The sequence below is a fragment of the Microcebus murinus genome, chromosome 6 (assembly GCF_040939455.1).
Source record: "Microcebus murinus isolate Inina chromosome 6, M.murinus_Inina_mat1.0, whole genome shotgun sequence".
NCBI classification, from domain to species: domain Eukaryota; kingdom Metazoa; phylum Chordata; class Mammalia; order Primates; family Cheirogaleidae; genus Microcebus; species Microcebus murinus.
In genome coordinates, this window is record NC_134109.1 from 33,494,725 (window position 1) to 34,648,157 (window position 1,153,433).

Here is a 1,153,433-nt window from a genome sequence, read left to right on the forward strand (position 1 = left end):
TAGCACTCTGGGAGGCAGAGGAGGGCAGATGGCTCAAGGTCAGGAGTTTGAAACCAGCCTGAGCAAGAGCGAGACCCCGTCTCTACTATAAATAGAAAGAAATTAATTAGCCAACTAGTATATATAGAAAAAAATTAGCTGGGCATGGTGGCACATTCCTGTAGTCCCAGCTACTCTGGAGGCTGAGCCAGAAGGGTTGCTTGAGCCCAGGAGTTTGAGGTTGCTGTGAGCTAGGCTGCCACCATGGCACTCACTCTAGCCAGGGCAACAAAGCGAGACTCTGTCTCAAAAAATAAATAAATAAATAAATAAAATGTTGATGTTTTGTTCATCATACATATTCTGGCATTCATTTTGATTTTTAAAAAATATTGCATTAAAATATTGTTTATCTAGATTACTGAGTTCCTGTCACCTCCTTAAATTTTGTGCCTAATGATGGAATTTTTGGCTCTATATTTTTTGAGGGGGTGTACTTCTGGGACAGAGGGCCCTGCAGACTGTGCCTGCCTCCTTATACCCGTGACATTCCCCTTAACGGGAACTTTTCTGTGTCCCCATCAGAGGCCAGGATAAAGTTCCCAGTCCAGCTACACCCCATCCACTCTCCCACCCCCATTTCCATGGAGCTCAGGGGCAGCTCCAAATCCTCGGAATGTTTTCAGTTGCGTTTCATTTGGTAAGCATCAATCGAGGGAATATGCTAAGTGCCAGGCAAGCACCTGGCTCAGGCTGGGGGCGGAGGAAGCTGGGCAGAGACTGGACCGGGAAGGGGCGCAGGGTGGCCCTGGACGGAGCTTGCTGCCCAGTCGGAGGGAGCAGGGCGGGGTCGGCAGACTCTGTACCCTGAGGACTATCACGGGCCCCCGAGCACCTTCAGGTGGAAACGTCACTTCAGAAGTCCAGACCTGGGCTGACTTCCTACCCGGGAGGCCCCGAAGCCTTGGGCTCTGGACACGCGCCAGGGAGGCGTCGGAGCCGCTTCCTGGGCGCCGTGGGCGCGGGCGGCGCGGGCGCGGAGGAGCGCGGGGAGCGGGGACGGCGCACCTGGGGCGGCCGGGCGCGGGCGACATGGAGGACGGCGTGCTCAAGGAGGGCTTCCTCGTCAAGAGGGTGAGTGCGCCGGGGCCGCGGGACATTGCCCCGGCGGGGACGCGCCGCCGCGTCTCGCTGGAGCCCGGCTGGACGCGCGCCCTGCAGCCCGGGCCGATGGCGGGAGTGGGCTGCCCGGGGCCCTGCCGGCCGGAGCTGCGTGTCCGTGGGGACAGCGGGGTGGACGGCGGCTGGACACTGGAACCGAGCGGGAGGGAAGCGACAGGAAAGAGGGGCCTCGGCACAGGCAAGGAGGAGAATCCCGCTCCATTAGTGCGGTTTGGGGCCCGGGGCGGGTGCCGAAGTGGATGTCTCAATTAAAACAACTTATTAAAATATGACTAGTATGTGTTTACATAGAATTTATTAAAATAACACAGGTGTGCGAGGAAGGAGGACAGCTGCGCTCTTTAAGCACTTATTGTTTTCCAGTCCTGGACATGGTCTCATTTAATCCTCCCTACAGTACTGGGGTCAGCAGTACCACATTACCCGCCTTTCACCAAGAGGGAAAACACAGCTCGCAGAGGTTAAGTAACCTGCTCAGGGTCGCCCAGGGTGGTGGAGCCGGGATCACACCCACTCTGGTTGACCCAAACCTCTTCCTGCCTACCCGGTCACGGTGGATAGTTATCACTCTGCTACAGATGGGGAAACAGGATCAGATGACGAAGCTTGCTCAGAGCTCCAGAGCTAGTCGTAGTTGGAACTAGAACTCCATGTTCTGACCCCCATCCTCAGCGGTGCCCCCACTTGGCCAAGGACCCACGGTAAACAAGATTCCAAACAAAAATAGGATGCCTGGGATCTGGGTAGAAAGTGGACGAGAAAGCAGCTGCAAGAGGAAGTTTGATACTTAAAAATTGTTATTATTTTTAAATTTTTTTTATGAGACAGAGTCTCACTCTCTTGCCCGGGCTAGAGTGCCCTGGTATCAGCCTAGCTCACAGCAACCTCAAACTAAACTCCTGGACTCAAGTGATCCTCCTGCCTCAGCCTCCCGAGTAGCTTGGGACTATAGGCACATGCCACCATGGCTGTCTAATTTTTTCTATTTTTAATAGAGACACGGGGTCTCACTCTTGCTAAGGCTGGTCTCGAACTCCTGAGCTCAAGCAATCCTCCCTCCTTGGCCTCCCAGAGTAAAAATTATTTTTAATTTTAGTATTGATGTGAACACTAAACATTTATGCTAACGTAATAGCATAAAGTACAGATATATACCTCTGGGGCTGAGGCTTTTGGCTCTTTTGCTGAGTTTACAGCTTTGGGAGGAAGATAGTGAGGGATGAAGGGACTGTCCCACACACTGCCTCTCCTGGTGGCCTTCCCTGGTGGCCAGAAGAGCACTATCTGCCCTGAAGTCTCAAATCACTTTGATGTCTCCACATAATGTGTCCGCATTGCGTTGCACATTATTTGATACAGGAGAGCGGATGTACGTTGCTTGCTCACAACTGTGAACGAGGAAGGCAGAAGGCTGATGCCTGATCAAGGGTCAAACCAGGTACAAGCAGTACAAAATGCCACACCCACTTCATGCCACTGTGACTGAAGTGATAGGCTGGGCCCTCATGGTGTGTGCAGGTGGCTGCAGCTCAGAGGGACAGGCTGTGTCTTGCACTTTACTGTGAGGTGGCGAGGGAAAGTGTGAGTTGGGGGGAGGTTGGTGGGCACCCCCTGCAAAGGGGCCTTTGTTACCCTCTTCCTCTGGGGATTACCTCACTCTGCAGACTCAGAGGAGCAATGAAGGGAGAGCCACAGAGCTTGCCGGATATTGCCAGGAGAAGGGTGGGAGTTCTCTTCCGGATGGCCTGGTAGGGAAGCCAGGGTGCAGAAAAAACGAGGACAGTCAATCAGTATGGTCCCAAAAGCCTACGGAAAGGAGAGGGCCTGGCTGAAATGCCCAAAGCTCTTTTCAGCCAAACCCAAAGACGGATTCCCAGCCTGAGCCTGAGGCCAGCGGAAGCCTCACCCCTTCCTGCAGGGTGAGGGATGTGGCCCCAGTGAGGGCCCCTGCTGTGGTCCCACCTGCCGGTTAATCTCAATGCCCCCTCCCCCCACCCCATATCCCCTTTCCTCCCTGGTGGCCACAGCGGTCCCTGTGTCCGCTGGAGAAGTTGCAGGGCAGAGGCAGTGGTGGGATACGGTAGGTTTAGGAGGGTTTACAGCTCAGGTGGGGCAAGGCCTGAGCTGGAAGCCAGAGTGCAGAATAGTCATCCCCAGTCAGGGCAAAGCTGGAGACGGACAGGCAGGGGCACGAAGGATTTGGAGCTCCATCCAGCCCAGACAAGAAGCAAAGCTCCAGGCAAAATGCAAGGCGCTTGCTGGGCGGGGCTCCCGGGAAAGTGAGGGGAAGGAAGCAGGGGGTGCTTTTCCTGAGAGAAGAGACAGAAGCACTTTTAGGTCTTGCTGCCGGGCTGATATCTTAAACAACATTGCAATGTGAACAGACTTTGGCCTAGGAATTTCACACTTAGGACTCTATCCCAATGAAATACTGGAAAAGCTTTACAAAGAGTCATTTATGCAGTGAGAAAACTACCTATATGTCCCCTCATATAAACAAATGATTAAATTATGGTTATGCAGATGTTAAAAATGTTTATGGTATTAAAATCCAAACAGTAAAAAGATACGAGTAAAGAAAAAATATCTCCCAGCCTACAGAGGACCACAAAAAAATAAAGAAAATTTTAAATAAATAAAACAGAGAAAATATGCATAGAAGAAGACAGGAAGGAGTTGTGGCAGCTAGAAGTCCAAAATGAACGTGTTGGCAGGGCCATGCTGCCCCTGAAACCTGCAGGGGAGAGGGGAGAAGCCTGCTTTGCCTTGTAGCTTCTGGCATTCCCTGGCTTGAAGATGGCATGCCTCAACCTCTGTCTCCATTGTCATGTGACCATCTTCTCCCTGTGTGTCCCTCAGTGTCCAAATTTTCCTCCTCCTGTAAGGACACTGGTCATATTGGATTAGTGCCTGCCCTAGTCCAGTGTGACCTCATCTAAACTCAATTACATCTGAAAGACCTTGTTTCCAAATAAGATCACATTCACAGGTATCAGAGATTAAGACTTTAACTTATCTTTTTTGGGGTACACAATTCAATCTATAATTATGGTTGTATGGCCTTAGGCAAAAACCTTTCTGGGCCTGTTTCTTTATCTTTAATGTAAAAAATTTTTATTAATTTTTTTAAAGAAAGGATCTCTCTTATGTTGCCCAGGCTGGTCTTGAACTCTTGGCCTGAAATGATCCTCTTGCCTCAGCCTCCCAAGTAGCTGGGATTATAGGTGTGTGCTACCTCACCTGGCTGTTTTCCTCATCTTTACATTTAGGGGCCGGGCATGGTGGCTCACACCTATAATCCTAACCACTCTGGGAGGCCAGAGGTGGGAGGAACCCTTGAGGTCAGGAGTTCGAGACCAGCCTGAGCAAGAGTGAGACCCCATTTCTACTAAAAAAAAATAGAAAGAAATTAGATGGACAACTAAAATATATATATATATATATATATATATATATATATATATATATATATATATATATATATAAAAGATTAGCCGGGCATGTTGGCGCAAGTCTGTAGTCCCAGCTACTTGGGAGGCTGAGACAGGAGGATCACTTGAGCCCAGGAGTTTGAGGTTGCTGTGAGCTAGGCTAATGCCATGGCACTCTAGCCCGGACAACGGAGCGAGACTGTCTCCAAAAAGAAAAAATTAAAATTAAAAAAATCTTGGGCAGTAGGGTAGGCTTTTTCTAAGGGTCTCTCCAACTGTGATATTTTGTGTCTCTTAAGCCCAGCCCTGAAGTGCTATCCCAGTTTATGGGCGCTCCTCCTTTCCCCTAAAGAGGCCCTAGAAACTCCAAGCCACCCACTGCTGCAGCTGGCCTATGGTCCCAGCCAGCTGCTTATAGTCAAGAAACCTGAAGAGGCTTCTCTATGCATGGGACAAGTGCCCAGGTGGGTGGAGGCCTGGGTTCTCTTTTAGCTTCTATGACTGTTTTGTTATTCTCTGACTCACTTTGCCTGGTGACTTTGGATCAGTCACTGTGCCCTCTGCATGGTGTGGCTTATCTGTAGAGCCGAGACATTGGTGCTTTCTTGCCAGTTTTGTGGGTTATTCTAGTTGCTATGCACACATCACTTTAGTGCAGGCTATTCCTTCTAACTTTTGGTTCCCTAGAAGCAGCTCTCAGTACATGCTGAGCATGGAATAGGATCATTCTTATCAGTTCTCATCATATATATGAGAACTGAAAGGGTCTTTGATATTAATATATGCTAGGTAAGGAAATGAGTGAATTAGGAACATAGACTTTGATTCAGATATATAGCACATCTCTGTTGGTTAGAACATAGCCCTAAATTGGGCTTTGCTCAAAAATATGCCAAGAAGGTACTTTCATGAGTATGTACCAAACTCATTCCTTTGGTCCCTCAGCAGACATTCCTCCATCCATATCTGTTCTAGAAACAGGTTGCCTTCACTGACTGTTCTGTCCATTGGCTCTATGACCCACCTGAGAATCCCCAAAACTACCCCTTCCTTTTAAGCCTGCAATATCTGGCTAGATAAGACTGTTGGAGTCCCTTAGCATTGGTAGACTATTTGTGACTTCACCGTTACCAGTTGCTCAAGTTCTTTGACTACTAATAGTCTTTCTAGGAATATAATCTAAGGGAAAAATCAGAGATGCAGGTAAAAATGTACATGCAAGGATATTCAATACAGAATTGTTTATGATAGTGAAAAAATGAAACAACCTTAGTTACAAATAATAGGAGATTGGCAAGTAAATTATGCATCCATATAGTGGTTATTAAAAACTATCTTTTAGCTGGGAATGGTGACTCACAGCTCAGTACCATCTACTCAAGAGGCTGAAGTGGGAGGATCACTTGAGGCCAGGAGTTTGAGACCAGCCTGGGCAACATAATGAGACCCCATCTCTAAAAAAGAAATATTTTAAAGAAATTTAATGGTGGGAGAAGATGCTCAGCAAGGCTAAATAAAAAACTAGAAAGTAAAACTGTAGTAAAATGGTCTTAAAGAAAAACAGAATGTAAAAAGTAAAAGGACAGAAACTTAAAGGAAATACAAAATGTTAACAATGGCTGTCTCTCAGTAGTCGGATTACAGGTGGGTGATTTTTCTGTTCTTTTTACTTTGCAGTTTCTTTCAAGGTTTATAATCAGAAAAAAAGGCCAAATGGTACTAGAAGGTCAATACCAAAGGTCTTTGCTACACAAGAGACAATAGAGAGATCCAGACAAAAGTACTGCTTTGTTCCTTGCAGACTTGTCTCCTGGCATAGTCTGGTTACCTGAGCCACTGGACACCTCTCCCCCCGACCACCTCACCTCACAGCTTTCCTGTCTGCTTGTAGGGCCACATTGTCCACAACTGGAAGGCGCGATGGTTCATCCTTCGGCAGAACACTCTGGTGTACTACAAGCTTGAGGGGGGTCGGAGAGCGACCCCTCCCAAGGGCCGCATCCTCCTGGATGGCTGCACCATCACCTGCCCCTGTCTGGAGTATGAAAACCGACCGGTAAGTGAAGGCCCCTGCCGCTGGGCTCCTCCTTGCCCCAGGCCTCTGTTGGGAAGGTGGCATTGGGTAATGGGAAGAGCTCAGCGTTATCACTGAAAAACTTGGGTTCAAATCCCAGCTCCACCACGTACCAGGCATGCGATCTTGGGCAAGTAGTTACAAATCTCTGAGCCTTTGTTCCTCATCTATAAAATGGGCTGAAATAATTACAGCTGAGTATCTCCCATGGTTGTGATGAGGATCATGGAGGTCATGGTCTGTTAAAACACTTTGTAGGCTACGAGGCAAGCGCTACCCAGTTGTGTGTAATTGCTGCTATCTTGGGGTTCAGTATGAGGACTTTCATTCCCTGAGAGGTGCATGTTCCAGAAACCAACGGTGGCTTCAACCCACCACCAGAAGAGTCTATCAATCAATCCTTTACTGAGGGCCCATTATGTGCCAAGAAACTTGTTAGGCATGGAGGAGTCAAAGAAGAAAATGGTAAGATTGCTTCTTCATGGAGTTAATCATCTTAATGGGAAAGCAAGTGGTTAATTGGAAAACATTTAGCATTCCAAATGATGGTATAAATATTATGAGCTACAGAGAATGCTGTGTCCCTGAAGAGGAGGAAGGCGTTGCTTTAGGCTGTCTGGGTCAGAGATGGCTTCAGAAACAGATGTGGGCAAAGGAGGAGAGAGGCAGACATCTGGACAGGTGCAGTGTCTTGGGCAAAAGCAAGGAGAAGAGTGTGCAGGGAGAGAGGGATGTCTTTTGGGGAAAAGAGCAGCCAGTGTGACCGAAGGGGAAAGTTCACAGAAGGAGTGAGAGGAGATGGGTTTGGGCCAGGTGGAGATAGTAACGGACCGTTGAAGGTTTCAAGTGAGAGAATGGACTGATGCAAACTGTCTTAGACAGACTAAAATGAGGAACTAATGTCAGTTACTAATAAGTTTTCTTGGTCCATAAAAAAGCGATCTTACTATTTTCTTCTTTCTTATCATGTTTTTTTCCTCTGACTCTTTCATGCCTGCAGTGTGCAGGAGAAAGAGACTGGAGACAATGAAATCAATTAAGGAACCATCTAAGTATAAGAAAATATTAATTATGGTCAGTTTTGGGGGTGGGTTTATTAGCATTTATTATGTTAAACTCTGTACTCTTTGGTAGTTTAAAATTTTTCTCAAATAAGGAAACAAAAGGAGCTATTAAAATAATCTAGGGGAGGGGTACATTGGCTCACACCCATAATCCCAGCACTTTGGGAGGCCAAGGCAGGAGGATCACTTGAGGCCAGGAATTCGAGACCAGCCTGGGCAACATAGCAAGAACCCATCTCTACAAAAAAAAATTTTTTTTTAAATTACCCTGTGTGGTGGTGCACACCTGTAGTCCCAGCAGCTCAGGAGGCTGAGGCAGGAGGATCGCTTGAGCCCAAGAGTTTGAGGTTGCTGTGAGCTATGATTGCACCACTGCATTCCAGCCTGGGTAACAGGGTGAGACCCTGTCTCAAAAAAAAAAAAAAAAAATCTAGGCATAAAATAAGGCAAAGAGAAGGGATGAACACAAGACAGCATTATGAAAGAAACAGAAGTCAGGCAGGGGTGGCTTTCTGGTGGGGTAGCAGTAAGAGCACTGGAGGATGCTGAGCCTGGGGAAAGACTGACTCTGAATCCTCTTGCTTTTAGCATCTTAAGAGCATACACAGTATCTGGGCACATAGTATAACAGATGCTTAGTAAATGTTTATTGACTAAATGTTGAACAAAAAAGAAAGATTTGTAGATAAGTGAGATAATTTTAAGAGGCAAGCCTAGTTTTCTAAGTGAATTTAAGACTATAGGTGTTAGTAAATTAAGCCCCTGAACTTGTAGGTTGACCTACTGCCCCTTAATAATCTTTATGGGACAGCGGAGAACAGACATCCTGGTGGAAGGAGCTAGAGATAGGACAACTTTGTTCTAAGTTTCAGAAAAGGGAAATAGTTTAGACCTGCTAACTGGAGGTGTGAGCTTCATGTTAATTCTACATAAAATTCTCAATGTCATTTGCCTAGCTCATGAGAACTTGGGCTAGATGAAATCAAGAGGAACTAACAGGCTCACTAAGAACAAACCATCAAGTGTGTGTGTGTGTGTGTGTGTGTGTGTATATTTTTTTTTAATTAAGGAAGTTATAAAAAGTCTGAATTTCAGTTGGAAATTTATAGTCTGTCCTGAAATTCTTTTCATTAACATGGTGAACTGCAGACTGATGGTACAGGTTGAGGAAGCTGGTTGAGCTCTTTGTTCTTCCACAACAGCAGTGAGTGAGTGAATCAGCATTAACTTAGAAGAACACCTTCATGGTACTCTGTGGGACCATGAGCCAGCCATGTCTTATTTACCATTTTTGTTACTAGTTTATATGCGAAACATAGATTAAGTTTGCAAGCAAAACAAGTTGGGAGCTAATAGTTTGGAAAAAAGAATCAGAACAAAGTAGAATGTTTCTTGTTTTCCAACAGAAGTGCTAGACCGAGTCTACTCAGATGACATTTAATAGGGTCAGGGTGCAAAATACCACAACTGGTCCCCCCCAAAACCATAAATGTACATTTAAAAGATAGAGACATGGCCTACATGAAAAAGAGTCTCTACTGATGGATGGAGTGTGAGTCTACACTGCCCGTAGCTGCCCACTGCTAATTCGAGCACTGGCTGTGTCAGACCATGCTACACTGTGCTCCTCAGACTTTTCCTGGAGCAGTGTGTTCCATTCCATGGATTGTATTTTGTTTTGTTTTTTAAGGGACGGGATCTCACTCTGTCACCCAGGCTGGAGTATAGTGATGTGATCATAGCTTACTGTATCCTTGAACTCCTGGGCTTAAGTGATCCTCCCACCTCAGCCTCCTGAGTCGCTGGGACTACAGGCATGTGCCACCATGTCTGGCTAACTCTTTTATTTTTTGTAGAGTCAGGGTCTCGCTGTGTTGCCCAGGCTGGTCTCAAATTCCTGGCCCTAAGCTATCCTCCCACCTCGGCCTTACAAAATGCTGAGATCCCAGGCGTGAGCCACTGCCACGGGTTGTGTTTTATGAGAACGTTGCCCAAGTGCAGAACATTTAGCAGAGAGTGAACTGGTTGAGAAGGCACTTAAACTATATCATATGAGGAGTATGGGGAAGACTTGCAGATGCTTAGATGCAAGAAAAGAAAATCAAAGGGAGAATAGCTAATAGTTTCTTCAAGGTAGGCATTCATATCCTGTTATCACAGAAGGGAAAACTGGCATCCATAGCTAAGCGGCAGAGCTGGGGTTTGTGTTCAGAGCAGTCTGACTTTAAAGCCTGGGCATTTCCCACTTCGGCACAGGGGCTGTCACAGGAGGTGAGACTCCATCTATGTGGTTCTAAGTCATAGCAGGTGAGACTTTTTCTGTGTGGCTCTAGGAGACAGAATCAGAACCAGAGTGTCCAGGAACCAGTCCCTACACTACCTACTCTGTCCAAAAGAGAAAGGCTGCCTCGTGAGGCCGTGAGCTCCCTGTCACTGTAGGTGTCCAAGCGAATCTTTAAAGGCCACCTGCTGGGGTGTGGTTGAGGGGTCAGGGCATTAGGTGGTCTCTGGATTGCACAGTCTCCTAGATTCGCAAGACCCTGTTGTTTTGCTGTCCAACTCTCTTGCCTGCTCTGCTCTGACTGGCTGTCTCATCCCACAGCTCATCATTAAGCTGAAGACGCGAACATCCACGGAGTACTTCCTGGAGGCCTGCTCTCGAGAGGACAGGGACGCCTGGGCCTTTGAGATAACAGGAGCTATTCACGCAGGGCAGCCGGGGAAGGTCCAGCAACTCCATGTATTGAGAAACTCCTTCAAGCTGCCTCCTCACATCAGCCTGCAGTGAGTGCCCCCTGCCTCTGCCCCTACCTGGCTTTGCTGCAGCCTGTCCTGCCTGTGTACGGTGGGAAGGGGGACCGGACCCTTCTGGGGGGCTCTGTGCTAGCTGCACAGCCTGACTGGTGCCACCACTGTGCTTCAGGGAATTCAGCCTGGGAATGGCTCTATCTAACTGTCCTGTTCCTCTGTGATCTTTTGGGGCCCTTGCTGCTTCTGTTGGCCTCCATGACATGAGACCTCCCTTCTGTTTCACCCCAGGTGCTGTCTTGTCTTAGTCTGCTTTCTTTTTTTTTTTTTTTATTTCAGCATATTATGGGGGTACAGATTTTAAGGTTTCAATAAATGCCCATTTCCCCCCTCCCCCCAAAAGTCTGAGTCTCCATCATGACCATCCCCCAGATGGTGCACATCTCACTCATTATGTATGTATATACCCGCCCCCCTCCCCCCTCCCACCTGCCCAATACCCTATTACTGTAGTACCTATGTGTCCACTTAGGTGCTACTCAGTTAATACCAGTTTGCTGGAGAATATATGTGGTGCTTGTTTTCTTCTTGGGAAACTTCACTTAGTAGTATGGGTTCCAGCTCTAACCAGGAAAATATAAGATGTGCTATATCACCATTGTTTCTTAGAGCTGAATAGTACTCCATGGTATACATATACCACATTTTATTAATCCATTCTTGGATTGATGGACACTTGGGCTGTTTCCACAGCCTTGCAATTATGAATTGTGCTGCTATAAACATTCGAGTGCAGGTGTCTTTTTTGTAGAGTGTCATTGGATCTTTTGGGTAGATGCCCAGCAATGGGATTGCTGGATCAAATGGTAGATTCACTTGTATCGCTTTAAGGAATCTCCATATTGCTTTCCACAGAGGTTGAACTAGTTTGCAGTCCCACCAGCAGTGTAGGAGTGTTCCTCTCTCTCCGCAACCACGCCAGCATTTATTGTTTGGAGATTTTTTGATAAAGGCCATTCTCACTGGGGTTAAGTGATATCTCATTGTGGTTTTGATTTGCATTTCCCTGATGATTAGAGATGTTGAGCATTTTTTCATATGTTTGTTGGCCATTCTTCTTTCTTCTTTAGAAAAGTTTCTGTTCAAGTCCTTTGCCCACTTTTTAATGGGGTTATTTGATTTTTTTCTTCCTGATTTTTGTGAGTTCTAAGTATATTCTAGTTATCAGTCCCTTATCGGATACATAGGATGCAAAAATTTTCTCCCATTCTGTAGGTTGTCTGTTTACTTTCGTGACTATTTCTTTGGCTGTGCAGAAGCTTTGTAGTTTGATCATGCCCCATTTATTTATTTTTGTTGCTGCTGTGATTGCCTTTGGGGACTTCTTCATAAATTCTTTGCCCAGGCCAATGTCTAGGAGAGTGTTTCCAACTTTTTCCTCTAGAGTTCTAATAGTTTCATATCTTAGGTTTAAGTCTGTTATCCAGCGTGAGTTAGTTTTTGTGAGAGGTGAAAGGTGTGGGTCCTGTTTTAGCCTTCTACAGGTGGCTATCCAGTTTTCCCAGCACCATTTATTTATTTATTTTTTTTAAAGCCAGTCAAATTTAGCAGTGGGGGGTTGAATACCAACTTTAGTGACACTAATGTGAATAAGTTCTGATAACCCACTACCATCGGACCAGCCTAGCACCATTTATTGAAGAGGGATTCTTTTCCCCAGCGTATGTTTTTGTCTGCTTTATCAAAGATTAGATGGCTATATGAGGATGGTTTTATATCAGGATTCTCACATCTGTTCCACTGGTCAATATTTCTATTTTTGTGCCAATACCATATTGATTTAATTACTACAGCTTTGTAGTATAGTTTGATATCTGGCATATTAATGCCTCCCATTTTGTTTTTGTTGCCTAGAATTGCTCTTGATATTCGGGGTCTTCTTTGGTTCCATACGAAGCGTAAAATTATTTTTTCTATATCTGTGAAGAATGCTGATGGGATTTTAATAGGTATTGCATTGAATCTGTAGATCAGTTTGGGTAGTATAGACATTTTGATGATATTGAGTCTGCCGATCCACGAGCATGGTATGGATTTCCATCTGTTTACATCCTCTGCTATTTCCTTCCTCAGTGTTTCATAGTTCTCCCTGTAGAGGTCTTTTACGTCCTTGGTTAAGTATATTCCTAGGTACTTTAATTTCTTTGTTGCTATTGTGAAGGGAATTGAGTCTTTGATTTGGTTCTCAATGAGATTGTTGTTGGCGTATATGAATGCCTGTGATTTCTGTGTATTGATTTTGTATCCTGAGACTTTACTAAATTCATTGATCAGTTCCAGGAGTTTCTTGGTTGAATCTTTGGGGTTTTCTAGATACAATATCATATCATCAGCAAACAGTGGAAGTTTGATCTCTTCTGCCCCTATTTGGATACCTTTGATTCCATTTTCCTGTCTGATTGCTGCAGCCAAGACTTCCAGCACTATGTTGAACAGAAGTGGAGATAGTGGGCAGCCTTGTCTGGTTCCAGTTCTAAGTGGGAATGATTTCAATTTTTCCCCATTCAGTATGATGTTGGCTATGGGTCTGTCATATATGGCTTGTATCATTTTTAGGTATGTCCCTTCTATGCCTATTTTCTTAAGTGTTCGTATCATGAAAGGGTGTTGAATTTTGTCAAAAGCTTTTTCTGCATCTATTGAAAGAATCATGTGGTCTTTGTTTTTGCTTCTGTTTATGTGGTGAATTGCATTTATAGATTTACGTATGTCGAACCATCCCTGCATCCCTGGGATGAAGCCCAGTTGGTCGTGGTGGATTATTTTTTTGATAAGCGTCTGGATTTGGTTAGCTAAGATTTTGTTGAAAATTTTTGCATCTATATTCATTAGGGATATTGGTCTGTAGTTTTCTTTCTTTGTTGCATCCTTTCCTGGTTTTGGTATCAGAGTAATATTCGCTTCATAAAAGGTGTCGGGGAGGTTTCCGTTCTTCTTGATGTGGAATAGTTTCTGCAAGATAGGTACTAGTTCTTCTTTGTAAGTATGGTAAAATTCAGGTGTGAAGCCATCTGGACCGGGACTTTTCTTTTTAGGGAGATTTTTAATTGCTGTTTCTATTTCAGCTGTTGAGATTGGTCTGTTCAGGGAATCTATTTCTTCCTGGTTGAGCCTAGGGAGGCTGTGTGTTTCTAGAAATTTGTCCATTTCCTCCACATTTTCCAGTTTGTGTGCATAAAGATTTTTGTAGTATTCATAAATTGTATCTTGTATCTCTTTGGGATCAGTTGTGATATCTCCTTTTTTATTCCTGATGGAGCTTATTAGAGATTTCTCTTTTCTGCTTTTCGTTAGCTTAGCCAATGGTGTGTCAATTTTGTTTATTTTTTCAAAGAACCAACTTTTTGTTTTATTAATCTCCTGAATAGCTTCCCTGTTTTCAATTTCGTTTAGTTCTGATTTGATCTTGTTGATTTCACTTCTTCTGCTGGGTTTGGGGTTGGTCTGCTCTTCTTTTTCCAGCTCTTTGAGTCGTTTCATTAGATTGTCTATTTGTGATCTTCTTGTCTTTTGGTTATAGGCATTTATGGAGATAAACTTTCCTCTCAGAACTGCTTTAGCTGTGTCCCAGAGGAGTTGATAACTTGTCTCTCCATTGTCGTTTTCTTCATAGAATTTTTTTATTTCCGTCTTGATTTCTTCATTTATGAAGTAATCATTTAGTAGGAGGTTATTTAATTTCCACGTTTTTGTGTAGAAATGTGAGTTTCTGTTAGGGTTGATTTCTAGTTTTATTCCACTGTGATCTGAGAAGGTACATGGTATGATTTCTATTTTTTTAAATTTCTTGAGATTTTCTTTGTGTCCTAGGATATGGTTAATCTTAGAGAATGTCCGGTGAGCTGATGAGAAGAACGTATATTCAGTGGATTTTGGGTAGAATGTTCTGTAAATGTCAGTCAGACCCAATTGTTCTAGAGTTTTGTGTAAGTCCATTATTTCTTTATTAATTTTCTGTTTGGAGGATCTGTCTCGTGCCGTCAGTGGGGTGTTGAAATCTCCGGCGATTATGGAGTTGCTATTAATCCATTTGCTTAGCTCCAGTAAGGTTTGCTTTATGAATCTGGGTGCACCTAAGTTGGGTGCATATATATTTAAAATTGTTATCTCTTCTTGTTGAACTGTGCCCTTCACCATTATATAATGACCCTCTTTGTCTTTTACTACTTTTGTTGGTTTAAAAACTAAATCGTCTGAAATTAGAACTGCCACACCAGCCTTCTTTTGGCTTCTATTTGCTTGGAATATTGATCTCCACCCTTTTATTTTTAGTCTATATGCATCCTTGCAGGTTAGATGTGTTTCCTGAAAACAGCATATACTTGGCCTGTATTTTCTTATCCATTCAGCCAGCCTATGTCTCTTGAGTGGAGAGTTTAAGCCATTCACATTTATTGAGAGAACTGATAGGTAAGGTAGATTACTGTTCATTCTGTTGGGTTGGATGTTGTTGCTATGATTTCTGTCTTGAGCCATTGTAATATCTGGCCTTTAATATCTTTGGGTTTTGGTTGTTTTTATATTTGTGGGTTATTATTATGATGTTCCGTGCATAACGCTGTTTTAAGTACTTCTTGTAGGGCTGGTCTTGTCTTGGTGTATTCTCTGAGCCTTTGCTTGTCTGAGAATGTTTTTATTTCTCCTTCATATATGAAGCTTAGTTTTGCAGGGAATAATATTCTAGGCTGGGCATTGTTTTGTTTCAAAAGAGTGAGAATGGGGCCCCAGTCTCTCCTTGCTTGTAAAGTCTCATTAGAGAAGTCTGATGTTATTCGAATTGGCTTTCCCTTGTATGTTACTTGCTTCTTTTGTCTTACAGCTCTTAGAAGGGCCTCTTTAGTTGATACTTTGGTCAGTCTGATGACTGCATGTCGTGACGTCTTCCTGTTTGCGTTGAATCTCCCAGGGGTCCTCTGAGCTTCTTGAACTTTTATATCAAGATTTTGAGCAAGGCCTGGGAAATTTTCCTCTATTATATCTTCAAACAGCTTGTCCAACCCTTGAGTGTTGTCTTCTTCCCCTTCTTGTAAGCCTATGACCCTCACATTAGGTTTCTTCACATAATCCCACAGCTCTTGTAGGCTTTGCTCTTTTCTCTTGTTTCTCTGCTCTATTTCTGTGACTGATTTATTTAATTGGAGGGTGTTATCTTCAAGCTCTGAGATTCTTTCTTCTGTTTGATCAACCCTGTTCTTGAGACTTTCCACTGTATTTTGTATTTCCTTGAATTGATTCTTCATTTCCAGGAGTTCGGTTACACTTTTCTTCATTGTGTCTATTTCTTTTCCCATATCCTGGAGGCTTTTTGTGGTTTCTTTGTGTTGGTTATTGAGTTGTTGTTGCAGCTGGGTGAGTGTTCTTATGATCCACATACGAAATTCCTCTTCTGTCATATTGGTTGCCTGATTTTGGTTGGTGTCCGTTTCTAGGGGGCTGGTGCTCCTCTTTGGGGGTGTGTTTTCCGTTTGGTTCTTTATATTTCCTGAGTTCTTTCGTTGATTTCTTCCCATGTCAATCAGTTGTTGTTTCTTTCCTTAAGTTATTGTTTGGGTATTCACACACCTTGTTTAGTTTCTGAGGTGTTAGGTGGTGCCTGTGGGTGAAATTGGACCACTCCCTGTATATTGAGTCAGTGGGTGCCGTGGAAAGGCTGTGCAAGATGCCATCCCTGTCAGTAGGTGGCGTTTGCTTAGAGGAACAGGCTGTGCTGTTGATTTTGTGTCCTGTTATCAGCTCTTGTTCTGGGCGGAGCTGGGTTGGGTAAGCCGGCCCTCAGGCAGTTAGCAGGGGTCAAAGTTCCGTTCTCTGCTTCCAGGGAAAGCTGTCAGGGCGGGGCTGGAATGGTCCCGCTCAGCCAGAAAGTCTGGGTGTGGGGGTGGGGCTGTCTGAGACCTGCAGTCTGGAGCGGGCCTCGCTTCTTTCCGCCCTCCCAAACTCCGCAGCTACTCCTGGGCCTCTGTCAGCAGGCCAGACCACAAGCCACCAGGCCTCCCCGGACTGTGATGCCGGCGGGGAGGTTCCCTGCACAGGAACGCCACCTGGGTTGGGCGCACGGTCTCCTCCTGGGAGGAGGGTTGCCCTCTAGGACGCCGATCTGCCCCTGGAGGCACACACACCTCAGTAGGCTGTTCACATATAACCCTTCTGTGCTCCGGGCAATGCTAGCCCTCGGTGCAGGGGATCTGGTCTGCAGGTCCGACCTCTGGGTCCCAGAGTTCAAACTGTATCCCCACCAGGGAGAGGAGTTCTGGTCCCAATTCACCCACAGGGAGCCCAAGCTGGGTCTATGTCTCTCAGCCTCTGAGTCGGCACCGTTCTCCTGGGAACACCGTGCCAGCAGCACCTGGGAGGGTGGGCGGGTAGGGAGCTCACAGTCTGAGTTCCCCTGAGTCAGCTGTAGGGTCCCAAAAGGGAAGGTCCCATTCTCTGGAGGTGCCTCTGGCTGGTGGCTGTATTGTCTCTCTAGGCAGCCGCGGGTAGGGTCGGCGGAGGGGAGGAGGAGGCAATATGGCGCCTGCTGCGCGGCTCGCGTCTGTGCACACGGAGGTGCCCAGAGGAAGTTGGGAACCTGGTGCCACGTCTGCTACAGGCTCACCGCTGGCTGGCGGCGGCGGTCTCTGGGCTGGTGTCCTCAGGTCTCTCCACCCGCTGGGGAGCCCACCAGCAGTCCCAAATGCAGGGGAGGAGAAACAGCAAATCCACCTACCCTTGCCGCTGGTCTCCGGGCTGCTCCGGTGGTCTCAGCCTCCAGTTCTCCTCCGCAGCCTCCTCCCGTGGAGTCTCCCGGGGTCTCAGGTACCCCTCCTTCCGGCCCTCATCCACTGTATGCTCGTCTTCTTGCTTCTTTCCTCTAATTTCTGCTAGAATCTGTCTTTTCTGCAGAGACACTCTGTCTGGTGGTGTTATTCGTCCGCCATCTTGCTCCACCCCCCCCACCCCCTGATTTCTCTCAGTCTGCTTTCTGTTGCTTATAACAGAATACCTAAAACTGGGTAACTTACAAAGAAAAGGGATTTGTTTCTTATAGTTATTGTGACTGAGAGGTCCAAGATCTAGGGTTTGCATCTGGTCAGGACCTTCTTGCTCGATATGGCACAGGGCATCACATGGCAAGGAGGCTGAGCGTGCTAACTTAGATCTTTCTTCCTATTCTTATAAAGCCATGAGTCCCATTCCCATGATAGTCCGTTCATCCATTAACCCATTTACTCCATTAATCCATTATGAGGGCAGAGGCCTCATGACCCAGTCACCTCTTAAAGGCCCCACTTCTCAATCCTGCCACACTGGGGACTAAGTTTTAACATGAGTTTTGGAGGAGACAAACATTCAAACTGTAGCAAATCACTACCAACCAAGTCATTGGCCTTGCTTGCTGCCTGGTGGCAGGAATGATGTGTTCTGGTAGCAGTTGCCTTCTTGCTTGGTGGGGTTCCTCATTCATGCATTCAAGACACTGCTATTTAGTGCCATGCAAGCCATGCACTATGCGAGGTCTCAGCAGATGTGACAGGAATAAACAAGGTCTCACCTCAGTGGCTTTCCAGCCCAAGTACATGAATAGGAAATAAGGAAAGATCTTCCATTGGTGGCCGTCGTTGTCCCACAGAGCAGAAGGAAAGCTTGTCAGTGGTGGAGGTGATACTGTAAAGTAGGGGTATGTGAAAGGAGTCCCCATCACAGAAACTGTTCTGTCTGCGGGAAACACCCCCTGAACTCCCAGGCAGCAGAACTGTTACATTCATCAAAGACATGGTTCGAGTCCATTTCTGGGCTCATAGAAGCTCCATACCAGGCATGGAAGCCTTGACTGTACACCTTCTGTGGGTCTAGGAAGCTGCTGAACTCGAGGGTGGGGGTGTGTGTGGGGGAGGAACAGCTGCAGATAAGGGTGGGTAGGCAGGTGGATTCAAATATGCTCTGAGAAGTAGCTGGAGGGGTTTGGACTTAATGCAGTAGATCTTAGAGAATCTTGTGGACTACTGTACACTCTTGTTTTTAAGTTAAAACTCCCAGCTCTTTAGTCTTACAACAGAATTAGAACATTTAGATGACCAAGCATAAGAAATGCCTGAAAAAGCCCGCCTCTCACATCCTGATGCATAACCGAATACCTCCTGTTCTGCAGCAACAAGTGTATGCAAACTACCCCAAAGGCTGAGGGAGCTGAGAGGTTGAAGAAAGAGGCTGACACATCCAGTTTCTCATAAAGAAACATTTAATAGGATTTACAAACAGAAGCGATGTTTCTGGCAGCCAAGAGACGGTACATCCCTGCAGCCATCCCTAGAAAATATCCTTCATATAGTAAGCTTGTTTGGGAAAACATATGCAGCTGGTCAGATTTTCTTGTGAAACTCCTGACTACTGGGGAAGTTAGATAAACATCTTTATGGGAGTATCTGTGCTACGGGCGTTGTTTCTTTATGAAGGGTTGTCTATGCTATGGGAGCACCTTGGTATGTAGGAGTCAAACATTGGTCAACAGGATGGTTTTCCTTCGAGATGGTGTCACTCTCGCCATGCAACGCCCCCTTTCTTTGTGGTGTGTACCACACTGTTTGTCACTTGATTTATACCCTTAGCAGTGACTCTTGGACCCTCCTTTGCACCTGTCAATGTGATGAGAGTCCCTTCTCCTTTGCCTTTCCTCCCGTGTAGTCGCATTGTGGACAAGATGCACGACAGCAGCAGCGGAATCCGTTCAAGCCCCAACATGGAGCAGGGAAGCACCTACAAAAAGACCTTCCTAGGTGAGCCTGCCCCGCCAGGGGCCGGGCTGGGCAGTAGAGACTTGGGCTGTGGCGATCCAGGGTTCAGCCATGTGCTTGACCAGCCTGTGTTGAGGCCAGAGCCGCCTGCTGGGCAACAGGCTGCTCTGGGATGGCTGCACGTGGGTGCAGCCATAGCTCAGTGCAGCGTGGCCTTCAGTCTGCTCTTGGGTAGAGCCCAGAGGCTACCCAGGAGGTCAAGGTCAATGAGGTCATTGAGCAAGCACCCTGGTCTATAGCCTGTGGTCTGACTGGTGCTGCCCTGGGCCAGGCTCCTCCCTGGTGGACTGGCTCATCTCCAACAGCTTCGCAGCCAGCCGTCTGGAGGCGGTGACTCTGGCCTCCATGCTCATGGAGGAGAATTTCCTCCGGCCAGTGGGTGTCCGAAGCCTGGGAGCTGTTCGCTCTGGGGATCTGGCTGAGCAGTTTCTGGATGACTCTACTGCCCTGTACACTTTTGTAAGTTGGGGAGTGGGTTCCTTTTGCCACCAGGGCAGCGGGAAGGAGGAGGTAACAGAGCAGGGTAGGGGGCCCACAGTCATGGGGAGAGGCCTAGGGGTTGGGGGCCAGTTTCATCCCGAAGTGCAGTGGGGTGTCTGTAGTAAGGAATTTCCTTTCCCCTCTGGCAGTCCCCATGGCCTGGGCCTGGGTCTTTTCTGGAACAGAGTCTTCCTGTCTCCTTCCCACTAGGCTGAGAGCTACAAGAAGAAAATAAGCCCCAAGGAAGAAATGAGTCTCAGCACTATGGAGCTAAGTGGCATGGTGGTGAAACAAGGCTATCTGGCCAAGCAGGTATGGCTGCCTTGAGATGGGCAGCTCTCAAACTCTGGGGAGAGAGGAATGAGCCCAGAGGGAGGGAAGGGCTGAGACTGCTGGAGGGCACCAGTTACCAACAGCATCTGTGAAAGCAGGAGCCCAGTGCCAGCCACCTGGAGCAAATCAAAGAACATGCACGTGCCCACTCACACATAGATGTGTACCAGACACATGGGTTATTCAGGGAAAATGTACACGCATGTAATTATCACATCAAAACACAACTTCTGCAGAATTGCACAGTTTCATGTATTTGTCTTGGAGGATGTTGCTGATGGGCTTGATGGTTTTTTCTTTTTCTTTTTTTTGAGACAGAATCTCGCCCTGTTGCCCAGGCTAGAGTGCTGAGCGCCATGGCGTCAGCCTAGCTCACAGCAACCTCAAATTCTTGAGCTCAAGCTCAGCTTCCCAGTAGCTGGAACTACAGACATGCGCCACGACACCCAGCTAATTTTTTAGGGTCTCGCTCTTGCTCAGGCTGGTCTCGAACTCCTGACCTCAAGTGATCCTCCTACCTCAGCCTTCCAGAATCCTATTATAGGTGTGAGCCACTGTGCCCGGGCTTGGCATAATGTTTTGCATTTGTTGCCCCTCTGCTTCCTGGGGTCTCTGCCTTCCTTTGTGACACTCTGCACACCCCCTTGATACACTTCCTGAACTAAAGATAGTTATTTTCTATGCCCACATGGGTAGGTTGAAGATCAGATTTTGCAGTGGAAATTTAGTGTTTAAAAACTGACCATGGCTACTACTCCTACCCTGGAGGCAACCATGTCCCAGTCACCGCTGTGGGTTTTCTGCTCCTGCCTAACAAAAAGGGTATTCTGTGAACAAATCGCCATGGCCCTGGCACAGGAAGCGCCCTTGTGTCTGTGCACATGTTATGTACCACATGAATGTGTGTGTCTGTTGTCGTCACCACCACTTGGGTATTAGGATCCCCACTTGCTCTTAGACGGTTACCATCCACACAGCTGCCTGTCTGCCCCCAGCGCCCTGCTTCTGCTGGGCCTGACGGGGGTCCTTACTGCGGGAGGTGGAGATGCCCCCGGGAGAGCCTGAGGAGGGCACAGGGGGAACTCAGAGTGTTCCAGACTAACAGATTTGTGATCTAGGGCATGAGATCAAAGAAAGTCTCAATCTCTCTCTCTCTGTCTCCCTCTATCTCTCTGTCTCTCTCACACACACGTCAGTATCTTGCACATGTAGATTTTATTATATAATCATCACTTTTTTCAAATACACAACGTTAAAGTGGTTTTACTGTATGCACGGGCACACACGTAAGGCACACAAATATACATGCAGCCGTGGGCTTGGTTTAGGACTAAAATTGACCCTTAAAAAGCTGGTACCCTTGGGTTCGAGTTTGCTTGTGAGCTCCCAGTCCAATGGACACCTGCTTCCTCCTTGTCCTTCTCCTGTATGCCCTGAGTGGCATCCGGGTGATGTGCCCCTTTCCTTTGGCACCAACTCTCCTTGGCTCTGGTGACTTGACTGAACATCTTGGTGTTTTTGCTAAAGTGTCACTGAGCAGGGGATGATGTCAAGGAAGTCTGTGACATGTCATTGCAATCCCGGAGTTTCCTGGTGTTAGACTGGTGTTAGAATGTAGTCCCATTGGAGCAGGATGGCTTGTTTGGGTTTGGCATTAGATGCATGGAAGTGGGAAGAAGGGACGTACAGTTGTCACCAATGAGCCTTGAACCCTTTTTTTGCTTCAGGGGCACAAGAGGAAAAACTGGAAGGTCCGTCGCTTTGTTCTGAGGAAGGATCCAGCTTTCCTGCATTACTACGACCCTTCCAAAGTGAGTGGCACATGCCCACTGGGTGCCACACTGAGGCTCCCAGATGCCCCTCTTCCAGCACAGCAGGCCGCTGCCCATACTGCCTCCCTTCCCCCAGCTCCCTCCTGTAACTCTGCTGCACTAGGCCTTTCCTTCCTTCCTTCTGCAGTCTGAGCTACTCTTTCCCTTCATCACATAGTCGCTTGATTCTTAAGTGGTTTCTTCTGTGCCCCACTTCCTAGGGGAGGAGGTCTTCACCACTTTCAGAGGAAAAACATCTTCTAGTTTCCTCAGAACCTGCTTTGTGAATAGGGTGAGGTGGGCTGACGGTGAGACTCCTACCTGGCATTTCCCACCCTCTTCACACTTTTCTGAATATCCCATTAATTCTGCTTCCCTCAACCTCTTGTCCCCACCTGTGCTTTTTGTTTTTAGAGACAAGGTCTCACTCTGTAGCCCAGGCTGGAGTGCAGTGGTGAGATCATAGCTCACTGTGACCTGGAACTCCTGGGCTCAAGCGATCCTCCCACCTCAGCCTCTTGAATAGCTGGGACTACAGGTGTGTGCCACATGTTTGGCTAATTTTTAAAAAAATTTTTGTAGAAAATTTTTTTTTTGTAGAGACAGGGTCTCACTATGTTGCTCAGGTTGGTCTTGAACTCCTGGCCTCAAGGGATCCTGCTGCCTTGGTCTCCCTTGTGATCCCAAAGTGCTGGGATTATAGGCATGAGCCACCATGCCCAGCCCCCACCTATGTTTTGAAACGTTTCTTTTACCATATAATATTTAAGCCATAACTTACTAATTTTCTTGTTTTGTTTAATTGATCACAAAATTGCTATTCTGAGTTTCTGATAATAAATATTACCATATACTAAGTTAATCTAATTCCAGTCAAAACAAGGAAAATGGTCTTTCAGTTGAGCTGTTCAGCCTTGTCTTAGTAGACATGATTTTCACTAGTTTTGAAACAGTGACAAGTGGGCAGTTCCCCCCTCACCTAGCTTTAGTCAGTAACTCCTACCCTAAGCTGAGATCAGGTGATAGAGGCCCCTAGGACCCAACCAGGCCACAGAGGGCCATCTGGGGGTCAACCACCTGGGCCTCCAGAAGGAACCGGTTGACCTCTTCAGGGTCATGGTTACTGGGCCACAGGATAGAGGTCAAGCTCTCTTCTGGCTACTTCAAATCCTTTTGGAAGCAAGGAAAAAAATTAAATGAATGAATGAAATAAACACTTCAGTTTTGCATTTAACTCTCACCAAAGTCCAGCCCAACCTACTTTGAGCCCTGGAGGAGTCCCCTGCCTCAGCCTAGCACCGTTCACACATTCTGCGAATCATTTGCTCCCTGGCTTTGCTCTGGCTCTTCCTCCTTTTGGGTTGAGTGCCCCTCCAACCCTTAGGACTTACTCACCTCTTAAGGCCCCCTTAAGTCTCCAGTCCCTCCTGAGGCTGCCCTTGAACCCTCCAGGCTGGGGTGGCTCCCTTCCTCCTCCTTTGGCATTTAATAGTGTCATCATTCCCAGGATTGTTGTTTAGCTGCTTTGTTTTTTGCTCTACTTCTTGCTGGGCCACTGTGCAGTATGAAGTTGATTATTAAGTGAAAGGATCTTGGTGCTTGAGACATCTGGTGTGTAAAACTGCTCTGAGTCCAGAGATACCACAGACCACAGTTTTGTTTCATACAAGGCTAAGTGCTAGGCACATCCTAAAGATTTGTATAATGGTGTTCAATGTGCAGGAATCTATCAGTTTTGCAGGAGCGATAACTATAAATACATATTCTAATTAGTTGGTAAGATACACACAAGGCTTAGGGAAGCCAGTGCATGCTTTGAGCAGTGTTGGATCAGAGGCTGTGTTTGAGTCTCCAGGAGTGAAAAGCAGATTGATTTTTAAGTCCTGCAGACTTGCTAACAGCAACATTGGTGGGCACTATTGCTGCTGGCTGTGAAATGAAGCCCAAACTTCCTTACTGGTACATGCAACTTGGCTACATGGTGCCCAAGTTCAGCTTCATCTTCTATTACAAATGACTTGCACTGACTTCTTTGGCTGCCTGACTGAAGGTGGTTATAGGGCAGGGTACAACTCTTCTCTTTTGTGCATTTGCAAAATTCCTAATTAGGTCTCCTTTCCTCTGCAGGAAGAGAACAGGCCAGTGGGTGGGTTTTCTCTCCGTGGTTCACTCGTGTCTGCTCTGGAGGATAATGGTGTTCCCACTGGTAAGGTGCAACTTCAGCCCTGGTCGAAGATCTCAGGGGCCTCCTGCCTGTACCTCAATAATGCCGCGGTGATGAGAGACAGATTTGGAAGCTCAACAGGGCTTTCTTGGGGAGAATGAATGGCATGAGTTTTGAAGCGATTTCAGAATTAGAGAAAGGGCCTGTGGTGTGTTCTTAGTGTTTTAAGACTACAACTAAATAACCCTTGTCTTCAATATTCTTTCCCTTCAGTTTCTGTGCTGTTGGCCCATAAACTTCCACCTGAGAATAGTTAGGGCTTCCACAGTGCTCTAGGGTTAACAATATACTTTAATATCTATTATCACATTAACTTCACAATAGGCAGCTGTGGTAGGAAGATAGTATTATTTCCATCTTAGGGATGTGGAAATTAAAGTTTAAAGAAACAATTTGAGGCCAAACCCCAACCTCTGTGCCCGCGTTTAACGTAAATATACTGGATTTGTGGATGTGAACGAAATCGTAGATCTGTGGCTGGTACAGGGGGCAGGCAAGAGGGCTTCAGGAGTGTTGAGACATAACCACTTGCAGGCCTTAAGGCGCTGAAATTTTATACTTCATACTATACATAGGCGCTGACGAGAGAGAGGGAATGGGAGGAAGAGGGGAAAGTGTACATCTGGGGGGATTCTCTAACCAGATACCTTTGTGTTTAGGAAATACTTTATATTTGTTTTTATCCCAGTTAACTTTCAGCTGACTCAAGCTGAAGGCAGACAGGAATATTCAATCAATGATTTTATTTTATTTTTTGCTAGGGGTTAAAGGGAATGTCCAGGGAAATCTCTTCAAAGTGATTACTAAGGATGACATACACTATTACATCCAGGCCAGCAGCAAGGCAGAGCGAGCAGAGTGGATTGAAGCTATCAAAAAGCTAACATGACAAGGACCTGAGGGAACCAGACCAGGATTCCCTCCTCCTACCAGATGATACAGACAGGATCTCCTGGAGAATGGAAGTGTGTTAAGACTTTTAACTTCTTTGTATGTTTTGTACTGCTTTGGAGTGAGACAGCTGAAAGTTCCTCATATTACAAACGGCTGTGGTGCTATTTCCTTACCCATCTTCATGTTACCAACTAAGTGGATAAAGGCTAAGAACAGCCATTAGGCGTCAGCATATTGACATTTGCCCATTATTAAAAATAGCCATTTCCTCAGGTACCAAAGTAGATTCCCTTTGTTGGAACTCTAACTGGCCATACTGTAATATTATAAATAAATAAAACTCTATTCTCATTCAGCTTTCTCTGAAATAGTTATCAACAACTCTTAACTCCTTTGGAATTAATAAAAATTGACATTTGTTTCTGGCTATTAGAATCCTAAGTTTTATAGTTTTCAAGAAACATTTCAAGTATTTCTGTCACTAAGACACATACTTCATCTTAGAGTAGGGATGGTGGCAAAACTTTGGTTTAACATGCAGAGAATACTGTTTTGCTTTGGAAAGAAAGCCTGCATAAGTATATACATTGCAGAAAAGAAGTCAGGGATTCAGTTGGAGAAATTAGTCACACACATGAAAAAAAAAAAAAGGCCCATTTTTCTTTCTATGAAAAATGGGCATTTAGAAGATGTAAGGACAGAGAAAGATGTAAATGAGAAAATGAAATCAAGGCATTAAATTTTGGTTTTAAAATGAACATTAACTGAGTAAGACAAATAGGTACCAAGAAACACCACCAGTTAGGAGGTTAATCTTAAGTAGTGAAAAATCTGTATCATACAATATTTTTAAAGAACATTTTTATTACTTTCAAGTTTATACAGTAATCTGGCACAAGCTATTGCCAGCATTCTTGCCAAGTATAAGTACTTGGACTTCTTTTAATGAATAGATAAAATACATAACTTACATTTAAGGGAAATGGATACTTCCAAAGTGCTTAAGTAAAAATGTGTCCTCTTAAATAAACTGTCTCCTGTTAATCTTGTCTATCATACCTAACCTGAATGATTAGGAATTCCAAGCTAATGTTTTACTAATTCCTTATATTCGAAGAGACTACCTTTTAAAGCACCATTTTCCATTTGGCATTTTAACAGGGTCTAATGTCCCTGGAAATAGTTTTTTTGCTTTTTTGAGTATCAACAGGTGTTATAGGAATTAAATTGCATTTGGTTTGATGGCTTCCCACCTCCAAACTGTCACAAATGTGCCTCACTTTGGGAGATACCAGATCTCCATGGGTTGGAAAGTAAGTGACTATCACCTTGAGGCAAATCAGTGAACAAGTCTTGGCAAGGTACTGGCATTTGGATTTTTAAAAATTGGCCAGGTATGGTGGCTCATGCACTTTAGGAAGCCAAGGCAGGACTACTTGAGGCCAGGAGTTTGACACCAGCCTGGGCAATGTAGTGAGACCCGCATTACTACAAAAAAAATTAGCCAGTATAGTCTCAGCTACTCGGGAGGCTGAGGCAGGACTGCTTGAGCCCAGGAGTTCCAGTCTGGGTGATAGAGCAAGACTCTGTCTCTGTTAAACACCAACAAACCCAGTTTGTTTTGTTCTTGGTGTAAAGTAGCTAGGTCATGAATGGTTGTAGTATGGCAGCTGAGTAATAACCTGTTCTCCTTTGTGTGATGCAGATCCTTAGCATGTCTCTGTAGCTCCCGTTAAGTGTTCAACCATTATCCACATAATTGGTTTCTTGTTTTGCTATAAAACTGATCTGCAAAATGGTTTGAATGTTCCTATTTCCTCCCAGCCATTATTGACTTTCAATTTATGCAAAAATGAGACCCAAACTATGGGTAGTTTTCAGTTATATGAGTTGTTAACCACCTGACCTCAATCACAGGCAGAGTGGGCAGTAGGAGATAAAATTGCCAACATTTTTAATGAAAAGGCTTTGGTGGGAGATACAGTGGATAAGCTATTCAATTCTTTGTCAATCCTATTTCTCAAGTTGTTCAGAGCTGTATGTGCATCATGTCCTGGTATGTAAATCATTCCTGAAAGGTGTATGTGTTGTGCTTTAAGTTTCCTCAGGTTATCAGTGAAGTACTGATCCTCACTCTGGCTAAGATTATCAATTTACAAAACTGTCATGAAATTGAGCAAAAGGCCCACATGGGGTAAAAATCACTCACCATGGAAGCCACCAGGATTTCTCAAGTTATGGCTTCTGAAGTATAAAATTTCAGTAAACAAAAAAGAAAAAAATTCAATTCCTCTGCCTATGGCAAAGAAGCACCTGTTATATTTTGGTGACATTCTTGATGTCATGAGCTTTATAAACTTTTTTTGATGCCTAAAGAGGTAAAAACTATGTGCCAATCTTGAGTACATCCATATTCTCTAAATATTCCCTTCTTGGCTAATAATCACGGCTCCCTCTAGGAAACTTTGCCATCTGAATTTAGACTTTTGGATTTAAAAGCTAATACAGGCTACTAAATTAAAGGGACAAACTTTCATAAATGGCACAGACTATCTCCCCAATACTCTTCTATTTGCTAGTCCCTTTAATATTAATTAAGTCTAGTCCTGGATGACTAAGGTGGGTTAGCTTTAATCTTTAAGTATTTTAATAGCTATCCTAGGGATGACGAATAAAATTAAATATAACTGGTACCTCAAGTATCGTAAGAGAGTAGGAAGAAAAGCAAAGTAACAAAAAAGATTTTCTACACCTGACTACTACTGTACCTGTAACTTCAAATGTGTTACCTATGAAACTTATTATGTACAAAGTAACTAGTTCTTGAAGATAAAAATTATGGAAACATGTAAAAAAAACCCAAAAAACTGCTGTAGCTGTATCCAAACAGATCCCTGTTCTAAAAAAAGAACCAATCAGAAGTTGGGTGACGATACTCAAAATATCTAAATCAAAGAAGTGGCATCTTTCAGTCTCAAATAGGTAAAAGGCACACAATCTAATTCTTTAATTGCATTTTAAGGCTTTGCCCTCCCTAAGGCTCAACTTTCACTGTGGTTAAAGTTAAAATGACTTTCTCTAAACTCTTTTTTCTTTCTAAACTCTCCTTTTGAAAGGATCTGTTGTAGAGATCCTTTATTCACCTTCCCTTATTTACATAAAGACTAAAACGAAGATAATACAGTTAGGGTCTTAGTATTCAGAATGCTTTTAACTGGTGACGAGAAGGAAGAAGCCTATAGTTAAATATCCCAGAAATTTATTTGATATTTGCTTGAATACACTTTATATAGAAAGACTGGAATTGTTTGCTTTGGGTGCCCCTGGTAAATCTCATGGGGGCACTGAACTACAAAGGGGTGTCAATCTGGAGACATCAGAAATGGAAATCACAAGCCCAATTTTAGGACTGTTCTTAAAGATTTGTCTCTAGTGAAATTAGGCCACTCTCTTAAAAATTGCTCAATGTGTTGGAGCTACTGTGTGAAAACAGCTGACATTTAAGAGGGCGTTTCATGTTCTGGTCTGTTAGAACATTTAAATACTTGGAAATAAAAAATATTTAGCTTTGAAGTTTTCAATACTGGAAAACTTTTGAGTCTAGGGTTTACAGCCAGGAGGAAGGGCTGCTCTGTGTTACTTAAATTGGACTGTTTCCAACAAGGTTAATCTTCAGCTTTGGCTTCCATTTCTTCTGCATCATCATCTCCATCCACTTCTGCATTTTCTCTTTCAAGCCTCTCCAGCTGCCTCGCAAGTTCAGTCTCATCTGTATCTGTGACCACTTTGGGCTGTGGAAGCAGAGGTATAATTTCAAAGTAGTTAAATAGTATACCAATTCAATTTCAGTACTGTTACTGCCTAGTGTTTTAATTTTAACTCTTAAACACTTTTCTTTCTATCAACTGTCACGTCTGTTCACTTTTGAGTGTTGATTTATCACTGATAAATTCCATCACATAATAGGAGAAATCTAGGAGAACAAGAGTATAAGAAACAGATGTATTAAAATGGAAAATAATCCTAGCTCTCTGGGAGGCTGAGGTGGGTGGATCGTTTGAGTTCAGGAGTTTGAAACCAACCTGAGCAAGAGCGAGACCCCGTCTCTAATATAAATAGAAAGAAATTAATCGGCCAACTAATATACATAGAAAAAATTAGCTGGGCATGGTGGCGCATGCCTGTAGTCCCAGCTACTCTGGGGGGCTGAGGCAGAAGGATCGCTTGAGCCCAGGAGTTTGAGGTTGCTGTGAGCTAGGGTGACACCACGGCACTCACTCTAACCTGGGCAACAAAGAGCAAGACTCCGTCTCCAAAAAAAAAAAGAAAAAAATTTTGTCATCTTTATAAGCTGTAATTTAAAATATATGAAATAATCCCAGTAGCTGTATCTTTGAGACCACAAATAGATGTCCTGTAAAAAACACATCTGATCTGGGCTGGGCATAGTGGCTCACACCTGTAATCCCAGCAACTTGGGAGGGTGAGGTAGGAAGATCTCTTGGGCTCAGGAGTTTGAGACCAGCCTGAGCAAGAGCGAGACCCTGTCTCTACTAAATATAGAAAAAATTAGCCGGGTGTGGTGGTGCATGCCTGTAGTTCCAGCTACTCAGGAAGCTGAGGCAGGAGGATTGCTTAAGCCCAGGAGTTTGAGGTTGCTGTGAGCTATGATGATGCCACTGTATGATGTATGATGTATGATGATGCCACTGTCTGGGCAACAGAGCGAGACTTATCTCAAAAACAAACAAACAAACAAACAAAAAATCTACTTATTTTCACAGAGGAACCATTATTTTTATACATATATTTATATATAAAAAATATATATGGAAATTAGATTTTATTCTTGTTAAGATGAAGAAAAGACAGACAACTACTCATTTCTAATCCTGAGATCAAATTTTAGGCATTCCATATTCAAATTCTGACAATAACAAATTTCTCATTTGTATTGTCTATTTTTCCCCTGGAGCTCAGAAGTTGGGTGATGATACTCAAAATATCTAAATCAAAGAAGTGGCATCTTTCAGTCTCAAATAGGTAAAAGGCACACAATCTAATTCTTTAATTGCATTTTAAGGCTTTGCCCTCCCTAAGGCTCAACTTTCACTGTGGTTAAAGTTAAAATTAAACTGAGTTTAATTTTAAACTTTAATTTTTAAACTCAGTCTTTTTATCCCTTCTCAATATTTTGTTTTCATTGATACTCAACTGTTAATACTGCCACAATTTTTACTTGAAAACTTTCTAAATATTTAAGACCTAGTATCTTTAAGAAAACACAAAGCCCCTCTCTCCACTTTTCTCTCTAGTCTCTTCCTGGTGACCATCTATTGTAGGTTGTTGAGCTCCAATGACAAATTCGACAGCAGAGTCTATCTTGTCTTTTCTTTATAGTTTACCTCAAAGGCAATCTTCTCTGTGATGGTAGGTTTTGAAAAGTATGAGGCTCGAATTCACCATGTGTTGGAGACAACTATTACTAATAATATGAATTAAAATTTGGTCTACAAGCTTCCAGTTTGTAACATTCTCCATTTTGTTATCCTGCTTCCTTTAAATATGAGCTAGGTCTTTGAATAAGAAGCAGGATGGGAGAAATATGAGATTAGCAAACCACATTTGATTTCCTGGTGTTATGTGTACAAGTCAGCACAACCTGTAGATTGAGGGAATGTCATCTTTGGAGAGAAACACATTGCGGTCCCTGCTTTCTCCCTGCTAGTTGAGCTTCAGGACTCCTCTGGGGATTTAGCCATGAAATTTTATCATTTCATAAGGTTTAAATAAAATCCCAAGATAGATTTCCTAGGTCAGATGAGTAGCTGAGTCAAGTCAAGGCAGGCAGTATTTACCTATAAAGAGGCTCATGCACCAGCAAAGGAAGAGCGGAGCAGAAATCCACCCTCTAGAGTTGCCACCTAGAGACCAAGCAGAAATCCACCCTCTAGAGTTGCCACCTAGAGGCATCTAAAGATGCCTGAGAGAGTAAGATTCTAGGAATCAAGAGAAAGTTGAAATCAAGGGACAATGGCCAATTAAACACCTTAGGAACTGCCAGAGATTTGTGTGTGGAGGTATATCAATGACAAATGAGACCAGTGGAATGTGCATTTTGCTAGGAGTTATGTCAGAAAGTTGGTCACTGTGGCTAATAGACATTATGTCTCCAAACTGTATTGTCTTTCCTATTATTCTGTACAATCTAAGTACTGACACATCCATATTTTTATTTTCTACTCTACATTTTTAAAAAAATCCCTTCTGCATGACCCTTGTCCAGTGAGTCATCTGAGTGTTGCTAGTCACATGTATGTTGAAATCTGATTGGGCAGAAGGCTGTTCACAAACAGCAAAAGAACAAACAAACAAAAAAACCCCTAACACCACCAAGTGACAACGCACGTCAACAACCATTCCACAATATGACATTCCAATGTCATAGTTCTTATTTACCTATATGAAACCCCTTTTAGGATCCTCTGAGTCAATGATTATTTTAGGCTTAGCAGAATCGTAATCTTAAATGTATCTGATGTTTTAAAAGGCAGTGATCAGTACTTTAGAATACAAATCATCTAGATGACTTGGGTTTCTTTTTCTTTTTTTTTTTTTTTTGAGACAGTCTCACTTTGTTGCCCAGGCTAGAGTGAGTGCTGTGGCGTCAGCCTAGCTCACAGCAACCTCAAACTCTTGGCTCAAGCAATCCTCCTGCCTCAGCCTCCCAAGTAGCTGGGACTACAGGCATTCACCACCATGCCCGGCTAATTTTTTGTATATATATATTAGTTGGCCAATTAATTTCTTTCTATTTATAGTAGAGACAGGATCTTGCTCTTGCTCAGACTGGTTTCGAACTCCTGATCTCGAGCAATCCGCCCGCCTCGGCCTCCCAGAGAGCTAGGATTACAGGCGTGAACCACCGCGCCCGGCCGACTTGAGTTTCTTAAAAAACTGTAAGAACAAAGTAAAAATGAAGCTGTTGATCTCACCTCCATTTGAACATTGAATACACCCCTCTTTTCCTCAATCTTTTCTTTGATAACAGCCATAGCTTGATTGAGGACAGAAAGGCCTTCTGTTCTCTCCAGGGTTGTTGTAGTCATCACATACCGAGGAGGAGCTATTAGATTAATCTAAAAGAGAAAGACAAAAAATTTAATATGAATGTACCTATAAAACATACAACTATTATGATGCTTGAGAACTATTTTTCTAATCTGCTACATTAACAACTATCCTAAAACTTAATCCCTAATTCTGTAAGTCAGCAATTTGGGGCTGTTTGTTAATGCAGCAAAAGCTAATTGATAGTTATTTAATCCAGTAGCACAAACAGCCCATTGCAATGCTGTATATAAGGCCAGGCACGGTAGTTCACGCCTATAATCCTAGCACTCTGGGAGGTAAAAGCGGGAGCATCACTTAAGGTCAGGAGTTTGAGCCCAACTTGAGTGAGACACCCCCTCCACACTGGTTCTACTAAAAATAGAAATATTAGCCAGGTGTGGTGGCGTGTGCCTGTAATCCCAGCTACTTGGAAGGCTGAAGCAGGAGAATTGCTTGAGCCCAGGAGTTTGAGGTTGCTGTGAGCTAAGCTGATGCCACAGCACTCTAGCCCAGGTGACAGAGCGAGACTCCATCTCAAAAAAAAAAAAAAGAAAAAGAAAAAGAAAAAAATACCATCTATAAAGAATTATGACTTCTGGGTATCTTTCGTAGCTAAACTAACTATAGTAAAATGGGTATCTGTCTCTAAACTAAACTGATAGAAGAAATCCTTCTAAGAGATTCTCAATAACCACAATCCAATTTATCATTAATGAAAGATTCAGATCAAAACTCATAAAAGTTGTGTGTGTGTACAGATGAGAGCACACGTTACCCTTTGAAGGTGCTATGAGTACTTTGGGCACAGCAACTCTTTTTTTTTTTTTTGAGACAGAGTCTCACTCTGTTGCCTGGGCTAGAGTGCTGTCGTGTCAGCCTAGCTCATAGCAACCTCAAACTCCGGGGCTCAAGCGATCCTCCTGCCTCAGTCTCCTGAGTAGTTGGGACTATAGGCATGCATCACCATGCCAGGCTAATTTTTTTTTATATATATATATTTTAGTTGGCCTATTAATTTCTTTCTATTTTTAGTAGAGATGGGGTCTCGCTCTTGCTCAGGCTGGCCTTGAACTCCTGAGCTCAAATGATGCGCCTGCCTTGGCCTCCCAGAGTGCTAGGATTATAGGCCACTGCACCTGGCCACAGCATTGCTGGCCCTGTGGAAGTAGGAATCACCATCCACTGTGACAACAGCAGTAGAAACAAAAGCCTAAACAGATCAAAGATCTGATTTGGTTTAGGAAGGTATTTTATCAGGGAGGATAAAACTGACCACTCACCTTGATGGGCATGGTTTCCGTAGAACAATTCAAACCTGCTCTCAGGGCTTCTTTTACAGCATCAATGCCTTCATAACCATAACAGGCCACTTCAATATCTAAAATTATAAAAACTCAACAGTTGATACAAAAAAAGTACAAAGAATATTTAAAAGTTTAAAAGAAATCAGAGATGTGGCAGATACACTATTATTCAAATACTTATGAAAAGCTTTCATTACTTTTTCAATTAGAAATCAGTCCCAGATATTTATTTTCACAATTGGAAACGTGAATATATAGTAAAACTATATCTTCTCAACCACATCAAGCCACCTAAAAATGAAACTATTACTATAAAAGACAGAGAAATTCAACAAACACCATAAATTCTGGCATGCTTAGGTTAAAATCCTGACTCCAACCTCTATACTGTAGTTCCTTATTTGTAAAATGAAGGGGGGGGGGAGAAGTGTGGTACACACTGAATGAAACAACAACTGCCAATGGTCTAGAAGAATTTAAAAACTGCATACCCTTTGGTTCAGTAATTCTACTTTTAGGAATATGTCATACTTATGTAAATGGGTATATATATATGTATAAGGGTGCTAAAAATTTACAGTGTTATGTTCATCAGGAGGGGACTGGTTTATGTTAAGGTTTATCTGTTCTAAGTTACCCAGCCATCAAAACGACTGAGAATGATCCCTATGTTCTGCATGGATGGGCACTCATGATACACTGAGTGGAATAAGCAAATTGGAAAAAATTCTGCATGGTAAGATCTCATCTCTGTAAAAATAAAAGAAAATGATATGTGACTGTAAATAGCACACATTCTTAAATAGGTAGGACGTGTATAGGAAAATATTCCAAATTATTAACAGTGGTTAATCTAGAGGCATGGAATGACACTGCTGTCCTATTCGAATATTTTAAAGTATGCTCTAAAACAAAACAGTCAACCCTCCCCCCTTTCTTTAGAGACAGGGCCTCATTGTCACCCAGGTTAGGGTATAATGGTCTGATTATAGCTCACTGCAGTTTTGAACTCCAGGGTTCAAGTGATCCTACTGCCTTTGCCTCCTAAGTAGCTGAGACATGTACCACCATGCCCAGCTAATTTTTTCTTTTTTGTAGAGATGCAGTCTTGCTCTGTTGTCTAGGCTGGTCTCGAACTCCTGCCCGTAAGAGATTTTCCCGCCTCACCCTCTCAAAGTGCTGGGATTATAGGAGTCAGCCACTACTCAGTCAAAACGCTTTTAAAAAAGGACTAACTAAAAGGGCTAACTTAAGATTAAGTGAATTCATATGACTGCTTCCATCTGTGTCACTGTATTTTATGATAATTCAGTAGAAGCAAAAGTAATATCTTAACCTTTTTTTTTATTATGAAAAAAATAAACATTTAGAAAAATTTACAGATGTTGACATAGCAACATATTCTTTGGTAGGTCTTATTATTTGACAGCCCCTCCCTGCCTTTTTTTTTTTTTTGGAGATGGGAGTCTCACTGTTTTGCCCAGGCTGGTCTTGGAATTCCTGGGCTCAAGCAATCCTATACCTGCCTCCTGAACAGCTGGGACTAGAGGCATGTGCCATCATGCTTGGTTTAACAGATTTTTTTAAGCATGCAAAATATCATAAAAATCATTTACCTGCTCGAATTTTGACAGCCTGTGGGGTCAAACGCCTATTAATATTGTTAATGAGTACTTCTCGTTCATCTTCATTTAAATCTAAACTATCCAAAATAGATGGGTCTCTGATTAAAAAACAAAAAACAAAACACAAAAGGTCAAGATTACATTACTAGTAATTATAAAATCAAATGCCACGGAATAATGTACATAATAATAAAGCACAGGCTTTAATGTCAGAATTAGAGTTCTAACCTTAGCTTTGTACTTTAATAAAATAACTATGTCTCTGGGCTTTTCTAAACCTCAGTTTCCAAATGTGTAAAAGGAGGATGAAAACAGTATATTTCATAGGAATGTGTTGAGTATTAAATGAGATAATGCAAGTAAATTACTTAGCAGTGTATGACAAACAGAAAACACCCAATTGAGAAAAATTTTAGAGATCTGGCCAAAATAAGCAATTTAATACCTTCTAATACATCTGACATTCCACTACAATTAAGTATTTCCATGTAATTAGCAGTCTCTGTTTCAAGGAATTTATAATCTATCTTGAAAAGAGAAAAGACATGGAAAAGTTTGTAAATGTAAAAATACAGCCACTGGCATCAGGACAGGAAGGTATTCCTCTCAACTGATGGGGTCAGGCAGGGCTTCACGCAGAAAGCGGCATTTCATCTGACTCTCCCAAGTGCCATAAAACAAGGACCCTGGTTGCAGTAACACTAGCATGATTGTTGAACTAATGAACAAATGAAATAACGACCAAAAGAATGGCAGTACTTTAACAAGCAAAGGTAGAATTATTTTAAGAAAGTTATGATATATAAAAAAGGAATGGCATGAGCAAGAATCAGGCTTACAAAGCAAGGGATCTAGTTAAAGAATGAAAGGGGCAAGAATTTGGGTGGAGGGAACTTTCATTCAGCTAATACAAACTAACAGAAAATGGGCAAATGAGATGTTTTACAGAAGAAATACAATTGGTCCGGAAAATGCACATCAAAAGATAATATTGTACATCTACCAGACTGGCAAAAGAAAAAAAAATCTGAGATATATACCAAATGTTGGTATGGATGCAGGGAAACAGAAATACTTATATACAATTATTAGAGGGAATACAAGTTGTAGAATCAATTTGGAGAGTAATTTGGCAAAACCAAGTTGTTTTAAAGATCGATCGATCAATCAATCAATCAATCTTAATCCTATGACTCTCAACAATTCCATTCCTAGGTATATGCCTTAGAAACTCAAACATGTGCACACGGAGACATGTACATAAGATATTCATCACAGCACTGTTTAAAAAATGGGACAAAAGGGTAAATTTACCTTAATACCTCTTAAAAGAGGAACATATAAAGCATATTCTCACAATGAAACACTATTCAGAAATCAATACGAATGAAGTACACATCTATCAATTTGGAGATATTCTGCTCAGTTAACAGCGTATACATAAAAATGCAAGCTACAAAAAGATGTAACAGATTACATTTTAAGTGAAAAAATAAAATGATTCGATATATTCTTTATGGATATATATATGCAGTAAAACCATAAAAACATAAATGATACATAGTAATAATTTCAGAATAGTGGTTACCACTTATGAGTGAGAGGAATGGGTCTTATTTCCAACTATCTCAGAGATTTTATTTCTTAATTAAAAGAAAAATAAAATAAGGCCAGGCACGGTGGCTCACGCCTATTTAATCCTAGCACTCTGGGAGGCCGAGGCAGGCGGATTGCTCAAGGTCAGGAGTTTGAAACCAGCCTGAGCAAGAGTGAGATCCCGTCTCTACTATAAATAGAAAGAAATTAATTGGCCAACCAAAAATATATAGAAAAAATTAGCCAGACATGGTGGTGCATGCCTGTAGTCCCAGCTGCTCAGGAGGCTGAGGCAGCAGGATTGCTTGAGCCCAGGAGTTTGATGTTGCTATGAGCTAGGTTGATGCCACAGCACTCACTCACTCTAGCCTGGGCAACAAAGTGAGACTCTGTCTCAAAAAAAAAAAAAAAAAAAAAAAAAACCCGAAAAAACCCAACAAAACAATAAAGCATCTATGGCAAAGAATTAGCATTAGCTACATCCGGACAATAGCTACATAGTGATAAAGCAAGAGGAGTGCTAAGGGAAAGGGAATAACACATGACAAGTCTTGGTGGTAACAGAGGGGGCGCTGGAGCTAAAAGCTAAAAAGGTAAGCTGGGGCCAGATGATGACAGGAAGGTAAGAAATGTACTGACTGAGGTGTACAGGACAAAATACAAAGCAGTGCTTAATGGTTAATAGCACAAACTCTGAATGGAGCCAGAATGCCTGAGTTTGAATACTGGCTCTACGATTTATTAGCTGTGTGACTCTGAACAAAGCAATTTCCTTAACTATAAAACAGTGATAATAATAGCACTTATACGATAGGTTAGTGTTAGAATTAGTGCAGGGAACTCAGGGAGCCTGGCTGTTAAAAGGACACAGTGCTTGCTCTAAGAAAAAGTAGAGGGAAAGCAGAGAAGTTCATGTTTAGTAGAAATCGAAGAAACTAGAGAATATTTTTATGCTGACGGAGCAAAACCAATAAACGGAAAGGTAAAACCCAAGAGAGGGAGTAACTGATGGAAAGAGATCCCTGAGCAGTAGCTGGGCACATATGCTAAGATTAGTTTGAGAGCAGGAAGGACATAAATTCCAGTGTGACAGCAGCATAGGAGGAAATGACAGATGGGAAAGAGATGAGTTTATTGAGATGGTACAAAAATAGTTCTTGTGCAATGGCTTCTATGGGTAGTAAGCACACCAGCTGAGAGGGAGGTAAGAGGGGTAGAGTGGTTTTCTAAGAACATGGAGAAGCTCTAGAATAGCCACTACAAAATGGAAGAAATGACAATGAGCAGAGAATGCAGGGCAGTAACGAAGGCTCAGCTAAGTTTGGAGACCACGAATATGCACCAACCCGCAAGACCATGATTTTTCCTAGCACTATCCAGCAGTCTACAACTACAAGCGCAGAGAAGGCGGGAACATTGATACAAGGCTGAACGCAACAGAAGGAAAAACAGGGCAAAAGCTCATGATATTGGAAAGAAAGTTGAAATGATAAATCATGGCGTGTCTATGCTGGGTAAGAAAGAGAAGGCAGGAAATGGTAAAAAGAGGAGGAAAAAGGTTTGGAATCAGAGGCTAATACACAATTAAAAACAAACAAGAGTAGGACTATGTGGGAGCTGGAAGGATACGAGGCTTAAGCAAAAGAACAGAATGTGTGAATTAAAGGTTTTAGTGGCAGAGCAAATCCTAGTGATAATAAGGACCAGGTTGAAGCCACATGGAATACTGGCTAAAGTGGTACAGGCTGAAGGTCAAAGGAATTGAAGTAAAGACAACAAGAGCTGACAGTTTTGGATAAGATACCCACATTGGTCCTAAAATCACCTAGGTCAGTAATAAAACTTGGAAAGGAAAACATGTGAAAAAGCAGTGTGAGATGAAATCATATGGCTTACGAATCTATTTAACTATGGTATATGAAACTAGATAGACTTGACCATGTAGGATTGGCCTACATCATGGGCCTTTTATATTGTGGTATTTTAATCTAAAGTTGGCAAGAATTTAATACATGGATGTTGTACCATGCGAGGCTATCAACCTGTGTACTAGATTCAGAGTTGTGATATTAAGGTAGAAGCAGAGTCAAGAAGGTATTCTTACGAGACTGCATGCTTAAATGCATCATAGGCACCATATCCGGGTCTCTTGTACTTGTCATCAAAGACCCAGGCAGTCCTCTGGAATAGGCTTTCCAATTGCTCATCTTTGGTGTATTCTAACACCTCAGCAACATGACGAAGAATGCTATAAACCTAGAAAGAAAATGAAGAGCTCAACAATTCAAGGATAAGAGATCTATAAAAAAAAAAAGATATTTTTACATTTTAGTAGATAGCATAATTTAACAATTCCTTAACAACAAAAGATCTCCATTCAATTAAGTGTCCAGCGTAAAAAGAGAGAAAAAAAAATCCCCATACAAATTCTTTCTCCATAGAGAAATAGTCATCATCCCATAATAATTAACTCAAGTGGGTACAAGTAAAAATAGTACACAGTTTAGGGTCTTAACATCTCTGAATTTGTTTTCTCATCTAAAAAAAGAAGACATTAGTATTTCTCCTTCTTAATGCATAGAGTTCTTGCACAGATCAAATATATACAAACACACGCTATAACCAGAAAACTATCATACAAATATAAGCTGTTACTACTCCATTTGAAAGTACAGAAAAAGGATTGAGATTTTAGTATTTCTTTTGCTGTTATCATTTAACAATTATCCTTCAATCTTACCCACTTGCCAAACTTTTTCTAATCTAAAAATAACAGGGTTTAGAGAAGGGAGGTTTTCATATTAGTTACACATGAAAATTGAGTGAGGAAAGGTACTAACACTGAAAAACTTCCATCTTAATCATCCCTATAAGATCTATTAACATATTCATTTTAACAATATCCTAAGGAGACAAAAATATGTAAGTTTTCTACAGCAGTGCTTCTCAAACTTGGTGGGCCCCAAGACTCAGCATTTCTAATAAGCAGTCAGCTGATGCCAATGCTGTTGGTCCAGAAATTATATTCTCAGTGGGAAGCTCCTAGAATTTATTAAAAAGAGTTTTCTGCTAATGAAGTATAATATGGTCTTTTATTCACCTTATGTAAAAAGCAAAAGAAAGGTATTAGGAAATCTTTTCTTCCTTTTTAAAAACAATTCCAGATGAAACACAAATCATAGCATATGGGATGGCTAATGTCATTGAGTTTCAAGGTTGCCCTCTGTTGGCAATGGCCTTACATTTTACAAAATCTATTGTTGGCTTTGAGATTTCATTCTTTTTTTGTGATTTTTTTTTATTAAAGTGTCTTTTTATTTTTTTCCTATTTATTTTTTATTTTATATATTTATGAGGTACAAGTGCAAGTTTGCTATACTGATATACTGCATTGTGGTTAAGTCAGGGCCTTCAGTGCATACAATGACTGAAGCAATACACTTTGTACCCTCCAAATTAACCTCCCATCACCCACTCCCCTCCTCCCAACCTAAAAAGAGACTTTATTGTAGTGTTTTGAAATGTGTAAACCACATTGCATAAAAGTAAACAAATCAGTAAAATAAAGGAAAACATTTGGGTAATGGTCTGAGGGCTTTTAAAACCTTATTCTCTCTTCTACTGGGATTAATCAAGATGTTTAAAATCTTCTCTTCATTTGAACATTATTTTTGGGGGCATTTTCTCTTGAGGACAGAAACATATGGCAGAAGAGAACAACAGACACCAGAAAAGAGCAAAGATAGTAGAAACAAAGGAAATAGTGCCCTTAAGAACTGAGGGTGGGTTGGGAGCAGTGGCTCACCCCTATAATCCTAGCACTTTGGGAAGCCAAGGCAGGAGGATCATTTGAGGAGTTCAACATGGTGAGACTTTGTCTCTAGAAAAAAATAGAAAAATTCACTGGGCATAGTGGGGCATGCCTGTAGTCCCAGCTACTTGGGAGGCTGAGGCAGGAAGATCGCTGGAGCCCAGGAGTTTAGGTTGCAGTGAGCTATGATGATGCCACTGCACTCTAGCCTGGGCAACAGAGCAAGAGTCTGTCTCAAAAATTAAAACTGAGGCTCTGAGGATGCAGAGTGAGAGAGAATCTAAAGAGTACCCAAGAATAGAGTAATACAGATAGAAGCAATGAAATGGATGTTCTTTACTTGTGCTTATTGTGAATGCTAAGTAGGAAGGAAATTACAGCAAAAATAGTAAGAAAAGTAACTGGCCCCTACCTTGCTTTCCTGGATTCACAAACATTTTACAAAACCTTGCTCATTCTTAACATATAGCAGCTGCTTGTCTCCCCCAGAATAGGGTTGAAAGTCAAGAACTGTGTGTTATGAAACAACCCAAGCAGAAATAAGCAAAACCTGCTGAAGTCACCCATAGTTAATTTAACCTAAAATGGCTTCAAAACACTAAATTCCAGGCTGGGCCCAGTGGCTCACACCTATAATCCTAACACTCTGGGAGGCCGAGGCGGGCGGATTGCTTGAGATCAGGAGTTTGAAACCAGCCTGAGCAAGAGCGAGACCCCATCTCTACTATAAATAGAAACAAATTAATTGGCCAACTAATACATATAGAAAAAATTAGCCGGGCATGGAGGCACATGCCTGTAGTCCCAGCTACTCCAGAGGCTGAGGCAGCAGGATTGCTTGAGCCCAAGAGTCTGAGGTTGCTGTGAGACAGGTTGATACCATGGCACTCACTCTAGCCAGGGCAACAAAGCGAAACTCTGTCTCAAAAAAAAAAAAAAAAAAAAAAAAAAAAACCTAAAAAAAAAAACCCCACTAAATTCCAGTACTGATGGGAAAATATTACATCATCAGCAATGCTTCAAGGTAGTAGTACCATGAGATAAAAAAAACAAGGTACTCATACTGTTTTGAAATTAAGACTTCAAATTATTTTTTCCATGTAACATGTAATTGGAAATAGAAATATAGTTATAAAAAACATAAGTTTTAGTTTTCATTCTTCTGCCAAGAACACAAGCTAAGTACTTATTAAAGACACAGATAGCAGACTAATTTGATTCAAAAATCAACTTACAGTTTTGGATTTTGTGAATTTGTCTTCACATTTGATTGCTTCCTCTGGAGAAACTCTTCTTTTTGACAAATCAATATATCCTGTATGAGAAAATTTTGAAAAAAATTATCTCTATCCAGGTGCCAGTATACTACTATAAGCAATCTCATAATCAAATTGTTTCACTGGCATACTTAATTATTCCCTAATAAAATCATATGACCAAATGCTATATAAGTAGTAGGGGCTGAGAATGCCTTATCTGAAATGCCTTGGACCAGAAGTGTTTCAGATTTTGGAATATGACTACCTTATATTATACTTAAATCATTAATCTGAAACTTTTGAAATCTGAAATATTCCAATGAGCATTTCCTTTGAGCATGATGTTGGTGCTCAATAAGTTTTGCATTTTGGAGCATTTCAGATTTTGGATTTTTAGATAAGGATACTCAACCTGTACAAGATAAGAGATTTTCTTTTCTCTTTTTTTGAGACAGTCTCCCTCTGTTGCCCAGGCTAGAGTGCTATGGCATCAGCTCACAGTAACCTTAAAAACACCTAGGCTCAAGTGATCCTCCTGCCTCAGCATGCTGAGCAGCTGGGACTACAGGCATGTGCCACCACTCCTGGCTAATTTTTTCTATTTGTAGTAGAGACAGGCTCTTGTTCAGGCTGGTCTCAAACACCTAAGCTCAAGTGATTCTCCTACCCCGGCCTGTCAGAGTGCTAGGAGTACAGGTGTGAGCCACCACAGCCGGCCAATAAGAGAGATTTTGATTTATTTTCAGAAAAATTTTTTTATCATTACGTCATTGTATATTCTCTATTACCTTAGTGGAGGGAACTAATAATTTTCAATTATTAAAGTGAAAGTCAACTGCTTCTCTTTCCCCAATTCTTCCTCTTCCTGTGCTTTTACAGAATAGGAATTTAATCTTGATTTAGTTTAAGGAACGAGGCTATCCTCATCAGAAGTCACAAAAAAAGAATAGAAATGAAAACTACCTACCATCTACTGAATGACTACCATATCCAAGTGACTGTGCTAGCTGCATAGTTAAGCATCTCACTGAACCCACACAAAAGTTCTGCATGGCACATCATCATCCTACGTCCCCCCCACCATTTTTTAATCCCAAGAAAGGTTAAGTACCTTGCCAAGGTCAAATAGCCAGAAAATGGCTGAAACCCACAAATTTGTGTGCCTGGTTAGGACTTCCAGTACCATGATGAATTAACAGTGGTGAGATATCTTTGCCTTGTTCCCAGTATTGGATGAAAGTATGTTCCCAGCTTTTTCCTAGACATCCTTTATCAGATTAAACAAATTCCCTTTTATTTCCAGTTTGCTAACTTTTTATTATGAATGGGAAAATATTACACCATTTTTATTTCATTTTATTATGAATTTCGTCAAATTTTTTGCATGTATTAAAATGGTTATGATTTTCCTCCTATATTGTTAGACATGTTGATTTGATTTCAGATTGAGTATTCCTTTTCATAAAGAAAGGTATCACTTACATATAGTAAAATTCACCACTTTTAGTGTATAGTTCTGTGAGTTTTAAAAAAAGAATAGTCATATAACCACCACTACAATCAAGATCCATCAACACTCCTCTCAAGTCATCATAAACAAATGGATACAATTTTCTTTGTGAACACATATTTTCATTTCACTTGGGCAAATACCCAGAAATGGGATTGCTGGACTGTATACTAAGTATATGTTTAACTTTATTTAACTGCTAAACTGTTTCCCAAAGTGGAAACAGTTGCTGCCATGAGCAATGTGGAGCAGTTATAACTGCTCAGTTGATGTTTTTAAAAAAGTCTATTAAGTGTGCAGTAGCATCTAATTATGGTTTTAAGTTGTATTTTCCTAATGACTAATGTTCAACACTTTTTCATATGCATATTTGACATTCATTTATCTTCTTCAGTGAAGTGTCTATTCAAATCTTTTGTTTTCCCCTTGAGACAGAGTCTCCCTCTGTTGCCCAGGCTAGAGTGCAGTGGCATCATCATAGCTCACTGTAGCCTCAAACTCCTGGGCTCAAGTGATACTCCTGCCTCAGCCTCCTGAGCAGCCGGGACTACAGGCATGTGCCACCACTCTTGGCTAATTTTTTCTATTTCTAGTAGAGACGGGGTCTAGCTCTTGCTCAGGTAAGTGATCCTCCTGCCTTGGCCTCCTAGGGTGCTAGGATTACAGGTGTCAGCCACCAACACCTGGCCTGTACTTTTGTTGATAATCTATTGATCATGTGAGAGCAAATATAAAGTTCTGATTGTTAAAAACTGGCATTCCATACATCCTACTTGGTCGTGCTTTATATTCGTTTTATGTATTGCTAGATTTGATAATCGTCTGTTCTATCAACTTTTCCATTTAGGTTCTTCACAGATTTGGTCAATAATTTTCTTTCCTTTTTTAAAAAATAATGTCTTTGTCAGGATTTCTTATCAGGGTTATCGAATCCTCAAAAAATTAGTCATACAATGCATAACAATGTTCGGCCAACGACAGACCGCACATACTATGGTGGTCCCATGAGATCCTAATATGGGTCCTTGCTTCAGCAACACATATACTAAAATTGGAATGGTACACAGAAGATTAGGGAGGCCCCTGTGCAAGGATGACATGCAAATTTGTGAAGTGTCCCATATTTTAAAGAAAAAAATTACAGTACCCTATTTTTACAGTACCTTTTCTATGTTTAGATATACAAATATTTACAATTGTGTTACAACTGCCTATTCAGTATAGTAACATGCTGTGCAGGTTTGTAGCCTAGGAACAACACGTTATACCATCTTGATTTATGTAAGTACACTCCGTGATGTCTGCACCATGACACATTTCTCAGACCATATCCGTGTCATTAACCACTGCATAAGTGTTCCCTCCTCCTCAATGTTTTGAAATTTTTTATGACCCATATTATTTCTGCTTTAAATGTCTGATGCAATTCACCAATGAAAACATCTGGGCCTAGAGTCTTCTTGATGGAAAGGTTTTTGAATGTGAATAAATTCTATTTCTCTAACAGATATGGAACTATTAAAAAAAAAATTTTTTTTTTGAGGCAGAGTCTCACTTTGTTGCCCAGGCTAGAGTGAGTGCCCTGGCATCAGCCTAGCTCATAGCAACCTCAATCTCCTGGGCTCAAGCGATCCTACTGGCTCAGCCTCCGGAGTAGCTGGGACTGACTACAGGCATGTGCCACCATGCCCGGCTAATTTTTTGTATATTTATTTTTAGTTGGTCAATTAATTTCTTTCTATTTGTAGTAGAGACGGCGTCTCGCTCAGGCTGGTTTTGAACTCCTGACCTTGAGCAATCTGCCCACCTTGGCCTCCCAGAGTGCTAGGATTACAGGCGTGAGCCACCAGGCCCGGCCTATTCAAATTTTCTATTATATCTTGTGTTAGTTTTGGTAAGTTGAAAGTTTCAAACATTTTGCTCATTGCACCTAATTTGTAGGAATGATTGACCTAAAGTTGGTAATAATATTCCCTCACTAGCCTTTTAATGTCTGCAGCATCTGTAGTGATATCCCCTCTCTCAGTCCTGAGATTGTGTAATTTGTGTTCTTTCTTCTCTTCATCAGGCCAGTTAGTGGCTTATCAATTTTGTTCTTTTCTGGACGGGAGTGGTGGTTCATGCCTGTAATCCTAGCACTCTGGGAGGCTGAGGCCTGGCAAATTGCTCAAGCTCAGGAGTTTGAAACCAGCCTGAGCAAGAGCAAGACCCCGCCTCTACTAAAAATAGAAAAAAATTAATTGGCCAACTAAAAATATATAGAAAAAATTAGCCGGGCATGGTGGTGCATGCCTGTAGTCCCAGCTACTTGGGAGGCTGAGGCAGGATTGCTTGAGCCCAGGAGTTTGAGGTTGCTGTGAGCTAGGATGACGCTATAGTACTATAGCCCCGGCAACACAGTGAGACTCTGTCAAAAAAAAAAAAAAAAAAAAAAAAAATTGTTCTTTTCAAGAAAACCAACTTTTGACTGTTAACATTCTCTACTATTTTTCTAACTTATTTCACTGATTTATTCTCTTTATTCTTTCTTCTCTTTGTTTTTGGTTTACCTTCCTCTTTTTTTTAATCTTAAAATGAGAGCCTAGACAAATATTCAGGGTTTTTCCTCCCAAAATATAATGATACCAATTTCAAACTTAGTTCCAAAGTGATCGAGGGATGCATTCTATATCCCAATCCTTTTAAATTGTTCTAATTATCAATCAGGTAAATGTCTTTACTGATTTGTCTGGTTGTTCTTTCTATTAGTTGTTCAGACCTTGTTCAAACCACCAACTATAGTTTCAGATTTGTCTACTTCTTTTTTGAATTTTCAGTTTTTGGATATATTTTGAAACTGTATTATTAGGCATAAACACAGTGATAATTGTTTTCCTCCTAACAAACTAATCCTTTATCATTACAAAATGTCCCTGTTTAACTGTGGTAATACACTGACTTTAAATCTACTTTATCTGATATTAACACACTTGTCTCCTTATGGTATTGTTTGTGTATCTTTTTCCATGCATTTATTTTCTCTCTCTCTTTTTTTTTGAGACAGAGTCTCACTCTGTTGCCCCGACTAGAGTGCCGTGGCATCAACCTAGCTCACAGCAACCTCAAACTCCTGGGCTCAAGGGATCCTTCTGCCTCAGCCTCCCGAGTAGCTGGGACTACGGGCATGCACCACCATGCCTGCTAATTTTTTCTATTTTTGGTAGAGATGGGGTCTTGATCTTGCTCAGGATCTCTCCTGTTGCCCAGGCCAGGGAACAGCGGTGTCATCTTAGCTCACGGTAACCTATAACTTCTGGGCTCAAGTGATCCTCCTGCCTCAGCTTCCTGAGTAGCTGGGACTATAGGCACACACCATCGCATCTAGCTAATTTTTCTATTTTTTTGTAGAGATAGGGTCTCACTCTTGCTCAGGCTGGTATCAATCTCCTGTCCTTAAGCAATCCTCCTGCCTCAGACTCTCAAAGTGTCAGGATTACAGGTGTGAGCCACTGCACCTGGCCTCCAGTATTGTCTCTTATAGACAGCATTATCATCGGGTCTTGCTTTCTTATCCATTCTAACAATCCCTGCCTTTTAAATGTAATATTTACTTGATTTACATTTAATGTAATTATTGATATAACTAAATTCAGGTCTGTACTCTAGATATGTTTTCTATTTGTTCATTTGTGTTTTTTTCCTCCTTTCTTATCTTCTTCTAGGTTCTTAGTATTTTCTAGAACTCTAATTTATCTTTGGCTTTTTATTAGTATTTTATCTTTATATTTAATGGTTGTTCTAGTAATTACAACATATATCTTTATTTTTTATTTCAGCTTATTATGGGGGTACAAATGTTTAGGTTACATATATCCTTTGCCCTACCTGAGTCAGAGCTTCAAGCATGTCCATCCGCCAGACGGTGTGCTCTGTACGTATGTAATATATACCCTTCACTTTTTTTTTTTTTTTTTTTTTTGAGACAGAGTCTCACTTTGTTGTCCAGGCTAGAGTGAGTGCCGTGGCGTCAGCCTAGCTCACAGCAACCTCAAACTCCTGGGCTTGAGTGATCCTTCTGCCTCAGCCTCCCGAGTAGCTGGGACTACAGGCATGTGCCACTATGCCCGGCTAATTTTTTTTTTTATATATATATATCAGTTGGCCAATTAATTTCTTTCTGTTTATAGTAGAGACGGGGTCTCGCTCTTGCTCAGGCTGGTTTTGAACTCCTGACCTTGAGCAATCCGCCCGCCTCGGCCTCCCAAGAGCTAGGATTACAGGCGTGAGCCACAGCGCCCGGCCTATACCCTTCACTTTTTAGTTAGAGGCAATATTGTTCTACTACATGTGAAATATAAGAATCATATAGATATTTACTCCATATCTCCTGTCTTCTGTGGTTTAGTTGTCAAATGTATCATGTCTCCTTTACACTGTGTTCTGTGTTTTCTCATACTCTATATTTGTCTACTTGGCATCCATTCATCACAGAATCAATTATATTATAACAACTATATTTTCTTATTTTCTGTATTCTTGAGGCTCTGACATTTGTGGCTATGTTGACTAGGGTGAGACTGCTTCTCTTAGGGGAGGAGTTAGCAAAGGGTCTGCTTGGGAGCATGCCTCTCATGTGCAAACTAGCCAATCTGGAGCCAACAAACTCTCACACAACAAGCCAACATTCTGCTGTCACAAATCAACCAATGGCAAGGTACCGACAAAACTGGGGACAGCTCTTATGTCCCAAGGCCCAACAAAATCATTCTAGTGCCAGTCCCAAGTAGTTTGCTTTGTTCTGCCTTGTTTTTCCTACAGAAACACCAATAAAAACTCTTGCCTAGTTTTTCATCTAGTTCCTTATGCCTCCTGACCAAAACTGGTGCTTTCCCATATGGTCCTGTACTGCATGTCATACCTCCTCCTCTCAGGAAATTTAAGTAATAAAAGTTTTCTTTCAATGGCATTGGCCTCTCCATGTCATCACTCAGTCAACCTCCATAGATTACAATTCCATGGGCACAAATGATAAAACATATTTCAAAGAAATTCAGAGGGGAAAAATAGTCTTTTCCATTTACCTACATATTTTTTATTTCAGGTATCACATTTCTTTAGTCTGAAGAACTTCCTTTACTATTTCCTACAATGCAAGTCTATTTGGCAATAAATCCTCTTAATTTCTATTTACCTGAAAATGTCATTTTGATCTTCATTATTGAATTTTACCTTAAGATACACAATTCTAGTTTAACAGTTTTTTTCTTTGAGTGCCTTAAAGATGTCATTCAATGCTTTGGTCTCCATTATTTCCAATAAGAACATCATAGTAATCTGTACCCTGTATTCAGCATGTTTTTATCTTCTTTCTTCTTCAGTAGTTTGACGTGCCTACATGCAATCTTATTATATTAGTACCCACCCTGCTTAAGGTTGTGGAACTTCTCAAATTTGTAAATTTATGTTTTTTTCCAACAAACATGGGAAACTTTTAGCCATTATTTCTTCAAGTGTACTTTCTGCCCTTTCTCAGCTCTTGTTTTTGAATACAGCTTTTTTTTTCATCATATTATGGGGGCACAAATATTGTTAAGGTTACATATATTACCCTTGCCACCCCCTACCCGAGTCAGAGTTTCTAGCATGTCCATCCTCTAGGTGGTGTGCATTGCACTCATGTAAGTATTCACCCATCTCCTCCTCCCAATACAGCTTTTGATATTGGATAGGTTATTGAGACTGTGTCTATATTTTAAAAAAATTCTTTCCTGTTCCTCTGGTTAATTTTCTATGAGATATCTTCAAGTTTCACTGACCTTTCTGTCGTCTCCCATTTGTTGTCAGCCTACCCAGTGAATTTTTCAGATATTACATTTCTAGAACTTATATTTAGTCATGTGCCACATGATGTTCTGGTTAATACTGAATTGCAAATACAACTGTGCTCTCACTGAGATCTTAATGGAGCTGGAAAATTCCTACCACCTACTGCCATCATAATGCAGTTAGTTTTTGTAAAAAATAAATTTAGCGTAGACTAAGCATACAGTGTTTATAAAGTCTACAGTAGTATACAGTTATGTCCTAGGCCTTCACATTCACTCACTGACTCATCCAGAGCAACTTCCAGTCCTGCAAGCTCCATTCAGGTAAGCATGCTATATAAATGTACCATTTCTTATCTTTTATGGTGTATTCTTACTATACCTTTTCCATGTTTAGATACACAAACACCATTTTGTTATAACTGTCTACAGCATTCAGTACAGTAACATCCTATACAAGTTTGTAACCTAGGCTTAACAGGATATGCCATACCTTCTAGGTATATGTAAGTACACTCTGTTTGCACAATGACAAAATTGCCTAATGATGCATTTCTCAGAATGTATCCCCATCATTAAGCGACACTTCATTTTAGTTCTTTTTAAGAGTTGCTAATTTCTCTACTGAGATTTCATTTCATTCATTCCTTACAAACATATTTTCCTAATGTGCTTGGGCAGTTAAAACTCTGCTTTAAAATTCCTGTCTGCTAGCTCCAACATCTGGATCATCTCTGGGTCAGTCACCACTGGTTGCCCTTTCTCTTTTGTATTGGTCATATTCCCTGTTTCTTTGTATAGTTAGCAAATTTTGCATTATATCCTGGATATTGTGAATGATATGTGGCAGAGACTCTGAATTCCTATATGTTTCTCTTAAGAACACTTATTTATTTATTTTTCACCAGGCAGTTAAATTGTCTGAACTCAAAACTATGAGCTCTGTCTCCCCAGGTAGAAAGCAACTGGTATCTGTTCAGATTTTTACCCTGTTGGGCTGCCTGGAGTCCACCCTATGTATTAGTATAGTTCAGGGCTCAGCCAGAGATTTGGACAGAATTTATATACAGACTTAGGGGCTTCTCCCTTAGTGGCTCTCTCCTTTCTCTAATCCCTACAATAACCATCACTTTCCATCTACTGTAATTGTCTTTTTTTTGGAGACAGAGTCCCACTCTTGTTGTCCAGGCTAGAGTATCACCATGCCGGGCTAATTTTTTCTATATATTTTTAGTTGGCCAATTAATTTCTTTCTATTTTTAGTAGAGACAGGGTCTCACTCTTGCTCAGGCTGGTCTCTAACTCCTGAGCTTGAGTGATCCACCCACCTCGGCCTCCCAGAGTGCTAGGATTACAGGCGTGAGCCACTGTGCCCAGCCAGCTGTCTGTCTAAAACTCCTGTTTTCAGTTTTCAAGCCAGCAAGACTGCAGGTTTTCCACTAGAACCACATCTGCCCTGCTTGAAGCTGTCTTTAAGCATGCACTCAGACAAAAAAACCCCTAAAACAGAAAACATATCCAGATACAGTTCCATTCTTGTGTCAATTCACCTTTAGTTTTGGCCTGCTTTTGGTCAATCCTCATTGTTTTTAGGTAGTTATTTTTTATATTTGTCCAAGGTTTGTCCAGTAGGACCTAATCCTATAGTATCAAAATGGATCCCCTCTAGCCAGGTGCTGGTGGCTCATGTCTGTAATCCTAGCACTTTGGGAGGCTGAGGTGGGAGGATCACTTGAACCCAAGAGTTCAAGCCTAGCCTGGGCAACAGCAAGACCCCATTTCTAAAAATTTTAAAAACTAGCTGGGTGTGGTGGTGTGTACCTGTAATCCTAGCTACCCAGAAGGGTGAGGCAGAAGGATCATTCCAGCCTAGGAGTTCAAGGTTGCAGTGAGCTATGATGCTAAGATGACACTGCTGCACTCTACCCCAGGCAACAGAGAGAGACCCTATCTTGGGGGGTAGGTGGAGGAGGATCCCCTTAACAGGTACTTTTGCACTTTACATTTTTTCTTATTCTACCCTGGACACCTGGACAACTTCCCATATCAGAATATTCAGATATCATTCTGCATAAAATTGCACTGCATGGATTTGTCATGATGTATTTAATCATTCCCCACTTTGATCATTTTCTGGTTTTAATTAATACTGCACAAATGCTGCTATGGGAATATTTTTACATGTATCTATTATACTTATGTAAGTATACTTTTCCATTTTTTTATGACTGCAACTAAAAGCTTGATTCCTTTTGCATATATTTAAATGACAGAAAAAGTAGTACAAGACAAGTCACTATTCTAGGTATCACTAGGACAGCAATGTAAAGACTTTCTCAAGTTTAGGAAATAGTCTCAGTCATAAAGTAGTTTTAAAAATTTTAGAGGGGCTACAAATAAGGTATATAAAAACATTTAGAACAATCTAGGCCGGGCGCTGTGGCTCACGCCTGTAATCCTAGCTCTTGGGAGGCCGAGGCGGGCGGATTGCTCAAGGTCAGGAGTTCAAAACCAGCCTGAGCAAGAGCGAGACCCCGTCTCTACTATAAATAGAAACAAATTAATTGGCCAACTGATATATATATATAAAAATTAGCCGGGCATGGTGGCGCATGCCTGTAGTCCCAGCTACTCGGGAGGCTGAGGCAGGAGGATCGCTTGAGCCCAGGAGTTTGAGGTTGCTGTGAGCTAGGCTGACGCCACGGCACTCACTCTAGCCTGGACAACAAAGTGAGACTCTGTCTCAAAAAAAAAAAAAAAAAAAAAACATTTAGAACAATCAAACAGCCACTACCTAAGGGATAACATAAGACATCCTCAAAGTGTATCATCTAAGATTATATTCAGAAAAAAATTAAAATGTCAGCACATATAAAGTTAATCACTTGCAGAAGTGAGAAAGTATAAAAGTAGATAGCTTGAGGAGATGCAGAAAGACAAGTGCAATCAAGGTGACTTATATGCAGTCTTTCAAGTATGATGGTAACTACTGACCTGAAACTACCTAATAAATTATAGTAAGATGGCTGAAACCAAAACCTACTTAATGGTATTATACACAGTGCTTAAAAAAACAAAATGTTCAAAAAGGAGATGATTTACATGGGGTCCAAAAATAGGCACCCAACAAGTAAAAAATGAATACTCATCCAGCACTGAAAGATCATCACACGAGATCTGAGACACACAAAAATTCTAATTACGCGCACATACACACACTATAATAGTATACTGCTCTTTCAAAGCTTATGTTAAATATTTCCAAAACCCATTTACCATTTCGTTTTTCCATGCTCACCCAACAATTTGATTACTAATTGAGCTTTAAATCAAGAAAAAGGCATTCAACACATTCAGGCCCACCAATGTAGATAAATGAACTAGCATTCTGGCCTACTTATCATTTGAGTTTGGTAACCATGAGTCAATTACCAAGATCCTGATACACACTGGAAGTAAAATTCGAGTTATTTGACAAAAAAAAAAACATGAGATATAATACTAACTTAAGAGGTCTTACTTAGATGGCTAACTGGAATCCTTCTCTAATAACTCTGTATATAAAAGAGTTTAAATATAAAAGGCATTTTTAAAAACTGCAGCAATCTACAAAAAACATATTTTTAAATAAACAATTTTAAACCTGAAATTTTTATTTTAGATATTCTTCTCACTTACCTTTTTCTTTGTCCACCCTAATGACAACCACACATTCATTCCTGCCAATTCGGATGAGTTTGTTTATAGAACGGATACGCCTTCTGGACAATTCACTAAGAAGAATCATGCCTTCGATGTTGTTGTACTCCAGCAAGCTGACATAAGCCCCCATTTCAGCGATGGATCTTACATTTACCATCACTACATCTTCCACCTCAGGAAATTTGTGTTGATAAAATCTACAACTTAAACCCGGCATTCTGCAATTAAAAAAAAAAAAAGAAATAAGTAAGTGTTCAGTAAGGTCAAAATGAAGAAACATCAATCTCCTACATCAATAAAAGATAAAAAACGCACATCTCACTAGCAAATTGGTATTAACTGCTGATCAACATCTAAGTGGACATATAGGAATAAAATTTATCAGGCGTTGGGCAGATGGGGGGGCAGAGGAGGTGGGTATATACATACATAATGAGTGCGAAGTGCACCATCTGGGGGATGAACACGCTTGAAGCTCTGACTCTGGGGGGGGAGGCAACACACGTAACCTAAACATTTGTACCCTCATAATATGCTGAAACAAAAAAAAAAGTGAAAAAAATAAAATAAAATGGATATTATATATGTTAACTTTGAAATGCCTATACAACACCCAAGTGGAGATGGTAAGTAGCCAAGCGCCCGCTGGTGGTGTTCGGAATGGAGGGGGGGAAAAAAAAAGATAAAAAACATAGTGATTAGTCTTCTCATCTCTTTAAACTTCTTAAATGGTATCAAAAAACAGATAGATGTTTAGGAACCAAGCTTTAATTTTTATTATGCTCCACATTTTTGTAAGGCTTGGGTGATTCTCTGCCATCAGTTTCAGAAGAATCATAAAAAATAATGACTGACTATAAAGTACTCTGAGACCTAAGGATTAAAGGAATACCTCAAGAGTAAAATACTATTTTAATACCACCACTTTAAGGAATATCAAATAATGGGATGCATCACTACTATTATAACCTATCAGCAAAACTAAAGCTGTTCTTTCTCCAAGCCAGTTAAGACTATGTGTGCTACCCATCTACTATATAAAGAGAAGAATTTTCTAACTACCTAAACCCTAAGCAATACACCAAATAATATGTCCTATCATTTATTACAGCCAAAATTACAGTATCACATGTCAAGAAGACAAAAGCTAAAAAATTTCTAAATCACAAAAATAAACTTAATGTATCCTCCTCCATCACTGTGAAGTTTAAGTTTCTCTTAACCTCCAAGCATTAAAGATATTTAAAATTATTCCCTTTGATCCACCCAAACTACCTACAGTACCACCCCTTCTATGACCCACAGTTTGAAATCACACCATGGGAAGCAGTACATTTTAAAAAGGAAGCTCTTCAACTAATCATGGCTGATGATTTTCATGTTTTTCTTTTAACATTAACCTATTTACTATTGTCAGAGCTCAAAAGATAGGCAGTAATAAGACCTAAAGACCTAATACAAATTTGTGAAAATTTATTTATTTATTTTTTCTTATTAACTGGGAAATAAGGCTCCCATTACCTGACGTTAGAAATAGATCATCTATGTCCAGCTCATGGAACACCAGAGCTCTGCTGCAGTAAAGTTTGAGAACTGCTAACTGGCACTCACAAATATCTTCCCAGTGGCTTTCTATTGACTTACATATCTTTCTATCACCTATAGGATCCTTTATGATGTTGCCACTGCTTAACTCCCTGTAGTAACCACTTTCTCCCTAGTTCTCCTCATTTTATAAAGAAAGTGAGTCAACGGGTTAAGCTACTTGTTCTCTCTCATATGCTAACAAACGATAAGATTCAGGATTTGAACCATGAAGTTTGGATCCAGAGTTTGTGCTTTTATGGATCAGAATATATTTTGTCTCAATATTGCTGATAAATATTAATATGTTATAATTAGAAATATTTTAAACAAAAAGCAACATTAATATACATATTCAGTGCTGGAACATATGCTACAAATTGGTGCAAACTATTAGTATCGTATATCCTGTTTAAAAACAAAAAGCAGCATATTAATGACAGTGTGTATCCTAGCAGCTTGGCAAAAAAGGGATTTAGCAAATAAAGAGAAGTAGACATTCAATGGCTAGAATCATCCACCAAGATACAGCTGAGCTGGTTGTTTCGTTTTTAAACAGGGCTTTGAAGGGAGTGGTGAGGGAACTGCTGTTGATTCTCTGTATGTAAAGTTCTCAAATTTGAGAGCCAAAAAAAGTTTCAAACTGGGTATCAAAATACATGCCATGGAAATGTGTGGAAGTTTTAAGAGATTTAACAGGTGCAAGCCACATTTACTTACTAAGTTTCTCCAAACAGTAAAGACGATGCTTTTGGGGAAACAAGGCTTAATTGATGGTTAAAGAACACGCACAATGTAAAAGAACACACAATAATGTAAAAGAATACTGAAGGGAGATAATGAATACTATTTCTTTAGGAGGCACAAGTCTCTTTGCCACATAAAGGGTAAGTAAAAGAATCCTGTTGATGGTATGTTATTAACAGGAAAGACAGAAAGCAGTAAGTACAAAAAGAATCCATACCAAAAAACACTTATATTGGTCGGTACATTTTTGAATATCTCATTTTATGAAATGCTAATAGATGTATTAAAAATAAGTTTTTTTTTGTTTGTTTTACCTTTTCTTTAATCATTCAGGAATACAGAAACCACACTATTCAGTCCTTTCTATCATTCTCAAAGCATTTTGATTTATTGTATTTGGCTCTTAACAAGTGCCAAGTCAGGCAAGTAGCACAGTGAACTTTCAGTAAAGTCCTAGAATTGGGTAGTTAGTTCTTCCTCTCCTACTTGCTAGCTGTGGTTGCTTGGGAAAGGTATCCCCTTTGAACTCCGGTTTCTCATCCCTGCCATGTACCTCACAGGTTTGTTGAGGATATCAAATGAAACAATATATAAAAACATTTTGAAGAGCATAATGCGCTATACACGCATAAAATATTGACAGGCAAAGGAAGTATTATTTTCATTTTGTAATTTAATTTGTTAAATAATTTTTTTAGCAGTACCTACTACGTGCTAAGCACTACTAATACAACAAGAATTTTTTTTTTTTTGAGACCAGAGTCTCATGCGCCACCATGCCTGGCTAATTTTTTCTATATATTTTTAGTTGGCCAATTAAATCCTTTCTATTTTTAGTAGAGACAGGGTCTTGCTCTTGCTCAGGCTGGTTTTGAACTTCTGACCTTGAGCAATCTGCCCTCCTGCGCCTCCCAGAGTGCTAGGATTACAGGCCTGAGTCACCACTCCCAGCCAAGAATCTTACCTAAGGAATTAAGTAGACTGGGAAACTAGTAAGCAAGTAACTGCAATATAAGGTGGTATGAAAGGACTAGTGAAGCAATCAATTAACAGGGAACCAAGGAACAAAAATATTAAATGACCCCCTCATTTATTAAGTACTAGAGTGGGAGTTAAACTCGAGTCTTCTAACATTAAATCCAGAATGTCTTTAACCCACAGAAGCCTCCATATGTCAAGAGCACTACTAGACTGCTTTGTGTTCTGATGTAAAAAAATAACCACCTCTCCAAATGTATAAACCAAACTCCAAGCGAATTTCAAATACCTTGCAGTCAGTAATTTGGCCTGGACAAATGGTAAGAATGACTTCTATCTTAAACCAGTGCATGGTAAAGTTACCATAATGGATACAGGAAGTCCACATTCCAAAGTGTATTATGTGATGGGAACAACTCTTGAAATAATCCTAACTTGGCTCAAACACTTACTATACTGTGTATCTAACAACTACACTTTCTGAGAATCAGTAACTTTCATTTGTCATCAGATGAACTGAGAATAGGCAGTAAAGTACTATATAAGTAATCTTCAAACTGTTGAGTTATAAGATTTTTCCTTGAATAACAACTCATTTGAGAGAAATCAAGACTTCTTTGCTACACCTTTTCTCTAAGAAACAGTGTTTCCTGTTTAACGAAAATTAAAGTAGCCTAAGTTTTAGAGATAATTAAAGGGACCTCAGAATAAATACGTATTTTACCCTAAAAGTACTCCCTTATCCTAAGCTTTTATTTATGCTTAAGTGTAAGACCACACAGTTCTATTCTCACCGACGCCAAAATAGGACAAACCGATACTAACAGTTAATAAACTTCTCGAAAGCATGACTTAGTTTCAATTCAAGGGGTGACTCATTCTACAGAAATGCACAACTAAAACGATAATGTAACTTGAGCTTCAATTTTAAAAAATCAATTATCAGATGAATAAACTATTCTTTGGACCTAGCTCTTTTCAACACGGTGGCTCATCCTATTGGTTCCTTGGAGAAGAATCCGGTCTGGTTTCCACTGAGAGGCTGGGGAAATTTTTGGTAGTACTGCTGAGGCGGAAGAAAAAAGGAAAGATGGAATCCTCAAGCCCGGAAAAAGCAAAGTGCTCAGCGTCCTGAGCCGGGGGTGAGAGGTAGAGGTAGGGTGTCACAATGTTCTCTCGAGGCCGCCCCACCGTCAAGGCATCCTCACTTTAAGCGTATTGAAGAGGCTGGTACAATCCACTTGGCCCACTTTCCTTCACGAGATTTCTCTGCTCGAACAATGATGCCCCTGGAACACAGGATGACCGACACCGAGCCGGCAAGGAGGCCCACGAGGAGGCCCACGACAGAGCCAGCGGGTGGTGGCGGTGGTGTCCAGCCACTTCCCGCGCAGGGACGGGAAAGGGAGGAGGTGTTAGCCCCGGGCCTACCCTCTCTCGACCACCCATGTCACTGGACACAAACCAAAGTGAGTTCTTGGAGAAACAGAACTGTGGGATTAGTCACCTGAGGTTTGTGTGTGAAACACGCGCTAGAGTCCCGCGTCGCGCTCTTCAACCGCTGAGATCAGATTTGATACACCCGAAGCAGCCACCGTCCTCTTCAGCGTGCGCTTCACTCAACCCCACCGCGCATGCGGAACCACCTCGCATCGCGCAAGCGCCGACAAAATAGAGGCCCTTCTTCATCACTAACCATAGAGTCTGGGTCCTCCGAGGACAAGGACGACGGTAGATCATAGGAGGACCCGAAAAGTACTGTCTCTCGCTATCTTTGGTTTTCACTAAGTAACCGTCAAGGCGCCAGGAGGAGAAAGGATTCTGATTCCTTATCCCTGAGGAGAGAATCCTCTCTCAAAGTTTTAGTTAACCATGGGATGGCGCTGTGACCAAAGACGAAAAGTAGTGGAGAAGAAGGCGTGTACTCTTTTTCCCCTATTCTTTGGCCCAGCAAGTGCAGTGCCTTGCGCAGCCGCCGAGGAGCTGGAGAGGGAGGGGTTAGGAGGTGAACCGGAAGTGAGGGGCGGTTCCGCGGGGCGCGCTTCTCCACATCCGGGCATCGCCTCCGTTCAGCTTCCCACCCGGGTGACAACAGGAAGCGGAAGTGAAAAATGAGTATGCCTGGTGCCTCTTAGCAACCTAAGGGGTCAGGTGATACAACCTGCTGACTCCCGTAGAGGAAGTCACTGTGGGGGCCAGTGCTGGAGTTGTGGCAGCCACGATTGCCCAGACGGGGACCTTAGATCGATCGTCAGAATGTCGGGCAAAGACCGAATTGAAATCTTCCCCTCGCGAATGTAAGTAAAAGAACGGATGAGTGGCGCTCATAGGTTTAGGAATGCTTTCCTAGAGCGCGGTCTCTCCATACTCTCTGGGCCACCAGCGAGGGTCCTTGTTTCCTAGGCCAATCCTGAGCTCTCCCCAGGCTCTTTTCGTGAGTCCGGGGCGAAGCTTTCTGACGGCCCCCTTACACATTCTTCCTGAGTGAATCAGGCTGGACAGAGCAATCCTAGCCCATGGAAAAGGGCTCCCGGCCTGCTGGCTTTTGTGGAGGTCCCCTGTCTTTATTCATTAATGGTGTCATTCATTCCAGCACCCTTATTGAGTCCTGCACTGGATTTATATAACGGAGCCGTCGCCACTCCTTCCCTCACAGAGCTCACAGGTGGAGGAGACGTAAAAGCCAACGATATTTATAATAAATGCTCTGAGAAGTTTACTGTGATGAGAAGCATATAGAAGAGGTCCCTGAGCCAAAGTAGGGATTGAATCGAATCGCCCTAGCATGGATGTTGGAATTAATCTTGTATCCCCTTACTCATTTTCCAAGATTCCGCCAAATAACACTTGCTGTGGGAAGACATCCCTCTGTTTCTGAGGCGCTCCTTTTGCCCTCTCACCACTGCACCTTGTTCAGACCTCTGGTAATATTGGTCATCACATTGAAAAGCGGATATATGTTTACATATCTTTCTCTTCCCCTGGACTGTAGGCTCTCTCCAGGATGAGAGAGAGCGTCTTGATTATTAATCCATAGGAGATCCACAAAAAATGTTTCTCGAATGATTTTATGACTTGGAATCTGCTCAGTTGTGGGCTGCCTTTCTCTTTTGGCCTGAATTCTTTATCAGGAGAAATGGCATATGCCTGTAAGTGGCCAATTTGTAAAGAAAATTTTGAAGTTTTCCTAAATGTGCTTAACAACTTGTGGAGAGTAAAGATTCTTATTTGTGCTCTCCTCCTTTTTTTCCCCCATGAGGAAGCAGAAAATCAGTTTAGATGCTGACGTTTAGATTTTTTCATTGTGGTCCTATCTTTGTGGGGGTGTTCTATTATTTTTTCCTCATCTTGTCATTTTTCTCAGAGAGTCTGAGGCTGCTTCAAATAAGATAGTTATATTCACACTGGGAACCTAGATTCCTGTCTCTGCCAGAGTGACTACAGTCCTTACTGAAATGTTTTTTTTAATTCGTTTCTTACTTTCACCTGCTAACTTTCTAATAGCTGTTTGTAGTAAGTAAGAAGCAAGCTAGTTGTGGAGAAAGGCAATACCTGTGAAATAAATAAGAGTCAGGAGAACTACTCTGGGGTCGTGAGAACCGCAGAATTCCCAGCACATAATGACTCAGTCAAAACCTGCATTGAGAAACATCCAAACTCTATCATGGCTTCTAGCAGCATACGGTCTAGTCCCGTTCATGACCCCAGTCCCTCATTAAAATGCCTGCCTAAAAAAGTTCAAAGCTTGCAGGAGAATATACTATTTGTTCTAGCTAACACCTGATTGATAGCTACCAATTGTGAACATGTATCGTTTCTAACTCAAAAGTGTCAAGGACCTGACAGCCATTCCTTTGAAATGTAATCATCAGCATGGACAGGGCCTCTGTCTCCCACTTTTTGGGAGGATAGAATCCTAACTTCATAATTTACACTGACCGACCTTTTTGTATTTTTCACTTCTCTAACAGTTCTTGAGGTCTACCATTCCCCTCTCTCCCTCATTCTCTTAAAAACACCCAGTCATCTCTGCACAAATCAGAATTGAGCTCAGCTTTTTCCCCTACTGTCAGTGGTTTGCTGAATAAAGTTCTATTTTCACCACTTTTTTTTTTTTTTTTTTGAGACAGTCTCACTCTGTTTTCCGGGCTAGAGTGCCATGGCATCAGCCCAGCTCACAGCAACCTCAAACTCCTCTGCTCAAGCAATCCTCCTGCTTCAGCCTCCCAAGTAGCTGGGACTACAGGCATGCGCCACCATGCCTGGCTAATTTTTTCTACATATTTTTAGTTAGCCAATTAATTTCTTTCTATATTTAGTAGAGACGGGGTCTCATTCTTGCTCAGGCTGGTTTCGAACTCCTGAGCTCAAGCGATCTACCTGCCTTGGCCTCCAGAGTGCTAGGATTACAGGTGTGAGCCACCATGCCCGGCCTTGCTGCTTTAATGTCTGGCTGTGTTTATTTTTGACAGTAGTCAGAATGTTAACATTTTTTTTTTTTTAACTTTGGAACTTTTACTAACAGGTAAAAATGGACTTCTTTGGACTGAGACAAGAAAAATGATAGGTTGTGAAGGTGAAAACTGCTATTTAAGAGCACTCAGCTTACTGTTTGAGAGGAAAATCAGATGCAGGAAGTAATCGCTTCTCTGAACATTGTTCCTAAGACCAGACAACATGTTCTTTGTCATATAGTCAGATGTTTTTGATTCAGCTGGAAGCAAAGTCATTGTCCTAGCTGAAGGTCAGACTTTTTTGTATGGCTGAGCAGCTCTGAAACATGTAAAAGGACAGGTTTTAAAAGTGCTAGTCTAGATACAGTAGCGACTTCCGTTTCACAGTTTTACAGTATTCTGTGAAATGTTGCTTTTACCCACTTATGTACCAGTGAAATCAAAACAATTTTAGAGTGGAAGCAAAAGAGGCATGGAAGATTTGGAGTCAATAGATATCAGTCAAATTCAGACTCTACCACATATTAGCTGTAAGTGCTTGGGCAGGTCACTCTTAGAGTCTGAAGAATTAAAATCTGCCCATTTCACAGAGGTGCCAACACTTAGGAGAAAATTAAAATTAGCATGGTAAATTCAATTTTATCAACCAGTTCACCTTTCTACTATAAACTTGCTGGAATCTGCAGTATTAGAATTTGACTTAAATTTGCTCCAGCTCTTTGAACCTAAGTTCTGGTATTTAGTGTCAACAATATGGTATGTTAAATATACACATTGGTGTGGGTTGTTCCTGCTCAGGCTGGAAACTAAAGCAGCTTCACATGATAAGACCTCTGGTGGAAAAAAAAAGAAAAAGACCTCTGGTGAGTGCAAAGTCATCCACTAATGGCAAACTTTTCAAAGAGAGAAACTTTCTGCTGCTGCTTGTCATCTTTAAGGGGAGGCAGTGTGGCACATTATTGGGTTACAGTGAACCTAGGTTTTTTTTTTTTTTTTTTTTTGAGACAGAGTCTCTCTTTGTTGCCCAGGCTAGAGTGAGTGCCGTGGCGTCAGCCTAGCTCACAGCAACCTCAAACTCCTGGGCTCGAGTGATCCTTCTGCCTCAGCCTCCTGGGTAGCTGGGACTACAGGCATGCGCCACCATGCCCGGCTAATTTTTTTTATATATATATCAGTTGGCCAATTAATTTCTTTCTATTTATAGTAGAGACGGGGTCTCGCTCTTGCTCAGGCTGGTTTTGAACTCCTGACCTTGAGCAATCCGCCCGCCTCGGCCTCCCAAGAGCTAGGATTACAGGCGTGAGCCACAGCGCCCGGCCTGAACCTAGGTTTGAACCTTAGTTTGAGCAAGTCACTGGAATCAGAAATGTGGTTTAAGTTCCTGCCCTGCCTTTTCTTTACTGAATGACTATGAGAAAGTGGTTTTAATTTTCTGAGCCTCATTTTCTTAATTTTTAAATTAATGTCTAAAGTCTCTTCCAGCTCTAGAATTGTCCCAGTGACCTTTAGCCCTATGGTAATAGATTTCAGTATAATCTAAGAATTTGGCCAAAAGATCCATTAATACATACTATTTTCCCAGTAATATTCTGAAATAAAAAGAAATTTAAAAAAATACATACTATTTTGCAGTTGGTTACAACATTAGTCATGTGAAATTAGGTCCCCTTAAAAAATCACTATAAGTGCCTAGGTTGTACAATCCACTGTTTTATTTTCCAAACACTTTTTTTCCATTATTAAATTTTATCTGGCATATGGCAATGAGAACAGAAGTGCCAATTTCTGCCATTGCTTGCTTGACTTTGGTATTGGGGCTTCTAATGGGGAAAAATTAAAATAAGGAGATGAGAAGACATCAGTGTAAGTTTAGCTTGTCAGTTTTCAGGAATCTTTATATATGTCATTTATTACCTAGAGTCATTTATAAATTAATAAAATGGTATGAGGGTCTTGATGATATCAAAACACTTTAATGCCATACTTTGAATAGAAGATGTAATAAATGATTGTGGTAAAAAAATGCAAAAGGAACAAAAGAATATAGTAGTAAAAAAATAAATCCATATTTCTCACTCAGCTCTATTTCCCAAAAGAAACTGTTACCAGTTTATGTGAATCCTCTTTAGAACTATTCTCAGCATCTGTATAAGCACATGCTTCCCTTACTTTATATAAGTAAGACAGTATAATATGGGCAGTACATATAAATCTACCTTCCTCCTTTTTTATGGCTGTATATCATTCTATTGTATGGTAAGCCATGATTTATTTAGCATTTAGTTTGTTTCTACCCTTTTGTTATGACAAATGATGCTGTAGTACTCAAACTTGTACATGTTTTTGTGCACATGTGGGACTAAATCTGTGGTATAAATTTCTCAAAGTGAAATTATTGGTTCTGAAGGTAATTGTATTTTAAATTTAGATACATATTTAGATATTTATTAGTGTTAGATTTTTTTTAAAAGCCTTAATATACCTCTAATGGAAACTGAAGCATAGGTAAAATATGCTATAAATATTTTAATTTATAAATCAAATAAGTATTTGAATCTGTAATCCCAGCACTTTGGGAGGCCAAGGCAGGAGGATCACTTGAGGCCAGGAGTTGGAGACCAGCCTGAACAACACAGAGAAACCCTGTCTCCACAAAAAATTTGAAAATAAGCCTAGCATGGTGGTGTGCACCTGTAGTCCTAGGTACTTGGGAAGCTGAGCCAGAAGGATTGCTTGAGCCTGGGAGTTAGAGGTTGCAGTGAGCTGTGATCACACCATTGTGATAGAGCAAAACCCTGTCTCACAAAAAAAAAAAAAAGAAAAAAAAGAAAAAGAAAAAGAGGGAAAGGAAAGAAATGTATTTGGTTCAGAGTTCCAGAGGCTGGGAAGTCAAAGATTGAGAGGTCCCATCTGGTGAGGCTTTTCTTGCTGTGATATCCCATGGTAGAAAACAAGATGGTGAGAGGGAGCAAGAGAGGGCCAACATTGCTTTGTGCTGAACTTGCTTCCCTGTTGCCAAAGAGACAGGGTCTTACTATGTTGCCCAGGCTGGACACAAACTCCTGGGCTCAAGGGATCCTCCCTACCTCAGCCTCCTGAGTAGCTGGGACTATAAGTGGGCACCATGGTGCTTGGCCAAACTCACTTTTATAACTAACCCCTTCCTTCAATAAGGAACCCACTACCACCATAACTACCACGATAACTACATTCATTCATGAGGGCAGAGCCTGTGTGACCTAATCATCTCTAAAGGCCCCACCTCCCAACACTGTTACATTGGGGATTAACAGTGTCCCCCAATACATGAAGTTTGGGGGACACTTTCAAACCATGGCACTAGTTAAACCTATCAGGTACAAATGCTATATGTTTTCACTCTCATTACCTCAAAAAATAAAGGATAATTTTAACATTGTGTTGGGAGATATTTTTGTGTCTTTTAAAGAGTGAGAATAAATGTCTTAACTCTATTTATACATCTACATAGGGCACAGACCATCATGAAGGCTCGTTTAAAAGGAGCACAGACAGGTCGAAACCTCCTGAAGAAAAAATCTGATGCCTTAACTCTTCGATTTCGACAGATCCTAAAGAAGATAATAGAGGTAGAATGAACTTTGCTTAAAAGAGTGTTTATTTTGGAAATATCTAAGGAAAATCTAGCATGGCCCTTGGCATTGTAATTTTTAAGTTTTTTTTTTTTTTCTTTCAAAAGTAAAAATACCATTAGAAGTGTAACAAGTTTCAGATAGTTCATTTAATAAAATCTAAACTCCTTAATGTTGCCTGCAAAGCCCCACTTGATCTGATCAGGCCCCTGACTGTCTCTGACCTTATTTGGTACATTCTTGCTGATGTCCTCTTCCAGGGCCTTTTTATCATCTCTTTCTTATGCCTGAAATGCTTTTTTCTCAGAACTTATCACTGGCTCCTTTGCCCATTCTAGTCTCAGAGAGGCCATTTCTGATCACCCAATCTGAAGTGAGCACCATATTTACTTCTGTCACATCTCCTTATTTAATTTTTATCACAACATGATATTTTCTTGTCTGTTTTTCCCCACTAGAAAATGTAAGTTCCATGAGAGCAGTAGCTTTATCTTTTCAGCACTACATTTTCAGTGTTACGAATGGTGGTGGCACTTAGTAGGTTTTATGTAATTTACTGCCTTTTGGATAAATGAAGTGTGAATACAGAAATATATGAAAAAGTGAAAGTTCTTCCCATATCCTCTCCTCCTTCTCAAGTGAGCCTTCTCTCATTTCCTAGAGGTATTCTTCTTGATACTTTGGTATATAGCCTTTCAGTCCTTTTTTTTTTTTTTTTTTTTTTTTTTGGTAGCATGTACAAAAACTATTGCTTTTGTAAAGTACATACCAAGAGTATCATGTATATACAAATAAATGTCTTTACTAATAAACAGGCATTTGTTATATACATATGTAAAATTCTGTAACACATCTTTCCCTCTCCCCTCCCCCTTCCCCTCGCTCCATGTTAGAACATGCACAGCTTTCTCCTGTAATACAGGTGCTCCTTAACTTACGATGAGGTAATATCCTCATAAACCCATCATAAAATGAAAATATTGTAAGTCAAAGTATGTTTTCTCACCACTATAAAGTCAAAAAATCTTTGAATCATTTTAAGTCAGGGACTGTCTGTATGTAAAAATCTGTCTCATTCTTTGTAATAGCTGCTTGGTACTCCATTGCACGGATAATGGAATTTAACTATTTCTTTATTGATGAATGTTTAGTTTTACCATCTGGGGAAGGGGGCTCTTAAATTCTTATGTGTGTGTATGCTAGCATTTCTCTAAAAAGAATCTTAAAATATTGATCCAGGGATATATTCATTTAAATTTTTGGTAGATAAATGCCAAATTGCCCTCCAGATTGTTATGTTAATTTCTATTTCTACAAAATGATGTGGGAGAGGGCCTCTTTTCTTAAATTCTTCCTACATTACTTTTTTTTGTTGCCAATCTATGAGGATAAAATTGGTATCTTATTTTAATTTGCATTACTTTTTATTATTGGTGAGGTCGAGGAGCTCATTTTATTAATATGTATCCTGGTAATTTGATTTTATTGGTAAATTTGTCCCTTTTTTGGTAGAAGTTCTATATATGTTCTGGTTAATGTGTAAATGCTAAAAATATTTTCTTTACATATTTGGCTTTTCTTTTAACTTCTTTAAAAGGATATCTTAATTTTTATTTGGCTAAATCTGTTAGTCTTTTTCTTTATATAGCTTCTGAGTTACATATAAAGCTTAGAGAAGGCCTAAAAAAGATTAGGAAAACAGTCTAGTACATTTTCTTTTGTTACTTTATAGTTTTGTTTTTAAAAAAATCTATCTTTAGTATGTCTGGATTTTTTTTTTTTTTTTTTTTTTTTTTTTGAGACAGAGTCTCACTTTGTTGCCCAGGCTAGAGTGAGTGCCGTGGCGTCAGCCTGGCTCACAGCAACCTCAGTCTCCTGGGCTCAGCGATCCTACTGCCTCAGCCTCCCGAGTAGCTGGGACTACAGGCATGCGCCACCATGCCCGGCTAATTTTTTTTTTTTTTTTTTTTTTGAGACAGAGTCTCACTTGCCCAGGCTAGAGTGAGTGCCGTGGCGTCAGCTTGGCTCACAGCAACCTCAATCTCCGGGGCTCAGCGATCCTACTGCCTCAGCCTCCCGAGTGGTTGGGACTACAGGCATGCACCACCATGCCCGGCTAATTTTTTTGTATATATATTTTTAGTTGGTCAATTAATTTTATTTCTATTTTTGGTAGAGATGGGGTCTCGCTCAGGCTGGTTTTGAACTCCTGACCTTGAGCAATCCGCCCGCCTCGGCCTCCCAAAGTGCTAGGATTACAGGCGTGAGCCACCACGCCCGGCCTAATTTTTTGTATATATATTTTTAGTTGGTCAATTAGTTTCTTTCTATTTTTGGTAGAGACGGGGTCTCGCTCAGGCTGGTTTTGAACTCCTGACCTTGAGCGATCCGCCCGCCTCGGCCTCCCAAAGTGCTAGGATTACAGGCGTGAGCCACCGCGCCCGGCCTTATGTCTGGATTTTTTAAAAAAATAATGTAAAGTAAGTAGTTTTGTCATTTTGTAAGTGAATGGACATCTCTTTACTGTACTAAATTCCCATATAGACCTGGGGTTGTTTCTGAACCCTTCAGTCTAGTTCATTGACTTATCTGTCCCATACTAGACATATTTCCTTATTGTAGCTGTACATTTTTAATTCCTGGTACGCCAACTCCTTACCCACCTGACCTAGTTTTTCTTTTCTTTCAAAAAAATCATTGAATATTTTCAAGTGTTAAATATTCCAGATGTACTTTCGAATCAATATGCCATTAGGATTTCGACTTCAACTGCATTGAATTTAAGAGATCAAGTTGAGAAAAGCAGCATGTACCCATTCAAGAATAAGAAAGGTCCTTCAGTAAAGGTTCAGTTTTCTGTTTCTTAATGCATTTATTCTAATGTTTTAATTATGAAACTCATAGTTTTGCAATTTTGTTAGTGACCATAACCAAACTGGTTCAAAATTGGAAATTTTTGTTTCATCATTATCAAACCAATATTTACATACACACCTGGCATAAAATAGTGATGGTTGTTAAAGGAACATAATTTTGATATGATTTTCCTTGTAAAAAACTTCATTGAATCTGGTTATTGGTTTTTCAGACGAAAATGTTGATGGGTGAAGTAATGAGAGAAGCTGCCTTCTCACTAGCGGAGGCCAAGTTCACAGCAGGGGACTTCAGGTAAGAAGACTAAATTGGGTGTTTTGAAAAAACAAAATGCTTTCAGGTTCATAATTTAGTTTAAAAACCATTTTTAATTTAGAAATGTATAAACATTAAAGACAAATGATAGAGTAATAATAAGGAAGAACACTTATAACCCCATCACTTTACCTCTACTGTTATCACAGATTTTTGTCTGGAAATCTTGGCCTCTCAGAGTGCTGGGTAGGCCTTACTTAATAAGGCCCTTTGAAGTGGTACACAGTTTGTTGTTTTTTTTTTTTTGAGATAGAGTCTTGCTCTGTCACCCTGGGTAGAGTACAGTGGTGTCGTCATACCTCACTGCAGCCTCAAACTCCTGGCCCAAGTGATCCTCCTGCCTCAGCCTCCCAGAGTACTAGGGTTACAGGCATGAGCCACTGTGCCCAGCCCTGAAGTGGTTGCGTTTAATTTTTGCCAAGGCTCTTAAGATAATAGCTTGCATTGAATTTTCTAGCAGAGGGAGGAAATCAATAGTGAGTATATAAGTGGTATATGAATGTTTTAGGGTGGTTATGGGGAAAACACTTTTATTTTATTATAATAACATGGGAAGTCAGACAAAGTCAGATAGAAGCTAGATACTAATAGGTTCAGAGGTAAAGGAATCGAATGCCAACTTGACCAGTGGAACAGCAAACCTAGAAGGAAGGAAAGTTTTCTCCAAATTACTTTAGCAGAATATAAACCCCTAAACCACATGCCTGTACATGTCAGACTGAAAATGCAAGCAATTCATGTACTTTAAAAATCATTTTCTGTTGTTTTCTTATTGAATGTTTGAATATTATTGATGTTTTGAATATTGTTCATTCTCTGCTCTCTGAGGCCCTTCTTGGCAAATTTTTCTTCTTTTCTGGAAAAAGTACAATTATGAAAACATAATACTTAATTGTAACATCTCACTTTTAGTCTCATTTAATAATGAAAATAACCAGTGGGTCTTTGTAGGTTTATTTTTAAAAACACAACTAAAGGCTTTTTCTTTTTCTGCAGCACTACAGTTATCCAAAATGTAAATAGAGCCCAAGTGAAAATTCGAGCGAAGAAAGATAATGTAGCAGGTAACTCTTCAAATCCTTTGAAACCTTTTGGGGAGAAAAGGTGATATTTTTAAATTAATCTGTTTATACAGCAAGATCTCGTCCCAGTTTCTCTCTTTTACTTACAACAAGTTGATTGGCTTTATATGTTAAAACCATTAACAACCAGGTTCCTTATTACTCAGGATAATTTGGCTTTTGAATAGAAGTGAACACTTAAGGCAGGTTCCTAAATTCATTAATTGAAACCAGTTACAGTTACAATTCCAGACTTAACCTCTTGGTTTTTGAATATTTGTTGAAAAAGAAACATAGGAAACAGTAATTAAAAAAGATTACTTCAAGACCATATTTGTGAATCCATATATGCTTCTGTGTTTAACAGGTGTTACTTTGCCAGTCTTTGAACATTACCATGAAGGAACTGACAGTAAGTGTGAAGTTTTTTTATATCAGTGTGTATCTCTGGGATCTTGTTTCCTCTTTAAATGAACTTTGTTCTGGAAAATGGTGCTAAGTAGACCTTAGAGTTCAGAGGTTCTAGTATTCTTTTTTTCTTTCTTTTTATTCTCCAGCCTTATATTCCAGAGAGGTTCTAGTATTAAAAGCTCTCTTATCTGATACAGTCAGGACAACAGTTGATCATCAAAGAAGGTCTTATGGCAGGAAGTGATAAAACACTGTACATATCTTAGAATATTTTTATTTCAACCTGTAAATATATCAATGTACAGTTATTTGCCATTTTAAAACTGTAAGGCTTTTTGAGTATGAATCCACTGATTAGACTTCTGTGTTATCTTCCTGCATAAACTACAACCATAATGCATGGCTTATAATTTCTAATTTGGGTCTCTTTAAAGTAGAATAAGATTTTAGACACTATGAAGCAATTTGTTTTGTTTTTGTTTTTGACACAGATAGATTTTATTACTTTTGTGATTATAAACTTTTCCAAGTGGCAGTGAGCCTTTGCTGATAGGAAAGATTGATGACTCTATGTTGATTATGATAATACTGTGTTTTCCCGAAAATAAGACCTACCCATAAAATAAGCCCTAGCAGGATTTCTAAGCATTTGTGCAATATAAGCCCTATCCCCAAAATAAGACCTAATGATAAGGGGAGGAATGGGCATTTATTGAAACCTTAAAATCTGTACCCCCATAATATGCTGAAATAAAAAAAAAAAAAGAGGAGGAAAAAAAAAAAGACCAATGATGGGCGTGGCTGCGCAGTGTATCTGCACAACCCATACATTTCTTCCTGCAGCAGCAGTAAAGAAGATGAGCAGCCCTTCTCATCTGCCCCATGAGAGCTCTATTGCTCGACATGAGAGATTGGGGCCAATGGTTCTAAAGGAAATAGAGTCACAAGAAATTCAGGATGGAATTTGGGGTTTGGAGAGTTATGACGATGATCCAGAAGAAGACAACTTAACTATATTTGAATAAATGTAGATTGTTGTACCATATTTACAAAAATTAACACATCCCCTGAAAATAAGATGTAGGGTGTCTTCTTGAGGAAAAATAAATATAAGACCTTGTCTTATTTTGGGGGGAACAGGGTAACAGTTGTGTTTCAAGGAGAAAAATCCAATTCTTTTTTTTTTTTTTAATTCAATTTCTTTTTTCTTTTTTTTGTTTTTGTTTTTTTTTCTTTTAAGTGGTGACTGTGACATGATTCAGGAAGAAAATTCCAATTATTAAACAACATTGTGTCTTGGCCAAGAATAATTGAAATAGAACTATTATTTAAAGCACCTAGTATGCTGTATTAAAATGAATATGGTCTTTAGATAAGCCTATTCCTGAATTTCACCTTTATTGTTTGTTAGCTTTGTGAACTTGGGAATGTTGCAAAAATTTCTAAGCTTTAGTTTAACTTCTGTATAGTAGAATATCTGTTTTACAAAATTGTTTTCAAAATTAAATCAGATTAATTATACATTAAATGCCTGTCTTCTCATGAGTTGCCTTCATTTCTTCAAACTCAAGGTTTTATTTTGTATCCTTTTGCTTTTAAACTGTCTTCTAAGATTCAAATTAACCATTTTCATTTTTCAAACTCCAGAGTCAAGAAGGTTTGGCCTATATATAGATCAGAGCAATAGAAGTAGAAGTTCTGGTCTTAAGCAGTTCCCTAGGCCCTCTTCCTTCACTTTTTTCTCCTAACAGCATCAGCCGTCACTATTTCCAGGAATAAAAATAAAAGTTAAGAGATATAAATTGCCCAGAGACATTTCTGTGAGCAACAAGAAACATTCAGTGAGTATTTATACACCAATAAGAATATGACATATTAGTAAGATAGTTCAGCTTGGTTAAGCTATTCAACTGTGAAATCCCTATTTTATGTCAAAAACTTTGTTAGGTACAGTGAATTAAAAAACAAACAAAAAAAAATCATCAGGCCAGGCGCAGTGGCTTACACTTGTAATTCTATCACTCTGAGAGGCCAAGGCGGGCGGATCATTTGAGCTCAGGAGATCGAGACCAGCCCAGGAGTTTGAGGTTGCTGTGAGCTAGGCTGATGCCATGGCACTCTAGCCCGGGCAACATAGTGAGAATCTGACTCAAAGAAAAACAAAACCAAAAACAACTACTTAAAAAAATACACCTTCATGTAACACTTCTGATATATACCTTTTACTTAATTTAAATACCTCCTTTTAGGAGTCAAATCCCAAAAGAAAATGCTATTTTTAGGAGTTGTTTAACTGAAAAAGCTCATATTCCCACTTAAGTTAAGCCAATTCTTGATAGAAGGTAAGCAAACTAATGTTGCATGATAAAAGTCCCCATCAAATATCTCATGAGCATATACCCCAAATCATAGTTTGTAGCTTTATTGTAACTTTCATTATTTCATTCAAAATATGTTTTATATCATCTGTGACCCAGGAATCCCCTTATATCTTACTATCAGGCTAAAGATACAAGAAACAATAGGATGGTGATTATCCCTTTAAGTATTAGTTTATTTAGAGTCCCAGACAGTCTATATACTGACCACTATGTTTGTGTTTGTTTTAATAAGACTCTGGTCCAAAGCCTCATATTTTTATAGAAGCTACAGTTTTTTCTACCAGACCAGGTAGACAGGGCAGCCCTGTGATCTGTAAAGGGTGATGGTTCAGTGTTAGGACTATTTCTTGTTGACATTGTGATGCTTGACCTGGTCTACAACAAATCTGTGCGTATTTGGGGGGACTTGAAAGTGTTGGATGCCTTCAAGCCTCTGCCAACTGTACCTCAGTAGCACTGCTATACTCTTGTCTCCTGGTCAGGTAGGGCATACGTGGCCAGGAGTGGTTCTCTGCATGGTCTACAGCTGCAGATGCTTCCCTGATCCACTGCCTGAAAGAAATGCGATTGTGGCAGAGGAGGGTGGTCAGGGACATCGTACCTGCAGCCACAGGATGAGTTCGTGTCCCTGCAGTCACTGACTGAAGTGGTGGTGGAAGCCCCGTGATGCTATTTGAATGCTAAATCTTTCTAGATTTTTATAGCCCACTCCCAGTTTTTTGTAATTGTCTTACCCATTCCATTCCTAATTTGAGGGCATTTTTTTGGTGGTAACACACATTTATTCTTTCCAAAGCAAAGCAACTAACTTTTAAAAATAATGTTTTTCCTTTTAGCACTCATATTTCATTGGTTCATGTAATATTTAAATCATATGGAATATTAGGTACAGCTCATGTGAAGAAGTAGGCCATTTTAGAGAGTCACCTGTTGACAGAGAGTGTCATTGTACTGTGGGCATCAGGCAGTGAGATTTCCAAAGGGAAATAGGGGGCACTGGCTAATCCAGCAAGCTGGTGTAGTAAAGGTTAGTGGCTTCTCTAGCAATATTTAGAGAATAGTGTCTTTGTGGAAAACTTCATTTAGCAGCCAACTCCTACAGTATTTTGGGAGTGAGATGGGTGCTTCATGTATGCATTTAACGAGTTAGAGAGTTTGTCTTTCCATGTTAGGTATTATTCTGAATTACCTTCTTTTTGGGAATTTTATGGGGAAGATTATTTACACTGTAATTACAAATGTTGTCTTACTGGTTCTTTCAGGTTATGAACTGACTGGTTTAGCCAGAGGTGGGGAACAATTGGCTAAATTAAAGAGGAATTATGCCAAAGCAGTGGAACTACTGGTGGAACTAGCTTCACTGCAGGTAAGTAGCAGAAGAACTAGAGAATTCCTGCAATTTGACTTTGAATGGTCGAGTGGAGGAGATTCAGGTCTTGAGTCAGAGGTCTTGAATCAGAGTATACTATACTTTGTACTTTCAACTGTTTCCATGGTCCTATATGTGACAAGCCTAATGTTTTTTGTTGTTGTTGTTCTTTTTTTTTTTTGAGTCTCACTCTGTTGCCTGGGTTAGAGTGCTGTGGTGTCAGCCTCGCTCACAGCATCCTCAAACTCCTGGGCTCAAGTGATCTTTCTGCTTCAGCCTCCCGAGTAGCTGGGACTACAGGCATGTGCCACCATGCCTGGCTAATTTTTTCTATTTTTGGTAGAGACAAGGTCTCGCTCTTGCTCAGGCTGGTCTCACACTCCTGACCTTGAGGGATCTGCCGCTTCGGCTTCCCAGAGTGCTAGGATTACAGGTGTGAGCCACCGCCCCCGGTCAAACCTAATGTTTTGATTTCTGAAATGGTTGCTTTTGCACCATTGTCCCTACTTTTTATTGCTAACAAAATGTATATGCAATGGTACGGTTTCAGTCTTTGCTAGGTGGGAACAGCAACAGTTAATACTAGATTTAAATGCAAGCATAACATGGTTTGTGCATGAAGGCCATTTTTTTTCCCTTTGTGGTCAGATAATATATTTCTAGATTATTAGTGCATGATTCTTTCTGCTTGTCATTTTTATGTCTTTGAGTTGGAAGTAAATAAATTATAATAGCATGCAAAAAGTGTTAGGTATATGGCTATCGCACAAGAATTTTCTGTTTTTTAAGCATGCTGAAAAGTCATCTTGGTTCCCAAATATTTTCTACAAGTACAATCTGAGTGGAGCCAAGTGATCAGGGCATGATTAGGAAGACTTTGTGCTTAGATTGTTTATTTGTCCTCTTCTTTTAGACGTCCTTTGTTACTTTGGATGAAGCTATTAAGATAACCAACAGGCGAGTAAATGCCATTGAACACGGTGAGTGTAAGCTGCTGGGAGGCGCTTTGTTCATTCACTTGTCCATACCTCCCGACTTGTCATGCAGCTGCTGGGACTCAGGCACTGTACAGGAGGTTGAAAGGTGAATAAGATATTGCCTCTGCCCACAATGCAGAGAGAAGTGTGTCCATGGTACAAAAAATGTTATGAAGTGCTTTGATAGAAGTATGTGTATGATTTGGGGGAGTCACAGAGGAAAGTGGTGAGTTGACATAATGGAATGTTTTATTCCTTTCTGGTTATTCATGCAGTTAATAAGGGTAGAAACAATATTTCTCAAGAGTCATAGTGTTTTCTTTGGTTCTAATGGTTGAGCTGTATGTATCTTTTTGAATACATTAAATATTCAGCTTTAAATCTCTGTCCTTTAGGCCATTCTCCTTGATTTCTAAAAAGGAGTTTTCCCATTTGATGCATTTATTTTCCATCTCTTTTATCTCATTTTAAAAATATGACTGCTTACTGTTGAAAATGCTTTTTGCTTAAACTGTTTTCATTAAAGAAACATTAATTCAATTTTTAGGTAAGAGAGGAGCAAAATTTGAAGCAAAGAAATTCCTTTGTCTAGGGCTTATATTAGTGTTAGCAAGGGAGTTATCTCATTTTTTAAAAACTCAAAAACACATTTCTTTTTTTTTTTTTTTTGAGACAGAGTCTCGCTTTGTTGCCCAGGCTAGAGTGAGTGCCATGGCGTCAGCCTAGCTCACAGCAACCTCAAACTCCTGGGCTCGAGCCATCCTTCTGCCTCAGCCTCCCAAGTAGCTGGGACTACAGGCATGCGCCACCATGCCCGGCTAATTTTTTATATATATATCAGTTGGCCAATTAATTTCTTTGTATTTATAGTAGAGACGGGGTCTCGCTCTTGCTCAGGCTGGTTTTGAACTCCTGACCTTGAGCAATCCGCCCGCCTCAGCCTCCCAAGAGCTAGGATTACAGGCATGAGCCACCGCGCCCGGCTAAAAAACACATTTCTTGACTGCTTTCTGGTGCCAAGCCTTACACATGAAACTGCAAGCAAAACAAATTGGGTAAAGTTAATAGTTCTCACCCTCACTGAGTTCACATTCTAGAAGCAGAATAGGCAAATTCTATGTAAAGTGGAGCCTAATGACTGACATAAAACTCAATTTAGTACATTCTCTCTGCTTGATTTTTTAACAGTTGATTATTATTATATTTACAGTAACATCTGTGGTTCAATGTTATATATGTTCATATATTCATCATAGTCAATGTTATATCTGTTGCAGTCCAGTGTTATCTGTACATAGAAAAAACACTAAAAGGACACACACCAACATATTTACAATAGTTACTTTTGGGTGGTGGGATTATACTCCATTTAAATTTTTTCTTTGTGTTTTATTTCCAAATTCTCTACATTAAATGTACATTAATTTTATAATTAGAAAATAAGTAACTATTATACAAATGAGCACTGGTAATTTGCAAAAAGGGAGTTTGAAGTTCTCACATATATATATGTATTTTTTAAACTCTAGTTATCATTCCCCGGATTGAACGTACCCTTGCTTATATCATCACAGAGCTGGATGAGAGAGAGCGAGAAGAGTTCTATAGGTTTGTTGAATTTGACAGTTATTGATCATTTTTTTATTTTCCATATTCCAAAAGCTTGATTTGCTGAGTGACTAGTTATATTCTTTATAATTAGCATAGTCTGTATTTTATTCTGATAAGTAGTAATATTGCCAAAAGCCAGAGACAAATCTGTGTCAAGTTTTGCATATACCTAAAACATAGGATTTCCAAAATTTAGGCCTTTCAAACTGTTAGACTAGATTATTCTTTTTTTTTTTTTTGAGACAGAGTCTCGCTTTGTTGTCCAGGCTAGAGTGAGTGCCGTGGCGTCAGGCTAGCTCACAGCAACCTCAAACTCCTGGGCTCGAGCGATCCTTCTGCCTCAGCCTCCCGAGTAGCTGGGACTACAGGCATGCGCCGCCATGCCCGGCTAATTTTTTATATACATATCAGTTGGCAAATTAATCTCTTTCTATTTATAGTAGAGACGGGGTCTCGCTCTTGCTCAGGCTGGTTTTGAACTCCTGACCTTGAGCAATCCGCCCGCCTCGGCCTCCCAGAGAGCTAGGATTACAGGCGTGAGCCACCACGCCCGGCCTCAGATTATTCTTTAAAACAAAACAATGATTTGGATTGGGCGTCTCCTACATAAAAACTGAGGGAAGAAACTAGAATTAAACAGTTAATCAACAAATAATGTTATTACATGTTGAATATGTTAAGAAGATATAAAGTATTTAGGGACATTACCAAGTAGTATGAATCATAACATTAGGGAAATCAGCAGAATACTTGAGAGAGAAATGATGTGTGTCCATTAATTGGTTATGAACATTTAGAACCAGTTGGTATAAATAAGTACTAAATTGGTGGTATACAGGGATCTGTATACCTGGTTCAGAGAAGTGGGAGGTAGGTGAAAGCAGGAGTGTTGAGGGAAACCATGACAGTCTTAGACCTTGAGTTGGCAGCTGATTATGATTTATAATCTTAATTATCAAAGGTTACTTTTTATCCTTCAGTGATGTTCAGGGTTACGGTGATGCAAAAGTTTAATAAATGCCTGGATGTGCCTGAATGCTCAAAATCTGTTCCATTAGGGAATGGATTTCAAAATTTATTTAACTTAATGGAAGTATCAAATTTTGTTCTAGGTGTTTATTATCCTTGTTGCAAAACTAGAAGAAAGCAAGCCTACTTAATACTGAAACAGTGTTCAGAAAATTCCCTTTATTTTACAGGTTAAAGAAAATACAGGAGAAGAAAAAGATTCTCAAGGAGAAATCTGAGAAGGACTTGGAACAACGGAGAGCAGCTGGAGAGGTGATGGAGCCTGCTAATCTTCTGGCTGAAGAGAAGGACGAGGATCTCCTGTTTGAATAACTTTTCCTGCTCTGGTTCTTTTGGAAACCCTAACACTGGCTCCATTTTAATTTACGGTGTGTAGGTTTGATTTGTGTGGCTATTTATTTTTTGGCCTAAGAATTTCTTTTGCTGATTGTAAAATTTACCTGGATGTCTATTTATGGGATTACTTTTGCAGCAACCATTTATCACAGATGAAAGAGCTTTGTAAAACCTGCTCAGGAATTTACTCTGCAGAAGTGTTACTCTACTCCATTTACATCTGTGTTACATGTGATCTGCTTACCAATCTTAATAGGAAATACTTCTTAGGAAACACTAGTGGTCTTAGGCCAACTACTGTGGAGCAGCCTTCGTTCTTACCCACTTGCAAACCTTGGCGCTGTTGCCTGAGATTGCTGCAGACATCCTTGTGTTACTGTGGTACTTACTTTCTCAAGCTTTGTGAAAACCTGCACTTATTTTTCCTTGCATGACAGGTCTGTTTTGTCTGTCATGAGAGCAGTTCTGCCAATTGAAATGTGACTATGGTATAAACAGTAAAACGATTGAAAAATAAGTCATTCCTTTTTTTATTATTAATTTACTGCTAAGAGTAACAGTCATGTTCTTATGCTCAGATCAGCACACAGTATTTCTTTCACAGAGCTTTCTCTGCAGACATGTAGGAAGTGAGTAGCCTTCCCCCCCCTTCCATATATCAGTGTTTTACTAAAAGGCTTGCCTTGAGACAATTGTTGCATTTTTGGGGTACTAATAAATGCCAATGAATTAAGAGGACTTCATAATACTTCCTTCTTTCCTAATCTCAGAAAAATACTCATTCCCATTTTAGAATAAGAAGGTAACTTCTCTGAACCAGGTATACAGATCCCTGTATACCACCAATTTAGTACTTATTTATACCAACTGGTTCTAAATGTTCATAACCAATTAATGGACACACATCATTTCTCTCTCAAGTATTCTGATTTCCCTAATGTTATGATTCATACTACTTGGTAATGTCCCTAAATACTTTATATCTTCTTAACATATTCAACATGTAATAACATTATTTGTTGATTAACTGTTTAATTCTAGTTTCTTCCCTCAGTTTTTATGTAGGAGACGCCCAATCCAAATCATTGTTTTGTTTTAAAGAATAATCTAGTCTAACAGTTTGAAAGGCCTAAATTTTGGAAATCCTATGTTTTAGGTATATGCAAAACTTGACACAGATTTGTCTCTGGCTTTTGGCAATATTACTACTTATCAGAATAAAATACAGACTATGCTAATTATAAAGAATATAACTAGTCACTCAGCAAATCAAGCTTTTGGAATATGGAAAATAAAAAAAATCAGTAACAACTTGCATTTAGATGAGGCATTTGAGGGGCCACAACAGGTGTCAGATTTTTAGTACTGTTGAGTTTGACATGAGTTGTCTGTGGTTATTCAGTCTTTCTTGCAACCAGTTCCAGGGATTCTTTACATGACTGGCCATGGAACAGTTTTTTGTTATGAAATTGTGACACTAGCCTTACTAGTATTGTATTTTAATCAAATGATAGCACAGTCTAGGCTTTTTAAAGTACTAAATGATTTTGTAAACATACAGTATCTGCTATAATAGATCTTAGTTATTATATACCAGGCACTGTTTTAAGTATTTTATTTATATTATCTTACCACAATAAGTACATATAATTTTAACCCCCCATTTCAGAGGAAAAATTCGAGGCACAGAGCATTTGAGTAATTGGTGTGAGGTTAGAAAGCTAGAAAGAGGCAATCCAGGATTTAAATCCATGCATTCATTCTACCTTCAGAGTTTTTATACCCTTCACTTTTATCCTTGCTGCATGCCCTATTATTTAAAACGTTGCGTATTTAAAGGTAAGACATAGGGCCTGCCTGTCTTGGAGGAGATTTTTTAGAAAATCCTGTTGCTGCTCATAAAATAAAATCTATTTCCATGTAAATTCAGTAATGATTGGAAAACCAACAACTGAGTTCACAAGTCTTTTAAAAATAGATAACACTGAACTGTTTTACATCTAATTTTCCCACCTGGTGAAGTGTAAATTATACCATCTTTATTTTGCAGATGAGGAAATTGACAGGTCAAACAGTACAGCACAAGTGCAAGTCAAATGTATCTTGATTTCAGAGCCTTGGTTTTAAGCACTATGCACTGCCTCTCTAGGGGGCAAAAATTATCTTAAAGCTCTGGAATTTATTGGTCTTGGTTAAATTACCTACAAAGTACAGATGATTTTCAAGTTTAGCATTTGTTAAAAAAGCAAGAGAAAATAGGGGACCGATAATTTGCTGTGTGGAGTAGTGGTCTGATCCATAGGGGAAGAGAATAGATTAATGAATAGGAATAGAAACTGGATTCTAACAGGTAAAAGGTGTGTAAATGCATTACACTTCTTGTTGTTATATGATTTGTGTCCTTTGGTAGATAGAGTATCATAGAAAAAGGGAGAAATGAAACATGTTATATGCTGTATATTTGCCAACAACTCACATGCTATCCTCAGTGTCCTCAAATCCCTGGCAGTATGCAACATAAATTTGCCTGAGCATTACATACCTCCTTCCCCAGAAAACTTCCAAGTTCTCAGCTTTAAATTGTCCATCTTTAAAACAGTTGTTTAATTAAGGACACAGGACCTACCTATATTTGTGTCAACAGGAGGCACTCCCCTACCATAAAGAATAGATTAGAAGGTATTTTGTGTTTCACCTAGAGGTTCCAATGGTCTTGCTTCTGGCAAAAACTTGAAGAGGAGGGTGGTCTTTTCATGTGTGGAAAACTTGAATGGCAGAGGATATAACACAACAAGAGAAAGTACTCAGTGGCTTTATTTGAAATATAATTCTACTTTTTATTTTTACAATACAGTGTGCAGTATGACATCTGAAAATAACTGTGCAGATATAGGATATGAGTACAAAGGGGGATTAACAATAGATGTCAGAAGATTACCTTTATTAAGGCTAAATCCCTGGTTTATATTTTCCACACACATTCACAAGATTACATTCAAATCATTCCTTATCAATACTTATTCCTTAGGCATGAGAAAAATAATCCAGACATTATGATTTTCATAGAAAGCAAATCTGGATTAGTCTAAATACTATTCTCTCTCCATTTGTTCTGATATAAAAATGCAGGAAATAAAGATGTTTCTTTATTGGATTTTCCAAGTACATTTCATTAGCTATTGGTATCATTTCTGTAATAAGTGGTTAAGACCTCCTCCACACTGAGGTCTCCAATCAGAACCCCAGAGGACAGAGAATGGAATTGGCCAGAGTGGCTGTACAACGTATAGCAAGGCTTTTTTCCATATTTTATTGAGGAAGTCAGTGACAACTCAGTTTTTACTTTGTTTAAGGACTGAGTTGAATATTAGCACATCTTTATCACTAGGATTTAGAAAAGTTTGGGACATAAACATTTATCTCCAACATTGCTGATGGAGGAAAGAATTATATTCACTGATCTGAAATATCTGTCACCTTCGACTTCCTAAAAGTATGGCATGGTATGTGCCTTGGTTTAGGATCTGCTTGTTAAAGCCATGTGTCTGAGTATTGATAGCACATGTCCTTAGTATAGGCCTGCTATCTGCAGTGGCACAAAAACCACTCACTGCCTACCTAAAACCTTGTTCTAACTTAATATGAACTATCAATATTTTAGATCTTAGGGTGGAAAACAGTTGTCAGTTACAATTAGTAGATCACAAAACTCCACTGTCAACCATTGACTACCTTTCATTCCTGAGGAGAAAGTAAACTGTGGAAAACTGAAAAGATTAAGTGCTAAGTATATTCCTAGTTTTCAATGATGAAAATCAGTGTGATCTTTTTGCATTTTCCTGCTATGAGCTGAAGTATTTCAGACCTGAAGAGACAGTATGTATGGTATTTCTGCCCTCAACCCAGGAACGTTACTTTCCTCCTAAGGAACATTATCTTGAAAATATTTCCAAATAAGACACTCCCCAGCCAACTTAATAGGCCATGCAAATTTGAACAGAGAAAGGCAACATAGAAACTGTCTACATTTGTTCAAATTATGTAGAAGAGAAAAAAATCAAATATATACATGACACTGAGACAAACTACTCATTAAAAACAGTTGCTTATGTTAAATTAAATGACAAGTCAGTATTATTATTCCAGTGTTTAGCTTTGGGAATAGGAAATGCTGTAGCTAAAGTCACCATAAAAATAAAATCAAGGCATTCACATTTGAGGCTTTTTGTCACACATCACACTATCTTTAAAGGCTTGAAAAGGCTATAAAATAACTTTCCATGCCGATTATGGACACTGAATTTTAAAGCTACAGCTATAGAAACAGTACAAGAATCCCATTAGCTTAAACATTTCTTTTATGATTTAGCAAGCTGTTGCATTCTGGTCATAAGACCTTGTTAGGATAAAAACCTATTTCTGCCATCCAAGTACTAACCAGGCCTGACCCTGCTTAGCTTCTGACATCAGATGAGATTGGGTGTGTTCAGGGTGGTATGGCCATAGACAGAAACCTATTTCTGTATGCTTGATAACTTCCCACCTGCAATGTTCTTTTTCTAAAATGTTCAAATGACTTTCAGGTCTTCCTTTCCTTTTGATCTCAAAGTCAATTGTCATAATATTTCCCTAGGATATACGTACTTTTATTCCAATGCTAAACAAGTGTTATCAATGACCACTTGTCAATTAAACATTAGTATACAGTACAGCAGCTATATTCATCAACAGAATTCCAGTTTAATACCTACATATATAGCACAGTCATAGAATTAGTTTGTGCTCATATATAACAATGTAAAAGCTGTCAAATGTGCTGATGTCCTCCCATGTATATAAAAAACTATTTGCATCATGAGGAAGAAACTTAACAGTCAACACAGTTTATGTGAACATCTGCCATTCATAAAAATGTAACTTACACATTCCATTGTACTATGCAGATCAGAGAAAGGAAGCAAGGCTAGCAAATTGGTTGTGACAATTTAAGAAAAAAACTCAAAATCATTATCTTTAAAAAGATAAGCATATTTTATATAACTTTAACTAGATTAGTCAGCCAAGTGTGCAGTCTGATCCACAAAGTGAGCATAAAAACTGGTGCCTCTAATGGAATGTTATTTTTCTTTAGAATTCAAAGACATACAAATGAATTCAAACCTAACAGAGTAGTTCCAAACCAAAGTGGCACCATTTTGTTTTTTCTTTTTTAGGAAAGTATTTCTGATGACTAAACTAGTCTCCTAAGCAAATACTGTCTTGCCTAGTGCCTAGAAGCACAGCACTGTCCCCCTCCCAAATATTCCCATGAAGTCATTTAAGTTAAGTGTTAAATAACATCAATATTTATAACTATGTGGAACATGGACTCTGTGTACATACAAGTTTTTCATGGAAATATGACTAAGCAGAAAAGATTTAGTTAAGTGAAAACAAAAGGTTTTAACAGGATAACATGGAATTACTCTGTTGAAAGCTTCCGTTTAGAATCCCAAAATGAGGCAAGAACCCCTAAAACCATGTATAGAGAATAAAGAATGTGAGGCACAAATTGCCTAAGGGGACCTTCTTCTCACTAGTTCAGGAGAGCTAAGAACAGGTCTTCAGCTTATACTGCTGCCTTCCACCTTATCCTCAATCTTGCTGAAGTGTTGGGCCATCTTCCTATTGGCAGTTTGCCAGACCAAGTCCAACATGTCCAAATGGATGTTTGCTTCACCTCAGCCAAGTGGATGGCACCCACTGAGGTTCAGTATCAAGTTTGTTAATTAATCTAAGCAATTCCTGATAGGCTTTATCAAGATCTGAATTCACAATCGCAGTGTCAAAGTAGTGGCCATTGTTCTGCTCCATCTCTCTAGTCTTCTCAATGATTTCTCTCAACTCTTCAGGCTGCAAAGAGAAGATGAAAACTGTGAGGTAATTCCTATCTTTACCAAAATACAGGATGAGTCAGAGATGGTCAAACTACAGGGCGTGAGCGACCTTACATAGCTTTCCTTCTGTCTTTCAAAATATTCAACTTCAGGCACTCCTTTCCAACCCCAACATGGACAGTGGTTTCCTTTGCTCTGGCATCTTCAGGATTCACATTATGAATCATTTGAGACTCAAGATATCCTGTTTTATACTACTATTTAGGTTTTCATATATTTCTGTCTTACCTCACCAATAAGACTATAGGCTTCAAGATTGCAGGCTGTTATTTGAATTCTCTACGAACATTTAAGGACATCATAACCTCTTCCTAGTAGTAATATCTTCTATAACAGAGTGAAACCTTTTTGGTTGGAGCAAGGACCTAAAGTGTCATCTACTCTTGGCTTCTGTAAAGAGCCCTTGCCCTTTATATCTATTGAAGAGTTAGGTAAACATTATGGGAAAAGAGAAGGATCAATGCTTTCTATGAAAACACTGATGTTCAGTCCAAGATTTAATAACCTTATCTATTAATATATTTTTTTGGGAAAATACTCAGTCTAATACTTTAAATTGCTGCTCTGTTTTCCATACACAAAGGAAGTCTTTTTTTTTTTTTTGAGACAGAGTCTCGCTTTGTTGCCTAGGCTAGAGTGAGTGCCATGGCGTCAGCCTAGCTCACAGCAACCTCAAACTCCTGGGCTCAAGCGATCCTTCTGTCTCAGCCTCCCAAGTAGCTGGGACTACAGGCATGAGCCACCATGCCCGGCTAATTTTTTCTATATATATATTAGTTGGCCAATTAGTTTCTTTCCATTTATAGTAGAGACGGGGTCTCGCTCTTGCTCAGGCTGGTTTCGAACTCCCGACCTCGAGCAATCCACCCACCTCGGCCTCCCAGAGAGCTAGGATTACAGGCGTGAGCCACCACGGCGGCCACAAAGGAAGTCTTTAAGATGCAAAAAAGTATCCTAACAGAGTTTGGAAAACTACATAGAGCAAGCTACTTTAAAATATCGAATAAAGGAAAAGGCTCTTTCACACAGGCAAGCAGGTGGCAAGGCTACATGCAAACTTATCCTGAAGCTTCTGATTACCAGGCATATGTGTCCAAGAAAGTGAAAACTGTCAATGTCACTCCTGTCAATGAAGAGAACTAATTAAACTTTTATATCTGAGACATTCAGATATAAAATACATTCAGATACATTATATCTGAATGTCTCAGATATAAAAGTTACACATCAATACTATATTGGACCCACACTATAAAACAATCTATATCATTCAACTATTTGAACTTCTGTAACGGTAGAAAAACATATATAGCTCTGTAATTTTTATTCTGGAATGCTGCGCATCTGAATATGGTACACAGAATCCTTTGTTCCTTAGCAGGGACTCCACTTCACCATTGTAGCTGGTACACTGACATTTTTGCCAAAACTTATACCTACTCAAAATTCAAGATTATTCAAAGAACATTCTAGGACTCCATATAGTATTGAAACTTTGTGGTGCTAGTGCTGAAATGTAAATGCTAAGCTTCAATCTACTTCAATAAATAATGCCTTAAATTATTAAAATTAAGGCATTATTATTTTACCTTATGCCAAAATGGCTTATATAATTTATACATTCAGACTTTATTTCTAAATTGCTTTTTCAGATTACAATCCATAACTAAAATGAAACAAAATGTTTTACCTCAAAAATTTTTGAGCTGAAAAGATTAGCCATTTGGCAAAAGTGACTGTCAGTTAACCACTCTCAAGCGAAGCCCCCATACTAGGAGAACAGATTCAGAGTACAATTAGATAACTGATTAAGTAGTTATATTTTATATCCAGTGAGTAACACCATCACTTTTTTTTTTTTTTTTTTTGAGACAGAGTCTCACTTTGTTGCCCAGGCTAGAGTGAGTGCCGTGGCGTCAGCCTGGCTCACAGCAACCTCAATCTCCGGGGCTCAGCGATCCTACTGCCTCAGCCTCCCGAGTAGCTGGGACTACAGGCATGCGCCACCATGCCCGGCTAATTTTTTGTATATATATATTTTTAGTTGGTCAATTAATTTATTTCTGTTTTTGGTAGAGACGGGGTCTCGCTCAGGCTGGTTTCGAACTCCTGACCTTGAGCAATCCGCCTGCCTTGGCCTCCCAAAGTGCTAGGATTACAGGCGTGAGCCACCACGCCCGGCCTCACCATCACTTTCTTAGTTAGTACAGTTTTAAAGTTAAAACGGAAGATTTGTTTTTATCAATACTTCTATTATGTGAGTTTAATAAAGCACTATTAGAAATACCAAAGGATATAAAAATATAAGTGGAATAAAAAGACAATAAGATATACCATCTTCTACCTAACAACTGTAGAACATACATTCTTACAGGTGTGCATGGAACATGCACCAAGATAGATGTCATAAAAATAATGATCAACAAAATTTCAAAAGACTGATGTCTTTCAGGGTTTATTGTCTGACCACATGGAATTATAAATCAATAAAATATTTTTTTAAATTTCCAAATGGATGGAAATTAAATAACATAAATAACCCAGGGGTTAAAGAAGAAAATGACAAGGGAAATCAGAATGTTTTTCTAACAAAATAATTAAAAATATAATGTCAAAACTTGTAGGATGCAAATAAAGAACTACTTAGAGGGAAATTTATAACTTTAAATGCCTATATTTGAAAATAAGAAAGGTTTAAAAATTATGTAAGTTTTCATCTTTAGAAACTCTTAAGTGCAAATTAAATTCAAAGAAAGAAGGAAAGAATAAAAAGGGCAGAAATGAATTAAATAGAAAACACACAAACAATAAAGAAAATAAAGACAAAAGCCTTTCAACTTAGTTCTTTTTCTAAAGTGTTTTGGTTATTGTTTTTAATTTCCATATAAATTTTAAAGTAATCAATTCAGGACAGAACTGGAGGCCATTATCTTCAGTAAAACAACTCAGAAAGTCAAATACCACATGTTCTCATTTATAAGTGGAGTTAAATAACACATACACATGGACACAGAATGTGGAACAAGAGACACTGGAGTCTCAGAAGGGTAGGGGGATGAGGGATGAGAAATTACTTAATGGGTACAACATACATTATACAGATGATGGTTACTCTAAAAGCCCAGATTTCACCAGTAAACAATATATCTATGTAATAAAACTGTACTAGTATTCCTTAAATTTACACCAAAAAAAGATTATTTCAAGCGTATGATTCAATAGTTTTTAGTATGGTCACAGATTCTGCAATTGACAACCAACCACTAATCTACTTCAGGTTTCCACAGATTTGTCTATTCTGACATTCCATGTAAATGAAATTATATGGAATTGAAGTCTATGTCTTCAAGGTTCACCTATGTTGCAGCATGTATCAGTACTGCATTCCTTTTTATTGCCTGTTTTCAAACTAACAATAAAGCTACAGTAATCAAGACAGTGTGATACCAGAATAAACACAAAATAAAGTTCAGAAATAATCCTCCCTCCCCAAGTATTTGGTCAGGTTATTTTTGACAAAGGAGCCAACCTAATGGGGAAAGGACAGTCTTTTCAACAAATGGTGCTAGAACAACTGGATATCCACATAATTAAAAACAACAAAACAAAACCTCCACCTTTACCTCACACTACAACAAAGATTGATATGAGATAAATCATAGACATAAATGTAAAAGCTGAAACTAAAAAGCTTTTAAAAGAATAGGATAAAATCTTTACAACCTAATGATTTACAAAAATTGTTAACCATAAGAAAAAGAACAGGTAAACTTTATTAGAATTAAACTTTTTTTTTTTTTTTTTTTGAGATAGAGTCTCACTCTGTTGTCCAGGCTAGAGTGAGTGCCGTGGCGTCAGGCTAGCTCACAGCAACCTCAAACTCCTGGGCTCAAGGCGATCCTACTGCCTCAGCCTCCCGAGTAGCTGGGACTACAGGCATGTGCCACCATGCCCGGCTAATTTTTTGTATATATATTTTTAGTTGGTCAATTAATTTCTTTCTATTTTTGGTAGAGACGGGGTCTCGCTCTTGCTCAAGCTGGTTTCGAACTCCTGACCTTGAGCCATCTGCCCGCCTCGGCCTCCCAGAGTGCTAGGATTACAGGCGTGAGCCACTGCGCCCGGCCAGAATTAAACATTTCTGATCTTCAAAAGACACAAAGACTTCAAAGAAAAAAAATATCTGTAATACATACATCTGATGAGGGACTTATATCCAGAATATATAAAAAGTTATTTCAACTCAAGAAAACCCAATTTTTTAAAAATGAGGGCCAGGCACAGTGGCTCACGCCTGTAATCCTAGCACTCTGGGAGGCCGAGGCAGGCAGATTACTTGAGATCAGGAGTCTGAAACCAGCCTGAGCAAGAGCGAGACCCCATCTCTAATATAAATAGAAAGAAATTAATTGGCCAACTAATACATATAGAAAAAATTAGCTGGGTATGGTGGTGCATGCCTGTATTCCCAGCTACTCGGGAGGCTGAGGCAGGAGGATCGCTTGAGCCCAGGAGTTTGAGGTTGCTGTGAGCTAGGCTGATGCCACTTTAGCCTGGGCAACAAAGCGAGACTCTGTCTCAAAAAAAAAATAAAAATAAATGAGAAGGACTGAGGTATTTCACAAAAGAATGTGCCCAAATGGCTACATGAAAAGATTATCATTAGTCATCAGGAAAATGCAAGTGAAAACCATAATGTTAACACTTTATACCTATCAGAATGGGTAAAAAAAATGTTACAAATGAACAATAGCCAAAGTTGGTAAGGATATGGAACAACTGGAACCATCAAACAGTGGTGAGAGCATAAAATGGTGAACTGTTTTGAAAACAGGTTAGTAATTTCTTTATGCAGTTAAAATGTATACTTATCATTTGATCCAGCAATTCTACTTCTGTTATTTATCCAAGAGAAAGGAAAACATATGTTCACCAAAAAACTTCAAGAATGTTTAGAGCAGCTTTAGTCACACTAGCTTAAAATTGGAAACAACCCAAATGTTTAACTGGAGAATGGATAAACAAATTGCGGTATAGTAATATCATGGTATATTATTCAGCATTAAGAAGAAATGAACTACTATTAGATGCAATATAGGTGAATCTCAAAAACATGCTGATCAAAAGCCAGACACAAACTTAAAACATGCTGTATGATTCCATTTATGTGAACTTCTAGAACAGACCAAATAAATTGGTAGTCACAGAAAGCAGATTAGCGGTTGCCCGGGAAAGAATGGAAGAGTTAACTTCAAAGGAACGTAGAAAAACTTTCTAGAATAATAGAAATGTCCTAAACCTTGACTGACATGGTGTTTACACAGGCATACATTTTGCCAAAACTGACTGAATTATACAATTAGAATGCATGCATTTGTTATATGTAAAGTATAACTCAGTAAAGTTAAATTTACAAAAGAATTAGAGTTCTAATTAGAAAAATATATTGTACATCGACAAAACATTTTGGTCCTGATTAAATTCCTGCTTTAAAAACACATACAATCAACATCTTTCTAAACCTAAGTTGAAAATTTAGGATGGCCAATTCAAAATAGATAAAAATTCCAGGAAAACCTTGCCAGAGACCAACCAAAAGCAAGTTGCTTAACACATTTTGAAATAGTGTATGGCCCTTTGTACAATACTGAATCTTTGTTGGAAAAGAATAGCATAACAAGAAATAAGTGGACATGTTAGAAAATAGAAAATTAGGCTGACCAATAGAATGGAGTCCACTTTGGTCCTTAGTTTAAAACCTTTTCCTTAAGCAACCATGATGTTTCTGGTCTACCAAAGTAGTTACTGGACACAAAGCTTATATAGTATTAATCTTGTTTCCCTTATTATATTGTGATCTTCCTCAAGAACAGCCAGTGACTATATCCTGTATTTCTTTTGTTATCACCCAAGTGCTACAGACAACAGATAATCTGACTTTAGTTATTTATGAATTTACAAGTATGATGCAGAAATGAAAAAGGGTGAAGCACTACTTTAACCAGCTATTTAGTCTACTTAGCCAAGACGAAGCAATCAGAATTATGCTCAACAAGTACGATGGGCTAAGACAGTAACAATTATTACCCCACATATAGACTGAATAAGAAATGTTAAATAGATGTAGAGTGGAAAAAGATATACTGGGAGCAATGAGGCAGAAGGGGCAGAGGGAGGATTGTGATGCTTGTGGTAGAGTCAAGAGTCAAATCAGAGTGTTAGTATTCTTTTAATGACTACCTTTAAGGAGATTTAAAGGCATAATAAATGAAATAAGGCAATATGAGTGAGCCCTCCATAAAACAGATATATTTAAGAAATAAGTAGCAAAAAACAAGGAAGAGTATTTGTTACCTTGATATAAGCCATTTGACAGAGTTTTCATTTTACACATTTAAATAAAAAGTCAATGCCTTCTTAATAATATACCAGTATATATCACTTAATTATTAATAATGTTTAATATGACATGCACTACCTCAACTATATCCAGCATAGATCTAAAATAATTAACAATTTTTTTTCTATTTCAAATCATATGAGAAGACCAAAGGGAGAAGAAAAACAGGACATAAAATTTCAGTGAGAAAAAAGAAGAGAAAAGCTACAGCACTCAATAGCTAAATTCTGCGAATGTGGAATATCTAAAGAGATAAGTAGGTAATCCCTAACATTTTGCTGATAACTTTGGTGGGGTCACATAATTCCCCTGGAAATGTTACAGACCCATATGAAGAAGTTTAATATGTTTTAAGGAACCCCAATGTTTACCATATGTTTGGGGTAACAATACAAGATGTGTGGAGAACAAGAGAGGCCCCCTGCTTTGGTAAGGTGCCATAGTCCAACCAGTGACAACCATGGCAATTTCTGGACAAGGGACACTGTAGAAAGTATAATAAGTTTGAATGCTCAAGTTGATGTAGCTTTTAAGCACTGAGACAAACTAGACCAGGAATGTTTTGTGTTTACTTTCAATGGAATAGTATAATAGTATAACGACTTTACCTTTGGATTCTTTCCTTCTTTTGCTAATAATGCCCGAAGTCTTTCTTGTGATGGAGGTGCAATGAAGATAATATATGGTTTCAAATCTGAATTCCGGAGGGTCTTCAATGACTGTAAAGAAGAGATATTTGGATTTTAAAATCATTTAGTTACTTTCCAATAATACACTTGGAATATAATGTCATTTTATTAAACATTGTCTATGAGTGTTTCCAAATATCTTTTTTTTAAATTTCAAAATATTATGGGGGTACAAACGTTGAGGTTACATATATTGCCTTTGCAATGCCTGAGTCAGAGCTACAAAAGTGCCCATCCCCTGACAGTGCACACTGCACCCATTAGGTGTGATTTTAGCCATTCCCCCTCCTGCCCGACACCCAATGAATGTTACTTTTATATGTGCACATAAGTATTGATCAATTAGTACCAATTTGATGGTGAGTACATGTGGTACTTGTTTTTCCATTCTTGTGATACTTCACTTAGAAGAATGGGCTCTAGCACCACCCAAGATGTTAATACAAGAGACGTTAGTTCCCCATTGTTTTTTGTAGCTAGTAGTTCTCCATGGTATACATATACCACATTTTATTAATCCACTCACATACTGATGGGCACTTGGGTTGTTTCCACCTCTTTGCAATTGTGAATTGTGCTGCTATAAACATTCGAGTGCAGATAGCTTTACTTTTAGGATGACTTTTTTTCCTTTGCATAGATACCTAGTAGAGGGATTGCTAGATCAAATGGTAGGTCTACTTTTAGTGCTTTGAGGTATGTCCATATTACTTTCTATAGAGATTATACTAGTTTGCAGTCCCACCAGCAGTGTATGAGTGTTCCTATCTCTCCACGTCCATACCAACATTTGTCGTTTTGGGACTTTTTGATAAAAGCCACTCTCAATAAGAGTTAAGTGATACCTCATTGTGGTTCTGATTTGCATTTCCCTGATGACTAGAGATGTTGAACATTTTTTCATGTTTGTTGTCCATTGGTCTACCTTTTTTTGAAAAGTTTCTGTTCATGTCCTTTGCCTACTGTTTTGTTTTTTTTTGATATGGAGTCTCACTTTGTTGCCCGGGCTAGAGTGCCGTGGCGTCAGCCTAGCTCACCGCAACCTCAATCTCCTGGGCTTAAGCGATCCTTCTGCCTCAGCCTCCCAAGTAGCTGGGACTACAGGTATGTACCACCATGCCTGGCTAATTTTTTCTAGTTTTGGTAGAGACAGGGTCTTGCTCTTGCTTAAGCTGGTCTTGAACTCCTGAGCTCAAACGATCCACCCGCCTTGCCATCCCAGAGTGCTAGGATTACAGGTGTGACCCACTGCGCCTGGCCCCCTTTGCCTACTTTTTAATGGGGTCGTTTGATTTTGTTCTTACTGATTTTCCTGAGTTCTATATAGATTCTAGTTATTAGCCCTTTATTGGATATATAGCATGCAAATATTTTCTCTCATTTTGTAGGTTGTCTATTCACTCTAGTGACAGTTTCTTTGGCTGTGCAGAAGCTTTTTAATTTGATCAGATCCCATTTATTTATTATTGTTGTTGCTGTGATTGCTTTGGGGTCTTCTTCATAAATTCTTTGCCTAGGCTGATGTCTATAAGAATTTTTCCAACATTTCCTTCTAGAATTCTTATGGCTTCATGCCTTAGGTTCATTCTTATGGCTTCATGCCTTAGGTCCATCGTGAAGTTGATTTTTGTGAGAGGTGAGAGGTGTGGGTGGATCCTGTTTCAGTCTTCTACATGTGGCTATCCAATTTTCCCAGCACCATTTATTGAATAGGGATTCTTTTCCCCGGTGTATGTTCTTGCCTGCTTGGTCAAAAATCAGATGGCTATGTGAGGATGGTTTTATGTCTGGGTTCTCCATCCTGTTCCATTCCAAATATCTTCATAACAAACAATTCACATAATACCCTATCATTCACTGTAAGAATATATTACGTAGCTTGCTCTTCTACATAATGGAACATAAGTGAATGATACTGAAGGATGGCAACTATGTGATGCTAAAATACCCTGCTAATAATAAGATCACTTACACAGATTATAACTATATTAAAAATTAGGCTGGGCACGGTGGCTCACACCTGTAATCCTAGCACTCTGGGAGGCTGAGGCGGGCGGATCACTCAAGGTTACTTTTTCGAAACCAGCCTGAGCAAGAGCAAAACCCTGTCTCTACTACAAATAGAAAGAAATTAATTGGCCAACTAAAAATATATAGAAAAAAATTAGCTGGGCATAGTGGCTCATGCCTGTAGTCCCAGCTACTCAGGAGGCTGAGGCAGGATTATTTGAGCCCAGGAGTTTGAGGTTGCTATGATCTAGGCTGATGCCATGGCACTCTAGCTGGGGCAACAGAGTGAGACTCTGTCTCAAAAATAAATAAATAAAAATTAACTTCAGAGGCAGAATCGAGGCAGTTGCCTTACTATGTGCCAGGCACTAAATATAAACAAAATCAAAGAAAAATTTCACATACACATGCAAAATTCTAGAAAAGCACATCCAAGAAAAGGCAGAATCTGTTTGAATTAGGAGACTATGGTTTTCACTTTGTCTTTAGCACTGCATGACTGTATCCTCAAACTGAAGGACTCTACCAAAATGGAGATTACAAGGATATGTCCTTTTCTATCTAAAAGGAATTAATATGAATAAAACTATATGCTTCACTACTCTGAGTTCTTTGTTAATATATTTTAGCCCAAATAATATAAATAATTTTGGGCCAGGTGCAGTGGTTCACGCCTGTAATCCTAGCACTCTGGGAGGCTGAGGCGGGCGGATTGCTCGAGGTCAGGAGTTCGAAACCAGCACGAGCAAGAGTGAGACCCCGTCTCTACTATAAATAGAAAGAAATTAATTGGCCAACTGAAAATATATAGAAAAAATTAGCCGGGCATGGTGGCACATGCCTATAGTCCCAGCTACTCAGGAGGCTGAGGCAGCAGGATTGCTTGAGCCCAGGAGTTTGAGGTTGCTGTGAGCTAGGCTGACGCCACGACACTCATTCTAGCCTGGGCAACAAAACAAGACTCTCTCTCTCTCTCTCTCAAAAGAAAAAAAAGAATTTTGAAGGAATTCAGTAAAAACATTTACACTTCTCTTAAATCAAATGTTTATAATTGAAAGAGTCAAAGCCTAAGCGTATTTGTCTACTAAAAAAACAAATCCGCAAACACCCAGTTGCTATTTTAGAATAGCCATTTTAAAATCAATTCTCCTTTAGTACATCTTTTTGATGTTGACCATGTTGCCTGAGTTGACACAAGCAGCAGATTCTACCACATTGAACAAAGTTTTACGCTTAACCTGTGCAACCTAGAAAAAGTTTAGAAATTTCCTTAACAAACACAATCTTAAAAACTCCAAATTTCTAAAATTACTTTATCTTTTTAAATAGGCATCTAAGAGGCACTGGTTAATAATTAGACATTTTTGCTTAGTCTGCCAAATAATCAAAACTGACTCAGGTTTCATTATTACATACAACTGAGCATTCATTGTGACACTTGCTAATACTTGAACAATGGCATTTTTTTTTTTTTTTTTAGACAGAGTCTCGCTTTGTTGCCCAGGCTAGAGTGAGTGCCGTGGCGTCAGCCTAGCTCACAGCAACCTCAAACTCCTGGGCTCAAGCAATCCTGCTGCCTCAGCCTCCCGAGTAGCTGGGACTACAGGCATGTGTCACCATGCCCGGCTAATTTTTTCTATATGTATTAGTTGGCCAATTAATTTCTTTCTATTTATAGTAGAGACGGGGTCTCGCTCTTGCTCAGGTTGGTTTTGAACTCCTGACTTCGAGCAATCCGCCCGCCTCGGCCTCCCATAGAGCTAGGATTACAGGCGTGAGCCACTGTGCCCGGCCTGAACAATGGCATTTAAATCCTTGAGAACAATCTCTAATTTTTCTCAGATTAGAACTGGAAAAGGGAAATTCTTTCATGGCCTCCAAAATATTTAAAATATTACCAGTACTATGTTTGTTGTATTTCAAGTTTCAGAAAATATATACATGTTATAGTATACAGACTGAACATCCCTAATTTGAAAATCTGAAATCCAAAATGCCCCCAAATCCAAAACTTTTTGAGCACTGACATAATGCTACAAGTGGAAAATTCTACATCTGACCTCATGTAATGGCTGCAATCAAAATGCAGGTATAAGGCCGGGTGCGGTGGCTTGCGCCTGTAATCCTAGCACTTTGGGAGGCCGAGCCGAGAGGACTGATGGAGCTCAGGAGTTCGAGACCAGCCTGAGCAAGAGCGAGACCCTGTCTCTACTATAAATAGAAAGAAATTAGCCAAACAACTAAAAATAGAAAAAATTAGCCGGGCACAGTGGTGCGTGCCTGTAGTCCCAGCTACTCAGGAGGCTGAGGCAGGAGGATCACTTGAGCCCAGGAGTTTGAGGTTGCTGTGAGCTAGGCTGATGCCACAGCACTCTAGCCCAGGCAAAAGAGCAAGACTTTGTCTCAAAAAAAAAAAAAAACAAAAAAAAACCGTAGGTATACCCAATTTATTCAGCACCCTGCAGGGGAAAACTAAAATTATTTTCAGGTTCTATGTATAAGGTGTATATAAAACATAAATGAATTCTGTGTTTAGACTTGAGTCCTATCCCCTAGATAGCTCATTATGTATATGCATTATGTATATGTATAGCTCATCATGTATATGTATTTCAGATTTTGGAATCTGAAATTAAACCTGAAAAAAACCCTGAAATCTCAAACACTTTTGGTCCCAAGCATTTTGGACAAGGGATACTCAACCTTTATATGTAGATATGTATATATTTTCCCTCTGAGGAAACTGAAAGAGATTTAGCAACTTGTCTGATTTCACATAGCAAATCAGTAGGAGAAACTGTATGAGAACTTAATTAGGTCTTTTTGTTATTGGACCAAAATACAGTTTCCACTAGATTACTTTGTATGACATGCCCTCCAAGTTCAAACCCTAAACCAAAATTCTAGCTTTACCTGTGTACGAAGACTTAAAAGACATATTTTGCCAGAGTTGATCACCTGCCGTACAGAATCTATGCTGGTTCCATACAAATTTTTCTCAAATTCACTATGCTCAATGAACTTTCCAGCTGCTATGTCTGCTTCAAATGCTTGACGTGAAACAAAGTGGTAATCTCTACCAGCTACTTCGTGGTCTCTCCTACTCCGAGTTGTATCTAGACAAACAAAATCAGATAAAAATAACTGGTATAGATTAGAGTGAGGATGGGGATAATTCTGCTAGTCAGAAAGAATTTTATTTTGTAACACAGATTATGAAATAATGAATTGAGGAAATACCAAGAGTCTGTGTTTAACACTGTTTTTATTTCTAGATTAAAAAATGGACAAGAATGTATTTGTATTGCTTTAATATTAATATTAAATAGTTACATTACCTTAATACATTGTATACTTACACTTTAAATTACCTCATCTTGCATTTAAAACACTACCACTCATCTCTTCCTGAAATTTATTTCCATAAGCTTAGGTACTACATAATCTTAAAACAGAATTTCTGCTTTCAAAGATTATATCTAAGTTCCTACATTCAGCATCAGTTTCCAGAAGCAGGAGCTAATTCCCTATTGAATAGGAAATAAGGGGTCCGAACTAAAATTCATTCAGAAAATAATTAGTACATACCATACTCTAAGGAAAATTTCAAATTTCTTAAGAACAACTATCTTTTGTCAAAATATTTGGTTAAACAAAACCTCCTCTTTCATTGACAACATTGTTTTGATGAAATGGATGAAAAGTTTCCCTACATACTGTTAGTTAGATTCTGAGGTGGTCAATTGAAAAGCACAGGAAAATGGGAATGCATCCAAACTTACGAGGAACTGCAGATGCAAAGCGGTCCTTTTCTTTGTTCATGAGCCTCTGACGCAATTCATTCTGGCCACAGTTCTGTGGACCAATCAAGATAATAGGTCTTTTCCTATTTGCTGGCTGATGATAAAGTGACATTTCCTCATAGGTTAAGATCTCTTCATTGTCATAATCTTTGGAAAAGAAAAAGTTAAACTCTTTAGACAGAATTACTGCCATGTAATAAAGATATAAATACCATAAATTCTTTCCCCCAACATGGAAAGGAGTATAATTACTGTCATCATATCCTTGCTAGGACACTATGAAAATGAATAGACAATATATTACTCCTAAAATATTTTCATTGTTTATCTTATTTCATATTGTGTTTGAATGTCTGATACAATGTAATTATATTGATCCCTACACAAAATAGCTAGTTTGTAGTTAACAGTTTTACAGAGGATGGGATATCAGCAAATACACTAATTAAATATCTGTCATCTTTTAAAATGCAGACACTATTACCCTAATTAAGAGGGTTGTTTTAAGAATCAGACATGTACATGTACATACAGTGTTATCAGAGAAAGCTGGAATACTTTCCTGTAGTTGTATAACTTGAAGACAGATCATATCTGTGCTATCCACACTTTTTGTATTTATGTTTACTTTATTCTGGAATACTAACCCAGAGTCATGACTCAAGATGAGGTATAAATTATGATGGGTGGGGTAACATTCCTAAAGTCCATAATCCAGATGAAACCAGAGCTGTCAATTGGTAAGAACAAAAGCAGACAGCTAGCATCCTGCTATGTGCTCACTTATATTACTTCACCTGACTGCCAAGGAGCATCAGATGTAGTTAGACTCTCTCAGCACTATTTCCATGAGGGCAGAGGGACCATCTTAGTCTTGCCAGTGTTCAACATAGATCCTGGCACAGAGTAGGAGCTCAAACTACATTTGTTTAAATTCCAGCTCAACCATTTATTAGTTCTAAGAATTTAAACAGATCACTTTAATATCTAAACTTGAATCTATTTATCTATAAACTCAAGGAATTTATTATGAGAATTAAAGCATATAGTTACTGCCCTGGAATAGAGCAGTTATTATAAACTGTAGTTATTTATTAAAAATGTTAATGATGATGCCATTATGAACAGCACATATAATTTCTTCTCAAAATGATTTTTTCTCAAAAATCTAAGTTACTTCTACTAACATGTATAGTCAAATTGTGGTGGCATTTTGATTTATAGACTTAGTTTACGTATCTGTAGGTTTCAAATATGTCAAGTTTTCTACAGTATTGTAGCTTTTAAAGCTGGACCAGTTAAATTTAGTCTGTTTCAAAAAATGAAACTGAGATATTATAACCACAAGTATAGAAGATAAAATTTGAAACTCAGTTTTCTTAGCTATATAATCTATCAAAATTAGCATTAAAATGTTTTTATTTTAGGAAAAAATTTTTCTTTCTTTTTTTTTTTTTGAGACAGAGTCTCGCTTTGTTGCCCAGGCTAGAGTGCTGTGGCGTCAGCCTAGCTCACAGCAACCTCAAACTCCTGGGCTCAAGCAATCCTACTGCCTCAGCCTCCCAAGTAGCTGGGACTACAGGCATGCGCCACCATGCCTGGCTAATTTTTTCTATATATATTAGTTGGCCAATTAATTTCTTTCTATTTATAGTAGAGACGGGGTCTCGCTCTTGCTCAGGCTGGTTTCGAACTCCTGACCTTGAGCAATCCGCCTGCCTCGGCCTCCCAGAGTGCTAGGATTACAGGTGTGAGCCACCGAGCGTGGCCCTATTTTAGGAAAAAATTTTATAAAAGTAGATAAAATCTCAAACTTAGCTTTGTATGGAATATAATAATAATCCATAAATTTTATCTTCATTAATTTAATTTATGCTGACTAAAAATATTTCAAATTCTTGAGAGGCCTTATAAATTCTGTAAGAAGTTAAGGAGTGCCTTTGCTTTATTATTTGGCTTGTTTCTAACATGAACCAAAGCAGGGGCAGCAAATTCAAATGCCTATAAGGCCCAGCCAAGAAGGTAATAAAATCAGTAAATCAGGTTGGGTGTTTTAAAAAGTGGCAGTGGTAGAGACTGTTGGGCTAGACAGCAGGTGCCCAATATAAAGGCAACAGTCATCACTCAGGTCCAGCAGACTGCTGTGATATGGGAATACCAACCCAGGTTATCAGAGCTCTTGATTTTAAGAGAAGCTACAACTTTAAAGCTTTTAAATCTTAGCAATCAGTCAAAATAAAACAAAAACACTCCTGTGTGCCTGACTCAGCCCCCTGGTAGTGGGCTCTGTGGAATGAGTTGCCTCTGTGATATGAACTATTATAGATAAAATTATAATTTTTTACTTCAAACACATCTTTTTTGTAAGAATTTGTTAGAAGTATCAATTTTGCAAGGAAAGAGTTTAAATAGAAAAAAGTTGGAAGAAACCATCAATTTAACATTATTATATATGCTAAACAGTACTTTAATTTTTATACCAGTTTTTTCCAGAATTCCAAACACTACCTTTCTCATAGGATTCCAAAAGAAAATAATTTTACTAAATGACTTTTTCAAGCACATATGTTACATGAAGAGGCAAACAGGACTAGATTTAAAACCCTTTTGGATATAACTCTAGACCTGAGAGTAGAACTTACCATCATTTTTATTAGCATTATATAAAACTTTTTTCCTCTTCTTTTTATTCTTCTTTGCACACCATAGTTTCCCTGTTGAACAATCATACACATAACTATAAATATGTTTCCTTAAACAAAGCCACATATTTCAATTTGAAAATCTTAAATTGTTTTGAATTTAAATTTATAAACAATTATTACACTGTTCATAGAAAGACTAGTTTTTAGGAAAGTAGTTATAATTTTCATTAATTGCACATTATAAAGAGATAATCTTTAATACTTAAAACCTTGTCCTTTCTTTACAGTCTTAAGATAGTCAGTTTTTTGCCTCTCACATAATTCTTTCCATGAATACATCTTTCTTGACAGTTCTGATATGCAAATTTAAACATAGTTCTAGATGAACACCCAAGAAACATTTTATTAATGTTAAATATAAGCATCTAACCTGATTTTTCTGGCTCCTTATCTTCTTCTATGGTTTGCTTCATGGCTTCCCTTTGCTGCTGAAAGCTTTTCCCTTAATAACAGAAAGAAAAAGAAGGGTAAAATATTTCAGATAAAAGTATTTTTTTCAATCAAGGTGGAAATACTAAAGGTAACTATTCATTTATATTCCCTTCCAAATCCTTCTTCTGCCAACACGAGAGTAATGTCAGCTATGATATATAAGCCTCTAAATTTTTAAAATATTAAGTTTCAACCTCTCTTAACCAATCCTATGATAGGTATTATTGGAACATATATCATCTATTAGAATGAATAAATAAACCAGTATTAGAAAATAGTTTAACTTTTTAAAACTTTCACTAAGCATTTACTTTGTGGAATGTACTACGCTAGATCTTAATGGTTCTGGTCATTTAGAATTATACGAAATCAAGCATATCAATTCTAGGAGTTAAGTTTTCCAAAATAATATATGAGCATTGGTCACTTTTCAATTTTAAGATATTATTCAACACAATCCCTTGCATTTATTATTCTTAATCCCTCTTTCTGTCTGTGTGTATGTACATGTGTCAATGATTTTTTATTCCCACCTTTAAGTTACCAATAATATAAATAAATGGAAAACATGTTTTTCCTCACAGGATTAAGATTTTAACACAGAAGGCTTTCAAGTTTTCTGATCTTCACTTTCTTTTCAGATTTCTACTTTAAAACCAGTATTTTTTTCTGAAGGATAAAATTGGTTTTACTTAGAAAATTCTGGATTACTTTAGAGCTGTACTTTTATATTTACTTTTTATATCTAATTCTTCAGTTTTAAGCCAAGGACTCTTAACAATCAATAAGCAAATTCTACATAGGTTGACATAATCTATAGAATTTAGTGCATTTTCTAGGAGCCCAAGCAAAAACATTAATATTGGGTTGGATACACAAAGGAAGCCTGGTTATCTCCAGGGGCAGTATAGACTACAATCTTAGTAAAACAAGTAACTATTACTACTAGAGGTCATTAAAATTTAAAAACGAGTATTTAACAGATTTTAAAAGAATTTAATCATTTACATATTAAAACACTTAAAAACATCACAGTGATGTACTTCTGTGGCACATTTTTATAGTATAAACATATATAGGCTATTTTGAAATAGTGGCAGACATTAATGGGAGATGGACATGATGACCTTTTAAAAATCCTTCTAATTCTGATGGAAAATCACCATCAAACTCTAACTAAGGTGAGTCCTTAGTGTTATAAAAAGACTTAGAAATGTTATCATTGAAATCTATGTGCTTTCAGAAACTTGTTCGATCAATAAACACCAGTTCTAAATATTTATGGGCTAATGTCAGCATGGTAAGAAGATACCAAATTCATGTCAATCACAAGCACCAAGTAGAACCATGATGGCTGCTCAATACTTCAGGATCTTAGAGAAATGTCCTATAATTGTTACTGTGAAGAATCAAGGGTTGTAGCATCATCTTCTGAAGTTAATATGAGAAGTCTATTTCTCCTTCCTTGAAATATGACTGAGTATAGACAAAATTTGTTTGCAGCTTTTGGGTTTTAAAGTGAAAGATTTTGGAGCCTTATGCAACATAAAGAATAAATGTAAATATTATGTTGAAATTTGTCACCCAGAAAAATCTCCTTTGTTAAGTTGCAGAGATAAAAGGGAGCACTATAAATTTTCCAAAGTCTTTGGACAACTTCCTCTATTCCTACTATGCATCTAATAGTCTATATTTCTTAATGTTATTTTCACACCCTCCTCCTCCTCCTTTCTCCTAAACTATTACTTATAGTCAAATTCAATGTAAGGCAAATTCTACAGACAAATCTGTTATGCTTAAGATCTTCAAGGTGAATAGGAGGGATGATCCCTAAAAAATACTGTAGGTAAAAGATAAGCCAGTAAAGTTACAGAAGAGCCTTAGAAGGTCTAATTCAGAAGCACCAGTTCTGGAAGAACTTTTTTTTTTTTAATCACCTTTTATTTATTAATTTAACAGATATTATCTGGATTTAAAATAAATAAGATACAGCCTCTGACCTCAAGAAGTTTACAAACTGAGACTGTAAGGAAGAAAGTATAACACACAGAGACAAATCCATGAAAGTATTATCAAGTAGGGCATACAGAAAAGAAAAGATCATAACAGGTATTAGTGGTTATGCTTTCAAGTCAAATATAAAAGTGAGGTTTATCTCAGTACTAAGTAAAGTGCCTTTATAGTGCAGACATAATAATATCTGCTGAACAAATAAATGAATGAATTATTAACTCTTTACCCTATCCCGATTTTATCAATCTATATGTATTCTTTTGCATTCTCTAACAGCTTATCATACTTCCCTTGGTTCTGCTCCTCTCACTCTATTCTACTACCCCTATTCTGGAACTGTAGGAACAATTTGTTGAAAAAATTATACACAGTCATGTTCTGCCTAACAATGTTTCAGTCAACGATGAACCTCATATATGATAGTGGTTGGATCAATACGCTATACCATATACCTAGATGGGTAGCAGGCTATACCATCTGGGTTTGTGTAAGTTACTCACTCTGTGATGTTTGCACAACAACAAAATCACCTAACAACACATTTCTCAGAACATATCTCCTCCGTTGTTAAGCGATACATGACTGTACTTTGTTCTATCACGTATCATCTTATCTCTTTCTGAGAAACATGTTCTCTTAATAACTTTAATGTCTAATGTGAGCTAACGTTTTAGTTTAGCCTAAATTAGGAATAGTTTTCTTCAATAAAAATTTTGGGATATCCTATTTATACCCCAAGATCACATTAGGTATGATAAATTCAGTAGCGTTACTCTACTAATTCCTTAAAAAGTGGTGTATCATGTGAATACCCTAATTGAAAATAATCTTCTGTTACAGTTTAAGGGTTCAATACAGATTCTGTTGCCTTGATATTAAGATAGTCTTAACATGTCTAAGGGAATGTAGCACAATATGGGTTTGGTTGATGAAGTTATACCATAATGCCATTCTAAAACCCAGCAAAATTGGCCACATTTCTAGTCAAGATACTTATGCAACAGGTACAACATAAAAAACCAACCACACGAAAAAGCAACTGCAAAATTTCTTAGGAGGCATGAAGAAGTGAGGTTTTCTTTTCTTTTCTTTTTTTTTAAGACTTGCATTTTAAATGTTCTTTTAATATTATGTCCTATCTACTATACTGTCTCTTACCTGGAACAAGCCCAGCTAGAGGCTGATTATCTTCATCCCCTTCCCTGTAGGCCTGCCACCAGTTTGGATCTTCTTGACTGATCACATGAAGTATATCCCCTTTTTGAAAAGACAGACCTAATTCTCGACATGGAACATAAGGGTCATCTGAGGGGTCATAGTCAAAATGAGCTTTTACATGGATCTAAAAGATAAAGGGGATACAAATAAAAACAACAATAATAAAATGGCAACATAAAATATTTAGCATAAATATAATTTAAATGTTACAATTTTTAATTAGTGCAAAGAAATTATGAGTTGAGAGAAAGGTACTTTACAATATTTTCTCAGGCTCATTGTTGTCTTCTCTGCTGAGTGCAAATATGTACAAGAGTGTCCAAACTACTTTATTGTTAGCAGCCATAAGCTGAGGTGAAAAGGTACCTCAAAGGCTTAAAAGAAGCAGAAAAAATGTAATAGAATCCTCCTGACCTAGGAAAACAATGACTCTGCAATAAGGTATGTGATTTCTAAACCACTGCTACTAGAAAAGGTAGACTTTAAACCGTACCACATCTTATCATCTAAGCAGGTGAGTATCAGCTTCTCTGGGGCTGTCATCCCCTCTTGACCCCACTACTGTCAGTCCAACTATGCCTTAATCTCTCTTAGTGTTTCCTCTAAAGGGATATATTTAGGTTCATGAAACAAGCACACCCCAAACTACTAAAATTATCTAAATCAAGTTTATAATCTAAATCTATCATTTATAATCTAAATGATCTAAATCAAGTTTATAACCAACTCTTATTTGTGTATTATGTAGGCTTGGAAATATTACCAATGGCACAAGTTATGATTTTTGCTAACAATGTGTTTTTGGAAATCAGAATAAATCACAGAATTGTGCTATGCTATCTAGCACTAAAGGTAAGTGAGAACTCACATGAGCATTACAGAAAACTAAGATATTTCCTATGCTGTTTCTTCCATATGTCTCTGTAAAATATAACAAAGTATTTTCTCTTTAACTTCTTGTTTAATTTTTACCTAAGCTGGGCAAGTGGCATGTGACATTTCCAAAATCTATAAGAAACCTACCTTCATCTAATGAAACCTAACATCTATATGTAATAAGCATTTCTGTCCCACGCAGGTTAAATTACAAGTTCAGGCTCACTGAACCGAGCAATATATTAACAGCCTAAAAATTCTGAGTCTTTTTCTATGCAAATGCTATTTGGCTTTCTTTCATTCTTTTATCTTTACTGTAATTGAGGCTGTATATTACAAAGATAATACCAGTCTGTCTCAAAATCATTTTAGAGAAGATAGTATCCTTTTTAAGGTCTTGAAATACTAAATTGACTATTCTCAATCAATGATGATAAACTATATGAAACTTGATAAAATAGTGATATAGACATATATATTTATAGAAAGATAGATGTCTCCATTATATAGTATAATAGCCTAGACTCCTAATGAAAACACCAGCCTATTTAAGAAATTTGACTTGAGGTATCATTTTTACCTAAAAACATTTTTTAATTTCAAAACAACATTTTACTAACTACTGTAAATAGGATATGAGGAAAGCTCAGTCCCAACATACAGTGAAACAGGTAAAAAAAAGTTATCAGTTAAAAATAAAAAATAGCTAAAAGTAGAACTAAAATGTGGTCTGCTTTTTGGCAGTAACTTTTCATTGTACACAAGTACAAAAAATACACATAATCATAAGCCTATAGCTCAATGAATTTTCAAGAACTAAACACACCTGTGTAACCAGCACCCAAATCAAGAACCAGAATATCATCAGCACCTCAGAAGCTTCAACTCATGTCCCATTCAGTCACTACATACCACTTACCCCCTTCAAGGATAAACATGGTACCATCCTGATTTTTAGAAACATTGATCAGTTTCCCCCATATTTTACCTCATATAAATGGAATCACACAGCACATAGTCTTGTAGCAAATATAGTTAGGAAACTTCACCAAATTTGAAAATGTTATGCTGCATCCCAAACAGTGTCCTACAGAGCCTTGTTCTTGATGTGAAAACATTAGAGTTTGGATTAAAATCTTGAAAACTTTTGTCAGTCAGCACTAAAAATGAATTTTAGAAAGTTGTGTGGGATAACAGTGAATCAAAACACTGTTGGGAGATTAGGTAAAAAGATTATACATGCAAATTTACAATCTTGGCATGAGAAAAAAATCTGTAATATGGAGGATGATCTAGAAATATGCTTTAAAAAAATCTGCTTGAGTACTATCCCTGTCAATTAATAATGCTCCCAGAATCAGTTTAAATTGTCACTTTTTTAGCCAAAAAATCTTGGAAATCTAAAAATGGAATTTTAGCTATCACTTAAAGTATGAGAGAGATAATTTTATCAAGCCTTTCAGAGATCTAGCAAATCAGACTACTTCTCAGCTTGACTGATAATTTTATCACTTTTCTGAAAGTATATCCAGTATGTTGTTTTTCAAAGTGTTTTCGCTCAGATCACCTGCCTGGGATGTTTATTAAAATGCTGACTTCTCATGTCACACCTCAGACTGTCAGACTCCACATTTTAATCATGTTCCTTATGTAATTGTCAAGTACTTAGTGAACTAGGACCCTGAGGGAAATTAAAAAGACCAGTGAGGAGGAAATATCTGGTTTATGACCTTTGCCAGCAAAGGCCAACAAAATCACCCAGAAATGCTTTTCTATTTACCCGTGCCTGGGCAGTTCTCATCCAACTAGTCTGATTTAAATGGCTTGGAATGGGGCCCCTCTTTGTGTAGAGTGGGAAGAGGACATGCTTTGCTTATGTGACAAGGTTACCTAGTCCCATCTAAAATGAGCAAGAGCTCTTAATTTTTCCTAAGCAAAATTTATTTCATATAAGAGATACTAACCATTTGAATGAGTTAGTCTGTGTATTGCCTTAACACATACTGTATGACTTCTATTCATATATTCTACTGATTCTTATTATTAATAATTCTATAAGTTATCTCTACTACTCTTTCCTCCTTTAGTGGCTAATTATTTTGTTTCCCATGCAATGAAAAACACAGCCCTTTTAAAATGAAGGAGAGCTGACCCTTATAGGAAAGCTCTAGGGGTATAATAATGTTACAATATCAGTACAGTGTATCTGATTAAAACAGTGTTTGGTTTCCAAACCATATGAAATCTTCTATTTAAATTTCAAGTTATAGACTTGCTTGGATAAAACTATCTTCCAGCGCAACTTTTTTTTTTTCTTTTTAGCACCTACAAGCTGTTCACATTTGAAGTCCTAATAATAAATGGGAATAGGGAGGAGGGGATGGGTATGTACAAACACAACGAGTAAGATGTGCAATGTTTGGGGGATGGACACGCTTGAAGCTCTAACTTGAGGGGGAGGGGGGCATGGGCAATATACATAACCTTAACACTTGTACCCCCATAATATGCTAAAATAAAAAAAATAAAATAAATGGGAATAGAGTAAAGGGATAATGATTTATCATTCATCAGTTTATTTGTATCTTTCCTAAGGGATTCAATATTCCAAAATAATTTTCTTTGTAGTTTTTATTTCTGTCTTTCTTACTAATTTGTCTTTAACTTTTAAAATTAATTGTAGAAGATAAAATAGTGAAAGTGAGTCAAGAAAAGACTTTATGACATCAAGCAAGTTTTCAAATATCTCCCTCTAACCCTGGGATTCCTCCTTTTCACCATCTACCAAGAAAGGAGTATCTTTATTATTTGTTCTCCTCCATTTTCTACAGTAGAGAAGTTTGGGGTATCTGTGGGACATCAAACTGATGTTTAGTAGGTAGACAAAAACATAACCATTGGGGCAATACCAAACTTAATAGAGCAACTGTCCTAACTTAAAAAGGGACATCCATCTAATAAACACTGAAATTTTCTATATTTTTTATAACTTCTCAGAAAATATTAGTAAAAATCTTACTGCACTATAATTTCCATATCTTACTACAAATGAGAAAAAATTATGATGAAAATTAACATAATACATATATGTATACATATATGTATATTAACATAATACATATATATGTATATTAACATAATACATTTTATAATTATCACAAGAAAATAAATGCATTTGACAGCAGTGGTTCTCAACTTTTCCTTACAACTCAGTTACCTATGTAGTGCCTGGCACAGAGTAAGTGATCATAATAATAGCTAATATTTATTATCCTCCTGCCTCAGCCTCCCAGAGTGCTAGGATTACAGGCATGAGCCACTGTGCCTGGCCTACAGTGATATTTCTGATACACAGAAATAAACAGTAACCATGGAAAAATAAATAATAAACAGAAAAAAATCACTTACTACTGTTTCCTTGGCAGGAGGAGGCTTGATCTGTTGACTGGGAATCAGAACAAATGTCAAAGTCCCATGCATATCGGACTGTAATAGAAAGATGAGGTTATTTTAAAAAGCTGTGTTTATGAAAATCATTCTATGATTTTATGATAAATATTCCCCAAACTGGACTATACCAGAAACCTTACAAAGACTTAAAAAAAAAGTTGGGTAAAGATGAATCCCATTTCATCAGGAAGCACAAATTATGTTTTTCATAGATTCCATTATATTAGAGGAATCCTGAAATATGACATTCTGCAATTCTGCCCCATTGTGGAAGCCACTTAGACCGCAGGGTCTTGGGTTTTTGTCTTACATTCATTGTGAGTTTAGGAAGATTCCACATTGAAGGGTTGAAAGATGCCATAGCACTATAAAAATTATGGGTTATCTACTCTGACATATATCAATTTTAGTGCAGAATTTGCAAAAGTAATTGTGACTAGGACCAAAAAAGCAATGCAAATATTCTCAATTCTCAGATGACTTGCCTCTATCATCCATTCTATTTTTTAACTGTTTCGAGTCTTATTGCTAGGTTCACTATTATTTCCTAGTATAATACTGACTGCTTTGTTCAGAAACCTCCAGCCTAGAGAGTAATCATCACAACTTCTAGTAATGGTAAGTCAGGAAACAGTGCTCAACTTAAAGACAGTAGCCAAAAAAAAAAAAAAAAAGTTAAATATGATGACCAGTGGCACTTTGCTCTACCAATCCAATGAATGGGGCTGCATGAAAATAAGGCTATAAAGATGTTTTTTAGATTTTATAACAGACATGACCAGATAGTAGAGATTCTACTGTAACAACCGATGCCAAGTAATTAAGAATATAAATCCGGTCTATGGATTTGTACAAAGTGATCATAAATTGCCCTCAGAAAATGCCTACAAATGACTTCATTATATTAGCCCTAACAGAGCTTCTTGCAATGATGGAAACATGTTATATCTGCACTTTAATATGGTAGCCATTAGCTACGTATTTCTCTTCAGTACTTGAAATACAGCTAGTGTAAATGAAGAACTTAATTTTAAAATTTACTTCATTTTTTTGACATAGGGACCACTGCAACAGGGTCTTGCAATGGGGGACAGCAACTGGGCTCAAGTAGCTTTACTCAATTTAAATAGAAATGGCTACATGCAGCTAGTGGCTATTATATTGGACACAACAGATCTACAGCACTGCCATTATCTAATATTATTAGGAAAATAATCAATTGCAGATAATAAAACAAAATGAACATAAAAAGCAGGAGGGCATGGACTTTGTTTTGTTACTGTTTCCCCAGTGGCTAGCCCATAGTAAGTACTCTATAAATATTTACTGAATGAATTAATGACTTATATTATAACTGATTAAAGAAAAAATAAAATATACCTGATAGTAATAAAGTAAAAAGTAAAAAAAAAAAAAATCAGTGGCACCCACTCCAAAATAAATCTATTAATAAATACTGTGGAATGATTACCTCATGGGACAATCATGGGCTAGAAATTGTCTAGTACTCTTAACAGTTATTTTTAAAATGTTTTAAAAATATTTTATTTGAAGTCCAATAACAGCTTTTTAAAACCTAGCAATTATTCTTTTACCTGTATCAACTTACCAACAAATCAAAAACCTCATTGACATCTTTTCCCCGAATTTCAATGCCATTAATCTCCAGAACTTCATCTCCTTCATGTAACAAACCACTCTTCTCTGCAGCACCTCCTTTTACTATCCGGCTAATGATGACGGAATCCATTTCATTACGAACTGTAGCACCCTAAAAAAAAAATTACCATCTAATTTAAAAGTAAAAATGCAATTTTTTGTTAAGCATTTCTTTTCTTTTTTTTTTTTTTTGAGACAGAGTCTTGCTTTGTTGCCCAGGCTAGAGTGAGTGCCATGGTGTTAGCTCACAGCAACCTCAAACTCCTGGGCTCAAGCAATCCTTCTGTCTCAGCCTCCCAAGTAGCTGGGACTACAGGCATGCGCCACCATGCCCGGCTAATTTTTTCTATATATATTAGTTGGCCAATTAATTTATTTCTATTTATAGTAGAGACGGGGTCTTGCTCTTGCTCAGACTGGTTTTGAACTCCTGACCTCAAGCAATCCGCCCGCCTCAGCCTCCTAGAGTGCTAGGATTACAGGCATGAGCCACCGCGCCCGGCCAGCATTTCTTCATTTGTAAATTCTAATTTTTTTTTCCTATTCAACAATACTAGCCTTCAGCTATCTTAAGAAAAAATTTACTTATACAGCTAAATAATTATAATCAGTTTTGAAAGCTGACCATTTTCCCTACAACATATTCAGCTTAAGAAACACTCTATTGCTCAGAATTTTGAAATTAAGCAGATTTTTGAAGCACATGACAGCAGGAAAATTCATTTGCTTAAAAACAATTTGTAAAGACCTATAATCAAATTTGTTCTCCATATCCTAGATCCTATTCAAATGGTTATAATACATTTAGGTATAATTAGTGAACATGACTTATTACTATAAATGTTTTTAATTCAAAATATAACAAAGAAATAAATACCAATCTGATCGATTATTCAAATGTTAAATATTATAGCTGTATCCAATTCACATTAAAATATAAACATTAATATTATATAAATTGGAAGCACAAATGAAAAACGTATGCATAGAAACTAGAAACACAACATACAGAATAAAGCCTGAAAGTACACAGAATTTGTAACATTTTTCACCTAAACTTTTATTTTAAAATTTTGTCATGACCTTGTTGTTACATAAACTGCCTATAAAAAAAAGTCCTTTATCCGTTGTACCACACTATTCAAATCACAATTTGAGATACTAGGATTCAAGAATATTTCTCTGATAATAAAGGAAAGAAACTAAAGGCAATGACAGCAGACTAAGAAAAAGAGACTGAAAAAAGTTTTACATATAAAAACTCTAAAACAAATATAAACACTAAGAAATGCCTACTTTTCACTCTGGGAGGCTGAAGTGGGAGCATAGCTTGAGCTCAAGAGTTTGAGATTAGCCTGGGCAAGAGTGAGGCTCCATCACTACCAAAAAGAAAGAAAAAAAATACCCAGCCGGGCATTATAGTATGTGCCTATAGTCCCAGCTACCCAGGAGGCTGAGGCAGAATGACTGCTTAGAGCCCAGGAAGCTGGAGGTTGCAGTGAGCTACAATGACACCACTGCACTCTACCCAGGGTGACAGAGTGAGATTCTGTCTCAACAACAACATAAAAACAGGGTAACTGAACACCCCTCCTCATAACTGCCTACCCCTTTAAAATAAAAGAAAAGAAAAAGAAAAGAAGTAACAGCATTTCAATAAATATAATTGCTCTCATTGCTTCACTTGACTAGCTTAAGAAAATAATAAAATAAAATAAATACAATTGTGTGAAAAGATCAGAGTTTCTAATTATTGTTCTAAAAAGTAAGCTGGGAGAATAATGATACAATATAATGAACAATGGATACATTATTTATCTCTTTTTTGTTCCTCAAATATGTTACAAGCTATTATTTTCATTGATTTATGATTGACAAAAGGTACTAAATTTTTCTCAACTGAATAAGGGCTATGGGCAAGAACATAGAAAAAGTCTGAGAAATTAACCTCAAAAGAGAAAAACTGAGTTGAAGACCAGCCTGGACAACACAGTGAGACCCCATCTCTACAAAAATTTTTTTTAAGAATTAGCTGGGCATGGGAGCACATGCTTGTAGTCCCAGGTACTTGGGAGGCTGAGGCAAGAGGATTGCTTAAGCTAAGGAGTTCAAAGTTGCAGCAAGCTGTGATTGTGCCACTATACTCCAGCCTACAAAGTGAGAGTAAGACCTTGTCTGTAAAAAAAAAAAAAAAAAAACAAAAAAAAAAACGAGAGAGAGAGAGAGAGAGAGAGAGAGAGAGAGAGAGAGAGAGAGAGCGAGCGCGAGCGAGCGAGTGCACCGAGTGCGAGCAAGCAAGTGCACCACCAGAAATGTAGCGAGGTCTTTAGTCATCTGTCATGCACAAGATCTCTGTTTAGAAAGAATCTCAGATCAGCGACATGGGATACTTACCAGTGGAATATCACGAGCCTTTTCTATACGAACTATTTTCACAGTTTCTCCTCCATAGTGGCCAATGCTTTCATAAACTCTCTCCTCTGTAATGGGCTCTAGCTGCATTTCCTGCTCAGCAACCTTATCATGGGCTAGTAAAAGTGCCTGTTTCAAAGAAATGCATAGTGTTTTAAAGTAACAGCATGATTTACTTCCGTACAGCAATTTTTAACCTCATCATGTACATGGTATTCTGATCATTAAATCTTTCAAAGTGCTATAATTAAGTAGAGCTAATAACAACTAAAGGTGTGTTAAGTATATCAGGGCATATTCTGGAATGGGTTATGAAAGTCTAAAATGCTTATTAAAATTCATAAAAACAAAATACCCACTTAAAGGCCTAAACATCCTAGATAATTAAAATTTATGGGAAATATAACCAAAAAGGGGAAGAATTTTGATCCAATTTTTAAAGAAAGAAGTTGTTTCAGAAATAATTTGGTTAATGTTAAATATGGGAATACATAATCCAACAGTAATAATTATTTTGTAGAAGGGGTTGTAAACATCAAAACTTCTAGACCTAGGAGAATTTGATTAGAAATAAAAAGAAGAATAATGCTGGAAAAACAACATATATAATGCTGTCCATTTTCTACCTGAATATGTGGAGCAGTCAGCAAAGCAGTTAATTCTTGTCCTTCCTTTTGATGGACTGGCTTCAAAACAGTTTGTACCTACGGAACAAAAATAAAGATTATTCTGCCTAGATAGATTATAGGAAATATCAGCAGCACCTATATTAGGCAAGGCAGTATTTTTTTTAAAAGTACAAATTAAAATGATAAAAAATACTTGTGAGAAATAAACACACTAAAAAGAATCATGAGCAAAAAGCTAGAATGCATTTTTCTCAAAGAATTTTGTCTATTATTATCATGGATAATAACAGCATTTCTTATTTTAAAAAAACACTAGATAAGATTTTGGTATTTATGTCTATGAATGAACTACTTCCACTTGAAAGTTTCTCCCACATACTATATAAAATATACTAATAATGATTGCATAAAGGAAGAAAAAACTGTTTTAATAGTTACCTTGTTACTTTATAGTTTTAAAATCACATGTTTATGTAAATACACTGAAAACCCAGAGATAACAACTTCAAGAGTTACAGACTAACAAAACAAATTTTACATAAGCAGAATGGAACAATCATCATAATACAGTGGATTACATAAAATTTCCCAAAGTCAAGCAATTTTTGTCTTCCTAGGATAAACTGCCCTTGGTTATGATGAATTTTTTTTAGCTTCTGTTTCCTTATCTGCAGAATGGTACCTACCATTTACAGCTCTTCATTCATACTCCTTTTTTGTTTCCTAATGCTATTAGTATATTTTTCTCTTAATCTAATTTTTATTTTTTTATTTTTTTTTTTTAGTTTTTTTTTTTTAAGACTAGTCAAGTGTAGTAGTGAGGAGGGGTCTTAATCTAATTTATCCAAGATTTGTCTATTTTCCTGTTCTTTTCAAAGAACTAGCTCCTAATGTTGTTAAATCTATTATTCTTTAAATAACTTAATTCTTTTCTTCTGCTTTAGTTTATTTCCCTTTTAGTTTCTAATTACTTGAGCTATATGTTCAGTTCATTTATTTTCAATCTTTTCTTTTCTACCATAAATATCTAAAGGTACAAACTTTGCTCTGCAGCCTACTTTTCTCCAAAGATTACTCTAAGTGCTTTCACTGTCGATCTCTCTGATTTTCTTCCCCTTTCTATTCCCAAACCCAACTGCCCAACAATACCATTTTGCAATAATGTAGATAACAAAACCAAAAATTACCACCATTACTGAATACATACAGAAGTAAATCCACATCTAGAATTTTTTTAAATAAAAGTAATTCATGATTAAAACAGGAACCCAGCAATTCTATACCTTTTATGGCTATTTAATTTTACCACAACAAGTAGATCAAAGCAATGACAGTACCAAAACTAAAAGCTGATTTGTACAACAGGGTGTTTTCCCACCTTTTGATAGCTGTAGAAAGCAACTCAGAGGGGGGAAAGACAAATTTTGGATTACAAATATACTAAGGGTATACAAAATGTACCAAGTTAACGCAATGTTAATTTTCTGTACTAGACATTTTTTCCCTATTTCTACTATTAAGTCAGTTCCTAAACATCTTTGAGATCTTCCCTTCTAAAGACATTTAGAACTCCTGTAAGTGCTCACTCCCGTGACGTATTAACCCAGATGTTACTTATTCTAGTGTGAACAACACATCATCAGCTGCTGCTTCTATAAAGAACTAAGGAATTAAAAGGCTATTTTTAAATCCTATTGGCTTCTTTCCATTGGCCTATAATAATGCTCTAATCTCTTATGTTTAAAAATACCCTCTCTCTTGACCTTGTATTCTTCTCTAGCTATACCACTTTTCCCTGTTTTCCTTCAAAGGCAAGATCCTTTTTCATTTTTAAGCTAATTTTTAAAATTATATAAATGATATATGTTAAATGTAAAAAATCAGAAAATAGATAAATAGATAACCAAAAGGAAAATAAAAGGAAGGACTTTTATACCTAGGGTATAAGAAAATCACCTTGGTATATATCCTTCATGCATTTTCATACTTGTTTTTACCAAAATATTTACCTTGAAATATGTATCTGACAAAGGACTTATAATCAGAATATATTAAAAACTCTTACAACTCAAGAAGACTAACAATCTCATTTTTTTAAATGGAAAAAAAAATGATCAGATATTTCACAAAAAAATAGGAAAATGGCAATAAACATATGGAAAAATGTTCAATACCATTAGCCATGATGGAAATGCAAATTAAAACAAGATACCATTATATACCTGCTAGAATGATAAACAGCCTTCAATAGGTGACTGGTTAAACAAATTGCAGGATATTTATAAAATGGAATACTACTCAGCAATTTACAAAATATTGATACATAAACAACATGGACAAATCTCAAAAACATTATGGTAAGCAAAAGGAGTCAGACACAAAAGACTACATACTATTCCATTTATATGAATTGTCCATAAATGGCAAAATTTGTAAAACAGAAAGCAGATCAGTGGAAGTCTGTAGGGTTTGGGGGAAGAGGTGGTTGTTGTCTGCAAAAAGCCATGAGGTAGCTTTGTGGAGTGATAGATGCTTCCTTCTGTAACTTGATGACGGTGGCAGATTTCATATGTGTATACATATGTCAAAATACATTGAACTATACAATAAAACATACCTGTAAGTGTATGTAAATTATATCTCAATAAAGTTGGTTACCAAAAAAATATACCCATATTGAGAAATATACCCAACATTGAGAAAATCAGTCTGTATAACCTTTCTTTATCCTTTGTTTATATTTACCAAAATGAGATCATGCTATTCATATTGTCTTATAATAGCGTCTTATAACTATTTTGATTTGATACTGATACATTCTTAAAATATTTTATTTTTCTATGTCACTAAATATCCTTTTCAATTCACAAACAAAAATATTACCATTCTAGTTCTCATTTGCTCTCTGTCACACAGGATCAAGCCTAAGCTCCTTAGCATTAAATATAAGAACCTTCATCACCTGATCCTTGCCTTTTCTCCAGGCTTGTCTCCTGGCATTTCTCATGCCTTACACTTTTTGGTCTAGCATTGAACTGTTTGTTGTTCCCTGAACAAACCACAATGACTGTGATTATGCTAGTTGTTCCAGGGACCAGAACTGCCTCAGGCTATAATAGTTGCCTAGATAACATGTACTTATAAGACTAAATACATTTGGTTTAAAATTGTCAATCAGGCTGTATCCCCACCAGACTGAGTTTACTGAAGATGTAACTATCTTTAATTTTCTATTTAAATATTTCTATACGTCATGTTCAATTGCTATTCCAAATCTTACAGCTAGACAACAGCCTACAAATTAATCTATGCCTCCATTCTTGACCTCACACCTTCCACAATGTTATCCAAGTGATATTTTAAGTTATAAGCTTGTTTATGGCAAGCTCCTGTTTAAAATTATTCAGTAGGTCCACAAACAAGCACAGAATAAATTCCTTGCTTTAAAATTTTCTTTAGAGTGAGCTTAAGAAAATAGCATTACCTATTTATCTACCACCCAGAGATAGCCTTGTTAATAAGTTATTATTTCTTTCAACATATTTTTTTTAAGAGACAGGGTCTCCTGTCACCCAAGCTGGAGTGCAGTAGTGTGATCATAGCTCACTGTAATCTCAAACTCAAGTAGCTGGGACTACAGGTGCATGTCATCATGCCTGGCTAATTAAAAACAATTTTTTTTTTTTTTTGTGGAGACAGGGTCTTTTTTTTTTTTTTTTGTGAGACAGAGTCTCGCTTTGTTGCCCAGGCTAGAGTGAGTGCCGTGGCATCAGCCTAGCTCACAGCAACCTCAAACTCCTGGGCTCAAGTAATTCTCCTGCCTCAGCCTCCAGAGGAGCTGGGACTACAGGCATGTGCCACCATGCCCAGCTAATTTTTTCTATATATATTAGTTGGCCAATTAATTTCTTTCTATTTATAGTAGAGACGAGGTCTTGCTCTTGCTCAGGCTGGTTTCGAACTCCTGACCTCGAGCAATCCGCCCGCCTCGGCCTCCTAGAGTGCTAGGATTACAGGCGTGAGCCACCGTGCCCGGCCTGGAGACAGGGTCTTGCCAAGTTGCCCAAGCTGGTCTGCAACTCCTTGCCTCAAGCAATCCTCCCACCTCAACATTCCAAAGTGCTGAGATTACAGGTGTGAGCCATGGTGCCCAGTCTCCAATAGCTCTTATATGCATGTTTCAATGGGATATATGTTATGCATGTGTATAAATTATAACTGTTGGTAACATGTTTAATATCATGAATAAAGGGTTTTTTTTTGTTCAAATTAACTAATTTAACCCATTCAAATTAGAACAAATTCTTATATTCCCTATTCCTCTACAACTTTGTATTTCGTTACTCTTTCCAGTTTTACTGCACTGGCTAGTACCTCCAAAAAAATGATGAATAATGGTAGGAGTCCGGAGATTCTTTACCTTATTCCAGGCATAAATGGCAATGTATTGGGTATTTCACCATTAAGTAAGATGCTATTAGTTTCTGGTATCAAGTTAACAAATGTGCCTGGCTTTCTAAGAATTTTCATCAAGGAAAAAGTATTGACTTTTATTCAGGTGTCTTTTCTACATCTAATTGATCATACTATTTTCTCCTTTTGCCTATTCATGTAAGTTAATTATTTAAAAAATATATACTAAAGTAGATCTATTATAGGGTAAACTTATTAATATGGTTTAGTTGGCTTTTAGGATCTGGATATCATCTTTTAAGATTATATCCTGCCCCTTACTAATTGTTCAAGAAATATGCCAGGCTTTCTCAGTCACTACTGCCTTTGTGCCCTTCAACAATGGAATGCCTTTTACTCTTTCTTAGGCTTCCTGTTAAATTTCCAATAGTTCTGCAAGACTCAGCAAATTAAATTTCCTTCTATGGTTCTTCCTTCTTCCCATCACTTTGCTTAGCCTGCCACCTCACACACAATTAGGCACATTCCACTGTGCTGTTGGCAATTTTCTCATACTGCCACCACAGCACTGCTCATTAGATTGTAGTTGTTCACTCACTGTTCCTACACAATGACAGCCTAATACAACTTTCAAGGTTGATAAATATCTGGGTTGTTTCCAATTTCTGACTATTGCTATAGACATCTATTCTTGATCCTTTGTGTGAATGTTTTCATTTCTCTTGGGTACATACCTACAAAGTAAAATTGTTGGGTCACAGTATATAGGTACATTAGTTTTAGTAAATATTGGCAAAAATTTTTCCAAAGTGGTAGAACCAATTTATACTCTATCATTAATGTATGAGAGTTTCAGTTGTTCCATAAGTTCACCAACACTTGACAGTGCCATAAATTATAGTCATTCTGATATCTGTGCAGTGGTGTCTCATTTTGTTTTAATTTGGCTAATGATGCTGAATATCTTTTCATGCTTATTGGCCATTTGGATTCCCTCTTTGAATAAGGTGTCTGTTCTTCGCCAATCTTTTTTTTTTTTTTTTAAGACAGAGTCTCACTCTGTTGCCCAGGCTAGAGTGAATGCTGTGGCATCAGCCTAGCTCAGCAACCTCAAATGCCTGGGCTCAAGCAATCCTCCTGCCTCAGCCTCCCAAGTAGCTGGGACTACAGGCATGTGCCACCATGCCCGGCTAATTTTTCTATATATTTTTAGTTGGTCAATTAATTTCTTTGTATTTTTAGTAGAGACGGGGTCTTGCTTTTGCTCAGGTTGGTTTCCAACTCCTGACCTTGAGCGATCCACCCGCCTCGGCCTCCCAGAGTACTAGGATTACAATCGTGAGCCACCATGCCCAGCCAATCTTTTTTAACTGAATAGTCTTTTTTCTTATTACTTTGCAAGAGTTCCTTATACATTCTGTAGATACGTTTTTGCCATATATGTATTTACACACACACAAATCTTTCAATATCTCAAAATCAAATACCATTTCCTGGTATGTTGGCTTGCATTTTTACTCCCTTAAAGCTATTTTTGGATAAGCAAAAATTCATTTAATGAAGTCTAACTTTTTCTTTATAGAAGCACTGTAGTATGTATATAACCTTAACATTTGTACCCCCATAATATGCTGAAATTAAAAAAAAGCACTGTAGTAAGAAAAATTGTTTTGTGTTTATTAATATCCTAGATCAAAGATTTAATCTAGATCTCAGTATGTGAAGTTTTCATAGGCTTTATGTATTTAATATTATCTACTAGTTAGCATGTACTATATACTTAATGTTTAACTGATATTTTAAGCTATAAAAATGAAGAACACTTCTTAATGTTTCACTGAATTATTTGAAGTGGTTTTTTTTTTGTACTTACATTAAATTTCCCCTGAGAAACGATTCAGTTGAAACATGAAGTAATTTCTTCTTTTAAATACTGTATATTAAAATTGCTGGAATTAGGAATGCTAAAAAGCAAAGCATTATTATGCAATGGGCACATGAACAGATTAACTATCATGTGTCAGTCACCAAACTTCACGTGGTCTCAATATTCAGAAATATAAAACAGGGGGATTGGATTAGGTGATTGCTTAGGTTTTTTCCAGCAGTAAAATAAAGACATTGGGGTCATTTAGAACTTTGTTACTACTTTTCTTCGATGAGCTCTGAGTATGTGCTTTTTCCACAAGTGTTATGTACTGAAAGTCAGGACTACTTCATAGTCACTGTATTGCATAACTCCAGTGAAAACCATTCACATTGTATTACAGAAGATATTGTAAGGATCTGAAAGCAAACTATCAGAAAAATCTCCTTTATGTGTTACTTTTAAAACTGTGAACTATGTGAATGTTAGCTATACTAAAACTAATACTCAAAATTGATTTTTCTTTTTTTTGAGACAGAGTCTCACTCTGTTGCCTGGGCTAGTGTGCTGTGGCATCAGCCTAGCTCATAGCAACCTCAAACTCCTGGGCTCAAGCGATCCTCTTGCCTCAGCCTCCTGGGCAGCTGGGACTACAGGTACGTGCCACCATGCTCGGCTAATTTTTTCTATTTTTAGTTCTTTGGCCAATTTCTTTCTATTTATAGTAGAAACAAAGTCTTGCTCTTGCTCAGGCTGGTTTCGAACTCCTGAGCTCAATCAGTCCTCTCGGCTCTTGAGCTCAAGCAAATCCTCCGGTCTTGGCCTCCCAGAGTGCTAGGATTACAGATGTGAGCCATGCCACCTGGCCAAAATTGATGTTCTTTTAAAGTTATTTTTAACCATTTCTTTCTTCCCTGAGGCATTTACTCTTTAAGCCACTTCTAGTTCTTTGCTTTTCTCAACTTCTAAAACCTTTTAAACGCCATGTTGCCTTTCTTCATTCTTTCTACTCTGTGCCAGCTTTTCTCAATTAGAGCAATTTTGTTGTCTCTTGCTTCTCTCACTCTCTTCTTTGCTTATTGTTCCATTCAGCAAAACAAAGGCCCAGTAACTGGATAAACTTTCCTCTTGAAGATAGGGAAGGGAATGATTATGATTTGTTCTGTATTCTTCCCAACCCCAAACAATAAAAGTTACAATATATTTGTGAATAGTGTAAGATCAAAGTAATGTTGGTTATTTCAATCTCTCTAAGAAAAGTGATTTTCAGAAAAACCATTTAACTATAATTTTTAAAATAAAAAATCTTGCATACAAGTGACAATTTTTTAGCATAAAAAGTCTTGTATACTTAACTTCAATAAAAGATGAGCTCAAGAAACAGGTTTCAACTAGCTCTTTTAAACCCTGGTGAATGGAAAATTTCTTCTCTAGGAACAGGTTCTTGGGTCATACTCTCCTAGGTCTAGGTCCTGGGAAACACTAGACTTTTCTCAACCACTATTGCACATAGGATCTTTGCCATCTTAGGCATCTCAAAAGGAAAATATCTTCCTTAGAAACCATTCTGTGCTAATCTGAAGAGTACCTTCTAACCTATTTTACAGACCTGTAGCTCTGGAAGTCCTACCCTCCCCACAGCCCACTTTCTGTCTCATATTTAGATTCAATGAAATACATTCACTTCATGAGCTTCCAGAATTATTAGTTTTTACAATATCAATATACTTAAAACCCTGTAATAATGATAGACTGTCCACCCCAACAAACAAGAGTTTATTTATAGTTTTTATATCTTTAATTTAAAAGATGTCTGCAGAGAAGATTAAAAACTGAATATCAACTAGCATCAGAAACTAGAACTTAAAAATCAGCATGTTAACAAAGAAACTCTCGCAGCACATTAAAATTTAATAATTTGAAACTTTTGCAGTTTTTATAGGAAAAACTTCAAAATCCCTAAAAGTAATAAACCTTTAGGAGTTATGTATTTATAATACCTAATTGTCAGTTATAATTTTATATCTGTATTATCTCAGTATAATGCTTAAAATTCATAAAACTATACCAAGAGCATTAAAAAATGTTGCCTTCTAGTAATTCAAATATTTCTTTTACTACCTAAATTTGTAATTTTATATATAAAATTAACTCTTTTTGTGAAACAGAGCTCTGTAAACTATATTTTTTCAGGATAAAACAAATGTAGCAAATTTTTCTATCACAATAAATTTAACATGTGATCAGCAATAATTAACTCAAACAAACCTTAGCGTCACATTAGTATTTTCCAATAATACTGCCTTACTGTCACGAATAATTACATTGTAGATATCATCGATTTGTTCAGAATACATACCTCTTGTGCAAGATCTTGTGCATTGGAGATAAGAGGAAACGGAGGACTGGCCTTGTTCATGTGTACTGTGACAGCGTTGTGTATCTTAAATGCATTCTGGAAATCTTTATTTTGAACAAGTTGTAAAAGCAGTGAAATATCCTCCTGGCTCTGAGAATCTACTAAAGTATGTTGGATATGTTTAAGTGAAGAAAATAAGTCTTCTACTTCTAGTAGGAGGAGAAAAAGATATCCAAAAATTAATTCTTTCGGTCTTAATTCAACATCTGTTTTAAGAGAAAATTTCTTGAACCAGTAACTTTACATTTTCAGGAAGAAAAACCCCAAAATAGCATATATTTTAGAGTTTAATCATTGTCACTTTATTGATTTTTAAGTAAAACTCTTTAAAAATTATATAACAGAATAACTTACATATTTTAAAAAGTGTTTTAACTATAAAACTAAAATATGCTCACTATAAAATGATGGGAGGAATACAGAAATTAACAAAGACACTTAAAACCACCAATAATCCCATCATCTAAAAATAAGGTTTTTTTCTTAACATCTTAATGTATTTCATTTTTTTTTAATTTAACAGTACATTATAATTATCTTCCCATATTACTAGTCTTTAAAAACATATATAATGGCTCCATGATATTCTATTACATGGTTAAACAATAATTTATAGTAACCATTACACTAAAGTTGAGCACTTAGGTACATAATAATCATTGCTGCATATAAATTTGTCTGAGATTCTGATGTTTTCTTAAAATAATTCCTAGAAACAGAACTTTTAAATCAGATTCTGACATTTTAAAAGTCAAACAGCTTTCTAGGGAAAAATGTATGTCCCATTAGCAATATTTTCACCAATATCTGATACTATCATTTTCAAAAATCTTCAGTTTCTTTGACTGATTGAGCTGTTGAAGTTTTACTCACACTTACCAAGCACTTCTTTTGTGGGCCATAAAACTCTAATAAATATGTGTGTCTCCTAAAACTGTATTGAAAGTTGTAGGCATGTGTATGTATAGTGTGCGTGTTGGTGTGCATATACAGCACAAGTATTTTTCTGGGAAAGGGTTATTCCAAAATGGTTAAGAACCACTGGTACTCTCTTCCCTGCCCGCCAATAGGGTGTGTGTACATGTGTGTGCGCATGCACATGTATCAGCAAATACTCTTGTCGTATTTGTTGGGAATAGTTTTCTAATTTTTCTATTTGTCTATTAATTATATTTGTAGTTGCTTTATTATTTTTTATTTATTTTTTTTTGAGACAGAGTCTTGCTCTGTTGCCTGGGCTAGAGGGCCGTGGAGTCAGCCTAGCTCACAGCAACCTCAAACTCCTGGGCCCAAGCAATCCTTCTGCCTCTGCCTCCCCCAGGAGCTGGACTACAGGCATGAGTCATTATGCCTGGCTAATTTTTTCTATATATTTTTAGTTGTCCAGCTAATTTCTTTCTATTTTTAGTAGAGACAGGGTCTCACTCTTGCTCAGGCCGGTCTCGAACTCCTGAGCTCAAACAATCCTCCTGTCTCGGCCTCCCAGAGTGCTAGGATTACAGGCGTGAGCCACCATGCCCAGCCTTGCAGTTGGTTTTATTGTAGAACTTTTCAACTCTTACATATTAGGAATGATTCCTCTTTCCATGTGTGATTTCTTTCACTGTTTCTATGCTTATAAATTCCTTCTTGTTGGTCATTAAATAAGTATTTCTCTACATTTCTTCTAGCTTCCTATGGCTTCTATTTCATTTTACTATTTGACTTCTGTTTAACTTTAATTCATCTGGAATTTATTTTAGTATACATTTGGGGAGAAATTTTAACTTTATATTTCTTCCAAAGCATTAACCAATTATTCTAGTAACATTTATTGAATAATACTTCCTTTTCCACCAATTTACGATGCCACCAAATTCTTAGATATGTCAGGGTCTGTTTCTATTCTGTTGGTCTATCAGAACTACAGCATCCTATCATAGTAACATTATAGTCTTTGTTCATACTGACATGACAAATACCTGATTACTACCTTTTAACACAGTGACTGCCACACCCCCCCCCAATTTTTTTTCCTTGGGGCCACAGTGTTTTATTATGAAAATAAAGACTTTGAAAATAAAACGATCCTAATTTAATGAAAAATTTATTTTTTATTATTTTCTGTGCATGAATTATATGCAACTTGAAAAAGAGTTCACACAGCTCCCAAGGTGAAGAGACATGTAAGTTACATATGCTTCACAAGGCCCTGGGCTCAAAACTAGCATGAGTTAAATACTACTCATATGGCAGTTAAAAAAAATTGACTATTCAAAATTAGTTAAGAATCATTTTTTTCAAGTTACCTCCCACTCCCTCTTTCCCATTCTTCCAAAAAGACAAGTCCTATTGAGACTCTGACTGAACTAAAACTTGTAAATGAGCCTGGAAAAATTTAAAGCAGACACTATCTGTCTTAGTCACATGGAAAATATCTTCCCATTTAAATCTTTCTGTTAGGTTTTCTTCTTACAAGGCCTGCAGAAAAGCCATTGATTCGTATACATTTATCTTATATCCCACTATTTAAACAGTAGTTAAATTTTTAAAGAGATTCTAACAGTTAAGTTGATTCTTGTGGTTCCCGATCTTTCCTCCCAAAATAAAAACAGCTTTAGTTCTCCTTATAAAATATATATATTTAGTCCTCCTTATATCATACATATGTAGAAGTCCTTCAGTATCTGTAGGGGATTGGTTCCAGGTATCTTCCAGATGCTAAAATCTGTGATACTTAAGTCCCTTATATAAATGGCAAAGTAATTGCATATAACTTATGCACATTCCCTGGTATACTTTAAATCATCTCTAGATAACTTATAATACCTAATACAATATAAATAGTTGTTATACTGTATTGTTTAAAGGAATAATGACAAGGAAAAAATGTCTGTACAACTTTAGTATAGATGTAATTTTTCTTAAAATATTTTCATTCCAAGGTTGAGTGAATCCACAGATGAAGAACCCACGGATACAGAGGGTCACCTGTATGTATATATTCTCCACACGGCCCCAAGGAAGAAATTTTTTTTTCTAGTGTGGCAATGTATTAAACTTGTTCCAAATAAGTATCATCCTTTGCAACTTCATTCACCTCTGTGAAGTCCTACTCATGTTTTTGTTCTTTAATTAATAAAAGCTGTTTTCACTGAAATTATCTTTCCTTAGTTGTTTCCAAACTTATTATGTTAATCAACACTGCCAGGCTAAATTAAGACCACTTGCACTTAAGCTCAGCTTCTATAATTATATAGCACCAACCATTATTAAAAAACAATACGTATTTGGCTGAATTACATATTAGTCACTGCCATTATTGAATAGTATGCTATGGAACAATTATCATATTTTTTATATACATTATTTTATTTCTCATAAAAACCTTGAGAATCTTTTCCCAATTTAAAACAATGAGACACTTGTCAGATCAAATCTCTACAGATGAAGCAAATGAAGTAGAGAATAAGTGATTTGCCTAAAGTCACACACAAAAATGACACCAGAATGAGAATCAATTTCTTCAACTTCTAAGACTGCCTTTTCTGCCACACCAAAAGAAAAAAAAAAAAGATACTTTTTTTTTTTTTGCAGATTCTAGGGCTTGATTGTGATATATTATTTATCTGTTTTAGAAAAGTTTTCCTGAGATGTCTTTTTGCCTGATACAGTAACATGTAATGTACACTGACCAGTGCTTAGAGGAGCTTATACATACTAGTTATATTACTATATGCCCTTGGGAGGACTCTCCTCTGGTTAACTGTGCATGCTCACACATATAATGCATACACCTGTGCTTTAATTCACCCTCCAAATGTTACCTTTATAATATTGTTATGTTTTACTTTGGATATTTTAACTAAATGTCTTATCTTTAAATATTTTCTCAAAGTATATTATTTCATCTCTAATATCACGATAGCATGCTGGGTAGTACACTGGAAAAACTCAGCAAAAGAAACCCAAACTGCCATTTCTGTGAACATAGGCTATGTACCTTTTGGAGAAATGTTGTGAAGTTTCTTTTACAGAGTTGCAGAAGCCTGGGTAACCAAATAGTACAGCAAAATTGATAACTATGATTTATTTATTTATTTTTAATTAATTTTTCTTTTCTTTTATTCTTTTATTTTTTTTCCTTATTCTTTTCCATGTTTGTCTCATTAAACCTGTCGATAACTATGATTTAAATGGATAAAGTTTTCAGATAAATTCCATTGCTGCTTTTATCAGTTTAACTGGGGACGTTTCCAGATAGCTTTCTTAGGAAGAAAAGCTGCCCAAAGCACTCTCATCCTTCAGACTCAAATGTTTCCATTGAAAGTATTTAATGAACAAATAAAACAGATTAAGTTTCCAGATGCTTATAAGAGTTTTCAAAACTTCATTAAATATATGTAGCTTGACAAGAAGATATGAACCACATTGTAGCTAAAACAAATAAATATTTAAGAGAAAATCTGAAATATCAAATGACACAAGTCCTCTGATGAAATGAATATGTATTTGAAAATAAGCTTATCAACTAAAAGGACATTAAAAATGATGCTGCTTCTGTACAATAACATTTCTGAGGTCATACAGAAAGCAAAAAATACCTATTACACTAGTCTTAAAATGCTGATTAGGAGAAATCAGATGAGTTCACTGTCTTCACTCAGTTCTTTTTAAATAAATTCTGACAGAGGGTCTTTCCTTTGATATTAAATATAATGTCAAATAATTTAATGAATAACACCTGTTGGCAACATTAACTCAGAGATCCTTGTTTTGATACTCATTCTCATTCATATTTTGGTGTCATATAAAAATTCTTAATTTCAAATGTGAGAAAATTTAGTTGTAAGTTTACAAAAAAAATGTTCCTAAATGAGGCATCTTTAAAAGCACTTCAAAAATACCTATTTTTCTAGAATGGTTAATTTTCTACATACTCAAAGAAATGTTCCATTCTCTGATGGTTCTGTTACTTCAAACAAACAAAAATCCACTTACATTCTTCAACACTGTATACAATTTCAGAAGGAATTTGAAAAATCCTTTCAGATGCAACTAATTCAGTCCTGTTAAACACACACTCTTCCATAATAAAGATGAAGACGCAGAGACAACAGAGAGACAACAAAGAGAGGAAAGAGCACAAAGAGAAGAGATTCCCTTCCTCAACCCTATTAGACAACAGACATGAGGATGAACCACATGGACAAGAAAGAGAGATAAGTGGAGAACCACAGGGCTAGTGGGAAAGAATGACCTAAATGCTAGGTGGGAAATAGACAAAGAAGGAAGTACTAGGGCAGAGAAGTACCTAGAGTAAGGCAGGATGGAGGCACTCCACAAAGGGAAAGCAGAAGCAGGCATTGCAAATCTAGCTTTGGTGATAAATTCTAGTCTGTAACAACTTTCCTACAAGGAAGTTCTTTATATCCAGTTTAAATTCCTTGCCCTATAGTTTGATCTATTTTCTCTTACTTGATTTTCAACAGAAATTGTTTTAAGTTCCCATCATCTTCTTTAACATTTCATACAACACTTAAATCTTGATTATTTATGTTACAAGAGGGTATATGATCTTAAAGGAAAATCATTTATTAACACATTTGGCTTCGGGATACAATTAAACAGATAAATACAAACACACATAGGTCCACAAATCCATCCCCCTGAACTTTCCCCTCCCACCATGGCCCTCTCCTGGCAGTCTAAAATGTAAAAGAATGAAGAGTTTAAAATAGGCAACAGAAAGCAATCACCAAGAGTTACTTTATCTGAAAATTCTATCTTCATACTCTGGGAAGCCATACAGCAATATCAGCTATCAGGCTAAACATTAAAATTACCTAAGAAATCTCCATCTCTGAAGATATTTCAAAGCAATGGAGATAGCCATCTACCCTGGGATTAGCTTTGTTTATTTTTAAGTATTATTCTCATTTACCCCACATGAAAGCAGATAGCTTCTAGAGATTTATCCCAGCATCAAGATTATTCCATTTCATTGTGTAAATAATACCCACTCTTTTAAGCTATCCTTGAAAATTTCTATTCCTACCAACTTCATGACTTTTTTCTGAGACTTTAAAGATTTATTTTCCCCTAAACTGTAGGGTCAAATATGATATTCATATGAGGACCATATGAGGAAATTACATCAGTTTCCAATATACCTATCAGTTATATCAAAATCAGAACATTTGTGCAGGAAATCTTTGCTTAAAAAAGGGGTAGTCCTTCTTTTCTCTTTTTCTCCCTTTTCTTTGTAAATTTAAGAACATAAAATTCAGATCCCTGAACTTTGCTTTTCAGTGGACTAGGTCAAAGTAAATTTGTTAAAAATAACAGAAGTTTATGAAAGATCCTGAACAGTAGTCGACAATTGGGTTAGCAAATTAAAAATAAATACTAGACAAATTTATAAGAAAAGAAGGCCGGGCTCAGTGGCTCACGCCTGTAATCCTAGCTCTCTGGGAGGCCGAGGCGGGTGGATTGCTCAAGGTCAGGAGTTCGAAACCAGCCTGAGCAAGAGCGAGACCCCCGTCTCTACTATAAATAGAAAGAAATTAATTGGCCAACTTATATATAGAAAAAATTAGCCAGGCATGGTGGCACATGCCTATAGTCCCAGCTACTTGGGAGGCTGAGGCAGAAGGATTGCTTGAGCCAGGAGTTTGAGGTTGCTGTGAGCTAGGCTGACGCCACGGCACTCACTCTATTCTAGGCAACAGAGCGAGACTCTGTCTCAAAAAATAAATAAATAAATAAAATTTATAAGAAAAGATAGCTGAGAGACAGCAGAGCAAAAATCTTACCCCTAAATGTGGTAAGACAATAGAAAACTGTGTTGAAGTGACTACTACTCAATCAAGTACAAAAGCCTCATGATTTGTCCCTGGACAAAAGAAAGGTACTTGATGAGAAAAAAAAGCTTCAACCTTGGAATCAGAATACCTGGGTCCTAGCAATGGCTCGATCACTTATTAATTGTATTATATGTCACCGGATAACCCACCTCAAGTCTCTGGGCCTTTCTATAAAACAAGGGGGTTTAACTATAATATTAATAGTATTTCTCAAGTTTTTATTGGCAACCCATTAAAAATATATATTTTATTTCTCAACCCAATATATACACACTTATTTGAAATAAAAGATGTATGCTTATGTGCAATATACTTTAGTATTTTCTATTTTATTCTAGTTCTAAAAAGGTTACTGGGTAGAGGATAGCTAAAATTAAAAAGACAATAACAAGTAGTGGCGTAAAACCTGGATGGAACTGGAAGCCATTCTTCTTAGTGAAGTATTGGAAGAATAGAAAAACAAACACCACATGTACTCAATATTAAATTGGAACTAACTGACCAACATATGGAACTAAAATTTAGGGGAAATCAAGTAGGTGGGAAGGGGTGGTTATGTAAATTCATACCTAATGGGTACAATGCATATTAACTGACTGAAGGGCACACTTGTAAATTTGACTCAAACTGTACGAAAGTAAATTATATAACCAAAATATGTACCCCTGTAAAATTCTGAAATTTAAAACAAACAAACAAACAAACAAACAAACAAACAAACAAACAAGTAGTGGCAAGCATGTAGAGAAACTGGAACCCTTACACATTGCTGGTGAGCATGTCAAATAGTGTAACCACTGTGGAAAACAGTGTGGCAGTTCCTCAATAAGTTAAACATAGAATTACCACATGACCCAGCAACTGTACTCCTAGGAATATATCCAAAATAATTTAAAATGGGTGTTCAAACAAAAACTTGTACAAGAGTGTTCATAATATTCAACCACAAGCATAATAAAAAAAAAAAAAAAGAAAAGAAAAAAAAAAAAGAGTGTTCATAATGGCACTATTCATAATAAAACAACCCAAATGTCCATCAACAGATGAACAAAATGTGACATATCCATACAATGGAATATTATTCAGCCATAAAAAAGAATGAAGTACTGATTTATACTACAACATGGATGAACCCTGAAAATATAACACTGAGTAAAGAGACTAGTCAAAAAAGGGCGCATATTGTGTGTGATTTTATTCATATGAAATGTCTAGAATTAACAAATCCAAAGAGACAGAATATATATTGGTGGTTGTCAGGGGCTGGAAGGAGGGAGAATAGGGAGTGACTGCTTATAGGTACAAGGTGTCTTTTTAGGGTGATAAAAACATTTTGGAATTATATAATGGTAATGGTTGCACAACCTTGTGACTATACCAAAAACTAATGAATTGTATACATTAAAAGAGTGGATTTTATACTATGTGAATTATATCTTAATAAAGTTGTTATTTAAAAAATGAAATAAAAATTAGTGGTTAAGATCCACAAATTAATTTCATGGACTAGAGGGTTAGATATCTTTCTGGTAGCTTCTGGTTTTTACAAAAATTAAATTTCACTCAAACCTACAGAGTGCTACTTGCTCACCTACATTTTTTTATTTGGTCCTCAAGAAAATCCTGAAACTGAGGCTCACAGAACTTAAATAACTTGTCCAAGGTCAACAGCAATTAAGTGACAATAAAAAGTATTTAAACTCAGTCTGACTTTGCCATCCCTACACTTTCCAGTATGTAATTATGTCATGCATTTCTGAACACGCCATAAGATAATGAAGCAAATCTTTGCAAGAGGGGAAAAGTTAAAACCTAATATTACTTAATAAGTGGAATGAAGTTTTTTTAGAGTCAGGGTCTTGCTCTGTTGCCCAGGCTACAGTGCAGTTGCATCATGATAGCTCACTACAACCTCAAACTTCTGGGCTCAAGCAATCCTCCTGCCTCAGCATCCCAAGTAGCTGGGACTACAGGCGTATGCCACCATGCCTGGCTAATTTTTAAAATTTTTTGTAGAGACAAGGTCTCAACATGTTGCCCAGGCTGGTCTTGAACTCTTGGCCTCAAGTAATCCTCCTCCCTCAGGCTCCCAAAGTGCTGGGATTACAGGCATAAGCCACTGCACCCAGCCTGGAATGAAGTTTTGATGCATCGTGTCAAAGACTAAATGAAATAGCATAATGGAACTGTGTATCTATAGTTAACAACCAAAATTTACATGACTGTATACATATTCTAATGAATTTTAAAATCTTTATTTTTTAAGTTAGCTCTAATTTTAGCAATTTGACTAAATCAGAAAATTCTCAATTGGTCCCAACACTTCAAACATCAAATCCAGTACTAACAGGTTTAATCATTTCACTTCTAGGAGGAAAAAAGCCTCTGGAAAGAAGGCTAATAAGGTTTGTTTGAAACAGGAAAGCAAAAATTTGATAGTGAAAATAATTAGCTTCTCAGAACTAGCCTGAAATAAATAAAACTCAAGATGTATTGGCACTAGAATTTTGTTGGCTTTAAATAAATTTTATTTTAAAGTCAACTTTTAATAAAGTTTATCACAATCACACAAAATTCCAGTATGTCCCATGGTCAATCAAAAGGCAGTTAAACATCAGAATGAAATGTGGAACAGCTGTTTATAACTTTAAAATATCAATAATAGTTTGAATATCCAGAGAAATCTGGCAAAAAATATACAGACACTAATCAAGACTGAAACATGCTATTACTATTATGAAAATGGTTCATTAGTTTTATTCATCCTAGTTTTTTTTCACCTTGGTGTGTCTTTTGTTTTTTCACACTCACAGCATCTGGTATAGCTTAGAAAGCCCCTAATAACAAATTTCAAGAGTCTCCTTATTAACCACAAAATAGATAGCTCACCATGAGTGTGTCTGCTCTTTCCTAATGTTTCTTCAAAGGTATTATAGTTATTATAGTCACATATATGGTATTATAGAAAGCAGTCTTCCCTAGTTTATTCTCTTTAAATATTGTCTACTATATTTATTTGTCCACAACCCTTACCCAAAATTACTTATATGAGAACACAAAAACAGTGAAATCTATAATCTAGAAAAATCTCAAAATTATCCTACTTTATCTCAGGCCACTCTAACCGGCATTATGTTCTTTTTCGCAGGATTTCAAGTCTTTGATTATGAAACAGAACAAAGATGATATGTGTAGCAAAGCAAGCTTTAAAAACTAATGCTAATTTTAAGGAAGTCTTCTTAATACATTAAAACTGTTACGATTTATAATATTAATTTTAATTATTCATTTGAAATTAAGTTCCCAATAGCTATTTTCTAACTTTTGACTAGATTTTAACAGATTTTAAACAGAAAAATTCAGTTCATCCCTTTTGAATATTTTCTATCAATCTCATCCCTACACTTCATTATACATTACAAAATTTACACTTTCATTAAAAACAATCCAGACAATTAAAGTACTACCTTTCCAATCACATTTTCAATTCTAAAAAGAGTACTTCATCTACTTACAGGTAAATGATGACATATAGTTTGGAAACTGAAGATTCCCTCTCAAAGAAATAAATCAGTTGCCTCATCCTTCTCTCATTTAAAACAAGGTTGCTGTTTCTGGCTGTGAAAAGGGCTGAGAAGTTGTCTCCTGTCATGTGTGTATTAATCAAAATACTGGCAAGGAGATACAATTTTCAGGGAGTATTTCTGTTGTAGTTTGATGAGTTAGCAGATTATGAACAAGAAAAAAAATGATTGGTAAAAAGCTATTACACTTCATTTTAAATGAAAACTTAAAACTGAATATATCAAAAATCTGAGGCCATGACTGACAATAACAATCTTCTAACGTATGCTAATTTTTCAAGTTTCCTATAATTAACGGCACTTGTGTTAAGTGTATTAACATTAAGTCTATCACTTATTTCTCAAAATATTAAATCTCCTGTCCAAGAAACAAATTATAAATACCTGGAACTACATTTCAAATTACTTTAAAGTAAAATATATAAAACAATCTTGGCCAGGCGTGGTGGCTCACGCCTGTAATCCTAGCACTTTGGGAGGCCGGGGCGGGCGGATTGCTCAAGGTCAGGAGTTCGAAACCAGCCTGAGCGAGACCCCGTTTCTACCAAAAATAGAAATAAATTAATTGACCAACTAAAAATATATATACAAAAAATTAGCCGGGCATGGTGGCACATGCCTGTAGTCCCAGCTACTCGGGAGGCTGAGGCAGTAGGATCGCTGAGCCCCGGAGATTGAGGTTGCTGTGAGCCAGGCTGACGCCATGGCACTCACTCTAGCCTGGGCAACAAAGTGAGACTCTGTCTCCAAAAAAAAATAAACAATCTTAAGTTCAAGGACCACGAAAAGGTATTTCTGAGAACCATAGTGGACTACACATTGGAAGAAATATAGCTGTCCTTTAACCTGAATTTGCAGAAAATCAGCAACAGAACATACAATCAGAAATAGGAAAAAGCAGAAAAAGTAAGACAAGTGATCTCCAATTTTCTGTGCTTAAGAAAAAAAAACCCCACAACTTTCCCCCTAAGTGAATCTGGCTTAAGCTATTTATTTGTTTCTTTACTGTGATTAAATGAATATTATCTATCAGATGCACATTTACACCTGTGTAAAGCAAATGCACAAGTACATCAACCTTAAAAGAATTTAAACAGAAAAACAGAAGAATCAATCCAGGCTTGCACTGGATATAACATAAACTTTCTCCAATAGAGAATATTTACAGAAATGTTAATAAATAATAATGAAATGATGGAAAATAAAGGTTAGTAACAGGCAATCAGGAATAAAGCATTTTTACTCTAACAAAACCCTTAGGAAAAAAGAACATACAATTCCTTCACATATATGTATTAAGAAAATATGTAACCTTTTAGTTTTTACAGAAACTATAACATCTGAAGGCATTTAGCAGACTTCACTAAGACTGAACACTTATCTACGATTTCTTAAAACACAAAGAAGCATGTACATTTGAAATGTGGATCCTGAATAAATTTATAACACAGAAAAGAGACTGATGATGTGATGTAGCAGAAACCACTCCAGATCTGGAATAAAAAGACTTAGTGAGGGGCAAATCTAGCATATATATGGTACCTTTGTGCAAATTAGAAAAAGGTGCTCAATTCTAGGTAGCCACAGCTATGGCCTGGCGAGAGAAGTGCAGGCTGGATGTTGGTCACCACTCAAACCCTCCACTTTGTGCAGTACATCATTCCAGATCTGGCAAATTCAAACTTGGCTCTACCACCTACTAGCTTGGTGTTTTAAACAAATGATTTAATTGAGTTTCAACTTGTTTATCTTCAAAATGGAGATTACAGAGTCCTGTTAACAGGATTTTTGTGGGTATTGCATGGAATGGTGTTGGCTAAAACAACTAGTACAGGGCTCAATAGACACTTAAATGAATGGCAAAATGATGACAATGACACTCTCTCCTTCCGCAGAAAAGTAGAAACATCTTTTTTTGCACATCCCCAAAATAGTAAACCACTAAGAAATAAAATGCTTCATTTGGGTTAGCCCAGTTTTAAAGAAAGCATAAATTAATGTATACGGCAGCATTTCTCAAACTGATTTCTACCAACTTCTAATACCAGTTCAGTGAGCACTTGTGTGTGCATGTGTGTGTGTTTGTGTTTGTGTACACATATTTTTAAATGTCCTGAAATAAGAAGCTGTTTAACTTATTTAACACAGTGGCCAAAATTTATTTGGTCACAGAACTCTTTTTTTGTTTGTGTCCATTAATATCTCATAGGATTAATATTTTGGAGGGTTTTTTTGTTGTTTTTTTTTTGCTTTCACAGAACAGAATCTGGGGCTAGAAAATTTTGAGCCATATTTTATGTCTATGATGCCATATGAACAGCACCAGTTCTCACTGGCAATCATTAATTAAAGAAATCAAACACAGTGTAAGCTATAGTTATTAACTTCATTACTACATTACAAACTTACTTTAAGGAAATCAGAAATTCAAAATCTGACAATTGTTTTTCAGTATTTTTATATAAAAGTTTGTGAGCTTGATATAAAAGGTAAATTCCAAGGCTTTAAATGTTAGGCCACTTGTAGAACTTTTTATGTATAAAAAACAAGTTGTAGTGACTAAACATTTAAGCCATATGCTTTAGCTCTATGTGGCTAACAATAAACAATGATTATTATATGGCCTTTGCAAGAAAAGAATTGATCTTGGTCTGGAATTCAAACCGCTATTACTTATATTCTCTTAAACTCCTCTTCCTTTCTATAAATGTTATAAGGCATAGATAAACTAATGCACATCATTTACTATTATCCTGCTATTTTTACTTACCTAATATTTTCACAGCATAATGAGGACTTTCTAAGACAATTCCTTCCTCTGTATCAAATATAGGATTATCTATTCCAGTCTTTGGAGGAATTTGGGCTAGTTTCTTAAGTCTCATGGAAGAATTAAGGTCAAGTTCTTGCTTTTTCCCTTCTTCCTCTCGCCTACGTCTCATGTCCTCCTGTTGTTGCCGAATACGCTCCAATTGTGCACTTCGACGTACTGGCATCATCCTGGTGCCCAAATCTCCAGGGCAGTCGACAGCCATCTCTCGGTGTTTCTGATGTTCCTCTGGTGATGCAAGATCAACATTTTTTACTTCGCTGTCTGATTCCTCTGTAACATGCCCATTCATATAGGATGTTGTCATGGTTATCTATAAAAACCTGTACCACTTTTATAAATCAATTTTTCCTACAAAGCCAATTCTTTTGATTCTGTAGTATAAAATCCATGTTACTTCAAAAAAAAAAATTCTCACATCACATAATAATGCTATGAAAAATATCCATGAAGAAAATCTAAGGGGAAAGATGGGGGGAAAAAGTATAAGAATTACAATATAAAAGCAGATTTTACATAACCCACCTCTAAGCTCCACATAATATAGAAGATATCTAATAACTATATAATAATATTTTGCTATGTAGATTACTTTCCTTTCACTTTACAGATAATGCTGATGAAATTTTTAAAAAGCTCACTTCCCAAAATTTGAAGCTTACATTCAATTTTACAGCTGAAAAAAATGATACACAGCATTGAAAAGTTTAGCAAAGTGGGAAAGTAAAAAGTTTTGGGTACTAGCTTGGTAGAGAATAGGTTGCTGAAGTATAAAAAGGTTTTAATCATCTTTTAATAGTTGTCTCAACACAGTACTTTATGCTCAATTAATAAACATGGGGTTGAAATAACTTCTAAATTTTTAAACTTTGAAATAACAGTTAACTGCTAAGGAAACTGATGACGATCAATCTATTTGGCGTAACAGCCATGTTATATTTGTGGCTCACTTGAGATAGGCAGTATTTCATTTTTAGGAGTTTTTGAGATGAAAAAGATGCCCAATGAACAAGAAACTTTAATTAGCAGCTAAGGCATCTACATGATAGAACTACATTAAGTGACAAAAAGATTACATGGGTTATCATTATAATTGGTCACATTAAAAAAAAAGAATTCAAAATAAATAAATAAATAAATAAAAAAAAAAAAAAAAAAGAATTGAGGCCTGGTGCAGTGGCTCACACCTGTAATCTCAGCACTTTGGGAGGCCAAGGGGGTAGGGATTGCTTGAGCCCAGGAGTTTGAGATCAGCTTGGGCAACATAGCAAAACGCTGTCTCTACAAAAAAAATGTTTTAAAAGTTAGCAGAGGTGTGGGCAGCCTGTACCTGTAGTCCCAGCTACTCGAGAGGCTGAGGCAGGAGGATTGCTTGAGACCAGGAGTTTAAGGATGCAGTGATCTATGACTGTGCCATTGCACTCTGGCCTGGGCAGTACGGTGAGAGCTTGTCTCTACTAAAAATAAAAAAAATAAAAAAAGAAAGGAAGAAAGGAAGAGAGAGAACTGGAGTTAACTCTTTACAAGGATTCATTTAGAGAGAATGGTAGTATCTGTTATCACTCAAAAGAATTTTCAAGTCATATTGTACAGCAAAAAGAATGCCTTGAACAAAGAGACAAGAAAACTGAATTTTCACTCTGGCTATGCCACAACCTCTAGCTTTATGATTTAAAACGGTCAGTTTCTCCCTTTGAATCTCAGGTTCATAGGTTCAACGGTTCTGAGTTTTAAATGAGACATTGTATGCAAGTTATAAAATGAAAATATATATACTTATATATTATATATAATATATATAATGTATTCTCTATTATATAATATATGTAATATTATATATACTTAACTATTATAATAGCATTAGCCTGATTCTCATATTTTAAAAATCCTTCAACATATTTTAGATAAGAAAAATATTTCATGTGATGACACTGGCTTTTCATCAAGCCATTTCTCAGAAATAAATAGGCAGATTGTTTATATATGTGTAAACCCACACATTAATTAGTCTTCTTTCACTTAAGACTTTACAAACATTTACAATAATAAACCTACTACCTCTCTGAGTTGAGCATAAACAGGTTGGTTAGCACAATGCCAACTAAGCAAAAGCCAGGTTTTCAGATAATATTCCTAATGCCAGACAATCTTTTCTTAAACATCTTAGGTCATAATGCAAGTAGAGACAGAAGACAGAATGCTTAATACACAAACCCATCTAGGCCACAATCAGGAAAATGGATGCAAGCTACATGGGCCACTAAAATTACATTGTCACAAGATTTTTGGTAAACATTTCTGTCTTCTATCCAAATTTTAGCTTCTTTATAACTATGTGATCTACAATAAATACCTTATTTACCATTAGATTGCTGCCTTTTTCATTAACACAAGAACTATTAAATTTATGCTAGGCAATTCTTAAGCTTTTTATGTTGATTATACACAAATGCAAATTCAGCTTTTTTTAATGTTTTCATTACAAGTAAGCAGAAATTTGTGTAGGAGTTACTGCAGTGCTACACTTAATTTTAAAAATCTAGGAGTGTACATATTTTCAGAAAATTAAAACTCAACCTTCTCTATTTACAATTATTAGATATTAAAAATCAAATTTAATAAATAGTAATAATTTATTTTTTACTTAATATAATGCTAGCCCATAAAAATTATGAACTAAAATTAAAATGCAGCTTAAAAACTCTAAGAGTATGTCCATATTCACCATACTAAATCATGAGGGAAAATTATAGGTCATGTAAGGGAGACTGAGCCAGGTGATCTGAATCAGAATTCTTATGGTTGGACTATTTATTATCATGCGTGTTTATCTGGATCTAGTCTTCTACTCTCAGAAAAATTTCTGTAACCTGATAATAATTTGCTTAAAATTCCATTTTGGTTATCTCCCCAGGAGTGTTCACAGTCTATTGGGAGAGACAGCAAAGAAAATTAAATGATTATTCTTCCCCAGTTGGTCTCTCTTCACCAGATTCTAAATTTGTTCAGAGACAGGAGTCATGTCTGATTTTCATACCTTGAAGAATGCTTATCATAATATATGTCTTATAAGAAATGCTCAATAAACATTTGTTCAACTAAACTTAGAATGTCATAAATTCAGAGGGTGCACAGATACTTGACTATAAAACTTAAGTTTGTAGTAAAAGGCGACAGAAAACACTCAATACATAAGGATACATTTGTTTGAGCAGCATTTCAAAGGACAACTAAAAATTAAGTCAGACAGAAGAGAGTTTGTTCCAGGCAGAGAGAATCACATGACTAATAGGAAGGAAGAGCAGAGTGGCTTTTTCAGAAAACAGAATAGAATGCAATAAAGTTGGATGGAACAATGGGAGCATGCCATACATGAATAATGATAAAACTGGAAAGGCAAGCAGGAGGCCAGACTGAGACAAGTTTTAGACTTTTACTCTGTAAGTATTAAAAATAATTAAAAGAGTTTAAGCATGGGATGACACGATCACATTCACATTATATTCACATATATGGAAATATCACTTAATTGAAGTATAGAAGATTGACTGAAGGGTAGCAATGAGACCAGATTGAAAGTACCTATAAGAAACAGGGTCCTGAACTAAGACAATAGGAATGAAGAAAAGTTATATTTAAGAAATCTGTAGGATATAGAATGGGTAGAACTTAGTGTCAATTTCACATAGCAGGGCAAAAAGAGAAGAAGAGTTTTAAAAGGTAGAGGAGGAGGAGAAGGAAATAGTAGTAGTAGTAGTAACAACAGTGACAACAACTACAACTATAGGTAACATTTATTGAGCACTTCTTTATGCGCCAGACAATATTACAAGCACATCACACAGTATTCACTCATTTAATACACATTATAACTCTAGAAGTAGGTCTAAATATGCCCCTTTTGTTGATGAGAAATAGTGACTGAAGTAGGCCTTGAAGATAAGATGGAAGAATAAGGGGCCATATGAACCAAAGGCAGGAAGATAAAAGGTATGGGAGAAAGTACAAATAAGGCTAGTTGAACTAAAATACTCAGGAGACTAGTGGAAGATATGATTAGAAAGTTTGAATGGGTCCAGCTTATGAAAGGTCTTAAATATAAATCCTTAATTCTGGAGGCAGTAAGAGAGCCATCAAAGATTTAGAAGAGAGAAGTGATGTATACATAAATTTTACTGATCATTTACCCCAGGCTAGGTACTAGGGTTATAAAGACAAGAACCCTGCCCATTACTCTATCTTACCAAAATTGCCTATAGGAATCTAGAAATTAATATATCTAAAATTAAACTCATATTTCCTTTTAATACCCTATTTTCTTTAATCCTCTTCCTCTGTTTCCAATTCTAATTAATGCCGCTGTATCTGTCTAGATACCTAAAACAGCATATTTAAGTAGCCTCAGAATCAGACTGCCTAGGATCTAATCTTTGCCTACTCTCCTCTTAAGTCTTAGCTCAAATACATCTTCCTCTGGAATCCTACCATACCTGTTACATTCTTGATCAAGCTGGACTACAGCTATTTTATATTTCTACCTTTCTGCCCCATCAGACTAAAATACCTTGAGGTCAGGAACCAGGCTGATCTATGACATTGCCCAGAGTAAGGCCAAATAGAAGGCTTCAGAATATAAACCCAGACAGCGTGATTCTAGAACTATCACTCTTAATTACTGTCATTGGGTTACTAGGTAGATGACAACATCATTAATTTCGAAGAAGAATCAGATAGAAGTACAGGGAAATTAAAGGGAAATATGGGTTTAGTTTTGGACAGATGAATTTCAAGGTGACTATAGATCACTCAGGTAAATGATCTAATTGGCAGAGATCTGCCAATTAGATATCTATACAATTCAATATCTCTATAGGCATAATACCTACTAAGGGATATGCTGAATTAAGTATACAAACAAACTCTTCTGTTCAGAACCTCTGACGGCTTTTATGCTGTCTAAAGTCCAAACTCGCAAGATGAATCCAAGCTTTCTAACTGCATTTTTTACTACCCTCCTGCATTAGCCTTCTAATTTGTGTCTGTCCCATCTTTCTTCTTCCTGCCCAAAGGCCTTATTAATTACTTGTCCATTCATTTTCTACCTTCAATATCTACCTTGTTAAATAATTACTTCATATAACACCATATAGACTCTATAATGTTCACAATTTATGAGGGCTATGAAAGATCCAAAAAGTTCTTACGGAATCAAAGAAACACTATGCTGTGTCCTACAGTTTTAGCATTAAGACCATTATAATTTTTAAGTATGTTAATCCATGAATACTCTAGGAGTGTCCCAGTCCAAAGGAATTACCCTTTCCCCTCTTAGGGAAAAAAAAAAAAAATCCTTTAACAATCCAGAAGCTGGTAAATGACTGAACTAGAGAATGACCTCATCATGTGTAAATAAAAGACCACCTTATGAAGACATTACAGTTAAAAGTTACTAACCCTAATTCCCCTCTTTTTAATTCTCCAATTATAAGCTAAAAAAGAGAAAAGAAGAAAAGTTTCAAAGGACCACATTTCAAATCCTCATCAGAATCCCTGCTCCCATCCCTACTAGAAAACAAAAATAATAAAAATAAAAATCTGGCCAAGTGCAGTGGCTCACACCTATAATCCTAGCACTTTGGGAGGCTGAGGCAGGAAGCTTGTAGAAGACCAGGAGTTTGAGACCAACGTGGGCAACATGGCAAGATCCTGTTTCTACAAAAAAATTAGCCAGCATGGTGGCCTGTTTGTATAGTCCCAACTACTGAGGAGGATGAGGTACAAGGATCCCTTGAGCCCAGAGCTTGAGGGTGCAGTGAGTTACAACAGAGCCACTGCACTCTAGCCTAGGTGATAGAGCGACCTGCTATCTCTAAAAAAATTTAAAAATAAAAATAAAATCTTTACATAGTCCACAAAACAAGAAAAATGAATTTTCAAGTTGGCAAGCCAAAGCTATTTCAATGCTAATGTCAAACTAGTAGGGGAGAAAGGACTTTGCTTGCATAAATTTGCTATGGGAGAAGCAAGTAAAAGGAAACTAAGCTTCAGTAAGTGCAAATGATTGAGACTGAGGGGACTAAAATGGCCTAGGGTACAGGTCCACTGAAAACAGTGTCAAGAAATAAAACCACCTGTTTAAGAGCTGGGAAACAAGACAGGTTGCAGGAAGACAATTTCCTATATTATCAGTATCCTAATTTTTAGGCAGAGGGAAATGGAAGGGGTATACTTCATATGCATAAACATGTTCATTCTATACCAGTGTCGAGAACTCTAGAAATTTTTCAGTTCATCCTTTCTCCCCTTCTCCAGCAAGTATGTCCTTTGACCAGCAGCTGAGAAGTCTCATTTTAAGTGATTAGCATTCCTCTGACATTCTAAGAGGCTGGACTATTTGTTTCCATAGAAACAGCTTTGTCAGCTAACACAGGATCCAGGCCAAGAAAAGTGAAAAGAACTTACATTATGCAAACTGGAAAAACCTTGTCTACTGTCCTTTTAAGTTTCTCTTCTCTGGTTTTTCACAAAACTCAGGCTAACTTTCTTACTCTGTAAAACAGAAAAATAAGAGGATTAATCAAGTGTAAATATCAACAGTATTTTTAAAAGGGAGAACAGGGAAGAAAAAGCTTCATTTAATATGATAACCAATTCTGTCAACAGATAACTGGGATTTCTTAGTACCAAGTCATAAAAATGCACCACCACCACTGCTACCCCCTAGTCTCTAATGCACATTGATTAAAATCAATGTTGCTGTATATTAGTGTTACAGGGAATGTCAAATGGAACAGTCATATTAGAATCAGTCAGGCAATTCCTCAACAGGCTAACATAGAGTTACCATATGTGCCAGCAATTCCACTCCTAGATATACACCAAACGAAATGAAAACATACATCTATACATACACACAAAATAAAAGACTGCACAATAAATATTCACAGCAGCCTTATTCATAATAGCCAGAAGCAGAAAAACTTCAAATGTCCATCAACTGATTAATACATAAAAAGTTGGCCGGGCGCGGTGGCTCACGCCTGTAATCCTAGCTCTCTGGGAGGCCGAGGCGGGTAGATCGCTCAAGGTCAAGAGTTCGAAACCAGCCTGAGCAAAAAGATCCCATCTCTACTAAAAATAAAAAGAAATTAATTAGCCAACTAAAAATACATAGAAAAAATTAGCCAGGCATGATGACACATGCCTGTAGTCCCAGCTACTTGGGAGGCCGAGGCAGAAGGATTGCTTGAGCCCAGGAGATTGACGTTGCTGTGAGCTAGACTGATGCCACGGCACTCTAGTCCGGGCAACTGAGTGAGACTGTCTCAAAATAAAAAAAAGTTATGTAACTATACATGAAACATTACTGGGTAATAAAAAGAAATGAAGTACTGATACATGCTACAACATAGATAAAACTTGAAAACAGAAGTTAAAGAAGCCAGGGACCACATACTGTATGATTCCATTTATGAAATGTCCATAAATCTATAGAGATAGAAAGTAGATTACTGATTGTCTAGGATTAGGAGTGGGTGGTTAGAAGAATTATGGCCAAGGCATACAGTTTATTTTGGAGGATGATGTAAATTAACTGTGGTGATAGTTGCACAACTCCGAATATAACTAAAAGCCATTGAATTTGCACACTTGAAATGGATGAATTCTATGTATGTGAATTATATATCAAAAAAGCTGTTTAAAAAAATGAAATACTGCAAACAATAAAATGGCTAAAATTAAAAAGACTGATAATACTAAGCATTGGAGAGAACATGGAGAAAGTGAAACCCTCACACAATACTGGTAAGAAGGTAAACTAGAAGAGTTTATTTGGCAGTTTCCTAAAAAGTTAAACATAAATTTACTATAATGTGCAGCAATTCCACACAAGAGAAATAAAAGCATACTTTTATTTGTAAAAATCACTAAGATTTATATTATACAGAATATGCATAGGAACATTATTAATAATAGATAAAAACTGGATACTATTTTTCATCTGGTAAATAAAATATGGAATACTATTCAGCAAAAAAGGATGAACTACTGAAACATGTAACAACATGAATAGTCTCAAAAACACAATGGCAGACACAAGAGTATGATTCCATTTATACAAAATTTCTAGAAAAGTCAAAACTAATGCTATTGCAGAAAGCAGTTTGGTGGTTTCTTTGGGATAGGAACAGAGACTGACTGCAAAAGGGCACGAGATAATTTTTTCATGTGATAGAAGAGTTCTAAAATTAGATTTTAGTGATGTCTGCACAATGATATAAATTTACTAAAATAAACTGTGTCCATAAAATCTGAATTTTATGAAATGTAAAATTATACATAAAGCTGTTTTAAAAACTCATTAAATTGAACACTTCAAATCAGTGAACTTTAATGAAAGTTATACCTATTCAGCTGATTTTAAAAGAAAACCTCAAATTTTATACTTAAAATGACATCTAGCTGCATGTAAATTATACCTCACAAAGAAACCGATTTTTAAAAAACATCATTGCATATTCCAAAACAAGTCATACACTGACATCACATAAAAGACCCTCTAACTTAATGTGTTTAACTCAATGTATAAATTCCAGTTTCCAATAATGAATGGCCCATACATCTTCATAGAAGGAACTTAGCTATGTCCAAAACTAAGTAAATACAAGTCAAAACTGAAATGTATTTGGGCTAGTTGTGTAAGGAATTCACTTGAAAATTACCACTCAGTAAAAAGTGCACAATTTAAACAAAAATAAACAGACTCCCAAGATTTAATAAAAAAAACTAGTTCTTATATTACAGAACTAAAAAAAAAACCCTAATTTTTTAATATTCTAAAAAACTATATATTTGAAGTAAACTGAACTTGTTTAACTTAATAGGCACAACACAAAAAAATGTTTTTAAAGCTATTTAAGCAGATTCATACAACTGACAAATCAAACCCTTTAAATTAAAAGACCACTGTAAATGTACTGGGTTTACTTTTTAATGGAATACCCTGACAAGTCCTATAATAAAGGGCATTTCTAAAATTCCGTGCACCTCATGGTTTAGATTTCAGATAGAAGTACCTTCATTTATCATCCAGATAATTGCATTCCAAAGAAGGCACTGCTGTTCTCATAGCTTTAAAACTAACTATATTTAGAATGCACTACACCAAATAAATTGTAAAAAATGGAAGCAAAATCTCCTTAATTAAAAAAAAATCTTTGAAGTAATAATTCAATAAGTAAAGATTTCAAAAAGGAGTATAGGTAACATATATTATAACTTAAAATCATATAAATCATCTGCCCTCATGGACAGAAAAAGAATGGTATGATTCCTGACACTCAATTCAGTTGGATATCAAAAAGGTAGTATCATTAGCTAGGAAGATACATTTTTCAGATGTAAATTCACAGAAATTTGGCAGCATTTGCATTTCTGGCAAAAATGACACATAAAACACATCTGCGAACTTAAAGTTTACAAGTTCCTATATTCAAGTTCCCATGATTCTAGGCCATACAACTGCCTTGAGATAAAAATTAAAATAAAGTAACATGGACAAAAGAGCTGGAAAAATGCTGCTGCATTTACAATTTGCTGGCCAGGCACAGTCGCTCACGCCTGTAATCCTAGCACTCTGGGAGGCCGAGGCGGGTGGATTGCTCAAGGTCAGGAGTTCGAAACCAGCCTGAGCAAGAGCGAGATCCGTCTCTACTATAAATAGAAAGAAATTAATTGGCCAACTAAAAATACGTAGAAAAAAATAGCCGGGCATAGTGGCACATGCCTGTAGTCCCAGCTATTCAGGAGGCTGAAAGCAGAAGGATTGCTTGAGCCCAGGAGTTTGAGGTTGCTGTGAGCTAGGCTCATGCTACAGCACTCTAGCCGGGGCAACAGAGACTCTGCCTCAAAAAAATAAAATAAAATAAAATAATATAATTTGCTAACCATCTATATCATAAAATACTCATTTACAAAATTTTATCAAAGATTTATTTCCGAGCTGGATATCCACATGCAGAAGAATAAAACTGGACCCTTATCTCACACGGTCTACAGTACAAAAATCAACCCAAAATGGATTAAGGACAAACATGAGATCGGAAACCATAAAACAACTAGAAAGAAACATGGGGAAAAACTACACAACACTGGTCTAGGCAATGATTTTTTGGATTTGACCCCAAAAGTGCAGGCAACAAAAGCAAAAATAGACAAATGGGATTACGTCATACTAACAAGCTTCTGCACAACAAAGGGAAGAACAGTGTCCTCAGACAACCTACAGACTGGGAGAAAATATTTATAAGCTATACATCTGATAAGAGGTTAATATGAAAAATACAGTCATTCTTCCAGCATCCACAGGGCAACTGGTTCCAGAATCTCTACACATATCAAAATCTGCTCAAGTCCCTTATATAAAACATTGTAGTATTTGCATATAACCTATACGCATCCTTCCATATACTTTAAATCATCTCTGGATTACTTATAATACCTAATACACTGTAAAGCCTATGTAAATAGTTATGCTGCATTGGTTTTCAAATTTGTATTACTTTTTTGTTGTTGTATTGTAAATTTTCGATCCATGATTGGTTGAATTCACGGACTCCAAACTCATGGATACAAAAGGCTAGTTGTGTGGAAAGAACTCAAACGACTCAATAGCAAGAAAACAAAAACCCAATTTAAAAGTGAGCAAGGGACCTGCATAAACATTTTTCAAAAGATATACAAATGGACAATAGATACATGAAAAATGCTCAATGTCATTAATTATTAGGGAAATGGAAATCAAAACTACAATGAGATAGCATCTCACCTGTCAGAATGGCTACTGTCAAAAAGACAAAAATGTTGGCAAGGATGTGAAGGAACCCTGTACACTGTTGGTAGGAATGTAAATTAGTATAGCCATATGGAAAACTCTATGACTTTCCTCAAAAAACTAAAAACAGAATTACCACATGATCCAGCAATCTCATTTCTGGGTATTTACCCAAAAGATTTTTTTTTTCCTGGGGGTTAGAATTTCAACATACCCAAAAGATTTGAAATCAGTTGTATGAAGAGATATCTGCACTCCCATGTAGACTGCAGCACAATTTATAATAGTCAAGTTACAAAATTAATCTAAGTGTACATCAATACATAAGTGGACAAATATGGTATATATATATATATATATATGCACATACACAATGAAATACTATTTAGCCTTTAAAAAGAAAAAATTCATCATTTGCAACAACATGGATGGAACTGGAGAATGTTATGTTAAAGAAAATAAGCCAGGCAAAGAAAGACAAATACTGCATGTTCTCATTTATATAAGCTATCTAAAACAATCGAATTTGTAGAACAGAGTAGAATGGTGGTTACAGAGGCTGGAGGGTGAAGTAGGGGGAAATGGAGAAATGAAGAAATGATGGTCAAAGAATACAAAATCTCAGGAGAAAAATGATTGTTTTTGAGATCTATTACATTGCATGGTGAAGACAGCTAATAAAAGAATATTGTACATCTCAAAATTGCTAAGACAGTAATTTTCAAAAAGTCTCACCACAAAAATGTTAAGTATGTGAGGTGATGGGTATGTTAACCAGATTGATTTAATTATTCCACTTTGTATTCATAAATCCTAACATCACTTTGTATTCCATAAAATATATAATTCTAAACTGTCAATTTCTAATTTTAAAAATACAGAGTATTAACAGCTATTAAAAAAATTATTTTTTTCTTTAAGAGAACAGGTCTTGCTCAGTCACCCGACTGCAGTGCAGTGGTGCATTCATAGCTCACTGTAGCCTTGAACTCCTCGGATCAAGGGATTCTGCCTCAGCCTCCTGAGCAGCTGGGATTACTGGTGCCTGCCACCTTGCCCAGCTATTTTTTAAATTCTTTGTCGAGATGAGGCCTTACTATGTTGCCCAGGCTGGTCTCCAATTCCTGACCTGAGGCGATCCCAAAGTGTTGGGATTATAGGCGTGAGCCACTGCACCTGGCCAAAAAGATTTTTTTCCACATATCATCTTGGTTCCTCTGAAACATCTTTGGATGTCAGTGGTTCTCAACCGGGTGGTTTTGCCTTCCATCGCTCCTTACCTCCAGTGAAATTTGACAATGTCTAGATACAATTTTGACTGTCATGACTTAGTGGGGAGGGTATCTACTGAGAGATCAGAGATGCTACTAAACATGCACATGTCAACACCCCCACAACAAAGTATTATCCAGTCCAAAATGTCCATAATGCCAAAGTTGAGAAACCCTGAATTAGACAAAACAAACACTGAAATATTAATATTGTCTAATGTAACTAAAAATTGAGGCATTCACTCATTTAATACATTTCTCACATGTACAAGACAAAACTTGAATAGCCAATCTTCATTGCTAATCACCTGAAAGGGGTATTTTAGTTTATTGTCTCAACTCTTTTTTAAGTACTGTTTTCTAGTAAGTAATAAACACTGAGGCTGAAATTCTTAGATATCATTTAATCCAGTGCTTTCCAAAACATTCAGGAAGGGACTTCAAGGGTCATCTTGACAGTGAATAGGAAGATATCATGTTTCCCTGAAAATAAGATTTACCCATAAAATAAACCCTACCAGGATTTCTAAGCATTTGTGCAATATAAGCCCTACCCCAAAAATAAGACCTAGTGATAGGCATGGCTATGTAGCGTATCTGCACAACCCATGCATTTCGACCTGGAGTGGTAAAGAAAACAAGCAGCCCTTCTCATCTGCCCCATGAGAGCTCTATTGTTGGACATGAGAGATTGGGGCCAATGGTTCTATAGGAAATAGAGTTGCAAGAAATTCAGGATGGAATTCGGGGTTTGGAGAGTTATGATGATGTTCCAGAAGACGACGACTTAACTATACTTGAATAAATGTAGATTGTTGTACTGTACTTAAAAAAAATAACACATCCCCTGAAAATAAGCCCTAGGGTGTCTTCTTGAGGAAAAATAAATATAAGACCTTGTCTTATTTTCGGGGAAACATGGTAGGAGCAGAGGCTCACTTTTATTTTTTGTCCTTTATCTTTTTAAAGCTCAAGAAAAAAAAAGTTCTGCTGACTTAATTGTTTAAAAAAAAAAAAAAGCTCTCATGCAATACATTCATGATAAAGAAAGGTCCAGAAAATTTAAGTCACGTACCAAGATTATACAAATACTTACTGGCAGAGATGAAAAAAAACCAAGAAATTCAATAAGGTTATGATTACCAACAGAATAGTAACAAAGTAAATGAATAAAAACTACTGCCAAATAAATTTCTTTGTATACTGAGGCCTGTATATTGAGGCCTGAGTAACAAAGTAAACACTTTTAGTAATATATCCCAATACATGATTCATTTCCCCACCATCAGTAGTTTATAATCTGGCTGGAAAGACAAAACATGCATATAAAATGATAAATAGTTACATTAATCATGGCCCAAACAAGAAAAGACTAAAAAAAATTATAGCCAAAACATATTTAATGATCACAGTTAATACTGTTTACTCATTCTCTCTGTGTACTCAACATTATGCTATGTACTTTAAATATAGTTAATCCTCAAACAGTTCTACAAATTTAAGTACTATTGTTATACCCAATGACAAGTGAGGGGAGAGGTTTAAAAAAGCAAAGAGAGCCAGCACTTTGGGATGCCTTCAGGCTAAAACTTCAAGACCAGCCTGGGCAACATAGTGACCCCTGTCTCTATAAAAAAATAAAAAATTAGCCAGGCATGGTGGTACTGGCCTAGGAGGCTGAGCCAGAAGGTTTGGTTGAGCCCTGAAGCTTGAGGTTACAGTGAGGTATGATTGTGCCACTGAGCTCCAGCCTGGGTGACAGAGTGTGACTCTGAGTGAGCAAGAGAGAGAGAGAGAGAGAGAGAGAGAGAGAGAGAGAGAGAGAGAGCGAGCGAGCGCACGCGCGCGAGCGCGAGCCCAAAGTCTGTGGCCCAAAGGGCACTTCAAAATAAACATTCTATTGCCAGGCTCTGTAGCCTGTAGTCACAGCTACTCTGGAGGCTGAAATGGGAGGATCCCTTGAATCCAGAAGTTCGACGCTGTAGTACACTATGATTGTGCCTGTGAATAGCCACTACACTCCAGCCTGGGAAACATAGTTAGACTCAGTATCTAAAAAAAATAATAATAAAAAAATAGAATTTAATTATCCCTATTTTACAGAGCACAAAAGCAGGATAATTATTTACATGGTTTGAGTAAGCAGTGATGGAAGTAGCAGCAGAAGTAAAAGCATCAGCACTACTTGTCAGGCACAATGCCAAGAACTTCCCATATATTATTTCATTTAATCCTTTCAACTCCTCAAAGCTATCCTAAATTGATAGATGAGAAAAACAAGAGGGCCAAGAAAAGTGGCACTTGCCTGTAATCCCAGGTGGAGGCTGAGGACTCTCTTAAGCCCAGGAGTTGAGACCAGCCTGGGCAACATAGTGAGACCCCAGGAAAAAAAAAATTAGGGCACGCTTAAGTTGCTTCTCAAGGTCAGAAATCTAAGTGGCAAAGCCAAGACGCATACCAAGTCTGTATGACTTCAGAAGAGAAGCTCTTAACTCTTACTGTTATTTTTATTTAGTCTTACCCAATATCAAGAGAAGAGAAAAATAAAATTTTCAATTGGTCATTAAGATGATTAGTTTAGTGTTTTGAAGGGTTCCTTTATAAGATTTTCTTTTACTTGTCCATAGAGATTCTCTTTTAAACAATGAAATTCTCTGAGAAATACATTTGCAGATCCATATATATTATAGCTGCTTCTTGCTTTTTGTTACCTAAAATTTAGCTTTATTCTTAAGTATTCCCAGGGAACAGTGGGGATGCATACTGGATCAACCCTCACCATGCTCCTTTTAAAATCTGGATAATACAGTGTTATAGTAGTACCTCATAATATTAAAGGGAGGGGGGAGAGAGGACAAGAGATCATCATGATTTTTTTTTTTTAAATCAGATAATCAGGCTCCCTATATATTATACTTAACACTCCCCAAAGTAAAAAGTATTCTGTTTTTAATCAGTAGGAAATTCTCAACTTGCTCATATCAAACACAAAGTTAAAGGTCTTTGGAAATATTTAAGACCACACAGTCACGGCAGGAATTGGTTAGAAGCCAAAGAGTATCAAGGATATCAAATGGTTGGTTATTTGAACTGTTCATTATCACCTTCAACTCCTTAGTAATAAAAGATTAAACATATCCAAAAGGCTAGCAAAGTTTTTGAAAAAGGCACTAGGACAAAAGGTAACATAACATTTTCAAACTGGCTAGAAATGGACCTTTAAACATGTGGTTTAAAATTACCTGCAATATGGCTTTTATGTATATGGCTACTAATCAAGAATATGTATGGCCTCATTGGAGAATAGGAACAGTACAGATAAGGAACAGAGCCACTGTAAGAGATAGAAGATAAAGCCCAAGTTGACTCTGAATGATAAGCTAAATTGTTCGAATTTTCTCCTGCATGCAATGAGACTATAGGTTTCTGAGTTAGAAAAGAACAACAAAATGGCTTTTTAGAAAGCTAAATCTACTGTAACCAGAGTTGACTAGGGGAAAATGTGACTGGCCAATAAAGACAATGCTTTAATACTTTACACATGGCAGGATAAAGCAAGCAGCAGAAGGAATGAAAAGGGATAATTTTAAACAATGGTTATTACAAACGACGATTTGATAGGATTTGGAGAGTAGGAGCCAAATATAATTCTAAAATACTGAGTATGCTAATTGAACCTAGGAGAATTATGGAATCTTAAAATAGAAAAATTCAGAGGGATAGAGATAAGAATTGGGAAGAAGATGACAAATTTCATTTTAAAATTACTGAACTTAAAGTGGTAGTTTTAACTACCACTGTTAACAGGCTGTTAACTGCTAGACAGGACACCAAAGAGAAAGGCTAGAAAGGCTACCACAAAGAAAGGCTGGAAAGGCAAATTTATAAGTAATTTATATATTCATATCTTGTATTTGTAAAGAATTTTGATTTTTTTTTAGCATTTATATTTATTTATTTATTTTATTTTGGCATATTATGGGGGTACAGATTTTAAGGTTTCAATAAATGCCCATTTCGCCCCCTCCCCCGACAAGTCTGAGTCTCCATCATGACCATCCCCCAGATGGTGCACATCTCACTCATTATGTATGTATATACCCGCCCCCCGCATTTTGATTTTTATAGCCAATTTTAAGGACATCAAACTCATCTATCTCCTCAATTGTCCTGAAAGGTAGGCAGGTCAGATATCCCCATTCTCTAGAAAAGTAGGCACTGAAAGTTAAATCACATAGCTATTAACAGAAGTAACAGGACAGGAACCAAAATCCAGATGGGTGAACCCTTATGTGGATCCACAGTGCTGTGATAGTTACATCTGTGTAAAATACTGTGCCAAAACTCAGTTAACCAAGCAGCAAAGGCAGTCAAGTAGAGAAATGGTAGAAATGTGAGTGAATTTTCCTACTACATATGAAAAGTGAAACTAGGCTACCAACATTCCAGTTTCCTAGTGACATTATAAAAAATATTATTCTCTATTCTGTATTGCTCCAATTTCAGTATGAGCTGTCAAAGTGAACCACACGTAGTAACTTGGCAAACTGTTTTTAATAAGATATTAATTTACAGCTTAAAAAATGAATACCTAAAATACAACAGACTAATTCCTGTTAGATAAATTATCCATCCCACTGGGTCAAATTTAAGTATTTTGAAAATCCTAACTGTAATATCCCTAATTATATTTATAACTCCTATACCAACTTCTATCAATTCTATCACCATAATATCTCACATATACCCCCAGCTTTTCCCTTTTTATGCCACTACCTAAAATCATATACACATTATTTCTTGTTTTTCTATGAGCTTCTTAATCTCCTAATCTCAGTCTTTCTAGTTGGCCATCATTTTACACAGTACTGCTTGATTAACTTTCCTAAAGTATCCCTATTACAATGAGTGTCCCTTTTCAAGTTTTTGTTTTTCCAAGTTTTGTCTTTTCCCCTTTTATAAACTGCTGTTTACTGAGGATTAACTACGTACCATTCATTCACTGGGCTAAGCACCTGGCATGAATTATCTCATTTAATCCTGACAACAGTCTCTCCGTTCAATTTTGTGCCTTAGCTTAGCAAAAAAAGTATAACTTACCCAATGTCAAAAGCTAAATGGCACGCTGGGCCTGGAGTCTGATTCCAGGCCACTTTAACAACTATTCTGTTGAACGCATTTCAAATTCCTTAGCCTGACATTCACTTAGCTCCTTGCGACTTAGTCCTAGAATACATTTCCCACTTTATTTCTCCTTCCCCTACCTCCTGAATCATACTTGCTATTCCCATACAAGCCCTGCAATTTCCTATCTCCACAACTTGGACATATTGTTTCTTACAGCCAGAAAAAATCTTCTGTTCAAAATTTGTATCTGTTAAAATTTTCCTCTTTTATCAAGTGTCTTGTGAAATCTTTCTTAATCCTGCCTGTCCTCTTCCGCAACCTACTCTCCTAGGGTACTTAATCTATGCCTCTGCTGTAGCATTTATTTTCTACCTTGAAATCAGAATGTTTATTAGTCTTACCAACCCAAGTAAACTGCAAGCCTTCTAGGCAGAATCTGTCTAATTCATATTTGATGAGTTCATACGATGTGCAATATATTATATTATATACAAGTTTTTTTTCTGAATGAAAATCTTTTTGACCAAAGAACTACTTATTTGATGGGGGGGGGGGGTGAGGTGGAACTTCTTACTATGAATGTTCTCATTCATAATTTTCCAAATATAATTAAAGTAATATGGATGGCTGAGGGATGGAGAGCTGACCCTTAAAATTCATTCTAAGAACAGAATATCATTTGTCAGAGAGATGCATAAAGGCTGAATTCTGGCCATTCTTTTTCCATCAAACTAATGCTTTCCTTTAAAGCTTCGGTCCCCAACCCCTGGACCATGGTACCAGTCTATGGCCTGTTAGGAACAAGCAGCGCATCACTGTCTGATCTCTGCCTCCTTCCTCTCCCCCTCACTTGGTAAAGTTGTCTTCCACGAAACCGCACACAGCAGGAACACATGAGTTGCAGCTCCAGCTGCTAGCAAAGCTTCATTTGTATTTACAGCGGCTCCCCATTGCTGACATCACCACCTGAGCTCTGCCCTCTCACCCCTATCCATGGAGAAACTGTCTTCCATGAAACCAGTTCCTGGTGTCAAAAAGGTTGGGGACTGCTACTGAGGCACAGTAATTGATTAAGCATTTCTGCTTAAGCGTTTCTGCTTAAATATCTCCCCTGGGGACAATGGTCCCAAGATTAGAAGAACTACAAATTCCAGTAGAATGAAGAAATAAATAAGAGGCTAAAGTAGATGAGCCTTAAGATCTAAATATGCTTATAAAATACAGGTATTCCTAAATTGATGTGAATTAGAAAAGCACCTGATGAATCATATTAAGGACTTATAAGAATATTCGTATTTTTTTGAAGTAGTCCATTATTTTTTATTTCCATTCACTTTGGGCTCAAGTAAAAATAAAAATATAGCAAACAGAAAAAGGATATATATATAAATAGGGTATATGAATATATTATATATACATACAGAGAACATCCAGGGTACTATTTATGACAATGTCAAAGGTTAAAATCACCCAAACTCATTTCCTTAAAAAAGGAAAAGAATCATTAAAGCAAATAATGTAAAACAAAATAATTTAATAAGAACCATTACTTTGTTATTAAAGAGTTAATAATATCAACAATATTTGTTTTAGACAGCAGTCTAAAACAAATCATGCAAATTTAAGATTCTATACCTAGCCTCCTACTTACCTCATCAACATCTTTTCTTTTATATAAATTCTCCTGCCTCAGCCTCCTGAGTAGTTGGGACTACAGATGTGCACACCACACCTGGCTAATTTTGCTATTTTTTATAGAGATGAGGTCTCGCTATGTTGCCCAGGCTGGTCTCCAACTCCTGGCCTCAAGCGATCTTCCTGTCTCAGCCTCCCAAAGTACTGGAATTACAGGCCTGAGTCACCGTGCCTGGCCCAACATCTTTTCTATACTGCTATGCAGAATTCAAACCCCAGACCTACTGATGGATCTAATAATCAACTCCAAAAGCACTTATTTTCTGTACAGCTTATTTTGTTATTAATCTGTCCTACCTGGCACTGTCATCTATTATTAAATTGTTATGTACCAGTCAGTACCTTATGTTCCTTTCCTAACCAGACTGCAATACTCTGCTGCAACTCCAATCTACTGGTAGTGCCTCTTAGAGCCCTGCACCGTGCCAACTATGTATGCTCATACTAGGAACTCAATACCTGGTGCATTAAATATGAATGAATATATAATAGTAGATATAGGAGCCAGAAGAAAAACCATACCTACCTATAGCAAAACATTTAATAACCCAAGAGAAGAGAAATTTCTCCCAAATTCTTTAATGACAATCATAATGAAGTAGGTAAGTGATACAATCAGGTTTCTAATTCTGATCGCATTGATTCTTTCATCATGTTAATAATTCACAATGACAAATTCTTACAGAATCCTAGTTACCAAATGCACACATATGACTATTGCTTTGCTCTCAATGTATTCCATAAAGATCTTCTCCATTCTCTTCAATCAATTGTTTTCCCTGAATCACTCTGTGTCTGAAGTTTCTGGCCTCTAAAAACACAATATAAGAGATTTCAACTTCTCACTCAAGTGATTTACAGCTTACTTGAGAAAAAAAAAACATACTCCAAAGGTCAGCAAATTAGTAGATGATTACCTCTACCTAGATGGCTTATTAGTATGCAAATCAAAAACACACCAGAAAGGGAGGGAGAGGATGAGAAGGGGGTGCCCCCTTTCCCCCACAGAGAGAAAGAGAAAATAGTTTGCTTTGTCACTGAAGAAATACCAAATAACCACTTCAGAGTAATTAAACCTAATAAAGATTCATATCTGGTAATATCTATAAGTTAAACACAAGCAGAAAAAATAGAGAATATTTTCAGGACAAGAAGGTTTTATCACCAGAAAAGGAAAGGAGAAAAATATGACAAGAAAGGAATACTGAAGAATACAAATGTCATCAAGTTTAGAATCTAATGAACTTTTACTACTGTATTAGTAATAGTATTGCCGACTGAGAGTATAAGTAATGTTCTGATTTTGACTAGAGAGTCTTAGAGAGAAGGAAAACATATGAGGATATTCTTATAAACAAGAAATAGAATAAAAGGTCAATCTAAAAGATTACTGCAAATCCTGTAGTTAAAAACTACATTTCCATTCAACAACGTAAGTACTCACTTGGTACAAAAAACTTGGATAGTCGTTGGCAAGAAAAAGGTTGCTAAGGCAGAGTCCTTACCCATAAGAAACTTAAAATCTTGTAAGAAGCCAGGCACAGTGGGTCATGCCTGTAATCCTAGCACTTTGGGAGGATGAGACAGGAAGACACTCAAGGCCAGGAATTGGAGACCAGCCTGAGCAAGAACAAGACCTCCATCTCCACAAAAAATAGAAAAATTAGCTGGGCGTGGTGGTGCGCATTTGTAGTCCAAGCTACTTGGGAGGCTGAGGCAGGAGGACCACTTGAGCCCAGGAGTCTTGAGGTTGCAGTGAGCTATGATGATGTCTGAGTGACAGAGAAAGACGCTGTCTCAAACAAAAAAAGAAATCCCATATAGAAATCAGATAAGTAAGCAAACAAAAAATAAATTCATTGCCATTTAATAAGTGCTATACTATTAATAGAACTGCAGAAAATGTCACAGGAGTTACCTGTAGAGGAAGAGTATCCTAAGAGAACTTGTATAAAAGGAAAAGAATATAAGGCCCAAGACAGATATTGCTCAAAATGAAAAAAGGTAAACAAAACATTAATACAAACACACTGCCATCAGTAAAATTAAACAAATGCTTTATCCAAACACATAAATTAATTCATTCATTTATTCAGTTATTTATTAATTTATTCATTTTACAGACAGGGTCTTACTCTGTCACTCAGGCTGGAATGCAGTGGTCCAATCACAGTTTACTACAGCCTCAAACTCCTGGGCTCAAGGGATCCTCCCACCTCACCTTGGGTTCCCAAAGTGCTGGGATTACAGGCATGGGCTGCCATGCTCAGCCTGGAAAACTATATCATTTGTTAAGCTTATTTAAAAATGTGTTGAGGGCCGGGTGTGGTGGCTCACACTTGTAATCCTAGCACCTGGGAGGCCAAGGCAGGCAGATCGTTTGAGCTCAGGAGTTTGAGACCAGCCTGAGTAAGAGTGAGACGCCATCTCTACTAAAAAAATAGAGAAATTAGCTAGACAACTAAAATATATATAGAAAAAATTAGCTGGGCAGAGTGGCACATGCCTGTAGTCCCAGGTACTTGGGAGCCTGAGGCAGTAGGATTGCTTGAGCCCAGGAGTTTGAGGTTGCTGTGAGCTAGGCTGATGTCACAGCACTCTAGCCCGGGCAACAGAGTGAGACTCTGTCTCAAAAAAATAAAAATAAATAAAATAAAAATGTATTAAAAGCAACCTAGTGAAAAACACCCCACAATAAAGCTTGAGTGTGAAAAAAAATAAAATAAAATAAAGCCTGAGTGTCAAATACAGAAACTAATAATGCTGAATAGAAGCTGATCTCCCTACATATGTAACCTATTTAAAGTAGGACAAATTGTTTTACCCATCAACTTTCACTATTATTTCAGAGATGAAAAAGTTGATCTCAACATACAATTATAATCATTAATCACTGACTCAGACAATGACAACAAATTCACACAATTCCTATAAAATCACTTAAATTAATAATTACAATCTATTTAAAATATATTTATTTAAACAAATAACAGTTCATCGCTATTTCATTAGAATGTCATAAACCAGGTTTGTTTTATCTACCTCTTATCTAATACTTGTGGAGTGTTTAATACTGTAAACACCAGGTACTATATCTACCATTCTTTTTTTTTTTTTGAGTGCTGTGGTGTCAGTCTAGCTCACAGCAATCTCATACTCCTGGGCTCAAGCGATCCTCCTGCCTCAGGCTCCCAAGTACCTGGGACTAGCCTCTGGAGTAGCTGGGACTACAGGCATGTACCACCATGCCTGGGTAATTTTTTCTATATATTTTAGTTGGCCAATTAATTTGTTTCTATTTTTAGTAGGGGGGGGGGTCTCACTCTTGCTCGGGCTGGTTTCAAATTCATGACCTTGAGCGATCCTTCCTCCTCGGCCTCCCAGAGTGCTAGGATTACAGGCCTGAGCCACCACATCTGGCCTATCTACCATTCTTGATTGTACCATCTCAATTAATCCTCAAATAAGACTCAGTGAATTAGGCACTAATACCACCCCCATTCTGCAGAAAGGGAGTCAGCCAGGCTTTGATAAGTTAACTTATCAAATTTGACTTGATACAAGTCTGACTCTAGAGCAGGCGTCCTCAAACTGCCTGCGGGCCGGGCCACATGCGGGCAGCTGCTTGTCCTGCTTAGCATTTTACTCGTTCTGGGCCCATGGTGCGCATACCTGGAATGTGTGCCACAGTCTCCCACAGCTCTCCGATGGTCTGAGGGACAGTGAACTGGCCCCGTTTAAAAAGTTTGAAGACTCCTGCTCTAGAGTCTGTTCAAGTACTGTTAGTTGGTGCAAGTACTATAATGCCTGTCAGTATATATGCCTGTGGAAAAGAAAAAAACATTAGCAAATTCATCCTTTTTTTTTTTGTGTCACCATGCTGGGATAATTTTTTCTATATATTTTTAGTTGTCCAGCTAATTTCTTCATATTTTTAGTAGAGACAGGGTCTCGCTCTTGCTCAGCCTGGTCTTGAACTTCTGAGCTCAAAGGATCCACCCACCTCGGCCTCCCAGAGTGCTAGGATTACAGGCTGTGAGCTACCGTGCCGGGCCAGCAAATTCATCCATTTATGGTTACATCTTTGTAAAGAGTTAATCAAGAACATGTGAAAGTTAGATTTCTTCCCAATAAACACGTTTATGCCAACCTAGAATAAATGGAAGTGTGTTTTGAATCTCAAATTCCTTCATTTTATAGGAAATGAGTAGGATAGAATAGTCTCTGATATTTAGCTCACAATCAAGGCTAATGTTTAAACAAATTATAAAAGTGTAAATTGGAACAAAGCATCTACTATGTGCCATTTTGAGCTGTTTTCCCCTCTCAACACTTCTGACACCAAATGTGTGGGTCTTTTTCTCACATCAACTCTCCAGATATCAACTGGGTATCCTATGATTCAGTTCAATTCTGACACTATCTACATAGCCAGTGTTAGAATCAGAGCCCACAAGTTAATGACTCAGTCCTATAAGACTACCTCCACTTCAGACACCAACCACAAGACCTGGGCCTCCTGTACTTCTGACCACCCAGCTATTAATCAGGGATTCTAATGACCCTCTCCTCAAGTTCGATAATTTGCTAGACTAGCTCAGGAACTCAGGAAGGCATTTTATTGACTATAACTGGTTTATTATAAAGGACACAACTTAGGAACAGCCAAATGGAAGAGAAGAGAGCAAGTTATGGGAAGTTCTATTAATAGAAGAGCTTCCATGCCTTCTCCAGGCACACCACCCTCCCAGCACCTTGATATACTCACCAATTTGGAAGTTCTCCAAACACTGTGACTTAGGGTCTTTTGTGCAAGTTTCATTACATGGGTATAGTAGATTAAATCATTGGCCATTGGTGGCTGACTCTAACTCCTCTGGTCTTCCCAGAGGTCAGGGATGTGGCTGAAAGTTTCAACCCTCTAATCATGCCTTGGTCTTTCTGGAAACCAGCCCCCCAACCTAAAGCTATCTAGAGGCCTGCCAAGAGTTGCCTCATTCAAACAAAAGACACTCTTATAACTCCTATCCCTAAGGATATTCCAAGGGATTTAGAAGCCCTATGTCACTTACAGGGGACAAAGACCAAACATATATTTCTTACCTTATCACAGCCATATTAAGCACTGAGATACTAAGATAAAAAGCCACAGCCCGTACACTTAAAGAGCTTATTTACAATTTACAGGCTCAAAGTTCTTCACATATACATTTTTAGACACTACAGTCAAAGATGGGCTTCCTCAGAAAGATTCTAATCTTACCAAAAAGACAATGTTAAAGTAAGTCTTAAGGCAGACTATAATATAGACAAAGTAGAAAAATCAACGGCTTTTGGGGTCAAATAAATTGAATTCAAATCCTTGCTTTTACTTCCAACAATACTTTGGATAAAATATGTAATCTCTCTGAGCCTCAGTTTCCTCCTCTGTAAAAGAGAAAATACTGATAAAGACTTTGAAATGTCTTTATATGTTGTTAATATTTAAGAAAAATATATACAGAAGATACAGCATACTACATAAAACATTAAGAGATTGGGGCAAGGGATCCAAATCTGGGAAAAGCAAAAGTACTGTGATTTGGTCAAACTATTAATATCGATCATGCTATAAATTTAAAGTATAAAAGGATAAGGTATAAAGTTTTAGGCTAAGATTCCTTTAGGATGCCTACAAAAACTATCAGATTTCCATCCATTAGCTCTTAAATATCCACTAGTTGAATCATTATTTTGAAAAACATTTGCAAGTCACTTGTATAGTCCTTAGACGAATCACCTGGATCAGAGGTTTACATCTGGGCCCCTAACCTAATTTCCATGAATCCCCTGATACTATATGGACAAGCATGTGTTTAAGGGGGAAGGAGCAAAGGACCATCAGATTCACAAAACAATCTGTTTAACACTAGAATCTTTTAATACTAGATACATTTGCATGACCAGTATATATAGAGTTTATACAGTTTTCAATGTGAGGTAATGTGATTTCTAATACTAGGATAGAAGACCCACTTTTAATGCATAACTTACTTTCTTCTAGATTTTTTGGTCAGTAAATATTTGAGGATCTGGTACTTTAGAGCACAGTTAAATGAACATAAAACAATAGTCATGGACTTCGATAACCTACAAATTAGTTATTAAGAACATATGAACTGTTAACGCATACTTTTTTCGGGCAACATATTAACAACTAAAATTTAATAGAAATATTGGCCAATGGTTGGCGGGGGTTGGGGGGTGGTGGTGTGCATAATGGAGCGTTCCTAGAGGAAGCAAGAGTAGATAAGCTGAATTTCAAACGAAAAAATGAACATAGACTATTGGAGAAGGGTTACTCTAGTCTGCATCAGTAGTTTTCAAGTTGCAGGATATGGCCCATTTGTGAGCCATGAAATGGCTTCAGTGTATCTCAACCAACTTTATAAAAAACAAAATAGAACAGCTTTATCTTGATACAAATTCAGAAAGAAAACAAACAATTTACTGAAGCTTTACTTATTATATCCTAATCATAACACAAAAATGAGTCCCTAAATATGGATAGTCTTTAAATGCAACCAAATCCTAGCAGAGTACCTAGCTCAGGTCCTCACAGCAAGCAGTCAATTATTTTAAATTGATGCAATCCTAAAGTCATTTCTGAAGCACACAAGCAAAACAGAGAAACCTTACTTCTTAGGTCAAATCAAAGTAATGTATTTTAAATGACATTATCAAACCTTTTCTATGACAATGGCAAACACTCCAAATATAAAACTATATTTTGGTACTAAATTCTTGATCTTTTTTTTTTTTTTTTGAGAGAGAGACAGTCTTACTCTGGTGCCTAGGCAAGTGCCGTGGCATCAGCCTAGATCACAGTAACCTCAAACACCAGGGCTCAAGCGATCCTCCTGCCTCAGTCTCCCAAGTAGCTGGGACTACAGGCATGTGCCATAATGCCCAGCTAATTTTTCTATTTTTAGTAGAGACGGGGTCTCACCATTGTTCAGGGTGGTCTTGAACTCCAGAGCTCAAGGGATCCTCCCACCTCAGCCTCCCAGAGTGCTAGGATTACAGGCATGAGTCACTGTGCTTGGCCATAATTCTCAATTTTCTATGTGAAGTTTCTGATACTGTTGTAAAGTCAAGCAGTTATGACATATCAAGAAAGCATAATTCAAAAGACAACTTAGCTATAAACATATAATTATAATTTCTTATATTTGAACTAATTTATTAAGTATAATACAAACTGTAAAAAACCTGACTCTTTAATCATATCACAATCTGTCACAGATCATTGTAGAGCTTTAAAACAAGGAATGGAGAAGTGAATACTTACTCAGTATCTACTATGTGTCAGACATTATGCTAGGTGCTTTCCATACCTTATTTTAACCTTTTCAATCATATACTACATATATATGAGGAAAGTGAGGTTTCGCCTGTAATTACGGCATGGAATAAGTATCCCCAGGCTTCTACCATTACAATACTACAATTACTGTCATTTCCCCTACTGATTTTTTAACTTTGATTTTTGGGCAAGCAAATCCCCACAGGTCAAATCAGGCATATCTTTTTATAAGTAAAGTTTTATTGGAACACAGTCATATTCATTTGTTTGGCTACCTTTGCATTCTAACAGCAGGAACTGAGTACCTGCAACAGAAACAATATGGCCCACAAAGCTAAAAAGATTTACAGTAAGCTGTTGATCACTGCCTTTTTAAAGGGGCAAAAAAAGCCACAAAAGTTAGAGGCCTCAAAACTTCAGTGTTTAGGGTGTTTAAGACAACTATTAATCAAAGAAGAAACTGTAAAATTATATGAGACAAAAGCCAAATTGCTTGAATTTTTATGTTATATCATCTGATAAGCCCAAATTTATAAAAATGATAAAATTAAACAGCTTGATTATGACGTTACTGAAACTTATTCCTCATAATTAAACTGTCTTCTGTAATTTAGGTTGATGGAGGAGAAATCTCATAGTTTGAAATATATTTAATAAACATGCATATTTTTACCATGCACCCATATTTTTCATGATCTCACTCGGTTGCCCAGGCTAGAGTATTGTGGCATCAGCCTAGCTCACAGCAACCTCAAACTCCTGGGCTCAAATGATCCTCCTGCCTCACCCTCCTGGGGAACTGGGACTACAAGTGTGCATCACCATGCCGGGCTACTTTTTTCTATTTTTAGTAGAGACAGGGTCTCACTCTTGCTCAGACTGGTCTCAGACTCCTGCCCTCAAGCAATCCTTCTGCCTCAGCCTCCCAGGGTGCTAGGATTACAGGCGTGAGCCACTGCACCAGCCTGGAAACAGAATTTTTAAAAAATTATCATTTATTACACAATAAGACCAAAAAATTGAAATACTCAGACACAGACTTAATAAAGTATTTGCAGGATCTACATGTTGAAAACTACAAAATATTCATGTAAATTGAGAGAAATTGTTAAGATGTCAATTATCCTCAGGTTGATCCATAAACACAATCCCAATCAAAATCTCAACAGAAGTTTTTTAAATATCAACAAGATGATTCTAAATATTACATGGAAAGGCAAAGAAGCTAAAAACAGCCACAACAATTTTGAAAAAGAGTAAAGTTGGAAGACTCACATTACCTGATGTCAAAACTTATTCTAAAGCTATATTAATCAAAACAATGTGTTAATGGCAAAATGACAGACAAATAGATCGATGGAACAATCCATAAGTAAATCCACATAAGTGTAGTCAAATGGTTTCTGACAAAGAGACAAGGGCAATTCAATGAGAAAGGATAGTCTTTTCAACAAATGGTCATGAAACAACTGGACAAATAAATGAAATTCAATCCATACTTCCCAATATAAAAAGTAAGTCAAACTGGAACACAGATTTAAATGTAAAATAAAAATATAAATTTGCACAAAAAAACAAATTAGAAAATCTCTGTGATCTGGGGTTAGGCAAAGAGAGTTCTTAGTTATAATACCAAAAGTAAGATCCATAAAATAAAAAATCAGTAATTTGGACCTCATCAAAACTTATAACTTCTATACTTCAGAAGATGCTGAGAATGAAAAGACAAGCCAGACTGGGAGAAAACCTTTGCAAATCACATATACGATAAAAGAAAAAGGACTACAAAGAACTCTCAAAACTAAACAATTGGAAAACAATCCAATTTAAAAATGAGTAAAATATTTGGACATTTTGCCAAAGAAGATACGGTATACAGATGGCAAATAAGCACATGAAAAGATGCTCACCATCATTAGTCATGATGGAAAGGCAAATAAAAACTAAAATGAAATACTACTATATACCTATTAGAATGGCTAAAACTAAAAAGATTGATTAAAAGATGAGGGAATTTCCAGTTAAAAAAAAAAAAGATTAGCCATACCAGCTGATGAAGATATAAAGCAACTAGAACTCTCATACTTTCTTGGTGGGGATGCAAAGTGGTTCAGCCACTTCGAAAATAGTTTGACAGTGTATTAGTTTCCTCCGCTCAAGTAACAGATTACCACAAATTTGGTGGTTTAAAACACAAATTTATTATTTCACAATTCTATAGATTAGAAGTCTGACACAGGTCTCCTTGGGCTAAATGAAAGGTGTCAACAGGGCTGCTTTCTCTCTCTAAAGAATAATCGGACTTCCTAGCTTTTTCCAGATTCTAGAGACCACCCACATTCCTTGCCTTGTAGTCTCCCCTCCCCCCTTTTCAAAGCCAGCAACTTTGCACCTGACTCCACTTCCTTTGTTATATCTTTTTTTCTGATGCTACACTTCTGCCTTCCTCTTTCACTTTTTAAAGATTGTTGAGATACACTGGAACCAATTGAATAATCCAGGATAATCTCCCTATTTTAAAGTCAGCTGATTAACAAGAACTTTGCCATATAACCAAACATACTCACAAATTCCAGAGATTAGGACATCTCTGAGGGCCAGTATTCTGCCTACCACAGACAAGTTTTTTAAAAATAAAGTTAGGCATACACTTATTGCCAAAAAAACCTGAAAACAACTCCTATGTCCTTCAGCTGGTAAGTGAATAAATAAATGGTTATACATCCATACAATGGACTACTATATTCAGCAATGAAACAGAAGGAATTGTTGACACTCAACACGGATGAATCTCAAATATATCATGCTAAATGAAAGAAATCAGGCTCAAAAGGCTACTGTATTTTTCCATTTAAACACTATTCAAGAAAAGACAAATTACAGACAACAGATCATTGGTTGCCAGAGGTTAAGGGTAGGGGAATGGTTGGCTACAAAAGGCAGTGCAAGGAAATTTTTGGTGATGAAACTGTTCTGTATCTTGACTGTGGTAGTTGCACAGCTCTAAGCATTCATCAAACAATTGTACAATGAAAAGAGTTAACTTCATTTCATGTGAATTAAGGTTAAAATCTTTTTTTTTTTTTCTTTTTTTTTGAGACAGAGTCTCACTTTGTTGCCCAGGCTAGAGTGAGTGCCATGGCGTCAGCCTAGCTCACAGCAACCTCAATCACCAGGGCTCAGCGATCCTACTGCCTCAGCCTCCCGAGTAGCTGGGACTACAAGCATACGCCACCATGCCCGGCTAATTTTTTGTATATATATTTTTAGTTGGTCAATTAATTTATTTCTATTTTTGGTAGAGACGGGGTCTCGCTCAGGCTGGGGTTTCGAACTCCTAACCTTGAGCAATCCGCCCGCCTCGGCCTCCCAAAGCGCTAGGATTACAGGCGTGAGCCACCACGCCTGGCAGGTTAAAATCTTTTTTAAAGAAAGGAAACAAATATGTCATTTCTCATCCGTCAGATTGGCAAAAATTTTAAAATGTGACAATGCCATCTGTGGACAAGGATGAGAAACCACTGCCACTCATATATACTGTTGGCAGGAATGTAATTTGTCACAACTTTACAGGATAATTTGGCTGCCAGGAAAGTTGAAAATACACATCAGTCTATTATCAGCGATTCCACTTACAGATAGGTATACATTCTAGGGAAATCTTCACACATGTGCTCAAGGAGACATGCACAGGATATTCATTAAACACTGTTTGAAACATTGAAAAACTGAAAACAACCTTTCAGTAGGGGAATGAACTGTAGTTAGTGGTTATTAAAAAAGAAAAGAAAAAAATGCATAAGAGAAAGAATCAACCCTGCCAATTACACGATTTAGGGAAGGTAATTTATTGGTTTATTTAGCAATAAGACATAGTGAGAAGAGCACTGAACTTAGAATATGGAGACATATGGAGCTACATAATGCTACAATTCAATCAGCAGTCAGACTATGGGCTACTTAACTTCTACAAGTCTCACTTTCTTTTCCTTGGAAAATGAAGAGGTTAGACTATATAACGACTAAGATTACTTCCAATTTACTGATTCTATGATCCAGTAAGTATATAATCCAAAATTGTATCCTAAAGCACATGTCAAGATATTATTTTTTCACGATACCCTGAAATCAGAAAATACCAGAGAAACAGGATATCTCAGTATACTGATACATAAAATAGACTAAATTTCTTAGTATATCTGTGATAAGATTTTTAATAAAGATCATAATTCAGGAACATCATATAAATAGCTAAACCCACTGTACTGACTTGGGTCACCCTCTGGTAGAACTTACACATCTTCTCCCATTTTAACATTCCAAAACAAGTTAATACTGTTAATGAGTCCACCTTTGCTTGGCAAGTTCTTAGCCAAAAATCATTCAAGTACACAGTAAAATTTACTTGATTTTTTAAAGCAAAGATAAAATAATGAATCACTTTTCATGTTTTTCCCTGTTTTATCCATAAAGCTTTTACAATATAATTTAAAAGGTTGAGTCTGCTACAATAGTTTAGAAAGCCTTTTAAAACTTGTAATACGCTGGCTGGTTGAGGTGGTTCACCGGCACTTTGGGAGGCCAAAGTGGAAGGATCACTTGAGGCCAGGAGTTTGAGACCAACGTGGGCAACACAGCAAGACCCTGTCTCTACAAAAAATTAAAAACTTAGCAGGGCATGGTGGCATGCGCCTGCAGTTCCAGCTACACAGGAAGCTGAACCTGGACGTCTGCCTGAGACCAGAAGTTTGAGGTTACAGTGAACTAAGTTCATTACACTGTAATCTAGCCCAGGGGACAGAGACCCCGTCTCTTGGGGGGGGGGGGGGCAGGACTTGTAATAGGCTACATCCAGAGATCTAGTTTAAAACCAGTAGTTCATAATTCAATAAAGCTTATTTAATAATTTCCACGCGGTGAAAAATACTTATACTTACATCAATACTTATACTTCAAAGACACCAATAACCAACACATCATTTGCTCCTATTGCAGAATTTAATAGGTTATTAACTTCTGATATAATCCAAAGGCATAATTGGGATACTACCATTAAAACATGATATTGCTTTCTAAAAAAATATCAGAAATAGTAACACCTTTCACCATGTCAGTCAAATCAAAATTTCAAAATTCTTGTACTACAGACTTTCCAAATCTAAATTCTTAAAAATCTAAACTATGGAGACAAAACACACACTACATACTACTTCTAAGAACTTTCTAGCTATCAGATTTTAATTTCAGCATAAACTGCCAAGAAAAACCTTTAGACTGAAACCTAAATTCCGTTCACATGAGTGTATGTCAATCAACTAAACAGAAGGTGAGTTATTATCATTAGAAAGTTACATAATTTGCTACAAAGATCGTTTAAAGCGCCTTACATTAAACGTAGGTTACAACAATTTACAGGCTCAAAGTTCAAACTGCAATCATAAAGTAAATTATCAGAAACCATTAACAAAATTATACTTTTCTTTAAAACTGGTGACAAGGAAACAGGAACTGTTTATTTGTTTAAAGGACGCAATAAGCAGAATACCAGGAGCTGAGTCAGGCAGACAAGAACGCCGACTACATTCCGTCTTCTAAAGGAAAGTGTACCCCCGCCGATTTCCCCGACCCGGCCGGGGGGAGTCCCGGAGTCGCGACCTGCAGCGGGGGAGCAGAAGGCAGACGACTCCCCGCCGCGCCCCCTACTACTCGGGCCCGGCCGGCCGTAGCCCGCGCCAAGGTGCGTCCCAGACCAAGCAGAAGGAGCGGGCACAGCGCAGGCAGCGTTCCTCCGAGGGACAAAGGTTGGGCTCACGCCCTCCGCGGCCGCGACTCCCACTCACTGCCCGGGGCAGCGCTCTGGGCAGCCGGGGATACCCCCTGGCCCCGGGCCGAGCGCGCGGCGTATGGGGGAGGGGGCGAGCCCGGCCGCCCCTCCCCCGCCGCACTCCCAGGGACCTGTTGATTAAGATCTCCACAACCCAGCCGCCGCCAGTCCGCCTCTTACCTCCGCGCCTCTGCGCCGCCGATCCTCCCGCCCCGGCCGCTCCTAAACACTGCAGAAGCGACAGCCCTCCGGCGGCCCTTAAAATACCGGATAAAGAATCCAGAAACTCTCGATTCCCCACCTCAGAATCCCTAGTCCCCGCCCCCGCCCCACCGCCAGCCTACTCCGTCGCCGCCGTCGCCGCCGCAGCCAGCGACTCCACCTCTAGACCGCGCGAGACCGGCCCCTCCGGCCGCCGCGAGACCGCGCACGCGCCCCCGGGACTGTGGCGCAGCGGGCTCGCCTATCCTAGTTGGTCCCCGGCGCGCCCCGCCCACTACTCGGCGGAGAGGCTGGCGCGGTTCGCCCAATCCCGAGCCGGCGCGAAGAGAGTGCCAGTTCATTGGTCCTCTCTGCAGCTCCGGAGCGGCCGGTTGCGCGCGCTCGCGCGCCTCTAAGTATAAAACGCGAACTGTTTCGGGCTCTCAGGTACTGGAGAGCCACTCTGGTGCTTAGGGACGTGAAGTTTCTCTGAGGCATAATTCTCTATAGCTCTTGGCTTTTCTGTCCCTGAGTGACAGTCAGCTCCTGAAGAAAATTCGATTCATTTGATGGTAAGTACACGTGGTGCAACTTAAAAAAAAAAAAAAAGAATCCGATTCGTCTTGAAGCGACTCTTCATGTCCTGTCAAGTTCGTCACAGAAGCTAACATTTGTTTGAAAAATAACCATGACATAATTAAACACTTGAATGTGTATAATGTCCCGAAGAAGACTCCAAAAAAGCTAATAGTTGCACTGAGTTCTGAAAGCCAGAAACGAAGGCTGCCAAGGTCCACAGCTGTTTCACAAACTCTCTTGAATGGACTTAGAGTTCGGTAGGCCAACCCATGTCCAGGGCAAGGTTGGTCTCTCAGAACACGTGTATGCCACCTCTGAATAGGGCAGACTCAGGGAGGTGCTGTAACAGGATTCCTGGAGGACGGAATTCAGAGCAGACTGAAGTACGTTCTAAGTAGAAATACTGGCAAATTTGCCTCAAGACGTAATAAAAGCCCTCATATGGCCTCTGTTTTGACAGTAAGCAAACTCTCTACCTTCCAAGGCACCCCAGTTCTAAGGTTTGTTAATCAACCTCTCCTATAAGGCCAAAATCTGCCTATTATATCAGCCTATTTATTGATTCCATTATAGTATCCCCCATGGGCACAGTGTACATAAACAATCTTCCCTCGAAGCCTTTTGATATCTCACGTCTCATGCTTTTTCTCATTTCGTCATAATGTTTTTCCATCTTCGATTTTAATGTACCCAGGTCCTTGTTTTCAAGTTCTTTCACAGTCTTTCCCCTTACTTTCCTCTAGACACCATATGGATGGTTAGTGTTCCTAGTGAACTGTGGTGCCCTGAAGTAAGCAAACCGTTGTTCCATGTGGTCAAGATCTTTTTGGATCACCACTCTTCCCAGATTTTTAAAATCATTCTCAAACATGATTAGCATTCTATCCCAGTGTTTAATAAGATGAAGCCAAGGACAGAACTCTACTGCATGCCGCTAGAAACTTTATTCCTCCTGCCATCAAAAATTTCTGAGAAGACTCTGAATACAGATGGTCAATCAGCTGCAAATCCACACAGCTGAACTATCTTCTTGGCCCGTACTTCTCTACATTGAAGCCATGAGAATTTGTGAAATGCTTGAGTGAAATCCAGATAAAGTCTCTAGGATTCTTGGAAACTCTTAGCCATACCCAAAAGGAAATAAGGTTAGTGTGATTTATTTTCTTTTCTCGGTTCTTAAAAATATAAAGTAAATAATCATTCAGGAAGCTTCCTCTAGCTCCTCAATGAATTTTCTCCCTCTAGCTCACAGTTTCTCAGCCTTGATACTATTGACATTTGGGCTAGCAGTTCTCGTTATGGGGACTGTCCTGTGCATTGTAAGATGATTAGCAGCATTCCTGGCCTCTACCCACTAGATGCCAGTAGTACCCCACCATCCCCAGTTGTGACAATCAAAAATATCTCCAGATGTTACCAAAGATCCGTGGTGGGAAAAATCACCTCCAGTTAAGGACCACTAATCTAGCTGTTAAAAGAAAGGACAACCTATCCATACCTTCCAATAGCCTGGGACCAGGCAGTTTTGCAAAAAGCACCTCCATTTAAACGAATCCTTCAGGTACCTAGCCTTGCTTCCCCAGCTGCTTAGATTCCCCTGTTATAGGACCTCACCCTAATAAAATGGTGATCACTATCAGTGTGAGATAGCAGAGCAACTACTGATCTCGAATATGTGGAAATTCCTTTACTAAGAGCTATAAAAATGTTATTGTTTTTACCCCCTAAAGGCATTTTAATAGATGGCAGACCCTTGGGCAAATAAGAAATCTGTCTGGTGAATGGAGCCATTCCCAGAATCCAAATCACACAAATTACTGACCTTGTATGCAGAAAGTGAAGGGTAGCTGGAAGAGTGAAAAGTATAGAAATTGGAGGCAAAGTGATTGGATTTGAGTTTTAGCTTTGCTGCTGACTGTTTCTGTGATTGGGATGTGTGACAAGCTTCCTGGGCCTAAATTTTATCATCTGTAAAATAAGGGGGTTAATTACTTTTTTCCCCCTGGTATTAAGATTCTGACAGCTTTTGCATATGGAGTCTAACATGGATAGCATAGGAGGTTAAAAGAATACAATATTCATCCCAAAATAGAATGTAATGAATAATCTGTGATTTAAAACCCCCTTTCAGAAGAGTGGTTCATCCCTGTCATAAGGCAATTCACCTGCTGAGTCACTCTGGCAAATTTGTAACTAAGTATTATGGGTGAGTAGTGAAAGCCAAACTGTAAAATCAAGTGTATGGTGGAGAGTAACCAGAGTAAATATCCTTCCTCCTCCTCATCTTGACATCCGCTTAACCAATTGTCTGTCAACATCCCTTATTACATGTTTATATAATAAAATATCATGCTGTTGTATTTCATTAAAAGTGTTGGGGGGCAGGGTGCAGTGGCAAGAACCTTTAGTCCCAGCTACTCAGGAGGCTAAGGCTATTATATTTCCTCTTTGTACTAGTGAAAGCCAGGTTTTCATAACTGAATCAGTAGGCTAATCACTTACAACTGTATGAACCAGATGATCAAAGATAATATATACTAGGAGCAGAATACTCACTGATTCAGATAAAGGAGAAGTTATAAAGCAATAAATTAGTAGGTACATTAATTAGTAAATATCTAAAACTTAAAAATAACAAAAAGCAGACCAACAAATCATGAACTTTTCTAATTTAATTGGGTTTATTATTATTTAGATGCCTTATAGTAATATTTAACCTTTTATAAGTCTAGCTAAAAATATTATGTCCCTAAGCTAAGAACATTATATAGTTGTCATATGGAATGGGAGGTCCCACTGTGTACAGTTAGCATCAGTATAATTCAGTACAGGTCAGTATTATTCATTTGGTTTTAACAAATGTTCACTCATTAATTAAAAAATATACTAAGCACTTACTATGGGTTAAGTGTTGTGCTGTAGGAACTGAAATGTGCGACAGTCTCTGTCCTGGAGGAATTTATAATAAGGTAGGAAAAGGGACAAAATGAGACAAGTAACATACAGGGGAAAGTATGATAAATGAAAATAAGGACTCAATGAAAGGTAAGCTCTTATACCAAGAAGAGCTTTACTATCCAATGGGGGTTGGGGGAGCAGTGAATAAACTGCTGTGAAAGTACTCACAATAATAGGAAAACCAAGATCTTATACATGGCTTTAAAAAGATAGACATGGGTTGTGGGTGGAGGATTGGGAGCCAAACAATACAAAATTTCAATTAGGCAGGAGGAATCAGTTCAAGAGATCTGTTGTACAACATGGTGATTATAGTTAATAACAATGTATGGTAGGCCAGGTGTGGTGGCTCATGCCTGTAATCCTAGCAGTCTGGGAGGCTGAGGCAGGAGGATCGCTAGAGGTCAGGAGTTTGAGACCAGCCTGAGCAAGAGTGTGACCCCCGTCTCTACTAAAAAATAGAAAGAAATTAGCTGGACAACTAAAATGTATATAGAAAAAATTAGTTGGGCATGGTGGTACATGCCTATAGTCCCAGCTACTAGGGAGGCTGAGGTAGAAGGATTGTTTAAGCCCAGGAGTTTGAGGTTGCTGTGAGCTAGGCTAATGCCATGGCACTCTAGTCTGGGCAACAGAGCGAGACTGTGTCTCCAAAAAAAAAAAAAAAAAACAATGTATGGTATATTTTAAACAACATTAAGAGAATAGATTTTACATGTTCTCACCACAAAAACATACTAAGTATGTGAGGTAATGTTAAGTAGTTCAATTTAGCCATTCCACAATGTATACATATTTCAAAATATCATGTTGTATACCATAAATATATGCAATTTTTATTTGTTAATTAAAAATTTAAAATTTAAAATAAAAAGACATAAAACTTTTCAAGTGTAATACACATAGAAAAGAAACATGAGCTTAATATGAAAACAAGAGTCAGCAATAGGCTCAGTATATTTAATATTTAGTATGTCAGTAATTTATCACTCTTTTATTTGTACCCTTCTGAGTGCTCCTGTGCAAGGCTGGGGATGTTTAGACAAATAAAACATCGTCCATGAGAAATTTTATTTCAGAGAAAGGAAGTAGGTAAATTTGGAACTTGGAAAATTTTCTAATAAAGGAAAGATCAAGACCGAATGTCAAGAATGGAAATCAAGCTGGATGCTGTGGTGCGTGCCTGTAAAATCCCAGCTACTCAGGAGGTTGAGGCAGGAGACTCACTTGAGCCCACGCGTTGAAGACCATCCTGGGCAACAGAGTGAGACACTGTTTCAAAAAAAAAAAAAAAAGAAAACAAAAGAAAGAAATGGAAATCAAGTTTGTTTTCCTTGAAAAAGGCTATAAAATTACCTGTCTCTTTTCCTCACCAAGCTCCCAATCAAATTTCTATTTTATTTGTGTGAAAAATCTCAGCTTCATATTCATACGTGTGAATACCCTTTACTGGTTCTGAGTGGTATCTGATGTGAACTTCACAAGAGTCAGACTCTAATGCCTCTTCTCCTATTCTCTCTTGAACTCACTCCGATTGAGATTTAAAGTCACTGATTTCAGCCATTTTGTTAAATGCAAAGGTCAGTTTTCAGTCCTCATTTTACATGACCTGTAGGCAATATCTGATAAAGTTGATAATTTTCTCCATTTTCTTCTCTGGGCTCCTGTAACACCACTCTTGCTTGTCCTCCCATCTCACGGGAACCTCCTTCTCAGTCTGCTTTGCTGGTTCTTACTCATTTCCTTGAATGCTAAAATTTGGGGCTGGGTGGGATGACTCACTCCTGTGATCCTAGCACTTTGGGAGGCCGAGATGGGAGGATTGCCATTGCCCTCTAGCCTAGTGACAGAGAAGACTCTGTATAAAAAAAAAAAAAAAAGTTAAAATTTGGAATGTCCCAAGCTCTACATGCAATATTTTACTTCTCTCTGCTTGGGTTTGAATACCAGCTCTATCGCTTGTTAGCTGTCTTATCAGAAGAAAGTCACTTAATTCCTCCAAGATTCAGCTTCTCTTTTATGAAATGAAGGTAATAAAGGTAGCTACCACCTACAATGGTTGTGAATACTAAGTGAATTCATATATGAAAGTACTTAGAACAGTTCCTGGAACAGTATGCATTAACTATTTGTCTTTATTTTTACCATTATGTTCTTTGTCACTCCCTAGATGTTTTCATCTGGTCTCTTGGCTTCAAATTCCATCTATGTATTGTTAACTCCAAATTTATCTCTAGTCTCAACTTCTGCCCTAAATTCCAGAATCATACATTCAACTGTCAGCTAAAAATCTCCATTTGAATTTCTAATGAGCATTGCAGATTTGACATGTCAGAAATATTGATTTTGTCCCAGTTTCTAGTTGTTCAGTTTCACACTGTACATTCAACCCATTAGGAAATCCTCTTATATCTACTTGCAAAACATATCTAGAATTCAACCACTTTTCCCCAACCCCACTGTTACCACCATACTCCAGGCTATCTTCTTTTGCCTAGATTACTGCAATAACCTCCTTCCCACCTATCATGAGACAGACTGGGAGAAGTCAGCGTGAGGAAGGAAGTCTTAGAAATTACAGATGAGCTATAGGAAGCAGTTCTAACTAGAAACTTGTAAAAACTGTCAGTGGAAGCAGATATCTGAGACTTTACAAGCTTCCTTTCTCATGGAAAAGCCCTAGCCTTCCCCTGTGATAGACCCCAACAGAATTGAAATATGTATTGGTCCTCAGCCAGATTTTTAAGAGCACATTGGTGGAGTGGGAGATCTGGAACACCACAGTGGACCTCTGCAGAGCCCTTGGAGAAAAAAGATACTTTCCCCCCCACCTTTTCCAGGGTAATTTTTATAAGAATTTTTCAAACCATATTTGGGGATATAAACAGTTTTAAATCAAGTAAATGTAAACAATGTGTAGCTCGTGCCAGGACCCAGGGACTAAACAAGTACTTAGACTGAAAGCTTTCAGGCCTCTTAGCCTCTGGGTAACACTTAAAGCAAACGCAGGAAGGCAGAATAGCAAACAAGAGTCTCCCAAATCTTGTGATCGCAATTCCGCAATTGGCAATTGGGGCACTGGAGAGCTGAGAGCAATTTGGCAATGAATAAAAATGCACTGACTTTTTTTCTATGAAGTTTCTATTTAAGAATGAATACAGGAGATGAATATATGACCTGGGATCTTGGTCAAATATGTCAATTTGCTTTAATGAAGAAAATGAAGTAGTTTCAAGCGGTATCCAAAACTTTTGTTTACATATTTCATAAAACATTTGGAAGCTCTCATATGAAGCATGCCCAGAAGGATGAATTCTTCTAATAGTAGAATCAGGGATAAATGAGATTTTGTGATACAAATTACTTGCAAATGTAATCTCTCCATTTCTGTGGATCCAGAAACCAGAAGCAGTTTAGCTGGGTGGCTCTGGCTTAGGGTCTCTTCTGATGTTACAATCAGGATGTCAGCTGGGACTGCAGTCATCTGAAGGTGTGACTGGGACTAAAGGATCTACTTCCAAGAAGGCTTATTCACATGGCTATTAACTAGAGGCTTCTGTTCCTTGTGATTTGGCCCTCTCTTTAGAATATGATAGCTGGCTTCTCCAAAGAAAATGATCTGAGAGAGAGCAACCAAGATAAAAATCACAGGACCCTTTTATAATCTAGTCTCCAAAGCCACACACCACCACTATCATATTATTGGTTAGAAGCAAGTCACTAAGTCTAGTCCGTACCCAAAGGAAGGAGAACAGGATCCACTTCTTTTTTTTTTTTTTTTTTTTTTTGAGACAGAGTCTCGCTTTGTTGCCTAGGCTAGAGTGAGTGCCATGGCGTCAGCCTAGCTCACAGCAACCTCAAACTCCTGGGCTCAAGCGATCCTTCTGTCTCAGCCTCCCAAGTAGCTGGGACTACAGGCATGAGCCACCATGCCCGGCTAATTTTTTCTATATATATATTAGTTGGCCAATTAGTTTCTTTCTATTTATAGTAGAGACGGGGTCTCGCTCTTGCTCAGGCTGGTTTCGAACTCCCGACCTCGAGCAATCCGCCCACCTCGGCCTCCCAGAGAGCTAGGATTACAGGCGTAAGCCACCGCGCCCGGCCAGGATCCACTTCTTGAAGGGAGAAGTTTGAAGTATTTGTAGACATATTTTTAAAACCACCAGATAATCTCATGTTTGATAAGTACTGTAGATATCAATAAATTATCAAGTGAACATTTTTAGGCTGAGGATTATTTTATCTATGACCTTGAAGCTTTTTACTCTCCTCTGAGCAAATGACCACTAGGATTAGGTAGATAAAATCAAATAATGTACAAATCATGATTACAATCTATGGTGTGTCCATATCCACTCTAATAATAGCTGTGTTAGTTGTTTCCTTCCCAAACCTTCCTGACCCCACCCAACTGCCTATTCCAGTTCTTGCAGAAAATCCTCATTCATTCCTTTCTTATAATGAGTATAGGAAATACCATATCTCGCAGCAGGGTTACTTTCTATCCATAGCTAAACACTTTTTTTTTCTGAGACAGAGTCTCACTCTGTTGCCCAGGCTAGAGTGCCGTGGCATCAGCCTAACTCACAGCAACCTCAAACTCTTGGGCCCAAGTGATCCTACCACCTCAGCCTCGCGAGTAGCTGGGACTCTAGAGGGCATGTGCCACCATGCCCAGCTAATTTTTTCTATATATATATTTTTAGTTGTCCAGATAATTTCTTTCTATTTTTAGTAGAGACGGGGTCTCACTCTTGCTCAGACTGGTCTCGAACTTCTGAGCTAGAGCAATCTGCCTGCCTCGGCCTCCCAGAGTGCTAGGATTACAGGCATGAACCACGGTGCCTGGCCCATAGCTAAACATTTTGTCAAAAAGTGTTGAAAGTTCAAATAAATTCATACTCCAAAATGCTGTACACTTGCCCGTGTCTTCAAATGTAGTCTTCAGCAAACCCAAATGGATTCCTGTGGTGTGTTTTCCTTTCAGAAGCTGTGTTGCTTTTCCTCTAGTAGTGTTTGCTTATGAGCTAGATGAGCTGTAGGGACTCTCTGCCCTCCAAACTCAAAACCTGCCTGATGTGTTTAAAGGTACAAGGATCTTCCAAATCATGACAGTGAGGTTCTTATGCCAGTTAAAACAAAAAAACAAAAACAACTTATTATAGCTCCTGTAGAATTTTACTACCAGTCTATTGGAAAATGTGTTCCAAATTGAAATTTAAGACTGGGACTTGATCCCTTCCTATACCATTCATGCTGTCTATCCAGCCAGAAAATCTAGGACACCCCTTCTTTCTACTGGTCCCTGCAGTGGTGGGCAGGAGCATTGCATTTCTAATATCAGGGAAGGGAAGGTTTCTGTGGCATGGGCTCCTGCAGCAGTAGCAGTGACTGAGGAAGAGTACGTACTGCTAATGTCTTAGTCTGTTTATTTCTAAGGGCTCTTTTAACTCAAGTATTTTACATTCAAGGATTGACTTTATATCTAAATCATGAAGATTATCCTTCCTAGAAAGGGAACACTTTGTGTCACTTGCAACAGCTATGTAATTAGCTTTTTGGTCTTTAGTTGAATTTTTCTTCAACATTAGCATTAGCCAGACCATTCTATCTAATTTGATAGCCAGCTATGCTCAACATTAATATCTGGTGTTTTGTGTATCACTCATTTATCTATCCATATAGAAATGTAATAGCATCTTAATTTTATTGAAAGATTTCCAAAGGATACTTTAAAATTGTGTTTTAAAGTAGAATAAGTAATGAATTAATAAGCATAAGTAGTATGTTTTCCTTATAGTAAGTGTTGTCTTAAGAATTATGTCTTAAAGCTATGCTGTTCATATAGGATGGCACAGATATAGGGCATTTTCATGAACATAGACATTCTATTGGACATCACTGTTCTAAAGAATCAATATGCTATTCCATGAATTTTTTTAATAATAGGTTAATGTTAGCAATAAGTAACATAAAGGAGTACTATACAAAATTATAAAAGCTTAGGTATATTTAAATGGAAAATGTAATAAACCTGTCCTGTGTGTTAAGTTACAAAGAATAATGAATAATGCCTCAGCCTCCTAAGTAGCTGAGAATACAGGTGCCCAGCTAACTTTTCTATTTTTAGTAGCGACGGGGTCTTACTCCTGCTTAGGCTGGTCTCCAACTCCTAAAATCAAGCAATCCTCCTGCCTTGGCCTCCCAGAGTGTTAGGATTACAGGTGTGACCCATCAGCCTGGCCTGCTATTATCTTTTAAAAAATCAATTTATTGAGGTATAATTTATAAGCAAAAATACACACCCATTTTTACATAGTTTGATAAACATACACACCAATTTAACCACCATCCCAATCAAGAGGTAGAATGTATCCATCACTTCAAAAAATTCCCTTGTACCAATCAATACCCTTCAGCCCATCCCCACCCTGGGCAACTACTGATCTGTCTTTATAGTTTTGTCTTCTAATTCTTCATATAAATGGAACCATATAGTATGTGCTCTTTTTGCATCTAGCTTCTTTTTTTTTTTTTTTAAGACAGAGTCTCACTCTGTTGCCCTGGTTAGAGTGCCGTGGTGTCAACCTAGCTCACAGCAACCTCAAACTCCTGGGTTCAAGTGATCCTACTGCCTTAGTCTCCGAAGTAGCTGGGACTACAGGCATGTGCCACCATGCCCGCTAATATATATATGTATATATATATATATATTTTTTTTTTCAGTTGTCCAGCTAATTTCTTTCTAATTTTTTTTAGTAGAGACAGAGTCTCACTCTTGCTCAGGCTGGTTTTGAAAACCTGACCTCGAGCAATCCTCCCACCTCGGCCTCCCAGAGTGGTAGGATTACAGGTGTTAGCCACCATGCCCTGCCTGTACTAGCTTCTTTCACTCAATATAATGTTTATAAGATTCATCTATATGTTGTTACATCTACAGTAGTCCCCCCTTATCTGAAGGGAGAATGTTCCAAGACCCCCAGTGGATGCTTAAAACCTTAAATAGTACCTATATGCACTATGTTTTTCAACTCTATAACCAAGATGGCTACTGACTAAGAGGGCAGGTAGCATGTACTGCCTGAATAGCTGGACAAAGAAATGATTCATATTTCAGGGGGGACAGAGCTGGATGAAATGAGATTTCATCACGCTTCTCAAAACATTCAATTTAAGACTTATGAATTGTTTATTTCTGGAACTTTGCACTTAATAATTTTGGACTGTGGGTAACTGAAACCATGGAAAGAAAAACTGTGGATAAGGGGGACTACTTTATTAGTAGTCAGTTTCTTTTTATTGCTAAGTAGTGTTGCTGTGTTAAAATACCCCAATTTGTTTGACCATCCACTTGTTGATGGGCATTTGGGTTGTTTCCAGTTTTTTCTTATTATGACTAAACTTCCTATAATAATTTATGTATGAGTCTTGTTTTGAACATATGTCTTGTGAACATGTTTTTGGTTTTTTTTGAGTAAATACCTAGGAATAGAATTGTTTGGTCATATGACAAGAATGTCTTAACTATATAAGAATTTTCCAAAGTATCTTCCAAAGTGCTTATATACCAACCACGATGTATATTGCATTTTGAAGGACTGTTACTAGATAGTAATAATCAATCATAGTTATGACTTTCTTCCCTTAATAATCAATTTGTAACAGATAATCTATATAAAGAAAACAGTTTCTATAATGAGGAGCCATCTCCAAATTAGAAACTGTTAGTTTATATATATTCCTAACTTAAAAATGCCCCAATGGTAGTTTATTCCTGTTTTCATGGAAATCTCCTTTTTTGTTCCTGATTTTGGAGGTAGGAAGGAAACTCCTGCCATCCTTGAAGAAGTAGGGAAATGAGGAGGAGGGATCCGCTAGGCTATGGGCCAAGGGACTACGTAGGGAGTTTCTCTTTAAAGCAGTGCTATCCAATGGAAATACATCATGAGACACATATGTTTTTTTCACATGTGTAACTTAATAGTTACACATTAAGTGTAACTTAATTACACATTAAAAAAGTAAAAATAGATGAACTTAATCCTTAAATATTTTTATTTAACACAATATATCCAAGATATTATCATTTAAACATATGATCAATACAAAAGTTATTAATGAAATATTTCACATTCTTTTTGTATACAAAGACTTCAAAATCTGGTGTGTATTTTACACTTACATCGTATTGCTATTTGGACACTACATTTTCAACAGTTGAAGTAAAAAGTGTAGCTCTACCAAGACAATAAAGTTGTGTTTAATGAAAAAATATTCTACATCTCTAAGCATGATGGTGTGAGCCTATAGTCCCAGCTACTTGAGAGGCTGAGGCTGAGATGGGAGAATCATTTGATCCCAGTAGTTCAAGGCCAGCCTGGGCAACATAGCAAGATTCTGATCTCAAAATAAAATAAAATAAAATAAAATAAAATAAAATAAAATAAAATAAAATAAAACAAAATAATCTACACTACCTAATTTTTAAATTTACATTAATTAAAAAAACCCTCAAAATTCAGTTTCTCTCAGTTGCACTAGCCACACTGCAAGGCTCAATAGCCACATATGCCTAAGGCTACCATATAGGACTGCATAGTGAGGGTTGTCTGTGGGACTGGAAGGGGAAGATGGAAGTAAGAGATATTCCCTATTGCAGTTCAGTTCATAGTAGAAATACCAGGACTATTTGTGTGAAATTTGAGTTAGATTTCTATAGTCTTTTAAGAACCTAACTACCCTTATCTTTAATTTAAATGCATGGGTTCTAATGTGAATTGCAAATTTGCTTTTAGCTTGGCTGTTGGGCTGCTTGGGTTCAAATGCTTTCCCACCACTTTTTAGCTGTGTGAGCTTGAACAAGTAGCTTAATCTCTAAGCTTTACTTTCACTATCTGTAAAACAGGGAAAATAATATAGTACTACTCCTATTACTGTGAAGATTATATGAGATAATGTTTGCAAAGCATGTTGTAGAAATAGCTGGCAGCTTTTAGAAAATAAATAAGTGGAGGCTTTTAAAACTCTAAACCATTCTTTGGATGGGGACTGTCTGTAGTTTCTTTTTTATTTTTAAAAGTATGTGAATTTTTTTAACCTGTTTGAAAATGACACTTACTGATTCAGTAAATACTCTCAGCACCAGGTACTCAGAATGCAAAGATGGAATTAACATGGTTTCCCAGCTTGGACCACCCCACAGCATCCAGTGTTAGAAATAATACAGAATTAGGCAATGTCCAAGTGAGGAAAGTAAAACCAAGAGAATACCAACTTTTTTCAACAAAGCCAAAGAAAAGCAACCCTGTAGATAAAAAACTGAGTTTATGAGTTGAAAACCTTATAGTTTTGCATAATTATTTAGCTTCCTTTAAAATAGATATCCACAATTAAAATAATTAAGACTTAAGAAATCAGGTTGACATGGATTTGAATTCTTAATTAGTAGTAGTCTTTATTTCTGCCACATGGAAGACACTGCTTTGTTTTCCTCTTGCATTGATAGTCTTTTTCTGAGCTGGGCTTGTTTTTTAGTTTAGCAGTTTGTATTTATCTGACCAAGAAAAAAAAGGATCAAATCAGTTTATTTTAATTCAAAAATCTGAAATACAGAATATTTTCAAAGTTATTACTGTTAAGTATAAAACTAAAAAAACTAAATACCAGTAAAATAAATGATTGAAATAAGCAAAATTACATTTATGATGTAACTTTTCTTCTTAATGTAAAAATAAAGATCCTTTGGACAGATAAGTTCTCATTTTTTAAATTTAGAGGTTGAAGCAATATTAAAAGAACTTCTGAATTTCTTAAAATTTTTGTTTTTAAAGCTATTTCTACCCAAGTGTAAGAACTTAATCATTCAAGATGTTAAGATTAAGATTATGGGCTTTTATTCTTTAACATTTATGTGCATGTTATTGAATTATTTGCAAGTTCTTAATCTGTGCTGAATTGAGTCCTAAGATTTGGTCATGAGATTTACATAACCCATAATTTGCTCATTGTAAATAAGGGCCCAAGTAACTTTCAAATTATTTCATTTGTAATAATATTAATATGATGTCTTTATTAGAAACAAATTTTCTGACCATTAAAAAAATCTACATTTTTCCCATATAGCAGCAATTCACAATGTAAATATTTGGGAGCTACTTTTTCAATTTTAGAAGTCAAAATTTAAGCATGGTATATGTACCTCTTTTTTTTTGCCATTCTTTGCATTTGCAGATCTCTCTTACTGGGACCCCAATATTTGAAATTTTGCTGCTATAGAAGATATCAATCAAAGGAAGAAATCATTGTAAAATATTGGGTTATCTGGAAAGGAATTTCCCACTCCAAATTTTGTACTACATTGAGAGATGGCAGGGCTTGGGAATCTCCCTAGGTGGACACAAGAGCCAGCACATGTTATCCTTTGTGCCACTCCATCAGTGCTCCCCCCCCCCCACAGTACAAGTTAAAGGGAATATTAAGGACATTCTTAAGGGGGAAAAGAAATTACAAAAGAACAGGTGCAGAACAAGGAATGTATGTGGAGACCAGGGGATTATTGTGTGTGGATATTGGTTGGTTTTTGGCCACATTGTTCTCCTTAGTGCATTGCCTCTCACCTACTATATGCATCTTGGTGGGGGCTGTTAATAAACTAAATGTTTAAGTGCTAAGCTGGCTTTGGTGGCAGAGTGACAGAAGGGTGGACAGAAGAGTGGGCACTTCAGTTCCATCAGCAAAGCCCTGACAAGATAGGCAAGAGGTTCCTGATAAGGCCACCTCTGGTTCACCAATCTTCCCTTCAGTTCTGTGAACTGAGCCCTTAAACACATAAACACACACACACACACACATACACACACACACACACACCATTAGCTATGACAGAGGAGGAATGGAAGACACAATAGCCCTAAGGTTGCATTGCTTCTCCTCTTTCTGTACCCCTGAGTGTTTTTACCATGGCTGAGAAAAGTTTTATTCTTTAGTAACTCACTGTAAAGATATCTGGTGTTTCAAAGAAATGTAGGATACAATAGGCCAGGGCCACCACATATAGCTGTGCAGGTTATGATTGCACATAAACTGCAGCGTGAATGATGCAACCGACACTGTGCAGTGTACAAGCTATACAACTATATGACAGCCCTGTAGGTGCTCTGTAAATATTTGTATTGATATAAAAGAGGTCTTGGCTCTATTGGCTAATCTAAGAAATCAGGTTAGCAAAGATCATGATAAGGGAGCAAAGAAGTGTAGGAATGAGAATGATCAAAATCACTGGAGTAGAAGCAGCACATGATTCTTTTCTAGTGCCTCACCCAAAGTGCCCTCTTCTCCCTGTGCTGATGTTACCTTTTGGCCCACGATTGATTCTAGAGCAGAAACCACAACAAACCTCTCAACATAACATTCCACTTCTGTTGTTACTATTTAATACAATAGAAATGACAAGAGCCAATGTTAAAAAATTCAATTTATTAACAATTTTTTGTGAAAACATCATAGCTATCATTTATATCTATAGAGACCCTTAATTTTTAAAAGTTACCTTTAGGTTGTCTTAAGAAGTTTTTCCACCGACTTTTATCTTTTTCTGTTTTACTTTCCTTTCCTCCCATCCGTTCCCCTGAGAAAGGGGGAGACAGATGAGGCACAACATTGAGGAAATTAGAAGAAGATTTGATATGAGGGGAGAGAGCCAGAGGGAAGAAAGAAGAGTAGGGGAAAGTAGAAGAGAGTTAATTAGAGAGAGGGGAAGTGAGAAAGAAAGTAAAAAACCAAAAGCAGGAGAGAAAAAAGGCACAGAAGGAAAGAGAACTTAATTTGGGTCTTAAATTCAAATTATGTTCTAACCACCTCATCAAAAATGTCTTTATTCTTTCCAATAGAACTACCTTTTGGGGGCCTCCCTCCCCTTTTCTTTTAGCCTGGGTTTCATAAACAGGGAATGAACCTGTCTGCTTAGGAGTCCAAGGAATTTGATTTGTAATATTTAAGAGGAAAGTGGAAAAGAAGGATGGGTGGAGGTGGGAAGGAAACTCCCAATATTTCATAAACTACTTTTCCTGCTCTTCTCTTCTCTAATTTCTATCCTTTGGCTTATTTCTTTCCATCTTGGAAAAATACCATGGGATCATAGATAAACCTATCATTTGGGCTCGCTGTAAAGAAATTAGAAAAGTTTAGGAGAATAAAACCTAGAATGGTGAGAAATTTAAAGTGAAGAAAATAGAGAGATGGACTCAGGTCCAGAGAGACAAGTTTAGCCTGGGCCTTGCCTCGTGCATAATCTTGTCATAAAAACAGCACATTTAAAATGCTATTTTACCCAAAACCTTATGTAAAAAGGAGAAAAAGTGTAATTCTTTCAAACTACTAAGAAGTTTGAGAGATGAATTAGAGATCATAGTCTCCAACTAGCATTTGTCCAGGAGCTGGGTGAATGTGAACCAGACAAGCTTAATAGAACTAGGAATTTGTTTTACTGCAGTGGGTGACAGTTATTATTCTGACTTCTGCCTAGAATAGAAATTAGAATTACAGACTCATTTTTAGTCTACATTCACACTAAATTTAATGGAACAAGGGATTAAGATTCAACTAGTCTGCTTTTCTTGGGGTAAAGAGTGTTAAGTGTAAGAGTATATGAAAGAAAGAAAAGTGATTTAGAGGAGAGTGAAAAGGGGGAAAGAAATACTAATCAGGGGGAAAACTGCAAAACTATATAAGCCTAAGTAAGGAAAAAAATGAAAGACATGGGAGAGAAAGTGGAAGGAAATGAGAAAGTATGTGAAAGAAAACAAACACGGAAAATAATTAATACTTTGTGGAAAACTGCATGCTCATTTCGTATATTGTACCATCTTTGTGATTTAACAAGCTCAGAGTGGAATTTTGCTGCTTATTTGCTGTATCTGTGCTTAGCTCCTCATTTCCAGAACCCCATTTCAAGATGCCTGCTAGATTTGCAAAGATGGGCCTTCAGGACCACACATGTATCAGCTTATGGAATCATAACTGCCAAAAAGGTCTTGAGACAGTTAATCATGCCCTCATCCCCTAACCCCAGTCATATTAGCACACATTTTATAATTGAGGAAACTGAGGCCCAGAGAGATTAATGGACATGTAATAGAGGAAGTACAGTTAGAACTCAAACTTAGGGCACTGCATTCTAACTTCATTGTTTAATACCAGATTTCTTCATCTTTCCCTTCCTATTTTTTCTAACTCCATTTCCCAGCTTGCTTCATGGACCTACCTCCTAGTCATGTTGTCTCCCAAACTGTTATCCCATTTTCCCCCCTGGTCCTCACAGGTAGACAGTCAATAATTTTTGTTGACTATATATTCATGTTCTTATTTCCATTCTGACTGCTTCTTGCATGGTTCAAGGCTTGGGCACCCTTTGCTTGGACTATTAGAATACCTTTCCTAACAAGTCTCCCTACCTTGAGCCTCCTCCAGCTTCTCTTGGAGACTGCAGTCAGAATAATCATGCTAAAACATAACAGTAATTTTGTCATTTCCCTGTCTTTCAGTGGCTCCTCTGTGGCTATCTAACCATTATATCCAAACTTCTTAGCATGATCCAAGATTTCCATAATCTGGCTCCTGCCTTGCCTTCCAGCTATATCTCTCACTACTCCCAAATTGAACATGCCCAGCACTTTTCCTTTTGTTTAATTTTGTTCATACTATTCCCTATATCCAGGATATTCTTGTTTCCTCTTTCCCAACTCAAAGATTGCCTCTTTCCTAGAGTCTTTCATAATTTCTTCTCTTGAGCTAAAAATGATTGTGTACTTTTCTCTAAGTATATATAACATTCTGGTTTATATTATTTGTGCTTATGTCTTAAGGCCAGGTAACATGTCCTACTATTTTTTATCTCTCCCAGAGCCTACCACAGTGCTTTATATATGATAGAATGGAATCCAATGCTTGTTTTATTGAACAAAATTGAGTCTGTGCCAGAAAACAGGTAAAAGAATTAGTCACATATATAATGAAGATAACAGTATCAATTCCCTACATTAATTTCAAATTTCTGTAGTTAAATGAGTGCCCCAGAATGTACTAATTATATACAATATTAGTAATAAGGCTGCCAGTAGATTTATCCTTGCTTTTAGTGAATGAGAGGAAAATATTTGCCTGTACTGAACATCTCTGAAATTTCTACAAATTTAGTTTGATTTCTTTACGAAATGCAACTTGGGGTAGAAATTGATAGACTAAAATTCTATAAACTGCAAAGGAAACTTTGCATTTTTCTTATAAATTACAATATCATTTCCCTACAATGTTCTCAGGTTCCATACTGTAGAGTAGAATATAGGCCAAACCACATTACAATGAAGTTCTTCTTGTATTTTTGGACACCAAAGCCCAATGGGAAGGCCCAAAGACAAATCTTGTTTGTGTAAAACCTATCCTCTAGTAATTTGCTTTTTTTTTTTTTTTTAATATAATTGACTCTTGTAAATGTGACCAAAAATGCCTTCAAGCATTCTTGCTTTTTGAAGTATTATTATTATTTTTTCTATCCACTTAAGCTAAGTTAAATGTTCCTCTATGTCTCTTCCATAATACTCTTTTATGTGCATGACTGAAGCTGAGGCCTATTCCATCTCGGGGTTAGAAAGTCATTTAGAAGTGGGTCAACAATCAGCAAAGGGAGATCTCACAGGTTCCTGTAAGAAAACCTCCACAGTAAAAGTTTGTTGGTATTAATAAAAGTTAAAGATTCTTAGACATAGGAATATGTAAAGAAAAAAACTGTTCTCTCCCTCCAAACCCATTAAATAGTATCATCTGACAGTAAGGCAAAGGCTAAAGAAGTAAACAGAAAGAAAAGAGGGACTGGATGATTTTAGATTTACCAAAAATTTAGTTGTCAACCATTCCTCTTATGTATCAGCAAGGATGGGAGGTCCTATTATTGCTGTAGTTTGGATTCTGCCTGCAGAACTAGCCTGGGAGTGGTTCATGAACTGTGAGTTAGATTCAGGGAGCTGGGAAACCAAACTTTACCAATGCAGAAAAACAAAAGTAAAGTAGTGAAGTACTGTAATGACTTCCACTTAAAAGATAGTCTGAGGATAGGCTTCGAGGAAGAGTTTCTCCAATGTAGGGCTCTTAGAATGCAGCAAAGTGAGGAAAGGGAATGTATAAAAAGTCTAGCTGAATTCCTTTGCTCTTACTACTCTAATCTTCTAGGAACCAGAGATAACTACTGGATACCAGGGATCACAATAAAGCATGTAGTGGAATTTGTTCCATACCTGTAGAGTCTGAATCAATGCTCATGCTCCTGTAAAAATAAATAGCACATTTCAAAAATTTGCCAGTGTAACCGCAAATATTTAGAAAAGGTTTACTAGATATGAGATAACAGGTCATTCTCTAAATGCTTTGTGGGTAGTAAGAAACATGCTTAGCAAGCCTGGGCTATTATTATTGATTATAATACACTTGAGAGAAAATTATGTGAATGTCTGTAACATGCAGGCTGTTTAATCTGTAAAAGTCATAAAAGTGAATTGTATGTAATAATATATAATCTATTTTTATATAGTATATTTATCACCAGTCACTCAATGAAGCTGCTGGCATCCCCAACCCTGCTGCCTTTCTAACCTTCCCCTGGGGCCAAGACTGAGAGAAGTTAACTGCTGCTGCTCAGGGGCTTAAGTAAATAGGATCAATGGAAATGTATTTCCAATGTGTTGGAAATACAGGGTCTCATAGAGAACTGGGGATAAATTCCAGAATGGATGGGTTAGGAGAAGTTGCCAAGTTCTGCTAGCTTTACCACTATCTCTAATGGCCTTTTGGGGGTGACAGTGCTTGGGAATCTTACAGGCAAATAATGTAGCTTGTTTACATTTATTAACATTTTGTATGATTTGTTGGGCGAAACAGGAGGCTAGCAGTTTTTCAGACTATTTCATTTTCAGAAATGTCTTTGGATAAAGCAGCGTACTTTTCTGCACTCCTGATTTTTAAAAATTAATAACAATGATGAAATATTTTCTAACTTCATTGGCATGCTACAACATAAACTCAGTTTTTACCAGATTCTTGTTTCTTGGACACGCTTTCAATAAATATTTTGAAAATGTTGCTATTTGAGTAAAACAAAGAGTTTGTGAAGAATAATTATGACTTTAGATATTACCTTCCAAGATAAATGTACAAAGACATACTTATGATCCATTTTAAAAGGTATCACAAATACACCCAGTGCAAGTTCTACAATGGATGTTTCAGGGGGTCAATGTTAAAATAGTAATTTTCTGAAGAGTTTGCAAATAAATATTCATATAGCCTTTACCTCATAGATCTGGTGATTTAAATGAAGGTTGAGCTTAATGATAAAAGTTTTCAAGAGGCTGAGAAATATCACGTGTGTAAAAAAATAGGTGCAAATTAAAATGAAGCCTGCCATTAACCTCTTTAAGACAAAGAGTCATGGTAGCACTCTTGTCAAGGTATGAGAAGGAATATAAATGCTTTATAAAGTAAATCCTTCATTTCTAAAGGACTTATAGTGACAGTATAGAAATGTTAAGTCTCAATAGTTTTTCACTCATCTAGATTTAAAATGCTCAATTTACATTTTGAAGATTAGTGAATCTGAGGGCAGAATATTCGACAAGATCATTGTTTCTTTTTTTCCTCAGTATTCTAAAGTACATAGCTATAAAATGTCACTGAAATTCATAGTCTTGGAGAGGAAAAATAATATATAAAACTTATTTATCAACCTCACAATCCTAAATCCTATAATGTCCCTGGGATAAAGCATCAGTGAATTCCATTTTGTTCTTAGAATATTACATCTTTCTTTCATAATTAACATTCTCAAATTAGACACTAGGTAGTAATTATGTTCCTGATGCAAATAGGCAATAAAAAGAAAGCTATGTTCAATTAAATTTGGCCTAAGAGGATTACTTATAACTAAAATTTGTTTGTTTTTTCTTCACCTATTTATTTCTCTCCAGTACAGTCAGTAGACAAATGGTACAGGAAACTGAGGGATGGGAGGGGCAAGGCCTTGAAGAATTTGAGATTTGCTAATTTTCAAGGTCTTTTATATCGTTAAAATTCTATGATTTTTGCTATTTGGGGATTCATTTTCTCATCATTTCTAATAACAAAATAGTGAGACTAACAAAATTTAGCACCTGCAAAACCTTTTTCATTCTAACAATTTAAGTGATCCCTATCATTTTAAATATTTTCCCTCCATTTATTTTTTATTTGTATATATTCGTGGGGTACAAGTATAATTTTGTTATATTGATTGCATCATGTTGAAGTCAGTGCCTTCAGTGCTTCCATCACTGGAGCAACATACATCATACCCACCAAGCAACATCCCATTATCCACCTCCCCCAGCCCCCACACATCTGAGTCTCCATTGTCCATCATTGCACACTCTGCTTCCATGTACATGTATTATTTAGCACCCACTTGTTTCATTTAAGATAACAGCCTCCAGTTACATCCATGTTGCAGAAAAAGACACGATTTCTTTCATTTTTATAATTTTTAATGTTTTAAAAAGCAGGCCTGATCCTAGCACTCTGGGAGGCCAAGGCGGGTGGATCGTTTGAGCTCAGGAGTTTGAGACCGGCCTGAGCAAGAGTGAGACCTCGTCTCTACTAAAAATATAAAGAAATTACTTGGACAGCTAAAAACATAAAGAAAAAATTAGGCGGGCATGAGGGCGCATGCCTGTAGTTCCAGCTACTTGGGAGACTGAGGCCGGAGGATTGCTTGAGCCCAGGAGTTTGAGGTTGCTGTGAGCTAGGCTGATGCCATGGCATTCTAGCCTGGGCAACAGAGTGAGACTCTGTCTCAAAAAAAAAAAAAAAAAAAAAAGAAAGAAAAGAAAAAGAAAAAAGCAGTTACAAGCTAGTCTAATGCTGATGGGATTTTTAGGGCAATGAAACTATTCTGTATGAAAATGCAATGGTGGATACATGTTATTGTGCATTTGTCAAAACTCAATAGAACTGTACAACCCAAAGAATGAAACTTAATGTAAACTATGGAGTTAGTTAATAATAATATGTCAGTATTGGTTCATTGATTGTAATCAATGTACCACATGTACAACATTAACAGGGAACACTGTAGGGGGGAGTGGGATGGTTATATGGAACTCTATGTACTATTTGCCCAATTATTTTGCAAATCTAAAACTGTGCTAAAAAATAAAGTTAAAAAAATTTTTTTGTAACTTCTCACCCTACACAGCTCTGCCTAAAAATTATGTTTATTAATTATTTTTCACAAGTTTTTTTTTTAAAGGCATTTAAAGCTAATCTAATGGTTCAGGGCATTCTTTTTGGACAAGGAAAGAAGAAGCTAAAATGATTTAAATAGTTAACCTTGTAAGATTTTGATTTGTGGTGTGTTTCTGAAGTGTTAGACAGTGGTGGGGGCAATGGATTTGAGACCTAAGAATGAAATAAAACATAAGGAGGACATCAGGGTGACCAGACTTCGTGATCAATTATTATTTAGGACAAATTGCTAAATTAGATGATTTATTTTATCTCATTTTTTTTGTTTTTTTTTAGATATCTTAGGCTTTTCTTTTAAAGCCATGCTCGTGTATAGTCCAAAAAGTACTTTTCCCACTGAGTGACACCTGCATCTATCCCTCTGCATTTTATATTCCTTTCTCCCTTCTCCATTTCTGACCTGTGGTTTCTGTTTTTCTTTCCCTTCCTTACTCTCTCTCTCTCTCCTATTTTTTAAAAAATGCTTGTCTTTTTTCTTCTAACACGTAAGTCTTACCGGTAACTCTTCTGGTCATTGCTTAGTTCCACTGAAATAATTCAGTGGTTACCATCAAGACATAATAGATCAGTGTTCTGGGGAGAAATTTATTTATTTCAGTGACTTGTGTTCCCTCAGTAGGAAGCAGGAAAATTTGTGTGAGTGATAACAGCAATCCCCACATTGAGGCATATTTTTATTCTCTTTTGAGCTGCCTGCCATATAGGAAAGATTCCTGGAAGGAGGAACTCTGGAGTTTGAGCAGATAGTTCTTGCTAAGGCTATGAAGGAGAATCCCTATTTTGACTCTGGGGCCTCAGGAGAAGCTCTCCTGAGAGAGGGGTCAATCGTTGCTAAACCCCTTTCTATATGAGACTGGCTTGTCATAAGGCAATGGTTCTCAAACTTGAGTGTGCACTAGAATCACTTCGAGGTTTATTAGAACAGAATTCTATGTCCCGTCCCTGGAGTTTATGATTCAGTAAAATGGGAAGGGGCACAAGAATTTACATCTCTAACAAGTTCCCAGGTGATGCTGCAGCTGCTGCTTGGTTCAGTAGCCTCTCTTTGAGAACCATTGGGTTAGGAACCTTAAATATCAAAAGATGTTTACTTTTGAGCAATTGAGATCCAACACTTTGAGTGCCTTGGCAGTTTGATCTAGAGGCTTTGGAACTGTGAGAAATTTAATGCTCAAGAACTAAAGCAAACATTACTCTGATTTCAAGGTTTATGGCTCTCCTAAGGATCATCCATCTTCATTTGCTTCCCTTGGCCTATACTTTCCTAGGAAAGAAGATATTTTTAAAAAGCCAGCTTTGAATAATTAATCCTCAGTTGATTAAGATATTTTTAAGACACTTTTTTTTGACAGAATAGTCAACTTCCTTCAATCTACACTATTGTAAATGAATTATTAGTGACCATAATGGTCATTTACTGAGTACCTAATACGTTCCAAGCCTAATATATACTTATGTCACTCTGCTTCTGGGAATCCTGCAACATACCAGGTATGTTTACTGTTTCCATTTAACCATATTTCTTTAAGGAATTCCCCAGAACACACTTATATTTGACTTTAGCATTCATTCTTTTATTCATTTTAGCAGTAGGTCTTCCCAGTGATTAAGGTTACATAATAAATATGAAGGGGTCTATTTGGCCAGAGAATGTCTAACATCTATCCAGGACAAATGGTTTAGTGTTCATTTTTGAGAAATGTCCAGGGACACACTCTATAACCTACAGAAACTGGTTCTGTTGTTTATCAATATCTAATCAATGATATGCATTTATTTTTATTTTTTAATTGATTAGTTGATTGCTGTATTACCTTATAATAAATTTTTCCTTCGTGTTTAGTTAAAATAATTTTTACTTTTAAATCCACTTTTTAAGCTTAGCCTTCTGCCGACTTCCTCATACATTGGAATATTGTCATTATCACCTATTAACATTCTCCTATCACCTCAAATTTTTTACTACATTAAAAATATCTAGTCAGTTTTGTGCTTTTGGTTTTTTTCTAGCCCTTCTCTTGGTTCAGTTTATCGCATAGTATAGTGGAAAGATTACTTCAGAAGTCCTACATGGCCCTACAGCATAAACCATCTTTGTACTATATTCAGTCTGAGTCAAATCTACATTAGACTTTTTTGTTCTGTTTAATCTAGAATCTGAACCTACCTTCCTCCTTCCCTCCCTTCCTTCTTGCCTCCCTTTCTCGCTTCCTTTTTTCTTTCCTTCCTTCCTCCCTATATTTAATCTGTATATTCTTTTTTTTTTTTTTTTTTTTTTTGAGACAGAGTCTCACTGTGTTGTCTGGGCTAGAATGCCGTGGCATCAGCCTAGCTCACAGCAACCTCATACTCTTGGGCTCAAGTGATTCTCCTGCCTCAGCTTCCCAGAGTGCTAGGATTACAGGTGTGAGCCACTGCGCCCAGCCCTATATATTCCTTTTTTTTTTTTTTTTTTTTTTTTTGAGACAGAGTCTCACTTTGTTGCCTAGGCTAGAGTGAGTGCCGTGGCGTCAGCCTAGCTCACAGCAACCTCAAACTCCTGGGCTCAAGCGATCCTTCTGTCTCAGCCTCCCAAGTAGCTGGGACTACAGGCATGTGCCACAATGCCCGGCTAATTTTTTTTTCTATATATATTAGTTGGCCAATTAGTTTCTTTCTATTTATAGTAGAGATGGGGTCTCGCTCTTGCTCAGGCTGGTTTCGAACTCCCGACCTCGAGCAATCCGCCCGCCTCGGCCTCCCAGAGAGCTAGGATTACAGGCGTGAGCCACCGCGCCCGGCCTTCTGTTTTAAAAACCAATTATTAATGCCCCGTTCCTGACATTGTGAGCTTTTTATTTTTTATTTTGTTTTTATTTTTAATTTTTTTTTTTTTTTTTTGAGACAGAGTCTTGCTCTGTTGCCCAGGCTAGAGTGAGTGTCATGGCATCAGCCTAGCTCACAGCAACCTCAAACTCCTAGGGTCAAGCGATCCTACTGCCTCAGCCTCCCGAGTAGCTGGTACTACAGGCATGCGCCACCATGCCCTGCTAATTTTTTCTATATATATTAGTTGGCCAATTAATTTCTTTCTATTTATAGTAGAGACGGGGGTCTCGCTCTTGCTCAGGCTGGTTCCTGAGCTCGAGCAATCCGCCCGCCTCGGCCTCCCAGAGTGCTAGGATTACAGGCGTGAGCCACCGTGCCCGGCCTCATTGTGAGCTTTTTAATATCAGCTATTTAATCCCTACAACAGCTACACATGGGAGGTATTTATTCCCACTTTACAAATGAGGAAACAGAGTAGAAGAGGTTAAGTAACTTGCCCAACATCATAGAGCTAATAAAAGAGAGAAGCCAGGATTCAAACCCAGGGATGTGACTACAAAGCTCATTCTCTAGCTGCTGTGTTAAACTGTCTCCCAATTAATGTATCCTAACATCAGTTTAGTTTTTAAATTACATATGTAATCAATTATATAATAAAAGTTTAATACAGACATTTATCCATATGTGCACCAGTTATCAATTCCTTTAATCACCAACTATGCCCAAACTGTGATTTCTTCCCAGACTGTAGAAGTAAAAAACCATTGTATTTACATTTTTTGAAATTTTGTTTTTCTAGTTTATAATTCCTTATTAGTCATTCAGCCCTTTTCATTGAAATCCTGCCTGTTGCTTTTCCTAATTGAGATCTGCTGTTTCACTAAATTAATATATTGTTTCCTGGTTTAGCCATTCTCTCACCAGTGGTTATTTGAATTACTTACACATCTTAACTATGAAACATTATGTTCAGATGAGTTATTTTCCCCTTTGAATTATTTCTTTGACATGTGTTCCTATAAATCAAGGAGTATCATTATTTGTGCTGTGAATTGCCAACCATTTACAGTGACACCATGAGCGTTACTGACACCCAATGAAAAGCCAACTGGTAATTACTTAACTTGCAGTTTTTTAATTATTAGTGAGGTTGATCCTTCTTTAAGTATTTGTCTTCTGGAGTAAATTTTCTATTTATGTCCTTAAACCATCTGTTAATTGCAGCCTTTATGAATTTCCATCCGCTACATATATATAAAGGTTATTTATTATTCTTTCTTTCCCAGTCTGTTGTTATACATTTGTGTATGTGTTTATTTATTTAAAATGATTTATTTGGCAGATATTTGTAATTGTTATGCAATCAATCAACTTGGAACTGGATTCCCCCAGAGCTACATACTTCCTCAGGTTTCTGCTCAAATGTTCCTTTCTTAGAGAACCCACCTGTATAAAATATCCCTCCGCTCTCCTCAAATCACTCTCTATATTCTATTTTTGTTTTGAATTTTCATCACAGTACATTTCAGCTGGCATAATTTGTTTTATTTGTTCATTGTCTATCTCCCTGACTAGAATAAACACTTTATGAGATAGGGATTTGATTATTTTCACTGCTGTGTCCCCAGTGCCTAGTGCATAGGAGGTGCTCAGTAAATATTGAGTCGATGAATCAAACTTTGCCATTGAAAATTACTTTTGCTGCTTCAGTAGACAAGAAATGATCTTTCCTCTGTAACTGAGACAATATTACCATTCCATTTCCTTATAGCTTATTTTAGTTAGTTTTAAAATAATTTATTCTTTTCCCATCTGAAATATTTTTGTGCTATACAAACACCTTTGACCATTTTCTAGAATTTAGCTTTTTCCCTGCTTCTTTTGAACTCATATCAGTTTGAATCTATTTTTGTAGTTTTATTTCTATATTCTAAATTTCACACTGGTAGTTCTGATAGCCATTTAATTATAACATGGCTTAAGATTTTATAGTACCAAGTTCCCTATAGACATTTTCCATCCCAGTAGTTTTCTTGAGATTCTTACCCCTATCTCCTCCACATAATTTTTTACAGTTTTATTATTTCTATGAGCTATCCTATTGAGATGTTAATTGGTAATATATTAAATATATAAATCAATTTAGGAGGTCTTATCATTTTTGCTGTCTTAAATCTATTGACCCAGGAGAACCTTTTTTTCCTTATTCAAGTTGTCCTTTATTTCTGTCACTAAAATTTTGTAATTCCATTTAAATAGGTCTCTTATCACCATCACTAAATATTTGATTTTTGTTGTTGTTACTATTGAAAAATACATTCTTTTAAAAATATGTTTGGTTTGTTAATTAAACAAAATTATTTTTTGTGAGTTTGTTTTACAATATGTAACATTCCTAAACTTGTTTACAAATTAATATTTTGTAAAGTCTCAAATTTTCCAAATATGAATTGCCATTTGCAAAGAGCGACTTCTTAAGACTCCATTATATTTTTTCTCAGTATTTCTTTATCCTATTATAATTGCTAGAACCTCTTAAAATTATATTACATAGAAATGTTAATGGGAACATTCTTAACTCTAAGTTTTAAGTAGAACACTTCTAGAATGTCTTCATTAAAAATAATGTTGGTTCTGGTTTAGAGTAAATGTTCTTTATTGTGCTAAAGGAAAACTATTATGTGGATCTTTTCTGTGATTAAGGATATTAAAATTTATCAAATGTGTTTAAAGCATCATGGTTTTATTCTGCTCTTCTATATTTATGTAATGATTTCCCCTATTCCTTTTTTTATTTAAAAAAATGTTCATTATATTCCTCATTTTCCTTCTTACTAATATAAGCATTTGGATCTGGTTTCTTTTTAGGTGTTACCCCAGAATGATCAGATTAACTTTTATCTTTATAACTCTACAATGCTCACTCACAATCAGCTTGCAATAAAGCTACTGAAATTATGAAAATTATTTTTTCAGATTAAGTTGTTAGTTGAAAATGTGGAGATATATAAGGGATATATAGAGATTATAGAGAGAAGGAAAATATAGAGCATTATAAACAAAAAGTATTCCAAATCACTATAGAAATCAATGTTCCAACTTTAAAATGTAAACACTGTGGTTCTATTATATGTTCTGAAGCACACACAGTTGACAGCAGGCAAACAGCCTGGAATGCCAACTGAGTGGTGTGAGAAGCTGGCATGAAAATACAAATTAGTCAAGGTGGAACCAAATGTGGATCATTAAAAGTTGACTATATTATCATTCAATTACACTGTATCTGTCTGAGACTCTTCGGCAGCAAATGCCTGAGTTATAGACATTTAACTTTAAAGCATACCCCTCTTTCATTCTCCTGATTCACATACCTGGATTCTATAGCCTTTAGAGCTGCGGTTTGAAAATCAGTTGTCTTGTCTTCAGAGGTTTTATTATCCATCTCTTTGCATATATTTACTTTGCTTTCTACTGAAGTCAAGGTAGTTCGAAAACATTTAGTACCTTCCAAAGTCAGTGTTATGTCTGAGATGGTGACACGTTTTGAGGATTCTTTGAACTCATTCTTACTTTTTGTATTTCGTAGACATCCAGGCCTCAGAATGTTTTTCATTTTTTCCTTTGAAAATAACAAGCAGCACCAAATCAGGTAATAGAAGAGCATGATACATAAATAGATTGCTTATGGAGCAGCATCTAATACAGTAATTATTTCATACATATTTACTGACTGCCCACACGAACACCGGCACAGTCACGAGGGTGTGAAGCTTGGTGCTGCACAGAGACTGGGAAGAGCCCAGGGAGGTGTTGGAGGCAGGAGCGTGGGAGCTGAGGGCCTGCTCCACTGTTGCCTGACACAACACATGTGCAGCAGTGTCACCTCACACAAGACAATTAGCACTTAATTACAGTACTTCTCTGTGAACTGTCAAGGCAAGGTTTTCCAGAAATGCCTTGCCACCTACTCCCCAATCTGAGGTTGTTCTTAATTAAGAGCATCTAATAGGTGACAGGGGTTGGGTGTTCATACTAGTACAAAAGAGTTCATTTTTCAAAGAACTTAGAACCTGTACCTATAGCTTAATACCCTAAAATCTTCTTCTAATTTCCTGGTTAATGTGCCACCTCTCCTAGTCACTCTCTGACCACCTCAGAATCTCTCACTCTGGCCTCAGAGCAATCTGTTAGCAAGCTCTATAGCCTGTATCTCTAATACCTTTCATGTCTGCACCTTCATCTTCTAGCTGCCTCTACTTAGTCCGTTATTTCGCTTACATTTTCTTGAAAATAATGCAGTAATCTTCTTCCTTAAAGATAAAACTTCATGGCCAGGCGCGGTGGCTCACGCCTGTAATCCTAGCACTCTGGGAGGCCAAGGAGGGCGGATCGCTCAAGATCAGGAGTTTGAGACCAGCCTAAGCAAGAGCGAGACCCCTTCTCTACTAACAATAGAAAGAAATTAATTGGCCAATTAAAAATATATAGAAAAAAAATTAGCCGGGCATGGTGGCACATGCCTGTAGTCCCATCCCAGCTACTTGGGAGGCTGAGGCAGAAGGATTGCTTGAGCCCAGGAGTTTGAGGTTGCTATGAGCAAGGCTGATGCCATGGCACTCTAGCCTGGGCAACAAGTAAGACTCTGTCTTTAGAAAAAAAAGGATAAAACTTCATTTTTTTTCTAGCAATAAAAGTCATACATATTTATTGTACAACATGTGGAAGATCCTAAAAGGAATAAAGTGAGAGGTCGAAACTTATTGCATACATGATGCCACTGCCCAGAAACAACTACTCCTATGGCACATTTCATTCTAAGCTTTTTATCTATTTATTTTGTACATGTCTGCTTTGAGATCATATTGAAGTTCTGTCTCCTACCTTTTTCACTTAGCATGTTATTATAAGATTTTTTTTCCTGTCATTAAGAATAATGTAAAACTACAAGTTTTCCTAATTAAAAATTAGTTATCTTGGTTGTAGGAAGCAGAGAATTTAGAAAAGTATACATAAGACACAAATTGTCTATAATCCTATAATCTAGAGATAAACTGCTGTTTACAACATGGATTTTTTCTTTTAGTGAATGTAAATGTATTTTTATATAATAGAGATTGTACTTTTCATTTTTCTCTCAATGTTCTATTGTGAACATTTTATAAGCCAAGAAATGTTCTTCAACAATTTTAATAGCTGTAGAGTAGTAATTAATTTAATAAATATTTGCTGAGTGCCTATGAACTTGCAAGATACTATGGTAGCCTCTGAACAAGATAAATGTGACACCTGCCCTTCATGAATTTAAATTCATCTAGCCATTTTTCTATGGTGGATGTTTAGGTTTCTTCTATGCTTTTATTATTTCATTATTAGAAACATGGCATAAATATGGTATGGATAACATCTTTGTAGCTAAATCATCCTTCCTATTTGTGATTAATTCCTTAGGATAGATTCCTAGAAGAGGAATCACTGATTCAAAGGGTATAAACATTTTTAAGGTCCTTGACTTCTATTCATTTCAAGAAAAAATGTACTAATTCTTATCCCTACCACAAATTCCTATGAATTCCTAGTTGACAACACTTTTACTGACAGTTTTTATTCTTCTAATTGACAGTTACATGGGTTAAATTTTTTTCTAAGTTTTCATTTCTTTGATTATTAACAAGGTTAAACTTTTTCTCCTATATTTGTAAGCAGTTTCTCCTGTGAAATGTCTATCCTTGCCCTTTGCCATCTCTCTATTGTGGACCCAGTGGAGGTTTTTCAGCAGTAGTCCTCAAACAGATCTCTTTACAGATTACTCAGAGCAGGTTCCATAGCATTGTGATAATCAATGTCAGCTGACTGAGAATCGTAATCTGGGTTACCACTCTAGTTCTGGATTATTAAAATTTAAAAGTCTTCTGTGTCACATACCTTTTCCTCTTGCTTGGCCTTTATTATGTCATCATTTTCAAACACCACTGTAACCTCTGAGAAATGTGTGGCATCAGAGTTGTCTGTGACTTCCGTTACATCTGTGATTTCTGTGACAATTCGTACATCTGGGACCTCTGTGATCTCATTTTCCGGAATATCTGTGACATCTGTGATGTCAGTTATGTCTGTATATTCTGAAAAATCTATGCTTTCCATAACATGTACAGGGCCTGTACATACATGTGTGTATGGAGTCTGTACAGCTGCGAACGCTGTAATATCCATGATGTCCATGGAGTCTGTGATTTCTGTGCTATTTGTGATTTCTGAGAGGCTTGAGACCTCTGACACTTTGGAAACTTTGGCTTTCTCCCTATTCAAGACGGAGATGAGGTTCACCCATTGAGAAAATAAGGTGTCCTGTTTATATGCGGGGGCGCAGAGCTGTAAGTAGTAGGCTCGGCCACTCACAAGCTTTACTTTGAGGCGCATATTCTCAGCGTCATGCACAGAAAGAGTCACAAACTGCAGAGGGAGAAACCTGCAAACAAACACAAATGTGACAGCATCTGTAGACTTGACTGGAGATCTATAAAAAGGCCTTTCTTTTTGTCTTTTATAGCAGTTTGAAGAGTAAGACTCAGGACAATGGCTTGTCTCCTGGATAGGTCTGGGGAGGGGTTCCTGAGGGCCATCTCATCTTAATTATATGTCTAAGACTCTGATATACTAAAAAAACCCAGAATGCCAACTATTTGCCTTGAGAAATTGTCCATTTTAATTAATCCTACAAAGTTGAGACTTAAAATTGTATGATTTGCTCAAGATCATACAACAAGTTAGTGGCTGAGATAAGATCAGAGCTAATTCTGTTGGAAGTCAGGGTGTTGGGGGAAGAGGAGGCAAGTTCAAGAGAGACATTTTATTATGAGTCTTCAGTTCCTGTTACTTAGGTTTGCTTTAAAAAAATGATTGATATTGAAAAAGAAAAAAAGAAAAAAATGATTGCTTGTTTGATTGCCTTTGTCATAAATGGTTTAGTTCAACTTTAAGGACACTATACTTTGTCATTTGCAGCAGGGAGCTATCATCAGTGTTTCCATTTTCAGCTCCACATGGGTAAAGCATACTTTCCATAATCTCTTTTCTTTGTAACTCACCTGGTGAGCACCAGTTTCTCTGTACAAGGAGATGTCAGGAGACTTTTAAACAGGGGTTCTGTATCTTTTGGGACAGTGGGTGTCAGATGTGCCAGCAGCATCACACTGGGGGTTTTGCAGGTGGAACTGGAAGAACAGATGCCTACAGTCACCCAGTTGGCTCGGTTATGAAGGTAAATGGATTCACCTCTCCTGTTGACCTGAGTGCAGAGAATAGGAAGAGGAGTTATCTGATAAAATGCTTGGCTATGACAACCTTGCTTACATGAGCAGTGTAAGGGAGGACAGGAAATAAAGGAGAAATGAACTATAGTATATTTGTTCCTTCAGTGGTTCATGTTAATTCTTAAAGATACTACAGGGCACAGACAGACATAGTTCCTGGCCTGTGTGGCCTATCAGGGAAGGCAAACATTAAACAATCTAAGTATGTAACTAGTTATCACTGTAAGATGTTTTACCAAGTACAAGTTCAGCATGTTATGGGAACATATGATAGGGGATTTGATTTAGTTTAGAATGGGAATATAGGCAATGTTGTGCTGGTAAACATTTAACAGCTAGCTCTTGGGAGGTATACACATTTACATAGAAGTTTATTTAAAATGTTACTGATATAAAAGATGAGTAGCACACAACTTACAAATAATAAACAATACTCCTTAATTTAAATTCCAAGAACCAATTGATAAATTCCACAAGCCTTTGTCAAACTCTTGTGTGTATAACCTCAGGAGCATAGATACTAGTAAAATGTAGTAAAGGAATAGGAATGATGAGTTTTGAATATTTATTGCCCTTGTTTCAGATATAATCTAAATGTCAGTTTATATAATTTAATTTTTAATAATGGCTGTGTTTAACAGCTGACATGCAAATTTCCTGGACACTTACCAAAAGGCCAGCTCCAGCATACCCTTCGATATGGGGTCGTGAGGAAGGGTCCTTTAGCTGAGACCTGAACAGTGTGGGGGGTAAACTGGCTGGGTGGAGAGGAAATGTTTCCAGGCCAAGGAATAGCATGTATAAAAACCCAAAAGTACAAGAATCTTGGCCAAATCTCTGCCAGTTGGTAGAAGAGACAAGAGAATGGGCAGACAGGGATGCGAAGGAAGCCAGAGTGGTGCTACACTGTGGTTTTTCAGCTGTATAATAACTGGTTCAATTAAAAAATAAAACACTTGAAAGCAAATATATTCAGAAAGAGGTAGTAGCCCACAATATTGTTTACACATCCAAAGCTGTGCCCCTCTTCTTCCTGATTAACAGGATCCTGGTTTTATCCATTGTCATGCCTCATGGATGATGACCCCGCTCAGGAGTTCAATCCTGATTAACCTAGGCAGGTCATGGTGGTCCCACCCTCCTTGCCAGTGACTGATTTCAGCAGGGGCATGTGATCCAGTGAGACACAATTGGGGGCCTCCTGGTGGCTCTGGGAAAGGTTTCCCAGCCCTCACAAAGAGTCATCAGGATGAGACAAATCAATTCTATTGCTGGCAACTGTTACTGTCCTGTTGGGGTGATGTCCAGATGGAAGCTAGCTTGAGAGCAACAGAGCAAAAAGAGAAAAACTGGATCCTCTACTTGTCTGCCCTGGGACTCTGTCACTCTATTTGAGATCATTGTTTTTTCTTTTCTTTTAAACCTGTTGAGTCAGAAGTCTTGGTAACTTGCTACCAAAGACATAATAACCAGGTGGGGTTGTGCAGCTTGTAGGGTATGACTTATAAATTATGATAGAGGGCCGTGTCTGATCTATAATCTGCTAACTATCTTCCCCAGTGTAGGGCAAGTATTATGTAATTTCATTAGAGTACGTAAAATGTAATTTGGAAAGGGCACAGGAAGAAAGGTAAAAAAATAAATAAAATAAAAAAGATTATTACTAGGAAAGAAGTATATAAAAGGCAAAGTACCTCAAATCATGACTTGTCACATGCATTCTGGGGCCATCACTAAAACATTGGATGTTTCTGGCGGCTTCACCCCCATGGTATACTGGAGACGGGGCAGTCATGCTAGTGCTCAGGTACTGATCATGTTTATGGAAGATGAAGTTTCCTTACCTTTTGAAGACGTGCCTGTTGTCCTCCCTGTCAGCCCTCTGTGGAATCAGCTGAGTGGCTGCTTGAATGTGTCGGGGTTAGAGGCAGTAGCTCAGTGTCCAGTGTTAGATTTTGTTGTGGTATTTCTCTGAAGTTTGTAGGTATGGTCCATACCATTGAATGCATTTCCCCTTTCTTTGTCTGAATTTTTTAATGTTGAATGTTTAGAGGAAAGTTAGCACTGCTCCCAAATATACTGAAATGCAGTTTCATTCATAATGTAGGTAACATTATTCTGAGAAGGAAGCTTTTCTCTCTGACACTATCTAACAATTATATCTTACCTTCAAAACTAAGAGCTAAGATTTATTTAATTCCTAGTTGTGTCACAGATGTTGTTCTTTAACATGTCTTCTAAGTCTAAGAAAGTTTTCATATGCTTTCCTGTGGCAGGAAAGTGAAGTGATTCTAAAAATCACTTCATGTAATTTTGGGAAGTTCATGATAGAATGATAAATATGGTAGAATTAAGACAGAATTCCTTTGTAAGAGTTTGTTGGGAACATTTGAAGTGAATGTCCTTTAATTGTGGGTTGTTTAATGTGAATGTCGGGTTGTTTAAAGTTCCAAAACTGTTCCCTTTAATGGGATCACATATTTCCTTGGCACACTTAAAACAGTTCTCCCAACCTTTTCAGTTGTGTTTAAGAAAATTAATTACTGATGTTATTGGAACTTAATTCAGTTTTCAAGTATTATTTACCTGGATAAAATTGCTCTCTAACATGGGAGGAGATACAAAAAGAGTATACTCTCCTCCATCCAGCATATTTTGAAGATCTCCTGGCCCATGGGGGTGTGGGACACAGAGGGCATTCTGCACATCAATCCTTGAGGTGGGCTTCCTGTTCTTCTTCATTGTGCTTATGTACAAACATCAGGAAATTGAGGCAATGGAGATACAATTAATGGATACAGAGAGAATATAATGTCATAATTAAATTGCTATATTTATTCACTAATTCAGCACATTCTATCAGTATTTGTGATATGCCTGGCACTGTGCCAAGCACTTGTAGCTACAGCTAAATGAGACTAATAAGATCCTTGCACCCATGCAGCTTACACTCTATGCAGAGACAGGCTAGTCAAGTCAGGGAAAAGGAAAGTTGATGATAAGGACTATATAAAGACTATAAAACAGATACATGTAATAAAAGTGACTGGGGTGTGGGACTAGCAACACTCATTAGGGTGTTAGGAAAGGCCTCTCTAGGAGGTCTCTCACTATATGCCTTCCACAAACCAATCTTTCTTTTTTTAAATTGAGACAGGGTCTCGCTCTGCTGCCTTGGCTGCAGTGCAGTGGCATCATTATAGGTCACTGTAACCTCAAACTCCTGGGCTCAAGCTATCCTCCTGCCTCAGCCTCCTGAGCAGCTGGGACTACAGGTGCATGCCACCATACCTAGATAACTTTTCTATTTTTGTAGAGATGGAGTTTCACTATGTTGCTCAGGCTGGTCTTGAACTTCTGGTTTTAAGCAGTCATCCTACCTCGGCCTCCCAGAATGCTGGAATTACAGGGATGAGATACCATACCCAACCACAAACCATTATTTTGTATCTTCTTAATCAATGGTATCACTACTGTTTCCATCATGCAGGGTTCTCAAATCCCTTTTTGTAAGTAGGATATCAAAACTATACTAAACTGAGAATACTTCTTCTAGGCTATTCACCCACAAGAGATTCTTAGCTCTTGGTTGGGAGGTATGTAATCAATGATATTAATAGTTTATCCCCTCCTGTCTCATTCTGGCTCTCTGTAGAAACTGTTTCAATAGAAAACATTGACTCTACATCATTGGATTGTACCTTTCATCTACCAGAAATGAAAATGCAAGAGGGGAACAAGGCCTCAGGAATGTAGTTCTGTTCATAGATTCAAAAGATCACCCTTCCCACTTGAATATATTTCTCCAAAGATGATATACAAATGGCCAACAGGCATACGAAAGGATGCTCTGGCTTGGTGTGGTGGCTCACACTTGTAATCCTAGCACTCTGGGAGGCCGAGAAGGGGGGATCGTTTGAGCTCGGGAGTTTGGGACCAGCCTGAGCAAGAGTGAGATGCTGTCTCTACTAAAAAAAAAATAGAAATCAGCTGGACAACTAAAAAAAAAAATTTAAAAATATATATATATATATAAATTTAGCCAGGCATGGTGGTGCATGCCTGTAGTCCCAGCTACTCGGGAGGCTGAGGTAGTAGGATCACTTGAACCCAGGAGTTTGAGGTTGCTGTGAGCTAGGCTGACACTATAGCACTTTAGCCTGGGCAACAGAGTGAGACTCTGTCTCAAAAAAAAAAGAAAGGATGCTCTACATCACTAATCATTAAGGAAATGAACATCAAAACTACAATAAGATACCACCTCACGCTCGATAGGATGGCTACTGTCAAAACAGAAAACAACTGGTGTTGGTGAGGATGTGAAAAAATTTGAACCCTTGTGCACTGTTGGTGGGAATGTAAAATGGTACAGTTCTATGGAAAACAGTATGTGGTTTCTCAAAAAATTAAACATAGAATCACCATATAATCTAGCAATTTCACTTTTGGTTATATACCCAGAAGAATCTAAGGTAGAGTCTTAAACATGTACATTCATGTTCATAGCAACAATATTCACAATAACTGAAATGTGGAACCAACCTAAGTGTCCATCGACAGATGAATGGATAGACAAAATGTGATATATACATACAAGGGACTATTTAGCCTTAAAAAGGAAGGAAATTCTGATGTGTACTACAACATGGATGAAACTTGAGGACATTTTGCTAAGTGAAATAAGCCAGTCATAAAATGATAAATACTTATGATTCCACTTACATGAGGTACCCAGTATAGTCAAGTTCAAAGAGACACAAAGTAGAATGGTATCTGCCAGGGGCTGAGGGGAAGGGCAATTGGGGGGTTACTGTTAATGGGAACACAGTTTCAGTTTTTCAAGATAAAACGAGTTAGGGAGATGGATGGTGTTGATAGTTGCAACAACATTATAAAAATCGTTAAGATGGTAAATTTTATATTTTACCACAATGAAAATAAGTGGGGAAAAAAGATTTCCCTCCCGTTTTCATAAAGCCCATACCAGTTAAAGGAAGGATACTTAACTGGCAAGCAGTAGATGGTGTATATGTGTGTGTGTGTGTGTGTGTGTGTATATTTCCACCTCAGCTCTTCCTCAGAGACTCCTTTTTCCGTAGCCTAAGCCAAAGTTAAGTAGTGAGCATGTCTCATTGCGGTTGCAGCCAGGGCCGTGGGATGAAGAGACCACTGCTGCCTGACACAAGTGCATTGTTTTGGGCACAGCAAGCTGTGGAATCTCAATTCTGAGCACACACTTTCTGCTGGTAGCAACTCAGTGCCTCCTTTTAATCATCTTACATGTGTACATAGGGAAGATAAAATGAGTCAAGAATGTCAAGAGGGTAAAGAAAGTGAAATACAGGCCGGGCGCTGTGGCTCACGCCTGTAATCCTAGCTCTTGGGAGGCCGAGGCGGGCGGATTGCTCAAGGTCAGGAGTTCAAAACCAGCCTGAGCAAGAGCGAGACCCCGTCTCTACTATAAATAGAAAGAAATTAATTGGCCAACTGATATATATATAAAAAATTAGCCGGGCATGGTGGCACATGCCTGTAGTCCCAGCTACGTGGGAGGCTGAGGCAGGAGGATTGCTTGAGCCCAGGAGTTTGAGGTTGCTATGAGCTAGGCTGACGCCACGGCACTCACTCTAGCCTGGATAACAAAGCGAGACTCTGTCTCAAAAAAAAAAAAAAAAAAAAAAAGAAAGTGAAATACAGTCCATAGAAGCTAAAATATAAAAAAGAATGAGACAAAAGAGCATTCAGAAAAAAAAAAAAAGAGATAAAACAACCACCACCTACAACAGAGAGGAAGGGAAATAATAATCAAAATTTACTTTGTGGCAGGAAATAAAGGCTTCATGTGCACTATCTCAGTCAATTCTGATAACGCCATGAAGTAGCACTATTAAGCTACTCATTTTATAGCCCCTGCAACTGAGGCTAAGGAAGAGAAAGTAACTTACCCAATATTGCACAGTCTGTAAGGCCCCAAGCCAGGCTTCAGACACTCACAGCCTGACTAGCGGAGCTCATGCTGTTGCCCAGTGTCCTACCCTGCCTAGGGAATGGGTGCGAGAGTGGCCAGAGTGAGAGGGGTCAGGGTCATGATGTTGGGAAAGAAGAGAAAGAGCAGGGGCAGTGACAGAATAGTCCTCCTCCTCCCTCCTTCTTGAACAATTTAGTCCTAATGCATTAGGTGGGACAGACAGAGGCAAGAAACTGTACTGGAGAAGTGAGAAGCCACAGCTCAGAACCTAAGGGGACAGAATAGTCATGAGTCCTTGCACACATGTCCCTCTCAGCTGAGACCCTCTTGTCGGTTCATACGCCTCCTCTTAAAGTCTAGACAAATTCATCATTATAGGCAGCATCTTTGGCATACTGAGTCTCCAGGAGAGAGGAAGAGAAGAAAGCTTAGAAAGTGAAGGGAATAGAAGAGAAAGATAGAGAGGGAGGAAAGGGCAGGAGAGGTTGTGGTCACATGGTTTGACCCGGTCTCATCCCCATGAACCATTTAATCTTACCTCAACACAGGCTGAGCCACAGTCCTCTCTTGGAGATGAAGTTTTCAACTCACTTCAGCTTGGGCTTCCTCCTTTTCATGATGAAGTCTTTTGTGAGAGAAACAAATAGAAAATAAAAGGTATACAAAAGAAGCTGATTTCAATTCTAATCCTTACTCTTATTTCAAATGCGGGGTCCATGCCTTACAAAGAGTTCTTCTAGCTATACTAAGTGGGTGAAGCACAGTCAGGAGTGCTGTCCACATTTGAGCTGAGCTGTTGTTGATGAACCTCTTCATGTCTTTTGGTGCGTGGAACCAGAGAGCCATGAGTCCACAGCTCATAATCGGCTTGAAACTGCAAATGGTGAAATGCTGTGTTCCAATGGCCAACAATCATATTTGATAATGTGTCAAAGGAAGTAATATAGGCTATACTACCCAGGTTGCACTTAATTGTCAAATAAAATGTGTTCCTTATGGTTACCCGAAAACCTTTTGTTGATATCCAGTAAGATTAAGAAGTTGCAGTACAAAACTTGTGGAATGATATCAGAGGTTTGGGAGAAGATCCCAGAGACTAGACCTGAGTCCTTTAAGAAAAACACAAAGGCTGGCCAGGCATGGTGACTCATGCCTGTAATCCTAGCATTCTGGGAGGCTGAGGTAGGAAGATTGCCTGAGCTCAGGAGTTTGAGACCAGCCTGAGCAAGAGTGAGACCCAGTCTTTACAAAAAACAAAAAAATTAGCTGGGCATGGTGGTGCACACTTGTAGTCCCAGCTACTCAGGAGGCTGAGGCGGGAGGATCACTTGAGCCTAGAAGTTGGAGGTTGCAGTGAGCTATGATGATGCCACTGCACCGTACCAAGGGTGACAGAGCAAGACTCTGTCTCAAAAAAAAAAAAAAAAGAAAAAAGAAAAAAGAAATGCAGAGGATGACAGCACAGAGGGCAACAGATAGATATTGTGTGGGAAAATTCTAAGTAATAAGAAAGCATTATGCTATATAATTAGCAGCATTTCTTTTTAGTGGCATATAAAATGATATATGTTATAAGTGATAGATCTTAGATTAGATGCAGCATTCAACTCTTGTTCATCCAGAGGTAGGTGAAAGAGTGCACGTTAAAAAAAAATCACTCGGAGAAAATGAAAACATCCACGTATCAGAGGGTATGTCTACTGTTTACAAATACTTGCTAATTAGTAGATGCCACCTGGCCTCTGGGACGAGGGAATACCCTTTCCCAGTGCAGCCATTTATGCAACCTCCAGAATCTGTTGGATTAGAAAACCGTCCCTCCAGAGAGCAATCAGCAGATGATTTCTAAGGGGAGCAGGTGTGGGGTGGATTCAGGGCACAGAGAGGATGGGAAGGAATTCAGGGGGATATGCAGCTGTGACTGCATTGGCCCACTTGTCCCTTTTGAACACGGGTGAGGTTAGCTAAGGAGCAGAAAATTTAATGGGCTCTTTTATCTTCTTTGATGTGATTTTTTTTTTGTTTATCAACATTTGTTCTGGAGTGATTTTGACACTTTTGGATTATGTGTATAGATAGTAAATGTGTGGTGAATTTTGACTAGATCTGTATAACTGTGATTTGAGATTATCTGTATACTATACTTCCCTCAACCTCTCCAATTATCCTAGTTAATTGAGACTGCATTTTTCTTAAAGCAGATGAATAGTTCTATGAAACCAATTTTGGCCACACACACATACACACACACAACTCCACATACTTTGCCAGTGGTCCAAAATTCAATCATTAAATTAGCCATTAAATTAACAATTTACTAGGTTCACTCTTAATACTGGGAGACAGTAGTAAAGTTTCAGTATATGTCCTCCTATTTTTTACAAATATATTTTTCACTTAATTTCTTTTTTTTTTTTTTGAGGCAGTCTTACTCTGTCACCTTGGCTAGAGGGCAGTGGCATCATCATAGCTCACTGCAACCTCAAACTCCTGGGCTCCAGTGATCCTCCTGCCTCAGCCTCCTGAGTAGCTGGGACCATAGGTGTGCACCCCCCTACCCAGCTAACTTTTTTCTATAATATTTTTAGTAGAGATGGGGTCTTGCTTTTGCCTAGGCTGGTCTTGAACTCCTGAGCTCAAGTGATCCTTCCACCTCAGACTCCCAGAGTGCTAGGATTACAGGTATAAGCCACCGTACTCAGCCACTTATATAATATATGTTAATATTTCCCCATAACATTAAATATTTTAAAAAATAGTTAATCAATCATGGTGTGGAGCTATTTGGAACATCATAATCTTATGTAAGATCTGCCAAAATTAATTGTTCCCAATGGTTAAACTGATGATTGAGAAATGATTTTCTTTTAAAAAGAAGCAGATGGATTTGGGGTTCTCACTCTGATAAGTTCCTTGAATCTGCTGTGCCTTCTTGGTGGGGAGCATAGAAGAGCAGCCCAACAACCAGCTCAGCCTCCACCCTCTTATCCAATGAACAACCTTACTGAGATATTGTTACTAATTTGGTGATGCAAAATAACTAATATGTGTGGGCTGGAATGTTACAGATAGTTTCGTTTTCCTAATAATTTTATCCATAGATCAGTTTTTAAAACAGCTTTAATGAGATATAATTTACATACCGTCAAGTTCATGCATTTAAACGGTACAATTCAATGATCATTAGAGAGTCATGCAATCATTGCCAGACTCTAACTTTAGAACATTTCACCATTATCCATGAATACATTTTTAATAAGGCTAAATGAAAAACATGAATAGTGCTTCTACGTCTATCTTGCATCATCCTGTGACCATCACATTTCAGAGGGAACGATATGACCACAGCCTTGATGATGAGAAGTCAGAGCAGAGAGATGTTGCAAGTAAAATTTTCAAGAATGTTATTCTTATTAATAAGCTGTACATTAGTAGATTCTATGTGAACAATAAAACAAAATTGGTTTATGTAAATTCTTTATGAAATTTCATACTATCTTACTTATTAATATTACATGTACAGTTGAGGCCTATAATATAGAACTCATAAATAAAAAGTAAATTTTAGTATTAAAAAGAGATTAATCATATTAAAAGGCTTATTAATGTATATAGAATATAATTACAATAAATACATGTTGAGTGAATATGTGAATTAAAGCAGAAAAGGAAAGCAGACTTGCTGTTGGACATTGTGGAAACACATTTCACAGATGCAGGGAATTTTTGTTATAATTTGTTCTACCAGGATGGTGTATTAATTTTGACAATGATAGTTTATATTTTTCCAATAATTTAAGCCTTTTGCTAGATCCACTCAATGTCTTACACATCTAGTTAAGCAAGCAAGATGCAGAGCAATATTGTAAGACTTCACTGTGCTGCAGAGCAAGGATGAAACGTGGACTCAAATGGCATTTGAGACGGTCCCTAACTTAGCCTATCACTAGCAGATCCCTTAGAGTCTTTATTATTTCTTTTAACTAGTGCTTTCTCTCTTTCTCTCTCTCTTTTCTGAAACAGAGTCTCGCTCTATCACCCAAGCTAGAGTGCAATGGCGTCAGCCTAGCTCATAGCAACCTCAAACTCCTGGGCTCAAGCAATCCTCCTTCCTCAGCATTCTGAGTAGCTGGGACTACAGATGTGCACCACCATGCCTAGCTAATTTTCTATTTTTACTTGCCAGCTAATTTTTTTCTATTTTTAGTAGAGACAGGATCTCGTTCTTGCTCAGACTAGTCTTGAACTCCTGAGCTTAAGTGATCATTCTGCCTCAGCCTCCCAGAGTGCCAGTGAGCCACCATGCTCCACCTTAATTGTTTTTCTCTGTTTTTCCAGTTCCAATTGAATGGAGATTAATTCAGCAGATAGTTAAATCAGGTTGTACTTTTCTGCAGAATTATAGTGTAATTTTCATTGGAAAAAGCATTGTTGGCTACTTTTAGTAAAAGAAAAGGTAGAAAGATTCCATTTTAAATCTGATTGTAGATCAAAAACCAATGCCAGCTATTCAGCAGGGAAACCAAGCACAGAGAAGCCATGACCTGTATACATTTCAGGAGTGGAGCTACTTCAGCTTTGCTCTAGGCTTTCCGTGATGTCCCCAGGATGTCCCCATCTGTGTATACTGTTTCAAAGATGATCGATGCCCCCATTAGGGCTGAGAACTACTGTTTTCAGATATGAATTTGGGGTATGTTCACCCTGTGGTGGTGGTGAAGTATCTTGTATTTTCCCAGGGATAAATGCAGTCATCTGGAATTTTTTGGAAATGTGACAGCTTGAGTGTTAATGGAAATTGGGTAGGGGGGAGTGGGAGTCTGTGGAGCCAGCATGAAGTGTTTCAGTTGGCTTTTCTGACTGTCTAATTCAGAGGGATATCTATACATGACTTTAAAATGTTCTCTATAAATGTTTGCTATTTACCATTCCAATCTGGTCTCTCTCCCCACAATATTTTATTATAAAAAAATTTCAAAACCATGGCAAAGTTGAAAGAATTCTATAGCGAACATCCATATAGCCACCACCTAGATTCTCATGTGGCCTTTTTCTTTTAACTGTGTTGGTTTTTGTCTGTAATTACATGATAGTTCTTAAAATGATGGCATTTACTCATCACTCATTAAAGTTGTTCTCTGTGAAACTTAGTACTTTGAGGTTAATTCTTCATAGCACGCTGAAGTATAGCATTTACCTAGATGACTTTTTCCTGAGATTCCTACCACACTAATAAATGTATTTTTTGCATAGGTCTATTACAATTGTAGGTTGCAATTCTGATTGCACCTCTGAGAAGGTCTGACTGTTGTGGCCCCCTCTTTTGACAATCATACCTCCAGCCCAACCTTTCAGCTTTGAACAGAAAGCCTTGTGTTCTAGCTCTTCTCTCCCATTTCAATAACTACAAATGACGATCTTACCATAAATTCATGCAACTTTCAGTCACTTACGGAAGAAAATTGGGATAACAATTTGAAAAATCAAAATTTTAAAATAATCCAGAAAACAGGCTTTCATTTCAAACTCGAACTCTCAATTAAATTATTTCTGAGGAAAAGAAATCCAGTTACCAGGTGGTAAGTCTCTCTGATTTTCTGCTTGTTTTAGTTGAGGTACAAGAAATTAAAGTAGAAAGAAAAGAGAAAGATGGGAAAAAAAATAGACATTTTGCCCTTGAATTATCAGAATTAGTTGAACTATCCATTTCCTTCTCCCTTAGGTATACACCTCAGTTGCAGTAACCAGGCAGTCACTTACCTAGAGGTGAGGCTGAAATAGATCTCTGGAGATCTCCTGGATGTCAATTAGGAGAACAATCTCCAAATAGCACGTTTCCGCTCTTTTCACATTTCTTTAGCAGAAGGTGTTTATGTCTACCTGGCAGGCAACTAACCACTTAGTGAAAAGAAGCGCAGGTCAGGCAGCTCTGGCATTGTTCTAGGGCTCCTGCATCATAATTGTCATGTGCTGACATAGCCTCTGAAGTAAGAGAAGAGCGCCAGGAGGGAGCAGCCTCGCAGCCCCACCACTGAGATGAAGTGTGGCCAGCATTCCTGTGGAGCCCAGACACCTGGGGAGCTGGAGTCGGGTGGTGATGTGAAGTTCTCAGAGGCTTCCTTGGAGAGAAAAGTCAATTTAGCAATAGCATAATCATGGAAAAGATGTCATACTGCAAAAGTTGAAAATACTTTTTATCATTTATCATTCAATTAATAATTTATCAATCTCCTTATGTCCTAATTTTCAGAGATTTAAACATATTTAAGGCATGTTGAGCCTCTGAAGAAAAGCTTAAAAAGAATAGCATTCTTAGAGGGTGACACTGCTTAGAAACACAGCTGAGGGCTGGTTGTGCTAGCTTGAGTGTTTCATGGTATCAGGCTCTGGTGATAGCTCAATGCCTGTAACTGGTGCGGTGTGCAGGCAAGAGCAGCCTCCTTCTGTGCAGGCCTGATGGGTTTCCCTGTTTTTTTTTGCCTTTGATGCTCTGTTTTCCCTTTCAGATGGACAAATTCTTTCTTTAGTCATACCTCTAGTACCATTGACTAAGTTTCTAGTCATCTATTTCTTCATTCGGTATATTTATTGCATGATCACCACTTGTCATGTTCCTGTTGTTCTTTCCCCAGGGCCAGGAAACATTTTTGCATAAATCTGATTTTATCTCTTCAGTGTTGATGATATTAATTCTGTGGTACAAAGATACCATCTGATGATGCCCTTTGGTATCATCTCACTTCCATTTTTTTTTTTTTGAGGCTACTATTATATTAAAAAGTGAAGAAATACCAAAAGAGGGAAATAAAAATCGTGGCATATTTTAAATATTTACCTTTAAAATATTAATGCTTTTTAAGATGCACAAAATACAAAACTGTATGTATAACTTCATTTGGAGATGTCATAAGTCTGAATTTGAGGCACTTTGTCAAAGTGAAGTCTGTGCTCAATTAGCCTTTTGTCCTTGCCCCTCAAGGTGGGCCTGCTTGTGCATACCTGCATGGGGTCCTCTCAGCTTGTGTTCTAAGCTTGGGATATGAAGGTTTCCTACCACATTTGGTCTCTGACTCCCTGGTGAGTGCTATGCAAGATCAGTTTTATTGGTCAGTTCAGTAATAGGTACCTACTACTTAACTGGGCACCATGCCATGCTGGGCTACAGAGATGAACAATCTCTGCACTCAAGAAACTTACCATCAAGTGGAGAAGGGGTTGCATAAAACAGATTATTTCAGTGTGATGCAGTGATAAGATAGAGAGGTGCCCAGGGGACTTTGGGAACATAGATGAAGGGCATTCTGTCCAATCTGGGGATTTAGGGAAGGCTTCCTAGAGCAGTTAATGTCCAAGCTAAATTGCCAAAGATTAGCCAGCTTGAGCAAAGGCACTGAAGGCATAAAATGACAGGGTTAGAGGGAGTAACTACAAATGGTCTGAGGTTACATAAAGTTGGAGGGGAGAAAAAAATGAAGCTGGGAGGGAGAGACTAGATTGTGGAGGGCTTTGAATGCCATAACTCGATGGTGGGACCCCATCTGCTGCAGTGGTTTTCTGATAGAGTTCCACATGGGGAGAGGTATGTTCTGGATTGATCATTCTGATAGTAGTGTGAAGGATAGATTTGGGGAGGGCAGTTCTGCACAGAGCCCAAGGCAATGGCAGTAGGAATGGAAAGGAAGGGGTTAATTTAGGAACTTTTAGTAGCATTGAGAGAATTTGGTGACTCATTGGATGTGGGCAGTTAGAAGTAAGATGACTCAAAGATTTCTCGTTTGGGAAAGTGGGTGAATGATGGTGCCATTAACCAGGAAACAACATGGGCAGAGGAACAGGTGTAGGAGGCGAAGAGAATGAGGTGCTTGTTTGCAGGAACCCTGGTTTAGCGTGGTGCCTTGTCTTCAACTGCTGTTTAGTATTAATAAATAACTTTTTGCTTTTTTAAACCTTCAGTGGCTTCCCAATGCTCTTAGAATATGTGACGTATGTCATAAGGTGTGTGTATATATTTAGTATGTCTATGTGTTTGTGAGCAGGATCTGGCTCCATCTTGGCTTCAGTTCTCTCCAGCTATATTTCAGACCACTTCCCCTGCTCCCCATCATACTTCTGTCTCCTTTCTGACATTGAATTCAAGCCCTTTCCTCTGTCTGAAATGCTCCTCTCCCAACTTTTCACATGTGGGGCTTATTTTCACTTTTCAGAACACAGCTCAAATGTCATCTGAGTAGAGAGCCCTTTCTTAATCAATTGATAAGTGATTGTCTCAGCCCCAAAGCCACCATTGTATATTCTGCCTTGTAATGCTGGGGCTGCAATTCTGCAAACTACATTTCTTTCTCCAGCTGGCTTTCTGTTAGGTTCAACAATAGGTTGCACTAGACTTGAGGGAGCTTGGAAAGCAGGAGAGAAGAAAGAATTCCTTCCCACTGAATTGTTGTTTCTGTCAGTGTTGCTCCGGCAACAGCAATCAGTTCTAGCTTGCATTTCTTTTTCTTCACTCTCAGAGTCAGCAGCTGGGCAGTGCCCTCTCCTTAGAGGGCAGAGTCCTAGCTCCAAAGGATCTGACCTTTGAGCTTCTGCAGTCTATTCCCCCAACCTCTTCATCCCAACCCCCCAGCTCTAGTTGTGGTAGTTGCTTTCTCCAGTCTCTGATATTTCAGTGTTTCCTTTGTGCTTTTCCAGGCCTCCAGCACCTATGTAACTTATTCTTACACTGAAGTCTCTCTATTGAAATAGTTGATTTCTGCCTTTTTAAAGATGACTGGATCTTGACACACCCACTGAATCTGATTTAGGCCTCCACTCAGTCACTCTCTAACATGTCATTGGATTTTCTTTATAGACTTTTCCTAATCTGTATTTAATTTTTTTTCCTTTCTCATAATCTATCTCCTCCACTTGGATATCAGAGATTTTGTCTCATTCATCATTGTATCCTCAGTGCCTAGCATGCAGCCTGACATACTGTAGGAGCTTGATAAATAAATTGAATTATTACAAAAGACTACAGGAGAAATATTGGTAAATGACCATACAAGATGGCCAGGATTGAACAATTCTCTAACCTTTTGGTTCTAGGCCAAGTTATTGATGAACTCTGAAACAATATAACACTCTTAGACAGTCAAGTATAATATGTTTTATAAATGTTAGAATGCAATGCATTATTTAATCTAGACCCATCATCTTTGAAATAATATGATACACAGTTTATATGCTTTGAATTCTATACTTACATAACCCCCCACTTTCTATAATTGGGAATGATAATGACTTACCTTGTTAGGGTTTCATGAAGATCAAGAGTTGGTAATAGGTTAGATCTACAAAGTTTTGTTGGTTAGCAAATAATTTTAAAAACGAAAGCAATCCAAAGAATCCACTTATTGTAACATGCAACATTGCCAGGCATTTCATTTAGTTGGTAAATTTAATCCGTTTATGTTCTTTTTTTCATTGTGGATATGGTTGAAGTAACCAAAACATAGAGCCAAAAAATATGGTTAAAAGGAATTGCTTAGCTTCTACACATCTATAGTCTTTTATGAATCACTACTAAGACAAAGAAGACTTATAGTATATCATATATGCTTAATTCTTAAATAATTTTGGTCAAATAAATGCAAATAGATTAGATGACACTGATGTCCAGTGTTCTAAGTAGAACCATTTCACTGAACCTTTTAAAAATAAATCCCTTGTATTCACTTCAAATGTATTCATATCTTTTCCCTTTTCTATCTCAGAAGGAAAAAAATATCCCTTTTTTAAGGGTCCTTAAATCCAGCTCCTTTCCTTGTCTTTCTCCAATTTAGGACCCTACTTTTGCATTTTTAATATGCCCACAACTATTATTTCTCCATTTGCAAAACCCACAAGCAAAAATCTTTCCTCTATCTTGTTAATCAGTTCAAGCTACCATCTTGTGCATATCTTTCTTTTCTCATGCACAAGTTGCAAAGAATTCACACTCAAGTTTCTACTTTGCAATGTAGCTTTTGCTTTCAACCCACTACTGAAATTGCACTCTTACAATTCACAAATAATTGCCTGATCAATAGGTCTTTTTCAACCTTTGTTATTCTTGATATTTCTTTTGCATATGACAGTTGATTATCCTTCCTCCTTGGTTTATGGGACCCTGCATGCCTTTTATTCTCTTCTGCAAACTTCTCTTCCTCTCATTCCATTCATTGCTTTTCCCTCTAACACCCCAAGGCCCTGTCCTTTTTTCTTGGCAAGGCTTTCCTTTATAATCTTTTCCATCCAACCTTACATTTCAAATATCACCTATATGTGATGATTCTCAAAGTTGTGTCCAGCCAAGTTTGAATCTTTTGTGAACTTCTACCCTGTACTTTCAAATACCAACAGGACACATATACCTTAGTAAACTGGAATCTCAAACACATGCCCAAAGCTGTCAGCTCTTCCACAAAATCCATTTTTTCTGACTTATTCATCTATCCTGACTTTCCCATAACCATCACCCCTACCTCATCTATACAACCACTTCTTAGCTGATATCTCTCACTCCAGTTTCTCTCCAGTCTAAATCTATCCTACTCAATGCTGTCAGAGTTACTTTCCCTAAAAAGATAATTGTCATTATGACACTACCCTAATCAAGAATCTCTAACAGTTTTATTGTCTTTAGAATAAATCTAAACTTCTTAAATTGGTATTTAAAAACTTTATAGTTTGGGCCTTAAATAAGTACTTTTCAGTCTTACAAACGTATCAATTTTCTGTTTCTATGGCTTAGTGTTTAAGAGTCCATATTGTTAAGTTTCAATCCTTACTTTTTTTCTATACTATCTGTGAGACTATGGACAAGTTTCTTAATCTTTCTGTGCCTCATTTCTTCACCTGTAATATAGGAATAACAATGTGAAAATTAAACATATGGAAAGTGCTTAGAATAATACCTGGCATACAGTAAGCTCTACATAATGTGTTTTATTGCATAAATATTTGCTGATGCTTACACATATGCACATATACCAGGAATTCTTCTAAGGACTTGGGGATAATGTTGATTAACAATATTAATAAAAATCCCCACCTTTGTGGAGCTTACTATGTGCCAGGTGCTGTTCTAAGCACATTTCATATGTTTAATTTTCATAACGACCCTATAAACATTGTTATTCTTATATTACAATATAAGAATTATTTATTCTATAATTATTTGTTCTATAATAAAATAATTATTACTAATTGTCTATAATTCTGTTTTTTGAATATCCTTCTTCCTGTGCCACCATCTTCAAAATTTTATCCTTCCTTCAAGATCCACTAAAATGCGATCTACCCCTTGAAATCTTACCTTGTAGGAAGTTCTCATTTGAACTTCTCCAACCTTTAAATCTGAATTGTGGCATTTATGATATTCTATATACTCTACCCTGTATTATCAAATATCAATATATTAAATATTAATATTTTATAAATATATTAAATATTAAGGCTACTTGCATATATTTTTAAAAATCTCCTGATGGAGTATAATGTTGGGTCCCTTGCCCTATTCATCTTTATAAATAGTAGCATGACATACGTTGTAACCAAGTACATAGTAGTTGTTTAATAAATATTTCTTGAATGAATATAAAGGATTCTTTGCATACTCTTTCATTTGACCTCTATTAACTAAACTTAACTTCTTTAATAATAAATACAAAAGAAAATTTAAAATATAAGATTTTATTTTCAACTCTGGAAATATCAAATATCTGTATCAAATATTTTTTTACTACTTGCCTTTGTTACCATCATTTGGTACCTTGTTTACTGGTAGGCCAATTTTGAAATTTGCTTTACTAAACACATTTTACAGCATATTTAACATCTCCCTGTTACTACCATTTGAAAAGTGCCTGTAAATTTATAGTAAAGGAATCATTGTGTAGAGAGTATATTTTATTTGTTATATTAATATATTCTATGGTCAGCACATATTTTCCCCATTTCTCACTTCCTAACGTAATAAAAAAAAATGTCCAGGTATTCATCTATAAGCTTCTGGTTGCTTACTTATTTTTTTCCTCTGTTCTAAAAACTGTAGATCTGAAATTTGCTTTTATAGCATCTAAAATAAGAATTAATTTTTTTCTAGTCATTAAATATACTTCCTCTAATATTGCTTGCTATTTTCTAGACCAGACCAACTGCAGGTTCTCTTACTTTCTAATCTGTATTTTCACAACATTATAGATCAAAATGTTATTTTTTCCAAACATTATATAAGACATAGCGTTACATTATATCATATTTTAAATCTCCTTTATACCATTTAACATTGGTAGGCCATCTTAACTATACATTTTATCCAAGTAGAACAACATCAGAATGGAACCCCATTTTCCTTTTTTAATAACAAGGCCAACACAATACATTTTTAAATAATGATCAAGGATTTTTTTTTTATTCATTAAGTTTCAGTATCATTACAGAAAATGTTATGGTACAGAGTTGTTTAACATTATTTTGTCTTTGCTCTTGATTTTCACATGAATGCTGGTAACACTAATATCTGTACAAGATCAGTCTTTGATTTTATTTTTTTGTTCTGTACAATTTTAAAGGTATTGGTTAAAAAGGCTGTCAGCACTTAAGGAAGCATTTTTTCTTCAGTTTGTTTGTTCAAATAAAAGGTATCCAGATACTGCCCAAGAGTACTGTGCCGTGAGGCTACTAGGGTAAGAAACCTCCCTGGACGCTCCGCAGGGTGTGGTTCTTGAGGCAGGGCAGGGCCTCCACCCTGTTAGTCTTCTTTTGGCACTGTGCACATAAACACGAGATACATGATAAAGAACAAGCAAAAGCTCTCTGTAAAGCAGTTATGAAGCATACTAAGGGAAATCCAAGTGTTGCCTACGCTAGTATAAATAAGCAGACAGCCTTGATTTAAGAGCATAAGTAGTTGTATTTTAAAGATGAGGAAAAACACAAGTTCTGCAGGCACCTACCGCTGTCTACTAAAAGCTATCGCTATCAGACCTAGCATTGAACACACAAAGCAATTTGCAAGAAAGGAAAAATTTGCTTTGATATAATCAGAATAGAGTTGTCTGTTAAGATTTATTTTTAGATTTTTTTTTCTTTAAAAGGTATTTAAATTGATTTGAAATATAGTTCAAGATGTTGACTATACAGATCAACTTTTATCCAAATCAGAAAAACTAGCTGTGCCGTTGCATATTACAGGATACAGTCAATGATATGTGGACATGCATCAAAGCTTTCTCCTTCTGGTGACCATCATAGCCGTCCAATGACCATGACGTCCACCACCTCGCCTTTGTGGAGCTCGACGTACTGCTCTGTCTTTGGAGGTAGCATCAACAATCCATTGGCACTGCGCATGCTCATCAGACGGCTGCTCATCTGATTACCTAGAAGGAAATACTCTCATTACGGCAGCATAAGCATTATGGCATATACATTTCGAGCCCTTGTAGACATTTTCAAGATGAAAACTGACAAAATTACAGGGCTTCAAGAGGAGGAGAGATGATTAGACTTCCTAGTACCTTTTTAAGAGGCCACACTACTATATCCTACCACCTTGTCACTAAAACTTTTAAAGTGAATATTATAAATTCTTGCTTAAAAGAATAAAACCAGACTTTTATAGAATTATGTAAAATGCCACAGAATTTTTCAATTCAGGCTTAAATGTAACGTGTGTCTGAAAAAAAAAAGAGGCTTTTTAAATCCATTAAAATAATAATGGTAGCAGCTATCATTTCTTTGCTAAAGTGCCAGACAAGGTACTAGGCACTTTGCATTAACTATTTTATTTGATTCTCACAAGACTTACCAGTGAGTCTTAGATAACTAAGTGATAGCCAATTTGCATGCAGGTCTCTCTGATAGCAAAGCCCATGTACTTAGTCACTATGTTAGTTGATGTTTTCATCTGATAGGATCTTTGTTTTCATTTGATAGGATCAGAAAAAATATAGTTTTTCTGCAGTTGAATCAAAAGTTGGGAAAGATATGACTAGAGAAGTTGGGGATAAAACTTTAAAATCTAGAGGAGGTACCTATAGAACTCTGAATTATCAATATTGATTTCTCTGCCCTTAAAGTTTACCAATATCTACAGTATAGTAAAGGCTACAGAGAATCCCATTATAAATTGGGCTTTAATCTCACATTACAAGGTGGCATAGCCACAATCCTCTCCTTTTTCTACAACCGGCATTATGTACAGAACTTATTGGTTGAACAAACAGATCAAAATCTTCTGTAATTCTAGATTTATATTTCAAATATTTATCTAGAAAAATGGCTCAATGAGATAACTAAACTTCTGTTAATTTTTTTTTACTCTTGTCCTGTTATGCTGTACTGTTTAGGTGCAATTTAATGTATCTAACCTTTCAAAAAGAAAAATTTACATTAATTACAAAATTAGTTATAACCAAGGAAGACTATTATATATAAATTTGTGTTTTAACAGGATGGGTACATAGGGGATACTTGTAGATGTGAATGACTAACCTGTACTCTGTGCCCAAGGCAGTGGTTCTTGGTGATGCCAAGTCAGTATACACCGATGGTATTCTGGCCGAGGATCCAGTTTTACATCACATGATAACTACAGAATAAAGAGAAAAAGAAAACAAATTGGGTCACCTGATCATCTCTTAAAACTACAGGGTGGTAGAGGTTATGTAAGAATATGGTAGACATGAAAAATATCTTTTGTATTCTGCTACTTCCATAATTGCCACCTTATGTTCTTAATACAGGAAGTCTAGGAGTTGGGTTGCTCTGGTGAAAAAAGAAAAGAAGGCTAAGAAGCTGGTGTTCATAGTGGGGAAAAGGAGAGATGAAAAAGATAAAGTCTATTTTTGGAGTATCTTTTTATGGGTTGTGAGAACCTACTGGTCTTTGACCTATAAATTGAGAAATTGAAGCAGATATCTTAACACTGAAAATAAAGAGGCAGACCTAAAGAAACAAATTTAATATCCATTCTTCCAACCTCCCTGCCTCCCTCCTTCCATATATCTATACATGTATTAAATATTTACTGAGAACCTAATATGTGGTAGGCACTATTTAGCTACTCATTCATATACCCATCTTCAACATAAAAGGGATTAAGTACTTTCTTTTTCCATTGAATATGTGCTCCTAGAGTCCTAATACTGATATACAATCCCATTAAGGCAAATAAAAGTAGTCTCTACTAAAAGTTATGCCATTTTGGTTTAGTCACATCATGTGCTTTTCCTCTGGAATCCAGAATAAAATTCAATTTTAGTGTTTCTTTCCTTGAATAAATTAGACAGAAGTCTTTCATTTGATATTGCTTATATTTATACTCTTAGCTACTGATAGGATAACTTGCTATTATTCCTAAATACTTTTGTGCGTATCTTAGGGCAAATCTCTTTTTCTCTCTTATTAATGTAATCTCTGTGTGTACGTGTGTGTGTGTATGTGTTCTTCAGTACTAAACTACAAGGGCTACTCACATGACAGTTTTATTTGCTAATGTTTCAGCAAGGTTTTTCCCCTAGAAATTGTACTGATTGGTTTATGGTAGTATAGTGGAATAAGTGTAATTTGGGATGGTATCAGACACCTAGGTTCTACTCCCAGCTTTACTGCTAACTGGTGTGCTATTAATATATTAGCAAGTTATTTTGCTTTCCCAAACCTATTTGTTCATCTACAAAACTGGGTTATATTACACAAAGGTTAAAGTGTCTCCAAGCTTTATGATCCTAAGATTTTTAAACTGTTATTTTTCTACCAATTTAAAAATGATTATTTGTTTAAAGGAAGATGTTTATATAAATTTAAGAAACAAGAATCAACTGCTTCAAATTGAAGTGACTAAGATTTTTTTTTTTTTTTGAGACAGAGTCTCACTTTGTTGCCCCGGCTATAGTGAGTGCCATGGCGTCAGCCTAGCTCACAGCAACCTGAAACTCCTGGGCTCAAGCGATCCTGCTGCCTCAGCCTCCCGAGTAGCTGGGACTACAGGCATGTGCCACCATGCCCAGCTAATTTTTTCTATATATATTAGTTGGCCAATTAATTTCTTTGTATTTATAGTAGAGATGGGGTCTCGCTCTTGCTCATGCTGGTTTCGAACTCCTGACCTCGAGCAATCCGCCCGCCTCGGCCTCCCAGAGTGCTAGGATTACAGGCGTGAGCCACCGTGCCCGGCTACTAAGATTTTTTTCTAGTCTCTTTTGCAGTTAGAGATGAAACTCACTAGATATTTTGGGTATTTTACTAAAATGCAGAATGCTTTATTAACCCATATACTTATTTGTATCAACATTATAATAGTTCTGTACATGACTTACATGACTTAGCTTAAGAAAGCACCTGTTTACTTTGAGCTTCTATGAGCTTCATTGCTTAAAAGAATGATGCACCTTGGATAAACATAGACATACACATTTTGGTGAATAAAACATTGCAAATGATTGATGTTTCACTTCTGATGATTCCTTTTATTCATTCAAAATTGAGTAGTATGCTGTGGACTAGGCCTGTTTCTTCTGTTTGTTGAATATTTTGCCAGGTACATAGTAGTCAATTGAGATAAAATTGTATAATTTGCTATAGTAATATATGGTATGGTCTATATGTAAATGTCCAAGGGAGAAGAAAATTAGCTAAAAAAAAAAAAGCAGAAAAATATGAAAATATGCCACAGACTGAGAGAATATTTGCAAAAGATACATCTGATAAGGGACTTTGTATATCTGTAATATACAACAAATTCTTAAAACTCAATAATAACAAAATGAACAATCCAATTTAAAATATGGGCAAAAGACCTGAACAGACATCTCACAAAGAAGATATACAGATGGCAAATAAGCAAATGAAAAGATGTTCAAGGCCAGCAGTGTAGCTCATGTCTGTAATCCTAGTAGTCTGGGAGGCCAAGCAGGAGGATTATTTGAGCTCAGGAGTTCAAGGCCAGCCTGAGCAAGAGTGACACCCTGTCTCTACAAAAAACAGAAAAATTAGCTGAGTGTGGTAGTGTATGCCATAGTCCTGGCTACTCGCGAAGCTGAGGCAGGAGAATCGTTTGAGCCTAGGAGTTTGAGGTTGCAGTGAGCTATGATGATGCCACTGTACTCTAGCTGGGGCGACAGAGCAAGACTCTTTGTCTCAAAAAAAAAAAAGATGTTCAACATGATAGATCATTAGGGAATTGCAAATTTAAACAACAAGATACCACTACATACCTGTTAGAATGGCCAAAATCTAAAACACTGACAACACCAAATGCTGACAAGGATGTAGAGCATCAGGAACTCTTATTTATTGCTGGTGGCAATGCAGAATGGTATTGCCACTTTGGAAGACAGGCAGTTTCATACTCTTACCATGTGAACCAGCATTTACCCAAATGAAGTGAAAGCTTATATCCACATAAAAACTTGCACCACGGATGTTTGGAGCACTTTGTTCCTAATTGTAGTACATATACACAATGAAATATTATTCAGCAGTAAAAAGAAATGAGTTATCAAACTGTGAAAAGACATGGAATGCATATTACTAAGTGAAAGAAGTTAATGCGAAAACGCTACATACTGAATGATTCTAACTATTAATATAGGACATTCTGAAAAAGGCAACACTATGGAGACAATAAAATGAGCAGTGGTTGGCAGGAGTTAGGAGGGAAAGAGAGATGAATAAGAAGAACACAGAGGATTTTTAGGGCAGTGAAACTATTCTGTATGATACTACAATGGTAGATAAATGTCATTATCCATTTGTCAAAATAGGACATACACTACTGAGAGGTGAATCCTAATGTAAATGATGGACTTTGGGTGATGTTGTAACTCAGGTTCATCGTCTGTAACACATGTACTACTCAGTACAGGATGTTGGTAGCAGGGGAGGTTGTGTGTGTGGAGGGGACAGGGGCATGTGGGATCTCTCTGTTCTTTCTGCTCAATTTTGCTGAGAACCTAAAAGTGCTCTAAATATAAAATGGTCTCCAGAAGGTTTGATGGCAGTGATGAGGAGCTGAATGCTCCAGAAGATTCAGAGGAACAGGTTAGAACTAAGAGTTCATAGTATAGTGAAGAAAGAGCCTGTGAGAAAACAGATGACCAAAGTGGATTCTATTTTGAGTGGAGGCCCAGGATGACACATTTGAGCCCCTGGATGGTACTAGAGGCCTGGCCTCTGTTACAGGCTACTTGGAGCTTCCAAAGAGTGCTCAAAAGAGCTTTATTACACTAACTTTGAAAAGTACTATGAAAGTTATAAGGCACTGTTTTCATTAGTATATAAGAGAAAGCCTTGAGCATACTTAGCCCTGTTAAATCATCTGTCTAAAACTTATTACATAACTTAAAAATCCTTATACAAGTTGGCATGGGTCAGTTATACCTCCTTGTCATAGATAGAAGTTCCTCCTGGTTTCCAGCTGATCCTGGTTGGAGGAGGAGATGGTGGAGGCCTGGTGTTTCCTTCCATTTCATGTGGCTATGCTGAGTTTGTGCTCACCGGGATTTCTGATACACTTTGCTGCTCTCCCTCAGTTATTTTCTTTAAAATGTAGTTGTTTATTTGCTGTTCTGGCTTCTTTGTGAGGGAGAGGAGCACAAGGGGGTTCTAGTTGGCCATCTTCTAGAACATGCTTTTCCCTTCTCCATCTCTTAATCACTGCCTGAGTTGTTAATACTAATGGGAGTTACTTCAGGTAAGTTATTAGAGAAAAGTGTTGAGAACAAGAGCAGTACAAGGTGTTTTGATGGGATATTAAGGAAACACATGATAGGATGTCCTTATGTGGAAACCTTAGGTCAATAATTCTATTTGATGAATTACTAGGATTGTATTTCTGATTGTGTACTGAAAATCAAAAGCATTTCAACTTCAACCATAAGCAACTAAGGAAATAAGGGACATGTCTATTCTAAACTGATGCTCTTCTGAATGCTCTGATATAAAAGGATGACATTTTCTGTGCTGACCTTATGATTTAAAATTTTTTTGTGTGTGTTTACTGGCATATTATAAAGAATATTACAGAGGATACAGATGAAGAAGCCAGGTGTGGGAGAAGGGGAGTGGAGCTTCCATGCTTGGGCATACCATGCTCCAGGAACCTCCACATGTTAAGCTATCTGGAAGCTCTCTGAACCTATTCCTCTTGGGTTTTTATGGATAGCCATTGATGAAATCTGATTAGCCTTCAGGGTATGGGGCGGGACTCTCACTGGAATGAGTGTCTTATGACCCACAATCGGAAAGGTTGGGAAGATTAGAGTTCTGCCTTGAGGCAGGTGAAGATATGCTGACATTTTAAAAATAATGCAGCATTGCCCTACCCACAGAATGGTGACATCAGAGTCCAGCAGTGTGATTAACCAACATCAGCATTTAACATCTACCCCACTGCTCCAAAGTGGCAAGCACTGGTAAAGGCAATGGCAGTGGCATCTATTTGGGAGAACAGTAATAAGTGCACTGTGTAAGCCACATCTTGAATGGTTAGGAAGCAGAGATAGAGAGAAGATTTGCTATGTTTCAAGGAAGTGAATAGGCTTATGCTTCTAAAGTGGCAGTTATGTCAGCGATTTGGGGAGCTAAAAACAAGAGATTAAATAGCCACGAATACTGATGACTCATACTGGCAGTCCCAGTGACACTGCTGTAGGAGGAAGGCATTTGCCTGATTTTTGGATCAGTTCTCAATATCTAGAACTGACAAGAAATGGACAGAGGACCATGAACAACATATCACCCATCAAGTTGATTATAGAGCACCATCGCATCACTGTTGTCAGGATGGATAGCAGCCACAATGTCAGTTTTAAAGAATAGATGGTAGATGTTCAAATGAGAAGTAAATGAAAGGATTAGTAAGAGCTTTGCAAAGTTCAAAAGAAGCCTCTTTCTCTTTGTCGTACAGCAATGTGAATTTATTTCTTTAATTTAGCAAATAACAAAAATAATGAGTAAATTCAATATTACTGGTTTGACTATCTACATCTAAGCTTTATGACTTTGAATTTGTTTAAAAAATTATTTGTTCATTTATTTTTAAATTTGTTTTTAGAGATAGGGTTTCACTCTGTAACCCAGGCTGGAGCACAGTGGCTTGATTATAGCTTACTGCAGCCTTGAAATCCTGGGCATAAGTGATCCCCCTGCCTCAGCCCCCCAAGTAACTAGGACTATAGGAGTGCCTCAGCACACCTGGATTTTAAAAAAAAATTTTTTTGTACAGATGGGGTCTCACTGTATTGCTCAGGCTGAGCTCAAACTGCTGTCCTCACGTGATCCTCCCACGTTGGCCTCCCAAAGTGCTAAGATTACAGGCATGAGCCACCAAACCCGGCCACTAAATTTTCTGTTTGTAGAGAAGAGGACTTGCTATGTTGCCCAGGTTGGTCTTGAACTCCTGGCTTCAAGTGATCCTTCCACCTCAGTCTCCCAAAGTGGTGGGATTCCAGGCATAAGCCACTGCACCTGACCTCCAAGTGACGTTTAATGAAGTATAATTTCTCAGCCTTAATAATCCTTTTCCAAACAATATGGTTACCCTTTACTACTGAATCACCAGGGTCTCTTTCTAGTCCTTTGATTGTCTTTTACTAAATTATTTAAAATTTATCAATGGGGTCACAGAAAAAGTAAATAGGTTAATTGCTGTCCTTCATGAGTTTGCATTGTGAAAAGAGAATTCTTGTCCCTTGTTCCATATAGGTCTAGTGTTAGGGTGGTGCTAGCTTCATTCTGTTGACTATTTTGTCCTTAAATATCCATTCAAATTTTTACCTTGCTCTCTGGACTCCTACATGGACTTCTACCTGGAAAAAATGATTCACCTAGACGTCACACAGGAGGTGAATAAAAGGGACCCTTTCTTCACCATTTCTATCACAAAGGGGAGAATATAAACACATTTTCCATCAAAACTAATATGAAATTCTAGATGTTTGTTTTGGACAGTTAGAAAATCATATCCTTTAATTGTTATCAGGTTTTAATTTGGGTTTCTAGTCATTAGAAAACATTACCCTGGCTTTGATGATGGTTGGTCTAGGATCCAAGATGCCCTGCATCTTTCTCAGTGCAGGCACAACAAAGAGATTGCAGGTGACCACAGCTGACACAGGATTCCCTGAAAATCAACCAAGCAGTTATTTATAGTAAACCACATAGAAATTTGCCAAACAATCACATCTGTCTGTATCTTCAGGTATCACAGATCATGATGGAAGTGACCAACCACTAGTCTTCCTCTTCTGAATAACCTTGAATCCAACAGGATGCCAGAATAGAGGGATAGTCACCCAAATGCCACAGAGGGTGAAACATTCCGGTTTTCTAGTGAAACACAGAGACTTCTCATGCCCAGAAGCTGCTTAACACCATTTATTTCTGCTTTCTTGAGAGCCATGCATTGAAAGTCATTACTAATCTTGATAAGTTTTTAAGCAATTTAGAAGTTTTATATATCTATTAATACTTGCTATTTTTTTCTACCATTTAAAAATTACTACAGTAATACAAGCTTTATACCAAAAAATTAGAAACTACGGATAAGCTTAAAGAAATCTATCCATAATCTTCTCTACTCAGATATTTCTTTAAAATTAAAAAAATAAAACCAAATGATTTAAGATGTGTCTTAAGGAATTGAAGATGAATACTGTTATGGACTGATGAAGATGAATACTGTTATAGACTGTGTCCCCCCTCCCCTGCCCCATTCAGCTGGTAAAGCCCTAACCCAAATGTGACTGAATTGGAGATAGGGCTTTTAAGGAGGTAATTAAGGTAAATGAGGTAATAATAGTGGGGACCTAATCCCATAGGACTGGTGCCCCTATAAAAGAGGAAGAGGCACTTGGAGTGTGTGCACGCAGAGGAAAGACCACGTGAGGACACAGTGGAAAGTCATACAAGAAAGGCCTGTCAGAAGAAGGCCTTTGTAAGCCACGAAGAAAGTCCTCATCAGAAACCAACTGTGCTGGCACCTTGATTTTGGACTTCCAGCCTCCAGAAAGTCTGAATTTCTGTTGTGTAAGCCACCCAATCTGTGGTACTCTGTTTATGGCAGCCTGAGCAGACTAACACAAATACCAAATTCTTTTAAAGTTATAAAATGAACTTGAAGAATTCAACTGTACCTCTCCAAGAATAAATCTAGGTGTGTTACATGCTTCAAAGAGAGAAAGGGTGGGCTGTGAAAAACACACTTGATTTTTTGTGTGTGGCATTATTAAACCAACCAAGCTGTGTGACCTTAGCAACCCTTTTTGAGTCTAACTTTACTCATCCACAAAATGAAAAATTTAGATTACATGATTCTCAAGATCCTTTCTCAAAATTAGAATTTTAAAACCAGAAGGGATCTTAGTTGTATACAAACTCACAGTTGTATGTATGTATGCATATAATGGGGGTTGGAAATGGCTTTTAGCCTTTTAAGTTCCCTTGGCATGGCTAAGTGCTGCTTGCTGCATCATCTAAGTAAAAGGCACAGTCAGTTTAGCCTATTAGCTAAAACCATACCTTCAATTCTCTTCACCCACAAAAGTTGTTAAGAACAAATTTTCTTTTTTTTTTTTTTTGAGACAGCGGCTTACTCTGTCACCTGGGGTAGAGTGCCATGGCATCATCATAGCTCATTGCAGCCTCAAACTCCTGGGCTCAAGCAATCCTTCTGCCTTAGCCTCCCGAGTAGCTGGGACTACAGGCCTAACTAATTTTTTCTATTTTTAGTAGAGATGGGATCTCATTCTTGCTCAGGCTGGTCTTGAACTCCTAAGCTCAACTGATCTTCCCGTCTTGACCTCCCAGAGTGCTAGGATTACAGGCTGAGCCACCATGACCAGCCAAGAAGGAATTTTTTTTAAGTTGCAAAAAGACATGAGTGATACAAATAATTTCAATAGAAAATAAGTTGTCCAACAGAAAAACAAAATATTAAGAATCAATTACTTTCCTTTGCCCTCTAGCCTCAAAATACAAGCAGACAGAAATTTTTCTGGAACAGTGAAAAACAAACAAGAAAACCTACTCATTTTTCACCAATGATTATAAAATTCCTATAATACCACTGTCCTATGAAATTACTGCATAAAAAATGAGTTACTTTATATAGGAAAAAAGAATGGAAGGATTGATACCAAAAAGTTGTAAACAGTGGTCATTTCTGAGTGGCTGGAGGATTATGGATAATTTTTTTTTTTTTTTTTTTTTATACAGAGTCTTGCTCTATTGCCTGGGCTAGAGTACAGTGGCATGATCATAGCTCACTGCAATCTCAAACTCCTGGGCTCAAGCAATGCTCCTAGCTTAGCCTCCCTAGTACCTAGGACTACAGGTGTGTACCAGGATGCCTGGCTACTTTTTACATTTTTTGTAGAGACAGGGTCTCACTGTTTTGCCCAGGCTGGGCATGAACTCCTGGCCTCAAGCAATCCTCTGCCTCAGACTCCCAAAGTGTTAGGATCATAGGCATGAGCCACCATGCCTGGCTGATAACGTTTTAAAATCTTTTATCTATATTTTCTAATGTTTTTTATAGCAAACATTAGAACTATAATGTCACTATAATAATTTTTAAAAGTTAAAAAAATTGCAAGTAAGTACACACAATTTTCAAACTGATTTAAAACGTGTCAAGATTAGTGATGGCTTTAAATGCATGACCTTCAGGAAAACAGAAATACACTTTTGAAATTGAAAACCACTTGGTTCTACAATCTGAACATGTGAGTTGTTGCTGCCCTCTTTTGGTTCATTCAGGCTGAGCAGAGAAAGTTTCCAATTGGAGTAGCAATTTGAAAATAAGTTTTAATTATTTTAATAAATAAACTAATAAACTAATAGTTTATTAGTTTAATAAGTTCTGTGGCAGATCAACAACTCTTCATTAGTGAAATCAGCTCCCACAATTATACTCTTTGTTATAGTGTCACTGATGATCTGTGGGTTAAGTCATATCTTCTGTAGACAAAATGAAGAGGCTCTTTTAAGCAAAATGAAAGTAGGAAGCAGAGCACATTTCTTTACATACTGGTTTTCAGAGTATCCAAGAAAATATTAAAGGCCCTAAGGAGTTTCATGCTAATACATTCCTAGGACTATTTTATTAATGTTTCTTCTCTCTTAACATTTCCCACATTATAGAAACCTAATCTCTTTTATGCTTATAGATAGGAGCTTAAAATGTTTTTAATTTAAAATTTTTATTCCTGCCTCTCTTTCTTTATATTTACATTTGACATTTACTTAATACAAAAAGCAAAGAAATATCCCAAAGCCACGAGATGTGTAAATTGACAGGAATAAGTAGGTTATTTTCTTAAGGAATCTGTGCCAAAAAATAGAGAATTAGACAGAATTATCAGAGGATAGTTTTAAAAGTTAAAAAAAGTAGATATTCAAAACTTCTAAACTGCTTTAAAATTTATCAAGATTCATAATGAATTTAAATACATGACCCCAAATTAACAAAAAACTAAATTTGAAAATCTTTGAAACTGAACCATGTTGCTTTTTCTATAATCTGAGAATGTGAGTTTCTGCTCACATGGGAGCAAGGGGGGAGTGGTGGTGTTGACTGATGGTGGGTGGGACTCGGCTGCCAACCCCAGCCCAAATGTGGCAAGAACCAGAGGCAGCTTTGTATTTTTTCACCTAGTATTTGCACGAGTGACTCAAGGCCCATTGGCCCCTTGAGCATAATACTTTAGTTGTGAGGGGTGTTTAGACTGCTAACTTTGACCAATTTCCTATAAGGAAAAGGCAGATGTCCCCCGCAAAATCTAGTGACACCTAACATTTGATTATCATCTTAGAGTTTGAAATGTGCTTTGAAATATACTATCTAATTTGACTTTTGCACCAATCCTATGATGTAATTATTAGTTCCATTTTATAGTTAAGGAAACAGTCTCAGTAAAGCTGAGTTAAGCCCAGGTCTTTCAGATTCCAAGATAGAGGATCAATCATGTGAGAAGTATAAAAAAATTTTGGTCATTTTTCCAGAAAAGAAACAACTTCAATTATTCTTACCTGGTAGTGCAAAGATGATTTTTCTTACACCATCAATATCCAAAGTTGCAAATGTTGTTGGCAGACTAGAGGGAAAAAAGGGGTTACTTGTCAGTGAATGCTAAGTAACATGATGAGTAATTAAGTATTCCAGTTTTCTTGTTATGTGGCTATCTATACAGATCACTTATCATATAAAAAATACTTTTCTGTTAACTTGCCTTTAAACATTTATACTCTGAAGTATTTTAGGAGCATTTAAGTAAATTTACTGTTAGAATCTTCTGTATGCAAGTAACCAGATTTCTTAATTTTCTTCGTTTCTTTCTTTATTTTTGTTTCTTGCCAGTGCCATAGACGCAGACTCCAAATCTTAGAGTTTCTGAGTTTTCCCACCCCTCTAGTTAATAATGTATACTAGTTTTGCTGAAGATTTATAACAATCATTCTTAAAAATGAGAAGACTACCTGATAATATATGTTTATCAGATAATTACTTATTATTGAAGATGAGTATTTCTTAACCTTTTAAAACTATCCTCAGCAATATACAAAAAACCTCCCTCCTATCAAGAGATATTTTTGAAATATACAAATAAATATCATTGACTAGAACAAAATTAAAATAATAGTACTGGAAAAACATTCTCAAATTATGCTTTCTCAAGATTCTGACATGAACTCTTATCATGGGGGTATAGGAGGGGTTACTGACATGCAGGGAGTGGGCAATTGAGAATAGTAATTTTTTCTCATTAATTAGCCCTTATATAGAATTTTACCTAAAAATCTCATTATATTAATGAAACTTAAGTGATGCAGAATCCTTAGTGAATGCTGAAATTTCCATATAGATGAAAAATCATTGCTTTAAGGACCCAAATTATTTTTATTTTTACTCTTTTTGCAGGTTCATCTTTCAGAAATGGATCACTTACTACTTTTTATAATAATATGGTAACACTGACATTTTTTGATGATTTGTAGCCATCATTATTAACATATTCTACTGTGATATAATACAGTGATCTTAGGTCACAAAAGAGTACTATGGGTTGTTTTCACTTATAAACCATAACCCCACATTATTGTGTTTCTATAGTTATTGTTTCTGGTTTTTTTTCCCCTTAGTTTTTTCCCCTGTGGTTCCCTGTGATGTCAGACTTCTATCAGCTCAACCCTTAAAGCTGGCTTTAGGTTTGGGAACCAGAGAGTGGTAGTAATAGTTATATTGTTAAAATGAAAATAATAATAGTGATAATAAAATTCACCATTTTTAAAGTAACATATTTGTATCATATCTATCATTTCATTTAAGTCTCACAACAAGATTACAAGGTAATAATTATTGTCCTATTTTATAGATGAGGAAACTGAGACTCAGATTAAGAAATTTGGCCAAAATCACTCAGCTACTAAATGGGGGAACAAAGATTTGAATTAAGGTTGTTCTAATTTTATGGCTCATATTTGGATAAAGATCTCATAGGATGTGCTGTTAAGTGTTAGTATACGGACTTTGTTACATCTATTTTGAGTAGTTGAGGATTTTTTTTGCTTACTTCCAGATTCTTTGCTGTATTTTAGAGAAATGAGATTAGATTGTCATATTGATCTATGGATAGGTTATTTGGCAGTGATTATTACTGTGTGATGAAAATAATTTCCAAGATACATTCTGGGTAACAGCTATGTTCATTGTAGATGACCCATAAAAATAGTGATTGGTAGATCTGGTTGCTAATACTCCAAATGCTTTTCTGAGAATCTTTTTCTCTAAAATGAAAGAGCTTAATTGAATTCTGAATGCATTCTATGTGGAAAGAGCAAAGCTAAATTGTATTTGAGCTTTATATATATTATTTGTTCTACTATTAAGTAGCAATTACCATTAAGTTCTTCTTACTTTAGATAAGTATAAAATTTTGGTCAATTAAAGGAAGCACACTTAAACTTCTAAACTATGTTATTATAGCAAACTAATACAGATAATAAGAGTGAGGAGGGAATGCATAATACCTTCTTTCTTATGTTGTATTTAAAGTCGATTTCTCTAAAGGTACTCACTTAAAAAAGATTCCACTACAACAAAATATTTTATTGCTATCATGAGTGTCCTATTGCTAGACCTTGAAGTTTTTGTTTAAGTTTGGGAAAGCCATTTGCTTGGAACTCAACACCTATTGTTTAGTTTTCCTCTGGAGATCAGAATGTGAGAACAGCATTTATAGGCTGAGGTCAGAGAGTGATATGACTTCAAGGAAAGAGATTAAACATTAGGAACAGATGAACTCCTAAAGTTGAAGCAAGTGGTGAACAACAGATAAAAAAAAAGACTACAAAAATTATCATCATAGGTGCTAAGAGTATTTTAAATAATAGACATTACACAAATAATCCTCTCCTAGAGGTGAGGGCAAGTAATATCAGCTTTCTTCCCTCCACTTTTGAATTAAACAATCAGTTCAATTTTTGATGTTAGTGAGCAGTACATTGATATGCCTTTGGGATGTCTTTTGTATTCTAGCCAAATTAGTGTACTGACCATGGGGACAGGGGAAATAAACCCCTATATACTCATGGCATAATAATATTTGCTTAAGACAAAACATTATTCTTGTAAGAATGATCCAAAGTTAACAGCTTCAATAACAAAAGAGCCTTGTCAGCAGCAGCCATATAAGGGCACACCCAACAGGCAACTATAGAAATATTAATATAATGCCAAGAATTCTAAATTTTATCAAGTTATAAAGACAGCTTTTAGGGATAATCTTTACTCTATACTAGAAATGTCCAAATTGTGGAGGTAAAGCTTGCTTTCTGTCCCAGAACTTATACGAGGTACCCAATAAATCAGGGATATCAGGGAGACTAGCTTGACACCTAAAAGGTTTCTGGAATTTGTTGATGCTCCCCATAGCTCACTTATATCAACTGGGAAGCCCCTACTCCATTCTCTTAGGGTTTGTATGAGTATCCATTAGAGTACAATCTGAACTAAAGCATCATTATTGTTGTTCCTGATAACATGGAGGTGTGCTGGAACATTCACCCATACAGTGAGGTCTTTGAACAGGGAATTAAAGGTTTCAGAGTTCATAGAGTAGCAGAGGTCTGAGCAGCCAGGCTGTTGCTTAAAGACATGGCCATATATGTTTCATGAACACCAACATTTGGCATTCTTGAGGATTTACAACTGATTTCCAGGCCTCTATTAGCCCTTCCTTAGGGCTGATTAGTTTTCAGGAGATATGCAAAATCTTGGCATGTGGTTATTTTTCTTTCCTCCTGGGAGACAGTAAGCAGTGTGAAACCTCACTTAGGAAGTACTCTAGCAAAGGAAAAAAATGAATCTGAATCTAATTAAGCCTTTAGATCTAACTTTCAATCTATAGAATATGCCAGAGATAAACACAGTCAAGGTAGCAATCAGCCAAATCCATTCAAGACAAGTAATCTAGTTTCTTTAACAAGTCAATGGCATAACAAAAAAAAGCGAATGGGGAGAAAATGTTCTCATTTAATAGAGACTTAACAACCAAACACAATGAGTGGACCTTATTTGAATTCTGATTCAAACAAGATAATTATAAAAAGACATTCTTTTTTCTTGACATTTGTGAGAAATCTGACTATGATCAGATACTAAAGTATTATTATTTGTTAGATGAATAATGCTACTGTAATTATGTAAGAGAATGTTGTTGTTATTATTATTGTTTGAGATATATACTAAAATGACACGATGTCTAGACTTTGCTTTAAAACAATACGGCCCTCCCTCTTTCCAAAAAAGCACAGTGTAGGGGGGAGCAGGGGTGGGGAGGGATTGATAAAACAATTACAGAAAAATGTTGATAGTTACTGAAGCTGGGTAATGGGTATACAATGGGGGGGTGGTTCATTGTACTCCCTACTTTTGTGCATATTGGTGAATTTTCATACTAAACTATTTAAAAAAAGAGAAAAGCAGTTTGGGGAGAAAGAAAAAGAAGAAGAAGGAATTAGTCTTTAAACAGGAAAAAAAGTTTGGAAAGTTGCTTTGTTTATAGCAAACTCATTGATTCATAAGGAAGATGAATTTCTTTTTCAAATAGGAGTTGCACTTGTGCAAAGGATTCTAATACTGTAATATTTCTTTTATAGAATAGATAATCCATAAATAGAAAATGTAAAAAGAAGACACTTAAAAGTCTATTAGTTAAAGCAAGCCAAACCAACCCCATATACAAAATAACAAGATTATTTTCATACCCTGGTTTCATAAAAACCCTGCCAAAATGGATCTGAGCATGAAGATCAATGTCCAGCACCTGCTTGAGATAGTCCTGCAAATATTAAAAATAATCACTTTATTTTCAAACATTTTAATATAAGACTTTCAACATTTTAAATGAAAATTAAATAAATTTATAAGAATGAAAAGAAACATTTTTTTTATTTTAGTGAAGTTGATTTGCTTAACATAAATTTCCTTCATTCCTCATTCATTCATTTATTCATTCAATAAATATTTGCTGAGTACCTGGTATATGATGATGAGAACCAATCTAGGTACAAGGAGATTTAGCCTTGAGCAAAAAACACAATGTCCCTGGCCATCATAGAAATTCTAATAGAGGAAGTTAGATAATAAAACAACTATATTAATGTATAATATCATTACTTGATGAATTATTGTCTCTCTTTTCAGACAGAATTTTATGTTTAAGAAAGGATATTAATAAATATGTTTTAAGAAGTTGTGTCTGATCAGAGAACCCACATGTATTCTGCTTAATGGACTCAAAGCAATATACATTTCTTAAAGAGAGACTTGGACATTTGCCCACAGATTATTTAGATTTACTAAATCTAAGTAAGTCAACTAAAATGAAAAATAGGGAGGGAATTCTAAAACAGAGAGTCAAGGGAGTTTAATTGCTCCAACTTTATATTTTGCTAACAAAAACACAACCAAACTTTGGCTATGACCAAACCATAGTGATCTAACAAAACCTGATTTTTGGAAATGAAATGTAACACTGCCTTGTAGTTGGTTTTGAAGATATAAAGAAAAAAAAATTTCATTCCTTAAAATTTCTCTTAATACAACCTCTAGATCTATTAGTAAATATCTTGTTCACTAAACTAAGAGTGAACCTGCCTAAATTTTTTTTTTTTTTTTTTTTTTTCCTCAGCCATTTTCCATCAGTAAAACCTGCCTAAATTTTAAATATTCTACAAGCTGTGATACACTTTATTTATTTATTTATTTATTATTTTTTTTGAGACACAGTCTCACTCTGTTGCCCAGGCTAGAGTGCCATGGCGTCAGCTCAGCTTAGCTCATGGCAACCTCAAACTCCTGGGCTCAAGTAATCCTACTGCCTCAGCCTCCCTAGTGGCTGGGACTACAGGTATGCGCCACCATGCCTGGCTAACTTTTTCTATGTATATTTTTAGACCAGATATTAGTTCAGCTAATTTCTTTCTTTCTTTCTTTTTTTTAGTAGAGATGGGGTCTTGCTCTTGCTCAGGCTGGTCTTGAACTCCTGAGCTCACCATCCACCCGCCTTGGCCTCCCAGAGTGCTAGGATTACAGGGGTGAGCCGTCACGCTTGGCCAATACACTTTATTTTTAAAACGTGTTTCCTTCTATCTCCACAGCCTCCGCCAACATCATCTCACCTGGATTACTGAAATAGATTTCATTGCCAGTAGTTCCACCCTCCTCCAACTCATTCCTCCCATAGTATAAGAGAGTTTGAGAAATCTGATCAAGTCACTCTATAAAACTTTACTGATTTCCTGTTTTTTTTTTTTTTTTTTTTTTTTTTTTTTTTTTTTGACAGAGTCTCGCTCTGTTGTCCAGGCTAGAGTGAGTGCCATGGCGTCAGCCTAGCTCACAGCAACCTCAAACTCCTGGGCTCGAGCGATCCTTCTGCCTCAGCCTCCCGAGTAGCTGGGACTACAGGCATGAGCCACCATGCCCGGCTAATTTTTTTATATATATATCAATTGGCCAATTAATTTCTTTCTATTTATAGTAGAGACGGGGTCTCGCTCTTGCTCAGGCTGGTTTTGAACTCCTGACCTTGAGCAATCCGCCCGCCTCAGCCTCCCAAGAGCTAGGATTACAGGCGTGAGCCACCGCGCCCGGCCTGATTTCCTGGTTTTTAAAAAGTAGTCTTTCCAGGATTGAGTTTTAGGAAAAAAAAATAAAATAAAAAAAAAAAAATAAAAAAAATAAAAAGTAGTCTCATATTTTAAATATCATATCTAAGATTCCTATATTTTCTAGCATACTTTTACCAATCATTGCTCTCATCCATCAACACTCTTCCCATGCAGCCACATTACTCTTTATCTCTCAGTCTACATTCTAGCAAGACTATATTGCTTTTAGTTTTTTAAGCTGTCTTATCCCCAATCTTTGCAAATGTTCTTCCTTCTGCCTTGAATACTCACTTTTTCTACACTTCTCTCCACCTGATCCTTATCTCACTCTCAGTCATCTTCTTAGTTTCCTCTAAATTCCCAAGACTGGATGACAGACTGATTATTAATAATTTTATTTTTATTTTAAAGCTATATTATTAGATGTAATAAATTTAGAATTGTTATATATTCCTGATGAATTGAACCATTTAACATGATAAAATGTTCCTCTTAATAACTGGTAATACTTTTAACCTTAATTTTCTGTGATATTAATATAGCTGTGTTTTGTTACAACTTTTTTCTAATCTTTTACTTTCAATATTCTGTGTCCTTATATTTAAGGTGTATCTCTTATAAGCAGGATATGATTGGCTGTTTTAAAAAATAAATCCAGAATGACAATATTTAATTGGAGGATTCATTCTATTTACATTTAGTATGATTACTGCTATATTTGGGCTTCAAACTATCACTGTACTATATGTTATGTATTTGTCATTTTTGGTTTTGTTTCTTTTTTTCTTCTTCTATATGCCTTCTTTAGGAGTCATCAAATATTTTTTATTTAATTTTCTTTCCCTTCTATTTGCTTGTTAGTTACACATTTTTATATTATTATATATTGTTATTTAGGTGGTTATTTTAGAGATTACAATATGTATCCTTGACTTATTACAGTATCATAATTTGGTATTTTTATCACTTCCCATATAATATAAGAACTTTAAAACATGTTAACTCAGTTTATTCCTCTATACTTTTTATGCTATTGTGTGCTATATATTTTACATACATTTTAACTATAAATGTATGTGCATGTATATATGTTTATATTTTAACTATTATATCTATTTTCTATATATACTACATAGCCAGTATATACTATATTTATGTTTAATATATAGTATTTATATGTACTTAAATTTCACAAGATATTATTTTATATAATCAACACTCACTTATATTCACTGACATATTAACACTTTCTTTGCTCTTTAATCCTTTCTACATTTCCACATTTTCATAACCTTGCCTGAAAATCTGCCTTTAGGGTAGGTTTGCACAGTTTTTGTTTGGCTAAAAATGTATTTATTTCCCCTTCATTTCTGAAGGAAATTTTTGATGGATATACAGTTCCATATTGGTACTAATTTTTCTCTGAGCTTTACAAATGCCAGTCTATTGTTTCTGGGGTTCCATCATTTCCATTTGAATCATTTCTGTAAGTTTTATTGTTGGTCCTTTCAGGGTAATGTGTCCTTCTGTTAACATTTTCTTTTTGTCTGTGGTTTTCAGTAATTTTGCTGATTAACTAGGTGTGGTTTCTTTATATTTATCTGGCTTGAGATTAGTGGAACTCCTTGAATCTCTGTCTTGATGTCTTTTATTGGTTTTGGAAAACTCTCTGCCAATATCTTAAATATTGCTTCTGTTCACTCTCTCCCTCTCCTTCTTAAACTTCAATTATATGTATGTTAGACCTTTCACAATATCCCATGTCTTTTACTCTTTTCCATATTTTCTATCCTTTTTCTAAAATTTTTGTTTGATTCTCATGAATGGATTCCAGTTTTCTAGTGAAATTTGCCACTGTGTCATTCCTTCTTCTTAAGCATATAACAGCTATTTAAAGTCCATGTGAGACAATATAGATATCAGAATTGTTTTTAGGTCTCTTTTTTCAATGTTTTCTTCTTTTAAATTTTAGTCATTTTTTTCTATCTCTGGCATATCTAGTAATTTTAAAATTGAAGCCCAAACATTGCTTATGAAAAATTGAAGAAGCTCTGGATGATGATTTTTTTCTCCAGAAAGAATTTAATTTCTGTTGGCAGTTAGTTAAGGTAAACACAGATTATCTTGATCTAATGAGGGATTGAGATAATTTGATGCTGGATTCCAGTCCCTGTGAAGGCTGGTTTATTTCTAGTTTGTCTTTATTCTAGAGCACAGCCTTTCAAAGGTTTACGCTGAAAGCCTGAGATATTTGCCAGGCTCCTTTGTCCATGGCAGGCGCTGAACTCCTAAGATTGATAGAAATTCTGCTTATTTTATTACCTTCTTAGCTACTCTTTTTTATCCTTGGCTTCTTAGCCTGTTGTACCATTTATACTTTTCTTCCTATCTCACTCCTGGCTTTGAAATTAGTAACTGCTTTGAGGGAAAAATATGGTAAAGAATTCCAGTTTTACTTCTCTGTGGCTCACTTTCCTCTAGGTACCCTGACTCTTGGCTATCTTGGTTGTTTTCTTCAGACACCTGCTTTTTCTTGTCTTTAAAAAATTGTATATAGTTTTTATAGATGTTCTCAGTGGGAGGACTGGTCCAAATATGCTATTCCATCATAGCAGAAGCAGAAATCTCCACACTTTTCTTCTGTGCTCTTATAGCACTATGTCCTTTTGACATCATGCACTTAAGTTATATTGCAATTGCCTGATAGCTGATATGTATCCCTGATTGGACTATAAAGTTTGTGACAACAGGAACCCTGTCTTTAAAAAAAAAAAAAAAATATATATATATATATATATATGTATATATATAATTAATCCCTAGTGAATAGCACATGCCTTTCACACATTCACATTCATTTGTTAGTTCAACAAACATTTGTGTGTGAGTGCCTATTTTGTATCAGGAATTCCATATGTGCTAGGGATTTAACGGTAAACAAGAAAGACACAGTCCCTGAAACAAAGATATACTGTTAAGTTTTATTGGGGGGCACAGGAAACAACTAAAAATAAGTAAACCAACAAATAAAATAATTACAATTTGTGGTACATGCCATGAAGGAAATAAGCAGGTACTGGGATAGAGAATAATGTGGTGAGATGGAGAATAAGGAAAGGGCATTTTAGAAGAGGTAGCGATACATTAGCTAAGCCCTAAAGGATAAGAAGGATTCAGGCATGTGAAGCATGGAGGGAAGAGAATTTCAGCAAGAGGGAAGTACACAGAAAAGCATCTAAAGCAATAAAGAATGTGCCTAGAACAGAATAGGCAATAGGAATGAGTAGGAAAGAGGCATAAGCTGAGGTTGGAGAGAGAAGCAGAGGCCATAGTGCAGGCCCTTAAAGGTTATGATACAGAGTTTGGAAAGCAGATTCTTGTATATTAATATTTACTGAATAAATGAAAATATTTTTCTTACAAAAACTCCATTTTTAAAAATGTCCCATTTCATTCTTTTTGAACATGAAAAAGGACTTCATATTCCTTGGGACAGAGGGAAACTTTGTATCACACATAGTGATAAAGGCTGAGGATCATCATTGTTCTTAAATTTTTATCTACCTATTGAAGCATTAAGGATCTTTGTCTGATATTCTGGAACCCAGAGTCAGATAAGAAGAAAAATGAATGAATGAAGGAGCAAGATCTTTTCCTCAACTTAGGTAAGGACAAACACCGGTATCAGAAAAATTGTGAAAGACTTTGAAATGTGCAAAAAAAGTTTACTGAGTGTCCAGTGTAATACAACCTTCTGGGTTATTTGTGTCCTTGGGCTATTTTATAATAATTAAGCTATAGAAACTGATAGTGAATGCAATGGACTGAATAGGCCCTCTTACCATACATTCATAAGTGGAAATTCTAATCTCAATTTCTCTATTTTTAACCCCTCTATTTTAATTTTGGTTCTGTATTTTTTTCTACACACAGCCAATAAGGTATTGCCCCTGTGGTAGCAATGACTGGGATTTGGTTTTATGGTCTGACCATTTGGTGATCTCTGTAAATAGCTGATGCAAATCTATTCCATTTTTGGTAAGAGAAGACAGAGAATCTGGTTTATTAGTCTTTCTTGTTTATTTCTCATTAGTTGATTTTGAAACCAAATCAATTAGGATTTTGTACCTTCTAGGAAGGAAAATAGGTCTTTAATAGTGGACTCATCAATTAATTTTTATGGTTCTGTGTTTACTCTTGATATACAGCTCAAGTTGTAGGTAGAAACAAAACTATATGTTCCTTATGTCTTTGTGTCTATGTGTCTGTAATACAGAAAAGTGTTTACTTCATTTTGTGAGTGTGAAATGTTTTCCTATTTCTGGAGGGTATTCATACATAAAATTATATTTTCTCTTAAATTAAAGGTGCCCTGTTCTAATTTGCTTAGAGATAAATAAATGCTTATATAAATAGAATATTTCTAAAATTCCTAGATAGTAAAGACATTTAACTTGTAATATTTTAAATGTGCTTTACTAAAAAATATTGTCCTAATAATTTTAAGAATGCAAGTTCATATAGTTAAGATAAATCTTTGGCAAATAAGACTACCTTAATAATTTTAGTTATCAAGAAAATCCAGCCACGTTCTTTCTCTTATTTATGTATCTTAAATATAATAAAAGTATACATTTTAGGCCAGGTACAGTGGCTCATGCCTGTAATCCTAAAACTTTGGGAGGCAGAGGAGGGAGGATTGCTTGAGGCTAGGAGTGCAAAACCAGCCTGTTAGATAGTCAGATCCTGTCTCTAAAAAGACAAAAAAGTAGCCAGGCATGGTGGCGGCTGAGCCTGAGGCAGAAGGATCACTTGAGCTCAGGAGTTGGAAGCTGCAGTGAGCCATGATTATGCCACTGCACTCCAGCCTGGGTGACATAAAGTGTTCATTTTTGCTACATTAAGAAGGTATAAAAGGAATGTATGTGGCTGTAGTAAGTTGTATTCTTTGTGTTTATAAGCTTTGCTAGTCTGCTAAAATGACTGCATGTGATTTCTCAATTATTACCTATGCTCTTTAGTTTATAAAATAGAAATCAGTTGTTTTCTTAAACATTATAATTAATATGGGAGGTTGTAATTATAACAGGAGCAATAATAACAAAGAAGTATAACTATGTGTGTTCTTTTGTTTTTCAAGAAAAAAGAATATTTTTTTTCTTTGAAGTACAGTTTTCTAAATTTTTGGTCTCAGGACCCCTTTATATAAATTAAAATTCATTAAGGATCCCCAAGAGCTTTTGTTTATGTGAGTTATATCTACTAATGTTTACTGCATTAGAAATTAAAACTAAGAAATTTAAAAAAACATTTATGGCTGGGTATGGTGGCTCACGCCTGTTATCCCAGCACTCTGGGAGGCCTAAGCGGGCGGATCGCTCAAAGTCAGGAGTTTGAAACCTGCCTAAGCAAGAGCAAGATCCAGTCTCTTCTAAAAATAGAAAGAAATTAATTGGCCAACTAAAAATATATAGAAAAAATTAGCCAGGCATGGTGGCACATGCCTGTAGTCCCAGCTACTTGGGAGGCTGAGGCAGAAGGATTGCTTGAGCCCAGGAGTTTGAGGTTGCTGTGAGCAAGGCTGACGCTATGGCACTCTAGCTCCTGCGACAAAGAGAGACTCTGTCTCAAAAAAAAAAAAAAAAAAAAAGAAACCCAAACAACAAAAACATTTATTTGTTGGTTCATTTGAAAATAGCAATGATAAAGGCATTTCATGTTAACATAAGTAACTTATATTTTATAGGTTGTTTTATAATTTTGAAAATCTCTTTAATGTCTGATTTAATAGAAATCAGTTGGATTTTCATATCTGCTGCATTTGATCTGGTAAGATATCACACATCATTTAACTGCTGGAAAAACACGAAGGCACACTCATGAGGGAAGGCCAGAGAATGAGAAGAGAATAAAAAAAGGCAGATAAAGTCTTAATATTATTATGAAAATAGTTTTACCTTGCAGGCCCACTAAAAAGGTCTCAAGGACTCTTCTTAGAGGTCTGGGGGGACACTCTTTGTTCTAAAGTGAAGTGTTAGTTTGTTCCTGAATATAAAAGAACATATAATAAAGGACAAAACTTTGAAATACACTTTTATTTGCCTTGGTTTATAATACTTGTGTCTGAAATGAAGCTGAGAAATAAATTTTAGTGAGTTCACTCAGTTTTGAAGAGCTTATTTCTTTGGTAACAATTAATGTCTTTCCTACAATATGACAGGTTATTCTTTTTGTATATGTGGCCTTTTTGTGCTTTCTGTTTATTTTGTCTTTGATTGTTTAAAGAAATAAAAAAAGAACAAAGGTTCCTCATTTATGAATGAGTCAAGGTTATTTGCACTCATGTTATTTTTATGTTTATTTTCAAATATTTTATTGTTGTATTGAAAAATTAAGTAGACAAGTATTGTTTTTGAGGTCCCTATGATCCTATCTTAATTAAGTACCCAATTCTTTTTTGGTGGCTCTTTTGATTTTGCCTTCTAAAGATCATACATAATTTTGAAGAAATAATTTTCAGAGTATCTTTTACAACTAAAATTATCTTTGAAATTTTCTAGAGGGTCCCTAGAAAAATCCCAGATTTATTCTTTCATTTTATAAAAAGAAATGCTAGAAATAATTGGGTGTGTTTGATGTGTTACTGATATAACAGTTTCATGGGATGAGCTGTCATATCTGAGAAGAGATGTGCAGTCTGCCCCAAGTTAGATCTGTATAGGTAAAATTTTATTACTATAAATATTTCAGAAATTGTTTGCTTTATGGGAAGTTACTGGAGATTTGACAATGCCCTTCCAGTTTTATCCTTAGAGGAGCAAAGACCTGAGCTCTAATAGCACTAGAAGAATATCCTGTATTTATCCAGTACAGACTAGTGACCAGATGTGTTTCCCTGATGTTTTGGTGCAAGGACTTCCAGGTTCCTTGGCATAAGTCTTAGAGGGAGTGAGCCCCATTTTGTGGCTTAAATAAAATTTCCTGCCAGTCTTGTAGTATAGGTGCTCAGAGTATGATTTAAATTGAATGAAATAAATTTCTTGCATGCCTGAGTTTCTTTTTTTTTTTATGGCCATACTGTAGAAGTCAGCATACCTGAGTTTCTGCACTTAAGATTCATGCCTGCTACAGAATGCTTCTGCATCTTTCCTCTATCTCCCTGTATTTTCTGTAACTGGTTTTCAAGCTCATGTCCTGGGCTGAAGCAGATGTTCTATTTTTGGTGCTTTTCTTTTTGCTATTAAGGTACCCTGCAATTCTCTTTGGAACTAGAATTTGCTGCCTGGCAGGAATATGCTGCAGTATGTTTTATTTCTTTCTTCCTAGTTCTCTATTATCTCATTCCCATTCAAGGAGGTAGAAGGACAGTTATTAGCTCCTAAGGAATACTGTGTTCCTAAAATCTCTTTCCTACTAAATTAAAGGTTTACTATAAATATCTTACCACAGAGACAGTAAAATAAATAAAACCAATATGCTTAACTATATTGGCTTTGTTTACTTGTGAGCAAATCCTTAGGATAATTGACATCTTTGTTAGCAGTAATAAAGAAGGTTAGGTTGAGAAGTGTTCTGTCCTTACCATAGTTGAGCCACAACTGCCCAGCCTGTGTATGCTATAAGCTTGTTACCTCTCCAAAAGTACTAGAAAAGATAGACTTTAGTCTGCCAAATAGGTATTACCCCATAATTCAGTTAATTAGGAGCTAAGATAGATTATATATGAAACAATCTCTGGAAATAACAAATTTAACATTTAAATAGTTCTGACATTAGGGTTTGCTCTTGTGATATTTAGAGTACCACAGACAGTTGGATGGTAATGAGGACAGACGTGTTGCAAATTATTTCTTATAACTCTACCATAGTGCAGACCTCAGCCCGTTAGCCTTTGTGATCTCAGGAGAGGTCTGCAGCAATTTGCTCTACCTGGTGCAAAAGACTTTTGGGAGACTTTAAGGGAACATTAACCCAACAATTTGTCTGCTATAAGAACATCTATACATACTTCAATACTTTCACTCCTGGAGGTAATTTGTGATGGTTGTCTTAGACTGAGATTCTTTTTCTTCCATGGCTTTTGGCAACTGAAGTGCTATTCTCAAACACTCTAAAACTAAAGTTTGTCAATGGAAGGCTGGCATTCTCTGTTTAGGCAACTAAATTCTGACATTTGCTCTCAGAGCCAATAGAGTTTACTGTATAAAGAGTTAGGTTATAAATTTAGGCAGTTTTATAGCTAGAGAAGGCAGAGACCAAGAACAATGATATATATAAGATCTAGTTTAAAATAAATCAAGCTCTTGAAAATACGAATTTTAATAAAAACGGCTATTATGAAAATACCATAATTTTTCAGTTTAGTCATTAATATAAGATAAAAGAAAACATGGAAAGGGCTTCTAGGCTGGCAAAACATTTTGTGGTCTGAAATATTTTTTAGTGTATGTGCTGCCAAAGTGAGCACGTGATCTGAAATACTTTCGAGCCAAGACATAAGGTTGGTTATTATGGTAAAGAATGTTTTGTTTATGACATCATTCAATGGACCCAACAGTTATCATGAATGAACACATTTCATTAAGATATATATACTTAATGATATTGAGAATATTCAAATTGAGGTTTTAATAGGAGTAAGCATTACCATGTGCAAATAATCTTAGTTCTATAAAATCATATATATGTGTGTATATATAGTTTCATTATTATTATTTATCACCTTTGTAAAGAGAGGCAAAAGAAAAGCCTAATCCTTTCTTTCTTCTCTGTGAGGAAGTGGAGCTAAAGGCTCTTGGTAAGGTTTGGAATAGGTGGTGGGTGAGTTGGCTGGCTCTGGGAGATCATGTTTAAATTTAAGTAGAAGGAAGGATTTTGGAGCTTTACCTTGGGAGTAAATATCATGTATAAAGGGAGCTTAATATAATAAAATCGAGTGAGAAACAAACTACAAGTCTCCAGGGGAACAGCAAAAACCATTCTGCAACTTGTAGGATTCTCCAGCCTGCTCCTGAGGTAAACTCCCTAACCCACCACACTGAATCAAGACCAGTAATTTCTGAAGCCCCATGGATTTTCAGCTTTGTGGGGGCCTGGTTATAAATACCAGATGCCGACCAGACCAGTTAATTGACCATATGCAAGGACATGGCAGCAGGTAAATTTTCATGAGCCCCATATTTTCATACCTTTTCCCCCATGGATACACCCCCTGATGTGATGATGACATCAGCACGACTGATCCCTTCATTCAAGGCATTGAGTAAATCATCTGGGCTGGAAAAAAAGAAAGACAAATAAATTAACACACAAGGAAAAGATTTTGGATATAGTGCTAACTTAAAACCAAACCACCAGTAGGTGGCATTAACATGAGTACAGCACTATATTCTGATTGAAATGGGAACCAAAAGAGTCTCTGCCCAATGGGAGCATAACTCTTATTGTGGAGAAACGACCTTGTAAGTACTGAGGTAGTGACTACTCGTGCTTTCACAGGGCTTTTTGCTCTAGCAAAGCAGTATAATGAGGGGAAACAGTGAGGTGTTGAAGGATGTCTAACCCATCCTAGTTTGCCTAGGAATATCTCTATTTTAGTACTGAAAGTCAGAAATCCTAGGAAATCCCAAGAAAACCAGGACAGTTGGTCACCCTAGGAGTTAGAAAGATCACATAGGACTCTTTAGACGGAATGACTTAAGTAAGGCCCTGAGAAATAAGCTGGATTTTGAGAGGTGGAAAGGAATGGGAAAGGGCTTTGTAAGCAAGAGGGTCTGTATTAGCATAGGCTTGGAATAGTGATTATGTCTGTGGTGTTTCTAGATCACTATGGGAAATGGCCTGGCTATAATGAAGGACTTGATTGGGAATGACTGGGATAGGTAGGACAGGACATGATTTTGGAGGGCCCTCAAGCCTAAGAATTCGGAGTTCATCTATTATTAGGCTTGAGGGCCCTCCAAAATCATGTCCTGTCCTACCTATCCCAGTCATTAGGAAATGAGGGAGGGGGTCCCTAGAAATATGAAGAGCCAGTAGGGGTTTATTGGGAAAAGAAAGGGTAGAGAAAAAAGGATAAGGAAGGCAGAGACCATACAAAATGTTCTGAAAGGGTAAAAGTATAAGATGAATATTAGGGATTAAAACTAGGTAGGTTCCTCAATGTGAACTGAAAAGGCAAGTGCACAAGGCCCTTTGATGGCACAGGTCAAAGGCCTGGGGAGGAGATGGAGAGAAATAAAGAGTCGTATCCTCTGGATGTTAGAAGGGTTGAAAAGACCGAACTTGAGATTGATCAAGTGAGAATAAACAAAATGCCAAGCAGGAAGACTTATGGAGGACAGGATAGTAGGGAATAGTTGAAAGGGACTATTTAGTTACTACTTTAAATCCATACAAAGCAATTGACCAATGTGACCTGCACTTGGCATTTCCCTTCAAGCGATGCAGTACAGAGAAAAGGTGCCTTTTGAGAAGTACATGTTCAGTCAACACCTTTCTTTTCTGAGAACTTCTTATCTGTGGAGGAGGGAGTGTTTGCCTTTACACTACCTGACTCTTCCTTTCCCTTTCTTGCTTATGGATATCTAACATGAACAACTATAAAGGGATTAATCCTGACTTCCAATTTTCTATTTCCTACTTTTAGTCCCTTTTCAGGCTCAGCTGTATTCTTACTTTTGGGTTCCATGAGGTAACCCTATATCCTCCTCAAAATCTCTTCTTTGCTTAACCTAGCTTCAGCAATTTTTGTTAAACTTGAAACCAAATGATCTCTCAATGAGATAGCATATATCTCTCATGATAGTGAAGTTTATTCATGTGCCTTTACCTTATTAATGCACTACTTGATAGAGAGGAAGAAGAAAGACTCCAGATGGCATGATTTATAACTAGGATAGCATTTTAGTTTTTATCCTGTCATGAGAGAAGAAAGGAGAAGAACTTGATACCTAGCAGACACACTACCTCCACAGGCTCTCTAAGAGATAAGCTAGTAGGGAGGTGGCATAGCATAGCATAGAGATTAAGAATGTGAACTCTGGAGAGGGGTGTGGGGGAAAAAAAAAAAAAAAAAAGAATGTGAACTCTGGAGTCAGACTGCCTGAGCTTAAATCCTGGCTGCACTACTTGCTAGAAATGTAACCTTGGACAAGTTTCTCATTGCCTTAGTTTTCCACCTGTAAAGTAGGGATAATTGGGTTATTATGAGAATTAAATGACATAATACATATAAAACACTTGGAATAGTATCTGGAACAAACTAAGTTTTCAAGAAAGATTACTTGTCATTATTATTGCTGTTGTGCTAACAGACGTTAATCATGCAAACAGAACTAGCAACAACTTGGCAAAGTTCGACTTTAGCATGCTTTGCAGTTTTTATTCTGGAGAATATCCATTACTAACACAGAAGAAAATTATAGATTGGGACTTAAATACATTCACAGAATTACATGTAAAAGGTCCAAATGGCAAGGTAGGCCTGGTTCCAGCCTGAATAATTTTATTTACTATGAAGTTCTCTGACAGGATCTGGGTAAAATTCTTCTTTTCCTCTAGCACTGGCCTGTCCATAAGTGTACTGGGGGTTGCTCTGGCTCTGGAAAGCAAGCTCCCAAGGAGAAGGGACAAAAGTATAAGTTTGAAAAATGGCTCACGTGAGGTTCAGCCTACCAACATAGGGACCCTTCAAAGTCATTTAGTTGATTGCTTAGGCAGCCAAAAAAGGTATCTATTGATGGTAGATCTATGTATAAATCATTAAAAATTTAAAAAAATCCCTGACATGGATTTCAAAGTTAAACTGGTTGGGCAAACATCTAAGAAGAATTATATTGAATAATGGGTATATTTAAAATATTTTTGAATTAAGTATTTTGAACAGATTTTTCATTAATACTTTTCATTTTTCTTTGGGTAAAAAGACAGCAAATTATTCTGTTGTGTTGAAATACTATACAATGTGCATGTGATGGGTTCCTGGTGCCCAGAGCTCTGGGCTCCTTGCCTTGCTAGGTCATGTTATCATTATGCTGAGCCCAGTGGCTGACCTATGGAGCAAATGGAAAAAACATCACAAACACAGCATAACATAGATGTGGTTCAAGTGAATGAATAATGAATATTATCAACAAAATATGATTTTGTGTTAGTACAAAGAGATATTAGCTAATTTGACTAATCTTACAATATGTAATGTATAACATATGTTGAATCTACAGGATTATGGTAAAGCCATGGGAAACAAAGCAGCAATGACATGCATATTATCATCGTATTAAACTTTGTAGGTGGATAAAGGTCCTAAGACAAGCTAGCTGATAACTGCAAACTAAACATACTTTTCAGTGATTTTTCCCCCTAACTCGTTACTTTTGTATTATCCGGGAAATATTTTTTTCCTAATTTGTAAAACTGCATAGTCATCAACTGTCCACATGAAATTTTATAATTTGTAGAAATAAATTAAAAGGGATTTTGTTCTAAAACCTTACTTTAATTTATCATGTTTTAAAGAATATGCTTAATGCCACTTTCTACTCTGTGGCTAGTAGATCCATAAAACCATTGAATCTCAAAGTTGGAAAGATCATCTTGTCTAGTAACAAAACTGGACCCATTATATGGACCTGCCCTTCTTTATCCTCCTTTGCCCCTCTCTGACTCTACTTTCTGTTGTACATTTCTGGTATCTAAGGATCTAGTTAGACATCATGGCTTACTAGAGAGACAGTACAAATATATGATAATAGTCAGAAGATCTATAACTCCATTTATTACCTCAAAATAAATCTGTAAAGTAGACTGAACTGGTATTATTTGCCCATTTTAAGAAAAAGGTAAGTGATATTCAGAGAGGCAAAAGAGCATATTAAAGTTTAGATAGAGCTGTAAGTGGCAGAGCAGGGACTACAACTTTTGGTTTCTCATTAAATGTTCCATTCCCTATCTAATCAGATGTGATTGTATAGTTTTTTTTTTTTTTTTTTCAGGCATATGACATGTCATAGGAAGATTCTCACAGGAGACTCTTGTGCAAAAACATCAAAAATAGAGGATGCTAAGGCAACAGGTGTGGATTTGTTCAGGATGATAAGCAAAAGACTGTATGTATAGACATGTTAGTACAGTTCTAAGGAATGAAACAAATATGATTCTGAATCTTACATTCAGAAAGAAACTAAAATTTTGATTAAACATAACTTAAGAACTTATTTACATAAATTCACTTTAGTTTTTTTTTTTTTTTTTTTGAGACAGAGTCTCGCTTTGTTGTCCAGGCTAGAGTGAGTGCCATGGCGTCAGCCTAGCTCACAGCAACCTCAAACTCCTGGGCTTGAGTGATCCTTCTGCCTCAGCCTCCCGAGTAGCTGGGACTACAGGCATGCGCCACCATGCCCGGCTAATTTTTTATATATATATCAGTTGGCCAATTAATTTCTTTCTATTTATAGTAGAGACGGGGTCTCGCTCTTGCTCAGGCTGGTTTTGAACTCCTGACCTTGAGCAATCCACCCGCCTCGGCCTCCCAAGAGCTAGGATTACAGGCGTGAGCCACAGCGCCCGGCCTAGTTTTTTTTTATTTTTATTTTTTTTTAGTTCCAGAATGCATAGTTACTTTAGTTTTTTGATTCATATTATATTTTAAGTTATAAAACATTTCCAACATAATAGTGTAATAAACATCCATGTATCCGTCTCTCACAGTAGTTGAGAAATGCTAATATTTTTTAATATTTACTTCATATTCCCTTTCAGACTTTTAACAAATAACTGAGTTTGCTAATGACTAAATAAGCAGAGGAATTATAATTATGTAATAAATATGGATTCTCAAAGTTGTAGAGATATACTGCAAAAGAAAACTTAATAGTCTAGAATTATTAATAAAAGCACTAGCTCAGCATTACCTAAAAGTTGAGGGGTGGAAGATGGGGGAAATAAAAGTATTCTAAGATCTCATCTTATTGGTTTAGGGGGTCCATAGGAGAAATGGAAATGTGTTGTAGGAGGGATATAGTTAATACTTTCTTTTTATATAATAGTAGATAAATATACATTTGATTATGAGTATTAGAAATTAGAAAGAAGTGTTACAGCTCTTTTAGAATTTGTCTAGCAGGTCTTCCGGTCCTTACTGGAAGGCCCCCCACACAAAAAAAAAAAAGAAAAAAAAAAAAGAAATTAGAAAGAAAACACAAGGGGAATGGTAAGGTATAGCATAATTTTCAAAGTAATAAGGGGATAAAAGGGAATAAATAATACTATGGTCAGACTAACAATAGGGAAAGAAAGTAAGGAATAATAAAGTTGTATAGATAGTAAACAAAGAGTAAGATGAATGCAAAAACATCAAGGGAATCATTTATAGCAAAGTTCCTGGTAAAGTAAAATACTTATGCTAAGATCAGAATTATAGTAATTTAAAGCAGATGTACGATTGCCTTTTTTTTTTTTAGCTCAAATTCAGTTTTAATGTTATTTTTATGAGGGACACTTAAAAAGATGAAAGACTGAAAATAACATATAGGGCAAAAAGCCAACATGCAAATGTAAATAGCAAAAAAGCGGGAGTGTCAATATTAATGTCAAAATGGGATTTAAAGTTAAAATAACTTAAATTGATAAAGAGAGGCAACAAATTGTGATAAAAGGCAAATTTTAAAGATGATACAACAGCATGTAACTGTCTTACAAGACAGGTTCTCATTTCATCCAGGCTTCATGGTTGCCCTGCCAAATCCTTGCACATTGTAGGCACTCAGTAAATGAGCTGAATGAACCATGATTTCAAGTCAATCTCTCCACAGTAGCTTTGGGAATAAATAGGTTTAGTTATTACAACTGTAATTATATTATAGTTGTAAATAATACTGTCTAGGGATGGAAAAAGATACTACTTAACATTTACATAGGCCGAGCGTGGTGGCTCACGCCTGTAATCCTAGCACTTTGGTAGGCCAAGGCAGGCGGATAGCTCGAGGTCAGGAGTTCGAAACCAGCCTGGGCAAGAGCGAGACCCCGTCTCTAATATAAATAGAAAGAAATTAATTGGCCAACTAATATATATAGAAAAAATTAGCCAGGTATGGTGGCGCATGCCTGTAGTCTCAGCTACTCGGGAGGCTGAGGCAGTAGGATCACTTGAGCCCAGGAGTTTGAGGTTGCTGTGAGCTAGGCTGATGCCACAGCACTCACTCTAGCCTGGGCAATAAAGTGAGACTCTGGCTCAAAAAAAAAAAAAAATTTACATAACCATAATAGTACTTTCTTTGAGAAGGGATTAAGGTGAAACAAGATTGTGTATTAAAATATCTGAAAGGCTGTTGAGGGAGTCAACTTATTTGGTGTTGCTTCGTAGGGCAGAATAATTAGGACTAAATGATGGGAGAAATAGGGAGAAAGACTGGCTCAGTGTAATGGAAAAACATCTTTATTATAACAGCCATTGAACAATAGAATGTGCTGCTTAGTGAGGCAACAAGATCTTTCTCATTAAAAGAATTCAAATAAAAACCTGATGATTGGCTGGGTGTGGTGGCTCATGCCTGTAATCCTAGCACTTTGGGAGGTTGAGGCAGGAGGATCGCTAGAGGCCAGGAGTTCAAGACAAGCCTGTAGCAAGAGCTACAAAAAATAGCAAAGTTAGCCAGGCATAGTGCTGCATGCCTGTAGTCCCAGCAACTTTGGGAGGCTGAGGCAGGAGGATCACTTGAGCGCAGGAGTTTGAGGTTTCAGTGAGCTATGATGATGCTACTACACTCTAGCCTTGGAGACAGAACAAGACCTTGTCTCAAAAAAAAAAAAAAAAAAAATAGAAAAAAAGAAAAGAAAAAAAAAAACCCAAAAAACCTGATAGCTAAGTTATTTTCCTTAATCCCTTTACTGGGTGAAAGACTATATTAGCTAACATCATATGTTCCTTTTGATTCTAATATATTGTATTCAGTGTGGAAATACCCAAAGTTACATAATAACAATGACTATTTTTTTTTACACATAGACTAAAGACTAGAGGGAGAAACTGACCCAAGCCTTGTAATCGCATCTTGTAGATCATACTCTTTTCCCTCTCACTTTTTGAACATTAGGAATATTCTACTATTTGACCTGAGTGAAAAAAATAAAAGCATCTTTTCTTCCCAAAGCCATGACATTCATCTTCAACTTAGGATATGGCTACCAATATTTATAATACTCTCCCTAGAGTTTTAACTTAATCACATATGAAAGAAGCTTGAACTTAATAGAAAGGTAGAAAAAAGAGAAAGGAGAAGCATATTTCAAAATAAATCTACTAGAGAATGAATGTGGCTTTCTCAAAACTATATTAACTAACCAGTTTCTGTGAAAATATATCTAGAGGATATGACATCTTTTGAACACTGTATCTTTTCAGATTTCACTCTGATTTCTTTGGGGGCCCACTTCCAGTTAAGACATTTTTTGCTTTCTAAAATTTTCATCTGCCTAAATTACTATAATTCTGATTCTCGCAAAAATTCTTTTTGCTTTATCGTGAAGTCTGCTATGAAACTCAAAACCAAGACAGAGCCTTTACCCAAGTTTAAGATTTATGAATTTCAGAATATTCAGAATGCAAATGCATTTTTATTTTAAAATATTTTATATAAACACACAGATGGACAACAGCTGCTAATTAGTTTCCTATTTCATCTGTTATACCAACTGCAAATTGTATCATTTTAAGATGAATGAAGATGACAGTCAGATGGTGAGAAAAAGTTCTAGGATTTGTAGATTAAAGAATAGTTACAGTTAATCATACCAAGATAATAAAAATAGCTTGGGACATATATTAATCATATCCTAATTCCTTCAGAAGTCAAGGATAAATTCCTCAACTATAAATGTTTTGTGTGTCTACTTCATGTATGGAATTAACTATAGAGAGCCATCCTTTTGTCCTTCTTCAGTCTCACTGGCTATTCTGTATTATGGAGTCACATAAAGAAAAAAGAAAACATGAGCATGGTCCTTGCCTTTAAGTTTACAAGTTAATGGAGAAAACATATGAAAAAAAATTTAGGGAAATGATTGAAATAAGCAATTACATTAATATCATTGAATTAAAATATTAATATATTAATTAAAATGAAAATGTATAAGGAGAAATGATATAAATGGTGAGTGGAACAGAATGATCAAAATTGGTTTAATTAGGAAAGAATTTCTGGAAGATAGTACTTTTTATGAGGTTAGGGTAGGAAAACAATTTCTTTTTTTTTTATATCAGCATGTTATGGGGGTACAAATGTTTAGGTTACATGTGTTGCCTCCCCCCTTCCTCCCCGGAGTCAGAGATTCAAGCGTGTCCATCCCCAGATGGTGCACATCACACTCAATATGTATTACATACCCATCCCCTCCTCCCGGCTCCCATCTGCCCAATGCCTGATAAATGTTATTCCTATATGTCCACTTAGATGTTGATCAGTGAAACCAATCTGCTGATGAGTACATATGGTACTTATTTTTCCATTCTTGAGATACTTCACTTAGTAGAATGAGTTCCAGCTCTATCCAGGAAAATACAAGAGGTGCTATATCACCATTGTTTCTTATAGCTGAATAGTACTCCATGGTATACATATTCCACATTTTATTAATCCACTCGTGTATTGATGGGCACTCGGGTTGTTTGTGCATCTTTGTGATTGTGAATTGTGCTGCTATAAACATTTGAGTGAAGATGTCTTTTTTACAGTGTCTTTTGTTCTTTTAGGTAGATGCCCCGTAATGGGATTGCTGGATCAAATGGTAGATCTACTTGTATCTCTTTAAGGTATCTCCATATTGCTTTCCACAGAGGTTGCACTAGTTTACAGTCCCACCAGCAGTGTAGGAGTGTTCCTATCTCTCTGCATCCATACCAACATTTATTGTTTTGGGACTTTTTGATAAAGGCCATTCTCCCTGGAGATAAGTGATATCCAGGAAAACAATTTCTAAAGCTACAGTAATACCTAGAGGTTATTCTTAGAAGAAACAAAACATCAACTGTAATACCTACTCGCAAGGGTTAAGAAAGGCAACTGTATGTAATAACCACTAAAAAAGTCTCTCATAGAGAGTGGGAAGAATCCCTTGTTAATAGGCACATGCTTGTTAAGGTAGAAAGAATATTCTTTGTTAGCCAATAGAAAATGAGAGACCTCTGCTGATAAATGTTGAGAAAATGAATGTATTAGGTTGACTTAAAAATTAAAATTTTGCATTTTAAGCAGAAAAGGGTATTTATTCCATAGGAGAAGCAGGCAGTTTGTAAAGATGACAAGAACCAATTAAATTCAGATCTAAATTCTCCTTGATGATTAGAAAATCCTATTTTAAGAACATTAGGTAAGCAATAAGAATTTAGGACATGTTTCATTCACAAATAGGAAGTTGTGAGGCTTTGCCCAAATAGCAACTGTACTGTTAAGTCTGTCTTGATAACTCCTGCTAAATGTGCCAGTTTTATAAGAAGCCTATTTGCTATCTCAGTACTTGTTCCTCTTCTGCTTCTTGCTTTAATGTGAAGAGGCAGCTTCACAAATTGGCAGCAGCAAGAGCAGGCAATTCAAATCCCAAACACCAATCTATGACAGAGCCAAGCAAACCCAGCATGATTTGAGTGGGGCAGTCTTCTGTGACGGCAATTTTCCAGAAAGGAGAACCCTTTTCTTAATTATGGGTATTCCCCAGCCCTTCAGGCCTTCAAAGGAAGAAGGTCCAGGTTGGCAGTCTGGAAGCTTTATTACTGAGCCGTCTTAAAGTTGATGTAGAAATAGAAGTAATCAAATAGTTAAAATCAGTTTTAGGGATTATGTTAATATAAACTTTAGGGATTATATTACTATAAGCTCAACTAATGCTGGATTGTATTTTTAAAAATTTCCTCAAGTGGATTCTGTGTATTTGGATCATAATTATTGCTGTTATACTCAAGAGGGAAATGTGTAAGATCTTCTTTTTCAGTCTGAGGGAGCAGCTCATCAATTTTTAAAATTAAAAGTTTGCCAAATCCATCTGGAAGCCCTCCCACTGAGATCCTTTTCATCAGAAATATAAAACAAATCACTGCAGGCACAAAGCTTTACATTGTGCACTTTTTAGGGATGTGTCTTAGTTACTAATGCAATTCGGTTGTCAGTGCCATACTTTCTGGCCTGTTCCTGTGGCTAAGGTTTTTGGACTTTGAAGGGATCCTGTAAGATTCTTCTGGACAGTGTTGTACAGTTGGAATAGTGGCAGTTGGTTTCATGGAAAGAGAAGATGATACAGGAAAAAATGGGAGGGCCATCTAATCTAGGAGATGTACTCCTACTAAGTGCTGTGGACATAGTGGTTACCAAGACACACTTTATTCTAGTCTTCATGGAGTTTACTGTCTGGTGGGGAACAAAATAACCCTAGCCCAATACTAACAAATCCTCTTCCCACCCTGGTTAGGCCATACAAGATAGCAATTTCCTAAAGATAATTTATCAGGAAACTGACAGAAAAGAAAAATGCCAAAACAGAGAAGCATATATGTGCTCAAATGACTAATATCTTAACTAAGTTCTGGCCACCACAGCCTTGGCTGGCACCTGTAGCACTCTGTACTTATTTACCTATCCAAACTTCTTTGTTTGCCTTTCCCCCTAGCTCATGCTGCTAGGAGGACAAAAAGAGGCTAATAGGTTATTGAACCAGCCAAGAGGAAAGAAAACTAGGAAATCTACAATCCCATCTTTAAGGTAGAAATGAGATAGTGCTTAAAAGTATATAAACTCACATAAATTTGTACTAATTTGGAAGGTCCAGGCTTGACTAGTTTCATATCTGGGTTGCGGATATAAGATTTGGGAGTCATCATCATAAGGAATTAGAAGGACAGAAAGCTAGGGGTAAGCCATGGAGAAACCTGTATTTAGGAAATGAAGCACAGGAAATAGAGCTACAAAAGCCAAGAAAGGATAGATTGTGAATGGAGGATGAAGATGAGGAAATAATGTGTTGCTAGAGAGGGATATAAAATTGTAGTAAAGAGGCCCAATAGCTGGGTTTTGTAGGCATTTTGTGTTTACATACACATACCATTTTGAGGCTTTGTAATCCAGATGAAGAGAAATCATCACTGACACTGTTCTGCTTTATGTACTACCCTTCACAGTTTCTCTTATATTTAATCCCTTTCTTTTGAATTCTACTTCCAAATCTGAACTTAAGCTCTGGAACTTACTAAAATATTTTTACTACTGAGCTGCAGTCCCTCAAAAACAGTATCTATGTCTGTTTCAACTTTGTATCTTCAATAGTTTTGGCTTAAAATTTATATTAGATGCATAACTGAATTTACTAAATCCTTGCTACTTCCTGTGATCCATGTACCAAAAGTTTGGTATTACTTCAGAGCTTGTTAGAAATGCAAAATTTCAGCCTACCCCAATCATAATCAGCATTTTCACTAAGATCTCCAGGTAATTCACATAGGTACACCATCAATATTTGCTGGTGACTGACTTAACAATGAATAAATAATTGTATTGTTCTCCTTATTTCCATTCTCTCTCCATCATTGGCCCGTGTGATACATTTTTGTCAAATTACCTTTCTAAAATAATAGTTTATTATGTCAATTCTGCTAAAAAAAAAAAAAAGCTTCAAATTTAACTGAATGGGGTACTTCTGCCTAAATTGCAAAGCCTTTCCAAATCTGGCTTCAAATTTCTAACCAAATTTACCTGCAGTATCCTTCAACCTGAACCTCCTCTTCTAATCAGTCTGGCCTAACCTGAGCAGCTATTCATTTCTACTTCTCTATACAGTATTTGCTTTTACTTCTCTATTTTTGTTTGTTTTGTTTCCTACTTGGATTACCACATCTTCTTTTCCTATTTAAATCCTACTCATTCTTTAAATTTTAGATAAAATTTTACCTTTATAAAATGCTCTCTGATCACTCTAGACCATAGTGATACTACTCTTCTGATATATTTAAATAACATCTTGTCTTCATAATGATAGCAGAGAATTATGAATTGTTAATCTCAAGAAATTTAGATTCCATTTTCACCTGTTATTAACTAGTTGTATAATGCTGGTAATTTATTTAATAATTAACATCTCCAGGTTTTAAAATTTGTCTTTTTAAAGCAAAAGACTAGGGACCCCAATAGTAGTATGTTACACATAGTGTGAGAAATTATGTTTTAGGAAATGTATTTTAATATACACTATAGTATTTATAAATGAATGCTTTTCAAATATAATGGTTAACTCTCAGGTATTTTAAATGCCCCTTGTGCAATCTTCGCAGTACTATTAAATTACCCTGTTTTAAAATAAAGGGTACAATAAGCAAAGGCACACCAGCTAGCAACTCACTTCAAATTGTTACAAAGTCTTACTCTTCTATTTCACATTGATTGCCAAAATTATGGTAGGTGATAAGAATAAGAGCTGAAAAGTAGAATCATATACAATTTAGAAACCAGACTCAAACCTTTTTTAATGACATGAATAGCATTGTCACTCTTTACCCTTATTTGTCATGGCTGAGTAAGGGTTCTGTGCTCTTTGATATTCTTGGGCTACTTATCTCCCTGCTTTAAATCTAAGGTAGCATTTCTCCCATGACTCTGCTTATTTCCCTGGAGAGCTTCATACAGAAGATTCTGTATGACAACATTTGCTTTCCTTAGCAAACGGCTACATAAGAATAGTAATGAAGAGGACGGCAACCTTTACAGAATATCAACAGGCTGTAGATTAAATGTACCTTGTTTCCTTTGCTAAATTCCTAGCACAGATTTCCAGTAGAACAGTTATAAATTCCCTCCTCCAACATTCCACTCTGCATTTTAAATCATTCACTCTGGACCACTTCAATATAGCATTCTAAGATTGAGAAAGTCTACATTTGCACCAATTGTTTTTTTAAAAACTTATTCTCAGTTTGACATAAGGTATTGCTGTCAGAAAAAAGGGTATACACTAGAGATTTCCACATTTTCTGAATTGCTTATACCTGCTTATAGTTTTGTTATTCCTTATACAGGTTTCAAGACACATTTTGGAGTTAAACATAGTATCAACATTAATTATTAGGAACTGTCTACCACAAATCAATAGTGGGGACTTGAGACAATTAGTATACCAACATATGGGTCTTTCAATGGTGTTTTGGCATTTATAGTAAGATAATGGCAGTATATACAGCATATCAAGTAACTTTTTAAAAAAATACAAAAATTCAACACTTAGAGGGAGAATGAACAGAATTATAGTTCAGAAGAGCTTAGGGTAAAAATGATTAAAAAGCTCCTTTTAACCTTATAATATTTCTTATTAGATCTCATTAATGCACTTGGAGGTAGGGGCAGACCCATTGGTAGATGGGAAACAACACTAAATAATCCAGTGAGTGAGTTTGTTCCCTGGAGTTTCAGGCCTGCTTGCCTGTCTCTGTGCTTTTAAAATTCTTGGATTCATCTTCTCTCTTCTCAGCAGAAGTTGATTTTTGTGTTTTAAAAAGCTATGTCTGCATCAGGATAGTTTTTAGGTGCTTGAAATTTATATGAAAGAACAGGTTACTGCTCAGGTCCAAATTCAAATATTGGCTTTTTTTTTTTTTTTTTTTTTTTGCAGTGGGTTCTTTCTACTCTCTTCCTAGGACTAGGGACCCTGAGTCAGGGTGATGCTAGTAACTTGTACACTGGCTTCACTAGCATGGGCCCTAGCTGGCTAGTTATTTAATAATGAACTTCTTTAGAACTGATCAGTCAGGTAACTACAAATGGTAAAGATTTTTTAAAAGAATTACATTTGAAAATACATTAAATAGCCTCTATTTCAATGTTCCTAGAGAAAGAAAAAAAAATCAGGAGGAAAGAAGAGAACTTTAAAAGGTGAGATGACATGAAAACTATCTTTCAGGTTACCAGCAAGGTGCTGTGTCCAAGGTTTGGACTGTGTCTAATTTGAGTGCTAGGTGAAGTTCATAGCATACCTTGTCAGAGCATACCTTGTGAAATGGTAGGGCAGAACCTTTTGAAAAGCACATTTGAGTGCTGGGAAAGTACTCATCTTACAGGAAGAAGGATCATGCATAATGAGCTTTACTCAATGACAAGGTGGTAAGAGAGAAAGGGATGATTATGGGTGACAGATTCATCATGGTACTCATCACTCAGATTTGTTTCCTAGCTTTGTCTGCAGCGGGCTGATGTCTGAGTATTACTATAAGCAGGTATGCCTCTAGTGAATTGGAAATAGTACCTGCTGAAAGATAGTTAAGCAGCGGTATTGTGCGGTAGTGGGACGCTCAGAAAGCACAGATCACAGACTTGCTGTTGATCACATGTGCTATATCACTGGAGATTCACAGAAATATCTGAGGAGTTTAGCAGAAGGCTGAGTTAATTTAGTGGATGGGGGTAATATGCTGTTAAAAATGGACAATTATAGTCAGTGTGCCTCCCATTGTACTTTAAAGTGGGTGAACCCTGGAAAAACTTGGGTTATATAAGGATACAAATATCAATATAAAAATACTAGAAAACAATTGTACCTAATCTTAAAAGAATTAGGTAGTGCTAATTTTGACACTCTCTCTCTTCTCATCTGTGTTTTTCCTATCTTTTTTGAAATGAATAGAAGTGTGAATAGGAATAACACCTTTACCATTAGCTTCACTGGGATAAAGCCAACACTATTAAAAAAGATCCCTGTAAACATAACACACCCATAGGAAAGTAAAATATTTTTCCTATTGTTATAGACATTCCAAGAAAATATTTATCCCTAAAGGACATATATACCTCTCTATTTCTTTGGCTTCTGAAGAATGAGACAAGTGAAAATTATGATATTAAATTTCTGTCTCCTTAGCAGCAATTCCATCTAGTTAGTAATCTAAAATTTCATATTTGTATAATAATACCTTTTAAAATAAAATATGCTACTTACTTGTCTCCCACAATTCCCAAGTTGATTGTGGGATAACCATGTTCCTGAATTGTTGCTAGGAGAGTTGAACGATTGCTGTCTCGAATCTTTCCTGGTAAGAGGTCATCTTCAGGATTTAGCAGCTACAAAGCCAAAAACATCACAGATTATTCTTTTAGGATAATGTTGCCTATTGGTAATAAAAAAAAAAATCTACTAAACACATCTAGCACCTACAACAGTATTTGGCATGTAGAAAGTATATGCCCAAAGGATCTTTGAATAAATACTGAAAATATAGGAGGATGAGAAAATGTTCCTATAGAAGTATAAAAAAAAAATGCAGAAATTTCAATGGTGATTGAACAGCAGGCCAAATATCACACTGGCTTTGGCCACAATTTGACAGTAATGCTCTGGAGATACTGGGCCTTCCTAGTAATTGGTTACTGGGCCAAGCTAAATAAAATAATTATCTTTTTTCCTCCCTATATTATTTACCAATTTCTCATTCACTGGGAACATTTGAGGTAGTGACTGTGTGACATGATATTCTCCAGTCTGAAGAGAACAATAGTTTATCTTTTCCTTCAAGCTTTTTCATCTCTTTTCTGAAGTGGGGTCAACATCAAAGAAGTTAAACAACATCAAAGAAGTTAAACTTACCTGAAGGAGAGGGAGGCAGATGTTTTATCTCTGATACTAGCGAACTTCAACAAGTAACACTTAGCTACATATACCCACAATTCCATTCCTCTAAATTGAACTGACCTTCAGAGATTTAATACCTATTATTATGTCTATGGAGAAAATTAAAGAGGCTTATTCTATATTAGGATGTTTCAATGAGGTAGTAAGAATACAAAGTAGGAAGAGCTTTGAATTCAGACAGGGTCCAAATTCAAGTTGCCCAAACTCTTTTGTCTTATTTTCTCATTTGTAAAATATAGTTAGTAATAATAACTACCTTGTAAGGTAACTGTTAGGACTGAGATAATGATCACTCAGTTTATGCAGATAAATGTACAATAAATGTGATTTTCTTTCCTTTCTTTATGATACGTGATGTTGGAAGAACATCTGCTTTCCTTCCAATTGTTCTCATGTTGTTCTTCCTAGATGCTAGTACACATGAAATTAGTTTATAATGTGAACAGACTATTTGATTATAAGATACTTAAGAGTATACATGCACACACACATGCAACTTTAATATACACATCAGTTTTAAGATATGCTTTGATTTCTTAAATATTCTAAAGTAAAAAAAAGAAGTGCTTCTTTGAAGTGAGAAAATCTAGAATATTATTTCAGGAGATTAAAGGGAAGCCTGCACATATCAGATGCTTATGCTGTTAATATGACCAGTGCCCAGGGCTTCACATATCAATTCTCCCAAACAATAACCATAAGCCCCTTTAATTTTCCTTCTGACTCATTAGTAATACTATGTGGCCATATTTTTGGCTTTATATTGGAAAAGCAGTAGCTTTGCAACCAACTATCCCCTTACAGTAGGCTGGAGAAAAACTCAGAATCTTATTCAGTGTCACCTGGGAGTCTTCTCTCCAAATATTGGACTAATTTAACTTCATCAGATGCCACGTGACACTGCTACTCACTTGCATCCTTAGTCACTGGCAGTGCTTGGAAAATTGCTATTGCAATGCTAACATAGATTAATTTTCTGATCTTAATTAACACAGTTATTAAAGTCATTATAATTTTATAAAGGCCAAGACTTGCAGCTTTTTAACTACATTAATGAAAACAGTTGCTTCAGAAAGAAAATTGTGTGGTTATATCACTTTTTTTTTCACAGCAGGGGACTGACCACCAACTAAGTAAGATTCCTCTGTTATTTGGGTATTTTCTTTGCCATTCATGTTGTTCTCTGTTATTTTGCTGTAAACAGTTCCAGAAATAACAGAACCATTAGAGATCACTGCAGAACCAGTTATTTGTCTGTAAAATTGACATAATGAAATAATAGCTAGTTAAATGAGAGTGTGGGTTTCAACATATGAATTTTGTGGAAAAAATAGAAAAAAGTGTAGGATTTACAGTGCATTTTAAGTACTTTCAAAGAAATTAATACAGAATTAAATGAAAGAGTATAAAGCTGAATACACTAGAATAAACTCCTAATTTTCCCCTTTAAAACTGAATCTTATTTTCTGTTACCTTATACTTCCAGTTATCTTGGGAATAAGCCTGGAAACTTATTACAGTTAAAATACAAAAGAAAAATATACAAAGTAAAACAAAACATAATATTAACTTCAATTTCCTGTTTTTGGTATTGTCAATGGTGCCTCTATCTTCCCAGCTTTCAAACATTTAACTTTTGATTCTTTTTTTTTCCTTTGTAGTCCACTCTTTTCCCAAAGGCCTCAATCATTAAGAACATTCTAATCTATCTCCTCCTTGAGCCTGCATTTTCATTCACTCTGTTACCACCCCAAACCAATTACAGGCATTTATTATATTACTTCTGAATTTATGTAAAAGCCTTCTACTTGGCTGCCTTGCCTACAAACTATTTCCTTCTGAGAAATAAAACAGAAACATCACCTTGCAAAACTATACTATTACTTGCATAACAGATAAACTGTACCAAACCAGGACATGTAATTTGAACTATCTTAAGTCAAATTGTTTTTAACACAAGCTGGATCAGATCTATATTGTTAATGATATATTACTTATAGTAGTAACTATAGATAGTTGCTGTTGATTTAACAGTAACTCCACATAGACTCATGCGCTCCAACGATAAGACTGATTGTTCTAGCAACTCACCTATTTTACAAATTCTGACTAATCTCTGTTTGGACCTTACTTACTAACTTCTACCTTAAAACTGCCCCATGACCAACCCCAGTCCTCGAAATCATAAAAGTACTCTTTGACTCTGTTGAAGGGTAGCAGAATATGGCCCCCCAAAATATGCCCCTTTGACATAAAAATTATTTTTGAGCTGAGGGCAATTGAGAAGAAACAGATAGAAGAAAAGCTCTCTTCCTTTACCCCTTGCCTAAAAGCAGGACATAACTTTACAAAGGCATCATTATGCTCCTCTCTACTAGGAGAGAGAAAACTGTGGACACTTACCAGCCTGGAGATGGCACCAGAGGAATCTACATATCAAATTTTACTAACTAGCCTTTAATCTATCCTTAGTTTCCCATATAATTGTCTTTCCATAAGTTGCGGTACCTAGAGACTTAAGGTCCTTTTCCTTTGTCTTGTCACTTCTCTAAGAATTTGTTGTTCTTTGTTGAAGAGGCTATATATATAAGCCAGACTTCTAGGTCACCTCTTTGAGATTTACTCATTTTTCCTTGGGTATCTCCCATGTATATATGAGGTATACACGTTAATAAACTTATGTTTTTTTCTTGTTAATCTGTCTTTCGTTATAGGGGTCCCAGGTAAGAACTCACAAGGATAAGGAAGAATTATTTTTTTCTCCCCTACACTGTCAGGGTGATGCTTTCCTTTGCTCAGAAACTTAAAATATCCAGCTTTGTATGATCAACAGGTTTCCCTGGTGGTCTTTGTATTAGGATTTCGATAATTACGGAGGTCCCACCAAGACTTGTAGAAGCCTTATTGCCAGTTATATTATTGATTATATTGCAATTTACTGAAGTTTCTTGAGCCTCTTTGATCAGGGGATTCTTGGTCTATGATGATGAGATAAGTCCAACGCTTATTCTGAGGTTCTATCCTTTTCTGTTGGGCTCCCAAGGATAGCTGATACTTATTTTGTTTGTCATCAATATAAGGTTCCCAGGACTTTTCTGTTATCTGATTGGATTCGTATTAATTTTTGTTTTCATTGATGAAAGGTCTGCTAAAGCATTTATTTAACACTAACCATCCTACCTGTCAATTGGCTACATTGTTTTGTCCATATGGGAACTTTTCTTAGCTTTGTCTATGTTTGAGAAATTGGCTTTGGGAGAGATCTGTCTACCTGTTCTGGCATGTTGATTTTTAGGGTTAGCTGTCAGGGGTTTAACCTTAGTGTTGAGGACTTTAGATACATATATAAGTGATATTTTCCCTTTTGACTGACCCTTAGCTCATGAATTCATTTAATAATAAACTGTGCTCCCTTCTGGTATAACTCTGGCTTCTGTATTCTCTTTCATGCATTTATCTCTCTAAAAAGCATAATTTCATCAAGGACAACTTGGGATTGCAGTGGCCACTTTGGGGTATTTTTGATGTGACTACAATTATTCACTTGAAAGTACTTTTAGAACAAAAGGGGAATATCATTCAGTGATTAGCATTTTTATTGTTATACAAAGTTTCAAAATGAAATTTGAATAGAACATTTTTTTTAAAATGTAAAAGTTCATTTGTTAAACCCTCAGGAGAAGAGTCTGTGTCTTGTTTGTCTAAAAAGAAATCACTTATCTTATTGTAAGAGACCTCTGTCTTCATTTCTGTTCTTCAGAGATTTAATCCTGTGGTCTTGATGGAATTGTTAAGGGCCTAAGACACTATTTGAACTGGTTGCAATGACTCTCTCTTTTTCATGTATTGAAATGGTTTGCCTGCAGTCTAAGGCTTTCCCACTCTTTGCAAAGCAAAGATGATTGACTTTTATAGTGGTCAATAATTATTTCCATTTTAGATGCGACCAGTTCCCTTATAGATCCTTACTTTTCTTTCTCCCTCTTCTAGAAAATTGTTCAAAACTCAATTCTGGTCATTATGGACAGACCCTAGAATACCCAGATAATCCAGATGAAAAGATCTAATGCAAAAAAGATGAAGAAAAATCACATTATAAACTCTTATGGAGCATGCTTGTGTTCCAAATTGCTTTTAATTAAACTCTGGGGAAAAAAAGGTTTAATTGAAAGTTAATCTAATGGTCTTGGTTACTAGGTTATAAGATGTGAAGAAGAACATTCAGAGCTTTCAAATATAATTTAAGGAGTCTTTAAGAATTTCATTTATAAACACAGAGGTCTACAAATTATATTAGAAAAAATTCATATTTTTATTAAGATGACTCTTTGGACAAATTAGACTAATTTGTTTATTTTCACTTTTTAAACCAAACTGTCCTGTGTTTTCTTTCTAACTGTACCACCATGTAAGAAAGTTATATTAGAACAGTATTCTAATTATACAAGTCTTGGGTTTATTTTCCGTACAAAAATCCTATTTTGTGCCTGTAGCCCTGCTACTCAGGAAGCTGAGGCAGGAGGATCACTTAGCTTGAGCCCAGGAGTTTGAGGCTCCAGTAAGCTATGATTGTGCCACTTTATTCCAGCCTCGGTGACAGAGCAATACCTGTCTATTAAGGAAAAAAATCCTATTTTGAATCTCCTTAAATTTCCTTTACTGGTTTTGCTAGAAAGTTTAAAAATTCATGTTCATCTAAACTGAATGATGATATGCAATGTCTCTGTGAAAAGAGATGAATTCTTATAATGCTTCTAAAATCATAAGATTTTATATGAACTTAAGTTTTAAATTCCAGATCCTTAGTTAACACTAAGACCTTAAATTAGGCCGGGCGCTGTGGCTCACGCCTGTAATCCTAGCTCTTGGGAGGCCGAGGCGGGCGGATTGCTCAAGGTCAGGAGTTCAAAACCAGCCTGAGCAAGAGCGAGACCCCGTCTCTACTATAAATAGAAAGAAATTAATTGGCCAACTGATATATATATATAAAAAAAATTAGCCGGGCATGGTGGCGCATGCCTGTAGTCCCAGCTACTCGGGAGGCTGAGGCAGGAGGATCGCTTGAGCCCAGGAGTTTGAGGTTGCTGTGAGCTAGGCTGACGCCACGGCACTCACTCTAGCCTGGACAACAAAGTGAGACTCTGTCTCAAAAAAAAAAAAAAAAAAAAAAAAAAAAACAAGACCTTAAATTAATATTAATTTGAGCAACTGATAAATTATCTTGAATGTAGATAATATAATGCTTAATATGCTAGTGCTTTTATTAAATGTATTATAAAGTAACCATCATTAACAGGTTAAGAAGTATATATGAAAGTAGAGGAATGCTTGTGCAAGGTAATGAATATGTTTTATTAGGAAAAAAGAATAATATTTTTCTTAAAGTAAAAATTATCTGATTATATCAGAATATGAAGGAAGATAATAAAAAATAAATTTTGAGGGTACTATACAATAAGTATGTAAGTTCTAAAGGGACATGAATTTTATTTGCTTGGGAATAAGAAGTACATATAATGAAGAGTAACATGTATGCCATGGTCTGAATGTTTGTGTCTCCTCAACCCCTATTCATATGCTGAAATCCTAACACCTAAGATGATGGTATCAGGAGGTGGGGCTTTTAGGGAAATGATTAGGTTATGAGGGTGAAGCCTTTATGAATGAGATTAGTGTCCTTATAACATTGCCTGTCCCTCCTTCATGTGAGAGACAGTAAGAAAGAGCCTTGATCTTGTACTGCTCAGCCTCCAGAATTGTAAGAAATATATTTCTGTTGTTTACAAACTACCCAGTTTACGGTATTTTATTATAGCAGCCCAAATGGACTAAGACCATGTGTTGCAATTATTAACAAAGTTGGTTATGTGATATGGGTTTATTCATAAAGAAAAAAAGGATATATATCTTACCAATTGTTACTGGAATTTGGGTTTTCTTTTTGTTAAAAATTGCCAAGTTATTTTGTGCCCAGTTAACAAAGGTCCATTTTTATAGCCAAAATATTCTGTTAACTCTCTAGGTTTATGGCCTGTTCTTAAACTATTTTAAATAAAAGTTTCTAATAACCACAGTTACTTACTGCTGATTTAAAATAATATTGCCTACAAATATTGTGTTAAGTTATGACTTAATTTTAATATCTGGTCTCTTCTGACAGGTCTTCTTGATTTTTGTCTTTCTCAAATTCATAATAATAAAACTGTTAAGATGTCTTTTATACTTTAGCTATAATTGGCTAATAGGTATACAAATATTTGCTCCTTTCTCCTTTTAAAGGAAGAATGCTAAAATATTTGACATATTTTCATGTCTAGATTTGGAAGTCTAGAATCATGGCTTTGAGGTACCATACAAACTTTGATAATCATCTTGTCTTAGTGTTTGTCTGTATGGCAGTAGCCAAATATGTTATCTTTAGAGCCTTAAGTGTTGCTGTGCATCTATAGCTTAGCTATATAATTCAAGAAATTAGCATGCAATAAAGAAAATGTGAAGGCATGATGTTGTAGAGATCAAAACAACAACTACAGAAAAACCTAATACCCAATCATGGTCCACTGAAAACTACAAATCTAGACTGACCACATCTCCAGAAGATAATGATCTAATTTAGGCTGAAATTAGGCCAGAAGTAGGGGGGACTGAGAAATGACACTGAAATTACAACTTGTGAAACTATACTATGACTTGCAAAACAGATAAACTGGCAAACCATGACATGGAACGCAAACTGTCTTAGCTCAAGTTGTTTTAAAATTAGCTCATTCAGATCATATGTTCTGAGATAAGTGCATGGACAATTTGATTTAATAGTAATTCCACACAGACTCATACGTTCCAAAGATAAGACTACTGACTGTTCTAGCAACTTGCCTAGATTATAAATTCTGACCAAGCCCTACCCATACATCCCATACCCCTAAAATTACTCTATGACTGACTGACTCTAGCACAACCAGTACCATATACATTCTATCTGTAACTTACCCTTTAGAGATAGTACTGAGACTTTGTCAAGGTGGTGCCCTCCTGCAAATTTAATACCCATTTAAAAAAACTGATCAACAGGTTTCTCTGGTGGTCTTTGCATGGGAGTTTTGACATGTCTGTAGCTCAATACCACATATCTATTGTGATTATCTTTCTCAAAAACCAATTTTATGCCTTTTTCCTTTTCAACTTTACTCAGCATTGTCTCCCAGTCTGCTGATCCATGGCCATGTTTTATATTCTTTAAATACTATACCACAGGCTCATCTCCTTTGAGAAAAATGCCATTAAAAATTCTATCCCGGCTGGGCGCGGTGGCTCACCCCTGTAATCCTAGCACTTTGGGAGGCCAAGGTGAGAGGATTGCTCAAGGTCAGGAGTTTGAAACCAGCCTGAGCAAGAGCGAGACCCCATCTCTACTAAAAATAGAAAGAAATTAATTGGCTGACTAAAAATATATAGAAAATATAGCCGGGCAGGGTGGCGCATGCCTGTAGTCCCAGCTACTAGGGAGGCTGAGGCAGGAGGATTGCCTGAGCCTAGGAGTTTGAGGTTGCTATGAGCTAGGCTGACGCTACGGCACTCTAGCCCGGGCAGAGTGAGACTCCGTCTCCAAAAAAAAAAAAAAAAAAAATTCTATCCCATGCAGCTGTATTTTTCTAGAACTTTGTATCCACCAAATACTAATAAACGATTACTTTTTTCTCTAATTTTAATATATGTATATTTCTTTTAAAACCTTTTAATTTTAAAACCTTTTTATTTTAAAATAATTATAGACTTATAGAAAGTTGTAAAAATCATACATAGAGGTTCTCCATACCATTTATCCAGTTTTCTCCAGTGGTAACATTTTATGTAACTATAATATCAAAACCAGAAACTAACATTGGTATAATGTAATGCATATAATTCTTTGTCATTTTACCACATGTGTTGATTTGTGTAACTTCTACCTCAATCAAGATACCAACTATTCAGTTGCCACAAAGATAGCTCTCGTGTTAACCCTTTATAGACATGATCCCCCTTCCCTATCATCATCCCTACCTCATGGGAACCACTAATATGATTTTATCATTTGGGAATGTTATAAAAATAAAATCAAACTGTATGTGATCTTTTGAGATTGGCCTTTTTTTCACTCAGCATAATGCCCTTGAGATCCATCTAGATGGCTGCATGTAGAAATAGTTTGTGCCTTTTTATTGCTGTTTCAAGTTTTAGTCTATTACAAATAAAGTAGGCCATTTATATTTAATGTAATTATTGATAAGTTAGGGCTTATGCCTGCTATTTTTCATTTTCTGTTTGTTCCCTCTTTTTTTTGTTTCTGTTTTGTTTTTCTTGCCTTCCTGTGGATTACTTGAACTTTTTTTTAGAATTCCATTTTGATTTATCTATGGTGTTTTTGAATGTATCTTTTAAAAACTTTTTTTAGTGGTTGTTCTAGATATTACATTATAATATACAATTTATCTACTAGATTATGAGCTTCTGCAGTCTAAGTTTTTTCTATTATTTTAAAATTTCTTATATTACTTGTGCTATACAGATGAGAGATAATCTCTAAATGTTTATAAAATATTAAGCCCAGAGTCCAGCTCTTACGCTTAAAAACAAAGCAGGAAAATATCTTCTCAATTGTCTTTAAGGGAAAATAGTGGGAAACAGACAAGGAGTTTTAAGAGGCAAGATTTTGGGCTATACCTGGAGCTGGAAGCTTGTTGCCTCATGTTAGCATCTTGACACCTAATATACCTTGATTCTCTCGTCTGCAAACCCAGTAGTCAGCACATATGTTTACTTCTGCAGTATATTATAGAACATTTATTACTGTCATTATGAAGAAGCATAATAACATCTGCCAGATACATACCTCAGAGGGGTGTAGTAAAGATTAATGACATAATATTAATTAGGTACTGTTAAATCCCTAGAAGAGAGGCACTACATAAATACATGCTATTATTATTTACCACAAGTGACTAAAATATCCTTTTATGACCATCCTGAAATACCCTTATAATAAAAGAAATAAGAAATCAAAGCATGGATTAATTGAAACTATTCTATCTTATTATGAGATAAATTAAATAAAATATAATATAAAACATTAATTCAATATAAAATTTAAATTCCATACCTGAGGTTATTGTCATAAATAGAATTTATACAATTACTTTAAAGATTAAATAAAATGCCAGCTTTTCAGTTTTGGAATATCTGGAATCTATCAATATAGATAGATATAGACATAATATACAGTTAATAAACTATAGATATATAAAGATATGTAGATGATGGATAGCTAGATATTGATAGATAAATATAGACTTATGGAATAGCTGCCACAAATGTGCTATATTTACAGCTCTAAATTAGGGCTGTTAATAATTAGTAGAAACTTATTCTGCTGTATCACTGGTTGCTTAATCACCAGAAAACATACCACACAGTGTGGTGGCCTCAAAGTGGGAAAAGAGTACACTCTAGTTAGAGCACCTATCAGTTCTTTGAGCATTGGGAAGAAAAAAATGGAGAGTTAAGAGTAGGTTTGAAAGATGGAGGGAGAATGGGAGTGAAAAAACAACAGAATTTGAAGTAGTAGAATGAGGATGGGGGTAGGAATAAGTACCAGTAGCTGGATAAAAAAAGATATAAGAAGCCTGACCGGAGAGACTCCTCCCTCCACCCACCCCATCAATTCTCTTTTTAAAAAACATAGCAACAGGGCAACCAGACTCTTTTGATGCTTTTTAAAAAAAATCTACAATGTGTTGTTCTTCAATGAGTATGAAGATGCACATAAAGGAAAGACAAATACACATGCCCACATAATAGAATACTAGGCAGCTAATAAAATAGTGTTTGAAAAGACATTATAAACATATAACAATAGGTGAAAAAATGGAAAGAAATCAAGTGTTATTATGTTTGAGTTAAAGCATGGTGAGATTATGTATGACTTTTCCCCTTTTCTCTATTTTCAAAATATTTAATGATAACAAAAAGTAATTTTAAAAAGATATACATATGATGACAGCACAAGGCAGTATATGATAAATGCAGCATGACTGATCCAAGTAATGCTTAGTATAGGGTTTAAAAGAGGGAGAGAAAAATGTGATGAATGTGTTATTGGAGGGCCTCATGTAGGAAGAAATGTCTAAACTGGGTTTGAAAGATTGATAGGATTTTAAATTGACTGGATTTTAATGAGAAGAGATGACCATAGATACAAAGTCTGGGTAAATGGCATATGATAATGGCCTGAGATGTATTAAATATCAACAAATTTGAATGACTGAATTAAGGAATGAGGATAAGAACTAAAAGTAGGCCATCATTCTTGGTCTACTGATACAAAGATTAAAAACCAATAACACCCAGTATTGATGAGGGTATAGAAAAATAGCACTTTTCAATATTTAAGGGAAGGTAACTCAGTATAATATTTCTGGAGGCAATTAGGCAATACATAATCTTTTTTTTTTTTTTTTTAAGAGATGGGGTTTTGCTTTGTTGCCGAGGCTGGAGTGCAGTGGCATGATCACAGCTCACTGCATCTTCGAACTACTAGGCTTACGTGATCCTCCTGCCTCGGCCTCCCAGAGTGCTGGGATTATAGCCCTGAGACACCACCACACTTGGCTGTAACACAATCTTAAAATAAGTAAGGCATACCCTTTGACCTAGCAGTTCTTTGAATTTAATAAAATAATGAAGCCGGGCGCGGTGGCTCACGCCTATAATCCTAGCACTTTGGGAGGCTGAGGTGGGCGGATTGCTTGAGGTCAGGAGTTCAAAACCAGCCTGAGCAAGAGTGAGACCCCGTCTCTACTATAAATAGAAAGAAATTAATTGGCCAACTAATATATATAGAAAAAATTAGCCGGGCATGGTGGCGCATGCCTGTAGTCCCAGCTACTCGGGAGGCTGAGGCAGCAGGATCGCTTGAGCCCAGGAGTTTGAGGTTGCTGTGAGCCAGGCTGATGTCACGGCACTCACTCTAGCCTGGGCAATAAAGTGGGACTCTGTCTCAAAAAAAATAAAAAAATAAAAAATAAATAATGAAACATGCAAATAACTATGAATGTTCATCATATCACTGACTATTTTAGTGGTGAAAATTGGTAAAAAAATTAAGTGTCTACCAATAGAGAACTGAAAAATTAATTATGAAAAACCATATAATTGCTATGCAGCTATCAAAGGTGGATTACAGATATATATTACTGACAATGAAAAATATTTGTGATATGCTATTTATGTGAAAAAAGCAGATAATAAAATAGTATTTATTTTTATAAATAAATATTTATGAGCATAGAAATAATTCTGGATGACTGTATAGCAAAGTGTTAGCAGTGATTTCATTTTTTTGCATTCCACTAGAATATAGGCTTTAGGGAGATAGGGATTGTTGTCTTTTTTGTTCACTATTGCATTCCCAGCAACTAAAATGATACTTGGCACATAGAACGAACTCCAATTATATGGAGTAAATGAATGAATGCTTACTTGTATTTTCTAGTTTTCCTATACATTAACTGTTACTATAATCTAATGTCTTCATATTAAAACTGGATACATTAGTATTTACCTCCCCAAACTAAACACTATTCAGCTACAAAACAGAATGAAATCATGTCCTTTGCAGCAACATGGATGGAACTGGAGGCCATTATTTTAAGTGAAACAACTCAGGCACAGAAAGACAAATACTGCATTTTCTAACTTATATGCGAGAGCTAAATAATGTGTACACATGGAAGCAGAGTGAGGAACTATGCATAATGGAGACTTGGAGAGGTGGAGAAGTTAGAGAGGGGTTGATGATGGGAGGTTGTTTGGTGGGTTCAAGGTATGTTCCTCCAGTGATGGATGCACTGAAGGCCCTGACCTTACCACAATGCAATATATCGATGTAGCAAAATTGTATTTGTACCCCATGAATATATACAACAAAATTAATAAAACAATATAGTATTAATTAATACTGACAATAAAAAAGAAGGCAGAAAAAACTCGGCCTGAGGGCAGAGTGCAGCCCAGGGTTAAACTCTCGAAATGGTATCGGTTGTGGGCCTGTGACCAGAAAGGATGGGGCCCCACTCAGGCAAACAGTTTGGGCAAGAAGGTGTGGGGAATGCAGTCCATTTGTGTCTCAGTTGCAAAGGGGCCAGTTGCAGGGTGTTAGGTATTGTCTTAGGTATGCCTACAAGAAAATGAAACAGATTTCCTGTCCCTTTCTGGGCCAGGTAGTGGCTGTAACTGTGTCAGCCTGAACTTGGCCTAAGGATGGGGTATAGCCCAGCATTAAACTCTCAAAATGGCACCTTGGGTCCATGACCAGAGAGAGTACAGCCCTTTACAGGCAAGCAGCCTGGGAAAGAAGCTGTGGGGAGTGCGATCTGCTCACATTTCAGTCTCTGCAGCAGCCTGCATCAGGAGGATGGGGAACTTCCCAGGGTTATATGGGATCCCACAGTCTCCCATCTTCCTCCTCAGAGCAGTGCAGCAGTACCAGCCATCTCTGTAGATCCCCAGTATCTAGGCTTTCACAATGGCACCTATCTAGAGGTGTTCGGAATGCCTGTGGATTCTGTGTACATTCCCTTTCTGGAGCAACACCTCTGTGCAATCTCTAGGCAGTGCCCTATGTTAGGCTCAAGGCTTGTGTGAGTTATAGAGTTCTCTCATAGCAATATTGTAAAAGCCAGTTTCAGAGTTTGAAGCCCTGGGATTTTTTCTCTTACTGTCTCCCCAAATCCAGGAGCCTCTCCTGGCTCTCATCCAGTCTTTGGCTAGGCAAGCTGTCTTGAACCCTCTCCTTAGTTACTTTTGGTGCTTCTCATCACTTCTCTGGTGAATCCTAGCATTCTCTCCTAGATGATATGTTCAAAATGTGAGTATCTGCTTACTATTCTGGTTCCTCTTTGTGGAGGCACATACTACCTATAGCTAGTCAGCTATATTGTTCCTATCTTTCATTTTCTATCTTCTAATGTAATATGAATATATCCCAATGGGAAAACCTAATTGTTGTATTCCACAGCTGATGAGAGTCTGGGAAATCCAGTTTTCAGGCCTCCAGCCTTATTGTGGAGCAAGTTACAACAGATATAATCTGGAATAGACCTCTTCTGCTACTCTTTATCATTTTACCTTTTTAAAATATCATTTATCACCATTTGTTTACTGACTATCTCCCCATTAGAATATAAATTCTATAAGAGCAGGGAATTTGTCTGTCTTGCTTGCTGCTATATTCCCAATATCAGAACAGTGCCTGGCATCAGTAGCATACTTAGTGAGAAGGGGTGGTAGGAGTGGTTTGCCCCAGCAAAGAGGAATATTTTATGTTCACTGATATTGTTTAGAATTGTCAGTACATGGTGAAATAAAATGACTGACTTTTAGTCACTTTTGTTATTGTTTTCTAATTTTCTACAGATAATATATCCTCTTAGCCTAAGGTTAACTTTCTAGCTCTGTTCTCCTGGAAATTTGAAAAAGATGAAATGTGAACTTGTTACTAAGCAACATTTCTTATGATAAAAATTATCTCTGCTTGGTAACTTGCATGTAGACTGGGAGGGACTATAAATGATCTATAAATATCTAATGGGAAGCCACAGCTTTGGGCTTCCATAAGTGTGTTGGCAATTATAACTAGGTGTTTACTTTGTGGGGACTTTGGAAGCTGTCTAAGATTGTTATAAGAAATATTAATTCTTTTATAGGATATGGGGTTTCTAAGTCAGGGTGGCTCCCCAACTCTCCTAGTATAAGTCTTATTCTCTTGCATGTGAGGTGTCACTTGAAGAAATGGAACAGCTTATGGACAGCTGTGTGGACTATTAGGAGGACTAGATCCACTAAAGAAGAAAACCTCATGCTGTCCTGCTGGATGCTGAGTTTTCTGTTCAATATCTTTTTAAGTAAACTGGTCCAAGGTATGGTATGTTCACATCTTGTGAGTCCAAATGTTTAATTAAGAGAACCCTCTGGTGGGCCTTCTAGCATGTAATAGGTGCTGAATATATATTTATTGAACAAATGCATGAGGTTGGGAAATGTGTGCCCACAATCACATAATCACTTTATGGTATTATCTAAATTGTAATATGCATAGGTTTTTTTTTTTTGAGATCAACCAATGTTATCTCAATACAGCTATTCTGTATTAAAGTTGATAACCCTATGTCCTCAATTTTAAAATAATTCTACCATCTTTCAAAAGCTCAAACAAATACTGAGCAGGTTTTAAATAGTATACACAGACATCTTATATGACATTCTTTTGGTTGCCTAAGGCAATTGTCCTGCTTACCAATATATCACATTGAATTCAAGAAGTGGAATATGTGAAATCATACATACCAAGGGGAAATCAGAACCAATACTTAAGAGAAGCTTGTACTATGACTGGCTAACATTTGGCTTTGCCATATTAATAGATAAGTGTAATTTCTTTTGACCTCTCTGAAAAATAAATGAATTTTTTTTTTTGCTATTGTTTTCTTGGTATCTGAGGATCTCAAGCCTTCAGGAGAGATACTATGCTTTATTAATCTTTTTTATCACTAGGTTCCTGTTTAGAACCAGGGAGAGGTGGCCAATAAACATGTGTTGAACAAAACTAAATTATATGGTCATAGAGAGCCATAACAATAGGTAATTTTGGATGGGAGAAGGGGAAGAATATCAAGCTATATGAAACCAGTGTTCCTCCTTCCTCAGCTTCCAGAGTAGCTGGGAGTACGGCGTGGGTTACCACACCCAGCTAATTTTTCTTATTTTTTGTAGAGATGGGGTCTCATTATGTTGCCCAGGCTGGTCTTGAACTAGTGGCCTCAAGCAATCCTCTGGCCTTGAGTGCTAGGATTGTAAGTATGAGCCATTGCGCCCATCCAAGTTTGCTAATTCTATTTAGTTTTTCCAAACTCCACAAACTCACTTGGATGCACAAAACATACAAGCGAATCAGAAATAAGAATGGTTCATTCAATTAACCAGTTTAACGAAAATTTCTTTCTGATACTAAATATAGTATCAGTTGGTCCTATATTGGGATATTATTAATAAAATCATCGCCATTTAGATCAAATTGAAAAGAATGTTTGTTTTGGGTCAGTAGTTTTATGGAATGACCAGTACGCTTACAATGGGAAGTAAGCAAATCTGAAATGTTGATTTAGCTCTCCATTAGCAAAATAAAACATTCTATTCTTTTCTTTTGCTCTAGCCAAAAGAACTATAAGGGGTTATAGAGAGATTCCTGAAAATTTTCATTTCCAAGACTTCAAAAAATTAAAAATAATGTTAATGAAGGTCTTATTTTTAGAACACAGTTAGAAATTTTTTAAAAAGTCCAGTCAAGCTTTTCTTTAATAGGAAGGTCAAAGGAATTATTTTAAAAAATCTCAACAGTTTCTGCTTTTGCTATAAGGCTTTGAGTTTCCAGCAGATTCACTTTTCAATATTCCTAGTTTGATTTTAGAGCCTCTGATTAAAGTTTTGCACAACCTAAGCAAACAGGAAGTTTGAAGAATTCTCAGAAAGAGATTGACTACATTTCCCTCTCTAAATCAGGCCCAAAATGACATTTTGACCCATTCTGAATAGCATTCCACTAGAGATGCTATCTTTAGAGAAATTAAAAAACCCCTGATTATCAAACTCCTCCTGGTGATTAAACATCACATGGAACTTTTCACAAGAAGCACTAGGCATGGTATTGTGATCCATTAATTTATTTTTCACACAGAGGTGGCCCATCATTTCAGTAGCAGAATGGGCACAATTCCTTGTCCTAGAGTAAGTACTGAGTTTGCACAGTTTAATATCTGTAGCCAGCAACTAACATTCTTTGTTTATGTGCACTGAGTGTGCAGAAAGGCCATTGGTTGTAATATTTTATTCTAATAAATGGAAGAGAACATTTCTTAATTTCTAGTTCTTCCTTCTTCTCATCTTCTGAACTTGAACTGTCATAAGGTCAACTTATCACTTTCCTATTACAAGAACATGGACCCAGTGGTAAGACTGATAATCTACAATGTTTTTTTCACAAATAGAGCAGATGTCAGAAATACCTTTATCTTAAGCACCCCTATCTCTGCCCCACCCTCCTTTTTTTTTTTTTTTTTTTTTTTTTACCTCATTCCCTGTTGACATGACTGCAACCACTGGAAACTTATTAACTTCAACCTCTGTGACGCCTACAGTTGCCAGAAGACCAATCTCTGAGGGGCCCATGTGGGTTCCTTTGGCCAAAACGCATTCCCCTCTTTTAATGTCATGGCCGATGGGTCTGAAAATCAAAGCAGAACCATAAGCAGTATGAATAAGAATAACATTTTCTCAACTCAGAGGGAAAATGTAGTGTCAAAGAAGGAGAACACTCAGGAGAAAAAAGTCAAGAATGAGGCACTAATAAAATAACGAAATGAGATTCTCAAAACTCTATGTTTTAATTTTAAAAGCTAAATTGCACAATAGAAGACAAAAATAGGATTTATATCTATTACTGCTAAACAGGAATATATTGCTTCATATTTGAAAATTATTTTACAAATTGCTTTGTACTATATTACAGTTAAAATACCAATTATAAATTTTGATATAAGGCAAGAATTTGTATGAAAATATCCAGTGGCGTTAATGATAAGAGATCCATAGCTGGTTAGCTTTGTAGCAAGGAGAATAATGCTAATGAGACTACAGTCATAGATGTAATTTCCATTTGGACCACTTAGGATGGTTCTGATCTGTGGCCACAGAGAAGGCATGCTGCCATAGGATGGAAGAAGTGTAGTTTTGTTACAAAGGGATGTTGAGCAAATTAGCATTAATGGAATCAGAGTAAACATATTCCATTGTAAGAAAAATAATATAAGGTACACAAACTATTGGTGGTAGGATAATAGCCTCATCTTTGTACATAAGGAATAGCATATTATTTCATTATTGTTGGTAGTCAATATAGGATGTGCTATCCTCTATTAGCTGATAAGCAATTAGCTGATAAACTAATTGTATAGATATCTACTTCTGGGGTTATCTTAGTTAATACCAAATTCTGGATTATCTAGGGGTGGGGTTGGGTAAATCCACATTATCTAGGATTAGAATTAACTGTGGATTATGTAGGCTCATGACTTTACCTCTTTCACATTGCTTTTGACTATTTCACTTGCCTTTACTATCTTCATTAAAAAATAGGCGGGCAGATATATGATACAGAATTCAGAAAATTTATTCCTGGTAAATCCCTGAAAGCTAATGGTTAATTGACATAGCTGTAGATTTATAATATCCATGCTCTCCTAAGTCCATGATCACGTAGAAACAAAAGTTGTCTTTAAATTCTATATGTTCTGAACTTGCCTGATATCTTGGCCTGGCCGAGCTTGCACCAGAATTCGAACTTCAAGTTCTTCAGTGCCCTATAATAAGAGCAGGTTATGTAATTTCAAACCAGACAATTTAACAGAACTTCTGATCAGTAGAATTGAACTATTCAGATGCTTTATCATCAGATAGGACCAGATTATATACATAAATATAGGGAAACAGAAAACCATTTAGTTAAACCCTTTGAAACACTATGAATTTCTAACACAGGTTCCTGAAAAATTAGAATGTTTGGTGCCAATAAATAAATATTTTCTCCAATTTTCATGCTTTAAAAATGTAACAATTCAAATATTGAATCTTACTTTGTAAGTAGCATTCTTAAGAAATACACACACACACGGCTACCCTAATAGATAAACTATGCATGAAGGTAACATCTCTATTCTGTTCCCGTGAATTATGGGTTTAAAACCATGCCAAGGTTCCCAAATACCTGCAGAAATTTCAGTGAAGGACTTATAGTTTACCTGGTAGTAGATTCTGTAAATTAATGGTGATCATCAATTTTACATTTATGGGCTGTGAATAATATTGTGACATTGGAACTGTGTCTTGTCATCTGGCAGAGTCTGTGGAGGTATGTGTTCTGGATTTCAATGCTCTCCTGGCTTCCCTGATGCCAATAAATCTACTTGGACAGTTTTAACAGCAGACAAGGTGATCTGTTTGCAGAGTTGAATTTTATAAGCCCTACAAGTAATTAGCTGATTACAAAGAAAATCTCCAGATCAAGAAAATTGGCTGTCTCTCAGCACGGCCAGATTTCACTACCTACCCTGCCCAGGAGAATATATGTTTATTTTTAACCTCAGCTTTTAAAATGTAAAATATCTTAAACTTCTTTACAAAACAAGTAAGATAGCCAGTCATTAAACTTCAGCTGAATCTACTCTACTTTTATTAGTGGTTGATACTCTGATTTCAAAAGTTGCCACTAGTTTCAGTGACCTAAAGGCCTGCTTGGCCCCCAAAGTTCTCAAAGTCTTTTATTTTATAAAATAAATGGAGGGGAAATGTATATAAATGTAATATTTCCAGGCTGTCATTTTGTGGCATGGCCTTTCTTGGAAATGTAGAAGACCAGAGGTGAAAGGATCATTTGGTTCAAATACTTGGCTTAGTATAATATTTAGGAACTTGCCCATGTCTTCTTTGTTTGTTAAATTTTTCTCTATTAATTTTTGATTTCATGAACCCCTTCACATTTTATCAGAAGCTAGTCTCAATGACAAATTTCTCAGCTAGAATGTATGTCACTGTTAATATCTCTGCTCTTCTATCTTGAGTTTCTTTCCTTGTTTACATGTGAAATTTCTTGGGTCAAATATGGTTCAATTCTGCTATAGTAACAGTTACATCATAAAAACCCCTCCTATAACAAAATATTTTCAAGCTGAAGGTAATTTCTTATTTACTGGAAACTCATACAATGTAAGAACCTAACATAACAAAAAAACCTGGGTTATTCTCATAAACATTGCAGAAAATGGGTGTGATGTGATACTGCTGTAGGAAAAATGGTGCGGTAAGACCTGGTGATGACGTACATCATCTGATTCCCTGATGAGTTCAGTGTCTTCCACTTGTACTACTGCATCAGCACCGCAGGGGATTGGAGCACCTGTTGTAACCCGCATGACTTGTCCTGGCATTACTGTCTGAGTTGGCTGGAAATAGACATGAAAAAGACAGTTGATTTACTTTGCTGGGATGTAATATTTTTTAGAAATAATCCATAAAAGAAAGTTTTACAGTTTTATTCATTTTGGGTCCATGTGATAAAAGCTACCCACAAACAGGTACACTTATACCAAAGAGATTTAGGCTGATTTTATGTATACTTTAAGGTAATGACTATTAGATGTCTTTCTTGGTAGCCCGTTTTCCTTTTCAAGAACTGCCACTTAACATTTGCCACTATTGCCTCTCACTTAAATAATGTACATATTCCCAATATATGTAAAGTGATTTGAAGTCTGTAAGAAAAGAATGCTAGGCCATATGATAGTATGAATGACAATTATGAAAAACTAGCACCTTCGTAATTTATTCAAGTTCCGATTTTGAGAAATACAGATTTATTACATGAACCTTTTGGTTAAATAAAGACAAGCCAGAAATATCTTTTGTTTTGTTTTGTTCTTTAGAGATAGGGTCTTGCTCTTTTGCCCAGGCTAGAATGCAGTGGCATCATCATAGCTCACTGCAACTTCCAACTTCTGGGCCCATCTGATCCTCCTGCCTCAGCCTCCCAAGAAGATGGGACTACAGGTGGGCACCATCATGTCTGGCTATTTTTTTCTATATTTTGTAGAGGGGGAATCACTCTTGCTCAGGATATTCTTGAGCTCCTGATCTCAAGTATTCCTCCTGCCTCGGCCTCCCAGAGTGCAGGTTTGAGCCACTGTGCCCGACCTTGGAAATATCATTTTAATTATTGATCTTGAAAACCTTCCTAAAACATATTACCTCACCTATCAGTAAGTCTAGAAAATGTAATTAAATAATTTCAAAATAATTCCAGTGTCTGTAATGATCTGGGTTAAATATTTTTTTCAAAAATGAAAAACAAGATTTTCATTACCTGAACTTTCATGTGGATGGTATAAGAGAGAGTATATGGTATATGCTGCTAACTTATTGCAGCATAGGAAAAACATATTTCTATAAGATTCATGTGGTAGATTTGATCTGGTCTCAGGAGAGTCACTTCTCAGGGACCATGATTTAGGTCAGAGTTGGGAAAAGGAATGCTTCAAATCCTCCCCCAAAACAAAATCCTGAGACAATATTAATTCCCCAATTTAAAAAAAGATACTTTTCCAAAGATGTCTGCTTCTTAAGTATAATCACATGCTGCATAATGACATCTTGGTTAATGCCAGACTGCAAATACCATGGTGGTCCCATAAGATTATAACACCGTTATGTACTTTTATTGTTTAGATACGTTTAAGTAAATACTTACCATTGTGTTAGAACTGCCTACGTTAATTCAGTCCAGTGACACGCTGAACATGTTTGTAGCCTAGGTGTAATAGGCTATACCCTCTAGGTTTGTGTAACTACACTCTGTTGTTCGCACAATGACAAAATCACCTAAAGACACATTTCTCAGAATGTATACCCATTGTTAAGTGACGCACAACTGTACCTTATAACCTTAAGTTGGTACTATGTAAATATACTTACCACTACTGAACTGTTTGCTTAAAAATGGCTAAGATGGTACATTTAATGTTATGTATTTTTTTAATGCCAAAGTAAAATAAAATACAATAAAATAACCACACACACCCCTTAGGGGATAGTTAAGAAAAAATACCCACCACTGAAAGTATAATCAAAGTAAAACTGGAAATTTATTTATTTGGAAAGCCTTAAAAATCTTTTCTCCACAGTATTATTGTTACAAATAATAACAATGTTTATAGAACTACCAATAACTAATATTTATAGAACTAATGTTTATAGAACTACCAATAACTAATGTTTATAGAACTACCAATAACTAATGTTTATAGAACTCAAAATCTATGCTATGTATAGTGTTAAGTGCATTACATATTCTAGAATGTAAGTCCCACAAAGGAAAATATGTGCTTTATTTTCTGTTTATTTTGTTTATTCTCTCCAGATCACATCATCATGCTCTACCCTATGCTGTGGCCCAGAAGGCTGACTTCTATGGACTATTTTAACCAGGTTCCTATCACTCTGGCTTCTGGTTAGGTTCAGCCCATGAGAGGGACCAACAAGAGATTAGCAGGTAGGAGGGGGAGAAAGGTAGGGTTTTTTATTTCCCCTGCTCTTTTACTGCTATCCTACAATTTGGTGATGGTTAGGGCAACCCTGCTACTAATGGCCACCACAGCTCCTATTGGGTGATCCTCTCCCATAGCTATGATTATTCCCAGGTTCAGGTACCTTTGTCTCCTTTTGTTCCTTCTGACCAAGAGGTAGTAATGGAATTTCACTGTTGCGAGTGCCTAAGTGCTTCAAATTCCTTTGCTGGCTTCCCTTACCCTTGTCCAGATTTTGGAAATAATTTCTGCATTAATCTTCTTTAGTCATCCTCTTTCCAGACATATTATTCTATCATTGCAAGGCCTAGAAAGTGTCTGGCACACATCTTTACAAGATGAGCAAGTGTGCATCCCAGGGCTGAGCTGACATTGTACCATGTGTCCCAGGGAAACAGAGTACTGGTTGAGCTGAGACACCCTGCCCTACAGACCAAACAGCTATGGTACCCTGCTTCCCTGGAGCTGGACTAGCCCCTTAGATTCTGAGCTGCTCTTTTCTCTAAGGAGTGGAGTTGTTGCTGGACTGTTCCCTGACACTTCCCTACCTTAGGGCCAAATGACAGCTGTGCTCTGCCATTCTGAGAAATTTGCTGCCACTGCACCTGGCCTCACAGAGTCAGATACTGCAAGTCCCACCATTGAGGGGTCTAGAGTCACTATAACATGCTGCCTCATCCTCTGGGACATAAGTTGCCACTAAGCTCTGTTGGCACTGGTTCCTGAATTGTAGTCATAACCAGTTCTGGCCCAAATCTCCAGAGCACCTTCTTTTACCCAGAGTTGGGCCAGTGCTTTGCTTTGTCCCCCAGGAGGAGAATCACAGCTAAACCTGGGCCCCTAGGGCCAAGCTGCTAAGAGGTACTTTAGAGTCACATATCCTGGCTCTGTAAACAACCTACCTGCATAAGTTAAAGTGCCAAAATAAGTCACAAAACACCAAACTTAGGATTCCAGCCCCAGAGCTTCTCCAAGAACCTGTACTTAGAACCCAGTACTCCTGAAGCCACTTGTAGGCTGTGTCAGACATGACACTAAGAAGGATACCCTTGGCTAAATCTCCCCATTGCAGAGAAAACAAAATAGGAGGACCTCAAAAGCCCTCAGTACTAAGGACATTAACGACCTATGCTGCAGACATAAACTTCTACAACCTAGTTCACTGAGTAACATAGTTATTGCTGATGTTTAATGAAGCTAAAGAAGCTGTATGAAGACTAAAGCACTGCACCTATTTAGAAATAGAGTCTTTGTACCCTTCCTAACTGGCATACTAATACCTCACCACAGGTGAAAGTTTTTCCTCTATGAGAGCCATTCTAGAAAGTTTGGAAGAGGTGCACAGACATCAACACAGGGACACAAAAAACATGAAAAGGCAAGGAAATATGACATCATCAAAGGAAATGAATATCTTTCTAGTAACAGACACCCCCCAAAAGAAAATCAGAGAACTGCTAGAAAAGGAATTCAAAATAATGGTGTTAGGAGGCAGAGGCAATATTTGTAACCCTAACAATATTTGTACCTCCATAATATGATGAAATAAAAGGAAAAAAAAACCCAAAATAATGATGTTAAGGAAACTCAATGAAATGCAAGGAAACATACACAATTTCAGCAAAATCAAGGAAAATAATTCAGGAAATGAATGAGAAATTCAACAAAGAGACAGAATTTATAAAAATGAATGAAATAAAAACACAATAGAGAGTTTCAACAGTAGATTTGATCAAGGAAAAGAAAGCATCTCCAAACTTGAGAATAGGTCATTTGAAATTACCCAAGGGGGAAAAAAAGAAATAAAAATGAATGAGAGGAAGAAATCCTACAAGACCTTTGAGACACCATTACGTGAGCAAATATTTGTGTTAGCAGAGTCCAAAAGGAAAAAGAAGGCAAAGGCATAGGAAACGTATATAATAAAATAATAACTGAAAAACTCCCAAGTCTGGCAGGAGATATGGACATCCAGAGCCAGGAAGTTAAAAAATCCCAAATAGATTCAACCCCAAAAATCCTTTCAAGGCATATTATACACCAATTTTTAAAAGTCAAAAACAGAGATTTCTAAAACCAGCAAGAAAAAGGAAACAAATCATATATAAAGGATTCTCCATTAGAATAACAGCAGATTTCTTCACAGAAACATTAAGGTGTAGCAGGCAATGGGATGATATGTTGAAAGTGCTAAAATTAAGAAAAAAATTGGCAACAAAGAATACTATATGCAGCAAAGTTATCCTTTGGAAGTGAGAGAGAAATAAAGTCTTTCTTAGACAAGCAAGAACTGAGGGATTCATCACTGCTAGACTGGCTACAAGAAATTCTCAAGGGAGTCCTGCAGCTAAAAGAGAAAAGATGATAATTACTATCATGAAAACATGTAAAAGTATTTATTGGTAGAGCAGATACACAAAGGAGAAAGAGAAATGAATCAAATGTTATCACTACAGAAAACTACCAAATCACAATGATAAACAATGAGAGGAAGGAAGGAACAAGGATATACAAAGCAACCAGAAAACAGTTAACAAAATGACAGGAGTAAGTCCTTGCTTATCAATAATAGTATTGAATGTAGAAGGATTAAATCCCACATTTAAAAGAAAGACTGGCTGAATAGATTAAGAAAAACACAGACCACCCATAAGCTGCCTATAAGAAACTCACTTCATGTGTACAAACATAAAGACTGAAAGTGAAGAGATGAAAAAAATATATTCAATGCAAAAAGAAACCAAAGTGAGCAGAAGTAGTTAAAATTATACCAGTTAAAACAGACCATAATTTAAAAAATTGTAAAATGAGACAGAGAAGGTCTTATATAATGATAAAGAGATCAATTTAGGAGGAGAATGTGACAATTGTAAACATATATGTACCCAACACTGGAGCCCCCATATATACAAAGTAAATATTATTAGATCTAAAGGAAACAATAAGCCTGAGAAATATAGTGATAAAAATCAGAAAAATTAGCCAAGTGTGATAGCACATGCCTGTAGTCCTAGCTACTCAGGAGGCTGAGGCAGGAGGATTGCGTGAGCCCAGGAGTTCGAAGTTGCAATGAGCTATGATGATGCCACTATACTCTACCTGGGCAACAGAGTAAGACTCTGTCTCAAAAACAAACACTACCACCACCACCACCACCAAAAACAACAAAAAACCACACAAACCAACCAACCAAACAAAAAACAAAAAACATAAAAACAAAAATCCCCACATTACATAAATATGTGAAAATTCAACAACCTGCTCCTGAATAACCAATGGATCAATGAAGAAATTAAGGAAATTAAAAAATTTCTTAAAACAAATGAAAATGGAAACACAACATATCAAAACCAATGGGATAGGCTGGGCACAGTGACTCACATCTGTAATCCTAGCACTCTGGAAGGCTGAGGCTGGAGGATCGCTCAAGGTCAGGAGTTCGAAACCAGTCTGAGCAAGAGCGAGACCCGTATCTATTAAAAATAGAATGAAAGTAATTGGTCAACTAAAAATATATAGAAAAAATTAGCCAGGCATGGTGGCGCATGCCTGTAGTCCCAGCTACTCAGGAGGCTGAGGCAGAGGATTGCTTGAGCCCAGGAGTTCAAGGTTGCTGTGAGCTAGGCTGATGCCATGGCACTCTAGCCCAGGCAACAGACTGAGACTCTGTCTCAAACCCCCCCCCCCCAAAAAAAAACCCCACAAAAACCAATGAGATACAGAAAAAAGCAGTAGTAAGAGGAAGTTTATAGCAATAAATGCATACATCCAAATAAATAGGAAGATTTCAAATAAACAATGATGAATGTTAAGGAGTTAGAAAAAACGAGCACAAAACAAACCCACAATTAGTGGAAGGAAAAAAATGAGAAAAATCAGAGCAGAAACAAATGAAATTGAGACTAAAACATCAACACAAAATATCAGTGGAATGAAAGTTGGTTTTGTGAAAAGATAAAATTGACAAACCATTAGCTAGACTATCCACAACAACAATAAGAACAGAACCCAATTAAATAAAATCAGAAACAAAAAAGGAGGTACCACAGAAATATAATGAATCTTTAGGGACTATTACAAAGAACTATATGTTAACAAATTAGAAAACCTAGCAGAAATGGGCAAATTCCTAGACACATACAACCTATCAAGATTGAACCAAGAAAAACAGAAAACTTGAACACATCAATTATGAAAATCAGGATTGAATCTGTAATAAATCTTCCATCAAAGAAAAGCCCAGAACCTGATGACTTCACTGCTGAATCCTACTAAACACTTAAAGAAGAACTCATACCAATTCTTCTCAAACTCTTCCAGAAGATTTAAGAGGAAGGAATTCTTTCAAGTTACTCTGATACCAGAACCAAAAAGAATTCAACAAAAAAAGAAAACTATGGGCTGATGAACATAGATGCAAAAACACTAGCCCGAATCTAACAGCACAATAAAAATATCATTCATTATGATCAAGTGGGATTTATCCTAGGGATGCAAAGATGGTTCAACAGAAGGAAAACAAAAATGGTAATACATCACATCAACAGAATGAATTACAAAACCCATACAATCATCTCAATAGATACAGAAAAACATTTCATAAAATTCAACATCCCTTCAGGATAAAAACTCTGAATAAGTTAGGTATAGAAGAAACATACCTCAACATAATAAAGGCCATATATGACAAACCCAGAGCCAACATCATACTGAATGGGCAAGAGTTGAAACTTTTCCTCTTAGATCTGGAACAAGATAAGAATGCCTATTTTCACCACTTTTATTTAACATAATACTGGAAGTCCTAGCTAGAACAATTAGGCAAGAGAAAGAAATAATTGGAAATCTAAATTGTAAAAGAAGAAGTCAAATTGTACATTTTCAGATTTCATGATCTTATATATAAAAAAACCTAAAATTTCTACCCCAAAACTTTTAGAACTGATACAAATTTAGCAAAGTTGCAGGATAGAAATCTAACATCCCCAAATCAGTAGCATTTCTATACACTAACAATCAACTAGCAAAAAAAGAAAATGAGAAAGCAATCCCATTTGCAATAGCTACAAAAATAAAAAATTAAGCAAGGAGGTATAAGATCTCTACAAGGAAAACTATAAACACTGAAGAAAATAATTGAAGAGGTTATACTCACTCACATACACACACATACAACAAATGAAAGTCATCCCATGTTCATGGCCTGGAAGAATTAATATTGTAAAAAATGATCATGCTACCAAAAGTGATCTAAAGATTCAATGCAATCCCTATCAAAATATCAATGACATTTCTTCATAGAGATAGAAAAAAAAACCAAACCTACAATTCATATGAAAGCACAAAAGACCCAGAATAGCCAAAACAATCCTGAGCAAAAAGGATAAAACTGGAGGAATCACAATACTGAACTGCAATAGTAACCAAAAGAGCATGGTATGAGCATAAGAACAGACACATAGACCAATGGAAAAGAACAGAGAATCCAGAAACACATCCACATATTTATAGCTAACTGATTTTTCACAAAGGCAATAAGAACATTCACTGGGGGAGGGAAAGTCTCTTCAATAAATGGGTCTGGGAAAATTGGATATCTATATGTAGGAAAATAAAATTAGACCCTTATTTCTCACCATCTACAAAAATCAACTCAAAATGGATTAAACACTCAAACGTAGGACCCAAAACTATGAAACTATTTGAAGAAAACACATAGGAAACACTTTTGGACATTGGTTGGGCCAATGATTTTATGGAGAAGAGCTCGAAGGTGTAGGCAACAAAGCAAAAATAGACAAATTAGATTCTATCAAACTAAAAGCTTCTATACAGAAAAGGAAACATTCAAAACAGTGAAGCAACAGCCTGTGGAATGGCAGAAAATATTTGCAAATGATTTATCTGATAAGGGACTGATATCCAGAATATACAAGGATCTCAAACAACTCAACAGCAAAAAATCAAATAATCTGATTAAAGAATGGGCAAATGAGCTGAATAGACATCTCTCAAAAGAAGACATACAAATGACCAACAGGTTTATCCAAAATGTTCGATATCATTAATCATCAGGAAAATACAAATCAAAAGCACAATAAGATAACATGTTACCTCCATTAGAATGACTATTATAAAAAATTAAAAGATAAATGCTGGTAAGGGTGTGGAGAAAGGGAAACTGTACACTGTTGATGGGAATGTAAATTATTACAGCCATTACAGAAAACAGTATGGAGGTTCCTCAAAAAACTAAAAATGAAACTACCACATGATCCAGCAAGCCTACTAGTGGGTATATATCCAAAGGAAGGAAATCAGTGAGTTGAAGAGATATCTGCACTCCCATGTCTATTACAACAAAATTCACAATAGCCAAGATATGGAATCAATCCATTAGTCAATAGACTAATGGATAAAGAAAATGTGGTATATATACACAACGGAATACTATTTAGCTATAAAAAGAACAAAATTCTGTCATCTGCAGCAACATGAATGAGCTTGGAGGACACTGTTAAGTGAAATAAGCCAGGCACAGAAAGATAAATTCTGCATGTTCTCACTCATGTAGAAGCTAAAAAAGTTCAATTTAAAGAAGTAAAGAGTAGAATACTGGTTTCCAGAGGCTGGTAAGGCTAAGAGGAGGTGAGGATAGGGAGAGACACAAAATTATAGCTAGATAGCATGTTCTTATATGTGGAAGCTAAAAAAGTTGATCTCATATAAGAGTAGAATAGTGATTACTAGTGGCAGGGATGGAGGGGTGGGAAATAGCTAAAAATTGGTTAACAGAAAAGTATAGCTAGATAAGAGAAATAAGTTCTCTTATTTCTCTATAATACAACTATAATGAACAATTTATTGTATACTTTCCAGTAGTTAGAAGATTGCATTTTGAATGTTCCCAATCCAAAGAAATGGAAATGTTTGATGTGAACATGCTAATTACCCTGATTTGATCATGACACATTATGTACATGTATTGAAATATCACACTTTGCCCCATAAATATGTACAATTTTATGTGTCAATTAAAAATAATAAAAGAAACACCCCTCAAAAAAACCACATGTATACACACAAACACACACACACACAAAGAAAACATAAAAAGGAAGTGTCTGGCACACAGTCAATAAACACATAGTCAATTATTAGTCAATAAATATTTCCAGAATGAACAAATATGCATTATCTCACCTTATCACAACAACTACATGAAATATAGATTCCTTCCAGGCTTACAACTTTAGCCTTCTCCCTGTTTTTTTTCCCCCACAGTTATTCACAGTCACAGGAAAGAGATACTTGGAATTAGATCTGGCATTGAGCTATGTACCCCATATCTCCTTATTTGGTTATATGAACAAAAGACATTCCAGGCTTATTCAGAGTTGTTAAATATTAATGTAACTTTTCCACCAAAATAATCCTTAGGATTTATTTATTCATTTTTTTGAGATAAGAGTCTTGCTCTGTTGCCCAGGCTAAGAATGCCGTGGTATCAGTCTAGCTTACAGCAACCTCAAACTCCTGGGCTCAGGCAATCTTTCTGCCTCAGCCTCCCAAGTAGCTGGGGCTACAAGCATGCACCACCATGCCTGGCTAATTTTTTCTATATACTTTTTAGTTGTTTGGCTAATTTCTTTCTATTTTTTTTACTGGAGACGGGGGGTCTCGCTCTTGCTCAGGGTAGTCTCAAACTCCTGACCTTGAGCGTATATACCCCTGCCTCGGCCTCAGAGTGTTAAGATTACAGATGTGAGCCACTGCACCTGGCCAATCCTTAGGATTTAAAATAAAAAGTTTAGGACCCAGTGCATTTAAGAAATCTTAGATTTTCAGTTTCAGATACTAGTTATTTGTCTTGGACATCTCTTAATCCACTATATATGACTATTTTGCAGCGCAGTGATTTTTGATGAAAAGCATTTAAAGTTTTGTTGTGATAGATGCTTTTTTAATACAGATGTTAATGACCAAACTATCTTCTGAGCCTGTGGAGCAATAACATTTTATATAGACCTAAAGACATCTTTCTTTTGCTGAAAATGCCTTTTGAGCTAAGGTGAAGAGAAAACTTTAAACTGAATTTCAGGGAAGTTGCTTCTTAAACTGAATTGTGTTAGCCTACAGCCCAGCCTCAATTTAGTCAGATTCAAGGTACAATATTCTGTAAATTTAAGTTTTATTGTGGTTGGACCTCCAATTTTCTCTATTTTTGGCTTAAACCAACTTTTAAGGGTTTTTTTTTTTTTTTTTTTTTTTGGTGTGGTTATTAAATAAGAAATTTGGTTCTTCTATAAGATCAGCAATTCTAAATGTTTGGTGAAAGATTCCTATCAGCTCACATGTATTAAACCCAATATTAAAGATATTTTTAGATATATAAAAACACTTACTCATTTAGAGTTGACATATAACCTGCAATTGAATCAAATCAACTGAAATGGTATATTCCAGCAAGCTGTGAAATACTGCCCTTAGATTGTTAAGAATAGTAGTTATTATATCCTTTTTATTTTTATTGATATTCCTTAGATGCTTTGTAGACAGTAAAAATGTTAAAATCTTGACTTTCCATTAATAAATGTATTGAGTTGGATTTTTTGCGCTTTGCCTAATGGTAGCCCTTTATAATTACATAATATTTTCTTTGAAAGTGTACAGTGCTAAACAGTGGAACACTGCCAAACTATAAGTGATTTTAATGTCAAGTATTTTAGTACTCTAAACAACATTTTTAAATCACTGCCTAGTTTATACGATGGCATCCTAATGCTCAAGTGTATGCATCTTTAATAAGTAAGCAATTCAGCTCTTGCAAGATCTCTGAGATTTCTATAAAGTATGTGTGATCCATCAGTTATAGATAAAGGATATTATAGGTAATTTGAAGAAAAACCCTTTTCTTACATAGTTTTTATCTTTTTCACATCAAACTTTTATAAAAACTTATAAAAAGTTAGAAACTATTGTTTTAAGTTTCACAGTTGGAGGTTTTAACCAATAGTAAATAAGGCTACTCTTATTTACTGTAACCTATCCTTATGTATAGTAGTAGGCTGTGGCTACCACAACTATTTGCATTTCTCTAAGCAATCCATGCAACTTTTAAAAACACCTCTGGGTTTTGATTTGCACTGTTCTCTTTACTCAGAATATCCCTTTCCCATTTCTGCTTTTGAAAACTCTGTTAGGCCCAGCTCCAATGTCATCTTCTTAACTCTCCTAGGGTGAAATGCTCAACATTCTCTTTGGTGCTCCATGAGCACTTGACTGATACCATTAGCTTAACACCTAATATACTGTATTATATTTAGTTGTTTATACTCATCTCCTCCACTAGATGTAAACTAAGAATAGTAATTATGTCTTAATTTACTTTATACCCCCAGAACCTAGTACCTGGTACATGCAGTAGGTGTGCTTGATATATGTTGGACAGACTCAGTTGAAGATCAGACAAGTACTCCTTGAATAATTGCTATTTTGTGGCTTTGTCAAAAAAAAAAAAAAAAAAGCTTTAGATGTTCATTGCTTATGGACATAGGTAGGTATCAGGAAGTCAAATAAGTTTTGAGATCATAAAATAAATTATTTATAGAAAAGAATCAAGGCCAGGCATGGTGGCCTATACCTGTAGTCCCAGCACTCTAGGAGGCTGAGGTGGGAGGATCGCTTGAGCCCAGGAGTTTGAGATCAGCTTGGGCAACAGAGCGAGACCTTGTCTCTACAAAAAAAAAAAAAAAAAAAAATCAGCTGGGTACAGTGGCACATGCCTGTAGTCCCAGCTACTTGGGAGGCTGAGGTGGGAAGATCACTTGGGCCCAGGAGTTTGAAGTTGCAGTGAGCTATCACCCACTACACTCTAGCCTGGGTGACATTGCGAGGCCCTGTCTCAAAAAAGAAAAAGAATCAAGACTAGCTGTTCTTTTTTTTTTGTCAGGGAAATAGTCATGGGGACTAAAGCTAGCCTGTGTGCAACATGTACAATGATCTACATCACTATAGTGCCAGCTTGTCTTCAGAGATCTGTATATGGGTCTTCTTAATTCTTGGATGCTAGAATGAGGGATCTAGGGTTACCACTATTGACACGATCCTTCTCCTATATATCTCCTTAACCCTTTTCTATTGTTAGTACATATGAAACTACATGCTAAGCCAAGGAAGAAAAGGCTTGGGACCGAGCTTTTGCCAAAACTGCCACCTTCATTTTTAAAAATTATTATTTATTTTTTTGCCAGCTTTATTTTTACATAGTGCTTATTGGTACTTGGTAGTAACAGTTAAGTATTCTATCCCAGGAAGAGAAAACCTTGAAGGGGAGCAGAGAGAAGAGGAGAGAAGTGCTTTGGTCTTTCTCTGGTTCTATTTAATAAGGTAGTTGCTCTTCTAACCAATCTTTATGACTCACTGGATTGACAGATGCTCTCTATTTCCTCTTAAACATAACAGTGGCCACAGCATACTTTTTTCTCTTGTATACTTGTGAATTACTACTCCAGTAATCAGTTGAATTTGTTCCCAAACTTGTTTGTGCCAGTTTGTGGCAAAAGTTGTTACTGAATATGTAATTTAAGTAAAAATTACACATACCAATGATATATGAATGTGAAAAGAGTTTTTTCCATAATAATTAAATAAAACCTTTTGAAAACTGCCATTAAAAATGCTACTAAAAGGAAATGCTGTCAAATTAGGTGTTGGTGAAGCAACTGTAAAAGAGAATAAAACTATAATAAAAATCTAGAAGGATTCTATACTTCTAGGATTTGCAAGAGTCCTTAAGTTTTTCTTCACTTTAAAGAAACCCAAACTGGAAATCACCAACAATGCCTTTTGGGTATGGTTTATATAAGAAAGACCTGATAGAAATTCAAATATTAATAACATACTTATCAAAAGAGTAGCCTTGACTCCATTAAATTATTGACAAATAACTGTTCATTTGTTAAATTTGTATTTATTTTGAAGATATAAAATAATTTCCCACTTTAACTGATTGTCAATTAAATGGCTAATTACTGTTCTCAAAAGTATTAAATAAAAAGACTTGTACTGTATTTTCATTATAGTCCATTGTTGCTTCATTTCTTAATAGAAATATATATATACCTGTTCCTTGGCTAGGTCCCAAATGAGAAAATTAATCTAAATAATTAGCTAGAGATGTTAAATAATGTGCTACTTCTAAATTTCCCTATTTGTAACACAAGTTGGAGAAAAGTCTGAGAAGATCATCTAAAAATTGTAGTTCTATTGAGAACACCATTTTTTTAATTTTGGAAAAAAGAATCACCTAGTAACAGGGCTGAAAATACTTTTGGGGCACGTCTGTGAGACGTACCAACAACACTAAGCTATATATTAGTAGATGTAGATCCTTGAAATTAGGAAATAATTCTTTTGGTTCTTATAGGAATCATCCTTCCATCTCTTTCATGACCTTCTGACTAATCCCTCTCTAAGATTTCTACTACACTGGTAGGAGAAGTTTAGAATTAGATGCGCAAAGTATGTGAAGCTGAAATCTTCAGTGCCTTTCAGGCCTATGAATCTCACCTGTTCACCAGCTTGGGATTCCCCAATGATGAAACGATCTCCTGGCCCATCAGCAGCTGTGAGATGGAGCAGAAACAAGAACAATCATCAGTATGGACCTATAGCAAGGAACAAGAACCTAGTATTGGAATTCTAAACTTTGACTCACATTATTTGATAAGGCTTCAGAGAAGTGAAATATTTTTTCTGATCTCCTAGACTGGATAATGGCTTTGTTACTACCGGTTTGCTTGTTGGTTTCCACAACTCACACATACTGACAAGTGGTATTTTGCCCTTTGTTGGTTTCACTTGGAGATGGTCTTCCTGTCACTCCAAATTTGCATACTTGTGCTTTTCTAATAAAAGGTTCTTTTAGCCTATCCTCCTAAATAAATGCCACTTTATCCATGTATATGTATGTTTGATGTGTGATTGCACACTTATGGGTTATATATGGTTATATCACTTTGTACATATACATCCATATTTCCCCATTTTCTATAAAATTTTTAACTACTTCATACCATTTTCTTATTTATCTCCCAGTCTGGTTTTCATAATAACCAAGTGAAGTAGGAAGAAATATATATGCTTTCTTAATTTGACAGTTGAAGGAAATAAGTTACAGAATGAAGGAACTATGGTAGAAAAAAGGTTAAGTACCTCACACAAATTTTAGTTAGTGGTAAAGCTAGGACTAATACCTAGTCTTTTAATTCCCAGCACAGTTTTTTTTTTTTTAAACTAATGGATCAAAATGCCATTTCTGAATCAGAATGTATAGGCAGGGGTGCATCACATTTTCCATTGGATGTTTATTTTTATTTATTTATTTATTTTGAGACAGAGTCTTGCTTTGTTGCCCAGGCTAGAGTGAGTGCCATGGCGTCAGCCTAGCTCACAGCAACCTTGAACTCCTGGGCTCAAGCAATCCTCCTGTCTCAGCCTCACGAGTAGCCACCATGCCCGGCTAATTTTTTTCTATATATATCATTTGGCCAATTAATTTCTTTCTATTTATGGTAGAGATGGGGTCTTGCTCTTGTTCAGGCTTGTTTCGAACTCCTGACCTTGAGCAATCCACCTGCCTCGGCCACCCAGAGTGCTAGGATTACAGGCGTGAGCCACCGCGCCCAGCCGGATGTTTATTTTTAAATTGGAAAAAAAAAAACATTTTCAGAACCAGGATGGAAAAAATTCTTATCAAACCTTATTTGTTCCTACAGTATAATAGTGGCTGGATGAAAAAATATTCTTGAAAATTCAAGAGGGTTTTCTTGACATATAATGTGGCTTTCAGACCAAAACTACTGACAAGGCAAGGTCTATCTAATTGATTAATTTTATGATCGTGACTGTGTCATCTGCATATAGCAGGGTTTGGGGCATACATACAGAAAACTTAACACCTTATTTATGAATATTTTAATTATATTTGCAGTCATACTGATAAATAATAAAAACATTTTCCCTCTTAAAAAGGGCATATGAAATTAATTGTTACTTTATGTAACCACAAAATGGTATTTTTTTCTCAAGACTTATATAAAATACTGTTTATGATGAGTCACTTTCTTACACAGATGGCTTTGATCGTTAACCTGATGTGGAAAGGGACAAAAATTAACATTAGATCTCTTCTATCAATAGATATTGTATTTGTGCTTTATAGATATTATCTCAGTTAATAAATTATTGGCTTTCTTATGTTTTCTGGAATTCTATTATATTTTTCAGTGTTCAATTTGTGAAAACTAGAAGAGTTTTCCTACAATACTATTTTTATTAAGCTACTCCCATGGGTTCTTTTAAAAAAACTTAAAAAAAAATTGAAACAAACATAGAAGATTTTAGAAAAATTGAAACAAACATATCCCTTCAACACTTATCAACATTTTACCAGCCTTGTTTTATCTATCCCCCACTTATTTTTGCAGTCTTTCAAAGCAAATGATTTTCTTACTATAGAAAATGGAAACATCAATTATCTTTCAGAGTTCCACACTAGCTGTATCTCAAATGTGAATAAACTTATTTTTAATTACTTCTCTAGTAGAGAAATACTTATCAGCTTACCCCTTCCCATAACAACCTAAACATTTTCTCTTTTTACTTCCTGCACAAAAGGGAAATTAGCATGGTTTTAGAGTAAAACAAAAGTGAATGTGAATCCTGGTTCTGCCTATTATTAGCTTCATGACTTTGAGCAAAATTATCAAACCTCTCTAACCTTCAATTTTCTTGTTGATAAAAATGGGGATAATCACACTTTTAAAATGTTACCTTTTAAACCTATTCTTTCCTTTTATTCATTCAGTAAATTACTACTGAGTGTCTTTTATGCCCCAAGTGCCATACAAGGTACCAGGGACAGAGTAGGGAGTAAAACTAGACATTGTTTCTATTTTAATGCAGTACCCATCAGTTATAAGGTTTTTAAAACTCTGGATCACAAATGGATGTAGGCTATGAAATCAATTAAAACACAATTTTAATTATAAACAATTTTAATAGAAATCATAATTTTTTAATGAAAAAGGATAGAAAATATATTTCTTCACACATGGTAAGGATGACTCTTCTTTCATGAAACTTGTTTTTACTTATATGTACATGTGTATGTACATTTATATGTATTGTATCATGTTATACACATGTGTATATCACTGGCGTGTGATACATAATGCATTTAATATATTTCTTCCCATGGATGTGGTTAAAACAAAATTCTTGAAGCCACTGATACAGTGATGGAGATAGATATTAATCACATTAATGTGATTAATTCAAATAATCACATTAATAAATACATAAATAGAAATTAAGAAAACCACTCTAAGGAAAGGAACATGGTTTTATGAGAGTATACAATTAGTGAACTACACTGAAGGGTCAGGGAAAGCCTGATGAAAGGATTTCTGATTTGAATATGAAGGATGAGTAAGAGCTTAGTAGGGGTGTGGGGTATGTGAGGGGAAGGGGGATATGGCTGGAAGATGGAGAGAGGGAAAAGAGAAAGATAGGAAGTGGAAATGCTCCATTATTATGTATATAAAGAACATTATATGCAGAGACCTCTGGTTCATGTCTTCCTCACACTTTATAATGTAGCCTTTCTTAACTTTTAGTACTATAGTTCCCTGAGAGTACCAAGAAGATTCATATTTCATCTCCATGACATATGCTACTTCTACTAAAGTGTTCTTTTATTTTTTTAATTTAATACAATTTAATTTTTTATTTCAGAAAGTATCCTTTTCTTATCTTGCCTTCTGATTAGACATTTTAGCTTTTAAGACTCTGCTGAAGTATCACCTTCTCTATGTTGTTATATCTAACTCCCCTTCCCTTAAGAGTTACCTACATCCTCTCTTGTTTCCCCAGTGTAGCCTGAAATAACTCTAAAATGTATTTGCAAGCCAGGCGCAATGGCACAAACCATGAGTCCCAGCTACTCAAAAGGCTGAGGCATGAGGATCGCTGGAGCCCAGGAGTTTGAGACTAGTCTGGGCAACATGTGAGAACTCATTTCCAAAACCAAGATGTATTTGTAGTTATTTGCTTATGTGTCTTAGGAGAATCTCTAGCACTTGCTGTACAATAGGTATTAAATATATGTTCAATATGTCAAGTATTCAAAATGTTCCATAAATGAATGAGTGTGGTTCCTAAGAATTTTTTTCGGAAAAAATAAATGAAATGAAAAATAAATATGAATGAAAAATAAATAATATTTTCCAAACCAAAATTCCATATTTGCTATATATATTCCAGCAGATCCAAGTATATTTTCTTCAAAACTTGAACAAACATTCACCTTTTTAAGATTATTTAGAGGCTGGGTGTGGTGGCTCACGCCTGTAATCCTAGCATTCTGGGAGGCTAAGATGGAAGGATGGCTTGAGGTCAGGAGTTTGAGACCAGCCTCAGCAAGAGTAAGACACTATCTCTACCAATAGAAAGAAATTAGTCGGACAACTAAAAATAGAAAAAAACGCCTGTAGTCCCAGCTACTCGGGAGATTGAGGCAGGAGGATTGCTTGAGACCAGGAGTTTGAGGTTGCTGTGAGCTAGGCTGACACCATGGCACTGTAGCCTGGGTAACAGAGTGAGACTCTGTCTCAAAAAATAAATAAATAAAAATAAAGAATATTTAGAAACTCTGCTTTAATTCTATATAACTTATGTCATTATTCTGTTTAGCAGAGTGCCTAGTTCATTGTTGATGCTCAATAAATATTTGTTAAAAGAATAAAGAAATGAATTTGGCATTCTAATAATAATTAGTTGGGAAGTTTGCAAAATGACTTATTACTATTGGGCTGTGTAAATTTTCTTAAATAATTCCATAAATGTGTATATTTTATCTAGATTACGAGATCCTTCAAAGTAGGGATTACTACATTTATTTCTTTTTTGAAATCCTCTGCTGTTCAATCTTCCTCATTTCTCCTGTTCCCCCCCAAATGCACATATATGCAAAATGCTTTTATCAATATTCTGCACAAATACTCTAAATAAATGTCACTGAACAATGAGTGGCTGGTGATCATCTGCAGCAGTATAGGAGCAAGCCTGTATAGAGTCTCAGGGAGGTCAATATGTGAAAGAGCTTTTAAGTGATTCTAAGGAGCAAGGTCCTTTTTTTTTTTTTTACCATGGAAGGTATACCAACTGGGGAGAGAATATGTGCCTGCTTAAACTATGTTCTCTAGCTTTCCCTGAACCTTTCTATCTGACAAATGTGTCTCTATATTGTGGGCCAAGGAAGGCTTATTAGTCAACCAATAATATAGAAGGTTCTTGGTACCAACAGAGGAGTCATTTTTATTATTTCCTTTATAACAGTATTTCCCAACCTTTAATGTGCTTACAAATCATCTGGAGATCTTATTAAAATAGAAATTCTGATTCCATAGGTCTGGGATAAGGCCTGAGATTCTACATTTCTAACAAGCTAATGTTGATGCTGCTGGTCCATAGACTACCCTTTATGAGGAGCAGAGCAGTATAAGATCGAACTGAATATAGGCAAATTCAAACCAAGAAAATTTAAAGAAAAAAAATTAGTGAACCACAGAAGTATTGCTTTTGACTTAACACCATGGCTTATCTTATAAGACAGAAAAATAATTATCAATTCATCTAACTTGCTGATATAGTCATGCATCACTTAACGAGGGGCATATGTTCTGAGGAATGCATCATTAGGAAATTTTGCTGTGCGAACATCATAGTGTATACTTACCCAAATCTAGATGGTATAGCTTACTACATCCCTAGGCTATATGGCATAGCCTATTGCTCCTAGTCTACAAACCTGAACAACATGTTACTCTACTGAATACTGTAGGAAATTGTAATAAAATGGATACATATTTGTGTATCTAAACATATCTAACTATAGGAAAGGTAATGCCTTGCACTATGTGACCTTATGATGACTACAATGTCACTAGGTGATAGGAATTTTTCAGCTCCATTATAATCTTATGGGACTGTTGTTGTATATGTGGCCCATTGTTGACTGAAACATCATTGTATGTACATGACTATATTTATTTAAAAATATCTATTAAAGAGAGAGGTTTTAAAAAAAGTTGCCATTTTTCAAGATGAATTCTATAAGTTTGAGTGGGAGGGATCAGAAGTAGAGGCATGATGGCACATGAACCTAAAGCTTGGAAAGAAATAAAGTAAACCACAGTATGCCACTAGAAAAGATGGATGGATTCCAAGGATTTCTGTAAAGACTTAGAATCTTTTGTCCCCTCCCTAATTCTGACATATCTGCTAATGAGTTTTCTTTTTTGCTTTGTAACTGTAGAATTTAATTTTAAGAAAGTGATAAAAGTAATATACACCAAACCCTAACAGCAAATTCATTATGTAAGCAATTCATAATGCTTAATGCTAAACCCTGAAACTGTTCCCTCTTCTTCCTTCTTTTGTCAATGTCTAGAAAACACTTTTAGTCTTATTCTATTTATTTGAAGATTTTTGGTTATATTATTTGATATAAAATTGATACCACTATATAACTATTCATTGTAGCAATGTATACAGACAATGACATCCCCAAACCATTTGCCATAGAATTATTCTTCATTTTCATTTTCTAGCCATATGTGATCTCTCTTTAAGCCTCTTGAAACACCATATAGCTATTCATTTATTTTTGATAATAAAGGGTCTCATCATTTCCATGTTAAGGCTTAATAAAATGAGGCTTTACATATGGCATAACTTTCTGAGATCCTAGGAAATATTTTTGACAAAGTTTGAATAAGGTGGAGGAATAATAATTTGTCTACTCTGCTCATGGAACTAAGACTGGATGCTAGGCACAAGGCAATACTATTTATGTGTATACTAAAATTAAGATTAGGAGGGGTTGAGGACAGAGAGGGGACAAGAGAAGGTGACAAGGCCAGAATAAGAGGATCAATATCTGCTTCAATTATACTGAGGAATTAAATTAGGTAAATTATTTTGAATTTCAAATATTCTCACTTTTCTTATGGAAAGCAGGGAGTTGAACATAGGATAGATAAGTAAGAAGGCATTTTGTATTCTTTACCATCGTCTTCCAGGGGAAAATGCATATTAATTGTTAGTATTGGGAAAGGAGGTATTGTTTCCTTAAATGTGTATTTTAAACTTTTTGGAATTAAATAAAATTAATTATTACAAATTATCTACCTACTTACATGAATAATACTCCTATATCATGAGGCTCTCTTCTTCATCAAAAGTATTCTATACCAGAAGGCAATCATAGGCTGTCAAATGAGTTAGAGAACCAGCTATAGCCAAAGAGGATTTAAATAGACACAGCAGAAACCCTGAAACATGATTATTATTAAAATAATATGAATTAGCTCTAAATCAAAATGGCTGTGGACTATCTATATTGAATTGTTTGGGTTAAACCTACAAAATGTTAACAGTGGCCAACGAGTGAGATAATGAGTAATTTTAAAATGTTCTTTTTGATTTTCAGTATTTTCAGTCAGAATGTAAAAAAGAAAAACACTTAAAAATTCATTTTACCCAAATGGCAAGGATTTCTCTGAATATCTCCTTTTAGAACTGTATGTTACTCATTGTTCTTAAAATAATTCCTGGCTTGTTCAAAATACTCCCTTTTTCTAAATGATCCCAAAACAAGTTCTAAAGGGATAAGCCTTTCAAATTGAACTTTTTTAAGAGAGCTGAATTCAAGATTCTGGGATATTTTTGCCTTTATAAATATCTAAGAAGAAACTCTTAGGTAATGGGCACCACATCTATACAGGAGGGTGTAGATGCATCAAGAGGAGAATGATTAGCTTAATCAGTGTGAAGGGTGAAATAAAATTCAAAAACATGAATAAAAATATTGTATTGATTCTAATTGTTAATATGTCACTTTCATTTTTTCTCTACTTTTATCTTTCAAATTCACTCCCTTCTGAATGCAGATTTAGGTTTATTAGGTTACAGGTCCTCCTATTATTTATATCATCCTCATTTGATTCCTGCCTTCTTTACATTTTATTCTATTGTTTTAAGCTATTTCTACTTATTTCTTATTTTCTTAGTCATTTTATTACTGTCTTGATTTTTCAACCCACATACCTTAAAGCAAGTGCTCTTCCAACTGGTTTGGAGTTTTATCCCACATGTTTCTGAAGGATACTGGCTAATGCTTAGTGATCCAGAGCAAGTTAGCAACCTCTTTACACCTAGAGGGTTAGCAATGCTCACGAGTGCCACTGGTTATTACTGGAAAGCCTAAGGCAAAGGCAGAGGAGAAGAAAAAAGGGAAAATAAAGGGAGTGGGGAGTAAAGGAAGACAGGGGTAGAGAGAAGGAGGTACTTGAAGTAGAGTGTGGTAGAGAGCCACAACAACTGCCTCAAGGATATTCTTTACCAAAATACTGCCTGGGGTGGTGGCATAACACAGAAGAGAGGAATGAATGCATTTATCATCAAAGAAATGAAAATCCCCTTAATTACTGAATATGATAAAGAGGATTTTTGGGATTCATAGAGTTTATCTTCCTGAATTACAGAAAAAGTTGAGGAGGCATAAACTGAAAAATTCATCATGGTTCTAATACCATGTGTCTTTGTCTACTAAAGACACTAGCCATTCCTACTTTGAAATTTTACCATATCTACAATGGTTATCTGTTATGTGTTATGTCTCTGTTAAATGTTACATATCTTAGAGAACTAGTAACACTTTGCAAGAAAGAAATAATGTGAATCAGCTGCATGGTAGATAATCTCTTAGACTTTTTATTAATATAAGATGCCATTTTAGATTTTTTGATGAAATAACTAAAAATAATATCATTCTAAAATGAAAGAATAAATAAGATACTAAATGGTAATTTTACATAATTTTTGTTTTGTCAGATTGTACAGTAGCAGAAAGGCTCTTTTATGGCACATATAGGCTAATTGCTCTTTTTGGCAACAAGATAAACTAACAACAACAGTTTTTTTTTATTGAGCTGCTGCTACCTCATGTAAAAATCACAGAACATTTGGTTTGGGAATAATTCTGCCTCAAATTCTCTCTACTTTATATTACCAAGAATATAAAAAAAAAACAATAGACTTCCTTGTCTTTGATATTTCATCTGCTGTAGTTGTTTGCTCTACTTTGGAAGTAAGAATTCTTTGTCATTTTATAGTAATCCTATATGGCTACAAATTATATGATCAAAACAGAATTTACTTTTTAGATGGGTAATAAGAAACAAGAAGCCGGGCGTGGTGGCTCACGCCTGTAATCCTAGCACTCTGGGAGGCGGAGGCGGGAGGATTGCTTGAGGTCGGGAGTTTGAAACCAGCCTGAGCAAGAGTGAGACCCCGTCTCTACTATAAATAGAAAGAAATTAATTGGCCAACTAATACATATATAGAAAAAATGAGCCGGGCATGGTGGCGCATGCCTGTAGTCCCAGCTACTCGGGAGGCTGAGGCAGGAGGATTGCTTGAGCTCAGGAGTTTGAGGTTGCTGTGAGCTAGGCTGATGCCATGACACTCACTCTAGCCTGGGCAACAAAGTGAGACTCTGTCTCAAAAAAAAAAAAAAAAAAAAAAAAAAAAGAAAGAAACAAGAAGAGCCAATGAAGCCATCAGAAAAATAAAATAATTTTCTTTCTGGACAATATTTATTCAAAGAACATTGTAGAAGGAATCAATTTGGTAGAAAAAAAACATAAGAGCCAGTGAGGATTGCTATTTATGTTTTAGCTTTGGCAGAAGTACTCTAGTGATATCAAGCTGAATGAGGTAAATGCAAGATAGTCTTCCTAAGGAAGACTAATAGAAATTAAAACATAAGACCACTCTCCCCATCATTCTATTTATACAGAATATGAAGAGTAACAATTCAGATAAATGTTATCCATTTTCTAAGATGGTCTAAGGAAAATGTTTATAATAATAATGATGATAATAATAGTTACTATCAATAAACATTTAAAAAAACAATTATTGAGTGTTTTTTTGTGTGTGTGTGTGTGTGTGTGCGCCAGATACTTTACTAAGGCTTTATACGGTCTCATTTTATTCTCACAACAATCTGTTGGGGTGAGTGTTGTTAAAATTATTGCAATTTTACACATGAGAAAACTGAGGCTCAAAAATTTAAGTGATTTGCTCAAAGTTACACAGATGATAGAACCGGTACTAGAACCCACATCACTTGAACTTTGCTCAAAGCTCATAGCCTTCACAATTTGCTATACTGTCTTTAACATAAAAAGATACAGTTAAGAGATGGTGATGGAACATGTAGGAGATAAATGAATGTATTTAATTATAAGAAAAAGGAAATTACAGGTTTAGTATCCCTTATCCAAATGCTTGGGACCAGAAGTCTTTTGGATTTTGAATTTTAGAATATTTGCATATATATATAATGAGATATCTTAGGGATAGGGACCAAGTCTAAACACAAAATTTATTTATGTTTTATATACACTTTATACACATAGCCTGAAGATAATTCTATATGATAGTTTAAATAATTTTGTACACAAAACAAAGTTTTGACTGTTTTAGCTGTGACTTATTACACAAGGTCAAGTGTGAAGTTATCCACTTGTAGCGCCATGTCGGTGCTCAAAAAATTTCATATTGGAGAATTTTGCATTCCATATTTTTAGATTAGGGATACTTAACCTGTATTTCAATGGCTAGATGTAGTTAAAAAAAGGAAAAACAAAACCAAGTAAGAGACTCCATAACTGACCATTAAAAAGGAATTGGCATTCTTAATAGCTCTGATAAGCTGAAAACTGTTTTTTAGGTATTTCTTCAAAGATGTCAGCCTTGGGTTAATAACCAATGACATTAATAACAATGTATTGTGGTTTGCAAATCACTATGAGAGTAGATTTTAAATCTCAGTACAAAAAATGATAAATATGTGAGTTAATAAACATGTTAATTAGTTCAACTGAACAATTCCACAATGTATATATATTTCAAAACATTTTATTGTATATATCAAAACAAAAACAATAATAGTTACTAGCAATTCAGTTGAATTTTCATTCTGGGTTCTAAGATTGGACTGTAGGCAGGCCAATGCTATTTATCATTTGCTTATAAGCTTTTTTTTTATTTTTTTTATTTTTTTATTTTTGCTTATAAGCTTTATGTAATCTCAGGCATCTTTGAGGGATTGAACTGCTGGTACTATCTGGGGCTCCAGAACTTTGAAATATGGCACCTTTCAGTGAATTGGAGGGTTCTTTCATGCTTGCTTTTCTTGAAACTCTTTATTGATGTTTGAGCTTAAACCAGGAGAACACACTACTTCACTTTATCCCTGTGGGGGGAATCTGTTCTTTTATCTGGGATCACATAGATGTTTTCAACTAGAAAACATCTGGAAAACTTCCAGACCACCACTGTTTGCTATCTGGCATATATAGGTGTCAAAAGAATTAAAACAAATAAAATAGAAAAATAAAAAACCCTAGTAAAGTGTTTTTATTTAATTCCTACAAATTTATTTGTAAGTAAGAATTTTCACGTAACTGTGGTACTTTAACTGAAAAGTTTTCATCAAGTTTGTGCCAGAAAATACAAAGGTGTAGATTAACACAGTTATCTGTGAATGGAGTTATTCTCACAACTGTGGGGAAACATATGTAACAGTTGATGGGTGCCTGGGCTGAGCCAAAAATCTTAAAAAAACACAATGTGAGTCTGATGATACTCAAGAAAACCAAAATATTTACCTCGGACAGCATAACCATCTTTTACTGATGCTGGGAAGGGGGGTAGGTTGTCTTTTGCATATACATCTTGAGCAAGGACTCTCCCCATTCCATCTAAAGGAAGAGAAAAGAAGGAAATTGTAAATATTGGGAGCAATGGGGTGAGCAGGCAGTCATAGACAAGATGGGCACAAGTGCTTTTCTGACACAGCTTCTAAATGGGCTCAATTAGACCTCTTGATATTTGCCCCAAGGAATAGAAGAAGACAGAAAGAAGAGATACATTCTAGTGCCTGAAATAAAAGATTATATTCAGTAAATTCATATTAACACTTGCAAAGATTATTTGAATGAGTTGCTATATAGTCATTAAAGATGTGTTCAGTTGATGTTTCATTACTCCTTTAACAATTCAAATATAATTTTCTTTAAAAGGAAAGCCATATCTTCAAGATTTGCATATCCATTGATGCAGTAGTTTCACTTCTAGAAATGTTCCCTAGGAAAACTGATAAAATCTTTATGTCCTCGTTTATTTCAGAGCTGATTACATTAGTAAAAAAAGGGGAAAGAAACCAAAAGATCAATAATATTAATATAAGATATTTAAATAAACAATGATCTATGCTTAGGATAAAATGTTATGCAGGCTAAAGTAATTTATGAAGATATTCATCAACACAGGAAAATTCTTTGATATGTATTTTAAAAACATGCAAATTTGCACATGCAATATATAATCTTAACTATGTTAAGATGTGTACATATCAATTGAAAAGATGGAAAAAATACATACAAAAATATAAAGTATTTGTTACTTCAGAATGTTAGAATTGTTTATGATTTTTATTCCTTAGCTATACTTTTCTGAATATTTCCAAGTTTTCTACAATGAGCACATCATTTTCATTTTATCATAAAGTTTTTTTTCCCCTCATAAACAGAAATGTAAAAAACAGGAAGGACCTTCCCAATCATTCCATAGGACTGCTAGCCTTTGATTTTGGGTTCATTAACTTAAGTGATTTAGTGACTATAAGAGCACTAGTAACCTTTCATGTGAAGTCAGTATTCAAACTACTCTGGATGACAATCACTTTTGGCTCAGGAATTTGAATTAGTGTTAGCAAGAATAGTTTCAAGAATCACGACCAATTCCTTAAATCCTCTAGTCAGAACCTATCTTTATTATTAATTTAAAAAAGGAAAAGAAAATAGGAGATAAAAGAGAGGAAGAAGAGGAAGGAAAAAAATCAAGCTAATAAATAATACAGGACTTGATTTATGTAAGATATTTGCATAATTTACAAAATTTCATTGTTTCCAGAGCTGGAGAAGTGAGTCTGTATTTTTGGGCTTTGACCTACTTAGCCACTGATTTCTAGATCCTAGGACCTAAAAGTAAGTACGGAGAGATTTCTTTTTTTTTTTTTTAAATACATACATACATACATACAAATCCTGCCTCAGGTTTATTCATACAAATAGTATAAGAGGACCCCAGCCCCATACAGGCAGTAGTCCTTTTGTCCTTGGCTGACAGAGGCCTCTACTCTGGAGCCCTCATGGGAGCCTGGGTACCTCTGGGGGTCTGAGCTGGGGTTGGAACTTAACTTGGAGCTGCAGCTGAACCAAGTACTGGGCCTTGGTTTGATCCTTGGCCTCTGGCCGCAGAGCCTGAGACCCTTGGCAATGCATGCACAAGCATACTTTACAAGCTTGGGGTGGTCAATGTAGGCAAGCTGATTGAGCTTGCAGCTTATGCTCTTTGAGATCTTGGGCTTAACCTCCTTGGGCTTTACGAGGGCCTTGATAGCTTCAGCGTGTGCACTCATGGCCTTAGAGTTGTTGGTCTGCATCTTCTTTAGGCCCTTCTTGTGCTTCTTGGCAAAGTACATGTTCCTCAGGAACTTGGGGTCCACTCCCTTAAGAGATTCATATCTTTGTGATAGGGGTTTCTTGATGCCATATCTGTACCACTTTTAGGACTGGTTGTGTGTGGTGTGGTTCTTGGATTTGGCCATGTCTACACCATAATCTGTGGCTGTCAAAGAGCATCCAGAGAGATTTTTAATTATGTACTGGGATCCATAGCTATAGTGATACTGAATCTTTCCCTTTGACACCTGAATTTGAAAGGAGAACTTAGCAGATTCTAACTTCAGACACTCCCAGGAGGTTGAAGCTATTTTGGAGCTGTCCTGGAGGTTTGTACCATGCTTTGCGACCAGAAGGTCTGGTTTGTATATAAACATTAACTCACAAATGAACCTGAGGTATAAGGTATATAAGGTAGTCACTGGTAGGGAGGCCCGTAGTGCCCTGGATCATAATAAACCTCCTAGGATGGCTCCTTATCTGGAATTAATCTGGCCTTGGGTGGCAGATCAAATACCAGCTTTACACCAGCTCAGATCATAAGAGAATGACTTTGCTGGGATTTGAATAGTTCACTAACTGTGATTAACAATCAAAGATCACACAAGGGATGAGTTTTTCTGGCAGCTAGCCACATTAATCTAGTAAATGTTTATTAACATTTTATTAATATAAATTACTAAATAATATCATACATCTCATTTAATCCAACCAAAATCTAATAAGGTATTATTATGCTCATTTCACAGACAAAAAAAGAGAGATTTAAACAGGGTAAGTCACTTCACTTAAGGCCATATATTTCATAGGTGGCTAAGATAGGATTAAAAATTTAGATCTTAGAACTTTTAAGTCATACCACTACAACAATAACTACTACTGCTCATGTTCCTTCTACCTACTGCTCTTCTTAGATTTCCCTTACATTTAAAAAGTTACAAGGCAGTTCCTCAAACAATTAAACTTATAATTATCATATGAACCAGCAATTCCACTTATGAGGCATATGCCTCATCCGTCATATTTCACTTGATCTCTTGGCAACCTACTACCACTTCTTCAAGCATCTTGACAACTTTCATTTATTTATTTGTTTATTTTTTTGAGACAGAGTCTCGCTTTGTTGCCCAGGTTAGAGTGAGTGCCGAGGCATCAGCCTAGCTCACAGCAACCTCCAACTCCTGGGCTCAAGCAATCCTCCTGCCTCAGCCTCCTGAGTAGCTGGGACTACAGGCATGCGCCACCATGCCTGGCTAATTTTTTCTATATATATTAGTTGGCCAATTAATTTCTTTCTATTTATAGTAGAGACGGGGTCTCGCTCTTGCTCAAGCTGGTTTTGAACTCCTGACCTCGAGCTATCCGCCCGCCTCAGCCTCCCAGAGTGCTAGGATTACAGATGTGAGCCACCGCATCCAGCCTTGACAACTTTTTACAGGGAAAACACTTCTACAACCAGCAGGATGCATAAAATGCTTTCCAAGTGTTTGTTGAATCCCATGGATTTTTATGCTATAGGAATAAACAAACTTATTTCTCACTGGCAAAAATGTGTTGATTGTAATGGTTTCTATTTTGATTAATGAAGAGTGTGTGTGAGCCTAGTTATGATTTAAAATTCATGGTCCAAAACCACAATTACTTTTGCACCAACCTAATAAAAGGAAGTTGACTAAGGTCTGAATCAGGAGTAGAGGAAGAGTGTGGTAGGTAACAGAATGTTGAAAGGGAAAGATACTATCCAAGACTTCCTAACATAAAACATTGACATAAGTCCACCTACTGCTATTGACTATAAGTTCCTCAAAAGTTTACTTATGTCCATTGTGACAGCACTGATACTACAACTTTTAAAAACCACCATTATACCTAATATTTGTGAGAAGTTACTGAAAGATCTTTTTCACCTACTAACTATTCACTGTGCTCACCAAAATAGGTGCAAAGGCAGTCTTGATACATATACCTACTCTGGCCAAATGACCATTGGTAGGAACAACGCTAGCTAAGGTCAAGGATTAAGGGGGCCACTAGGAAAGGTGAAGCACATACAGAATTTTGTCTCTACATCATCATCATCTTTTACAAAAACCTCTAAAATGAAGTACAAGGATATCTTGGAAATACTGTGCGTTTAGTTCAAGACCACTGCCATAAAGTGAATATCTCAATAAAGTGACTCAGACAAATATTTTGGTTTCCCAGTACATTTACACCATTCTATAGTCTATTAAGTACACAATGGCATTATGTCTAAAAAGAACAACATATAAACCTTAATTAGAAAATACTTTATTGCTTAAAAAATGCTAATGATCATCTGAGTCTTCAGTGTGTCATAATTGTTTTGCTGGTGGAGAGTCTTGCCTCCATGTTGATGGCTGCTGATTGATTAGGGTGCTGGTTGCTGAAGGTTAGGGTGGCTGTGGCAATTTCTTAAAATAAGGCAACAATGAAGTTTGACACATTGACGCTTCCCTTCAAAAGAGATTTCTCTGTAGCATGCGATGCTGTTTGATGGAATTTAACCTACAGAACTTTCAAAATTGGAGTCAATTCCCTGCTTTATTAACCACGTTTATATAATATTCTAAATTCCTTGTTGCCATTTCAAAATTGTTCAGACTGTCTTCACCAGAAGTAGATTCTATCTCAAGAAACTCTGTTTTCTGCTCATCCATAAGAAGCATCTGTGATAGTTTTATTATAAGATTACAGCAATTCAGCCATATCTTTAGGCTCCCCTTTTAATTCTGATTCTCTTGCTATTTCCACCCCATCTGCAGTTACTTTTTCCATTGAGGCCTTGAACCCCTCAAAATTATCCATGATGGTTGCAATCAGCTTCTTCTAAATGCCTGTTAATGTTGATACTTTGGCCTCCTCCCATGAATCATAAATGTTCTGAATGGCATCAAGAATGGTGAATCCTTTCCAAAAGGTTTTCAACTGACTTTGCTTAGATCCATCAGAGCAATAGCTATCTAAGGCAGCTATAGCTTTACAAAATGTATTTCTTAAATAATAATACTTGAAAGTCAAAAGTGCTTCTTAATCTATGGGCTGCATAATGGATGTTGTGTGAGTGGGTATGAAAACAACATTAATCTCCTGTACATCTCTACTAGAACTCTTAGATGACCAGGTGCATTGTCAGTAAGCAATAATATTCTGAAAGGAATCTTTTTTTCTGAGCAGTAGGTCTCAACAGTGGGCTTAAAATACTCAGTAAACCATAATATAAACAGATGTGCTGTCACCTAGGCTTTGTTTTTCCACTTACAGAACATAGGCAGTGTAGACTTAGCAAAATTCCTAAGGGCCTAGGATTTTTGGAATGGAAAGTGAGCACTGGCTTCAATTTAAAGTTACCAGTTGTATCAGCCCCTAACAAGAAAGTCAGCCTGACCTTTGAAGCTAGGCATTACCTTCTCCTCTCTAGCTATGAAAAGTCCAAGATGGCACCTTCTTCTAAAATATAAGGCTATTTTGTCTACATTGAAAATCTGTTATGTAGTGTAGCCACCTTCATCAATGATCTTAACTAGATCTTCAGGATAACTTGTTGCAGCTTCTACATTAGTACTTGCTACTTCACCTTGCACTTCTGTTATGGAAACAGCTTCTTTCCTTAAATCTAATGAAGCAGCCTCTGCGGCTTCAAACTCTTTTTTGTAGCTTCCTTACCTCTTTCAGCCATCAAAGAATTAAAGAAAATTAGGGTCTTGCTCTGGATTAGGCTTTGGCGTAAGGGAATGTTGTGGCTCCTTTGATTTCTATCAGACTACTCAAAGTTTGTCTATATCAGCAATAAGGCTGTTTCACTTTCTTACCATTCTTGTGCACTAGAGTAGCACTTTGAATTTCTTTCAAGAACTTTTCCTTTCCATTCACAACTTGGCTGTTTGACACAAGAAGCCTAGTTTTCAGCCTACCTCTCTAAACTTAATCATTTTGAGGTTTTAATTTAAAATGAGAAATTTTTAGCTCTTCCTTCTATTTTAACACGTAGAGGTTATTAATTGGCTTATTCATTGGCTTAATTTTAATACTGTTGCATCTCGGGGAATAGGGAGGCCTGAGGGGAGGAACAGAAATGGGGGAATGGTAGGTCAATGAAGCAGTCAGAACGCACATACATTTATCAGTTAAGTTTCCTGTTTTATATTAGTACAGTTCGTGGTGCTCCCAAAACAATAACAAGAGTAACCTAAATCACTGATCACAGGTCAACATAATAGATATAATAATAATGAAACACTCTGAAATACTGAGAGAATTACAAAATGAGATGTGGAGACATGAAGTGAGCACATGCTATTGGAAAAATGATGCTGATAGATTTGCTTGACACAGGTTTGCCACATACCTTCAATTTGTAGGAAACATAGTATCTGCGAAGTGCTATAAAGTGAGATATTCCTGTATAACATACTTAAAGAAAAGCTTCATGGTTTTTTATCAGACACAAAAATAAATATTTAACATGGTGGATGCCTTCAAGCCTATCCCAATATAATTTAGTCCCCATGCCTTTGTTTGAAAGACTAACTAGAAAAAATTTTGGTGCATCATGGGTCATACTTATGTATTACAGAATTTACATTTGTGTAAACTGAGAAAGATTGAATGGTTTATGGGTTATCATCTCCTTTGGTGAAAACCAATACATTAATTAATCTGTAGTTACTCTAGAAATCCTGTTTATGGAATAATACAATAAAATTCGTATTTTGATAAAATACATAGCTTGTTCAAAGTGCAACTGTGTTGTGCATTTGTGTTTTTCCATCTCAGGATGTTCATTATCTGCCAATGTAATGAGTAAGGGAAAGCATTACTGTTCTTATTTCATAAAATATGAAACAAGCTTTATGCAAGATTATAGAATTTGGAATAAACACAAATGTTATGATTACCAGAAGTGATTTAGCAATATAAAAAGATGCAAGGGAATTGGTAATGAATTAGTTCTTAAGTTGGGTTGGGGTTTCATGATGCTTATTTTATTGTCACAATTTACATCTATATCACATATATTCATTTCTATGTATAAAACATTAAGCTTTAAAAATAACTGTAACTATAAAAAACATTCAACCTAATTAAAATTAAAGATGTATTTTTTAGGGAAAGTAATAATTTTTAAAACTATCTAAAATGTCCTTGATGTCACAAAAATGCTTCAATTGAGAGCAAGTACTTGGTTCTTTCATTACTTAATGACGGAAACCTTGGCATACATAGGTCAAAAGAGTAGTTTCATTGATAAATAGGTAGCACTTATGTTGTAGGGGTGAATTTGTTGGTTAGGATTTGATGCAAAACAAAAAGATGTTCATTCTATAGTTTGAATAATTTAAAATCTTTCAATCACTGTACTATAAACTGCCATATGCTCTATAGGAAAAAAATGTTTTCTTCCTATAGGCTGCAATTTTGAGCCATGTATCTTAGCATTCTACAAGTAATTCTTAACTTTTCCAACATTGATTGGTCCTATATTATGATATTACTGTGGTTATTAATTTAAAAAAACAAGGTTAATATATCAGAAATATTTTATAAAAAGAAAACAGTGTATGAGGAAACAGAGTTCCTAGATGGCATGAAAGAAGAAATATATAACAGTATACCAATCATCACATTGATTTTGAAAAAATACTGGTGGCTTATTTTCATTTTGCTAAAATCAAAGCAAGGAAATTAGTAAGGAATTATAGTCACAGGTTTCCACTAGTCTCACCAAATCATTCATTGTTATAGCCAAATAATTAGACAAGATATTAATGGTTGATTTTTTTGGAACTTAACCAAGGAGACTGGGATTCTGAAGAAAAGGAGTTTATAGAAACAGAAAACAAGTTTTTAACTGTATTCAATAAATTCTGTTGGAAAAATCAAGTTAAAGTTTTAAATAGTATTGCAAATTGATTCCATTCTTATATACATTCAGACATATTACAAATGTTGTTGATCACAATAGAATACTTTTGTCTTATGCTTTTGTTTCACAATTAAATAAAAGAATGATTTTGTTTTCCTGGCACTTAGCCCATGCTGCTTGGGGTGAGCGAAAAGCCTGCCAGGAGTTGCAAAGTCTTTACTAGAGAAAACAGTCAAAAAGGTAACTACTGCAGCACTGTATGCTCTGATGGGAAAGTTAATCAATTTAAACTTAAACAACTTACTAAGTTTTCATTTTTGGTAAATGTTTTCATTTTTGGTAATTGCTGGTATTGGCAAATCCTTTACTGCCACTTAAGTTTATCTCTTTTCACTTTCATTAATTTTCATAATTCTACTAATATAACATTTGGAATGGAGAGAGATGAGTTATCATTTCTAAAAACCTGAGACACTTCTCAGAAATTTTTGTATTTGCAGGAATACAGTATTTTGACGCTATTCTTTCTTAGAAAATTTCTATTTTCTTTCCATTTTAACTGAAAAACTTTTTCCATTGCTTACATTCTGAATCCTAACTTAATCCTATTGATATACATGATGGCACTGCAAAATAGGCTGAATTAAAAACTTGCTAACTAAACTATACCAAATAAGACATGTAGATTGAAAATGTGGAAACATAATGAGGTACCCCCAAATAATGGAAAAACTAAGAATCGTATCTAAAGATTGTATCTTTTTGTTTTCTTTTTGAGACAGAGTCTTGATCTGTTGACCTGGGTAGAATACAGTGGTATCATCATAGCTCATTGCAACATCAAACTCCTGGGCTCAAGTGACCTTCTGCCTCACCCTCCCAAGTAGCTGGGACTACAGGTGCATACCACCATGCCCACTAACTCTTTTCTATTTTCTTGTGGAGGTGAGGTTTTGCTCTTGCTCAGGCTGGTCTTAAACTCCTGACCTGAAGTGATCCTTCCACCTCGGCCTCCCAGAGTGCTAGGATTACAGGCACAAGCCATCGCACCCAGCCTGTTCCTTGTTTTGATCACAGATATAGTTAATAAAAACTATGTAAAATAACTTAGAAAATCCTATTGAAAAGTTCTCTCTTAATTTTTTGATTAAATATGAATTATTTTCTATCAAAATTGCTTAAAGTACATTTATAATATGCTTTAATTTGTAATGAGAGAATAAATATATAAGTAAATATATAATGGTATGATAGAAGGAAGTGTGAAAAAGGAAAATTAGTTTACCTGGTTGTGACATGGAGCAATTAGACTAAGGTTATAGGGCTGATTCCTATCTGAATAAGTAATTTTACTCGATTGCATAACTATGAAAACAACTCCTCCACACAAAGGGGCTTAATGGTAAAGGCATACATTTGGCACCCACCATAATGGGGGAAAAAAGCACCTGAAAGCACATATACATAGAGCTGATTGGTAATATAATTTTCGGATATGAAAAACATCATGATTAGTTATAGGTTGTGATTATGTATATGTATATATACATACATACATATATGTCATTAAAATTATATAGAGGCATTGAGATGTTTATTTTGAAGAATGATGAGAGAAGTGTAAAGGTAATGATGTAATAAGATGTTGAAACAGAAAAATATAAGATGTGCATTTTTTTAATTTCAAAATATTAAAGGAGTACAAATTTTTTGTTACATGAATACATCGTAAAATGTTGAAGTCTGGGCTTTTAGTGTGCCTGTCACCAGAATAGTGTTCATTGTACTAGAATGTGTATTTTAGAGGTGTAATAAAGTTCATGGACTGAAGAATCTAAAGAGATAAGAATACCTGAAGGGAATTATGAATGTGTTTAAGTGGCCACATTCATAGAAAAATGAAAAAATCTACAGCAAATGCCAGCACAGACCAATATCCCTTTCCAAGTAGATGGGATCATTCTAGGTGAAGAACTTACTCCACTGGAAGTAGAAATGGGAGGTAATAATTTGGATAATAAAAATGTATGCTTTCACTTGAAATATTTGAATAAATTTCTCAATTCTTTGCTTCAATTATGTAACACTCAATCAGAGATAAGCAGATAAACAGTGAAAAATGCTCCTTAACTAAATTTTCTAATAAGACAGACACATATTCCTGAAAGATCTGGGTGGATGGAATTTAAATTTGATTATATCAAAATATGTACAGGATCTAGAGATTGTTAATGTGAACCAACAAATGGACTGAGCCAAGGAATTCTAGCATTGACTCTGTAATTTACAAATGCTTATCTTAGGGTTATGATCTTAGAATCTCCATGTGGGAAGAATGGAGTGAAGAGAACCAGTTACTAAATTCTAAATATAGCAGCTTAGTGAAAGCTAGATTATTTATAAATATTATCTCCTTTAGTAGTATCCTACAATAGCCCTATATTGGGTAGACATTATTCCCATTTTACAAAGGAGGGAGATAAAACTCAGAAAGGTTATGTAGCTTGTCCAGAGTTGCTTAGCTAGTAAAAGGTAGAGCAAGGTAAAGAGTGTCTGGTGGCAAAGTTCCTTCCAGTGTACCTTAATTCCTTTTTCCTTATTCTTGGATAGTACCTAAACCATTAGGAAAGGTTAATAAACTCCCAGCATGCCAGCATGACTCGTGAACCACCTTGGTGAGGACTTCTCACTGCTTAGAATCGGGAATGTTTTAATTTCTTCTAGAGGGTAGGGAATCTCAGCTTAAGATAACTGCCTATCTTTAGGCAGCTAATTAGCTAGAAATTAGACAGGAACATATGCCTCTATGCTATGGTCAATATTCTAAAAAGAGACCCTTCACTGCTCCAAAATGAGTTTCAACAGTAAAGCTTAAAGATTCCTTGACTAGAACTGCTGAAGTGGAAAAACAAAAAACCCAGGAAAGATCCTGAAGTTTTTCATCATATAATCTTAAATAAGAAAGCTTAGAGTTTATAATCAAAAATAAAATTCCCAAGATAGCAAAATTCTTCTTATTGAAAGCTCACAGTTTTTCCATTGTTATCGAAAAAGATTAGGAATTTTAGGGAATGGTGCCAAAATATTTTAATCTGCCTTCAAGTAGCTGGTACTATACCAAGTATGAAGTTGTAATTTATTCATGACATGCATTTTACAAGTAAAGAAAATGAATCATAAATGGTAGGCTTACAAATATTATTATCTATTGTTATGCTAGGTATGCCTATCCAAGAAACCAAAGGAAAGCTATTTATCTCAGTGGAGCACTTTCTTCTTAAAAGCCTTGCTTGCAAAAAGGAGCTGAAAATAGTAGATATGCTAAAGGACAGACCAGAGACAATAGAAAATTCACCAGTAGTCAAACAGATAAACAAACAGAAAACACTTTATACATGCATATACATCTAGGCACTTGCATTAGAAGAATAATTTTCTTACTGATTTGAGATGCAGTGTGCTATGGTGAAATGAACCCAGACTGGGAGTTAATGATCCTGGGTTCTAGTTGCTTTAATAACAATTGTATGTCTAACTTTAAGAACATTATTATACCTCTTTGGTCCTAGGTTTCCTTGTCTTTAAAGTAAGAGAGACTTTGATGTCCAAGTTACCCTCTCCTATTATATTCTAAATATTTCATGTATTATACTCCAAAATTCCCTCATAGAGTTCCCTATGTCTATTACTTTCACAGCAATCACTTTTAGCATTTCTGTACATGTTATATCCTTAGGTTTCTGGGATTATTATTGAACCTTTTCAGACATACAAAAATCATTAGAGACATTGAGATATCACAGCTCCAAATTGGTTCACATATTCAATGGTTCTGGACTCCCCTCACAAAACACTGGCTTTCCTCTAGAGGCTTCTGTAATTGAAGAGTATTTGCAGAAGCAAAATATTTAGAATTTCAGAGGACTGTGAAGGCCTTTCAGTACCCCCAAAATACTTTTCCTACTCAGTGATTAGTAAATGAAATTAAATAGTTTAGAGGTATATCTAGCTGAAATGAAAGTGAACTATAAAGATTTGCTCATTAAAATGAAAATGTATTGGTAAAAATAACATTTTAAAGTGCGGTGACAATGAATTTCTTATCCTTTTTCCAGGGAAAATTCTCTTCCCTTCAGCAAAAGAATTACAGGCCTGTTTACCTTATGACAATTCAATTTATAGTGATTCACACTTAGAGTGCTCTGCTTTTTTATATGCACATTATTTATTAGGGCATTTATTAAAGATAGAGAACAAATATGTCAGTCAGTGCTATCATAAAACATATGAACAAGATGCTGTGGGAACATAAAGGAAGGGTTGTTAACCCATCTAGGGAAAGGCAGAGGCAGATATCAGGAAAAACTTCATGGAGGACAACGGACAAAGGAAGGTAAGCCTGCAAAAGAGTAAATAAGAGACAAGTGCCACTTTATTTACCTATCTCTTCTGCACTAGACTATGAGATCCATGGGGCAGAAGTCTTATTTATTTTTATTCATTTACTTATTTTTGAGGCAAGAGTCTTGCTTTCTGTTGCTCAAGCTAGAGTGCGGTCGTGTCATCATAGCTCACAGCAACCTCAAACTCATGGACTCAAGCGATCCTCCTGCCTCAGCCTTCTGAGTAGCTGGGACTACAGGCATGTGCCACCATGCCTGGCTGATTTTTCTATTTTTTGTAGAGACAGGGTCTTGCTTTTGTTTAGGCTGGTCTTGAACCCCTGGCCTCAAGTGATCCTCCCATCTTAGCCTCCCAAAGTGCTAAGATTACAGGTGTGAGCCACCACGCCTGACCCAGAAGTCTTATTTTTATTCATTTTTATCTATATAGAACTTGACATAGTACCTGAGATTTAGTTGATGTTTAATAAATATTTGTTGAACAAACTCAATTATGTTTTTATATATGATGTTTTTTAAACCCCTAACCAAAGTGCTGAGGAGGTTAAATGATAATACTCTTTTGCAAAAAAAATTGAGTGAGCTCTAACTCAAAGGTTGAATGTAAATTTCATTATTATTTTTCATCATCATGGGTGGAAACACTTGACAAAAAGTTAACCATTCATGAAGAGTTTACTCCCTTGTGAGTGACAACTGATTTGATGAACAAATGAAGTGTAAACAAGCATATGAAGGGAAAAGAGAATACATCTGATAGCGTTTTTTTCTAGTGGAAAAAATGAAATAGTCATTCCAACTCCTTTTTTTGTTTACAAGGACTAGAATTTCTATCTAAATGGAATACACAGATTGTTCTCATGACTGGTGTTAAGGAAAATGCCCTTGAAATAATACAAGGGATGGCTAATTTATATCAATAATAGGTAAGATATTACTAACTCTTTGTAACAACTCAAGTTTATATTCATATTTTAAGAAAATTTCTTGGTTTTGGTTGATATAAATAAAGAGCTCAATATTCTTCATTTAATAATAAAGAAAACTTTCATTAAAATTTATTTCTGAAATCATATAGTTGACTCATTTGCTACTGTAGTGAGTTTCGTAGTCTTTATTTCCTTTAATGAGTAAAACAAAAACAAAGAAAAGGTTTGATACTAATTATCTATCTATCTATATATAGATAAATAAAAGAATGTGAATCAAAGATGCAGGATAAGTGCAAACTATATAGTAATAATTTGTCTAAGGTGGATAAGAGACCAAAGAGCTAAAATCTGACATCTAAGATTTCACTAATTTTAGGTCTTTTAACATAACTTCTTATGTCAGCTACTACTTTAAAAAATATTTTAATGCTGGCCGGGTGCGGTGGCTCACGCCTGTAATCCTAGCTCTTGGGAGGCCGAGGCGGGCGGATTGCTCAAGGTCAGGAGTTCAAAACCAGCCTGAGCAAGAGGGAGACCCCGTCTCTACTATAAATAGAAAGAAATTAATTGGCCAACTGATATATATATAAAAAATTAGCCGGGCATGGTGGTGCATGCCTGTAGTCCCAGCTACTCGGGAGGCTGAGGCAGAAGGATCGCTCGAGCCCAGGAGTTGGAGGTTGCTGTGAGCTAGGCTGACACCACGGCATTCACTCTAGCCTGGACAACAAACCGAGACTCTGTCTCAAAAAAAAAAAAAAAAATATTTTAATGCTGAAAGAAGAGCACTATCATGTAGTAAAAAGAAGAATGTAAGTTTTGAGACTTTAATCCTCTTCCTTTTCTGCTGTTCTCAGTCTGAGTTTCCTCGCAGAAACATTAGGGTGTTTGTATAAATGCTCTCAATGTTTATTGCAGTCTGAATATTTTATGATTCTATGAAAATAGTCCTTTATTTATAAAATTAATCCTTTTGTTTTATTCATTTTTGAATAACAAAAACAATTAAGAGACTATATTTTATTCAGATTGCACTAAATACAAGTTCTTCTTTTGGTGGTGTTCTCTTTAAAAGGCTGGTCTTCTGTGACTGGGTGCCTAAATATAACTCTTATGCTAAATTTTTAGAATGGAAGTTGTTCCCCTGTGCAAGGATGACATGCAAATTTATGAAGCATTCCACATTTTTCACCCCCCCAATAAAAGAAATGGAAGTGATTGATTAAAAACAAACTACTGGGGAACACTATATACCCACTGTGTCTCTAGAAGCTGCTCTCAAGACTAAGAACAGAAAATGTGAAGATAGGTGAAGCAGAAAAGCTGAGATCAGACTGACTTCTTGGTAATCCATGGATAAACTGATTTTTTAAAATATTTTTACATTTACGTGCATATTTTCCATAATTGGAAAGTGCTGATTGATTACAAGACACAATTAGTTATTTCCCATTTCTGACAGAAAAGACATCAGACAGACTCAGAGTTAACTAATTTCCTCACTCAGTGCTCACAGCCCCCTCTTTAGAACATCAGTATTTTGATGGAGAGCAGAAACAGCTGGTTTTCTTCCATTTTGTATGAAAAAGAAGTTTTATGGGTGTTTTATTTACTGTGTATATTGTTAAGGCTGATCCTACAGTTGAGTAGAAGAAGCAAAAAAAAATGATGATGATTGTGATAATAGTTAATAATCTTTCTCTTTCAAGAAAATTGTATGTTAATGTTGTATGAGTCTTACTTTGAAAAAAAAATGAATAAAAGAAAGGGCAACAGGCAAATATAATAGTACCTCGGTAATTGATGATTTCTGTCCCAAGCACCGGAGTCATCTCCAGGACTGTGATAAAGGCTTTGTCCATAGATGTCAGAGGAAAAGGAGACATGCGGTGTCTTCTAGCCACCTTGGTGATATCGACAGCACTATGACCTAAATAGGAAGACAATAACTGAGAATATGATGCTAAAACACTGATTAAAAAGTGGGAATGACTTATAAATTTCAGCAATTCCTAATTTCAAATGTCCCCAAATGAAGATTAGAAGGTCAACAATTGTTTTTCCTGCCTCCAATTTATAGCCTTCTATGTTAGAACATTAAATCAAGTTAGCAATGTTATATTATGTGTCAAATCTTGATGAAATTTAATGATGATATTGGCTAATCCTTTTTGGTCACTTACTATGTGTCAAGGCATTGTTTTAAATTCATTCATCAATCTTCATAACAACCTTCTGGTGAGGCACAATTACTATCCTTATTTATGTGTGAGGAAAGAGAGGCTTAGAGAGATTATATATCTTTAAATAACAGAGCTAGTAACAGAAGAGCCAGGATTCAAACTTACAGTTCATGTCCTCAACCACTATACTACACTTTGGACACTTAATACACTAGTTAGTAAATTCAAGTTGTCAAACTTGAATTTATTTAGGATTTTATAGGACATTTTCTTTCCTCTGAAAAAAGTCATGGAGACAGATTATTTAGCTATCTAGTCCTTGTGTGACCTAATCTAGTCCCATAGCATTACTATCACTCATACACTAAAGCTACTACCGTGTTTCCCCCAAAATAAGACCTACCCATAAAATAAGCCCTAGCAGGATTTCTAAGCATTTGGTCAATATAAGCCCTACCCCAAAATAAGACCTAGTGATGGGCATGGCTACGCAGCGTGTCTGCACAACCCATGCATTTCGTCCCAGAGTGGTAAAGACGACGAGCAGCCCTTCTCATTTGCCCCATTGTGATAGCTACTATCCCAGAGGTGACCGGAAAGGTGCGGACAGCCCCACCAACAAGGTTGGTTCCCCCTGTCAGGTCCTGGCCATCCTGTGCATGCTGCAAGCGGAGGCTTTGAGGGGAAAATAACACATCCCCTGAAAATATGACACACCCTAGGGTGTCTTCTTGAGGAAAAATAAATATAAGACCCTGTCTTATTTTCGGGGAAACACAGTAATTTTATATCTCCAATCTTAACTTGTGCCCTCAACTCTAGATTTTTATATCATCCAACAGCTAGTAGATGATATATATTTCTAGACTTGTAATCATCCAACATGCACTTGGATGTGTAACAGGCAACTTATACCTAAAATGACCAAAATCAAACTCTTGATTCCCCACCCTGCTATCCCACACGTATGATGTCTTACCCTCTTGCAACTCCCATCTCAGTAAATAGCAATGACATTCTTCCAGTTATTAAGCTAAAACTGTGGAGACATCTTTGAATTTTCTCTTATATTTAAACTATGAAACATATCTAGAATGTGATCATTACTCACCACTTCCACTACTACTACTATAATAGCTGGAACCACAACCATCATTAACTTCCTGGGAAACTGAATAGCCTCCTAACTGGTCTCCCTGCTTCTACCCTGTCACACTACAATTTATTTATTCTCCATACATTATTGTGATCCTTTTAAATTGTAAGTTGTATTGTGTTAATCTTTGGTGATAACCCTCCAATGGCTTTCTATGTCACTTACAGTAAAATCTGTGCTATGTCCTGTATGGCCCAACATATTATGGTTCCGCTGTTCTCATCTCCAAACATTTACTGTGCTCTGGTTCACTGCTTCCTTGCTTTTTCTTGATCATGCCAAATACATCTTTTCTCAGGGCCTCTGTACTTTCTGTATCCTCACTTGGACCATTCATCTCCAAATATTATAGGTCCATCTATTCCTCACTTCTTTCAGGTCTCTGTTCAAATATCACCTCATCAGAGAGGCCTTTGTTGAACACTCTGTATGGGATAATACTTATCATCATTCTTTATTCCCCTTATCCTACTTTACTTTGCTTCATGGATACACATACACACACATATGGCTATATATGTTTATATATTTATATATATAAACATACACATATATCCATGTACATACATATGTGTATATTCATAACCATATATCTATAATATGTAAATATTTATATTTATTTGCTTATAGTCATCTTCTTCTTAGTAAAACATAAGCTCTATGAAAGACAACAACTTTGTCTCTTTTGTTCACTGTTGTTATCCCTAATACATAGAAAAGTTAACTGGCACATATTAACCAACAAAAAATAAGTATTTGTTGAATTAACAAATGCATCATTTAATGACAAAAAGAAACTTCTTGGAGTACTGCACTTTAATGTATAAATAACTTGGCTTTTTATTGGAATCTTATAAGTGTTTATCCCAAAGGGTAAACAAAGAAAAGAGTAACTGCAGACATTGTTGCTTGGCTGTCCTAATTGCTATCCAGTCTCCTTCGTCCCTAGCCACTTTGCAGCTAGGAGTGGCCCTATGATATAATTCTGGCCAATGAGATTTAGGGAGAAGTCCCTGGGGCAGGCTTCCTATTACACATAAAAAGATAAAGAAATAAGACTTTAAGAGGAAAACATTTTTCCCTAGAATTCTACCTTCTTTCTACCTGGAATATGGCTGGATACTGGGAGATGCTGTAGCGATTTTTTAACCATGAGGATGCAAACACACACAGTAAGTATGGAACCACTAGAGGAAAAAAAGTGTCCAAGCCTCTGATGACAATGGAGAGCTGCGGTACAAGCTCTGGATTGCCTCCCTCCAGACTTTTGATATGTGAGATAAATAAGCTCCCATCTCTTTAAAACACTTTATAATGATTATATATGTATATCCTTCATAAGATTGTGAGTTTCTGGCCATTGCATCTTATTAAATTTAGCACTTCTATTCAATCCCAGTAGCTACTCCAGATGCATTCACTGAATTGACTTAAAGGCACTGCCCCAAAGGGTTTCCATTCTAAGACTAATGACATTGTCATAAGTACCTAAAGAAAAAGATATATAAAGTTGGTTATACTCCTAATACTACTTCTTATGAACAATCAAAATTGCAAGATTTTCAAAGGTTGACTAAATTAGAATAACATTTTCTACTCAAAATTGTAGGTGAACACTTAAAAAAGGATATGTATGATTTATCATTCCCTTAAAATTGAAATATAAATGTATTTATATCTACTTATCACTGAGGTTTGGCCCTAGTCAATCAAATACCATAAAAATATACTGTTACAACAGTACAACTGGAGAGAATAATAGATGTAGCTACTTCTGCTTTTTATTCAGCTTTATAGGTCTCAGATCTGATTTTTTTCTATGATATGCTGTACTTACTTTATGGTACAAATTGTTTATAATCTTATAAAAGCTGTCCTTTTAAAATATGTTCAGTTTCAGAGAAGAGAACTCTATTTCTTAATTTGTAATAGAACAGAAAAGAGGTTTTCTTATTTATTTATTTATTTATTTATTTATTTATTTATTTATTTATTTATTTATTTATTTATTTATTTTTAAGAGACAGAGTCTTGCTCTGTTGCCCAGGCTAGAGTGCAGTGGCGTGATCATAACTCACTGCAACTTCAAACTCCTGGGCTCAGGTGATCCAACTGCCTCAGTCTCCCGAGTACCTAGGACTACAGGCTTACACCATCACACCTGGCTAATTTTTAAAACTTTTTTGTAGAGATGGGGTCTCGCTATGTTTCAAACTCCTAGCCGTAAGCAATCCTCTTGTCTTGGCCTTCTAAAGTGCTGGATTACAGGCATGAGCCACTGTGCCTGGCCAAAGTTTTATTATTAAACAGCAAGTTTGATTATCAATGATATAAACATCCATTCAACAAAATATTTATTGAGTGCATTTTATGAACCAGGCAGTTGGGAACTTGGGATACTAAGAATAAGATATATCCTGTCATAAAGAACATTACAGTCCAGCAGAAAGGAAAGACATGTAAATAAATAAATAATAAGAGCAAGAGGATAGTAAACCACCTCCCCTGGTGATTCTCTAACTATAGAGATGGGTAGAACTTATTTACTGTTGTTGTTTTTTGGAAATTGTAATGTGATTATCTAGCAGGCAGGAATAATCTCTCCCATCTCCAAAATAATTTTGTATCTTGTTTATATTTCTCTTCTGGCACCTATCACTCTTCAACTTGTGCTATAGATATTTAAATATTTGCCTTAGCCCTGTTAGTAGATTATAAATTCACTGAAGTCAGAGCCTTTACCTCATTAACCTTTGTATCATTTGCCAGTTTTAGAATAGTGTCTCCCTTATATTTATAGTAAGTAGTCAGTAAATAACTTGAAATATGAATGAATGGCAAATCTTTTAAACAGAGCCCGAAGTTAGGAAGCAAAAAGCAAAGTGGTACTTTCTGCTCTGTTCTTTTACTTCTCTAAGCTCCTTGAATATTTAAAAACTGTCACAAAGTGACTATCCCACTGGATATATAATTAATCACACTCTTTTTTAAATAGTTCTATAGCATAAACATTTTATTTTGTTTTAAATTTATTTTTAATTGACAAAAACTATATATATATTTATGGTATACAACATGATGTTTTGAAATATATATACATTGTGGAATGGCTAAATTAAACAAATTAACATACTTTGATGCTAATGGGTTAATACTGGTCCCTGGCCCAAGCAAACTATTTGCATGTTAACATAGGGGCCTTTGGATATATAATAAATTTACTGAAAAGAATGTCAAAAGGAGGAGTATTTTAATTCTCTGGCACATTACCAAGTAGGGATGCGTGTGTGTGCGCTCACGTGTGTGTGTGTGTGTGTGTGTGTGTGTGTGTGTTTTCAACAAATGTTTATTGATACCTTTTATGTGCCAAGAGGCTTCTTCCCACTCACGACCCACAGTTAGCTACTTCATCAATAAAGAATAGTTAACTTGGTCCCGTAAATATGAGAAAAAGAGTATTTGTCACTTACTTTCTCCACAAAAGAATAAAATGAATGAAACAGACAATAGCTACTCTTTTGAGTAAAAGGAACACTAAATAGTATCATTAACACATCCAGTTCTGTTGTATCCCTTACTATATGCAAGATGATTATATGTCCCTGTAAGATTCCATTTAACAAAAGATTGTACCTAAAATAATTTTGAAAACCACTACCTAGCACCACCTAGCACTCTGGGAGGCCAAGGTGGGAGGATCACTTGAGGTCAGGAGTTCAAGACCAACCTGAGTTAAGACCGAGACCCCATCTCTACTAAAAACAGAAAAAATTAGCCAGGCATGGTGGCACATGCCTGTAGTCCCAGCTACTTGGGAGGCTGAGGCAGGAGATTGCTTGAGCCCAGGAGTTTGAGGTTGCTATGAGCAAGGCCAACACCATGGCACTCTAGTCTGGGTGACAAAGCAAGACTCTGTCTCAAAAAAAAAAAAAAAAGAAAAGAAAAAAGAAAACCACTATCTAGGTGATCCAGTGCTCCCATTTCCCAATCAAAAGTGGACAATGCTCCATGGACAGTACCAGGGACATACCCAAGGAGGTACTAGTAACTAATGGCTCAGGCTAAGAATGTACAACACTCAAACATACAGCTCAGGGGCTCTCACGGAGGCCTCCCAAGGGCTGGTGTGGGGCAGCCCATTTTTAGAAGTCATACATTTCCAAAAGAAATCTGGTAATCAAATAGTTTTATTTGCTTTTTTTGTGTCTATTTTTAAAAGAAATACAATTTCAACTATTTTCTGATGTTGTTTCATAAAGAGCTTTAAAATGAAAGCTTCAAAAAATTTAAGAATAGTTGTCTGTGACTTCTCTTATTTTGTAAGTTACAAACCCAAAGCACTTCTTACTGTTTTAAGCCATTACAAAATTAAATCAGCAGGAAAAAGGATAAAAACTATTTTCCTCACACCCCAACCCTCTTCTTGATTCTGAGTTCAGCATAGAAACCTGATTGAAGAGAAAAATACTGAGAAAAAATCATAAACTTTTGCCTTTTGAAGGCCAGAAGCTCATAAAATCCATTTGGGTAGAAATAGGAAAGGAAGGAACAAGAAATTTTTAAAAAGGTAGAAGGTTATAATGAAAAAGTTTTATTTTTGGATAGAGAAAATAGTTTCCTATAAAACAAAAACTATTTCCTGGCCACAAATATATTCTGATAGCTACCTTACATATGAACACGAAAGGTCATAAAGAGAATCTGTGAGAACAATACTTCATTAAAGTCATCCATACTACAAAACATAAACATGTGAAAACATACATCCTATTGAGAAGACCATAGTGTTAAAAAAATGTTTATTTAAATTTTCAACAGTAAAATTACTATATGATTGTTACTGAATTGTAGGCAGGCTACCTAACTTGGCAAACATAAATACAAAGTATTTTAGGATATGGGATCTTTATATGGGAGTAGGGGCGGAGGTAGGGGAGGGAGTGTAGACATCCTCCTTACCACTGGCAGTATGAATTTAGCCAAGAGTGACAGGCTGAATTATTATAATGTCTAAATTAAACCCACTCTTCTGCCACTGGGTTTAATTTTCTGAGTAGATTTGTGGGATTAAAGCTATCCTAAAGTGGTCACAAACTGATGCTAGAGGTTTCTCTAGTAAGCCTAGGTGTCCAGAAGTAAAACTTAGCTCATCTCCTTTATATTTTCTGATTCAGTCCAGACATGGGGATGAAAGTACTCATAATGTTACTGAGATTTCCTATCTTCCATGCAGCAGTTATAATCACTGAAAAGACTATAAGAACACAGTGCAAAAAGAATACGGGTTCACTTAGGATTGCCATCATCAAAGACATGGTTAAATACTAACAGTATCTGTGATGTGGAAAGCCTTCAAAGGGGCACAGAAAATATTAATAAAAATGGATTCTTTCCTACTGAGCAGAGTAACAATAGGATCTTTGTTATAAAGTAGTAACCTTTTTCTTGTGACATGGCCATCTTGAAATGGAGCTGTTTATATCAATGAAATTATTTTTCTCACTTCAAATGCCTGTGAATTCTTCTTCTTCTTTCCTTTTTTTTGAGACAGGGTCTTGCTCTGTTACCCAGGCTGGAGTGCAGTGGCATCATCATAGCTCACTGCAACCTCAAACTTCTGGGCTCAAGTGATCCTCCTGCCTCAGCCTTCCAAAGTAGCTGGGACTAGAGGCATGCACCACCATGCCCAGCTAATTTTTATAATTTTTGTAGAGACGGGATCTTGTTCTTGCTTATGCTGGTCTTGAACTCCTGGCATCGAGCAATCCTCCTGCCTTAGCCTCCCAAAGTGCTAGGATTATAGGTGTGAGCCACCACACCCAACCCTGTTAATTCTCAATATACAATGTTTTACCATGGTTTGAAAATACATTTTTTAAATTAAAGTAAATGAAGGAAAGATACTTTCAGATTATAGAACAGAATATAGTAGAAATAAGATGGTCACGCAAGTTAGTCTTGATTAGAGTCGAAACCTCAGGATGAAATTTTATTCTTTAAAACAATCAGTAAAAAGAATTCCCTAAGCTCTCTAAAATGTAAATCATTATTCATTCTTTGGATATGCTGTAAATATTAAGATTTGTTCTGTTCCTATTAATATTACTGATTCTATTTCACAAAGTGTTTACAGCTTGAATTCCTTGTGTGTCTATTTCCTGTATATTTCTGAACAGCAAACTACCTAAGATGATGAATAGCTTTCCTAGGAAACTTAAAGAGCAAAAGACGACACTAATGTGTTCAGCTAAATAGTTAGGGCTTTGGTAATTCAAAGAATGTGTAGCTCAGACGTACAAAGCATTTAGTCTTTCATATAAATCTCTATAATTAATAGAAATAGGTTCCAAAGCTTTAGGGCAGGGGTCCTCAAACTTTTTAAACAGGGGGCCAGTTCACTGTCCCTCAGACCATTGGAGGACCGGACTATAGTTTAAAAAAAACTATAAACAAATTCCTATGCACCCTGCACATATCTTATTTTGAAGTAAAAAAACAAACGGGCAAAAACACCTGCATGTGGCCCGTGGGCCGTAGTTTGAGGACGCCTGCCTAGGGAAACACTGGCAATGGTAACATTTGTAGCCTCGAGACTATAGGTCTTTTGTACATCTGAAAATAATTTCTCATATCATTTCCAATTTAATTGTTTTACAAGTTTTTCTACTTGCTTATTCAAGATAATGAGACTCATAGCATTTCTTAAAAAACCCATGGCTGGAAGGACTGCTATTTGCTAGAACTGAATTAAAAAAAAATTAAAATTCTCATGGGATTTTTGTACATCAAGATAATAAAACAAGCACTGTTGTCACAAAATGTTAGCTCCACAATTTATATCAATGGTTCATTGTCACTCAAAGGATAAAACTATAATCCCTTAAAATAGTATCTAAAACCCTTCTTTGCTTCTTTTTTAGCCTTATCACTCATTATTCTATCACCTAGAAAATTGATAATATTGTAGATTTCATAATACACTATACTGTTTCATAGTTTCTTGCCATAGCATATGATGTTCTCTCTGCCTAGAATAACTTTTCTCTCATTCTTTTGTTTTCCTAGGAAATTACTCTTCCTTCACAACTTTTTTCAGTGAGAAAATACTCAAATAATGATGGAAACATGTCAAAAGGATCTCAGAGCAAGCTTGAAGAGCCTCTCTCTGGCCAAACCTGGTATAAATTGATCATCAAAATAAATTAGGACAGTAACAGATTTTAACCTATTTAATAAAATAAAAATAAGAATGCATGAAAATATGCTAATATAAACATAGAAATCATTTTAAAAATTATTGTTAGAACAGAAGGCCAACTGTTCAATGAAAAAATGTTGGAATTAGAAAATCACCACTTGGCAACCATCATAGTAATAACTGGTTTAGGCAAAAATCATCAATTGATGCTAAGACTAGAAGGTAAAAGCCTCCAGAAAAACAACATATTTATATGGTCTCAGAGTATATCCCACCAGGTGCTTATTACTAGAAAGCAAAAATAGTTATTTTACAATGGAGAAACCTGGCAGATACCACCTTAGCCAAGTGATCAAAGTTAGTATCACCAGTAATGGGAAAAACTGAGAGAATGTGGTAAAAAATAACAAGTGAAAATAAAATGGTATTAGAAGATGATATAATGACAAAATAAATTTGCTAAAACACTAAAAAGGACACAATTTTTAAAAGCTATAAATATAGGAATCAAGTGCTAATATTCCTAAAAAAGAAAGCAAAGCCTTTAGACCTGAGGTAGCTTCAGATGACCCCCAGGAGTTTTTCGTGACTGTCTCTATAAGGCTGGGCTTCACTACAAGGTGTTCTTAAGGACTGAGGGCTCTTGAGAAAGAGGATCCCTAGGTTCTTGCCCTTATTCACAGCATTAGTAATACATAAACACATTAATAATTGTGGGTACTGGTTATTGCTACCATGGTAAAATACCAGCTTTTAGACACAATCCTCCCCTTTCCTACACTCCTTTTTCATCAGATCTTTCTCCTTTTTGCTTTTGCTCTGCTGTCATTCTGGTTCAGGAACATAAACTTTAGAGTTTGTATATTATCTGTTCTGGAATCCCTTGGTTCACTCTTCTCCTGCTGTCTGATTTCTGGTTTGGTGCCCTCTTTTGAGTCTCTGAATTGTAGAGCTGCTTTGTTATGCTTCTAGAACGACTTTATTAAACTCTAAATAGCCAAAAGGCTAACTGAAAATTCTCACCTCTCAAGGAAAGAGCCTATTAGAATATAATTTTAAAGGCATTAATAGAAGTATACATATTTTGGGGTTAGTCTATATTTAGAATATTTTCATTGTAAATGCCATTAGTATTAAAATGCAAAATTAGAATTTTGTTTTCTTCAATAGGCCCTTGTTTCAAAAATTCTTTAAATAAAAAAAAGAGAAAAATTAACATTTCTTTAGAATTTAAGCTACTATATCTCTAAAAGTAGAATCTGACAAATATACCCTTTCCAAGCATCAACTAATCTCCATATTGCCTTAGGAAAATGGACCCAGAAAAGTTCAAAGTCATCTTTGCAGTTCAAGGTATTTTATCAGCTCATAAAAGTTGCATTTCTGTTATTCAATCTTAGTCACTCTACATGTTGGTGTGTATCATATTATTAGATTTAACCACATAAGACTTCAGCTTCCAGAATGCCTACTGTAAATAGTAACATCAATGACTAATAAAAAAGTAAATTTTAGTTAATATCTTTTATAAAGTGTAAACAATGTTAAACATGATCTCTAGGCACATGGTAGATGTTAACTTGTATAGTTGGAAAAGGAAAACTTAAGAACAGGTGATCATAGAGAATGAAGTAGGGTCTTTCTGGAACGTAAAGATTTAGAAAGTGTCATGAGTGAAAAGAGAAATCTAGTTTTTAAGGTGTTTTGCATGTATGCTGGTAGAAACTATGTAGTTATTTATTATATATTTATTGGACACTGGAAATGATCCAAGTCTTTCTACAGACATAAAAAGTGGGGTTAATTTCATAGCTAATTCTGCTGATATGAGTGCTATAGTTCTTTTTAAAAAAGTATGAATCATAGTATGATTAGAACTGTAAAGAGCAAAATAAATATAATAAATATACCGAAAGGAAATAATTATAGGTATTTGTAGTAGTTATCTTTTAAGTAGTAGGAATGAGAATTACTTTTTTCTTTCTACTTTTCTGTATTATACAGATTTGACAATAATACTGTATCACTTAAAAATTTAATAAATGCTTTTTGATTTGAAATAATAATTTTTTTAGTCAACCCCAGTCAATATTTTCCAATGTCATGGTCCAAATTCTGGGGAGTTCGGGGAAATATCTCAATAGCATCTGTTTTAATTTTTTTTTTAATCATCGAAAGCTTCCTACTGCTCTAGGGATAAACTTCAGACTTTTTATGATCTGGCCTTTCTCTTAAACTTCATCACCCTTTGGTTTTACACATACCCTATTCCAGCTACAGCAAATTCAATAGTTTCTGGTACACAGCATGATTTTTGCACACACCCGTCTCAACTGCTCTTTCCCTTCCAGCCCAACTAGCAAACTTGCTTATTTTTCAAAACTATGAAGATAAGGTGTAGGTCTTATCAGTGTAAGATACTATAAATCATACAGTTACTCTGGTTTGAAACTGCAGGTTATTCTTGACTTCCTTTTTTTCCACATTTAGTTCTCGATCCTGTCAGTTCTGGTTTCTTAATATTTCAAAAATCCTGCTTTCTATTTCTATTGCTTCAACTTAATTAAGGCTCTAATCAGACACCTGCTTCTGATCTTGCCCAGACTCAATCCATTCTTCACACAGTAGTACATGTTTTTCCAAAAGTTCAAATTCGGTCTTGTCATTTCCATGTTCAAATTCTTCTATTGGACTAAAACCTGACCACGGAGGCCACTCAATGCTAGGTTTTGGACTTTGAACTTTATCTTGCAAGCCAGTGAAAAACCATTTACATAACTTTATCGTGTAAGCCAACGGGGAAATTGTTTTTAAGCATGACAATGACACCCATAAAGATAGATTTCTTGTGGACAACAAATTCTATCATAGAAAGCTTAAAAGATTTGCTCAAAATAAAATCTCTAAATAAATAGTAGGTCAAGATTAAAAGACCTGATCACCTGAATTTTTAGTCTGGTGTACTTTTTCCTATACCACATTAGGGGTACTTTCCCCCTTTCAACTTCATTATGTAAATATGAATCAAATACCTTCTATCTTTGTTAAGCATAGGGAGTGATGCTGAAATAAATAAGACAAGATTCCTGTCTTCCATAGTGTTTCATGGAACACACAAATCACTCTGTGTTTTAAGGAAAACTAATAGATTATATGTATGCTTATGTTTTAAGTTATAAACAAAATACTATGTATGATAACAAAGAAAAGAGAATAACTAATTCTGAGGGCACAAAATGTAAGGCTTCACAGAGAAGGTAACAACTGAGTTGGGCTTTACACAAAGAGAAAAAGGGGAGGAACATCTGAGACTGGAGAAATAGAATGAACAAAATCATAGAGATTTGAAAGTAGTTATAGAGAATGAGGAATTGCCCAATGAGGTGAGAGGCTGGAGGTGGACAGGATGACATATAAGGAGAAGGAATAAAGGATAAATTTGGAGGCTTAGTACTGTAGATCGTGGAGAGCCATTCAAGATTTTCAGAAGAGATGTAATATATATTTTAAAATGTAATACCTGACTGATGGAAGTCTAGAAGGGAGAGAGACTGAAGATAGGAAGAGCAATTATGCTATTGCACTCCTAAAGGTAAATGATAAACATGGCCTGAACTATTACAATATGAATGGCAAAAAGGGCATAACAGAAGGTTCTATGTCTGACTGTGCTTTGGGAATGAGATGGGGATATAGTAAATATCGTGAGGAGATTTCAAGCTTAGTTATTAGAGAAGGTTGGCAGTGTCATTGTCTAATAGAACAACACAGGAACAATTTGGAGGAAAGGATTCTAAATTTGGTTTTTGGTGAGGGGAATGTGAGATGCCAGCAGGACTTCAAAGGATGATTTCAGTATGCAACAGCAAGGGAGTCTGGGGCTTGGAAAAGAAGTCAGGCCTAACTTTGAAAGTTATTAGTATATAGTTTGTGAATCTAATAATGAGGATTAGTAATTCACTTGTTATACATAGAATGGTAAAAGGACACATCATGAGAAAGAGACTTTGAAGGACAATAAATGTCCATTCCAGAATAAATTCTATTATCCACCATTAATTTAACTTTTTAAAGTTTTTCCAGATGCTTAATCTATGTACATTTCATTTTTCTAACCCTCTTAACAATGTTTAAGTATTTATATTAACAGATGGTGCGCAAAACACGAGAAAACTTGTGAGTGGTCTGAAAGGTGTTAACAGCTTAAAAGTATTAACCATATAAATATTGCTTTACAACAGATCACCAGAGCTTTTCATCTTGTGTGAATGAAACTCTATATCCATTGAACAACTCTCCATTTCCTCCTCCCTCAGTCCCTGGCAACCACTATTCTACTTTCTATTTCTATGAGTTTGATTATACTTTAGATACCTCATATAAGTGGAATCATGAAGAGTTTATCTTTTTGTGACTGACTTATTTCACTTAGCATAATGTGCTCAAAATTCACCCATATTGTAGCATATGACAGGGTTTCCTTATTTTTTTAGGCTGAATAATATTCCATTATCTGAATATACCATATTTTGTTTATCCATTTATCTGTTCATGGACATTTAGGTTTGCTTCCACATCTTGGCTATTGTGAATAATGCCATAATGAACATGGGTGTGCAAATATCTCTTTGAGATCTTATTTTTGATTCTTTTGGATATATACCCAGAAGATAGATTTGTAGATCACACAAAAAGTATAATTTTAAGTTTTTAAAGGAAATTCCATACTATTTTTCATAGCAGTTGCACCATTTTACAATCCCATCAATAGTGCACAAGGGTTCCAATTTTCGCCAACATTTATTTTCTCTTTTTTTTTTTTAATTGCTATCTGAATGGATGTGAGGTGTTATCTCATTATGATTTTGATATATTTCCCTGATGATTAGTGCCACTGAGAAGCTTTTCATATGCTTATTGGCCATTTGTATATCTTCTTTGAAAAATATCTATTCAAGTCCTTTGCCCATTTTTAATCAGATTGTCTGATTTTTTGTTGCTGAGTTGCAGGAGTTCTTTATATATTCTGTATATTAACCACCTATCAGATACATGATTTGCAATTATTTTCTCCCATTCTGTAGTCATATTTGTCTATGTTTGCTTTAGCTGCCTGTGCTTTTGGTGTCATATCCAAGAGATCATTTCCCATTACAATGTTGGAAAGATTTTCTCCATATTTTTTTTCTAGGAGTTTTATAGTTTCAGGTTTTACATTTAGGTCTTTGATCCATTTTGAGCTAATTTTTGCATATGGTGTAAGATAACAGTCCATCTTCATCATTTTGCATAAGGATAGCTGTTTTCCCAACATTTGTTGGAAACTGTCCTTTATTGAGTAGTCTTGGCATCCATGTCAGAGATCATTTGAGAGTTTGTTTCATAAGAGACCTTGTTTCTGGGCTCTATTTTCTGTTCCACTGGCCTATATGTCTGTCTTTGTGCCAGTACCATGCCGTTTTTGATTATTGTAACTTTGTAATGTTTTAAAATTAGGAAGTGTAAGGTTTTCGCTTTGTTCTGCTTTTTCAACATTGTTTTGGGCATACGAGGACCTCTGACATTCTAAATGAATTTTAGGATGTTACTTTCTATTTCTGCAAAAAAAATGCCATTGGCATATTGGTAGGGGTTACATTAAATCTGTACATTGCTTTGGATAGTATGGATATTTTATTAATAACAATATTAAGCCTTCCAATCCATGAACATGGGATGTCTTTCCATTTACTTGTGTTTTTAACTTTTAACACAAGAAAGTTTGTTGACTTTTGTAAAATGCTTTTTCTGCAACAATTGATCATGTGATTTTTATTCTTTGCTCTTTCAATGTAGTATATTACATTTATTGATTTTGATACATTGAACCATCCTTGCATCACAGGGACAAATCTCACACTGTCATGGTGTATAATCCTTTAAATGTGCTGTTCAATTTTATTTTTTAGCAATTTGTTGAGGATTTTTTCATCATATTTATGCAAAATTTCTTTCTTTTTATTTTTTTCTTTGAGACAGAGTCTCGCTTTGTTGCCTAGGCTAGAGTGAGTGCCATGGCATCAGCCTAGCTCACAGCAACCTCAAACTCCTAGGCTCAAGCAATCCTTTTGCCTCAGCCTCCCGAATAGCTGGGACTACAGGCATGCGCTACCATGCCCAGCTAATTTTTTCTATATATATTAGTTGGCCAATTAGTTTTCTTTCTATTTATAGTAGAGATGGGGTCTCGCTCTTGCTCAGGCTGGTTTCGAACTCCTGACCTTGAGCAATCTGCCTGCCTCGGCCTCCCAGAGTGCTAGGATTACAGGCGTGAGCCACCACGCCTGGTCAAAAATTTCTTTTCTTGTAGTATTTTTGTTTGGCTTTAATATCAGGGTAATGTTGGCCTCATAAAATGAGTTTGGAAGTATTCCCTCCTCTTCAAGCTTTTGGAAGAATTTGAGAATTGGTAATAATTTTTCTTTACATGTTTGGTAGAATTCTCTAATGAAGCCATCTGGTCATGTCTTTTCTTTGTTGGGAGGTTTCTGATTACTGATTCAATATCATTAGCAGTTATGGATATCTTTTAGATTTTCTATTTCTTAATGATTCAGTTTTGGTAGGTCATATATTCCTATGAATTTATCCATTTTTTCTAGGTCAGGTGTCCTCAAACTATGGCCCGTGGGCCACATGTGGGTATTTTTGCCTGTTTGTTTTTTACTTCAAAATAAGATATGTGCAGTGTGCATAGGAATTTGTTCATAGTTTTTTTTAAACTATAGTCCAGCCCTCCAACAGTCTGAGGGACAGTGAATTGGCCCCCTGTTTAAAAAGTTTGAGGACCCCTGCTCTAGGTTATCCAATTTGTTGGCGTATAACTGTTCACAGTAGTCTTTTATAGCCTTTATTTCTGTGGCATAAGTTGCAATGTCTCCTTTTTCATTTCTGATTTTAGTTGAGTCTTCTCTCTTTTTAACTTAGTCTAGCTAAGGGTTTGCTAATGTTGTTGATATTTTCAAAAATCCAACTCTTAGTTTCATTGATTTTTTTTCTGTTATTTTTCTATTCTCTATTTTGATTATTTCTGCTCTAATTTTATTATTTCCTTCTTTCCGCTAACTTTGGGTTTAGTTTGTTCTTTTTCTAGTTCCTTCGGGCAGAAAGTTAGGTTGTTGCTTTGAGATCTTTCTTCTTCACTAATGTAGTTGTCAACACTATACATTACCCTCTTAGTACTGTTTTTGCTACAACCCATAAGTTTTGCTATATTTTGTTTTTGCTTTTGTTTGTCTTAAGATGTTTTCTAATTTCCCTTGTGATTTATTTTTTTGACTAATGGGTTGTTCAAGAGTGTGCTGTTTAATTTTCACATATTTGTGTATTTTCCAGTTTTCCTACTATTAAATGTCTACTTTGATTCCTTTGTAGTTGTAAAAGATACTTGATAGATCTCGATATTCTTAACTTTGTTAGGACTTGTGTTTTAGCTTACCATGTGATCTATGCTGAAGAATGTTCCATGTGCATTTGAGAAGAATGTGTATTCTACTGCTATTGAGTGGAGTGTTCAGCATATGTCCGTTAGGTCCAATTGGTCTATGATGCTGTTCAAGTTCTCCGTTTCCTTATTAATCTGTTTGGTTGTTCTAACCATTATTCAAAGTGCAGTATTGAAATCTCCTATTATTATTATTATCTGTTTTTCCCTTCAATTTTGTCAATGTTTGCTTCATATATTTGGGTGCTCTAATGTTAGATGCACATATATTTGTAATTGCTACATATTTCTGGTGAATTGACCCTTTTATCAATATAATATCCTTCTTTGTCTCTTTTTGAGAGTTTCCAATCTAAAGCCTATTTTGTCTGATATAAGCATGACTATCCCAGCCTTTTGGTTATGATTTGTATGAAATATCTTCTTCTATCTTTTCATTTTCTGCCTATATGTCTCTTCACATCTAAGGCGAGTCTCTTGTAGATAGCATATCATTACATCTTGATTTTTTAACCCATTCAATAACCCTATAGCTTTTGATTGGGGAATTTAATCCAATTACACTTAAAGGATTTACTATTGCTATTTTGTTAACTATTTCTTGTTTCTTATAGCTATTCTGTCCCTCTTTTCCTCTCTTGCTATCTTCCTTTGCATTACTGACATGCTTTGATTCCTTTGTCATTTTCTTTTCTGCATCTTCTATAAGAATTTTCTTTGTGATTACTGTAAGACTTACATAAAATATAACAATCTATAAGTCATATACAAAATTACTCTATTTTACTCACTCCCACTTTGTTTTCTGATGTCACAAATTACATCTTAATATATTATTTATCCATTAGCATACTTTTATAGTTATATCTTATGCTTTTATCTTTTAAATTCCATACTAGGAATAAATGTGCTTTATATGCCACCATTATAGTATTACACTATTCTGTCTCTATTTTCCTTTACCAGTGAGCTTTGCAATTTCATATGCTTTCATGTTGCTGTCTAATGTAATTTTATTTTAACTTACAGGATTCCCTTTACCATTTCTTATAAGCCAGGTTTAATTGTGATGAACTCCCTCAGTTTCTGTTTATCTTGGAAAATACATTTCTCTTTCATTTTTGAAGGATAATTTTATATGGGTATAGTATTCTTTGCAAGCAGATTTTTTTTGTTTCCTTTCAGCACTTTGAATATATCATACTACTGTCTCCTGGCTTGTATAGTTTCTGCTGAAATATCCAATTACATTCTTATGGGAGCTCCCTTGTATATGATAAGTCATTTTTCTCTTGTTTCTTTCAAGATTTTCTCTTTGTCTTTGACTTCTCACAATTTGATTATAACATTTCTTGGTCTTGGCCTCTATGCTCTCACCCTAGCTGTATGCTTTGAGCTTCAAATGTTTGGATGTATATTTCTTTCCTCAGCTATGGAAAGTTTTTGACCAATTATTTCTTCAAATAAGTTCTTGTCCCTTTCTCTCTCTCTTCTCCTTCTGGAACTCTCATAATGTGTACATTGGTCAAAGTGATGGCATTCCATAAATCTCCTTGGTTTTCCTTACTTTTCTTCCATTTTTTTCTGTTTTACTCCAATGACTTGATACTTTCAAATAACTTGTTTTTGAGTTTGCTAATTTTTTCTTATGGTTGATCAAGTCTGCTGTTGAACCCTCTAGTAAATGTTTCAATTCAGTTTCTATATTCTTCAGCTCTAGAATTTCTGTTTGGCTCTTTTAAATAATTTGTGTTTAATGATAGTCTCATTTTTAAAGATAATAATTTTGACTTCTTTGCTAGGTAATCACAGGCCTCCATTTCTTTGAGATTGGTTTCTGGAGAATTATTTTGGACTTTTGATTGGGCCATGTTTCTCTATTTCTTGGTGTGCCTTGTGATTTTTTTGCTGAATTTTATGCATTTGAGAAAACATCCATATCTCTCAGTCTTTATAGACTGGGTTTGTACAGGGGAAGACCCTTACCAATCTACCTGGCTAGAGATTTTGAAACATTTTTGGGGGGATAGGACTTCTCTGTGCCTGTGCCTGTAATTTACCAATTAGAAGTTTTGCAGGTTTCTTTATCAGGAGTTTGTAATCTCTTGCTTCTTCTGGTGTTTGTTCACAGCACTGTAGGCTCTGTAGTGCTGCTGCTGCAAGCCACCCCTGCTCTTTATAATTAGTAGCCCCCAGGAATCCAAAGTATGCCAGCTCCCTGTCAGCAACCCAGTTAGTTAAGACAGAATCCATTTCCTGAGGCAGCCCTCCAAAAACCTAGAACACTGAATGCAAGCTCCACTCTTCTGCATCCTAAGGAGGAAGCTGGGAGTTAGGCACCTTCTCCAGATTGCACTGAGAGATGCTGGTATGTATGTGTGGCATGGCAGATCCTATGGTGCCTCAGGAAGCTGTCTTTGTTTCATTCTTTGCTTTCTCCATTGCTTTCAGCAGCCCCCAGGCATCTAAGCTATGCTGGTTCTGTCAATGCAGTGAGATAGAAAGCAGTCCTTTGGGCAGCCCTCTATTCTTACTTACTGCTTAGATAATATTGAATCAAGTTTTGAAGGCTATATTAAAATTAATTAGGCAACATAGTGTGTTCGTTAAAAATGTGGGCAACAAAATCAGAGTCCCAGGTTTCAAATACTGGTTCCAACTCATATTATTGGTACACCCACAAACAACTTATTTAACTTTAGTGGAATCTTTAGTTTCCTTATCTATTTAATGCAGAAATACATAGGATTTTACTCACAGGATTTGTTGTTGTTGTGTGTAAGGATTAAGTAGGATGAACCATGTAGAAAAGTCTTTGATACACAGTAACAGTCAATAAAAATTACCCTGTTTTATCATCATCATCAAAAAATAGTAATGCTAGCAGTACTGGTAGTAATAACAACAATAATAGCAGCTAACATTTTTTAAGTGATTATTATGTACCTAGCATAACACTGCTTAATCCTGAACTCATAAGGTAGACACTTTCATTACCACATTTTATAGGTGAGGAAACTGAGGCACAGAGATATTGAGTACTTGTCCAAGTTCACAAAGCTAATAATTAGAGAAACCATGATTTGAGCAGAGGTACTTTGACTCTAAAGTATGGATTCTTTGATAAGATGAGTCAGTGAGGGCAAGAGTTTGAGGCTTGCAGACTATTCACTGAACCTGAAAATTACTAAAAAGGTAATCACTGTCTCTGCTCATGTATAAGCCTGAATTTAGGTGGTGCATCAAATTTAGAATGTACACCTTGTTATATCACAAACCTTACATAATTAAAAATTGTTTTATTGCTTCCTTAAATAAAAATGAAAGTTTTTGACATATGATATTTTACATGTTAAGGGATTTTAATGGAGTAGATCTATCACTATAGGTATTTATCAAACTTGACGGTAGTGGGGTAATAATAAGATTTCATGAAAATATGTAAATTCACTATCATTAAAATGATGCTGGCAAAAAATGACTATCTAACATTTAAGTATGGGTATTAAAATATGTGACTAATGAGGAGATACTAGATAAGTGAAATCATAAATAGAAAAAATTTTAGTATATTATAATTGTTAATTAAATCTAATTTCTAAAATCTTTGCCTGAGTGTTAAGATCACTAGAATGGAATCTAATAATCATACAGTTCAGTTGACTAGAATAAGACTAGGAAACTTTTACACATGAAATAAAAAAGCAAAGCATCATAGAAAGTTAATAGCTGCAGTTAAACTACTATATCTAAAATTTTTCACTTAATAGTTCTAGGAAGAATTTTTTTTATCCATTGCTTTTTCATTTATAAATATTAATCAATTTGAATATATAACAAATGAAAATGAAAATAAAGACAAATTGAGCTATATCTAAGAAATGGAAAATTATGTAGTCATGAACAAAGCTCACAAAATTTTCATAACATGTGAATTTTTGCATTAAGTTAAACTATAAAAACATAATTACATATATACACATATATGGTATATTATTGAATATAAAACATATGCATAAAAGAAATTTATACCTATGGTGGGCAGGTGGGAGGGGGGAGGAGGAAAGGGGTGTATGCTTACATGGCGTGTGTGGTACACACCACCCGGGGATTGGACACATGTGGGGAGGGCGGGAGGGGGGGGCAGGGGCAATGTTTGTAACTCTAGGAAGAATTTTTTAATGAATGATAATTATCTCAACTATGTTCTTTTGAATCATGTTCCATTGTATAATGAATGTCTACAATAAAATAGTAATGTCTGCAAGTAAACATAACTTTAAGATAAGATTATTTTAAAATTAAAAGCCCATTAATAACTAGGGATGAATGTTGTAATCTGAGAATTGGCAAAACAGCTTGGCAGGAAAGAGTTCCTTGAATAAGAGGCCAATGCTGAGTCAATTTTTCAAAATAGAGTCATGGGAAATCCCTTACTTTAGTAGTGACTTAACTGAATCATTATTCCAGTTAATTTCAACTAAAGCAATAAAATCTTTTAATTCATTAAAAGGGGAGTTAGTTTTGTCTTTACATATCTAAAAACTCAAAGCTTCTGTTTTATTTCTTTACATTTTGTTCAAATAAGAAATCATAAATAAGATCCTCCAGCAATTAACACAGAACTTTATACACAGTTGAATGCAGGAGAATGCCTTTTCATCAAGTTAGGGTGCAGATATATTATTTTATACTGTAGCTATTTCTGCCTAGATAACTAATATTGGTTATTGCATTAGAGTGAGTTAAAACATGACTTTTTTATTACATAATCTTCATTAACATAATTTTATTAATGTAGAAAACTCTTACCCAGAAAAGTAAAAGTTGCAAATAATTTCATTATTCCTTCCAGAAACTTTCTGAAAGACCCATTTGCTCTTAGATAGAGAATATCAGAGTGATACCAGCAAAATGGTGGAGTAGGAGATACCAGCCTTCATCATCCACAAAAATCAATAATTAGGCAGTTATCCATGAACACAAATAGTTCTGGGAGAGTTAAAGAGTCCAGTTATAAACTCAAACAATGCAAGGGAATAAAACATGGAAAAAAATGCACAAAAACCGATTGCTGTTGATGACTGGTATACCAGAGACTTCTGGAGATGAGCTACAAACAAAGAATAAGGGTGAGTGCTGTGAGTATTAGCCACACAGTAAGTACCATGTGGTCTCCAGTGGCCTGCTTTGCAAAGGGCACTGGAAGACATTGCCACTGAGGACCTCAACAGCAGCAATGGATGCCCTTTAGCTTTCACAGCAGAAGTCCCCTTAGTGGACATCAGCATGGACCCTAACAGCCTGCTCTGTAAATGAAACTGGCTGCTTTCACTACTGAGACAAACGATAGCCACTACAGACCCACAAGAGAGGGAGCTGCTCCTCCAAGAAGGAGCCGCTTGTGCTGCCCAGGGATCAGTGCAGCCCCACATTCTCAATATCATGCATGCTCTGGACCCTGATTGTGAAGTTGCTCTGTCAGTGCAAGTGCCTAGGATGCTAGAATCACAACCACAAGGAGTGGTTTATTTCAACTATGTCCTTTTCAATCCTATTCTATTGTATAATGAATGTCTACATTAAAACAGTAATGTCTTCAAGTAAACCTGCCTATAAAATTATTTTAAATTAAATGCCCCAGTACCTCTATAGCTCTGTGTGTACCCACATCCCAGACCCCAGCGCCGGACCTCACATACCATTACTAATACTGCAACGGCATCTGCACTCTGGGCATTGGTGCTGGAACCACCCTGAACTTTGGAGCCGAGGTTCCTCTACTTGTACCTGAGCTCCAGACCCCAGCTTCATGGCTACTTCACAGGAGTTGTGCATCAGACATTGGTGCCAGTGCCGCCACATGCATGCCCATGAGCCTGATCAGTACTAAAAGGCATCCTCTAGGTCATGACTTCCCATGGGAGAAAAAGAGATCAGGATAATCTCAGTAGCCTTCACTATCAAAGACTCCAATAGTCCTCATCACTGATATGGACACCCACAACATTGGCTGCTGATGACCTATGTGATTTTTGCTGATGCTGACCTCAGTTGACAGAGCTGCATGGAGACTACGATATTGTGCCCTTACTGGAGCCAGAAGTGCTGCACCTGATCCAGCCTGCATCCTCACACCCACCCATAGGTGGATGTCTTTCCCTACTGAAACCAGCCTGTAAAGTCTGGAAGAGGTAACTGGTTTATCACTTGTATAGATATCAGTGCAAGGCAGTAAGAAACATGAAAAATCAAGGAAACTTTATATTAAAGTAACAGTGTAAGTTTTCTGTAACCAACCCCAAAGAAATGAAGATCTATGAATTGTCTGACAAAGAATTCAAAATAATAAGTATAAAATTAAAAAAAAAATTTTTTAAGAGACAAGGTCTCACTATGTTGCCCAGGCTGGTCTTGAACATTATTTGGCCTCAAGTGATCCTCTCACCTTGGCCACCCAAACTGCTGGGATTACAGGCATAAGCCATCATGTGCAGCCCAAAATAATTATTTTAAGGAACTCAGCTACAAGAGAACAGAGACAGACAACGCAACAAAACCAGAAAAACAACATATGAACAAAATGAGAAGTTTGACAGAGAGACAGAAATCAAAAAGAACTGAACAGAAATTCTAGAGCTGAAGAATACTGTAAGTGAAATGAAAAATGCAATAGAGAGCATCAATGGCTGATTTGATCAAGCAGAAGAAATTATATGAGAATTCAGACAGGTCATTTGATAGCATAAAAGAGAGACCAAGACCCTTTTAAGCCATCATCCCCCAAATCCTTCCATTGGGAGTAGCTTGTGCACTGCTATAGAGGTACACTGTTGACACAGGCCCCTGACCTCTGCTGCTGGCTGGGGGGTGGCCTATCATAGTCCTAGGGCTTGTCCTGGCTTGTGTGGTCCTGGAGAATGTGGAGGGGAAGCTGGGAAGGGATTCCTGTAGTCTGGCACAGCAGAGTATACTAGTCCCTGGATGGACATTAGAATACTGGTTTCACTTCTAAGGCAAGAAAATGCAGGAGACATTTGTCTGATAAATTTTCTCAAGAAATGAAATATACAGATTATTTTGTAATTGGGAGTAGAAGTGGAACTGTCATCAGATACTTATATGTGTTGGCCTACTATATTGTGAAAATGTAAAACTACCTGAGATGTAAAAGTGAACCTCACGTTAAGATCAAATCGAAAATAGACTGGATGACGTAATATTTTTAAGATGGCAATACTACCCAAAGCAATCTATTAATTCATTGTATTCATTATCAAAATTCCAATGGCCTTTTTTTGTTGTTGTTATTGTTCATAAATGGAAAATCCAATTCTAAAATTCACACAGAATGGCCAGGGGCCCTGAAGAGCCAAAATAATAAAATTGAAAGATTGTCCCTTTCCAATTTCAAAACTTACTACAAAGCTCACTACAGTAGTCTAAACAGTGTGATACTGGCATAAGGATAAACACGTAGATCAGTAGAATAGAATTGAGAGTCCAGAAATAAACTGATACATCTACAGTCAACTGAATTTTATTTAACAAGGGAGCCAATACTATTCAGTGGAGGAAAGAATAGTCTCTTTGACAAATGGCACTGGGACAACTGGATACCAATAAGCAAAAGAATGAAGATGGAGTCCTACCTCGTACCATATATAAAAATTAACTCAAATGGATCAATGACATAAATATAAGAGCTAAGAGCATACAGTTCTTAGAAAAAACACAGGAGCAAATCTTAATAACCTTGGATTGGCAATAATTTTTTAAATATAACAAAATCACAGGAAACAAAAAGAAAAATTATATAAGTTGAAATTTATCAAAACTAAAAACTTTTATGCATGAAAGAACATTATCAAGAAAGTGAAAAGACAACCTACAGAATGTGTGAAAATATTTGCAAATCACCTATCTGGTAAGGTCTAATATCTAGAATATATAACAAATGCTTACAATTTAACAACAAAAAGACAAACAATCCAATTAAAAATGTGTAAAAGACTTCAATAGAAATTTCTCCAAAGAAGATATACAAATAACCAACAAACATGAAAACATGCTCCATTATAGAAATGAAAATCAAAAGCATAATGAGACACCATTTCACTTCCACTAGAATGGCTATAATGGAAACAAAAGAGGAAAATATTAATAAGTATTGAAAGTATCAACAAGGATGTGAAGCTATTGGAACCCTTGGACACTGCTGTTGGGAATGTAGAGTGGTTCAGCCTTTGTAGTTCCTCAGAAAAGTAAACGTAGAATTACCATATGACTCAGAAATTCTGCCTACAAGGTATGTACCCAGAAGAATTGAAAACAGGTATTCAAACAGATACGTGTACACACATGTTCACAGCAGCACTGTTCAAAACAGCCAAAAGGTGGAAATAACCCAACTGTTTATCAACTGATCAAGAGATAAAGTGTGGTGCAAACATAAAACAGAATATTATATAGTCATAACAAAGAATGAAATACTGATACATGCTACAACATGGATGAACCTTGAAAACATTAAGCTAAGTAAAAGAATCAAGACACAAAATGTCATATACTGTATGGTTCTGTGTATATGAATAATACAGAATAGGTAAATCCCTAGAGATAGAAAGCAGATTAGTGGCTTCCAGAGTCTGGGGGAGGAGGGAAATGAAGAGTAATTGCTTAATGGTATGGAGTTTCCTTCTGGGGTGAATAAAATGTTCTTGCAACTAGATAGAGGTGGTGGTTGAACATTACTGCATATTTACTAAATGCCACTGAATTGTTCACTTTAAAGTGGCTAATTTTATATTGTGTAAATTTTGCCTCAATTAAAAAAAGAACGATCAAAAGGAAGGACACTTATGATTGGCTTTGTATGAACTTTGGCATCCAATGGTGATTCATTTGATGCTTCCAAAAACATCCTATGAGGTGGAGATATTGTGGACCCTGTGTTCCTATGGCTCTCAGTTAGTTCAGAGAGTATCAAAACATTACCTGAAGACTTCATTCTTGGAAGAGAAGATGATATTTCATCTCAGACTCTAGTGGAATCCAAATGTGAATAAAATAAAATGAACTACTTTAGTTTTTTCATATTTGGATTGACTTTATTCTCTGAAAAATATAGCTCCTTATCCCTACCTAGTTGGTTAGGTTGTTGTTACCACAAGCCTTGACTACCTCATGGGCACTTATACAGACTGACATCTGAAGATTAAATGAGCTAAAAGACCAAAAAATCCAATGTGTTAGAACTAGAACTTCAACATGTTGTCTTTATTCCTGTGGATCCTAGTAGGATTTCTTGGAGTCAGCACTGCTCCTTTGCTCAATTTAAGCTCTGCTCAGGTTTTAATTAATTTTGCTTACATGCAAATTTCATTCTGTAGAGTGGCCAAAATTCAAAATAAACCTCTCTCTCTCTCTCTCACTCTCATACACATACTCTTTGCCTTGCTATCACCATCAATACTAAGATATTATATCATGATCTTAATAAATTCTAATCAAGCTACCACAGTGAAAGGCCTAACTTATAATTGAGTTAGAAATATCATAAATAAAAACACAACAAATTGTGTCACTTAAAGAAAAAAAGAAAAGAATAATATGAAAGTAAAAAAATTAAAATAAAAAAATAGAAATATCATAAATATTCCAACACTGAATCTACACTGAAATGCAATGTAGACTCTGTTAACGTACTGTTCTTCTTTACTGTGGTAACCTCTTATTTATGAGGGGCCAGAATTCAACAATCTTGGAGATTCTAAGAAGACCCAGTCAAGACTGAGATTTCTTCTCTACCACAGCCCAAGACTTGTGATTTGAAAATTTCTCTGTGGCTCTTTAAGCATCCTATTTAGGGAAGGGCGAGTGTCTCTAATTGTTACATTGAGATAAGTCTCACATAGATTGAAATCTAATATATTTTCTTTAAGCTCCTCAGTTGCTAAGTTTATTTGGTCTCCTAAAAGTAGGAAATCTTTTTTAGGACACCTTTGATAAATCTGACTAAATATAAAAATGCTTTTATCCTTGGTGAAAATCTGTCTCATTACCAACAACACTACTATTTGTCTCTGTCTGTCCTTGTCATTTTTTGTTATATCTCTATATGGGTTAAGTTCATAAGGAAAAAGACAGGTGTAGGCTCCAATAAGTGTTTCGCAAGCTGGCCGTGGAGACCAAGAGTTTCAGGTTTCTTTTAGGATTAGTGTCCTTTGGATAATGTGCTGGGTCATTTTTTAGCCTATGAGAACTTTTTTAATTCTTATTTTCTTTTGTTAGTAAGAGTCTGGCCATGGAAGAATTGAACGGCCACCCTGAGGAACTTTTGATATGAAGGGTGTCTTAGAACAAAAAGGGAACAAGGGGGGCGGAGCAAGATGGCGGACGAATAACACCGCCAAACAGAGTCTCTATGCAGAAAAGACAGATTCTAGCAGAAATTAGAGGAAAGAAGCAAGAAGACGAGCATACAGCGGACGAGGGTCGGAAGGAGGGGTACCTGAGACCCCGGGAGACTCCACGGGAGGAGGCTGCAGAGGAGAACTGGAGGCTGAGACCACCAGAGCAGCCTGGAGACCAGCGGCAAGGGTAGGTGGATTTGCTGTTTCCCCTCTCCTGCATTTGGGACTGCTGGTGGGCTCCCCAGCGGGTGGAGAGACCTGCGGACACCAGCCCAGAGACCGCCGCCGCCGCCAGCCAGCGGTGAGCCTGTAGCAGACGTGGCACCAGGTTCCCAACTTCCTCCCGGCACCTCCATGTGCACAGATCCGAGCCGCGCGCGGCAGGCACCATATTGCCTCCTCCTCCCCTCCGCTGACCCTACCCGCGGCTGCCCAGAGAGACAATACAGCCACCACCGGAGGCACCTCCAGGGAATGGGACCTTCCCTCTTGGGACCGTACAGCTGACTCAGGGGAACTCAGACTGTGAGCTCCCTACCCGCCCGCCCTCCCAGGTGCTGCTGGCACTGAGTTTCCAGGAGAACGGTGCCGACTCAGAGGCTGAGAGACGTAGACCCAGCTTGGGCTCCCTGTGGGTGAATTGGGACCGGAAATCCTCTCCCTGGTGGGGATACAGTTTGAACTCTGGGACCCAGAGGTCGGACCTGCAGACCAGATCCCCTGCACCGAGGGCTAGCATTGCCCAGGGCACACAAAGGTTATACGTGAACAGCCTACTGAGGTGTGTGTGCCTCCAGGGGCGGATCGGCGTCCTAGAGGGCAACCCTCCTCCCAGGAGGAGGCCGTGTGCCCAACCCAGGTGGCGTTCCTGTGCAGGGAACCTCCCCGCCGGCATCACAGTCCCCGGAGGCCTGGTGGCTTGTGGTCTGGCCTGCTGGCAGAGACCCAGGAGTAGCTGCGGACTTGGGGAGGGTGGAAAGAAGCGAGGCTCACTCCAGACTGCGGGTCTCAGACAGCCCCGCTCCCACACCCATACTTTCTGGCTGAGCGGGACCATTCCAGCCCCGCCCTGACAGCTTTCCCTGGAAGCGGAAACCAGAACTTTGACCCCTGCTAACGGCCTGAGGGCAGAGTTACACAAAATCCACAGCATAGCCTGTTCCTCCAAGCAAACGCCACCTACTGACAGGGACGGCATCCTGCACAGCCTTTTCACTGCACCCACTGACTCAATATACAGGGAGTGGCCCAATTTCACCCACAGACACCACCTAACGCCTCAGAAACTAAACAAGGTGTGTGAATACCCAAACAATAACTTAAGGAAAGACACAACTGATCGACATGGGAAGAGATCAGCAAAAGAACTCAGGAAATATGAAGAACCAAACGGAAAACACACACCCAAAGAGGAGCACCAGCCCCCTAGAAACGGACACCAACCAAAATCAGGAAACCAATATGACAGAAGAGGAATTTCGTATGTGGATCATAAGAACACTCACCCAGCTGCAACAACAACTCAATAACCAACATAAAGAAACCACAAAAAGCCTCCAGGATATGGGAAAAGAAATAGACACAATGAAGAAAAGTGTAACCGAACTCCTGGAAATGAAGAATCAATTCAAGGAACTACAAAATACAGTGGAAAGTCTCAAGAACAGGGTAGATGAAACAGAAGAAAGAATCTCAGAGATTGAAGATAACACCCTCCAATTAAATAAATCAGTCACAGAAATAAAGCAGAGAAACAAGAGAAAAGAGCAAAGCCTACAAGAGCTGTGGGATTATGTGAAGAAACCTAATGTGAGGGTCATAGGCTTACCAGAAGGGGAAGAAGACAACACTCAAGGGTTGGACAAGCTGTTTGAAGATATAATAGAGGAAAATTTCCCAAGCCTTGCTCAAAATCTTGATATACAAGTTCAAGAAGCTCAGAGGACCCCTGGAAGATTCAATGCAAACAGGAAGACGTCACGACATGCAGTCATCAGATTGACCAAAGTATCAACCAAAGAGGCCCTTCTCAGAGCTGTAAGACAAAAGAAGCAAGTAACATACAAGGGAAAGCCAATTCGAATAACATCAGACTTCTCTAATGAGACCTTACAAGCAAGGAGAGACTGGGGCCCCATTCTCACTCTTTTGAAACAAAACAATGCCCAGCCTAGAATATTATTCCCTGCAAAACTAAGCTTCGAATATGAAGGAGAAATAAAAACATTCTCAGACAAGCAAAGGCTCAGAGAATTCACCAAGACAAGACCAGCCCTACAAGAAGTACTTAAAACAGCATTATGTATGGAACATCATAATAATAACCCACGAATATAAAAACAACCAAAACCCAAAGATATTAAAGGCCAGATATTACAATGGCTCAAGACAGAACTCATAGCAACAACATCCAACCCAACAGAATGAACAGTAATCTACCTTACCTATCAGTTCTCTCAATAAATGTGAATGGCTTAAACTCTCCACTCAAGAGACATAGGCTGGCTGAATGGATAAGAAAATACAGGCCAAGTATATGCTGTCTTCAGGAAACACATATAACCTGCAAGGATGCATATAGACTAAAAATAAAAGGGTAGAGATCAATATTCCAAGCAAATAGAAGCCAAAAGAAGGCTGGTGTGGCAGTTCTAATTTCAGACGATTTAGTTTTTGAACTAACAAAAGTAGTGAAAGACAAAGAGGGTCATTATATAATGGTGAAGGGCACAGTTCATCAAGAAGAGATAACAATTTTAAATATATATGCACCCAACTTAGGTGCACCCAGATTCATAAAGCAAACCTTACTGGAGCTAAGCAAATGGATTAATAGCAGCTCCATAATCACTGGAGATTTCAACACCCCACTGACGGCACGAGACAGATCCTCCAAACAGAAAATTAATAAAGAAATAATGGACTTAAACAAAACTCTAGAACAATTGGGTCTGACTGACATTTACAGAACATTATACCCAAAATCCACTGAATATACGTTCTTCTCATCAGCTCACGGGACATTCTCTAAGATTGACCATATCCTAGGACACAAAGAAAATCTCAAGAAATTTAAAAAAATAGAAATCATACCATGTACCTTCTCAGATCACAGTGGAATAAAACTAGAAATCAACCCTAACAGAAACTCACATTTCTACACAAAAACGTGGAAATTAAACAACCTCCTACTAAATGATTACTTCGTAAATGAAGAAATCAAGACGGAAATAAAAAAATTCTATGAAGAAAACGACAATGGAGAGACAAGTTATCAACTCCTCTGGGACACAGCTAAAGCAGTTCTGAGAGGAAAGTTTATCTCCATAAATGCCTATAACCAAAAGTCAAGAAGATCACAAATTGACAATCTAATGAAACGACTCAAAGAGCTGGAAAAAGAAGAACAGACCAACCCCAAACCCAGCAGAAGAAGTGAAATCAACAAGATCAAATCAGAACTAAACGAAATTTAAAACAGGGAAGCTATTCAGGAGATTAATAAAACAAAAAGTTGGTTCTTTGAAAAAATAAACAGAATTGACACACCATTGGCTAAGCTAACGAAAAGCAGAAAAGAGAAATCTCTAATAAGCTCCATCAGGAATAAAAAAGGAGATATCACAACTGATCCCAAAGAGATACAAGATACAATTTATGAATACTACAAAAATCTTTATGCACACAAACTGGAAAATGTGGAGGAAATGGACAAATTTCTAGAAACACACAGCCTCCCTAGGCTCAACCAGGAAGAAATAGATTCCCTGAACAGACCAATCTCAACAGCTGAAATAGAAACAGCAATTAAAAATCTCCCTAAAAAGAAAAGTTCCGGTCCAGATGGCTTCACACCCGAATTTTACCACACTTACAAAGAAGAACTAGTACCTATCTTGCAGAAACTATTCCACAACATTGAGGAGAACGGAAACCTCCCCGACACCTTTTATGAAGCGAATATTACTCTGATACCAAAACCAGGAAAGGATGCAACAAAAAAAGAAAACTACAGACCAATATCCCTAATGAATATAGATGCAAAAATTTTCAACAAAATCTTAGCTAACCGAATCCAGACACTTATCAAAAAAATAATCCACCACGACCAAGTGGGCTTCATCCCAGGGATGCAGGGATGGTTCAACATACGTAAATCTATAAATGCAATTCACCACATAAACAGAAGCAAAAACAAAGACTACATGATTCTTTCAATAGATTCAGAAAAAGCTTTTGACAAAATTCAACACCCTTTCATGATACGAACACTTAAGAAAATAGGCATAGAAGGGACATACCTAAAAATGATACAAGCCATATATGACAGACCCATAGCCAACATCATACTGAATGGGGAAAAACTGAAATCATTCCCACTTGGAACTGGAACCAGACAAGGCTGCCCACTATCTCCACTTCTGTTCAACATAGTGCTTGAAGTCTTGGCTACAGCAATCAGACAGGAAAATGGAATCAAAGGTATCCAAATAGGGGCAGAAGAGATCAAACTTTCACTGTTTGCTGATGATATGATATTGTATCTAGAAAACCCCAAAGATTCAACCAAGAAACTCCTGGAACTGATCAATGAATTTAGTAAAGTCTCAGGATACAAAATCAATACACAGAAATCAGAGGCATTCATATACGCCAACAACAATCTAATTGAGAACCAAATCAAAGACTCAATTCCCTTCACAATAGCAACAAAGAAATTAAAGTACCTAGGAATATACTTAACCAAGGACGTAAAAGACCTCTACAGGGAGAACTATGAAACACTGAGGAAGGAAATAGCAGAGGATGTAAACAGATGGAAATCCATACCATGCTCGTGGATCGGCAGACTCAATATCATCAAAATGTCTATACTACCCAAACTGATCTACAGATGCAATGCAATACCTATTAAAATCCCATCAGCATTCTTCACAGATATAGAAAAAATAATTTTACGCTTTGTATGGAACCAAAGAAGACCCCGAATATCAAGAGCAATTCTAGGCAACAAAAACAAAATGGGAGGCATTAACATGCCAGATATCAAACTATACTACAAAGCTGTAGTAATTAAAACAAAATGGTATTGGCACAAAAATAGGAACATTGACCAGTGGAACAGATGTGAGAATCCTGATATAAAACCATCCTCATATAGCCATCTAATCTTTGATAAAGCAGACAAAAACATACGCTGGGGAAAAGAATCCCTCTTCAATAAATGGTGCTGGGAAAACTGGATAGCCACCTGTAGAAGGCTAAAACAGGACCCACACCTTTCACCTCTCACAAAAACCAACTCACGCTGGATAACAGACTTAAACCTAAGGTATGAAACTATTAGAACTCTAGAGGAAAACGTTGGAAACACTCTCCTAGACATCGGCCTTGGCAAAGAGTTTATGAAGAAGTCCCCAAAGGCAATTACAGCAGCAACAAAAATAAATAAATGGGACATGATCAAACTACAAAGTTTCTGCACAGCCAAAGAAACAGTCATGAAAGTAAACAGACAGCCTACAGAATGGGAGAAAATTTTTGCATCCTATGCATCCGATAAGGGACTGATAACTAGAATATACTTAGAACTCACGAAAATCAGGAAGAAAAAATCAAATAACCCCATTAAAAAGTGGGCAAAGGACTTGAACAGAAATTTTTCTAAAGAAGACAGAAGCATGGCCAACAAACATATGAAAAAATGCTCAACATCTCTAATCATCAGGGAAATGCAAATCAAAACCACAATGAGATATCACTTAACCCCAGTGAGAATGGCCTTTATCAAAAAATCTCCAAACAATAAATGCTGGCGTGGTTGCGGAGAGAGAGGAACACTCCTACACTGCTGGTGGGATTGCAAACTAGTTCAACCTCTGTGGAAAGCAATATGGAGATACCTTAAAGCGATACAAGTGAATCTACCATTTGATCCAGCAATCCCATTGCTGGGCATCTACCCAAATGATCCAGTGACACTCTACAAAAAAGACACCTGCACTCGAATGTTTATAGCAGCACAATTCATAATTGCAAGGCTGTGGAAACAGCCCAAGTGCCCATCAATCCAAGAATGGATTAATAAAATGTGGTATATGTATACCATGGAGTACTATTCAGCTCTAAGAAACAACGGTGATATAGCACATCTTATATTTTCCTGGTTAGAGCTGGAACCCATACTACTAAGTGAAGTATCCCAAGAATGGAAAAACAAGCACCAGATATATTCTCCGGCAAACTGGTATTAACTGAGTAGCACCTAAGTGGACACATAGGTACTACAGTAATAGGGTATTGGGCAGGTGGGAGGGGGCAAGGGGGCGGGTATATACATACATAATGAGTGAGATGTGCACCATCTGGGGGATGGTCATGATGGAGACTCAGACTTTTGGGGGGAGGGGGAGAAATGGGCATTTATTGAAATCTTAAAATCTGTACCCCCATAATATGCCGAAATAAAAAAAAAATAAATAGAAATAATGATAAATTAAAAAAAAAAAAAAAAAGGGAACAAGATTCCCAACATCTAATGGGCTGGAATTTTTGATTGGCATGTGGAAAAAATTTCTAAGAAAGTCAGATTCCAAAAAGTACTTCCTTAAGAAATTCCTTGGCCAAGGCAAAATAAAAATGTAATAATAATAATAATAATGATAATAATAATAATAATCATAAAGTCTCTTTTAGATCCTCCAAAACCACATCTCAAATATAATTAAGAAGATTCCTAGGTCTCACTGGCTACTGTAGGCAATGGGTTCCCAAGTTTTTTAAATTGCCATGCTATCATATGACTTAACCAAATCTTTAGAAACTGAACCTCTTCCCTGGGCACTAAACATGAGCAGATATTTTATGAATTAAAATTAGTTCTTCAATAACTTCCTGGGCATACCACTTATCATAAAACTTCATCCCTAGTATATGGTCCTTTGTTGGAGGCAAAAGTCTGCCTAGATGGCAGAACTCATTGAGCTCACCAGAGCTTGTCATTTAGCAAGAGATAAGAAAGTTAATATAGGTATTGACAGTAGATATGCTTTTGGAATGCTCTGGAAATAAGGAAGGGTTCTTGACCTTAGCAGGAACCTCAATTAACAAAGGCTAGCAATTTAGAAAACGTTTAAGAGCTCTAATGCTTTATAAGGAAGTGGCTATTATAAAAGCAGAGCTCAAACAAAATGAGACAATATGCAGGCTAAAGGAATATTGACTTGACTTGTCTGATCCTTATGCCAGAACAGACAGCTCTCACTAAGCTCATAGCCCTTATACGATCCCAAGAAATTAATCTTTGGTTTAAAAGCAGTTCAAAGCCACTATTATGGAATGCCAGTGATCAGCTTTTCAGTCAGAAAAGAAGTACTGGGAGATATCTGAATGTAAATTTGCATAGTTGGCTACTTGGTAGCACTGAAGGTCCTCAAATGGAATTTTGCAAAAATTTTACATGAAATTATCCACTACTGTTACTATGGTTTGAATGTATGTTGAAACTTAATCTCCAAACAAAATTCATGTTGAAACTTAATTGCCAAAACAACATTATTAAGTGGAGTTGGGCCTTTTAGGAGGTGACCGGGCCATGAGGGCTCCAATGTCATGAATGAAATTAGTACTTTATAAGAGGGCTTATGGGGGAGAGATTGCTCTTTCTACTATCTAAGGACATAGCGTTCAACTCTGGCAACGTTCAAGATGTGTTCAAGTGTTCAAGATGATATCTTGCAAGCAAAGACCAGGTCCTCACCAGATATTGAACCTGTTGGCATCTTGATATTGAATTTTGCATTATCAAGAAATTTAAAAAATAAATTTCTGTTTTTTATAAGTTATTCAGTTGGTGGTATTTTGTTAGAGCAGCATGAATGGACTAAGACAACTGGAAAAACAGATTTGTTACTATACATAATTACCAATGATAGGAAAGCCTTACTATGTTTCAGATGTTACCAACATAATCATGGTAAAATTATAAAGGTGAGACATGGCTAAGAGCCTAAACCTCAGGCCCCCCAGGAATACCTCCAAATGGATGTCACACAGCTCCCCTTTGCAGTGGGTTTCAAATATGTCTTGGTCATTGCTTACTCTTGGGATGAACTAAAGCCTTTCCTTGACAGAGAACAACTCTAACAGCAACAAAAATAGCTTGTTTTTGTGTTCCCAACCTGGGGAATTCTGATGTCTGTCTCTAGTGACAGAGGCACCCACTTTACTTGGCCTGTTACTAAACAGTTTTGCAAAGCTCTGCCACTTATTAAGAAATTTCACTATCCATATCATCCCCAATCTTCAGGAAAGGTAGAAAGAACAAACATAATTCTAAAAATCAAATTAGTAAAACTCTCAGAGATTCTTGAATGTTTATGGCTATATTGTCCAGGCTGTTCTCAAACTCCTGGCCTCAACTGATCCTCTTGACTTGGCCTCCCAAAATGCTAGGATTACAGGCATAAGCCACTGCACCTGGCTTCATAAAATTAACTATATTGGATAATAACTCTATATCTTATTGTATAGACTGCTTAGATTGGGGATGGGATCTATCTCTTGGCTTAATTTGGATAATCTTGGCTTCTGGCTAAAAAATGGACTACAAACTCTTGAGTATAATCCTTTTTATATTTATATTGCATGCGTCAGGTATATTCTAATACAACAGAACAGGAAAACAATACTTTGACAACCTGCTGCAGACTCTTGATATACCACTGTGATATCTCAAGTAGAGGTGAATGTCTGGATTGATCACACCTGCAAATGTGAATGGCCTGTCTTTCAGCTCAGAGTGAAGAATGACCACCAAGGAAAAGGCCCTGATACCTGAAATCATCTGTAACTACACAGTTTATTGTCTTCATTAGCATAACATTACTATTGCATTGTCTTTGTCAATATGACTTCACTATTCCAGAAAACTCTTCCCTTGAAGATAACAATTGTAAATAACTTTACTGCTCATTCCAGAAACTTCTGGAAAGAGCCATCGACTCTGAAAAAGAGTATCGAAAGATAGTTTACATACCAAGACTCTCAGAACCCGTTGCCTTACTATGTCTACCAATGTGAAATGATTATATCAGGATCCTTATCCAATTCTAATCAAGCCCCCACATTAAAAGATATGCTTTAGACCAAACTTCAAAATCTCATAAATATTCTGACTTTGCCCTTTCCTTTCTGAGACTCTGACTCTGAGACTAAGACTTTGTTGAAATGGCATTCTCCCTTACTATAGTAAGAATAACTTCAGCTTTGTTATCAATGGGTTGTTTTGATAATATTTTTAAGGAGCTGAAGGAAAGTTACCTCTTCCTTTGACAAAGCCACTCAATTCTAGATAAGTTGTATTGAGTTTTAACTTTTCTCCTTTCTCTAGGATCCATTGGTCTGCGTGTCACTGGTCTGACACATTTATATATAATATACATATAATGTATAAATTATATGTTATATAATATATAACATAATTATATGATTATAATATATAATATATTATAATAATATATTAATATAAGTACATAATATGTTACATTACATATAATATATATAACACATATATATGTTTGAAAAGAAGTTGATTATAGTTTTCTTTATGTTGGCTACATTTTGGAAATGTTTTCCTTGAGGTTAGTTTAATTAGTAAATAAGTGAAAAAATTGATTAAAGTAGATGGAACAGTAGGGGTATACAAGAAGGATTAATCACCTTGAGTGGGGGGAATCATATATGAAATGAATCTTGAAGGATAAGTAAAAGTTCTCCAGGAATAGAAGGGAAGTAATAGTTTATGCAAGGGAGAAAAGGTTCAAAGGAATACAGGCAGGATACAGCATTGAGAGAATGGAGAACCGCTAACAGGTTCCATATGATTGTAGTATGATAGTACATGGCAAAGGAAGACAAAAAGGGAGATTAAAAATAGTCTAAATAAGCAATGGAGTATTGAAGTTAAGAAGTTCAGAGGCAGAATAGCTCATGCTGACGAAGGGATCCTGGGTGGAGCTATAGGCAGGAGTATGAGTTCATCAAAGTGGTATTGAGAAGAAAGACAATAAATTTATAAAAGTCACAGAATATGAGGCTATGATGTTGGATTGGCTCTCCATATGGATCTAAATGGTTATAAGGACCATCTACATGACTATTTCATCCTAAGAAAACATGATCAGAGAAACCCGGGCCATTATGAAGTCCATCCAAAATGATTAACACCTAATGAGCCAATAAGCACATAACTGAAATAAAAGACAGTTCTAATACAAAGATCTATGATGGATATGAAAGAAGGGTCAAAGGAATCTGTTCTCAATAAGAAATTATTTTGTTCCTAATCATCATAATCACTACCAGTGACCCACCATCATTTCAAGAACAACAATAAATGGGAATTACACAGTAATCATCATAAAATATCATTTTTAATGTTCATTTATCTGTATTGTTTTATTTTAGTGAATATTCAATCATCTCTCCGCTGACCCTTCGATTTCTCCACTTTAGGTCCTAGTAAGGGATTATAGGATTTTACATCTCTTATTACTGGGAGAGTCTCTCTCAGATTCACATGTCTGTTGAATGTTGTGGAAACTTGTGATGTAAGCATGTCTGTTTATATTTTTTTTATATATAAGAGTTATATATATATAAATATATATAAAAATATATGAGTTATATATATAACTCTAATACAAAGATCTTGGGCAAACAATTGCAGTGTGTCTGCCTGAGGGTTTTGAGCTAAGATGACAGATTTATAACACAGAAATTGAAAAAATTTACACTAAAAAACCCCATGAATTTTTACCTATTTGAAGTTCTTCAGTTACTTTCTGATTGTTAAATAATACTGACATTCTACTGGAAATATAAATTCCATTTGCTAAACCTCCTAGGGGTGTGGGTATCCAATAGACCTGTTTCGGTATGGCTCTCTACTACTACTTTTTTTGATAAAGATGAGGAATGATAAAGATCAGGATGATGTCATTAAGGTATCAAGTTGCAGAGAATAATAATAAAATAATTAGCATTTAAACAGCCCTTTTCTCTTAGGATCCCAAAGCTTTTAAGGCACAACTTTCAATGTGACTTCATTTCAAGGATACAAGTAAGGAAAAGCTACTTATAGCTCCTTTTTATAAGATAGGAAAATGAATAATATACAAAGTTAAATGACTTTCAAGTTAAGGCTATTAGTGATCAAACCAAAAAATAAAATTAAGGATTCTTTATCCTTGGTTCAGGGTTCTATGTCCTAAAACATACTGTCTGTGAAGTTAAGATCTTTCAGGAATTCATATTTACAAAACGATATGATGTACCTTGTTAGGAGTCACATTTTTTTAGTTAGCCTCCTTTAATAGATTTATATTACTATTATTTTCAGTTAGTCTGTTTTCAAGTATCTTTTGGCAGTGGGGTAATTAGCGTCTTAGTCACAGAGAAGGCTGCTGGGAGTCCATTATAGTTCTGCTGTCAGCTTGCAAAAACAATCAGATTAAAGGAAAATTCTTTAATATGTTGAAACTAATATTTTAAGAAAGTGAAAGCCCTAATATTCATAGTCTTGATATAAACTTTAGCCATTGTTTTTCTTCATTTTTTTCCCCACTAAAATGTCATTTTTAGCTTTACTTTCTATTGAACCATAAGCTCTAGTTCTGTATCCCACCTAAAATGATAAAATACTTACTGGCTCTGAGAATGTTCTCCTTGCTGCTGCACCTGGACTGGACCTGCAGAGAGAGCATAAACTCAGTAATTTAGGGCTTATAATATGGATTACCAGAAACGTATATTTAATGGGCAAGCTCCTGAGGTCTAGGAGCAAAGGCTTTACATATTTCAGATGTTATAATGTGTTATTAAAAATGTAACATTTGTTTCATATATTTTTTATTTATCCTTTCCTTACTTTAAGGAAAGAAGTGACTTCCATAAAAAATTTGGGGTACCATATTGTAAACTGAACAGAGATAAACCAAAGGCAATTTTTGATTCATTTACATTTGAAATCAACATATGGAAAAAAATTCAAGTTGCTGCATATTCAATTGTAAATACAGATGCTAAATATTAAGGCATTTAGCATATTTCTTGACTAGAATAATGAAATTTAAGTAATAAAGTTATAATCAAGTATTCCATTTAGTCATTTTTAGTATATATATGTTAACATTAGGAGAACAGAAATCCTTATATATAACATTTACCTTTGATTTTAATATCCTTTGTTGTTTATTTATTATAATAATGTCCATGAAGTTATAATATTGATTAAAAGATGCTGCTGCTGGAAATAATGAAAATGAATTCACTTATTTGCCAGTTCTTAGGTGTGTATATAATTTATCAATCAGAAATCCTTATGCTCTGATTCAAAAGTTTATGTCAAAGTAAAATATACTGTTAAATGTTACCAAACTGTTGCAGTTTTTATAAAAATGTTGCATTCAAGGACCTTCTTAGATGGCATTAACATGTTAATTTCAAAGGAAACTGTATTTGGCTCCACACCTCTTCTTCCCACTCCCCAGCAGCTTGCCCCAAATGGATATATACACAACAAATTAATTTCTATAGTTTAACACAATCTACTATTGTAATGAAACAACTTATGAAAGGAATGTTGCAACTTAGGGTGGGTTATGGTTGTCCTTCCCTGAAAAAAACAATTGTTAATGTTTAAAGAAACAACAACAATAAAAAAAGTCACAAACATACACACAAGTAAAAAAAAACCAAACAAACACGCACACCAAAAAAAAAAAAAAAAAAAAAAAAAAAAGAAAAAGAAAAGAAAGAAAGAAAGAATTCCAAATGTTATAGTTATTCTCTTTTGGCCCAGATTGTTTAACTAGTTTTAAATACACTAGAATCTAGAATGAAGAAGCTAATCTGGAAGACAATATTCTTATATACTTTTACTTAGGATTCTTATTGAAGAACAATTCTGGACCAAATGGGAAAGAAATTAATGACTGCTTAAAGAAAACAATACAGGGAAGAATGAGAAAAAGAAAAAGAAGAGAGAGAGGTTTGACGGAGTAAATCTAGACAATAGAAAAGAAAGTATGGGCTTATAGAAGGGGATAATACATAAATGCAGAATGATCTGCTATTTTTTATTGAAAATTCATACCAAGAGGGTAAGAATGACTAATGAACTTGCTGCAAAATAAATAAGCAAGTTGGCATACTATGGGATAAAATAAGTATAACTATACCACTACAGCCTTAAAGAAGAAAAGAAACACACACTAACAGACAAATTAATAGACAAGCTTAATAAAGAGAGAAACTACATTTTAAAAAAGTGATTTAAAGAACACAAGAGAAAGCTAAAAGAGAGAAAAATCTGGGAGAGAGAAGGAAAAGAAAGGGGGAAATGTTAAAAGACAAAAACAGAATTCAAAGAAGTCAAATGGAAGTTAAGAAAGTCTTCAACAAGATGTAGAAACAGAAGGAGCCCAAACCCATAGCGCAAAGCAGCGTTTGCGAATGGAAAGTCGCTCCTTTGATCAGTAATAGTTACTCTTAAGTCGTAGCCTCTATTCCTCCAGAGTTCATCTTTAAGCCCTTCCAATCTAGAGTGGAGCTAGTGTATGGATAGAAACAAGAGATTTACAATGAACAGAGCAGTTCAGATGAGTAGTTCAAATTGTCTCATAAAATGTTCCAACAGATTTGTATAATGCCTATTATATACATTACATAATGTATATAATGGAAATGGTGGTGAAAAGCTAGCTGGCCCCAGAAAAACAAACCCCTAAAAACAACAAAACAAAACAAAACAAAACCACAACAAAATACCCTCTCCCCTTCCCTATGTGGCTTAAAAAATTAACAAAAAAAAAATCATATTAATAACATGAATTGAATAAAGAAACCTCAGTGTTGCTTTGTGGCACCTCAGTTTAGAACTACATATTTTAAAAAACTCAGGAGGAGAAATTTGGATGGTGTGAACAATTCAATTTCCTGACTCTGAGCACTTATCAAGGTTCACAAATTGCCAACAGCTGTATAACCAATGTTTTCCCATTTAGATTACATTGGCTATTTGAACCAGATTTCAGGAGAATCACTTCTAAAATCAGTGATTACAAGAATTTCTTTAATTTAATGATCTTGAATATATGTATAAAAAAACACGAAGGAAAGTAAATTTTAAAAGACTTTACTATTTATGCATGTAGTAAATGACCCTCTCTCTTACACTATGAAACTGGTCATTTTTATACTATCTACTTAATTTTATAAAATCTCAGTGTGAAGACTTTACCTAACTCACAACATAATGGGATTTATTTGAAAGGATGAAGTTGAGAAACAACTATTATTTTCATACAAATGGACCACAAAGAAGGTAACACAGGTCTGTCTCAAGTTTTATGATTTGTTGTTGGTTTTTTTTTTTTCTCCTTCTCTTACCTGGCTTTACTCAATGGGAAAAAAAGGAAAATCTGGAAAACAAAATAGAACTGAGATTTTTGAGGTCAGGTGCAGTGGCTCACACCTATAATCCTAGCATTTTGGGAGGCCAAGGTGGGAGGATTGCTTGAGGTCAGGAGTTTAAGACCAGCCTGAGCAACAGCAAGACTCTGTCTCTACATAAAATAGAAAAATTAGCTGAGCTTGGTGGCACATGCCATAGTTCCAGTTACTTGGGAGGCTGAGGCAGAAGGATTGCTTGAGCCCAGCAAGGAGTTTGAAGTTGTGGTGAGCTATGATGGCACAACTGTACTCTAGCCAGGGTGACAGAGCAAGACCCAGTCTCAAAACAAACAAACAAACAAACAAACAAAAAACTGAGATTTTTGGGCTAATAGCAAATTTGTCAGGGATTAAAAATGAAGCATATGGTTATAAGATTACCTACTACTTTATTCTATTGGATCATGTTATTTAACTACAATTAACATTTGATTTTATGGTATGGACAACTAGAATAAAAACTGAAATAACATGTAGAACAGTATATTATATTAAAGTCAATGGAAGAAATGAAAAACACAAGGGATTTATTAAAAACACAGGTATTCATTTACTAATCAAGATTGCTTTGTGACATCAAATAATTCATTTCCACATGTGTTTACATGTGTAATATAATTTTTGCTGAAGATCACATTGTTCATTGAGAAATCTTAAGATACAAAACAGAAAACAAAAGGAGGGAGAGCACATAATAAATGGTAAGGAACAAAAGTGAAAATGCCTTTAAAAAAGCTGAGAAAATTTTAACAAACAATCACGATCTTTAGATATGGTTAGAGAAATCACTTACCTTATGCTTAGGTCATAATAAGAATAGCACAGTGTTTAAAGTCAGCTCTTCATTATGGGAGGTACAATTGAAAGCCATAGGTTATAATAACATGAATTGCTACACAGAAATGAAGAGTTTTTCAGCCCAACATGAAAAGCTAACTCTTATGGGAGAACATTTAAACTTATGTTCAATGCAACACAAAGAACAACTGAGGGTGTAAACACTGAAACACACCAAAACACATGAATCTCACACCAAAAAGAGAGAGCTGGCCCAATCTCTCAGGACACAGAAGTTTTAATCTGTGACCATAGTTTGTGACAGATAAGGGAAAGTACATCACTCTAACAGTGAAGGATGCATGCATAATGTATAACTATCCATTTATCTCCCCACCCTCCACCCCCCTCACACACACAAGCCCACTAAATACAGGGAAAGAATGTAGTGCCAAGCTGTTATGAAGAAAGCAGGACACACGGAAGCGCAGCAGTGGTCATGTGATTTGAGAGGTGTTCTTCCCTTAAACCATCCCATCACCATGCTTAGTTTAAAGAAGCCAGGAAAAGATTCCCTTTCAATGCTGCAGTAGCTACGAGCCCCCAGCTTGAAGCTAGTGTGTGGAATTTTGATCACCGTTCCCTGCGATGTCAGGGGCTCTCCAGTGGAAGCCAGATGTGTAACACGAGTTAGTGGGGTACAAATGCGTGAATAACAAATATCCTTTCCCTTCTGTATTTCACAGAAGTAAGGGAGGAGAGAAACAAATAAAACCCATGTTAAGGATAGGTTCATAATAATATAAGAATGTATAAATATTAAAATGGAGATAACACTCAACTGAAGATTAACACAAATCAGGTTTCACAATTTTGCTGCTCACCAGGCTAATTTGTATTCTTTTTCTTATACATGCTATACAGTATGGCTCATATTGAAAAATTAGGAGCAGTTAGTCAAGAACAAAAAAAAGTCACCTTCTTTGATGGACATTAAGAAAACTCTATTGTTAGCATGACTTTACTAGACACTAATCACATCTTAAGTTAGAAATTAAGCTTCCGTATATTTGGTTACTTATGTAATCTGAGAAGGCTTATGGTTTGGAAAAATACATTTTAAATTTTAATTTTTTGACACTGTTAAAAGCTAACAGCAAAAAGGATACCTATTTACAAACTAGGTTTCCTATGTGCTTTACTATCAATAAAATTATTTAACATGGGCTGTTCCTGTCATTTATAGGGTTATAAAAAAATTTCAACTTTGTTTTCCTGTTATTGATGACAATAGTTAAATTTATTTATTTATTTATTTTCTTTTGTAAAAGTTTTGATTCATGTGTGGCATCCCAATTTAGTTAGCAGATTTGTAACTATTCAAAGATCATGTACTGATTTTCTCTTTCCCACTTTATTTTTAGCAAGCCAAAATAGCTTGACCTCTAGCATGGCTTTAGTACTTTAGGCTCTGGGTCCTTCTATAATCTCAGTTTCCTCATGGGAAAAATAAAGATTGTTGTAGGGCTCTACAGATATAATACATATATCAGTAATTTTAAACCATATAAACGGAAACAATGTCAGTACTTATGATCAATGGAGCCACTGACAATTGTAAAATAACTCTATGATGACATACCCTCCTCATTATAACTTTATCAGCTCAAAATGGAGGCAAGAGCTTATTTCTGACTCAAGGAGAGGAAAAAAATCCACGAACAGTTATATGTTTTTCAATCGGGAGTGGCCAGGACATTTTACAAGTGTTATAGCGAAACGGTCGTATGCACTGGTAGGAATGCAAGCCACATAATCTAAGGCATGGAGCAAAATCTGACCTAGCTTCTCCAAAAAATGCCTTGTATTGTTTAGCTTTTAGATTCTGGACAAGCTGTTTTCTTTCTCTGGAATATCTGTTGCTTCTTTTTTGATCCCAATACTACTTGTCCTTTACAATCCAGCTTAGGGTCCACCAACTGCAAAAAAAATATTCCCCAAGTTTCACAATCAGACATCAATTCTTGTTTCTCTAAACTTTTTAACAGTGTTGAGATATAATAGACCTACCATAAAACTCACTCATTTTAAGTATATGGTTTGCTGACTTTTAATACATTTATAAGACTGAGCAATCATCACCACAATTTAGGTTTAGGCTTTCCTAAATTATTAAGGCATCTTATTTGAAATTCTATTATAGGACTTCTCATAGTTATTCATATTCCAATTACTGATAGGGTTCCCAAATAGACCATAGTTTTGTGGAAGGAAAAGATTGTGACTTTAATTTTCTTTTTATTTCCCATTTTGTCAAATACAGTGCTTTGTACAGAGTAAACATTATCTAAATCTGAATGTTTATTTTGTAGTAATTGTTATTCTTTTCTATCTCAGCAGACTGAATTTATTTTTAATAGTATAAGTATGATCATAGCCACTCCTGTATTATACAAAGCTGTTTTGTCAGCTTACAAAGGATTTTTACTTATTTGGGCCTGATAGTATTAAGAGATACAACAGGAAAAGTATGTGGATTATAGCTAAGAGATATCTGGGTAACTTGCAGATGATTTCAAGAATTTTGAAAGAACATTACTATTAAAATCACTTAAAGTTAATGAAATAGTGACATTTGGAGTCCAATGAAGGTCTTCTATACCAAGGGTTTCAGGTCAGGTTAAGAAGATTCCTTATTTTCTAAGAGAACAGGACCTTCTAAATCTCATGTGGTCAGGTCACTAGAATGGCAGAGATGATAGAGATTTTTGATGCATCATGGACCTTTTGACTTTATTTTTTTACCTTATTAAACTTATTTAAGAGTATTCTGTTTCTGAAAGAATGAACTTCTTTGGGTACCATCTACTCACAAAAATAATGTTTAACAGGATAGTGAAAAGGGGCCCCATCAGCATTTACTCAAATTACTTGCCTCTTTGGCCTACCCAGAAACAGTAGGAAAGAAAATGTTTGATTTAAATAACATTAAGCCAACAACTCTACAATTACAATCTTAGAGTCTTCAATTCTATTTCTTTCTCTTCTCACTTCTTATACCAAAATGGAGAATCAGTCTAGAAAAGCTTTCTTCCACAGTTCCATTCATTCATCAATTTATTGGAATAAATGTATTGGATATAAGTATTTGGCTCACCTGTGCCTAGTGATAACTCATTTGTGTTTAATTAGATTTATGATATAACAACACATATTCAACAGAAGAACTCAAAAGAGTTTTGGCTCTTTGAGCACCTTTTATGACATAAAAGGCAGCACGATAAAGGGAATGTCCTTAGGAGTCCAGTGGTATCGTTTCAAGTACTGGTTTTTCCTCTTCCTAGCTGTGTGACCTTGGATGTGAAATTTAACATTTGGAGCTTTAATTTCCTTATCCATAAAATGGGGAAAATTAAGTAGGATAATGTATGTGAAAGTGATGACAATTGTACATAAGAAGAACAATACAAAATCTAAGTTGTTGTTATCCTTATGTAGATTTTAAGTCACCTATATTTTATATAGGCAGAATTTGAGGCACAATTTGCTCCGGATCACACCATGAGTCAGTAATAAATAACAGACTCTTGCCAACTTCTAGACTAAAGCTTCAGAAAAAGGTTGAATAATAATCTAAGATTAGCTTTGCTAGGATTAATCTAATTGTGAGTTGTATGACTTGAGTTAAATTATCTCCTCTCTATGGGTCTTGGTTTCCTCATCTGTAAAATATGGATGTTCCCAGGGGTTTTAATTGAAGTTGATGGGCCTCTGAGAGAAACTGTGGGTAAAAGTCAAGGGTCCAACATTTGCTGGGATGGAGAAATATAATTATAATCTTTATATTCAGTAACCCCATAAATATTTATTATTTTCTTTCATTATGAGCACAGGCAATAAATCACAGTAATATTAACAGAACCTCAAGTAGTTATGGATATCTTAAAATATTATTTATATTTATCATTATTTCAAATGACAATAGTTATTAGATTTGCTCCTAGAGTTTATTTAATGCATTTTAAAAGAGATATGTATTGTTATACAACAATTTGATTTTAAAAACTACTTGATCATGATTTCAATGTAATTGGTTTTCTCTGTAATATTATTTATTTTATTTTATTTGTGTAAAAATATTTTTTTCTGAAAAAAGTCTGTAGGCTTTAACTGGGTACCAAATGGATCCATGGAAGAAAAAAGTTTGAAAACTTTTGAACCAGATAATTTTCCAAGCTTCCTACTATCTGTAGGATTTTGTAGCTTTAAGAAAGCTTTCCCACCTCTATTTGATGTCCTTTATCAAATCGTATATAAAAGAAGTCCTCCATTTTAGGGAGAAAATTATATATAAAATTGGTCACTGAATTAACCAACTGTCCATATCATATACCAAAACAAGAAAGAAAAAAGGAACATTGTTACTTTAAAAAGTTATAAAAAACCTCAAGGTTAAAAAAAATTCTGCTTCACTTTCTCTTTTCCTATTGATTTAGATGATTAATTAAATGGAATAACAATTTAACAGTCATCATATCATATTTAAAACCCTCTAGTCAAAGGTGAACTTCCATACATACATACATACACACACACACACACACACAAACATACGCATATATGTATGTATCAATAACTATTCTTTGAACTCTTAGTCATTTGTTGCTCATGGATGGAGAGCAACAATGCTTTCAATTATGTATATATAACACAAGCCTTTGCAGGCACATAGACAATATTTATAGGCAAAACAATTTTATAAATCTTTTCTAGGGGAGCATTCTTACATGTTTCTTCAGTGTTATATAAATTTTTATTGTCTAAAATTCCACTAAGCTTTCCTAAGTCCTAGGTTAATATGAAGAATGCTTCTTTCTCAGTGTTGACCTCTACTAAAAGCTGTAACTGTCAGTTTATATAGCTGGTGAAATGGATTATAATTACCATTGAAAATCAAAGCTTGTTTATGCTCCTTTATAGGCAACTATATGTGTGTTCTTTGTTCTTAAAGAAAATATTAATACTATAATATTTAGAACACACCTAAGAATAGAATTTGTTATTATCATGACTCAAGGAAATATGAATTTGATATCAATGGTGAATATTTTTAATATATTTTCCCATATAAAGCTTTAATTCTAAGTTGAGTCACTCTCAATGACCTCTACAAACTCTGTAAATACCAGGTTGGTCTCCTCTTGGTACCAATGATATTTTTGATTTGATGTTTGTTCTGAGAATTTTATTGCTCATAAGTATGAAGAAAAATATACCATCCAATTATAGAATGTATAATAAAGTTAAACAAAATATTTTTGACTCAGGAATTTCAGATTATTCATGACATTATCTTTGAATCTTCAGATGAATAATTGATTATTTTACAGGGTCATTAATCTTCATTCTTGAGGTTAGAAGGCAGAAACTATTACTGGCTTTAGGTCACACGGTAAAATAGCAGTAAAACTTAGCCTCTTGACTTCCAAATTTAATTAGCTGCACACTAGTAGTTGACCTTATCTTTCTAAAACCTACCAATGGCAATCACTTCATTCTTAATTAGACCTTGAATTTTCATTGCCTCTTTGCTCTTGACTATTTCTTGTAGCAATGAGAACCACTGAGAATAGGCATATGGATGTAGGAGTGAAGGAAAAATAGTATAATAAAAGGTAGTTTGGGGAGTAGCATTCTGGAGCCAGATTGCCTGGATTTGAATATTTATCATTATTAGCTGTGTAACACTGTCTAAATTATAATCTCTCTAGGTCTTTGCTTGTATATAATATGAAGATAATAACCTCTATCTCTATAGGATAGCTGTAAAGAAAATGAGATAATATATATAAAGTGCTTGCTTAGAAAAATATCTGGCCCAGAGTTAACAGTATATGAGTGTTAGCTAATATGTTTGTTGTTACTACTATCATTCTTTGGTTTGGATGATATTATGGACCTATATTGATGATGTTGACTACTTTTTTTGACAGCTCTTATAACGTAGAACAATTAAGAGTAATTTAGGTGGGTGTTTGAATAGAGAGTTTAAAAAATAATATTAATTAATTTTAAGAAATGGAGCCTCAGGGATACAGCCAATATTCACATAAAAACTTGAATTATTGAGTATTTGTAATTATTATACATTTTTGGCACTTCTAGAAGAAAGTCACATTAGTTTTTATTAAGCATGAATTTTGAAAGATTTTGTTTCTAACTATATTAATATCATTCTTAAATGTCATGTCATGTCACTTATTCACTCATTAAAAAAACTCTAATGCTTCTAGTCTTGTTAAGTGTGGTTATATTATTTTCCTTTCTAAATAAAAAGCTGCCATATTTCAGTATTGGCTGAAAAAGTTGTGACCTTTATTTTTCTAAATACTTAAATAGCATTCATAAAGCCCATGGAAGATGTACACAGATATATTGTGTTAGTAAAGTAGCAATGATGCAGAAAATGTGTAGGAAGTTCGTTTGAGAATGAGAGGTAAAAGATAAATTTTCTGACACCTTGTATCACAGCCATATGTTGTATATATTATGTTGCTAATCATACCTGTCATGGTCTAACCAAGTAAATAGTTAACAAATATAGTTTAATATTATTAAATTCTTGTTTACATCATATATATCTTTTGCATTTTCTCTGAATGCTCTAGTTTTGGGTGTCTGGGCTAAATCAAATGGAAAGGCAAAAAACCCACTGTTATTAAAATTGAACTTTTGGCTTACAGAGAAGGGATAACTGTGTTAAAAGTTAATTTTTTAATCAGTAGGGTGACTATAGTTTACAATAATCTATTGTATATTTCAAAATAGCTAGAAGAGAATAATTCAAATTTTTCTAGCATAAAGACAAAATTTAAAGTGTTAGATATTCCAATTACACTGATTTGATGTTTACAAATTACATGAATGTACTAAAGTATCACATGACCCTCACAAATTATATCTATTATGTATCAATAAAAACAAATAAAATTTAAAATATCAGTTGGAGAAAGAATTAATTTTTTAGAAAAGGTAAATTTACTACTCATACAAATATAAAATGAACATGTGTCAACAATTTTATCTAAAGTGTTAATGAATGAGAGAACCAGTAATAAGTTCCAATTGGTTCAAAAGAGAATGAAAAACACAGACATAGGGACAATCAGAAATGTGGAAATGAATTTGCAGACAGATCAATTGATCAATAACAGGGCAAAAATTAATTGCATCATCAACTTTATCATATTCAAAAAATAAAGTTATAAAAAGTATCAGTATTTCTTTAAAAAATGACTTAAAATATAATTTTGAAGGCTTAATACATAACACATTTTTGTAGTTTTCTTTTTTACCCAAGTCCAATGAAAACCATTTGAATATTAACTTTATCTTGTCAAAATTTAGTCATGAAAAAGTCCCAAGGGAAATTTGAAAAATGCAAGATACGTCTGCTAAATTAGCAGATCAAATTAGTGCATGTCTCTGGACCTACAGGTATAGGGTTTATGTTGAGAAAAAAATTTACATACATGTAAAATAATCTGACCTATCTTACTTATTCTGAGATTGAGTTATATGAACTTATACTTGTATGAGGAAGTAGAAACAGTAGTGTGGATGGAGCAAATGCAAATTCTGCAAGGTAATTAAAGTGGGCTGCAACAACTGAAACTATGTATAACCTAAATTCAATAGTTTTATGGATGTGGAAACTAATGCTTTAAAAGTTAAATAATTTAGCCAAAATCATTTAGCATTAGGTTCCACGCCTATAAAAATCAGGACAATAAGACTATTCATTAATTGAACAAATACTAATTGAGCCAGGCTCAACTGGCCAGCGCCAGTGCCAGGCTCTGATCTAGGTGTAGGGTAGAAAACATGAACAAGATTGACAAGGACCTTGCTACCTTGGAACTTATTAAATACATTCTAATAGGAATAGACAGATAGTACACACTTAAACTAAGAAGTAGTACATAAGTAAGTTAGTTTCAGGTAAGTGCTCTAAAGAAAATAAAACACAGTAACGGGATAGAAAGTAACTAATGATAGGGTATAACTATTTTAGATAGGGTAAATAAGGAAGACTTCTCTGAATATGTATGATTTTAGTTAAGACTTGAGATAGTCAGATGAAGAACAAGGGGAAGAACTTTCCAGGCTGAGGAAAAGCTAAGTAAAGCGCAAAGGCTCAAATGCTTTGTTGAGTTCCCACCTCATAGAATTACTGCAAGTGTTAAATACACAAATATAGGTAGAGCATCTGGTACTACACCTGACATTTAATAAAGGATAAATATGTGTTATTCTGATGAAAATAATGTGGGTAAGAATGATAATGGTTATAATGATTATGGTAGCAATTACCAAAGTCTGGGTATTAGAACTATTGTCCTTAATCCCTCCTAGCCTGGAATTGTTTACAACCTCTTCCAAATCAAAGAACACTACTGTAATTGGTCAAAGGGCCAAAGATTATTAATAAAAGAGACACATGTGTTCGGAGTTAAGGTTCCAGCAAAGCAAGACACAAAGAATATCTTTTGGAAAAACTTTGATATTTCATAAAAATCAATGTAGGCATCTCTGATAAGAAAGAATGCAATTTTGTGCTGTTTAAGTTTTAGTTTAAGCACATTTCTACATAAAAGCTATGATAACATATTGCTATTGATCCCACATCCCAAATACATTAAGCTTCATTTGGGACAGAACAATATTATCAATCATGCCAGGAGGTTCTTTGGTTCAGTGTTAGTGCTTTTTGTTTCATCTCCATTCCTGTTTTGTTCCTTTTGATTTCCTATATATTTCTAGTATAGATTTATGACACAGTGGCCTCGTTGAGGTTAGCTATAGTTAGTTTTGAGATATCTTGGCTGCTTCTGGCCAGTTTATTTTATTGCCATCTCAGCACAACAAACAGGAAAATGATCAAATATATGTATGATTTGTATATATATGCACATACATACATTTAAATATTTAGTATGTGTCTGTGTATTCTATCTTCACTATCACATACTGAAAATCATTAAAGCTATAAGCCAGTAGGTTATTTTAAAAATAAATATAAGCAGAAACATATCATAGAGCCACAGGAACAAAAGGGATCCTGAGAAATATTAGTGCCATTCAAATGCAGGGTCAAAATATGCCATATATGTGGTGGGGAGAACACATTTTTCTAATTTTTGTCATATAATGTGCTGTTCTTATGTTGTTTGCATGAGAATTCTATGCAAAGGCAATTTGAGCTTTGTCATAATTATTTAACTTCTTAAAAATATTTTAAAGGATCTGATAAAATAAAACATTAATATTTGTTAAATCTATATGGTTAGCATATGGGTATTTGTTATACTATCTGTTCTGCACTATTTGAAATATTTTGTTAAATAATGGGAACTGTAAAAAAAAAAAAAGCAACTAATTCACCAAAGGACATTTATCTGAAGCTGCCAAAACCCACAAACCTTTTAGCTTGGGTTTCTAAAATTTAGAATTTGAGATCATCTAAATGCCTTCTTGAATTCTTTATTAAAGAACAAACAAGATCATGCATGGTGGCTCAAGTCTATAATTCTAGCACTTTGGAGACTGAAGAAGGAATTGCTTGAGGCCAGGAGTTCCAGACCAGCCTGAACAAGAGTGAGACCCTGTCTCTATAAAAAATAGAAAAATTAGCTGGGCATGGTGGCACATGCCTAATAGTCCCAGCTACTCAGGAGGCTGAGGCAGGATTGCTTGAGCCCAGGAGTTTGAGGTTGCAGTTAGTTATGATGATGCCACTGCACTCTACACCATACCTCAGAGTGAGACCCTGTCTTAAAAAACAAACCAACAAAAAAAGAGCAAACACAATGCCAATGTTTTCAACCCATGTATTTTTTCATTATTTTTTTCTTTCACTAAGTATTTATTGGACTGAGAATGCTGCTAAGTTCTAACCACTGTCCTAGATAGTTTCATCATTTATCAATATGTGTTCTCTACCCTTCTCAGGGTTGCTTCAGGTAGCTTTGCTTTGCCTTGCATTGCTCAGTTGTCACATCAAGAATACAGTCAAATCAAACTCTGCAGAAACTCATCCATTAGCATTTTCTAACTCTTACAACTCTTACATACCAGCTGTTGTTAAAATTTTTCCACATAGGCCTGGGTGCAGTGGCTGAAGCCAGCAATCCCAACACTTTTGAGAGGCCAAGGTAGGAGGATAGCTTGAGGCCAGGAGTTCAAGAAAAGCCCGAGCAATATAGCAAGACCCTGTCTCTACAAAATATTAAAAAAAAAATTAGCTTGGTGTGGTGGTAGATGCTGGTAGCCCTAGCTACTTGAGAGGCTGAGGCAGGAGGATCACTTGAGCCCAGAAGTTTGAGGTTGAAGTGAGCTATGATACCAATTGTACTCTAGCCCACATAGAGTGAGACACTGTGTCAAAAAAAAAAAAAAAAAAAAAAAAAGAAAAAAATATCCCACACATAGAATTCTTCAATGATAATTCTTTCTTCTATATATGTTTCTTTATTCTCTATTCTACATTCTCTATAGAACTTTTTACTTTCTCTTCTCCTTTTCTCCAGTTCACCATCCTTATTATTTCTTTCTGTTAAATGTTAACAGATGTTAACAAGGGAGGAGTTTAAGGGTAATTTCTATTTTTTCTTGGTTTATCTATAGTCTTACTGAACATGGAAAAACAAAAGTTACTTAAAAGAAAATAGAAACCTATTGAAATTGCCAAACATTTGATTTTTTTTTTTTTCAAAAAAGGCCTGAAATTTAAACTTGTTAGTATAATATAGCCTGACCACTATACTGTTTGTTAAGGTCTATCTTACTCAATTGTTGGTAGATTTATTTTGAACCATCAACATATTGTTCCTCAGCACTTTCCCTGTATACACATCTACAATAAGAAATTTGGGGTTAGTTTATAATCTATCGCTGTGAAGCTACTTAGACTCACAGATATATAACCTTGGACTCACTATGTTTTAACTCAAGCTGAAAAAAGTAAATATAATGTTTATAAATAGCCTTTTGACAGGGTCATTGTATGATTTAGAATTTTTACAGCTAGAATTGTTTTACCTAAACTATTTATGCTAGTTTCATCCAGTTTACCTCTCTTATATTGCTGTGAGCCAGCTGGCCTAGAATTTAGACACAATATATTGGAACACTAAAGCAGCTATGCTCATCCCATTTTGTTCCTTTAAAGCATAAATTCACTTTAACAACAATTATTATGGCTCATATTCTTTCTCAGTAGCTGGAATGGGTTGAGTTATTATTCATTGAAAAGGGAAAGGAAAAGAAGAAACAGCTAAAGATAAACAAGACATGTGGTTTCTAATAAAACACACACACACACACACACACACACACACAAAGGGAAAAGAAGCACAGGAAAAAATGAAGTGTAGAGAACTGTAGTGAAAAGTACGTGAATATAAATAAGATAATAAATAATGGAATGAGGATTCTTAGATTATTCTTCTCTTCACACTGCTTCAACCTTCAAAACACATGGCAGACCTTAAATATACAAATATCATCTCTGACCTGAAATTGTCTTTTAAGTCAATAGGTGATAGTCAAAAAGTATACCTCATAAAATTTAAAAAGGTATGTGTGTGTAAGAGTAAAGATAGATATTTTGACCCACATCATGACTAATCTTAAGAGCAGATGCAAATATTTCCCTTTCTGGGTGGGATGCTTAAAAGGAAGCCAAAGTGATTTCAGACACAGCTTAACGCAATGATAAAGTATGATTACAGCTACAAGGATATGTGACTCTGTAAAGCAAAGGCCAATAGATAATTCTAGCTGGGGAAAATTTCAGACCAGAGCCTTGAAACAGCTAAGTTATGTCTCAAAGCTAGATAATTGCAAATGAAAGGATAGTGATATAGGTGGACTGAAAGAGTGGTAATTATAGGTCTGAGAACACTTTAGAAATACTACTATTACTGCCTGTAGTAGTGAGAATGGCTACAGAGATTCTTGCTATAATGGTAACAGGTGAGTTTGAATAAATAAGCCCAGATTATTTTGACTTGTCCCTTGAACTCTTGAACTGTGCCACATGGCTCTCAATCTGATGAACTATAGTGAGGTTATAGATAAACTTGCTATGTGTAAAGGAAATGAACTAAAGGGGGTCATTTAGATGATCCTGAGCTTCTGGTCATATAAAATTTTTTGTTTGTTTAAACTTCATCAGCCTACATATCAAAGGCTGGAAGAATTGACAGTTGTGTGGTTCAATTACTGTACTTAACAATAATTTTCTTTGAGAAAATCCTGATATAAATTAAGCAAAACTTAGTAACTTATGGCCCAGAAAAATGATTTAAGAATATAAAAATTAAATGCCCAATTTTGGGAAGACTCACTTGTTTTCCATATTTTTAAGATGAAAATATAATGTGAAAAAAAAGGAAGATTTTTTTTTTCACTTGAAGAAATAACATCTGGTTTAATTTATTTTCTTATAAACAAAAAAAATGCATACATGAAATGAGATGAATGCTTAATGGAAATAATGAAGGATGATAATCATTGGATCATCAAACCAATGTTCCTAATAAACATTTAAAATGTTGAAGGCAATTATAAAGTTTATTGGAAAATTAGTTTGAAATTGTCATGGGTACGAAGGAGTTATGTTTCATATATTTTAAGCTAGATGATTGGTCTGTGAAATTTTACAGTAAGACAATTAGAATCAGTTTTACTTTGATCCAAGTACTTCAGACTCTAAGCCAAATATTTGAGACAGCATACAAAGGAAGATTGACTCAACATTTCCTTATACAACTACTGTCAGTTCTCACTGGCATCCTTTTCTCTCTTTCCTACTCTCCTACTCAAGTGCATTCTTTGGAGAGATGCCTAACCTTCACAAATGAGGAGTACCAGTGACTACTTTAGTAGCATCTGACTGAAGAAGACTATTTTTACCTCAGTTCTCACTTGTATTCTGGGGAATTCCTTTCTTTTTCGAGCATTGTACAGAAGGTCATCATGAATCTACAGCTTCAACATTTATTTTGAAGGGGCTAGATTGCTATAGGAAATTTTCTTTCAATACAGATGCACATGGCAGCCTTCTCAGAGCCATGCATTAGTTCATGCCACACTTCTCAACAAGAACATTTAAGCATGGTAACCCAAACAGAATTAGATTTAATTGCTGTGTGTTGTTACAGCAAGTTGCCAAAGAGAGAAAAAAATAGCAGCAAGCTAGATTTTCATGAGTACAGGCTATACTGGGTGCAGAATGGCATGGACAACATTTCAAAAATAGACCCCTTTTTTTCTTATCCTGAGGCAGACAGAAATAGGTCATGGAAAACTGCTAATATAATTGAAAATTATGGTTATAAAAAGTCCACATGAATCTGAACTCCATCCAGGGTTTCATGAAACATGAATCCAAAAATATCTTTATGGTCTTTCTGAATTCATCCTTGTTTTGTATGTTGCTGCTTAAGTTCTGCCACTATTTAATATGGGAAAGTCAGAACAAGTGACGTATTCTTTAAATACTGAAACAGAAAAAGGAATGAAAAATTATAGTCTCCTTCCTTCCCTGTTTATCTTCATCCCTCTCTTCTCACTCTTTTTTCCACCCTCCATTATCTTTTTTTCATTCTTTTTTCCCAATAAAATGTAACACCTGAGTACCAACATACCTACTTTTTCTCCCCTTTCAATTCCAAACTATATATGTAATATTAGCCTTCCTAGGTAAAACCTACAACCATCTCTTTTATTATAAAATCATATTATTTTATATAACAGACCTTACTGTGTTTCATAATTCTTCTTTCTCTAGTAACAAAAGTCATATGGAAATTAAGTCAAAAACACTTTAAAAGGTAGACTCATAAATGATACAAACACATATATTTCAAAGGATGTATGTGATTTCAACTTATCAACCAATGCATTGGTACTTATTCATGAATATAAAATACTCTATTGAAAAACTAAACATAAGTCTGGGTTCCCAAAATATTTAAGCTGAAGAGAAGCAAGTTAATATGACTTACCTATAAATACTACTATTACTACTAATAAGCATATCTATGAAATACTCTGACAACATATACATGTAACTATACAAGTTAGACTTTTTGTTCATTCATTCACTTAGAGATGGGGTCTTGCTCTGTTGCCCAGGCTAGAGTGTAGTGGCATGTTCACAGCTCATGTCCACCTCGGCCTCTGGAGTAGCTAGGACTACAGGTGCAAGCCACCACACTCAAGTAATTTTTTAAATTTTTCTGTGGAGGTTTTGATATGTTGCTCAGGCTGTTCTCAAACTCCAGGTCTCATTCATTCCTCGCACCTCAGCCTCCTCAAATGCTGGAATTGCAGGCATAACCTACTGTGCCCAGACCAAGTTAGACTTTTTAAAGCAAATGGAAAGGATTTCACCACATAGTATTCATTTCTATTTCTATCTTAGCCTATTTCTGATGATGGAGTACCTTGTAGAAAAAACCCTCAACCTGTCTATAATTCTTAATTCTTTAATTCTTGTTAAAAATGAGAATAAAGATGAAAATCCTATCTTAAGGAGATGTTGCCAAAAGGTAAAAAAGGTACTATTGAAAAATCTTGAATAATAGGATAGTACACTTGGGATTAATAAGATTGTAAATTTTATAGATTAATCTACTTTGCAGAGTGGTAGGTACTACTGTAAACGGTAGCAAGCATTTATTAGATAATATAATTAAGTGGTTAAAAATGCAAGGGAAATACTATCAGTATGGTTGAAATGGATTCCACAGGACTCAAAAATGCCCTTCCTTAAATTCAAGTTAGTGGATTTTTTAAAAAAGGAAAAATTCATTTTAAGAAACTATATTGCCTTTGCATATGCTTATCATTCTGACCTATAATACTTATTAGATTCCTCTTTCTTTCAGACACTCCTATACCACTCAAATGTATTAGATAACTCAGCAAAGCATATTAAAGGATTTAAAGGATGAAAGTTTGCATTCTCCAATAAGTAATGTTTATAAAGAATAATATCACGCTTTGCCTTTATCTCTGCTTTTCAAAGGGGTCTGTACTTGGCAAATAAGCCTTACAACCAACCTTAGAAAAACTGACACCATCTCAGATAGAGAAAAATGTAGTCTAAAGAAGTATTATGGCATTTTAAAAGTTATGTAGTAAGGTTCCCAAAACTCAAATCTATCCTAGGAAAACCTACCTTTAGCAAATTCTTTTTTGGGACTTAACGAAAATTTAGTGAATTTTTAAACAACTCCTTTATGACTATTTTGTGAACACAGGATCCAAGAGTGGTGAATTCCCTGCAGACTTTTTTGACCCTTCCACTAAATAGCCTTAGTTTTCAAAGCCAAAGACATATCCTTTAGTAATATTTCAGAATAACATATCATGAATATACAAATTAGGATTTTTTAAAAAGTGGACAGTATTCTAATTTGTAAAATACTTAAGTGAGGCCTCATAATTCTTGTAATATTCTCTATATGCTTAATATGGATATATCTACTCTGTAGTACAGATGCTTAATAAATACATCTTGACTTATTGTAATCTACTGGTAGTATCAGCAAAACTGAAAGCATAAATAACCAAGTAAAAATAACACAATAATATCAATTTTTACATTTACTCAGGATATCAAAAACACTAGATTTTAAAGCTGAGAGCATGACTTCTATACACATGTGGCTCTCTGACTGAACTTTCATGTAAAAAGTAAAATACACACAGAATAACACAATGTAATTTCTTTAAAATTGTGCCATTAATATTTTAACAGGACTAAAAATCCTGTTTGCTACATTCATAATGAATTAGTATTGTTATGAATCCCTTCCATTCTCTGAAATTTCACCAGAAAAATCCCTTCTGAGGAACATTAAGGTCTTTATTCCAACTTTAGAGATGGGTAAATTGGGCAAAGGGAAATACAATGACAGCTCACCATATCTGATTAAGTCAAACACAGACCTGGCAATAGAAATCATCACCTCTTTTAACTCACAGTCATGTATTTATTTTACTCTTCTCAGCTTACTCAAAGACCTGTATCTTATTTACAAGATACTAAGGACACAGAAGGTATTTAATTAAATAGCACTTAATAAATCAATAAGGAATTATTCAGAAAAGTCAGCATTCACTAGGAAGAGACAGCAAGAAGTACTCTAGGAATAATAATATCACACTATAGAAAGCTTATTGAAATTTAACTATATAGGCATAAATCCTCAATATAAAAATATAATTCATACATTCATTCAATAAGTATTGATTGATGATACTGTGGGGAAGTCTTTGTCCCAAATTTCCAAAAGTTCCCTCTCTCTTTACCTTCCACCATAAGTATTCTAAGGAAGATTGAGCTGTCAGAGGAAGAGACCAGGATGTAGATCCTGTTGCCATTCAGGAATTGTCAGGTAAAATGACTTGAGGTAGGCTGGATTAGAAGTTTAAATGTATTTTCCCAAGAAATAATGTTACAAATGATAGATAGATTCCTAAATTAACCGGTATATGTTCATTTAACCCTCAATTCAGTTAAACTACGGTGCAATTTCAGCTAATTAAGGGTTATATAAACTTTTAAACACTAGCCTAGAAAACTGGTAACGATTTATAAAGTTGTTTTCATGGTAAACTGCTTTGCCCCATTTAAAAGTTGGTGATTACTTATAGTGTATGACAAATAATGGAATTCAAGGATAATATAACAATGATAATAACAAACCACTATTCCGATTAGCCATTGTCTTCTGGGTGTGTATATGTGCATAAATAATCCAGACAGAAAACAGGAAAGTAGTTTTGAATGAAAAGACAACAGAAAAACTGGAGAAGATAATCAACTGGCAGAATGAAAAGAAAGATATATTTTATAAATAGATGTCCATATATTTCATATATTTTACAATGATTATCAAAAAGAAGCAAGGCAAGAATGGTACAAGTGCTGATGTTAGGTCAATTTGATAGTGGAACTAATAACACTTGATGTTTCAGTCAGTTTATGGGCAATTACTATATATAGAACATATTTTACTGCATGAGAAATGTAGTAGATAATGTATCTGAAAGAGTTAGTTCAAACTAAAAATAACTTTACTTTTATAAAGTTTATTATAAAAGGTTATTATAAAAATAACTTTTGAACATTTAATATAACAATAAATATTGATAATAAAATAGCACTGCACCAAGTAGTACTAAGCTGTTGAATCCTTAAGGTACGTAAAAAGGTGGTATCATTCCCATTTTACAGGAATATGAGGTGCAGAGAAGTTAGCTTGCTTAAGGTTACAAAGTTAATAAGGGGACAGTGGGGTTTCAAATCTAGGGCTGGGATTCAAATCTAGCCTCGGGGATTCAAATCTAGCCCCAAACTCAAATTTTTAAACACTATGCTGAACTGATCTTCAGTAAGTCTATCTACTTCAACACTGTGAGAAAAGCAATAAAATATTAATAACTGTTAAAGCACAAATGACTTTAGAATATGGTGAGATTCTAATTAAACTTCTTGATGTTTTCAGAAAAATAAAGAGGTTACTCTTTAAAACTCTCAAATAAAAGTAAGTCTTACCCTCTCAAGTCCTAAATTCACATGGTAAGCACAGGCTATTTAGAGACTTTAGGTATCCAAAGAAAATGGCAATATAGAGAATTTCCACAGATGAAATTTCAAGTGTGGCTTTAAATAACAAATGGATTCAAGTACTGAGCTATTTTAAAACAGGAATTACTACATCTTTCTCAATTCTGAGAGAGGATTAATTGTTGACACACTTACATTCATTATATGTAATGAATAAATTTCTCTTTTTTGAATCTAGAATGGCACCATTTTATACATATCACTTCCTATGTTCTATAGTTTAATAGATGAAGATCGCTAACTGAAAAAGAAATGCTTTGAAAGGGAACAAAAGATGACCAGAAAAAACTGACAATTCTACTTGCTGAAATTCAGGCTATACATTTCATGTACCTAAATGTATGCTGTTTGTATGAACAAGCAAAATACAATTTACCTTGTTGCTAGTTAAGAAGATAATTATCTGAATCTTCAAAAATTACACAGGGATTGGTGTTAATCCAATCTGTCTATAAATCTATAGGCATAAACCACAGCAAGATATGATCATGATCTACTTAGCATTTATTAAACCTCCATAATTTATGGAAAGCTGTGTTAAGCATGCATTGGGATTACCTCCCAGATAGAAGACATAATGGGTTAAATATGAAAGAAAAAGAGAAATGGAGACAAAATGCTGGCCTGTGGTGCAGCAGGGCACATAAAGGGAAAGAATGATGGTATCAGCCCAATAAGGCATAAAAATATCTTTGGTGTGAATTTCTCTTACTACTGGATAAAGGGGAATGAAAAAAGCTACTGGAAATTTATATGTCGATCCTTTTCACTAAAGTTGTCTGCCAATACTCCCTTGTGTCTTGGTAATAGATGAAAAAGTTTTAATCAGTGGCCTATGTACAATTTACTTATCAGTTAAGAACACTAGATTTGGACTTCAATTTTGTTGAAAGCTAACAGGAATATTTTCTTACCTTGCTTGACAATGAACTTCAGCTTACTATATATTTTTGCTTGTGTACCAATTCTAATGTACATATGAATTCCTATCTGAATTTATGAAAACATGATTTTTCATAGACTTAGGGTTCAACCCTAGTTGAACACACATGCTTACAGTGTTGCTAGATGGGGGAAAGGAGTAAAACTCAAAAGAAGCTAAGTCACTATCTTTACCCAACTAAGTTTAATAATCTAATAAAAGAGTGTACACTAGCATAAATAATCATTCATGCAATCATTTGTTCCACCCACACTTATTGGATACCTACTGTTTGTCCCAAACTGATCTAGCCTGTATATTATAGATTAAAAAGAAGACGATGACGAAGCAGCAGCAGCAGCAGCAGAAGCAGTAGCAGCAGCAGCCGCCGCCGCCGCTGCCGCCGCCCCTGGTCTCCAGAAGCTCAGAACACAATAGAGGAAGACAGTCAAGTAAACACAGTAAACATACAATACATCATAAGTACTATGACAGAAGTAGGAAAAACTGCTATAGCAATATGTAAGAGATACTCTTAACTCAGACTAGGGTAGAGGCTAGGCAGAGATTACCAAGAAAGGCTTCCTGGAACTGGGATATATGAACAGAGTTTTAAGGGACAATTATAATTTAGTCAGATGAAGAAAAGGTGGAATAGCCAGAGAAAAAGGCAAGTGCAATTCACAGATGTTAGATCATCATCTGGGAAATTTTAGCCTATGAAGAAAGAGGTAAGAGAAGCAGTTTACAAAGTAGGTAGAGGCCAATTCCTAGGAGTCATGGAGAGCCACTGAAATATTTTAAGTAGGGGAATGGCATGGTTACCTTAACATTTTAACAAGTTGACTCTGGTGAGCAGTGTTAAGATGGATTAGTTACATTTATGGAATAATTCTGTTGAGTGTAAGATTATCCCAATATACTAGAGAGCATCACTATGTAACAGAACTTTCTATGATGATGGAAATGTTCTATATCTGTACCTTCAAATCTAATAGCCACTAGCCACAGGTGTCTAATGAAATATGGCTATGGTGACTGAAAAAGTAATTTTTAAATTTTATTTAATTTTAATGAATTTAATTTTAAAACCTATATGTGGGTACTGGCTATTATATTAGACAGTGAAGATACATAGTGAGAAACAAAATGAAGAAAATCTGGGAGCGAATTAAGGTGATCACCAACATGTAAGGAACAGCAGAGAAACAGCCAGACAGGAAGGAGAAAAAGCAATATAAGTAATACCATCTATAAGAACAATTGAAATTCCCTTCAGAGGATGATTAGGGTGAATGGGAGTTGGTAGAGGAGGCTTTCTGGAGAAAGACAAGCTATGAAATGGAGGAGGGCATTTAGGCAGAGAGAATAACACAAATAATGGCCAAGAAGAAAGACTATAGTGTGACAAGACAGTTTACCTTGACTAGAGTCATATACATGATAGGGAGTAAGTAGCCAATTATCCTGGTTTGTCTAGGACTTAAGGGATTCCTGGGACGTAGGACTTTCAGTTTTAAAATTGGATAGTTCCAGGATGTGGGGCTTTCAGTGTCAAATTCCAGAAAGTCCCGAGCAAACTGGGAGGAGTCAGTCTCTAGAAAATAATATTTGAAAAATAATAGCTGGCCAAAATATGAAGGACTTTGAAAGAAAGGCATTTATTCTTAATACAACAAGTAACAGCTAAGTTATCATAACTTTTTTGATTAGAGAATTGGGAGGAATAAAAGTAGTGCTTAGAAAGATTAGTCTGGCACAATGGAAAGGAGGACTACAGGAGGGGAACCCAATTATTTAGCTCCTGTAGCAATCCAAGTCTAAGGTGATTAGGGCTTAAACATCCATGTTAGAGAAGAAAAAGGAATTTATTTATTTAATGCTTCCTATGTTCCAGGAACTATCCTAGATTTTACATAAATTACCTACCACATTTCCCTGAAACCCAGATGTGGAAATTTTATAAACTTTAGAAAAGTTTATTTGTTCACATACTTACCATTTCCCAAATATTTTTTGAGTATCTTCTATATGACATGCCAAGTTCATTACTTGTATTGCCAAAGCCAGGATTTGAAAGTAGATCTGGCTACAAATTTCATGCATGTATTAGAAGTAAAGATTAGAAGGAGATAATTCAAAGAAAGAAATAAAAATGACAAAATTTAATGATACATTGGATGTCAAAGGTGAAAAACAAGAAAGAGTAAAAGATAACTAGAAGATTTCTATGTTGGGAAACTTTGAGAACATGACCTTTGATAGAGAGAAGGTATTTAGAAAGCCGAGTTGGACATACTGAGTTTGAGATCACAGAAAGACTTCAAACAGCACCAAGTATAAATGTAGGTGAGCTATGACATTTTAGTGCATACTATAATGTGCTATCATTTATTTAGGCCCTAAATAGCCATGCTGCTAATTAATCTATTTTGTTTGTATATTCTCTATGGCATAGGAAAGAAAATTTATAACATCATGACAATAAGCCAATCTGTGTTTGTAAAAAGCTGGATTTCTACATAAGTAGTTTATAGACTTTCTTCAAACCTATTTCCAGAAAGGACAGGATGTTTGTATCTCCTTTTTCTCTCTCTCAAAGATACACCTAGCTCAAAAACTTCCTAAATTTGTTACCCTCATGTTAAACTTTAAATTTCTGTTGCCTTATTTTCACTGAAGACCTGTTTGTGTTTTAAATGATCACTGTATGAGGCAGTATAGAAAGATATGCAGAAATCCAATAATGTCAACTATAATAGCATGTTTAAAAAATATTTTTACTATGGAAACTTAAAAATATATGCCCAAGTACACAGAAGTACTTAATTATCTTGTTTCAATAATTACAAATCAATTATTTTTTAAGAATGCTTTAATCAGCGTTATCATATATCCTTGTCAAAGAAAAAGTCATGTGTTTTCCCATTATCTTCTTGGTCAAGTCACTAATTTGGAATGTTTGAAAGACATATGTACTCAATTTTCTTATTTTTGCCAAAACAATTTATATATTCAATTCACTTCTAAAAATTCAAAAGTGAGATAAAATCAAGAAACTTTAATAGCAGTAGTTGTGGTGTCTTTTTCAAAAGATAACTATTTCCAACATTTCTTCATACTATCTTTACTTTCCTAACTACTGTACACAAATGGCATGAAAATAATACACATTAGTGAAAGTGGAACATCATAGTCAATATATTAAAATAAATAAATAATAAATCAATTATTAAGGATTTTATAAGTGAGCTTATATAAAGTAGAAAATCTTAGGTGATTACCCCACAGTGTAGAATCTTTATTTTATGGCTATAGTTTCTTCCAGTTAAAATAGTTTGTGGTTCTGTGGTTTTTAAAAAATGGCCCTACTTTTTTTCTTTTTAAATAGGAAATGCTATGATGTTTAAAGTCCAGTTGACACCTCCTTCTTCCTTTTTCTTCCCTTCTTTTCTTTGAATATGTAGTTCAACTATTTGCAATTCAACTGAAATTTTCACTTGCAAAAGCTCTCAACCTTTAGCCAAGGTTTGTTTAGTCATAATAGATGTTCTAATAGTGTCTAAAGGGCATGTCTATTTTACATGTTATAACTTTAAAATACCACTTCCCTTTAGGTAGCTGAAAGTCCTTAAACATTAAAAAAATATAATTAAGTTTCAGTCATTTTCTACTCCACAGGAAAGAGAATTTGGCTTCAAAATTTCAAATGATCTCAATCAACCTTACTACTGGGAAACCTAAGACATTAAAGATAAGGGTTTAATTTGAACCAATAAAAGCATGACAACTTGAATGTTTATTAATTTTGGGGGCATTTAGATACTGTTACAAATCATAATAGATTTATATCTAGTATATATTCCAGCTTCTCAAATAAGTCAGAACACTATTTCTATCAGGAGATAGCACTGATTCTTTGGTTTGAACTAAGGGAATTCTGAAGCAATCTTTTCAAAGGATTTTTAAGAATGAACACTGCTGGAACAAAGTTACAGATCAGTTAGAAATCTGGAAGATGAATTCTTCCCTTTTATTACTTGGGTTGAGGGATGAAAAACAGGGTACAACCTGAGAAACTGATCTCATTACATTCATAATATTTTCTGTATTCCAAATCTGAAGTGAATCCCAAAGGTCAAGAAATAACCAGCAGAATATATGATCATATTTAAATAAGGCATAGTAGGTACTCGATAAATATTTATTAAATGACTAAATAAGAGAAAAATAATAATAAATTATACAAATGAGTATCTTTCTAATGTTTCCTTGAATTAAAGTTTTACATCTTACAGATATATCTCCTCACAATATATAACCCAAAACTATATAATCAACCTGAAAAGGTAAATATATATTGTGAAAATATAAGACTATTACATGCCGGTCACAGAGCTGATGACTTTTAACAACTCCTGAACAAAAGAAAGAGTAGTACTGAAAAAAGAAAAGAACTTTTATGTGAGGAATTTTATTCTGAGTTCTTTTAAGTTATCAGGCCCACTGAGACATAAAAATGACATAGAAATTATATCTTACTTCCCCCTTGAGCTATGTGTTCATCTCTTGAAATTGCTGGCAATTCCCACAAGTAGCTATAAATTAACCTAATAATGACACGGGGATGCTATAACCCACACCAGATAGCTTAACAAGTATAGCCAATAACTAATCAATGTTATTTCTGTAAACCAATAAGAATTCCCGAAAGACAACTTTGTATCAGGGCACTCACTTTAACACCTTTTAAAATTTTTTTTGCCTTTAAAAACCTCCTTATAATAAAGGCCAAAGGAAGTTCATATCCAAGGTTACTTGGGTCTGAGTTTTCCAGGCAGCTGTCTTCACTGTGGCTCAAGTAAACTCTTTAAATTTTCTTTTGTGCTTCAGCCTCTTCTTTTTAGGTTTACAGTATTCAAGAAAAAATAATTTTCTGCCACTTACTTGCCAGCTTTATGATTTAGGCAAGATATCTAACCTCTTTGAGCTTCAGTTTACTCGTCTTTAAAATGAGGGTAACAATAATATATTTTCCAAACAGAGCTGTTCTGAAGATTGAGATAAGATAAATAAGATATCAAACACAGAAATTGTCACATAGTAAGAGAATTGTATTGTTTACAAAGGTGCTATCAACTGTGTGGATTAACATTTCCTAAGCAGTATCAATCAGCTGAGGTTATCAATTATCTTGTTATTGTATAACTCATGGATAGGTTCATTTTTGAGCAAGGCTTATTTTTTTCATCTTATGAATGCCACAGAAGATAGTGAGGTGTAATTGGTAAAGCCAATGTGCTATTTAGGGTTTGGAGACTTTATTTCTTCAATATTGGGGTTAAGTGAAGATGATATAAATGTAAGGGAAAGAAGAGATTGAGCCATGGAACGTTTGGCTACCTCCATAGTGATGCTATAAAATAAATACTGCACTTAACCAAGAGTCCTATCAAAAGGCTTCCAAATGAAAAATTGAAACAAGAGGATATTCCTTGAAATTTTAATTATCAGTGTTTATAGTCTAATTTTGTGAAGCAAATATTTACCAATTTAAGATTAAATAGAAAACAATTATGTAAGGTTGTTTCTGTGTAGAAGATTATCATGAATATTATATTCCTTAAGGAGTTCTTCATTTTATTGGTCTTTATAGCATCATAAATTAAACATAAACACCAACTATGGAGACCACAGAGATGTGGCATTGAGTGGAACAGAGAAGCCCTACCACAAATGACAAAAAGAGAAACATACTTCATGACAAATAAAGAAAGCCCATGTGTCACAATGAAAGAAACAAACCCAGATGAAGCCAGAGTTCATTTAAGAGCTGAGTGCCATGGAGCAAATGCCATAGCATACATAAAATCTCCCCAAGAAGCCAGTTCCACATTCCAGCCTGAGAGCCCTCCTGCACACATGCTGTCACAGAGAAAGTAATACCCTGATGGATGCTGTAGGCTGTGATTGGAGATGATGCCAATGGTAGACTTCTTATACATTTTCATGGGAAATGGAGAATTGCCTGGATGAAGTGGCAGAAAGAAATGGGTTATATTTTTTTACACTAGGAGTCATAATCCTGGTGAAAATATTTATGGAAAATGTGGTGATGGGATGATCAACCTTCTCTTTCAAAAATCATTGCTGATATTATAAATAGTTCATATGCCTTTCATTTCTTTGCTTCTCCCTACTAATATGTTTCAAGAAGAAATTAACTCTACAAAATAAGTTCTATGAGAAAAGAATCTGACAGTTATAACTTGTAAAGTAAAAAAATTAAAGATAGCTATCACTCTATTGACTCAACAAATTCAACTTTGTGAGGCTATTCCTTTCAAAGCTTTTGCTTAAAATTTGAAGTCTAAAGGTGATATTCTGCCTGTGGATCTGCATATACTACCTGGTATTTTAGATAGTACCATTTATATATTTCTTTTTTGGCATGATATTCTGGGATAGTATTTCTGCAATCAGAATTAAGATGACAATACTTGTCTGCATATAACAGCTATAGTGGCCTGTACAAAGTAAATATGTGTAGAAGTATGTTATGTCGTAAAGTAAAAAAACAAAGGCATTAAAATTCACAGACTATTAAAATCCTTTTATTTACTAGTCATATTTTGAGGTGTGTGTGTGTATATCTATCTATCTATCTATCTATCTATCTATCTATCTATCTATCTATCTATCTATCCATCCCTTCCTCTTAGCTACTCAACAGTGTCCCTGCTTTGAAAGTAGTCTTAACAGATAATCAGTCTGTTAATAATATTTCAATAAATCTGCTTTTTAAAAACAAGAACTAAACCTCTCCATAATACAAAGAACATAGGTCAAATTGCATATAAAATATTTTGTTAAAGGAAAAGGATTCTTCAGATTATGATGATTTCTTCTAAATTATAAGAAACTTATGAAAAATTATTTAAGTAACCTAATACATTTTTTTGAAAAAGAATGAATCTTCTATTTTATATAAAAATAGGGGAATTACATTTGTTTTTCATTTAATAATCACTTTTGGAAGCTATTCTATGTTTGTTAATAATGGGACAGGATTATCACTAATTTAATGCAAATCTTTAGCTATCAGAGACAGACATATATAGGTGTACAAACTGGAATCTTATCTTTAGCCAATATGAGTTTAAGAATAAATTACCTGATTCAAAGGAATCTTTATGGAATTAGGTGGTGGTAACAATCAAGGTGTCTATTTGGGCTTTAGCCATTTCAATGTGATACAGTGACTGTCAAAAAAAAAAGTTAAATAACAGTGCATCATAAAAATATAGAAATTTTCCCCTAAAATAGGCAACTTTTCCCCGTTGGTACCCTCACCCCTTTCAGCCAAGTGCAAAGTGCAAGGCAAATTAAATCAAGGCAAAAGGAAAATAAAATAAGAATGGTGAGGGCGAGCATGTTCTTGATCATGTAAGAAAACACGTGCAAAATATACCTCAGATACACTATAGGTAGATGAGCACGAGGGAAGCCGAGCCTGGTTTTGCAGTGGGGGAAAAGAAAACACCGTTAAAGAGGAAAGGTAGCACAGTAAGGGTCTCAGAGGGTTTAGATAGCTCCAGCACCAACACACTGGCTGGATAATAAAACAGCCTTTATAAGCAGACACTTGAGTTTGAAATTATCTCAAGCCTCAAGTTATGTGAAACAGAACCTTGTGATAAAAAAAATACCTTGCTAAAAAAAAAAAAAAAATCCATGACAGAGATGATTCCCTCTAATCAGAATCTGGTATGACCTTGCTGAGAAGATGTTCATTTAAGGGAGAAAGTTGAACACTGGACAATTTCTTCTACAGTACCACATGGATCTTCACTGGCTTAACACTAGTAAACTATATGCGAAGTTGTTTATAGGATAACTCTACTATACATTTTTATATTATTCTCTAAAGAAGGTACCAAAGCCAGCTCCAGTATTCTAATTTCCTGCCCTACTATTCCATTTTCAATATTACTGAACCTCTTTTTCTCTTTCTTTTCTCTCTCCACATATATTTGAAAATAGCAACACCATAAAAGATACAAAAGATATAAAAACTTAAACATAAAAGTGTTCTCCAGACTTATCTTCTATCAGACTGTTTAAGTGATTTTAACAGCTATTTTATCATTGGTTTTTTAAAAACAGTTATCTTATACTAAAAACCATGTTTAACTTTTATGACTTTGAATTGATCATTTTCTGGCCTGTTTTTACTTTCTAGGTTGTTACACTGCCATGTTCAATTCCGTGTCCTTTTCTTTTATTAGGTTGTCACAATCCATGTGAACTGAAATTGTTAAGTACACATTCTCTGGTTACATATGCTGAATGAAGTTCCAAAATACAAATAGGGTGGAGAAATGAAGGTATTGGAGAAGGTGACAGTGGAGGAATCAGAAACACAGTTATTATCAGATTTGCTCTCCAACTGTATTTCTAGCACCTAGCACAGGTAAATGTGGTAGGTGCTCAATAAGTGTTCATTGAATGAATGAATATAAAAACTTTTCCTTCTATCCTTACAAAATTGAACTGATGAAATAATATTGAGAAGTTTTAAAGCTTACTATCACAAAGATTTGTACTAAAACGTATCATTGTCACTTATAGCTTTGAGGTGCTTTCTAAAATAGTTCTAGACATATTAAGTAAACATTTTTCCAACATATGTGAATCTGAATTTCTTTTGCAAAATGTTAGTTCTAAGAAAATCTTGCTGTGCATGTTTGTTCTGTTTCTATAACTATACTACAAAACTGAAAAACTATTTTTCAAAACAGTTTGAGAGTCTTCACTTCCATTTTAAATTATGTCCTAAGCCACTGCAAGTGATTTTATAAGTATTTTTTTGATTTAAATCATAGGATAAGATAGATTTTTCTTATTTTTAGTAGCACTGAAACCTCAGAATTGAATTAATTAAATTTTCACATGAAGGAAATTCTAATAAAGTGAAAAGGAGCAAAACTAGATTGTTTATCAAAAGAAATAATCCTAAAATTGATTTACTCTCATCTTCATCATTATTGCAGTATGGTCATATTTATGAGACATTATCTACCAAGATACTCAAGATGTTACATAATTATTATAAATGAAACAGAAAATAAATGCATATTATTAATATAAGTAAATATAAAAATGCCAAACAAGGAAGACTTAGGAGGCTCAAACAATGCTCTACATACAAGAAGCAAGAGACATTGAAATTTGCCTAAAGAAGGTAAGAGTTTATAAACAAACTGATGTTTATTCATCTAAGGGCTACTAAATGTTTACTCCATCCCAGAACAGTGGGGAAGCTGTTCTTCCCCACTCCAAGTTGGCTGATTCAATGCAGACACCATTTAGATTTTTAAAAGCTGTATATTAAGAAATGATATACTACTTGAATACCTCAGGGAGTATTTTCTAGTAGTACAACATTTCCTATAGAAGGTACACGATTTTAGGTGAGGTCAAACAAGAAATTTAGTAGAAATTAAAAGTCGATCATGGTCTTTAGGAGATATATCTTTATTAAGATGTAATGAAGTAATAAAAAGAAAAATGCAACATGCACAGCAAAAATACTCTAAAAACATAGGTTTTTAGAGTTTGAGAGAGCAAGAAGAGGATTTATCTTTATACTCTAAATCCCCATAAGTTTCCCCCAAATAGAAGAGGAATGTATAATCTATACGCTATCTGTATAAGAGTTCCATATTTGAAGGCTTAATGGTAATTTTATGGTGGATTTACCTGTGTGTGTGTGTGTGTGTGTGTGTGTGTGTGTGTGAGAGTGAGAGAGAGAGAGAGAGAGAGAGAGAGAGAGAGAGAGAGCGCGCGAGCGAGCGCGCGCGCGCGTGAGGGAAGGAGAGTGAGGGAGGTGGTATATGAAGAAAGAGTAGCTAGAGAAAACAATGTTAAAAAAAAGCAAATAAAAATATAATGTTAGAATATCTCAGGGGATTGATTCTTCTAAAAATGTGCTTCCATGTAGAATAATCTGAAACCATTCTCAGAAAAACGAGCAGCTTTTCTTCTCTCAAGCTCTAAAATGAAGGAAATTTCACAGACTCTATTATAACAAATTCTATGTCAATGTTACCTTGATATGCTAACCAGTTATAGCAGGGCTTGGCAAACTTTTTCTGTTTAAAAGGTCAGAAAGTAAATATTTGAGGCTTTGCAGGCCATATAATCTTTGGTTCAACTATTTAACTCTGCTATAGCATGAAAACAACTGTAGATTACATGCAAATGAATGAGCATGTCTATGTTTCAATAAAACTTTATTTTTTAACATTGAAACTTGAATTTCATAGTTTTCACATGCCATGAAATGTTCTTCTTTTGATATTTGTCCACCATTTAAAAATGCAAAATATTCTTAGTTTGTGGGACTATAAAAGAACAAGATTTGGCTCATATGCTATAGTTTGCCAACCTCTGAATTATAACATTAACTCAATGAATATAAAAATATAAAACTCCCCAAAGATAATAGTTATCTACCCATCAAAAATATAAGAAAGTAGTTCAGAACTAAGGCTGGAATGAAAATACTGACCTTAAAAGATCTATGACATCACAAGCATCGAATTTATTATTTATATTATCAGTATTTCATAGTAGCCCCATTTTAGCATTCAGGAAATTGTTAAACATTTAAAAATCACTGTTCAAAAGTCATTACTTTCTGACTTGATTTAGATATTTTCTTAACATTTATTAAAAATATAATCTTATTTTAGGTGGTAACTTCTCCCTTGACTAACTTTTTCACTTCAAATACCATCCCCCTTTATTTGTGTTAACATAGCAAGTATTTTAGGTAATTATCATATGCCTTCTATTTTATTGCCTTTTGTCTTAGTTTCAATTATATGTCAATAATCTGTCTTTATAAGCCATATTCCCTTTTGTTTGCCAACACCTTTAAAAAATTAATATATTTGGTTAGCCAAAACCTATCTGTATATATTTGGAGCTAAATAGAAATTTACTATCATATTATATAGACTGAAAACTTAAAGATACAAAATTGTGGCTTATGAGTATTTTTACTCCCTTTTCTTTTTTCTACCAGTCTTTATTTCATGAGCATTTATCTACTTTTTTTCTGAATATTTTAATATTAAGGTTGTCCTTGGCCTCACTGCTCTTCAACTCATCAACTTCTTTGTAAATTTACCTTGATCATCTAAACAAAGTAATAGTTTATATTATCCTATGTTTTTTAATTCTCAACATTGCACTGGTCTTTAATCTTGTGCATTACGTTTAATATTATTCCTACTAGATTTCTGCATTTAAGTAAATGGAAAATTAATTTCTTTTTTCTATGAGGTTACATTCTTCAGTCACTATTCCCCCAAATTCATCAATCTAAAGATCTGTAATAATATTTCAAGTCATTAAATTAGGAAAACCCTGATTAGGTACAAGATTAGGTACAATAATGATTAGGTACAATTCATTATTATTAAAATTATTAAAAGCCCACTTAGGTTTATATGATGTACAGAAAAGATAATGCATTTTTAACTAAGAAATCAAGAATCAAATACATCCTGTTTTTTGGTATAGAAGAGTCAATGCTGAATAAAGAATATGTTTTCATATTAGAAATAAATAAAATTTAATATTATTCCAAAAACTACATCTTAGAATATTCTACTTTATACCGTTGCTTATCCTAAATAAGGATAAAAGGCTCTTTCCTTTCTAAAAAATAGTATATTGTCTACAACATACCAATTGAAGCATATTAATTAAACCCATATCCCACATTTCTGAATGACGTCTCACCTTCTCCAACTATTAAATAAAATATTTGACAATATAAATCTGAATCTTTCATTTTATTGAAATATTTAGCAGTATTTCAATAAATTAAAAGAAACTCATATACTTATTCTTGTGTGTGTATACCTATAATAAATTTTCAGAAAACAAAACCATCATTACTTCATTTTGGAAATAAAATCTGCTTAATATAGTCTGTGGTTCTGGAGAATAATTTGATTTTGCTTTTAAGCAACAATTTTTAACATACAAGGCATATTTCAAGGTGTACTTGGGTAGTAGGAATTAAAGGACAAGGAGAAAAACTGCAAATTCAGCTAAGTATTTGATTTGCATGTTTTCTTAGCTGAACTTTCTACAGGAGGTACTATTTGACTTTTGATAGTTCTATTGTTTGTTTTTTTATATCTGATAGTTAATGGGATCCTTAGAATGATGCACCACATTTTTATTCTTTTTAGAAACAAGGTAATCAGAACAAAGTGTTTCTGAGTGAAATAAAATATGAAGATGTTGAGATTAGATGTTATATAGCAGTACAGGTGTTGAAAAAGAAAAATTAAAGAGTGGCATTAGATAACACAATTTTTAAAGCATCAAATTTTTAATTCTTAATCTCACACTAACTCATTACAATAAAAACCTTAGCAAGTTTCAACTTTCAGTTTGATTGAAAAAAGTATCACTTCTCATGATTAGTTAGGAAAGAGCATGACACTAAAATACATATATTATAATCTTTTTATGGCTTTCTAAAATAATATTCAGGTACATTTAAAGACTGATTTAAGCACTGAATTCATACTAATCCTTTTTTCATAAAAAAGTGGAATAGATTCTGGGAGGTGATTATGGATGATTTTCCAAATTCTCTAAGAATAAATGTGGAAAAAAGGACTGGCTAAAAAATAGAAGCAGAAAAATGAGACACGTATTAATTTCCTTTTCTGTTTAGCCATCAGAATTTAATGACTGATATTAATAAAAACCACTGTGAACTTTAATAATCAGAAATTTAATATAGAGATATACATGATTATGCATGGTATATAATTAAAAACAAGCTGAGAAACCAGAGAATTACCATATCCCTAATTTTTATTCTACTTTTTATAGCAAAACTATTATAGTTACATGAATTAAATACATGGCAATTATTTTGGGAGAAGTAAATCACAAAGTAGAATTTATAGGAACTTTTTCCAGAGTCCCAGGAATGGGATGTCGGGGTTAAGCCATAAATGACGTAGTATAGTAATTTAGTTTCTCTTCTGCCATATTTATACCATACACCATTTTAGAGATTTTTTCTGAAAAGATAAATTCAGGAGAAGTACTAAGCATTCTAAAAGTCTGAACTATCTGTCACAAAAAATATTATTGTTAGTATAGCCTCTATGATGTGTGTATAGTATTACGAGGCTATACGGTGGTCTCCTTTAATAGCTGTCTTAGGTATTTAGTCTTTAGCTCAAGAATTTGTGATGTTACATGAAGGTGTTCCTGGTAAAGATGCTTACTGCTAATTTTATTATTTTTAAACAAAAAAAATGACATCATTATTCTAAAAGAGTCTGAGTTAAGAGAAGTCTATTAACTCAGAACAAATGTGTCTACTTGCCAGATTACCTATAATGATACTCTATTTTCCTTGAAAATGGAAATTGAATCATCAAGGTTCTACTCCTTGGATCCAGCTCATAATTTATAATCCTGCTGACACATCTAACAAGGGGCAGAAAACACAACCAATGGAAAAGCTCCAAGTGAACTCTCATGAAAAGATACTCAGGAAATTATACAATTGTATAAGAAATACTATATTGAAAAGAAAGATTTTATTTTGCATTGGAAATAAAATATTACTAAATCAACTGCAATGTTAGTCAGCATGACTGGAGGGTCCCCTACCCTGCCAAGTTAATCTTTATTTCATAAATGTGAGCATGAAGCCACAGCTAGAAAAGAAATAAAGAGGGGGAAAGAGACAGAAAGTAAAAAAGATGGAGATGAGAGGACAAACCAATCAGTTTTGGAATTACCAGTCAGCAGAAGTTTAGTGAAAAAAAAAAAAAATCACCGAATGAAATCGTACATTTACTCTGAGAGAGTATCCTTTCACATTGCCTTCTAGGTGATCTCTGAGCTCCTCCAGCTTTCGATGGAGCTACATGTAAACATCAGAAAATGAATTGAAAAAACAACTTGTTCTCTTTTCAGTTTTCCTTTTAAAAATAAGATCATAGCATTATACATTTCTCACTGCCTTTGGCAAACATTTCAAAACATCAAAGATCTTTGTATAACGTAAGAATGCATGCTCAACAAACCTGTGACCATCAAGCCAACATTTTATTTTGTTTAACTATAGTACTTTTTCTTCCCAAAGCATTAGAGAAAATAAATACTATAACTCTCCTTATAATCCCCTAGAGATTCACTTTGACATTATCTATTTGGTAGAAATATGGAGTAAAGATATTGAAAGATTATCACATTTGCCTTTCTTTCCCAGACATACTTTTTGATTTAAGACTGCATCCATAGTAACATAAACTGATTGAACTGTAAAGTGCACCTTTTGTTCTTCAACATATATGTGTATATACATAACCATACTATATATATACTTCACAACAATAAACATTTTTTAAATTGAAGTTCTGTACATCTAAAAGCTGAACTTAAAGATAATTGCACACACACACACTCACATACAATCCAGTTTACAGCAGATGGTGCTGCAGTTATGGATGCCATTTTCATCTTTATTTTACTACCAGTAATTTTCAAGAAGTCATGCTGCATTGTACCTTCTCACTTGAATCTGAGTCATAACACACAGTATAAACAATAATGGATTCATCTTCCCTTAAAGTCAAAAACTCACATTTTTCTGAGTGAATAATTTTAAGATGCCTAGTTTTTCAAATAGGCATACAATCAACACTTCCCATCCCCTACAATTATCCTTAGTGAAATAACATTTTAATTAAGTAGCTACCCCCTATAAAGCAGTATTAGAGAACAGAGAGGATGGCTTTTCTGGAATAAAGATCACAAACATACAAACACATCTTCATCCATGTGCACTCATGTGTGTGCACACACACAAATAAATAAATAAATAACAACAACAAAATAAAACTAAGAGGCAGAAGAGGCAAGGAGAAGAAAGAGTGCAGAAATTAGTGTTTCATAAATTGTTACATGGAAATAAACTGGAGGTGTTTATATTTTGAAATTACTCAATGTTAGGCCTCAAGGTAGTTATTGAATTTTGGGACATCCCAATACACTGAATTATCTGGCATTTTGACTAATTTAATAGTGACTATTGCTATAAGGACAAATGGCATTGAGATATAAGGAAGTATCTAATTTTGTAGGGGTATTCTTCTGTATATTTGTAGAATTCAGCAAATTTTCTAACTTGCATTTATGGTGGCAGCATTAAAAGTGATCAATGACTATATCTGTGTTTCCAAAGGGTGATAACTTGTTTAATTTTCATTGTGATTAAAAGTTAGAGTACTGAGTACTCAAGATATATTGAACACATGGATATTTAGCAACTAGCAAACAAGACCATCAAATCAGAAATCTTTAAACTGTATATTAATCATTTACACAATGGGTAAACATTTTAGATATATATCTATTTCTGTTGATTGTTGTATCAATTATTGTATATTTTTAAAAAATGAAACGAAGGGGATTAAGAGTACTTAAACACTATCAGCCTATTATATTAGCATGGTAGAAAATTCCTTTCTTTCTAATTCTTAAGAATAAATAAATTGAATACATGTTATTAACTCATAATAATTTTTTCCTGGAATGAACTACAAATGGTAATGACACTAAAATAACATTTAAATTTTTTTTTACAAAAAAGTTAAAAGGGGAGATAATATTCTGAAAATAAATATTAGTTCTCTGTGTAATAGGAACACACAGTCAGTGACATCAATCAGAGGAACGGTTTACTCTAGAACCCCAAATTATAGGCACCTGTAATGAGGCAGTTGCCCTTTCTCTTGTTTGTGGTGCCATTCAAAGCTAGTTATTTGGCAGCTTGCCTTCAGCTGGTTGCTCTATGTGTAGCTGAAACAAAAAAAATAATATGACCCAACAGCCAATAAAAATATTAAAATAAAAAAAATGGGATGGTGAAAAATGGAAAAAGCCCCCTTCCTCCCTCCACCCTCCAAAAAGGAAGAAGTGTAGGCTATAGACAAAATCTTGCCAAAAAATGTTAGAAACATATTTACTTTGAGGGATCCAACTCTACTAGCAACTCCTTTGCTTTCATCCGGCCGTCTAATTTGCTACAATGAGGGAAGATGGGTAAAAAAAGACAGAATAAAGAAAAAGTGAACTTAAAAATTTTTCTACACAATACTAAGTAATACATGCAAAAACATCAATTGACTCTTAGAGGTAACTCTTAAGAGGCCAAGGAGTTAACTAACCAGAGGCTGTATGACACGCTCTGCAAATAAGCTGGTTACTAGAATTCAGTCTTTGTTATGTCACTATTCCTGAGATGAGGAAATTGGCACTTACTTTTGGTTATCTTGGGAACTTCTGGTGAAGCAGTATCTGGAGTAGTGTTACATTTGCATTTGGCTTACAAAAAACAAAGAATTACAAATATACCTATGTACTTTTTTTTCTTTCAATGTTTTAGTGTCTATTCCACTGTAATATCAAAAACCATCAATAATATGACTAGAAAAATGAATGTTCTCTAAGTGGAAAGATCAGTCCTGACAAGCATCATTCTTGCTAGGTGACAGAGTGAAGCTCCTCTGCTTGCTGACCCAAGCGTTGAGGTTGTTCATCTGTCACTGAGATTCCCAGTTAAACAATTGTGCTGCCCAACTAGAAAATTTTAATGCCAGACCAATGTTAGATATATTCACTACCTCAAGGCTTTTTATCATTTCAGCTGAATTTTCCTCTTGTGTAAGATAGAGGAAATGAAAAGTAAAACTGCTATTCTGAAAAGTTGTTTCACATCATTATATTAATGAGCAAAGAAAAATTCTCAATACAAAGTGTTTTATTAGATGAAGTTTTTTTTTTTTTTTAAATACAACTCTAATAGAACTAATGTTTTGTTTAAAGAGGAAGATGATCCAAAATCAAAAAGGGATATGGGAGGAGGAGCTTCAGACCAAGTGGGTTTACACTATGGATTTCTGCACTTGCAGAATGATAGTCTTAATTCAGGCTAGTGTAGGTCAAGTTACATGTGATTCTCCTTGTTGTATTAGGAGACAGTAGAAGGAGCAGTGTAACATAAAGCTCCCAGTGTTAAAGTTCTAAGGAAAAAATAAGAAACCTGAACATGCTACAGAATTTTATTTCCTAGAAGCAGGATATAGATTGTCTTACCCCTTTTAGGACATCTCTGATGGCATATGGAGATTTCTGAGGAATAACATGGAGAAAATTGAATTTTCATTTTGAAAAAAAGCATTTTGGCACATAAAAATTGCATCAACTTTTGACTTTACTTGATATAAATTGTTTTTACTAATTCTTCAGCATTAACTAAATATTATGGCCAAAGATAATCACCAATTATTGCTTTTAGTAGAACAGAATTGTCAAATTTAGAAACAATGGATACTAATTAGACCTTCAAAACGGTAAGAGAGGGCCTTCACATGGAGAAAGAGTTCATAATATCTGCTCATTCTCTTGTGCTATATTCTTTGATCTCAGAGAACATCTTTATATTAAAAGCTGTTTTCCATATTAAATAGAGACTCACAATATCTGGATTATAAAGATAGAATTGGTAGTTTCCTATAAAAAATGAGTCTGATGCCTCTTGCTGATTTCTGCAAACTTTCAGAAACTGTAAAGATGTACAGAAGATGTTCAGTAACAAGTGAACATTTTCTACATTGTCTTTGATTTCTAGAATAAAATTGCATTAAGTCCAGCAACATGAGGTATCTTCTTTAAGGGTACACACGAAGTTAATGACAAATGTAGGAATAAAACCCAGAGTTCCCGATTTCTAGTTTAAAATTGTAGTTTCTTCATAGGCCTGGGAATAAACAGGCTAGAAAAAAATTGATGCTTATAAGAGGATGTATATGTATATGTAAATGTCTATTTATCTATCTATGGAAGAAATTTTATGTTATTATATATGGAGAAAATTTTTCCTCTACCATTCAGTTCCAAATGCAAGTGCAAGTACAGAAATTTAAAGAGTGACTTATAAGAAGAAAAAAGATACTCACTACTAAATCCTCAATGTAAAAAATAGAAGACTGATTCAAATAGAGACTTTTGGAGCAGACAGCTTATCCATGCTTGCTATCAATATCCTGTACACAAATCTGCCTTTGAAACTATAATAAAAGGAAAACTTTAGAAAACCAATGTGGTTTTCAAAGCCAGAAAAGATTGTAATTCAAGTTTCACATGATTATTTTTTGTGGTTCCTGAAACAGATAATAATTATTCCTAATGCTGAAAAATTTCAGAAGGAGTTTGAAAAAGATGTCTACATAAACTAAAATTTGAGAAATAGAAAAGTGAAAGCAATAGATTTTAAAATGTAATGTTCTAATTTATTTGTAACCCGTTAATCATTAATTACAATGGAGTAGTATAGATAAAAGAAATTCACAGCTAATCCAAATGTCTGATTATTTCTTTATAAGAATTTTATATAAATCACGAGAGATTAACATTTAGATGAGTTAATTTATTCTTCAATGAAAGTTATAAGAGACTTACATCATTAGCTACTTTTATACATACTTTTCTATGAGGTAGAATATTCTCTATCAGTAACTAAGGCAGGTTAGATTGTAAATGTTTATATTATACATAGGATCATGGCAATATAAATGAAGTTTGAGAACTGAATGTAAAGGATTGTGATTCAGCTGAGATTATTAATTTACTTATATATATTGAAAATTAAAATTTAGTAGCAAAAGTCTTCACTAATCATCTATCTTCTTTTTACAAGTATTTCACTGATATCATAGAAGATACTAACCATACGATCAAAAACATTTCAATCTCCTATTCAGTCTCTCAGCTAGAATATATTTTAAAAATATCCATTGGAAATGGTCTGAAACTATTACGCTGTATCACCTCTTTTGCAATATTCTGGGAATTTCTTTAGGCAGAGATTAATTACTGGGGAAACTATCCTCAGGGATTAATTACTAGGATGTGGCTGGCCTGTAAAGCAGTGAAATGACTCTGCATTGGTATTTACCTTTTTTTTTTTTTTTTTAAGATTTTGTATTCTAGAAATAGCATGCAACAAAAGAAATTGCTTGGATGCTAAAGTAATATGTGTTGTTGATTCCCTTTGAATTAGCCCAATTTTCCAAAACTGATCTCACTGTCTCTCTTGCCAATAAGAATCATAAATGTTACATTTTTATTAAAACAAACATATTTTGGAGCAGAAAGCCAACTTTATATGGTAGGCTTCCACATCATTGGATGTATGCATTCACACTTCTCTTTAGTTACAAGACGTTTGGTAAAATTTTTTTAGAAAACGGTGTATATTTTGTGTGTTTGTTTTACTGTTAAGAGAACTAGACACATCAATAAAAATTTTACAAAAGCACAGCTGATATTAAATTCTGACTCTCAGCCTTTTTATTAAATTTAGACTCTTACCTACAGAATGACTAATGTACCTTTACTTTTCTTCCCATATTTTATATTGATTTAGATTAAGATTATACAGATTAAATAAATATTCCAGTTTGTTGGTCCTGAGGGCTAGACTATGTTAGTTTTAGAACTAATTTACTTTCAGAACTACTCTCAGATAGACATTTTTTAACCCTATTATATTATGCTATGGCTTTTTTAAAATTAGTAATTATGGTATCAATGACATGAAATAAAACATTTTCTTAGAAATAGTTTTCTTCTAACCAATATCACTCAGTATTGGTGCATCTCTAGATTGTTTCTGGTAACTATGATTTGGAAGAGATTTTTTAAAAAGTTTTGCTTAAGAGTTCAAAATTTAAACAAACTCCTACAAATAAAGAAATACTTTGTAGGATCTAGTTAATATTTGACTTCACTATACTATTCATATTATATTAATATTATTCAGCCCTTTCAATAAAACTGGTGCCTCACTATAAAACAATTCTGTTTCATTTGTGATATATTAAGACAAAGTATAAAAGGAAGGAAGGAAGAAAGGAAAGTAAGAGAAGTGATATTACACAAGTGTGTCAAGGAAGAATAATTACTAATGTGTTTCTGGAGGAACTGTAATATGATTATAAAAATAAACCAACAAAAAGATAAAAAAGATCAAGGAGAGTTGTGAACAGTACTGAAGAGATGAGAAATTAAAAATTAGAATCTTGGGAGGAAGTTACAGATCCTCCTATGCCCCCTCCATAGCTTTATCCTTGGGAAATCCACTTTTACAAGTTTTTAATCTCTCATGACCTATTAACATTTAAAATTATCTATTTTATTATTCATTTATAATTTTGATATTTAAATTCTATAATAGCTTTGACTACAAGGTAATACAATCTATATAATATTTGACTTCTAAATATTTCCTGCCCACTAGTCAGAGAATAATTCAGTCCATTTTCTTTTTTTCCTCCAAATTTCTTCTCTGTTTAAAAAGAAATTATGAAGCCCATCTTTTATGGAATAAGACCTTTTAGGTACATTAAAATATATAATTTTTAAATAGTATAACATATATTCTTTTTTATTTAGAAATATCATGGGGTATAAATAATTTTGGTTACATGAATCACTTTTATAATGCTTGAGTCATGGTTATAAGAGTACCCATCACCCAGATATTGTTCATTGTACCCATTAGGTATCCCCCCTGGTTGATTTCTGTTGAGTTTTACTTCCCTTTATGCACATGTGTGCTCATTACTCATTTCCAATTTAGTAGTGAGTACATGTGGTGTTTGTTTTTCCATTCTTTAGATACTTCATTTAGGATGATGGTCTCCAGTTCCAACCAAATTGCTGCAAAAGGCATTGATTCATCTTTTTAATGGCTGAGTAGTACTCCATGGTATACATATACCAACTCTTATTAATCCACTTATGAATTGATGGGCACTTGGGTTGATTCAACATTTTTCCAATTGTGAATTGTGTTGCAATAAACACTCAGGTGCAGGTGTCTTTTTAATAAAATGACTTCTTTTCCTTTGGGAAAATGCCCAGTAGTGGGATTGCTGGATCAAATGGTAGGTTGACTTTTAGTTCTTTGAGGGATCTCCATACTATTTTCCATAGAGGTTGTACTCATTTGTAGTCCCACAAACACTTACACAGTGTATAATTATTCCTTTCTCTCTGTATCCATACTGGCATCTATTATTTATGTACTTTTTAATAAAGGCCATTTTGATGGGAGTAAGGTGATATCTCATTGTGGTTTTAATTGGCATTTCCATGATGATTAGTGACATTGAACATTTTTTCATGTGTTTATTGGCCATTTGTCCATCTTCTTTTGAAAAGTGTCTGTTCATGTCTTTTGCCCACTTTTTAATGGGGTCATTTGATTTTTTCTTTCTGATTTGCCTGAGTTCTTTGTAGATTCTGGTTATTAGTGCTTTATCACAGCAGTCCCAACCTTTTTGGCACCAGGGAAAGATTTTATGAAAGACAGTTTTTCAATCAACTGGGGAGGTGGTTATAGTTTTAGGATGACTCAAGCTCATTACATTTACTGTGCAGTCAAACCTCTCTGCTAATCTGTATTTGCAGCTGCTGCCCAGCATTAGCATTCACCTCACTAGCACCACCTCCCTAGCACCACCTCAGCTCCACCTCAGATCATCAGGCATTAGATTCTCATAAGGAGCACTCAACCTAGATCCCTTGGATGCACAGTTTATAGTAGGGTTCACACTCTATGACAATCTAATGCCGTAGCTGATCTGACAGGAAGTGGAGCATATGCAGTGATGTAAGCCATGGGAGTGGCTGTAAATACAGATGAAGCTTCTCTTGCTTGCCAGCCACTCACCTGTTGTGTGGCCTGGTTTCTAATAGGACATGGACTGGTACCTGTCCACAGCCTAGGGATTGGGGACCACAGCTTTATTGGATATATAGCTTGTAAATATTTTCTCCCATTCTGTAGGTTGCTCTGTTAATTATTTCCTTGGCTGCACAGAAACTTTTTAATTTAATCAAGTCACATTTATTTATTTTTGTTGTTGTTGTGATTGTCTTTGGGGTCTTCTTCATACATCATTTGCCTAGGCTGATATCTAGAACATTTTTTCCTAGATTTTTTTCTAGAATTCTTATGGTTTCATGCCTTACATTTAAGTCCTTTATCTATCTTGAATTATAATAATTTTTGTAAGTGGTGAGAGATATGGATCCTGTTTCATTCTTCTGCATGTGGCCATCCAATTTTCCCAGCACCATTTATTGAATATGGATTCTATTCTCCAATGTATATTGTTGTCAAAGACCAGCTGGCTGTATGTGGATGGTTTTATATCTGGGTTTTCTGCTCTGATCCACTGGTCTATATCTCTATTTTTGTGTAATATCATGCTGATTTAGTTACTATAGACTTGTAGTATAGTTTGAAGTGTGGTAATGGTGATGCCTCCTGATTTGTTCTTTTTGCTTAAGATTGCTTTGGCTATTCAGGCTCTTATCTGGTTCCAGACTAAACATAGAATTATTTTTTCCAGATCTGTGAAATATGATGTTGGTATTTTGATGGAAATATTGATGACAATGTTGATTCTACCAATCCATCAACATATGTTTTTCCACTTGTTTTTATCATCTGCAATTTCGTTCCCCAGTGTTTCATAGTTCTCCTTGTAGAGATCTTTCACCTCCTTGGTTAAGTATATCCCTAGGTATTTTATTTTCTTTGTAGCAGTTGTAAATGATACTGAGTCTTTGATTTGACTCAGCTCCACTATTATTGGTATATAGGAATGCTACTGATTTTGTGTACATTGATTTTTTTAATCTGAGCCTTTGCTGAATTTATTTATAAATTCCAGGAGTCTCTTGGTAGAATCTGGGGTTTTCTAGGTATAAAATCATATTGCCTACAAAAATTGATAGTTTGGCCTTCTTTTTCCTGATTTTGATACCCTTAATTTCTCTCTTGCCTGATTGCTCTAGCTAGGACTTCCTGTCTATGATCTATAAATGGAACAACAAAGCCTAGGTGACACTGTTGAGACCTACTGCTCAGATGAAAAGATTCCTTTCAGAATATTACTGATCACTGATGATGCACCTAGTCACCCAAGAGCTCTAATGGAAATGCAGAGGAAATTAGTATTGTTTTCATGACTTCTAACACAAAATCCATTATGCAGTCTATGATTCAAGGAGTAATTTTGACTTTTCAAGTCTTATTATTTAAGAAATACATTTTATAAAGCTACAGCTGCCATAGATAGTAATCACTGCTCTGATGAATCTGGGCAAAGTCAATTGAAAACATTCCAGAAAGGATTCACCATTCTAGATACCATTCAGTACATTCTTGGTTCATAGGAAGAGGTCAATATATCAATACTAACAGGAGTTTGGAAGAAGTTGATTCCAACTCTCATGGATGACTTTGAGGGGTTCAAAACTTCAGTGAAGGAAGTAACTGCAAATGTGGTACATATAGCAAAGAAGTAGAATTCGAAGTGGAGCCTGAAGATGACTGAATTGCTGTCATCTCATGGTAAAACTTCCACATATGAGGAATCGCTTCTAATTGATGAGCAAATAAAGAGGTTTGTTGAGATGGAATCAATTCTGGAATGGAATTCAGCAATCCTGGTAAAGATGCTGTGAACATTTTTGAAATGATGACAAAGGATTTATAATAGTATATAAAGTTAGTTGATAAAGCAGAGAATTGACTCTAATTTTGAAATTAGTTCTGCAGGTTAAGTGCTATCAAATAGCATTGCATGCTACAGAAAAACCTTTCATGAAAGGAAGAGTCAACCGATGTGCCAAATGTCACTGTTGTCTTATTTTAAGAAATTGCCACAGCCACACCAGCCTTAAGCAACCACAAACATGATCAGTCGGCAGCCATTATTATGGAGGCAAGGTACTATACCAGCAAAAAGAATACAATTTGCTGAAGGCTCAGAGGATCTTTATTTTTTAATGACAAAGTATTTTTAAATTAAGGTACATACATTTTTTTGGGGACAGAATGCTATTGCACACTTAAATTACAGAATAGTATAAACATAACTTTTGTATACACTGGGAAACCAAAAAAATATGTTTTAATCATTTTATTGTAATTTTTGCTTTAATATGATGGTCTGTAACTGAAACTGCAATAGTTCTAGGTATGCCTGTAAAACAGTTATAAACAACTCCAGTTGGCTTTATTGAGTATTGTGACAAATCAGAAAAATAGGCAAAAAGACATCCCTGTCACTACCCAAACCCATCTAAAAAACCAACCAAACAAACAAACAAAAAACTTATATTTTCCTGGTTTAAAAAATAACAGGACAGGCACAGTGGGTCACGCCTGTAATCCCAGCACTTTGGGAGGCTGAGGAGGGAGTTCAAAACCAGCCTGGGCAACATACGGAGACCCCATCACCACAATAAAATTGTTGAAAATTAGCTGGGTATGGTGGCACACATTTGTAGTCCCAGCTACTCAGGAGGCTGAGGCAGCAGGACTGCTTGAGCCCAGGAGTCCAAAGTTATAGTCAGCTATGATTGCACTACTGAACTCCAGCCTGGATGATAGAGCAAGACCTTGTCTCAAAAAAAAAAAAAAAAAAAAAAAAGTGCACATTGTAAAATAACCTGCAATTCCATTCCTATGCAGGTTTGTTTACTAATTTAATACATATTTTATTTTTAGCATTTTCTCATGTCATTAAATATTTTGTTTTTGAGACAGGGTCTCACTCTGTTGACCAGGATGGAGTACAGCAATATGATCACAGCTCACTGCAAACTTCAACTCCTGGGCTCAAGTGATCATCTTGGCTCAGCTTCCTGAGTAGCTAGGACTACAGGTGTGTTTCATCACACAAATATTCTTAACAATATAATTTTTAAAGTTATAGAATAACTTATATATGTGTGTATTATAAATTATTTTCTATACGCATTAAAGTTATTTCTAATTTTTAATGCTATGATAAATACTCTTGTATATAGTCTTTGATGGCCTCTCTGATAATTTCCTTTGGATAAATTTCTAGAAATAAGATTATTAGTTACAATATAAAATTTTAAGGTTCCCCATATATATGAATGCTATATAATACAAACATTATAACATATACTTTTCAAGCAAGTGACATACACACATATATACATGTGTATGTGTGCATACTGTTTGCTTGAAGGGTTAATACAGATTTATATTTCTACTAGTGTGAATAGTCATTTTTGTCATTGTTCATTACAGGACTGATGATTATAATTTTAGAATAGTTATCAATTTTATTGTAAAATTTGTGTTGTTCTACATTTTTAGTAGATTTCTAGTGAAAGGGTATATTTTTGCTCTCACATATTTCTTTGTTACATGTACTTCTTTTATTAAATGCTTGTTCCTATCCTTTAGTCATCCTATTTTTTCCCTATAAGATTTGAAGAGCTCTCTGAGGCTGTCAACCCTGTATCTGACAGATTAGCTGTAAATACCATATTTTCACATAAGCCCTACTATAATCTCCTTGAGGGCAGGGTTTGTAAGTCTATCCATAGCTGGATCCCCTACAAGCTAGTATGGTATTTTATGTATAATCTGCACTAAAAAATATTCATTGAATGAATTTCTGTATTAATCTGTTTTATCTTTAATGAAAGTAGAATGATTAGGGAGATAGTCCTGAGATTTGGGGCTAGAAAATACCTGACTGATTTTAGAATATGTATAAGTTTAAAATATGAAGATCTAGAGGATAGTTTAGTTTGGAATATACTTTCTATTAAAGTTATGAATGGGACACAGCCAGTTAGTTATATAGTTTTGAATCATGCCTATATCTAATCAATTTTATTGCTGAAATAATGATGGCACAGGTTATTTCTGTTGGGGTGTTTTTGCACAAAGTGTGTCTCAAACCATTTAAAAAAGTGCATAGGAATCAAAGCTATTTAATTACACTGAAAGCTAGTACTCTTAATTTTACCATTTCTTGTATTTCTACAGTTCATTTCCCTATCTTCCTATAACTTGAATAAAAATCTAGTGGAAAACAAGATAAATCAATATTTAACACAGATAAGCTTGACTTAAATGTATAAGATATTAAGTAAAGTTAGAACATTTTTGGTATATAATCTCTACTGGCACAGAATACAAAGATGAAATAAATAAATATAAATTAATTTATATTAATTGGAGATAAAAAATATCAGAGGGAGGGGCTAAAAAGAATGTTTATTCAGTTGGTACAGAAACTACTTCAGAGGAATAGAATTATAGTTTTACAAGTTGACTTTAGAGATTATTTAACTTAATACCTGATGTTACTGATACAGAAACTTAGATCTACTAGTTCTCATAAGGTTATAAAGTGACAGACTAGCTCTGGTACTCAATATTTAGTGTCTCACAGTGCAATACTTTTACATACTCAATGTTGTTAGCTTTTCAAACTTTGGGTCCATAATTTTTAAATGTCTGCCAGTAAATGAGTACATGCAAATGCCAAAACTACTTCTTCCAATATATCATTAAATTAAATTCATTAAGATGCAAAAACAATGAATTCCTTGTATCCATGTAACATGTAGGAATCATAGGCCTAAAAGTTCTGCATATACTTTCAACAAAGGTAGAATTAATACAAGTTGGTGAGTTTAATGAAGAGAAGATGCCAAAGCATTTAACTTTCAGAAGATTATCTCTAGCATTGTTTTTAAAAATGGAAAATAGGGGCTGGTGAAAAACTATGCCACATCAATCAATTAGAATATCAAACAATAATCAAAATAATGTTATAAATGTCCATTTAAAACATGTAAAGATGTTCATGACATAGAAAGATGCTCATGTTACTAAGTAAACAAGATAGGTTAAAATATTATAGATAGTTAAAAACAATAACATTTGGTGAGTACTTATATTTCAAACACTGTGATAAGTGATTTATATATTTAAAATTTAATTCTTAAGATAATCTTATGAGGGCAAATAATATTATTATTTTTACATTTTAAAGTTGAGATAATTAAGGTTACAAAGGTAAAATAACTTTCTGAAAGTTATATATCTAGTAAGTGATAAAGCTGAGATTCATCACCGGGACTGTCAGACTCCAGAACCTGAGTTCTAATCCCTGCTTTTCCATTATGATATTTGAATGAATAGAAAAAAAAAATAAAAGAATGATATGCAGCAAAATTTTAATAGTGGTTATTTATAAAGAGTGTTTTATGAGAACTTTTTTTTCATATATGCCTTTTCTAAGTTTTCCTAAATGAATGTTTTTTTTTTTTAAATAAAAAGAGACCATGCCACTTACAGTCTGTCTGAGCTATAAAATTGTTAAATCTATAGCTGATAATTTCTGGTTTGCTGTATCTTTTGGGGTATCACATTTTATTTGCAAGTTTCAGATTTCAGAGTGGCAATAATGCATCTCCTAGTTAAGTTATACTTAGGTTCAATGATGAACATAAAATAATTAGAAATTAATGGAGGAAATTCCATTTTCAATTACCATTATATATAAAAGCAGAGGGGATACATAGATAAATGAGGAAATAGTAATCAATGTAAAATCTTATATATGTAGCAGATCATAGAAGAACTACTGAAAATAATTTCTAAATTGAAAATTAATAGCTAAAATATATTATGATCTAATTTTGGTTTTATCCTAATATGAAATTATTTACCATACGGGGTGGTCCCTTTCTCATTAGAAAAGGAAGAGAATCATCTTTTATTTGAAGTTTCAAAATTCTGTTTTGCTATCAAACCAGAATAAATACCAAAACAAACATGCTATAAGGAGGAAGAAGTAGAATAATAATGAATTAGAGTGCAGTTCAGTTATTCAAATGTCTATTGGAGTCAGGCATTTAATATAAATCAGTAAAAACTCCATAAAATGCCAGCTGAGTATTGACACAGTATATATGTCAGTGCTGGTCCAGCAGTGTTGATCTGATTTTTTAGGAAATGTTGAACATTTATATTTTTATTTGAAATTTCCCAAATTTTAGATGTTCCAAGCTAATGTAAAAAATGATGTATCTTCAATTATATCCCCAATAAAATTATCTTCCAACACTGATGATTTCTTAAAAGAGGGTTTGTATTTACCTATCAGTAGACAGGATATGCTGGGGAAAGATTAGTATTATCCAAACACAGAAGTGGTATCACACTGAAAGTGAGTGGAATTGGGAATTATAATACCTGGTCTTGCATCTTGAAAAGATTTCATGAAGGCTTCTTTCATTTTGAACCACAGAGGAGTAAGTGTTCCCTGCCCTAGAATCAACTTGTATAACAGATTCAGGGTGAACTATTTATAATGCTTAAGCATGGTTCTGGTAGTCATTTATATAAGGATAAGATTTCTTGAACTATCACTATAACATTGTCTTTACGGAAAATATGGAAACATTATATTCAGTAGCAATCATTTTGACTCAGAATATTTTCAAGAAATATAGGCCAATTTGCTCATTTGATTACATCAGTGGTTCTTTGAGTGTGGTCAAAAAACTTATGAGGGTCCCTGAGACCTTTCTGGAGTCCAGATGTTCAGAGTTATTTTATTAATAGTACTCAGACATTATTTGCCTTTTTTGCTATGTTGACATTTGCCCTGATGGTATAAAAGCAATGGTGGATTGACATTTTAGTGTACATCTAATGCAGTGGATCAAAGTAATATGAACAGCCACTGCTCTATTCACTGCTATGTACAGTTTTTTAAAAAAGTTAGTTTCATTTAATATTGTCCTTAAGAAAACAGTAAATAATAATTTAATTAAATTAATTAAAACTTGACCCTTGAATGTGACAAAATGGGAAGTATGAATGAAATACTTCTGCTGCATACCAAACTATGCTGGTTGTCTCAAGGAAAAGGACTTATGCAATTATATGAGGTGTAAGCTGAATTAGCCAGTTTTTATAGAGAACACTATTTATACTTGAAAAAAATTAAAGACTAATGGGTAAAATGACAATATTTCTTACATTTTTGGCCAATGATAAAATTCTAGCTTCTAAGTGAAAATTAGAATTGTGGAAAATGTATATCTGCCACTATGAGGTTGAGAGCTTTCAATACTTCCCTACTTTTTAAAATGAACTTGGTGGTTATATTAATGAAGATGATTTTTTTGGTATAATATAATGAAATATGTCAACATTTGGAAGATTTTATACTTTCCAAATGACCAACATATGTGTTCCAAAGTCACGTCTGGATACATTCAAAGACAGACCAATGGGTTTTAATGTATCAGAGTATGGAATGCTCCTAGACATAGTTTCAGACTTCACCTTTCAACTAATCTTTAATAAACTAACAACTGTAAATTTTTGGTGTAGGATCCAAAAATATCCACAATTATCTAAAAATGCCAATAAAACAGTCCATCTTCTTCTAATTACATAACTGTATGAAGCTAGATTTATTTCTTCATATTCTTCAACCAAAACATACCACAACAGACTGAATTACAGAAGCAAATGTGAAAATATAGATGTTTTCTATTACACAAGACATCATCATGTATTTGAAAAAATGCAAAACACTGCCATTCTTTTCAGATTATTTTATTCTGGAAAATATACTTATATTTTCATAAAAGTGTTATTTATGTAGCATGTAAAGGCTTTAGTATTCTTATTTTAAAACAAATAGTTTAAAATTTCTCAGTTTTACCTGCCAGTACAGTACATATTGCTAGACAACCCACATAAACAGAAGTTATTTGGGGTCCTTAAATATTTTTTGAAGTATGAAGGGGTCCTGAATCAATAAGTTTGAGAGCTGCTGGATTTGACCAAGAATGTTGAGAGTATTATTGCTCAATATCCTCTACATGGGGTAGTTAACTTTGAACAAAGAAAACATATTTTCTGTTCAGAGAATGTATTTTTGACCTTACTAATTCAGTGCTTTCTAATATTTTTGTTATTTGTTGACTACACATGTAGAATCTATAATTTCTATGTCATTAACCACTGAACAGAAATTGGCATACTAATTTTTTTTTGACATATTAATGTTGACATAATTTCAGATAAAATCAAAGAAACCTGATGTTTAGTATAGTAGTAATGATTTTGTTTAGGTTTTTAAAAATACTGGAAAATAATTTTTAGGCACCAGTTGGTGACTTAAATTTAGGCTAGAATTATAGCCATTTCATCAGATTTTCTAGAGACTTGGGAACCTCAGGTTTAGCCAATGAACTAGCCATATCATATCATTATCCTGGTGTTCACAAAGGAAAATGGTGACAGCACAGAATAGTTTGTAAAAATTAACATTATTAGGAGAAAATGTCAGAGGAAATATTATGCTGATATTGGATCAATAATATCATTTTTATAGGTAAAGGAAATCATATTGCTTTCCAGACTCACACATGAAAAACTTTGAGTTAAGAAAATAGTTTATCCAGAGTAATCTAAATTCTTTTGCTCAAAGGACAATAACAGAAACCTACACAGAAGCCATAATTCTGTATTTTGTTTGAATATAGTATTACACATTAGTGTATTAAAAGAACATGCTTTTCACATAAAGATATTTCTATACATATACTTTTTAATCATTGCATAAACTTTAGTTCAATTAGATATTCATAGTGTTCATACTTTCTTCCTAAGAGGAAAAAATTCAACACGCTGGTTAGTCTAAGCACAAAATTCTTTTTTAACTTTTAAAGTACAAGAGAATATCTGAAGTTAGACTACATTTAGTTCTTCAAAATCAAACTTCAGATGCTTAGGGAATGAATGAATAATAAAACTGGTCTTTAAAAAAAATATAATCTATTTTAATAACATCTAAAGGGAATGGTAAATTGATTGAAAGTTTGGATTTTTCTTTTTTGCTCTGGTCATTATTTTATACCTTAGGCTTCTTGATTTGATTTCTGAATAGAGATGCTGCTGCACTCCATAACCGAAAATTGGCACTCATCTAAGTTGTGAATCATGTTCACTTTAAAACAGAATTTATCTATTACAAAATTAATCTTTCAGCAAATCTTTTTTGGAAGACTATCACTACTATAGAACTTGAGTCCTCTATATATGGCCTATACTTCCTTAAACAGAATCTACATACTATTTGACTTAGATACATTTTTTACTTAGGGCAATGAAAGACTAAAATTCCAACTTTGTTCTTGAAAGATATTTTGCAAGAGGAGTGAAAATCATTCATCATTACAGTCAGATTTCATTAAAAGAAAATATCTGATATAAAATAAAAATGACTATTTCCCATATACAATAAAACATTATGTCATTTCAGCATTATGTCATATTTGCTGGAGAAAAATGCAATCTATGAAGAATTGTTTTGAAAAGATAATACACAGTTTTCTTCATTAGATTGTGATGAGTGTACCTCCCCAAAAAATCAAAACATAGTATATTTTATAGATCTTATTCTCACTATAGCTGGAGAATCTCAAAAGATGAAAGCATACTGTGGGATATTATATTGCAGTATATATATAAAATGTGAATCAAAGTAATATTTAATATTACATTAATAGCTGTTGATCTAGATAAATAGATATACACATGCAGATGAACAAGAAGTCATCCAGCTTAAATACTGCCCAGTGATGAAAAGCTATAGAGGGAAAGGTTGAAAGTATTAGTTTTGAATTATAACTTGGTTATTTAACCCTTTTGTGTTTTCACAAAGACTTGGTTAAGTGTTTCTGATGGTTATTCCCATAATATTTTCTACCATTGTTGACAAAGCATAGCACTTATTATATTTTATTTTAATATGTAGTTGCTTGCTTTACCTGTTTGTTAAGCCAGGAACAGTATCTACTTGCTCACCGTTGCTTTCCCACTACTAGGCAAAGATTTACTTAATGAATTAATAAACACTGTTGTGGAGACAGAGATTACCAGTCTCATAATGGATCGAAATTCAATAAAGATAAACAACTTGCTTAATTTAGTGTGGTTATTAAGTAGAGAAGCAAGCATTTGAATGTAGGTCTTCTATTAGTAAGTCAAACGCTCTTTCTAATACTGATCATTCAAGATTGTATTTCTGATGTAAAAAAATACATTTACACATATATTGCTGCACATGATACTATGCATACCTAATCTGAATCACAGAAAGGGGATTTCTAAGGGGTTTGGCCAACACTAATATATACTAAATTAGAAATATCACAACCAAGATGCAGTAACAATAAAAATTGGAAATTATATATACAATTTTGTGCTGCATATCACTCTTTGGTTGTCTCATACCTACCTCAGATTGAACACTTTCAAAATCAATATGCATTACCCTCTTCTATTTTACCCTCAAAACCTGCTACCTATTTTTTATTCCTTAATATACTTAAAAATTATCATATACCCAATATGTCAAATTAGAAACTTGAGAATCACTTTTAACTTCTGTCCTCCAAATTTTTATGCTAAAAAATTAAAATAAATAATTCACCTAGAATAGAGCTAAATGCTAAAATTTATGGCCTTGAAACTTTGGTTAGTGGGGAAAGGCAAAAAAACACAAAAACCAAAAATAACCCAAGCCCCCCATTATTATATTTATTTATTTATTATTATTATTTTTTATAACGCTGTTCCCTCACATACACATCTACATTAAATAAGCATCCTTCCAGTAGACCTCAAATTTTAGTGTACTTCAGAATCATCTAAGTTGCTTGTTTAAAATGCATATTCTTAGACCATACTGATAGAGGCTCTAATTCAGTAAATCCAGATAGGGTCCAGGAATCTGCATTTTTAACAAGTGTCTGAAAGTGACTATAGGACAGATGGTCCATAGATCACACTTTCCTATTTTAAATAAAAAAGAACTGATATTTGAAATTGGATATTGAAATCACTGAATTAGACTATTTACACACTAATGAAAAATTTTAGCTTGAGAGTTTTTGATTGGTGACAACTGCCAGATGGTTATTGGTTTTTTGGGTTTTTTTTTTTTGCCAGCTGGTTATTGTTGATGAATATAATTTATAAAACCTTCACCCAGCACAAAAGCTCACATTGGTTAGTATGCATTTCAATTTATAATTATTAAATTATTATGAAATTATGATTATTAAAATTAATAATGCTTACCTGTTTACTGGTTGAGCATCCCTACTCTGAAAATCCAAAATTTGAATGCTCTAAAATCTAAAACTTTTTAAGCTCAAAGTTTCAGATTAGAGATGTTCAACCAGTGTAAGTATCTGCAAATATTCCAAAATCTAAAAAATTCTGAAATCTAAAACCCTTGTGGTCCCAAACATTTTTGGATAACGGATATGGAACCTATAATATACCTCTGACAAACTGTAAATTCCACGAAGATAGAGACTATATCTATCACTGATATTAAAGTACTGAGAAGAGCATCTAATTTAGAGTTAATTAATTTTTATCTTTGAGGTGTACATTCTAATGCTGGTGAACACTATCTAAAAGGAATATAATTTTATTCCTAGATAAAAATATGGTGCTTTATTTTAATTCATTGTCAGTTTGAACATCTAAGTGTTAACTAAGGAAAAAATATTAAGAAAAGTCACTTCTCTTTTAAAGTTTTTCAAAAAGTAAATTAATTTAATAAATGTTAACATTTTTATTTTTTAAAATTTTATTTTGGTGAATTGGGAAGTACCAAGTGATTTTTAAGATTTTATTTGATATCCTTTTTGTAGCTAAAATATAATTACAAAGTTTTAAAAAGGGTCACGAACTATTATGTATAATTAAATTTAATCTAAAACATTGTCAAAAATTATTAAAGATCTCAGCATATTATTAAGAAAAAAAATACTGTGTCTTGGATTGTTCTATATTCTCAACATTTAGGTCTTAATATTTGGTGAATTAAACAACTTATAACGGACCTAAGTTTTAGTTTTAATTATTTCGCAGACTTTATAAATGAGTCTAGCTTATATAACTGGATTTTAATGCAGTTGAAATTTATACATAATTTATTTTGTTTTAATAATTCAAAAGATATAGATGAAATTTTTCTATCCAATTCCAGTTTTGAGAAAAACTTGTCTTCATTCAGTTGAAAATGTAGCTAACTGGCATCAAAATGGCATTAACATACATTTTATGTCTAGAATATTCTTATGATTTTTCTTCACTGAAGATTTAGGATCCCAATTTTTTAAATGATAAAATTAATATCAGTTATTTTTGATATAGAGTTAGTTAGACATATGTCTAAAAACAATAACATACAACAGTAACACTCTGAAGATTTTGCTGAGAAGGTTGTACCATGTAATGTAAAATAAATTTTACTATCCTCATCAAGAACTGTTTGAGATCACTTTTAGTCAAATAAAATTATAACATTCATAAAATTGATAGAAAAGTTGGAATTGAGGAAGACAGCTATATGGGTCCTTAAATTCGATGAGAGAAAAAGCCACAGTTGGAAAAATTAACTGTCAGTAACCTAGAAAAAATTTAGTGTGTAGCCTAACATCATAGCTAACACCATGTCTTACTAAATAAGAAGGAATGTTACTGTTAATCTTTTGATACCAATATTGGATCCATCACATAGAGAACTTGAAAGCACAAATGGCTAACTTAACCAGGAAAGGGACATTTCAGGAGTAAGCAATCACAGCAAAAACTACATTTGCTAGTTAATTTATCATATATACAAAAATGTGAGTAGCAAATAAGTGTCTAATCCTTCTCCCCATCACAATTCAGTGATAAGTTATAAAAAATAAAGACTAAGAAAACCCTGCCCTCCCTGAAAGGTTGGCATTAAAACTTTCTTTCTAATAAATTTAGATTTGTTTCCAAATATTAGGCAGCAACATTCCAAGTTGAATATGTTTGAAAAAATTTGGAATGATACTAGAGCAAGGAGCTACCCCTGCCTGGACAAGTTAAACAAAAGCCCTTTGGTGACAATATTTAGTTAATCTTGCTGTTTATTGGCCAAAAATACATTTATCCTCAGCATAAACATATAATTTTACATCTATACTGATGAGTATGCTCAAAGTAACAAGTCTACGACAAAGAAACAGGAGCTATAGAAAGTGATACCCTTACAAAGTTTTAAAATACCTATCAACATGTGATGTAGAAGTAAGACATTTTGCATGAAACCTCAATTGTCCTACTATTGGTCTAATATGATAATTAGTGAAACAATGGGTGGTAACTATCTTATATTCCATTCATTTTTCATAGTATTATCGTGCATGCAATCCAACCTTGACAAGCAGTAGGAAATATTGGTTAGTTTTCTCAGATTTCCATAGTAGAGCAGGTGTAATGTACCAAGAAACTGTACTTACTTTTGGTGTTGGGCAGGAAGCTGTAGAGAGGCGAGATGTAGCCTGAGCACGAGGAGATTCTGAAGGAGTAGTGCTGAGGGAGGCTGTGTCTCGTGGGAGCACCTGAACGCCACGAGAAATGATGGAGTCTGGAATCTGAACAAGGGGAAAAACTATGATTTAATATTCTGAAAATGCCAACAACATGTAAAATCAATACCCATGCCTGACTTTTTGTTTTGGTTGTGGGTGGGCATTCTTTGCTGTTCAGCTCTCACATATTTGGTGTCACTTCCTGTTAGGTATAAATACATCCAACAATTTGGGATAAGATAGAAACTTTGAGATTTAAAATATTTTCCCTGACAAATAATATTTCATAAAACTTTTTAATATGAGAGGTAGTATATAGCATTATGGTTAGGAGTTAAGTATTTGTCATTCATATATTTTCTCTGCTATTTAATAGTTTGAAATCTTGAGCAAGTTATTTAATTCCTAGATATTTTCCATTTCCTTTTCAGATTTGTTCTCTAACATTTTTCACCCTATATACTCCAACTTGACCTGTATGGACAGGATCAACAAGCTATTTTGTGCTTTCTGACTTCTACTTGGGTTGAGCCAGTAAAAGACACTGGCAGGAGATTATGAGGTAGAGTTCAGTAAGGTCTGTTATTTATTGCTCTGGCTCCCTCTCTACCAGGTCTCCATAGGTTGGCTGTGTACCTCAACTCAAGATCACAGCTCCTGCCAGACTGCTATTCTTGCTTACAGGTCTTTCTCTGGATTCTAATAGTACTCTTTCCCTTTGCCTTATTAGGACCAGAAGTATTAATGACTTCCACTGTTACTAGTCACAGGGCACTCCATTATGTTTTGTGGCTTTTCCTAAATTCTGTCGAAACCTTTGTAAATACTATCAGCCCTTATACACTCTTCTCAATTATTTATGACTTCTTCTGGGACCCTGATGGATATATCTTTTGAATACGCATTTCTTTTATCTGAAAAATAAGGATAATGATAGTGTCTGCTTCACTGGGTTACCAAAAGGGTTAAGATAATGTATACAAATTATTTAGCACTTCTAAGTAGTAAACATTTAATGAATGTTTGCCATTTATCAACATAGTAAAGTGATGTAATTGAGTATCACTATTCTAAAATTATACAAACATAACAAAAATAATGCAAATTATTTTAATATTAATATTTATGCTGATTATGAAATTTATTATTTTAGGCTACATATCATGTTCTGGTCTATAGAAGTGGGGATAGGTTTTCTAAGAATGGGAACTTGAGCACTGTCAAGTTTTGTGTACAAGACTTATAACATGATAAAAGAACAAGCAATTAACATTCAGCAACAAATATCACTTACTATGTGAAAAGAAGAAAGAAACAGGCATATTTTGTGACTAAAAGGTACTCCTAATATTATGCATCGTTTCTTTCTCACAAAAGACATACCACTATTTCTATAGACACCTTTATTTAGTTTCTGCACCAATATCCTCAATACCAATGATAAAGCCACCATTTCAGTGCTTGACATTTTATGTGATTTATGAACAATATAGACATAACTAGGATGAATAGCAATGGGAATTCTGAGAAGAATATTCTTCAAAATGATAAAAAATGTTTACCTCTGGGGGATTGTGAGGGTAAATGAGAAAGGGAGGCGAGGTGTACAAAAAGGATGTCAATCTTTAGCTGTGTTTCATTTTCTTTTTTTTTCCATTGCAAATCTAAAGCACATTTATTGTCTTGCATATACATCTCCTTTTTTTATATTTATTTATTTCATCATATTATGGAGGTAAAAATATTGTTAGGGTTACAAATATTGCCCCTTCCTCCCCTCCCCCCGATGTGTCCAATCCCCTGGATCATTTTCTTTTTTAAAATAAGGAGTATGTACTCATGTATTACTTGGACAATTAAAAAAATTTAGCAATTAAAACCATGTGAGAGATTGTTTCAAAAAATAAGAAGTGATCAACACACTCAGCAAGGGAGAATGAACACAGTGTCTTGCATAGAGTTGATACTTACTATTAATAGTAAGGAAGTAGAAGCATACATTAACTTTGAGAATTACAAGCAGTTTTTGAGATAGAATGAAACAAAGTCTTAATTCAGAGAAATAGTTTTAAATAGAAAGGACAGACGTTTAGCCTTGGCCTTTATTTTAGTAAAACAAGAAGCGAGAGCAAATAGGGGAAATGAGGAGTCAAAAGCAAAGGTCTGAAAATTGCAATTTAGTAATATGTGTGTGTGTATAGGAGTCAGTAAGAGAGAGATGAACCAAAGGTTTACCAAGGAGTAGTGAGAATCTACCTACAGTAAGCAGAATTTGTAGGTTAAGTCAGCACAAATGAGGAGAAATGTCAAATCACTTCCAAAAGAAACAACTTTGTTTCTTTTAGAGAACTAATCTGTATTCCTATTATGCAACTCATTGCATGGAGAAAACAATTTGTCCCAGTTGATCTCAAACCTCTTCAGATATGCAATGTAATTTCAACTGTGAATTATTAAACAATAGAATTTTCTTCATTAAGGGAAATTGTAATGGGAACACAGAACTTTCATAGGAACTGTGCTGATTCTCTATGTTGCTTTTTCTGTCCTAAAGGTAATTTGACTGGTTGGGCAGATACTTTTAAAAGAAGAATTGGAGAGTTGTATTATCAAAATCAAAATATACAGCCAAAATATTTTTTCCCCATTTGAAAGCTATGTGTTTTGAAATACCAGTATGAATACCAAAAGTAAACATACATTTATATTGGATGCCAAGGAAATTCATAAATGAGCAGATACTTCCTCTTCTAATCATTATTTTTGCCACTTAAAATTTTGATTTGAAAAAAACATCTACACTTACAAAAAAAGTTGCTGGGCTGTACAGCAGAAGTTGTTACTTGGATTTAATTTTGGGTAGCTAGTGAACAAATTTACAGTCATGAGAGTGAGTCTCCCATAGCAGCCATGTACAAAGGAGTACAGCTTGAACAGTCACAGCTTGTTAGTCTCTGTGGAAAAGGATTTTGGAGCCCTTGATCAGCTTGGTGGCCAGCTCTAACATGCATACCCTTTTCTAGCAACTTCTCTGTCTAGAGACTGTTAAGGTAGGTTACATTTTCTAAAAATCCTATTAGACATCCAAGTGTGTGATATAGGATCTGACCTTATAATAAAGATTGATTACATATGCATTTCTAAATGGGTTATTTCAGAAAATATACATCATATATCTTTTCAATGCCTCTGATCCCTCAGAGGCTGCAATTAGGTGTTATAAAAATTTTCCTAAAGAACAAAACTGTGAAACCAACACATCTTGAATTCAGTAAGGTATTTGATAACTCGCATAAAAGCTAGTGGAAAAGAGAGAGGAAGTGAGTAATTGATGGGCTGGAATGAAACTATATGTTAAGTAATTATAATAGGATGTCTGGTAGTATGTGAAATGGTCTATCCTTAAAAACGTTTTATGAGAGACTTGAAGGAAGGCATATCTGCAGTCAAGTCAGGTAATACACTGGATGGCTAACATAGATTAAAAAAAAGATCCTAGTATACTGATGGGCTGAATCCAATATGATGAAATTTATCAATAAACATGAAGACCTAAATTTAGATTAAATAATACAAAACCCCACCAGAATTTAGTATTCATATTTATAAAGAAAAATCATTTTTCATAATTTTGTCTAGATGGTGAACATGAGATCTTTTTAAATAAATGTAAAAACTTAAGTATTCATACAAGTTTTTTTTCCACAGGGAATATTTATATTATTAAAATTATCTTCCATTGCTTTAAACATTTCAGAATTTTTGTTGTTCTCAATAGTAGTCATCTATCCTTATTATGATTTGATTTCCCATACAGATTTGCCTATCAGGAAAATAAAAATCTATAATCTTGCTGATACCTGTATTCTAATATTAATTTCCTATAGTACATATAAAATACATAGAATAGTGTCTATTACGTAGTCAGCATTCTAAAAATGGTATCTATTATCATTATTAGGAGAATCTATATATTGGCTTACTATAGGGACAAAATACAATAATTATTTGTCTATTTCATAGAATTCTTACTATAAATAATAGGCATTACTAAATATATCTTGGTGTTTTATATCAGTTTTGGGAACTTAGTTAATGGACATCTATCCATAGAGATGAATGATGCATAATAAATATTATTATTAATATTTAATATGCCCAAATCCTCATGGATAAAATGAAATAATAAACCCATATATATGTGCTTGTACATTCTTCAATTGTATGACCAAAACTCTGGTTATTTGTAACAGTATCTTTTATTTCCAAGCAAATATATAGGAGTGGCAGGTTGCTCAATCTTAGCATTTTCTCTCTCAAGTTCCAAATAAATGCTCTAGTCTAGGAAGACAGATGCTTCCTAACTGCCTATGTGGATCTGACATACTGTTTTCTCCATATAGTTTATCAAGAGTAAATCACTAACTCTTCTTCTTCCCATAGTAAGCAGATTTCTTTCATCTAATGCAGCTTAGGGAACATCATTATTGTTTTGGATTTCTCCAGAAGATTTAATTTCTGTCAGTGAGACGCGTTTTTATATTACGTATTTCCAAGGGTATATTCCCTTTTTGTCTTAAATTCCCTCTTTGCCTGCCATTATGACTTCGAGTTTTGAACCTACCAGTTGCCTTGAGACTGTAAAGCACAAGTTGTCATTTTCGGATTTGAATCTTGTCTTCTTGAAAAGACATCTATTTTGTAAATACAGAGGGGGCAGGATTTATTTTCGACCTTCTCCTTTATGTCACATTTTCCAGCTTTCTGTCCTCTTGAATCAGGTTTTCACCCAAATATAAAACTTCAGGGATTCTTATTTGATATATTTTAGTCATTATTAGGAAGACTTTTCATCTCTTTCATCAGACAACATATACTGAGGTTGTTACTTAAGATGCTTTTGGTTACAGACAACAGTGTACCCATCTTTATCTCTAATTAGCTTTTTAGAAAAGGTAATCTATTGGCTCATGTAACTGAAAAGTCAAGAAGTACACATAGTTAAAGAAGGGTTTGAGTGAGTGGTTAAAACAATGTTACCAGGACCCAATATCTCTTTTTATATCTTCTGTTTCTCAGGATTTCCTCTTTACTATTGGTTCCATTATGGCAGATATTCCTTTCATGGTTCCAGGATGGCAATGAACACTTAGGGTTGTATATTTCATCATTAATGTCCAGTAAGAAACAGAGAATCTCTGTCCCCAGTAGTTCAAATAAAACCTAAGAAAAGAAAACCACTGGCTCTGACTGGCTTGAGTTACATGCTCTTTGAACTATGAATAATGCCTGTGCCTAGTGAAAAAGATAATGCTGATTATATGTATGTATATGTATGTACATATATATATATGTATGAAGGCAACCTACCCTGGCAGTTTAGTCACTTCTACCCAAACTACATGATTAGGAAATGTGGTATACTGTTAGGAAGAAAGAATGGGAAATGTCTGCTGAAGAGGCAACTAACAAATGTCCATTACAAGAGGCATTTCTCAAGTCTCTTTTCCTGCTGAAACAGAAAGTTAATCAGTTTGGCAATAAGTATAATAGTACGCAGATCATTAGTAACTATTGAACTGTTAGTATACTGATCAGGTTTCACTTTCTTGATTGTAAGAAGTAGATAATTGAGTTAGGAAAGTAAAGAAGTAACAAAAAAAGCAACTCTCTACTGGGACTGTGAACACTGCATGGGCTGGAACAATCTATTCATATTTGTATTCTGAGCACCAAGCATAGTGTTTGGTACCTAGAAAGAATTCTGTAAATATTCAGCTCTGAATTTCCAAAGTTTATAAAATCTTCCCTATATATGTCATCTCTTTGCTACAAATAATAATCTCTTGTGAGATACAAGGCAATTATTATTATTTCCATTTTATAAATAAGAAACTGAAGCTTAAATATTAAATAATTTGTCCCAAATATTACATTATTCCACATTGCTCCATATGCTTCAGAATGTGACCAGCTGAGGGAAATTGTGATTTTTCTTTTCAATAGGCAATCAGATCCTCCCTTTTGAAATTTAATTTTACATTGGTAAATTTTATAAAAACCAGCCAAATAGTATATACAGACATTTCCAAATGACTGTTCTCACGTAGAGATCTTCTGACACACTGACAACAAACCAGGTCATTCAGAGCCAGTGGGGCTCATTAATGAAGTTAGTGACAGATAAGCATTCAAAGTTAATATAGATTCTTTAAAAGCATCAAGAATATTAAAGGCCTTCCTTTTCATTATTTTCTGTTGTTTATTTCTTCCTTTTCATTCTTTTCTATGATTGCCAAGTCTGAAGAATAAGAGCATTATACTCTTTGATATATCACTCTGATTATAATTTGTCAAAGGAATCGCAAAAATCTGAGTCTACTCACAAAACTGAACATCTGTCAAAAAGACCAATATTAGGTAATAAGTAGTTAATAAATGAAAAAGTCCTGAGTGATGCTATATGAGAACATCTAGTTATAAGAGTTATATAATCATTCTCACCTAGCCCCTTCATAGAATTAAGCCCTAATAATTTTTCTCCTATAAATCTATTAATAAAATGGTATTAGTTATGTACAATCCTTGGGAGAACTGAAGAGTCGCTCAAATAATTTTCAGTGTATACTCTAAAATTCAGAATATGATAACTTAAAATCTTGGTTATGAATATGGAAACTTCCAGTTACTTTAGTTTGAAAACCAGAATGATTATTATAGCTGTTGTGGTTGCTTTATGAGATGAGAATACAAAAGACAGACAAGCTTCAAGTTTGGTACATTATGGAATATTCATAATTCATAAAACAAAGCTATATGTGGAAAATTCAAATACTAGTCATCAATTTATATTCACTAATAATTTAACTAAGATTTAAATTTTCTACTAGGCCTTTGACTAACCCAAGTTTATTTCCAGCCAGGTATGGCTTTGAATATAGGTTAAAGACATCATCTGGTAGTATATCTCCCAAGAGACTGCTAATGCTATATTATTGGTTTTTTTTCTGTCCAAATTCCAAAGTTTTTTTTTCTTCTTCTTAAGTATTTAAAGCCACATTTCACTTTATTATTTGTTTCTCCCCCTCTCATTTCTTTTTTTTTTTTGAGACAGAGTCTCACTTTGTTGCCCAGGCTAGAGTGAGTGCCGTGGCGTCAGCCTGGCTCACAGCAACCTCAATCTCCGGGGCTCAGCGATCCTACTGCCTCAGCCTCCCAAGTAGCTGGGACTACAGGCATGCGCCACCATGCCCGGCTAATTTTTTGTATATATATTTTTAGCTGGTCAATTAATTTATTTCTATTTTTGGTAGAGACGGGGTCTTGCTCAGGCTGGTTTCGAACTCCTGACCTTGAGCAATCTGCCCGCCTCGGCCTCCTAAAGTGCTAGGATTACAGGCGTGAGCCACCACGCCCGGCTCCCCTCTCATTTCTTATCCACAATAGGGATTCAGACTGATTCTTTTTGGCAGCCATAGTCCAAATTATCATTGCTAAGTGTGAATTATGAGTTATACTTATTAGTTTAATCTTTTCCTATCTGGCAATGTTTGCAAACTATCATTCAGCCAGTGGCCGAACTAATATGTATCCTTAAAAGTTGTTTCTGAAGATTAGGAATGACAAAATTTGTATCAAGATTCAACTCTACAAATGGTTGTAATGAGAACACAGTGAAGAAAAAGAAAATGAGATGCAAAATTATGGGGAAAAAATAAACAAGGTTAATAGAGATCAAACATTAGCTTGACCAATCTGTGTAGATTTTACAACTCAAAGTGATCCTCTAATGGGGTTATCTTAATTAAGCCCAGCAATTTATTTAAAGATATCTGATGAAATTGCTAAAACAAAAATAAATTCTGAGCAATAAATTTCTTTGAAGTCATGGGATAAAAGTTCATTGCCACAAACTATGGAATCTTAATGATAGCAGAGTATGTTAGGCACAGGAGAAACTCTATTAAATTCCCTGATGGAATAAAATCAGTGGAACTTACACTTCTATAAGAAAGCATTGCTGAAGATCCATTGGAACAGAGCAACACATATTCTACAATATGTTATAGCCTATCTCCAAGGAGAAAAAGTAGGATGTATGTTTGCAAGATCATTAATGCAAAGCCTCTTGTCTTACCCGTTCATCTGTACTGCCTGTTGAATGATGGGAATAATTGATGAGGCCAGGAATGGGCTGCTCACCGTGTGCCATGATAACAGCAGGACTGGTGTAGAATGGATGCTTCTAATGCACAACACATAGCAACTATGAACATAGTGACAGGAAAACATGAAACTATACAAGCAAAATGATTAAAAAGAAAGTGAAAACAAATGGAAAAATGAAATGTCAAAATTTTCCAAATGTCTAGATTTCATCTGATTTTAGACTAAAATCAGTTTAGATTTTAAAAGCTTAGGCTTTTTTCTTAAGATTGAAATTGATGGTACTTCTTACTCTTAATTAAAAGAGTTAAACAACATATAATAATTTTTAAATGCCCATATTTCACCAATAAATTTCATTAAAAAAATCACACACTACTTAATAGCTTTAAGAAAGTACTTAATGACCACTGAATGGATCTGGAGACAGAATCATCTGTCATCAGTGAAGGAACCACCTACTGGTTGCCTGAGTGAATACTTCAAAATAATTTCTCTATGACTCTGATCTACATGTTATATTAAAAAAAAAACACCTCACTATGCTAATAGCCAAAATATCTGGATGATTCATAAAACTCTAAATTACTTCATGTAGCAATTAAAATTTCAATCTTTATGATATCAATCAATGAACAATCATCATTCCTAAAAATGATATGCTATTTTCTGAAGATATTAAAGCATACTAGGTGGATTTTACTAGGTATGGATAATACTATAAACTATGTTCTATGACTTTAAGATGACTAAATTTACTGAAGTACCTCACAGTACTACATTTACTCCCAGAATTGCCCAAAGAGAATTTGTAATGCTTTTGGTATTGTACTAGTAATATTTGTTACTTTATTAAATTAAAAATATAGATATATTCATTTCCTCTCTATACCACTAGAATAATTTGTGTCAAGTAATATTTGAAAAAGTGCTTTGTTAAGGAAAATTCAACAATTGCCAAAAAGCCTTGTCTTTTTGAAAATCTTTACTAATCTTTCCAAATTCATTTCTTGAATTATCTAAGAAGGCTTTATGGCTTCAGTTTGTTATTTCTTTAAAAATTTGTGAAGTTTTGATTATATAAACATTGTATATTTGATATGTCCACAAAAATGACATTTCCAAAGAGTTCTAAATGCCATAAAGCTTATCATTGCCACTATTATTTCAGTAGGTAACAGTGTATCCTTAATGCCTCAGAGCTCAAAAAAACTTCAATGCCTTCAAGAAATCTACATCAAGAATGAAACATAATGGTGGAGTATCATAGACATCTCTGTTCTTTTTTTAGGATGCCATGAAGAGGGATTAAATTTATGGAGGGATGGGATGGAAAGAGAGATGAAATCAGCACATTTACCTGTGGGTCCTTTAGATCTCTGAGTCTCTCTCAGCAGGCTTACCTTGGCAGCAATAGCTGCTGCAGTTATATGTGATGAGGAACTATCTTCTGTTGAAGCAACACCACTGTCTTTTTTCTCTTCTTCCTCTTCCTCACATTGAACCCCTTTGTCTTCTGTCTGTTTATGGGGGCTGGTTGTGGGAGGAGGGGAAAGAGGAGGTGGAGGGGAAGGCAAATCTTCAAGTTCATCATGCACCTCCTTTACTTTTACAATGGCATCACGTAAAAGGTCAATGGCATGAGGTAGAGCTGGCAGTATGAACTGAAAGCATTCCTGTACACAAGAGGAAGAAAAAGAAATTAAGATGAAGCACTTTTTTAGTCATATAAAATGGTGGCAGTCAAATCGAGTTGTGATGTTGGATCTGTATTTCCCTCATCAATCTCAAGAATGAATCATATTTAAAGCATTATCTTTACAATGTGAAATATGAAGTAAACAAGGCATATATTACAGTATTTTCCATAAGAAAAGGACTACAGTGTTATAAAAACACACACTCCATTTTTTTAAGTGTAAAATTTCTATACAACTTTGGAGTTTAAAGATGCATTATAAGAAAGGTAGGAAAAGTAGGAAAGAGTTTTTACTTTTTCAGTTAGAGCAAGGCACTAGAACTAAGAACCCACATGAGGACCAGATATTTTGTTCAGACTACCATCATAAAGTATAGCTAGGCAACATTGTACAGTATATAAAGAATAGAATTCAGCTTGTAAAGAGCACTGCATAAAAGTCAATATATTAATAATCTGCTGCTGAGGTGCACAATATTACCTGTAATGTATTACCAAAAGAGAGCAGGCAAGAACTTAAAAGCCAGAACATAGGGCCAGATATGTTTGTGGAATAGCTGGGGGGGGGGTGTCTCTCTTTTATATTTAAAGCAAGATCTTAAAAGCTAAGATCTAAAGAAGTATCTTTAACATTTGTAGAGGGTTACTAGAATACCTAGGAAGATGCCTAATGTTTTGACCTTTCTTTGTATGGCAAAGTAAGCTTAGTGTTTCAAGATTGTATAGTAAATAATTTAATGTTGACCAAAGAGAAGTCTAGCCATTACCTTTGGATTCTGGGAGGAGATCTCTAGGCCCTCAGAATGTCATGCATAATAGGAATGTCTAGTTTGCCTGAGAACTCTGGCCACCAGGCAGTCTAACAATGTGATTTATTCAGATGGCTTTGGGCAACATGGTATCAGTTTTGTCTCTGTAAGGAACTTGACACTAAAGGCATTAGCCTCACCTCCAGAAAGGACTAGACTAAAGGTTAGCCACACTGGCAGTATGTGATTGGGTCCCAATAAAAGCTCTGGACATCAAAGGCTCAGTCAGGTGAGCATCCCCAGCTGGCAACACTCCATGTGTATGGTCACACATCAGTGCCAGGAGGGTAACACATCCATGACTCCAAAAGGAGAGGACAATAGAAGTTCCTTGTTTGGTACCTCTCTTAGACTCTGCCCTATGTACTTGTTCCCTGGGTGACATTAATCTGTATTCTTTCCTTGTAGCAAACAATAACTGTGAGTATAACAGCTTTCCAGGAGTTCTGTGAATCCTAGTGAAATATTAAAAATGAAGAGTCCTAAAACAGACTCCCCTGAATTTACAGCTGATGTTAGAAGTGAGAGAAGCCTTGTGGAGTACTCCAAGTTTGTACGTAGCTATTTTGTGCAGTAGGCTAAAATTCTTTACAGTTGGTGTCAAAAGTGGGAATCACTAGAAAGATCCTAACTCACTGAATCACGTATCTTGGGGAGAGGAAGAAAGAGAGGGTAAGGAATGATGAGCCTTTGATCCCTGGATAAACACAGGGTCAACCACAGTATGTAATTGCTACTATACTGCTATCAGTTACTGGAAACAAATCCTAAGGAGTAGTCTCACTGAATGCAAAAAGAAATGTAAAATATCAAGAAACAAGGGGGTTAGGATTCAAGATGGCTGACTAGAAATGCTGGATGCCAGTTCTCCTCAAAAAGAAGAACAAAAGTTACAAGTGAATAATCATAACTTAAAGAGAATATCAAAGGAAGAGCGCTGGAGCATAGCCGAGAACTCAGGGGAAGAAGCTACGGCACAGAAAAAGAAGCAAGCAAGAGGCTGGCAGAGATCAGGTAGGAACCCCAAGGGACTTGGTATTGCATAGAAAGGATAGGAAGGGGTGTTTTGACTCCTCTTGATTCTGTGGCAGACTGCCAGCATACGAACTGTTGGAGAGATCCTCTACCCTTACAAAACCAAACACTGGTGTGGGCGGCAATTTGGGGTCATCTGCAGGGCATTGTACTTGATTCTGAACTTGCACTGGGTCACTTGCCTTCTGCCCAGACTTAAGTGGTGATGACAGGTCACCATATTGAGGTCGCAGGTGTTAGGGAGACTCAGTCCTTGTTTTTTCACATCATGGGAGCCCTCACTGATATTGCCTAGTGCCGACTTGGAGGATGGCAGCCATGCAGGGATTGCTATTCCCGGGAAAGTTACAGAGTTCCAGCAGTCTAGACCTCTGGGAGTGCTGCTACTAAGGAAAGGAAAAATGCAGCACTCCAAGGGAACCACCCTGGAAACAAAGGAAAGCAGAGTACATATTTTCCTCAGTCTGAGGGCTCCTGCTTGTGGGTGGGGAGTGGCAGTGGCACTTCCAGCAGAGACACAAAGGCTGTGCTTGGCTCTGTGTGGGAGGACTGTAATTCCATTCCACTGGCTGAGCTGCTTTGATGCTTGGGCCCAGGTGTAAAGAGCCTAGTCTTCCCCATCTCTTCTCCCCACTGCTGCAGACACAGCTGTAGCTGCTTTCACTGGACGTGAGCACAGGTGCAACAAAGGATGGCCTTTCTGGGGATGTTAGGGGCGACTGAGTCCCCACTAGCAGTATAGTCACTAAGACAGGCTAGCATGAAAGGTGGAACCCTTCCCCATTTCTACACAGAGTGGCAATGTCCCTGCAGCAGAGAGCAGGAAATCCAGGGAGGGAAGAGGCTTTGCGGCACAAACATTTTGGCAGTGATCTGTGGGGCATGCATCTTTCACAACTCTTGGCTACCTTGCAGCCTAGAGATCAACAGCAGTGTCTAACTAAACTGAGCTTCCTGAGTGCTGGGATGGGCATGTGACAAGGAAATGAAGTGCATTCCTGCCTGCAGAGGCTGTGGTACTAGGGCAGCCCCCAAATTCCCACAGTGACTGGGGCCCATTTCACCAGAAGCTCCTCCACCACCCTTGTCCAGCTGGTGCTTGTGCTTGCCACTGGGGGACCCAAAGATGGGCTTGCCCAGCACAGCTCTGCCTAGCTTCATCACCCCCTTCAGGGCTATGCAAGGAGCTCAGGCAACTGTGCATTCCACAGACCAGCCCATTGCATGTAGCAACTGAGAGCCTCTACTGGTAAACAAAGATATAGCATAAACCTGACTGCTGCTACCACAGCTGGCTCTTACTTGCAAATGTCATCCTGGCCTGGAGTCGAACTGCACAAATCAATACAAAATCTGCAAACATAAATGCCCAGAGGTTAGAAATGAGATAAGCTTCTTGAGTTCTCCGCTGGCCCATCAGGAGGCTGTAAGCCTGCTCATACTCCCAATATGTTGCTACTACATCCATCATTTAAGAAAGCCACCTTACTAAGGCTATAACTATCTATAACCAAGGAATTCATAGAGTCTTTGCCACTGATAGCACCTATAAGCAAAGCCAAATGACTCTACATAACATACATTATTGTCACATCCTTAAGGGAAAAAAAAATCCCATCCAAAGGGAAGTAAGTTAAAAAATAATAATAAGGGATAGTTTCTCCAGATGAGAAGGAATCAGCGTAACAATTCTGGAAGTATGAAAAAACAGAGTGTTAAGACACCTCTAAAGAATCACTACAGTTCTCTAGCAAAGGATCCTAACAAAGTCGAAACATTTGAAATGCCAGATAAACAATTCATAACACTGATTTTAAAATGAGATCCAAGAGAAATCTGAAAACCAACAGAAGGGAATTAGGAGCCCAATTCAGGATATGAATGAAAAAAAATCACTAAAGATGTGTATATATGCATGCATGTGTATACACACACACCCACCCACCCACCCACACACACATGTATCTCAAACAATTATTGGAGAAAAATTCATTGATGAAATTACAAAATACAACTGAAAGCTTCAACAATAGACTACACCAAGCAGAAGAAAAAATCTCATAACTTTAAGACAGGGCTTTAGAATTAATCCAGTGAGATAAAAGTATAGAAAAAAGAATTAAAAAGTGAACAGAGCCTCTGAGAAGCACAATATTAGGTAAAATGTCCAAATGTATGAATCATAGGTATTACCAGAGGAGGGAAAAAAACAAAAAGTTTGAAAAATCTATTTGAGGAAATATTTAAAAAGAAAAAAAAAACTTCCCTAGACTTCCAGAGATTTAGACATCTTGATAAAATAGGCTCAGAGAACTTCATGGAAATATACTGCAAGAAGGACTTCATCAAGACACATAGTCATTAAACTCCCTAAAGTCAACAGGAAGCAAAAAATCCTAAAATCAGCGAGAGAAAAGCATCTAGTCACCTATAAAGGAAATCCCATCAGAATGACATTGGACTTCTGAGTAGAAACCGTACAAGCTAGAAGAAACAGGGGTCTCAATTTCATAATTCTTAAAGAAAAAAACTGCCAACACCAAATTTTGTATCTAGCTAGAATAAGCTTCATAAGTGATGGAGATATAAAGTCTTTCAAAAATAAGCAAATGCTGAGGGAATTAGTCACCACTAGACTGGCCAGCCTGAAAGAAAATACTCAAGGTTATTCTAAACATGGAAAGTAAAGGTTAATACTCACCATTATTAAAATACATTAGAGTATAAAGTATACAAGTCTTACAAAACAATTATACAAATGAGGGTACAAAGCAACTAGATAATAGTTAACATTATGGCAAGAACAAAGCCTCATATATATCAATAATAACCTTGAATATAAATGGATTAAATGCCTCACTTAAGAGATATAGATTGAAGGAATGGTTAAAAAAAAAGCATGGCACAATGATATGCTGCCTACAAGAAACCCACCTTACTATTAAAGACACTTATGAACTGGAAACATACAACCTCCTAAGATTGAACCACAAAGGGACATAAATCCTGGCTAGACCAATAATAACAAGTAGTGAGACTGAATCAGTGATTAAAAAAAAAAATCTCCCTACTAAAAAAAAGCACAGGTCCAGATCGATTCACGGCTGAATTCTACCAGATGTACAGAGAACTGGTACCCATCCTTCTAAAACTATTCATAAAAGTTTGAGGAAGAGGGAACCCTCCCTAATTCATTCTACATAGCCAGTATCACTCTGATAACAAAGCGAGGCAAAGGACACAAGGAAAAAAGAAAACCACGAATCAACATCCTTGATGAACATACACGCAAAAATCCTCAACAAAATACTAGCAAACTGAATCAAACAGCACATCAAAAAGTTAACACACCACAATCAAGTGGGTTTATTCCAAGGAAGCAAGAATGGTTCAACATATGCAAATCAATAAATGTGAACCACCACATAAACAGAATTAAAGACAAAAAACATATGATAATCTCAATAGATAAACAAATTTAAATAAAATTCAATATACCTTCATCATAAAAAAAAACCTCTTAAAACTAGGCATAGAAGAAACATATCACAATATAATAAAAGCCATATATGACAAACCCACAGCCAACATACTGAATGGGGAAAAGTTGAAAGCATTCCCTCTAAGAAATGGAACAAGATAAGAATATCCAATTTCACCATTTCTATTCAACATAGTACTGGAAGTCCTAGCCAGAGCAATTAGGCAAGAGAAAGAAATAAAAGGTATCCAAAGGGAAAAGAGTCAAATGATCTCTATCTGGCAATGATATGATCATATACCTAAAAAACCTAAAAGACTCCTCTGGAAATCTCCCAGATTTGACAAATGAATTCAGTAAAGTTTCAGGATACAAAATCAATGTACAAAAATCATTAGCAATGCTATACAACAATAATGATGAAGCTAAGAACCAAATCAAGAAGTCAATTCCATTTAAAATAGCTATAAAAAATGAAATGCCTAGAAATATATTTAACCAAGGAAGTGAAAACTCTTAGGTTTAATAAATGAATTCAGTAAAATTTCAGGATATAAAATCAATGTACAGAAATCAGTAGCATTTCTGGCCAAGTGTGGTGGCTCACGCCTATAATCCTAGCACTCTGGGAGGCCGAAGTGGGAGGATCACTAGAGGTCAGGAGTTTGAGACTAGCCTTAGCAAGAGCGAGACCCCGTCTCTAATAAAAATAGAAAGAAATTAGCTGGACAACTAAAAATATATAGGAAAAAAATTAGCTGGGCATGGTGGCGCATGCCTGTAGTCCCAGCTAGTGGGGAGGCTGAGGCAGAAGAATAGCTTGAGCCCATGAGTTTGAGGTTGCTGTAAGCTAGGCTGATGCCACAGCACTCTAGTCTAGGCAACAGAGTGAGACTCTGTCTCAAAAAATAAAAAAAAAAAAACAAAGAAAAAAAAGAAAAAAGAAATCAGTAGCATTTCTATACAGCAATAATGATCTAGCTGAGAGCCAAATCAGGAGGGCAATCCCAATTATGATAGTTGCCAAAAACAAAAAACAAACAACCCCCCTAAAACCTAGGAAGGTATGTAACTGAAGAGCTGAAAGATCTCTGCAAGGAAAACTACAAAACACAGATGAAATAAATTGTAGATGACACAAACAAAGGGAAAAACATCCCATACTCTTGGATTGGAAGAATCAATATCATTAAAATGACCATGGTGCCCTAAACAATCTATGGATTCAATCCAATTCCTATAAAAATACCAATGTTATTTTTCACAGAATTAGAAAAAAAAAGCTCCGAACTTCACATAGAATCGAAAAAAGAGTCCAAATAGCCAAAGCAATTTTAAGCAAAATGAACAAAGTTGGTGGTATCCCATTATCTGACTTCAAATCCTACTAGAAGGCTACAGTAACCAAAAGAGCATGGTACTTGTATAAAAACAGACAAATAGATCACTGGAATAGAATATAGAACTCAGAAATAAAGCCACATGCTTACAGCCAAATGGATCTTCAACATATTCAACATAAACATACACTGGGGAAAGGATACCTTCTTCAATAAATGGTGATGGGAAAACTGGGTAGCCACATGCACAAGAATGAAACTGGACCCTTATCTCTCACCATATACAAAAATTAAGATGGATTAAAGACCTAAATGTAAGGCCTGAAACTATAAAAATTCTAGAAGAAAACCTAGGAAAAACTCTCTGTACATTGGGCTAGGCAAAAAATGCATAACTAAGACCTCAAAAGCAAATGTAACTAAAATAAAAATAGACAAATGAGACTTAATTAAACTAAAAACTTTTGCACAGAAAAGAAAATAATAAACAGAGTAAACAGATAACCTATGGAATGGGAGAACATATTTGCAAACTATGCATTTGATAGAGGACTAAACAAAACGCTCACATATAACTCTATTAAAAAGTGGGCAAAGCACATGAACAGACATTTTTCAAATGAAGACATCCAAATGGCCAACAAGAATATGAAAAAATGCTCTACATCACTAATCAGAGAGGTACAAGCTAAAAGTGCAATGAGATCCCATCTTAGCATAGTCAGAATGGCCATTATTAAAAAGTCAAAAACAACAGTTGTTGGTGAGGATACAAAAAAAGGGGAAAGCTTATACATTGTTGGTGGCAATATCAATTAGTATACCCTCTATGGAAAACAGTATAGAGATTTCTAAAAGAATTAAAAATGCATCTACCATTTTATCTAGCAATCCCACTATTAAGTATCCGCCGAAAAGAAAAGAAATTATTATATTAAAAAGATACCTGAATTTGTATGTTTATTGCAGCACTGTCCACAATAGCAAAGATATGGAATTAACCTAAGTGTCCATCAGCTGATGATTGGATAAAGAAAATGTGTACACACACACACACACACACACACTCACACACACACACCATGGAATACTACTCAGACATAAAAAAGAATGAAATCATGTCTTTTGTGGTAACATGGATGGGACTGGAGGCAATTATCTTAAGTGAAATAAATCAGAAAGTCAAATACTCATGTTCTCACTTATAAGTATGAGCTAAAAAATGTATACACATAGACATAGAGAGTGGAATAATAAATAATGGAAACCTAGAAGAATGAGAAGGTGGGAGGGTGGTAAGAAATGAAAAATTACTTAATAGGTACAACGTATACTATTTGGGTGATGGTTATGCTAAAAGTTCAGATTCCACAATTACATACTATATCCATGTAATAATACTATACTTGTCTCTCCTAAATCTATACAAAAAAAAAATAAGATAAAGCAAAAATTACCACACTGAATAAAATAGAAAGTAGGTAAATATATAATCTCTTGGTTATTTTTATCTATATTAGTTAAAAAGAAAGTACGGGAGAATGTTAGGGTGGATTATAAGGTTGAGGTCAACCTTGGATTCCACATAGCCTGATGTCTAGCTGTTAGTCTTAAAGTCACTTAGGAAATAAGAAATAGTTATGTTAAAAGAATACACAAAATAGGGAAAGAAAATGGGGAAATTCAAGGGAATTATCCCAGCAGGATAGAAATATTTCAATGGTTATTAAAAAAATGAATGAACATAGTGAACAATGAAGGGGGTCTCCCAACACTGACTATTGAAGAGTCCTAAACAAATCTTCTCTATTTAGTTTGGAGGAAATTTGAAAGCTAGAAAGCAAAGATGACTATAAGAAACCTGATCTTGGATTGCCTGAGGTGATTTTCCCACAACTGAATCAAGATTAGGACTGAGAAAATTGTCTCAGTCCCTTTGCTCATCCTAGGGCAGGAGATCTAAGGCCATATACACATTAATGGGTAAAATGGTCAGGGAGCAGAGAAAAGAGTTTTCTGGGACTCTGACATAGAAGTCAACTGTGACTCTAAAACCTGTTGAAGTCCCATTTTGAGGTATAGTTAGTTTGGGAGGATGCAATAGTTGATGGGATTAAGGTGAAAGTTTCGATGAAAATTAGTATATTTAAAAACTGAACTTTATGTGAAGTCATTAAGTTCCCTTTACCTAAATATATTATGGGGATGTATATTGTGTTTGAATGGGAAATGCTTCCCCTATCTAGCATTGTAAAACAAAAGGCATGTAAATCATCCTTCCACCAGTATTTACTGGACATGCTAAATAGGAACAAGTAAGACTGCCTGAGCCCACACAAACCATTAATTTGCTATAGAGTAGCCCTGTGTGGAGTACAGACTGGGGCTTAAGGCAAAAACCTGGGAGTGCTACCCAGTGACAACTGCTGGAATTTTGGACCAGAAAATTTCCATTTGAGAGATAATTACTAGCTTGCTACTGATCTTTATTTGAGAATGCCCCTATGACTGCAGGATAAATAATCTTGAAACCTGCAATTCCCATAATGTCTTAGGTAATATCAGGGAAATGCTCTAAAGGGGAGGGCAGTGCTCAGAAGAGTTCTATAATAAAATGAAAATAGTGTATACAGAATTGTACTACCAAGGGAATACAAGGAAGTACTCACAAGCAGGTAGCCTCTTTTCCATAGAGATGATTTTATAACCACCTCAGGACTTGCTAGATCCTATGGCACTCAGGCCACTTGGGTAGTGCCCTATAAACAGCTCTTTATTAACCACAAAAGAGCTGTCCGGTTTACAGAGGGCAGTTCCAAAGTAAACAGACAGTGTTCTGTTTGGAAGGTTGCTACTCTCATGGAAGAAGGTAAAAACAAATCAAGTTGATGAGCTGAACTGCAGCTTTCCCCAATGTTTAGGTTTTTACCGACTCATAAGTAGTGTTCAATGGTCCTGCCATATGGTCATGCAGAAGCACAGTGGAAAACTGATCTATCAAAGAGATGCCTGTATGGTGCATGGCCCTGTGAAAAATCACACTGGGAATTTAAGGGGTGCATTAAAATAGGATATGTCAATGTTTGTTAAAAGAACTCATTTATAGATTTGGAATTTGATTAGAAACAGGGAACAGACATCCCAGTGTACTTGATTGATGTGGTCACCTGAGCTCATGAGATGAGTGGACACTGAGGGGCTGCAGCAATGCAAAGATGGACAGAATCTAGATCAGGGGTGGGGAACCTGTGGCCTTCTAGATCTTTAAATGCAGCCTTTTGACTGAATCTAAATTTTACAGAACAAATCCTTTTATTTTTATTAATATATTTTTATTCACCTTTTATATTTTTATTTTTAAAATGAACATATTTAAAATACCAAAGAATAAAGTTTCAATGAAATAATCCTCCCAGATTGACTGGCACAATTATAACATTAGTAAGCCATAAGAGCTAAATTGATGGCTTACAATGCTCATTATTTATTTAATAGTTCTAACTTCCTCCTCCTAACTGGTGCCACTACCATATGAGGCTGGTTATTGAGAGTTTAAGGGGTCAAGTATACCAGTCTGTTATCAGCTTTTGACAGTGGTGCTTGGTGCTTCTGTTTGAAGTGGACTTTGTGAATAGTTGCACAGCTCAACAGTATTTTTCAATTCTGGCTGCTTAATAGCCCATCATATCAAAGAAGATGAAACTGAAGTAAGAAAACAGATTTTTAAATGAGGATTGGGAATTGCAATATTGTTTCTGCTCAAAGAGAAGATGATTTGCTTGCTTTGTAATACTACAAAATCAATATTAAAGAAATTCAATGTCCATCAGCATTACAACACTCATAAGGACCACAAATATTTTAAATTAGAGGAAAAGGTGCAAAAGGTTGTACTACAGAAATTAAACGATGCAGAAGCAAAAGACAATTCTTTCAAGCAGCAATAAGTCCCAGAAATAATGCCACCAAAGCAACGTATAAAGTAGCTTATATACTTGGAGAAAAAAGGGAAGCCATTCAGTGATGTAGAAATTGTGAAAGAATAAATTGTTAAAGTTGTAGGATGCTTAGACCCTGATAACATTTCAGAGTACATACAAACAACTGCCTCTTTAAAGGAGAGCCATAACTGATTGGCAGCATGAATTAGCCTTCAACTTAACAGAACAACTTTATGCAATACTTCAAAAGGAAAATATATAGTATTCAATTGCTTTGGATGAATCAACTGATACTACTGACTTGGTGCAAGTTTTATACTTCATTCAGGTCATAAAGGATTTTCTTTGTATGAAGAGTTACTCGCTTTGTGCACTCTTGCAAATAGAACATGGGGAATACATATCTTCAACTACTTTCAAGATAAATGTTTTGAAGTTGGACTGAATTTGGTAAATTTAGCAAGTGTATGTACAGACGGTGGACTTTGCATGACAGGAAAACATGAAGGGTTTATTACACAGATAAAGTATTAACAGATCCAGGTGCCCTCATTTCTTTTCATTGTATCTTACCCTGCATCAACAAAATCTCTGTGCTAAAACTAGTATTTTAAATGACACTTTGCAACAAGTTATAAGTATTATTAACTACATTTGTGCAAATGCAACACAGCGTCACCAGTTTCATAACATGCTAAAGTTGAACGATGAGGTATTCAGTGTGGATTTGCCTTATCATTCTAAAGGCTATTGCAGGGACAGGTTTTAGACAAAATTTTATCTTTGCAAGAACAGATAGTTAAACTTTATGAAGAAGACAATCAGCAATGGGAATTATTGAAAGAAGATTTCTATAGGAATGCAGCATCTCTGTGTGATATCATGTCAAATCAAAATGACTTGAATATTTTTTTGCAAGTTAAAACTAAGTCTATATATGATATGTGGCAAAAAATCCAAGCATTTTGGGAAAAAAAAGCTATCTTTTTTCAAAACACTTCTTCAAAAGGAAATTTTGGGTGAACATTTTTCATAGTTAGCAAAGGTCATTGATGAGCAGCATGATATATGCAAATCATTTGAAGAGTAAGCAGCTGTTTAGACCTGTTAATTGAAGAATACAATGAAAGGTTCACTGACTTTGAGAATCATGACATCACATGTAAATTAGCATTTCAGTCTCACCTAGTTGTTATCACCAAGGCACCTAAAGAACTACAGATGAAACTGATTGAGCTCTCAGTAGATGACATTTTACAGTCATTGTTTGATGCCAAGAAAGATCCAATTGAAATATGGAAAAATGCAGTAGAATACCCATGCCTTCGGCAACATGCCTGAAAAATGCTTTCTTGCTTTTCAACCACTTATTGTGAATCTACATTTCCCTACCTAACCAAAATCAAGGCGCCCTTAAGGTCACAAATGATACCCGTCTAGAGGTACAACTGAAACTGCGGACCTCCATGCTGCAACCAAATAATAAGATACTTTCCAACAAAAAGCAGACACAGCAAAGTCACTGAAAGGTTAACCTTAAAATTAAAAAATAGTTAATTTCATTTTTTTGAAATTATTAAGTACATAATAGATTTTTACAAAATAATGTACATTTTCAAGTAATTCTAATTGAAGTTTCTTGAATGAGGCATTACTTGATTACAGCTAAACTAATACAGCCTTCCAACATGAAACATTCCTGATCTAGGTATTTCCTTTTTTACCCTTTGAGGTACATAATGCTGACATTAACTGTTCTGTCTGCCAACAAGACAGACAAAGACTGCACAGGGTTATGGAACAGCTTCCAGAAAGGGAAGGCCCTACATGTAGCTGGTAAGTTGGATTGATTGAGCTTCTAGTGGGTCCTAAGAGGAACAGACATTTACTCTGGATTGCGTTTTGTTCACCCAGTAGTAGATACAAATGCTTAGAGTATATAAAAGGACCAGAAAAGGGCCAGGGGTGGGGAACCTGTGGCCTTGGGGCCACATGTGGCCTTCTGGATCCCTGAGTGTAGCCTTTTGACTGAATCTAAATTTTACAGCAAAAATCCTTTTAATAAATTAATAACATTTCTAAGGAAAACATATGCATCCTCAGAGTAATAATTTGATAGAGAATGGAACAGATAATTGAAACATTTGTTATCTAAAGTAGTGGGAGACAAAAGCACAAAGGGCTGGCTTATATGCATGCCTTCATGAGTGTGTGAACATGTTCAACATGTCGGTAAAGGGGAGTAGGTCACCAATAGATAGATTCCTTCACTTTTTCAGGAAAGAGGAGGTTGGGGAAGGATGCTGTTTTGGGATTTTTGTTTGTTTTTGAGACAGAGTCTTACTCTGTTGCCCGGGGTAGAGTGGCATCATTGTAACTCACTTGAACTTCCAACTCTTGGGCTCAAATGATCCTCCAGCCTCAACTTCTTAAGTAGTTGAGCATACAAGTGTGTACCATATCACCAGACTAATTTTTCTATTTTTAGTAGACATGGGGTCTTGCTCAGGCTGGTCTTGAACTCCTGAGCTCAAGCAATCCTTCCGCCTCAGCCTCCCAGAGTGCTAAGATTACAAGGATGCTGGTTTTAATTTACTTTTTTGTCCCCATATCACCTAAACTATCTTTTTTTTCTTTATCTGATGTAGTGGTCCCAGGACCAAGGCTGCAGCTGTGGGGACCAGAAGCAGAGATGATTCCTAAGTAAGAAACTGTAATTATAGCTTCAAACTTATGTCAGAAAGCCTAAGGGCCTTATGAGTCAGATTTTGCCTGCATTCCATCTGGCCAAATTAGGGTTGACTATGAATGTAGTTATATTGCCTAATGGGTTAAGATAGTCTACTAGTTTTTTTTTTTTGTTGTTTGTTTGTTTTTTACCTATGTAACCCTAACCTGTATGAATAGGAACAGACTGGGCAGGAGGAACTTGTTAAATTACTATTATGGATAGCAATCTGGGCCAGCAAAGTGGTTGAACCTGACGTCCTTTTCAAAGGTGGAAAAGTTTGGGTATAAGTGGAGAGAAGGAGGAACAGTAGCTGAGGATAAAGGAATGAATAAATAGGTTATGCAATGAGGGAAATAATATTACATTGGTGTCTCAAAAGAGGTCCAGAACAAGAGATCACATTGTTTCTTAACTCAACTATAACAGACACTTGAAAGGGTAAAGTCAAATGTTGATGAAACCACTCCGCCTTTGGGATCTGACAAGCCTGCAAACCTGAGTGGTACCACTCTGGGAGATATTTTGGTCATATGATATGACGATGAAAGAGCTAATTGCCAATGTCTGAAAGGGACTCTAAAAATGTGCCAACATTTTTTGACTGTTATTTTGGGGGTATGGTATAGGGAAATTGAGTTAAAGCCACTTCAGGATGTAACACCAACAGAAAAGGACTGGTCTGAGGAAGAACTGGATTAATTTCTATGGTATATAATTCTGTACAAATATATCATAGGGTTCAAATAATGATAGATCTGGACACCAAAAACTCAGGCTTCTCTGATTGGCAATATTTCAAGTGTATTATCATACATCAATGCCAGGAGAGTAATGCATGCATGACTCCATAGGGAGAAGACAACAGAAACTCTGGGGTTGATATTTCTCCTGAACTTTGTCTTACGCACTTCTTCCCTTAGGTGATTTTAATCTGCATCCTTTCCCTGTAAGAAACCATACAGTGAGTATAACAGCGTTCAGTGAGTTCTGTGAGTTTTTCTAGTGAATTACTGAACCTGAGGGTAATTTGGGGAATCCTGTAAACTTGCAGTTGGTGTCAGAAGTGAGAATAGTTTGTGAAGCACTGCAACTCTTTGGTTGGCTAACTCTCACAGTTGGCCAAAAGTCCTTACTCTATACCATATAAATGTCAAGATGGCTTACCTGAGATCCTTTCTTGCTACCTGGCAGGTTAATTATGAGAGTTTTCCCTCTGATTCCACATACAGGCCTGAAAGAAGAGAGTAAGTAGATGAATGTTGAATTGCAATGAATGCTTGATCTAAATACATTCAACAACAAAGATCAATCATTTTACTTTACACATGAATAACCATTTTAGGAATAAAATTGTTACCATAAGAGATTCATCAATTGCTATATAAATTAGGCACTCTGGCAGGGAAGTTTTTGTAATAACGGTTAGTGTGGTAGATTAGAAAAATGCACCGAATGTGGACTCAGAAAAAATTAGCCACTCTTAAGCAATATGACCATGGCCAAATTACTTCTTTTGTCTAACTTCAGTTCCTTTGTATTTTATACAGTTGTAAGATTTCAATGAGATAAAAAACAGTTGAGTATAGTAATATTTATGTTTAAAAGTCTAACACACAAAGCACTCTAGAGTTGAGTAAGACTTAGATTTGAGCTCTTGCTTCTCAGGAAGTCTATCAGTTTTAAGGTAAAACAAGGTTTATCAGAAATGGACAACAGTGGGGAAGACGTTGGAGAGATCAATAGTTATTATACAATAGACCAATTGACAATCACAGACACTTCAAGGTAGAAAGGTCTTTCAGAGATAATTATCAATTTCCAGGCCATATTTAAGCCGGTTAGATAAGAAACATGAAACAAGGGAAGAACAGAATCAAGAATCAAAGGCCTGAATGTTCATATGACAGTTTGACTCATGCTCTGTCATTAACTGGCTGTGTTACTTTGATCAGCTAACATTACCTCATTTTCATCATTTGAAAACAAAGATTTTATGCTATTTCTAAAATTTCACAACTAAGATTTTTAAAGTCATGTAAGAATATATTTTCAAAAACTTATGACTGAATTTACTCTTTAACCACTCTCATTCTCTGAAATAACCTAAAACTGTCTTGTATTTAATTATTTTTTATTCTTGTATTTACAATCTGAAAGAGAAGAGCTGATAGCCATTTATTTAAAACTATCTATATATCTGAAAATGATTACTGAATTATCCATTGGCTGCCTTCTTATTGGAATAACTATTTATGGTTTCATTAAAAAAATTAAGGCTACTAATTTTTAATCTTAATAATGTTTCTTCAAAATCTGGTTTAGTTCTGTCAGTTAGAATTAGATAAAATATTCTAATTAGTGCCAAAATAGCACTGGATAATTATATAGTTCCCAATATGCTCCTATTTACTTAGGAATTTTGTCTTTCTCAATTAAAATGCTACATTGTATATTTTTGTCAACTTGACAGCTAATTGATTATAATATTAATAGTAATATGATTAGAATGTCATCAATTTTGAGGTCCTACAGTTTCATGTGACAAATCTGCCAATTTGTTGAACAAATCTAGAATTTTAACTAAGAGTATAATACTGCCTTCACAGACTACAGTAGTAACTATATCAGGAAGTTTGTTACACATTTCCTCCTAAAAATTAGAAATAGTCTCATAACAATTTTTGCATGTTATCCTCCCATAATTTCTGTGAAGGAGAGATAATTACATTAATCTACAAAATATGGAAAACAATTTGAGGTACCAAGAATTTGACTGATACATTCCTCTGGGATTTTGTAATTTTACACAGTAAGTTCATTCCATCTTGTGTTTCTGTAGTTTCCTTTTCTAAGTATAATATCCATGAATTTATCCTTATTGACAATAATGTTGTTTCTCTACATATTTTTAAGTTATCAAGTATTATGGAATTTGTTGGATTCTGTTTTCCAAGAAAATTGTAACTCCCTCCAAAACAAGGTTAGTGGCAAATGAAAACTTAGTTAATTCTTTTTATTCCAATTTTTGGGTCATCAAGCACAAGCCTGCTATATGTCTAGTATTAATAATAGTTGATCTGCTCTAGGTTGATACTCTAACAGCAGTGCTAATAAAACTCATAGCTATAATATTGAGATCACTATTTCTGTGTGTGTGTGTATGTATATATATCTATGTGTGTGTATGTGATATAATTAAAAGATTTTGTTATATATAACAGAGAGAGTATATCTGTTATTCCCCCTCAATTTCTTTGGCCTCTTATTTTGCTAAAAATTAGATTAGAGATGTTTTATTTTTTTGCCAATTCCCTGATGTCTTTGAAGCATTGACAAATTAATTTTGAGATGTACTTTTTAATCTATAGAATGTCCAGAGTCATTGCAAGAAGAAAGTACTTCTCTCTATATAACACTTTATTGTTAATAAAGTACTTTTACAAACACTGTCTCATTTAATAATTAAAAAAATAGAAGTATCATAGTCTTAGCATATATATTAAACAACTAAAGGTCTGTATTAAGTATTATAGGCTAAATGCAACCCAAATCCTTAAGGAATTTACAAATGCAGTATAATACATTAATGCCTAGAAACAAGTAATTACAATAACAAGACAGTAACTGATGATACACATTGTTATTATATAAAGTAAGATCTGTTCAAAATAAAAGCAGTCTATTTCTAGGCATGGGCATGAGGTTAAGACTTTATAGAAAAGGTAGCATTTGAGTGGCTTTATAAAGGAAAATATTTTAGCAGGAAAGAGTAGGGGGAAGGCAAGAAAAAGAAGACAGTTTAGGTGGAGGGGGACAATAATGCAAAAGCACAGAGAGAAAAAAGCACCAAATGCATTTTGACTATATTGTTTTTCACCTAGTGAGAGCATACTATATTTATAGAGGAGTAATGTAAGATAAGAAGTACCAGTGGGAAGATGTTATAATATAATCTGATAGATTGGTAGTTTTCAAAGTGTGGTGTCTGAACCAACAACATATACATCATTTAGGAACTTGTTAGAAATGCAAAATCTCCCACACTGTCCCTACCCCCTCATCTCTGCTGCTATATAAGAAACTATGAGGGTGAGATCAATAATCTATATCTTAACAAACTCTCTTGACGATTCTGATCCATTGTATAGTTTGAGAACTGCTGTGACAGACTGTGCTTGAATTTTGGTACTACTATTTACTATCAGTGTAGTCTGGCTTAATTACTAAACCTCTCTAATCCTTACTTTTTAAAACCTCATTGCAGAAAAGATTAACATAATCATTGAAATATAATGTATAGTACAGTGCCTAGTACATAATAGGTCACAGTAAATATTTGGCCTATCTTTCTATAAAAAGTATTCACATATGTTTATCAGTTTAGCATGTACTTATGAGTATTTATTTTATACTTTGGGTTCCAATAAAATACTGCTTTATTTTTATTGCTCGAACTTTTTCATCTTTGGCCATTGTGAGATCTGTCAGTTGACTCCTATGCTTCTTTGATATACATCCACCAACGTGCATTTTTTTTTTTTTTTTGAGACAGAGTCTTGCTTTGTTGCCCAGGCTAGCATGAGTGCCGTGGTGTCACCCTAGCACACAGCAACCTCAAACTCCTGGGCTCAAGCAATCCTACTGCCTCAGCTTCCTGAGTAGCTGGGACTACAGACATGCGCCACCATACCTGGCTAATTTTTTCTATATATATTAGTCGGCCAATTAATTTCTTTCTATTTATAGTAGAGACGGGGCCTCGCTCTTGCTCAGGCTGGTTTTGAACTCCTGACCTCGAGCAATCCACCCGCCTCAGTCTCCTAGAGTGCTAGGATTACAGGCGTGAGCCACCACTCTTGGCCCAACGTGTGTTTTTGTTATTTTCTTGAGCACTTCCTTATTTTCAAGCACTATATTCCAGGCTCATCTTGTATATTTCCTCCCCTGGTACTAGAAGCTGCCATCTCTTCAAGGAGCTCAGGTTCCTTTTATTAACAAATGGTATTAGAAACCAAGATGTGGACAGTAGGTATGTCATTTCATACTAGGATGTCATTTCTTTCAGACACTCCCTGTTGACAGAGCAAAGGAATTTATATGTGCAAAACAACTTGTATATATATATACACACCTATAAATATTTAATATGTAACCATTTGTATCTGTATTACAGCTAGATATGAGTTAGTACTGATGCCTCCAACCCTAATCCATTACCACGTGGATTATTCTAGCCTTTTCCCCTTGCTTGTGGATATGTAATTTCCCACTCCAACAGTGAGAAACCTGTCTCCCACCACCTACCATCCATTTACTTAATTGTTGAATAGTTTATCTATCTATCTATAGATATAGTAATATCAGAATTGTTAACTGGTATCCCCATGGGATACAACTTTTTCAACTATAGTAAAGTGCTTATGTGTAGTTGCTTTTGCCTTCAATCTTACAAAACTCCACTTATATATCCAAAGCTACTTAGGTCAGTACCTTTCCCCTCCACCCTTTTCATGAGTTGTTTCGTTTATTTTATAATACATTTAAATTCCCTTGGCAGAGTCCTCATTCCTTTATGGGATCCACCAACTGCAATTTGCATATATTAAGCATTTTTTGTGATATAAAGTTTTGTGAGTTTCTATAAATGTATAATGTCATGTTTCTGTGTTCCCATCTCTATAGTATTATACAGGTTAATGTTTTTGCCATAAAAATCTTCTGTGCTTCATTCATTCATCTATCCTCCCTTCCCCCAAAGCTCTGGCAACTACTGATCATTTTACTGTCTTTATAGTTTACTTTTTCCAGAATGTCATAAAGTTGGAATCATATAGTTTGTATCCCATTCAGACTGGCTTCTTTCACTTAGTAATATGAATTTAAGGATTCTCCATATCTTTTTTATGGCTTGATAGCTCACTTATTTTTATTAATCAATAATATTCCATTGTATGGATATACCGTAGTTTGCTTATCCATTTACCTACTAAAGTACATGTTGGTTGATTCCAGCTTTTGACAATTATGAATAAAGTTGTTATAAACATCTGCATGCAGATGATTGTATGGACATGAGTTTTTAAATCAGCTGAGTAAATATCTAGGAGTAGTTTGTATATTTTGGATAAAAGTCAGTTTTCAGGCATGTGATAGAAGAACTAGACAGAAAATCAACAAGGATATAGAAGAACTCAATACCACCAATCAGAAGATCTAATTTACATGTATAGAACAATACACTTTTCTCTCCAGTGCCTACAGAATATTCGCCAACATAGACCATATATTGAACCATAAAAATAAACCTCCATAAGTTCAAAAGAATTGAAACCATACAGTGTGTGTTCTCTTACCACAGTGGAATCAAAGTAGAAATCAATAACAGACAATGGGAAAATACCCATACACTTGGAAACTAAACTACAAACATCTGAATAATTTATGAATCAAAGAGGAAATCTCAAAATTAATGAAAAAATACATTAAAATGAATAAAAATTCAAGGATAACATATTACATTTATGGAATGCATCTAAAACAGTGCGTCTAATGCTGACATTAGAAGTTTCAAATTGATAATATAAGCTCCAACCTCAATATAACCTCTAGACAAAGAACAAAATAAACCCCAAACAAGCAGAAGGAATAAAATGATAAAAGGCAAAGACCAGTGATTTAAAACAGAAAAATAATAGAGACTGTCAATGTAACAAAAAGCTGACTCTTTGAAAAGATCAATAAAATTTAAATATCTTAAGCAAGACAGAAAAACAAAAAGACAGAAATTATTAATATCAGGAATGAAACTGTATTAATATAGACCCTAAAGACTATAAAATGATAATAAGAGAATACTAGGAGCAACTCTACATACATAAATTAGACAACTTAGAAGAAATGGACAAATTTCTCAAAAAGCACAGAATACCACATTAATCAAATACAAAATAGATAACTTAAATAGCCTTATAACTTAATAATCCTATAACTTTTAGCTTAAATAGTCCTATAACTTTTAACTTTTAAGGAAATTCCATTTACAGTAGAAAAACTCTAGAAAAATAAATCTCCAGGCCAGATGAATTCAATAGAGAATTCTATGAAATGTTTAAAGAAAAGTTAATATATATTTTATGTAAACTCTTCCAGAGAGTAGAGGCAGAGGAAACACTTCACAATTCAGTTTATGAAGCAGGTATTAACTTGATACCTGAATCAGGTGAAGGCAGTATATAAAAGAAAAATAGAGACCAATATCTCTTATGAGTATAGAGGTAAAAATCCTTACTAAAATATTAGCAAATAGAAGTCAGCAATAAATAAAAAGAACTATACACTATTACCAAGTGGGGTTTAGTCCGAAAATGCAAGACTGGCTCAATATTTGAAAATCAACCAACATAATCCACTATATTAATAGGCTAAGAAGAAAAAGTAAATCATATAATCCTATCAATTAATGCAGAAAGAGCATTGGACGAAGTTCAACACTGATGATAAAACTCCCAGAAAAAACTAGGAATGGGGGATAGAGGACTTTCTCATTTTGAAAAACAGCTTTTACAAAATGTACAACTAAAGCACTTAATGGTGAAAGACTGAATGTTTTCCCCCTAAGAACAAGAAAAAAAAAAAAAAAAAGGCAAGGATATAAGGATATCCATTCTTTTTTTTTTTTTTTTTGAGACAGAGTCTCGCTTTGTTGTCCAGGCTAGAGTAAGTGCCGTGGCGTCAGCCTAGCTCACAGCAACCTCAAACTCCTGGGCTCGAGTGATCCTTCTGCCTCAGCCTCCCGAGTAGCTGGGACTACAGGCATGCGCCACTATGCCTGGCTAATTTTATATATATATATATCAGTTGGCCAATTAATTTCTTTCTATTTATAGTAGAGACGGGGTCTCGCTCTTGCTCAGGCTGGTTTTGAACTCCTGACCTTGAGCAATCCGCCCGCCTCGGCCTCCCAAGAGCTAGGATTACAGGCGTGAGCCACAGCGCCCGGCCTAAGGATATCCATTCTCACCATGGCTATTCAACATAGTACTGGAAGTTTTATACAGTGCTATGGGCAAGAAAGAGAATAAAAAGCATACAGATCATAAACAAAGAAATAGAACTACCTCCTATTTGCAGATGAAGTGATTGTCTATACAGAAAATCCCAAAGAATAACAAAAATCCCCACAAATAATAAACAAAAAACCAAAGCAAAAAAAAAAAAAAGCCTTCTCAGAACTAATAGTACTAGTAGTTAACTAAGGTTATATATAAAATAAACATACAAAAATTAATTGTATTCCTGTATACTAGCAATGAACATAAGGTAGACACCTAAATTAAAAATAAAATGCCATTTACAATAACTCAAAACAAAATTAAATACTTACGTGTAAATCTAACAAAATGTATAGAATTTGTATGCTGAAAACTACACTGAAAGAAATGAAAGACAATCTAAATAAAGGGAGAGACATATTGTGTTCATGGATTAGAAGCATCAACACAGAAAAGATGTCAGTTCTATACAAATTTACATACAATTTTAATGTAGTTCCTATAAAAATCCAGCAAAATGTCTATAGATATAAATAAGCTTATTCTAAAATTTATATGAAAACCAAAGGACTAGAATAGCTTAAAAAATTTGAAAAAGAAGAATAAAGTGGGAGGAACCTTTCTACCCAATTTCAAGGCTTTTTGTTTATCTAAATAAAGATTATGTGGTACTGATGGAGGGACAGACACATAGAACAGAATACAAAAACCAGAAATAGAACCATGCAAATATGCCCACTTAATTTTCAACAAAGGTGCAAAAGTTATTAAACAGAAGAAAGATAGCCTTTTCAACAAATGGCATTAGAGTGAGTGCACAGCCATTGATACTCTGGGTAATACTTATTAAAAAAAGTAAACATGCAACTACTATGAGCCCAGCAACTGCACTCCTGGATGTTTATCCCAGAAAAACAAAAATTTTGTTTTATTTCTTCCCTCTAATTTTGAAGTTATACACTCTGTCCATCCATTTAGTAATTAACTTAATAATTTTAATATGCATGATTAACTTTAAAAAACTATAACCAATCTTTAACATCATCCTAGAAAACACAACTTTTAGAATACTTAACTATGATTACAATATCCCAACTTACATGCTATTGTTTTCAAGAATTCTGGTATATTTCTCCCATAATTGAGACATTAGTTTTATAATATTATATGGTTGCCATGGCCTGAATGTTATGTACCCCCCCAATTCATATGTTGATAACTATTTACTAGTAGAATAGTATTACGTGGCAGGCCTTTGGGAGGTGATTAATTCATGAGGGCAGAGCCCTCACAAATGGGATTAGTGCCCTTATAAAACAAGCCAGTCGGGTGTGGTGGCTCATGCCTGTAATCCCAGCACTTAGGGAGGAGGAGATAGGAGGAGAGATTGAGCCCAGGAATTCAAGACCAGCCTGGGCAACATAGCAAGACTCTATCTCTTAGGGAAAAAAAAAAAAAAAAGAAGCCTTAAGGAGCTTGTTTGCCCCTTCCACTGTGATGTGAAGATGCAGGGAGAAGGCATCGTCTCAAAGCAGAGAGTAAGCCTTCACCAGATACTGAATCTGTTGGTAACTTTATGGTGGAGTTCCCAGCCTCCAGTACTGTGAGCAAGAAATTTCCTTTGTTTATAAATTACCTAGTTTAAGATATTTTGTTATAGCAGATGAATAAGATGACTAAGGCAAAAGTCATTTTTTAAAAATTTGTTCACATATTTACCATTATTTTTGCTCTCCTTTTCTTCTTGTATTGTTGACTCTCCATTTGAGATGAGTTTTCTTCTGCCAGAGTATATCTTTTAAATTCCTTAAATGAGGTTCTTTTGGTTATAAAATCTCCTCATTTCATTAGTAAAGTGACATTTGCTTTCCCTCCTTCTTGAATAAGTTTGCTGGATATAAAATTCTTGATTAAGTTATTTTCTTTCAGTATATTGAAGGGATTATTCCAATATCTGCTGTTTAGATTACTGTTATTAAGAGGTTACCAATCAGTCAGACTGCTGTTTAACTTTCGGTATGCTGTGTTTTCTCTCTAATATTTTAAAATTTGTCTTCATAAAACTGTAAAATTTACATTTGTCAAAATACTATCAATAAAAATAAAAGGTACATAACTAATTAGAAAGAACACTATAAATAAAATTTGAAATCTTAAAAAACCTCATAAATCAGTAAGAAAGCATTCCAATCTAAAAATTCACAAAGTATATAAATATTTAATTTACAAAAAAGAAAACAGAGACAGTTAAAAATATGTTAAATGTTTAATTTTGTTATCAAGCAAGGAAATGCACATGTAAATAACAATCCACTGGGAAAGAATCAAAATTACAACGTCAAGATACAGGGAATTGTGCATTTTCCCCCACAATGTTATTTAAGTATAATTAACATATCATACAATTCACTTTCTGGTAGTTTGTATATGTCTTTTTCTGTATTTTACACTCTTACTACTGTATCATGTGACTAGGTATACATTTCTTTTTTATTCACTTTGCTAGGGATTTGTTTGAATTCTTAAATCTGAAAATTGGCATCTTTCAAAAATTTTGAGATTTGGTTTTTGATCAATCTATCCTTAAGTATTTCCATTTCCTCATTTTGTATCATCTCCTTCCGAACTCCAGTTTGATTATATTTTATATTTTCTCACTCTATCCTCCATGCTTCTTAATATCTCCATTGTTTTTTTCTCTTTGTTAATGTGAGCTGAATTTCAGATGATTTCTTCAAAAATAATTTCATCTAGCTCCCCAATTCTCTCTTAAATTGCGTATAATCTCTAGTCTAATCCATCCATTAATTTTTAAAATTTTCATATTTTACATATCTAAATAGATGTTTAGTTCTTTTCCAAATCTATTTGTTCCTCCATATAAATTTAAAGATATATATTTTTTTAGCTCTTTAAATACATTGCATTTGTTAAAATTCTGTTTCATAATACCAGGATTTTAAGTCTTTCAGGATCCATCTGTAATATCTTATTCCTTATGGTGTATTAATTGCAATGTGTTTTTGTCACCTTTAGCCCCCACCCCCATCACCCTTTTGGGACTAGGTTAAGTAGAATTCTTCCAGAGAGGATTCACTTCTGTCCATTGCTTAGAACACTTCCAACCCAGAGCCACATTAAATTCAGTTCTCTCCTGCTTTATGTTTTTCAGACTGCATGTGTAAGTCCTTATGCAGTTATGATGTGGAGGAGAAAACAGGTGGATTAAAACTCCCCTTCAGAGCTAAAGACACTTGAAATGTTAACTCTGGGTCAAAATTGTTTAATAAAAAAAATGGACTGAGTTGATTCTGTGATCTAAATGCTATGATATGTGTATTGAACTAAAGCTATGCTAGAATTGCTATGCTCTGTGCAAAGATCTGAAGATACCATATGGAACTTGAACCATGTTATTCAGATTGTTTATTTTATGAGTTATAATTAATGGAACCTAGCTATCAAAAATCTCTTATGAAGCTATGAGATTTAGGGAAATAAAAAAGTTGGGTGGGAAAAGGGGAAAGATAGCAGCTCTCCTGTGTTGAGGTGGTCGTTCATCCTGCCTGTCTCACTTGTCTTTTGAAACCTAGTGTACCTCCTATGATGCTGAAGTCTGGAAGCTGTGCCTGAAATATTGCAGAAATGTTTTATGACAATATATATGTTATATATATTACATTTCCTGTCCTATAGCTTTACATAATTATGATAAGGTATATACAACGTAAAATTTGCCATTTTAACTAATTTTAAGTATATAATTCAGTGGCAATAAGTACATTCACATTGTTGTGCAACCATCACTACTGTCCATCTCTAGAACATTTTCATCATCCCAAACAAACTTCCCAATCTCTCTCTCCTAGCCCCTTTTAACCACTGTTTTCTTTCTCTACATAGGCCTTTGGTTATTCTAGATACTTCATATAAGTGGAATCATACAATATTTATCCTTATATAATCTGGGTGATTTCACTTAGCATAATGTTTTTAAGGTTAATCCGTGCTATAGCATGTATTAGAGTTATAACAGTTCTTACGGTTGAATAATATTCCATTGTATGTATAACACATTTTGTTTATCCATTCATCAGTTAATGGACATTTGGGTTGCCTCCACCTTTTGGCTAATGTGAATAATGTTTCTATGAACACTGGTGTACAAATATCTTTTAGAGTTCCTGCCTTCAGTCCTTTTGGATATATATCCAGAAGTGGAGCTGCTGGATCATATGGTAATTCTATGCTTAATTTTTTTGAGGAAATTCTATATTGTTTTCTACAGCAGTTGCACCATTTTACATGCTCACCAGCAATGCACAAGGGTTCCAATTTCTCCACACCCTTACCTTGCTTGTTATTTTCTGTTTTATTTTTTTATTCTATAGTAGCCATCCTAATGAGTTGAAGTCGTATATCACTGTGGTTTTGACTTGCATTTCCCTAATGACTAGTGATACTGAGGACCTTTTCAAGTGTTTAACAGTCACTGGAGTATCTCTGCAGAAATATCAATTGAAGTCCTCTGCCCATTTTTTTTCTCATTAAACTCTGTTTTAATGGGTCTCAAAATTCTGTGACAGATTTTTGGTCAAGTTGTTTCCATTAAAAAATACTGATTTTAAAAACTAATAACTTAAAACTGCCACAAGAAAAGAAACAAAAGTGGTCACAAAACATTCTCCTTTCCTTCTGAAGGTTTTACGAGGCGTTGTTATTAACAACCAGTCTTTTACTATTAAACATAAATGGGCAATTGAAACAAACAGTTGTGAGACCGTTCTTCCACCACTGATTAAGAGTGGAGTGGTAGGTATTAGGGATAATATTCATTTAGCCTTTTGAGCTTTCTGGGCAGATTTGGTGACTTTGCCAGCTCCAGCAGCCTTCTTGTCCACTGCTTTGATGACACCCAGCAACTGTCTGTCTCATATCATGAACAGCAAAACGACCCAAAGGAGGATAGTCTGAGAAGCTCACGACGTATGTGGGCTTGCCAGGAACCATAGGGGACAATGGCAGCATCACCAGATTTCAAGAATTTAGTGCCATCCTCCAGCTTCTTTCCACAGCTGCGATCAATCTTTTCCTTCAGCTCAGCAAACTTGTAGGCAATAAGAGTTGTGTGACAATCCAGTACAGGAGCATAGCCAGTGCTAAATTGGCCTGGATGGTTCAGGATAATCACCTGAGCAGTGAAGCCAGCTGCTTCCATTGGTGGGTCACTTTTCCTGTCACCAGCAATGCTGCCACAATGAACATCTTTGACAGACACATTTTTGACATTGAAGCCCACACTGTCCCCTGGAAGAGCTTCACTCAAAGCTTCATGGTGCATTTCAGCAGACATTACTTCAGTTGTAACATTGACTGGAGCAAAGGTGACTACCATGCCAGGTTTGAGAACATCAGTCTCTACTCAGCCCATAGGGACAGTGCCAATACCACCAATTTTGTAGACATCCTGGAGAGGCAGACGCAAGGGCTTGTCAGTTGGATGAGTTGGTGTCAGGATGCAATTCAGAGCTTCAAGCAGTGTGGTTCCACTGGCATTGCCATCTTTACAGGTGACTTTCCATCCCTTGAACTAAGGCATGTTATCTCTTGGCTCCAACATGTTGTCACCATTCCAACTAGAAATTGGCACAAATGCTATTATGTCAGGGTTGCAGCCAATTTTCTTAATGTAAGTGCTGACTTCTTTAACAGTTTCCTTATATCTCTTCTGGCTGATGGGTGGCTCAGTGGAATCCATTTTGTTAACACCAGCCAATGGTTGTTTCACACATAGTATGTAAGCCAGAATGGCATGCTCATGGGTCTGCCCATTCTTTGAGATACCAGCTTCAAATTCACCAAAACTAGCAGCAACAATCAGGACAGAACAGTCAGCCTGAGATGTGCTTGTAAGCACGTTTTTGATAAAGTCTCTGTGTCCTGGGGCATCAATAATAGTCATATGGTATTCGCTGGTTTCAAATTTCCACAGGGAGATATCAATGGTGACACCACACTCATGCTCAGCTTTCAGTTTATCCAAGACCTAGGCATACTAGAAGGAGCCCTTTCCATTTCAGTGGCCTCCTTCTCAAATTTGTTGATGGTTCTTTTCTCGATCCCATCATATTTGTAGATCAGATGGCCAGTAGTGGTGGACTTGCCTGAATCTATGTGTCCGATGACAACGATGTTGATGTCAGTCTTTTCCTTCCCCATTTCGAGTTTTATGGGTGGTTTTTATGGCACCTGTGTTCTGGTGGCAAACCCACTGTGAAAAAGCCTCTGTCCATTTTTAAATTGCTTTTGTTGTTGCTATTGAGTTGTAGAAGTTTTAAAATATACATATATTTTGAATATTAATCCCTTACCAGATATGTGATTATGAACATTATTTTGATTGTGTTGGTTGCCTTTTTTACTTTGTTGATAATGTCCTTTGACATACAAAGATTTTCAACATTAATGAAGTCCAATTTACTTAGTTTTACTTTTGCTGCCTATACTTTTGGCATCATATTCAAGAAATGATTGTCAAATCTAATGTCATGAAGCTTCCTCCCACTGCATGGTGTTCTTCTTAGAGTTTTATAGTTTTAGCTCTTATTTATAGGTCTTTTATCCATTTTGAGTTAATTTTTATACACAGTAGGCAATGACCCAATTTCATTCATTTGAAAGTGGTTATCCAATTTTCCCAACACCATTTCTTTAAAAGTCTGTTCTTCCCGATTGAATTGACAGTCTTATTGAAAATTATTTGGCCCTATATGCAAGGGTTTATTTCTAGACTCTTAATTCTGGTCCATTGGACTATATGTCTCACTTTATGTCAGTATCACATTGTTTTGATTACTGTGGCTTTATAGTAAGTTTGAAATCAGGAAGTGTGAATCTTCAACTTTGTTGTTCTTTTTCAAAATTATTTTGGCTATTTGTGGTCCCCTGGGATTCCATATGAATTTTAAAATGGATTTGTCTTTTTCAGCAAAAAAAAAGAGAAGTCATTGGGATTTTGATAGAGACTGCATTAATTCTGTAGATTGCTTTAGGTAATATTGAGATCTTAAGTCTTCTAAGAATATGGAATATCTGTCCATTTATTTAAATCTTCTTTAATTTCTTTCAGCAATGTTTTGTAGTTTTCAGTGTGTTTCATCTCCTTGATTAATTCTTAGGTATCTGATTCTTTTTGATGCTATCATAAATGGACTTGTTTTCTTAATTTTCTTCTTGGATACTTCATTGTTACTATATAAAAATACAACTGATTTTTATATTCTGATTTTGTATTCTGTAAATTTGCTAAATTCATTTATTAGCTCTACTATTAATAATGATATTTTTAAGGAATTTTAAAGGTTTTCTACATATATGATCATGTCAAACAGATAAGTTTACTTCTTTTCCAATATGGACATTTTATTTCTTTTTACTGCCTAATTGCTCTGGCTATAAGTTCCAATACTACACTGAATGGTATGTGGAGAAAGTGGGCATCCTTATCTTTTTTTTTTTTTTTTTTTCTTGAGACAGAGTCTCACTTTGTTGCCCAGGCTAGAGAGCTGTGGCATTAGCCAAGCTCATGGCAACTTCAAACTCCTGGGCTCAAGCAATTCTTATTTGTGAATTTTCCAGTTTTCCTTCTGTTACTGATTTCAAACTTCATCCTCTTTTTGGAGGATATACTTTGAAGGATGTACTCTTTTGGAATAAACTTTTTATTATATCCATTTAAAAAAATCTATCAAGACTTGTTTTCTGGCCTAACACATGATCTATCTTGGAAAATGTCCCATGCACACTTGAGAAGGTGTATTTTGTTTTTGGGTGAAGTGTTCTATACATGTGGGTTAGATCTAGTTTATTTATTGTGTTGTTCAAGTCCTATAGTTCCTTATTCAACTTTTGTCTGGTTGTTCTATCAATAATGGATAGTTATGGAAAGTGGGGCATTACCATTTTTCAGCTATTATTGCACAACTGTCTATCTCTTCCTTCAATTTTATCAATTCATCTATTGATGAATTCAATCTATTGATGCTTCATCTATTATAATGGCCTATTAAGTGCATACATGTTTTTAAGTGTTTTAGTATTGTGCTCTATTGAACCTTTTAATAACATATATTTTTTTGTCTCTTGTAAACTTTTTTTGATTTAAGACAAACTTTTTAAATTTAAAGTCTATTTATCTGATATTATACCCACCCCGGGTCTCTTTTGGTTACTATTTGCATGACTATCTTTTCCTGTCCTTTCACTTTCAACTTATTTATGTCTTTTGGATCTAAAATGAGTTTCATGTAGGTAGCATATAGTTGGACCATGTTTTTCTATCCATCCTGCTAATCTCTGAGGATTGATTGGAAAGTTTCATCCATTTACACTTAAGGTAATCACTAGTAACAAGAGACTTCTACTATTTTCTTAAGGATTTTCCATATGACTTATAGCTTTTTTATTCCTCATTTCCTCCATTACTGTCTTCTTGTGTTTAGTTGATTTTTTTTTTTTTAGTGAAACATTTTAATTCCCTTCTCATTTCCTTTTTGTATATTCTATAGCTATTTTCTCCATAGTGGTTACTATGGAGATAACATTTAACATCCTAAAGTTATAATATTATAATTTGAATTTATACCAGCTTAATTTCAATAGTATACAAAAACTTTGCTCCTATACTGCTCTGTCCCCACCCTTTCAGTTATTAATGTCACAGATTACATCTTTATGCATGTGTGCCCCAAAACATAGATTAATTTTTATAATGCACATCTAAGAAGTTGAGTGTAATTCTTATCTTTGTTCCTCAATAGATAAGATGTTTGTTTTCCTCTGGCCTCTTTCAGAATTTTTCCTTTAATTTTCTCTTTTACTTCCTTCCTGTTTACTTTGTTAAAAGTGATTTTTACTGTAGTATGTTTTACTTTATTGCTTTTTATTTTTTGTGTATCTTGTAGGTTTTTTGATTTGAGATTACCATGAGGCTTGCAAACAACATTTTATAATCAATTATTTTAAACATATGACAACTCTGCTTACAAACAAACAGAGAAATCTAAGAAATTCTACTCTTTAATCTTTAATTTTCAGTAGTTTGAAAATGATTTGCCTAAGTATAGTTGTTTTGGGCACTGATGCTCTTTGAATTTCCTGGATCTGCAGTTTGGTGTCTGACATTAATTCAGGGAAATCTTAGTCATTATTTTTTCAAGTACTTCTTCAAAGAAATAATTAATGAAAATTGTTGCTTTTTCTGTACATTTGCAGCTTTCTTCCTCTCTTTCTTTCCTTTTGGTATTCCCACTTTTGTTTATGTTACACCTTTTACAGTTCTTGGATATTCTATTCTGCGTTGGATTTTTTTTTCAGTCTGTTCTCTTTGCTTCTCAGTTAGAGAGGTTTGTATTAAGAGATCCTCAAAGTCAGAAATTTTTTTTCTTGAGCTGTGTCTACTAATAAGCCCACCAAAGGTATTCTTCATTTCTGTTACAGCGTTCTTGATCTCTAGCATTTCTTTTCAGTCTTTTCTTAGGAGTTCCATCTCTGCTTACATTGCCCATCTGTTCTTAGATGCTACTTTGTCCATTACAGACCTTAGCATACTGATCATAGTTATTTTAAATTCCCAGCCTGATAATTCCAACCTTCCTGCCATATCTGATTATGATGTTTGCTTTGTCTCTTCACATTGTGTTTTTTTGCCATTTGGTATGCCTTCTGGCCTCCAATGTTTCCGATGAGAAATCTACTTATATAACACCTTATTGATGGTCCCTGGTATGTGATGAGTTGTTTTTCTTTTGGTGCTTTCAATATTTTCTTTGTCTTTCAACAGTTTGATTATAATGTGTGTTGGTGAGAGTTTCATTCAATTTACCATATGTGGAGTTTGTTGAGCTTCTTGGAATTGTAGATTTATATCTTACATCAAATTGGGGAAGTTTTCAGCTGTTATTTTTTCAAATAATCTCTTCCCCTTTCTCTTCCTCTTTTCCTTGAACACCCATAATGTGTATACTGGTTTGCTTAATGGTGTTCCATAGGTACCTTAGACTCTGTTCAGTTTTCTTCAATCTTTTTTAATTCTGTTCCTTAGACTTATCAATTTTAAGTGTTCTATCTTTAAGCTTGCTGATTCTTTTTTCTGCCCGCTTTTGAATCCCTCTAGAGAAATTTTTATTTAATTTATTATACTTTCTAACTAACTACAAAGTTTCTTTCTGATTATTTTTAATGTTTTCTATGTCTTTATTGATATTTACTTTTGCTCACGTTTTCTTGACGTTATCAACATCATCCTTTAGTTCTCTAAGCACCTTTTTAAGACATTTGTTTTAAAGCCTTTGTCTAACAAGGTCATTATTTTATCTGCCTCAGAGATTTTATCTGTCAATTTATTCTTTGATTTTAATGGGCCATACTTTTCTTCTTTGTCTTGAATTTTTTGTTGAAAACTAAATAAACATGTGAATCTTATAATGTGGCCATTCTGGAAATCAGATTCTCCCCCTTCCCCAGGGTTTGATTTTTCAAAATAAATTATTATAGGGTGTTTCTGTATTGGAGTTCAGCCTGAAGTATAAACTTAAAGTTTTCTCAGGGCTTTTCTGAGCCTGAATTGTCCTCTAGGCATGTATAGTGACTTTCTAAATTTCTTCATATATGTGGTAGCTTTTGAATGTCCTAATCCTGAAATGTCTGGCTTCCAAAAGAGGTAAAGGAGAAATACCGGTATGTAGAGAAAAAAAACAGTTGCTGTCTTTATAAATCCCCTTGAAACACTTCAGCCAGTGGGAGTTGCAACAATGGCAGCCTGTCTTTACTTCTACACTTCTACAATTCAAAGCAATAATCCACAAACAGAACCCAGATCCCCAATATTTGGTTGATAAGGTCCTTATTGCCCACTGTGCTTCCTACAAGCTGTCCTAGGAACAGCAGTACAGCTGCATGTTAGCTGAAGCACTGGAGGATGACTAGCTAGTACCATGCTAGGCTAAATTAACCAAAAGAAACCACAATTTATCAGTCAAACTTTCCCCTGTAAGTTGTAAGCATTTGAATATACTCCAAAGCTCCAAAATAGTTACATCAGAAAGATTCTGCCAGTTAAATTGCTGTCCAGAGGGAGAAAGAGATTCCTCCTGGTGCTTCCTACTATACCATTGATATAGTTCTGCATGGCTCCCCACCCCTCCCCTGCTGCCAGCTTTTTATAAGCTAAGTATATTTGGCATTGGGTTAAAAAAAAATAGAAACTCTTCAAGATAGTAGTACTGTTTATGTAAATTATTTTAAATGACTCATCTTTTAATTTTATCTATAATAAATAATACTAATGGTAATTTGATTCACAGATATAAAAAATAGTGATTTTTTTTCCTTCAAAACATTTTTTTAAGCAATATTAGTATGAAACCATTTTTGGCACCCAAGGGAAAAATTACCACCTCCCCCAAAGCAGTGCATGTGTTTGTTAGAGTAACATAATTGAAAGATGGGCTATTGAGAATTACAATGACAAATCTCTTTATAAAATGAAAACTGACAGTTTTTCTTTTTATAATTTAGCTATTTCTTATGATATAGAGATATATCAATGAGTCAGTCTATAAAGGACCTCATAACATTTCTATGATTTGTGTGATGTTTCTAAAAAGTGTGTGATATCTCTAAAAAACTAAGTATAGATGATAAAGCAAGTTAACAATAAAACTGAGAATAAAACCCAGGACAAATAATTTCTTAATGTATAACTACAGTGGTTGCTCTATTATTTCTAATGAAACTTAGAGAAAAAAAACAGTATTTGATCTCTTTAAAAAATTAGTAGAGAATAAATTATAGATCTAGGGAAGTTATATGCTACTAATTGATGGGCAGTTCAATTAGCTACTGGAACAGGAAGTACTATATCTAGTTAAATAACTTGCCCAAGGTAACACGGCTAGTAAATGCTAGGATACGAAGTGAGAAATCTGATTTTAAGACTAGAGCTCTTTCGGTGTTGGTAAAGTTGGAAAAAGGTATCCATTGCTTTTCTCTCATACTGATTTTGGAAAGAATACAAAGGGCGACTCTGATGCCTCTGAATGTAAATAATAGTGGGCAGATTGAGCACAGAAGTCATAACATGAACAGCAGCCTTTAATGGGGCTAATCCCAGTTGTGGAGCTGCAAAACTGTGATGATGGTGGTTTTAATACCTAAAACCCAGAAAGAAGGCCTTTCTCTTGAGGTAATGGAAATGGAACAAGGAGTTCCTGTTGTCTAAAGAGCTAAGGTGGATGGAATCTCTCTCTCTTTTTTCTTTTGCCTCTTTGTCCTGACAGTGTCCTGGTTGTGTAGAACTACATAACAAACGGGGTTAATATCCTGTAAGAAATCTCTTCTGGACAGATGAACTGAGAATGAGAGCCCCTGAAAGCTGGAGACTGTGGCGACATTCTTAGAAAGGAGAGAGCTAAAGAAGGTGGATCCCCTAATTTTGTGTATGAACTGGCACAGGCCCCAGGCTCATCCCTGAGGGGTGAATATGTAGAACAGACTCAAAGAAATATAAGGCTTTAAAATATAAATATATTAATAATATACACCAGTGCTCTAGCCTCAAATTCATTCCTGGTTCATGTGTTGGGCAGACCACAGAAACATAACAAAGGCTGAACAACTACTATAGGTGAGACAAAATTGGCAATCTAAAGCCAATCAGATTGATTGCTAAAGCTAACATTCTCCACAGGATTTGGATAGAAGTTAAATATAATATTTTACTTACAATATAATATTCAAAATGTCCAGGATATAGTCCAGAATTACTCAATATAAAAAGAACCAGGAAAATCTGACCAATTCTCATAGGAAAAGAAATCAATAGATGTCAACCCTAAGGTGAGGCAGATATTAGAATTGTCAGGAGAATAATTTTAGGCAGATATTATAACCATCCTCCATGACATAAAGGTCAATACTTTTGAAATAAACGTAAAAGAAGTTCTTAGCAGAGAAATATAAATAATAAAAAAATAGCCAAATGGAAATTTTAGAACTAAGAAAATAGAATATCTAAAATAAAAACTTTGCTGAATATGCTCAAAGGCGGAATGGAGATGCAAAAGAGGAAAAGTTAATAAATTTGAAGATAGATAATAGAAATAATCAACAAAAATATAGAAAAAAGACATAAAAAAATGAATAGAGCCTCAGTGACCTGTGACATATTATCAAAAGATCTAAAATTCATGTTATAGGAGTAATAGAAAAAATATTTTAAAAAACTAATGGCCAACAATTTCCCAAATTAGGTTATAGACATAAATTTACAGATTCAAGAAGCTCAGTGAAACCAAAAGGATAATCTAAATGAAATACCCAGACACATAATAATCAAATTGCTGAAACCAAAGATAAAGAAAAAATATCTTCAGAGTTGCCAGAAAAATATCACCCATTACACATAAGAGAAGGGCAATTATAATGACTGTAAATTTCTCTTCAGGAATTGTGGAGCCAGAAGACAGTGGAATAAGAATTTTTAAAAATGCTGAAAGAAAAGAACTGTCAACCCAGATTTTTGTATTTAGTGAAACTATATTCTAGGAATAAAGGTAAGATAAAGGTATTTCCAGATGAATGAAAGCTAAGAAAAGATTTTACCAGCAGACATGCTCTAAAAATTAGAACTCTAAAACAATAACAACACAAAAACAATGATCAACATTTAAGATTTAGTATGAATCAATGTTGTTTTAAGTGCTTTCAATGGATTAACTCCTTTGATCCAAGAAATTTGCTATTATTAAAATCTTCATTACACAGATGACAAAACAAAAACAAAAAAGATATTAAGTAGCTAGTAAGTGAAGGAGCTAGTGTAGAACCCATGCAATCTGGCTTTGGAGATGATGTTCTTAGTCATTACTTCATAGTATCTCCCAACTTAATTGTACAAACAAGTTGAAGAATATTAAGTTCCCCACATATATGAAAACCATTTGAAACAGAAATAATGATTTAAAAAACTATTTTTATTTAATGCTAATGTCCAGAAATAAACATAGGGAAGATAAGGCACCAACTTGATGCATTACTTTACCTGAAAAAAAAATGCTATTAGAACTAGGGTGAAACACTGATTTATCAACAGTAACCATAAAAATAAACATTTTTTTAGTACTTACTATGTTCCAGAAGTTGTTTTGGATTGTAACAACTTTATATAAAAGTGAATAAGATAATGCTCCTACTCTTAATGATTTTCTACAAATTGGGTAATACAGATAAGTAAATAATTACTTACAATAGTGCATGACATGTTCTATAATAGAAGCATGTAAAAAGCCCAAAGTGCATACAAAACACAAAGGCTATAGAAAGAAAGCACCAATCTAATCATGACTGTTATAAAAATAATAATTTTTAAAAAGGCTCGGAGAAGCACAAAAAAATGAACATTCAGGAAAAGATTCCACAGTTCCCTTTTCCACAACTAATGTAGACTCCTATCTCTGTTCCAAAATATGTAAACATACTGTCAGTTAATCAGCAGTGCACAGAAAGAAAAGCCAGAAGAATGTGCTCCATGATGTGTATATGTATTAATTTTCAAAGCCTTCAGGATAAAGATCAGGGACTTATTCCAAAGTAATTAGAAGCAGCTCCTGCTAATTAATTTTCCACTCACTCAGCAGTCCAGTGCTCAGTAATTATGGGGATACAGAAGGGAGAGGAGAAATTAATCCAGAAAAACCTATCAGTAAGATGAAAAGCAATATTTCTATACTGGATCAAGAAAGTTATATTTAAGTTAAAGAATTACTTTAATAGTCACAAAGAATAATTTCTCCAGTTAAACTGTGAGATCCTTAAGGAGAGAAGCATTCTTTCTATCCTTAGAATCTCTAATGGTTATTATGGAGCCTGGCAAATAAGCATATTGTTTTTCTGAATTAAAATTTTATTATCAAATAATTAACAAGAGATGAAGTTTAATTCTTTCTGAGATCAGACAAGATCAGGCATGTTTAGGGTATGGTTATCTTGAAGTTTAATTCTTTCTTGACTATATTTTATTAGAAAGAGTTCTTTTATGTTCAAAAACTACTCAGTTCCATAGGAAAAAGGGATTCCTTGTCCTCATTAGTGTAGGTAATATAGTTAGGGTTAAAAAAAGACCAGTATAAAAGAATCAACTTGAGTTCCTTGTAGACCAGCATGAACTTTTAAATTTAAAGTCTCGGGCTGGGTGCAGTGGCTCACGCCTGTAATCCTAGCACTCTGGGACGCCGAGGGGGGCGGATTGCTCGAGCTCAGGAGTTTGAAACTAGCCTAAGCAAGAGCAAGACTAAGACCCCACCTCTACTATAAATAGAAAGAAATTAATTGGCTAACTAATATATATAGAAAAAATTAGCTGGGCATGGTGGTGCATGCCTGTAGTCCCAGCTACTCGGGAGGCTGAGGCAGGAGGATCGCTTGAGCCCAGGAGTTGGAGGTTGCTGTGAGCTAGGCAGATGCCATGGCACTCACTCTAGCCTGGGCAACAAAGCGAGACTCTGTCTCAAAAAAAAAAATAAATAAAATAAATAAATAAATAAATAAATAAAAATAAAGTCTCTATCACACTGCTTTAATTCTTTATTTGCTCTAAAAAAATTAAATGTTATAGTGCATGTGACAGCCAAGAGAATACAGTAACTAGTGACCAATCCACATTCTCCTGTATTTCTGCTTCAAGTGACTGCCATTGATGGGATATAAACTTAGTCTAAGTAACAGAAAGAATATGATGACTCATATTCCTTATAATTATATGTATATTTATATTCATATTGTATACAGGATATATATATGATTATAAATTATGAAAGCCTGAAATTATAAAGTTGCTATGTATTTTTAGATTGCTCTGAGATCAACTGTATATTAATGAATGGTCATTAAATCAACAGATTTTATGTTGACACTTTTACCTTTAAGATATATACACTGTCTTCATTTAGGGGATTTTAATCTAAGAGTTGCTAAAATAGTAGCAAATAACTAAATGATCACATTGAGGATATATGTCAATATCTATTCAACAAAGGCATAGTTTTCAATATACTATGTTAATATGGTATTATTAATATAATAATTTAAATATACCAACTTGCCAAGAATGAAAAGATTATCAATATAAATTGAGCTTTTTTAATAACACATCAACATGCTTATTTATAAATTAGAATAAAAGTTCCTAATCTGTGTGAACAGTTATTTTAATAAACTCTGCTGTTTAATTAGTATTTAGCTACAATTGATACATATCAATTGTTGATTAGAAACAATTACAAAAAAGAATAACTTTACATTTTAATAAACTGAACTTTTCCCTGGATTAGGATTGACAAGTTTTTCCAGTAATATAACATTTTCTAAAAGTTTAACACAGCAAGCAAAATGAAAACAAAAATAAAAATACGAATAAAAATACAAGTAACATGAGGTGTGGAAACTGTGCCTGAGATTTAGCTGGACAGAATACTAAGACTCTTAACTGTGGGGGGAAAAGGGCCAAACTTAAGTTTGTGAGTAAAAGTTTTTAGATTTATCAGTCTATTGTATTGATTAGTGGTAAGGAATTAACTTTCTTTGCAACATGTTGGTGACTTTCTTACCTAGAGAGCATGCCCAGAGGTGTAACATTAAGTGATCCCATCAGCATTGCCAGGGCCATCCCTGGCGCTTCCCGTTCTATTACTTCTTTTGTGGCCTGTAATTAAAGATTAAATAGCAGACTGAGTGAAATTAGCCAAAAATGAAGGAAATCAGAGTAAAATCCACTTAAAAAGAATTGTAAACCAGGCTCTCTATACACCATACTTTGTAGTTCCCCAAATGTGTATCTTTTTTAAGGCATCCAGATTCAACTTTTTAGGGCCACTGAATAAAAGCTGAGGACCAAGAAAATCCAGAGAAGTTTTATACTGTATTACTAGTTCTTTCTTATTTCTTACAGCTCAGAAGTATTTGAAAGAAATCTCATCTCACCTAATAACCTAAATTCCAAAAATAAAGACTCATATTACTGTAATAGCTAAATAAATGTTTAAAAGAGTAAAAAATCTGGGTATTTTTCGTTGCCTATCACTTTTGAAATAATTAGTCCCTGAAAACCTGAGATAATCTATATCTTTCCTACTTCTATGATTAAAAGTAACTCAAGAAGTCATCAAGTCAACTTTCCTCATGTATAGGCTAAAAGAACAACTCTATGTTTACCAGCTTCCATATCTTCAATATAAATTAACTATCTGATTTTTTTAAAAAAGAACTAATGAAGTAATAGACTTTAAATATATGCTAGCAGTTTTAGGATAGGGCATTCTCAAGACAAGTATAGTTAAACCTGGAATAGGCTAATGAAGGAGATAGGAAACTTTCATTTTCTAAGTGTCAATCAAAATAGGTATATATTTCACTAGTAATATAATGGTCAAGATACATTTTAGGGTAACAGGTAGGGGGAAAACACATGACTTAATCCATTTCTAGACCTCTGTTTCTATAAATGAAGCAAGTTACAATAATTGGAAGCAATATAGGAAAAAAGTCTGCAAAATAAAGTATTCCAGTAAATAAGAGGAAAGGGAAACAAAATAAAAAGTAAATTACGGAAGAATATAGAGAAAGGTTGATATTTCAATATTTAGAAGTAGAATGATAAATCCTAAATAAGATTTAGCTCTAGGCAAAAGTTTTGCTCTGGGCAAAAGTTGAGAATTTGGCAAAGCAGTTAAAATGAATCAAATATGTATTAGATGCTAACTGTTTAAAATAAACTTTAGAATGCATATAAATTAGGTAGTTAATGCCTTATAATTATATACAGTACAGAATTACCAGAATTGATGCAATCTATTGGTTCACTAAACTCCAGCATAATGCAATATTAAACAATGGCAGAAATTTTGAAGGAAAACTAAAAAACCAAAATAATTCCCAATAAAACCTGCTTTAAATATAGGGGGCCAGCAGATAGCAGAAAAAGAAATTCTTTTAATTTTTAAATTATTTATTTATTTATTTTTTACCTCACTTTGGCTACAGAAATTCTCAAATTCCTAGCTTTGAGAGTTATTACCATTTAAGGACACACCTAAAAGATGTTAAGCTAACATTGACTACACCCTATTCCTTATTTTCCAAAGTCAATCTATCTGGTATGATTTTCAGATCTCCCAAGAATAAATACTATTTCTATTTTATAGATTGTTTTTATTGAGGTTTATAACTTCTTAGGGACCTTAATTCTTAGAGTCCTAAAAAAATCAAGCAAGGAGATATTATTAAGAGCAATATTAAAGGAGCACCTTGGATAGAGTTAATATTTATTTCATTACCTGCTTGAAAAAGTCATATAAGCAATGGTTGACATTTAATGAATTTGAGGGTGCACATAAAGATGATGTACCACAAAGTAGCACACTTTATTTAGGGATACGAAGGGAAATAACAACAGCTAGCTGAGAGGGAGTATTTAATTTAAAATTGATACTTCAAAGCACAACATTTATCCATTTAAATAAGCAAGATGTGTTAAGCATCTACTATGTACTAGGTAGCATTTTAAGCATTGACGCTGGAGTAGTGAATAAAACAAACTTCTGAGTGTATAAACTGTCAACCAGTACATTAAAAACTCACTTGACAAATTACCTATGAGAATTGCCTAAAAGAGATACAGTTTTTAAATTTTTCTAGATGCTCTAAAATATATTGGATTTGGCCAGACCACTGGAGAGCGATCTACCTGTAATGCCTTATTTTACTTTTTATAGAATTGTTTTATTGGGCTTTGTTTTTGTGATATGCAATTAATTCAATAAAATGGCTCAGTGAAACTCTTATTTACATTAGGAAGTATTTGAGGCCATTATTCACCACATTACACACACGGTGGTCTTCTTAAGGATGACCTATAGAAGAAATTTCCTCTCAAGTGTTATATCTAGGAATGGATACTCTTCTGTACTACCAGTTTGTTTTTAAATTATGATGCTTGTGAATCAAGTTATCCTTGAGAACAGAGATAAGATTGTGGATACCTTTCAGTGGGCATACTGAACACAAGCTAATTTCATCTTATTTTTCCTTGTCCAATTTTTGTATATTGATATTTTGTTTCATTTAAATTGTTATGTTTATGTATTTCAATGAGCCATCTAAAATATTTTTAGGGTATAAATAAATATATGGATGGAGAGGTGGGTGAATGGATAAATGTATGTACAGTTGGCCCTCCATGTCACGGGTTCCGCATCTGTAGATTCAATCAACTGAGGATTGAAAAGACAGTATTTGGGGGTTCTGCATGTCAGACTGTATTCTTTGCAAAAAGCTCTTCATCTCTTTCTAAACATAATTCAAGGAGAACAGTTAATTGCTTCTGAAGCTCTTCTAGAAAATTTGGGCCTCTAAAAACACAAATCTTACATATTTTAGAACATAAAAAGAAAAACTGTATTGTGGTGATGCCACAGAAAGGTGTTGGTGCTAATAGTAGTGAGTTGTTTGATGTGGGGAGATGTCGACTTTGTATAGGATTAGACATATACTGATATTTTCAATAGAGTGTTCCTAAATAATGCACAAATATAGACTCTTACATCTGTATCATCTACATCTTTTCTATTAAATAGTAAAACCCTTCTAGTTCCTTTTTATTTATTCTTCCTCTTCAGGTGTTTGGTGTGGTAGAAAGATTATCATTTGTGAAGTCAGACAATGCCACTACATAGTTAATTCCTATTCTCATAGATATGAGAAGAGGAATTGGATCTGTTCTAGCACCTAGCACAGTGCTCAACATGTGTGTGCTCAACAAATATTTGTTGAATAAAGAAATGAATGAATAAATGAACCAATCTAGATTTGAAACCTGGCTTTCCTATGAAGTTGCTCTGTGAATTAGAAGAAAATATTTACCTTATCTGAGATTCAGTGTACTTATGAATAAAATGGAGATACTAATAAAACATACCTACCTACATCTTACAAGAGGGGGTGAGAACTAAATGATAGAAGTCAATCACCTGGCATAGAGTAGGTACTCAATATATGTCAATTCTTTCTATGCTTCTACTTTCTAATTCTCCTTATATCCTTGCAGTTTTGATCATATCAGTTAGAGAACAGGAATAATAAAAAAAATCCAGAAACTACCCAAACAACAGTTTAGAACCAAAGATGAAGGAAAGAGAATAGAGAGCAAGAGTCCAAATGTAGAAGCATTGGCAAGTGCCAGGCAAGAAGTAGAATACTAAAATAGTAGGAGGGGCAAAAGGGTAGAGGCGAAGTGGGAGAGAGGCACTAGAAGGGAAGAAGGAAGAGAACTGAACATCAAATTATACACATTATCCTTGATGCTATGAAAAGATGCTAGTATATTTAAATATTGACATAGTATATAAATTTTTAAGAAAAAATTTGCAAAATCTTTGCCTGGCTGTATAAACTGTATATACATGACATTGAGGTATATTTCATAACATAAATACCAATAAATATTGCTGAAAGTAAAAAGAAAAATACATGGGGTTGTTTTATTCTAAGTTAGGGAGGAAGCAGCTGAATGAGTGGGGATTGCAAGATGGACAAGAGAGCAAGGGCTGAGTACAAAGATCTATAAGCCGTATATGGGGAGGCACAACTAGAAGGTAAAGTGCAAGAGAATTTTAAATACAACAGGAGAGTGTTTTCTCATATGTTTTTGGCCATTAGTCTATCTTCTTTTGAAAAGTTTCTGCTCATGTCTTTTACCTACTTTTTAATGGGATTGTTTGATTTTTTTCTTGCTGATTTGCTTAAGTTGTTTATAGATTCTAGTTAGCTCTTTATTGGATGTATAGCATGCAAATATGTTCTTCCATTTTGTAGGTTGTCTATTTGTTCTAATGATTGTTTCCTTGGCTGAAGCTTTTTAATTTGATCAGGTCCCATTTATTTTTTTGTTGTTATTGTTGTGATTGCTTTTGGGGTATTCTTCATAAATTTTTTGCCTAGGCCAATGTCTATTAGAGTTTTCCCAACATTTTCGACAGAATTCTTATGTTTTCATGCCTTAGGTTTAAGTCTGCTATCCATAATGAGTTGATTTTTGTGTGTTGAGAGGTGCAGATTCTGTTTCAGTCTTCTACATGTGGCTATCCAATTTTCCCAGCACCATTTATTGAATAGGGATTCTTTTCCCCAGTGTATGTTTTTGTAAGCATATGAAAAAATGTTCAACATCTCTAAACATCAAGGAAATGCAGCATCTGTAATCAGGAGGGAAATACAAATCAAAACCACAATGAGATATCACTTAACTTGAGTGAGACTGGCTTTTATCAAAAAGTCCCAAAACAACAAATGTTGACACAGATATGGAGAGATAGGAACACTCCTACACTGCTGGTGGGATTGCAAACTTGTACAACCTCTATGGAAAGTAATCTTGAGATACCTCAAAAAACTAAAAGTAGAACTACCAGTTGACCCAGCAATCCCGCTACTGGGTATTTACCCAAAGGAAAAAAAGACATTTCAAGACACCTGCACGTGAATGTTTATAGTAGCATAAATCACAATTGCAAAGATGTGGAAATAACCCAAGTGACCATCAATCCATGAGTGGATTAATAAAATGTGGTATATGGATACCATGGAGTACTACTTAGCCATAAAAATGGAGAACTAATACCTCTTGTATTAACCTGGATGGAGCTGGAGACCATTCTTCTAAGTGAAGTATTACAAGAATGGAAAAACAAACACATGTACTCACCATTAAAGTGGAACTAATTGACCAACACTTACATGCTCATATGGAAATAACATTCATTGGAAATCTAGCAGGTGGGAGGCAAACGGAGGGGATGGATAAATTCACACCTCACAGGCACAATGTACACTATCTAGGGGATGGACACACTTATAAATTTGACTTGAATGGTACAAAAACAATTTATATAACCAAAATGTTTGTACCCGCATAATATTCTGGAATAACACACATAAATAAATAAATACAGGAGAAAGATATCTATCTAAATAATGAAAAAATCCAAGCAGAAGAATGGTTTTAAGGATATAGCTTTATTGCTTTCTATCATATGCACTAGTACAATATAGTTAAATTAAGGTTATCTGTGCCTGTTAATGAGTAGATAGTATTTGTTTTCAGTAGACTATTCATTATCAATGACAAATGGATGCCATCAAACATTTGAAGCAATTTTTTCTTAATCAACTTTAAATTTTGTTTCCAACCTTCTTATATATTAATTTGATTACCAAATTCTTTTTTTCCTTGAAAGATGGTAGAAATTTATATTTATACTTCAGATATTAGTTTTTTTGAACCTGTAGGGTCCAAAATAATGAAGTTTAACTGGTTTAGCTACTCTTTTTAAATATTTGTCTTTAACTTCTAAATATTTTCTCAACTATGAAAGTTGCAGCCTCCTATGAAAAATCACAGTTATGATCTTTTTTTCCTTTTATCCTTGACACTTGCTAATGTATATTTTCCTTTGATTTTATATATCCATTCCTGGAAGAAGTAGAGAACTTTTGATAGGTGATAGATACTCTATTTTGTTTTTCAGTTTAAGTTGTACAATATTTAAATAAGATCTGGTTGTGATGAAAGGTCAAAGGAGATAGTATAATTGTATGGAGGAAGAAAAAAAAGAGTATAAATTTAAATACTGCAGACAATTTCATTTCCCATTCCATTTTATGAACATATATTTCACAATGAGCATGAAATGGTAAGTTGAGTCGGTTGCTCTCACAGTTTATCTCAGCTCCAATGGTTGATGAATCACTGTGCTAGGTATGGCACTAGTGTTTAAAGGTAATTATTTCTCTTTACAATTATAGCATAGCCCCTAAAGCAAGCCAACGAATTTATCTGGCTCAAAAAAAGGATTTATTTCAATGCTGGAGTAAAACTGGTTGTTGGGCTTACTGAGAAATAATTATGTCTTTGTATAATACATCATGGGTGATTAGAAGATTTCCAAGTGTTTTTTCAGTTTAACTAAGAAAAATCTCATGATTTGCTAACATTTAGATCCCAATCCTTGTTCAGTAGCCAACTTGAATACATAGCAGTGAATACTCTCCGGCATTACAACTTTTCTCTTTATACATTGAGTTATTTTTCATGTTATTTTCATTTTTTATCTACACATTAATTTGTTAATTAAATTATTAAAGCCCAAACCTGAGAACTGAGGTAAACAAATCACTTTTTAAAAAATAAATAAATAAATTTAGAAAGGAAGAGCCTTATTTCTTTTTTAAAATTTTATTTCAGAGTATTATAGGGACAAATCACTTTTTATAAAAATTTTCATGAGAATACTTATCTTTATATTCTACTTATATAAACAGCATACTTTAAATCTCATTGCAGGGAAAGGTGAAAGAATATTGATATACCTGTGGGTTATTAGAATTTTTATATATACAATATAGATTTATTCATTTTTGGTACTATGTAAAAAATGACAAAGTTGTCCCTAATGGTAGAGTGTTGGCTACATATGTCTTTCAATCTACATAGAAAAAAATGTTACTCATTCCTGCTCCTCAAAAGTTGATTTGCAGATATGGAGGAAAAAAGATCTAATATAACACATAGTGACTATAGTTAATAATACTGTATTGTATACTTGATATTTGCCAAGAGAGTAGGGCTCAAATGTTCTCACCACATACCCACAAAAAAGATAACTACATAAGGTGATGGATATGTTAATTAGCTTGACTGTGGTAACCGGTTCACAATGTATACATATATCAAAACATCCTATTGTATACCACAAATATATACAATTTTTATTTGTCAATTATATGTCTGTAACGCTCAGAAAAAATAAGAGGTTGAAAGATAATTCCATTTGAAATTATGCTAAGATGTTGTCTGGCCAGTGAATTAGTGAATATATTACTGTAGCAGCCTCTTTTCTCCAGGCAGTCCGGGGTTTTGTTTTGTTATTGTGGTTAGTAGTGTTTAACATAAGCAGAAACATAATGGCTGCACTCCCAAATCTATATGTTGGATTTCCACTATACTAACGATTGTGAAATTATTTGGTTTACTTAAAGCAGTGCAAGTTTTTAATGTTCATGTAACAACATGACTTTAGGTTGTGTATAAACATCTTAACTGACATTAAAAGAAATAAAGTCCTATGTTTGGCTTATAAGTACTATTTGTAAATGGCTCATAGCCAATGGATTTTAGAAAATCTAAAACTTTGCTATTTGCTTTGAGATGTGATAATTCTCAATGGTGGTCTTTTAAAGAACTATGCACACTGGAAACAGGTAATTATCATGTCTGAAGTTCCTTTTGTGCAAAACTGAATTCTCACCAAAATAGGCACATGTGACAACAAAGTGAGAAGAATAGGAAATAGAAGAGGTAAAGGAAATGGAGTTAGCAGAACTGCTTAGAAAGGAGAAAAAACAAAAACAGCCCCTTTTAATTTTAATTATTATCAGATGTTACATTTTGTCATGTTATGCTACCCTCAGAAGTTTTAAAATTGGGAGCCAATTGGGAAGGAGGAAAATGAGTATAATACTTTGTTGAAGCAAAATAACATAAAACAAAATCCAGTATTTCTATTGCCTTGAGATAAGCTAATTTAAACAGAAGTTCCAAAAGTGAGGTGAGAGAAAATTGTATACACATATATACTTGGAGGCTATGGCATACTGCAGATTCAATTAAATAACTTGCTCTCTACAGGATTCCTCATCTAACGGCTGATTTTAATGTTACTAATCTCTCACTTTGTGATCAGGCTTTTAATGCCTCATTTGTAATCTATTAACCAAATTGTCCTTCATTATTGATATATTATGTGAATATCAGCTTTTGTTCTTATTTCTCCTGAAATTCATCTATCAGTTTTCCATTTGTAAAAAGAAGGTAATGATATTTGCTACCCTTCTTGTAAGTGTAAAATATTAATACAATAATGCATTTTTGGTTAACTAAAAGAATGTCACAATTTTTATAATGCTAGTATGATGTCATATACCACATAAACTTACAATGCACTGAAAAAGTTTTTATTTCTTGTTTTCATTCCACTAGAGAGCTAAACATGAATCGTTTAGCCACATACTTGAATAATAAAAGGAATAGTCACATCAGAAGTTTTTATTTATGGTGCCTTTCTTAAAAAAACACCTATAGACATTCTCTATTTAAATAGTTAACATATTCCTGTATCATATAACACACCAATGAATTCTTTGTTTAACCCAAAGCTAGAGTAGATCAACAGAAAATTCTAGAAGGTAATTCAGGTCTGTAAACTCAGATTCTGAACTTAATCCATTAATCTAATATTATGTGCTTTCAACTTATAAAGGACTGTACCTTATTCAGACATAAGAAGGATCTTTGTACTCTGCTTAAATGTAATAGAACACATAAAATACTCAGTATCATCCCAAACAATAGCTCAACAAATGTCAGGTACTCTCATTTGTACTAAAGCACAAATCTAAAGTCACCTATGTTTTGAGGTTGGTGTTATGGACTGTAGTCAAAGCAATTATGAAAACTAAATAGTTCTATCAGAAGCACTGTAGAATAGAAGCTATGAGTTCCTCTGTTTTTGAGTGTATATAAATAGTTATCAGAAGATGTCTGAAGAATGCAACATGCCAGCAACAATCTTGCAAACTTAAAGATTTATGAAGCAGCAGCACTTTTGGAGACATCAATCACCAAGAAGCCTGGGACATTACTATAAAACCTCTGAACAGGTAGATTAGGAAAAGAATATGGGAAGCTTGAAAGTATCTTGTCAAGAAAAAAAGAACACCACCTCTTGGACGTAAGCCTTCACTTTAAATCTAATGGAAAACAGCAATGTAATTATGTACCTAAGCAAAAATAAAAATATACAAGTCCATAACTACATGTGGTAAATAAATTGTTCAAGTTAGTAAGTCAAATAAGTTTATATTAATTTTAAAATTTTCGTAACAAAATATACTAAAAATATAGCTGTAAAAACAACAGATCCTATGGCTTCTTTCTTGTCAGGATAGGAATAAGACTAGGATGGTGTTAAACGGGAACACACAAAGAGGCAATGTTCCACTTAGCTCAAGTCAATGCTCTGTTGCTCATACTAAAGAGAGAGGTCTTATACATGTCATTTTAAATCAGCCATTGTTATACTTCATAGCAAAAAAAATCTATGTTTTTGGAGAAAAATATACAAAGAATGGATTAAAACAATCAGTGAGTTACAACCTGGAAAAAATATAAAAGAACAAATAATTTATTAAATAAACTAGGCATAAGGTAAATGAAGAAAACTATTTTACCTTTATTATATTGAGAGAAATATCTTGACAAGGGACTTAAAATCATATAAAACAAAACAAAAAATAATCAGAGACTTAATTTTAAAAAATTGTTCTAAAAGAGTTGCAGCTTTTGCCATGGAAAAAGGTAAAAAACTGCAGAATGCAAAAAAAAGAACCTAAAAATAAAAAGTTTTTAAAAATTTAGATTCTTAGAAACACTCCAATTTGAAAGCTTGAAAAAAGTTTATCCTATGAGATTCTTCCAAAACTCATAATTTTTGTATATGGTGGTTTTTTTTCTTTGGTATGGAATTTTGGACTGAAATCTCAAAATCAGGATCTGTAATTTAAGCTCTGAAGAGCCAGACTCTTTCAGAACATCTAGCATATGGTCCTTAGAATAAGGCAGTTCACTATCCAAATAAGGCCTTTCTAAACTTCAAGTTTGAGATTGAGATGTAAAAATGTAAAAATGTTTGTCCATTCATGAACAAAAAAATTACACTTCAAAAAAACTGAGAATAAAGTATATATACATACACATACACCCTTGGATTGGGATTGTGTTCTTCAGGTTAGGACAACAGGCAACAGAAAAGTGACTTTATTAGGGCAGCTGGTGGGAATAAGGAGGAAGTTAGTTGTATCTACTGGCACTAAAGAAATTGCATCATTCAGTCAGAATGGATGGAAATGACTATTCCCACTAATACACAAACACACACACATACTCACTCACTATGGAGGCTGCTCATTTATAATATTTTCTCCTTTGATGATACCTTGATGTTCATTTTAACCCAATGATATGCTCTAAAAGTTATACCCTTAAGAGTGGTTCAGGTTATACAAGAGCCACTCCAAATCTGAGAATTAATCAATAATGAATATTTTAAAAATTCGGGTTTATAAGACAAACCTGAAAGATTTTATAAGCAGGCAATACTATTTCCTACTGAGATGATTATGAACAGACTTGACTACGGTCTTCTTTTGATCTGTCTTGACACAATACAAATTAAGTAAGCAAGAGAAGAAGGGCATCTAAAGCAGGAAGAATATGTTGGGCAGACAGAAAATGACATTTTACTCAACACTCTAATAGGAAGGACGAGCTGCTCCTATACCTAACCAGGTCTGCCTCTAGGAAAAGACAGAAAACAAAGTAATAGGTGAGGATGTGAAGCATGGTAACATTAGGTTATGTCATGTCCTGGTCTCTCAGGGCTTTCTTTTCTTTATTATTAACACAAGTTGCCCAGAAGCTATCAGATTTTTGGTAATTTTCTGAATCCACAGCTTCTTCAAATTCTATAGTCCTTTTTTTTTTTTTTTTTTTTTTTTGCTTTTTATACTACAAAATGATGGGTCTGTGTAAGGAACATATTCTTTAATCATTCTGACCCGTCTTTGATCGTCAGCAGCAATGACAAAAAACAATATCAAGGAGAAGCAGTAGTTGTTTAAACTCGGAAAGAATCAGAATTTTTTTAAAAATGAGATTAAGGCATAGTATTCATTTCGAGCATCTTAAAATAAGTCTGGCCTAAATCAATCAGGGAAAATGTAGGTCTACTCTTAAAGTTATTTATAAAAATGTTATTTATAAAAATGAAGATAAAGTCTGAGTTGTTCTTGTGTCATTGAGAGAGGTAAGTTAGGAAGCTAAATAAATAGTAATTAATAGAAATCCAAAACTGTTAAAATAGCAAAGATTAAGGCAAGGAATGAATGATATGACTCATTATCATAATTGAAAATTAACCTCTGAATTAATTAGCTACTACTTTAGAGCAATATGAGACATTATATAATGTTTTAAGCCTAATATAATATATTCTGTGCATAATCCTTTAAAGATAAAAGGAAACTGATTTTGGCTAAAATACGGATAAGTATGATGTTAGGCTCAAAAATGAGTGTTTCCAATATTGATATATTAAGATCATTCTATGGATTGCTTTCAAAATTTTTACAGTGTTTTACAATTAGGTGGAATAGCAAAATTGTTACAAATGAGAGGTGAAACTATTATATGTGAGAAATTTTTTAATGCACTATTTTTATATTTTAAAAATACACTATTGTTTTATGATAGAAGGTGTTTTATTTCATCATATTATGAGGGTACAAATATTGTTAAGGTTACATATATTGCCCTTGCCCCCTCCCACCCCCCGCAAGTCAGAGCTTCTAGTGCATCCATCCTCCAGGTGGTGGGCATTGCCCTCATTATGTAAGTATACACCCATCCCCTCCTTACCCCTCCAACCTGCCCAACACCTGATAAATGGTTGTTTTTTTTTTGACATTTTGGTTACATTTTATATCTTTGCCTCTCCCTAGGAAGGGTTAGAGGTATGCCTTTCCCCTCCACAATGCTCACCACATCCCTAAGATGTAGGTCTACCTCCCCATCCCTGGTGAACACTACCACCATTTTGAGCACCATAGTTTTAATCAGTCAGTACCAATTTGATGGCGAGTATATGTGGAGCCCATTTTCCTGATCTTGTGTCGCCTCACTTTGGATAATGGATTTAAGCTTAATCCAGGATAGTATAAGCAGTGCTAGCTTCCTGTCGTTTCTTAGAATTGAGTAATACTCCATTGTGAACATATACCAAATTTTAATTATCCACTCATGAACAGAAGGGCACTTGGGTTGTTTCTATGTCCTTGCAATAGTGAATTGTGATGCCATAAACATTCGGGTGCAGATGTCTTTATAATAGAATGTCTTATGCTCTTTTAGGTAGATGCCTAATAATGCTATTGCTGGGTCGAATGGTATTTCTATTTCTAGCTGTCTGAGGTATCTCCAAATTCTTTTCCACAAAGGTTGCACTAATTTGCAGTCCCACTAGCAGTGTAACAGTGTTCCTGTCTCTCCACATGCTCACCAGCATTTGTTGTTTAGGGATTTCTTCATACGGGCCAATCTCACTGGGGTTAGATGATACCTCATTGTGGTTTTGATTTGCATTTCTATAATGATTAGAGATATTGAGCATTTTTTTTTATATGTTTGCAGGCCATTATTCTGTCTTCTTTATATGATAGAAGGTTTTAAAAAATTATTCCCCAAAACATCACAGTGAAAAGGCTGACAGCAGTAAAAATTTGAAAGTACTGAATACATTAAGAAGAGAAAATATAATATTTAAGAAATGTTTAATTCAGTTATGAAATATTATAATTATTTCATTGAAATATTAGTAAATAAAGTCAAACACGATATCAAAGTATAAAGTATCTCTGACACTTAGAAACTATCCATTCTTCTCTGTATTCAAATCAAATATATCCAAAAAAACCCATTTTATAACCCTTAATAAAAATCACAAATGTAATAGCTTCATGGCATCCCAGGATTTGATGTCATTGTCCTGACCTAGTGAATATTATCTAAGTGCTCTCTATCCAAAATTTTAGAGCAAGTTTCTGTACTATATTGCAAACCTTAAAGCAGACACTTTACATATGCACATCACAAAATGAAAACCTATACAAAGTAATTTCCAACATAAGCCCTGTACTTCCCTCAACCACAAAAAATTGTATCAAAATTACATTTTTTGATATATTTAATTTCTCTTTAGATGTCAGTGATAAAGGGGGAGTTAAAGACACTTTCCACTAATTATAGAGTAATTTTTTTTGAAAAACATTCCTTTCTTTTAAATTGACAGTTTTTATTTTTTTAATTCACTTTTTTATTTCTACTGAATTAGAATTTATATGCTCTTTTATTTAGTCTTTTGGTAATTTTTCTTGACATTTTATCACACTAACTAATGAAATCTAAAATTAAACCCTATATAGTAAGCCCCTTTTATCTGTGGGTTCTGCATCTGTGGATTCAACCAACTGCCAACAGAAAATATTTGGAGAAAAGAAAAATTTAATAAAGTTCCAAAAAGTAAAACTTTAATTTGCCGCACTCTGAGTACTACAGTGAATCCATGCATATGAAATGATAGATAGGCATTGTATTAGGTATTATAAATAATCTAGTGATTATTTTATGTGTATGTAAGGATGTGCATAGGTTATATGCAAACACTATGCCATTTTATATTAATACGAGCAGTGATTTTCGTATCTGCTGGTGGGGTAAGAGTAGGTGTTGAGTGGGTGGGGAGTGGGATCTTAAATGCTGTTTTTGTCTAGCATTTTGATTTTGTCCTTTCTTTTTAAATTTCTAAAAGTTACAAATTACTAATATTTTATACAATGTTAGTTAGAATTTACATATATGTTCACTACTTTATTTGTTCATTGCTCCTTCTAGCATCTAGAATAGTCTTATATAAGAATTTTTTCCTTCTTGAAGTATAGCATGTCTTTTAGCTCCTATAGTGAAAATCTCTTGGTTGTATACTTTACTTGTAAATGGTTTATTTCATTCCCATTCTCAAAAGATATTTTGCTTGACAAACAACCCTCATTATTTTCTTCAATGCTTTAAATAGTATTCTACTGTCTGTTTTATTCCAATGTTGCTGAAAAGCCTGCCGTCATTTCTATGTAAGTGATCTGTCCTTTCTCTATGTCTGCTTTCAACATGTCCTTTATCTTATTTCTGAAGCTTCACTTTATGCGTTCAGAAATGGATTTCTTTTATCTATCCTTCTTGAGATACACCATACCCCTAGGATCTCTAGATTCATGCTTTTTTAATAGTTGTGTAAATTTTACAGTCATTATCTTTTTGATCATTGCCTTTCTGCCATTCTCTCCATTCTCTCCTTTGGGGGCTCTGATGTAATATACTTTGAACCTTCACATTCTCTCATATTTCCCATCAAATCATCTCTATGTAATTATATCATTACACTGAAATTTTTGTAATTTACCTAGTAATGATATAAATGGAATTAAAGGATATCTAAAATTTACTGTCCTTGAATTCTTAAAATAAATCTTACTTGGGAAAAAGTGTATATTTTAAAAAACTTATTGCTATATCAGGTTTGTATGTATTATTTTAATATTTCTGTATATATCTTCACATATGGTCAGATCTATAGTCTCCTTGTTATCTATATTCTGGTTTGGTATCAAGGTTTTGTTACCTTTACAGGAGTTGGGATATTTTCTTCATCCTGTGTTAAGGCACAGTTTAAATAATGGAGGAATAAGACAGGAATTACCTGTTTTTTAAAGTTTTAACTGAAACTCACTTATAAAACCTTACACTTCCTTCTTTCCATTCTTTCTTTTCCTAAAATTTGCAATAGCTATTTTGGCAATTGACAGATGCTAGGAATTAAGTTGTTTCTCTACCCTTGATAATATGAAATTATAATGACAAGGGATATGATACAAAAAATCATGGCAAATAGAACTCTTTTTGCTAGCTAATTGCCATGCTTTTAATATTCTCAAGGACCCCAAGTAGAAACTCAAATTATGGAGGCAAAAATACAATGCTAAAAATCTGTTTTTGATAAAATTGATGCAGAAAAGTAGAAGCAAATACAAAGCAAGGTAGCTCCTTGATTCTTTTTCACCCTTATAGCATTCTCATCTTTGAATCTGTGTTGAAACTATTAGGAATAATTTTTTTTTTTAAAAGTAATCAACAACAGAAAAGGCAAAGTGGTATAAAGGACATAAGAAACCAAGAAGAGGAGAGGGCGGCAGGGTAGGTGTGGGATAAGAACTTACTTATTGGGTATAATAAACACTGTTCCGGTGATGGGCACACCAAAAGTACTGATTTAAGCATTATACAAGATATTCACATTATGAAAACACTGTATACCCTTAATTAATATTTTGAAATTAAAAAAAGGAAAAGGAGTGTTGGTGTCAAAATGATGTGTATTTTGTTATCAAAATCTGAAGTTTTCAAAAGAAATTAGTATAAAGATTATTCTTTAGATATTTTGAAAGATTATAGTAAATGTATTAATTAAAAACATAAAATTTAGAATTCATAAAAATTTGGGCCAAATACAGATACTCCCAAAATTAAACAGAAACAAACAAAAAAACCAAGTATGAGAATATGCCTATGGTTTTTAATCTGTGGAGGAAAGACCCTGTGGTGTATCAGAGCAACTGGAAGTCTTCCTCCAAAAAATGCAAAAGGCACTGAATATATAATGAATACTAATTCCTATTTATATGTATTATAACTTTTAATGAATATAGATGTTATAATTAATAAGATACAAATTCATGTAAAAACCTTGTAGAATTGACTATAATTTAAAAGTAATTATATATTTTATTCAGTCAACAGGTATCTGTATCTTTATATAGGTAACAGGTATAATTACTATTAGGTCAGGGTTCACTAATTTTTTTTAAATGTTAGTATTCACCATTAAAAGCATAGATAGCCAGTGCTCTTTTTATCAAAAACTAATTGCTCTCATTCTCCAGGACACAAAGAGACAACCAGCTTTGACTGCTGTCTCAGACAGTAATCAACACATCTTTGAAGTGGTGATATTTATTACCTGGTGACTATGGGGAACTTTCTGGCTCACTGCTTTTATTCTCTTTAGGGATGCATGCACAAACAAAATTAAAACAGACAGTAATCTCTCCACCTAAAGATAACAACTGGGAACTCAGTTAATTCCACTTCAGACAATTTCCTTCTTATTCATACAGTTGCAATATTTTAAGCCCCTTTTTCCTTTCCTCTCTCAACTTTTATTTTTAACACACATACACACACCCCTTCTCACTTTCCTTCACTTTTACCTCCTGAGCTGGAGCCCACCTTAATTGTACCTAAATGGATAGATAGTTAAATCCTGAAACAATAAAAAGAGAAGCTATACTTTTAAAATTAAAATGAAAACAAATAAACAGGTAGTCCCATTAACCTTTAGCCCAGACTGCCACCAAGTTCCCTTCTGATTCTCCATAAAGATTTATCAATTTATTCTTCTCAACTAATGAAATCTATTTTTTCTACAAGTTTAAACTTATAGATAAAGATAAAGATAAATTTGGAAGTTATTTTGAATTCACCTTTAATTATTAACACTGAATTCTATTATTTTTCTTTATTGCACATATTTTGTATTTCAGTAACACACACAGGTTTTGAAAGTTGCCTCAGAAAACTAATATCTGTGGCTCTTATATACAGTTAGGCCAAAAGTGCTATTAATTCTATCCAGAATCTCGTATCCCCTTCTACACTCACCTGCACTGCTCTCATTGCAGCATCTTTTATTTGAACTATCCTAATGGTCTCCTGATTGGTATTATAGCTAATTTTACTCCCCTCAACACATTCTATTCTGCTGCCAAAGTGGTCTTTCTAAACTACAAGTCTTATTATATATTTTTCCCTTTCTTAACACCTTTCAATAAATCTCATTTCCTGCTAGAGAAAATCCAAATAGCTTTTATATGACACAGATATCTTCCATCACCAGACCCTACATACCTTTCCAGCCTCTCTTTTCCCACTTCTCCCTCAAAATCCCTTCTGCAGCCCAGTTGAACTAGTGGCTAACTTATGGTTTCAGCCTTTGTGTTTTTATAGTAGAATGAATAAATATTGGTATACTTATAGAATGGACTACCATACAATAATTATGAGAATGAACAACTACATGAAACAATATGAATCAATTTTACAAACATAATGTTGAAAATAATCCAGACATAAAAGATTACATATTATGTGTTCCATTTATACAAAGTTCAGTAAAAAACAAAAGTAATCTACCTGGGCTAAAAATTAGAAGGGTAGTTACATAATAATTACTTTTGAGCATTGGGCTGTGACTACAGGGTCTCAGGGGCTTCTGGGATATTGATAATATTCTGGTTTCTTAATATGCATGTGGATTATACAGGTATACTCAGTTTTTGAAAATCCATTAAAGTGACTATACTATTTGTACTTTTTTGTATTTTTATAACTATACTATTTGTATTTTTTTGTAATTTAAATAAAAAGTAAATAACAACTTAAAAAAATATAATCCTAGTATCATTTCTTCTGTGAAAGTTTTCCTAAATTAAGTCCCTCAGGCAGTCTTTATTTTTGCTAATACATCACATTTTATTTATCTAATTCTTTATGTTCCCAAATAAAAATATAACCTTCCTAACTTTGAAGACATTAACTCTATCTATCCATGTACAGCTCCCAGTACAGTGCCTGGCAGTTAGTGAGTACTCAATAATATTATACGTTAAGAGTTTTCCAATCTCTACATTAACATTTTGGGTCAGAAAATTCTTTGTTGTGGGGGCTGTCCTGTGCATTGTAGGGTATTTAGCAGCATCCCTGGGCTCTACCCATCTAATATCTATAGCAACTCTCCACCTGTAACAACCAAAAATGTCTCCAGGCATTGCCAATGTCCTCTGGGGACCCAAATTGCCCCTGGTTGAAAACCACTTATAGACATACATGTTTCTAAGGAAAAACACAAGCCAAATATCAATTCACTTACCAAAAAGCTTTAGGTTCTGAAACGATTTGCATGTTAAGGGCAACTAAAAAAACAGGCTCTTTTGAATACCGAAGGGAAAGTTGAATTCTACATGTTAGAAAAAGTTCATACAATGCTTTAAATATCTAGATAATTAAATATAATTCACATTAATTACATGCTAGAATAATGTTTGCTTTGGAATTCCTGAGCAGAAGAGTGAGTTTGCCAAGCAAAACAATTCTGTAAATAAGTTTATGTATTTAGTACTTTAAAAAATGACTGCTAATTGTAGCTAAGTATATTAAATGCCCTAATTACAAAGTATTTTGCAAGGTTTGCATCTATGAATAGACCATTAATTGTAAATTATTGAGGTTCAGTAAGTTTCTATGTGTAAAATATTTAACAGTGAACATTCCATAAGAAAAGGATAGTTAGAAAGCAAACTATCATGCACCAGCTTTGTGGGGAAAAAAAAAAACACACAAAAGGCAGAACTAACATATTAGAAAAAATTGTGTTTGTATTTTATTAACTTCATATCTTTGTTTCAGGACATATTTTTGAGCTTGATTTGCCATAAAATTGTGAGTACAAAATATTTGAGTACTACCATGTTAATGGAATCTGAAAAAAGAAAGAATGAACTAGTTTATAATTATGTGTGTTAAAATGATATAGCTAAAGTATAATCTGACCTTGCCAAAATTATTTCCTGACAACCAATTCCTTAAACTCTTTGTGATTAGAAACAGTACTTAAGATGAGGCAAGTGAGCCAAATGAAAACTGAAAAAAAACAGGCAGTTTATAAAAGAAGAAACAAAACTGGACAAATACAAGAAAGTGTTTAATTAATAAGCTATGTCAATAAAAATGTAATTTTCACCTATTAAATTGGTAATATTAAAAATGATAATGGATGTGCAACCTGATAAACTGAGAGTACATATAAATTTGTACATATATTCTAAGAGGGCAATTGGTAATATGTATTATGAGAAGACCCCCAAAACAATCACAGTGACAACAAAAATAAATAAATGGGACCTGATCAAATTAAAAAGCTTCTACACAGCCAAGGAAACAAATATTAGAGTGAATAGACAACCTACAGAATGGGAGAAAATATTTCTATGGCATACATCCAATATAGGGCTGATATCTAGAGTCTATAAAGAACTCAAGCAAATCAGCAAGAAAAAAATCAAACAACCCCTTTAAAAAGTGGGCAAAAGACATGAATGGAAACTTTTCAAAAGAAGATAGACTAATGGTCAAAAAACATGAAAAAATGTTCAACATCACTAATCATCAGGGAAATGCAAATCAAAACCACAATGTGCTATCACTTAACTCCGGTGAGAATGGGTTTTATCAAAAAGTCCCAAAACAACAAATGTTGGCCTACAGAGAGATAAGAACACTCCTACACTGCTGGTGGGATTGCAAACTAGTACAACTTCTATGGGAAGTATATGGAGATACCTCAAAGAACTAAAAGTAGAACTACCATTTGATTTAGCAATCCCTTGACTAGGTATTTGCCCAAAGGAAAAAAAGACATTCTATAAAAAAGACACCTGCATACGAAAGCACAATTCACAATTACAAAGATGTGGAAACAGCACAAGTGCCCATCAATCCATGAGTGGATTAATAAAATGTGGTATATGTATACCATGGAGTACTACATAGCCATAAAAATGGTGACTATCTCTTGTATTAATATTAACCTACATGGAACTGGAGATCATTCTTCTAAGTGAAATATCAAAAGAATGGAAAAACACCACATGTACTTGCCATTAAATTGGAACTAATAGAGCACTTATGTGCACATATGGAAATAACATTCATTGGAAATCAAGCAGTTGGGGGGAGGAAGAGGATATGGATGGGTATATTCATACCTAACAGGTACAATGTACATTATCTGGGGGATGGGTACATTTATAGCTCTGACTTGAATAGTACAAAAGCAATTTATGTAACCAAATTGTTTGAACCCCCATAATATTCTAATAATAAAGAAAAGGAGAGATTTCACACTTTTGAGTCAGTTACTCCATTTTAAAGAAATATTTCTAAAGCAATCACCAGAGGTGTGTGTATATGATAATTGATATAAAGAGAATGTTTGTGATAGGAAATAGGAAAGAACCTAAATATTTAATGATAGGGAAATTAAATTACTGATAGCTTGTTTATACTCTACAGTGACTGAAAAATTCCAATTTTTTGTAGAACAGCTACTACCTGGAGAAAAACTTACATTATATGAAAAGGAGAGTGGTTAAGAGCAATGGCTCTGGAGTCAAGACTAAATAGTTCAAATTCTAGCTCTATTACCTTCTGCTTGCTCTGTGATCTAGGTCAGTTTATCTAATCATTTAATCTCTCTAAACCTAATTTTTTAATATGTGAAATGGTGACTATTTTGTAGGTTTGTTGTATGAATTAAATAAGATATTACATAAGTGCTTATCACAATGCCTACATATAGTAAGTATGCATATGGTATGGTAACCATAGCTATGGTAACAATTGGTATGATATCTCTAAGAAACTCAAGATATAAACCTGTATATATGCATGTTTCCAATTGTATAATTTAATCAATTGCTCCTAAGTAATAGTTGTAGGTTGGGATTATTGGTGTTTTTTATATACTTCATTCTGTTTTTCTGTATTTTCTGAATTTTTTTGGTAAAAACTATATGTTATTTCTGTATTCAGAAAAAAAAGGAATTATTTGAACATATATCATATGGAAAATAGTGTGCTCCTAATATTATAACACTAACCAGAATGTATGGAAATTTGAAGACAGATTTTCTTATTGATAAAGAGGAACTTTCTATAGATGGTCTTCAGTTTTACTTTATAGTTACTAACCTTCATGGGAAGCAGGATATCTAAGCAGACTTTGGCTTTTATCTGTCTCACAAAATCTACCTTAATTTTGATCAGAAGATTAAAAAAAAATTTATAAGAGATTTTCTTTTAGGATCTCTGCTTAAGATTTCTACAAAGGGATTATTACCCCTGATTGCAAAGTAAATACACATTGACTACTCTACTATGGTTATGAACAAACCAGAGAAATTTTGATTCCTAAACATCTGAGGAATCAAATCTGAACAGTTTTTATGCTGCTGATATAAATAGAAAACACTCTGCATTTTCTTCATAAGTACTAAATATTGCAAAAGATCTAAAAAGCATTCTAAGACAAATACAAAAAGTTTGGTGGTGGTTTGTATTTTATAAACATCCAAATATCTAACTACTGAACTTCTCAGGTATTGATTTTGATGTACATGAAATTAAAGATTTTTAAATGTAAATAAAAGAGCTTCAAATCAAGTAATTTCTCTATCTAAGGCACTTTATTATGCTTCCCCTCAATGATCTCTCTCTCACCCACCTGACCTCTTGTGTCATAGGCATAGTGAATTAATTTTTGCCAGCAACACTGAAATAGGAAGGCAAATGGGGGAAATGATATTAGAGGGTATAGAGACTGGTTATCAGTGCCCTATTGTTATTGTTTATATTTAAAACCAAAGAACTAAAACACCCTCCAGAAAATGCTCATGTAAGGAAGCTACATCTTTAACCACATCTTTTGCAAGGTTCTGAATACATTCTGTGGACATTCGGTAGACAAAGGAAAGAAATAAAAGAAAAATTACATGATTTGTTAGAGAATAGTTACCTACAAAGAATCTCCTGATTGTAAGGAAATTTAAAGAATTATCTTGTTATTAAATATTAAAAGGACTTGAAGCCTAATAAGGATGAGATAGAAAAATTACCTTCTCAGATTAACTTTCACACAAATGAAACATATTATACACTGTTTTCAATTTAGCTTTCCTTGAAATAAAAAAAGTTCAGAGAACACAAGAAAAGAAAAATCATATTTATTAATAAATGAGTTTAATAAAATGATGTTACTCATATTTTATTTTATTCCAGATCTTTAAAATATCTGTATACTATGCTTTTTTGGCTTTAAAAATGTTTTCAGAATGAACACAGGTAAGGCAAAATCTTTTAGAATTATTCATTATTGTTAAGAAAACAAACTAAATCTGGAGTTAATTTCTATTTTAGTGCTTTTTTCTTGACATGAGAACTTTGACTTTCCCACTGTGCTATTAAAATAAATAACTTTAGTAGGACATCAAGAGAAGGAAGGAAAAATAGGTTACTAAAACTTATCCTAAGCGCAGCTTTAAAGCAAACAATGTGAAGTACTGAACAATAGGAACGAAAGCTAACTAACTGCTCTAAAGAATGAAGGCAAATATCAATATAGGGAGGACAAATAAATTCATAGTTCAGATGACTAGTTAATACAGTCCATAAAAATCCTAATGAATATGATCAAATCTTCTGACACCAGGAATTCTAGTGAGTTTTAATTGATAATGAGGCTAAATTTAACTCCTGAAGATTTTCAATATTGGTATTGGAGTTGTACTTCAGGGGGAAAACTCCCTCACTGTTTGCAATTACATTCAAAAACAACTTCCTGGACTCTAGTTGGACTCTAGCCACTCTCTACTCTTCTACTACACACCTAATGATCCTGGTTTAGGTAATGCTTATTCATTGGTATGAATGAAATCACCAATCTCCCACTGAATGTTCTAGGCTTTAAAATTAAAGAGATTTCTATTAGCATGTAAGTTATTGTCAGCACCTTTAGTCATGATGACATTTTAATACAGAAAACATTCTTATTCTTGAATCAATAATGTTTAAGAGTTGAAAGGATTTCGTTATATATAACCACTCTGACTTGAACATTTTCCTCAAAGAATTAGATGAAAAGAATGAAATTTTGTGGATGATAATAGAAATGCATTTTTTGTTAAATGTCTTTTTTCCCCTCTCCTGAAATGTAAGCTCCTTGAGAGCAAGGCCTTATATTTTTGTGCTACATACTCCTAGAAGACTACATGGTATATAGTGCAGCCTTTCTTACTAGTTTCTGAGAAAATTTTTGTATGTAGTGAACTAACTTATCTCCTATGCATATAGAATGATATTAGTTTATGTATCACCCTTTGTAGAATTGAGACAATAGTCACTCAAATTATTTTCTGTGTTTGATAGTTTAGATGAGGAACCTCAGTTCAGAAAGAGTGGATAAAATTTGTAAAAATCACCCCCAAAATTGAAGAATTAACAAGTGAAAACATACTACCTAAGGCACTGAAAGTCTTCTTTCCTAAATCCATTAACTACTCCAGTTTTGAAAACAAGGACCAATTCTTTCTAACTTTTATAATTCCTATAAGGTCTAGGACACTATGGTACAGACTTTAACTCATATTGTGTTTCATCAGTGGATTAACACACACACATATTTATATGCATGCATACACTACCTAAACCATATCCCCAACCTACTGAATCAGAATCTCTGGGGGTTGGGCCTAGGAATCTTTTTAGAAAAATCTCTATAGGAAGAAGGCTGGGTATTTAAGATGAATGACCATAGAATTTAAATTGATTTCTGTTTTCATTGCTGTTTCCTCTAAACATGATCTGGTTCCCTCATGTCAGTCATTTTCACTTAAACTTTGCCTTTCAAATGCCTACCTCTTTTTTCCTTTAAAAGTCCTCATTATTCCATTTCAAAGACATGCCATCATTCTCTCTCAAAGTTGATATTTTCTTAAATTTAACCTTTTTTGAAATCATTTTTGCTGTCCCACAAGCATCTAAGATCTGAGTTATTTTAACATCATTCTCTCGTTTATTCATAGAATATAGGGTTGTCTGCACTTAACACTTAGCCTTCTGTAGCATTTCTAAAAGTTTATAATTTTTTTCTATTCCCAATAATAATATAATATTTTGGATTTATCCATTTTTCATGTTAATTATGTAGTTTCCCTTATCTCTTTGCTACTAATTCAATTTGTTCTTAAATAGACAAATGTATTAAAAGCTATTGAATTCACTGCTAGTTAAATAACCAAAAACCCCCCCAGATACTTGCTGACCAATGTTCATAGAATTATTCATAATAGCTAAAACGTGGAAACAACCCAAGCCTCCACAGAGAAACTGATAAACAAATTATGGTATGTGCCTATAACAGAACATTAGTCTTAAAAAGGAATGAAATTCTGATACATGCAACAACATAGATGAACCTTAAAAACATTATGCTCAGTGAAATAAGCCAGACACTGAAAGACAAAACTCGTTAAGATTCCACTTATATGAGGTACCTAGAATAGGCAAATTCATAAAGACAGAAAGTAGATCAGAGTTTACCATGGGTTGGAAGAGGGAAGAATGGAGAGTTTCTGTTTAATGGATATAGAGCTTCTGTTTGGGATGATGAAAAATCTCTGCAAACAGATAGTGGTAATGGCTGCACAAAACCGTGAATGTACTAATACCACTGAATTGTACACTTAAAATTGATTAAAATGGTAAATATCATGTTATGTATATTTTGCCAGAACAACTTAAAAACTACTGAAATAATTTTCTTGATTTTCTTAGAGCAGCATTTTTCTTGATGCTGATGCATTTTATCCTTAAGAAACATTAAAAAAAAATCCCTGTCCATATTTTTAATATTCCATAAATTTATCACTCTCTTTAGAGTTTTCCTTTTCCTTTTTGAAAAAATAAAATAAAATTTAATATGGATATTCAGCATTTTCCACACTTTAAGCACAATGATGCTGTAGATATATACACACACAGAACACTTCAAATCTGTAAATACACATGTGCATGCACACATACACACCCCACATTACATCTCCTCCTTAGACTCTTGCAAATTTTACCAAAATTCTTCTCTGCTTCTTGTGTTTGATCTTTCATGTATATATAAGTACATGAGACTACAAGCTTTACAAAAAAGATAACTTTATATTGCAAATTATTTTTAGAAGCCAAGTACTTTGCACATACAATAATGGGAAAATACCAATTTCAAAAGTTTACTCAACATACAAGAAAAGATAGTTTAAAAGGAAGGAAAGATAAACACATCAAAAGGATCTCTAAAGAACTGATACTACATAAACTATGGGGAGGCTGAGAAATGGCATTCTCAAAGGAAAAAAATGGAGCAGAGTAGAGAGTTGCTTTAATCTGAACTACAAAGAACTATAAGATAATTCAATTTATTATTTTTTGAGATCATACTTTTAAATTTCAAAAATTCTTCTGGCCTTACTAAAAAATAAAATAGGAATAATTTATTCTTATAAAATCCTGGAAAAATTAGGGAAAATAAATCAAGAAACAAATTTAGTATATGAAAAATTATTGCAAGATCCCATACACAAGGAATAATTATACATACTATAATGTGAAAAGATAACTGAAGCAAAGATGATGAGTTAGAAAAGAACATATATTCCTAAATAAAGAGAAGTATGTGGAATTGTATAAAAAAGCAGAAAGGACATGTGGCATTGAGTTTAAAAAGTCAGTTTAGGAGTAAACTGGGCTGTGCTGATAATAGCAAAGCATTTTCCTATTTCTAAGATATATTTGGATAATATGTAGGCAAAACTTTTCTTGAAAATGAAATCTGTTCAGGGTTACAAGACAACAGAAGAACAATGTCAATGATTTATTAGATGCAGAGAACTGTAAAGGAGGCAACATGGGCCAATCAGCAAGTTGCAAGTAGGAGATGAATGCAATGTTTTAAGTAAATTAATGGGGCAGCCACAGGCAGCATATAGACAGAGGCGGCAATAGTCAAGCAAATTCAGTCAGCAGTCCAACTCAGTGGCTCAAGGCAGGTGGAGAGAGACAGCGGAAATATTCAACAATCTGCACCTACTTACAATATTACAGGCATAGATTGGGCAGGGCAAGGGTCACGCAGGCAGATGGTTTAACACTTGGTAGGCCATAGTATAGGGAAATGGTAGGAGAGCAGATAGACGATGCTGGGCAGTTTAAAAATGCTAAAATAGCAGATGGATATGGCAGTACCAGGCCATTTACTAATGGACAAAGCATCATTGAGTGAAGAATGCAAATCATTCAGCAGATGAGTGAACTGAAGCAAAAAGTAGAGACAAAAACCAAAGGCAATCAAGCACGAAGACAGAAAACTAGAGAAACAATGATAGATCATCAGAAGCAGTTGGGTAGGGTAGTGACAAGCTGTCAGCAGAGGAACAAAACACCATTCAGGAAAAGATGAGATTGAGAGTGAAGCAGTCCCCTGAACTGGGTGTCTTTCATCTAGGAAACAGTAATTGATAAACTGCATACGAGAATCCACAAGAGAACAGCACACAAATGGAAATAGCAGATGGATCTGAACTCTATTGCCCAGGGATACAGAATGACCCTAGAACATAGATACATAACAATCCACAAGGAAACTAAACAGATGGGAAAAATGGGTCCAAGCATTTTTTTATGATGATAAAAAAAATCAAAACACTAAAAATTATTAATCTGGAAATGATTGGCTGGGATTGAAGTCTTCGCTTACCCCTTTCTGGAGCCCACAAAATGGGAATGGTGGGAATTTCTGCAGCAGAAAAACAGAAGAGAAAAGGGATTTCTGACTCCCAGTTTGAGGAAAGCAGGTCAAAATTTAGGGCTGTATGAACTGGTTCAAGGAAATAAGAACCAGCCTGAACCTTCTCCCCTCCTCAGAAGCAAACCATTTCTGAGGTTTGGAAAAGATTTAGTGAGCCCTCACCCCATCATTTCCCACAACCTCCCCTTTCACACTTACCTCCAGTGCAAACAGATTCCAGCAAGGAGGTACTTGGGAAAATTCACTCCCATGTTTACAACCATAGCAAAATTTGAGGATGGCCAACTAACGGTACTTCCTGTGTAGGTCAGGTTTTTGACTCAGTGGGATCCCTCCCACTCTTTGTGAGTAAGCAGAGGGAATAGATTACTAGAAACTACCTACCTCTTTGAATGTGCATGAGAAAGGAATCAGGGACAGTAATACCAATAAATAAATAGTAATATCAGTAAATACCTTAGTAATCTAATCAATTGCCATGGCTTTTTAATTCCATTTATATGTTGAAGACTATAATATTTCTAGACCATATTTTTCCTTGGAAGTCCAGATGCATATATCTAATTACAATTCAATGTCTCCACTTGAATATCTAAAGGCAATTCAAGTTTCTATTACCCAAGTAAAATTCCTGATCTTTTCCCTCAAACCTACTTTTCCCACAGCCTTTTCCATTTAAGTAAATGGCAACTCTATCCTTCCAATTGGCCAAGTCAAATCCTAGGTCTTGACTTCTCTCTTTCTCTTATTCCATCTGTTACCTCTCCCTGTATCAATAGTCTACTTCTCATTACTTCTACCTCTATCATTGATCTGAAACACAATCGTTTTTTCACCTGAATTATTTTAATTACTCTCCTCATTGCTTTCCCTATTAAAATATTTTAAGTCAGATCATGCTATGCTGCTGCTCCATTACACTAAGGTAGCATACGGATTTTACATGATCCATGACTTTCTTTCCTCCTTAAGGTCTTTGCTCAAATGTCACCTTATCGATGGTTGCTTGATAGAAGTCTCTATTTAAAATTATAACCTTCTTTCCTGCCTAAACTACCTATCCTCCTTCCTTGGTTTATTTTTATCCATGGAACTTAACATTTCCAATACTATATATTTTACTTGTTTTCTTAGGGTTACGTCCTACCACTAAAACATAAATTCCATAAAAGTAGGAACTTTTGACCTCTTTGTTCATTGCTATACCCCCAACATCTTGAATAGTGCCTGGTATAAATATAGTGGTCTTTTAATACAAATTTGGGTCCATGAAGCATTAATTTCTTATGGGGCTTCTCCTTCCTCAATCTCAAATTTTCAGGGCATTCTTCTGAAAGCTCACATGCTATGGGTTTATGAATTACCAGAGTAGATGCGAGTGCACTATAGGATAGGAATGTTTTAAAATAGGGGTTGGCAGACTATAGCCCATAGGCCAAATCCTGTCCCCTGCCTGTTTTTTGTATGGCCTGAAGTCTAAAAATAATATTTATATTTTTAAATGATTCAAAAATAATCAAAAGAATAATATTTCATGCCACATGGAAATTACACAAAATCCAAATTCAGTGTCTATAATAGTTTTATTAGAACACAGCCAGCCTCATTCATTTATATCATCTATGGCTGTCTTTGTGCTACAGGTCTGGTAGAGTTGGGTAGCTGTGACAGAAACCACATTGGACTATAAAGTCTAAAGTATTTACCATCTGGCCCTTTAAAGAATAAGTTTGCTGACCCTATCCTATGGTATTTTACATTAATATTTCGAAGGCAAAGAGTAAAAACTGCAGTTCGAGCAAAGATAGATTAGAATTTATTGTTAATACTGTTGTTACTGTTGCCCATGATGTACCTTTGGAGGAAGGTGTATTTATAGTAGGGGTTGCTTTCAATATTATATAAAATTATATATATATAATTTATATATAATTTTATTATATAAAATTATAAAAAGGAGTCCTTCTATTCCTCTAAATATAATTCGTTACTGATGGTGATATTCATTCATCTACCACACAAAGCGGCCCCATCTTAAAGGAGAGAGTACAGTATTAAGTATTGAAAATGGAAAATGGGAGTGAATGAAAGAGGAAGTAAATAGAGCCCATAAATAGAACTCATATCAAAGTATCACATAATTAACCAAACTTCTAAATAGATACCTTATTTAACAGTAGTGGAAAATTAGCATGAGTTGAATCTCAATTGAGTTATTACTAAATTGACCTCATTATAATGGGGTTGCCTGTACAATGTAATCTTGAATCACAGCAAGCAAGAGACATATTATAATAAGACTTCATTATACCTATACAATACCCAAAACAATTATTTTCTCATTGGTTCAAATACCTACATTTTACAAGAAAGTACTTTAAAAATCTGCAAAATCCTATTTAAAATTACCTAATTAAAACTGACCTATCTTTTCCTTCCATAAAGTCTCAGACTGAGGATTATTCTATGCAAAGATATTCTATTATTTTTTGCAATCAAACTTACAGAAAGGGGTGAAGAAGCTGAAGGGAAGACACTTAATTTATCCCAATGACATACATCATTATAATGCTATCTTCATTCTTCCTAGAGGAGTATAATTTATTTCCTTGTATTATCGATTATTCCTAAAAGCACGATCAATTACTTCTTCTGTATTGTTGCCTTTGGCCTTTGGTCTCTTGCTCAGTGACTCTGACAACATTTTATCTTCAAACTCCATACTTCCAAGAGGTTTACTGCTTCATTCTTCACAGCATCTTTTGAAGGAACTTAGATCCTTTCTGCTAATTCTCATCTGTGTGCCATTAATGATTATCTGAAATAATTCCTCTCTCCATTGGACATTTGTTCTCTATTCTTTTTACAGCAGCCATTCTCTTTACAAGTTCCGATATAAGAAAATCATACTGGTAAAATATCATTTAAATTTGATTGTCATTTGAATCTACTTTCTGACTCCCCATCAGATTCCTTTTATGGCAGGTAATAACATCAAGTTACAAATATTCTGCTCTTGTGATACAATGATATTATTCATAGAAGTTCATAGTACTTGACAGATATAAACTCATTTTCATTATATTATATTTTGTGTGAAAAGCAACATTAAGTCCATTTTACAGATGACTATATAATATATATAAAGAGAAATTTGTATTCTTTTTTTTTTTTGAGACAGAGTCTCACTTTATTGCCCAGGCTAGAGTGAGTGCCGTGGCGTCAGCCTAGCTCACAGCAACCTCAAACTCCTGGCTCAAGCAATCCTCCTGCCTCAGCCTCCCAAGTAGCTGGGACTACAGGCATTCGCCACCATGCCCGGCTAATTTTTTGTATATATATATTAGTTGGCCAATTAATTTCTTTCTATTTATAGTAGAGACGGGGTCTCGCTCTTGCTCAGGCTGGTTTCGAACTCCTGACCTGGAGCAATCCGCCCGCCTCGGCCTCCCAGAGAGCTAGGATTACAGGCGTGAGCCACCGCGACCGGCCAAAATTTGTATTCTTGATTTCAATCAGTAATGAAGAAAGGAATATCCTGAATTCTTCATTCCTGAGACTATGTCTCTGAATAAGTCTGCTTTTAGCATTTTACATTTGCGAAATATTTAATGATATTTTGTTGTCAATGTCTTAGCAAATATTTTACAAAATCAAAATATTCTGGTATGCTAGCCTCTATTCATTTTACAAGGGTAGGCTTGTAAGAGTGAGCTAGCAAGGTGATTTCAAGATTTTATCACTGTGATAAGTTCAAGGTATAATAAGCATTTAGCATGCCCTCTCTGATGTTTCTTTTTCCTTTTCCACAACTATATTATTTTTTACTTTTGGTCCTATATTGTTTGATTTTTTTCCTCCAGAGAAAAAAATTTTCTCTGGAGGAATTATTTTATTTATTTATATTATTTTAATAATATTATTAAATATTAAAATATTTAATATTTTATTATTTTAATATTATTTTAATATTTATTCAGCCATTAAGCTTAAAGCTCTCTTTATATGCACACACATGTGTATATTAATTAATAATTATAATTATACAATTAGTTATAATTAATATGTAATATATTAATATGATAATAGCACATATTTACGTAGCAAATAGTTTTTGATGCCTTATATTTTATGTAATATAACTACCCTTTGAGGTAGGTACTCTATCTTCATTTTACACAAAACTGAATTATAAAACATTAAGTAGGTTGTACAAAGTAACACACTAGGTAAAAGGTGGATCTGAGATTCAAAACCAAATAGTCTGTGCTTTTAGGCACTATGTTATGCTGTTCCGTAAATGGTTATATGGGCAACACTGTTTTTTTAGTTAGAACTCTAATTAGAAACAGAAATTACAATAATTTCTATCTATACTTATTTGTATGTTTACTCAAGATATGATCTCTCTTCTTTATAAGGGCCCCATAAAAGCTGAGAACATATTCTGGTACAGAGTAGGCATGTAATTAGGACATATATTTAAGGGGAACTGAAGATGTAATTTTATTTGTGAGTTCTTCATAAACGAAATTTTTGTTTTTGCTTCATTCTCTAAATTCCACAGTTCTGACCTTGAGGAAAAATGTATTCTTCCATATTTATTTTTTAACTTTAAATTTTAATTGTATGGATACATAATAGTTGTACACATTTATGAGGTACGTATGATATTTTGATACAAGCATACAATGTGTAATGATCAAATCAGGGTAACTAGGATATCCATCACCTCAAGCATTCATCATTTCTTTGTGTTAGGAACATTCCAATTCCACTGTTTAGTCATTTTGAAATATATCTTCCCTCTGTAGTGCTGCTATGTGGAATGGGAGCCTTTCAACCTAATAGTTTTAAATGCAAAGTCACTTATTGCCCTAATTACTTTATTTATATAAATGGTCTAAGTTTGTACCTCTAATTTTTCCATTGGCACCATTTTACTATGAAGCTTTTCTTTTTAATGAATAAATAAAACAAAGGATGTATGTCTTGGGGGAAATCTGTGTCTGGTGGAAATAAATGAATGCAAAAATAATACAAAAGTAAGTGGACTTAAGGGGAAAATGTAATATTTCTCTTCAACTATCAGAACTACCATGCAGAGCTTTGTGAATTGCCAAGGGCAGAATTAGGACCAGTAGGTAAAAATTATAAGGTGACAGATTTCAGTTTGATAAGTTTAGATTTTCAAATAAGTAGTTATCCAAATAATGAACTCTCAGACAGAAGTAGCAATTGGTATGTTCAGGTAAAGACTTGGAATGATGAAAATGGCATGTTAGGGCTTTGAACATGATGGTCTTAGTTCTCTTCAAATTCTGAGATAACTGCGACTTCTCTATTATAAAGTCTGTAAGTTTATATAAAATGCTAAGTTAACTAGAGATACAGCACTGACAAAATCTATGATAAAATACACCTTGATTGTCTTGATTCTAAGGTAGGTATTGACTGGCAAAGTTGCAAACAACAAATTAACAAAATTGGAACTTGGAACTTCTCAGCAGTTGAAATTTTATACAAAAATAATGGTATGGATAGTCACTGGGTTTGAGGATTAATTAATGACTCAAAAAACCAAACCAACACAAAAACAATTTTCAAAAAATGATGTTAGTCCTGCCAGGGAATATGTTGATCTGCATTTGAATAAATGCCAATTCCAAAAAGGGTCTATTTTAAGAGTCTTGACAGCATGATTTTACTATCTCTACTGGCGGATAGTAGACTTATGAGTTCTGGTTTCCAAGGACTCTCTGAATAATGAGTTACTGATTTCTCATTTCTGTATTTGGGACCACTCTAGCTGGTCTATAAAAGAAACAAAACAAGATAGGTATAGTTGATCCATCCTTCTACATAAAGGGAATCCTCTGCTCTAGACATGGAAATTTAAAGTTTATATTTCTCTGTACCTTGCTCATACATTTTCTCTCCTTCCTTACTTCCACCAGTGATATTTGCCTCTATACAAACTTGAACCCTAGTATTCTCTGTCAATTTTAGCTTAAATTCTACTTTTATATAAATTTCACTGATTACTCAGCTCTCTCTTAATCTTTCCCTTTAAAGAAATCTTTTGGTCTGAACTGGCTGAACATTTCGGATACTAGGTTTATCCTGTTTTGATTTATCATGTGACTATTTTAGGAGTGCATGCACTTCAGCATTGGGCTCAATAAAGCCTAAGGTATTTCATAAATATTTGTTAAACTGAACAAAGACAATGAATGTTGTTTTTAACAAACTGGAAAGTCTTAAGTGTGCCTATACTCTGAAAAGTATATGGCTTTTCAATAGATGATGCAAAAATAATTATAATTATAAATAAAAAATTATAAAAAAATAAATAGCTCAGATATAAAGTGGGCTATTACGAAAAAGCTATCCTGTCACATATCTGAGTTGTTTCAAGCCAAATTCCAAGAATTTTAAACTACAAAGAAATTAGGAATCTAAAACATAATTAATAGGTTCAGCTATGCTGAATATGTTCCTAACTATACATCCAGAAACTTTTAGAGGCAGGCTATCGGGAGCTACTTAATCCAAGTGCACTAATCATCCACATTCCTTATATTATATAGATTATACAAATTCTTACTGCTATTTCTTTGTCCCATGCCTTAAAGTAGCAGTGGGGAAATATTGACTTATATCCTCATTTTTTAGACATATCTATCCGGTATGTTTGTAGATAACAATAGCTACCAGAAATACGATGGTTAGTAGCAGACGTATTTGGGGCTACCATATCAAATTAGAGATAATAGGTAGTATTAGTCATTAAATGAGGAAGAAAAAAGTATTATAAGATAAAAATGAACATTTATTGAGTATCTACAAAGATTACAGACATTATGTTAGATCCTTTTAAATGCATTGCCATTTATTGGCTTGGATAATCTTAGGCAAGTCAATTAGTCAATCTGTGTATCAGTTTCTCCATCTTTATCATGGAGATAACAAAAGTATCTGCCTAATATGCTTGTTTTGAAGACTAAATGAGGTAACATGTACTCAAAACAGCTCCTGACAGTAAGTGCTACATGTAAATTTTCGTTTTAATTATTGGCTATTTTTATTATCTTAATTACTAGAAACAACAACTTTGGAGGTAGGCATTAACTAATTTATGAGATGAGAAAACTAAGGTTTGAAAAGGTTAACTTGTCTTAACTTTCATAGCTGGTAGGTAGTAGGGCTGATATTCAAATTCAGGCCTGACTCTATAGTATAAGCTTTTTTCACTACACCGTATAGTGTGCTAACATGTTTAGACAAAGATATGATATGGGAACATATTTCCCATGTCTGGAACTATTACACAAAAATTATAGGAGAGCTCCTTAAAATAACATCAAATATAATCGTCAAATCTGAGTACAGTAGAATGGTATATTTTATTAAATTTAGTTTAGTTTTTTTTTTTTTTTTTTTTTTTTTTGAGACAGAGTCTTGCTTTGTTGCCTAGGCTAGAGTGAGTGCCATGGCGTCAGCCAAGCTCACAGCAACTTCAAACTCCTGGGCTCAAGCAATCCTGCTGCCTCAGCCTCCCAAGTAGCTGGGACTATAGGCATGTGCCACCATGCCTGGCTAATTTATATATATATATATATATATATATATACACACACACATGCATACATACATACATATATATTAGTTGGCCAATTTCATTCTATTTATAGTAGAGACGGGGTCCCACTCTTGCTAAATTTAGTTTTAAATAAATCAAGTATAAATATTTTCAGTATTCTGCTTTGAAAGCAATTTCATATTGTAGAATTATCCTATTTACATACAATAATTTTAAGATATTCAACATCCTAATTCAATATAATCATTTTTAGTTTTACCATGTATAAAGGCAGTTTATTTTACTCAAAGCAATCCTGGAACTATAAAAGAAATATTCATGGAGCATACTCTATAAATATTCTAGAGTATCAGTATATGAAATTTTTGACAGTGAACAAAAAGTGTTTCCTATAAAGGTGATGAAATTTTCTTTCAAAACCAAATTATTAAACATGGTGTTTTTGCTATGCTTCAATTATAATGTAGGAGGGCTTTTCTGATTGTTACAATGCCTAATGTTAAATTTTAGGTGAAGTTATTAAATGTAAACTCTCGCTTTTGTAAGAGTAATAAACTGAGAATTATTAACATGTAGTTAGTAACTCAGGTCAATTTTGTCTCCTTCATAGTACTTATACAAGTATTCTTATTTTTGAAGCATTATAATATATGAAAATGAAAGATTAGTGAATGCATAAAATAATACTTCTCTTATACACACACCTAAAATTCTGAAGTTCATGAATTTCAACAAACTGATTATAAAACAGATTTTTATAAAATAAATATGTTTTTCTTTATGTATTTTAGAACATTGATATTTTCATTAAAAAAATTCCTAATAACCTAAGTGGAAGATATGTATAGAAAAGTTGACATGCTAATCTGTCCTAAAGAAATTTAAAGTAGGCTATAAACAGAATATGCTTCTGGAATTCATAGTCTCTTCCTAGCTCAGGTTTCCTTTACACCAGGTTTTCAGTATTTGCCTCCTTTCAGCATTGGTCATTTTGTCACACACCTCTTCACTTCCATAATGAACTGGCTATAGGAACTCTTTTAAATGAGTATTCCTTATATCAGAATTATAGTTTCCTGAAAATTTTGCTATTCCTTCTTTTGTTTATTTCATAATGACCAATTACATTAGCATACTTTTAGAAGGCATTGCTAAGAACATCAGATTAAAAATTTTTTAAGAGATTTTCTTTACTGTACAACAAATTCATTTCATCAATTTGAAAGTTCAAAATTTTATATATTATTTAAAATAAGAAATATTTTATTTTCATTATGCTATATTGTCTATTGAGACAGTGGGGCAATACACTTCAATATGGCAGAAAGTGTTTTTTTCTTTGCTCTATCCAAAAATTAAAAATTTAAGAAAGGAAAGCTAACATAATTTCAGATTACTAAAGAACAAAAGGTAAAAGTCAGAAAATTAAAAATGTGAGTAAAGATGACTCATTGTCATCCAATAGGCCAGGGGTGGAGAAAATTTTTCTGTAAGAGGAGAGATAGTAAATATTTCAAGCTTTACAGGTTATATATGATCTTGGTCACAACTACTCAACTCTGCTGTTGTAGCCATAGATGATATCTAAATGCTATAGCTCTATTCCAATACAATTTCATATTATAGACACTGAAATTTAAATTCCAAATAATTTTCACATGTCACCAAATATTATACTCCTTTTTTTATATTACTTTTGATTTAAAAATGTAAAATCCATTCTTAGCTCACCAGAAATGTAAAAAAAGAAAAGGTGATAGACTGGATTTGACTTGTGGGCCAGTTTGCTCATCCCTGTGATAGTCTTACTTATTTTTTAACTCCTACATGCAGCATGGCATTGGACACATATTGAGGACTAAAAACAAAAGCCTGACAAATAAATGAGTCGATGAGACATAAGTGTATGCTAGGCTTTAACTTAAAACTCTTTAATTTATGATCAAAATAATATATTGGTATAGTAACCTTAAATCTGATATAGCCTAGTACTCTAAAAAGTACTTAAAGTTATTTTTAACCTTATAAATACTAAACAGTTTAATATTTTCTAATTTACTATATTATTAAATACTTTTTTTTTAATTTTTTTTTATTTTGGCATATTATGGGGGTACAGATTTTAAGGTTTCAATAAATGCCCATTTCCCCCCCTAAATACTTTTTAATTACATAGTTCTTTTACTAATTGCTTATCTTTTAGTCTGTTCTAGGATTTATGTATTTATGTATTTTTATGTATTTATGTATTTTTATTATGTATATTTATGTATTTCATTTACCTTGCCTATATGCCCATAAATAAACTTTTATTATTATTATTATTATTATTTTTTTTGAGACATAGTCTCACTTTGTTGCCTGGGCTAGAGTGCCATGTCGTCAGCCTACCTCACAGCAACTTCCAACTCCTGGGCTCAAGCAATCCTTATGCCTCAGCCTCCTGAGTAGCTGGGACCACAGGCATACACCACCATGCCCAGCTAATTTTTTTTATATAAATTTTTAGTTGGCCAATTAATTTCTTTCTATTTTTAGTAGAGACGGTCTCGCTCTTGCTCAGGCTGGTTTTGAATTCCTGACCTTGAGCGATCCCCCCGCTTCAGCCTCCCTGAGTGCTAGGATCACAGGTGTGAGCCACCGCACCTGGCCTAAACTTTTACTTTTTAAGAATAAGAGATCCTTTAAGTAATAATACCATATTTGGACATACATCACTTTTAAGTAATAATGGGACATAAAGAGATAATATTTTACATAGAAATGAGTTCTTATGTGCTACAGAATTTTATAATTACTAGCATTTCATTAGTGCCAACAAATTATCCAAGCTTCATCAGATAAGAAAAAATTCAATCTATTGTTAAAAAAATAAAGATTTTCATACCAAAACAAAACTGTTTAAAAGTATAGGAGAGTAAATTATTATGCTATTATATGTAAGCTTTGATAGCATCTCATAGAGGCAGGGAGCAGCCTAGCAGACATGCAATAATCAGATGAACCATATTCTATGGTACAGGGCCTAAAAATATAAATAAATTCATAATTTAGGAAAAAGAATCCCAATAGCCCTATTCATATAAAATATATAAACAAGATAAACTTTACTAAACTTGCTATTCCATTCTCCTTTTTAATAGACTTAGGAAGTAATTTATGTTGATTAAACTTCATTTTCTCTAGTGTTCACACCCATTGACAATAACTTTGGATTGCTTTATTTCATTCATTCTATTTACCATTTTCCTCCTTTTTTTCTAACAATAGACAGATCCTACAAACAATTGTACTTTGTGTTTGTAGATCAAACTAATTACTGACAATTATTGACTGTAAAATATTTAATATCTTAAGGGACTAAAAATTTAATGAACATAAATTATGTTTATGTTTATCAAACTAATACTTACATTTTTCTATCAACAACTTCTGACCCTATTTAAAAATATCTGCAATCCTAAGTTGTATACAAGTAAATGTGTCTATAAACAATTTCTTCTCTTTTTTGGCACAACTATCAAAGACAGACAAATCAGTGACAAATAATTATATAATTCAGGTCCATAATTATATTTCTAAATTCTTATCTGACATGCCTATACTATATTTTAGCTATTATAAGAATTGCAACTTTAGGGTTTAAAGAATTGCTACTTTAGGGTATAAAGGAAAGGAAAATTTAGTAGAATTATTTTTTGGTGGCCCTAGATTGCTTTTATGGATATTTATTTTTTCAAACACTGGAGAGTTCTATAGACTTTTGTAATAGATACTCATGTCATGTATTTATATATATAAAATATGAACTGAAGTGAGCCTATTAAAGATCAAGTTATTCACAATCAGGTAAATCGCCTCTTCAAAAATAGATATTGGAGAAAACATATTTATGTATATTTTAAACTCATAGAAAAAGCCCCCTTAATACAACGTTCTCCATGTAGATGGTACAGACATATATGAATATAAGAGCACCTCTACGGTTTTCAAGTAACTAAAAAATTTTAAGGATAAAGGGCTACTAAGTTTCTGATATAATGAAACATACAAAGCCATGGTGATAGACAACTGTCAACTAACAGTACCAAAAAAGACAAAAAGGAAAAAATAAAGATACTAGAATAGCAGAAATTCAAGATCTCTGATTTACATGGAGATGGAGAAAATCAAATATGTAACAGAAGTAAGGGTCTGAAAAAGGGCAACATGTTGTATTGTTGTCCCTTTAAAAACCCTTACTCTTCTTGAGGAATTAAAAGCTGCATTCCTGCCCAAGGCCAGTAATCAGAGGGGCAAAGAAGTGTTCTTTATTCTTTGTTTTCTAGTACTTTAAACCACAGGAGATGGTTCAACAGAATTATCCAGGCAGAGATCATATTCACCAGAGATGCTATAATTAAATAGTAATAGCCCGAAGCTGAAAATCTCCTTTAAAAATCCCGTTTTTCTGCTTAAAGGGAAGACAATGGTTCCTTAAGACAAGACTCAGCCATCCTCCTCATTTACTGGCAAATTAATAAACTTCTCTTTTCTTTTCCTCAAACCATTTGTCCTCATTCTTTGTTTGGCCTCGGGGGCAAGTACCAAACTTTTGGTAACAGAGTTTGGCATCCCTGGGTGGGTCCATTGGTACACTGGTGGAGTGGCACACAACTGCTCCTGTGGCTAGAAGAGGTGGGGAACAGCCCCAGGTCAAGCATCGGGTCTTCATCAATAGGGGCAACGTCTTTTTGGGATGAGAGAAAAGTAAGGGACTGTTCCAGCAGCAGCTGGAGCCTATTTAGCTCCAGGGAACTCCCGTTTCTCCCTCCCCAAATTAGATGCAACTCCTCACAACATAAACATCATCGAGGAAGAGGAAACAGATTTGGGAAGAGTTATGACACCTTAGCCATTTTGGTTAAGTTCCCCAGGGTACACAAGACCCTTGATTCCACCCATTTGGGGAAGGTTTTTTGTTTGTTTGTTTTTTTGAGACAGAGTCTCATCTCACTCTGTTGCCCTGGCTAGAGTGCCATGGCATCAGTCTAGCTCACAACAACCTCAAATTCCTGGGCTCAAATGATCCTTCTGCCTCAGCCTCCCGAGTAGCTGGAACTACAGGCAAGCGCCACCATGCCCGACTAATTTTTTCTATCTTTGGTAGAGATGAGATCTTGCTCTTGCTCAGGCTGGTCTTAAACTCCTGAGCTCAAACGATCCACCTACCTCAGCCTCCCAGAGTGCTATGATTACAGGCATGAGCCACCATGCCCGGCCTGGGGAAGGTTTTTGCATCTTCTAGCCCTGTGGTAGGGCATTTGTTTGTGGCACCGTTTGAAGGTGTAAGTCACAATTGAGTGGAACTAGGGAACCTGGGCAATTCATTCCCTTTTGGATTAGGAGATGTTGGTCCTCATTTGAGAATTTGGTTCTCATTTTTGTGGTTCCCATTCATTTGGTAAGGCTTTGGCATTTGAGATCATTTGCATAGGGAATTACCTGTATTGTCTATTTGTCAACTTGTGTTTGTTGTTATTTGTGAGTTTTGTTTCAACACAGGTGGCTCCATTTCTATTCCATCTGAAAGTCCCTTTGCTGGGACTTTCCCTAGAAAGTCCCGTGAATGGTCAACAAATAGCTATACGAAATAACTGAATTATGACTCAGGAGTGGAAATGGTCTCTCCTTCTAAGACTGGGCAGGAAACTCAATTTGGCCAGAGAGCACCCATCATCAGGGCAGGGCAATTTCCATCATGGTAATATCGGATAGGGGGCTTGGATACACAAGGATGGCCAGCAGGGTATTATTGGACTTATACAAATTGGGATCCTAATGTGGACACAGAGGGGATAAGAATAAATCATTACCAAGAGTGTATTTTGGCAGGCCTCCAGAGGGGAGTGCCTAGACAGAAGAGTGTAAGCACAGTCTAAGAATTACAACAAAAAGCTAATGAGGATCCCTCTTAAATTTGGAACGCATCTAACAGGCATATCAGAAAGATACAGATGTGGATACAGAGGCTCCTGAAAATTTGCACATAGTTAATATGACTTTTATAGGACAGAGTGATTCAGATATAAGAAGGGAGCTGCAGCATGTGGAAGGGGCAATTGGCATGAATCGCTCACAGCTTGCTGATATCACCTTTAAAGTATTTAATGTTAGGGAAGAACAGAAGCTGAAATCTTCGTGTATTCTGTTAGCTGTGCTAACCAAGGGTCCTCTGAGAAAGTCAAAGGATAGGGCAGAAAAAGTCACCTTGTGTTGAAGTACAAGCACACGCTTTTTGTAAAGAGGAAGTTATATTAGAAAGAACCCTGACCATTGCAAAGGGCTCCAGGTAGCAAGAAACCCCCAGGAGAGCAAGCGTTTTTTTCCAGCATAGGACTCAAATGAGGATGAGGGGAATTGGGGTTCCATGCCTCACTAGTGGCTCCAAACCAAATATTCCCACAGGAGCCCTGGGTACAATTGACAATGGAAACTCAATTAATGGACTTTTTCACTGACACAGGAGCGCCACTGCTGCCAAGCCATGTGCAGTCTGGGGCCACCTGTGTCCACTGCCCTGGCCCCCAGCACCAGCGGTGTGTGGTGCTCCGTGAGCCAGGCAGAAGGTAGGAGCCAGGCAGCAGTGGTTGGGAAACTTGATGCCACAGACCCAGGAGGCGGGACCCAAGAAGCCACTGCTGGAGCTGGCGCTTCTCTGCTGCTGACTCCCATGACTTTGACGTTCTCGGTGGCCACATTGGACCTGAGTGAGCAGCAGGAGTGCCAGGAACTGTTCCAGAAATAGAAGCTCACCTCTGAGGGTGCTGCCAAGCTCCTGCTGGCTTTGAATACCAGATCCTAATGAAGCGCACAGAAGGCTGACATGCAAGAAAAAGTTCTATTCCTTCCAAGGTCTACCAAAAAGTGAGTAAGGCTATATGGAGTGATGGGACCCTGGGACATGCAGAAATAATTTAAATTCCCCATACAAATTAGTATAGATTTGTGCAGGATCTATAAGCCATTAATGAAATTGTACAAGTGACTATGAATGGTACTCAGTTTTATTTGAATGGCAGGATCCTGAGACAAGGATGACCTCACAGCACTGGTGGACTATGTTGCTTCAGAGGTTTAAAAATTCTCCTACCCTGTTACTAATAGCAAAACCTTTGTATGAAGCCCTTAGAGGGACAGATGTGGAGCCTCTGATCTGGCAAAATGCCTTTGAAAAACTAAAGCAGAGTCTTACGACTGCCCCTGCTTTGGGGTTGCCTGACTTGCAGAAAGAATTTAAATTATAAGCTCATGAAAAACAAGAAATGAGCCTCGGCATCTTAGTACTGATGCTGGGAGACATCCTATGGCCAGTGGCATACTTTTGGCATACTCAAAGCAACTGGACAATATTGTAAGAGGATGGCCTTCTTGCTTCCAGGCAGTTGATAACCTGTTGTAGTATTTGCCCCCCACCAATGACCAGGTTCTGATTTTATTAGAACAGAAGGGAGGGTTATTGGCTGACCAGAGGAAGGCTAGGAAAGTACCAGGCCATCCTTTTGGATAATTCAAACATTTAATTAAAGACTATGTCTACTCTCAATCCTGCCACTCTGTTACCAGTTGAAGATAATGAGCCTTTACAGCATGACTATTTAGAGATTCTAGATGCTGACTATTCTAGCAGGATGGAACTATGCATACCATATGAAAGGAAAGGGGGCCTCTGATGGCAGGAAATAAGAATATTAAGTATGCCACTGAAATAATGGCTCTGATACAGGCCATGGCTGGGCCCAAGCAGGTGGCCATCATGCACTGTCTGGTCACCAAAAAATTGAGACACTTATGATACACAAAGAAATCAGGCCATTGGCAGAGCTGCTAAGAAGGCTACTAAAGGTGATCTGTTCCTTGGGGTCTTGATTCCCCAGATATATTTAGATCAATAATAAACCCCTTTTAAAACTAAACACTGGGGCTCAGACACTTGGGATAACACAAGCTAAGTAGAGCTATGGACTCATTATCCTACCTGAAAGGTAGAAGGGTTTGGCCCCTTTATGAGGCACTCATTTGAATGCACACATTATGGGCCTTAAGGGTTCTGGTGCGACTTCATTTAAGAAGACCCCATTTTTAACAAACTATCCAATAAATAACTCAGAGCTGCCCTTTATGTGCTCAAAACAATCCAAAGACAGAAAGCAACCTGATGCACAGGGAAGCCAACATGTGGAGACCTACTTTTTGATGATTGGCAAATTGATTTCACTCAGATGTCTAAAACGACTAGAACGTGTATTAGTAGATACCTTTTCAGGCTGGGTAGAGGCTTATCCTACCCAAACAATGAGAGTATCTGAAGTTACCAGAATCCCTCTGAAGGAACTCATTCTGAGGTATGGGCTTCCTTCCATGTCATAAGGGACCATCCTTTATATTGGAGGTAACCCAGCAAGTAGGTAAAGCTCTACATCTATAAAGGAAATTACATGTATCCTGGAAACCTCAATCTATAAGAAAAACAGAGAAAATGAATCATACTTGAAAGAAAACTTTCAAAAGTTTTTCTTCATCAAAATAGATGGAAGGAAACCCATCTAAACTTGGATAAGGTGTTGTTGCTTGCCCTTCTTCAGATAAGGGTAACCCCATAAAAGTGGGCTTAAGATAAGCCCCTATGAAATAGTTTATGGGAGACCCTTCCTAGCACTCCAAGATAAGTATGGTAACATAACCATAGTTGAGAAAAACAGAGTAAAGCAATATGTAAAACAGATAAATTCTAACCACTGTGTATAATATGCCTCTTTCAGGTCCCCACCCCAGTTGTAAGCACCCCTCTATCCTTTTGAACCAGGAGACCAGGTGTTGCTTAAAGCTTAGAAAGAGAAAGGATCCAAACAACAACTGGCTGAGAAGTGAAAGGGACCCTATGAAGTACTACTAACAACTGACACCTCGTTGAATTTGTCAGGAGTAAAACTTTGGGTCCATTATACCAGAGTAAAAAGGTGTCCCATGGAAGAAGACCTAGAGCCCCAGAAGATGAGCCAGCCTTTAGGTGATCTAAAGTATCTGTTTAAGAAGAAGGAAAAATGAAAACATCAATATTTTTGCTCACCTTTCTTTGGTTATTTGTTCTGTATACAGGATGCAGAGACAACTCCACAGTGAGGATTTCCCAAACTATCGCCTCTTCTGCTGATCTGTCTCGCTGCTGGGTTTGTCATCCTAAACCTCATTCTTTGCAAATATTCCTGTATATAGTTTCTTATACTCTGAAATTGCAAAAACTAGTCTCTCAGATCACCTATGGGGGCTACTAATAGATCCATACTCAGAGGTCCCATGTTTCTTTCTTGCTCGGGACATTATGTATAAGGTGACTGTATGGACCCAAAGTCCTACCAGTGTCTTATTTACCAAGTGGGGTAAAATTTCTCTTATCAGGTATCTTCCATTTTGCCTTGTCAGTTCTCATGGTTTTAGTTGTTGCTTACAACCTTTTCCAATTGGTAATCTATTCTATTTTTGCACAAACCATGAAGAGCAATGGCATAAATAAATATAAATCTTCCATCTAAAACATTTCCCTAATCCATCAGGAAGCCCTATATCATTCCTTCTCCTACATGCAAGGATAAAATAGACAGTGAGGGAATATGTAACAGAAGTAAGTGTCTGAAAAAGGGCAAAATATTTTATGAGTTCTCTCTTCAAAAACCCTCACCTTTTTGAGGAATTAAAACCCACATTATTGCTCAGGGCAATAATCACAGGAGCAGAGGAGTATTCTTTGTTCTTTGTTTTCTAGTTTCTTAAACACAGGAGATGGTTCAACAGAATTATCTAGGCAGAAGTCACGAGATTGTCTTCACCAGAAATGCTATATAGTTAAACAGCAATAGCCCTAAGCTGAAATTCCTCTTTAAAAATTTTGTTTGTCTGCTTAAAGGGAGGGCAATGGTTCTTTAAGATGAGAGTCAGCCATACTCCTCCTTTGCTGGCAAATTAAAAAACTTTTCTTTCCTTTTCCTCAAACTACTTGTCCTTGTTCTTCATTCAGCTTCAGGGACAAATAGTGAACTTTTGGTAACAATATGAAGTTTACTCTATCAAAATTAAAAATAATAAGATTGTGATTTCCTGGACATACTTCAAATTTATAAGACTATGCTTGTCAATTTGCTAATTACATACAAAAAAGGCTACCAAATCTGTCCATTAGTTACACAGCAACTAATAAAGAATATTTAATCCTTATAAGTTAACTCTTACATAAAATATCAGTTACTAGTTCTCTTTGAATGCTCATAGCCACCTATTGGTAAATAAATACTTTTATTTCACCTCATTTTATAGGAAAATAAGTAAGAGTGGTTAAATGACTATTCTATTGTGGTATAGTACAAAATTATATTTAGTTTTTGTCTCTGGTTCCTGACACACAATTCTTAAAACCCTTGGAATTTCCTGAGTGATAGGAGTGCCTCTGTTATTCCTAACAAACCCCTTTAGATCACACTAGAATTTATGCTAATGAGGTGACTTAGGGTGAAAACCCTGACTAGCCTCAGGAAGGTGCTGGTCACTAAAAAGATCAATTGATTAGAGGATTGGAATTTTCAGTCCTACCCAGAGGGGTGGGCTGGAGACTGAGCTTTATAAAAACTCTTGAACAATGAGAGCTACCAGATTGGTGAACACATCAAGGTGCTGGAAGGATACTGCATCCAGAGAGGGCATGGAACCTCCTCCCCACCATACCTTGCCCTTTGCATCTCTTGTATTTGGCTGTTCCCTAGTTGTATCCTTTATAATAACCTAGTAGTAGTAAGTAGTTTGCAAGTGTTTCCCAGATTTTTGTGAACTGTTCTAGCAAATTATTAAATCTTAAAGTGGGTAGGGAGTTGTGGGAACCATCTGACTTTGTAGTCAAATAGGACAAAAACGTGGGTAAATCTTATTCTCATGACTAGCATCTAAAGTGAAGGCAATCTTGTGGGACTGAGCCCTTATACCTCTGGAGTCTAGCACTAACTCCAGGTAGGTAGGGTAGTATCAGATCTGAATTGAAATGAAATGAAGGAGATTCAGTGTCTGGAGACTTGGAGAATTGGTTGGTGTGAGAAAAACCACATATTTGGTATCAGAAATGTGAGTCAAATAGCCCATCTCTGATCACCTTGTTGGTAAGTCAGAATTCAAAGGTTCGAATTTTCAGCCTAGGATTTTGGTATTAACTTGAAGCTCCATAGGATACAAAGTACTTTGTGATGTAAATTATTTCCCCACAATTAAAAATATTGCTGTTATTTACTTATGAATGAATAAATACTCTGATAATTTTTTTCTACTTTTTTGATATAAAAAATATGAAAATATCAAACCATCACACAAAATATAGGGATATATAAACCCAAATTCATTTACTTAAGACATGAAACAAAGTATCCAAACTCTAAAAATCCAGAACTTCAAATATGTAGTCAATTTTCTTACAAACAAAACACAAACACATCTCTGTAGGAGATGGCACTCTTCCCTTTTTTTTTTTTTTTTTTTTTAGTTATTCACAGTACAAAAGGAAAGAAAAAATTGGCCAAAAGACCATTTCCTGATAGGAGCCAGAAGCAAAATGACTTGTGGAAGGATGACCTTCTTACTCATGGACTTGAAGTTAACAATCTCCCAATTCAACTCTATGTTGATGGCTTTAAAAGGAAAATTATTTTATTTATAACCTTAATTATAATAATATCAAAAAATTTAGGTACCAAGATTTTTATACAGAAGAGTAGAAAATATTTTACTACTTGTTAAAAAAATTATATTTTCATATACTAGAGCAGTGTTTCTCAAAGTTTGAAAGCATGGTCTACGGTCCAGCAGCATTTGAATCACCTGGGGCCTAGTTAGAAATACAAATTCTCAGGACCCACTGCAGATTCACTGGATCGGAAAGTCTAGGGATGGGACCCAGCAATCTGTGTTTTCACACAGATTGATGGATTCTAATGCAGTCTAAAGTTTGAAAACCACTGTACTAATGTAAGAAAGATAGTAATTATTTAATAGATGTTGAGCAAAAGTACCTTATATGTTAATAAGGTAGCAGATATAATATTGTACTGATCTGAAAATAGAAGGACATAGTTAAGTTGAAATTGAGCCAAAAGTACTTTTTTAGAGGGTAAAGGAAACAATGTTAAAGTGGTAATATTTTACACATGACTCCCAAGTGACACCTGAAATTTATGGCTTCCTTAAAAAGGAAAAGACTTTCCCTCCCTATATTAGTAAACACTGCTTACTCTTCATTCTTTCTCTAAATTTTCTTTCCATACAAAGGTGATTCTTGTGGTATGAAGCCTCAATATTAATTCTGCTTTTTGGCTTATTAAATTCTGCATTTAAATACAGTTGACATTTAAAATTATGAAAAATACAACCCTTTTCATCAATAGTACTGTGAAATTGGTATAAATATTCTATTGCAGCCATCCTACTGTACTTTGAGACAAATGACAAGGGTACCTCAAGAAAAGGAAAATCACACCCAATTTTGAATTGTATTGACAAAACACATCACACCAGATGCCATGCTAACAGTCAGAATTCTGCCATCACCTCCTTTGGCAATGTACCTGAAGTTCTGCTGACACTGCAGACCAACAAGAAAATGAAAGATTACCTTCTGGACCAGTTCAGTCTTCCCCATATTGTATCATTTCTAGTTTAAAGTTCAAAGAAAAAAGTCAAGAAACATTTTTTATAATGATTCTTCCAGAGCAAAATGTTCACATTCTTAGAATTATAAATCACTGTTGTACCTAACGAAATTTAAAAAACAATATAAAAAATAGTAAAAAGGATTAAAATAACATGATTAGTCTAATCCTTTAATATGAGAAAGATATGTACTATCTCACCTCTGGAGTGACATCTCGTGGTGCAAATCCTGTTCCTCCAGTTGTTAATATCAAGTTAAGTTCCTTTTCATCACACCAATCTATCAAGGTTTCCTGGAAAAAAAAAAAAAAAAGTATTGTCACATGCAGAACTTGCCTGCCTGCTCAAAACACCCAAATGCTCAAATACTTCATATATAGTGAGAAAACACAGATTCTTTTCAACAATAAACAAGAAAAATTTGAAACACAATTCATGAAATAGTTTCACGCTTGATTGAAAAGCACTGCAGATTTTGGTTTTTATTTTATTAATTTTAGAAAATGAGGATGCAAGCATCAAATTCTTGAAAGTAAATGAAACAAAAGAAAAACCATAAATAGAGAGCTTATAGTTAATGTTTAATATATACTTACATGGCTTGTCTGAAGTTCTTTTCAGCCATTCAAAATTTAGTACTACAATATTTACAGAGATTAGAAATATATATCATAAAATTTTGGAGCTTAGCAGATTTGTGTCTTTATTTTCTAGATAAGACAAATGAAGTACAAAGTGGTTAAATAATTTACTCAAAGTTACACAGCTAGTTTGTAAGGAAGTGGAAATAGGATCTCCATCCCCTGACTTTGTTGTTTTCTTTTCTATATTTTTTGAGTGTGATCATAGCTCATAGCAACCTCAAATTCCTGGCCTTAAGGGATCCTCTGGCCTTGGCCTACCAAAGTGCTAGGATTATAGGTGTCAGCCACTGCACCTGGCTTAACTTTTTCTGTCTACTGCTAATTCTATTAATCCATCCTGCATTTTAGCTATTCATTAAAAAGGGAAATTAAGTGCTTATTAAATTATAATCATACACTTGCTTTGGTATTATATTGTTTTATTGTTTATAATTCAAAGTCAAAATTAAAAAATATGATTGTATAATTTAGCTGTTGATAACTATTAATAGATGTGAAAAACAAATAACAGGCTGATACCTAGACATAAAATACAATGCCCTCAGTTCTGAAATTCAGCAGTGAAACAAAATATAAGATAATTACTTAGAAGGGCAAATCTAGGATCTAAAAGTGATTTTTTCCCCTTATCTTTACACATTTTTGCTTTACTCTGGTATCATAAAAATGTAGACCCCAGAGCTCCAAATGAAGGATATTTTTCCCTGCTATGATTAACTAATGACAACAGACTATTTTTTAAAAAGATATAAACTATAGACTACCAAGAACTTAATGAAGAACTCTGATCCTTGATATAGTTATAATTTTATTCTGAGGAAAGCCTATTAAAGATCAAGGACTGTTATAATAAATCTGTTTATGAAGTGGTTTCATAAGTCAAAATTAAAACTTCAATTGTTTGTGCTTCTATTTAAAAAGTAGAAAAGCTAAATATTCACCATTCTAAACAGTTCATTGTTATTTCGGTTACACAAAAAAACACAGCTGATACCACAACTCAGCAGTAAGTAGATTTCCCGACCTTGTTTTCCCACTAAAGTATCCTAGAACACATTACATCTCTTTGTTATCATTCTTATGTAATAGATGTAAAGGTATGAAAAAGGGCAAAGAAATGTTTTACGAGTTGTCCTTTAAAATCCCCCACCCTTTTTGGGAATTAAAATCTGCATTCAGGTAGGGCGAGGTGGCTCACGCCTGTAATCCTAGCACTCTGGGAGTCTGAGGAGGGCGGATGGCTCGAGGTTAGGAGTTTGAGACCAGCCTGAGCAAGAGTGAGACCCCGTCTCTACTAAAAATAGAAACAAATTAATTGGCCAACTAAAAATATATACAAAAAATTAGCCGCTGGCCAGGCGCGGTGGCTCATGCCTGTAATCCTAGCACTCTGGGAGGCCGAGGAGGGCAGATTGCTTGAGGTCAGGAGTTCGAAACCAGCCTGAGCAAGAGCAAGACCCCATCTCTACTATAAATAGAAAGAAATTAATTGGCCAACTAATATATATAGAAAAAATTAGCCGGGCACGGTGGCGCATGCCTGTAGTCCCAGCTACTTGGGAGGCTGAGGCAGCAGGATTGCTTGAGGCCAGGAGTTTGAGGTTGCTGTGAGCTAGGCTGACGCCATGGTACTCCAGCCTGGGCAACAGAGTGAGACTCTGTCTCAGAAAAACAAACAAACAAACAAAACCACACCTGCATTGCTTCCCAAGGCCAGTATTCAAAGGGGCAGAAAAGTATTCTTTGTTGTTGGTTTTTAGTACCTTAAACTACAGATGGCTCAATGGAATTGTGCAAGGGTCACAAGATCATGGTCACTAGAGATAAGGTTGGCCCAAACCACCAATTAAACAACAATAGCCTGAAGCCACGAAGTGTGACAGGATATGTGACACTGGTACCTTAAATCCAAGCCAAAAACCCCCGACCGAAAACCCCCCTTTTAAAAAGCTCTATTTTATGCTTAAAGACAGGATGGTGGTCTTTTGAGACACTAGTCTACCATCCCTTCATTTGTTGGCAAATTATTAAATTTCTTTTTCCTTTTCCTCAAACCACTTGTCCTTGTTCTTCCTTCTCTTTGATTTGGCCTTGGGGCCAAGTACTGAACTTTCAATAACATCTAAGTTCCCCATCATGGTAATGAAGTACCTTTGCCACAGTCCATCTCTAACCACTATCCATTTATGTCAGATCTTGATAAAAAGTGATATGAAATCTAAGTTGTATCAACAAAGTACCTCAACATCAAAAATATATATCTGTATCAAATACCAACTTTCAGTATTAATATCAACAAGACATTCAAACTTTTCAAATTTCAGGATATTAATAAAGATAGTGAAAATGGTCCCTTTATACTGAAGAATGTTACTGTTTTACGATAGGTAATACTTGCTTATAACATAATTCATCTGTTGGTTAAGTAAACATTTATGAAGTACATAACCACATATTTAATGTTAAAGAGTTAAAAAATTAATGAAACACGGACCCTGTCAATTAATAGTTCTCAATCTTAGTTGCATGCTAGAATCATCGTTGGAGCTTTAAGAAATACTTGGGTCCTACATCTGGGTGTCCAGCTTGGGCAATGGAATTTTTAAAAGCTTCCCATGTAATCCTAAAATGCAGCCAGCAATCGAGAACTACTAGTCTAAAGAGACAATTTGTTCAGTTACCTGAGGGTAAATTTCACAGATAACTGGGTGGGCCCACAAAAACATCATATAGCTTAAAATCAATTGCACTACAGTAACATTACTTAAGGTATTTTTGTCCCTGGAATGGATAACTGGTAACATTGTATATATTTCTTTCACTTAAATAATATTTGCTATTTTGAGGTCAATTAAGAATTTGTCAGGTATTTGGGAAGTACTGTTTTGTTGTCCAAGATAGCTGTGTGATGTATTGCAGTTTCTCATCTGAACAAAAATTTTAGTTAGGCTTTTAGATTTTAAGACAGAATAGCAATTCAATCATTCATTCATTTGAACCCTAGCAGGAATCCTAATGCATTTGGTTCATTAATTCATTTATTTGATAAGGAATACTTCAGGGCATACTTTTATTCAGTCACTTCATTGGATAACAGGAATGCAAAGATAAATAAAACACAGTCCCTGGTCTCAAGGATCTGGTCAAGTAAAGGAGGTCTGAGTCTACAGTTGTCTAGAATCTTCTTACTAAATGTATGATCTGAATACTAGCAGCATTGATATTACTTGGGAGCTTGTCAGAAATATAGAACCTGAGGTCCCATCCAAGATCTTCTGAATCAGAATCTACATTTTCATAAAAAATTCTCAAAGTTATATATATTCATACTAAACTGAACTATGTGCCAATCTAGATAGTGAGTCTTATTTTCCTACTACGTTAAAAAAGCAATTTCTTACCTATTTATTTTAGCAATTTATTTCATTTATCTTATTTAAGTTACTAATTTAGCTTAGTTAGGAAGCAATTTGTCTTACAATACTTGTTTCTGCACCTGCAAGATCCTTTTTATTCTGAGAGAAACTTTACTATTTGCCTGCCTCTACCAGGTAAGATGTCATTGAGGATTTTTGCATAAAACAACTTTATGAAAAATTCCTCTGCATCTGTTACAAAAATGAGGCTGAGGACACTGTCTATTTTAGTGATTAATTTTCCCTTACATGAAGGATATTTCTTTAAAAATATATTGCCTTTAGTTTCCAGGTTAGTACAGTAGAATGAAAGTATATCAGAAGAGGAGCAGAATTCCCCCTTCTATCAACATCTAATAAAATAAACAAAAAAGAATAAAAACTAGAGAAAAAATCTCCACCAGCAATAACCACACAAGAAAAAAAGATATATTAATAGCTTCATGTCATAAATCTCAAAAGCTCGATAGTCAAAGACAGAAACAAAAGATCTTTGAGAAGAATAATGCAGCATTGTAATGCTCACAATGCTGCTCTGGAATAAGTCATAATGCTAAATTACCAAAATCCTAAAAATGTTCACTGATACCTCTAAATCTAGACAGATGCAAACTGAAAGAGAGAGCTTATCTTTTTCATCTTATAAGAGTTGCTATGAGGAACAGATGCAACAAGGGGCTGATCTTGTTCAAGATGAGGGTTCTGGGAACAAATGCATGCTGAATTGGAAAACTAATCTGAAACCTGGTGACAGTGCCGACATAATCATGAACTAAACCCTTATCTAGGAAAAAAGATTCTAGTACTGGACATTTAAGAAAATACCAGAGGGAAGAGCAGAATATTCCAACAAAGACTGCAAATTATTTCTGGTTTCTTGCATCTCTATTTTTCTATGTATAAGTTCCAGATGTGATATAGTCTGGGCTGACTTTTTATCTTTCTTCCTACATCTTTACAATGATTTTGAAATAAGCACTGATGTGAAAACTGGATATTGTTCTATCATTTTTATCTCCTAATCATATAATGAACAGAAATTTGAAGGTAAAGAGAGAGTAAGTGGAAAGAAATAATAGTGATAATATCGTTATCTTTTATAGCAGTAATTCAAGCAATCCTGTCAAAGGTTTAAAAAAATAGTTAAATATATGACTTTAATCTATTAATGATTTTCCTAATTTTTTAACTTTAGAGGGAGATCTTTATTTAGCACATATCTCTTGTAATAAAAAATAGTTCTTTCAAAGTTAATATGCTCTTTCAGTTCTTTTTTCTTCTGCTTAAATGTATTAATAAATAAAATGCTATTACATATTAGCTTTAGAGAATTATCCTCATTCTGTATACAGCTATGTCTTTCAATCATTTAAACATCTATCCAATCTTCTCTCTATATAATAGGCATAGAAAGGTGTTGAAATGTTTTATAAATAATGTTAATACCGGTTACTTCTGAATAATTATATTTAAAGTACATTTTATTTTTATAGTTCCTTTTTACTTTTTGGCATTATTTAAATTCTTTATAATTTGCATGTATCATTAAAAAATAAAGGGATTATAAACATTGCATTTTCTGGTATTTGTCCTTTATTTTGATACTTAGTACTCATTTTCAGCACATTTGGAAACACATTCCATAATTAATAATTATATATACACTACTGTGATAGATAAAACATGGTCATATATTTGTAAATCCTCCTGTCAGGAAGTGGAGTCTATTTCCACAACACCTGCAAATGGTCTGGACTTGTGACTTGCTTTGATCAACAGAATGAAGCAGTAATTCATTATGTATGAGTTCTGAAGCCTAGATCTCAAAAGGCTTCAAAGCTTCTGTCTTCACCCTTTTGGTAAACTTCTACTATCATGTAAATAAGCCTGGGCTAGACAATGGAATGATGGGAGAACATGAGGAAAGAAAGGCCCAAGAGAACAGCTAGCACCAACCACCCAGACATCTGAGTGAAGCCATCTTAAGATTCTCCAGCTGTGGTTGAGCTGACAAATTATTTCAGTCACATGAGTGACTACAGACTCATGCAGCTAAAATAATGAAAGCAGATAAAGATATACCTAATTGAGTCCAGAAAACCCACTGAGTTGTGAGAAATAATACATCATTGTTGTTTATGCCACTAAGTTTTGTGGTTTTTAAGGCAACAATAGAATACAGATATAACTACTTTCCTAGTTAGCATCTTTATATTCATCTCTTTTTCTGGTTCTTCTTTCTAATTTATATTTTATTAGTGATAAGTCTATCCTTTATAATAAGCTTCAAAATAGCTCTGAAAGTAAATTTGAGTTATTTTTAAATAAACTGGTACAAAGTCTTAAGATTATGATTATATATTTCAATCTTCACTTTAAGAAACATTCAAATACCTAGTGAAGGAAATTAAAAATATTTTTACCCCAAAATATTAACATACTGGATTGACCGAAAAAGCCTCAAGGTCTTTCTTACTTTTCTCCCTCCACCATGGGCTCTCCCCAAATCTTTGAAGTTTATCTGCCTGAAATCCAGACCCACCTACTGTTCCCCCTACCATCTATTCATCCTCCCTAAGGACCAATTATTGTCCTTCAACAGAATTACTTATGTCCTTCACTTTCCACTCCCCTCTAAAATGAGGGTATATAAACTTCTGGACTCCACTGAGATACTGGGTAATCGCTCTGTGATTCTCCCCTTGTGCGCAGTAAACACATTTGTAAACTCTCTTATTAATCTGCCTTATTGTAAACAGATCCTTCAGAAAACCTTCCAGGGCAAAGGGGAAATTTTTCTTCTCCCCTACAGTTTGGTGTCATGAACAGGATCTTTAAAGCTGCTCTGCTCTTCTGGAAGGCATGGGGAAAGGAACCTAGACTCTGATCCACTGGCAAAATGGTAAGACCCCTTACCAGTCAGACTCCTAGTTTCCCTCTGTTTATTTGTGGGATCCAGTTGAACACATGCTAAAGATTATTGTCTCCTGCCTGTCCAAATTTAAGGTTAATGAGAGAAAAGGTTTTGTATGAGACTAGTCTTGGTATAGCAACTCTGTTATATATTTTGGTATTTTAGGTATAAATATTCATATTGTCTGATCTCTGTACTCTCAGAAATAGCCTCTGTTGTTGTTGCTTTCCTTTGTTGTTGTAGTTCTGTGTCATTCTATCATAAAGAGGGCTACCATAAGGTAGAAAACAGGCTTAGAACCCCTATATACCTGCTGCTTAAACCAGCCTAGCAGGCTAGCTAGTTATATGGTTCTGACTAGACCGGCATGTAGGTCCCTGAACTTGGCTGCAGGTCCCTGAAAAAACCAACCAACCAACCAACTGACCGACCAACCAACCAACCTACCTACCTTTTCCTTCTTGTCTTGTTTCATGTCCCTGAGAGCTTGTCTTGTGATTCAGTGGGAATGTTCTCCCTCAGTCTCTGTCATCTGGAGGAACATGTTTTTTGAGGGATCATGCTAGGTGGCCAATCTGAAAAGACTGGGAGTCTGGGACATGTAAGATTCTAAGCAGGACACTTTCGGCACCAAATGTGTCAAACTTTAGGGGAGTCTTTGTCTTATGGTGCTATCCTTCTTGTCTATCTTAAGTCTATTTCTGAGAGTGAATTTCTGGGAATCATGGGAATTGCCTCCTCTACGGCCTCTCTAAGAACACCTCTTGCTTATATAGTAAAAACTTACTCTAAATCTGGAAAATTACTACCTGGGCTTTCTATGAAAAGGCTTATTGGACTCAGTTACTTTTTGAGTAAATACACCATTGAGAATTCTAATTAATAATGGCCAATAAATGGACCCTTTAAAAGACTTCTAAATTTTTCAAAATAAAATTTAGAGACCTCTTAAACAATTAAAAAGACCCATAATGTTGCCAGCCTTAAAAATTCTCTGATAAAATTGAGCAAAATCAGACCTAACAGGTAAAAATGCTCTGTATATTGCCCAAGCAGGAATAACAATAAAAGCAAGTTTCCTTTGTAGCCTGCTGGTTAAAGATCTGTGCCTATACCTCAACAGCCTAGGTTTGATTCTCAGGCAGGGAATGTCTTCTGGTTTGATATTTGTATAACTTTTATCATTTATTGATTATTGTACACAGCTTTTGATTTCTAGTATTCTTTTGTGCACAGCTTTTGATTTCTAGTATTCTGTGGGGGCATATGGGGTTTTTAGACATTTATGCATAAATGATCAGCTGAAAAGCTAGGAACCTAGATAATATGGCTGGACAAAAAATGTAGGTTATACCTGGTTTATGGCTAGTGAGACTTTTCTTTCTTTGAGCTGTTTTTGTGGCTTTTCTGGATCTTACCCAAAACTGTTCCATACTTCTTCAGACGTATGCTTCTTTGATTAAGCTATAAACTTGATTAAGGCTTACTGGTTTCATTTAAAAGGGTACTTTAGTTAAAAATTTCAAAAGCAAAAATATCAGCTGTTTGTCCTGGCTAAAGTCTGCTCCATTCATCTTCACTCCTCCCTACTCCTTCCCATTTGCCAGTCATGGAGTTTTGGTCAATTGAAGGTTCCCAACTGTTCAAATTTTGTTTAAATAAGACAAACACTGAGCTTTAACCAATCCAGCTGTTTCTATAGCTCACTTCTGTTTTCTGTATATCACTTTTTCTTTTCTGTCCATGAATTTTCTTCAACTACATGCCAACACTGTGGTTTCTCTAAACCTGTTCTGGTTCTGCTGCCCAATTTTTTCTTCGCTCAATTAAACTCTTAAATTTAATTTGTCAGAAGTGAGTTCTGAAATAGAGCTCATAGAGACCCGCCCAGGAGCACCAAGTGACCAAGTATGATACTTGCTGGGGCCATTGTATCCATTGCTCTCACAGCAACCGGGGATCATGGGTAAGTTTTCTCTTAGATTCCAAAGCTCCACAGATTTGTGTTTTGAGCTCTCCAAGTTTGTTTGAGCAAATTTTTTATTCTGTGTCTGGAAGTTGCGATAGAAACTGAACTGGGCTGGGGATCATATTGGATCTAATTATTAACTGGCTAAGATCTAGTTGGAGGACTCAGATATCTGACTGGTTCAGGCAGAAACTGACAGTAAGTGGCAATACTACAGGCAGTGTGAACTCCAGTTTTCAGAAATTCACAGAGATTTAGGTGTTCTTTCCCTTTGTTCCTTTTTCTCGCACACTTGAGTAAGTAAAAATTATTGCTGAAGTTAATCACAGAAATCTGAGAGCCAAAGCCAAGATTCAAGGTAAACATGGGATCCTTAATTCAGAAGAACTGAGTACTCTACTTTCTGGCTACACCTACCTATACATGTATAAGTATTAGGCCCCGGAAGCAGCAAATGCTTACATAAATGGCAAAATCTTACTAAGGGCAAATTGTTGCCTGGCTAATAATCCCTTAGAACAATAAAATAGATAATTAAAAGATTGATAGTCTGAATAAAACATTATGATATTTAATAGCTGACAAATAAAAATTCTTTATAAGAGCTATAACATATGCTTCTGTCTGTGTATGTCTGTGTGTCTATGTCATGATATTTCACTACCAAAATATGTAAGAGAATTCTAATTAGCTTTAAAAAGCACTTAAATCAAATATTTTATCTAGAAACTAACTCAAATGCCTTTTAGCTCATGTAACTTTAATGATACAGTAACCGACCTCTGCTCAACATTCTTTTTGATTCTGTTGCACCCTGATTCACAATTCCTCTTTACACTTACCTTCAAAGGGAAACAATTAACATGGACCCAAATACCTCAGAGATACTGTGAGTCTCCTACAATATTCTCACAAATTCTCAAAGCTGATTTAGACTCTGTAACCTTTACCCAAGGATTCACCTTTGTTCAGTATGTTGACGATCTTTTGCTCTATAACCAGACTAAAAAGGGGGCCCTCTTAGACTCCCTCATTCTTTTAAAGACTCTAGCTGAACGAGGCCATAAAGCCTCTAGAACTAAGCTCCAGTGGGTACAGACAACTGTTTCTTATTTAGGACGTGAAGTATTTCAAGGCACTCAAAAGCTCATCCCAAAATGCCTTGAGTCAATTTTTTCATAGCCCTCATTAGAGGTTGCACATTGGCAAAACGAAAAGCTACGATTAAACAGACTCCAAATATGCCTTTGGAGTGTGCCATGCAGTTGGCACAATTTGGAAATCTCATGGCTTTCTTAACTTCTGCTGGCACTCCTATTGCCAATGGGCCTATAATTGCTACACTATTATTTATAAGTTATTCACCTTCCTTCTAAGATTACTATTATTCATTGCACAGTTTAGATACACTAAAGAATCAACCTAAAGCAACACAAGAAATAATTTCTACACCCCTATAATTTTGCCCCAATTAACAAATTTAATTGCCTAATCTCTTGCCAAACTATCCTTAAAAACCCTATCTCCCAAATTCTTGGGGAGGCAGATTTGAGAAATTTCTCCCATCTCCCCACTTAGCTCTATGTGGAATAAACTCTCCATTGCAACCCCCACTATCTCAGTATATTGGCTCTTCTCTGTGCAACGGCAATACAACCCAGTTGGGTGGCAACATAATCACTCTATGATTATCCCCATGTGCACAGTAAATAAATTTGTAATCTCTTTCTCTTGTTAATCTTCCTTATTATGAGTTGATCTTTCAGCAAACCTTCCAAACCAAAGGGGATGTTCTTCTCCTCCTCTACAGCCCACATTCTGCAATCATCATAATAGTGTCAGAACACTGTACTATGATGAGATCTGGTAACCTCAATTCAAATGATACAATGGATTTCTCCTAATGATGCATTTCAATTTAAGCACTTAACATTGAAAGTTAAGGCAGAGTACTTAGTACATAGTAAGTCCTAAATAAAGGTTACTTTGTTATTTTTTAATGTTATTCTTCTACAGTTATATTATCTAGGTATAAAGTTTCTCTGCATCCTTAGTGACCTTAGAAGACACATGTGGAGTCAGGATTCATGGTAATCCTTTTATCACTAGCTCTAAAAGGCCAAAAATTGAAATGTCTTTTTTTTAAAGGGAAGATAAACTGCAAAAACAGAATAATCAAGTGATTTGTAAATCTGAATCTCTTAAATCCAAATTGATTTAAGAGAAAACTCTTTCGACCTTTTTATTCTATTTTTCCTAAGGCCTTCTCTGAGCTTAAGAGGCAAGTCTAATATATATTTGTCCTCTCCAGTGACCTTTATATGGTAGGTGACCTGAATAAATAGTGATGATTTCATTGACACAAAGCTTGTTCTAAGATTAATTAGACTTCTAAAAAGAACTTTGGAATAAACAATTAAAACCATATAAAGGTATACACATTTATGGACTCTAATAGGAATTCTTAAGAAACTACCCAATATGCTGAAATGAAATTTTAGGGTTTCTCCAATCATGCCTATTTTTGCTATATAGAAAAAGGAAATGGCTGGGATATGGAAAGCAAACAAACAAACAAACAAACACAAAAACCTCTCATCAAAATTCCTCCTAGAATTCTAGAATCACTCATCTCTGTATTAAAACAAAAGGGAAATATAACTTTATCAGTTTGAAAGTAATTCAATATTAGGTATTCAATACAATTCAATAAAACCTATGAGAGCTTTCAAAACAGGAAAAAGAACCACTTATCTTTTTAGTATACTAACTTTTGTGAACTAGGAATAAAATAATATGCCCTGTGCTAACTAAATGGGCCCCTCTCGGCTAACATGACCCAGAAACACCTTAAAACTGAGTTCCTAGCCATGACAGGATGGGGTACATAAAGCACAATTACATGTGAATGATTTGCCTTCATAAATATTCATGACTCTTCCTATACCTTCTTGAATATGTATATTTGACCACTTTGCTCAATATATAATCTTGTTCCTTTTTGTCTCTTCTTTAAAGCACAAGTACCTGGCTTCAGACAGGGCTCTGATTCCCAGCCTGTTGGAATGGCTGCCCAACAGGTTGCTACCCTTTATGAGAAATAAACCTCTCCTTTTTCCCAGTATAAACCTAATTAATTTTTTTTTTTTTTTTTTTTTGAGACAGAGTCTCGCTTTGTTGTCCAGGCTAGAGTGAGTGCCGTGGCGTCAGCCTAGCTCACAGCAACCTCAAACTCCTGGGCTCGAGTGATCCTTCTGCCTCAGCCTCCCGAGTAGCTGGGACTACAGGCATGCGCCACCATGCCCGGCTAATTTTTTATATATATATATCAGTTGGCCAATTAATTTCTTTCTATTTATAGTAGAGACGGGGTCTCGCTCTTGCTCAGGCTGGTTTTGAACTCCTGACCTTGAGCAATCCGCCTGCCTCGGCCTCCCAAGAGCTAGGATTACAAGCCTCGTGAGCCACAGCATCCAGTCGATTTTTTTTTTTTTTTTTTAGTTAACACCTCGGTCTTCAAAGTTGTTAAACAAAATTGAGAAACAACAGTCACATGTGAAACATATGGCTACAGTCTTCAGGTTTCAATTTTATTGTCTCTTTGTTAGTTGTGTTACCATTCCTTTTCTGCTATAGACAAAATATAGTTTCTTTGGTTTCTAAATCTAGGTTGGCTATTTTGTGGCCACTGCTAAAGAATCTATTGGCAGGGTAAGCAATGTAGACAAATCTGCTTATTCCATGAGAAAATGGTAAGAATATCTATTCCTACTTTACAGAGATATCACACCAAATAAGAGAAATTTATATGATTAGTCTGATGATGATCAACTTAGGATCAGGAAGTTTAGTGAGTAATTTCTGAATTCCGTGATCAATTCAACCACTTGAATTATCAAAATACACTGCTTCCAAGGTTAAGCCTTTGGAATAACACTTAATATAGCATGCGTGGAATTGTTTTAGTATTTTATTAGATATTAAAGAAGTTAACAAGATCTAAGAGTAAAGGAATGATGAAATCTTCCTCTTTGAACTTTAAGATTCTTAACAATCAATGGAAAGCAGTCAATACTAACTCTTACTTCAGGGAATTAAACCTGGAAGTTACTCTTTTTAATGATTCATTTAAAATCATTATAGGTATTAAATTTTTTATATGCTGCATTGTTTGTTCCCCCTGAAGTTTATATTTCACATACTTCTATAAGGCTATGGCAAGTAATATTAGAATGAATAGCTGGGATGCTAAGAAGGCAAAAATAGATATTTCTTAGTGTATGGTTATATTCTGTTATCACTATTGATAACTCTCCTTTTCATTATCTACTATTCATAAGCTTTACCAACATATTTTGTTTTTTATAGACAGAGATTTATTCATTCAGTAGTTGTTGATAGGAGTATAAAACCTCTAGATTCCCAGATCTTTATATCAATTTTACCATAGTTTCAGAGGCTCTTTTCTTACATTATTTCTCTCTCTGCACATTTCTTATATCATCTTTTCCATTTGAAAACTCCTGAATCTTCTATCTACTTCAGTCTATTGTATTAGAGCAAATGTCTATGTTTTTATCATGGTGCATAGTTTATATTTCTTGTAGAATCATAACCAAGTGTATACCTATGTGGACTTTCCTGAGAGACATGAGTCAAGATATCCATAACCTTCAAAAGATTAGGTATAACTGCTCTAGTATGTAACACAAATATAATCACATATATTCAGGCAGACTGACATATCGCTTAGTAAATAGTGTAAAGGTGAGTATATATCCAGATAATATAATTTCCTGGATAACTTCTTGTTACCTGACACAAATACATCCTGATGTGCCTCAAATATATTAAGACCAAGAATTGTTAAACTAATTAACACACTGAGGCCTATATTAAATTATTATTTATCAGTCCTCTAAACTTTTTCCTTTTACCACTATTTAGCCCACCCCTTGGATTAGGCTTACTTAAAAAAACTTTGTGTTTATATATGAGACCATTTTCTTTTTTATTTAACAGCTTTATTGATATATATATTTCACATATTAAGTTACCCATTTACAAGTATAAACTTCAGTGGTTTTTACTACATTCACAGGGGTGTTCAGTCATCAACACAGTCTAATTTCTGAACTTGTCAACACTACAAAACAAAACAAACAACAAACCTGGTCAACATTAGCAGTCACTGCTCCTCCCATGGGAGAGTCCTAAAAAACAAAAAAATTTACTATCTCTTTCTATGGATTTGCCTACTTTAGACTTTCTCAAAAATGCTATCACATAATATGTGATGTTTTGTGACTGGCTTTTTTCGTCTAGCATAATGTTTTCAAGGTTAGTATATATTGTAGCATGTAACAATATATAATTTTGGATTTTTTTTCTAAAAATTTTTTATCCTTGTAAAAATGTATGTACAGGTTGAATATCCCTACCTAATCTGAAAATCCAAAATCCAGAATGTTTCAAAATCCAGAAGTTTTTGAGTGCTGATATGATGTTCAAATGAAATACTCATTGGAGCATTTCAGATTTTGGATTTTCAAATTAGGAATGCTGAACTAGATAGAGTATAATGCATACATTCCACTCTCCAAAAATATCTAAAATCCATAACACTTCTAGTCACAAGCATTTTGGATAAGGGACAGTCAACCTGTGCATGTAATAAAACTCGTTGTTTTAGCCATTTTTAAGTGTACAATTCAGTAGCATTGATTACATTTACTATATTGTGGAACCATAATCATTATGCATTTCCAGAAATTTTTTGTCTCCACAAATAGAAACTCTGTATTCATCATGTAATAATTCCCCATTTTTCCTGTTATTCTAGTCCCTGGTACCCTCTAACTTATTTTCTTTCAATTTTGAGATGAGGTCTTACCATGTTGTCCATTTAAGCAATCCTCCTGCCTCAGCTTCCCAAGTAGCTGGGATTACAGGTGTACACAATCACACCTAGTTTATCTATAATTTAATTTTTGTCTCTACACATTTGCCTATTCTAAATATTTCATGTAAGTGGAATAAGATAATATTTTCCCTTTTTGTCTGGCTTATTTCACTCAGCATAATTTTTCAAGGTTCATTCATATTGTAGCAGCATGTGTCAGAACTTCATTTCTTCTTACAGCTGAATAATAGTCCCTTGTATGTAAATGCTACAACTTGTTATTCATTCATCTGTTTGTTGATGGACACTTGAGTTGGTTCCACCTTATGACAATTCTAATTTCTCCATTTTGTCTCTAACACTTGTTATCTTCCATTTTCTTTTTATGACAGCTATACTAGTGGGTGTGATGTGGCAGCTCATTGTGGTTTCCATTACATTCCTCTAATGACTAGTGATGCTGAGCATCTTTTCATGTGCTTATTGGCCTTTTATGTATCTTCTTTGAAGAAATAATTCAAATATCAAATCCTTTGTCCATTTTGAATTCTTTGGATATTTTGTTGACTTATAGGAGTTCTTAATATATTCTGGACATTAATCTCTTTTATTAATAGGACATATGGTTTACAAATCTTTTCTTTCATTCTATGGGTTATCTTTTCACTCTCTTGATAGTGTCCTTTAATGCAGAATTTTTAAAATTTTGATAAAGTCCAACTTAATCTTTTTCTTTTTTTAAGAGATAGGCTCTTACTCTGTCACTCAGGCTAGAGTGCAGTGGTGAAATCATAGCTCATTGTAGCCTTGGAGTACTGGGCTCAAGTGATTATCCTCCCTCAGCCTCCCAAGTAGCTAGGACTAGAGGTGCATGCCACCATGCCTGGCTTGGTTTTTTTTTCTCTTTTTCTTTTTTCTAGAGACAGGATCTCACTATTTTGTCTAGGCTGATCCAAAATTCCTGGGCACAAGTGATCCTTCCACTTTGGCCTGCCAAAGTGCTGGGATTAAAGGTGTGAGGCATCATGCCCCACCAATTTTTTTTTTTGTTGTTGTTGTTTCCTGTGCTTTTGGTGTTATAGTTAAGAAATTATTTTCAAATCCAAGGTCATAAAGATTTTCTTCCTAATTTTAAGATTCTCTCCTCATTTTTGACTTTGGACAGCTTGATTATAATGTGTCTCAATTTGGATCTCTTTGAGTTTATTCTACTTGGAGTTCATTGAGGTCTTGGATGTGTAGATTGATATCTCTCATCAAATTTGGGAAGTTATTAGCCACTATATCTTGAAATATAATTTCTGTCTCTTTCTCTTTTCCTTCTGAGACTCCCACAATGTGTATGTTGTTATATTTGATGGTGCACCACAGATGCTTAGACTTTGTTCACTTTTATTTTTGCTTTCTGCTCTTCAGAAATTTTCAATTTTCCTATTTTCAGATTCTTTCTTCTGTTCCTCTCTGATTGACATGTGGGAAGATGCCTAAGCTAGCCCGCCATAGAATGAAAGATAATACATGACCTTGTTCTATACCCTTAGCCCCCAAAATCTTGTGAGTTGACCTAGTTGAAATTAGAAGAAAGTCTTAGCAAGCTCAACCTAAATTGCCAACCTGTAGTCTTTTAAGCTAAATTCTTATTGCTTTATGCCATAAAGGTTTGGTTCTGCTTGCTATGTCACATTATTATAGCAATGGATAACTGCTATAGAGATACTGGGAGTGCTAAAGGGGTGTTTGGGGATATGGAGTAGGTTGCAATTGGAAGTAGAATGGCTATGATAGGATTCATTTAAAGGGGACATTTGAACAAATGTTTGAAAGAGGAGTTAGTCTTGTAGATATCTTGGGGAAGAATACTCTAGGCAAAGGAATTAGCCACAGCCAGGCATGGTGGCTCATGCCTGTAATCCTAGAACTTTGGGAGGCCAAGACCAGAAGATTCCTTGAGGCCACTAGCTCAAGACCAGCTTGAACAAAAGCTAGACCTTGTCTGTACAAAAAATTAAAAATATTAGCTGGGCATGGTGGCACATGCCTGTAGTCCTGGCTATTTGGAAGGCTGAGGCAGGAGGATTGCTTGAGGTTACAGTGAGCTACGATGCTATGATGATACCACTGTACTATAACTAGAGCAACAGACCAAGACTCTGTCTCTAAAAAAAAAAAAAAAATTTAGGCAGTACAAAAGTCCTAGAGTAGGATATGCATGGTGTACACCAGAATAGCAGAAGACCACGGTGGCAGGAGGTGAGTAAGGTAGATCAAGTCAGAAAGGTAATAGTGTTGGGGGAGGGGGAGTAGTCTAGATTATGTAGGTTCTTGTAGGCTATTAACAATAAAAACCACCAAAACAAAATAATCTACCTCCAACAATCCAATTTTTATTTTTAACTACTGCTCTCTCTCATTTCATGACCCAAATTCTCAAGAGCTATCTATAGTTGCCACTCCTATTTCCTCACCTTTCATTCACTCCCCAAATACTCTTAACATCACTCTGTTTAATCAGATTTTGCTAAGGTCATCAATGACCTACCTCTTCCATGCTGCCAAATCTAAAATATTTTCCATTCATCATCCCACTTGATGTCTTCTTGGCTTTCCTTTCCCCCAATACCTTATAGATAATGAATAACCAAATTCTGTTGAATTTTTTCCTAAAATTGTCTTCTTTGTCCCCTTTCGTTTGAGCTTTTTGTTACAGAACTCTCCCTTCTGGTTCTTTATATTCTAAGTAGTTTGTTTGTATTTCAGTTCCTTGAACATGACATGTTCTTTCTTTTCTGATGGCCTTTTGCTTATAATGCTTTCCTTCTTTCTTGTGGTTAGCCAACTCCTACTCTTCAGATCTCTTTTTAAACATCATCTTTTCTCAGAGAAGCTCGTTTTATGTTTTCCTAGCACCCTGTAAATCTGTTTTGCAGCATTTATCATAATTTTAATTTAATAACTATTTCATAAAACAGGATTCTTTCTAGCTTATTTCCAGCTCCTAGCAATTCCTTGTATATTAGCAGATAATTAACAAATATGTTTAAAATATCTATATATCTATCTTTGTTCCAATGTGATGGGGTTGTCTCAAAAGTTTTCCAACGAACTCAGAGATTGCTTCTCTAGTACTGGTTTCTATACCAAAGCAGTTATGAGTTTAAGAATACTGGAGTCAGCTCATAAATTTGTGTCATGTTCCTATTCTCTTCTTTTTCCTTCTTCCTCCATAGTAGCCTTAACTCTTTTAATGTTATGTCTTTTAATGTTTAATGTTTAATCCATATTCACTCTGAATGGCTTCCAATCTCCAATTTTGTACAGTGTCTCAGGGAATTATCTAAATCCAGACTTCAAGCAACAGGAAGAAAAATAAAGTAGTTCTTGTGTTTGGACCTTATAGCAGTGTCAGTGATGCTGAATTAGAAGTGATTCATGATTCAAAGGGAATCTTCGTTACTCATGTGAAAAGTTTTGTCAATAACTCTCCCATTGCTATTCCTTTCCTAATACACTACTCATTCCTCACACATGAATTTCTTATTCCCTTGCCTCCATTCTTCAACATAAGAAAGTAACCTAAATTTAATTCTGTCATTTCAAGTGAAACCACCAGTTACTTATCTGCTTTGAGCTTTCTCTAAATAGCTCAACTTGATACTATTTTCTGTCACACATCAGTTTATAGTACACTATTTTGCACTATTTCACACGTGTCAAATAGACATCTCACAGAGTCACCTAACTAAATTTTGTTTTTGGTAATATTAATAGTTCTAACATCAACAGCCAACTCTGCTATACAACCACATCCCAACTTCCAATTCTCTCAATATGATAAAGGCTCAAAGAATGAATGAATGAACTCAACAGAGAGGTCTACACAACCAGTGAAATGTGGTTAGCTCAAACACTGAGATCTTACTTGAGAATATGTTAGAATTAACTTTTACAATGGTGGTGGCCAAAGTACTTAAAGGTCTCAAAATAGCTGACATATAGAACAAGGATTGATAAATATAATGGAGGAAAAAAACTGTCTAGAATCTAGACTATTTATGTAGATGAGAGGAAATATGGAGTTCTATCTTTAAATTAAAATGACTATGGGTTGTAGATCTCTATGAAAGGGAAAAATGTGAAATTATGATTATACTTTACAATACTTATAAAAATATATACTTGATTTAATAATGGAATTATTAATAATACACATATAATTGGAGTCTTGGCTAAACAATAGGCAAAGTGATCATGATTTATTACTGATGACAAATTTAAGTTACTATAAAATAGTCATCTTTGTTTGTAATAGCAGCATAGTTTTACATACTGTAATATTTTGGTATCATACATTTGGAGAGATAAAAAGACTCAAAACAACACAAATCCAGTAAGCAATAATTACAACATAATCACTTTTACAGTGACAGTGTCTTACAATGTTTAAAATAGAATCCTTAGTCTCTATCCTTCAGTCCTGTATTGCTGATTGAATAGAAGTATTAATTGCTCCAATTGTATTTTCTTATATTCTCTACAGGAAAAGTTCTCATACATTCTAATAAACATACAACAATCATTTTGCAATGCTAGCTTGATACTATGCTATGATTCTTACTCAAAGTAATATATATCTTTGTAATCATAAAACATGACACATTCATCTGAAAGTTCTGCTAGACATTGACAGAAAATTTGTATATGTTTAAAACATTTGGTGCCACACTAATGAAGAATTCATAATATATTAATATGCCAACTTATAACTGAGAACCAATATTTAAACATAAAAATTTTATTTTAAACATCTAGAGCCACCATTGCAAGACAGTTTAAATACTTTACAAATACTCTAGTAAGAAGTTTTCTCTCATGCTTTAAAGCCTTTTCTTTTGCTTGGCTCAGTTTTTCCTTGCTAATTCTATTTTCTCTTCCTGTTGCCTTATGACTGTTGACTCAGAAACCTTTGTTCTACTGCCTAAGAAATATATTTATCTTTCTCTCCTCAGTTCTTGTTTAAATTGAAACCCACTTTTCTCCACATAACACAATCTGACTTAACCTTCTTCAGTGGGCTTTAATTATTCTCTTACGCTTTTCTGATCAAGGAAGTAGGGTTGTCAATTGCTTTATTTCCATTAGTACTTCAAGGACACTTCTCTATAGCCCTCAGTAATGTTTACTCAACAAGCCCTCTGTCTATGAAGTATCTGACATCAATTAACTCATACCATTTCCACTACTATTACTACAACCTACCCAATTCCAAGTCAATCAAACACATTAAAAAGTCCTATAGGTGATACTTTTAAGTCTTTCTATTTCCACATGCTGCTTCTTTAGTACTACGCACACCTCCCTTTGTCAACATCCTACTCATATATATAAGGCCAAGACTTAACTTTTTTTTTTTTTTTTGAGACAGAGTCTCACTTTGTTGCCCAGGCTAGAGTGAGTGCCGTGGCGTCAGCCTGGCTCACAGCAACCTCAATCTCTGGGGCTCAGCGATCCTCCTGCCTCAGCCTCCCGAGTAGCTGGGACTACAGGCATGTGCCACCATGCCCGGCTAATTTTTTGTATATATATTTTTAGTTGGTCAATTAATTTATTTCTATTTTTGGTAGAGACGGGGTCTCGCTCAGGCTGGTTTCGAACTCCTGACCTTGAGCAATCCGCCCGCCTCGGCCTCCCAAAGTGCTAGGATTACAGCCGTGAGCCACCGCGCCCGGCCAAGACTTAACTTTTTAAAAATTTTCTATTTTTTGCAATAAGTATATTTATCAGTATATTTAGAAAAATTAATTTAAAAGTTACTTTAAAGTTCAAACTGAAAGTTTTCTTCATTACTTCCTTCCTTTCCTTACTGCTAGAATTAATGTTGCCCTCTCTGAGCTACCAAAGTGCTTCTCTTCTACTACTTTTAAACTATATATTCTATTTGCAAAACAATCTGTATACATTTCTTAGTTTTTACCACCATAATGAAAGCTCTAAGAGAATGGAAACAATGCCTGGGGCATTACTATGTCTTCTAGAGCAATAATTCCCACCACAAACAGAAAACATCTGCCCAAGAAATAAGGGAATCAGTCTCCTGGCATACCTTATGAGTAGAGTAAGGTATATACTACCTTACTACTGGGAAGATCTGATGTATAGAGCTGTGTTACTATTTAGGATAGCATTCCAGATGCTTAAAAATTGTTTACTAAATTGGGTTAGTAGAACCCTGATAGTGTGCAGCAGCTATAGCCCTAAGTGGGCATCAAATGCAAACTTTTTTTTTTTTGAGACAGAGTCTTACTCTGTCACCTGCGGTAGAGAGCTGTGGAGTCAGCCTAAATCACTGCAACCTCAAACTCCTGGGCTCAAGTGATCCTCTTGCCTCAGCCACCTGAGTAGCTGGGACTACAGGTGGGTGCCACCAAACTCAGCTGATTTTTTTTTTTTTTTTTTTTGTAGAGCTGTTGCTCAGGTTAATTTCGAACTCCTGGCCTCAAGTGGTCCTCCAGCCTCAGCCTCCCAAAGTGCTAGGATCATAGGCAGGAGCCACTGTGCACCCAGCAAAATGCAAACCTTTACCTAAAATAATAAATAGCATAAGGAACTGACATCATGGAAATATAAAATATCATCTAGGAATACTATAAAAACCTCTATGCACATAAACTTGAAAATGTGGAGTGTATGGACAAATTCTTAGAAACACACAGTGTCCCTAGGCTCAATCAGGAAGAACAGAATTCTTGAACAGATCAATATCAAGTATCAAAATTGAAGCAGCAATAAAAAACCTGCCTAAAAAGAAAAGTCCTGGGCCAGATGGTTTCATACCTGAATTTTGCCAGACTTATAAAGAAGAACTGATGCCTATACTGCAGAAATTATTCTACAACATTGATGGAATGAATCCTCCCCAACAGGTTGTATGAAGCCAACATCACCCTAATACCCAAACCAGGAAAAGATGAAACAAAAAAAGAAAACTACAGACCAATATACCTTATGAATGTAGATGCACAAATTCTCAAGATAATACTAGCAAACCAAATTCAGGTCCTTATCAAAAAAAAATAATCTAACATGACCAAGTGGACTTCATCCCAGAGATGCTGGGATTGTTCAACATATGCAAATCTATAAATGTAACTCAGCACATAAACGAAAAGCAAAAAGAAAGACCATATGATTCTTTATATAGACACAGAAAAAGCATTTGACAAAATTCAACACTCTTTTGTGATAAGGACACTTAACAAAATAGGCATAGACAGGACTTACCTAAAAATGAAACAAGCCATATATCACAAACCCACAGCCAACATCATACTAAATGGAGGAAAACTGAAAGCATTCCCGCTTAGAACTGGAACCAGACAAGGTTGCCCTCTATCATTGCTTTTATTCAACATAATGCGGGAAGTCCTAGCCAGAGCAATCAGATAAGAGAAGGAAATTAAGGGCATCCAAATGGGGGCAGAAGAAGTCCAACTATCTCTCTTTGCTGATGATATGATCTTATATCTAGAAAACCCCAAATTCAGCCATGAGACTACTGGAATTGATAAACAAATTCAGCAAAGTCCCAGGTTACAAAGTCAGTGTACAGAAATCAGTAGCATTCCTATACACAAACAACAGTCAAACTGAGAAGCAAATCAAAGACTCAATACCCTTCACAATAGCAACAAAGAAAATAAAATACCTACGAATATATTTAACTAAGGAGGTAATAGATATCTAGAGGGAGAACCACAAAACACTGAGGAAGGAAATAGCAGAGGACGTAAACAGGTAGAAAACCATACCATGCTCATGGGTCAGCAGAATCAACATTGTTAAAATGTCTATACTACCCAAAGTGATCTACAGATTCAATACAATCCCTATTAAAATACCAATATCATTTTTTGCAGATCTATAAAATATAATTCTATGCTTTGTATGGAACCAGAAAAGACCCCGTATAGCAAAAGCAATCTTAAGCAAAAAGAACAAATTGGGAGGCATCAATTTGCCAGACTTCAAGCTATACTACAAAGCCATAGTAACTAAAATAGCATGGTTCTGGCACAAGAACAGAGACACAGACCAATGGAACAGAACTGAGAACCTAGATATAAAACCATCCTCATATAGCTATCTAATCCTTGACAAAGCAGACAAATACATACATTGGGGAAAAGAATCCTTATTCAATAAATGGTGCTGGGAAAACTGGATAACCACATGTAGAAGACTGAAACAGGGTCCATGCCTTTCCCCTCTCACAAAAATCAACTCATGGTGGATAATAGACTTAAACCTAAGGCATGAAACTATAAGAATTCTAGAACAAAATGTTGCAAAAACTTTTACAGACATTGGCCTAAGCAAAGAATTTATAAAGAAGACCTCAAAGGCAATCACTGCAACAACAAAAATAAATAAATGAGACCTGATCAAATTAAAAAGCTTCTGCAGAGCCAAGAAAACTATCACAAGAGAAAGCGGACAACATACAGAATGGGAGAAAATTTTCACAGGCTATACATCTGATAAAAGGCTGATAACTAGAATCTATTTAGAACTCAGAAAAATCAGCAAGAAAAAAATCAAACAGCCCTATCAAAAAGTGGGCAAAGGACATGAACAGAAACTTTTCAAAAGAAGATAGACTAATGGCCAACAAACATAAAAAAATGTTCAACATAGCTAATCATCAGAGAAATGCAAATCAAAACCACAATGAGATATCACTTAACTCCTGTGAGAATAGCCTTTATCAAAAAGTCCCAAAACAATAAATGTTGGCATGGATGTGGAGAGATAGAACACTCATATACTGCTGGTGGGACTGCAAACTAGTAAGACCTTTGTGGAAAGTAATAAGGAGATACCTCAAAGAGCTACAAGTAGAACTACCATTTGATCCAGCAGCCCCATTACTGGGCATCTACCCAAAGGAAAAAAAGGCATTCTATATAAAAGACATCTACACTCAAATGTTTATAGCAGCACAATTCACAACTGCAAAGATGTGCAAACAACCTAAGTGCCCATCAATACATGAGTGGATTAATAAAATGTGGTATATGTATACCATGGAGTTCTCCTTAGTCACAAAAAACAATAGTGATCTAGCACCTCTTGTATTATCCTGGATAGAGCTGGAGCCCATTATACTAAGTGAAGTATCACAAGAATGGAAAAACAAGCACCACATATACTCACCATAAAACTGGTAGTAACTTATCAATACCTATGTGCACATATAGTAGTAACATTCATCGGGTGTTGGGCAGGTAGGAGCAAGGAGGAGGGGATGGGTATAGTCACACCTAGTGAGTACAGTATACACCATCTGGGGGATGGACACAATTGAAATCTGACTTGGGTGGGGAAAAGGCAATATATGTAACCTAACATTTGTACCCCCGTAATATGCTGAAATAAAAAAATGAAAAGAAAATCTTTATCACATATAGTAGGGGTGAAACTCCCCACTGATCCCACAATGCCAAAGTGCTAAATAGCTGCCATTTTTTAGATAATTCCTATAGACAGCTGGTGCCAAAATTCAAACTGATTGGCCTTCAAGTCATCTGTATGTCTACTCATGATGCAAGAGTAATAAGGAAAGGGAGACTGTCTCCTGGAACACAGACCCAAACTGCAAGTCCAATAGCTTGTCAAGACTGAAGTATATCTCCTACTTGGAGATACTGGAGGTTATATATAGCTGCAGTCACCAACCCCTTGGCCAAGGACCAGTACCAGTCAGTGGCCTGATAGGAACCTAGCTGCACAGCAGGAGGTGTTTGGAATTGAGCCAGTGAAGTTTCATCTGTATTTACAGTTGCTCCCCATTGCTCACAATCCCCCTGACACTCCCAATCTCCAACCGTGGAAAAATTGTCTTCCATGAATCCAGTCCCTGGCACCAGAAAGGTTGGAGACCCCTGAATAGGACTTGTACCTTATCTTTTCTGACTATAGGTTTTTTTCCTCAATAAAGCCTATTCTTTATACCCTGGGTGACACAATGGGTTTATCATGCCAATTTCACAACAGAGGGCAACATTAAAGGACTCACTTATGAGAAAGACTAGCCTCTCTCTAGCCCACCCTAAAAATGCACTAATTATTGTTACTTGTTTGTGGACCAAACATTAAAAAGAGTTTGCTTCCTCAAAATGCCTAACTTTCCAAAAATTGCAAAATCTCCTTGCTCAATTGTGAGTTACTTGTATCACTGGGAAACCTAAGAAAACTCTCTAGGCCAGTAACTATAATGCACATATGTATGCATCTATAGCCTCCTGCATATTGAAAAAAGCTATACATGAATATTTGAAAAGATTCTTAGATTATGTCTGAGATTTAAAGCACGGAGAAGATACTTTAACAACCAACAAATATAGGTAAAAAACAGAACATAAAATCTTGGGTTGTTATATCCAGAAGAACTTATTAAAAGTATGAAATAGGAAGTATCGTCATGTCAATAATTTTTGTATCACAGAAGAGAAATTTCTCAGAGAGTACTCAACCTGAGAGCTCTTCTCTTACCAGCAAAAACTACAAGACCTTTATAACTTTTCCAATTAGAGAGCAGAGAGTGGGCATGGCAGGGACAAACAAAACAAAAAGCCATTTCTAGGTATCCAATAGCAGGTATTTTACATGAAATTTACTAAAGACAGTTTTCTAGGGTAACAATTCTGAATTATTTTCTAATTTCCTTTAATTCTATATACAACTTCCACACTATGTTGTACTAATAATATTAAAAACTGTCCAAGCACAAATAACTAAGCATAAATTTTGTTGGTTTGAAAGCCAATCCAACATGCTTCATAGAATTGGATAGGCTAGTTTTATTTAATGACTCTATACATTTGTTACATGATTTCATTGCCAGCAATCTGAACCTGGCTCATGTAGAACCCTGAATTCAAAGATAAAAAAATACCCTGAAATACTTTTCAGCCACTGTATTTTTCAGTTCTAAAATTTTTATTTGATTATTTTTAATAGTTCTATTTCTTCCCTTTAGTGCTTGAGCCTGATTATAGAAGCTGCTTTAGAATCTTTGTTAATTCCAATAGCTAGGTCATCTTGTGGTTAGTCTCAGTTGATTTTCTTTTCTTTTGAGAATGGGTCATGTTTTCTTGTTTCTTTTTATGTTAAATAACTTTGGACTGTATCCTGGACTTGGTGAATGATATGTTTAAGACACACTGGATTTTGTTATACTCTGAATAATGTTGATTTATTTTTATTTTAGCAAACAAAGATGTTGGCAGACTCAACTGCAAACTCTGTCTGCTCTACAGTGGATGGCAATTCAAATTTCAGTTCAATTGGCTTAATGTTGGCTATGCTGCTTTGTAGTCTACCTACCACATTCATGGTTCAGTGATCTAGGCAGTTTATTTACAGAATTTGAGGCTCTCCTCTTTGGCTTTCTCCTTTCCAGGATTTCCCTCCCCACTTTAAAGCAGCTATGGTTTGCCCCAGACTCTATTCTTCTAGTCAGTAAGCCTGTAGCTTTTTTAGCTGCTAGGTAGGCCAGAATGTGGCCTAGTCTCAGGCGAAAAGTTATAAGAATGGGATAATTAACCAATGTCTTCTTCCAAATGTTAGAATCTGCCTGCGTAATAGAATCTGCCTTAAGTAATTCTCCAGTGCATTCAAATAGTTGTATTTTTGTTTCTTTGTAATATAGAGTTTATATTAGTTATCTGTGATAACAGATGGGAGCTCTGATAGATGCTTTTGAGTCATACTGGAATGGAGCTTCCTCACAAAGCAGTTTAACACACATTATTTTATTCATCAATAAAATGTAGTACCAACCTCCTGAGTCTGTCATTTCAAGCCATTCTACTCTGTGCTGTAGAATATGTAATATGAAAAAAATGAGTAACTATGTGAATAGGTTTAATTAAATGTATCATCTGTTATATAATTATAAATTAGGTTCTAGAAATAGCAGTTGGTAAAAAAATTTCTATATTTTAACTTTTATTATTTTTGTTGTACTTTCAATTTTTTTGCCCTAAAAGAGCAATTTTTATGATTCTAAAAAATACATGTTTATTAAAAAAATAAAAATAATACAGTCAACATTATAAAAGTTTGAAGAGATTTAAAAATCATTAAATTTTTTTTTTTTTTGAGACAGAGTCTCGCTTTGTTGCCCAGGCTAGAGCAAGTGCCGTGGTGTCTGCCTAGCTCATAGCAACCTCAAACTCCTAGGCTCAAGCAATCTTACTGCCTTAGCCTCCTGAGTAGCTGGGACTACAGGCATGTGCCACCATGCCTGGCTAAATCATTAAAATGCCTGAAATCATTAAAACTTTTATCAGATAGGCCATTTAAAAACTTTTTGGGTCTTCTTTCCAACATAATAGACACATATATAAACATGTACACACACAATGATTTAAATTGCATTTTCAATTTGATAGTACGTCATGAATAATCATTCTACGTTAAAAAATACAGTTAATTATAATGATTTTTAAGTCTACATAATATTCTATTACATATATTTTAATTTAAAAAACGTCTGATAGATGTTTATGCTTTTTTAGTTTGTCATATCCACAGACAACATTGTTTACTGTTATAAATTTTTTTTCATTTTTAGAGACAGGGTCTCACTCTGTCACCAAGGCTGGAGGGCAGTGGTGCAATCATAGCTCAGTGGAGCCTAGAACTTCCTAGGCTCAAGCAATCCTCCTGCCTCAGCCTCTGAGTAACTGGGAATACAGGTATGCCCCATGATGCCCAGGTTATTTTTAAATTGTTTGTAGAGGCAGGGTCTCACTATGTTGTTCAGACTGGTCTTGAACTCCTGCCCTCAAGTGATCTTCCTGCCTTACCCTCCCCAAATGCTGGAATTACAGGTATGAGTTGCTGTGCCTGGCCACCTTTGCAAACTTTCTAACTGTGAAGCTCTGGAGTAGAAGAAAAGATAATAGAAAGGAAACAGGTTTAGGGGCAAGAAGGCGTGGGTACCTATTTCAGTCCTAGTCTATTTAATAGCTTTGTGTCCATAAGCAAGTTATTGAAACTTGGACCATAATCAGGAGATTTAAAGAAAATGAGAATATAAAAAGCATCTACTATAATTCTGGGTACATAATAGAAGCTAAAAAAAGTTGTCTATTTGTATGTATACACACACACATACACAAACATTATAAAACTATTAAGGAAAACAAAGATACTTGGTCAAACTGTATTATTACTGACTTCTATATCTTCACCAAAGTTTGTTGTGAAAATACACATTCATACTGAAATTATGTAATTAGTAACAAATAATAATTTCTGTAATAGTTATATTACCTTCTCTCAAACATCAATGATATACCTCTGACAAAATTTCATATATCATGTGGTTTTTCCTGTGACCATCTTATTCCAGGGTGAATATAGCTAGACAAATGATTAGGCATGGATAACATATATTATGTAACTAATTTAATTATACTTAAAAATTCCTTAACAAAAAATATCTGGAAATAGTTTTATAATTTAGCTAGCTGATATTTAGCCCTTATGTGGATTATAAGCCATCTGATTTTCAAATAGTGTTTAAGAATAATAACTGTCACTGTGGTTTAGTTTTCCAGTGGTCAAAAAATATCTTTAAGATGTTACAATAGACTTTACATTTCTCTATAAATATACATCTTTAAACGTAAAGAATAGCAGAGTAAATTTGTTTTAGTAGAGTTAAGAAGTATAATAATCTGATAGAATTGTAGCCAAGAGTTCTGTGTAAAGATATTATGCAATAATTAGTAACAGAAACAATAGAACATTGATCTATCCATAGGCAGCAAAAAATAGCAGAAAGACAGGTAGGTTTAAACTATCTTTTCAAAGAGAGGAAAGAACTGTTCTCTTAACCAGATCAGAATGTTCTGATTTGAGAGGAAAATTATCTACTTTACATTATACAATGGTAATGCTAAGTTCTATTGTTTTTATAAAGGGACTAGCTGATCAAAAATACAGCAGAGAGAAAACCTGTAACTATTTGATATTTTTTATACTCAAAAGTATTACATTTCTTCCATCTAGCATTCTGAGAATAATATAGAAAAGTGTGCTCTAAATAAAGTGAATAGTACCAGGGGAGAAAACAAGAGTAATAAAAATCATTAACGGTGAACAAACCATAAAGAAGAACTAAATTATTCAGTTGGGATGTGCATAAGTTTCTGGTTGTAGGTTCTTACATGTATGTCCTAAAGACTTCCAATACCCATTATTCTCCCCAAATATGCTGCTCCTTTTTATTTTTATTTTTTTATTTTTTTATTTTTTTTATTTATTTTTTTTTTTTGAGACAGAGTCTCGCTTTGTTGCCCAGGCTAGAGTGAGTGCCATGGCGTCAGCCTAGCTCACAGCAACCTCAAACTCCTGGGCTCGAGTGATCCTTCTGCCTCAGCCTCCCGGGTAGCTGGGACTACAGGCATGCGCCACCATGCCCAGCTAATTTTTTGTATATATATTAGTTGGCCAATTAATTTATTTCTATTTATAGTAGAGACGGGGTCTCGCTCTTGCTCAGGCTGGTTTTGAACTCCTGACCTTGAGCAATCCGCCCGCCTCGGCCTCCCAAGAGCTAGGATTACAGGCGTGAGCCACAGCGCCCGGCCTGCTGCTCCTTTTTAATTCCTTAGCTCAAGACTTAGCTTCTTTCATAAAATTGTTTAAGCTAAAAGTCTAAATTAATCTTTATTACTATTCTTTACTTCTCAAGTCTATTGGGATCATATCACATAGTTGTCATTTACTGTACATTTACTATGTAAAGTACTGTGCTAAGCACTTTACAAATATTTAATCCTCACAACAACAACAGTAGTTTTGTGAACCAACAAAGGTAGGTTTTATTTCTTGTGTTTTTAGGAAAACTCAGAATGGTTAAGATACACATAAGGTCACAATCCTATTAAGGTACAGAGCTTGTTTTATTAACATTGCGATGTACCTCTCATACTTTCTATTCTGTTGCCACTGACATAAGTCTTACCTTTATCACCATTCATCTAGATTACTATAAAGCATCTAGGTAGTCAGCCTCTATGTCTTTTTCCAATTCATTTTGATAAGAACAGTAAATACCCTGAAATAAATCTGAAAGCATATTTCCTTTGCATCAAAATCTTAGATACTTCCTCTCTGACTAAGACATACAGCTGCTTTATGATGTGACTCCAAACTAACTTTCCAGTCGCATTTCATGCACTCATTCTTAATAAATAATCCCTTATCTTTAACCAGACTTGTACTTCTGAAAAACACTGTGTTTATTCATGTTTAGTATCTTTGTTCCTATTTCTTTTGCTTTAGAAGTTCTTTCCATCATATTCTCCATGAAGAATTCCTAGACCCCTTTAGCTGGAGTTAGTCACTGTCTCTTCTATGCTCTACAAATATTTTATAAACTTGATATAAAATTTATATTTTATAAGAAAATATGATTATCTCTTCCACTAGATATTAAACTCTTTCAGGATGATTGAATTAATTAACAAATATTTACTCATTAACTGAAAGATTGACAAGCTGACACATTAAAATTCAGAACTTCTTTTCAGCACTTTTCAAGAGAGTAAAAGGTAAGCAACAGAGATGGAGAATAAATGTGTAATACATGTATTAAAAGACCCATATCCAGAATATATAAAGAATACCTATATATTAATTTATTAACATGAGAAAGGTAACTTAATTTTTTAAAAGTAGAAAAGACTTAAATAGGTACATCACAAAAGAGGAGATCCAAATGGCCAATAAACATATAAAAGATGCTCACTAACATTAGTCATTAGAAAAAAAATTAAAACCAAATTTTGCTGTCACTATTTACTTTCCAAAATGACTGAAATGGAAAAAGACTGACAATACTGTTAGAATGTGAAGCAAACTAAAATTTTCATTAAATGTTAAAAGGAGTACAAATTGATATAACCATTTGAGAAAGCTGCAGAATCTAGTATGGAGAATTCATTTGCATACTCTATGACCCAGTATTTCTAGGTCATGTCTATTCCATCTATTATGTGGATATCTAACAGGAATGCATTTATATGTGCACTGAAAGACATGTACAAGACTACTTACTGCAGCATTATACATAATACTCCCAAATTGGAAACAATCTAAATGTCCTTTAACAAAAGAATGGATAACTAGGTTTCCTTCGGATCAAGATGGCCAATTAGACATAGCATGTGCTTTCTCTGTGGAAAGGAACCAGAATAGTAAGCAGATTCTCACATTTCAAACAGGTTGTCTAGGAGAGAACACTAGGATTCACCAGGGAAGCGACAGGAAGCCCAAAAGTGGGCAAGGAGAGGGTTCAGGGCAACCTGACTGGCCAGAAACTGGCTAACAGCCAGCAGAAGCTCCTGGATATGGAGAAACAGTAAGATAGAAGACCCCAGGGCTCCACTCACCAAGACAAGCATTTATGATCTTGGCTATAAGAGAACCCCCAACCTGTGCATGTCTCAAGCCACCACAGGGAACTCCTTGGAGATTATACAGAGACATTGCTCAGAAAGTGAACCCATGTAGAATCTACAGGCGTCCAAGCCTAGAGCAGCTTGAGCTGGGCACCATTCTGAAAGCCTAGATACCAGAGAACTGTGGTCACACCTGCAGCCACTATGTGACTCCCAGGTGTAACAGGAGTGCAGATACTCCCATGTACCCTTGGGAATATTCCTACTGCTCTGCTGAGGACTGTTGAGACTCATATATGAAACGTTAGCACTTACTTTCCAGTTTTTTGCCCATGCTGCTTGCTTGGGGGGAGCTGCAGCCTTTCTGGTAGGGAGGTCAGTCCAAGGTGCCAATTTGAGGGTTTGACACTGGGCCGCACCCTGCTCTTGACCTGAGTTAGGACTGACGAAGCTACAACACCTGTCTGGCTGAAGAGGGGCAGGGAAATCAGGGTTCCCAACATGTATCTGGAACAGTGCCAACCATCCTGCAGCTGGCTGATGTAGGAGTGAGTCTTGAACACACTGTACTTCCCGCAAGTTCCTGTGCAGCCTGCCTGAGAAGGGCCCTAGCCTTTGTTCATAGGCCCAAGGTACCATTTTAGGAGTTTAGAGCTGGGCAGCAACCCTTGTCCAGCTGAAGAGGTACCAGGGGCCCAAACTCTCCTACTAACACCTAGGACAATTCCAAACACCATGCTAAGGGCAACTATAAGACTGAGTCATGAGTGGACTGCACTCCCCAGTTTCCTACACAAGCTGTTTGTCTGAAAGGGGGCCTTGCCCTCTTTGATTACTAGCCAACTGATGATGCCATTTTGAGAGTTTAACATGGGGCTGCACCTTGTCCTTGGGCTAAATCTAAGGTGACTTGGCTGCAGCTGCCAACCACCTGGTGAGGGATGAGGAGACCAAGTCCTCGTAAACACACTTAGGAAAATACCCACAATCCTGTTATCAGGTAGCTATGAGACTGGGGACTAGCCTGCCATTGCAGCTACCAGTAGCACTAACATGAACCACGTGGGTCCTGGGGGTGACTCTACCACTGCTACAGCCACTTCCTATATGCAATGGCTTCTCAGGGGCCTGAAAGCCCACCCACACACCCCAGCACTCTGCTCCAATTACTGGCTCTGAACAAGTCACCTGAAGGACCAGGATTCATACCCCACGATAAACTAAAACCAATGCCAGTGTAAGCTGCTTTGGGGACTAAAATCAGGCATACTCACCTCACGGCTTCCACCACTGGGACTTGAAGACTGGCTCACTTGGGGTCCCAAGTCCCCAGCAAACTTTACCATAGCCTCAACTAATAACTGTTTCCCAAGCCACCAAGGAAATCACAGATACTACTGACTCTGTGTACTGCCTAAAAAATCACACAAAAACTACACTACTACAGGAACCTCAAATCAAAGCCAAAGTGTCCTACTCAACCAACAACATATATACATCTTCAGGAAAAAATTCTCCCTTTAAAAGCAATTTCAAAAAATCAGAACAAGTGACTGCTATAACAGAAGCATATATTTCAACGGAAGGACACAGGAAACATGACAAGCAAGGAAATATAGCACCACCAAAGGATTATAACAATTGCCCAGCAAAAGAGCCCAATCACAAGGAATTCCTTGTAATGACAAATAAAGAATTCCAAATACTGATTCTAAAGAAGCTTAATGAGATGCAAGAGAAATCTGAAAACCAATACAAAGAAACCAGAAAATAGATTCAGAATATGAATGAGAAATTTATCAACGAGACAGATATCTTTAAAAAAAAAAAAAAAAAAAGCAAATTCTGGAGCTGAAAAATTCATTGAAGGAAATATAAAATATATTCAAATGCTTCAAAAACATACTACACCAAGCAAAAGAAAGAATCTCAAAACTTCAAGACACGTCTGAAATAATCCAGTCAGACAAAAGTAAGGAAGAAAAAATTAAAAACAGAAAAAGAAAAAGAACAAAGCCTTTGAGACATCTGGGACTACATAAAATGACTGAACTTATGAGTTATTCGTATTCCCAAGGAGGAAAACAGATCAAAAAGTTTAGAAACCCCACTTAAGGAAATTATCAATTAAAATGTCCCAGGACTAGCAAGAGAGTTAGATATTCAGATACAAGAGGCCCAATGATCTTGATGCAAATATATCGCAAAAAGAATGTCACCATGGCATATTATAATCAGAATGACTAAAATGAAAGTCAAAGAAAGAATTTTAAAATCAGCAAGAGAAAAGTGTCTAGTCAACTATAAAGGAAACCTGATTAGAATAACAGCAGACCTTTCAGCAGAAACTTACAGACCAGAAGAGAATGGGATGGCATTTTCAAAGTGCTAAAAGAAAAAAAAATGTCAGCCATGGAAGAATAAGCTTCATAAACGAAGGAGAAATAAAGTATTTCCCAGACAAGTAAATGCTTCCTAGACCAGTCCCACAGGAAATGTTCAAAAGTGTCTTAAACATGGAAACAAATATTGATGAATATTTCACCATCAGAAAAACAAACAAAAATATAAAACTCAACAGTTCTTGTAAAACAATCCCACAAAGGAGAAAAAGAAAGAAATTAAATGGCAACATGACAGAAGTTCAGCAAACCACAAAGACAAAAACACAGAGAAAAAGAAAACAAAGAATTTATAAAAAAATTAAAAAGCAACTAGCAATATGACAAAAACAAAACCTCACATATCAACATTAACTTTGAACATAAATGGATTAAAAACTCCACTTGAAAGAAATAGACTGGCAGAATGGATTAAACAAATGATCCAAATATATCCTTCTTATAAGAAACTACCCATAAAGACACATATATACCAAAAGTAAAGGGGTGGAAAAAGATATTCCACATAAACAGAAATCAAAAGAGAGCAGGAATAGTTAAACCTACATCAGATAAAACAGACTTTAAATCAAACACATCTCTAGGCAAAACTTGCAAATAAAAAATAGAAACAGTAAAAAAAGACAAAGAAGGTTATTATATAATGATAAAGGGATCAATTCAGAAAGAGGATATAACTATCCTACATATATATGCAACCAACATTGGCACACCCAGATTTACAACACAAATATTAGAAGAAGTAAAGAAAGAAATAGATAGCAACACAATAATATTGGGGAATTTCAACACCCTACTCACAGCATTAGACAGATTATCAAGATAGAAAATCAACAAAGAAACACTGAACTTAAATTGGACTTTAGAACAAATGGACTTAACAGACATTTACAGAACATTCCACACAACAATAACAAATTATACATTCTTTTCATTAGCACATAGAAAATTCTCCAGGACATACTACATATTAATCCACAAAACAAATCTTAACAAATGTTTAATAAATTGAAATCATTTCAAGTATATTCTCAGACCACAGTGGAATAATGCTAGAAATCAATACAAAGAGGAACTTCAGAAAATATACAAACACATGGAAATTAAATAATATGCTCTTGAATGATAATTGTGTCAATGAAGAAATAAAGATAGAAATTTAAAAGTTTTTGAAATGAATGAACATGAAAACACAACATACCAAAGCCTGTGGGATACAGAAAAAGTAAGTACTATGAGGGAAGTTTATAGCCTTAAATGCCAATATCAAAAAAGCAGAAAGATCATAAATTAACAACACTGTACCTCAAGGAACTAGAAAAACAAGAACAAACCAAACCCAAATTTAGCAGATGGAAGAAATAATAAACATCAGAGAAGAACTAAGAGAAATAAGACAAAAAAATATATAAAGGATTAACGAAATGAAAAGTTGGTACTTCAAAAAGATAAACACTCCCAGTTTGGGGTGGGGAACTTGTGGTTTCCAGGCCACATGTGGCTCTCCACATCCCTAAGTAGGCTGAATCCACATTTCACAGATGAAATCTTTTAATAAGGTTATAAAATTAACGTGTAAAAATCAATAGCATTTCTATATACCAACAGCAAACAAGCTGAGGAGAAATCAATAACTCAATCCTATTTATAGTACTTGCAAAAATGAAATAAAATAAATAGGAATAAATGTAACCAAGTCAGTGAAAGATCACTCAAATCAGTGATGGAAGAAATCATAAATGGAAAAACAACCCATGCTCATGGGTCAGAAAAACCAATATTGTTAAAATGACTATACTTCCGAAAGCAATCTACAGATTCAAGGTAATTGCTATCAAAAGACCAACGTCATTTTTCACAGAATTAGAAAAAATAATTCTAAAATTCATATGGGACCCCCCCCAAAAAATAGGCAAAACAATCTTAGGCAAAAGGAACAAAACTGGAGGCATCACATTACCTAGCTTCAAATTATACTATAAGGCTACGGTAACCAAAACAGCATTGTATTGACATAAAAGTAGACACATAGATCAACTGAACAGAATTGAGAACCCAGAAATAAACATATATACATACAACCATCTGATCTTCAACAAAGAAGACAAAAACATATGCTGGGGAAAGGACACACTATTCAATAAATGGTGCTAGGAAAACTGAGTAGGCATATGCAGAAAAATGAAACTAGACCCCTATCTCTCACCATATCCAAAAATTAACTCAAGATGGATTAAAGACTTAAATGTAAGACCTGAAACAATAAAAATCCTAGAAGAAAACCTAGGAAAAACTGTTCTGGACATGGGCCCAGGGAAACAATTTATGACTAAGACCCTAAAAGCAAATGTAATAAAAACAAAAATAAATAAATGAGACTTAAACTAAAAAGCTTCTACACAGCAAACAAAATAATCAACAGAGTAAACACACAACCTACAGAATGGGAGAAAATATTTACAAACTATACATTTGATAGGGGATTAATATCCAGAATTTACAAGCAACTCAAACAACTCAACAACAAAAAAACCCCCACAATTAACCCTATTAAAAAGTAGGCTAGAGACATGAATAGACACTTTTCAAAAGAAGACAAACAAATGGCCAAGAAACATACGGAAAATGCTCAACATCACTGAACATCAGGGAAATGCAAATTAAAACCACAATGAGATACTATCTTATTCCAATTAGAATGACCATTATTTAAAAGCCAGAAAAGTATCAAAATACTACAGATGTAGTGAAAAGGAATGCTTATACATTATCAGTGGGACTGTAAATTACTACAACCTCCATGGAGATCCGTATGGAGATTTCTCAAGGAATAAAAAGTAGATCTATAATTCTATCCAGGAACTGCTTATCTACCCAGAGGAAATGAAATCTTTGTATCAAAAAGATATCTATGTGTATTTATTACCACAAAATTCATAATTGCAATGATATGGAATCCACTTAAGTGTCCATTAACTGATCAATGGATAAATAAAATTGATACACACACACACAGACACACACACACACAGACACACACACACACACACACACACACACACACACACACCATGGAGTACTATCCAGCAATAAAAAAAGAATGAAATAATGTCTTTCATTGTAACTTGAATGAAACTGGTGGCCATTAACCTAAGTGAAGTAACTCAGGAACAAAAAATAAATGCCATATTTTCTCACTCATAAGTGGGAGCTAAACTAATGATACACAGGGCATACAGAGTGGTATAATGAATATTAGAGACTCACAGAGGTATAGTGGGAATAAACCTAAGTGTCCATCAATGGATGAATAATGGATAAAGAAAATGTGGTACATATACACATGGAATGTTATTCAGTCATAGAAAATAACGAAATCCTTTCATTTGCATCGACATAGATGGAACTAGAAGACATTATTATGTCAAGTGAAGTAAGCCAGGCACAGAATGACAAATATTGTATGTTCTCACTCATATGTGGGAGCCTAAAAAAACTGAAGTCATGGAGATAGACAGTAGAATGATAGTTACCAGAGGCGGGGAAGGGTAGTGGGGAGAGGATGATAAAGAGGGGATGGTTAATGAATACAAAATACAATTAGATAGAAAGAATAATATCTAGTGTTCTGTAGCACGATAGGGTGACTATAGTTAACAATATATTTTTGTATATTTCAAAATAAATAGAAGAGTGGAATTGGAATGGTCCTAACAGAAAGAAATGATAAATGTTTAAGGTGATGGATACATCAGTTACCCTGATTTTATCATTACAAATTATGTGCTTATATCAAAATATCATATAAAGTATGTACAGCTGTTATGTATCCATATAAATTTTTTAAGAAAAGAAATAATGGCTGAAACTTAACAAATTTGATTAAAAACATAAATCTATACATCAAAAAAGCTAAATTATACCTGCCCAGAGTTAAGCTTCCATCAAGCTTAATGGGGTTATGGAGGGATCAGGTTGTGGCTCAAGTACCACAAACTCTGTTTTACCAGATATTTAGTAGAATTACTTGAACATATGTTTCCTCATTTGCTCTAGACCCTTGGAACAATACCCAGACACTTTAAGTGGTGGTTTCTTTATGATTTTCTTCAGTTATGGTTGTCTTACTGGAGAATGGATTCACAGAGTTCCTGTGTACTATTTGCATAAGTGGATCTAGTGACAATCCAATTTTTAAAGGTATCTTATATTTCAATTATGTTTAAATAAAAATATATACAGAATATAAAAGTAAATATATATAGGAAAACATATATAGAAAATATATATGGTAAAATAAAAATACAGAGAAAAAATATTCCATTTATAGTAGGAAACAAAAGTAAGACATAACTAAAAATAATTTGAAAGAAATTACAAAGATCTATATGTGCAAGGCTGGGTGAGGTGGCTCACACTTATAATCCTAGCACTTAAGGAGGTAGAGGTAGGAGAATTGCCTGAGGCAAAGCATTCAAGAGCAGCCTGAGCAAGAGTAAGACCCCGTCTCTACCAATAAATAAATAGATAAATAAGTAAATAAATAAATAAAGCCAAGTGTGGTGGTACAGGCCTGTAGTTTTAGCTACTCAGGAGGCTGAGGCAGGAGGATCACTTGTGCCTAGGAGTTCCAGGTTGCAGTGAGCTATGATGAGGCCACTGCACTCCAGCCTGGGTGACAGAGCAAGAACCTGTCTCAAAAAGAACAAAGAAAAAGAAAGGATAAAAAGACAAGAAAAGACACAAAAGACAAGACAAGACAGACGGACGGACGGACGAACGGACGGAAGGAAGGAAGGAAGGAAGGAGAAGGAAAGGGAAGGGAATGGAAGAGAAGGAAGGGAAGGAAGAAAGGAAAGGAAGAAAGGAAGGAAGAAAGAAAGAGAAAAAGAAAAAGAGAGAGAAAGAAAAAAAAACTATATGTGCAAAACTACATGAATTTATTTACAGCTTAAAGCACATTTCTGAATGTGAATACTATTTTAAAGCTACCTTTGCTTCCCAAATTAAATGTAAACTTAATGAACTTTATCTAAATTTTAATATTAGAATTTTAAAAGAAAAATTTTTATTTTAAGATAATTATAGATTCTCATGTAGTTGTGAGAAGACAGAGAAAGTATATACCTGTCAACTAATTTTCTCCAAATATAACTGTAATACCGCAACCTAGAAACAGACATTTCACTGAAGAAGATATACAGATGGTAAATAAGCACATGAAAAGTTCTTCAATATCATTAGCCATTAGGGAAATACAAATCAAAACCCCAATGAAATTTCACTTCACACTTAACAAAATGGCTAAATTTCAAAATTTTAAATGATATAGCACTACATACTAGAGTGGACATGGGGAAACTGGACACTCTATATTACTGGTCAGAAATAAAATGGTGCAGCCACTCTGAAAAAGAGTCTGCCAGTTCCTTACAGAAATCACTGTGCACAGATCCAACAATTGCACTGTTAAGCGTTTATCTCAGAGAAATGGAAACTTATGTTCATGCATAAACTTATACATGAATTTTCATTTCAGCTTCATTCATAAAAACCAAAACCAGGAAACTACCAGTAATAGCCTTCAATGGGTGAATAATAAACTGTCATTACATCCATACTATGAAATACTATTGAGTTATCAAACAGAAAACAGAAGAGAGTAATGATGAATCTCAAGGAAAGGCTGAACGAAACAGGCCTGTCTCAAAAAGTTGTATATTGTACTAGTGCATTTATACAACATTTTTGAAATGACAACAGACTTGGAAAACAGACTTGGTGTCAGAGGAGTAGGGAGAAGGAATAGAAAGGAAGGTTTCTCTGTGTATAAAAGGGTAGCACAAGAGATATTTATGATGGAATTTGACTGCATCTTGACTATGATGTTGGTCTCACAAATTTATATATGTACATAATAAAACTGCATAGAAGTAAATACGAACAAATGAATGCAGATAAAATTGGTGTAATGTAAATAAGATTGGTGGGTTACATCATAGTCTGTTTTTTGGTTGTTTCTTGGCCATTTTCTAATGAAATATTTTGTTACTGTTCAGTTTGCTCTTAATATATTCTAGATAGAAGCCCCTTATTGGATATGTGATTTGCAAATAGTTTTCTTCCAGTATGCAGCTTGTCTTTTTGTCTTTTCATTCTTTCACAGATTCTTTTAGAGGACAAAATTTTAAAATATTGATGAGTTCCAATTTATGATATTTTCATTGCAAGGATTTTGTTGAGTTTAAGGATAATTTACCCAACTGTAGGTCCTAAAGATTTTTCCTTTTTAAAATTCTAATAGTTTTATGTTTAAGTCTATTATCCATTTTCAATTAATTTTTGTGTAAGGTGTCAAGTTAGGTTGAGATTTTTAAAAAATTTTTTTGCCTATGGACGTCCAATAGTTCTAGCACCATTTGTTGAAAAGTCAATCCTCCATTGAATTGATTTCGCAACTTTATTAAAAATCAGTTGGACATATTTACATGAGTCTATTTATGAGTAGATTGTATTTCATTGATCCATGTTTCAATCTCTCTGCCAAAACTACACTGTCTTAATTACTACAGCTACATAGTAAACCTTTTAGTGGGTAGACCTATTCCTTCCACTTTATTCTTTTCAAAATTGTCTTGGCTATTCTAGGTTCTATGACTTTCCATATAATTTTAGAATAAATCTGTATTATTGCATGTACACAAAAAAACCTTACTGGGATTTTGATAGGAACTCCATTAAACATATATGTCAATTAGGGGAGAAGTGATAACATGAATATGTTGAATCTTTCAATAACACATATAGAATGTTTCTCTATTTCTTTGGTGTTTTGTAGTTTTCAGCATAAAGATAACATGTGTACTCTTAAGTTTGTATACAGGTATTTTGCTTTGTTTTTCCCCTCCAGTGATACTTCCAAAGGCTTAAGGTATTTCTCTTTCTTTGGAGTAATTGTAAATGGCATCATTCTAAATTTGTTTCCAAATGGTTTTGTTATTATGTGGAACTACAATTGATTTTATTTTTTGGTGTTGGTATTATATGCTACAAACTGGCCAGACTGACTTATTCTTATTACTCATTTTTTTCTACACAAAAAAAATCATGTCATCTGAAAATAGGGACAGTTTTACTTCTTACTATCTAATAATTGTGTTTTTAATACTTTTTCTTGCTTTATTGTGCTACTTAGATTTTTTAGGACTAGATTGAGTAAAAGTAGTGAGAGAAGACATCCTTCCTTTGTTCCCAATCTTTTAGGGAAATTTTTCATTCTTTCATCATAAAGTATGTTGTTAGCTATAAGTTTTTTCTAGATGCTCTTAATTAAGTTGAGGAATGCACCTCTATTCTTAGTATGTTGAGAGTTCTTACACTGGATGGGTTTTGGATTCTGTCAAGCACTTTATCTGCATCAGTGATATGATCATTTGAGTTTTCATTTTTAGCTTGTTGATATGGCAGATTACATTTATTATTTTAGCTAATGATGAACTACTTCTGTATACCTTAAATAAATCCCAATTGATCATTGCATGTAATTCTTTTTATACATTGTTGGATTTGATTGGTAATATTTTATCGAGAATTTTAAGTTTATGAGAGATACTGGTCTGCAGTTTTCTCTGTACCACCTTTGTCTGGGTTTGGTACAAGGATCATAAAAGCCTCATAACATGTGGTGGTAATTATTTCCTTGTCTTCTATTTTCTGAGGGAGATTGTGATAAATTTATAATTCTTCTTTTAATATTTGGTAGAATTCTCCAGTGAAATCATCTAGGCCTAATGATTTCTTTGTCACGAGCTTTTTCATTATTAATTTACTTCTTTAATGGCTATAAGACTAAGCAGATTGTCTTTTTCATCTTGGTTAATTCTGGAAGTTTGTGGTTTTTGAGGAATTCTATCATTTCTTCTAAGTTGTCTAAAATTTATCATTATAAAATTTTTCCATAGCATAGTATTCTCTAATTTTCATTTAAGGAATAAAAGATCTGTAGTGATACGGCTTGTTTCATTCTTGACATTGGTGATTATGTTTTTTCTCCCTTATCTTGGTCAGTCTAGCAAGAGGTTTAGCAATTTCAGTGATTTTCTTAAAGAACCAGCTTTTTATTCCACTGATATTTCTCTGTTTTCCTGTTTTCAATTTGATTGATTTCAATTCTTAACTTATTATTTTCTTTTTTTTTTTTTTTTTTTTTTTTTTTTGAGACAGAGTCTCGCTTTGTTGTCCAGGCTAGAGTGAGTGCCGTGGCGTCAGCCTAGCTCACAGCAACCTCAAACTCCTGGGCTCCAGTGATCCTTCTGCCTCAGCCTCCCGAGTAGCTGGGACTACAGGCATGCGCCACTATGCCCGGCTAATTTTTTATATATATATATCAGTTGGCCAATTAATTTCTTTCTATTTATAGTAGAGACGGGGTCTCGCTCTTGCTCAGGCTGGTTTCGAACTCCTGACCTTGAGCAATCCGCCCGCCTCGGCCTCCCAAGAGCTAGGATTACAGGCGTGAGCCACAGCGCCCGGCCTTATTATTTTCTTTATTCTGCTTGCTTTCAGTATATTTTGCTCTTCTTTTTTCTAGTTTCTTTAGAAAAAAAATCTTGATTTGAGAACTTTCTTCTCTAATGTATGTATTTAATATTATAAATTTTCCTCTCAGCCCTGCTTTTGTTGCTTTCCAGATTTTTTGAAGCGTTTTCACTTTCATTTGGTTGCATGAATTTTTAAAATTTCCTTTGAGACATCTTCTTGGATCTATTTATAAGAGTCTCTTTTAATTTCCCTATGTTAGAGATTTTCATGTTCTCTTTCTGCTATTCATTCCTAGTTTAGTTCCATTGTGGCCAGAGGACACATTCTGTATAATTTTAACTTTAAAATATATGTTATGGTTTGTTTTATGACTCAGGGTATAGTTTTTCATAGTAAATGTTTCTTGTGTGCTTGAACAAAATGCATATTGTTTAATTTTAGGTGAAATATTCTAGATATGTCAATTTTTTGTAAATACACTATTAAGATCACTGTTTTCCTAATGAATTGAGCCTTTTGCATTATGGGATGTCCTTTTTTGTCTTCAGTAATTTTATTTTGAAGTCTCCTTGGTCTGATGTTAATATAGCCACTCCTACTTTTCAAAAAATTAACATGTGCATGGTATATCTCTTTCCATGCTTTTGCTTTCAACCTACATATGTCATAATTTTTGAAATGAAATTCCTTTAGAATGGTACTTATTGGATCATTTAAAAAATCCATTCTGTGAAAATATGTTTTTTAATTGGTATGTTTATTTATATATAACATGATTATTGAGATCTTAGGGCTTAAGTCTGCCATTTTAATATTTATTTTCTGTTTTTGTCCTCTATTTCTTGTTCTTGTTTTCATTTGCTTGTCTACTGTGAATCACTTAAACACTTTTTAGGATTCCATCTTTATAGTGTTTTGAATATACATCACTTTGTATACTTTTCTTAGTGGTTGTTCTGAGCATTACAATATAGAGATGTAACTTATCACAAACTACTAATATGATCATTTTACCATTTCATGTAAAATGTAAAAACCTTACTTCAACTTAGGCACCTTTACCCTTCTACATTTTAAATATGATTGTGTTAAGTATTTACTCTACATACATTGAATACCACATCATATGGTGTTAAAATATAGTCCATTATATTGACCCATTCTGTTTTTCCCTTTCTGAGGTTTCAAGGCTTTTTCCGTTATTTTCTCTCTCTTTAGAGAATTTATTTAGTCTTTTTTTCAGGGTAGGTTTTCTATTGACAAATTGTTTTAATTTTCTTTTGAGCATGTCCTTATTTCTTATTCATTCCTTATTCATTCTATATCCAGCGAAGGATAATTTCACTGGATATAGAATTTGTGGATGACAGTTCTTTCTTCCAGCACTTGAAAAACGTGGCATTTTCTTCTGTGGTCTCCTTGTTTGTTTTTTATATTGGTGATGGTATGTTTCATTTATGTAATTGCCATTTTGTAATTTCTATTTGGCAAGATTTTCTATTTTTTCATTTAAGAGAATTTGTAATTGCTTGTTGAAGTACTTTCTTCATACATGTTTTAAAATCTTTGTCAAATAATTTCAACATCTGATTAATCTTCATATTGGTATCTGTTGATTTTTTTTTTTTTTCTCATTCAAGTTGTGATTTTCTGTGTTCTTGGTACAATGGGTGATGTTTTTATTGTCATCAGGACATTTTCGGTTTTATATTATGAAACTATTTAATCTCTTTTTTAGCAGATGTCTCCCATGTTGCAGTGTAGCATGGGGGCTTTATGGGATATGTACATTCAGCTTCCTGCCAGGTCCCACTGATACCACATTGGCAAAAGTGAAACAGTGATTCGCACTGCTTCACTGAAGACAGTAAGATAGAAGTTCAGCTTCCCTCTGGGCCCTACTGAGATCTTTATGGTGAAAGTTGACATCACCTTGTTCCACTATTGATACCAAGTAGGGGTGGATGCTAACACTAAGGGTAGGGGAGAGTAGATGGTTGACTCATACTGTGAGTGAAGTAACAACTAGCCTGACCTTGTTTAGCCTTGTTAATGAGGTTAAAGGGGGAGTTCACCTCCCTGCTAGGCCTCACTGACATGGAAAAAGGAAGGTAAACCACTGGTGACTGGCTCTACCTTGTGCTGCCTTGTCTATCCTCATTGTTGCTAAGTGAGGATGGAGGCTCAGCTTACCACTGGACCCCACTGACACTATCTTACTAGAGGAATCAGAACACAGCTTGTTTCCACTGGGTTGGTAATAGAAGATCAATTTTGCCTGGTTCTACCTCCAATATCTTGGCCAGGAAATTAAAGTGATGCCTGCCCTACATGGTGAAAGATGAAAGAAGAGCTTCCTGCTCAGCCCCACTGACACTGTCAGGGGAGGAATTCAGAACTCTGCCATTTGCTTCTGTGGGATAACAGAGGACAAAGTGGGATAACAGAGGGTAAAGTTTAATATCAGCTCCCTGCTTGTCTCCGCTGAAACTGTGAGGGAACTGAGTAGTTTATCCATCAATGTTTAGCTAGCAAAAGGCGCATATTGCCAAAAAGTCTTTCTTTTTTATGGCTTAGTACTGCTCCATGGTATACATATAACCATATTTTATTAATCCACATATGTACTGATGGGCACTTGGGTTGTTTCCACATCTTTGCAATTGTGAATTGTGCTTCTATAAACATTCTACTGCAGATGTCTTTTTTATAGAATGTCTTTTTTTCCTTCAGGTAGATGCCCAGTAGTGGGATTGGTGGATCAAATGGTAGTTCTACTTTTAGTTCTTTGAGGTAGCTCCATTTTACTTTCCATAGAAGTTATACTAGTTTGTAGTTCTACCAGCAGCATATGAGAGTTCCTATCTCACTGCATCCAGGCCAACATTTGTTGTTTTGGGACTTTTTGATAAAAGCCATTCTCACTGGAGTTAAGTGATATCTTATTGTGGTTTTGATTTGCATTTCCTTGATGATTAGTGATGTTGAGCATTTTTCATATCTTCGGTGGTCATCTGTATATCTTTTTTGTAAACTGCCTTGAAGAGGCTCTTATTTGAGTGTTTTTGTCTATGTCTGTTGGTTATAGATGAAGGCTTCTTTAGCACCCTTTATAGATTATACAAGAGATAATAAGGAAACCCACTCAGTACCATGTCATTCCTCAAGCCCTAAGGTTCTTGGGCATTCTACCTTCTTTCCACTGTTGAAAGTCTTCTTTTGTTTATGTTACAATGCCCAGGAACTTTTAGTTCTAAGAGAAAGGATCTGGATAGAATGAGGCCACTCCATTTTAGTCAAAACTGGCAATCTCTTCAGTAGGAATACTTTAGAAACCTGACAAAGTTACTGTAATATTATTCAGAACAATTAATATATGAGCCAACAAAACAAAGAAAAATAACACAGGACCTTTGCTACTGTGCTAAAAAGCACTATAACCAAAACAGTACGGTGATGACAAAGGAATAAAGAGATCACTGGAACGGAAGTTCAGGAAAAGTCAGACTTATGTATGTGTGTGTGTCCAGGGATAGGAAAATTTAGTATGTGATACGAGAGGCAATTTAAACCAGTGGGGAGAAGATCACTTTTTATTATATTGGGCTGGAAAAATAGACATAAATTTGGAAAATATTATATCAGTTTAGTCATCCTATGTATAAATAAAAATAAATTTATACCAATATTGTAGATGGATTAAAGAATAAATATTTAAGTACATTTATGTACAAGATATACATTCAAGGTGGTAGTGTAAACTGGTTTAACTTCTTTAGAAAAGTTTGATTTCATCTATAGTAAAGTTGAAAATACATGTTCCTTAAAACCGCAGGAGTTCCATTCTTCAGTATATATGTCAGAGAAACTCTTACACATGAGTACCAGGATGCTTTTATATGAATGTTTGCAGATCACTTTTCATAATCATTTCAAATGGAAACAAGCTAAATGTTCATCAACAAGATGTCTTAATAATCTGTGGTACAACGGAGAATTTTACAGTAATAAAACAAACACAAAACCAAAATTCTTAAAGACAATAACACAGATGAATTCAATAAAAAGTGTTGATGAGAAAAGGCACAAAAAAACTGTATGCAATATAATTCAGTTAATATAAAGTTCAAAAAGAACACAAATTTTAATATTTAGGGATGTATATACATGATAAAACTGAACAAAAAACAAGGTATTGATAATGATAAAAACTTAGAATACTGATTATACCTAGAGTGAAAAACAGAACTGTGATTGATCCAGGAATGTATTCACTCTTTACCCCTTAGCTTTTGGCCAAGTATCCATTCACTCTTTTGAGGTGGTTTATTATACTCAATAAATGCGTACTTAATTCAAACTATGTATGAACTAAATAATGATTTCTGGTGCTAGAAACACTGTGAAAGATTACCACATCTGACAAAAATTGAATTATGTTTACTCAGTCATATTATTTTAATATTAATAGTAAACATATACATGCATATTTATTTATAATGGTATATTATAGATAGTATATAAAATTAAAGCTCCATTGCACTCTTTAGATAATTTAAGATTACTCAGATATTATCCAACTAAAATCAACATCACATCCTGATGCTTCACATTTTCTCCAGCTGATACAAAAATGATTACATTTGATTTTAGCTAAACATGCCAATGATGCTATCAAATGTTGGCAAAATGCTTTACAACAATTTTTCTTCCAATATTTTTGAAAGGAAGGCCAATTTCAAGTTTTATGCTTCAAACCTCAAACTTTCTGAAGTTGTTTTAGATATAATACCAGTAATTAATGGAAGAATTCTATGTTATATATCATCCATGAATCATGTTTTTTTCAAGGAATCTCCTAAAGGATAACTCTTTATAACGTAGAATTTTTTTTTAAAAACACAACGGGGGGAAAAAAAACAACCAAAACTACTCCTTCAGAAAAAAGTCACTATTTAAAAATAAGCAACATCTCTGCTAATTAATTAAACTAATTAAAGGATATATGAATCCTCTGGTTTTAGGGTGGGCCTTTCCCAGGGATGTATGTTCAGTCCACTTTTAATACTTCATATAGTTTTTCCATATGAGATTCTATTCATTAGCATGGCCTCAACTAATTCTTGTATGATGACAAATCCTCGTATCAATCACTGTAACTCTCTTCTGAGTTCCAGACTGATTTATCCAATGATTTATTGACTATTTGGATACCTGAGAGGGATCTCAAATTCAAAAAGTCCAAAACATCCTCTTTCCTCTGAAATGTATGCCTTCTCCAATATCCTTTAATCTCCTAAGCCAGAAACCTGAGTCAACCTTTCCATTTTCCCCTAAACAAGCAATAATTCATCAAGTATTTTTGGTTCTATTTTCTTAAATAATATTTTTTGCATCTGAATTTTTTTTCCAGCCCTAATGCCATTGCTTTAGTTCAGGTTTTAGTCATTTGGTGCCTACATTCCTGCAATCTGGTCTCCTTCTTTCGAGTCAGAACCTCCTCTATTCCACTGAAATAATTTTACTCACTACTCATAGAAAAGCTTTAAAAAATTACCAAACTTATTATGTTACTTTCTATCTTAAAATCACATAATGGTACCCCATAGTTTTCAGTTTTTCTGCCTCTGAATAAAACTCCAACTTGCTAAATTATCTCTTAGAATGACTTTGCTAATTAACTTTTTCAAATAGCCAGGTGTCCTTCCTATGCATTTCCACAGAACTCTTTGTTTACCTTTATCACTTAATACACATTTTAATTGATTGTAAGACAGAGCACCTTTAAAATAGATTTCAACTGAATAGCCCTTATTTATATATATGTAGATTGCTTAAAGTTTCTAGAGTTCAGCTTTTTTTTAATCATTATAAAATGTATTTCAAGAAATAATAAACTCATGTTTTTTCTTACCCTTTAACAATACTTGATTATATTTTTGGAATTAATTACTGAACTTCAAATAAAATCTTTATTCATTTCCCTTTGCTCATCTTAAATATGAGAAACATGGATTAGATCTAAGGTTCTTCTCAGCTAAAATATTTTATGAATTTATATCAAGTTGGAGTGAGTCTCTTGAAAATTTTTTTTCATGCTGTCACTATGGTAATTAATTCCTGATATTGATTATATCTTAGAACACCTGACATATTGACGTTAATAGTGTGTCTCTTAAGAAAGATCAATGAATGGAAATTACTGAAGCTGATTTGATCCTATTTAGTTATGCTAAATACCAGTATAACATTTAAATGTTTATATGTCTCCATCAAATAAAAGTAAAACATAAAAATAAAAAAATTAAAAAAAGAAAGATCAATGGACTTAACTGATTTAAAAATAATACAAAGAAATTAGAGGGTTATTTACTAAGCTTCGAATTTATTGAACTTGATAATGAAAAGTTTATAGTCAAATTTGATTTGATGATTGGTTGAGATCTTTACATGTCATTGTTAACAATTTAACCAGTATTGTTTATCCTTGACCACTGCTATCCAATTGTTAAATCTTACTTGTGGAATAGATAGTAAGTTCAATTTTGAATAGATGGTACACTTCTTTTGGACAATGGCAATATATTATGCTAGAAGATTAATATTCCATAAGCATTAGTAAAATGTTAGAGACAGAAGAATGCAGCAATGCTTTAATTTTTAAAGAGTAAGTCAATTTTTCATTCATTGTAATGTAAATTTTTAATCAAAATTGGCATGTATTTTCAAAGAAACCCAGACTGATAGTATTTAAAATTGGTGAAGGCTTACAGAGAAAGAAATTACAACAAGATAAACAGATAACTCATTATGTATAGTTATGCTTATACACAGTGCTTTCTTAACATAGCTTTTCAATGAACTGCACAGGAAAGAATTCCTTTTGGATTCTCCTTATATTTGTCTCAGGAATGTATTGCAAATGGTAGATGAAATCTGATGGTGACTATCTGAGACATATACATTTTTAATTCAAATAGGATAACCAGGAATGAAACGACATCCTAACACCCCAAAAATTCAATGATATAAAGAAAAAGCAATTCTTTTCCCACCTCCCCACCAAAATGCTAAGTTTTTATAGAGGTGAAAAATGTCATACTATACCTTGATTTCTTCTATTTCATCTGGTACTATCTTGTATGCTGATATAGTCCCACCCAACCTGAAATTAGGAGAAGAAAATACTCTCAAAACCAGGAATACTGTATTAAACATATGGAATATTTCTGCCATTAGCATCAGAGTGCCACCAATAACTTCCCAATGATCAAGGAAGAAAAAAAACATTTTGTGCCTACATTTTCCACTTGTTAATTTAAAAGATGTAGCTAATGAATCACTACTTGAAGACGAAACTTTAAGTTAGATTTTTAACCATATCTAAACTCCTCTGATTGATAATTTTAATAATGCTGAAACTGTCATTTTTACTGCTGGATTCTGTCATAACTAACATGTATCAGGAACTGACAGCAGACATGGTGTTTAGTTTTTAAAAAATTAGCAAAATTTACTTTTTATAGTTTTAGGTTTACAGGAAAGTTGAGCAGAAAGAGAATTCACATATCCTCTTCCTTCTCTCCTCCCCACTCCCCAATTAACCTTGTAATACAAATTAACATCTTGTATTGATGTGGTACATTTGCCACAACTAATGAACCAATATTGATATTGCTTTTTAAAAATAATTTAAACAGGGAGTCAGAATTATGTGTGTGTGTAACACTGTCCAAGAGAAAGAGATGAGAATTTGGGGATTACAAATAATTTAATTCCTAAGATATGTTCTTTGCCCTGAGGTAGTGATGCCATTGTATGTCATGTTTACCTGTTTAAAATATTTTTTAGAAAACAACTAAGGTTTATATAATACCATGCGCTGGGCATATTATATATATTACATAATTTAATTCTTACAATGGTCTCTATTATAAAAATTTAGAAATTGAGATACAGAGAGAGTAATTTTTCTTAAGTAACTGAAGAAACTAGTAAGTGAAAGAACTGAGATGTACATAAGTATAAAGTACACACCAGATTTTGAATACTTTGTATGAAAGTATGAATTTTAAAATATTGGTTATATGTTAAAATAGTATTCTGGATATATTGTGTTAATATAAGATATATTAAAGTTCATTTCATTTGCTTTTTACCTTTTAAAATGTGGCTACCAGAAAATTTTAAAATTACATACAGGGTATTTGTGGCTCCCTTCTTATGACTATCAGGTACTCCAGGCTCTTAAGCTCCAAGATTCCCTACCTCCTTCGCTCTAATATAGTGCTTACAAAGGAAACTTCTGATTTCTTGAGTTTATAAGTATCTCAGTATCAGAAAAGGGAGAATCATACATAAGTCACTTAAGTATTCTATATACTTTAGGATAACTCCTTTCCTCAATATAAGTTAATAAATGTCATTTTGGTTTCCATTAATAAAAAAACTAAGTCCAACCAAATATTTTTTATTGGCTATGAATTTAAACTCTTTAATATTTATTACCATTTATTCTTGTTAATGAAACTAGTGTTCAAATCTTGTTTTGAGAATGATTTTGTAGACTTATAATGTGCCATGATTAAATACCAGAAATAGTAATGAATTTTAACTTAAATTTTAACTTCATATAAGGTATACCAGTCATGTAGTATTATAAGACCATAGTAAGATAACTCTGTATGATCAAGTAGCTAAATAGGAAAGAAACTTGGAAAGGTTCCATATTATGCTAAAAACAGAATTGAGAGAGAAGATGAAAGCTGACAGAAACATCAGAAAAAAATTCCAGAAAACAGACATAATTTAGGAAAAAACTAAAGGAAACAACTGTGTCATATGCATTATAAAAAGAAAAAACTGTAAGAATAAACTTACTTCAACCCTTCATTTCCTCTATTCCCTGACTATGACCAAAATAATGGTAACTTTTTTTGACCTTTGATCTGATTTCTGAAGATGACATTTCTATTTTCATGACATTATTAAACACAGACAGATTCCAAATACCTATATGTTTAACACGCTATCAGCATTCAATAGTTACTGCATTCTGGCCTAAATAATAAAATAACCCAATCCAAATTTCATGTTCTTTTCATTCCCCTACACTGTCCTCCTCATTGTTGAACAAGGAATTCACTCTAAAGACAGAGTTCTATTTTACTCTAGCTAATGTATTAAAACAGTATTACTTTGGCAAAAATAGTGCTAGTAATAGCAGCAACACTACTTCAAGTAGTATATTTAGCATTTACTATGTGCCAAGCATTATGTCAGGCTTTACATGTATTTTCTAATATAATTCTTATAACTTATAATAATGATTATTAAAAAATGAGACAAGTAATTTTTTGAAACACCCACAACTAGCCATGGCAGAACTGGGCTTAAGAACTCAGTTCTAAAAATTGACAAGTGGATTCTATAATAAAATTCATACAGAAATTCAAAGAATACAGAATAGTCAAACAATCTTGAAAAGAACAAAGTTAGAGGATTCTCACTTTATGATTTCCAGTTACTAGAAAGCTATCACAATTAAGAGAGTGTAGTAGTACTGCCATAAGGACATATAAAACAACAGAATACAAAAAATTCAAAAATAAACGTCACATTTATAGACTATTGATTTTTGTTCTCCTTTTTATTTTATTATGAAAAAATATATTTAACAAACTCACATTTTAACCATTTTAAAGTGTGTGATTCAGTGGAATTAATTACATTTACAATACTGTGCATAATTACTGTTTTCAAAACAATTGTATTACTCCAAACAGAAATCGTAACTAGTAAGCAATTTACTCTCACTTCAAGCCCTGGTGACCCCTAATTTACTTTCTGTCTCCATAAATTTATCTATTCTGGACATGTCATATAAGTGGAATCAAATAATATTTGTCCTATTGTGTCTGGCTAATTTCACTAAGCATAATGTTTTCAAAATTCTTTCATGTTGCAGCACATAGCAGAATTTTATTCCTGAATAATATTTCATTGTATGTAATATATACTCCCACCAGCAACAAATGAAAGTCTAATTTCTCCATATTTTCATCAACATTTGTGATTTTCATTATTTTTTTATGGTCATCCTAATGGATGTGAGGTAGTGTCTCATTGTGATTTGGATTTGGATTTGCCTGATGACTAGTGATGTTGAGGATCTTTTAATGTGTTTATTATCCATTGGTACATCTTTGGAGAAATATGTATTCAAGTCCTCTGCCCATTTTAAATTGTGTTTTTTGTTATTTAGTTGTGGTTCTTTATATATTTTGGATTTTAAACCCTTATCAGATATAAGATTTTCAAACATTTCTCCCATTCTATATAGAGGTTGTCATTTCATTTTCTCGATAATGTTGCTTGATATACAAAAGTTTTAAATTTTGATGAAGTCCAATTTATCTATTTTTTCTTTTGTTGCTCATGCTATTGGTATCATATATAAAAGCCCACTGCCAAATTCAAGATGATGAAGATTTATTTCTATCTTTTCTTCTAAGAGTTTTATGCTTCCAGTTCTTATATTTAGGTTATTGATTCATTTTGAGTTACTTTTTCCTTTCTTTTCTTTCTTTCTTTTTCTTTTTTTTTTTTTTGAGACAGAGTCTTGCTTTGTTGCCCCAGCTAGAGTGAGTGCCATGGCGTCAGCCTAGCTCACAGCAACTCAAACTCCTGGGCTCTGGTGATTCTCCCTCCTTAGCCTCCCGAGTAGCTAGGACCATAGGCATGAGCCACCATGCCTGGTTAATTTTTTGTTTCTATTTTTAGTTGACTGGCTAATTTTTTTTCTATTTTTAGTAGAGATGGGGTCTCACTTTTGTTCAGGCTGGTCTTGAACTCCTGACCTCAAGCAATCCTCCCACCTCGGCCTCCTAGAGTGCTAGGATTACAAGTGTGAGCCACGGTGTCGGGCCGACATTGCACTCTAGCCCAGGCAATAGAGATCCTGCCTCAAAAAAAAAATATTTTTTAAAAAGTAGAATTTGACAAGGGAGACGCTGGCTTCTTAAGGCCATTTGTCTTGGGACAGATGGTGGATTCTCAATGGTGAGGAAGATAAACCAGTTTCCAAATGTCCTTCTCGAGATACCCAGAGACCATGGGTGTTCCCTGCTTTTTTATGTATTCTATAAAGAAAAATTTCACTTTTTAAAATATGTGGCACAAGTGCCATCTCCCCCTCCCCCCATTCAAGTAGTCTTCCCTGCTGAACTGGAACATGACCTCAGAATCCTTTTTAACACAATGTCCATGGCAGTTTCCACCCCAGTCCAAAAGACTTGGCACTACTATTTAGATCTATTAGCCATCTTTATTTTCTTGTGGGAGTTTTCATTCTGACAGAGAATCTCTGGGTATAATTCTTTATTTCATGGGAATAAATCTCACATGGTGGAATTTTAGGTATATCCACAGGCGGTAAATGTAGATATTTTAGGCAACAGGCCAGTATTACACTGTTTTAATTATTGTGAGTTTTGTATTAAGTTTTGAAGTTGGGAAGTTGTGAATCTCTAAATATGGTTATTTTTCAAGATTATTGTGATTATTTGGGACTCCATGCAATTTCATAGAAATTTCAGGGTCTGCTTTTCCATTTCTTAAAAAAACTGGGTGCTGGAATTTTGATAGGAATTATATTAAATTTGTAGGTGACTTTAGATAATATCAACATCTTAACAACAATAAATCTTTCACTCCATGGACATGGGATGCCTTTCCACTTATTTAGGTCTTCTTTAACTTCTTTCAACAGTGTTTTGTAATTTTCAGTGTAATTTTTCTCAGTATAATTTTCTATCTTCCATCTCCTTGGTAAAATTCATTTGTAGGGACTTTATTATTTCAGATACTATTTTAAGTGGAATTGTTTTTATTTTCATTTGGGATTGTTTATTGCTGGCATACAGAAACACAAATAATATCTGTGTGTTGACCTTGCACCCTGCAACTTTGCTGAACTCATTTATTGGCTCTAGTAACTTTCATGTGGGCTTTTTAATTTTCTATTTATAGCATCATATTATCTGTGAATAGAGATAGTTTTATTTCTTCCTTTCCAATTTAGACGCCTTTTGTTTCTTTTTCTTGTCTACCTACTCTGGCTAGAACTTCCAGTACAATTTTGAACAGCAGTAGTGAAAGTGGGTATCTGTGTCTTGTTCCTGATCTAAGGGGTGAGCTTTTAGTTTTGTATCACTGAATATGATGTTAGCTGTGGGTTTTTCATAGATGCCTTTTATCATGTTAAGAAAGTTCCTTCTGGGGGCGGAGCAAGATGGCGGACGAATAACACCACTAGACAGAGGTCTCTGCAGAAAAGACAGATTCTAGCAGAAATTAGAGGAAAGAAGCAAGAAGACGAGCATACAGCGGACAAGGGCCATAGGAGGGGTACCTGAGACCCCGGGAGATTCCACGGGAGGAGGCTGGGGAGGAGAACTGGAGGCTGAGACCACCGGAGCAGCCCGGAGACCAGCGGCAAGGGTAGGTGGATTTGCTATTTCCCCTACCCTGCATTTGGGACTGCTGGTGGGCTCCCCAGCAGGTGGAGAGACCTGCGGACACCAGCCCAGAGACCGCCGCAGCCTGCCAACGGTGAGCCTGTAGCAGACGTGGCACCAGGTTCCCAACTTCCTCCGGGCACCTCCGTGTGCACAGACTTGAGCCGCACGGCAGGTGCCATATTGCCTCCTCCTCCCCTCCGCCGACCCTACCCGCGGCTGCCCAGAAAGACAATACAGCCACCACCCGGAGGCACCTCCAGGGAACGGGGCCTTCCTGTTTGGGACCCTACACCTGAATCAGGGGAACTCAGACCGTGACCTCCCTACCCGCCCGCCCTCCCAGGTGCTGCTGGCACCGTGTTCCCAGGAGAACGGTGCCGACTCAGAGGCTGAGAGACATAGACCCAGCTTGGGCTCCCTGTGGGTGAATTGGGACCGGAAATCCTCTCCCTGGTGGGGATACAGTTTGAACTCTGGGACCCAGAGGTCGGACCTGCAGACCAGATCCCCTGCACCGAGGGCTAGCATTGCCCGGGGCACAGAAGGGTTATATGTGAACAGCCTACTGAGGTGTGTGTGCCTCCAGGGGCGGATCGGCGTCCTAGAGAGCAACCCTCCTCCCAGGAGGAGGCCATGTGCTCAACCCAGGTGGCGTTCCTGTGCAGGGAACATCCCCGCCGGCATCACAGTCACGGGAGGCCTGGTGGCTTGTGGTCTGGCCTGCTGGCAGAGGCCCAGGAGTAGCTGCGGAGTTGGGGAGGGTGGAAAGAAGTGAGGCCTGCTCCAGACTGCGGGTCTCAGACAGCCCCACCCCCACAGCCAGACTTTCTGGCTGAGCGGGACCATTCCAGCCCCCCCCCCCCACAGCTTTCCCTGGAAGCAGAGGACAGAACTTTGACCCCTGCTAACGGCCTGAGGGCAGGCTTACCCAACCCAGCTCCACCCAGAACAAGAGCTGTTAACAGGACACAAAATCAACAGTATAGCCTGTTCCTCCAAGCAAACGCCACCTACTGACAGGGACGGCATCTTGCACAGCCATTCCACGGCACCCACTGACTCAATATACAGGGAGTGGTCCAATTTCACCCACAGACACCACCTAACGCCTCAGAAACTAAACAAAGTGTGTGAATACCCAAACAATAACCTAAGGAAAGAAACAACAACTGATCGACATGGGAAGAAATCAGCGAAAGAACTCAGGAATTATGAAGAACCAAACGGAAAACACACCCCCAAAGAGGAGCACCAGACCCCTAGAAATGGACAGAAACCAAAATCAGGAAACCAATATGACAGAAGAGGAATTTCGTATGTGGATCATAAGAACACTCACCCAGCTGCAACAACAACTCAATAACCAACACAAAGAAACCACAAAAAGTCTCCAGGATATGGGAAAAGAAATAGACACAATGAAGAAAAGTGTAACCGAACTCCTGGAAATGAAGAATCAATTCAAGGAACTACAAAATACAGTGGAAAGTCTCAAGAACAGGGTAGAAGAAACAGAAGAAAGAATCTCAGAGCTTGAAGATAACACCCTCCAATTAAATAAATCAGTCACAGAAATAGAGCACAGGCTGGGCGCTGTGGCTCACGCCTGTAATCCTAGCTCTTGGGAGGCCGAGGCGGGCGGATTGCTCAAGGTCAGGAGTTCAAAACCAGCCTGAGCAAGAGCGAGACCCCGTCTCTACTATAAATAGAAAGAAATCAATTGGCCAACTGATATATATATATATAAAAAATTAGCCGGGCATGGTGGCGCATGCCTGTAGTCCCAGCTATTCGGGAGGCTGAGGCAGAAGGATCACTCGAGCCCAGGAGTTTGAGGTTGCTGTGAGCTAGGCTGACGCCACAGCACTCACTCTAGCCTGGACAACAAAGCGAGACTCTGTCTCAAAAAAAAAAAAAAAAAAAGAAAAAAAAAAGAAATAGAGCACAAAAACAAGAGAAAAGAGCAAAGCCTACAAGAGCTGTGGGATTATGTGAAGAAACCTAATGTGAGGGTCATAGGCTTATCAGAATGGGAAGAAGACAACACTCAAGGGTTGGACAAGCTGTTTGAAGATATAATAGAGGAAAATTTCCCAGGCCTTGCTCAAAATCTTGATATACAAGTTCAAGAAGCTCAGAGGACCCCTGGGAGATTCAACGCAAACAGGAAGACGTCACAACATGCAGTCATCAGACTGACCAAAGTATCAACTAAAGAGGCCCTTCTAAGAGCTGTAAGACAAAAGAAGCAAGAAACATACAAGGGAAAGCCAATTCGAATAACATCAGACTTCTCTAATGAGACTTTACAAGCAAGGAGAGACTGGGGCCCCATTCTCACTCTTTTGAAACAAAACAATGCCCAGCCTAGAATATTATTCCCTGCAAAACTAAGCTTCGTATATGAAGGAGAAATAAAAACATTCTCAGACAAGCAGAGGCTCAGAGAATTCACCAAGACAAGACCAGCCCTACAAGAAGTACTTAAAACAGCGTTATGCACGGAACATCATAATAATAACCCACGAATATAAAAACAATCAAAACCCAAAGATATTAAAGGCCAGATATTACAATGGCTCAAGACAGAAATCATAGCAACAACATCCAACCCAACAGAATGATCAGTAATCTACCTTACCTATCAGTTCTCTCAATAAATGTGAATGGCTTAAACTCTCCACTCAAGAGACATAGGCTGGCTGAATGGATAAGAAAATACAGGCCAAGTATATGCTGTCTTCAGGAAACACATCTAACCTGCAAGGATGCATACAGACTAAAAATAAAAGGGTGGAGATCAATATTCCAAGCAAATAGAAGCCAAAAGAAGGCTGGTGTGGCAGTTCTAATTTCAGACGATTTAGTTTTTAAAGCAACAAAAGTAGTGAAAGACAAAGAGGGTCATTATATAATGGTGAAGGGCACAGTCCAACAAGAAGAGATAACAATTTTAAATATATATGCACCCAACTTAGGTGCACCCAGATTCATAAAGCAAACCTTACTGGAGCTAAGCAAATCGATTAATAGCAACTCCATAATCGCCGGAGATTTCAACACCCCACTGACGACACGAGACAGATCCTCCAAACAGAAAATTAATAAAGAAATAATGGACTTAAACAAAACTCTAGAACAATTGGGTCTGACAGACATCTACAGAACATTCTACCCAAAATCCACTGAATATACATTCTTCTCATCAGCTCACGGGACATTCTCTAAGATTGACCATATCCTAGGACACAAAGAACATCTCAAGAAATTTAAAAAAATAGAAATCATACCATGTACCTTCTCAGATCACAGTGGAATAAAACTAGAAATCAACCCTAACAGAAACTCACATTTCTACACAAAAACGTGGAAATTAAACAACCTCCTACTAAATGATTACTTCGTAAATGAAGAAATCAAGACGGAAATAAAAAAGTTCTATGAAGAAAACGACAATGGAGAGACAAGTTATCAACTCCTCTGGGACACAGCTAAAGCAGTTCTGAGAGGAAAGTTTATCTCCATAAATGCCTATAACCAAAAGACAAGAAGATCACAAATAGACAATCTAATGAAATGACTCAAAGAGCTGGAAAAAGAAGAACAGACCAACCCCAAACCCAGCAGAAGAAGTGAAATCAACAAGATCAAATCAGAACTAAACAAAATTGAAAACAGGGAAGCTATTTAGGAGATTAATAAAACAAAAAGTTGGTTCTTTGAAAAAATAAACAAAATTGACACACCATTGGCTAAGCTAACGAAAAGCAGAAAAGAGAAATCTCTAATAAGCTCCATCAGGAATAAAAAAGGAGATGTCACAACTGATCCCAAAGAGATACAAGATACAATATATGAATACTACAAAAATCTTTATGCACACAAACTGGAAAATGTGGAGGAAATGGACAATTTTCTAGAAACACACAGCCTCCCTAGGCTCAACCAGGAAGAAATAGATTCCCTGAACAGACCAATCTCAACAGCTGAAATAGAAACAGCAATTAAAAATCTCCCTAAAAAGAAAAGTCCCGGTCCAGATGGCTTCACACCTGAATTTTACCATACTAACAAAGAAGAACTAGTACCTATCTTGCAGAAACTATTCCACAACATCGAGAAGAACGGAAACCTCCCTGACACCTTTTATGGAGCGAATATTACTGTGATACCAAAACCAGGAAAGGATGCAACAAAAAAAGAAAACTACAGACCAATATCCCTAATGAATATAGATGCAAAAATTTTCAACAAAACCTTAGCTAACCGAATCCAGACACTTATCAAAAAAATAATCCACTACGACCAAGTGGGCTTCATCCCAGGGATGCAGGGATGGTTCAACATACGTAAATCTATAAATGCAATTCACCACATAAACAGAAGCAAAAACAAAGACCACATGATTCTTTCAATAGATGTAGAAAAAGCTTTTAACAAAATTCAACACCCTTTCATGATATGAACACTTAAGAAAATAGGCATAGAAGGGACATACCTAAAAATGATACAAGCCATATATGACAGACCCATAGCCAACATCATACTGAATGGGGAAAAATTGAAATCATTCCCACTTAGAACTGGAACCAGACAAGGCTGCCCACTATCTCCACTTCTGTTCAACATAGTGCTGGAAGTCTTGGCTACAGCAATCAGACAGGAAAATGGAATCAAAGGTATCCAAATAGGGGCAGAAGAGATCAAACTTTCACTGTTTGCTGATGATATGATATTGTATCTAGAAAACCCCAAGGATTCAACCAAGAAACTCCTGGAACTGATCAATGAATTTAGTAAAGTCTCAGGATACAAAATCAATACACAGAAATCAGAAGCATTCATGTACGCCAACAACAATCTAATTGAGAACCAAATCAAAGACTCAATTCCCTTCACAATAGCAACAAAGAAATTAAAGTACCTAGGAATATACTTAACCAAGGACGTAAAAGACCTCTACAGGGAGAACTATGAAACACTGAGGAAGGAAATAGCAGAGGATGTAAACAGATGGAAATCCATACCATGCTCGTGGATCGGCAGACTCAATATCATCAAAATGTCTATACTACCCAAACTGATCTACAGATTCAATGTAATACCTATTAAAATCCCATCAGCATTCTTCACAGATATAGAAAAAATAATTTTACGCTTCATATGGAACCAAAGAAGACCCCGAATATCAAGAGCAATTCTAGGCAACAAAAAAAAAAATGGGATGCATTAATATGCCAGATATCAAACTATACTACAAAGCTGTAGTAATTAAAACAATATGGTATTGGCACAAAAATAGGAATATTGACCAGTGGAACAGATGTGAGAATCCTGATATAAAACCATCCTCATATAGCCATCTAATCTTTGATAAAGCAGACAAAAACATACGCTGGGGAAAAGAATCCCTCTTCAATAAATGGTGCTGGGAAAACTGGATAGCCACCTGTAGAAAGCTAAAACAGGACCCACACCTTTCACCTCTCACAAAAACCAACTCACACTGGATAACAGACTTAAACCTAAGGTATGAAACTATTAGAACTCTAGAGGAAAAAGTTGGAAACACTCTCCTAGACATCGGCCTGGGCAAAGAGTTTATGAAGAAGTCCCCAAAGGCAATCACAGCAGCAACAAAAATAAATAAATGGGACATGATCAAACTACAAAGCTTCTGCACAGCCAAAGAAATAGTCATGAAAGTAAACAGACAACCTACAGAATGGGAGAAAATTTTTGCATCCTATGCATCCGATAAGGGACTGATAACTAGAATATACTTAGAACTCACGAAAATTAGGAAGAAAAAATCAAATAACCCCATTAAAAAGTGGGCAAAGGACTTGAACAGAAACTTTTCTAAAGAAGACAGAAGAATGGCCAACAAACATATGAAGAAATGCTCAACATCTCTAATCATCAGGGAAATGCAAATCAAAACCACAATGAGATATCACTTAACTCCAGTGATAATGGCCTTTATCAAAAAATCTCCAAACAATAAATGCTGGCGTGGTTGCGGAGAGAGAGGAACACTCCTACACTGCTGGTGGGACTGCAAACTAGTTCAACCTCTGTGGAAAGCAATATGGAGATACCTTAAAGCGATACAACTGAATCTACCATTTGATCCAGCAATCCCATTGCTGGGCATCTACCCAAATGATCCTATGACACTCTACAAAAAAGACACCTGCACTCGAATGTTTATAGCAGCACAATTCATAATTGCAAGGCTGTGGAAACAGCCCAAGTGCCCATCAATCCAAGAATGGATTAATAAAATGTGGTATATGTATACCATGGAGTACTATTCAGCTCTAAGAAACAATGGTGATATAGCACATCTTATATTTTCCTGGTTAGAACTGGAACCCATACTACTAAGTGAAGTATCCCAAGAATGGAAAAACAAGCACCAGATATATTCTCCAGCAAACTGGTATTAACTGAATAGCACCTAAGTGGACACATAGGTACTACAGTAATAGGGTATTGGGCAGGTGGGAGGGGGAAGCGGGGCGAGTATATACATACATAATGAGTGAGATGTGCACCATCTAGGGTTGGTCATGATGGAGACTCAGACTTTTGGGGGGAGGGGGGCAAATGGGCATTTATTGAAACCTTATAATCTGTACCCCCATAATATGCCGAAATAAAAAAAAAAAAAAAAGAAAGTTCCTTCTATTCCTAGTTTTGAGTGTTTTTATCATAACAAGATGTTGGATTTTTGTTAAATGTTTTTGTGTGTCAAATCATGCATTTTTCCTTCTATTAATATACTGTATTATAATAATTATTTTTCTTATATTGAACCACACCCTTACATTCCTAGTGTGTTCCTACTTTGTATATAATACTTTTAATATGCTGTGAATTCAGTTTGCTAGTATTTTTGTATCTATATTCATAAGGAATACTGATATATAATTTTCCTTTCTTGTGATGTCTTTATCTGAGTTTGGTAGGAAAGTATAGCTGGCTTCAATGAATAGGAGGCATTCCCTTCTCTTCTATGTTGTGGAAGAATTTAAGAAAGATTGGTGTTAATTCTTCTTGAAATGTTTGGTATAATTCATGAGTGAAGTCACCTTTTCTTTGTTGGAAGGCTTTCGATTACTGAATAATCGTTTCATTTGTTACTGTTCTGTTGAAATTTTCTATTTCTTCTTGTGTCAATTTAGATAAATTATTTGTTTCTAAAAATGTGTCCATTTCATCTAGATTATGTAATTTGTTGGCATAGAATTGTTCATAGTATTCTCTCGTAATCTTTTTTATTTCTATAAGGTCAGTAGTAATGTTCCTACTTTCATTTCCGATTTTGGTTTTTACATTTTTTGTTTTTTTCCTAAGTGAATCTGGACTTTTTCCTAAGTCATCAAAATTTTGTCAATTTTGATGACTTTTTCAAAGAGCCAACTTTGAGTTTTAGTACTCTCTTTATTGTTTTTCTATTCTCTATTTCACTTATTTCTACTCTAATGATATTATGTCCTTACTTCCTTCCCTCCATTACTGGCTTTCTATTCTGTTTAGCTGTCTTTTTTTTTTCTTGTACTAAATCATTTTGACACCCTTCTAATTTCCTTTTATGTGTATCTTGTAGATATTTTCTTTGTGGTTATTCTGAGGAATATATTTAATACCCTAAATTTATAACAATCTATTTTCGATACCAAATGAACTTCATTAGCATGCAAAAACTGCTCCTTCATAGCTTTATTTGCCAGCTTTCGGTTTGTTTTCTCTTCTTTAGTTCCAGTTCATCGGGTGAACTGTGTTGTGGTTACTGATGTGAGATGCTTCCTCCTTTTTAATGTAAACATTTATAAATATAAATTTCTCTCCGAGCATTGCTTTCATTATATTCCATAAGTTCTATATACATTGTGTTTTCACTTTCATTCATTTCAGTGTATTTTCTAATTACATTTGTGATTTCTTTTTTAACCCCTAGTTACACATATTATGAAATTTCTAATTTCCTTCTTTTGTCAATTTTCAGCTTCATTCCATTGTGGTTAGAGAGGATATTTTGTATGATTTTTATCTTTTCAAATTTATTTAGACTTCCTTTTTCTGGCCTACCATTACCATCTATCCTATAGAATGTCCCATGCCTTCTTTTGTGTATTATCAGGAACTGGTAAAACTGAAACACGAGTGCACTCGGCTCTTTTAACTTATTTTATTAAATGTGGTAATAAATTTATTTCTTTAATATAAGTTCCTTTAAGAGACTTTTAATCATATGCCTTTTCTGAATAAAATAATGTCATTATAATAGAAATAAAGAAATTTGTAGATGGTAATTATTGCCACTAGAGAAGTTATTGCAAAAAAAAATTTGTCCCAAACTCATTTAGAAATAGTATAATAATCTTTAAAGGTAATTCAGAGTTGCTTAGAAACATTTTAATGTTCTGCCCTCACTCAAATCTGCTTGTCTTCGAGTTTTCCCAAATTATTGTTACAGTAAATATTAATTCATCAAGTAGCTCATGTCAAAAATGTGGATATCTTCTTAGGTATATTCCTCTTTCTCAGTTCCTACAATTAAATATTTCTGCTTGCCTTACTTTATCTGGAAAATGAGCATTCCTCCATTCCCAGTTTCTTGCTTTAAGATTTTATAATTTCTAACCACAATTTTAATAGTATCTGCCTCATAGCTACTCAAGTCTGATCTTCCTAAAATGCAATTTTTATATAACACTGTTACTTTAATTAATGCATAATACCTAAGAAATTTGATAATATAATTTCCTTTATAAACCTGATTCCTGGCTCCATTTCTTTTCTCATTCTTTCACAGTCCTTCTATGTTCTAGCCATGCTCAATTATCAGTGGTTACACACATATATCAGGCAATCTCCTTTATGTTTTTATATTACTCTTATCCTGAATGTTTGTCACCTCACAAACTTCTGATCACCCTTCGGGGTTCAATATAACTCTCACAAGACTTATCTGAGCTCTGGAAGCAGAGATAAGCACTTTACCTATTGTGATTGAACAATATCTTACTCATATCTGCATTATAGCATTTGTTCCATTATTGTAATTACTTAGAGATATCCTCCATTAGATTATAAAGGCACAGATATTATTTTAGTTACCTGTGTACATCTAGCACATGGTAAGTACTTACCTTGGTAAATCAACACGTTTGGCAAATTAATAAATGACGTCAAGGGAGCTAAACATGAGAATTTTTAGTAAGATCTTCAGCAAATCTTTTGCCCCAAAGAAACAGTATCTCTATTTTAATAATTTTTATCATAAATTTTTGGAACAAAATGTGATAGACATTGACTTCTTTTATAAAATAATTCCTAGATGTTCTTTTTGGGGCAGTGTTCTACTCCAAAAGCTTTCACTTTGACTGAAGAAACAAGCATATGTTTATTGATTTCCATAGACAAAATATTAATTCATACATTAAACCTTAATGAATTAGTCTTATTTAGAATGACTGTTCTAAAAATATCTCCAAACTTGGCTTGATTCCTGCCATTTACAGTTATCAGATATCATTTTAATTAACATTAAGTAATATTAATCTTATTTTTTTCCAGGAAGATCCTATTGTCTAAATGATGCCAAAGATTTCAATCCCATTAAAAAGCTTCTAATAAATATACAACCAAGACTTCTAGTTTTACTTAACATAATAAATTCTGTAAGTGATTATTTTTGGTGCTTTCTATGCTTAAGATCCTGTGGTATAGCATAAAGCCCTAGCTTCCAGTTCTAATTTCAAAAATCTAAAATTATAATAAGAAATTACATCTCCTGGTAATATGATTTATCACTGGTTTGTTTTAAAATTTAATTTAACAATTTTAATATTAACAAAACAAAGAATAAAATTATCAAGTCAAGAAACTGAGAAATTATATTTCTGTTATTGATTTAATTTAATGCTTCATTTAACAATTATTTTCTTCTCACAATATTTTTTGACTTATTAAGGGTTTATTGAATGATATAAAATCACCAAGTGCCTCAAATACATGACATCTTTTTTTATAATGTCAATAAAAACAAAAATAAAAATAAAACCCTCCCCTACAAAGAAATTACTGAGCAATGTTTAGGTTAAACCATAATCTGCCACACATAATATAAAATGCTAATATATATATTAATATCAATCTTTAAAAATGTGGCTTCTTGGGGGAAACAGTCTATTAATATAAACCAACTGTCCTCTAAGTTTTATTACCTTGAAAGACATTAAGAATGCATAGGTTTTAATGTCACAATTTCAGTGATGTTCAGAGAAAAGGCATGTTTTAAAGAAATAGGTGTAGCATCTGAGAAGAGCTGGGGTTACTTTATAAAAGATAACAGCATTTGAAATTTTCACAAAGTATTATAAACCAAGTATACGTTTATGTCATCTACAAATGTAGCTTCACTTTCTAAATGTGCTAAATAAGAGAGAAAATTCTAGCCACAACAGGGTCTAACAGTAAAAGCAGGGAAGCTACCTAAGTGGTCAGTTGGGATTATGGTCCATCCTGTGGTAACTGTGGCTTGCTCCAAAGTAGCAGCAGTAAAGGTGCAGAAAGTACATAAATTCAAGATATATTCAGGAGGTTAGAATTAATAGGAATTGATAATGGATTATATATTGAAAATTAAGAGGAAAGAGTAATAAAATGTAAACCTAGGTTTCTGGCTTGAGACAGAAAGAGTGAGAAGGAAGCAGATTTGAAGGGGGGTAATCACTTAAGTTGTTTATATGCTTTTATTTTTTCTCTAGAATGTAAACTCTTTGACAATGTGTCCTAATTTAATTTTTGAAATCTATACAATATCTAGATTAATGTCATACAAGTACTAAGTAGATATCTGCTGAATGAGTAATTAATGTGCAAACCACAAATTGTGTTCTTTGAGGTATTAACAGGTACTCTCCAATCTCATTCCAAAATTACATATACAAAAGAGTTTAGGAAACCAACATGTTAAATCCCTTTGTTAGAAATAATCTTCGTAATTTTCATTAGCATACTAAAGGCCCTAGGAAAATTTGCAATAAGGAAATCTAGTTAACTTTAAGTCAATGTTATAAAAACATATTTAATTTCATTTATTCAACACATGTTAACTAAGCACCTATTATGAACTAGACATTATTCTAGCTGATGAAGACAATTTAGGAAATAAAACAGAAAAAAACTTGTTCTCGTGGAATTTTCATTTTGGTATGGAGATAGAAAGGAGATAGACAATAAGAAAATAAAACGTATAGTATAAGTGGTAATAAGTGTTAAAGGGAAAAATAAATAATTAAAAAAGGAATAGGACAAGTTAGAGAAGTGTCAATTTTTAAATATGAAGGCCAAGAAAGACTTTACTAGGATGATGACTTTTAAGTGAACACCTGAAAGAGGAAAAACTAGTCACATGAATATCTGAGAGAATATCATTCCAAGCAGAAGAAGTAGAAAGTACAAAGGCCCTAAGGCATGAATGTACCTGGTGCATATGAGAAATAAGGCAGCCTGGCCACTGAATCTGTGTACTTAACCACCATACTACACTGCTCACTCAGGGAATTACTGACTATTATAATTTTAGCAATTTATGTGATAACTCTGAAAGAATGTAAGTATTGAGAAATATACTTCTCAGTAATAATACTCAAATACTTTGGAAATAAGAGATGCCCAATTAAGCAAAATAGAGCCTTTAAAAAATCATCCATCTCATGGTAATATGTGGCTTTACCTGTATCAATGAAATTTACATTCACAGAAAGATTGACAAACATGAAAGATCAATTCAAATCATAAATACTTACAACATATCACTTCAAACATGAATGTCAAGAATTCAGTAATTACTGGTTAATTTAGCCAGGTGCAGTGGCTCATGCCTGCAATCCTAGCACTCTTGGAGGCCTAGGTGGGAGGATTGCTTGAGGTCAAGAGATCTAGACCATTCTGAGTAAGAGACCCTGTCTCTACAAAAATATAGAAAAATTAGCTGGGTGTGGTGGCATACACCCAGTAGTCCCAGCTACTGAGGAGGCTGAGGCAGGAAGATCGCTTGAGCCTAGGAGTTGGAGGTTGCAGTGAGCTATAATGATGCCACTGTACTCTAGTTGGGGCAACAGAATGAGACTCTGTTTCGGAAAAATAAAAAATAAATAAATAACATTGATGGTTAATTTACCATCCTCAAAATCTTTAGTTATTAGTAAAACTGTGATGTTTACAGATTATTGTCACACAAAAAGTCTGGCACATTATCAAAAGAAGTATAAAAAGAACATTTTCTCTAAAACATTGTTTAACAAACAGATACTTCTAAATGGAGAATGGAATCCTAATTGATTGTTGTGTTCCCCACCTGCATATTTGGCTCCATTTCATATTATTTCATTTGTTATGGTTTATTTGTGCACACTGAATGAGTCAAAAGATCCAAAAGAGCACTACTGAAGTGGTCCTTCTTGTAAAACACTATTACTTTTTTCCTGTTCTGTAAGAAAAAACACTACTCTTGTTTATTGTAAGTTAAAATGCAGTAAATGACCTAAATAAAACATGTATTAACACACTGTATTACTCAGTTTTTCAACATTATCATTGTATCCCTAACATATAAGAAATACTGTACAAGTGAGAAAAAAGAAATCAAAAACAAAAGGAAAATTCAAATACACGGAAAGTCATCAACACACTCTTCTGTACCAAAGAAGAAATTACAAAGAAAATTAGAAAATACCTGAGATGAACGAAAACAAAAATAAAACATTTCAAATAAAAAGCAGGGCTAATAGAGAAAGCTACAGCTGTAAATGTTTGCATTAAATAAAATTCTCAATGTCCCTGTTTTTGTGCGAGTACCAAGCTATTTTAATTACTATAGCCTTGTAGTATAGTTTGAAGTCTGGTAAATTGATACCTCCCATTTTGTTTTTATTGCCTAGGATTGCTTTTGCTATACGGAGTCTTCTCTGGTTCCATATGAAGCATAAGATATTTTTTGTATATCTGTGAAAAATGATGTTGGTATTTTAATAGGGATTGCATTGACTCTGTAGATCACTTTGGGTAGTATAGACATTTTAACAATGTTGATTCTACCAACCCACGAGCACAGAATGGTTTTCCACCTGTTTATGACCTCTGCTATTTCCTTCCTCAGTGTTTCATAGTTCTCCCTAGAGAGGTCTTTTACCTACTTAGTTAAATATATTCCTGGGTACTTTTATTTTATTTGTTGCTATTGTGAAGGGAATTGAGTGTTTGATTTGGTTCTCAGTTTGACTGTTATTGGCGTATATGAATGCCTCTGATTTGTGTGTATTGATTTTGCATCCTGAGACTTTACTGAATTTATTTATCAATTCAAAGAGTCTCTTGGTTGAATCCTTGAGGTTTTTTAGATATAATATCATATCATCAGCAAAGAGTGAGACTTTGATCTCTTCTGCCTCCATTTGGATGCTCTTAATTCTGCTCTCTGGTCTGACTGCTATAGCATCGAATTCCAGCACTATGTTGAATAGAAGTGGAGACAGTGGGCAACCTTTCCTGGTTCCAGTTATAAGTGGGAATGCTTTCAGTTTTTCCCCATTCAGTATGATGTTGGCTGTGGGTTTCTCACATATGGCTTGTATCATTTTTAGGTAAGGTCCGTCTATGCCTATTTTGTTAAGAGTTCTTATAAAAGGGTGTTGAATTTTGTCAAATGCTTTTTCTGTATCTATTGAGAGGATCATATGGTCTTTGTTTTTGCTTCAGTTTATGTGGTGAATTACATTTATCAATTTGCATATATTGAACCATCCCTGCATCTCTGGGATGAAGCCCACTGGTTGTGATGGATTATTTTCTTGATAAGCACCTGGATTCAATTAGATAGGATTTTGTTCAGAATTTTTGCATCTATATTCATAAAGAATATTGGTCTGTAGTTCTCTTTTTTTTTGCTGGGTCCTTTCCTGGTTTTGGTATCAGGGTTATGTTGGCTTCATAAAATGTCTTGGGGAGAATTCCATCCTTCTCGATGTTGTGGAGTAATTTCTGCAGGATAGGCACCAGTTCTTCTTTGTAGATGTGGTAAAATTCAGGTGTGAAACCATCTGGTCTGGGACTTATCTTTTTAGGAAGGTCCTTTATTGCTGTTTCAATTTCAGTATTTGAAATGGGTCTGTTGAGGAATTCTATTTATTCCTGGTTGAGCGTAGGGACGCTGTGTATTTTTAAGAATTTGTCCATTTCCTCCACATTTTCCAGTTTGTGTGTGGAATAGAACAGAGAACCCAGATATAAAACCATTCTCATATAGCTATCTAATCTTTGACAAAGCAGAGAAAAACATACACTGGGGAAAAGAATCCTTATTCAATAAATGGTGCTGGGAAAACTGGATAGCCACATGTAGATGACTGAAACAGGATCCACACCTTTCAACTCTCACAAAAATCAACTCACACTGGGTAACAGATTTAAAGCTAAGGTGTGAAACTATTAGAATTTTATAGGAAAACATTGGAAATACTCTTCTAGACAATGATCTAGGCAAAGAATTTACGAAGAAGACCCCATAGGCAATCACAGCAACAACAACAAAAATAAATGGGGCTTGATCAAATTAAAAAGCTTTTTCACAGCCAAAGAAACTATCACAAGAGCAAACAGACAACCTACAGAATGGGAGAAAATTTTCACAAGCTACACATCCGATAAAGGGCTGATAACTAGAATCTATTTAGAACTCAGGAAAATCAGCAAGAAGAAATCAAACAACCCTATCAAAAAGTGGGCAAAGGACATGAACAGAAACTTTTCAAAAGAAGACAGAATAATGGCCAACCAACATATAAAAAATTGCTCAACATCCGTAATCATCAGGGAAATGCAAATCAAAACTACAATGAGATATCACTTAACTCCTGTGAAAATGGCCTTTATCAAAAAGACCCTAAACAATAAATGTTGGCATGAATGTGCAGAGATAGAAACACTCCTACACTGCTGGTGGGACTACAAACTAGTGTAATCTCTATGGAAAGCAATATGGAGATACTTTAAAGAGATACAAGTAGATCTACCATTCGATCCAGCAATCCCATTATTGGGAATCTACCCAAAAGAACAAAAGACATTCTATAAAAAAGAGATCTGTACTTGAATGTTTATAGCAGCACAATTCACAATTGCAAAGATGTCGAAACAACCGAAGTGCCCATCTATACATGAACGGATTAATAAAATGTGGTATATGTATACCATGGGGTACTATTCAGCTATAAGAAACAATGGTGATATAGCACCTCATGTATTTTCCTGAATAGAGCTTGAACCCATTCTACTAAGTGAAGTATCCCAAGAATGAAAAAATAAGCACCACATGTACTCACCAGCAAATTAGTTTCGTCAATGAACACCTAAGTGTACACATAGGAATAACATTTATTGGGCGTAGGGCAGATGGGAAAGGGGAATAAAGGATGGGTATATACATACTCAATGAGTGCGATGCACACCATCTGGGGGATGGACATGCCTGAAGCTCTGACTTTGGGAGGGGGAGCAAGGCAACATATACAAACATTTGCACCCTCATAATATGCTGAAATTAAAAAAAGACAGAAAAAAATTGTCAAATCAATAACTTCAATGTATACCTTAAGAGACTAGAAAAAGAAGAGCAAACAAAACCTAAAGCTAACAGAAGGAAGCAAATAATATTAGAGTGGGGACAAACCCTTTCAACCAAGAACTGGAATAAGACAAGGGTGCCCACTGTCACTACTTCTATTCAACATAGTGCTGGAAGTCATAGCCAGAGCAATCAGGTAAAATAAAGAAATAAAGGTTATATAAATTGGGAAAGAGGAGATTAAGCTATCACTTTTGGCTGACGATATGATCTTGTATTTAGAAAACCCCAAGGATTCAAGTAAGAGACTCCTGGAATGGATAAAGAAATTCAGCAAAGTTCCAGGATATAAAATCAATATACACAAATCAGTAGTATTTCTATATACCAAGAACAGTCAAGCTGAGAGTCAAACACTCAATACTATTCACAATAGCTAAAAAAAAAAAAAAAAATTCGTAGGAATATACTTAACCAAGGAGGTGAAAGATCTCTATAAGGAGAACTAGGAAACATCAAGGAAAGAAATTGAGGATGACACAAACAAATGGAGAAATGTATCATTCTCATGAATTAGTAGAATCAACATTGTTAAAATGTCCATACCATCCAAAGTGTTTTATGCATTCAATACAATCCCCATCAAAATACCAATATCATATTTCAAAGCTAGAAAAAATAATTCTATATTTCAGTTGGAGCCAGAAAAGAGCCCAAATAACCAAAGCAATTTCAAACAAAAAGAACTAATCTGGAAGCATCACATTACCAGACTTCAAACTATACTATAAGGCTATATTAACCAAAAAAGCATGGAATTGGCACAAAAATAGAGACACACACCAAGGGAACAGAGTAGAGAACCCAAATATAAAACTTTCTACCTACAGTCAGTCTACCTACTGTTCTTTGACAATGCAGACAATAATGCACAGTGGGGAAAAAAAAAGCCCTATTCAATAAATGGTGCAGGAAAATTGGATAGCCACATGTAGAAGAAAAAAAACAGGACCCCTATCTCTTGCTACTCACAAAAATTAATTCAAGATTGATAAAAGACTTAAATGTACGGCATGAAACCATATGAATTCTAGAAGAAAATGTGGGAAAAACTCTTCTAGACATTGGGCTAGGCAAAGAATTCATGACTAAGATCCCAATTACAGCAGCAATAAAAATAAATAAATAGGACTTGATTAAATGAAATTAAGCTTCTGCAGAGCTCAGGAAATAATCATCAGAACAAACAGACAACCTACAAATGAGAGAAAATATTCACAATCTACACATCTGATAAAGGACTAATAACTAGAATCTACAAAGAACTGAAACAAATCAGCAAGAAAAAGTAACAGCACTACTAAAAAGTGGGCAAAATCCATGAACAATAGTTTTCAAAAGATGATAAACAAATGGCCAACAAACATATGAAAAAATGCACAGCATCACTAATCATCAGGGAAATGCAAACTAAAGCTACAGTGAGACATCATCTTACCCCTGTTAGAATGGCTTTTATTAAAAAGTCCAAAAATAATAGATGCTGGTATGGATGCAGAGAGAAAGGAACTCTTATCTACTACTGGTGGGACAGCAAATTAGTATAACCCCTATGGAAAACAGCATGGAGATTTCTGAAAGAACTAAAAGTAACATTTGATCCAGCAATCCCACTACTGGGTATCTACCCAAAGAAAAAGAAGTCATTTTATCAAAAATACACTTGCAACTGAATATTTATCACAGCACAATTCACAATTGCAAAGATGTGGAATCAACCCAAGTGCCCATCACTTCATGAGTGGATTAACAAATGTGGTATATATATACACACCATGGAGTACTACTCAGCCATAAAAATGATGAATTAATGCCTTTCTCAGCAATTTGGAAGGAACTGGAGACAATTATCCTAAGTGAAGTATCTCAAAAATGGAAAAAGAAACACCACATGTACTCTTTAATAAATTAGAACTAACTAACGTGCACACAAGTACACAGAGGAAAGTAAAAGTCATTGGAAATCAAGTGTGGGGGTAGAGAGGAGGTGAAAGGCAGAAACCCAGCCAATGAGTACAATGAACACTATTTGGGTGATGAGCACATTTACAGCCCTGACTCAAGGCATGTATTAAAAATATCTGTATCCCCCTAATATTTTGAAATTAAAAATAAGACAAAATAATAAAACTATTCTCAAAATTAAAAAAAAACCCTATAATTCAAAAGCTTCTATAATTTAAATTTAATCAACATTTGATTTAAATAAGTGATAGTCTGTATTTCTATATCTCTTGGGCTGAGCTAAAAGTAATCTGAATTTATCTCTACTGCCTTCTTTCCCTCTTCTTTGCCTTCCCTTTCTCTCTTTCCTATTCCCCTATTATCCTATGTGTAGATACATACCAATTATGTATGGTCATTCTAGGTATAACCTAAGTGTATGCATTAGGGATACAAATGACAAGGTGATACACCTGTAGACCTCCTGATATGTTTAGGAATTTAGGTACAAAGTACTGCAGAAGATAGAGAATTAAAACCTAGGATATCTGTTTATACATAGAGTCCTAAGTCTTCAGTAATAGTAAATAACTCTCCACACTGATCTTGAAGTAAACAGGACAGAGGTTTGTTAGAATAAGTAAAAGTCAGAGTGCTTAATGTGTTTTACCATATGGGAAAGAGTACCAAGAGAGATTTCATACAGCTACAAGATGGAGTGAGAAAATATATTAACAGCTAGAAATTGAATTTTAAAAAGCAAAAAATGAGGCAATTATGATTAATATGAAAATAAAAAGTTAAGAAAGAAATGATGTACACTATCTGAATGGCAGTTAATATTTACAATTTCTAAATAATGAAAAAAAATTGAATACGGATTTAATAAAAAGTTGTAATAATAACTATAATGCGAAGATAGTTGGAAGTGACGGGATCTTAAGAGAGTTAATATCCTTACCCACCAAAATGGGAAGGTGTGGTAGTAGAACAATGCCCCTCCTCCCTCCCCCAAAAGACATTTAAATCCTCATTATTACAAGGTTTGTAATAATTTGTTATGGCAGCCATAGAAAACTAATACAGAAGTTAACATATAATGTCTAAAGTTGATATAGCTAAAGGACGAAATTTAAAATATGTATGTAAGTATCAGAAGAAATAGCTAAAAGAAATTGGTTGCTTCTGGGAAATAGCAGAAAAAAACTGCTGTTTTTTGTTGTTAAGATGAGCAACTAGCATTATTTGACTTTTTAAAATATATGAATACATTACTTCAATAAGAGATAAACATTAAGAAAGAAAAAAATCTGATTGTCTGCTCTTCTAATATTTGTCAGGAGTAAGAGTAAAGGATTCAGCTATGCTGAGTAATAACTGATCTTTTCACTGATCATTTTTTATTATTAACCAGCAATTATCTTTCAAACTTTTCTGTTCTCACTTGAAACATTTCTATTCCTCTTTCTCCACTGGAATTCTGGGCAATCTGTAGAATTAAAATGTGATGATTTTTGGTTTCAAAAAGCTTATCATTTTGATGAAAAAGCAAAACATATACATATATACACAGACACATATGTATAATATAAAGATATATAATAAAGATTACATGTAGCTTACATATCGTATAATATAGATATCTATCACATAATATATATGTGTGAGAAAATGAGAGGAAAAACAATTTTTTAAAACAGTATGTGTGTGGCCAGGCGCGGTGGCTCACGCCTGTAATCCTAGCACTCTGGGAGGCCGAGGCGGGCGGATTGCTCAAGGTCAGGAGATCAAAACCAGCCTGAGCGAGACCCCGTCTCTACCATAAAAATAGAAAGAAATTAATTGGCCAACTAATATATATAATATAAAAAAAAAATCAGCCGGGCATGGTGGCGCATGCCTGTAGTCCCAGCTATTCGGGAGGCTGAGGCAGCAGGATTGCTTGAGCCCAGGAGTTTGAGGTTGCTGTGAGCTAGGCTGATGCCACGGCACTCACTCTAGCCTGGACAACAAAGCGAGACTCTGTCTCAAAAAAAAAAAAAAAAAAACAGTATGTGAATAGGAAAATTATACTGCATACTCCTAGCACATTGCTAAATTTCTTAAAAGTCCGTTTAGCTCATCCCTTAAGCAAGAGTCTTACACCTCATTTAGCTACAATCTCTCTCTTTCTCTCTAGAACTCACTCAAAACTCACCTCTTACACCTTAACTTTTCTTTCCCCTTCCAATTCTTCCTTCTTTAGCCACTTTTTTAGTATGTGAAGCAATCTAATACACTTTTGGTTTCTCCAGATTGCCTCTCTACCTATTATCCAGAAAGGGATTTGGGAGAAGTACAGGATAGAAAATGTTGTAAATATTTTAATATGCTGTTTTTGTCTCTGTTACATAAGATTAGATAAAGACAAAGTAGAAGATATTCCCAAAGGAGAGAATGAACAAAAGTACAGAGAAAGAAATTAGAATTGTACATGTAGAAGACAGAGGCAGCAAAATAAGGGAAACTCTACTGAAACTTAGTAGAAAATAAGTATATGTAAATAAGGGAATACATTATAGAAGCACTGGGAACACATGAATTTTTGACCAAGATAAAAGCAATTTTTATACATACAAAATGATTTAATTAGTGAGAAGGATAGTGTAATATTCTAAAAATAGGTGATGAGGCAACTTTAAAAGGGTAGAAGACGCTAACATAAATGGAAAGAAAAACAGATATTCTGTAACTTATTTCATTTTTGATATAAAATAAAACTAATTTTGGTAGGCTTCATGCAGTTAAAGGGATACACTTAAAGTAAAGATAAATAAAGAATTCAGTTCACAGGTAGAATTGAATAAAATAATAGCTCTCTTAAAAACTTTATTACCAAGTAGATAAGATCTAAAAAAAATCACAGGTAATATCAAATTCTATTAACCAATTTTTAAAATTAATAACTATAGGCTCTTCCACCATATAAAAAATTAACTTGTTTTCAAGGAATCAATAATTTAAATTATTTTCCTTTAAATTACTTTTTAGCATAATATATTGATTCACATAGTAACGTTAGGAAAACAGAGGATAAAGTTTCCTCCCTATCCTGTCATACCAGTTTTTAGCATAATATATTGATTCACATAGTAACGTTAGGAAAACAGAGGATAAAGTTTCCTCCCTATCCTGTCATACCAGTTTTTTACGTCTCTCTATGCATATAAAACCAATTGCAAACACATCTACCGTGTATATTTGTATGTATGTATCTCTAGCTCCCTTTCTTGCACAAATATACATGCTACTGTACATATTTTTGTTAGTAATTAAGATAAGGTTTACATATGCTTTCAAAAAAGATGATCTTACATAATGAATACATCTGGTTCCTAGAGACTTTACCAGTTTTAGTTCAAATAAAATATACCACTGAGTTTTATTTTTTTTATATGTGCATGGCTTTCCTGGATTTCCCACCTGTATTCCATACATACCTACTCTCAACTAAAATATCTTGTATCTGTATTCCATACATACCTACTCTCAACTAAAATATCTATTTGGTTTCCACTTCCTTTCACTCCTCATTAGTGCTAACTGCATTGGTTTTAAAGAAATAATAGAATATTTAATTAGCTGGACTCAAGTATTTGCAGGGCATGCAAGAAGAAAATAACTAATTTAGGTAATTCAAAGATTACTATGTGCTACTTCATTAATTGCCAGAGATTTCTATCCCTGCCTTGCAGAATTAGTTTAGAACATGCCTTCTACTTTCTTTTATGTGATTTAGATAGACCTAAATAAACACAACTTCAGACTTATGAAATGTCATGGTCATTACCAAAAGATGATTACTATTCTCATCACATGTAAAATAACCAAAAGCATTCATTTATTTAATTGTGGATTTTAATGATAATTATGTATACCTTAATTTTGTACCATTCCTTAATTAATGAAGAACTAGGTATATGATATGAAGTTAATGTTGCCATCTGAAAGATAGTAAAAACAAATGGTTCAAGTCTAGGATCTGTCACTTAAAAACCTATGTGTCCTTGGAGGAAATAATATATCTAAACTCCACATTGCTTGCTTATGGAAATACATTTGAGCCTCCATATCCATGCTGGATTGGATCCAGGACCCCTATGGATACCAAAGTCTACCAATGTCCATAGGGTCCACATCCATGGATAGAAAGTACAGTCATCCCACCCATTAACTCCTCCATATCCGCTGGTTTGAATGCAAAATGTGAAGATAAGGAGGACCGACTGTTAACATCATCTACCTCACAGGATTACTGTGAAGAACAAATAATAAAAATGTGTCAAGGCACTTTGTAAACTTTTAAAAAGCAATAAATAACCAATGAATGTTAAATATTGACATTTGCAATGAATATTCATATTTATGTGTACGATATCTACAAGTTCTCCATCAGTACTTTTAAAGTTAATTTGTAAATTAATTTGTAAACATTCAAATTCATGAATATATTCAACAAATACTTTTTTAAGCACCTGCTACCATGTGCCAGACAATATGTTGGGCTTGGGATGAAGGAGAGAGTAAGATAATCCTTGCCTTCACACAACTTATAAAAATGGGAGAACATGATAAGTGTACAAATATTAATTAATTATAATTGTGATAAGTTGGGAGGGAGAAACTCTTCAAAGTGAGGACCTGAAGTAAACTCTGGCATGGATTACATTGTATTTCTCTCAATCATTCACCAGCCCAAACACTTTTTAGTACTATGCTAGGAGGTTCCCTTTTAACTATTCTTTTTCTTTTATCTGTTTTAGAGACTAATAGCACACTGTATTTAAATTAGTACCTTTCTTTTCACTCAGACTTACACTTGAAATATAAGGAAGACAAGCATGATAATTTGGGGATATATATATTTTCTATCATAGTATTAGTTGATGATATTTATGGGTCGTAAGAATTTTTCAGAAAATTTTTTGTATTCTTTAAAACTATATGACTAAAAAAAAATAAAAAACTATATGACTAATTCTAGCTACACACAAATGTAAGACTTTACAGAACCATAAATCATGTGGAAAGAAACCTGAAAATATCACCGCAAAATAACAGTAGTTAAATAGCTGTATAAAGTCTACTAATCAAAGGGCAAATAACATATGGAAATTCTGCCAATAAAAACAGTGATGTTAAATAACTTCTTAGAAAGTGTTATTATTCATGAGTCACTTGCTCATTTTTATAAGGCTTAAAGTGCTGAGGTAGACTTGAAAAATTTTGCAGAGCCAGATTAATGACGTAAGTCCAGGATAACAGCAAGTCTCATTCAAAACCCATGTTATGCAGTTATGTTCTGATAGATTGTTAAGCAAACATAGTCAAGTTAATGATTACATTTAATTCCTTTTAGAAAACACCATTGCCTTTTAAAAGCATTTTGTTTGCATAACTTCTCCCTTATACCTCTATAGATAATAATCTATGCCTCTGTAATTTCATATCCTTAAACACTTAAGTCACTAAACCAACAGCATTATTTTATACAAAATCAGAAACAAAGATTTATCAGACATCTTAATTTCTAATAAAGAAAGACTACAAAATTACCAATTATATTCTTTTATTTAAGCTCTACTGATGAATGATTTATTTGGATGTACCATTTCAGCATGCAGCATTATAGGTTAAAATACCTTCTGAATAAGGCCAAATATTCCTTGTTAACGTATTTTAAAGGTTTCCACAAAGTATGGGAAAAACAAATATAAAAACACTCACTTAGGCTGTATAATTGATTTTCAGTAAAGTTCACCTTTCCACAGCTGCACCTGAGATATAATGACAACTTCTTTAAATAAGAAAGTCCTCAAAGATCAAAAGGCAATTTTAATATTTTAAGATGGAGGAAATAAATTAGTGCAATTTCTGTAAGGGTACAATAATACAAAGTGAATTTGGTACAAAATTACTGTAGTAAGTTTTAGTTCTTTAATAATTTTATAGATTAGTAGTAGGAAATAAGTAGATCTTATTTATATTACTTTTTAAAACCTTGATAAGATTTCACTGTATTTTAAAAGGCCTATCTCACACATTGCTTCAACAGTTGCATAAGTTACCCATATTATTCACTACAGAAATAAGTACATTTAGCAAAGTTTTGAGGTATCAGTTCTAAATTAGGGCCTACTAACACTGTATTCTGTGCCTTGTGAAGTAAGTAGAGAAATTCCACAGTGAAGGGCATTAATAATATACTATCCTAAACATATTTAAATTTCTCATGCTCATCTCATTCTATGTTCAATAATAAACAAGTTGGATAAGTCAGACCAGGGAATTTCCTAAAAATTAAAGAAGGAGCATTATCCCATCATCAGATAATCTTGAAGGTTTCATCTGTGCTCTTATTAGTTAAGTTACTGATCTAAATAAGATAATACATTCAAACTCAAACTTGGAGTTTAATATAGGTGGGCTGGGTATAGGGAAATCACCATGGGATAGGATGATAACCATAAAACTAGCAACAATGGTGAACCTTCACAACTAGGACTAGAGGCAAGAGGAGGAAGCCGTGATTAGGACACAGAAGGAGTAACTGTATGGAGAAAGACTGCCTGACAGAGCTCTGGCAACAAGATGAGGAGTGAGCTAGAAGAATAAATGTTTTGATTTTAAACCTAAGACCCAATTCCTAGTTCTCAGCTACCAACTACCAACAAAATCTGCTACACTTTCAATAGGAGGAAATAAGGTTCACTCTAATTATGGAAACTATAGCTATAATTTATTTATTCCATAAATATATATAAATATATTCCATAAATTTTCAAGTTATTTACTCCTATACATGTCAAACAAACCACAATATAGAGATATAAATTATTGTAAATAAAGAGAAAAAAAAACAACAGGAAGCCAAACTGTCATAAATATATGAATTACAAATAAAAACAAGAACAAACTCTGGTTACAAAGGATGCTGTTTTTTCTGAATATATGTTTTAAAACACAGAATAGTTTACTTCTGATTACATTTTATACACAGTTATTATCATTCTGTACTATGACACTAAAGTCTCTAAGAGTACAAATTGAATATTTAATGTAATTATCAGTTTTCCGACAAATTTCTGGTAGAAATATAAAATGGTACAGTCACTTTGGGAAACAGTTTGAGTTTCTCAAAATGTTAAACACAGATTTATCACATGATCCAGCAATTCTAATACTAGGTATTACCTACGAGAAATTAAAATATCATGTCCATATAAACACATGAACATGAATGTTCACAGCAGCATTATTGATAATAGCCCCAAAGTGGAAACAACCCAAATATTCATTAACTTATAAATGGATAAACTGCGATATACTTAAACAATGGAATACTATTCAGAAATAAAAAGCGACTAAATATTGAAACATGCTTCAACATAAAAGTACCTCAAAAACATGCAAAGTGAAAAAAGTTAGACACAAAAAACCCATATGTTGTATAATTCTATTCATATGAAAAGTCTAGAATAGGCACATCTACAGTAATAGGAAGTAGATTTGTGGTTACCTAACATAGAGCTAGGGTGAGGGAGGAAGTGATTGGCAATAGGCACAAAGATTTATTTTGGGATGATGGGAATGTTCAAAATTAGATTGTGATGATAGTTGTGCAAATCTATAACTATACTAAAAGTCATTTAATTGTACACCTAAAATGGGTCAATTTTATGATATGTAAAGTATATTTCAATAAAGCTGTTTTTAAAACTTAATGTTAGTTTTATTTGTCCCTTTCCAGCTGTGTGATTGCTTCTACTTAGTTTAATTAATAAAACCAACAATGCAAATAGTTTTCCTGTTGGAGCAGTAGACATGTATTATCTGCTTCCATATCAATTAATGAGAAAAGATCACAGAATAGAACTTGCCTTAAAATATTTTTACAGCAAAACAGACACATTTATACTAATTAGCTACTGCTACCAACCTAAAATTCAGAGACTTAAAGAACTATAACTTATTATTTCTCCTAAATCTGTAGACTGGCTGAAGAATGATTGTTCCAGGCTGGGCTCAACTGTGTTCGCTCAGGAATACATGGCTAACTGAAGTATTACCTGATCTAGAGCTGGGGGTAGCTCTCTTACAGATGTTTCTCATCTTTCTCTTGAGACCAATAAACTGTCACATATTCACACTGCATGGTAAATGTACAAGAGAGCAAGCAGATATACTCATTCCATTGGTAACAGCAAGTTAAGTGGTCAAATCCAAAGTGTAAGGCAAGGAAGCCCACTCAACGAGGATCCTAAAAAATTATATGGCAAAAGGCTTTGCTGAGAGTGGGTGAAAATTGAAGTCTATCATAGAATCTACCACAAATTTTAATTAATTTAAACACGTTGGTATTTTCTTTGGGTGTATCAGGCTTCAATGCTAGCAATTTTACCTCATAATTGTCACCTAAATCAGTTTCTCTTCTGTTTTAATGCCGTGGCTGCTTCACTTTAGGGATTCGTTATGTAGACTAATATGTTGGTCTCCTTGCCGCTAATCTCAGCTCTTTCTTGTCCCTTACAGGCGTACCTCATTTTCTTGTACTTTGTTCTGTTGTGCATTGTGGATATTACATTTTTTCTAGTTCAAAGGTTTGTGGCAACCTTGTGTTAAGCAAGTCTACTGGTGCCATTTTTCCAACAGTATGCACTTTGTGTCTCTGTCACGTTAGTAATTCTCGCAATACGTCAAACTTTTTCATTATTAATATATCTGTTATGGTGATCTGGGATCATTAATCTTTGATGTTACTCTTGTAATTGTTTTGGGGCACCATGAACTGCAGTCATATAAGATGGCAAACTTAAGCAATAAATGGTGTGTGTGTTCTGACTGTTCAGTAGGCTGTTTCTTTGTCTCTCTCCTTCTTCTTGGGTCTCATCTCCTGAGACACAACAGCATTAAATTTAGGCTAACGAATAACCCTAAATGGTGTCTAATATTCAAGTGAAAGGAAGAATCACACATGTCTTACTTTAAATCAAAATCTAAAAATGATTAAGCTTAGTGAAGAGGGCATGTCGAAAGCCAAGATAGCTTGCTCTTTGTGGCAGTTAGCCAAGTTGTAAATGCAAAGGAAAAGTTCTGTAAGGAAATTAAAAGTGAACACATGAATAAGAAAGTGAAACAGCTTTATTGCTAATATGCAGAATGTTTAAGTGGTCTGAATAGAAGATGAAACCAATCACAACATTCCATTAACCCAAACCCTAATCCAGGGCAAAGTCCTAACTCTCTTCAATTCTGTGACAGCTCAGAGATAGGAAACATCGGGAAAAAAGTTGGAAGCTAGCAGAGGTTGGTTCGTGAGGTTTAAGGAAAGAAGCCATCTTCGTAACAAAAAAGTGCAAGGTAAAGCAGCAAGTACTGATGGAGAAGCTGCAGCAAGTTATCTAGAAGATCATGTTAAGATCATTGATAAAGTTGGCTATACTAAACAACAGATTTTTATTCAATGTAGACAAAATAGCCTTCTATTGGGAAAAGATGCTGCCTAGGACTTTCATAGCTAGAGAAAAGTCAATGCCTGCCTGACTTCAAAGCTTCAAAGAACAGACTAATTATTTTGTAGAAGCTAATGCAGATGGTGACATTAAGTTGAATTCAATGCACATTTGCCATTCTGAAAACCCTAAGGCCCTTAAGAATTATGCTAATTCTACCCATCTCTGGTTCTATAAATGTATCAACCCCTGAATGACAATACATCTATTTACAGCATAGTTAAATGACTGTTTAAGCCCACTGTTAAGAACTATTGCTCAGAAAAAAAGATTTCTTTCAAAATATTACTGCTCATTAACAATGCATCTGGTAAGCTAAGAGCTCTGATGGAGATATGCAAGGAGGTTAATGTTGTTTTCACACCTACAAACACCACACCCATTCTGCAGCCCAAGGTTCAAGGAGTAATTTCAAGTCTTTCAAGTCTTGTTATTTAAGAAATACATTTTTAAGGCTATAGGTGCCACACTGCTCTAATGGATCTGGGCAAAGCCAATTGAAAACCTTCTGCAAAGGATTAAGCATTCTAGATGCCATTTAGAACATTCATGATTCATGAGAGGAGATCAAAATAATATTAACAGGAATTTGGAAGAAGTTTATTCCAACACTCACAGATGACTTCGAGGGGTTCAAGACTTCAGTGGTGGAAGTAACTGCGGATATGTACGAGAACTAGAATTAGAAGTGTAGCCTGAAGTTGTGAATGAATTGCTGCAATCTCATGCTAAGAATTGATGGATGAGGAGTTGCTTCTTATGAATGAGCAAAAAGAGGCATTTTGAGACGGAATTTACTTCTGATGAAGATGTCATGCACATTGTTGAAATGACAAAAATGATTTAGAATATTACATAAACTTGGTTGTTAAAGCAGTGGCAGAGTTTCAGAGGGTTGACTCCAATTCTGGAAGAAATCACACTATGGTGTGCTATCAAACAGCATGACATGCTACAGAGAAATCTTTCAAGAAAGTAAGAGTCAATCAATGTGGAAACTTCATTGTTGTCTTATTTTAAGAAACTGCCACAGCCACCTCAACCGCCACCCTGATCGGTCAGCAGCCATCAACATAGAGGCAAGACTCTTCCCAGAAAAAAGATAACAACTCACTGAAGGCTTAGATGGTCATTAACATTTTTTAGTAATAACTTTTTTTTTAGTTAAGGTATGCACTTTTTAAAAGACATAATCCTATTATACACTTAACAGACTACAGTATAGTATAAACATGACTTTTATATGCACTGGGCAACCAAAAAGTTCATGTGACTCACTTTATTGTGATATTCACTTTATTGCAGGTCTGGAACTGAACCTGCAATATCTTCAATGTATGCCTATATTCATTTTGTTACTAGAGTAATCTTTCTAAAAGTGGAAACTTTTGCCATTCCTCTGTGTAATCTCTTTGATAGTGACTCACTGACTACACAATAAAACCTAAACGCCTTTGCATGATGTAAAGTTCTTCCTGATCTAGTCTTTATTGACTTATCATTGCCCAAGTTTCTCCAGCCCAGTTCCAAACTTCTTTTAATTCCCCAAATGTTATGATATACTCTATTGCAAATACATTGGAAGGCATTATTGAATAGAAAATTGAGAGCCTGTGCTTTGGAGTAACATACACAAAGGTCTAAGTCTCATTTGCATCAGCTACTAGCTGTATGACCATGGGCAAGTTTTTTGTCTTCTGAGAGTAATTTAATTTTGTTACAAGGATTAAAGAAGATAGTGTTTCTTAGAAATTTCTCTTATAATGAAAACATATATAAAATGCCCAATTTACAGTAAGTACTGAATAAATAGCAGCTTATAATAATGATGACAATCACAATGTTTGTTGTTAATATGGATATTATCATCTAGAATACCCTTTACCATCTTGCCAAATCTGAAAACCTGCTATTCAACTTTCAATAGTCATGTCAAGTGTCACCTCAGATAGCAAACCATCTCAGCCTACAGAAAACCTCAGGTATACTTAGGTACTCATTCTTCCATACACTCACTGCACTTTGTACATACCTCTATTTTAGTGAATTATGAACAGTGAAGTACAGTTATGTATATATAAATTATAAATGAAGACATAAACATAAGAAGGCAGACATAACTGTGAACTCTATGAATTCTTATCTGTAATTGCTTGGTACCAGCACAGAGTGCAGCATAACAGAGGCTCTAAGTTACTGAACAAAGCAAATTTAACTGATTATATGGTATGGAAATAACAAATAAAATCTCAACAATTTGCCTTGTTTTTTGGGGAATTAAGGAAAGCTATGATGAAAATTATGGAGCTTAATGTACAGTTTAAGACATTAAAAAAAATGATATAAAAATCCAAAGAGAGAGATAATATAAAAAAAATAAATCAATAAAGTTCTTCAAGAAAAATGAGGGCAGATGGGCCATTTATATGACGCGAACTAATTTGATTTGTACATACAGTATACTTCCTGAGAAATACTTGTGATAAAATCATGGCCCTTCAAGGACTGGCTATTTCAGCTACAACTCTCTGGCAGAAGTGTGTGACTGTGGTGCTTACTGATCTGTGACCTGCAACAACTTATTCTGACCAGAAATAAAGCACATTGTAAGGCTACAGCTTTAAAATTCAAGGCTACAGCTTTAATGAATGGGCCCATATACTGGGCATATCTGAGAGATGTGTAAATCTAAACTAATTTCCATGGGTCAAATATGGCCATTAAAATCTCAAGATATTCTTCCAACTTTATAGTATGTTAAATCAAACTATCTGGATGTTACCTAAAACATGTATCTACTTATCTGTTACTACATATTAAGTGGATGATGGCAAAAGGGAAAAAAAACTACTAGTATAACTAAGATTGGCAACCACTCTCCTTCAACAAGATTGCAAATATAGTACCCTTATGTGACTCAGTCTTAGAAGATTCAATTAATTCATTAAATAGATATTTACTAAATGACTAGGTACCAGGTACTAATATTAGGTGGTGGGGATATAAAACAAATCTCCACAAATGTTACTAAATCAGAATGCTAGAACCCAAGTTCTCTGAAAACATTCTTATTAAATTAGAAGTAAATAACAATATGATGAATAAGAAAGCCACATAAATTTGGAAAATTTAAAACATTCTTCTAAAAGATCTCATGAGTTAATGAAAAAGTAATGAACAATAGAATGCACATCAAATTTTGTAAGTTTCAATTATAGCATTACTTAGTGGGAAATTTATAGTTATAAAAGGATATATTAAAGAAAGGATGAAAATAAAAGAGCTTAATGTGGAATTTAGGGCATAAGAAGTCCAATAGAATAAATACAAAGAAAGCATAAGGGAGGATATGATGAAATATAAGAACAAAAATTAATAAGATAGAAAACAAGTATATAATAATGTTCATTATTATAAAAAAGTTGGATCTTTAGAAAGACTAATAAAATAGACAAACCTCTGGTAAAATTGATCCCCCACAAACATTTTTTAAAAACTGAGAAAAGATACAAATAATGTTAGTAATGAAAAGGGGACATAACTACCCATCCAGCTGCATTTTAGGTATAACAAAATAACCTTCTTTTAATGGTATCATAGTAATGATACCATTAAAAATTGAATCAGTGGTTAAAAATCTTCCCAAAGCATTTGGATGAACAGAATGAATGATTCCAATCTTATACAAAATCTAAAAGAAACTTTTTTTTTTTAAAAGACAGGGTCTCATTATGTTGCCCAGGCTAAATTCAAACTCCTAGGCTCAAGTTACCCTCCTTTCTTAGTATCCTGAGTAGCTGGGACTACAGGAACACACTACTGTGCCCAACTACAAGATAATTTTTTTAATTAAAAAAAAAAAAGGAAAAGAAATGCTCCCAAATTCATTCTACGATATCAGCAAAACCTTGATATTAAAACCAAAACCAGCCAAGAGAACTACCACAAGATAAATTACAAGCCAATATCACTCCTAAACAAAGATGAAAGCATTCAAATGAAATAAAAACAATCCAGTATTTTTTTAACGTACCTGTTGGCCATTCATATGTCTTCTTTCGAGAAATGTGTATTCAGGTCATTTGCCCATTTTTTAATCAGGGTGTTTTTTTGCTATTGAGTTGTTTGAGTATATATCATGGATATTAGCCTATAATGAGATGTATGGGTTGCAAATATTTTCTCTAAATAAATGGGTTGCCTTTTCACTGTTAACTGTTCCCTTTGCTGTGCAGAAATATTTTAGTTTGATATAGTCATATTTGTCTACTTTTGTTTTTGTTGCATGTGCTTCTGGGGTCTTATCCAAGAAAATGTTGCCCAGATAAATGTAAGAGAGATTTTCCCCTATATTTTCTTCTAGCAGTTTTATAGTTTCAGGTCTTATGTTTAAGTCTTTAATCCATTTTGAGTTGATTTTTGTATATGTTGTGAGATAAGAGTCATATTTCAGTTGGGTGCAGTGGTGTACATTGTAGGCCCAACTATTTGGGAGGCTGAGGCAGAAGAATCACATGAGCCCAGGAGTTCAGGGTTGCAGCGAGCTGTGATACCACCACTGCACTTCAGCCTGGGTAACAGAGCAAAATCTCATCTCTTAAAAAAAAATGTGGATATCCAGTTTTCCCAGCACCATTTATTGAAGAGACCATCCTTTCATCATTGTGTGTTGTTAGCTCCGTTGTTGAAAATCAATTAATTAACTGTAAATGTGTGGGTTTATGTCTGGGCTTTCTATCCTGTTCCATTGGTTGATCTGTTTTTAATGCAAGTACCATGCTGTTTTGATTACTACAGCTTTATAAAATATTTTTATATTAGGCAGTGTGATGACTCTAGCTATGTTTTCCTTGTTCAAGGTTGACTTGACCATTTGAAGTCTTGTGTTTCCATACAAATATTAGCATTGTTTTTTTCTATTCCTGTGGAAATGCAATTGGAACTTTGATAGGAATTGCACTGAATCTGCCGATTACTTTGGCAGTATAGACATTTTTCACAATATTCATTATTTCCAATCAATGAACATGGGCTATCTTTCCACTTATTTGTGTCATCTTCAATTTCTTTCATCAATGTTTTATAGTTTTTAGTATATGGATCTTTCACTTCCTTGATTATATTTACTCCTTAGTATTTTACTTTTCTATCCTATTATAAATTATTTTCTTAATTTCTTTTTCACATAGTTTGTTGTTAGTATATAGAAATGCTACTGATTTTTGTATGTTAATATTGTATCCTGCAACTTTACTGAATTCATTTATCACTTGTAACAGTTTTTTTTGTGGAATCTTTTGGGTTTTCTACATGTAAGATTGTATCATCAGCAAACAGAGACAATGTCACCAGTTCCTTTATTATTTGTATACTTCTCATTTTTTTCTTACCTAATTGCTTTGGCTAGAAGACTTCCAGTACTACGTCAAATACAAATCACTAAAGTGGGCATCCTTGTCTTCTTTTTGATCTTAGAGAAAAAGTTTTCAACTCACCATCTCTAATTATCAGCGAAATCAAGCTAAAGTGACATGAGATAACATCCCACACCTGTTAGAATGACTATCATAAAAATGATGGAAGATAAAAAGTGTTGGCAAGGTTGTAGAAAAAAGGGGAACCTGATTACATTGTTGGGAGGAACATAAATTAGTATAGCCATTTTGTAAAACACCATGGAGGTCCCCTTAAAAAAACTAAAAATAGACTTATCATGTAATCTAGCAACCTCATTTCTGTGTACATATCCAAAGACATTTAAATCAGTATGCCGAAGAGATATCTGCACGTGTTCATTTCAGCATTACTTATTAATACAATAGCCAAAATATGGAAGCAATCTAAGTGTCCACCGATGAATGAATGAATAAAGAAAATGTGCCATATATATGTGTGTGTAATGGAATACTATAAAGCCTTTAGAAAGATGGAAATTCTCTCTTTTGTGGCAACATGGATGACCCTGGAGGACGTTAGGTTAAGTGAAATGAGTCAGGTACAGAAAAACAAATAAGGCATGATCTTACTTATATGTGGAATCTAAAATAATCAAACTCATAGGAGAGAATAGTGGTTACTAGAGGCTGGCAGGATAGGGGGAAGAGAGGAATGAAGAAAGTGGTGATGTTGGTGAAAGGATACCAAGTTTTAGTTAGACAAGAGGAATAAGTTTTAGTCATCTATTGCACATCAAGGTGATCACAGTTAATAATAATGTATTATGTATTTCAAAATTGCTGAGTAGATTTTAAACATCCTCACTACAAAAAAAAAAAACTTACAAGTATGTCAGGTGATGGATATGTTAATTAGCTCATTTTAACCTTCGTACAAGGTATACCTATAGCAAAACATAACATCATACTCCATAAATCTGTACAATTATTTGTCAGTGAAAACTAAAAAACAAACAACAACAACAAAAAACAAGTCAGCTATGTATAGAATGCATAGAAAGAACATTATGTATATTGACTAGGCATTCCAGAAGGTGAATAGAAATATATAGTAGGTAAAAAAAATCAAAGAAAAGAAAATTTCTAAAAGCTTAAAGACAAATCTTTAGACTGAAATGGCTTACCAAGTACCAAGCAGGATGAAAGATAAAACACCAAATCAGACATATTATTAGACAAAATCCTGTAAAATTTCAGATCAAAGAAAAGAATCTCTTAGAAATAGAAAAAGAAATAACTACCTACAAAAGAATGAAAATCAGAAATCCAGTAATACTAGACTATAGAAGACAATGGAGGAATGTTTTAAAGCGTTGAGGGAAATTGATTTTGAATCTGAAATTCTATATCCAACCAAACTTTCAATAAGAGAAGTAAAAATAAAAGAAAATCTTTTTCAAAGATACAGGGACTCAGATACTTTACCAATTACATACATTTATTTATTACCTTGAGGTTATATTCCACCAAAACTAAAAATGAATCCAAGACTCAGTAGCAAACCTAGGAGTACAATAAAATAAAACCCACAATGACAGCTGTGTAGTAGCCATAGAGAGCAAATGGCCCCTAGGCAGAAGTCAGGGTACTTTCAGAAGGATAAATCCAAAGATGAAAACAACAGATATAATAAATGAGAGAATGGAGACATTTAATGGCAGGGTAACAGCATAAGGTATGAGTGAGGAAAAGGGCAATTAGAAGCCTTAGAAAAAGTAAAAAATCTATTTTTAAAAAAGTCATCGTCTAAATATAAAGCAAATAAATGAGTCATTATTTTGAATTCATGGAATGTAGAAAGAGAGAATGTATTTGATCTTGACATTCTTTGAGTAGTAAAGAGTTAAGCGACATAGAATTGTAATTCCTTCTCTATTAGGCTAATCATACCACCTGGTTCTACAGTGAAAAATATATACAAATTATAAAAATTTAAATACAATTTATTGGATTTCAATCATTAGAATTAATGCTTAAATTGAGCATTGAAGACTAGACTGTAAGATCCAGCAAGGTAGAGTTTATAGTTTAATATTCACCACTGTGTCTTCAGCATCTAACACACTGACACTTAATAAATAATTATCCAAAATTTATGGAACGAATTATGTAATATGGTTACAAAAAGTAATATAAAGTTTAGAAACTTTAATGATATAAAAGTAATGGCATGTCTGTCACAATTTGGGAAGTAAAAGATTAGAAATTTTAAAAGTAGATGGGACCCTGATTTCTTCAATTTACATATATGAGAGTGAAGAAAAGATGTCTAAACTTTATGTTACAAGAAATGGATGTAGGCCGGGGGCGGTGGCTCACGCCTGTAATCCTAGCACTCTGGGAGGCAGAGGCGGGCGGATTGCTTGAGGTCAGGAGTTTGAAACACGCCTGAGCAAGAGTGAGACCCCGTCTTCTACTATAAATAGAAAGAAAACTAATTGGCCAACTAATATATATAGAAAAAATTAGCCAGGCATGGTGGCGCATGCCTGTAGTCCCAGCTACTTGGGAGGATGAGGCAGGAGGGTCGCTTGAGCCCAGGAGTTTGAGGTTGCTGTGAGCTAGGCTGACGCCATGGCACTCACTCTAGCCTGGGCAACAAAGCAAGACTCTGTCTCAAAAAAAAAAAAAAAAAAAAAAAAAAAAAAAGGATGTATATTATATGAAATAAAAAGGCTAATCTATCAAAGAATTGATTAACATAATTACAAAAACCGGGGGATGGGATGGTGTGAGTCAATTCCTCACCTTTTATAGCAGGAAGTCCATAAATATTCTAAATTTGACAGACTTAGAAACAAAGGAATGGCCTAGTGCTATAATTTTTAGTTATGAAAGTACTGAACAACTAAAAGCAGAAAAAATAAAAAGTGACTGTCCCTAGGGAGTTGGTATAGAACTGCATGTGCGAAGGGTAGAATCTTCTTTTTAATTTTATGTTCTTATCTTCTATATGAATTATTTTAGTACTTTGATATGAAAAAAGGAGAAAAGGAGGGGTTCTTAGTAACACTGGATTATATATAGAGTACAGTGTATTATAGGAATTGCAGAAATTTTATAAATCTGTCACTAGGTGGCAGTCTCAGCAGAAATCTAGACTTGTAGGTGACAACTACTTAATTCTCCAGATAAGCACTTCACAAACTTTAACTATGAATTCTGATGGGGTAGATCTGATGTGGGACCTGAAATTTTGCATTAATTACAAGATCCTAGGGTAAAGCCCATGTTGCTGGATCAAGGATCATCCATGAACAGACAACAGATATCAAGTCTATGTTTTGTAGGCTCATTCACAACTACTCTAAGACATTTTATAATTTAAGATTTTGACAAAAAGGCATAACCACTACTTTTAAAAGAACATTGACATGGATAATACATGAAGATGTAAAGCAAACGGATGGGGAACTTTAAAACATCATTTAAAAAGAATTTAATTTGTGTCTGTATCCAACTTAAAAAGTAACTTGTATGTGCATTCATCTAACTTTGTGACAAATAAGTAAACCTCACTTAACAAACAGTTCACAATAGTGGCACATGATATTAAATTCAGATAAAGAATATTTTTTAGAAACTTCATTGACCTGTTCTAAGCATAACTTACAAATAAGCAATTATTTATGGATGTTTTTATAATATAATCAGAATTACTCAAGTACTAAGTAGTTCTTCAAGACTTTCAGATGGCAATATCACAACTGTTTAGTAAAAATCTAAATTTAACATCAAATTGATTTGTAATGATTTTACAGTTATACCCATAAAAACATGATAAAAGATAGATATATTTAAGTTCAGTAGCACTTAATTTCTTAGCAAGTTCCTAAAATCAATACCGATCTTCCATGAATCTCATTAGTATATGTTAATCTTGCCCAATGATACGAAAATCATCAGTTTAGACTTCAGCTAAATACTATTTATAAATATGTGTCACCTTCATTATTCAGGTGAATAAAGGAATAAAAAAATAAGAGGAACTGTGTGGAAAACTGAGAGCTTTTAATTTCCAAATCAGTGTTTGGAGGCTCTTGACCACTGTAGTGCAATGCCAGCTACACTGTAATTTTTATTTTTCTAGTAGCCATATTTTTTTAAAGGCAAAAACAAACATGGGAAATTAGTTTTTAATATGTTTCATTTAACTCAATATAACAAAATATTCTCATTTCAACATGTAATAAATGTAAATAATTATTAATGAGATATTTTACATTCCTTTTTTTCATATGTCTTCAAAATCTGATGTTTATTTTCGTACTTACATCCCAATCTGGACCTCTCACCTTCTAAGTGCTTAATAGCAACATGTGGCTAGTGGCTACCATTATGAAAAGTATAAATCTAATCAATGTTTTCCGATATTTTTTGATCAGGTATCCCATCTATAAAAATTTTTAGCATATACTCCCAGGGACTGTATATATATTTATATATAAATTACATTCATATGTTATAATTATGCAATATATCAAGATACAAAACATACTTAAGGTAAAGTAGTTCATTGTTCTAGAAGAAAATGAATGTAAGTTCATTTATAATGATATTCTTAATTATTACAATTTTTTTGGCTGACCTTTAATCAGATTATATTTTAAAGGCATTATTTTTTTAACTTCATAATGTGGCTTCTACTTTTCCTGCCAAAAGTAGAAGAGTCAGCTCTGCTATTTTCTTGTTGTTTGTATTATTACTATTATCTATAATAATGTGGTATATTTGTAGGAACCTTTTAAATAACATACTCATTTTATAAGTGTTAGCATAATTAGAACTCAATAATAACATAAAAATCCACTTAACCTAGGTATCTATAAACAATAAGCAAATGAATGAACAAGTGAAAGCATCATTGTAAACCCCTTTACATCATGGAACTTCCTCTTCCCTTGGGATATCCTTACCATACTATACATGCATACCAGCGTCAATCTCTAATTATATTAAACATTGATAAAGCCTATTATTTTTCTTAAAGTTTTATTTTGATAAAAATAAATATAATGTTAAGTTTTAATATTTTCTTACCATCCCCAAACATTTCCATATTAGATAGGGTGGCTAGGCTAAGATGCTATAATATCTCCCCTCAAATTCAGTGGCTTAAAGAAAAAGAAATTTCTTTTTTTCCTCATATAACAGTTTAGGTCAGGGGCTTACAAAGCAGTAGTGGTTCTGGCTCCATGTAGTTAGTTATTCAGGTTAACAAGGCTCTGTTATTTTCAACACTTGGTTTCCAAGCTTTTCATGGTCATCTCAACTCTACTTAGGTAGAAGAAGGAAGAACATGTAGGAATGTGCGTAGAAGTTCACATGGGCTAGGCCAGGAAGTAGCAAACATATAACATAACTTAAGTTCACATTCCATTGTCTGGCAATCAGTGCATGGTCTGACCTCATTGCAAGGAAGGCTAGGACATGTAGTCTACTTGTGTGCTACGGAAGAAGGGAAGAATTAATTTTGGTGGATAGGTTCTAGTCTTTGCCACACAAGTCTTAGAATGGTCTACTCTGGGGTACATGCAACCCACTGCAGAGACCATTATTCTAGATTAAGTGGGCATGTGAACCACATGAAAGCTCATTCCTGAGTTCCATCTCTGGAGATTCTGATTCAATAGGTTTTGGATGAGGGCCATAAATAAGCATTTTAAACAAGTACTGTAGGTGATTCTGATGTAGGTGGTCCAGAGATATTAATAAATATGGAAAAATGCTGCTATAGACCTCTGATTCTCAATTTGTGATTCATAAACACCCACAAACTTGCTAAAAGTAGAGAAGTGTCCTAATATCTCCTCTAGCCAGAGTTTGTTTCTAGCATAAAAAGAAAACAAGATAAAAAGAAAACAAGGATGGTGTCCTAAGACCAATCTACTATAGAACAATGTTTCCGTTAGGAGCCTTCAGAAGATCATGACAAAAATGTGAGTGCTACAATTTTTCAATCATTTACTGTTCTTCTGTGACTTTTAAAAAAATTCTGTGATTTGTAAAAAAACTATAAAGGCCTGACATTGATACCAAAATAACACATAATTAATTCTGATCCAAACCCAACACATTTAGAAAACCAGCCAAATTATAAACCCAACTGTACAAAAACTTTATTTTTAGGTCATTTGCTCCAACTTACCTGGCTTGCTGGAACCTAAGCCAAAGCTATCTAGTGCAATTAGGAGTAATAGTAACACAGGGCAATAAGTCAGAAGGATCAAAGTGATAGAGTTTTATAACACGTATGGTTCAGTCTTGATTTAGTTTTGGATTTAATCATCAGATTTTCTGCATGGATAAAATACAATATTTAGAATTTTACAGAGTTTTGGTAAACTTTAACTTATTTTGTTCCTGCTACCAAAAAAAAAAAAAAAAAAAGGAGAGGCAAATTATGAATCAATGTTACCTCTTTTTCTAAAAAAAAAAGGCACTGAAAGTATCCTTCTCCCTCACCCTCATCAAATTAATATAATTTCCCTTTCTACAGTCCTTCTTTTTGGACCATGGCTACTACTGGTGTGCTAGTCTTTTCCTTATTTCCAGACTTGGAAAATACAGCACTACAATTTTAAGTCTTATTTTAGTATCAGAGTAGTGATATATCCTTGCAGAGCCAAAATCAGAATCCCAGCCAAGGAATGCCTTCTGAAAAAACTCAGAATTTTAAGAGATGACATGCAAAAAAAGAAAAAGAAAAAAGAAATGAATCTAGACAGAGACTTTACACCCTTCACAAGAATTCAAAATGAATCACACACCTAAATGTAAAACACAAAACTATAAAACTAGAAGCTATATCTCTATAGATATAGATATAATCTATAACTATAAAACTATATCTCCTAGAAGATACTAGGAGAAAGTTTAGATGACCTGGGTTGGTCATGACTTTTTAGATATGACAGCAAAGGCATGATTCTAAAAGAAAGAAGTTCAATTTTACTAAAATTAAAAACTCTGCAAAAGCCACTGCCAAGAAAATGAAAAGATAAACCACAGATTAGAAGAAAATACTTGCAAAAGGCAAATCTGATTAAGAACTGTTATCCAAAATATACAAAGAAATCTAAAAACTCAACAATAAGAAAGCAAACAACCTTATTTAAAAATGGGCCAAAGATCTTAACACACACCTCACCAAAGAAGATGTACAAGTGGCAAATAAACATATGAAAAGATACTTCTTCACATCACATGTCTCGAATTCCTAGCCTCAAGTGATCCCCCTGCCTCAGCCTCCCAAAGTGCTGAGATTACAGGCATAAGCCACTGTGCCTGGCTTCCACATCATAGGTCATCAGGGAAATGCAAATTAAAACAATGAGATATGACTACAAACCTATTAGAATGGCCAAAATCTAGAACACCAAGAATGCCAAATGCTGGTGAGGATGCAGAGCAACAGGAACTCTCATTCATTGCTGGTGGAATGTATGATGGCAGAGCCACTGTTTGGAAGACAGTTTGGTGGTTTCTTCCACAACTTAACATACTCTACCATATGATCCAGCAATCACACTCCTTGGTATTTACCCAAAGGCATTGAAAGCTTATGTCCACACAAAAACCTGTGGATGTTCATAATTGCAAACTCTTGAAAACGATCAAGGTGTACATCAGTATGTCAATGGATAAATAAACTGGGGTATATCTAGAAAATGGAATATTATTCAGTGGTAAAAAGAAATAAGCTATAAAGGAAGAAAAGACAGAAAAAACTTAAATGCATATTCCTAAGTAAAAGAAGCCAATCTGAAAAGGCTCCACATTGCAAGAGCTCATCCATGTGACATTCTGAAAAAGGCAAACCTATGGAGACAACAAAAATATCAATAGTTGCCAGGGGCTAGTGAGAACAGAGGAATGAATAGGTGGAGTACAGGAAATTTTTAGGGCAGTGAAACTACTCTGTATGATATTACAGGTCAAGTATCCATAAACTGAAGATCCAAAATGCTCTAAAATCCTCAAATTTTTAAGAGCTAGCATGACACCACATGTATAAAATTCTATACCCAAAACCTTTGCTTTCTCATAGTTTAATGTATACAAATTTTGTTTCATGCACAAAAATATTTTATAAAATTACCTTTAGGCTTATGCATATAAGGTATATATAAAACATAAATGAATTCTATGTTTGGACTTGAGTCCCATCACCAAGATACCTCATTACACATATGCACATATACCAAAATAAAAAAAAATCAAAAATATGAAATACTTTTGGTCCCGAGCACTTTGGATATGGGTTACTCAACCTATAATAACAGTGTTATAATACATTTGTCGATACTCATAGAATGTAATACACGAAGAGTAAACCATAAAGTAAACTATGGACCTCAATGATGTGTAAATGTAGGTTCATCATAACAAAAATTCTACTTTGGTTGGAGATGTTGATAATGGAGGAGGGTACGCAATGCAGGTATGGGGGTATATGGGAAATTAATGTACTTTATGCTTAATTTTACTATGAACCTCAAACTGCTCGAAAAGTAAAGTCTACTAAAAAGTCCATAAATTCTATGAATTCCAACAAATATTAATAAAAAGTATATTATTACAGTGCCATATACTATAGTAAGCCTGTGATAACTTTTGCAATTACTATAGGAAGCCTGCGATACCTTTTGCAATTTAAATGAAAAATGAGTTCTATTATATCAAGTACTATAGTAAAGATATTTTTATTTTGGTTTCTCAAGTAATGGGGGAATTAAACCTATAGCTTGCTTGACTTTTAAATTTTTTTTTTCATAATTAGTGTAAATCTTACTGTTAGAACAGTAAACCTCAAAGATGATAGTATGAACAGTGATACTAACAAGCAATATTATTGGCTGGATAAATGACAAAATAAATGTTAGCACTTACCACATTCAAGTCCTAATAATACATGTTCCTACTGATTTACAGATCATCATGGTTCTTTAATATAGAAACAGGAGCAAAGGTGTGGATCTTTACTTAACGTTAACATTACAGTTCACTAAGTAAATAATTTGGCATAAAAGTCTTAAGAGAAAAAATTTTATGAGTTTTTTACAAAAATATGATATATATATATACCTTTTACCTGCTGGGCCAATTGCTTATTTAATTTATGTAATTATTTTAAATGCATTTTAATAAAATTCTCAGCTATTTCCATATACAAATACATTAGTGTACACTCAATGTTAATATAGTCCCAATATTTTGTTTTACCTTAAATAAATAATAAAATAAATTTTAAAACATATGGGTTTTATACTCCTGAACATAGTATTTTTCACATGTACTGTAAATGCTTGTTTCATACCTGTTACCCCATCAGGTTTTCTTTATGGAGTAACTGATCTTGTTCCATATCATAGCTGCAGTCAGAGACCAAGAATCAGTATGCATTAAATTTTTGTGGAATAAATAAATTTATGAATTAATATGTCATTTATAGTCAATTTTTTGTTATGATATTCCAGTTAACAAAGTTTATCTTATGCTAAAGATACAAATAACAATGACAACAATGACAATGAGGCTGAAATTTATTTTAAAATCACTTTTTTCACATTTTAGAAGTCATTTGCTCAAATACTGAAATAGTCTGACAATTAATTATATCACCAATATCATCTAGAAATTCAGTTAGGGTTCCTGGTCCCAGTGAGATGGAATAAAGACCAGTCTTTACAAAAGCAATTCATGTAACTAACTAACTAACTAACTAACTAACTAACTAACTAAATAAATAAATAAATAAATAAATAAATAAATAAAAATAAAAACCAGTCTTCTCTACAGCCATACCACCCTGAACATGCTTGATCTCATCTGATCTCAGAAGCTAAGCCTAGTTGGGCCTGGTTAGTACTTGGATGGGAATAAAGACCAGTCTCCCTTTATCTCACACTAATGCAACTATAAAACATGGATAGAAGGTATAGAGACTTACTTGAAAACTGAGAAGTATAAAATAGTAGGCAGATTAGGGAAGAACATCACTAAAGCAGTGATGAATTTAATTCATTTTCCTCCACTATCTCTGAAGCTGAAAACCCAGAAGTGAGCAGAGTGTGGTATGAGTAACATTCAGCAGAAATTCTCTAAACTCTTAAGGTATAGAGAGAGAGTAGGAGAAACCTCCAGATTCTTTTTGTTTCCCCCTCTCCTTTTTCTCTTTTTCCCCACACCCCAACCCTAGGATAGTCCCATAACAGCTAAAATAAAAGAGCCCAAAAATGAGACCTGCAGGAATCAAAACTGTCAGAGAGGTGAACCTACCTCTCAAAGAAGTAGCAATGCCAAGAGGACAGGACTAAACCATGCAGGTTTTTTTTCCCTATGTCCTTGTCCTCTTACCACGTAGCACTGGATGGGAGCAGTTGGAGAAAGTAATAATTTCTTCCTTGAAGAAAAAAAATAAATAGATAGATAGATAGATAGATAGATAGATAGATAGATAGATAGATAGATAGATAGATAGACAGACAAATAAATAAATTAATTAATTAAAAAATTTAAATGGACCCTAAGGAAGCAGAATGTATCTGGGAGATAACTGGGAAGGGAGACTAGGAATGTGACCCCATAAAGCTATTTTGAATTGCTGGACTCACTCCTGATGTGCCCATGCGTGGATCTGATTCTAATTAGTATACTAAAGATTTAAACACCTTAGGTGAGGAGTATACCCACAGGCAAGTTCCATAGTGACCGTTAGGCAGTGTACATGCAGGACAGATCCAAATAGTAAACTAAAACAGAGTTGACATTAGAATGACAGCCCATAAAAGGTCAAAACAAAAACATCAACATTATCCATAGGATATAAATAAGACTCAGGGTATTATAAAATAATACAGGATACAAACTCACATGGAAAAAGACTGCTTCCAAGATGAAATGATGCAAATGTTGGAAAACAGTCAGGCAGTTTTTTATAATGTTAAATATACATTTACCATATGACCTGTCAATTTTACTTCTGAGTATTTATCCTAGAGAAATGAAAAATTATGTTCACATAAAAACCTATACACCAATGTTCATAGAAGATTTATTTGTGATAGCCAAAAGCTAGAAGCAACCCAAATGTCCTTCAATGAGTGAATTGATAAACTGTGGTATATATGAACAATGGAATACTATTTACCAGTAAAAAGAAATAAATTATTGATACACACAACAACTTGAATAAATCTCAAAGATATTATGCTAGGAGAATCTAGTCATGCTTTCTGATTTCATTTATTTGACACATTTCTAAAAAGTCAAACTATCGTGATAGATCAGCAGTTAGCAGGGTTGTAGTGCAGTTGTAATGGTGTGACTATGAGGTGAGAGCACAAAAGATATTTTTGGGATAATGGAACTATTCCATATCCTGATTATTGTGGTGGTTAGGAAAAAAATCAATTTTATTTTCACTGTGATGTTTTGGGGAATAATTTTTTAAAACCTTCTATCATATAAAGAAGACAGAATAATGGCCTGCAAACATATAAAAAAAAATGCTCAATATCTCTAATCATTATAGAAATGCAAATCAAAACCACAATGAGGTATCATCTAACCCCAGTGAGATTGGCCCGTATGAAGAAATCCCTAAACAACAAATGCTGGTGAGCATGTGGAGAGACAGGAACACTGTTACACTGCTAGTGGGACTGCAAATTAGTGCAACCTTTGTGGAAAAGAATTTGGAGATACCTCAGACAGCTAGGAATAGAAATACCATTCGACCCAGCAATAGCATTATTAGGCATCTACCCAAAAGAGCATAAGACATTCTATTATAAAGACATCTGCACCCGAATGTTTATGGCAGCACAATTCACTATTGCAAGGATGTGGAAACAACCCAAGTGCCCATCAATTCATGAGTGGATAATTAAAATTTGGTATATGTTTACAATGGTATATTACTCAATTCTAAGAAACGACAGCAAGCTAGCACTGCTTATATTATCCTGGATTCAGCTTAAGCCCATTATCCAAAGTGAGGTGACACAAGATCAGAAAAATGGGCTCCACATGTACTCGCTGGCACATTGGTACTGACTGATTATCAATATGGTGCTCAAAGGGTGGTGGTGTTCAACAGAATTTTGGGGGTGGGGAGATAGACTCACATCTGAGGGATGTGATGAACAGTGTGGAGGGGAAGGGTATACCTCTAACCTTTGCTAGATAAAGGCAAAGTTATAAAATCTAACCAAAATGTTAAAAAATAAAAACATTTATTGGGTGTCGGGCAGGTATGGGAGGGAAGGGTATGGGTTATATATACATATGTACATTATAAGTGCAATATGCATTGTCAGGGGGAGTGGACACGCTTGAAGCTCTGACTCAAGGGGGGAGGGAAGGCAATAGCAATGTATGTAACCTTAACATTTGTACCCCTATATTATGCTGAAATTAAAAAAAAGTGAAAAAAAATAAAGCATTCAGTGTAACCCTAAAAAAAAAAAAATTTTTACAGAAGGAGTATATTTGACCATGTATTTAATTACTTTATTTTTGAGACATTTTGTGAGATATAGCATAAATACATAAGAGTGCATAAAACAATATAATTTCTTAACTTCTTTCATATTTTCAACTTCTCTGTGTGAGGCATTCTCAGTAATTTCTCATAATGTATTTTTTACTTTACTATCCTCTCTTTGCTTGGATCTGCTGTGCTGTTACATCAATTCAGTCGATTTTTAATTTAGATTTTTTTTTTCAATTCTAGAATTTCTAATTAGTTCTTTTTCACACTTGCTAGGTCACTGTTATAGTTTCCTGCTCCCTACTGACTTTTTTTTTCAGGCTTCTGCTTTTTAGTTTTACTTTGTTAAATCTACTAAGTAAGCCTAATTGTTTTATACTCTAATCTAAATCTACTATTTAATATTTGTGTAGAGTTGATTCTGTAGTCTGTTTCAGCCAATTCTCATTAATAATATCTCATTTCCTTGTGGCTTTTCATATTCAATGTGAAATACTTTGTGGGATTTCTTTAAATTTTAAGACAAAGATAAATTTACTACAGAATTTATATTTGCTTGTGTCAGGTGTCCAGAAACACTATCTATCATGGCATACTTTATACTAAATTCATATATTTAAAGTTTATTCTAAGCCCAGGACGATGTGAATTTGAATGGCAAATTTATTCTAAGGCCAGTTTTTGATTACAACTTCTCAGGGCCTTTTCCTTACCCACTGTCATGTCCAGCTCTGAGACATCCTTTCTTCCAGTTTCCAGTCCCCTGGAATGAAAGTGGGGAGTAGGAAGTAGAGAGGGGGCTAATACCCCTTTACATGTTTAGTGGAGTGCCATTCAAAGAGGAAATATGAAGTAAGCACTCAAAAAAGAATTGTTCACAATAATAGTTGATTAGAGACATCAATCAATTTCCTGGCATTGTAAAGTCAGTTTTAAATATGATTTCATTAGGAGGGAGTGGGGAGCAAATTGTTTTCTTAACATTCCTTACAGAAACTTTCTTGGTTAATCAAGGTAATGATTTAAAATAATAAATAAATTCACCTAACAGAACTCTAAACTTAAGGAATTACCATATATTTATTATGGGAATAAATATGTTGAGTAAAGGACTTTTATATATTTATGTCTATTTAGATTAGGAATTGGCTATTTTAATGAAATCACTTCATCTAGATAAAGAAGGTCCTTTCTATCAGAGGATTCAAAACATTTTTTAAATGACGGTAATGTAATGTTTTACAAGTAGGCTTTCTGCATCAATCTATTTCTGCTCAAAGGAAGATCAAAAACACATTTCAATAAAAAAACAAGAATCCACAATGCAAAGATTTTTAAGTATTTCCATTTTTCAGATCATATTCTAAAATACTTATGGGTATTTAGCAGTGCAGATGGCTCGAAAGGATAAATATTTGTAGCTTAACATTTTAAATAAAGACTATACCCTTTATAATAAAATAACTTTATAATAGAATGACTTCTGTGACAACAGACTGTTCTTATGTAACTATTTTGGGGTAGGAAGAAAGTCTGTTTTAGTTTAACATTTTAAACTAAAACAGGAAAGAGTTTTGAATTAAAAGTGCTTTAATTTCTAACTTGAGTTTTAGGTTACTTTTTTGGGGTAATGTTCAAAAATGAATATAGAAAACTTAACAACTGCTTTCCTGTCATCACAACTGCCCCAGTGTACTTTTTCAAAATTTGCTATAGTATTATAAGAATCAACTTTATTGTTTTAGGCAAATTTCACAATTTTAAATGTCCCCTATAAGACTAGAAGTCACTTGGCTATGGCAAGGGCAACCAAAGAATTCTAATTTTACCTTTGGGTAAAGTAACAACAAATTCACATAGAAGAGTTCTAATATTTTTAACTTGCTTCTTGCTTCTGACTCCAGCCAGCTCAGATTCCTGTCAGAATTTTCCAAAATATCTTTTGGATTGTCTTTTTGTACAAAAGAATACCAAGATATTCAGTTAATGTTGCTCATAGTATAGCACATTTAAATATTATAAATTAAAAATAAAAACTTAAACATATGGTAGGGCTGGTTGGAAACTAAAAGAATGTATAAAAGGCTGTAAGCAAAAAGGAGTCACAAACAGGGAAAGAGTTCTGGGGCCAGAATTTGCTGAACCCTGGTGGCATGTGCTGATGTGTATTAAAGAACCTGGATGTTAAAGAACCTGACGCTTAAAAGCCAGGAACTTAGAGTTCAATCTGGATGTGCAATCACAGCATATAAAATCCAGATATAGTAAAAAACACTGAAAAGGATAGACTATGAAAAACAAATAAAAACTCTAAAAGGAACTAACAGAGATACATGCTTGTCTGCTTTGGACTGGGTAAAACAGCAAAAGAAATAAGGCTACCCTGAGAATTAATAACAAAAAATCTCACAGTAGGGTAGGGTTATGGCCTGAATCCACAACACCCTCAAATTTAAAGTGGTTCCGGACTGACAGTATCCCACGTGTATGGGAGAATCAAATTCCCCTGTGATAAAATGAGAAGGGAAGAAAGAATTAAATTTCTCTGTAAAGGAAGGAGAAGTAGGGAAAGAAGGGGAAGAAGGAAAAGAACCATAAAAAGTATATATAGAAACAACAAACTACAGAATCAAACCTAAAAAGAACCATAACTATTAGATATTAGTAACAAACATTAATATGTTTAATATGTTTAAATAACACACTAAATATAAGAAAACTTACTGGGAAAATTTGAAAACATTCAACCAGGACTCCTATAAACAAAATATAATAATATTTTAATATTGGGTGGGGGGGTGGGGACCTCAAGAGACTACAGGAGATCAGATACAGCTGAAAAGAGAATTCATAAACTGGAAGACAGGTCTCAAGAAGTGACACAGAATTCAGCAAAGAATTTTATTATCATTATCAATATAATATAAAATGATAAAAAATAAAAAAACAGAGGTTCAGAGATATGGAGAATGGTAGAGATAATTCCAAATATCATAGAAGTTTTAGAAGAGGACAGCACAGAAAATGAAGAACAAATAACAATGCTTTTGTATGGGATGCAAAAATTTCTTTATGATCTGAAATCACATAGGCAAGAAAACATTCAAAATGAAATGAAAAATTTACAATAAAAAGCTAACTCTGCACTAGTTGACTTCTATAGACTATCAAATTATAGATAACCAAACTACAATTTTAACTATGTGAAACACTAAAACAATCCATTCTCTATTATGGAAGTAAGGCTACCAAATACACTCAAATGTAATAATCCCGCAAATGATGCAAAAAGCCTGGATGTATGATAGGGACTAAGAATTAACAAAAATAAGCCAGGTGTGGTGGCTGATGCCCATAATCCTAGCATTCTGGGAGGCCAAGGTGAGAGGATTGCTTGAGCTCAGGAGTTCAAGACTGGCCTGAGCAAGAGTGAGACCCCATCTCTACAAAAATTAGCCAGGCATGGTAGTGTGCGCTTGTAGTCCTAGCCACTTAGGGAGGCTGAGGCAGGAGGATTGCTTAAGCCCAGGAGTTTGGGGTTGCAGTGAGCTATGATGATGCCACTGCACTCTACTTGGGGTGACAGAGTCAGACCCTGTCTAAGAAAGCAAAAACAAAAGAAAAATCTAACCTTTAGTGTTTACTTCCAATTATAAGATCTATAGTGTAGTAGATCTTTGTTCTCTTGATGCTCCATCCAACTAACTTACCTAAGTCAAAAATTATGCCTTAGGCTGGACTCAGTGGCTCACACCTGTAATCCTAGCACCCTGGGAGGCTGAGGCGGGCGGATTGCTCGAGGTCAGGAGTTCGAAACCAGCCTGAGCGAGACCCTGTCTCTACTAAAAATAGAAAAGAAATTAATTGACCAACTAAAAATATATATACAAAAAATTAACCGGACATGGTGGCGCATTCCTGTAGTCCCAGCTACTCAGAAGGCTGAGGCAGTAGGATTGCTTGAGCCCAGGAGATTGAGGTTGCTGTGAGCTAGGCTGATGCCATGGCACTCACTCTAGCCTGGGCAACAGAGTGAGACTCTGTCTCAAAACACAAAACAATAACAACAACAAAAAATTATGCCTTAAACATTACCTTAAGAAGCCGTCATTACAGGGTCCCCATAAACATGAAAATCACTTGTTCTCAATCATAGAAATAGACCATGCAAGCTGTGGAATGAGATTTAAATACTAGTTTCACCTACTTAGCTGTGTAACCTTGAGCAAAATATTGAATTTCTTTGACCTTTGGTTCCTTGCCTATTAAAATGGAAATATCACCATATGTCTTAGGATTGCTATAAGCATTAAACAAGATATATTACTTCTTTTTCTCTGTGTTTCCATAGTACTCTATTTGCCACTTATTATAAACATAAATTTCTTCTAGAGTGGCTACTGAAGACCAGATCTCCAGAAAAATGCCATAAAAACTTCTGAAGTCATATTTTAAATAATAAAAAACTAAATAAAATTTGGCTACATCAGAGGTTTCAAACTTTCTCAGTTCAAGGTGATCAGAGTATCTCTCATGGCACCCTTAAAGTCAAAATTAGTTTCACTACTAGTTCTGTTTATTGAGTTGTTAGGATCTAACAACTAAGATTTTATGTCCTAACAGCTTAGTGGCTATTTAAAAAAATAGACAAAAATTGAAAAAACAATTTTAATTTTATTTTAAATAATTATAATTACTTACTAATGGGATGGGTGTACCTGTTGGGCCCTGCACATACTCTAAAACCTGAGAATCACATTGGATACCACTGCCCTCATTTCCTATTCCATATTGATTTCCTGTAGTATTTACTTTTTATCACAATTAGCTGTGGGAAATCCAGCTTCATGAAGACATGACAGTATCAAAGGTGCAATCTAACATTGAAACTGTGAACTACCTTGTAATTTGTGTGGTGCCTAAAAGATGTTGCTGGTTTCCCTTCAAATTTTTAAATATACTATAGTGCTCCAAAGAGTTTTCTATGGCAACTTTGGGCATTCTGGTGTGCAGTTTGATAAATGTGGTTCTTAATTATGGCTTTTTATAGAAAAGAGCTATTAAAACTAATTTATTTTCATGGATCTTGATAATAGTCAGTTTCACCCAATTTCTATACCAGATCTCCTATCATCTGCGCCATTAACAGAATTCATGTTGAACATTAGTATCCTTTAACTAAGATAGACAGTCTGTCTATAACAATACTGAACATAGTAAATACTGAATTTCAATACTGAATACAAATATTTGTTGAACTGGATTTGTAATAACTTTAGACCATAAAAATGTATGGTCCTTATCTTTTACTTTATCTCCTTAAACTAAAGTTCTTTTAGCTATAATCTAAAATGTTCACTAACAGTCATCATGGATTATAATTTTCAGAAATCATCAATTATAAATATGAATATGTATGGATGCTATTTTACTATTTGTTTGCTATGGTTATGATTCTGCATTCTAGTTCAGACTCGACTCAGAAGACTGGGTAAATATCTATATAAAAATATATTTACAGAGCACCTAAGTGCCAAATGTTTTTCTAGCTAAAAGAAAGGTAAACAGAATGAATTCACAGCTCTCATAGAATTTAGGAAGATAAAAATTAAATAAGAAAGGAAATAAATTAATACAATAACGTTAGGTCAACAATGTAGTTGTAAGGAGAAGGCACTTTAGTAAAGGTTATATGAGAAGGCCTATCTGAGGAGGTGATGTGATTTAATATTCATAAAAAGCTAGAGAAAAACATTCTTAGGTAGAGCAGCAGTCTCCAACCTTTTTGGCACCAGGGACTGGTTTCATGAAAGACAATTTTTCCAGGGACAAGGTGGCAGGGGGGTAAGGGAGGATGGTTTTTGGATGATTCAAGGACATTACATTTATTGTGCAACCTAACTTCTCTGTTAATGATAATCTGTATCTGCAGCTGCTCCCTGGCACTAGCATCACCACCTCAGCTCCACCTCAGATCATTAGGCATTAGATTCTAATAAGGAGTGTGCAACCTAGATCCCTCACATGCACAGTATATAGTAGCATTCATGTTCCTATGAGAATCTAATGCCACTGCTCATCTGACATGAGGGGGAGCTTATGCAGTGATGTACGTGATGAGGAGCAGCTATAAATACAGATGAATCCTTGCTCCCTTGCCAACCACTTACTTCCTGCTGTGCCGTCTGGTTCCTAACAGGCCACAGGCTGGTACTTATCCACAGCTGGGGGTTGGGGACCACAGAGGTAGAGGACAGGAATTAGTGAAAGGCACCAAGATTGTATAGGATTTGGTTTATACTTGCAATAAAAAGGACGCTAGCATAGCTTGTGTGAAGAGAGGGAGAAAAATGGTAATGAGATGAGATTGGAGAGGTCAGGAACCAGAGTCTAGTAGTCTATCCTTAATAGACTAAATTTTATTCTGAATGTATAGAGAGCCACCAAAGGTTTTAAGAAGAGAAATGTCATGATCTGATTTACAGTTAATAAAAGGTTTCTCTGGCTGCTGTATGTAGAATGGATTAGAGGATAACAAGAATAGAAACAGGTTATCTAGAAATACTGCAATAGTTGGCTTGAACCAGGATGGTAGTAGAAGATGTAATAGAGAAATAGACAAATATGATATTATTTTAGAGGAGTAACTGATGGGATTTGGTAATGGACTAGATTGGGTAGTGGTAGTAAAGAAAAGGAACCAAAAAACCAAGAATATTTCCCAGTTTGGGGATTGAGTTATATTATCTTTGATAATTTTCATCCAAAATACCTCCCATACAGTGTCTCTTCTATGCACAGGAATTAACAGAGTACTTCAGTTTTAACTATACCAGAATTAAGATAAACTTTTGTTATCTCAATATTACTATATAAAAATAAGTGATTATTTGATTAACATGTATCTTCCTCACTAGTCTAAAGACTCCAAGAGATCAGGAATCATGTTAGTCTTTGATCACTAAAGTAATTGCTCAAAATTTTTAGTATGAGTAAATGAATGAATAAAAGAATAAAGTAGATATAAATAGATCTATAGTAACAAAATAAAGAGACTAGCATAAGAAACAGACTTTATTAAAAACTGAATGAAAATTAGCACTTATAATCTAAAATCAATTTGTATTACTGGATTTATACAAATAAGCATTAGTTCTTGTCTTACCTGAAAATGTCTCTTAGGCTCAAGGAGGAATAAATATTAAGAATTCTAATGAGAAATGCCACGTGTGTCTGATCCTAAAAACATTTATTCAACATAGATTTAATGAACATTCTATATATATATATATATATATATATATATATAAGAAAACATGCCAGGTGATCAAAATTAAACCATTTAATATTCCTCTTAAGGAGTTTTCAATTAATTGATAAGTACTATTATTTATATATTTGAATCAGTACTATTTAGTACAACTTAGCTAAGATGCATCTCTTTCCACAGACCAGGATGCAGTGAAACTAGTTTTTAAAAAACTATGGTTATTTTAATATCATTTTTCTTCATGTAAGCTTTGTGATCTTTCATGTCTTCCAAATAAGCATTGGCATATTAACTATTTTGTCTATCTATACATCATGCTACCTCAATATTTTCTTTAAAAAACAATACCAGAACTTTTATTTCTGACCCAGATGGACTAACTGATATTGCATTTTCCCTACTGCCTAGAACAACTAAAAAAAAGTCACAGAAAATATATAAAATTATGGTATTGGTATTCAAACAGTAAAACTGAGGCAATAAAAATAGCGATCATAGAGAGATGGGAAAGAAACAGGTGAGACCTATTTTAAAGGTGTGAGAGAGTTTCCTGGTGGCTAGCACAGAAGGGAGAACCCAGTTGGATCAGTAGACTCTGTGCTGAGGAGACCCAGGACAAGGAAAACACATGCAGGCACAAGCCTAAATCCTACGATAAATTCCTAGTAACTTTCCCCCCATTAACTTAACCAGGAATGGATAAAGCACATATTAGTCCTGATGATCACTAGCTGGTGGGCTTTGACAAATGAAAGTTCTGGCAGAATGTTGAAGGGATTTTCACTGCTTTATACAATCTTCGTGGGAGATCAGACCAGAATTACAGTGTATTTAAGAAATTCTTCTACCAAGATCTCTGGTTCCATACAAAAAATGGGAATTGCTATCTTCTTTTCCTGACAACCTATTGACTATTAGTGCCCACAAGAGTCAAAACCTTTATTTTCAATGTATTTAATCTTCCCTGTTGCAAAATTGATATATCTTTAATGCAAATTTAATCATATTATTCCCCTACTCAAATTCTCATATGAGATTAACATACAAGAAAATATAAAATTCTCAGATGTTATGTTTGATAAGTTTTGACAATTTTATATATTTGTGAAACTGCTACCTGAACAACATACAGAGTATTTTCCATTATTCCGGAAACATCTCATATTCTCCTTTCCAGTAACTTCCCTCTCCCCTAGGCAACTACTTTTGGATTTCTCTCACCATAAATTTGATTATATAATCTTTGGAATGGTTTACTCAGCTCATTTTGTTTCTTTAGTATGATACTGCAACTTTCTACATATAAAGAGGATATTACTTCATGATTTTTTAACAGATACAGGTTGAGTATTGAAGGAGCTCAGGAAATTTCACTCCAAAAGATGACTCCTTGGTATAAAGAATATTTTGAATTAAAGGCTCTTAGAGATTAACAGGCCCTTAGAAGAGGCTTGCCTCTATCTGCATAAACCAAAAAAACCAAAAAGAAAACAATGGACTTCCCTTCCTCTCCCAGTTAATATATTACAGGAAAGAAGATCAAGAATGCAACCAGACTTGGTCCAAATCATCTTAAACATAATATCTGTCTCTCAGGTTAATCTACAAGTCAATCTGTTTCTCCCATCTATTCATTCTCCATAGCAATCATTTATCACCTCTAAACAGAATTACTCGTACTCCTCATATTCCCCCCTCCTGTCTAAAAGGTGAGCATAAAAATAACTGGATCCCACTGGGACACTGAGTAATCACTCTGATTCTCCCCGTGCTTATGGTAAATAAACCTTTCTTTTATTAATCTGCCTTAATTGTGAGCTAATCTTTCAGTGAACTTTCAGGGGAAAGGGCAAATTTCCCCTCAGCCCTACAGTATACCTTATCCAAACTATTTTGGGCCAGAAATGTTTCAGATTTCAGGTTTTTGGGATTTTGATTTTGGAATATTTGCATACATACACATAATGAGGTATGAAATTCATTTGTGTTCATACACTTTACACATCCAGCTTAAATGTAATTTTATACAAGATTTGTAATATTTTTGTGGATGAAACAAAGTTTTGATTGGAACCTGTCACAAGAGGTCAGGTACGAAATTTTAGACTTGTAGCGTCATGTCCTTGTTCTAGGGATTTTCTAGTAGCCATATGTACTTTTTCTTGTGTTCACAGAGATTTTCTGATAACTACTATCCATACTCATATGAGGAAAATAATAATAACCTAAAATCATCAAATCATCACAGTACTCTGGCTGCTCATTTTCCAGCTAATAATAATTAAGGGATCCCATAACATTCCTAGAAGATAACCTTAGCAAATCCAATTGAATCCAGAAAAACATTAAAGGGATTCATAACTGGTTTGATTTGCTCCTCACTGAGAGTAAAAGATAAAATGTACTAGATCTTCATTAGAACACATCTTTATAAAACCACCATCTTCTAATTCAAATTTGTTATAGATTTAATTAAATTCTACCTTTTATAAATTTCAAAATGCTTGGTTTGCCATTATGTTTCTTCTGACAGATACTATCCAAAAAACTTAGAATGTTATTATTTCAGGTTTTTCTGGAATAAAGCTTAAAAAAAAGTAATGTAGTTCGTATTTTAAAATATTGTATTTTTATTAATTTAAGAGGGAGTAGATAAGGTATATTTGATTTGTATTACAAAGAAATGTTTACTTTGTAGCACTATTTGATAATTTATACTTTCTAATTTTAAAAGCCTTAGCAGTAGCTGTTACCATTAGAACTGAAATAAACATAAGTATCAGTCTTTATTTCATCTCATTTGATCTCAGAACCCAGACACAAGAAACTTATTTAGAGCTGATAACAATAATAGCAATTACTATATTAAGGACCAGATTCATCATCATGGTACATCATAAATGTCAAGGCATAGTAGTAATTTGGATAGTATAAGTTGTCAGAAAGACATTTTTGACCTCTTCAATACCATGGTTATATGCATGATCATCTTGTAATTCTATGTCAAACATCAAAAACTGAAATATTTTCTTTACAAAACCTGAAGCATAAGCAGAATTTTAATCTATTATACAAAAACTACATGAAATAGTCTGTATTTATAAAAGAATTGCAGGAAAGTGGCAATTAAAACTATCTGTCCTCTCCCCACTTAAAAAAAACATTATTTACAAGGCTCTACTGCCATATGAAGCACATTATTTTCCAGTGAAGGCAATAAATGTAATGTGGAAAAAGATTAGGACAAAATAAAGACCAAAGAAAGTATCTACATACACCTTAAACTTGACAGATATACAATACTGAAGTTTGCCAGGTGTGTTGTTAGTTCAAGCTACCAGAACCAGTCTGGCACTTGGCTTACAGGGTTCTTTTATAAGTGAGTAATGAAGTTACTTCCTGGCAGGCCCAGGAACCTCAGGATACATTGGGGACTTCAAGAAGAGAAGAATTCAGTTAAATCTATAGGTACTGAACACTAAAAATGATGGTGAGTTCCCTTCTTAGTCTCAAAAGAATTGTAACATTCTAATTTGAGATTCCTTATGAAAAGTTCCAGCAAAGCAAACTAAAAAACATCCTATATGGTCAATCACTCTTTTTTCTGCACTTATGTAAATAATCAGGTCAAGTTGAATGAGACTAGTTTTCCTAAAAAGTTAGTCTTATTTTGATTATCATAAAAATGGTAGTGACAACAGAGTGAAAAAATTATGTTTAAATGGAAAACTATAGCACACCCTTGTATTAAATTTTAGTTCTTTTCATTGTTGTTAGGGTTTTGTCATCTATCTGCTTTACCTTTTGCCATCAAAATTATCCTTTAATTAATTAATTATTCATCTATTAAAAGATGCCAGCAAGGGATGACAGTACCTACTATATACTTAGTGGCTATATTTTGGTTTACGGTGCATATAAAGTTTTATATCTTCATTAATCCTATCAGCTGTCTTTTCATACACCAGCAGGTAAGTAGAATGCAATCATTAACTTTTACTATAAAGTTCTAGAATTGTGTTAATTAATGCATTTTCTCTATCTTTAAGAATCAAAAGGGTCCTTGAAGTCAGAGCTCTTAGCAATTAAAGGACTCGAGTGGACTCAATTCCTCTGACTTTGTAGGAAGGTGGTTTACAACAAGATGGTAAAGTTTTGTTTTTATTTTTGGAGCTGCTACACAATATAAAGAAAGCTGAGTCTAAAAGGATGTTTCATTAAGTTTAATAAGATAATCGGAAAATAGTTTATAATGTGTTCATATGTACATTTCCCCCTTTTAATTAATCCTAAACCAATCATTTTAAATTTGAACATATTCCTTTCACTTTTGTTCACTTGTCTATTTATATTTTCACACAACTGCAAATGTAGAGTACATATACAAATTCTGCTTTTACCTTCTTATATACTTCCCTATGATACTACTATATTTATAACTAAAACTTTTAATGATTATATAATAATCCACCAAACAGATAAGCAATAATTTAGATTTCTATGTCATCTGTGATATCAAAATTTTGGGAATAATAGGTAAGTTTAAAAAACCTTTAAGATTATTTCTTCAGGAAAAATGATCAAAAATAAGATTTTTAAATCAAATTATGTAAAGTTTCCATAACTCTTGATAAAAATGTCAAATTTCTTTCCAAAGTTGTACAATTTACATAGCCACTAGTAATATCTGAATGCATGTTTTTATCACAATAGTGCAATTTTCTAAAACCCAAAGAAAATTTCTGAAAATGTGTTCTTTATCAGGTTATCTGTGATACTTCTTAAAAATGTTCATTGCTGGGTCTTGCTCCTATTCTAATAAATCAAAATCTCTTAGCTATGACCAATGAATATACATTTTAAATAAATTCTTAACAGTTGTACAACAAAATTTGCACAAGAAAGTTTGAGAACTATTCTAGTAAAGAGTGTATGGTGCTTTCTCAGATTAACTCAAAGTAGCAGCCACTGAGTGTTTTCTATTTATCACACTAATGTTCTAAGAGCTTTTACATGTATTACTTCATGTATTCCTCACAATTATCCTATTATCCTATTAAGTACTGGTATAATTACTGCTCTAATTTTACAGATGTAGAAACTGAGGCACAGAGGTTAAGAAGCCTGTTTAGTGAAAACCCTACAGTTTGAATCCACTTTGCCAAGCTTGAATCTGAGCTGTCAACTTTTGTACTTTATTGCCTCTCTTATGTCAATTATTTTACTAGATCCTACTCTACCATAAGTCATTCATTCCTTTAACAGATGTTCTACCTGAAAGTAATGGACCAGATCTAATTAAGTTGTTGATAGAAAAAATAAAAGCAGTATAAAATAAATATAGGGAGAAATAATATTTGTCAGACACCAAAAAGAGAAATTTTATACATATGGTGCTATTTTTATATTCACATATATGTGAAAAAGACATATCACGACCTGGCTAACTAACACCTTCTGAAATGTGATGATGCACAGACTAAGATTAGATTCACTTTAACATAGCTCATATAACATGTACGATGTTTTGGAAAAGTGACTTCTCAGATTCCAAGCCCTGGAACATATTCTGGGATTTATAAATAAGGAGCAGCAAATTACCAAATGATTGATAACTGGAATCTATTTAGCATATATTTGTATTTGTTAAAGCAATTCCAGTATTTCAGCAACTTAATATAAAGTTATCAATTAACTTTTGAAATATAAATAACTGAGAACCTAGGGTCATTAATGGGATAGTATATAAACAGTTATATTAATATTCTCCATGTGTTTTGGGATCCAGTCCATTTTATGGACACTATTGTCAGTTAATCATCCGTATAAGTACAACCTCAAATATGCTTTTCCTGCTCAAAAATTCCCCTTCCTCCAACATAGCTTCTCATTACTTTCCTTTGTGTACCCAATGCTCTGGGTACTCTTTATATCCCCAAAAAACTCCTATTCTTTTTGTATGGCCACAATTTTGCTCCTGTAATCCAGATTATCTCTGGATATTGATAAGTCAAATGTTCTTTTCTTATTAAGCCTTTCCTGACTTGACAAAAAGAGATACACTTTCCTTTTGGAATAGTTTATACTTCTTTTTGATATACATCTTATAAGAGGGAGGGTTGAAACTTGAAATTAGATTTTCTTGACTTTACCAAAGAAATTACTTACTAAATGTGAGGGACTTTAACAGGCAGTGAGAATACAGTAGTTCCCCCTTATCTGTGGTTTCACTCTCTGTGGTCAACCACAGTCTGAAAATATCAAATAAAAAATTCCATAAATAAACAATACATAAGTTTCAAATTGTGTGCTGTTCTGAGTAGCATGATGAAGTCTCACACTGTTCTGCTCCATCCCATTCAATCCCACCAGGATGTGAATCCTCCCTTTGTCCAGCGAATTCTTCATGTGTAGGCTACCCACTGGTTAGCCTGTACACTTAGCAGCTATCTGGGTTATCAGATCAACTGTAGAGGTATTTCCCTGCTTAAGTAGGCACTATCTGTGGCTTCAGCCATGTCTACGGGGGACCACTATACAGCTTGAATGTGATAGATGTGGTTCCTCCTCTCTGGATACTTTCAATCTGATAGGGAGCGCTAATCCTGTTATATAGCATTATTTTCTTTTATTTTAAAAGAATGGCTGTTTAGAAAAACCTGCTAATTTTTCAGTTACCTAAAGCTGCAAGAACACTTCAGAACTTAAGGCCATAACAACATTTTTGCCATTACAATGAGGCATTATATTAATCTCATAGGCAAATTAGCTTTAAAATGTAAATATTTTAAAGTGCAGATCTCATGACACATTATAATACTATATCCTGTTCTTTTTAATATCTTTGAATCCATTTTAAAACTATTTTTATGTTTTGATAACTATGTATAAGGGATTTTTAAGAGTTCTTCACATATTTAACTTTCAATAATTTAGAAGTTTAATATTCTATTAGACTCATTAGGAAGGCTTTATCAAAATAATATATGTATGGCAGAGACTTTCTGTCTCTGTACTTCCTACTAAATTCAAGTTAAGTGGAAGAAAAACAGATGACAATGCAGTCTATATATAGTCCATAGTGTTAACTAAAAACTACCTAATGAGATCTGCTTATTTTATATCAAAATATATAAAATATTAACATTTTGGCTTTTTCATTAATTAAGAGATGGAAAGTCCAAGGGAATTTGGGAAACTCTTAGACTCAGTAAATTACTGCTACAGATTGAAATCTCTTTATATTCTCTTATCATGTTTTATTACATATTGAAATTCTCATACACACAAAATATTTATTTCCTTAAAAGGTAATTATTTATCTTGTAATTAAAGAAAAAGGTTGGTAGCTGCCTCTGAATGGGGCTCAATTCTTGTGAAATACAGCAAGGAAGTACTACACTGATAACACGATTTTTCAGGTATAGTATATAATGAGGTAACATTTCACCTAATGTATACCCTCTCTAAATACTTCCCAAACATTTGTGAAGCACACAGACTGAATACCTTATAAGGTTTTCTCTCATGTCTCTCTCTCTCTAATCCTACTATTCCCTGTTGTGGGAAGATAAGAAAGGCGGGAAGACAGGCAGAAAGGGACCTAATAGTCTGTTAGGCTCACACTGTTTTTCTAGAGAGAGCTATAAAACTTTGAGATGCCTCTAAACAAAAATGAACAAAATAGCTTGTGCTTTTAAAGAACTATTTTGTAAATCAGCTTAAGTGCCTTACAAACCTATTGAGCATTTTTATAAATGAATCATCTAAATTCGGTCGCCTATTTTTCAAATTCAGTTGGAAATCTTTAATTAGACTGTTCAATCAACGACGCACCAAAAACCAGCTTCTAAAATGTTTTAGTGAGTGGCAACACGAAAAACAAAACTTATAAAGATGATGATGTTGAAATGCATCCCTTTAAAAGCAAGGAAGGAATTAAATAACTTAATAAATAAAAGATCATACAGATTACAAGACTTATTTTGAAAATGTTTAGCTGTGCTTTGTAATAACTTCTGGAAAGAATCCTTCTTTTATGGTGGAGCTCCTATTTGCAAATGAAATGAATATATTTATAGTTCGTACAGACAAAATTGAGAAGACCTACAATTTAATAAATTCTTAATACCATAAAAAATTCCAAAGAATCAAAGAAACAAGTTATTTTTAAACAGTTAAATCTTGACTTATTAAAATCTTAATTTTTATCAAAGAAAGGAAAATTGAATGGAATAAAAAGATACCTGCCTTAAGAATACTTGAACTAAAGTATTTAAATATTGAATATTTTTTAAGATTATAGGCAATTTACTTAAAAAGTTAAAATTATACCATTTAAAAAACTATACTTTTTAGTAAAAAGCCAGTAATATTATGAACCAAAATGGCTTAAAAAATGGCTTAAGGCATGTGATTATGCACAAAAATAACCATTCTGTTTATGTCTCTTTTTATTAAAACAATTGATATATGTAAAAATTTTAACTGTCACTTTAAAGTAATAAATATTTGTTATTTTTTAAGAAGTAGTTTAATTTTTGAAAATAGTTTTTCAGTAGATTGGTTTATGGGTCCACTGATATAAATCAACTTATTTGTCAATAAACAAAAATTTCAAAACTGTATATAATTTCATTTATTTTTAAAATATTTTCTTACTTAGAAACATGACATTGTTAGGGATAAGTTATGTGTTTAGCATATTGATAAACTGTCTAACACATACTTAACCCCAGATCACTAGGCATTAGGGACCAATTGGCCTTAGGTGTAGTCAACAATGAACACTGCTTGAGGCCCTGTAAAAGTGAGCAAAATTGGCTTACAACTGAACGAAATGTTATATTTCAAGATTCAACACTATAACCTCTCTCAGATGAACTCCAGAAAAAACTGGGATTCTGGGAAAGGATTCAATTATTTTGCTATGATCTTATCATCAATACTTCAAAATACAGATTGAGTATATATTCTCTGAATCACAAATTATATTAATACTTCCAGAAATTCCTCCTGTAGTCCTATACTTGCATGTGTGAAAAACATTAGCATTTTTATTGCATTTATATTTGAGTAGCAAAGATTTAACATATTCAAGTGACCATCAAAAGAGGACTGTTTTATTAAATTATGGCATATAATACAAGGAAATGTAATACAGCCAAGGAGATGGGGCAAAATGGTAGAATAGAAGCCTCTACTGATAGTCCCCCAACAGTAACATCAATTTGAACAAACATTCACACAAGAAAACACCTTCACAAGAGCTAAAGAAACAAGACGATAGTACAGAGTACCTGGTTTTAGCATAATAAGAAAAGATGCATTAAAGTGGGTAGAAAAGACACTCTCCCATTGTCTGCAACACCTCTTTTTCACCCCCAGGAAGAACAGCTCTAAGAGAAAATGTGTCCACTTGGGAGAAGGAGTAGAAGAAGGAAAAGGCCATTGGATTTTGGGTTGGAACCCAGCACTGGCCCCACCACAACAAAACGTAGTACTGGGTAGAACCATGCAAACCCTGATCCCAGGCCAGTGCTTAAGGATGAAAAATTCTAGACCCACTATGGGCCAGAAGGGAAGCTGCTGCCCCATTGGAATGGACACAAGTTCCAGCCCACTTCACCACTGGCTGACTAAAGTGGTCTTTGGGCCCAAATCAATATCAGTGGCATGCAGGCCATATGGTTATAAGCTACAAGAGAGATGTGGGGCTGCGCTTGTCTGGGAGAACATGAGCTTCAGGTGTGACCCAGTAGGGTGGTACCTGGGACTGACTGTGTTACCTCTCCTAAACTTTAGGTAGCTCAGTGTCAAGAAAGACTCCTTCTGTTTGTGGGAAGGACAGAGGTTATTGAGAAACTGTCTGGGAATCCAGGAAATTCTCCCTGGTCTCATTCAAATTTTTCAGGGCTGGAGAACTGAGAGTTTAAGAGTGTAATGATATATCTGAGCTTAGGGCATTCTCTAGTGCTGTAATGGCTGCAGTGACCACAGGCTTAGGGAACTCAACAGTTAGTCCTCATTGAATTCCTGGAAGTCCCTGTGATGGATGGGTAGAAAAGGCCAGACTACAAAAACTGAAATAAATACCCAATTCTTTAATGCCCAGACATCAACAAAAACCCACAAGCATGAACAACATTCAAGGAAATATGAACAAACCAAACAGACTAAATAAGGTGCCAATGACTGAGCCTGAAGAGATAGAGGTATGTGATAGCTAACACAGGGATCACACAAAACTGTGAATAAAAAATTGCTCTTTTGAGGTAGATCAATGAACTTCAATAAAACATAAAGAAGCAATTCAGCAATTTATCAGAGAAATATAACAAAGATTGAAATAATAAAAAACAGAAACCCTGGAGCTGAAAAATTAAAATGAATGAATAGAAAACTGCATTAGCAGGTCTCAACAGAAGAACTGATCATGCAGAAGAAGGAATCATTGAGCTTAAAGGCAAGCTATCTGAAAATAGAGGAGAAAAAAACAATGAAAAGAAACAAAGAATGCTTATAAGATCTATGGGATAGCATCAAAAGAGCATATATAAGTCACTGGCCTTCAAGTGGAAGTAGAGAAAGAGAAAGGAGTAGAAAGCTTACTGAAAGAAATGACAGAAAACTGCCCAAACCTAGAGAAAGATATAAATATCAAGACATAAAAAGGTCAAAGGTCACAAAGCAAATTCAACCCAAATAACACTACCACAAGACATATAATAATCAAACTCTCAAAGGTTGAGGACAAAGAAAGGATCCTAAAGCAGCAAGAAAAAAAAAAACAAATCATATATCAAGGAGCTCAGAGATGCTTGGCAGCAGACTTATCAGAATAAATCTTACAAGCCAGGACAAAGTGCCAGGACACATTCAAAGTGCTGAAGGGAAAAAAGAAACAAACAAAAATCCTGTCAACTGAGAACACTATATCCAGCAAAGCTATCCTTCAGACATAAAGAAGAGATAATGACTCTCTCAGACAAACAAAAACTGAGGGAATCCATCACAATTAGACCTGTTTGACAATAAATGCTAAAGAAATTTTTTCAATCTGAAAGAACAAAATGCTAATGTATAACAAGAGAACATTTGAAAGTATAAAACCCATTGGTAATACTAAGTTATATAGAGAAATTCATAACATTCCACTACTATAATTGTGACATGTAAACCACTCAGATCTTGAGTTACAAGACAAAAAGACAAAACAACTAATAATAATAATTATTATTAATATAACAATTTGTTAAGATGGCCAATATAAAAAGATGTATTAATAAATTGAGACATCAGAGAGTTGATATGTAGTAGGAAATGAACTTAAAGTGTAGAGGCCTTTTATTATTATTTTTTTTCTTTGTTTCTTATCTTTGCCATCAAAGTTAAATAGTTGTCAGTTTAAAATAACTTGTTATACTTGTAAGACATTTTTTTGTAAGCCTCATGGTAACCACAAAGCAAAAACGTATAACAGATACACTTTTTAAAAATAAAAATCAAGTAATTAAAATATACTATCAAAAAAAAAAAATCAACCACAGAGGAGGAAAGGAGGAAAGATAAAAACAAGGAAGAGAGCAATTCTGGGCAACAAAAACAAAATGGGAGGCATTAATATGCCAGATATCAAACTATACTACAAAGCTGTAGTAATTAAAACAATATGGTATTGGCACAAAAACAGGAATATTGACCAGTGTAACAGATGTGAGAATCCTGATATAAAACCATCCTCATATAGCCATCTCATCTTTGACAAACCAGACAAAAACATATGCTGGGGAAAAGAATCCCTCTTCAATAAATGGTGTTGGGAAAACTGGATAGCCACCTGTAGAAGGCTAAAACAGGACCCACACCTTTCACCTCTCACAAAAACCACTCACGCTGGATAACAGACTTAAACCTAAGGTATGAAACTATTAGAACTCTAGAGGAAAAAGTTGGAAACACTCTCCTAGACATTGGTCTGGGCAAAGAGTTTATGAAGAAGTCCCCAAAGGCAATCACAGCAGCAACAAAAATAAATAAATGGGACATGATCAAACTACAAAGCTTCTGCACAGCCAAAGAAATAGTCATGAAAGTAAACAGACAACCTACAGAATGGGAGAAAATTTTTGCATCCTATGCATCCGATAAGGGACTGATAACTAGAATATACTTAGAACTCACAAAAATCAAGAAGAAAAAATCAAATAACCCCATTAAAAAGTGGGCAAAGGACTTGAACAGAAACTTTTCTAAAGAAGACAGAAGAATGGCCAACAAACATATGAAAAAATGCTCAACATCCCTAATCATCAGGGAAATGCAAATCAAAACCACAATGAGATATCACTTAACCCCAGTGAGAATGGCCTTTATCAAAAAATCTCCAAACAATAAATGCTGGCATGGTTGCGGAGAGAGAGGAACACTCCTACACTGCTGGTGGGACTGCAAACTAGTTCAACCTCTGTGGAAAGCAATATGGAGATACCTTAAAGCGATACAAGTGGATCTACCATTTGATCCAGCAATCCCATTGCTGGGCATCTACCCAAAAGATCCAATGACACTCTACAAAAAAGACACCTGCACTCGAATGTTTATAGCAGCACAATTCATAATTGCAAGGCTGTGGAAACAGCCCAAGTGCCCATCAATCCAAGAATGGATTAATAAAATGTGGTATATGTATACCATGGAGTACTACTCAGCTCTAAGAAACAATGGTGATATAGCACATCTTATATTTTCCTGGTTAGAGCTGGAACCCATACTACTAAGTGAAGTATCCCAAGAATGGAAAAACAAGCACCAGATATATTCTCCAGCAAATTGGTATTAACTGAGTAGCACCTAAGTGGACACATAGGTACTACAGTAATAGGGTATTGGGCAGGTGGGAGGGGGGAGGGGGCGGGTATATACATACATAACGAGTGAGATGTGCACCATCTGGGAGATGGTCATGATAGAGACTTAGACTTTTGGGCGGAGGGGGGGAAATGGGCATTTATTGAAACCTTAAAATCTGTACCCCCATAATATGCATAAATAAAAAAAAAACAAGAAAAAAAACGGAAAAAAAAAAACAAGGAAGGCAGTTAACAATACAACCAGAAAGCAAGTAACAAAATGGCAGCAGTAAGTACTTACCACCTATCAATAACAACCCTGAATATAAATGGACTAAATTCTCCAATCAAAAGACACAGAGTAACTGAATGGATTAAAAAACATGACTCAATCATATGTTGCAACAAAAACTCAACACACCTATAAAAAAAGGCATACACTGACAGTGAACAAACAGAGAAAAAATACATGCAAATGTAAATAAAGAGTGAGAATTGCTACACATATATCAGATAAAATAGACACTGAGTTAAAATTAATTTTTAAAATGCAAATAAGGACATCATATAATGAAAAAGAAGCCAATAGAGCAGGAGAATATAATCATTGTAAATATATTTGCAACTAAATATTAGAGCGCCTATATACATAAAAGAAGTAATAACAGACCTAAAGGGAGACATTAACTACATTACAGTAATAGTAGGAAACTACAACACATCACTTTCAACAATGGACAGAGTATCAAGACAGACAATCAACAAAGAAATATCAGAGTTAAAACAGCACTCTAGGCCAAATAAACCCAACAGACATTTACAGAACATTCCATCCAACAGCTACATAATATATATTCTTCTCAACAGCACATGGAACATTCTCCAGGCTATACCTTATGTTAGGCCATAAAACAAGTCATAAGTTTAAAATAACTGAAATCATATCAAGTAACATTTTTGATAACAATAGAAAAAAGTAGAAACCATTAACAAGAGGTACTTTGGAAAGTGTATTAATACATAGAAACTAACATGATCATGAACAAAAAATAGGTCAATGGAGAAATTAATAGGAAATTTAAAAATTCTGTGAGACTAATGAAAATGGAAATAACATATACCAAAATCTATGGAATACAGCCAAAGCATTCTGAGAGTTTACAGCAATAAATCACTACATAAAAAAAATACAATGATCTCAACCTAATATTTCACCACAAGGACCTAGAAAAACAAGAATAATAAAAACTCTAAGTAGAAGGAAATAAATAAAGATCAGAGTAGAAATAATCAAAATGGAGATTTAAAAAATTACAAAACAAAGCAACAAAGAGCATATTTTTTAAAAGATAAACAAAAACAACAAACCAATAGCTATACTAAGAAAAGAGAGAAGCCTCAAATAAATAACATCAGGACAAAAAAGGATACATTAAAACTGATAACACAGAAATAAAAAGGATCATAAGAGACTGCTACAACAAACTATACACCAACAAATTAGAAACCTAGAAAATATAGATACATTTCTAGGCACATACAACTTACCAAGATTAAATTATGAAGAAACAGAAAATCTGAAGAGACCAGTAAATAAGCAATGAGATCATAGCAATAACAAAAAGTCTCCCATTAAAACAAACAAACAAGCCCAGGACCTGATGGCTTCACTGCTGAATTCCAACAAATATCTAAAGAAGAACTAAAACCAATTCTATTCAAACTATCTTAAACAACTGAAGAGGAGGGAATATATCCAAACTCATTCTATGAGGCCAGCCAGTATTACCTTGACACCAAAAGCAGACAAAGACAGAAAACAACAAACTACAGGCCAATATCCCTGATGAGTACGGATTTAAAAATCCTCAACAAAATACTAGTAAATCTAATTCAACAAAACACCGAAAAGATCATTCACCATGATCAAGTGGGATTCATCCTAGGGATGCAAGTATGGTTCAACATATTCAAATCAATAAACATAATACATCACATCAATAGAATGAAGGACAAAAACCATAAGATCATTTCAATAGGTGCTAAAAAACAATCAATAAAATTCAACATCCCTTCATGAAAAAAACTCTCAACAAATTGGGTATAAAAGGGATATACCTCAACAAAATAGAGGCCATATATAACAAACCCACAGCTAACATCATACTGAATAGGGGAAAATTAAAGCTTTCTTCTAAGAACTGAAACAAGGCAAGTATGCCCACTCTTAAGACCATGATTGAACATAGTACTGGAAGTTCTAGCCAGAGCAATTAATCAGGAGAAAGAAATAAAGGGTACCCAAACTGGAAAGAAGAAAGTCAAACTGTCTTTGTTTGCAGACAACATGATCATATATTAATACACAGAAAACCCTAAAGACACCACCACAAATCTGTTAGAATTAATAAATGAATTTATTAAAGTTGCAGGATTCAAAATAAATATATAAAAATCATTAGCAGTTCTATAAGTCAATAGCAAATGAGCTGAAAAAGAAATCAAGAAAGCAATTCTATTTACAATAGCTATAAAAGAAAATTAACCTAGGAATAAACAAAAAGGAGGTGAAAGATTTCTGTAATGAAAACTATAAAACATTGATTTAAAAAAATTGAAGATGGCACAAAGAAATGGAGAGATATTCCATGTTCATGGATTGGAAGAATAAATATTGTTGAAGTGTCTATATCACCCAAAACAATCTACAGATTCAATGTAATCCCTATCAAACAACAATGAAATTTGTCACAGAAATTAAAAATACCATCTTAAAATTCATATAGAAAAGCAAAAGACTCTGGATAGCCAATGCAATCTTGAGCAAACAGAATATAGCTAAAGGCATCACACTACCTAGCTGGAAAAATCTAACACAAAGCTATACAAATCAAAAGAGCATGGTACTGGTATAAAAACAGACACATAGACTAATAAGACAGAACAGAGAACCCAGATATAAATCCACACATTTACAGCCAATTAATTTTCAACAAAGGTGCCAAGAACACACATTGGAGAAAGGACAGATTCTTCAATAAACAGTGTTAGGAAAACTGGATATCTATATGGTGAAGAATGAAATTAGACCTATATCTTTCACCGTATACAAAAATCAACTCTGAATGGAATAAAGAATTAAATATAAGACTCCAAACTAAAAACTACTAGAAGAAAACATTGGGGAAATGCTTCATGAAATTGGACTTTGCAATCTCAAAAGGACAGGCAACAAAAGCAAAAATAGACAAATGGGATTATATCAAACTAAAAAGGTTCTGCACAGCAAAGGAAACAATAAATAGAGTGAAAAAACAATCTATAGAATGAATTTGTAAAGCATGCATCTGACAAGGGGTTAATATCTGGAATATATAAGGAACTCAACTCAAAAGTAAAAAAGAAATAATCTGATCAAAAAAGGGCCAAAGATCTGAATAATATTTCTCAAAAGAAGACATATAAAGCCAACAGATATTAAAAAAAAAAAATCCTTAACATCACTAATCATCAGGAAAATGCAAATCAAAACCACAATGAGCTATCACCTAATCCAATTAGAATGACTATTATTCAAAAGACAAAAAATAAAAAATGCTGGCAGAATGTGGAGAAAGGGGAGCTCTGATACATTGTTCGTGGGAATGCAAATTAGTACAACCATTATGAAAACAGTATCAAAGTTCCTCAAGAAATTAATAGAACTACAATATGCTCCAGAAATCCTATTCCTGGGTAGATCCAAAGGAAACAAAATCACTATGTCAAAGAGATATCTCCACCTCCATGTTTACTGCAGTGCTATTCATAATAGCCAAGTTATAGAAAAACCTAAGTGTCTATCTACAGATAAATGGATTTAAAAAATGCAGCTATACACACACACACACACACAGACACACACACACACACACACTAGAATGTCATAAAACACAGTGAAATCCTATTATTTGCAGCAACATAGATGACTCTGGAGGAAATTAAGTGAAATAAGGCAGACAAAGACAAACACTGCCATGTTTTACTTAGAATCTAAAAAGCTGTCTACGGCCACACCACCCTGAATGCGCCCGATCTAGTCTGATCTCGGAAGCTAAGCAGGGTCGGGCCTGGTTAGTACTTGGATGGGAGACCGCCTGGGAATCCCGGGTGCCGTAGGCTTGGCTAAAAAAAATAAATAAAAATAAATAAATAAATAAAAAGCTGATGTCATGTAAGTAGAGAGTAAAAAAATAGTGTTTATCAGAGGCTGAGGAGGATGGGGGAAAAGAGAACCAGGAGAAGTTAGTCAATGGGTACAAAGTTACAGTTAGACAGAAAAATCAAGTTCTGGTGGTCTATTAGACAGAAGGGTAACTAAAGCTAATAACAGCATATATATCAAGATAGCAAGAAGACAGAATTTTTAATGTTATCACAATGAATAAATAATGTTAAAAGTGACATATATGTTAATTACCCTGGTTTAATCATTATACAATGTATACATGCATTGAAACATCACACTATATCCTATAATTATATGCAATTATTATGTATAAAAGAGACACAATGCAGCATTAAAAAGCCATAGATATGTTTATATTGATATGGAAAAATCCTTGAAATGTTTAATAAAAAGAGAAAGACACAGAACATACACTTACAAGATGTGTCTATTCAAATGTATATTGTGTATATATTTATGAACATATTAATACATGTAAATGTAATATATATACACATATCTATATATGTATCCCTAGATTCACATTTGTATATGGGTGTGCTATGTGGGCATGGATAACCTCTGTAACAAAGGGAAGAAAATTTCTTCTAGGGAAGAAAATTGGAAGGCTGGGCAGGGTGGGTATGGGGTTTTCTATCTTTGTACCCTTTGATAGCTTCATGAGCTATCACGTTTTGCATACTTCTGAAATAACTAAAATAAAAATATTCGAGTAATAAAGATCTTTAATTGGACATTTGTTCTATTCTAGGAGAAATAATTAAATGCAAAGACAATAGCAAAAGTGGTAATTTAGAAAAATAAGTAGAAAGCTTCAGACCAATGAGAATTCATGATAGTCGTCCCAGACCAATAATTTAAGTACAAAATAGAAATTTAAATCAGATTATAAGGGAAAATAAACTTTCCTCCTAAATCTAAATCAAGAATCTACTTCTTTCATTTAATTTCAACTGTAAAATTATTTTGCTCCCTTCACTTAGTCTGGAAATTCATGAGAGTTGTCCCAGAGATTTTGTAGTATTTGTGACAAAAATAAGATAAATTAGTTAAATTTCTAGTAGCTAAGTATCTCTCTCTTGAAGCTTATATACCCATCTTATTCTCTCATCTCTGCCCTGAACTATACGGTTTTGTACAGTTTTCCATTTCACTGATATCAAGAATCTTTCTTTGAATATCCTATAGAGAAATAGAAAATATTTAACAGGGTATCCTTACAAAATTTTCTGCACATAGATTTTCTACATGTATATAATGTTCCAGAAGCTATACAAGAAGCACAGTCTTTATTTTTTCCAAAAGGAAAAGCCCCTGTATGTGATCTTGCTCCATTTATAGGTCAACTCAGTCTTAATGAAGAGTAAGTTTAAAACAATAGCAGTTACCCAACATAAACATAAAAGTCCTTATGAAGTTGCTTTATCTAATTATAAACATCCTTTAGCATGGTTCCATCTTTATTTAATTTCACATTTAGTTGTTATTGTCTTTGTTTTTGTAAAGGACCAAAATGTAGAAACAAATCATGGAAAATATCGCCACAGCTTTTGTCTGGTGCAAATGTTTCATTGCCTCCTATTATCTTAGCCTTTCCCTCTCTGAAATCCATCATTTATGCAAATAGTATAAAAATAGAGTCTAGTGAAAGGTGTGGTTAAAGAGCCAGGAAAGGATCAGATCATTACTGGTCTTGAATGCTGTATTAAAAAGCTGGATTTTGTTTTGAAACCCATTAATAAATTGTAAACCATGGAGTAACATTTTGCATTTTTAAAAAAGTAACAAGGTGATATGGCAAGTTGGATTTTATTTGAACAAAAGAAAAAAAAAACTAAAAGGAATTCTAAAGAAACTGCTGAACTTCATTATGTAACTTCAAAACAAGAGAATGGTAAAAAGCATTCTCTAAAAAATTAATAAGTTAGAATAATATTTGTTTATATTTTTTGTTTCCTAATAGGTATGTTCAAACAGCAGGCAGTATGGCAGTTTACTATTTCATAAAATAAGATACCCCTGACACCTAAATAGCAATTACCCTTCAACTTTTTGTTTTTAAGTAATAGATACCTAAGCCTATTTTGAGGTAATTCTTTAAGAAAAATTGATAGAAACTCTGTCCTAAGAGCAACATGACCAAAAAAAAAGTAACAGATGACTTTCAGGGGAAAACACACACACGCATACACACCCCATGGGGAAAATGAAGTTCTCTTTTCATTCCTTGATAGGTCCTCAGATATTTAAAAACAGATGTATTTTTTCCACTCTTCTGCAAGTCAAGTATCTTCAGCGTTTTCAACCATTTGATCTACTACATGATTTTTTAGACTCTTGACAATTCCATTAACTATTGTTTCACAACAAAATATTGATTTTATCCTGTTAATATTCTTAAAATGTGGTATACAGAGCTGACTATAATACTTTAAACATAATGTGCTGAGTGTAAATAACTGCATCCTTAGTATGTAATCTGGATTATACAATTCTACGTAGTAGTAGCCTACAGTTTTGTTATTTGTCATTGTGCATTTATTTGTAGTTGCATTATGATTGGTTTACATTACAATTATGCCTATCTAAAGCCTATAGACTTTCATATAACTTCTTCTAAGCCAGCACATCCCATCTTATATTTATAATATACATTTTTTCACTAAAATGAAATCATTTTTATATATTTTTATCATGTTGATTTTTGTTCTGTAACTAGCGTAGAGAGGTCCCTGATAATAATAGACTACAAATATTTTAAAAATAAATTATTCTCTCCTACACTGTATAATATGCACATTTGGTGAATGAGCTTTCCAAATCTCCTAAGTGACTAAAAATAGTGAACAAGAAACAACAAAAACTTTAACAACACGGATTTTCTTTTAGGTTGTCATGAAGTCATTAACTTCTTAAAACAACTCTAAATAACTATATAGTAACAAGGATATAATGGAAAGCTTATGAAATTATCAAATTAAAAATTCATGCCAGCACTGTACTCCTCTTAAATAAAAAAAAAAAAAATTCAACATCTTTTTAGCATTTTGTAATTAAATCATCTAGTAATTCTATCATCATATTTAATATTACCACCAATTACATTTTATTATTTTAAAATTATTTTCTTTTAACTGTGAAATAAGTAGAACAGTATCATTAATGTTCATCCAACAATTGAGGAAATTAAGACTCTGAGAGGCTAAGAAATTTAGTTTTCATGCTACAGTGCTAGTAATTGGAATATACTAGACTTAACTATAGGACGTTTAAGTCATAGCCTCGTACTCTCCTATACTCTTAGGTCAATTCATGGTGATATCTGATTTACACCAAAGGTGGCAAATTTTTTCTGCAGATTCAAAGTCTAAATACAATCCTTAAAAGATATGGGTTTGAACTGCACGGATAAACCTGTATATGACTATTTTTCAACAAAATGTGGGTCAAATTCATGAAATGCCAAATGAAACCTGCATACATGGAGGACCAACATTTTGTATACATGTGGTTCTAACAGTGCTGACTGCAGGACATGAGTATGCACAGATTTTGGTTTATGCGGCGTCCTAGAACCAATCTCCCACGTATACTGAGGGACGACTGTATTTTCAGGCTGTGAGTGACATATGCAACTACTCAACTCTCCTGTTACAGAGTGAAACCAGCCATGGGTAACGCACAGATGAATTAGCAAGGCTACGTTCTAACCAAACTTTAATCTTCATTTATCATTATCTTTCTAAGTATAAAAGAATATTTCTTTAAAGAAAATAGAAGTTTTGACCAGCCTGAGCAAGAGCAAGACCCTGTCTCTACTAAAAATAGAAAATTTAGCTGGGCACAGTGGTGCCCACCTATAGTCCCAGCTACAGGGGAGGCTGAGGCAGGAGGCTCACTTGAGTTTGAGGTTGCAGTGAGCTGCTATTTTGCCATTACATTCTACCTGGGGCAACAGAGAGACTCTGTCTCAATAAAAAAGAACTAGTTTTACAAAAACAGAGTAAATATAAATACTGGATTTCTCTGACTCAGAATAAATCCTGAATAATTAGTCTTTAGTAATTACTTTTTAAAGAATACAACAACATTAGTAACATGAGTTCACACTCACTGAGTGTACAGCTTTTCTTCAAAAAATTCTACATCCCCTTATTAACTGTAAATACTGTGATTATATATACATTTCAAGCTAGCTACATAATAGTCACAATTAAAACCAAATCAAAAGCCAAGTCTCATTCAGTAAGTATATGACCAATTTTTCTATTTTGAAATGTTCAAGTAAAGAAAGACTGAGTTTTGGTAATAAAAACATCATTAGTGAAACCCATAATATCACTTTTCAAAATATATATATTTTTTTTATTTTAAAATATTACAGGGGTACAAATGTTTTTGGTTACATGGGACACTTTTGTAATGCTTGAGTCAGGGTTATAAGTGTACCCATCACCCAAATATTCTTCACTGTACTGATCAGGTAGGTTTTCACCTATCCCTTCCTCTTGACTCCCCTTTGCTTGATATCCACTGAGTTTTACTTCCTTCTGGGCACATGTGTGCTCATTGGTTAGTTCCAATTTAACAGCAAGTACATGGGGTATTTTTCCATTCTTTAGATACTTCACTTAGGATAACAGTCTCCAGCTCCATCCTAATGGTTGCAAAAGGCATTAATTCATCCTTTTTTTTAAATCCTTTTTATGGATAAAAAGGATTTTTATCCTTTTTATGGCTGAGTAGTATTCCATGATATACATATACCATATTTTGTTAATCCACTCCTGAATCGATGGGCACTTGGGTTGATCACACATCTTTGCAATTGTGAATTGTGCTGCAAAATATATTTTTTAAGTCATGATAAAAATCCCAGGCCAAATACATATATTTTTCCAAGCAATCTATTATTATGTAAATAATTATTTATGGTGATAGTTGAAATTATTTGTTTAATAAATATGTTTAATTCATAATTTCCCAAAGTGCTTGGGAAAGGGCTATGTTATTAAATTTTAAAATACTTTATAAAAGCAGGTCACAGGCCAGATTCGCCTGTGGGCAACAGTTTGCCAATCCCTACACTAGACCATGGTGTTAATATCCAGTGTAGGAATGGAAGTTCTTATGACACAGAGAATCCAGAAGAACAACTACACCACTGTCTCCAATTCTATTTGTTCTCATTGCCATTTAATACTCTTGAAACTACATTTCATTTTGTGTGTTTAGCAGTGAACATTCTAATACATAAGAATTATCTGGCCGGGTATGATAGCTCATGCCTGTAATACCAGGACTTTGGGAGGCCGAGGTAGGAAGATCACTTGAGCCCAAGAGTTTAAGACCAGCCTGGGCAACACAGGGAAAGTTTTAAAATTAGCTGGGCATGGTGGCATGTGCTTGTAGTCCCAGCTACTCTGAAGGCTGAGGCGGGAGGATCATTTGAGCCCATTGGAGGCTGCAGTGAGTTGTGATTACACCCCCCACACTCCAGCCTGGGCAACAGAGCAAGACCCCGTCTGTTATAAAAAAAGAGAAAAAGAAAGGAATTATCTAAAATTTCAAATGATAAATTACTCATTTCCTATTGGCTCTCATAGAAAAGAGACTTAACAGAATTTCACAAAACATAATGATACTATGAACTCATAAAACATGCTACAGCATCAATGCAAATTATAAATACTGAATTACATCGTAGGCATTAAACATATTATTTAATGAAATTTATTACTGAAATTATTTCAGATAACTTTTTAGTATAAATTTAACTCATATAGAAATAGATTAATTAAAAAATGCCTTAGTATCCAGCAAAACACACTAGTACTTATTAAAGGATGAAGTGGAGATGCGGATTCCTGTGATGGACAAATATAGGAGTAAAGAAAAGTACACATCTCCAAATATAAAATATTAGCATATAGAAATTTTCTATTTGTGAAGGAACAGCTATTAAGTCACTTCATTCCCAAATAATTGACAAATAATAAATTATCATTTATTGAAAAATAAATTTCAACTATTCAAAGTCTTTTAAAAAACACAAGTTAAAGATCTTTCTAATGAGGACTTCTCTTTTATGGATAATTTTGTTTATGTGATAAATCCTTTAAAGAGAAAATCAAAGAAATTCACAGCATCTTTAGGAAATGAAAAATTTAATTCTTTATATTACAAATCTTAAAACTCTCAAACTGTGGTCTCTGAATCCCTGTGGCTTTGAGACCCTTTTAGGGTATCTTTTACAAGGTCAAAACTACTTTTGTAAAAATAAAAAGACAGTATTTGCCTTTTCCACTGTGTTAAAATATGCATGGATGGTACTAAACTGATGGTGGGTAAAATTGTTCTGTCTAGCATGAATCAAAACAGAAGCCTAAACCATACTGATATTCATTTTATTCTTTGCCATCACGTATCCCAGTTGAAAGGAAAATCTGAAAAGGAAATTTCATTTAAGCATGTCCTAATGAAGCAGTAAAAACCATAATTTTATTAAATTGCAACCCTTGAGAACATGTGTCCTTTAAATTCTGTGTGTCGAAATGGGAGGGTGCAAAAGTATTTTTGCTACATTCTGAAGTACGATGGTGTTCTCCACATACATGTGTAAAATTGTTTGAGTTGCAAGCTAAATGAACTGCTTTTTACATGTACTTATTCAGGTTTGAGTATTTAGCAAACATCTTAAAAATGAATAAAATGAATGTGTTACTTGAAGGAAAACTGTAATTTTTTATACTGATAAAATTTGAAAATTAAAATAAAAATCAGGTTTTCAGAAAACTTGTATTTATCGTTTTACATTTGACAGCTTCCTAATATTTAAAGATTTTTCTGATGAGGTCAGTGATACTAGTAATACATATGAATATTTAATATTATATAATGAAATGTGTCAATATATGAAAGACCTGCATAATTTCAGTGAAACAATGCTTTCCAAATGACTAAAATCATGCATGTAATAAAGATCCACTCAGTGCCCCCAAAAAAGACCAACGAAATCTTTTAAATTAACTTTTTTATTTTGAGATAATCGTAGATATTCATGAAGCTGTAATAATACAGAGATAACCTTTACCCAGCTTCCCACAATTACAACATCTTATAAAACAATAATATTATATCTAGCCCAGGCTACGGAGTGAGACTCTGTCTCAAAAAAAAAAAAAAAATTATAATCAAGGTACATTGATGTAGTCAAGACACAAAATATTTCCATCACCTTAGGAATCCCTTATATTGTCCATTTACTTCTATCTTCTCCCCACTATAGGATTACAAATCTATAGGTTTATGTCATTTGTATAATTTGGAAAATTTTCAACCTATTATTTTTTCAGTTCTTTCCTCTTTCTCCTTTCTTCTAGTATTTCAATGATATGAATATTAAATCTTTTGTTACAGTCACATAGGTCCCTATGGCTCTGTTTTTGTTTGTTTGGTTAGGTTTTCGAAGTCTATTCTGTGGGACTCCCCCCCCCCATTTCCTCTCTGTTGTTCAGATTGGGTAATTTCTATTTTTCTACTTTCCAGTTCACTGATCCTTTCCTTTGTGCACTCTATTCTACTACTGAGCACATCCAATTTGATTTTCTTCTTTCAGTTATTGTATTTCTTAGTTCTAAAATTAGCATTTTTACCTCCTTTATACATTCTATTTCTTTGCTGAGACTTTATATTTTTTCATTTTTTAAAGAATTTTTATAATTGAAAGATTTTTACGATGGCTGATTCAAAATATTTGTCAGATAATTCTAACATCTCTGTTGCCTCTATGTCAGCACCTATTAATAGTTTTTCTTTTTTCATTCAGTTTGAGATCTTCCTGGTTCTTGGTATGATAAGGTGATTTTCAAGTGAACCCTAGACATTTTAGGTATTATGAGACCGTGGATCTTAAACTTTCAGTTTTAGCTAGCTTCCTCTGACATTGCTTTGTCATGGGAAGGTGGGCATTGCCTTGGTTTTTTCAGATGGGGTTAGAAGTCTAAGTTTCTCCCTTGGTCTCAGATGATACCAGAGAGAAGTCTCCTATTTCCTGCTGAGGAGGGTGGGAATTCCAGCTCCCTACTGGGCTTCCACTGCTACATACATACCTGGCTAGGAGAGGTAAGAGTTACTCATTACTGCTTTCTGTGTAGCTGCCACTAATGGGATGGGTGGGAGAGTGGATTCTTTATTGCTTGGCAGCAGCAAAAGTCCTAACTCTCCAGTCAACTTCCTCTGAGACCAACCTAGTAGGTAAGGAAAGGAGTACTTCTTCACTGTCATGTTGGGGTAGAACTCCAGGCTCCACATGAGAATTTCACTGACACTGGGTAGGGGCTGGGGTTGGCAGGCTACTTCTCATTACCACTTGGTAGAGGTAAAAGTCCCAGCTCCCTTCTCTGACACCACCCTAGCAAGGGGATTGGGGTACTTTATTATAGCTTAAAAAGAGAGTGCAAATCTAGGATCCCCACTCAAGCTTTGCTGGCATGGGTGGGTGTGAGTCCACAATTTTTCTCTGATGTTTGGCTAGAGTAGAGCAGTAATTGTGTAAGTTTTCTATCTTGTTAGTCTTCCTTTCTTAGTCCTTCACCTAGAGAGAAAAGCTTTTCTTAGGGCTCATTTTGGTCAGTGTTTGTCAGTATTTCTAGATTGAAACTGTGTTATCTACAAGTATGAAATATATTAGTCAAAAAGAAAAGCCAAGAACATATTATCATGTTGCTTCTTGGGTCCCAAGGTCTTGGACCATCTTCTCTTCACCTTTCAGATTTTTCTTATGTTTGTTTTATATATGATGTTTAGGACTTCTAGCTGTACTTAGCATGAGGAATAGGGAAAAGTACATCTACTCCATTGTCCCAGAATTGGAAGTCTCTAGAAAAGACTTTATATTTTTAGAATAGTTTTAGGATCACATCAAAGTTCTGCAGAAGGTATAGATAGTTCTCATATACCCTCTGCACCTGTACATGCATATAGCCTCCCCCGTTATCAACATCTCCCATCAGAGTGGTACATTGGTTATAATTGATGAACTGATATTGACACATAATTATAACCCAAAGTCCATAATTTATGTTAGGGTTCATTCTCAGACCATGCCTATATAATTCACTATTATTTTCCAGGCCCTACCATATTAAGTTAACACACAGTAGGCACACAATAAATATTCACTGACTTTTTAAAGTTCTTCTAAATTCATGGTTTAGTGAAAGAGGAGAAGAAAAATTTTAAAGTATTTTAAAATACCCTAATTGCATTTCACCCGTTTGTGTTAAAGAAAAATATCCAGACTTAATTATATCACTTCCATTCTAATTGGACTGTAAAAATCTGTACTCAATGCCAGATGTCTAAGTGAAACTCTGACCAGAATACAAAGGTCACCTCACATCACATTGTGCAACTAATATATTTTCCCAATTCTGACCATACTTTTAGTTAATCCCTAATAAAAGGAAAGATACAACTTTAGAGGAAGAAAAGAAAAATACCACCATCTTAATCTACTTTTTAAATCACAGCCATGTGTAGTATCACAACTTTTCAGTCAACAATGAACCAAATATACAATGGTGGTTCCATAAGATTATAATCGAGTTGAAAAATGCCTATTGCCTAGTGATACTGTGGCCATCCTAATGCTATACTACAATCACTTAAGTGTTTTATAAATTTAATGTAACCTAAATATACCAGTTTTATAAAGTCTCTAGTAGTGCAGTATTCTAGGCCTTCATATTCACTCACTATTCACTCACTGAGTTATCCAGAGCAATTTCTTATCTTACAAGCTCCATACATGGTAAGTGGCCTATATAGGTGTACCATTTTTTCTTTACTGTGCTGTATTTTTACTGTATCTTTTCTATGTTTAGATGCACAAATACTTATCATTGTATTACAGTTACCTACAGTATTCAGTACAATACCATGTGTATAGGTTTGTAGCCTAGGAGCAATGGGCTACACTATATAGCTGTGTAGTAGGCTATATCACCTAGGTTTGTGTAAGTGCACTCTAGGATGTGACAAAATTCACCTAAGGATGCATTTCTCAAAATGTATCCCTTTCATTAAGTGACAAATGATTATACAGTCTTTTAAGAAACAAGATAATTTAGGCCTGCACTACTCAAAATATATTTTTCCTCTACCAAAATTATGCTATGAAGGTTTTCCTCAATGTGAGCTGTTCAGAAAATGTATTCAATTCTGAAAATGCTTTCAGGAATCCTACTTGATTTCATTAGAAAATATGGAATCCTATCTTGGCTGTATTTGTTCTGAGTATTCTGAGTAGCAAGTGCCTATAAATCAAACCATGAAGATTGGTGAGGTCATCATTCCCTTTTGATCTTGGACTTAGGTCTCTCATTATCTCATACATACTTACAAATATACTTAGGCTACAAAAGGAACCAGTGTTGATCAAACTAAAATGCATCCATCAGGTTGCCAGAGAATAAATGTTTGTATTGTGTACCAACAAAGTACTCAATGTTAGAACAGAGCTGCCTGAAAAGTGGGGGAAAAGGCAAGTTTATCAATGTATATTCACTATATATTGAGTCTGTTACTTCCTTACTATTTCCATTACCCATTCTTTCATTTAGTCACTAAATCATTCATTCACACATTCATTCATCCATTCCTTCATTTATCCATCTATTTAAGGAATATTTCTGATGGACCTACTGTGCATTAACCACTATAGTATGTGGTAGTGATATAACAATAAACATGAACACAGTTTCTGGCCTTAAGGAGGTTATAATCCATTTAGAAATACAGACAGTACATAGACAATTATAATATAGCATAAAAAGCTACAATGTGTACTTAGAATAAACACAGGATGAGCACATGGGAGATGATGGGGAAATGCCTAAGCTCAGTCAGTTCAACAACTTTCTATTTTCCTTTTCCAAAATGGATTGCCTTAAATTTAAAATCAGGCTTCCTTCTAAATTTTATTTACATTTCATTTCACCCAGACAGCAAAAAAATATTTGGGTAATTATCCTTTACTATACTGTCTAGGTAACAGCAAGGGCCGGTCTTTTTGAAACTGCCACTAAAAACTCCAGAAGTCTAATATTATGGAAATTTTGACAGCTGTGTAGAGGTAATTTAGTTCTCCATACTCTCTCAAAGAGTAATACTTTAAAATTGTTAAATTCTAAAACATCTTGAAAAGAAAAGTATTGTATCTTTTCATTTTTCTTTTAGCATTTTCTTCCTAATTTGGGCTCAATCGCAAAGCAGGTGTTTCTTTGGAAGCTCATTACTTAGAATTAGTAAACTTCTTTGCCTGCCTGTTTGATTATCTTCCCAACCCACAGCCAACAATCTTCCAAGGGAAATTCCATACAGGAGTTCACATACAGGACTCAAATGCCATTATTCCATTGAGGCTTTTCCTTTGCCACTATTAAATCTCACTTTCAGTTTCACTTTAATTCTCTTTAGTCTCATTCCTCAGATATCAATATGAACGAAAACAAAATCAAATGAAACCAAAAAGTCTATTTCTCTTCCTGTGAACAAACATTGAGAAAGCATTTTTTAAAGTATATCATGAGAGAACAATTAAATGATCAAAAAAAAAATACACCTATAGGCCATATAGAAAAATATTTAAAAACATTTTAATGCCAATGCCTAGGAGTTCAGCACTTAGATATATTCATCATATTTTTAATAACGTAGCAACACAAATTAAAACCAAATGTGATAACCATAACAACAAAGTCAAAGCTGTAGAAAGAGTACAATGACAGGCTGTCCATTACAATGCAGTTTTATGACTTTGGATAAATCATAACTTTGTTGAGCTTTAGTTTTTACAATTTGAAATTAAAAAGAATTAAACTAATTGAAATAACTCCCACATAGAAAAGGAAATTTCAACAGTAGTGTGGCAGAAAGACCCTAAGTGATTCCCTGCAATGTTTCCAACTCCTGCTATTCACACCTTTGTGTAATTCCCTCCCCTTGAGTGTAGATGAAATCTGTGACTTGCTTCTAACCAATAGAATATCACAAAGGTGACAGTATGCACTCCCATGGTTAGGCAACATTATATGGTCAAAGGTAATAGGAGCTGTTGTCTTCAGCTAACCAAAGGGTAGTGTCTTATTCTGTTTTATGTTGGTACAACAGAACATAGACATGATAGACTGTAATTTATAAAGAAAAGAAATTTCTCATAGTTCTGGAAGATGGGAAGTCCAAGGTCAAGCAGGGAGCTTACAACTAGAGAGTGCCTTCTTGCTTTGTAATCCCATGGCAGAGGTGAAAGGGAACGTGCATGCACAAGAAAGGAAAGTGGGAGTGGGGGCATCAGGGAGAAATAGAGGGAGCTGAACTCATTCTTTTATCAGGAACCTACTCCTCCAAGATAACGGCATTAATCCAGCAGTCTTCAACAATTTTGGCATCAAGGACCAGTTTCATGATAAACAATTAATCCATGGATGGGGGTTGGGGGTGAGTGGGAGGGTTAAGTTTCCAACACATGAACTTTGGGGAAGCATTCAAACTATAGCGGGCGGCAAAAAATCCCAGTCATACAACCACAAAGATATGAATTCTTTCAAAAATATGAATGACTTTGGATACAATTCTTCCCAAGTTAAGCCTCCAGATGAAAATGTAACCCAATCAAAACCTTGATTGTAATCTTGGGGCAACCTGAGAAGAGAACCCAGTTAAGTTGGCCCCAAATCCTAACTGGAAACTGTGAGATAATAAATGTGTGTTGTTTTAAACAAGGAAGTTTGTGGTGATTTATTACATAGAATAGAAAGCTAATATATATAGAAAGTGCAATCATGGATATGAAAATTTTGTTTTAATCATTAATTTTAACTCTCATTCACTTTGAGCCAAACTGGGTTTTCTAAGCAGCATAACATATTCATTCTTTCTCATAATCTCTCTCTGTCTCTCCTCCCTTTTTTCCTTCTTTCTTTCCTCCCTGCCTGCCTATAATCATTCTTTCATTCCTTCTTTTTGCTGGCCTTTCTTTTTAAACAAAAGCTTCACTGAAAGAATTAATTCCTGGTTCATTAGTGCTCTCATCAAATTTTTGTATGTCTCTATAATAATATTCCTCAGTAAAGGTATTATAATGGAATGGTGAATGAGAATGTTTGACACCTTTTTCTTATATGGTTTATGGCGTTGAAATTTCTTTTTAAAATTAAAGTATGATAAAACTAGAAATAACATGTCATGTTATTTCAATTGCTATTTAGCAAGTTGTAATTAAAGTAATAAATCCATCTGAGTCACTTCACAGTTGTGAATGTGTACTATTATAATATACAGTCAATAATAATATCAAATAGGGAATATCAATTGAACTATACAGTCCTTTTAAAATTATTACAGACATTACTACCATATCTAAATTGAGATAATATGTGTAGGCAAAAGCAGAACAATAATTCTTGTCAATGCATAAGTTCTTCCTTAAATTAACAACTGAGAATCAAGACAGTGAATATCTCTTAGTTTTTGTTACTCTTGTCTTTGAGAATCACCTTCTTTCCCATTTAATTACAGTATCCCACCATTCTGGCCACAGGCATCTGTCCTGTGACAAGTCAATCAAAATAGCCTATCCCCTGGCCACAGTGATTGGTTAAGGTGTGAGCACATGACAAAATTAATTAAATCATTACTCTTCATGGGATTTTACATTTGATGAAGATCATGAAACTAGAGAGAAGGGAAGGGAGGGAATCAGAGTAAGTTATCAGCCATATTCTTTGTTTTGTGGAAAGAGACTGATTGCCTGAGTCTAACGCCAAAAAGACGAGAATAGATGATGGCACAGAATGAGAAAAACAGACCCCTAATTAAGTCCTTGAGGTTTCCACAACTGACCTGGTATCTGAAGTTCTTTCATGATTCTCTAAGAAGTACTCCTAAGTAACCTAGTCCAATCAAGGCCCAATTTGCTTTTTAAGCTAGTTAGAATTAGGTTTCTAGCCCCTGAAAATGAAAAAAAAATCAACTAAAGTGATACATTATTTCATTAAAAATGTTTACATACTGGATTGGCTATCTATATGCCTCAGGCAGAAAACTTAAATATTATCCATCTTGGATGATATGTTCATTGATTATAGAAAAAAATGTCTGTTAAGTCTAACTGCTACAGAATTTAAGCATCTACTAATGCTTTTAAATTCAATACATTCTAAAATGAATGAATTCATTAAAAAATTTAACATATACTCTCAGGAAATGATGAAAAGTGAAAATGAAGGAATGTCTTCTAAAAGCAAAGTTATGTCTTTGGATTTGCAGTTCTGACATAGAACACACTGCCATAATACCATAGTACCAGCCTAGATTAAGCTGTATTGACATAATATACATTTTTTTTTTTTTTTTTTTTGGAGACAGAGTCTCGCTTTGTTGTCCAGGCCAGAGTGAGTGCCGTGGCGTCAGCCTAGCTCACAGCAACCTCAAACTCCTGGGCTCGAGTGATCCTTCTGCCTCAGCCTCCCGAGTAGCTGGGACTACAGGCATGCGCCACCATGCCCGGCTAATTTTTTATATATATATCAGTTGGCCAATTAATTTCTTTCGATTTATAGTAGAGACGGGGTCTCGCTCTTGCTCAGGCTGGTTTTGAACTCCTGACCTTGAGCAATCCGCCCGCCTCGGCCTCCCAAGAGCTAGGATTACAGGCGTGAGCCACAGCGCCCGGCCCATAATATACATTTTATAGACCAATAACTATATAATCCATCAAGCACCAAAAAATAACATCATTAAAAATGATAGAAACTTATATTTAGAGGTATTATTACAAACAAGACAGTTTCTGTAGCTGTCTTAGATTTAACAGAACCATTGGCAGCAGAGCAAAATGAAAAAATCAGTAATGTTCAAAATACAGCCACTGGAAAAATGCATTTCTATACCAAATTAAATTTATCTGCAGGGAAACAAAGGATAACAATATAAAAACTCTTCAATTTTGTTTAATAAACACTAAAGTCTGCAAAGATAGTCTAAAATTAAAATTTTATAAATAGTCCATAAAAAGCAATAACTAAATTCATCCACCTGAAAATGCAGTATGAAAATGTACAGCTCTAAAGAAGATAACTACTTCAGAAACCACTGTTTATCTTCTGCTGACTGGCATTTTTAAGAAATACAATTCACCATAGCAACCTGTCTTAACACCAGCAGATAAGTACAGGCTATATTTAGAGATGACTGCTTTCCAGACAGCAATCCTGCCTTTCCTTCATATTTAATGGCATAATCCAAAGGACCAAAATATCATTTAATCAGATAGACTGTAGTGTGAAGACAAGTATACTCAGGGGGATGAGGCTGTGTTTCAGAACTACCAAAACAATAAAATTTCTACCAAAGGTGGCAAAATATATAAAGAAGTACATAAAGGTAAATAAAATTTTCATGGATAAGAAATTTATACTTAGATATTAAGTTGATACAAATGTAATTGCAGTTTCAGACCGTGAATTTTAAATCATTAAAACTAGGCTCAAACACATCTTTATTCATTAAAATAGGAACCATTACAATCAACACATTTTTGCCAATGAGAAATAAACCTATGTATTCTTATAGTGTAAAAATCCATGCTTTGGGGTTCAAGGAACTCTTAGAAAGCATTTTCTGTATCCTGCAGGTCATGGAAGCATTTTTCCAGCAAAAAGTTGTCAAGATGCTTGAAGAAGTGGTAACTGCTTAGCAAGAGGTCAGGTGAATATGGTGTATGAGGCAAAACTCTGTAGACCAAGTAGTTTAACTTTTGAAGCACTGTTTGTGCCACTTGTGGTTTGGCGTTGTTGTGAGAAGAATTGGGCCCTTTCTGTTGACCAATGCCAGCTGCAGGTGTTGCAGTTTTCGGGGCATTTCATCGATTTGCTGAGCATACTTCTCAGGTGTAATGGTCTTGCTGGGATTCAGAAAGCTGTAGGGGATCAGACCAGCAGCAGACCACCAAACAGTGACCATGACCTTTTTTTGGCGCAAGTTTGGCTTTGGGAAGTGCTTTGGAATTCTTCTTGGTTGACGTTGAGTTCTTCAGCAACTTCTCGTGTAGTTGTAAAAGGATCAGCTTCAATGATTGCTCTCAATAGGTTGTTGCCAACTTCTGATGGATGGCCACTATGTTCTTCATCTTCAAGTCTCTTGTCTCTTTCGTAAAACTTCTTGAACAAGCACTGCACTGAACATTTGTTAGCAGTTCCTGTTTTGAGTTGTCTCCCCTGCTTTATGATCCATTTTGAACTTGAATAAGAAAATCTCGAATTTGCTTTTTGTCTAACAACATTTCCATAGTCTAAAATAAATATAAAATAAACAGCAAGTAATAAGTTATTAGCAAAAAAAATAAAGCGAAAAATCCACATTACAATGATGTATAACATATCCATATTTAAGAATGTATTCCAATATCAAACAGCAAATTTTGACATTGCTAAAACTGCAATTACTTTTGCACCAACCTAAATACAACTATTTTACCAATTTTATCTTTTTCTTAAACATAAAATGTCATTAGCGAGCACAAATGATCTGTAATAACAAAATACATTTCAACAGGTACTGGTTATTTTTAATCAGTATGCTACATTTCCATGGTGGTATCTACCAACTAGCAAAATTTCTTTTTCCAAAAAGCAATTCTTTACAGATGAGGTATAATAACAGCAGTAGTAATACAAGTCCAACAATACAAAAATAGGAAAGATGAATTAATTAAAATGCTATGATTACAAAATTACCACAGACTTATTTGTGCTTTATAATCTTTGTAATGACAATGTAAAGAATTTCTACTTTACTAACTTAAGTAACACAGTTTTATACAGTTTACTCTGTAACATGCCATGGTATCATAATAATCAAAGATAGAAACCCTTTTTCTTTTTCTTTATCCTCTAGATGAATTAAATCAAAGTCACTGTTAAAGACAAGATGTGAAGAAATGAAGTTCAATTAAAAATATCAAGACATATCACCTCATACCCATTAGGATGGCTACTATCAAAAAAATATATAGTAAGTGTTGGTGAGGATGTGGAGAAATGGAACCCTTACACATTACTAGTAGAACTCTAAAATGGTACAACTATGGTAGAAAACAATATGGTAGTCCTTCAAAAACATTAAAAATAGAATTATCATATGATCCAACAATTCTACTTCTGGATTTACATCCGAAAGAACTGAAATGTTCATAGGGGCATTATCACAACAGCCAAAGGGGGGAGCCACACAGATGTCCATTGATAGATGACTGGATTAATCAAAATGTGCCACATACATATAATGGAAAATTTTCTTTATTTGACTATAAGAAAAATTACTAATATCATACATTCTGAATTATATTTCTAACATCAGAGATGGCCAATTCTTCCATGAATTAAACAATTCTCCCTCTATGTATCTAAAGTGGTCCAAAATTTTTAAGAGCCTTTACAAAAATAAAAGGTGAAGGATGACTTGAGCCCAGGAATTTGAGGTTACAGTGAGCTATGACTGAGCCACTGCACACCAGCCTGGGTGACAGAGTGAGACCCTGTCTCTAAAAAAAAATGAATAAATAAAAGAAGACAACCCCACCCAATCAGCATCAGCACCATGAATAGTATAAACATTTTTCTCTATTTGAATCTGAGTTCAAATAATTGTGCTAGTTTATAAAAAGAAATTGAAAACATAAATATGGTAATGTTTTATCTCTAATCTTCAGCACATGGTCAAGAGATTTGAAAGTATTTTTGAAAATTACCTCTATAGAGAACTGAATATAAGTTAAAATAAATTACTTTATCTACAGTACCTCTTTTATATGTAATACTCATCTCTCTGTAAGAAACAGCACAAATGATTTTTATAAGTTAAATAGCATGCATTTCTCCACTTAAAAGAAAAAAATTCTCATACTAAGAATAACTTTTTACATGTATGAAAATTATGTAGCATATTAGATAAGTTTCTAGTACAGTGATAACACCAAGTTAAACTTGATAACACTTTTCAATGTGCTATTGAGATCACAACTACAAGGTTCTCCTAATGCAACTAAAATTGATAAATCATACATACAGTGGAAGAAATCAATCTTAAAATATTTGTAACCACAAACAGAAGATAAGCTACTCAAACAGTTGTTTATTTCAAAATTTAGCATGCACGCAAGCAAGTTACAAATTCAAACTCTCAGATACATTAATCAGCAAAAAGTGAATGTGGTCTACCTGGTCTTACATTTAACACCTACAGGATTGTGATAGAAACAAGTAAACTCAGAGTACCAAAGAAAAGAGCTTGTCAGATATTCCCTTAACTTCAACCTTGCCACAAGTCACATTCTGCTCCTATTAACAACAGATCAAAAGTTAGTAACAAGACCAGAAATTCTTTCTTAGAGATTCACAACCTTCTTTATTTTTTTTTTTCTCCTAAGGCACCCCTCCTTCATCATATTTACACAATAGCTAACTCAGTTCATTCAAGCCCAGTAAATACTCTTGTTACAATAGCAGCAAAATACTAGAGTACATACTACACAGTTTAGGTAAATTACAGAATACCCATCAGTCTATTCCATTAGCCTGACATGGATTAAGAGTATGAATTAGTTAGTTTAATCTTTTCAATCCTTTTCAATCTCTCTGAGGCAGTAAGCCTTTCATCTACCTCTGACTACTTTTGGTTTAAAGATCATTTTCTGTATATACTTGAGTCAGTTTTATTTCTAAACTTTGCCCACAGAAATTCTGTATCGGCTTATTGATCTGATCAAGACATGCAATATGCTACTCTAAGGGTCAATATTGACTAGATAAGCCTGGGTTTTCCTCAGCCTACTTTTTCCTTCTATATAATTCTGTCAGTACTGTTGCTTGAAATAATTAAATTCTTATGTACCATCAAGTCTTTCAACATGAGCTGCTCAAGTGGGTGACTATTAATACAAATCTGCTGGGGATATTAACATACAAAGCATTCATTCAATACACATCTTATTCTAATAATATTTTTTATTTGAAACATTTATTAAAATGACACATATATATACAATTTTAATAACCACTATACTGGAGTACTCATCAAATGACCATGATTTTGTTAAGGAGGGAATTTTTATTTAAAAAATGGTATTTCCAACATGCTTCCTTATTCAGTGTTGCAAAATAAACAATTCAACTCCATATAGAATGATCTGGTATACATGAATCAATGAAAATTAGTAAAAATTTATGTTAAGAGTCTAAGACAGAAAAGAGGCACCTGGCTTTAAAAACCAAAAATAAATAAATAAAATTTTAAAAAATCCTTACCTATCAGGTATATATTAAATGAATATTGCAGTAAGAAAGGAACTCAGAATAAAATATTTCCCATCAAAATAACTGAAAAAAATATACTATTTTTTCCACACTGGGCATTTCTTTCTCTAAAGGATTTTACCAAATAAAAAATATATCTCTAAAACACAAATTTGAGTCATTAATAGTACATCCTGACAATTCTAATAAAGAAAAAGTTTTTTTTTTCAAATCCAAGTAGACAGGGCAAAAACAAAATCTTTCTTCATGAATGCAACAAACATTCTTACATACTAGACTAATGCCAAGAGGCTAACGCCAAATTAAGAGAATGATGCTAAATTAAGACATCTGGCTTTGTAAAAACAGGTACTCTGAGAATATATTTCATCCATCCAATGAAAGGGTTGAGATAAATTTTTCTTAGAATACTAAGACTAAATGTAGAATTTAGTGGTAGGCTGAATGATGAATATTATTTTATAGTCTGAAAAGAAGTAACAAATTCTCTCAAAACATGAAAATTCATTATTATAATCCATTATTCAACTGTAATTCTTCACAGCTTATATATCATTAAAGTCCATATGAGCATATTTTTTCATTATATTATTGCATTAAACAGATGTATAATATCATCATACTAAAAATATATTTTATTCATTCAAACAGGTGAGATCTTTCAAAGAAATTATAAAGTTCTTGCCATATCCACGAGGAAAACAGAACTCTTCAGGCAAATAAAGGTTATTTAATATTCATTTGCTAGGTATACTTACATCTACATAGAATAATTATATTCTTGGTTAAATTTTCACAGGAATAAAAGGCAATCTTCATAGGAATAAAAATCAAGATGAAAGAATACTGGCAATTCTTTTGAGTTAGGAAAAGACAGATTGAAAGAAAAAAACTGGAGAAAATGGGTTTGGAAACTCATTCTAAAGTTATTACATTATAAACTTCAATATTCAATATATTTTCAGCAGTCTCTTGTCATAATATTTTTTAATGACTAGTCAATCATTAAAGAATCAATCAATAACCTTCAGATTCTAGATTTCCTTGTGTTTTTTTCTCACAAAATTCTCAATAATTAGTGAAACTCCTAGGAGGGGATAGATTACATGTGATCTAAAGGATTAATTTCCTATTATATTTTATTGCATGCATTACACATCATTACAAAGAACCTATCAGCACTCAATTTTCTTTTCCCTGCTGCCCACGCTTAACTAGCATTGATTTTTTTTTTTTTTAACTAAAGGGTGATCTTACTGGAACGGTATATTTATATATAAGATAGTATGCATATATGCTAGTAAATATAAAATTCCAAAAAAATTTCATGAAATAGAAAGTGACATTGTAACACAGTATATACTGATAAATAAATGGGACTGATTCATGAGCAAAAAAAATTAAAAATTGAAATCTATAAAAAACTCTATAAATTTCCTATGCTATATACAGTTTTCTAACAAAACATTAGAAATATATTCCATATACTAAAATATATGTTGTTAATACAAATAACTATTTTATATTTATAATTATAATTAAAAATAATTATTACAAATAATATATCCATAAAAGCTCAAAATTGATGTGATCAAACTCAATCTCATCTTCCCAAGCAAATCACTACTAATCACCTTCTTTGCCAATTATCTACTGCCACATTGGCAAGATATCATCAGCCATTATCCCTGCTCATTGAAAGTCAATCATTCATCATGATACCATTCCTTCTTCTATAATCTAGTCTATTTCTAAAAAGAAAGTGTTCCATCATACTTTACTATATGGAACACAAATTATTAGAAGAGAAGATACTGTTCTACCTTAAATTAGTTTTCAGGTACAATGTTTTTGAAAAGAGTAATACCAACAATAAAGTTTGGAATTATACTTAATATTGAAAACGAAATACTCACAAAGAAGGATCTTGTACGAGATCTTTGAGATTTATCCCACTGCGGTCTTCTGCAAGATTCCTGAAGCAACTATCACTCACTAAACAGGAAAAAGGGAAAGAGAAGAAAATTAATTTTTGTTTACGTTTCATTTAAGCTACTAATGATGAAATGAAATTTTGAAATGAGAACTGGCTTTTTAATTTTTTCCAAACATCAGTATTGATTGCTTTTTAGGCCTGTTAAATTTAGTGACAAATGTTAAAACTGTTTAACGTAAGTTAAAGAAAACACAAGATCTTTAAAGTAGCTGAAAAAAAGGAAACCTCAACAAAGAATTAAAATCTATCAAAAAATTAAATAGCAATTTTAGATCTGAAAAATATACTATCTGAACTTAATAAGTTGATAGGTGAGTTTTATAACTGACTAACACAGTAAAACATAAGGTTAATGAACTTGAAGATAGGTCAGCAGAAAATACTCAAACTTGATCTCAAGCAAATCAAGGGGAAAAAAATGAAAAAAACAGAGCATAAGAGATATGGGAATCACTCTAACTTACATGTAATTACAGTCACAATAAAGCAGAGGGAGATTTGTTCACATTTGGTTTTGTAAAACAAAACAAAACAAAACAAAACAAAAAAAGCAGAGGGAGTTAAAAGGGAGAAACAACTGTACCAGAAAAAAATAAAAATTGCTGAGAATATCCCAAAATTGATATAATAAATACATTAATGTAATGAGTTAGAAAGTATAGTAAACAGAACACTGCAAAAAGTGAAAGGAAACCACAACTAGCAGTCAAATGCTGAAAATCAAAGAAAACAAGAACATCTTGTTCTTGTTCTTGGAAAAAAAGAATACCCTCAAAAGGAAAACAAGACTTAAAGCTGAATGTTCAACAGAAACTATAGAGTCTAGAAGACAATAGAATATGTTTAAAATATTGAAGGAAAACTATGAATCTAAAAGTCTGTAACTTGATAAAATATCCATATAAAAAAGAAAGTAAAATAAAACTAATTTTCTGATATAATACTTTTTATATTTATTAGCATAAAGATTAAATGATTATCTACTTCAATTTAATAGTTTTATTTTATATGCCTAAGAGAGCGAGTTCTAATCAACGAGGACCAAAATAACTAACACTTGTCTTTTCCCTTTCAGAGAGCTATTACCTAATTTTTTTAGAATTTTATATTCCCTTTCATTACAGTCGCTCAATATTGCAAGCTTTAATCCCTCAAAATATAGATCTGTTTCTGATAGAAGTGATTAATACATATAAATGATGCACTAAAAACATTTAAAATTAAAAAGGTTTGGATTCTTCTTTTTAATTTCAAAAAGATATCTCCCCCCCACTAATTTTATAATCAGTAGAGTAAATTTAATTAATATATAATTTTTAATCTATATTTAATAGACACATTCCAACATGTTGATTTGTGGCAAATTTTCTGCTTTTAATAACTTTAAAACAAATGCACAAACTCGGTTTTATGACGAGATAAAACAAAATGACAAAGCATTAGCTACAGTTACCAAGAAAAAAAGAGAAAAGGCCCAAATAAGTAAAATCAGGGATGAAAAATAAGACATTAGAACTGACACCACAGAAATACAAAGAATCATCAGAGACTACTATAAACAACTACACTTCAAGAAATTGGAAAACCTGGAAGAAATGCATAAATTCTTGGATGTATATAACCTAAAAAGATTGAACCAGGAAGAAATAAAAACTTGAGCAGAATAATAACAAGTAATACAACTGAATCATTAATAAAAAGTATTCCAGCAAAGAAAGGCCCAGGACCAAAAGGCTTTATTGCTGAATTATAACAAACTTTTTTTTTTTTTTTGGAGACAGTGTCACTCTTGTTGCCCCAGCTAGAGTGCTGTGGTATCAGCCTAGCTCACACCAACCTCAAACTCCTGGGCTCAAGCAATCCTCCTGCCTCAGCCTCCCGAGTAGCTGGGACTACAGGCATGCGCCACCATGCCCAGCTAATTTTTTCTATATATTTTTAGTTGGCCAATTAATTTCTTTCTATTTTTAGTAGAGACGGGGTCTCGCTCTTGCTCAGGTTGGTCTCGAACTTATGACCTTGAGCGATCCTCTTGCCTCGGCTTCCCAGAGTGCTAGGATTACAGGCATGAGCCACTGCACCCGCCCTATAACAAACCTTTAAAGAAGAACTAACGTTAATTTTCCTCAAGTTCTTTCAAAAAATTGAAGAGGAGGAAATTCTTCTTATCTCAATCTATGACACCAGCATTACCCTAATGCCAAAACAAAACAAGCACACAACAAAAAAGAAAAAACTAAAAGCCAATATCCCTGATTACTGCCATTATTTTAATTCATTACAACTTTCTTTTCTGTTTTGCATTTGCTTGATAGGTTTTTAAATACCATGGCCTCCAGTTAATGCTTGCTTTCTGAATACTTTTATAAAGTTTATAAATATTCAAGAATTCCCAAGGAGCAATTTAAAAATTCTATATAGACTTCATCACATAAAAATATACTACTACATAAAGCTATAAAACAACCTACTACTCTCCCCTAGGAAAGCCCATGAATTACTTTTTCCCATCTTTCAGGAAAGAAAAGGTAAACATAAAAAGACTTACAAATGTGAAATAGTATGGTAAACAATATTTGTATCCCTTACTACAAAATTTAAATTAGTGTTTTAAATATGCAATTATAAAAGTTTTCACTTAAGAATTAATTTACTACTTTAAATACAATCATTAGCCTTTTCAAAACTTTGAAAAACTAATAAAAACTTCAGATTTGTTTACTCAGGGATTGAATTTTAATTTTTAAATCTTATCTTTTTCTGGCATGGTGGTTGAAAACACAGACTATGAAGCTAGACAATCTGGATTTGGTTCTGGTTCATACATTTAATAGATGTGTGACCTTCAGCAAGCTAGCTAACCTCTGGTCCTCAACTTTCTCATTTTTAAAATTAGATTAACACAAGCACCGCTTTCAGAGATGTTGCAAGCATTAAATTAGTCAATAGATAAAAAGTGCTTAAAATATGGCTTAAATGTTTTCTGCTATTATTTCTAAAGCTATGTTTATTACTACTATTTCTACTTTGGCTTTGGAATAAATTCCCTTAAAAGGATAAAAGCAAAAGTGAAACATTTTTGGTGGTGGGTGGCAGGCACAGTTAAAGGTTTCTCTAACTTCATCAAGGCAATCAGAAAAGATACTAATGTGGGCAGAGAACAAAATTAGTCTTAGAAAGCATCATCGGTATCTAAAAAACTATACTGAACCACTAGTTCACCCTGTAATTTAGATAGAGAAATTTGAGAAGGATGGTATCTGCAGTACACAGCATTATTTACAACCTTAAAATATACTTCTAATTACTTCTTCCCAAACTCAAGTTTTAGCCCAGGTTTATTGTAAATTTTGTAGAACTAATCACAAATCTAAATAAATAGAGAAATCTGAAATTCAACAAAGTACAGGCAGCTTTAGAAGTAAACTCCAATGGATAGACAAGAAAGCAACCATGATTAATTGAAAGAATCAAACCATCACATAAATAAATCTTAGTTGGTTGCCTTTGATTATGCATGTACCTTCCCTATCCACTTAGATGGCACAGACACAAGACTCAAGTAAAGGTGTACATAATCTGTATTACTAAACTGATAAAAATAAAACAGGAAATTAACTATAGTTATATACATAAGAGGGGGAAAAGAGTAAAAACACCAACTCCTCAAATGCAAACACAGGGCTTGGAAGCAGTGTCTAAATCTTCACTTTTAAAAAAAACAAAACTACTCTCACACTTTCATCCACTCACTACCCACAACAGGAGGAAATACTATATAACTTCTAACACTACATTAATTTTTTCTGTTTCCAACTTTATATAAATGAATAACATTACAGGTATACCTTTTGTATCTGATGCCTTTTACTAAACATTATGAGATTCATCTATGTTTTAAAGTTTAATTCTATGCTATTAATTCTCGTTTTATATTATAGTATGTGGTGGTAATATACCACATTGTACTATAAGTAGATATTTGGATTGTTTCCAGTTTAGATGACTACAGATAGCACTGCTATAAACATCCCTGCACATGTCTTTTGGCAAAGATAAGCAAACTTTATATCTACAACTAAAATTCCTGTGTTACAGGAAACATGTATGCTAAAGTTTAGTAAACACTACCAGCTTCCTAAAGTGGTAATAGCAATTTGTGAATGAGATATTTGATTGTACAACTTCCTTAAAAACACTTGGAAATGGCATCATTTTTATTCAGCCAATCTGGTGGATGCATAGAAATATTTACACATTTATGTATTTAAAATACATAATTATGCATTTATGTATTTAAAATACATATTTTAATTTGCATTTCCCTCATGAGTTCTGATGCTGAGTACCTTTTCATGTTCATATTGACCATATATCATTTGTAAAGTACCTTTTTAAGATTTTTGATCATTTTTAAAATTGGGCTGTTGGATATGCATCCTTTGTTAGATACATGTATTGCAAATATCTTCTTTCATTCTATGACTTCCTTTCAGTTTTTAAATTATGTGTAAAGTTCTTACTTTTATAGTGATCTAATTTATGAAATTTTCCCATATACTGTTTAAGAAATCCTTGCCTAATCCAAGATCATGAAGATATTCTCCTGTTTCCATTTAAAAGCTTTATTTTTTTCACAGTTGGATCTGTGATATATCTGAAATGGATTTCTGCATATAGTATGAAATAGGAGTCAGTGATATTTCTATAAGGATATTGAATAGGAAAAAATTCTTTTCCCTGCTGAGCTCCAAAAATGTGTGATAAATCAGACCATCTATAAATGTAGATCTGTTACTAGATGTAACTGTTTTCTGTTGCTTCTATAACAAATTAACACAAACTTTGCAGCTCAAAACCACAAATTTACTACTTCCTATTCCCTGTTCTGTAAATCAGAAATCCAGATTGGCATGCCTGTTTTTTCTGCTCCAGGTATCACAAAACAAAATCAAAATGCCTGCCTCCCAGGCTTTTATTAAGAGGCTCTGGGAAGACTCTACTTCCAAATTCATTCAAGCTCACAAAATCCAGTGACTTTGGTTACAGAACTGATGTTCCATTTCCTTGCTGACTGTAAGCTAGGCTGCTCTTAGTACCTGGAGGTCTCTCTCTAGTCCTTTTATATGGGCCCTTAAATCTGATAGCCATCATAATGGTGTGTAGAATCCTTCTCATGCTTGGTATCTTTCTGACTTCCCCTTCTACTGCATCTCTATTGTGCTATCAGCCAGAGAAAGTTCTCTGCTTTCAAGGGCTCATGTGATTAAACTGGGCCCACCCCACCTAGACATCCCAGGATTATCTCCCTATCTTCACTAATGTCTGTAACCTTAATTACATTCGTAAAGTTCCTCTGCCTTATATTGTGACATATTCAGATACCAGGGATTAGGTTTGGACATCTTTGAAGGCCATTATTCTGCCTACCACACTAGATATGCTCTTCTGTCACACTAACCTATTCTTGCATGAATACCATTTTTTTAATAACTCTAGTGCTATGTTATAGAATATGGTGATATTTGGTACTTTAAGTCTTCCATTTTGTTACTCCTTGACTATCCTTGAAACTTTGAATTTTCAAAAAAATTTCAGGAGATCATCAATTTTTACCAAAAAAAACAAAACCTATCTGATATTTTTGATTGCACTAAATCTTTATAGCTTTTGATTGATCTATATGCCCTATTTGGTCAATTTTGGTTAATGTTCCATATGAACTTCAAAAGAATGTGTACTCTGTCCTTTTCCAGTGAAATGTCCTATAAGTGTTAATTAGGTCACTTATTACTCTTGCTGTTAATATTATCTGCCTCTTTTTTGTCATCTGTTTGTTCTGCTATTGATAGTTGATACCATTGATGGTGTCATAAATTCTCCTAGTATAATTGGGGATTTGTCCAGTTCTACCAATTTATTTCTACCAATTTTTGTTTTTACATGTTTCAAGATCCAGCTTAACTTTCCATATGCCAGAAAAAATAGTCATCATCATTTACCAGCTAGGTCAGAGGATGATTAATTTTTTTTTAATCAAGTCATTTTATGAATAATTTGCAGAAGTAAAAATAAAGGGTTAGTGAAATTTTATTTGAAATTTTTGTTTTGAATGTATATATATCCAATGTCCTCTAAATACAACTAACTACTCAACAATTGTCATATATAAACCAGAAATATATTCATCTTGTAAATATTGATGCCAGATGTCAAATACACCTCTAATTGGATCTAACTTATCATTATGCTAGTTCTTCTTTAACTTGCATCATCAAAATGCAACACATACAAAGAACTTTTTGAAACCTTAGCTAATAGTTTTGATGATGCTCTAGAAAATGGCCATTTTCTTTGTTCCACAATTACAAAAACACCTTCATTTTTATAACACCAATTGATGAATTTGTTTCATTTCCGTATCATCTATTTTCTTCTAATTGCCTTTGTATATAGACATACCTTCAGTATTTGCCACTTGGGACTCACATTAAATAAATCTGAGCACAAAATCATAAAAGATTAAAGAATATATCGCCTTTCTTTTTAGGAAAATGGGATGGTCCAGGCTCTTGCTACAAAATATTGTGTGATCAAGTCCTTCATGTTATATGACTAACTGAAAGAGAATACCATTACTTGCTTTCTGTGGTGAAAAATACATTGTTTACTCACTGATATTCATTTGAGGAAATACATTTAGGATAATGTCATCCAAAGATTCACCTTGAGAATGTGCTTGGAAGATCAATTTTATCATCAAGATTAGTCTAGAGGTCTGCTGTCTCTACACATTCATCTTCTGATTTGGCTAATAAATGTTAAAGCCTTCTTTTGCCAATTGTGTCCATTTTCATATATTTTCCATCATGGAAAAGAAAAATTAAAAGAAGAATTCAAAGTTCTGGAAAAAAATTTAACAATTTCTGAATTCCCAACTGTTTTCAACAAAATGCTAAAAGCGGACCACAAAGATGGGGTCTCTGAACTTCTTTTTTCTTATCTTCTTAAAAGATAAAAATATCTTGGGCAACTTGATAAGAAAATTAAAGAATGAAGCAATAGTGACCATTTATTCAACTACTGCATCACCCTTCTAGGTGATTTCATCATTCTCCAATTTTCTTATTATTTTAAACTTTTAAGGATAGTTGGAGATAGCTGATGAATAATGATAAAATAATTCTAAGAATAATAAAAGCACAATATTTCAAGATAGAGGAAAAATAAAAACACTATGACAAAAAAGCACAAATTTATAAAAGGGCCCAAGAGATCTCTATGGTGACCACAAAATTAGAAAGATTTTATATTAAAAAAGCAAAATTTTTTTTGCTTTTGGAAGACCTCTAAAAAAAAAATCAAAGCCATGAAATATCAATCCTCATAAATTCTTAGAATGGCTCAAAAAAAGAAACTCAAAACTAAAACAGAGTTCAGTGGACCCTGGTGGGATACCAAGGGTTAAAGGCCACTAACTTTCTATGATTTTCTCAGAAAGCCATAAAAAATTTTAAGCTCACATTTATTAGTTATCCTACAGTGTTTTATACATGCCTCCATTATTCTACCCATTACACTGTATTATACATATCCATGAATGATTCTCCAGATAGACTATATTTTTAGAACTTAGGAAAATGCATTAAAAATTGTAGCCCTTATTTCTAACAGTACACATTTTTAAAAAAAGAAAAAGAGGTAGCCCTTTAAGTATTTGTTAAATTAGAACTTGCTCATAAATTCTAATAATATCTTATGAGATACAAGAATTAATTCAACTTTCTGAAACTCGAAGAATGATGAGGAAGTCTCTTGTATGGGTTGGTTTTCACACGGCAGTTAAAATTTATAGGCTACCTTATTACTCATCTATATCTTACCAGTTGTTAATGCCCTAAAATTATATTATCTGATGAGAAAAAGATTTAATTCCCCAAACCTATTAATGTTTCATATTTATTATATCAAGGTGGAAAGACATAAAACATTAGAAAGACAATTAACTTAAAAGTCTGGGTTTCATAAAGACTTTATATTTTATTCTAAATACAATGGGATATCACTAAAAAATTTTAAGCATGGACATGTATAACATATTATAATAATTATAAATAGAATACCCTATATTCTAAGGGCCAAAATCTTAATGTAAATATTCTATGAAGAATCAAGCTAAGTAAAGTGATAATATTATCCAATTCTTTGAAAGCTATGCATATCATCAGGGGCTGCAGCATCAAAGTAAGGCAAATACTTACAAATATATTTCAGGTGTCCATTCAGGACTCCTATATACTATTCAAAAAGTATTGTTTTGAAAACTCAATCTGCCAAAAACTGAATTATAGAGCTATATCTGACTCAAAATAGTTAAAATCATAATAGAAAATTCAAATTATTTATTGTTTGGGCCATATCAACTTGCCATGTTAAGACCCAATTATGTTTTTTAGAGCCTTATCATATACTCTATGAACCAGCCTGCCTGTTAATTATTTTTTCAGGTACTTTGCAGAAATCTATTTTTCAAGTATCTTGATTTCAGAAGGAAATTTACTAATCTGACCTTTTAATGCAATTTTGTGTCTGTGTATTGTGTAATTTGGGATCCTCTGAAACCGATATGAGCACTTAATCATGGAGCCATATATATAGCAACAAATAAAGATACACTGATGTAAATGGAGTTACTTTTTAAAATCTTAGTTCACGTTAAATATCAGTCAGTAAATTAACATTATAGTAATTGCAGTTTTTTAATTTTTATTTTATTTTTAATTATTTTCTTGGAGACACAGGCAAATACAGAAATCTATTCACTGAATATAAATTAGCTGTCCTTGTAATTATATTAATTCTTTCGGTCACATGGTATAAGCTATGTGGTAAATTTGAGAAAATTCAATCTGACCTATATTGTCAATATTTTTTATGCCTGCCAATAATAGACATCAGAGCTGGCAGGTAAAATGGAGGAATTCAAAGATATAAAAAATTATGGAAGGCTTCTTCCTGGCAACTAAAATAAAAGAAGCAATTATGTAGCTACCTGTCCATATGATTTATATGAGCCAATTAATGGATCCCAATATTGTACTTAATATTCATTAAATAAAACTCTAATGGGGCTGTGGACTTTGCAGAATGAATGAATATCCATGGAGTGATTTATATTATAAGGAAAATTCATCAATTAGGAAGTACAGAAAAAAAAGAACAGATATACACAAAACACATCTTTGCAAAAGACATAAAATCATGTATTTCTTAAGAATATAAGTACATAACCTGAAAATTCATAACAATTTTGTCTTTCTTGAGTATGTTTCTAAAATGTAAAAGCCTTAAAAACTGACATTTTAAGTATCATGGAATTGGGAATACTAATACCCCTATACTTTTCTTTTCTTTTTTTTCATCGATAAGATATAGGAAGAAGAATTTGTTTTTGTGGTGGTTTTTTAATGGTAGATATCAGAATTACAATCACTTAAAAGGCTTCCTTTTTGAGTTTGTTTCCTATCTAGAAAGACAATAATGTGGATTATTAGTCACACAGGATCAAAGAGACAATTCAAGAATATTATATAAACTCATCCCTTTAAATGTAGGATTTCCCTTTATTCTGGTTTCTGTGAAATCTGAATAACATTAGCAATGGCGTTAAGACTATTTGGAATATTATTACTAATCTTCCAAATTTTCAAAGTAAGTTTCAAAAATGTACAGGAAATTTCCAATTAGGTAAATTATATTTCTTAAAAAGTCCACAATATTATCTTTTATCCCCCATGCTCTTTTTCAGTATGACTTTCCCATGCTTGCATTTAGAAGTAGTGTCTATTTTCCTATCACTTACATCTAAATTGGCTTTGTGACCTGTTCGGACCAATAGAATGGGGTGGTATATCACGTGAGGATTTGTATTAAGAGAAATGCAGCTGCCAACTGGTCACCTGGAACACTTCTGCTTAGAATCCAGCTGCCATGCAATGAGATAGCCCAAAGAGCCACATAAAGGGCCCAAGTACAGAAGAACATATTCACATGGCCAACAGCTCCAGCTGAGTTCAGCTGGCAGCAAGCACATGGCAACCATCTGAGTACAGCCATTTTGGACCTTTTAGCCATCCTAACAGACACAACATGAAAGATGAACACAAACCACCCAGTCAACCTACATAACTAAAAGAAACAATAAATTATTTTTGTTTTAAGCCATTATTGTTATATAGCAATATATAACAAAAACAAGGTTACATATCCAATAGCAATTAGTGAATTTGTCACAATCTGTAAAGAGGGCTACACAGCACAGCTTAAGAAAGTCTCCCAATATTTAACTGGAAAAAAAAGCAGTCCTACAGACAACTCTTGTGCACCCCACTCAGGGACTGGCCTAGCAGGCCAACTGCCTATATCCCCCATGCCCATGTGCCCTACCAGAGCACCTGAAGACCATCTCACTAGTGCTACTGCCATTACCTACAAACCCCACCTCGGGACCTGAGCAGTGGACCACCTGAACCACCAGCACCTGGTGTGCCCTGCCCAGGGGCCTGATGACCAGCCTCATTAGGGACCTGACACCACTATCTCTGGCACCCATGTATGCCACCTGAGGAACCCAAGACCAGTCCACCTAGCCTATAGCCACCACTGCTGATACCCAGAGGGTCTGCCTAGGGCCTGAAGACTAGCCCATCCAGGGTACAAGGCTACCATTGGCCATCACTGGTGCCTACACATGCCACCTAGGGGCATGAGGACTGGCCTATCTCACAGAAAAGGAAATATATAAAATGCCTGAAAAAGAATAAATAATAATGATCTAAAGAAAACTCAGCAAGATACAAGGGAACACACATAAACAATAAAAAATTCAGTAAAATAATTCATGATCTGAATACGAAATTTAACTAAGAGGTAGATATCATACAAAAGAATCAAACAGAAATCCTGAAACTGAAGAATCCAATGAATAAAAAAAATATATAATTAAGAGTTTCAACAATAGACTAGATCAGGTAGAATAAAGAATTTCTGATCTTGAAGGGAATTCTTTTGAATAACCCAAACCAAAAAAGAGAAAAAAGAAAAAAACAGAATGAAGAAAGCCTACGTAACATATAGAATACCATCGGCAAACAAATCTTTTTTTTTTTTTTTTTTTTTTTTTTGAGACAGAGTCTCGCTTTGTTGCCCAGGCTAGAGTGAGTGCCGTGGCGTCAGCCTAGCTCACAGCAACCTCAAACTCCTGGGCTCGAGTGATCCTTCTGCCTCAGCCTCCCGGGTAGCTGGGATTACAGGCATGCGCCACCATGCCCGGCTAATTTTTTTTTTTTTTATATATATATCAGTTGGCCAATTAATTTCTTTCTATTTATAGTAGAGACGGGGTCTCGCTCTTGCTCAGGCTGGTTTTGAACTCCTGACCTTGAGCAATCCGCCCGCCTCGGCCTCCCAAGAGCTAGGATTACAGGCGTGAGCCACAGCGCCCGGCCGGCAAACAAATCTTGAGCAAAAAAAACAAAACTAAAAACTAAAAACTGGAGACATACTACTACCTGACTTCAAAATATACTACAAAGCAATACTAACCAAATCAAGCATGGTATTGTATAAACATAGACACACAGGAACAATGGAAGAGAATAAAGAAGCCAGAAATAAATCCATGCATCTACAGCCAACTCGTTTTCAACAAAAGCATCAAGAACATACATTGGGAAAAGGGCAGGTTTTTCAATGAATGGTGCTGGTGAAACTGGATATCTATATGTAGAAAAATGAAACTAGACCCCTATCTCTTACCATATACAAAAATAAATCCAAAATGGATTCAAGACTACTTCAATGTAGGACCTGAAACTATGAACCTACTAGAAAAAAACACTGGGAAAATGCTCACGTCATTGATCTGAGCAAAGATTTTAGTGATAAGACTTTAAAAATATAAGCAATAAAAGTAAAAATAGACAAATGGGGTTATATAAAGCTAAAAATAAAGCTTCTATACAGCAAAGGAAAGAATCACAGAGTGAATAGACAACCTATAGAGTGGGAGAAAATATTTATAAACTATCCATCTGAAAAGGGATAACAAAAATATATAAGGAACTCAAACTCAAGAGGAAAAATAACAAATAATCCAATTAAAAATGGACAAATTATCTGAGTAGTTATTTCTCAAAAGAATACATGCAAATAGCCAAAGGTATATAGAAAAAACCCTCAACATCATTAATCATTAGAGAAATGCAAATCAAAACCACAATGAGATATCATCTCACCCCAGTTAAAATGCCTACTATTAAAAAGGAAAAAAAAAATGCGAGATGCCAGTGAGGATGCAGAGAAAGGGAGACTCTCATACACTGTTAGAGGGAATGTAAATTAGTACAGCCGTTATGGAAAACAGTATGGTTCCTCAAAAAACAAAAAATATAATCACCATATAATCCAGCAATCTCACAGCTGGATATGTAACCAAAAGAAAGGAAATCAGTATATCAAAGAGATAACTGCACTCCCATGTTCAATGCAGCATTATTCACAATGGCCAAGATACAATACCTACTTAAGTGTCCATCACTGGATGAATGGATAAAGAAAACATGGTATATGTACATAATGAAATACTATTATATTTAGTCATAAAAAAAGAATGAAATCTTGTCATTTGTAACAACATAGAAGAGCCTGGAGGACACTATGTTAAGTGAAATAAGCCAGGCACAGAAAGAAAAACATCATATGTTCTCATTCATGTGTGGGAACAGTTGATCTCATGGAGGTACGTAGTAGAATGGTGGTTGCCTAAGACTGCAAAGGGTGCTAGGGGAGAAAAGGATGAAGAAACATTGGCTAATGGGGACAAAAATACACATAGAAGAAATAAGTTCTAGTATCCAGAACACACAGTAGGGCAACTACAGTTGTCAATAATTTTTGTATATTTCAAATAGCTAGAATAGATTTACAATGTTCTCAAAACAAAGAAATAATAAATGTTTGAAGTGATAGATATAATTACCTTGATTTGATCATTACACATTGTACACATGTATCAAAATGTTATCTGTAGCCCATAAATCTGTATTTTTTTTTTTTTAAAAAGACTTCTTCAGAAAAGTAGTACTAAGCTCATTTCTCTCTGATGGAATCTGGGAGGTGAGAGGAAAATGATGCAAAGTGTCAAAGCTGAAGCAGGGAGACAAGACCATCCACTGTAGGAGGACCAGTGAAGGATGTTGAAACCTAAGTGGACTGAAAGGGTATTGCTACAGAGGGACACACAAGTACAGGGTATCAGAGCCAAAGTGGCATAAGAAAGGCATCCCCCTCAGGTCATAGGGAGTCAGAAGCAGACTGAAGTGAGAAAAGTATCACATAAGTGAGTTCCCTAGTACAGGGTCTTAGAGCCTGAGTCAGATGACGAGGGCTTACATAAAAGGGGTGAGGTTGTCATAAGGTGTTGAGGAAGAGTCAGGAAGGCATCCTCATAAAAGGAAGACCTGGTGTAGGATACTGGAGCCTGATTAGGGTAAGAGGTCATCCATTCAGTTTGGAATTGCTGGTGACTCCCAGAGCAGATGTAATCAAATAATTTAAAATATTATGAATAATGTGAGCCAGGTTATCCACTGAGAAAAAAGTGAGTCACAAATACAGAAAGGGAAAAAATGAAAACAAACCTTGTGTGTGTTAGGTTGAATTGGAGGTATCAGCAGAAATTCATGATTTAGACAGATAGAAATGGCTGAGTCCATTTCTGGGGAAGAGAAAGTACAAGGTGAAACTACAAAGTAAGGAAGTACACAAAGAATTATGAGACATGTCAAAAGAACACAGACACCATCAACACAGATGGGACTGCTATGAGCTAAATCTGGGACAATTTGAGCACTAAAATAAGTGATACCATACTATAAATTATTGAATAAAAGAATCCATTAGTCCATGCTAATATACATAAATAAATTGAAAGCTCAGTGAAGTACCTCTGCACAAAGTAATTATTAATTACAAAAGGAAAAAAGAGTAAAATTGCAGTGGAGAAATCTGGCACACACACACACACAAAACTTAATCAAGTGGTTGAATCGAGCATCCCTAGTATTGAGATAAATCCAAACTAATAAGCTACCTGATAGGATATGATGGGAAAAATATAACATCACTATCACTTTTTTGATAGTCTGGACAAAGATATATAACTTCCCACACAATGCAGCAAGTTACTCCTAAGTATTTACCGAAAAGAAATGAAAACATAAGTAACCAAAAATATCAGTATAAGAATATTTGTTACAGCTTTATTAATAATAGCAAAAAACTGTAAAAAATCCAATTTTCCCTCAAACTGACAATGACCATAACTATAAAATATTCATATAATGGAATACTATTCATCAGTAAAAGAGAACAAAATGCTTATATATACCAGAACTGTGGTCCCAAAGCCTGGGCCATGGACCAGTACCAGTCCTTAGCCTGTTAAAAACCCAGCCCCACAGAAGGAGGTGAGTGGCGGTCAAGCGAGTAAAGCTTCGTCTGTATTTACAGCTGCTCCCCATTGCTTGCATCACCACCTGAACTCTGTCTCCTATCAGATCAGTGGTAGCATTAGATTCTCATAGGAGTGCAAATGCTACTGTAAAGTACATATGCAAGGGATCTACGTTGCATGCTTCTTATGAGAATCTAATGCCTAATGATCTGAGGTGGAGCTGAAGCCGTGATGCTAGTGCTGGGAACTGGCTGCAAATACAGATTATCATTAGCAGACAGGTTTGACTGCATAATAAAGTAATGCACTTGAATCATCCTAAATCATCCCTGTCCTGAACCCCTAGTCCATGGAAAGATTATATTCCATGAAACCAGTCCCTGGTGCCAAAAAGATTAGGGATCACTGCACCAGAACATAGGTGAATCTCAAAATCAAATGAAGTCAAAAGCATACATTATTCTGCAAAATTCTGTTCTTTCATTCATTCATTTGACAGCTTAGATGGAAGAAATATTCTATTTATATAAAGTTTAAGATTGGTAAAACTAATTTATGAGGATAGGAAAATCAAAGCTTGCCTGCCAGTTGAATAAAAGACGTTTTGTTGATCCCTTAATAAAGCATTGCTTCCATTAATTATAATTGAAAAATAAATTTCAAACTCAAATGGTGCTGTTATTCTAAGAAATTGAATACATACAAAAGAATACAATGAATTCAATGAATAAGAAGTATAAAGGAATTTATGCTCTAGGAAAGAAAATGGCCTAATCAGGAAGTTAAATAATAACAGGAAACAATAAAACAAGAGCCTTGACAAACCAGTATATGATTAAAATGAATATTAACAGACAATAGTAACACACTATAACATGCAGTATACAATTAAATTGGAAATACTACTAGAGACATTATGCCATTTCATATGAAGTTGCAGAGAGGGCCTGGCCTGAGGAAGGACACTGAAAGAGGAATGGTGTTAGCCTTTGAGTACACAGACCGAACTGGATGGAATGGATAGTCCTACTAAGTAAAATAAGAAAACAAAGAAGAATTCATTTGTTTTATTCTTTCTTAGGAGATACATGGAATAATAAATGTGGAATGTCAGAAAAAGTCATCTGACCAGAATACTCAGAATGTATTATAGGAAAAGAAAGTATTATAGGAAAAGAATGTATTATAGGAAAAGTATTATAGGAAATGAATGTATTATAGGAAAACAAAGAATCCAGTAAGCAAGACTGTCTTCACATTAATGTATAGAAAATCAGAGGCTGAGTCAGGATTTCAGGTAAGAGAACATAATATGTGAACATCTTATAAGGCTGGGATTATCAAATTTTGATGAACAAAAGCAATACAGAATATTTGGAAAAGAGAAGTATTAAAAGAACTGAGTTTTTGAACATAGGTACTTATGAGACAACTATCATTTGCTAAGACACAGGCACTGTGTAAGCACATTTACCAGTATTATCTCGTTTAATCTAATCCTTTTACCAGTCTCTTAAAACATTGTTCTCCCTTCTTTACAGACAGGAAAATGAAGCCTGGAGAGATTAATTTCCCAAAGATCTCAGAGCTAGCCAGGATTCAAATGTAAACCTTTATAATAATTTAAAAACTAATTTATTTTGCCAACCAGAAAAATAATGATACCAATGATACAAATAGGAAATTAAGTGGAGAATCGGGAGCAAGGTAGCAGAAGAGAAGAATAAAAAAGAGTTCAGACAACCTAAATTTGAAGTAATAGCAAGACTTAAAAAGAAAAAAAATATGAATGCTTAGAAGGTAATGAGAGATAGGAAACTGTTCAGGGCTAGAAACATATTGGAAATTACTCACATAAATGTTAAAGATAATTCTTTAGAAAGAATTTCTCTAATACCAAGAATATAAGGTAAAACTACAAACCAAGATTAATTTCTAATAATTAATTCAGCAAAAACTAAAAAAAATTTTACTTGACATAATATGAGCCTAAATACTATTAGAAATCCACCTAGAGATCCAGTCTAGTGGCTGCCAAATTGCACTTCCAAAAGTACTTCGCTTATGGCAATACTATTGTTTACAAACACAAGCTAGCTTTGCATGGAGAAGACAGTATTATTTATATACTCAAAATGAAGGTGCTACCCTGGTTTTAATTCTACATAGCCAAGAGCTTTTTAGGATACACACAAACTTATCTAAATAAACAATACTTGCAAAGAAAGACCTACTGAGGAAGGAACAAAAATTACATGAAATTATCCAGCAATAATAAAGAAAACTATTAAAAATTTAAGTTTGCTTATAAAGGTAGCAAGGGTAATAAATACATTTATTTTGAGCTAAAATAAAAGCTGCGAAATAGGAAGGCTACTATTAAAGAAAAACTATTATTATCCTGATAGTACACTGAAGTTGAACAAGAGGAGAATGTAAATACGGTTAAATATATTCACCTGAATTAAGAGGTAAAAAAAAAAATTAATTTAAAAAATACTGTTAAATATAAAAAAGTATTACACATTAAATTGGCTGTAAATAAAATTATTTGTTAGTGACAGACTACGATAAAGTGGATACAGGAAAACCCAGTGACAGACTTTGTGTAATTAACTGGAATGACAAGAAAACCTACTTACATAAGTTAGGATATGATTCTAACTGTTCAATCACCGACATAACCTCATTGAACTTGCCATTCTTTATTTCTTCCAATTTCTGTCACTGACATTTATTTTTATCTTCTTTAGAGTTTTTATATTTCAAGTCACTTAAGAAATGTGAGCAGATTCTATCTCATGATGGATCCACATTGGGCAGACACATCCCAATAAAATTACCTGCCTTTCTTCTATTAAATTCCCTACTGACAAACTTCTTTATCTCCTAGGAGTCAGTGAAAAACACAGATAGGAGAATAACCCAAATAATAATATTTAAGTCTGTTAAGAATACCTTTCAGCATTTCTTGTTTGTACTTTTCTTCTCTTCCCTATTCTCATATCTTTATATTGTCATTTAGCTACCCAATGAGTTCCACTAGAACCATCCCTTCTCTGGAAGTATCTAGGCTGCCTCCTTTCCCCCATCAATATTTAATCATCTCTTATTAAATTTAATAAACTAATTTAATTAAAATAACCTGCTGACATTCCAATTAATATCCAGGGTAAAGTCAATATAGGTAAATCTTACTTAATCTTTTTAGGAATCAATTAAGTCAATAAGAGAGAAAGGCAAAAAAATTTATTTCAAATTATTTTAAAAACCAGGACCTAGAAGGGAGATAATAGAGAGATAATTACAGTCATGTACTGCATAACAACATTTCGGTCAACGATGAACCCTGTGTATACAATAATGGTCCTATAAAATTATGATGGAGCTGAAAAAGCCTATCACTTAGTGATGTCGTAGCCATAATAAAGTCATAGTGCAATGCATTGCTCACATGTTTGTGGTTATGCTGGTATAAACAAACCTACTGCACTGGCAGTCATATAAAAAAGTATATGCACATAAAATTATGTACATTACATAATGCTTGATAATGGCAATGACTATGTAACTGATGTATGCAAATATACATATATACACATGCATATATGCTTTTTATCATTATTTTGGAGTGTACTTCTTCTACTTATTTAAAAAAAAAAAAAGGAAACTGTAAAACAGCCTCTGGCAGAACCTTAACAAAATATTCCAGATGGAGGCATTGTTATCACAGGAGATTGCAGCTCCATGTATAGTATTGCCCCTGAAGACCTTCCAGTGAGATAAGATATGGAGGTGGAAGACAGTGATACTGATGATCCTGACCCTGTGTAGGCCTAGGTTAATGTGTCTGTCTCTTAGTTTTTAACAAAAAAGTTTAAAAAGTAAAAAATAAACAAAAAATTTTTTTAAATAGAAAAACTTTATAGGATGACATAAGGAAAATATTTTTGTACAGTTGTCAAATGTATTTGTTCTTTAAGTCTTACTACAAAAGAATCAAAGTTAAAATATTACAAAGTTTTTAAAGTTAAAAAGTTACAGTAAGCTGCATGGGAGGCTCAGCAGGTACAGCAGCTGAAGCAGGAGTTCAGAGACAAGGCCCTGAATTGGCTGGTGGGGAGAGGGTACAGGAAGTAGTGGCTGGCACAGCCTTGAGCCTAAGAGCAAGCCCCTGCCTTTTGCTCGGCTCACCCTCATTGCTGAGGTATTTCAGCCCCTGCAGCTGACAGGAGCTGAGCACCCCCCGAGTCTGGGGGGTTGTGGGTGCCAGCAACCAGCACTAGGTCCCTGCCTGGTGGAGGAAGGGGCAAGGCCAGAAAACGAGTGCAAACAGGGGCCCCCTTGGGCCACCTCCTTGCCCTGCAGCTGCTGCTGGAACATGTCTCCGGAGAGGCCCACGTTCTACCGGCAGGAGCTAAACAAGACAATCTGGGAGGTGCCCAAGCATTACCACAATCTGTCCCCAGTGGGCTCCAGTGCCTATGGCTCCATGTGTGCTGCTTTTAACATAAAAACTGGATTATGTGTGGCACAGAAGAAGCTATCCAGACCCTTTCAATCCATCATTCATGCCAAAAGAACCCACAGAGAAATGTGGTTTCTTAAACATATGAAACATGAAAATGTGATTGGTCTATTGGACATTTTTATACCTGCAAGGTCCCTGAAGGAATTCAATGTGTATCTGGTGACCTGTCTCATGGGGGCAGATCTGAACAACATTGAGAGATATCAGAAGCTTACAGATGATCATATTCAGTTCCTTATCTACCAAGTTCTCTGAGGTCTAAAGTACATACATTCAGCTGGCATAATTCACAGGAAACTAAATCCAGGTGTGAATGAAGACTATGAGCTGAAGATCCTGGACTTTTGACTGGCCTGGCATACAGATGATGAAATGACAGGCTACGCAGCCACTAAGTGGTACAGGGCTCCTGAGATCATGCTGAACAGGATGCATTACTAATAGATTAGTTGATATTTGGGTCAGTGGGATGCATAATGTCCAAGCTGTTGACTGGAAGAACACTGTTTCCTGGTCTAGACTATATTGATCAGTTGAAGCTCATTTTAAGACTAGTTAGAAGGCTGGGGACTGAGCTTTTGAAGAAAATCTCTTCAGAGTCTGCAAGAAACTATATTCAGTCTTTGACTCAGATGCTGAAGATGAACCTTGCAGGTATATTTATTAGTGCCAATCCTTTGGGTGTTGACTTGCTGGAGAAGATGCTTGTATTGGACTCAGATAAGAGAATTACAGCAGACCAAACCCTTGCACATGCCTACTTTACTCAATACCATGATGCTGATGATGAGTCAGTGGCCAACCCTTACAAAAGCAAAGACCTCCTCACAGATGAGTGGAAAAGCCTGACTTACAATGAAGTCATCAGCTTTGTGCTGCCAACCCCTTTCCAAGAAGAGATAGAGTGTTTCTACTCTGTTGATCCCACTTGACTATGAGGGGAAGGGCTTTACATAGAAACTCTCCACATATCATTCAAGTACCTCTTTTTATAAAGATTTCCTCCATGGTGGAAGGTGAGTATGTGTGTGTGCATGCACACGTGCATGTTAGTGTGTGTATCTGTCTTTGTGGAAAGGTGACAGAATAATATCAGTAAACTATGATCACAGTGACTTTACATGGAATTGTAGATGCTCCATGACAGCCTCCAATTGTTCATTCTGAGAGTCAGGCCAGGCAGACAATAATTGCCATCTTGTTAGGAAAATTTTAAATGCAAAGTAAAAAAATATTAAACATCCCCTATCCCAGACATGCTTTTGCAACTTTGGCTTCTCCTGTGGCCCCACCTTGACAGTGGGGGATAGACTTGACCACATCCCACAGTGGTGCAGAGAGAAGGTTCACACTTTCTGGTTGCTTCAGACCTGAAGCCAACCCTCAGCGATGCATACAGCCAAAATGGACCAACTGGCCTCTGTGCACTAGCCTACGTTAACTTGCTTAAAATGGTTCCCAGAATTTGATAGGTATATTTCAAACTGTGAATATGTTTGGGCCTTAAAAGGAGAGAAGAAAGTGTAGATAGTTAAAAGATTGCAGCTGCTGAAGTTCTGAGCCAGGCAAGCACACAGGGCTGTCAGATGGCTACTGTGGTCCTGAAGCAACAAGGCAGCCTTGTGTGCATGTGTGCGCATGTGTATGTGTGTATCTCTCTTTCTCCTCATCCCCAGGTGTTGTTGCCATTTCTCTACTTACCCCTTCACCTAAAGTACAGAAGTTTCATGAGTACTCACCCTAATAGTCAAAAGCAGGTTCTTACTGTCAGTGTACTTCCCGTGTGTTCTTTATTTCTAGCAGACTGAGGATATGTTCTGCATGTCTTGCTATTTGAGAATGCACAGATGCTTGTCCTGTGTTCTTTGGGAGGCCCTGGTGCCAGGCAAGTTTGCCAGTGAAGATTTCTTGAATAGTTAGATCCTGTGTCACCTCAGCTGTTGTTATGGGCAAGTGACATCATCCTCTCCTCAGCCCCCAGTGCTATATTGTGTTGAACACAATTTATACTCTAGGTGCTTTTAATGGGAAAACCATGAAAAAATGGAACAGATGGATGTATAGCATTTTTATTCTTGCCATTTTTCAACAAGCTATTTTGGGGGAGGGAGCTATCAATGGAAAAGTCACGGCTTTTCCAAGAATATCCCAAATTTTGGAAAACAAGTTATTGTCTTTTTAAAAGTGAAAAATTAGTATAATGAGGCCAGAAACTCCTTTTGCTATCTTTCTCAAATATGGTTATTACTTAAAAAAAAAATAAGAGAAATAAAAAAGTAGTACCAAATTGTCTATTCCACTCCTCTATGGAAAAGGGTCTTCCTGGCAGCTTAACATTGACTTTTTGGTCTTGGTTTGGGGAGAAATAAATTTTGTTTCAGAATTTTATACAATGCAGGAATTCTTTGAGAATGTGATTCCTTTTGATGGGGAGAAAGGGCAAATTATTTTAATGTTTTATATTTTCAACTTTGTAAAGATGAAGTATCCTCAGGGGTAGAGAAGAATCATTTTCATAATTTTCTGAATTTTAAGCATTTGTGCTACATGAGGGCCCATATATTTAAGTCTTTTGTGTAAGACAAAAGTGTAAAGCTACTTCCAGTATTGGCTATATGACAAAATCTTGTATTTGGGCCAAGGTATTTTCACGTCTCTCCCAGTGCAGTGATGCATCCACTCTAGAAGGCCTGCGTAGGACCTCTGAATCAACTGGAGTGAAAAGGAAGGAGGCAGGCTGATGATGATTATACCTGAAGGTCTCATCTCCTTATTTATATGCACTTCATTTATATGTACTTCAAACCCTGACTATCCACAGCAAGATAAATTTTATCAGCCATGTTTGGTTGTAAACACTAATGTGATTTCCTATAGAAATACTGCTCTGAATATTTTTTAATAAAGGTCTTTGAACATGTGATCACATACGTGTTAGGAGGCTGCATGCTCCAGGAGCCAGGACTCTAAATTGTAGCTCTTCGAAGAGCTTTTGGTTTCTGGGCATAATGATCCCATCTCCTAATTTCTCTGAACAGAAAACAAAAGAGAGAATGAGGGAAACTGCTATTTTATTTGTATTGATGAACTTGGCTAAAATCATTTATGTCATATAGGATGTCGGACAATACCACTGGTTAAAATAAAGCCATTTTTTCAAATTCAAAAAAATAAAGCTGCAGTAAGCTAAGGTAAATTTATCATTGAAGAAAGAAAAAAATTTAATAAATTTAGTATAAACTGAGTGTAGCAGTGTTTATACAGTCTATAGTAGTGTACAATAATGTCCTAGACCTTCACATTCACTCATGATTCACTCACTAATTCAACCTGAGCAACTTCCAGTCCTGCAAGTGTCCTATATAGGTGTGCCATTTTTTACCATTTATATCATTTTTACTGTACCTTTTATATGTTTAGATACACAAATATCATTGTGGTACAACTGCTTATAGTATTCAGTACAGTAACATGCTGTATAGGTTTGTAGCTTAGGAGCAATAGGCTATTTCATATACCCTAGCTATATAGTAGGCTATACCACTTATGTTTATGTAAAGTATACTCCATGATGTTATCAAAACAACAAAATTGCCCAAAGATACATTTCTCAGAATATGTCCCCATCAGCAATACATGACTATAGTCTATAAAGATAATATTCAAGTTGTGGGATTATTTGTAAGCTTGCATTTTCTTTTCTTAGTTAATTTGCTGTTAATAACTGAATTTTCTACAACTTAGATCTCTGATTGTTTACTCACTCACTGCATTATTCTCCTATTATCACCTAGATACCAGGCTCAAATCTTTCCTCTACCAAGAGCTGGCTCTTTTTCGAGCAAAAAAAGACAACAAAAACATTCCATTTTTGATTTAGCTGCTCAGCACAAAATAAACCTAACAAAATGAGCTTTAGATAATGGGGTGATATATATAAATATGGGTAGATGAGATATTCTATAATAAAACTACATACTAATGGCAAAATAACCTACATAATGAGAAGTACATCATCACTACCAGTGAAAATAGCAAAGAGAACAAAGGATTTGCTCTTCACTGAAAAAATATTTATTATGAAAAAATGCAAAATAACATAACACTCAAAATGATACAATTTATATATGTCAAATTGTCATTACTTTAAGTCTAACAATATCAAGTCTTAGTGAAACCTTATACATTGCTGAGGAGAATGTAAACCAATAGACCACTTTAGAGAACAATTAAAAAAAATAGTAAAACTTCAAATAATTTAAAAAATTGTATGCCAGTAATTCTATACCTAGGTATGTACTTTAGGGAAAATTTCACATCCACAGGATTCTTTGAAGCACAGTTCACAATACTGAAAAGTCTGAAACAACCAACAATAGAAGAGTTAATAATAAATTATGATATATTAGTGCAATGCAATACCCTACAGCAGTTAAAATGAAGTAAAGAACTAGATCAACACCAATGTATCTCAGAAACAATGCTGAGAGGAAAAATGCATGTTCCAGTAAGATACTATTCAAACACTATATAAAATATGCAAAATGAGACTACATTTATCCTGGATATGAAGAAAAGTATAAAAATGTGAAAGCAAATATGGGAATGGAAAACATCAAATTCAGAATAAGGGTTACCGCTCAGGAGAGAATAATGAAGGGCTAGTGATTCAAAGAGATTTCCATTTTACCTGTAATGTTTTATTTCTTAATTCAGTAGTAATTAGGCATTCTATATAAATTAGGTATTCTATATAAATCTAGGTAGTCCCTAGATTTATAGCACTTTTAAGACAAATTTACTACATTGCAATCTATCCTCTAGTCTCCCAAATAGGAATATTTAATGTAAAAGATCTATAGATTATAATAATTCCAACATTGAAATATAGGCATTCCTAATGAAGTAAATCTCTAGTAGTCAAAAACTAAAATCAAAATGATATGCTTTGTTTTAATATTTTGTGGGATTACAAAATTCTTCACTCAATGTTATCAGTTTTTGTTCTTCTATGAGATTCTCATCTCCAGTAGACATGAATCCAGTTCAGTCACAAGTACCTCTAATTGACTTATCTAGCATTCAGCTCACATGTTAATCTCTTAACTACAAGATAACCTGAAAAAACTTTATGCTTTATAAAGTATGCTTTAATAAAAGGCAAATATACTACATCTATCCTCATTACCTAGCTATAAGTATCAAGCAAAAAGAAAAAAAGACATTAAAAATTATTATATACATCCAAAAAAACTCACAATAACTAGAACTGTAGCATTCAATACATTGTTTCTTGCTGTTTTTATATAAAAGCAAAATATTCTCAAAATATTAAGTTATCTGCTTTCTGACATTTTACCTTAATAAAACCTTACTCAAATATATCACTATTAGCACTTCTGTAAAATTTTTGTCCTTCAGTGAGTATTTTGATCAGAATGAGAATAAATATGAGAATAAAACTAAACCAATTACTTAAATGAACACAAATATCTAAGAACAAAGTTTACTATGACTTCAAATAAAACATGTCAAAATTTGGAAGAATCTCATCATGAATATAGAAGAAAGGATTAAACAGAATACTTTAAGCATTTACATATGCATTTTAAGCTAGATTCAATTTTCCCAGCTATAAGATAAAATATAAATTTCAGTCCTTGCTAAACAGATTCTGGTGCCCTATAAATATCTAACTATATGATGGCACAGAGAGGCACCTAATGAAAAACAAGGGTATTAATTAAAAGTTAGCATACTAAATGGTGAAAATCCCAGCCCTTCCCACCACATGGCTAAAAGATTATTGTAAGACAAGTTTACACTGTCTAGATAAGAGATTACAAGTTTTTCTCAGAAGGAATTAAAAAGATCAAGAGAAAATATCCTAAGATAGTGACATTTATGGGTACCTCTGAATATATACCTAATAACCATACAATGAAGTCCACTAGGTTATAAAGCCTGTCCCATCACATAAAAAAGCCAAGCCATTTTTGTTTCCCTATTAAATATAAATCTACATACAAGAATCACAAGACACGTGAACAAAGCTTGCATCCTGAACAACACAGTTTCACAAACAAACAAAAAGGATCTTGGAAAAAACACTGCAAGAAACACCGAATCTTTAAAAACAAACTAATTGTATTATTAGAGGAAGACTGAGATATTGTATATTTGAAATAAGAACAGAAAATTATTAAAAATGGGTATGCAAAGAATAAAAATTCTTGGAATTTAAGAAATGTAAATGAAATATAAAATATATTAGAAGGTTTGAAAACAAAGTCAAGGAAAACAAACTACCAGGAAGTAGAACAAAGGAACAAAAAGGACAGACAATAGGGGAGAATAGGAGAAATTTATAAGAAAATTGAAGGGTGAATTGAGAAACTCTAACATTCAAACAGAAGTTCCAGAAAAAGAAAAGAAGACAGGACCTGATCAAGAAAACACTATAAGAATATTTTCTAGAAATGAAAGACAAACTACCAGATTAAAATGAACATGTTGAAGGTAAAAAAAAAAAAAAAAAAAAAAGAACAAGCACAGCCTTGATCAGCAGCTTGATTCCAGTAAGTCTCATTAGAAAATAGGCACTTACTCTAGGTATCAATATGAGTGAGTGTGGTTTATTTCCACAGCTTGTGGCCCCATAGAGGGGTGTATCCCTTATCTGCTATTCTTACCCAATTAAAGTGACTGGCAACAGCCCAACAATCAGGAAAATTATACTTAATCCTTAGGAGCATTGTATAAGGCAGAAGCTGGCAAACATTTTTCTGAAAAGAGCAGATAGTAAATATCTGTTTGTGGGTAAAGTAATAGTAAAATTTACTATTTACATAAAATAGTAAATATTTGAGGCTTTCCAAGCCCCATATAGTCTCTGATGCATATTCTCCTCCAACTCCCAGCCCCTGCAGCACTCCAATGCTTTAAAAATGTAAAAATCATTCCAAGTTCGAGACAGGACAAAAACAGGCTGCAGCTAGATTTGGCACATAGGCCTAAGTCTACCAAACCCTGGTTTAAGGCGATGGTTTTCAATTCAGCCCATTGTTTTGGATCAGCCCTTACCACATTTAGTCTTCCAGCATTTTCCTTCAAGCTGCAGGGTGACTGCCACCCAGTGGAGACCATCAGCTTTTCACTTAGCCTAACCAGGAGTAAACCAGCTCCAAACATTTAAAGTAAACTCTGTACATCAAATCAGTCCAACAGCTTTATCCACAAGGTCAATTTAACATTGTTTCCCACAGCAAACTTTACTGAAATTTATCAGTTGAATTCAGGTACTTTTTCCAATACCAAAACATGGACCAAGGTATCCAACAGGCACATGTCAGCGGCTATACTAACAGCCATCCAATGACTGTGATTATTACCAAGCTAGAAATATGGGGAGTCAAGAGTAGCATGAAAGGAAAGGGATAGTGGGGACACCAGAAGCAGTGTGTAGGCTTTTTCTCTCCTTTGGCTGTTCACTCCAGGGTTAGTAAACAAGCCCCAGAGTTGTTTCCTCCCTCATGTAGCTTCTGATACTTGGAAAGCACCCCAACTCAGGGGGGGCTACATACCACTATAGCTCTTCTTCTCAGTTTTCAGAACTTTGAGCAACCCCTGTGCCCAGCTTTCCCTCCTCACATGGGACCAAGAAGGATGGTGACTTGGGCACCTGTATCCAACAAAGCCATAAAAGTTTGAGTCCCTCTTCTTTAAGTTTCACCCAGGGCATTTAGTTACTTCCTTGAAACAGCAGAGGTCATGGTGCATGGGGTCGGGGGGTGGGATAAGAGGATATTTTCTTTCAGTTTTGAGCAGCCAGACACATGGTCCAAACCAACTTCCAAGGTTATTGATTCCTCACGGCTGACACAATTTAGTTTTGGGGATCCTTTGAGCAGTCATTACAATACTGCCTTTTAACCACCAGGACTTGCTACCATATTGTCAGAATAGCATTCCCTTTTTCTATCACATAAATGAAAGTGTAACATTTGGGTAGCTTGCTTGAATCCTCAGGAATCACTGCTTAACCTTTAAATAGGTGTGGTGGTGGGGGCAGGGGAGTGAGGGAATTCCTTCCCTACCCACTCACTACTTATGCTTAATACTGAGGCAAAAACATTAACTATCAAGCCCTGGGTAATAATCTCACATCTCATAACCCGGCTCATGGGGGTCCTTGTAGTCCTTACATAACGCCATGTCTCCTATCTGCTCACCAAAACTACATAAAAGCTGCTAGAACTAATAAGTACATTTAGCAAGTTTGCAGAATACAAGATCCACATACAAAAATCAATTGTATTTCTATATACTAGGAATAAACAAATGGAAAATAAAATTAAATGAAAAATTTTAAAATGCCAATTACAAGCCTGACCAAGAGCAAGACCCTGTCTCTACAAAAAACAGAAAATTTAGCTAGGCATGGTGGTGCGTGCCTGTAGTCCCAGCTACTTGGGAGGCTGAGGCAGGAGTCTGAGGTGCAGTGTAGCCCAGGTAACAGAGTGACCCCTTGTCTCAAAAAAAAAAAAAAAAATAGCAACAACAAATTATAACAAAATCGAAAATATTGAAATGGCTAGGAATAAATATTATAATAGATGTGAAAGACACTGTTACGAGAATGAAAAGATAAGTCATACACTGTGCGTAAATGTTTACAAAGCATATATCTTACTTGCATTCTGAATATAAGGAATTCTCAAATCTCAATTAAGAAAATTTTTTTAAAAATAGAAGGTTTGAAAAGATAGTTCACCAAAGAAGATATAAATATATATATATAGTTAAAAAAATATGTTCAATATTATTAGTCAATAGGGAAATACAAATTAAAACTACAATGAGATGTAATAGACACCCTTAGAACGGCTAAAATTAAGAAGACCAATCATAACAAGTGTGGGCGAGGATATGAAAAAAACTGGAAGCTTCATACACTATAAATGAGAACAACCACTTTGGAAAACAATTTAGCAGTTTCTTAAAAAGTTAAACATACACCTACCAAATGATCTAGCCATTCCACTCATAGATATTTACCCAAATGAGTAAAAAAGTAAATCTCCATACAAAGACTTATACATGTGCATTTACAGTAGTTTTATTTGTAATAGCCAAAATCTATAAACAACCAAATGACTATGAGCAGGTGAATGTATTCATATAATGGACTATGAATGAGCAAGAAAAAGGAATAAACTTTTTATTGCAAAATCTCAAAATAATTATGCTGAGTGAAAGAAGCCAGAAAAAAATGACTATATACTATATGATTCTATTTATATAAAGCTCTAAAAATGTAAACTAATCATCATTTAAAAAGACAAATTCAGTAACAGATGGAGGATAGGTGGGGGAAGCGAGAAGGAAAGATTACAAAGAAACACAAGAAAATTTTGGCTGATATGGATAAGTTCACCATGTTGATTAGCGTGACTTTTCACAATGAATACATATATTAAAATATATAAAAATATACATTTTAAAACATGCAGTTTATTGTATGCCTATCCTCCCCCCCTCCCAAAAAGCCATAAACAAAAATATACATCCCCAGATTTTAGCCAGATGGCTTTACTGGTAAAGTCCATCAACTACTTAATTTCTCAACTTATTCTGAGGCCAGCATAATCTTGACACCAAAATAATCAAGGACATTACAGGAAAACAAAATTACAGACACAGACCAGTATTATTCCTAAATATAGATGCAAAAATCCCTTTAAAAATAGAAAATGAACACAGCAATATATAAAAGGATATCCCACAGATGCAGTACTGAATTAACATATTTAAGTCCTACACAGATCAATAGTTAAAACAATATAATCTTCTCAATAGATTCATTTGTTGAAAAAAATTCAATCCAAATTTATGATTAAAAAATAAACCCTCATTGAACTTTTAAGAATGAAAGTAACCAATAAATAACACCTAATGCTTAAAATGCTTATAGCATTGTATTGAAGGCTATCCCCTGAATAACTGGCCACAAATCAAGTATATTCACTCTGACCACTTCTACTCAATATTGTACTAGAAATCTTAGCCACTGCACGACACAACAAAAATAAATGAGTAATAAAGATTGAAAAGAAATAACATCAGTTCTTTCTAGTGAAGTAACACCAGTCTTACAAAAATTCTTTCAGAAAACAAACAAAAAAAGTTAGCCCTCCCAATATAATCTTGACATATATTAACACTAGACAAGAAAGAAAAATTAGAAGACAATCTCTCTTATAATCATATATGCAAAAATTCCACATACAATATTAAGACATTAAACTAGTTATTAAAAAATATATAATCCCAGACAAGTTATTGGAATAAATGCAAGGTTAGTTTAATATTTTTAAAACCAATCAATGTAATTCACTACGTTGATATTTCTTTCAAAGGAAGAAAAAAACATGGGATCATATCAATACTTACAAAAAAATTTTAATAAAATCCAACAGACATTCATGATAAAAACTACCCGCCAACTGGGAACTGTAGGGAACTTCCTTAATCTGATAAAGGATACCTATAAAAACTTACTCATGAAACTTACTCATGACATTTTAAAAACTTTCCCTTTCAAATTAGAAATGAGACAAAAATATCCACAATTATCACTTCAATTCAAATTTCATCTGGTGGTACTAGACAGTACAATAAAGCAAATAATAAAACTGAAATAAAAGCCAAAGTATTGAAATGAAATATAATTATTATTAATCTCATAAATCATGACTTTATATGTATAAAAGCAAAGAATATACAGATTGTTAGAATTAGTGCGTTTAGCAAGGTTGAAAAATATAAAGTCAATATAAAAAATCAACTGCAACAAGCAATTACATATGAAGATTTTAAAAACGATATCACTTACAAAGGCATTGCAAAATATCACATATCCAGGAAGACATCTAATGAAAGATAGGCAAAACCTCCACACTGAAAATTATGCACCTCTATTCAGAAAAATTAAAGTACCTAAGTAAATGGAGGTGTACACTATATTTATGGATTGGAAGACTAAATATTTAAAAATGTGTCTTCTTCTAAACTCTAACCTCCAGGGAAAAAGAATAAAATTAATTAATTAATTAAAATGTGCCTTCATTCATTTACATCTTGAGGATGTTGAGCACAAATTTAACGATATACAGAAGGTTTTAAGGTGGGATTTAAGTGACAATTCTATGTTGTACATAACTAAGAACACTTGCTTTGAAGTCAACTAAACCTGAATTTGAAATATTTTTCTGGTACTTCCTACTCATTTGATCCAAGACAAGGTATTTAGCCTCAAACAGAACTGATTTCCAAACTGATAGTTATTTGTTGGGAGAACCAAATAAATATAATTATAAAAAGCTCATTTACTGCTATGTTATTTTTATTGTCTAAGGCAGCCGTCCTCAAACTACGGCCCTCGGGCCACATGTGGGTGTTTTTGCCCGTTTGTTTTTTTTACTTCAAAATAAGATATGTGCAGTGTGCACAGACAGGAATTTGTTCATAGTTTTTTTAAACTATAGTCCAGCCCTCCAACGGTCTGAGGGACAGTGAACTGGCCCCCTGGTTAAAAAGTTTGAGGACCCCTGGGCTAAGGCATCAAAACTTGTGAGTGGAAGAGCTGAGTTTTGAACATGAGCAATCTGGCTCCAAAGTCTGTGCATATAACAAGGCTATGGTACCTTGCTCAACTCTCACTGAACTTTTAAGATTAAAAATAATCAATAAATAACATTTAATGCTTAAAATGTGTATAATACTATACACTGGTCCATTAACCAAATGGATGTAGTACTTTTAAAATGGAATAGTACTCAGCAATAAAATGGAATAAATTGCTACTGTTCCAAGCAATAACAAGGGATAAATCTCAGAACCATTATGTTGAGCAAAAGAAGCCTTACACTAAGAGTATAATTCCCTTTACGTGGAAAGAATAGGAAGGTAAAACAAATATAAGGTGACAAAAAATTAAGCAGTGTTTGCTTCAGGGTGGGAGGACTGACTAGAAAGGGGCGAGAGAAACTTTTTGGAGAGATGGGAACACTCTATCCAGTCCAATGTGCTATCCATTGTGCCACAGAGCCAGCCGGGAGCATTCTATCTATACTGTGAAAGAGGATTAGGTTTCATGTATGCACTTAGTTGGCAACATTGTTTAGCTAAGATTTGCAAATTGTAATGTAGTGGTAAATTTTGCTTGAAAGAATTAATAACGAAGTGGAGGGTGAAAACTTGGAGAAGGTAAAAATGAAACAAGTTTGTCATAATGATAACTGTTGTATATGGGTTATGGGTACATAGTGGTTCAACATACTAAAAATATCATTCTGTGTATTTTGTATATTCCTTAAAATTTCCAAACATAAAAAATAAAAAATAAGAGAAGCAGCAAGTATCTAGAAGAATTATGGGGAGGGAAGGGAGGTGAGCTTTGTAAGTTAGAAACAAGTAATAATTTGGTTTGAAGTTCTTCGCAGAAAGCTCAGGGAATAGTTTCGTTTAAGTATAAGATCAAGAAAAAAGAATAATGGGAGATAAACCTAAAATAGTAGATTGGGGATGAAATCACACACAAAAAAGCCAGAAATGTTAGGCCACAGAAAACATATTAGGCAAAGGGGAATTATTCTACACATTCAAGTTTGGGAATGACAGTATAAATGCTAAACTTTAGAACTTCATTAACTTTATTAATAAACTTTATCAGTAATGTAAACATATGTAATGTAATGAAATGTAAGCATTACAATTTCCCTGCAACCAATAACAATGCTCTAACAGGGCAGTAAAAGGGAGAATGAGGAATCAAGGACACAGCATCTGAGTTAGTATTTGATACTAAGCTTTTGAAAGAGCAAATATCAAGTTACATAGCTTTGAAAAGGTTTAAACACAGATTCTTCTCCTTAGCACAATATAATACTGAGAAAACTAACCTACTGAAAACAGAATATGTTAAAGTCTGATGCCAATTTCCTCAAGATTTATGACTGGAAGTGTTAATTTACAACTAGAAGTGTCAATCCAATTAATGCTGGAATCAGTTTTAGCTGATGTTTTAAAAATAACCTTGTGATGGAACTACTATAAGAGCATAAGCAAAGATTCCAGATTTATCACGAAATCACGAGTACTGCAAATAGCAATGAGTATGTTTTCTATGCTTTGTTTTCTTTACAGAAATGCTGTTAAAGAAAAGGATTTATACTGGTTTTAAAGGCATCTTATCCAATAAATTTCTTTACTCCAGCACCCTTCCCCCAAACACCACCAATGGCTTTGACCATGAAAATAATACTTTATATTCAAAAGAATAAGCCTGAATCAAAAGAAGTCCTAACTGCCCTCATGTAATATCTAAGAAAGAAAAAAAATAAACACATAACTAAATTACTAGTAAAAATCACCCTGCATATTCTTGAACTTGTTCTTATCTGGAAAATGTCTATTCAAGGATAAATTTCACAATTATAAAAGCTGCTTTTATTATTTGAAGGGCTTTGTAAAGGACAAAGATCCTTTGCTTGACCAAACTTTAGGCTCCTAAACCTTTTCCTGGGCCCCATTAGTGCATTTTCTTGAAAAATCCAGTTTTAACAAAAAACCCTGCTAAGTCAGTTTAGCTAAAACTTTGATACCTGATCACCCTATATATCTGATTGGGTTTCTCATTCTCCACCATTCCCCAGGGGATGTCTGATCACACTAATCTGTCTTCAGCAAGAATCCTATTAGGTCAGTTTAGCCATAATTCCCTTTAGCCCTGATGTTTCCCCTTAGTATAATAATTTTCCATCCACTGACTGCCACTCTGCTCCTTGGCTATAAATTCCCACTTGCCCTTGATATAATTGGTGTTGAGGCCAGTCTCTCTCTACCATTGCAAAGTCCCATTGCAGTGGTCCCTATACCTATCATGATGGTCCTAAATAAAGTCTTTCTTACCATAATTTAATAAGTATCACTGAATAATTTTTTTCTTTAACATAAGAACAAGTATTACCTATCTTAATGACAATAACAAAAATATTAAGCTAAAGAATAATTTAAAATCAGACATAAGCACTTGAGTATAAATAGCTACATATTAATTTTCTGAAGAAAACAATAAAATCTGCTTTCTAAAATATTTATTTAAAGATATTGTGGGGAAGGACCAAGATGGGAGACTAGAAGCAGCCTACACACATACACACTGCTCTCACGGAGAGGACTGAAAGTGGTGAGTGAATATATGCCTTAAGACTGATCATCTAAGAGAGAGCATTGGGCATCAACAGAAAGGCAAGAAGAGGCACCCAAAGTGAAAAAAAAGGGAAGAAAGGCAACATGCTCTGCAGGATCAGAGGTAAACAGGGAAATTGCCCACAGGTGGGGGAGGGACAGAACAGAGAATCCTGAGGCTTCAGACTCTCCCCAAGGTCACTGCTATACAAGCTGCAAACATCAACTCACAGTGGATAACAGACTTAAACCCAAGGCATGAAACTGTAAGAATTCTAGAAGAAAATGTTGGGGAAATTCTTACAGATATTGGCCTAGGCAAGGAATTTATGAAGAAGATCCCAAAGGCAATCACAGCAACAGCAAAACTAAGTAAGTGGGACCTCATTAAATTAAAAGGCTTCCGCACAGCCAAGGAACAATCAAGAGAGTGAATAAACAACCTATAGAATTAGAGAAAATATCTGCAGACCATACATTTGATAAGAGTTTAATTTCCAAAATACATAAGGAATTCAAACAAATGAAGAACAAGAAAACAAATAACTGGATTTTAAAATGGGCTAAAAACCTGAATAGACATTCCTCAAAAGAAGATATATAAATGGCCAACAGGCATATGAAAAAAATGCTCAACATCACTAATCATCAGGGAAATGCAAATTATAAACACAATGAGATATCACCTCACACCTGTTAGAATGGCGATTATCAAAAAGACAGAAGATAATAGATAATAAGTATAGATAAGGATATGGAGAAAAGGAACCCTTTAGGACTGCTGGTAAAAATGTAAATTAGTATAGCAATTACGGAAAGCAGTAGAGAGGTTCCTAAAAAATTAAAAATAGAACCACTTTCGGAGCCAATAATCCCAGTTCTGGGTTGATATTTAACGTGTATGAAATCAGTATGTTGAGGAGATATCTGCACTCTCCTCTCAGCGCTATTTCAGATTTCAGCACTATTTAAAAAAGCTAAGATATGGATACAACCTAATTCTCCATCAATGAATGAATGGATAAAGAAAATATGGTATATATACACAATGGAATACTATTCAGCTTTAAAAAAAGGAAGAAAATCTTGTCTTTTGTAACAGATAAACCTTGAGTACGTTATGTTAAGTGAAATAAGACAAATACCACATAATTTCACTTATATGTGTAATCTAAAAGCATGAAAATGGTAGTTCCCATGGGCTGAGGGTGGAGGGTAGGATTGAAGAGATTTTGGTCACAGGACACAAAATTTCTGTTAGGAAGAATAAGGTCAAGAGATCTATCATATATTATAGTGAATACAGTTAATAACAATATATTCTGTACTTGAAAATTACTGAATAGAGCAGATTTTTAAGTGTTTTCACAACAAACAAGTATGTTGCATAATGCATATGTTAATTAGTTCAATTCTGCCACTCCACAATATATACATATTAAAACATCATGTTGTATACCATAAATATATATAATTTTGTTAATTAAAAAATTAATTTTTTTAAAAAGGACAATGGTATATATGTTGAGAATGGGTGTCTGTTCACAAAAACAAAAAGTTTCTTGACAAAGAAAAATAATATCTACTATGTTTTAATTCAATGTCACAATGATGGTGACAGTTTTCTCTTTCAGTCATATATAACCAATTCCCTAGGACACTAACAGATTTATTTTGCATGGGGACACAGATTTAGTTAGTTTCTGAGAGAGAAAGAGAACAGCTTTTTCATCAGTTATGGTTTATAACTATAAACAGAGGTGATTAAACAGGTAATCACTCAGTATTAATAAGTTAAGAACCACAAATATGAAAATATTTACCATTTCATGTGTTAAATATGATTTGAATTTAGTTACAGTATACAAAATATATTTTATTCAATGAGTTTCTTTATTCTTCAAAATATATATTTCCAAATATCTTGTCAAGGCAAAATATAGCCATATGTTTATAAACATACTATAAACTTAAATAATGATAGACCATCAAAATAATCTTCACAATTCACTTAATTATCCCACTGAGTTAAAAATATAAGAATTCAATCAATTTAACAGGAAGCAAAAAAAATGCATGAAGAACGGAGACTATAAAAGTAGGAAAACATAGGATTATGATGGATAAAGTGATATATACTATATGTAGTTCAACTAGGCTTTTGATAGAATTCAATCTGCTTAATGTACTAGAAACAGAATGCATTTAAAGTTCAATTGCTGTTTCTAACCAGGAAATTTTTAGAATGACAACACCTGCTTACTCATATTTTTTCATTAAAATTTCTTTTAAGACTGAGTAAAATATAAAGCAATCAAACTTAAAAATAAGAAATAAAAATAACTGAATAAACATATATTTTCCTCTCTTTTTTCTCTGTAACTAATAAACAGTATATCATATCGATGATTCAGTAGATGGCACTATTCCCATTAAATCAAAATGGATCTAATAAGCTGACTTGAAATGCCATAACAGGAACCAGGGTACACAGGCTTAACCAACAATACTAATGTGCTTTACCAAAAATATAAAACAATATTCTGAACATTTGTATTAATGTTCTAAACCAATCAAACCTTAAATATGGTAAATGATTATTTATAAAACATTTATTTCTTTCCTACAGAAGCTTCACTAGGATTCTATAAATTTTCTTTTGGAAATATTAGTGAATGATCTAATAACACCTTTAATGAAAAATAAACTGATTCCTTTCCCCTAATTAAAGTGTGAAACAACACTACTTCCTATGTCTTTTAACAAAGCTTTATTAAAAATAGGAGAGTATTTGAGAACATTTTCAAAATACTAAGTAGGCTGCCATCATCCAGTTTTGAATGTGCAGTTATAAATATTTTCTTCTTAACCATTACTTGCTGCACTCTTCATTTACTGACTGACATAGTTACCTAACTTTCTATGAGTTAGCTACCATATAACTTAAGCTCCTTAATGGCAGGGAATACATCTTATCCTCTTTGATAGATCTCACAGCTTTATACACATAATAGTCTCAAAAAAACCCACCTACTTTAAAAAGGCACAAAATAAAGTGTCACGAAACATAATATTCAACGACAAAATGTATTCGATACTTATTTACTGAGTGGAGCATATAAGAGTAAATGAATGCAACAAAAGTAATACCAGTAAAACCTATAACCAGACCAATAATTTAACCTGCAGATTTTATTAATACATTTGAGTTCTGGAATTCTGAGATTATTACCAAAGGGAATAATTCACATAATTTAAACCAGGTTGTATTAATGGTCACAAGAGATCTCAGTGGCTATCATCATTTATTCATTCATTCAAAGGATTTACTGAAAACCTGCAATGTACTATAGGCCTTTACAGTCCCACATCCAAATAAAGCCCTAAGGATTTTAAAGGTAATCAAGGAATCCTAGATCTATCAGCTCTGGATCCCACCCCATCTCATTTCCTTACTGCATATCTGGACAGAATGCTCAGGCCCCTAGACGATTCCAGAAGAAAACAATTCAGTATTTAAAAGCCTTATATACTTACCTTTTAGGGCTTAGCATTAGCCACCCTTCACAAAACCAAGTTTTGACATAGATTCACAGCTGCAAAGCTATACCACCATCCCAAGTCCTGTAGACTACTAAACAGACCATTCCCTAGGCTCTAATGTTCTTCTGGAATCTCAGCTTTCTCTAACCTCATATGCTCAAGATTCCTGGAATATATTTTGCTTTCCTACCTGATTCTCTGTTTTCTTAGCAATCCTTCATCTGGGGGCCTGAAGCCATGCCCCAGAAATTTGCTAAGGGGTCAAAATATTGCTCTTTGCTGATGATATGATCTCATACCTAGAAAACCCCAAATATTCTACAAAGAGACTACTGGAACTGATAAATAAGTTCAACAAAATCTCAGGTTAAAAAATCAACATACATAAATCAGTGGCAATAGTCAAACTGAGAAAAAAATCAAAGACTCTGCCTTTCACAATAGCAACAAAGAAAATAAAATACCTAGGAATATATTTAACTAAAGAGGTGAAAGATGTCTACAGGGAGAACTAGGAAACACTGAACAAGGAAGTAGCAGAAGACGTAAACAGGTGGAAAACCATGCCATGCTCATGGATCGGCAGAATCAGCACTGTTAAAATGTTTGTACTACCCAAAGTGATCTACAGATTCAATGCAATCCCTATTAAAATACCAACATCATGTTTTGCCGATTTAGAAAATATAATTCTACGTTTTGTATGGAACCAGGGAAGACCTCATACAGCCAAAGCAACCTTAAGCAAAAAGAACAAATTAGGAGGCATCAATTTATCAGACTTCCAGCTACCTTACAAGACTATCACAACCAAAACAGCATGGTTATGGCACAAGAAAAGAGACATAGACCAATGGAACAGAACTGAGAACACAGATATGGAACTATCCTCATATACCCATCTGATCTTTGACAAAGCAGACAAAAACATACACTGGGGAAAAGAATCCCTATTCAATAAATGCTGCTGGGAAAACTGGATAGCCACGTGTCGAAGACTAAAACAGGATCCATATCTCTCACAAATATCAACTCACTACAGATGAGAGACTTAAACCTAAGGCATGAATCCATAAGAAGTCTACAAGAAAATGTTGAGAAAACTCTTATAGACATAAGTCTAGGTGAAGAATTTATAAAGAAGACCCCAAAGGCAATCACAGCAACAATAAAAATAAATAAATGGGATCCAATCAAATTAAAAGGCTTCTGCACAGCCAAAGAAACTATCACTAGAGTGAAAAGACAACATACAAAATGGGAGAAAATATTCACAGGCTATATATCCAATAAACAGCTGATAACTACAATCTATATAGAACTGAGAAAAGGCAGAAAGAAAAAAAAATCAAACAACCCTATTAAAAAGTGATCAAAGGACATGAACAGAAAATTTTCAAAAGACAGAGTGACTAATGGCCAACAAACATACTAAAAATTGCTCAACATCTCTAATCATCAGGGAAATGCAAATCAAAACCACAATGAGATATCACTTCACTCTAGTGAGAATGACTTTTCTCAAAAAGCCCCAAAACAACAGATGCTGGCGTGGAAGCAGAGAGACAGGAACACTCATACACTGCTAGTGGGACTGCAAACTAGTACAATCACTATGGAAAGTAGTACGGAAATACCTCAAAGAACTAAAAGTAGAACTACCATTTGATCTAGCAATCCCACTAGTGGGTATCTACCCAAAGGAAAAAAAGACATTCTATAAAAAAGACATCTGCAATCGAACATGTATAGCAGCACAATTCACAATTGCAAAGATGTGGAAACCACTCAAGTGCCCATCAATACATGAGTGGATTAATAAATTGTGGTACATGTTATACCATGGAGTACTACTCAGCCATAAAAAAGAGAACTACCTATTATATTATCCTGAAAGGAGCTGGAGCCCATTCTTCTAAGTGAACCGTCACAAAAATGGAAAAACCACCACCACATGTACTCATCATTAAGTTGGTACTAATTGATCAAAACTTACTTGCATATATGGGAAGTAACATTCACAGGGTTTCGGGCAGGTGGGAGGCAGGAGGTAAATCCATACCTAATAGATATGGTACATGCTGTGGGGGGATGGTGCAAAGGCAATTTATATAACCAAAGCATTTATACCCCCATAATACTCTGAAATTTAAAAAAAGGAAAAATAAAGAAAAAAAAAGAAATCTGCTAAGTGGTAAAATTCTACTATAAGATAATAACTACTTCTCCCCATGATGATCACCTACATTGAATTTCCTGATATGCCCTGCCCACCTGACTGGTACTAGCTCCATTTGGAAATTTAGTGCCAACAATACTGCTTTAAAGACAACCTATCCTGCCACATCTTTTAGTTACTCTCTTATCTATTCAGTTTAATTTCCAAAGTCAGCATCTATAGCCAAATATATACTTCAAAGTTCCCAAGGGTTTTAAAGAAGCTAAGTCTCTGTTAAGTCACAAGCTCCTCAATAATTGTCAATTGTTGACCCTGTATTGTTGACCCAATAATTGGCCCTGTGTTGCCAAGAGAAAATTTGTCACTTGCCCCAAACTGTGATGTCCTCTGTTCCATTCTGCAAAATACTTAGGAGTGTATAAATACTCTTAAGCCTCTAAAACTCAAAACATCTCCAGTTTAGAAAACAAACCAACAGACAAAAATTAACGGATCACCTCCCAGTGTTAGGTCTAATTAAAGAACAGATGAAGATAAAATTCATTTCCTAAAGGAGCTCGGTCTAGGAGAGGTCAAAAGACTTAAAGTTAATATGGTGTGGAAAGCAAACAACTCCAAGTAGGAAAAATGTAGACAAAAAAATATTTATTGACTGCCTATATATCAGAGACATAATCAATACAAATCTTTAGTATTTTTATTTCTTCATAAAACAGCCGAGGTCTCTTCACAAGTCAGCTACAGAATTTTTATGAAATACCCTGGAGCCTAGAATTGATGTCTCTTGTATTTGATTAAATGCAGACATCTCTTCAGTGAGGACTATGAAATACTTGAATGAATTACATTGAAATGGCAGAATTTCTTCCTTTAGATTTTTTAAAGTAAGGTACAGATATTCAAATATCAAAGATGCTTTAATTTAATGTTCTTTAAAGCAAGAAGATGAATTAATTAAATTCCTAGTAATGTAAAAGTTAATGGTAGGGGAATGGAAGGTGTCTTTTTGAAAGAGGACATGAGATGATACCAGTTCAGTAGGTGCAAAAAATTATCATACCTAATGAAGACAAGAAGCACTTGAAAAATCTTTAGGATTGATAAACCACAGTATTCAAAAGATATACAAGACCCTAAAATGAATAGATAGAAAATAAAAAGATGAATTTTCTTTTTGCTTTTCTTTTGGTATTGCTCTTATATTGCTTCTTTTCTTTCCTGAAAGTTTTAAAAGAATTTTTCAAATCTGAAACTCTTTTAGTTTTATGTCTTCAGTACATACTTAGCTATTTTAAATATCTGTTTATTTATGTTAACAGTGTGGTGAAATAAAATTTTAAATGCAAAAATAAGTTAGTATCTGTTAGTTTACACATGTATTACTTGATATCTTTTGCTACTGCTTTCTTGATATTTAAAAATTGGAATAGTAGTAACTTTAAAAGAATAATTATTTTAGTTCTAACAATCATGTAAGGTCAACAAGCTTGTAATCAAATTACATATAAGTAAACCAAGGCTCAAATGGTTAATCATCTATCCAAAGATCTGAGTCTGAAAATTATGTGGAAAATGTCGGGCGCCAGGTTGCGGCCAATTGCCGCCTCCCTGTAGTTCCGCATCTCCGGGGGCCAGTGCTGCGCGTGGCCAGTTAGAGGCACGCTGCTAGGGCCAGGCCCCAGTGGCTCACAGCCACCCTGGACACCCGTGTGCCACCAGGACACCGCCTGCCGGAATGCCCCAGGCCCACGTGCTGGCCTGTTTCCGGCCACGCTGCTTGTGTGATCCTGATTGGGTAACTTTTGAATCCCACTGTTTTTGGTTGGATGTTAAAGATTGTTGTTGATTGGATGTTAAAGCTTGTTGCTGATTGGATGTTAAAGCTTGTAGTAGATTGGACGCTCCTTGAGCCCTACCAAGGGTATAAAAGCAGGGGCAGAAGGGCAGGAAGGGGAGTACATCAGGGGAACATCAGGAGAACTTCGGAAGACACGAAGAGAGCTGTAACACTAGGTGTGCTGAGCCTGCTGTAGAAGAGTAAAGGCTGTTCTCCAACTCTTCGTGTGCTGCTCGGTTCTTTCCCAGGTCAAACGAATAAGAGCTGTAACAAGGGCTGTAACACTAGCTGTACACACTGCCGCAACAAAAAGAGAAGAAGGGTTGAAGCGGATGACCACTAAAGCCCTTATGGGTCCTAACGTTTTATGACTATACTGTTTGTTTCAAGCCCTTGCTTAATCTTTGCCACTCAGTACTAAAAATAGCATATCAGAGTTAAGTGTATACTATTTTTCTTACAATGGAAATATTCATTTGTGGTATTTAATTAAATAAATTTATGTCTAGACCAAGAGAGTGAACTTTTGGCAACTGATAGATTAGAAAGCACAGTGTTTTCTCTAATCTTCTATTAAAAAAAACAAAAATCAAAATTAAAAAAAACACTGGTTGTCTTTTCCTATAACCATACACTTCAAAGAATAAAAGCCTAATTCTTCACAGTTAAACACAAATGAATTATAGGTAAGAACATAGCATCGTTGCGATAGTAAAACAAAAAGAATTTTTACCTTATGCTTTGAAACAAAATACAGTCTTAAATATAAAACTGTGAACCTATTAGTCATAAGATTATCTAACAACTCATTTCAGTGTTCTGTCCCTCTCAGACAACATAGTTTGTGACAAAGTCTTATCTTAATCAGAAGTTATATAATTTTAACTGTAAAAATTTAAGAACATTTCCTTATTCCTTATTCCTAATCATTTCTCCATAACCAAATGAACTGAAGAAAACATCTGGAGAATTCGAACGAAATAATTCTCTAATGTATTTTTAAAGTATTTTTAAATACTTAGCTTTATATTAATTAAAAAACAACAATCCTAGCTCTCTGGGAGGCCGAGGGGGATGGATTGTTTGAGCTCAGGAGTTCAAAACTAACCTGAGCAAGAGGGAGACTTCGTCTCTACTATAAATAGAAAGAAATTAAATGGACAACTAATACATAGAGAAAAAAAAATTAGCTGGGCATGGTGGCACATGCCTATAGTCCCAGCTACTCAGGAGGCTGAGGCAGCAGGATTGCTTGAGCCCAGGAGATTAAGGTTGCTGTGAGCTAGGCTGACGCCATGGCACTCACTCTAGCCTGGGCAACAAAGTGAGACTCTGTCTCAAAAAAACAAACAAAAAAAACAACACACTTTTCTCATTCTTGGTCAAATGACATCTATTCATTTCCTACGACCTATTAATTGTCATAAAAATAAACCATTTATTGGTTTTGAAGCTTCAATAATTTTAACTATAAGTTTTTTAAAGAATATAAATTTACATACTGATGATACAGGCTGAGCATCCCAAATCCAAAAATCCAAAATCTAAAATGCTCTAAAATCTAAAACTTTTTGAGGACTGACATGACATTCAAATGAAATGTTTATTGGGGTATTTTGGATTAAGCATGCTCAACTGGAAAGTATAACATAAATACTTCAAAATCTGAAATACGTCCCAAGCATTTCAGATCAGCAATAATCAACCTGTACCATATTGTTTACACATTTTCCCTATAAACTATTAGATTAATCTTCAAAGTAATCATTCTGGTAGGTTTTTATCTTAATTTTGCTGGTAAGGAAACTGAAGCTGAAAGAAGATAACATGATTTGTCTCAAGGCATTTGAATCCTAAAGTTAAATCCACACACATAAGATCAATTCCAATACTTTTCCCACTATATCAGATAAACATATGACATTATTATAAGAAATAATCAACCCCCAAAGGCATCTAAGACTCTTTGTATCATAGTATAACAATATGTCCTTCTTGTGGAAACAAATAATGCTAACAAATCATAACCCTCATTCCCAGGCAAGGTATAAAGTCACTATACTTTTTCCTACAATATGGATTACATATTTTCCCTGAGGGAAAATGAATAACTCCTACAAAATCCCTGTTTAGAGATCTCTCATTGCCCTTTTTGATATCTCGTATGTTAGATCCCCATAAATAGATTAAGAATAAACTTATCCTCTAATTTCTGCCATAGAGAAAGTAACAAAGTGTCAGAACACTTCTTGTTTTGGCGGGAGCAGTCATTTGCTAGTATTTACAGATGGCTGGACACAGACTGGAGGCAAAACGCCCCTATTGCCCAATCTACTATTACTGAGCTAATAAAGCTAGTTCTGAGTCCAAGAATTTTTTGGTCAATTGAGGATTCCCACCTTCAAGTAGTACTTGCATTCCACTAGATTAAGAAATTAAAGGGTGGAAGAAACCATTTTAGCAAATTTCTGTTCCCCAGTATGCTAAAATTTTCATCTGTGATCAAAATGATCAAGGTACAACTGGTCCAGAAAAAGGCTGTTTCAAAATCTCTAATATCAGCAGTACCTAGAGCAAACAAGTTTCATATTAACCCACATAATAAAACAGTTAAAAAGTCAATAAATAACTCAGTAATGAAATATAACAAGTTGGATTAAAATTTCTAAATTAACTAATGGCTTAAACACAGCATTCTCAACAATTTGCCCTAGAGGTTTTGGAATCTGAAATTCTGATAGATTGTGAATAATGACAATTCACATTTTCATTTTACATGGAATAAATAAATTGGAGCAAAGAAAGAAACTTAAAAATGTGAGCATCTGTCCTTATTCTCTAATTCATCATTAACTTCTCACTTTTTTCTAGTTCTCTTATTGACATATTAAAATATTTATCTATTCTCCAAAGTCACCCATGGAACTGATCTCATCTTCATCACTCTTTTCACCTCTGTCAAACTTTTTTTTTTTTTTAGACAGAGTCTCACTCTGTTGCCCTGGCTAGAGTGCTGTGGAGTCAGTCCAGCTCACAGCACACAGCAATCTTAAACTCCTGGGCTCAAGCAATCCTTCTGCCTCAGCCTCCCGAGTAGCTGGGACTACAGGATAGGCATGCATGCGCCACCATGCCTGGCTAATTTTTTTTCTATTTTTTGTAGAGAGGGGGTCTCGCTCTTGCTCAGGCTGGTCTCAAGTTCCTGAGCTCAAAGGATCCACTCGCCTCAGCCTCCTAGAGGCATGAGCCACCGCGCCTGGCCTCATTCTAGAACTTAAGGATTATTCTGCCCTCACCTTTTTAATCAATTTCAGTCACTCTTGTGTAGACTAGTTGTGAAACCTCTCAGGTTTCATAGGACTGGGTTTCTAATGATCTCAAAGGGTACTATAAGAATTTATACTCAAAGTATCCTTTTTACGCTATTGCTATTTTATGTTTGTTTTTTTGCTCAACACAGTAATTACTCCCTTTTTCCCAGTAAACTCTGACCCAATATAATCTCTTTCTTATTTTTGTCTATCAAATATGACCATTCCTTTCCCTTTTATTTTCTTGGCTTGCTTTCCTTTCTTAAGTTCTCTTACATGGACATTTCTAAGTTGCCATTCTAATTGCTTTTCTCTATATAAACTCCTCATGGAAGAATTTTATTTGGTACCATGCATTAACTTAACTTCCTAAATACAACAGAAAGTATTAAATATATAATCATACATTTATAAAATGAAGAAACTTAAGCAAAAATGTTAAAATAAAGATGGTTTATTGAAGAGTTTATAAATAAATAATGGAAATTTAATGCAGAAACTTAAATGCTATGTATAAAGTTATCCTGATTGTACAACTTTTTCATGACAGGCATTCTTATATTTTAAAAAACATATTTTTTGCTTTTTCACAATTCACTCAAAACTGCTTATTAAATATCTACTATATGTCAGGTATATCCTAGTCACTTAGGATATATAGCAGGTGAGAAAACAGCCTGTTAGTTTAGCTGCTACCAAAGAACTCATCTACTTAAAGTTAGAAGTTCAACTGTTGGAAAAACATATATCCTACTATATATATGAATAGAACTTTGCTACAGGAATGGGATAATTTACCACTTAAGTACTATTTTCTTGCCGTTTTTAATTTAATCTAAATTTGTTTAATAAAAATATATAGCAACACTAATTTGTCCATGTTGTACCCATTTAAAAGTTTTAATTTCTTATATATTCTAAAATGCGATGATCTGCATTGACCAATTGTGATTTACCAAGTAGCTCCAAATAACTTATTATAAGTCACAAATCTTATTCATAAACCAAGATAAGAAATTTAAGTACAAATTTTGTCACAATTTATATATTTAATTATTTGCCTGAACAAAGCAAAACTGAATCTTGTATATATTTATCCAGGGAGTAATTTGCATGGCTAGTGTCAGTAATACTGTGAAAACTCCCTAAGCAGACAGAACAAATATAGATACTACCTTATAAGGAAGGCCAGTGTTTCAGATCAAATCTGGGAATTAGATCTCACAACATTATTCCTTTTAAATATATTTATAAAAGGTCTTTTTTTTAATTTTAGATTATCGGAGTACAAACATTTTGGTTACATATATTGCCTTTGCACCACCCGAGTCAGAGCTACAAGCATGTTCACTCCCCAGACAGTACGCACCACACCCATTAGGTATAAATTTACCCATTCCCCTCCTCTCTACTCCCACCCTATGGATGTTATTTCCTATATGTGCACATAAGTGTCGATCAATTAGATCCAATTTAATGGTGAGTACATGTGGTGCTTTTTTCCCCCATTCTTGTGATACTTCACTTCAAAGAATATGTTCCAGGCTCCATCTGGGATAATACAAGAGGTATTAATTCACCACTGTTTTTTTATGGTTGAGTAGTACTCCATGGTATCCATATACCACATTTTATTAATCTATACATATACTGATTGGCACTTAGGTTGTTTCCACATCTTTGTAATTGTAAATCGTGCTGCTATAAACATTCTAGTGCAGATGTCTTTATTTTAGAATGTCTTTTTTTCTTTTGGGTAAATACCCACTAGTGGGATTGCTGGATCAAATGGTAGTTCTACTTTTAGCTATCTGAGGTATTTTTGTACTACTTTCCATAGAGGTTATACTAATTTGCAGTCCCATGAGTAATGTAGGAGTGCTCCTATCTTTCCGCATCCACGCCAACATGTGTTGTTCTGGGATTTTTTGATAAAAGCCAATGTCACTGGAGTTAAGTGATATCTCATTGTGGTTTTGATTTGTGTTTCCCTGATGATTAGAGATGTTGAACAATTTTTCATGTTTGTTGGCTATTAGTCTGGGTTTTTTTTAAAATTTTCTGTTCATGTCCTTTGCCTACTTTTTAATAGGGTTGTTTAAATTTTTTTTTGCTGATTTGCCTGAGTTCTATACAGATTCTAGTTATCAGCCGTTTATCCCTTGTGTTTTATTTTAAAAAAAGAGTTTGGAGGTGATCTGTATTATATTTTATCACTATAATAATGCCAAGTTTTCTTTAAGTGTTAAAAAAAAACAGAAAATGCACATAAATACTAAAGATCAAAACCACATATTTTAAAGACCATCAGGAGCATGATGGAAAAAAATTATAAGAAAAAATTTTTTAAAAAACAAACAAACAAAAGAGAAAGCCACATAAACCTCCAGTCTAACTCAGTAGTCAGCAAACTACAGCCCCACGAACTGGTCATTGGTTTTCATAAAGTTTTATTAGAACTCAGGCACACCAATTCATTTATGTTTTGTCTATGGCTACCTTTGAGCTATGATGGCAAAGTTAAATAGTAGTGACAGAATCCATATGGTCCACAGCCTACAATGTTTATTATGTGGTCCTTAAAGAAAATTACCAAAAATTCAAAGAAGGAAAATGTGACTTATAAGAATTAAAAAAACTAGACAATAAATACAGAAGAGAACAGACAAGAACTTTAAATCAGCTATTATAAATATGTTTGAGACTTAAAGGAGTGGTGGCTCACACCTATAATCCCAGCAACTCAGGAGACTGAAGCAGGAAGATTGCTTAAGGCCAGGACTTCCAGACCAGCCTGGGCAACATAGGGAAGCTGTGTCTCTACAAACAACAACAACAAAAAGACTAAAAGGAAAAAATATATAATGAGTTAAGAGATGGCGAATGGCAGCAAAAAAAAAAAAAAAAAAAAGTATTTTTTAGGAAGAAAAAGGACTTCTAGTTTAAGATCAAAGATGTAAAGAGCTAGAAAGAACATCACTCCTAAAATATAAAAATTAAAAAGCATGTAATGTTCCAAATTAATGACTTTTCCTGAGCCTATAAGAGAACTGAGATCACAGGTCAATTACCCTGAAATATGAGAAAGACAGTCACCTATGGGAAGAAACAGGATCCAAGCTTCTCCAAAGGTGCAAATGATGCCACTGAACACCATATAAACCACCAAGATTAAACTAGAAATTTTAAGGAACTGCTAGGCTGGAAGTAGGCTATCAAGAGAGTATAAAACCTTGGGAGCTGCGAACGTAGGAGGAGTTGTACACTTATTACCACCCTCTTCTTCCTGGAACCCAGTAGGAACACAAGGAAGACGGGGGAGAATTCTGACTGCCTAAGGGAGAACAGTATCCACTGTTGAAAAGCCACCCAAAACTATCTAGCCTACTTCTCCTAAAAAACAAAATCTTTAATCTGCAAACCTATACCTGATAGCATTGGTACAATCCCATTCAAATGAGATGAGAAACTCTACCCAGACTCATCTGGCCTATGTCCCCTAAAATCTTTAATTTTTAGGAAAAAGGGCATCAATATCATAGCTTGGTGGAAACTCACTGAAACCAGGAAAGGGAAAATGGGGAAAAAAAGGAGCTCTACTTCTCAGGTAAGAGCAGAAATATTAATACATGCTAGTCCCAGCATTAAAACTGGAAGACAGATAGGACCACTAGTAAAGCCCATAATCCCAAAACCCAGGTGCACAGTATCTTTCTAAAATTGAGATTTAATGATATTTGATAGCAGGAGAGTGTGTACATACACACAAACACACATATACATACATTTAAACATACCAACAAACACATATACACACACATACATGCATGCACGCACACACACAATCTTACTGCCCCCACCTCACAATGGCCTAGAACAGGTGTCCTCAAACTACAGCCCGAGGGCCACATGCGGGTGTTTTTGCCCCTTTGTTTTTTGCTTCAAAATAAGATATGTGCAGTGTACATAGGAATTTGTTCATAGTTTTTTTTAAACTATAGTCCGGCCCTCCAACAGTCTGAGGGACAGTGAACTGGCCCCCTGTTTAAAAAGTTTGAGGACCCCCTGGCCTAGAACAACTGATTAATTCCTTGATTTGATTAGTGTGGTTAGCAAAAGGAGTATTAAGATTCAGTCTGATTTAGATCTTGTGCTCTCTCAATTTCTGAGTCCTAAACTATTTCTATTTAAATATAGAAAAAAGAAAATTAAATATAATTCAAAACTATTTTGATCTGAGAGAAGAAAAATAGAAAGAATCACAAACTATTTGTCAGAGTTTTAGAAGTGGATAGGATTTCACATGTAAACTAGGAATTCAATCCTGCTATTTAAAAAGTGAAGAAACTAAAGTCAATAGGGGTTTTCCTAAGGTCGTACATCTAAGTAATGGCAGAGTCAGGCTCAAAAATCAAACTTGTCAGCCCATTAAATTTTTTTTCAAAAGAATTAAGAATCAAAACCAAAAATAAAACAAGTATTATTTAAGGTCTATTATCTGACAATAAAATAATACTAGTTTCCTAAACACTACACAGCAGAAATTCCTTGCCTAACTTTGAACACTGTAAATTCAAGCTATGTGTCACTTTAAGCATAAAAATAGTCATTATCATCATAATAACAACACTGATTTTGGTATGGAGGCAAACTAGAGTTTCAGAAAACAAAAAAATTTACAACCAGTAGTCAAGCTGCATAAGCTTAACAAATGTACTTATGTTTATATATAAAGTTTATCAGGCAAGTCTAAAAGTGATAGTTTTTCAACTTTGTGAACTATACCATGCAGCCAACTCATTCAGGATTATCTGCATTACGTATTCATACAGAATTGTGTAGATTATGTAATCATTTAGGTTTATTCAATTTGTGTAATCATTCAGGATTATCCAGCTATGAATCAGGAAAGATTTTTCTCACCTAGGTAAAATTACTTAATTTCAAAAGACCAAAGTGCCAGCATTAAATCTCATATTAGTTGCTTCTATGAAGTGACTTTTACTGTAAATCCCATATTTAAGCTAAACAATACAATAAAAAACAGCGCTGCAAAAACACATGAATACTATACCAGTTTAGCCGATTTCTTTTGTCAAGACACTGAATTCATTGACTATTAGAATTTTATCAAGTTCAGGCAAGAATGACCTATAAAGCTCAACAGAGTACACCACTCTATTCTGAAAGATGTCCACTGTCATCAAAGAGAAGGCCTCTTGACCCACAGTTCAATAAATTGTCCCAACTGTTAATAGTTATACAGTCATCCCTTTGTATCCATGGGGGATTGGGTCCAGGACATCCCATAGATTACAATATCTATGAATGTTCAAATCTCTGATATAAATTGGTATAGTATTTGCATATAACCTATGCCCATCCTCCCATATACTTTAAGTCATCTCTAGATTACTTGTAATAACTAATATAATGTAAATGCTATGTAAATGGTTGTTATACTATTCTGTTTAGGAAATAATAACAAGAAAAAAAGTCTGAAAATTTTAAAAATATTTTTGAACTGCAGTTGGCTGAATCCACAAATGTAGAGCACATGAATATGAATGGCCAATTGTGTATCTCAATATTAAAAAGAAATGTACAGAGAAGTATACAACACTGAGCCACAGACCATCAGCCAAAGAAATGAACAAAAAAGAACCAAATACTTAAAACCATGACTGCTCAGATAAACTGTGTGTTTATGAATGGGCATGGTTGCTGGCATATAATACACCTTCTCTTTGTAATAATTTATTTTAATTCCCTTTTAAACAAAATCTGACACATACACATTTCCTTCTTCCTCCCCATTTTATAGATGAATCATCCAACACAAAACCTAACTAAGAAACAGCAAATTTAACTTCTTACACATTACTATAGAATTAGGGCAAAAGAAAAGATTTAATGATATACATGCCAAAAAATACTGCTTTCTAATAATTTAATTGGTAAAAATTCTTGGCCTACAATCATATTAGCACTTGAAAAGAAACAATTCAATATTAATATTAATCAATCTAGATTTAATTATAGCATACTAAAAATATAACAAAGTACTGTTTATTTACTTGTATCCTTACTGGTACCAGGAAGAATTTCAACTCCAAACTTTTTTTTTTTTAATGTGATGAGAGAGCATAAATTAAACATAAACTCTTTAAAACAGAAAAAGAAAGGTGAGGCCAAAGTAAAACCAAGAATAAAGCTAAATATGTACCATAAAACTATTGTTTATTATTAATAAACAATATTTATTATTAATAAACTATTGTTTATTAACTATGTTTTAATAGATGCAAATTAGAGGACAGATTTAAACACAGGCAGCCACTGTTACATGCATAAAATGTCTTTTGAAAAGGTATACTAGAAATTGTTAATAGTGATTACCTTTACGGAGAAAGACTAGGGGTCAAAATTCAGAAATGAAGAGGATATGGCAGTGAACAAACCTGTTTTTTATTTTATATAACCTGTACTGTACTGAATATATCATGTTTATATATTTTAATTCTTTAAATACAAATAAATCATAAAGTACTAAGCAGAAAAAAAATCATAGAAAAAAGAAGCACTGGATTTCTTCACAACAATAAAATTATGGCTCAAGGGCATAGAAAGCACAGCTATGATACTAAGTACTCTTGAAGGTTACCCTAGCTTGGTTTGTTTGACCCCACACACTAAGTCTCATGTTGAAATCTGATTCCCAGTGTTGGAGGTGGGGCCTAATAGGAGGTGTCTGGGTCTTGGGGGTGGATCCTTCATGAATGTCTTCATCCTCAAAACTTATGAGTAAGTTTTGGCTCTATTAGTTTCCTCAAGAACTGATTGTTAAAAAAAGCCTGGCAGGCTGGCATGGAGGCTCATGCCTGTAATCTCAGCACTCTGGAAGCCTGAGGTGAGAGGATACCTTGAAGAAAGAAGTTAGAGACCACTCTAAGCAAGAGTGAGACCCCCATCTTTACCAAAAATAAAAAAAAAATAAAAATTGGCTGGGCATGGTGGTTCCTGCCTGTAGTCCCAGCTACTCCAGAGGTTGAAGCAGAAGGATCGCTTAGCCCAGGAGTTTCTGAGTTTGAGACTGCAGTGAGCTCTGATTATGCCACTGCACTGCACTTTACCAGGGCAACAGAGTGAGACCCTGGCACGAGTGCTCCCTAGCTCGCTCTCTGAGACCCTGGCACGAGTGCTCCCTAGCTCACACACACACACTCTCTCTCTCTCTCTCTCTCTCTCTCTCTCTCTCTCTCTCTCACACACACACACACACACACTCCTCTCCCCTCTCCTCCTCTCCCCTCGCCTCTTACTATCCCTCTGCACAATGGCTCCCCTTCCCTTTCCACCATGAGTGGAAGCAGCTTAAGGCCATCAGCAGTTGCAGATGCTGGCAAAATGCTTCTTGTACAGCCTGCAGAACCATGAGCCAAATAAACCTTTCTTTATAAATTATCCAGTGTCAGGTATTCCTTTATAGCAACACAGACTAAGACAAAAGTGGAAGAAAGAGATATTTTTATAGGAAATGGAAAGTAGGGAAGGCAGAAAGAAGAAATTGCTATTTACCACATATAGCAAAATGTTAGATTTGTGTTCAGAGGGAATCACCCTAAGAAAAAGACTACTACTTCTAAATTCCTCCTACTCCTTGCTTTCAACCACTGGCAAGTTTAAGGATTTAGGAAAGTCACATATTTATGAGTCTCAGGCCCTACTTAAATTTAAAAAAATGAAAGGGATATTACCAGTATACAAGACTCATTTTTTAAACCAATCTTAGTCATTCTCAGTAAACATAGAAAAATAAAAGACAATGTATTGAGTTTTTCTATAAAGCTAAATTTATTGAATTTATAAAATGCTTTTATTCAGTGACTTTGTCCTTTCAACTTTTTTTGATATTCAAATGTTCCTTTATAATGGTGACAGTTGGTAAAAGTTTGATTTTACTGTGCTCTTACTTAGAAAAAAAAATAAAAGTTGCACTTCTTTGTCAATCCTCCAAATTTTTAAATACACTTCACTAGTCCATGAAATCCAAAAATTGAAGAACCACCAGGATAGATGATAAGGACAGTTATTTTTTTAACCCAATGAAAGGTTTAAATCTCCCTGTAATCTGATAAGGAATCACATTTATGTAGCGTTAATTATCAATTCCCCAGAAGTACAAAGATAAACAGGAACTTCAAAAATCATTAGAAAGTCGTATATGTTCATGCCCTCTGAATGCTTCAAATGGAACATGTTAACTTGTTAATCAATATTTACTGTATACCTATCATGACAGTAATATAAAACACTAAGATAAAAACTTGCTGAGTCTCATTTAAATACTGAAAATTAGAACCAAGAGTTTGTCAGTAAGAAAAGTAAAACTAGAAATTACCCACATTTAAGAAAGAAAGAGAAATGTATCCAGTAAATAAAAATGCAAGCAATCAGAATTACCAAGATTAAGTTGGGCAGAAAATAAAAAAACAACCATGGGGTCTAGGTTTTAGAAGCAGAAGTGCTTTCTAAACAAACGAATGGTGGTGAATCAGACAGGATAATACTAAAACCAAATTACTCAAAAAAGGGTTTGGTCATAAGAATTAAAAAAAGATACTGTGGAAATGAAAATCAAAACCACAATGAGATATCACCTAACTCCAGTAAGAATGGCTTTTATCAAAAAGTCCCAAAACAACAGATGCTGGTATGGATGTGGAGAGAAAGGTACTCCTACACACTGTTACTGGGACTGCAAACTAGTACAACCTCTATGAAAAGTAGTATGGCGATACCTCAAAAAACTAAAAGTAGACTTACCATTTGATCCAGCAATCCCACTACTAGGTAATTTACCCAAAGGAAAAAAAAGACATTTTATAAAAAAGACACTTGCACTCAAATGTTTATAAAAGCAGCACAATTTAGAATTGCAAAGATATGGAAACAACCCACGTGCCCATCAATACATGAGTGGATTAATAAAATGTGGGGTGCATGTGTGTGTGTGTGTGTGTGTGTGTGTGTGTGTGTGTATCATAGAGCACTACTCATTTAAAAAAATGGTTATTTAGTATCTTTTGTAACAACCTGGATGAAACTGGAGCCCATTCTTCTAAGTGAAATAGCACAAGAATGGAAAAACAAATACCACATGTACTCAATACTAACTAAATTGGAAGTAATCAATCAACACTATATGCACATATGGAAGTAAAACTCAAGGGAAATCAAGTAGCTGGGAGGAAGGAGAAGGGGATGTGTAAACTCACACCTAATGCATACAATGCGCATTATCTGGGTAAAAGGCACAGTTACAACTTTGACTTAAACTGTATGAAAGCAAATTATGTAACCAAAACGTGTACCTCCATAAGACGCTGAAATAATAATAATAATAAAAGATATTAAAACTGGGATGTAAAATGAGAATATAACAACCAGCTTAGTTACTAGCTTAGGATTGCTTACATTTCCTTTAACTAGAGAAAGGGTTTGTCCTATATTAAGTTCTGGCTGAATGACTAGTTGAATGCTCAAATGAGCATTAAACAGCCCTAAATGAAAAAAATTATAGCGCTAAAAGGAAAAGGGGTGAAGTCATTAAAATGAAATCTAGTATTCAGAAATAATACAGAAAGAACTCTTCATTCTTGCCTTTGGAACAGAAGTAGAGCTATCAACAAAGAATTAGGTACTTATGTAAAAAACCTACCATGTAGCAAACCCTACACTTGTAGTATGAGGTTTAAATTACATCTTAATATATTGTGTAAAAAATTAGTCACACTAGATGTTATAACCTATATTATTCTTTAAAATCATATTTCTAGCATTCAAAGAACCTAAGTCATTAGTCTTATAATTAAAATAGTTATTCTCTAAGAAGCCTAGAGATCTTTACAACTTGTCTAATAAGTTCTTTAGGGATTACATATTTATAAAAATCCCTTAAGAAAAAAATGGATTTTACATGCATAGTTTGCAGAAAGAATAAATCCCCACCAAAGGTGTCAATGTCCTAATCCCCAGAATCTGTGAATATATCTTACCTGTGAAGTGGTTCAGAGTATGTCACCCCTAAATATGCCACCTTGACATAAGGGTTATTTTGAGCTAAAAGTAAATGAGAAAAAGTAAACATACACACACACAAAAATCTCTCTGCTCTCCCCCTAAAAGGAAGGGCAAGATGATATCCATTCTTAATTTATTCTTTACACCAGAGACAACTCTAGACCCTTATCAGCCCAGCGTCGGAGGAATCTATTTAACAAAAGACAGCATCAGAAGAATCTATTTAACAAACCTTATTAACTACTCCATTATTTTCCATTAATTTCCCACATACGGTTACCTTCCCACAACTTGCTGCCCCTAATAGCTGAAAGTCCCTTTCCTTTGCCTCGTCACTTCTCTACAAAATTGTTATTTCGTTAAAATGACATACAAACCCAAGTTCCAACCAGCCCTTTGAATTACTCATCATTGAGTATTCTCATGCGCATGAGCAATGCCCGTTAATAAACTTGTGTGTTTTTCTCTTATCTGTCTCCCTTCCTCAGCTTTATTAAGGTATAATTGACAAATAAAAACTGTACATATTTATAGTGTATAATGTGATGTTTTCATATATGTATATATTGTAGAATGAATAAACCAAACTAATTAATATATCCATCATCACATATACTTATTTTTTGTGGTAAACATATTTAAGATTTACTCTATTAGCAATTTTCAAATATGCAATAAATTATTAACTATAGTCATCATGCTGCACAATTGATCCCCAGAATTTATTCATCCTCTCTAACTGAAACTTAATCTGTCTTCTGTCGGTATAATTTAAAGGCCCAGACAGGGAACCTAGGAGAGTAGAGGGAAAAAAAAGGATTCTTTTTCCTCTCCCACACATGGCAAAAAGGACTTTTCAAATGTAAATTAAGATTAAGGACTTTGAGATGGGGAGATTATCCTGGATTATTAGGATGGGACCAATCTAATCCCATGAGCCGTTAAAAGAGAGAACCTTTCCCAGCTGTTTTGAAAGGAGAACAGGACAAATGGCAGTGTGAGAAGGACTCAACCCACTATTATTGACTTTGAAGAAGGAAGGAGGAGGCCATGAGCCAAGGAATGCAGGCAGCCTCTAGAAAGTGGAAAAGGCAAGGAAATGGATTCTCCCCAGAGCCTCCAAAAAGCAATGCAGCCCTGTTGACTCCTTGATTTTAGCCCATTAACACCTGTGTTGAACTTTGGACCTTCAGAACTTGTAAAGTAACAAATTTGTACTGTTTCAGCCACCATATTTATGGTTATTTTGTTACAAGAACAGTACAAAACCAAGAATATATGTCCTATAAGTAACTTTCGCTTTATAAATTAAGATATTAATTTCAATTTACTTGGCCTAATTCTAGATATACAGATAAAAACACTAGACTAAGAATAAGATAAAGTGTACTCTAGTTACAGTCTAACAGCTAACTATCTGTGTGGCCTTGGGTAAACTATTTCTTCACCATTTGGACACCAATTTCTTTATCTGCAAAATGAAACATATAAAGCAATTATTATGAAATAAGATGGCAATTATAGTAGATACTACCTCAGATTCAAGAAACCTCAGGATTAACAGATTCTAGAAATAGCTATTAAGTCAAGATTTTGTTAATGTTATGGCAATGGGAATAGCATTACATAAATCCATTTATAGAATGAATTATACATTAAATGATATGAGCAATTCAAATTAAAATAAGAATGAATTAAAATGTGTAACAAAGCCCTTAACAGTAGGATCACATATCAAAGCTGAGAAAATATTAAAGATTTCTTGAAAAGGAAGCCTATGACATAAAAAATACATGGGTCTGATGAGTATCATTATTTAAGATACAGACAGTAAAATACAATTACTTTTCACTTTCTGACACTTTGTCTCTTCACTATTCAGATTAGAGAATTTCACAGAATAATCATTTTTGATTTTCAGAAATGACTGTTGTCTGTGTATTTTCATCACTATATTTCAGTATTTTTTGTACAAAAGATCAATTACAACAAGGCATTTATGTCATTTCTGAAAATAAGTTTCAAGTGGGAGTATATACTATCATGATGCTATAGTTCCCTAGGAAACTACAATCAGTATCTTATACAATGACGCTTACTAACATATCATGGTAAAGATGACCAGCTCTTCAACTGGAGACCCATCCCTATTTGGTTTCAGAGTTTTGGTCTACTGTGGAAAAAAAATCAGTTTCTCAGGTTTTTGAAAAGAAAATATTTTTATTGAGAAGATTTTTAGTAATTTTTCAAATAAATTATTGAATTATTCCTAAAATAATGATTATCTACTCAAAACTATCAAATCTTATCTCAACTGAATAGTAATGAGCACCATATTATAAATTCGAGCCAGCCAGGTCAAAGAAACATTCTCAAATGAAAATAAGGATCAAGGGCAAGAGGATTATCATAATTTGGAATCCTACAAACACCAGATTATATGAATAACTAACATAATTAGAAAATAATTCACAGTTTTCATGGATTTATTCTATGCAATAATTCTGAAGTAGGACATACTTTTACAAGTAAAGATGACTTTGATGACAGCCTTGTTTAGCCACACTTAAATCACAGAATCAGTGGGTTCCAAGGGGAACACATAGATAATCTGATAGTGAGCCTTCAACCTTTCTTATAATTTTATACTTGGTCTTCTTCATGAGAACACATGAAGTCTCTGAAAAAAAATTATATACTGCCTTTGATAACCATGTAGTATGTTCCACTTTATGATTTAATGCAAAAAAGTAATTTCTTTTCTCTTAAAAAGAAATATAACATTTCCTTTACAATCATAATTCTGCCAATATAACTGAAGACAAATTCCCAAAGATATGATTCTAAAGGTAATTCACATAAGCATTCTATTACAAGTACCAAGTGGCTCAATCACTTCACTTAAATCAGTAATGATTTGCCTTTTAATTAAAAGTTCCTTTGTATTAAATCATCATTTTATTATTATATTCTCATAAAAGTTTGGTGAAACACTTTAATATCTTGGTACTAATTAAATATTATCGGTTTATTTATTTTATAAATTTATCTCATCTAAAATGTCAAATCAGTTTATTTTTTAAATTAAGACATGTAGTGAATGCTTGGAGAAACCTTTGTATATACTATTAATAGCACCCAAACATACTATGACAAATGTTGGCTAGGAATGGTGGCTCATGCCTGTAATACTAATACTCTTGGAGGCTGAGGCAGGAGGATTGCTTGAGCTCAGGACTTCAAGACGAGCTTGAGCAAGAGTGCGACCCATCTCTACTAAAAGTAGGAACATTAGCGGGGTGCAGTAGCACATGGCTGTAGTGCCAGCAACGTGAGTGACTGAGGCAAGAGGATCACTTGAGCCCAAGTGTTTGAAGCTGCAGTGAGCTATGATAACACCACTGCACTGTAGCCCAGGTGATGGAGCAAGACTGTATCTCAAAAGAAAAAAAAAAGATACTATGACAAATGCAATGAAGGAGCACCAATTTAAAATCATAAAAAAACAAATATCAGTATAAAGTACTTCTGTAAATCCTCAATTAATTCAATGGTGAATGTTCAATATATTTAATATGAAACTATATAAACACACTTTTAAAACTAATTTTTAAATGCAGGCATATATAATTATGAAACCAAAAGTTCTGGCTCCATTGCTTACACTGATTTCTCAAAATTAGTTGATCTGAATGTAACAGTTTCATTTCATTTTATATACCAGAATGTATACCTAAGAAGGAATATCTACCAAGATTATTTAGATATTCCTATTTCATTTCTACTCCCATAGTTTTTTGTAATCCCTTCATGTAAGAAATGCTGACTTCAAGAATATTCTGCCTTGAATTTCCAATCAAGATGGCATAGTGAGTTTATACCTACACTCACCCTATCAGTTCCAAACACATGATAATGACAAAGAAAAGAAGGAAATTTTTAAAAAATCAACAAAGATTTAGCTAGGCTTAAAAAACAATAAGACAATCCAATTAGAAATGGGCAAAAGAACTTGAACAGTCACTTCAAATAGGAAATATGGATGGCAAATAAGCACATGTAAAGATGTTTCATATCATTAGCCAACAGAGAAATGCAAATCACAATGTGATATCAGTATATACCTATCACAGCAGGTAAATTAAATTTGAAAATACTAACAATGACAAGTACTAGCAAGGATGCAGAGCAACTAGAACTCTCATATATTGTTGGTGGAGATGAGAAATGGCACAGCCACTTGAGAAAATTTTGGCAGTTTCTTAAAAAACTAACCATACACTTACCATAGGACCCAGCAATCCCACTCCTAGATATTTATCTAGAGAAACAAAAACATATGTTCACACAAAAACCTGTATGTGAATGTTTATAGTGGCTCTACTAAAAATGTCATAAAAAAATGAAAAGTACCAAAATGTCCTTCAACTAGTGAACAGTTAAACAAACTGTGGTATATCCATACAAGTTAATACTACTCCAATAAAAAGGAATGAACTACTAATACATGCAACAACTTGGATGAATCTCAAAGACATTATGGTAAGTGAGAAAACCAGTGTCACAAAAGTTAAATACTGTATGATTCCACTGATATGACATTCTTGAACAGACAAAACTACAATGACAAAGAACAAATTAGTGGATGGCAGAGGTTATGGGTGGGCAAAGGGTATGACTACAGAGATACAAGAGGGATTGGGGGGATGATGGGATTGTTCTGTATCCTGATTGTGGTCATGGTATGTGAATCTATATGTTAAAATTCATAGAACCATAACAAAAAAGTCAATTTTATTCAACATTAACTTAAAAAATAAAATACATACTACATATATGTGTGTGTATGTATATATATATTCCCCTTACTCCCATCCTGTGGTCCAGAAACAAAATAAAAATGGAAAGTGATAAGCAGAGCTAAAGCTACAAATCTATTGGGTTCCTCTGTAGAGAAGAAAGCAGTGTCAGGTAAACAGTCACTTGCTATAGGGCAACAGGAACTAAAGTTCTCCAGCTTTAGCGGAGACTGTAGCTAGATTCCTGCTTGAACTTACACCTCAAACTACTACCATACCTTCTTTCCAATCCTCTGGAAAGAAGGCTTGGGGTGGAGGGAAATAAAACTGTAGTCAAACTGTAGTCAAACCACTGGGGCCACAGCTTTAAAGGAATTGCTTAGGAGTATAAAAACCTGCAAATATATTTACTTTTAAACTACATATGCACAGTGCAAAACTCCTAAAATGCCCACAGAAAATGGCAGCTGGGAAGCTGAAGATCTCAACACAGATCTCTGTAGCTGCACAGTCTTAGGTATATTATAATTTAAGTCTTGTCAAGTTAAAAGGACCTTGACAAAATAACGCTGGGTTTTAAGTGAAACACCTCAGAAAGGCCTGGGTCTAGGACTACAGGCTATAGCATGGACTAAGAGCAAAAGTGAAATAAATCAACCTAACAAAACTTAAAAGCAAATCCTCAACAGGATCACAAAAGATGATTCACAAAACAAGCATACACTTATTTGACATCAAAATGTCATTCCTGTTTTCTTTAGTATAAAACTTCAAATACTTATGTTTTTATTTTGCATAATTTAAAACAGTTCAGTGGAAATCAGTTAATGTTTCATGGTACCTATGTATCATATAGCCATTGCTCTGATCTTTCCACCAACTAGCTTGTTTATCTTCCATCTTTTATTTTTCTTACTTCCTTATGACTTTAGCTGGCAAAGATTCAACTTAAGCTAACTCAACCTCATCAAATCTCATTAGTTCAGCTCCATTGCTAGCTAAATCATTCATTTTTCTAATCCTAATCAAATGAGAGAGATCATTTTTACACACAAGGAGATAAATAGACTGCTGTCCATTCTATGCATTAGGCTTCTTTTGAATCAGGTGTCCCTAAGTCGAAATGCTACACAGCTGGGAAGAATCGTCAAGAGACACAAAATGCACACTTGATTAGCATACCTCTTTGGCAGGAACCAAGGGTCCAGAAACTGTTTCCCTTAGAAAGGCAAGTGGATGGAAAAACAATACCATCTCTTTGGAGTCTAGACTTAAAGATGAACAGTCTCAAACATAATCTCTGTGCTCTGAAACCTCCTTTTAAGTCATTCAACAGATATTGGCCATCAACTACATGAATAATACTATACCACAGGAAAACAACTGTACAAAAGAGGGTCCTCATATTTAAGCAGTATGCAATCTAGTTGACTAATATACAGTCATGCACTGCATAATTATGTTTTAGTCAATGACGGACTGACCACATATATGATGGTGGTCTTATAAGATTATAATACCATATTTTTACCGTATCTTCTCTGTTTAGATGCATGTAAGTACACAAATAACTTACCAGTGTCTCACAATTGCCTAAGTACTGAGTACAGTATCCTCCTGTACACATTTGTAGCCTAAGGCAATAAGTTATGCCATATAGCCTAGGTATGTAGTAGGCTACACCATCTAAGTTTGTGTAAGTACATTCTATTAATATGATGTTCACACAATGAGGAAATCTCATACCAATGCATTTCTCAGGCATTAAGCAATGCATCACTACACATGAAATAATAAATAAGGTAGAAGGTAATTACCAAAATGAATGGAAAACATTGAAGTGGACATTTAAAAAAGGTCTCAAGATAATACAGTTATTCATCACATAAAAATGTTTTAGTTGTTACCTGTTCATTAACAGATAAATTAATTGTTCATCTAAGGAGACACAGGAGAAATTCCAAATACTAAGACAAACCCAAAGTTTGAGGGATAATAGCTATACTTCAGAGGATTTTGCTTGGGGCTTTTCCATAAACTTTAAATGACAATATATTTGGTAGTACAGTCACTATACAAATGAAATTCCATCTTTCTGTGTTCTCTCTCAAAACAACGAGTCTTTTAAAAAAGGGGAGGATAGGCTATAAGAAGATACATTCATTAACTCATTCAACAAATATTCAACCACCTACCATATGCCAGACACTGTGATAGACGCTAGAGAGATAGAGTGATAAACAATATAGACATTTGTAAAATATTCATTTCATTCCTCTATTAACAAACACTTATGGATCTTGTGTCAAAATAGGGAAGAAGAAATTTACTACTCAATAATGTTATAGAACTTAATTTAGGAAAATATGTGTTCATAGATAAACGTATATGTTTTATATATGACATAATATACCATATGTGTAATATATCATTCTATGTAATCTACCATATGCTCAGAATCTGCTACAGAGATTTTTCCTGTGACATAATACAAAAACATTAAGTGCTTATACTACCACATTTTCTTTTTTGTGTGGTTTTCTTCTGTTTTTGAATGAGTGACTAATTTATCCTGAAAATTATGAATCCAATTTTTTTCCATTATAAAGTTATACATTATTATTATCTGTCATGTATTAGATGAGAGCTATTGAATCATTCATATTGTACCATTCTTGGCCTAACAATCTGCATTGGAACTATCACCTACTGTTCAACTCAGGGTGTATGATATCCTAGCATGCACATTTTAACAGAATGAAAATGAGGTTAGGATTATTTCTAAAGTTTGTTCAAGTACTAAAAGTCTCTGATTCCCTGACTATATAATTAATAGTATAAGAGCAAAACACAGGTGAAACCCAATAATCTACTGCAAACTGTACTCAATTTAAGACTTTATTAAAGCCATAGTCCCATGTGTTGCATCTGCTGTTCTATAGAACCTAACCTTAATCTCATTTTTATCCCCATTCCTACCCTTAATCACATATTCATCCTGGTATAAATCATAAGTCCATGTGGTTTTCAGACAAGTTTCAGAAAAGTAAAAATCCCAAATTGTAAACTTTCAAATAAGAGGATTTTTCATTAAATAGCCAGGGGCAGGGGCTCATGCCTATAATCCTAGCACTCTGGGAAGCCAAAGCAGGAGGACTGCTTGAGGCCAGGAGTTTGAGACTAGCCTGAGCAAGAGTGAGACCCCATCTCTACTAAAAATAGAAAAAATTAGCTGGGCACAGTGGCACATACCTGTAGTCCCAGCTGCCCAGGAGGCTGAGGCAGGAGCATCACCTAAGCCCAGGAGTTTTAGGTTACAGTGGGCTAGGAGGCTGATGCCATTGCACTCTAGACAGAGCAACAGAATGAGACTTTGTCTCCAAAACAATAAATAAAATAAAATAAAATAAAATAAAATAAAATAAAATAAAATAAAATAAAATAAAATAAAATAAAATAAAATAAAATAATTAAACAAAGGGAAGATAAAGAAGCCAAGAAACTATTAAACATTCAAAATCCTTAAGATTAATTGAGAAATTAACAAATTAGAAACTATAAATAAAGAACCAAATGGAAATTCTAGGGCTTAATTCAAATCAAAACTTTACTGGAGAGGCTTAACAATATATTGGTGATGACAGAAGAAAGTGAAGTTGAAGACCAATCAGTCAAAATTCTCCAACCTGACAAGAGAAAAAGGATTGAAGAAAAATACATAAAGTTGTAGAGACCTGTGGGACAATTTCAGATGATCTGAAATGTATATGTATTAATAATTGTGGTCACAGAGGAGAGAAGAATGAAACTGGGGCAGAAGAAATATTTGAAAAATAATGGCCCAAAACTTTTCAAATATGATAAAAAAAAACACCAACTTTCAAGTTTAGTGAATTCCAAGCAGGATAAATACAAGAAGAACCACACTGAGGCACATCACAGTCAACTGATGAAAAACAAAAATAAAAATCCTGAAAAACAGCAGACAAGGGCAAAAAAAGAAAAGAAAAAGAAATAACAATAAGAATTACTACCAACTTCTCACTGCAGGCCAGAAAATAAAATGACATCTTTAAAGCACTGAGGGAAAAAAGTATCAACCTAGAATTTTATATTCAGCAATAATATCTACAAAAATATGAGAGTGAAATAAAACCACTTTCAGCTAAACAAAAACTGAGAGAATGCTTGCCAGCTGATCTGCAGTATAAGAAATGTTAAAGGCTATCCTTCAGGCCGAAAAGAAATTACATCAAATGGATACTCAGACCTACAGGAAGGAAAAAGAACACCAGAAATGGTAAACTGGTAAATATGAAGACTTTGTTTTTGTTCTCATAATTCACTTAAAAATCAAATAACTGTTTAAAGCACCATATAACACTATAAAGTGGGGGTTGTAACATGTAAAAGACAAAAATCACACAAATGGGTGAGTAAATGAAATTATATTGTTGTACATTGGAAATTGACAGCTCGAAGAAGGATAGTTCAGGTAGAAAATGAGGTGGAGATAGAGAGAAGTACAAAGTGTCAGGTACAAAATGTAAAGTAACTTACTAATGAGGTGGAAATGTTCTTATCTTGCTTATGGTGGTGATTATATGGAGAGAAACAAAAATAGTAAATGGATTTCCAGACATATTAAGGAGTCAGACATTAATGAGTAAACAGATGTAGAGAAGGACGAAAGGGAAATGTCTAAGATGACTTCAAGTTTCCTAATCTCCCTTAACCAGGCTGGGAGCTGCAGTGAAAAGGTTTCAAAGATAAAGGTTGAGTCCCATTTTAGGTATGTAGAGATGTCTAGAGGATAACCAAGTAGAAAACAGAATAAGGAATGGAATGTGAGTATGAAGAACAACAAACTTTCTAGCTTAAGACTTAGATACAAAAGGCAAAAACAGTAGTAGTTAAGCTAACTAGTATAGGAAAGGTTTTCCAAAAGTATCTAGGGTAAGATGGGCTAAGGTCCAGGGCCAGAACTACAAAAAACTGCAGATATTTAAGATAATACAGAGGAAGAAAAACCCCCTTAAAGAATAAGTGGCCATCAAAATAGGTGATAAAGAAGAAAAGAGGAGTCCCACTGAAAGACAGGGTAAAGGAATTTTAAGGAAGAACTGGCTGATCAGAAAATCAAATCCTGTAGAGACTTTAAATCAAGATAAATAGATGTGAAGGAAAGAAAAGAATGCCAGAAACAAAAATGGGACTCAAACCCACAGTAGTGAGTAGAGAGCTCACATCCAATAGTCCCTATAGGTATAAGTCCCAATATACACATCTTAAAGGCTATTTTAATGCCTATCCCCAAAGGAATGGCAGTTGGAGTCAAGGATAATACCTGGAATTGGCCTTTTTGCACAAAGCCAAAAGTCAGAAAGAAGCTAACCTATTCATGAATAAGGGGTAGAAAAACACTGCTTATTGGTTCTCAGACAGGACATAGGAGCTGGTAGTATACCTGTGGGTAGAAAACGGGACAACCTTAAAAGTTTTCAGAGATGGAGCATGGACTCAAGGGAGAGTTCTGACAAGATTGGAAAGACTTGGGCATGCGTAATTTGTTATCTTTTGCTATACAACAAACCATTCTAGAACCTGGTACAGAATGAGCAGCAGGCTTGGCCCAGCAGATGGCCTTTTGTAAGCCTTTGGTTCTAGTTTCCTAGCTTCAAAACTGGCATCTGATTGCTTGGCAAAGGAGGGTCTTAGGATAACTTCTACTGAATAGAGGCACATTCAGGCCTTCTGGCTGCTTGAGGGTCTCTCCATTCTACTCCGGCCTCTGGAACATGTCTTACTCCACCGGGGTATGGCCAGGCACATGCAAGAGAGCTCTGCCTTCTGGCTTTTGGAGTCTCCTATTGTTTCTTCTGGATGAACCTGGGATGTTCACAGGGCATAAGGCACTTCATCATGTCCAAGGCCACATACCTCTGAGTTTCATCTCCTTGCCTCTTCCTTTGCAGAGAAAACATGGTGAAGTAAGACTCAACTCGATTTTGTTTATCTCATGCTGCTAAAGTCCTTGGTCTGATCCCAATTAGCTATCCCTTCATAGAGCGTTTACAATGCAGTGCCATAAGGAGCTATTATGAGAAGTGTAATGATTATAAGGAACTAAATTCCCTTCCTCTGTTATTGTAGTGCCTTAATGTACTGTTTTTGAGAGTTTAAAATGAAAAGAAATCAGTACCAAAAACAAAAAACATTCTAAAACTTAATGGCTTAAAAATAACCATTTATTTAGCTCATAATTCTATGGATCAGACATTTAGGTAAAAACTCTATGAAAAGTTGCTCAGCTCAGCTAATCTCTATTGGGCTTGATCATGCATGATAGATATGTCAGCTCAAGCCTGGACGATAGCCTTATAGACATGTCTGTCAGTGTCAGCTGGAGCAATAGGGATGACTAGGCCATGTGTATCCCTCATCATCCTGGAGGACAGTCCAGGCTTCTACACATAACAGAAGTGGAGAGTTCAAATACACACAAATTAGGAAGCCACAACACTTCTTGAGGCCCAGGTTGGGGACTTGTAAAATAGCCCTTAGCTATATTATATTGGTCAAAGCAAGTTGCAAGACAACCCAAGATTCAAGGGGTGGGGATAACAGACCCTATCTCATAATGAGAGGAGATACTGTAGTCATTTTTGCAATTTACCACAATATCTATAATAAAAGATACAGAAAAGAGGCAGTTCATTTAACAGTGTAGCCAAAGAGTTGATGGTCATTGAAACACAAAGTGAAGCTGACAGAATGCAGAGGAAAAACCATAAATTAGGTAGCAAATAACAAGCAAAGAAACTTCAAAGAAGCAAGAACTGACAGGATAATTTCTTTAAAAGAAATAAGTATGGCCGTGGAAATGGCATACCATCTATTCTTACTACAGAAGCAACCATCATGAGAAAGCTTAAATGGGACTGCCTAAACTTCCTTTTTTTTTTTTTTTTTAAGAAAGTCTAGCTTCTTTTAACTAAGTTACTAATAATAAAACTCAAGGATTTCACAAAATGGTACAAAACATCATTTATTAATATTAGCAAACTTGAAAATATCTTATCTTACTATTATTTTATATGAATAAATTTTTCAGTGATGTTTCTTTTACAGTAACTCAAATTCATAAAATTTCTTTTAGAAAAGATGGGTGAGTAACTTCAATGGGTTCACTGGAAATAAAGCCATTTCAATGTCATGTTCCTTTCAATTTCAGTCATACCAAAACATTTGAAATTGATATCACTTGGTCATAAAAAAGCTAAAGATCACAAAGTAACACCTTTATAGTATATATTATTTTAAAAACTAGACACCTGAATTATTCAAGCATTATTTTGAAATATAGAAACAACAGTTCACTTTGCTAATTCTCTTATGTAGATATCCCTGAATACAAGATTTTGAAATCAAAAACACTAATTTCATTCAAAGAGATAATTATGTTATCTTTAAGTCCTTTATCTCAACGAAATAAGTTGTAATATAATATAAAAGATAAGAATGTGGACAACTTAGACTACCTAGGATGAAATCCCAGCTGTCAGTAAGCTACATGACTTAGACATAACACTTCACTTCTCTGCACCTCAGTTTTTTTATATGTAAAAATGAGATAGTAGGCCATAACTTATTAGGTTATTAATTTTAAATGAGTTAATACTTATAAAGTACTCAATACAAAGCCTGATATATGATAAGCATGATGTCAAGTGATAATTATGATCATTACTAGAGTTTTTCTCCTGTTACAGAGAAAAAGTCCTTGACTGGGGTATAAGTTCTAATTCTGCCATTTGTTATATCTTTGAGCAACTTACTTGACTTCTCTGAGCCTCCTTCATTTCACTGATTATATTACAATGTGTTAAGGAGAAAATTCATAGTTACTTCTCTCATCCCATTAAATTAGGAGCTCATTTCATCTCTTCTCATTCTAGAATTACTACTTTCTCTCTTAATGTCTCACTTCTTTTCATTTACTTTAATATTTACTAATTCAAATTCACCAGCCCCATTTTTTTTCTCTTATTTGCCTCTGATAACATTTTCGAAGGTGCTTGAACAACTGTACAAGCATACCTTGGAGATACTAGGGTTCAGTTCCAGACCACAACAATAAAGCAAATTACATGAAATTTTTGGTTTCCCACTTCATATAAAAGTTATGTTTATACCATATGCTATTAAGTAGATAGAACGTTATGTCTAAAAACACAATGTACACACCTTAATTATAAAATCATTGCTTTAAAATGCTAATGAGCATCTGAGACTTCAGTGAGTCACAATCATTTTTCTAGCTGAGGGGCTTGCCTCAATGTTGATGGCTGCTCCACCGATCAGGGTGGTGGTTGCCGAATGTTGGGGCGGCTATAGCAATTTCTTAAAAGAATACAATAAAGTTTGCCACAATGATTGACTCTTCCTTTCACAAAAGATTTCTTTGTAGTATCATGCTGTTTGATAGCATTTTATCCACAGTGTGATTTCTTCCAAAACTGGAGTCAACCCTCTCAAACTCTGCCACTGCTTTATGTAATATTCTGAATCCTTTGTTATCATTTCAACAACGTTCATAGCATCTTCATTAGGAGTGGAATCAATCTCAAAACCCCTTTCTTTCCTCAATCATAGGAAGCAATTCCTCATCTGTTAAGTTTTATCATGAGACTGCAGCAATTTAGTCACATCTTCAGGCTTCACTTCTAACTCTAGTTCTCTTGCTACATCCACCACATCTGCAGCTACTTCCTTCTACCAAAGTCTTAAACCCCTCAAAGTCAGTCATGAGGGTTGGAATCAATTTCTTCCAAACTCCTCTTAATGTTGATACTTTCCCCTCCTCTCATGAATCATGAATGTTATGAATGGCATCAAGAATTGTAAACCCTTTCCAAAGGTTTTCAATTGACTTTGCCCAGATCTATCAAAGGAATCACCATCTATGGCAACATAGCCTTATAAAATGTATTTCTTAAATAATAAGAATTGAAAGTTGAAATTACTCCTTAATTCAAGGGCTGTGGAATGAATATGTTAGCAAGCATGAAAACAACATTAATCTCCCTCCTTGCACATCTCCATCAGAACTCTTGGATGATGAGGTACATTGTCAATAAGCAGAAATATTTTGAAAAGAACCTAAGCAGGTCTCAACAATGGGCTTAAAATAGTCAGTAAATCATGCTATAAACACATGTGCTATCATCTAGGCTTTGTTGTTCCATTTATAGAGCATAGGCAGAAAAGAGTTAGCATAATTCTTAAGGGCCCCATGACTTTAGAAATGGGAAGTGAGCATTGCCTTCCATTTAAAGTCACCAGATGCATTAGACCCTAACAAGAGAGTCCGAACCGTGCTTTGAAGCCAAGCACTGACTTTTCATCTCTAGCTATTAAAGTGTTAGATGGCATCTTCTATCATCTATATAAGGCTGCTTCATCTACATTGGAAATCTGTTGTTTAGTGGAGCCACCTTGATCAATGATCTTAGCTATACCTTCAGGATAACTTGTTGCAGCTTCTACATCAGCACTTGCTGCTTCACCTTGCATTTCTATGTTATAGAGATGACTTCTTTTCTTACACATCCTGAGGCAACTTCTGCTAGCTTCAAACTTTTCTTCTGCAGCTTCCTCACCTCTCTCAGCCTTCACAGAATTAAAGAGAGTTTGGGCCTTGCTCTGGATTAGGATTTGGTTTAAAGGAATGTTGTGCTGGTTTCATCTTCCATCCAGATCACTAAAACTTCCTCCACATCAGCAATAATACTTTTTGGCTTTCTTATAATTCTTGTGTTCACTGGAGTAGGACTTTGAATTTCCTTCAAGAACTTTTCCTTTGCATTTGTAACTTGGCAAACTGTTGCAAGAGGCCTAGCTTTTGCCCTGTCTCAGCTTTTGACATGCCATCCTCATCAAGTTCAATCATTTTTAGTTTTGGATTTAAAGTTAGAGACATGCAACTCTTCCTTACACTTGAATACTTAGAGGCCATTACAGGGTTATTAATTAGCCTAACTTCAATATTGTTGTGTCTCCGGTCATAAGAAGACCCCAAGGTAGAGAACGAGAGAGACAGAGGAATACCAGTTGGTGGAGTGTCTGAACACATACGACATTTATCAATTTAAGCTCATCATTTTATATGGATGCACTTCATGGCACCCCAAAACAATTACAATAGTAACATCAAAGATCATTGATCATAGATCATATAACAGATGTAATAATGATGATGAAAAAGTTTGAAATGATTGGATAATTACCAAAATGTGACACTGAGACAAAAAGTGAGCACAGGGTATTGGAAAAATGGCTCCTACAGAATTGCTTGATATACGGTTACCACAAAGCTTCAATTTGTAAAAACAAACACAATATCCATGAAGCACAACAAAATGAGGTATGCCTTTATTCTTACTTGCTTCTACTCAGTTATGCCATTTCCTATAATCTGTCTATTTCATAGTCTGCCACCCTGTGATTGAATAATAACACCAACAGCACAACATTTGACTGTACTCTCACACTCATTCTCTGATTTAAGTCTCATAACGATCGTCCTGTGAAAGGTAATCAGGTACAGAGAAAAAATTTGACCTACAAAATGTGGAGCCAGGACATGAACCCAGGATAAAGGCCCTAAAACTTTGTTTATGAACACAGGATAAATGTTGGAAAACAGTATTATTCCTTACTGTTTCCTTGTCTTACTAGAATGAACATGAAATTACTTATCAGGAGGAACTGAGTTTGAGTACCAACTGTGATAATGTTTGTGTACAGAATATATCACTACTCTGAATCTTAATTTCCCCATTTATCTTACTTGTATAACACAAGGGTTTTTTAAGAATAAAACCACCACCACAACAAATGCTTTATAAAACCTAAGGGGCTATACTTTTTTCAATACCTTGTTGTTGCCAAAAACCTATTTCTAATTCAATGCATAACTATATTTTCTCTCCTTGGCCCAGGGATCATAAGACAATATATCAACTTTTGCTCACCATTCTGACTCAAACCCCTAATTGTCATACTCTTTTGCTTCTTTTAATCCATAGACGAGACCTTCTGTGTTTGGAAAGATTGATTCCACTCAACAGGGAGAAAAATAGTCATTCAAAAATTTGTTAAGCATCAACTACATGCCAGGAACTATGAAACAGAAAATAATATATAAAGAGAAAGAAGAGATCTACTAAAATGAGAGTAAGATCATTAAAAGTAGAAGTCCTACAAATTTTTCACCCATCTACAAGATGCTGAGAGATTTATTTTTCTCTTCTTTCTTTAATTCTAACTCCTTCCACTCCCTCTGTTGGGTAGAGGAAGAGAATAAAAAGAATGAGGGAAAGCTAAGTTCAGTTCCAAAGGCTACACCAAGGAGAATGGGATGAAACCGGGTATCTAGAAATCTGTAACACTCCCAACACATCCAGCTAAATCAAGTAACTAAGAGAGGAAGAAAAAGAGTGAAATTACCAAGTACCTACAAAATATCAGTCATTGTTTGAGATTCATATATTTTTCACATTTAGTATCACATTTTATATCAACACAATCTTGAGAGGCAGGCATTCTTCTTCCACTCAACAAATATCTACTGAATGCCTATGAGTGCTAGGCCCTAATTCCAGGTACTTGAAATACATCAGTAAATAAAATAAATAGATGAAGATCCCTGCCGTGGTGGAGCTATTCTAACAAAAGAAGACAAATTTTAAAATAATATATAAAATAAGAATTACATTAAACAACAATAAATGCTATAGGAAAAAACAGAGCATGTAAAGGGTATCAGGAACAGAGGAGTGGTGTATGTGAAAAGAAGAGGAGGTTGCAGTTTTAATTACAGTGGTTTGAAAGGTGACATTTAAGAGAGTTGGTTTGGTGATTCCTGGGGAAAGAATATTCTAGGCAGAGAGAATCATCAATGCAAAATCCTAAGGTGAAAGCTCATCAATTAATACATGTACCAGGAACAGCAAAGAGGCCAGTATAGCTGAAGTGGAAAAAATGAGGAAGACAATTAAAACAAAAAAGTAACAGAAAGAAAGGAAACTGGGGGTCAGATCCTGTAGGGCCTTTTAAAGGCCATTGGCATTTATACTGAGTGAAATGAGGAGCCAGTGGAGAGTTCTGGGCAAAGAAGTGAAATATTTTACTTAGTTTTTGTAGAGAATACTCAGACTACTGTGTTGAGAAAAGACTGTAAATGGATGTATAGGAAGGTAACTGATCAGTGTACAGATGGGTGGATGGGGGGTAGGAAAGAAGGTAACTAAGGGGCAAATTAAGAGGTTACTACAGTAATCCAGGTGAGAGATATGGTGGTCTGTGCTAGGCTAACATCAGTGAAGGTGGTCGGAAATTGACATATTTTAGATGTCTTCATATTTTTAAAGTAGGGCTTGACAAGATTGGGCTTGATGACAAATTGATTGTGGGAGTAAGCAAGGGAGAATCAAGGATGGCTCCATCTAGAAAAATAGAGTAGACATTTACTAAGCTGACAAATATTTTTAAAAGAGCAAGTTTTAGGCAGGGAATCATATTAATATTTGGGATATATTAATTATGTCAATCAGACACCCAAATGGCAATGTCAAGTAGGTATAGATGATATGGGAGTATATGTGTGTGTAATTCAGGAGAGGGGTCTTAAATGGGTATATAAATTTAGAAATTGTCAGCAGGTAGTTGGTGTCTACAGTCATGATCATCAAGGGAGTGTAGAGAGAGAAGAGAATCAAAGACAAAAACTTTTAAGAGACTAATGAGACAAAAAGGATGAACGATAGATACATGAAGAAAGGTTTTTTAAAAATATAATATCCTAGAAGCCAAGTGAAGAAAGTGCATGTAAGAAGAAATGATCAACTATATCAATTATTGTTGCTAAGTCAGGGAGATGATGAGTATTGAGAAATTAATTTGAAGTTTAGCAATATGAAGTTCATTATTGACCTTATCGAGTTGAAACGAGTAGTTTCAATTCACTGATCACAGCAAAAGCCTAACTGTACTGGATTTAAGAGGAAACAGAAAGAAAGGAATTGGAGACAGTGAGCATAAACAATTCTTTCAAGGATTTTGTTGCATCTGGGGAGCAAATAAAGAGTGTTATTTGGTAAGAGAAGTAGCATCAGGTAAAAGATGGTTTAAAGATAGAAATACTAGTAGGTTTGTTTTCTTACAGCAGTGATGCAGTACCAAGAAACTTTTATGACACAGGAGAGTGGAGAATTGCTGGAGCAATGTCTTTAGACATAAGGAAACAAATTCTAATACACAAATGGGAGAGATTGGCTTTAGAAAGGTAGAAAGTAATCGGTGAGAAGACAGAGTATATGGTAAGAAGACAGAGATATTGGTAGGTGAGTAGATGTGGTAAAAGGAGTCTATGCAAGTTCTATTTTGATTGTTTCAATTTTCTCAGTGAGTAGTAAGCAAAATTGTCAGCTGAGGGAGAGACTGGAAATGAGATGTCTCTTGGAAAGTCTGATGAGAGAAAACATGGAATAGGTCATCTAAGAAAACAGAAGAATAAATCATCCAGGAAAATATAATGTGAATGTCAGGTAGTTTTAAGGACTCATTTGATACTTTATATTTGTGATGATGAATTTAAGTAAAACTAGTCAGCATCATTCTGCATTTTCCTCAAGATACAAATAGCTTCATAGGTACAGACTTAGAGTTGAAGAAAGGCTAGATTTAAGATGGGTTGTAGCTTTTCCAAGTGAGTATGACCAAGTGAGAGTGAGACAAGAAACTTGAGATTGTATGCAAATAGAGTTGAGGATTTAGGTTACAGATAACAAAATACCATGAATTTAAGTTAGATAGAAATGATGACTCAAGGGACAATTAAAAGATGATAGGATCAATAAATTATTATCTCCATTTCATAAATAAGACTTCAGTTGCTCAAATCAAACAGTTTTGAGTGATACAATTGGAATAAAATCTGAATCCAGATGTGTATTATTCAAGTCATTCTGTCCATGGTACTGATGGCACCAAGCTACCTTGCAAATTTGACTTTCATTGGCATACCAATTTCCAAAAGGATAAACCTAAGGCAAAACTATAAGTTAGACAATTTTTCCCAGGCCTCTCTCACCTTCCTCTCCTCCCTCCATGTCCCAATGCTTAAAGCCCCTTCACTGTTCAAACTCCCAAATGATACTGAGTCTTGCCCTATCTCCCAATATGACAAAATCACTTTCACGTTCCCCTACCAATGGACCTCATTCATGAAAATCTGAACCCACTAAGAAGTGCTCTGAATAGAAAAATATTTATACATATAAATGACTAAACTTAATTGTCCTAATGAGTATATTCATTCTAACAAGGAATCTTTAATTTTGTGAAACATATTAGGTAGAAATGATTAACCTAAATCAAGAACTTTTTGCTCTTGGTTTTTACTATTTCTAACACCCTCTCCCTTAAAAAAATTATATATATATCTTTTACAAAATCTCAGGCTTCTGATTTTTATCTCTGCTCGGAGAATGAGAAAATGATGACACTGACATACCGGAGATCAGATCCAAACTTGTGTTAAAGATATTTTATATTTAGAACCATAAATTGAACATTCTGGTAAGTCTGGGACTACCTAGTAAAGCAAGAACTAAATGTAGCCAGTTTGAGGGTACTACTGTTCTCACGAATACATGGTTGGGGAAAAAAAAAGGTCTTAAGGTCTTATATGTCAAGACTATTATTTTTAAAGATATGATAAAGTTAGCACAATAAGGTCTAATCCTGAACATACACGAAAGTATCATCACTGATCATCATGGAAGACAGAAGGTAGAATTCTACTATATAAACACTACACATCTCTATTTATTTTCAATTAGCATGAGTGGTAGATTTTATTACAATTTGCAATTATTCAATCTATCTTCCTTCTAAAGGTTCATCACTCTCACTTGTTGCTATATAACTTATAATACTCCTATCAGTGTGAACATTTTGCCCCACTGACTTTGGCCTTGGCCACTGATTTGTTTTGGCCAATGACATATAAACAAACAACCAAGCAAATGTTTTAAGAGCTACTGTGTATTTCCGCCAAGTCTCTTTCTTTTTTCCCTCTGTTACAAGAACAGGAGTTCTTCTCCAGCCTGGATCTCACAATCGGAAGACATGTGAAACAAGAACAGAACCAGTGCCAACCTTCAGCCAATGTGGAGAAAGAGCAAAAAATAAATGATTGTTGTTGGAAACTCCTGAAATATTGAGGTCATGTGTTATGCAGCATAACTTAGCAAAAGTTAATACAGTATGCATTACTATTATAATTAGAAAAAAATAGATTTCACTGCATCAACCTTTAAGGACAACAGTTATTACAATGCTTAACCAACTGGAAAAAATTAATTGCAATCACATTTTTAAGACATCAGAGCACTCATGATGGAACAAGAAATAGATAAACTAAAATTCTAGAAAGAAAAGAGCCCTTCCTAGGTAAACTGAAATCACTTGCCATTTTCTTTCCTGTGAGCATTTAAAGATTCTGGGCATAGCCTGGGAATTGAGACTGGCCCAGGCAGAAGGACTCTACTGGTGAAAATAGAAAGCAGTAGAGCTTTTTAGTATATTAGTCTGAAAACTAGGAAGCCCCTAATGCAAGGCTTAAAGGAACATTTGCTGAATTCTAAGTGATGCAGGAAGCTGCAAGACAGCTAGAATGGCAGAGTGAAATTGCCTTCAGTCTAACAGTGCTTAAGAGAAAAAGTCTTGCTCGAGAAGGGGGACTATCCACGCTCACACTACACCAACAAGTGCACAATAAACATTCTTTTCAAGTACACATGAAATGCATCAATCTAACACACTCTTTCAGAGAATAAAAGAGAGAGAAGATTTCTCAATATTTTTTATGAAGCCAACAAAACTTGATACCAAAAGCTGACAAAATATTACAAGAAAAGAAAACTACAGGCCAATATATCTCATAAATAGATGTAAAATTCCTAAACAAAATAGTAACAAATTGAATCCAATAATACACAAAAGAGATACCACATCATGAAAAACTAAGGTTATCCTACTTAAGGATAACTTAAGGTTGGTTTAACATTTGAAAATCAATCATTGTAATTCACCATAGTACAGAATTAAGGACGCAAACCATATGATTTATCTCAATAAAAACAGAGCAAACATTTGATGAAGTTTAACATCCATTCATGATTTAGAAAACTAGGAATAGATAAGAACTTCATTAATCTGATATAGGGTGCCTCCAAGAACCTACCATTAACATCATAAATAGTGATGATACACTCAACATTTTTTCCCTAAGTTCAGGAATAAGAGTATCACTATTTCTATTAAACATTGTTCTGGACATCTTAGCCATTGCAGTAAGGTAAAACAAATAAACAATTATAAAGACCGGAAAGAAATAATTAAAATAATTGTTATTCTCAAATGATATGGTTATACACATAGGAAGTACAAGAGAATCTATATCTATTAAATATGAAAAATAAGCAAACTTAGCAAGATTGCTGCTTATGATCAAAATACAAAAATTAATTATATTTCTATGTATTAGATGAAACAATTGAAAATAAAATTTAAATAAGCAATACCATTTACAATAGCATTTTAAAAACATCAAATACCTAGCCAGAGCTCTCACAAAATATGGGCAAGACTTCTACATTGTAAACCATAAACACTTGTGAGAGAATTTAAAGATCCAAGCATGGATAGATCATTCATGTCCATGGACTGGAAGACTCTATATTGTTAAGACGACAATTCTCTCCACACTGATCCACAGCTTCAGTGCAATTCCAATCATAATACCACAATTATTTTTTAAAATTTGGAATATGATTGTAAGTATATATGGAAACACAAAGGATAGAGTATAGCCACCAAAAAACTGTTGAAGAAAAAACTTGAGAGAAGTTATATGACCAGATATCAAAATTTAGAATAAAACTACAATAATTAAGAGAGAATAATATTGGTGCAAACACAGACAAACCAATAGAAGAGAGTATACACTCTAGGAACAGACCCACTTGATTTATTACTTTATTTATTTATATCAAAGGTACTCTATAAGCCAGTGGGGTAAGGGCAAATTTTAAAAAATATAGGGCTGGATCAACTGAATATCCATATGTTTAAAAAAAATTCTTGATCTCTACCTCATATCATTCACACAAATAAATTTGAAATGTACCATAGAGCTTCAATTTAGAAAGTAATAAAATTTCTAGAAGAAAACTTCGCAGAATATTTGTATGATCTGCAGTAGGGAAAGACCTTTAAGACATAAAAAAAACCCACAAACCATAAAAAGCAAACTTGATAAATTGAACCTCATTAAAATTAAGAACTTTTATTTATTATAAAATACTATTAGGACTCTTAAAGGACTAGCCACAGACTAGGGCAAGGATGGGAATCTTTTCATGTTGGAAGGCCACATTAATTTAGATCTAATCAAATAAGACCACATTCAAGAAACTTCAATTAGATACACTTGAAAATGTACATTATCTTGTAAAAATTTGCTATGTACTTAATTTCAAAAAATGAAAACTATTTGTTAATTTTAAAGTTAACAACCCTTTTAATGATTTTGTTGTGTCTGCTTTCTGTTGGAAACCATCTGAATATTTGGTTGCAGCATGGAAGTCCACAGTTTCAGCTGATCCTCTAGACAGGTATTAGTCATTTGTGACCTTAAGGGCATCTTCATTTGAGTTAGGTAGGGGAATGTAGATCCATCCACAACAGTAAGTGGAAAGCAAAAAAATGGTTTTCAGGCATGTTGTTGAAGACATGGGTATTCTACTGCATTTTTCCATATTACAACTGGATCTTTCTTAGCATCAAACAACGACTTTAAAATATCATCTACTGAGCACTCAATCAACTCCATCTGTATAGTTCTTTAGGTGCCTTCGTGATGTGAACTAGGAGAGGATGAAATGCCAATTTATGTGTGATATCATGATTCTCAAAGTCAGTGAATCTTTCATTGTAGTCTCCAACAGGCCTATAACTACTGTGTATTCTTCAAATGATTTGCATATACCATCCTGCTTATCAATAACCTTTGCTAACGTGTGTAAATGTTCATCCCAAATTTCCTTTTAAAGAAGTATTTTGAAGAAAAGCTTTTTTCGAAATGCTTGGATTTTTTTGCCACACATCATATATAGACTTAGTTTTACCTTACAAAGAAATACTCAAGTCATTTTGATTTGACATGATATCACACAGAAATGATACATTCCTACAGAATGTAATAATTCAATAATTCACATTGCTGATTCTGTTCTTCATACAATTTAACTATCTGTTGTCAGAGATAAAAAATTGAACAACACCTGTCCCTGTGACAGCCAACACACTTTAGAATGATACAGCAAATCCACACAAATCCACAGTAAATAACTTACCATTCAACTTTAGCATTTTACAAAACTGACGATGCCATGTTGCATTTGCACGAATATAGTTAATACTACTTATAATTTATTACAAAGTGTCACTTAAAATAGTGCTTTAGCACAGAGATTTTGCTGATGCAAGATACAATAAAAAGAAATAACATCTGGATTTGTTAATACTTCTTTTTTTTATCTGTGCAATAAACCCTTCATGTTTTCCTATCATGGTTGGTACACTATCTGTACATATACTCACTAAATTTATCAAATTCAGTCCAACTTCAAGACATTTATCTTGAAAGTTGTTGAAGATATCTATTCCCCATATTCTGCTGGCAAAAGTGTCCAAAGCAAGTAACTCTTTTTAGCAAAGACAATCTTCTGTTATGACCCAAATGAAGTATAAAACCTGCACTGAGTCAATAGTATCAGTTGATTCATCCAAAGTAACTGAATAATATATATTTTCCTTTTAAAGTACTGCATGAAATTGTTCTGTTAAGTTGAAGGCTAATCCATGCTGCCCTTCAGTTATGGTTCTCTTTGAAAGAGGCAGTTGTTTGTAGTTTGAAATGTTATTGGGGTCCTACAACTTCAACAATGCATTCTTTCACAATCTCTACATCACTGAATGGCTTTCCTTTTTTCCCAAGCATATAAGCTACTTTATAAGTTGTGTCAGTGGCATTATTTCCAGGTCTTATTGCTGCTTGAAAAATTGTCTTTGCTTTTGCTTTTCATCTTTTAATTGCTGCAATACAGCCTTTAGCGCCTCTCCCTCTAATTTAAAATATTTGTGGTCCTTATGAGTGTTATAATACTGATGAGCATTGAATTTCTTTAATGTTGATACTGCAGTATCACGAAGCAAGCAAATCATCCCATCTTTAGCGGAAATAAGATAATATTGTAATTCCCAATCCTCATTTTAAAAAACCTATTTTCTTCCTTCAGTGTTCTCTTGGACCTTTTTGACATGATGGGCTGTTAAACGGACAGAATTAAAAAAATACTGTCGAGGAGCTGTGCAACTATTCACAAATTCCACTTCAAACAGAAACACAGAGCACTGTTGTTAAAAGCTGGCACCAGACTGTGTACTTGACCCCCATAAACTCTAACCAACCAGCCTTGTGAGGTAGTGGTGCCAGTCAGGCAGGGGACATTAGAGCTAAATCATGAGTATAGCAGCCGTCAATTTAGCTCTTATGGCTTACTAATGTTGTAATTGTGCCAGTCGATCTGGGAGGATTATTTTGTTGAAACTTATTTTATTATTTGGTATTTTAAATACAATTGATTTTAACAATAAAATAAAAATATAAAGACAGACAAAGATGTATTAAAAATAAAGGAACTACTCTGTAAAAATTGGATTCAGTCAAAAGGCCACATTTAAGGACCTAGAAGTCTACATGCGGCCTTAAGGCTGCAGATTCCCCACCTCTGGACTAGGAGAAGATATCTGCCATACAAAGTTTTCAACTTCAGAATATATAAGGAATTCCTACAGATCAAAGATAGCCTAATTTTTAAATATATCAAAGATTAATATATTAATCATTATTCACCTGGAAAATGAAAATGAGAAGCCACCATACATTGACCAGCATAGCTAAAATTAAAAAGACTGATAATACTCATTTTTGACCAGAATGTAGAACAGCTCAAATTCTCCCACATTGCTGGTGGGGATGTCAAATGGTACAATCACTTTGGAAAACCACCACACAATAACCTTACTCGTAACAATGACACAATATGTTTATCAAAAGACATACATAAGTATATTCACAGCAACTTTTTCATAATAGTCAAAAGCTAGAAAGAATTCAAATGTCCATTAACAGAAGAATAAATAATGAGTCAGTCATTCAAAAGAATACTACATACCAAAAAAAGGAATAAATACACACCAACATTATGGATGTAGATCATAGACATAATGATAAGTGAAAGAAGTCATCCCTTTAATATCAAGTTCAAGAACAGGCAAAACTAATCTATGATGATAAAAAATCAGAATAATGGTTACTTGAGAATAGCAGGAGAAGTAGATATTGAGTAAAAAAGACATGAAAGAGGCTTCAGAGTACTGAAAATGTTCTACACATCTTGATCTGGATGGTACTTACAATGGTCTATACACATTTAAAAAACTCGTCGTGCTGTACAATTACCATTTGTACATTTTACTGTATATATATTATACTTCAAACTTAAAAATTGCTTCTACAGCAGGCAAATCAAATGGCTGTATATTTGGAGCAAATCTTCTGAGTACAAAGGATATATACACTATAAAATTCTTTAAAAATACACAAGACTAATAGTAAGGTGGCCAGGGTTTTAACCCCAACTCTATCACTTGGATGTGTAACCTTAAATAAGTCATTTAACTTAATCTTGAACTTAGTCTAGATTTCTTTACCTACTAGAGTGGGTTAATATAGGTAATTCTTAAAGCTCTTTCTGTATCCAAAAATCTGAGTCTTTAAGATAAAATGTTTAATTTAAAAAAAAAAAAAGGATTCTCAAATTTCAAATTACCATATAGTCACCTAAGGCTTAAATGTAGCAAAATTGCATTAGCTACTGTAATTCTAATTCAAGAAAGTTAAAATCAGATAACTGCGTGCTGCTATTTATCCTGAATTCCCTATATCTATATTTAAGTTCGACTACTTTAGCCTAGACACTCTGATGCCATCCCTTCAGCAGCCAAGAAACCTTGACAGGCAGATTACCTTTCCTTTCTTTTCTAAGGATGGGTTATTCATTCTTCCAGGCCTTACTCAAATACCACCTTCTTTAAAATACCATCCCTCCTACAGCCATTCAGTCAAAATTAATTGTTCTTTCCTCTGTGCACCCACAGCTTGCTGCTTGTACTTCTATTATAGAACTTATTTCATTCTGTATTTTGCTACTTGCTTTCATGTAAGTAAGTAGGCTTTTTCTAAAGGAAAGATATACCCACTCAGCCAGCCAGATCAAGCAAATCAACCCTGGAAATCAATGGTAACAGCACAGTAAGATTACCTTTATATTTGATTCTATGCTAATGATGGCAATGTGAGACAGTAGATAAACTGCTGTCCTCAACTCAAAACAGGAAGAGATTATAAGGAATATTCAAGATACTAAACTAATTCTAGTCCTTACTTTAGCTTACTCTCCAGCAGAATAATGAAATAGCCATAGGCAGACAACTGAATAAAGAAGTAAACTGGGCCAGTAATGGAGAAACAAATTATTTATTAAAATAATTAACATAAAAAATTATTTTATGTCAATAAATAGATGGTTAGAGAGAAGGCAACTTGACTATTTGGGGGATATACATTCAGCATCCCTGTTAAGTGATCTTGCTCCTATTCACATGGTTGCTACAACATAACTTCTATCCCCTGATCACAGATAACTGGTCTAGGATAATCAGTGTTCTTTCTAAAAAAAATTTCAAAACACATTGCAAAAATAAAGTCAGTACTCTAAATGGTTGAAATGGTAAGATATAAACAATTAGGGAGCTGTCCATAGTGCTGTTTTTCCCAATGTGAAAAAGGCAGATCGGGGGGAGGATCAAGATGGCGGACGAGAAACACCGCCAGAAAGAGTGTCTCTGCAGAAAAGACAGATTCTAGCAGAAATTAGAAAAAAGAAGCAAGAAGGCGAGCATACAGCAGACGAGGGCCGGAAGGAGGGGTACCTGAGACCCCGGGAGACTCCACGGGAGGAGGCTTCGGAGCAGAACTGGAAGCTGAAACCGCCGGAGCAGCCCAGAGACCAGCGGGAAGGGTAGGTGGATAAATCACCTTTCCCCTCCCCTGCATTAGGGACTGCTGGTGGGCTCCCCGGCGGGTAGAGAGACCTGTGGACACCAGCGCAGAGACAGCCGCTGCCAGCTAGCAGTGAGCCTGTAGCGGACACAGCACCAGACTCCCAAAACCCTGTGCACCTCCGTGTGCACAGACCCGAGCCGCGTGGCAGGCGCCATATTGCCTCCTTCTCCCCTCCGCCAACCCTACCTGCAGCTGCCCAGAGAGACAATACAGCCACAAGCCGGAGGCACCTCCAGGGAACGGGACCTTCCCTTTTGGGACCCTACAGCTGACTAAGGGGAACTCAGACTGTGAGCTCCCTACCCGTCAGCCCTCCCAGGTGCTGCCGGCACGGTGTTCCCAGGAGAACGGTGCTGACTCAGAGGCTGAGAGACACAGACACAGCTTGGGCTCCCTGTGGGTGAATTGGGACCAGAACTCCTCTCCCTAGTGGGGATACAGTTTGAACTCTGGGACCCAGAGGTCGGACCTGCAGACCAGATCCCGTGCACTGAGGTCTAGCATTGCCTGGGGCAAAGAAGGGATATTTGTGAACAGCCTGCGGAGGTGTGTGTGCCTCCAGGAGCAGATCAGCGTCCTAGACGGCAACCCTCCCACCAAAGGGAGGCCGTGCGCCCAGCCCAGGCAGCGTTTCTGCACAGGGAACCTCCCCGCAGGCATCACAATCTGGGGAGGCCTGGTGACGTGTGGTCTGGCCTGCTAGCAGAGGCCCAGGAATAGCTGCGGAGTTGGGGAGGGTGGAAAGAAGCGAGGCCTGCTCCAGACTGCGGGTCTCAGACAGCCCCACCCCCACAAGGAGACTTTCTGGCTGAGCGGGACCATTCCAGCCCTGCCCTGACAGCTTTTCCTGGAAGCAGAAAAGAGAACTTTAACCCCTGCTAATGACATTGGTGGTGCCTGAGGGCAGGCTTACCCAACCCAGCTCCGCCCAGAACAAGAGCAGATAACAGGACACAAAAACAACAGCATAGCCTGTTCCTCCAAGCAAGCGCCACCTACTGACAGGGACGGCATCCTGCACAGCCTTATCACGGCACCGACTGACTCATTATACAGGGAGTGGTCGAATCTCACCCACAGACACCACCTAACGGCTCAGAAACTAAACAAGGCTTGTGAATATCCAAACAAAAACCTAAAGGAAAGAAACAACAACTGATGGACATGGGAAGAAATCAGCGAAGGAACTCAGGAAATATGAAGAACCAAACGGAAAACACACCCCCAAAGAGGAGCACCAGCCCCCTAGAAAGGGACATCAACCCAAATCAGGCAACCAAAATGACAGAAGAGGAATTCCGTATGTGGATCATAAGAACACTCACCAACCTGCAACAACAACTCACTAACCAACACAAAGAAACCACAAAAAGCCTCCAGGATCTGGAAAAAGAAATGGACACAATGAAGAAAAGTTTAACCGAACTCCTGGAAATGAAGAATCAATTCAGGGAACTACAAAATACAGTGGAAAGTCTCAAGAACAGGGTAGATCAAACAGAAGAAAGAATCTCAGAGCTTGAAGATAACACCCTCCAACTAAATAAAACCATCACAGAGATAGAGCAGAGAAACAAGAGAAAAGAGCAAAGCCTACAAGAGATGTGGGATTATGTGAAGAAACCTAATGTGAGGGTCATAGGGTTACCAGAAGGGGAAGAAGACAACATCCAAGGGTTGGACAAGCTATTTGAAGATATAATAGAGGAAAATTTCCCAGGCCTTGCTCAAAATCTCGATATACAAGTTCAAGAAGCTCAGAGGACCCCTGGGAGATTCAATGCAAACAGGAAGACGTCACGACATGCAGTCATCAGACTGACCAAAATATCAACTAAAGAGGCCCTTCTAAGAGCTGTAAGACGAAAGAAGCAAGTGATATACAAGGGAAAGCCAATTCGAATAACACCAGACTTCTCTAATAAGACTTTACAAGCAAGGAGAGACTGGGGCCCCATTCTCACTCTTCTGAAACAATACAATGCCCAGCCTAGAATCTTCTTCCCTGCAAAACTAAGCTTCATATATGAAGGAGAAATAAAGACATTCTCAGACAAGCCAAGTCTCAGAGAATTCACCAAGACAAGACCAGCCCTACAAGAAGTACTCAAAACAGTGCTACGCACGGAACAACATAATAAAAACTCACGAATATAAAAACAACCAAAACCCAAAGATTAAAGGCCAGATAATACAATGGCTCAGGAGAGAAATCAAAGAACAACATACAACCCAACAGAATGAACAGTAATCTACCTTACCTATCAGTTCTCTCAATAAATGTGAATGGCTTAAACTCTCCACTCAAGAGACATAGGTTGGCTGAATGGATAAGAAAATACAGGACAAGTATATGCTGCCTTCAGGAAACACCTCTAACCTGCAAGGATGCATATAGACTAAAAGTAAAAGAGTGGAAATCAGTATTCCAGGCAAGTGGAAGCCAAAAGAAGGCTGGCGTGGCAGTTCTAATTTCAGACGGTTTAGTTTTTAAACAAACAAAAGTAGTGAAAGACAAAGAGGGTCATTATATAATGGTGAAGGGCACACTTCAACAAGAAGAGATAACAATTTTAAATATATATGCACCCAACTTAGGTGCACCCTGTTTCATAAAGCAAACCTTACTCGATCTAAGCAAAAGGATTAATAGCAACTCCATAATCACCGGAGATTTCAACACCCTACTGACGGCACAAGACAGATCCTCCAAACAGAAAATTAATAAAGAAATAATGGACTTAAACAAAACCCTGGAACAACTGGGTCTGACTGACATCTACAGGACATTCTACCCAAAATCCACTGAATATACGTTGTTCTCATCAGCTCACGGGACATTCTCTAAGATTGACCATATCCTAGGACACAAAGTAAATCTCAAGAAATTTAAAAAAATAGAAATCATACCATGTACCTTCTCAGATCTCAGCGGAATAAAAGTAGAAATCAACCCTAACAGAAACTCACATTTCTACACAAAAACATGGAAATTAAACAACCTCCTACTAAATGATTACTTCATAAATGAAGATATCAAGATGGAAATTAAAAAATTCTATACTTCTACACTGCTGGTGGGACTTCAAATTAGTTCAACCTCCGTGGAAAGCAATATGGAGATACCTTAAAGCGATACAAGTGAATCTACCATTTGATCCAGCAATCCCATTGCTGGGCATCTACCCAAAAGATCCAATGACACTCTACAAAAAAGACACCTGCACTCGAATGTTTATAGCAGCACAATTCATAATTGCAAGGCTGTGGAAACAGCCCAAGTGCCCATCAATCCAAGAATGGATTAATAAAATGTGGTATATGTATATCATGGAGTACTATTCAGCTCTAAGAAACAATGGTGATATAGCACATCTCATATTTTCCTGGTTAGAGCTTGAACCCATACTATTAAGTGAAGTTTCCCAAGAATGGAAAAACAAGCACCACATATACTCACCAGCAAATTGGTATTAACTGAACAGCACCTAAGTGGTCACATAGGTACTGCAGTAATAGGGTATTGGGCAGGGGGGGAGGGGGGCGGGTATATACATATATAATGAGTGAGATGTGCACTATCTGGGGGATGGTCATGCTGGAGACTCAGACTTATGGGGGGAGGAGGGGGAAATGGGCATTTATTGAAACCTTAAAATCTGTACCCCCATAATATGCCGAAATAAAAAAAAAATTGAAGAAAAAAAAAAGGCAGATCAGTGATAAGAGAAAATGAAATTTACTTATAGGTTAAATCAAATATAAAAAACAGTCCTCAGGACCCTGAACCAGTACTCCTAGGGCCTCATCCTATATCTGGATTTTAAAAGATAGACATCCCAATATTTTCATAATAAATGTTCTCTAGGCTCATACCTATAATTCTAGCACTTTGGCAGGTCGAGGTGGGAGGATCACTTGAGGCCAGGGGTTTTAGACAAACCTGGGCAACATGGTGAGACTTGTCTCCACAAAAATAAAAAAAAATTAGCCAGGTGTGGTGGTATGTGCTTGTGTAGTCCCAGCTACTCAGGAGGCTGAGCCAGGAAGATCACTTGGGCCCAAGAGTTTGAGGTTGCAGTGAGCTTTGACAGCACCACTGCACTCTAGCCTGGGCAACAGAGCAAGACCTTGTCTCTATAAAAAGTAATGATTATAAATAAATATTCCCTTTGAATTGTCACTTGCATCCCAAACAGTCCTGTGAAAGACAGCTAATTTGATGATCACCAATTAACCATGTTTTGTAGTATTCACACCCTAATGTGGTCCCTTCAAACAAGGACTCTGGGCTCAGCATGTGACTATTTTGACCAATAGAATAATGACACAAGTGAGGCTGTGAAAGTCTCAGGCCTGGCCCTTAATTGGCCTGGCATCTTCTGCTTCCTCCTTCTCACAATGCTTGCTCTTGGAATACTTCTTGGAACCCAGCAATCACGCCATGAGGCTAACGAATCAGTCATGTAAAATGACTAACATGCAGAAAAACCAAAACCCTGTCCAACAGTCCCAGTTGAGCCTCCAGATGACTATAGCTATATCAGAACCCCAACCAATGCCACAGGAAACAGAACAACCAAGTTAATTCATAGAAATGTGAGAGATTAAATTGTAGTTTTAACCCTTTGCACTCACTTGCTTTTTTCTTGATTCCTTTATTCTACTTGGGATTTAATTTTTTAAATACCCCAGATTTTACAAAGCACGGCAGTAGAATAAAAAACTGGAGTTTCTTTTCATACAAACTTATTTATTTGGATTTTTTATATTTCAAATTATTGATACATTCAAAGAATAATTTTAATCTCTATAATTTTTCATGGTGATATTTTTTGAAACATTCACCCACATGAAGACCTGGATTACATTCACATATTTCGCAATATATATCGTCTTTCTTCCTCCTTTGATTTTTTTTGTTAAAACAAACAACACAATCTTTGTGTTTTTTGTTAGGGTGAGGTGTGATTATATGGAGCTTTCCATCTAAACGTTGCTCTAAGTTAGTGGATAATAATCTACCCTTGGAAGTTAGTGTACCTTCTCTGCATTTACATTTTACTTGTCCTTTCATGCTAATGAAAACAAGAAAGATACTGGAAAAATAGACAAAAATCCCCCTTCCCTCCGCAGTGAAACTCTGTGTCAAGTGTGGCTTGACATAGGAGCTGCTATGCTAAATGTGTCGAGTCACACTAGACATCCAAGTCCAAAGGGTTAAGTAACTTAGTTTTGTAATGTTTTATAATGCGAATTTTAACTACCACAAAACTTCAGTTCATCTACAGGTAACTTGGAATTGTATTTTCCTCATACAGACTATGTCTTGGAGCAGGGGTTGGCAAACTACAACCCTTAGACCAATTCTGGCTGCCCATCTGTTTTTGTAAATAAAGTTTTGATAGAATATCACCATGTTCATTCACTTACATACTGTCTGTGGCTATTTTCAAGCTACAAGGGCAAAGCTGAATATAAATCATATACAGCCAACAAAGCCAAAAAATTTACTATCTAGCCTTTTACAGAAAAAGTTTGGCAAATTCTGCCATATGGTACTTGGCAAGTGTTTTAATATAAAAATGTAAACCTACTTTATAATCGACTTCTCATACCTAAAGCATGACATTATAAATATTTAGCAGTCTTAGCCTAATACAATGCCAAGCACATCATACGGTATATGCTGAATTGAGTTGTACTGTTTGTTAGCAAGTCAGGCTATGGGGTCAGACTAATATATTACTCACGAATAGAAAAACAACAGAATAATAAAATTAGAACCATTACTATTTAGCTGCTTAAAAGTTTCTACTATGGGGGGGTCTCCATTATTCATCTTTGAGTTTCTTATACATTAGATATGACCACGTCTAAATGGCATTAAGAATCAGAAAAGAATAAATATTTCATTATGATACTTAACAATTTTTAAAATCTTTCACAAACCCACCTGCAGAAGAAAATTGGAAAATCCAAGCCCACTATTAACCTAAACTGATGATTCCCAAACTTTCCTGCCAAAAAGGATCTTTGGTAGTGCTCTAAAATTGATAGATTCTCTTCTGGCATCTGATATTTAATAAAGTGTCTCTCCTCTTTTATATATAATACTTTTTCCCCTTACGCCCCAAGTCATTGTTTATCCAATTCTAAACACATAAGTTCCAAGCCCTGGCTCCTTATCCATAGAGTTCACATTTTTCTCATCTACCAATTAAAAATTCCCCTACTACAAATCAATAATCATCTATATAAATAGTTTTATTTTGCTATCACTTTATCACCTCACATTACTGCACCATTTGTGTTACACTTAAAACTTTCAAAATACTTTCTTAACTACAGTACTTAATATTCCATAACTATAGTACCCACATATATGTATGTGGAAGCAGTTTTCTGCACAGGTTTTAATAAGCCTTGGAGACTCTCAGAGGAAATTTCCCATAATGCTTTACTTTAAACCTATACCTGAAATCCTTGCCCTTAGTTACATATTACAAATAGCATCTTTTGACTCTATCTTCCCAAAAATTTAAGTTGGAAAATAAGAATTTAGATCTAGCAGAACCCCAGTATTGTACTGATCCTTATGATGCTCCTAAAATAAGATAGAATAGTAGGAAAACCACATGGGGATAAACCAAGATTGACTTCAGATACCTAAAAGTTATATTGGTTGCCTTCTGTTGCCATGTTTATAAAGGTAATTATATTCAAATTTATCAAAATCCACAATGACAAACATTTAATGAGTACTTAGTATGTGGGCACTCATTAAAAACTTACATTCATTATCTCACTTATCACAACAACCCTCTAAGGCAAGCATATTACTATTATTTCCCATTTTACAGATGAGAAAACTGAAGCTTAGAGAAGTTAAATAACTCTAAAAACTTAACTTCATTTAATTTAGGTATAAACTCAGATGGTCTAATCCAGAGCCCACATACTATTCTGAGTTTCTGTGTGAACCTAAAACATAATATTGTTCAAGGGCATGTTTTATTTTTATAATAGCTTTATATTATTAATAAATATATTATAGCAAAATAGTCATAACTTTTTTGGGGAAATTACTAATTTTCTTATCCAGATCTCTAGTATATCAATACATTTTAAGTTTAAAAAAGAAAAAAAGTAATACCTCAAATATCCCTAAATCACTATCATTCATCTAAGCTTGACTATGTGAATCAGTTATTACACTTACATTCATGTAATTTTTATTCTAAGTCTTAAGCATTTTGCAATTTGAACTCTCTGTAACATGTGATAGTAAAGAAATAAAATTGTACATATACAGTAAAAGTAACAAATATTTATTTTCATTTACACTTGATATAAATATCATTGTCTTTTTCTAGCAATTTTTCCTGTTTGAAGTATGGAAGATATTTCTGATCAATAATTTTGCTGTTAGACTAATAATATATTGTAAACAACATGAATACAAGCAATGATACAATAGTAAATACAAGGTATGTTCCTCAGAATGGGATTAATAAAATTTTAGAGCTAAAGGAGATTTTGGAGATCACCTAATCAACTCTCCATTTTGCAGATAATGTAACTAAACTCCCACTGGAAAAATCCAAAATAGAAATTCATCTAACCCAAGCATGGTGGCCCACACCTGTAATCTTAGCATTCTGGGAGGCTGAGGCAGAGGATCACTTGAGCTCAGGAGTTCAGGACCAGTCTGAGCAAAAGCGAGTGGGACCCTGTCTCTAAAATAAAAAAAAGAAATTAATCTAGTGTTCTTTCCCCATCCCCATGTAGTGGTAACAAAATCAAGACTGGTCAGTTTCTACTCTTTCCTGTCATAGATTTTCTGAATAAAATAAGAATATATTCAGTCAACATTTTAACGTGAAAAAATGAAAAAAAATTAGAAGTGTTGATTAGGAAAAAATACATTTTTAAAGGCAAATTCACAATAAAATAATTAGCTTTCAAAGTAGAGATTATTATAGAAAACAACCATTTCTATAGCAGAGAATTAGAAGAATAAATATAAAGGTCTTACACAGACTTCCAAAAGAACATCTGCTGGGGAAAAAAAACCACCATTTTTTAAAGAGACGTTGCATAGAACTCTAGTGTGTCTTGAAAAAATGTTCAATTTTCAAATAAGGTTTGGATGTACCAGACTAAATAAATGTTAAGAGGTTCTACAATTATTACTTACATCTTTAATATGCTCGAATATACTGTTAATCTCCAATAGGAAGAATATATTATGTAGCACTTTCCAAATTTATTTTGATGATGTAAAACCTTCTCATACAAAGCTATTAGATCATCTCCTAGATAAATATTGCCAGAAAAAAATACAGGAAACACTTGGAGGCACCATTTGTAGGAAAAAAAAAACAACAATAACTAAAGACCCACAGCTGATCATAAATTCAAAATAAAGCAACATAACAGGGGTGTTTGAAAGAGTGATAAAATCCTATTCAATATTCATGCATACTACTGTTCTAAAATGTACTTAGATAACCATTCTTCTAGAGTATGAAAAAGTAGAAGTCAATCATTGTGAGTGGTCCTGATATATAAATTAACCACCCTTGATATTAAAGGGCCCTGGGTTTAAGCCACTAATTGTCACACCTTAACTTGCTCCAGTTCTAATTTAAAACTCTGCCAGAGTATTGTCATGGCAGAAGCAGGAGAAAGAGGAAAGAAGGGCAGATATAATAAACTATATTCTTACCCCCAAAAAAAGAAGAAGAAGAAAGCAAAAAGGCATTAAGAATTTAAGGACCCTTTAAAAAAGGAGTTGTCTTCCCAGCACACTTTTCCCATTGCAGTGACAGAACGTCCTTTCCTTTTGAATACTTTCCTTTTCCCTCTGCTATGGTCTGAATGTATTTGGTCTCCCTTATCCCCAAATTCATAAGTTGAAATCTAACCCCCCAGGATGATAGTATTTAAGAGGGTGGAGTCTTTTGGAGGTAATAAGGTCATGAGGGTTCTACCCTCATAAATGGGATTAGTTCCCTTATAAAACAGGCCTCAAGGAGCCCTCTTGCCTTCCATCATGTGAGGACACAGCTAGAAGACAACATCTAGAAAGCACTGTTCACAAGGAACAGACCCTTACCAGACAAATCTGCTGGTGCCTTGATCTAGAACTTCCCAGCCCATAGAACTGTAAGAAACACATTTCTGTTACTTATAAATTACCCAGTCTAAGCTATTTTGTTATGGCAGCCCAGATGTGCTAAGACATCCTCTCTATGTGACTCCAGTGAGTTATCTATTTAGTGTCCCACTCTCAAGGAAGGACATGTGATGTAGACCTGGCCAAAGTCACTCTCCTAGTCACAATTATTGACCCAAAGATGGGCATGTGAGACAAGCCAGGTTAAGGAACATCCTGGAATTTCATATGCAAATGTCATGAAAAAGGAAATCTTTCCTCTGGACTCACTAGTTGGGAAGGAGAAAGCCTGAAATTGCCTGATACTATAAAATTCCCAACTCTCCCCTCTCCACCTCCTTCCTCACCCCCCCAGTTCTGACTAGAAAAAGGAAGTCAGCCTACAACATACTCAGAAAACAGAGCACTTATTCTACAGTCTCTAAAAATGGAGAATAAGGGTCCATGATTACAGTAATTCCTTGATCACATTCTTTGAGTCCCAAAAGTCAGCTCCTCCTATATACTTTGTCATTATATAAGTTAATCAATTCCCCTTTTCACTTAAGCTAATTTTGAGCTCAGTATCTATTATTTGCAAAGGGTCCTAATCTACCTGTATAACTTAAGAAAGAAATATACCTCAAAAGAACTATAAAGATTAAAAATTTAATACTCAATGAAGGTAGGCATATTAATTAATATATCCTTGTTGGAAGGAAAGTTGGCAATTTCTATCAAAATTTTAAAATTCATATGCCCTTCACCCAAAAATTCTATTTATAGTAATTAATCTTGCATTATAAAAAACTCACACTCACACATATGTAACCATAAACATATGATATTACTATCTACAACATTTGTCACAGTGAAAATAAGAGAGCTCAATGTCTACCAATTAGGGACTGATTAAACATAGCATAAGCTATGATGCAATAAAATAAAGCCATTGAAGTGAAAGACATATATGAACATCTTTAAAGATCTATATGAAACTAATACTATTATAAGGATTGAATGAATTAACAGGCTCTGTATCCGGCTCTAGAAAGCATTTTATGCTTGTTAAGCTCTCAATAAAATTTACTAATATTATTTTCACAAATATGAAAAGATGTCCAAAATATACTGCAGAGGGAAGGAGTGTAGAAGCAAGGTACAGAATACTATGCCTGAGCAAGATCACAAACTCAAATGCCTACAGGGGTCAGGTGGATAATATAAATAGATTAAACAGAAACTGTGGGAAACCAGAGAATGACCTATCTCAAGGGGGCAGTCATTCTAACCAACTACTGTCATGTGAGAAAGAGGTTGTAGTGTTGCTGAATCTTAAGCAAAAAATACGGGTTTTATATGAAATATGTCTTTTCTTAAGTGGTAGAAACAAACACTTTTTCTAAAAAACACAGTACAGGCCTAACAAAACATATATACTGGTCAGTTATGGCCAGCAGTCTACCAATTGGAAACTCTGATGTATTATATGATTTCACACAGGCATATTCAAATATATGATTATATACAGAATAAACAAAAATCAAAATTTTTAAAGTGGTTAACCTGAGAGAGAGACTAGAGAAGACCATAGAGCTTAATTTTGCATTTTACTTTTCTTTATTATTACATTTTTTACAACACACACAAACATATTTTAATAAGTCTTTTAAACTAATTAAAAGCGTGAAATAAGAATTTTGGAGCTTTCCCACTTGCAGTTTAATTCAAATGCAACTTCTACTACATGGATATTAATTTTATCAAAGCATAATTTTTAGTTTGCATTAAAACCAAAATGTTCAGTACTATTTATTTATTTATTTATTTATTTATTTATTTATTTATTTTGAGACAGAGTCTCACTTTGTTGCCCAGGCTAGAGTGAGTGCCATGGCGTCAGCCTAGCTCACAGCAACTTCAAACTCCTGGGCTCAAGCGATCCTGCTGCCTCAGCCTCCCGAGGAGCTGGGACTACAGGCATGCGCCACCATGCCTGGCTAATTTTTTCTGTATATATTAGTTGGCCGATTAATTTCTTTCTATTTATAGTAGAGACGGGGTCTCCCTCTTGCTCATGCTAGTTTCGAACTCCTGACCTGGAGCAATCCGCCCGCCCCAGAGTGCTAGGATTACAGGCATGAGCCACCGCACCTGGCCAGTACTAACTCTTAAGTGAAAGAGGGCTCACAATTTTTAAATGTTTCTTCACTATTTTTATGTCTGCAAATAGTATTTACTCATTTTAAATGCAATTTCTTATTTCCAAGATCTCCAAAAGTTCTTACCCTGAATTAGACTTTAAAGATTAACTTTAAGTGCATTTTTTCTTAATGTTAAAAAAAAAAGAACAGGAAATAGAGAATTAGAAGAAACGTTTCATTTCTATTTAACACTCTGACTGTGCTTCTTTCACAAGTTTTGTTTTTGTTTTTTTTTTTTTTTTGAGATAGAGTCTCACTCTGTTGCCCTGGCTAGAGTGCTGTGGCATAGGCCTAGCTCACAGCAACCTCAAACTCCTGGGCTCAAGCGATCCTTCTGCCTCAGCCTCCCCAGTAGCTGGGACTACAGGCATGTGCCACCATGCCCGGCTAATTTTTTCTATATATTTTTAGTTGTCTGGCTTTTCCAGTGCTGTAATCTTGAACAAGTTACTTAAACTCTCTACTCCTTGGTCCGTGTAAAAGGAATGCGATAGTATCTTATAAAATTGTAAAGATTAAATAACATAACCAACACGCTTAGCACAAATAGAACATAAGTGCCTAATAAATCCTAGCTATAATTATTTAAACTTGGATTAAACAAAAAAAATTATGTTCAATTACCTTCACTTAGAAATTAGGAAATATGTAGTAGCTTAAAATTCTGTTTCAAAAATGGCTTAAAATAAAAACAGTTTTGGTTCTTATACTTAAGTTATGTACATAAAAGCTAAAATATAGAAGTACTTTATTCCTTGAAATGCAACATAAATGAAGCATGAATTTGTCAATATCCAACCTGACTGAATAATGTTTTCATGTTAGTGCTAGAATATAAAATCCAAGATAATAAGGACTGAACTTGTCTTACTTGCTATGGGCTTGGCACACAGAGCTGAATATTAAATACATCATTTCTTTTCTTCGTTGCATTAGTTTGGTAAGGTAAGCATAATTACCCCAACTTAAAGCTAAGGAAATTGAAGTAAAATGTGGTTGAGTGTCTTGAAAGTGGTAGAAGAGGTATAACTTTTGACTCCTGGTAGTGCTATTTTGATCAGCAGAATTAATCATCGACATACGGCATTTTCAATTTTTTTGACCTATAATTTCAATTTTTTAGTTTTTAAGATAATACCAAATTACAGTGCTCCAAAATAATTCTCATATAAATTATACCCATAAATTAAAGCAATATATGAAATTTGATATGATAAAACATCTCAAATACACAGCATTATTAATATCACCCAGTTATCAGGAATATATAGCTTTTAAAAAATACTTAATCCCTCTTCATCTATCCCAAATACCATTTTATTAATTGCAGCCAAATTCTAGTTTAGCTAAATGTTTCTGAGTAGCTGCTTCCTAATGTACTATATAAATTTCATACTCCAATTTTTTATTAAACACCTTCTATGCAATTACTTCATTAATAGACACTATGGGGAAAAAAGGGCACAAGAGGAGCAAAGAACACAATCACCTGCTTCCAGAACCTTAAGATCTACTTTAAATAAGATGTGAATACATGAAACTGCTAGCAAATTGCTCCAGAGCAACAAACAAAGAAGGAATGAACGAAAGATTATTATTGTGTATGTGCTCCAAGTTAAACATAGATGCTCGGCATCTTCACATACATTATCTCAGTTCTTAAAACTCTGTGAAGTAGATGTTGCCATCTTCATTTTGGAGAAGAAAACTAAAATTTGGAGAGGCTAAATGACTTCCCAAAATAAAGGACAAATCAGGGTATGAAATCCAAGACTCTCTGACTCCAAAGTCTTTTTTAACTATACCATGCAGCAGGGGTCCTCAAACTACTGCCCACAGGCCACATGCAGCCCACCGAGGACATTTATCCGGCCCACCAGGTGTTTTTGACGCTGCTGCCTGTCCTGCTTAGTAGCTGACTTGTCCCGTGCCCACAGTGCGCATGTGTGGAATGTGAGCTGCACTCTCCAGCGGCCGCCAACAGTCTGAGGGACAGTGAACTGGTCCCCTGTTTAAAAAGTTTGAGGACCCCTGCATGCAGCCTCCACAAATACATAACAGAGTATAGACAACGTTTATAAACACTGTAGGAGAAAAAAGAAAGACATCATTGAAGAGAATAATTCCTAGGAAAGATTTTGTTGAGTAAGTGAAGCCTGAGCTAACTCTGAAACTAAGTGTAAGACTACCAATAACAGAAAGAAGATTAATGCCACAAAAATTTCTTTAAAAAAATCTAAATTTTACCCTTCAGTTTATAATGATAGAACTAATTTCAGAAAATTTGATGGTTTCTTCCATTACTTATTATCTTGCATTTTTATGTACATCATACTCCTCACCCATAATCATTCCCATTGTAAACACAGGAAAAAATGAAGTCTAATATCCTATATTTCTCTTTCCAGCTGGTCAGAATGCTAAAAGTGGAAACATACATTGCAACAAGAGCCTGACGTGATCTTAGAGAATGATTTCTTCATTTTAGTGATAAGAAAAGATGAGAGAGTTATGTAATATGCTCCAGTTAAAAAAACTTTACTAGCTAGACTAGCATTAGAACATGGGTCTTCCAGTGTTCTGTGACCCCGTGCTCCTTACATGTTTTTTTTGCCAAAGTACCAATAACAAAGAAGAATGAAGTCTGGAATTCAATTGAAATATAATGGGCTCACTTGAAATTTCTTTGAGTCTCTGATTTTATCTTAAAAGCTCACGTGAATTCTATACTCTGTGCCTAATTTACTTATGCTTATCTTAAAATTAAAGTGATTTAAATATAGTTTCCAGTGAAATTATACTTCAAAAATGATTATGTTTGTTCCCACAGCTTAGATTCTCAACCTTTGGAGTATCCCTTGACACAATGCCATGTACCCCAATTTGTGAAGCAGTGCCCAAATTATGGTAACACTTCTTTCACCGCATCTCATTTCCTTGCTCCTTTATTTCTGAAATTAAAAAATATTTTTAAAGTACAACAGTTTTTGCTTGGTTCAGCAGTACATATACTAAATTCGAATGATACAGAGAAGATTAGCATGGTCCCTGCACAAGGATGATATGCAAATTCATGACAGATTCCATAGGAAAAAAAATTTTTTTAATAAAGTACAATAGTTTTAATCCAGCTCTTTCAAAATGTATAAATACTGGCAAAGTTACTGTTAAAGTCGTTGGAGTTACTTTAATCACAAAAATTTTAAGAAGTTCTACTTACTTAGTTAAGATGAATTGATTAAATACAAACTAGTTTATGAATTCATTAAACAACCTGGATAGAGCTTCTCCTTGGCAATACTTTGTTAGACATTTTTTTTTTTGAGAGGTAGTCAAAAGAACTTTTTAATGAAAGTAAGATTACATGTCATTCCTATTGACTACAGCCCCAATTACTTTTAAGAAGGTTAAATCTGTAACTTTGGGTCTGCAGGCTTAAAAAAAAAAAAGGTTAAATAATCTTTTTTTTCTTCCTTGGTATTCATCTTCTCTGCCCAGATGTGAAGGAAGAAATCCTTTGTGGTTTTATTACGTTATTTTTCAGTATCTCTTTTTTTAACATCTCAAATTCCAAATATGCTTCATTGTTTTCCAATACTATTTACAAAAGCAGAGTACAGATTTTATCTACATTACTAGATTGTTTCAAAAAAGCACCCTGTTCAACTTAACAAGGAATCTATCACCAGTAAGTTAAAACAGACTCTCATTCATCACTTCCACTCTAATAGTCAAACAGCAATGTGTTTTTAATATAGTTAAACTCTTACTATGTAGCAACTAGTACTTTTAGTACTTCATAAAATCTTTGAACAGTGATGACAGTATCAAACATATTCATTAGAAATTAATTTAACATTTTCCTACTTGTGACTAAACATTTAATTCTCTAATACATTGCTTCCAACCAAAAATTCATGAAAGAATGATCTAGCTTGAGAAATAGGTTTCTTTTTTTTTTTTTTTTTTTTTTTTTTGCGACAGAGTCTCACTTTGTTGTCCAGGCTAGAGTGAGTGCCGTGGCGTCAGCCTAGCTCACAGCAACCTCAAACTCCTGGGCTTGAGTGATCCTTCTGCCTCAGCCTCCCGAGTAGCTGGGACTACAGGCATGCACCACCATGCCCGGCTAATTTTTTTATATATATATCAGTTGGCCAATTAATTTCTTTCTATTTATAGTAGAGACGGGGTCTCGCTCTTGCTCAGGCTGGTTTTGAACTCCTGACCTTGAGCAATCCGCCCGCCTCGGCCTCCCAAGAGCTAGGATTACAGGCGTGAGCCACAGCGCCCGGCCCTGAAATAGGTTTCTTTTTAACAGTAGTCATATAGATCAATAACAAAAAACATATACCAAAAAAAAAAAAAAAAAAATAGCTAAGTTTGCCCTAACACACAAATTCCACTTGGTAGGATTCAGGTTTTGTTTGCAATAGTGATTTGCCTACTTAGTGACAACATCTACCCTCAAAAAAAAAAAAAGATATATTTATATATCCTTATTAATAAATTTATTTTTCAGAAAATGATACTGACACATAATATATAAAGATCAGTTTGAAGAATGAAATAAAATAAATACTTTAACACTGAACAATTCCAGAGATATATTAGGAGCATCTTGGCTTAGAACTCAGTTTCTGAATATTTTAAATGACTTTATTTATGAATGAATGAAATACTCCCTACATGTTATTGCAATATTTTTGGTGTCCTAGTTTACAATTAGCTTTTTCTCTAATCTTTATTTCCCACTCTTACATTTGTTTCAAATCAACAGCTTAGTGCAATAGAAATGTATATTAAACCAAAAATAGGATTTTACCAAATGTCCTGTCCCCCAAATTTGTATCTTTTTCTCATTCACACCACTGTTAGTGAAAATTTAGGCAATGGATTATCACATTTAGCTAAGTACCTTGCTACCAAACATTAGCAGTGGCTAGCTAATGTGATATTAAATAGCCAATAGAACATACCTATCTGATTCTACATTGTATACATACATGTATTCATTATTTTCCTGGTAATCTTTTTGTGGAGCTTCTACAGTGGTAGAACTAATGTGCTGCCTTGATAAACAGCTTCTTTTAAAACAGAGAAAAGTATGTAAAAACTGACATCCTTGAGATATAGTGAGCCTGTTATGTAATTATTAAGGCTGACTACTGAAGCTGTTCAAAAAATTCATGTTTATTTGTTTTATGTTACATTATCTTTAGATTTGGCTATAAATAGTAATAGAAGTAGAGAACATTAGACACAAAAATATTAAAAACAAAAACTTAGGTCATCAAATATCATATAACCTTCATTTTTGGCAAATCAACATAATTACTAATAAAAATATTGACCTTAGAGATAGACAATAATCCTCAACATAAAACATTTCCATGTATACCTTATTTATATATATATGCATGTTCTTGTTTTCCTGATTAAAAAAACAATTAGTATAACTAGAATATCCATGTTATATTATCATAATCTGACTTCTAAATCCTAAATAATTCAAGATAGTCAAGCAAACAAAAAAGCCTTTGCTAAATATTTCCCTTTCTACCATTATTCTTTAAAAATTCTAATACAGTTAATGAGTTTGATGAGAAATTTCAATAGACTGTATTTTATCTGCCAAATTCATAACTGAAATGAAGATAACAAAACATCTAGAGAATGAAAAGTTTCAAAGTACAAACATCTTTCAACAGGTAACCAATAATGTTACAAAGAAGTCAATTAAAGACTTTAGAAATGGCAATACAGTTTCACCAAAATACTATCTAACAGATTGTAAACTGTATGGATGGGGAGATCACACTTTCTACTACCTTTGTAAAGGAGATTTAGATAAAATACTTAAAATCATTACTGTGAAGCATACCCAGGAGATTTTATAAAAACAAGCCCTCCACCTTTAAGAGAGCCACAAATTATAACATAAAAAACTGTAGTTTTAAGTGTGGCCTCTCAACTCAATGTTCTTAAGTATGAAATTATAGTACTTAATTCAGTAAAGAATAATTTTACATAGTAAAACTGCAACACTTGAAGTTCTAGAATACACAAAATTGTACAACATAGCTTCATTTTTGTATGTTTTTCCCCCAAAATCACATGGAATGTCAAGTCCCTAGAAATTGAGTTGTTTTTAATAAAATCCGCTATTCACAGACTGAGGATTGGTGCTCTTTGCTCTGATTCTTCTCCATGTTTCCAGGCTCCATCATAGCAGATAATATTAACATTGATAACTTTTCAAGAAAAAGCCTCAGAGTTATTTCTGACTTTAAATATCCATTTTATCATAAAATCCTATTGCCCTCTGTTACCACTTCCTCCAAATCTGCAGCTTCTTTTTCATTCCTTCAGCTACATCCTGTTCCTGGCCCTTGACTTTTTCCCCCTAGACTACTGTACCCTATTTTCATGAGATAGCGTTTCCACATTGTCTTTAATTCCACTGCCAAAGTTATTGTCTCTTCTTGACATTTTGCCTATGCCACCTACCTATTCTACCTGGGCTTTTCAAGGCTGTTACAATGCATTCCTATTCTGCTCAAGAGTCACATCCTCAACTACATATTAATTTATTTATAAGACTGCTGCTGACTTTCAGCTCCCCTTAAAAATGCCAGCTCTTCTGGACTCTGGTAAATGTACTAAATTCTTCCTTCAGGTAGTCACATTTGTTCCTAATCCATCTGAATATGGAATTCCTGTAGCATTTAGCCCCCAAACACATAGGGCAACATATTAGGCAATTTTTGTGTAATAATTACATACATTGTTTTTCGGTTGTGTTAGCCCCATTGTACTATAGGGATACCAGATAAGGGCTGCATCTTTCAAAGCACTCTTATCTACTATGTCACTTCACCAAAATAAGATGATTCATTACATAAAACTATTATAGAAAGCTTAAATAAGCAAAAAAAAATGTATATTCTTTAAAAAAATATTTCTATTGTTTAACTTTTAAACATATGGCCTTTTATTTCCATGGACAGCTTGACATATTTTGGTTTCTATTAAACTTCACTCTCAGTACTCATTTTCAAAGCATGGCTAGAATTTAAAGTGCAAGTTGAGGTTTGATATGGAATATATACACTTTTACATCCTGCGTCTAGATCAGCAATGTCAACCCCAAGAACCCTGAGATATAACTGAATCTTCACACAAGCAAACAATTTCAGCACCAAAAAAAGAGAACAGCGTGTCTTCTGAAGAGAACCCCTGAAGGAGTTCCCTTCCCTGCGACGGGTTTAGACTAGTTTCTCTATCCCGGGGGCTTTCAATTAGAAAAAGTCAATTAATCACTTGTTAATATCTGGAAAAAATACCAGGGAAAGGCAATCTGTTTACTTAAAAGAGAGGAAAGGGGGCGATGGATATCACCTTTTCATAAAACTCAGCAGCTAAATTAAGCTTTACATTCAGTACCTACCGACAATCTTAAAGATTTTTTTACTACCTAATAATAAAAGCAAGTCTCATTTAATTTAGTCCCTTCTCCAGCACCGTCTCAAGCTGTCAGAATTTGTCAAGGAAAAAAATTAAAAAAGAAGTGAGGGAGACACTAGGATTCCCGGCTACATCGCTTCATTTTCCGAAATCACATCAGTCTTGGATTTCCTTCACTCCAAACTAAGCTCTCTGATTCCAAATATAGTTCTTTAACCCCCGCCTCGCCACTCAATTACACATAAACCTTGGCAACTACAGAACCACAGCAGAAACCCCTTACAAATCGGCTTGCTATTCATCTTGGAAGTCATGCCCTGCAGCAACTGCCTATCGCCGAACTGAGGGATATTACCCAAATACAACGCAACGGAATCAGACATGCAGAGCACACACGGCTTCCGTGAAAGAGGGAGACGCGACCCGGGAAAAGTGCGCTCCTCACCAGCCTCGGGACGATCCACAGGGGCTGGGGGTGCGGGGGTTCCCAGAAGGGAGGGGCAGAAAAAAGACCGAGTGGGGGAATCCTTCCCTCTCAAGTGAAAAGAACAGGATCCCCGGCCTCAGGCTGCAGCCCGTCCTCGCTAAGGAAATGAAAAGGCAGTCAGCGGGCCCTTTGCTCGGAAAGGCAGAATGCAGACACTTTCCGAGGTCCGGACACAAGCCGGTCCTCAACCTCCCAGGGGAGGCGAGGGGTGTCCCATGGGTGGCTGAGGGGATGCCCGGCCCGCTAGGAGCAGCTGGAGGCGGAGCACTTTCGTCTAAGGAACACCGGAGTCGTGTCCGGCCGGTGCCCGGGGCAAGTACTGCTAGCTACAACGGCGTGGGGCCGCCCGGGTTGGGGGAGGGGAAGGAAAGAAAGGGGGTGGAGAAGGGATTCCCCCCTCTCTGAAGAGCGTCGCGGAGGATGAGCCTGGGCTGGCGGAGAGCGGCATGCTTCAGACTGCGGAGCCAGGATCCCGCCGCCCGCACCGGCAGCGCGGAGCCCCGCAGCGCCCGCCGCACCGGCCCCTGGGTCCCCGGGGGCCAGGGACTTCGGCTGCGAAGGTGCTGGAGCCTGACACCTCACCGGGTCGGCCCCAACTCCCGGGGGGGCCCGCGGGAACACCCCCAACCTCCAGCAGCTCTCAGCGGTAGTAAAATGCACCCCCCCAGACCCCCACCTCAGCCTTTCCTCCTCCCGAGGCCGCAAAGAAGGGCCACCTCAGGCAAGAAGCCTGAGGCCGGACGGGGGCAGTAGCCGCAGCAGTCCCGGACCTCCTCCCCCGGTTACCTGTGAGGACTCCGACACGGATTTGATGATCGTGGTTAGTGAGGATCATTCCCTCGGTCGCCATGTTTCCCAGCGCAGTCACCGCACTGACAGGAGCCGGGAGAAGCCGGAGCCCGGTGCGCGCGGGCCGGGAGCGCGCTCGCCTCGGAGAGCGCGAGAGCTAGGGAGCCCGGGGAGCGCGAGGCGAGCGGGGAAGGAGGGGGAGGCGGCAGAGTGCACGGTGGCCTGCGTTGGGTAGAGGCCGCGCCGGGAGTGCGCGGGTCCGCGGAGGAGGCGGAGTCAAGGCGCGCGACCCTGAGTCCGGCTAGGAGAAGGCGAGCTGGGGTTGAGGGACGCGGTGGCCTGGGGAGAGCACGCGAAGGTGCAGGAGAGAAACCAGAGAAACCGGGCCGCTCTGCAGAGCGCGAGACCCAAAGCGGCTGGATGGCTGGACTGAGGGGAAAGGAGATCACACGCTCTGGAGGTTGCGGAGGCGGACTCGGGGACAGGGGCGGAGCTACACCCCAAGGCGTGGAACTCGTGGAGAGTGAGGGGAGGAGTGAGAGCTCGGTGGCAGAGTATTGGAAGCGGGAAGGAGCCGGCCCAGCCGGAGTAGGACCTGGGAGCGCTCCTGGGCGCGCGAGTAGCACCGGATTGGCTGGGGGAACGCGGAGCGGGTGCGCGCGAGGCACGAAGGCAGCCTCAGCCGGGCCCCAGACAGAAGCAATCCCCTGCCGAGCCTGGCTCCTGGCCCGTTGTCTGCCGGCTCGGCTGGCTCTTCCCGGCGGCCAAGCCCCTCTAAGGAGGGACCGCGAGGGGAGCGAGGCGGCTTCGCACGCCAGGCCTTTCCTCACAGCTCTCTGGAGCGGCCGGCCACCCCACTGAATGCGCCGGGGAAACTGGAGGTGGCCGAGAAAGCTGCGTGGGTGACAGAGCAGCGGCTACTGTAACAGAGAGCCTGCGGTGGGCGAAGGTATCCTGTCCCGCCACATCTTAGCGGCTTGCTTCTCAGCGCTTTCTGAGGAAGGATTTCCGCCTCACTGGGGCTTTAGGATTCCATCTCCAAGTTAGTACCTACGAGACTATCCTCGTAAGCGAAGCTTAGGAGTCTGACTAGGGCATCCTGAGTGGCATCACTTTCTCTTGCTGCCCCAGAGTTTCATAGCCTTTATTAAGCCTTCTCTCCACAAACTGTTCTTTTATATGAAAAGCATCTGTCTACTTAGGGAATGAGGACTTGTTCCACCCGAACCACAATAAATTCCTATGGAAATTGAGTTTCTTTTCAGTAATTGTGAGATATAAGATTACCATGAAAATAGCTTTTGTTGCTATTTATTTCCATGTGCCTGTCATAAAATGTGTTATTAATCACCTGTGGCTATTTTATGTCGGTTTCTTAATTAGCTTTCTGGTCCTTTCAACTTCTGACTTAAAATTATACGTCATATATGTATATTTTTTTCTTCTTTTCAGCCATGGTAAAACCTGGAAGCATAAAAATGAAAAGCAAAGTGAACTATTAAAAAATGTATAATCATCAGCATTTGTACACAATTAAAATCTCAGGCTGGGCCTGGTGGCTCACACCTGTAATCCTAGCACTCTGGGAGGCCAAGGTGGGAGGATGGATCAAGGTCAGGAGTTAGAAACCAGCCTGAGCAAGAGCAAGACCCCGTCTCTACTAAAAATAGAAATTAATTGGCCAACTAAAAATATATAGAAAAAATTAACTGGGCATGGTGGCCCATGGCTGTAGTCCCAGCTATTCTGGAGGCTGAGGCAGAAGGATTGCTTGAGCCCAGGAGTTTGAGGTTGCTGTGAGCTGTGCTGACGCCATGGCACTCTAGCCTGGGCAACAGAGTGATACTCTGTCTCAAAAAAGAAAAGAAAAGAAAAATTTCAGTCAATTTGATTATGAGTTTTGTATTGTTCCAGTTGGAATGTGAAGTTATTCACCCTGTGACTGAGGATTCACATAGTTATATATTTCATTTTAAATAATGAGAAGTACAAAGGAGATGATGGAATTGATGTGGGATAAAATAGCAAATTTGAGGGGTAGGGAGTATGTGTATTGCTAGTATTGTTGACTGTGGATTAAAAATTTTAGCCAGGTCTTGAACTCAACTCCTGTAATTATCGCTGGAGATCCTGTGGCCAAGGGATTGTTAAATTAGATTCAAATAAGAGATACAGATGAGAAAGTACATCCAAGAAAATGATTTCCTTTATCTCAAAGTAAACGTTAAAACCAAATAGTTGGTTCTATAGTTACCTTTCTAACTTTATTCTCTGCAGTACTCTTAAATTTTAAATGATTAGAAAATAACCTGAACTTTTAAAGACATAAATTCTAAACCACTAACAAGTTCTGTGACCTTAAACCAACTTGGGCCTTTTCCTTCATCCTTTAAATAAGGTGGTAGACTAAATAAGTGCCCACTAAGTGGTAGACTAATAAGCACATTTTAACTTAGAATATTCTATAATTATTCATGGAAAGAAACTGGCACTTTTGTTTCACAAAATAGCAGAGGATAAGAGATTAACTTTCTGCATCTATAAAAAAGGTAATGATGAAATTCACTAAAATTTACTTGAGAAGGATGAATATGAATTAAGCTTTGTAAAGTGCATGGAGGTTTGTTAACATTTGTTATTTTTTGCTGAATGTTAATACAAAAATTGCTAAAAATATTAATAGAACTAAGTTATAAGAGATGCTTGTCTTCCAACATTTTTTCTCAAGTGTATTTATCTGTCCCAAATTCAGCAAGCTTTAAAAAGCAAAACTTACATAGAAAAAATTCATTGACCTTGCTGTCTTATGTGACCTTTTACTGCTGGTTATTGAATGAATATTATAATATGTACACATTCTTTTACTCTTGTTACAGTGTGACATTTCTTCAAAATTCATCCTGGAATCAAGTACTATACCAAAGAAAAATTTCTGGAAGGTAGGAAAGAGTAGCATTTTCCAAATATCAACAAAGGTCTTAGAAAACATAGGGCATGGGGGAGGGGAGGGGTAGGGGTGACCAGAAGTAGAAAAAGTTTTGACAGTTTGTGTGTAAAGAATTAAAAGTGCCCAGAAATTTATTCTCTCCATTCTTATGGTTTTAAAATAAAACTACAAGAGTTTACATTAACCATCTGAGACAACATAAAAGATAAGTAACATCTTTCATAATGATTAGCACTTTGAAGATGAAACTTTTATCAGTAGAAATTAACTTTGAATTTTTTCTACTACTGGCATATTTACCCTTAGCTCTTCAATTAACTCTTAGTTTTCCTGTGGTTAATCACAATTTCAATGTAAATAAGGCAAAATCTCATGGACTTTTCTGGGGCCAGACTCTCCTCATTAGCACTAGATTGTAGACAAGAATGAATTTGGGAATGGATTATGCTTTCTCTAAGGCTTATTCCATTCTTGCCTCTTTCCTGATTAGCTGATGCCCACAGTTAAAACAGAGTCCATTAAAGCATTAAAATGAGTACAAGCAACATTTTGAATACAGTAGTCACCTCTTATCCTAGAGGGATCTGTTCCAAGACCCTCCCCACCCCCATGGATGCCTAAAACCTTGGGTAGTACCAGAGCATGTATATACTATTTTTTCCTATAGGTACATACTTGTGATACAGTTTAATCTATAAAGTAGTCACAGTAAGAGATTAACAACAATAACTAATAATAAAGTAGAACAATTATAACAATATCCTATAATAAAAGTTATGTGAATGTGGTCTCTGTCTCTCTCAAAACATCTTATACTACATTCATCTATTTTTGGACTGGGGTTGATAGCAAGTAACTGAAACTGAGGAAAGCAAACCACAGATAAGGGAGGACAACTGTATACTTAATGCTACTGAATTGTACACTTCCATATGGTGAAAATGGTAAATTTATATATGTATATTTTACCACAATAAAAAATGGGTGGAAAGTGAAGCTTTGGTTGATTTTAAGCTTTTTCCTCCAAAGATAGCTAAATTGTAGTCTAGATGAACTTTAAATTGGCCAAATTAGGTATTGATTGTATTCATTTCCTAGGATTACTGTGTCACAAACTGGATGGTTTAAAACAAATTTATTCTCTCATGGCTCTGGAGGCTAGAAGTCCAAAATCAAGGTGTCAGCAGAGCCATGCTCCCTGTGAATGATCTAGGAAGAATCCTTCCTTGCCTCTTTCTAGCTTCTGGTCATTGCCAACAATCCTCAGCTTTCCTTGCCTTGTCATGACATCACTCCAAAATCTGCCTACTTTATATGGCCTTTTTCCTGGTGTGTATCTTCATATACACACCTTCAGAAACCTTTTTTTATAACTAGCTCAGTCATGGGATTTAGGGCCCACAGTAATATGAACTCAACTAAGTTTATATACAAAAATCCTATTTCTAAGTAAGATCATATTCTGAGGTTCTAGTGGATGTTAAATTTAGGGGGGATGGTATTCAACCTAGTATGGGCAGTGATAGATTACATTACTATATATTTTCATGAAAACATATAAATTAGAAATTCAGCCTATGAGGAAAGAAGGTTCAAAGGTTTCGTTAAAAGCTAGGATTCAGGCCAGGTGCTAATGCTGTAATCTTAGCCCTTTGGGAGGCTGAGATAGGAGAATCACTTAAGGTCAGGAATTCGATACCAGCTAGAGCAAGAGTGAAACCAGAGACCCCATCTCTATGGAAAAGATAAATAAATAAATAGAAAAATAGCCGAACATGGTGGCATGAGCCTGTAGTCCCAGCTACTTGGGGGCCTGAGGCAGGAAGATTGCTTGAACCCAGGAGTTAGAGGTTGCAGTAAACTATGATTACAGCACTTCACTCTAGCTCAGGTAACAGAGTGAGACCATGTCTCAAAAAGAAAAAGGGAAAAAGGCTATGAGTCAGAAATTAGACACATTCAAAGAAAATGTAAGTCTATAGAATAGACTACTGGGGAAATATTTTATATTTGACCTAAGTTACCTAATGCTTTTTCCCCAGAAATAGTTTTCTAAATTAAAATTTTCCAAAGTCTAGTGAGATAAATTTATTCGTATCTTCAAAACAAATTGGCATTTTGCTTTCAGTTCTGATGTCCTTGTTAACACTTAGTGACGTGAGGTAAGCTGAGCCACCTCTTATTGCCCATGGAAACTGAGGCACTTATTTGGGAACTACTAGGACAGTGTTTTCCAGTGTCTGTCATGTTTATTAAAATAAATTTAAGCTTTTCCTTGGGCTTTTTAATTAATATCTCTGCTGCCCAGATTGCTGCTTGAATAATTAATTTATGCCCTGGTCCTTTGTATTTTTCCCATCCTTTCTTTCTTCTCCTGAAGTCCCCAGTTGGAAATGCAGATGTCTGAGGACATTTTTGTTTGCAAATAACTGATCCTAGTTTAAACCAAAAGGAATTCATTGACTCATGCAGCTAGCAAGTCCAGAAATGTGTATAGCTTCACGTTGGCTAGATTCAGGATCTGAAACCATGTTACCAAGATGCCATTTTTCAGCTATGCTTTCTTCTTTGTTGACTTCATTCTCACATTGGCTCTTCCTACATGGTGGCAAAGATGCCATTGGTGGCATTGGCTTCTCTAGGCTATAATTTAGATCAGTAGTTCTTGAACGTGTCTGGGGACCCAAAACCCTCTTATTGATTGAGAGAGACAGAGTCTTGCTTTGTTGCCTGGCCTAGAGTGCCGCAGAGCAGCCTAGTTCACAGCAGCCTCAAACTCCTGAGCACAACCAGTACTCCTGTCTCAGCCTCTCAAGTAGCTGGTACTACAAGGGACATACCACCATGCCTGGCTAATGTTTTCTATTTTTAGTAGAGATAGGGTCTTGCTCTTGCTCAGGGCTCAGGCTGGTCTTGAATTCCTAAGCTCATGAGATCCTCCTGCCTCGGCCTCCCAGAGTGCTAGGATTATAGGTGTGAGCCACTGGACCTGGCCTGTCAAAACCCTTTTAGATGGTCTATAATACTACAATCCCCTGCCTTCAGGCATGACCCTGTACTGGTCTGTGGTCTGTTAGGAACCCGGCCGTGCATCACCAACTGAGCTCCATGCCCCAACCCCCATGAAAAAATTGTCTTCCATGAAACCAGTACCTGTTGCCATAAAGGTTGGGGACTGCTGGTCTACAAGATCAAAAAGATTTTTATATTAATACTAAGGCATTATTTGCCTTTTCACTTTCATTTTCTCATTAGATACAGTGAAATTTTCCAAAGACAACATGATATGTAATGTTATCACTCTGATAGCTAATGGAACATATACTTGTATATTCTTACATTTAAAATTTTTAATATAGTAAATATTGAGATTTATATATATATACACACACATACACCTATATAAACAAAAGCTCTTTAAAGTCCTCAGTAATTTTTAAGAATGTAAAGGGTCCTGAGACCAAAATTGAAAGCCATAGATTTAGATTGTGTACCAATCCCCAAAGCAAGAGGAGTGGCATTTTTTGATTGTTTAGGCCTCAGTCACACATTCGGACAGAGGATGGAGATGAGCCGCACCTTTACCAAATGGACTGAGATTGATGCACTGATAGCTTATCAGTTAGTTCAACTCTTTTTATAGACTCCCATTTCTCTCCACCATACTATAGAGTTTATTCTACCCACACAATCTCATACTAATATTCAGAAGGTAGAGAAGTTCTTTCCAGGTGTGTACTGACAGTTTAGAAATGTAGGTCACCATTTATTTATGTGGCTGCTTATTTGATACAAGGAAAACACCAGCCTGGGCAATATAATGAAACCCATCTCTACAAAAATAAAAACTAGGTTAGAGCTGGAACCCATACTACTAAGTGAAGTATCCCAAGAATGGAAAAACAAGCACCAGATATATTCTCCAGCAAACTGGTATTAACTGAGTAGCACCTAAGGGACACATAGGTACTACAGTAATAGGGTATTGGGCAGGTGGGAGGGGGGAGGGGGCGGGTATATACATACATAATGAGTGAGATGTGTACCATCTGGGGGATGGTCATGATGGAGACTCAGACTTTTGGGGGGAGGGGGGGAAATGGGCATTTATTGAAACCTTAAAATCTGTACCCCCATAATATGCCAAAATAAAAAAAAATTAAAAAAATATATATATATATTTCCAGAACTAAAAAAAAAAAAAAAAACTAGCCAGGTGTAGTCCTAGTTTACTCAGGAGGCTTACGGGGCAGAATTGCTTGAGCCCAGGAGTTTGAGATTGCAGTAAGCTATAGTGGCACCACTACACGCTAGCCTGGGCTACAGAGCAAGACCCTGTCTCTTAAAAAAATAAAGAAGGAAGAAGCAGGAAAAAAAAGGAAACCGGGAACAAAAAGTTTTTCTAATTTCTAAAGAAAGCACTGATTTTTATCCCTCCATAATTAAAAAAAAAAAAAGTAGACTGTAGAAGAAGAGGGCAGTATTCTTAGAGAAAGGAAGGACTATTAGATAAGGGAAAGGAAAGTGAGATTTGTTAAATGGGAAAGTAATATTAAGTGCCTCCAAAAGCTATTTGATTTCTTGAAAGTTTTTAAGACTCAGTCTGGATGTCAAGAAAAGATAGTCCCAAGCTTAAAAACTGACATGGATTGAGTTAAGTAAACTTTTTAAAAAATCAAAAAAGCATTATGGGCCAGGCGCGGTGGCTCACGCCTATAATTCTAGCACTCTGGGAGGCCGAGGCGGGCAGATTGCTCGAGGTCAGGAGTTCAAAACCAGCCTGAGCAAGAGCGAGACCCGTCTCTACTATAAATAGAAAGAAATTAATTGACCAATTAATATATATAGAAAAAATCAGCCAGGCATGGTGACGCATGCCTGTAGTCCCAGCTACTCGGGAGGCTGAGGCAGCATGATTGCTTGAGCCCAGGAGTTTGAGGTTGCTGTGAGCTAGGCTGACGCCATGGCACTCACTCTAGCCTGGGCAACAAAGCGAGACTCTCTCTCAAAAAAAAAAAAAAAAAAGCATTATGCTTGTCTTAAATTATTATTAAGTGGTTTCCATGTAACCAAAGCTTAAAGCCCAGCTTTCCCAGCAAAATATTTTTTCTATAAAAACAATATACAAAACAAAAATATTTTGTTAACTTAAGTAATTTCATTTTCCACCCCCCAGATTGACTAATAATTGGGGGAAATATGGTTTATAGGAACATTTATATCATGTTTTATATTTAAAATAAACCTTAAGTAAAAATTCAAAATGTTAGGAAGCATAAGTGAGTTCTTAAGCAGAGAAGATGGATTTTTCAGTTATTCTGAAAATTCTCATTTTACTATGTAATAATTATAATTCATATTTATCCACCTGTGTAACTCCTGCTGTGGGATTGAATGGTTGCAGAGCACACTTTCTGTGTTAGAAACTCTTCCTTTCTTACACAGAAGCTTGTTTTCTTCCCATTTCCTAATATTTGATGACTAAATGCAGAACATATGAAGCAATAGGGACTTTGAATTGGTAGCAATGCAAACTCCTCCCAAGGTGCCAGAGAGGCTATTAGAAATTTGGCTTGGTGTACAACAGATTGCAAAAGCCTCTGCCTGTAAACAGAAGCACCATCTAAGGTGGTCATACCTCACATAAACAACACGAAAAATAGATTTTTTTGTGTGGATCTAAGAGTACAAGGCAAAATGTCACTTGCCCTGTTTGATGATTGCAATTCTATACCGAAGATGAAAGTATCAAGCTGTTGTTGCCCTTATTTCATTTAGGAAAGAAGTGTGGCAAACATAACTAACACATTGCAAAAAGGCAACTTTGGGGGGTGACATGTTAGCAGATATCCTCTGAATAGCTAGAAAGTCAAGATAAATGAGATAAGCCACAAAAACAGTACTACCCAAAGTTATGTTTGAAAATGTATTGATAATGGGACAAAGTTTTTCCTCAGTTGACCTTGAAATTGAAAAATATTTCTCAAGTACAGTCAAGTATATCAGGGATTTTATTTTCAGAGAAACATAATTGGAATATTATGAGTCCATATAAAACTGTAATAATGATATTTCAATTCCAAATGCTTTCTGATTACTAATTCAGTTTCTTATAACTTGGAGATAGGAATATCCTAAATATAGACATATTCCTACCAGATTAGAAGGCATAGCCTCTCTGTAATTTAAATTAATATATCTCAAACTTTTTAAACAGGGTAAAAAATAAAAAAATAAAAAATAAATTAATATATCAGTTAATCTCTTTGGAGTTTAAGTAGCTTGAATGAATCTCTGATCTTTTGGATAAGTTGACCAAATGTTTTTGTACTCACAAAGGTGAGATCTATATCCTGAATTCACCAAAATGCAGACACCTGTGAATACCCAGCCACTCTAACTGATAACTTAGCACTGCCACAAGTGAAAGTCAGAATCCAATGTAAAGTATTAAAAATAAGGTAGGAGAAAAGGCTACAATATTTCAGTTTTGTGTTTTGAAGAAATAGAAAGGTTTGGAGAATTTGAAGAAAAGATGATAAGCCTGACTCATAATGAACTTACAATTTCAAAACTTTGTGGATGGTAAATGATTTGTTTCTTAAGAAGTTACAAACCTCAGCTAGCAAGTAAACTAGTTTATTTCATACATTAGTTAACCAAAAAAAATAAAATAAAATAAAAGGGACAGATCATACACTAATCAAAACCCATTGTAGTGGTAAAAAATAACATAATTTTAAAACTTCCAAATGGTTCTCTTTTAATCCAATTTTAAAATTGGGAATCTAAGGCCCTGAGGTTAAATGACTAGTTCAAGGTAGTCAGTGGTACAGTTAGATTTTGTATTCCTGCCTTTTTTCTTATTGCTCTGTCTGATCCAATTGACTTGGAAAATCTCTCAGGACTGCCAAAATCTCTCAGGGATTAAAGTACAGCAATCGCTTAAAACGGAATGTAAATTACATATTCAGTTAACTTGGTTGGTAGAACATTGAACTGATCATCTCAGAGCTTTAGAGCCTGTTATTTTTGTGGTTAGAGGAAGAAAGATAGGAGGAGTTAGATTGGAATATGAACTGGCAGGATTAATACCTAGCCTCTGGCAACCAGCTCTGGCCCCAATTAACTGTGAGATTTTTTGATACCTTTTCTGTGTTTCCTCTTGTGTAAGTAAAGTGAAGAAACTTTTTATTTACTTACAGTTCCTTCTAATGCCAAAATTCTGTGATTTCTTGTAAACTTTTCCCAGTCCAAAAGTACATTTTTAAAAATATACCTTTAAAGGTTTAAATTGACCTAGGGAGAAAGATTTTGAATTAGTTGGCTTTTCTCATTACCAGATAGTATAAGGAATTCCTACAGATTATAAAGCATTTTGTGACAAATCAACTTTCCCATATGAAAAATTCTGGAAAATTTTAATGTGCAACCGGGCCCTCCCTTTTTTTGGACAACCTTCCCCTTTTTTTTTGTTAACTAATGCATGAAATAAGCTAGATAGGGAATTAATGACAATTTAATCAGAGTAAAAGAAAATACCTGATGATCTTAGAAACTATGGTATAATCCAGTGGTAACTTACATAAGGCAGGACATCAAGAGACCTGGGACTTGGAAATTAACTTTCCATGGCCTTATATAGTATCATTTACTGGGCCTCTATTAAATCCCAGGCACTGTGTTAGGTGGTCAAAATAAAAAGATAAATAAGATGTAATCCTGGTCCTCAAAGAGCTCATCATCAGGTGAGGGAGATAGCTTGGTAAACCAATAATTGCAATATAGTTCATCATATCCTATGACAGAAATAAAAGAGCCTACAGGAGTGGTTCTCAAACCCGGTTATACCCTAGAATTTTCCAGAGAGCTTTTTAAAAATACAGATGCTTTCACCCTGTCCCTCAGAGATCATGATTTAAATGATCTGGGGAGGGACCCAGTGAAATGCTATTTTTCCAAGTTCCCAAGGGGATTCTACTACACCACTAGGATTGAGAATCACTGGGATAGAAGGGCACCAAACTCAGTCCTTAAGACAAATAGGTAATGGTCAGGCAGGCAAGGAGAGAAGAATCTTTCGGCTTTGTGCATGAAGATAATAAGACTCGTGGCACATCAGGGGAACTGTAAATAGTTCTGTTAAGCTCGATGTAGAATATATGAGAGAAGAGGGACATAATGAAAGATGAGGCTGGGGAGGTAGGCAGGATGCAGATCATTTATGACCTGTGAAGGAGTTTGGACTTTATACTAAAGTCAGTGAGAAACCAGTAGGGGAGTGACATGATCTCATTTCTCTTTTAGAAAAGATAGCTTCAGTCGTAGGTTGGAAGATAAATTAGAGGGAGTGGAAGCAGGGAAACCAATTAAGAGGCTATGGTAATCCAGCCAGGAAGGAGGGCCTGAACAAAAACAGTTGTACTGGAAAGGTAGATGATATTCAAGCAATAGATAGAAATGAGGCGGAATCAACAGGGCAGTTGGATGTGGTTGGTGAGAGTAAGAGTTGTTTACGGCATTTAATTTTTCTTATTTTGTACCTACTTTTGCTCATTTGCCAGTAGTAGATCTGCCCAGAATTAAATATAATACTTCAGAGGTGGGGAGGAGCTTCATTTTATGGACTTATTAACAACATATTGTACAATGTGGTTTTGAAATGTAGTCATTTCAAATCCAAAAGCTATCAAAATAATCAGAGGCTGTTTACAATCCCTAAATGACTAAGTTCCTGACATGCTTAAGGCCAAGGATCTAATATTTCCACCCAGATTGGTGGGGGGAGAAAGGAAAAACAGCACTAAAACAGAGGTTTAAGAGATTTTGATTAACACAAATGACTGTGCCTAGTCTTTAAATCTGTCCAAAGCAAATGGAGTGAAAGCCTTTTAATCCTTTAGTGCTTCATCTGGCAGTGACCTCAGAAAAAAGCGCCTCCCTCCTACATCATCAAACTGACTTCCTTTAGTTCTTTGTTGTTCTGTGTAGATCTTTGAACCCAGATTTCTCTAAGATAGGGAAAAAAAAACGGGAAAAAGACAGTTAAAACATTGAGTGCTATGGGATTCACTTTACAAATCCACTAAAAATATTAAATTAGAATGAATGTATGTTAACAGATGCATTCCCAAAATCTGTACCCACTATCTATTCAAGCCCTTAAGATGATTTTTAAAAAGAAAGTATAATAGTTCTCACCACATGGGGTTCATTCTTGCTGTTAGTTGTTCTGCCCTTAGTTATAGTGCCCATGGTACCTAATGGGAAACATTAGGAAAATGAGAGCTGCTTTTTAGAAGAAAAACAAAAACAAAAAACCTAGTTTTAAGTTGCAAGGCTGTTGACATTTATCACAGTATCATATAATTATATCACTGTAGTACTGACTCTGGTATTAGCATTGATGTGAATTTTCTGATTGTTGTTTCAGAAAATAACTTCATCAAACAATATTTTTAAAGTTAGAGTGGTGGATCTTTTTTCTGTGGAGAGCTCATGTCCCATGGGGGAAAATCCTTTGAGAATTACATGCAAATAAATGAAGAAATGGAATAATAAATTCTGTGTATTTATACACAACCTCAGGTAACCTAGCTGTATAGTTCTCAAAAATGCTCAATTGTAGATAGTGGAGAACAAAGTTAAGGGTGGAGATGGGGAAAAATAAAGAGAAGACAGAATGGCAGGCCCAGGCTGAGGGAGCAAGGGAGCTAGCTAGTAAAAAGGGGAAAGAGGGAGAATTATAGTGGACTAAACAGGACCTATAATGAATATATCCTAAGTTAGAGTAGCCAGACTAAAACATAGGACTCCCATTTAAATTTGAATTTCAGTAAATACCAAATACTTTTTAGTATGTCTCATGTAATATTTGGGACACATTTATACTAAACATTATTTGTTTATCTTAAAATCAAATGAACACACACAAAAAGGTATCCTCTTTTTATTTGCTAAATATGACAGCCCTATCCTAGACATCCTGCTGTACTCCTGGAGTGTGTGATGCCAACAAGTTATGGAATCTATTATTACCCATTAAAATGTAAAAAGAAAATCACAACCTCATCCACCTGTGAAGAGCCTGCCCCACAGATCATTCATTAAGGAAATTTCTTGCTAACCTCCCATAAGCAAGGACATGCAAGTTATACCTATATCTAGCACCTCAAACTAAAGATCTGATTCCACACTAATAATGAATTATAAGTTTATCTTACAGGTAACAGAACTGGAGACAGAATCTGACATTCTTCTACCTACCCAGGGACATCTACATAATTGATGCTTCCTTCACTCTATTATTTTATGTAAAATGTAGATTTCTTGAGCTTCACACAAGAATGTAGCCACTACCTCATCAGCCCTCGCACCCACCCTTTTCCTTTGCCTTTAAAATGCAGAAGATTCCAACCTTCAGAAAAAAATAGCCACAGCTTGTCTGTGGTTCTTGTTTTTCCCAGGTTTGTCTTTAAAATCTTGGCTTAATAGACCTCCATTGATTGCTATTTTTACCTCAGTCATTTATTCGAGTTGACAAAAATAATCCTAATATCAATAAGGATACAGTTTACTTTTTTCCCAACCTTCAAAATTTATACTTAGGGAAAAAAAGAATTTTATTCTTCCTCTGAGTTTCTATGGGTTTTTATGGGAAGTGAAAGAATGACTTAGTTTAGAAATTAACTTTATAAGCTACTAATGCCATAAACCTAACTTTGAAATTCAAAAGGTTCTGGTTGCCTCAAAGTTTAAAAAAAACCTGTACTTGAGAGCAATACAGACCTTATCAAGGACTCAGATTTGAGCTAGCTGTGGCTTTCCACCCTTGCCCTTTAGCTTAACACTACTATTTTCCTTTCAGCAGCACCTGCTGAAGTGTATTTCAGGAAAAACAATACTACAGTGAAGTAAAGGTTAAAGCCAGAAGGAATGACTTGCTATCAGAACAGAAGGAGTTACAGAGTAAACAAAGTCTCAGGAATATTCATTTCCCACCTCACTGAACTTTCATCTGAATTTATAAGTGTAGCATAACATTCACATACAACCTTCAGGTTCTTCTCAAAAGAGCTCAAGTAAATGCTAAGAGTTGGGGGAGGAGGAGGAGAGAAAAGCAAGGCTATCAGAATCAAATGTCTTATCACAAGTTATATTATTGCTGAAGATAAACCTCTTCTTGAAACACAGCAGGTGTGATGGGAAATATAGCTGAATTCAGAGATTGCTTATTGCCTATGTGCTCTAAGACAGGTGACTGCAAAAGTCCACAAACTTCTGGACTCTACAAAAGCTTAGGAGGGGCCGCCATACACCCTGAGTCAAATTATAATTTTACACTGGTGAGGAAGTAAATTCCTTCAAATGTTACCTGTCTCTGGAAAGAGCAAAAAGGAAGACTTCACCCTAGGTGTAAACAACAGACTAGGTGATGCAGTATGCTAAAGAGATAAGACTGACAATGGTAAGGCAACCTCCTAGGCCTCAAGGGAATTTGCAAGTAGGGAATTGCTTGAAGTGTAACAAAGTGAGTAATATTAACACAGGATTGTATTTTGCCAGCCCAATAGATCACACCACTGCAACTCAGCCAACCAACACACAGTACAGTGGGAGGAGGGATTCTTGGCTAAGAGCAGTGGAGTAAACCCTTCCTCTACTTGAAAATGCCTGGAACAGAAGGACCCGTACCCTGAAATACTGGAAGGTGTGTCCAAAATAACATTGCACCATTTCTCTAGAACAGGTTTATGAAATTCAATTCTTTTGAAACTGGAGGAAAAGGAACACTATCCGAAAACACTATTAAGTACTCAGTAAGCACCACCTTGTGTAATTGTTCAACTCATTGTTTATTTCAGTGCTCCAACTGCCTGATTTATCTGTGGTAGAAAGAAACAATGTTAGTCTAAGATTGTGGAGGAAGTTGGCAATGACCATTTTGGGGAATGGAGGGAACTGTAGTTCAGGGAGTAGAATAATAGATAAGGTTTGTGTAGCAGAACACTGAGTTTAATATGGTCTAATCAAGACTGCCAATAATACACTTTGGTGCCACAGAGCATGTCACACAACATAAATAGGTTCTTTTTTCTTTTTTTTTTTATTTAATATACAAATGTGGTACATTTTGTCCTAAGGGTAATTAATAAAAGGCCAATCACTTCCATTTCACCTTTCCTGAATTACCACTATTTGTGGACTTGAAGCTTGGATGTGGTTGGTGCCACCTACTGGGATAAATGCAGAATTACAAACCTGAACGAATTAACCTTAGGGAGTATGATTCTTCATTATATACCTTAAGCAGGTGATAAATTTGGATTCAATTCAGAGCCCTGAGAGCTACAAGAGGCATGAAAAATCACATACTTTAACACTGCCACTTTGTAGCATAATCTAGGAAATAAGCCTTGAATGTGGTCAGAAACCTAGCTTTTCTGAGCTTGTTTCTTGTTCTATGATACCTAGTCAAGTCATTGTGAGGGTTACATAAAGTGATGTTTTCAACACGTTCTATAATATGTTGTGGTTGGCCGGGCGCTGTGGCTCACGCCTGTAATCCTAGCTCTTGGGAGGCCGAGGCGGGCGGATTGCTCAAGGTCAGGAGTTCAAAACCAGCCTGAGCAAGAGCGAGACCCCGTCTCTACTATAAATAGAAAGAAATTAATTGGCCAACTGATATATATAGAAAAAATTAGCCGGGCATGGTGGCGCATGCCTGTAGTCCCAGCTACTCGGGAGGCTGAGGCAGAAGGATCACTCAAGCCCAGGAGTCTGAGGTTGCTGTGAGCTAGGCTGACGCCACGGCACTCACTCTAGCCTGGACAACAAAGCGAGACTCTGTCTCAAAAAAAAAAAAAAAAAAAAAAATATGTTGTGGTTGTTTTAGATAAAGAAAAAAGCTGAAATTAAATGACTTTCCCAGGTAATATAACTAGAGCCTCAGTGTAAGGCCTGCAACTCATGTATCTGAGTCTAAATCCAAAACATTTTCCATTAAATTACAATTTTCCAATATTTGATGATGAGATGATTTTAGGTGGAAACTCAGATAAATTTAGGATGTATTCGAACACAAAATTAAATACTATAAATTATAGTAAGAAAATTATTCCCTTTTCAATTCTTTCAAATTTGATGGCATCAAGAGGAAAGTTTCACTTTGGTGCTAATTTTCTTTAAAAATTCTCTGTCTTGCTAATTTCACTTCCTAATAAAGATAAAACAGGACTCAGAAAAAAAAAAAAAAACAACAAAAAACAAAAAAAAAACAGGACTCAGACTTCAGAATCTTGTTAGAAAATTAAAATTTTGGTTTTTTTGTATACTTATTTTTTTATATTGAATCATTTAACTCTCATAATTATTGGTACTAGTATTATCCCAATTTTCTTTTTTTTCTGAATACTTAATTTTTTCTTTTTAACTTCAGAATATTACAGGAGTACAAAAGTTTTGTTTACATAAATTGTTTTTGTATTGTTTGAGTCACAGTTATGTGTGTCCATCCCCCAGATAGTGTGCATAATACCTGTTAACTGAATTTACCCATCCCCTCCTCCCCCTCTACCTGCTTGATTTGCAGTAAACATTATTTCCATATGTGCATATAGGTGTTGATTAATTAGTTCCAATTAAATGATGAGTACATGTAGTATTTATTTTTCCATTCTTGTGATACTTCACTAGAAGGATGGTCTCTAGTTCCATCCAGGTTAATACAAAAGGTATTAGTCCACTTTTTTATGGCTAAGTAGTACTGTATGATATACATATACTACATTTTATTAATCCACTTATGTATTTTTTTTTTTTTTTTTTTGAGACAGAGTCTTGCTTTGTTGCCCAGGCTAGGGTGAGTGCCGTGGCGTCAGCCTAGCTCACAGCAACCTCAAACTCCTGGGCTCGAGTGATCCTTCTGTCTCAGCCTCCCGAGTAGCTGGGACTACAGGCATGCGCCACCATGCCCGGCTAATTTTTATATATATATATCAGTTGGCCAATTAGTTTCTTTCTATTTATAGTAGAGACGGGGTCTCGCTCTTGCTCAGGCTGGTTTTGAACTCCTGACCTTGAGCAATCCGCCCGCCTCGGCCTCCCAGAGAGCTAGGATTACAGGCGTGAGCCACCGCACTCGGCCTCCACTTACGTATTGATGGGAACTTGGATTGTTTCCACATCTTTGCAATTGTGAATTGTGCTGCTATAAACATTCAAGTACAAGTGTCTTTTTTATAGAATGTCTTTTCTTTTTCCTGAGAACTGAGAACCATGCATGCATAGAATGTCTTTATATAATCCCAGTAGTGGGATTGCTAGATCAAATAGTTTTAGTTCTTTGAGTAGTATCTCATACTACTTTCCATAGAGGTTACAATAGTTTGCAGTCCCACCAACAGTGTCTGAATGTTCCTCTCTCTATGCATGCATACCAGCATTTGTTGTTTTGGGACTTTTTGATAAAAAAGCATTTTCATTGGAGTTAAGTGATATCTCATTGTGGTTTTGATTTACATTTACCTGATGATTAGAGATGTTGAACCTTTGTTCATATGTTTATTGGCCATTAGTCTATCTTCTTTTGAAAAGTTTCTGTTCATGTCTTTTGCCCACTTTTTAATGGGGTTGTTTGATTTTTTTCCTTGCTGATTTGCTTGAGTTCTTTATAGATTCTACTTACCAGCCCTTTATTGGATATATAACATGCAAATATTTTCACCCATTCTGTAGGTTGTCTATTCACTCTAGTGATTGTTGTGTAATTATTAAGTTTACCTTCTATTATGGAAAACTATACTAATTTTTTCATTTATAATAGTAATATAAATTTTATTTTAAGGAGTACATTTAAGAATTTAAAGAAGCCAATCTAAATAGCAAATATTGAATAAACAGTAGTCCAAGTGATACATAAAGTTTGAAAACACTGAGCACCACCAAACTACCTCCCTACCAGTAAGAGATTCTGTTAGCAATAATCTCTTCACATAATTACTTTTAAAATTCTTCCATGAAGAAAAATATCTTTTGTTTTCTTTTCAATAATCAAACACTAAAGGTTATAAATAGGCAAAATCTAGGACTCTGTTAGATTTCAAATCCACTATCACACAAACAAACCCAAAGATTTTGTATATGTGTGTTAGAAAATGAAACTAGTCTATAATCAGTACTCAATGAATACAGAATCAATAAAACACAGGACTAATGGGTCACTCATGCCTGTGGCTACATTAATTTGTGGTAACTGAATAGTATAGTACCCCATCACTTAATTCTCTAGGAACATAAGAGAAAAGGTGTTGATCTGTGGCTGTTCCAGTTCAAAATTGATTCAATGTTCTGCAAGCAAAGAAAAAGAAACCTCCTGAAGCAATCAAGTTGAATGGAACCCTGCACTATTTACTAAGTTAGGCTTGATTTTAATCTGGAGCTAAAATAATTTGTCTTCTTACCCTATAGATCTCTTGAGATGACCTTCAGTTAATTTTGAATGAAGTAAAACAGGCATCTATCTGTCCTTCTCATAACCCTCCTCTCCTCTGTCTTTTTAAATTGTATCTTAATGATTTTATACTGCTTCCAGTTGCATTCCAAGTTCTTTCCTTCCAGCACTCTACTGTCCAATTCTTATCAAAATATCAGTTGAAAGAAAAATATGTGTAGAACAACACTACTTGAAGGATAGGTAGTCCATCTAGTCTTGTAGATTTTCTAAAGTTTACCTATGGCCAGACCAGCATACGGCTATGTACCTGGACCAAATAATCTCAAGGTGATTTATCACTTTTTATTTTTTTTGAGACAGAGTCTCACTCTGTTGTCTGGGCTAGAGTTCCATGGCATCAGGCTAGCTCACAGCAACCTCAAACTCTTGGGCTCAAGGGATCCAATCCTCCTGCCTCAGCCTCCTGAGTAGCTGGGACTATAGGTATGTACCACTATGCCCAGCTAATATATACACACACACACACACATATATATATATATGTGTGTGTGTGTGTATATGTTTTATTTATATATATATATATTTAGTTGTCCAGCTAATTTCTTTCTATTTTTTTAGGAGAGACGGGGATCTCGCTCTTGCTCAGGCTGGTCTTGAACTCTTGAGCTCAAATGATCCACTTTCCTTGGCCTCCCAGAGTGCTAAGATTACAAGCGTGAGCCACTGTACCCGGCCCATCACTTTTTTTTTTTAAATTTTAAATTTATAAGTTGTTACCTGATTGCACCAAAGAATAAATGAGAAACAGCCTAGGAAATTTAGATTCTGAATTCATTTTAGAAATATTGTTGAGGACATTGACGTTGTCACACATACAGCATCCTGTCCCTACTGTATAGACCTGGAGAATTAATTTATCTAAGGTGTTAGTACAACAAAAAGCTGTTTTTCCTGAGCAATTGGTTCACCAAGACTTCATGAACACTGCTCATCCATGTTTCTTTTTGCTAGGAAATTCAGAACCAAATTTTCAGCCTACCTCTACCAACTATATAGTACTTCATTATTTGTTCTCATGTATTTACCTGGCTTCAACTTATTTTCCCTTTCCTTTGATTTATTTATCTATTTAACCCTATGTGTTATGTGTGATTTTCATAAACTATTCAAGCCTTTTATGGAATAAGACTGAGAAGAGATTAGAGACATTAGATAGAGTGTTGTCTTCTCTTGGCTATGATTTCTCATTGAATGTCCATTTTTAAAAATATAGAATTTTAAAAATTTTTCCCTGACCCCCAGATTCATTCCTTTATTCTATTTTTTTAATAGACTATATGATTTCTGCTACTGATGCCATAAATTCTTTGAGGGAAATCACTGAAACTCTCAGAGGAACAACTGGGATGGTAAAATTCACAACCATAGTCGGATGTCTGTCTCTTTGGCCTTCTGCTCTGAAATAGCAAAGTCTATTCTAACAAAATGCACGAGCTCAACCAATTCTAATTTCTAGGAAAGGGGAGGAGGTAGGAAAGAAATTAAAACTTTATTGAATGCCAACTATGCATCAACTATATATGCTAAGTACATAATATGTTGCTTTATCTTTACAAAGGAAATCTTAATTTCCTCCAGAGAGAATCTTTATCTTGGTATAAGAGATTCTGAGTAATAATAATAATGATGATGATGATAGTGAAAAAAATCTATTATCATACCACTAAGACTTAACTTATTGTATGCCAGGCATTGGGTTGCTCACTTACACCTCCAATGTAAAACAAACAAAACAAAATCTCAAACTGTGTACCTAGGATTTTCTACTTACCTTGGGACCCAGGAAGATTTAAAAATGTTTGCTTTGGCTCAAAATTCTGCTGTAAGTACAGTGATACTTTCAGGTCATTAGCCTTCTGGTAGTTCTTCATAGCTTCAATTCTCAGCTCAATCACTTTGCCGTGAAAGTTGTTCTGAAACAGGACATTTCTCAAAACTACACATACAGTATTAGCTTCTCTAAAACTATTGTTACCTAAGTCAACTTTACCCAGAAGCTAAAAAATAATCCCATCATACTCAGTCTTTAAAAATGGGCAGAAAGTATTTGTGATTTTCCCCCGTTTCAAATAGAACAAAATCAAGAACATATATTCCAAGTTACTCAAGGTAAAACCAGAGATAGGTCCCTTTAGCCATTTTCACAAATATGTTTCTTTAGTGGGACAATTGGTAACCCAGGATGAGGGAACTGGACTTAACAATTTGGATCTAAAAGCCTTTATATTGTATGAATGAAACTGCATTTCATGTCCAGCCTTAGAAGATCTTAGTACCTGAAGGATGTTGGTTTGATCCTGATACTTGACCCGTTCCATTTTCCTCTGTTGCTTTTCCTGGTGGAAGAAAGAGCACTGGGTGACAAAGTAAATTGAGATCAGATATGTTTTCTCAGTATGCTGCCAAAAACCTTATAGCAAAATTATGGTGTCATAGATTCATTATTAAATTAGTTTCAATGGCACCATCCTAACTGGCCTCACGTGTACAATCCACTCTCTAAAAGCTAAAATCTAAATGAATAAGGTTATTTTATGTGAATGAGTTGGATATGGGAAGATGAGATACAAGCATAATACCTCTAAATAAATTTTCAAAGACAAATTAACAAGTGTTCTGACATCACATAGCTATTGCAGAGTTGTCATTGTTGGTATAACTTCTCTCACTTTGCACTAACATGACTTCCCAGAAACTTGGATGTCACTCTACTCAAATATAATATCCCAGGGGAACCAGATTGCCTATGACAACTTTCATAGTTTCAGGAATATACCATAACTTAGGTAGATTGCTACAACATTAAAGATTTCTCATGTATCATCCCTATAAGCCACTACTGTTTAGAATGGTTGTACTACCTTCCTTCCTCATCTCCTTCACTTTCTCTGCAAGTGATGTTTCCAGTTCACTGTTGGTCTTCCTAGGTGATGAGGGGGATTTGGGAGCCTGGGATGAAAGAAGAAAGCTAAAGGAATAGGAGGTCACAGGACAGAAGTGCAATGTCTCAGCAGACCATAAATCTAATATACCCTGAAAACCCAGATCCTACATATCTGCCTACCCAAATTAGCCCTGATTGTCAACAAGCTATCTCCAGCTGTGTGGCATCAACAGTCTTGAAATTCTGAGTATATGCAGTCCACTTGCCTTTCCGTCCTGCAGTTCTGCCTTATTTTTCATCTGTGATGTTTTTGGTTGATCACTGAATTCTTCTGACTCTAATGTCTGTGGAGAGACATTTTGGCAAGGGTTTAAATTAGTGGAAATTAATGAGGGAAGTGGAAAACCAATATAAGTTAAAGTTTTTGATTCCTGCCAGTCAGCAACTTCTCAGGGCCTGACACGAAAAGTGTACTGCCAAAGGGGGTTCAGAATGTAATGAGCTCTTCCTTTCATTCAGTCCCTTGAGCATACTTTATAATAATAAAAACTATTAACTGAACCCTTATTATATGCCAGTCACTAAGCTACTTACTGCATTACTCTACTAACTTTGACTATTCTACTACATTACAAACATTCACATTTACTCCTTGCAGCTCTTTTAGGACTATTTTTATTTACATTTTATAGATGAGAAAACTAAAACTTGAAGAGGGTAAGTCATTTTGGGAGGTCACATAGCTAGGAAAATACAGAGCTAGAATTTGAACCAGATCTTTCTTTCCGACTTTGAAGCCCGTGTTCCTGACTACAAGGCATGCTGTTCTTCATTTTTCCCTGAAATATGGGTAGGGAAAGTTGATCACAAGCTACACGTATGGACATCTCTCGTTTTATAATAAAAAGTCTTTTAGTAGCTCTGGAGAAGGTGGATTTTGATAGAGGAGTTGTGCTGGCACATTTCGTGTCACAAGGACTCAAGAACCCTGGAACTAAAACTTCTGACGCCTCACAGAATTGATTTGTAGCTGCCACTGAGAACCCAGAGCAGATCTCAATACAAGACGCTTGTATTCTGATTATTTGTGGAAAGGTGAGATGACAAAAAGCAGCCAGAGATCACACCAAACACCTGTTTATATCACAAGACAAAATATGTTCTTCTGGTTGCATAATCTATTTATATATTTTTAAAAAAGAACACTTGGGTCTCAAGGGATTAGACCACAAAGGAATTTCCCATCGTCCCCTGAGCCCCAGTTTCCCAGTAAAAGGCCCTAATATTGTTATCTTAAACAATGCAGTGAGTGCTGTAAAATCATAGAGACATTAGAATTGGATATTTTGTATTCATTCATTCAGTTTAAATTTATTGATTTTCTACTATGTGCCAAGCATTGTGCTGGGAACAAAGGATTCAGACAAAGCAATCAAGATACTGGAAGACAAGATACAGGGAGATAAGACAAAAGTAAAAAAAAAAACAGTAAAAATAATAATATGTTTATATTACGAAAAGAGCTATAGAGGATGTGAACAGAGTTGTATAATAGAAAGTAGGCAGAGGATGCCCTATTTTATTTTAGATCAAGCAAACAAGGAGGGCCTCTCTGAGAAGGTGACATTTAAGCTGAGACCTGAAGGATGAGAATGAGCCAACCATGAAAAAATTGCATTACAGGCAGGGAATAAGGCAAGAGCAAAGTCCTTGAGACAGAAAAGTCTTGGCATGTTTGAGAAATCAAAGGGAGGCCAGTGTGGTGGCTGCATAGAAAGCCAACGGAGGATATCTATGAGAGAAGACTAGATGGAGAGCAGGTGAGAGCCAGATTATGCCACATCAAGGGGTGGCTGTAAAGGTTTTTTGTAAGAAGAGTGACATGGTTTGATTTAAAAATATCATCATGGCTGCTGTGCAAAGAATGGATTGGAATGAGATATTAGTGGAAGCAGAGACATGAAAAACTGAGAATTGGAGGCCAGAGAAAAATGGAGGTTCTTTGTATTATGAACTGTAGAACAATACTTTCAAGAGATCCTTAGAGGCATACCTTGTTCCATAGCATCTCCATTTCCTTCCGAAGCATCTTGTTTTTCCTTTCCTGTTGGAGGGGGGAAAAACAAACAAAAACGTGTTTGTCCTGCCATTGAAGTGAGATTGGAAGAAGTTACTAAGTAATGGTGGAAAATAGGTACAGGGACATAGTAAACCACAGATGAAGACAATGAATGTGCCTAGTCTCAAATCCAGGAACATGAAAGATGAGTTTGATGATGATTATGGTAAAGCACACATAACAAGTTATTATTTCAAATAATAATTTGATAATGATTGTGAGATGGTATCAGTATAAATGAGTTCCTAACATTTAATATGTTCTCATTACATGGCAATTTCTCTGGGTCTTAAACCAATAATTCTAATTTTTAAGATCCTTTACATTGTTGGTTTTTTAGAAATCTTGGAAGAACCCCCATTATATACTGAAATTAAAAAAAAAAAAAGAATCTTAGTGCAAACTCTTTTCTCTTACTTTGATAGATATTTTCTATTCTTTCTGAAATGTGAATGGTTAATATGCCTGTATTCATTAATCCCTAAAGGAAAAGTTTTTTAAAAGTCAAAGAAATATAATTTTTATTAGTTAGTCCCTGTTTTTCCCAACATTTCATCTGATTCCCTTTGGATCAGTCTGGAGTGTATTCATCAAGGAGATATAAGTGTTGGAGCACCAGGTACTAGAAATGAGAATTCTGTCTTTCCTTACACATCTGACAATGAGACGGAATTGAGCCCTATTTAGGAGGCTGTTCCTGTAGTACCCACCAACCTCTTACCAGGTTCTGTTTCATCTCCTCTGCTTCCTTAATGAGATCCATGACTGAAGATTGATCACTCCCCTTCCCTGCCATGATCTGCCTCATGATCTGCAGGCTAGAAGGAAGAGAGACATACAGCATAAAACATATCACAAAACATACATGCCTTCTAAAGGGTAATATTGCTATTCTGCAGTCAGAAAGTACTCTACCATGGAAGTTATACAGGGACTAAAAATCTCAGGAGTTATGGAAGTCCTTCTGGACATAGAAGGTCTCTATAACTAGGATGATTCCACTCCTAATTGACATTTGCCTTATCTATGTGGTCTATAATGAATTATGTGCTCTTTAATGCTCAAAACTTAGGTCTTCAACAGCCAGTGAGAGTCCTTTCCACCTCTCTCAGAAGAATGTTTTGGTATATGAATTTTAAGAGAAGAAAGGTGGTTCTGCCCCTGTAAAGGAAGAGATTGAAGAACCTGCTGTCTTGTAGGATAAATCTCAGAGTTATTTCCTACCCCATCTCTGTCTACTTTCTCCTACAACCTTGCTTCTTTAGATAAAGGTATTTGAGTTTGTTAGGGAAACCACCTATATCCTCATGGTAGCCCCCAGAGAATGCAGGCCATTAAGAAGTTCTAACAGAATCTGAATCAATACCAAGTCATTCACTGTGAGAGACGATATTCCTTAAAGACATTAATTAATTTGTTTGTGTTCTTTGTACTTGTTTCTCCTCAGCTCTAAGCAGAGAGCCATGCCTTTATGTTGTCTTGCTCTGAAAGAAGTCTGTGTTGCTGGGTTATAAGCAACTGGTGCTTGACCACAACTTTCTGCCTGACTTTTGTTCTCTAAAAGTCTAAGTTCCTTGAGATGATTATGATAAGCATATAGAATAAAGGTAGACCCATTGAAGTGAAATTTTCTGAGACTAGAAAGGAAACAGAGAGTTGGTGGGCCCCAAGATGAGTAAGTGCTCTAGTAAAGAGTTAAAAGCTTAGTTACCTAGTATATTTAGAGAGGTTATACACCAATTCAGAGAGCTTCTAGGCTCAGAAAAGATTGCCATTCCACTACTTGGCATAGAAAGAATAGAGTCATTTATTCTAAAGTGATTCCACAAACATGATAAGGAAGCTAGCAGTGTGACCATGATAGACAGAAGCTATTAAAGGCTCTTAACTGTTTCTTGGTGGGCACCCTAGGGAGGAAGAAGAATAACTATAGCCCCATGGGATGAGGGATGAGTCATTTTACCAAAAGAAAATAAAGGATTCATCATCATTCTGAGTTTGTGGTTACAAATTATTTATCTACTACAGCTGAATATTCAAACCTTTTAGTAATTAAAAAAAAAAAAATTGTAAGTAAGTATTGCTAGTTCTGTGGAAATTAAGTTCTCCAGTCTTTCTACCTCTAAGAATCCTGAGTAAGGAGCCCTTACCTTCTTTGTTTTTCCTCCAAGTTAGACATTAACTTCTGGTATAAGAGGTTGTTCTTATTTTCTAGAGGTTTAAGCATCTCTAGAAGTTCCTGCCTCCTTAGCTTTAAGTCCTCATTCAATTCTTTCAAGTAGTTGTCATCTATTTTAGAACTTCTGTGGGAAGAGACACCATATTATCTGCCTTAGCCTGAGTTAGTAGAGAGAGACAGACAGACAGAGAGACCCTCTTTTCCCTCTTAGATAATTACCACTTAGCATCCTCCATCAAAGACTCACCTTATTTTTGAGGGCGAGGGAGATCCTGAAGAGTTTGCACCACTTGTCATCTTGAAGGGAAACGTCTACTCTAAGAATGAAGAGGCTTTCTTGAAAATATGTTTTCTTTTCCCATCCAGTTAAGTCATCATTTTTGTGCTGCTGTTCTTGAAACTCCTATTGCATTGGACTGATTTTAGCTACAGCTTGAGGTCACAATGGCCCTAAGACCACAAAATCAACAAGTCTTTTAAGTAACTCCAACATCAATGGCAGCTTGTTGACTGAAAATTCTGACTACATCTGGTCAGTTCTAGCCAAATGCCAAAAGTTTTATTCTGGAGTCTTTGTGTGTTTTTTTGGTTTTTGGTTTTGTTTTTTAAGACAGAGTCTCAGTCTGTTGTCCAGGCTAGAGTGCCATGGCGTCAGCCTAGCTCACAGCAACCTCAAACTTCTGGGCTCAAGCGATCCTCCTGTCTAAGCCTTCCGAGTAGGTGGGACTAGAGGCATGCGCCACCATGCCTGGCTAATTTTTTTCTTTTTTGGTAGAGACAGGGTCTCATTCTTGCTCAGGCTGGTCTCAAACTCCTGAGCTCAAACAATCCACCTGCCTGGGGCTCCCAGAGTGCTGAGATTACAGGCATGAGCCACCATGCCTGGCCTATTCTGAAGTCTTTGAATGTATAGGATAGAATCATAATGGAATTTCTATTGTGTTAGAAGATGGTGGCCTGTCAAAAATAACTCATTGCTATCTTCTATGACAGTACACTTCTGTGGAAGGCCTACTATCTGTAGGGTACCATGCTTGATTCTGTGAGTGAAGAAAAGATAAAGACACAGTATCTATCTCCTTACCTTCTGGGGACTTTAGGAGGAGGAGGGGATACTTCTAAGAGACATTTTTAAAAAATAGAGTCCAAACTGGCAAATATAGGATATGGATATAATAGAATAGCATACTATATGTACCATTGTCATTATTTTCCAATCTTTAAAACATGGTATTACCATAATGACTAGATGAAAGAATATTGTATACATAGCAAGAGAACTTAATTTGTGAAAGATCCATATTGTTAGTATATCTTTCCATAGCCAGAGTCTTTCCTGGAAGATTGTAATTCTAGGCTCACTTCAAGATGTTGATTCTGCTTCTCTTTTCCTCTTTACTAGAACCACATTTCCTCTGGACCCTAAGATCTTCTGTCTTCATCTATGTCACTTAATGAACAGAAGATAATCCCAAGAGTTGCACATTTGTTTTATCATGCCTTTTTTTTTTTTTTTTTTTTTTTTTTTTTTTTTTTTTTTTTTTTTTGAGACAGAGTCTCGCTTTGTTGCCCAGGCTAGAGTGAGTGCCGTGGCGTCAGCCTAGCTCACAGCAACCTCAAACTCCTGGGCTCGAGTGATCCTTCTGCCTCAGCCTCCCGGGTAGCTGGGACTACAGGCATGTGCCACCATGCCCGGCTAATTTTTTTTTTTTTTTTTATATATATATATCAGTTGGCCAATTAATTTCTCTCTATTTATAGTAGAGACGGGGTCTCGCTCTTGCTCAGGCTGGTTTTGAACTCCTGACCTTGAGCAATCCGCCCGCCTCGGCCTCCCAAGAGCTAGGATTACAGGCGTGAGCCACAGCGCCCGGCCTATCATGCCTTTTAAACACAGTTTTAAGGCAGTATTTTCAGTGAAGCTTTCAAATGTGAGTTGTCAGTCAATTTCAAGTATTAACTGAACATTTCTAATCATTTTCTAGAGGTATTCTCCAAAGTAATTTAACCTTTATCTTTTGGGAAACAGTTGAGCATTAGAGGCAGAGTATTGTAGTGGAAATAACATAAGATTTATTTTGTCAGACCTTATTAGTTCACTCAGTTTCTCCATGAGCATTGAGCTGCCTGTGAGTAAGTTACTAAATTTGCTGAGCCTCTGTTTCCATGTTTATAAAAATGAGAATGGTAATGTTGACCTGACAGGTTTGTTGTATGCATGAAATGTAATATTATGTAAAGTGCTTGGCTCATGTTAGGTGTTAACATTTTAGTGGGTTTTTGTTTATTTGGTTTGGGTTTTAGGATTGCTTAAAGCTCCAGTTAAGTGGTCAGATACAAAAAAAAGCTGATTTATATGAGGCTAGTGAAGCTTAAGCTTCATTTTCACAGACGTCTTCCAAAGGCCTAGAACTTCATTTCATATTTATAATTTTGTATTCTTTTTTGGAAAGAGAGACCTCTCCAAATTAAATATTCTTCAGGGTCCTACAGGTTAGATAGGATACATAATGCTCCTGAGTGCCCTTTACAACAAAACTTCTTCTTAGGAAGTCTCTACAAATACTTTTTCTAAAACATACATATGTTACTTGTAAGATTGATATGATACCTAGTATAACATTTTATTAAATTAGAACAGCCGTATCAAGTCAACATTCACATTGGTTGCCCTAGGAAATTCCATGAAAAATTTGGATTGAATGAGAGTAAGCAAAAACCTCACAGTTTAAAAAAAGAACTGAATGGATGAATTATTATTCGTAGCATCTTTGATTGCATATGTAGTCAAAGTAGAGACAATAGTAGAGGACAAAAATAGCATTGATCACTAAAGCATAGCCTCTTTAAATTTTATGTTGTGACATTTGGTTGGCAGAACTATGATAGAATTTTAAAACATTTAATGGATAGGCAGCATCCCAACTCACCTGCCTTTCTGTCCTTGCTTATGAATGATTCAAAGAGGAAGAACATTTGCTATTCTGATGTGCTCTTTTCTATAGCCAATCAGCACCTTTTATTTCATAACATTCTGATGCCCCTTTGTTATCTTGCAACATGACTTCCAAGGAGAATGTTTGCTTTGTAATAATGTATACGGAAGACTTTATAGCGAAGAGCTTCAAAACCAAAAAGCAGTATTGAAAGGTGATGAATTGGTGTATGATATTATCCCTTGACACAGGGGGAAGATATATATGACTGTTAGAAGTGGAAGGAAAGGAAATTGAACATTATGTTTTTCCTGAAGTAGAACATTAGGTTATCTGTTGATTGAGGAGGTGTGGTAGAAACCTTGGAAGAGTGATGACTTGAAATTTGGAATAGCACCTGAGCAATGGGAAAGGAAGTCAACCAAGCAAGAGTAAAAGAGTTGCCAAGTAGTGCAAAGGGTCAAGATGAGTTTGGAAATTGTAGATTTTTCATGACATGAATCAGCAGTTATACAATTTTCTCCAGCAGTACTTGGCAAACTAGAAGCAATAGTAGAGAGAACAGATGGTTGTTCGACTATTGACTAGGACTTGGCAGAATGGATAAGCAGAAGTTCAAAGGAACAAGGGCTGAGAGTGCTGGTTAGAGTATCCATCAAAAGGTTAATCATAGTGTTTCGGTTGTGCAGGGAAGAAAATGAGAAAAGGGGTAGCTAAGAGAGGGGAAACCAGAAAGGGTTTGAGATTGAGGAGTGTGGGGTAGAAGAACAAAAGTTATGGTCAGTGAACATACTTCTTATGAAGTATCTTGTGGAACCTCATGACTGTTTAAATAACTTATAGTAGCAATTCATAATATTTTTTTTTGCAGTAAACTTTGTATTTGTTACTTCCTGTCACTGCATAATATTCACTGAAATTCATGTGGTCCCTTAAAATAGGCCTTATAACAAGCTATTCACAATGACCTAATTCAACATTATAGCATTTGACTTTAATATCTGTTGAGAAAATGTGTGATTGCTCTATAATTAGAGAACTCAGAGCAATACCATTTTAGTGTTACTTTTGCCAGTGGAAAATCAGATTAGTCTAATTAAGTCAGGTCTCCAAGAGTAAAGGCAATTATTTTCATATTAAACAGAGAGAGAGAGAGAGAGAGAGAGAGAGAGAGAGAAGAGAGAGAAAAGAGAGAGAGAAGAGAGAGAGAGAAGCTTTCCTATCCCCACCTCCCTCAGCTTTGGTTGTGGCAACAAAATTACAGAATTCCTCAGGGAGAAAATATGAGAACCTTCAGGTCCTCTCTGACCCAAAGCCAATTCAACCCTTGAGGGAATTGTAAGAATCCCATTAACTAAAATAGAGAAGTGCTAGCAAAATGGTAATAGCAAAACCTGTTGACTCTTAAAGTTCTCCCACACCCCCCTTTGCCATTTGTTATGGCCATTTTGTCAGCTCCTTCTTAACCCTTGCTATAGCCGTCTCGAGGCTATACCTACATTTGGAGTGAATCCATGGAGTTGCAAAGATTGAGATAAATTTAAGGATTCTTGAATTCTCTGTGTTATTGAAAGTAATGCATTCTCTCAACATGTCCAGATACTTAATACAATGGTCTTCAAATTGAGGTATGTGCACTTTCAGAAAGACTTTTCAAGAATTGTGGAAGCAAGGGTAGTATTTTAGATGATCTTTTCATAGATCCTGTATTTTCACAAGTACTCTACTAAAATGGGTCTGGCTGAGAATGCACCTTGGCTTCTTTTCCCATCTCTCCTTTCCCAGTCACTTCACCCACTTGTTAAAAGAATGGAATACCTTTCAACCATCTGGACTCTTTAGTGACTCGCTTCAGGGTTGTGTAAAAACCTCTAGGGCATTGCACTAACCACAACTCAAAATGTTAGTGTTGGGGTTAAAGATAGTGAATGGCTGTTAAGAACTGGATTACAAATTCTTTTGCAGGTCAGATGGTTTCCAATTCTTTGCTATTAACAAAACAGAATAAAAAACTAATCAAATTGTCAGCTTATACTCAATAAAATTAAATTTTGATGGTAAATTACTATATGATTTTTGGCTTACCATTCAGAAGGAGTTCAAAGATTTGAGGGACATTGCTATAATAAAACATCTTCCATTCCCATCTACTTATTTGTGTAAATAAGTTTTCTCAGTGTTATATATAAAGCAAGGAATATAAATAAAATTTTTGCTGAAGCCTATCTTATTCTAGCAATAAGTAATATTCACCTATGAATACATGAACTACGGGAAAAAATAGCCCATCCATCAAATTAATAGAAGCATTTCTAAAAAATTTGTTAGACTTAAAAATTACTTATGAAATATATATAAATATATATAAAGGGACTTCAAAGAATTCATGGAAATGTATATTATAAAAAAAACTATTCATGGATTTCAAATTTTTGTTTTGCACCAAAATAAACTCATACTAACTTGTTATAACATGTCTGAACAAAATCTAGTTTGAAGCACTAAGAAGGATAAGACATCAGTTTGAAAAGAGCCCCCATCAGAGCAACGTGAATTCTCTAAAATTGAAACAACAATAAACATCAAATTTAAGCTTGGGTAGAATAACAGGAAAATCATTGATGTTTATGAAAAGTTTATGGGGACAATATCCCAGAGAAATAAGCAGTTTACAAATGGACAACTCATTTTGAGAAGAGACAAGAAATGTTGAAGATGAAACCTTAATGGTAGACTATCAACATCAATTTTCAAGGAAAAAATTAATCTTGTTTGTGCTGCAATTGAAGAGGACTGACAATTAACAGCAGAAACAATAGTCAACACCATAGACATCTCAATTAGTTCAGCTTACATAATTCCAACAGAAAAACTTGAGCAAACTTTCCACTCAATGAGTGCCAAAACTGTGCACACAGATCAGCTGCAGACAAGAACAGAGCTTTCAATGGAATTTTTAAACACATGGGATCAAGATCCTGAAGCATGTCTTTGAAGGATAATAACAAGAGATGAAACATGGCTTTACCAGTACAACCCTGAAGACAAAGCACAATCAAAGCAATGGCTACCAAAAGGTGGAAGTGACTGGAAGTCCAGTCAGAACAAAAGTGGACCAGTCAAGAGTAAGATCATGGCAACAGTTTTTTTGGATGCTTAAGGCATTTTTGCTTGTTGATTTTCTGAAGGACTAAAGAACAATAACATCTGCTTATTATAAGAATGTTTTGAGAAAGTGAGCCTAAGTTTTAGCAGAAAAATACCAAGAAAACTTTACCAGAGAATCCTTCTCCACCACAACAATGCACCTGCTCATTCTTCTTATCAAACAAGGGCAATTTTGTAAGAGTTTCAGTGGGAAGTCATTAGGCATCTACTTTACAGTCCTGATTTGGCTCCTTCTGGCTTTTTTTGATTCCTAATCTTAAAAAAAAATTGTAATGGCACCCATTTTTCTTCAGTTAATAATGTAAAAATGACTGCATTAACATGAAATTCAGGACCCTTAGTTCTTTAGGGATGGCTGGTATCATTGATTTTACTATCAATGATTTACATCCATGATTTTACCATTATCCTACCCAATGGCTGGTATCATTGCTTACAAGAGTGTCTTTACTTTAATGGAATTCATGTTGAGAAATAAAGTTTGTATTTTTAATTTGTATCTTTTAATTTCATTTTTCCACAAACTTTTTGAAGTCCTCTTGTATATGTTTTTGTCAATTGTGTACTACTAATAATTATAATGCTAACTCAATTCTAAAGAAATGTTAACACAACATCTTAAGGTCACCTAAAACTAAAAGAAATTCAGTGTACATACTTGTTTTGCAAATAAATATAAAAGAATGTTTAAAAAAGGACTTTCAAGCATAAAAAAACATCTCATTAGGATAAAATTCTGTGGAGAAAGTGTGATGGAAATATAGGTTCAAGAAAGAAAAGGATAAACTAAAAATTTTCACTGCTGAAGAAGAATTTGTCCTATGTTTAGATTTCATTGAATATGGGTATTTAAGATTCATTGGATACATTTTAAGGTAGTATAAAACATTTATTTGAAAATGTAAATATTATAATACACTAAAATTATATTTTTGTAACTAAAATTAGAATAAAAATTTTTAGATGTCAACTTAAAAACATGTGAAATAGTATCTACTTTTTCAAAATTCTTTTAGAACACACAAGTGAAAAAGGTCTAAAGACCACTGCTCTGGGGCAGATATTTTCTCTCTGATGGGATTTAAGAATCACCTGAGGGATTTATAAAAGCTGCAGATCTTCAGGCTCATCCCCCAGAGATTCTAACTCTGTGGATCTGGAGAATGTGTGTTTTTTTTTTTTTTTTTTGAGACAGAGTCTCGCTTTGTTGCCCAGGCTAGAGTGAGTGCCATGGCATCAGCCTAGCTCACAGCAACCTCAAACTCCTGGCTCAAGCAATCCTCCTGCCTCAGCCTCCCAAGTAGCTGGGACTACAGGCATTCGCCACCATGCCCGGCTAATTTTTTCTCTATATATTAGTTGGCCAATTAATTTCTTTCTATTTATAGTAGAGACGGGGTCTCGCTCTTGCTCAGGCTGGTTTCGAACTCCTGACCTCGAGCAATCCGCCTGCCTCGGCCTCCCAGAGAGCTAGGATTACAGGCGTGAGCCACCTCGCCCGGCCGAATGTGTGGTTTTAATGAGCACTCCCTGGTGATTCTGATGTGGGATCTATGGAGCTGTATTGAGAAATACTGCTTCAAGGTTTCTTCTTAGATCACAGTGCATCAACAGAAAGTTGCTTCCTTGATTTATTTCTTTTGTGGGGAGAGGCAGCAGTAGAACCGCCTCCTCTGAGTCATATTTTGGGTAACACCTTCACCTCTCAATTGGGATGCACTGAGTAAGTTTTATGAAGCCATTCCTGCATTTGTAAAGAAAATTATCTAAGACAGCATTCCATGACCAGCATTCCACAGCCACCACTGCTGTCCATATATCATAAAATTCTTTCAGAATTAGAGACTAAAGAAAGCATTGCTCTTCAGAGAAATATTGGCATGTATTTTTCCCTAGCGAAAAATCAGTAAATAGGTTTTATTCTTTTTTTCTGGTTAACAGGGGATCTCATAAGCAATTTTATGACTGGACTCAATCTTTGTTTATGATGTTCTAATCTAATTAATATTTTTCTCGGTCCTATTTTTTAAATCAGTTTTTTCTTATTGTTTTCCTTCTTTTCATAAACCACTTCGATCCTTTGTAGAGAAGTATAAATAAGTAAACAAATGAGGAAAAATTATGCTCTCTGTATATATTTTGAAAATATATGGATACCATAGATTGAAACCAAAAACATTTTCTACTTTACATATTGTTTGTATGTGTGTGTGTGTATGTACATCTGTAAAGGAAGTTTGTTTTGCTTGTGGAAGTAGAGAATGGATTGGTGGAATTTACTGATATATTTTGGATGTACTCAGCTGTAAGGCATATTGGAATTTAAGGTGAACATCTGGATAAAGGGTAGTGGGACAGTCTAGATAGACTTGGGTTGGGAGGGGGTTAGCTGGATGCCCAGACTTTTTAGTTCCATTAGGGAACTATAGTACACAACAAATAGGAAAAGGAAATAGAATCTCTTAATATGGAGAAATCCAACCAGTTAGTAGGGTTTCTTAGACAATAGAATTCATGATAAAGGAGGTTCATACCCCATAGGCTGGTGACTATGAAGGTGCCAGTATTCCTCCAAATGTGCCTTAAATCTTTCCAGAATCCTTGAAAATAATTTTTGGTGGAGGGTTGAAGCTGAAACATTTATTTGTCTTACATTTTTTGAATCCTAGTATATGTCCTAGAGCTGCCTATTCCCAAGATCACAAAGACAAATGAGACAAAGAAGACAAAATTTTTGCTCTTAGGACTTGCAGAAAATGATATCCCCTTTAGGCAATAAGGCCCCTCAGCTTGCACGTGCAAGGCCTGTTAAGGGGAGGGGATGAGGGAAGCCTCCACTTGTCTCCTTAGTGAGCATGTGTTTATTAGGGAACTTTCTGCATAACCATAGGCAGGCTAGGTGCCTTAAATGAGAGATGCTGGCAAAGTGGTCACCGAGCCCATTGCAGTAGGGACTGTGCAGGGTTAGAGGGCAGCAGAGACCTTATCTGTAGTGGGGCATAGGAATGGGAAGTCAGGTCCAGGTGAAAACATAGACCCAATTCTGGAAGTCCTTAATGATTTTCAGGAGAAGCTGTACATGTGCATTTTTTTTTGTGACTTCCTAACTTTTCATGTTGTGTAGACCAAACACATATTTGTGGACTGCAATTTGACTGCAGTCTGCCCTTGTGGATACTCAAGTCAAGATAAATCTTTTTTTTTTTTTTTCTCTGCTTAGTTTTTCTTTTTTCTAATATTTTGTTTTTCTGATTTGAAATAAGCATTTTTAAAGAAAGAATTTAGATCTAAATAATTCAAGCAGTGTTTTGCTTAAATTATATGAAATCTCAATTTGATTTCATTTCTTAATTTGATAGATTTAGATTCAATGTGTCAGAAAGTGAATGACAGGCCGGGCGTGGTGGCTCACACCTATAATCCTAGCACTCTGGGAGGCTGAGGCGGGCTGATTGCTTGAGGTCAGGAGTTGGAAACCAGCCTGAGCAAGAGTGAGACCCCGTCTCTACTATAAATAGAAAGAAATTGGCCAACTAATATATATATATAAATTAGCCAGGCATGGTGGCGCATACCTGTAGTCCCAGCTACTTGGGAGGCTGAGGCAGCAGGATCACTTGAGCCCAGGAGTTTGAGGTTGCTGTGAGCTAGGCTGACGCCATGGCACTCACTCTAGCCCAGGCAACAGAGTAAGACTCTGTCTCAAAAAAAAAAAAAATAGTGAATGACAGAGGTAATACTTTCAAAATAATATGAGAAACAACAAAACAACAGATATTCTTGACACCTGTTGGGTTTTTTGTTTATTTGTTTGTTATTTTGAGACAGAGTCTCACTCTGTTGCTCAGGCTAGAGTGCCTGTGGCATCAGCCTAGCTCACAGCAACCTCAAACTCCTGGACTCTATTGATCCTCCTGCCTCAGCCTCCCAAGTAGCTGGGACTACAACGCCCGGCTAATTTTTTCTATTTTTAATTGCATGGCTAATTTCTTTCTATTTTTATTTTTCTTTTTTTAATTAATTTATTTTTATTTTAGCGTATTATGGGGGTACAAGTGTTAAGGTTACATATATTGCCTATGCCCCCTCCCTCCTTGAGTAAGAGCTTCAAGTGTGTCCATCCCCCAAACGTTGCATGTCTTACTTATTGTGGTTGTATATGCTCATCCTCTCCTCCCCCCTCCCACCTTCCTGACACCCGATAAATGTTACTCCTATATGTCCACTTAGGTATTGATCCGTTAATACCAATTTGCTGGTGAGTACATGTGGTGCTTGTTTTCCATTCTTGAGATACTTCACTTAGTAGAATGGGTTCCAACTCTATCCAGGAATATACAAGAGGTGCTATATCACCATTGTTTCTTAAAGCTGAGTAGTACTCCATGGTATACATATACCACATTTTATTAATCTACTCACGAATTGATAGGCACTTGGGTTGTTTCCACATCTTTGCAATTGTGAATTGTGCTGCTATAAACATTCGAGTGCAGGTGTCTTTTTCATAAAGCGACTTTTGATCTTTTGGGTAGATGCCCAGTAGTGGAATTGCTGGATCAAATGGTAGATCTACTTGTATCGCTTTAAGGTATCTCCACATTGCTTTCCACAGAGGTTGAACTAGTTTGCAGTCCCACCAGCAGTGGAGGAGTGTTTCTCTCTCTCTACATCCACGCCAGCATTTATTGTTTGGGGACTTTTTGATAAAGGCCATTCTCACTGGAGTTAAGTGATATATCATTGTGGTTTTGATTTGCATTTCCCTGATGATTAGAGATGTTAAACATTTTTTCATATGTTTGTTGGCCTTTACTCTGTCTTTTTTTGAGAAGTTTTTGTTCATGTCCTTTGCCCATTTTTTGATAGGGTTGTTTGATATTTTTCTTGCTGATTTTCCTGAGTTCTAAATAGATTCTAATTATCAGCCCTTTATCAGATGTGTAGCTTGCAAAAATTTTCTCCCGTTCTGTGTGTTGTCTGTTTGCTCTCTTGACAGTTTCTTTGGCTGTGCAGAAGCTTTTTAATTTTATTAGGTCCCATTTGTTTATTTTTTTTGCGTTGTGATTGCCTTTGGAGTCTTCTTCATAAATTCTTTGCCTAGGCCAATGTCTAGAAGAGTATTTCCATCATTTTCCTCTGGAATTCAATAGTTTCACATCTAAGGTTTAAGTCTGTTACCCAGCGTGAGTTGATTTTTATGAGAGGTGAAAGGTGTGGGTCTTGTTTCAGTCTTCTACATGTGGCTATCCAGTTTTCCCAGCACCATTTATTGAATAAGGATTCTTTTCCCCAGTGTATGTTTTTGTCTGCTTTGTCAAAGATTAGTTGGCTATATGAGGATGGTTTTATATCTGGTTTCTCTTTTCTGTTCCACTGGTCAATGTCCCTGTTCTTGTGCCAATCCCAAGTTGTTTTGATGACTATAGCCTTGTAGTATAGTTTGAAGTCTGGTAAATTGATACCTCCTATTTTTATTTTATTGCCTAGGACTGCTTTTGCTATACGGGGTCTTCTCTGCTTCCATACAAAGAGTAAAATTATTTTTTCTGTATCTGTGAAAAATGATGATGGTATTTTGATAGGGATTGCGTTGACTCTGTAGGTCACTTTGGGTAGTATAGACATTTTAACAATGTTGATTCTGCCAACCCATTGAGCATGGTATATTCTCCCATCTGTTTACGTGCTCTGCTATTTCCTTCTTAAGTGTTTCATAGTTCTCCCTGTAGAGGTCTTTTACCTCCTTGGTTAAATATATTCCAAGGGACTTTATTTTCTTTGTTGCTATTTTAAAGGGAATTGAGTCTTTGATTTGGTTCTCACTTTTACTGTTGTTGGCGTATATGAATGCCTCTGATTTCTGTGTATTGATTTTGTATCCTGAGACTTTACCAAATTCATTTATCAATTCAAGGAGTCTCTTGGTTGAATCCTTGGGGTTTTCTAGGTATAATATCATGTCATCAGCAAAGAGTGAGAGTTTGATCTCTTCTGCTCCCATTTGGATGGCTTTAATTCTGCTCTCTTGTCTGATTGCTGTAGTGAGGACTTCCAGCACTATGTTGAACAGAAGTGGAGATAGTGGGCAACCTTGTCTAGTTCCAGTTCCAAGTGGGAATGCTTTCAAATTTTCCCCATTCAGTATGATATTGGCTGTGGGTTTGTCATATATGGCTTGTATCATTTTTAGGTAAGCCCCGTCTATGCCTATTTTGTTGAGTGTTCTTATCATAAAAGGTTGTTGAATTTTGTCAAATGCTTTCTCCACATCTATTGAGAGGATCATATGGTCTTTGTTTTTGCTTCTGTTTATATGGTAAATTACATTTATAGATTTGCGTATGTTAAATCATCCCTGCATCCCTGGGATGAAGCCCACTTGGTTATGATGAATTATTTTCTTGACAAGGACCTGGATTTGATTGGCTAGGATTTTGTTGAGAATTTTTGCATCTATATTCATAAGGGATATTGGTCTGTAGTTTTCTTTTTTGGTTGCATCCTTTCCTGGTTTTGGTATCAGGGTTATGTTCACTTCATAAAATGTGTTGGGGAGGATTTCATCCTTCTCAATGTTGTGGAATAATTAATTCTGCAGGATAGGCATCAGTACTTCTTTGTAGGTGTGGTAAAATTTGGGTGTGAAACCATCTGATCCAGGACTTTTCTTTTTAGGAAGGTTTTTTATTGCTGTTTCAATTTCAGTACATGATATTGGTCTGTTCAGGAATTCTATTTCTTCCTGGTTGAGCCTAGGGAGGCTTTGTGTCTCTAAGAAATTGTCCATTTCCTCCACATTTTCCAGTTTGTGTGCATAGAGGTTTTTGTAGTATTCATAAATTATATCTTGTATCTCCGAGGCATCAGTTGTAATTTCTCCTTTATTGTTCCTGATGGAGCTTATTAGAGATTTTTCTTTTCTGCTTTTCGTTAGTCTAGCCAATGATGTGTTAATTTTATTTTTTCAAAGGACCAACTTTTTGTTTTATTAATTTCCTGAATAGCTTCTCTGTTTTCAATTTCATTTAGTTCTGATTTGATCTTGTTTATTTCACTTCTTCTGCTGGGTTTGGGGTTGGTCTGTTCTTCTTTTCCAGCTCTTTGAGACGATTCATTAGGTTGTCTATTTGTGATCTTTTCAACTTTTGGATATAGGCATTTATGGAGATAAACTTTCTTCTCAGGACTGCTTTAGTTGTGTCCCACAGGTTTTGGTAACTTGTGTCACCTTTGTCATTTAGTTCAAAGAATCTTTTGATTTCCGTCTTGATTTCCTCATTTATGAAGTGATCATTCAGCAGAAGGTTATTTAGTTTCCATGACTTGTGTAGAAATGAGAACTCCTGTTAGGATTGATTTCTACATTTATACCATTGTGGTCTGAAAAGATACATGGTATAATTTCTATTTTTTAAAATTATTTGAGATATGCTTTGTGTCCTAGGATATGGTCAATCTTAGAGAATGACCCATGAGCTGATGAGAAGAACATATATTCAGTGGTTTGGGGGTAGAATGTCCTGTAAATGTCAGTCAGGCCCATTTGTTGTAGAATTCTGTTTAAGTCCATTACTTCTTTGTTGATTTTCTGTTTGAAGGGTCTGTCCTGTGCTGTCAGTGGGGTGTTAAAATATCCTACAACTATGGTGTTGTTGTTCATCCATTTGTTTAGATCCAGTAGAGTTTGATTTATGAATCTGGGTGCACCAAGGTTGGGTGCATATGTAATTAGAATTGTTATGTCTTCTTGTTGAACTGTACCTTTCACCATTATATAGTGACCTTCTTTGTCTTTTATTACTTTTGTTGATTTAAAAACTAAGTTATCTGTAATCAGCACTGCCACGTTGGCTTTCTTTTGGCTTCCATTGGCTTGAAATATTGTTCTCCACCCCTTTGCCTTTAGTCTATATGCATCCTTGCAGGTTAGATGTGTTTCCTAAAGGCAGAAGATACTTGGCTTGTGTTTTTTATCCATTCAGCCAGCCTATGTATCTTGATTGGGGAGTTCAAGCCGTTCACATTTATTGAGATAACTGATAGGTGGGGCAGATTTCTGTTCATTCTGTTGGGTTGAACTTTGTTGCTTTGTTTTCTCTCTTGAGCCATTGTGGTATCTGGGCTTTGATCTTTAGCTTTGAGTAGATTTACATTCGTGAGTGTTTATTGTGCTGATCTGTGGGTAACACTGTTTTGTGTACTTCTTGAAGGGCTGGTCTCATCTTGGTGAATTCCCTCAGTCTTTGCTTATCTGAGAATGTCTTGATTTCTCCTTCATATATAAAACTTAGTTTTGCAGGGAATAAGGTTGTAGGGTGGGCATTGTTCTGTTTCAGAAGAGTGATAATGGGGCCCCAGACTCTCCTTGCTTGTAGAGTCTCAGTAGAGAAGTCTAGTGTTATTCAGATTGGCTTTCCTTTGTATGTTACTTGCTTCTTTTGTCTTACAGCTCTTAGAAAGGCCTCTTTAGTTGATATATTTGTCAGTCTGATGACTGCATGTCATGAAGTCTACCTATTTGAATTGAATCTTCCAGGGGTCCTCTGAGCTTCTTGAACTTGTATATTGAGATTTTTAGCAAGGCCTGGGATATTTTTCTCTATTATATCTTTGAATAGCCTGTCCAACCCTTGAGTGTTGTCTTCTTCCCCTTCTGCTAACCCTATGACCCTCACATTAGGTTTCTTCACATAATCCCCTATCTCTTGTAGGCTTTGCTCTTTTCTCTTGTTTCTCTGCTCTATCTCTGTGACTGATTTATTTAATTGGAAGATGTTATCTTCAAAGATTCTTTCTTCTGTTATATCTGAGATTCTTTCTTCTGTTATATCTACCCTGTTCTTGAGGCTTTCCGCTGTATTTTGTAGTTCCCTGAATTGATTCTTCATTTCCAGGAGTTCAGTTAAACTTTTCTTCATTGTATCAATTTCTTTAGTGAATGTTTGTTTAGGTCCTAGAATCTTTTTGTGTTTTCTTTGTGTTGGTTATTGAGTTGTTCTTGCAGGTCATTGAATTTTCTTATGATCCACATTCGAAATTCCTCTTCTGTCATTTTGGTTGCCTGATTTTGATTGATGTCCATTTCTAAGGGGCTGGTGCTCCTCTTTGGGGATGTGGTTTCCGTTTGATTCTTCATATTTCCAGAGTTCCTTCGCTGATTTCTTCTCATTTCTGTCAGTTGTTGCTTCTTTCCTTTAGGTTTTTGTTTGGATATTGTCTCACCTTGTTTAGTCTCTGAGCCGGTAGGTGGTGTTTGTGGGTGAGATTCGACTGCACCCTGTATGATGAGTCAGTAGATGCCATGAAAAGGGTGTGCAGAATGTCCTCCCTGTCAGTAGGTGGCGCTTGCTTGGAGGAACAGGCTATGCTGTTGTTTTTGTGTCCTGTAACCAGCTTTTGTTCCTCTAGAGAGGCACTCTAGTGCCTCAGGTGGTCGGTGGGGCCCTGGGACTTCTAGGTGTGTCCTTTTCTCCCTCTCAGTGAGAGCTGGTCTGGGAGTGAGTCTGGGCAGAGCTGGGTTGGGCAAGCCTGCCCTCAGGCACCACAGATGCCTTTAGCAGGGGTCAAAGTTCTGTTCTCTGCTTCAGGGAAAAACTGTCGGGCAGGGGCTGGAATGGCCCTGCTCAGTCAGAAAATCTGCATGTGTGGGTGGGGCTGTCTGAGACCCACAGTCTGGAGCAGGCCTCACTCCTTTCCATGCTCCCCAACTCCATGGCTACTCCTGGGCCTCTGCCAGCAGGCCATATCTCACACCACTGGGCCTCCCCTGGCTGTGATGCTCGCCGGGAGGTTCCCTGCGCAGGAACACTGCCTGGGATGGGTGGACAGCCTCCCTTTGGGAGAAGGGTTGCCCTCTGTGACATTGATCTGCCCCTGAAGGAACACACACACCTCAGCAGGCTGTTCACGTATATCCCTTCTGTGCCCCAGGCAATGCGACACCTGGGTGCACAGGATCTGGTCTGCAGGTCCGAGCTCTGGGCCCCAGAGTTCAATCCCTAACCCCACAAGGGAGAGGAGTGCCAGTCTCAATTCACCCATGGGGAGCCCAAGCTGGGTCTATATCTCTCAGCCTCAGGGTCTGCCCTGTTCTCCTGGGATCTCCAGGCCAGCAGTACCTCGGAGGGCTGGTGAGTAGGGAGTTCACCATCTGAGTTCCCCTCAGTAAGCTGTAGGGCCCCAAAAGGGAAGGTCCCATTCCCTGGAGGTGCCTCCAGCTGGTAGGTATATTGTCTCTCTTGGCAGCCGTGGCTAAGGACGGGGGAGGGGAGAATGAGGCAATATGGCGCCTGCCACGAGGCTCGGGTCTGTGCACAGGGAGGTGCCTATGGGAATTGGGAACCTGGTGCTGCATCTGCTACAGACTTACCACTTGCTGGCGGTGGCCGTCTCTGGGCTGGTGTCCGCAGATCTCTCTACCCGCTGGGGAGCCCACCAGCAGTCCGAGATGCAAGGGAGGGGAAAGTTAACAGTGCAACCTACCCTTGCCGCTGGTCTCCAGGCTGCTCTGGAGGTCTCTCCTTCCAATTCTTGTCCACAACCTCCTCCAGTGGAGTCTCCCATGGTCTCAGGTACACCTCCTTCTGACCCTCCTCTGATGTATGCTCGTCTTCTTGCTTCTTTCTTCTAATTTCTTCTAGCATCTGTCTTTTCTGCAGAGACACTCTGTCTGGCAGTGTTTCTCGTCCGCCATCTTGATCATAATTCTCTTTCTATTTTTAGTAGAGATGGGTCTTGCTCTTGCTGAGGCTGGTCTTGAACTCCTGACCTCAAGCAATCCTCCTGCCTCAGCCTCCCAGAGTGCTAGGATTACAGGTATGAGTCACCACACCTAGCCTCTTGACACCTATTAGCCATTATAGGAGACATGGAAAAGTGTTAAATAAAATATAAAAACATCTGGGTGTATATAATATATCTCAAATTAGACAATCTAATCATATTCCATAGCCAGAATCATAAGTAGGCTCTATAATCTAAAGTGAGCAGAGAATTCTCTAGTTCTGCTTTAGCTATTTATGTAGGATCATATCCCACCTCAACTGAAATGATTGAACAACCTAAAGTATTCCATTAGTGTAATTTTCTTAACTTAATAATAACTATCTACTATTTTAGGCACTACAAAATAAAAAATAAATACCAAATTATGTACTCCTGCCCCCTATACTGCTTCAATGATCAAATAGTAAAAGAGACAACATTTGACCTTTATTAGGCTTTATTTCTATACAGCAGCATTTTTCTGGGTTTTTATTCATTTGCATTTGTAAGTAAATAATTACAGGAATATAAATAAATGATCATTAGGAAAATATAAGGAAGCAGAGTCTGAGCAGAGATTGTATTTTTTTTAAGGCTGTGTAGTCTAGGTGACAACCTTGAGAATCTTCTGGCTTTATAAACTGCCCTTTTCCATGCAAAAAAATCTATTTTACTCAGAGACTTGTTTAATATACCAAATCTGACTCCCTTTTCCTTTTCAGTTTGGGTGCACTGTAGCAAACTTTATTGAATGTTACAAAATGAAGCATCAAATAAAACATTTATGAACTATGGAATAATTTTAAATAAATGAAATTTTATTCCCTGAGTACATGTATTATAAACTAATCTATACACCAAGTGGCATTCATTAATAAATAAAATGAAGGGTATTACCTAGTAATGTATCATGACAACAAGAGTCCTGAATTAGGACATTAACTTTAAAGTTTTTAATTCATTAAGGACTATTTACTTCCTGTGTCCAAACGGTTGCAAAGCTTGATTTAAAGGGTTTGCATTAATTAAGTAGAATTTCTTTGGCAGTTAAATTATGATATGGATCAACATTTTAAAATATGACTGTCCTAAGAACATAAAGAAGTTAAAAACAATTAATGCATTAATGGCTATGCTGGGAATTCCTCTGTAAAGCCACTCTTAGGCATATGATCATGACAAAAGAGAGTACAGATACATTTCTTTGTCTTGCCCATTGAATAGACTCAGTAATTATCAAATTGAATTGGAGTTGAGAGTTGAAAGCTTCAGCGTTTTTCAGCTTGAAACTTTTTTACATGTAACAGCTATTGTTATTTTCTTACATCAATGCAACTTTCTCTTTTTTGTGTGTCCATTCCCAGGGTTAGAATCACAACTGATTTGAGCCAATTGTGGCAAATCAAATTCTCTTTGCCGGTGATAGGTCTAAGGATGGATATGTGATTCAGTTCTGGCTAATAAAATATAAGGGGAAATGTGCTAGGGTTTATGGGCAAAATTTTTTCTCTTTAATAAAAAGAGGGGAAAAAACAAGGAAAAAGTATATTTACTTTATACTTTTTTTTTCTACTTTGGACACTGTCCTAAAAGGACAGAAAGCTTGTAGCTACTGTAACCATTATGTAACAATAAGGTAGAAGGCCAAGAGAATTATAAACAAAGTGACCTAACACCCTGAGATGATGGAATTGGTGAAACAATCTTTGAACCACTACCTCTGGACTTCTTTTTACATGAAAACATAAATTCCTTTATTATTTAAGCCACTTACATTTGCGGCTAAATGTATTTTACCTGGAATACCATATAAATGCAGGACCAGTGTTGTGCCAGAGCCAGCTCACACTGGCTTGTGAGATGATTGTGCCTATCTCTTCCCAATTCCACATTCAGTGACCTCAAGTTGGTAGCTTTAAATCATCTATGGTGAATATTCACACTACGAAATTAGGCCAAAGATGCGTACCAGGGCTTTTTTCTCCAGAGAGGTGATAGTTAAACATTTATCAGCAGCACACCATTGTGTGATTTACCTTACTCATAAAGATAATGTAATAACAACTACATGCTAGTTATCATATTTTTAAAGTGTACTTTAAATAGTAAATAGGTAATGAGTTAATATCAAGACATTTTAAGTTGTGGAATGCTAGAACTGGAAAAGACTTCAGTAAATTTAAGAAGAGCAAAATTAAATCTCAAGTGATTTTAAAACTAACCTAACATTATATAACTAGTTTATAGCAGAGTCAAGTATAGAATTTGATTCCTTATTCCCATTTTAGTGATCTTCACATTATACCATAATGCCATTATATTATTTATGCAATAATAGTAATTCTTTGCTTGCCAACATCTACCCTCAAATCAAAATAGTAAGCTAGCAAGGTACTCAATTTCTCTGTGAATAGACCAGCCTAGTTTTGATAATGCATTTGATAAAATATATTTAATTATGTATTGTAAATTTTGGTTTGTTCAGCAAAGATACAGACCTTGAAAAGGCTGACATACGCAAACTGTTAGCATGAGATTCCCAGCTGCCAACAACCCTCAATCATCATTACTTATAGTAAGCCCCAATATGTAACTAGATAATCAGAATTGGGCTTGGGCTGCTGAAGGACAATGATTTTATCTGCTGCCCACATCCATTGTCCAAAGGCCGAAGAACTGTCAGTTGAAGTATGATCTTCTTTGCTCAAGTGAAGATAGACAATCTTGAAAGATAAAACCTGCATTGTGAGATGAAATGAATTCTTAAAGGATCTGGGCTGGATTCGTGGGACAATGTAAGGCTAAATTGTGACAACTTAGGTTTGAAATAGCTAATAGCCAGCAAACATCAGATATTGAAAATACACAATATTAGAGTTCTTGTGGGAGCTTCACAGTGCTGGTGAAAGTGAAAATTATTACATATCTGGAAAGTATAATAATTAGATAAATATACTACATATCAACAACCTTAAAAATAATGATTTTAAAAATAAAGTTGTTGCAAAATTTTGATATGTTGACTGTGGGGTGATGTGTATAAGGGAGTTCATTGTACCAGTCTGTATTTTTGGGTGCAGTTGAAAATTTTTCATCAAATTTAAAGAAATGTTTATAATATTTGACTCAGGAATTCTAATTTTTGTGATCCATTTTAAGGAAGTAGCATAGATGCAAAGATTAATGAATTTTAATTATAGAGTTGTGAAAATTGGAAACAAATTTCTAACAGCAGATGAATGAATGAATCAATTATAATATAGCTATACAATGGAAGGAAATGGGGCTATTAAAATAATATTTTGAAGAATGTTTAATAAAAAGAGAAAATACTCAAAATACAATGTCAAAAAAGAATATAGAATACTAAAGTCTATATGTATATTTAGAAGATTGAAATAAAATGCATTAAAATCAAGATGATCTTAATAATTATATTATTTCTCTATTTTTCTGAATTTTCCAAGTTTTCTCTAATGAGCATTTATAAGCTTTTGAAATGAAAAATAATTTTTAACTATAAAATCAATACATGGTAATTTAAAAATAGAAAATACAGGGACAAAGGAAGAAAATATGAAATACCTATATTTTAAGAAAATATGTAAAACTTAAAAAACAGGAACAAAAATCCTAAAGTCTCTTGAAGGTAATTCTGACAATGAAGGGTACCTGTCTAATCATCATTGAAGTTTAGAAGGGAAAACCATGTGCCCAAAGCATACAACCCTCTGAGTAAGGGCCAAAGTAAATTGAATGACAGTGATATCAAGGAGATGGGAAAGAAGAGAGAGAGATCTATGGGCTGGGTGTTGGATAGAGTTTTGAAGGATTTGAGAATTAAGTGTAAATGGTTTCAGGAGCCATTTACCATCTGTGTGAAGCTACTTGAGAGGGACAACAATGCGAAAAGGACTTAAAAGATTCTTGCTCTGTGTTCAGAATGCACTGTCCTCTTTGGAGTTCTTAATAAACTAAGTCAACAAATAAAGAGTAAAGAGAGTATTGTGCTAATAATTACTCTATGACTCACCAACTATGTGTCTTTTAAGATGAGAATGCACTGCAAATAAGCCAAGTGAGGTTCAACCCAATTTATTTGAGTTATACAATCTCCAAACTTAAGACCTTAGTTGTCCCAAATATCTAGTTACATAGCTCTAGAAATCTGACCAGTTTTCTCACATGACCTGAAAAGTCCTATTCTAGAGCAGTGGTTGTCAACTTTTTTTCCCCTTTAGCAACATATGGAAAACACACACATGGTGTGCCCAGAGTTGAGACATTTCTCTAACTCCAGTTCTTTCTCTCCAAATTCAGAGAGCAATTCTAGTGAGTGTAATGTTACTTTAAGGAAACCCTTGACTGCACTTGAAAATGGTGATTAATGCATAAGCTTTGGCTGTCTTTAATAGGCTCATCTCTTGGGTAGGGCAACTAGGGTAGCTACCCTGGGACTCATACTTGGAGGCAGACCTGTGTAGGTGTTGTACCTTATTCCTCTTTTCTGAATGTAATTAAAATTACTTTCTGTCTATAATGATATACAAAGAGGCTTGTGAAAGTTGCAGACAGTGCAGCCTCCTTTCAAGTGAGATTATCTTGGGCAGGCAAGACAGGTTGAGTTGCCAGGCTCCAGCAGCCCTCTGGGGATGGCCTTGCTCTTTAACTTTTCTAAGGATCAAATTACAAATAATTTCACTTGAAAGAAAACTGCACTGTCTTTTATCTTAAATAGACCCTTTTACCTTGAAATTAAAACTATGTGTCAGAGGAAAGTAAGAATTATGGCTGATAGTATTTATTTATTCGTTAACCAATTATTTACTTAAATATTTACTATGTACAGGCACTGTTCTAGGCTCTAGGGATTCAGGAGTGAATAGAGACAGACAATATTGATCTCTACTTTCATGAGGCTCTCATTCTAGTGAGTGGAAATAGATTTCAGACAGGAAACAAAGCGTTATTGTTTCATTCGTTCTGTACTTCAATTCATTCATTTAAATAACATGCACTAAAAATACCTAACATGTGCCAGGCATTCTAGGTGCTTTCACATAAATTATCTCCTTTAATTTTTACAACACTCTGCTCAAAAGTATATTATCTCCTTTTTATAGATTCATAAATAGCATAGTTCATTGTAATAATAGAAGATTGGAAGCAATATGTCCAATATAGGAAACTTGTTAAGTACATTATAGTAATCCATACAATAAAGTAATACAGTATGCAGCTATTATAAAGACCTCTTTGTGCCGGTATGTAAAGTTGCCCAAGATAGAATGTTAACTTTTAAAAAAAGCAAAATGCAGAACAGAATTTAAAATCAGCTCTTGTTTATGTTTTTTTTAAAAGATATACAAATGCCTGTATATTAAAAGTATGAGAAACTCTACATAAATAATAGTGATCACTTCTGGATAAAAGGACTAGCGATTTAGAATGGACAGAATACTTACTTTTAATTATATATCCATCCTTTTGAAAGTCTGAAATGTTAACCACATACATTAATGATTTTTTCAGTTGAAATTCTTTTTTTTTTTTTTTTTTTTTTTTTGAGACAGAGTCTCATTTTGTTCCCCAGGCTAGAGTGAGTGCCATGGTGTCAGCCTAGCTCACAGCAACCTCAATCTCCTGGGCTCAAGCGATCCTACTGCCTCAGCCTCCCGAGTAGCTGGGACTACAGGCATGTGCCACCATGCCCGGCTAATTTTTTCTCTATATATTAGTTGGCCAATTAATTTCTTTCTATTTATAGTAGAGACAGGGTCTCGCTCTTGCTCAGGTTGGTTTCGAACTCCTGACCTCGAGCAATCCGCCCGCCTCGGCCTCCCAGAGAGCTAAGATTACAGGCGTGAGCCACAGCGCCCGGCCGAAATTCTTTTAATAATGTTTTTTAAAAGAATATTTGGCCTTCTATGACCTTTAGGGATATCATTGGCTTGTTCAAGAATGTGGGAATTTAGTTCCTAGGTCTTCAATGTGGGAAGGGCAAATAGGGTGCTGAGTCAAAACTGAGGATCCCAAGGTGAGTGGAATAATATGGGAAAGGTGCTAATGTTTCATTCTTTGTATTTGCAGTACCTAGTAGAGTGTTTGGCACTAGTAGATAATAATGTTTATTAAAAGCATGTGAGATTATCTGCAGATATTGGGAGTGAGAATGCAAACCAGGTGATTTGCATGAAGTTAAAGCAGTTTCTGGACTTTGTAATATGGTATGATCATCCTGGCTGAATGAAGATGCAATGGAAAATGTGGTTCAAAATATAGATTACTCAGTTCCTTCTTATCCCCAGTGGGAAGGCATATCCCCCAAGTTTGCTGATTTGGAAAATCCTTATTTTTGCAAGGACTGAATTCCCTTGCTTGCTATTTATCAACATTCTGCTGACAAGTCTTGTTCCTGCTCTGTCCTTAGCCCTTTTTTTGTTTTTCTTGTTAAAAGATATATTTTTAAAAAATCAGTTCAGTAGCCCAACTATTTCAAAATCTCATTTCATCTCATTTTTCATTTATTAATGGGCCTCTTTTCTCTCCAGTGCTTCTTATCCCCCAGATATATTTGAGGAACCTCTTTTAAATTCCAGAGGCTATTACATCACTATTTCTTTTTATTGCCTTAAAAAAAAAACAGACTCAGACTTTAATCACTCTATGTATTATGCCCCTGGCCCCACTTTTCAATTTCAAGTACTTTTTTTCCCTTCTAAATCTAGAGCTGAGAAAAATCTCTAGTGAGTCCAGCTGGATATATTTTTATTTTGAGGAATTTATCAGATGAATTATAATTTATTGCTGTTTACCTCTAGGTTATTTGAGGATAGTGCAGTCTTTTTAATCTAACAATTTTCTATATCTTCTATCATTAGGGTCCACAAAGATGCAGATTGTTTTGTGGATATTTCATATTTTCCCCTAATTTTGACTTGCTATTGGTTTCTTATTTTTTTAAAAATAGGCTCATTTGGAACCCATTTTTAATAAATCCTGCCTTCTAAACATATCCCTTGCATGTGTTTAGTTCCAAGGGCCATTTTAATGTTCTCCTCTTGGTTTTTAGTATTCATATGGTGCTATTGAATAGCAGTCTCAAGAAAACAAAAAATGCATTGCTATCAGAACAGAGGAAAGAACATTAGGTTCAGAGTCAGGAGTCCACCCTTAAGTTTTCTGCCTCATACTTTTTTTCATCTTATTTTTTGGACTCAGGCTTTTCCTAGCCTTCTTTCCCCACCTAGAATCAATCATCTCCCCTCTCTTCTTATCTAATATTGAAAAAATAAATAAGAAATTTTGCAAAGTACTATGAATGCCTGTAAAAAAGGAATTATGTAAATGTCCAGTATTATTATGCTGGAATTTTGCCATAACTCTCTATGCAAAAGGATAAAGTTTAGAATAAAATTAGGTCCTTTCAACCTCAAGTCCAAGGAAGTTCAGTTACCAAAATACTAGGAGAATGATATTTTTGGATTTTGGTTCTTATATGGTAGGGCCCACAGCAAAGCTCCAAGATATTACTGGATTTATGACATTGTTTAATGGTGATTACTGTCATTATTATTATGTTTGCCTTCTTGGGAGAGGCATGGAAATGGAGGGAATTGAGATCAGGATGGTCTGTCTTTACTTATTTTGCTTTGATGAGGGAAAGGGCAACAGAGGAGTGAGTCCTGGCTGAGGTCCAAATAGTCCAAATCGCTCAGTTACACATGAGAGGAGGGAAAAAGATACAAAAATGTTGCATAATGCAATGAAATTTGTTTAAATATCAACACTGTGTATGTGGGATATAAGGGTATGTATTACCTCCAGAGTTACTAGAAAGTACAAGGTGGTAGTAGACATTCTTAGATGCAAAGGAGTTAGTGTCCTACGTGGAGCAATTTAAGGGAACATGAAAGCCCAGTTAGGCTCAAAATATCTCTTGCTTCTGGAGTGCGACAGTCTGAAATCTCTAGCATGAGAATCACTCCATTAAATTGCATTTGTAATCAATTATTCTATTTGGAGCCTCTGCATAAGACTAGGAGCCCCTGCATAAGACTAGGTACTTAAATTTAATGCAATTAGCAACTATTAGTAACCTGCTGTAATTATTGATTGATTCTCAAACCTATATAGAAAAGATGACTTTTAGATGGGGTCTTGAAGGATGTGTAAGAGTCACAAATTCAAATGCCCTGTGCAATTAATATAAATGTATGAAGTAGACTGGATACAACAAAATAGGTGCTAAGCTGCTTTTGTTACTAGGTAAGAGTAATATCTACTTCATTAACTATTACAGGACCAATGAAATTTCCAAACAAAATATATATATAGGGTTCTACAGAAATCCTGGGCCATCAATTTGAGTCCCTTGATTTAAATACATGGAAGAAGGATAGTGAAGTATTACATATTAAAGGAGTAATATGGAAAAAAAATCACCGTGACTTGCATGTTACCTAAGAGAACTCTATTGGCATTTATTAATTTATCACAGAGATTGGCAATATTTCAGAAGCAGGGGTTTAAGAAATGACCTCTCTTCTTTTGAAGAGAGAGAAATTGGAAGAGCAAGATCTCTAGAAGCTTAGAAGCCTAGAGTGAGCAAAGGGCATGTTAACAGCTCAAGGGTTCAGAAATATTTCCTATAAATATTTCATTACTAATGCTAACACATTCTTCTTTAAAACGCAGATGTCTATCAGAAAAATTTAAATCAGATCACCTTGTATAACCTAGCTGAGATTAACTCCAAAGAGGGAATAGAAAACTATATGGGGGAGGGAAGTTTAGAGTTTAAGGATTGGGTGGAAGTCAAAATCATAGGTGGGTGTAAGTGCTCTGGCAGGCTGAAGGAGTTGAGGAAGCCTGCAGGTAGTGGGGGTGGATACTGCAGGAGAGGGAGGAGGCAGCCTTTGCCTACTGTGCAGTTTTGCCCAGGGCAGCTAATTGCTTGTGCCAAGAAAATTGCCTATGGAAGCCTTGGGCAATATGCACTAGCTTTTCCCTGATGCCTAGTTTATCAGGTTAAGTTGAAATTTGGTGGGGAGAAGAGGGGGGATGATGAGCTGAAAGAATTCCTGAGCCAAAAGAAACCTCAAAGATCACCAACTTTTTTAGTAAAGAATCTCTTAATGATAAGAGAGGTAACTCAAACTCCCAGGAATCTGGGGACTTAGCCCAAAGTAACCCACCACAAATAAAAATATATTTGAAATATCTGGTTTATCTTAAAACTTTGCATAAATTTTGCATTGATTCAGTATAACCATGTTTGTTTTAATACAAAAAGATTTTAAATTACCACACCAAGATCACCAATCTCTAAATAAATTTGTCTTAGGCCCTACCCCTGATATATCAAATGGCTTGGTGAAGACATGTAGCTAGTAAGGGCCAGAGACAGAATAAGAATTAAGATCTCCTGACCACCCTTCCCTATTTCAGCTATGTATCCAAGACGATGAGCAGCAGCAGTACAAGATGATGATGACACTGAATGCCTGGGGAGGAGAGTACTAAAACAGAAAGTGGAAGGGTTCTTCACTTGTAATTTTTACTAGGATTGACTCCAGCATGGAGAATTTAAAGAATATGGAAAAGGGCTGGGCATAGTGGCTCACACCTGTAATCCCAGCACTTTGGGAAGCTGAGGCAGGAGGATCGCTTGAACGGAGGAGTTCAAAGCTACAGTAAACTGTGATCATAACACTGCACTCTAGCCTGGCCAACAGAGTGAGACCCTGTCTCAAAAATCAAAACAAAACAAAACAAAAAAGGAAGGGAAGGGATCTAATAGTCATTGAGTCTATATTATGTGCCCACACTTTGTACTGAACACATTATCTTTATTTTATCTCTTAATTTTCATAGCAACTGTGAAATAAGTTACCACAATCATATAATACAGGACAAACAAATCCTGAGCTTAACAAATTTGCCTGTTGCTTTCTCAGCTGGTAAGAGGTAGAGTTAGAATTTAAATCCAGGTGTGTCTTACTAGGCCACACTGCCTCTTTTCCACAGCAAAGTCCTATGCTAGGTGCTTTAAGGAATATAAATAAGGAGCTGATTAGGGATATAAACCAGGAGCTCTTGATTGTCTTGTTCTTAGAGCCTATAGTCTAAAGAAGGACCTCCTTAATTAATTAACTCATCATTTTAGCTTTCTACTTAATGCCCCGATCTGGTAAAGAAGTGGATGAGATCACTCACAGCCACAAAAATTGGAAGATATTCTCAATGTTCCTAAAATCTTTAAAATAATTTAGGTGATGTGCCACATATGGCCAAAGCCCTTTTTATTAATCCTTTATAACTTTGCATAGCATGTAAAACAATGTTCCCAAACTGTCCTAAGATATTAATAGATTCAGCAAAAACAAAACAAAAACCAAAAACCTGTTGTTAGCAATATTTTCTCCAAAAGTGCATTAAAAATATATATGTAAGAAAAATACTAAGCACATTTCTCTTGTTCTTATTATGCAAAAGTCTGTCTTTAAGGAATGGTGGGCAACCTGAAGAGCAAAAGAAGTTTCATGTGTTACCTGAAGGATAAATAACTGGTGCTCAATTTGTTTGTCAATTCAGAGTCAGGATTTACTATTTTACCAGCTTATTCTAACCTTTGATGTATGTTGACTATTCCATGATCTTCAGCCTTTATTATGCATATATGTGATGTGGATCAAATTTTGATTATGTTTTACAGCAGTTATATTTTCCTTGAGACCATTTTCACTGTCTACATGCCTATTGTATTTCATGCCTATTATATTTCATGAACTAATGTTGACCTTTCATCACATTATAATATGTTTTGAGGTCAAACATATTTGGCAAATACTGATCCAAAACTTGCTGCCAAGTTGGTACAATGCTTTGCTTACCAGTTTCTCAAAGGATATGCTAATCTTATTGATTTGGTTTCCTACTTTTTGAACTTTTGTTACATGAAAAGATGGATCTACAGTGTCCAATGAACATACATCTGCAATGTTAAATGCACATAGATTTAATGCACATAGATGTACTTTTCTTTCACACTTGCTAACAAGAAATATATAACCAGAGTGGTTAAAGAAGTAATTATTATGCTATATGTATTTTAATACAATAAAAATGCAACATAGTGATAATGGTACATAAAGAAGAACATAAACTTATAAATTGCAAAAAATAATATTTTTGATCTCATAATCATATATAAACAATAAATAATATTTTATTAGTATCAGAAAAAAACATAACCAGGATCTAAATGTTCCATAGGATCTAAAGAAGAAATAAACTCATGAGGCTATTTACATAGAATTAAGTAAAAACTGGACTATAATTTTTATTAGAAAATCATTCATTGGTGTGTTTGCAGCACTTGGTATAGTGTCTGACACATACTAGGTGTTCAAGGTATATTTTTTGAATGAATAGCAAGATTATTCCAGCTCTGGAGCTCTTTCTCAAGTGGCCCATTTAATCCGTTTATTTCCTAGAGCAAGTTACATAACGTATACCCTGAGAACATAGTGAAGCTAAACCAATACGATTATAAGATTCTTGGTACTACCACATCAGAAAATAAAAGGTTGTATTGACAGTATATATGAGTAAAAAATATTTTTAGGAAGCTTTATTTAAAAAAATCACTTATGTACTTTTATTACCATATTTGGATGAACCATATAAAATTGGCATTTTTTTGTAGGTCAAAAATTGGCAAATTCATATAGTTTGATCTTAGCTTATAAATTACTAACTAGTGTATGCCTCCAGTTTCAAGTGATAGAAATCAGACTGAGGTTATTAAATATGGAATGTCTGATTTTGAATCAAAAGTATAGTTTATTATGTCTCAAACAAGAAACCGTACAATTAATCAATGTATGTACCTAAACCATTGACACAGTTTTGCCATCTTAATGGTAGCTTGTTTACGCGAGCAGTGAAGAAGCCTGGAGAGTGAGTGGTGATGAAATCACAAAAGGTGTTTTCCACAGCTTTTGAGAATTGACTATTTTTCCTTGCAAGAAGTAGTCCAAAGCCTGGAAGAAGTAGAAGTCAGTTGGTGGAAGGTCTGGTGAATATGGTGGATGACAGAGAGTTTCCAAGTCTAGCCTCTGTAGTTTGAGCAGCGTCGTTTGTGTGGCAGGTGGTGATTGGCTTTCTCTATTGACTAATCTCAGCTGCTTAATCAAAAGCATCCTCATCATGTTGTCCAGCTGGTTGCTGTAGACATCCACTGTAATCAGTTGATCAGGTTTCATGAATCTGTAGTGGATAATACCAGCACTAGATCACTAAACAGACACCATTAGCTTTTTTTGATGAGTATTCAGTTTTTTACTGTGTTTTGGCACTTTATCTTTATCCAACCATTGTACCAAATGCTTCTGATTGTCAAAAAGAATCCATTTTTTATCACATGTAACAATACAGGGTAGAAATGGTTCACCTTTAGGTAGTGACAGTAAAGAAAGGCAAGCTTCTAGATGATTTCTCTTCTGATGCTCGTTTAATTTATGTGGAACCTATCTATCCAGCTTCTTTATCTTGATGATTAGTTTCGAATGGTCCAATATGTTGGAATGGTAACGTCTAACCTTGCTGCTAGTTTACACTTACCTTGAGATGGATTGGCTTCCTACTATAGCTTTCAGCTCATCATTGTCCATCTTGATCTCAGCTCACCCACTTGGCTCATGTTCAAGATTAAAATCACCAGAACGGAAGTTCTCAAACCATCAATGTATTTGTGCATTCATTAGCTACATCCTTCCCAAACACTTCATTGATATTTCAAGCTGTCTGTGTGCCATTGGTTCTACAACAGAACTCAAATTTAAAAATAACACGATTTTTTTACTTATCTGTGGTTTCATAAAAGTTGCTCTAAAAAAATTTGAGAGATAATCACAAGCCAAAACGTGTGTTTGAAAGACTGAAGATGTACCTTCACAATAAATATAAAACAAGAAGCGTTAAAGTCAAATGTCAGATATCAACTGTTAAACTTAGTACTTATGGAAATCAGACATTTCATACTTAATAACCTAAATAATGTTCATTAAAAGGGCTCTTCTTTGCTTCCAAATGTCAGAGACTAAAAAGCAATCCCAGTAATCAGACAAATATTATAGCACCTTCATTAAAATGTGTGAAGCTGACACCTTTATACTAAATTTTATGGTTAATCACAAATCTCCTCCAGAGTCTGTGGAATGACTGTCTGAATGTATTGTAAGACTTAATGGTCTTCATATTGATTACCTTAATGCATAGAAGTTCTTTCCATTTCTGATGTTAAAACAAGCACTCACAATTATTATGGTTAAAAGAGTGGTAAAGTAATTTATTTCATAATTTAAAATATAGTAAAGTGGATCTATAATTTTTTAAAAATATTGCCAATAATGATAAAAAACAGGGACATTAATATTGGTCATTTCACTATTAGAATAATTTTAGATCACTAGATGATTACAAACATTTAAATGGCCTCCAGAGCCACAGTAGTGACCATGGGCAGAACCCAACATGGGAAATAAAATAACTTTTTGTTTTTGTCATTATACATGACACCTTTTTTAGCTACTTGTGGACACTGCCACAAGAGAGATCACAGAGAAAAAAATCTTCAAAGCTGAGAAGTATAAAGGAGTGAATTAGAGATGCAGACTGCTACTCCTACCTTTTAGCTTGTAACCAATATTCCCTCTTTCTTCTCCCAGTCTCTGCTTAACAAGAGAAGGTTTAGGCTGAGATCACATAAGAATGGCCAGTTACTTAGACTTGCTAGTAGACTATTTCAGTGTTAGTGGGAGGAGTGAGTGGGTGATGCACTACATTTTGGTCACTGTAAAACATTCCAGACATTTTCTATGCTTATATTTACATATACATTTTAAAAAATAGTACCATATGGCACATCCTGCATCATAGCCTGCTTTTTAAAAATTAAAAAATATATATATTATGAACTTCCTTTTTCATCATGATTTTTGTACAACATTCTTTTTTAGCATTTCTTAAAATTCTATTATACATGTGGTGCTCCACAACTTATCCAACCAATCCTCTATTGTTGGTCACTGAGTTTTAAAAATTCATTTCTTCACTATTAGCAACATTGCAACTAAATCTGAACATAAATCCTTAATTCTTTCTTTAGGATAAAATCCTAACAGTAGAATTTGGTGGTTGACAATGAGAATTTGGAATGATTTCCTGGAGAAAACATTTAGCTCATAAGAGCAGAGATATAGGTGAAATCGCAGGTGGTAGGGTGGACCTTTTCATACTGGGGGAGCTTCTGAAGAGAGTCCAGCCTAGGCAGTTTAGAGATATGAATTAGACATTAGAAACATATATTTGCCACCTTTCACTTAGATAATTATTTTAAACTATGGTCAAAAGATGGGTAGGGTGAGGAAATCTGAAGGTACATTTTTTTGAGTATTTATTATGTATCAGGCAATGCTCTAAGCACTTTTCATGGATTATTTCACTCTAGTCCTACCATAACTCAAGAGGTAGGTAAAGAATGGACGCAAGGAAAACTAAACAACTTTCCCAAAGTTTCATATCCAGTACTATAAATGGCAGAGCCCAGAGCCATCTGTGCTCTTAACACCTGTACATTGCTGCTTCCCATCCAATACACTGGCTGCTTAGGCAGACAAGCTGGGAAAGCCCGAGAATGAGAGTCTACAATGAACGTGATATATTTCTAAACTCTACTTTTATTTTTTTTGAAAGTTTTAATTTGCTACCAATGCCACATTCTCTCTTGCTAGTATATACAATGACTATAACCTTAAAGTATTTTACTATTTGCCACTAATCATGGATAAGTCATTCTTTAAAAAAAAAAACAAACAACTATGTTAATTGTAAGGTATTACATCAACTGTTGCTACAGTTTAATTACTAAATTCTGATAGTTTGTATAAGTAAGCAATTCATTTTGTATGATTTTTTACTAGATCAGGACATTGTTGAATTCTTATTGGATAAATTCTTTGTGTTACAATTAGCCTAAAAGTCAATTAGGAATACACAGACAATAACAGGGAAGATTATGGAACTGTTCTTTCTAGAAAGAAATGCTGCATAGGTTTAGATTTTCACATAGTACATAAAATTTTTTACTCTAAATAAATATATTATGGTGTTCAAGTCAACATATTCTTCAGAAAACATGGACCTCTGTGGCACTGTCTCCTGGTTTAAAATGTCTGAAGACATGCATACACTGATATTGAAGTGTTACTCAAGGCACACTTGAGTAAATGAGGATTATATTTGTACAGTGATCAACTGGAACAGATGTTTTCCTTGTCCCCATTGCTCCTAGCTTCCTTGTTCTTCAAAATTCTCAGCTCCTTTTAAGATCCAATGGTGAGCACAGCACAGTGGTTAAATGCATGGATTTTGGAGCCAAACTACCCAGGTTCCAGTCCCAACTCTGCCATTCCTAGCTGTATGACCTGGAGAGAGTTCCTTAGCTTCTCTGTGCCTTAGTTTTTTCATCTGAATCTCCAAACCAAAATCTCCACATGTGACTACTCCTCAAATCTGTAGATTTGTAGTACAATTGCACAATTGGTATTTCAGCTTGACTGCTTAATAGGCCTCTCAAACTTAACATCACCAAATAAAGCCTGCCTCATTCCTACTCTTCCCTGACATGTAAATGGCAACACAACCCGGCCTTTATTCAAACCAAAAATCTATGAGTTATCCTTGATTCTTCTTTTTCCCTCACGCCGACAGCCAATCCATCAGTGAATCTTATCACTTTTACCTCCAAAGCAAATTTCAAATTTGCCCACTTCCACTACCACTGCCTTATCCAAGCTACATTATCTCACATCTGAGCTCCTGCAATGGGTGCCTTACTGGTCTCTGTTCTACCATTCTTACTTCTCTAACATCCAATATCCCTACAGCTAGAATGATTTTTTAAAAGCATAGATTATATTTGTTATTCCCTTACTCCAAATCTCCCAATGACATCGCATCACATTTAGAATAAAAGCTGAACTCCTTCATCTAGACTTCAAAATCTTACAAAATTGGGCGCTTGCAGGGTTTCCCCCAAATTCATATCCACTTGGAACCTCGGAATGTGACCTTTTTTGGAAATAGGATTTTACAGATATAATTAGGTTGAGACCATATTGGATTTAGGAGTACCCTAAATCGAATGAGTAGTGTCCTTGTAAGAAGAGGAAAGGACACACAGAGACAGGAAATACAGAAAAGATGGCTTTGTGAAGACAAAGTCAATGATTTGAGTGATGCAGCTACAAGACAAGGAATACCAAGGATTGCCAAGAGCCACCACAAGCTAGGAAGAGGCAAGGAAAGATTCTCCCCTAAAGCCTAGAGCCTTTGGAGGAAGTGGGCCCTGCTGACACCTTGATTTTATACTTCTAGTCTCCAAAACTGTGGGAGAATATGTTTATATTGTTTTAAGCCACCAAGTTTGCTATATTTTGTCACAGCAGCTTTAGGAAACAAATGTGGGTGCATTTATAACTCTCCATCTTCAACTCTATTGCCCTCCCCTTGCTTTGTACCCTCTGGTCACACTACTCTCCCTCTGTCCTTGGTGTTGGGACACCAAGCTTGTTCCCATTTTAGGGCTTTTGCACTAGCTGTTCCCTCTACTTGGCATACTCATTCCCGACCTTTGCATTCATCCTTCTTGTCACTAAGATCTAGCTTAAAGTCATTCTTTCAGAAAGATCTTTCTCAACCACCCATTCTAAACTCTCTATCACATCACTCTATTTTAATTGTCTGCTTTGCACTTAATACAATCCAGTGTTTCTTATTTATGTATTTATGGAGTCTGTTACTATCCCCTCAATACACACATGTACACACTCCCCGCATACTTACACATTCACTAAACTGCATTGTCCAAAACAGTAGCTACTAGCCACATGTGGCTACTTAAATATAAATTTAAATTAATTAAAATTAAATAAAATTTAAAAATACAGTTTCCATTGTTTGGGGACTTTTTGATAAAGGCCATTCTTACTGGAAATAAGTGATATCTCATTATAGTTTTGATTTGCATTTCCCTGATGATTAGATATGTTGAACATTTTTTCATATGTTTGTTAGCCATTATTTTGTCTTCTTTAGAAAAGTTTCTGTTCAGATCCTTTGCCCACTTTTTGATAGGGTTGTTTGATTTTTTCTTGCTGATTTTCGTGAGTTCTAAGTAGATTCTAATTGTCAGCCCCTTATCAGATGTGTAGGATGCGAAAATTTTTTCCCATTCTGTAGGCTGTCTGTTTACTTTCATGACTATTTCTTTGGCTGTGCAGAAGCTTTTTAGTTTGATCATGTCCCATTTATTTATTTTTGTTGCTGCTGTGATTGCCTTTGGGGTCTTCATCATAAATTCTTTGCCTAGGCTGATGTCTAGGAGAGTGTTTCTAACATTTTCCTCTAGAATTCTAATAGTTTCATACCATAGGTTTAAGTCTGTTATCCAGCGTGAGTTGATTTTTGTGAGAGGTGAAAGCTGTGGATCCTGCTTTAGCCTTCTACAAGTGGCTGTCCAGTTTTCCCAGTACTTGGCGTGGATGTGGAGAGATAGGAACACTTCTACACAGCTGGTGGGACTGCAAACTAGTCCAACCTCTATGGAAAGCAATATGGAGATACCTTAAAGTGATACAAGTAGATCTACCATTTGATCCAGCAATCCCATTACTGAACATCTACCCAAAAGATCCAATGACACTCTACAAAAAAGACACCTGCACTCGAATGTTTATAGCAGCACAATTCACAGTTGCAAAGATGTGAAAACAACTGAAGTGACCATCAATACATGAGTGGATTAATGAAATGTGGCATATGTATACCATGGAGTACTATGAAGCTCTAAGAAACAACAGTAATGTAGCACATCTTGTATTCTCCTGGATAGAGCTGGAACCCATACTACTAAGTGAAGTATCCCAAGAATGGAAAAACAAGCACCACATATTCTCACCAGCAAACTGCTATTAACTGAGCAGCACCTAAGTGGACACATAGGAACTACATTAATTGGGTATTGGGCGGGTGGAAGGGGGAATGAGAGGGCAGGTATGTACATACATAATGAGTGAGATGTGCACTGTACGGGGGATGGTCACGCTTGAAGCTCAGACTTGTGAGGGGAAGGGGGCAAGGACATTATTTGAAACCTTAAAATTTGGATCCCCATAATATGCTGAAATGAAAAAAAAATACAGTTTCCAAGTTGCAATAGCCACAATTCTAAGTACTCAGTAGCCACATGTGACTAGTGGATGTCATAATGGACAGCATAGATACAGAACATTTTCATCATTGCAGAGGTTCCATTTTATAGTGCTTCTCTAAAATATAAGCTTCAGGAAAAGAGGAATCTTGTATCCTAAGTTCTTTGAATTTGTCAGGTACACAATAGATGCCAAATATTTCTTAAATGAAGAATGAATGGTGTTTCAAGAAAAACATTGCACATTAATGTGAATGAACTTTGTAAAAGTTAATGCTCCTTGTTGCTATTGGAAAGCAATATGGCTTTGGGGAAGATGACTTCAGTTCATCTAAGCAGAGTTTCTATAACCACATCTGTCATTGATTATTCTTTTTGTTTGTTTACTCAATAAACACTCAAAAATAGATCTGTTTGCAAAGAGGATTTCAACAAATTCTCTCATCCGGAGTGATGGCTTTTTTGGCTTATAAAAAAAATCTTTTAGTAGGGATCCATTGAGAAGTGGAAGGAGGGCATGTAGGGGTGTAGGTTGAATGTTATCTTCTGTGCAGCATAGCAGTTGCTCGAGATGTCTAAAGAGACAGTGTTATCAATCTCACATCTTTAGTAATCACTTCTCTGTGCTTTGATTAATGTGGGTGTAAAATGTGTCTTATGTAGCAGCATGTGTCTGAAGCATCCTGAGACAAGAAGAGTCAAAAAGTATTTTAATTTTAAAAATTAACTTTAGCTGAAAAGGAATAGGATTACTTCATATAAAAGGTAAAATAACTATATTACTGCATGAGAAGAAAAATCATGGAAATATATCTTTGTTAGAACTGGAGAAAAAATAGAGCCAGTATGTTTTTAAATCATTAAATCTTAGTTATTAAGTGTCCTGTTATGTTTTCAAATCATCACAATGAGGTTAAGATTTTTATTTTTCTCTTCCATTCCATTCCTCTATTTTATTACTCAGACATATGTCAAAGCTCTTAAAAGGAAACTCATTGATTATCTAGTGAAAAATTATTATTGATTAGTAATGAAGAATTATTACTTCAAGAGAACCTTTGATTGAAAAACTATGGACTGGCAAGTAATCTGAAGACTGGTTCTGAATGGGTGAACTTGAATAATATTTAGTAAAACTTCCCCATTTCCTATTACAAAATTGACTACTGAATGGGATCAGAGCACTGTAGAACTACAGTAATCACAACTTAGTGGGAAACACTGTTAGATGCTCCATGTACTATTACATAATTAAAATATAATATTTCTATATGATAAAATGTATGGCTTTAGAATCATTGCTGATATTTTTACATGGAATTGAAATAGAGGAAAACACAGGAAACTAGTTAGATAGAATAAGACTTCTTTGCTGTGAAATAAAATAAAGAGGGTGTATATGTGTATGTGTGTGTGCGCGAGAGAACGAAAGGGAGAGAGAGGAATAAAAAATTAGACATTGTGGGAGTATCTCTGATTTCAGAAATAAAAAAAATAGAACCTTAATAGAGTTTAGAAAGTTTGGTTGAGACTCTAGGTGATTTTCTCTAACTCTCCAAGAGGGATATCTCACCATTTCTGTGCTGTGTTCAGTAACCAGAGGCCCATGAGTGATAAAGATGCTCTGATAGAAGTGAATTACATCACTGCCACTAAAGTTCTGGTGAGAGGCAAGAAAGGAGCATGAAGGTCATAGCTTGATAATTCTTGGAATCTTAATGAACAATGCCTTGGTTAAAGTGACTCAATTTCAGATTCATCAATGTAGGAAAGAGAGAAGTCCTTTGGCCGTGGATAAAAACAATGAGGAAACAGGAATGTCTTGTCTGGGGGGTTCCTCTGTGCAGTACACCTTTTCCAGAAAGTGTGTCTCCTCTGTTAGAGTCAACATCTATTCAGGGAAGTCACTACATTTTCCCTCTTTTGTGTGTTTTTCTGCTATGAATATGAGAAGAGAAGGCAGTGAGGACAGCAGAGCCAGGCAGGAAGGGATAGGAAAAAGAAGGGAGGTACAAAATATGGCAATAAGGGACATTTATGAGGATTCTAGAGAGGCCTGTAAATCAAGATGCCCCAGAATCCTGCTTATAAAAGGTAGTCTGGTTTACATGTATTTAGACAGATGATAGATAGATAGATAGATAGATAGATAGATAGATAGATAGATAGACAGATATATAACTTATAAAAATATGCTCCCCATAAAAAATCAAATGCCAGCCCCTCCTGTGTGCAATCAAAAGAACTCTATTCCTTTCTCTTTTGAACATTTTAAAGAGGGCATGGATAAACAAAGCCTGGTTTTTGGCAAGAGACGGGAGCTGGGATGGAGATATATGGGAAGTGGGGAATAGAGGAGGAAGGAGAGAAGATAGATACTTCAGCCAGGGATGCTTCCCAGGAGTCTTCTTAAATGTTTGGGGCAGTTGAAGAACTGAGTTTATGTCTTGATTTGGCCCCTTGGCTCCTCTTCTAGACTTGAAAATAGCTTGAGTTCTGAGCAGAATCACAGCTTTATGGAGCCACTTTGCCTCCATTTTTCTTCTTCCTATTTACTGCTCCTTCCTTCTTTCTTCCCAACTCTTTTTAATGGCTGTAAAGAGAAGGAAGTTGTTGTGGCAGCTCTTATCTTGATTCTTTCTGTCTTTGAAATCCAGCTTCTTATCCCAGGAAAAGCTTTGAAGACCCTACAGACTCCTGGCCCTATTTTCTCTCTGCCAGGCACTCACTGTGCCTGGAAGTTAAAAGAAAGAAAAGGATTAATGGCCTTATTTTGCTGACTCCATTTTAATTCAACCCTGAAACAAAAGGTAGATAGGAAAACAGTAAAGAAATAAAGGTTGGGCAAATAAATAACTGTTCTGTTTTTGAGAAAATCTTTTGATGACAATTCTCAAATTGGATAAGTAGGATTAGCACTTTATTTCATAAGCCATCTGTCACTGTAAGTTCAGTAAATCAAATAGCAGATATAAAAGTCTCTAAGTGATATGTTATTCTACAAATGATAAGAGCAATAGCTGTCATTTGGGTATTGCAGAAACTGGAAATTGGGCTCAGAAGAATCAATATCCTGATGGTCTAGTTGCTATACCCTAAAATCTAGTCACCATACCAATATCCTTTAAATTTCTTTTATCACATCAGTTCCCTATTCTAGATATTTCAACCTCTCCCCATTTCAAATATTTTCTGTCTTCCTACATATTTTATTCTAAACTTACATTCCTGCAAATTTTTAATTGAGCTTTCAAAGTCCACCTCTAGTTTCCCACCATCCTTCTATAAGCTCTGTGCCCGTAAAAGCATATGCCTATAAATACACAAAGATCAGCCTTTTATGCTCTTTGCCTTCTTTGGATCTGATCCCTTTCCTCCAGAATGTGCTGTTTTCTACCCACCTTCACCTGCTCCACAATAGCTCAACATCTTGGCTCAGATCCTATAACTTCAATGCAGCCATCTCTGAGTGTAGCCTAATTGATATTTCTATCCTCCATCCTTCTGCAGCTCTGAAAAGACTACACAGTCTAGCTTTTAATTGTATATACTTGCTAACTCTTAACTAACATAACATGTGAAAGAGGCTTACAGTCTAAATAGCATCACAGTGTCTAGCATATAGTAGTCACCTAATAAATATTCACTCATTCATTTATTCATTTGGTCTTTATTATTATTGCATATTGATTGTTTTCTCTCCAACAAGGGTGGCAGCTAATTGAAGAAAGTGACTATTTTGTTTCCACTCTGCATATCCCCATCAAGGCCTGGCACCCTGGACAGCACTCAGTAGATAATCAATAACTACTTACTGACTGAATGATTGATTGACTAATGCACATTGCATTTGGATTCCAAGTACAGAAGCCCTTGAGGATGCCCTGGTTTTCCTACAAATCATTTGAAATAGACCTCTACCACATGGTGAAAAGTTCACTGATCTTTTGCACATGGGAAAGTTGAAATACAAAGAGAGGATTAAAATACTCTCAGTCAAGCAGGGGATTAGTGATAGCTACAAGCTAGAATTAGAGTCCACTGAATTTAGAGTCATTGAACCATGCTTTTTTTTCTGACGTAGGTAGCTTTTTTCACCTGTTAATCTTTGATGTTTAAGCTATAGCACATTGCTATATGACTCTGCCTCTCTTCCTTTTTTGTTTTGTTTTATTTAATTTTTAGTGACTCTTACAGTAAAAATGGATGTAATTATCTATCATAGTGGTTGCTTTTCATTTCTTAGTTGGCCTTCAAGGATCAGGAACTGTGTCTTATATGCCCTTACATTTTTGGTGTCTAGCATAGTACCTGGGACATAATAGATGTTTAATAAGTATTTGTTAAATGAATGAATATTATCAGATAAAATAATTTTTTTAGAGTACTGAACAATTAACATGCCTAAAACCTCTTTATAGCATTGAAGATAGTTAAACATTTAAACTGTCTTATTTAATTCATAACAACCTATTCTTAATGCTGAATCATAATTCCTTTGCCTAGTTATTGTCCTTTAGGGATTAAATAAGAAATTGAACTCACAATAGCATCATCCTTGATGTGATTCCTAAACTATAAACTAAACTAGGCTTTAATTTCCACAAGTAAGAGTATAACACTTACATATTTATGGAAAGAAAATAACTTTTCTGAACTGTAATAAGAGGTAATATAAGAAGACAGAATTATTGGCCCCAAATTAGCAAAAAGATCTTTTAAGCCTGACTCATCTGTGCCTTATGGATTTCATAACTGATGATTAGCTTCTCTTAATCAGTTGAACATCCATTTAAGGAATAAATTGATTAGATACTTACATAATTAACCAAACAGTAAGTACTATCAGTTTCTGTTGAAAAAATTGTTTTGATTAACAGCAAATATGTGCTGTTTAATGTTAAGACATTAAATGGTATTATCTCAAATCATTATCTGCTATTTTTCAAAATGTTAAGGAGTTGTTTGCAGCTAGTTCAGTGACCAATGTTTGAAATTTCAAAAAAAGTTTAATTTTTATTTTTATAGCTGGCATTAAATTTAGTATAATTGTTCCTCAGAGAATGAGAGCATAAGAAATATATAACTATTAATAATAACCAATATTACTATGTGAACAATTTGTGTTAACTCTTTACATACTGAAATAGTGAACAACATGGTCCTGAGGCACAGAATAAGGAAAACAATTAAATATTAAACTTTTACCAATCATTTAAAAAAGAATTGATGAAAAAGGAGGATTGACAAGGACGTTAAAATGGAGAGAATGGTTATTAAAGACATCAAGAGCCATACAGGGCAAGATTCATGAGCCAATAGAGATTAAAGAGTTGAACAATGTGTAAATATAAAAAAGTAGAAGTGAACAAGATGTTGGAAAAATGAAAGATGCAAAAGGCTCTTCCTGCTGAAGCCAGGTCCAAGGAGATATTCAAATGAGGAAGAACAACTGGGACATGGATCTTACAATCCACAGGGGGTCAGTAAAGTTGTTTAAAGATGTGCTATGCCAGTAGTCCATAGAAAATTGCATTAAGTTATACAAACACATAATTAAAACTAAGCATTCAGAATGTTAGGTAGTACCATTCTGAGCCAGATGGTAGTTGATTCTAACTACACCTTGGGCACTGAGGAGCTAATTAGTCTTTGCAAGAGGGTGTTCAGGTGTCAGTCAATTCTGAAGTTAGTGCTGAGCAGGACAGCTTAATGGATATACTGGAATATTTCAAATTGATGAGGCCTGAGGCAAGTTTCACACACTGTTTGCAGAAGTCAGGAACTCAGAGAACATGAAGGGAATTTGATTTAGACCTGTTTCTGAAAGTCTACAAGTATGTGCTATGTTTTTGCCTTTTTAATTCTTCATCTCAAATCACTAGTCCCAGTAAGGATTAGTCTAAAAGAGGACTGTTTTATAGGCTCCAGTCAATGGCTTACTGAAATATTAATCTAAAATTATTGTATTATTTTAATATTATTATATTTTACTTCTTCACTAAGGGATGTTTGGGTATGACGATGTAAATATTATCTGAATGGTAGCAGAGACCACATAATTCCTGAGAAACAGTCAAATAACTTGAGTTCCACTAGACCAAACTTCTCAAACTTACAGTTCATAAGTTTTGCCTAGCTAACAAGTTGAAAATACAGATTCCCAAAATCATCAGTGATTCTGATTCAGTTAAGTTTGGGGTGGGAACTGGGAATATGTACTTTTAACAAATACTGATAGGAGATCTATGGACCATCCTTGAAAATCACACACAAGCCACGAGTTCCTTGAGGGTAATGACAATTATTTGCTTTTTATAATTGCTTCAGGATCTAATGTGATGATACTTGGCAGTAGTTAATAATGATTTGTTGAGTGAATGAATGAATGAATGAATAAATAAATAAATAAATAAATAAATGAGTGAACTTTATGTCTCATGAATATTTCTCACTCTGACTTATTCTCACTTAATATCAAAGGATTTTTAGGTTCTGTAATGTCTGCCTAGAAATACCAGTCTTAAATTCTTTATCCTAAATAACAGAATCATGTCTTCTAATCAGGGTTCCTGTACATTTAATCATTTCAACTTTTTTATTTTTATTTTTTAATATTATTCTCTTTTTTATTTTATGTTCTTTTCTTTTTCTTTTCAACATCTGTGTATACTATCATTCAACTTTTAAAAAGTATCCATTGAGCTCACACTATATCCCAGAAACTGTTCTTAACACTTGGGCTGTATCAATGAAATAGACAAAAATCTCTCCTGCATGGAGCTTACATTCTAGAGGTCTGAGATTTCAAATTATTTTCTGGTAATATAATTACATGTTATAAGTTCTTCACACCAAAGAGTTTCTTATAGAATCTTGAATTAAGTAAAAAATTCATTTTGGCAACTTTCAAAGCTCACTTAGGAGAAGAGAGATTGGCTTAAAGCACCAGGGAGTTTTATTTTTGCACATAAATATTTATATGTGTAAAGGGGTGTGTGGTTAATTATAAGCGACAGGAGGAGAATGACAGATGCTTAGATCCTCTGTCCCCATGGAGCGACAGACCTTGCTTGTTGGAGTGTAGTGGCACATCATGTGGTCTGTGTACTGAATCACTGATTTGAATATTGCAGCAGCTGGAGTGCAAAGTATATCAGCAAATACTACAGGAGGAGGAGTGCGTGTGTCCTGAATACAGAGTAAGAATAAAATAGGTTTGCATAGTCACATTGAGCAAGGCTGTTGATGCCCTTTTTCTTTTTATATTTCAGTTTCAAAGGAAAACTAGAGAAGGGCAACTGGACAGTCCAAGGATCACAGGCTGGACACAGGAAGGTAAATGAGTAGATGACCTGCTCTTTCTTCCTAAATCCTAAATTTGTATTCTCTGCAGAGAGGGGGTAGAGGGGAGAGAGGAGGGAGGAGAGAAGAGAGAGAAGGAGAGAGAGAGAGAGAGAGAGAGAGAGAGAGAGAGAGAGAGAGAGATTGAGAGAGAGAGAGACTCTCATTCTTCCAGGGAAAACGTACTTAGAAAATTCATTTCCATAATGAAAGCACTAAACTAAACAGGTATAGTCCCTACTTCAGTGCTTATGAGGAAAATGAGGAGAAATTACAGTTTTCTTTAGCAACTTTCATTTTATTGCCTTTGCTTTTGTTGTGATAGGAAGTTCAAAATCCTTTTCTCAATTTTCCTTTAACAAATTATATCTATAAGAATTTTTCTAGTTTACACAGACCACCCCTTATGTTATTTACTATTATTTTCCCTATTATAGATTAGGAATCTGAGGCACAGAGTTTAAATGATGTTACACAGAGACAACTTATTTAGTAAGTAACAGAACAAAGACTAAATCCAGGTTCTCTGATTACAAAATCATTCTGCCCTTCTTACTTTTACTCCTTCTATTTTGTTGTTGTGGTTGTTTTTATTGTCTCTCTTCTCCCTTTATAACTCTCACAGTCAGAAATGACAGAAAAGCTGGAGGAGGGAGGCTGGTGGTGGGAGGTGAAAAAAATGGTTTACGCTGATGGGTAAGAACTTTTCTACTTACAGATATGGTGTAGGAAAAAAATAGAGTAAGAAAAAATAAAAAGCAGCTTTAACAGAAGTATGAATTCAAACAGTAAATGAACAGATATATTTCATACTTGAAACAATGAAATTGATAAAAACCTTAACTCCATTTCTCAATGTTCTAGATCTCTACCACCTGTACTGAAGATTTCACATCATCTGGTGAACTTCCTAGAAAGATTACCTAACTAAAAAGTATCCCTCAAAGTCCCATGATATCCAAAGAAGAGCCAGAAAAGCCACCTCAGTCTCACCCTGAAAATGTCCATGATGTTCATCAGAAATTATGGCCCATGGTCATTTAACATGCTAATTCCTCGTAAGTCTGAGTCATAACTCGCTATCCATGTTGACACCAGTGAGTTTTGTAATGTTCATGTGGAAACAGCAGGGAACAGAGAACTGGATTCCATTCTGCTTCATGCCTCATCAGCCAGATGGTTGGCTGTATCAAAGCCAGTAATGCTGATGTCAGAGGCGAGAGAACACAGCTGGATTTTCAGGTTCAAGGGGAAAGAGGGAATCTATAATGCTTAAAGTTCAGGAGAAAATTGCCTTTGGACTAGTGGATAGAGCCAACTAGAACTGATGGGGAGTTTTTAATGTTAAGTCCTATAGCAACATTTCTGTGTAATTGCTTTTTGGGCCATGGTAGGATTTGAATCCTCTTTATCTCACACCTGCTAACAGGCCACTGATGCCAGTCAGCTAGCTATTGTGTTCCAGATCTGAGAATATTCTAGCACAGGCATATTAGACTCCCTAAAACTTCTGACTACTACTGTGTTATCCCTAAATTTCTGGGGACTAGCTTGAAACCAAAACATGCAAGGATGGAAAATAGCTTAGAAGACCAGTTCCTAAGAAGTTGTTGATAAAGATTTTATTTTTATGAGTATATCAGCATAATGTTGCACTTGGACTGGGATTTGCGAAAGGTAATACATGTCATTTTTTTCTAGCTTGGTCATGCTAGGGCTAGCAAGAAATCTAATTGCAGCCATATGGGACAAGGGACGGGGAACCTGGCTATTTCCCTACCAGGGCTTACACAATGTAAGAATGTAATGGGTAAAAGGGCCCCAGGTCTTTATTTTATCATGTTTGTTGTTAAGATGTTCATTGTCCAAACAAACCTGGTCCATTTGAATCTGAGCACTCCTTATACAAATTTGGCCATGGCTCCAAAGGCCACATTGCATCTGGTATCCACATTAGAGGTCTTACCACTTCTGGGCCACTGCGTGAAAGTGGAGTCCAAGTCCTTTATTCACATGTGAAACAAACAATATTCCTCTCCCCTTCCAAAAACTTTGCAGGCTATAGGAATCCTTCTCCCTCTCTGTCTTTCCAGAGTTCAGGCCATTAATCCCTTGTTTTCCAAGTACCAGCTTCTTCCCAAATAAAGATCTAGAGTGAGTTTGGGTTAGTGGGAGGGGTGTTGCCTTTGGGATCTCTTCTGAAACACAAAGAATCTACTATAATAATTCCTGCAAAGCAAGGGATACTAATCACACAAGCATGATTATTCTTCTTGGAAGGGAGGTAAGATGAAAATTTCCCTTTTATTCTTTGTATTGTCCTACTGCAGCAAGAATAAGGCAAAATTAATATCTCAGTGAATCATTCTGCTACAGAGAAATAGGTGACTTGTAGGTTATTGAGGTTCAGTGAAGACTTGTGGGCTATGCACATACTATCTATGATTGAATCAAGTTCGGGCATTAGGACAGAGGATGATTGAGCAATGATTTGCAGATGAGTGCTTGATCCAGGAAGATCAGGCAGTACTTCACTGGGGCAATAAATGTGGCATCTGGTGTCAGGAGAGTAACAAATCCAGAGAGGGAGGGCTATTTAGACCTAAATGTGCAGGACACCAATAAACAGTATTTCTGTTGCCAGGAGTCTTTGCATATAAGTGTGTATAAAATGCTTAAGCAGTAATCGGTCTGTGATGCTGCAAAAAAAGACAGTTTCTCCCACAGCTGCTGCAGCACAAGGGGTGCCATGGATTTTAACCCCCAGGAATTAACCTATGTAAATGACTGCTGGGTGACAGGGAAGATTTTTTCAAAAAGCAGTCAGCCCAGAAGTAGCTCTTTTCTTGCCAACATTCTGGGTGATTTATACAACTGTTCCCACTGAAGAGTGCAAAGAGAAAAAATTTTGCAGCAGAATGTGATTGTAGAAGTGGAGGCAAGAGATATCCCCTGAAGTTGTAATAGTTGCACAGAAGCAGAGTGAAAAGATCAGTGGGACCAAGGCAAAGACATTTATTTTAGCTATAACACTGAACTGATGAGATAGAGTTAACAGTTAACACTTCGGCTACATGATTTTTATTACTGTCTATTATTTTAAAATAGTAACTACTGAATACTTGTTGTACTTATGATATTTTACAATAAAATAAAGAAAAAATAACATAGATTACAATTTTGCTAAGTTCCTATGGTAGATTGCAAAAATGTCTACAAATTTGTCTATACTACTGATGGTGCCTGCCTACTCTGACTCTGAGCTAGGACACATGACTTTTGTTGGAAAATGGGAAAATAGGAAATGTGACACAGGCATACTGGAAAAGTACTTGAGTAGTGGAGTTGTACTGTTGCTTCTTTTAGAAGCCTGAACAGTCATGTGAACAAGCCTATGCTACCCTGTGAAAGGATGGAGCACATGGTTTACCTCCCTACCTCCCAGATCATCAGAGCCGACAATAAGCTGAACTCCAGAAGCAGGATGAACTAGCTGATCAGCAACTGACTGTAGGTATTGGAGCAAGGTGAATTAAGACCAGTAGAAGAATTTCCCAGAGAAGTCCAACCCAAATTGTGACTTACCCAATTGTGAGCTCAATAAATGGTTCTTGTTTTAAGCCACTAAGTTTTTAGAATATTTTGTTATGCAGGTTTGTTATACAGCAATAGATAATATATATTGCTTTGCACATATGGCTTATTTAATTTCACAATAGCCCTATAAAATAAATATTATTACAAGTCTCATTTTACAGAGGAGGAAGCAGAGGCAAAGAAGGAATGAGAACATGGACCAGTCTTACACAACTTATAAATAGTAGGACCGAGATTGAGACAGTCTGATTCCAGTATTCATACACTTAACTGCTACACATGATTAAACATTAACTTATGTTTAAACCAATAAAACAAACCAAAAAAAAACCCCATCTTCAAAAAATGGTTGAACTATTTTCTTTTTTAAAAAATCACTTTATTATGTAGGTATGATTGACATACAAAAAGCTGTACATATTTAAGCTATACAACTTAATGAGTTTGAAGAGAAGTATACATCTTTGAAACCATCACCACAGTCTATGCCATAAACATGTCCATCATATCTAAATATTTTCTCCTGCCATCTTTATTTATTGTTATTATTATTACTTTGTGGTAAGAACATTTAACATAAGATCTACCCTCTTAGCAAATTTTCAAATAATCAATACAGTACTGTTAGCTATAGGTACAATGCTGTATAGTAGATCTCTAGGATTTATTCATCTTACATAACTGAAATTTTGTATCCTTTTACTAATACTTTCCCATTTCCCTCTTACCCCAGGCCCTGGTAACCATCATACTACTCTCTGCTTCTATGACTTTGGCGAATTGAGATTACTCATATAAGTGGTATCATGTACAATAGTATTTGTCATTCTGTGTCTGGCTTATTTCACTTAACATAATGTCCTCCAGGTTAGTCCAGTTGTTGCAAGTGGCAGAATTTTCTTCTTTTGTTAAGGTTGAATAATATTCTATTATATGTACATACCACTTTTAATTAATTCTTTCACATGTTTCAAAAATGTCTTGCATTAAAGAGGATCCTTCAGGGAACTTCTGGCCATGATGGTGTAACATGGACCGTATGTACTTACCTTCCTTAAATAACTATAAAACTGGACAAAATAGTTGAAATAGATTTCAGGAATTGGACAAAAGGTGCCACAGAGCAGTGATCCCTGAGATGAGGAAAACAAATGAGGTCAAACCTATAATTGTATTAGCTTATTATCTAGAGAGAGCTTCCAGGCTGCATCACAGGGAAGGGGAATCCAAACAGAAACTCAGTTGAAAAGACAGAATTTAGAGTTTAGGCAGACCAAGGTGGCTAGAATTTGCAGGGCAAAGTGTAGGAGAGGTGAGAGTTTCATAAAGGAATATCATCAGTTATCTGCAAAGGTAACCCTTGAATCTTTGGATCAGAAAATATCTACTTCTGCATGTGAGAAAATGACCTCAGATCATGGAAAGAACCCTGGAAAGGAGTAGGTAGATCACATAGACTTGGGAATAGTTGGCGTTCTCACTAGCCAGAATAGTAAGACCTCCTAATATAAAAGGCTAATCCTCAGAGAGATATGGCCTTAATAGCAGGACAAAACTAACCATAGATTAAAAGTTCCTTGTAATCCACACTAACAAAGCTTAAGAGCAAAACCTGAAGTGGTAAAAATTATTCTAAGTAACTTTCCAAGCATCCCATAAAAAAAGCTTAGCAATAGTTAAAGTAATATGACAAATCTAGAACCCAACAACTTAAAATTCAGAATGCCCCACATTCAGGAAAAATTACCAGGCATCAGAAAAAGCAGAAAAATATGATCCATAACAAGATGAAAAATCAATAGAAGAATACCCAGAAACAACAGAGGTGATGGAACTATCTGACAAAGATATTAAAACACCTATCTCCATATGTTTGAGAGGGAAGAGGAAAGCAATAAGGTGACAAGAGAAAGGGAAGATAAAGAAAAGAACCCAAACAAACTTCCAGAAATGAAAAATACAATGTCAGAAATGAAAACTGGATTGAATAGGATTCATGGATAATTAAAACTTTGCAAAATAAAAGATCACTGAATGTGAAGACATTGCAATATAAACTATCTAAAATGAAACATATAAAGAAAAAATGTCAGTAACAAAAAAATCAGTGATTCATGGAACATTATCAGGTGGTTTGTGTACATATAATTGCAGCCCCAGAAGGAGATAACAAGAAAGAGGGGGCAGATACACATTAACTGAATAGTAGTTAAAAATTTCCAAATATGATGAACCCTATGAGTCCACAGATCCAAGAAGTTAAATGTATCCCAAGTAGAAGAAACAGAAGAAAACTATACAAAGCACTGCTGAAATCCAGGGATGAAGATAAAATGTCAAAGCAGCTAGAGATAAAAGACATGTTACATGCAGAGGGACAAGGATATGAATGATAACATTACTTCTTGTTAAAAACCATGCAAATTAGAATACAGTGGAATAATATCTTTATAGTATGGAGGGAGAAAACAATCTGTCAACCTAGGACTTTATATTCAACAAAAATATCTTTCAAAAAATAAAGACAAAAAAAAAAAGATGTTCTTGTAAAAATAAAATTGACAAATCTATCACCAGTAGAGTACACTGCAAGAAATGTAAAATGAAATTCTTTAAGTAGAAGGAAAATAATACTAGATGGAAATATGAATCTATATGAAGAAATGAAAAAGACTGGAAATGACAAATATATGAGTAAATATAAAAGAGATTTGTCTCATTAAAAACTCCATAGAAGAGGGAGGATCAAGATGGCGAACGAGAAACACCACCAGACAGAGTGTCTCTGCAGAAAAGAGATTCTAGCAGAAATTAGAAAAAAGAAGCAAGAAGACGAGCATACAGCGGACGAGGGCCACAGGAGGGGTACCTGAGACCCCAGGAGACTCCACGGGTGGAGGCTGCGGAGGAGAACTGGAGACTGAGACCACCGGAGAAGCCCGGAGACCAGCGGCAAGGGTAGGTGGATTTGCTGTTTCCGCACCCCTGCATTTGGGACTGCTGGTGGGCTCCCCAGCAGGTGGAGAGACCTGCGGACACTAGCCCAGAGATGGCTGCCACCAGCCAGCGGAGAGTCTGTATCGGACGTGGCACCAGGCTCCCAACTCCCTCCCAGCACCTCCGTGTGCACAGACCGGAGCCGCGCGGCAGGCGCCATATTGCCTCCTCTCCCCCTCCGCCAACCGTACCCGCAGCTGCCCAGAGAGACAATACAGCCACCAGTCAGAGGCACCTCCAGGGAACAGGACCTTCCCTTTTGGGACCCTACAGCTGACTAAGGGGAACTCAGACTGTGAGCTCCCTACCCGCCTGCCCTCCCAGGTGCTGCTGGCATGGGGTTCCCAGGAGAACGGTGCCAACTCAGAGGCTGAGAGACATAGACCCAGCTTGGGCTCCCTGTGGGTGAATTGGGACCAGAACTCCTCTCCCTGGTGGGGATACAGTTTGAACTCTGGGACCCAGAGGTCGGACCTGCAGACCAGATCCCCTGCACCGAGGTCTAGAATTGCCTGAGGCACAGAAGGGTTATACATGAACAGCCTACTGAGGTGTGTGTGCATTCAGGAGCAGATCAGCATCCTAGAGGGCAACCCTCCTCCCAAAAGGAGGCCATACGCCCAGCCCAGTTGGTGTTCCTGCAAAGGGAACCTCCCCGCTGGCATCACAGTCCGGGGAGGCCAGGTGGCGTGTGGTCTGGCCTGCTGGCAGAGACCCAGGAATAGCTGCGGAGTTGGGGAGGGTGGAAAGAAGCGAGGCCGGCTTCAGACTGCCGGTCTCAGACAGCCCCACACCCACACCCAGACTTTCTGGCTGAGCGGGACCATTCCAGCCCCACCCTGACAGCTTTTCCTGGAAGCAGAGAAGAGAACTTTGACCCCTGCGAATGACATTGGTGGTGCCTGAGGGCAGGCTTACCCAACCCAGCTCCGCCCAGAACAAGAGCTGATAACAGGACACAAAATCAACAGCATAGCCTGTTCCTCCAAGCAAGCGCCACCTACTGACAGGGACGGCATCCTGCACAGCCTTTTCATGGCACCCACTGACTCAATATACAGGGAGTGGTCGAATCTCACCCACAGACACCACCTAACGGCTCAGAAACTAAACAAGGGGTGTGAATACCCAAACAAAAACCTAAAGGAAAGAAACAACAACGGATAAACATGGGAAGAAATCAGTGAAAGAACTCAGGAAATATGAAGAACCAAACGGAAAACATACCCCCAAAGAGGAGCACCAGCCCCCTAGAAACGGACACCAACCCAAATCAGGCAACCAATATGACAGAAGAGGAATTCCGTATATGGATCATAAGAACACTCACCGACCTGCAACAACAACTCAATAATCAACACAAAGAAACCACAAAAAGCCTCCAGGATATGGAACAAAGGTTCACTATAGAGATTGACACAGTGAAGAAAACTTTAACCGAAGTCCTGGAGATGAAGAATCAACTCAGGGAATTACAAAATACTGTGGAAAGTCTCAAGAATAGGGTAGATCAAACAGAAGAAAGAATCTCAGAGATTGAAGATAACACCTTCCAATTAAATAATTAAGTCACAGAGATAGAGCAGAGAAACAAGAGAAAAGAGCAAAGCCTACAAGAGCTGTGGGATTATGTGAAAAAACCTAACGTGAGGGTCATAGGGTTAGCAGAAGGGGAAGAAGACAACACTCAAGGGCTGGACAAGCTTTTTGAAGATATAATAGAGGAAAATTTCCCAGGCCTTGCTCAAAATCTCGATATACAAGTGCAAGAAGCCCAGAGGACCCCTGGGAGATTCAATGCAAACAGGAAGACGTCACGTCATGCAGTCATCAGACTGACCAAAATATCAACTAAAGAGGCCCTTCTAAGAGCTGTAAGAAGAAAGAAGCAAGTAACCTACAAGGGAAAGCCAATACGAATAACACCAGACTTCTCTAATGAGACTTTACAAGCAAGGAGAGACTGGGGCCCCATTCTCACTCTTCTGAAACAAAACAATGCCCAGCCTAGAATCTTATTCCCTGAAAAACTAAACTTCATATATGAAGGAGAAATAAAGACATTCTCAGACAAGAAAAGTCTCAGAGAATTCACCAAGACAAGACCAGCCCTACTAGAACTACTCAAAACAATGTTACGCATGGAGCACCATAATAAAAACTCACGAATATAAAAACAACCAAAACCCAAAGATTAAAGGCCAGATAATACAATGGCTCAAGAGAGAAATCAAAGCAACAACATCAAACACAACAGAATGAACAGTAATCTACCTTACCTATCAGTTCTCTCAATAAATGTGAATGGCTTAAACTCTCCACTCAAGAGACATAGGTTGGCTGAATGGATAAGAAAATACAGGACAAGTATATGCTGCCTTCAGGAAACACCTCTAACCTGCAAGGATGCATATAGACTAAAAGTAAAAGAGTGGAAATCAGTATTCCAGGCAAGTGGAAGCCAAAAGAAGGCTGGCGTGGCAGTTCTAATTTCAGACGGTTTAGTTTTTAAACAAACAAAAGTAGTGAAAGACAAAGAGGGTCATTATATAATGGTGAAGGGCACACTTCAACAAGAAGAGATAACAATTTTAAATATATATGCACCCAACTTAGGTGCACCCTGTTTCATAAAGCAAACCTTACTCGATCTAAGCAAATGGATTAATAGCAACTCCATAATCACCAGAGATTTCAACACCCCACTGACGGCACAAGACAGATCCTCCAAACGGAAAATTAATAAAGAAATAATGAACTTAAACAAAACCCTGGAACAATTGGGTCTGACTGATATCTATAGGACATTCTATCCAAAATCCACTGAATATACGTTCTCATCAGCTCATGGGACATTCTCTAAGATTGACCATATCCTAGGACACAAAGTAAATCTCAAGAAATTAAAAAAAATAGAAATAATACCATGTACCTTCTCAGATCACAGTGGAATAAAACTAGAAATCAACCCTAACAGAAACTCACATTTCTACACAAAAATGTGGAAATTAAACAACCTCCTACTAAATGATTACTTCATAAATGAAGAAATCAAGATGGAAATAAAAAAATTCTATGAAGAAAATGACAATGGAGAGACAGGTTATCAACTCCTCTGGGACACAGCTAAAGCAGTTTTGAGAGGAAAGTTTATCTCGATAAATGCCTATAACCAAAAGACAAAAAGATCACAAATAGACAATCTAATGAAACGACTCAAAGAGCTGGAAAAAGAAGAACAGACCAACCCCAAACCCAGCAGAAGAAGTGAAATCAACAAGATCAAATCAGAACTAAATGAAATTGAAAATAGGGAAGCTATTCAGGAGATTCATAAAACAAAAAGTTGGTTCTTTGAAAAAATAAACAAGATTGACACACCATTGGCTAAGCTAACGAAAAGCAGAAAAGAGAAATCTCTAATAAGCTCCATCAGGAATAAAAAAGGAGGTATCATAACTGATCCCAAAGAGATACAAGATACAATTTATGAATACTACAAAAATCTTTATGCACACAAACTGGAAAATGTGGAGGAAATGGACAAATTTCTAGAAACACACAGCCTCCCTAGGCTCAACCAGGAAGAAATAGATTCCCTGAACAGACCAGTCTCAACAGCTGAAATAGAAACAGCAATTAAAAAATCTCCCTAAAAAGAAAAGTCCCGGTCCAGATGGCTTCACACCCGAATTTTACCACACTTACAAAGAAGAACTAGTACCTATCTTGCAGAAACTATTCCACAACATCGAGAAGAATGGAAACCTCCTCGACACCTTTTATGAAGCGAGTATTACTCTGATACCAAAACCAGGAAAGGATGCAACAAAAAAGAAAACTACAGACCAATATCCCTAATGAATATAGATGCAAAAATTTTCAACAAAATCTTAGCTAACCGAATCCAGACACTTATCAAAAAATAATCCACCACGACCAAGTGGGCTTCATCCCAGGGATGCAAGGATGGTTCAGCATACGTAAATCTATAAATGCAATTTACCACATAAACAGAAGCAAAAACAAAGACCACATGATTCTTTCAATAGATGCAGAAATAGCTTTTGACAAAATTCAACACCCTTTCATGATACGAACACTTAAGAAAATAGGCATAGAAGGGACATACCTAAAAATGATACAAGCCATATATGACAGATCCATAGCCAACATCATACTGAATGGGGAAAAATTGAAATCATTCCCACTTAGAACTGGAACCAGACAAGGCTGCCCACCATCTCCACTTTTATTCAACATAGTGCTGGAAGTCTTGGCTACAGCAATCAGACAGGAAAATGGAATTAAAGGTATCCAAATAGGGGCAGAAGAGATCAAACTTTCACTGTTTGCTGATGATATGATATTATATCTAGAAAACCCCAAAGATTCAACCAAGAAACTCCTGGAACTGATCAATGAATTTAGTAAAGTCTCAGGATACAAAATCAATACACAGAAATCAGAGGCATTCATATATGCCAACAACAATCTAATTGAGAACAAATCAAAGACTCAATTCCCTTCACAATAGCAACAAAGAAATTAAAGTACCTAGGAATATACCTAACCAAGGAGGTAAAAGACCTCTACAGGGAGAACTATGAAACACTGAGGAAGGAAATAGCAGAGGATGTAAACAGATGGAAATCCATACCATGCTCGTGGATTGGCAGACTCAACATCATCAAAATGTCTATACTACCCAAACTGATCTACAGATTCAGTGCAATACCTATTAAAATCCCATCAGCATTCTTCACAGATATAGAAAAAATAATTTTACCAAAGAAGACCCGAATATCAAGAGCAATTCTAGGCAACAAAAACAAAATGGGAGGCATTAATATGCCAGATATCAAGCTATACTACAAAGCTGTAGTAATTAAATCAATATGGTATTGGCACAAAAATAGGAATATGGACCAGTGGAACAGATGTGAGAATCCTGATATAAAACCATCCTCATATAGCCATCTAATCTTTGACAAAGTAGACAAAAACATACGCTGGGGAAAAGAATCCCTTTTCAATAAATGGTGCTGGGAAAACTGGATAGCCACCTGTAGAAGGCTAAAACAGGACCCACACCTTTCACCTCTCACAAAAACCAACTCATGCTGGATAACAGACTTAAACCTAAGGTATGAAACTATTAGAACTCTAGAGGAAAAAGTTGGAAACACTCTCCTAGACATCGGCCTAGGCAAAGAGTTTATGAAGAAGTCCCCAAGGCAATCACAGCAGCAACAAAAAAAAATAAACGGGACATGATCAAACTACAAAGCTTCTGCACAGCCAAAGAAATAGTCATGAAAGTAAACAGACAACCTACAGAATGAGGGAAAATTTTTGCATCCTATGCATCCGATAAGGGACTGATAACTAGAATATACTTAGAACTCACGAAAATCAGGAAGAAAAAATCAAATAACCCTATTAAAAAGTGGGCAAAGGACTTGAACAGAAACTTTTCTAAAGAAGACAGAAGCATGGCCAACAAACATATGAAAAAATGCTCAACATCTCTAATCATCAGGGAAATGCAAATCAAAACCACAATGAGATATCACTTAACCCCAGTGAGAATGGCCTTTATCAAAAAATCTCCAAACAATAAATGCTGGCGTGGATGTGGAGAGAGAGGAACACTCCTACACTGCTGGTGGGACTGCAAACTAGTTCAACCTCTGTGGAAAGCAATATGGAGATACCTTAAAGCAATACAAGTGAATCTACCATTTGATCCAGCAATCCCATTGCTGGGCATCTACCCAAATGATCCAATGACACTCTACAAAAAAGACACCTGCACTCGAATGTTTATAGCAGCACAATTCATAATTGCAAGGCTGTGGAAACAGCCCTAGTGTCCATCAATCCAAGAATGGATTAATAAAATGTGTTATATGTATACCATGGAGTACTATTCAGCTCTAAGAAACAATGATGACACAGCACATCTTATATTTTCCTGGTTAGAGCTGGAACCCATACTACTAAGTGAAGTTTCCCAAGAATGGAAAAACAAGCACCACATATACTCACCAGCAAATTAGTATTAACTGAACAGCACCTAAGTGGTCACATAGGTACTACAGTAATAGGGTATTGGGCAGGTGGGAGGGGGGAGGGGCGGGTATATACATATATAATGAGTGAGATGTGCACCATCTGGGGGATGGTCATGCTGGAGACTCAGACTTGTGGGGGGAGGGGGGGAAATGGGCATTTATTGAAACCTTAAAATCTGTACCCCCATAATATGCCGAAATAAAAAAAAATGTAAAAAAAAAACTCCATAGAAGATGATTATTTAAAAATAAACAATGTATTTTATGATTAATAATATATACAGAAATAAAATACAGCACCACAATAGTACAATGGACAGAAGGGGTGAAATGGAAGTATACTGTGTTAAGATTCTGATATACAAGAAATGGTATAATGTGAAAGTAAATGTGATAAATTACAGAGGTAGGTTTAAAACCTGAGGAGTTTTAAACAGTTTCTACAAACTTAGAAAAAGGTTTTAGCCATGTTAGCCATGGTAATAAGTAGCCACCAGTCCTGGTTTTATGCCTGTTTAATCAATCAATAACTCACTTCAGTGAACATGCTTTTACAAGCCAGCCAATCAGTGTTAGCCCCTCACTGCTGAAGTCAGTCAATCCCGGATGGACTCACTTCCATCAACATGCCACTGAGTGCCAACCAATCAATGATAGTTTCACACAAGTAACCACTCTTCTACAGAGGATGTCAATCTACATATTTCTCTCAAAGTCCACCACTCCCCAAACTCCACACTTCCCCAAAACAAATTAGTAATCTGCACTGCTCTGAGGTACTATGTCTAATCAGCATGGCTCTTCCTTCCTATTATCTTTTTATTTGAGGTATTGAATGGTGTCTCATTATCCCTTGACAAATTCTAGAGCAATGATAAAACAAAACAAAACAAAGAAGTATAGCTAATATGACTGTGGTGAAGATAAAATCATTAAAAAATTCAGTTATTCCTAGGACTGCAAACTAGTTCAACCTCTGTGGAAAGCAATATGGAGATACCTTAAAGTGATACAAGTCCATCTACCATTTGATCCAGCAATCTCATTACTGGGCATCTATCCTAAAGAACAAATGACATTCTATAAAAAAGACACCTGCACTCAAATGTTTATAGCAGCACAATTCACAATTGCAAAGATGTGGAAACAACTCCAGTGCCCATAAATACAGGAGTGGATTAATAAAATGTGGCATATGTATACCGTGGAGTACTATTCAGCTGTAAGAAACAACGGTGATATAACACCTCTTGTATTTTCCTGGATAGAGCTGGAACACATTCTACTAAGTGAAGTATCCCAAGAATGGAAAAATAAGCAGCACATGTACTCACCAGCAAATTGGTATTAACTGATCAACACCTAAGTGGACATATAGGAATAACATTTATTGGGTGTTGGGCAGGTGGGAGCCAGGAGGATGGGATGAGTATATACAAACACAATGAGTGCGATTTGCACAGTCTGGGGGATGGACACGCTTGAAGCTCTGACTCTGGGGGGGGGCGTGGAAAGAAGGGCAATGTACATAACCTAAACATTTGTAACCCCATAATATGTTGAAATAAAAAAAAATTCAGTTATTCCAGAAGAAGGCAGGAAAAGACAAGAAATGGACAAAGAAGAAATGGAACAAGTAGAAAACAAATAAGATGGAAGCTATATAAAGCCAACCACATCAATATTCACATTAAACAGAAATGATCAAAACAATCCAACTAAAAGGAAGAGATTATCAGATTGTATTAAAAAGCAAATCCCAGCTGTATGCTGTTTATAGGAAACTCACTTTAAAGCTAAAAACAGATAAATTAAAAATAAAAGCATATATAAAGATATAACATGCAAGCACTACTTTAAAGAAAGCTGGGTGATTATATTAATATCAGATAAAGTAAATTGCAGAACAAAATTATTACTAGAGATAATGATAAAATTAATCAATTCAAGAGGACATAATTCCAAATATGCATATGTATAGTAGATTCAAAATACATGATACAAAAACTGATAGAACTGAAATTAAAAATAGGAATCCACAATTATAATTAGAGATTTCAACATTCCTCTGTCAGTAATTGAGAAGAGAAGTATATAGAAAATCAGTGGAAGTATAGAAGTCTTTATAGACGACATGGTCATTTATATGGAAAATCATAAGGCATCTCCAAAAAATTATGAAAACTTGTGAGTTTAGCAAGGTCACAGGATGCAATGTCAATATCAGTTGTGTATACAATTTGAAAAATTGATTGTATTTCCATATACAATTTGAAAAATTGATTGTACTTTTATATATAATCAGTTATCCATTTTTGCACATTATGTACTTTTAAATTTGCCTATTCACTCAAATTTGTTTGTAACCCCCAAATCCATACTCTTATACTCACTTTTGGACATGCACAGTGCAATGAAATATTTTAGTCACCTGATGTTCACTTTCCCTGCTGAGGTTAAACAAGTTCTGTCTTCTTATTTTAGTTCTCATACTGTAAACAAGTATCTCTTTGTGTCTATTTACTGCCACATTTTTTGCCTTATTGTGCTTTTTGTTGGTGATTTTGCTTTTTAAAATGGTCTCCAATCATAGTGCTGAAGTGCTGTCTAGTGTTCTTAAGTGCAAGAAGGCTGTAATATGCCTTACAAAGAAAATACATATGTCATATAAGCTTTGTTCAGGCATGAGTTATAGCATTGGCTTCAATGTTAATGAATCAATAATATATATTAAATAAAGTGTCTTTAAGCAGAAATACACATAAAACAAGGTTATGTACTGATCAGTTGAGGAAAACATGACCAGAGTCTTGCAGGGACCTAATCTTGTCTTTCTCCTATGAGAGTGGTTCAGTATTTGCTAATTCATTGTTTGCAGAGACTTTATAGAACATAACTACTGTGAGTAAGAACTGACTGTGCTTGCAATAAACAATTAGAAATTTAAATAAAACAAAACCATTTATAATAGCATAAAGAACTATGTAATGCTTAGGAATATGTTTAGTAAAATATGAATTAGACTTGTACACTGAAAACTACGAAACATTGTGAGAAATTAAAGATCTAAATAAAAAGAGAGATATACCATGCTCATGAATTGGATGACTCAATATTGTTAAGATGTCAAAATCCTAGCATGCTTTTTTGGGTAGAAATTGACATATTTATTCTAAAATGTATATAGAAACAAAAAAGATCTAGTAAAGGCAAATCAATTTTGAAAATAAAGAATAAAGTCAAAGACTTTGTTACAGTATCTGACCTTACTATAAAGCTAAAAGTCTCGAGATGGTGTGATTTTGGCATAAAGTTAGACACACAGATAAACAGAATAGAAGAGAGGGTCTAAACTAAACCTTTATATTGATGGTCAACTGATTCTTGACCAAGGTGATTCAACTATTATTAAGATTATTAAGTATGAAGTGTCTGATTTCTTTAAGTACTAAGTTTGACAGTTGATATCTCTGACATTTTACTTTGACACTTCTTGTTTTATTTTTATTGTGCAGGTACATCCTCATTCTTTCAAGTGCATGGTTTGGTTTGTGATTATCTTTCAAAATTTTTTAGAGCAAATTTTGTGAAACCATGGATAAGTAAAAACTTCGTGTTATTTCCCAGTATGAGTTCTGTCATGGAACCAATGCCACACAGACAGCTTGAAATATCAATCAAGTGTTTGAGAAGGATGTGGCTAATGAACACATAGGATGGTTTGAGAATTTCCATTCTGGTGACTTTAATCTTGAAAACGAGCTATGTGGGCAATGTGAGACCAAGGTGGATTATGATGAGCTGAAAGCTGTAGTGGCAGCTAATCCATCTCAACCTAAGCGTGAATTAGCAGGAAGGTTTGACGTTACTATTCCAGCAGTATTGGACCATTTGAAACAAATCAACAAGGTAAAGAAGCTGGATAGATGGCTTCCACATGAATTAAAAGAGTGTCAGAAGAGAAATTGTCTGGAAGCTTGCCTTTCTTTGCTGTCACAACATAAAGGTGAACCATTTCTATGTTGTATTATTATGTGTGATGAAAATGAATTCTTTTTGACAATCACAAGCTTTTGGCACAATGGTTGGATAAAGATAAAGTACCAAAACATAGTAAAAAACTGAATGTTCATCAAAAAAAGCTAATGGTGTCTGTCTTGTGGTCCAGTGCTGGTATTATCTACTACAGCTTCATGAAACCTGGTCAATCGATTACAGTGGATCTACTGCAACCAGTTGGATGAAATGATGAGGATATTTGCAATTAAGTGGCCAAGATTGGTCAATAGAGACAGGCAATCCTCTTGCAAGGCAACAATCTACCACAAACAGTGCTGCTCAAACTGCAGCATCTGGACTTGGAAACTCTCTATCATCTACCATATGCACCAGACCTTGCATCACCTGACTACCACTTCTCCCAGGCTTTGGACCACTTCTTGCAAGGAAATATATTGAATTCTCAATAAGCTATGGAAAACACCTTTCACAATTTCATAACCACTCACTCTCCAGGCTTCTTCACTGCTGGCATAAGCAAGCTACTATTAATATGGCAAAGCTATGTCGATAGTTTAGGTGGATACTTTTATTAATTATACTGCTTCTTGTTTGAGCTATAATAAACTACATTTTTATTTTGGAATTAGACATTTCATATTTAATGACCTCACAGAAACTATAATATTTTCAACAGATATGTGGGAACAATCAGATATCCATATGCAAAAAGAACTCTTCAAGAGCAATTTAGGAGAGAGTTACTATATCCATAGATAATTAGAAACAAGATTCAGAATTTTTGGAGCCTTATAGTATCATGCCTGGAAGAGGCCTCTTCCTGATATATTTCAACTCTGAAGTGCATTTTTGGTGCCTCAAGTTATGAGATGACTTATGTTTCTCAAGATTGTTGTTATTAAGTACATGGTGTATTATTTATTAGTTTGGGTTGAAGAGCTGCCTCTTCTCTGGTACTTAAGTAGCTAGCCTCACCTACATTATGTCTAAGGCACTTATAATAGAGACTGTAGTAGAGTTCTCTGACTGTATTTTGAACATGCTTAAACTTTGACTAGAGAAAAGGGAAATATGATAAAGGCACAAGAGAGAGATATTCATTTCATATTTAATCACATATAATTCTGCATTTAGCAAGCCCAGCTTGTATAATGATCTATTAATACATTAGCCATAAACTGTATACACTTTGCTTAAAATTTTCTTGTTGACTTTTTTCAGTAAAATGTTGATCAATCAGCAATGAGGATAAAGAATTTATAAAATAATAGAATAAATCACTGGGAAAGTACAACTAAATATATCCCCTTTTCCATGAATACAGGTATTCTGGAAGTGGATTGATTTAGGCTGGAAAGATATTCTTCCTTGGTAGTTAGGAGACATATTTTAGAAGTCTTGCATTAAAAAGAACCTTGTCAGATGTAATTAGGAGAATCACTGAACTAAACTAAAACTGAACTAAACTGAAAACTGGAGACAAGAATCTTATTTTTGAAATAGGCAGACCAGGTAAATAGGTTATGCTAAATGTTGTAGGTAAAGAGATGCTGCTAAAACCCAACCAAAAATATTGTAACAGTTATTTTTATTCTGTTAGGATCTTCATGCTGGATCAAGATCCAGCCCCTCACCCCCTTAATTCTTTTATTTCATATATTATATATAGAATGCCCAAGTACTACAAGGGACACACTGATTAGAACCATATATGATTTAGCATCACAGAACAATAGTAAGGGATTAGTGGAGAAAAATGTGATTAGAGTCCATAATAAGCATACTTTGAGTAAAAAAAAATTAGCTTTCTTGAAGAGGATTCCACAGAAAAAGTGACAAGAAGAGATGAAAATGATGTGAAAGGAAATTGAAAAATAAACTTCGATTTTAATAAGCCCCTATAATTAAATAACAAGATATGTACATGATTAAACAGGACTCAACCACCCAGACATTAGACTGATTCAGGAAAGCAGTTCTTATTGAATAGTCCATTTAAAATAATTATCCAGCTTTACTTCTTCAGCTTCATCAATCTCTTATTTTATGTTGTCATTGCTTTTCAAATCTAAGCATTTGGTTTTTATCATTATATTAATTTTAAGCATATCTGCTTTCTTCTTTTTTACAGACTTCTCCACATTTTGATTGCTGTACTCTTGTAAGATACTGGAGTAATTTTCCTTTGTAATAATAATAATAACAATGATAAATAGCATCTGCCACTTATTGGCTTCATTTTTTGCTAGAGAGTATGCTAAATGCTCTATATGATTATTCTCATTTAATCTCCCAACATCCTAATGAGGAAACTGAGATTTAGAGAGATTGTGTGACTTGTTCAAGATCATACAAAGCTAAGTGGTAGAGCCAGAACTTTAATACTCAGGTCTGCTTGACTTCAGAGTCTTTGCTCTTAATTATTGCATGGTACCTATGCAAGGTTTTTAAGGCTGCGCCCTTACAGGTTTTTAACGCTGTGGCATCCTTGGTTGTGGTGGGGCCATAGTTCTGAGACTATGCGATTGATCATATGCATTGGTTAGGTAGAAAGGGCTCTCCAAGATACTTCAGTTTCTGTCATCTGATTACTGGGGTGTAACTGTTCGGCCCTTTATCTTCTTGTATATAAGTCTTTAATCCCTGATTCTCAAAAGATCTTTGGTAGAGTAGGTAGGCAGCTATAATTTTACATCTCAAAGTAAGGTTAAGAAAAGAGAACTAGTCAAAGATTAAATGACTTGCCAGGGGAATGGAATTTGAGGGTGCTGAGCAACCTCTTCTGGGTTAGGCTCTGCGGGAGAGTGAAAAACAAGCCCAATGAGGTGATTGCCCTCACCCTGGGGTTCCTCTCTAATGGGATTCAGAGCTAGAGCTCTTGGCTCCTCCTCCTTTCCTACAATGGTTTGTTTCTCTATTGCTAATCTTTGCCCCAGCAGAACTATGCTATCTAGTTTATCTAAGGGTACTTTGGAATAACACCTGGAAGGCTACTGTATAAACCTACATGTAGTAAATTGAGGTCCATGTTTCTATAATGGATGGAAAGAAAAGCAACAAAACAAACAACTCATTATGTTAAATCTGATTTTAATTCTCCTTAAAAAATTAAAGCAAGTGGCATGATATTTTGGCAGCTTTTGACAACACCCACATTTGATTCGATGAGATGTGTGCTCCTATTTGAGCTGTGTCCAAAAGAGGGCAGACAGATGGAAGGCTTTTACACAAGGAAGAAAAAAAAAATACTGGTTAGTGTGAACCTGGAATTCCTAATTTGCTTTTAATTTTTTATTTTTTGTCTTAAAAAGCAATAAATAGGTCTTAACAGATGGGCTAACACTTGAGTTAAAAGCGTCCTTTGAAAAATTACAAGCAGTGAGTACTTTATACAGATGCAGAGATTTCAAACACATGCAAATCATAGCAAACCACACAGGGTGAGGCTAGAGAAACAGAAACTTTCTGAGAAAGGAGGTTTGAAGAAACATACGCTCCGAGATATAAAATAATCTGCTGTGACCCTCCAGCATAGCTTTTCAAACTATGAGTCATGACCCATTAATAGATCATGAAATCACTTTAATCAGTTGTGATCACAATTTGAAAAAACAGTGGTGGTAGTGATAGTGGGGACAGGAACTATTCAATGTATGTGTGTAGTACCAATAAGTGTTTCATGATGCTTTGTTTCTATTATATACTGTATACTGGGTTATGATGCATTACTTACCATAGGTCATGGTTAAAATATTTTTTAAAAGATGCTGGTCTAGCAGATGGCTAATGCAACTACACTGCAACATGACTCCATTCATGAATAACCAAGCTTTATTATGTAGTGTGAACACCTGAGTTGTGCTTCTGAGTATGTCAAGTAGAGTCAAGGAAATTCTAGTTGGCTTGAGCAGAGTTGGCTAAGGGCAGCCTATGAAAATGTCCTACTTGCCAGATGTCCCTGGCAAGGATGCCTGGGACAGACTCAGAAGCCTTGTGTCTATTGGCATGAGGTGAATACTCAGAGAGCAGGTGATCAATTGCCTTTCTTTTGTGGACCCAAATCAAAGAGATACTACTTTCAGATCTAAGAGGATGGAATACTGAAGCATGTGTTAAGAAGCAAGAGACCGACCCAGAAGCCAACCATGGTTGAGAACAAAAAAAAGTGACAGCTTGTTTCCTTGTAAATAATTCTTAATGAAAACAATAATAATGGTAACCTAACATTTATTGAACACTTACTATATGGCACTACTGTCTTAAGTGTTTTACATGAACTATCTTGTAACACTCCTAGGGGATGGGCATTATTATCATTTTATAGATGAGGAAATGCATGTGCAGCAATGTAGGGACATTTGCCAAAAGTTACGTAGCTATTAGTGGTGGAACCAGCACTTTTACCACCAAAGCCTGAATTCTTGCTAATTCTGTACACTACCTAGGTTACCTTGATTTACTGCATTCATCGCCTAGGCTTGAAGGTGTTCTCTTTCACCAGAGTAGACAATGAGAATTTAGCTCTATGAATTATCCTTGAGTCCCGTTGTTTTTTTTTGTTTTTGTTTTTTTGTTTTGTTTTTTTTTTGCCACTCTCCACATCTAGTCCAATAGCTCTCTATCCAAAATATGGGATATGCTGTATTCATCCACTTCTTTCCATTTCCAGTGCTTTCACCCTAATTCAAATCACTGTCAGGTCTCATTTTAAGCTACAGAATAGTCTCCTAATTGTTCTCCTGGCTGTCATTTGGGCTGTCTTGCAATCCATTTTCCATTTGGCAGCTAGAAGATCTTTTAAAAACATAAATCAAATAATTCTTCCACCTAAAACCCTCTATTGGTTTTCTTTTGAACTTAGAATAAAATTGAAACCTCTTAGCACGGCAATACCTGCATAGACTGTGTCTGCCTGTCTCTCCAGCTTCATCACCTGCTGTCCTTCCATAGACTCTGACTTGGCTCAGTCTCCGGGTCTTGTATCTGCTCTTATCTTTGCTGGAAAATACTCTTCCCCAATTTTAGCAAAGCTGAATTCTTTCTCCACACAAGACTCTCCTGTGCTATATAGATGAGGTGCATTCTCTGACTCACCCGCCTCATGATGCTGAATACCCTCTCACATTCCCTGCACCAATTGCCTCAGATTTACTTTCTTTGTAGCACTTAATCACTGTCTGAAAGTATCTTATTTATTTACTTGTTTATTGTCTGTTTCCTCTTCTAAGTGCTAGAGTACTAGGGCCTTGTCTGTGTTGTCTTGGACTGTATCCCCAGACTTCAATAGAACAGGGCCTGGCAAGAGCATGCATTGAAAAAAACCTGTGAATGAATGAATGAATGAAATAATTTGTTTCAGATTTCCCAAAGGGACACATTCTTTTTTAAAAATTTTTTTACGTTTTGGCTGGGCATGGTGGCTCACGCCTGTAATCCTAGCACTTTGTGAGGCTGAGCTGGGAGGATTGCTTGCGGCCAGGAGTTCAAGACTACCCTGAGCAAGAGTGAGACCTCATCTTTACAAAAAAAAAAAAAAATAGAAAATTTAGTCCCAGCTACTTGAGAGGCTGAGGCAGGAGGATCACTGGAGCCCAGGAGTTTGAGGTTGCAGTGAGCTGTGATGATGCCATTGCACCGTAGCCCAGGTGACAGAGAGAGACTCTGTCTCAAAAAAATAAAATTATTTTAAATTGACAAAGAATAATCATATAACTTTTATGGGGTATAATGTGATATTTTCATATATTTATACATTGTGGAATTATTATCAAACTAATTAACATATCTATCACTTCACACACCTAAACTTTTTATAGTGAGAACATTTAAAATCTACTCTTTTAGCAATTTTGAAATACACAATACATTATTATTAACTATGGTTACCATGCTATGTCATAGGTTTTGAAAACTTTTTCCTCCTATTTAACTGAAACTTTGTACTCTTTGATCAAAATCTCCCTATTTCCCCACTGCATACTCCCTGGTAACCACCATTCCTATTCTACTTCTCTAGGTTTGACTTTTTTTAGATTCCACATATAAGTGAGATCAAGCAGTATTCCTATGCCTGGCTATTTCTCTTAGCATAATGTTCTCCAGGTTCATTCATATTGTCATAAATGACAGAATTTCCTTTTTTTTAAAGGCTGAAAAGTATTCCATTGTGCACGTACACCATATTTTCTTTATCCATTCATCTGTTGATGATTGATTTCTTATCTTGCCAAAGGCCTACATTCTGAGGGCACCAAACCTAGATGAACTATGAAGAGAGTGAAGCTATAATGTTCTCTTTATCCTACCAGTGAGATGTGGGATTTCAAAGCCAACCGCCCCATTTGGACTGTAGACCAGAGCTCCTCTTGGTGTGGTTTCCTCAGTTATAGATGTATTTGGTTCTCCTTCCCCAAAGGACTTGTTGCCATGACCCTGATAGAGTTGAAAGTGCTTATAACATGGATGTCAGGAAACCGTTCAGAGAGATCACAAGCACGTCTGTGATCCCTCTGAATCTTGACTCCTTTATCTGTGAAATAAAGATAAGAATAAATCTACCTAGTAGGGATGTTTTGAAGATTATATAAGAAAGTGGGTATGAAAAACAAATATTTGCTATTGTGATTACCAGTGTCTTCAGGTACTTTGGAGGAATGAGAAGTGAATTGTGGAAGTGCCTTTTGTTAATTCCAAACTTGGAAAAATGCCCCCATCCCCAAATTGCTCACAAGAAATTGGGGCATTGTCCTCAAGGGCTCATTTCCCTTTTTTCCCACATCCCATCACCTACCAGTTCCTATCAGTACTTCCTCCTCTCTATAAAGTGGGGCACCCCCCTTTAAACTCCTTTATCACATGAGGTCTGGTGTGTGACCTGAGAATTTGATTAGATGGACTGACATGCCTGGAGCACAGAGATATTTTTAAATGATCAGTTTCCTTCCTTTATCTGAGAAAATTCATCTGTACTTTTCCCCCAAGATACCCCTGCTTTTTGGTGCCTCTTGTGCTGTGTAGATCAGGATGCAATTCTTGGGCTCATCTATCCTCTGTTGTTACCACCCTCATGCCTAGATGCAGAATGAAGGGGTAAATCTCCCTACAGTTTCCCCCCTCTTGTTCCTCATATGATTTAAATAGTTGCTGTAGTCTCATATGATTCCACGTAAGTACCTCTGCAATTCTGCTTTACTCCTAGCTTCTAACCGGCTGAAGTGATCTCATGCTTTTACCAAACCTGTCTTACATGCCTGGAGTCCTCCTTTATGCTCTTGTCTAGGAAGGCACTTTTATTTTCACTGGCTTGCCTTGCACTTTTGCTGGTAATAAACTACCTTAGTTTATTTTGATTTTTTAGTAAACTTAATTTCCCTATTCTTCTTCTCTTCTCATCTAATTATTTATCAACTTGACTACTGTAATGGCCACTAAGTGGCCATTTTCCTGCCTTTGATCTCACACCTCTCCAATTTAACTTGCTGTTATTGTTATTATCTCATCCCCCCAGGACCATCTCCCAAATTTCACAGTGACAATTAGACAGTCTGGGAAACAAATTAAAGCCAAAGTGATAGAACTGGTGAGGCATGGCTTCTACCTTTCACATCCATCTCGAAGGAGCTAGTCTAAGTGTGCTAACTGTAGACCAAATAAGAGGGTAGTGCCCCAGCAGACTAATTCCAGGTTTGTGTACTAAATTGCTGGCTTACCTGAGTAGCTCATGTCATGTCTCTGAGACCTAGTGTGCTCATCTGAAACCACGACAAAAGTAATGGTTAAAATTTCTTTTGAATTTACTGTGTGCCAGGCACTGCTTTTAGTGCTTTACATGGATCTACTTATTATTCCAGTAGCTCTTTGAGGTAAATACTACTATCATCTGTGTTTTACAGATGAGAAAATGAGACAAAGAGAGGTTAAGGAACTGGTCCAAAGACACATAGCTAGGAAGTTTTGGGAGATTCAAATCTAAGCAGTGGGCTTTAAAGGCTGTACTTGGATGCTGTAAAAACGAGTTGAATTACATAGCTTCTGGGGTCTCTCTACCTCTAAAAATATCTTAAGTTCATGTTCCAGAGAAGGCTGCTAGTTCCCCCAACAAACAAAGGGTAGGAACAGAGCTATGTTAAGGTGTGACACTGCAGCCAGTACAGTTCATCCTCAGGCAGGGAACATTGTCTAAATATAGAACCTCCCTTAACATTGGAAGGTCTGACTAAACTGGGTTAGTTGCCGAGTGAGGTGCTAGAGGCAGAGCAAGCAGAAAGGTGTGCCAGCTGCGCAGTAGTGCTGCATAACAATGTAGGGCAAGATTTCTCCCTGAGCTCTGCCCTGCTTGCATCACTGCTTTCATTGCATGTCCTTTAGCAGGATTATATAATGCTGATTAAGGTAGATTACTTTATGAATCAATCTGCCTCTCAAGAGAAACCAGGGCATTTTGCCAAATCCTTTTCCACCAGAATGACAATTTCATGCCTTTAAGTTGATTCTCTTTCTATTTGTTTGTCAGTTGCAAGGGAAACTGGCGTGTGTCTGATCCATGCACAGGTGGACTGTCTTTGGACATGCATGTCTTCCAACAATGTTAACTTCCTATTTTGGCTTACTCTTTGGGAGATGTTTCTAAACCCTTAAGATACTATTGTGAATTGAACTGTTTCCCTCAAAAAAGATACGTTTAAGTCTTAAGCCCTAGGGTCTTTGTAAATGTAATAAAGATATGATGAGGCAATACTGGATCAGGGTGGTCCCTAATTCAAACGTTGGTGTCCTTATAAGAAGTCATTTGGACACAAACATGCAGACACATAGGGAGAATGCCATGTGATGACAGAGGCAGAGATTGGAGTGATGTTATCTATAAGCCAACGGACATCAGGAATCGTGGGCAAACACTAGAAGTTAGAAAGAGGAAAAAAAAGATACTTCCCTAGAACCTTTGGAAGGAGCATGGCACTGCTGACATCTTGATTTCAGGCTTCTAGCCTCCAGAACTGTGAGAATAAATTTCTGGGTTTTTTTGGGTTGTTTTTTTTTGTTGTTGTTGTTGTTTTTGAGATAGGGTCTTACTCTGTCACCCAGGCTGGAGTGGCAGTGGCATGATCATAGCTCACTGTAGCCTCAAACTCCTATGCTCATGGGATCCTCTTGCCTTAGCCTCTCCAGTAGTTGGGACTACAGGCATGCACCGCCATGCCTTCCTATATTTTAAATTTTTTATAAAGACGAGGGTCTCAATATGTTGCTCAGGCCGGTCTTGAACTCCTAGCCTCAAGTGATCCTCCCACTTCGGCTTCCCAAAGTGCTGGGATTACAGGCATGAGCCCCTACATGCAACCTAAATTTCTATTTTTTTATGACATCCAGTTTGTGGTACTTAGTTACGGCAGACCTGTGAAACTAATGCGGATACTTCTCTAGATCTTTTGCCAGAGAAATTTAAAGGGCTTCATGAACATAATTCTATTAATACATATAACATAAATTGAGTGAATGATGTGGAAGAAAGCTTATGTACCGTGGAAATAGGGATAGGATACTGTCCCAAAGATCTGAGATGTAGCTCTGGCTCTACTACTTACTAGTTCTATTATTGGGGGGGCAAATCATTCAACCTTTGAGTTTGTTTTTTAATTAAAAAAGTGAAACTATTATAAAAACATTGTCCTATCTGCTGCATAATGTTGTTATGAGGTTCCGGAATAACTTATATTTATGTAGCACTTGAATGTTTACAAAACATGTTCAGATAAAAACACCCATCTTATTTGTTCTTCCCAATCACCCTAGAAGGTAGATAGTTTTCTTGATCTAATGTTGCTGAATTATGCAAAATTTAGAGAGGCTGTTTATTTGCCAAAGGCAATACAGCTGGTAAACATTAGGGACAGAACATTTTTGTTCTCCTGTATAGAGCACTGTATAGAGCTTGGGGAAACACTTGGTCCATAATAAATGCTCAAAATATATTTGTTGAATGAATAAAGGGGTGAATGAATTTTTGTTTCCTGACAAACATATGAATCTTTTAGAATACCAGCTGAGAGAAGATTAATCTATTAAGTAAAGTATACAGTTCTAATTATTCATTTATGTACACAAAAGTGTTTGTTGATTACCTTCCAGATGCTAGGCATGGGTCTAGGTATAGACCAAGTCCCTGTTGAGGTAGAGCTTACATTCTAGTCGGGGAGATAGACAGTATACAAACAAAATTCTATCTTGACAAAATTGTGATGGAGAAAACCAAGCAAGGTAGTGGAGATGGGGATTATGGAGTGGGGAGAGGGGAAGAAGTGTGTTATTTTACACAGGGCAGTCAGAAAAAGCCCCTCTGATAAGGTGACCTTTGAGCAGAGCTGTGAAGGAAGTAATGGGTATCTAGGGAAATCTTATTTCAGGCTAAGGAAATAGCAAATAAAAGTGTGAAAGGTTGCTTGACACCTTCAAAAAACAGGAGAGGGGTGGATTGGAGGTCAGAAAGTTATGGGAATCCCAACCACATGAATCTTGTAGACCCATGACAGGAGCTTTTGGCTTTTATGTCAATGGGGAGCCATTGGAGGGTTTTGCACAAAGGAATGTCCTGGTGTGTTTTAAAAGATTATTATGATTACTGTGTGGAAAATAAATGGGAGGAGGGAAAGGATGGAAGTTGGCAAAAAAGGCTGTTGCAATAACATAGGCAAGAAATGGAGATGGTGAGGTTGGTCAGATTCTAAATACCTTGAGGGTAGAACTGGTGGGGTTTTAGGATTCATTTGGATGTAGGGTGTGAGATAAAATGATGTGTCAAGAATGGCTCCAAGGTTTTTGATATGAGCAACCAGAAGAATGAATTTTATAATAAATAGAGTTATTTAACTTGTAGAGCTATTAAAGTGGTAAATTCTGTGGGAAAAGCAGGTTTGGGAAAAGGGTAGGGAAACCAGTTTAGCTTTGGACAATTTAACTCAAGATTTATCATAGACTTCCAGGTAGAGATGTTTGGTACACAAGTAGACATATAAGTCTGGAATTCAGGGAAAAGGTCCAGGCTAGAGATAAAATCTTGGGAATTGTTAGCATATAAAAGGTATTTAATTCTATTAGATTGCATGAGATTACCTTGGTGAGTACAGATTTTAAAAAAGTAGGTTGAGAGTTTGAACCCTGGAGCCTTCTTCCTTTTTGGGGTCAGGAAAACAAAAAGTAATGGGCAGAAGAGATTGAGAAGGAACAGCCAATGAGGTATGAGGAAAACCAAAAGGGAGCAGTGATATAGAAGCTGGGAGAAGATGCCAGAATGTTTCAAAACTTATTACATAGAACAGAGAGGAACAATTGCTGAAGCAATGAACTCAATTCATACTGCTAACTGCTGGTTGAGTTAGGTTAGGACTAAGTTGTTTCCATTTAGTATGGCAATTTGGAGGTAATTGATAAATAATTTTGACAAAAGCAGTTTATGTGTAGATGGGACAAAATTCTGTTGGCAGTGGGTTCAAGAGAAAATGGTAGGAGAGGAAGTGGAGACAAAGTATAGAGGAGTTTTGCTGTAAAGGGAGCAGGAAAATAATATGGTAGCTGGAGGGTACTTTGATGTAAAGGGAGAGGGAGGTTGGTTGGTTTGCTCATTAAAAGGGGACATACTAAAGCATACTAATGATAATGATCATATAGAAACAAGAAAATTGATTATAAAGGGGATAGAAGGGAGAATTGCTGCAGTAAAATCCTTGAGTCAGTAAGAGAGATGAGATCTGGGGAACAAAGGAAGGTTTCAGCCTCGGAAAAAGCACAGAGAGGATTCACTGTCATGGAAGGGAAGGTAGAATATACGTGTACGGACTCTGTTAGGTTGATTGTCATACAAGTGAAAGTTCATGGAGTTTTTTTCTGACTGCTTCTATTTTCTCAGCAATGTAGGAAGCAAGGTCATCAGCTAAGAGTGAAGAGGGGGAAGAGGTATGACATCCAGGAGAGTGTAAGAGTGAATGGACTAAAAATGTAGTAGTAGGATTTCTAGGCAGTATTGTATGAAAATGCAACAGATTATTTTGATGAGTAGAAAACAAAGACTATGAATTTCTTACATTTGTTGATGGTCCACCTATGGAAGCCATGCTACAGGCTTTGAGATACAAAGAAGAATTCTGCCTTCCAGAATTTAAAATCAAATGTAAGTTATAAATAAGAAACACATGAAAGATTAAAATAATAATTTAAGACAATGGAAGAGATATATGTGACAAAGAAGCATATAAAACTGTTGGATATGTTTAAGGAGTTCAGAGGAAGGAGAGAGATGATCTAGAAGTAAAATTAATATGATGATTGAACCTGGTAGAAAAGATAAATTCAGAGAGGGACAAGTGAAGATAAAGGAAACAATAGGAGCAAAGACCAAAGCCTGGAGGGAAAGAGGCAGAGATATATCATCACCAAGATTGTCATGTAAAATATAAGACACCTATAAATTTTAATTTCAGGTAAATACTAAATAACTCTTAGAATAAATATGCATATTTATCTGAAATCAAATTTAACTGGGTGTCCTGTAGTTTTATTTACTAAATCTTACAACCCAAGCACCAAAGTTAAGGGAAACCAAAAGAATGTTAATTGAACCAAGGGAAAGGAGAATTGCAAGAATGAAAAATGTGTTCAGTGATGGCAGATGCTTCAGTAAAGCCATGGACATAAAGCTTTGTCATTAGGACCCCATTGGTGGCATTTGACACAGCATTGTAGGCAGATGCCCAAGCAATAGATCCGAACCACTCAGTAGAGAGCCTTGGCAATAAGAAAAGAGAGAAATGCATTGTTTAAGGCCAAGTGTGGAGATGGCCCCTAGATCCTGGACTCATAGCCACTGGGATGCTGTATGCATTTAGATAATGTATGAATAACAAATATCTTATCTTTAAGACACTCTGTAAAGGCCAAAAATTGGATAAGCAGTGATAAGCAGTACCTAACTGCTTTGGTACTCTAGTACTCAGGTATCCTCTGTTGGGGAGCAAGACAAGGGAGGGAGACACATTACTGCAAATGAAATATAGAAGAAAAAAGGACAGAAATCATATTGTTGTCAAAATGTTTATTTTAATTCAATAGTAGACCAAATTCAAATACTCTCAGATGGAAATCAGAGTGTGAACTTCAGATTGTAAATCACTTAATAGAACATACTCTTTGTCCAAGGACACCTGCTCTATAGTGGATTTTATTTCCTTATAATTTAGTAGATGAAAACATCATAGAAATTCCATGAGAGTCAAGCACTGTTGTGAAAAACGCAATGACAGAATGGTAGAATTCTTTCCTGCCGGGCCACTATATTTAGGGGGCTTGGTCACTGAGGACGGCATGTCCAAGGGCTGTGCACTATCAGTGGGTGGAAGTGTTAGAATGACAGTGACACATGTTTCTTCAGTAATGTTTTATCTTTAGGGTCCTCAAGGTTCTGTAGTATCGTTATAGAATATTTATTGTTGGAATGCTTGCCCCCGGGAAGAAAAGGTGGCAGCTTTTGGAACAGGTTTTTTAAAAATGAGGGTTAACAGAGAGACCTTTGACAGTAACTGCTAATAGATTAGGGTCAGGGACAGCTCTGTGCTCACAGACCTTAAAAATATTGTCATCTATCTTTCTCTCTGAATGGAGTGTTCATCTTGTCAGTTCCTATAGTTAATTAGATTGTTAACTCTGTCTATTTATAGCAGCAAACACTTCACTGGCATGTAGCAAATGCTGATTATTAATCAGAGGCCTCTACTGACTCAGGGTGGAACGAAATGTAATTATTCAAATTAGATTTAGGCCAAGGTCCAATGACCTCATAGGCAAATTCCTGATTTTGCAAGCACTGGTTTCCATAAACTGTGTCTCTGGAAGATGTGGAAATTATAATCTTTAAGAACCTTGGGGTGAATAATGTTGCTGAGTTTAGGTATCCCCCAGCATCCTTAAAAGGATTGTGCTCTCTTCTATAAATGTACCTATGCACCTGCCAGATCATGACTTAAAATCTGCCTTACCCAGTAGATCATTATACAAAGTAGTTATGGATGTAGAATTTTAATAGCAAATCAATGAAGGTTAATTTTCATGTATGCTAATAGGGAGGGTGTTCTCCAAGCCTGTCTCCTATCATATATCACAATACTTTATATTTTGGGAGGAAAGCTAAGATCTTACTTAGGTGATTTACGAAAAAAGAACAGATGTTGGAATGGCTCAATCCTGTCTACTAGATTTGACTGCATGTCCTCCCCAATATTTACCATTTAGGCCTGTAGTGGGAAATAAGGATACCTCAAGAAAGGTAGGGTGGAGCGAGAAAACTTAAGAGGAATTCTCTGGGAAGCTTGCAGGCAGCTGCTCTGAGGAACAGGGGTGTGGTCCTTCAAAAACTGATTGAAGAGTCAGATGAGACCAGCATTTGCTGTCCTTTCCATGCCTGAGGCATGTTAGACATATGTTACCCTAAGCTCTGCCATATGTGGGCCTCAGAGCTTTTCAAGTGAAAGCTTTGTTTTTCTTCTGTAGAACCAGATATTTGGCATTTAAAAGTCTTTTCATTTTATCACGGATGTTCTAAGAGAACTAGAAAATGCTTTTACATTCTTGGTGGGGCTGGGAGGGAAATAAATACTTTCACTGTATTGCCATTTACCTGGTGTTCATCTTAGGGATTGTTTGATTCCAAGTAACAGAAATCATCTCTTACCAGCTTAAACGAAAATGAGGGATCTATTAAGTAGGTACAAGTAGGTACCTTGAGTAGGTACCTACTCAAGGGCAGGACATTCAGCTGGAACTCACAAGGATCCATACTAGGACTTGGAGAGCTTTGCGCTCCTTGGGGCTTCTAGTTTTCTTATTTCTCCTGCTCTCTTAAAAAATAGGTGCTCCTTCTCTGTTTCCTCAGCAGACTTTCTTAGCTTGTATGTGGCTCATCATGGATGGCCCCTTAAATGGTACCCTTAGTCTCTGAGTTATAAGATGTTCCTAGTCCAGATAGAGCCCAAAGCTATCTGACTTAATCCCTATTTTTCTTAACATAGCATTAAAAAAAAAATTGGAATATACTTCATATAACATAAGATTCACCATTTTAAAGTATATACTTCGGTGGTCTTTAGTATATTCACTATATTGTCCAGATATTACCACTATCTAATTCCAGAATATTTCTATTACCTCCAAAAGAAACCACATACCTATTAGCAGCTAGTCCCAGTTATCCCTCAACCATATACCCTGTGCAACCACTAATCTTCTTTCTGTTTCTATTGATATGCCTCTTCTGGACATTTTATATAAATGGCATAATACAATATATGGCCTTTTGTGTCTTGCTTCTTTCACTTAGCATAATGTTTTCAAAGTTCATCTGTGTTGTAGCAACTAACAATACTTTATCACTTTTTATGGCTAAGTAATATTCCATTTATGGATATACCACATTTTGTGTATCCATTTATCAGCTGATGGATATTTGAATTGTGTCCATTTTGTGGCATATAAATAATGCTACTATTAACATTGTGTTTTAAAACAATTTATTATTTATTTAATTATTTTAAATGGAAAATGAATTTATGTGTGCAATATGATGTTTTGATATACATATACATTGTGGAATGCTTAAATCAAGGTAATTAACATACCCATCACCTTATATACTTAGCATCTTTGTAATAAGAACATTTAAAATCTCTCTTAGCAATTTTGAGGTCTATGTTGCATCATTATTACTATTTTTTCAAAATATTAAGGGGTACAAATATTTTAGGTTACATGGATCACTTTTGTAATACTTGAGACCCAGCTAAAGGTGTGACCATCACCCAAATAGTGTTCATAGTACCCATTAAGTAGGTTTTTGCCCCTCCACACACACACCTGGTTGATTTCCACTGAGTTTTACTTCCCACTGTGCATATGTGTGCTACTCAGTTAGTTCCAATTTAATAATGAGTACATATGGTGCTCGTTTTTCCATTCTTGAGACACTTCTCTTAGGAGAGTGGTCTCCACTTCCATCCAGATTGTTGCAAAAGGTATTAATTCATCTTTTTCTATGGCTGAGTGGTACTCTATGGTATACATATATAAAATTTTATTAGTTCACTCATGAATTGATGGTCACTTGAGTTGATTCCACATCTTTGCAATTAAGAATTGTGCTACATGGACCCTGGCTAGCCAGAAAATAAACCTCCTCTTGTGTGATTGCAAAAAAAAAAAAAAAAAAAAGAATTGTGCTACAATAAACATTTGAGTACAGGTGTCTTTTTGATGAAAAGTCTTTTTTTCCTTTGGGTAAATATACTCAATAGTGGGATTTCTGGATTGAATGGTGGTCTACTTTTAGTTCATTGAGGAATCACTATACTGTTTTCCATAGGGTTTGCACTAATTTGCAGTCTCACCAACAGTAGAAGCATTCCTTTCTCTCTGTATCCATGCCAGCACCTATTGTTTTTGAACTTTTTTGATAAATGCCACACTAACTAGGGTAAGGTGATATCACATTATGGGTTTTACATTGCATTTCCTGTATGAGCAGTGATGTTGTGCATTTTTTCCTATGTTTATTGGTCATTTGTCTTTCTTCTTCTAGGAAGCTTCTGTTTGTGTTTTTTGCCCACTTTTTAATAGAGTTTTTTTTTTCTTGCTGATTTGCTTGAGTTCTTTGTAAATTCTAGTTATTAGCCCTTTATCAGATGTGTAGCTTATGAATATTTTCTCCCATTCTGGATGTGATCTATTTGCTCTGTTGATTGTTTCCTTAGCTGTGCAGAAGGTTTTTAATTTGATCAAATTTCATTTATTAATTTTTTTATTACCATTATTGCTATGGGGTCCTTTTTCATAAATTCTTTGCCTAGGCCAATATCTAGAAGAGTTTTACCTACATTTTCCTCTAGAATTCTTATGGTTTCATTCCTTAGATCTAAGTCTTTCATCCATCTTGAATTAATTTTTGTGAGCTATGAGAGGTAGCGGCCCTATTTCATTCTTCTATATGTGGCTATCCAGTTTTCCCAGCACCATTTATTGAATAGGGCTTCTTTTCCCCAGTGTGTGTTGTTGTCTGCTTTGTCAAAGATCAGTTGATTTTAGGTAGATGGTTTGATATCTTGGTTCTCTGTTCTCTTCCATTGGTCTGCGTCTCTGTTCTTATACCAGTGTAATGATGTTTTGGTTTCTATAGCCTTGCAGTATAGTTTGAAGTCTGGTAGTGTGATGCCTCCAGTTTTGTTCTTTTTGCTTAAGATTGCTTTGGCTGTTTGGGCTATTTTATGGTTCCAAATGAAGCATAGAATTATTTTTTCTAGATCTGTGAAGTATGACTTTGGTAAGTTGATGAGGATTGCATAGAATTTGTAAATCACTTTGGGTAGTATGGACATTTTAACAATGTTGATTCTACCTATCCACGAGCATGCTGTATTTTCCCATTTGTTTGCATCCTCTGAGATTTCTTTTCTCAGAGTTTTGTAGTTCTCCTTGTAGAGGTCTTTCACCTCCTTGGTTAAGTATATTCTTAGGTATTTTATTTTCTTTGTAGCTATTGTGAATGGTATTGAGTCTTTGATTTCACTCTTGGCTTGACTGTTATTAGTATATAGAAATGCTACTAATTTATGTACATTGGTTTTGTATCCTGAGACTTTGCTGAATTTACTTGATTCCAGGAGACTCTTGGTGGAATCTATAGGTTTTCTAGATAAGATTATATCACCAATGAAGAGCTATTGTTTGACCTCTTCTGTTGCAATTTGGATACCTTTCACATTCTTCTCTTATCTGATTGCTCTGGCTAGGACTTTTCAGCACCATGTTGAATAAAAGTGGTAGCAGTGCGTGTCCTTGTTCCAGTTCTTAGGGGGAGTGCTTTCAACTTTTCCCCATTCAGTATGATGTTGGCTGTGGGTTTGTCAGATATGGACTTTATAATTTTGAGATATGTACCTTCTATGCCTGATTTATTAAGGGTTTTTATCATGAAAGGGTGCTGGATTTTGTCAAATGCTTTTTCTGCACCTATTGATAGGATCACATAGTCTTCATTTTTGCTTTTGTTTATGTGAACCTTATTTATTGATTTATGTATGTTGAACCATCCTTGCATCCCTGAGATGAAGCCCACTTAGTCCTGGTGGATTATTTTTTTATGTGCTATTAAATTCTCTTTGCTAGTATTTTATTGAGGATTCTTGCATCTATATTCATAAAGGATATTGGTCTGTAGTTTTCTTTTTTTGTTGTCTCCATTCCTGGCTTTGGTATGAAGGTGATACTAGCTTCATAGAATGAGTTGGAGAAGATTCTCTCCTTCTTGATATTATGTAATACTTTCTGTATTACAGATACCAGGTCTTCTTTGTAAGTCTGATAGAATTCAGCAGTGACTCCATCTGGTCCAGGGCTTTGTTGGGAAGTTTTTTATTACTGTTTCCATCTCACTGTTCATTATTGTTCTGTTCATGAGTTTTATTTCTTCCTGGTTGACTCTTGGGAGGTTGTGTGTTTCCAGGAACTTGTTCATTGCCTCTACATTCTCTAGTTTTATGTACATAGAGATTTATTTAGTATTCATGGATGATGTTTTGTATTTTTGCAGTATCAGTTGTAATGTCACCATTTTCATTTCTGATTTAGCATATTTGGGTCCTTTCTTTTCTGTTCTTCATTAGTCTAAGCAAGAGGCCTGTCAATTTTGTTTATCCTTTCAAAGAACTATCTTTTAGTTTCATTAATCCTTTGTATTATTTTTTTGTTTTCCAATTCATTTAGTTCTGCTCTGACCTTTGTTATTTCTTTTCTTTTGCTGGCTTTGGGTTTGGTTTCTTCTTCCTTCTTCTAGTTCCTTGAGGTGTGACAATAGGTTGTTAATTTGTGACCCTTCTGTCTTTTTGGCATAGGCATTTAAGAGGTAAAACAAAGCAATAAGGGACCACCCAACAGGATGAACAGAGCAACATCATTCATATCAATGCTATCAGTCAATGTTAATGGTCTAAATGTACATCTCAAAAGACGTAGGCTGGCTGAATGGATGAAAATCCCAAGTATCTGTTCTCTCCAGAAAACACATCTAAATCACAAAGATGCACATATACTCAACATTAAAGGTTGGAAGAAAATATTACATGCAAATGGAAACCAAAAGAGAGCAGGAGTAGCTATTCTCATATCAGATAAAATTGGCTTTAAGCCAACAGAGGCAAAGAAAGACAAAGAGTGTCATTATATAATGGTAAAGAGAGCTATCCAAGAAGAAGACATAATAATCCTAAATATATATGTACCCAACACAGAAGCCCCCAGATACATAAAGCAAATTTTACTAGAGCTAGGCAAAGAAATAAACAGCACCATCATAATTTCTGGGGACCTCAACACCCCACTGTCAGAGCTTGACAAATCATCAAAGCAAAAATTAAATAAAGAAACAATGGACTCTAAATCAAATGAGCCTAATAGACATTTATAGACCATTCTACCCCAAAACTACAGAATATACATTCTTCTCAGCAGCACATGGGACATTCTCCAATACTGATCATATCTTAGGCCACAAAACAGGTCTCAACAAATTAAAAACAAAAATCTAAATCATACCATGTACCTTCTCAGACCACAGTGAAATAAGACTCGAAAGCAATTACAAGAGAAATAATCAAACCTACACAAAGTCATGGAAATTAAACAACATGCTGCTGAACAATGACTGGGTCAAGAATGAAATTAAGATGGAAATCAAAAAATTCTTTGAACTGAATGACAAAGGGGACACAAACTATCAAAATCTTTCAGACACAGCAAAAGCATTCCTCAGAGGAAAATTTATAGCCTTAAATACATACATCAAAAAGACTTTACATTAATATTAATTATAGTCACTACATTCTGCAATAGATCTCCAGAACTTATTTTTCCTGTCTAAAGAAAACTTTGTATCCTTTAACCATCATTCCCCCATTTCCAATCTCCCCCATCCCCAGCTCCTGATAACCACCATTCTACTTTCTGCTCTTATGAGTTCTATTTTTTTAGATTCTACACATAAGTAAGATCATGCAGTATTGGTCTTTCTGTACTTGACTTAATTCATTTAGCATAATGTCCTCTAGGTTCATCCATGTTGTCTCAAATAACAGGATTTCCTTCTTTTTAAAAGCTGAATAGTACTCCATTGTGTATGTGTACCACTTTTTCTCTTTTGTTTTTATTCTTTTGTTTTTTTGTTTGTTTTTGAGACAGAGTCTCACTCTGTTGCCTGGGCTAGAATGCCATGGTGTCAGACTAGCTCACAGCAACCTCAAACTCCTGGGCTCAAGCAATCCTCCTGCCTCAGCCTCCTGAGTAGCTGGGATCACAGGCATGTGCCACCATGCCTGGCTAACTCTTTAATAGATATGTATATATGTTTTTTAGTTGTCCAGCTAATTTCTTTCTATTTTTTTTAGTAGAGATGTGGTCTTGCTCTTGCTCAGGCTGGTCTTGAACTCCTGAGCTCAAACAATCCTCCCGCCTCAGCCTCCCAGAGTGCTAGGATTACAGGCATGAGCCACTATGCGCAACCTATACCACTTTTTCTTTATTCATCCATTGATGAGCAATTAGGTTGAGTCCATATATTGGCTATCATGAATAATGCTGCAATGAACATGGGAGTGCAAATATCTCCTTGATGTACTGATTTCATTCCTTTGGCTATATACCCAGAAGTAGAATTGCTGGATCGTGTGGTAGTTTTATTTTTAATTTTTCGAGGAACCTCCAACTGTTTTTTATAGTGACTATGCTAATTTACATTCCCACCAACAGCGTAAAAGGGTTCCCTTCTTTCCACAACCTCTCCTACACTTATTATCTTTCATCTTTTTTGATAATAGTAATTCTGACCAGTGTTAGATGATATCTCATTGTAATTTTAATTTGCATTTCCCTGATTACTGGTGATGCTGAGTACCTTTTCATATACCCGTTGGCCATTTGTGTCTTCTTTTGGTAAATGTCTATTACTGTCCTTTGCCCATTTTTAAATTGGGGTTGTTTTCTGGTTATTGAATTGTTTGCATTCCTTATACATTTTTGGATTTTAATACCCTATCATATCTATGGCTGCAAATATTTTCTCCCATTCCATAGGTTGTCTCTTAACTTTATTGGTTCTTTCTTTAGGTGTGCAGAAGCTTTTTAGTTTGATGTAGTTCCCTTTGTCTAATTTTACTTTTGTTGCCTGTGCCTGTTCTATTCAAGAAATCTTTGCCAAGATCGATGTTAAGAAAATTTTCTGTTTTCTTATAGTAGTTTTACAGTTTCATGCCTTATGTTTAACTCCTTACTCTATTTTGAGTTGATTTTTATATACAGAGTAAGATAAGGGTCTAATTTCATTCTTTTGCTTACAGATATCCAGTTTTCCCAGCACAATTTATTGAAGAGACTGTCCTTTCCTCGTTGCATAATCTTGGAATCTTTGTCAAAGATCAGTTGGCTGGAAATGTGTGGATTTATTTCTGGCTTCTCTACACTGTTCCACTGGTCTACATATCTGCTGTTTGATTACTATAGCTTTGTGGTAGATTTTGAGATCAGATAGTGTGATGCCTCCAGTTTTGTTTTCACTCAAGATTGCTCTGGCTATTCAGGGTCTTTTTGATTTCATATAAATATTAGGATTATGTTTTCTCTTACTATGAAAATGTTATTGGAATTTTGGTAGGGATTGTATTGTATCTGTAGCTTGCTTTGGTAGTATGGACATTTTTATGATATTAATTCTTCTAATCCATAAACACAGGATATATTTCCATTTATTTGTGTCTTCTTCCATCAATGTTTAAAGCTTTTCAGTGTACCAATCATTCACATCCCTGGTTAAACTTATTTCTAAATATCTTTTATGCTATTGTAAATGGGATTGTTTCATTGGTTTCTTTTTTGGACAGTTCATTGTTAATGTATAAAAATACTACTGATTTTTGTATGTTGATCTTGTATCCTGCAACTTTACTGAATTTGTTGATTAATTTTAATATCTTTTAGTAGAATCTTTAGGGTTTTCTATATATAAGTTTTTTTCATCTGCAAACAGACACTATTTAACTTCTTTCTTTCTAACATCAATGCCTTATATTTCTTTTTCTTGCTGGATTTCTCTGGCTAGGACTTCTAGTATTTAGGTTGGATAAAAGTGAACATCCTTGCTTTGCTCCTGATCTTAGAGGAAAAACTTCAAACTTTTCACTGTTGAGTATAATATTAGCTATGGGCTTGACATATATGGCTTTTGTTGTGTTGAGGCACATTTCTTCTATACTTAATTTATTGAGAATTTTAATCATGAAAGGATTTTGAATTGTCAAATACTTTTTCTGCCTCTATTGAGATGATCATATAGTTTTTATCCTTCATTATTCAATGTGGTATATCATATTTATTGATTTGCATATGTTGAACCATCCTTGCATCCAAGAGATAAATCCCACTTGATCAGGATGAATGATCCTTTTGTGTTAAATTAGGTTTGCTAGTATTGTTAGGTTTGCTATTAAATTAGGTTTGCTAGTATTGTTTTTTGAGGATTTTTGCATCTATTAATATGATAATATATTCATTAGGAATATTGGCCTCTAATTTAATTTTATTGTAGTGTCCTTGTCTGGCTTTGATATCAGGATGTATTCATAATATGAACTCTGTGTACAATTTTTGGTGGAAGCATATCTTTTCAACAGTATTGGATAGATATCTAAGAATAAACCTGTTGAATGAAATGATAATTCTATATTTAACTTTTTGAGGAACTGCCAGACTGTTTTCCATAGTATCTGTACCTTTTTACATTCCTACCAACAATGTATGATGAGGCCCATTGCTTTTAAATTCCAAATTTCTAGTATACAGAGTCTTTTTGCCCCTTCTTAATCTCTGTATGAACTGTTTGAGTAAGGTATGTACTCTGTACTATATAGCTCAGTTTGGGGGTAGGCAGTGGGGTGTGGGAGTAGAGTGGTCATGGGATACAGTTATGTATGCAAAAGCCCATTGTGTAACACTTCTCAGAGAAGAAGGGATAGTCTGGGTGTTGTGGAGTCCTCCCTTCCTGTCTAACCTCCATCTCACCCCTAGCATACCACTTTTAAAATAGTTCTGAATCATGCAAGTGTTCAGTTGTTGAGAATTTGTTATTTTTAAATTGAACTGAGCCTTTAACTTTACTTTAGGACAAGCACAAAACTCTCTAGTGGCTAATAAAAAGTAACATGTTCACTTTGAATAGCTATTCTTACATCAAACCTGTGAGGCATATGAAAACTCCAACCCAATGTGGAGCTGTTAACTGATATGTGCAAGATCATAAAGTGAGTTAGTGACCATTCTGGAATTAGCATTTGAAACCTCAGTGCTTGGATTCTCAGGCCACTTGTTGGTTGGAACTTTAATTATTGTCCTTCTTTGTTATTTTAGGACCCAAATTCCCATTCTTTATTCATTCCTTTGGAGAATTTGTAGACAAAACCTCACTTACACTTGCAAAATGAGTTGCTTTATAAAAATCCCAGAATGCGGTCCAACCCATCTGTTTTCTCTTCTATATTAACTTATTTGTTTCAGTAAAGCCCCAGACAGTCCTCAGAGATATACAGTTATAGGAAAGAAAACTGATTATGAGGGAAATATTTTAGGATCATTGAGATTTGTTCCCCCTATATGCAAAGTACGTGTAATGTGTATAACAGTCTGAGATCACCTTGGCATAAAGCATGGCTCACGTTAGAGAAGCTGATCATGCAGCCTGTGCATGAGGGGAATAGTAAGCAAAGGATTCCCACTACATAAGGTTTAACAATCAGGAGCTTAAGATATTGCGATGGAAATGAGGCTGGTTGTGCAGCATTTTAACTGAGCATTACTCTGGAGCTTGTCTCTAGTATTAAGGCTCTCAAAAATTATTGATTTGAATTTAAATGGAGAGAAAGATTTAACATTTGCCTTGCTTTCTGTGAAAGTCAAGATAAATTTACACCAGCAAATCTGAACCTGAGATAGACTCTGTGTGTGTATGTATGTGAGACAGAGTAAGAAGGACAGAGAGAGATATTAAGTAATAGGTATAGAGATCTGAGTATGCAAGGTTAAATAATGATGGATAGTAAAACTTAGATAATTTTGAATTACTCCATATTATTTGTAATAATTTACAATCATTCAAAATTAGGCAGCTGAGTCCTCATGGAGTGGCAATTCAAATGTTACATAAGTCTGCTTCTCAGTTTACAGTGTGGGCCGTGTTGCTTCTGCCCTAATCCTGTCTCCGAGCAGGCCTCCAGACACAGCAGGTGACACTGACGGATGGTCCTCACCTGGCTCTTTATTGAAACTACACATTGTACACAGGAAGGTTGAGATAGTGGATGCCTCAGTCAGGAGTAGACAGCTAACAGGGCAATCGAAACTCAACCCAAAATTGCTGTCACAGCAGCTTGTTCTAGCTTTTGGCTTTGATGTACAGCAATATTGCTTTGTAATTCAGGAAATGCGGTGCTGAGGGATGCTCCATTAGGTGCATCTGTAACCAGAAATCAGGTGATCTAGAGCCCAGCTCCAACTGGATATCTGTGACCTTGGGAAGATTTCTCAGTGCTTTTGCAATTATTTCTTCATCTGCCAGAGTGATGAGATGGATGTTGGATTTTCCTAATCAGTATTGACTTGGATAATGCATGTGAAAGTACTCTGAGAAAGAAAAGAAAAGCCATCATCAATGCAATAAATCTAGACAGGTCAGAATTCCCACAGGGGCATTTCCCCTTCTAGGGTGGGGAAAGAGGCAGAAGAGAACTAATGTGCTTCTGAAGCAGGTATCACATATTTTGTCTCATTTAACCCCATCAAGGTAGGTATTATTATTCCCATTTTGCAGATGAATTAACCAAGGCTCAGAGAAGATAAGTGACTTGCTCAAAGTTGCTTTGACAGTTGGTACTCAGCAAAGGCAAGACTGGAAGAAGTGTGTCTCCAAAGCTGAATCTGAAGTAGGTGATCCTTACCTTATTGCTCAGCCCAACATTCGCTTCTACAATAGCAAGCTATCTGCCTTCCCTTACAGCTGCCACTTACCTGTTATATGACCTTGGGGAAATTGACCCCTGTAAGCCTGGTTCCTTATCTGTAAAATCAGAATTAATACCACTCTCCTTGCAGGCTTGTTTGAAGATTAAATGAGTTAGTCTATGTACAGTGCCTGGGCAGGTGTAGGCACAGAGAAGCTGCCTCATCGCTCCCCACATCCAGGCCTTCTTCCTCATCCACGCTGCTGACTTTACAGTGTCCCTAAGTTCAACTTGTGCCTTAAGGCCTCCCTTCTCCCTTCAGCAAGAGGAATTAGAAAATGTCACTGCACATTATCTTTCCAGTTTTACTGACAAACATTTTTTGAGAAACACCCTTAGATATTTTTAAACTAGCACCTAAGCTAGTTCTCTGGGGGAAGACTACTCTTCAATGGAGGGAATGAATGTGGCTTGAGCTGTTGCTCAGTGACAGATGACTCAGGGCAGAGATTTTTGACAGCATCAGTCATTTTATTTATATTTTATTAATAGCTAAAAGTCATACCCTCATTATTCTCTACTAGTGCCCATTATTAATTCAATTTAATATTTATCAATAAGTGAAATGTTAATAAAGTCTGTGAAATAACATTATTTATTTTACTTTAAGATGATGATTTGGATGCACACACTTAACTCATCTTCATTCCACGCAAATTCCATGTAAGATGGCCAAACAAAAATTGAAAACGGCTGGGCGCGGTGGCTCATGCCTGTAATCCTAGCTCTCTGGGAGGCCGAGACGGGCGGATTGCTCAAGGTCAGGAGTTCGAAACCAGCCTGAGCAAGAGCGAGACCTCGTCTCTACTATAAATAGAAATAAATTAATTGGCCAACTAATATATATAGAAAAAATTAGCCGGGCATGGTGGCGCATGCCTGTAGTCCCAGCTACTCGGGAGGCTGAGGCAGGAGGATCGCTTGAGCCCAGGAGTTTGAGGTTGCTGTGAGCTAGACTGACGCCACGGCACTCACTCTAGCCTGGGCAACAAGTGAGACTCTGTCTCAAAAAAAAAAAAAAAATTGAAAACATCTACGACAGAACTAGAGAACATAAAATGATGCCATCATCAGGCCAGAAACTTTAAGAAATTTCTATAAGATAAAGCTTACAAAAATCTAGATTTAGGTTCTTATTGTATAGTGAGAAAACTCGTTCTCTTAGTCTATTTTATTTTGCTCTAACATAATACCTGAGGCTGGGTAATTTACAAAGTAAAGAGGTTTGTTATTTAGCTCATGGTTTTGCAGGCTGGGAAGTACAAGAAGCATGAACCTGGCATCCTCTTGGCTTCTGGTGAGGGCCTCATGCTGCTTCATGATGGAAAGCAGAAGGGGAGTGGGCATGTGCAAAGAGATCATATGCCAAAGGAGAAAGCAAGAGAGAGAAACTGAGGAAGCCAGACTCTTCTTAACAACCTGCTGTCACAGGAACTAATCCATTCCTATGAGAGGGAGAACTCACTCACCCCAGCAGGAAGGCATTCATTTATTAGAGATTCACCCCCATAACCCAAACACTTCCCACTAGGCCCCACCTCCCAACACTGCCACATTGGGGATCAAATGTCAACATGACTTCTGGGAGGGACAAACCACATCCCAAACCATAGTACTCTTATTTTATGAATTTTTTGTGAAAACTTTGTTGTAGGTTGAATTGTGTCCCCCTAACAGATATGTTCAAGTCCTTATGCCCAGGACCTATGAATGTAGCCTTATTTGGAAATAGAGTCTTTGCAGATGTAATCAAGCTGAAATAAGCTCATGCTGGACTAGCACCCTTATAAGAGGTGAAAAATTTAGGTATAGACACACAGGAGAAAGCTGTGTGACAACAGAGGCAGAGATTGGAGTGGCGCTGCTGCAAGATGAGAAATGCCAGATTGCCAGCTACTGCCAGAAGCTAGAGAAATGCAAGGATAGATTCTTCCCTAGAGCCTTCAGAGGGACCATGATTCTACCAATGGTTTGATTATGGACTTCTAGTTTCCAGAACCATGAGAGAATAAACTTCTGTTGTTTTAAGTCATCCAGTTAGTGGAAATTTGTTATGGCAGACTAGGAAACTATAATAATACAAGCTTGATTGAAAACTTTAAAAAATGGATTCAGGGAAGTATTGATTTAGTTGCAATTCAACACATGTGAAGGAAAGGTTTTCCTGGAAAAGAGGTAGAGGAGTTCCCTTAGCAGAGGCCCAGATAATCTCCAAGCTCAGACTAACAGGACCTCAAACACATGTGAAACAAATCTGAACCCTACAAATGACCTTGAGAAGTTGGATCTTGACTCCACGTGTAACAACTGGGCAGGGTACTCCACCCTTGCCATGACCTGGTAAAGTCAGGTACAGTGGAGGCATCATCACAGCAGGTTCCTATTATTTGACAAATCTGTGCCATTCAGAGGAAGGGCTGGCATGGAGAACCAGAACACATACAGAAAAGCATCCACGAAGCACAGGAGTAAACTTACTTCCATATGCTCTTTCCTAACTTTGGGTCACAAACTAAATTGCCAATCTTGTACAAATAAAACCACAAAAGTAGGAAAATTTCCCTTTCTTCTTTGTCTGAAACTAAACAGTTTGACTAGAGATACATATAATTTCTAATAAGCTACTTTTCAAATTTCAAAATGGGAAGAAGGTAGATATTCATTCATTAAACTCAAATTTTTATTGAGCACTTACTATATGCCATGCATTATACTAGGATGAGAGTTTCATTGAGAGGTAACATTAGTAAATATCACAAGGCAAGACAGAAAGAGTACATGGTATAATCAAGGAGCTGCAAGGATGGGTAAACAGGGAAATAGGGAAAATAGGCCTGGGAAATTTTTCAATAATTACTCAAAATATTCAAATAAAGGAAGTGAGTTAGAAAAATGAAAGGAAATGACTCTTTGAAATGGACTTAGTCTAAAAAATCAGAAAAAGAAAAAACTTAGGTGAGTCACCAATTCTCTTTAATATTTCAATACAAGATTAGAGAGGGCACTGTATTTACGAAAATAGAACAATCTGAGATTAGGAAATATTGCCATAAAATTAGAAATATAAGCCTTAAATTAAAATTTTAAATAAAGGCACCAGATAGAAAATTGAATACTACAGTAAATTGAATTGGTGAATTAGATGATTAGTTGAGAAATTCTCCCAGAAAATAAGAAAATATGCAAACATAAGTATATGCATATAAAGGAAAGATATCAGAGGATAAATCCAACAGAGCCAAAATACCAAAACAAGATGGCAACTAGATAAAAGGCAACAATAATAGAAAATAGGTTCTAAAATTAAAGAAACACTTGAGTCTCCGTATACCTTCTAGGTATCAAGTAAAATTAGTGTTTAGACTCCCACACAGCCCAACACAGTTTTCTTCCTGCACTCAGGCAAAAACAAAAACAAACAAAACAGATTAACTAAAAAGAGGAAAAAATAAGTGTGTCAGCATACTGTTTTTCCATAATACTAATTGCTGGAAGATAGGGAATAATATATAGAGAATTTTGATGGAAAAAGTTACCTGAGAATTTCTTATTCACTTTATACATGAAGGCAATAGAAAGTCTATTCTCAGATACTCAAAAACTCATTAAGTGTTCCTATTCCTGAAAAAATTCTTAAGAGAAGTCATTACAATTCAAGAAAGAAATAAAAATAAATAACTCAAATTGGAGGAAGCCAGAGAATGACACAACTTTTTGTAAGGAATGAATGAACCAGTAAAATTTAGTATAGTATATGTATAAACAATTGCTGTTAACATTATGAAATTTAGCAAAAAATATTAAAAATGATAAACTGATAAAAGATAATTTATTTAGATAAAAGATAGTTTATTTAGATAAAAAGATAGTTTATTTAGATAAAAATTTGGGAGTATAGAGGAAGATATAAGAAATGAACAGAAGCTCTGCAAGGGACATGAATTTTGTCTGATTTGCTTACTACTTTATTCCTAGGCTTAGCACAGTGCCTGGCACTTAGTAAGTGCTTAATGAATGAATGAAAAGTCTGCTAAATCTCTATAATCAATTAGCATGAAAAAACCCCTATTAATCAATAATGAAAAGACAATTGGATAGAAAGATAAAACAAAAACACAATTTACAGGTACTGTGAAGAAAAGAAAGGCAAATGGCTAAAAAAAAAGAAAGAAAGAAAAGAAAAAGAAAATAAGAAAAGATGCTCAACCTAACTAGTAGTCAAGAAAATGCAAATAAAAATAAGAAAGCTTTGAAGCTCTGAATCGAGGTGGGAGGGGGGGCATGGGCAATATACGTAAGCTTAACATTTGTATCCCCATAATATGCTGAAATAAAAAAAAAATAAGAAGGCTGTACCAATGCCCATCTACCAATCTGATTGCTAGAGATCAATATGTTTGACAATATCAAGTGTTGGTGACTATATGGGGAAACAGGAACTCAGTCTATTGGTGAGACTTTAAGTGGTACTAAAAATTTGGATAATTTGGGAGTCCAGGCAGGGGTGGGAAATCTGGGACCTCAAGGCCACATGTGGCTCTCCAGATCGCAAAATGTGGCCCCTCAACTGAATCCAAACTTCACAGAAAAAGCCGGATGGCATGGCTCATACCTGTAATCCTACCTACCACTCTGGAAGGTTGAGGTGGGAGGATCGCTTGAGATCAGGAGTTTGAGAATAGCCTGAGCAAGAGCAAGACCCCGTCTCTACTAAAAATAGAAAAAATTAGCTGTGTGGTGGCACGTGCCTGTAGTACCAGCTTCTTGGGAGGCTCAGGCAGAAGGATCACTTGAGCCCAGGAGTTTGAGCTTGCTGTGAGCTAGGCTGACACCATGGCACTCTAGCCCAGGCAACAGAGCAAGACTCTGTCTCAAAAAAAAGACCAAAAGAAAAAAGAAAAAAAACCCAAACTTCACAGAACAAATCCCTTTATTAAAAGGATTTGTTTTGTAAAATTTGGATTCAGTCAAAAGGCCAGACTCAAGGATCCAGAAGGCCACATGTGGCTCTAAGGCCGCAGGTTCCCTACCCTTGCTTGAAATGTTCCCCACATGAACATTAGGTACTATTTGTAATAGTGAGAAAGCATTTGTAGGTGTGTTGGAGAAGATTTCGATTTGCGCAATAGTTGAATGGTGCTACTGGTATTTAGCACCTGAGGCAAGGATGCTAAACATCCTACGGTTTGCAGGTCTGCTCCCACACAATAAAGAATTAACCAACTCCAAATGCCAATTATATCCCTTTGAGAAATAGTGAGTTAGGAATTACATTCTGCTAGGGATAACAGAAAATGCTACAGTGGTTTGAACACATAAGCACTTTCTTTTTCTTATGTATCAGGAAGTCTGGAGGTTGTGGGCATTGGTTCAGTGTCTCAAGGATGTCAGGACCTGTTCACTGTGCTTCTATTTGCCTTTCCCTCATAGGCTCACAACCGTTGCCAAAGTTCTAGCCATCAAGTCCAGTGTCCAACAGGAAGAAAGATGGGCTGGAGAAGGAAAGGACAATATCTACATTTGGAAAGCAAGACTTGTCCAGAAATCCTCAGTAGACTTCTGCCTAAGTTTCATTGTACCACGTGGCCTTGTTTGCTGCAAGAGAGTTTAATTTCTGGCTTTGAAGTCTTTATACTAGAGAAAGCAAAGGTTTGGGGTAAAAAAGGTTTGGAACGGGTGTTAAGTAAACCAACCCACAGTATTTGCTGCAAAAGTGAGTAGGTTAAATTTCCATACTAAAGTAAAAAGAGTGGGTATATTAAGGTTCACTCAGGAAAACAGAAACCACTCTGACTATTTAAAACAAGCCAGGCACGGTGGAACACTCCCATAGCACACACAGCTATTTGGGAGGCTGAGGTGGGAGGATCACTTGATGCCAGGAGTTTAAGGCTGCAGTGTACTATTATCACATCTGGGAATAGCCGCTGTACTCCAGCCTGGGCAAAATAGCAAGATTTAAAGTGAAAACAAAGGGAATTTAATGCAGAAAGTTGTTTACACAAGGAGTAGAAGAGCAGAGAAGCTAAATAGGAGACAATGAGGCAGGCCAAAGATTGTAGCCTCAGGAAGCCACTACCTGGTCAATACTAGAAAGACTAAGGGGAAGGCAGAATTACTAAGGTCACTTAGCAAAAGCTGGAACCAGGACAAGCCCATCCATTAGGAACTGGAGCCAGAGAGATGCTGCAGCTATTGCAGAGAACAACGAGAGCTAGGGGGAGAGAAACAGCTTGGCTTATCCCTCTCTCCCTCTGGTTCTTCTGTTGGCCAAACCCAGATGGAATCCAGGTGAATCTGTAGGTACTTCACTGGGATGCAGAACTGAGCAAGAGAAGGACAAGCAATAAATCAGAGAGCAAACAGGTCCAGGACCAAGCATACTGGGTCGAAACAAAACACACCTTTATATAAAGTCAAGGTAGGTGTGGACAGTAAAAGTAAATCAGGGGTGACAGATTAATATCAGATGATGATATAAAATTCAAGGCTCAGGACATTACATGAGATGAAGAAGGGGGTTTTCCCCCCTCCTTCCCTTCCCTCCTTACTTCCCCTTTCTTATTTTCTTTCTTTCTTTCTCTTTCTTTCTTTCTTTCTTTCTTTCTTTCTTTCTTTCTTTCTTTCTTTCTTTCTTTCTTTCTTTCTTTCTTTCTTTCTTCTTTCTTTCTTTCTTTCTTCTTTTTCTTCTTCTTCCTTTCTCTCTCTCTCTCTCTCTCTCTCTTTCTTTCTTTCTTTTTTTATTGCTAACAGGTACAAGCTGTAACAAAGACAAATCATTGAAACTCTAAGTGCTAAATAGTATGGCATCATAAATATCAAAACCTCTTAGGGATACAAAGAGAAATCCATAAGAACTATACATGGAGGGTGACTTTAACCTCTTTGATAGATCAAGAGAGTGAAAGTAAATAAGAGCATTTAACAATAGTTCACAGTAAGATACATGGCAGCAACCAAACCTAAAATCAGAGATATTCACAGTTTTAAGTGCTTTTATTAATACACAAGAAAAATGAAAATAAATGGATTCAATTATGGCTTCAATTCAAGAGGACATAAAAAGCCAATATAACTTTAGGAAGGCAAAAGAAATCAATAAAAATAAAAACAGAAATCAATACATTTAAAAGAAGAGTAGAATTGATAAATTTGCCAAGAGCCTATTTCAAAAAGATCAATAAAAGACATAAACTCTTGGAAAACTGTATCACAAAAAAAGTGAGCAAAGACCCAAACACAGAGCATTAAGAATAAGAACGATAATATAACTATAGATCAAACACATTGTGAAAGCCATTCTATATATGACTTAATTCTAATACATTTGAAAATCTCAATGACAACAATGACATTATAGTGAAAGACAAAATTTATAGAATTAAAAGAGGACTCACTATGGTTCTTGAGGCCCTGCAGTTATACTCTGTCATGGAACCAGTAGTTCTTATATATGATATCTATCATGATGTGATGCAAGTGAATTTACTGAATCATTTCCCCTATTAGACTATAAGCTTCCTGAGGGCAAGGACCATGTCCTATTTGATTCTGCATCTCCAATATCTAACTAAAGAATACACTGCGGATGCTCAGGTGATGTTTGTTTAAAACATTTCCTCTTTCCTTCCTCCCTTTCTTTCTCTCTCTGCCTTTACTTCTTTCCATCTTTCCCTTCCTTCTCCAACGTCCTGAAAAATAACCAGGAAGCAAGATCCATTTAAAGAGTGCTCTATTCATGTCACTCTTTACATCCTATTGACGATCTATTAAATTCTCTATAGATCCCGTTGCGTTTCAAAGGAGACATACATACATAGATTCCTGTGTGGAGTCCACAGAGGGTTCCTTTGCAGGCAACACTGCTCATCAAGAGCTGCCCAGAGCTGGTGACTCAGAGAATGGCCCAGCAGGCCCTGGCTGTTGCTAGGAAACCATGGTTCCCTTGTGGAATCCAGCACCACACTTGCAGGTTGTCCCTGATAACTTAGAGGAAATGAAGAGCTGTCAGAAAAGGTGGAGGGAAAAACAAAAAGCTAAAATGAAGAAAGTAATTTTCCTTGCCCAGCACTAAATGACAAGTATCTATGGGGATTAGAGACAAAAATAGTCAAAAGAGAGTTTGGCACCAATAATAACAAACACTTTTGCTCTTGCTGCTTTTGACGTTGTAAAATGTGCTGTGAGAACATGGCAGAGAAGGTGTCTGTTCTGTAGACAGTCTCAGGGCTTTCTGGAACTTTGGCTGTGAAAGGGTCTGGGGAAATGATGGAGGGTTCTCCCTCAGGATCCCTGTCCACACTCTGATTTGGATCTCTCTGGCTGCCTACTCAGCTGACTTCTGCAAGTGATTGCCTGCCTTGGCTTCCAGCACACCTTTGACCCATTGCAAATCAGTGTTGCCCAGAAACAACCAGAGAGGAAACAGCAGAAGAATAATAAGACCTTATAGCAGTGGTTCTCAAATTTGTGTATCCGAATTACGGTTGGGTTTCTTAAACACAGATTGCTGGGCCCTACCCCACAATTTCTGATTCAGTAGCATAGGTGGGGGCTGAAAATTTATGTTTCTAATTAAGTTCCCAAGTGACACGGATGCTGTTGGTCTTGTGACCATACTTTGGAATCCTCTGCTCTAGATGATTAGACCTTATAGGGAATTGACAAATCATGTAGCTGGTAAAGAAACAGAGGTCCAAGGTGAGGCAGTGGATCGCCCAAGGTCACTTAGCTACTGGTGGTGGGCTCAGACTCAGGCTTCCTGAATTGAACACTAGTGCTTTCTCCACTATAAAATGCTGTCCAAGCTGTGCCTCTTTAAAAATTCTCCAAAAGACTCCAGATGGCTGCCAACAGGGGTGGTCCTACCGAGTGAATGCCAAGTTGCTAAATCCAACCCTGATAGCGACAGCTTTGAATATGAAGCCAGAGACAGTTTGCAAAAGCCTTTGTGTTCTTCACAGCGTTGTCTCTCATCTTTCTAAATACTGCAGATAGAAAAGGAAGCATGTTGAGGAGGAGCAGACACAGCTAAGTGGGGCTCTGACTCGTTTCCAAAGAGGCATGCCTCCAGGGCCATGCTGCCAAGCTAGGGCTGCTGGTGGGAAGCCCCACTGGCTTTGGACTCAAACCACAAGGCAGATCCCCCTCCCGCCTGCCCCCTACCCCAGCCTCTGTGTGTGCTGAGATGGCTTCAGAGATATATTTAAAACGAAAAAAAAAAATACTCGTTCTTTCCCCATTTGCTTGAATATTGGCTTCATGAGCCATCAAGGCTAATTGTAAGCTGTAGGATGCAAAAAGAATTAAAGTCAGCCAAACAGCATTTTATTAACAAGGCCCAGCTAGAGCAAAACGAGGATGAGCACAGACTTTGTCTTTGGCTCCCCTGGTCTCCTCTTTGACCTCTTATCACTCTCCAAGGCCATAGTCTCTTCTCTGCCCTCCTTGATTTCTATTCCTGTAAGACCTTGTTCTTCATTTACTTTCAGCTAAATGCTGCTGAGGTATGAGATGAAAGAAATTTAAGGGTTTGTTTGCCCATGAGTCTTTTAATTTTAATAAAAGACATTTGAAAATTAAATACCCTTTGATGCTTAAAAAGTAATGAAGCTCTAATAATAAGATTTTGGATATAATGTGAGGGTAGTAGGGGAGAATCACTAAGAACCAGGACCTGCCCCTGAATTCTTTATATTGTACCTCATAGGTGGCCACAATTGGTCTCCCACTAAGGCTGAAGCTTACCTTCTGTATTGACAATACTGACAGAAGCTAATGGCTTATGAGGTATCCCTTGTGTTTGTAGTACTTCTATTTCCACAAAAACTTTGTGTCCACTAGATGGCATTCAGATAGAGCTGATGGACAAAGTCTTATTTCTATAGCTTAATGATGCTAAGAAAAATGAAGTAGAAAGTTCTTCCTTCTTGCTAGTGTTTTAACTTTGTCCGTGTTGTCGCCACCTCATGGAGTGAACTATATGTTTGTGACTGCTTTTGAGTGAGTACAGAAATGCATGACATTTCACTTGTGTATGGCACTTCATAGTTTTCAATCTGCTGCACATACATTATCCTCTGTGAGCTTACTTCTTGAATTTGTGGAAATTATCATTTCCATTTTACCTCTGAGGAAACAGAGGTTCAAATACACCAGCTAGAAAGTAGCAGAGCTGGAACTTGAATCTAAACCTTTTTATTTCTCATTCAAAATAGACCATATTTCATCTAAAAACAGTAAATCAGGGATGTATGATAGAGGAGACAGAAGTTAGCTGACTGGGTGGGCAGAGAAACCCTTAGAGGACTAACGGAAGTTGGGAAGTGAGTCTGGTCAGCACATGAAAATATAGAGAAGGGGGACATTATGGTGGCAGCCCTCCCTCTGGTGATACCAGTGGATGCCATGATTTGTGTGCCTTAGGTCCAGAGTAGCGGGGTGGACAACAATATAGGGTAGTCTGTGACTTGCAGGAAGGCAGGAGATTAAGAAAATGTAGGTTGGACTGGCAGAGATGAAAGATAGAGCTTTAAATGGAGCAGAGGATTTTGCCTCTGAGATTCCACTCATGCAACCAAAACAAGTCCTGCCAAAGGTGAGGAGGCTGCTTCTAAATCACATTTTGGCTGGGAATGCAGAATGACTGTGAGCACATAGAAGGGCTTGTGCTGACTGACATTTCCCAGGAATTATCTGTACATTGTCTACTCACTGCTTGATATAAGTGTTATACAGTGGTGTATTTCATTAATATTGCCTTGTCATAGTGTACTTGTCCTCTATTTCAGATGTTCCCAGGGATGCTGGGAGAAGGGGTTATATTAACCAGCACTATTCTATGTGTTTAGTTACTCCTGGGAAATTAATATAGCAATAGCATTGACTAAGGAAAAGAAGAAGGAAGGTGTTTCTGGTGTGTCGATTAGCAGACACAAAGGTACTAAAATGGGAATGAGCTTAATCTGTGGGAAAGAAAAAATCTCCTGCCTTGTTAAAGTGGAGAATCTGGGAGCAACAGAAAGTAAGGTTGGATGGGTAACTAGAGACTGGATTATAGGGCCTGGTATGCCACACTGCAGAAGGCTGCCTTACAGTGGCATTTGGGTGTCACTGGAGATTTCAATGTCATTCTAGTGGATTATTTCAGCAATGCACAGGATGGCTGGGAGTGGGAAGAGCCTAGGGGCAGGGAGAAAAGACAGGATACTGGAGTCATTTTTGTATGAGATAATAAAGGGCTGAACTTGTGTGGAGATGGAGAGGAAGGGCTGATGTGAAAGATACTACGATGAGTCCCTTTTTTTGCCAATGAGAAAGTCAATTGTTCGTTGAACATGTTTTCCCCACGGGGTTTTCCTGCTATGCTCTTAACTTCACATTGTTGCTGCTTGTTTTCTCAACATGGTCTCCTGTTGTCTTAATGGAGCAGTGGAACTCTGCTCATTAAAACTGTGCAGCACATTACAAGTATCACTCATTTTAAGTAACTGATTTTATAGCATTTCAAACCTGCCAAGTTGAAAAATTAGGCACTGTACTATTTTACACAATCTGGAGTCTCAGATTTAGGGAATTTCGAAAATTGGCAAATCCTGTGGCAAATGGCAGCACCTGCTGGCAAATATGATATTACAGGCTGACTCTAGTAGACAGTGTAATGGCCCAGAAAATGATGAACGAAGAGAACAAAGCTGCAGGAGCTAGAAGGCTTGAGGAGGGGAAACCATAGGCTTGGGAGAAATTAATGTATTTTGGGGAAAGATGGGAAAAGCAATTGATGATGGCAAGAAAACCTGGAGAAATCAATTCAGAGAATTTTTAAAGACCCTAATATGTGTCTATCACTATGTAGGTACTTTGAATAATGTAAATGTGATATCAGACAAGGTTCTGGACCTCATTGGCCATTATACATATAGAATTTTAATCCAATTTTAATCTTTTAATCCAAAGATTAAAATATTGCAAAAAGTTCCTTTAGGATAACATTACAACTAGCATTTCAAGAGTCTGACTACCCTCCCCAAAACTTCTTCAACAATAATTTTGTATTTAATGTATTTGAGAATTATTTTCTTAGGAATTATTTTCCCCGTGAAAACGATTTTTCATATCATACTAGAAATTGATGTTATGTGTATGGGAGGGGCATGGATTCACTTTACAGCTCTTGTCACATTCTGTAAAGTCAGGTTTCCCACACCACACGATTCAAGGAAGATACCAAAAGTCTTGTAAGGTTTGGTCATAGATTTCCAGGGAGACTGGTGTGCAAGAAACCTCCATACCTTCTTGTTGGTTTATATTCCACCTTTTTTTTTTTCCAGAAAGAATTTAAGACATCTTAAAGCAGACATAGTCAGAAAAGTGTAAAGAACTAAACATGTGCAAAACTTTATACTAGCTATGGGAAAGGATAAAATGAGACATGAGACATAGAAACTACCCTTAAAGAATCCAGTTGGGAAGATGGGAGTAGATGTAAAAAGTTAATGAATAAAAGATTATCTATCAAAAATGTAATATATTAAAGAGCATAGTTTCTAGAGCTGGCTGACTGGATCAAAATCCTGTCTCTGCAGTTCTCTAGCTGTGTAACCTTGGGAAAATTACATAAACTCTCAACTTCTGACCTGTAAAAGGGGGATGATACCTATCTCTTAATGTTGCTGTGAGTTTTAAATAGGTTAATATGAAAGCAGTATACAGGGCCTGGCATATAGTAAGCATAATACCTATTAGCTACTATTATTATGAAAAGTGATAAATGAGTGGCATATTCAGCAATCTCTGCAGGAGTTAGTTGGAAATTTTGGGGGAAATAGTGGCTAAATAAAGAAATAGTGTTTAGAAGAAAAGAGCACAGAAGGATGAACTGGAGAGGCTTACTGAAAGGGTGGTGGTAGTTCATATAAGCTGAGTTTTTGAAAACAAGTAGGATTTATATAAAAGAATAGGCAAGCAGAACACCCTGAGTCATAGGGCAGAGACAGAAATTCATGTAGCCTGTTCCAGGGATGGGAAGAGAGGCTGATCTGGTTGGAGCAGTGCAGCATAGTGGGGAAGTAGTTGAAGCCCTATGTTGGGATGATCATGTAAGGCCTTGAATATGGGGCTAAGTCAGAACTTTACTCTGAAGACTCAGGAGCCACAGATGGGTTTGAATGGGATAGCATGGCACACTAGGAAAATTACTCTGTGCTATCAGGATGAAGGATGCAAGGCCAGGAGACTGGTCAGGGGTCAAGTCAGTATAAGACCAGAAGTGCAACAATGAGAGTCTGGGCAAGGGGAAAGGCAGATGGAAGGATGATGAGATGAATTTCACTAAGGAAGACCTGACAACACTAAACATAGGGGCCAAGGGAAGGGGTAGGGAGATCTTACTGTTTGAGGCTGAAGATGTTGAAATAATTAAGAGATTATCCAGTGAGCTAAGGAGGATGTGGCTGGGGATGCCACAGATGATAAGTTTTATTCTATACATGTTGGTGTTGAGGTGATAGAAAAAAGTGAACCTTCATAATGTCTGGGGACATTTCTATCAAGAGTCTCAGACAAATGTCCTTAGCAGTTCTAGAGAAGAGGGGCCCCTTGAGTAAGCAGTACATCCCTAGACAAAAATCCAAATAATTTTCTCAACTTTTCATTTTTGTGTATGTAATGTTATGGGATGAGTGATTTCACTACTTTTAGGCTAAGTCTGGATAGCATCTGTCTGAGTTCCTAAAAAAGCACTTGAGCAATGTATAGTTTTCATCACTATTAGCACTATATCTGGCCCATCCATCCTGGCTAATTCACATTCAGCCTTTTGTGCTGACTTTCTGCCTGAGGACCCCAATGTCTCGCCTTCCAATTTAGCATTAATATTAATGATGACCGCTAGAGCAGAAAATCAGATCAGCATGCAAAGTCATAGATCGGTTCCCTGAAGAGTTGCCGGTTTACTCAAATGTGAAGGTCTGGGGTGTTTTTGTCCTTCAGGTGAAGTCTGGTAAGTGATGGAAAGAACACCTTTCCTCGAGTAAAAATCTGATGCCATTAGAGATGGTTTGCTCTTTGCAACCTCATTTAGCAGTGCACTAAACAGTGGTTCATTAAGCTGTAAGCAGCTGTGTAGTGGCACCAGAGACTTCTGAGGGCACTGGGCTGAGATAGTGGCTTCACTGTTTAACTTGTGAGTCTGGGGCCATTTAGAGCTCTGTAGGAAGAATAGATAGTAGCAAGTGCACTGAAACTGAACATGGCCCGATTTTCCCTAACATTGAATTAAGCCTATAGGCTCTGAAATCCAGAAATAGTATTGACATTACACATAAAACAAGATGAGATAAATTTTGAAAGGAATCATGTTTTCCCATTTCAAGGTTTGAATGGTCATATGTAATAGGGTTAGGAAGTAAAGTAGAAATAAAAATTCTAATCTATAGCCTGGCCCCCTGCCAAATTGTGGTTAAATGCATTTCTGTGTGTCTTAGGTTTTATCTAATTTTTTTCCTATGTGGTGTTATGGATGGGTTCAAAATTATCTTCAGGTTATGGAATTTTTCTGGTGTACAATATGTTCACCTGTTCTCCTTCCACTTATAAGTCAGCAATGCCCCCAGTGGCAGTGAGCACAAATAGCTCAATATGCTTTGAGTCATACTTTCCATTTTTATAACTTTTGCTTGTTTTATAGTCTAATTTTAGGCCTGACTTATTTTTTCCTTTCTAAGTGCTATATTAATAAAACTCACAATGCCTTGACTGTAGCAAAGCATCAAATATTCAATGAATGACTGTTTCATAATCATAGTAGGCAGGAAGAGCTCAGGAAGAAAGCTGTTTCCCCACTATCGTGATGTTATTGTGCAAGCAGTATAGGCACAAGAGTAAGGCACATTCAAGTTCCAATTCTGTGTGACCATATGCTAATTACTTAAACTATCTGTATCCTAATTTGCTTATTTGCTAAATGTGTATGATCTTCGTACAATCATTGTGAAGAATGAAGAGATAACATATGAGAAATGCCTAACATAATAGATGTTAATAGGGCCTTAGAAAGTCTTTGCTAAAGAAACTAATAACTCCAAGGGAAAATTTTAGAAGACATGGACAATCTTCCAAATATGGCAAAGTTTCTGAAGTTCCATGCTGATGATATATCTGTCGTGGTGCTAGATACATATTATAATCCTCTCTTTCCATATACATTTTTTAATTGCTAGATTTGTGATGAAAGGGGAGTTGGATATTTCCTAAAATGATGTGAAGTTTTTGTAAAGGTGAATTTAAAGGGATTTACTCTCTTCTTGGCCAGTGCAATCAAGGTGGCGGACGAGAAACACCACCAGACAGAGTGTCTCTGCAGAAAAGACAGATTCTAGCAGAAATTAGAAGAAAGAAGCAAGAAGATGAGCATACATCGGATGAGGGTCGGAAAGAGGGGTACCTGAGACCATGGGAGACTCCACGGGAGGAGGTTGCGGAGGAGAACTGGAAGCAGAGACCTCCAGAGCAGCCTGGAGGCCAGTGGCAAGGACACCACCTACTGGCTCGGAAACTAAACAAGGTGTGTGAATACCCAAACGAAAACCTAAAGGAAAGAGGCAACAACTGATCGACAAGGGAAGAAATCAGCGAAGGAACTCCGGAAATATGAAGAACCAAACAGAAACCACACCCCCAAAAAGGAGCACCAGCCCCTTAGAAACGGACACCAACTAAAGGGATTTACTCTCTTCATATAATAACAAAGGCCAACAGCAAAAATAGGCTCTATAATATACATTCCAACTTGCCATGAGAACTTAAGATTGCTTAAAATGATCAATAAACAAAAAAGAACTCATGTGAGGGGAGCAGCATGAAAACTTCAGTGTCTTGAAAGAGCATGTGCAGAAGATATTGTGGTATCATGGCCTGGAAACTGGACTACTGCCTCCCTGAAAGCCATCAAGGATGTGCATGTTCTCAAGGACTTCCCAGACCATTCGTGGATAATTTGCCTCTAATCAGGATGAAGAAAGTTAATGTGAGGCACCTATTTTTGTTTTAGGGCTTAATTAATTTTTCTCTCCAAAGTAGTGAGGTAGAATTATTTCTGGGAAAGAAGAGGAGCTCCATGCTGAGAAGAATGTTAGACAATGTAGCCTTTCCTATCAATTATCCATAACTCAAGCCATCAGAGAAGAGAGACAGGCTCAGAATTAATAAACAAACCACTCAATACATAAGGTAAAAATGGAAGCCCACAGAATACTTTTGACCAAATGTTCTCTGAACTTAATGTTAGCCATGAAAATTGAGCATGTAGTCCTTAGGAAGACTGACTCAACAGGCATCAAAGCCAGTAGATATAGCCAAAATGTTATAATGTTATACTTTAACCCTTCTTTTTTTTTTTTTTTTTTTTTTTTAAGTTTTGTCTTACTTCTCAGTCATGCACTTTTTTGGATCCTAAATCTTAATTCATATTATCTCTCAAAGGGAGAAACTTACTGTTTCTCAACATTAAACACACACACTAAAAGCTGCCTTACTAGGTAATAGTCTTAAGCTACCTTCATTTTAGCAGTTACCTGGAGTGTCTCTTTTCTAGCTGCAGTTCTGAACACCTGGAGAGGGTTATGAGGCTGTATCCAACTTACTTGTAACTACTCAAACATGACAATGGGGAGCTCCTGAAGATGGCAGCAGCACTTTAAATTTCAGCAGCCTGGGAAGGGCCTGTGGTTAACACAACCAGAAATCAAATGATGCTGGCAGTCTCCTGTTTGTTGTCCTTGCTCCTCCACCAACATTTTCAGCCACTATTTCAGATTTTGACTTTGCCTTTCTGAGCCTTGCACAACATAAAGCATAGAGAGAAGGACTTACAGCTTGAGAATTTTGTATATAATCCTCTTTTTATCAAAAAAGAAGGGAGGTTTTATACATTTAGACACCACCAGCCTCTCCACGTTCCTTGTAAACATGGATTCTCTCTACACTTGAGTATGAAACTGGAGGAATAAAAACAGAGGTTGCAGATCATACACTTATTTTTAAAATAATATTACTCTCCACTGGTTAGCTATACTATTAGACAAAGAATGAGCAAATTATCCTTTCTGCTCTCTGTTGCTAGAAATGTCCATTAAAGAAAGTTAATATTTGGCTGGGCGCGGTGGCTCACGCCTGTAATCCTAGCACTCTGGGAGGCCGAGGCGGGCGGATTGCTCGAGGTCAGGAGTTCGAAACCAGCCTGAGCCTGAGCGAGACCCCGTCTCTACTATAAATAGAAAGAGATTAATTGGCCAACTAATATATATATAGAAAAAATTAGCCGGGCACGGTGGCGCATGCATGAAGTCCCAGCTACCTGGGAGGCTGAGGCAGGAGGATTGCCTGAGCCCAGGAGATTGAGGTTGCTGTGAGCTAGGCTGATGCCACGGCATTCACTCTAGCCTGGGCAACAAAAGCGAGACTCTGTCTAAAAAAAAAAAAAAAAGAAAAGAAAGTTAATATTTATTCTGTAATTGGTAAAAAAAACTATGAGTTGTAATGCCTGTGTGCAAGAGGTGTCCCCAAAAATAAATTTGAGTTTTTCTCATTTAATTTGGAAAGCTATATTACTCATATAATTTTCTATGTGGAGCTAAAGATTTAAAATATATTTTCTAGGCTGATTATTACATTTACATTTATAATTATTCTAAACTTATTAGATATTTAAATTGTAAAGCTAATATGAGCTTATGTAAAAGTCAAACAATTCAGAAATATATAGAGAAGTTAATAATCCTGTCCTATCCTACTTCCTCAGATATCTGTTAACTACACTCAAAAAAAAAGTAGGATTGTATTGTACACATTATTATTGCAACTTTCCCTGGATCAATAGATTTAAATTGAACTCATATAATAGCTGCATACTATTCCATAGTATAGCAATAACTTGATTTATCCAAGCATAGCTCCTGTTATGGACAATTCGGCTATTTTTAGTTTTGTCATCAACACAAACAATGCTGCAATTTCGTGTATAGCTTAATGTTACTGTTAGGCCAGAATCTCCAAAGTGGAATGTTGTGCAGTGAGTTTTGTGTAATGTAAATTTTAGTGCATACTGCCATATTACCTTCTAGTATGCTTGCAACAATATGTAAGTGTTCATTTGACCACATCCTTACCAGCACTTGATGTTACCAATATTTAAAATCATTTTGCCAGTCTGTTGGATAGAAACTGGTATGTTGTTTGAATTGGGATTTTCATGGCAAGACTGCATAGCATAGTATCTAAGAGCATGGACCTAGAGCCCAACTGCCTGGTTGTGCCGCATACTAGCTGCACACTATGTGACCTTAGCAAGTTACTTAACTTCTTTGTACCTAAGTTTCATCATTCCCATAGAAAATGGGAAAAATAATAGTTCCTGCCACATAGGATTATTATTAGGATTAATTGAGTTAACATTTGTAAGAACTTAGAATAGTGCCTGGTGCTTAGAGCAGTCACATAAGTGCTATATGAACTAAATAAATTTATTCTAGTTATGGTGAACCTTTTTTATACATTTATTAACCATTTGAATTTCTTCCATTAAATATGAGTGTCAAAATGTTTAATTTTTAGTATAAAAAAGTGAATGGATTTTTTTTTTCACTTTTGAAATTAGATCAATCCTAGAAAAAGGCACAGTACCCCTTACCTCCCTTCTTTGAGAAATATTTCACTGCTTGGAAATGCCAGATGTGGAGTAGAATTTACCTAAAATGTTTGAATAAGAAGGAAAATAGAAAGATTTTTGAAAAGAGAAGCAGAATTTTCTAACTATAAGAACGTTAGTAGGGGATTAATACCTACTAATATAAGAAATGATTTGAACTTTTTTCCCTAATAGGTGAGACCTCAGTTTACCTAGATAGAGATTTAAGTCCATTATAGGCTTTTTAGAGAGACAGAAAGATGAGGCAGTTGGAAATCAATTTAATTTCCAAGAGTATAATATTACAGGTGAAAAAGAGTGACTTTGATATCTTGAATTTCAGGATAGCTCACCTTTCCTGTTGAGATTACTAACCACATACCTGCCTTCTAAATTGGTTATTTTTCACTTGGGTCTGTCCTCTACAGGGACTTTTGTATTATTTATCAGTCACATAAATCTAAAAACACCCAGCATCAGGCTTGCTTAAATGCCAGAGACAACTATTTCTTGTGTTCTTTCTCTCAGTTTCTATCAGCAACATGCTCTTTTTATATTTTTCTACATTTGCAGTATGATGGAGAGATGCTCTTTCATCAGGCATTATTTCTGTCTGTTTCAGTTAAATTCAAATTTGAGTAGTTATATTCCATTTCAAAATTGTGAGAGAGAAAGGAGAAACAGAGAGAGGGAGAGGCTCGACAGAGGCAGGGGTGAGGTAGAGGGAGGTGGAGACTTTTTAAACCACTCTCATTGGCATTTTTGCAGTATTCTTAGTCAACATAAAATTGATTTTTATCAACCTTAGGAATAATGGTAAGCAATGAGAATGTTTATGGAAATGCCCCTCCTTCAAAATCTCAACTTTGAACATCCTGATCTCCTACCACCATTTCCTATTTTTCCAGCTCATGCCCTCTAGTAGTCAGATTCCAACAGCTCTTGGACCCTTGACTCTATTAACCATGCAATGATCATTACCTTCCCTCATGTCTTTACTTCCCTCCTTAATAGGCTGTCTTATTCTCTTCAGGTTGCTATAACAAATACCTTAGACTGGGTAACTTACAAACAACAGAAAAGTATGCTCACAGTTCTGGAGGCTGGGAAGTCCATGATCAAGGTGCCAGCAGACTTGGTGTCTGGTGAACCAAGACCTGTCTCTGCTTCATAGATGGCACCTTCTTGCCATGTCCTCACATGGCAGAAGAGGCAAGCAAGCTCCCTCATGCCTCTTTTATAGGGACATTAATCCCAATCACAAGGGCTTCACCCTCATGACCTAGTCACCTTCCAAAGGCCCCACTTCATAATACCAACACATTGGGGATTAGGTATCAACATAGGAATTTTGGAGGAACACAAACATTCATACCATAGCACAAGCTTAGATCCTATAGTTCACTACCAGAATCATTTTCTTGCATATATTCTCTATTCCCTTGCTTCCTTCTATTCCCATCATCCTACTCTGAATTAATTACCACAAACCTCAAGTGGATCTTGCAATCTTACAGCATTTCCTTTGTCCCGGCTAGACCATCATCTCATACTTTCTCCTCTTCCCTCCAACATCCAACACCCCTCCCTACTCTTCACTCTCTGCTCATGACCTAATTTCTTATTTCCCTGAGAGTATATGAGCAATCAGAAGAGAAATTCCACATGCTCTCACCACCAGAACTCATAACCTAGCTGCATCTGTGGCCACAAACCAGTTTTCATTGTTGCTGCTGTGGGAGAACTATCCCTGCCCCTCTGAAGCGGAGTTCTTCCATTTGTGTGCTGGAGTCTGCACATCCAGCCTTGCTTACTCAAGGACAGCACTTCTGCAATTTCGCATTCTCTTTCCTACATGACCAGCTTCCTTCTCCTTGATCTTTACCATCAGCATACAAACACATTCCATATTCTATCTTTAAAATAATTTTCAATATGGGTGTTGATCAAAAGCTTTATAAACAAATTGCTATATAGTCAGTTTAATAATGGAAAATATTACCCAAAAGGTATAAAACATGAAGCTGGCTTCTTTCCCTTAGTGAAGTATAAAGCATTTGTTCAAAGCCCCAAGTTAGTGGCACAGTAAATAGACATTCTATAAAATAGGCTAAAGCAATCTTATTAATTTATATATTTGAAGCCAGATAGACTCCAGTGCAAAGCAGAAACAGAAGCTATTACCAGGTTTCTATAGAAAAATTAATAAAATGGACACAGTTGGGTCACTAACTTCTAATAAGCTTAGGAAATCATATAACTTTGATAGAGATAATGTTAACATTAGTTCAGGTTTGCTTTGACTTCTTTCCCACTCCCAAGGAAGTACCAGAAAGATAATATACAAATTCTTAAATATGAAGCCATTTAGACCATTAATAAAGTACATACATACTACCTAAGGACACTAAACATTTCTGTTTCTCCATATGCTTAAATTGTATTTCTTGGCACTTTTAGGATCTATTGTCTGTGAGGATACAAGGGGCAGATGCATTGTGCCAAATTGGCTTCATCAGTCCAGGTCGCTGGACTCATTGGTGCCTCTAATCTCATGCTGCTAGAGCTCCTGATCCCGTGATTAATGGAAGCACCTGGCGCTGCTGCTGATTACCTCTTTTTGGGCCTGGATTCTTTGCCAGCCACCCCCTTCATCTGGGTCACATCCTTTGTCCCTGCCACTGGATACTGCAAGGACATGCCCAGGATACAGCATTGCCTCTTTGAGGCCCTAAGCATCGGAGGAATAAAAATAGGTAATTTCAGTTTCATGATGGCTGCTTCTATTCAGAAACAAGATCTTTGATTGCTGAAAAGACAAGCCATTGTTTCAGATTTCCCTGATTTTTTGGAAGTTACAGGGAGTAGCATGTGGCTCCATGTTCAGCCACACAGGGTCCACCAGATTCCTCCAGGCAAGGAATCTACATTTAGAAGCACTTCCCATCCCAGAGGCGGTGGTACTTTCTGGGGATAAAGTCAAACTTGATGTCACAGTGTGAACATCTCGGACACTCCTGGCTGGGGACCCACTGTGGCTCTTCCACACTTACCTGGCTGCTGAAGCTCTGTGTTTGCATACCCGGAGAGTACTAATTTCTTGGTGCTGAGTGCATGACCACTCTGGAGACAAGGAGCCACTTTAGTTTCCTGCCCCAACTGCTGACCACTATCTCAAAAAAAAAAAAAAAAAACCCAAACCCCCACAAAAACCTCCTTTGACCCTGAATCACCCTCCAGCTATTGCCCCATTTATATGCTCCCTATTACAGTAAAACTGTAAAAGTATTGTGTCTGTCCTTGTTCTCACTAGTTTCTCTCTTCTCATATTTTTCTTGAGCCCACTCCAGTCAGACTTTCTTTATTCCCTGCCACTTCCATGTTGTCAAATCTAGTGCTATTAGTTGCAACTGACACAGTTGATCACACCCTTCTTCCTATAACACTTCTTCTCTTGGTTTCTAGAACACCGTGTGTCCTGGTTTTCCTTTTAGTTCCTTCACTGGCTCCTCTTCTTCTTTCTGATATCTTAGCATTGCAGTGTCTCAAGTCCCAATTCTTGGGGAAACTGAATCTTACATATTAAATCTCCTCAACATCTCCACTTAGATTTCTAATGGGCAGCTCAAACTTACTGTGTCCATAACAAATCTTGATTATTTTTCCTGCTGCCAAACTTACACCTCTTATAGGTTTCCCCCTCTTGGGCAATGGCATCACCATTCTCATTCTCCTAGTTTATGTAGTTCTCTTTGACTCTTCTTTTCTCTCTTCTTACACATCGAGTCCACTAGCAAACCCCAGAGACAGTATCTTTACAAAATACCCAGCATTCCCACATCTGCCACCTCCACTGCTGCCATGCCATCATCACCCCTCATTGGACTAGTACCATAGCTTCCTAATTGTTTTCCCTGCTTCTACCCTTGCTGCCCTCCCCTGATATATACCCCACAGAGAAATCCTTAAAAAATATAAATCAGAGCATCTCATTCCTCTGCACAAAAACCTATAATCTCTTCTCACTCTCAGTAAAATGCAAAATCCATATATTCTTAGCATGGCCTGCAAAACTCCACACCATCTGGCCCTCTGCCATTGCCCTGGCCTCATGACCATCACTGTTCCCCTTGTTCCCACTGCTCTGGGCTCACTGACACCTTGGCCCTTCCTAGAACATGCCAAGTACCCTCTAGCCTCCAGGATTTTATTACTGTTCCCTCTGCTTGGGATATGCTGCCTCAACATATCTGAATGACTTTCTGCCTCACACTGTTCAGGCCTCAGCTGAAACGCTACCCAATGAGAAAGGCCTAACAACCACACTGGCTAATGCAGCAGCCTCCCCCACCTCCATCCTGCTTCAAGCAGAAGAGAGGGATGCATCTTTCACTAAAATAATTTAGAGGTTTAAGAACCATGAAACCTCAAACCAAAATCAAGTATAAAATGTTAGCTCAGTATTTGCCCTCATATTATTTTCAGAATGTATACATGTCTGTTGAAACAATAAATTGTCTTAGAATAAAAGCATTACTTTAGAGTTTATAAAGAACTTTTATTTTGAATCTCTGTCTCCATTATACAAGTGGGAAATTGAATCTCAAGAGATAATACAAGGTGAATTAGGGCTGTTGCTGGAATCTAGGTTATCAGACTTGCTTTAAACTAATGAGACAAAGAGATAGGGCCTTGGAAATGGCTCTTATCAGAATCACCTATGTTGAGTGTGAGTTGGGGAAAATGTCTTTCCCAAAAAATCATGGATAAGGCTTGGGAAAGTGACACTGTCTAAATGAATTGAGAATTTTCATGAAAAGACTGAGATAACCAATTCAAAGATACTTCTTTTCTGGCTTCCATTTTGCTTATATGTAACTGTTATCCTGGAGTTTATTTTATATATTTTTCTGTATTTTTTGTTGAAGAGGAAATGGCTTTTATGTACTTCTCAATCTTTAGTGGATTTTGAGATTTTAGAAGCCTGTGATCCAGAATGCTTATATTATTTTTTAAAAGATATAATTGCTATAGAGTCACAAAATTTAAAAATATTATAAAATTTTTGGATCCTGGAAGGTTTCAAGATTTCCTTTTGGAACATACATATTTACTGCTTTCTTCTCATGGTAGAACATATATATTATAAAAGAAGTAGTTGGTATATCATGTTTCCCCGAAAATAAGACCTACCCATAAAATAAGCCCTAGCAGGATTTCTAAGCATTTACACAATATAAGCCCTACCCCGAAAATAAGACCTAGTGATGGGTGTGGCTACACAGTGTATCTGCACAACCCATGCATTTTGTCGCGGAGTGGTAAAGAAGACGAGCAGCCCTTCTCATCTGCCCCATGAGAGCTCTAATGCTCGACATGAGAGATTGGGGCCAATGGTTCTAAAGGAAATAGAGTCGCAAGAAGTTCAGGATGGAATTCGGGGTTTGGAGAGTTGTGATGATGTTCCAGAAGAAGACGACTTAACTATATTTGAATAAATGTAGATTGTTGTATGGTACTTAAAAAAAAAATAACACATCCCCTGAAAATAAGCCCTAGGGTGTCTTCTTGAGGAAAAATAAATATAAGACCCTGTCTTATTTTGGGGGAAACAAGGTAATATAAGGCCTTACAACCTGTTATTAAACTTTTTACAAGTGGGAAACAATTAACACTTCGCATGCTGGTGTCTACTCTCCAAACTTTGCCATTTATTAATAAAATAAAATATCACTGTAGCGTTAGTTTCAGTTTGAAAACTAATGTCAAGCGAGTTTTCAAACTGACCTGCCATGTTCATTGTTCCTGACCACCATCTTCCTTCTGGCTCCTTCTATGAAAAGGGCATTAAGCAGCAAATGTGTTGTCAGCATCCTCAGAAACAGGCTGTCCAGAAACACAAGGAGAGACTGATGCCTTTATAGTGAAATGAGAATCCAGCTTGCCCAAGGTAATTCCTCTGCTGTCCTCTGCTGCTTCCCCCTCCTACAAGACTTTAAATTTCCACCTGCAAGAAATATTGGAGGGAAAGTGGGCCTGTTTAGGGCTCTTCAGAGAGGGGAAAAGCCTTAATGTGGATAGTGCAGCAGGGTTTGGCAGCAGAGAAGAACTGGATAGTTGTTTCTGCCAAGGTGAAGGAGAGGAATGTCTATGCAAAATCAAATAACAGATGATGTGGAAGAGAAAGTGCTTCTAGGCTAAGACCTATTGCAGTTCTAGGGAATTGACTCTCTGTAGTATTTAGACAGGAGATGGACAAGAGTCCTTGCTTTAGTTCTCTTGCTAATTATTAGCAAATTTTTTTCTTCACTTCCCAGTAAAATTGCACTCCAATCCTTATCCATTCTAGGGACACTTGTGAGTGGTGGTGGCCAGAACGATTGGTCAGGATATTCTAGGTACTACTTCACATACTTTGTATGTGTTTACTTATTCAATCCTTACCATAGGCGCATGAGGGAGGCAATTTTATCATGCCTATTTCACAGAGGAAGAAGCTGAGACACAGAGTGGTTAAGTAACTTGATCAAATAGCTAGAAACTGACAAGTTGAGATTTGAATCCAGGCAGTCTGGCTCTAAGGTCTGTGGCCCTTTCACTATACTGCATAGCCTTATGCATGTCTCCAGGGTGGCTGGTTGAACGGACAGTTATTCAGAGTCGCTGACTTGAGCTAGATAACAAAGGTGGGGGTAGAGTAGAGAGGGGGGATAACAGCATGAATTAAGGAGATAAATACTTCCACTTAGGCTATATGTACAGATACTCCTTGGACTAGCACAAAGAAAGAAACCAGAGTTAGCTATTTGTAGCTTATTGTTTTATTCCCTCAAGGCCTAAGGTATATAAGTTAGTACTTATTTCTATGATCGCTGCAGAATTCCACATAGAAAATATTTAATGGGTTACATCTGAGTTCAAAATGTTCACATTTTGTACCTGGTTAAAACCACTGCAGGTTATTGCATGAGTTCTTGCTTATAAGGTATGTACTCATATATTGTTTCTTGATTTGAGATGCTGGGCAAATAACTAACCTCTCTGTGTCTCATTTGCAAACTGACAGTCTCTGGTTTAACCTCTAAAAGAAGGTTATTTCTGAGGGCCAGCTGATAGGAATGCTAATAAAGAGCAACCAACATTACAGTGCTATGTAAACGCTAAAAACAATGATAATGATATAGAGTAGGAGGAAAGGTATGTTGTCTTCTTTGTCTAACAACGCTGTGTACAGTTTGACCTCCAAGAAAGTCATTTTATTTGTGTGTATGTGAGCATGTGTGCATACATTTGGACTCACACAGAATATACAGACTATATAATATATTTAATACTTTTTCAAGTCAGGTTTTTATTTTTATCTGAATGTTTTCAAACATTTATAGATATCAAGTCAGTAACATTCAAATTTGTAAAACAAAGGCATTTTTCTGCATTTTTTTTTCTCCTCTAAGTTTGGATGTATAGATAGATGGAAACACAGAGTTTTCCTTGTCATTAACCAACTTTAAAAGCAACTTCAGTTTAATAGGCTGTAGCTGAGTGCTCCCAGCCCAGTCAGCCTCTCTCTGCTTGAGTGCAGGCAAGAATAATTCACTCTCAGTGGGAAGCAGAAAGGGCATGTACTATTTTCCTAAGAAACCAAAGTAAAAGCTGTGTGTCTGACAGGCAGTGACATCCCTCCACTCCACCCTTAGTGGTGGCTATATAGCAAATCTGTTGAGAATGTTTCTGACTGTTGTCACTGAAGTGTGTGGATTTATTTCCTGAAGGGACTACTTTCTGGAATAGTCCTCCTGGTGTGATTGCCTTCCCAATAAGATCTCATCCTAATTGCATCCTTTTGCATTCAGGTGTTACATCTTGGAAGAGGGTCTGAAACCAATTAGGAAAAGTAAGACCAATTGTAGCCAAGTCTCAAAGATTGTAAGAAATGAAGATCCAGTTTCTTAATAAAAAGATCTCATTTGAGAGAACTCAATTCTCACCTGAAACATTAGACTGTATGATTTTTGGTCTTTCAAATTCTGCAAAATTTGGTTTTATTCTATGAAAAAATACTGTAGAAACTATACTGTAGAGAAGCACCCTATTTTTCAAGTGCTTTTAAAATTAAGACAAGATTTGTCTGGCAAAGCAATCACAATGTTGGGCAATTTCCAAAATTGCTTCCTATTTTCTGTTCTTATTGAAAAATACATCTGGGCTTGTATTTTATAGACAAATTTTTTGTCTATAAAAGTCATCATCTATTGTCTTACCAAGTCCTTTTTGGGAGAAACATTTCATTCATTGTTCCCTTTCCACTTGGCACTTGGTCTTGGAGACCATGTAGGGAAAGATCATGAATTGATAATTGCATTACTGAGTCTGCTATGAATCTATATCCAACCTGAACCTTCATGGCATGCATTCTCCTTCTCAAAAAATATGCAATGTGAAGTTTGTCTGCCACTCATGGTTTGTCCTTCATCATGGATAGATGTAGCCTCTGGCATTTCTTTTCTGCATATCTGCCTATCATCTGTGATCAGGGCAACTCCATCTGTTTTCATCTGACATTCAAAAGCAGGTAAAACAAAGCCAAACTTCTTTTCTTCCAGTTCTTGGAGTACCTGCTATACTCAAGGCACTCTTTAGGGTGCAAAGCTCACCACTCTCCTGCAGCTCAATGAGAAAAAGCATTAGACAAAGAAACATGTAAAATGATGGGCACATACTTGGTCCTGAGGGCCTTCATGTCTTTTCTTTCATTATATCTCAGTGGTTTATCACTTCTGAATGTGAGCCCACAGAATAGAGATTGGACCTAATTGTACATTGTATAATATTATTGCTTGTATTCAATATGTTACCTTTTGCAAATAGTAAGGACTATAAACCTAGTTTTGGTGCTAGCTAGGGACATCCTAGGAAAAGAAGGAAGGAGGAAGTAAGGACTTTTCTCAAAATTTCAAAAGGCCAGAAAGCTCTCAGAGACCTTGATTTTCCTGACATTTATCTTTTTCTATCCTCCTCCCTTTGGGTATTATTTGATTTACACCAACAAGCAGGGGTAAATTCTGTCTCCACCTGTGCCAATTCTCTTGGGTGTGGATAGAGGACATGATTTCTAGCAGAGACTGACTGCATGGAGTTCCAGCTTTGATGAAAAGTTCTTTGATGAGTCCTTTGATCTTGCTCAATTTTTAGAGATTTGTTTTTAGACACCTGACAACAAGCACACTCAGCAGAAACAGCCTTCAGACTTCACTACCACCCAGGGAAGCCATCAACCATGCCCTTTCATTTTTTCCATGAAAGCCAGACTACGTCTCTGGCCTGAACTTGATAAATTGATATTAGGGCTCTAAAATTCCTCACTCTCTGCTTTTGTTTCTTTACTCAAATGAAACAGATGTTGCTGGACTTTTGATAAAATTGAATGAAATGAGTCCTTCAGTAATTCCCTAGAGGACTATGATGCCTTGGGAGGTATAAAATGAGAAAAGTGGGCAGGATTTCTCACAAAGCCTAGCTCTTATTTCCGCCCACTTCTGTGCTTTTCCCCGTTTAACAAATCCCAATGCTGAGCACAACTGAAATGTGGAGAGTGACATGCATAACTAGGACCCAGGATCCAGGCTGTGGATGGTGCAGGCAGGAAAAGAGAGTGGCTAACTCTATATAGTAGGAAAATAAGTGTTTATTCCAAGATCCGTAAATGAAGAGCATATCTGAATGAAGAATATGTCTGGGCTAAATTGAAAAGGAAAAAGAACAAAGATTTGAATTTTTTACTCAAAATAGCTTTTTGGAATAAAAATTCCAATTTTTTGGATATTGAGACTCTTATTCAAAATAGCTTTTTTGATCATCTTAAACTGCTAAGTGATAGGACTTGATGATGAGGGAGTTTAGTTTGCAGGACATTTCCTGGAAAAGGAGCACAGCAGGTCATACACTGTCAAATTTTTTAGCAGGACATCAGTGAAGTTTTCTGACACAGGTGTTCGAAGAAAGGTAACATTTTAGTACCCCAGAGCACTTGATGACTATCTAAATCAGGCGTCCTCAAACTATGGCCCTTGGGCCACATGCAGGCCGTCTACCACATTTATCCGGCCCTCCGGGTGTTTTTGCCACAGCTGCCTGTCCTGCTTAGCAGCAGACTCGTCCCGGGCCCACAGTGCGCACTCTCCAACGGTCTGAGGGACAGTGAACTGGCCTCCTGTTTAAAAAGTTTGAGGACCCCTGATCTAAATTATACAAAGAATCACACCAAAGGTATGGAGAGAAAGTGTTAATGAACCCGCAAGGCGGGGGTTCTCTCTGTGGTTTGTCTCACAGAAAGCCAGTTACTGAGAAAACAAAGCTTGTCAAGGAAGAAGGGATTTATTGCAGAGGATCCATCAACTGGGAGGTGGGAGGAATGTACTGCCTCGAGTCTGCCTCCTGGACCAATGGGGTCAGAGTTTTTTCTGGAGGTGAAATGAATGATGCATGAGGGGAGGGAGCATCATTACATGTTTGGGGTGGAGTGCAGGGCACACAAGCTCAGTGAGTTGTGCTAGTACATACATCCCATGATCAAAAAAGGGTGGTTAAGTCCCTCCCAGGGCAGGAATTTTAATAGTATAATGAGCTAGGGGTTAATATTGGTCATTCTTTCGGTCTTGTGTGCAGGCAGGATGTGGGGAGTAGGTGCTCAGTGCATCCTCCGGCACAATCTGTGGTGGGGTTTTGCTTATCTTGTCTTCTCTGGACAAACAAGTGATGTAAGTCTCTGTAGTTATCTCGTGGCTGCAAGGGGGTTCCACTGTTCCTGGGAAATGAACATAAAAAGAAATGCATCAGTGCAACAGAAAGTTACAAAGTTCTGGTCAGCAAATTTTACTGTTCTGGGACCTTGAAACATAAGAGAACTATAAGATAACTATAAAAAAGTTTTCTTGCTTATGAAGCCGGTTACAAATGGAGAGATCACAGAAAAGGCTGGTCAGGGAAGGCTTTGTGGAAGAGATAATGATAACAGCTATCAGGTGCCTACCATGGGCATTTCTTTCTACATAATTCTTTCATAGACTTCTTGAAAGGTAGGTATGGTTATTTCCATTTTACAGATCATGAAAAAAAGACTCAGAGAAGTAAAGTAATTTTTCCAGGGCTTTCTAGTTCATCAGTAGTAGAGGTGGGATTTCGACCAAGGCAATTAAACCCTTTCCTCTTTGACACATTGCTTTCACCTGGGCTGGCCTTGAAAGGTGAATACAATTTATCTGTAAGGGAGAGCAGGTTGGGAAGAGCACTGAACCGAGGGTAGGGGAATGGCCAAGGAGAGGGAAAGATGAATGACCACCCACTTCTTGCTATGTATGTCACCTTGCAGTAATGAAGAGTGAGGAGGAGACCAGCCTAGAGGTGAGTGTTCAGTCTAGATGCATGAACCCAAGTCTCCTGACCAAATGAAATGCTCTTTTCACTATGTTTTTTTGTAGTGAAATATGTTATTTCACAGTTAGAGTAAACGATAATAGGTCTGAAAATGCTAAAGCATAATATATTGTGAATCAATTTGTTAACATATAAAAAAATTGTGGGGGAGGAGAGTTTGAGAACCAAAGACACTAATCTAAGTCCCTGAAATGAGGTGGGGAGAAACTAAAGATAATAGCATCTATTCTCTGCTTTTACCCTAGGGTAGCATGTGTGTGTGTGTGTGTGTGTGTGTGTGTGTATTTGTGCATGAATGCGTTGGTGCACAACTAGAGGCTCCCAGGGATACTTACTGCCCTGTTTGGCTTTGGGCCCACCTACATTCCAGGCGCGGAGCTAATTTGTTCAGCTTTCTCTATCCTGTCATTGGCAAGAGTTGCTATTATTTCCCATTATCCAATTCCTACACAGCACATATCACACTCTTGTCAGCATTCTCTCTCTTTCTCTCTTTGGAAGTGTCAGACTGGCTAAACCAAGTTGTGGATGGGGGCCCCCACCACAGCAAGAAATATTTAAGATGATTCTGGATAAGATGAAATTTTGTCACAGTGACCAGGCTTGATGTCTTCCAATTCTACTCTGAGTATCTGATTCCCAAGTCTCTCCCATTCCTGAACACTTATGTGCTCATGTGGATTCTCCTTCAGCTCTGAATAGCCTCTAGAACCCAGAAACTTCCCAGGTATAACTCCTGGAAAGGCACAAGATCTGTCCTCTTAGTCCTGTTGTAGAATTCTTGGTTTGGGACCCTATAGTGGATGTCCACTGCTTTTGTCTGCCCTGGATCCTTCCTTCCTGCTGGTAACAACAGCTCCTCCCACATTGCATGCAACTCTTAGTGATACTTCCCCTTGAAGTATCATGTCCTCTCTTAATGCATGCATACACACAGACACACACATATGGAAATCCAGGCCAATCAGATACTCTTCAGGAATTCAAATTTTAAACAGATTAACCTAAGGATGGAAAGTGTTTGGAGGAGTGACCTGAACTTATTGTCTGGTAGTCCTGCTATTGAGATTGCCCAAGCTGTCCTTCCTTCTGAATACCATAAGGTTTAAAGTTCTGCTTTTCTTTAATTTTTGTGAGTTGCCCCAAGTACTTCCCAAAATTTGTTTTTTATTGTTCAAATTAGCTAGAGTCAGTTTCTGTTGTCTGCAATCAAAGAATATTAATCAATATAGATCCTTACTTATAAGAAATCACAACTGTCTAGGAGTGGTGGTCACTGAGATGACAAAGCCATTTCTGTTTGAGTTCTAAGACTGCCCACTGAGTGTCAGAATGAAACTGTACTCTTTATGGTCACTTCAACCTGGACTGAAGCCTTTTTCTATACTCTGCCTTCATGGTTACTTCAACCTTGGCCTTCTATGGACATTCCTTTCTCAGGCAAAGTCCTTAAGCTGCCTCTGTTCTATCACATGCTTTGGCACTAAAAACTTAATGTTTTCTGTTGCTGGTAGTTTTTCTAAAAGTCTCCTAGTTTCTCTATAAATTCTGTGACATGTCTAAGCAGGATTTTCCTTTCTCCTTTCCTGGGGATTCATTATTTCAGAAACTCCTCCCTTCTAGGTTTATGGCCCTTAGGAAACAGAGTAATGTAAAGGGGTGTCTGGGATTGGAATAGACCTGGGTTAGCATCTCACCTCCACTATTTATGGGTGACTTTGGGCCAATTACTAAATTTCTCTGAGACTGTTTTGTACATAAATAAATGTTACCCATGGCTGCAGAACTTCAGACTGCTGTCCAGGTAGTGATATTCATGTGCATTGAAGATAAAGGTTTCTGGGTAAAAGAATATGGATAGCTTAGTGTGAAACCATTAGTCTCTTGGGAAAAATGCTTTTGCATGGGCTCTAGAGATTATAAATTTACTGGTGTTATCTTTATACATGAGATGTCATTATTAAGGAAATATAGGCTTAAAGAATTCCAGTCCATTTAACCACAGACATACACTAATTATTAATAGCTACAAAACTGTATCTGAAATTCAGCCCTGTTAATACCCAATGCAGTCTCTGAAAAGCACTACCCATGCTAAAAGTTGCCTTGGATACCATGTTTGCATGGTTTTCTGATGCATTAAACTCAGTACTGAGTTCTGTCACCGGAGAGATTCTTCCCCTGTGATGGAGGGATAGTGAAGGGCTGCATGCTGTGGAAGAGTGATCTTTTCTCAGCATAACGAATAGGATGAGTCCTTATTGGTTTTTCTTATTAAATCAGGAACACACATGCTCTCTGTAACTCAGAGTCTGAGACTCCCAGAATCTGAGCCTCTCTCTCTCAGGGGTCCTCAAACTTTTTAAACAGGGGGCCAGTTCACTGTCGCTCAGACCATTGGAGGGCCAGACTATAGTTTAAAAAAACTACGAACAAATTCCTATGCACACTGCACATATCTTATTTTGAAGTAAAAAAACAAATGGGCAAAAACACCTGCATGTGGCCCGAGGGCCATAGTTTGAGGATGCCTGCTATAACATGTGTACTTAACCACTTTGGTACCAGCATCAACTATAGTTGATAGCCACAGATGAATGCTCATAGCAGCTTTAGCTGACAGCCGTGATATGACTTTTCTAATTTTTCATTTATCAAAATAAAATTGTGAACATTTAAAAATAATGTAATGAAAACATATATGTATATGTTACCTATTCTGATTTACATTACAAGTAAAGTTGCCTGTAAAGTAAAACAAGCTTCCAGTGCTTGAAAGCTTTCCTCATCACACAAGAGCAAAACGGATTCATCGTCAATGCCCAGAACAAACTATCGTGCGGACTGTGAGTGCTGGCTGTGGGCAAGGTTTCGCAGCCGGTGAGCGTGGTACCAAAGTGGCTGAGAATACTTGTGTTGTGGGCTGCTAAAAGCCAAAGAGCAAACTCATCTTCCTTAGGCTGAAGCTCCCACCTGGAAGTTGACTTATAACCTTCCCCTATATCTAAGCTCTTTCTAGTAATTTTTCAGGGCAATTCTGGTATTTGGGTTTCCAAATCCACCTAGCAGAGATAGTTCATAGAGCTGGCCTATGTCTGCGCATGGAATGGACAACAGCAAGGATGATCTGGTCATCCTGGCCTTGCATGCTTGATTTGGACAAGAGGTACACACAGCCCCATGGAGCCAGCCAAACTGCTCTGCCAGCTTCTTATCACTTACCAGTCTGGGCAGGATTCCTGGGCAGGGGGAGGACTGCGGAGTTACATTGGACATAAATGAATCAATACAAACCAGTTCCTTCACAAAAGAAAACCTAATTAGTCACACTGCTGCCTAAATCAACGACTTCTCTCTCCCAGCAGTGAACACATTCCAATTCCTGCATACAACCACATTCTGGCTCCTGTTAATAAAAAATACATATCCATTTTGTTATTGTCAGTTTTTAAGCCTCGCCAAGTTTGTTTTCTGAAACAACCAATAATAGAAACTTTGCTGTGGTTTTAGAAAGCTTGTCACAGTTTAGAGAAAAGTCAAGCTCTCTGTTAGAAAATGGTACTCTACTTCTTTACTAGTTCATAGAAGGTAATGATCTAATCAGAGGTGAATATTCTTGCTTGGCTACCTTTGCAAGAAGGAGATGCAGAATTGGAGGATGAAAGGGAGTGTGTGACCCCCTGAAAGATGTTGCAACCCAACTCTAGCCTCTGTGAAGAATGAGCACTACCCACTTGCCTTTCCTACTGACAGATGCTTTGTATTATTGCAGGAGACTCAAAGACATCAAAGGCCACCTGTTAAGACAAACTAATTTTTTTCATTCATTCACCACTCAGATACTGTGAATGGAAATTATCTATGGAAAGTGATTCTGCAGATAGTTGAGCATGTGAGATTAGAGTCAAACTACCTGAGTTCAAATCCTGAGGCTCTGCCACTCACTAGATGTGTGACCTTGGACAGGTACTTTACTTCTTCAAGCTTCAGTTTCCTCACCTACCAAAATGTGGTTGATACTGTATTTCCTTGAACCTAGAGTGCCACCATTATTTTATGTACAACTAAGGAAGAAAATTTGCTGCCAATTAAACTGTAACACAATATTGATTATAAAATTCACCAATATTAAAGATGTTAAAAGGTAAAAAAAAAACCCAGCATATTACTATTGAGAATATAGGATAGCACCTATCTCACAATACCAATGTGAAGACCAAGTGAGATAATTCATATAAATGTTTAGCATTTTGTCTGTCACACAGTAAGCCTTATATAAATGATTACTACCATTTTTACTACCAGAGGGTGGTAGTTTGGGTAATTTCAGCAAATCATTTAACCCTCTATACTTTATTCTCTTCATCTTTAAAATAAATGAGTAGCCATATGGTCCTGCCACACAGAATCGGGAAGAAAAACTAATTAAAAATCGTTTTTAGGTCCTTAGCAGCTCTAACTGTGAAATGCTATCAATTCTTTCTGCCATTCATCGGCTGTGTCTGAAAACTGCTAAGGAAATATACTCTATATATTTTTATGTATGGATTAATTTAGTTGGAATTCCAACGCCAATGTAAACTTTTAACTTGGAGTATTTATATTTCTATTGTAATTGTTGACAAGGGCTTTTAGTTTTTGCTTTGTCTTCCTGAATATATCTGATTTTTCATGAAATTTTGTTTTATATTGAAAGATAAAATGTTACCTTAATGCAGTAGTATCCATGTTGGGCAAACCTAAAGAGATAATACCTGATTGCAAAATTTTTCATCTCTGTGAACTCCCATAGATTTTAGGAAACTGATGGAGTTGATATCAGTTATATTGGTTAGGTGAGAAAGGAAAATAAATTCCAGGTTATTGCAAATGATGGCTAAATACAGGGAAATTCATTCAAAGCAAGTCCCAAGTGATAGCCATATATAGCCCTACTATTGGATCCTTCTTTGAGTAGCAAAGAACTAGATCAACAAGGTTAGCTGTTGTGTGAGAGAAGTTCAATTTAATTCCACTTTCGGTTATTAAACCTTTAGTATGAAGCAGGCATGGTGTTAAGTTACAGAGATGCAAAGAAATTTAAGGCAAAGTTCTTGCCCTCCAAGAATTTATAGTCTGACAAGAAATGACAACAGAATGTGATAAACACTATAAAGTAACATGGGGTCCTAAGAAAGCAGCAAGTAACTCTTCCTGGGAAAGCAAAGGAAGGCTTTATAGGTTGTATAGGAGTGTACAAAACATAAAGGTTGGAAAGGGTATTGCCTGCAAAGAGAACAATGTTTGCAAAATCTATGAGTATGAAAGAACATGGCTTTCATGTAGTTTAGCATGTCTACAGTGTAATGTGTTTGTTTGTGTGTGTGTTTGTTTGTATGTGTTGGATGAAGTCAGTTGTGGTGGTGGTGAGATACTGGTAAAAAAGGTTCAGATAAGATTGTTAAGGGCCTTAAGTGGCTACCTTAAGGAATTTGGACTTTATCCCATAGGCAATCGGTATAGATTCAAGAAGTGCTTAGTGGTAAGTTCACTAGAACATAATGATAAACTGACTCTGAGGCGGTGAATGGTACAGGGGAGCCAGGAATGATTTCAGGTATCTAATTTGCATTCCTGGGCGATTGGATGGGGGTGGAGATAGGAGTTCACTTTTAGGTAACGTAGGTGGAGCAGCTATAGTGAGCAAAGAACATGACTGAGACTCAGGAGACCTGGCGTTTGGGCTGAGCTTTTAGAAAACTACCTTTGGAAATAATTAGGTAAGGTTATTGTATTATATAATATGTTACAGTTCTCTATGCCTCATTTTCCTCAAGTTTATGAAAGGAAGATGGAAAGGAAGCATACCAAGGTGACTTAGGAGTCAGGCTGCATTTCTAATTCCGACATTTACTAGCTGTGTGATTTGGGCCAAACTACTTAGTCTACGTTTCCTCATTTGAAAAATGAAGAGTGATAATATCCACCTACAAGGCTGTTATAAGTTATGTATCATGGCACATAGTAAGCCCTCAATAAATGTTTGCTCTTATCATTTTTATTATCTCTGTTAAAACATTCAAAATGAGTTCCATGATTCTTTTGGCAAGAGGAATATTATTAATTGGTGTATTTGTCTTTTAATTTGAAGCAGGATGGTGTAGTGGTGGTAAAGAACATGAACATGGAACCAGAACATGGAACCATGGAACATGGAACCATGACATTTAGTCTGCATTTGCCACTTGCTAGCTGTGTCATCTTGGGCAAATTATCAACATTTCTGAGCCTCAATTTCCTCATCTATAAAATAAGTATAATGATAGCACTGACCTCATTGGGTTTTATTGTGAGGATTAAATGAGATAATACATATAAAGTTCTTTGACAAGTGCCTAGCATAAATTAGGTGCTTATTATAAGTGTTTGTTATCATTATCATCATTATTATTATTTTAACTTTTAAATTGCAGAATGGGGTACTTCATGGCTCCTTTAGAAATAGCTGCTTTTCCATGTCAGTGGCTTTGTTCCAATGACAGAGCAGTCCCCAAAGAGACAGTCCTATACTCAGTTGGGTTGATGTGTCCCGCAGGCCAGTGAAGCCATGGACCGCAGCTAGCCTCTGAAATGGCTCTTCTGAATTAAATGGGATGTCTTTCTCCCCCAGATTCTGTGTGGGAGGCTTATACATTTGGTTTGGTAATGAGTTCGCTTTTTAAGCCAAAGAAGTGAAGAGAATAAAAGAAGAGAGAAGGCGTGAGAGGCAATCATAGAAACCTGGAGGCTCAGATTCTCCAAAATGAAAAAGGAGCCTGCATTTCTGCAAAAACAAGAAAGAAACAACTAACAATCTCAAAGCTCATTATGATTTAACTTTGAGATAGCACAAAATGACAGTAATGTGACTACTGAAGCCTGTTTTAACTATAAGCAGGACAAAGGAATGGAAATGGAGTGTATTAGCAGCAGCATAAAGATAACCTCCTCGTTTACAGGTTGTGCATACATTAGTGCACGAATGTACTGTTAAAAGCTACTAAATCTCTCTAAAGTGGTCATTTCTCTTTCTTTGGCAAATTATTGAAAAATCTTTGTTGTATATTTACTTGAACTAAATTCTTGGAACCTTTTAAGAGACTAATTTTCTGTTGTTAGAATGTAAACTGTTGCTGATGGTAGCCACAGATAGGAAGAGGAACATTGCCTTCTAAAACCCAAAAGGGTAAAGTATGAGCTCATCCAATTTTTTTTTCTGAAAAAGAGCATTTGCTTTTGTGTCAGGGTATTGTGGAAGATTTAAAAATAGAAGAATCTGAGAGCCCTATTTTCCCATTGACTGATGGTGGCAGTTCTTTTGCATCTTCATGTGTCTGTCATTACTATCATGATCACTATTATCATCTTTCTTTGACTTTTCCCATCTGAGAAGTATAAATTATCCTTGGCTTTATATCATGAGATAAAAATCTGAATGGAAATGCTAGGCATTGGTGCTTGGATTAATTGCATAAGTTAGGAACTTTATAATTTGATCTTGGGTATTGTGAGAAGTCAGTGTCCATAATTACTTAACTCTTCCAATATACATCATCCTAAGAGGAGTTATGAGAATATCAGTGGATTTGAAGAACTTTTAAAATTTCATCCTTCCGGTTCTACGAGTAAAAAAAAAAAAATTTCAAGCCAACTGAATTGGCTCACTAAGATGTACTTCAAAATGATACCAAGAGGCAACTGCACAATTGCAAAGCAGAGCAGCAGGTTTGTAAATGTCATTGTTAGCTACATTTGTTGAATTCATATGAGGGTATGGAGCCCTTGGTATAAGAAAACGCAAAAGGAAGAAGAGACTTTTTTTACTTTCGAGGTGTTTACTCTGTCTTTTGGTTTACAACTTTATATGTATGATAAAGCAGAAGACAGTATGAATCAGATGACTAGGGATCAGTGCCCCTCCCTGCCTCTATATGACTTTGAGCAAGTCACTAAAATCCTTGTGGGTTGAAGGTTTTTCATTTGAAAAATGAGCAAGCTAGAAAAGATATTTTCTTTTCTTTTTTTTCTTTCTTTCTTTTTCTTTTTTTTTTTTGAGACAGAGTCTCACTTTGTTGCCCAGGCTAGAGTAAGTGCCATGGCATCAGCCTAGCTCACAGCAACCTCAAACTCCTGGGCTCAAGTGATCCTCCTGCCTCAGCCTCCCGAGTAGCTGGGACTACAGGCATGCACCACCATGCCTGGCTAATTTTTTCTATATATATATTAGTTGGCCAATTAATTTCTATCTATTTATAGTAGAGATGGGATCTCGCTCTTGCTCAGGCTGGTCTCGAACTCCTGAGCTCAAACCATCCACCTGCCTCGGCCTCCCAGAGAGTTAGGATTACAGGCGTGAGCCACTGCGCCCGGCCTTAGAAAAGATATTTTCTAATATTTCTTTCAGTTCTAAAAGTGTATGATTCTGAGCGAACACAAATTAACATGGTGTGAACAAGATGCTTTGTTCACTTATTCAGCAACATTGAGAGCATTCTAGGAGCTAAGTACTCTAATGGGGCTGTGGATATAAAAGACAGGAACACTTGGTCCTGCTTTCAAGAGGCTTGTAGAGTAAGAAGCAAGACTGACCAAGTAGCAATTACAGTGCACTGTGCTTAGTGTGGCCTGACTAAAGCCATGGGTGTCCAGAGGAGGACAGGGCTAGCTCTGGGGTCAAGCAGGCAGCCATGCAGGTTGTGGTGGTGATAGGCCCCAAAACACAAGCAAAAATTCATCAGGGTGAGAAGAGGGGAGGATGGCCCTGGCAAAAGGAGCAGCATTAACATGGCTCAAAAGTGTGAACAAACACCCGTGTTTGAAGGGTTAACTCAAACATGGATATATCAGTAGTATAAGGTAATGGAGACAGGGCAATTGTTTGAGACCTGATTGTGAAGAGCCTTGAATATCCTGCTAAAAGCTTTTGACTTTATCTCAAAGGCACTGGGAAATCTTGAAGAATAGGAGACATGATCAGTTTTCTTTCAGCAAATTCACTCATGTGGCATTGTGGAGTCTGAATAGAGGGAGAATGGAAGGGAGAGGAAGCTCTTAGGAAACTATTTTGATGGTCCAAGGGAGGAACAGTGAGAGCCTTATTTGGGGCTGTGACAGTGGGAACAGGGAGGAAGGACACATTTGAGATATGGCCTAGAGATGGAATTGACAAAGCCCACTTAGTTTCTTCATTCATCACTCAACAAATCTTTATTCAGTGCCCACTATGCACCAGCCAGTGTAAACCTGGCACTACATGAAGAGAATATAAACCCTGCTGAAATGCTGAGGAGGGAGTGGTGCTAGTTTGGGTGTGCTTCCTGGAGGAGGTGAAGTCTGACCCAAGTTCCCAAGGAAGGAAAAGAGACATGAATTTTTAGAAAGAGGCAGGGGAACATTTTTATGCCTGGCCATAAAAAGTAAAGAATGAGGAGATGGCCAGAAGGTGTGCTTGGCTAGCAAAGAGAATCTTTTGCCAGTGCTAAAATGGAGAGATAGGAGGGTGGAAAGACTGAGCAGAAACACCTAAATTTGATGTGCTAAGCCAGAGGGAACCACTGTGGGTTTTTAGAAGGAGAGGGGTTGTGTAGTACAATAGAAAAAGAGACTGAATGCTTGAAGATCTGGGTTGTGCCATTATCTAACTGGGTCAACATTCAAGTCACTTCATGTCTCCAGGGAAGACATTAAGGCAAATCCATATCCAGAGGAAGTGTTTATTCCACTAAAGACAAAATGCTGCCCTTCCCATGATGAAAGCAGTCCAATGTAATCAACCAATTTGTATAATTTGGATGGAGCAAAATAGGTACAGAGATGTGTATTGGTCAGTGTTTTCCAGAGAGACAGAACCAGTAGGATGTATGGAAGGAGATTTATTAGGGGGAATTGGCTCACATAATCACAGAGGCAGACAGGCCAACTGCAAGCTGGAGAACCAGAGAAGCTGGTAGCATGGCTCAGTTCATGTCCAAAGCCTCAGAACCAGGGAGGCCAACAATGTAGCCCCTAGTCAGGCCTGAGAGCCACTAGGAGGCTGCTGGTGCAAGCTCCAGAGTCCAAAAGCTGAAGAACCTGGAATTTGATGTCCAAAGGCAGGAGAAAGGGAAAGCATTCTGCTCTGGAAGGGAGAGAAGATTAGAGAGAGCCAGTCCCCCTTCTTAGGCCTGTTTGTTTCAGCTGGGCCCCCAGCTGATTAGATGGTACCTGCCTACATTGCAGGCAGATCATCCTCTTTCAGTCCACTGACTCACACGTCCATCCCCTCTGGAAACACCCTCATACACACTCCCAGAAACAATGCTTCACCAGCCATCTAGGCATCTCTCAATCCAGTCAAATTAACATAACACTTAAAATTAACCATCACAAGTCCACCCCTTGTCAACTTGGCACACATATGCATCTTTTTAAATGATACTTAATATCCAAGTAAAGACAATAACAAGGTCATAATTCCACCTAACATAATACACTTATCCTTTGTGCAGCCAAAAACACACAATCCCATCTCCAGAAGAGTAGGTAAAGTTCTTGAGTAATGTTTACTCTTCTCCTGATATCCCATAACTTAAATGCTCAATGTAAAGTTAACAATACTTGAATACTGATATAAAGTCAATAAATTTTATGTTATATGATAAAGGAACAAGAAAAGAAAGAAAACAAAGATATTTGCTTAATATACGTGTATATATGCAAAAATGTACTCTTTTTTTTTACTTTTATATTATGGGGGTACAAACATTGTTAGGGTTACATATATTGACCCTGCCATTCCTCCCCCACCCCCCGCCTTACGAAAACATCAAGCGTGTCCTACCCTCAGGTGGTGCGTATCACACCTATTTTGTAAGTATATATGTATATATCCTTCCCCTCCTCCCCCCTCCTATCTGCCCACCACCCGATAAAACTGTTTTTTTTTTTTCGTTTTTTGACCTTTGGGTTAGATTGTATATCTTTGCCTTTCCCTACGAAGGGTTAGAGCAAAAAGGTACTCTTAACAAAGTGGGGAGGAAATACAACAATTACAGTTTTCATTTCTATAACTGGCCAGATGGTCGTCACTAAAGCTATAACCACCTTCTTCTGCTACCCATTCTGTATTCCCTTTGCTTTCAGCAAGCACCTCAGATGGTCATAGTTCTTAACCTGGTGGGGTGACCCAAACCTTCATTCCTGAAGGGTCTGGGTCATTCATAGTCCTGCCTGGATTGGGTAGTTATAGTTTTCCATTGATCTTAATCACAGATCATGGTAACACTAACAGATACCTGAAGGGATTTTCTTTATTCCAGACATACTCTTCCTTACCTCCACTGTGAAGTAGTAGTCCAATTTCTTCTTTGTAGTCTAGATCGATCACCCTAGTCAACATCATATCTCCCTTCTTAGCCTGTTGACTCAGAGGCATGAGGAGTCAAAAGTGGCTGGGTGGCAGTCTTAACTTTCAGTTCAATAGAATCATTGTTGTATCTCCTGGTAGAAGCATTCCTCCCTCTGGAACTAAGACCTCTAGACCAGCAGAACATAATATTGCAGGAACAGGAAGCAAAAATTTTGCGTGGGTCACTAGGGGTAATAGTGAGTGGTGTCACTTCCATTTGTACCCCTTGATTCCTGAGCAAATGAATCCTGGCTATGAGAGAAACAGTACCACACATTGTATGCCAACTCAGAATACATACAACCATCTGGAGAACCCTGCCCCAGCTCTACAAAATATTGTCACCTGGCTGGTGCTGTAACTGCAACTTCAAAAGGCCATTCCAGTGTTCTATCAAGCCAGTTACTTTAGGATGATGGGGAATATGGTAAGATCAGTGAATTCTATGAGTATGGGCCCATTGTCACACTTCTTTAGCTATAAGTGAGTTCCTTGGTCAGAAGCAATGCTGTGTGGAATACTATGATTGTGGATAAGGCATTCTATAAGTCCACAGATGGTAGTTTTGCCAGAAGCATTGCATGCAGGGGAGACAAATCCATATCTAGAGTGTCTGTTTCACTAAAGACAAAATGTTGCCCCTTCCATGATGGAACCAGTCCAGTGTAATCAGCCTGTCTCCAGGTAGCTGGCTGATCACCCTGGGGAATGATGCCATATTGGGGGCTCAGTGTTGGTCACTGCTGCTGGCAAATTGGGTACTCTGGTATCTGTAGCCAGGTTGGCCTTGATGAGTAGGAGTCCATGTTGCTGAGCTCATGCATAGCCTCCATTCCTGCCACCATGGCTACTTTATTCTTGAGCCCATTGGGTGATGACATGTGTGGCTGGGGAAAGAGGCTGACTGGTGTCCACAGAACAGGTCATCCTATTGACTCTATTATTTAAATTCTCCTCTGCTAAGGTCACCTCTAGGTGAGCATTTATATGGACATAAATATCTTCACATCTTTTGCCTACTCAGAGAGGTCTATTCACATACTTCTTCCCCAAATTTCTTTGTCACCAATTTTCCAGTCATGTTACTTCATGTTCCAATCATGTTCCTCCAAGTCTCTGACCAGCCAACCAAATCATTAGCTACAGCCCATGAATCAGTATATAATTGCACATCTAGTCATTTCACCTTCCAAGAAAAGTGCACAACCAGGTGAACTGCCTGAAGATTTCCCTTCCCCACTGTCCTTTAGGGATGTCCCAGAAAGGAACTGTTGTGCTACTGCTACAGCTGTCCACTTTTGGGTGGTGCCTACATATTGTGCAGAAGCATCTGTAAACAAGGCCTTGGTCTTCTCTTCTTATGTCAAAAGATCATAGAGAATTCCCTATGAATCCATAGCTGCAGGCTGGGAGAGAGAAGGCAATGTAGCAGGAGTAGGGACCATGGGCATTTGGGCCACCTCTTCATGTAACATACTATGCCTTCAGGATCTGCTTGAGCCCTATTATCTATATACCACTTTCATTTAATGGTGGAGTGCTGCTGTGCACACCCAACTTTATGACTTAATGGGGTCAGATAACATCCAGTTCATGATATGCAGCTCAGGTCACATGGTAACTTGGTGGCCCATGATCAAGCATTCAGTTTCTACTAAGGCCCAGTAATAGGCCAAGAGGTGTCTTTCAAAAGGAGAGTAGTTATCTGTGGATAATGGCAGGGCCTTGCTCTAAAATGTTAAAGTTTTCCATTGTGATTTACCTATAGAAAGGCTCCAAACAGCATCCCTATTTTCCACTGATCCTTAAGTACCATTGGATCTGCTGATCACATGGCCCAAGTGGCAGAGTAGCTTGCACAGCAGTCGGAACCTGTTGCAGAGCCTTCTCCTGTTGTGGGCTCCACTCAAAACTAAGTATTTTGGGGTCATTTGGTAAATGGGCTAGACTTACACACCCAAAGGAAGAAGGTGTTGCCTCTAAAATCCAAATAGGCCCACTAGGCATTGTGCCTCTTTCTTGGTTGTAGGAGGGGCCACATGCAACAACTTATGCTCTACCTTAGAAGGGATATCTTGACAGGCTCCACACCAACAGACCCCTAGAAATTTCATTGAGGTAGAAGGCCCCTGAATTTTAGTTGGGTTTATTTCCTACTCTCTGACATGCTAATAAGTCCAGAGTGGTTGCTGGCTGGTAGAAAAAAAAAAAGTATTGAGATGGAAACTGAGCTAAGAGACAACTGGAATAGTCCATTTGAAATGCACATAAAGTGCATTTTCAACTATACAAATCATTGGCCAGGCATTCTATAGAATGTGCAAACCGTGGAGCAGACATTACATAGACACTAGGAAAACAGGGATAAAAAGTGGCAGGGAATGGAATCTCCAGCCTGCTGGGCACAGGGAGGCAGAAACATTGTCCAGGAACACCCTGGTACCTGCTTCTACTTTATGCCCTTCTATCTCACCTGACTTCTACCTTTTAATACAGCCTTGCCATTACTAAGTTTGGCTCAAGAACCACAAAAATGATGCCTATATGGAAGTATTGCCTATCAGGCATGATTGCATGTGTATATTCTTGAATAGTGATGCAAGTGCCAGGTATGAAAAGATTAGGCTTGGACAGCATCACAACACCCAGCTTCTCTGAGGACTGTGGTATGCTCTGTTTTTGCTCTAGGTAGCTTCGCTGTTGACTCCAACATTCTTGGTTAAATAAAACAGGCATGTAACCTTGCAGCTTAAGTGGATATCACTTCTCCCTGCGAATTTAAACCTACTTGAAAGCTTCATCAGTCTTTTCCCTCAATGGATTTACAGTTAAATGGGAAGATAGACATATAAACAAACAAATTACAATATGACAAGTGATCTTTGGTCCTATAACTGGCAGGGCAGTACTAGGAACCCAAAATAAAATAATTCACTCTGCTGAGTTTTGGCTGTATCCTAATTTAAGGGTCCTAACAGTTGAGTTTCTTTCTAAAACATTGCTCTGGGTCCTAACAAGTGGAGGTGCCCTGGTGGCCTAGGAGAGAATGTTCTCCCAGGGGTGGGGTGGGGGCTTGAGCCAAGAGAAAGGTGATTCTCCTTGAGCTCTAAAAAAAAGCAGCCCTGGATTTTCCTGCTTAGGATTACACTGCCTAATCTGCCTGTAGACCTCCCCATCTTCCTCTGTTCTGGCTCTTCTTGGATCGCTAATCTGAGGGAAGCTGATTGATGTAGATAACCTTTGTCTTCTGTAGATGCTCAGCCAGAGGCTAGGCACCAAGCTGGAGAGGCTGGAAACCTGGGCTCCAGAGAATCTTCAAGTAAGAAGAGACCTCAGAGGTCACTAGATCCATTCCCTCATAAGAAGCTTAAACCTGTTCTGTCATAATTTAGATAAGAAAATTAAGGCAAGTTACTTACCCTTGGGATATAATTCACTCATCAGTTAAAAAGGACTATCGTCCTTCTCACTCAAAAAGCTAATATGAGGAGGAAATACTATTTGGGAAGACATTTTTGCAAAATAGAGAATCAATAAATACACTGCACTGTTTAATTATCAATTCTTTCTATAGCTTCTTCTAGCCTCCAGTATCTACTGGACATTTTTAGTTTCATCAGCTGTCTTAAAGTGTTCTTAAATTTTTTCAATTTCAGTCAAGCTACTGAGGTGCAACTGTAATTCATATTCTTCCGGAGGGACACCTAAAGTCAGCTTTCATTCCTAAGTATCCAAAGCCTGATTTTTTATTTCTTTTTTAAAAGAGAGAAATGAAAGCTTCAATAGAGAGGTTGGCAACAGAATAAAAGAAGGAATTTCTTTCAGGCTTTCCAAGAAAACAGAATGGAAATCTTGAAATAGAAATTACTTTTTAATGGTGCCTTGAAAAATGTGCCTTTCTTATCCCCTTCCTCAATATGGCCTATGCAAGCAATTAAATCATTGTGTATCTTTAAAATGAATAAAAGTAGAGGTATTTTAGGAGATGGAAGGAACTCAGAGATGTCCTAGTTTATCCACCTAGTTTCTGAAGTAGGGAAGTGGGATTGAGGATAGGTGAAAGATTTCGTCTTGATTTCCAGTTTTTCAGTGCTGAACCAAGACCAAAACCAGGGTTCCTAACTCTCAGTCTGGGGATCTCACCACTAGGACAGAGGTTAAGACATCATTAGAAATAATACACTTTAGGCAGAGAATGGCATTCTATTCTAAGACTAGTACCAGTGTCCAATCTGGTCATAAGGGTAGCAGAAGCATTAAAAGATCCCAGGGCAGGGATTTTCATCTATACTGTCAAAGGGCATTTGGGCTAGAGATCATAAGCAACACTTCAGATGTTTACCCTGGACATAAAACATCTGCTGTTTTGAATTCGAACTGCTCCTATTTCATAGAGGAGGGGAAATTGGTTAGTTTTCCTTCTCCTAGCTCAGAATAGTTCCAGTTGTTCTAATCTTTCTGCTATGGTTTAGGCCCCTGTCTTGCTCTGTCCCAGTAGGGAGCCTGGTGACCTGTGTGGAATGTCAGGTTATGGAGAATAAGAGTTCCTAGGAGGAAGGAGAAGATCCTTCTGGTTAAATCCTGTTACAGTGACCCCCACCCCTCACCATGACTAAATTCCCTTGGTGTTAACCCAAATCAATCTCACTCAGGTTATGTAGGCCAATGCCTGTGTCTTAGAAATAGTTGTTTCACATGATCTCACCATCATGAACATTCTCTCTCCCTACTGGACATCTTTCTCATAGAAATGAGTTTCTAATAAGCCCAGGGGAGCAGGGTCTACTTGGGGAGGATGGACCTGGCCCATTTGTGTCCCTCTGCTTCTCTGTCCCGTTCTTGGGTGACGCAGCACGGGCTCTCTGTCTTTTGCATCCACCATGAAGTAACTTACCCTGCTGCCTCCAAAGGCCTCTTCTCTTAGGGACTTTGTGGCCAGTAGGGGCTTTTCTGGAGCCTTGAAGTTCTCACATCTGCCAAAGTAAGGCAGCAGATTTTTAGAGGATAACATATAGTATATGTTATCAGGTAGGGTGGGGCAGTGATTCCCAGGCTGGGGGAATTGAAGGGTTAAGATGTTTTATGTATAGGGTATCCTGGAAACACAGCACCATAGAGTCCTGAAGCAGGAAGGAGTTTAGGATTATCTACATCAATGGAGATGAGTTTGGGTGTGAGAACCTTTGAGGTATGGCTGCAACACAGAATCCATTGGAACGCAGACTTGGCAGAGAAAAACACATTTTTTTTTTTCATGGAAGATCTAACAATGTGGATCTGGGGAAGAAGGCAAGAGAAAAGAGGTGGGCTTTCTCTAGCCCTGAGGGTGAAATGACTTGGCAGAGGACACTCAAGTAATCCTTTTTCCCATACTATAAATCAAGTGGATCTACTTTCCAGAGCAGCTGTTTTGGGGAGGTAAGGAGAACTTATCTTCATTAAATGAGTCAGCAAGAAGCCAGATGTTTGCATCTGGAGCTGGGCCTTGTGATTCCTGCTACTTGCTGCCATTTTGTTCCTGGGTTGACCATCTGACCTTTTGTCCACAAAATGAAGCAGTGAAACACTCCTGCCAATGAAGTAAAGGAAAGGGTTCTCCTCCCACTGTTCCATCATGAAAGTACCATATTTGGTAACAGTTGTTGTTTGAAAGTGCCAATTAATCATACCATCTGCCCTCTGAATTCTGAACCAGTTTAGGACTAGGCATAGGAATCCAAAAGGGTTCAGTGCATTTACCTTGTCCAATCCCAGGAGAACATGGCTCAGACTCCAGGGCTACATGGACTTCATCATCTTCCCCATCTGACTTGAACTTAGGACCCCATTACAAGCAGGACAGGTAGATTCTACAGTGGTAAAAGGTGGATTTTTATAGCATGGAAAAGCCTGGAGTGCGGAGGAAACCACCTGAGGGGAGTGGGCAGACAAGATCCAAAAGAGAGCCAGTGAGAGCCAGTCACATGCTCAGGACACTTCCCTGTATCAGCAGATGGGACATAGTGGGGATGGAGAAGATGGGGGGTGAGTGGGAGGACCTAGTATATCAAGAGGGCACACGTTCTTATTTTAAGATCTGATGCAGGAACAGGGGAAGAAAATAGCTCCTCTACACCCACCCTCTCTTTCTCAGAGAAACCTACTTATCTCTGTACCTTCATCTATAGTCCTCACTGTTGCCCATTCCAAGGTTGTCTTCTGCTTGTTTGTGTTTCCTCCTAGTCCACACAGTGCTCAACACAAAGTAGTTTTCTTAGCAAATCCATGTTTGGATCCAGGTCTACACTTAGGTGAAATGGCAAGTGGTTGTCCAAGATTGGGGGCTCCCTTAGACAAGGGTCTGAGTACCAGTAATTCATCTGGGATATGATGCCAGCAAACACCAGTAGAAGAAGAAGGAAGTGAGTCAGGGAAGGAAAAGCAGCCAGTAAAGGGTGTTATGAAGCAAGTCACCACTGAGGCAACTGGAACTTGTTCACCTGGGAGAATGACTCTATGCCACTATAGAAACAATGCCTAAAGTCATCCCAGTTGGAGTGAAGGATCTGAGGTGTTTGTTTACCACTGTTGTAAAGTCAAACAGTCTAAGGCTGCTTTTCTGTTAAGTACTTCCAGCCTCCAGTACACATGATATGCAATTTTTGCTGTATAAAGTAAAACTTGACCTAGCAGTTAGATGGGAGACACTCATCAGCCTTGTGGTTTGTCTCCGTGATTTTTGTTGCTTTTGCCACAAGAGGTTTTATAGGCTCCACTGTCAAGTAGGATGTACTGCAGCAGTCACCAACCAACCCTCCAAGGAGCTGTCAACCTCTGACATATATGAAGAAAACAACAGCCCTGAACAGAACTCCATAACCAACTCTATAACCAGATAAGATCTTACAGAAACTGTCAAGAGAGAATGGCAGGTACTACAGTACTTCCTAAGCTTCACAAAATGCTTCCTGCTGCTGAGTTCCTGACCTCATTCCAGCTATTTACTAGCTGAGATCAAATTGACTTCTGAGAAGTTTCTTCCTCTCTGAGTGTAGGATGAACCTTGCCTGTTTTCAACTTGACCACTTGAAATCTGGCATAGGTACCTGGACCAACTCTTGGGGCTGACAGCTGGGGATCACCCCTTCAGGCCACTCTCTGGTTCTCCCTGGGATGAAAAGGAAAGTGAATCATGAGTAGGTGGTGGGTCCTGGGGAGGCTTTATCTCAAATAGATTGGTCACCTGAGCATCCTGGCTCCTGTCTTGCTCTTTTCTCTCAAGAATCTATGCTCTGTACAGGCCTTTGAGATGCCCCTTGGCCGGTCTTAGGGATCTCCTCTGATGCTTTGCAGTGCAGGGCCCACCGCATGGTAACTAACCCTGCTGCTTCCCAGGGCCTTTTTTCTGATGGACTTGATGGTTGGGGGATTCTTTTCCTGGTGCCTGGAGGATCTCACCCCTTCAGAGTTGAGGCACTGGATTTTAAGGGATCATTTGCAAATTCTGCTAAACTTAGAGACAATGTTATATGAAAAGCATTTTTCAGGCTATAGGTCAAGCATCTTCAAGGGAAGACATCTCCATTAGTTTTCCTATTACTTGATACAGGTAAAATAGTTTTGGGGGTACATATTTCAGTCTACGTAATTCAGGTATGCAAATGTAGAACTTTATTTCTCTTTAACTGAACTTAACACTTGGTATGGGTTGAATTGTGTACCCAAAAAAGATATGTTGGAGTCCTAAGCCTCAGCACCTCAGAATATTATCTTATCTAGAGATAGGGTCTTTATGGAAATAATCAAGTTAAAATGAGTACATTATGGTAGGCCCTACTTCGATATGACTGGTGTCTTTACAAAAAGGAGAAATTTGGACACAGACCAGCACACAGGGAGAACTTCATGCCACAATGAAGGCAGGGATTAAGTTGATGAAGCTAAGTAATACCAAAGATTGCCATTGAACCACCAGAATCTAGCAGTGGAGGCCTGGAACAGATTCTCCCCCTCTGCACTCAGAGGGAACCAATACTGTTGATAGCTTGATCTCTGGATTATAGTCTCTAGAACTTTGAGACAATACATTTCTCTTGTTTAAGTCACCCAGTCTATGGTACTTTGTTATGGTAGTCTTAGCAAGCTAATACAACACTTAATTCTTCTTTTTCATTGATGGTGATAAACTTGATCTTGCCAATTCAAAGCAAATTTGGGATTCTTCATTGAACTCAGTTTCTTTTGAATAATACTCAGGCAGTTCACACTTTCTCTCCTTCTCTCCTCTTCTGTCCTTTTCTCCAGGTTGTAGCCCTAGGCAGAGGTATCTGTCCTCTTTGGATCCTGCTGCCATGTCCCTGTTTCTCTTTGTTGTGTTAGCTCGAAACACTCTGTGTCTATTGCTGAAGTGTCCACTCTTCACATGTTCCCTGGCTTTAGGTCACACTGGGTCCAACCAATTTACTCAGCTTCAACGCCCTCATCTTGGCAATGAGTCTTCTGCAGGTCTTTCAGCTCCTTGTCAGCCCCATCTACACCTGTCTTGAGTGATATGGTAGATGGGGGTGTGGTTATGCAGGGGTAGGTGAACGCAGTCCTGAGCCTGTCTCTGGGGACATGGACTACCAGGGCAGGGAGGTGGTAGTCCCAGGACATATCTTTGCCACCTCAGACATTTCACCATGACTTTACCTCTCCTCTGGCTACCCATGTTTTAAGGGACTCTCTGTGATGCCAAGATATATGAAGTCTGAGTTATCACTCTAGCAATTAGAAACTGGAAACATTCTGAAAGCCCATCAGTGGGAGAATAATCAAATAAGTGAAAGAGTATCCATATTATGGAATTTGTGAGGGAGCTTTTTTTATCCTGACATGGAAAGATCTCCAAGACATATTAAGTTCTGCAACAATATGGATGGTATAATCCCATTTTTGTAAAAACAAAACTATATATGTGTATACAGATGCAAAAGCACAGAAAATCCTGGGCATATGTCTAAATTAACAGTGCTGTCAACAGGGAACATACGGATTGGGAGGGAGAGGCAGGTATGTGAAAAGAAATCTTCCCTTTTTTCTTAAAATCCTTTTGTGTTATATAAAATATTAACTGGCCTGTATTAATGAATTATGAAATTTTAAGTAAAAAAAGCAAAACACATCAAATAACGTAAATCATACTGAGAATGGCCTGCCTATCCCTTTTCTCAGTACCTCTAAAGTAACCTATTCACTCTCTTTATTACATTTGAAAAGGATCAGGTATGCTTACTTGTGGGCTTTCACAGAATTCTCTCTTTTTCACTACGATATTGTTAGTGTAAAACTTTAATGAATAAATAAAGGACCAGAAAATACAGCTCTCAATTGCCATCCAGACCACAGCCTCTGTTGTCACTGAGGCCTTTGGCAATCCAAAAGGAATAAAGTTGAATCAAGTAACAAGGGGAAATCAATACCTTATTCATGTTAAACCTGCCCTGATGCCCTTCATTATGTGACTCGCCATGCAGAGAATCGATCCATTTTTCTTCTGGTGGAACATGGGGGCTCTAAAATTTTCATTTATATATATTAATTTTTAGGAAGAGAACCTCACTTCATGGAGCTATTTCCTCTCTCTATAAAACTGATGGATTAATAGCACAGTTTCAGAGCCCCTTATGTTTGAGCTCCAGTTCTGCATACTAAGTAAATATTCTAAGAAATGGTTCTTGGGTCAGGACAAGGATAATAATGGTCATTAATAACCATCACTCATTACAAGGTCCTTCCTTCTCTGAGCTCTTCTAACCTACTGTTTATAAATGCGTTTTAATGTGCCAAATGCACTCTCCTACCCCTCCCAAGCAGACACATACTTGGAGGGAGGTTAATTGCTGCTGCCTTTATGAGCCCTGACCTGTGCAGACAGCATTCTCAGATCACTTCTCCCACCTCTGAGACAGAGGTTAATGGTCACCGTGCAAGGCTGCTTGGGACAGGGAGTGGTAGAATCTAATTACTGGCTCTTGTGGGTGGACCCATGAGTGTGTGTTTATGAACAGGGTGGGCTGAAGTGATCTTCAAGTCTTCGTGCTAACTACCTTCTGGAAAATATTGTTCTTTTGAAGACCCTAAGGAAATTATATATTTATTGTGAGTCTAAAATGTCCCCTATTAACTCTCTCTGTTGCCTTTACCTGATTTGTATTGCTCTGAAATCTGCTTGATCCAGACACATATTACTTCCTCATTTTGTCCAAGAGAACCTAGATTATTTCTGTTTGTGTAACCACTATCCCCAGTGTGGGTCCCTGTCCTCATTTGTTCCCTGCCTCCCTTCCTCAGCAGCCCCCTCCTCAACTGATAAATTCCCCATGGGTTCAAGAGCACAATTCTTTCTAAACAAGTCGCAACCAATTTCCTGTTTTCTGCTTTTCGAAGATATGACTGGACACCTTAAAACAGATTCTTGCATCTTTATTGTCTTGAGTCTTTTAGTAGGTGACTAAGTCATTAGAAGTAAAAAAGAACAAGCAGGATTGATGGTGAACATTGAGAGTATAGTTGAAACTTGAAACCGTATTTGTGAGCTATTGTTAATATGATTTTCCCCTCTGATTTATGTATGCGTGATTCAGTAATGTGTATCAACATTTATTTTGTCAGTGGTCCACATTCTTTATTCTCTGAAACTCCTGGAAAACAACATTGCTCTATTCTTAACAAGCTGGTGAATATTCTGCATGTATACACATCCCCCTGCCGCGAATTTTTCAGGCAGACATTTTTTTCTGTGAGGGCAGGAGCTAAAATTTAAAAGCACCTCACCTGACAAATGATTAGGGAATTATTCTTCTTAAACCAAATGCCAAAACAAATCACCTCCCTAAAGTGATATGAGATCTCCTCAAGCTGTGCTTGGTAATATTAATAAATGAAAAGACGCCTCTGCCCACAGCTTGCCATTTCTGCATCCCCCACCCTGCAGGCAGCAGACTGGAAGCCTTGGGGCTCCTTTAGGAGGGTTAAGTCTGTCATCTAGCGGTGCTTGGTAGAATTACACAAATATTTCGTAAAGTTTAAGAATAGCATCTGTTGGAATTTACCAAAGGTGTTACTAGCATGTACTCACAAATGGCATCTGAATTTGGGCTGTGTTTATTCTCTGATATACCAAGAGCTCTAAAGCTTGAAAATGACCACCAAGGCATCTTTGACACCTTGCCTTCAGAAAGCAAGTGAGAAGATGGATGCGGGGGTGGGAACTCTATTGTACTTTCAGGTTCTTCCTATAGAATCTGTAAAGCTGAAAAGCGGGACCATCTGGGATGCCAGTGACTGCAGCCACCTTCAGTTCTAGACAAATGGGTAATTTCTTAAGTAGAAAAACTTCAGGCTTGTTAGCTCAAGTGTTGTTTGCAGATACACCTGGAAAGATCATAGCAGGTGGTGCAGTAGAGCACCCAATTTAAGGGCTGATCCATCCATTGGGTGCTCAGCAAATGAAAATTAATGATGCCTGCTAGAGGCTGGGGGATTTTCCTTTAACCTGGACAAATGGGGATTTTAAAGAAAAGAGAACGTCTTCAAGCTGTTTCTTCTGTTTTATGCTTTTTAAAGGTTAGAGAACATCTGGAGGGTTTGCTTTTGAAAAACTATTGGTTGGATTTCAGTGATTTTTTTCACATCCTGCTCCTGCTTTCTACAGTTTCTAGGAGTTGGAAACTGACAGAAGGTTGTTGCTATATGTTTCAATCTATCTGGGGGTCAGAACATGAGAAAAAGAGGGGGGAATTACGCTCATTGAGATACCAAGCTCACTTAAGAAGTAGGAGCAAGTTTGAAGGGGCTGAGCAATTTACACATTTTCAGACACAGCTGTGTAATTCTTTTCAATTTTCCCATCTCTGAGCTAGAAATGAAGGGAATGATCAAATTTGCCAACTGATTATCTTCAAGGTTGTTAATGCAGTGGGACAACCTCTAAGGATGTTAGTGTAGCAGGGTATATATACTCTATCATAAAGAGTGTGCTGACCGATTAAATTTGATGGGTTTTTCCCTTTTTTTTTTTTTTTTTTTTTTAGTGTCATCTGATTCACAGTCAGTTTGGGAACAGAAAATCACCTTGAAGTGCTCCCTTGGTTATGTAAATATCAGATAAGTAGGCCACCTAGTCCCAGGAGAAGGGTATAACAAGACATCCTGTTCTTTTGAGTACTTTAGAAAAGGTTGTCTCTTATCTCTTGGGAGGAAGTGGCACTAGCAGTGGGTAGGGCTGGCTATGTGTTGAACGCAGTTGTGTGGTCAAGTAAGATGAAAATTAATTAAATGCTTTTTGGATTTATTTGATCACTCCCTGTTTTCAAAACACTTGTCTTACCTTAACTTTTGTGCCCAAACATTCCTGCTGCTTCTGCCACTTTTGCTTCATCTCTTCTGTGAGATCATGCTCTTCCGACAATTCTGTTGGCCTTCTGCAAGGGCTTGGTCCCGCTGAAATATAATTTTCAAAAAGGTAAAATCAAGGCCCTTGCACCAATATAAAAAAGAGCACATCAAAGATTTTGTGTAACTCATTAACTAGTGAAGAAGCCAGTGAGATGTTAAAATCAGGTCAAAGAAAAATTCGAAGACGCGTGTAAGTATACTCAGAAATGCTGAAATGAATTTGCTAATAGATGCAAAGTGGTTAATATTGTATAGAACAATAAAATGTAATGCTTGGGATCATCTTTTTTACAATGCAAAAATCAACTGTATCTCTATGGGGACAAAATTTATTCATAATCATATGCATTACCATCAATTTTTTAGAAATTAACTTTTACCCCTTGAGAGTTGTAAAATAGTCTACTAGGAAGACAATCAATGGTGCACAGCTCTATAGAGTCAGATAATTCCTGGAGGGTCCAGTAGACAGTGCCCAAAACTCTCAGTAATCTCTATTGCTCATTCCAAGATTTTGACAATTTTTCCTGATAGTCCTAAGCTACTATCTAACCATTCTGTACTCTTTCTGGGCAATCTCACCTAAGCCATAGTTTCAATTACCTCCAATAACAGCTGTCTCTTCAGTTTATATCTTCTACCTAGTTCTCTCAATTCCAAACTTATACATCCATATGCTTACCTGACAACTCCTCTTGGATGTTTTTGAGGCTAAGAGAGAGAGAATCATTTGTTCAAGGTCATTTAGCTTGTTAGAAGAAGAGCAGAGATTTGAACTCAGCAATATCTGATTTCAGAACTAGAGCCAAAAGCCTGCAACATTAATAGGAGGTGGTTTTGGAAGTGCCCAAACTTAGGTGGCTAGAACGTATGTGGTGGATCCCTTCTCTTTCTGTCTATAGTGGGAGGGGGAGACTGGAGGCATGGACCTCACTATTTTTCTAGCTGAGCTACAGAGCTGTGCTACTGTCTGCCCAAGGTAAGTACTGCTCTACCCTGTTGTGAGGCAGGAGGAGGTGATAACCCTTTTCTACAGTTTGGGTTTGAGAGACTAGGGATCCTGGTGTTGCACCCTTGATCTAACTAACTTCTCTTTTTTTCTGTAGAAGGAGAGAGGCCTCCAGTTGCAGTTTGGGTGGTAGTGGAGTGGGTGTAGGTGGGTTTTTCCCATGAGGATGCTTCTTAGGTCTTCTGAGGGTTTTCCACATCTAACTCTACCCTGCTGACCATGATTTCTGCTATCCTCAACCCTTAACTTGTCTTTCCTTCAGTGTCTACACATTCAAGAAGAATGAAATCTGAAGTCCCATCAGCCTCTGACTATTCTCATAAGTTCAGCAGCAAATTTTGACCTAGGCAGGTGCTTATTTCTTCCTCTATGGCCTATTTTTCTTCTCTTTCTGGCTTTCCAGATCTGAATTCAGAGAGTGTTCAATCAGGGGGGGATCAGAAGAAAACAAATGACAGAGAGGTGAGGATAGCCAATAAGCAAAACCCTTCTTCAAAGGAGAAGAGCTTGCTATAGAAAAAGTTAATTTCTGCCCAGTAGAAAGTATCTGGGAAATAGTCTTAAGCAGGGAGAACCCTGCTGCCAGCCAACTCTAACTGCTTGCCTGGTGCTTCATCCTTTTTTCTCCCATGGAGTCACCACCTATGCAATCCCTGTGTTGGCAAAGACCATCTCAGTGGGGACTTACTAACCTTATTGGAATGGCAAGTGGAGGTCAAGTTGCTTGGTCTTAGTGTCTACACAGAAACCAGGGAAAATGCATCTTTTAGAGCATGGCATTCCCTAACATGTAAACATGCTTAACACAATGTCTGGATAATCAATTCTAGTGAAAAGAGAACCACAGACCAGGGGTTTAGGGATACAAATGGGAGGGATACTTATTTGGATTCCATTTGCTTGAGTTAACAACCTTATCACAGAAATGAGCTCTGCATAGTCTCAATCAAGGTAATTGTGTGGCCTGTGGCATCCTTGAATCAAGTCCCACCCCAACTCCTGTAGGACAGTGGGGAGGGGATGAAGAGGAACAGCCCTGGCCCAGGTAATTCCTCTTCCCTGACCTTGTGGCCTGCCCAGGGCTATGTACCCCTGCCCACTTTACTGAAGTAACTTCTACCCAGGGCTGGCTCTTAAGCCTAAAGTACACTCTCAGCCTGTTCTTTCTGAGCATATTCCTAGACTTAATGAGATTGATGGCTCTCTGCAGCAAGAAAATCCTACATACATCTCCTTTGAACTCCTGTACTCTAAAAAGCAAAAAAAAAAAAAAAAAACAAACAAACAAACAAACAAAAAAAAACCCACAACTTTTTGGAAATTCTTTTCTTTTTGATCAGAGCTGTCTAAAATACTTTCTAGCTTCGAAGACATTTGGTGTAGCACTTCAAATATGAATGCCTTAGAAACTGCCTATAATTCTCTTTTTTTCTTTTTAGGTTCTCTGCATAGGAATGAAATGAACTCATCCCCTTCTGTCTTCCTTTCCAGGATCACTTTCCTCTGGTTGTATCTGGTGAAAAGAGGGCTTTGAAAAATATTATTATTAGCCAGGCATATATTAGCCAGGCATACTGAGACAGGAGGATCATTTGAGCCCAGGAGTTTGAGGCTGTAGTGTGCTATGATTGCATCTGAGAACAGCCACTGAACTCCAGCCTGAACAACATAGTGAGATACCATCTCTAAAAAAATTATTATTAAAGTGAGGTATAATTCACGTATAAAATTTATTCCTTTAAGTGTACAATTAAGTAGTTTTTAGTATATTCATGAAGTTGGACAGCCATCATCACGATCTAATTCCAGAACATTTTCATCATCCACACAAAAAATCCCATATCCATTAACACTCCCAATTGCCCTTTCCCCTAGCCTCTGACAAGCACCATTGTACTTTCTGTCTCTGTGGGTTTGCCTGTTCTAGACATTTTACTTACATGGGATCATACAATATGTGGCCTTTTGTGCCTGGCTTCTTTCACTTAGCATAATAATGTTTTCGAGGTTCATCATGTCATAGTATGTATCAGTACTTCATTCTTTTTTGTTGATGAATAATATTTCATTGTGTGGATATACTATATTTGTTTACCTACTCATTAGCTAATGAGCATTTGAGGTGCTTTTTGGCTATTATAAAATATGTTGCTGTGAACATTTGTGTACAAATTTTCGTGTTGACATATTTTTTTTCTCTTCGATATATATCTTGAAGTAGAATTGCTGGATTATATGGTAATTCTGCATTTAACTTTTTGAGGAACTGTCCAACTGTTTTTCAAAGTGGCTGCACCATTTTACATTCCCATGATTAATGTAGGATGGCTCCAATTTCTCTGCATACTCTGAAATACTTATTGTCCATCTATTTGATTTTAGTTATCCTACTCGGTGTAAATATATATCATTAATATATCATTGTGTTTTGGGATTTCTTTGTAGTAAAAACATGTCACATGAGATCTCTCTTAAGAAATTTTTAAGTGTATAGTATAGTGTTATTAGTTAGGAGCACAATATTGTACAGCAGATCTCTAGAACTTTTTCATCTGGCATGAGTGAAACTCTATACCCATTAAACAGCAACTTCCCATTTCTCCCTCTCTCCAACCCTTGGCAACCACCATTCTATTTTATGATTCTATGAGTCTGACTACTTTAGATACTGTTCATATAAGTAAAATCATGCAGAGTTTGTCATCCTGTGACTGGCTTATTTTACTTAGCATACTGTTCTCAAAGTTCTTTAATGTTGTAGAATATGACAGGATTTTATTCTTTCTTATGGCCAAATAATATTCCATTGTATGTATATAACACACTTTATACATTCAACCACTAAGGACATTTATGCTGTTTCTACATAGGGCTATTGTGAATATTACTGCAGTGAACATAGGAATTCAAATATTTCGTCAGGATCCTGATTTCAGTTCTTTTGAAATAAATATCCAAAAGTGGAATAGCTGGATTATATGGTAGTTCTACTTTTAATTTTTGAGGAACCTCCATACTGTTTGCCATTGTGCCTGCACCATTTTACATTCTGACCAGTAATTCATAAGGGTTCCAATTTCTCCACATCTTTACCAATATTTGTTGATTTATGGTTTTTTGATGATGGCCATCATGGTGTGACATGATACTGCTTTGTGGTTTGGATTTGCCTTTTCCTGATGATTAGTTATTTTAAACATCTTTTAAATATACTTTTTGGCCATTCCTATGTCTTCTTTGGAAAAATGTCTATTTAAGTCCTTTACCCATTTATTTAATTTGGTTTTTAAAATATTAATTAGTATGAGTTATGTATGTATATATATTTGTACGTGTGTGTGTGTGTGTGTGTGTGTGTATTCCTTGACTTATGGTAGGATTATATCCCAATAAACTCATCATAAGTCAAAAATATTAATATCATGTCAAAATGCATTTAATGCACCTAACCTACAAATCATCATACCTTAGCCTAGCTTACCTTAAACATGCTCAGAAAACTTATGTTAGCCTACAGTTAGGCAAAATCATCTAACATAAAGACTATTTTAAATAAAGTGGTAAATATTTCATGTAATTGAATACTGTACTAAAAGTGAAAAGCAGAATGGTTGTATGGGTACTTGAAGTACAGTTTCTACTGAATGCTTATTGCTTTTGCACCATCGTTAAGTAAAAAACAATCATAAGTAGAACTACCATAAGTTGGGAACCATCTGTGTGTGTATGTGTGTATATATATGTATATATTTAAATTGACAGATTAAATTGTGTATATTTACTGTATACAACATGATGTTTTGAAGTATATATACACATTGTGAAATGACTAAATCTAGGTAATTAACATATACTTTATCTCAAATAGTTGTCAATTTTGTAGTGAGAACACTTTACATTTATTCTCTTAGTGTTTTTCAAGAATACAATATATTGTTAACTATAGTCACCATATTGTACAATAGATCTCTTGAACTTAATCCTTTTTAATTAAAATTGTCTATGCTTTGATCCATGGGCCTCCCCAAATCCCACCCTCAACCACACCAGCCCCTAGAAATCACCATTCCACTCTCTACTTCTATGAGATCAACATTTTTAGATTCCACATATGAGGGAAATTATGCAGTATTTGGCTTTCTGTGCCTGGCTTATTTCACTTCAACATAATATGCTCTAGGTTCATCCATGTTGTCACAAAAGATAGGATTTCCTTCTTTTTTATGGCTGAATGGTATTCCATTGTGTATATATACCACATTTTCTTTGTTCATCCATCAATGAACACTTAGGTTGATTCCATAATTACTTGCTTTCTTCTACTAACTTTGGACTTAGATTGCTCTTGTTTTTTCTAGTTCCTTCGGGTATAACATTTGGTTGTTTATTTGAGATCTATCTTCTTTTTTGATGTAGGTGCTTATTGCTATAAACTTCCCTCTTATAATTGTTTTTAGTGTATCCCAGAGGTTTTAATAGGTTGTGTTTCCATTTTCATTTGTGTCAAGAATTTTTAATTTCCCTTTTAATTTCTTAATTGACCCATTAGTTTTTCAGGAGCATGCTGTTTAATTTCCATATAGTTGTGAATTTTCCTAAGTTCTTCCTGTTATTGATTTCTAGTTTTATACCATTATTGTCAGAAAAGATACTTGATATGATTTCAATCTTTTTAAATTTGTTAAGACTTATTTTGTGGCCTAATATGTGATCTATTCTGGAGAATGTTCTATGTGCAGTTGAGAGGAATGTATATTCTGCCATGTTGAATGGAATGTTCCATATTTGTCTGTTAAGTCCATTTGATCTAAAATGTAGTTTAAGTCTAATGTTTCCTTGTTAATTTTCAGTATGGATGATGTCTGTTGCTGAAAGGGGGGGTGTTGAAATCCCTGTTGCTATTATATTGCAGTCTATTTCTCCCTTCAGATCTATTAATATTTGCTTTATGTATTTAGGTACTCAAATTTTGGGTGCTTATATATTTAGAATTGTTATATCCTTCTGTTTAATTGACCCCTTTATCATTACATAATGACCTTTGTCTCTTTTTATAGTTTTTGATTTAAAGTCTATTTTGTCTAATATAAGTATATTTACTCTTACTTTCTTTTGGTTTCTGTTTACATGGAATATCTTTTTCCATCCTTTCACCTTCAGTATGTCTTTATAGGTGAAGTGAGTCTCTTGTATGAAGTATGTAGTTAGGGTTTTTTTTTAATCCATTCAACCACTCTGTATCTTTTGATTTCAGAATTTAATCCATTTACATTGAAAGTACTTATTGATAGGTAAGAACTTACTACTGACATTTTTTTAATTGTTTTCTAGTTGTTTTGTACATCCTTTCTTTCTTCCTATCTTGCTATCTTCTTTTGTTGCTAAGTGATTTTCTCTAGCAGTATGTTTTTTATTCCCTGATTTTTATTTTTGCTGTATTTACTGCATGTTTTTGCTTTGTGGTTAACATGAAGCTTACAAAAAATATTTAATAGTTATAACAGGTTATTTTAAACTCTCAACTTTGGTCACAAAAAACCCTCTATGCTTTTGCTTGACTCTCCCAAGTACCTTTTGAATTTTGGTGTCAAAATTTTCATCTTTTTATTAATATTCTGCATGTCCTTTAATAAATGATTATAGCTATTATTATTTTTAATATTTTTATCTTTTAACTTTAATGCTAAATATATAAATGACTTACATGCCACTATTACTGTATGAGTATTCTGAATTTGATTGAGTACTTACTTTTAACCATGAGTTTTATACTTTCATATGTTTTCATGTTACTCATTAGTGTCCTTTTCTTTCAGTTTGAAGAACTTCATTTATCATTTCTTATAAAGATGGTCTGGTGGTGATGAACTCCCTCAGCTTTTGTTTGTCTGGGGAAGTCTTTATCTCTACTTCATTTCTGAAGGAAATTACTGAGTACAGTATTTTTCATTGGTAATTTTTTTCCTTCAACACTTTGAACATATTATCCCACTCTTTTCTGGTCTGTAAGGTTTCTGCTGAGTAGTGGGCTGTTGGCTATAGTGGAACTACCTTATATGTTATTTGCTTCTTTTCTCTTGCTGCTTTCAGGATCTCTTTATCTTGATTTTTGACAGGTTGATTGTAATATGTATATAGTTATTTGAATTGAATCTGATTAGAGATCTTTGACTTGATCTTCATGTACCTGAATATTTATATCTCCAGGTTTAGAAAGTTTACTGTTAATATTTTTTTAAATAAGCCTTCTACTCCTTTATCTTTTTCTTCTATTTCTTTAATTCCTATGACTTAAATACTTACTGTTTTGATGCTGTCCCATAAATCTTATAAGCTTTCTTCATTCCTTTTCATTTTTTTCTTCTTCTTTTATTGTATATTTTCAAATGCCTTGCCTTCAAGTTCACACATTCTTTATGCTTGATCAATGATGCTGACGATGATTCTATTACATTTTTTATTTCTTTCATTGTATTTTTTTAGCTCTAGAATTTCTGTTTGATTTTCAAAAAATTATTTCAATCTCTTGATTAAATTTCTTATTTTGGTCACTTAATATTTTCCTCATTTCATTGAATTGTTTCTCTGGTATTCTTAAAGTTCCTGAGCTTCCCTAAAATATTACTTTGAGTTCTTTGTCAGGTAGTTCATACATCTCTGTTTCTTTGTCATTCATTGGCATTGTTTTGTTCCTTTGGTGATGTCATATTTTCCTGATTGTTCTTGATCCTTATGGTCACGTGCTGGTGTCTGTGCAATTGAAAAGGTAGGCATTTATTTACAGTCTTTAAAGATTGGCTTTGCTTGGAAATACCCTATAGTAGGCATGGCACTGGGATATGTCAGAAGTCCAAGGTCTCTGAGGGCTGCCTGATGTTGAGGGCTTTCCAGAGCCAGGGATTGCTGAAGTCTTCCCAGCAATGATGCAGGCCAGAGGTTGAGTTTGCCATGCAAGCCTCAAGCCTGGGACTGTGTGGTCTTGCCTGGTTCTAGGGTGGTTCTAGAGGCTCCGTCTGTAGGTAACAGCCTAGAGTATGGGGTTATGGTGGTCTACCCAGTGCTGGATTTTACTGTGATAGCCTCAGTTTGGGTCCAGGGAAAAGTCTGTGCTCACTTCTTTTTCTTTTCTCCAAGCAGAAGGTATTCTCTCCACACTATGCTGCCAGGGGTTAGGGGAGGGGTGATGTGGATAATGTAAAACTGACTTTTCTACCTTCTTCAATGCATGTTTTCTTGTTAGCTCCTGTGAAGGTATTCTTGTGCATGGATAGTTGTTAAAGTTGATGGTTCTGTGGGGAGATGATTCCTGGAGTGACCTACTCCACCATCCTATTCCACCCCAGCTATATTTGGAATATTAATCCCTTATCAGATATATGGTTTACAAATAATTTTTTCCCATTCCATAGGTTGCCTCTTTACTCTGTTGGTTACTTACTTTGCCATGCAGAAGGCTTTTAGTTTGATATAGTCCCACTTGTCTATTTTTGCTTTGGCTGCCTGTGCTTTTGGTGACTTATCTAAGAAATAATTGCCAAGACCAATGTCAAGAAACATTCTCCAATCTTTTCTTCTAGGAGTTTTATAGTTTCAGGTCTTATGTTTAAGACTTTCATTCATTTGAGTTGATTTTTGTGTATATTGCAAAATAAGGGTCCAATTTCATTCTTTTACATGTAGTTATCCAGTTTTCCAGACAATTTATTGAAGAGATTATCCTTACCTCATTGTGTTCTTGGCAACCTTGTCAAAGATCATTTGATTGTGCATGAGGGTTTATTTCTGGCCTCTCTATTCTGTTTCAATGGTTTATATGTCTGTCTTTATGCCAGTACCATATTGTTTTGATTACTACAGTTTTGTAATATGTTTTGAAATCAGGAAGTGTGAGGGGTATGTTTTTAGGGATTTATCCTATAATTCCAGGCTGTCTAATTTGTTGACATATAATTGTTTCTAGTAATTTGTTATAATCCTTTTCATTTCTGTGGTATCAATTGTGATATCTCTTGCTTCTTCTCTGATTTTATTTATTTAAGTCTTCTCTCTTTTTTCATAGTTAACCTAGGTTATAATTTGTCAATTTTTTGGATCTTTCCAAAAAGCCAACTCTTAATTTCATTGATATTTTAAATTGATTTTCTACTCCCTATTTCTTTTTCTTCTGCTCTAAGTTTATTGTTTTCTTTTTTCAGCTATTTTTGGGCTTAATTTGTTCTTCTTTTTTCTAGTTCCTTAAAGTGCAGAATTAGATTGGTTATTTGAGATCTTTTTTCTTTTCTAATGTAGGTGTTTACTTTCTTTTAATGCTGCTTGTGCTACTCTTTCCTTATTGATTTTCTGAGTGTTCTATTCATTTCTGAAAGTGAGATATTGAAATCCTCTACTAGTATTGTGTTGCTATTTATTTCTCCCTTCAGATCTATCAATGTTTGCTTCATATATTTGGGTGCCCTGATTTATATTTATATTTATTTATAATTTCTATATCTTCTTGCTTAATTGATTCTTTTATCATTATATAATGTCCTTTGCCTTTTGTTGACTTGAAGTCTATTTTTTGTGGTATAAGTCTGGCCACCCTTGCTCACTTTTGGCTACCATTTACATGAAATATCTTTTTCCATCCTTCAACTTTCAGCCTAAGTATGTCCTTACATTTAAAGTGAGCCTCCTATAGATAGCAACAGTTGGATCTTGTATTTTTTTAAAAATCCATTCACTCTATGTCTTTTGATTCGTGAGTTTAAAGTAATTATTGGCAGGGCAGAACTTACTTTTGCCATTTTGTTAATCATTTACTGCTATCTTGTAGCATTTTTGTTTCTTATTTTTTTCTTACTGTCTTCTTTTGTGTTTCATTGATTTTCTGTTGTTGTCATACTTTGACTCCTTTCTCATTTTCTTTTGTGTATCTTCTACAGGTTTTTTTTTTTGTGGTTATCATAAGACTTATGTAAAACATCTTATACTTATAACAATCTGTTTTAAGTTGATAACAATTTTTAAAATTTTAATTTAATTTAATTTAATTTTGAGACAGAGTCTCACTCTGTTGCCTGGGCTAGAGTGCCATGGCATCAGCCTAGCTCACAGCAAACTCAAACTCCGGGGCTCAAGCCATCCTCCTGCCTCAGCCTCCTGAGTAGCTGGGACTATAGGCATGTGCCACTGTGACTGGCTAATTTTCTATACTTTTATTTGGCTAATTTATTTCTATTTATAGTAGAGATAGGGTCTCGCTCTTGCTCAGGCTGGAGTTGATAGCAATTTCATTTCAATCTCATACAAATACTGTATATTTTTACTTCTCTTACACTTTGTTATTGATGTCACAGTTACATATTTTTATATTGTGTATTCATTAACATATTTTTGTATAGTTATTTTTTATACTTTTATCTTTTAACTTCTATACATGAATTAAAAATGATTTATATATTACTCTTACAGTATTACAGTATTCTGTATTTCTCTCTCTCTCTCTATATATATATATAAAATATATATTTACCAATGAACTTTATACTTTCAGATACTTTCACGTTACTGTTTAGCATTCTTTGTTTCAACTTAAAGGACCCTCATTAGTATTTCTTATAAAGCATGTCTAGAGATGATGAACTCCTTCAATTTTTTTATTGAAAAAAGTGTTTATTTTTCATTTATTGTTTGAAGAATAGTATTGCTAAATATAGTATTCTTGATTGGCAGTTTTTTTCCTTTTAGCTCTTTAAATATATCATTCCACTTGCTCTGGGCTGCAACATTTCTTCTGAGAAATCCACTGATAGTCTTATGGAGGTTCCCTTGTACATGACAAATTGCTTTTTACTTGTTGCTTTCAAAATTTCCCCTTTGTCTTTGAGTTTTGGCACTTTTATTGTAATGTGTCTCTGTGTGGATTATCCTAGTTGAGTTCTGTTGGGTTTCTTGAATTTGGCTGTCATTTCCTTTCCTGATGTGGAAAGCTTTCAGTCATTATTTCTTTTTTAAATTTTATTTATTTATTTATTTATTTTTTAGAGACAGGGTCTCACTCTGTCAGCCAGTCTGGACTGTAGTGGTATGATCATAGCTCACTGCAGCCTCATACTTCTGGGCTAAAGCAAACCTCTCACCTCAGCCTCCTGAGTAGCTTGGACTACAGGTGTGCACCACTATGCTTAGATAATTTTTTTTAATTTTATGGAGAGACAGGGTCTTGTTATGTTGTCCAGACCTTTACCAATCAGTATGGCTAGAGATTCTTGGAGCCTCTGAAACCTTTTTTGGGGGATATGACTTCACTGGGTCTGAGTGTGCAATTTTTCAATTAAAGAAGCTTGCCAGTTTGTCTTACAGGAGCTCATAATTTCTTGCTCCCTCTGGTGTCTGTCTGCAGTACCATACATTCTCTGATTTTATAGCAGCAAATCATCTCTTTCTTCCTTGTTCTTAGGAGCCACTAGACATCCAAAGTATGTCAGTTCCTCATTAGTGCCCTCATACCTTTTCCATTTTCAATAATTCCAAGCCCCTTTATCTTCTCTCTTTGAGATGCCCTAAAAATGCTCTTCACTTTATTATGAAGAGCAGTTTAATCCTCTTTCTCTCACATACCATCCATCCATGCTCAGGTACCTTTCATAAAAACAGCAAAAATTTAAAAATAAACCAAAACCCAGCCCCAAATAAAAATACCCTGGTAGGATCCTAAACGAAAGAATTATCTTCCCAGTGGGGATTTTTCCCCCTCTCTAGTAGAAGTCAGAAGTAGCTGGCATCAGTTTTTCTAAAAGATAATACTCTCCACTCCCTCCACCTCCTCACTATGAGGGAGATAAAAACACCATTTGTTTTTAATGGCTCTTAATCTTATAAAATAGTCACTTCCTGGGAAATCAGAATGTTCCCAGATCACGAGGCTTTACATTAAGAGCTCACCCATCTTCCTCTCTGCAAAGTAAAGCAGGCTGATACTGGAGAGTGAGTATGAGTCTGCACAGCATAACTCAGATTCTCCATATGTTACGTGACTGGGGAATTAAGAGGTGACCCGTGTGAGAGCAGTGTCTGCTCTCAGGTCATAGGAATTGAAAACAAAAGCTAGTACTGAAAAAGTAGTTAAAGTTTGGACCCTGGAGTTAGACCGCCTAAGTTCAAATCCCAGCCCTGCCACCTAAGAAATGTTTGACTATGGAAAAATTGCTAAACCTTTGCTGTAGTCGTACCTTACATTTATATTCCCTTATTCATACCTCGGTTTCTTTGTCTCTAAAGAAGGAGTAAAAATAGCATCTATCTCATAGGGTTGTTATGAGGATTAAATAAGATAATAAATGTGAGGCTCTTAAAACAGATTTGTCATGTAATAATACAAATATTTGTTAAAACAAACAACAATTGCAACGGCAATAGTACTCTGAAGTCTGTGAGGTCTTTCCTGATAGACTGACTTTCTAGGTGGAGAGGAACTATGCCTTTTTAAATGAATTTCTGCATCTCGGCACCTAGATCAGGGCTTGGCATGTAGTACAGATCTTCATTAAATGTCTATTATTAATACATGAAGGGATGAATGAACTTTTTAGACCCACTCAGAAGGTGAGACCAGAAGGAAATATTATTATGCTTTGTGATATGGTTTCCTTGGGGGAACTTTTCGCAGTCACTGGGGAGTGTGTGGAGGAAGTATTGCAGTGAGTTAAATTTCATAAGTTAAAGAAGATACTGTGATTTAGAAAGAACAATCCAGAGAGGAAAAAAAGAAAACATTATGAAGGTGAGAATAAAGGTCATTGTTTCTGGGAAAGAAGACTTTATAATAATTCAGAAGAAAGACACAGTAGGAGAAGAATTGGCAAGCTTTTTTCAAAAGGGGCCAGACAATAAACATTTTAGGCTTTGTGGCTCATATGGTCAATGTTGCAACTACTCACCTGTGCTGTTGTAGGGTGAAGGCAGACATAGATTACATGTAAACAGGCAGGCATGGCTGTGTTCTAATAAAACTATTTACAAAAACATGTGGAAGGCCGGATTGGCCTGTGGGCTGTAGTTGGCCAAGTTCCCCATTAGAACAATGTGAGGAATAAATAAAGTAGTATCAGTGGAACTGTGACAGCTGGAGAAGGAACTTATGCAAAATCCCTTAGGAGAGAAGGGAGTGGCTACTGCAATATACTGGGGTATCCTTCTCTTGCTATATGTGAAAATCCAAGAATCATTTAATATAACTACTTCAGTCCTAAATGTGGCAAATATAAAGAGGAGGGGACAAAAAGACATGCAATGCCATAACTTTTGTAGCAAGAAAGTATGTTTGAATTGAGTTGAAACTCATTTATTTATATTTAAAGTAGAGAGTACAGAAAATCCAAAATGGAAACTCATTGCATTATTTCTATTTATCTGTAGCATGGATCTTTATATCTATGTTAAAGAGAAGACTCATGATCTGGGAATTCACAGAATTTCAAGCACAATGATGAAACCATACCCTGAAAACACCATATCCAGACTGTAACTTAGCTCTTCCAGCTTCCTTCTCCATGACGTAGAGTTGCTTCCACCTCTTCTCAAGCAGGGATGGCATTCACTTAAGATAAAAGTGATTCACTGGTAGCCTTGAAGCCTCTCTGGTACCATATGCCAATTCAAGAACATGTGACCTATAAATCAATCTGGAAATTACTGTCTTCTTCCTGAACAAGGTTTTCTTTCTATTTGACTCCCACCTGGAGAAGAATGGAAAAGAGAGAGTAGACTGTCTTAGAGGGGCAAACTCTCATTTTTTCACAACTCCATTCCATGAAATATCCCAATGGCACTTCATATAAAGGAGCTGAGAATATTTGATTTTAGCTCTAATGAGTCAGTTCTGGTATGTTAATTTCCTAACCATTGGAGCTGTCAATTTGGTTGCTAAGTCTGCTGAATCACAGAAGAAATATACCTTCAGCCTGGTATATAATTATCTCAGGAATTATAAAGGCAATAACTGCATGATTGCTTTTTTTATGAATACATTAAAGCAGAGGTGTGTAATTGGCACTTTAATAATCTAGTGGCAGCAAATTAGATATTAATGTGATTACAAAATGACAATTACTTTTGGCAATTAATTGGCATCACCTTTCAGTAGCCCTTTTCAATACATTGTTGGGGATTCTCACTCCCAATGAGAAATGGGATCATTCTAAAGCTGAGTGGGAGCTATGGGGAAGAGTAAGTTAATTACTTAACAAAACAAGTGGTTGATCTTTATATTCTCCATCATTGGGTCTTTGGGGCTTAATAATAGCAGTAACATACTTTATCTTTTTCCCTGAATGATGCCCAAATGATGTATAAACTTTTTGTAATGTAATTACCACCCATAAATCACTTCATTTCTGAAATTATGGTGGCCTCTGATGAGATGAGATTGCTTTTCACATTCGCATTAGTTTAAGAAAGAGAAGAAAAATCTTGCCTCTGATAGAAAGGCAGGGCAGGTGAGGATGGTAAGGTGATTTGGTTACATGTTACATGCAAACTGGCTGAGGAAGGAACAATAATGTTTGCAAAGCACATACAGTTAAATTGAATCCTCACAGCTCTGTGTTTTGATACTCACAGCAGTGAGTTTATGCAAACCATTCTAGAAAAGACCCAAAATGTAAATCTACTGGTTATATCAATATCCTGAGACTCAATAAGGGGAAATTACTGTAGCTTTTCTATATCCAATGAAGCATTTGACCTGTTTTTGATAGATTAAAAAATGTTAATAATCAGTACACCAAAAAATTCTTATAATATTTTGATTAGTCATAATTATTGATAGATAAATTTACATTGAAATTGGTAATTGCAACATTACCCTATCTATTGCTTATAGTAATCCTATTTGTTGCTATATATATTGCCTATATTGAATTTCACTACATGCCTCTCCTTTTCTACTGAAACTGAATAATCAGATTAAGCATCTCTCAATAATGAGAGCAGACACTATATTGACTGATTTCTGACTGCCCAGCTCTATCTTTGATTTTTTTTTTTGGATACAACTCAGAGTTTCTGAATAGTTTTTCTGTGTTTTACTACCCAGTACCAGAAATTGTATTATAAGACAACTGAAAACACTGCCAGAGTGAAAGCTGAGATTGAGGCCACCCCTCTAGACTCTCAAATCATTTGTTTGAAAAGGCTGTCTTATGGGGCTAGAGAGATGATTAGGTGACAGCCACTAGGTATACACCAGGGGGCACTCATATCTGAAATTCTAGTTCTAAGTACTCAAGTATTAATAAATAAAACCAGTCCTTTGTGTTGTTGAGTTCTTGGTTGCAGAGTGAATATTTATGACTCCAGAGACATATGCAGCACTCATTCATTTATTCATTTGCGCATTCAACAATTATTTATTAAATGCCTATGATGTTCCAGGCACTGTGCTAGCTACTAGGCATACAGATGTGAGCAAAGCAGACATGGTCTTTGCCTTCATAGGGAATGCAGCAGGAAGGACATGACAGTCCCATATTGTTCTTTGTAAGCAAACTTTAATCCAGGTGGAGTTGGTTGTTTTTTTCCTTTTTTCTATGTCTTCCTTTCTTCTCCCCTTCCTTCTCCTTTCTTCCTTTCTCTGTCCCTTCCCTCTCTTCCTTTTTATCTCTTTCTCATGAGGTTATAAGAATTATTCTGTGTACTATGGAGTTGATATCACTTGGTTTATTAGAAAATGCTAATTTGGGAATATGAGAGAAAGTCCTGAGGACTACCTGTGTTTCTATCTAATTCCTCTTTTGATGAATGTTAGGTGTCCTTGCAATATTAAACATCCCCAGGAGGAACATAAGTATTTAAGAATACCCTTTGCTAGTTCCCACTCTCCATTTCTTTCTTTATTTTTGCAAAGGAGGAATAGAAAGAAAGGCCAATATCTATTCCACTGAATAACTACCATGTATTGAGTTCCTACTGTGTGCCAGGTAATTTCTGTAGATAATCTCTAATTTCTTGCAGGAAATTTTTGAAGGTGGCATTGTTATCCTTTTTCTATAGATGAAGAAAGTGAAGCTGAGCAAGGTTCAATGACTTGTGTTGAGTCACACAACTTGTGTGTGGCAGAACAGAGATTTGAACTCAAGAACATGATAGTACAACCTTGTTGCTCTCACCAGTTCCAACTGCTTTTAGAACCCTTAACTGTCCTTAAGTCTATTGCCTGATACTTATTGTTTTCTTTGGTGGACCCTTCTATTATATGTCTGTTTTCTTTTTTATTAGTATATGCTCTTATCTTTATTATTTCCTTTTTTCTCATTTCTTCAGGCTCAATTTTCTGGTCTTATTCTTAGTTTTTGAACTGGATACTTTGTTCATTGAATTTTAGCCTTCCTTTTTATATATTGTGTGCACTTAGGGCTACAAATTTCCGCATAAGTGTGGTTCGGAGATATATACACATAAATATAGACATATATAAATGTGTATATGTACATGTATTTTATCATTTGCTTAATATTGGTTATATAATTTCTTTTTTTATTTGTTTTTGGGCTCATTGGTATTGTTTGTTTTTTAGTATACAAATACAAAGATTTTCTAGTTATTCAGCTTAATTCCACTAAAGCCATAGAATATATTCTCATATGATTTTAATTTTTTTAAACTATATTAAGACTTGCTTTATGGCTCAAAATGTGGCAATTTAAGTAAATGTTCCAAGTTTTCATGAAAAGAATATGTATTATGCAGTCATTAAGTACAGTGTTCTATATGCATATGTCAATCATGAAAAGTTTATTAATTATGTTTGATCTTCTGTGCCCTTACTGATTTTTTGACTGTTTGTTCTAGCTATGAGAGAGGTATGTTTTCCACTATAATTGTGGAATTGGATATTCTCTTTCTGAATTTTTTGTTTTATATATTTTGAAGCTGTGTTAGAAGATATAAGCAAATTTAGCATAGTTATATCTTCCTGGTGTATCGACCTTTTTATTATTATACAAGGCTCTTCTTTCACTCTAATAATGTTTCTTTACTTTAAAGTTAGCAATATAGCCACCATACCTTTCTTTTGGTTGGTGTTTTCATGGTATATCTTTTTCTATCTTCTTACTTTTGACCTTTCTATATTACATTTAAATGTCTCTTTAAGCAGTTATATATTTCTTTTAAAATTCAGCCTGAGGTTAGGCATGGTGGTTCACGTCTATAATTCCAGCACTTTGGGAGACTGAGGCAGGAGGATGCTTGATGTCAGGAGTTTGAGATCAGCCTGGACAATGTGGTGAGACTGCAACTCTTCCGGAAAAAAAAAAAAAAAAAAAAAAAAACTTAGTCAGACGTGGTGGCATGCACCTATAGTTCCAGCAACTCTGGAGGCTGAGGCAGGGGGATTGCTCGAGCACAGGAGTTTGAGGCTGCAGTGAGCTATGATCACACCAGTGCACTCCAGCCTGGGCAACAGAGCAATACCCTGTCTCTAAAAAAGAAAAAAAAAATTCAATTTGAAAATCTTTACCTTTTAACCTAAATATTTAGTTCATTTACATTGAAATTACTGATGTATCTGGGCCTAAATCTACCAGCTCACTATTTGCTTTTTATTTGTCTCACCTATTCTAAATTCTTTTTAAATCTCTCCTTCCTTTGTTTTTGGATTATTTGCTATTATCCCAAATTAAACATTATTTTATTAATACTAATACTATTCTTCTATTCGTTATCCTAGAGATTATATTGTGCATCCTGGGTTTATCAAAGTCTAATACATATTAGAACTTTTTCTTCATACCAAATAATGCAAGACTCTTAAAATAGTCCTACTCAAAGCATGGTTCTTAGATTAGCAGCTAGTCCACAAACTATTTGTTTCCAGTTTTCAATGAACTAAGATTGTACCAGAATGTAAATAAATTATATTATTAAGTATACTGTTTATTAACACTTACATTTGTGTTTTTTTAATGATATTTTATACTTTAAGGAAATTAAGGAAGTAGTACATAGATTAATATTTTGGAGCAAGTTCCTTAATTTGCTGTGGAATGGTACTTTTAGTAGCACTGCCTTAGAATGTTGTAACTTCCAACTAATCCCCCAAACAAATATGCTCTTTTGTCAGATATTGTGACTTCTCTGTATATTTTAAATCCCGCAAGATATTATTGTAGTTTTATATAGTCAATGTACTTTTATATTTACCCACATATATAATCTTTCATTGCTATTCATTTCTTTTTGTGTATCTAAGCTTTCATCTGGGATCATTTTCCTTCTGCTTAAAGCACAAACTTTAGTTAATTCCTTGAGTATATTTTTCTGTGACAAATTTTGTTTATATTCATCTGAAATTATCTATTTTCCTTCATTTTTGAAAGATAATTTCTCTCAGTAATATATTATAAGCTTGGAATTATTTTCTTACAGCACATTTAAGATAGAAATTTGCTGTATTTGGCTTCCATGGCTTATAACATGTCAAACTTTTAACTGCTCCTGTGAAAGTACTTATTGCCCCTTGTATCCACCCTCCCCATACTTTTAATATTTTCTCCTTAGTCTTTGATCTTTAATACTTTTATATGATCTGCATATGACATGTTTTTCTTTGTTTTATTATACTTTGGGGTTCATAGAGCATTTTAAAATCTATGGGTTTATATTTTTTTTACCAGTTTTTAAGATTTTTGGCCAGTATGTTTTCAAATGTTACTTTTGATCCTCACTCTGTTTTTTTTCTTTTGGGACTCTGATTTACATATATATTAGGTCTTTTCACAGACCTTTCTTCTGTGTTTCAGTTTGGATATATTCTACTGACCTATATTCTAATTCACTAATTTTCTCTTTTGCTATTTTCAGTTCAGTACTATATACATTTACTGGGTTCTTAATTTCAGATGTAGTTACAGCTCTAGAATTTTTATTTGCTTCTTTTTAAGTTTTTAGCTTCTGCGACAATTCTTAATTTTGCATTTTATTTCCTTGACCATATTTAACATATTTTAATACAATTCTGTCTGAATCTTCAAAGTGTCTATTTCTATTGTTTGTTGTTTCTCTTAGTTTTTGATCATGTTGCCCTGCTTCTTTACATGCCTAGTTATTTTTAACTGTGTTCCAAATATTATATATGAAAAATTATAAAAATCATTTGAGGCTTAGAATACTGTTACCTTCCTTTAAAGAAGGGACATGTTTGCTTCTAAAAGACACTAGGGATACCAGTTCATGATCACCCTACTCTATTTAGGAATTGAGAGAATTTGGGCTTCAGTCTCTGCAAGGGCTGCCTTTTATTTCTTCACTTTTCCTTTTAGGGTATAGCCCCTTGTGGTCTATAATGTTTAATTTTATGTGTCAACTTGCTTAGGCCACTGTACCTAGGTATTTGGCCAAATGCCAGTGTAGATGTTGTAAAAGTATTTTTTAAAGAGGAAATGAACATATAAATCATTAGACTATGAATAAAGCAGATTGCCTTCCATAATGTAGTTGACTCTCATCTAATCAGTTGAAGGCCTTAAGAGTAAAGACTAAGATCCCCTGAAGAAGAAGTAATTCTGCCTCAAGATTGCCTTTGGACTTGAGTTACAATATCAGCTCTACCTTGCATTGTAGGGCTGAGCTGCCCTGCAAATTTCTAACTCACCAGCCTCCGTAATCACAGAAGCCAATTTCTTAAATATTTCTCTCTCTATATACACACATCCTATTGTTCTGCTTCTCTGGAGAAGCCTGACTAATACAGGGTCTCAAAGTAAAGCCTAGGCGTGTACTAGAGTTCCCTTCCTTGACAGGCCCCAAATTCTGAATTTTGTCCCTTTGCCTTATAAGTTTGCTGAAAGCTCTGCTCATTTTAACTGACTCTTCACCATCTCCATATGAATTGGGAAATTTCCCTGGGGAAGAAGTGATCTTAAACGCTAGAGTCATCGCTCTGGGTTTCCTTCTTTTCTTGGATCCTGCACTTGCAATTATTCACTGCCATGTTAGTTCTCTGATGCCCTCAAAAAGATCTAGAACTTTCCCCTAGCTTTTCTAGTAGTTCTCACTGGGATACTTGGTCTGACTTATCAGTCTACCATTACCAGAAGTGATTCTCCTGGGATAGGTGACTGTCTGTTCTTGTTGAATAAAATTTGTGCAAGAAATCAGATAAAGATTTCAATTTTGCTTTTGTTAAATTGAATGGCTTTTGAGACATCTAAGGTAAGATAATAGGCAAGTGACTGGATAAACAAACCTAGAACTTGGAAGAGGGATCTCTGTGGAGAAAAGTTTTGGTATCAGCAGTATACAAATAACATTTAAAATGATGAAAATGAATGAGATCACCTAAGAAGAAAGTGTACACAGAGAAAATAATTGGGACTAAAAGCTCTTTTAGGAGCTCCAACATTTAGAAGTTAGTTAGAGGAGGAAGTATGAGTAAAACACTAGGGAAGGATTGGCAGAATAAGAGTATGGTGTCATAGAAGCAGAGAAAAAACAGAATTTAAAGAAGTAGAGAATGATCAAATATGATTTATGTGATGAAAAGTCTGACAAAATAGGGCCTAAAAAATATTTGAGTATTTGAGCCTCACAAATATACTATAGACACTTGATAGATGACTGTACTTGTGCAGTAGTGGGTGGACAGCTTCAGGAAGAGTAATTCAGGGTAGTGGGAGGTCTGCCCAGCAGCAATCATTCTGGTGGCTTTCAATCTCTAATCTGATAATGAGTTCTGTGCCATCTGAGCTGAAAGACTTATTTGAAACCTATGGTCTGTCCTTTTGCCAAATAATTTGGGTAATGCCTGTCAAGAGCAAAGAAGGATAGTGGTATTCCTACTTCTTCCTAATACTTACCAGCTCTTCAGGGAGCAACCAGGGAGTTCTTCACTGTTTTAAACCTGGGCACAGCTGTACCTCCTGAGGTGAGCTTTCATTGTTTGTTCCCATAGAATTCCAACTCGATGCCTCATCAGAACCACGAGGCCAAGGAAATGCTGATTTCTCATCCTAGAGATGTATGCTTTTCCACAGCACACTTTAAATGTTTTGAGCTATCAGTATAGCTTTCCTCAGTTTTGGTCCAGAGGAAAATTCAAACCAAAGGAGAACATTGTACATTTATTTGCCAATATCTCAGAAAAGTGCAGTGATAGGAATGCAGAAAAGTGGCAGAAATATGAAGCATATATTTTGCTATGGTTTACTGTTTTACTTGAAAACATTAAAGAATGGTTGCTTCCCTGTGGAAATTCTTGTCAATGTGTTTATGTTTTTATTGTGAGTTTGATTACTGGGTGCATGTATGGTATCTAGAGTGTAATGAAAAAGGCATCTGCATGGCAAGGAAAACAGTAATCCCAAAGCCTGTTGCCCTTGTGGGATAAATGTGGGGTAAAACACAGGCCATCACTCTGAGCCTATTGACTTGGAACCACTGTAAAATGAATATACTTATTTCTTTAATTTATCTGATTCACACCTGATGAGGCAAGCAGAGTCAGTTATGAAATTATAGCAAACTGATTCACTCAAAGAGAGTGCTCTAGAGAGAAACCATTCTGTTGCTTTGGGGAAAAGCTGTTTGAACATAGTTTAAGGCCCCATTAAATGGGGCCTTAAATCAATGCAATGCCAGCAAAGTGTCTGATAATTCATTTGGTGAATCTTGATGGTTATTAAAGAGGCTCTACTCAGATATGGTAATATCTTCATGAGTGAGATTAAATAATTTGTTGGATGATTGGCAAGATGACACAACTCTGAAATGTGTTAATTCTGTGCAGTTGAGTCATTCAATCTCTCTGATTTTGATCTTTAAACATAAAGTGGGAATAATAGGTACTTGTCCTGCCTAAATCACAAGGTTGTTAAGATGATCAAACAGGATAATGTATGGAAGACTCTAGATAAATATAGACTTTGTTTACTGTAATATAATCACCTCCTTTTTGGAATCATGAGTGTGACTGTACCTTCTGTTAATCACTGAGAGCTGGGAAGGCTCTGAGTGGCATGATAACAATATCCAGTACTCATAACCACCCAGGAACATTATAAACCCTTAGGAAATTTTAAAAAGACTAGTACAAGCTCTGTGGAAAATAGCCAAGGGCTTAAGCTGCAAAGGGCATAGACAATGCCCTATGATCAGTCATTTGACCAGCACAGAAAGAAAAACACATTTCATTGGCTGGTAATGGATATAATAGACAACTCTGCCAGCACCAAAGCCATGAGTCAGAGAGGAGCGAGCAGAAAAAGGTTGGAGAAGAGAGGAGAGAGAAATAAGAAAGCTGTTTGGGGAGAGAATAGCATAAAGCAGTAGCAACAATCTAGAGTGATAATGAAGTCAATAACAACAAGCCTCTGGATCAGTGGAGAAAGACATTGTGAAGTTTTAGATTTGAAAGCGCTCAGAGATCATTTGGTCCAGGGATGGCAGATACACAGGTCATGTGAAGCAAATTGCCATCCTGTGTCCATGGCATACATTGCTGATCAATCATTCACTCCTTCTGCTCAGTCAAGACATCTGAGTGAATGTTTACAGCAGCACAATTCACAATTGCAAAGATGTGGAAACAACCCAAGTGCCCATCAATACATGAGTGGATTCATAAAATGTGGTATATGTATACTGTGGAGTACTATTCAGCTATAAGAAACAACGGTGATATAGCACCTTTTGTATTTTTCTGGATAGAGCTGGAACCCATTATACTAAGTGAAGTATCTTAAGAATGGAAAAATAAGCACCACATGTGCTCACCACCAAATTGGTTTCACTGATCAAAACCTAAGTGGATATATAGGAATAACATTTATCGGGCGTTGGGCAGATGGGAGAGGGGAGGAGAAGATGGGTATATACATACATAATGAGTGCGATGAGCACTATCTGGGACACGCCCAAAGCTCTGACTCTGGGGGAAGGGGCTGAGGGCAACACATGTAACCTAAACATTTGTACCCCCATAATATGCTGAAATAACAACAACAACAACAAAGAAATAATTCCATGAGGCCAATACTGCTAATGACTTAATTGCCTTAAGAAAGTAATTTTGGCTTTCGCCAAATTTGACCTTTTTGGGGAGAAAGCTCCAGGTTGAATGAAGAATAAGATAGAGGAAAATCATTGTGATATGAGTGGCATTTATTAAGGCCTAATATGGACATGCTTTGTTATAAGACCATATTAAATTTTCATGACAATTAAAAAAAAAACAACAGACATCCAAGTGGCAGTTCAAAGAGTGATCCCAAAGCTGAAGTCCTTCCTCTTGTGGGAATCAGAGGAGTCTCACCTAGAGCCTGTTGAAACATTGTGTAAAAGGAATCAATACAACTCATTTATCTGATTCAATACAACTCATTTATCTGAATCAATACAACTCAATTATCTGATTCTTACCTGATGAGGTGAGCAGAGCTAGCAGGATCTGGCCCAGCTGGAGTGGCCAAGACAGTGCTCTAGGCTGCCGCTTACAAATCAATTAGAATAAGCATAAGATATGAGTTTTATTCAGCCTCCTCATGTTATAATCAGGAGACCGTGGCCTAGGGATGTGAAATAAGCTTTTCAGTTTCATACAATTAGCCAACCAGGACTAAAACCCAAGTTTCTCTTCCTCCAGTTAGAAATGCAAGGCTCACCTCTGTTTGGAGTTATTTTTCTGAAGACTGATTCCCAAAATGGTTGCTCAAGGTACAGAAAGGAATATTGTTAGATATTAGGGTTTGAGACAATGAATGTTAAGCCAGGACTTTGATGGTGGGTGTATTAGTTTCCTGGGGCTACTGTAACAAAGTACCAGAAACTGAGTAGCTTAAACAATGATGTATTGGTAATGTCTCATGGTTCTGGAGATCAGAAGTTCAAGATCAAGGTGTGTTGGCAGGATTATTTCCTTCTGAGGGCTGTGAGAAAGAATCTGTTCCATGACACTCCCCTAGTTTCTTGATTCTTCAAGAAGTTGCCAATGACAGACCACGCAGATGAATTCCTAAGTCATTATGAATTCTATGTTTACCATATAATGTTCAAGGTACATATTGCTGTGTTTAGGAGGAGGGGAAGTGGCCAGGTGTAGGTGAAAGGTGGTCTTACTAATAACCTATCTAACAAAGGAAAATAAACTATCAAATAGAAAGTAAGAGAAATACAACACAACTACCCTTTGTTTAATTAAAACACCTGTAGCCTAATTTGCTATCTCTGAGTTCTTTCTGAACCTTGAAAAATTTCCTGGGTAGACAGTAGGACTGTGAGCTTCTTCTGCTTCCTCAAGAAGAGACAGTATCAGATGCCTTCTGCTATCAAGAAGAAAAAAGAAATTAATTTCTGTTTTTAGTCTGATACGTGAGAAACAGAAAAAGCCAACACAGCAGCTTCATAGCTGCTTTATCAGTCCATTAAAGCAGAGGAAAAAAAATTTCTACTCTTTAGAAGCACCAAACAACTTTCCTTCCCACCTGACATTTCTTTCCCCACCTCTGTGTGTCATGGCCATTCTCTCTTTCTTTTTCTCTCCCTCAGGAAAATAAATAAACTTTTACTTTAGTATATGCTAATCACTGTCTGAGAATTCTTTCTCCCCCCAGCATATGGACTTCACAACCTTACAGGAGGTAACACCCTGTAGCAAAAAGTGAGTCCTATAAAACTTTAGAGTGAGATTATGTTATTCTGCTATTAGAGGAATGGGCCAAGAATAGCCTCAGTTTGAGCAGTTGGGAGAGACGATTGGATGAGGCTCCTCTAAAGATCATATAGTTATATGAATTAGGAGATGCCAGGAAACCACCCTGTTGTTTGCCACTGGACAGAACACAGAAGCACGTGAGGTGGCCAAAGCTCTCTGCTCCCCAAGAGCAATGCTCCTCAAGAAAAATTGTGAAATTTGTCTTGGTGCTGATTTTGTGCTTGCCATCTGTTCTTCCCTTCTACCTTGCTCTATGTTGCACCTCCTTTCCAACTCCTCCAACACTCAGGACCCTGCTCTTTCTTCCTCCTCATGAAAGCTGTTCTTGAGGGTGAGGTATAAAATACATTAATTCATTATATTGATTATAATGAATACATTTTATAAATGTATCATAATTTATTTAGCCAGTTCCCTATTGATGTTGGGGTTGTGTAAATGACTGATAAGAGTTCAAAGTAGGCTCCGTCTTTAATGATTTGCAAGTGACTGTCAGGGCCTTAAATTAGAGGAGTGAATCTCTAAGGCTAGTAGTAGCAGATCGTTCAGCTCTAAATGGCACCTCTTTTATTAGCTAATCAGCCACTAATTTAAAATGCCACATTACTAATTTATCCTCTGTGATTATCAGTGATCTAGGAATTTGCTGATTACATTAGCAATTTTTCTTTAATTCCAGGAAGATGCAAAATAGAAAGTTATGGAGATATGAATCTAAACTCATATACAGTGTTTGATTCACCTATGTCTGCGCTGGCAGTCTACATCTGACTTCTGCAGAATCAGCACAGGACTTGTTATTCAGTCCTTATCATATCTCCCTCTCTTTTCCACTGGCTTGAAAGTGTAAAGTCCAATTCTGTTCATTCCTTGGCAATCAGAAAGGCACTGTTCTTTCCACTGTGGTCTCCTTGATGACATCAAATAATGAGGAATCACTTTAAGAGAAGAGCTTTACCTGCTTTTTGCAAAAATGAAGTTTACCAGCCTTCCCTTACCCTGGTCTATGCTCAGTCTGCCTCAGCCTTTTGACTAACTCAGACAAAGACAGGGTATAGACATCTTAATAGGGGTTAGGTGTAGGGGTAGGTCAGAGGCCTGGCAGTTTTTGTGGGAGGTGAGATGGCTCTGACTGGACATTTCTTGGAACCTGACTTAACTCCCTGCCATCCCTCTTTGACTCCGGAGCATGGCTTGGTCAGTCACTGAAGGTGTCATTAACTGTGGGGGAACCTCCTGGAAGAGAGCCAGCACTCTCAGGTGTCAGTTCTCGGAGACTCCAGAGTGCCCTTCAGAGGATTCCTCCCAGGGGGTTAACACAAAAACAGAAAATATTTGCTCTTGCTCTCTGTCTTACTCTAGCAGTTGACCTAACAACTTTACACAATAGTAAGTGGTAGATACATGTAACAGGACCAGCAAATAATAAATAAATCAGTGAAAAATACATTCCAGGAAACCAAGTATGTGATTGGAGAGTTCTTCATAAATACAATATGTTTACAAATACTCATTACATTGTATTATCAAAAGAGCTGATTTATTCTGATATTTTAAAAAATTATTTTCCATGAAAAGAGTGGCTGGGAGAACTAAAAGTTCTGGGGAGACTAACTCCAAAGTTACAACTAAATAGCTTCTCTGGAGCAAATGCATTTTTAAGTTTATTATTGGCTCACTAAGTTTCTTTGGTCTTGGGATCCAGTGGGTGGGTACCATTCTGTGCTTTGAGGTTTTACTCACAGAGAATGGAAGGGTGGAAAATCAATTCCTATAAAAAATGGCATAAGTCTTATGTTTTTAGCAGATACCTCAGTGCATGTATTTCCTGTTTGGTTGGGTGATTTCATTCAGGGGCACGCTGAAATTGATCAATGGCTCGCCTGAGTATCTGAGTGCCTGTTAATCCATATCTTTTCCTTTTGGATATAATTATGCTTAATTTTTAAATAAAGTTCAAATACACCAAATTAGATAAACCAAAACCAAAAAAACAAAAACAAGAAAAAAAAAACAAAACCCTATAGCTTCAACCAGTATATTAAAAAAAACCTAAAAAGTAAAAGTCTCTTTCCAGTATTGACCTATTTTCCTGGTTCTTTTCCCTAAAGGCAGCCACACAGTTAACAGTTTCTTACGTGTCTTTCCAGTTAACTGTTTCTTACATGTACTAAGCAAATATTAATATGTGTTTCTCCTTTTCTCTCTTTCTATATATTTCATATATATATATGGTACTGTGTTTTACTTTTTTTCATTAAACAGTACGTCTTGGCCATTGTTATCTATCATCTATCTGTCTGTCTATCATCAACCCAATTCTTTATAATGGCTGCATAGTATTCATTTTAAAAATGTATTATAATTTATTAAGTCAGTTCCCTGTTAATGTTGGGGTGGTTTGTCTTGGCTGAAGTGATTTCTAATGTGAGGGTGGGGAGAGGGCACAGGGACTCTGGCTTTGTTTTGATGATAGAGCATGTGCCTCTTAGGTTGCTGAGACAATGGCATTTGTGGAGGCTGGGTAGGAAAAGAAGAGGAGTTAGGTCAGAGAACAGATGTCCAGTGGAGACTAAGTGAAGTCTTAGTACATGATGTGATTTTAGTCTCTCCTCCACCTCCAAAGGAAATCCTCAGTAAAATTTGCATTACTGGCAAATGCATTTGGAGTTTACCTATTCAGCAAATATTATTATGTAGTTTGTATGTGCCAGGCACTGTTCTAGGTGCCGCTGGAGAGACCGCCATGAACAAAACAAGGTTCCTGCTATCATGGTGTTTACATTCAGTGGTGGAGGGAAATAATATTAAAGACAGAAATATATAACTTTTCTGAAGGCAGATAAAGTGGGGGTTTGAGAGGAACAAGGGGCACTAGAATTGTTTTCCTTGGGAGGCGATGCCTTGTGATGTCTCATGGCAATTGTTTTCCTTGGGGGACAATGTCTTGCAATGCCTTAGCTTCAGGATGGTGTTGAGGCTGTCGGCAGTACTGCCATGTCTGGACTGCCTGGATCCTGGGGGGCCTCTCACACCACTCCCATCCACATTCCCACATGGAGAATTCCTACTGCTGGCATTGCCAACAGATGCTGGGTCTGTATTCATAAGTGGAGTACCATCTCCTTTCCAGATATGTGATGGGAGTTGTGGGGGTAGAAAGGGCAGGAAGGAGGAGAGACCAAAGAATAGGGGAGATAGTGGCCTTGGGGAGAAATGTTGATATTCTACCAACAGATTAATTCAACATCACTGAATTACCAAAGGGCTCTCATCATTCATTGTTTAGCAGGGGGCAGGGAAAATTATTCATTATTCAACATGAGCTGAAATGAAAACGCCACATTTTGTAAAACATGCAAGGTTACCTACTATGGTAACTGCATGCAGAGTTTTAATGTGTCTGCGTATGGCTAATTAATTTGCTCTGAGCTTCACTGGAATTCTTATTTGAGGTGATTGTCTTTGTAACTGAATGCACCACAGAGAGCGAGAACATTAGAAATGCCATTTGGGGCTATTGCAGCAATCTGAGCTTTTCTCAGGGCTTTCTCAGCCACCCCCAGCAACGACTTCCCTGTGCCCCTGTCCAGCTCCCTCAGACTGTGAGGGTGGGCAGGGTTGACCAGAAGTGGCATAGCCTGTAGTGTCATATAGTGCTGTGGCTTAGAACCCAGTTGCTAAAATCAGACCAGTCTTGGATTTCCCATTTACTAACAACACTTATCCATGTGACCTCAGGCATTTAATATCACTGTTTCTTCATCTGTAAAGTTAGAATAAGGTTACCTCAGAGAAATGCTGCAGAGATTTCAATAGATGTGTTTGTGAAGCTACTGGCCTAAGCTCTCACTAAATAGAACTGTTTCTTCTCTTTCTCCTCCTCCTTCTCCATGTAGCCCAGATGAGATGGTCACACCAAGAGCAATAGCAGTAAGAGCTTCTGCACCACCTCTTTCCTGGGCCCCACATGTCTTCCTGCAACCAGCTCTCCTGGCCGAGGCCCCCTGTCTCATCCTCCCCCAGACGTCATGGAGACTGGAGCTCAGCCAGCTCTGACAGCCACATGGGGCGAGCTCCCCACCTGCCAGTCTACCGCTCCCCAGCCTTGATCTTGGCCCTTGGCCCTCCCACCCAGGATCTAGCGCCACACTGCCCTGGCCAACCCCACCAAGGCCCATCAACATCATCACCACCATCACCACCATCACCGCCACCACCACTGCCATCACCAACACCAACACCATTATCACCATCACCACCCCACCACCCTGCCACCACTAACTAACACCACCATCACCATTATCACCACCACTACCACCACCACCATCATCACCACCACCATCACCACCACCATCATCATCATCTTTCCCCCTTTCTGTATTGTGTGTCTAATTTGTGTGCTGGGATTTGAAATATTGTGTCCAAACTGGGTGACTATAAAAGACAGTATTGGAGTAATTTAAACTATCTTCTGAGGCCTCAAAGTAATAAGAAATTACTTTGAGGGTGAACTGAGCCCTGGTCCAGGCTTTGCTGCTGCCAAATGATTTGGGTCAATCCCTTCATCTCTCTGGGTTCCACACTCCTCTTTGGTAGGATAGGGAGATTGAAATTAATGATCTCTCAGGTTCTGTCTCACTCTGAAGGGAGTGATGTCTAAATGACCACAGCTAGGTAAGTTAGGGTACGTTTGGCAACAAAGAGCAAAATAACCAAGTAACAGTGGCTTAAACAAATGTTGTAGACTTAAAAAAATTTCTAAACAAATTTCTAAACAAACCAAATCTAGTAGTATGTAAAAAATATTATATATTAGAATAAAGCTGGAGTTGTTTTGTCTTTGTATCCTCTGAATTCAGCTCATGCACTAATTCACTTACATGTATACAGTCTCCTCAACAACACTGGACATTTCCCAAGAACAGAAGTATTTTTTTTTTAGTATCATCTTGTTCTGTTGCCTGGGCTAGAGTGCCATGGCATGAGCCTCGTTCACAGCAAACTCAGACTCATGGGCTTAAGCAAGGGACTACAGGCATGCACCACTATGCCCAGCTAGAAGTATTATCTTATAAACTTTTGTACCTCCTAGAATTTCTAGCTTATATTTTGCTAAATAAGTATCTGTTGATTTAAATACAAGGATTAGAATGAATGCAAAATCCTGAGTAATCATCATATTGCTGAGTACTTTACCACCTTTATGTCTCAGGTCTGTAAACAACTTGTAAATTAGTAGGTTATTGAAACTTCTGTTTTTCAGTCTAATGGTTTGCATATATAATTCCTTGGGAGCTCTTAACACATCACAAGAATATTATTAAACAATTAACCTTGTGAACAAAAGAGAAGTCACAAACAGAACTTATTACTTTGCCAGTTTCAATAAAGATCTAATGTGCTAATGGCTTTTCATAAAGACAGCTGCCATCACTTAAGTAAAAACATCATTAAGTTGCAACCATAAGTATCAATAGAGGCAGAAGCTACTAGTTTTCTGATTGCTGACAGGCATTAACTGGTTTATGCGTATCCATTCTAAGCTTTCTATTGTATTGTGTTATTTTATGACTGCCTATTAAATACATCCACACACATTTATTGACTGTTATAGCTGAGAGGCACTTTAAGAACATTTCACCCCAACATTTTTCAAACTGTGGTCAAAGATCTCTTAGGAGTTTCTAGGAGTCTCTTAAAGGACTTTCTGGATGTTGGAAGGTCAGGAAAAGTGAATGGTTTTCTGGACAAAGGATGGCACTTAGACATGGCTGTCTTGATGCCAGTTTCATCTTGGCTCAGTCATTTTGATGCAGATATTAATATTTTTGTCATGGCATAGCTGCACAAAACAATCCTGTAAAATAATAAAACCACTGGTCCTTATCACCAATAATGTTTGCAATAGCTACCCTTGGTCCTTACGCTAACCCAACCCCTACCTGTTATGGTGATTTTCATTTTCTATTTTATTCCCTAATCTATTGTTTGAATTTTTATGCATATATATTACTTTTACTCTGAAATAATATTAGAGATATTTCTTAGAAGTCTGATTAAACTGGGATAGGTCCTTAAAAGCATTGGGCTTATCTGCCCAAACCAGCATTGCACAGGAATATTATGAAATGAAAATGTATTATATATTACCAAAAGTTCTGAGAGAACTGCTAGAAATGTAATTGGCAATATCCTGTGCAGTCTGGAGCTGAGAAAAGGAGGCTAAATATCCGTACCCACAGTGTCTTTAACTCTGATGGATGAATGAGAAAATTTAAGATGTGGACCAGCCAAGTTGTAAATGAATTTTTAGAGAATTCTTGGGCCTCACTCTATCTCTGAACCTCATCCCATCCTCACTGCATTCTTAAACTTGACCTCATCCTCAAGTCTCCACCCTGGAATGCAGTGTGATAATGCTAAGGTATAGGGTGGGCTTGTTTAGATCTTCATGTTACTTGCTGTATAAGATTCCATGGCTATTGTACCAAGCACACACTTGGTAGCTTAAACAACAGAATTTACTTTCTCACACTTCTGGAGGCCTTAAGTACAAAATAAAGGTGGCATCAGGGCTGTGCTTCCTCAGGAAAGTCTAGGGAAGAATTTTTCCTTGCCTCTCCCAGCTTCTGGTGGCTCCAGGTGTTCCTTGGCTTGGGGATGCATAACGTCAATCTCTGCCTCCATGGTCACACTGCCGCCTCCTCTTTGTGTCTCTCCCCTGTGTGTCTCTTATACAGACACTTGCCATTGGATTTAGGGCCCACCTGGGTAATCCAGGATGATCTCCTCACCTCAAAATACTTAATTACATCTGCAAAGACCCTTTTCCCAAATAAGGTAACACTCAATCTTTTACCATATAAGATAATATTAATAGTTTCTAGGGATTATAAAATGAACTCTTTTTGGGGGGGAGGAGGGGCTACCATTTAACCTACTACATTTGGAGTTTAAAAATAAGATTATAAGTCTTTAAAGGTTAAATGGATCATATTTTCTCTTGAGCTAAAATGTTCCTTGGTCAAAACAGTTGCCAGTGTCAGAATGTCACTTGGCTGGGTGCCATGGCTCATACTTATAATACCAGCACTTTGGGAGGCTGAATCAGGAGGATCGCTAGAGGCCAGGAGTTTGAGAGCAGCCTGGGCAACATGGTGAGATTCTGTCTCTACAAAAAATTTAAAAAAATAAAAAATTAGCTGGGTGTGGTGGCATGCATCTGTAGTCCCGGCTACTCAGGAGTCTGAGGCAAGAGGATTGCTTGAGCCCAGGAGTTGTTGAGGCTGCAGTGAGCTATGATCACTGCACTCCAGCCTGGACGACAGAGTGATACTCTGTCTCAAAAAAAAAACAAAGTCTATTGTCTGTCTCTGGGGCCCACATCTACTTCAGCTGGAGCTGCTTACCTGCTTTTGGCTGTTCCCTAAGAGCTTTGGCTAGAATAAGGCTTCTACAACTAAATGTAAGTTTGGAAACTCCTACTTCTTCTTCTTCTTCTTTTTTTTTTTTTGCTTTTATTATTTTTAATTTACACATATTTGTACATATTTATGGGATACAGTGAAATATTTTGATACATTTACACAATGTTGTAATAATCAAATCAGGATAATTAGCACATCCATCACCTCACACATTTATAATTTTCTTGTGTTGGGAACATTCAAAATCTACTCTTCTAGCGATTTGAAAAGATACAATAGATTATTGCTTATTATGGTCACACAACTGTGCTATAGAACACTAGAAGTTATTCCTCCTATCAAGCTGTAATTTTGTACCTGTTAACCAATCTCTCACTAGCCTCACCTCCCCCTATCCTTTCCAGCCTCTAGGAACCAGTATTATACCCTTTACTTCTTTGAGTTCCACTTTTGTAGATTCCACATACGAGTTAAAACCTTCAATATTTATCTTTCTTTGCCTGACCTTTTTCACTTAACATAATGTCCTCCAAGCTCATTCATGTTGCTGCAAATGATAGGATTTCATTTTTTATGGCTAAATAGCAATCCATTGTGTACCTACACCATATTTTCTTCATCCATTCATCTATTGATGGACACTTAGGTTTAGTCCATATCTTAGCTATTGTGAAACAATAGTTTATTGTGCTGCAATAAACACGGGCATGCAGATATCTCTTCAACATACTGATTTTCTTTCCTTTGGATATGTATATAAATAGCCAGTAGTGGAATTGCAGGGTGATATGGTTGTTCTATAGTTAATTTCTTTTTTTGAGGAAACTCCATACTTCTTTCTGTAATGGCTGTACTAATCTACATTCCCACCAATGGTGTATAAGAGTTCCCCATTCTCTTCCTCCTTGCCAGCATTTGTTATTTTAAAAATATTTTTGATAACAACCATTCTAACTGGGGTGAAATGATATAATAGCATTTCCCTGATGATTAGTATGTTGAACATATTTTCATTTACCTGTTGGTCATTTGTATATCTTCTTTTAAGAAATGTCTTTTCATATTCTTTGTCCAGTTTTTAATGGAATTATTTGTTGTTGTTGTTTTTCCTGTTGAGTTGTTTGAGTTCCTCGTATGTTCTGGATATTAGCTTCTGTTGGATGAATAGTTTGGAATATTTTCTCCTACTCAGCAGGTTGTCTTTCCATTCTGTTGATTGTTTCCTTTGCTGTGCAAAAGATTTTTAGGTTACAATAGTCTGATTTGTCTATTTTTGTTTTTGTTGCCTGTGCTTTTCAGGTCTTGGCCATAAAATCTTTGCCTAGACCAATGTCCTAAAGTGTTTTCCTTATTGTTTTTGTAGTAGTTTTACAGTTTGGGGGCTTATATTTAAGTCTTTAATCCATCTTCAGTTGATTTTTATATATGATGAGAGATAAGGGTCCAGTTTCATTCTTCTGCATATCTGGTTTTCCTAGCACCACTTATTGCAGAGACTGTCCTTTCCCCCAGTGAATGTTTTTGGCACCCTTGTCAAAAATACATGGATTTATTTCTGAATTCTCTATTTCTGTACCATTGGTCTATGTGTCTGCTTTTATACCAATGCCATGCTGTTTTGGTTACTATAGCTTTGTAGTATATTTTGAAGACAGGTGGTGTGATTTTTTTTCCTATTTTTGTGAAGAATGTAATTGGTATTTTGGCATTTTGGTATTTTGATAGGAGTTGCATTGAATCTGTAGATCACTTTTGGTAGTATGGTCATTTTCACAATATTAATTCTTCTAATCCAAGAACATGGCATGCTTTTCCATTTTTTGTGTCTTCTTCAATTTCTTTCATCAGCATATTATAAATTCCTTGTAGAGATCTTTCACCTCTTTCATTAAATTTATTCCTAGGTATTTTTTTATAGGTATTGTAAATGGAATTACTTCCTTGATTTCTTTTTCAGCTAGTTCATAGTTGGTATATAGAAACACTACTGATTTTGGTACATTCAGTTTGTATCCTACGACTTTACTGAATTTGTTTATCAGTTCTAAGAATTTTTTGGTGGAGTTTTTAGGGTTTCTATATATAAGTTATGTTATCTGCAAACAGGAACAATTTGACTTTCTTCTTTCCAATTTGGGTGGCATTTATTTCTTTCTCTTGACTAATTGCTTTGGCTAGGACTTACAATAGTATGTTGTATAAGAGTGGTGAGAATAGACATCCTTATCTTGTTCCAGTTCTTAGAAGAAAAGCTTTCAGCTTTTCCCCATTCAGTATGAGGTTAGCTGTGGGTTTGTTGTATATGGCTTTTATTGTGCTGAGGTATGTTTCTTCTATACCTAGCTTGTTCAGGGTTTATCATGAAGGGATGTTTATCATGAAGGGATGTTGAATTTTCTCAAATGCTTTTCTGCATATATTGGGATAATTATATGATTTTTGTTTTTCATTCTGTTGATGTGATGTATCGTGTTAATTGATTTGCATATGTTGAACCATCCTTGCATCCCTGAGATAAATCCACTTGATCATGGTGAATGATCATGATGAAGCATGTTGTTTAAATTCCCTGTATTTGGACAGTTTCAAAAGTTTCTTTTGGTATTGATTTCTAGTTTTATTCCATTGCTGTCAGAAAAGATACTTGATATGATTTCAATTGTTAAAAATGTGTTGAGACTTATTCTGTGGCCTAATATATGATCTATCCTGGAGAATGTTTCATATACTGATGAGAAGAATGTGTACTATAGAGCTGTTGGTTGAGATGTTCTATAAATGTCTATTAGGTCCATTGGTCTAAAGTGCAATTTAAATCCAATGTTTTGATTTTCTGTCTAGATAATCTGTCCATTGGCGATAGTGATATGTTGAAGTCCCCAACTAATATTATATTGGAGTCTATTTCTTCTTTGAGAGCTAGTAATATTTGCTTTATATAAGTCAGCACTCCAGTGCTGTATGCATATATATTCACAATTGTTATATCCTCTTGTTGAGTTGATCCCTTTATCATTATCTAATGACCTTCTTTGTCTCTTTTTATAGTTTTTGACATAAAGTCTGTTTTATCTGATGTAAGTATAGTTATTCTTTCTCTTTTTTGGTTTCCATTTGAATGGAATATCTTTTTTCGTCCCTTCACTTTTAGTCCATGTGTGTCTCTATAGGTTAAGTGAGTTTTTTATAGGCAGGATATAGTTTGGTCTTGTTTTCTTATTCATTCAGCAAGTTTATATCTTTTAATTTACATCTAATGTTATTATTGATAGGTGAGAACTTACTCCTGTAATTTTGCTAATTGCTTTCCATTCATTTTGAATGTTCTTGTTCCTTTCTTCCTCTTTTATTATTTATCATTTTGTCTTGGTGGTTTTCTGTAGTGATAAGGCTTGGTTCTTTTCTCTTTCTCTTTTGTGTATTTTCTCTACCAATAGGTTTTATACTTTTGCATGTTTACATAATGGTGGTTATCCTCTTTTCACTTCTAATTATAGGACTCCCTTGAGCATTTCTTGCAAGGCTGGTCTAGTTCCTTTGTTTTTGCTGGTCTGAGAAAGATTTTATTTCTCCTTCATTTCTGAAGTATAGCTTTGATGAGTGTAGTTTTTTTTTTTTTTTTTTTTTTTTTTTTAGACAGAATCTTGCTCTGTTGCCTGGGCTAGAGTGCCATGGCATCAGCCTAGCTCACAGCAACCTCAAACTCCTGGGCTCAAGCGATCCTCCTGCCTCAGCCTCCTGAGTAGCTGGGAATTACAGGCATGTGCCACCATGCCCAGCTAATTTTTTCTATATATTTTTAGTTGGCCAATTAATTTCTTTCTATTTTTAGTAGAGATGGGCTCTCGCTCTTGTTCAGGCTGGTTTCTAACTCCTGATCTTGAGCAATCCTTCCGCCTTTTTCTCCCAGGATGGGTGTAGTATTTGTGACTGACTTTTTTTTTCTTTCAGCACTTTGAAAATATCATTCTATTCTCTCCTGGCCTGTAAGCTTTCTGCTGAGAAATCTGCTGTTAGTCTAATGGGGGTTCCCTTTTATGTGACTTGATGCTTTTCTCCTGATGTTTTTAAAATTCTCTTTTTGTATTTGATTTTTGACAGTCTGACTATAATATGCATTGGGAAGGACCTTTTGGGGTTGAATCTATCTGGGTACCTTTGAGCTTCCTAGATCTGAATATGCATGTGTCTCTCAAGATTTGGGAAGTTTTCAGCTATTATATTATGAAATAGATTTTTTACACCTTTTGCCTTCTCTTCTCTTCCCTTCTTTTCTCCTTCTGGAACTCCCACAATATGAATATTTACTTACTTAATGGTGTATCATAAGTCCTGTAGGCTTTCTTAACTCTTTTTTGTTATTATTTCCATTTTTCTCTGACAGAGAAATCTATCTGAGATAGATTTCAGGCAATCTATCTCAAGTTCAGAGATTCTTTCAGCTTGATCAAGTCTCCCATTGGAGCCCTTGATTGCATTTTTTTGTTTCATTCATTGAATCCTTCAGCTTTAGGATTTCTGTTTGGTTCTTTTTTTATGATATCTATCTCTTTGTTAAATTTCTCATTCATATTGTGAATTATTTTCCTAATTTCATTGAATTGTCTGTCTGTATATTTCACTGAACTTCCTTAAGATCATTGTTTTGAATTCTTATTCTTGTAATTCATAGATTTCCTCTTATTTGGGGTATGATACTGGAAAATTAGTGTGTTCCTTTGTGGTGTCATATTTTCTTGCTTTTTTATGTTTCTTATGTCCCTGCATTGATGTCTGTGCATCTGGTAGGATATTTGCCTCTTCTAAACTTTCTAGAGTGGCTTTAGTAGAGAAAGACTTTCACCTGCAGGTGGATCTTAGTTTGTCTATTGGGAAGAGTGTGGTTTTTCTGGTTCTGAGTAGATGGAGTCTCTGTGCAGCTTCTTCAGCTGTGATCAACATCAGTGATAACAATGAGTGTCTCAGTGGCCTAGATTCTAGAAATTTGTGGCAGCTGTGGTGGCAATGTAAGTTGTTAAGGTCCTCAGTGGCAAAGGCTTTGAGGATCCTCCTATTCTTATTTTCCCCCCAAATTTGAGACTTAGCCAAGGGGATCCCTCTTCGTGTTGCATCTGACATAGTCTATAAGTAGCTACAGTGGCACAGGATTCCTGATTCAGATGCTGGAAATGGCTGTGGAGCCAGGGTCCCAGGCTCAGGATTCCATGAACCTACTATGGCACCTGGGTCTTAGAGTTCACTCTCTGTGGCTAGGTTTCATGTAGTTTTCCCACAGAGCCAGGATCTGTGACTCTGAGGCACCTCCTAGCAGCTTGGGCCCAGGGGGTCATGTTGTAGCTATTATTCTGACCCTGGAAGTCAGGAAACAGCTCTGGCCTGGCTCTGGGGAAGAAGTTATTCTCTTAAGGTTTGGGCCCAGGTAGCAGGATATGGCTGCAATTCAGGAACCAGAACCAATAGGGGTCAGTGGAAACTCAGGTCTCTGGGAATGAGGCACTGTGCAGTGGAGACTCAAGACTCTGGTATAGTGGGACTCGACAGTGTCTCAGACACTGTAAGGCCAGGTGCAGTGGCAGCAAGGACCTCAGAAGGGCAGACTGCAGCTGTCATTTGGGCCCAGGGAGATGGGGAGCAGCACAGCATTGACTCTACTCCTTGGGGAGAGAGATGTCTCAGCTGCTAAGTCTTTCAAGGGTCCAGCACCAGGGAGGCAAGGTACTAGAGGTGTCTGGCTTGTAGGGTCGGGGGGTGTTTCAGTTTAACTACTTCTCTGTTTCTCTGGGACATGGGGTACTACATCAGGTCAGCCCTGGGATGCAGAGCTGCTCAGCTCCCCCAAAGCACTTATTCCCCAGGGGCGATGCACTGTTTCAGCTTAGGCCTGGGGATGTGACTATTCTGAGCAGCCTAGGTACCTTTTTCTGTGTGCTGCTTTAGCTTAGTTACTAGTGTGCATGACTACTCTGGGTGGCAAAGACACCATTTCCTAGGAGGCAGGGTGCTGCTTCAACTTAGGCACCAGGGAGGTGTGACTGTTCCTGTGGCCAAGGTAGTTTTCTTAGGAAGCAGAGCACCACTTCAGCTCAGGCAAAAGAGGGTATGACTACTCTGGGTGGCAAAGGCTCCATTTCCCAGGATGCCAGACATTGCTTCAGCACACCTAAAGCAGAGGTGGCAGGATGCAGCAGTTACTAGGAGGGGTAAAAGCACCATTTCCCCAGGAGGCAGTGCATAGCTTCAGCTCGAGTCCCATAAGGCAGGACACAACAGCAACTGGGAAAGGTAGATGGAGCAGCTCTGCCAAAACACTGTTTCCCCAGGAAGGAGTGCCCCAGCCTGAAGGGGTGAGGTGTACCCTTGATAGGGTGCCCCACCACTCGGCCTCACCAGGAGGTTATAACAGCTGCTCAAATCTCAGCTTGGGGATGTCACATGCCACCAGGCATGGGTGGTTCCACAGCACCTTGGACCCAAGAGCAATATGCACTCCAGCAGTAGTTCTAGTTCCATGAATGGCACAGCGTAGGAGCTGTATGGGCCATGGGGGGTGGTGCACAGTGTCAACTCCTTCTCTGGGGGAAGCACAGCTGTGTGGACTCCAGGAAGCTCCATCAGCTGGGCTTACAGCCTGTGAGGACTGCAGGGGCCCCCAGTAGTAAGGACTGTGGGTGTTCAAGGTGTTCGTGGGGGCTGCTAGGATCCTTTAGCCTACCTTTTCCCTGCAGGGAGAAGGTCCTCATGGTTCCCAGCTAATCCTGGCTCGGGGATGGAGTGGGGGAGGCCAAGTGTTTCCTGTTATTCTCTTTGTGGTCATCCTGAGTTTCTGTACTCACCAGGGTTTCTGAGACTCCTTTGATGTACTCCAGCAATCTCTTTTGGTTATTTTCATCAAAATGTAGTTGTTTATTTTCAGTTTTTGTCTGTCTTTGGTGGGAGGTGAGGGTGGGTGGGTGGGAAGGGGCTTGGGGCTTCTAGTTGGCCATCTTGCTGACATCTGGTAACGTCTACATTTTATCAAATAACTTCATTTTTCTGTGAGTAAATAGAGACCCAGAGGCTGAGAAGAACATTACCCTTAGAGTCCTAAGGGCTATAAGCTTCAACTTATCTCCGCCCCCACAGTTCTGGGACTATGGGTAAAACATCTAATTTCTTTACTCTCTTTATTGGTAAAGAGATAATGATATTTCTGCTACCAACCTGTTAGATTGTTAGGAGTATAAAATATTTTGAAAATAGCTATAAAGTTCTATTTATGATATTATGACAACTTTTCAACATATATTTGAAATTGCCCCTGAAATGTTTATGCCTCTATATTAAAAGTGAACAGAAAAAACAAGTGATTATGAACCCAAAGCTAGAAAGGACTTACTCGTCCATTGTAACCCATGGCTACCTGGGGAGCTATTGAGAGCACGTGCAAAAATTATAATTTAAAGGCGTAGAAAGGGAAATAAGGTGGTAGCTGTAAATAATAGGACCAGTTTAGAGCAGAGTTGGCAGACTCACAAGCTTAAGGAGCCCAGGCAATATAAACAAATTAAAGCAGGGTTAAGAGTAAGAAAAATAGGAGCAGAAACACAAGGGAAAGCAGTCACTGATGGAATAGTTGGGGTGTAATAACAGAGAATGGTGGGGATTGGAATGCACTGGAAGTGGGGAGCAGAAAAATTTATAAGGAAATAGTTGCTCTTTGGTTGCCTGCTGGTGGTTGCTGTGCAGAGACACAACTCAGCAGGCTAGATCGTTCAAGGAAGAAACAGATTTTTCCATGAAATATTCTCATATCAGTATGTGGTTAGGCTAGGCTATGCTACACTAACAAACAAATCCTTAAATCCCAGTGGCTTCACTTAAGTTTATTTCTCCTTCACAGAAAGTGCTCAGGGAGTCTGGGCAACTCTCCAGAGCTTCCCTTGTGCATCTACTCAGTCATCTGGGCTCCACCACCTCAGCACCAGGTCTCTGTGTTCCCCATAGCCAAGTGTTAAGGGTTGAATTGTGTCCCCCCACAAAATGCATCTGAGGCTCAACCCCCAGTACTTTAGAATGTGACCTTATTTAGAGAGGGTTTTATAGAGGCAGTCAAGTTAAAACAAAATCATTAAGTGGGCCCTAATCCAATATGACTGCTATCCTTACAAAAATGGGAAATTTTGGACACAGAGAGAGACACACAACTAGGGAGAATGCCAGGTAAAAACTGGAGTTATGTTGCTACAGCCAGGGGACTATGAGAAGCTAGAAGAGAGGCCCAGAAAAGACCCTTCCCTACTGCCTTCAGAGGGAATATGACCCTGTCAACGCCTTGGTCTCAAGCTTCTGGACTCCAGAACTGTGATGCAACCAATTTCTGTGATTTGAGCCACTCAATGTGTGGTACTATGTTACAGCAGCCCTAGGAAACTGATGCCCTAAGAAACAGAAAGACTGAGTATTCACGCGTAGGAGCTTTTCCCTGCCTCATCAACGAAGACATATAATTTCTGCTCACAGTCTGTTGGCCATAAGCAGTCATGTCTACTACTAAGGGTCTGAGAAGTATGCCCTGAAGAGGGTCAGAGAACGTTGGTGAGAGCTCATAGTATCTATTCTCCTAATTTTAGAATGTTAGCAACTAAATCAGTTAAAAAAAAAAAAGACAGAACAAGCCCTCACTGAATGAGCCAAACAAACTCTCCTTTGTTCTGGGTCTCACTAGCATGTTCCAGACTGGGACCTGCTCCTGAGGGCAAAGCCACAGGCAGTGCGGGTCTGTTTGTGGCGAGATTTATGTTTCTGAGGGAATGTGGATTTTAGTCACAGACAAGGGATAGGGATCAGTCTGCCATTACCTGACACAGTTAGTGTGTGGAGCCTTTGATATGAAGTGAAGGTGTGAGTTTGAGGAAAGGATCCCAGGACACGAGACTTAGGGCAGTTGGGAAGTCATAGAAAGAGGAGGATGCAGAGACCACCACCCATGGACAGTTTTTAGCCGGAGCTGATTTTTTCCTATCCTGTGCTCTCTCATCCTCCTCTTTTGCTTCCCTCTGAACACATATTCTGCTGTCCTTCAGAACCAGACCAGTCCTACCTAGTTCACTGGAATTCTAGAAGAAGTTGGTTTGGGGAGATGATCCTGGGAAGCTGCCACAATTGATGCATCATTTCTAGAAACATACAGTCTACATTTCAAACAGCCAGCTTAGAAAATCATGTTATACAAAACAGCTCATTGGCAAATATGGGACCTTGTGCATGTGTGTGTGTGAACATATTTATAGCCTTGATTTATATTCAACCTAGCAACAGCATTTTAAAATTATTTGTATGCAATATATATTACTCATGTGCATATAATTTAAAAATAATATATCTAGGTTCTTTCAACTGAATTTCTCTTGGAATATACATCATGTTAACTTGGCTTATGGATCGTCCTCAAAATTATTCTTAAAGAGCATGCTTGGTTGGTTTCACTAAGCCAAAATTTTTTTAATATTGTAAAAAATAAGAGAAAGAAATGAGACAAATTGTACTTTTATGTACTGTAGCATAAGCTAGAGAAATATAATTGGGCTTCAGGCCAAATTCTGAAGGCAATTGGAGCTGCTTATGTCAATTGGGCATAATTATTCTTCATCTCCTGTTGACAGAAAGAAAAATTGGTAGCGATCTGTTTCCCCATGCCTGGGATTCAGAGAGAATATTTGGGCTCCAGATCACGGCAGATGGGTACGTGTAGAAGCCACTGATTTGTCATTTGCAGGAAACAGGGAATCCTCCAGTTGGGAGGAGGCTTTGTGTATCAGTTGCCTTGGGCCATCTGTTCTGTAACTGAAGACAGCACTATACACTCAGTAAATGTTTGTGGAATGAGTAATGAATCTTTCCTAGAGAGCTTTCCTGCAAGTGTGTCTGCCTTTTCTTTTCACATGACCACTGTATGGTCCATTCTCTGGTGACCATGGGAAGGTACAAGGGTCTACACTGAACAAGCTAAGGCCCTACCCCTAATTTATTTATTTGGCAGCATTTATGGAAACTGCTAGGTGCTAGGAATGGTGCTAAGTCCCAGATGTCTAGCTAATGATAGCCCAACCTGGAAAAATGTGTTTGTCCTGAAAAAGAGAGAGAGATCTGAGCAGGGTAAAGGCCTCCAGTAAAGCAAAAGTGTTAACATGAAGAATTTAGTCCAGGACTCATGTGGATAGTGGAGGGAGGTGGGAGACAAAGCACCCTGATTTTCTTTTTTGACTTCAGAACATAATCTGCCAATGTAGAAAATTCTTTCTCCTATGGTTCTTCCTTCCACCTGGACCCAGGATCGCACACTCAATTCTTTGGAATCCATAGGCCATCAGTTTCCTATATTTTGTTATGTTTTCTGTCTACCTATTCACTGGCACATGCCCCTCAGGATATTTGTGCTTAAGTCTTTCACTTGAACAAAACCAAATCCTTTTTCTTTTTGAGACAAAGTCTCTCTCTGTAGCTCAGGCTAGAGTGCCATGGCATTAGCCTCGCTCATAGCGAGGCTAACCTCAAACTCCTCGGTTCAAGTGCTCCTCCTGCCTCAGCCTCCCAAGTAGCAGGGACTACAGGTGCTTGCCATCATGCCTGGCTAATTTTTTCTATTTTTAGTAGAAACAGGGTCTTGCTCTTGCTCAGGCTGGTCTCGAACTCCTCAGCTCAAGCAGTCCTCCCACCTTGGCCTCCCAGAGTAAAAACTAAATCCTTAATTTGCTTAATAGTTCTTCTTTAGTTTCCATTCTTTCCTTGCCATTTCCTTCCCAGTCAAGCAAATTGACAGGGGTAGTTTACTCAGTATCTCCCCTTCCTCATCCCTCTTGTCACACTGCCACAGGGTGGCTTCTGTGTCTTCCGCTGTGCTACCACTGCTCTGCTGGAGGTCACTGGTGATGTCTGCATGCTAGTCCATTTTTAAATCTATACTGTTAATGTTTCGGTGACATTTGACCATGCTGACCAGGCCTTTTCTGAAATCCTTTCCTGCCCTGGCTTTAGTGACCTCAAATGCTCTTGATTTTTCAATTCCCTTCCTGGTTCTTTTTCTCAAGCACCTTCACAAGGAAGCTTATTCCACTACTCTTTAAATGGTATTTCCTGGGGATTGGACTTTGGCCACCTTTTCTTTTCACTCTACTTACTCTCCTTGGGTGACTTCATCCACTTCATATCCTTAGCTAGCCCCTATCCATGCTGATAATTCCAAAACCCAGGAATTTTCAACTAAGATTTCTTTCCTGAGCCAGACCATATACCTACTCCATGCTTAATTTCTTTGTTGGCATGTCCCCTGGGAAACTAAAAATCAACAATTAAAAAGTGAACTCTTCATCTTTCCCTCCAGCTCAGTGCATAGTATGACTGACTATTCTCTACTCAGCTGCCTAAGTCATACCACCATTCAACCAGTTATCATGTCTCATCAATCCTACCTGCTTTTTATTTCTTAGATACTTCCCTTTTTCTTCATCCCTACATACACTAATTCAGTGTGGGCCTCATAATTTTTTGTTGGGATTTGGCAACTTTCTCCTCTCTGGCTTGCCTGCCACAAAACTTGCCCATTATTATGAACTGAATTTCTCCCTCCCACTTCATATGTTGGAGCCCTAGCTCGCAAAGTGATTGTATCTGGAGATGGGACCTTTAAAGAGGTAATTATGGGTAAATTAGGTCATAGTTTGGGACTCTAATTCAATAGGACAGGTATCCTTGCAAGAAGAGAGAGAGAGACACTTGTGATATGCATAGGACAGAGAAAACATGATCTGAGGACACTGAGCAGAGGTGGCCAGCTGCAAGCCAAGGAGAGAGGTATTGTGGGAAACCAAACCTGCTGCCACCTTGATCTTGGACTTTCAACCTCAAGAACTGTGACAAAATAAATTTCTATTGGTTAAATCACCCAATCTGTGGCCATTTTGTTACGTATGGCAGCCCTAGCAGACTAATACAGCCACTTAAATAGATTTCTTTCAAAAACAAATTTGATCATGTCATGGGCCTGTTTCAACTTCTTTGTATAGAAGTTCCCTCCCATCCCATCTGCTGCCCCTTCCCCTCCCCTCAATGCTCTGGCTTCACTAAATTACAGAAGGTACCAAGTTCTCTCTGTACCTTTGCAAACGCTCTTTCCTTGGCTGGGTTGTTCTCCCTCTTCCCTTGTCCAAACTACTCCCTCCCTGATAACTTCTGTTTGCCCTTCAGTCACCATTTCTTCCATGAGGCCTTTCGTGATGGGTCTCTTCCCTTCCCAATCTCCAAGCTGCTAGGTGCTGTCCCAGAGCTCCCCTAGACCTCCCCAACCCCAGACTGTTAACTCTTGAAGGACAGAACCGAAGTCTTTTTCATCTTTCTATTTTCAGATCTCTGAATAATGCTTAGAATATAGTAGGTGTCCAAAAATGATTTTGGATGAATAGAAAAGGAGTAAATACTATTTGTTCTCAGGTATTTAAAAGAAAATTTGACAAGTCATTGTGTCACCACAGTAAGAAAAAGCCAGTCAGGGAGCTAGGCAGGGAGAAAGGAGCCTCTACTTGGGTCTACTTTGCCTTATGATCTATCGGACCTGGTGACCCAAAGAACCCAAAGAACAAGAACAACAACGACAACATTATCATTATCATCATCATTGTAATAACAGTAGCAGCTTTCATTTATTAAGCCTATACTATAAATATATGTCTAAAGTATGCCATAGATTATATATAAAACATCTTATTTAACCTTCACAACCACTCTATGAAGTAATTGTTTATTAATATCACCATTTTACAGATGAAGAAACTGAGGCTTAGAGTAGCTAAATAACATACCCCAGATTGTAAGTGGCGATGCTGACATCAAACTCAGCTAATATTCTATTTGCTTCCCGACATCTCCTAATCCTGCTTGCTTATTACTATTCCTAGTCCAGATGGGGCTGTATGTCTATTTCTGGCCTTCAAGCCATGAGCAAAAGTGACTTGTGTCAATTCTGGTCTGAGACCTGATTTGCCAGGGTCTCTTTCCCTCCTAAGGTGAACACTGATACCTCATCTTGAGATGGCAAAGTATTTGTCAGCCTTGGTCCCTGAATGGCTAGGAAAGCAGGACCACCTGCTGTCTGCAGTGGATATGTAGAGTGGGTAAGCCACAAAATCTTGTGGTTTCAAAGCTACTGAGATTTTGGGATCATCATCACCGCAACATGTTCAATTCCATCTTTACTATTCAACATCCTTTTCCCTTCCTACACAGGGCAGCTCTGAGGTCCGTTGCAACAGTCCCATCTCCTGTGCTAAGGGAATGTGCAGAGCAAAAGGGGGACTGGGTACTTTTCAGCAATTGAAATAATCCCTGTCAACATAGATAGAGTAAGACTGCCAGATGCCAATTGCTCAATCGCATCTTATTAGATTACTAAGTATATATTAAGGACGTTTCATTTCCTTGAAGACCTTAAATATCTTAGTTGGAGAGACAAGAAGGATAAACTAGTAATTAACAAAAATACATTCAGTAATTATGTGAGTGCATTGTGGAGGTGGTTAGCAACTGAATAATATTAATCAGGGATGAGGGATGTAGACCTTGAACTGTCACCTGCAAGTTGGAAGGGCTTATTGCAGGGTTTTTCAACCTCAGCACATTTAATATTTTAGGCTGGATAATTCTTTGTTGTGGGGGCTTTCCTGTGCTTTGTAGGAGATTTAAGATGTTAGCAGCATCCCTGGCCTCTGCTTTCTAGCTGCCAGTAGTATCACCACACCATTCCGGTGTGAAAAACAAAATGCTTTCAAACATTACCTTAAGTCCCCCAGGGGCAAAATCACCTCCACTTAAAAATCATTGGTTTATTGAATGCAGTTGTGATGATCCCATATATTTCTACTAGTAGTTAGACAAGTTTAGTTTGGGGAAAATGGCAGGTGCTTACGTAGCAGGTTTAAGAAGCACCAGGAATGTCAGCCTATAATGTCTCCCTTCTCTGGTAGTTTACTTCTTTAGAGACCCTGAATGAGGATTCCTTATATGTTAAATCAGAGAAGCCTTGTTTTCCCTTTTAATGTCCAATATCCTTGGGATGGATTACACAGAAGGCTCCAACCAGGTATTTATTAGTATATATCACCAAGGAGGATCTGAGAATAAATTTAAACCAAGAGGAAGAAAAAAGTAGCAGGACACTTCACAAGGAGAAAGTAGCAGGGCCAATGGGGCAGAGATGTTAGCAGGAAGGGATGGAGCCCCGGTATCATGTCACCCTGGGCTAGCCCAGGATGACAACCTAGTGTTTTCATGGGGAGGAAGGAGGCATGAGTAGGATTTTGAAGTGCATGAGGAGAGTGTGCAAAGCTGAGTCAAGTGCAAGCTTGGAGGAACTCTGAAGACAATAGGTGAGGGGATAAAGAAAATCCCAAGGTGAGAAAATCCTTGGGACCCTGGCATGTGTACAAGGGCCTGCTAGTGTGGCTGTGGCCTCCTTCTGTGGTCTCACCTCACTGCACTCCCCCTCATGCTTGTGGCTCGGCCACCCTGGCCTTTTTCCAGCTCTTGAAATGCTCTGTGGTTCTTTTTGCTTCTCCATATGTTGATCCACCTGTCTGGAACCAGTCCTCTCCACCCCGCCCCAGTTTTTCTCTACCATGCTCTGCCCAGTTAACTGTTAATCATGTTTCAGAACTCAGCTCAGTCTATTAGTTTTTCTGGGATGCTTCACAGTACTCTGCCCTTCAAGCACACTTCTTAGTTTATAACTGGATATTGATATGTGGGATTATTTTATTACTGACCATCTACTTCCTCAACCTAAAGTCCTAATGACGGTAGAAAGTTTGTCAATTTTGCTCATCATGGTCTCCATAGGACCTGAATTCAGGACTGGAATATAGTATGTGTTCAATAAACATTTCCGAATGAACTCATTTGAGTCTGTATTTTTCTACTTCATAATTGTGCCTGGTTGGGTAAAGGCAGGATCCAGATGGGTGGGGAAAAAATGATAGGAGATTAAAGAAAAAAATCACAACAAAAGGCACAAGTTAATCACATCAATATTATTATCTTTGCTATTTGAAAAGACTTGTTCTCCTTAATCAAATTCTAGGCCACTGTAAAATGGCATTTCTGGTCTGTATAATCAAAGTTGCCACAGAAAGTATCAATTACTAGGTAATAGGACTGTTTGGCCAGACCCCAAGTTCATGTTTTATTTAGAGTTGAAATCTATTGGCCAACAGAGCCCTGGGTACATGGGCTCAATAAATCTCAATCTCAGTTGGCCAGAAAGCAGTATCTGCTTCCAGGTTTATCTTCCAAAGCTGAGCCAATGGTGCAGAAGCAATCCCAGAAACCCTAAGACTGCTCGGAGAGTCCTGGGTATCCCTGAACATTTCACATCATGATGATCTACAAGGATAGTTGAACTTGGGTTTGAAGAGCTGTATTTTGATGGATTATATTTAGGGTTATCAGGTAACAATGAAGTTCTATGTTGGCAATCCTTTTCTCTACGTTAGATGTTTTGTACCATGAAAGTCAGTTCTAAATTCAGTTCCTTCTAGATATGTCCTTATTTAAGGGGTTAGCAAATACTAGAAAGAAATTAAAAGAGAATCTTCTGTAAGTTATACCTTATTAAGTCAATGTTCATGAGGATTAAGGTTGAGACTTAATCAACAAACTTTTTAAAGTGCTGATTATATGCCTAGCATTGTGCTAAGGACTGAGGTTACAATGTTTGGCTTGACAGACAGGGATTTTACAGACTAGCTTTCTAAAATCTTGGAATCATTGGATTTATCTATCTATCTATCCATCTCTATCCTAATAAAGAATATACTTAGAAATAAAATAATCAAGCAATTCAATGACAGTTTAAGCAAAAGTATAATACTAAGCTCTTAACAATAAATACTCATCAAAAGGGAAGAAAATTTTACCTGAATTCAGGCAGGAGAAGAAAGCTTTAAAATATTTTAATTATTTTAACTACTTTAGGAATGGATATTTTTTTTCTTGGCAAGAATTAACAATACAAAATATTCTTTCTTTAATAGTTGCTGCTCCTGTAGTATACACACAAACACACACACTGATGCATATATATATGTACACTTAACTAATGTTTAGTAAATGAGGTGAATTTTGTTCCTCTGTATCGGATGTGAACGTGTTTTACAACCCCCAAAAGGAACATGAGGTTGGTGATGGGCCAGAATATTTGAATTGGAAAAATTGTGGAAACTCCAGGACATAGAGTAGTCATGTTTATCTTTTAGTCCTTCCTGATTCTTCTCTGCTTCCTCCTCTCTCATAACTGAAAGCTCTTTTCTTGGTAAATATGCATATATTTAAAACATGGTTCTTACATACATAGTGAGTGAGATGTGCACCATCTGGGGGATGGTCATGATGGAGACTCAGACTTTTGGGGGGAGGGGAGGAAATGGGCATTTATTGAAACCTTAAAATCTGTACCCCCATAATATGCCAAAATAAAAAAAAAAAAAAAAAACATGGTTCCATTGCTCATGCAAGAGATATACTCTGGATAGGCTGATAATGATCCTTTTAAGTCCACCTCCTTCCCCTCTCCCTCCCCATCCATGGACATGCTTGGGACTGGGACATTCGAGATCAGCCATAGGATCTTCATCATCATGACTCATGTGTTAGTTCAGTTCCCCCAGGAAGCAGATGTCAAGGCTGGATTTTGTTAGAGGAAATGCCTGAGAAAATGGTGAGTTTGCTGAGAGAGGAAGAACTATCAGATCATGATGCAAGTCTGACTCCGGGTGAAAAAGAAAGAAAGGTTGGGTGGAAAGACTTAGACTGCTGAGCAGGCTAAGGAAAGCTCTAAGGAAAGTTTGTCAAGGCTCTTAGGGAGTCCTCAAGCTAAGTCACCCACCAGAGGGGTCCTCTGTCTCCCAGGAAAGGGCTTACCTTAGAGTCCAGGCTGTGCTTATTATTGCCTAGGAGCTGCTGGTAGGAAGAGTGGCCTGGGAGCCACAGCAGTGATGGTTTCAGTCACTGTCAGAGTCTGGCAGCAGCATGGGGCCCATGGTCATTTTCCTTCCTGCAGTTGGAAGCTGGTGAGGTGCATTCTCATGGCCGCCACAGGCTGCAATTCATTCAGGAGTTGGTTTGGAAAACATGCCTCCTCTATACAGCAGATGGAAATGTTTTCAAGATTCTGAGAAAACATTTGGAAGGACAGATACCAGTCTCTATTACTGCAATTTCTTTGCAGAATGCCAACTGTCTTCTACACGGCTGAGGCATAGAAGAAATGCTATTTGGGGAATGGAGGGAATTTTATTCTTCTGTGTCTGCTGTGAGCAAGTTTTACAAACCCCAAAAGGTACATGAGGTCTGATGATGGACCTGAATATTTGAAAGTGGAAAAATCCTAGAAAATCAGGGCCATAGAGCAGTCATGTTTATCTCTTAACGGCCCTTCCTATTTCTTCTGCAAATGCAGAAGATGCAAACTTTGTTTTGCCAATTAGGTGCACTTGGGTTGAAATTCAGAAGAAAGGAGGCAGATGCCATTTTCCTATAGCTGTTTTTGCTGGTAAGCTGGGTTATGACACTTGAGAATTGGAAGAGTTGGGGTAATGGAATCCCTTTGGGGAGTCCTGGTAGGGGAGACCTTGAAATCTGTCATTGAGTGGTAGCTCCCTGACTAAGGCTCCTCTAGTCCTCCTAATGCCTTTGTAAGCCCTAATGCCCAACATTAGACTCTCTGCCTGAACTACCTGGAGTGGATTCTGTTTTCTGCATTCAACCCTGACTATAAGGTAACTAAACTCCCCCAAAAAGAAAGTTATTGTTTATTAGTTCATTTGTTTGTTCATTTATTCAACAAATGTTTATTTGTCCACTTCGGTGTTGAAGATTGGCCTTCTGCCAGGCACTATGCAAGGCACTGAGGATTCTCTGGTGACCCAGACAAGGGTTCTGCCCTTAGGAGTTTACAATTGAAAGTAAGGCTTTATGATAGTGTGGAGGAGGCAGTACAGAGAATTATCAATGATTAAAAAGGCCAGTATAGAATTTCTAATTTGGGGAAAGAGAGAAAACTAACATTTGTTGAGCATCCATTATATTTTAGGTACTGTGATAGGGTTTTACGTACTTTATCACATTTAGTTATCACAACAATTCAGTGAAGCAGAACATTACCCCCAGTTTACAGATATGCAAACTAAAACTCAAGACGTGTCTTATACAAGGATCTGAATCAGGATCTGCTTGATCACAAACTCCATGCTCTTGGAAAGCAAATGTTAGTAACTTTGCACTTGCTTTGCAATTGCCATATCCTCTGAAGATTTGTATGAAGGAAAAGGTCTTGGTGCTTATCAGATTCTCAGTGTCTGTAGCCACCCAGGATTCTTTAATTCAATTTCACTTTCCCCTTCACTTTGGTTCGTATTATTTTTCCTTTCCTTTTTGTTTCCTTTGACCTGCCCATCAAATGCCTTTTCTCTAACTTTCATTCTGCTTCTGATTTTCCCTTTGCTGCTTTCTTCTTCCTCTCATTCTGGGCCTCTTGCATTTCTGTCTGTCCATCTCTTTCTCTCCTTCATCTTCCCTGTATCTTACCCTTTCTGTCTCATTTCTCTCTCTGGGCTCCTTCAGCCTCTCTGTCAATCTGTATTATTCATTCTCTGCCTGCCCATCATATAACCCAAAGAGAGTCCTTGGCTTAGAGCACGTGGACCTCTATATTTCTGGTTCTGTGTCCAAGTTGAAGGGACAGATTATTTTACCTTCTCTGTTGGTTCTGCCTTTAAATGATTTCTGCTTTGGATGCCTTTCCAAAGGCAGAAAATGATTCACTGATAACCATTTTCCTAACTATCAATCAAAATGATCCTTTGCTTGTACATAAGAGTTTTGACTTTCCATCCTTATCCTCTGGAACCTGATTTATTTTTGCCACATATTGTTCCTGCTCTCACAAAACTCAGCCCAGTGAAGTGGTTCTTCCTTCTTCTTTCTCTCTCTGGCTCCATAGAGAAGGAATGGCTTTGCAAATGTGCCAGCTGCAAAAGGCTGCACACACATCAGGATGGCATGGAGTGTGGAAATCCTTGCTTGATTTTTTAAAGTATCATTATTGACCTGGGGTACAAATTGTATGAGAAATACATAACTCTTAAGTGGATCTTGCTCTCAGTTACTCTTCTCTGGTGCTATTGTCACATGCAGTAACTGGGACTCTCTGCTGAAACTTCCCTCTCTACTGATGGGCTAGGTGCCCTGTTTGCATATCTTTAGGGAGGAGGAGTGGTTGTTTACAGGGCAAAAGGGCAGTGATTAGAATGACCATCTTTAGAAAAAGAAAGGAATCTTATACTTGATTTTTTAAAAGTAATTTTACCTTTTGGAAATACCTACATTTTCTTTTGTTTTCTTTTGAACTGGGAGAAACTAGTGAAATTAGGGATCAATTATACTCTTCATCTTTATTTTCTTTGATTGTCAGACTTTATGCTAATATTCTGCTTGTCTCCCAAGACTCTAGCAAAATGGTTGTCTTCCAAAATTTCTAAATCTCCTTTCCAAAATTTCAGTAGTAAAGATGCAGATTACTGTTTTATATTTTGTGGTAAGCACTTTAACCTTTTCAAAGAATGGAATAATCACAAATGAATTATATAATTTCATATTTCTCATTTCTTCTCCATTTAATAAAAACGTAAATGGGTGGAGTTCGGTGGTTTCTTCCAAGTAAATCACACTTTCTTGGCCCTTGGGCTAGAAGGGCCCTTTTCCATCTCCCTGTGGAATGGCTGCTAAAAAGTTAATGAGATCTGACACTGAATTAGTGAGCAAGTTATCCAGTTAGGGGAAATAACAATCCCATTGTATTTTGTGATAGTGAGCTTGGTGTTCAGACTTTTGGGCCACACATTTTGAAAATAATTTAAAATTTAAAAAACAATTGAGGTGATGAGTTGGAGGAAACCTACATTATGTAAGGACTGGTGAAGTAACTAGGTTTGGAAAAAGAAGGGGCTAGAGTCAGAAACAAGGGGAGAGGCAAATAAAAGACAGTGCTGTACTGATCACAGTGTGGAATTCATCCTTTAATTTAGAACACAGGACATGGAGATGTAATAGTTATAAGAATTCTTTATTGAGTATTTAGTTCTTATACTTAGTGCTTTATATTCATTTTGTTTGTTTGAATCATTATAATAAGCTCAGAGGTAGGTATTATTATGTCCATTTAATAGGTGAGAAACCTGAGGCTACCAAAAGTTAAGAATCTAGCCCAGGCTGCGTGCTGTGGCTCCTGCCTGTAATCCCAGCACTTTGGGAGGCTGAAGTAGGAGGATTGCTTGAGGCCAGAAGTTCAAGACTAGCCTGGGCAACATAGCAAGACCCTGTTGCTACAAAAACTAAAAAATAACATTAGCTGGGAGGATCAACTTGAGCCTAAGAGTTCGAAGTTGTAGTAAGCCATGATTGAGCCAATGCACTCCAGCCTTGGTGACAGAGGGAGACACTATCTATTAAAATAAGTAAGTAAATAAATACATAATCCAGCCCAAAGTCAGGGAGTTAATAAAGGCCAGAGCCAGAATTCAAACTCAGGCTTCTCTGACTCTAAAAACAGTGAAAGACAGCACAAGTATGCCTCAAAAGGAGGAGATGATGAGCAAACAGCTGCTTGGGTAGGAGAAAAATGTCCTTTATTTAAGGAATGGCTGTGTCTTTATATCTTCCCACTAGATAAGATGAGAAACTGTGTTCCCTCTTATTTCCATGCGTTTGCAAGGTGAATGCATCCCACTCATCTCAATTTATAGAGCAAATGCCATGGCGCAGGTTCAATAGAAATTTTCTCCCTTGTGTTCCAATCAATTGCTGATGTGACAAAGACAGAATTGTCAGCGCAGCTTCTAATTAAATAGTTCAGAGCTTCATTAGGAAGATGTGGCTGGATGCAGGACTCAACAGGCAAGTGTTGACATCACAATTGACACTAATTGGTCCCTTGGCTGGCAGCCTTGGCATAACATGGCAACTGGACACTGAGGGGAGGGGAGGGGCACTGGGCTTGCTGGAAACCACTTTCGAGGCTGACTCAGAGACCATCAAGGGAATTCCCATAGGCACAAACTGTGGCTTTCTCTTCGTCAGAGAGTCAGTGGTCTTCCAGACCCAGGGCATTTCTACTGTGGTTGACATGTTTCTAGTGCATGTATGTATGTGTGCATGCACACACACACACATACACACATGGTGCAAGTGTGTGCGTGCACTCAGAGACTATGGAGGAATGGAGTATAGCAGAGTTGTGATGTCTCTGTTATAGAAGCAGGACTAACCTATTTAATTAATCTTCCTCCTTTTGAGATGCAATAAGTATTCAGGAGACCAGGCCACCCTAGGAGGCTTCCTATATGTAAATAAAATAAATTCTTGCCCCTATACCTTAATCAGCAGAGAAGGTGAAAAGATGTGAATATCCATTTGTTCAGTCTCAGCTTCCATGGCAGAAGTTTTGTTTTGGATACTCACTGCACTGCGGGACCTTCCTGATTCAGGGACTTAAGGGTTGACTATTTATTTCAGGCCCAGGACTACACAGGCCATCCTGAGACTCGAAAATACTAATTTAAACAACGGATCTTCAAAACAGTTAAGATATCTGTTAAATATCAGGATTCTGGGTCTATCACTAATTTGTCTTTAAACTTCGCTCCCTGAAATCCTGAATAAAAAAAGCCAATATCTTGATTTCACAGGGTGTCATTTACTATTTTCTTAATTTTACAGATGATGAAGCTGAGGCTTAGACAATAGGGAGGACTTACGCCACATCTTACTGTTGGTAAGAGGGAGAAAGTGACATATTTCCATTCTTTTAACCCTAAATTTAATACTTTTTCTGCTATGTGACTGCCTCTATAACATTTTCTTCTCTTTCCCATTTGTTTTGCTGTAGACTTCACCATGGTAGACTGTTTACCTTTCAGCATTTTCTGTCTTGTCACCAAATAATTTTGGTCAAGTTCCCATATGTGCTTGCTGTGTTTGATATTGTACATGTACCCTATAAAATCACAAGATAATTGAAAAGCAAGTGAAATGGTGGTTAGCCTTATCTCCAGATGTCACACTGTCTGTCTGCTAGCAGGGAGACTTCAAGAAGTCTGTGTTTATATGACCCTCCCATGAGCAAATGAAGGCATTTTATGGGTGAGGAAGCTGAGGCTTTAATTTTAACCATTGACCTACAAAGTGTATGGAATGGAGTGATGTGTGTCCTGTGAAATGAGGGGTGCATACTGAGCATTTGTAAGATTATAGAAATAGCTAGGTTACTGAGTAATACATTTTTGAAAGTGTTTATTTCTTTTAAAATCACCTTGTATTTCTTTCACTGATATCTTTCTCCCAGACCCAGACCCAGTAGAATTCCACTAAAGGAAAGGAAGCATTTATTTTTTGTGGAATTTGAAACAATACTTAAAAAGTCTTGAATCATAAGCAGTAGTAAAAAAATTTTTTATTATATGAAGCACTCCCCCTAAATCTAGTCTGGATTGTTTGAGTTCTGGAATGCCATGTTTTCTGGCTTTCTAGTCTGTTCTAGGTAGCTTAACTCCATTTCCTTGAGTCCTTTTTATGGCAAGACTGTCTTGCTCTTTTGTCACTGGGACAGCTGGCCTTGTCATGATTCCTCCTGAAACGATTCCTCCTGAAACTCTCCAAACAGTGGAGCTGGGGCTCTTCTCTTCTTCCATCTTGTTAGCTAAGGGTGTGATCTCATCCTTGAGGACTGCCTCAGGGCAGGCATCCTCTACTTTGGACTTGGCTGTCTGGGTAAATGAGTACCAAATAGGTGCGATTTCTCTATCGTCAGACGCTGAGAGGATTATATCAAGTGGATCTGCTTTGAGAAGGAAAAGGATTCACTTAATGAGCTCACTGACATTTGACACCTTGTCAGCCAGGCACCAGGGGCCTCTCAACTACAATCTTCACCTCATTTTATTCTCAAGGAATGCCATCTTCATGTCTCAGGTTAAAGCAACTGTCACTTCTTTACATGGGACATTTGGTCTTCATGTTTAGGAGGAGCAGTGGCTTTGACTTCCAGGAGTACCGCCTTAGATATGCAAGGACATCTCTCCCTGGGACTCACTGGCCAGCATGGCTGGCTGCAGAAGCTGCTCTGAGCTTCTGCTTTCAACATGGCTGCAGAAAGGCAGTTATAAATGAGAATTTCTAGCTCAGGGAAAGAAAAGGAAACTTATTTCTGTTTTTAAAGGAAAGATAACATGCCTTGTTATTTGAACAACAATTAAATGTTACTTGAGATTTCCTTTATTTTTTGTCTTAATCAATAGATTTTTAAAAATATTATTTCTATTCATTCATTCCACAGCTATTTAATATGCTCCTTCTATTTTTTAAACAATAATAACCAAGATTTACTAAGCCTTTACTTTGTGCCAGGGCTGTGCTAAGTATTTTACAAGCAGTATTCTTTTTTTTTAGCCTCTCAAAAATTCTGTGAGGAAGATATTATTATCATCTCATTTAATAAATGAGGAAAGCTAATCTTAAGAGGTTAAAGAAAACTAAGGGCAAAGAGCTAAGTGTTACGGTAGATATTAAAAAGACACGATCATTGCCTTAGAAGTCTAGAATGTTAGAATGAGAAGGAACCTTAGAGATCTTCCATAATAACATCTTGTTTTAGAGAATAAAGCCCTGAGAAGTTTAATCACTTGCTCAAGGACCTACAATAGTTAGAGGCAGGGCCTGGACAGGAACCAAGAACTCTCATTCCAGTGCATTTTCCACTATATGTTGCCTCCCTCCAGGACTTCAAAATATTGTAAAGGACATCACCCTTCACCACCCTAACCCCAGCATTGCAACTGGTGAAAGTGGCTATGTGCTTCATGCAGGAATGAGGGTTGCAGATGAAAAGTTCCACAAGTGCTAAGAGGAGATCTTTGGAAGCTGCTGGTGTCTCAGGAAGCCATGCTAGAGAAGAGGGCACTTTAGCTCAACCCAAAGCTGGTGGAAGATTTGAATATGCAGAGGGCAAAGAGAGCAGGCATTCTAAGGAACAGACAGAACAAAAGCTTTGATTTTCAGGAAGGGGTAATGAGGAGACCTGCCTGGTGGACAGAGAATTCATATAGGGAGTAATGGGAGATGAGGAGGCAGGTTGTCCGACTTTTACATCCAGGTATATGAGGGACTGATGGAGGCAGAGGGAACAGGTTCTGGAAATCACATGATCAGGTCTTTGGCAAAAGTGGTGACATGGGAGAAAAGGACTTTTTCATGTGGTAACAAGAGTTAGACCATTTCAGTGTCGAATATGCATTTGGGTAAATGGGCAGATGCTGGGGGAGAAGGCTAAGCAGGGAGTGAGGAGCTATCTTTGGGGAAGCAGGAACGATGCAATTCAACTTCGGGGTCAGAGAGAGGTGCAAGGCTACGGAGCTTGAATGCAACTGATTTGCACCCTATTGATTTTCCTGAGCAGACCATTTTCACCCATCGATTTTCTTGGTTGATTGGGCTGTGTTTTCTTGTTGGTTAGTGGTCATTTTGTTCCCTTTAGATTCATTTTTATCCCCTTGTACCTCTTCTTGTTAGTGTGTGCTGCTCCGATAATGACTGCCAGCTATTGACTAAATGTGACAGATCCACCTGTGATCGTTTTATTCCTTGGAGAAAAGTTGAGGGTACAATCAAGAAGTTGAACTTACAAAAGAGTTTGGGCTTAGCTTGGCCATCCTGAGAGAAGTGTGACCATGGGTGGCATAGAGAGACTAGAATCACAGAAAGCTACACTGCACATTTGTTAAAAGCTTGGATGAATGCTGTGGTTTGCATATCTTCTCCCAAACTCATGTTGCAATTTCATTACCATTGTGACAGTATCAAGAGGTGGGACCTTTGAGAAGAGGATAATGCTGTTACTGTGGGAGCTCAGCCCCCCTTTTCTCTTGACTCTGGAGCTCACTTGGCCTTTGGCCTTGCTCCATGGGAAGGTATGAAGGCTCTCACTAGATGGGTGCACCTTGATATTGGACTTTCTAAGCTCCAAAACTGTGAGAAATAAATTTCTTTATAAATTACCCAGTCTGTGGAGTTCTGTTATAGCAGCAGAAACAGACTAAGACAACAAACACTGAAGGACAGGTTGGAAAGTGACTAGAGCTGCTTACTCACACAGCACAGGTGGGCTAGGCTTGTTGAAGACAGCCATGAAATGACCCTAGACAAAGTTTCTTCATCATCCTGGGCTCAGTTTCCTTCTTGGTAAAGTCAAAAGTTGGTATTGATGCATGATTCCCACATCTTCCCCCTTCCACTTGTTAAAATCCTATCATTCTACCCCAACTTGTTCAGATTTAGTAGGTCTAAGGTGAAGCCTAAGAGTCTCTATTTTTAACCAATTCTTTAGATTATTCTAATGAATTGGCTTGAGGGCTGGTGTTTGGAGACCTGTGGTCTGTGTGCCCTCTATTTTCCTTCCTGTTTTGTTTATTTTCTCTTCTCTTTGTGTTCAGGAGAATGTGCTATCTCCTCTTTTAGTGAGGACCTCGAAATCCCCTGCTCTTCATGAACCAAGGCCACCTTCTCCCTTATATAGAATCTGCCTTTATACCTTGATAGGAATCGAATACACTATATTACCCATCCCAGCACTATATGTATTTTAAGCCACATTGCTGTTTTGGAATGACATCGTTTGGTTCCAGTTAAAGGAATTCCAAGCACCAATGATCAGGAATGGAAAACAACTTAGGGGGGTTGGGATGGGGCAGCTTGTCTGTGAGAAAGTCTGAATAAGGGAAGCCCCATATTGTGACTTTATATTATTCTCCTGACCTTCCCAAGGAGGAGATGGGAAACTAGAGCAGATTTAATTTTTTCCTACCTATAAATTATATGCTTCTTGTCAGGTTCCAAATTTAAATAATTAATCCTTAAACAGCAAAAGTATATTAGCTCCATGGAGAGCTTCCCTGGATAATTTCTCTCCTAGGAATAATGATAATAATAATAATTGTGATAACCATCTTACTGAGTGTTTACTATAGTCTACACATCTTATGCTAAGTACTTTCATATATCATCTCCCTTAATTCTCACAAAACCATTTGAGATAGATATAGTTTCTATCCCTGTTGGACAGATGATCAAATGCAGTTTAGAGAGATTAAATATATGCCCATAATCACATAGCTAGTGAGCATTGGAGCCAGGATTGAGCCAAGCTTTCTAGGTCCTTAAGGCCTGGGGGCTGAATCATCACACTCTTGCTCCCACTGTGAGATCTGATAGAGAAAGGAAAGAGCAGATCCTGGTGAGCAGAAGGCCCTGGGTTTAGTTCCCCAGATAACAATCTATCTTATACTACCTTTCTCTGTCTATACAGCTCAAGTCAAGACAAAGTATAGGTATTTCCTGCTGGATGCTATGAAATGTGACAACTAAAACTATTTTCCCTACATTGTGTGTTAACTTTAGAGTGAATTATAAAGCTTTTTGCCTGCCTGTATCTGCATGTGCAATACATGCTTTGAAACCAGCATAGTCATAGAAACCCACTGGGCTCCCTTTCTGGCTTGACATTTTAAGGTTTCTAGTAAACTCTGTCTGGGATACTTCTTAAACAAACTCCACTATGGTTACAGATTTATGATTTCTATTTTTTTAATTTGCTAAGACTTGTGCTGTGATCCAGAAAATGATCTGTCATAGGGAATAGTTCATATTTATTTGAAAATAATGTGTTTTCTGCTTTTGTTGGGTGGAATATCCTGTAAATGTCCATTTGTTTAAGTTGGTTAATAGTGATGTTCCATACTAATTTTCTGTCTTCTTGTTTACTGATAGAGGAGGGCTGACACCTTCAATTTTAATTGTAGATTTGTCTGTTTCTCCTTTCAGTTTGACTATTTTTTGCTTGGCCTTCTTTATACAATCTTCTTTATACAACTAGTTGGCCTTCTTTATGTAATCAGACAATCTTTGCATTTTAATTGGTGAATTTAGATCATTTATAATCACTGGGGCTTTTAATATAGTTGCTTCAGAAACTACCATATAGATAGCTGTTTTCTATTTTTTTCCACCTATTCTTTTTTCTTCTTCTTCTGCCTTATTAGAATAACTAAATATATCTTATGATCCATTTTATAGCCACCATTGGCTTACTTTTTATACCTTTTCTTGTTTAATCTTTTAATGGTTACCTATAGGTTTACAATATGCAAATTTATACATTTGTAACTCGCCAGAGTCCACCTTCAAATAATATACCTCTTTGTGTGTAGTGTCAGGACCTTCCAACAGTATATTCTCAATTCTACCCTTTCATCCTTTGTGCTATTGTTGTTATATATTTTACTTTTACAGATGATATAAATACATAATATATTACTAATATTTTTGCTTTAGACAATCATTTTATTAGATAATAATTAGACAATCTATTTTTAGAACCATTACAAATAATAAGAAATGAATTTTATTTTTGCCTTCATTTATTCCATTTCAAGTGCTTGTCATTCTTTGTGTAGATCCAAGTTTTTGTCTAATATCATATTACTTTTGCCTGAAAATTTTTCTTTAATAATTCTTATAGGCAGATCTGGAAATTCATTCTCTGGGGTTTTGTCTGAGAAAGTGTCTTTCATTTTTGAAAGATATTTTTCTTTTTTTTTTTTTTTTTAAATTTTTTTTTATTTTGGCATATTATGGGGGTACAGATTTTAAGGTTTCAATAAATGCCCATTTCCCCCCCTCCCCCCAAAAGTCTGAGTCTCCATCATGACCATCCCCCAGATGGTGCATATCTCACTCATTATGTATGTATATACCCACCCCCCTCCCCCCTCCCACCTGCCCAATACCCTATTACTGTAGTACCTATGTGTCCACTTAGGTGCTACTCAGTTAATACCAGTTTTCTGGAGAATATATCTGGTGCTTGTTTTTCCATTCTTGGGATACTTCACTTAGTAGTATGGGTTCCAGCTCTAACCAGGAAAATATAAATTGAAAGATATTTTTGCTGGTTATAGAATTCCAGTTAACAGTTTTTTCTTTTAGTCCTTTAAATATGTCACTTCATTGTCCTCTGGCTTGCTTGTTTTCTGCCAAGCTTGTAACTCTTTATCTTTGTTTCCTTGCCTGTAATGTATCTTTTCTCCCTGCCTCTCTTAAAGATTTTCTTACTTGTGTTTTCAGTTTGCTTGCTTGCTTTCTTCTTTCTTTCTCTCTCTCTCTCTCTCTCTCTCTCTCTCTCTCTCTCTCTCTCTCTCTCTCTCTCTCTCTCTCTCTCTCTCTCTCTCTCTCTCTTTCTCTCTCTCTCTCTCTCTCACAGAGTCTTGCTCTATTGCCTGGGCTAGAATGCAGTGGCATCATCATAGCTCACTGTAGCCTTGAACTCCTGGGCACAAATGACCCTCCTGCCTCAGCCTCCTGAGTAGCTGGGACTAGGTGCATGCCACCACACTTAGCTTGTTTTCAGCAGTTCTAATATAATATGCCTAGTTTTTTTGCTTTGCCTTTTGACAATATTTTCTTTTCTTTTCATATGCCTTGTAATTTTTTTAAAAGCTAGATACCTTATATAGGGTAGTAGAGACTATAAATAGTTTTTGTGGCCCAGAAATGAACATACCTTTCCTTCTGATAGGATTTTAGTGAGTGGGGCTTGGAATTTGTTGTTATGGTTAGCCTCAGTGTGTTGAAGGCTTAAACTTCCTCTAGCATTGCCTTGTGTTTAGGGAGGTGGCTGCTTTATCAGAGGGTTTTTCTTAATGTCTCTCTACCCTCCGGTTTTGGTTTTCTCTTTGAGTTGTGCCTCAGAGAGAGTCTCTGTCCCTGTTCTTGTAACTCTCTCAGCAACATTCTCTTATCTGTTACTTCCTGCCTTGTTAGCCTGGTTGTGGGAAGGGGTGGGGTAGTGGAGAGACATTCTAGGTCCTGTCATTCTGATTAGACAAACTTAGGTACTGTGTCCTCTGTCTTAGGGTTGTGGTGTCCTCAGTGCTGCTGTCCCCTCTTTCAGGGTAGCTCTTGCCCTACCCACAAGAGTAGAGAACTCTTTATTTTCTTCCCTCATCTGCAGTGTCTTAAGGGTGCCCAAGGAAGTCCATGAAGAATAACCCGAAATGCTTGTGGATGTCCTGTAAATCCACTTCCCCCAGAGCTTCTATATACTCTCACTAGCCCACACTTGGCCTTTACCTATTTGTTAACAATTTTGGCTGAATTCTTCTTATGTTTAATGGCTTCTGTCCCAGATAAGCAAGGGTTCAAGACTCACCTCTCCTGCAGGCACTTGTCTTTCCTTAGAAAGTTGTTCTGTTACCTCAATTCTCCTATGGTTTCAAGAAAAGTTTTGGCCATTTTGCAGTTTGGCTTTTTTTGTTGTTTTAATAAATGTGGGAGGGATGCTCTTTCCAGCTTTCTCTACTTCCAACAGAAACTGAAAGTCTCACCAGGTACTCTTAAGCCTCCCTGCTTGAGATTCCCTTCCCCTTTCCTCTACTTGCTAACCTCCTACTTGTCTTAATTTCTATAATCTCATGTTCTCAGAAGACAGGGGAAGATTTACAGAAACAGTAAATCATTAAATTACTTCATGGTTCCATAGACAAAAGTCAGGATTTATGGTCAGAAGACCTAGAATTTGAGTCTCAACTCTATTCTCTGCAAGTTCCCTTGTCACACATGAGTCTTGGTTACCTTGTTTGTAAAGTCGCTGATATCAGCCCAACCTACTTTGCTGGGTGAAATAATGTGTGTGGCAATGCCTGACACACTTTTAAGACTCAGTTACAGCTCATCAACCTAGCAACGGGACTGCCTGGAAGAAAATCCCACACTTCCCAGAAATTCAAAGGATAGTGGACCAGCGGGAGCCAGCCTGGGCTTGTGTCAAACTGAAATCTCCAAGGGGACAGACACTGCCCTTAGGCAGCCACAATGCAGTAAGAAAGGTTGAAAAAAAAAAGGCTTGCCTGGCCCCGGAAACTCTATATTTCTTTGTTTTATTTACAGAGTTTATTGCCAAATGCTAAGGAAAATAAATTGATTTCCATCTTTACTGATGTGTTAAAATTGCTGCAACACCTCATATTATCAAATAGATTTACTGTATAAATTGGAACATAATTGGTACTTCAGGCAGGCCACAAATCTACTTTGGCAGGAACATATCACTCACAGTACATTGATTATAAAAATTAGTTAATTCAAGACAAACATTGCTTTCTCTGATTCCTGGCACAAGTCCCTCCAAATCTTCCATGCATTAATGCTATTGAGCTAAAAGATAGATTTCCATCAGGTCACTTGATTCTCTGCAGGCCTGATTTAAATGGTACTTATGCTAGTGCATCCACAAGGAAGAGATAGATCTCATTTATTAAATCTGCCAGGTGTGAACCTAAGTGATGGTATTTAGTAATATTGCAGTAATCTGTTGCTTTTATTTACTGCTCCCCATCTTACTGGTATAAGTCCTCTAATGGAGAGTGTCTACTAATTCACTCAATTTGACTTTCCTCATGAGGAGCAAGGGTAAGGTACATTCTCACGAGAACTAGCATTTTTTTGAGAGCCTCTGTATAGTGCACAATATCAGTATTCCACCCAGATCACCTTGAATAACTTTGTAATGGTGGTGGCGGTGGTGGTGATGGGGTGTGTGTGTGTGTATACGCATGTGCATAGAAGTGTAAGGGGTGCAGCAACCTGGACTCTGGTGTGCTTTCACTTCCAACAGCCAGCACCTGCAGCTCTTTTTGGGAACTGCTCTCAGGCTACCTTCTTCAGGCTACTGGAGCCTGCTTTGCTGCTTAGAGGGGCAGAGGTATCTGAGCATTTATGTTCCATTGTGTATATATGACACATTTTCTTTATCCACTCATCCATTAATGGACTTTTAGGTTGTTTCCATATTTTGGCTATTGAAATAATGCTTCAATGAACATATAATGCATCTTCAAGATCCTGATTTCAATTCTTTTGGATACATACCCAGAATTCAAGGGAGGGGGCATGTTTTTAAACTGCCATACTGGTGGGCTAGTAAGAGGTGTGGCCAGGATTCAAACTCAGGCCTGCCTAAATCCACAGTCAGGCTTTGACTTCTAAATGTCCTTAGTGTTGATCATTTCTTCCTCCTCCTTATTTGCCTTAGCTCTTCTCTGGTGGATGCCCTGTTCTTCCCAGAGCATATACTTGAGAAAATCATCGCACCCTTTAAGATGGGGAGTCAACCCTGGTGTTTCAGTTCCAGTAAGCCACATGTCATCTGTGGCTAGAAGAAGGGATAAACCAACTCTAATTAGAAATTGTTCAATGTGAGATGTATAACTTTATGTACCACCAAAAAAGGAAAAACTCTATCAATGAAATATCATTGGCATTGATTGTACAATGCAGCCTGATTTTGGAGATCTTAAAATACAGAAAAGTATCAGTACTAGAATCAATGAAATTGGCATATTTGGCAAATGAATGAACATGGAGGTAAATAGTTTTCAAAAGTCATTTTCAGGCCGGGCGCTGTGGCTCACGCCTGTAATCCTAGCTCTTGGGAGGCCGAGGCGGGCGGATTGCTCAAGGTCAGGAGTTCAAAACCAGCCTGAGCAAGAGCGAGACCCCGTCTCTACTATAAATAGAAAGAAATTAATTGGCCAACTGATATATATATAAAAAAAATTAGCCGGGCATGGTGGCGCATGCCTGTAGTCCCAGCTACTCGGGAGGCTGAGGCAGAAGGATCACTCAAAAGCCCAGGAGTTTGAGGTTGCTGTGAGCTAGGCTGACGCCACGGCACTCACTCTAGCCTGGACAACAAAGCGAGACTCTGTCTCAAAAAAAAAAAAAAAAAAGTCATTTTCAATAGAAACACTGTGAACTAAAATGTGCAAGAAAAGTTCTCATTCATTAGATTTATAGTGGAATATGTAAATATTTCTTAAGAGCAATAATGTAAAACCTGTTATATTTAAGCTTCAAAATAAAATTTGTGAAATGGTAAAAAAATCGGAAATTTTAACTCAATTTGGGATGTTAAAATATTTTAATGGATAATATTTGTCTTGTTAATTTATATTTAGTAATTGATAATCAGAGATGGGTTACCTGTGGTTAGGTGGTAGACAGGGGTGTGTAAACAGAATATGTTTGGGATCTGGAGAAAGATAAAGGAAACATGGGGCTGGCTCATGCCTAGGCTCAATAAATAAGCAAACACATAGAGAAAGAAGCAGGAGAGCTTAAGGTTAGTTGAGAGCAGACATCTGGAAGATGGAAGTCATTTGTAGACAGAGGAAAAATGGGATTTCTGAGCAATATTGTACTGGGGCTCCTGAACAGTAGAGATAGGGGCTGAGTCCCTGAAGCTGAGGCTCTAGGTAGATGTTGGTAATAAGGTAAGTGACAGGTAGGTAAAATTAGGATACCTAGTCAAAAAGAGACCAGAGATGGATTGATTTGCTGCCAGGCCATTAAATACTCATTTTTAAAACTTCTTGAATTCACCAAGTCCAGGAACAGCACGAGTTTTGGAGCATAGTGTGATGTTGAACCTATAGGTGACAGCCCAGATGGCAGGATAAGGATGGGAAAGAGTCATGTGTAGAGCATTATCTGAGAGGTTCTTGGGAGAGTAGTTTTGGCTGACACCCAGAGGCTGTGGAACACAATTTGGGCTTTAGACTAAAAACAGCCTTTATTTTAACAACCAGCTGTATGACTTTTGCTGTGTGATCTTAGAAATCTTATTATAACTTTCTCATCCCTACTTTAGCAATCAGTAAAATAAAGATAATAGCAGCTATTTTGCAATGTTGTTGAAAATATTATCAATAATGCATATAAAGTTCTCGGTACATTACAGGTACTCATATACAGTAGCTGTTATGAATAGTCAGGGATTGCAGAGGGCAATTTTCCTGGGAGTGAAATGGGTGGAGTGGAAATTGAAGCTAGACTTTGATGTTAAAAGGAACTAAGCTGAGCCCTGCAACTGAGGCAAGTGCCCAGTTTACCTCTCAGGGTAGATTCTGTACTCTAGGATTCCTCCTTTACAGTAGACTTATCTTTGTTCTGCAGTCAACAGGATCTGAGTAGTAAGAGCTGGATGACTTACTGTGGATGAATGGTTCAAAAGAAACATCAGAGGCTAAATTTTGGTCATAGAATTACAGAATTTTAGAGTCACAGATGGTACTATCTGAAGTCTGAGAAGAAAAACTAACTTACTCAAATTCCCCCCCTCATCAGCAGGAGAGGAAGAAGCTGGTCCTTAGCTCTCAATCTTCTGTGGTGGCCTTTCAGTTACTACCACTAATGTTGAAAACTACTTCAAGTTCCAATTATAATAACAACAATAACAAAAACTACTTTAACAATAACAATTGTTATTATTATTCACAATATTAACTGAATGTTTATTGTGAGGCAGACACTGTTTAAAGTGCTTTGTATATATACGTCATTATATCTTCACAGTCTATGAGGTAGGTACTATTAATGATCTCTATTTATGCATGAGGAAGCTGAGAAACCTTGCCCAAGGTCATGGAGCTAGGAAACAGTAGTTCCAAATCATGGCTCTAGATCCCCCTGCCCTTGAGCTTTTATGTTCCACCCATTTCAGTGACTGGGAAGATAATGACCATGTAAGATGACAGTTGACCAGCGGGTGGCCAGCTCTGGTGTACATGGTCTTCTCACTCTCCTTTGCCTTTGTTTCTGAGTCCTGTCTGACCTGCATAAGTAACCCTCTACCAAGCTTTAAAAAATTATGAAATCTTTTGTTGCCACTTCTGTGAGGACCTGTTCAAGTGACATTTTAGATCCTATTGCTACACTATTTTATACAATAACATAGGTTTCCATTTACTACACATAGGATTATTACAGCTAAAGCTTTTGCTGTCAGTCAGGACATACCAGTATCACCCAATAAAGAAGAAATTTGAATGACAACTGAGAGCCAGCAGTGCAAGTTTTCCTCTGGGTCCTATGTTCAGGGAAAATATCATGAGATATCTTAGTGAGCTGAAAGAGTGACTTCCAGAACAGGTAAGAAGAGATCCTTCTAGGAGAAAAAAAAAAAAAAAAAAAAAAGAAAAGAAAAGAAAGAAAATCAGGAAAAGAGGGCAACCAGATACAAAAATGAAAACAGATACTAAATTTCCCAGCACTGCTTGAAGCTACATGTGATCACGTGAACTGCTTCTGTACTTCTGGCCAATAAGATGTAAGAGCAAGTCTGCTTGAGGTGTCTGAAAACATCTTTGCTCTCCTGAGAAAGGGCGTAGGCAGAAGAGAACTTACCTATCGCCTTCTCTCCTTGAACTTGTCCATGATGCCTGGGGTGTGGCTGTCATTTTGTGAGCATGAAGGATCAAGTACAAAGATGGAAAGCTAACATGCTAAAGTTGAGGGAGCAGAAATATAGAAGGAAACTGGGTCTTGATAACACCTTTGAGCAGCTAAAACAACACTAGCAATAGCCTACGTCTAACCTTCTTGTCACATGAGAAAAATAAATCCCTACTTGTTTACCAAAAAAATAAAATAAAATAAAATAAAAAGCACTGTGATATTTCTTAGGGTAAAAAAATTAAGAAATTAGCAAATATCAGTGAAAGAATGAATAGACATAAGGATAATGAAAAGCTAAAAACTAATTTAAAAGGCTGTGGTGAGAATCTGAAGAATGCAGTCAGTTAAATAGCTAGATTTCATGTGGAATTTGCTTTTGTTTCTGCAGCTCCAAATTGGAAGTCTCAAACAAGCCATTCCTTTCTCTTCCAGGGACCAGTAAAAAATTCAGCAAGATGAACTTTCTGTGCATTATCTGTGGGTTTTCTGCAGTGCACAGTGGGAGCTCTTCACTGCTTTGCTAGAGGCAGATCCCAGCTTAATTCTCAGAAACTGGCTTTGGAAAGTGCTACCCTGTGCATAGCTCCCTCACTCCACACACCAGCCTGTGTCAGAATTTGCTGTTGGGCACCTGTCACCTACTATAAGGTAAGCTATGTCTAATCTATATTTGGAGCCCCAGAGATTAGCATAGTACCTGGAACATGGGTGGCACTAGTATCAGTTGGGTCCTGGCAGAAAGCAAATGGTGTATTTAGATAGAGATAATTCAAAGTTTACTAAAATGACTATTTACAAAGGTGTGGGCAGGATGTAGGGAACCAGAAGATATGGTGCAGCACCTTGAGTTAGTGACAGTGGGAAGCCATTATCACCCCAAGTTTGAAGGTTGCAGGGCAGGGTTTGCTGTAACCCAGAGAGGGGCAGGGTTTGCTGTAACCCAGAGATACAAAGAGCTGTGTGAACAGAGCCACTTTGTTCAAAGTGTGCAGCCTGCCCATGGCAACCCCTTAGGGGGGGGGGTAAATTCTCTGAGCTTACTCTCCTCCCTCCTTTCATCTCCTCCCGGTGCTTCCCTGTGACTGAATCTAACTGGATGCTAGGGGGTAAGGGTACCCTGTTGATGCAGTCTATCCAGTTTGATCTCCTGAGGCACAGAGCAGGGTGGGCAAGGGTAGAGAGTAGATATGTAAAGATAAGGGAAGAACTCTAGCCAGCACTCAGTGAATATCTACAGAGTAAGTGACCATCATGTTCATATAGCATGTTCCTTTGTACTGCCTGCCCATAGGACTCCTGTTTTCCTTCCCTCCCTCCCTTTGTCTATCTGCCTCTCTTTCACTCACTCACTCACTCATTACATTTTTATTACTTTGTGTGCTATATGCCAAACCACTGGTCTAAGTGCCAGGGATACATGAACAACAGGACGCCATTGTTAGAAATAACATATTAGGGTAAGGTTTTGACAGTGTTATGATGACATTTGTCCAGGAACACAGAAATATCCATTCTCTGTGCTTGCCCACCCACACTTCCCTGTAAGGTTCCTGAAGGAAGTACATGTATGGAGGATGGAGAAAGCAAAGCAGAGGGTCACTGTTGGCTGAGATCAGGAAGCTAGGCCATGTGGAGGGCCCCTTCTTGCCTGACCAGGAAGACCCAAGTGGCTTAAGCTGGAGCAAGCCAAACGCCTTCCCTTTCTACCCATAAATCCAACCCCAACTTTTGGACATAATCAAAAGTTGTTGATTATGGCAAAAGCTGCTTTTACTCTAATTCTCACTACCTTGGTATTCAGCCTTTTCCATCCTTAGTGATTTTTCTTGTTTTATCTCTGTGGAATTTTAGTGCTACTTCTAGGTCATCTTGTTTCTTCCTCATTCCAAGGGCCATCTGTAGGAAGAATAGATTATCTGTATTTCCAGTGTGATTTTAGGAAGATGGCAAGACCTTCTGTCAAAATTTTCTCACCTTTTGGCTCATAACGTGAAACTACTTTCATTGCTCAGTCCTTTGGTTTAACTTTGTTACAAAAGCAATACCAGCCAGAAAGAAGAGGAGATATTGAGGGATAAAACAATAAGGCTAAGAGGACAGAGGAGCTCCTTATGCCAAGATAATCTTGCCTAGAGTTGGCCCTCCTGGTCTGGTTGTATGTCAGACCAGTGCATACTCTGTGACCCTGCTTACTCGAGAGTTTGCCCCCTCACCTTCCTTTTTCCTTTTATCCTTTTAGTTCTGTGACTTTAAACACAGGTGTGTGAAACCACCACTACAATCAGGATGCAGACCAGTTGCATCATGCCCCAAATTTCCTATCCACTGTCCCTTTATAGTCACACTCTTCCCCCAGCCCTGCCTCTGGAAGCCACTGATCTGCTCTCCATTACTATCATTTTGTCCTTTCAAGAATGACATATAAATGGAATCATGCAGTGTGGGCACTTTTGAGTCTGGCTTCTCTCATTCAGCATCATACCTCTGAGATTCATCCAAGTTGATATGTGTTATACCATCTGGTTTTGATCTCTCATGTATTAGATCCGTTCTCACACAACAACACAATGCCTGCAGTCTAGAGACTAGAAGATCGTACTGTCTGCTGTTCAACTCTTATTAAAAGCCTATGTTTTAGTTAGGATCACTTGTTTATAATAAATGCTCCCTTAACTTTACCTAAGAAAATGGGAATTTATTATAATGATCCAGGACTCTCCCCTGGGAATCCAAAAAGAAGGCTCTCATCATAGCCAGTTCTGGAAGTGGGAGGTGGTTTGCCATCCAAGGCAGCTTTTGGGGAGAAGGTGTAATCACCGCCTGTCTCTCAGGACCAGTGTGGTCTCTCTCACACCGTGTCTCTCTCTATGTGTCTATGTGCTCTGTGCTCACTCTATATCAGCTAGCTTCTCTTGATTACATGTGGTATTTACTTCCCTCAAATTCAACACATGGCTATCACAACCTCTCCCACCCTTGCCCTTAGGACTGTTCGGCAGTGGTTGCCGCTTCCAGCTGGGGCTTTACATTCAAATTCCTGGGGAATGCTCATCTTCCCAGCCAGGCAGTACTGGTCTCTGGCCCTCTGATGAAATGCCTGCTCTGTTTCTAACTACCTGTGTCTGGTGCAGGTAGGGTTATGGTGGATGGGTAGAGTAGAATCCTTAGAAGGACAGAGCTGGAGACTGGGGCAGGCAATGATTGACAGCTATAGTATTTTCTATTAAGAAAATAGTCTTTATGGAGGATTGTCGAAAACTCTATTCATTTCTTCAGGTATTCTGCTCTTCATTCTTTTCTCAAGCTAGATCATAGGAAAGATGCATTTGGGCCATTTTGCTTGGTTTCCAGCAGACTGCTGTCACTGAACTGTGTTTTGTTATCCCGCTGGCTTTCACTGAGAGAAATTATAAGAAGGAGCCCTATTGAACCATACACTGTATTTACTGTTGTTGAAGGCATTATCCACATAGTGCTTTTAACATGAAGTTCCATGTGAAAAAAATTGTTCTAGGGATAAACTTAAGGACACAACTTTATTTCCCCTAAGGAATTGGTACATGCCCTTCCTCTTGAGCAAAGAATGCTGGGTAACTTATCTAGCCTCCTTCTTTGTTGGTGCCTAGAAAACTCAGTTCCCAGTAAATAAAATAAGATACAGCTGTAGCAACTGCCCAACCTCTTATAGTCTCCATATCTTTCTTCTTACCCTGTTTTGACATATTCTTATTTGTCTTGGTCTTGAGTTTCAAATGTACATCTGTTCCCTGTGACCCATATCACAATATTTCAAAGAATGAGGGCAGATACAGACAAACAACTAAAAGCATGCTTGAGATCACAATGGGCTATGGCATCTAGTTCCTGGACCCAGGCTGCTATCTTGACTCTCCCATAAGGTCTCTTCCAATGACAAATGTCCGCTGAGCTAATAATAACAGTCACAGACTTCTCAAGGTGGAGAAAAACTAAGCCGTCATGAAATATATGTTGAGAATTATACCAACAGTTCTAAAAGCTTACTTGCATCGTCTCTTTTAATCTTTTATTGCATCCATAGGAGATAGATATTAAATATTAGGACAAGTTACTTAAAACTCACTAAGCATCAGCCTCCTCATTTATTAAAAGGAGATAGTATTATTTCCCCCCTAAGGCTTTTATAAAAGTTAAATGAGATAAAAGTATGACACATAGTAGGCATGCAAAACCATTAGCACCCTTTCTTACTCTGTCCAAATGTATCCTGCCAGGATCCTGTCATCTTCTGTGAAATTCTCATGTCTTACATGTGATTTTAATGTTGACTTTGATTCTCTGATCTGCAAGTGCTTAATTTATCTGATGATGGCCAGGACAGGAGTGATGCCTAACATCCCTTGCCCAGTCACAAGCATAGAAAGATAATTTCTGGCAAGTCATTTTTTATCATAAAGATGAGATTTTTACCTGTAGAAATTTGTGACAGCCACATTTGGATCTGAGAATTAATTAAGGAAACGCTTAATTTCTGAAACAATGTGATACTGATCCTGGTGGACCATTTTGCTTTCTTTTTGGAGTATAGGACTCAGGACAGGAGTCGTGTTTGGTGGAGGAACTCTGGAGCCATTGCTCTGACCTGACGTGCATGCATCCCTGAAGGGGCTCACCCATGCTCCTCTAACAGAAACTGCTCCTTGTACTGCGGGACAGTTGGGAGCCATTAGGCCTTGGCTGTGCCTTTATAATCTTTATTATAATCTATCATGGGGCCCATGAATATTTAGCCAAAGAGACTGCTCCTGAGCACCCATGACACAGAGTGGGTCAATAGTAGGTCAACCATTTTCTAAAACCTCCAGAGGCTGCCTAACACAGTAGTACTTGGCAAGACATCATTGCCAGGCAGATCTGAAATATACACTGTGATCTTCTGTGCACAGAGCTCAGTGTAGGGAGCCAATTAGAGCCTGGAGGACTGCCCTCATCTCATCTCTACCTGCAACCCCTTGAAGGAGATACCAATTTTGTCATTGAGAGAACAAAAGAGAATATTTATGCAGAACCCATGAGATTCCACTTACATTTCACATCCCTTTAATAGACTGTGGCTGCTAGGAACAATGTTTTCTCATTATTAATAATTTCCTGAACACTATTCCAAACCAAGCTGCCTTGAGACCAGGCTGATAGGAAGAATTAGGATGCTACATCTCCAGTTTGCACACAGATGATTTAGAATTAAAGGTCTCAGTCAAATGTTTTTAAACCGACCTTCATCTCAGATGTCGAATGACTGAAAATCTGATAGCACAGGAGACTTCATTTTCTAGTCACTGACCTTGACTTCAAACTTTGAATTACACAAAAAATCAGAGTTTTTGTACCCAAGAAGATCAAGTAAAGGGCAACAATTAGAAATCTTCTGTGGAACTCTATCCAGCCCCATGGAGCTCCTGTCTCACTGGCTTAAAACATGAACTAGAGGGGGGCAACCCTTTCGGGAGAGTGATTTTTAGCAATAAGCTAGAAGCCCTACTCCTTAATTCCCTCCTGAAACTCATTTCTTGTATGATTTTAGACAATTTCTCTTGGGTAAGCAGATACTGCCCTCACTTACACACACATACCCCAACTTATATAAATGTATAAGACATAACCCCCTTCAACATAGGGCCTGTCTGAGAGATCCTTATTGAAGACTTGGGACATACTTACATTAGTCACTCCCTGTGCAAGGAGAGGGTGGAAGAGCTAGAGATGTAGATAATTGCACCCTGTCCCTTCTAGACAATGACACTATCATCCACAGTCTCGAGGGCCTTCAGTACTATCCCAACCAGATATTCTTCATCTTTCGAGTTTCACACTTTCAGGAAACCAGATGTCATAAGCTTAATAGACTATGCTATTCCAACCAACACCTTGACATCTTCTCCTCCTTCAGAACTCCCCTCTCTGGCAGCAGCCAGAAGCCATCCCAAAGAGGATAGATGCTGAGCAAGTGTGAAAGGGAAGTAGGAAATGAGAACTCTTGGTAGTAGGGGAAAGATGCCAAAGGAGAAAGAGAAAGTCAAAGCATGGCCAAAGTTACCCCCAAAAAGCAGCAAATGTATATATACTTTGGGACTATAGTAAAACTCTATTATAATTTGTTGTGTGAGTATAATTTAAAACTGGGTTTTGATCATTTTTGACTGTGTCCTATAGGAAAAAATAAATTTCATATTATGACATGGTGCACATGTACAGTTTTACAAAATAACATTTACCCTACATAGGATGCATGCTGATATTTTTTTCTATCCTACTCCATTTTATCCTACGTTATCTTAATTTATTCAAACCTTTTTTCTTTCTATTTCATTTTTTTTGAAAAGGGAATGATGGCTATTCACTAAATTAATTTCATGATCCACTAATAAATCATAACAGGCAATTTAAAAAACAGTGGTTTATTAAAATTCATGGGTATATATAGACTTCTGGATTCATAGACTTTTAGAACTATAGATTATTTCTAGTGTAACCTCATTTTCCAAGTGAAGACACTGAGTTCTAAAGAGGTGGTAATTCATCCTTGGTGATATATCTGGTTCTAGATATAGATAGAGGGAGTGTGGTGTGGAGCAAAGAAAGAGCTTAGGTTGGAATTTGTAGACACGTTCTTTTTAGAGCTCTGTGACCTTAAGTCAATCACCCATTTGGTCTCAGTTTCCTGTAAAATGGGCCGTTAAGAGGACCAACTGGGTAAGACACAGAGAGGCTTTGCAAGTGGTAAAGTCCAAAGGTATAGAATAATTAGTTTTCTTGTCTCTCTGCAATAGCCTGTGATGCAGGTGTTATCTGAATTCCTTGTCAGCACTGACACAACAGGGACTCCTGGCTTTGGAACAGAAAGGAAAAAAGTCTATGCAGTTCCCTTCATTATCCAGAGATCCCAAACCCCGTATTTGACCCTCTCCCCTTTTTTTATGATTTGGTTTACTTCTTAATTTATCTTATCATTGCCTGCCATTTCCTAACAGAGATCTTTATCAATGTGTCTTGATTTTGAGGTCTTCTTAAATTAGTCCAGGTCAATGCATGGTCAGAAATAAACAGTCTATACAGAGGTGACAAACACTTTCAAAGGTGTCTGTGTAGGTCCGAAGGAACCTACAGGCCTGAGTCTTTCTCAATGTGGTAAATAGAAAGGGGCAGACTGGCCATCTGGAAGTTCATCCAAGATGTTCTGCCTGTGTCTTAAGAGGATAATGACATCCCACAGAGTCAGTAGGCATGAGTAAGACATGTGGATCCTGTCCTCAGTTGGTGCCAAGGGAGAACCACGTTGGCCCTGGGGCTTCCAGATGTATGAGATTTTCTCTCATCTGGATGTAAACACAGGTGAATGGTCTCATGCCAGGAGAACCCATTCTTTTATGTGTCTCAGATGGCATCTGAAGGACAATTCTTACTCACAGGTGGCTTTGCATAGAGGGAGGTTCAGCGGGCATCAATGGCCTGTCGGGACTCTGTTGAATGTTCAGGCTCCTCTGAGGTGAGTATCTCAAGAGGCTCAAGGAGGAGGGGGCATGTTGTAGCTCTCCTGGCACCTTCTCATACTTAGTTTTACCTGGTGAGGTGCTTTCAAAAGGAGGGTTTAGCTTGCTGTGGCCTGTTGGTCACCCTGGAGCCATTGCTCTGTGTTGAAAGGGTCTCAAGGAACTGGAGTCCACCTCTCTAAGCACCTTGATATGTCTTAGAACCACAGGAAAAGTTTAGCTGGAATACATTTAAATAAATTAATCTGCATATCCCTCCTGTCTCATATTTGAAAGATATAGCAAGGGTAAGGCTCATTTTGTTTTTTCTCCTATAAACATAAATTCTGCTCAAATATCTGGTTCAGTTTCCTTAGTAATTTATGCATTCTCAGCTCAGTGACTTTCTGCAGATCCAGCCTTTTATGAGAAACTAGAATTTTCCCAGGGAGAAAATTACCTTCTCTGTCACTGTAGTCTATATTTAGTGCATAGCCACCTGTGTGACATGACCTGAGTTTCCACATCTAAAATGAAGCAGTACCTAGAGAGGCCATCTCTTTATGGTAGTTAAGAGCACAGATTTGGGAGCCAGCTTGCCTGAGTTTGATCCCTGTATTTCTACTTACTAGTGGTGTGACTTTGGGAAAATTACTTAACCCATCTGTGTTTCAATTTTATTCATCTATAAATTGGTGATGATAATAAAAATATTTATGTTACAAAAATTATATGAGGCTGGGTATGGTGGCTCACACCTGTAATCCCAGCACTTTGGGAGGCTGAGGCAGGAGAATAGCTTGAGCCCAGGAGTTCAAGGTTACATTGAGCTATGATGACACCACTGTACTCCAGCCAGGGCAACAGAGCAAGATTGTCACTAGAAAAAAAAAGAAAGAAAGGAAGGAAGAGAAAAAAGAAAAAGAAAGGAAGGAAGGAGAGAGGGAAGGAAGGAGGGAGGGAGGAAGGGAGAGGGAAGGAAGGAAGGAAGGAAGGAAGGAAGGAAGGAAGGAAGGAAGGAAGGAAGGAAGGAAGGAAGGAAGGAAGGAAGGAAGGAAGGAAGGAAATCATATGAGTTAATACCCAGTTATAGTAACTGCTATATGAGATTTAGTATTTTTCTTACCGAGAAGATCTATCAGGTCCCCTATAGTTTTAAAAGTGGGTGATGAGATTATAAAAATGACATTTTACATTGTAATAGCTATTTATTGTTTATAATACTTGTCTTCATATATTACCCTCTGGAGGTGGAAAATTGATGCTGAAAAGTTAAGTGACTTGTTTAAGGGCATACTGTGTAAAGGGGGCAGCTGAGCCGAAGGGCAAGCCTTCTGATTCTCAGCTTCTGGCACTTTTCTCACATTTTGATACCATCCAGCTAAGTATGGATATTTCCCTCTTAAATGGTCTTCCTTTCCATACCTTTTATTGTGTCAAAATAGTGACACTATTCTCCGAAGTGTTGGATGCCACCATAGACTCAAAAGCATTCATAACTTTTCTTGTCCCTGCCTGTTTTTATTTTTTATTTTTGTTATTTTTATTTCAACATGTTATGGAGTACAAACGTTAAGGTTACATACATTGCCCTTACCTCTCCTCCTTCCTCGAGTCAGAGCTTCAAGCGTGTCCATCCCCCAGATGGTGTGCATCGCTCTCACTATGTATGTAAATACCCATCCCCTCCTCCCCCTCCCACCTGCCCAACATCTGATAAATGTTTTTTTTTGTTTTTTTTTTAAAACATTTTGGTTACATGGGAGGGGTATTCAACATCTGAGGGATATGGTGAACATTGTGAAGGGGGACGGGAATAACTCTAACTCTTGCTAGGGAGAGGCTAAGATATAAAATGTAACCTGCCTGTTTTAATTAGGATAACAAAAGCTGGTATAACAGATAAACCCCAATGTCAGTGGCTTAACACAACAGTAATTTATGTACAGTATCAGTATTCTGATATCAGTAGGTGGCCTTGCATGGGGCCATTGAAGGACACAGGACAAAGTGTAAAATGTCCTCCTCTAAGACCCGAGTTCTTCCCTCTAGGTAGTTGATGGGGCAAAAGAGATTTTTCACCCACTTTGAAAGTCACACAGAAGCAACACACACCCCTCTTTTCATATTTTAATAGCAAAAGCTAGTTGTGTGGTCCCATTCAGGTATAAGGAGGGCTAGGAAATGTCACTTTTTGACAATATTCTAGAGGAGAATGAATTTATGGCCATCAGCTAGTCATCTCTGCCACACTCAGGCATATCACATTCAATCACTTGCCAGGCTGTGCCTATTCTCTCTCCAATTTCTCTCACATTGACAGAATACTTCCATTCTTATCACTACCACCCTAGTTCAGACCCTCCTAATCTCACACTAGCAAATTATCATGGCTACTTACATGGTTTCCCTGCTTCTATTCTCTGTACTTTTCCATCTCTCCCACACGCCACAGCCAGATTAATCATTCTGAACTACTCTTTCAAAATATCATTTTTCAATGGCTCCATTTAGCAACAACTCAACAACACTGATTGGGTTCCTATCTATGTCAGGCACAGTCCTGGGCACTGAAGGGGCACATAGATGAGTAATACCTGGCCCCTGTACTTAAGCTGCTTACAGTGTAGTAGAGAAGACTAACATGCTTACAATGAGCGGGGAACAGGGACAGAGAGTAAATGCTACTAGGCTAGAGGTACCAATACATTGCTATATATGTACAGAAGGAGGGAGATATTAATTCCTCACAAAGGGAGAATAATCCTGGTTAAGGGGAACATGAAGTACAAGACTTGGAAGGAGGTTGTGAAAGTGTATTTAGTTTCTGAAACTCAGCTCAAATCTCTAGGCCTGGGTGAATTCCATTTCAGGGAGCTGCAAGATGAAATTGCTGGGTAAACTTTAGAGAATGGTGGTGACCTGGAAAGGTGCAGAGAGTTAGAGGCAGGTAGATGTCTGAATTTACACAATGGAAAAAGGAGATAGGAGATTCTATATTCTGTAGTCTAATGAGTTTGATATCTATATGTAGGAAAATTATAGAATTTATTAATAAGTAGATGGAGCTGACCTGGGCTTACTGTGAATAAATCATTTCAGATTGGTCTTGTTTTCTCTCTTTTAATAGGATTATTTGAGTTAAAGACCAACCAAAGGTGGATATTAAGTTTATCCGAAGTTTAGCTAGAATTTTGATCAGTTTGAAAGAAATTCATATGGAGAAGTTAAAACAATGTAACCTGAATGATAGTATGGTTTGTTGGCTTTAAGTTGTTAAATGAATTAACATAAACTTGGAGGGAGGTATGTAGAGGTATATATAATGAAGGAATCTGTCATTGTTCCCCCATGTCTGCTCTTTTTAAAAAAGTTAATGGTTTTGGTGGAAGAGTTTATTCTCAAGTTTATGGTTTATGTGAGTTTAGGAGCTAAGGTAATATCTTGTAGGTTAGAATAAAAAAAGACAAATGAGATATTGGCCTATGTATGATCATTTGCCTCTGTATATGTTTATCCTCTTTGGGAAAGGTAGAAGCCAAAGAATTTCTAATTATCTTTTTGCTCAAAAGTGATCATGTATTAAAAATTAACTTTGTACAAGTCAGTATGACTCAGCCAGAGGGTGTTCTTTTTTAAAATAAAAAAAAGAAGTGATCAAATAGAAATTAGACCCTGAATTCTTTGCCTACATTTCAGGAGGAAATAAGTTAATGAGTTAGACCTTCCTCCACGCCTTCCCACTTCCTATCCTGCTCCGTACTTCTGAAGGATCAGTGGGGAGCAGGCTGTGCTCTGATGAACAGAGGTCTGGAGACTCAGCACAAACATCTGAGGCCAAGGGACTAACTATGAGTGCTACAGTTGGTGGCATCAGAAGGTGCCTAAAGACTCATCTTTCCTCCCCTGAGTACCACACAATGAAAAATAGGGGGCCCACCAAGCTGAACCATGGTTTATATGGAGTGCTTAAAGTCATGCCACCATAAGTCAACACCATCACAAGAAGAAAGACTCTGGGTTGTTAGCATTTTCTACTCTTCGGCCAGGGGTAAGGGAATATGGGGTGAGTGCATGCTCCTAACAAGTGGATTTCTTTTCCTTTATAAATGCCCAGTGCTAAAGAGTGCTTAATTCAGGTCGGGCGTGGTGGCTCATGCCTGCAATCCTAGCACTCTAGGAGGCTGAGGCGGGCAGATTGCTTGAGGTCAGGAGTTCGAAACCAGCCTGAGCAAGAATGAGACCCCGTCACTACTATAAATAGAAAGAAATTAATTGGCCAACTAACATATATATATATATATATATATATATATATATATATATAAATAAAATTAGCTGGGCATGGTGGCGCATGCCTGTAGTCCCAGCTATTTGGGAGGCTGAGGCAGGAGGATCACTTGAGCCCAGGAGTTTGAGGTTGCTGTGAGCTAGGCTGATGCCATGGCACTCACTCTAGTAGCCTGGGCAACAAAGTGAGACACTGTCTAAAAAAAAAAAAAAAAAAAAAAAGAGTGCTTAATTCAGTTGGGTCACGCAATGGGCTGCCCTCTGAGTCTGTAAGGACCCATATCTGAAAACATTAAAATAGAAGGTACATGGCTCCATGACAGTGATGTTATAAAGGGAATTCCTAAGCAGAACAGGGGACAGAAATGCTTTAGGAGGAGGGCTTTGATTATCCCTTTATGTACCAAAAGGGTGCAGACTTCTGACATTCCATTTATAGCCTCCACTGTTTGCTTAAAAGCTTAGACTTCAGTGTCAGAAATATCTAAGTTTTAGCCCTGGCTCTGCCATTTAATTTTGAAATATTGAACAAGTTATTTCACTTTTCTGTGCCTCAGTTTTCCCATCTGTAAAATGTGAATATAATACTAGTATGTCAATTGTTGACTCCTCAAAAGACAACTCAAAATACCTGTTGATCAAGCACAACTAAATTTATTGAATCTACTGCAATTAAACAAAAAAGAAAGATTACCAACTTGCCAAAGTCTTTTTTGTATCTCAGAAGAGGGAAGCCAAGGAAAAGACTAATTAATTGGACCCTTATCTTATACTATACCAAAAAAATCAAGTCAAAATCAATTAAAGACTTGAACTGAAGACCTGAAACTATAAAACTCCTAGAAGAAAACAGAAGGGAAAACTTCCTGACATTGGCCTCAGCAATGATTGCTTGGATATGATACCAGTAGCACAGGCAAGAAAAACAAAACTAGACAAGTGGGACTAAAAATTTTCTGCTCGGCAAAGAAAATAATAAACAGAGTGAAAGGTAACCTACAAAATGGGAAAGAATATTTGCAAACCGTATGTCTGATAAAGGGCAATATCTAAAATAATAAGGAACTTCTATTAATAGCAAAAAAAGAAAAAGAAAAAGAATGAATGGAAGAAAAGAAAGAAACCAAAACAAATAATAAAACCCCTTTACTAAAAATGAGCAAGAAAACTGAGTAGACATTTCTCCAAAAAAGATGTACAAATGACTAATAGATATATGAATAGTTGCTCAACATCACTAATCATTAGGAAAATGCAAATCAAAACCACAGTGAGATATCATCTCATACCTATTAGGGTGGCCATTATCCAAAAAACAAAAGATAATGAGTGTTGGTGAGAATGTGGAGAAAACACTTGCATACTTTTGATATGAATGTAAATTGGTGCAGCCACCATGGAAAACAGTGTAAAGGTTCTTCAAAAACTTAAAGATAGAACTACCTATGATCCAGCAATCCCACTTCTGGATATCCAAATGAAATGAAATTACTCTTTGAAAGACATATCTGCACTCCCATGTTTATTGCAGCACTGTTCATAATAGCCAAGACATGGAAGCAACCTAAATGGCCATCAACAGATGAGTGGATAAAGAAAATGTAGCTTTATATATTAAACAGAATTTTATTCAGCCTTAAGAAGGAAATTCTGCCATTTGTGACAACATAAATGAAGCTGAAGGATATTATGCTAAGTGTAATAAACCAAAAACAGAAGGACAAATAATAATGATAACATTTAGATGATGAATCTAAGATAGTCAAACTCATAGAAGCAGAGAGTACAGTGGTGGCAGCCAGGGGCTGGGGAGGAGGAAACAGAGAAGTATTAGTCAAAGAGTATAGAGTTTCGGTTATACAAGATAAGCCCTAGACATCTACTGTAGAACATAGTGCCTATAGTTAACGATACAATATTATATACTCAAAAATATGCTGATAAGGTAGACCTTATTATCATAAAAATTATAATAACAGTAATAAATAAGAATGTGGGGGGAAACTTTTACAGATGAGGAATAGGTTTATGATACAGATTGTGGTGATGGGTTCACAGGTGTCTAATTATTTCCAAACTCATCAAGTTGTATACATTCAATACATATAGGTCTTTGTATGTTAATCATACCTTAACAAAGTGGGAGTGGGTAGGGAGGAATATATAGGAAGGGAGAGACAGTGGGAGAGAGAGAATATATAGGGTTTTAGGACCAGGGATGCATGACTTTAAGGTGGGTCTGCACAGCAGGAAAGATTGGGAATGGACAATTTATGACAATAGCTTTGAATTGGTGGGTACTGTGAGGTGAGGGTCTTGCAGTGAACTATTTTAATTTTTTCACAGTCTTATTTTCCAGGAGTATGTATTTCTAGGAACAAGCTAAGCTATTATTTTTTTGCCTGGTCCTAGTATTATTTCCATGGGTAGAAAAGAATGTTGTATTCAGGTAATACCCTATAGATTTTATGAAGATTAAATAAAATAATGGACAAAAGTGCATAAAGCATTTAGCACACAGCAGGTGTTCAGCCAATGTTAGTTGATAATAACTATTATTTTTCACTCCTTTACATCCCCTATGTTACTTGTTAAAAGAAACCCCATGTTTATATCTCAATATCTTTGTACACTCCTCATCCCAGAATTACCTCTTTCAATTTTTGCTGTCTTAGAGAAATCCAACTCAGCTTTGAACCTGCTTGATGTCCTCTCCAGTCTGTCTCCCTAGGTCCCAGAGGAAGAGAACTGTCTTGTGAACTGTGTGTCTTTGGAGATCTCCTTTGTAATACTCATTGCAATCTATTCTCAACCTCTGATAGTTACGTACACCTAGATATTATTTTTCCTGTTAGACCCTAGGATCATGCTTTTCACCCTATATAGCCCTCCAAAGTGCTCAGCCCAGAGCCTTGTCTATGGAGTGGTTCTCTAAATGCTTGCTGATTCAGCAAATGCAATAAGTTATTCCCCATATATAAAATTGAAGACCTTAGATAAGAACTGCGGCTTAAGGCAAAGCCTAGGTCTTTTTGCATACTTTTCACACAGTAGACAAATCCAATGCTTTGAGCTGTCTGTAAATGTGACTGGATGATGCCAGGCACTTATGCCAATGTGATAACCTGAAAGAGGGCATATGTGCAGAAATAACAAAAAGGCAATGAAACTCCATGCAGAAAGTGGTGGTGAGAGAATCTAAAGAGCTAGCTAGTAGTTAAGGTCAGAAATTCAGCCAAATAAAAGACCATTTCAAACATGAATCATTAGATATAATTCATGACTAAAGATCTAATAGGAAATACCAACTAGAAAATTTGTAAGATTATCCTACTTCTCTTAGGTCATGGCCATTGCTTGTTAGGTTACCACTTGTATCAAAATTTTCCCTCCTGGGATCTGACAGGTTCCATATAATTTTTGTGATCATGGTATCTCCCCTGCCAGGTAACTATCCCACATTATTTTTTAATTTAAGCTTGGAAATAAAGACTTAATTTTTTAAGTTTAGAAACTGGTTATGTTAATTTAATATTTATTAAAGCTTCCATACATAATTTATTAAACATTTTAATGAAAAAAGTCACATTGTTCTATAATAGCTATTATTTTATAAATGGGATGCTTTATTATGTATTATTAATTCATGTAATCTTCATGATAACCCTAAGAGGTAAGATTTTTTACCCCCATTTTCCCTGTGAGGAAATTGAGGTTCAAGGGGGTTAAGTATCTTGCCCAAACTCTTTGATTAATAGCTACCAAGTCATGGAACCAAAGTCTGATCTAAGGTCACCTTCACTTCAAAGTCACATTTTTAACCACAGGATTAATTAAATATACACAGATACATATGTATTAAATAAGGTTTTCATCTGAAAATAAGGGTTTTTTTTTTACTGCATACAACTGATTGGGAGGAATCAGGGAGACATTGTGGAAGAGGTAGTATAAGAATACTACATAAAAAGTTATATAAGTTCTTCTAAGAAACTTATATAGGTTTAATTATATATATAAACTCTAGTTATAAATATGAATAACATATACATTTTTATTAAATTTGCTTAAATATAATTAGTTATATGAGTTTTACACACTCTCATACTCTGATAATGGTTACAAGAGATGTATATTTATTAAAAAATGCAGAGGTAACAGACTGAATAGTCAAGGAATATCAGAGACTCAGAGTATGTTTACTTCATTTGTTTATGTAATCTAACAAGCATAAAGCAAGCACAGGATTCACAGACCCTTCAATGGGCTGCTCCGAGTTTATATACATATTTTTAATGGTTGTTTTCAGTTTTAATTTTTTTTACTAAGAAGGCAATCATAGCCAATATGTTCATATGGTAGCATATAAGAGTGGCTAAGAATGACAAAAACTAACAATTTACTTTGCATTTAAAGTTCAAACAGAATAATGCATATCTTTTCAAGTGGTTCTTCACTTCCTTGAATCATAAAATAGATCTTTCCTCTGTCACTTTTGGCTGCCCCTTCCTCACAAATTGACTGGGATTCTTATCAAATTAACATCATTTCTGGCTGATGATATTTCTGATATTTCCTACACTTTTGCCTTTTTCTCTTTTTTTAATGGTTGGGGAGGAAGCAATAGTTGCTGGTGGGTAATGCTGCTGCCTCCCCTGGTGTGTTGCTTGCAACCTGTCCTACTTTCTGGTCTCCTGTAAATCAGGTGAATCACTGGAGTATGTTCTGCCCTGGCAATGTGTTTGCACAATCACCTAAAAGTACACACAGTACACAAGCTGTCCGTGCTGTTGTGGAATACAAAATTCTTTTTGATTCAGCCCTGCTTTCCCAGGGTGTTCATTTCATAGGGTTTTGGGAAAAGTGAGAGCTTGGAAACCACCTGGTTTCCTTTTTCATTTTATTGGTTTGGAAACTGAGGCCCAGGTAGGCTCAGTGTTTCCCAAAGTGTGGTCCTTGGACTAGCGGCATCAGTTTCCCTCTCTACCCTACACCTGTGGGATCTGAAACTCTGCCCTGGGGCCCACACATCTGTACTTTAACAAGCTGTCCAGAGGATTCTGGGTCATGTTATAGTTTAAGAAACAGGAGGTTGAAGCATTTGTCCAAGGTCACGTAACTGCTGGCAGAACACAAACCCAGGCTTCCTGATACCCAATTTAGACCCTTTTGTGCTCTATCACTTCTGCCCCTGCCTCAGCTCACGCTTACTGTGCTTTCTTCTGTCGGCGTTCTTTTGGAAGCTGGCATTTATTCACTTAGTTTTAATGAGGTCCAGTCTGGCTGCCTTTTTCTCCCTCTCAGCTTGCTGAGAGATTTAAGTTCAGGGGCTATTACCTAATTATATTAATTTCATGTCTGGAGATTTTAACAATAATTTCTTCAAATTGAAGTTTTAATTTGACCACAAATCCTCGCCCTGAGCAGAGGTACCGTTAGTTTTCCTGGTTCATAGATTTTTCTTTGCTATTCAAGCAAAGTTCAGCAGCTGAGCAGATGCATTTGCTTTCACCCTTCTGGGGAGAGGAGGAAGGCGGACGCCCTTTCATAAGCAATTTTCTTTTTTCTAGTGGCAGTTTTCATCCTATTCTGACAAAACTATGCATAAAGATAACCCCTTTCAACTTCATTCTCAGAGCATCAGCTTTGGTACCACTTGTGGATACCCCATGTTGAAAGAACGTGGCCCTCAGACATTTCTGAGGCTCTTCCTTTGTCTCAGCAGACCCCAGGCAAGACTTCACTGCTCTTCAGTGATTACTGACTAAATGTGCCTGAGTTTCCAAGGGTGTCCACTTTGTTTTAATCTCCCTTCTCTTCACCTTTGTTTCCTTCAGGCTTCCATTTTTGGACTAGAAGCTTATTGTGGTCACAAGGCCCTGGCAGGAAGCTATATGATTTATGGCTTTTTTTTTCTCCCATGAAAGAAGTTTAAATGAGGGCTGAAAGGCACTATTGAGCTTGACTAGCCCCCTGCTTGTTGTAACCTGGGCCCCCAAACTCCGAAGGCCTGGAGAACTGATATTTTCTCCCCTTCTCTTCTTCCCGGGGAGCTTTTCAATCCGGATCTTCTCCAGGAGGTTTGTCCATGGCCACACCCAATCTGGAGTGCACTTGGGAGGCTGGAGGTTCAGGGGCTCAACGCTAGAAATAGGTATACGCTAGGAGGCCCTGAGCCAACACGCAGACCCACCCTGAATGGGCTCAGCGGGCCCAGAGTTGACCTGGCCACACCAGTGCCCCTCAGGGTGAGGCTGGCTCTGGGAATTAACCAAAACCCAAATAGCAGCAGCAAGAGAGAGGTGAAGATTTCAGGAAATTTCTCCTAAATACTTTGACTCATGGAATTTGTCTACTTGAGGTTATACAATACTGAAAACTATAAATATTAATATTAGGTGCCTCTGGGCTTGGGTTTAAATGAGAACGTCTTTGCATGATGATTCTGTTTACATTTTAAGTTGTTATGGAGTCCCTCTTGATATATAGGAATGACAAAGATTATAATTATAATAATTACTGTTATGGAGCACATGCTACGGGCTCTTTAGTAGGTACATTGTAGATATTGCCACTAATCCTTTTATCCAACCTGCACAGTGGATACTACTAGCCTCATTGTCCAGGTGGGGAGACAGAGAATGATGTTAAGTAATTTGCTCAAAGTAAAACACTTACTGAGAAAATATAGTGACAATCTTCTTTTTTGGTGAGGATTTGATATAGTAGTTAAACACATAGACTCTGAAGTCAAGCTGCTGAGTTGAAATCCTAGCTCTACAGATAGTGTTATAAGACATAGCTATACTCAATCTCCCTGTACCTCAGTTTCCCTTTTTGTAAAGTAGGCATAATAATGGCATCTACTTTATTAGGCTGATGTAAAGTTTAAAGAATTAGTATACATTGGCCGGGCACAGTGGCTCACACCTGTAATCCTAGCACTTTGGGAAGCTGAGGCGGGAGGATTGCTTGAGCTCAGGAGTTCGAGACCAGCATGAGCAAGAATGAGACCCAGTCTCTACTATAAATAGAAAGAAATTAGCCAAACAACTAAAAATAGAAAAAATTAGCCAAGCGTGGTGGCGCATGCCTGTAGTCCCAGCTACTTGGAAGGCTGAGGCAGGAGGATCACTTGACCCAGGAGTTTGAGGTTGCTGTAAGTTAGACTGACTCCACGGCACTCTAGCCCAGGCAACAGAGTTAGACTCTGTCTCAAAAGAAAAAAAAAAAAAAAAAGAATTACTATGCATTAACTACTTAGAATAGTACCTGGCATAAAATAATCTATATGCATTTGGCTATTAAAAAATGCAAGGCTGAAAAATGGCACTGTTTCACATTATTTGCCAAATAAACTAATCCTTTAAAGTAGCTTTCTTATAGGTCTAATACTTATTTTCTGTCTCTTTTCAGAGAATAAAATAATTCAGTACCTAATAAGGAAGTCCAGGAGGGGATATGTAACTTTTACTTAGAACAAATAAATCATTTATCACTCTTCTCTCCCCTTCTGCCACTCCTTTCAGAATGCTCTCTGGGCACCCTGCACCTTTGTAACTCATGTGACTACAAATCATACAGCAGCCAGTGCTGAATCCCATTTGCAATACAAAGAGACTGCCAGGGAAAAATAGACTTAATTAGTAAGAGATGTTCAAGGTAAAGCCTTTACAAAAGAGCTAACTGTGCTGTGTTAAAGGGAAGAAATATGATGAAAGCCACTATTACTGGAACCAGGATGATGCATATATTTCCTTAGCCTTTGCCTGCCGTATCACATCTGCTTAGATGTCCCAGCTCCAATTTCAGGGGTAGTTCAAAGCTGAGGTTTCTGACTAGGAAACCACAGAACAATGCAGGAGCAGTGGAGCTTATGCCATCAGATCTATAATCACTCTGGCCAATTAACAAGCCAACTAGGGGAAGATGAAGGTGAGGAAAACAGGGACCCAACTATATGTGAGGAATGGGCATGGAAATAGCCAATCACAAACAAAACGAGAGATTTCTGAGTCTAAGCACTGTGTGGAGAGATGGATTTGGATGGGGAGACAGGAACGGCTAAGCAGAGGCATGGACAGCTGAAAAGAGTCCGGACTACACCAGGCTACTGGGTAAAAGGGAAGGAAAACATGAGTAAAGGAACCTAGATTCTCAGTTCTAATGTTGGCATTGTCATTTACTAGTTTTGTGATGTTGGGTGAGTCTCTATAGCCATGGGCTGTAGGTTGTTAAGGTCTTATTTATTAGTCTTAATAACCTCCACCTATGCGTTGACTCTCATCCAAGGGCTTACAGAAGGACGGAGAATCTTCTAACAAGTTGTCAAAAGCTTCAGAGAGATGGATTGGATGTAAGACAAATACTCATATGACTTAAATGGAACTTTTGCTTTCCCTTAATTCACATATCGTAGAATTTCTAGCTACTTATGAAACAATTTTCGAACCACAACTAGATGGTTATGAATTACTTTCTGGCTTTATTTAAGGCTTGCATCTTGTTTCTAGAATTGATTGCCATTTGGGAATTTAGGGGAAACTCTTTGTCAATGGACTCCATTCTGATCATTCTAGGATTAGACTAATGTTGTTAGGATCCTTGAGGAGAAGTGAAACTTGTTAGGATTCTTGAGGGTGTGTGATACTTGAGATGATATATAAATGGAGCAAACTTTATTGGTTCATTCAACTAACATTTAATGAGTCCTGACTACATTTCAGGCACTACAGTAGGTGTTGCGGAGATACCAGTGACCAAGGCAGTCCTGCCATGAGAGTCGAAAATCTACCTGTGTGACAACTAGTTATATATGCATTTACAAGAAGACACAATAAATTTCATAATAGAGGTAGAGACTGTTGGCACTCACTTTTCTATCTGCTTTTCTATATTTCTCAGCCTCCTTGTATCTGGGTAGTGTCATGTGATTAATTTTCACCAATGGCATGTGAGCAGAAGTGATGCATCACTTTTATCCAGGGTATACCTTCTCCGTACTCACTGTTACCTTACCTTGATGACGTTGGAGACCACACATTCCAGAAAGCATAGACGTAAGATGGAGGTCTGTCCATTCTGCCTCAGACTGTGATGTGAGAAATAAGCTTTAAATGTCATGTCATAAAAGGCAAAGGAAGATTGTGGCCATGTTTCAGATTAGAGGGGGCTGAAGAAACATGACAACTAAATGCAATATCTGCCCCTAGACTGGATCCTGCACTGGAAAGGGAAAAAGTTATGAAGTACATAATTAGGTCAGCTAACAAAGTAGAATATGGATGTCAGATTAGATATAAAAGGACTGCATCAGTGTTCACCTGTGAAAATGACAATTGTACTATGACTGTATGGAGAGACATCTATAGTCTTAGGAAATACACACTGACATATTTAGGGGCAAAGAGCCATTATTTATATAATTTACCCTCAAATACTGAAGAAAATGGGGTAAAATGTTAACAATAGAAAAATCTGGGTAAAGAGTATATGGGTGTCCCTTGTACAATTTTTAGTTTTACAATTTTTTATATGTTTGAAATTATTTCCAAATCAAGTGTTAAAAATTAAAAGGCTGCTTATTATTGCCGCAGCATAGCCCATACTGTCTTGACTTATAGAGGGGGAAGTGGGAACATCTTGCAGGGCAAAAAAGCTTCATTTAGTGTATCATAGAGGAGTTTCCAGAAGATTTGAAAAATAAGTAGAAGCTAGTCAAGTAAAGAGGGAGGAGTATTTCAAGCAAGCAAAAGAACCACATACATTAATGTGAAGACCCAGAGTGAGGGAGTGTAGTGTATTAACAGAACAGAAAGAATTCAACATGGCTGGGCCACAGAGTAGGGGGAAGGAAGAGGTGAGAAATAAATCTGGGCTGGGTCCTGATGGGCCAGGTAAACCACATTAAGGCATTTGGACTTTAAAGACAATGGAAAAGCATGAAGGTTTTTAAGCAAGAGGGTGACATGATAAGATTCACATTTTTAGAAAATTATTCTGGCTACAGAATGGATTGGAAGGAAAGAAGACTATTTTAGAAAAAAGTTAATGGGGTGGTGGCCATAAAGATGCAGAAGGGTGGGAGATTTAAGAGCTAGGCAGGGGACGAAGTCTGTTGGCCCTGGAGATTGATGGGTGAGAAATGGGAGGAGTGAATGATAACTGCCTGGTTCTGGCTGGGGAGTCAGGTAGATGGTGCTACCATTCCTAAAACTAAGACATCCAGGAAGAGGGTCAGGTTTGCCAAGGGAAAATCATGATTTCAGTTTGAACATTTCAGTTGGGACATCCATTGGGGAAATGTTCAGGAGGCAACTGGATGAATGGGCAGGGAACTCATAAAAGAGATCAAGGCTACAGGTAGAGATGTGGAAGCTGTTATGAAAGGGGTGAGGTCACCAGAAAGTACACAGAGTGGCAAAAAGAGCCCAGGGAAGAACCCACAGGCTCACTAGGTGTGTGGTAGATGGCTGGGTAGAGGATTTGAGGAACCTGAGTTTCAGCAGTCCCAGTGTGGCTAGGCTATAGTGACTCTTGTTACTGCTTCTCTCTCACTGGGATAGTAAAGCTCTGTTAATTGATTCTTAGACAAGGGCTTAGATTAGGTTAGGTTAGATTAGGTTCATAAGTTTCAAAATAGCATGTGTTCACATTTAGAAGGGATTTCTGCATTGGTTAGTGATTAAAATATTTTCTATAATTAGTGGGTGATCTATTGACATTCCATTTTACAGAAAGGGGCCATAGGGTTCAAGAAGTTTTAAATATTTTACTTCCTGTTTCTCAGGGTTTTGGCTGACAAGCTAGGGATGGGATGTCAAAATTTTGGCTTTTAGACGTAGTATAATTCCAAGTTAATTAATCAGAGGTCAAGGCTTGTTACCTTGTATGCCTTTTTATATTTTTGTCTGTGTTTGAATCTCCAGTCTATTCCCTGGTTCAACCAGCCAGTGCTCTTCTTTTTACTGATGAGTTTTTTTGGAAGGCTACATGGAAACACAAATTTTTAGCCAATTAACTGATCACCGTCCTTCCACTCCTACTCACGCTTCACAGCCCAGTTCACATTGCTCACTCTTCCTCTCTAGGCTGGGTAAGTGTCTGTGTGCAAACTTTCAGCATTCTGCTCACAGGGTCTATTTCCCATGGTTCTCTCCCTGGGATCTGCGAACACATTGAGGGCCAGGACTGAGTCTGACTTGTTCATCCTCGAGTCTCCAGCACCATGAGCAGGGCTCATAGAATGTGCTCAAACCCAGGGTGTGTTAGAGGGATGGGATTGATGGTTGTGGGTGTGATTCCTTTGTGGGTCTGTCATTGGCTGTCTCAAGGCTGCAGACTCATCACCTTATTCCTGATTGGCTTCTTTTTACACAATTGTCAGCTTTCAGAGTTGTTCATGGATCAAAAACCTCTCTTTTCTGTCAGTGTCTCCTTTCTACACCCTCAATACCCTGTACGGTATTTGGCTTTTGGCACAGAGTAGTTCGGTCTTGCCAGCAATTTGTCAGGTCTTATCTTAGAGGACACAGGTGGCTAGCCATCTTTCATAAAACTAGCTCACAGCAGGCACCTAATTAATGATGATGATGGTGATAATATAGTGACAACTGAACTAGACACCTCCTGTTAGTATTGTATCCTACAGGGACTGCTGTCTTCCTTTGTTTGTATCAATGTCTTTGTACTAGGACTACTTGAAAGACGGCATGTGTGCTGTGGAGATGAACATCCAAGTAAGCCAGCAGACCTGGAGATGCTGAAGGAGTTGGTATTGGTAGGGTGGCTGGAAATTCATGCTTCATAAGAAGGTAGGAGGGAAGGAGAGCGAGGGAGAGGAAAAGAAAGGAAAGAGAGAAGGTAGAAAATGAGAGATTTGGAAGGTATGGGTCTCCAGGAATAATGGCTACTGTTTTTTTAGTTTATAGGTCATTTAATCCTCAACACAATCCCCAAGTATTGTCCTTATTTAGCACATGAGAAAACTGAAGTCCAGAGAGGTTAAGTAATTTGCCCAAGATCACATATTTAATGACAAAGGTTCAAAGCCAGGTCTGAGTGACTAAAACCCATGCCCCCTCCCCCATCCCCACCCTCAGCCCCTGGGACACAGCAATTCTGAATAGTAGCTTGGTCACATAGGAAGCCCTGGACACATGCTTTTAGGCCTTTCTTCCCACCTGAAATCAGAAATACTAGAACATGGTGCCCCAGTGTAGCCACCTTGATACCACTGAGAAGTTAAAGGCAGAGTCTAAACCCTGAAGTAGGCAGAGCCTTTGATAATTGCTATGCAGCTGTTAGTGGTATAGCCTAGCCTGGCCACTCCTTTCTTCTGTCTCCTTTTAGAATGTTCTTTCACGCTTGGAAATATTTAGTGTGGCTCCATTTGAATTGTTCAAGTTACAGCATCTGGTATTTTGTGTGCATTTTCTCTGAAATGTAAAAGAAAAAAGTCTATTATTGTTCTCCCTGCAGCAAAATCTCTGTCTCTTTCTGCACCCACCCCTTTTTAATTTTAAAGCATTTTTTTGGCACATTCTCGTCATTTCAGATTGTGTACGCCTTGATGGAATTCAGGTTTCAAGAGTGTCTGCTCCAGTTCCTGGAGGATTTTGAGGACTTTTAAATTTGTCAGTCAGTCCCTTTAAGCAATGGACTACCCTTTCAATAATTAAAGGAAAAACCCCAAAGCTACTAACAACCTGCCCTTCTTCCCCGCCTTTTTTTAACACTGGTTCCAGCATTTTTGGTTAATACCACTGCTGGATAAATTAGAAAATAAAATCTCTGTGGGTGACCAGGCAAAACTTATTAATCATATAACCCTAGCAGATGACATAGCCCTAATACAAATATTTGTGCTTCTGTCACTGGCACTCGTCTGATCACTGCCAAATAGTGACAGATTTTAAAGACAATCACATTAAGTATTAATCAGGCTTGAAAAATGCAGCCATGCAGAGGCATACTAAGGAGTAGGCATTTCCTGCCTGCTCTCTGCACTAACCACATCCTGTGCCAGTGTATTATTGAAATTCTTCTTTTTCTTCATAAAACATCTTTTTTAGCATGCCCCAAATTTAAAATGGTCATTGGTTGGCTGGGTGACCTTGAGCCAGTGTCAGAGCTCCTACTAGATTATGCCCTGCGCTCCAGGTTCCCCTGACCATATTCACATTCCTTATTCCAACTTCTCTCTCACTGCTAGGATGTGAGCAAGTGCTAGGTGTTCAGTATGAGAATTGGAGAGAACTCCTGGGGGTTAGAAAGGGAAGCTGCCCATGGTGAAGGCAGCATGGAGTCAGGGGTGCTCAGGCTGGGCCTGGAAAGAAGAGGCAAAATACTTCTGGAGAGGATCCCAAGTAATGGTGGGAACATGAGGTTGGCCATATCTGCTTGGCTTGGGGTGGAGATTAGCAGGATGTAACATTCACCAAGTCGAGAGGGGTTGGCAAAGACAAGAAATTAAGAGAGAATTTCATGCTGTTTTAATGAAAACTTCTATTTGCCTTACGAGGTTCTTCAAAGACAAAAGCATCTTGGAGGGCAAAGCTGCCAGCCTATGCACTCTAGGAAGTCAGTCCCAGAGAGAAGGGGATTGGGTGGGCACGGAGACCACTCACATGGGCAATCCCAGGAGGATGGGCTCAGCAGTGCTCATAGGATACAGAGATGAAGAATCAGAGCTGAGCTCTAGTCCCTTAACAGCTTCCCCTTGAATTGCTCAGTCTTTATCCATAGCAGTGGGATCCCAGAAGCTCCAGAGCTGTTCAGAGTTCCTGGGTATTAATGTTAAAGAAAGAATAGAGCACACTTACCAAAAGAAGAAGTGGTTTAGCAGCTTAGTCAGGAGCCCACCGAGCCTTGCCCAGCTGGGGTCAGCTTTGAAGCTTTGCAGTTTCAGAAACATGTTTTTGTCTATTTGTTCTGCGATGTTCAGACTTAGGGAACAGACTCACACTAACCAACTCATGTGAGATTGATGTATAAGTGGAAAAAAATATCCCAGTTTCTTGTTTATAATGAGAAAATATAATATTGGGGTAGGGCAAGGGTGAGTGTGTGTTGGCATATATGTAAATATTGAATTAGCTACTTGATTCTCTCTTCGTAGACAAACCCAGAAGTTATAATTGAAAAAGTTGTTTGTTAAGTGCAAGCTCATAAAAAGGACATACTATCTTTTGGACAGTGCTGCAAATATACCAGTCAATTATTGTTGTTTGGCCTCTATTTTTCTAGACTTCTTGAAGACCACTTCTTCTCATTCTATTTTCACACAACTTTCTGTATCTTTAATTAGGTTCCCAGTCATTTCTTGGAGATGAAACTTCTCCAGTTAGGGTTTTATTAGGGGGTGGGGAAGGAGTTAAAGACCTGCAGGTGAGATACTAGGTAGAAAAAAATCAGAAGATAATAATCTCTTGGTAATTCTCTCCCAAGCAACCAACTGATTTAAGCTCCCAACATTCCCCTCTTCTCTGATTTTTGGGAAAAAAATCAAAGAATCATAGAATTTTAGGAGCTGGAAGAGGCCTTAGAAATACTCTACCAAGCTCCTTGGGTTGGTATAATAATTTGCTTTTTTGGTTATTTAACTTCTACCTTACAAATCTCTATATTTTCTTATTCTTTCATCTGAGAAGAGAATAAGAAATCCTATCAAGATTACCCTACTCTCCCACTTATGTGCTTGGTCCCATTTCCTTTATTGTGACCATCTAATTTATTGTCCAAACTGGGACACAATGGAGAGGAAAGGAGTCATTTTTAATAATGAAGCCAAGACAACAGACAAAACCAAGCCAGCTCTGCAAAAACTTAGATGTACAGTTGTCATCATTTCTGCCTACCTCCCTTTTAAACCTTGATTCATCAAGTAGCTTTTGTTTCAGTTGCTTTTTCAGTCTCTCCTTTACATCTGCTTAGAAACCAAATCCCTCTCACTCACATTTACTGGGAGCCTTCCTTGTGCCAGTCTTTAAGGGCTTGGTGTGTGCGGTTTTGCCCCTCGGGTGAGACTTCTCTTGTCCCCTGCCTTGGGAAGGAGTGAGTGAGGGCACGTAAGGGAGGACAGAAGTCTTGCCCCCATACTCTGCCAAGGGCAGACATTTTCGGGGGGCATTGAAAGTAGGAATGCAGGGAGAAATAGTTTCCTGTAAGTGTCTGCTGCAGCTTCCTCACAGCCACCCACTTTTGCCTCTACCCCAAATTCATCTGACACCTTTCACCCTCACCTCCCCAGTCCTGGGCCTTGTCCTCACAGCTGCTTTTGATTCTTGAAATGCTCCTGTCTTTGCCTGCAGTGTCAGGGCACTCTCCTGGAAGGGACTTTGCAGGGTCGCCTCACTGGGCTTCGTTTGCCCCCTGCAGGGAGCAGAGGCCCAGCCTGGGTGACAACTCAATCAACTGTTGTTAGTTAATTGGAATTGAAATGAGGGGCTGTCAGTGGAGCTTCAGGGTTATGTTTGAAGCTCTCTCTTCTTTATTCTTCCTCTGGAAGACTAAGTGTTTTTGGCATTGTTGTCTGTCCACCTAGAGGAAGAAACAACTAAAGAGCTTTCAGGGTCACCATGCACATAGGAGGAGCCCAATTTTCATCAACCCATGAAATCCCCATATTTAGTGCCCCATGAGAGAGTTTCAAGTCCAGGGGTGTTGGGACATCCTGATTTTAGAGATTTGATGAAATAAGTTACATCAAAGCCTCTCTCAGTGGTGGAGTTTTAGCCCCTCTTGCCCCTTAAAGGTTAAATGTCCTATATAAGCCCCTGACAATCCAATGAGATGTCCACTGGGGCTGTCTGATGGTCCCTTTGTTGGTCTAAGCTGGTTTGGCCTTAAAGGTGTGGTGACAGATACCTTTACTAGGGATTTATGAAACTTGTTTCAGGAGTCAACTCCCAGGAATAACTCTATTAACACAGCTAGAACCAGTTCCTGACCCCTTTTCATCTTCTGCCAAAAAATCTCCAAAGGCTCAAGAAGAATTGAGTTTATTTTTCCTGAATCACATCCTGTTCATTATTTTAATGTCAGCCTCATCTTGGTTTCCTACCCATGGCCTGACTAGCAATGAAGAAGAAAATATTGATCATTTCCCAAGAAGCTGCTGCAAGACTCTCTCCAGGGCATTGAACTCTCAGCTTTTGTGCAAGGCCAATAGTTCAGAAAACTCTTCAGCCTTCTAGATATTTAGTTGCACAGAATCTTCCATCTTGTGGACCAAAATAAATAACACACCTTTAGATTCAGTTCTTGCACCTACTACATGCCAGGCACAGATTTATTCTTGACTCCTTTTTACTAAAGCTGTGAACTTCTCTCCCACCTTTGGTGCTCGTTTGCTTCCATCACTCTTCCCCTTGCTCCCTTCTCTGGAAGACTGCCCCAGCCACTAGAGCCCCTCTGCCCAAACACACAAAGTCATCAGTGCCTGCGAGCTTATGGTCCCTGGGACATCCCTTAGCCAGTGACCGACAGGTGTGGAGTGTGAAAGGCTAGCTCTTTTGCCTGGGCGTGGGACAAACTCAGGCATAATTATACTCCAGAATTTCCCTGTGGGATCAGGCAGAAGTAACTCTCCATGGTGCTCTGCCTAAAATTGCATATTTGTTTGGCTTCTTTTACTTCCCTGTTCTGCCTTCTCTATTTCTTTGCCTGTTTCTCCCAGGAGCACTTCTTAATAAACCACTTGTCCATGAATGTTCACCTTGAGCCTTGTTTTTGTGGAAACTGATGCAAGACAATATTATTTCATTGAATTCTCAAAGCTACCCTGTGAGAATTGAATTTTAATAATTACTTTCATTATTCTCATTTACAGATGAAGAGACTCAGATGTCTATCATTTAAGTGATTTCTTCAGGACCACACAGCTAGTAAGTGAGGTGCAGAGTTTGGATTTAAATCCAGAACTTCTGACTCCAAAGCCTAGACCTGGTTAATTGATCATTTTCTACTGCAGAATCACCTTCCATCCCACATGCAGGATGATTGCTTAGTCAATGAATATTTAGAAAATACTTACTTTGTATCACATACTGGGAACAAAATAGTAAGCAAAATATTCATTAATGAAATAATTTTATGAATACATAATTATAAACCATGATAAAAGCTATAAAGTACTGCTATACCAAGTTTATAATGGATAGTATGTGTATGTGTTTGTGTGTATGTCAAGAAGAAATTGTGGTTCGGGAGAAGATAGGTTTGCATGACAAAACAAACTCTTGTCTGCCTGAAATGCAACGGCATGCAGCTGAATGAAATTAAATTTAATTTTGTATTTTCTATCCAGATAAGTTTAATTTTGCAAGCTTCATGTGGCCTGGAGCTGTGTTTGTGTAGCTTGCTTTCACTAGCTGTCAACAATTCTATCTACACGCAGCTCACTGCTCCTTCCACACACCCCAAGACCCTGGCAAGCCTCCTTGGTGCCAATCAGCAGCCCCTGGTAATGTCAAAAGCAGTGGCAGCTATGGTTTTCTATCACAGAGTCCCTCATTAAAATTTGTGCTTGGCGGAGCAGCTGGTCCCAGATCACAGATTCCGGCTCGCAGTGGGTAGCTCTGGATATGGAGACAATGAATGCACACAGCTTGTTAATGACACTGTCAGAAGGTGGGGTTCCCTTTCAGCTATTTCTAGAGAAATCTGGGCCATTTATCACACACACAGACATTTATTCACTCATACCTAAGTTCTCATATTCTTTCTCTATAGGAATGTTATTAATAAGCAAAACTTTTCAAAGTTTTTCTAGTTGGTCACCATAAAAGAAGGAGGTGTTAGAGTGTGAGCTGTTTTTGAATAAACACAGTTTAGGCAGTTTCTTAGTCCCTTTTGTGTTGCTAACAGAATACCACAGGCTGAGTAATTTATAAAGAAAAGAAATTTATCTTTTACAGTTCTGGAGGCTGAGAAGTCCAAGGATGAAGGACTCCCATCTGGCAAGGGCTTTCTTGCTGCATCATCTCATTGCGGAAGGTGAAGGGCAAGAGAGCATGAGAGAGTAAGAGAGAGCCAAACTGGCTTTTATAACAACCACTATTCATGAGAGTGGAGTTCTCATGGCTTAATGTCCTCTTAATAGTCCCACTTCTTAATATCATCACAATGGCAATCAAATTTCTACATGAGTTTTGGATGGGACCATAGAAGGGGGTGGTGGATACTAAGAAGCATAAGACTATCCCCCACCCTTAAGAGAATCTCTGTGATTTAATTATTATCAGGAGTAATAACAATGGTGATGATGATAATTTTAATACTCATGCATGAGCTGCTATTTTACAGTTGACAAGTATTTTCAGCTGTGTTAATTCGTTTTTCCTCTAGTCATTTCCCTGGGTTGGAAACTCAGCTGTTGTTTTTTCATACCAATTTATTATCAATAAACAGAGAAGCTGGCTCTTCTACTACTGATCCAATCAAAGTTTCCATAACTGTCACCTACAATTACCCAATCCCAAAATTACATTTAAAAAGTCCATCTATCTATCTTCAGGCACATGAAGTTGGAATCAGTAAAGGCCAAATTAGTTTCTATAGGTACAAATTTTTTCAAGGTCTACTTTAATGAACTTCTAGTGGAATCATATTTCTAGCTACAGAAATGTCTACCCATAGAACCTCAAAAGTCAGGGTTAGAAGGTTTTGCTTAATAGACACTTGATAGTGGAAGATGATTTTAAAAAATTGTTGAGGCTTTACCAAATTATAATGATATTAATGATAATGGTTTAGCTTTATTGAGTTCCTACTGTATGCTGGAAACTTTGATAAGCACTGGAGAATCAAAGAGGTATAGGGTAAGGTCAGTGCCCTAAAGAAATTTATACTCATATTGGGAAGACCCAGCTAAAATAACTGGTAGGTGCTTGGTATGGAGAAAAAGTTTAGTGGACAAAAATAGTGATGTGGTCTGGTATAGTCATAGATGACTTAAAGAGGAGACAGGGTAACTTAAAGGCCTTAAATAAGGGATAGTATTTAGATAAGTGAAGGGGCATAGGAAGAATGCCCCAGGCAGGGATAGTAGAAAGAACTATTAATAGTATTTAGAGCTTGGAATGTATGAGTTATATTTAGAAGACAATGAAGAGAAAAGTATGACTGAAGTGAAGTGTTGATGTAAGAGAGGATGGAAACACAATCCCAGAAACCCAGGAAAAGCTCACATGCCAAACCAGGAGGTTAGATCACTGGTGATTGTTACCATACATTGTATAGTAATTAAATATGGCAAATGCAACAGTACTAATAATTGATGCTAAATGTTTAATATGTACCTGGTCCTGTGGTAGATATTTAAAGTGCTTTCTCATTGACTGACTTGTTAAGTCAGTAAATATTCATTGCTCACTATAATCCTCACAATAATCCAAGAGTGTACATGTTATTGCTTCCATTTTAAAGATGAGAAAACTGAGGCTCAACAGGACTAAGTAACTTATGCACAAGTAACACAGCTAATTCATGGCAGAGTCATGATTTGACTTCATGTCTATCTGACAAAACCCAATATGTTATACTGCAGGCTTCTGAGTCTCTAAAGAGGTAGAAATAATGGATGTTGTTTGGGGGGAAGACTGGTGAAGGCATCCTGGCAGACAGAGTCTGGAGGTTGGGCAACTATTACAACAGGCCAACCATGATGTAGAACTGAGGTGTGAGGAGAAAAATGAGAAAGGAGTTTGTAGTGAAGGTCAAGGTGAATGGGAAGGAAAAGATGAATTCTAATTACATAATAAAAAAAAATAAGAATGTTCAGTAGTTTGTATTTGAGGAGAGGTTGAAAGAAAGGGAGGAGTCAGAGGTATTTCCAGAGATTCACGTTTGGGACTTGAATGTGTGTAAGATGTTAACTATACCAATCAAGGTTCTATGTTTTCTTAAATGTACTGGAATATGTGCATCTAAAGAACAGGCTCCTTCAAAGTAGCTACTTGGGAGACTTTGGCCTTGTTCTGACAATGCTGCTGTTACTACAAAGTATTGGGAACTCTTCTCTCAGGACTACCTTCCACCACAAGGCAAAGGACTCCTAACTCTAGCCAAGGATGTCCTTCTCAGCCTAACCACCCACCTGATTTTCCAAACTTGGCTCCAAATCACTTACTTTTTAAAAAAATAATAACTGTGAAAGGATGAAGCTTTACCACCTTTGAGGGTATGCTCAGGTTTTTCTCACTCCCATGGGGACAGTTTGGACATGGACCCCAGACAGTCCTAGGTTTGAACTCTGACTCAGCCATGTTATTTAACCCTACTCAGGTCCTTCAGCTAGAAAGTGGATATCACAGTTCCTCCCCCAGGGTATTACAGTGTTAATTAGGATGCTTTTAGTCGCAAGTAACAGAAAAGTCAACTTAGATTGACTTAAATAATGTGGAAATTTATTTGCTCACATAAGGAGAAGTCCAGAGGTAAAGTGAGCTCAAGGCAGAATATTAGTGGGGCTCAAGTTTTTGTTCTCTTGGCTCTGTGTTGTTCTGCTAGCTTTGTTGTCAGGCTGGTTCCCTTTGCATTGGCAAGAGGGTCATCAACAGCAACTCTGGCAACGTGCTTTCTTCCTCATGTCTAGTACAGGAGAGAGAAAAACCTCTTCCCCAACAGCTGAGAATATGCATTTCCTTTCCATCTGTTTGGACCATCTTAGGAAACATACCCATCCATGAACCCCATGGCCCAATAGCCAGCAGCACAATGCTGTGCATAAACTGGCTTAGCATGAGTTGACCTGAGAGTCAGGAAGGATTAAATATAATAGCATAACTCATGGGCATTATCTGGCACATAGATAGCACTCAGTAAGTTGTTTACCTAACAGTGAAGGGAGTATTATTTGGGCCAATTACACATACACTTCTGATTATATAAGGAATGCATTCTCTCTTTAATGTTTATCTTAACCCTCTGCTTTGGCCCAGGGCCACAATCTCATTTCCCATCAGAATGGATTACAGAGCAGAGCATAAACTGGGATGGTAATCTTAGGCTTGTTTAACACATGAAAAACAGCTTTTGAATCCAGAGGCAGATAGGATATAGGGACAGAAAGGAATGCTGAGTGGGGGCCAGGAAAAAGGAGGAACTGGTTATCAGTAGAGGAGGAACTGGTTATCTTACTGATTTGTACTTTTGCTCTGTTCCTCCCAGCTCTGCTGTTTGTCTCTGGCTTCACAGGATCCACTGGGGCAGGCTGCAGGGGGGAAGATGTCTCTTACTAGCATTTAGAGGGAAATTTTATTTTATTTTATTTTATAGACAGAGTCTCACTTTGTTGCCCAGGCTAGAGTGAGTACCATGGTGTCAGCCTAGCTCACAGCAACCTCAAACTCCTGGGCTCAAGTGATCCTTCTGCATCAGCCTCCCGAGTAGCTGGGACTACAGGCATGCGCCACCATGCCTGGCTCATTTTTTCTATATACATTAGTTGGCCAATTAATTTTTTTCTATTTATAATAGAGACAGAGTCTCACTCTTGCTCAGGCTGGTTTCGTAGAGGGAAATTTTAAACAGCTCATCCATCCAGGCATACTTAGGACCTCATCTCATCTTTATGTATTTGGCAACTAGCTGGGAAAGACCAGAACCAAGGCTTTCACACCTATTTAGCACCTGGTTAAGCATCTCTCAGCACCTGCCAAATGGGTCTCTATCATTTAGGGGGAATTTGCACTGATTACTGTACTAATTAAGCAGAAGTCATTGCTATTCACAATCATTAGGCTAAATCGGTTTCTGGGGAAAAGTCTTGATAAGCAGCTGCCCGATTGAAATGGATTTGAAGGCACCCCACACATGCACTAGCAGTTGCTCCTGTGCCATCAGCCAGCACAACCTGGATTCTTATGAACAGATTCTGGATGGGACCGAACTCAGGGACGGTTGACAGTGTCAAAGGTAGATGACATAGGTTGGGGAATTTTACAGGGTGAGATGCTTAAATTTAACTGAGGTAAATAGTCCTTTTATTTATTTTGCATAAATGCTTTTGGGATAGGCAGCTCCTTGCCCCACTGACTTTCTACAAATGCATTTTAGGTTGCTTAGAGCATTTTAGATATTCATTTTGTGACTAGGGTGGTAGACTCTCTGAACTTTGATTCCTAGGATCTACGTAAACTTGGCATTTGCTAAACAATTTAGTTGGGTGGTGGTGGGTGTGTTGTGTTGTCGTGGTAGGATATACAGCAATAGTCTTGATATCCAAGGCATTGGAAATGCTGTGAGCAACTGAGGACTTCTCCTGTGGGCAAGAGGGTCTCATAGGAGACCAAGAACTCCTCAAATAACAGTAGTCAGATACAGTAGTCCCCTCTTATTTGAGGTTTCACTTTCTGAGATTCAGTTATCCATGGTATGAGTACAATAAGATATTTTGAGAGAGAGACCGCACATAATGATATATTACAGTATATCATTAGAATTGTTCCATTTTATTATTATTCTTATTGATCTTTTACTGTGCCTAATTTATAAATTACCTTTATTATAGGTATGTATGTAGAGGAAAAAACATAGTATATACAGGGTTTGTACTATCTGATGTATCAGGCATCCACTGAGGGTCTGGGAACCGATCTCCCACAGATAAGGGAGGCTACTATACTACATCTGAACGCAAGTCCTTTTGAATCAAGGCACAAACTACATCTGAACACTTATTCTTCTATCTTTTTAAATTTTATAACATGGGTACTGTTTTTATAAAATGTTGTGCTGGTAGTTAGAGAAATGTGGAGCTGGGTGGGTATTGTGAAATATATAATGTGGAGAAGAACCTGGCCTATATGCTGATATATTTGGATACAAAGTTTACTACTTTAAGATAAGCTTCAGACATTGTATTGGCTACTTCTGAGATGCTAATGTGCATCATGAGGTCAGTAAATTTTCCTAATTTTGTGCATGCCAGGTACATTTATGTCTCCACTAGATTTTCCTGGAACCCTAAAGGAGGTAATTTATTTTGGGGGAGGAGGTGAATAGTTCTATATTATTAAAAGTTGTGATTGGCCGGGCGCTGTGGCTCACGCCTGTAATCCTAGCTCTTGGGAGGCCGAGGCGGGCGGATTGCTCAAGGTCAGGAGTTCAAAACCAGCCTGAGCGAGACCCCGTCTCTACTATAAATAGAAAGGAATTAATTGGCCAACTGATATATATATAAAAAATTAGCTGGGCATGGTGGCGCATGCCTGTAGTCCCAGCTACTCGGGAGGCTGAGGCAGAAGGATCACTCAAGCCCAGGAGTTTGAGGTTGCTGTGAGCTAGGCTGACGCCACGGCACTCACTCTAGCCTGGACAACAAAGTGAGACTCTGTCTCAAAAAAAAAAAAAAAAAAAAAAAAAAAGTTGTGATGATGTTGTGGAACGATTGCATCTTACTTCCTGGAAGGTCAGAGAAAGAAATTTAATTTGAAGTCAATGGAAAATTTCAAACATGTGTGCAATCCCATATAGCAAATGCCATGAAAATCTCCACATCCCAGTGATTCTCAATGGTCTATTTGTATGAGGCAGTATTCAATGAGGTGAAACTTTGTCCTAAATAAAAATGTGGACAATTCCTTGGAGTTTGTTTTAATGGGAAACTATTGCCCAAAACCTTGAGGGTGTAGAGCTCAGAGCAAAGGAGGAACGTTGACTTGGAAAGTAGCTTCTGTAGGAAAGGGAATTATTTGAAGTTCAGTGGGGAGGTAAAATCAGACAGAGAGGTGACCATGAGGACATCAGCCCTTTCAGAAACACATAGAAATCTTAGTGTTTAATGGAATGAGGGAGAGAAGGTCGATCCATTTTATTTTTCACATCAAACGGAAGGGTAACCTGGGAAAGCTGGAGAATTTAGGACACATGGGTAGCAGGCATCTGGCTGACATGTAAATTCTATTATGCTAGGAGCTCCCTTCCACTTAGCACAGTGCTTGGTACCTGCTAGGTGTACATTAAATAAACTATTGTGCATATAAAATGAGAATGGACACAAAGGTGTCCTGTAAATAGCAAAGTGCTACACAAAAGTTAGATATCATAGCTAATTATAGGATGTTAATGACTTATGAGGTTCATTTCCAGGGAGTTGGCGGGATGGATGGAGAATGGGAGATGCTGCTGAAAACAGGGAAAGAGCACACGGCACTTTGGGAGGCCGAGGCGGGCGGATCGCTCAAGGTCAGGAGTTCGAAACCAGCCTGAGCGAGACCCCGTCTCTACCAAAAATAGAAAGAAATTAATTGACCAACTAAAAATATATATACAAAAAATTAGCCGGGCATGGTGGTGCATGCCTGTAGTCCCAGCTACTCGGGAGGCTGAGGCAGCAGGATCGCTGAGCCCAGGAGTTTGAGGTTGCTGTGAGCTAGGCTGACGCCACGGCACTCACTCTAGCCTGGGCAACAAAGTGAGACTCTGTCTCAAAAAAAAAAAAAAAAAAAAAGAAAGAGCACACGGATGGGGAGTGAGGGAAGCTGCAGTCTTCTCCCCTTATTGTAGATGAGAGGGACTCTGACACCTCTTGATTTTGAAAGAGAAGAACATTTTAATTTTTGGAGTAACCCTTCATGTGGAACCTGGTGTTGCCTGAACCCCTGTGTCCAGTCCTAGCAGTGGCACAACCTTGCAGTCTTGTTTTCTTTGTGGTGTGAAAGACAAATATAGATGGTCCTGGAGCTCATGCCCTCCCACTGCTGGCAACTTTGCAGAGTGATGGCTCACAGTTCTGAGCTCAACAGATGAACGGGCCCCTCGGATCCCAAGGCCCCATCCCTAACAAGGCTGCTTGGGCCCCCGGGGAGCTCCCATTGTTCTACAGCCACAAAGCTGATCCCTGCTCCTGTTAACATGTAGAATGTTCCAGGGGTGGGCCTCCTTTCATGGGAACTTTGACATGGAGCATGTGGCCCATCTAACCTTGGCCTGAGCAGTGGGATGGTGAGGGTCCAGAGGTAACATGAGCAAAACTATTTCTTTACTTGTAAGTTTCCCTCTACAAGTCCCATTTTATCCCTGTACCACATTGTCCCTTTGATCCTTGGGAAGTGGGGTCTTTTTGGATATAAAGTTCAGGTTTTCCAGGCACCTGGAATGGCAGACGAACAATGCCCCTGCCATGAGGGATTAACAGGAAAGAGACCTTTTCCCTTGGAGCAGACAGATATGGTCTGTCCACAGGAGAAAGAGCGGGGAGGAGAAAGGCAAGAAAGGTGGACTAATCTTTCTGTATGCAGAAGAGAAGCCCATTTCTAGCCTGTCCCTTGACAGCGATGTTGCTGATTGTATCTGATACGTTTCTCCCCACTTGCAGAAGCTTCCTAGAGCTGCTGTGCTGATGGGACTGGCTGGTTTTATACTTATTGTCAGAAAAAAAAATAGAGATGGGGTTGTGGGGAAGTTCTCTGTGGCTCCTAAATGAGGATTTCCACGGAGGGGGAGTGCAGGCAGTGGACTGGTTTGTTGATCAGCATGAAAAGGCACAAAACACAGCTGTGAGCATAGAGGCAGAAGTACTTGGAGTGTTTATCCCTCCTTCAGTGGCCTGCGGTTTAATTGTCTATTTCTTCCAGAAAGTGCCCCGAAGAACCCTCTTGAGGCTTGTGGGCAGATGCCCTCCCTGACCCCTGCTGGGCGAAGCTCCTTAATCCTGGCAGGTGATGCTGCCTTCTTGTCCCAGGAGGACTGTCTAAGTAACTACAGAAGGGACTGATTTAGTTCACTGTTGAAATGCAGCCTTCCCACAGATGGAAGGTGGCAGCTCTTGATGCAATAGTATCGATTTGCTGCGGCCGGTCTGCTCCAGTTGTAGAAAAACTCCACACGACTGGCTACCTAAGGAAGCAGAAAGGAGGCTTAGCCGGGCAGACTCCCATGGCGATCAGGTCAGCTGTGGGTGGAGCAACCCTGCAGGTCTTCAATAGCTCAAGTAGGGGGATCCTTCTCCCTGGGCTTGGCCCCTGTTTATGCAGCACTGTGGTTCAGATCTCAGCTTGGGAATCAAACAGCCCTGGCTTTAGATTCCCCTTACTCATTTACTAGCTACATGGACTGCATCAAGTACTTAACTTCCTCTCATTCATTTTTGTATTAAAAAATGTTTACTGAGCACCTGGGAAATCTCTGCATTTTTAAGCACCTGCGAGAGAGGTTTGGCTCCATTCATGCCCTGGATATGTGAACAGAGCAAAAGGTACAGATGGGAGGGAGACTTCCTGGCTGTCCTTTTCTCTAGTTGCTTAATTGGGAAAAACCCTTGGACCCAAGGTGGCTCCTAGCGTTCTGTGAAAAATGCTGTATTGTGTTTCTTCAAAAGGAGTCTAGAAGCAGCCAGAAAGCTCTGCCTGGGGAGGACAGGTGGGACAGCTGTCACCTGAGAGAGGCCCCAGCATAAATCACAGAGAGCCAGGAAAGGGGAGGGCAGGTTCACCTAGAACATTAGAGCACTCTTGGTTTTTATCAATCGATGCCCTGCCAGGGAACTGGGTTGTGTTTCCTTTTCCTTTGCCTCCGAATCAAATTCTTTAGAGCTAAAAACACTATCCCTTGCTACTATCTTCAAATAAAAATAAAGGACAGCTCTGGACACCCGAAGGTGGCTTTTTAAATCTCTCTTTGCAAACGCCTGCCTTTCCGGGCCATTTGCTGAGCTTGTCAGTGCTGGTCTCTTGTCGAGTCTGCTGCTTGGCAGCCTGATGCTGTGGTTGTACTGTGCCAAGGTGCCAGGCACATTCCACAGTCGTAGTTATTTCCAGTTAGCACAGCAGCTAAACCCATATAGTCCTCTCTTCTTCCTCCTGAAACCTCACTAAAATGACAGCTAAGGAATAAAATGCCATGAAGCCACAAGGATAGAGAAAATGTGGGAAACTATGAAAGAAGTCAATGCATTCTTGGAGGATGCAAAGCAGATGAAGGAGTAGCCACTGACTCATCACAATGGGGATAGCAATGGCTTCAGTGCCCACAGAGAAGGGCACAAGGAGAAGCAAGCCAACAGCTCCCAGGATGCAGCAGGCAGGCCTAACACATGGGCTGAAGCCAGGGGGGTGGTTGGAAGTCTATCTGGGTTCAGTTAGAGACCCAGGCCCCTGCAGAAGTGATAGCTGGACCCCGCCTCTCCTATACTTCAACTTCTCTATTTAGAAATTGAACCTGAAGAGACTAGGGTCAGGACAAGAAGACATCCTATATTGGAGATGGTGGAGGTACCACACAGGTTGAATACGGGGATTCTGAACATTTGGGGGCTTCCACCTACTCTCCTCTCTTCTGCCCTCCAGATGCTGACGGCCAGGGCCTAACGCCCATGGAGAGGTGGCTTCTTCTCTAGGAAGACTCAATAGAAAATTCTTATCGATCCTGACATTTGAGGACTCCCTTCTACTTTAGAAGTTGATAAGCCCAGGCATTTAGAACTTCTCACCGGCTGGGCGCGATGGCTCACGCCTGTAATCCTAGCACTCTGGGAGGCCGAGGTGGGCTGATTGCTTGAGGTCAGGAGTTTGAAACCAGCTTGAGCAAGAGCGAGACCCCATCTCTACTATAAATAGAAAGAAATTAATTGGCCAACTAAAAATATATATACAAAAAAAAAAATTAGCAGGGCATGGTGGTGCATGCCTGTAGTCCCAGCTACTCGGGAGGCTGAGGCAGGAGGATTGCTTGAGCCCAGGAGTTTGAGGTTGCTGTGAGCTAGGCTGATGCCATGGCACTCACTCTAGCCTGGGCAACAAAGTGAGACTCTGTCTCAAAAAAAAAAAAAAAAGAACTTCTCACCACTTCTATTTTTAGTTGTTTATTTATTTTATAATTATCAGGAAGTTAACTTGTCTGAACTCAAACTGCACATTCTGTCCCCCCTGGGGTGGGAAGTAGCTGAAATCTCAGCCCCATTTTTTTGCCTTAGCAGAGCTGCTTAGAGTCTGCCTCCCACATACACTGTTCAGGAGGCAGCCAGCGATTAGGTAGAGATTTATGTGCAGAATATGGGCTTCTCCTTTCTGGTTGTCTCCTTTCCTCACTTTTTGCCTTTGTGAAATAATCAGTACTCTGATTATTTAAGCCAGCAAGCCTGTAGGTTTCTATTAGAATTTTTATCCTTTGCTTAGTGCGGAATGGGACTTTTTCTCAGGCTAGAAATTATGAAAGAAGGAGAAATGACCAATGCTTACAAATGTCACCTCTTCAATATCCAGCTACCTTTGTTCACTCTTCACTACATTTGGGAAGTTTTTGTTTGCTTGTTTTAAGTTTGGGATTATAATAGTCTTCTGGGGAAAGTTGGTCTGATAGATGATTGGAGCTAAATTTTGGTAGCCATTACTTTTTGATAACTTTTATTCTCCTATCACTTTTCTCCACCTTACTTTTAAATATGAATGAGCAGCCAAGGATCAGTGGGGGTTTAAGGAAAGCGTCTAACATAAAAGATGGAGAAACAAAATAAAACAAAAATATCATGGGGGAAAGTTGGAGGAAGGGGGTTCTTCGAGGAAACAGAGATACTGCCCAAAGCAGAACAAAATGCACAAGTAAATTCTCTACAATAATATTATCAGAAAGACAAAAATATTTCACTTGCAAAACAAAAACAGGCTATGTTAAAAAAAAAAAAAAGAAAGAATTAGAGAACAAGAAAGTTCCTAGAAATTAAAAAAATATGATTATGGAAATATACAATAGTGAGAAAAACCTCTATAAAGCAAAACTAAAAGAGATATGGGTAATAAAGAAAAAATATAAGAAAACAGAGAAACAATCTAAGGGGACCTACATCTGATTAATAGAAGATAAAGAAAAGAAAAATAGAGAAAATGAAGACAAGAATATTTTCAAAGAAATAATGCACAAAATCTCCCAGAATTGAGGGCCATGAGTATCTAGGGTCTAGGTCAGGGGGTGGCAAACTATGGCCCATGTGCCAAATTTGGCCTGGTACCAGTTTTGTTAATAAGATTTTATTGGAACACAGCCATGCTCATTTGTTTACATATTGTCTGTGACTGCTTTTCCACAATGATAGAGTTGAGAAGTTAAGACAGGGACCATATGGCTGACAAAGCCCCAAATATTTACTATTCTAAAAAAGTCCGCTGACTCCTAGTCTGAATTAAAAGATCCTTCCATTGACCAACACCATGAATATAAAAAGAATCAAATGAAGGACATTACTGTGCATTTTCACAACACCAGAGATAAAGAGAAAATCCTGAGACTCCACAGAGAAAAGAAGGTGAGACAAAAAGGATCATAATGAAATTGACCTTCTCAATAGCAGCAAGTAGGGCTTATAAGAAAGTGGAGTGATGCCTTCAAGATACTGCATGAAAAACAACTTTCAACCTGGGATTTAGTCCAGTATAAGAATAGAATCAAGTGTTTCCAGACACATTTTTGTCTTGTACTTCTTGTCTTCTGCAGAGGATATGATTCAGCACAATAAAGGAGCAAACCAAGATATGGAACATATGAGGCCTATACGCAAGACAGTGTAGGAGATACTGAGGGCTGGCTGGGCTCCAGGCCCAGAGAGTAACTGGTCCAGGCTGGAGAAGAGCTAGGGGTAGGGTCAGGGCTGGGGTCTCTACAAATGGATACATGGAACTGATGGCTTGTCTATATGCTAGACCAAGGGGAGGAGAGCACTGACTGCTGAGTGTTTGGGAATACTTAAGTGCTTAGTTTATATAATAAACTAAGAAAAAAAAAACAAAAAATGAATTTATTTCAGAAAAAAACAAAAAAATGTATGAGAAAGAAAACATAATTTTAGCACTGACTCAACAGTGAGTAATATGTACATAGTCACCCAGTGGCCCCTCCTGCTGGGCAGCTGAGTAACACCTCCTTCCCCTTAGCACCTCCGGCCCTGGGAGAGGCAGAAACTAGAGTTACTGACCTCTGTTTGCTCTTTCAGCAATTCTAATACTTTCTAACTAATACCCTATATTAAATTTCCCTCTATTGAATTATCTAGCATGAGTTTATGGAGTCTGGCTTGTATAGAAGTCAATTAATAATTCTAAAATCGATAAATCAAGAAATAGCAACATAAGCATCATGTTAGAAATAGGGAAGTAAATAACAGGAATAAAAAGGGAGCAAAGAGTTGAAAGTATTTGCCTCTGAGGAGAGGAACTTGGGGGTAGAGATAGGGTAAGAGAGGGATATATTAGGATATATTATATGAGGGAATGCTCTTTTTGTTATAAATCTTTCATAGCCTTACTTGACATTAATCTAGGTGCATATATTACTTTGAAAAAAAATACAAAAAGTCACTGACATATTTGTCAACCCCAAAACTGGGCCAGTCACTGGGTCCCCTGTTCCCACAAATTGGGAACATCAGCAAGTTAATAATTCAGGTGAGCATGGGAGTCTCCTCTATGTAACAGAGGGAATGTCCTGGAAAAGGGTAAAAATGTTTTTACAAGCTGTCTCTTTATTTTAATTCTTTTTTTTTCTTTTACAGAGTGACCTCTTCCTGATACAAGCTGTCTCTTTAACCGCCCCCCCCTTCTTTTACGAATTAAAACCTGCATCTCTTCCTGAGGCCAGTAATCAGAAGGGCAGGGAAGTGTCCTTTGTTCTTTGTACCACAGGAGATGACTCAGTGGAATTGTCTGAGTGGAGGTCATAAGATTGTCTTTGAGAGAGATGGGATGTATTTCTACTATAGGGAAGACTGTGTGGTACTTTAAGATGCAAGTTTGCCATACTCCTTATTTGCTGGCAAATTAATAAACTCTCCTTCACTTTTCCTCAGACTACTTGTCCTCATTCTTCTGATGCACCCTCGGGGACAAGTGCCAAACTTTTGGTAACATCTAGGCTAACTATTAGGGTACAAGGGAGGAGACCTAGATTGCTCATCTGATATAAGTGTATTTATTTGGAAATATTGCTTCCATGGAATGTTTTACTTGGATTTTATGCACACAAAAATACTGTATTTCCTTTTCCTAATGCATCTAGTGGAAAGCATAGTACACAAAAAGTTCTCAATTCTTGTAGGTGGATGAGATAAGCTGGAGAGGGGATACTCCACTTTCTTCCACCTTAAATTTGAGGGGCAAGAATTATGTGGTGACTCCTGGCTGGGCCATCTGGCCATCAGTACAGGTGAAGATCACCACAACCAAACCTCAGCCCTGGCATGGGATTGGAATCATTGACTCCTTCCTGTGCACCTCCTCACAGTGGGTCATGATGATGTTGAAGCATGTGGACCAACCTAGTTACAGACACAGACAAGGATAATGGGTAGAATTAAAGCACCAGCACCTTTAAGTTGAGACTCCCATTAGAGGTAGTTTCTTCAGCTTCCCTCATATAGTCTAGATCAGCAGTCCTCAAAATTTTTAAACAGAGGGCCAGTTCACTGTCCCTCAGACTGTTGGAGGGCCATTGGAGAGTGGGGCGCACATTCCACACATGCGCACTGTGGGGCCAGTACAAGTCGGCTGCTAAGTAGGACAGGCAGCAGTGGCAAAAAAAATCCCGGTGGGCCGGATAAATGTCCTCGGCAGGCAGCATGCGGCCTGTGGGTTGTAGTTTGAGGAACCCTGTGAGATCTTCTTCCAGTCCTGCTTTTCCTTGTGCAGGGCCATGTAATCTTCTATAATTGCAATCTGCCCAAACAACACCTCCCTTAAACTTCTCTTTTCTTCCCCTCCTCCTCTTTCTTTTTTTCTAGCTTTAGACCCTTGGTTTTCTCTTATCTCTTAGTTTTGAAACAGATTTGAGGGAAGCTCACAAATAGAGGCCGCTGCAATGATTTTGCTTCTAGTCAATCTTTACTAAAATTCCAAGGGATGACACCATTAGAGTTAATGAATTAACAGTTAACTCTTCAACTCGGGTGCATGAACTAAAAAAAAGAAAAAAAAACAAAAACAAAAAAACAGTTAACTCCATGCCTTTGTTTCTCATTTAGGGTGTACAGTGGGAAGATTGATTGGGTCTTCAGAGTCAAACACACACATAACAGGTGCTCCATGGAAATATCCTTGCAGTGCCTTTCCACCCCACAGTATTGCTTTTCTACTCTGCTCTGTCACAATACAGAATTATATCAGCACAGTGAGCAAAGCTCTTGAGGGGTAAGTAAGGTTGGCCTGGCCTGGGTGACTTATAGAAATGCAGTTTATTCTCTATACAGTGAGAATAGGCAGAAAACATGTGACTTTTGGGGTTTGCCCTGGAAAGGGGAATAGACTAAAGATTCTACAGAATTTTCAAGTATTTTACATAAAGAGATGCTTTAGGGGAGCACAGCAGAGGTTCTTAGGTTTTGAGTTTTGCTTAAGACCTGGCAAGGGGTCAATTTTTTATCCCCTAATATGGCATTTTGATATACTGGACTGACTGAAGAAGCCTCAAGTACTTTCTGACCTTTCCTTCCCCCCACCATTGGCTCTCCCCAAAGCACTGATGTTTCTTTATCTGCCAAGGAGATCCAGATCCACTTAGGAGAACAATTGTCCTGTGAGCCCAGTAAAGTGACCGTACCAGAATAGGCTCTTTAAGAAGATAATGTTCCATCTCTCAGACTCATTCAAATTCCAAAAAGAACTATATATGGGTTAATCTTTGTTCCCCATCCCATTCATCCTCCCTAGCAAGTCTTACTGCCCTTCCGCAGAATTCCTCTTTTCTCCTCTCCCAAAGCCCATTTTACTACAAAGGCATATAAGCTTCTGAACCCCACTGGGGAGTTGAATCTTCATTCTGAGGGTTCCCATGTATACATGCTTAATATTAATAAAATAAATGTGTATCTTCTTCCTCCTTTTAATCAATCTGCCTCATGTCAGTGATTTTTCAGTGAACCTCAGGGGAACAAGAGTCTTTGCTCCCTAGAGTTCCTACAGAGCTCTTAAAGAAAACCTATACTTTCAAAGCTTCTGCTGGTTCTTAGTGTAACTAAGGGGTTAGTGGTCATGAAGAGGGGGTGTGGTTATTTTGTTTAGGAAACAGATTTTTGGCCTTTTTGGTTCTAATAAAACAAGGCTTTGTCGTAGTTTGGAAGAGAGGGATTATGACAAAAGGACCTACTGCTCTGCCCCAGCATAGTTGCCCTGTCTACTTCTCTCCCCCCATCTGTCAATGTGGGAGCCAAGACTGGGAGCGTCTGACTGGGAGATGTGATAACCAACCCTAAGCGCTTGCCGGGACAGCAGAACTCAGGAAACAGCTGGTCCAAAATGGAATCTCCTGCAGCACAAATTGTCTACAGACTCAATTTCCAAGGGGAATATTTTCCTGAACAGTACAATAATCCTCTCTTGGTGTTGAGAAAAGGTCAGCTTGACACACCAGCTTTTTATTAAGAGATGTTAGAGGGACTAAAAGATAAAGAGTCCAGTGTCCATGCTCAGTGAACAAGCTTCAAGAGAGGGAAAGTGGCTGGAGTACTGTCCACTTGCAGGAGCTCAGAGTGAGCAAGTGACAATCACCATTAAAATGGAAGCACCCATCTCCCCAGGAGTGCTCAGAAATATTGCAGAGGGAACTAGATGTCCTGCTTTTTGTTACAGGAAGTTTGGCACTTTTTCCTGAGGCTGCATCAGAAGAATGAGGACAAATGGTTTGAGGAGGAGGAAAGGGAGGTTTATTAATTTGCTGGCAAATGACGAAAAGGCAGACTCACGTGGGTTTTCTGCTTCAGGGTATTGTTGTTTAACTACAGTTGATGGTTCCCATCAATCCCATCTTCTGAGAAGACAGTCTCTTGACTTCTGCCTGGGCAGTTCCATTGAGTCATCTCCCCCGGTACAAAGAACAAAGGACACGCCCCTACCCCTCTGATTATTGGCTTCAGGCAGGGATGCAGGTTTTAATTCCTAAAAGAGGTAGGAGGTTTTAAAGAGATAGCTTGTATTACATTTTGCCCTTTTATAGGCTGTTCTCTCTGTTACACTACTGTTTGTTATTTCATTGATTCAACAAATATTTATGGAATTCTATGTGCCAGGAACCATCTGGGCCCTGGAGACAGAAGAGTAGATAAGACAGGGACTTTTCCCTGCCCTCATTTTGTTTCTCTCAAATTGATTCCTATGCCTTTTGTCTTACTATCCAGCCCCTCTTTAAAAGGTCTTCTTTCATCTAATTAATCCCATGGGCTAAGTTCATGCCAGAACCCTCAAACGTTTGGTCATACAAGCCAGGTACATTTCTGTTGGCTTCAGTGATAATATTTATTGGGTGTTAAGTGACAGGCATCCTATCAAGCTCCCTATGTATCTAATTTGATGTTGTAACAGAGTAGTCACCCCTTCACCCACAGATATGGAAGGGTAATATTGACAGGGGGGAATATGTAACAGAAGAAATGGCTTGAAAAAATAGCAAAAAATGTTTTATGTCTCTTTAAAACATCCCCCACTCCTTTTGGAGAACTAGGACCTGCATCCCTGCCTCAGGCCAGTGGCCAGGAGGGACAGGGAATGTCTTTTGTTCTTTGTACCACAGGAGGTGGCTGAAGAGAATTGTCTGGGTGGAGATCTCAAGATTGTCTTAGCTCCAAGATGGGATTAATCTGGGGGAAGGTCAGGAGATCATGTGAGAGTTGCTCTCCCTATACCCTGTCAACCAGAAATAACCAAAGGGTCAGAATCCAGTTTAAAAGAGCTTAATTTTGACAAACCCAGAGCAATATTGCAAAAAATAAAAATAAATAAAAATAATAATAAAAAAAAGAGTTTAAGTATGTACGGGTGAGGCAAGACTTTCCCTCTCTCTCCCCCAAAGTTTGCTGAAAGATCAATTCACAATTAAGGCAGATTAATGAGAGGTTTATTTACCATGCACATGGAGAGAATCAGAGAACGATTACCTAATATCCCAGTGAGATCCAGATATTTTTATACTTGCCTTGTAAAGGGAAGGGGAGATGAACAGTATAGGTAATTCTTATCTTGTTTTTTTTTTATATATTTTATTATGAGGATAGGCCATATGCTACAGCAGAAAGTATAGGTAATTCTGTTTAGGAGCAATAAATGGTTGCTAGGGAGGATGAATAGATACTTGGGAGAATGGATGGATGGGGGAAACAGACTGACTTATAAATTAACCTGAGAGACAGGTATCGTGTTTAAAATTATTTGGGTCTAGTCTGGTGACATTCTTGATCTTCTTTCCTATAATATATTGAGATAACAGGGAGAGAAAGGAAAGGAAATTGTTCTTCTGATTGGTTTATGCAGATAGAGGGCAAGTCTCTTTCAAGTGCCTGTTAATCTCTAAGAGCCTTTAATTCAAAATATTCTTTATACCAAAGAGTCACATTTTGGGGTGAAATTTCCTGTGCTTCTGCAAGGGCAAAGCGGAGAATAGCTACTCAGGTAACACAGACTCCAGTGAATGGGGTCAGTGTTCTGAAATTGAAAAGTTAAGGTCTTGCTTATATTGGTAGAAACCAAAGAAATTTAACAGGATTGCAACATTTTTCATACAAAGCTGGTTTATGAGTTACAGCAATTTAATTAGTGATGTCAGGTTTTAGTCTGGAATGTTGTTCTTAGTACGCTCATGGCCAAAGAATGACCAGACGCACTAAAGTAAGGCAAGCATGAGGTGAAGTTTATTGAGGAGGAGCAAGATAGGATTACAGAGCAAGAGCAAGATATAGGTTGACAAAGTGTGATACATGCACCACAGAGGAACCCTTCTCACAGCAGGAAAAAAGAGAGCAAAAGGAAGGGCGTGAATAGGGGGAAAAGGACCTGGTGATGGTCTGTATCTTGTTTCATAGTGCCAGGATAGGGACCTTCCCATGGTCCAGACATCATCATGGAACCACTTTGATTGGGCAGCTGGGAGCTGCATGGCCTGAGTCTTACTGAGCATGTGGGTTCTAGGTCACTTTCTGGACTTTATGGTACCTATGCTGCTTGGCCTAAGGGTTCTTTTGCAGCAGGCACACCAAGTTCTGATTGGCAGATTCATAGGGTATTCCCTCTTCCTCCAGGTGTGGAGAATTAGGGTGGGGCAGGACCAAGATGGGGGTAACAGCACCCACTTTCATCCCTAGGAGACCCAGAATCCCTCACCATCTATCAAACAGTGATAGCTGTTTTCTTTTGCTTTTCCAGTTTAAAAGAGTATATTAAACATTCTATCTCAGACAATGTTATAGTCCTGAGGTCTTTGTGTAAAAGAAGTAAGAGGGAAGTTAATCTTTAATGATGATCAACAGTGAAGAGGAAAGGGGCCTTCCCTGGTGCCCTTTAGTCTTTTATAACATTTTACAAAACAATGTAGGTAAAGCAAAGGCTAATCTATAATCAGAGGAACAAAGGTTACAGCTGCCTAGGGTATGACTGACTGTTAGGTCCCATAATGACAGTCCTTTAAGGTTCAAAATAATTTTAAAGTCTCAATAGCTTTGATATTGAATTACTTATTTTTACAATTCAGAGGAAAGGATCCTTGTCTCTGAAGATGAACGGATGCCAAGAGGAATGGGAACCAGCAGGTCTTGCTAAGTAACCTCTCCCCCTATCTCTCTTCTTCCTTGGGCTCATAACCCTTTGTCCTGTCACATTTTTCTATGACTTTCCACTCTTCATCAAACCTAGTATAAAAACACACAGGTTTAACCATTTATGCTGGTCTTCACTTCTTTATGAAGGCTCCTGTGTCATGTAAAACTTGTATGAAATGAACTTGTATGCTTTTCTCTGTTAATCTGTCTTTCGTTACAGGGACCACAGCCAAGAACCTGGAAAGGAAAAAAACCTTTTTTCCTTCCCTATTGTTTCTGGCACCCATGAAGGGACTGTGAAAGGCTGGGACACTTCATTCACCCTAGAAACTATAGTTGAGATCTGGGACAACTGACAAAAAGCTGGCAGTGTGAAGCCTCAGGCTAATAGCTTTCATTTAGTTTATGTATATTGCTTGTTTTTAGGAAGTTGGGTTGAGCGGGCTGATCGCAGTAAATTTTGGGGATGAAACAAAAGGTCAAGCGCTGGGCACAAGGGACCAATCAATGTGAAGGTCAAGTGCGTGGGCACAAGGGGCCAATCAATGTGAAGGTCAAGCGCGTGGACAGGTTATGCACCTAGGGTATAAAGGGCTCTGTCCCACAGTGCACGGGGTCTTTGTCCCAATAGAGGCTGCCATATTGGTGCTCTGGGACTTAGACCGTAGCTCGAGCTAGTCAATAAAACTCCTTTTGATGATTTCAGCCTCAGTGATCCTTTCTCTTTGTTCTGTGGTACTACGGTTTCCCGCTCTAACAGCAGAAGGTAAAAAATTTTACCACATCAGTTTCCCTGATCTCTGTCTACAGTGCTAGATCAAGAGAAAAAGGTAAAAATGTCTCTTTGTCCCTTCTTTTCAAATTCAGATTAGCAGGAGAAAAACATTTGTAAGAATTAGTTCCTTGAATTGTAATTCTTGTAAACTTGGTGTTGGGTAACCACTGGTTGTTACAGGAAAATATTTTTTTCCTCCCCTACACCAGTTTACTTGGATATAGTCGTGTTAGATATATGCATCAGTTATGATTGTTTTAGTAAGGCTGCAAATAACAGAAAACCCTTATTAAAGGACGTGTCTTTTTAAAAAGGGTAAAATTATGATCTCATATAAATATAGAATGAACGCATGCCAGAGGTTTTATTTCATTCATTAATTAAAGAGAAAATAAGTAAGATATTATAACCAATTCAAAGGAAAATCCAAAGAGCAGAGATATATATTTAAGAAATCAGATATACTAAAGTAAATTTGCTTAGTAGAGCAAAACTATGGGAGAACAGTCAACACCTCTGCCAGATGAAATTCATTTGCATCTTTATGGACAAGAGTTATTTGCATTTCTGGCAGCTATATATGATATACAGAGTTGTAAAATATCTCAAAAACACTGAAAGGTGCAGAGACCTCATAGACCCCATAGAATCAGATAACCTGGAAGAGTGCACTAGACCATGCCTAGTTTTTCATTGAAGACAATTGGTTTATTTTAAAGTTTTTTGAATATTTTTCCTTTACCCTAACCGGTAAGTTTATTTTTCTCATGTACCAAGAAGTCTGGAGATAAGAAGTAAGATAGTGTGATTTATGATAAGATATGTAGATTTTGTCTTCCTAATTTCCCGGCATACAGCTTTTAGAACCCTTGGAATTTCTAAAATGAGAAGTATCTTTTTGCATGCTAATGAGATGACTGCTGGCAGGGGGCTCCTAGATAGCCTCAGGGTGGGAGCTGGTTGCCAGGGAAACTAAACACAGGGTTGAAGGGTTGGAACTTACAACCCTTCACCTCTAGGGACCAGAGAGGGGCTAAAGTTTCAGTTAATCATCAATGGCCAATGATTTAATAAATTGTGCCTATATAATAAAGCCTCTATAAAAAACCAGAAAAACTGGGTTTGGAGAACTTTTGGCTACTTGAACACATGGAGGTCCCTGGAGGGCAGCAAGACAGGAGAGAGTATGGAAGCTCTGGCCTTCTTCCCACATGCCTTGCCCATCTCGTCCATCTGGCTATTCTTCTGTATCCTTGTATTCTTTGTAATATCCTTTATAAGAAATGGGCAAATGTTATTTTGTTTGGTTGGTTTTGGTTTTCTTTTTTGGAGACAAAATTTCTCTCTGTTGCCTGGGCTACAGTGCAGTGGCATCAGCCTAGCTGACAGCAACCTCAAACTCCTGGGCTCAAGCGAGCTTCCTGCTTCAGCCTCCTGAGTAGCTAGTACTACATGCATGTGCCACTGCACCCAGCTAATTTGTTCTATTTTTAGTAGAGTGGGGGTCTTGCTCTTGCTCAGGCTGGTCTTGAACTCCTGACCTCAAGTGATCCTCCCACCTAGGCCTCCTAGAGTGTTAGGATATAGGTGTGAGCCACCGTTCCCCAGCCAATAAATGGGTAAATGTAAGTAAAGTGTTTTCCTGAGTTCTGTAAGCTGCTCTAGCAAATTAATCAAACCCAAGGAAGGGATCATAGGAACCATGATTTATAGTTGATCAGTCAGTAGCACAAATAAAACAACCTGGGGCTTGCAAATGGTATCTGAAGTGAGGGCAGTCTTATGGGACTGTGCCCTTAACCCGTGGGATCTGATGCTGTCTCCAGGTAAGCAGTGTCAGAATTGAATTACAGGATACCTAGCTGTTGTCTGCTGGAGAATCTGGGGTCACAGGTATTGTGGTGCTGAGTGACTATAAAAGAATAGAGCAGGAAGAGCACTTTGGTTTTCCTATATCTCAGAAATAGTCCAAGGCTGGTACAGTGGCCATAGGTGCATTAGACCCAGTCTCCTTATATCTCTTGCTTTTCATCTGTTGAGGCACAGAAAATGATATCCCAAAATATGGTGCTTTGGCATGCTAAGTGCTTTGCATGAAGGAGATTGAAAAGCCTCAGAAATAAGGTGCTATCTCCAAAGTTCCCTTTTCTGACTGAGAGAAGTTCTTTCAAAAGGAATGCAATTATTTTGAACCCCATCCCTAGGGCTCTCATTAAACATCAAGGGAAAAGTAATCACCAGAGAAGAGATTAAAAGTCATTAAGTTGCCTACATAGGCTACTGCCTATTCTTCTGGAGGCTGCTCCAAAACAACTTTTATTACCTGAGATACTTTTATCTGCATAATAAGACAACCTTTGTTCACCAAGCTGTTCCTCCCCTTTTTGTCCAGTAGCTTGTTGCCACCTCCCCCAAAAGCCTCAAGCCCCCTATTCCTTTTTGCTATTCAATCATCAGCCACCTGACCCTTCTTTGAGTCTCATATTTTGTGTGGCTCCTGCATATGTGTGTATGTTAATAAGTTTGTATGCCTTTTCCCCTGTTAATTTGTTTATTGTCAGTTTATTTCAGCAGACTCAATTAACCAAATCTTCAGAGGGAAAGTTTAAACTTCCCTATATATCCCTAGTTTCATCCCCATGGTTGCAAGACAGCTGCTATGCCTTGGAAGCTCTTTCTGAATTCCAGGCAGGAACAAGAAGTGCTTTAACCCTTCTCTTTTGGAGATTTTTCTCTTTGTGTTTGGAAAGGGAAAACCTCCTTAGGGATCATATGGCCACCTCTAGCTGCAAGGGAGACCGGGAAGGCGTGCATTCTCCTCTCACCTGCTTGCCCTCTACAGCAGAAGAGAACAAGGGAAAAGGTGCGCCTAGTAGTTTTTAGGCAGGCAGTCTTTATCTGCAACTGTATAGCTAATCCTTAATTAATATTTTAAGATGTGGACCCTAAAAAGCGTTTCTCCACTTATTACTATAAACTTTTATTTAAGATGTTAAAGACACTTGGGTTATGTGTACGTAGCTAATTACAAGGGTAACGGTCAGACTACAAAATGCTGACCTTAAATATAAAAATCCAACCTGCTACTGGGAGAATTATGAATTAAAGCTCCATGTTTAGAAAATTCCTCAGGCATGCAGAATTGCTTGGAAAGAAAAGTCCCACAAAGTTGAGTTGATGTATAGAAGAAATTTTGTTTCTTCATTTTTAAATTTTTTATGTTTTTAGGAGTGAAAATTGAATCTGAAAATCTGACAGCTAGAGAGGATTTTGTGAATGTAGGTGGAATTTGTAGCAATGAAATATTTGAAGTGTTGTGTTTGATCCAGGAGGGTTATTCTTTTGTGCTTTTTCTCTTAGATTTTATATTCTTTTTGATAGGGAAACAGGCCCAGATGTAGGAGCCATATGTTCCTAAGTAGTGCTCAGGAAAGCCTTACCTGCCACCTGGAGAAGTTTATTCTTCACTTTGGGAACAGAAGGACTCAATCTCATTTACATGTGTCACTGCAATCTTCTACATCCAAATTTCTATTCTGTATTCTTTATCTCTGCCTCCTCTGACTTGGTTGGAGGTACAGATAATTAGCTTCTCCTTAGAACTGGTTTCAGTAGGGTTAGCCTATAGTCCCAAGAAAATGTCTCCAATGACATTTGATACCTGGATGGGGATTATAACTACAGTTACTGAGCGGTATTGTTTAGGTATATATAGAACTAATTCCACATGTCATGTACCAATCCATCCCTCTGTAACAGAGGTAAAGGTCCAAAAAAGGGCAAAATGTATTATGAATTGTCCCTTTAAATCCCCTGCCCTTTTGGGAAATTCAAACCTGCATTCCCATCCAGGCAGTAATCAAAGGTATAAACAAAATGTTCTTTGTTTGCTAGTATCTTAAACCACAGGAGATGGCTCAATGGAATTGTCTGGAGGTCATGAGATCATCCCCACTGGAGATAAGGTTGACCAAAGCCACCAACTTACAGTTAATCAACAATAGCCTGAAGCCATGACATGTGACACTGGTCACATAGACCCAAGCCCAACCTCTGAACACCCCCCCCACCCCTGTTTAAAAAGCTCTATATTTCTCCACCCTCTTCATTTCCTTGCAAATTAATAAACTCTCTTTCCTTTTCCTCAAACCACTTGTCCCCTTTCTTAGTTCTTACTGATTCAGCCTCAGGGACAAGTACCAAATTTTTGATAACACCTCCTCACTCAGAGAAGTGATAATAATTGTCCAACCATGGTAAGCAAGATGTGTGACTCCTTTCTGTCTGAAGGGGAACTGTCATTGCTGTTTGGTGACCCATACTATTGCTGGTGGTCTCTTCTGTGGAACAGCTGTCACCTCCCATAGCACCATTGCCCTTGATGCTCTTCCTGCTGTGTGAGCCTCACTGGCTCTCAGTTCTAATTGTCAGTGTTCTTATTTTCCCCTGTTTCTGTACAGCAGTTTTCTTCCTTTCCTTTCTCCTGTAGGGGAGAAAAAAAAATCTTTTCCTTCTTGGCTAGGTCTTGTAATAAAAGACAGATTAACAAGAGAAAAAAACCCTCAGAAGTTTATTAACATATATATCACATATATACATGGGAGAAACTCAGGGATAAATAACTCAAAGGGGTGGTCAAAACTTGGGTTTAAGTTTCAACAAAGGAAAAGGAGCTTTGAGTTTCTGGATGGGGTTTGCTAGTTAGGGGAAGATAACCAGAAAATGTATGGTAAACAAGAGTCAGTTTTGTTATGCAGATTTAAGTAGATGTTTTCTCCATTGATAAAATACCAATAGAAATGGAGATTTCCTTTATAAATGTGAATATCCTTTACAAAAGTGAAACTTGTGCTCTGTCACCAGAGCTTCTCCTGTCTCCGCTGTTTCTCAAAATAATCTTTATGTCAAATAGGCCTAATTTCGGGTAGCATATTCTGGTTTCCTACATACCTGTGCCTTTTCTTGGTTTAGTGTCAATTTCTTAGTTTGGTGTTTTGCCTTTTTTTTTCTTTTAAAGCCCTCTTTTCTCCCTCACAGTGAGAGGATCTCTATTTCCTCTCGGTATGAAATCAGAAGAACAATCTCCTCAGCAACAGAATCCCCATTTGTGGGAATTCCTTCCTTTTAGAAGTAAGCCCAGGTAGCTTTCTTTACTTCAAAATGTCTATGGCCACAGCTGGTGGCAGAGGCCTGCAGGGATCCAAACTGCTGCAGTTCAAAGGCCGATTAGTGGTCTGAAGAGACCAGGGAAAGTATGCCTCAGGGCATTTAATCTTGTGTGTGAAGTCCACAATACAAATTCTTCATTTACATTTCGATGGAGAATGCAGAGCTGGAGAACCACTAGCTCTCTGGGAATGTCAGTGCCAATATACCCAGGGTAAAGAGGAGGAAATGAGGGGAAAAGTGCCTGGGCTCTTTTGTCACCACAGCCATGGTGGACAGTTATGGCCCAGGGGTGCCTCCAGGGCACTCATGAGCAAACTGGGAATGAATGAGTATCAATCAGTGAGAGCAAGAAATCCAGACTGTTCTCTACCTATATGTGAATTGTATAAAGAGCCCTGAACCCAAAATGAGGTGACTTGGTTGTAGACTTGGCTTTGCCTCTGATTAGATGTGTGGGTCTATCTTACTTTACATTTTTAAACGACTAAATCTACCGTTTCCAGCTCCAAATACATAATTCTATGATATCCGGGAGATTTCTATTCTCAGTGAACTCTACCAACAGAACCCCACTGAAGAGTAAGGCTGTTCTTTGAAGACTGGTGCCCATAAGTGATGTTTAACAGGATAGGCATTGAAAATGCAGGGCAGACATCACATTAAGGAGTAGCAGTGCTTTGTAGTTGGTCTCAAAAAAAATTTTTTTTATTATTAAGTCAGACTAGAACATCTCATACTGTTTCTCATGTGTCCTTGGAGTGATGGATTCAAAGAGCTTAAGCAACTTCAGAAGAGAAACTTCAAAAGATATAAGATGGCATAGGGTTTTGTCTCCCATCTTTTATCCCTTCTCCCCTCCAAAAAATTAAAAAACAGAAGCTCAACTCTCAAAAAGCAGACACATGCTGAAACAAAGATTTTAGACCATCAAGAGTAAAAACTGTAGGGGCAAAGGGAACTTTCTTCCACCTTCCGAAGGTTCGATAATTGAGTCTGTAGAATAAACTTTATAGTAGACAGAGTAACAGGAAAGACATACTAATTTATTATGTGCATGTGCATATAATATGTCCACAAAATATGAGAGTCAAAGAAGGGCCGGATGATTGAAGTTTAAATAACATTTTGAGCTACAGAAAGAAATAGGGGTTTGGGGTTTGGGGGGAGAGGTGGCAACAGATTATGGGAGGTTGAGGGGAGGAAATACATGGCAAACAAAGGCTGTCTTGTTATATAGACATAGTCTCCCAGGTATCAGTCCTAAGAATAGGTTGTAACTTAGTCTCTTTTCCTATGAATTAATCTTCTCTGTTTGATGAGATTACACGGATGGAAAGCATGACAATTGCATTTTTTCTGGAGGAATTTCCCTTAGATAATGGAACTTCAGAGAACGTTCCTCCGTCATTTGCTGTTCCCTGGGTGATCTCAGTTTGAAGTCCAAAACCACATATTTTTTTGTTTTCTGAGCCTCAATAATACTTGTACATTATATGCCAGTTGAAGGAAAGATCAGTGAACAAAAAGGCAAGTGACCCAAAAGAGAGAGAGAGAGAGATCCTGACACGATGATTGTGGTCTTGTTAGTGTAGAGAAGAGATGAAAATGTGGCCTTACACTACAAGGTAAGTAAAGAGTTACTTCTCTTTGACCCAAACAGTGCTTCAGTTCCTGATTAACACTAGCAATAATAATTATAATTACTAGCCAAGATTTATTACGTGCTGATGGTAGGTAATAGTATTATAAATGAAGAAACCACGGCTCAGAGATGTTATTAATATTTGCTCAAGTTCTCCAAGTAAGTCAGGTTGTTAGGATTTGCATCCATATATGTAGGTGGAATTTGTAGCAATGGAATAATTGAAATGTTGTGTTGGATCCACAATGGTTATTCTTTTGTGCAGTATCCTGCTCCAGAGTTGTGCTCCCAACTGCTGTGCTCTAGTGCCTCTGATTCTTGTCAGGAGGCTGTGACCTCACTGAGCCCAGCTGCTACCATCACTACCATAGGAAACCAGTATGTGCCACCCCAAAGTATGTTACTTTGGCATGACTATTATTTGAGCTGAAGGCAGTTGAGAAAAAATAGATATAAGAAAAGCTCTCTGCCCTTCCCCATTGTAAAAAGCAGGACTCAAGTTTAGAATGGCAGAGGTATCTCACTTCTCTCTACCAGGAAAGACAAAGGTTGATTTCTCAAGACAACTTTTGACTCTTATCAGCCTGGAGGCTGTGCCAGAGGAATTTATATAACAAACCCTCATTTATTTGCTGCCTCACAGTTTGCCATCCATAGAGACTCAAAGTCCTTTTCCTTTGTCTTGTCACTTCTCTAAGAATTTACTATTTTTTTGTTGAAAATGCTATATGTGCTGGATTTTTAAGTCATCTCTTTTGAGAAGTCTTCATTTCCTGGGCATCTTCCATGTATACATGAAGTATACATGTTAATAAACTTCTCTTTCTTTTTGTCTTGTTACTATGTCTTTTGTTACAGGGGTTTATCCTGGCTAAGAACTATGAAGGGTAGGGAGAAAATTATTTTCCCTCCCCTACCTTGCTATTACTTCTAGTGTGGCACTTTCCAAATGTTTCTTCTGGAACCCTGGGGATACCTGGAAATGTACTAGGGTTCTGTGGGGGTCACTGTTCAAGCAGAAGTAACCCCAATGCTAATTTTAAGTTTGTGAATAGTTTATTTTTTCTCCCTTGAGTTCAAGTCTTTTTTTTCTTTCCTTCTCTAAATTACATCCCCTTCTTTACTTCTAATGCAATTAGAGTCTGTTCCAGAATGCTAAATCTGCAAGTGTTTCTGGCTAAAGCAGGGAATTCATTATATTTGTTTAATTGTAACCCAAATAGAAAACAACATGAGGATGAGATTTTTATTACAATCCCCACCCAACCTACATCTCTAATCTCATTGCCCTATTTTTCCACTTAACACGGTGTGGTTATTCACAGCTGGAGGGGCAGGAGAGGACAGGAGGAAGGCCCTATGATTACCTGGATGGGCCTTAGGCATTCTTGGGTCCTTGGCTATGGCTCCATCAAAACATTGTCCCAAATTCATAGAAGTTGAGGGTTTTAAACAGTGTCCTCATGGTTTTGTCCATTTTGAATGAAAAAATGTTTAATAACAAAGGAAGAGGAAACACTCCCCACATTTATTCTCAGAGCTATGTTTTGATTTGAATATGCAAGCAGATGTGGTGTGTACTGGTCAGACTCTCAGAGTCAAGAGTTTCAAATTCAAAAGTCCATAAAGAATAATCAGCTGATTTCTCCAGGCTGAAGTGCCCTGGGCCAGGGAGACAATAGGGCTGGGTGAGGACTGTGGAGGGCACATGCCCTGTCTGGGGAGCTGTCCCTATACAGCTCCAGTTGATTGTTGCCTCCCAGAATTGGAGGTTTAATATAACTGTATCTTTCAATTTTTCTAGAGGATCCAGAAGTTTGCATAAAATCTCACAATTTTTGAACATTGGCAACTAACTTAAAAAGTACAAAACATTATGTAGAAAAAGACCCCACTATGTAGGATAAATGAAATACAGGTTTGGCACTACAGGCTGCCGTTTTTTAACCTTGTCTCTAGAACTTTTATTGAGTGAAGGTAGAACCAGGATTTGGGTAAAGCGAAGTGTGCTAGACCTTTTGAAATTTCAGAGGGCATTGGGTGGCGCTCTGGAGAGCCAGGCTTCTTCCACAATCAGCTGCCTAAGGCCAGAACTGAGTGCCGGAAGAGGATCTTGAGAAAAGGCTAGAAGGAAGCCACATGCTGGAAATGTAGACACAACTCCCACTTGACATGTGCTACCTTTGGCTTTCTTCTAGCTCTAGAGGTCTGTGATTTTATGCAACCAAGAAGTAGGAGCTGTGAGAGTTAAATGGGGCAACAAGTTACATCCAATTATGTGAGTCAAGTCCATCACTTTGGGCATAGTTGCTCCTTAAGATGTCTTTCAAAGGAAGGGGGGTGGGGTGGGAGGAATGCTGGAGATTAGCCCACTTGGTGCCCAGGTTTCTATGAGTAAACTAACCACACCAAGAGAAACAAGCCAATCGACACAAATGATATGATATTTAAGCTGGGACTTAAAGAATAGGAAGAATTTGGACAGAAAAAAAGCTTGGGTGGGGAAAAAAACAGTAAACTTGGAGGAAGCAGTAGTAGGAGTAAAGTCACAGAAGATGGGATATGCATGTGGCAATTGTTGTCCAAACCACAAGGGGGTTTCGGTTTACGTCCAGTTGCTCATTGCACAAAGGTCCAATTATTGAGACAGTAAGGTTTGCCAAGGAAGAAAGGAATTTTTAATATGACAGATGTCTTGTTGTGAGAATGGGAGAAGCTGCCTCAACTCCATCTCTCCGACTAGGGATATCATGGGCTTTCCAAGGAGAGGCCACATACTCTGGGGCCCCATAAGGGGCTACATGCTTTGGGGAAAGGTTGTGGGGGATGGTCAGTCTTGGCATCAGGAGTCTTCCCTGGGATCTTCAGAATCTCAACTCTTTTGTTCTGTAGAAAATCCATCATTACAGGCCAGGTGAGGTGGCTCATTCCTATAATCCCAGCACCTTGGGAGGTCAAGGTGGGAGGATCACCCAAGGCCGGGAGTTCAAGTCCATCATTTCTGGGAAACAACTCTAAAGGTCAAATAGTTAGTTAAGGGAGAGGATTATAAAAATCACATAGGGGTTCATGGAACCAGTTACATGGTCAGGCAGTCTTCAGTAGTTAGATTGGACTATATCTTTTGTTATATTTGTTTAATAAACACCAGTATAGTTTCTAAAGGCTTTACAAATATTAACTCATTAAATTCTGAAAACACTACCATAAAGCCAGTGATAATCAGTGATACTAATTGTACTCATTTTAAAGATGAGGAAACTGAATGTTTTATTATTTAAACCTGTGTTAAGTTCTCATGATGACTCAATGAGCCCTGGACAGGCGAAAGACAGGATGCTTTTTTTTTTTTTTTTTTTTTTTTTTTAAATTTTTTTTTTTTTTTGAGACAGAGTCTCGCTTTGTTGCCCAGGCTAGAGTGAGTGCCGTGGCGTCAGCCTAGCTCACAGCAACCTCAAACTCCTGGGCTCGAGTGATCCTTCTGCCTCAGCCTCCCGGGTAGCTGGGACTACAGGCATGCGCCACCATGCCCGGCTAATTTTTTTATATATATATCAGTTGGCCAATTAATTTCTTTCTATTTATAGTAGAGACGGGGTCTCGCTCTTGCTCAGGCTGGTTTTGAACTCCTGACCTTGAGCAATCCGCCCGCCTCGGCCTCCCAAGAGCTAGGATTACAGGCGTGAGCCACAGCGCCCGGCCAATGGATGCTTTATTACTTATAGCTCCCAATGTGAGAAGGCTGCTATGCAGAGCCACATAGGGTATTGCACCCACAGAAAGGGTAACAGCAGCTGGAACTGTAGGAGGTGGCTTATGTATGGTACATGGGATGGGGTTAGCTAGGTTTCTCAGGCTGCTTGTGGATGGATAGTTTTAATGATTTTGCAAGCACAGGAAAAAAGGGGCACCTCCTTAAGCATCTGGCACAAGGAAGTTGGGTATATGTGTTATAACCCAGGCATGTTAGCTCAATAAGGGAGATGGTTGGAATATGGGTTTAGCAAACCGCCTGCAAGGGAGAATTGAGAGGTGTTTAGCTATAATTTCAAAACTGGGTCAAGACAGAACTTGTGAAATATATTATTACCCTGAAGCACAGAGAGTTCCAGGAACTTGTTCAAGGTCACCACTAGTAAGTGGCAGAGGCCGGATTCAGTACCAGGCAGTCTAGTTCCAGAGACCGTGTGAGAATAAAGCTAGAAAAGTAAGTACAGGATCAGGTCAAGGAGGCACTTGAAAGCCACACAAAGGCACTTGGACTTTCTCTGGGCAAGTGAAATATCAGTGATAGAGGAATGCAGCTGGAGGATGAGGGCAAGCTTATGGGAGAAGGATATATGATGTGAGGAAGAAGCCTTGCCTGTGAACAAGCCGCCATCCTTGCCAAACTATCTGTTATCTTTATCTCCACATATATTGTTTTTAACCTCTCTCTCCCTCCCTCGCTTCTCTTCTCTCCTTTCCTTTCCTTTCCTTTCCTTTCCTTTCCTTTCCTTTCCTTTCCTTTCCTTTCCTTTCCTTTCCTTTCCTTTCCTTTCCTTTCCTTTCCTTTCCTTTCCTTTCCTTTCCTTTCCTTTCCTTTCTCTCTCTCTCTCTCTCTCTCTCTCTCTCTCTCTCTCTCTCTCTCTCTCTCTCTCTCTCTCTCTCTCTCTCTCTCTCTCTCTTTCTTTCTTTCTTTCTTTCTTTCTTTCTTTCTTTCTTTCTTTCTTTCTTTCTTTCTTTCTTTCTTTCTTTCTTTTTTTCATGGCTCTTTCTTCCAGTTAAACTTGTAGTCTGTGCAGGTCCTTTGAAAAAAGGCTATGGCAATGTGGATGCAATTTTTGTAATGTAAAATAAAAAGAAAATCCAAATACCCCCAGACTAAATGGATCCCCTTTGGTCAAAGAGACCCCAGAAAAACTTAAAGAATTAAGTTTCCTGAGCCTATGTACAAAGTGCCCTTATGTCCTCTGTTCACCTTTTGAAGCCTAATTTTACTGTATTTTAATGTTAAGTCTCCACCCCAAAGTGAACATGGGACATACATGCTTACTTAGTGCACATGCCTGAGACCTCCCTCATTAATATTCATAGATCCTCCTATAATCCATTGACTGTGCATATTTAGCAACTCATTTAACATAAAACTCCTGTCCTACCTTTGCCCCAGTGAAGCACCTGCTTTTGGCCTTAACTGTCCTAGCTTAATGGTTGCAACTCTTTTAAGAAATGAGGCTCTCCTTCCAAACTTATATTTTCATGATTTTTAGGTCAACAGTAGACAAGGGGGAAAGGACCTTTACAAATATACTAGTATCCAATATTTAAAATCCCTGTTTAGAACGCCAGGAGTACATACCTCTGAGCAAAGACCAATTATTTGGAGGGTTGGACCTCTCCTTCTGTTTGCCCTCCTTGTCCCTTTCTCCACTGTTTTTGAACTCAAATTGGGATGCATGGAATAGGTGACTATAAATGCAACTGCCTTTTGGACTAATTCCTTCAATCTACACTAAACTTATATATCAGTGTTGAACATTGGATATTAAGAAATATACATACATAATGAGTGTGATGCGCACCAACTGGGGGAGGTCACACTTGAAGCTCTGACTCAATGGGGGCTGAGGGGCAAGGGCAATATATGTAACCTTAACATTTTTACCCCCATAATATGCTGGAAAAAAAAAAAGAAATCATCCAATCATCCATTAGTTTTGCCTTTGTTCTAAAACAATTAATTAGTGAAGAGTTGTGAGGGAGAGAGATTGTGAAGCTGAGAGGAAAATTCCTGGGCTGCTCTTGGGGAAGTGGATTTGTGCCTTATGTGTTCTCCTCACCCTGGCGTTCTGGGTAAGCACTTGGAAGCTGAGTTCTCATTCAGCCCAGAAGGGCAGATTGCTGGAGCAATAGCTCCTTAGGACGTCTTTAAAAGGACAAGGTGCAGTGGGGCAGGGTGGATTTCTGGAGACCCACCTGCTTAGTGCTCAGGTTTCTGAGAGGAAACTAACCGGCATAAAGGAAGCATGATCAATTGACTAGAGATCCCCAAGAGCTCTTGTGGGATTTGTTGTGATCACTCCCCTGGATGTGAATTACACAAGACGCCTATTTTTGTCCATTGCCAACGAGGAGGGTGCTAGTTTAGGCAAGCACAAAGTCTGAGGCCTCTCAAAGACACTTTGGGGGCCTTGTTTTCCCTCCACCCATGGCTGAACAGGGCCAGCCCCAGCTGAATCCTGAATGGGGTGACAGACTTTCTAGCAGCTCACAGACTCTTTCTACAAGATATTAACTCCTAAGATTTACTTAGGCTTTTCTAGTTCACCAAGACTTTTACTTACTTAGTGTCATTTGAACCTCAAACAACCGTTGAGGCGGATCTCTCCTCACATTGAGTCTGCTTCCTCTGCCTGCTACCCTACCTGGACCTGCCTGTAGACTTTAGCTGGCCCGTTCCTGCTTTCCCCTGGTGCCATGCACAATGCAATCTCAAGCATTTACTTGGACGCACAATGCAATCTCAAGCATTTGCTTGGGTTCTCGGGTGCTCAATCCAGGCTCCTAGGTCTCTCCTAGTAGTCTCATTAGTTTAACCCATTAGAGGTAAGGCAGCCATGAGTGCAAATAAGTTTGATTTTGAAAATAAGCACCTGTCAGGGCTATTGTCTTCCTTCATTTTATTTTTAATAAAGATCTCAAATAACAGGTCTTTTAATAAAACAGAAAAAGACATGTTTCTGTAATAATGATGTTTGAGGCTTTATGTCTGGTTGCATTAGGGAATTTTTTTTGTATGTATATGAGAGGAAAACACTCTTGCTGTTGTACAATCAAAGCCCATCATTCATATAATCGTGGGAGTTGTCCTCCCACCCTCTACAAGACATTTATTGAAGGCCTTCTACAGTTCAGGCACTGTGTTAAGCCTCCCTTTAAGATGAAGATGAGGATCCTCAGTGCTGAGCCTGTAGGGGATTCTAAGCAAGAGGCCACAAGGAACCAGCCAATGTCAGGTAGCCTGGGAGCAGGTGAGATGGGAGTCAGGTAAGCGGAACAAAAAAGATAGATAAGTAGGTAAATATATACAAATCAGACCTTTCTAAGACCCAGAAATGCATAGGCACATGGTAGAAGGGTTCAGTAAAAAGAATACAGCTGCAACCAACTCTGTGCCAATATGGAATAATACAGAGAGAATGTTTTTGGATGGCTTCAAATATTATGACAGTTGGTAAAATTTATAACACTTACCTAATATAGTTTATGTATGTGTATACACACACACATATGTGCATATATGTCTACACAGATAGATATACTTTTTTATCTTTCTTTAAAAATTAATTTCTATGCTAATATTGATAAAACTGATTGATTAATGATACAACTATAAAATTATTTCAAAGTTAGAAACAAAGTATGATTAATTTTGACATGCAGTAAAAATTTTATATGATCATATACATTTAAAGTATAAAAAAGAAAAACAAACTGGCTTGGAGACCACCATGATGCTTTCTCGGTGGTGGGAGAGAGACCCACAGTACCATGGTGAACTGGGGCTCTAAACCATGAATCTTATTCTACACAGTGTATGTGACTCCAGGGCAGCAGTTGGGAAACTAAGGCCTGTGGGCCAAGTCCAGACTGCAACTTGCTGCTGTAAATAAAAAACACAGCCACACCCATTTGTTTACTATTGTCTATAGTTACTTTAGTCCTACAATGGCAGATCTTCCCAGTTGGGAAGATCACCTTATGGCCTCTAATGTCTAACTAACATAGTTACTCTCTGAGCCTTTAAGAAAAACTCTGTGAGCAAGGTTCCCTATATAGCATTTGGGATAGAAGACATTTGTGCTGTGTTCAGGGCTGGACAATAAGAATCAGCCCTGGATTCTATGCACCAAAAGCTTAGGATATTTTTATAGAGAACTCTTCACTTACAAATGAGTGGGGTCTTCTAGAGTATTGCTTACTCAGGAGTCCTACTGTGTGGAACCATATGCCTATTATCGCTTAGACTCTCTTTAGAGTCTACGTGACCACTCCTGAGAATTCTGAGTCTACCTCCCCTCTCTGAATGGACAGCACATACAGGAGGCCCTTCATCTGAGGGAGTCAGGAAGAACAAGGTTAGTCATTCCATATCTGAGTCCCACCATGTCCTCAGTGAGGTGGACATTGAAGATAAAGCAGCCCCAATACTCGCTGCTTCCTCTACTTTTGTATGAATTGAGGCTTGAAACTTACATTCCGGAAGAACGCAGAAGACAGGGGCTTCATGTGATCCCTGCCAGTTCAAAACTTTGCTAGTTTGACTTTGAAGATTTTCCAGAGCTATAGAATCAGAAGGGCAAGGGATTATTCTTCTCCCATGATATAAGCACAGTATTTCGTAAGGAATGAAAGCCTGGGGCTATCTGCGTTGACATCTTTCTCATGCAATATATATGTTCCTTGGTTTCAATATGTATCAATATAAATGCATTAGGAAAGAACCATTCTGATTTCAGGATAATCTGGACCTGGTGGGATGATATACTGAGACAATAGCTAAGGTCTAATTGAAGTAGCTTTATAATTAACATTGTAAGAAATTGATTTTTATAACTACAACATAGTTCAATAATTTTCTGGAGGGGCACATGGGTAGTTTCTTTATATTATCATTTTCTGTCTTTTACTCTCATTTCTTTTCTTAAAAACGAGTGTTACTTTTTCTATTCTAAAACATTTATTATAAAAAATTCAGAAAGTACAGAAAAGTGAAAAGAAAAAGCTCTCTATAATTCTCCTACCTATATATATTTTGGCATATTTCCCTCTAGTATTTTTGTGTGCATAGATTTCAGGGTTGCTGTGATCATATATCATATTCAAAATGGTACATATACGTTTTTTTGGAAAATATCTGGATTTAAAAGTAGAAAAATAAAACATGGTCTTTGTAGAAAATGTGAAAATACAGAAAAGTATAAAAAGATTCAGATTTTGGCAATGTGGCAGGGTGGATGTTCAGAGAAAGCTCTACCAGGGTAACACACTTTAAAATGCTAGATCTGGAATGAATGTGGGGGAAAAAATAATGCTAGATAAAAGAGGAAAAACTTTGTTTTTAATGCACAGTTGAATTAGAGGAAACTACGGGAGTATTCTTGAGGCAAAATCACAGACAGGCAGGAAACTAGAGAGAAGCATACTCTGGGGCCAATGTTTGACCTGAGAAGATCCACTGACCTCTATGAACTAGAGTGGGTTTAAAAGACCATTTATGCTAGAACAAGATATAAGACAAGGTCTACACAGATAGAAGGTTAGAGAACATGCTCCCTCAGGAAAGCTGAAACTCCCTGAAAGGCAACATCATACTCCGGGTGGAAAAAAACCTGCCCTGTTTGTGGATCAGATTGGAGGGAAAAGAAAAAAATCTCTCTAGGAATTTCTAAGCCATAAATTTATATTTGAAAAGGATTAGGGCTAGCATTTATGCTTTTATTTGGCCTTAAAAAACCCCACTTGAAAATACAATTTAAAGTGGTCCTGGATTGGTTGTATCCTCAGGTTTTTGGCAGGAACAAATGCAAATTATCTGTGGAAGGACTCACATTAAGCTCAAGCCTCAACAAATTCCACAGATAAAGTTCCAAGGAATATGAGCTTGCAGGTATAAATCACTGAACATATGAGGAAACAAGCTGAGAAAGAGAGTCAGCAGAAACCATGAACCGTAGAATTAGATCAATAAAAGACTGTATATGGTGAAATTATCAGTAATAAGATATAAAAGAAGTATGTTCAATATTTAAAGAAATTAAATAGAAGTTACTGAAAGTATATGAAGGGACAATATATTTTCGTAGTTGAAAAAGAACTGAATAGAATTTCTAGAAATGAAAAATATAATGATGAAAATTAGAAAACTATTGATTGGTTAAGTAGCAGATTTGACACAGTTGAGGAGACATTTAGTAAGATGGAAGATAGATGTAAATAAATTTCCTAGAATTCATCACAGGGAAACACGAAGATGGAAAATATAAAAGAGAAGTTAATGGATATGGATAATAGAAAGAGAAGCAGCAATATATGTCTAATCATAGTTTCAGAAGGAATAAGTTGAAAGAATGGAAGAGAGATAATATTAGAAAGTATAATAGCTGAAAACGTACCAGAATTAATAAAAGATATCAATCCTAGATTCAGTATATTCAAAGAACCATAAGCATAACAATTGAAAGAAAAACCACACTTATATATCATTGTGTTTACACCTATATGCATCTGCTGTTGTAAAATGGAAGAATTCAATAATCAAAGAAAAGACCTTAAAAGCAGTAAGAGAAAAGAGGAGAATTACCTACAAAGAGGGTATAGATGACTATCAATAGCAACAGAAGCAGCCAGAAGGCAATGGAATAAATGTTCACAAATTAAACTCTTCAGTTAAAGGACAAAGTTTGCCACATCGAATTTTAAAAAATTTATCCAATAACTGTTACAGAAGACATATCTAAAACGTAAGAACACAGAAAGGTTAAGAGCAAAAGCATGAGAAAAATATATACAGGTAAATAGTAACAAAAGAAAAGTTGGCATAGCTATGTATATTATTATCAGATAAAATATACTTTAAGGCAAAAGGCTTTACTAGAGATGAACAGGGTGTCTAAATATTAGTTAAAGCTTGGACTCACCAGAAAGATATAATACTTTTAATCTTGGATGTACCTATTTACATAATTTTTAATTGATGAAACTCTTAGGAGACATAGAAAAAGCTACAAAGTAGGAGATTTTAACACACATCTCTCAATAATTGATAAATGAATCAGAAAAAAAAAATCAAGAACATGGAAGATTTGAACACTGCAAAAAGCAATCCTGGTGGGGCACTGTGGCTCATGCCTATAATCCTAGCACTTTGAGAGCCTAAGGTGGGAGGATCTCTTGAGGCCAGGAGTCCAAGATCAGCCTGAGTAACACAGCAAGACCCCTAAAAATATTAGCCAGCCACAGTGGCATGCCCGTAGTACCAACTACTCAGGAGGCTGAGGCATTATGAGCCCAGAAGTTCAAGGCTGCAGTGAGCTATGATAGCACCACTGCACTCTAGCCCTGGCAACAGAGTGAGACAGTAGCAAAGCAAAAAGAAAAAAACAATTCTATTCTAATGGCCATATAGAGCACTTTATCCAACAAATGGGGAATATGTATTTTTATTAAGTTTTCACGGAACATTTAAAAGAAATGATTCTATGCAATTAAGCAAATATTTACAAATTTATTTAAAGATTTTTATTTAAAGATTTAAAGATTATTTAAATCTTTATTTAAAGATTTGGTATTATTCAGACCATATTATATGACTGCAAGGCTAACAAATTAGAAATAAAAACCAAAAAGATAACTTAAGAAAACTCACATTTGTAAATTTTGACACTTACTTTTAGATAACCCATGTACCAGAAATAACAGGTATTTAAAAACATGTTAAAGCAAAAAGCAGTAACCAAATTGAGCACTAGACAGATTTTTATTAAAAGCTTGTATACATAAACATATGTATAGATGTATACATGAGATATAGCCAGGAAATTAACTTCCCAAGGATACTTGGGAAAGAATTTTTATTCAGAATGAGAGAAAGTAAGATTAGGTTATTTAACAAATTAATGGATTGGCAACGTCACAGGGAATGAATGCTATGTTGTCTTAGCCTATTTGCCCACAGTCTTTGTATTCAGACCTTAAAGACAGAGTTTATCCTCAGATTATTCATGATACTATTAGTACAAATTAGGTCTCCATGGCTTCTTGCTTGGGAATTATTAGAAAAATTAGATAAGGCATATAGTCTGTGACAGATTGTGTTTGTTGTAAACTACAAATTGTAGGTATTACTTACCAGATTCTTTTGCATTAAGAACTGAATAATAAAAAAAAAACTACATAATAAAACTTGTGGTATTTGGTTGTACTCAGAGAGAAATTTATAGTCTTAAATGATGTGGTAGTTAGAGGGAAATGCATAGCTTATTTTGGTTATATTAGAGAATAAGAAAGGTTGAAAATAAATAAGCAAAGCATCCAAATTAGGAAGCTAAAAAATAGTATACCCATCTGAAAACATAGAAGAATGAAAATAACAAACAAAAGAACAGAAATTAATGACCTATGAAAAAGAGTTACAGTAGAGAGATCAACAAAACTAAACATTTTTCTTTGAAAAGCCTTAAGATATTGATAAATATCTGGCAGGAATGCTTAAGCAAAAATCAGCAGAAGCTGCAAATAAACTATAATATAAGCTATAGATAAATATCAAGAATGAAATGAGACAAAATTACTGACACAGGCAAGTTTAAGGATATTATAAAAGAATGCTGTAAATAACTTAATCACAATGAAAGTAAAAGAGAAATGTGGAATTTGTAGAAAGTATAAATTATCATAAAATATAACAGGAATAAAGCAACCAAAATTCTACTACCCTTTATTGTCTGTCCTGTCCATTGCTCTGTCCCTAGCACCTGTCACATAGTAGAGTCACATAATTTAGATACACAAACTGTTAAGATTTTGGTGTATTTATTTTTACATATGTTTTAAAACATAGCTCATTTGTATTCTGATTTTTAAGCATCGCTAATGCAGATAACTTCATAGATAATAGATAAAAATGATAAAAAACAAAATGTAATGACAGACAGCATCTGCTTTGTTATTTTTTATCACTTAAAAAACTATATTAGTTTCAAAGCAGCTAATCTTATCTAAATTTCCTTGGCAACGAAATGAACAATATGCTCTTTATAAAACTGTGCTTTCATGGAGAATAAAAGAGAGATTTTCTAGCAGTTCTTCTGGGACAGCATCCTCACTACATAGTGTTTGATCATTGTTAGCAAGGACTGGAACAGGATTATTATTATTTCATGATGTTATTAAACAAAATTAGCAATCTCTGGAGAGTAAGGAATATGGTTTAAGATCCCAGTTTCCTGGCATACTGACAGATGTTAAAACAAAAAGGGAAAAATAGTGTGAGACCTTGTAAAGAAAGATTGCTTCTGACTGTAGTCCTTAGGAGCAAACACACAACTCTGGATTTTAAAATGAGTGGAGATAACCCATGAGTTCTTTATAATCACAACTTTTGTGTATCTTCCCTTTGATGAAACAATTTTTCAAGAAATATTTTTCGAAAAGGATACATCAGTGGTATATGTTTTTAGCACTTGCTTATCTTGGAACGTCTTTTTGTTGCCTTCCCAAAACAAAGCAAACAGAAATCCAAGCAGAAAATTCTTGAGGACCCTACCCCCTCATCCTTATAAATTAGCATTCAGTATTTTTTTCTAGGTACGTGTGTACATATGTAAAGGTATAGAGAAAATTGAAAATGAATACATACTAAATAGTAGTTATTTCTGTTAAGTAAGAAAAGTTTTTTGAGTATGTGCACGTGTATGCAATGTTGGGGGTGGGCAGTGGTCAAAGACTCATTAATATGACCTGTAGTATTTTAATTTTTTTTAAGCAAGGAGAGAGTGAAACGTTAACAGTAAATTTAAAACTTAAAACAATCTTTTGGATCATAACATTTTTCCATCAAAATTTTATAGACATTGTTTTATTGCCTTCTGGCTCTTAATTCAATAAATTTCTTCAACAAAGTTTTAATGCCAAACATGCATCATTGAACAGGATAGAATGATGAGCAGAAATGGACTTCGTGGAGCTTACAGCAAACTGGAAGAGAGAGACCCTAATCAAGCAATCATGAAAACAAAAGCAAAATAAAACAAAAACCCACTATGGTGAGTGCTTTGAAAGGGAGGTACATGCTGCCTATGAGAGCAGGTAACAAGAAAATGGTCCTGGTCAGGAGGTCAGAGAGGGGCCCTGAAGAAATGGCTGTGTAAAGGACACTTTAGGGAGAGCAGGCTGTGAGTGTAAATTCCTATGGTAGGAGCCACACGTGATACTTAAGAGGGACTGAGAAAAAATTGGTACGTCTGGACATAAATAAGTAGAGCTGGAGAGGTAGGTAGGAACTAAAAGGTGGAAAGCCTTGGATGCCAAGCCAAGAATTTGGTTTTTATCCTAAGAACCACAGGAAGCAATTGGAAGGTGTAAATGTGGAAGTGACATATCAGATTTGTATCATACGGAGGTCAGTCTGGATACAGTGTGGAGAATTGAATGCAGAGGAGCAAGGGTGAAAGAAGGAAGACCAAAGAGGACTCAATGGCAGTGGGTTGGGAGAGAGATGATGGTTGCTCAGACTAGAGTGAGAATAGCTGTAGAAATGGAAAGGGAAGTATGTTTGGGAGACATTTGGGAGATAACATATACAGGACTCTGCGATCAATTGGGCATGGCGCAGTGAGGGAGAGGAATGTGTCAAGGACAACTCCTAGTTTCTGAATGAAGTGACGAGCGAGTGATAATGATGGCATCCATGGAGATGTCATAAGAAGAGAACTAGGTTTGGAGATAATATCATATATTTAGTTATGAATGTGTTGAATTCAACAACATTTAAAACATGTAAGTGAAGATGTCAAGTAGACAGTGATTCTGCAGATCCAGACCCAAAGAGAGGTCCAAACTGGGGATTTGATTCAGAGAATCAGTGGCAACAAGGTGATAAGTAAAGCCGTGGGTTTGGATGACATTGCCTAGAGAGTGAGTACAAAGAGAGAAGAAGGTGGTCCCAAACCAAGCCTTGAGGAGTGTCACTATTCAGTGGCTGTCACAGGAGGATAAGCCTGATAAATGGGATCTTAGAGGAGCTGTCAGAGAGGTAGGAGGGAAATCAGAGGGCTTCTGGGTTATGGAAACCAAGGAAAGAGGGTTTTTAGGAGACATTGATTGACAATGTTGAGTACTACCAAGAGATCAAAATCTAAAATGTCTGTGGGGTTCAGTGACATGAGGAGTTATTAGCAATTTCAATGAAAGCAGTGTTAGTGAAGTGGTGTGTGCAGAAACCAGATTAGAGAGGGCAGAGGAGTGAGTGGGAGGTGGAAATAGAGAACTTAAGAATTTTTGCTGCAAAGGAGAAAGACAATGAAATGGCCAAATGGGAATGTGAGTAAAGGAAGAGTATTAAATTGGGAGATATCTAAGCTTGTTTAAAAGCCAATGAGGGGCCAAGCACAGTGGCTCACATCTGTAATCCTAGCACTCTGGGAGACCTAGGCGGGAGGATCGCTTGAGATCATAAGTTCGAGACCAGCCTAAGCAAGAGTGAGACTCTGTCTCTACTGAAAATAGAAAAAAAATTAGCCAGGCATGGCATGGTGGTGTGTGTCTATGGTCCCAGCTACTTGAGAGGCTGAGGCAGGAGGATCGCTTGAGCCCAGGAGTTTGAAGTTGCTGTAGGGTAGGCTGACACCACTGTACTCTAGCCTGGGCCATAGAGTGAGACTCTGTCTCAAAATAAATAAATAAAAGCCAATGAGGTTTATCCAGCTCAGAAGTAAAGTTGAGGTTTGGGTTGGGGTAAAGAGTATAATTGATACATAAGATTTATAAGATTTACACATTGGGCATTAACTGAAGTACAGGTTAGGGTGGATTCATCTCAGTTTTTTTCAGGAGGGTGAGCAATAGGTCTTCCTTCGGGATATTTCTTTCTCTTTGGCAGGGTCATAGTGCATCCAGGGGTTGTTGTCACTATGTTGCTGCTTCATTTACTGTCAAAGAGGTGGAATCTGAGATCAATGAATTCCATGGCATGTTACTTGTGATTTCTATCTGACTGCTTAAGGACTTTAAATTTATTATTTAAATGTTACTAGGATGTGTCTAGGGGTGGCTCTCTTGTCATTAATTTGGCTGTGATTCACTCTAAATATTTAAGTCTATTTCAGGAAAGTTTTCTTCAATTATGTCTTTGATTATTTCTTGTGTCTACACCAGGAATCCCAATATTTCTTATATAGCATCACCATTTCCTTGTCTGCCAGTCTATGTTTTTTTCAGATTATCATTTTTACCTTTTTTTTTGTTTTTGCATTTTTCTTGGTCTTCTGGGAAAGCCTTACCAAATTGTTTTCCATATTATATTAAATATATATTCAAAATCATAAACTTCTGAGTATAAATTCTGATTGATAATTACACCCACATAAAATTGAATTTTGCTGGTACATTGTTTTGATTTCTTGTAATCCTATTCATTTTACCTCATTCAGCTCATTTTCTGTTTTTTTATTTTTAATTTACTCTTTCACTTTAGCCCTCCTATCACCTAAAGGAGATATCATCTTGTCTTATTTAAGAACTAAAACAAAAATTCTAAAATTTTCTCAACAAAGGATTTTTTAGTGGTATGGTATTTCTCTGTGTCTTTAGGAGCATATTTTATTTCCCTTGTTTGAAATATTTGTCTTAGAATTTATGTTGTGTGTTTGAATATGTTTATTTGAAATGAAGAGAAAGTTATTCAAGCAGTATATGTGGATTTCCATTTCTGTTTACTGTCATCTTGAATACTGATAAAATTTCCTTCTTAGATAAGAGCTGGAGGGAAGGTTGATGGGTTGGTTCCTTGTCCAATTTCCAAGAGTTTTCAGATATTTATCAGCTTTGGTTGTATAATCCTATATCCTAGAATCCTGGAACTCGGAATCTATGGAGCAGATAAAAGAATCCCAGCATTTCCTGATTACTGGAGACTTCCTATATGCATGTTCTTCTAGAGAACTCTACTTATAGATAATACTTATCCCAGAATGTGATTGACTATAGTCCAGGAACACAGTTTCCTCTATTTTATGCCCCCCCCATTTTTTTTTCTTGGAGCTACAATCACCAAATAAATCACAATTAAGGGGAAAGCCAGTCAGACAGCTGCTCAGGGCACAAATCTTAAAGAGGAACTAAAGCATCGGTGGAATAACTCAATCATTGGGTCCATTAACCCAGAGTTCTTTTTGTGACTTCTTGTATAACTTGCAACTAATATTAATTAAAAGCAAATTAATATTGCCGCAAAGTGAAAATTTTTTAAAAATCCCTTGTTGGCACTGAGTTGTTGAATATTTTTGCAATTTACACATACAACTGGCATGCCTAAATCCTATATCCAGATGTATAACTGTCACTTGAATTCAGCAGCTGCATTCAGCTAAAAAAAAAAAAAATCAGGAATCTGAATAATGTATGGCATAGTACTGTGTTGTAGAGATATTAACATGCATCTGCAAGTTCTTGGACATTTTTCCCATTAAAAAGCAGAGTCTTGGTGTGGTGTAATCCTAGCACTTCGTGCAGCTGAGGCAGGAGGATTGCTTGAGGTCAGGAGTTCAAGATCAGTCTGAGTAAGAGCGAGACCCTGTTTCTACTAAAAATAGAAAAATTAGCCACACATTGTGGCTCAGGAACTGAGGCAGGAGGATTGCTTGAGCCTAGGAGTTTGAGGTTGCAGTGAGCTATGATGATGCCAGTGCACTCTACCTGGGGCGACTGAGACTCTGTCTCAAAAAAAAAAAAAAAAAAAATGTAGAGTCTAGTTTCCTCCCCTTGAGTAGAGGCTGGAAGCTGGAGGCTTAGTGGCTTGCTTCCAATGAATAGAATGTCATGGAAATGATACTACTACATGACTTCCAAAGTTAGGCTAGGAATAAGTTTCTGCATGGCTTTCTCTCTATGTGCCTTTAGAACCCTGAGACACCATGTAAATAATCTGGCTACCATAAAGCCACCATGCAGGAAAGGCCATGTGGGAAGACCCTGTAGAGACAGGGAGATGCCTAAGGAGTTCCAGTTATGCTAGTCTCCCTAGCCCATGCACCAGACATTTGAGTGAGATTTGAGTGAGTTTTTTTTTGAGGCAGCTCCAGCCTCATTACTGTCTGCAACTTCTGGGAGACCAGGAGTGAAAACCACCCTGCTGAGTCCAGTCAGATCCCAGAATCATGACAGCAAATAATGAATTATTGTTGTTTCATACCATTAGTCTTGAAGTTATTGTTATGTAGCAGAATTTGTTAATTAAGAACCAAGGAATTAATTTTTAGTATAAATTTTAAATATACCTGCCAATAAGTTATCTGGTTTAGAAAATGAAAAATTAAAATTGAAGAAGCAAAAAAGGTTTAAGTGGGAAACTTTTTTTCCTGGCATATAAAATGAGAAAAAATAATGTAAACAAATTTTAAGTAAGACTTTGTTATTATATCTTTATTCTTTTTTTCTCTTTTAAAAAAGCATTTAGAAATCCACTGTTTTAATACCTTAATATACAATTGTTAAAACCATTTACTTCTAAAATTCAAAGTGTTTCTATTAATAACGATAATGGAGAAGAATGTTAACTCTGAACATTGACCTCTGAAATAACTTAAACAGTCTTGTCAGTCAATCACAAAAAGCCTCTCCAGTTAGATACAATTAGATTTTCATCTAGCATCTTGCATTTCAGTGTCATCCTTTGGTATATCTTTATTCTTAATGTATATGAGTAACTAATGCATTTATAAGTGATTCATAACTCTGAAACAGGCATTTCCAACAAGCTAAAATGTTAATTTAGTGTGTCTAGTAGATTCTTTTTCTCAAATTATTAGTATATTTTTAATTTTTTTCTTTCTTTTTTAATTTTGCTTTTTGAAGAAAAAGATTCCTTATTTTGAATATTAAGCATAAGGTATATAATTTTAAATAGAAATATCAATAGAAAATAGAATATCAATTTTTTCCTTTCTTCACCGTCTAAATAAATGTGGGACAAATACTTAAGAAGTATTTGTTTGAAGGATCACCAAAAGCATACAAGCTTCCTTGTTCAGGAAAGAGAGGGAAAAGAAGAGTACCTTAGTGCAAGGATAGCTGTTCATGTCCCTGTTTGGTATAGACCCTGGGTCCTGGAATCAGGATGCAGGGAGGAAGGGGACGAACAAGCTATTTTCAGGTGGGTTTGGGTTGCCAGGAAGAGAGAAATGAAGCATGAAATAGATTTTTTTTTTCTCAGTCTAGCTTTCTATACTTAGTAAAAATTTCTCCCATATTTTGACAATTGTTTTTCCCATCAGCGTTTTCCTTATCACTGGGTGTTCGAATATATGTATTTTCATGGGGATTTTGGAGAAGTTGCATAGGGGCTGCTAGGTAGATGTGATTTAAATTGGAAGCCATCATCTCACTTGCATAAGAATTAATAAATTACCCACAAATGGTGTTTTGACTACCAGTTACAGAAGATCTGGCCCCAGGAAGCTTAAGATATTAATGGTCTAGTGTGCAGAGGGAGAAAAAAGGAAATCAAGGGACTAAGGCTGATGAAACCCCTTAGCAATCCCAGTGGATAGGGAGGTTGAGCAGGGCCACTAACTCACATATGGTGCAGATTGGGCAGAGTCAAGTGGGCTGATTGGGACTGAAATTCAGCAAGCTCTTGTCAAGCCTTGGCTCAGATGAAGGGAGACTCTTTGTTATTTGGCCCTCCAGAGGAAGTGACTTTTGTTAAGTGCACGAAGGCACCTTATGGCTAGCAGAGACTCCAAGTGGGTATGTAAGTGTGTATTTATAGGATTATATACAGTTATAGATGATAAATGTGTGGTAAATGAAGGTGAATTCTCAAAGGTCAGGGTTACTTTCTGACTGGTGTTTTGGGAAGTTTGCACTTGCTTGAGCTGCCATAATTGAGTTTCTGCTACATGTTAATGTAACAGAATATAGCTGATAACATAGTTTTGTTCATTTCTGCCACTGTACTTTCCTTCATGTTCCCTTGATCTCTCCTTTCTATTCTGCTTATGCCAATCATGCCTGGTACACAGTATGTACTCAATACATTATAGCTACTATTTATGTAATATCAAGGTCAAGGGATATAGAAGGAGTTTCTTTAAAAAAAAAAGTATGCTTATCTTGGAAAATGACTATATGAAGATAAGTGAAGGTGTTTATCTAACATCGGTGCTATTTTGATGCAACAAGTGTAACCTTGGATTGTTAACATTTCTTAAATGAGGCCAGGCATGGAGGCTTATGCCTGTAATCTCAGCACTTTGGGAGGCCAAGCCAGGAAGGCTGCTTGAGCGAAGGAGTTTGAGACCAGCCTGGGCAACATAGTTACATGTCTTTACAAAATTTTTTTAAAAAGCATTAGCCAGGCATGGTGGCACATGCCTGTAGTCCCAGTTACTTGGGAGGCTGGAGCGGGAGGATCACTTGAGCCCAGAAGTTCAAGGTTACGGTGAGCTATGATTGTGCCACTGCATTCCAGTCTGGGCAACACAGAGAGACACTATCTCTAAAGAAACAAACAAAAAAGCCTATGGTCTATACTTTGCTATGCCAAGACATGAATAGTACAGCCAGAAGGAAATAAGCCCCTTCTTCTGATGAGGTCACTTTAAGGAAAGAAAAATGAACCCTGGAAAAGGTCTTAGGGCTGCAGCAGATAGGTGTTGCTCCCTTGGGAGCCATCTGAGACCTGACAGATCCCTCAGACCAGCAGCAGCCAGACCAAACTCCCCCACTCCTGGCACAGGAGTTGCCCTCCCTGGAACTAAATGGTTCATGCCAGCCAGGGGAACTCACTTTGACCACTCTGGGTTGTCTACCACACTATAATGAACAGACTCCAGTTTAAATATGAAGTTCACGGCTTACTGTCTGGCTTGGAGACTCCCATGACCTGGAGATAGCGGGTTTGGAGCATGACGTTTGTAGACCCTGTGTCCTGTGGGCCAGGACCAGCTTACAGAGCTATGACACCAGATCTGTGGATGGAGACAAGGGGAAGGTGAGAGAAATTGCCTGTTACTGCAAGTGCCATTTTGATTAGCACCAAGAAATGTTCTTTCTTAGCGGGCTAGAGAATCCATGCCGAATGAACTTTTAAAATCATAAGACATGGGCTCTGGACATTAACAAATGCTGACATGAGTCAACACTTATTTCTAATCTCAATTAGATCCTCACTCTTCTTTGGAATCCAGCTACCCCAGCTACTGGCGATGTTGTCATTAGCTGGAGGCTTACAGGGCCCCTGGAACTGAGCTTATTAAGAATAAATGAACCTCGGGTTCGGACTCCTGAGGGGTTTTGCTTTCTGAAGCTAGGCACAAATAAAAACTCAGCTGCCTAGGCTTTGCATTATTATATTTTCTAGGTTATATTGGTCTCCAGGGAATGGGCTTTATGCATTTCTAAGTTGTTTGTTTTGTTTTTAACAGAGGAGATCAAATTTTAAACAACCCTCAATTATCAGAGAATCCCCCTTTAAAATTTGAGCGGCAAGATGGCTATTTTAAAATACCCGTTTCTCAGTTAATAGTTTCTCCCTGAGCCTTGGTCCTGGCTGCTGACTTCACTGTGCAGCCACCGCTTCTTGCTCTAGTTAGCATCTGTTGAGTCCAACCCAGCTATAGGCTGGGGAATGGTTTCTAATTTTCCAGTTGCCTCATCAGCAAAATTGACAGCTAAATTCCAGTTGCTGAGGCTTTATTACTTTTGAAGTTGTGAGATGCAGAAAAGAACACAGCTGGGTCCCTCACCCCAGGTAGAGTTTGCAGGACTGGCAGATAAAAGAATCAGCTTTTGACTACTGAGGACAATTTAGTCTGGATGCGATTGTGAAGAGATGAAATTTGAAACCCCCAGTGTTGGTTTCTGTGAATAACTACACTTTCAGGAGTGCACATCAAGGTTCAGCACTTCCTCAGTTAAGTGTGATCTAAAAGGCCAAGGGATAAAACATTTTAAGAAGCTCAGCTGTTGCAGTGAGGCAGGTATAGTGGGTTGTTGTGATCAGATAACTCATCCACCCAAATATTTGTGTATTTCCTGCTTTCTTGGAAATGCCACAGCTAAGAGGCTATAGAGCTCAGCCTGAGGACAGGGTGGCACAGGTGTGGTGGAATCATGGTGATGTTTCTTGTTATGTGTAATTCTGTGGACAGAGGAGGCCGGCGAAAGCTTTTCAATAGCAGGGTCTTTGTTGAATCCTTGGATAATTATTTTGTGGCCATAAATGTTCATGTTTCTATTTTCTGACATGCATGTGTACTCTATAGAAGATTCCTATTACAGCAAACAGCACTTTCCCAGGAAGTGCATGCTCAACCATCCTTTCTCGTGTGCCTTTGTTCAAGGTGGTAATTTAGCAAAAGACTGTAATTATGCAAGTGAAAAGTCTTTAAATTGGATGGTGATGGGAAATGCTGTGGTGCTTCTCAAAATAGGCCAGGTGTGAGTATAAGGTACTGAGACGGATATGTAAATTGTTATATATCTGTATAAAACAAAAGCAACAATTCTGAACTCTGGCTTCCCTCTTCCCCAGCTTAATTTAGGGTAATTGAAGGCAGACTCTGGACACATTTTGCTACAGCATTGTTTTCTCTGTTTTTGGTTGTTAACTCTCATTGAGGGTTCCTGTTGTTTCTAGTTTATTTGTTAATCATCTCTAAGGAGGGAAGGTCTCTTCTAACCTGGGGCTTACAGTTGGAAAGGGCAGAAGTTTTCTTCTTGGATTCTCTCACTGTGCACGTGGTTGCTTTTAGAATCTTCTCAGTTCCTGAACTTGAGATCTGGTGGTGGTGAACTGTACATTTCTAGCATTCTGTAGTCTTTATTTTGTTCTCATATTTTCCTTAGTATTCCAAGAAAAGGGTGTATCAGGCTACCAACTTTCTACCATTTTTTTCCAGAAATCTTTCCTCTGTTATTTTAATAACATTTCCTTTTTCTCATTTGTGGCTGGTGTTTGAATAAGGAGTTAGTGTGGGCCTAAAACTCTTCTAAGTTTCTTACTAGAGAGAATCTTAAGGCACCTGAAATTAACATGGGCATTTTGTAACACAAGCATTTCTGACATCTGAGTTACATATACATTACCAAAGACTTATTTCTCTTCAAACTAGTCACCTTAGGACTCCATGAATTTATTCCAACAATGATGCCGTTGCTCAAAATGCCAGCACATCTCCTCTTCTGAAATATCCCTCAAGCTGGTTGGGAAATTATGTGTGAAAACATGTCATAAAGTAACGCACAGTCTCACCTTTTTAAATTTTTATTTTATTTATTTATTTATTTTTGAGGCAGAGTCTCACTCTGTTGCCCAGGCTAGAGTGCAGTGGCATCAGCATAGCTCACAGCAACCTCAAACTCCTGGGCTCAGGCGATCCATCTGCCTCAGCCTCCTGAGTAGCTGGGACTACAGGCATGTGCCACCATGCCCGGCTAATTTTTTTTTAGTTGTCCAGCTAATTTCTTTTTACTTTTTTAGTAGAGACAGGGTCTCACTCTTGCTCAGGCTGGTCTTGAACTCCTGAGCTCAAACGATCCTCCCACCTTGGCCTCTCAGATTTTTTTTTTTTTTTTTTTTTAACCAAAACCAGTATTGCACAGTTGGGTCACCTCTATTCAATTTTATCTATCAAAATGGGCTCCAAGCAACTTTTTTCTCAGAATCAAATTCATCTTCAAAGGATGAATATTTACCAGCCACCATTAATGAAATTCTGAAGAAAATGCCACAGGCTATGAAAGCAATTCCCAAAATGAAGCTCCGTGAATTTTTTAAATGGCAGTAGTATTTGACTAGTATGGAAACTCCCAAAGAGACTCTGTTGGAGCAAAGAATATTTGTTTAGATGTACAAGTTCTGATAAGTTGGTTAAAAAGAGTCTCATTTGGTCTGGGAAACAAGATAAGCTGGTTTTAAAAGAGTGTTTCATTTGATATAGGATATGAGATAAATCGGTCCCAGCTCTGCCTATGAACATGGGCAAAGTGCTTAGCCTCTCTAGATTTCTGATTCTTCACATTTAAAGTGAAGGGTCTAGCTGAGATGATCTCCAAGGACTCTTTTAGCTTCAATACACTATGATTCATTCAACAAACATTTATTGGGCAGCTACTGTAAGTGTTAGACAATGTTTTAGAAAATGTGATGCAAAATCCCTGTCATAAAAGATCTCAAAATCTAACTAGACGTATGGATGATATATAATTTTTATATCATCAATATCGTCATATGATGTACTCATATGTTAATATTGTTGCTTAATAAACTACCTGTTCATCAGATATTTTTCTTTTCTTCCTGGACCTCACAAGCTAGACTCTTTTCCCCAACCAGACTCTTTTGTAATTAATTAGGTGCAGCCAAGTGACTGAAGTCTGGCTAATCAGATACAGGCAGAAGTGACAAATGCCACTTCTAGGCCTGATCCATGTAGCCCTCCCATGTGTAAGCCTTCCCTCTTTCTCCACCTACTGGCTGAACAGAGAAAACTCCACAGAGCCAGAGGAATATGGAGCCTCAGGGTGGACAGAGCCTGGGTCCTTGGATGACTGTATGGAACACAGGACTTCCTATATATCCTGCCAATCTGCATTAGACTGTAATATGAGGGAGAGGTAGCATTTATTGTGTTAATCCACTCCAAATTTGAGTTTAGGTTACCCTGCCTAAGGTATTTACCTTATAAAGGAAGAGGCCTCAAGTCCTCAGATAACATTAGTTAAGGCAGATACCCATTATAAGGGTATTTCAAGTGGGCAAAGAGCTAAAGGGAGTAAGGGGGTGGGGTGGGAAACACGGTACATGTATGAAGGAGGAAGGTAGCATAGAAAGACAGAGATAGACAGCAAGGAATAAATAGACAATAGCATAATTATTAGAGTAGTTAATTGCTTACCCCCAGGATATCTTTTTAAAAAATTACTTTAAAAAATGGGCTATCCAGGACTTTTAGAAAAAGTGGGGAGATAATGACCAAATGCTCATTATTTTATTTCTCTAACACTTGCAGGGCAAAAGACATTCTTCTGAAAATCGTTCAGTCAAAAATGAAGCCTGGGTAACTGGTAAGAATGTTATCTGACATGATGAAGCTAAGATATGATTGCTTACAGTATTGCAGTTCAGAATTTGATGTGGAGCTTCCTAGAGATTTAAAATGTCATTTTAACATGGGACTATGTTAATAATATTAAAGATAAAATCTAAGTGAATGTTCACATTCATCTAAAAGCCCATGTATTTGGCTATTTTTAGCTCGCTTGTAAGGAAGATAGCACTAAATTCAAATTGGAATTATATTGTGGCAGATAGAATAATGGCCCCCCAAAGATATTCACATGCTAGTCTCAGATACCTGAGAATATGTTACCTTACATGACAATAGGGGTTTTGCAGATGGGATTTAGTCAAAGACCTTGAGATGAGAAGATTATCCTGTATTATCTGGGTGAGCCCAATGTAACCACAAGTTCTCTTAAAAGAGGCAGGCAGGAGTATCAGAGTCAGAGCAGGAGATGAGACTACAGAAGCAGAGCACAGAGTGATATGGGGCCATGCACCATGAATGTGGGCAACTTATAGAAGCTAGAAAAGCAAAGGAAAAGGAATTTCTCATAGAGCCTTTAGAATGATTGTAGTCCTGCCAACTCATTTTGGACTTCTGGCCTGCAGAACTCTAAGATAATAAATTTGGGTTACTTTAAGCCACTGAGTTTATGATAACTTGTTATAGCAGCAATAGGAAACTACTATATAGCATACTGCGGCCTATGCATTCTCCTCTATTTTATCCATAAACAATTTTTAGGCTCTGCTATGTATTAGTTACACTACTATCTAAAGGGAAAGAAAGACTTTTTTTAAAAAGCTCCTTCCCATATTTTTTATGTTTTTGAAAAAAATTAACTTATTTAATTCTTACTATATTTATACTGTATGCCTTATAGTGTATATATTACATGTGTAGGTATGTATGAGAGGTCTTCAAAAAGTTCCTGGGATGGCCGGGTGCTGTGGCTCACGCCTGTAATCCTAGCTCTTGGGAGGCCGAGGCGGGCGGATTGCTCAAGGTCAGGAGTTCAAAACCAGCCTGAGCAAGAGCGAGACCCTGTCTCTACTATAAATAGAAAGAAATTAATTGGCCAACTGATATATATATAAAAAATTAGCTGGGCATGGTGGCGCATGCCTGTAGTCCCAGCTACTCGGGAGGCTGAGGCAGAAGGATCGCTCGAGCCCAGGAGTTTGAGGTTGCTGTGAGCTAGGCTGATGCCACGGCACTCACTCTAGCCTGGACAACAAAGCGAGACTCTGTCTCAAAAAAAAAAAAAAAAAAAAAAAGTTCCTGGGAGGCCGGGCGCTGTGGCTCACGCCTGTAATCCTAGCTCTTGGGAGGCCGAGGCGGGCGGATTGCTCAAGGTCAGGAGTTCAAAACCAGCCTGAGCAAGAGCGAGACCCCGTCTCTACTATAAATAGAAAGAAATTAATTGGCCAACTGATATATATATAAAAAATTAGCTGGGCATGGTGGCACATGCCTGTAGTCCCAGCCACTCACGAGGCTGAGGCAGGAGGATTGCTTGAGCCCAGGAGTTTGAGGTTGCTGTGAGCTAGGCTGACGCTACGGCACTCACTCTAGCCTGGGCAACAAAGCGAGACTCTGTCTCCGAAAAAAAAAAAAAAAAAAAAAAAAAAAGTTCCTGGAAAATGTGTCTTGAAGAGCTTTGCTACAGAGTATTTCTCCACTACAATCATGCTCCTGCTCATTCCTCTGATCAAACAAGGACAATTTTGTGGGAGTTTCAATGAGAAATCATTTGGCAACCACCTTTACAGTCTTGATTTGGCTCCTTCTGATCTTTTTGTTTCCTAATCTTAAAACATCTATCTGAACAATGCAAATTTTACTAAAATTGACATAAGAACAAATGTCAAATTTATGGTGATGGTTGGGTGGAAAAATGGTTAAGTCATTAACGGCTTATGAAAAGTTTATGGGGACAATGCCTCAAAGGAATCAGGAATTTACAAATTGATAAGGCATTTTTAGAAGGGACAAGATGATGTTGAAGATGAAGTTGGTAGTGGCAGACCATCCACAACAATTTATGAGGAAATAATTAATCTTATTTGTGCCCTAATTAAAAAGGACTGACAATTAACATCAGAAAAAGTAGCCAACACCATAGACATCTCGATTGGTTCAGCTTACATAATTACATAATTCTGACTAAAAAATTAAAGTTGAGCAAACTTTCCACTGGATGCATGCCAAAGCCATTGCACCCAGATTAGCTGCAGACAGGAGCAGAGCTTTCAATGGAAATTTTAAACAAGTAGGATCAAGATCCTGACAAATTTCTTTGAAGAATTGTAATAGGAGACAAAACATGGCTTTACCAGTACAATCCTGAAGACAAAGCACAATCAAAGCAATGGCTACCAAGAGGTGGAAGTGGTCTAGTCAAAGCAAAAGTGGACCCCTTGAGAGCAAAGGTCATGGCAATAGTTTTTTGGGATGTTCAAGGCATTTTGCTTGTTGACTTTCTAGAGGGCCAAAGAGCAATAACATCTGCTTCATAAGAGAGTGCTTTCAGAAATTTAGCCAAAGCCTTAGCTAGTAGAAAAACATCTTGAAGAGCTTTGCTACAGAATATTTCTCCACTACAATCATGCTCCTGCTCATTCCTCTGATCAAACAAAGACAATTTTGTGAGAATTTCAATGAGAAATCATCTGGCAACCACCTTACAGTCTTGATTTGGCTCCTTCTGATCTTTTTATTTCTTAATCTTAAAAAATCTTTAAAGGGCATCTATCATCTCCCTTTTACAGGTGAGAAAACTGAACTGAGGGGAGTTGAAACCTTGCAAGAAGGGACCAATGAGGAAGAGATCTCCATATTTATGGCTTCAAGCCTGAGGGCACACCAAACTTGGTTCTGTATGAACTGACCAAAATTCTAATAAGAAACCTGTATTCTTTCTACCTTGAAGAAACAAAGGACAGAGATCAGGAATTCCACAGTCACTGTACAGAGAGACTAGAATCCTGGAAAGGAGAGAGTCAGAGCCCCAAATTCTGTCTATAAACTCTGCTCAAGTCTCTGACTCACCCCTGCACCATGCATGCCTGGGACAGACTCCAAGTACCGTAGCGCAGTTGCCACATAGCCTCTGTGGTTCACAATCCTTGTGAGAGAGCCATTTGCTGTCTTGGCGCAATGTCCTCTGTTGATATCTCCTCTCTGGCCATGGGATAGAGGCAATACTGCCCCTCTCTTGTCTAAACATCTCAAAATAAGTGTTGTGGGGCTTCTGATTCAAATGCAAAAACTGTGCTCACTCATGGACTCCCTTTATTTCCTGAGACTCAGTTGAAGTTCAGGACTTAGAGAAACTTGAAAAGGAATAAGCTGATAACAGCAAAGAGTTTAGAAGGAGGGATCACTGGAGAATATATAATTTCAACAAATTCCCAGAAGAGGAAAAATTAAAGTGTGTTGGTTAATGAGCAAAGCAGAGGAAGCCATAGGGCAGGTGGGCCTGCAGGGGAAGTGAGAGCTGATCTTACCTGTGAAACTTAAGAGGTTCTGTACTCTGGTTCAGCAGGTATAGGAGTGAGCCAAAAAAAAGAAGGACGGATTGAAGGCAAAAGCAGCAGAAGTGAGTCCTACACTCTTCTTCTTGGTATCCATTTATAGAACAACGACTAGCTTGGACTTACACCCAGACTAAAAAAAACCAATCAAATAAAAGCCAAAACCAAATCAAACCCAAACAAAACACTAGGCATGCCTCTAAAAAAACAAAACAATCTTAGAAAGCAGAGACTTCTATAGGTATTGCTGCCCCAGAATAAAGCATTTTTTTCTTTGGAATTTGGGCAGATTGTTCCTCACTGATCAACCTAAAGCAAAGCCTGCCATTATTAATAAATATATCCCATCCAGATACACAAAGATTAGAATAAGCCTTACCATCCAGGGCAGAGGTTTGTTGAGGGAAATAATCATATAGTTTCTGCAAAGCAGGAGAAGATATTCTGTTACCTAGAATAATCAGGCTTGTCTCTGATTCTTGCATGAACAATATATAATAAGAAGACCAGTATGTAAAAAGCAGGACCCAAATAAATAAAAAAACTTACCCCAAAGAAGTAGAGCTTTAAAGGAAATGGAAGATAACTTTAAAAAATCTGATTATATGCTAGAGAATTGAGAAGACATTGTATTTAAGACAAGAATAGAGGGATATCATAAAGGGACAAAGAATTAACTCTTGGAATAAAAAAATGTTAAAAGTTTAAAAATCAACAGCAAATTTTGGTAAAGTCAAAGCATTCTTAGGACCAAAAAGATAAATAAAAAACATTAGAAAAAAATAATTGAAAGATGAATCCAGGGTCCAACATATGATTAATAGTAATTCCAGAATTTATGCTATGTAATATAGGGTAGAATTTTTGCTAATTGCAGGGAAAATTTACAAAAGTTGTAGAAAATCACAGTCTTCAGTTTGACGGGGCTCATCAAATGTGCTGAGCCACATGGAAGGGAAAAGACCCATATGTAAGAATAATATCATCAAACTCAGAAAAGTCAAAATAAAGAGAAGACCCCAAAAGTTTCTAGAGTGAAACAAACTAGCAAATCAAGTTGTAACAAAAAATCAGCTAGCATCAGCACCACTGGATGATGGAAGTTACTGAGCAATGCCGTAAAGTTCTAAGGGAAAATTATTTTGCCCTGGATTTAATTTGACCTAGAATTCTGTATTCTGCCAAACTGTCAATCAAGTGGGAGGATAAAATACATTTTTAGGCATTCAAGGGCTCAGAATATTTGCCTGGCAGAATAAGAGAGTAATTTTAGCAAAAACAAGGGAAAGAAAGCTGTGATTAAGGAAAGAGCGGTTCTAACTCAGTAGTGTGGCAAAGGCAAGCTCCAGCCTGGCATCAGGCCTGAAGAACAGTTGATCCACAGGGACAGAAGAATTGGAGAGCTCTTGGAGGTTGTCTCTGGGCAAAACGAGGATTCCATGCAGCCCTACCACTGAGAAGCAGAAGAAATTGAGGCTACTTTAGTAGTGTACTAATCTTCTTTCAATGAGAAAAATAAAAGGCATGTAGAAATCTTAGGAAAAGTCAAGCAGAATAAAGTCATGGGTCACATTGAAAGTTGACTATACTGTGATATGATTAGAACATAGGTTGAGTGTGAGGACAGGGAATCATCTATTTGACCTCGACACTAGCAACATTTTTCTCCAAACGTCCCCGGGGTTATGACATTTCACATGCAAAGAAGAAAAAGTAATTATATGATACCATTTGGCTCTGTGATGAACAATATTTACATAGTAATTACAATGTAAAAGGTGTTTATTGGCTTATTAATGTTGAGACTCAACCTATAAACAAAGTATGGAAGACTTAAGGTTATGAAATAGTATTTAGATCTTATCGTCATCAACTATGTAAAATAAAATATACAACAGAAGTATAGATAAGGAAAGAAGAGAAATAGAGGCAGTAAGTTAGGGATAGTCAGATCCTCAACTTACAGTGGTAAGTGGTAGTCAAGAAATACTACCAGAAGTTGATGGAACCAAAAATAGGTATTTACATATATTATTTAAAATTACACTGGCAGCTGATAGGTACTGTGAATAGTTGAGTGCTACTATTTATTCCTGATAAAAAACAGAACGTGGCAGAAGAAAGGCTGTTGTCCCTTTTTCAGCTCTTGAGCTCATCACTAAGCAGTCAATAATCATCTTCCTTGCTAAGAATATTGAGTGGGGCATTTTCGAAAATTAATGAGTACAGATATACAGTGCCTTTTATTACTAAACATTTTCTCTAAAGGGAACAGGCCCTCCAGGACAAGGACTTAATGTTTTTGGTCCTTGAGGCCCAAAGAGAGTGAAGGGTATAAGTATTCCAAGTTTCCAACTGCCCTAATTATCTTTGGGAATGATAAAACTGCTGGAGAAATGTTCCAGTAAAAGCCAAAGAAGGCCAATTTCCAGATGCACCACGAAGCACAAGTGTGCTCATTCTGCTGGTCCGTTTGAGCAGCTGCCGCCTCAAGCCCAACTCGGGTGACCCCTGCTGGGGAGATGGGGCTGGCGGCCACAGTGCCCATCCACAGGCCCAGGGAGGCCACAGGGGCATTGCCTGGGCCTCTCTGACCAAGGCAACCCTCTCTACTGAGCTGTCACCTGAGATCCAGATGCAAGAGGATGTTTGCTTCAGGGCACACAAGGCATGTTACAGCATTGACCCGTGTCAATGCTCTCCACCTTCTGACATACGAGAGAGTGGAACTAAGCAAGTGGCAAGGACAGTCCTCCTTGGGCAGGTAGTCTGAACTAGCCTCTGATATTCCCTCCAGGCCCATATGCACCTGGTTCTCAGCTTCGCAGCATCCCCTTGCTACCATGTGTGTCCTTATGAGAGACCCCCACAGGGTGAGCTAACCTGAGTGGGCATCTGTTCTTTGCAACCCAAAGAACATAGCTAAACATACCACTCATCTGCACTGCCTTTCTAGCTGGACACGCTCTTTTGAGACTGCTTTCCTGGGGAGATGATTAAGTAACTGAGGCAATAATAATGATAATAATAATAAAAGGCTAAAGCAAATAAAATCATCATTGCCCCCTAAAGTCTAAGAGCAGCACACCAAGGCAAGTTCTTTTCTGTAGTCCAGGAAAAGGCAGTTGAGAGGAAAGTGCTTGCTGAGTGCTTGGGGATTATGCCAGAGACTTAATTCCCATGTCCCAACTGCCAAGGACACCCCACCCCACGCCACCCTTTGCCAACCACTTTTATTTTCCCCCATGGACACTAAGTTTTGAAAAGATTTAACCCAATTGTGTTTATTTAGGTAATAAATAATTTTGCCATTGGGATAGATAGAATCTTACTCATAAACTCAGTGTGCATAGATGCCTTTACTCTTTTTAACTCCACCTAATTTGACCTCAAGTTCCCATTTCACCAAGCTAAGAGGAAATTTAACCTCAGTCAGTGTTGAAGCTCCATTTCCCAAATGAGGTAGGGTGTAGGGGATGGCACTGGTCACTGGCCATCTCTGTCCCATGAGCAGTTAATTCTGAGATCCTCATGATCCTTTCAGGCTCATCCTTCACACCTCCCAGGACACAACTGAGCATTGAAATGTTCACTGTAGGCTGGGCACAGTGGCTCACACCTGTAATCCTAGCACTCTGGGGGGCCGAGGCTGAAGGATCGTTCAAGGTCAGGAGCAAGAGCGAGACCCCATCTCTACTATAAATAGAAAGAAATTAATTGGCAAGCTAAAAATATATAGAAAAAATGAGCTGGGCATGGTGGTGCATGCTCGTAGTCCCAGCTACTTGGGAGGGTGAGGCAGAAGGATTGCTTAAGCCCAGGAGTTTGAGGTTGTTGTGAGCTAGAGTGCCATGGCACTCTAACCCGGGCAAAGAGTGAGACTCTGTCTCAAAAAAAAAAAAAAGAAAGAAAGAAAGAAAGAAATGTTCACTGTGGCTGGAATTCAGCACTAGGGGCCCTTTCCCTAAGTATGGCCTGCAGCCATGCCCTCTGAGGTCTGACCCTTGCCTAGGGGCATTGTCTTAGAAAAGAATGGTGGTCCAAAGTTTCTCTATTTCTTCTGGGCCAGTTGGGAAATCTTTGCTTTTTAGTTAGGGAGAGGCTTCTTCCCTGTAAAATTAATCTGGATGATAGCAAGTTGAACAGGAAGCCTAGTCAGTGCCTGTGGGAAATTTGTAACTATAACTTGAGCACTTAGCCCCCCACCCCACACAAATGTCCATGTATATGCTCATGGGAATTAAATTTTTCTCTAAAATCTTGTTTTCTCTTTCAGAATTGAATAGTAATTATGTTGATTGAATGTACACTGTTAGGAAGCAACATGGTAAATATAAATAAGCTGTTGAGATTTCTGGAGTCTCCTTTGGTTGAGTCCCAAAGCAAAGAGAAGCCATGTGGATTAGAGATACTCATAAAATAAATTCTGTGAAGCAAGTCAATGAACTGTCAGCTCAGTCTCGTTAACTTTAGGGAAACCCCAGATGAGGCCTTATTTCTAACATATCTAGTTGCAGGAAAAGTAAAAACCTGCAAATGTCTCCTTGATGTCTCTTGTTGCCACTAAACTCCTTCCCACTTAATTCTAACCCTGGGCCTCTGCAGGAGGAACCAAATTACCCTGGGCTTGGGAATATGTGCACCCCCCCAGCCCGGGCTCCTAAGTTCTTTTGTAAGTGCCCTCTTGTCTTCCACAATGAAAGAGAGTCCTCTTTCTGTGTTCCTTTCATTGTCTGCGCTAACAGCCTTGAAATTATAGACTTGTTCCCTCTGATTGGAAGGTGCTGGTTCATCAGTTCCAAGGTTTCCTAAAATGTGTCTTTAGTAGCCTGTTGGGGAGAGAGGGAAAGACAGAGCAGAAATACCTTGCCTGTGTCCAGTGCCTTAAATTCAGTGTATTTGGGACTTCTGTGCATATGATCTCATTTGACTTCACACAGCCCTGTGCAGAGTGGTGCTCTTCTCATCTCACACATATGAAAAATGGGTCTCAGGGAGGTGGAGGCACTTGCTCAGGGTCACAGGGCAGAGCCAAACTGAAAGCCAGCTCTTTTCTTCCTCACTCCTGAGCTCTTTGCCTGATATCCCAGCATGTAAGGAGTTTTAGTGTGAACTGAGCACTATTCTGGACCTGTGGAAATAGCACAAAAAGTATCAGACACATTCCTTGCCCTCAAATTGCATGCAGTTAGTTGGGTGTTTATACCTGTCTGTGTGTGGCACACGGCTAGGTTAAGCAGAAACACAATTCTTGTCCTTAGGAGCTTGCAGCCTAAGAAACAGTCAGTATCGCCACTCGACTCCCTTGTAAGGCGGGGAGACCCCAGTTTGAAGCTGTTTTCCTTTGCTGACCTCCACGCTCATCCACTCTGCCTCCCCTCCATGCCCTGGATCCTGCCCCTGAGCCTACTCTGGCATTTCACTCCTGCAGGAGTTGCCACTCTGCTAGGTCATTCCCATCCACATCAAACTCGCACTGCAGTAGCTCCCAGCTTAAAAAACAAAACAAAACAATTACCCTTTCTTGACCCTGCTTTTTCTCTTCTGCTACAGCATCATTTCTCTTCTTCTCTTTGCAGCAAATTACTCAAAAAAAGATGTCTATACTCACTGTCTGTACTTTCTCTTGTTCTGTTTCCTCTTGAGACCATCCAAATAGGCTTTTATCCTCACTGCTCCATAACACCAGTCTTGTTAGGGTCACCATGGCCCTCCCTGCTGCAAATCTAGCAGTTCCATCTTAGCCCTCCCCTGACTCGGCTTCCTGGCAGTATTTGGCACTTTTCTCTCCCTGCTCCCTGCAACCTTTTCTTCCTTTGGTTTCTGGGACACCACTCTCTGGTTTTCCTCATACCTCATTTCCTGGCTTCACTTCTTCCAGATCTCTAAATTATCATCTGTCTCAGAACACAGTCCTCTTTTCTAATTATATTCACTCTCCAAGAAATCTCCTCCAGTTTTACTCTTTAAAGAGCATCTATATGCTGTCATTTCGTGTGAACTCCAGACTTACACATCCAACTACCTGCTCAACATCTCCACATCTTTCCTCTTACACTCCACATCCACTCTATTAGCAAATCCTGTTGGTTATATCTTCACATTTTATTTCATATTCAGCTTCTCACCTCCTGCCACCAACTGGTTCCAGCAGTAATGGTCTTTCTCCTTGACAACTGCAGTAGATCCCTAACTGTTCCTGCATCTATGCTTGCCTCCCCACAGTGAATTACTACATGACAGCAAGAGTTATCCTTTTAAAATATAAGTCATATATCATCTACTGTTCAAACTCTCCAATAGCATCCCATAAAATTCTAAAGGCCTACAAGGTCCCATGTAACCTGACCACTCACTATATCTTCGACCTCATCCCCTGACACTCTTTCTGTCACTGCACCCCCACTGGCAGACTTGCTAGTTTTAGAGCATGCCAGGAGTGCTCCCAGCTCAAAGGTTCCCTGTGTTGGACCTTTTTCCCTGAGAGTAGGTGGCCTGTTGCAATCATTTTCTATTGCTGCAACAATTAACAAATTGCCACCAACTTAGCAGCTTAAAACAACACCCATTAATTGTCTCACATTTCTGTAGGTCAGAAGTCTGGCACCGTGTGGTTGGAGTATCCCACTCCTTGGTGTATACCCAACAGAGTATAGACACAGGAGCACCAAGAAATGTGTATAAGAGTGTTCAGAGCAGCATTATTCCTGATAGCCTCATATTGGGAAGAGCCCTAACTGATATCCATCAACAGCAGAATAAATAAATGCTGTATATTCATGTGATGGAAGGCTAGACAATAAAATTTTTAAAAAGAACAAGTTACAGCCACATGCAACAACATGGATAAATCTAAATAACATAACATTGAGTGAGAGAAGTAAAAAATTTTAAATGTGTGATTTCATTTAGTTTATTCAAAACAAATTGTAACTATGATATTTCAGGATAATGTTTATGTCACAAAACTATAAAGAAACAAAAGGAATGATTACAACACAAGTCATGATGGTGGTTTCCTTTGTGCAGGAGGAAGGGGTAGGGATTGGGGTGGATTCTGAATGTTCTCTTTTTGATCTGGGTGGTGGTCACACAGGGCCTCACTTCATGGAAAATCACTGAGCTATACAGTTTTTTATCTCTGTGCTTTTTGTATATATTACAACCAAAAGTAAAACATATATAATCCTGGAAATATAGGTTTAGAGGAGACTGTTCTGTATCTGGGATGCTAGGGTGGGTCTGGATTTTATTCTGTAAGATAAGGAGCCATTGAAGTGCCCATTTGTTAGGCAGGAAGGTGATCTTTTTACCATAACATTAACAGAAATCCAAATAAAAGGGGAATTTTCCTATAATACCACCATTTTCACTTTTGAGCACTTTTTAAAAACCATCTTTACTAGATAAGTAGATAAAACAAGATATGGTTTTGATTTTCAATACTTTTTAAAAAAGGAACAGGTCATAAGAACATCCCCCATCCCTAACCAGTCTTCATAATAATTTATATTGACTTTATAATATTCATCTGAGTGGATTTACCTAAATTTACTTAACCATTCTTTTGTAATTGCTTTAAATCCATTCTGACATTTCATCATTATAGACAATACCTCATAAACATTATTTCCTCATTGAATGATTGCCTCAGAATACATTCTTAGAATATTATTTTAAGGTCAAAGATTATTAACATTTTAATGAATATTGATACTTGCAAATTACTTTCCAGAAGAATTTTTACTAGCTCATATTGCCAGCCAGTACATATGAACAGGTTCATTCATTCATTTAGTCGTTCAACAGATATTTAATGGGCACCTATTATGTTCCAGCACTATCTCTGCTCTCTGAGACTTCAATGTCAAGTGAGGAAGACACACAGCCAATAATCAATTACATTTGAGAGGCCATGGAAGGTCTTCCAGAAGACCAGGTGCACGTAACAGATTAGCTGTGAAGTGTGTTGTGTTTATGTTTTTGGGCATGAAAGCTCATTGACAGTTTTTGAATATGAATAGAGTAGTGCTTCAGAAAAATTAATTTGGCCATCAGTTATAGGAGAGATTGGTTGGGGGAGTGGCTGGTGCCAGGGAGAAGCGTGTGAAGCTTTGGGGAGAAAGGCAATGAGATTTCCTTAATCAGAGAAGAACCTGGGAATGGAAAGCAGGGGAGAGATAACAGTGGCTGTAATGTTGTTTAACAAGCTACCAGATAATGTGTAAGCCGTATAAAATGTTAGAGTACACACGAAAAGTATAATATGATCAGACCATTAGGATTGACAATTCCACACTGCAGATGGCTGATTCACTTTGGGGTCTCATTGTGACACCCGTCAGCCCTGCTCGATGCCATATACAACCTGATGGTGAGATAATCATGTGGCCTAGTTAGTGTGGCTGTGGGAACCTTAATGTCTATATTCCTAATTTTCTGTGTATTTAAAAATATGCCCTAAATGATACTTCAAAGTAGCTTTTTGCATCCTGTGTATATATTGTGATTTTCCCAGGATGCTGGCTGGCCTTACACCTTAATAGACATTGACTGATACATTTGCTCTTGCAACACCGTCACAATTTATTGCTGAAAATGAACACAAGTGGCATCAAAATGCTCCCCAACAGCTTTTACCAGCTCTCTTCATAAAGCAAGAAGGCCATAAATCAGGCAGATGTTAAACATCCGAGGCAAAGCTGCATCTCCAGGCCCGGGCCCAAAGCCTCTGGGCTGGCACTGATGTGTGGCTGGGAATGGTTTACGCTTGTCTTCCCTGCCAGAGCATATGGGACGGCACTAACCGAGAATTACAGACTCGGGATCCTGAAATCCCACAAAATTAATGAACTGTAATGTTTTTACAGAGATGGGGGAAATGGAAGAAGTATAACTTAGGAAAATGGCTTGGTCTAGCAGCCCTTAAGCTATTATCTGTTCTGCTTCTTTTTATGTGCATGGGTGTTGAGGTCAGAATTTAGCCAAACGCTGCCCCAGCGCTGTGGGGTTTGCACATGTCATTGCTAAAAGCATTGAAACTGGCAAAATGAGGTTTTGAATGTTCAGAAGATGTTGACTTGACTTAAATAATTTAATGTCTTATAAACTAGGAGCAAGTCCTGAAAAACTAAAATCCACATAAAAGAAACTTAGCTGTTCATATTTTATTCTATTCCCGTTGGCTGCCCATTAGTTTCTCAGATCTGTTCTTCACCTATCTTCATGTAATTTTTGATTTCTCTGCACTTCTCAGTGTTTTTCTTTCTAATCTATAAAGGAACACTTATTTTATCTCTTTTGTGCCTTCTGGAACATTGTGAACTCTGTCAAAATCTTCTTCAACAATATATTAATATCTATCATCTGCTGAGAACTTACTATGTGCTGTGTTGGTTCGGTACATATATTATTTCTATAAGGTTATCACCATCTTTTATCTGAGACAGTGAAAACTCAGGCTGGTTAAATATTGTCCAAGGTTACAAATTATAGTGGCTTACTTGGCATCAAATTCATATCTGACTAAAACTTATTTTTCTTTCCGTTCCGTCTTCTACCTCTCATCTGAAACTTGAAAAAATAATCTAAACCCAGTTTTTCTCCCTCAAGAATTTTGCAAAGTTTGATGTTTTATCAAATTTAATTGCACATTGCACATCATTATTGGCTCCTGCCCCCAGGAGTGGTTAATGCCTTGTTTAGCTTCAAGCTACAGCTCTCCTGGATGCAGAAGTCTGGCTGATGTTTTGCAGAAAGTAAGGACAATCCCATTTGCTCCAGGCTGCAGACTTTGAGCAGCTTGGCTGAGGAGTCTGGGTCCTGTCCTGAAACTGAAAAATATCACTAACCGTATCCTGTCTGGCAGATAAATCTTGCTGTCATCGTGCCTGTCACTGGCCACATCTCACATGCCCTGGGCTGTTCCCTGAAGAATTGCCTCTCCAGGTAGCTGTTGAGGCCTGAATCACTGCTGCATACATCACCCAGGCAAATCAGATCAAGCCAAGAGTGATTTCACCAGATAAAATACATAACGTGTTGCAGTTGATCTAGCAATCACCACGGCAACTTTGCTGGGAGTGGGCTGGTTGCTGATTAGGAAAAGCCAGGGCTTGGGAGAGGAGTTAGGGAATCACCACGAAGTCACTGGCAAGTCTACAGCAAGGAAGGCTCCTAAAACAATGCTGCACAAAATGTTTCTGTCTTTTTATAAGTAACTTTCAAATGCACTAAAGAGGAAATAGTAAAATGAAGCCTCACATACATACCTATCAAACGAGATTTAACCATTATTAAGATTTTGTTACATTTGCTTCATTTATCCCTAAAAACCCACTTTGGGGACCAGGAGTAGGATATCAGCTCACAGGCCTTGGGTCTGCAAGAGAAGGGGAATAGCAAGAATCGACCTCAAACTTTCTATTTTTTCCCCCAGCAAATAGGTAACCATTCATTTGTTTTAAAATGTTTACTGAGTGACTACTACATGCCAGATGGCACTAGGCCTAGGCACCAAAAATGACAAAAACGAAAAAGGCAGCATGGTGTGTTGGAAAGAATGTTGGCCCTGTCATGTACCAGGTACTCAACAAATGGTCATGAACAATCTTCATGGTCATAGAACTAGAATTACAATCAATATAATACTATCAGGATAAGGTCCTGCCTCTAAGGGGCTTTCAGCCTCATTGGGTGAGACAGATATTCAAAATTATAGGTGCAGCATGGTCATTAGATAGACTTAGGATTCAACCTAATGGGAGAGAATTATCTATCGGGGCACCATGGGGAAAATAAAGAAGGAATTATTAATGTGAGTAACTGAACTGACCTGGATAGACATACTAGATGCCCTTAAGGTGGGGGCTTAGGTGCAGGTGGTGGAATGGCAATGCAGGAGGAGGGAAGAGCCCAAGTAAAAGGTACAAAGGTATAAACCTTGTGAGGAGTTCATGGCCCTCCAAATAAGCACCATGGCTGAAGTGGTGGGTAGACAGGGCCACATCAAAATGAACCATTTATGCTTTGCACTTTATCCCATAAACAGTGGGGGGCCAGTAAAGAATTTCAAACAAAGGAGTCACAGGATTAGATCTGGAAGCTGTAGGTGATGGAAGACTTATAAGTTTGGAGGTGGGAAACTAGTTAGTAGGTGTTAGTCCAGGTGAGAGATGATGTGTAAGTAGCATGTGGGGACAAAGAAAGAGACTAGATATGAAGACCATTTAGGTGTTAAAACTAATAGGATGTAGTGTACTAGGTCTTTAAAGGGGCAAGGGACCAGAGGTAGTCTGAGGAGGAAGGAGTTGAGGCTGACTCTAGGGGTCCAGCTTTGGTGACTGGGGTGAGAAGTCATGCCAGACTTCATGGACATAAGGAATTCAGAACTCTGATTATAGGCAGGATTGATCAGAAAGCACTTGATCACACACAGCGATGCATTGTCCTTATGGCTCTCGTTACCATTATATTTCAGCTTTTACAACAGGTCTCTCAGGAACTTTATGAGCATATAATATTTACTTAACAGTTTTTTCAATAATCACTAGGTTCTGCTGTTCTAGGCACTGTGAATACTAATGAACCTCGTTAAAGCAGGGACCCCCATGATCCCATCTCAAAGTAGGATCATGGTCTTAAAACAGAAAACAGTCCATCAACTGAAAAGAAATTTCCAAATTACCAGTTTTTAAAATTACTATTCTTGGACATGTTCAAAGGACTCATAGTCCTGAGAAATATTTCTCTTTTTATAACCCTTTTCTCTTCCATTTTCTCACACACTGCAAATATTCCTCCACCTCTCTTCCGAACCACCCCTGCTAAGCCTTCTCCCAGCCCTCACCCTGGGCCCTCTTGTCTTCTGTCCTTCCCCCTTCTCTAGAGTCTGTGCTACAAGAGGCCAAAGGACCAGAGGGCAAGAGCAGGCAGAAATTCACCAGACCGACAAAGCTACAACCCCCTTTAGTGAACAGTGAGAGAAAACAGGCTGGAAATATATACAATTATAATTTTGTTTCATTACACAAAGATAAGTGAGCCATCTGTGATGATGGACACCTCGCTCCCCAGTGATGTGTATTTCATAATCATTTTATGTTTGTTTTTGTTGTAGGCAACTTTCATCTTGTAGATGGCAATGCCAACATTATTATGAGCCAGGAGAGCTTGCTTACTGGAAGAGGGGTTGAGGGCAGCTTGTGTTAGGGGAACTGCCTCTGCCAGGAAGCTGAGACTGTTCTCCTTCTCTGAATTCATACTTCAGGCTGCTTTTGGCTGATGCTTTAAGGAGGTGTTTTGGGATTGGCTCTCACAAGGGTAAGGGGGTAGCCAGGCATCCAGGGCTGAGCCAACAGACTGCTTTGGCATGGGGGGGGGTTGTCTCCTTGCTGTTGGTAACCTGTAAATATTTTTTGGCCTGCTGGCCCCTCATGCCCAGCCCCTTTAGCATTTCCAGTTTCTGACTTTGCCTGGCTCCTGTCTTTGTCTGGCTTTTAATTTTGCCTGGTCCCTGGCTTTGCCTGGTCCCTCGCCTGTTTGCTCCAATACCTCCAGGGCCTTCTAGTAGGTCTTAATTTTGGAGACTGTTTGCTATTTGGCCTTCAACCCTACTGCTGCTGTGCTCCCTGAGTTTTGAAGAGCCCAGTTTCCACAGGACCTGTTGCCAAGGGTACTTCTGGCCTGCCTGCTTAGGACCAGAGAGAATTTAGCAGGAGGATATCATGAGCCAATCAAGGATGTGCCATTGAAAAGGATTAAATTGACAAAGAAGAAAACTTATGAAAAACTGTATAGAGTATGGTTTTAAATCTTAGTGGCACATCGGAGTTGCCTAGGGAGTTTAAAAAAAAAAAAAAGAAGAAGCTGATTGGGTCCCAAACCAGTTAAATTGAAATCTTTGGGATTGGGCCTGTGGAGGCCAGCCTCCGAGATGATCAATAAGGTTCCTTGTCCGTGTGTTTATACCCTTTTACAATTCCCTCCTGTTGAGTGTGGGTGGGACTTAGTGACTTGTTTCTAATAGAATAAGATAAAAGTGAAGATATGTGACTTGAAGACTGGGTCATAAGAAGCAGGGCGGCATTACTTTGGGGAAAGCCAATGCCATGGCATGAGCAGCCCGGCGGAGAGGCTCACACAGCCAGGAGCTCTGCCAACGGCCCTGTGAGTGGGTGAGCCTGGAAGCACAGCACATCCTCCCACCCCGTCAAGCTCCAGTGGCTGCAGCCCCAGCTGACACCTTGATGGCAGCATCCTGAGAAACTCTGAGCCAGAGCTACTTGGCCAAACTGCTATCAGATTTCTGACCCACAGAACTGTGAAATAATAAATGTATGTGTTTTAAGCCATAGCAATAGATAACTAATATAGGGCTCAAGCATCTGTATTTTTTGTAAGTTTCCCAAGTGATTCTGGAGTGTAGCCATAGTTCAGAACCACTAGCATCAAGGATGGAGTGAGTGGGGGAGCTCCCTAGGAGCTGTGGAATGGGACGACGGTACTGTGTGTCCACAAGGGTGCTAGGCATTGATACACGGCATCTCTCACCGAGTTACTTGGTATCATCCCTGTTTTCCAGATGAAGAGGCTTAGCAAAGCGAAGTTGCCCAGGTTGGGAAGACTCGCAACCCAGGTGTAACCTTATTCAGATCCTGTGTTCCCTCTGCTGTTTCTGATGCAGCATCCCTAATGCCCCCGAGACAGAGCTTGGCCCAAGGGGAGGGGCTGGCTCCTGCCACGCCAGGGGGTGACATGTGCCTGCATGTCAGCTTGCACCAGGCTTGCCTTCTGCTCCAGTGGCTGGTGAGTGCTTGCCAGAAGGAGTGCTGATTACTGTGCATCAGCATCCAGTACTCAGTCAACTTTTGCAGGGAAGCCTGAGGCAAGAGCACTTTTGGAGAGAAGAGGCCAGGCCGGGCTGTGCAGTCCTGCCAGTGGGATCCAAGTGGGGCCTCTCCCTTCATCCTGGGGACAATATTGGCAGGTCTGGGGTCCTGAGCTGCTCTCTGACCATTTTATGCCACCATTTAATCATGATTATTAAACCTGAAGCCCTTTCTGATTTCACCCACAATGTCACAAAATGGTCCAGTGTGCTAGGTGCGCCTGGGCTCTCAGTCACTAAACACACACTGCCTAACTCTGTGTCCATCTCTCACCCTGAGGGGGAAATCTGCCTTGAGTTAAAGATGGCTCTGGGATGAAGTTGAGAGCAACTAGCCATAGACAAAGTACATCTCCTTCAGTTGAAACTTTACAGGAGTTTTTTTTTGTGTGTGTGTGTTTTTTAATCATTATCATCCAAGCTACATAGTGTTCATCAGGCTTCAGCTATAAAATCCATTCCTAAAAGAAACACATTATCATAATTGAATAATCTTTAATTACAGATTCCAAAATGAAAAACAGCAAAACAAAACCCAAACCCAGCTCTCAATTTATGTTTAGTGGGGATTACTTAAAGTTAATATCTTGTGGAAATAGCTCAGTAAATTTAATTACTCAGCAGTGGTGTCCCATAAATCTGGAAGTAAATAGCTAAGTCAATTAGCTGCTCCAGCCTGGCTTACATTATCTTCACCTTCTATGGCGGCTTCTGGGTAAGTGTCTTTAGTGACCCACAGCTATTCTGTCATAGTCCTCGAGCACATGGAGAGACTCCTGGGGCTTTGACAGGCAGTGACAGTCATAGGGAGACCTCACGTTCCTCCAGTGACCATCCATCACTATAGGAGAGAGAGGGTAATGAAGCAAAACACACCTGAGCAACCAGAGGCCTGGGACACCCTGAGAAGTGGAAATCAATGAGGTGCAAATGGTACGCATGCGAGGTCAAGACAACATTCTCTCCCTGCTCCCACCTTGTCTCTGCCCTTCAAGTCTGAATACCATTTAAAAATGTACGTTCGCAATAAAGGTAAAGGTGTGACATTTACAAAATAAAAATGTTTTCTTTAATATAGAAAAATGTGAAGAAGAAAATAAAATTGCCTGGAATTCCACTACCCATAGATAACTTCTTTCAATATTTTGGTGTTTTCCTTTCTAGCCTTTTTTAACAGACACATGGATATTTTCAATCTGCATAGTTTCCTTGCTTGCTTTTTAATTCACAATTTTGTCACGATCATTTCCTCCTGCCATTTAAAATTCATTTAATGGGACTGGGAGCAGTAGCTCATGCCTGTAATCCTAGCACTCTGGGAGGCCGAGGCGGGTGGATCTCTCAAGGTCAGGAGTTCAAAACCAGCCTGAGCAAGAGCGAGATCCCATCTCTACTAAAAATAGAAACAAATTAATTGGCCAACTAAAAATATATAGAAAAAATTAGCGGGGCATGGTGACACATGCCTGTAGTCCCAGCTACTTAGGAGGCTGACGCAGAAGGATCGCTTGAGCCCAGGAGTTTGAAGTTGCTGTGAGCTAGGCTGATGCCACGGCACTCTAGCCCGGGCAACAGAGTGAGACTCTGTCTCGAAAAAAAAAAAAAATAATTTAATGTATGGTCAGTCAGTTTTGCATTGTTAGGCTGAGTCATATGTTAATCTGTTTTCTATTATTGACATACAGGTTGTCTTCAATTTTTCACTATATAAATACTACTTTTACAAGCTTTGTTCTACATAAATATTTGTCCTTTTCACTGATAATTTTTTTTTAGAATAGATTCTAAAAAGCAGTCTTTCTGAGCCAGAGAATTGCATGTTTTTAAGTCTCTATAGTCATGCTGTTACAATCACCACACCTCTAGATACAGGACTACCTTGTTTGCTTGTGCAATTTGGACACTTCACAAAGGTGCCTAGCTGAGAGGATGAGTTGGGGCTGAAATCCACTCTGCATTTCCCTTGCCCAACCTTTCTTCCTGCAAGTACAACACCACACAGAGAAAAAGGAATGCTTTCTACTTTGCTCCAAACTCTACGAAATTGCCAGACCATACCACTCATCTGCAGGGGCTGTATCCGCCCAGAGGGGACTCATCTTTCTACCTTGTCTGCCTACATAAGCAGCCTTTTTGTAAATTGTGCATAGATACCTATACACTAGCTGGAGGCTGGCTTAACAGTATCATTTTTTAGAAACTGACAAATTGATAGGCAAAAATTTATATCTCATTCAAATTTACATTGGGTGTCTCTTTCGGGGGTTTGGATTGTCAAAAGCCTCCCTTTAAACCACCTCTGCTATGCTGTTGCATCTCATTCTCAAAGCACCTTCAAATAATTGTTCTCTGGATCACAAAGTTCTTCAAATTGAGCATTCAGTCTTATCACAATCACTGCAGTCCTGATCTAGCAACGTGTGTGTTTCTTAGCAACCTCCTCTGTGCGTTTGAGCTGGATTTGCTGTGAAGCTAATGTAGCTTATGCTTCAGGGCCCTTTCTAAGGCCCTGGATCTAATTTGGTATTAGCAATTTTTTTAAGGAGAGTCACCCAAATTATATAACCTTCAAACCCTGCAAAACATGATTCACCCCTGCCTAGGAGCTACCCCTCTCAATTATTCCCAGTCCTAAATTTCATTTGAGTTTCTATGAGCGCTAGCTGAGGTCTTTAGAAGCCACAGATACAGGCAACTGCTATTTTTAAATGTTTTATTCTGACTAGTCAGTCCTTTTATTACCTACTTTGTACTTTCTCCAGTTATTGCCTCAGGATTACAATAATCTTCCTGCCCATCCTGATTTAAAAAAATTATAATTGTATAATATATATTTTTATAACTTTTGCCTTGTTTGTCCCTTGGCTGCCAGCTCATCTCTGGTAATCCTCAGCCTCACATTCCCATTCATGTGTATCATGCTCTTGCAAGATCCCCACATGTGTCTGGTTAATGTCAATGCTTCCTGATTATGTTCATGCTGACTTTGAGCCTCTTGGCAACCACAGATAACCCCCAGGGCTACTTAAATATATGCACATTACTAGACTAATTTTTTGTGAGACATCTGTTCACATTTCAATGGTGCTAAAGGGTCTAACCTTGCTTGGTAACTATTAATATAACCAGGGATGTTGAATTTAACAGTAGTTTAGTCAGACTGTCTGGTGTTGCTGTAACTGATGAACACATTTCAATGACCCCTATATGTTTTTTATAATCCTCTCCCTTAAATCATTACATGACCTTTTGAGTTGTTTCCCAGAAATGGTGGATTTTCTGTAAACAAAGGAGCTGAAATTCTGAAGGCACCTGGTTAGACTTCTTGATGCCAAAATTAACCATTCCCCACAATCTTCCTCTGATGCACATATGCACTCAGCCCCTTGTTAGTTACACCACAACCTGCCCCAGGGCATGTGGCCCCTCCTTTAAAAGCCCGTGAGAGAGGGATTTGAGGCAGCGTCTCCCATTCTCTCAACAAGACTTCTAGGGTATCAAAAATGTCCTTTCTTCCTTGGCAATCCTTGTCTCAATGATTGGATCTTTGTGCAATGAGCAACTAGACCTAGACTGAAACCCCCTTGCAATTTTGACAACAATTATGGGGGCTCTGCTAGGATGGTGTTGCTCACGGTTCAGTGGCTGCAGAGCTGGAAACCAAAGCTTCCCTTAGCAGCTGCCTGGCCATATTTGCCAGAGGGCAGCATTGGACTCTTCTTCAGCCATGTCCCCTGTTCCCAGCCTCCAACACATTCTTACTGGTCTCCAATGCATTGGTGATTGCCTCTGAAGAGAGGACTTCTGGATTTTGAAACTTGCCTCTGGGCAGGTGAGTGCTCTTTGAAGGTACCACACAGTGCTGGACACCCCTCTCAATTTGGGGAATTCTGAGGGAATTCCCATTTGTTTGGGGTTGGATAAGCCCCCAACTATTTCTGAGAGTGGGGACTAACCTAACTGTTTTGATTTGGTGCTTCCAGGGCTTATTAGGTGAAATTGTAGTTTATTTGTTTGAAACCTCTTAAATTTGTCTTTGTATTGAGTGCTTATTTGTATTGGTGTGTGGCATGTAAATGTGGAGTCTGTTAAGTTCTTTGTCTCTATTTTCTTTTTGCCTACTTTAAATTTGCTGTTGATGGTATTATAAGTGTAGTTCAAAGTCTGGGATGTTGAAAGACACCTCCAAAAGTAGTTTCTCTTGTGGCAGGTTCTAAGGTCTGAAAGATTAAAAGACACCTCCATCCTAAGGTCTGGGAAATTAGAAGATACTTATGCCCTAAGGTCTAGCAGATTGAAAGACATCTCTGTCCATGGGGGTAACCAGGCTTAGATGCAGGGATTGCCTGCTGATGGACAGGGAAAGAGCAAGGAAAACGTAATGTATACAGATTTATGGGGAACTCTAGCCAGACGATCTCCTGGCTAGAGTTCTGAAATAACTATTGAAACTATTGAAACTGTGTGTGTGCATGCACGTGTGTGTGTATGTGTGTTTAGATGTGTTTTGTGCATGCATATGTATTATATGTCTACATGGTACCCAAACTGGCTTATAAGTAAAAAGAGCTCTCATAAATTAAGTAAATAAGCCCAACTACTTTTCAAGTTCACATGAATTTAGAAATCTTTGGTAAACAAACTGATTTTTAAAAATTATAAAGATGTCTTCAAAATTGTCAGTATACACTTTCACTTGAGTTTACTGGTCATTTGTGTATTTGAAGGTGTCAGGGTTTGAGAGAAAACTAGAAACCTAGCCAAAACAAAATGATCTGTGTTTGTATGATTTTTTTTATAAGTAAGGCTAATTATTAATAGTTGGTTTCATAAAACAGCAAATCCTCTGATTTATTGGCAAAGAGGCCCATGTGTTTTACTTTAAGTTTCTTACTCATATACAAATGTAGACTTGCCTAAGCAAAAATGTGTCAGTAAATTAGAATAAATAAAACTCTGAGTAAATGATAGCATAAAAACAGAAACTTATGGTCAAAGGTTTATGAAGATATTTTGGTTTTGGTCACTCTTTCTGAGTACTGGTTGCAAGCCAGTTTGTTATGTTTGCCTTTAGCAAAGGCCTTTTCCAGGAAAAATTTTTAAAAGTCCATGAACTATTAATTTTTGTATAGTAATTTTCAAAATAAAAAAATAGTTATTCTTAGAATCTAAAGAGAATCTCAAAACTTACTCTTTGGAAGTATTACATGTAATTGAATTTGCACTTAAGTAGAAAAATGTTTTGAGACCAGTGGATTGTTTTTAAAATAGCTTGATCTTGATCCTTAGGTAAAAAAAATTTTATAACTTTGTGTCATTATTTGAGATGTAAGGATTGATGATGGAGGTTTATTCAGTCTACAGTCTAGTGATGTCATATTAATACATTGTATTTTGGGATTTGGGATTTTAGAAAGATCAAACTAGTTAACATCTTTAAGTAGGATGTGTTCTAAAACTTCTGTTGTATCTATAGAACTTAAAGATGTCACGTTCAGAATAGCAAGTCTTACTAGAATACTTACGTTTGTTATTTTGGAAATTTTTTTAAGTTTAAAAGTGATAGTTAAAACTATATTTGTGATTGTTTCTTGGTCCGCATTTCAAAACTCATTTCCTTCTCATTTCTCCCAATTTTTTTATGAACATATATTTAGATATTAAATTTGTTTAAACATTAAATGACTTTGTTGAGGGCACAATTAATCACATTGGTTGTATATCTAATATTCACAGGCTATCAAAATGGTAAGTAAACTACTAAAATAAATTAAGGAAATGTAAATGCCTATGTTTCCTTTTTTAGGTTTTTGATTATTAATACTTTGGAAAACTGAGATTTAAAAAGTTAAGGATTTTTCTGTATTGCCTTTACAGTCTTCTGATTATCAGTCTTGGTTAAATGAATTGCTATTATTTTACAGTAACTGTTGATTCTGTTTTAATGTCTTTGACAAATGTCCACAAAATCTAGGTAATCTGAATGCTTGGCTACCTGTAAGCTTCCATTTTCCTGTCATTATGAAAACTAGGCAGGACTTATGACCTTGTGTTTAGAATGTTGTTTGTTCATTCTGTTACAAGACTCTCTAAATCCTTAGCTCAAATAGTTTTAACAATTGCTTATGATTTGTTCGGCAGATTCCTACAAGTCTGACAGTAGTTCCAAGATCACTTAAACAATAACTTTGGTTTTGGCTTTTTTTTGTGTTTTTTTTTTTTGCTCTTATGGTACATCAGAGGTTTTAAAGTTTGATAAATGCCTGTGCACCTCCACTTCCATCTAGCCTAGAATGTTTAATTGGTTATCAGACTTTTGATTGTAAGTCGTTTGGTCACACAGTCCCACAAGGAGGCAGGATGGAACCAGGTCTGGTAGCCACACCACCCCAGCAATAATGGGATATAATAAAATTTGGCCATTGATGATGCTTCTGGCAAATCTTGGCCAAAAGGGGAAAAATGTAAAGTAAAATAAAATCCTAGGCACCTCCCCCACTGACTGAATGGACCCCATCCTGGCCCAAGGGGAAAAAAACCCTTAAAACTGAGCTCCTGGTCATGAATGGAAGGGAGATCAGACATGCCTCGTTATACCCCCATTCTGTCTGCCAAAAAGAAAAAAACTCTGAAACCAAAGAGGAATACTGGTTTGTTCAAGATCTACAGGCAATAAACCAAATAGTGGAGGATATTCTTCCTATGGTACATAATCCTTACATCCTCCTAAGCACTTTATCTGGAAATTTTGCCTCATTTTCAGTAGCAGATTTAAAAGATGCTTTCTTTTGCATTCCTCTTACTCCCAAATCCCAAGTACTATTTGCTTTTGAATGGGAAGACTTAAAGTCTAAAGCCAAATGCCAGTATTGCTGGAACATCCTTCTTTGGGGGTTTAAAAAATAACTCCCCAACAATATTCAGAAAATTCTGGCCAGATATTTGAGGGAAATAGTTTTAGCCAAGGAAATGATTTTACAGTATATAGATAATACCCTCCTATCCAATGAGACTGAAGCTGAATCAAGGCAACATGCCCTAATTGTATTAAATTTACTGGCTACAAAAGGATGTAAAGCATCTCAAAAAAAGTAAAAAAAGAAAAAGCTCAGATCTTACTTCACATTGTCAAATACTTGGGATTTGAATTGTGTCTTGAAACTTGGAACCTCCTTCTGGATTGGAGAGAGGCTGTGAATCAAATAAGAGTCCATACCACCCACAAGCAGTTGTGAGGATTCTTGGAGATAGCCAGGTTTTACTGCATTTAGATTCCTTCTGTCTCGGCTCGTTTAAAAAAAAAAAAAGAAGAAGAAGAAGAAAAAAAAAATTTTTTTTAATTAAAAAAAATAGATTCCTAACTTCAGGCTAATAGGAAAAATCCCTCTATAAAGCCTTAAACGGGGAAGAAAAAAAATTATTTCTTATACTTGGACCAGGTAATGCTACAAGGATTTCTTGACTATTAAAGAAAAACTGATGACTGTCCCCCCATTTTGGGCCCCCTGGACTTATATAAGCCTTTTGATCTGTTCATTCAAGAAAGGCAAGGAATTGGACTCAGGGTATTGACACAAGCTTTGGGGGGGGGGGGCGGGTCATAAACAGCCTGTACCTTATTTCTCTGAGCAATTGGAAGTGCTAGCAAAAGGATGGACCACTTGTTTGCGAGCAAAGTAGCTGAACTTATGATATTTTACTGGAAGCTGAAAAGTTTACCCTTAGGCAACTACCGGCTGCTCACACCATGAATTATGTATTATCCCTACTAGAACAAAAGGGAGACTTTTGGTTTATGGCCGATAGCCAGATGGGTAAATATCAGGCTACTTTGTTGGATAATCCTAATGTAACTCTGAAGCCACTGTCCACCTTAAATCTAGCCACCTTGCTGCCTACAGACTCTTGTTTCCCATTCTATGATAACATTCAGATTATTGAACAAGTATATTCTAGCCTCCAGGGTATGACTATTCAGCACCTGTCAGACCCAGATGAGGAGCTCTATGGATAGAAGCAGTGTTATGAAACAGGGCCAATGCAAAGCTGGGTATGCTGTGGTTACTGGTCAAAAGGCAAAAGGTAGTTGAGGCATAAATCCTACTCCCTAGGATGTCTGAAAACATACACCCTGTATGTCTAGCTTGTCCTTTGGGAATTTTTGTTTGCCTGGCAAAAGAACTCATTAGTAAAGATCTCTCAATCTATTGCTTGAAGCTACCTAAAACTGTTTTCATAAATTACTGGGGCAATTTTAGGATGGAGATTCCATCTGGGGAATACTGGGTCAATATTTCCCGGGAGGGATCCCAAATGGTAATGGGTACTTCTTTTGATATACTTTACTACCTTGAAGGGGAAAGGGTGGAAGCTCAGCAACATATACTAAAAAATTCTAGTTACAAGCCCAACATTTTTGCTCTTCTCATGCCCTGCCTATGTCCCATTTCAGCAGTAAAGAGACAGATAAATCTATGCCTGATTCCCCAAGATTGAGGAATAAAAAGAAAGAGGGGGGGAGTTGTAAACAGCCCCCACTGAGCAAATTTCAGTGACCTCTGTATAATTGTTTCCCTTCAGTAACTACTTGACCTTTTGAATTGATTCCCAGAAATGGTGGATTTTATGCAAGACAAAGGAGCTGAGATTCTCAAGGTCCCTGGGCAGACTTCCTAATGCCAAGATTCACCCCCAGTGCATGTAGCCCCTTGTTAGTTACATCATGACCTGTCACAAAGCATGTGGCACCTCCTTTAAAAGCCCATGAGAGACAAATTTGAGACAGCTTCTCCCATTCTCCCAGCAAGATGTCTGTCATATTAAAAAATTCCTTTCTTCATTGGCAATCCTCCCTGTCTCAATAATTGAATCTTTGTGCAATGAGCATCTAGACCAAGGCCAACCCCCCCTTGCAGTTTCAATAAGATTACTTCCTATCTTTGCCCCTCTCTAGCTTAGGCAAATTACTTGAACTTTTTGATTTTCATTTCTATAAAATGAATATAGTAATAGTGATGCTTGCATCAAGTTTTCTGAAAAATAATGAGAAAATACATATTAAATATTTAGAACAGAGCTTATAACTTAGGTAGTTATTATAATATTTATTGTTTTTAAAGTAATGATAGTTAAAATTATCATTTTGGAAGAGAAAAAAAATTAAGATGAAGTCTGTTTTGTTCATTGCTGTATCACTGATGCCTCAAATAGTGCCTGACACCTAATAGCTGCTCAATAGATTTTAGCGCTTAAATTAGTGAAGGAATGAATTATAGATCTGCAACTTGCTGGATTTGAATTGAAGGGCCCCCCAAAAATTGAGGTTTGGTTCAAGAGACTGAAGCAGCAGATGGAGGATGCAGTGGTTTATGATTTAATCAGGGGCTGTCAAAACCTTCAAGTACAGACAATCAATAAATAAGACATGATTTGCTTAAAGGAATTTGGCTGTTTCCTCCAGACCTAGGAAGCAGCTATTGAGCAGTCCGTGGTGCCAGTTCAACTGGCAAGCAACTTTGTTCTGAAACCCAGCCAGCTGGAGAAGGTGGGAAGGAGTAGGGGAGGAAAGGACAGTCCTCCATAGTGATGCTCTTGAAGGGCTTAGCAGCAGAGGCCCTGCCTAGAGATAGGACTTCTAACCCCAAAACCACAGAATCTGGGCCCACGATGGGGGGAATGTTATATGTGAGCCCCCTCAAAATGATATGCAGGATTTGGGGAATGTCTGAGTATGTGTATATGTGCATTATTCTGGGGATCCCAGTTCTTCTGACAATTCTCATATAGTTCTAAGACTCAGAAAGGATTAAGAATCTTTTAAGTTCTTCTTAAAATCAAGAAGCTAGAGGGAGGTGGTGGAGGGTTCAGGGTGGAAGATGAAGCTGTGTGACATCTTCCATCACTCTGCCTCTCAGGCAGGGAGAATGTCTTATTTTCAGACCAAACCGTGCCGTTCTCTCCAGTGAGGCACCTTTGGGTACTCACCAAACATTAGTCAGTCTTGCTGTTCTTCCTGAGCCATCAGCTTGATGCTTGGCTTCTGCAGGGGATGTAGACCAGGCAACATCCATGCCCTAAAGGCTCCTAGCCAAAAGACACAGAGTAAGCATCTGGGACTGGGTGAGGAAAATGGATCAATGTCCATGCTTATCTCCTGTCTTAGTGGGAGCTGCCCACATTCTTCTCTCCTTTATTTGTTTCACCATCGGAGATCTGGGAGGAAAAGCTTCATGCAAAGACATTGAATTTTAGGACAGGGTTTCTAGGTAAACAGCTGCTGACTTTGATACAATAGTTATGAACTCCCCCCTGGTCATCAGGAAAACCTGAGTGTTCCTGACTTTGCCAGTCAAGGGGTGGGTTTTGATGGAGCTGAAGCAGTCGCTTTCAGGTTGGAAAGATAGGATTTAGCTTTAAAAAGCCATAAATAGAAAAATCATCTTTACAGATTAAGCTCCTATAGGATTAGTCTAACTGTAGGGTCCTTTATATCCAACAGTCTCATTCTTTTGATGTTGTCTTCGAATCTCTCTGAGGGTTGTTAACATGGCAGTTGGATGGGAGCCTAGCAGTTGGTCAGGGGTGTTCAGCTTACGTGACCTGCCACCTTCTATATCATGGCCTATTTGAGGTCACCACCAACCTTGCCCCCTGAAATTTAGGGACGTGGGGGCTTACATGGTATGCTGTGAAGATGAAGACATGGAAGAAGTGATACTCACACATGGATCTATTCTTTAATTATGTCTTCAGCCAGGAGAAAATTTTTGTCAAAATTATGTTGAACATGCACAACTTATGATGTAATAAAAACTCAACCCTATTATTAATTTTGGGTCCCACTGTTCCTCTAAATTTTTCCCCTGCCTCCAGAAAAAATTTAGGAAATAATAGATGTTCCTGTGGTCATTTTAAGTCATGAGACATAATATCGATTCAGTAACTAGAATAAATCCAGTACATGACATTAATCAATGTCTCAGGCTTCATTCAGAGCTGAGATGTCTCCTTCTCTTTAGTGGGCTAAGGCCAGCAGTTGGCAGCTGCCTGTTGTTGAGTTTCTGCTCTTTCTCCTACTCATCTTCTTGCAGACTCCCAAACTTCTATTTTATATCCTGCAAAAACTGAAGGGGCAAAGAAGAAGGCACAAAAGTATCAGGGGGAAGGAAAGCTCTGACTTGGCTGAGTGGCTTTTGCTCTTGGTCTAGAAAGTGGTTAAAATTCATTCTTTCTCTCCTGAGATCTACAGATACACCAATCTTGGGGGACCTCTCACATGCATGTCTTGGACCATGAGGGGTGCCCTCTATTCCCTAGGAAGCTGCTTCCCTTGTACCCCTGGCTCAGAACTGGGGGTCCGCCCAGTGGAGTGCTAGAGCTGGCTTACAACACAATCAGCTCACAAAAGCTGAGTGTGCCAATCCATTTCCTATTCCACATTCAGGGACTTCAGATTGGTAGCTGGAAATTGGCCATGTGGGAATATTTACACCCACGAAATTGGAAAATAAAAAAAAAATAAAAATAAATGGAGATTTTTTTTGTTTGTTTGTCTCCAGAGGGCTGGTTCTTAAACATTTACCAGCACACCACTGGGTCCACCCTATCCAGGTTCATGCCATTGGAGTCCCCTTGTTCACCCAGGAAGTCTTCTTGGATGGGATCTAACCAGCTCTGGCCCAACCCTCTCTTTCCTGTGTCTACAAGAAACCCCTTATTATCCTTTGTCCTACCAAACTCTGGGAGGAGTACAGGCAAATACCAAGGCAGCAGTATCAGCCACTTTCTCCAGAGAATCTCTTCATCACATTCTTTCCCCTCTCCACACTTTGATTCTTTTATGATAGCCTTTGTCTTGCTGAGGGAGCCCAAGAATCATGGAACCAGTTAAACTGATCATTTCCTTTGTACACTCTGCATCAGGGGAGGCTGTCTCACGCTCATTTTGGTATTTGATGTGTATGAGCCTTGTTTAATTCCTCTTCTTCATCCATGTGTCATTCTGGGCCAGGTTATCCATCTGGAGCTTTCGGAATGCTAGGAAAGCAGGCGCAGTCCCATGTCGCCGGCACTTGGAATCCACACTGTCCAATATGGCAGCCACTGCCCTGCTGTGGCTAAATTTAAGTTTAAAGTAAAGAAAAGTAAGTAAAAGTTAGTTCCTCAGTAGTGCTAGCTACATTTCAAGTGCTTAGTGGCTTCATGTGGATAGTGGCTTCTTATTGCACAGGGCTGATTTAGAGGGACACTTCCATGAGAGGTTTACAATGGTGGGAGAGCCCTAATTCAAAATAAATGCCAGTCTGTGTTAAATTAAGATCCTTAAAGTTTCATTTGTACAGGCTACACAGTATTTCACATTGAGATTCTATCACCAAGTGCTAGAGAGGGACAAGAGACCGAGATTGCTCCACCCTGTGACCTTTGGCTATAGCACCACAGAAAACAGACAGATTCCTTGGCAAATGTCATGTACATTTGCAAATTTTGACATGTGTACTCTTGACTATGTCACTTGGTTTTAAAACATGACTGTTTGACAATGTCAGCCTTCAACTGTTATTAGTGTGCCTGGAGGTTGAACTTGGGACATGAGGCTGAGGACAGGGAGCTCAGGAGTGTCAGCCAATGGCTGTTGAAAATTGGTAGTTTCAGTAAAGTCCAAATTTTATGGAATCCATTAAGAATATCCTCCCTACCAAGATTCAGAAATTTTTCTCATTACGTGGGAATTTTTAAGATTATTAGGCTTGATTTGGGGATTTTAACTTTATACCATCTTGACCAATTCTTGTACTCACTGTTGGCTGTCAATTTTTCCCAATCATGAGTAAGGGGGATTGACATTCAGTGTACGTAAATGAATATGTTTTGAGGTAGACAAGCTAGATCTGACCACCAAGATCTGAGATCTGAGCAATGGGCCATGCCTCAGTAGTGCTTCAGGGCTGTCACCATCAGATTACTGTGCAGCAGTTTGAGGCCCCTCTAGACAGAATGCTTGAGTGAAAAATGGCTTTGGTCTTGGAAGTGGCCTTCTGAGGGCAACCCATCAAGCACAGTGCTTTAGGGGCTTGTGTAAGCTGTGAGAAATCTTTATAACCTGGAGCAGAGACAGCAGTGAGGCCGTTTTGCAGAAGTATGTAGGCTTAATGGTCTTGATATTGTCATCCTGAGTTATGAGGCTTTTCCAAGGCTGATGGCGGTGCAACGCCTGATGGCAGAAGAGGAAGTCCGGGTAGAGAAATGTGAGTAGCTCCTGTGGTGAATCAGGGAGCCCACCCTGGACATGGGAGAACTGGGCTTGGCCTGGGAAGGCGTGTTTCCCCTGGGACACACAGAAGTCTTTCAAGAAAGATCACTAAACCCCTGAGAGTAAGAAGGAAATGGCCCAAAGATTACTTGGAGGTTGATGGACAAATGAAAGATGGTTGAAATTTTTTTTCCCTAGGGTTCTTATGGTGAAGAAGCTCAATACTTTTCTCTGCCTTTTTGGGGGGAATATAGGAAGAGAACATGGTTGCTCTTGGAGAAGTCAAAAGATAAATCAGGTTGTATGCCTTGAAGCTTTTTTTTCTTGTTTAGTTTTGTTTGTTTTTTGATACAGAGTCTCGCTTTGTTGCCCAGGCTAGAGTGAGTGCTGTGGCGTCAGCCTAGCTCACAGCAACCTCAAACTCCTAGGCTCAAGTGATCCTACTGCCTCGGCCTCACCAGTAGCTGGGACTACAGGCATGCGCCACCATGCCCGGCTAGTTTTTTCTATATGTATTTTTAGTTGGTCAATTAATTTCTTTCTATTTTTAGTAGTGACCGAGTCTCCCTCAGGCTGGTTTTGAACTCCTGACCTCGAGCAATCTGCCTGCCTCAGCCTCCCAGAGTGCTAAGATTACAGGCGTGAGCCACCACGCCCAGCCTCTTGTTTAGTTTTTAAGAGATAATTAATGTTTGTCAGTATCTGCCTGGAGGAAGCTTTGGGAACACATCTCAGCCAACCTGGTGCCTCCAGGTTCCTGCTTAACCTAAAGTGTTCAGGTCAGAATGGATGTCTGACTCTACAAATACCAAAGAAAAATCTGAATCCTATGTCAGAAGACCTTATTTTGTTACGAAGTCCTTCTTACTACTGGTCTCTGGTACTGAATCTATTATTGCCCTAATTCTCTTTGGGAGTCTTTCACCTATCATTGAGCATTTCATCTGACTGCCATTGGGATTTGGAAAGACTTCTATTCCATATTTCAATTTGTTGGCTATTTTTATTCTTGCTATACAGACTCCATCCCTGGAGCCTCAATATCTGGATGTCTAGGTCCCCAGATCCTCAGCTGGAACCTATGCTTTACTGATCATCTGCTTCCAGAACTATTAGAAAAAGGACACTGCATTTATTGTGGACATAGACTCAGGCTTGCTCTCCTTATGATAGTATTTTGAAAACACCAAAGGGAAGAAAATGGATTTACTCAAATGTTACCTTGGTTTTTAGTTACAAATACAGTTATGCACCGCATGATGATGTTTTGGTCTACAATGGACCATATCCAAAACAGTGGTCCCATAAGGTTATAATACTGTATTTGTATTGTACCTTTTCTATATTTGGATAGATTTAGATATACAAATATTCACCATAGTGTTACAATTGCCTGCAATATTCATTGCAGCAACACGCTCTACAGATTTGTAGCCTAGGAGCAATAGGCTATACCATGGGGCCTTCGTGTTTGGTAGACTATACCATCTAGAATGTTGTAAGTACACTCTATGATGTTCACACAATGACAAAATTGCCTGGCACACGGTAGCCTGTTTATAGTTGTCTCATTTAATTTTTCATATGCTTCTGTTTTACGTATCTAACTAAAGTTTAAGTATAGAGTTTTCTTATACATTTCCATATTTTCCATAGGTCAATGCTCACAATAAGTGTTCATGAAATACAGTCATGCATTGCTGTATTGCACCAAATGTCATGCACCAAATGTCTCCTGGGTTGTCAGATTAATAGTTTTGGGGCACCACCTGTAACTCTATCCCATAATCCAATCTTGCCCACCTTCATCTTCACAGTCACCTCAAGAAGTAGACAATTACCCATAGATGATGGGACAGATTTTGATAGCAGTTAAGACACCATATGGAAAGGAGTAGAGGCCTTCAGGATTCTCCTTCTCTAGGTTGGATAAGGCCCTGGCACACAAGTTCTCTAGGGAGTCCCCAGGTGCATACCATACAGAACTGGACTAACGACACATTTCTTAGAATGTATCCCTGTCATTAAGCAATGCATGACTGTATTTCATGAACACTTATTGTGGGAATTAACCTATGGAAAATATGGAAATGTATAAGAAAGCTCTATACTTAAACTTTAGTTAGATACATAAAACAGAAGCATAGGAAAAATTAAATGAGACAAGTATAAATAGGCTACTGTGTGCCAGGCAATTTACATGTATTATTTTAATCTTCAAAATTACCTCACAAGGTATGATTATCTGCATTTAACAGATGAGGACTGTGAGTCTTACAGAGGAGCAAGGAGCTTTCTAAAGTTCTCTTGATTAACAAGTTGTGGCACCAGGGCCTGTCTTCAAAGCCAGAGCTTTTTCCACTGAAATATATTGCCTTTACATTTGTTCATTTTAAACAAGGATAGGGATTATCACCATGTACAATGTTAATACTTAGTAAAAAGAGTTATGAGGAATTCTGAAGAAGACAAAGTATTCTGTGGTTGGGTGGCTGGGGAAGACTTTGGGTAGAGGTGGACTGATTTGATCTGGGATCCAAAGAATGAGTAGGATTTTCTTAGGAAGAGGAAGGAGGGATCAGGTGATTTGTAGGGGGACTAGCTTGAACCACAGCATCTTGGAGTGGGCTTGAAGTTGGAGTTTAATCTCATCTCAGTTCCAACTGAGAGGCTTCTCTGGGCTGGAGACGTTTTGGGGACAGGATAGAGCTACGACTGTTGTCTCCATGGTTGGGTTACCTCCCAATGCCCAGGTATGCTCCTAGAAGGATCTTCTTAGTTTGTTGTCCCCTTTGGCCATATTCTATATGAACACTGGGGAAAAAAATATTTGTGATATGAAACAGCATGACAGCCCACTTCATCTTGGAGCAAGTTCTAGGACCTAAGAATTGCCTTAGAGGTTAGATAATTACTAGGCCTAGGGTTTCTTTGATTTTGTAATTCCCTTAAAACCTCTTTAGGCTTTGGAACTATGTGTGTGTTTCTGATCCAGAGCCAAAGTTCTTAACTACGCAAGGCTATTAAGCTAAGAATTGCAAGGGCCTATGCTCTGATGTCTCCTGGGTTGTCAGATTAATAGTTTTGGGGTACCACCTGTAACTCTATCCCATAATCCAATCTTGCCCACCTTCATCTTCACAATCACCTCAAGAAGTAGATAATTACCCTGATTTCACAGATGATAGGACAGATTTTGATAGCAGTTAAGACACTAAATGGAAAGGAGCAGAGGCCTTCAGGATTCTCCTTCCTCTCTAGGTTGGATGAGGCCCTGGCACACAAGTTCTCTAGGGAGTCCCCAGGTACGTTCCATACAGAACTGGTCCATCTTAGCAAATCCTTTACCTGTTAAGGTATTCTTATGCCATTGCTCTGTCCCTGATCTGGGAAACCACAGAACCCAGTTCAGTGGGTGTCAGGCCTCTTGACCCATGGATCTTCCTTTTTGGAAGAGTCAATACTATGTGAAGCTTCACAGAGTGCATCCAGCCCCCTGTGCCTATCAGAAAGCACAGAGAATAAATCCCCTCTTGGCCCAACAGTAATCAGCTCATGCTTTAGAGTGTGAAATTTGATTAGCCCTTCAATCTCAGCTGCATCGCTTGGACCATTATTATGAGTCATAAAATTTACTAAGCCCCTGCCCTGCTCACCCCTCTGTCTGCATGACCCTGGTATAGGACTTGGTGACCTATAGCAGAGAGTCTGGTTGCCTACTAAGTGAGAAGCTTTGCTTGCTTTCATTTCTATGAATTTGCATATGTAGACCAAGGTAATGCTGTCAGAAAAGGAAACTCTTTTCTCAGGGAAACCTAAGTTATTGAGGTTGTTTTTTGCACTTTTAGTGTACCATTTATATGAGGGAGGGAAATGGTATAGGTATGTGTAATAAGACATTCCTTATCATATTTGCAATGCAAATTCTGTCCCAAATTACAAAAAGAGCCACATTTACACTGTAGAAATGAGTTGAGGGCTGGATCTGGAAATGGTAGCCTACAGTAATTTCCCAAACTCATTTGCAAATTAAAATATTCTAAGAAGCTGTTAAAAAAACACATATTCTCAGCCCTTATAGCACATAATTTGCATTTGAATACATGTTTCTGAGAATTCAGCCCAGAAGTCTATATTGATCACCATGGACCAGTGTTCTGGGATGCACTGATGTGCCTCTGTCTGAATGCCTCAAGGACCAGGCATATCAGGGTTTGGATGCCCTGGTCTAAGGAACCCTTTTCAACAGTCCCTCAAGCTTGAGTAAAGAGAATTTATTTTAAGAATTCAACAGGGCATCAAGGCTAGGAGAGAGAGCATCCTCCCAGGCCAGGGAGACAGACACTGTAAGTAGGAATAGAGTCAGGACAGTGGTTTCCCTCTTGTTCCTCAAAGGTCACGGCCTCTGCCTGACATCAGCATGATTCTCAATTCTGCCTGTGTATGACCCAACCTATTCTATCGTGATAGAATGACTGTTCCTGTGTTTTGTCCAAATTCTTGAGAGAAAAACGGTCACTGTCCTGCTAACAGTCTGACTTTTCCTGGGTTCACTATTGGCCAAACTGATCTGAGCTGAGAAAGCCATGTCAATTAGACTCCTAGATCTGCCCCTTCCAGGGCTCTGAAGATCTTCCTTATTAAGATATAAGGGACAATGAGGACAGGCACATTGACCAACATGTTTAATAGTCCATCAAAGAATGACATATGCCATTTTAACAAAAACATAACTCTTACATGGACCAGAAAAAATTGTGGTGTCATGACCCGCTCATTCTCTTCCCATTGTCAGTATGCAGGGGAAATCAAGTTAGAATCAGTCTTTTTTATTGTGCCACTATTCGTCCCTTGATTTATTTTAAAAAGTATTTGTTGAGCATATATTATGTGCAGGTGTTTTGGGACCTTGATACTGTTTAGGTGCTTAGGATAATTTTGTGACCAAATTAGACACAAATACTTGCTTTTGAGGAGCTTGCATTTTAGGGGAAAGATGGATAATAAACAATAAAAAAAACCCAAACAATAAATAAATAAGTTATGCAGTGCATTACAAAGTGATTATTTCTATGGGTGGAATACGTTAGGATAAAGATCAAGAATGCCAGGGAGGTGGATTGCAATTTTAAATGGGGTGATAGGTGTGGTCTCATTGAGAAGATGACATATGAACAAAGAATGTAGGAGGTGTATATATGTGTTAGGAGAGCCTTCTAGGCAGAAAGAACAGTCTTAGCATAGGCCCAGAGGAGGGAAGATGCCCTTGTTGCTAGAATGGGTGAATGAGGACAGGGCTTTATAGATATTGGAAAGACTTTTGTTTTTATTCTGAATGAGATAGATGCCAAGGCAAGATTGTAAACAGAATCATTTGACTTGTTTTTTCATTAATTTTTTGCTTGTCTTAATCTTTTTATTATGGAAATTTTAAACCAACAGAAGTAGGCGGGATAGTATAGTAAACCCCCATGTGCATATCAAACAATTTTATAATTCTCCAACTCATCGATATTTTATAAATATACTCCCCATTTATATTCCCTTCTCCCTGAATTCCAGATATAATGTCATTTAATCAGTAAACCTTTCAGTTTTATAATGTCTTTTTGATGGAGATATAATTTATAGTAAAGTACAGCTTCATGAATATTTTCATATGAATATGACCACCATCTGGATCAGGATATAAAACATTTCCAGCACTCAGGATTCCCTTGTCAATTCTCAATTCATAACCCCACCACCCTATCTAAGATAGCCACTATTCTGACATCTATCATCACAGATTAGTTTTGCCTGTTTTGAATTTCTTGTAGAAGGAATCCTACCATATGTAGTGTTCAGTGTCTGGCTACTTTAGCTGACCATTTTGTCTGCAAGATTCATTGATGTGATTGTATGTAGCACAAGTTTGTTATTTTCTATTGTTCTACAGTATTTTATGATATGGGTATACCACAGTTTATCCATTCTGTTGACAGTTGGGTTATTTCCAATTTGGGGCCACTATGAACATTCTTGTGTGCTTCTTTTGGTGGACATATACACTCATTTCTCTTGGATATATACCTAGCAGTATTGCATCTAAGAGTGCAATTGCTGAGTCACATGGTAGACAAATATTTAGCTTTACTATTAATAAATATTTTCAAAGTAAATGAACTGATTTCATGCCCTCCAATTGCTCCACATCCTCACCAACACTTAGTATTGAATTTTTAAATTTTAGCCATTCTGGTGGGTATGGGAATTTCTACTTTCCTAATGAGTAATGTTCTTGAACACTTTTTCATATACTGACTGGCTATTTGAATTCATCTTCTATAAAATACCTGTTTAAGCATTCTGCTCATTTAAAAGTGGTTTGTTTCTCTTTTTGTTTTGTAGGAGTTCTTTATATATTCTAGATACAAGATCTTTGTCAGATATTTGTAACATGAATATCTTCTTCCAGTCTATAGTTTGTCTAAGAACTTTCTTAATAATGTGTTTTGATCAACATTCTTAATTTAATGAAATCCAATTTATCACTTTTCCCTTTTATGATTATGGTCTGGCTTTTACATTTAGGCATATAATCTACCTAGAATTATTTTATGAGTACAGTGTAAGGTAGAAGCCAGAATTAATTTTTTTCACAAAATATTGGATTGCTTCAGCATCACTTTTTGGAAGGACTATTCTTTCTCCACTGAATTGCAGCAGCTGGCTTCCCTTCTCTTCCTTTTTTAATTCTCTCTCTCTCTGTCTTTCTTTCTCTGTTTCTCTGTAGGTCAAGTGATCACATATGTGCAGGTCTATCCTGGTTGATCTGCTCTGTCCCTCTGATCTATTTGTCCACATTTGTACCCATACCATGCTGCCCTAATTGCTGTAGCTTTATAGTCAGCCTTGAAATCTGGTTCTCTAACTGGTTATTCTTCTTCAACATTGTCTTGATCATTCTAGTTTCTTTGCATTTTCGTAAATTTTAGAATAACCTTTTCAATTTCCAGAAAACAATCTTGCTATGATTTTGACTGGTAATAAAATTGAACCTATAGATCAATTTGGCAAAAATTGGCATCTTAACAATATTGAATCTTCCATTTAATGTTTATGTAATATTTCTCCATTTATTTTGGTTTTCTTTAATTTCTCTCAGCAATGTTTTATAGATTTTTGTGTAAAGGTCTTGCACATCTTATGTTAGATTTTTATTAGGTATTTTTTCATTTTGGTGCTATTGTAAATGGTACTTTTTCATTTTTTTGTAAATATATGCTAATACAATAATTTTTTTTGCATGTTCATCTGGTAACCAGACCTTTATTTTTATTTATTTATTTATTTCATTTATTTTTTTATTTTTTTTTGAGACAGAGTCTCACTCTGTTGCCTGGACTAGAGTGCCGTGGCATCAGCCTAGCTCACAGCAACCTCAAACTCCTGGGCTCAGGCAATTCTCCTGCCTCAGCCTCCCAAGTAGCTGGGACTACAGGCATGTGCCACCATGCCCAGCTAATTTTTTCTATATATTTTAAGTTGTCCAGATAATTTCTTTCTATTTTTTTTTAGTAGAGACAGGGTCTTGCTCTTGCTTAGCCTGGTCTCAAACTCCTGAGCTCAAACGATCCGCCCACCTTGGCCTCCCAGAGTGCTAGGATTATAGGCATGAGCCACTGTGCCCAGCCTCAATTCATTTATTGATTCTAATAGTTTGCAGATTCTTTGGGGGAATTTCAATATATACTAGTATGTCATCTGTGAATAAGAGTTTAATTTATTCTTTTCTTTAAGCTTTGTATTTCATATTATTGCTTCATTGCATTGCTAGGACCTCCAGTACAATTGTTAAAAAATAGGATGGTAGTGGACATCTTTATTTTGTTCCTGACCTTAGAGGAGAAATAAATCAATATTTTACCATTGAGTATGATGTTAGGTGCAGGTTTTTTGGGCGGTTCTTTGTTAAGGAAGTTCCTTTCTATACCTAGTTTAATGAGAGGTTTTTGTTTGTTTGTTTTGTTTTTTAAATTAAGAATTGGTTTTGGATGGTCAAGTGTAGTGGCTCACACTTCTAATCCCAACACTTTGGGAGGCTGAGGCAGAGGGTTCACTTGAGGCCAGGAGTTCCAGACCAGCCTAAGCAACATAGTGAGATCCCACCTCTATAAAAAAAATTAAAAAATTAGCTAGGTATGGTGGCCCATGCCTGTAGTCTCAGCTACTTATTTGGGAGTCTAAGGCATGCGGATCATGTTAGCCCAGGAGTTCAAGGCTGCAGTGAGCTATCTATGATCACGCTCCTGCATTCCAACCTGGGCAACAGAAGGAGACCCTGCCTCTTAAAAAAAAAACAAAAACACACAATGGCTTTGAATTTTATCAAATAATTTTTTAGCATCTGTTGAGAAGATTTTGTGGTTTTCTTTGTTATTCTGTTATTGTGATGAATTACATTGATGGATTTTCAAATATGAAACCATTTTCTGACTTTTTAAAAAGGATTTCTCTGACTGTTGTGTTAAAAATAGATTAGAGGGGCCACAGACAGAGGCAGGGAACATTATGAAGAGGTTATAGTAATCATCCAGGAGAGAAATGATGGTGGTTCAGACCAGTGCTGTAGCAATGGAGGTAGTAAGGAGTGCTCAAATTGTGGTCATATTTTGAAATGCAGGATTTCTAGACATATTATATATTGGGAGTGGGAGAAAAACAATAATGAATTCAAAGTTTTTGGTTTGAGCAACTGGAAAAGTAGAGTTGCCATCAACTGGGATAGGAAAGGATGCACTGGAAATGGGTCGGGAGTTAAGTTCTGGACATATTGAGTGAAAATATGGAGATGTTCAGTCAGCAGTCAGGCATATGGGTCTAGAGTTCAGGAGAAAGGTCTGGACCAAAAATATAAACTTTGGAGTCATTGAGGACTGAATGGGATTTAATACAAGGAGACTGGATCGGCTCATCAAGGGAGTGAGTGTAGACAGAGAGAAAGTCCACTCCAACATGAAGAGGTTGAGGAGAAAAGAAAGAACAGCCAAGGAAGTAAAAAGTAGAATGAATCACTAGGATAGGAAGGAAAAAAAAGACTGGGCTATCCAGGAAGCCAGTGGAGAATAGCGAATCAAGACGGAGGGCATGGCAAGTCATGTCAGATGCTGCTGGTAGATCAAGTGCTGCTAGCACCTCCAGCACAAGTACTGAAAAAGTGGTGGTAGTGGACATCATTATTTTGTTCTTCACCTTAGAGGAAAAAGATTTCAATATTTCACCATTGAATATGATGTTAGGGGCGGGTTTTTTTGGTTGTTGTTTCTTTGTTAAGGATGTTTCTTTCCATTCCAATTTAGTGAGAGGTTTTCTTTTTTTTTTAAGTAAGAATTAGTTTTCTCAAATCCATCTCCCTGGGGAAAAAAAAGGGAGAAGAAAAGAAAAGAAAAAAATAATTAGTTTTGGGTGGTCAGGCATGGTGGCTCACACCTCTAATCCCAGCACTTTGGGAGGCAGTAGTGGGGGGATCACTTAAGGCCAGGAGTTCAAGATCAGCTTGGGCAGCATAGCAAGATCCTGTCTCTACAAAAGTAAATAAAATTTTTTAGAAAGGATTTTTGAAGAGTTTGATACAAAAAAGAGCAAAAAATGGGGCCAGAGCTGGGAAGAAAGTAGAGGTAGGAGAATATTTGCTTATACATACATGATTTCTCTTTATTAATAGCTATCACAGCTGGATGAACTTAAATATCACACACTCAAACTCTGCCAGTTTTACAAGGCTCAAAGCCAAAGATCCTTTCCCTGCTCTAAAGAAGTATGTCTTCTTAGTTACACAAAGACCTCAGAGCAGGGTTGTTGGTGCAGATTCTTTCTCTAAGGCATACACATGACACAAGCAGAGCTGGATCAAGATAGATTCTAGCGTCAGTTGCTGCACAACGCCAAGAAACACTGTCCCCTTCCGACATCGGGCCTTAGCCCTGCGTTTGGCTCATCCTAGCTCTAGTGTCCTTCCCGTACAGAGAGTTAGCTCTCAACACCCCATGATTGCTTCTCTTAAGTTGGCTTTCACCGGTCTCCCTGCTCCACACCAAACTGGGACATGGCACACACAGAGTAAGACGTGTTTCCAGGCACCTGCCTATGTGAGCACCAGAAACTCAGTAACTACAGGTTTCAGTGCTGTGACAGCAGAGCACAGGGAGGGGAATCACAAGGATGTCACAGTGTCCCTGGCATCCTGTACCCTCTTCTTGCCACTGTACCAAGCCTTATAGTGTGCTAAGTTCACCAGCTGTGTTGTTTATAACTGAAGCCCAGGATTTCAGACTATCCCAGTGACTCCTCGGCCTTTGTGCAAACTAAAGGATACAAATGGAGATATTGGTAGGGGGTGGCATAACCTCACTCCCCGAGCTCCTACTCAATCAATACATATGGCATCAGAGCAAGGAATGCTTGATTAAGTGTGTAATGGTGTGGGGCTAAGAGGGCTATGAGGATCTTTTAACAAGGGCATCTGTAACACTTAACTGATCCTTTTCCCAGGACACTGCTATGGTGGCTACTGCCAATGGTTGCCTTTATGGCTCCTTTCTGAGTGCCTTGGCCAACCACATCACATTTGCATAGGTTCATTTTTCCTTTACTTACATTAATTAAATCAAAGATGTGATGGCAAAGTTTTGCTGGCTGAGGTGCCGGAAATTTAGAACAGATTTAACTTCATGAATTCCAGAACTTTTGCGTTAATAACCCAAATGAAAGTATTTTGTTGGACAGAAATTGATGAGGCTTGTAAAAATCACCAGAGGAGGGGACTCTGTGCTCCTTGACAGCCCTTGCACATCTCCTGGGTGAGTCATGACTCTATCAGTGGAATTCAATCGGTTTGCTTTAAATGAAACTATCAATCTGCCTTTCTCTGGCCCCCAGCATATACATTTATCATAATGTAAATTACAGCATTGCAACCTCATAACACTGCTGTTACTTGTCAAGGATGACCATGAACAAGATTCCTGGGGATCTGGCCTTGTGGGCAACATGTCTTCCTCTCTGGGGTCTCTGTGCTGGTTCTGCTGGTCTGGTCAGCGGTCGTCCCCCTGGCTGACTCCTAGAGAGACTGCCTTTGCAGGGATGCTCTGTTCTCAGTGCCCTGCAGTGCTGTGGGGAAAGCTGGGCTTCAAGTAGCCACAGACTGGAACATCCATCGTTACTGCTCCTTTTTGTCAGGAATTCTCCTTCTTTGTGCTGTGTCCAGGTGGCGTTACAACAGAGGCACTGTGGGTCACTTAATAGCCATTTGCCTGGCATTCCCCAAATAAGGGATTCAGATAGATGGGCAAAGTGTCTTCCCCTGACATCCACATCCCTGGAATAGATGGCCTGGGTAATGCATACAACTTTCTACTCTCTCAGTGTCACCTCCATTTGCAGGGTATAGTAGCAAAAGGCTTTGGAGCAAACCAATGCAGATTTCAAATTCCAGTTTGTCACTGGTTCTTTGACATTGGGAAAATCACTTTATTCTCTATGAGCTTCAATGTCCTCATCAGTAAAAATAGGGTAATAATACCTTCCTCAGAGTCCTAAAGGAACCTGAGCAGAGAAGCTGGCTCAGGATACAGGCTCAATAAATGTTCATTTTCTTTTCTCTGAGAGATTTTATAGACTAAGTTAGAGTTGTCATGAAATCCCAACCCTGGGTAGGACCTTGCAGCTCAATTTTTATCTTTCTTGGGTGTCGTGCGCACGAAGGGCTGATTTGTCCAGCTCAGCAGAGAGCACACCTACCCAACCACAGCTCCTGGAGGTGGAGACCAGCCCTGCCCCAGCCCTTTCTCTGCGGAGCACAGCGTGGTGCCTCTCATAGAGCAGGTCCTCGGTGAGTATTTGTGGAGTGAATTAAGTTCGGTGGGCTTGAAATCTTAGACTCTGATGTGACAATGCTTCAGCTTAAATTTGCTTGTCAACATGGAGCCACAATCACAGTGGAGCGATGGTCCTCTGGGAGTTGAAAATGGTGCTTTTTCTTGACAGGGGGAGGTGGTTTTCAGTTAAAGTGGGTTCGCAAATTCGGCTCAGTTAATCCGGATCACAATCCTGAGAGGCTGCTGTGTACCCCAACCCTACCAACAAGGAAAGACAGCCTGGGAAGGAGGAGAGGGAGGACAGGGGTCTCCTGTCTAAAACAGTGACATTGGGCCTTGTCCTAGGCTTAACGGAGAGAACCCCAGCGTTCTTTTGTTCTTTTCTTTATGTCACAGCCAGTGCCCATTGAGAATTTGCCTGAAATCTTGACAGGCTAGTGGTTCTCAACTGGGACCCCCACCCCTCACAGACATTTGGCAACACCCAGAGATAATTTTGGTTGTCGCAACTGTGAGGTGAATACTCCTGGCATCTCATGGGAGGCCGGGGATGCTGCTAAACACCCTGTAAGAGTGCACAGGACAGCTGCCCACAAGGAATTATCCAGCCAAAATATCAGTAGTACCAGGACTGGTAAACATGGCAATAGACGTAAATATGAGTTTGTCAAAGATGACTGATAAATGTCCCCAAGTTTTCTTGAGGAGAGTTGAATTCTAGGCATCCACTAAGCTGTGAGACCAGAATGTTCTTCTTGGCAGAACTGTTGTTTGCTCCTATATCCCTGGGAAACTTCTTGCTTTCATGTTTTCTTTTCTTTTCTATTCATGAACATTTATGAGAACAAAAATTAGGACATCAGTTATTTTTGTGTCTCCCCAGAGCATTGGATCCATGGCTCTGTACTCCGTAAGGACCCAGTACTTATGAATCTTTGAATAATCAAAAGATCTCATTATTATTATTATTACAGATAATTTTAAAAGTGAGAATCAATTGAGCACTTACTATATATCAGGTGATTTTCTAAGAATTTTGTAAATATTATGTTGTTTTAATCCCTCAACTACGCCATGAGCTGTGTACTATGACTTTTCTCATTTTGCAGATGTGAAAACTGAGGCATCAGGAGGCTAAATAGTTTGATTACAGTCAGAATTAGTATGTGGTGGCATCAAGATTTGTACCCAGGTGTCCTAGTCTGGATTTGGGGGACGGGGGGAGACACATGCAACCATGTAGTCACATGACTTCACTTGCTTAAACAGTTTTCAAGGCTGTGACTGGCGTGAAGACCCTATGGAATGGAGAAAGGAACAAGACCCAGTGCCCTCATTTCTGGTGTGCTTTAGAGTTTTTTTCAAGGCAAGAGAGAAGCAGACAAAAATCAAGCACATACATCTCTGGAAAGAATTTCAAGTAAAATTAGCAAAGTCAAGATCTTTTTTGGAAGGAAGAAAGAACCTGGGAGATGAGATGGAAACATGTAAACTTTTCCCTGAATGTCCTCTTCTCTCTACTCTTCACTAGGGTGAAAAAGGCAAAGTAGAAAGCAACAAAACCCCAGGCCAAGTTCCAGGCCACGAGACATTGGCTCCATCCACTGACGCGCAGAAGGCGAGTCTGCTGGCACCAGGGCCTTTGGGGACAGTGTTCTGTACGCTGGAGCTGCAGTAGCTGTGATGAATTCCAACAGAACTCTCTGTTACTGGCTCTCACATAGGTACTGCTGGATTCACGATTTTTGCCACTTGTTTTTGCCTGTTCATACTTAATGTATTATCTGGTTTTGCAGGATTCATTAGCTTGGAGGATACATTCATGCTGAAGAAAGAACAGACCAACAACTTGGGAGGAACTAATTAGAAAGGTCTATGAGAGATATCTGTGGACACTTATCTCATTTATGCATTCATATACTCCTTTACCAAGCATGCATTGAGCCCTGTTTGCCTGGACCTATGCAGTCCCTGAGAAAACAACAATTAAAAAGGCATCAGCAGGAAACATGAACAGACTAAGGAACAATTGCCATATAAGAATGCTGTTGCTCCCACGGAGGCCACAGAGTGGGGAGATTTAAAGCACAGGCTACCTGGCTTCAAAGCTCAGCTCTGCCACTAACCAGCTCTGTGACCTTGGGCAAGTTGTTGAATCACTGTATGCCTTGGTTTCCCTCATTTGTAAAATATAAATAATAACAGTACCTACCTCCTAGAGTTGTGATGAATTACGGTATAGTGTTTAAACAGGTGCCTGGCACATAGTAGGTGCTCAATAAAGGTTAGTTATTGTCACTGATTGATGATTGAATATTTATGAACTAAAGGTTAGTTATTGTCCTGTACTGAGTACAATGAAAACACAGGTGAAGGAGAGCCTAAGCCTGTCTAGGGGGCCAGAGAGTGTTTCTGAGAAGGGGGCATGTGGGCTGAGATGGATGAGTGGGCAGTGGAATGCCAGAAAGCCCAGGACAGTGAGGGCGTTCCAGGAAAAGAAGACAGTGTGTGCAGGAGCAAAGAGGCCTGAGAGAGCTGGCATATTTGGGGAAGCGCACGTAGTTCAGAATTTCTTGGTCACAGAGGATAGTGGGGGAGAGGCAGGAGAGGAGACAGGTGAGCAGGAACCAGTTCATACACTGTGATGAGAAACTTGGCATATGTCCTGTTCAAAGTCATTGAATTAGTCCAACCGGGGGAGAGACATGATGCCATTTTCAGATCGCCCTGGCAACATGGGAGGACAGAGGGGAAGGACAGGAACGGAAGCAGAGAGCCCAGCCAGGAGGCGACAAGGCACTGGCAGAAGCGATGATGCTGTGAAGCCCTGGCAAAGGCAGAGAGAGAGGAACGGACGGGAGGGCTTTTAGGGGGCAAAACTGGGAACAGCTAGTGCCTGATCGGATGTGAGGGCTGAGAGAAGAGGAATCTTAGATGTCTTCCAACAACAGGGGGAGTGTGGCTGGTGCCCTTCCTGAGAAGGGGAGGAGCAGGTTTTGCACGTGACAATGAGTGAAGCAGAAGCTAAGGCGAGAGTGGCCAGTGGGAAGGTGGCAGCTCAATCATCGGCAAAGCCAAGTTTGCTCAGGAGAATGTGGAGGAATAGGCGGCAAAGACTGAGCTCACAGGAGGGCTGAGAAGGGGAATCCTGTGAAGACAGGAGGAGGGACAGCCAGGGGAGGAGGAGAACAAGAGCAATGGGTGGTCGCTGAAACCAGAAGACACATCTCAAAAGCAAGAAAGTGGTCCCCTATGTCAACACCACAGAGAAGCCAAGTAACATGGAGCCAAACGGGTCAATAGGTGTGTCAGCAGGTGCTGTCGATAACCTGGGCCGAGACATTTAAGTGGTGAACCAGCGGCCAGACTGCGATGGGTGATGGGTGAAGCACAGCAAGGACACTTCAGCAATCTGATTGTAAGAAGTTACTGATTTTTTTGAAATGAAGTCTTAAAAGATATCTTTAATCCAAGGTGCCCAACAGGAGATCTCTGAAACAGCTTGCTGTGATGAAGAATAGAATCCCAACAAGTAGGGAACTCTTGGGGAGACAATTTAAAAGATGAACATGTATTAAATTCATAAAATAAACTCAGCAATTTTATAAAGGAAAATAATATGTTGTTAGAAGTTGTTTACACATTTCACAAGCTCTAACCACTACTGTGCTCTGTGACAAGACTCACAAGGAACTTATTTATGTATTAGACTCCCTCAGAACATAGTTCATGTCCTTTTGTAGGCAAAACTTCTAATAAATGTATTTGTCAATGGGTGGTGTAGTTTATGGACATTTGGCAGCAAAAATATCCAAATTTCAAACCAGTAACCTTTGTAGTATCAGATCCTCACACATTTTATGTTTTTTTGAGATTCATAGATTCACATAAATTTACTTCCCTCAGCTCATGAGAGTAAGGCTCATATTTCGCATGAAACATTGAGTTTTCTCTCAATCTCAAATTCTTATAAAAACTCCAAAGGCAATATTTTCTTTAGACCCAGGGCATGTATTAATATTTCTGGCTGGAGTGAGGTGAAATCTTTCTAAAAAGTGATGTCAGAATATCAGAGGGACAAGTAGAGAAATCTCATACTTGGAAGTTACTTACATGAGCTCGATTCCAACAACAGTGACTCTAACATTAATACCAGTGATGTTGACTGTTTCCCACTGAGGTGGCCACAGGAGTCTCCATGGGGAAGGTTGTTTTTAAACTAACGTTTGAAGAATGACAGAAATTTTGGTGGAGAAAGGAACCACCCAAGCGAAGGGAATGGCATAAGCAAAAGCCCAGGGTCTGAGACATAAAAAACTAGTTGAAGGAGAGTAATTTAAAATACAGTGTTTATGAATGAGGTCTTTATGAAGAAAAGTAGTGGGAGATAAGACTATAAAGGATGATTAATATCAGAGTTTTGAGAACACGGATTAGGGCTCTGGGTGTTTAATGAGTCTGTGTTTAGTAGGGCAGGAATCAGTTTCTTTAAAACTATTTTTGGAAATTATGAAGTCTAAACTCACACAGCCTGATGAAGTAGGAGTGAAAAGCAGAATTCAAAAGGGATGGTTAAATTCTGGCTAGCAGGGGATGGGAAGATGGTGGAGTAAGGAAGCCACAGTCTGTGTTGGGCTCATTGGGCCACTGGGTGGGGGTGAGGGTGCCAGATAGGTGGAGTCACGCTGGCTGCACTGGGCAGGTGTGCGCCGTGGGGGGCTGGGGTGGTGGTGTCAGCAGCTTCACCTGCCTGACTGGGCTGTGGTTGCCCAGTGTTGACCAACTTCTCCTCCATGTTCCTGAAGCTCTCTAGAGGAAGTGAGCTTTCTTGCTGGCTTTCATCACTGTGACTTGAACTTGGCTTCTCCTCTGGAAGCAGAGATTCCTCTATGTGGTCATGCTGATGGGTAGATTTTAGAACATTCTCTAGGACCATTTTTATGGGACCAGGAGAAATTGTTGAGAAGTTAAGTGTAAGTCAAGGAAAATCAACAAATTGGATTTTTAGGTAGGTATTTTTTGTTTTGTCTGCCTGGTTTTCCTTCTACCCTTCTATGCCATTCCCTTTCTTTAGGGAAGTGTCTATTTTTTTATTCCACGTGGGTCTGATGGCACTGCCACTTGCGTTCTGCGCCACCCACTGAGCCACAGGTGTGGGCACATTCCCAGAATCTGGCTAAGCATGGCGTCTCATCCTCCAGAACACAGCAATTGGACTAAGAGGTGGGCATGTGACTAAAGAAGGACCAATCAGAGACCTTCCCTGGAATTTTCTGGATCTGCTAGGATGATGCTTAGTAGATGCAACCAAGATGGTTCTTTGGGTTAGAGAGAGTGAGAATGAGGCTCCCACATTGAAAGAAGCAGAGTGGAGAGGGAGGGAGACCTGTTAACTTCCCTTTGAGTTCCTATATCCAAGCCACTGTGCCCTCTCCCCACTACTCCTTTCCTTTCTGCTTGAGTTAGTTTGAGTTGTGTTTCGATCACTTCAACTTAAATATGAGTCCTGATTAATATCAAAGTTGTTTCTTTGCATTTGCTTTATTATTGGCTTCACCTTTACAACTCTCTTGGTCCCAGACAACCAGCAAAGCCTTCTGAAAGTGAGACCCTTCATTTAAGCTTAGTCCAGGAGGCACCCTCACAGATGTGCCATTTTTCAGCATCCCCTAGCTTTGCATTCTCAATTCTGCAGAGTTATGCTTTTCTACAGAAACCTCAAATTACTTGTTAACAATGTACACAGGGAGCCTGGTCTTTGGGTTTATTTTCACAACAAGGAAAATAGATTTTGCAGAGTATTTCTGAAAAACAGGTGAATATTGTGGTAATAACATACATTAACTACTAAAAAGAAAAGTGGTTCAGAGAAAAAGCATTATCACTAAGAGTATCATTAAGGTGTTTCATTATATAGTAAACGAGATGCAGTTTCACACCCTATCAACTTACGTTTAAGACACTGTGTGTGTGCATGTGTAAGAAATTTGGCTACAGAAAATAGGGCAACTTAAAACCATTACAAAGCCTCAGAATCTTTATATTAGGAAAACGCTTCACTTGCATGTGTGTGTGTTTGTGTGTATATGTATTATAAAGTGTGCCACTAATACACTTCCTCGTCAGAAGCGTTGTTGCTCTGCAAGCCCACACATGCTAGGCTATGAGTGAGTTGAGGCACATGAAAGGGGGAGCCAGGAAAAGTCCCTGAAATGAGGCCACCTGACCCAGCCCCGCCACTCAAGGTGAGTGCCTCTGGGGGAAGAGGCATGGCATCAGGAGTGGCCAGGCCCCTGGCATGAGCTTGGGCCCTGCAGAGGCAGCACTGCGATTCTGATGGTTCCTCTCTTTGGAGCAGGACTCTAGGTGGCAGGTTGCAACTGAGGCAGGATGCTGTCAGTTTGCACCTGTGCAAAGCTGGTTAGCACAGCAGCAGCAGGAGAGAAAGGTGGGCCAGGAGGAAGTGAGAAAGGACACAGGACTCAGTCCTCTCCTTGCACTGCTCAGGTGTAGTCGTGTCCTGCGTGAAGTCAAGTTTGCCACAGCGGCTTCAACGTGTAGTCAGCCACCATATCTACAAAAGCCTTGAGACGGGATGGTAAGTGGAACAGGCCGCAGCCTGTGATCTTACAACCCATGGCCTTCACCGCGACGTCTGCGTTTCCCTCACCTCAGTGAGCACGTCGGTGGGTCAAGGTTGCTAGCCTGTGGTCTGGCCCAGACCTCCCTCTCCAAGGGGTCTGAGACTTTGCAGGCAATGGTTGCACAAATGGCCCATTTATAGTTATCTTGAAGCACAGGAAGCCCCGAGAGACACCCAGGGGATCTCTGGACTCTAGACACATTCTTTCCTGCCCGGGGTGGAGAGTAACAACCTAGCTCCTCGTGGCCATCAGGGCCAGTTGCCCCTGCCAACAGCACGACCCCTTGCCTTGCCTGTTCATCCACTGATGAACAGATGGCAGTCGTGGCTTCTAATAGAACTCCAACCATGTCCCCACCTTGGGGCCTGGGGCCTCCAACCATCACAAGACAGGGAGTGCAAAGTCCACAGGGGCCACTGGGAGTGATGGTGGGAAAGGAACCACTCCTGTTTCCACCCACATTACACTCAGGTGTTCCCCCTGCCTCAGCCTCCCAAGTAGCCAGGACTACAGGGGCACCACCACGCTTGGCTAATGTTTTCATTTTTTGTAGACACACGGTCTTGCTATGTTGCCCGGGCTGGTCTTCAACGTCTGGCCTCAAACAATTCTCCTGCCTCAGCCTCTCAGACTGCTGGGATTACATGCATCAGCCATCATGCCTGGCCTTGGTGTATTATAATACTAAAACAGGCTCTTTTGTTTGTGAACTTGCTGGGCCTTTCAATCCTCTCTCCACCTTTTCTCTTTCTGGTTTTCCTTTCTTTTTCTTTCTCTTCCAGATGGAGAACATAAAGGCAAATTCCAGAGAGAAAGAGGTTTGCTTAGAGGAGAAGGTTGCCGGCTTTGGTAAGTTAGGTGTTTGGCGAATCCATTGGCTTCATGATTTTCTTTAGAGCTAAATGAGAATTGGCTTCAGGCAAGGGTGAATAGGCAAGCTATCCGAGTACCTGCTGAGAAATTGGATTCAGAGAGGGGGAATGAAGTGGAATATGTTCCTCTCAGTCTCATTGATCTTCCTTTCCTTTGAGGCATTTCCTGCAGGCTTCATTTAAAGATATAGAATTATAGGAATTAGATATGTTACCCTATCTACAATGATGGCAGGATCATTTATCAATGAAAAAAATTCAATTGTAGAGTTTCTGGAACACTCTTCATGCCTGACTTGTTTCTGAGATATTTTTAATTGAATTTGAGTCTTTTTTTTTTCCTTTGGACAAAGTCATCAAGACCTGTTCCACTGAGCTGAAAGAAGAAATGAAAGGCAGTTTGACTATCAGGAAACCCTGGGTCAAATGTGAGAGCCAGAATCCATGCCGGCCCTTTGCGGTGTGAGGATCCACACCTGTTCCCTTCTCATTTGCCTCCGCACTGCTGAGGGAAGGGAGTGATGTGGTCTACTATGACCTTCGTTCTCAGTAGAAGTTTTCTAGGATATGCAGCATCAAAATCAAGGGCTAAGCCATGAGAGTCGGGAATGTGTTAATCTGGTGAAGGAAGCAAAAGGTAGAGGAGATAGGTCTGCTTTTATTTCTGAATCTGTCCTTGAACTGTGGATTGGGAGAACTTAGTGTGTTAGTGTTGAAAATGTTTCCTTGCTTGCAGAAGGGAAGGGAATGAATCAAAAGCATCCTAGGCTCAGAATTGGGTTCCGGTTTAGAATGCCAGGTTTGCAATCAAATACAGGCACGCATTCTTCCTTATTTCTCATTCCCTCTTTAAATCCCTTCTTTAGTCTTTAATCCATTCTTTCTTTAATTCTTGTACTCTAAATTGTGTCCTTAGAATCTAGAGCAAATAAAGATGATAATGATCAAGATGATGATAATATTAATATTCATAATGATAACATTATCATTAATATGAGCTATAATTTATCAAACACTTAGTATATATTAGACATACAAACTTAGTATATATTAGACACTTAGTATATATTAGACATACAAACATCAAAGCAATCTTAAGAAATAGATACAATTAGTCCTGTTTTAGAGATGAGAAAAGTGAGGCCCAGAGTGGGAAAGTGATTTGTGCAGGGTGATAGTGAGGTTACAGAGGAGTTGGGATAGGATTCAGAATATGTTTTACCCCTAGGCCCATGTTCTTAACCAGTGTCTTATACTTAATAGGAGGAGAAATGTGTTCTAGTGACCCCCGGGTGCAGAGCCCCTGGCTTCACAGTGTTTATGTTACATCATCACTATCTATCTTAAAATCCTGTCCTTGGTCAACTCGAGGATATGTCCTTATCTTCTGTGGTGGTTGATATATCCACTTGGCCAGGACACAGTACCTAGAAAGTTGGTCAAATATCATTCTGCATGTTTCTGTGAGAGTGTTCTTTGGATGAGATTAACATTTAAACTGGTGACCTTTGAGTAAAGCAGGTTGCCCTCCATCAGGTGAGTGGGCCTCATCCCATCAGCTGAAGGACTGACTACAACAAAGACTGACTTTCCCTCACTCCAGAGCCACAGCCAGGGGAGTTCTGCCGGCAGGTGGCTTTCAGACTTGAACTGTAGCATCTGCTCTTCCTTGGGTCCCCAGATTTTAGATTTGGCAGCCTCCATAATTGTGTGAGCAATTCCTTAAAATCAGTCTCTCTCTCTCTCTCTCTCTCTCTTTCTCCACACACACACACACACACACACACATTTGCTATTGGTTCTGTTTCTCTGGAGATCTCTGATTTATACATCTTCCTTCTTAGACTTTTCCTTCTCTTTCTCTTCTACATTCCTCCTTCTTCCCTAACAAGAGGCTTTCTCAGTTTGGGAAGGAAACTTTGCGCTCTTTTCTCTCTGTGTCCTTTCCCTCAGAGAACACACCTATTCACACAGCCTCACAATGCACATGAGCCACTCCAAGATCTGAGTTTCCAGCCCTCTGGGTCCTAGGTCCTTGCTGCTGACTACAGCTTCACAGGAGGATGTCATCAAATTTAGCAGCTGATCATTCAATTCCAATATTCCTGGGCCCTCCCTCTAGTCAGGGGATTCCTTTAACTTCCCGGGCTTAAAACTGTGGAGTTTCTGAACTCATCCTCGTCACCACCCCATATCCAACTGGCCAGCTAGTGTCTGCAATTGTGTTTCCCTGAACTGTCTTTGGTCTAGCTTTTCCTTTTCCTTTTCTCTGTTGGCACCACCCTGTCCAGACCTGTCCATTCCTTTCTAAATGAGTCTCCCCATCTTCAGGTCCACTCTCTTCTAGTCCACCTTACACAGAAATGGTAGATTAACTTTCCTTTTTTTTATTTAAAAAATTTTTTTTTTCAGCCAAACATTGTCAACCAACAGATTAGCTTTCCTAAATCACTGTTTTCCTCATCTCTCTTCTTCCTAATTTGGCAGGATTGGGAGGCCTAAATCTGTCTTGAACCAACATCAAGACTGAACCTGAAACTGATCCTTTATTTGAGAATAAGGCCCAGCTCAGTTCTTACCATATGCTCCTGAACCCCTGGAAGCCAAAGCCACGAAGAACCTTAGGCTCACTTAGAAACTCCTCTGCACCCACCAGTCTCCTTTCAAGAGCTGCAAACATCCAGTAGCACTGAGGGAAGCCTAGATTGGATTGGACTTGGCATCTAGGGAGGGACACATCAGGTCCCAGGACTAACACCTGCATCATTCTTGCAACTCTTGAGGCCTCCTTCCTACCATCAGCCCTTGGGCTGGTCGGGCAGGCTGCCACTTTCTCTGTGCTGTCAGACTAGGCTTGTCACCCTGGAATCTAAATTCTGATGGTGATGTCAGAGAGGGGTAGAGTTGCAGAAGCAGCTTCAAAGAAACTAAAGAATTTCTATACTTCTGAATGTTACTGTAACTTCAAGAAGCTTCACTGAGCTTGTAAAGACCAATAGCTGCTGAGGCAGTGGTTGATTGAAATAACTTATCTATAAGTATTCATACTGGAAGGAAACCTATTGTTTTTGGGGGGTGGAGAGTGGGCATAAAGTGACGTTTTATTGCTTCCAAGGATGATACAAGTACTCTTACAGCACTTTGAGATAAAGACTTTACAGAATTGGGTCAAAGTTATATAATAATAATAACAGCTATTATTTATCAAGTACTTATGGTGCCATATACTGTGCTAAATGCTTTGACTATATTAACTCATATACCCCTCAAAATAGCCCTATGAATTATAAGTAATTATTATTTCCATCTTACAGATGTGGAAACCGAGGCATAGAGAATTTACCCAAGGTGACAGCTGATAAGTAGCAGAGGCAAGTTCTGAACAGGCAGACTGACTTCAAAGCTCATGTTTGTAACTAATTAGAATTTTAAGATTCAGGATAAGAAGGATATCTGATTGAGTCCTCTTTTTGGTAGGTGAGAATTCACCCTGAACAGTAATATTTATGTAACATCTTTAGGCCACAGAGAAACAATGATCACTAAATAGGGACTGATTAACATCTTTAGAAAAATCCTTGGGAAGAAGACAGTCCTGTTCCTTATGGAAAAGGGAACCATGCCATTTGGGCTAAAATTTGATATTATGATTCTGTGTTGACTGGCTACTCAGATTTGGTTCATTGCTGTAAACCATAAATAGTCATTAGGCACCTACTAAATATTGGGTGCTATGCAAAGGAATGAAGATAGAAGAATACAAAAGCCTGGATCCTGGACTCATGGAAGGCTTGATTCATAAGAAGAAAAGCTGTAAACCATAGTTTGAAAAGAGACGAATCCAAAAGTAATCTTCTGTTTGGCTGCATCAGTCCCTTGAAGAACTGGGGAGGAGTCCTTTAGCTCAGAGAGTAAAAGAGTGGAGAGATGACATAAAATTTCAGAGTAAATTCAGACTAAATCTCAGAGTAAAATCTCAGCACCCATTACAGGATTGGTTTGGGACTACTCATTGCTCTGTTTAGTACAGTACAAGAAGGTGGAATTTCTGTGAAGATTATGCTTGAAAAAGTGCCAAGTACCATTAGGCATTTTCAAAAACTGTCTCTTGGTATTGATACTGCTGGTTGCCAAGCCAGTGAAAGTCTTCGTTTGAGTGGAACACCTTGGGGAAATTTCCTGGAGCAAAAGGAAAAGAAAAACAGGAAAACATCCTCTATTTTGATGAGTGGGCCTACGACCAACACTCGGGCATTTTGCTTAGGTAAGTGAAAAAGTTGACTTGGACTAAAATTAGTGCCCATTTGGGGGCAATCAAAACAGGCCTAATTAGACACTGGCCCATTTGGAAGAGTTTTATCTTAACCAAGAAGGGATTTTTTTTCTCTACAATGAAAATCTAACTTTGAGACTTCTGATAGGTGACTCAGAACTTGCTAAGGTACCCAAAGACTCTCAAAGTTGGAGTGGAGTTAAAGGCGAGACAAAACTTAACATATCCCCCACGGCTGGTGGGTTGCGTGCAGGCGTGGACCTGGAGCCTGCTCTCCATCACGTCACAGGGCAAGAAGGGGAGTGATAAGAATAAGTGAGGATGGATGGAAAATTTAACATCCATTTCCTGTTATTGGGGAGAATTTTTTTTTTCTTTCAATGATTCTGCTTGCTTGGGGGCAGATGGAAGGAGCAGAGGCATGACGAATGCTGAGTCTAAATTCTCTTGATGTATAGACAGCTGTAGTGGGAGTGTCATGACTCCCCCTGCATCACATTGATGAGGCGGAGACCCCACCGCTGTCCAATGGGAGTGACGCATTATTCACAAATCTCCTGCATGTCCCATGGCACTGGGGAGCGGCTGGCACTGTGAATCAAAGGGTTTCCATTCAGATGGGATGGATGTGGCTGAAGCCTTTTGAATTGTAACCTTCACTTCGCCAGACCATGCTAGCCTTAAGGACATTCAGAGAGTGTGAGTAACAATTAGAATGATAACAGAAACCAGGGTTGACAATGAGCTCCCAGACAGTGGACCTGCTGGGGCCCCAAGTTTCTCTCTTGCCAGCACGGTCCCTGGTAGTTTCTGTGTCCTACCTGGCAACACTCAAGTTCTCCCGCAGCGACCAATGCATAACACGGCTGTGAAGTCACATTTCAACCTGTAGGGAAAGCAAAATCTCTCCTATCAGTCCCAAACCCCTGGGTTTGACTCATTTGACTACCACTAATTTGACTTCCAGAGACAGTGGGATTTTTTTTAGAGGGGTAGAAGAAAGGAAGAAGTTAAAAATTCTTGTTTCCTAGGAGAATATCTTTCTTTTGCTATCCTTCTCTAAATCACACTTTTGGGTTTCCTTCTTCCTGCTGTTATGTTCCTCTTCCTCATTAGATTAATTTGGGAGAAAGTCTATATGTCTTTCTTTCCAGAAGTTGTGGTGAGATAACCCACAGCCACTTCTTGCTGGCAGGGGCTCCCTGCTCATGTGCAACAAGAAGGCCCTCACCCCGAGCAGAAGGAAGGCATGGATGGACTGGCTTGGATCAGCATTCCAGGCCTGGGAGAGAAAGCCCCTGTCTTCCTCTGTGTGCCTCTCTGTGCTGCTTCTTACCAGCAGAGCAGTCAGAATAAGGCCTCAATGAGGATGCAAGCCTTGGGGACACAGCCAGGGGGCCACCTGACCTGGTGGCCAGGCCTCCAGCCCAGCCCACCAGCTGAGGACCAGGGTAGGCCAAATGTCCAGGGCCACCATGTATGTTGGGTGTTTTGTGCATTTGGGGCACACAGGTACTGACTAAGGGAGCAGAAGAGGAGACTGGATCCAGTTCACATTCGTCTAATTAAGCTGACTCTGCTCAGAGGCAGGGGGACACCAAAACTGAGCCTGGGGCTGTCTGCCCAGGGGGGGCTCCTTTTTCTGTTCTGCACGTTGGCTGCCCTGCAAAATCCGTCCTAAGGATAGGGGGGTGTGCAATTTGGAGGTGTCCGTTGTGCTACTGATAGCCCTTAGCATCCTATAGCAGCTGATGTTGGAGGAATTCAGGGTTTGGAATCATGACTTTTCTCTTTTCTTTTCCTTCAAACTAGTCTTAACAGACACCAGCAGGTGTGCCATGCTTGTGCCATGAGGGCCAATCTTGGCCTTCCTTTTTTTTGAGACAGAGTCTCACTTTGTTGCCCAGGCTAGAGTGAGTGCTGTGTTAACCTAGCTCACAGCAACCTCAAACTCCTGGGCTCAAGTAATTCTTCTGCCTCAGCCTCCTGAGTAGCTGGGACTACAGGCATGTGCCACTATGCCTGGCTAATTTTTTTCTATATATGTTAGTTGGCCAATTAATTTCTTTCTATTTATAGTAGAGACTGGGTGTCACTCTTGCTCAGGCTGGTTTTAAACTCCTGACCTCAAGCAATCCGTCCACCTCGGCCTCCCGGAGTGCTAGGATTACAGGCGTGAGCCACTGCGCCTAGCCAAATCTTGGCCTTCCTATAGAGAAAGGACTGACTTTGTTGGGAATTTTAACACTATGATTCTCTAGTGTATGTGACAGGGAGTCTTAGTAGCTTCCTTCATCAGGAAACATGTGAATTTGGAGAACTGATTTTTGGAGACCATAGGTTAGCAAGAGCTTACATTGATTGCTCTATTCCCAAGAGAAAAATCTTAGGTAAACAACAGAATAGAACCAAACCAGGATGGCGTTGGGGCTTTATTCTTTATGCCTTATATTATATCATGAGAACTTTTGAATGATTAATACCTTGTGGAATGTCTGTTAGAAAATAGAGGTCATCCACTTCTTGGAGCCCCACATTACAAAGAAAAATTTTAACTGTATGGCATCTCTGTTAAACATCTTTGTGTGTAAATGAAAGAGGTTGGCCACATCCATGGGGTAACAGTGAGCAGCTGCTGTCCCTGGACCTTTTCCTTGGACAAACCTCTTTCATTCAGCCTTCCTAAGACAGTGGCAACTGGGTCTCAAGTCTCTACTGTGGCTTTTGACAGTAATCAAGAAGCAATTTCATTTAAGAAAAGGGCTGAGAAACTAGTTTGAACACTATCTGATTACAATTTAACATTATCTCGAGTAGAAAATGCAGGATTTTGTTATTCAAAAAAATCCCCTTTTGACTGGTGTGTGTCTCTTCTAGTTCTGAACATTTCAGTTACTGTCTTATAAAAATAACTTTATTGATTTGAGGCATGACAAAGAGAAATGATCTACTCTTTAGCCAAAAATTGCCTTATAAAGAGTATGTGACCTGTTTTGTTTTCTTTCCAGAAACTCTTCGTATCTTCTCTTATCTCCAGTGCTCTAAAGATGCTGTGCCTTGGTCTTTGTGCTGAGTGTCTGGTGGGCCTTTGAATCCAAGAGCTTGTGTCCTACAGTGTGGGACCTATTCTACTTTTGTGCTTCTTTGAAAATCTCGTCCCCCTCTGTTTTGTCCTTTTGGAGCTCACAGTATTCAGATGTTAGATTTCCTGGACTAAATCTTCCTTTCCTTTCCTAAACCTCTAACTTCTTCAAAAATCTTTTTCTCTCATGATTTCACTCTCTTGATCTTTTATTAATTATTTTTAAAAATTTTAAAACAAACCCAAACCTACAGAAAAGTCACAGATACGGTAGAAATAACTTTTTTTTTTCCCTAGGCCATTTGAAAACAAGTTGTGGACATTACACATCGTGATATCTAAATGCTTTCGTGTGCGTTTCCTACAAACGAGGACATTCTCCCACAAAAACACAGTATAACCATGAAAATTAGAAAACTTGCTGTTTATATATTTCTCTAATTCTCAGACTCCAACCAATTTTTTTCCATTTTCCTTAATAATGTCCTTTATAGCAAAGTGATCCAGTTCAGAATCACATTTTGCAGTTAGTTATTTCTCTTTAGTCTCCTTCAATCTAGGCTTTCCTTCATGACCTTGACACTTTTGAAGAGTCCAGGTCAGTTGTTTCATAGACTTTCCCTCAAATTGGGTTTATCTGATGTTTTCTCTTGATAAGATTCAGGTCATGAATCTTTGGTAGTAGGAATGTCCAGAAGGGTTGCCATGTGCTTCTCATTGCATCCTCTCAGGGGGTGCACGATTTCCATTTGTGTTATTGCTCATGATGTTCTTTTTGATCTTGATTAAGGAGGTATATGTCATACTTCTCTGTAAAGTTTCACTTTTTCCTGTTGTAATTAATGAGTACTTTATGGGGAGGAATTTTGAAACTCTGTAAATATCCTTTTCCTCATCAAGTTTTCGATATAGTCGTGTATTTATATCAGTTTGGTCTCACGGCTTCCCATTTTGTTCCGTAGGTTATACTCCTTTACTATCATCAGTTGTTTTGATGCTCAGTGAACGGGAAGCCTTGCAAAAATAACAGGAAACTAAAATAATTTCCCCAATAACAGTTAAAGATCAATCTTATGAGTTCTCTTGCTAACAGGAACCTCATGGGAGTTCTGTTTTGCACAAATTCTGCAAAGAGCTGGGCAGGCAGAAAAGAAATGTAAATCTTTCTCTTTGAAAATTGCTTTTGAGAATCTGCTTTTTACAGAGTTCCTGAGTGAACAGCAGGGGTGTGAGCGTCAGGCATTGGCCATATCTCCAGGGCAGAGTCACATCTCCAGGCCTGTCTCCAAGGAAAGGCAGGGGAGGCAACTCTTAGACTTTGACATCCTGCCACTGCTTCTGTTATCAGCCTGCCACTGAGAAGAAAGGAGCAGATGCAGCAATTTCTCAACTGCACCCCTGTTAATTTACAACTCCCCTTAAAAAGGCCTGAGTGGCTGGTTTTCGAGGGCAGCACATTCTTCCTTTTTCCACCTCCATGCTGGCCCTTTTTCTACCCAGGGAAAAAGTAAATACACTTCTTCTCGCTATGCTAATCTTTGTCTGGAGAAATCTTTCTCAAAACCCGTGAGTACTAGCTCACACCCTAACACTCATTTTTTTCCAATTTGAGCTGATTCCTGGTTCTTTTGACATGTCCCCTCATTCTTTGAGTACTTTCTTACTTTTGGACATATAAAATATTCCAGACTTGCCTGGTACTTTCCCTGCCTTAACACTAGCCATCTTTCTAGTGGTCAATGGTATTTAGAAAGCAAGATCTGGGTTCTGTGTGCTCGTTGCTATTGGGGTATTGCTGTTACCCGGCCCTCTCAGAGTGCAATATGCACGATACACACATGCACAAACATATATACACAAAAATATTTATATATACATTTTATTTCTATATCTACATATGTTAAAAACCATATATAAGTTCACTCCAATACTGCTAATACCATAGGGTTCATTCTAGTTTTCTCCCTTTCCATATTTTATTAGGTTATTAAATATGAAGTGTCTGGTTTCCTTAAGTATTAAATTTGACAGTTGATATCTCTGACATTTCATTTTGACATTTCTTATTTTATGTTTATTGTAAAGGTACATCCTCAGTCTTTCAAACTCATGCTTTGGCTTGTGATTATCTTTCAATTATTTTTTAAGAGCAATTTTTTGTGAAGCCATGGATAAGTCAAAAATTCATGTTATTTTTGAACATGAGTTCCGTTATGAAACCAATGCTGTGCAGACAGCTTGAAATATCATCGAAGTGTTTGGGAAGGATGTGGCTAATGAACACATAGTACCTCAATGGTTTGAGAAATAGAAGAAATTCTCTTGGTCTTTTTATTTTGCTTTCTGGAGTCTCTTGTCTCCCTTACCTTTCAACCCTTCTATTAAACTTTTAAAAATTTACAACATCATATTTTTAATCTTCAAGAGCTCTTTCTTGTTCTCTGCATATTCTTTTTAAATAGCAGTCTGATCTTGTTTATGGTTATATTTATTCATATCTGGCAGAGGTGAAAAAGGTTGCTTTCCCCTGCCCCTCATCCCATTCTCTGCATTGTTTCTTATAGTTCTAAGTTTCTCTTTTTCATTGTTTATTTTGGCCTCTGCCTTTCATATAGGAGACTTCCTCAAGTATCTGTGCATGTTCTGTCCATTCATATTACATGAATATGACTATGAATATTGAGCCAATAGAAAGCTGAATGGAGGTCCTGGATGCAGATGGGGCTTGTCAGCAATGGATGTCACCAGGACAAAGACCCCCTTATGCCTCCCTGCTTCACTTGTGTCACAAGACAGTGCTACACTCAGGCTTCCCTATGTCACAAGTGACATCTGACCATGAAGACAAATAGTTATTAGGAAGAAACCCTTGAAAGCTTTCTCAAGTTATTAATCTGTTTCTGCATATTTGTTCCATGTAATGATATATGAAAAAAGATCGATCACTTCCTAGACTTGAGAAGGCTGAGGAGTTGAGCCATTGTTGTGTGGGGCTTCTCCATTTCTTCCTCTTATAAGCAGATTTTAGTAAATGTCAATCTTGAGCCTAAGTTTGAGTCTTCATTTTAAAAATAACTGTAGGATATAGCTTTGTGTGTATATATAGACTTATCTTCCAGTTCTGTCTGCAGAGGGAACCCAGAATCAATGATACCCTGGTAGCTAAGAGCACACTTAGAGCCAATCCTAGTTTTTAGGTATCATTCTCCAATAAAAGCAATGAGGGCTCCCTGGAGTGACGACTCATTCCAAGCTAGGTTAGAAAAAGTACAAGATGAACCTGGAATATCTTATGGTGCCAGAAAATAAGAAAGTACTTAAAAAATGATGAAGACATGTTAAAATGACAGAAAAGCTTACTTAAAAAAGCTTTCACTGGTCAAATCTTGGATAATTTGAACAGCAAAATAAGTAACAAGAATAATGGTATGTAACCCGTAGAATAAGGTAAATATCCATGAGTCCATACTTATATAGATAAATATTAATAAATAAAAGAAGAGAAGAAATCTCTCACTGTAGAATTTCATTTAAAAATATATAAAGAACAATGGAGAAAAGGAAAATCACTATTTGGTAGTCACCATGGTAAGAGTGGTTACAGGCCAAGCAGCATCAGTTCATGCAAAAATTAGTGGGTCAACATTTGTTGAAAAACAGAGTAGCTCGCTCCCCATGATATAATTATTTATTACAAAAGTAACAGAGTGGAGAAGGCTTGCAACTCTACCTTGACCGAGTAGTCAAATTTAGCATCATCAGTAATGAGACATACGGACATCATTTGCTTCCTGAGAAGGTGCACTGAGCAGGAACTTTTTCCAAGACAACTGGTCAGTTCTCTCTAAAAGTATCAAAATCATTCAAGACAAAGAAATAATGATTTGTCTTAAATTGGAGGTGACTACAGAGACATGACAACTAATTGCAATGTGTAGTCCTGGATTAAATTCTGGACCAAAGAAAGAAAATTGGTGAAGGTTGAATAAGGCCTATAAATTAATTAATAGTATGATATAAATGTTAATTTCTTGATTTTGATAATTATAATATAGCTATGTAAAACATTAACATTTGGGGAAGCCAGATAAAGGGTTTATGGTAAATTTATATACTATATTTGCGACCTTTTTGGTAAGACAAATTGTTTCAAAAGTTCCAAAAAAAATTTTAACAAAATAATTAAATCAGGGTTATGCCTTATTGTTACACAGCCCTGAAATGCCATCATAGATAAGTCTTTCTCTGGTGCTATTCATTTTCTCCAAAGAACCTCTCTGTCAGCCTTCCTTCTGAGGTGGGGGGGGGGGCAGAGGAAGGGTCGTGGAGTTTTATTATTTTTATTATTCATTCAGTATGTAGATATTCATGCAGTTCTCTCATTTTCATTTAGTGCTTTATCCTTTATTGAGCCTTGCGTCTCCATGGTTGGAAACTTTTTCACTCAGTTTCTCCAAGGGATATGTCTTTTTTCCCTATAGTGGGTAGAGGAGGGCTGGCCTTGTGGTTGCATGAGGCAGGAGAGAGGACAAGACTTAGGTGTAAATGCTTCTCATTAAGACTTTGGCCAATCAGGATGTTTTCAGCACTACTCCTCATCCTCACCGTCAAAGGTACTCAGTGCTTCCAAACCCAAAGGCTTTTAGGGGCGTCATGGTACAAATCAGCTTGCTTCCCATTGGCCATTCCTCTGAAGGCAGTTGGGTTTCGAAGTAGTCTGATGAGTCACCAAGCATCAATTCACTTTCTGTCATCTTGCTTCTGGCTCCCCTCTCATTTTCTTTGTCCATATGGTTTATTCCTTTAGATTTCTGCACTGTCATTTCAGAGGCATTTCAGTGGACCATTAGAAAGCAAAGATAAATACATACTTTTAATTATCAGGCGTTACTGGAAGTCCTCAAAATATTTTGTACCATTTCTCTCAGTAAGTCCATTTGGTCATCAAGCAAAATGGATCTGGGCTGATGCTGTCAAATTTGGAATTCCTGAGATGTATAGCAAGATTAGATAACTCATTTTAACTCTTGTAGGCCTGAGACACTGGTACTTAAAAAGTCCTTCTATTCATGTGATATAGACCAATGTAGGTTTTCATTTTAGAAAATAGTGTCCCCCAAAATATTCAGGCAATAGACCTCAAAGTGGGTCATAGAGGTCATTTTCTTTTTTTTTTTTTTTTTTTTTTTTTTTTTTTTTTTTTTTCTTTTGCGCTGCTATAAACATTCAACAGAGGTCATTTTCTTTGGAGGTTTGGCCTACGTAGGGTCATTTGACTAAGACTTCAGATGCAGCCACTCTGGGAAGGGAGGAAATGAAGAAGGAAGATAACATAGCTAAGAGCACACACTTTGGAGCTCGACTCTCTGAGTTCCAATCCCTTCCCAGCCACTTGCTTGCTTTATATGCTTGAGTAAGTTATTTATCCCTTAATATTTTCAAGTTATTCACATAGAAAAATGGGTATAATTATACTCACCCCATTGGTTCACTGTGAAGATTAAGTAATACAATGTATATAAAACACAAATGGTACCTAATTTTATTAGTATAGCCTATTAAAATAGTCTACTTATTGAACCTTTTAAGGATGGCAGAGGCAAATAGTAGGAAATTAAAAAAAAAAGTCTTATGCTCATTCAAGAGGTGAATTATGATAATCTTGCCACTTAGAACTGAGCTTGAAAGCACGGGCCCGATGCCGTACTCCCCCGATGGTCTGATTTGGTTTTGGTGTCTGAGCCATTCAAGCTGTAGGAGTCACCTTCCCTCTCTGTACTCGTCCCTGCAAGTGATATACTGCTGTCTCCTTAGCAAACTAGAAATCTTTCAGGTGAGGCTTCTTGCCAAAAAGCCCATTTTTGTTCTCCTTTGGAATCTGTTCAGCAAATATTCCCTGCCTCATCCTTTAGAGGTTAAAACCCATGTGTATCTTTGGTGTAAAGTGCGGACACCTAACCCAAGGCCTTCCTGATACTCCAGGTGGGAAGCCCTGCCTGAAGGAAGCTGTATGTCTCACCAGGCAGCTGCCTTTCAGTGGGACCATTAGACACATAGAATGTCATCCAAGGTCTTGGAGAGCATGCTTTCTCTCTCTCTCTCTCTCTCTCTCTCTCTCTCTCTCTCTCTCTCTCTCTCTCATTTCCTTCTTGTGTAGTTCATAAAAGGACAGGTTCATAAGCTCCATCCTGTGTGGTTAGCTGGTGGCTGTCAGGGGGTCTTCTGGATCAAACACAGGTCAAGATTTGGTGGGCTCTGCTCTTGGATTTTAGTCGCTTCCCTCCAAGGAAGTTATAAAACCCATCTCGGTGCTACCAAGAAAGTTTCTGTTACAACAATAAGAAAGAGCAGCTGTTGTCTCCAGGATTGTTGTTCCAGAAACTCATAACAGCACGAGCCTCAATTTTAATATTCTTTTATAGAGGAGCTTGGAGAAGACATTGTACAGCTGGCAAATGGTTTTAATCATAACAGGGTGTGTGCTCATTAAGGAGCCCTGCAGACACCCAGAGAGATGCTGAGTGTGACTAGAAGCCTTGCAGTTTCTTTAGAGAGCAAAGTGGGGAAGAGAAGTGATGATTGTTGTCTTTGAAGGCAGGCAAAGAGAGTCCAAATAACTTCTTTTAAGAGCATATTCTGTGGGGATAAGATTGTTTTCACTCACACACAGACAGATATTTTAAAACACATGTTCTTTTCTCTAACCCATGAATAAAACGTTTAATGGAAACTGAGATCCACTTCATACACATGGGAGACTAAGTGACGAATTCACTTCTTGTAAGTATTGCCTTTTCTATTATAGATGAGAATTTTTGAAATCCATTAAGTAGTGCTCTTCTCAGACCACAGAAGATGATTTCGGTACAAATGGATGTTGAAACCTGTCTGTGCAGCACAAGCAAAGGATTTGAGCTCAGGCTTCAGGCCTTGCAGTCTGAGCGTGTCTTGCTTTAGTTCCTTCACTGATACCCAATCATTGGGTAGGAGCCACCAAGTAATTGATTGCACATAAGAAAGAACCCAATCCTCTTGTTCCTCTATGAAGTTGAAAAGTCAAACACAACTAAAGAAAGATCTGGATAAGTCAGACGAATCCATCTTCACTGACTATACATTGACCAGTCCCAAGAAGAGATGAATTTAAGAAACATCTTCAGTAAATAAATGGTCTTTCGGGATTTAACATGTAGGATATTATTTTTTAAAACCAAGATCCAGGACTACTGTGAGAAGCATTAAGAGTTCAGCTGGTTGCTCAAGCAGGCTTCTCAGAGTAGCCCTTCGTGAGGACGTCTTTGTCAATACCTGAGTCTTCAGCCTCAGTATGTGCAGGTGTGCCCTAGCTCTAACTCTGAAGTCTGGAGGGGACACCTTCCAAACTCATATGACACTGATTTATAAACACATTAACATAGGACTTCTACAATGCAGACTGGGCTTTTCAGTAGTCGGATCCACCTATCTGGCTCACCTCTCTCGCAGTGTCTTTCCTGGAGACTATAAGGTTCCCTGGTGAACTTACAGTCAGAGAAAAGATTACCTAGTCCCATGGGACCGGCTGTGGTAGGACTGAAAGACTTGTCCCAGTTCCACCGGAAAAGACACTTTTCTAACAACCAGAAACCATGAATTGGTCAGACTACTGGTTAGACCTATCCTAAAAACCCTGACCAGGACTTCTCTATTTGTCTCCTGTTTGTCTATGGGCTCCATAGAGAGCTTTCCACATGCATTTTTCATTAGCATGTTACAGTTTTCAAAACTGTAGCTTATCTCAATAAGCTAGAGTCCATTTGAGATTAGTTGTTTCCTGTGGAGACACAGAAGACACCCGGGGCCCTTTATGGGATTCGGGAGACACTCCAGTCTTATCAGTAATATGTTTGCCAAACATCTCTGAGGGCGGATGACTTACAGGGGATGGATAGCTGTCAGGGGCTAATCCTGTTTGTTGCATATTGATTTTTGTCAATTTCAATTTTCAAAGTTGTCATTTTCTGACCTTGTTTCTAAATCCTAGTGCTAATTTTAGGGACTTCTCTGACTGGTCAGAAGAATTACTTTTTGTAGCATATTTCCTGGGTCTTCAGGAAAACAAGTTTGTTTTAAGACTTGTTATAAGTCTGTGTAGTTGAGCTGCATACATAAACAATCAAAAGGAAGAAATAAAAAAATTCCATGGCTTGCCCCATCAGCTTGATTCATAAGTGTGTAGCCTCAAGATTCTTCTCTCTGACTTGAAGTGAGAAGAGGAATCGTTAGGCTGCCTGGAAAACCTGTCACCCACATGCACTCATGGTGAAGTGTCCAGCCAATCCCCCGTAAATCAGGAGTCTGAGGGTATTTGACCCTGGTATTTGGCCAATGTCTGTGCATGTCTGTCTGGAGACTGCACAACCTCTCTGAAAAGCTCCTTGGGTCTGTCCCTTGGGTATACAGTGGTAAACTAGTGAAATGGAGTAGGACCTGGTAAAAACATTGCAAATGCAGCTGAAATCAGTCGAATTTGCCATCTCACAAAAGATGAGCTGCGGTGCACAAGTCTAATCCATGGTGCTGGTGCAATGAGGAAAACATCCAGAACCCAGGAAAGGGAGCCTAAACCTTCTCAGCCCTTCCCTTGATCAGAGCTGTGTCTGCCTCTGACATACTTGAGAAGATCCTTCTGCGTCCTGGAGAAAACCCAAGAACTTTGACCTTAAACCCTATGTAAGAATTTGATCCAGGATATTGGAAAACTATTAAGGAAAAGCTTTATTTTCAAAGCTTTTACTGCTTCTCTATCTTCTTAAAGATTGTAATCAAAATTCGCTTTGATTTTTCCATTTAGGAGAAAACCCTTCTGTGGGAACTTTATTAAACAAAAAACTCTTTATTTTTTAGAACAGTTTAAGATGTACATGTCCACTGTTAAGCTACTCTTTTTTTCTTCTTTCTTTCCATGTTGTACTCTTTGGAAGGAAGTCACTAAGCATAGCCACCCTTAAGGGGTGGGGAGTTATATTCCTTGAGGGCAGAATGTGTACATAAATTATTTGGAATTTTGCATGAAGGATTTATCTCTCCCTTCCTCCCCACCATTTATTAATTTATTCAATCATTTATTTATATCAGCATGGACTCATGGATACGTACTTTATATTTGCATTATAATCTAATGCTACTTGATTTTTTGCTCAAATTGTTTCAGTATTGGCCAGTGAGAGTTCTGGGAGTTGGATCCTGGGTTCCTTTGACATACTCCCATTAATGTAGATTTTATTTTTTAGTATTCCTTTACTTTCTGGCATTATAAGATGTTCCAGACATTGTAAATGTATTGCTTCAGTCTTAGAATCAGCCATTTCTCCAAGGAGCCCTGGTTCCTTTTATTGGAAAATAGTAATAGAAATAGAGATCTGGGTGCTAGATGCATTCTTTGACACAGGAGTATCATTTCTTCTAGGCCCTCTCAGTTGACAGAACAAAGAAATATATGCGTGTGTGACAGCCCATGAGTATACACATATCTATAAATATTTCGATATGTAACTGTATGTATCTGTATTAAGCTAAGCATGAGTTCTTACCGGTGCCTCCAACTCTAATCCATTATCACATGGATCATTCCAGCCTCCTCCCCGGGCTTATCTTTAAATTCCCCTCCAACAGTGAGAAATTTGGCTCTGCAAGAACTTTTTTATGCTGATAAACCAATGCTAATATTTAGGTAAAAATTTCTGAGGCGTTTCTATTAAATATCTTTGTCTCTGTCCATGTTCTTGCCTTTCTGCTAATATTTTTCTAAATATATATATGAATATGTATGCATATGCATATGGATATATTTGTTTATTTCACATAAATGGTACACATTCCTACATACCGCTTTGTAATGTCCCCTTTTCCCATGTAACTACATGTCAGAAACATCTTTTCATGTTAGTAAGTTCTGATGTACCTCTTTGTTTTTAAACACATGTATTCCATAAATTAACTAGACCCTTATTAATGAATGCTTTGGTTGATCCCAAATTTGTCACTATTACAAAGCATGCCACAATGCAAAATCCATCTGCACATTATCTCTGCAGAAAATATTCCTAGAAGGGAAATTTATCCTGTGGAGATAAAAGTCTTTGAATATTTCAAAGCACTTCCAGGAATATATAATGTTATTTAGGCTGGACTTCCGGGAGTCAAACCAAATCTGATGGTTTATTTGGGGGCGTGCTGAGTGGGGCATCCTACTGGCTTTGTCTTGGTGCCACAGTGGAGAGGGGCTGTAGGAGGGACCCGGGTCTGTTTTGGCCTCTGCCACGGAACTGATGTCTTTTCCCCTGCTAGTTGCCTTGGACATCACTGTCCTTCAGTCAATACTTGGGGTATCCCTAAAGTCAGAGTCTTGGTCATTGCACTTGATCGTTCTCTGACTGGTCTGACCCCACATAGGGGCCAACTGCTCAAATCTTCTGTGAGCTGTGGTCCTCCCTCCCCCAAGCTCCTCTCCCTCAGCGTTTCTGGGTCGATTCAACCCTGACCTAATTGATCACTGACAGCTCTGTGCATGTCAGCCTCCGCTGTGTCCCCGGAGCACCATTAACACATTTCTTTAAGTATCTGGGATAGGTGAGTCAATTTGCAGATCAAGCAAGAAAGAATAGAAATTAGATTAAAGCTTCGCTCAAAACTTGGAACTGAACCCAGGGCAAGACCTACTAGAAAGTCAGAGGTAGAGGCTTTGTCTTTGACATCCTGGCGTGCTGATTCCACTAATCTCTGCCCTTGTGTCAATGGCTAAGCTGCTTGCTGAAAAGGCCACAGAGACCTGTCTTACAGGTATTTTCTTTAAAGAAACTCTCAAGGATTAGAAGTCTCCATGATTCGAGGGAGTGAAGTTCTGACGAAATGGCAAAATGACAGGCAGTGGGGGCTGGGACCCCTCCTAAACTCTTGCCACCTGGGTGGACATTTCTTTCCCTCATGCATTTGTTGTAAGAGTTAGAGAAGAAAATGAAGAGCAGTTGGCATTTAGTAGATATTCAGTAAATACAAAGTAACAGCCAAAAATAGCTAATATTTATGGAGAGCTTATTATGCACCAGATACTATTCTAAGAATTTTATATGTGCCAACTCCTTTTATCCCCACAGCAATACTGTGAATTGGGTGCTATTCTTTTTCCCAGTTTTACAGATGAGGAAACTGAGGCATGAAAAGTTAAAGCAACTGGCCCAAGGTCACACAGGCAGTGAGGGGAAGGGCTTGGATTCACGGCCAGACATCTTTAGAGCTCGAACCACCCATCCCGCCCCTACAGCACCTCTCGGGAGGCACGGTGTTCCCTAGTGGGATGAGGGCTGCCTTGGGAATCCATGGCAGACACTGCTAGATGTCTCCTCAATACTCATTCTCCCCTTCTTCCTTACTAAGAGAACCTCAGAACTTTTTGCAAGCTGGTAATTGAAATAAAATCCCAGCTGTACTAGCAGGTCCCTCAAGTGAGGGGTGTGTGTGTGTGTGTTACTTCATAAAGCTCTGGGCCTCAGTTTATTTATTTGTTCTTATTTCTCATGGTATACCCCATGAGAAAGGTAGGTATACAGCCCCTGATCCATGAGAAAGAAAGGAAGAGAAATGAAGAAAGGGAAGGGAAAGGGAGAGAGGGACTGGGAAGGGAGGGAGGGATGAACACCTGTAGTCCAGAGGATGATACAAAACAGGACCCATTGGCTCCCACAGGGTCAGCCTCCAATGGAGGCCCAGGAATTTTATGTCCCCCAGCCTTGGCTCTGCTTCCTTTTTCTGGCCCCTTTCTCTCCCTCAGATTCTAGTTTATCTTGCTGGTGCTCCATGTGGTCAAAGCTAAGGAGACCCTATATTTTGGGTTGACCCTACAAGGGCAACAGGGGAATCTCCTGCACAGCTATATGTGTAAAAGTCAGCTCAGTGGACTCTGAAACTTACTAAAATCGATAGTAGTAAGAGCATGGATGTGGGAGTCAATCTGCATGGGTTCAAATCCCACTCTATCTTTCCAGCTGAGTGACCTTGGAAAAGTTACTTAGCCTCTCTGTGCCAAGGATTATTTATCTCTAAAATGAAGATACCAATACAACCTATTTCACAGAGTTTCTGTGAGTTTACATGTGAAATATTTAGAATAGTGATGCTTGATTGGGGGCAATTCCTTCCCCCTACACCAGGAGACACTTGGCAGTATCTGAAGACATTTTTGGTTGTCACAACTAGAAGAGTGCTTCTGCCATCTCTGTAGTGGCTAGGGGCCAGAGATGTTGCTAAACATCTTAGGATGCACAGAACAGCCCCACCACCAAGAATTGTCCAGTCAGCTGTCAATAATGCCAAAATTGAGAAACCCTGATTTAAAATGATGCCTTACTCATGATACATGCTGTGTAAGTTGGTGTAACGTTGATAAGTTATGCTGAAGATTTCCTTTCCACTCAGGGTAAACATAGAAGAGAATCAAAGGGGGAAAAGGACCAACGTCTCTGTTCTGCCATGTATTTGAGAGAGATAATGATGAGAACTTTTCAGAGGGTTGCAAGTATTCGAGATGTTCCTTTAATATGTTCAGCACTGTGCCTGGCGTGTAATAGGTGCTCAGTAAATGAACAATTTTAGTATGATGGCATCTTTGTCATTAATTGCAGTGAGGGTTGTCAATCTTCATATAGTTGGAACTGCTTTGTATTTTCCTGAAGCCTTTTGATAACAGGATATGTTTGATAACAGGATATGTGTGTAGGGGTGGGGAAATGCTGGAGACAGAGTGTTGAGGTCAGCCTTGAGGAGGGGGTGTCGTGGATGCTGTTTCCTTCTTCACCGGGAATGCTGCCATTCAAGGAGGGAGAGCTGACCTGCCTGTAGAATTTAACATGTAGCATATTATTTCACAGTAGACGTGGGGGAGTTGAGGGAGTGGGAAGACTTGAGCATCCTGACACCAACTGTTCAGACAAGGCCTTGGCAAACTCTGGAAAGAGTAAGTTATTTAGGCCAAGAGGAAAAATTAAGGATATTATGCATATAATCTTATAAGAGTGAAAACAATTTGCTACAAATTTATTATTGAGAAAATTATAATTTGAATTTCATATAATTTTCACATATGAAATATTACTATTCTTTTGATTTTTTAAAGCCATTTAAAAGTGTAAAATCCATTCTTAGCTCCTGGGACATACAAAAACAGGTGATGGACTAGGTTTGGGCCCTGGGCTGTAGTTTGCTGACCCCTGGATTGAGCATCATCACCTCAGCCTGCAGGTGGCTGGTCTTGCCCTGAACCCCTAGCCTGCTTCCCTCTGTCACCAACACTGGTCATGTTCCTTGTCATGAAGTCCCTGCTGGAATCTCAGGCTCTGCAACGGAATCCCTGTCTGTTTCCCCAGAGCCAATTACTGCAATAGCCTTTCATCTCCCAGGGCACTGGGCGCCTTGTGCTAGGTTCAGGACGGCAAATGTGGCAAGGCCGTGTCCCCCTGCCCTGGCCTTGCTCACCACCAGGAGCATGAGATGCAGGCCAGCGTGGGTCCAGTGCTGTGGGGCAAGGACCACCCAGGCCCTCAGGGAGCATCGGGAAAGCTTCACAGAGGGCTCATGCTTGAGCTGAGACCTGAAGAATACAGATCAGTGTTCTAGAGATTGAGGGTAGAGGGTATAGTTGTCAGGCAGCTGGAGACAGTATGTATGAATGATGGGGGGTCAGATGAGAGGACATACCATGTTCAGGGACCTAGAGACTAGTTATTTTTAATTGCTGGCATATCATTGGAGGAATGGGAATGGCTGGCTATGATGCTAGACACGCAGGTAGGGGTGAGCATGGCCCAAGGTCCTGCTCTGGGCCTACAGGAGCCTGCCTTGTTCTCACCTGTCACCCACCAGCCTGTTCCCGCTCCCCAGACTCACACCTTCAGGCTGGGTTACAGGTGCTTTCAGACCTCCCAGCTGCGTAGACCTGCGTGTCACCTAACCCAGACTGGGCCAAGCCTGCTCTTTGCTCACCTGGTAGCCAGCCCTCCTGTGCCCCTGCTGCTCCCCCCACCCCACTGGTGGATTCTCCAGTCCTCTGGCTTCTGAGAAAAGAAACCTCAATTTCTGATCAATTAAACGGTTCCCTAGAATCTGACCTGTTTCCTCTCCTTCCTACTTGCCAATGAGATCTGGACTCACTTTTTTCCTCATCAGATTTGTAAGTAGGAGAAAGTAGAGATGTCATATGTGGACATTCCTACCTAATAGATCCAGGAGACAGGGCATGTGACATTCTTGCTATTCTGAGCTACACAGAACCCTGGCCTCGTGTGACAGCTGCAGAGAACACATCTCGGGAGGTGCCTGACCAGAGGTACCGGGACCAGCTCAGGTTCAGCCTAACACTATTTCCCCATTTCAGATTCTAAAATTCTGATTCTGTTGCTATCCAGTTGGTTGTATTTTTTACAGGGTCTATAGGAAAGGAACCAACATTAAAAATTAGACATCTGAGATCTTTAAAAAGTGAGTAAATTGTAACCTTTATACATAAACCGTTGGTGGGAATATAAAATGGCACAACTGCTGTGGAAAACACATTGGTGGTTCCTCAAAAAATGTTAAACATTTGACCCAGCAATTTCACTCCTAGCTACATACCCAAGAGAAATGAAAACATGTATCCACAGGAAAACTTGTACATGAATGTTCACAGCAGCCAAAAATTTATAATAACCAGAGCGGAAACAACTTAAATGCCCATCAACTGATTAATGGATAAATAAATGTAGTATTTATGTCGCTCCATACAATGGGATATTATGTGGCTATAAAAAGAAATGAAGTCCTGATACATGCTATAACATAGATGCACCTGGAAAACATTATGTTACATGAATGCATCTGGACATAAAAGACCACATTTTGTATGATGCATTTCTATGAAATAATCAGAATAGGCAAATCCTAGAGACAGTAAGTATTAATAGATTAGTGGCTGCCAGGGGCTGGGAATGGGAGTGGGAGGGGGATGGGAGTGACTACTTAATGGGTACAGGGTTTCCTTTGGGGGTAAACACCTTCTGGAATTAGATAGTGGTGATGGTTGCACAACATTGTGAATATACTAGAAGCCACTGAACTGTATACTTTAAAAATGGTGAATTTTATGATATATGAATTTTGTCTCCATAATAAAAACAAACAAGCAAGTGAGGTTAATGTGCATCTTCCTGTGCAAATTGAGCCCCTGCTGCAACGGTGATGTTTCCAGTGTCCTTCACTTCTGGCTCTTACAGAGTCTGAAGCCTGGTGGCCTGAGTGCAGTTTAGGCCATTCTCCAGAAAAAGGCAAAATGCAGAACTGGCCCGTCTCCAATCCCAGGAGCAGACAGTGATTTCTCTCCCGTGACACCACTGAGCAGATATTTATATTGTTATAGTTCATCTGTTATTCTGATGGAGGTTGGTGTTGGCACTTGGTTCCTCCCTTTGAGCTGGAGGCTCAGGATGCGTCCTGGGCAGGGGCTCCAGGTCCTAGAGGAGAAGTTCCTCTCCTCCTTCCACCAATCTGCCCAGCTATCTGCAAGTTCCCTCCACAGCCTCTTCCATGCACGGGCTCAGCATTCCAAGGACATTGCTTTAGGCTTGTGCCAGAGCCTGTCTTGCCAGGCTCTGAGGATGCAGAGACAGACAAGACAAAGTCACTGTTCTCCAGCAACAAGTAGGGAAGGCAGAGAGGTGAGTGCACAAGCATAACACTGTTGTGACGGAGGGAACAGGTGAGGCAGTTGGTAGAAAGTGGGCCTGGAGGAACAAGTAAGAATTTGCCACGGAGACGAGGCAAAGAGACAGATTTTTCAAGGCCACAGATATGTGAAATAGCCTGGAACCTTGAGGAAAAGAGCTGGGAATGGTGGGGGTGGGGGGTGAGTGGTAAGTAGATGAGCAGATGAAGTTGGCCTAGCCAGGCAGGAGCAAGGCTTGGAATTTCCAGCCTGAGTTTGGAATTTATCCTGATAGTGGAGGGAAACTTATCTAGGATTTTAAAGAGGAAAGTTGCATCATCAGATTTGCACTAGAGTGGGGAAGACATTCTGGATGCAAAATAGAGGCTGGATTAGAGAGAGCGAGCTGGAGTGGAAGTCATCTGGGAGGCTACTGCAACCGTCCGTGCAAGAGATGCTGAGAGATGGATGAAGGTCATTGGCAGTGAGGACGAAGGGGGCAGAGGGAGAACCGATGAGGGTAGGATGCTGAGTAGCTGCGGCTGGCAGGAGGGTGGGATAGGAGGGAGACCGGCCCTGGGGGCACCAGGTTTCCGACGATGTGAGCAGGAGTCATTATGTGAGATGAGGAGATTTGGGAAAAAGTGACAAGCTGAGTTTGGGGCGGGATGAGCTGAGAGCCTGAGGCACATCCAAGTGGAGAGGTCAAGCTGGCCATCCGGGCCTGGAGCTGGGCTCAGGGGAGAAGTCTAGACAAGACGGTGGCCCTGGCGCATGTCCCATTTCTCCCCAGGAGTTTAGATTGGAGGGCCCAGACCTGGAAGCTGCCGGTGTCTGCGCCTGTCAAGGTTATTCTGGCTTAAACCCTTTCCCCCTGTTGGCATGTGATTTCATGCTTTTCACTTCTCCCTTTAAATGGAAATGCAGAAAATGATCTTCGCCCTCCAGTGGGGATTGAGATTTTTCCCTCTCTCAGCTCTGACACCTGCTACTGTTTCACTCGCTATTAGAGGTCTGTGTGACTGGGTGGCACGCCTCAGGCAGTGCTAAACGGAGGTGCAGGAGGGCTGGGAAATGTCAGGAGAGAGGCGCTAGAAAATGACTCACAGCAGCAGGAAGCAAGTGAAGACACACTGCATGTGCCCCGTGTCTTTGCAGTGCCTCAGAGTGAAGCTGCCGCCCCCTCTCTGGAATATGAGGCTCTGTGTTTTGTTGCCACCTCCTTCCTAGGGTCCCTGTCCTCCAGTCCACCTTCTAGGCGTGTCTTACTCTGCAGGGTCACTGCCTTTGCTTGGTCCCTCCCTCAGGAAAGCTACCTCTGTCTCAGCTGCTAAAATCCTACCCAGCCTGTGTTACTTAACTACGCTCTTGTAGCAAATTACCATAAACGGGGCACTTAAACAACACAGATTTGTTACCTGATAGTTCTACAGCCAGAAATCTGACATGGGTCTCACTGGACTGAAATCAAGATGTTGACAGGCTGTGTTCCTCTCTGAAGCTCTAGGAGAGAACTTGTTTTCTTGCCTTTTCTGGCTTCCAGAAGCCGCCGGCATCCCTCAACTCCTGGCCCTCTTCCATCTTCAAAGCCAGCAACGATGAGTTGAGTCCTTCTTATATTGCATCACGCTGACCTTCCCTTCTGCCTCCCTCTACCACTTTTGGGGACCCGTGTGATTACATTGGGCCCCCTGGACAACCCAGAGTAATCTCTCCATTGTACGGTCACCTAATTAGCAATCAGAATTCCATCTGCAATCTTTTTTTTTTTCTTTTTCTTTTTTGTTTTTTCACATGGACCTTGGAGAATGACCATCTGCAATCTTAATTCCACTTTGACATGTCCCTCATGAACAGGTTCCAGGAATTAGGATGTGGACATCTTTGGCATGTCTTCTTTCAGGACCCTTCTTCTAATACCTGCAGCCAGGCCAGATTCTTACGGCATCGCTTTGATAAAACCACAGTAATGGCACCTACATACACCCCTTGCCTAGTGTCCCAGTTCTCTGCCTTGTTTTATTTTCCCTGCTCTACTGCCAGCCTCCTGAGGCCAGGACTGGGTCATACAGATTCTGTGTTCCCCAGGGTGCCTAGCACATTGCCTTCCACGTGGAAGTTGTGACACTGGAAAGGTGAAGGAATAATCAATTGTGTAGACTTCTCCCACTTAACACCCTTAGTCCATTCCAGAAAATTGGAAGCACCAACCTGAATGATAATAATGTGTTGCATGTCCATCCAAAACACCCAATGGCTCTTTCTAAAATGTAGCTTAAAAACACAAACACTTATGCGTAGTTAGTAAATATCCCGTTAGGATGTAAAATAATTAGAACTGTGCTGGCCAATACACTAGCCACTAGGCACATGCGGCTATTTACATTTAGATTTAAATGAATTAAAGTTAAATTATTCAAAGTTCAGTTACCACATTTCAAGTGCTCAATAGACGCTTGTGGCCGGTGACCACCATATTGGACAGTGCATATGTAGAATATTTCCACTGCTGCTGGAATTTCTGTTGGATAGTGCCAGCTTGGAACTAGGGAAAAGTTCTGCAGGATATTCCTGAACTGGGAATGTTAAAGCTGGAAAAGAGTTGGAGGTAGAGAATAGAGAGTATAATAACTACCTTCAAATCTTTGAAGGAACATCATGTATGATCATTACTAAGTTTAGTCCTATGGCCAGTGGGTAAAATATAAAGAATAATTTTCTCAAACTCCTGACCTCAAGTGATCCTCCCACCTCGGCCTCCCATAGTGCTGGGATTACAGGTGTGAGCCACCGTGCCCGGCCAAGAATCATTTTCTTATAGATGAAGTTAGCTGCTTCTGGACACAGCTTACCACCCCCAGTCATATTCAAAAATAGGCTGAATCACTACTTTGTATTTCTTTTTATTTATTTGTTCTAATTGATAAGTAAAAATTATATATATTTATGGTGTACATGATGTTTTGATATATGTATACACCATGGAATGGCTAAATCAAGCTCTTTAATGTATACATTACCTTGCATACTTATTTTTTTGTGGTAAGAACATTTAAAATGAACTCTTAGCAATTTTCAAATATATAATATATTGCTATTAACTATGGTCACCAGGATGTACAATAGATCTCGTTAACTTATGCCTCCTGTCTAACTGAAATGTTGTGTTCTTTGCCCAAAGCTGGATCATTACTTGATATGAACATTGTAGATAAGGTCAAAGCATTGAATGGGTTAGAACTTCGATGCACTATATTAGTCAGCCATAACAAAATATCATAGACTGGATGGTTTAAACAATAGAAATCTATTTTCTCACAGTTCTGGATGCTGGAAGTCCAAGATCAAAGTGCCAACAGGGTTGGTTTCTGACGAGGCCTCTCTTCTCGGCTTGCAGACAGCTGCCTTTTTACTGTGTCCGCACAGGGCCTTCCCTCTGTGTGCATGGGGAGAGGGGGAGGGGAAGGGAGAAAGAGATCTGTCTCTTCCTCTTACAAGGACACCAGTCCTATAAAATTAGGGCCCCACCCATGTGATCACATGTAACCTAATTTCCTTCTTAAAGGTCCTATCTCCCAACACAGCCACGTTGGGAGTTAGGACTTCCACATATGAATTGAAGTGGGGCACAATTTTAACCATAACATGGGATGCTGTTGAGTCTATGACCAATATTGATTGACTAAAGGGGAACTTGAATGATCTGGGTAAAAGCTGTATAAATTGAGGTATGGCCATGTTTAGGTAGCATCGTGTGAGCAGTATGGGGTCCGCAGAAAGGTCATTGATTCACTGACTCATTCATTCAGTAAAACTTACAATGAGGCTGATACTATGCAAGTCTCAGGAATATAGCAATAAAGCAGACAATTTGATCCAGAGACATATAAACTGATAACAGTTGGGTCTGCCTATATCAGATTATCTTTTAGGGAAGACATCTATGTTTCAGAGAGATTTTTGTTAGGGGATCTTGATTGTAATAACATTAGCTAACATTTATCAAGCATGAAGCTATATGCTAGCAATATGTTAAGCAGTTTTCATGCATTTTCTCATTTAATTCTTAGAATAACCTTATGAGGTAGACAGACAGTATTATACCCATTTTATGGATAAAGACCTTTTGAGGCTTGCACTGGTTAACCAGCTGGTCTCAGGCCCTACAGTGTGTAAGCAGTGGGGTCAGAAGCCAATGCTGGGTTGTAGATGGCAGTCTATGCTCTCTGTCTCTCCACTGTTCTGCCTCTGTCACTATGAGGGACGACCCCATCCAGGCCAGAATAAAAGGCCAGCTACCCGACCCTGGCCACCTCCAGCTCTGAAGGGGAGCGCCGTCTGTAAGGCCAGTGGTCAGGAATGAGATATTAGGGTGGGGGTGGGGGCAAGGGCTTTCCCTGGGGTCTGCCACAGCCTCAGGCTTCTCCTCTTCAGCCCTGCTCAGTCTGCAGAGTGAGGTAGGAGCCACCTTCTCATCCCAGCTTGTTTGCCACTTTATTATCTTGCAAACAAGTCCTGCCTGTGCTAGCGTTGCTGTGCGGGAAAGTTCATCTATTTCCAATTGTACGATGCAGGCAGACTTTTAAGAGGTCTGTTTTCAGTCCACATATTAATTTGCCTCCTGCCATAATTCCGAATAACTTCTGCTCCTAAATGTGGGACATTTTACTTGGAGGGAGGAAGAGGGAGTAGAGTAATACTTTGTATACACTGCCAAATGGGACAGAGTTAAAGGGACCTAACCTTGTCCTGTCTTGGGACAATACCTAAAGGAACCTAGACAAGATAAAAATCCAAATCCTTTATCCGTGAAAATTCTTTGCTCAACAGAACTGATAAGAAACATGCCTCTGTGTGTGTGTGTGTGTGTGTGTGCTCACACATGCATGGTAAATCTGTTGAGATCTCAGTTTACCTCTCCTTGGGACAGCAGTGTTCCTTACTGGAGAGATCCATCGTCTCAGTGATCCTTATGGCTTCCTTTTACCTGGGGGACACCACAGGTCTTGGAAGGACTAAATCAAGCGGGAGGAGGTCCTTCCCTGTGCTCCTGAGGCCAGCCAGGGGCATGTTTTTCAACATCTTCTTGTTTTCCCCAAAGAGCTGTGGGCTAACACCCTGCCAGTTAGAAATTCTACATTTCGAGGCTTTTGCTGACATTTAATCTCCTAATCCATATGATGCCATGGCATTATCTTATGTTTAACGAATGGGAAAAAATACATCTTCTCAGCCTCGATGGGCAGACCCAGTCAGAGTTAAGCTGTTGGGAGGCCAGGGAGTGAGACCCTGGACTGGACCCAGGAGTTCCACGTCCCCCGCCCTCCCCCTATCTGCTGTGCTGACCCTTGCTTGCTCCTCTGTGCCCGTGCCTGCTGGGTTTAAGAATTTGGAGTTCCAACCTAGAAAGGAAGATTGAAATGCCCTTGATTCTCTGCCCTGAATTGTCGTTCATTAAAATCCTAATGTTTTAATCTTTTTTTTAGATTGCATTTCTTGATTTATCTCGCCCCTCCTCATATGGGAACCTAGTGACTTTCAATTACGATTATCTGAGAGGAGATGTGTTTGTGTACATAGCCAGGGGCTTAGATGTGTGCTGATTATTTGCAGAGCAGTTTTTGTGCTCTCCCAGGTTTCTCCTTGCGATGCTACTTCAGATCTACTGTGGAATCTTCACACTCTGGGCTCATTTGCTTTCAGGCTTCTGGCCCTTTGGCCCCACGTGTCGCCTGCCCGGCAATGTATTATTCATAGACACACCTGTTGTTAAGTAAGAAACCAAATAGAGATTAATTCATTTTTTTTTAAATTAGGGGGTGGAGGGTGGGCGGGAAATCACAGATGCTTCCTCCACAAGTTATTCCGGAAACATCCCTTGAAAGCCCTCTTCCCCGTTGGCAAGAGGCGGCCTGCCTTCTCTCCAAATAAAAACCCAAAGAGCCCTGCTGGGGGCCTCTGCCGGGGACACAGCTCTGTAATCTCTGACACTGCACAGCTGTGTTCTTTGTGCCTGGCAGGAGGGGCTCAGCAGGCAGAGCGAGGCTGCATCATTAGAATGTATCTCATGTTGACATAAGAAATTTCCAGAACTTGGAAGATAGAGCAGATTGTATCCTATGAGAATCTTGCTAGGTTTACGTTATTGTCAGACTTTAGCCTTTGCTATTAGTGATTATTTTTGTTCATCCTTGAAAAATTTGGCGTACTCTTCTGGTTGAGGATTATTCCTAAACCCTTAGTTGAAAGTTTAGCATGTATCTGTCTTTGAGTTTCTTACTTGTACTGGGGCTTGAATAACAGCTCATCCTACGGTAGATTTTTCTCCCAGAATGAATCCAACTGTCATTTTAATCCAGAGCAATGTAGGAAATGGGCACGGCACTTACCGCAGGGAAACCCAGGACAGCTTCTGACAGGAAGTTGACATTTTGAAGTTAACAAGACCACAAAGATGTTAATGACTTTGAAATACAGTTTAAATGGTTGCAAGAGCATTTGGGGGATGGACATGCTTGAAGCTCTTACTCGAGGGGGGAGGGGGACATGGGCAATATATGTAACCTTAATATATGTACCCCCATAATGCGCTAAAAAAAAAAATAAAATAAATAGTTGCAAGAATGGCTTTTGGGGTTAGGGAAAAACCTACTGTGTATAAGTTAACTGACCTCGGACAGGCTTTTTAATATATCTAAATCTAAGTTACCTCACCTGGAGGGCGGGGGTGGACAGAGAATAAAGGTTTAAATGAGACATTACATTTTAACACTGACCACCCTCAAGAAGTGTCAGAAATTACATTCTTACTATTGAGTTTGTGAACCAACATGTAAAAGTATGACATTAAATAGGAAATGGTTAGAAACCTGACATGTGTAGATAGATGCACAGGATGGTTTGTGTTGAAGGCAGCTGTCTCCATGACAACCACAGTGCCCTCTACTTAGCAGGTCCCCTGACAAATAACTCAAGGCACCATTTTGCTTATAGTTCAATGATTCCTGCCCATTCCAGGTGCTTTAATAAGGATGAAGAAAGGTTTTCTTCTTCTTCATATAACAATATCTTTCATTAATTTTAATTACACACATAATACATTAGTATATTCTCTTTATTAAAAAAATTAAATATTAGGCTTAGGTCCTATTTGATCGTATCATCTCCAATTCTCATCTCCACCCCAGAGCTAACACTCACTATTAGCTTGAAGTATTCTCTGCATTTTACCACACGTTAAAGACCCACATTGGGGCGGGTGCTGTGGCTCACGTGTGTAAAGCCAGCACTTTGGGAGGCCGAGAAGAGAGGATCATTTGAGCCCATGAGTTTGAGACCAGCCTGGGCAACATAGTGAGATCCTATTTCTACAAAATATAAGAAAAATTAGCTGGGTATTGTGGTGTGCACCTGTAGTCCTAGCTACTCGGGAAGCTGGGGCAGGAGGATCACTTGAGCCTGGGAGTGGTAGGCTATGGGGAGCTATAATGATTCCACTGCACTCTAGCCTGGTGACACAGCAAGACCCTGCCTAAAAAAAACAACAACAAAACCCCCCATAGTATCTATACCCACAGAAAAAAATATACTATTATTTAATATGCATGGGTGTTTTTTACCTACAAGTTATCATAGTGTGTGTCATTCTGCAGGTTGATTTTTATTCACTTGTCATTACATCTTGGAGATCTTTCTGTGTCAGCATGAATAGATTTTTTAAAAAACTGCTTGTGTGTGTGTGCAGGTAGTATGGATTAACCAGTGTATTTAACCAATCTCACTTTAATGTTATTTACATTATTACAAAGTTTGTTATTTTGCAAACAAAGTTGCCACAAATGCACTCAGACCTGCCTTCTGGGCACATGGATAAGTGTTTGTCTGGGATAGATATGTAGAAGTGGGATCACGAATCATAGAGTGTGTGCATTTCACATTTTAATAGATACTGACAAATTACCCTGTGTGGTGATCATACCAGTTTACAATCCTACATAGAGAATATGAAATAGCTTTTCTGCCACACCCTTTTAATTTTTTTTCCAATTTAGCAGGTGAAAAAAAAAGATCTCTCTTTAGTGTTTGAATATCCATTTTCTTGATTACTAGTAAAAGGGAGTGTTTTTGCCATGCCTTTATGGGCCATTTATATTTTCTTTTCTGTGAGCTGCCATTTTACGTCTTTAGAATATTTTCCTATTGGATCTTTTCTTTTTGTTTGTTTTCAATCTGTAGAGGTTCTTTATATATCCTAGATACTGATCCTCTGTGGCAAGCATCGTCTCCTTTTGTCTTTTAATTTTGTTTATGGTGTCTTCTGTCATACAAACGTTTTTGTTCTTAACACAGTCAAATGTATCAGTCTTTTATGTGTTTTGTTTTGTTTTGTTTTTGTGCTTTGTTTAGAAATCCTATTCTATGCTTAATCATAAAAAATTCTTCCTACATCATATTCCCACGCCTTTACATTTCAGTTGTTAGTGAAAGAAGTTTTCTGGGTAAGGAACGCCCATCTCTGCGGCAGGTGTGTCTGCAGCCGAGGAGTGAAGGCGGTGCCTGCTCAACGGGCACGAGCCGTCACGGAGGACTGAGCAGTGCCAACAGTTTCCAGCAGAGGGCAGTGTCTGAGCGGGCCTTGCTCTATTGGGGCCTTGAGGGGTTCCCTGCCTCACGGAAGGGAACTTTTCAACTGCTCCGAAATTAGCAAGTTGCAGGTCAGGGAAAAGAACAGGAGCAAAGTCTGTTTCCCAGCGTGCTCCACAGTGGGAAATAAAACAGAGCCGAGGGGGAAAGTGTCCTGGCAGACCCTGGTTATGACGGCGCAGGGGAAGACAGCAGATCAAAGCGAGCCGGGAGCGCAGAGGGTTCTCCCCAAGGGAAGCTTCGCCGCCTGCTTAAGTCTGGTCCACACACCTGAGATGAAAGCTCGAGTTTTGCAGAGGAAATGCTATTTACTGGGCAAACAATAGGCAGGATGGAAACATGCAGTCCCCAAATCTATCCTTTTGATTCCATCAATAATTCGAGCCCCGTCTCCGTTGGTGTGTATGTGGGGAGGTGGAGCGGGGAGGCCAGGGGCCAGAGGCACACCTAACTTCAGAGGGGAAACCGAGGAAAGGACGTACAGCGCTGCAGTTCAGTTCCCTCCCCACCTCACCCCAGGCACGTCCCGGGCTAGATCTATTTGCTGTTATTAGTTTGTTTAATTACTATCAATGTGGGATATACTATATCATTATGAAACCAGGAAAGCATGGGCAGTGAAATCCATAGACCCACATAAATATATCAATCCACATAGATTTGCAAATCTGAACTAGTCTCTTGGTTCATGTGCTGAGTTTCCTCTGCTTGCCTTTGCACATCCGCTTTGCACATTTCTCTGCCCCTGCTCTGTGCTGGACAGGCTGCCTGTGTGGACTGAGTCAATGAGCTCCTTACTCATTGGTTTCTGATTTGGATGGACCGATGGGAGGCACCTGCCACTAGAGAGATCTAGGTATTTCCCTCCCAAGCCCCCTCTTTGCTGGCCTGTAGTGGGCAGTGGCTCCAATCTGTAGATTCAGGGCAGGCCTCTGCTACAGCCATAGGAATAACTAACCACACTCTCCTCTCCCCCTTTCCTGCCTTGGAGTGCTAGTGGTTTCCTGGTAGCCTGGTGCTTCTCTATCTCTAATTGGCCCATAACTTATAAATAGTCCCTTTATTAACTTATCTTTGGTCATCTCTTTTGAGTGTACTGTTTGATCCCTACCCAAACCCTAATACAAAATCCTAAGTCTACCTTCATTCTTCATCCTGAAACAGATCAAGTGTACAATTAAAATTTTACTGTAGTTTTGGACTCTCTTTCCTACACAGTCTCCAGACCCAGGGTGGCTGCTGCCCTTGCATATTCCCAAGAAACGGAGCAACAAGTAGTTGCAAACCTGCCAGCAAAACCCCGCCAGCTGGGTTCCTTTGCTGCAGTCCTCTAATGCTGGTTTATCAAAGACCCCCTTCCCTCAAACTCACAAAAATGTCCCATAGCTATAAATACTCTTTAATTCAGTTCTAAATTTTAAAGGCAAACAACCTGGAAGATGAAAGCATCATGGGAACCAATTGGGATGCCTTGAGGTTTAATTCATTAAGAGATGGTTGTAGAAAGTTGCTGAAGACATAAACTGCATTTATATGCGGCCCTCCCCTTACGGGGGAGAGGATCGCTGTTCTGTAAGCTAGATGGTCACAATGAAGTGGCACTCCAAGTAGGTAAGGCCGCTTGGTCTTCATCTCCTCACCAGGCATACGTGACTAAGTAAACTACCTCCCTGCCCCTGCCATCTGTCTCTGTCCACCTGCTGGTGAAGGTGTAAATGAACAAAGCCCAGAGACTGCAATAGGAAGAACGAACCCTAATCAACACATTAGATAACTCTGAGTAACTGAGAGCTGTTTGGATACCTACTTTAATTAAACACTAAATGAGTCTGATTCCTTGCAGACTATCCTAGTTTTCATCACACGTCCTTTCTGGGTGCACCTCTTCTACACTTGCAGCTAATGGGCTGCCCCCTTCCCAGTCCAGCTCTCACCCCGTTTTCAGCCTGCCTAGTGACCTAAGAGATGCCGTGGACATCTTCCTCTCCCCTTATCTCATGTCTGACCCATATCCAAGGCCTGTGGATTTCATCCAAGTCTCTCTCTAGTCTGCGTTCTTCCCGTCTCTGCTGCCAGCACCGGGGCCCAGGGCCAGGAACAGCTTCATAGCTTGTTCGTGTTTCTGCATCTGCTCTTCCCTCTCCCTGGCACAGCCAGACTCTGCAACACACAAATCTGTACTTGATACTCTTCCACTTAAAACCCTTTGAGGGCTCCCCATTGCTTTTAAGACAAATTTTCGCAGTTTTGTAAACCCGCAGCCTGGTTCTGCCTACTACTTCTGTGCCATTTAGTGCCACCTCCCTCTGCCATGGTGCAGATCCTTTCTGATCCTTAGACTTGCCATGCCCTGTCTTAGCTCGTGTCCTTGTCCTTTCCCCTGTGGTGTTCTCCTTACCACTATCAACACCTGCCTTTCCTAGTTAGCTCTGGCGCGTCCTTCAGAACCCCAGCGCAAACAACCCCCTTCCTCAAGGGAGTCTTCCCTGACCTGAGACTGGACAGTTTCCCCTTTACACTCCTGACATGACCACAGGCTGTGATCGCTATACACTTAATTGACAGATACACTCTATGAGGTTGGGAGGAGTCTTTATGCACCTGGCATTGTACCTGGCATATAGGGCCATCTCAACAAAGGCTTGTCGAATGAATGAATGGACACTGTCATTCCATGAGCGGTGAGGGCCCTACCACAGACTGAAGGAAGTCCTCCACCTGGAGAGATGCAGGCATGGTACTGCTCAGTGTGAGAGGTAGACTAGGTTGCCGTCTGACAGACAGTGTTTCCCTGATTTGGGGGCTATCTATATAGCTTCTTCTATGTACATATTCTCCTCCAATCTGGCTCCAGCCTGTGCCAGTGCTGTGCACATGTCCAACCACACCCCCAGCCTGTGACCTGGGAGAGCCCCACCATGCACCCCCTCTTCCTAGTGTCTCCATGCCCTGGTTTATTATTGAGCTGGGAAGCCTGGACCTTCCACTCCCAGGCATTCTTCTGATCAGATGCAACACAGAACTTAAAAGCCAGTCGATCTCCTGGAACTTCCTCCCATTAATTATTGACAATGCAAATGAAGGATTAAATTACAAGCAAGAGAGATTTTGTTCAGAAGCTTGAGTTTTAGGAATCATCCCCAGGGTAATCAAATAGAAGAGGGGAAACCAAGCACACAAGGCCTTCCTTCCATTCCCCCCAGCTTTGGCCAAGGCTGCAGCCTAAGGGATGTGTCAGGAGGAGCAGAGCCAGGGCTTGGAGAGGTAATTGTCTACACCAAGGCTCTCAAACGTTAGCAAGCATCAGAATCACCTGGAGGGCTTGTTAAACACAGATGGCTATGTCCCACTCCCTAGAGTATCCAAATCAGTTGGTCTGGGTGAGGCCCAAGAATCTGCATTTCCAACAACTACCCAGGTGCTGCTACTGCTGCTGGTCTCTGGGGACCATCCTTTGAGAACCCCAGCCCTGAATTATACTCTCTTCCCATGTATTCTAACTCAGTGCCTCTCAAACTTCAATGTGTATTCCACTCACCTGAAAACCTTGTTAAGGCATAGATTCTGATGAAGCAGGCTGGAGTGGAGCTTGAGTTCCCACATTATTAACCAGCTCCCAGGTGATAGGATGCCGCTGCATCCATACGTTAGGAAGCAACGCTAGGTAAGCAACTGTCTTCTGGAGCTCTGCTTCTCTCAATAGATGTTTCATTCTTCCTTTATGCCTTCTTGGGATATTGAGATATTTTGGAAGACCTCTGAAAAGTTGGGTGCCAGGGAATATCACCCTAACATACATTTCCCCTGGTCTCATTGGCCTGGCTGGCAGGAATCCAATGTCTATATGCCAGAGGCAGCTTTTGTCTAAGCTTTGCAAGGGAACTTGGCCTTCCTTCATCCCCCTTGGCTGGAGAGACCCTTCCCCAGGATGCTGATGGGTGTGAAGAAGAAATGCAGGGGAGAGCACACTGGTAGAATCACGCTGCCAGGTCAGACAAGTGGATCAAAGTCCCTTGGGCTAAGGTTGTAAAGGGTGGGGATTCAATGGGGAAGAGCAAAGCTTTCTCCCTTTACAAAAGAACTGCTGTGCTGCAGCACATAGTTTAAGAGCAGGAGTTCTGCCTGGGGTTAGGAGACACAGACTCAAAGCTTTAAATGATCAAAGATTTAAATGAAATAGCATCTGTAAACTGTTTACCACAGTGCTTGGCCCTTAGTGCTTAATGAATGAAACTATTGTCATTTTTTAAATAGGAAGACTCAGAATCAGAATCCATATCAGAGAAAATTGGCAGCATGAAAGCCTATAGAATAAAAAGCCTGTAGGAGTTTTCAGCCACTGGGATTTCCTATTCTCCGCCTAGCTCAGCCCCTGGCTCATGAGATACTCAGCTCGCATATTTGTTAAATGAAAGGAAGGAATGATACAAGTCTGGGTAAATTGGTAGGTGAGGGAGATTTGAACTCATAGAAATTGTCCAAAAGGAAAGAATTATGGAAACCCCTGAATTCTTGAGAGTGTGGACTTTCAGGCCCTGAGTAACCTTGCTCAGTTTATTTACAAAATTGGTCACTATCACTGCTTTACAGGGTTATTGTAAAAAATGTCTAACAATGTATGTGAAAATGCTTGGTTAATTGTAAAGCATAAATTAGGTATTATTTTAATAAAGTGGAGGAACTACCTGACAGGTCATTTGAGTTGTGCCAACTTTAGTGATGAAACTGAGAGTGAGTTTCCGGCCCTAAGGTTTTGGTCTACTGG

General features: G+C 36.7%; 7 protein-coding genes, 2 long non-coding RNA genes, 3 other non-coding genes and 3 pseudogenes across 40 annotated transcripts; 8 read left to right on the forward strand and 7 right to left on the reverse strand.

The window, feature by feature from the left end:
- The first annotated feature begins 898 nt into the window (after nucleotides 1–898).
- Nucleotides 899–25,406, forward strand: PLEK2 (pleckstrin 2). The gene is made up of 9 exons (XM_012781096.2): nucleotides 899–1,113; nucleotides 6,484–6,648; nucleotides 10,333–10,514; nucleotides 19,200–19,291; nucleotides 19,581–19,768; nucleotides 20,000–20,101; nucleotides 21,850–21,933; nucleotides 24,061–24,139; nucleotides 24,919–25,406. The coding sequence occupies exons 1-9, from the start codon at nucleotides 1,072–1,074 to the stop codon at nucleotides 25,044–25,046; spliced, it is 1,062 nt and encodes a 353-aa protein (XP_012636550.2). The 5' UTR covers nucleotides 899–1,071; the 3' UTR covers nucleotides 25,047–25,406.
- Nucleotides 25,407–28,557: 3,151 nt separating this feature from the next.
- On the reverse strand, nucleotides 28,558–57,745 carry EIF2S1 (eukaryotic translation initiation factor 2 subunit alpha). 2 transcript variants are annotated; one of them, XM_076003930.1, is made up of 8 exons: nucleotides 57,592–57,745; nucleotides 52,752–52,993; nucleotides 41,736–41,815; nucleotides 38,794–38,945; nucleotides 35,085–35,191; nucleotides 33,445–33,542; nucleotides 32,047–32,190; nucleotides 28,558–28,842 (listed from the first exon to the last, which is right to left on the reverse strand). In XM_076003930.1, exons 2-8 carry the CDS (start codon nucleotides 52,990–52,992, stop codon nucleotides 28,717–28,719), a joined length of 948 nt encoding a protein of 315 aa, XP_075860045.1. In that variant the 5' UTR covers nucleotide 52,993; nucleotides 57,592–57,745; the 3' UTR covers nucleotides 28,558–28,716. The 2 variants fall into 2 exon arrangements, with proteins under 2 accessions (XP_075860045.1, XP_075860046.1); XM_076003931.1 differs by lacking the exon at nucleotides 57,592–57,745 and adding an exon at nucleotides 57,293–57,562.
- On the forward strand, nucleotides 44,295–44,397 carry LOC142871659 (U6 spliceosomal RNA). Its single transcript, XR_012919889.1, has one exon. It is a non-coding gene; the product is annotated as a U6 spliceosomal RNA (small nuclear RNA).
- LOC142871457 (uncharacterized) lies at nucleotides 46,136–52,743 on the reverse strand. Its single transcript, XR_012919712.1, has 2 exons — nucleotides 46,719–52,743; nucleotides 46,136–46,584 (listed from the first exon to the last, which is right to left on the reverse strand). It is a non-coding gene; the product is annotated as an uncharacterized LOC142871457 (long non-coding RNA).
- A 418-nt stretch (nucleotides 57,746–58,163) lies between the features above and the next one.
- ATP6V1D (ATPase H+ transporting V1 subunit D) lies at nucleotides 58,164–77,030 on the forward strand. The gene is made up of 9 exons (XM_020285740.2): nucleotides 58,164–58,381; nucleotides 64,029–64,146; nucleotides 67,238–67,317; nucleotides 68,335–68,402; nucleotides 68,767–68,811; nucleotides 72,454–72,557; nucleotides 73,474–73,540; nucleotides 75,067–75,145; nucleotides 76,348–77,030. The coding sequence occupies exons 1-9, from the start codon at nucleotides 58,341–58,343 to the stop codon at nucleotides 76,487–76,489; spliced, it is 744 nt and encodes a 247-aa protein (XP_020141329.2). The 5' UTR covers nucleotides 58,164–58,340; the 3' UTR covers nucleotides 76,490–77,030.
- A 52-nt stretch (nucleotides 77,031–77,082) lies between these two features.
- On the reverse strand, nucleotides 77,083–165,112 carry PALS1 (protein associated with LIN7 1, MAGUK p55 family member). 6 transcript variants are annotated; one of them, XM_020285735.2, is made up of 17 exons: nucleotides 164,980–165,112; nucleotides 155,303–155,453; nucleotides 139,166–139,252; nucleotides 134,034–134,160; nucleotides 132,644–133,161; nucleotides 119,385–119,593; nucleotides 110,743–110,820; nucleotides 110,099–110,245; nucleotides 107,655–107,816; nucleotides 106,004–106,081; nucleotides 101,660–101,843; nucleotides 98,427–98,498; nucleotides 97,994–98,065; nucleotides 95,331–95,498; nucleotides 94,462–94,664; nucleotides 89,458–89,568; nucleotides 77,083–82,405 (listed from the first exon to the last, which is right to left on the reverse strand). In XM_020285735.2, exons 5-17 carry the CDS (start codon nucleotides 133,008–133,010, stop codon nucleotides 82,229–82,231), a joined length of 2,028 nt encoding a protein of 675 aa, XP_020141324.2. In that variant the 5' UTR covers nucleotides 133,011–133,161; nucleotides 134,034–134,160; nucleotides 139,166–139,252; nucleotides 155,303–155,453; nucleotides 164,980–165,112; the 3' UTR covers nucleotides 77,083–82,228. The 6 variants fall into 6 exon arrangements, with proteins under 6 accessions (XP_020141324.2, XP_020141326.2, XP_012636541.2 ...); XM_020285737.2 differs by lacking the exon at nucleotides 155,303–155,453 and having other exon boundaries at nucleotides 132,644–132,931; XM_012781087.3 differs by lacking the exon at nucleotides 155,303–155,453.
- Nucleotides 165,113–177,968: 12,856 nt separating this feature from the next.
- On the reverse strand, nucleotides 177,969–208,880 carry GARIN2 (golgi associated RAB2 interactor family member 2). 2 transcript variants are annotated; one of them, XM_012781090.3, is made up of 9 exons: nucleotides 208,711–208,880; nucleotides 203,489–203,575; nucleotides 199,569–199,728; nucleotides 196,758–196,957; nucleotides 195,595–196,138; nucleotides 193,044–193,291; nucleotides 183,828–183,856; nucleotides 180,089–180,166; nucleotides 177,969–178,093 (listed from the first exon to the last, which is right to left on the reverse strand). In XM_012781090.3, exons 3-9 carry the CDS (start codon nucleotides 199,722–199,724, stop codon nucleotides 178,071–178,073), a joined length of 1,278 nt encoding a protein of 425 aa, XP_012636544.1. In that variant the 5' UTR covers nucleotides 199,725–199,728; nucleotides 203,489–203,575; nucleotides 208,711–208,880; the 3' UTR covers nucleotides 177,969–178,070. The 2 variants fall into 2 exon arrangements, with proteins under 2 accessions (XP_012636544.1, XP_012636545.1); XM_012781091.3 differs by lacking the exon at nucleotides 177,969–178,093 and having other exon boundaries at nucleotides 180,132–181,270.
- A 6,981-nt stretch (nucleotides 208,881–215,861) lies between these two features.
- On the reverse strand, nucleotides 215,862–755,976 carry GPHN (gephyrin). 15 transcript variants are annotated; one of them, XM_020285723.2, is made up of 26 exons: nucleotides 755,748–755,976; nucleotides 654,198–654,276; nucleotides 557,996–558,053; nucleotides 508,826–508,918; nucleotides 488,252–488,290; nucleotides 461,606–461,700; nucleotides 438,055–438,121; nucleotides 423,258–423,530; nucleotides 421,826–421,933; nucleotides 413,617–413,751; nucleotides 395,473–395,508; nucleotides 394,344–394,400; nucleotides 356,046–356,088; nucleotides 317,696–317,833; nucleotides 302,825–302,917; nucleotides 291,591–291,646; nucleotides 277,764–277,883; nucleotides 276,187–276,245; nucleotides 274,957–275,110; nucleotides 258,106–258,227; nucleotides 243,333–243,420; nucleotides 232,240–232,313; nucleotides 228,004–228,068; nucleotides 223,992–224,095; nucleotides 217,465–217,561; nucleotides 215,862–216,350 (listed from the first exon to the last, which is right to left on the reverse strand). In XM_020285723.2, the coding sequence occupies exons 1-26, from the start codon at nucleotides 755,809–755,811 to the stop codon at nucleotides 216,217–216,219; spliced, it is 2,451 nt and encodes an 816-aa protein (XP_020141312.1). In that variant the 5' UTR covers nucleotides 755,812–755,976; the 3' UTR covers nucleotides 215,862–216,216. The 15 variants fall into 15 exon arrangements, with proteins under 15 accessions (XP_020141312.1, XP_075860048.1, XP_075860052.1 ...); XM_076003933.1 differs by lacking the exon at nucleotides 488,252–488,290; XM_076003937.1 differs by lacking the exons at nucleotides 395,473–395,508; nucleotides 421,826–421,933 and adding an exon at nucleotides 385,730–385,771.
- On the forward strand, nucleotides 248,236–248,297 carry LOC142871688 (U7 small nuclear RNA). The gene has a single exon (XR_012919905.1). It is a non-coding gene; the product is annotated as a U7 small nuclear RNA (small nuclear RNA).
- LOC142871458 (large ribosomal subunit protein eL29-like) lies at nucleotides 302,929–317,687 on the reverse strand (annotated as a pseudogene).
- Nucleotides 632,720–632,838, forward strand: LOC142871545 (5S ribosomal RNA). The gene has a single exon (XR_012919817.1). It is a non-coding gene; the product is annotated as a 5S ribosomal RNA (ribosomal RNA).
- On the forward strand, nucleotides 673,174–674,255 carry LOC142871409 (mitogen-activated protein kinase 14 pseudogene; annotated as a pseudogene).
- On the forward strand, nucleotides 749,994–750,113 carry LOC142871658 (uncharacterized; annotated as a pseudogene).
- A 1,545-nt stretch (nucleotides 755,977–757,521) lies between the features above and the next one.
- On the forward strand, nucleotides 757,522–828,038 carry LOC105878366 (uncharacterized). 3 transcript variants are annotated; one of them, XR_012919715.1, is made up of 4 exons: nucleotides 783,270–784,543; nucleotides 823,816–823,879; nucleotides 824,750–824,943; nucleotides 827,252–828,038. It is a non-coding gene; the product is annotated as an uncharacterized LOC105878366 (long non-coding RNA). The 3 variants fall into 3 exon arrangements; XR_012919714.1 differs by lacking the exon at nucleotides 783,270–784,543 and adding an exon at nucleotides 757,522–758,689 and having other exon boundaries at nucleotides 824,750–828,038; XR_012919713.1 differs by having other exon boundaries at nucleotides 824,750–828,038.
- CCDC196 (coiled-coil domain containing 196) lies at nucleotides 767,509–784,413 on the reverse strand. Of its 6 annotated transcripts, none has more exons than XM_076003941.1 (10): nucleotides 784,324–784,413; nucleotides 781,641–781,710; nucleotides 781,365–781,514; nucleotides 779,936–780,032; nucleotides 779,149–779,199; nucleotides 777,362–777,439; nucleotides 776,488–776,547; nucleotides 775,983–776,124; nucleotides 767,899–767,957; nucleotides 767,509–767,708 (listed from the first exon to the last, which is right to left on the reverse strand). In XM_076003941.1, exons 2-10 carry the CDS (start codon nucleotides 781,688–781,690, stop codon nucleotides 767,589–767,591), a joined length of 807 nt encoding a protein of 268 aa, XP_075860056.1. In that variant the 5' UTR covers nucleotides 781,691–781,710; nucleotides 784,324–784,413; the 3' UTR covers nucleotides 767,509–767,588. The 6 variants fall into 6 exon arrangements, with proteins under 6 accessions (XP_075860056.1, XP_075860055.1, XP_075860059.1 ...); XM_076003940.1 differs by having other exon boundaries at nucleotides 781,365–781,517; XM_076003944.1 differs by lacking the exon at nucleotides 784,324–784,413 and adding an exon at nucleotides 777,079–777,160 and having other exon boundaries at nucleotides 776,488–776,549; nucleotides 781,365–781,517; nucleotides 781,641–781,730.
- Nucleotides 828,039–1,153,433: the final 325,395 nt, after the last annotated feature.

Bases quoted from the DNA above. Each gene is read 5' to 3' on its own strand.
- ATP6V1D (XM_020285740.2), top strand. From the start codon at position 58,341: ATGTCGGGCAAAGACCGAATTGAAATCTTCCCCTCGCGAAT. The intron at 58,382-64,028 runs GTAAGTAAAAGA...ACATCTACATAG, and splicing joins GAAATCTTCCCCTCGCGAAT to GGCACAGACCATCATGAAGG. The intron at 72,558-73,473 runs GTAAGTAGCAGA...CTCTTCTTTTAG, and splicing joins TGGAACTAGCTTCACTGCAG to ACGTCCTTTGTTACTTTGGA.
- GARIN2 (XM_012781090.3), bottom strand. From the start codon at position 199,724: ATGAAGAAGAACAGGAAGCCCACCTCAAGGATTGATGTGCAGAATGCC. The intron at 196,139-196,757 runs GTGAGTTACAAA...GTTTGTTTGCAG, and splicing joins GAGAAACTGGTGCTCACCAG to GTTTCTCCCTCTGCAGTTTG. The intron at 178,094-180,088 runs GTAACTTTTAAA...TTTCTTGGTCAG, and splicing joins CTTCTTAAGACAACCTAAAG to ATAAATACAAACTGCTAAAC.
- GPHN (XM_020285723.2), bottom strand. From the start codon at position 755,811: ATGGCGACCGAGGGAATGATCCTCACTAACCACGATCATCAAATCCGT. The intron at 317,834-356,045 runs GTAAGTATTTTA...CTTCCTATTTAG, and splicing joins GGAGAACATTCTCAGAGCCA to GTCATAGTGCTGTCGATATC. The intron at 277,884-291,590 runs GTGAGATTCATA...GTCTATTTCCAG, and splicing joins AATCCCAAGCTGGTGAACAG to CCAACTCAGACAGTAATGCC.
- PLEK2 (XM_012781096.2), top strand. From the start codon at position 1,072: ATGGAGGACGGCGTGCTCAAGGAGGGCTTCCTCGTCAAGAGG. The intron at 1,114-6,483 runs GTGAGTGCGCCG...GTCTGCTTGTAG, and splicing joins AGGGCTTCCTCGTCAAGAGG to GGCCACATTGTCCACAACTG. The intron at 10,515-19,199 runs GTGAGTGCCCCC...CCTCCCGTGTAG, and splicing joins CCTCCTCACATCAGCCTGCA to TCGCATTGTGGACAAGATGC.
- EIF2S1 (XM_076003930.1), bottom strand. From the start codon at position 52,992: ATGCCGGGTTTAAGTTGTAGATTTTATCAACACAAATTTCCTGAGGTG. The intron at 41,816-52,751 runs GTAAGTGAGAAG...TTTCTCATACAG, and splicing joins TAGGGTGGACAAAGAAAAAG to GATATATTGATTTGTCAAAA. The intron at 32,191-33,444 runs GTGAGTGGTCAG...TTTCTCTTTTAG, and splicing joins CGGAAACCATGCCCATCAAG to ATTAATCTAATAGCTCCTCC.
- CCDC196 (XM_076003944.1), bottom strand. From the start codon at position 781,690: ATGACAAGTGGTGCAAACTCTTCAGGATCTCCCTCGCCCTCAAAAATA. The intron at 779,200-779,935 runs GTAAGAGGTTGG...CCCCTCCAACAG, and splicing joins AGGAGATGAAACAGAACCTG to GAAAGGAAAAACAAGATGCT. The intron at 767,709-767,898 runs GTGAGAACTATT...TCCCTATCTTAG, and splicing joins GCAAGAATGAACCCCATGTG to AGAAATCTGGGTTCAAAGAT.
- PALS1 (XM_020285736.2), bottom strand. From the start codon at position 133,010: ATGACAACATCCTATATGAATGGGCATGTTACAGAGGAATCAGACAGC. The intron at 119,594-132,643 runs GTAAGTAAAAAT...TCCTCCTACTAG, and splicing joins TTATGCTGTGAAAATATTAG to AAGTAGAAGACTTATTTTCT. The intron at 95,499-97,993 runs GTAAGTTCTACT...TCTTTTCCAAAG, and splicing joins TAATGCTAATAAAAATGATG to ATTATGACAATGAAGAGATC.